General features: G+C 55.6%; 20 protein-coding genes, 10 long non-coding RNA genes, 1 other non-coding gene and 1 pseudogene across 58 annotated transcripts; 15 read left to right on the top strand and 17 right to left on the bottom strand.

Moving 5' to 3' along the window:
- The first annotated feature begins 16,031 nt into the window (after positions 1 to 16,031).
- LOC116657194 lies at positions 16,032 to 24,602 on the top strand. 3 transcript variants are annotated; one of them, XR_004312217.1, is made up of 4 exons: positions 16,045 to 16,255; positions 19,367 to 19,604; positions 21,231 to 22,135; positions 22,378 to 24,602. It is a non-coding gene; the product is annotated as an uncharacterized LOC116657194 (long non-coding RNA). The 3 variants fall into 3 exon arrangements; XR_004312218.1 differs by having other exon boundaries at positions 16,032 to 16,082; positions 21,231 to 24,602; XR_004312216.1 differs by having other exon boundaries at positions 21,231 to 24,602.
- Positions 24,603 to 34,347: 9,745 nt separating this feature from the next.
- On the bottom strand, positions 34,348 to 35,049 carry DNAJB8 (DnaJ heat shock protein family (Hsp40) member B8). Its single transcript, XM_032458019.1, has one exon. It carries the CDS (start codon positions 35,047 to 35,049, stop codon positions 34,348 to 34,350), a length of 702 nt encoding a protein of 233 aa, XP_032313910.1.
- Positions 35,050 to 50,358: 15,309 nt separating this feature from the next.
- Positions 50,359 to 63,790, bottom strand: GATA2 (GATA binding protein 2). Of its 3 annotated transcripts, none has more exons than XM_032458780.1 (7): positions 58,916 to 58,936; positions 58,405 to 58,611; positions 57,485 to 57,761; positions 56,428 to 57,069; positions 54,582 to 54,727; positions 52,648 to 52,773; positions 50,359 to 52,242 (listed from the first exon to the last, which is right to left on the bottom strand). In XM_032458780.1, the coding sequence occupies exons 3-7, from the start codon at positions 57,711 to 57,713 to the stop codon at positions 51,943 to 51,945; spliced, it is 1,443 nt and encodes a 480-aa protein (XP_032314671.1). In that variant the 5' UTR covers positions 57,714 to 57,761; positions 58,405 to 58,611; positions 58,916 to 58,936; the 3' UTR covers positions 50,359 to 51,942. The 3 variants fall into 3 exon arrangements, with proteins under 3 accessions (XP_032314671.1, XP_032314673.1, XP_032314672.1); XM_032458782.1 differs by having other exon boundaries at positions 56,428 to 57,066; positions 58,916 to 58,935; XM_032458781.1 differs by lacking the exons at positions 58,405 to 58,611; positions 58,916 to 58,936 and adding an exon at positions 63,522 to 63,790.
- A 29,167-nt stretch (positions 63,791 to 92,957) lies between these two features.
- On the top strand, positions 92,958 to 99,106 carry LOC116657318. Its single transcript, XM_032459440.1, has 6 exons — positions 92,958 to 93,037; positions 93,370 to 93,850; positions 95,776 to 95,862; positions 96,096 to 96,202; positions 97,090 to 97,271; positions 97,672 to 99,106. Exons 1-6 carry the CDS (start codon positions 92,958 to 92,960, stop codon positions 98,067 to 98,069), a joined length of 1,335 nt encoding a protein of 444 aa, XP_032315331.1. The 3' UTR covers positions 98,070 to 99,106.
- Positions 99,107 to 131,015: 31,909 nt separating this feature from the next.
- Positions 131,016 to 133,182, top strand: LOC116657192. Its single transcript, XR_004312214.1, has 2 exons — positions 131,016 to 131,514; positions 131,771 to 133,182. It is a non-coding gene; the product is annotated as an uncharacterized LOC116657192 (long non-coding RNA).
- On the bottom strand, positions 133,025 to 149,609 carry RPN1 (ribophorin I). Its single transcript, XM_032458776.1, has 10 exons — positions 149,288 to 149,609; positions 146,734 to 146,798; positions 144,490 to 144,796; positions 142,362 to 142,571; positions 141,064 to 141,256; positions 139,298 to 139,397; positions 138,055 to 138,193; positions 137,721 to 137,840; positions 134,658 to 134,903; positions 133,025 to 133,553 (listed from the first exon to the last, which is right to left on the bottom strand). The coding sequence occupies exons 1-10, from the start codon at positions 149,552 to 149,554 to the stop codon at positions 133,371 to 133,373; spliced, it is 1,830 nt and encodes a 609-aa protein (XP_032314667.1). The 5' UTR covers positions 149,555 to 149,609; the 3' UTR covers positions 133,025 to 133,370.
- Positions 149,610 to 158,049: 8,440 nt separating this feature from the next.
- On the top strand, positions 158,050 to 165,152 carry LOC102509082 (annotated as a pseudogene).
- A 12,280-nt stretch (positions 165,153 to 177,432) lies between these two features.
- On the bottom strand, positions 177,433 to 181,381 carry LOC116657191. The gene is made up of 2 exons (XR_004312213.1): positions 177,828 to 181,381; positions 177,433 to 177,745 (listed from the first exon to the last, which is right to left on the bottom strand). It is a non-coding gene; the product is annotated as an uncharacterized LOC116657191 (long non-coding RNA).
- Positions 181,382 to 185,223: 3,842 nt separating this feature from the next.
- Positions 185,224 to 240,078, top strand: RAB7A (RAB7A, member RAS oncogene family). The gene is made up of 6 exons (XM_032458779.1): positions 185,224 to 185,422; positions 225,749 to 225,809; positions 227,748 to 227,874; positions 234,113 to 234,331; positions 235,332 to 235,460; positions 238,780 to 240,078. Exons 2-6 carry the CDS (start codon positions 225,757 to 225,759, stop codon positions 238,873 to 238,875), a joined length of 624 nt encoding a protein of 207 aa, XP_032314670.1. The 5' UTR covers positions 185,224 to 185,422; positions 225,749 to 225,756; the 3' UTR covers positions 238,876 to 240,078.
- Positions 214,526 to 260,673, bottom strand: LOC116657317. The gene is made up of 5 exons (XM_032459439.1): positions 260,476 to 260,673; positions 260,415 to 260,439; positions 260,095 to 260,262; positions 250,066 to 250,181; positions 214,526 to 214,716 (listed from the first exon to the last, which is right to left on the bottom strand). Exons 1-5 carry the CDS (start codon positions 260,633 to 260,635, stop codon positions 214,526 to 214,528), a joined length of 660 nt encoding a protein of 219 aa, XP_032315330.1. The 5' UTR covers positions 260,636 to 260,673.
- LOC116657193 lies at positions 239,711 to 243,815 on the bottom strand. The gene is made up of 2 exons (XR_004312215.1): positions 241,436 to 243,815; positions 239,711 to 240,927 (listed from the first exon to the last, which is right to left on the bottom strand). It is a non-coding gene; the product is annotated as an uncharacterized LOC116657193 (long non-coding RNA).
- Positions 260,674 to 261,040: 367 nt separating the features above from the next.
- Positions 261,041 to 262,609, top strand: LOC116657190 (histone H1x). The gene has a single exon (XM_032458778.1). It carries the CDS (start codon positions 261,534 to 261,536, stop codon positions 262,173 to 262,175), a length of 642 nt encoding a protein of 213 aa, XP_032314669.1. The 5' UTR covers positions 261,041 to 261,533; the 3' UTR covers positions 262,176 to 262,609.
- Positions 262,610 to 269,911: 7,302 nt separating this feature from the next.
- Positions 269,912 to 290,059, bottom strand: HMCES (5-hydroxymethylcytosine binding, ES cell specific). Of its 2 annotated transcripts, none has more exons than XM_032458774.1 (7): positions 289,952 to 290,059; positions 289,362 to 289,575; positions 283,181 to 283,324; positions 282,229 to 282,354; positions 274,481 to 274,662; positions 272,113 to 272,305; positions 269,912 to 270,673 (listed from the first exon to the last, which is right to left on the bottom strand). In XM_032458774.1, exons 2-7 carry the CDS (start codon positions 289,542 to 289,544, stop codon positions 270,437 to 270,439), a joined length of 1,065 nt encoding a protein of 354 aa, XP_032314665.1. In that variant the 5' UTR covers positions 289,545 to 289,575; positions 289,952 to 290,059; the 3' UTR covers positions 269,912 to 270,436. The 2 variants fall into 2 exon arrangements, with proteins under 2 accessions (XP_032314665.1, XP_032314666.1); XM_032458775.1 differs by having other exon boundaries at positions 289,915 to 289,963.
- An 884-nt stretch (positions 290,060 to 290,943) lies between these two features.
- Positions 290,944 to 314,313, bottom strand: COPG1 (COPI coat complex subunit gamma 1). Its single transcript, XM_032458773.1, has 24 exons — positions 314,161 to 314,313; positions 313,212 to 313,264; positions 312,660 to 312,740; positions 312,324 to 312,395; positions 312,069 to 312,148; positions 310,898 to 310,973; positions 310,532 to 310,624; positions 310,051 to 310,137; positions 308,807 to 308,964; positions 308,579 to 308,712; positions 306,711 to 306,778; positions 306,331 to 306,519; positions 304,245 to 304,340; positions 302,045 to 302,288; positions 301,290 to 301,365; positions 300,226 to 300,329; positions 299,759 to 299,884; positions 299,436 to 299,504; positions 296,774 to 296,916; positions 296,291 to 296,462; positions 295,554 to 295,651; positions 293,486 to 293,624; positions 293,138 to 293,236; positions 290,944 to 291,422 (listed from the first exon to the last, which is right to left on the bottom strand). The coding sequence occupies exons 1-24, from the start codon at positions 314,195 to 314,197 to the stop codon at positions 291,292 to 291,294; spliced, it is 2,625 nt and encodes an 874-aa protein (XP_032314664.1). The 5' UTR covers positions 314,198 to 314,313; the 3' UTR covers positions 290,944 to 291,291.
- A 41,315-nt stretch (positions 314,314 to 355,628) lies between these two features.
- On the top strand, positions 355,629 to 365,265 carry CNBP (CCHC-type zinc finger nucleic acid binding protein). Of its 4 annotated transcripts, none has more exons than XM_032458772.1 (5): positions 355,629 to 355,786; positions 362,978 to 363,094; positions 363,214 to 363,306; positions 363,473 to 363,671; positions 364,195 to 365,265. In XM_032458772.1, the coding sequence occupies exons 2-5, from the start codon at positions 362,992 to 362,994 to the stop codon at positions 364,310 to 364,312; spliced, it is 513 nt and encodes a 170-aa protein (XP_032314663.1). In that variant the 5' UTR covers positions 355,629 to 355,786; positions 362,978 to 362,991; the 3' UTR covers positions 364,313 to 365,265. The 4 variants fall into 4 exon arrangements, with proteins under 4 accessions (XP_032314663.1, XP_032314662.1, XP_032314661.1 ...); XM_032458771.1 differs by having other exon boundaries at positions 363,470 to 363,671; XM_032458770.1 differs by having other exon boundaries at positions 362,978 to 363,115.
- A 9,155-nt stretch (positions 365,266 to 374,420) lies between these two features.
- Positions 374,421 to 389,854, top strand: ISY1 (ISY1 splicing factor homolog). Of its 2 annotated transcripts, none has more exons than XM_032458763.1 (11): positions 374,421 to 374,565; positions 376,963 to 376,985; positions 377,475 to 377,526; positions 378,466 to 378,531; positions 378,716 to 378,758; positions 380,118 to 380,230; positions 381,510 to 381,627; positions 384,116 to 384,238; positions 386,251 to 386,369; positions 388,910 to 388,996; positions 389,213 to 389,854. In XM_032458763.1, exons 1-11 carry the CDS (start codon positions 374,563 to 374,565, stop codon positions 389,318 to 389,320), a joined length of 855 nt encoding a protein of 284 aa, XP_032314654.1. In that variant the 5' UTR covers positions 374,421 to 374,562; the 3' UTR covers positions 389,321 to 389,854. The 2 variants fall into 2 exon arrangements, with proteins under 2 accessions (XP_032314654.1, XP_032314655.1); XM_032458764.1 differs by lacking the exon at positions 374,421 to 374,565 and adding an exon at positions 374,590 to 375,376.
- LOC106730630 lies at positions 389,815 to 394,793 on the bottom strand. Its single transcript, XR_001367082.2, has 2 exons — positions 393,866 to 394,793; positions 389,815 to 392,347 (listed from the first exon to the last, which is right to left on the bottom strand). It is a non-coding gene; the product is annotated as an uncharacterized LOC106730630 (long non-coding RNA).
- Positions 394,794 to 395,072: 279 nt separating this feature from the next.
- On the top strand, positions 395,073 to 417,699 carry RAB43 (RAB43, member RAS oncogene family). Its single transcript, XM_032458768.1, has 3 exons — positions 395,073 to 395,410; positions 411,942 to 412,125; positions 414,260 to 417,699. The coding sequence occupies exons 1-3, from the start codon at positions 395,213 to 395,215 to the stop codon at positions 414,508 to 414,510; spliced, it is 633 nt and encodes a 210-aa protein (XP_032314659.1). The 5' UTR covers positions 395,073 to 395,212; the 3' UTR covers positions 414,511 to 417,699.
- LOC116657189 lies at positions 403,169 to 406,568 on the top strand. The gene is made up of 2 exons (XR_004312212.1): positions 403,169 to 405,585; positions 405,716 to 406,568. It is a non-coding gene; the product is annotated as an uncharacterized LOC116657189 (long non-coding RNA).
- Positions 406,766 to 407,906, bottom strand: LOC116657188. The gene is made up of 2 exons (XM_032458767.1): positions 407,070 to 407,906; positions 406,766 to 406,828 (listed from the first exon to the last, which is right to left on the bottom strand). Exons 1-2 carry the CDS (start codon positions 407,694 to 407,696, stop codon positions 406,808 to 406,810), a joined length of 648 nt encoding a protein of 215 aa, XP_032314658.1. The 5' UTR covers positions 407,697 to 407,906; the 3' UTR covers positions 406,766 to 406,807.
- A 5,500-nt stretch (positions 417,700 to 423,199) lies between the features above and the next one.
- GP9 (glycoprotein IX platelet) lies at positions 423,200 to 426,940 on the bottom strand. 2 transcript variants are annotated; one of them, XM_032458762.1, is made up of 3 exons: positions 426,845 to 426,940; positions 425,886 to 426,010; positions 423,200 to 425,785 (listed from the first exon to the last, which is right to left on the bottom strand). In XM_032458762.1, exon 3 carries the CDS (start codon positions 425,771 to 425,773, stop codon positions 425,243 to 425,245), a length of 531 nt encoding a protein of 176 aa, XP_032314653.1. In that variant the 5' UTR covers positions 425,774 to 425,785; positions 425,886 to 426,010; positions 426,845 to 426,940; the 3' UTR covers positions 423,200 to 425,242. The 2 variants fall into 2 exon arrangements, with proteins under 2 accessions (XP_032314653.1, XP_032314652.1); XM_032458761.1 differs by lacking the exons at positions 425,886 to 426,010; positions 426,845 to 426,940 and having other exon boundaries at positions 423,200 to 425,872.
- A 2,370-nt stretch (positions 426,941 to 429,310) lies between these two features.
- CFAP92 (cilia and flagella associated protein 92 (putative)) lies at positions 429,311 to 536,795 on the top strand. Of its 11 annotated transcripts, XR_004312209.1 has the most exons (24): positions 429,313 to 429,442; positions 429,994 to 430,734; positions 432,060 to 432,184; positions 469,242 to 469,435; positions 469,831 to 471,753; positions 472,735 to 472,949; positions 484,969 to 485,165; positions 486,102 to 486,724; positions 489,823 to 490,013; positions 490,476 to 490,680; positions 493,272 to 493,403; positions 494,469 to 494,544; positions 495,637 to 495,758; positions 499,078 to 499,224; positions 502,924 to 503,108; positions 506,297 to 506,404; positions 506,907 to 507,805; positions 513,855 to 514,049; positions 515,700 to 515,991; positions 529,710 to 529,874; positions 530,333 to 530,533; positions 530,608 to 530,764; positions 533,553 to 533,643; positions 536,649 to 536,784. XR_004312209.1 is itself a non-coding variant. In XM_032458753.1 (23 exons), the coding sequence occupies exons 8-23, from the start codon at positions 486,463 to 486,465 to the stop codon at positions 531,894 to 531,896; spliced, it is 3,312 nt and encodes a 1,103-aa protein (XP_032314644.1). In that variant the 5' UTR covers positions 429,312 to 429,442; positions 429,994 to 430,734; positions 432,060 to 432,184; positions 469,242 to 469,435; positions 469,831 to 471,753; positions 472,735 to 472,949; positions 484,969 to 485,165; positions 486,102 to 486,462; the 3' UTR covers positions 531,897 to 532,043. The 11 variants fall into 11 exon arrangements, 10 of the variants coding, with proteins under 10 accessions (XP_032314646.1, XP_032314644.1, XP_032314647.1 ...); XM_032458753.1 differs by lacking the exons at positions 533,553 to 533,643; positions 536,649 to 536,784 and adding an exon at positions 531,853 to 532,043 and having other exon boundaries at positions 429,312 to 429,442; positions 530,333 to 530,464; XM_032458752.1 differs by lacking the exon at positions 533,553 to 533,643 and having other exon boundaries at positions 536,649 to 536,795.
- On the bottom strand, positions 447,368 to 477,540 carry EFCC1 (EF-hand and coiled-coil domain containing 1). The gene is given in 9 exon segments (XM_032458760.1): positions 447,368 to 450,065; positions 450,822 to 450,891; positions 452,413 to 452,553; positions 453,733 to 453,898; positions 454,933 to 454,998; positions 455,000 to 455,090; positions 456,913 to 457,070; positions 474,702 to 474,985; positions 476,406 to 477,540. Coding segments are annotated over 9 exon segments (1,824 nt in total). The 5' UTR covers positions 477,117 to 477,540; the 3' UTR covers positions 447,368 to 449,928.
- On the bottom strand, positions 490,665 to 506,282 carry LOC116657187. The gene is made up of 3 exons (XR_004312211.1): positions 504,329 to 506,282; positions 494,026 to 494,033; positions 490,665 to 490,677 (listed from the first exon to the last, which is right to left on the bottom strand). It is a non-coding gene; the product is annotated as an uncharacterized LOC116657187 (long non-coding RNA).
- ACAD9 (acyl-CoA dehydrogenase family member 9) lies at positions 532,290 to 562,003 on the bottom strand. Of its 3 annotated transcripts, none has more exons than XM_032458759.1 (18): positions 561,981 to 562,003; positions 557,339 to 557,432; positions 546,643 to 546,744; positions 544,205 to 544,311; positions 543,454 to 543,554; positions 542,691 to 542,769; positions 541,624 to 541,798; positions 539,828 to 539,901; positions 538,668 to 538,743; positions 537,116 to 537,186; positions 536,737 to 536,856; positions 535,701 to 535,829; positions 535,084 to 535,163; positions 534,513 to 534,639; positions 534,255 to 534,332; positions 533,737 to 533,865; positions 533,157 to 533,229; positions 532,290 to 532,756 (listed from the first exon to the last, which is right to left on the bottom strand). In XM_032458759.1, exons 4-18 carry the CDS (start codon positions 544,286 to 544,288, stop codon positions 532,656 to 532,658), a joined length of 1,497 nt encoding a protein of 498 aa, XP_032314650.1. In that variant the 5' UTR covers positions 544,289 to 544,311; positions 546,643 to 546,744; positions 557,339 to 557,432; positions 561,981 to 562,003; the 3' UTR covers positions 532,290 to 532,655. The 3 variants fall into 3 exon arrangements, with proteins under 3 accessions (XP_032314650.1, XP_032314648.1, XP_032314649.1); XM_032458757.1 differs by lacking the exon at positions 561,981 to 562,003 and adding an exon at positions 561,450 to 561,681; XM_032458758.1 differs by lacking the exons at positions 546,643 to 546,744; positions 561,981 to 562,003 and adding an exon at positions 561,450 to 561,682.
- A 14,613-nt stretch (positions 562,004 to 576,616) lies between these two features.
- Positions 576,617 to 858,004, bottom strand: IQSEC1 (IQ motif and Sec7 domain ArfGEF 1). The gene is given in 17 exon segments (XM_032458746.1): positions 576,617 to 577,010; positions 577,012 to 577,317; positions 578,544 to 578,593; positions 583,925 to 584,101; positions 584,817 to 584,978; positions 586,926 to 587,025; positions 588,026 to 588,151; positions 589,286 to 589,315; positions 589,719 to 589,858; positions 593,484 to 593,650; positions 594,961 to 595,083; positions 596,756 to 596,917; positions 603,834 to 605,044; positions 609,136 to 609,430; positions 697,867 to 697,911; positions 774,503 to 774,532; positions 857,716 to 858,004. Coding segments are annotated over 17 exon segments (3,636 nt in total). The 5' UTR covers positions 857,976 to 858,004; the 3' UTR covers positions 576,617 to 576,758.
- TRNAG-ACC lies at positions 643,882 to 643,950 on the top strand. Its single transcript has one exon. It is a non-coding gene; the product is annotated as a tRNA-Gly (tRNA).
- Positions 651,180 to 668,586, top strand: LOC106729049. 5 transcript variants are annotated; one of them, XR_004312206.1, is made up of 4 exons: positions 651,180 to 652,058; positions 652,173 to 652,251; positions 653,804 to 653,855; positions 653,946 to 656,868. It is a non-coding gene; the product is annotated as an uncharacterized LOC106729049 (long non-coding RNA). The 5 variants fall into 5 exon arrangements; XR_001365327.2 differs by lacking the exons at positions 652,173 to 652,251; positions 653,946 to 656,868 and adding an exon at positions 665,448 to 668,586; XR_004312204.1 differs by lacking the exon at positions 652,173 to 652,251.
- LOC116657184 lies at positions 669,481 to 688,603 on the bottom strand. The gene is made up of 3 exons (XR_004312208.1): positions 688,593 to 688,603; positions 686,854 to 686,858; positions 669,481 to 669,589 (listed from the first exon to the last, which is right to left on the bottom strand). It is a non-coding gene; the product is annotated as an uncharacterized LOC116657184 (long non-coding RNA).
- An 18,907-nt stretch (positions 858,005 to 876,911) lies between the features above and the next one.
- NUP210 (nucleoporin 210) lies at positions 876,912 to 965,753 on the bottom strand. Its single transcript, XM_032458745.1, is given in 42 exon segments — positions 876,912 to 878,321; positions 878,579 to 878,659; positions 878,740 to 878,835; positions 880,068 to 880,284; positions 881,139 to 881,389; positions 882,782 to 882,928; positions 883,802 to 883,880; positions 883,882 to 883,926; positions 886,246 to 886,382; positions 887,529 to 887,749; positions 889,653 to 889,792; positions 889,794 to 889,829; positions 891,244 to 891,418; positions 892,910 to 893,001; positions 894,575 to 894,733; positions 896,044 to 896,175; positions 897,200 to 897,280; positions 899,763 to 899,942; positions 900,121 to 900,183; positions 901,580 to 901,715; positions 901,802 to 901,929; positions 903,159 to 903,287; positions 908,936 to 909,037; positions 909,113 to 909,217; positions 910,060 to 910,166; positions 910,634 to 910,826; positions 915,203 to 915,376; positions 917,252 to 917,473; positions 924,616 to 924,761; positions 927,575 to 927,773; positions 929,241 to 929,396; positions 930,355 to 930,492; positions 931,350 to 931,490; positions 932,220 to 932,326; positions 933,050 to 933,118; positions 934,282 to 934,440; positions 940,835 to 940,967; positions 944,895 to 945,045; positions 947,749 to 947,845; positions 951,393 to 951,524; positions 952,830 to 952,966; positions 965,500 to 965,753. Coding segments are annotated over 42 exon segments (5,670 nt in total). The 5' UTR covers positions 965,673 to 965,753; the 3' UTR covers positions 876,912 to 878,217.
- Positions 965,754 to 965,784: 31 nt separating this feature from the next.
- LOC116657183 lies at positions 965,785 to 969,797 on the top strand. The gene is made up of 2 exons (XR_004312203.1): positions 965,785 to 966,621; positions 969,355 to 969,797. It is a non-coding gene; the product is annotated as an uncharacterized LOC116657183 (long non-coding RNA).
- A 33,396-nt stretch (positions 969,798 to 1,003,193) lies between these two features.
- On the top strand, positions 1,003,194 to 1,020,024 carry HDAC11 (histone deacetylase 11). 2 transcript variants are annotated; one of them, XM_032458743.1, is made up of 10 exons: positions 1,003,194 to 1,003,325; positions 1,004,295 to 1,004,443; positions 1,006,573 to 1,006,673; positions 1,012,811 to 1,012,927; positions 1,013,863 to 1,013,905; positions 1,015,570 to 1,015,646; positions 1,016,668 to 1,016,730; positions 1,016,977 to 1,017,073; positions 1,017,971 to 1,018,149; positions 1,018,344 to 1,020,024. In XM_032458743.1, coding segments are annotated over exons 1-10 (1,044 nt in total). In that variant the 5' UTR covers positions 1,003,194 to 1,003,323; the 3' UTR covers positions 1,018,560 to 1,020,024. The 2 variants fall into 2 exon arrangements, with proteins under 2 accessions (XP_032314634.1, XP_032314635.1); XM_032458744.1 differs by having other exon boundaries at positions 1,003,216 to 1,003,340.
- Positions 1,020,025 to 1,037,539: the final 17,515 nt, after the last annotated feature.

Below are 1,037,539 nucleotides of genomic sequence, written 5' to 3'. Positions count from 1 at the left end.
CAGGATGAACAGATGTGCCAGGGTCCCTTTATTTGGCCTCCCTTTTACCCTGGTAATCGGTGCATTATGCTTTAATTTGAAAAAATGGCATTAAAAATATGAACAGGGGCAGGTCATGATCAGATGACTGGGGCTTGGTAAGCCCTGGAGCTGAGGGCCCAGGAGAGGGAAGGCGCCGTGGAAACGCCGGGCCTGTGCGTGGCAGCAGGCAGCCCTGCAAACCCCCCGTGCAGGGTGCTGGGGCGGAGCTGGCCGGCCACCCCATGGCCCTCCCAGGGACCCGGGCGTCCCGCCAGGCAGCAGTCAGGGGTGACCGCTGAGGGCAGGGCGGCAGGGAGGGTCCAGGACTGGCCCCCACGTCCCCCTGAGCTGGGAGCAGAGCATGCACAGTGGTAAGGGGTGTGGGGTGGCTTCAGGCAGATGCCCCGCAGCTCCCAGCCCAGTCCACTCCTGGGGGAGCAGGAAGGGCCTTCGTGAGCGCTGCTGGAGCCAGGCCCCGGGCTGGCCACCTCCTGTGGCTGCTCAGCCCTTTGGTGGGGGAGACGGCAGAGCTGGGGACTTGGGGGCTTGCCCCTCAAATGAGGAAACCTATTGTCACCTTCAGCTTATGGGGAGCTGGCTGGGCACGGCTGGGTACCCCCAGTCAGGCCAAGTCCTCCCTCCGGGCCTCTCAAAGGGGTCCCCTCAAGGTGGGGTGGAGAGTAGCCCTCTCCAGCAGCGGGTCCCGCCCTGCCCTGCACAGGCCGTGTGACCCTGGGCCGGTCACTGTCTCTCTCCAGATGAGGGGTCCTGGGACCTGGCAAGCCTGGAGGGGTCTTCGGTAAACAGGCGGCAGATCCATGGTGGAGCATGGGCTCAAGCCCCTGCTGGGGTTCTGACCCTGGCCACCCTGCGGACCGGCTGTCTGACCTTGGGCAGGTCTCTGCCTCTGCCCGGGGGTCCCGGGTACAGCCCTGAAGTAAGAGCAGCTGCTGGCCCTCGTGTGCCCTGCAGCCCAGGAGGGGGACCAGCCGACGTGTTCTCCCCCGGGGGGGTCGGGCCTGCACACCCCTCAGCAGTTGTGCGGGCAGCCCAAACCAGCACTGTGCCAGCATGGCCACTTCTCCAGGACCTCTGGGAGTCCCCACCCCTGCCCCACATCTCACTGGAAGACAGCACACTCAGAGCCCAGGGAAGGAGGAGGGCTCAGCAGAGGAAACTGAGGCATGGTAGGCGGGAGCAGCCCAGGCCATGAGGCAGGGAGGGGCCCCCGGCGCCCAGCGTGTGGCTCCAGGGTGCAGCGAGACTGCCCGTGTGGCGACAGCCCAGAAGGGGATGCTATCAGGCCTGGCATCGGTTGAAACCTGAGTGCCTGAGAGCCATGTCAGGCCGGGTGCAGCCTCTGAAAGGGGAGTGCCCTGGGCGGGCAGGGCAGGGGCCGGCGCCTGGCACTCTCACAAGCAGGGTCCCCCTTCCCTGGGCTCTGCATTTTGTAGAGGAAGGGGCTACAATATGCCAAGTCCACTGCAGCCACCATCACATGCATAAACTCTCTGAAGCTGCTTGTCTACCCATAGCGGTGGCCTGGGGTTCAGCTGGCCCCAGCCACTGCCTCAGGTAGAGCTGGGATTTGAACCAGGTCTGGATGACTCCAGAAGCCTCCTCGCCTCAAAGCCTCGGGTGCGTCCTTGAAAAGAGATGCCCCCTGGGGCCCTGCTTTGGGCTGAAGGCTGGGGCGCAGGCTCCCCGCCTGCTGCCCACATGGAGTGAAGTCATGGGCAGGCGTCCTGCATGGGCTGGGGCAGGAGGGGCAGCTGTGATTGGCAGGCCCCCGACCGGCCAGGCTAATGCACCAGCAACGAGATAAGGCTTATCTGGAAATGTCCCTGGAATCGAGACTCTGATGGAAACAGGCTTCTGGGTTAATATATTTTTGATAGATAAAGTCTCGTCCCCAGGAAGCCCTGGGGACCCAGGCCAGGAGAAGGGGCAGCTTCCGCTCTCCCAGGCCTCCTGCCCTGGCCGGCCTGTGTGCACGTAGGCGCCTGTGTGTGTATGTCCGCGTGTGCACACAGATCTTGGTGTCTGGTGTGTCTGTGGGTGTGTGGTGAAGAAGTGTGTGCACAGGGTGGAGACACGCATGTGTCCAGGGCCTCTTCCCCAGGACTTGGTGGGATGGGAGACCCACTCTGCAGACCCAGAGCCTCCCTGAGGTGGCCCAGGACCCTCTCCTTGCCGGCTCACCCCTGGGTTCACCTGGGCCTCAGGCCTCCCCAGCCTCCTCACGGGGTGTAGGGATCCCAGGTTCCCTTTAGAGGCCGTGGCCACCTGGCCTCAGCTCCTAGTTCACTCACGTCTGTCCCCCAGGGCTGTGACTGGGGTGAGGGGAAGCTTCTCCCCAAGAGGCCCTTTGGGCAAGGTCTTGAAGAGAATAGGAGTGTGCCAGTGGTGGGGGGGGGGGGGGGTGACGTTCCCACAGTGTAACAGCAGGACCGAGGGCTCAGGTGAGAGGGCTGGGGGGCTGTGTGGTGAGGTTTCGGACCCCAGGTTCCCCCAGCCCTTGCCTCCAGGATCCTCCACACTGGTAGAGCTGATTAAAAAGAGTAATTAGCACTTGGCTGATAAGAGTCGTGCCATTAGCCTAGCTCAGCCAGCACCAGAGCTTGATGGCGGGGAGGGGCCAGGGGTGCCGGGGGTTGGGGGTGGACGGCTGACCCCACCCCAGGCTTGCAGGGGTCTGCTGCAGGAGCCCCTCACCTGTGCTGAGGGCCAGGACGGGGCCGGGCAGAGGCCTTGAAGGGCAGGCGCAGGGAGAGTGTCAGATGGGGGTTCGAGAGACCCCTGCCCTGCCCTCAAGGTGCCCCAGCTCTGGACACTGTAGCCAGACCCCAGGGTCTCCCAGGGGCAGGGACCCTGTGGGTTGGAGGGCCTCCCAGGGCTGGTTGGTGATCAGCCCCAAAGGGAGCTGAGCAGAGGCCCCAGCAAGCAGGGGCCCGGGGAGGAAGAAGAGGAAATTTGGGAAGGTTTGAGGGTTCGGCACAAGGAGATGGACCTCCGGAGCAGGGACAGAGGTGCAAAGAAGCCCAAAGTTGGTCATTCCACATTTATTGAGCACGTTCTGTGTGCTGGGCCCTGGGGTCACTGCCCTGTGCTCGCTGGATGCTGTGGGGCAGGGCAGCCTGGACCCCGCGTCCGCAGGCAGGATGGCTGCCCTGCGTGCCCACCCCACTCAGGCCAGCAGGTTAGAGGCCGCGCCCCCATGAGGTGTTGTTCAGTGCTCCCCCCGACCCAGTGTTATGGCCAGGCCTGGCGGGGAGACAGTGCAGCAGACAAACGGCCACTTCCTGCGGCCACAGCTGGGCTCCAGATAAAGGCCCCTGGGGAGCCCCAGCCAGCCTGGGGAGGCTGGGGTGAGGGGCTGGGTCAGTCGCCCAGCTCGCCTCTCAGGGGGCACCCAGACTCAGCCCGAGACGCCAGGCCCCCGGGCGCAGTCACCGCCGGGCCGGGCGGGCGTCCGGCTGCTCCCTGCCGCCCCGCTCTGCCTGGGCCGGGGCCGCTCTCCCCTGGCCTGCACCCCAGGCTGGGCCCCCTGAGCCCCACCAAGTCAAGCAGGTGACCGGCGGGGTGCCTGTGGCCGGCGCCGCTGTGACAGCAACGTCACCGGGCCGCCCAGGGCCCTTGGGGGGGCCGCGTGGGTTGGTGGAGGCTGTGTCCGGTGCCCTGACCCGCGCCCTGCCTCCCCCCCGCACTCTGCCTCTGCCTCTGGGTCTCCTCCTCCGTCCCTCTTGTCCTTCACAGGGGACCTTGGCTCCAGCCCAGGCCTGGTTCACCCCTCCCACCCGCCACAACCCAGGGCACGGACTTGCTGGGGGCGCAGGGTGTGTGGGCCTCGTCGCCTGCAGAGGGCGCTGGTGGAGTCCAGTCGGCTCTCCCTCCCCCATCTCCCCCGACCCCTCCATCACGGTCACCCCCTCAGGCCCTCCTGCAGCCTCTGGGGCCCGTGCTCACCCCTCCCAGGGACATGGAAAGAGGGGGCTGGACTCAGGCTTCCCCAGAGCTCCAGGGGAGGCCTGGGAGACCCGAATTTCCCCTGGGCTCCAGAGCTGGAGCCCCAGACGCCAGGCTCCTGACCCATCCTGGGCCCACCCAGTTTGTGACCCTCCCAGCCAGTTCCTTACCCTGTGCCTAGACTGTCCCCACCGCCGCCACCACCAGGAACCTCACCAGCCCCCGAGGCCAGCACCTCCACGTCCACCGTTGTCACAGATCCCCCGGCAAGGGCTTGTCGGGAGGGCAGGGCTGGAAGGACCGTGAAGCAGGCGGCCAGCGGAGGGGGATGAGGTGCGATTGAGCAGGCAGGCCGCGGGCTGTGGCACCGACAAAGGCTCACGACGGAGCTGGAGAGAGGCCCCGGGAAGCCTGGGGAGCCTCTCAGGGTCCCCGGGCCCTTGCGGGACACAAGATGGGAGCCCACAACCTTGCTGAGCACGCTGGGCCTCTCAAGTCCACACTCGCGGCCCCTAGGAGACACGGGGCCCGGAGCTCAGGGACGGTCTGGGGGCGAGGGGGTTGCCGAGGCCAAGCCGGAGAGAGGGAGAGCCAGGGCGTGCTCTGCGGGGCCTGGCAGGAGGGGGCACGCGGGCCGGGGGCAGTGGACGTGGCTTGGGAGGCCCAGCCCACGGCGGGGGCAGCGGGGGGACCGTGGGCAGGGTCCCGCAGAAGTGAGCAGGGCACCGCTGGGGACAGGTGAGCACGGGCAGACTGTTGTGTCACGGGTGTGGTGTGAGATGAAGCCCCTGGTCAGATGGGGCGCCGGGCGACCGGGGACAAGGGCTCCAGTCAGCAGCATTCAGCTGGGTGGGGGAAACGCACCTCACTCGCTACCCAGGCCCACAGGCCTCGCGGCAGCCGGGCCCCCCACCTCCCCTGGGCGGAGTCCAAGTCCAGCAGGCCCCCACCTGGCCCTGAGGGACCCCAGCCTTGGCCGTCGGTGCTCCTGCCCCCGGCTCAGGGCCCACGCACGCTCTGCCTGCTTCCCTAGGGATGTCAGGTGAGCCCCCCTCTCTCTGAGCCTCTAGGGCTCCCCTCACGGGCAGCTCCCAATGGCCAGAGCAAGGTGGGGACCAGAGGACAGCGGGACTCGGAGGGGGGCGTCCTGGCCGTCGGGGGCAGACCTGGCCCGTAACTCCCAGCACAGCTGTCCCTGGCCAGCGGATGCACTGGAAGGGGAGGAGGGGCGATGGGGCCCCTGCTCCTGGACTGCCTTCACAGAGGGGAACTGAGGCAAGACAGAGGGGCCTGGTCCTCTGCCCCGCCACCCTGGCACGGGGAACCCTGTGGGGAGTGGCTTCAGCCAGCTCAGGCCCACTGGGCATAGTGCACATGCCCAGCATTGGGTCCCGGTGTGGCGCTGGCCCTGGGAACTGGGGGTCTGGGTGCGCGTGTGGATGCGCGGGTGGACCTGGGCCACCCCCCCCACCCCAGGGATAGTCGAGTGGGCTGCTGATAAGGAGAGACGGTTGTCAGAGTCACAGGGTGCCACTGATAAGACAGACAAGCATCTCCCGGTGGCCGGAAGGTGGTGGGAGGGGGCCCAGTCCCGGGATGCCCACATCATTGGTGGAAACACTGAGGCTGCCGGTTCCCGGCATGGCCCACCCCACCCTCCCCCGGCCGGAAAACCCCACCAAGGCCTCTGGGCAGCTGCTACACACAGTGAAGCTAGGGGACCCAGGCCTGGACAGGGATGGTCAGCCAGAGGTCACCTTCAGGGCCTTCTCCCAGGGCCCCCACTGCCTTCACAGTAAAAGCCAAAGTCCTCACCAAGACCCCCAAGGCCCTGCACAACCTGCCCATGGCCCCCCGACCTCTGTCCCGTCACCCTGCCCCTCACCCACCTGCTCCAGCCACTGGCTCCCACGTCAGGGCCTTTGCGCCAGACAACCCCCAGCCTGCCCCCTCCCCCCCAGGAATGGGGCCTCAGTAAAAGCTGCTCACATTCCACCCCCCTCGGCTTTAGGATTCTCCCCCGCGTTTATGCCCACCCAACACCGAACATTTTGCTTTTACCTCATTCTTGTGAACTCTGAGCTGGTGTCTGTCTGTCTGCTCCCTGCTGTCCCGGCACATGCTGGGTGCCCCACTCTGGGTGCCCCTGGGCACTGAGGGCTAAAGGAGTTTGCCCGGGTTTGTGCAGCTGGCCCGTCATCGCTGTGGCGAGCGTCTCCGGCCACGCTGGCCTGGCCTGCCGGCCCCAAGGCAGCCGTGACCTTCGGGGCTGGGCGCGCGCTCTCTGGTTTGCCTTGGCCCCCCATCCCGTCACTTTGGTGTGTCTGTGCGGTGCCCGTGTGTGAGGCTGTGCACACGTATGCCCTTACTTCCAGGCCTGAGTGAGGCCTGGAGGGCTTTCGAGTCGGACAGACCTGAGTCCTGCCCCACCGGCTCCTCCTCTGACAGCAGGTCCTGCCCTGGCCGCCACGGGGCCGCCGGGGGGGGCTGGGCCTGTGCGCCCCAGCTGGGGTCTCCGTCCCCTTACAAATTAAAGCAGCAAGGAAATGCCATTTTGCATTGATCGAGCCAGTAAACATTTAGAAGTCTGACAATATTGAGTGTTGTGCAGAGGTGGGGTGACGGGAATGGTCAGTGCGCCGACGGGGTGGCCTCGCACGGCCGCCCCTTTCGCACATGAAAAGCGAACGCCCTGTGGGCTCGATCACGCGTGTGCACAGGCCGGAGAAACAGAGGCTGGACTCCCAGACGGTGGGGGTGTCACAGGAGCACACTGCTGTCCTGTGGGTAGAACCCCGGAACGTGGAAGGAAGCTCCCAACAATGGTACCTTTTACACCGAGAAGAAATTCCGTAGCGTGATGTCGTGTGTGCTTTGTGAATATAGGAATGTGCGTCTAAGTGCATAGAAAGAGGCGTGCAAGGGTGCGCTCCAAACCGGTGGCCGCCCTCAGCAGGGGCTAGAAAGGGAGGGGTGGGCAGGGGCACTCTGGCCTTGCCTTCTGTGCTCTAATTTTGTTCAAATAGGCACTATCAGTGCATTGGCCCTGGAGGAGAGATGCAGCACGAAGTGTGGACAGCAGTGAGGGTCATGCACACCCTGGCGTGCACAGCCACTTGGCCCTCATTTCCTGAAGACCAGGTCCCTGGTCAGTCCTGAGTCAGCAGACAGCAGGCCACCCCTGAGGGGCGAGGCCCCAGCACTCCTGCGTGTCAGCCTTGGACCCCTCCTGGGCCCTGGACTAGAGCAGCTCCTGCCCTGAGACTGTTGGCAATGGGGTGGGGCCAGGACCAGCAGGTGACCCCTGAGGAGCCCCTAGGGGTCAGGGACAGCCAGTAACTCAGCCACCTTGGCCCACCCTCAAAGCTGTAGCCCAGAGGCCAGAGACAGACTGCAGGAAGAGGCTGGGGCCAGACAGCCCTCGGGGGACTTGTCAGAGCTGGAGGTGCATGCTGAGCCCTGTGCTGCAGGGACGGCCCGAGAGAAAGAGACAGTGAGAAAGGGGAAGAGACAGCCTCCAAGAGAGACAGAGAGGAAGGAGTGAGAGCCAGAGGGATACAGAGGACCCGGAGTGCACCCCAGGAGGCCCGACACAGGGAAGGGAGGAGGGAGGGAGGGAGTCCCGCGGGCCTGCCCGGCTCTGATTGGCCCGGGCTGACTGCAATTAAAGCCCACAATTGATTCCCTGGGATGACGAGGATCATTTCAATGCAGAGAATTAAGGTTTTCTTCCAAGATGGAAATAAAGATTAATTTGCAATTTCCTTCCTCACTGCACACAGGAGAACAGCCCCTGCCAGGAAGAGGGCTCAACCTGGCAGGTGGGCTGGGGGTGGGGCGGCCCCTGGGCCCACAGCCTCCCCGGGAGAGGGCAGCCTCCCCGAGGCTCAGGACCCCGTGTGCCCAAGGTGGGCCTAGAGGGGCCCAGCCTGCGCTCCTCAGACGCAAGGCTGCTGAGCCTGGGTCCTGGTGCCGTGGGGCTCGGAGGGCACTTCGCTGCCCAGGGCTCTCCTGCCACCCTGTCCACAGCAGGGAGGGTGAGGTTGTGGCTGGCAGTTTCCTCGGGTAGTCCGGGAGTCTGGTGTCGGGACGGCCAGAGGAGGTGGCAGTAGAGTACCGAGGGGAGAAGGGGAAGGCCCGGCTCCCTCCGCCTGCAGGTCCTTCCTCAGAGCCCCGCCTCCTGCAGCCCCAGGCACAGCTAACTGAGCCCCACCTGGAACGGACACAGGGCTTCCCTGCAGGGGATACACACGGAGCCAGCAGGTGCGCCCCTCCTCTTCGGCCGGGGCCCCACTCGCACTCTGTGCTTTTTGCTGGCGGTGCCCCAAGCACAGTCGCAGATGCAGCCTCCAGAGGGTGGCGGCCCTGCTGCCTCCTCCCGACGCCCCTGACAGAGGCCCGCCCAGTCCCGGGAGGGCCAGAGCGGGGCGGGAGGGGGCCCCGCCGCGGCCATGTCCCCCGGGGCCGGTGCGGCATCCTCAGGCTTGTCCTCGGCAGGGTGCACTGGGGGGGCCACCTTACCACCTCCACGCTCTCGGGGCCCACCCACTGCCGAGGCCCAGGCCCAGACCAGGTGACCAGGTTGAGCGCAGAGTCCCGGCTCACCTCGGAGCGAGCTCTTGTCCACCGGCAAGCGAAGGCTCACCCCACTGCTGGGCAGATCCTGACTCCAGGGCCCCGTGAGAGCGGTGGGAGCACAGGACCTGGGGGCCGGCTGTCTCGCCGGTGGCCTTCTGACATCTTGTCCTCGCCATCCCTGAGTGCCCAGGGGCTGTGTTATGTGTGACCTCTGGGCAGGGCCTCCAAGATCCCTGAGAATTTAAACTTGGGCTCAGCTGGGCATAGCCCCTGAGACCCACACCCCGTGAGCCTGCCAGACCCTGACTCCACTCCCTGCCCGGGTCAGCAATAGCCTGGCGTTAGGAAGGGCCTGGAGCTGGCCGTCCTGGCCCCTGTGCCGGCTTCTCCTGAGGGGGGTCTCTGGACGACCTCCCGCACACACAGGAGGAACAAGAGCAGCTTCACGAGCGGGGGGGTGGGGGGGGCACATTCCTCCGGCGGCGGCCCCGTGGCCTTGGCCTGTCTCACCATCGCCACAGGGCTGAGGGGCTGGGCTGCCCTACAGACCCCCGACCACTCCTCCCCGGCCCACCTGCCGACACCACGTGCCTGGGGCTCCAGCAGGGCTTCTGAGCCTGGGCCCCTGGTGCTGGGCAGGGCCTACCATGGCCGCACCCCTCCAAGGCCAGCCTCTGCTTACACCTCCAGGCCCAGGGAGGCCCCTCCACGCTCTCCCGACCGAATGACAGCCGAGACGAGCGGCAACTCTGGGGCCCAGAGCCGAGCCATCTCGGGGGACACTCTGGAGCCCCCAGTTCTGCCGTCTGTCCCCAGCTCTGCTGTCTCCAGGGCCCGGGTTCACCTGCAGGGACTTGGGGGCAGCACCAGGGCTCTCCTCCCAGGCAGCCTTGCAGACTGGCTCCCCAGGCCAGTGCCTCCAAGAAACTGGGCCCAGAACCCCGGTCCCCTGGCCTCGCCCTCACCCTGAAATGCCCTGGGTGCTATTGGCTGCTGCCTTTTGCTCATCTGTTCATTGATTCATTTGGACCAATAATTGGACCAAAGCTTCCTGCACACTTGCCAGGGCCTTGGGGTAGCTTGGAACAGCCTGTGCCCTGAGGAAGGACTCACAGGAGGGCAGGGACAGTTGCCACCCTGGCCACCATGTCTGGGAGTCATAGGCTGGCCTCCAGCGAGAGTCAGCATCCAGAGCCTTCCTGCAAATTCCACAGGCCACCAGTGTGCAGTGGTCACACGACCCCTGGCTGGTTGTTTCCCAGACCCCGCCCACCACAGCAGTCCTGCTTTTAAAGGCAGACAGATCTGGGACCCAGCGAGGCCCGGAGCAAGTGCCTCACCCTCTCTGTGCCACACAAAACGGAACGACGGTTGGGGACCTGCCTCTCTGGGTAGTGGTGAGAATGAGCCGGGCACACAGCAGGCGCTCACTGAATGCCCTAGGCAGCCACTTGGGAAAACAGCCGGGGTGTCTCCTAAAGAGGGGAACGGAGCTGTTGCCAAAAGTGGGGCAATGCTGATGTTTACCAGCTGAGGACCAGGTAAAGGAAGTGCGGCGCGGCCTCACCCGCCTGGGGTACTACCCCCTGGGATGCTTACGTGCGGAGTTACTCAGTGACAACGTGGTGACAGTAAAGAGGAGCGAGTGCTCATGCACTGTGCCGCGCGGGTGGGCCCTGGAGACATCGTGCTGAGCGGAAGAGCAGACGCAGAAGGTCCCGTCCTGTGGGCTCCACGGAGTGAGCCGTCCAGAACAGGCCGGTGTGCGGAGCCGGAAAGCGGGTGGGGGTCCCTGGGGCTCGGGACGGAGGGAGGACGAGGGTGGGGGCAGCAGGAGGCTCGGGGGTCTTTCTGGGGTGATGGAACGAGCTGCAAGAGGCCGTGCTGGTGGGCGAACAGCTCCGAGGTGCCAGAGCCGCTGGCTCTATGCCTTCAAGGGGCGAATTGTGCGGTGCGTCGCGTGGCAATAAGGCTGTGAGAAAAGCAAACCCAAGGCAGGCCATGACCGTGTGACGCGGCAGTTCCACTCCTGGGTCTGTACCCAAGAGCGCTGAAATCAGAGGCCCACCCAGAAGCTTGCACACCAGTATCAGGGCAGTGATTCAGCACAGCCGAAAAGTGGGAAGGACCTTCTTGTCCATCGGCTGACCAACGGGCAAGCAAAGTGTGGGCGCGGCACGCCCGAGGCTCAATCAGCCGCGGAAAGGGAGGCGACTCCTGCGCACACCCAGCTCGGGCGGGCCTCGGAGGCGCGGCGCCCGGTGAAGCAGCCGGGCAGCAGAGTCGCTTACTGTGTGACTCCCTTCACACAAACATCCCTGGGAGGCGGGTCCAGTGTCGCAGAAAGTACCTGTGTGGCGCCAGGGGCTGGGGAAGCTGGAGGGGGGCGTGGCCGCTAGCGGGTGTGGCACTCCCTTTTGGGGACAAAGCGTTCTAAACTTAGATTGTGGTGACGGTTGCATCACTCAGTATACATGCTGAAACCAATGAACTGCACACTTTACGTGGGGGGCTTTATGGCACGTGAGTAATATCTCAAAAAAATGGTTTAAAACATGACGGCTGCCCCACGACTGTCGTCACGGCCAGGCCTTGGTGGTGGCCCTGTGCCAGCGGGCCCTGCCCAGGGCCTTGCTGGGCAGGGGACCAGCGCCCACTCCCTGGGGGATGAAGACCAGGACGGGCGGGGAAGGAGCCACACCGGGGACCCCGCCAGCTCCTGGCGCCCTTGGGGACCCGCAGCTGCCGGGGCTGCGGGAGAGGCTGGCGGGATTCTGCAGTGGGACTCATGTTGCTCTTGTTTCAAATGTTTTATCATCTGTCGTGTTTATCAAGGAAATAGTTCAAACACGGGGAGACGCCCAGAGCATAGCACAGTGAGTCCCAGGCACCGTCACCGGCGCGGGAAGCAAGAAGCCACAGGGACCTCCAGGCTCTGCGGTGGAGCCTCCGGGCTATTGTGTCCCCCTCTGCAGACCCCCTGCCCCGCCGTCTCCACTGGGGCCAGGACGACCCCTACGGGGGAAGGCAGGGAACCAGCCCCTCCTTTGACTTCCCAGACTGGGGTCCAAGCTCGGCCATCGGGACTCCTCCCCTGCTCCTTCTTTCTCTCCAGGAAGCCGGTGGCACTGAATCGATCCGAGACCCTGAAGGTCTGCAACTCTGTCTTCAAAAATCGTTGTCTGTCACAGAGTAAAAATCACCCTTTTAAAAGTACAGTTCTACCACATTCACTTGTGCGACACCCCTCTCAACAGTCAAAATACAGAAGAGTCGCTGCCCTCCAAAGCCTTCATGCCCTGTGCTGTCTCCTCCTGGCCATCGCTGGTCAGGTTTGTGTCCCTAGAGTTGTGAGTCTGACTGTCACTTAAACGTAGTCGTGTGTGGCTTCTGGGTCCGTCGGCACCGGTGCCGGGACAGCGGTGCCTGCTGCCGCTGCGACTAGCCCACCGCACAGGTGTTCACCAGCTGGGGACAGCTGGGTGGTTTCCAGTGTGGGGTAATTATGAATAAAGCTGCTACAAACATTCACCTAAGGATCCTTGTGTGAACCTAAGTTATTTCTCTTCAGCAAGCACCGAGGTGTGGCACACTGGGCCATGTGAGACGCAGTGGCTACCTCCCCTCCTTGTCACCGCCAAGCTGCTTTCCCTCCCGACACCATGTCCTTGCCCTTCCAACCACCACCCTCTTATCAGGCACCCACGTAGGCCCAGCGCTGTGCTGGGCCAGGGGTGGCCATGGCCAGGGTGGGCAAGGGGCTGCCCTCCTGGGCCTGCCAGTCCAACAGGAGAAGCCGATAAGAACAAAGAAAACTCCCGCGCACACAGGCTCTGAGGGTGTGAAGCAGGGTGACAGGAAGGAGGGAGCGCCCAGCGAGGTCCCCCTCACCAGGAGGGTGTGGACGGAGACAAAGAGTGGGGTGGAGCTGTCCAATCCAAGACCCAAGGGCTGAGCAGGTACCAAGGCCCTGGGGCAGGCTCGCCCTGTTACGGTGCTGTGATGTGACGGATTTCCTGGGTACTAACTGTGCCGTCAAAGACATCCCCCTGCATCATCGCACACAACCCTAAGCAAAGGGATTACTGTCACCTCCACTTACAGTGGGGAACTGAGGTTCACAGCAGTGTCACCTGTCTCAGGGCCACAGCCACGGCAGGCAGAGCCGGGATATGAGCCCAGTGGGACCCACAGAAGCGTGCTCACCACCGGGGTTCCAACCTGGGGTCCTGCCCTGTGGTTCTGCTGCATGACCCAGGGCGAGTGACTGGCCCTGTCTGAGCCTCTGCCCTCCCACCTGCCCTGCAGCTGGCAGTGGGAAACGTCTTGGCACCATCGAGCCTGGCAGTGGGCAGGGGGCGTGGCGGTCTGCAGGGCGGGGACAGACCCCGCCCAGCCCCGGGGAGCCGTGGGCGCTGCGCTGCCGCTGGGCTCCGACAGAGGGCAGGAGCGGCCCGCACGTCCGAGGCTGGCCCAGCACAGGCGAGCGGGTGCAGCGGGGTCGGCCGCCCCGTGTGTGCAACAGGTCAGGTCGGGGGATGCAGGAACCAGGGCAGGGGCCCAGCCAAGGACGCGGGGGAACAGCACCGGCTGGGGGACGTTTGCGGTGCTGTCTTGCCAGGCCCGCAAGACCCCAGTCTTGGCCACCCCGCTCTGGGTGCACCTGCCTCCGGGGCTGAATTCAGGAGGCTCACCCCCTAGGCCCTGCTCCCCCTGCACCTTGGGACAGGGGTCTTCCTCCCAGAAAGTCACCTGCAGGCCTGGGAGGCCTGGCCCCCCAGGGGGCCTCCGGCTCAGCCGGTGAGGGCCTCCTGAACGTGGCCGGTGGGAACAGAGACGCCTGAGGGTGTAGCACACACCGACTTCAAAGGCTGAGTGTGAAAAACGAATCTAAACTGCCCGGCCACCAGGTTTTATGTTGATCACATGTTGAAATGGTAGTATTTTGGACATACTAGGTTAAATAAAGTATAAAAATTGTTTTCATTTTCTTTTTTTAGCATGGCTATTAAAATGTGAAACCACACGCAAGGCTGGCGTGGCTCTCGATGTGCTTGTGCAGGACGGTGCTTGTCCCTCACGCCTACTAGCCATTTACTCCTCGTCTAATCCTCCCCGCGAGACTCCTAGTATTTTCCCCATTGACAGATGGAGAAACTGAGGCGCTGAGAAGTGACGCAATGCGCTCAGGGCCGGCGGTGGGCGCAAAGCTGGCAGGGCCACCCTGCAGGTGCCGCCGGGCACTGTGTGCACTGGCACACGTGCCACAGACGGTGGACCAGTGCAGCCGCCAATGGCCCAGCCACACGTGCGGCCGGCCTTCCGACGGCCTCGCGAGCACACACGTGCACACCCCCGCACACACCTGCAGGAGAGCAGCCAGCAGCCACTGAAGGCCCAGGTACCATCTGGACGACCTTTGGGGGTCCTGCTGTCGGCTGGCAGGCCCAGGACAGGCCAGCAGCCTCCCTGCTCACACAGGGCCTGGACAGGGGGCCTGGCTGTGACTCTGTCTGTGTCCACAGGGGCCAGGCCAGCCCTGAGCGAGTGGCCTGCCCAGCTGCCCCTGATGCCTGCCCGGTGGCGCTGCGGGCCCTTCCTTCTGGCCGTGCAGCATTTGCATAACACTCCACTAGCCCATGGATCGCATTACATGGAGGCCTGATGATAATCTTTGTTGAAATAATATTTAACACATGCTGCACTTTTAATTAACTATCTGAATAATCTCAAATTAATACCAGAGCTTTAAAAATAAGTTTTCATTTTCGCGTTTGGTAACATAATAGCAGCCCGGCTGGCCCGGTTCCCCCTCCTTTGATTTAATTAAAAGCCCTTTTGTGTGTCTCTTGTCACTTCAGAAATGGACAAAGGCACCCGGGTGGCCATCCGGGGCTCCAGGCTCGGGGGCTGGGGTCGCGGCGACGCAGGTCTCTGAGGTTCGGGCTGGCCACGGTGTGGCTGAGCACCGCACACATTCGCACAGGGACATGGATGCGGTCACGGACACCCAGGGTCACCTCCAAACACCTGACACACACGGAGGTGGGTGGTGACCTGCTTCCACACTCTCCACGCCTGTCCCGGCCACCGGTCACCCCCTGTGCCACCTGTGCAGGTGTGTGCCCAGTCACAGTCACACAGGGGGCGGTCTGGAGTGTCACCTGAGGCCAGTCTGGGCTGGGGGTTAACAGGTGGCGTTCTGAGTCCAGATCCGGGAAGACTGCGGGCTGCCTGGCCCACGGCCATCCCTGGCTAATGCCGGAGTGTGTCTCTTTCCCCGCTTTTCCGTCTCTCTGTCTCTGGGCCTCTGTCCCAGGCTTGACGCTTCAAGAAACGGGGCCAGGCAGGCAGCCTCCTGGGGCTGTTGGTCCCCTGGTTTACACTGTGCCCAGGGCCCAGCCCCGTCCTCGGCCTCCTCCCGGATCCCGAGGTGCAGCAAGGAAGACAGCTTCTCCTGGGGTCTCTGCCGTGCTCCCCGCTGACCAGGCAAGTCCTTCTCCCCTGGACCAGAGACAGGCCGAGGGAGGCCTTCTGTGGGCTCGTGGCCCCAGGGAGCCCGTGGAGACGCAGGGGGCCCTGGGGAGCTTCAGTTTTCTCTGCAGCCCGGGGGTGCGGTGGGGCGTGGATCTTTCTGCTCAGTGAGCCTGAGGCCCTCAGGACCCCTCAGAGGCGGGGCGCATGGAAGACCCCCTCCTGCTGAGCCTGGATTCCCGGGAGGGGCATGCAGAGATTCATTTTGTTCTGAGGCTGAAGGTCACGAACGGCTCCGCATGGAGAGCGTGGCTGGGTGGAGGCCCTGCGTGTCCCTCAGAGCCCCTCAGAAAGTGGGAGATGGGGCTTGTGCCACACCTGGGGCTCAGGGACAGGTTCAGACGCTGCCGCCGTGGGTGGCCAGTGGCCACATCTTCCCCAGCCTCCTCATCCTATCAGCAAATACGGAGGGGCTGGGTGCGTGCTGAATGAACCCATGGTGTCCCGTGGCCACATGGCCGTGACCGTGGCAGGGTCCCTGCCCTCACCAGGCACCCACTCCAGTGGGGTGATGGTCCCGTGCGTGGGGCTGGGAAGCTGCGATGCAGCTGGGATGGTCAGAGGAGAGGCTCCCGGGGCTGCCTCCCACCCTGCACGCTGGTCCAGGGACCTAGAGCAGGACCAGCAGGGCCCGGTCCTGGGAGCTGGCCACCCTGGGGGCAGCTCCCCCTCCCCCCACACCAACCAGTCCCTTCTGGCTCAGGCTGACCAGCAGGCCCGTCAGCAGGGCCCCAACAGACTCCTGCCCCTGGGGTTGCCTGGCAGGCCGGGCCAGTCTGCTCCCACCCGCCTGCCCTGGCCAGTGAGGACCGGCCAGGACACTCCAGGCACCTTGCCCCCCACTGTCACACACACTCACACACGTGTTCATTCACACACATCCACACACGTGGTTGCAAGTCACCTGAGGCCACACACTGAGCACACAGGCTCCCAGACGCCGACTGCCCGTGAGGAGGAGTGACAGTCGTGGCCTGGGCCCTGTGAGTCTGCCCACTTGGGCTGCTGACCGAGGTGGGGGCGCCTGCGGGGTGGGGGCTGCTGCCATCCTGAGAGCTTGCCGCGCGCCGGTGGCCGGCGTAAGCCCCCAGGACCCTCCAGGTCTCAGGCCAGGGCAGAGGTCATGTTTACAGAGGAGGAAACAGGGTTTCAGAAGGTGAGTTAAGTTGCTCAAGGTCACACGGGGAGACGTGGACAGAGCCGGGCCTGGAGCTCGAGTCCCTTCACCTCCTGAAAGGCTAACGGCCCTGTGGCCTGACCAGGAGCAAGGCTGATGAGCAGGTGGCGGCCAAGCTGCATCTGGGACACCAGGAGGACGACCCTGGTGCTGACCCGGGAGCCTCACGGCTCCCTGTCTGTGGCGGGGGCCCAGGGAGCTGGGGAGCTGGCCGCTGCAGTGGGAGGGGTTCCATGCCTCTCAAGGTTGTCACAGAGCCAGAAACCAGTGATGCTTGTGTCCCCGGCAAGAGGCCTGTGACCTTGCCCCATCCAAGCCGGGAGAGCCTGCCGAGGGCTGCTGTGCACAAGTGTGAGGACTCGGTGCCTGGGGGACTCGCCTAGAACTAGGTCCTTCATTCAGTCATTCGGTCAGTCAACAGGTATGCACCCAATGCCCGTAGGGGCAGGCGCTGTCCTGCACAGATGGGCAAGACTGACCCGGGCCCTGCCCTCCTGGAGCAGCCATTCTACTGGGGAAGAGGAGCAGTACGCACCAAAGAAATGGATGAAGTGATTTCAGATAATGATCACTAGCCAGAGTAATCAGGGAGGGCTATTCTGAGGAGGTGACCTTTGGGCTGAGACCTGAATGACAAGGAGGCAGCTGGGCAAGGAATCCCCCCCACCCCGTCTGAGGGGTAGCTGGGGGCCCAGCTTCAGCCCACGGTTGCCTGTGGAACTGAGCACCCAATTTTGGCCAGAGGTTCCAATTTTGCAAGAAAGCTGGAAGTCTAAGTTTTTACACAAAACCTCCTGATTTTTCAAATGGCCACAACTGTTTCAACTTTTTCAGAAACTGTTAAGCCACAGAAACCTTTCTGGGGGCCAAAACCACCAGCTTGTGGCCTCTGGTTTGAGACCTCACTAGGGAGGGAGGGCCTGGAGTCAAGCCCTGCCTCCCAGACCTCCTCGCTGTGTGACCTCGGGCAGGTTGCCTGTGCTTTCTGCGTCTCAGTGCTTCCATCTGTGAAATGGAGACAATAACAGCGCCTGCCCTACAGGCTGCCATGGAGGGTTAAGTGCTTAATCTGTCCATTTATTCAGCAGATGTTCATGAACACTTCTGTGTACCAGTGTCAATGCTAGGTTTGGAGGTCATAACAGCAGACAAAAAAGACAGCCTCTGCCCTGGTGCCTCTTACCATCCATGCGGGACAGAAAATGAACAAATGAGTGAGCACCACATAGGAATGCTGTGTAGCCAGAAGGCCAGGAGAGAAAACAGGACCAAGAGGGAGGCAGGAAATTGGCATTGTAGATGGAGTGGTCAAGGAGGGCCTCCCTGAGGAGGTGGCATCGGAGTAAAGTCTTGAAGGATACAAGGAGGTGAGGTACACAGATATCAGGGTGAAGTGATGCAAGCAGGGGAACAGCCAGTGCAAAGGCCCTGAGACCTGGCTGCTCAGGAATAACTAGAGATTCGGGTCAGGGAGGTGGGGAGGCGGGTTTGGAAGGAAATCAGGTGGGCCTCGTGGAGGCTGTGAGGGCTTCAGCTTTCCCTCTGAGATGAGGAAAGGTGAGAGCCAAGGGAGGATGTGGAGCAGAGGAGAGGAGAGATCTGACTTCTGTTTCCACAGGAGCCTGTGGCTGCTGCTGGGGCAGAAGCTGGGAGAGCAGGAAGGAGGCTACTCCAACAGTCTGGGCAGCACTAGGGGCTGGCCCAGGGCGGCAGGGGCTGGTAGAAGCCAGTTAGATTCTAGGCAGATGCTGAAGGTCAGGCGGGCACAGAGAGATGTCAAGAAGATGTCCAGGTTTGGTCCAGGCGCCTGGAAGATGGGGAGGTGGAGAAAGCTAGCTCAGGGTGGATGTGAAACTGAGGTGGACACGCAGAGGAAGAGGCTGGAGAGAGGAGGCTGGGAGCAGAGGGCACCCCACCTGGGACTGGATGGGGTGGGGGGGCCAGTGCAGATGCAAGTGAGGACAGTGGCTCTAGCAGCCAAGAGTGGATGGATGGATGCTGATAGCATTTGTCATTTCAGGTTCCAGGGAAGGGGCTGGAAGCAGCTCCGGAACGCAGGCCGGGGAGGCGACGACGGGCGGTCCGTGCGGGCCGGGGACACAGCCTGAGGGCTCCGGTCCCGGGCCCTCCCCTCCCCCTCACCACCTGCGGGGTCGGTCAGACCCGGCCTTTGTCCCGCGCCCCAGCCCCGCCGCCCCGCGCGGCGCCCCCCGAGCAAACACAGCTGAGCGCCGCGCTCGCGTGCCGCCCCCGCCCCCAAATCTCCGGCGGGCGGCGGGCGCGGGGCAGGCAGCTTAGCGGGGCAGCTGCGGCCGCGGGCGGGCTGCGCTCGGCCGCTCCCACCGGCGCGCGCCTTTGTCATGCAGATGACCGCGGGCGGCGCGAGCTCGCTCCCCAGCTGACCCAGGGCGCCCGCTCCCAAAGCAGGCCCAGGCCGGCGCAAGAGCCGCTTTCTTCCCCCGCCGGAACCAGATCTCCCCCGCGCTGGGCGGCCTGCGCCAGCCCCTCGGCGTCTCTGGGCCTGTCTCCTTGCGTTCCAGGCAGAGGCGCATCAGGGGAGCGGCCCCCGTCCCTCCCACACGGACCCGGTCCAGCCAGACCAGCAGAGCGGGCCCTGACCTCTGCCCGCACTGTGCGTCGCGGGACCCAATCCCTGCCCCCGCTGGCCTCAGTCTTCCCATCAGGGCTTTGAGGGCTGGACCCAAAGGCAGGGAAAATGTCTGGGATGAAGCTTCTGGCCCCAGAGGCCGCCAGGAGGCTGACGGCACAGGTGTAACTGCCTGGGGCTCAGTGGGGGCTCTGGGTAAAGGCGTAGCTGCCCCCATGCCGGACCCCCTCCCTCCCAGAGCTGCCCGTGCTAGAGGAGGTGGGTGGGGCCTTGACGGGGGTCACGCCCACTTTCCCCTGAGCAAAAGATCGGCCAAACGAGAGGTGATCAAATGGAAAGTTATTTACTGCCCGGTGTCAGGCGTCAGGCCTGAGGCCAGACCTGGAGGAGAAACATTCCTGGGCTGGAACTGGGCCTGGAGGAGCTGGTGTCCTGCGGGTCACCACGTCCTCCTGGGAGCGCCTTCTCTCCCCACTTTGCAGATGAGGGGCCCAAGACTGCGAGCCCTGGAAACCTGGCCCCAGCCCTTGTCTTTGCCTGCAAAGAACGGAGGCCTGGAATTTGTGCCAGAAGGTGCAGAAATGACCCACATGCGGGGACCTGATGCTTGGCTTCCAGAAGCACAGAGTAACGAGTCCTCAGCCCACCCTGGGGGAGAGCAAGTGACCGACGGCCTGGGCGCTGGGCGCTGCAGGCAGGCCCCTCCCCCTCCACCCCCAGGTGAGTCCCGCGGTCACCGCTCGGAATTCCAGTTCCGTGGGAGCGCTGGGCCAGTGATTTCACTTCTAGGACTTCATCTTTAGAAAGAGTGGCCAGGACGACAGGGAAAGTGTACTTGTGTGCAGACCAGGATGGCTGCTGGGCAGATGGGCGTCCCTGGCCTCGCGTAACCTCAGTGTCCTCATCTGGAAGGTGGGGACATGGTGACACCTACAATGAGCCCCAGGGCCCGTGGGGAGTGCGTGAAGCCAGGCGCGTGGGGGCACATACGACAGGGGCTCAGTGGAGGAAAGCGGGGTGCTGGGTGTGATGCGGCCCTCTCTCTGGGTGGCTCCTGGGTTCTCCTCAGCGATCCCACCTCCCGACCCCACCCTCCCTCACCCCACCAGGTGGTCCCCAGCTCAGGCTGAGGAGGTTGCTGGGGAGAGGGGCGTCAGTCAGTCTGTCCAGTGGACTGTGTGTCAGTCCAGCCCACGCTCAGCCCCGCCATTACAGGGGAGGGTGGGCAAGGGGAGGAGAAACCAGCCGCCCACACCTCCCCAGGCCCTGGCTCTCTGGCTCAGGCGGGAAGGGGAGGCAGGGGACGGTGGGGGGTTTACCTCACACACCTCCAGGGAGGGGCCTCTGTGGCTGGATCCAGTTTCTGGCAGGACTGGTTAGTCCAGGTGGCCCTGGGTGGATGGCCGAGATGAGGTCTCTGCGGGTTGGCTGGGGCACGGGAGACCCGTGCGGGGCTGAGACAGGGTGGCCCAGGCCCGGCCAGGCTCAGAGGTGCTGTGTGGGCTGCGCCTATCTTGTCCCAGCTGCTGCTGCCAGCTTTTGGGGACCACACGGATGCCCTCTCTGCACCCCCTTTCCCTAGCCCCAGAGAGAGGTGACTCCGGGGAGGGGTGGTGCAGGCCCAGGGTTGCCCAGGCAGGATGTGCTGCAGGTAGGCGTTTGCACGTGCACACACAAGGTGCTGAAGCCAGGAGGCAGTGTAGACTGAGGCTGTCCGGGTGTGAGGTGGCCCAGGGCTCCACATTTCAGGTGGCCACAGGCTTGGTCATGTCTGTCAGACCTTCTGGAGGACCCCGGGCTGGCTGGGCCAGCTTGTCCTCCTAGCCTGCTCTCCTGGGCCGATGGCTTCCTGCTGTCTTCACGTCACCATGACCCAGAGCACTGACCTCTGGTTTGAGTGTCACCCTTCCCTGCCTGGACCCTGACCACTCACCCTCAGGGATCTCACAGCCCAGGGAGAGGCTGTGGTCCCCCACTTCATGGGGGAAAGCCCTTAGTCCTCTGCACAGGACTCCCTCCTTCTCAGCACAGACCTGGGGAAAGGCAGCCCTCGGGTCTGAGCGCAGAGCCTGAAATGGGGTTTGCAGGAAGTATCTGTGGGAAGTAGTCCCGGGGAACAGGGGGCGCCCTGGGGGGCGGGGCACGGCAAGGGGAAAAGCCAGCAGGAGGAGGCATTGTTGGAGTACAGTCAGTGGGTACGGACTCCACCGTGCCACCTGGGACACCTCAGGCTCGGGCTGAGAACCGGCCACCCCAGGGACAACAGAGGATGTAGCCACAGGCTGCCACCCCACCGGGCGAGGCTTGTCCATCAGCCTCCAAACTTCTGGGTTCGTTTCCCAACAGGTCCTGCAGGTGGTCCTCACGCCGTATCAGAGACAGCTGGGCTGTCAGCACCCACCAGATGGTCACCTATGGCCGCGGCCAGGACGAGCCAGGCTGGGAGGACTTGAGGTGGGCCACAGAGGTGTCCGATACAGGGCATGGTTTAAACAGAGCTTATTCGGAAAATCTGAGATTCACTAAGGCCCATGGATCAGGAGATGGCTGCCATCTAAGAGGTCGTTTCTACACACAGTCCCAGAGGAGGGGGACGCCACCCCACGCAGGGCCACGAGGGGGGGCTCGGGGAGGTCGGGAGGCAGCAGGCAGCAGGACAGGGACCTGGGGACCACCTAGGGGCCCATCGTGTGTGATGAGCTGGCGTCTAGACCAGCAGAGATGAGGTCCCACCCTGGGGTAAGTTGAGAGAGTGACCACTGGGATCGCTCCCCATGTGCTTGGTCAGGGGGAAACTGACTGAGGCGCCACCTGCCCAGCTAGTGAATTGCAGCCACCAAGCCCCTGTGAGCGAAATGGCAGTGCAGGGTCGTCAGCTCAGTAGAGGTGAGTTGCCGGCCAGTCCCCTTGCGGTGACCCCATCGGCACCCAGCTTCAGTCTCTGCCGTGAGGGCGGGGTGTTTGCCCGCAATGGTGGTGGGAGCTGTTGGGCCTCCGTACGTGTGCGCCCCGCCCAGACCGCGTGCAGACGTGGGAGTGGTCGCCGGGCAGGCAGTCCTGCCCCCGGGTTGGCGCATCTCTCCTGGGGCTGGGGGGCTACACGCTCTGTGCCTGCCCAGAACGTTAATCCCCCGACTCCCTGGCCTCAGCAGCTCTTGCTCCTTCCAGGCCCACGACCAACCCGCAAGCCACCAGCTGACGTCCCTGGGGTCCAGCCGCCCCTTCCCCAGGTGGCTCCTCCCTCCCCTCAGGTAAGCGAGGGGCCACCGCCCAGACCACCTCTCTTGACCCTTCTCCTTTAGCAATGCCCCCTCCTCAGGGCTGGTGTCCAGCAGAGCCATCGTGAGCCAGGCCTCGTCTTTTTCTCCTCCATCCGTTGACCTTGGGGAGCCATCCTGGGAGGCCCCAGGTGGGCAGAGGAGTGGGTGTGGGTACAACAGAGACGGGGAATGTGGGAGGCTGCAGCGTGCTCCCTGTCCTGTGCTCCATGCAGGGGGCCGGCCCCAGACCCGGCTGTGGGTCTGATGAGGACCAGATCCAGTCACGCAGTCATGGGACGTTCCCCCACCAGATGCCCGGCCCCTCAGGGCCCTGAAGCATTCTGGGAGCTACTCTCAGAGTCGCCTGGCCATGCTGGGGCCTCTGAGCATCTGTGCTGACCCCTCCCACCAGGGCTGGCCAGCAGCTCCATGCGGAGCTGTGTCCACCACCATCTGCTGGACCTGCAGGTCAGGTGACTGGGGGCAGCTGATGACAGTCCGAGCCTCCTGCAGAGTTGCTTCTTGCTCTGGGCTGCATTCAGAACTTGCAGCCTTTGGGTCACCTAATGACTGGGTTGGGCAGCATTTCCAAGTGCGATGTTGGCTGCACCCCTGATGCCAGGGCCCACTGAGGGCTGGGTCTCTTTCTTCTTGGCTGGAGGTGCGAGGGGCAAGAGCTTGTCCTTTTTGCCAAAAGGGACTCCCCAGCTTGTCCGGGCCTTGGGACCCCTGAGGTCTGCATTGGCACTGTGAGCCTCACGTGCCTCACGGGATGGGGAGGGCGCGTGTGTCACCCGCCCGGGTCTGCGGAGCACGGTGTCATCCGGGGACTGGACCTGCAGGATGCTGGCTGGCAGACCCAGCGCCAGCACTTCCTGCAGGGGCACATCCAGCCTTCCTCCCTCTGGTGAAGTCCTTAAAATGCAATGCAGCCTTCAGTGTTGTTAAGCCACCATAATATGCCCCATTTCCACACCAGGGACCCAGCTCCATCTTTCCTGTTCGTGCAGGCGGTGTCTGGAAGTGCAGGCGGTGTCTGGAATCGCACTCCCTCTGGGGTCGACCATGATTATTTTGGGTGGTGGGACTTGGGAGTGATTAATTTTGGGTTTTGATTTTTCTGTTCTTTAAGTATTTAAAATAGGTATGTCAATCATCGCAAGGAAAAACTTATTTCTTTTTTTGGTACCCTTATGAGATGATGGATGTTAACTGAGCTCACTGTGGTGGTGACTTCCCCGCACGTGCTCGTCAAGTCATTACGCTGAACACCTCAACTCGCACCCTGATGTATGTTACTTACAGCTCAGTAAAACTGGAAAAAACTTAAAAATAAAAATAAGTTTTCAAAAAGTGTGTTAAATGTTTAATAAATGACATTTTAAAAACTCAGTGAACACTGCTGAACGCGTCCCGTGAGCCACAATATGGCAGTCAGGTTTGGGAGGAGTTTGCTCTGAGAGTAGGGGTGGGGGGTGCCTTCCCAGAACCACAAAATTTTAAATAAAGGGAAAGAAAAACCATTTATCCTCCTTTCCTGTGTGAACTGTTTCTCAAGATTAACTGATGAGGGAAGCTCTGTTTAGGAAAATTCCAAGTGATCAGTGGAAAGGGAATGAGACTTTGCAACCCTCTCCTGGTGGTATTAGGCACCGCCATCAGCGGTCCCCGAAATCGTTAGTGAAAAGCAGACAGTTGCTTTGTCGTGAATGGGCCGGGCTGAGAACTGGAGCCCCTGGTCAATTTTAATCTCGCAGAAAGGAAGTGATCAGATGTTCGGCGTGTCCTGGAGCGACCCCGCAGGAAGCACACATCGCCAATGCAGTGGGCCTGTCAGGGACTCTGGCCTGAATCTGATCAAGCCCCTGGCCTGCAGGAAACACGGGGCTCAGAAGGAGCAGAAGGGCCGAGGCGGCACCCGAGATGGGGCCCACCTGGCCTCTCCTCCTTCACTCCCTCCTCCTCCCTTGGCCTCTGAGCATCCCTGGGGCCTCCTCCATCCCTGCCCACACCGGTGATCGCACCCATTCTCGGCCTCTAAGCACGCTGCAGGAGCTGATGGATGTCGATATCCCCCCAGTCCTCATCTTTCTCCTGAACCCGAGGTCACGTCTCCACGCAGTTACTGGGCATCGCTTACTTGGCGGCCTAGCATGCGGGTCAAGCTCAGCACGCCCCAAACTGAACTCTAGACTTCCTTCCACGAGTCTGCCTGCCCCACAGTCGTCCCCGTCCCAGTGAATAGGGGGGACAGTGTCTTATCAGGACAGAGACCTCAGAGTGACCCTCGACTCCTTCCTCTTCCCCGGTGCCCAGTCCATCGGCAGAGCTCGCCAGTTCTGTCTCCCGGATCCTCTTCAACTGTACCACCGTCCCCACTGCCCTCCTGGTGGGAGGCCCCCCCAGCCGACAGCCACGGCAGCCTCCCCCTCCCCACTCCACCCCAACAGTCCCAGTGACCCCCCAAAACACAAGTCAGCCCTTCTCTGCTCCGCAGCTTCCCACGGCCTCCCACACACCCAACAGAGAGCACCGCTCTTAGAAGGCCCACAAGCCTTGGAGGGTGATCCAGGCGCTTCCGCAACTCCCACCCACTTCGGCTCCGAGCCCTCTGCTCTTCAGGGCTTGCGGGGAGTGCTGTCCCCCAGTCATCTCCCGTCCGGCCTCCCTGTCTGCTCCAGGGGACGGTTCGTGCAGGCTCAGCGCCGGGCAGTGCGCAGGACACAGAGAGCGAATTCCCAGGGCGCAGGGTCTGAGAGGGAGGATTCCCAGGTGACGGGGTGGACATGCAGGTGGCCAGAGGGACCACTCTTGAGAAGGAGCCCAGAATGGGGTCAGATCTGGGCAGGAAGAGACTAAGCTCACGTTCAGCACAAGGACCAAGTGGCATCCGTAGGCGTCCTGGATGGCACCCACGGCACAGCCCCACAGGTGGACGGTCTGGAGCCCGAGGCAGAGGGAAGACGGGGAGGCAGTACCGGGGCCAGCATGGCAGCCGTGGAGGCACCGAGACCACGCTGCCCAGGTTAGCCCCGGGTCTGCGTGGTACCAACGCTCTCCAACCAGCTGGGCCTGCTGGGAGGAGATCCAGCAGCCAAATTCGTGTATGAAGCAACGCGCAAAGAGACAGCGCAGCTGACTCGCTTCATGGAGACACAGACACACCCAGGTGGGTGGTTCCTCGAGCCAGCCTTTCCCGGCCAGCAACCAGCGGGCAATTGATAAGCCTAATTAATAATTAACTGCTAAATTAAACATCTACTTAAAGCAAGTGTGGGAATCAGTCTGCAATGACTGCCTTTGCCCTCCTTTCCTAAAGGGGCCCTGTCAAAGGACCAAGGACGGTGTTGGGACCACGTGGTGGAGGGCCCACCATGGCGCGCGTCAGGGTGGTGCGCAGGACCCAGCAAAGTTGGGAAGGGGCCCAGGCCTGGCCCACAAGGGTCCAGGACACCAGCCTGGTCTCCATGAGCTGGCATGGAAAGCCTTCTCCACCCAGAAGGCTCTGCCGGTGATGGGCGAGCTGGGGACAGGCAGAGGCCAGCCCTGCCCTCCAGGAGCTGGCACCCCGACTTCCAGGCAGATGATATTCAGGAACCCGGAAGTGGAGAGAGCCCAACTCCTGTGGTCCCAAAGGAGGGAGAAACGGGGTGGCGGGGCCACGGGCCACGAAGACGGCTCCTCTTGGCCCTGACAGTGAGGAGCGGGAAGGGCACGCTGGGTGTGGGAGCTGTGTGGCTGGAGGCATGGCTGTGGGGAGGCGTGTGCGGGTGGCCTAGGGTTCGGGGTGGCACTGGGGCCTGAGCATCTGGAGGAGAAGATGGTTCACATGTACCCTTGCTACCACCTCAGAACCCCACGACCCCAGGGGTTTCCTGACCGGCTGCTTGGGTGACCGCAGGCGTAACCACGGCGCCTGGGGGCTCAAGTAGCTGGTGGTGCCAGGTTCCTGCTTTGGGGGTGTGACAGCGCAGTGTGGTTGGTGGGTAGGGCGGCCCTTGCCCCGCGCTGCCCAGCTCCCATGTCTCCCAGGCCCCATGGAGGGGAGACCTGTTCTGCTGGCCAAACCCCACCAAGATAGGGAGTGCCAGGGCAGGGGACGTGGGGCCAGGAAGCCCTGGCGGGGGAAGGGGGTAGGGGGCTCAGAGATGTCATCTGAGGTCACACTTAACATGGGGTGGGCCCAAGACCCCTCTAAGATGCTGGTGGAGGCTGTGATCAAATCTTTTCTTAACACAAAACCAGCCTCCTGGGATGCCTGCCCCGGACAAGCTCTTCTCTGTGAGCCTGGCCTTCCCAGACCATTCGCAGGGCTCACTAAGAGGGGTGACTAGTGCCTCCGGATGGACGAGATGTCAGGGGCTCTGGGGCAGGCAGGCAGCAGGCCTTGGGGAGTGACCAATGGGCATGCTCCCAGAGTCAGGGGGAGGGGGAGATTTGAAAGGTGGAGAAGCAATTCCAAAATAGCCTGGGGTCTCCAGCCAGCGGGGCTGAGCAAGACCTGGACCCAGCCAGCTGCTGCCCAGCTGAGGGCTCCGGCCCCGCCGTGCAGGGCCCCCCTCCTACCCCGGCTCCTGGACGCAGCCTCCTGGCCTCCTCCTTCACTCCAATCCCAGACACAAGACACCCTCCTCCTGCCGCTCAGGGAGTGGGCGCCGTGGCCAGGCCGTGCCCCAGGGGTGCCAGCAGTCAAGCACCCTCCCAGGCGGGAGGCTGTGGGGGAACAGGTGGCCCTGAGCTGGCCTCTCAGCAGCCGCTCTGCCCCCGTTCTCGCTGTAAGCCCTGGGGTAGCTCAGTGACAGCCCCCAGAGATGGCCACGTCCTGAGCCCCTGAAGCTGGGGGCCACCTCGGACGGCAGAAGGGACTTCGCAGGTGTGATGAAACTCGGGCTCTCTTGAGGAGGAGAGGGCCCTGGCTTCTCCGGTGGGCCTGAGGAATCACCAGGGTCCTTGTGAGAGGGAAGCGGGCTCCGAGTCAGAGGGAGGGGCTAGGAGACGTTACACTGCTGGCTCTCGAGGAGGAGGATGGGGCCGCACGCCAAGGAACACAGGCCGCGTGAGCCCGCGTCTCCCCGAGTCTCAAGAAGGAGCGCAGCCCTGCCCACACCTGATCTGAGCCCAGGGAGGCCCGGCTGGAGGTTGACCTTCAGGCCCGGAAGAGAGTAAGTGTGGTCGCTTTCAGCCATGAAGTTGGAGGTAGGTTGTTACCAGAGTCACAGAAGTGGATCCAGGCTCCTTCCCTGAGGAGTCCTAAGGAAAGCGAAGGCCCCGATCACAAAGCAAAAGAAGTTCTGGAGGCGAGGAGCGGGGCGGCCTAAAGCGGGGGGCCCCTGGCGGCTGAAGGGGAGGGCGGAAGGGGCACGTGCAGGGGAGGCGTAGCCCGCCGCCAGTGGGAGGGGTTCCGCGTAGTGGGCAGCAAGGCCGATAAGGAACCTGAGGCTGGACCCTACCCCTCCTGCCAGAAGCTGGTGCACATCTCACTGGAGGCTGGAGGTCAGCAACCCCCACAACTCCCCACGGGGCCACACTGTCCACCTGAGACCTGCCAGGGCCGGCGGCAGAAACAGCCCAGCAGAGATGGAGCAGGGGCCTCCACTCCCCGAGCCCCGCGGCCATGGGCATCTACCTCCAGGAGAGAACACCTGGTGGGAGGCAGCAGGAGGCTGGTGGTCCAGCGACCCGGGACGTTGCCCCCCCGCCGAGCACCCCTCTTCTCCCCGCGAGGCCTGCGCCCCCTCCCGTGGGGTGGGGTGACAGTCCCACCTGTCCAGTCTGCATGACTTGGAGGGCGGCCACCGGCCACAGTGTGTTGTTTGTGGACAAAGCTTGTGTATCACAACACACTTGGAATGATGCCCATTCTAGTTAAAAAGGAAAAATACGTCCACGCACTGTAGAGGTTTCCAAGGTACTGGCTGGGACACTGGGTGAGCCGTCCCAGTGAGCCTCCGGGGACCTGACTGGGCGTGTCTGCTGGGGTTTAATTCAGCGTTCTTCTGTACATTTTTGATGTGTTACAGTGAGTGCGAGCTGCAAGGTACATGTCAAATTTGTCACACAGGTGTGTCCAAGCAGAATCGCCCTGTATGTAACCAAATGCTGCTTCTCACTGCCCCCACAGCCTCTGGGCTTGGGGGAATCCACGTGCCCACAGCCATGCCACCCACTGGGGGTGGAACTGTCAGTCCACCAAGTCAGGAGAGGGCAGGGCAAGTCCAAACAACAAACAGACCCCAACGGGAGGCGGAGTCCTGCGACGTCCCACTCATATGAGGGGCCTGGAGCCGTCAAACTCCTAGACACAGAAAGTGGAGGGGGTGCTGGGGGGCGGGGGGGGGCGCCAGTGGTTGGTGGGACAGACTTTCGGTTTGGGGAAGATGGGAACATTCTGGAGGTGGTGGAGGTGAGGGCTGCACAATGATGTGAGTGTTCTCCGTGCCTGTGACCTGTGTACCCAGAGGTGTGTAAGATGGTCAGTTTTAAGTTGTGTGTATGTTACTGCAATGATCAGTACCTCAATCAATCAATCATCCATTGCAGGTAAAAGAGGGGGGTGGGAGGTGGGCAAGGCTGAGGTCTGGGGTCTGGCGGGGCTGGGACGTGGTGAAGACTCTACAGGCTGCCACCTGAGGACAGGGTGGGAAGTTGGAATTTGTCCTGCGTCTGGAGGGGATTCTAATGTTTTCCTGTGAGCCACTGTGGGGAGTCTAGACTTCAGGCTACTAGCAGTGACTGACTCTAGAACAAGTTAGAAATGATCGTTGCCCTCAGAGGAAAAGAAAGCACTTCGGAGCACTGGAGCAGGGGGGTACCTCCGGCAGAGAAGGCTGGGGCAAGCGTCAGGTCTCTGGGTCCACAGTGGGAGCTCCCCAGGTCCTCGTGAGATGCCTGGGGGCCGCCAGCACACAGTGGGTGTGCAGATCTGAAGTCAGACCCTGACGCAGAGGCAGGTTGGGACGATGGCGGACAGCACGGGGAGGGCCGTGGTGGGGTGCTGGGGCTCCCTCCCCATCAGGCAGGGGAGAGTTCCCCGGGGAGGGCACACAGACCACAGGTGGAACGAGCGGGGTGTCCACCGTGACAGCAGGGCCAGGGTGCCTTGGGGAGGGTCTGAGGCGCCCAGGAGGGGCTGCGTGGGGCCAGCAGCAGAGCCCGAGGTCCTGTCCCCGCACCTCCCCGGGCCTGGCACCCGGGGAAGACAGATGAAATTTGTTGAACAAATTACAGTGGGGGGTCTCTTCCCAGGTTCCTGTGCTGTAAGGTGGGCAGGGCCGTGGGGAGGCGTGGGTGACGGGCGGTGGGCAAGGCATGCAGTGGGTGCTCGGCACCCCCTCTGGCCGCAACATGAGGCTGTTGTTGACTTGGCAAGTTGTGAAGATGTGATTGCAAAGCCAGACCAAGGGCGCTGGCAGCTGCTTGGAAGAAGCAGCTGCTGTCCCAACTCTGAGCTGAGCTTGGGCCCTGCCTGACCAAGGAGGGACCCTGGGGTCTGCGACCCTGTGGGAGAGGCGGGGGCAGACTGGGGAGGACTCCCCAGGCCCCAGTGGGGGCACTGGCAGGGCTGCAGCAGGCTCAGTAGGGATCTGGGAAGGGCAGTGGGGCCAGGCACCCCTTCACCCTGCTGTTGCCCCCAGCAGCCTTGCCGGGGCTGTGCTTGGCTGTGATTCCCTGGTGTCTCTCCGTGTTTCCATCTCTCCTCCCTTGGGCACCATCAAGCTGTCTCCCTCGTGTCTCTGTGCCCCTGCCTCCCCTGGGTCTCTGGGTCCCTCCTTGGCCCCCATGCTCCTGCCCATCCACACCCCACCCACTGCCGTCCCCTCCAGCCCACTCCAGTGCCCTTATCTGGGTCCAGCCCCTGCACGATTGCTGGGAGCCCATCCCCATGACAACGGGGCAGATGGCCGCTGCGATTAGCCGCTCTCCCTCCCGCCACAGCTCAATCCGTCTTTGAAATTAAATCAGCTGCGATAACATCAACTGGCCAGGGAAGGGGCGAGGCTGCCTGGGCCCCACCCCGCCGCCCCAGGCCGGGTGCAGGGAGAGAGGAGGGGGACAGGCGGGCTCCTAGCATGGCTGCGTGACCCCGTCCGAGTCTCTAAGCCTCCGAGCCTCAGTTTCCCCATCTGTAAAATGGGGGCAAATAGCCATCCCTCTTCTGGGGGTCAGCACAAGCCTCTGGGGAGAGGGCTAGAGAAGCCTTAGTGGGTGCCAGCAGGGCTGAGAACACGGCCCCCGATCCTCAGCCCACAGAGAGGCCAGAGCCCTGGTGTAAGCCCCTGGCCAAGCCTCAGGGCTCACAGGCGGCCACTCAGGCTGTCACAGTCAGCGTGCAGACCTGGCTCCCTACCTGCTCGTGCATAAGTGAGCCAAGGTACGTCCCTCCCCGGGGCTCTGGTGCCCTCACTTATAAAATGCTCTGGTGTCATTGAGTCCTCATGCAGGAGGGACACGCAGGGACACCCTCCTGTCCACCCAGTGATGGGGAGACCCCTCCCTCCCCACAGGATTCAGGACCCTTCAGAGAGCTGGATCCCTGGATGGATGTGGGGACCTGGAGTGGGGGATGGAAGAGGGACATGAGGTCTCCCTGAGGACATGGGGGTAGGGGTGAGTGGGGCTGAGCAGAGGGGGGTTTCAGGCAACATGGTCAGTCTGTGCAGAAGTCCCACTTCAGGAAGGAGGGGAGGGGCTGCAGCTCAGAGTGAGGGAGGGTGGGGAGGTGAGCAAAGGCCCAAAGGGAGGCAGGGAGAGAGGGGGCTACAGGAAGGAAAGCTTGGACTAGTGTTCCAGGCCACAGGCATGGCCAGTGCAAAGGCCCTGAGGCAGGAGTGTGCCAGGTGTGTATGTAGGGTGGGGAGGAGCCAGCGGGGCTGGAGAAGAATGAGTGACAAGGTAGTCAGGGAGTAGGCTGCCACACAGACCAAGTGAGCAATGACAGGACGCGGTGGCCCCAGTGGGGGTGGGGAGCTACAATCTGAAGGCGGGGCCTTCACCCCCATGAGCCCACCTGGGGCAGGGTCCAGACTGGGGCTAGGCCAGCACCAGGGCCTCAACGTAGCCCCAAGCCTCAGGGCCCCCCTGCGTGGGAAGTGGGCCTGAGCTGGACCCTATTAGCCAGTCCTAAACCAGAGTGTGTGTTCTGGATTGTGGGGGCTCTGGGGGCACCCCACTTCCCCACTGCTATAGCCCCAGCACCCACACAGCCAGGCCAGAAGGGGCTCCTGGTGACGTTATCTTGGCCAGAGCGTCCTGCCCCTGGGCAGCTTGGTGAGGCCTCCCTCAAGAGCTGACACAGAGGGGGCCTCCGAGAATGAATTTAACAGGCCAAGAGGAGATGGGAAGGGTAGGCCAGGCAGGGGGAACAGCATGCCCAGGACACGACGCTAGGAGTCTGGCACAGGCAGTGCCGGGTCGGGGGGTGGTGAGACGTGCAGCCGGGAAGGCAGCAGCTGTCAGCACCTTGAGTGTGCATTCCTGGTCACACCTCAGCCTGTCTGGGCTTTGGTCTCTCCATCTGTCAAATGGGGCTAAGAGCTGAGACAGGGATTCAGAGAAGGGGGTGCAGGACATGTTGCGCGTGTAGCTGGCCCGTCAGCCGCCACGCTTGGTCAGCACAGGGGATTGGAGAAGGGACGCCGTGATCCGTCTGTGCCCCAGAAGGAAGGCGCCAGCTTCAGGCGGGAGGCTCGGAGAAAGGGAGGGGCCGATGGTGAGCCCGGGCCTGGGGCCCTTGGGGTGTCCAGGAACGCCTGTGCCTCGCAAGCACCCTGATCTCTGCTGTGCACCCAGCCCCAGGACTGTGTGACTTCCGGGCCGCCAGGCCATAAGTGGATTTGCCCCGCAGCTGCCAGGGCTAAGCGGGCCCATGTGACGCAGCCGTGGATGGACAGTAATCGGAGAAATTAGCAGGTCGGCAGGGCCAGAGGTCAGGTGGTTAATGCTGTGGTGGGGCTTTGATGAAGTTAGTCCCACCACAAGACCAGGAGCTGGGGTTCGACCTTCTGTGCACCACAGGGCTCTCCTGCTCCTTGGGTAACGTGGTTAGGGGGCTCCAGCCACCAGCCTGTCCCAGGAGCTCTGGGACACGGGACCCAAGGAGATGGCCTGGGCCTGGAGGTGTGGCCACGTTGCCTGTGGTGTCCGCCTGGCCAGGCACTTGCAGCTCCCAAGGGAGCCTGCAGCCCCTAGAGATCTTGGGGTGAGGTCCATTGGCTCCCTGGAAGAGGCCTTCAACAGGCCCGTCCTGGAGACCAGCACCCAGGCCCGCTCTAGGCTTCCAGCTCCCACCATGGGTGCTCCTTGTCCAGCTCTGCATCTGGAAATGAGGGTGAACTCCTCCCTGGTTCTGTCTGCACCCAGGCCGAACCCTCCCTATGGGGTTCAAGGCCTCCCAGTGTCTTCTCCCGTCATGAGCTCCAGGGGTTGTCCTCTGAGCATACCCTCAGGTTCTTTCTGTTCCCTGGAACAGTGTGCTTCTACCTTCTTTCACATCTCATCATTTATTAGACACCAACTACATGCCATGCACTGGGCTAGGAGCTGAGATGCACAGGGAACAAATTCTGATCAGGCCCGGCCCAACTGCCACTGCAGGCACCTTTCCTGGCCGTGCCCAGCCCGGGAACCAGGGGCCCTGTCTCTAATCAGCCTGGAACCCTGAAACCTGCAGTCACCACTTTCTCTGGCTCCACTCCAGCCGCCAAGGAACAGGGTTGCCAGAACGCTTCACACACACACACTCACACGGGCACACCTACTTTCGGCTGTTGCTGCAGCTGCTGCTGCTGTTGTTGTTGTTATCATCATCATCATCATCATCTTCATCATCATTATTTTAAAGCCAAGCCATCTGGAGTCAATACCCTGGGTGAAATTCTGGCTCAGCCACTTGCCAGCTGTTTGTCTCCTCTCTGTGCCTCAGTCCCCTCTGGTCCACAGCCCTGTCAGGAGAGCTGTGGGCATTTAGTGAAACAGTGTGCACCCACCTCATCGGCCTCTCTGTTCCTCAAACACAGCAGGACTGTTCCTGCCTCAGGGTCTTTGCACTGGCTCTTCCCTCTGCTCAGAATGCTTTTCCCCCAGACAGTCACATAGGCCACCAGTTCTGATAAAGTCACTCCTCCAAAGGCCTCCTGAGATCTCCCCTGACCCCATCCTTCCCCAAACATGTGATCCTTGAGCCAAGCCCCCCTCCCCGCCACGTGGAGTCACTTGAGGGATCACGTGGGAAATCATACAGCAGGGTCCCAGTCCTCAGACCACACGCCAGGGTTCTCATGTGTCCACAGTCATGTCTGCCTGCAGTGGGTGTGTGCACCCCACGAACCTCCTCTCCCATGTGCCTCCTGCCCACGGCCCAGAAAATTGCTTCAGGGAGGCCCACCACTAGAGCATCAGCTGAGAGGCTGCCAGCTGGGAGCTGCCCACGCTGGGGCCACAAGCACCACAGCGGCCAGCGGGGTCCCCACCCCATGCTGCATCTCTGGGGCCGGACCCTACTCCCGTCTCTTCCTGCAGCAGCCCCTCCTGCCAGGCAGATGGCTGGGGTCACCATGCACCACAGCACCCCAACCCTCACACTCACACTCAGGAACTTTAACATTCTTTCTTCCAACAAGTAAGTGCCCTGCCCTCGGTGCCAGGCACTGCTCCAGACACTGGGGACGCAGCGAGGGACAGGCGGGCACGGGCCCTGGTCCCCGGGCCTGCAGTGTGGCCTCACCAGTAGCCACACAGACAACACATCGGGGCCAGGAGACACAGGGGAGGGGCCGTGAGAAGGGTCCTGGCGAAAGGGACGTTTGGGCCGAGGCCTGAAGCTGAGGGGCCTTCACCAGGGAGCTGGGCGAACAAAGGCCCCAAAGCTGTGAGACATTAGGTGCCGGAGTGGAAGGCGCGGGAGGCCGGGCTCGGGGACGGAGGGGCGGGGAAGGTGGCAGCGGCCAGGCCTGGGCCTCAGGTCAGGACGAGGCCTTTACCCTCAGGGTCAGGGGGCCACGGAAGCTCTGAAGCCAGGACAGGGCGGCGGGCGCAGGGCCACCGGGACGACGCTCGCGACTCTCACGGCGACGCAGAGCCTGCCCCCCACCCCCCGCGCCAGCCCGCGGCCCCGCCACGCTGCTCTCCGCCCCGCGGCGAACCACCGTCTCCACGAACTCGCTGGGCGGTTTATTAGGGCGCGGCCGGGGCAGGCGTGGCGGCGCCTACTTGCTGTCCACCCGTCTGAGCTGCTCCTTGCCGTTGACGATCACCGACTTGAGCTGCCCGTCCTCCTCCACCTCCACCCGCTCCTGCCCGTTCTCCACGGTGCGCTTGGTGGTGACCTTGTGTCCATTCACCATCTCAGTGGATGACATCACCGACTTGAAGCCCGAGCCGCCAGAGCCCGAGCCCCCGAAGGACGTGGCCGAGAAGGCGGCGCGGCTGGCGCCGCCCGCGCCGCGGCCCGGGCTGTCGAAGGCCGAGAAGGCCTCCAGGAAGGCCGGGAACTCGCCGAAGCCGGCCGAGAAGGCCCCGCGCAGCCCATGGCCCCGGCCGCCGCGCTCGCTGCCGAGCGGGCCGTCCCAGAAGTCAAAGGAGAAGGGGTCCAGGCCCCCGAAGAACTCGCGGAAGATGTCCTCGGGGTTGCGGAAGGTGTAGCCGCTGCCGAAGGGGCCGCCGTGGGGGCTGCTGGCCCCGCCGGCCCGCCGGCTGTCACGGCCGGCGCGGTCATACGCCGAGCGCCTCCGGCCGTCGGACAGGACCTCGTAGGCCTCGGACACCTGCTTGAACCTCCTCTCGGCCTCCTCCTTGTTGCCCGGGTTCTTGTCGGGGTGCCAGCGCAAGGCCAGCCTGCGGTAGGCCTTCCTGATGTCCTCCGGGGAGGCGCCGGCCTGCACGCCCAGCACTTCGTAGTGGTTAGCCATGTCGAGGGCGGGGCGCGGCGGCGGCGGCGAGGGGACGCGGGCGCGGCGGCGGGGCCTGGCTGGGCTCTGCTGGCTCCGGGCGGCTCTGCGCGGCAAGTCACCCTGTCATAGCACCCCTGCTCAGGGACAGGTGGGCGCCTCCGCTGGAGGTGCGGGGGAGGGGAGGGCACTGCCGCTGGCCCTCCCCCCCCCCCCCCCCCCCCGGGGCCAGGCCCCCCTGCAGAGCAGGCCAGCCCTTTGTGACATCAGCCCCTGGGCGGGGCAGAGCCCACCCCAGCCCTGTGGCATGAGGAGGGGGCTGCCCCCTGCACAGGAGGCCTTGCCTGGGGGGCCCTGGGAGCAGAAGCAGGACCAGCCTTGGGATCTGGGGTCAGCAACAGGGGTCAGGGAGGGAGCGAGGGCCTCCTGGGCTGCGTCCACTGAGCCCACTAGCTGGATTGTCGGTGTGGAGTGTTGGCCTCAGGTGGGGGATCAGGCAGGGTTGGGGGAGCTGGCGCTCACCCTGCTGGCCCCCCATTATCCTGTCATATCCTCTGAGGTGAGCCCCACAAAGGCAGGGATGTTTGTCAGCGCCTAGGACATGATAGCAGTCCATCCACATTTATCAAATGAATGAGGCTCAGAGACATGTGGCAATGTACTCACGGTCACACAGCAAGTCTGAGACAGAGATGCAAACACAGGGCTGTCTGAGGCTGTGGTGGACGGCGAGTTACAAGAAGCACCCCAGTCAGTTCGGGTGAGAAATATGGGGAATGATGATAAGGTTGGGTTAGTGGGCGCAGTGGGTTGAAAGGAGGCCCTCCCCAAAAGACAGGTCCCTGATGAATGCCCAGAACCTGCGAACATGATCTTATTGGAGGAAGAGTCTTTGCAGGTGTAACTAAATTAGGGGTCTCAAGATGGGATCATCCTGGATGGTCTGGGTGGGCCCTAAATCCAGTGCCAACCGTCCTTAGAAGAGATGTGGAGAGACGCATAGAGAGAAAAAGAGAAGGCAGCATGGAGACGGAGGCAGAGACTGGAGCGAGGAGCGCCAGCAGCGTGCGGACGGCGCAGGACGGGCCAGGACCCTCCCTCAGCGCCTGGGACCCCGTGCAGCCCTGATCACACCTCGGTCTGGGGCTCCGGCTCCAGAACTGCAAGGGGATGAACTTATGTGTTTGAAGTCACCTGGCTTGTGACAGTTTGCCACGCAGCCCTAGAAATCTGATAAGGTGAGTGAGGTTGCCAAACGAGCCCAGGCCTCTGTGTCTTTCATTCTTGCTCTGATGTTGGATCGTATTTGGAAATAGCAGTTGACAATGCTGATCACCACCCCCTCCCACGCCCCAGGTGAGAGCGAGAACGTGCCCACTGCACGCCGACCCCCTGCAAGGCCCTGAGCTGACTGCTCCCTGGCCCTAGCTGAGACGCACCCCCTTCCTCCTGTCTCCCTCCTGTCCTCTTCCCGTTTCTAGTTTCCATCCCTTCCTGTTGCTTTCCTCTCTTCTTTCCCCTGAAAGCTCAGGGAGCCGGGTAGATTGCAGGCACCGCAGGGGACAGCCTGCTGGGACAGCCCCTAGTGCTGGGAGGACTGAAAGCGGATCCAGAGTTGCTGCCCCACCCCTGCCCAGTGATCAGCGCTACTCCACCCTTGCCTTCCTGGGAGCAGGGCCCGCCCTCGGGGCACTTCCATCCCCCAACCCCGGCTGGCGTCCTCGGTGAAGGAGGGGTGGCACGGCCACAGGTGGAAATATTTCTGTGTCATTGTAACTCAGCTTCTACCACTGTAGTTAGAACCCATTCTCCACAGGCTTGTCGCTGGTGCTGAGGAGAGGCGACCGCCTGCCCAATTCTCCGTGGTGACGCGTGCTGGGAGGGGGCTCTGTGGGGCGAGTGACACTGGGGTGGGCGAGGTGACAGATAACGTGTCGTGAAGACAGCAGAGGTGGCCGGGGAAGCAGTACTGGGGTGGAGGCCATGGTTACAGTAGTCGTGGTGATGGTGAAGGGGACGGAGACACGGGGTGAGAGGTCGTGGCCACGGTGGTAGCAGGGGTTGGAGAGAGTGGTGGGGTTCTGGTCACCCTGGAGGGCAGTGACTGTGGGGCTGGCGGTGGTGTGGCTGGGGGTCAGAACACCCCACACCCCAGAGGCTGGTGACGACCATTTAGTGCTCGCCCCCGCGGCCAGCTGCTGGGCTCCGGCCGCGCCTTCTCGTTCTGGATCCCCAACTGAGGGGTGGCTCTGATGTGGAGCGACCCCCACAGGGCACAGGGGATGTGAGAGCTGGTAGAAACTGAGGACCCCCCTTAAGCCCCTCTTGGGATGTCATGCATGTCTTTCTCACTCATGTCATGCAGCCAAGGCCATTTCCAATGGGGTGGGGAAGCTTCTGGAAGGGTCTGCACAACTCAGACAGTACCCAGAGAGGCCCAGCGCTTGCAGGGAAGAGGGAGTAGGCGGCAGCTCGGTGATGGTGCGGTGACAGAGGTGGGGACGCTGTGGCTGGTGACAGGAGCCGCAGTGGGGTGGTGGGGACGGGAGGTGGCCAGGAGGATGGCTGGCACTGACGGCAGCGGGGTGATGGAGGGTGGGGTGTGTTGTCCCACAGTGCTGGTGGTGATGGTGCTGAGACTGGAAACGTGGCGTTCTGGATCTTCCGGTGCTGACTCAGAACCCCCAGCACCCTCTTCTGTGGTCTCCCCTGCATCCTGGAGAATTCTGGACAATTTTCCAGAATCCCCTCACCCACCTGGTTCCAGGCTGGAGTCTGCCAAGGCCTGAGATTTGGAACTTGGAAGACAGGCAGCTGCAGGCGGGTGACAAGCAGAGGTTTGCAATGGCTTCTAGGCAGTACTCTGAGAAGCCGTGCTGCAGAGCTGGGGCCGAGGCCTGCTGGGGCCCCCCAGAGTATCGCAAGATACAAGGCTGGGGGGGGTCATGGCTAAGGCAAGCTCTTGAGAGCCACTCACTTTGGAGCCGCAGACAGACCGTCAGCAACAACTCGTTTCCCTGATCTTCACTCCCCAGGCCATCTGGTGGTGCAGAAACTGGTGTTAAATGCCCGCATACCTGTTATACCGTCAGTAGCTGCGTGCATGTGGCCGTGGCTCATGTGAGGGAGGTGGTAGGGAGCAGGGAGGTGGTGGTGAGGGTAACTGGTCGTCCTGGTCACTGTGACCCTGGTTGAGGTTAGGACGGTGGTGTGAGGTGGAGACAGTGCGAGAAGTGCAGCAGGTGGCAGAGCGGTGCTGGTGGTGCTGGTGGGGAAGGCAGTGGTGAGGGAAGTGCTGTCAGAGGCGGGATGGTGGCGTTGGTGATGGAAGCTGCAGTGGCGGCGATGTTGCTGGCACTGGCATCGGTGGCGACGGCATAATGGCCACAGTAACAGTGATCCTGGTTGAAGTGACGGAGGCGACATAAGGATGTGGTAGTGACAATGGGGGGGGTGACGACAGTAATGTGACAGTGATCCCAGTTGAGGTGAGCAGTCCTAGTGGTGGAGGAGGTGCCGGGACGAGGGGAGCGGTGGCGGTGGAGGCAGTGGCGGTGGGGTTAGATGTGTTTGTGGTGACGGCAGTGACGTGGTGTGATGGTGGTGGTAAGGTGGAGGGTCCCACCAGCAACGTAATCAGGGCAGCATGGGGGTGGTTACAAGTTGAGCCACAAGGGAACCAGGGTGATGAGATGCCAAGAATCCTGCGGAGGCCTTCCCCTGACCAGGGTCCCCTCTCCCCACTGGGCCTGAGCCTCGTGCTGGCCTCCTCTCTCCTCCTGAGGTGGCCTGCCTTCTGTCTGCTACTGGTTCCCGGGCCCTCTGCAGGACCCCTGCCCTACTTGGACTCCAGGTTCTGTGCTCAGCCTGAGGCCCCAGCCTGGGGTGGTCTGGAGGGGTCAGCTGGGATGGAGACAGGGCTGAAGGGCTGTCCTGGAGCACAAACCACTCAGTAGGACTTCTGGGGATGGGCCCACCAGGGGGAGGCAGACCCCAGCCCCTCACTGCTGCAGGCGCCCTGAGGATGGGGCCTTGCCGTCTACCGAAGGGGCGGGGTGAGCTCCCTGTAAAGGGAGACATGGAACTTGGGGGCAGCATGCAGAGGTGATTTCCCTTCTGCAAAGGGTTTGGACTGGTGTCCTCTGAGGACCTACCACCGAAAGCATTCGCAGAGACCGGTGGGAGCAGCAGGGCCTGCGTGGAGCAACCCCGATGAGCGGAGGTGACGAGCTCCTGCCCGCACCCGTGACGCTCACTGGCTGCTCCATCACTCTCCCGCTCTGAGCCGCTCCGTCCTCTTGTGCCTTTCGGGGCTTCCTCCTCCCTGGGGAGCCAGCCTAGCCCCGTGATGTCCCATGTCCCCTGTCTCGGGCCCACCCTGAAGCCAGCCCCCTGAGCCACAGCCCGGGAAGAGATAGAGGACCTCGGGTGACCAGGTGACGGCAGGCGGCCCTGACCCGTTGCGCAGGGGCCCAGAGAGGGCAGGGCACACCCAAGGTCGCACAGCGGTCCCAGGAGCCCTCCCCAGGGCGAGCTGATGGAGGCTGATTAGGCAGCCAATTGGTATTCCGAGCGGCCAGAGGCCCCTCTCTGTCTCTGTAATTAATGGAGTGGCTTTTTAAAAGGATTCTAATCACCCCGATCCTATCTGCTTATCACTAGCGTTCCTAATTAGATGATCCTGGCCGTCACTCGCTAATTCCCTCCAGCCCCGTGCAGCCCGGCGGCCAGGCAGCCCGCCCCAGCCCTGCAAACCCCCGCAGCCAGCCAGATGGGCAGCCCGGGCCTCCTCTCCCCTCAGGGCCCCGGTTCTCTAACCACATTACCTTCAGGATGGATGGGTGACAGCGATGGATGGGCCACTGGATGGCCAGTGACAGGTGAGTGAGGGACTGAGTGCTGGACAGCTACCAGAGAGGGTGGATGGACGATGGACTAGGAGGTTGAGAGCTCAGCCTGAAGGCTCAGACAGCTCTGCTATTTACCAGCTGTGTGTTCTTGGGGAAGTCACTTGACCTCTCTGGGCCTCCATGTGCTTGTTCCATCTGTAAAATGGGGCAGTCAGAGTATTCTCCCCACAGGGTTGCTGTGAAGACGGCGTGGAACAGAAGAAGAGCCGTGTGTGCCTGCTTGCTGGCACCCAGTGACGAGGGTGGTGTCAACGATAGGTGGATAGACAGACAGATGCAAGGGCAGACTGACAGTGAGTGCAGGGAAGACTAGTAGATGGACGGTCCGAGGGAGAATGGGCCAGAGGGTAGAGGGACATACATACTGGTGGGCTGACGGGGAGCTGGGCAGGAGGTGGGGTCACTAGGTGGGTGGAAGGGACAGGGAGGCGTGGGGAATGGGGGCAGCCTCTCTTCTCCCCAGACGCGACAGGACGTCTCAGCTCAGGTCCCAGCACAGACCTGCTCAGACCTGCCTTTTCTCCCCAGGACCTCCAGGAAACTTCCTGCTCAGCCCTCCAGCCAGTGGTGATGGGGCCCGCTGGGTCCCCTGGATCCTTTCCCCTCAGTCCGCACCCAGGTAACGCCCTTCCCAGAGGTGGTTCATGTGGTCTCTGAAGGCTCAGATTCAGTGAAGGCATCACTGTGGGGACCCCCAAGGGCCAGAGTGTGCCAGTCTGCCAGGGCGGCCTCTGTCCCATCCCCACAGTGCCAGAGTCCCCAGCCCAACCCCACCTGGAGCAACCCTGGGTAGGGCTCTGATTCCAATTCCACCAGCTGGTCCTAAATATCCAGGAGAATTCAGCTCCCTGAGGTTGCCCCCAACACCCCTGTGCCTGTGCAACTTCTGGGTCATGGAGCTACCTAGGTCCTTCTGGAAAGAGGGTAGAACAAAGAAGCCTGAAGCCCCTTTCAGAGACAAGGCCTGCACACACATGCACACATTCACGCCAACACATACAAGCCACCTACCCACCCATCCACCCACCCATCCCCCTACCCACCCACCCACCCACACATCCACCCACCCATCCACCCACCCACCCACCTACCCACCCATCCCCCTACCCACCCACCCACCCACCCATCTACCCACCCACCTACCCACCCATCCACCCACCCATCCACCTACCCACCCACCCACCCATCCACCCACCTACCCACCCATCCCCCTACCCACCCACCCATCCACCCACCCACCTACCCACCCATCCACCCACCCATCCACCCACCCATCTACCCACCCATCCCCCTACCCACCCATCCATCCACCCACGCACCCATTGTCCATGCGTCGGTTCACTCACCCCCACCCCCCCACGTGTTCTCGAGCTCCTGTCCACACACACATGTGCCGGGTGCTGTCTGGGGGCTGCAGGCACACATGCCCACTGACACACTAGGCGGAGCCTTGCCCTTGGGGAGCTGACTCCGCGGCAAAGGTACATGAAAACTGGTAACAGATGAAGTTTACTACAATGTCAGGTGGTGAGAGATGCCATGAAGGAAAACAAAGCAGGAGGGCTGAGGGTGACTGGGCTTCTCTCTCAGGCAGGGCAGTCAACAGGGCAGCCCCCGACCACACGCATGCTCGGGCCCCAGTCCCCCACACACGTGTGCACTCCTGTATACACGACACACATGGACACACAGCACGCAAGCACACACAGGCACCCCCAAGGCCTGCAGCCCTGCTGTGCCTGGGACCAGGGCACAATGTCCCCAGAGGGGCTGAATTCAGCTGTGCCACATCCCCTGCCCCCACCCCACCCAGGGCACCCCCACCCCAGGCTGTGGGAACAAGACTGAGACACGACATGTGGACGCAGCCACAGGAAGCACTGGGGGTGGGGAGGGGACACCTCTGGGGCGTCCACACTGCGAGGCTGACAACCCTGGTCTACACCCTGAGATCACTGTGTGATGCACAATTATATCGCATTTGGATTTTTGGTGTGCCAGGGGCATTCATTTCTTTCATGTGAACACTTAAAGCATGCAGGCGACCTGTTGTTAGGGAGTTATTTACCTCCTAATGAATTAATAAAGTTGGAAGCTTGAAACGCCCAGGGGTTTCTTTGCAGAGGGAGCGGTGGGCGCAGAGCCTCAGCGCATGGGAGAGCCCTGGCCCACAGTCCACTGCAGGGGCCCCGAGGGGACAGTGGGGGCAGCCGAGGACCCTGCTGCCAGGCTCAGGGCCCAGGCCCAGCGCTCCACATGTCCGCGGCTGCAGAGGCCTCGGGAAGACTTGGAGGCGCGTGATCAGCTGCGTGTTCCAGAAAGGTCTCTCCATGCTGGGACTGTGTCATGCTCAGCACGCTGGCGAGGCTGTGTGTTGGAGAGGCTGTGAGCAGCTAAAACTCCCGCGCCCACTGGTGAGCATGTTAATTGGAACAACCATTTGGAAACTTCCTTGGCCTTGTCTCGCTGACGAGAGGGCGTCGAGCCCCTTGACCCAGTAACTCCCCTCCTAGGCTCACGGCCCCTGAGAAAGCCTCACACGTGGGCCGAGGAATCAGAAGAGCCGTTGCTGCCCCGCATGTGGTACAAAACAGGAGAACAGGCGAACACACTGTGTTACACTCATATGGGGAACATTATACTGCAGTGAAAAATGAACCCACCCGAACTTCGTGTCTCAGCGAGAACGAATGTCACAGAAACATCTACCATTGTGACCATTTATACAGAAGGTAGAAACACGCAGAACAGCATCACCTGTGGCTTACGGAGTCGTACGCAGGCAGTACAAGTGTAACAGCTGTGGGAGGGAGGCGGGCCTGGCTGCCTCGGGCCGGAGGGAGGGAGGGAGGCAGGAGGCTTGGGAGGACTGTATATCTGGGAGGCTCTTTCCTAAGCTGGGGTGAGAGGTGTCGAGGGACTGCGAGCTGTCCCCGCTCTCCTGTCCCCCAGTGTTGGAGCCCTGGGGGTGTGCAGGGCCTGTGACTTGCGAGGGACAGCAGGACATTGTGCAGAACCCCGCCATGCTGGCCCCTGTCTCACAGAGCCTTGTCTGTTGCTGGCCGAGGGTCTCACAGCTGCAAGGAATCAATTCTGCCAGAACCTGAGGGAGCTGGGAGGCCAGGTGGTTCCCCAATCCAGCCTCTGACGAGAACCCAGCCGTGGTCAACACCTTGTGGGACCCTGAGCTACACCGCACCGAAGCTCCAGCCCAGAGACCACGAGAGAGGAATGTGTGCTTGCGAGCCGCCAAGCATGTGGTGATTTCTTGCACCAGAAATCACCTGGTGATGCCAGGTAGGCACTGTGGTGTGGGTTGTATTGTTGGCTGTATTTTTGGATATCTGAAGTATTTCATAATTGAAATAAAGAGGTTAAGAAATATCCCCATGCAGAAGAGACGGTTTGCAGGGCGTGAGCTGGAGGCTGGGGGGACGAGGAGGAGGCCGGCATGTGCTCTGTAGGTGAGGACAGAGCACAGCAGGGTCAGGTGGAGGAAGGACCCGGAGAGAGATGATGGGGTGGGGGTGGGTGTGTGTGATGTGCATTTGCGTATAAAAATCCCTGCAACCCTAAATTCTGGGGAGAGGGGGCCCATCCCAGCATCCCCTCCCTGCCTGGGAAACCGGGATCATGGCCCTCCCCCGCCCCACTCACAGAGCAGCGCAGGCAAACCTGGGGGGGGGGGCAGGGCGGAAGAGGGAGGGACAGATGCGGGGGGTGGAAAGAAGCAGCCGGGCAGGGCCCGCCAAGCCCCCCTGGGGGAGACCCCCCCCCCAGCCTGCGTGCCGGCGGGAGCCATCCTGCCCTGCCCTCAGTTTCCCCAGCAGAACACAAGGGAGGAGCTGGGGGCACCCTGCCAGGCTCAGGGCAGGACGGGAGGCAATGTTGAAAGCACCTGCTTCCCAGCCAGGGGCTCAGGTTGGCACTCCCAGCCCTGGCAGCCTCCCAAAGAGGTCCCCAGACACCCTGGGCTTCTAGGAGCGGAGACAGGCCTGGGCGCTCCAGACTGAGCTGGAAGGGCATCGGAAGGGGGTCTCCTGGCTGGGCAGACTCTCCAATGGCTGAGGACTCCTGGCCTTCTTTATATTATCCTTATAACAACCGTGCAAGGTGTGGTCTTGTTTTACTGGTGAGGAGTCAGGATTCAGAGAGGCTAAGCCGCTTGCTCAAAGCTGCACAGCAAGGGAGAGGCAGTTCCGTCAGCCCCACACCCTGGCCTTGTCCTTGCGTGACACTGGCTGGGGGCGAGGGAGACTCTGAGGGGCTGGGGGGAGGAAGAACTCAGATGAGGCTTCCTCTAGGATCTTTGACTGGGATTTTGAAGGGTGAAGAGGAGTTTTCCAGGCAGATCTGAAGGGGACCAATAAGGAACAAGGCAGAGAAAAGAAAAGAGGTTTTGTTAATAATTCTTTGTCTTTTGCAGTACGAAAGTGACACACGCATAACACAATAAAATAAGAGCACACGTTTGTGAAGTGGAGGCGCCCTCTCCGCACCTCTGCTCTGTCACGCTTCCCAGAACTAACGACTATTGTTCATGAGAGATAAATCATCCCAGGTTTTTTCTGTATCTACACAAATATTTTCAAAACAAAAAAGTCATCTTTATATATTGTTCCACAATTTGCTTTAAAAAAAAAAAAACAAACCCTAGAATTTAGCTTTTATTTCTAGTGTTTCTTTGAGGTGCACCTGAGGCACTTGCTGGGCCAGAGAGCACGCGGAATTTCGATCAACATTCCGGCAAACGGCACGTGCCAGGGGCTGTTTCTGCAATCTGCTGGCCTTTTCCATTTTACTAAGAGGAGCGGTGAAAAGGTACCTCCTTGTTTAATCTGCATGTATTTGATTCTCTGAGGCTGAGTTCCTGTCCAAATGCCAAATGTTCACCACCTGCTTGTTCACGTTTCTGTTCGGAAGGACCTCTCTGTGTGTCCTTTGCCTGGCTTTCTCTCTTCTTATTGGGGGGGGGGGGGGGGCGCGTCTTTTTATTATGTATTGTATTTTTGTATTTTGAGTTTTTGCATATTTTCATCATTGCAAAATTCTCTCCTATTTTGCAATGGTTATTTTTCAATACTATTTGTTTTAACCATTAAAGCCATTGAACCTCATTACAGAATACTTGGAAAACGGGGAGAAGAAGGGAAAGTCACCCATCACAGAGATGCCATCATTTGTTAACATTTGGTGAAAACTCTCTCCCGCCGGGGCTGTAGTTACTGTTGCCTCCATGTTACACACCTGTGTCCTGGGACACGGCCCTAAGAGCATGACCTTCAGGAGGCTTTTTAAAGACTTCCTAGTGGACATCCTGTAGTCCCCTTGCCTCTTTTTTTTTTTGTGGTTTTATTGTGGTAAAATACGCATAGCATAAAACTGACCATCTTAGACATTTTTCAGTGTGCAGTCAGTGGCGCTAAGCACATTCACCTTACTGTGCAGCCATCATCACCATCTCCAGAACTTTCTCTTCTTTCCAAACTGAAACTCTGTCCCCATCAACCACTAACTCCCCAGCCCCTCCCCAGCCCCTGGCCCCACCATCCTACTGTCTCTGTGACTCTGACTCCTCCAGGGACCTCAGAAAAGTGGGATCTCACAGTATTCGTCTGTCACGGGCTCCTTCCACGGAGCACCGTGTCCTCAGGGTCCGCTCGCGCGGCAGCAGGTGTCAGAGGTCCCGTCTTTTTAAGGCGGTAAGAGTCTGTCGTACGGAGAGAGCGCGTTCTCTTTACGCGCTTGTCCACTCGTAGACGCCCGTGCTGTTTCCACCTTTTGGGTCCTGGGAATAGTGCTGCTGTGAACACAGACGGGCAAGCATCTGCTTGAGCCCCTGCCTTTAACTCCTTTTGAGTATATTCTCACCATGCTGTTCTTCTCAGCGTTTACATTGTAGCCAATCTCTTGGTTTTATAAACAATGATGTCCTGAACATCTCTGTGTCAGAGCCTCTTGCAAAAGGTATTTGGAAGAGTACCCGGCACTCGAGTCCTGGAATTGTTAGCTCAGGGCTCGTTCCACAGCACCGTCCCTCCCTGACCCAGGAGATTTTCCATCTTGCATGTTCAGCAATTTTTCCTTTCTTCTTTTTGTTTTCCTAGAAAGGCCAAACCTAACCACAGGGTTTGCGGTGTTCCTCTGCCAATTTATCTGTCGGGGAACCAACCTGGGTGACCCAGCTGGGTGGGTTGCAATGGATGGTTTCAAAACTAATCCTTGCTAAACTTGGAATGTGTAATAGAATACGTGTAATGTCAGGGCTCAAACTCCGTGTCCCCAAGACCCCGCCGGGCCTGGGCGTGAGAAGCCAGGCAGAGAGGAGGCGAGGCTCCCCAAGGAGAGAGAAGGGGAAAGGGCCCTGCAGCCGCCGTCCTCTCGGGGCCAGGTCTTCTGCCTATTTTTAAGTGTATCTCCTAATTTAAAATCATCCGCAACTCATTCATATTTTTGTAAAACATCATGCAGCCCAAACAAAACTCGTCCGCTGGCCTTGGATCTGAGCGGGCACTCCCACAGGGGTGCTAACTGCTCCCACCCCACGCGACTGGACACCCTCCACCCCGCGTTGATTCCGGTGCCTCCTTCGTCATCCATTCTCTTGTAAACAGTAGGGTCTCCCTCTGGCTTACTGGAGTCTGAGCCATTGATCTGCGTGTTCCTACAGCATAGCCCTGAGGTTTGAACGGCAGTGATCGTCAGGATCTTGTTTCCTACTGGAAAGCTCTACACACACACACACACACACACACACACACACACACGCATGCACACCCCTCACTTTATTTTCCCTAATTTTCTGACTTGCTCTGCTAGTCTTGTTAGTTTTTCCAGATAAAGTTTGCAATCTTTTCATCTTTTTGCCTAAAAGCGAAACAAACCCAGTGGACTTCTGATCCTCCCGGCGCTGCTAGCTCAGGAGACCAGCCCCGCCGCTCTGGACAGTCCTGTTGTTTGTCTGCCTTCCCCTCAGGTGAGTTTGTCCTGTCAGGGGGGTGGTGGTCATTCCTCCCGAGCCCTGGTCCCCTGGGTGGGGGATCTGTTCTGTGGCCCTGGGGACTGGACGGCTGTTTTCCAGCGCTGGGTCACCAGGAGGAGGGAGGGGCTCTGGGGGGACAGAGCTGCTCTGCAAGAGTTACAAAGGGGGTTGGGGTCTTCCCACCGAAAATCAGCCCCACAGGAGGAAGGGAGGGCGCCCTGTGGCCAGCCCCACTGGGTGCAAACATGGAACAAAGGCCCACCCATCCCAGGCGCCCCGGCGCCGCCCGCAGAGTCATAAAGGCACCGTCGCCCTGCACGGCCCACCCACCCTGCCTGGAAGCTTTGAGGCCACAAAATCGAAACTGTTTCCCAGCACAATGACTGGGCAGTGGAGTCATTGTTAGGGGCAGGCTATTTAGCAGAGGTGGGAACAGAAGTTGTGGGAGCAGGGCTGCAGCCTGGTTCTGCTGGTCCGAGTGACTTGCTGGGACTTGAGCCCAGGCTCCTGGCTGCCCCTGCTCCTGGAGGTCCCCTTCCCACTCAGCCCCATCCCCACACCACGGCCTCCCAGCTCTGTCAGAGGCAGCCCCTACCCTGCAAGTGTCCAGGCAGCAGATTCACCCGAGCAAGGGTCTTGTGGGTTTCATTCCCCACCCGAACGCACAGAGCACACAGGCTGGTAAACCCGTGTGGCAGAAATGAATGGATCTGTTCAACAGACTTTGGGATGCACCTACCCCAGACCTGAGTTTTCAGAGAGAGGGGGGTCTGCTCATCTGCTTCTCTGGGGCCGGCGGGCTGGTTCTCAGCCCCTCCCCACTGCCAGGTACTGGGCGCTCCAGAAGTACTGGTTGGCAGGATGGAAGACAGCACTGGGAGTAACAGAGAAACAGAGCCTTTTCCACTAGCACTCTGGTTCTGGATTCTGGCCTGAGGTCCCGAGCCCAGCTCTAGACTCTGGGCCCACGTCCTCAGTACTAAGTTCTGGGTTCTGAGCTGCCAGCTAGGCTGTGGATTTGGGGGTCCACACCCAGTTCAGGGCTCTCTATTATGAGATCTGAATTCTGAGGTCCAGGTTCAGGGACCCAGTTCTTGGATGTAAGTTCTGGATTCTGAGTTCCCAGCCCTATGTTCTGGATTTGGGGATTAGGCTCTGTGCTCTGTTTTGGGCTCTGGTTCCTGAGTTCTGGGGTGCAGATTGTAGACTGTAAGCTGTGGATTCTGGGACCTGGCCCTGGGCTCTGGGCTGGGGCCAGGCGAATAGGCCCACTGGCAGAGTGGCCATGGTGCTCTGAACGTAAGCCCCCCAAGAGCAGAGATTCTTGCTTGTCTTATGCACCATGTGGCCTCCACACCCAGAACAGTGCCTGGCATCTAGGTGTTCAACACCTAGGAGGAGGCCACTCTGCTCTCAGAGCGACACACCTGGGTCGGAGCCTGCTTGCTCCAAGTCCCTGTTCCACGCTGAGAGGACGTGGGCAGGGTGGCTGTGGAGCACGAGGAGCAGGGCGCCCTGAGCCAGGGTCCCAGGGATGCTCCCCTCTCTGTCCCGATGCGGTGGGGCATCTGGGACCTGACGGAAGGCATGCCGGCTGGCACAGGACCCTTGCTTCCCAGCCCCGAGTGAGCGCCTTGCCTGCCCCAACAGTCTGGGATGAGAAGAGTGAAAGGAGAGCTCCCCGGACAGGGGGTGTCAGGGCCACGAGGGAACAAGGAGGCTGGCAGTCAGAAATACTCGTCATCGCGAGCACAGGGAACCCGAGAGGAGGAGGATCAGGGCCAGAAGAAGTCAGTCTGATCAGGGACAGATGACTCGAGTGACTTGTAATTAGGGACAGTAAAGCAGTGGGGAGATGATGTCATTCAGACATGACTTGATCACAGATCTTGGTGACCAGAGTGTTCGCTGACTGGATATGTCATTAATCACTGACCAGGGACACGGGGGACTGAGAATGTGGGTGCCAGGAGTGTTGGTGCCATGTCCTTGATGAGCAAGGGCAGAGGAGATATTGGTGATCAGACTCGGTGACTAGAGACACCCAGAGATCTTGGTGGTGTGTGATCTACTGGATCAAAGGCATTGATGGTTGGAGAAATTGGTGATCAGAGACACAGTGACTGGTGACCTTGATGATCAGGGAGGTTGGCGATTGGTGCTACTGGTGATTGGGGTGTAAGGGACACTGGTCATCAGGGACTCGAAAGGCAAGACGGATCAGCCATCACTGTCGCTGGGCCCTAGAGAGCTCGGTGATTGATGCTGAGCAGTCGGGGTTGTTGGAAACCAGAGTCACTGGTGACCACATTGGTAGAAAGTTTGATGGTAAGAAGATTCCGTGCTCAGGGACATGGGTCATTGCTGGTTAGAGATGTTAGTGATTGGAGACGAATGACCAAGGACGTTGTTCGGAAAACATTGGTGAGGAGAAATAGTGTGACTGGAGACACTGGAGGCCACAGATAAGTGACCAGATCTGTCACTGATTAGAAAACTGTTGATCAACGAGACTGGGGGATATGCTTCTGGATGACCTGGGACGTGAGGGACAGGGCGCGGTGGTGACCAACACACCAGTGACGGGAAGTCGGGTGGTAAGAGGAACCTGTGATCACAGACGTGGTGCAGAGAAGTGTTGGGGAGACAGACAGTGGTCACCAGAGATGCTGGGGACCAGACACACTGAACAGAAATACACACTGAATGGGAAGAGCTACCTGATGAGCAACAGGTGGGAGGAGATGTTCACAACCAGACACGTTGCTGGTGACAAGGACAGTTCCTCGGGACACCAGTGCTCACACTTTGTGGATGTCAGTGATCACATACATGCTGATCAGAGGCACTGATGAGCTACCGGTGATCACGTGTTGGCGGCCAGTTGTTAGTAATCAGAAGTCTCTGGTCACAGGCTCAGGTGATCTGACACTTCATTGATCAGGAATACCAGTCATGACAGCTATCGCCATGACCAGCACCACTGACTACAGCTGACAGCAGTCGGTGACACCAGTGGTCAAAGACACTGGTGATCAGGCTTGTCAGTGAGCAGGAATACTGGTGACTAGACAGACACAGGAGCTGATCAACACCTGGAGGAAGAGGACGGGAGCGGGAGGTGCGATCAGTCCTTGCTGGGCTCTGCATGAGCTCGGGTTGCGTCCTTAGGAAAAGGATCAGCATATGGACTAAAGGCGGCAGAAATCACAGCATTCCTGTGCCTGCCCGGGACCCACCCAGCCCCTGGGACCCCCGGTTATGTGGTAATAAGGAAATTCAGGGAGGAGCAGTTCAGGGAGGGGACGGTCAGGATCTCAGACCTGGGCCAGGCAGGGGCCCTTCCATCCCAATCAGCAGGTAAGAACTGGTCTGGGCTGGCTGACCTCCGTGCCCAGGACTCCGCAGCCTGGGCGCCCACAAGACAGGCCAGAGGCATCCACAAAAAGTATTTTATTATTCTGAACAGTATTCACTTTAAAGGAATAGGAAGATAGCATACAATTTTTACAGACAATATATAAATGTTGTACATAATTAACAATAACTTAGTTCACTAATCCAAAATAAAACAAGCCCAATAAAACATAAAACCAGAAAATACTGCCGATTCTTTTTCTTACGCGGATATTGGTACAAAATAAGTTACTTCTGGCTGCGGAGCCCGGCAGCGATCGCCCGCCCGTATTGCACTTGGCCAGCCGCGTCAGCACAGCCCGCTCCCCGGCCGGGCCCTCGCCGGCGCCGCACCCCACTGCCGCTGCACACACTCCCAGCTCAGACACAGTTATGTACAGCTGTACCTCGGGAAGGATCCAGACAGCCACTGCAGAGCAGAGCAGGACCCAGCAGGGCGTGGCCTCTCCCTCCGTCCTGGTCCTGGCTCTGACGCAGCCCCAGCTCCTGCCTTCGCCACCTGCCAGGCCACTGGAAGCCAAGGGCAGCCGAGGACCCCCTGGTCCCCCCCCAGCACCCCCCTGGCCCCCCACTCCTCAGCCCAGGGCTGTGGGGTCCAAGAACTTCTCCAAACATAATAGTGAAGCTACAGCCTTGGTTTGTCCACAGCAAGGGCTTTCATGGTGACATACAACTGACTGGACCCAAAAAGAGTTTAAAAATAAAACTAACTCATCAGCGAGTTAAGCTTATGCAGTTTTTTTTTTTAATATTTTTTCTTTTGTCTCAGATTTGGAGGGGAGGGGGTTGAGGGGTTAGCAGAAAAAGGACGTATATACACAGGGGTCTACCTGGCCGAAAAGGCAGGCTGTGGCTCAGCCCAAAAAGGGCACACAGGTCACACCAGCTTCAGCCTCCGGGCCAGGGGAACGATCTGGGAGATGTTTCCCCCCTCAAGAAAATGTTGTTTCCTTCCTGTGACCCAGCCCTGGCCTGGGAATCTGCGCGGGACCGCCTGTGATTGTCTCTGCCCTCCAGGGCCCTGCCTCCCTGGCCAGCACCGGCTCGGCCTCCCGGGCTGGACCGGCAGCCCCTCCTGGACTGGCCCCGCCCGGCCTGGGACCAGCTGTTCCAGAGAGGGAGCCAGAGGAGAGGGTGGGCTGAGGTCCCTGCAGACCTGCCCCCAGAGCCTGGCAAGCGGGCCAGCCAAGTGGCACTTGGCACCGAGGAAGACCCGAGAACGCGGGGCACCTCAGGCCTCCCAGGTCTCCCAGGCCTTGCTGGAAACAAGAGCAAAATAAATTACTTCTGCCCACTCCCCTCTTCTTCTGAAAACAGTTTCCTTCATTTGTCCCTTGCTGCCTCCCTTTATCTTCATAAAGTTGTCCTTTTTGCTCTCCAAACATCTGTCCATGGTGGAAACCGCACCTGGGTGGCAGCCAGGCCCAGGCGGCCTCCCAGCCCGCGGGAATCTTCACAGTGACGGCCGAGGGAGTGGAGCGCCCACGGGCAGGCGAGGCGGCCCGGGGCTCCGGCGGTGCTGCAAGGCCGGGCAGCTAAGGCTGGGTCCACCCGTCCTGGGAGCGCCTTCCTCGGCGTGGTCTGTCGGTTCGAGTGGGGCCGTCCCTAGCCCATGGCGGTCACCATGCTGGAGGGGTGGGGGTGGCCAAAGGAGAGGCTGGAGGAGGGGTGGATGGGCGTCGGGGTGGGCAAGATGTGTCCCGAGTGGCTGAAGGGCGGGAGGTGGCCCACAGGCGCCATGTGTCCGGCCAGGGCAGCCGCACTGAAGGGGGAGGCCTTCTCTTGCATACACTTGGACAGCTCCTCAAAGCACTCAGCCCCCTTCTTGCTCTTCTTGGACTTGTTGGACATCTTCCGGTTCCGGGTCTGGATGCCTTCCTTCTTCATGGTCAGCGGCCTGTTCACCTGGGAGCAACCGCAGAGACTTCAGGGGTGGAGTTCCCTTCCCAGAGCGAGACCCCCAGCCCCACCGCCAAATGCCCGCCATCCACCGGCGTGTCTCACAGCCTTGCTGCCCTGTGGGACAGAGCCGCACCCTGTAGGGCATTCAGGCCACCAAACGCCAGCACTGCCCCCCACTGACACAACCCACCGAAGACTCTGGCTTTAAGCAGAGGTACCACCTCCCTTGCCCTGCTGGCCCCTGCGGTGGGGCACATCCTCCTGGCCGCCTGGCCAGCTTGCCCCTCTTATGGGAAGTGTAGCAGCTTCCCAAGCCAAGCCACGCCGGAGACTGGCGGGGCCTCTCCCGGCAGCACAAAGCACAGGGGTCCCCGGGGAGGGTGGGGCGGGCCGGGCGGGCGGACTCACATTGTGCAGCTTGTAGTAGAGGCCACAGGCGTTGCAGACAGGGTCCCCGTTGGCGTTCCGGCGCCATAAGGTGGTGGTTGTAGTCTGACAATTCGCACAACAGGTGCCCGCTCTCCTGGCGGCCGACTGGGAGGGGAGGGGTGGCGTCAGCAGGCTGGGCTCCCACGACCCCCCGCGACCTCCCTCCCTGACCCTGGCTCCACCCCTGGCCCCCACCAACGTGGCCTGGGAGCGGCAAATGTCACAGGGGGATCAAGGCATCTCAGGGCCGTGGAATTTTAGAATCTGAGACCTAAGCCATCACACAGCTTTAGAATAAAGGGCTCTCAGGGGTCTGATCGCAGAATCAAGGGGGTCTGAAGAGCTGGAAGCAAACACTGGTCCACCTCCCGCAACCGCCAAACAAGCTAGCGCTTCGGATAGGCAAACTGAGACCCTGAGAAGGGCTCTTCAGTTCAGAAGGCTGGCTGGTTCCCACAGGACACTTGGGTCTGGAGCTGCGTTCCCACAAAATCCATAAGGCTGGGCTCGTCCGCCTCCCTGAGGCCAGAGGAGGGGGCACCGTGTAGCTGCCGGGGGCGGGAGCGTGAAGCGCTCTGGGAGCCTAGAGCAGCTCCGTGCAGTTCAGTAGCCACTGGCCATGTGGCTATTCCAGTTGAACTGAACTACAATTTAATAAAATTGGAAACTCAACTCCTTCAATGGCACCAACCACGTTTCAAGGGGTCAACAGTCACAATACGAGCTAGAGGCAACCCTAGTGAGCCAGGTGGAGCTAGAAAATTTCCAGCACTGCAGGTTTTCTGGACAATACTGGCCTATCTGCCCAGCACCCTGTACCCCAAACCTCAGCACTCTAACTGCCCCCCAGACCCTCAGGGCAGAGGGGACCTGGAAAGGAGTGTCTGGTTTCTGGAGAAGAGAGCCGAAGGCGCCTGAGAGGCCAGGTAAAGGGGTCTTTACCCAGGAAAGCAGACTCTGGCTCCCGGGTCCAGCAGCCCAGCCCCACAACACTTCCCAGGGAACCGCGGGCAGCCGGGGTGGGGGCCGCGCGGCCAGCAGAGGCTGCAATGGCCCCAGGCCCGAGGCTGGCTGCAGCCAGGGGGGCGGGGAGGGGTGAGGGTGAGTAAGCAGCCTGAAGCTGGAATTCTGACTCAGGGGCCAACCCCGCATCCTCCGGCCAGCCGCCACCCGCCCTCACTCCAGGAGGGAAAAAGGGGGCCCCCAAAGCGGCCAGCGATTTAAGCCTCATAAATCACTTCGCCCTGAAAAAATATATTTATTATTCTTAGCATTTTACGCATTATTTGCAGAGTAGAGGGTATTAGAAATTTCAAAACAGCCCAGCGAGAGGCAGGACTGAGCCGAGGAGAGACTCTAAAAACTCGCAGAGTCCGGAAACAGATACACAGAGTTTCCTTATCTTCAGGCTGCAGATGTCCGGATAGGAAACTCCGGCAGGAGATCCGAAAGGGCATTTTTTTAAATCACTCAAATGAAAATACACAGTATAGGTGACTCCATGGAAAAATAATAAAGAGCAGGTTTTTTTGGTGGTTGGTGTGTTTTATTTAAATAAGCGTAGGGAGATTGTGTGCTGGGAAGCCAGTGAGAGCAGCCCTCAGCCACAGGGAAAATTACTTCATGGCCCTATTTTTAAAAGGAGTTGCACAGAGGCCAGGGGACAGGAGCCGGGCCCCGGGACGCTCAGCTTTGGGGACCCCTGAGGGCACCTGGTGGGCTGCAGAAGGGACACCCGATCAGAAAAACTCTAGCCTAAGAGAAGGGCAACCTCAGCTGACATCCCAGTGATTTTAATGATAAAAGACTTTAAGTAACAAACCATCTGCGTTCGAAGGTTTTTTCCTAAATTAATGGCCCAGGCAGGGTGCGGTCCCCAGCGCCCCCACCCCCGCCGCCGCCCCAACTCCTACCAGTCTCCGCTTGGGCTTGATGAGCGGCCGGTTCTGCCCGTTCATCTTGTGATAGAGCCCGCAGGCGTTGCACAGGTAGTGGCCGGTGCCGTCTCGCCGCCAGAGAGGGGTGGCTGTGGCCCCACAGTTGACACACTCCCGACCTTCTGAAAGGGGAGAGGGGAGACACAGGGCTGGCTCAACAGACAAGGTCAGGGGAGGGAGCTGGCGGGCGGCAACAGTCTGGCCGGCCTGCCCGGCCAGGCTGCTTCAGGGGGTGACTTTCTGCTCCAGCCCGGCAGGAAGAAGGACCCGGGAGACAGAATTCGGGGAGTCTTTTAAGGCCAAACCTCCCTCTTCAAGACCTTCTCTAAAAGGAAGGGAAACGAGGCCCCAGGGATTCTCAGCACGGCCAGGAAAGGGTATTTACAGCAAACTTTGCCGTTGGCGGCAGGGCAGGGGCAGGAGTCACTGGCTCAAGCCGGCTGGGCCAGAGGATCGGCCCCCTTTCTAGTCCCTCTCCTCTCGTCCCCAGCCTTTCTCCCCAGCGGCGTCTGCATCTCCCGAGTCTGCTTCCCGTCCTGGGCCCCCACCCCTGCCCCGTCTTTCTGCTCTCCCTCCGTCTGCCCATCCGTCCGTCCGTCCGTCCCTCTGGCCATCCAGGGTCACTTCCTTCTTTCTCCCCGACCTCCCCGCCTTCCGCTGAGGCCCTGGACTGGGATCGACGTTGCTGCTCTTTGAAACGAAATAAATAGTAAGCCCTTTCGTTTTTAGACTAAGTAGACGAAGTGCCCTTGGTCTGTTGCTGGGGTGGTGGTTTTTGTTTTGTTGTTGTTAAAAGACCATCTGGAATTCAGATAGAACGTAAAACAAATCTGGGAGAAAAGACTAATCAAAGGCAAGCTAGCTGGTCTGAGCAAAACGGGCCGAGGTGGGACTGAGGGAGGCGCTGGCCGCGGCAGGGCCAAGCCCAGAGCTGTCTTCGCGTTGTGCCACCCAGGACGTTTCCCCCCATTTAGTTTAAACTAAATCGTCAGTCTATAAGGGCAAGAGAATGTGGTTTCTGGACTCAGGAGTTCAAGTTTTTAAAAATCTTCCTCTCCCCCGGCCTAAAGGGACTGGAAGGAGGTGTGGACAGCAGGAGCCCACACCAGCCACAGCATCTTCTCTGCGGCCAATTCTTGGACAAACCCAGCCCGGCCACAGCCAGTTCCCGCAGCAAAGGGGCAGAGGCACCTCCAGCGCCATCCCCTCACTCCGGCCCTCAGGGAGGGAGAGTGAAGGACACGCCAGGGGGCAGGGAGTGCGAACTGGTCCTAGGAGTTCTGCCTCAGGGGAAATCTCCCAGGAAGATAGGGAGCTATCGAAATCCCAAGATCAGAATGATTGAGCTGGAGATCCGGATTCCTCAAGGGTCTGGAGCCTCTAGAGTGCACCCCAGCACGCACACACGCTCACCAACACACGTACACACACGTATACACCGCCTCACTGCTCTCCCCTGGGTTCTGCACTCTCGAACACGCTAAGTCGTGAGACTGCTCGAATTTTCACTTAAGAGTCTGGGAGGGGAAGGGGGGAATTCCCATTCTGTGTTCTGGTCGGGCTGTGGCCAACCTTGGAGGGGATGAGGAGGAGTGGGGAGGCGAAATAAACTTTGGAGCCACCAGGAACCCTCAAGAAAAGGATGAGAGTTTTAGGGCCCCTTTCCCACCACTCTGGGGTCCCAAGCATCTGTTAGGGGCTGTTAGAGACTGACGTCACCAGATCCGGGAGACTGCCATTGCCCCGTCTCCCACATCACAGCCCCTCCCCCCAAGAGCACAGACAATCCCCACTCCCACTAGGTGCCGGCACCTGCCTTTACCTGAGCAGGAGCGTGCCTTGCTCCGCTGCTTGGGGGTGAAGCTGGAGGCAGGGCCACCCAGGAAACCTCCAGGGTGGAAGAGTCCGCTGCTGTAGTCGTGGGCGGCAGCTGGCACGTAGGAGGGGTAGGTCGGGATGGGGTGGTGTGTGGCAGGCTGGGTGCCCATGGCAGCCAGGCCCGGCCGCAGGGGACTGCCGCTTTCCATCTTCATACTCTCGGTCAGAGACACCTGGTACTTGACGCCATCCTTGTCCTCCCCCCGGGCCGCACTACCCCCTGCAGAAGAGGAGGCTGGGGAGGCAGCCCCAGTGGTGCTAGGGTCGGGAGACACTTCCTTGGGTGGCGTGGGTGGGAAGCCGAAGAGGTGGGAGCCAGAATGGGCCGCCGTGGGGGTGAGGGAGGCCACAGAGCTACCACTGCCTCCCCCGCTCCCGCTCCCTGCCCCTGGGTACACGGAGAGGGGGCCTCCAGGGCCTCCAGCAGCGGAGGGGTGCAGTGGCGTCTTGGAGAAGGGGCTCACGGTCCAGGGGTTGTGGTGGTGCGCTGCCGCTGAGAGGGCTGCTTTGCCCCCATCCAGCCAGGGCAGCCCAGGGCTGTGCAACAAGTGTGGGCGGCACATCTGGCCTCCGGTCAGGCGGGCTGCTGGGGGAGGGAGAGGGGTCAGGGTGCCAGACCAGCCAAGCCAGGTCACAGATACGAAGGGGCACAATACGCAACAATCGAGTGACCCCTCCCCAAAGAAAACCAGAAACATAACACCCCAACCGGCAACAATCAGGAATGTCAGTGCAGAGCTGAAGGACTAGTGGCACAGAAGGGACCCCCCTGGACAGGGCCTGGAGGGAACCCCCACAGGCCAGCTGGAAATGGGCAGAAAATCTATGGGGCCCAGATACTCCCCAAGAGGCCGCTGTCCCCATCTCTCCCGCCCGGATTTCTTAGCAGCTCCTATTCCTGCGGATACCACATCCGGGAAGCAAGCAGCCGGGCCCTCCTCCTCTCCCGCGCCAGGCGCACGGCGCCTGGCCTCCCAGTCACCCACCGGCCCTGGGCTCACCGTGCGCGGGGCTGTAGGAGACGCGCGCTCGAGCGTGGGCCGGGTTAGCGTAGTAGGGGTTGCCCTGCGAGTCGAGGTGGTTGAAGAAGACGTCCACCTCGTCGGGAGGCAGCAGCTGCGCAGGCTCCATGTAGTTGTGAGCCAGGCCCGGGTGGTGCGAGTCGGGGTGCTGCGCATTCAACACGGCGGGGTGCGCCATCCAGCGCGGCTGCTCGGGCGCCACCTCCATGGCCGGCGTCGGAGGCTGGGGATCTGGGTGGAGGCGGTGGCGGCGTCCCTGTACGACGGAAGGGGGCGTGAGGGGCGCCGCCAAGGCCCGACAACCCCAAAGTCCCGCCACGCGGCGTCCCGCGGGGCGTTGCGCCCCAGCCGAGCTCAGCCGCGACCAGTCCCGGGTGGGAGGAAAGCCCAAAGCTCAAAACGAAAGGAGGGCGCGGGAGAGGGTGCAGCCACGCACACTCACATGGTAACCCCGGTCCCAGAGCCACACACTCGTGCGCACGGGGTCACACGCAGGGACAAGCCCCAACGCCAGTAACCCCAACTAAAAGCGCTTTAGTCAGACACTCATCCCCCACCCCCACCATCCCGGCACACAAACACCTAAACACAGACTAAAAGTTGACGCCAGGCGCCCGGGCATCCACTGGGGCACACGAGCCTAAGGACACGCACAAACCTACACTTGGAGCCGATACACAGACAGACCTCGACTTCCCCCCGCAAAAAAACCACGCACACGCAGCCCCGTCGACCCAGAACCAGCCCCCGCGTACACTCTGGCGGCACAATCAGGACCTTTCACCGAGGCACACCAAAGCAGTCACCAGCAGCCTGGCCCGGGTCCCCAGGTCCCGCAGTGACCTCTCAGAGCCCGGAGCGCCCCAGGCCCTCGGCCAGCTCTCTCACCCCAAACTTACACACGCAGCGCCGCGGGGAGAGGGGCGCGGCCTCGGAGCGGGCAGCACCGGCTGAAGCCCCGGGGATGGCAGGCTCAGGGACAGCGCGTCGGGCGGCTGGCGGGGTTCACGGGGTGGATGTGGGGGGCAGCGCGCGCCTCGGCCTCCGGCCCGCCGGGCTCCGGCCCCTCGGCATCCTCCGGCCGCCCTGGCGCCAGCTCGCGACTCCTGCACAGACATGAAGCGGGGGCCGCGCACGCCTAAGAAGCCCGCGCCAGCCAATCAGCGCCGCGCGCCTCCCAGCCTCCGCCCCTCATTGGCTGGGCCCGCAACTCCCGGTCCGCTGGACTCCCGGACTGACCCGCGGGCCTGCCCCTCTGCGCCTGCCGGCCCCCTCCCCGCGCCCTCCCGGCGGCCCCTGCTGCCGATGCCCCCCCCCACGCCACCCGTACCCCTCAGGCCGACTGCTGCGCCCCCTCTTGCAGACACTCTCGGTCCCCCTCACCCCTGGGCCCTCCTCTCAGTAACTAACCTCCAACTGGGCCCCCTCCCCGGGAGCCTGGGCCGCGCACCCTCTGGGTGTCTGGTTGTCCTCTCCCTGGGACCCCAGCCCTTCCAGTCTCTCGGATCCCACCTCCTTTACCACTGAACGTGGTCAGTGGCTGTCCAACTACCTACCCAGACCGTTCCCTTCCCCAGCTCGGGCTCTGGTCGGGCAGGGGTTGGGTAGGCTGCTGTGGGACAGAAGGAGCGGTGAGGGGCAAGAACTACTGGGTCCCCGAGGGCATCTGGGCCTCGGACAAGAGGCCGCTTAGGACTGCTTGACCTGAAGGAGGTGGACTGGCTGGAGGCTCCGGAGAGGGGGAAGGGGCGTCCCCTTCCCGGGCGTGGCCTTAGCAGACCAACGGGCCGAATTGCCTGGGGCGAGGCCGTGGAGACCCGGACTGGCGCCGGCGCCGGCTCGAAGGAGACGCCTCCGGGCAGGAGGAGGCATTTTTTTCCTCCAGGGGGTCCCTAGGGTAGCCCCCAGGGAGAGGGAGACAGTGGTCTGAGAACTTTGTCCCCTAAGTCACCTGGAACTGCTCCCCACACACCTCCAGTCCACAGACCCAGCTCTGTGTATGAAATGGGCCCGGTGCACTCTCTCTGCTCTCTCCCATTGCACAGACGGAGGAGACCGAGGCTGGAGGGGGGCCTGTGGCCCAGCGAGGGGTCGAGAACAAAGAAATGTGGGGGAACTGAGACAGGTGCGGGGGTAGTGGGGGGCAATTAGCATCCTCCAGCCCCTGTTCCCTCGCTGGGTCTGCAGCTCTTGGGGTAGAAGCCCAGAGGGATCCTAGGTGGGTCCCAAGCAGGGGAGAGGGCAGGGGTCCTGGCCACCCCCAGGAAGGTTGGGGGAGGGGCGGCGGGATTGACAGTCGGTAATTGGGTAACTGGAGGCGGCTTCTCCGGCCGGGCAGCCCCGCCACCGCGACGCCGGGCCCCTGACGTCACCCAATTCGCCAGGAAATGAACTTTTTAATAATCCGAGGAGGGAGGAAAGCCCTCGGTCCCCTCGGCTCGGGGGGCACCCGCCAAGGCTCAGCTCCGCCGGCGCGCCCCAATCACCCTCTCCCAGGCCAGCTCTGGCAGCGCCAAGGGGGCGCGGGCCCGGGCTGGGGGCCTCCTCCTGCCTCTGCGTTCGGCGGTCTGGTCTATCAGTCTGCCCGAGGCCCTGGCGCAGGTAAAGGGGGCCGGGGGCGCGGGGCCGGCTCCTGCTGGGAATCCGCTCTTCTCGGACTCTCGGGGACCCATCTGCCCTGGCTGTCCGCTGTGCCTCCCGCTCCGCTCCACTCCGTGGCGCGCGGGGCCCGGGCTTCTCGGAACTCCGCTCCGCGGGAGAGGAGGCCGGCGCTTGCCGGGTAAGGCGCGCCGGGACCGGGAACTGGAGTGCGAGGCCGCGGGCGCCGGGCCTCTGCAGCCGGACCGGGCAGGTGAGCGGCCTCCGTACCTCCCGCTTCGCGCTCCCCGGAACGCGTGCTGTCTGGCCCGGACCCGCTGTCTCTCGGTAAGTCTGTCTCTCCTCCCCGCCTTTAGCTTTACGATTCACCAACGCGTAAAAAGCGATCGTCGCGAAGCCTCCAGCCTGTTTTGCCGCCTCGGCGCCCAGCAGGAGCTTCTCAAAGACAACGCGGCCCCGGGGACAATCCCTGGTGTCCGGCAAGGCTGCCCCGCTGGCGCGCGAACCCCGGGACCCAGCGCCGGAGGCTCCCGGCCCGCTGGCCGGCCGCGAAGCGGTGAACGCGGGAGCCGAGCTGAAGCTTCACGCGGGGCCGCGGCCGGCGCCTCGGCTCGCAGGGCGGTGGACGTTCCTAGCCCTCGGGAAAACAGGTAATTCACCTTTTTCCCCCAAAAGCGTGGTTCAGCTTATCCCCGGTCCTGGCTAGTTCTGCAGTTTCATCACTGCGAGCTCGGCTTCAAGCTCCTCCGGGACAGCCTGAAGCCCCTCCGGGGCAGCGTCAAGCCACCACAAGAGTGGAGGTGACTCGCCCGACAGGGCCCCTGCCCGCACGGCAGCCTTGGGCTGCCCGCCGGCCTGGTGTAGCACAGAGCGCAGGCGGGGATTTAACTACCCCGCTCGGCGGCTCAGAAAAGCGCTGCGAAGAGGAGCTTAGCAGGGCAGTTAAGCAGTGCTCCATCGGGGGACTCGGGAGAGCCACACCAGCCCTCCTTCCCGCAATCCAGGCCTGAGAAAAGGGAAAGCGGAACCCTGCCAGGTCTCCTGGGGCCATGGGGCTGCCTTCCTCCAAAAGGAAGGCAGGCAGCGGGCTTGGCTGAGGCCTCCACATTGACTGGAGCTCCTGCGTTGGACGCGGGACTGCTACGCTCTCCTGCAGGAAAGAACCCGCCTGGGAGAGAAAAACGGGCACCAAGGCAGCAGGGCGCCCAGCTGGCCAATAAAGGGGGAGCGCCGCTCTCAAGTGTGTCTGCCAGATGGACCGGTGGAGGCTAACCAGGTGCCCTGTCCACTGGGTAGCGGAGGCCATCCGATCACTTCTGCCAGGACAAACATCTGGGGAGGGTTAGGGCAGCTCCCAGGATCGACTAGGGTTGGGTGGGCATCCTTGGGGCTGAGGAGAGCAGATTTATTTCCGTTTTCAGCCTTGGACTTTGGGGTCTCCAGAACATCTTTGGAGGGACACATTCCCTTTTTTTTTTTTTTTTTGGTCCGTTCCCAAGGCTTGTTGCAAACGTGGGCGCTGCCCTTTGGTCACACTAAGAAGCTATCACTTTCCTTACATGGGAACAAGATTTCACGAAGGACTGGAAGGGCTGTAGTGAAACTGAATTTTCTAACAGCCTTTTTCAAATGACCGGAGATTTCCAGCTGGAGGGTTGGAGCTGCCCCGGTGCTTTCTCGGGGAGCTGGGGCTGCAGAGACCCAAAGCCCTCTTGGCCCAGGCTGGGCACTCAGCTGCCCAGGTCTTCCCTGTCCAGCGCGACTCCCCACCCCTCCCTGCCCTTTGTTTAAACTTTGCTCACCAGAGGCGGCCCCTCTGGGACCAGAAGTTTGCCCTCTCTTTGTAACCTAATTCTTCTCGCCTTTTCCTATGGGCATCTAATTGGCCAGCAGTGGAAGGGATGTTCAAAGAAATCCGATTGCTTAGGGGTTGCCTTCCATAGGGATATTTACTTTGCAACCCAGGCCCTCCTAGCCCCACACCGGCAATGTGCCTTGAGGGGTACTGAGGAGGAAGGGGGGCCGCTTTGGCCAGAGGAGTTCAGAAGTCCCCACTAAGGCAAGGCCTCGTATCTTCTCAGGCCTCAGCCACCCTCCAGAGGGGTTCAGCAGCCCCCCCCCACTCTTTTGGGTTCACTTCCAGTCCCTCAAATCTGAAGTCTCCCTCTCCCCTGGCCTCCATGCTACCCCTCCAACCCCCATCCATTTTCTGGGCCTTTTTGAATTGTAAAGACCTGGGACCAACGTTCTAGTCGTGTCAGGGCCTCGACGATCCCGGATCTCCTTACCAGGTTCCAACTGCCACCTCCAAGCCTGACAGCCTCCCCCAGGGGCCCTGCAGAGACCTGCAGAAATCGGCTGCGTTTCTCCCTCCTCCACGAACTGCCACAGTTTGTTCAGAGGCCTGACAGCCCAGCGGCCCAGCAGCATGACAACTGGTAAATCCGTTTCGTTAGATGCAATTTGTTTGCAATTTGTCAACCCGGCTGGGAAACGCTCTGCAGACTCCTGGGCAGCCGCATTGGCCCTACCTGCTCCTCGAATCCTGCCTACTCTTGAACGAACCCAAGTGCGAGGTGCCTGCGTAGACCTGGAGCTCACCACCAGATGTTCCCGACCCCGGGAGATGTGGCTTTTTCCAAAACAACGAATTTCCTTCCGTGTTTTCCGGGAAAGGAGCAGCCGCCACACCCGGGGGCCCTGAACGCCAGACCGTTCCCCTTGCGGTTGGGGCAACCTGGAGTTCAAGCCTGGCCGCCGCTGAAGGATTCTAAATGCTCTAGGTCCAGACAAACCCAGACCGCCGCTGTCTACGCCTCCCTGCGGCAGATCCCTGAGCCCGCGGAGCCCCATTCTTATTGAAATCCCTCTAAAAGGATTCCGAGTCTGGCTCGGGGAAGGGGGGAGACTTCCAGACCCCGTGCTCTCCCCCACCCGCACCCCAGCCACACAGGATAAAGGGCCGCAGGGCGCGGCCCGCGGGGGCGCACGCAGGAGCGCGCCGGGTTAAGCCGCGCAAAGCCGGCGCACGGGACCAACCGGCAGGTGCAGCCGCCTCTTGGCGCCCCGGCTCGGGCGCATCATCGCCGCGGCCCGGAGGTGGGGGACGGCCGAGACAAAGGCCCCAGCTCTCGTGCCGGGAATGGGGGAGCTTTGCGTCTCTCGAATAACCGGGGCTCGTGGCCTATGGCTCCGTCCGAGAAGTGGGAAGGCGGGAAGCCCTGTCCCCAGCTCCCCAAACCCTCCCTCAGATTTAGGACCCTGTGACTTGGGGTTTGAGCCGCTGGTAGGGCCAGGGCGAGCCCCTAAGGCCACATATCAGGAGCCACCAGGCCAGACAGACCGTGCGATTCTGGTACCGGGTGGGCCGAGCCTGGGGGCTGGAAGGGCCCTGGCCAGGGGGAGAAAGGGGACTTACCCAGCGAGATGCGGCGGGCGGCGCCCCCGGGCGGACAGGGCCGGAGCGGAGCGGGGCGCGCTGCGCGGTGTGTGGCGAGCCGGGCCCACAGGACCCCGAGCTGGCTAGCAGCGTTCACCAGCGCGGCCCGGGCGGTGCGCTGAGCGGCCGCATGGTGCGCGGCTGGCCGCTTTTGTTCGCCCGGTGGACGGCAGGGGCCGGCTGGGGTGGAGGCGACCGCAGCCAGGAGATAGGGACTTCAGAGGCGAGCCCCGGCGGCACTGGCCCCAACACCTCTCTCTCGCTCCTGCTGCCTCTCCCTCCCCGCGGCCACAGAGGCTCTGCTTTTATTTCGACAGCACTTTGCGGGGGGGGGGGGGGGGGAGCGCGCCACAGGGGGGCAGGAGGGTGCCCGGGGCTCTGCGCCCGGTCTCTCTGGTCCAGCCGCCGGGCGGCAGGCCCAGGGCAGCAAGCACTCAGGGCGCACACACCCTACTCCCCTCTACTCCAGACTGCTCCTGCCCTTGCAGGGGCACACACACAGGCGCACCCCTGCTCTCAGGGTTGCGTGCTCAGAGAGCCCGAACACGGGCTGAGACTGAGACTCTCTCCCCAGGGGCCTGAAGAGCCGTGGGCACACGCGCTCACACACGCACGCACACAGCACACAGACACGTGCTCCTCCCTCTCCAACCCGCCTTCAGGGTGCTTACACAGACACACACAGATCTGTGCACACGCATTAACGCACACAGCTGTGGCTGCGTGGCCATCCTCAGACAGGAGATCTGGGTCACACCGATGTGTATGCACACGCTCAAAGCTGGCTGGAAATGCTGGCGCGCGCACACAACTCCCTCACTTTCAGGCAGATTTGGCTCAGTGTAGACACAGCCCCTCTCCCATTCCCGCTGATACCCCACCCCAGTTCTCCAACTCCAGAGCACACCAGAGCATTCTGAAGTGGAGTCTGAGGCATCTCCCTGACTCACCCTAAAAGAAGCTCACATGGGGAAGAAAAGGGCAGGACGTAGAAGCTGCTTTCTCCTTGGAAGCCTGGGTGGAGGAGTTGGAATGTGGGAGCCTTCACCCCAAGAAACTCTCCGGTTTGGGAGGCAAGGAAGTCTAGTCCTTGAACTTTCAAAGTTCCTACCAGGAGATTCAACACGGCAGCTGGAGCCCCATTCCCGGGAGAGTGAACATGCCCTGAGGTCCTTGGGCCCAAAGAGAAAGTGCTTCACCTGGAGGGAGTGAGAAGTCCCTGGGCCGGGCGTGTCCAGAGAGGAGGTGTGGTATGAACGGCCTGCCATCTCTGTGGGCATCTGCTGTTTGTGGGTCTTCCTTTGAAGCTGATGGTGACTGCTGAATGTGCATCTGCTCTGTTCTGAGTGCCGCGCACGCGCGTGTGTGTGTGCGTACGCGTGCACGTGCACACACTTGTGAGCACATGGAAAGTCTGCAAAACTGAGTCTATTAGTATGTCTGTTGGTTCCTGTGGGCCCCTTAGAGTTTGTGTAATGTGTGTGGTTATTTCAGAGTGTGACCCCATCAGTGCACTGGATGTGTGTCCCTGGGGCTCCATATCTGTGAGATCATTGTGCCCATGAATCTTGTGATGAGAAGTGGGTACTTCCAAGTGTTTTTCTATAAATTGGTGTTTCCCTGTGTGGGTCGGTAGCAGTGTGTGTCTGGATATCCCGTGTCTATGAATTGGAGTGTGGTGGGTGCGTGTCTGTCTTTAACAGCATAGGCATGGGTGTGTGTCATTGTATCTTTGAACGGATGGAGGATGTATCCAAGTGTGCGTGTGTGTCTGGGTGTAGCTCCATGCACAGACTTATGTGTGTTGGGTTGGGAGTTTGTGTCCGGGGTGTGGGCTACTGTGTGTATGAATACACCTTTGAACTGTGTGAGTTTCTCTACCGAGCAGTACTGTGTGTCTGTGGCCTGTGGAGGAGCGTGTCCCTGGGCGACACAGTACGTGTGTCTTCCCAGATTGCCCGCCGTCCGCATCTTCCTTAACTGGCAGGGCAGGCAGCCAACGGAGCTCCGGGGTGCCATTTGCGGGGCACTTTCTGTCTGTCTGTGGGAGGGGAGATGAGCTGATAAGGCTTATCTGCCGACGCCAGCACCATGCTGAATAACTGCTCTAATGAGGTGGCTTCGCCGGGACCATCGGCTCCCAAGGCCCCCAGCCTCACTGCGGGGGAACAGGGGAGCCAGTCCTGGGGCATCGGAGCACACCCCCATGAACCCAGCAGGGGCTGAGTGTCCTCAGGGCCTTTCCTAGTTCTGCCCTATGTCCTTGGGGGGTGGGGGTCTAGGCCTTGTACTCCCCACCCCACCTGCCATCTGCCTGCTAGGCTGGGCTGGCCAGAGCCAGCTGAAGCCCCCCAGCCTCTGGTCAGCAGTCAGGAAGATGGCTTGAGAGGGCAGGAGGTGTGAAGCCTGGAGAAGCAGGGCCCTCTGGGGTGGACTGAGAGACATGGAGGCCCTGTGATAGAGAGACAGGTTGGGGGACAAGACGGGGAGACCCAAGGACAGATTTTTAAAAGCAACAATGGTAGAGGGACTGGTGGGGAGGGGAAGGGTGGGTTGGGGACACTCAGGAGTGGGCAGAAACAAACAACTAAAAAACTAAAAAGTGCCAGAAAGGGTGGAAAAGATGGGAACCAAAACAGTGAAATTGTTAGCCAGAGAGATGTGGACAGAGACAAAAGAGATACAGAAAGGAGACAAAAATAGAGATGGGGAGAGAGGAGAGACCCTTGGGGAGGGGAGGAAGGAGAGAGGGTGGGGGCCCGGAGAGAACAGGGGAGAGTGCGGACACAGAAGATGTGGGTGGGATGGACAGACAGCGATAGAGGGACGGCAGGGGCTCGGCACACGGAGTGCCAACGGGAGCACGCAGGGCGGCGGGCCGGGAGGGCGCCAGGGCAGCGCCGGCGGGCCGGGCGGGGCACCGAGGCGCGGGCGGCGGCGGCGGCGGGCAGGGGGGTCCGCGCGGGGCTGCGCCGCTGTCCGGGGTAATTTTTCATCTCGGCCGGCTAATCTTTGTTCCCGGCGAAGATAATGAATAGCCAATCGTTATCTGCCCGGCTCCCGGAGGCTGCCCGAGAATGGGGTTGTACAGGGCTGGGGATTGTTTCCAAAGTGCCGCGGAATAAATGGTGTTCCTTATCTCTGCCTTCCAGATTATCGGAGCCCTTTCAGAGCGCGCACAACAAATGCGCCCGCCATCGAATGCATCATTTACCACCGCAGATCCGCGCGTTGATGGGCAGGCAGATAGCGTCCGCGGGGGGCACTCGGGCGCCCGGTGCCCGTGCCGCCCGCCTGCCTGCCGGGGGCACCCAAGTGAGCGCCCCCGGGTGTGCCCGGCATGTTTGGATGGGCAGGCAGGTGTGCCAGTAGGTGGGCAGTGAACAAGCAGGGGGTGTTGGTGTGCCTGCGGCCACATCAAACAAGTGTGGGACAAGAAAGTGCAGGAGGGCGAGCCCGCGTGCCACGCGTGGTGGGCGTGAGCTGGGCGCCTGGGGATGGCCGGGGTGAGGCTGTTTGAGGGTGCCCAGAGAAGGGGTGTCGCACAGGACTGTGTGGGCATGCATGCCACTCAGGGTGAGTAGATGTGTGTGAAGGAGCAGGTGGCGTAAGCCCATGTGTACAGGAGGCAGTATTGTGTCTCCATGGGTCTGCCCTCCACAAGGCCATCTGCGAATGCACACAGGAAGTGATGTCGCCTGCCACCAAGGCGAGTGGGTATGTGTATATTCAGGCGTGGGTGTGTTACTCTCCTGAGTGTCCTGTGCCTGCAGGTGCTGGGGGCCACACTCGCCCGCAGGCCTGTGCATCTATGCATGCCTGTGAGTGTGCACCCTGTGTGCCTTGGGGTGGGCACGGGTCTGCGTAAGGGTGGTTGTGTGCTTGTGCATCTGGCTGCCGGCCGTGCTGGGGGCACTGCAAGAGGGGCAAGAGGGCAAGGGCCTGTCCCTGTGTCTGCACATGGCGCCCTGGACATGAGCTGGGCCCCCCTCCAGCTTGGCAAGAGACAGCCAGAGGGACAGAGTGGTGTGTGCGGGGGTGGTGGGCGCCACAGTGGCATGTGCCGTGTAACGAGTGCTTGTTACCCGAACAGGGTGTGCGGCTGTGAAAGGGAGACAGGTCTTCCGAGGAGTTTGGCAACAACCAGGGATCCCAACCCGCCTCAGGGGACACACCTTGCCAGGGGCCCCAGACCTGGGGTAAGAGAGCCCGGAGCCCCGCCGCCCGAGGTCCCGCGCGGTGAGTGACACGCGCCGCCGACAAAGGCTGTGTTTTTCCGGGCTCGCGCCCCGCCCGCGCGCGCACGCGATGGTCCCCATGGCGACGCAGATAGCGCCGCAGCCATTTTCCCTATCTCCCCGGGGTCTATTATACGGCGGGATTAGCTCATCTCCCGGCAGGTCAAACCCAAAGTCACACAACCTGCGGCGCGGGCCCCGCCCCCGCCCGACCCCCGCCAACGCGGCCCGGTCTCGGCCCCGCGACCCCCGAGCGGCGACCGGTGCGCGGGCGCAGGGCGCCACCTGGCGGCCGCGGGCCTCCGACCGGGGCCTCGGGGAGCGGCCGCCGGTGGGAACCGCCCAGGCAGAAGACGCGGGCCGGGGTCCCTTCCTCTGGGAGCTGGGCTCTCCAGAGCGGAGGCTTTGTTCTGCCACGGCTGTGTCCCCAGGGCCAGGCCGGCACTCGGTAGATGCTCTGTAAGCGTCTGTTGAAAGGGTGGATGGACCGGCAGGAAATTATAGACGCCACGCAGCTTAGCTGGCAACAGGAAATCACTTCTTAGAAGGTGCACTGAACTTAGAATAAACGCCAGACTCCCTTGGAGCCTATGTAATAGGCCTTACTGACCCCTCGGACCCGGTTTCCCCTTCTCTTGCTCCAGCCACAGTGGCCCCCTTCCTGCTCTCTGGGGCCAGCACATTCCCACCCCCGAGAGTCACCCCTCAGAGACCAAAGTTGCCCTCCTCTGCCCACTGTTCTCAAGCTATATTATAGATTTATTTTATAGTGAGTTCTCGGCACAACGTAAAATCATCTTTTTTGTCTTTCTTGCTCCCTGCGGGAGGGGATCTGTCTGTTCCCAGAAGCAGCCCAGCAGCTGGAATCCTGACAACTGGGGCGCATGGGTCACGACGGGCAAGTGGGCCAGACCAGGTCCCTCACCGCTGCTGCACCCCCACCACTCAGCTTTGCTCACCCTTACCCTGGGTGCCTGGCTCCACGCACCTGCCCCAGCTTGCAGCCTGGGGGACCTGGGGTTGAGGAGAGAGTGCCACGAAGCCCCCCCCCCCCCCAGTGTGCTCCTCTCCGGGGAGACTTCACTCAGAATACAAGATCACTACGCCAGCGTTGTCAGGAGCCGGTGATGACTAATTGCCATGCATGGGCTCTGACAGCAAGAGAAGGCCACAGCCCGGGCGGCTTCCAGGAGGGGGCCCAGCCTGCCCATCTCCGTACTGGCGGGGGCTAACCAGGCCCCAAGCCGCCCCTCGCCCACCAGAGGGCTCTGAGAATTAGCTCCCTGCTCCCCAGAAATGCCCCACTCCCTCCTGGAAGTAGCTCAGGCTCTCGGCCCCAGACCCCTCACCACACATGTACCAAGCCTGGCGGGGTGGCCTTAGGAGAGCCACTTTCCTCCTCTGAGCCTCAGGCCTGCCTCCTCAAGCTCCCTCTGGGGTTGTTTCGGGAATTACTCACGAGCGAGTATTAAAGAGAGTTTTGTGACCCCGCCTTTGAATGTTGGGAGCCAAGTCTCAGGGGCCCAGGCAACAGCTCATTGTGCCCAGTGTTTTGAGGTGAGAGACTTCATGCACAGAGGTTCGCTTTCAGCGTCTCCTGGCAAGTCGGCCTGCCCGCGCCCGCTCTCTGCACAGCGACGTCATGCTGGAGTCGCTATCCCCAGCCCCTGGGCACCGGGGCCCGTCCACCTGCTGCAGGCCCCTGGGCCGGGGATGCGCCGCTCGCAGACACACTGCTGTGGCTGCAGTGGCCCTCGTAGACACACTGGGTGCTGTGGCTGCAGTGGCCCCTCGTAGACACACTGGGTGCTGTGGCTGCAGTGGCCCCTCGTAGACACACTGGGTGCTGTGGCTGCGGTGGCCCCTCGTAGACACACTGGGTGCTTTTGGCTTTCCTTCTCTGCATTCTTTGGTGGAATTTCTAATTTCTTTCTCCCAACAGGTACTGCAAGCCACTTAGTAATTAGTTTATAGCAATAAAGTCTATCAGCACTTTAAAATAACATGTTAGGCCACAGTGTTTTGGACCCTGGGTATACAATGCTGAACAAAACAGTGCTGGTACCTGTCTGTGGATTGCCTCGGGAGCAGTCAGACTTGACACAGTTTACTACATCATCACAAATTGTGATCAGAACTGAGGGGAAAGACCACATATTTGCAAATATTGAATCCAAGCTTTTTGGCAGAGACCTACTCTGGGCCAGGTCCTGTCCTGAGAGGTGGGGAATGTAGAATGAAACCAGACATGTTCCCTCTGTGCAGGCAACTCACCGGGTGGTGGGAGTGTGGGCATATCAGGAGACTCTGTTCAATCCAGTCTTTGAGAACTGGGATCCCAGGGTGCTTGCTTGAGGAATGGCACTTACCCTAGTCTAGGAGCATAATATGTAAAGAGTGTCTGCAAATCAATAAGGAAAAAAACAGAAAAAATGGGCAAAGGTAGGAACAGAAAATTCATAGAAAAGGAAATAGAAATGGCTCTTAAACTAAGGAAACCATGCTTAACTCAGTCAGAGAAATGAAAATTTAAAATACATCAAGAGATTTGGGGTGAGAGAAATGTTCTAAAATTAGATTGTGGTAATGATCGTAACTCCATAAACTTACTCAAACTTAAGTTAACATTATTATATCACAATGAAGTTGCTTAAAAATAAATTAATTAAAAACCACTTTGAGATACCATTTTATACCTATCAGTGTTAGCAAATATCAAAACACTTGATTACATACCATGTTCCTAAGGGGGTAGGGGAGTGTCAGCAGCCGATGCACTGTCAAGATGGGACGGGAAATATGATGCTATCAAATCTACAGATGCATTCATGCTTTGAGCCAAGGATTCCATTTATAGGACTTTATCTGATAGAGAGGCTCTTACACTTGTGAAATTTATATGGAAATTCATTGCAGCCTTGTAGATTATGGCACAATTGGAAACAAAAGATGCTCACCTAGAAAAGACTGTTAAAAGAATTGTCATACAGCCAAACAGTGGAATGTTAGGCTGCTGTTGATAGAAAGAAAGGAAGGGAGGAAGGGAGGGAAGAAGGAAGAGAAAAAGAAGAGAGAGAGAGAAAAAAAAAGGCAGCTTTTTATGTACAGATATCAAAAGATTCCAAGAGGGAATCAGTGATACACAGATGATAGATAGAGACTGAGAGAGGGGTAGTATACACACACACGTATATTTCCTATACAAAAATAATGACTAGAAACAACAAAAAAAGAATTTTTTGATTATAAAATAAAGATGGAAACGAGCAGAAGTTTGCCAGGAAGAGAAGTCGGAGGAGAGCACTGCACCGCTGGCTAGAACACAGGGCAAAGAGGACGCTCTGGCCCCCTCGGCTGGGTGGACATCAGGCCGAGCATTTTGCAGACGCCTTTGGTTGTATCTAGTGAAGTTGGTGATACAAATGCACATGACCCGGCAATTCCTCTTCTGGGCATTTGAGAAACACTGACACTTGAGCAGAAGAGATGTGGCTGAGGATACACATGGGGCACTATCTGTAAAAACAGAAAGAAAAAAGAAAACAGTTAAAAAAGAAACTTTGGACCCAAGTTAATGGCCCATCTCAAGGGAAGTGGGTCAACCAAGAGTGGGACTGTCTTTGGACGGAACTCTGTGCAGCAGTGACCTGATGCGGAGAGATACCACGCGCAGAATGCATCAGAGAAAGAACTGGCTGGATTTTAAACACAAAACAAGACTGTATATTGTTCATGGAAACGAAGTACACGAAGTAAAAGTACAGAGACACAAGTGGGGTTAGATCTCCCAGAAGATTTCACAGTAAGATTGGAAGGGGTAAAGCCATGCCGTGTTCTTGGATGGGAAAACTTAATACCATAAAAATGTCAATTCTCTCCTGTTTTCTGCATAAATTTAATGTAATTCAAATTAGAATACCAACAGGGAATTTTTTTTTAAACTGGATAAAATGGCCTCAAAGGCTGTGTGGCAGAATAAATGACCAAGAATAACCAAGGAAAATTGGAAAAAGAGTAACATGGGGTTTTCGCCTTTCCGGAAATAAGAACATGCTATAAAGCCACTGTAATCAAATCAATGTGGCGTTGGCAGAGGAATAGACAGTGGAAAAGCATAGAGAGTCCAAAAATAGGTTCCAGTATATTCCAGAATGTAACACAGGACAAAGGTAGTATTTTAGTTCAGTGGGAAGAGGGCAGATTGCAAAATCAATGATGCTGGCACAAGTGCGCATCCATCTGGAAGAAAATAAAACTGGACCCCACTTAGATAGATCCAAATCAATTCCAGATGGATTAAAAATTTAAATGCAAAAAATAAATGAGCAACAAGCTTGCCAAAGAATCTCAGAGGCGACACGTGAAATCTAGACGGAGGAAGTGGCATGTGCAAAGGCCAGAGGGTGGAAGAGCTCAGGTGGGTCTGGGAAAGGCAGAAATCCCGTGTGGCCTGGGGAGTGTGGGGCCAGGTGTGCCGGGTCACATCCACTGCTGCCTTCAGAACTTTTTGCCCCATCTCTTCACCGCCACTGCTATTTTGTTAATCTTTCTCTTTACATCAATTCATGTCTTTATAAATTAAGTTGTTTCTAAAAGATAATTTTATATTACTGACAAAATGATGAGTCCAGTGGGTAGTTATATATTTTTGACTATTAAGATGGAAAAAGTGGTCTGGAATTACCTTGGAGGGTGGGTTAAATCTGCATTTTGGAAGTCGCTGTGCCACCTTGAGGGCAGGAGGGACTGCAGGGGTAAGATGGGCTGGAGTGAACAGAGAGGTGGGCAGAGCAATGATTCCCCAGCAGGTCGTAAGGTGTGAGCCAAGGTCATGGGGAAACGTCCCCCGCCGCCCCCTGCACACCCGTCCTTGGCGGTTATTCCAGTGGGAGAAGGAAAGGGTGGACTTGGGGATGTCCGGCCGCCCCTGCCGCAGGTGGCTGTGCCCACGGTTCTTGTGAGGACTGTTGTTGTTCTGGCTGACCTGTAGCAGGTGCTCAGTAAATACTGGCTTCCTTCTTTGCCCTTCTAGCCTGGACATCTGGCTTCTCTCTTCAGTGGCCTTTCTCTGCCCCCAGGTCCCGAGGATGAGCTTCACCCCCTAGGAGGAGACCCTCTTGTTTCCTTCACAGCATTGACTGTAACTGTCTGTCTCTTGTCTCTCTCCACATATAAACACCATGAAGAGAGGAAGAATCTCTCCAGGGTCCATCCAGAAAAACAGAAGCCACTTGGAAGGTTTTTAATTTAATTTAAATGTTTAAATGCAGGGAGACGATTGGGCAGGTGATGGAACTGCTGAGAACAGGGGACAGTGCGACAAGCCAGAAATTAACAGCCGGAAGCTACGCCCTCCCCCTGGGCAGGAGAGACAAAAGGAGGAGGTGGGATAAAAGTAGGCCCCGATGTTTCCCCTCCAGCCCAGCCTCTTCCCGACGTAGGGCATCCCATGGCCACGCCTCTGTCTTTCTCTCTCTGGCCCTACTTAGCATCCAACACTCAAAGACCATGTATTTGCACAGATATGCACCCTCAAGACTAAAGCATACACAAGGCATTCACTTGACTGAACATGTTTAAGAAAAACAGAAGTTTGTCAGCTCACAGAACTGAATATTCCAAGTGGGCTGCTTCAGGGGACTCAAATCAGAGTGCAGACTACGTTCGCACATCCACCCCAGCTCCTCTTGCTTCCATGCTGGGCCCCTTCTCAAACACGCTCTGTCCTCGTGACCACAAGACAGCTGCAGCAGCTCCAGCCCCTGCATCTTTTCATCTCCAAACCCAGTGGGAAGAATATGAGATCTTTTTCCAGAAACATCTGCAAATTCTGAGCTTCAGTTGGGTTATATGCTCATCCCTGAGCCAGCCTTTGTGGACAGGAGGACACAGTGGTCAGACTGGCGCAGCCTGAGCCAAAAACCCACCCTTAGCAACTGACTGGGGGCCAGGGCAGTGACAGAGGCAGAGGAAAATCAAGACATGGTCCCAGACGAATGAGAATGGGTGTTGGGTGGCAACGACCACAGACTCCTGCCCCTGCTCACACGCTGACTGTCCAATATCCATAAACATCTTCTCCCCCTTCTCCCTTCAGAGGGAGGCGTGGTGGGCAAGATGCCTGCCCTCGTCTCTGGAAACTGCTCATGCCTCTGAATCTGTTCCTTACCCAGCCAAAGGGACTTCGCGGGTGTAGTTAAAGCTACTAGGCAGTTGAACTTACAGTGCGGAGATGACCCTGGATTGCCCGGGGAGGCGTGGTGTAACCACGTGAGCCTCTGAAGGCAGAGAGCTTTTCCCTGGCACGTGGCAACAGAAGAAAGCAGAAGAGAAAGACAGAGGTGGCAGGAGGGACAGCAAACACATGCTGCTTTGAAGACGGAGGGGGCTGCCTAGGGGACAAATGGGGACCCCAGTCCTGCAGCAACACACAGCTGAATCCCGCCAACAACCCCCACAAGCAGCGGCTCCTGCCCAGCGAGCCTCCCGGGAAGAGCCCAGTGTGTCAGCACCTTGGTCTCGGCCTTGGGAGACCCTAAGCAGAAAACCCAGGTGAGGCACGCGCAGCCTGGACCTCTGACCCGGAGAAGTGGTGAGATTCCAAATGCAGGCTGTTCTAGGGCTGTGCATCTGCGGAAACTTGCGACGGCAGCGGGGGTGGGGGGGGTGGGGGGGGTGGGGGGGGTGGGGGGATCTTCCTCTTAGACCCCCAGCCCCACGACCAGGGTCCCCGTGACCCCACCGCCCCCACCATGACCTGTGCAGAGGGGAGGGAGGGATGACCCGAGCGCCCGCGTGCGGAAGGGGGCGTGGGTGACACCGGCCCACAGCACACCTCCAGGCCTCGTGGCACGAATACCGGGACTTACTCTCCGCACCGCAAGAAGGCGACTCCCAGGTATGCACGCGGGACGCACGGAACATGTCCTCACAGACTTGTGGCGCCACCGGCGTTCACGACGAGCCCAGCGTGGAACAACCCGAGCGCCAACCCGGGCGGCCGGGTAGGCAACGCCGACAGAGCCGCGGCGGGGGCGCGGGGGCGCGGGGGGCGCGGCGGGGGGCGGGGGGCGCGGGGCGCGCGGGGCGGGGCAGCCGCGGCCCCAGTCCGAGCTGAAGACTTCCGTCCCCGAAAGCCCTGCCCGCCTCGGCCGCCCCCTCCATGCTCTGGCCTCAGCCCCGGAGACCCCTCGTCCCCGCGCCGCCGCCGCCGCCGCCGCCGCCGCCGCGGACGCTTCCCGGGCAGCCTCGGGCCGGCTTCTTTCCCTCCGCGCGGCGTCACGCCGCCGCCGAGGCTGCCCCGCCAGCTTCCCGGGCGCCGGGTCCGCGGAGCCCGCGCCTGCCCGCCTTGCCCGCGCCGCGCGGCCGCCCCGACGGCGCGGGCTCCAGGCGGCGAGCACCGCCTAGGCTTCGAGACAGTGGCACGGAGTCTTGCTTCGTTTGTTTTTGTTAGTTGATTTTTACCGGGCTTGGAATTTTTCTGGCAGTGCAACCCTATCAGAAATTTCTTTGGTTTTCCCCTCTTTTTATTGCTTTATGAAACCATTTTGTGAACTATTTCAGGCACATGAAAGATTAAACAGAGTAACATAAAAAGCACCTACATGACCAACACCTAGCTTAAGCATTAAAACATCACTCACACAGCTGACACACAGGAACCGACCACACAGACACAAGCGGAACAGCGCTTTTGTACCTTTGGGGGGGGGGGGTGCTAAGCGCTGCACAGAAAGCAGAAAATACAAAGAAGAAGAACTGATTCATTGGACTCCTTAAAACATTCCAACTTCTGTGTAGTTAAAGATACTGTAAACACACTTAGAAGACAAACAGCAGACCGGGAGAGAGTATTTGCAACGCATATAATGAAGTCACAGTCAGTATCTGTAATATACAAAGTGTTCCTAAAAATCAATATGGAAAAGACAAATAACTCAACGGAAAAATAGGCAGTTCACACAAGAAGAAACAGAATGGTCAATCGACACATGAAAAGAAAACATGCCTCATTTACAATCGAATGAAAATTTAAAACAACAGCGAGGCACCATTTTTCATTCGGCAGGTTGGCCACGCACACGCACACACACGCACACGACTGCACGCGCAACGAGAGTGTCAGCCCCCACTGACCACCGAGGCGAGCCCGGGGCGGGAAGCCTCTCCTCCCCCGCGGGCGGGACTACAAGCTGATAGAGCCTTTACGGAAGAGCGATTAGCTGGAGGCTCTATAACGTGAAGCGCACGTACCCACACCACACACGGTAGCAGACCGGGAGAGACACCAGCACACGGGAAAGTAACCGCACCCGCGCCGCCTGTGCAGCAAAAGCACTGCAAGTGGCTTTGACGTCCATAAACACGGACGGGTCACACGGGCTCGGATACACCCGTTCCCTGGCCTGTGACGCCACGTTTTCAGTGGGAGCGTTAGATGTGACCGTGCTGACGGGGAGCTCTGTACACGGCTTACCTCAAGCGGGGGAGAAACCCAGTTACAGAGCGATGGATATATTAGAATCCCATTAGTACTTAAAAAAAACCCACGTGATCACGTGTGTACGCATTCCGAAGATTGCAATAATAACAAACACATTTCTTTTGTGATCCAAAAACCGGCGAGAACTTTGAAGCCTTATACAGAATGTGCCCTAAGCACGTGCCTTTAAAGCGCTCAAGATGGGGTCTGTTTCACTACGTTCCTTTTCTAGGTTGTGCCTTTTGTGTTCTGTTTAAGGTACCTTTGCCTAACTCAGTGTCACAAAGATTTTTTTTTTCCTGTAGTCTTCCTAGACTTTTAAGAGTTTTAGCTCTTAGGTTTAGATGCATGATCCTTTGGGGGTTATTTCTGAGTATGGGGGAAGGTAAGATGGTTCAAGCACTGTATGTTTAAAGAGCAGTATTTCCCCTCACCGAATTACTTGGCACCTTGGTGAAAAACCACTTGGCCGTGCGAGTGCGGGTCTGCTTTCGGACTCTCTTTTCTTTCTCATTAGTCTGTTGGTTCTCCCTCACATGAGCATCACACCGACGCGATTGCTACAGCTTACAGCAAGTCTTGAAATCAGATTGTTTAAATCTTTTGACCGTGTTCTTTATTTTCACTCCAGGATTATTTTGGCTTTTCTAGGTCCTTTGCCTTTCCATATTAATTTTAAACTTCGGTTGTCAATTTCTCTTTTTAACGCCTACAGGGTTTGAATGTATAGATTCGTTTGAGGATAATTGTCACCGTCACACTGTTGGGTCTTCTGATTCATGAATATGGTATATCTTTCCATTCAGTTACTTCTCTAACTTCCATACATAAGGTTTTGTGGTTTTATTTTGGTTTGTTTTGATTTTATTTCTGAGTTTTTTTCCTGCTGAGGTAACACTGGTTTATAAAAGTTTTGCAGTTTTGAGCGGACAGACCTTACCTGTATTTTGTTAAATTTATCCCTAAGTATTTTATTTTTGGTGATACTGCAGATTGAGTTACTTTCAAAATTCCATTTTACTTGTTTATTGCTAGTACACAGAAATGCAAGGGATTTTTGAACCTTGATTTTCATCCTGAACATTTACGATATTCACTTTTTAGTTCTAGTAGCTTTTTCTTTTTTAATTCCTTGGGGTTTTCTGGGTCCACGATCATGTTGTGTGCAAATAAAGACAATTTCCATTTCCGTTTTCCAGTCTGTCTTGGTGCCGTTTGCTCCTTCCCTTGCCTTGTCGCCCTGGTTAGGCTCCCCGGGGTCACTGCTGCCTGGGAGTCATGAGAGTGCCTCTGCACCTCGTTCCTGATCCAAGCGTCGTCGAGCCTTCCTCCACCGAGGACGACCCTAGGTTGTCACCGTGGCTGTCCTCCGTCAGTCTGAGGGAGTTCTCGTCCATTCCTAGCTCGCTGAGAATTTCAGTTGTGAATGGGGGTTGTAAGTTATCGAATGCTTTATTTGCATCTTTCAGAATGATCCTACGGTCGCCCCTTCTTATGCTATTCGTGTAGAGGATTACATTAACTGATTTTGGTCTTTAAATCCGCTTTGCATTCCCGGTATGTCGCCCTTTTCACACACCGCTGCACTCAGTTTGCTGAGGGCTGTTGAAGACTTTGCATCTTGTTCATGAGGGGTTTTGGTCCATCATCTTCCTTTCTTGTGATGTTTTTGTTTGTTTGCGGCATCAGGGTAATACCTGTCTCATAAAATTAGTTGAGAAATGTTTCTTCCTCTTTTTTTTTTCTGAAACAGTTTGTAAAGGATTTATATTCCTTTTCCTTAAATGTTTTCTTTGTGGGAAAATTTAAAAATTTTTTTTTAGTTTTGGGAGTAGGTAATTAGGTTTATTTATTTAACAGAGGTGCTGGGGATGGGTCCCAAGACCTCACCGTGCTAAGCACACGCTCTCCCGCTGAGCTCTGCCCCATATCTGGGCGAAGGGTTTTAATGACAACCTAGTTTCTTTAACTCACATAGGCCTAAATTTCTATTTCTTCTTGGATCAGTTCTGGTAGTTTGTGTCTTTCAAGGAAATTATCTATTTCAGTAGGTTGTCAAATTTATTGGCACAAACTTGTTAATGATATTTCCTTAGAATCCTTAAAACGTCTGTAGAATCTGCAGTGACGTCTTCTCTCTTTCTTGACGTTGGTCATTTGCATCCTTTCTCCTTTTTTCTCTTATTTTATTGAAGTGGAGTTGATTTATGATGTTTTGTCAATTTCTGGTGTGCAGCATAGTGATTCAGTTGAATGCGTATGAATACATCCCTTTTCACACCCTTTCTCATCACAGGCTGTTATGAGGCGTTGAAGGCACCCCCCGTGCTGTGCAGGGGGACCTGCTTTTGCGTCTCCTTACCTTGCTCGAGCTCCTCATAAGCCTATCAATTTTACTGATCATTTCAGTGAACCAGATTTTGGCTTCACTGATTTTACCTCTCTTTTAAAATTTTCCATTTCATGGATTTCTTCTCTTTTTCAGTTCCTTTTATCAACATTTGGAGTTTAATTTGTCCTTTTTCTAATCTCTTCAGTTTGGAACTTACATCAGGTCCCAGACCGGGAGAGATGTATGTCCGGCAAGGGTGCGCGTGCCAGATTTATTTTCTGGGACAACTCCTGCAACTCAGTAATAAATAACCTGATTTTTTTTAAATGAACCATTTGAACAGCCACTTCATAAAATGGCCAGTAAGAACATGACCAGACGCCAACATCACTTGCTACCAAGGAAATGCAAATTAAAGGCAGTACATACCCACTAAAATGGCTAAAGTTAGAAGACTGACAGCACCAAATGTTGAAGAGGATACTGAGCAGTTAGAATTCCCATACCTTGCTGATGGGGATGCAAAATGGTACAGTCACTTTGGGAACCAGTATGGTGGTATTTTATCAAGTTACCCACACATTACCCATGCTACTCAGCAGTGCCACTGCTAGGTACATGCATAAAAGAAATGAAAACCTGTGTCCACGCAAAGACGTCCGTGTAAGTGCTCATTACCCAAAACAGCCCCAGAGTGGAAGTCGCCCACGTGTCCCTCAGCTGGGGAACAGATGGACACGCCGTGGTGTCGCCCCCTGCGGAATGTCACTCAGCAGTTAAAAGGAGTGCGACACTAATTCACAGATGGCGTGAGTGAATGTTTCAAGCATTATGCTGAGCAAAGCCAAACACAGAAGACGCCCCGCTGCAGGACTCCAGTTGCACGGAGTTCTAGCAAATGCAGGGTCCAGGGACAGAAGGCAGATCAGTGGTTACCTGGGCTGGAGAAGGCGTCCACTCACCTCAAAGGGCACAAGGTAAGGCTCAGGGCGACGAACGGAAGCCACCCGACTCTTCAATGACCAGAATTCGTCAAACGGCACATCTAAAACGAAAGCGTTTGATTGTATGTAGATACACCTCAATAAAAGTCTTTTTAAAAATTAAAAAGAATGAAAACCTAATAAAAGAGTTTTCCTTCTTTTTTTTTTCAGTGTTTTTAGTTCACCACCGTTTTCCTTCCGTTTCTGCTAGGAGAAAAGCCAATCAGCTGGGAAATCCAAATGCCTGCTCTTGCCCTCGGACCGGCAACTGGACAGACACGGCGGTCCCAGCCTACAGCGAACGGCCACCCCGCAGCTGCGGCAGGAGAACACAGCCACACACGGATGTCCACGCCCTAACCCCCGGGACCTGTGAGTGTGTTCCCTTACGCGCCAAAATGGGCTTTCGGAGGTGATCTCGTTAAGGATCTTAGGATGCGGGACTATCCCGGATTATCTGGACGGGTCCAGTGGGACCACGAAGGTTCTTGGAAGAGAGCGGCAGGAGGGGTTGGAGCCAGAGGAGGCCACGTGATGCCGCAGGGCTTGGAGCAAAGGCGGAGAAAGGGGTTACAAGCCAAGGAACAGAGGGGACCACTGGAAGCCGGCAGTCCAAGAAACGGAGTCTCCCTCAGGCCAGCCCGCCAACGCCTTGATTTTAGCACGTCTAACTCCAGACCCATAAGATGATACACTTGTGCTGTTTTAAGCCACTGGGGTAATTTGTTTCAGAAGCAATAGGAGACAAAGACAGCAATAAAAAGGAATAAAACACTGACACACAGCAGCATGGATGAGTCTCAATTACGCAGAGAAGCCAGACTCGAAGGTCACATGCTGTGTGATTCCATTTATATGACATTCTGGCAAAACCACAGGACAGAGACTGGTGAGCTGGGCCTGGCCAGGATTGGTACAATCACCTTGTCGCCCCTACAGACTCATGGGCAATAATAAATGGTTGTCATTTTCCACCGCTAAGTTGTGGGGTGGTTTCTTACACAGCACTAGCTAACTGATACAGCCAGAAGAAAGCCCAGTGCTGAGGCCAACCTTGAGCAGGGCTCGCAGGAGCAGAGGCAGTGAGAGTGACCCCCCGTGGGGTGGGGGTGGGGGTGGGGGCCAGTCTGCTCCTCCCCTTAGCAGAAGCAGCTCGAGCCACCACCAGAGTCCCTGGCCTGGGGTCCTCTCACAGCTGCCTCTACACACTCGGGCAGCACCCCAAGCCTGAGGCACCCATGGTTCTCTGGCCAATCCCACCTCCTGAGAGCCTGCCTTCCCCACTATAGACTTCCCCTCCATCCCAGGTTCCCTTGTGCCTGGAGCACCTGCTGATCCGGAGTGGCCACAGCCTGGCCCGGGTTACTGTGCCCACTCCTTGCCAGCACACAGCTCTGGGCAGTGCCGTGCCAGAAGCCGCACGTCTCTGGGGAGCTGCCACTCCCAGAGGAGCTGCCTCCACCTGTCTGCCCTCCAGGAGTGCAGCCTCCCGTGGAACAATGTCAGCAGGTTCCTGAGGGGACAAAGGGCCACAAGAGCTGAGAGGCAGGCAGCCCCGGGGAGACCTTGGTCACCCAGGGGTGGAGGACACAGTGCTGTTGGACCAGAATTTTAAAACTGGATTCATTGCCTGCTTACTCTTCCGAGTACCTGGTGTCTTTCCTCTCTCATTTAATCCCTGCAAACACCCTATGAGTCAGGTACTGTTTATGCGTAATTTACAAATAGGGAAACTGAGCACAGGGAGGTTCAGAGACCTGCCTGATAAGATCACACAGCTCTCAGGAGCAAAGCCAGAATGTGGAACCAGAGTCTTGCTGCAGAGCCGGGGCTCCCAGCCGGGACGCCTGCCCGTGCTGAGTCCCCACACCTGAAGTCTGACGGGCCTCGGACTCCAGCACTCGTACCGTCCCCAGGCCAGGGGTCAGAGGGAGGCAGGCAGGGCGCAGGGTAGCTTCACACCCAGCAAGCGGCCGAGAGATGCAAGATGGCCCCCAGAGCAGCGTCCTCTGGTCCAAGTCCTGGGCTGCCATTCACTCCCTGTGAGACCTCAGCTGGGTCACTGCACTGCCCGGCCTCAGTTTCCCCATTTGTGACGGTGGTTCCCAGTGTCAGCTTGGCTAAGCTTAGTCTCAGTTACTTAATCAGATATAAATCTAGGGGTTGCCATGAAAAAAGATAAGATTTCGTAGATGAGACTAAAGTGGTCAAAGGGATTATCCTGGGTAATCGAGCTTGGGTCTGATTCAGTCTGTTCGAAGGCTGCATACGGGCAGAGCTGAGGCTTTTTAGAAGAAATTCCACCTGTGGCTGGTGGCCTCTGTTCCAGCCTGTTCTCACGCCCTGAGGATTTCGGAAGTGCCCGGTCAGCTCCCGCATCACAGAGACAGTTCCTGCAACAAACCTCTTCCTAGGATCTCCCCCTGGGTCTGCCGCTCTGGCTGAGCCCCAGCTGACAGACAAGCCAGGACTGGGGGACAATCTACCTACTTCACGGGTGGCTCTGAAGGTCCAATGAGGTGATGTAAATGAAGGGGCTAAAATCACGCCCGAATGAAGTGAGGTCTGGGAAACTGCAGTGCAAAGAGGCCGTGCTTATCAGTGTGAAGGTGTCACACATGCAGAAGTGGGAACAATCAGGTAAAGACCCCGCAGTGAGAAGCGTGACGCCCCACCCCGCCCCGCCCCCCAGAGATGTCCACCTCCCAATCCCAGATCCTGGGGACGTGTTACTTTATTTAAAATTTTTTTAATTGAAGAGTAGTTGATTTGCAATGTTAGTTTCAGGTGTACAGCAAAGCGATTCAGTTGGGAATATGTGATTTTAAACACAAAGGGACCTTGCAGATGTGATTAAGGTGATGGACCTTGAGATGGGAGGCCATCCTGGGCCCAGTCTAATCGCGTGAACCCTTAAAAGCAGAGAGATGTGAGTGCAGAAGGGTCAGAGGGATGCAGCTGCTGGCTCTGACAGTGGCAGAAGGGGCCACAAGCCAAGGAAACCAGGGAGCCTCTAGAAGCTGGAAAAGGCGAAGAAACGATTCTTCCCTGGAACCCTGAGAAGGAACAACCCTGCCAGCACCTCGATTTTACTCAGTGAGACCCGTGTCAGGCTCCCAGCCTGCAGCACCACAAGGAAAGAAATCGTACTACTTTAAGCCACCGAGTCGATGGTAATGTGTCACACAGTCAACTGTTCGAGTGCCCCGAGGAGGGGCAGGTAAATGCCTGCTTCTTCCCCTTTATTTGCCAGTTCTCAAAGCAGCGCGCCAGGCTCCCAGCACTCTCCGAGGGCGCCGGGCGAGGTGGGCGTAGCTGTTGCTGAGCACTGCTATGAGCTCACAGGTCGAGGCGGGCCTGATGGGAGCCCCATCCCTGGGGGCTAGAATGAAGCTGGCGCTCAGCAAAGGGTTTCCTGATAACAGGGCTCCCAGCCCGGCCCGCAAGGCGGAGGGGGCCTGGCGTGTGCAGCGCGTCGGGGGCAGCCCTGGGGAGCGGCTCCCACACACAGACCACCCACCTGCCAACACGCCTGGGAGCACCTCCTATGCTGACAAACGGTGTTCTTCTTGTGACATACTTCACACATGAGGGTGGAAGCGTGGCCTCCGGCGAAGCGATCCTTGGGCAGCCTGGCCACTTGGAAGAGCTGGCCTTGATGACGGGTTTCGGGGTAACTGACCCAGCACTGCTCTGTGCAGAGCCCTCAGGAGGGCTGGAGGCCAGTGCTGCCCCCTAAAGGATGGGCCCCGCTCCCAGCCAACGCGAGCCCGTCCGTGCAGATCGCGGAGGCCTCCCACTCCAACTCCTGGAATCCGGCTCTCGAGTTCCATAGCGCACTTCTCTGCTAGGGGCCCTTACTGGAAATGCAGCAGTAGCTGATTCAGAGGCTCGCAGGCTCTGGCAGGAAGGGACCTACGGCCTCTTAGGAACAGCCCGCCAGCAAGTCGCACAGCCCCTCACCGACACCACTACCAGGTTGTCGTCCAGATTCTGCTGGCACGCGGCCCCTGACAAGCGGCTCCCTTCTTTAAGAAGACTTGGCAGACCTGGAAGAGCTGAATCTTAGACCAACAGTGAAGGAAGCTGAGAACCACCCACCTGGCATCAGAGGAGCCATCGGGCGCCCGGAACAGCATCACCAGCTGTATCTGCAACCGGGGACGAGGGGACGAGGGGACGCAGGGACGAGAAGCAGGGCACACTGACCTCCTGCCTGCCCGCCTCTGCCCAGCCACACTCTCAGCCAGGCCTGGGGACACAGACATTGCCAGACATGCAAGCTCTCGAAAAACCTGTCTTCCACATATACCCCTTTCCAGAAACCACTGCCACCATCACGACGGAAAACCAAGAGGAAGGAAGGCCTGGCGGGGAGGAAGCGGAAGATCCCACAGCACAGGCAAGAAACGAAGGGCACCCCAGGCCCCAGATGCACTCCGAGGAGGGAGGGCCCGCCAGACCCGCGCAGTCCTGGGGGCCCCGGGAGGCGGTGGAGAGCGCGGTGCGGCGAGCAGCGGCCGGGGCGGCCAGGCAGCCCCCTGAGGGTCTGAGGCTAACCTAGTGCGGGTCATGCATAGAAAACTAGCCAAGCAGAGAGAGCAGAAACCCAAGCCTCACCAACCCCAGGGAGAAAAGAAAAAGAAAGTTGTGTACGAAAGAAAAACTAAGGATAGTTTATTTAGAACGGTGTCTATAGACTCACCGTGACGACCTAACCACAGCAGTATGGGGGGGCGGGAAGAGGCGTCTGGGGTTCGCAGACACACACCACTGTGTGTAAGACAGACGGACAACAGGGACCCCTTGGAGCAGAGGGCACTGCAGCTGCGGACTGAGGCCCTTGCCCTCAGGCCCATGGCCGCACCCCAGGGCCCCCTCCCCTCCTTATAGAAGGGAGGCCCCGGCCTGCTGGAGCCGCCATAGTCAGTCAGGGCACAGACTGGGAGGCTTCAGGGACAGGCATGCGTTTTCTCAAAGTGAGCCTGAAAGTCCAGGCTCAAGGTGCCATCGGGATTGGTTCTGGTGGGGGCTTTCTTCCCGGACTGCAGAGGGCCCACTCCTCGCTCCTCCGAGCAGTCGCAGAGAGAGATTTCTCTGGGGCTCCTCCTCTTCTTATAAGGACACCAGTCCTATCAGATTAGGGACCTCATTTAACCTTAATTACCTCCTTAAAAGTCCTATCCAAATACAGCCACATTAGGGGTTAAGGCTTCAGCATATAAATGGGGGTCGGGGTGGGGGGTGGAATACAACTCAGTCCTCAACAGGCAGCAAATGCTTTAAGCTGAGTGGATCTGTCCGTCTGCTTCCTGCCTGTAGACTCTTGGGAGTCTGACAACCTTCTTTCGTTGTATTCTCCCTCTGCCCCTTTAGGCTCAGGCTGGTGGGGTTCGGGTGCTGGTGTGACACTCACAAAGCCGCTGTGGGTCTCTTGTGTATCTCCCAGGGCTTCGCTCCCTTAGGCAAGACTCTTCCCCAGACCTTCCCTAGATTACCCCATCTCTAGTCCTTGCTTCTGCTGAGATGGTCGAGGGGACCCATGAGTCACACGTCCAACTCTCCCCTGAGCCCTCTGTGCAAATGAATACACTGATTTTTGATCTTATTAAGCTGTGGAAAAACACTTGTCCACTCTCACTCTCGGCTTCCTCTCCAAAGTACTCTTTGCTGACAGTGAGCCTCCTATTTTTAGCATATTCTTCCAGCTGTGTAGCTGGAAATGTCCCCGGTCGTCTGGTCCTGATTCTTTTTCACTCAACAGTTCTTCCCTCAACGTGTCTATTTTCTCTCACATTTTGCTCAAAGGAGCAAGAAGAAACCAGGCAGCACCTTCGACACTTTGCTTAGAGTTCTCCTGAGCTGAGTACCCAGGTGCATCGCTTACACTTTCAGCTCTCCACATGACTGCAGGACACCACTCAGTCGCCCAGTGAGGGCGGGAGGAGACCGGAGCCGGCGGGAGGAGGCTTGCCCCCACGAGCAGAGGAGCCAGGAGTCGGAACAGCAGGTGTTGGGATTAGCTCGGTCCACACCCTTGAGAGGAGCAGGGCCCCTCGCGGCTCGGCACGGTCTCCTCAGCTGGGTCCCCGAGAGGCTTCCTGGGGAGCCCTCAGAACCGCATCTTATGAGGGGTCAGGGAAGCAGGCGGGGCTGGGAGAGGCTGGCCTGCAGTGCAGACACCAGAGACTCCGCCAGCTCCTCAGGGGGCCCTGGGGCTGGGGCGGCCCTCAGGGTTGTCCACGCTGGAGCAAGGGAGCTGGGTCTCCAGACTCCTACCCTGCCCAGCCATCGGATGCAGGCTGCCCCCAAGAAGGGGGTCCGGCCTGGGGAGAGGCACTCTCTCGAGCGAGTGATGGGCTCAGCCGGGAGCCATCAGCCGCCTGCACTCCTGGCAGTCGGGGGCTGACGTGGGCGACCTGCGAGACGCATCACAGTGTCCACCACACCTCCTGACTCCGCCAAAGCCTCTTCAGGAAGTGGGGGGTCCCAGGCTCCTCTCCACACTCGGCTCCATTTCCCCAGAGATTCCAGGCTCTCACTGGGAGCGTCACAAAGGCGCTGGGATCACTGCCGACCCCGGAGTGCCGGCACCCAGAGAACGGCGGGCGGACGGCCAAGCCCCAGGGCCCCGGCCAGCCCCTCGCAGCCGCCCTGGCGAGGGGCGCACAGGCGGGTGGGACTGCTTCTCTCTCCACCGTCAGCCGGCGGACGCCACTCTCTCTTCTCAGAGCGGTCCTTCCTCGCAACTCCTCCACAGGATGCCGAGTGGGACCACGTGCCCCGTGGGTCCGCTCCCGCAGTGCCTTCAGGATGCTGCCCACAGGGTGATGTGTGCAGGCCTCCCTCCTGCGGAGCTTCGGGGACACGCCTTCCCCTGGGCACCAGGCAGAGCTCTCCGCAGACAGCGGCGGCTTCTGGAAGTCCACGTCTCCTCTGGCTGCTCTGTGGAGCTCGCGGCTCCCCTCCCTGGCCAGAGGACGGGGGACCCGGGGAGCGTCCCCGTGGAGACAGGAGCACGTCCTGCACTGACAGGTCCTGGGAGGCGCTGTCAGGGTGTTTCGCTCTCAGACGTCCTCCGGCCTCTGCGGGGGGCCTGGCTGTGCCAGCCAACACGTGTGGCACGCGGGCTGGGTTGCAAAATACATCCGGCGTGGCAGTTGGTAAAAGAGTTGTGCAATCACTGCCAACTTACGGAGACCACCGTGCGGTGCTCCTGGCAGGAGAGGAGCCTGGCTCTGCCACCCTGGCTACAGGCTCGGGCCCCACGTTGGCGGTCTGAGGAGGGGCCCAGACTCTGGGGCGTCAGGAACTGTGATGGGTCTTCCCTGAAGTCACCCTGGGAACACGTGACCCACAAGACCCAGTGACACTGGCATCTCCTCCTCTGAAGGACCCCAGGGACCGCTCTCCTTCACACTCTGCAGGCTCCAGAAAACAGTCTAATTTGGTTATCAGCTGCCCCTCAGACCCCCAGACCTCCCAGATGGACGGTCCCACCCTAGAAAGGGACAGAGCCAACCTGGAGAGGGGGCCTGGAGGGGGCGACTGCAACAGGGAGGAGGGCCGGGAACCCCTCCTGCAAGGAGCTGAAGTGGCTCGGCCTGGAGAAGGGTCCAGTCGCTGACCCTCTGGGGCTCTGCAGGCCTGTCCCAAGGTAGGGGAAGCAGGCGGCACAAATGACAAACCAGGTCCCAGCTCCGTGTCAGTGACTGTCCTCCTGCTCAGAGCTCTCGGTGGCTGGGGTGCTTTTTACTGTGAAACGTGCTGCATTTTGTCCGATGCTTTCTGTCTCTATTGAGATGATCATGTGTGCTTTGTCCTTCTTCAGCTGATGTATAGCTTTGATTGATTTTCAGATAGTACACCAAACTTGCATTCTTGGGGTGAACCCTACTTGGTCGTGGTGTATAAGCTTTTACATATGTTGCTGTATTCAGTTTGCTAGCATTTTGTTTAGGATTTTTTGCTTCCATAATCATAAGGGACATTGGTCTGGGGCTTTCTTTTCCTGTGATGTTTTTGTCTGGTTTTGGTATCAGGGTAATGCTGGCCTCACAGAAGGAGCTGAGAAGTGTTCCCTTCTCTCCCATTTTTTGGAAGAATTTATGAATAATTAGTATTATTTATTCTTTCAATGTTTGGTTTAATTCACCAAAGAAGCCTAGGCTGTCTTTCTTTGTGGATGGATTTTTTAAATTATTATTACTACCACTTAATCTGTCCACTCCTTTTAGGCCTACTCAAGTTGTCTATTCATTCTTGCGTCACTTTTGGTTTTTTGTCTTTCTAGGAATTTGTTCGTTTCGTCTGAGTTGTCTAATTTATCCGCGCGTGGTCGCCTATAGGATGCCTTCATGATCCCTTCTATTTCTGCAAGGTCAGCAGAAATGCCTCTTTCATTTCTGATTCCAGTCGTTCGACTCTTCTCTCATTTTGTCTTGGTCAGTCAGGCTGAATTTTCTTGATTTTCCAAAGACCCAGCTTTCGGTTTTTCCGATTGTCCCTGTTATTTCTCTAAGTCTGTATTTCCTTAGCTTCCACTCTAATCCTTATCACTTCTTACCTTATTCTTGCTTTGGGTTTTATTCGCTCTCATTTTCCCAGTGTCTCAAGATGGAAGGTTAGGTGACGGATTTGAGACTTTCCCCCTCTTTAGCTGTACGTGTTTACCAGCTGTAAATTTCCCTCTGGGAGCTTCTTCAGCCATTCACCGTGAGCTTTGGTGTGTCTCATTCGTCTCAGAGTGGTGTCCAGTTTCTCTCTGATCTCTTCTTTGTCCCGCTGGCTGTTCAGGAAAGTGTTGTTTGAACTCCACGTATCTGTGAGTTTCCTGAGCCACTTTCTGTTACTGATTTCTAACTTCGTTCCATTTTGTCCAGAGAGCTTACGCTGTATTACCTTTATCCTTTAAAATTTATTGCCGTTTGCTTTACGGACTAGCACACGGCCTCTCCTGGAGGACGTTCCACGTGCCCTCGGGGGGAGTGTACACCCTGTTGTTGGGGGGGGGGGGCGGTCTGTAGATGTCTGTCACGTCTGTTTGGTTTGTGGTGTTGTTCAAGTCTTCTGGGCTTTGTTTGTTTGTTTGTTTATCTTCCTTATCCGCCTCATTGTTTTATTCACTGTGATTGTGGGATATTGAAATCCCCAGCCTTTATTGTTGAACTGTTTGTATCTCCCTCCATTTCTGTCAGTGTTTGCTTCATGTATTTTGATGCTCTGTTGTTGAGTGCAAGTGTGTTTGTAACTGCTCTATCTTCCTGATGGATTGATCCTTCCACTGTTATAAAATGTCCCTCTTTATCTCTAGGAAGTTTGTTGTTGTTGTTGTTTTCGTCTTAAAGTCCATTTTGTCTGATCTTGGCAGTCAGTCCAGAGTCCTTGTGGTTGCTGTCTGCATGAGAAACCTTTTCTATGCTTTCAGTTTCAATCTATCTATATCTTTGAATCTGAGGGGTGCCTCCTCTAGACGGCATAGAGTTGGAGCCTGACAGTCTCTGCCTTTTACTGGATTGTTTATCCATTCACATTTAATGTTGTGTTGACAGAGCTGGGTTCACGTCTCCCGTTTTACGTCTTATTTTTCATGTGCATCCTGTCTTTTTGTTCCTCTTGTCTGCATTAAGTGAAGGTAGCATTTAACTTCTGTAATATTTCCACTCTATCTTCTTGAGGTATTTCCTTAGTGGCTGCTTTAGGGCTTACCAACAGCTTCAGATTTATACTAACTTAATTCCAATGAGACACAGAAACATTACTCCTATATAATGCTATTCCTTTTTCCTCCTTTTTGTAATATTATGCTATAAATGCTACATCCACAAATGTTCTAAACCCAACATTATATTATTATAATTATTACTTTATATAATTTCATGCCTCTTAGAGAAACTGAGAAGAAAGACCAAATATATTATTTGTAGGGTTTGCTGTGTAAGTCTTCTTCTTGATCACTTCTGGCTCTCTGCACTTGTTGCTGTGGATTCAGCTTATCAGCTGGAGTCATTTTCTTAGCCTAAATACCGCTTTGCTCTACCAGTTGCCTTAAATTTTAATACAGTATATACATTATATACATATTGTTTTATACAATTGTTTTTAAAATAAGAAAGGAGAATAAATATGCATTTACACTGTCTTTCATAATTACATAATTACTTTTAACAGTGATTTTGAGGGTTTTTGTGTGGATCTGAAATAGTCTAGGGTAACTTGCTTTCAGCCTGAAGAACATTCTTTAGAATTTCTTATAAGGCAAGTCTACTGGCAACAAATTCTCTGTTTTTGTTTATCTGATAATGTCTTCACTTTTATTTTCAGAAGATAGATTTGTTGGATATAGAATTCTTGATTGACAGGTTTTTCTTAGTTTGATCAGTTTGAATATATTGTCCCACTGCCTTCTGACCTCCATTGTCTCATGAGAAGTCACCTTGAGCCACCATGTAAGAAGTTCAGCTAGCCTCGGCCACGCTGGAGGGGCACACACAGGCGCTCCGTAGACAGTCACACCAAGCCTGTCCCCTGGTCTGCTCAGCCCGGATTCAAGATACGTGAATGAAAAGAAAATCCTGGAAACGGATCCTCCAGCCCCCCGGTCCCAGCCCTGCAGCTGTCAGAGTTTTCCAAGCCACTCGGTCCTCCCAGCTAAAGGCCCAGACATCCAGAAGGAGAAAGACCACTGTGTCCTTTCCAAGTGCAAAGGTGGAGCGCACAGAATCTGCGAGCTTAACAGAATGGTTATTGTACATCATTACGTCTTGGGGTGGCTTGCTCCACGGCAATAGGTGACTGGAACACCATTTTCTTCTCCTTTCCATTCTTCCATTCAGTCTATTCTTTTCTCCTATTCCTACACAGCTATAGAGTTTGTGTTCCCCAAAGGGGAAAGTTCTCCTAACTAAGTAATGGGACCAAATCAGATCTAGACTAAAGGATGTTCTGGACCTAACAAAGCTTAAAAGTAAGCCACAAAGAAGCAAATTCTGTCCCAGAACAAAGCTCAAAAATATTTTTTAAAAATATGAAACAAACAGAATCTAGTACCCAAGAATATAACATTTACAATATCTGGATCTAATTTAAAAAATTACCCAGGTATGCAAACAGGCAGGAAAATGTAAGGAGAAAAGTTAATCAATAGAAACAGAGAAATCACACAGACAACAGAATAATACGATAATGGCATTATGACCACTATGATAAATATGATCAATATATTCAAGAAGGGAGAGGAAAACATGCGCATGGTGAAGATAGAAATTAAAGATATAAAAAAGACCAAAATCAATCTCCTACAAATGAAAAATACCCTGGATAGGGTTAATTTCATACTATACACTACAGAAGAAAAAGAAGACAGGTAAAGAAGGAAAATGAGCAAAGAACAAATGGGGTAGACAGAAATCAACTAAAATGTGTTAGATTTAAACTCAGCCATATTAGTAATCATATTACATGTAAATGGTCTAATATTCCACTTAAAAGACACAGATTGTCAGATTCAATTAAAGAGAAGACCTATGTTGTCTACAAGAAACCCAGAAACTCACTTTAACTATAAAGGCTACAGATAGGTGAAAAGTAAAAGAATGGAAATATATAAATATATATATATATATATATATATATATATATATTTTTTTTTTAAGCTGGTGACTATACTACTATCACACAAAGTAGATTTCAGAATGAAGACTATTACCAGGAATAAAGAAAAGCATTTCATAATACAAAGGACCTAACTGACCAAGAAAATATAAAAATCCTAAATGTTAATGCACCTAATAACACAGCTTCAAAATGCATGAAGCAAAAATTGATGGGCTGAAAGGAGAATCAGACAAATCCACAGTTACAGTTGGAGATTTCAACCTGCCTCTCTAATTGATAGAAAAGGTAGACAAAAAAAATCAGGATACAGAATAGGGTCATTGGACAGATCAGCCTCATTTATGTAAATAAAGTGTTCTTGGAAGCGCTCAGTCACATTTACTTACATATTGCTGGTGGCTGCTTATTGAGTTGAGTAGTTGAAACAGATATGGTACGGCCTGCAAGGCTGAAAACACTCACTGTTGTTTTACAGAAAAAGTTTGCCACTTGCTGATATAAAAGACAAACGACATGACCAACTTGACCTACTTAACATTTATAAAACATTCCGCCCGACACCCTCAGAACATGCACCTTTGCCAAGTAAACACAGGATGTCCACCAGCACAGGTTGTATTCTGGACAACAATACAACTCTTAATACATTTTAAAGGATTCAAATGCTTTCTCTAACCACAACAGAATTAAATTATAAGTCAATAACTAATGGAATGACATATTTCTGAGTAACCCAGGAATCAAACAAGAAATTATAAGGAAAATTAGGAAATATTTTGAACACATGAGAAATCAAAATGTGAGGCATGCAGATCAAGTAATACTTTACTAGGCTGCCTGTGTATTTTGATTCAGGGACCCCATGCTCAGTCAGCCACCACCCAAGACTTCTGCGGGCCAAGCTGCCCTGGCGATCGCTCTGGCCCAGCTCCCCCACGTTGTCTCTGGGGGCTAGGTGCCACCACCTGTCCCTCCTGCTCCCTGAATCAGTTAATTTCCCCAAATTCAGTGGCTTAAACACCACCGTTTCATTTTGCTCACAATTCGTGCATCAGCCGAGTAGTTCCTGCAGCCTGGGTGGGTGCGTCGAGCTCTGCCACGTGCTGGTGGTCAGCTGGGGGCTGGACGGCCCATGGTCACCCTGGTCACCAGCTCCGCTGTGTGCCTGGGACTGCGCTCTGCACTCCAGACAGACCATCTCATCTAATCCTCAAAACCACCGTGGGTGGGGGGAGCGCTGCCTTTCACAGGGGATAAAAGCAGGGCTCAGACCCTTGGGTCGCCCACAATAGCATGACTGAGCTGGAACTGAACCCAGATCTGAGGGATAGGAGAGCCTTCCCACCGTGCTGCACGGCTGGCCTGCCCCCCACTTTCCAACTCCACAGTCCCCAGACCCCAGAACCAGGATGCCAAGGGAGGGTCAGGCTGCCCCACCGCCACGGTGCCAGAGCTGGGAATGCCGGCCCCGGGCCCCGTACGGGCCCTCGGCGAAGGCCCGGCCAACCCCCCCTCCTGCCGCAAACGTGTCACTGGGTAAAAGAGGCACCCCTCGCTCCAGCTTCCTAGAGGAAACAAACGTGTGAGTATTAGAAACTCGCTGCAACGAGCAGACTGCCCTGGAGTCAGCTGTGCAAACGGGGGGACGCTGGCTGCCCCAGGCCCGTTTCTCCTTCCTCGGAGTCAGACTTCCTTAGAGGAGAACCCCTTAGAGTACACTGGGGGGCCGACGTCACCCCTCACACAGACCCCGAGAGTACACCCATGACCCACGCCTGGCCGGACTCTGCGGCTGGTTCCGGGACGGGCGTGCGACCCGGCCTGGCCAGCGAGCAGTCGGCTTGGTGACTTTGATTTTGCTGGGAGCGGTGGGAAGGAGGCGCTCTTGCCGCGCAGGCACTGCTGAGCTGGCTTGTTGTGAGGCTGCGGCCGCGGGAGCTGTCTGGCTAGCACGAGGAGGAAGTCTCCAGAGAGAGAAGCCACAGAGGCCCTGCCAGCCACTCCCCGAGCTCGCTGAGTCTTCAGTTACGTAAATCAACGTGTTCCCTTGTTTCCTTAAGGCACTGAGTTGAGTTTCTGTCACATACAATCAGACGATCCCGCTGGGCACATGAACGGGAAAACCAAGTCAGGGCCCCACCTGATCTGCAAGCGTAACCTCTGCCCCCTCATCAAGGAGGAAGGGCACCCCGTCGTGCCGGGGCCTTCCTGGAGCCGTGCCCAACCTCTGCTCTGAAAGCCACCACCGCCTGCCCCCCACGTGCACGCGACGTGGCCGTTCCCAGCGGCCAGTGCCAGCCCTCGTCCTGCCAAAGGCCCCTCCCGCCCCCCCGGGGACCGCAGCCTGGCCCGCGGGTCCGTCCTCTGCCCGGAGGCCAGGTCCCCCGACAGCGGGCCGCAGGTCAGGGCGCGGGGCGGAGCGAAGGAGCCCTGCTGGCGGGCACCGCACTCGGGCTCCACACCTGTGGGCGACGCTTCTGGGCGAATGCCGCAAGGTCCACCCGCCCATTCACAACCCGCACCCGGGACCGCAGCACCTGCGGCCCAGGCACCGACAGCTTCACTGGCTCCCTCGTGCAGATGCAGGTTTAGGCAGCGGCTCTCTGACTCTCTTCCCTGTCTTCCATGCTTGCTTTGGAGGCCTGGGGGGGACGGAGGTACGGGAAGGTGCCCTGGCCTGGACTCCCCTTCCCGCTGCCCTCAGGTTACTTTCCAAGCTTTCGATTCCGCGAGTGAAAGGAGGAGCCCTGCCCCTGGAGGCTGGCGGATTCAGCCTATGGAAACATTGGTGCCCTAGGCTTGGGGGCAGGGTGGGCCCAGCTTCCAGGAAGGGCTCGGGCAGGAAGCCAGGCAGGAAGGGGCTGGGAGTTTCTGGAAGGGCAGCCTGGAGAGGCCAGGCCGGTCGGCCCGCGGATCTGTGCAGCTGGTCGTCTCTTTCAGAGACGGGGAATCCTTGGCACTTCCTGGCACATGCCAGGGGTGGGGGGAGGGACGGCCGGAGGTTCCCGGGCTGAGAGCAGGACGGAGGAGGTGGGCCGCTCCTCAGCAGGCCTCCAGGAGGTGTGGCCACGGGCAGATTGGAGAAGGGGGGCAGTCTCACAACCGGACCCTCTGATGAACCAGGCTCACCCCACTCGCCATGTTTACTGACGAGGCTTTTGCCACTAATTTGACAAAGGAGTGAATAATGTGTTAAAACTCAGACCTTCTAAGTTCTGGGTCCCCATGAGGGCAAGACCCCTACACACCAGCCACCAGGGGCCAGACAAATAGCACGGAAGTTGGGTCACAGGGAGGAGACCAGGCTCAAAGCAGGAACCACTGGTTGCCACACACCAGACAGGGGCCAAACAGGGCCTGGACGGTGAGGGAAAGGGGAGATCAGGAGACGGCTGAGGGAGAAAGCTTCCAGAGGGCTCCAGGTCGGATTCTAGATGAAGCAAGGGACAGTTAACTCACCTGGACCAGCTTAACTAAAACGGGCACTGTTGACGTAAGTAGCTGGTGGGGTGGGGCTCCGGCCGCGAGGGCCCTAGACACCACCACGGCCGCCCAGCGCCCCTTCTCCCCACCTCTCAGCTTGGCTCCCTCTTCTGATGGCTCCACTCGCCTCCTGGTGGAAAGATGGCTGCAGCCACTCCAGCCCTTACATCAGGAAGCAGGAATGTCTGTGGTTGACTCTGGATCATGGCTCTCTCTGAGCCTGCTGCTGTGGGTGGGGGTTGCGGGGCACTGACTAGCCATGGCTGGGGTGGCACCTGTGGAGCCAGACGGGGTGGTCCCAGGCAAAGCACAGGGTTGAGAGCAGGAGAGGGTCCCAGAGGGAATCGGGGTGGTGCTGGTCCACCAGAACTTCCACCAAAACCACTACTACTAATAATAACAGTGAGAATTGTCATCCACTGTGCACACGCTCCATATCTGGACCCTCTGCGTACACACCTCAGCCAGTCTTCACAACAACCCCAAAGGCTGGGGCCCTCTGGTCTCTCGTGCTCCCACAAGGACGCCACCAAAAGCAGGGCAGCAAGTGGTTCCACCTTCTGGGAGACGGAGCCACACAAGGAAAGTACACAAAGTTGGGAAATGCCTGGGAGACGGTGCAGCAGGGAGGGGAGGGGCAGGGAGGAGGTGACACTCAGGCGGGAGCTGTTGGTACCTGAGGTAAGTGCTTCCAGGAGGATGGCGCAGCTGTGCAAGGGCCCTGGGGCAGGTGCAGAGCTGTAAGTGTGAGGACCGGGGGGGCCACAGTGGCTGGAATCAGAGCCGAGGTCAGAAGGGATGGAGGGGGAGGGGGTGCTTTCCCCCGAACCACGCAGGAGCCTCAGAGGGTTTGGAGCAAAGGGGAGACACTGGTTTGAACTGGATCCTGCCACCTGCGCCAGCTGCCTGTGTGGAGAAGAGGTTGTGGTTGGAAAAGGGGGCCCAGGAGGGAGGAGGGGGCCCAGGAATGGTCGAGACTTGGGGTGTGACCATAGCACTGGCAGGATTCGTAGGTGGACAAGAGATCCTCACATGCAGAGGAGGAACCCGGGCACGAGGGCTTGAGAAACTTGCTCGGGACCCTGTGTCCACCACACAGGCCACGTGCAGCCGCGGCTCCTGCCTGGCTGTGGGGCCCCCGGAGAAGAGGCTGCCTGTTTCTCCTCTGCGGGTGGTGGACCTGCCTGTGTGAGACGCAGGGTCCTGCTGCCTGGCCCCACCGAGGGGGGCACGTCCACTCGCGAACTACCGCCAGCGACCCCCATGGCCGTTGGCCGGGCGGTCCAGGCGGCGGGGCCCCGGTGCGGGGGGTGCTAGGGAGGGAGGCGGCCCCGCTCTCCCTGGAGAGACACACGAGGGATGGGTCAGAAAGCAGCGGTAGCGTGTTTTTCAGGAAGGAAATCTTCGCTGCTGTAACAGTCTGGGAGTCTCGGCGGCCCAGCAGTCCAGCCCAGCCAGGAAGCACCCCTCCCGCTGCCCTCGGGTCGGAGGCAAACACTTCTGAAGACAGGAAGGGAAGAGGTGAGGTGAGCATCAAAGCAGCTGTGGAATTTGGGGGCCTGTTGAGTGAGGGGGTCCTTGCCATTTGCCTGCTGACGGTGACTTCCGAGCCCCCAAATTGTGAACAGACCCGCTGTGGGGTGGGGGTAGGTGGAGGTGGGGCTGGGCTGGCAGGGCGCCCGACTCCACAATGCATCGCATTACCCGGTGGCCGGAATTCCTGCAGGACGCTTTGTTCTCGGACGGCAGCCCTGCTAGGGCCATCAGACCCGGGCCAGGGTCTGGGTGGCAGGCCAGAACAAGGCCCCAGGAAGCCCTCAGCCGGCCAGAGGCTGGGCACTGACCCACGGAGCCTGCCCGCCCACCTCCAGGCACCCTCCACCCACCAGCGCCACCACCCCTCCTGCGCCCCCCACCCTGGTGCTGCCTGGAAACTGGGCCCCGTCCAGCTGCACAGGCCGTGTAGCTCCAGCTGGTGGGCTCCACTGCGGCCACCCCAGCTTCCTGCAGCCGCGCCCACTGCCTTCAGCGGAGACCACCCGTCCTGTGTCCCTGTCCCAGCCAAGTCCCCGCCACCGCTACAGCAACCTGCTGGCAGCACGCTGGGCACAGTCCCTGGATGATTCACAGTGGGAATTCTGCAGACCTGCCCTGGTCTCCAGCATGCTGTGTGACACCAGGAAAGCAACTTAACCTCTCTGTGCCTCTGTTTCCTCTGCTTTACTGAGGCCTCAGGCCCCACGAGCAGACAAACATTCAACATCAGGGGACTGACTCAGAACCACGCTACCAAAACAGTCTGGAGGAAAGTCCAGCTTTCAGTACCGAGTTTCGATGTTACTTTGATTTGCTGGAATTTTTTGTAAACACACACACACACACAGCACTCAGCCTGTGCTGGGCCCTGCTCTAGGCACCACACGTATCACCACCAAACAGAGGAGGAGGCGGAAGCCCAGTGGGTGGACAAGCTGCCCAGAGCCGGAAGGTTGCAGACCTGGGCTTCAACGCTGGCTCCTGATCACCGCTCCACACGCCTGGGGTCGTCGGGACGCCAGGACCCTAAGCTGACCCCGCCCCTGCCCACCTCAAAGGGTAAGGGCCCCCTGCTTGAGAAGAGAGCTGGTCATTCTCCAGAACTGTGAAAGGGAGGGTGTGCGTGTGCATGTACACGAGTGTGTACCATGTGTGGGTGTGCAGATGGACATGTGTTGGCTGTCAGCTGTAGCCATGTGAATGAGTGCATGGAGTGTGAGTGTGTGTGATGTGCAGGTGAGTGTGTCTTGAGTGTCACCTGTAACCATGTGTGTAAATGTGTGTGAGTGTGTGAGTGCCCTGCCCATGCGTGTGGCAGCCCGGGGACCCCGAGAAGAGCTGGCAAGGAGAGAGGGGGCGGGGCCGGGTGAGAGTTCGAGATGAGCCTGAAAAAATTACAGTGATTAGTCAAAGCTGAATTGTTTTTCTAAACTCCTAATGAAAACAACATGTGGGGCAGCGCCCAGATGGTGCCCAGGAGCCCCCGACGGGGTCCTCAGGAAACAGGTGCTCTTGGAATGCTTCCTGCCACCGGGCTGCGGCGGCGAGCGAGGCCACCACGTTCTGGATCAGCGTCAGGCCAGGCCCAGCTGCAGCCCGCACAGCCGGGTGGAGCCTTGCGTGCCCAGCCTCGCCAGCCAGCGAGAGGAGCGTCCCTGGGCCGGGCCGGGCCGGGCTGGGGACAGGGTCACTGCTGGCAAGAAGTCTTCAAGCATCTTTACTTGGAAAGCCATCGCTGACCATAGTCCCCAAGTGTCGTGCGGATGTGTGGTCCCACCAGCTATGAATGGGCAGAACTGTCTCCGACCCTCCTCCAGCCGTGGAGCCTTCTCCATCTTTTCATCCTTGCCCGTCTGACAGAGGAAAATGGCCTCTCCTAGGGGGTGGGTTTCAAGCAGAAGGGAGGCAAAGTCCTGCCAGTATCAGGAAGACCATCGTGGGGGCTAAGCTGATGATACACTGGGGCACAGCCTGGATTATGTTCAGGCACAAACAAAAATCTTGATGACTTAAACATATAGGGATTTCTTTTTCCTCACATGATGAGGAATCCAGAATGTTCAGTGGCTGAAGCCTGAGCTGAAGCTGCTGTGATTCTCTTTCCTCATGGTCACAAGATGATTGCTGTAGCTCCAGCCAATAGACGCATGTTCAAGGCAAGCAGAAGGAAAGACCAAGAGTTGGACCAGCTGAGCCCATCTCTTTTTATGAAAAAAAGAAAAGCTTTTCTCAAAGCCACCCCCAGCAGGTGTCCACTAATACATCATGGGCCAAAACTGCCACCTCTGGCTACAGTGGAGTTTGTGAAGCATTTGGCTGTCCAGCCACCACAACAGAAGGGCCAAAGGAGCAGAGGGCCAGGGATGGATGGCAGGGGGCTGACCAACCATGTCTGCCACATCTGGTGTGACACCCAGCTGCCTGCCAATGACACAGTGGGTTGACCTGGGCCCTGCCCCACCCAATGCCAGTGCGAGGAGCCTCCAGCCATCCCCAGACTGCCGTGCTCGGTCCTGGAACCAGTGAGTGCTCAGCCTGAAATGACACCAGGAGACTCTCCCTGCTCAGACGCCTCGCAAATTGTCTCCATGCTTCTGGTGAGGGTCACGGGGCAATTCCTCGTCTGTCCCAGCATGGGAGCCAGTCAGCCGGGCATCAGGCCCCTAGACGGTCCATCTGCCTTGGTCTCTGACACCCAAAGGAAGTCCAGCCCTGTGTCCAAGAGACCCACGGGCTCCCACCAGCCTTTCCCCAGCTCTCACTTTCCTTGTTAACAACAGGGAAAATGGGGGCTGGTGTGGGGGGAGCTCAATTTTTCTGTCAATCTAAAACTGTCTTAAAATATGAAAATGAATATATATATGCATATGCATGACTGGGACCTTGTGCTGTACACCAGAAACTCACAGATTGTAATTGACTGTACTTCAATTAAAAATTAAAAATAAAATAAATTAAATTAAAAATAAAACTGTCTTAAAATACAAAGTCTATGAATTTTTTAAAAGGCAAGTAGCACAGGGCTTAAGATGAAAAGCAGCGGCCCCCGACCCCACTTTCCAGAGCAGTGGCCCCCGACCCCACTCCCCAGAGCAGCGGCCCCCGACCCCACTCCCCAGAGCAGCGGCCCCCGACCCCACTCCCCAGAGCAGTGGCCCCCGACCCCACTCCCCAGAGCAGTGGCCCCCGACCCCACTCCCCAGGGCAGTGGCCCCCAACCCCGCTCCCCAGGGCAGGCCCCCGACCCCACTCCCCAGGGCAGACACTGGTAACTCATGCTGATTTCAGCTTCTTGTTGTGGTCATCCCTGTTAGTCTGGATCCAAGTCAGAACTGACATTACTCCCTTTATCGCCTTAGTTCGTGGCCTCCTGACTCCCCAGGACAGGGAAGATGTAGCTGGTTGGCCCCCGCCGCCTCCTCGCAGCTCCGCATGGCGGCTCCCAAGCCGCGGCCCTTCTCATCCCACCTTCACAACCGGCGCTGTGTCTGGCCAGCACCTGCACTGTCATTGCTATTTTTCTTTTCCATTGGCCTGCTTTTTTTAAATAAAAGTATTTTAAAAGAAAGCTTTTACGTGACTATCATTTTTTTAAATTTGACACTAAGACGCATTTAAACAAACATCCACGTCCTCTGGCATACCGCCTGAAGCACTCCCCCACACGCCCCGAGGTACCCAGCCCACGCTTTCGACCCCAACCTGAATTCTCAGTGTGTCGTCACAGCGCCGCGTGGCAGCTGCTCCTGCCTCCTACCTTCCCGACCTGCTCCTCCCTCAGTTCCCCTCCTGGCTGACAGCAACTCCATCCTCCACGTTGCTCAGGGGAGTCACCCATACCCACCAGGATGTCTAATGGGCCCTGCAAATCTAGCCTGTCCCAAAGCGTGGCGTCTGCAGAGGGCTGTGCGAGCCTGCAGTCAGGGGAGAGCGCAGGGTCGGAGAGAATTTGTTTGGAAGTCACTGGTGTGCACGCAGTGTTTAAAGACAAGGCACCGAGTGGGCGCACCAAGGGAGTGCGGACATGGAGGAGAGGTCTGAGGACTGAGGCCTGGGACACGCGGAAGCCCTGGGACATTCCAGGCATGAGGAGGAGTCAGCCTCGGAGACGCGTTCACCGCGGCCAGCAAAGACACGGAGAGGCAGGAGAGAGTGGTGTTCCAGAGCTGGTGAACCTGCTCACTGAGGATAGATGGGTAGATTGACAGACAGAAGGAGGGAGAGAGGGACAGATGGATGGATGGACATAATGGATGCACTGATCTGTAGTGTTTTGCAGTTTCTACGGGGAAACAGTGCCACCGTTTCAAGCTCCCACTGTGGTGTCACTGGACAGGCTGTTGGCACACAGTCAACTCTTGCAAGCTGATACGAGCTGGCTCCTGCTTGCGCCGCCAGGAAACCAAGTGAAGAAAGAGTCACAAGAAAGAATCAGAAGAATGAAAGGGTGACCTGCCATATTAAACGCTGCTGACATGCCGAATTAGATGAGGTCTTCTGCGGTGATGTACACATAACGTTTTGTCACACAAAAATGTTAAACTGCATTCAGGCAAGAAGCAAAAATAGTATATAACCCCATATCCTGTCTGTAAAGTCAGGCTCTCCCAACGTGACTTAAAAACCAGAGGAAGAAAGAGAAATTACTGCTTAGCTCATTTATTTCAGCCTTTCCCCTCTTTTCTAGCTTATGTAGTGAGGCTATAATTTTCCCTCTAAGCATGGCTTTAGCTGCATTCCACACATTTTTATATTTGGTATTTTAAATATCATTCACTCAAAATGTGTTTTAGTTGCCATAGTATTTCCCCTTGGGCCCTTAGGGTCTTTGTTGTTGTTTTGCTTCATTTTTAAGCAAATTAACATAATTTTTTAAAAATGAGAGACAAGGGGAGAGGAAGTATGCAAAGAAATGATGATTTGACTCCAGGCTGGTTCATTTTTACTTGGGTCCAGTTTTTTCTTCAGTTTCTTGAGCAACCATGTCACACATTCTTTCTTTTTGATGGAATTTCTCCTAGGATCTTGTGCCCAGTTAACACTGGGAACTTTTAGTCAGATGTAAAGTTACATGTTCAAATACATCTCCATAATCTTTAGATCATGTTAGGACGTACTGTTTTAAAGACTTGAACTCCTCTACTGTCCACATAAATAACATTGCAATTATGTAAGTATCTACATAATAAATGCATAACATTTCTCTTTTTAAAGGAGGATTTTTCAGGGGGGAGGGTAAAGCTCAGTGGCAGAGCACATCCTTAGCGTGCATGAGGTCCCGAGTTCAATCCCCAGTGCCACCATTAAAAAAAAACAAATAATAAATAAGTAAACCTAATTACCACTCCCCTCCCAAAAAATATGATTTTTTAAACTTTTCTTTTAAATCATTATTTCTAACTGAATTATATTGTGGTCAGAGAACACATTCGGTATTATTTCAATTCTTTGAAACTTTCTGAGTTTTGTTTCTCAATATGAGTCCATTTTTGGTAAATTTCCCATTTGAAATTGAAAAGGACATGTTTTCTAAAACAACTGTGTGTTCAACGTACTACACATGTCCATTAGGTCACGTTTGCAGATCGTGTCATTTACACACTTGCTGATTTGCCCTGCTTGTCCCATGCGTTCCTGAGGCAGGCAGGAGGCGTGTTCCTGCCCCTCCCTGTAACTGTGGGTGTGGCCGTTCCCTGTTGCCTGCTGTTCCTCCTGGTTCCTGTGCACGTGGGCTTGTCTCTGTCTGGCCTAGTCACTTCTGTTATGTGCTTGATATTACGATTTTAAACATTGTTGGTAGGAATAATTTGAGGCCTAAAATGCTGTTACCTTCCTCTGGAAAGGTATTTAAAGACATCCAGTACCTCCAGAAAGGTTTTTCTAGTGCCGTAGGCAGACCTCTAGATCTGGTCTCAGGGTCTGCGATTGTTCCGGACTGAGCGGCGTTCCTGTGGGCCTGGTCGAGTTCTGCCTGCAGCTCACCCTCGGTCCCCGGGAACTGCTCCAGGGCCCTTAACCACAAGCTGGTCCTAAACCAGCTCCACCAGCCTTTCCCTCCTTGCCCAGCAGCTGCCAAAGCCCCAATCGGCTCTTAACCATCTCTGCAGAAATCAACCCACAACCTCAAGGAAAAAGTGGTCCCAAACGCTCAGCTCACTCCTTCGGAGTTTTTACTTCATTCGGGACTTCTGGCCCAGTGCTTCCTCGCGATGCTGTCAGCTTCCCGACGCTTTCAAGCCAGCGTTTGTTTTGTCTTGTTTTGTCCAGCTTTTCTGATTATCCTCAGTGCGAAGGTTGGTGCAAATCACTCAGTCACCTTCACAAAAAAATCAAAACTCTTTCCTCATTTTTCAAAGGAAAAAGTCGTAATTTCCTATTTCCCAGAGGAAGGAATACCTTATTTCAGTTCCCAAGGAGCTCTCTTCCATGATGAATATCTCCACTGATGAGATTTTGAGGGAAGGGTTTTGCTATTAAGGACTCTCAGAGGCCGACAGTATTAAGACCAGAGCTGGCACAATGCAGAATTCTGTTTCCACACACACAAAAACTGGTAAGCTGGCACCTTCAGTTCTGCAAACCGCAGCTGCCATTAAACCCCGAGCATGCCAGCAAGACAGAAAGAGCGCTGCCACTTGGTGACAGCTGGTTCTGATTGTAGGAAAGATACTGAAATGGGAACTGGAGGTCCAAAATCAAGCCGCAGGTTAGGACGCATCACTGCAGGAGGCCTGACAGCCAAACCCCCGACTCAAAATGAGACCGGGAGGGGACGACACAGAAGACGGGTCTAGAGCGGGGAAGCCTCCACACAGCCCCGGGCGGCACCTCGTCTTCCCTCCACCAGCCCCGCCCACGGTTGAAGCCCTAGGGTCCCAGGAGAGGTCTTGGTCAAGAGTTTAGCCGTTCCTTATATTCAGCCTCATCCAAGGTCTCTCTCCTTGACTGCACTGTCGAACCCGCTTCCCCTCTGATAAAGAGACCGCTGCCAGTGCTGCCCCAGCAATCTGAGAGGCTCGGTGGTGGAATTGCTACTGGGACCTCTCCAGGGACCTTCCTGTTAAAAGAGGAGGAAGGGGAACCTCAGACAGCCTGGCTTGCCCAGAGTCACGGCCCCTGGCCGCAGGGCCGGGTTGGGGCGCTGCTCCGTCCCACCACTTTGCACCAGCGCAGGGCTCGGGGACCCTGGCTGGTGGGTGCCAGGCAGGGGAACTGGCTTCCCGCGGGCTATTTAAGTGGGGTCTGCAGGGGCAGAGGATGGGTGGCAAGCACAGAGGAGAGCGTCACGCTTCCCCACCACCGCTCCCGAGCCGGTGAGGGCTTTATGCTCCGCCAGCCCGGCAGCCAGGCCACGTGCGCATCTCCGCACCGACTCCCTCGTGATCAGGACCCTTCCAGTCAAACAGCAGCCTGGGACTCCGGGCGGGCGGCCTCACCCCGCCAACCCCCCCTCCTGCTCTGTGCTGGGGAGGTGACGGTGACACCCGCCCAGGGGGCCGTGGGAGCCTCACGTGAGCTGTTAAGCATGAACCACGTGGAGCCTGCGTGGCCCGGCACAGGTGCTCCGTGCACGTCGGCCGCCGTCGGCAGAAAAGGAGCACAGGCAGGCGGAGCGGCACGTGGGAGGGATCCGGCACACCCGGACTAGGCGCTGGCCCCGGGCCGCCCTCAGGGGCTGCTGCGCGCCCCCTTCCGCGCTCTGCTCGCACACCGCCGGCGTCGGGGGCTCACTGCCGGGCGTGCTCGGCCTTGGGGGCTCAGGGGGCCTCTGCTTCCGGAGACGCTCGCCACCGACAGCTCACGTCACGGGCCGCACAGCTTTTGCCTCCACGTGAAGCAACAACAGCAACAACAATAGTAACGTCACGGCGACTACCGCTTCGAGGGGTGTGACGCGCCGCGCAGGCCCCTCACCGTGCCCGCTCGTTCGGGCTGGAAGCCCGCCACCGTGCCCGCCCCCCCCAACAAAGACAGGAAGTGCCCGGTTCATGAACTAACCGTGTTCCTGAAACTCTCTCGTGAGGCTGTTGTTTGGCCGGTGGCAGCGCTTTTCCAAGTAAACAAGCTCTCAGAGGCTGGGGTGCCCCAAGGACGTCGCGGGCCACGGGGCGCTTACGGTGACGGGGGGGGGGGGGGGCAGGCTCACCGGCTACGGTCACAGCCGTGAAACAACGCAGGGAAACCGAAGCCGGGAGGGTGTTTGCTCCCCTTCCAGGCGGCTGTGGGGGAAGCACGGCCGCCTGTGCACGGCCTGGGAGCTGGCCCCAGAGCCCGCTCTCCCCACGGAGGGACCCAGAGCGCCGTGGCCAAGAATTTTACCCAAAGACAGGCCCCGGGGCGGGGATGGCGGGGCTCCCAGGGGAGTCGGCCGGCCTGGCTCTGCCTCGTCCCGCCCGCGTGGCCCGAGCAAACCTCCTTCCGTCTCGCGGGGCCCGCGTGGGAGGCGGGGCCCCCACCGTCCCCGCTGGGGGCAGCGACGAGTCAAAGACGCAGCGTGTGTCTCAAGAACCTGGTGAAGCTCGGCACACAGTAGGTGCTGAATAAACGGTGACTTGCATTGTGAGAAATAAAGGTTCTAAATGGTTTGTGAGGAGAGAAAAGAAGAGATGGGAGAGGAGGGGTCCCGGGTGCCTGGGGCGCCGGGCAGAGCCCAAATCTGAAGAGGGGCTCTCTGAGCTGGCTCTCGGCCAGCAGTGCCCTGAGAACCAAAGGGCGAGAAGCAAGGGCTGAAGGGAAGTCGCGGAGGGGCTCAGGACTCTGAAATGGGACGAGCGGCCAGGTCCGGGCAGCCAGCACCGCCCGGAGCCAGCTGGCGGCCTGGCGACAAGGGAGCAGCTCCAGGCGGCAGCAGCGTCCCGGCAGGAAGGAGAAGCCTGAACACGGGTTGCACCAGCGTTGCTCAAACCGGGGCCGTGGTTTCCATAATCAGTTGTGCGGCTACCTTCTAACCCAGGGCAGCCCCAGAGCCAGCACCTGCTCCGCTCTGTCAGGGCCTCCCAGCCACTGGGCACCGCTGCCACGGCCACGGGCTCCAGAGGAAGGAACAGAGGTGGGCATGAGACGCCAAGGGGGCGCTCGGGACGAGAGGGCACACAGCACTGGTGTGTGAGGTGCACGACCAGGCTTGGTAAGGGTTCAAACCAGGAAAGTGTAGGGAAACGGACCCATCACGAGTGGTCAGAGAACGCGCCAGACTCCAGGGAGCTGCGCAGAGGCAGCCGCGCCCTCCTCCCGTTTTAACCAGGGCTCAGCAAGACGACGTCGCCCGGCTGTGAGGTAACGCTGCCCGCGGGGCCGCGTCAGTCCCGTCACTGTGACTGCACTTAATGTATATGTTTGTTGTGGTTTTGTTGCTGTAAAGCAGATAGTGCAGACGTTTCATTTCGGGCCTGCACAAATCTGTACAACGTTAAAATAAAGCTGAAGCCCCAACAGCCAAGAAATGAAAGCAACCCAAGTGTCCATCAACTAACAAACAAATAAAGTGTGGAACCTTCCTACAGTGGAATATTATTCAGCCTTGAAAAGGAAGGACATTCTGAGACACAGTACAACACGGATGAACCTTGAGGACATTATCCCGAGATAAGAAAAGACAAACGCTGTGTGATTCCACTCACACGAAATCCCCGACGTAGTTAAAACCACAGAGCTAGAAAGTTGGGTGGTGGGGCCAGGGACTGGGGTAGCGATGAGGAACTAGTGGTTGACGGGGACTGAGGTTCAGTTTGGGAAGATGAAAACGTTCTGGAGGCGGATGGTGCACACAGTGTGACTGCTTAAAGCCACTGACCTGGACACTTGAAGGTGGTTAGGGTGGTAAATCCCATGGTAATGTGTATTTCACTGTATGAAAAATGAATAAATAACGTGTGTAGCTAAAGACAACGCTGGGAATGGATGAGGCGTTCACTTCACTAAAAGACGGCCACACATAAGAGTTCCCGCTTTTCTCAGGGCAGGATAACCTGGGCGCTAGAACTCATCCCTCTGGGTGGGGTTTGGGGACCAGTGAGGGGATTACCCTCCCCCCAGCGTCATGACTGGAGCCAGACCATGGAGCAAATGCAAATCTCCATGCCGAGGCCAGGAGAGCCGGCGAGACACAAACCATCCAGCAGCCACCTGCAGACCTGCCTGCGCACAGCAGTCGCTGGACAAAGTCGGAATGAAGGTTCCCGAGCCCTGCCTGGACCTGCCGGATCAGAATCTCCAAAGCTCAGGCCGGAAGCCTGTGGTTTTCACATGCTCCCTGTGCCCCTCTGATGCCCATCTGCTGGGGGGTCCGGCTGGGTGGCTGGAGGACCCAGGTGTGCAGTCACCAGGTCTGTGGGACTCCAGCAGGTCACCAGCCTCTCTGAGCCTCAGTTTCCGTCTCCGAGCCGGCACAGACAAGCTCGTGTTGTGCGGAGCTCATTTTGAGGATTAGCGATGTCTGTAAGGTGCCTGCACAGGGCCTGGCACTCACACCTCAGTATCTGGTGGTTGCCGCCGGGACTCGCGAGCCGGGAGGGGCCGACCCAGTTGGCACCAGCAGAGGGACAGCGGAGAGCAGCCGGGTGCGGCCCTGTCCTCCGGGCAGCTCCCCCCAGACGGCTCTGTCCCAAGCGCACATGTGTTTCCTGGAGGGGGAGCACCTTTCACCAGGGACCATGGCTTGTCATTTGAGCTCTGAAAAACGTGACAGAGGTCGTCAAGGGGAAATCCCCGCTGACCAGAAATCAGAATAGTGGCAGGGGAGCCCTCTCCTCTTTTTCCCCCAGCCACCTCCATCCCCATCTTCAGAACTGGCTCTGACTCTCACCCCGATGCAGCCTCTCCCGGGAAGAGACGCGCGCTCACCTGGTGTTCAAATCCTGCTGTGTGTTTTGAGAAAATCACTTTACCTCTCTGAGCTTGAGATCCTCATCTCTAACCAGGGGGAGGAGAGTGACAGCCATTCATTCATTCAGGAGATTTTTATCGAGCATCTATTAGGTTGGACCCTCAACTGTGGTGCGTCTGGGCTGGGGGGTGGGGCAGGTGGGACCCCAGTAAACACAGCAGAGACAGACTCATCCTCACGGCAGACAGCCCAGTGGGAGAGTCAGGCCTCAGTCAAACTATCTGCAAGTATCTAATTGCAAATCAAAATATCTAGCTTAGAAAGCTGTGGTCCGGCAAACGTTTGTCCAACAGCTTTTAAATAGCAGAACCCTTTGTTCAAATGAAGTCTCACACAGAAAGCAGGCGTGGAAGGGAGACCGAAGGGAAGCTCTCAGGGGGCTCCAGGGGTGTGTCCAGGACCCCTGGCCTTCGAGGAGCACGGTGGGAGCTGTGCTGGGGAGGGACAGGGAGGGAACGTCCGCAGGTGGCCAAGCCGCCCCGGCCCCTGTGCGCGCGCTGGGGCACTGGCAGTTCCCGGCACTGGTGTGGTCAGCGCTCTCTGGGATGGAAGAGGGCACCACTGCAAATGCGGTGGGGGTGGGGCCCTGGGTGCCGGGGCCAGACTCAGCCCTGGCCCCCCGTGTCTCTCAGCCGGCTGAGGGCACCGGGGCCGGGAGGCGGGGACACGTTGATGCGGGGGCACTGGTGCTGGAAACCAGCTCACTGCAGTGGCCGATTATCTGATGGAACGCTTCCTTCATCAGTGCTAATATCCATGTCGCGAAACAATGAAAGGGTTTCCTATCAGTTCCAAATAGGACGTGAAAAACTCTCGGTGCTAAGAGTAGAGGATGCTGGAATAGGGCAATGGGAAACGCCTGACTCACCGGAGGCCTCTTTGATTCCAACGGCCCAGGCGCTGAAGAGGGGAGAGAGAGAGAGTGGTTCATTAGTGGTCAGAGGGGGCACAGGAAGGACGGGCCCTCCACGTGGCTCCCCGGCCCCAGGGGCAGAGAGCGGAAGGAGCTGGCTGGGGGGACGCCCGGAGAGAGGGACGGAGCCACAGCCCCACCTGCCCCGCCCGGCCTGGGCGCACGGTCACGAGCCATGCTCCCCGCTCCGCCACTTTCCACAAACAAAAGCCTCTCTACGGAGGAATTTCCAGGATATATTTGTCTCAGAGCACCTGCTCCCCCAGGACCTGGACGGCAGCAGGGCTGAACCAGGGCGAGGAGGTCTGTCCACCCTCGCCTCGTCCTGGGGCTCCGGGCACCTGCTTGGCCTCACCTGCAGCTCAGATTTTCTGCAGGAGTAATGGGACAGCTCCTCAGGCCCGATCCCTGACAGCCCAAACCTTTCGGAGTGGACACCCCAGCTCCGCTCTGGCTGGACACAGGCCCTCTTTGCCCCTCTAAGGAGGCACTGGGCCGTTCCTCTTGAAAGGGCTAAGTATGCACAGGTCCTGGGCAGGGCAGGGTGCTCTCAGCTTCGGGCGGGTGAGGCGCCCAGACCAGCGTTCCTGAAGTTAACTGTCTATTAAAGTCAAACGTCAGGCCTCAGGGGCTGGCGGGACCCTCGAACCCGTGTGAGTCCCACAGCCGCCACCGCAGCTGGCCTGGCCCGAGGAAGTGACTCAGGCCAGAGCCTCGCTTGCATCAGGATTATCTCTGGGGTCAGAAGCTCTTGTAACTGATGGCTGTCCCCACGTGCTGGTGACCCGTGTCTTTACGCTTCCCAGTGAGTCCGCGGGCACATCGCTGGGGAGGGCGGGGCACGTGGGGAGGGGACACAGTAGGGGCTGCGCGGTGCGCTCAAAGGAGTCGAAGGAAGCCGATGCGATGTGTGTCGTCCAGGGGTCTCCTTCCCCGGGAAGTGCGTGTGTGGAGGCAGAGGGAAGGCTCCTTGGGCCCCGTTCCAGCATGAGCTGGAGGCTCCAGAGAGAAAGGGGCCCCACTCAGCTCCCAGCTTAGAACAATGGCGAGCTCGCAGCCCACTGCAGGTGTGTGTGTGCTGGAAACTTCTTCCTGAAGCCGCTGGGGTCAGGGGCCAGGGCCCAGAGGGCTGGCTGCGTTTATTGTCCATTGTCCCCAGGCTGGGACAGGAAGCACTTTCTGTTCCCAATTGCCCGGGTGGGTTAATTTACAGTGGGGAGCTCAGGGCCGGCGCGCCAGCACCTGCCTCCCCTCTGAGAGGCCCGCTTCCGGGCTCAGGGGTTTTCAGGAGGGGTCCCCCTCTGCACGGGCACAGCCTCCCCTGGAGCCCCCCCGGGCTGTCCCCTCTGCTGTGTTGGCCGGTGGGGCACCGGGCTCCGCTAGGCTGCTGCTGACACTCTGGGAGCCCACGGGCCTGACACAGGGCACTGCACCGCCCTCCGAGCCCCAACCCACGGGGAAAGCTCAGCCCGTGGGGCTCGCCCCACACGGTCCAACAACAAACAAGGACCACCAAGCACCAGTGGCGGCGTCCTCCCTTTTGTTGAGGGCCCACTCTCCACGCTAGGTGCAGAGTTAGGCGGCGTGTACACACTCAGTGGGGACTGTGAGTCCCATTTTACAGATGAAGAAACTGAGGCTGAGAGAGGCCAGACACCCAGGTTGTAGAGAGGAGCAGTGGGGTCCAAATGCAGTCCATCCTGGGGCCCAGGGCTCTGTCTGTCTCACACTCAAATGCCTCCAGGGTCCAGGCCAAGCGGGACGAGGGGCGGCCCGGCCACGGGCGAGCACAGGGGCGTGGGGTGAGGAGAGCTGGAGCAAGAAGCCACCTCCGGGGGCAGCACTGTCACCTCCACCTGCTGCTGACACGAAGAAAGGTGGGCCCCGTGTGGCCAGATTTCTATGTGGAACCTCCACGTTGTTCCAGGTTCGTGACTTTAAACACGGGGTGGGTCAGAGAAAGCCTGTGTGCAGACCACCTCCACCTGCGCCCCGCCCCAGCAACCTCAGTGAGCACTCACTGTGTGCACAGTGGTGCCTCAGTCCCTCCGTGTCATCTCTCAGCAGCAGGCACTGCGTTCCCTATCTGACAGATAAGGAGACGGAGGCCCAAAGGGCGAACCAGCTGAGTGCGGGCACCTGGCCAGTCCTGCTTTGCCCACTGCATTCCTGCCCCATCAAGCTGTCATCGTGTCCTTCCAGGAACTGGGGAGGAGTTCAGGGTCGGGGGATGCTGGGGGCGCCGAGATGTTTCCATAGGTGCTTCAGTGATGGCCCTGGACCACCACCACTGGTGCCGCCGGGACTGGCCCGCCTGCTCCATTTCACTTTGTGCTCAGCCATCACGTCTTCCCAGCATAAGCTAGGCTCCCCAGCTCTGGTGGCCCAAGACATCTCCATGTGCCCTCTCTCTGCCCGGCCCCCGCCCACGGCCCTGCCTCCTCCCACCTGAGGCGGGGTGGACACAGCCCCGAGTATGCGGGATCCAGGTTCCCCATTCCCCGAGTGACAGGGCTGCCCTTTGTGGACGGGAGATTAGAGGCGGGCTGGGGGCTGCGGGGCCCTGGCGGGATGACAGGAGACGTCAGCCCCACACGCCGCGGCGGCCGGAGCGAGGAAAGCCTTGACAGGCCTGGAGGAGATCCAGGAGGCAGCGCGAGGGGCCGCTCCGCACACACAAAGGCCAGGCCTGTCTTCACACCTGCGGGAGGACCGCGCGGGCTGGGGGCGGCGGGGGCATGAATAATTCGCTCTGAAAGAAGCATGTCACAGGGAGATAGCTCAGCCCGACACTTCAAATAAAGGCAGGCAGCCGCGGTGACAGGGACATTCTTTGCCACCGAAGTGCTGCTGGGGCCTACGTGCTGAGATGTCGTGAAGGAAAGGCGTCTCGAACCCTTCAGAGCTATTTTTATTAAAAAAAAGAAAAAGTGAGAGCGAAAGAGAAGGAATGAAAAATGCCACCACGATGCAGGGGTGAGCCCGCAGCCGTGAGGAAGGCCCGAGGAGGAGTGCAGCGCCTTGACCTCACCTCCACGGGGACGCTGCGGGAGGGCCTGCGGAGCCAGGTCTGCCCACCCCTCCGGGCCCACGCACGGCGCCACCCGCCTCCTGCCCAAACTCCCAGACCAGCCCCCTGACTCCCTCCCTGCTCCTACGTGAAGACCTCCCCCTGCCCTGATCTCGCTCCCTCCCCCCCAAACTCTCTTCCTTAGACCCAGGTGGGACCTTGTCTTTCACACGTTAACCCGACCACCAGCCAAGCCCTCAAAGCAAGGATCCTGCTCGATTCTGCCCCGGGTCCCCCAGCAGAGCACGTGTCCTGTGCACAGTGGCCACCACTAACTAGCAACCGCTGAGGACAATGCCAATGGCTTCTTTTTTCTTAGGAGAACGAGGCAGTGAGGCTACAAACAATATCCTAGGGAAACACCGGCCCCTCGGTGTCCACGCATAGAGGAATGACTTAGTAAATAACCCAAGGCCCAATGTGGGGTTACTCTGGGACCCCGCAAGACTGAGGCCAGCCTCAGTGTGTGTCCAGGCGGGTGGAGGGAGGCCCCGGAATTCAGCGGGAAAAGGCTCAGCACTGCCCCATGCGGTGCGTAGGAAATGCAGGGGCTTCTCCCCAAACCATTGGCAGGCGCCACCTCTGCCAAGTTGGGATTTGGCGGGAGAAGGAGGGCTGAGGGACTTCCACTTTTTATTATACATTTTTAGGAATATTTTTGAAAAATAAATGTTTAAATTTTTTTTAAATGGAGGTACTGGGGGTTGAACCCAGGCTCAGCACGCCAAGCACGCGCTCCACCACTGAGCTCTACGGCCCCACGCTTGGGTACATGTTGACTTCTTACACTGAGTACGTATGACTTTTCCAGCTAAGCATGTATATCCCTAATCCATGTGGTTTAACAGGAGCTAAACCCTCTCTCAAGCTGGGCTCCGAGGCATGTCTTTGCTCAAGGAAGAAAGAGGGGTGTCTGAAGTGGCTCCACAGCCCGGGAGCTGGGGAGGAAGGCAGGGGAAGGCTCCCACGGATCTCGGCCGCCACTGCCCCTTCCTGAAACCCTCCAAGCAGACATCTCGTTGGCGGGGACAGGTCACATGGTCGCCCTGGCAGCGAAGGAGGCGGAAGATGGAGACGAGATTGCCAAGCGAGGCTGAGAGCAAGAGCGAGGGTCGTCTCACGGACGCCCTCCCCCTCCCGCCACTGACTTTTCTTCCGGCTTCAACTCGCCGCAATTTGAAACTAAGGGGTCCGTCTCCAAAGGCAAAGGCTCACAGCTGAGCCTGTCCTGCTCAGGGAGCTTCCTCCGCCGACACCCTGCGAACAGGCTTCTGCCTCCATTATTTTTTAGCAATAGTTCTTCTTTGTTTTTATTTTCCCACCACTTCAAAATTCTGCATTTTGTCTTGCTGCCACCAGGGGGCACCTGCCTGAGAACACAGCCAAAAGCAAAGACCTGGAGTCCAGCCCACCCAGGGTGCCCCTGAGCCAGCCAGACCTGAAACTACCCTGGCTTTTGAAGTCAATGACAATAAATTACTTTCTCCCCTCCTTACGTCACTTTGGCTTGAGTTTCTGTCTTTTAATCCCAAAAAAGCCCTGACCACTACGGAAACGATCTTGCACTGACCCGGACAGCCTCGCCCTGGTGGGTGTGTGTACGCGGAGGGTCCTAGTCATGTCCACGTGAGACCCGGGTGTCCAGTGTGGTGGCCCCGGCCTCAGCCGGAGCACCCACGCCTGCCCGATGCTCTCCCCAAGAGTGCTGCAGGTCCGGGGTTCCCACTCCGCCGCCCACGTGGCTCCACGCCAATCGTGTTCTCGCTCACCCCTCACGGCCCGCGTCCTCCCTGTCTCCGCCCCGATCTAGGGGGAGCTGCGCCCTCTCCCTTCACCCCCATCCTGCCCTGTGCTCCTCCACTGCTTTTCACTTACTCTGAGACGCTTCTGAGGGTCTGAGCACCCAGATGCTCCTGACCCCTAACCAACCACACACGGCGTCGCCCAGGGGCTTTCAGAGCAGCTCTGGGTGAGTTTGTCAGGGAGGGTTCTCCGGTCAGTGATCACAGGGCTCTTAGGGGACACTCTCCACTTGTACTTGGGGGACCATGGGGCCTTAACGTCATGTCCCTGAGGCTAGGCCCGGAGCCCCCCAGGCAGCCCCCAGGGACCCGGGAGAGACCCGAGCCCAAGTAGAGTCAGGCCGAATTCTCCTTCTCGAGGGAAGCTCTTCCCCAAGCCACTGTCCCTTCAAAGGCCACCAGGCCTGGCCTGGAAGTAGAAGATGGGGCCCAGGGCAGTGCCTTCCTGGACTGGGCTCCCGGCCCGCGGCTGCACCAGGGCGGGCCATCTCTTCCCTGAGCGGTGGCTGCCCCCAAGAGGCAAAGACAGCGGCCAGGCGTTTTCCTGGGCAGGGAAAGCCAGCCAAGGGGAGGGTACCACGTGCGAGGGGAGCAGAGGAAGTTCCTGGGGGCTGCAGGCAGCCCACCAGGATGTGTGGGGACTTAGGAGGGAAGGCCGGGGAGGCCCCAGTGGGAGCAGGTGGGCCGGGGGGACCGTGGACGGGGGGGAGAGGGAGAGGCCACGCCAGCCATGTGGGAGGTGTTTAATTTTTACAGTTTGCTTTTCTGGTCTTGTCTTACCTCTGTTATCAAAAACTTCAAAGGCTTCTAACGGAGAAGGGAACACTCTAACGGCCCCCTGTGTGCCCATCAGCCAGGCTCAACATTAACCCAGGCCAGGGCCCCACTCCTGCCCCACAGCTGCCCCCCTGTGACCTGTGACAACTGGGACACAGCCCAGCATTTCTTCTGTAAACATACTAGTATGTTTCTCTGAAGGAAAAAGAAACTTTGAAACCACAGCCATAATCTCATTATCACACCTTAAAAAACAAGCAGCATTAGTTCCTTGCTGTTCCCCAGTATCCAGAGGTGCGGGTGAGCGTATTTCCTCAGAAAAGCCTGGCCGAAGCCCTAGCCCCTCGGACCTCAGGATGTGACTCACCTCCGACTTGCTTGGGCTTTTATAGAGATGATCGAGTTAAAACGAGGTTGTTAGGGCCCTAATCCAACCTGGCTGGTGTGCGTCCTTCTAAGAAGAGGCAGGTTTGGAAAGAGACAGACATGCTCAGGGGAGTATTAAGGGGCAAGACGCCACGCGGGAGGGAGCGCGCCCAGGGCTGCCAGAAGCCAGGAGAGGCGAGCGTGTGTCTGCCCCCGCGCCTTCCCGCCTTCCCGCCTTCCCGCCTTCCCGCCTTCCCGCCTTCCCGGGAGCAGGGCCCTGCCGGCCCCGCCCTGGGTCTGGACTTCCAGCCACCGGAGCTGTGAGAAGACAAGCCTCTGCGATGCTCGGCCGCCAGCTCGCGGCAGCCCTGGGGAGCCAGTCTTGCCAATGTCAAATGGCCCCTCTTCTTTTTTTTTCTGCAGTCTGTCTGTTGAACAAGCTCCAAGCAAGCGCCGCCCCGCCGTGACCGGCTGAGATGCCTCTTAGGACCCTTTTAACCTCCTTTCTTCCTTTCGATGTGCCTGTTGAAGAAAACTGTGTCTGCCCCGCAGCCTTCCCCACGGCGTAGCTTTTGCTCTTTGCGTCTCCGGGGGGTCACCTGGCCCCTCACGACCGAGAGCCAGCGTGGTCCGCGGGCTGCAGCGCCAGTGTCGCCGCACGGGAGCCTGCTGGAAGCGCGGCGCCGCAGGCCCAGCCCAGCCTGCAGCGGGACCGCCCCTTCCCAAGCTCCCCAGCGACCCGTGTGCAGGCTGAGAAGCAGGCCTCACACGCTCTCTGCACGGCCCACCAGTGGGGTCGGAACTGCAGGCCCGACTAGGGCGGGTCTGATTCTGGCGGCAAGACCACGTCGAAGGTGGTGGTGGTGGCTCTCTCACCGGGAGTTTCACGCCTGGCTCTCGGCTAGAACGTTAGCAGAAGTTGATCATCAGTCCCTGAATCCGTTAATCCATTAGGGCTGCAGAATGGCGGTCTTCCATCTCCATTCTTCCTCCCCACTCACGAGCAGGGATACGTCCGTAGAGAAGGAGCTTCTCTCACCGACTCTGACTGCCCCGCAGCACGGCTGACGCGCGAGGGGAAGAAGTGCCCAGCGCGCTCCCTCTTACGACTGTTTCTCAAGCCAAGGCCCGTTCCCAGCGGTGGCAATGAGCTCTGTCATCCTGTGCTTGTTTTTAGCACATGAACTCGTGGACTTAAACTGACTCGATGTGATCTTCTTCATGCTGATGCTCAGGTGACTGTCCCATCTCTGGCCAGTGGGAACCACTCGAGTTGGCTCGAGCCTTTTTGACGTGACGCTCGTAGTGAGGGACAGCTACCTGCTGCCTCGAGCAACCAGACGTTCCAGACTTACCTGGAGCGTCTCCTGCCCCAGACCTGGCAGCGGCCACCCGTCCACGGACCTCCAGTTCCGCCCAGCGGAAGGGTGTTTAGAGACAGCAGTCCGAGCGTGAGGGCTGGCCTTGTTTTGGTACCTGTTATTGAATAAACTACAATTAACGTTTTAACATAAAATACATGAGCCCACACTTCCAATCAAATTTAATACCGTGGGATTTTTAACTTAACCTTCTCAGTTTCACATGTATATCTCCTTCCTCCCAAGTGTGCTGAGTTGGGGCAAAGTGACACGAGGCCTTGAAGGTCACAAAGGGAAGGAGAGGAGGGCAGGCCCGTCTCGGGGTTGCTCCAGGAATGGGAGGCTCGGGCAGGAGACCACAGCAGCCTGTGAAAGGAACTGACTGTGGACCCTTCGTGCCTGAGCACCACCAGGACATAAAAAGTTAAAGAAAGGCCAAAACTTGGTCATGTAAATTACAAGATATGTCACATGTTTTCTGACTTCCTTCACTTAAGAAATGCAGGTTCATTGACTGTAACAAACGCACCGCTCCAGCTTAGTGGAAGGGACCACAGCTCACGCATCCATCCACCTGCTGAAGGACACCTTGGTGGCTTCTACAATTACGAATAGAGCTGCTACAAACATCCACGTGCAGGATTTGTGTGGACATGTTTTCCACTCCTGCAGGTAAACCCCAGGGAGCGTGACTGCTGGCTCATGTGGTGAGTCCCTCAGGCTGTCCTCCACGGTGGCTGTGCCGTCCTGCGTCCCCACCGGCGATGGTGAGAGCCGCTCCGCACCCTGGCCAGCACTTGGCGCTGCCCGAGTTCTGGACTTTGGCTGTTCTGCCAGGCGCGTAGTGCTGTCTCACTGCTGGTTTAATTTGCGTTTCCGTGAGGACATCTGAGGAGCAGAGTCTTCCATGCGCTCACTTGCCACCTGCAGACCTTTGGTGACGGGGTCTGTTCGGGTCTCTTGCCCACTTTTGAATTAGATTGTTTTTTTTATTGTTTTCAAGAGTGTCTTGTATGTTTGTGACAGTCCTTAATCAGACACGTCTCGCAGACCTCTCTCAATCTGTGTCTCGTCTTCTCATTGTCTTGGTGTTTGATCCCTTTTAGGGAAAATGCTGGAGGTCTGAGTTTGAGCCCCACCCACCGTCCTCGTGCCCCGTGGTCTGAGGGGAGGGGAGGGGAGGGGAGGGGAAGAACCGGTCCTGGAGGGGAGCTGCGAGGGGAGAGTCGGGCCCTGGGGAAAAAGCCAAGTGTGAGGAGGGGCGGTTCGAGGGAGGGGAAGACGAGGAGGCCGTGGGGCAGCCTGGGCACCGGCAGGGAGGCCTGCTGGGAAGCAGAGTCTGTGTGAGGCCTTTGTCCCCGAGGCTGAGGTGACACTGCTGGGACGTCCTGGGGACTGAGCCACATGGACTTTCCTCTGCCAGGACAGGCGGACCAGGTGGGGAGGTGACACAGCCCCCTGCTGTCACAGGGGGTCCTTGACCTGCTCCGACCCCTCACCAAGGTGACCTGTCGGCTAAGCCCCACTGGACAAGCTGCCCCCGGCACATGCCACGGTCAGATCCTAAAGGGGCCAGGAACCAAACACAAGAGTCAGGCTTTCCTCTGTCCCCTGCGCCACGGCCCCTGGACATAAACCCACAATCCAAATTCAAACCATTCCGAGGACCCGAGTTGGGGGAGGGTCCAGGGAGAACCTCCCCTTAAATATTCCCTGACTTGACAAAACAGGCCTGTTTAAGGGCGTCCATGAAATTGTTAGCATTTGACTTCCCTTCTCAAAACCCACAGCACCAAAAACAATCAAAGAGGTGAACGTAATGCCAGGCTGGAGCCCAGCTGACCTGGCCAGGCCTGAGCTGTGCCAGCCTCACACAAGCTCATCAGCTGTCAAAGCGGAACCGCGGCTCCACCTCCGCTGCCCCAGGGAGGGCAGACGTCGCCCCCGGGCCCCGATCATAAGACCTCAAATCAGTTTCTCGGCCAATTTTTCTCAGCTCCCAAATATCTAGAACTAAACCCAATAAGGAACCTGAATTCTGACGGTCCTGGTTCGGGACAGACTTTTCGACTGATTAGCACCCAGGGATCCTCACGGGACCTCAGGCTGGTACTGATCAGCAGGTGGGAGGAGGTAAGAAGGGAAGGGCAGGAGGAAGGAGGCTGAATTCCGAGGAGCATCTGACTCACCAACCTGCAGGTGTCATGGACAGGAAGCGCACTGGGACCCCCAGTGCGTGGGGACAACCGGGCAGAGACCCTGTGCCTCCGGGCCCCAACCTCTGCGGGCACGTGTGCCCCCAACAGCACCCGGAGCGCCGCCCCCGCATCCTACCTCAGGGCCTGTCCTGTGCCTGGCCCTCCACCACTAAAGGGCCTGATCTCTGGGGCGTGCGCAGAAACACTGCAGTCAGCCTAGACGGACACAAAGAGCTGCGGTGCAGCCTCTGCAACAGAGTGTGACGCGGCTGTGAAAGAGCCAAGACGCGCGCTACCAGGGGGTCTCCGAGAGACGCCGCTCGGGGGGCCAAGGTGCAGCACCCCCCACAAAGAGCAGGGGGAGAGAAACACCGTCCAGCCACAAAAAAGAAGGAAGCCCTGCTCTCCGCAGCAATAACACGGAGGGGCCTCGCAGGCATCATGCTAAGTGAGGTGAGTCAGGCAGAGAAAGACAAATACTGTGACGTCTCCCTTATAAGCAAACTCTGGAAAACCCTCAAACTCACAGAAACAGAGATTGGTAGTTGCCAGAGCTGGGGGGCGGGCAAAAGGGCAAAGGGGGTTAGAAGGCACAAACTTCCAGTTATAAAGTCAGTCAAGCCTGGGGACGCCAAGCAGGTCACGGTGACGATAGTTAATAACACTGTACTGCACGTATGAACGTGGCTAAGGGAGCAGATTCTAAAGAAGGTCACAAGAAAGCAGTTTTCTAACTGAGGTGACGGATGTTAACTGCACTCACTGTGGTGATCATTCCACAACATACACAAATACCGAACCACTATGTTGTACACCTGAAATGCACACCAGGTTGAGTGTCAGCTACATCTCCACTTAAAAACAGGACTCACACACCACGTGCTTGTGCCGGGAGCCCGGCTCCAGAAGAAGCCGCAAGGGGCCAGTGATGCTGGCTTGCCTCCGTGAGAGTGAGTGGGGCAGCGGGGGGGTTCACTGTGGGCCACCTCATACCTTTGGGTCTTAAATCACGTGAACACATTATCTTTTAAAATACATTTAGATTTTTAAGAGGAAAGGAATGAAAAAGATCGCAAGGAGAGACGCTGAGAATGATCCAGATTCATGATTGAATGCAAGTTGCTAATAGGGTGTCCAGGGTGCATCCATCTGTGTTTGGAAAAAAGAAAGAATATTCACGTACAGATTTGGGAACACACAGAAAATGACCTGATGCACCAGAAAACAGGGTCCCTCTGAGGAGGCTGGAAAAACAGAAGTCTCTGTACACCCTTCTGTCCTGTTTGATTCTTTCCAAACAAACACATATTACTGTTTTAATAATAATAGTAACAACAGTGGGAGGTTAGGGTAAAAGAAAAGGTCTGTGGATGTAACACAGTCCCAGCTGTCCCTGGTGGGCAAAGGAGCCCCACGAAGGGACGCCCGTGCCAACCATCAGGTCTGCCGCAAAGTCCAAGCAAAGGGCCCAGCGCTGAGGTCTCCAGCTTCCAGAGCCACTAAGAGTCATTAAAATCTGTGCGGAAGAGCGGCAGGACAGAGCCCGCGGTGCGGGAGCTGCTCAGGGCCTCCGCGGTGGGCGTGGGTTCACGACCTGCTCAGGAGCTGGACCGGCACGGAGCCACGTGCCCCCGTGTGCACGCGCGCGCACACACACGTGTTCTGACGGCACTTGTACACGATGGATGTCGCCACGGGGGGACACGCTCCAGGGCTCACGGGCTCCTTTCTGAGCCCTTTCTCACCACGACAGGTGAGTCCACAATCATCTCAAAACAGGTGCCCATTTCCGAAACGTGCGTGTGCACCTTGCAGCCTCGGGAACTTAGCCTTGACTGGAAGAGTTGTTTTTTGAGCATCAAGGATGCAGCAGAGACAGGAGAAGGGAGACAAGCCCCAAGTGGGGGCGAGAGGAGAATCGGGCTTCGTGGGACCCGAGGCTTGCCCAGAGGCCTCCGGAGGGACCACGCGCCGGGGGAGCCCGGGGCAGAGCAGGTGGACTCGGGAAGGGGGGCCGGGTCCAGGAGGGCGAGGGCGGGGGCGGAGGAAAAGGACAGCTCCCGGGCTCTTCCCAGGACGTGGGCCTGGTGGGGTCCGGGAGGTGCCTTCGGGCCAGTGTCTCCGGCTCTCTGAGCCTCTGCCTCCCCACCTGTCGAAGGGGGTCTGCACTTGGATCCGGGCGTGTGCCGGGAGCAGGAATGAAAATACACATCCTAGCTCAGAGGTCAGGAGTGTGGTTTCCTCCCTTCAGAAAATCAAATAGACGGAGCAGGACTCTACCATCTTTTGAGGGCGTCCCTCCCACATCTTCCAGAGCCCCTTCCCTTCAAGGAGGAGACACGTCCAGAAAGACAAAACCGTGCACATAAAAACATCATAGCACCCCCCTCTGCCAGAGGGCTTCCCTGGAACAGCAACCTGCTCCTAGAGAGCACTTCCCGGGAGCAGCGCTGAGCGCGGGGCCGGGAACAGCTGTGCGCCTGGCCTCCGCCGCCGCCAGGTACTTCAGGCCAGGATCCCACAGGACGATCACAAGGACTGAAGTAAATGAGACGACACAGAGGAAAGGGGCTTGCAAACTGCAGGGTATTCGCTGTTCTGGTCAGCTGCCTTGATTAATGAGCACATCTCCCGTCCACGGTCGCCTGTGGATACGGACCAACATCCTCACAGACTGGAGATGACGTGGTCACAGGAACATTTATACAGCCAGACACAGCTTTGAGCACCGGACTCACACTAATTAATCCTCCCCACAACCATTTGCAGAAGTTACGAGGGTTAGCCTCGTTTTCAGATGAGGAAAGTGAAGCAGAGATTAAGCCGCTAAATGGCTTGAACTTCCCACACGGCGCCGTCAGCTAGAGATGAGTAACAGTCACCGCTGCGCAGGTCCACGTGCTCAGCAGTTCGCCACAGTCCCCACCACTCCCTACTGCCACTCTGACACTGAAGCTGAAGAGGCCTTTAAACTGTTGCCCTTTTTGTGATGGAGACATGGTTCTTGGTACATTTTGTATATCAAAAGCTGGAAAACAGAGAGTACATCAATGGACCATGAGTGTTACTTTGTGGAAATGGAGAAACAGTCCTACAGAGTCAACCCACAGACACCGTCCTGTTCCTGTTCCCCCATGTGCTTTACTAGCTTGGCCAGAGCTGCCCTGTAAGGTTGTCAAGGTTGTGCACTGCTCATTTCCAGGGCCCTGTTCAGCACAGTCTGCCTGATGGCAGCTCCTGGAGCCCACAGCCGCACAGCCGACACGGCAGGGTTCCAAGTCTCAGCCCGTCCCCAGCTGTGTATGCAGGGTCATCCCACAGTGTGGTCTACACTCGTCCTCTGTGTTGTTCTCTGTCTCTCACGAGAAAGCCCTGGGTAATGCTGAGTCTGGCCGTGTCAGTCTCCACCAGGCCCTCGCGCTTCCTGAAGGGGCCTCAGATAACGCCATGCAGATGACCGCCAGCGATAATGAGGCCTGGGACCCAGCACTTCCCATCAGCCCCTGGAAAGTGATCTAAGATACAGCTTCTGATCTGTGATGGCCCCAATGCAGCCTCCACAGTTGGGAATTCCCTTCTTGAGGGCTGGGCCTCACACAAAGCCTCGCAGACTCTGCTGCCCCTGCAGGCTGTCCCCCTCCAACCCTGTGCAGGACAGCAGGGCTGGCACCAGGCCTGGCTCTGGGCCTTCACAGCAGCACCCAGCGCTCCAGCCCAGCCCGGGCAGGGGGGCCCGGGAGCATCCCGCGGAGCAAATGGCCCGGGGTCCTGGACACTGGTGGGAGCACATCCCGTACCAGCCGAGCCCAGGCCGCTCTGTCACAGCCCGTCCAGACCAGGCTGCTCACTCGTGGTTGGTAGGAGCCTGCAGAGGACGAGGTGTGACTGGCCCTCTGACCCCAGCCCTGCCCAGGGCCTCCCTGCTGGCTGGCACTGGCCGAGGGGCCAAGACCCATCAGAGGATTTCAGGGAGCAGGAAGCAGAATGGGGGCCCCAGGCCCTCCACTTCTCCCCACACCCATCAGTTGGGGCGAGAAGACCAAATTTGCTTCCCCCCTGAGGGCCTAACTGTGGGTGGACAGCGCTGCCTGAGCACTGAGATAAGAAGGATTCTGAGGCTCTGTCCGGGCTTGAAGGAGACAGGGCGCTGATGTTCTGCTGGCCACGTGTGCACAGCGTGCAGTGGGGACCTGGACGGACAGGCCTTGTATTTCCATCCCTGAGGCAGGGTCTCTCTTCCCCCAAGCTGCAAGCATGGCCTCAAGTCGCGGGGGGACGTCAGCAGCGTTCCTGTCCCTGTCACTACTGCTGCTCTCGTGGGGCATCTGCTGAGGCAGGCACTTCATAGACACTGAGGATTAACGAGGGCTGGCGTCACGCTGATCTTTGACGAGTCGTTGAGCTGAGGGGCGGGCGTCAGACCCCCTCTTACAGCTGAGGGACGGAGACTCGCAGACCTCTTGCCCGGGTCCCAGTGCCGGCAGGTGGAGGGTCCAGGAGGAGACCCCAGGTGTGGGCACTGTTGCCCGCTCTGCCTCTCCCCTCCCCGGGCCTGGCCCCGGTGGCCTCTCCTGAGCCCCGCAGACCTGGGGGCACCGGCCGGCCGGACCCGGGTGCCGCTGGGGGGCGGAAGCTGGGTGGGGCCTCCCTGCATCCGTTACTGCCCCCCGCCCGGGCCCTGCCCACCACACAGCAGTGATAGAGAGTTTGTGAAATACCCTGAGCTTGCGGTTGACCAGAATTCTGAAATAATTCCATTGAGACCGGAATTCATGCAATGTTCTGTATCCTGATGTGGTAAAGAAGGCAGCCCGCGGAGGGGGCGAGGGGATGTGGAGGCTGAGGAGGGTGAGGCAGCCCCCAGGCCCTGCAGCAGGGGCTCCCGCTGCCCCCCCTCGCCCACGGCTCCGGAAGGCCCGTCTGACAGGAGCGGAACCCTGATAAGCACCACCTGACCAGGGGCCCCGGGCAGAGAGATTAGTGCACAAATTGTCAACAGCCCCCCCCGCCCCCCACCGGGGAGCAGGGCCAGGTGGGGGGGCCGCTGGGAGAGGAAAGACAGAGGGGCCTCAGGCAGAGACAGGCAGGAGGGGGCTCAGCCCGCCTCCGCCCCCAGCCCGGCCGCGCTCCCCGGCCCGCACCCGGGCCCCCGCAGCCCGCGGGCGGGGGCCGAGGCCCGGCGAGCGCCCCGGAGGCTGACCGCCCCGCTGGCCGGCCCGGGCGGGCCCCGGCCGCACAGGGGACGGTGGGGACCTGGGGAGACCCCTCGGCCTGGAAGCTTCCCACAGCTGGACTGGGCCTCGGGCTGCCCAGGGCTCCGCCAGGCCCTGCCGGCTCCTCGGCCACTGCCAGCAGGGGACAGGGGCTTCTCCTCAGCCAGCGGCCCCCTCCCAGGGCTGCAGGACACCCCGCAACCCCTGCAGCTGGGCAGGGGCTCCAGGCCCAGTGGCTCCAGCAGCACCACGCTCGGGGCCTTCCTCAGCCCAGGTGACCAGCTCAGGTCGATGAAGCCAGAAATCCGAGAGCAACCCGGTGGGTTTCCTGCAAAGCAAACAGGCTTCCCTGTCCTGAGATTACAAGCAAAGCATTCTTTAGGGAACAAGAGAAAATAAAGCCTTTTCTCTGAAGAAAGGATGGCACCAGGCAATCAGACAGGGCCACCGAAGGCCCACCAGGACCCTGAGTTTGCTTCGAGGGGAACTGGGTTTCCATCTTTAAATCTCAGAGCCCACTCTTCACTGGCATTTCCAGCTCTGCTTTGGAAGCTGTGAGCCCACATGCCCCTGCCCTGCTCCTCCTGGCTCCTTACTTACTGTCCCCACCTAGAGCTACGTGGAGGCGACCACATCACACACGTGTCCCACAGCAGGTCAGCTTGCCCCTGCCCCATGTGTTCCAAGCCAGGGACCTCCGCCCAAGCCCCATGCCTCGGCCTGGACAACTGCCCGTGTGTCTGAATCCCTCCACAGGCAGGGATCTGGGGCCACTTGTCCAGGGCCGCCAGCATCCACGACAGGGCAGGCTGCAGGTGCTGCCCCGGCCACACCCCGTGTGCAGAGGAGGGCCCTGTGCACAGAACATGAGGATTCAGAGTGTTCCCCAGTGCTGTCCTGCCTGGGTGACCCCGACCCAGAGGAGCTGGCCTGGGGGCCGTGGGCCCAGGTCCTGGCCCCAACTGGGCCCGGGCTCCTTCTCAGTCACCCTCCCCTCTACCTGGGCACCGGGCTGCTGCCCTCCTCAGGAGGCTGCCGGCTACGGGGATGCAGCTAGGGGCCTCGGGCCAGGGAGGGGGCAGGGGCAGGGCACAGAGTCTGACGGTGCCCCAGCCCAGGGACGCCAGGCAGGAGTGCAGGCCCCTGTGCCCTGCTCACCTGAATTTTTTCAAGAGATGTCAAAATTCAGCTTTTTAGGGAATACCTCCTCACTTTTAAATGCTGAAAACAAATTCAACTTTTCATAATGATAATAACATTCTGCAAGAAAACCCGTCTGCGGCCAGCAGCAAGGCGGTTAGCAGATTCCAGACTGCAAGCAGCACACAGCCAGGCTGGGCTGCGATGACGCAAAATCAGCCCGGGGAACATCCGAGCACCTTCTGAGCAGTCCTGGGCCACCTGAGGCAGGCCCTCCCCCAGGCCGAGGGAGGCCGGCGTGGAATGACGGATGGGGACAGGTCATTCAGGCACAGTGACACAGCGAACACTCTTGTGCAGGCCTGGAGCGTTTCCCAAGGAACTGCTAACAAGGTTTTCCTCCAGAAGGGAGGTTGGCAACTGTGGGCTGGTAGGAGGCTGGAAGCCTCCGTGTTTTCTCTGGACCCTTCTGATGGGCATGAATGTTCCCCATGAGCAGGTATCACTTTTACAATGTTTAAAACACAGGATATATTGTCTAACGAACCTGAACATAAAGCAGTGCAAGGACAGTTACAACACTGGAACTCAGATGTACAGAGAGCCGAGAAAGGCAGAACTGTCCCCATCTAGGAGAGGGGAGTGGTGTGGCATTAAGCCTTCCCGGGGTAATGCTGGGGGCTGAGTTTCAGAGAACAGACTGGAGTTTTTCCAGGCAGACAAGGAGGGACGCTTCCTTGCAGACCAAGGAAATCACTGGCTGTTGTGCTCCGCAGGTAAGGAGTCTGTGGAGGGAGCACTCAGCTGGACCTTGGAGGATACAGAGGATAGAATGAGAGGGCGGTCAAGGCGGTGGGCACAGTCCAGGCACAGACACAGAGGGAGGGAGGGGCCCACACACGCCAGGGGCTGTGGGGCCCAGCTGGGACCCAAGAAGGACATCTCCCGATGACCTGTTCCATCCCTGAGCCGTGGCCACCAGGCAGAATCTTACAGCAGGCTGGGCCGAAGATGGGGGTTCAAGTCCTGGTGTGCGGCTTAACTTTGACCTCAGTGTGCCCTGTTTCTTCATCTGTTATGCGGAGATCAGCAGACTGGCCTCGCCCCAAGACCGCACAAGAGACGCACCTGGGACCCTGGGCCGGGAGCCATGTGGCGTGACCAGCCCTGGACTGGAGCCAGTCACGAGGCTTGAACACGCTGGGCCCCTCTCCCCCAGGGAGACCCTTAGCTCTGCTTCCTAAGCCCACGCTCCTCAGTAGGAGACTCCACCCAGCATGGGATCCAGGTTCCCACGGCACGGCCTGGCTTAGAACAAGCGCCCAGCAGTAACCACCGACGGTACCCGCACCCACTCTCCCAGGGGCTTGTGCACCATCAGCATGCTTGCCCTGCCCGAGAGACACGAGCGGGGCTCCAGGGGTAACCCGCGTGGCTATTAGCCAGGGATGGAGGCGGGACTACACACAGCCAGTGGGTCTGGGCGTACACCAGGCTGTCACCACCACATGCTTCGGGAGGGAACCTGCTGCTTCATCCTCCAAAGCAGAGGAGCACCCTCACCCGGCTCCCCCAGGCCAGAACACAGGCCCCTGACCAGCGCACACCACCCACAGCCTGCACAAAACGCCACGGCCTCTGTGCCTCTGTGCGCTGAGCTGCAGCCGGCCTGCGGGAACAGAAGGTGTGGATTTCCTGGGCGGGGGCGCCCTCTGGTGGTTATGGGTCACAGTCCCCACCGGCCCCGGAGGCTCTTTGGAGCCTAGTGGGCTCTCACCTGAAGCTCACTCACCACCCAGGGGTCGGGGCCCAGCCGGCCCGCTTTGCAAAGGGGAAACCAAGCCCCCCAAACAGAGCAGTAACTCTGTCCAGTCACAGGACACCTCCGCGGAGGAACTGCAGGAAGAAGCCCAGACATGCCGTCCAGCAGCCGGGGCGGGGGGATCTCCAGCACTGACTGAGCGCCTGCTGTGTGCTCTACAAGCAGCCCCTTGTGGAGAAGCAAGGCGCTTGTGAAAAAGACAGAAGAGAGACTTTATTCGGGGCGGCGCGCACAGCAAAGCCGTCTTGGAGAGAGATGGGTCTCTGCCCTGAACACAAGGAAAAGGGACTTCACAGCCCAGGAACAGGGGCGCTGAGGATGGAAAACAGCCAAGGAAATGTCAAGGGGGTTCCGGCTAACCCAGCCTCACAGATTCCGGGTGAAGGAGGGCCAGGGGACCAGAAGGCACCTGGGGGGCGGGGAGGGGGACCTGATCAGCTGCCCAGAGAGAGAGGTTCTAGCTAACCTGACTCAGCAGGATTCTTGTGCAAACTGGGCAGTGCAGAGGGGAACACAGAAGCCCAGGGGTCAGCGCCAGGTGGAGAAGAGGGTCCGGAGGAGCTCGTCTAGAGCCTGGTCAAGGAGGGAGCCTGGGTCGCCATATTGCAACCCTGGGACTGAATTAGTCTGCGTTTGAGGTCTGAGGCCGGGAGTCTGGCTCCAAAGACCCCCCGAGGGCCGGCCTCCCAGAGAGCCGCCTCCAGGCTGCCATGTCCCACCGGGTCCAGGGGAGTGTGGCAGAAGACAAAAGGGACACAGCTTCCCCTCTGCACTGGCAGCTGAATTAGATGGGTGTTTGGCCAGCAGTCGGGTTCCCACTTCGGAGCTGGTGCCAAGAGCCCCATCCCCCACCTAAATGTTCCCACAACAGGAGCCCTGCCAAGAGCTTCCTGTAGGCCAGCGCCCGCCCAGTCAACACATCTGAGCCTCCCACCAACAGTGACCCTCAGAGTCAGGAATTTACATCACCCTCACTTTGGGAGGGACAGTGGGGCACAGGGCAGCCAAGCCCCTTGGCCTTGGTCACACAGCTAAGAAGCTGAAAGCCGGCTAACCCCGCGCGCCCGCACCCCCCCCCCCCCGCCTCCCTGAGCAGCCTGCCTGAAGGCTCGCTGCCACCTCCCTCCTCCCTACTCGAGGTGGTCTCATTGGCTAATTTAGTTTCAAATGAAACTTCGTATCCCTACCAGAAGTGGAAGGCCAGCTTCAACTGTCTAAACAAAAAGTACCGGTAAAAAACAAACAGAGCGTAAATCAAGTTGAGGGACTCCCTTTGGCTGGTCTGGAAAACTCCTATTCATCCTCTAAAACCCAGCCCCCAGAATTACCCCTGGAAAGGCTTCACGCCACTCCCCTCCTCTCCCTAGAGCCTAGAGCTGGGAGGTGGCATGGCGTTTGTGAAGAGACCCAGTGTTACTGGGGGGTTAGGCCCACGCTGCCCCAGTGGGGACTCTCTCCAGAGACCTGGCCTCTGAGTCAGGGTGTCCCTCGAGTCATCTGGGCGCTGCACCCCACCCCCCTCCCAACAGCGGGCACGGCTCCTTTCTGGGGACACCGATCCTTCACAGCAGACCAGAGCTTTGGAGCGGGGCTCCCGTCCGAGACCAGGCCGGGCTCCCAGCACCGTGGGGACTGCACCACGCAGCTGCCACCCTGCGGTCCCTGCCGCCTGCCTGGGCCCTGACGTGCCTGATGGTCACGCGGCCCTGAAAGAGGCACTTCTCCCTGGCCTCCCATCCTCACTGCAAATGGAAATGAATCACACCCCCTCCCCCCTGCCAGGTGTGCTGGAGGGACTAAACCAGCACAAAGGGCCCAGAACAGCGCACACACCGCAGAGGGGGGAGCACCCTGGTGACCCCCAGCAGGGCCTGTGACCGCCTCTGGGACAGAGGGAAGACAGCCTGTGTGGGTGTCCATCACACGGGTGGTGGTGAGAGGCAGAGGGCACACAGCGAGTGCGCTGGGGTAGGGCATCCTGGATGTACACATGGCAACGCACGCCGACCCAAACGCTGAGCCGAGCGAGGCCAGCGAGAAACAGTGAGCTCTAGAGCGAAGTGGACGCACACGTGTGGCCACACACCACCTGCTTCTCCAGGGTGCAGACACACCTGTGGACACGCACCCCACCCCACACAGCGGGGCTGGCAGTGGGGACGGGGGTGGGGGATGGGAGTGGGGTCCGGGTGTGTGAAGACACAGCAAGGACAGAAGCAGCGTGTCCCGATCTGAAGAAGATGAAGGCAGAAAAAACTAGTCACAGAAGGCCTAGCACAGAGTCTAACGCATTCAGGACAAACCGGACGGCCCCCGGCCTCCACCAACAGCTATGGACCCTGGGTGAGGCGTGGCTGTGTCAGATGGGAGCCCTGCGGGCAGAACCACTGTCTGGGACCTGAGTGACAGGTGGGCAGCAAGCCTGGATCCACAGGACGGCCGTACTGGCCTGGGCCTTCGAGACCAGCTCTCCCAGGACCTGCCGTTCACAAGCCTGGAGAGGGCTCTGACGTCCTCCCCGACACACGCGCACACACGTCAGTCACAACTGCCATGTCAGGACGCCTGCTTACACACTTCTCACCCTCCTAACACGGGCACAGTGTGGTCCGCTGTCTGGGTCAGGAACGGGTGGGGACACCTAAGTGACTTGCAGAACCAAGACTCAATCCCGGCCAAGTCTGATGCACACTCTTCCTACTGCCCCAGGCTGCGGCCCACTGCCACACGCACACACACACGGTCACAGCCCAACAGAATTGCCTCCTGCAGCTGCCTCTTTCCATCCCGGACCCCAGCTGTGCAGAGAGAGCCAGCCCGGGCATCACCCCAAGTCAGCCCTCTCCGGCCCTGTCAAGAGCACAGGGGTCTCCTGCTCAGGGCTCAGTCTCCATTCCTGACCACCTGTGTTTTTCCCACAAAAGGGCTGTGCCGGTCACTCCCATGTCATGTCATGGAGTCTTTCCAGGCCTCACATGGACAGCCCCCATCTCCAGAGGAGAGACTTGAGTCTCAGTGGGTCACACACCCCGTCTGCAGCCACCCCAATACAAAGGTGGGGGCCAAGGGCCAGGGAAGACACGGAGTGCTGGGGCCACAGGGGTGCCAGGACCCACCCCTTCAGGGAGCGGGAGAGGGGCCGCCCTGGAGGAGAGGTGTACCACAAAACCTGACCTGGAGGCAGCCACCAAGACCTGGACGGGGGCACAGGTGGAGGCGGCAGAACTTGGGGTGCTCCCTCGGCCTGACAGCCAGCACTGCTATGCTAAGCTGCCCTTCTCTGCGCCCTGCTTCCTGGGTCCCAGGGAGGCCATCCCAGCCCTGCAGGCTAAATCCATTTACCCCTTCACACTATTTTATTTCCTTCGCAGCCCTCAACACTACCTGCAACGATTTTCTAGTTTTTTGTCTTTCTAAAAGTCACACACAACTTTATCCACTAGTATCCCCAGCACCAAGAACAGCGTCGGGCACGTGTTAAGTGAATCACAGGCCTCGAAATGCTGCCTCTTTAACTCTGCTGAGAGTGAACTCCCAGTCCAGGGAGGCAAGCAGTCTCTGCACGTCACAAGGGAGTGCCAGGTGGTGTAAGGGAGGGCTTCCCGGCCACCTGGGGAATCGGGAAGGCCACCCAGGAGGCGCAGCTTGACCAGGTCTCCAGTGTCTCTGCCGGTCCCCTCCCTGTGCTGGGGGGAGGCACGGCCCTCAACCTGCCCCGTCCTGCTCTCCAGGACTCCCTCTCCTGATTGGCCCCTTCGCTCCTGGATCTGCAGCCTTTCCCTGCCTATGACTCCTTCCTTCCCCCCAGCATTTGAAGGAGCTCCTGTCTTTCTCATCTAAAAATGAATCTTTCTGGATTTCATTTTCTAAATGGAAGGAGTCTGGGCTCCTGCGTCCCATCACCCTCCACCTGCAAACCCTCCAGATCCTGCGGCTGCTCCTCTTAACTGCGCCCTACTCTGCCTGCTCTTCCCCACACTCAGCGCCGGGCCTTCTGTTCACTTGTGTTTCCGGGCACTTTGTTCTGGGCCTGTCACGGTGACGATGGAACCAGCGACACTAGGGAAGCTGGGGACATGACGGAGGGCTTGGCCATGGTAGGGAGATGGCCCTTGGCTCCGTCTTCCCTCCCTACCGCCTCCCCAGCTGTCCCGGTAGGTGACAGGCGGTCGCAGGTCCAGCTCCAGTTCCAGGTCCCCGGCCGCCGGGCTCCGGCCTGGCCCCGCCACGCGGGCAGCAGCCGGCGCAGGGAGGCCGCGGGCGGGCGCGGGGGGCCTTTCCTGTCTGGGCTGCGGCCCCAACCGCTGGCAGCGCTTCCGGCGGGGCTGCGGCCGGGCTGCACTATCAGCCCGGCGCCAGACGCCCGGCCAGGATACTTGTGGTGAAACTGTGAGGGCGCACTCGGCCCTCTGGGGTTTCTCCGTGTCAGCCTCCAAGACAAATGGAGGGCGAGACTGACACTGGGACACCGGCCCTCTTCTTCAGCCACCTTTCCCTTCCTCTGACCACCCATGGCCGTGGGGTGGCTCGAGGCCTGGCCGTGGAGGAGCTAGGCTGGACGCCGGAGCTGGACGACGGGCTGGACGGCGGGGCCAGGTGACGGGCCGGACGGCGAGCCGGCCTGATCGCCTGGACCACGTGTGGCCCGGGAGCGCCCGCTCCACACCGGGAGCCCAGGGAGGAGGCTAGCCCCAGACCAGTGGACGTGTCTGTGCCTGGGGCACCTTGCCAGACACCGTGGGCCAGGCCACTCCACCGTCGCCCTGGGCTTAGAGGGGAAACCAGGCCCCGCTGGCCACCGGGGACCCAGAACCGGAGAGGCACAGGGCGGCTCGCGGCCCAGGCTGAGGATGCGCAGAGCTGGGGCAGGAGGCTCGCAGGCCTCACCTGGGCCCGCTGTGCTGCTGGACCAGGCCCGGAACCCGGCCCACCCCGTCCAGCTCCAGTCCAGCCGGGCGGTGGCTCCCACTCCGCGCCCCTAGGTGGCGCCACCGCTGGAGCCCTGGCCTTGGCAGTGAGTGCGGCCTCGCGCACGCGCGGCTCCTCTAGCGGCGGCCCTCTGCGCCTGCGCACTGAGGCTGATTTCCCGGCGCCGCCAGTGACGCGTCCACGGGTTTCGGGGAGTCGCGGGGCGCCCGCGCGTGCCCGCCGGCCCAGCAGAGGGCGCCCGCCCGCACGAACCCTTGGTCTCTGCCACGTGTCCTTTCTTCTCCTGCTCCAAAGAGTGAGATTCGCCCGACGTAAGAGGGCGGGGGAAGGAACTGGCCGAGGGGGCCCTGCCGGGGGAGAGGCCCGCCCGGAAGCCAGGCCGCGCCGGGGGCGGGACAGGCCCCGCGAGCGCTGGACCCCAGGCCCCGGCTCAGGCCAGAGGCTCTCCGGAGCGACAGTCGCTGGCGCGGAACGAGGTGCCTTCGCTGCTCCCCGTGCGCCCTCACCGCGGCTGATGCTGATGAGGGACCTCGCGCCCCGCTCCCGCAGCCAGCGGCGAGGCGGGATTCGGACGTCCACGCAGCCGCGCTGCGGAGCGAGCGTCCTCCGTGCCCGGGCCCCTCCGGGCACCCTCGTCCGGATCCCTGTCTCCTCCAGCCTCAAAACCCCACTGTCCACAATCCTTTCTTCTGCATCCTCCCCGCCCCAGCCTGCCAGCTGCGCATCCTGCCGCGGCCGCCCCTCCTCACTTGTCTGTCTCTGAGATGCGCCCTCAGTGTTCCCGGGAAGCCTCGCCTGGGCCGCACGGCGCACCCACACAGCTGAGGTCAGACCTCCGCCACCCGCTCCTAAATCCCACAGCCTTCCTCTTGCTTGACCTGAGACACACACTTCCCGACACCCCAGGGCCCTTCTCTGCCTCACTGGCCGCTTCTCCGCCTGGGTGCAGTGGGGGGCTGCACGTGGCCACTGTGCTTCAGGGTCCCAGGTCTTCCCAGGCAGCCTCACCACAGCCCCCACCGCGCCGTTTCCAGAGCCGTCTCTACTCTGAGCAACCCCCGTATCTGTCATTTCCACGCCAGGTCTCTCCTTTGAGCTCCAGGCCTGAACATCCAACCCCTACAGACACTCTCGCTCGGATGCTGCAGGCACGCACACCTGACCACATCTGAGACAGAGCTCACCTTCCCCCAAACCGGCCTGGCACAGACTTCCCACCATAAATGAACCGTACAACCATCCCTCACCCACCCCACCCCCAGTATTTAAGCCACCAGCTCCATCATACGCTGTTGCCACAAGGGTGAGCAGGTCGGACAAAACCGCCGCCCCGTCAGAGCCACTCCAATGATTGCACACGTTCCAGCTGTGCAGTGTGACGGTGTGACATGGAGCAGAGATCCAGGGCAGAACGAGGGACAGACAGGGTGGGCCAGGAGGTCGTGGAAGGCTTCCCTGAGACGGTAACCTTCAGCTGATCCCTGAAGGATGAGCAGGCCTTAACTAGATGAAGATGGAGCAGACACCCCAGCAGAGAGTGGACGGGGAAGCAAGGCCCACGCTCACTGAGCAGTCAGCTCCCCCACCGACACCCCTGCTGCATCCCCTTCGGGACTTCCCCACCCCAGCCCGAGCCTGCATCACAAGAGGCCCTCAGGTTTACCCCACACCCACTTAACGGCCTCACTTGCTTCTCAGCCAAAATACTGGTCTCACACTGGGCAGTCTTCCCTTGCTTCCAGGGTAAAGTCCAGAGCCTGGAGAGACCCACAAAGCCTCACCTTGTCTGGACTCCTCCACCTCTGCAGCCCCACGCACACTATGCCCCACTCTGGGCTCCCTTCAGGTACTCAAGCCTCAGCCTGCCCCAGGGCCTCTGCACATGCTGTGCGCTCCAGCTGGACATGGCACCAGCCCCGCCACCTGTGTGACTCTGCCAGCACTCAACTGGAAAGCCGCTTCCTCAGGGAGGTGCCCAGTGCCCTGCAGTGTGCACCAGCAGAGCCCTGTCAATCTGTGACCACGAATCTGGATCAAACGTCTGTCTGTCCTCCACGAGAGCCGCCTCTGTGTCGCTCATCATCCACACGGGGCCCGGCAGAGCCTGTGACACAAATACTCGGGACCCCGCCACTCCGCCCTGGGACCTCACCCAGGCCAGCCACCTCTGTGGCCTCGTGGTTCTGATAGCCAAAATGTAACCAGTACTCACCACCCAAACTTGAGAGTGCTCTCAGGGGCAAACCCATTATTTAATGGTAAAAAGCACTTGATAAAAGTACTATCCCCGGAGTTTAGAAATAAATTATGAGAGATTTTCAACAGAACAAAACAAATTTTCACAGTCCTAACTTTATTTTCATTTGATCACACGCACTTGAAAAAAACACACGCGTGTAGAACAGCAAACACCGGGAATTAGGAGGGCGTTAAAACAAGGGGTTCCCAGTGGAAGGAGTTTCACAGACTTCAGAACAAACAAAACCAACACAAACATTTCTTTGTTCAAAACAGAAAGATATTTTGTTTTTAATGCAGTTTAAGGTTTTTTTTGTTTTGGGGGGGTTTGTTTTAAGGAACACTTCAGGGACAAAAACTAAGCTTCTTTTGTTGCCTGAGGCAGGGCCAGGCTTCTCTCTTCCTTGAAGACCTTTTGCACTTGCTGGCCTGGAGGCTAGCAGCCTACAGGGCATCCAGGATGTGGTCAATCTTGGCGACCAGCTCCTGCCGCTTTCCAGAGATAAGCTTCTCATTCTCGACATACGTGTCCTTCTTGAGCTTGCCGGCCACCAGCCGCTCGGCCTCCACCGCCGACTTCAGGACCAGCTCCTTGACCTGCGCATCCAGTTTCTGCATTTCGCTCACCTGGCCGAGGCAAGAGCAGGGCAGGCTCGAGAGTGGCCCCCTGCCCTCTGCCCAAAGCAGGCCACCACCTCACAGGCAGAGGGGCTGGCGGTGGAGGGAGACAGGCCGCCTCGCCCCAACCAACCCCGTCCTACAAGCCCTGGCCCTGGGAGCAGGTCCCCTCCCCATCCCCTGGCCCCCAGCCGGGAAGGAGGACATGAAGGCTGAGTGTGAAAACACGCATGACCCCGGCTCGGGGCAGACACCAGTGAGCACCCGTTCCCTTCCCTTTAGCAGCCAAACTAAAACGAGGTCCGGGGACTCGGCCAGGCAGAGGGCCAGTGGTGGGGGTGGATGGCTCCCCGGTCATCACTGGCTGGGTGTGAGGCCAAGGACTTCTATGGCCACATTCATTCAACACTCAACAAACATCTGGTGACCAGGGTGCCAGGCACGACTGCACTCTGGAGAACAGCGGTCAGGACAGGCTTGGCTCCACGCCTCAGGACTGACAGACAGTAAAAGCTTAGGCACGTGAGTGAACGGTTTCAGGAAGTGGCAGGTGCTCTGAAGAAAACAGCACGGAGGCGGGAGGGAGCGCCGGGGGGCACAGGGGAGGCCAGGGCGCAGAGACACCGGCTCTAGGTGACACCACGACACTGACTCACTTCACACGCACACCCACTGTGAGCTCAGGAAGCACTACCTGCTCCACTTAGAGACAGGGAAACCCCCCCACGCTAGAGACAAAAAAAAAACCCATGTTAGAGACAACAAGAGCTAGGAAACTTGCGAGGTTTACACGGTCTGAACCAGAGCCTGGACTCGGACCCATGATTCTGAGTCGTGGGCGAAGGCCGGAGCCGCCGGGAGCCTGCCAGTCCGGGCCCCTCAGTACCGGCCACGCAGACAGCGCGAGGAGGCGAGCAGCGCCCTCCCCCAGCCCAGCTCGCGGCAAGACCCACCTCTTCTCGTCCACCACGAGGGTTGGCACTCACCCCTCGGCCGGCCGCGAGCAGGAGCTGCCCAGAGTGGGCGGGCAGGGCACCGCAGGCCACTCCGACAGTCAGCACACTCCCCACCAGGGGCCTGGCAGCCGGCCGGCGAGCCAGCAGTGGCACTTACTTTGTCGCACAGGTCCGAGCCCTCCGTCTTCAGCCGGGCCTGCAGCAGTGCGACCTCGCTGCTCAGGGCCTTGTGCTCGGCCTCCAGGCTCTTCCTGCCGCCGTTGAGGGTGGACGCGTCCCGGGACTGTTTGTACCTGTTGACCGTCTCGTCGAAGTGACGGTAGAGCCCGATTCTCTTGTTGACCAGGGTCAACACCTGCTCGGTGATGCAGGCCACCTTCATCCTGGCCTCTGCCGCCGGGTCCTGGGGGAGAGACATGGTGTGTGACCTTCACCCCCCAGAGCACCCCCAGCGGCTGGGCAAACCAGAAGAGCCATCGTCTTGGAGAGTCAGAGGATCAGCCCCTTGCAGACACTGACCCTGGGCCATGTCAGCAGTGGGCAGGACTGGGGGCAGGGGGGCGGAGCAGACGCGCGCATGTGCCAGGGTGCTGACACCAGCGAGGGGCAGCGGGGCGCTGAGGGGAGAAGCCCCAGCACGGGCCGGGGAGGTTTCCAGGACGTTTACTACGTCTCCTCCCTCCTTAAACCCTTCCCATTTCCAGGGCCTGAAGGATGCCTCCCAAGCGCCTCATCCTGCCAGCCTCGGCCCTCAGACGGGGCCCCGCGTGGTCTCCAGAGCGCCTCACAGAGACCACCGCAGGGGCCCCAGCCCGGCAGCTCCGAGGCTTAGTCTGGTCTGCAGACAGTGTTTGGCCCACAATTTGTTTTCATCTCAATAAATTACCAAACCTTTAAAACAGAGAGATGTATACGCAGGAACTAACTGAATGAACTATGACCCATCCATACAACGGAGTCCTCTGCAGCTATTAAAACAATAAAAATAGTAAGGAAGAAAGCACTCTATGAACTGACATGGGTGAGTTTCAGGATGTATCTGTTAAGTGAAAAAAAACAAAGTAAAAACTATACATACTGCTGCTACCTTTTGTGTACACAAGAACAGGAAACAAGAGTTAAAGTATCTACGTATGTTTGCAAAATAAACGAGTCAGGAAGGCCGTGTAGGGACTGAGGGGGCTGCTCGGCTGCAAGGCCGGTGAGGAGGGCAGAGACCGCATCATTAAAGTTCTCAGTTTAGAGCTCTGTTGACGTTGACAGTTTCACAACCACCACAAACCTAACAATGGCGGCCGAGGGGAGCAGAGTGACACCTGAGCATAAGTAAAGCACATTTCAGGTAAGTGGCGCCCTGGGCACCCTGGGACACGGCCTCAGTCTAAAGACAAAACCACTGCAGACAAGCCTGGGGCTCTACCGGGGAGGCCTGGTGTCCCAGTGGGTCCGGTGCAGCCACTGTGAGACCGTTTTGTTTGCAGACTTCAGCAAACAAACACCACCCTGAGGATGGGATCCAGGCGAAGCAGCCGGTGGCATCAGCCTGCAGTGAAAGGCGCCAGTGCTGAGTCATCTTCTAAAGCCCATGTGTGGTGATGGCTATGTCCCAGCTCCGGCTGCTGAAGACCTAGCAGCGGAGACCCTCTGCAAGCAGGGCTGGCCCCGGCTCACACACCGCGGTCTCTGGGCGCCGTTCTGCACTGAAAGGAACAGGGCTCCAGGACAAGCTGTGCCTGCAACGGGTTGTGCCCAACAGTAAAGAACGGCTCGAAAACATGATGTAGACATGAAAGACAGCCAAACCAGGACAGTCTGAGCATCAGGATAAACCGACAATGGACAGTAACCCATGGAATAAAGTAAGACATGAACCCAAACACATAACCAACCAACCAACAAGAAAAGCTTTTCCTCACAGTAGAGAGACGGCTAACAAGGTAAAAAGAATGTTTTTCCACCACCCCAACAAGTAACAGATCAGATAAGAATTAATAATAAATACTGTAACTAATGGGTGAACATGTATGATGCTTGTATGGCCTCAGACAGATTATGTAGTAACTAGTGAGAAAACCAGTAGCTTCACAGTGGAGAAACCAGGGGGCGCCCGCTGAGCCCAGCAAGGAGAGTTAAGACCCCAGCCCTGGGGCCAGCGGGCGTCAGGCCCCCCCTGGGTGGCGCACTGCAGACACAGCATCACTTCATAATGTTCGTCCCAGAAATGCATAATCTGAACTTCATGGAGAAATACAAGAAACCTAAATTAAGGGACATTCTACAAACCACACTTCAAACATGTCAAGGTGATTGCAGACAAAGGCTGAGGAATGTTCCAGACTAAAGGAAATGTGACAACTAAATGCAATTTCTGACCCTCAACTGGATTCTGAAGTGTGCAAAACCACGGCTGTGAAAGCTGCCACTGGGCAGCATGCACGACTGGAACCTGGTCGGCACACTGGTGACTGATCGCTGCAACATCGCGTTTCCCGAATCGGATCAACGCACTGAGGTTACGTGAGACAAAACCCTTGTTCTCAGGCTGCACGCATGCACGAGTGTTCAGGTACGGTCGGCAGCTTCCTCTCAAGCGGCTGCACAGACAGAGGGGCTGAATGCTAACTGCTTCATCTTGGTGAAGAGCACACAGGAGTTACTTTTTACTATTCTTGCAAAATTTCTATAAATGTGGAATTATTTTAAAACATACCTTTTTTTTAAAAAAATCAAATAAATGCAATTTTCATAGCTCAGAAAATGGGGCTATTTCATAATAAACCTAGACTCTGCCTTCCCATGACACAGCTGGCCGGCAGCTGCCCCACTGCACCCCAGCCCTGGGGCGGCCTCACTGGTCTAGGAAACCAGCCGAGTCAGCGTCTTTGCTCACAGCCCACCCCCCCACCCCCGCCACTGCTACCCACAGGTCCCACAAAGCCTCCAGCCAAATGCCTTCCCGACCTTTCTGCCTGCCACTTGCTCGGGCAGCCCTTGTGGCCTCCTGGCCTCACCATCAGGAGTGCAGTCTGCCCGCTGCTGCCCCCGCCAGCACTGCCTCACTTAACATCGCGCGCCCTGTGACTACAGCAACACAAACAGGCCCTCTCTCTGCAGTAAGGCTTAGGCCACGGGCAGGGCGCCTCCCAGCCAATAGCGCATGCTATGCGGACCGGTGTCGGGAAAGCGAGTCAGGCATGCATCAAAGAGGCCAAGCAGGTACCTTGGTGATGGAGAAGTCCAGCCGGACGTAGACGATGACAGTGAAGAACAGGATGTAGAAGGCGGCCACCACCAGCAGGGGCTCCTGCAGCATGAGCACCTTGTTGAAGGTGTAGTGCACCTGCAGACAGCCAGAGAGAAGGCATGCTGAGACGGTCAGCCTGGACTCGGAAGCCTGGGGTCAAGGGGCCTCCCCGGGCCTGCAATTGTCCAGGCTGCCCCCTGGCCCGCCCCAGGCAGCTGTGCTCAAACCGCTCAGCCCAAGCAGGGAAAGATGGGCAGTCCAGGCCCCACAGCAGCCCCCTGGGGAGGACACACGGCTGCGGAGCGCGCACCACAATGTCCTGGATGTGCTGCTCCACCAGGTTTTTCTTGTGGGCGACGATCACGGGGCGGCCAAACGTGTCCAGGTAGGTGTAGTGCAGCTCGTCAGGGGCACGGCTGATCGCATACGGACTGTCCACCTGGATGTTCCTGCGGGAGGGGGGAGGGGGAGACAGAACCTCAGACAAACTGTGCCGACCACCTAGGTTCAAGGTGAGGGTCCCAAGGCCCAGGGTCTTCCAGGCTCACTGGTTCCACTCCATTCTGCTCCCTCTGTGGCTCGGGGAACACCCGACCCCGAGATAGCTGGCCCACCACCAGAGACCCTGACCAGGAGGCCACTCTCCCGCTGAGCCAACGACGTCTCCCAGCACCGGCCCTGCAGGGTCTCAGGCCACACGCCCCGTCCCCCGAGTGCATCCAACTCAAGAAGGGGCAGTCGGGGGCCGGGTGAGGCCCCTCAGCAGTTACTTCAAAAGCTCTGTCTCCTTACAAGACTGACAACTTCTTTTAGGGTGTCTGGGGGACACATGTCCTGCTTCATCTGCCCTGACCCATTCCCCCTCCTCCTGGCAAACAACGTGCTCCAGTTTTCTTGAAGGAAGTAACACCCCTGTGGAATGTTCCCGAGGAGGAACAGTCAAGTCCCTCCTGGTGCTCAGAGCACACACGTGACCCAAGGGGGGCCAGGCGCTTGCCTCCAAAGTGACAGTCTCCACCAGCCGGGCTCCCGGAGACGCCCTGGCTGCATCCTTTACCCCGCCCGCCTGCTTCTTCAGCTTATGCCATCATTTCATGAGATCCCCTACCTTCCAAATTCCCTCCTTTCTGCTAAATGTGGCCAGAGACAGCTGCCTGTGTTTGCAAGTACAGAACCCTGGCACACCATGTGAGACCCCATTCTGAACCAGGGCTGAGGGGCCCAGGACGAGACGCTACCCTCCCCTTTCTACAAGCCCAGCACGAAGGCCGCCAGCAATCTCGACCCTGCATTCTTTCCTGCTGCAGGTCACCCCATCAGACTCAGGCCATCACCCTGGCCTGCCATGCACGGGTCACACAGAGCCACTGTGCTGGGGACAGTCCATAAACAAACTGTGCCCTCACTTGAGTTGAACTTTTCAGCTTGAACCCGGTCAGGAGCCTCGGGGTTCTCAGTCAGCACCGTGTGCTAAGCAGCCCGCTGTGCCCCCTGGAGGTACCCACAGGGCACTCTGGGTGGGCGAGGCGGACAGAAAGGGAAGCCGCACTCACTTGGCCCCTTCGGGCAAGATGATCTTCACAGTCAGAGAGTCTATGACTTGCTCGTCAAACACGTGGTCCACAAGCCTCATCTTCAGTGCGTACTGGTCTCCTGGAGGGTCAAGCAGACACACGGTGTCATGAAAACAGAAAGAAGGGGCAGGAGCAGGGCGTGTCCCCTGACACAGAGGACAGAAGAGATGCCACCTGAAGTCAGCAGGCAGGGAGACTCTGGCAGGCAGAGGTGGTGGGCAGCACGGTCAGAGGCCTTCCCCAACTTCCACAAAGAGCTCGAGCAACTACCCAGCAAAACTAAAACCCACGGACCACACTTAAAACAAGACTCAGTAAGAAGACCGCAGCAGGGACCACAGTGCTCCGGGCAGCCGTCCGTTCACACGACGCCACAGCAGCAGAGCGGGCAGTCAAGGCACCTCCTCCTGCAAGTTCATGCTGACAGGAAGCAGCAGAAAAGCCTCCGCCGCCTCTCGCTCAGAGGGAGTCACATAAAAAAGTCACAATCAGAGAACATCCTGGAGAGGGGAAGCCTGCGGGAAAGACGCCACAAAGCCGGTCACGGCCGCCCGGTGATGTCCAGACAGCTGACGGCTGCGCAAAAGGGACATGAAAGGCACGGAAGAGCAGCAGAACCCGAGTTAGAGGTGAGAAAAGTGACAGAACTCAGGAAAAAGGAGAAAGGAGAGAAATAATCACTTTAGAAATGAAGGCCCGCCGGCAGGAATCCGGCTGAACAAGCACAAGGGCGAGCCCTCACGATGAGCAGGAGGCGGAGAGGGGAGGGGCTGTGTCCGGCCCTGCGTGGCACAGGGGACACCAGACACCGCTGCACGCCTGTAGGAAAAGCCACGGCAGCTGAGTCTCACTGAAGGGGTCCAACCCAAGTCTGATCAGGCTCCAGAGCAGCTGTCAACTTGCTAGAAAAACAGGAGACAGGACTACCCAGAACCACACAGAGTGAGCACCCCAGGCCGCGGGCTGCACTACACCCAGGGCCAAGTCCTGCAACAAACTGCCAGGAAATCGGATGGAGGAGGAAACCACGGATTAATAGGGACTGACAAAAAACACAGAGCTAGAGTATCTAGAGGCACACACTTGGGCGATAAAGTGATGCAGAAATTCAAGAGTGGCTCCCAGAAGTCAGGGAGATGCGGATGGGAGATGATTGCTCTGGGGAAGAGGGGGACGTGGAGGGCCTTCTGGCAAACTCTCTTTTCTTGACCTGAGTTATGAGGTGTTCTTCTTACAGTAATTTACTGAGCTATGTGTTTGTTCCGCATGATTGTCTGTATTTTATTTTGGATTCAACAGGTTTTAAAAAGACTTGAAAATAAGACAAAATGTTTACAATCATCAGTTCTGGGTGCTTGTGTAGAAGTGTTGATTATTCTCTGAATCTTACTTTTTAAATACTTCACATCTAAAGACTCCAAGTAGCTCCGTCTTACGGCAGAACTGGGGGCAAGAAGAGCCCTCCTGTCCCACCTGAAGGGACCGGCGTGCGTACGTGTCGCTTCCCAACAGCCACCTGTGCCACGGGGGGCTGGGCTGCTCCTGGCGTCCCAGCCTTCCTCTGAGTGACAAGGGAACGCTCCCCCCATCTAAAGAGACCGGCAGTTATCACACTCTCACACACACACACACACACACACACACACACACGCACACACGCAAGAAACAACAACAAAACAAACCCACAGGAAACTAAAGAAAAAGACAGACGTTCCCCTGCTCCCCTCTAACTGCTGAGCACTGACCCAAGTTATAGAGGTACTCGTAGCTCGGGAGGTTGTAGCCAACGATGTAGTGGGTCTTCCACCCCCCAAAGAGAGGGAAGCGAGGCCGGATCTCCATCTCCACGGAGTCGTCCAAGATAAGGAGGTGGCTGGTGGAGACGTTGCCAATCTCATCCCGGTAATACACGTCCTGGGCAGCAGCAGGGAGGATGGTCTGCAAGAACGAACGGACCTTCTCAAGACTCCGGGAACCCACTCAGAGGAAATGATTCCAAATACAGGAGAGACTCTGTGCCCCAAGATCCTCATCACAGCACCGCTGAACTCAAACAGTCCCCAAACCTGATGCAACCCGGGGGACCTCACCTGCCTCCCAGAGGCTTCAGAGTGTCTAGGTATCGCACCCCCTCTCCAGTCAAGGGCGGTAAGTCGTCAAATCCCTCTAAACAGTACACAGCAGACTTAACTACCTTTGCAAATGCTGAAGACTCAGTGCAAAGGCAGAAATAATCTAAGTTATTTTGGAGGAAGGGGAACTGAAGACGGAAGAAATCACATCAAATCACTAGGTGGTAGAATTATGAGAGGGTTTCTCCATCTAACATGTTTTACTGTGTCTTCTAAATCGGTAAGCATATTTTGATAATCATGGGAAAAAATGTAACGTTTGCACAGTGAGCCCTTCTGTAATATACATGAAGATGCTTGTAAGTTTTCATTTAAAAGACAAAAAAGGAAACTGTATATGCAATACGATCAAATGTGTTTTCACAACAGCATTATAAAAGAAAAAGGAGCTACAACATCAATCATAGCGCAATATAGCAACATACCAAAGTAGCACATTGTACACCTTAAATTTACACAATACTGTATGTAAAATGTATTCAATAATAATTTTTTAAAAACTCATCACAAGAAAAAATGTATGATGATGGGGGTTTAGTGGACTTGATGCAGCAATCATTTAGAAACATACAAACACTGAATCATATTGTTTTACACCTGAAACTAATATGTCAATTATACATCAATACAATTTTAAAAAGAAAAAGGAAAAGGAAATACAAGAATGTCAGCAATACTGGTATCTGGGTTTGCTTTTCCTTTCTTCATTATTCAAAATTTCTCTGAAAACCACAGCCTACTTACATAAATGGGGGCACCTTCTTCAGGATTCTTCCTGTTGGTTCTAACACCGTCACTCAGCTACCTGAACACCAATCAACCCCAAACTGTCCGTATTTAGCTACTTCCAAAAAGCTAAAGCAAGCACAGACATGGCAGCCTCTCCCACGTCCAGGGCGAAGGCATCATACCTTGAAAGAGCGGATGGAGGAGATCCCGCTGTCCGGCTGCCTCTGGTAATCATAGCGCGAAAAGGGCCCCTTCAGCACAGCCCCTGTGTGCTTCAAGTCCACATTTTCCTCCACGGCAATATTGCCCCAGTGCGAGACCTCGATGACTCGGGTCATGCTGGTGATGGTCAGGAAAGGACTGTTGTTCTCAGAATGTACTTTAAAAGTATCCTGGAGAGGAAGGAACAGGCACTTCAAAGTGACGAATCAACACTATGTCAGGCACTCCTCTGTGAGCTCTAACTAAGTAATTTCAGCACATTTTCTCATTTAGTCCTCAAAACATCACAATGAAGTAAGTGCCACTTACCCCCATTTTACAAATAAAAACCCAGAGGGCCCAGCAGTTTTCATTACTATGTTCAAGGCCATGAACTTAACACTAGGAATTCAGGTCTTCGACTGGGTAGACGGTCTGGCTTCACACTTGGACGTCGTAAGTACTGCCTTGCGAGGAGGCCCAAGACAGGGAGAGGAGACATCTTTGAAAATTCCTTCATTTCTCTGCCAATTTCACCACTGAGGTTAGTATTAAATCTTCCTCATCACTAAGTAATTCAAGTGCCTTTCTATGAATATGCACCCAGAACCCTATAGAAATGAAATCTAAAAGGACGAAATACAAAATACTGCTTGATCTCTCATACATGTGGAATCAAAAACAAAGCAAAACAGAAACAGCCATTAAAAACAGCTCACAAAGTGGGGGAGGGTAGAGCTCAGGGTAGAGTGCCTGCCTAGCGCACACGAGGTCCTGGGTTCAATCCCCAGCACCTCCATTTAAATAAATAAATAGACTAATTACCTCTCCCCTAAAAAAAGAAGTTTACAAAGGAAAAGTAAAATGCTTAAAGACTACCCTAAGCACTGCAAGTATCATACGATCTCCACAGTGAAAAGCCCCTTAAAAAGAAACGACTCAGGTATCGAAGCATCAAGAGCGGATGTGAACTCATGCCAGGCTTTCCCCAGTGTCTGCCAAGTGTCTCTCGGAAGCCTTATATTAATTTAAAATGAAGGAGGGAAGTCCAAAATCTAAACTGTTAAAGTCTTAAAAGCCCATGTAGAGATAATCAGATCTCTGTCCCAACATGAGCTCAGTCTAAAGCAAAGGAACACACACAGCGCGCCGCACGTTCAGAGACAGAGGAGCGTGAGCACACTTACTACAGACCCGCGCGCGTCTCCAGGAGGAAACGTTTCAGCATAAACGAAAATCTAATGTAAATGGTCGCCGAGGAGGGCAGTTGGGAGGGAGAAGTGAAAGGAGTCTCTGAATCTCCTGGTTACATAATTTTGACTATAGAATCGTGTTTTCATATTAAATCAACTTTTAAAATTCTTGAAAGTTGAAAATAACCAAGATGAACAGACCTACCTATACGTCAAACTGACATTCAAGGGACAGAGGAAACGGAGAAACAATTATGTTAGAATAAATTATGAAATTATTTTGACTGTATACATCCTTAGTGACACATGTTCCAAGTACACAGAGATGCAGAGAAGCTTTAAATATCCATTTTTCAGAGATGATACTGAAGCATGTAAGATGAAATGACATGGTTCCCGAGTTTGCTTTAAAATTTCACAGCAAAGGAGAGAGAAGGGACAGCTGAAGCACGGGGGGGGGCGGCAACCCCGTCACCACGTGCTCAGCAATGGGCACATGAGATCACAATTCTCTGCTTCAGCACGTTCGACAATTTCCATCATAACAACACCTCTTTTAAGCCTCACCGCCTCCCCGTACCTGGAAAGCCCAGCCCTGGCTCAGCAGCGCAGCCACCTCGGCCCCAGCCGACAGCACAGCCCACCTCCCACCTCCGGGCCTCTGTCCCTTTTCAGCACTCTGCCCAGGGGCCTTGTTCCTTCTCCCCCAGCGCCCACGCCAACTCCCCAAATGCCACCTCCTTGAAAGAGTTCCCCGGCTCTGTCTGTGCTCCCAGAATGAGGACCGTGAGCCCCATGGAGTCACTCCACAGCCGGTTACAAAGGACTCTGGGCTTCCACCCAAGCCTCCCAGCGAGCGGTCCCTCTGGGGCGCAGTCTGAGGCAGGTGGGGGGGCTGGACCCTACACCAGCCTACCTGGCTATAGGCGGGGACGTCACGGAAGGGCCCGTAATCCAGGAGGTCTTCGGAGCGCGTGGGGCTCCCCAGCCTGGTGTAGCTTTCCACGTTTCGGGAGGCGAGCTTCACGCGCATCGTCTGCGTCTTCGTGGGGTACGGAGAATAGAAGTAATGGTTCCCCTCAAACACCACAAACTGCTTCTCTGACTGGGTGATCTGGGTGGGGTACGGCTGAAGCACGTGGGTATAAACCGCTTCCACGACGACGGAAATCTTGGCCCCGGGATCAAGAGCAGCGGGGAGCTTGACCGTGAAGAATCTCCCGCTGGAGGGAGGAGCCGGAGAGAGAATTAGACAGACTGGGAGACTGAAGAGAGAGCAGCAGCCCCAAGCCACAGCAGAGCCTGGGCCAAGACAAAAGCAGACACCATCTTCAATCTCTCCACTTACGCCTTTCAACACAAGCGAATGGACGCCCACCTCAAGGCTGTCTGATAGGACAAGAGTGTAAACGGCCCGAACGCCCAACAGCAGGGTAACGGCTGAAAGCCTCCCAGGACAGCCACACACTGGAGTGTCGGCCGCCACCAAAAACGGTGCCTGGAGACGCGTATGTAGGTACACGCACACACGCAATTGTATGTATATAAACGACAGATTTCCCCACACAATGTGAGTAACAGAAATCGGCTTACAACTGGCACAGTATGATTCCATTTCAAAATAAGTACACATACAACTGTATGTGAAGAAATGTATTTCCGTGAACGTTCCGCAACAGAAAAATCAAGGTAATCACAACACACCGCAGTCTGGCGCCTCAGAGGATAACGTTTTTGTGCATCAAATCAGTGCAACTCAAGGAGGACGAAGCATAACAAAGACAACCGTGAAGACCACACAGGAAATGGAAAACGTTATGCTGTACGTGGGAAAAAAGGTTAAAAAGCAGGATCGCACAGCAATTGAAACTACAGAAAACACATCTGCAAGTAGACAAGATCCAGAACGCAAACGTGGAAGCTATCATGATATGGTTTGTGGGATAAATAACATTTTTGTTTAAAGTTGCTGTTAAGCTTTATATAGCCAGACGGCTTAATAAACTTAAATGCGATCCCATTTATAACCTCATGTGAAATTCTGTACAGACAGGCACAATGCAAATAACAGAGCTGTGGTTATAGCACATTCTGATTTTTTAAATTCGAAACTAATGAGAAAAGTTTTAAAAATTCTGCCAAACCCAATTTAACATTTTTTGAGTTATACGGGGAATGGGAGTAAAGCACAATGGTCTGCTGGTCAGCAACCAAATTTTTTATTTCTTCCTGTGATAAACTACAACATTTCGGGGTGGAAAACACTTGGTTGGAAAGGAAACCTGTCCTGGGTACTGTACGGTGCTTGACAGCATCCCTGAACGCCACACACCACACACCAGCTGCACCTGCCCGGCTGTAGCAACTGGAAAGGTCTCAAGACAGTGCCAGATGTCCCGGGGCGGGGGGACTGCTCTCCCCTCCAGTAAGAATCACTGAGCCAAAAGCACCTCTTCTCCCCGCACCATTCACTCCACACGTATTTCAGTGCCTAACGCACACCCCGCACAACACAGACGACGGCTGAAGCTGGGTGATGGGATACACAGGAGTTCTCCTCACAATTCTTCCTGCTTTTTACGTGTGTTTGAAAATATCCTTAATAAAGTGTTTTAAAATAAGTAACAAGTGCTCAGTGCGAGGTACCAAGGTTACAGCAGAGAACAAGGCAAGTTCAAACCCAGCCTCCACATGCACAGAGCTCAGCCTACCTCCTGAGAAGAACTGCCACTCTCTCACAGCCCTGAAGGCTGGAGGGAGGTGCGGTCAGGCCTCGGCGCCCTGGAAGCCGGGCAGCAGCCAACCACAGCTGGGAGGAGGTCTGTTGAGGCAAGTGGCTCACAGCTCCCACGTGCCGGGTCCCCACCTACCAGCTGGGGCGTCCCCACCCCCTCACAGACCAGAGCCCTGATCTGGGAGGAAGAAACTACTTCCATGTGGTCAAACACACTGCCACTCTCAGGGAATCCGATTCCAGCAGGAGTAATGTGGGAGGACATCGTAAATGGGTCCAGGCCATGGGGCCACACACAGGATTGACCGAAACAGCTTCTAACACACCAGGCACCTTCGAAGCACCGCTCCTCGTGACCTTTCCAGCCCTGATGTGCTGACCTGCAACCAGAGCAGGCAAGACAGAGATGTTCTGACGTTAGCTTACCTTTTACCCTTAATTTTGGTTTCTTGTACTTCCAGATTGTTCTCTTCCTCATCCTCTCCCTTCACCTGTAACAGAACAAAGGAGGTTACTCTTTTTTGCTTTTAGCCTCTAAATTTTGAGTCAACAATTGACTAACTGCCTCAAAATATCCACATAAAAGAATTCAAACTACCAGAACTTTGCAAAGATTAAATTCTGGTTTCAGTAACAATTTTTTTTTCAACTGAAATACAAAAACCTTGTCAAAAGATCTACTTTCGCACTGAATAAGCTGTATAACACGCTCTGTAAAAATAGTAACATTTTCCTGAATGAGCAAATACACACATACAAATAACAATGACACTTCCAAATACACTTTGTGCTTCCAAATAGGTCAGAAAGGTTTCTCTCTGGACATTTTCCTTTTCTTTTACGTTCAAATATGCATATGCACAGAAAACAAATGTATTTATTGTTGTAGGATAAAAGTCTCAGGCATCATCAAAACCGATTTTACCGACACAACAGAAGGTAAAGTGGCAAAAGCAGTGGCCGCCGCCGGGCCCCTCCCTTACTCTCATCCTTGACTGCAACCGGAGGTGCGACCAGGAAAAGTGTGTGCGCTCCAGTAAGCTGCACGGTCTTTGAGAAAGAAGAGGCGTCTTCAAGGAGATTGTCCATCAGATTACAAGGAAAAAACTTGCACACACACACTGATCTCTTTGCCAACCCAACCTCCACCAAAAGAAAAAGAATTTTAAGACTCCTTTTTAGGACTGAAGCAGTGATTCCCAATAGGATATACAAAGCTTTAATGAGGAAGCTATTTGTAATAGTTCAAAAATCCAAAAAGTAATCACATAACCATCGCCAAGGAAGCTGTACAGGCTAACGCAAACACAGTGGGAACGTTCTGGTACAGCAGTGCTGATGAGGATCTCCCACTGTTCAGTTCACTTCTAAATACTTACTAGACTCACACTATCTAATCTAGTAAAAGATTAGACGAAATACTGCAAATATAGGATCCAAGTGAGAGGGAGAGTAAGCTGAGTCTTCAATAGGAGGAAGGCGAGGAACCACTGGCTCTTAGTCAACAGTCACCATGGACCCCACTCTCAGCCTCTAAAATTCTACATGTATGGTTGGAAATAATTCACTGAAAAAAATTCTAGCAACCTCACCAAAGCCTCCAAGTCAAGTGTTCGAAAATACACACTCCCTTAGTTAAGTTTATCATCCAGTTTCCTCTGGGATAAGGGTGCAAAGGAGCAAACACTTCCCTTGAAGTCATCTCTCTCGGACTACAAATTAAAGATGACTTGAGTAAATCCGGTTGCTGGACTACACAGCCCTACCTCAGAGCCATCCAGGCGGGAACAGGCCGCACGGTTCAGGGAAGAACACGCACACCAGCTCTGAAGCACACTAACCTAAGCCCTGACTGTCTAGGACTTCGTGTCCTGGGTTTAAGCAACCTAACCTCCCAGACTACAGACTCCTCACCTGCACGAACTGTGCACCTCAAAGGGCTGTTCTGCACTTAAAGTACCTACCACAATACCTGAAAGTCAATTCGCAGTAAGACACGGTAAGAGAGCCCAGCCTGCAAGCCTGCAAGCCTGCAAGCAGTCTCCCGCAGGCCTGGAGACATTGCCTGCCGCCGCCTTGTCACTCGGAGGCAACCTCACTGTACGGGAACTAGCTCTTACAAAAGAATGCGGTTCAACATTCAGAACGTTCAGGTGAAGTTTTAATCCACCTTCCCACCAAACCTTTAAGTAACACTGCGTGTCTCATCACGGACAAGGCCTGAAAGGGAACAGGAGGCATTTCCGAGCATAATCCCTGTAAACGCAACTTTATAGCTCGGGACTCCCTCAGACAGCAAGGCGTGCTCAGAAGGAACAGGACACTGCCATGACTGTTCCCCAACAAGCAACCGGGTGGCCGTCACCTAGTGGGGGCTGCGCAAGGAAAACAGCAGTAAAAGGCCTCCCTCCGCGCACGCACACTCCCGCTGGCCCCCAAGCCAACACTGCTCCCGCGGGAGGCCGCGCTGCCCTGGCCAGGCGACGCCGGCGGCACCACGGGCGAACCCGGGCCCCGCTCGCTGCTCTAGCGCAAGGGGAACCGGCGGGGCAGGGAGAGAGTCGGCCTTGACCTGTCTGCAGTTTACAAGGTCAGGACTACCCGGACGATTTTTAAACTAACTTGAAGGATAAAACGTTGTAAAGCGTTCACCGGCAACCTTAGGAGGCGCGGTTTGCGGGGAGGGTGTAGCTCAGCGGCCGGGCGCGTGCTGAGGTCCCGGGTTCAAACCCCAGGGACTCCGTTAATTTTTTTTAAAAAGCAGCAGCGAGTTTCAGACGCGCTCAGCCGTGGGCGCAGGGACCGGCCACCGTTCCGACCCCCTGGGCGGCGTCCGGAAGGAAGCCCCACGGGGCCGGCCGCCGCACGGAGGGCACGGGGCCCGCTCTCCCGCCGCGCCCGCGCCCCGCAGGCCTGTGCTGACGTGTCCGCGGCGGCGGGACGGCCGCCTTCCCCGCCCGGCCCCGGCCCCGGCGCTCACCTGCACGCCCAGGTGCGCCAGCCGGGCCTCCAGCTCGGGCTCCAGCGCCAGCAGGAAGGAGGCGGCGCGGGGCGCGGAGCCGCCGCCCGCGTGCGCCAGCACCACCTCGGCCGTCACCTTGGCCAGGTGGCTGCTCAGGTCCACCGTGCGCTTCACGTCCTCGTTGACCAGCGGCGGCGCCTCCGGGGAGGCGCGGCCCGGCGCGGGGGCCCAGGCCCCGAACAGCAGCAGCAGCAGCAGCGGAAGGCGGGCGGCGGGCGCCTCCATGGCCGGGACCGAGCTGAGCCTCGGGCCGCCCGCCCGCGCGCGCCGCCCGCCCCGCCCCGGCCACGGCGCAGCCGCTCATTGGGCCCCGGCCTGCGCCCCAAGATGGCGGCGCCCAGGGGCAAGGACCCCGTCTCCCGGGCAACGGGCTGCCCGCCGGGCGCCTGCCTGCGCGCGCCGCGCGGACCTCACCTCGCAGGAACCAGCCAGGCCATCTGCTCTTTCCCACCGCGTCTCCCCCGCAGGACCACTGGCCTTTCTACTCCTTGACACGGTCAAATTTAGCTTAAACGGAGAAGGTAAAGGCCAGGGCAGAAGTTTCAGCAGAAACAGGTTGTCTGCACAGTCTCAAAGTATCCCCCTGAAATACTCAGTAATTACCAAGTGGGAAGTAGTAAGTTGATGTTGGAGAATCCCGGCAGACACCACCTTGACCAAGGGATCAAGGTTAACGTCACCGCCTATAAGACATAGTGACGTCACGTACCCCACCCAGAAGGACACGTCACTCCTGTGGTATTGCCCCAGAACTGCTGAAAATGCAATCACCTCAGTGCAACCACAAGAAACACCAGACAAACCGAAAGCACCTTGACTTTACCCCAGTGAGGCCCATTTCCGACTTCTATTCTAGGAAACTGTAGAGATAATAAATTCGTGTTGCTTTAAGCCACTGAGTTTGTGGTCATTTGTTAGCGCAGCAGTAAGGAACTAATACAGACGGTATGCTCTCTGCGGGCAGGGATGCTGTTGTGAACAAAAGACACTGCAAACCATATCAGTAAACAAAGAATGCTGAAGCCATCGAGTCAGCCACTGCCGCCACCCCTCAGTGGAGACAAACCTGCAGCCTGGCCTCTGCAGCCACTCACAATGGTGCACTGCGAGGGGACTCAGAACAAGAAAGAACAGGGCACTGGCCCTAGATAGCTAGGTGCTTGTCAAAGGAATGAATTCGGTGAGCCCAAATGTTTGCTCCCTCCCATACGTAGAAAAGCATTAAATTATTTAACTTGAGATGTCTGGTTTTCTTCAGTTAACAATCATTTAATGTTTCAACTACCTGGTCTTTGTTGTAAAACTCCTATATATCCTAGCTCCTCCCCTATCCCTCAGGGTGGTCTCAGAGGCTGTCATCCCCCCAAATAAAACAGAACTCTCAACTTTAAGGCTGTGCATTTATTCCAGTCAACACTGCCTACATTGTTCATGCCAGGAGCGCAGCATGCGGTACGGGATGGCCAGTAGGCACAGGCTGGGTGAATAAACGAGCTTTCCACTGTAGATGTTATTTATCCCTATCGTATAGGTGAGTAAACTCACATAATCAAGCCAGCAAATGTCAGGTTGTTTGGAAACCTTGAAAGACTCCAGACTAGGGCTCATTCCACTAACCCAGGCTGTTGAACAAAATCCCAGATTTTTATAGATAAAAGCATGCATTAGGGATCCCAGTCCAATCCTTATTTTCTGAATATGAAACCCAGGTCCAGGGAGGGCAACTGATCCCAAGGTTTGCAGCCATTTAAGAGCAAAACTGGGAGGGGCAGGGGTAAACAGGTCAGTTGGAGAGCGGGTGCTTAGCATCCATGTGGTCTTGGGTTCAATCCTCAGTACTGCCACTTTAAAAAAAAAGCAGAACTGCAACTAGAAGTCTGATCTCCAACACCCCATAAACAATGCCAGGACGGACAGTGCCAAACACTCTAACAGAGTCATTATTAAAACACAGTGCAGGGAATCTGTTTTGGCAGCAGTCAGTTGCAAATCTAGGGAGACCCAGCAGATCCCAAATGAATGAATCAATCTGATTTTTTTCTCACCAAATGTCAACTGTACAGCAAAGATATGCCTGAACCACCCCAGCATTTCAGACCGTGACCTTGGAGCAGATCTTCTAAAGCCATCAAGTGTTCAGAGACCGTGGCCCCAGCTGACCACTCACTCATGGCTGCTGGCAGGAGGCAACAGACGGAGGGAGCCAGCAACCAGAGTGTCATCTGTAATCTCAGAAACGACATACCATCATCGCTGCCATGGTCTACTGACAAGACCAACCCCAGCACAGGGCAGGAGCAGACAATGCAAGGCTGTGAGGGCCAGGAGGTGGTGATTACTGGGGACTGTTTTGGAGATTGGACACCACACTGACAAGTCAGTCTTGATCTTCTGCACTCTGACCACCCAGTGACACTCCTGGGAGGCAACTGCTGCTACCCGTGTCCTCTGTCTCCATGCAAGACGAAGTCAGGAAGGGGGACCACAGACTGCATCTGGCCCGGAGAAGGATCAATGACGAGTGAACAGTTTGTTACTTTTTATTTTAGAAAATACTGCCAAAAAGTCCTCCGTAAACACTGAAGCCATTTACGTTCTCTTCATTAATTCATTAATTCACTCCCTCCTGAAGCATTTTCTTGAGTTTTGAGTTGCATGGCCACCACACCAATCTGAAAGAAAGGCAGTCAAACACCTCTTTTTATTTATTTGTTTAATTATCTATTTTTATTGACATAGTTAGTTTACAGTGTTGTGTCAATTTCTGGTGTACAGTATATTTCAGACACACACACGTATATATATGTATGAACTGCTGCTAAAATGTTCCAAAACAACAATGGGTTAAACAAGAAAAATGTTTATTTCTCACCTAAGACTCCTATGGGAACTGGTAACTCCAGTTCCTTCCATGTGATTACTCTCCCATCTTTGACACATGGCTTCCAGCTCATGTTCAGGATGGCTGCATCTGCTCCCCCCATCACGCCTACATCCCAGCTAATAGGAAGAGAGGAAAGGGAAGAGGAGAGCACATTCCTTTCCTATAGAGTAAGGGTGTGAAAACTATGGCCTGCAGGCAAACCACCTGTTTCCGTAAATGAAGTTTTACTGGAACACAGGTGCACACATTCATTTGTACACGGTTTATGGCTGCTTTCCCACTATGAAAGAAGAAACTGTATGGCCCACAAAGCCTAAGCTATTTACTATTGAGACCGTTTGAAGAATTATGCCCACACCCATGTTCTTATTATATAAGATATTCACAGGAGGGAAACGGGTGAAAGATGACAGGGGCCAAATTAGCAGCTGTGCAGACTGATAGCCTGAGAGCAAGCAGGAATGAACTCTACCAGTTTCTCAACTCCTCTGGAAATCCCAAACCCAAATCAAAATTAAAACATTTTTTTTAAAAGCGGGGGGAGAAGGGTAGAGCTCAGTGGTAGAGCGCGTGCTTAATTAAATGCATGAGGTCCTGGGTTCACTCCTCAGTACCTCCATTAAAATTAAAAATAAATAAATAAATAAAAACCTAACCACCCCAAATTTTTAAATAAAAAAATAAAATAAAAAACATACTGTTAAGTGAAAAGCAAGCCACAGACTGAGAGAAGACCACTGAAACACATTTAACAGAGGAACTCCTACCCCAAATATATAGAAAAATACAAATTAACAAGAAAAAGACAGACAACACAGTAGAAAAATAAATACAAGCACTTGATCTGGCACTTCCAAAAGAATTATTCCAACACTGGCCGGACTCAACAGTGGGTCTAAACTGGCAGAAGAAAGAATAAACAAACTTGTGACAGATCAGTGGAGATTATGCAGGAGGCCAAACAACAGAGAGATTAAAAATAAAAATAAGTGAAAAGAGCCCCAGAGAAATATGGGGCACCATCGAGCACACCAGCACACGTAAGCTGAGCGGAGAGCGAGGAGTGAGAGGAGGAGGAGCAGGAAAAATAGTCCAGGGAATAACGGCTGAATACGTCTCAGATGTATTGATGAACAGTAACTGTCACATCCAGGAAGCTCAAGAAAACCCCACTGGGATAAACAGAAAGAGGTCCACAAACAGACACATTATATTAAAAATGCTGGAAGTCAAAGACAAAGGGAAAACCTCGAAAGCGTCAAAGGACAAAGGACCCGTAACACACAAAGGAGCTCCCGTGAGAGCAACGGCTAACTTGGCAGCAGGGCAATGGAGGCCAGGGAGTGGTGGGACGACACAGCCAAAGGGCTGAAGACATGCCAACCATCTCAGAGAAACCAGAAAATACTTTCAGATGAACGAAAACGAAGGCACAACGTATGGGTACTTAAGGGATGAAGCTATCACAGTGCTAAGATGAAAGTTTGTAACAGTTAATTATCTATGATAAGAAAAAAGAATGATCTCAATCCATAACCATAAGGCACTAGTAAAAGAAGAGTAAACTAAACCGAAAGCAGGCAGAGGGGAGGAAGCAATAAACATCAGAGCAGAAATTAGTGGAATGGAGAACAGAAAACAACAGGGAAAAGCCAACTAAACCAAAGCTGGTTCTTTGAAAAGATCAACAAAACTGACAAATCTACAGCTGGATTGAATGAGAAAAAAAGAGAGAAGACTCAAATTAGCAGAACCAGGAATGAAAGAGGGGACATTGTCGTTGAGCTTACAGAAATTGAACAGGATCAAAAAGAAATACTATGACCACTTGTATGTTAACAAATTATATAACCCAGATGGAATAGTTAAATTTTAGAAAAGCACAAACTACCTACGTACTAAAGAAACGCACGATCTGAACAGTCCTAGAACAAGGGAAGATGTGGAAGCCACCCACAAATGAAAAGCCCGGGGCGGATGGCGTCAAGGGGGAATTCTACCGAACATCGAAGAATCAATACCAACCTATCTCAGGCTTTTCCAAAAACAGAAGAGGAAGGAGCACTTCCCAACTCATTCTGTGAGACCAGCATTACCCAGACACCAAAACCAGGAAAAGCCATCAGAAGAGAACTACAGGCCAATCATCTTTCATGAATATGTATGCAAATATTCTCATTAACATATTAGCAAACCACATCCAGCAAGGTGTAAAAAGAATTACACACCATGACCAAGTCGGCAAATATAAAGGAAAACATAAACGTACTTTCTGTTTGTGGCTCTTTTTTCTCTTCTGATTTAAAAGACAACTACAGAAAGCAATACATGCACATTGTGTAGATGAAGGTACAAAACCTCAATGTTTCTTTTTGTCTGGAATTTTTGTGTTGTCCAGCGTGAATGTCACACATAAATTTAGGTGCGATATTAGACAATTCCAGTATTGGACAGTCATAGAAAAATAGGATGAGTTTTCTTCATTTCATTTCTTCCACAACAAGACATTTGTGCACCTGCACACCTGGCTTGACAAACCTTGCCAAGGACAGAAATGCATCTTCTCTAGGTCCTGGACTCCCACCCAGGGGTGTGATGAGGGAGAACTTACAACTCCTTACTTAGGATACAGGTACCACGGATCTTGGAAATGTGAATTCCAAAGACATCTAGTCTGCCCCCTTCTTATAAGGAAGACAAGACTGCCAGACTCCTGACACAGCCAGGGCTGCCTTCGGGCACTGCCCAACCTCAGGCAGGTTCCCGATGAGCAGGCTGATAGCGAGGTGGTACCAGAGCATCGCCCCTGGGGCAGACCCATCGCCAGCCACTGTGAAGGGGTCAGGAGGCACCATCTGGCTTCCTCTAGGTGGACCTGGGCTCCGTGCTTCCCAGCGCCATCTCCGCAACCACTGCCATCTGCTTCGCACATAACCTGGACACGGCCCCAGCGATGAGCTCAGCAGGTGTGCTCATGCAGCATCTGCCAGGCAGCTAGCCCTCTGGAGTGGCCTCCCCACTCTCGGTGCCAAGGTCCCGACCTGTGCACCACACTGCCCCTGCTCTGCTTCCCCACTTCATCGTCTCCCCGCTCAGGGGAGTTCTGTGCAGCCCCTGGGAGCTAGGTGGCCACCCAGCCGGTGGCAGTGCCCACTGCCGTCCTGGTGAAGGGGCACACGGAGACCGCGTCATTCTTCACCATCACCCTGATCAAGGTCACGCCCTCCTACCCTGTCAGTGTCACCTTGCAGAGCAGCCCATCTCCCAGGCGAGCATCCTCACTGCCAACCACATGGTTCTCAACATAAGCGGCCAGTGCCTGGTAACATCGTCTCCTCCCTGCCCGCCTCCAGCAGCATAGTGGGGACAGGCGGTGTCTTCGATGACTTCATCAGGCCTGGGTGGCCATCTGCTGACCACCATCTGTTACCTGGCCCGGTCCCAGCTAGAATTCTGCAGCTATGGCAAGAGGCAGACCGGAGCAGCAAGGAGGACCACACAGAGGCTGGTATGTCAGCCCCAGCCCCCAGCTTTCCTCCAGCCGTCCTCAGAAACATCACAGCCCAGCTGGGTCCCTTTGCTTTGTCGTCTCCGACATGGGTGTGTGGTACAGCTGGGGCCACAACGTCTGGCCTGACATGGAGGCCAGCAGCCCTGGGAAAATTACTTCATTCTTGTGTCTTGTCTTGACTTTTAACAGCTCTGACGGCTAAGCTACCACCTTGTGGTTGTTTGCAACTGGCCAGGGAGGACCAGCCACTGGCTGTCAGCTTGCTGCTGGCCTGAGTGGCGTCCCTGCCATGAGTCCCGCTGTGTACACCACGATGGGATGAACGCCCACTTGGGACCTTCAAGCACAAGGGGTCAAGTAGCTCAAGGGGGAGCTTCTGGGATGCTGGCAACATCCTCTCCCCTAACTTAGGTACTGGTTACCTAAATATTCATGTTACTATAATTTACTAAATTGAACACGTATGTTTTATGCATGTATATGATCATTCACAATGAGAAAGAGTTTAAAAATTTTAAGAGTCTGACCCTGATAGCACACCACACAAGCCTCAGCTGTGCCTAACCTTGGACTACTTACTGCAGGGAGACAGAGTAACACTTGTCTATTTAAGCCACAACAGAAGAGTATTCTATTTTTTGCAGCCAAACACAATCATAATTATATGTGATCAATATAATCTTGGCGCTTATTCCATAATAGCACTGACTTATTCTTTTTACAGGCTGCATTGTACTCCATCACATGATTGTGTCTCATTTTTTAAGTAGACCAGTTCCCTATCGATTGTTTCCAGGCTTTGGCTATTCAAACAATGCTCGATTCTATCTTTTTGTACATGCGTCTGTGCACAGGGGGCATTACACCTGTAAGACAATTTCCTAGGCCTTGAAGTGCTTGACCAAAGGATTCATGCAAAGGATTAATTCTGTTAACAGATGTTGCCAGCTTGGTTTCTAATGAGGTTGTAAAAATGTACACGCTCACAGTGCCTGTTTTCCCCAGCCTTGCCAACACAGTATCCCATCAAAAGCCATACCAAATGATAGTGCAGGACACCAAATCGCTCTCCTCAGGGATCCCCACTACCCTGGTTTTATAGGTAAGTAAACAGATTGCCAAGGATAAGGGACCTACGTTTTCCAAGTTCAGCCCCCACTTCTCAGACTGAATTAATACCCTCTAAGAGCAGATACGGTAGCTGCTGCCTGTGTTGTAACAATTATTATTACTCTCAGCCCCATTCTGCAGGCTGGAAGCCATTCCTTCTCGTCTGGTGCAGACGGCGGGACAAAGATGCTGTTCCATCCTCTCTAGCCCATACCCTGTGGTACTTCCTGCGGCCAGTCCTCCTTCCCCCTCCCTCCCTCCCACCCCCTCCTCTCCCCTCCCCACGGGCCTGTCCCACGAGGCTGCGAGAACTGTGATGGCTGGGCCCGTTCCTTCACCACCTTTTTTGCACACGCCAAACAGGAAGAATGTGTAGCAGGAGAGATCAGAGTCTCCCGCCCCAACTGTATGGGCGCTTCTGCTAGCTGTTCCGGGACCCGGGGACCTGGACCGTCCACTTCCTCTGCCTCGTCTGCAACTCGGAAACGCGGGTACCAGCGCCTCGAAGGGCTGCACCGCGAGGAGACGACGTGCGCGCGGCACGTGGCGGCTGTTACCAGTACTACCAAAGGACACGACGCGGACGGCAATTACGCGCCAGGTACTGTCGTCTCCAAACTCGGCCCTCGCAACACTGCCCGGCTTAGGCAACGTCACCCCATTTTACCTCCAGCCCCCTCCATCAGGGTGCAGCAGGGTGGGCGTGGGGGGCGCGTTCTCTCACCGGTAAACGGTGACAACGGCGCGGGAGGAACAGACCACGGGGACCCTCAGCCCACGCGGACCCTCAGCCCACGCAGGCGCCGCCCCCAGCCGCGAGCCCGCGCCATCCCAATGCGTATGCTCCGATGCCGCCCCAGCCGCGCCCAGCTCTGCGTTCACGTCAAGGCCCCGCCCCCAAGGAGACCCGGAAGCAGAATCCCCCGCGGGTCAAAGCGGCCATCGCTGCTCTGGCCCCACCGCCAGAGGGCGCGACTGCCGCCTATGTTGGCTCCCGCCTAGCGAGGCACGTCAGCGGGCCGGTCCCGAAAATGGAAGGGTTTGCCGTACAAGATGGCGGCTTCCGCTGTGGCGGTGCGGAACGCTGAGGGGCTTTCCTGTTTCGGGGACACGCGGCGCTCTGGGCGCAGGAATGGCAGCAGGTTCCTCGCGAAGGCCGGCTCCCGCAGAGCTCCCAGGCGGCTCTGTCGGGGGGTAAGTGGCCGAGGGCACAAGATGGCGGCGCCCACTGCGCGGCCGGAAGTGGAGGCGAGCGCGCGGCGTGGCCCGCCCGGGGCCGCAGGCGCGGGGCCGTCCCGCGCGGCCTTCCCCGCCCGGCCTTTGTGCTCCGCGTGCCCGGGGCTGCGCGTCAGCGGCTTTCCCTCCCAGCGCTTGGGAGGGGCGCTGGTCCCTGAGGCCGACTTCCGCCGCCTGGAGCCCCGAAAGCAGGAGGAACCGGGCGACAGGTTACAGCCCGTCCCTTCGGAGGAGTGTCCCGCCGTCGCTCGAGAGGAGGCGCCGAGCGGTTTCTGCCCTCGTGCGGCACCGGCCCGGGCTCCGCTGAGTGAAAGCGAGCGAAGCGTGGGGAACGCGGGTGGAAGCGCCGCGGTCTGCGGCCGGGGGGGGGGGAGGCCCTGCGAGGGCAGGGCGCGTGCGGGGCGTGTGGACGCAGAGGGGCCCCGAGGACTGGGACCCGTCGCCCGGGTTCACGACAGGTTTTGAAAGTACTTAAATGGGTGATTTAAAGACACGAAGTTCTTTTATAAGGTAACCATGAAAAAAGCAACGTGAAAAAAAATAGTGGGCTTTTTCAGCTGCAAAGACGGTGTTTAATAAAGATTCCTGCCACGCCACTTGTGAGGATCAAGTTTTCAAGGTCAGCACTGTAGTACTTGGGCAGAAGTCGGTGTGACAGTCCAAGCCCTGCTGGACGCTGGGCACAGCGGTTGTGGTTTGCTGCGGCGCGGCCTTCCGCCCCCCACCCCCCCACCCGGTTTCTGCGTTCGCGGGCAGGAGGGGCGCGCGGGGTTGGGCCTGGCGCACGGAACTCACTGAAGACCCGTTTGTTGGTTCATAAGTGAATGCTGGTCAGCTACAAGCACACGTGTTCTCCGTGGCTTCTGCTGCTGGGGCCTCTTCCTGGGTTCTTAGGGTTGCCATCGTGGAAAACAGTGGTAGCGCTGAATTAGAGTTTGAAGCAAGTTCTGCCTTCAGATCATCCAGAAATGCTTGAAAAAGTCAAGTACTCATTTCAGAATTGGTACTGATCTCGGGGATATTTGAACGTGAAAGAAGTGTCCTTCCTGACAGCTGTCGGCTCCTGAGCATTTGCTAGCTTGCCGGGGACGGAGCGAGTGGGCGCTCTTACACGTGGGGAGTGTGAAATACGGTAACAGAGTTGAGCCGAGTGCCTAACCTGTCCTAAGTGCTCGGTTAGTAGCCATTACTATTTTAGGGCAACGCTGAGTCGCTTGATACAATACACTTTTGCCACTGGGACCTTACACAGGTTTAAAAAATACACTAGTTGCATTAAAGATCTTACTATTGTTTGTATTGTTTTTAATTTTTTATTTTACATTTTAATTTTACTATTATTTTAGAGGCCACGTGGTATAATGGAAAGAATTTAGCGCCTTATTGTGTGTCATTAAATTACTTAACCGTTCGAGACTTCAGTCTCCTCACAAGCAAGACGAGAATCACAAAACCTGTTTCATAGGGCGACCGTGAAAGTAGTAGTTTGACATTATGAACGTAAAGCACTTGGGGTAGCACATACAGTAGGCACTCAGCAGGTGGTCTCCCGTGCTGTAACACTTCAGCCTCAAGGTTAAGGAACAAATACTGCATGCAACTTCCCGGGAGGGGCAGGAGCAGGCGCCGCAGGGTGACAGTTAACTCAGGAAGCCTACCAGGAGAAGTTGGAGGGACGGCAGGTCTGCTGGCCCCGGGGCCTCGGCTTCCTGTCTCCACCAGGAGACTGCAGACACTATCTGCAGGCCAGACTGTTCGCAGGGGTGCCCCCTGCCAGCAGCCACCTGTGCTGTGCAGTTCGCAGCCTCCTCTTTGGAGCGTCACACAGTGCCTGCTGCTCAGAGCCCTCAGCCACTATTTCTGAGGCTCATTGCTCATGCTTCCATATTTCACATGAAACATGTACTGCATATGTTCAAAATAAAAATTTTTTAATTGTAAAATACACATAAACATAAAATTTACCATCTTAATCATTTCTAAGTGTACAGTTCAGTGGCATTAAGTACACTGCTCTGTATACAACTCCAGAAGTCTTTGTTTTACAAAAAATGAAACTCTGTACCCATTAAACAATACCTCTCTATTTTTCCTGCCCCCAGGTCCCTGGCAGTCAGCATTCTGCTTTCTCTCTGTGAGGATGACTACCCCAGGGACCTCATGAATCATATCATACAGTATTTATCTTTCTGCAACCAACTTATTTCACTGAGCCTGATTTCCTCAGGGTTCGTCCGTGTTGTAGCATGACGATTTCTTCCTTCTAAAGGCAGATGAACAATCTCTCGCACACACAGGTCACTGAAGAGGAGCAGAAGATGCTACCCACACGTGCCCCGTGGTCACGCGGATTCTTTTGAACCAAAGGCAATCAAGACCCAGCAGTTTCAGGAAAAACTTGCACCTCTCCCTTAACTGCCTTAAAGAATTGGAGTCGGGGACCAGCCCGCAAAGAAAGCAGTTAGCAGGGATAAGTCTCATCTGAGAGACTTCCCTGCAGGGCAGGGTCAACATCCAGTCAGCGAACATGCACTCTGCTCTTCCGCTCTTCCCGTGAGGGGCCTCGTCCCCCGGCTCCAGCCCCTTAGCCTTCAGCGAGGAAGCAGGTCGGCCTCAGCGGCCTGACTGCCTCTGGCTCTCAGATTTTTATGGGGCTTCCATGCATATGAAGTTAAATTTGTTTTTCTCCTGTTAGTCTATCCTATGTCAGTTTAAATATTAGACCAGCCAATGAGCCTAGAGGACTAGAAGGAGGAATTTTCTGCCGACACCATGTTTTGTTTATTCCTCTGTCAGTGGACACGTGGGTTGCGTCTGCCTTTTGGCTGTTGTGAATAACACAGCTTTGCATGTGGGGTGCACACATATTTTACAGTGAAGAAATGTCCAATAGGATCAGAGAGAGCAGAGTAATTCTGAATGATTAAAAAATGCAACAGTAAGTTACTTACAGAGTCATTAAAAGATTTTAAAGCTATAGTTAGTCACTGTGCCATGAGGCACCCAGTGATGGGCCACGGGTTTAAGGTTCTGTGACAGTCGTGGTCTTCCTCTCTGCCCTAACAATGGGTTTGGGGGATATTGTGGCTAATCTTGCTTAGAGATGGTGTCAAAAACCTACAGAGTGGGTGCATGAGATAGGAATGGGAGAGCTTGGACAGAGGGCTGTGAAGGGAAGCGTCGGGAGCACCTGCCTAGGGCCCGACGCACTCTGTCGCCTGTGCGCGGTGGGCAGCAGCAGTGCCCGTCCCTGGGGCGGCTGTGGGGACAGGTGTGGGCGTCCGGGGGATAAGGGCTCACCTGGCCAGCGGTGGGCGTTGCCCGTCCTGGTAGTGACGTCCCCGGATGTGGGGAAGTGTTCACGGTGTGCAGTTAATCCTTAGAAAGAACGCAGCGAATCCGGGTGAGGGGCACACGGGGCTTCTCTGTACTCTCCTTGCAACACAAGAGGGAGGCCTGTGGTCGCGGCCGGAGGCTCCGCTGGCGCTGCGCCGCGCTGCCGGCTGCCCTGCGTTCTCCTGGCTGAGGGGTGGGCGCTGCGGCGCAGGGGCCGCCGCCTCGCTGTTGGGTGGGGCCTTCTTACAAGGTTGACGACGTCACGCTTCAGAGCAAAGTCAGAAGCTTAGAATATTAGCAGCTCAAGGTTTGAAAGCCTTTCAGCAGTCATCCAGTCCCACTTCGCAGTGCCCTGGACGCCTTCCCCACCACCCAGTGTCCAGGCTCCGCTCGCGTTGCTCGGGGAGCACGGTGCGCCCCGGCTCGCAGGGCCTGTTCCTCTTTATGGCCAGCTCTGGCTGTGGGGAGGGCTTTCCTCATTTGGAGACCAGATCTGATCCCTTTCTCTGTTCTCAGAGATGTACAGAATGTGCCCCACCCAAGACGGGCAGTGAGGGACTTCAGAAGTGCCACCCTGAACTCGGATGACCTGTTCTTTCCCAGCACAGGTCTTTCCCCCAAGCTCCAGCCCGCCGCACAGCCTGCTCCCTCCTGGCCCCTGCGTTTGTCTGTCCCCGTGTGTGTGTGTGTGTGTGTGTGTGTGTGTCCCCGGGCACCTCGGACTCAGCACTCCCACAGCACGACTGCTCTCTCCTTGCTCCTCCAGAACGCAGGGTGCACATTGCTGTTTGTCTCTACTACCGGTGACAAACAAATCAGGGCTTTTTCTCTTTCGTAAAAGCAGTGTTGCGTTATGCACGGGTGGCCGCTCCGTGGGGTCAGCGAGGACCCAGACTGCTGTCTTGTGATAGCAAACCCAATCTGTAGAGCCGTAACCCAGCAGGGTTTCACTTTTCTTGCGGTCTGGGGCCGGAGCTGCCTTTCTGCTTTGCTCCATCATCCTTGCCCTGCGGCTTTCACCCCTGTGCTGGTCACCTCAGGGTCGCAGGACGACTCCAGGCAGGGGGAAGGGGAAACAGTAGGCATCCTCGCCTGGCTCACTCAGCCTTCTTGTTCTGAGCTCTTCAGGAAGCCCCACCCAGCAGCTCCCACCTCATTGCCCGGAATCCGGCCACCGGCCACCTCTAGCTGCAAGGACTGCTGAGAAGTGGAGTTCTTTGCTGGGCACGTTGTTGCCCTGAACAATCAGGATTGCAGTCTGAGAACCAAGGCCAGGTGGGGATGTGAGCAGTGGCGTCTGTCACAGTAAAGCTTTCTTAGCAGCACTGGCCATGTTTCCTAACTGCAGGGCTTCTCAGAGCCCTTGACATTCCAGGGAGGATACTGTGGGCGTCCAGAGAACCCTTCCACAGGGGTCCCATCCCGGGAGTCATCTCGTGGCACGTTTCAGGAAACACAGAACGAGCCCCAGTCTCTCTTTAATTGTCTCGGAAGAGTTGTGTCTGAATTCCAGGTGGAGTTGTTTGTGTGTTTATGCTGCTGTTACATCATCAGAATGGCAGCTTTGATGGTGGCGATGACTGCATCCCTTTCTTCCAGTGTCCTGGTCTGCAAAGCCGCTGGCCATTTTCAGCGTTTCTTCCTCTTTCCTGGTGCTTAGGTTTCTCCCCGGGGCTCTTGCCGCAGAATCTTCACCCTTAACATGTTGAAGTGTTTCCTCCTAGTCTTCTTCTAGACTCTCTCTAGACTACAAGGGTACGTATGTTTACATGTGCTTTATGTTTGTAAAATACGTTGCACATATAGCGTGTATTATACAGACCAAATGCACGCAGGGCTGTGTGTATTTTTACAGAGAGTTGAACTTGCGTCCGTCTATGCAGCAGCAAGAATGATGTTTTTGGTTGGTTTTTGAGTCCCCTTCCAGGACCAGGAAGGCACGAGAGGAACACAAAAGGGAGGCCTGTGGTCGCGGCCGGAGGCTCCGCTGGCGCTGCGCCGCGCTGCCGGCTGCCCTGCGTTCTACTGGCTGAGGCGCGGCACGGGGCGGGCACGGCCCAGCGGTGGGGCGTGCGCTGCGCAGGCACGAGGCCCGGCTTCAACCTCCAGTACTTCCGTTAAAAAAAAAAAAAACAAAGACCCAACACAGCTGCCGAGACAAAGATGCAGAATAGCAGTGCCTGCCGAGGTGGGCATGTCTGCACGCGCACGTCCAGTCTTGGCAGCTCCAGCGGCCGAAGCACGGTGGGTCAGAATCAGAGTGGTGGCCATGGTCTTGAAGGTGGCAAAAAGGATGACAAGGACAAGAAAAGGAAATACGAACCTCCGGTACCAACACAAACGGGAAAAGGAGGAGGAAACAGAGGGACCGGATGCTGCCGCTGACTGTCACCAGTGGCCCCTCACCCTGAGCACCGGTTAAGAGCGTCAAGCTTAGAACTGAGGACTGTGTTCTCATGGTGGACGAATTTGCTAGAATTCAGAAACAGTTCAGAACCAAGGGATTTAAACAAGGCGGTTTCCTTCATTTGGAGCACAGATATAGCTCAGTGGTAGAGTCCGTGCTTAGCATGCACGAGGTCCTGGGTTCAATCCCCAGTAACTCTGTTTAAAAGTCAGAAACAAATGAAGCCTTTAGAAGAAAAGTAAGAAGAGGAAAGACCAAAGGTGGATGATCTGTGGGGGACTACAGTGTCAGGAGGAACCTTGGAAGAGGTGATTGACAATCAGACACCTTGGTGTCTGTGTCTGTGGGCTCAGAACGCCGCATCGGCATTCTTCTACTTGTGGGCAAGGTCCTGCTCACTCACTGGGTGCATGCTGTGACGGGGTGCTTGTGGGTGATGCAGGGCCCCAGGTCACAGTGACGAAGGTGGGGAAGATGCCCCAGGAGACCAGTGCTGATACTGGGGGCTTGGACAACCAAACCGAGGAAGCTGAGGAATCTGGAGCTTCCTCTCACTCATCCGGAATGTTAAGAAGAGATGGGTGCACAGGCATTCTCCATGGCTGACCTGGCATAGGTTAAACCTCACCGGCCAAAGCAGCAACAGCACATTGGACCTCGGCCACTTTCCAGAGAGTGGCTGGCTCTGAACTTACTTAGGAACCCCTAGGGATGGGCCCAAACTCATACAGGACTTGTTGCCAGTTGCTGAAGAACATGCACCATCCATCCTGTCTGTTGACGAAGTTGATGCAGTTGGGACGAGGAGACAGGATTCAAGTCCCGGTAGTGGGAGAGACGTTCAGAGAACAGTGTTGGGCTGGTTGACCAGTGGCATGGACTTGGTTCAGTGGGAGACGCAAAGGTGAACACGGCCGCAAGCTGAACAGAAAATTTGGGTCCAGCACTTACCAGACCAGACCAGGCTGACGGGATTGAGCTCCCCTGCCCGAGAAAAGGACTGAGAAGCACAACCCACACCGCAGGACGGAGCTGGCCGATGGTGTCATCCTAGAGGCCTTGGCCGTGGCCCAAGATGACCTCTCTGGTACACAGACCAAGGCAGTCTGTGCCAAAGCTGGCCTGACGACCTTGAGGGAACACAGAATGAAAGTAACAAGTGAAGGCTTTTTAAAAACCTACAGGAAATGTTCCGTATGAAAAACAAGAAGGTGCCCCTGAGGACTTCAGGGAGGTGGTTGGGGGTGTCCCAGGCCCCCAGAGGGACGAGGTCGGGGCCGTTGTCCGGAGGAATCCATGCTCCCCTGCTCTTTCTTGGCAGAGGACCCTGTGTCTTTGAGCGCGGTGGGCTGGATGCCTGCTGAGCTGCCTTCGTCTGTCGGTCACACGCAGCGCCCTCTTTCCAGTACAGTGCGCGCGCTCTCAGAAGAAAAAAATCCAAGCTTTCTCAATAGCTCCGTTTCAAGAAACGGTCAGGCGCCCAAGTTCCATCTGTCTTGTTGTTTCGCCGTCTCTGAGGAGTTCCATCATCTAAGCAGTCTGAAACTGCCACCACATGCAGCTCCAGCCAGTGGAGGCAGTGGGGGAGGGGGGCCTGCTCGCTGGCTGCTAAGGACACGACCTAGAAAGTTCTCATCCACTGGCCGCCACGTGAGGCTTCATTCTGAGCAGCCTTGTGTCCTTGACCTTTGCCTCCCTAGACTTCGTATTCTCCTGGGGACCCCAGGGAGCAGACAGTCTGTAACGTGTCAGGCAGGGGTAAGTGCTCGTCAGAAAGCACAGGTGGCGTGGGGTGGAGGTGGCGTGGTCAGGAGCAGCGTCACTGCTCGGGGTGACGGGAAGCGCGCTCCTGGAGGAAGGAGCAGCAAGCAGGAGCGCCCCGCGCTGGGCACGTGCTTGGCGTGTTTGAGGGACAGCCTGGTGTGGCCCGTGTGCCCCGAACTGGGAGAAAACAGAGGCGTGTAAATCAGATTACGCAGAGCGCCGCAGGCTAGGACGAGAGGATGATTCTCAATTCACGATGAAAACCTGGGCAAATTTCTGAGCGGAGGGTGACGTGATAGGGTTTACATTTTCTGAAAATGCCTCTAATTTAAGGAGTCGCAGAGTCCGCACTCTGTGGACCAAAGGCCTAAGAGTATGAGCTAAAACTGTAAAACTCTTAGAACGAGATGTGGGGCAAAAGCTTCATGACGTGGGATTCGGCAGTGACGTTGTGAATGTGACACCAAGACACAGGCAATAACAGAGAAAATAGACAAACTGGAGTTCGTCACACTTTTAAGTGTCCACGCATAGCGAATATAGTCAACAGAGTAGGAAGGCAGCCTGTAGCTGGGGAAATGTTCGCAAATCACATATCACGTGTCTGACAAGGGACGAACACCCAGACGATATAAAGGACTGCTGAAATTCAGCAGCACAAAGCAGCCCGGCGCAGAAACGGGGGAGAATCGCACAGTGACAGGAGTGTGCTTAACGCCACTGAGCGGTGCACTTAAAACTGACTAAAATAGTTAATGTCATTATGTGCATCTTACCACAATTTAAAAATAAATTTTAAAAAGAATGGGTAAGGGACTTAAAGATACTTCTCCGAAGAAGGTATTCAGACTGCCAGTAGACGCGTGAAAAGATGCTCAACATCACTGATTAGTAGGGAACGCAGATCAGAACCGCCGTGAGATAACACTTCACACACATCGGGAATTACCAGAACAGACACGGGAACCCTTGGATACTGCCGGCGGGGGTGTGAAGCCGTGTGGCCGCTGAGGACAGCAGCACGGTGGTCCCTCAGAAAGGTAAACACACAGTCACCATGTGACCCGGCAGCTCCACTTCTGGGCGGGTCCCCAAAGGAGCTGGAAGCAGGACTCAGACAGGTGTCTGCACACCAGTGTTCATAGCAGTGTTATTTACAGTAGCCAAAAGGCGGAAACACCCCAAATGTCCACCAGTGGGTGACGAATGGAAACCAAAACGCTGTCTATCCATACAATTGAATATTATTCATCCTTAAAAAGCAGAGAAATTCTGACATACTCTACAACATAGATGAACCTTGAGGAAATTAAGCAAAACAAGCCAAAAGGACAAAAGAACAAATATTGTATGGTTCCATTTTTCTAGAGGAGTCAGACTCGTAGAGACAGAGGTAGGACCGGGGTCACCGGGCCCTGGGGCTGGGGCTGGGGGCCAGTGCTTGGTGGAGCAGAGCTTCAGTGGGAATAGGGAAGAGGCACAGGGTCAGCAGGGACAGGGGTTGTTGCACAACAGTGAGAATGTACTTAATGGCACCAAACTCTGCACTTAAAGACGCTGTGTTATGGATATTTTACCACAGTAAAAATTTACCTTAATTTTTAAAATTGGAAGACCTTTGACATACTGTTAAGTAAAAGAAATTGCACACAAGGAACATCAAAGGCTGCCCAGAAGGGAGATGCGACCACAGCTCACTGCTCAGCTGCGCAGGCAGTAGTCCTATCGTCCTGACCCTCTCAGCGATACCTGCTGGTTTTTCAACTTCGAGAGTCCACCTGTAGACCCAGCAAGGAGGACAGGTGTGGTTACAGAACAGCAGAAGCACCGTCAACTTGACAGTGTGAAATTAGTCTCAGAGAACAAAAAAAGCGAGGTGGTGGGGAGAGGAGGAGCAGGTGCCTGGACGGCCGTATCTTACAAAACTGGAGCCCAGATACCGTCTAGAGTTGATACAGCAAGAAATAAACCATAAAACCTGAGGTTACAAGGACCACAAATAGTGGGGGAAGCCCTTGCAAACAGTGGAGGAGGCAGGGTGTGAGTGCATTAAATCCTCATGCAGAGCAGGACGTCAGCGTCCCATTCATGTGCTCAGAAACAGCAGGGGGAGCGTGTTGTGCAGAGCTACAGAGGTGAGAAGCAGAGGAACCCGGGTGAGGACTGCCTGCTCTGCGGGGCGGCCCTGGGGGCGGGAGGGGTGCGGCAGTCGGCTTTATGAAAGCCCTTCAGGACTAATACTTTTTAACCGTATGCGTGTATTGCTTTGATTAAAAAAAAAAAAAACCTTTAAAAACTATTTAAACAATCAAATGGCAGAGTAACATGAAATCTATGACCGTGTTTTCAAAAAGAGACCAGGCCCCCGCATGCCGAGCCCGAGGGAGCTGTGAGAGGCGCTGCTCGTGTCTGGGCGGCGGCCGCCGAGTGGGCGGGAGCCTCACCAGCCCTCTGCACTCTGTCGTCTGACTCCACCGTGTATTATTTTGGTGAATTTTTTGTCTTTATCATTCCCTCTCTCTCAAAATCATTAGGGAGTGAATTGGAAGTATCTTTGTGTCTCACCTCTGACTTCAGGATTTATTTCCTAAGAACAGAGGCGTTCTGTTACAAAACCAGGGTACATTTATCAAAATCTGGAAACCCGACCTGGGCACAATCCTGTTCTCCGATCTGCGGCCCCTGTTCAGGTTCTTGTGCTGCCCCAGTCCTGTCCTTCATGGGCTGTCCCCCTGGTCCAGCGTCCGTTCCAGGACCACGTGTTCATTGCATTTTGTTTCATGTACTTTAAGTCTCTTAACCTGGAACGATTTCTTTGCCTTTCTGCGTCTTCGACCTTGATCTTTTTTGAGTGTGGACCAGCCGTTCTGTAGACTGTCCCTCCGTTTGGGTCTGCCTGATGTTTCCTTTGCAGGCTTTACGTTTTCGGCAGAAATGCTGTATGTGATGTTGTCCGTCTCATTTCATCTTCTTAGGAGGTCCGTGGTGTTACATATCCCAGTATTGCTAATGTTGAGTGTGATCATTTGGTTAAAGTGAAAGTTCACTGGGTTTTTCCACTGTAAAGTAACTATTTAGTAATCAATCAATTAGTGATTGTGGGGAGATACTTTGAGAGCAGCATATAATTTTTTAAGCTAGACAGGAATGACAGGGAAGCACTTTGGAGAAGGCTTGGTGAAGGCCAGTGTCTGAGACCCACTGTCCTGCTCGCCTGGTTCCCCAGGCCCCTTGGTCATCACTTGCTGTCAGTTTGCCCTGCCCTCCCGTCCATTTCTGCCCTGGGTATCTTCTGAGCCAGCAGCCGAATGAGGCCCCACACACATTTCTTCAAACCCACAGCCTAGGACATGCTAGGGCAATGGGTCTCAAACTGTTTTCAGAATCTAAAACAGAAGAAGTGGGAGTTGTTTGGGTGGGAGAAGAGCAGTGAGCTGCAGCCATGCCCAGAGGACCTTCTCCTTCCCTGCTGGCTGGCGCCCAGGGACAACGCTGACGCCTCCAGCCCCAGGTACACCGATGGCCACCGGCTCCTCAGGGTTCGCTTGGATCTTACCCCTCTTCCACTTGCTGCCTGGAACAGCTCTGCCCTGGAGTCCTGGCCCACGGCTTTTGAGGACCATTAGGTTTTGAGAAGGAGCTCTCAGCCTGTGATCAGGCTGCATCCATCCCAGCCCCCACACCATCGCAGCTCCACATCCTCTCATTTCCCTGGGACTTTGACTGCAGCCCAGAGAGGAGGCCAAGGAGGAGCAGCAGAGACCAAGACAGGCCCCTGAACCTGCAGGCAGCTGCTTCCTTCCAGCCTGCACCCTGGAGGAGGCAGCCAGCGTGGCCGTGCAGGCCAGAGACCTGGCACGGCTCCTGAGCTCTCTGCAACACACCAGCCCCATGCGAGGGGAACCGGGACCCGGTGGATGACCACAGCCACCAGGAGGAAGTGGGCTGGAAGAGCGTTTCACTTCTGCAAAGGCATTCCTAAGAGTGGCTTTCACAGTCTGTATATGACCAGTAAGACGGGGGTGGGAGTGGGGCGAGGACCACACCCACCAGGGGTAAGTCACAGCTTCTCCCTCACCACCGGCAGCCAGGCGACCCTGACAGGTCACTGCAATTCTCTGATCCTCTCCCTCCATTCCAAAGATGTGACACACGTCAGACGACTCCTGCAGCCGTCACGAGGACTAAATGTCACCTTGCAGTGGGATCTCCGCAGCTGAGGCATGACGCACCACCTGCACGGTCGTGGCCGTGTCTTCATGCCAGTTTTACTGATGTCTGATAATTCCCCCAATTGGTTTGCATTTTCACCGTGTCCTGAAGAAACACTGCTCACGAAATTGGGTTTATCTCACATATTTTCCTACTCTCCCTTAAGTAAGTAGACAGTGATTAAGATGAAAGGTGTTCGTGGGTGTGCCGCGCTGCAGTGACGGCTTCGGAGCGCTGGCCCCCCTCTCTGCTTCCACACCCGCCCCCCCCCCGGGTCTCCGACGTAACCTCCGTGGCTTGGTTGGTAGGAAGCTGAAAGAGGCCCCAGCCTCTGTGAGGAAAGGCGTTTTACCTCACTCAGCTTGTTGCTGCCGACACCCAGTCTCGGCCGGGGTTGTACAGCCCTTACCTCCGGGCGTGGAAGGGAGGGCGGATGTGTCCGAAGCAGGATCTCTGCAGCAAGGGCTGTGTTCATGGTTGCCCTGACTGCTCCCCACTGAGGCGGGCCAGGCCAGGAGCTTTCTGGCCGGGGGTGGTCGTGTTGCTTCTGCGGCAGTAACGGCGCAGGCTCTCCAGGATGTGAGCCAGAGCCTGGGCTTGAGCCGCGCTGTAGGTGGAGTGAGGCTGAATAGCCAGTCCCAACTGCAGGGTGCAGTTAGGGGAAACAGAGGCAATTTTAATCAGAAAGGGATTAATTCAGGGAATTAGATGCTACAGAGTCATCAGAGGGCCTCGAGGAGTAGCTCTCAACGGACCTCCAAGAATGCCCCCAGAACAGAGACGAGCTGGCCTCCCAAGGGAGCTGCAGCCTCTCCCACAATTAGGAGACGGGTTTCAGGAGGCTGTCCCAGTGGCTGTGATCCAAGTGCAAGGGAGCCTTTGCCTCGGCGGCACCGCTCTCCTAATCTCCTTTAGCTCCCGCAAAGCTGAGTCGCTGCTGAACCCCAGCGTCTCCCTGGCTGTGCCAGCCCAGCCAGCAGCAGCAGCAGCCAGAGCCCAGAAGGACGGCCCTGCCTCACTCCTGGCTGCATCAGTGCACTTGCCGGCGGAGCCAACGCTCACCCAGAACTCCAGCTGCAAGGAGGGCAGGGAAAGGTGGTGGCGCCTCTGCAGCACGTGAAGGCACACAGGAGCTGGAAACGGGGGATGACCGCCAGCTGGCCATCCCCTCCCTGGTCGCACAGAGAAGGCGTCTTCCTCCGCAGGGCCCCGGCCCAGCCTCTTCTCCAGCTGCTCATCCACCTCCTGTTCAGTTGCGTTGCTGGGGTCCCTCCAGCGTTCAGTGCCTTTGCTCGAGGCGTTCCCTTTGTCTGGATGCTCTTTCTTGCTGAATTTGGATTTCCTCCTCTTAGAAGCTTTCTCTTAGCTCCTGGGGCAAGTCTTGCTCTAGGCTTCCGTAGCTTTTTGTGTATTCCTTCTGTGAGGATTTATTTACAGTTTGTCTCCCATACTAGACCAAGAAGGCAGATACAGGGTCTCATCTGTCTTTCTTTACACATCTGAGCAAGGTCTGAGCCAATTCCTTTTAGTTCCTGGCATAAAAGCAGGCGACTGAAATGGGAGCAAATTTTCTGGTACAGTTTAAAGGTTTAAATTTGCCAGCCTTGTGCTTTAAACATAAAAATGATGATGCAAGGTAACTGGGATATTTTCAAAACAAATATAGAAAAAAATTTAAATACACAAACCTGTAGAACATAAAAAAGTATTAATTCAAGGGGAGGGTAGAGCTCAGTGGTAGAGCACGTGCTTAGCACACATGAGGTCCTGGGTTCAATCCCCAGTGCTGCCATTAAAAATAGATAAAAACCCAGCTATCTCCCCCCTCAAAAAAAGTATTAATTCATTTTAAAAATTGTATTGGAAACTGTAGGAGAGAATGCTAATTTTGCCCCATATCAATTCTCTACTTTTCATGGTATCGTGACCTTCAATTTTAGCTGCATTTATGGTCAACCAGGTCAAATGCACATTTCTCAGACTCCCTTGCAGCTGTGTGTGGCCATATCATTAAGTCTGGCCTGTAGGATGTGGGACCCAGTTGCTGTGTGTAACTAACTTCAGGTGTCCTAGAAGGGAAGAGGCATTCCTGTTACTTCCAGAAGGCAGTCAGCCACGCTGGGCCATGCAGACTGGGCCGTACCCGGGACAGTGGGGCCTGGCTCCCTGATATTGCAAAGCTGAGCTGTTAATAGATGAGTGAGAAACTTCTCTCAGATGCCCGAGTGTTTTGTTTCTCTGTTAGAGCAGCTGGAAGTACACGCTGATCATTCCCGGTTTGCAGCCGTGGGAATACCTGATGAACACCACTGTCGCGCAGTACAACTTAGTTTGGAGACCGCGTTGAAATTCTGGTGTAGGACCTGCTTGTGAATGTGTGATGCAGGCCCGTGTTCTTCCTGAGTCCCTGTAACAGGACGTGGGCCCAGAAAAGACACTCGCTATGGACACGAATTCGTGATCTGGGAGGTCATACGTGTTTTTCACTCTGTCTCAGGTGTCCTTTTGGCAAGGTAGCATGTTCCCAGCTTTAGAGGAGTTCCAGCGAGACACAGAAAACTCGTTACACAGAGATGTCCGTCGCCGTGGAATACCGGAAATAACCTGCTAGTAAGTCAGCATGGGAAGGAGTAAAGAAATAATGACTCATTCAGTCAGAGGAAAATTGCAGCCATTAAAATCATGACAATTATGTGTCAGTGTGTAATATGCTTTGAACGTATGCTAAATCAAGAAAGATGATGAAACAAGGCTCAGATTGGGACTACAACCACGTCAGGGAGCGTGTGCCGAAAAGAACAAAAAACCCTGATCCCCTGCTGCGTGCGAGGCCTCCTGCTGAGTCTCGAGGACACACGCAAATTAATAAAGCGGGGAGGTCCTGTTTTGGCCCCCGCCCCCAGTGATGTGCACTTAAACGCTTAGCAGAACCCTGCCGGCAGGGGGGTGGGAAGAACATTCTGTAATTCTACCAGTTTCTGGGGTGTGAGCATTTCCGCCGTGGCTGGTTTTAAGCTACCGATGGAATGTTCCTGCACAGGGAACTGGGAGGAGATCTGTGCAGGCGGCTCCTGCACCTGCCTGGAGCCTTCCACCGCCCAGCGTCTGCCGGCTGGGAGGTGGCGGCCAGAGAAACAGCAACGTGTTCACGGAGTGGAATGCTGACCGTGCTTTGGAATAATGAGTCCTATTTGAAAAGTTCAAGGTTTATTTTCTAATTTAAGGCACAAGTAGGTATGAGTGAAACCAGTGAAAATGGCAGTGTAAGGATTCCAAAAACCGTCTCCTTCACAAGGTCAACCGGAAACGGGCAGAAGTTTTCAGAGTGAACGTTTTGAGAAGTGTGGGAATTAGCCAAAGGCTTGCAGCAACCTGGAGAAGATTTATTCAAGAATGAGGGTGGGCAGTGAGCTTTCTGACACTTTAACTTGCTGTAGACTCCTCGTCTGTCCTCAGGTGCACGGTCGCCTCAGGAGCAACCACGTGCGTTCTGTCGCCGCAGGCCCGCCAGCGGGGAGGCGCCGTGAGCGAGAGCCCCTGAGGCCCCGAGTGGCTGCGCTCCGCTGCCCTGGCTGGTGGTTCCACGGAAACCCTCCACTGCGAGGCTGCTTGTGTTTGGCCTGACGTGGAGTTCACCTAGTGTGAAAAATCTCTCTAGGGGACATTAAAAAAAAAAAAACAATTCAAGGCAAGTGTTTTAACTATGTGATTGCTAGAGGCAGCAGATAAGAGTTGGGACAAACAATAGGCATAAAACAAAAACAAAAGCAAAAACAAAGCTGAAGGAAAAGTTGAGGAGTAGATGTCCACCAGGCTCTGCAGGCTGTGACACGACCCAGGAAAGCTAGGAGGCTGTGCGCGCATGTAAGTCTGCATGCACTTGCGCAGAGAAGCACTGAGACGGCCCTAGGTTCTCCCCTCTGGCGGCCCCTGGAGCACTGCACGGGCGGCAGGCGGAGGCTGAGGTGGGGTTGCGAATGCCTCCCTGTGCACAGGAGACCTGTCCTGGCACACACTCAGGGCCCTTTGGCAAAGACGGGGAGATGCATTTGTTCCAGGCATTTAAAGAAATCTTTGTCCTGTCATAGCTGACCAGTAAGCTAACTGAACAGGGACTTCAGTGCCCTTACATGATAAAGAACACAGATGCTGCAGAGTTAGTTCAGGACGGTTACTTAGCAAAGAGCTACTGCAACAAGCAGCCGTGACTGACAGACCTTGGGAAGGGAGGGCGTCTTGTTTCGAGAGCTGCACATTCAGTTATTTAAAATATCCAGGTTTCAACAACAAAAAAATACGGGAACACTTCTCCACTCATTCTCTGAGGTCAGTATTATCCTGACACCAAAACGAGACAAAGACATCACAAGAAAAGAAACCCATAGACCAGTATCTTTTGTGATTGTAGACGCAGAAATCCTCAGCAAAATACTAGCAAACTGAATCCAGCAGCCTATAAAAAAGATGATACGCCGTGACCAACCGGGATTTATCCCAGGATGCAAAGCTTGCCCAACATATGAAAGTCAAGTAATGTGCTAGACCATATTAACAGAACAAAATAGGGGGAAAAAAAGCTCACGAGCATCTCAATAGATGCAGAAAAAGCCTTTGACAAAATCCAACACTCTGTGATTAAAAAAATAAAAAACAAAGCTTAACAAAGTAAGAATAGAAGAGTGCTTCCTCAACTTGACAAGGCATCTAAGAAAAGCCTGCGGCTAACAGTGTACTTAATGCTGAAAGAATGAGAGGTTTTCCCCCAAGATCAGTAATAAGACAAAGCTGTCTGGTTTCATTACTTCCGTTCAACATTGTTCTGGAAGTTCTTGCCAGGGCAGTTAGGCCGGAAAAGGAAATAAAAGCCATTCAGAGTGGAAAGAAAGATGACATGGTCTCGCATATTGAAAGTCCTAAGGAATAAATACACACAGAATTAGCGCTAATAAACAAGCTCGGCATGGTTGCGAGTTAGAAGATAAACATACAAAAAGAAAAAATAGTTCCATGGCTCTACACTAGCAATAAAGAATCTGAAAATGATAATAAGAAAACAATTCCATTTTTAATAGATTGAAAAAGGTGAAATATTTTGGAATAAATTTAACAGAAGAAGCACAAGATTTGTACACTGAAAAGTTCAAAACGTTGAAAGAAATTAAAGAAGGTGTAAATAAATGAAAAGACAGCCTATGTTCATAGATTGGAAGACTTAATATTGTTAAGGTGACAACCCTCCAGATTGATCTACAGATGCAGTGCAACCCCTGTCAACATCCAACTGCCTTTTTTTTCAGATATTGACAAGCTGGTCCTAATATTCATATGGAAATGCAAGAATAGTCAAAGCAATCTTGGAAAAGAAGGACAGAGTTGGAGGACCTCACACTCCCCAATTTCAAAGGTTATTACAAAGTAACAGTAGTAACCCAGACAACGTAGTTCTGGTATCAGGATAGACATGTGGATCGATGGAGTAGATTAGAGAGTCCAGAAATAAACCCACACGTCTACCGGCAATTGATTTCAACAGGGGTGCCAAGCCCGTTTCATGGGGGCAGAGCAGTCTTTTCAACAAACAGTTCTAGGACCACTGCCAAAGAATGATGTTGGATCCCTAATCATACCATGTACAAAAACTAGTTCAAACGGATTAAAGACCTAAATGTAACCACTAAAACTATAAAACGTTTAGAAGAAAACAGAAGTGTTCAGTTTTTATGACCTTGGAGTACACAGTGTTTTCTTAGCTATGACGTCTAAACCACAAGCAACCAAGGAAAAAATAAATTGGACGTCATCAAAATTTGAAACTTTTGTATGTCAGAGAACACTGTCAAGAAAGTAAAATAAAAAAAACAACCCACAGAATGGGAGAAAATATTTGCAAATCATTTATCTGCTAAGGATCTATTACCCAGAATATATAAAGAACACTTACAACTCAATAATAAAAAGACAACCTAATTGAAAAGTGGACAAACGATTTGAATGTTTTTTGTCCCAAGAAGGTATTCAAAAGTGAATAAGCACATGAAAATATACATGGCTTCATCAGCTGTTAGGAAAATGGAAATCAAAACCACAACGAGAAACCATTTCACATCCACTAGGACAACTACAGACACACGCACACACACACAAAAAGACCAGTGAAGAATGTTGACCAGGATATCAGGAAATCAGAACTCTCGTATGTTGCTGGTGGGAGCGTAAAATGATGCAGCATCTTTGGCAAATAGTTTACCAGCTCCTCAAAAAGTTAAATATAGCGTTACCATGTGAGCAGCCAACTTCATACCCAAGAGGACTGAAAACACCTGTTGACAAAAGCCCGTCCATGAACACTGACAGCAGCACGTTCCTAGCAGCCAAAGGAGGGGCAGCCCACGTCCATCAGTTGATGACTGAGTGGACAGAAAGCGGTCCGTCCACACTGTGGAGTCTCTTTGCGGCTGTAAAAAGGAGTGAGTACTGACACACACTACAATGTGGCTGAACCTTGAAAGCATTATTGCTAAGAAGCCAAAGAGGAAAGGCCACCCAGTGTATGCAATTCACATGCGCACGTATTTGCAACATCCAGGTGCTGCATGTACCCATTTCTGTGCAGCCCCCAGAACAGGCAAACCCACAGAGACATAAGTAGGCCCGCGATCTCTGGGCACTGGGAGGAGGGCGTGGGGAGCGACTGCTGTTGGCAGAGTTTCTTCACGGGGAGATGAAGATATTCTGGGATAAGTGATGGTATTTCCACAACCCTGTGACTGTGCTGAAAAACCACTCTGAAGTCGGTGAATGGTAAATTTTGTGGAGTATGAACTATGTCTCAAGTAATAAACGAGTAGGTTACATAATGTTTCATATAAGCAGTAGGGAGGCAGCCTCTGAAATGACCCCAGTGGTTTTCATCCCCTCGTGTCCCTTCCCCCACGGTGCCGCCAGGCTCAGTGGTTCACTCGCAGCAAACAGGGCTGCAGACGGGCTGGGGTGCCACTTCTGAGATTACGTTGTGAAAAGATGGTAGCTTCCTCCCTGGAGCCTCTCCACCGCCCCTCCCTGGCACGCACCCCTCGCTCTGGGGAAGCGGCTGCCTCGCCCTGGCCGCTCTGTGGAGATCCCGTGAGGGAGGAGCTGCTGTCCCCAGGTGCCAGTGCAGACCGACGGCCAGCCAGCAGCCACAAGAGTCAGAGTCAAGGTGGAGCCTTCCCCAGTCAAGCCTGGAGGTGACCCGAGCTTCAGCCAGCAGGTTAACTGCAGGCAGACACACACAGCTAAGTTACTCCTAGACTCCTGACCCACAGAAACCACAAGATAGTAAATGCTTGTTGTTTTGGCTACTAAGTTTTAAGGTAATTTTGCTGTTTTCTAAAGTTAACTAATACGGTGTGTTATATCAAACGTAGACCAAAAACATGAATGATGGATATTATACATTTTGCCAGTTGTCTCTGAGTGGGAGGCTGTTGGTACCGTATTTTCCCATTTGGGAGTCCTGATTTTTCTAAAATGTTCAGGCGTGAGCATATGTTGTTTACACAACCAGGGAGAAAGCGAAAGTGGTGGCTAATTCTAGATGCTTCGGGACTGTGGTAGCATGAATGCCTCAGGTGTAACGTTAGGTAAAATAAGCAATATAAAAATTGTGTGTATACTATGATTGTTATTATTATTATTATTGCATGAAAGTTCCATCTGCGTTTGGACAAGGCCTGGAAAGGAAAACTCAAAGCAGTTCTTTGGAGTTCTTTGGGGTGCAGAGGTCGGGGGCTGGGATGGAGAAGGAGGAACCTAGGAGAGGATGAGGAGCCCGAAGGGTGGAGCCTGGAGCCTGGTTCACTGGAAGCGCAGAGGGCGGTGACACACCTGTCCCACACCAGAGGTGTCTCCAGAGTCACCTTCTCCCAGGGCCAGCTTCATCATACAGCTTTCCCCCGCTATCCGAACGAAAGCGCTCTGAGAGTAAAGGGAAGAAGCAGTTACCTTAGGACACATGTTGCTCACAGATGCACAAAATAAATCAGGACGAGATGCTCACAGGTCAGAGCGCGGGCCGCTTGATGTTGAGATGCCATTTGGTTCCCAGGGCAGGAGCTTGGCGAGGCCCCCGGCTGCCCAGGGGGAGCTGCCTCCGTGACAGCTTGCTGCAAAGCAAACGCTGGACGCGGTTTTCGCTTTGTGTGTTTTTTCGTAAAAGTGAAAATCCTCTTTGGATTTCTTTCGGTTAGTGAAAACAGGTACTAACGTAGGTCTTTCGTAAAAGGAAAGTGGCGTAAACTGAACTTTTGAAAAGTGGGGAATACCAATATCAGGTTATTTTGAAAGTTTTACGTAACTGTTCCAAGAATGGATTAGAGACCTGGCCTTTTAGGGTGCTCGCCAGTGCACACAGCGGGAGAGAGAGGGGTGAACAGTGTGATGATGCTCACTAACGTCCAAATGCTGTCTCCGTGTTCAGGGCTGTTCACTAGCACTCAGATTCCCCTCCTTCCCGGGACCTAGTAAGATCATGCGTCCCTGCCTCAGTGAGGCTATTGTGACCGTGTGACAGGCGGCGTGTTTCACATCCGGGTGGAGGCTGTGGGAGGCAGAGCGTGGGTCTCCACACCCACACCGTGTGACACGGTGGCAGGTGACATGCCCGTCGGTGGCGGCCGGTGCCACCAGCCCATGTTCCTGAGAGAGGAAGGCTTGGAACAAGATGTACCATTAAAAACACGCAGCCTGTGCTGGTGGACACCCTGACCTGCAGGGGGTCAAGTCACGTAGCACTTAGCGCACACACGCACACATGCACGGAAAGGAGGACGATAAACCCAGGGGCTCTGGGCAAGACCAGCGTCAGCCTCGCGCAGCTGCAGCTCTGCAGAACGTCACCGCGCGGGGAGGCCGAGCAAAGTGGACAAGGGCTCTCGCTGGCTTGTCTCCTGCAGCTGCGTGTGGCTCTGCAGCGAGCTCCCAGAAAGGGAAGCCACAGCACGATTCCTGTTGCAGTCATTTCCGCTCCTCCTGCCTGCTCCAAGGAGAGGCTCCAGGGGCGACAGCGGTGTGTCTCTTCATCTCTCCCACACTTGCAGCAAAGAGCAGGCTTCCCTCGAGCCTTCAGCAGCCGTAATTCAGTAATCATGGTTCTCCTTACTCTGCTCACTTTCCCGTTAGCTTCTGTGTGTGCAGGAGAGACCGTCATTCCTTTATGATGTTGATACAAAGTTTTCTTTAAAAAAAAGTTTAAAAAAATTTTAAATCAACTCCCTCTCCATAAATAGCAGTGCTGGTGGCATGGGATATGTCACAGAATAATGAAGGTGGAATGCACGCAGTGGACGTTGAGGGAACACAGACCCCTAAGAAAAAGTGTAAAAAATCTTTCTGAAAATTTAGTGTTAATTGGAGGAAGAATCTCAATGTCTTGTGATACAAATATGAAGTATGCTGTGGGCAGCAGATTTCTTAATGACACTCAGTATTTTTGAGGTGTACCATACATAGGGAAAAGTATTCAAATGATTAGGTTACAACTCAATAAAATTCTCCCCAAGTGGATTATAAATGCCATGCAATTCCAGTCTATAGTCTAGCAGAATTTTTTTGGTGGAAATTGACAAGTTGATTCTAAAATTTATATGGACACGCAAAGGGCCAGTGACAGCCACGGCCATCCAGGAGAGGAGTGAGAAAGTTGGCGGGGTCACACTGCCAGATGCCCGGGCCTGCAGTGTGAGTGCAGGCCGCCCAGTGTGGCGTTGGCATAAAGCAGGCAGACAGATCAATGGAGCAGGGCAGAGTCTAGAAACAGACCCACAAGCTGGAGAGAGTGGGGAGAGGGTCATCTCTTTCCAGTGGACACAGGGTCCTGGCTGCTTCTCTGGCTGTGTGCTGACCACTGACACCCTCTGTGGGGCCTGCATCCCATGGCCCAGAACCTTGAAAAGAGACATCTGACTCAGGCTTGAACTCTCTGCCCCTTCAGTCCCTACTGGGGCTATACCCCTTCTCCCCTTCAGGTGCCCCCGTTCCCAGCCAGCCCTCCTGGTGAGGAGCCAACGAGAGCGCCATGGCGTCTGGCCTCCGTGTTGGCCCCGGTAGTCCTTTCCGCCCGGCATTCATGTCCTCCCGTGGTCTCCTCGTGCACCGGCTCGGAGCTGAGCGTTGGGACCAGCCCAGTCCTGCAGAGGTGATGGTGTTTCCTGACACTCCGTCGTATCAGAATCACAGCGTCTGCCTTGGCCCCTTTGGGCTGTTTCCTCAGGGGAGCCACTGCCATGTCACGCAACGCTCAGCCCACCTGGAGAGAAGCTAGTTGGTCAGCAGGCTGGCCAGCAGCGTGGTGAGCCGCCTTGGGACAGATTCTCGGGCCCCAGGCCGCCTTCAGGTGATTCTAGCTCCCAGCCTTTGTGTCTCTCCACTGAGCCCCCAGACACCGGGGCAGAGCTAAGTCCTGCACGGTCTCTTCTGTGTGACCACCGGCCCGCAGGAATCGTGAGGTCTTCGGTAGTGATCGGTTGACGGCACTAAACGTGGGGCGTCTGGCTTGCAGCAGTAGGTCACTGCCCCTCGGAGCGAGCCCTTGACTCTGGGAAAGGCCTGCCCGGTGGCCTCACCCCAGTGGGTGTGCAGGCAGTCGCTGCGGCCTCTTGTCTTTCAGTCCCTCCCCATCCCTGCCCAGCGAGGCAGAGGGTGCAGATCCCGCCTGCTGCGGACTGGGAGGTTCCCCTGGGAAATGAGACGCTCATGGGTCCTGCTGCCCCCACCCCAGCTGGAAGAGTCAGTCTCAGAACCCCTCACCTTGGCGGCGGCGGGGGAGGTGCAGGGGAAGCAGCCCAGTGCTCCCCTGCGGGCCTGTGACTGCATGTGTTCCCTCCCGCCTGTCCCCACGCTTCTGCTCGAGTGGGGTGGGGAGGAGGGCAAGTGGTGGTGGTGGGGCCGGTCCTGCCACTTCCCTGAGCGCTCCAGGCTGGGCCTGTTCTTGCCTGGGTCTTAGCAGACGTCCTGATCACCCTTAAATGTGAGGCTCTCCACACTCTTTGCCCTCAGTTTGGGATCTTGATTGTCAGTACCCAAAGAATGGGAAAAGGCCCCACCAACACCTGGATCAGAGGCCCTCGCGGCACACCACGACCTGGTCCTTCCGCGTGGCCCCCCACCGCGCCTGCTTCCTCTAGCTCAGCGCTCCAGGGACGCTAAACCGCCAGCAATTTCAGGAATGAGTTACGACATGCTCTCTCCTTCCTCTAAAACTTTGCACGCAGTCGTCCCCCGCTGGCATCAACCCTCCTCTCCCTTGGCCCAGCAGGTTCCTAATCATCCTTCATGAGTCACCGCAGCACCGCCTCCTCTGGGAAGCCCTCCTTGACTACTCTGGTACCTCAGGTGTTTCTCCTGGGTCACCCTTCATCTAGCACTTACGTGGTATCTGTGGCCGAGGCAGAGGGCTCCCCACCAGAGTCCACCCTACCCCCCTTCCACAGCACACAGCTGTTGCCTAGCCTGGTGCCTGTTTGGTGGGTCCTCTGGCATCCAGGTGTGCAGTGTGACTAACCCTTGCCAAAGTCATGTGAGCGGAAGTGCCGTGTGTCGGTTCCACACCAAAGCATTAGAGAAGCAGGTGTGCCGCCTTCACAGAGCTCTTCCCCTGCTGCCAGGTCTGTCCAGACGATGACAGGCCCCTTGGGAGTGGTGCGGCCACAAGGCAGAAGGAGCCCAGCGCCCGGGTCAGCGTGTGGAGGGCAGCCGCCTGCTTCCGTGTTTGAGCTCTGATGCGCTCGGGGCGCTCTGTCTCAGCAGGTGGCACGGCCTTCCTGAGCGCGGGGCTGCGACTGTGTTTCTAGTCTACTCTTGCGAGGAGACCAGCCTCGGAGGACAGGGGGGCTCCCACGTGAGTGAGGGGAGAGGCGGTAAGTGTCCACGGAGTGTCTGTCCTGTCTCAGGGACCCTTCCCAGCATTGGAATCACAGCAGCAAACCAGGTGGACACGGTCTCTGTTCTCATGCAGTGAAATTCTAGGAGGAGGGAGAATTTCCCCCAGAACACATAAACAAATAATTGTTCAAATGATTAAGCAAAGTGAACAAATAATTACAGAGGATCCTTTTTCAGGTGATATGGAGAAAACCTTACAATGTAACAAGGTTACAGGACAGAGAATCACTGGGTGACCAGGAGGGGCTCCCTGCAGCGTCACTGGGTTAAGCTCAGTGGTGAGAGGGGTCCGACCACAGGAGGGTCTTCAGAACTGGGGCGGGAGCCCTGTCCGGGACAGAGGAGCTCGCCGGGCAGGGGCAGGAAGGAGCAGGACGTGCTTGGGAGCAGGAGGCAGGCCCCCAGGCAGGACCGGCTTCCTCGGGGGAGCCAGGCCACCCCCTCCCCTGCTTTGTTTCTCTCCTCACACTTACCGCCATCTAATATACTGGACTTCCACTCATTTCTGTGGACTGTTTTCTGTGTCTGCCACTGGAATGTCGGTTACATGAGAGCAGGAGTCTTTGTTTTGTTCAGCATTCCGTCTCCAGTGTGCGGAACAGTGCCTGCCACTCAGTAAGTGCTCAGGCTACGTTTGTTGAATGAGTAAATAAATGAAAGATACAAAGGCCAGTGATGTAGGGCCTTGAAGGCTGTTCCAAGGGGATGTGAAGTGCATGCAGGGACGGACGTGTGCTGGCCAGGTAAGGGCAGGACGTCAGGATGGAGCCATAGGAGGGCTTCAGTCCACGGCACAGGAAGGATGACGGTGGAAGAGGGCCCCCGTCCCCACGGCCCTCTTGTGTAACTGCAATCCGCTTTCCGTTTTTAGTTGGAGCTGCAGTCATTGAAGTTTAATGTGCCTGGACATCTGCAATGACTCGGTTCCGTGGCCGGCAGTTGATGCCGGCTGCCCACTGGGGGCCCAGCTGGAGGCGTGGGGAAGAATACCTGCGTGGGATTTGGGAGCCTCACAGCACGGAGGCTGGCTTCGGAGGCTCTTGCGGCCTAAGCGTTTCAGGAGGTCCAGGTGAAAGCTGCAAGGCTTCTTAAGATCCAGCCGAGGACTGCTGCTGTATTCCACATGCTACACTCAAACAAGTCAGTAAGGTCAACCCAAACTCAAAAGGAAGGGAAGTAGGTGCCACATCTCAAAGGAAGGAGGAACAAAGAATTTACTGCTTTCTTTAACTTACCACAGTCTACCTTCTGGACACAAATTATTTCTATTTCTCCTTTGTGCAAAATATACCCCCACCTTCTCCCAAAGACCCTAAAAGTCTTATCTCAGTACATCACTGGCTCCTAACGGATCTTATCATGTAAATCAGGTTCAGGTGCAAACGGAGCTCCTCAGAAGACGAAGCCCCTACGATTCCGCATGAACAGCTTCTCGAGACCTGTTCCTCTTGATCTGAAGAACTGTGAGCTGCAGAAATGTTTTCTGCTCTCCACAGCCCCCAAAATAAAGTGGACAAGCATAAGATAACCGAAGCAAACACTTCTCTCGCAAGGGGGAGAACAGGAGTGACGTGGCTACCCTGGGTCGCAGCAATTCTGCAGTCCAGTTAAGCTCGTGCTGCTGGGCCTCTGACGAGGGCCCAGGCCGCCTCCTCGGGAAGGACCCTCTGCAGCTCCGGACTCCAGCTTCTTGGATGGTGGGTTTCTTCTGAGCTGTCCTTTCTTTTCCATAGGAAGTAGCTCATGTTTGCATCTGAGTAGTCTTCTCAGTCTGCTGCTTAGAAAGCCAGGGGTTCACAGGTCTCTTTTTATTTGTGTGCTCTGCCTTTTTCTGTGTTCTCTAGTTGTTTATCCTTAAGCTTGGCATTTTGAATGGCTGCAGAGTGGGGCAGAATTACCATAATTCATGGCCTCAGACCATTTCCAATTTCCATTGCCCTGAACGCTTTGTGAATGTTACTCACTGAGCACCTACTGTGCCTCAGCACTGTTGCAGGAGCTGAGAATCTGACACGGATGAGGCAGATAAAATCCTTGCCTTTATGGGATCGCCGTTCTAGTTGGGGAGCTGGATGATGCACAAATAAGTACGCAGTATAAAAACCCCCAAAAACAGGAAGGGAGATGGCAAGTGAGTGTTTTGTGTCTAGAGTGATAGGAAGGGGAACTTCAGTTGTAAAGAGGGAAGGCCATTTTTACTTATAAGATGACAGTGAAGTCAAGACCCGAGGAAAGTGAGGGAGTGGCCGTACAGATATCTGCGAGCAGAGTTGTCCAGACAGAACTACAACTGCAGAAGCTTTAGTTAGATGTGTCCCTTCTCTTGCTGTCAACTAGTGTAGTTTGAGCAGACTGACCACAGGGGACATTAGAAGGAGATGAGGTTGGAGAAGTATTTAGGGGTCAGACGGGATAGGACCTATTGGTTGTAAAGCCTTTAGTTTTTATTCTTACCTATGGGAATAGCTTGAGTGGGAGAATGACATGGTCTGACATTTTTATAGGATTGCTCTGGCTGCTGCGTTGAGTCTAGACAGGGAATGAGGTGGGAGCAGGAATCCAAGGTCGTTGCCATGGTCCAGGGGAGAAGCCATGGAGGTTCAGACCAGGTGGGAGCAGCAGAGAGGGTAGGAAGTCCCATTCGGGGTCTCTTGAGGCCAAGGATGAGGGGTAGGAGAGAGAGAAGGGGAGTTGAGTTAGTTTCCTAGAACTGCTGTAGCAGATCACCACAAGGTTGGTGGCTTCAAGCAACGGAAACGTACTGTCAATCACAAAAGCCGGAAATCAAAGCCTGCCACCCCGCCCACCAGCCCGGCCTGTTCGTTTGTTTGTTTGTTTGGCCTTCTGTGGGTGTGGCTGCTCGCCCGCCCTCCCGGGCGCTGCTCTGCTCTGTGTCTGCGCTCGGTCGGCCTCTGGTGAGCCCACCTGTCACTGGATCTGGGCTCCCCTGGGTAACCCAGGTTGCTCTCATCTCTAGAATCTCAACTACCCCTTCAAATGCCCTTTTTCCAAATCAGGTCACATCCCCAGGTTCTAGGGTGTGGACATATCTTTTTCGGGGGTCACTATTCAACCCACTGCAAGAAATGAATGATTCTAAAGGTTTTGGATCCAGCAGCCGAAAGAACGAAGCTTGCGTGAACCAAGATAGGAAAGGGCTATGAGAAGAGCATGTTGAAGACGGAGGTAAAGTTCTGAGTAGACCTCAATGTGTTGGGGTGAACTTGGTAGGGCGCCTCACCCTCCTTAGGGCTCTACAGGTTCAATGATCGCTTCTCCTGTGATTCTAAACTCAGCGGCTGGGACGTCGGTCGGAGTGTCCAACATGGCGCCACCCTGCTCCTGGCAGGGCCGCAAAGATGGCGGCAACCACTGGGAGCAGACATGTTTGTACCACGTGACCCGGGCGCGGTCCCAGGCGGCGGAACGTGACGCACGGCCGAGGCGGGGCTCCTCCCCCGCACCCCTGGCGTCGGGCGTCTCGTGACAGGTACTTCCGTTCGGGGCGGCGGCGGTGGCGGAAGTGGGAGCGGAGCCGGAGTCTTGGCCATAAAGCCCGAGGCGGCGGTAGCGGCGGCGTTGGAGGCTTGGACAGGCCGGGAAGCCCGCTGGAGACAGAACTCGGACTTCGCTCCGCCCCCGTCCTCCCTGCGCCTCGTCCTCGACGGAGCCCTCGCGACGCGCCCGGTCCGGAGCCCCAGCGGAGCGGCCGCGGTAAGCGGCGGCCTGGCCCCATCCCCCTCCGCGGCCCCTCGGCTGCCGGCGCGCGCGCCGTCCGCGTCTCGGGCAGCTCGGGCCCAGCCTGGCCTGGCGGGGAGGCTCCGCGGCGCGCAGGGCCCGGCGCAGGCCGGCCGCGCCCGCGCGGGGGTCAGAGGTCGCGGGTGTGACCTCGGCCGCGCTCGGCTGCTTCCCGGTGGCGCCCGGCCCGAGACCCGCGAGGGCGGCCCGGCCTGGGGGCGCGGGCGCTGGGGCGGCGACCCGAGGGCGGGGGCCGGCCGGCCTGCGTCGGGGGCGCCGCCCACCCCACCCCGGCCCGGCGCGGGCCCAGGGCCGAGCGGCCTGACCCGGGCCGGGTGAGAGGCTCCCGACGGCCCGGCCCCGAGTCCGGGCGGTGAGTCAGGTCACGTGCCGCGCTCGCATCTGGCGCCTGTGTACTTGAGACGCCTCTGGCTCCGGCGACGGGGAGCTTTTTGTCATAAACACGTTACGGTGAAGCCTGAAGGAAGTTTCCAAACTTACTGCGGGAGAGAGATGTGTTTGGATTCCGATAGCGTCAGGGCCGTCTCACTCACTGCATTCAGGTCGGCTTGACTCGAACGTAAAGAATGGTTCGTAAAATTGGGAAAATTGAGAAGAACAGTAGCGAACATTGGAGCGCTTATTGTATGTTGGGCAGCGTGGCAAGACTTTTGCACAGGTTATTGCGTTTAATTCTCAGAACAGCCTTCTGAAGTACCACCACTGTGCTCTTTTATGGATGGGGAAATCAGAGATCAGAGAGGTTAAGTCATTTGTCCAAGGTCGCCCAGCCAAGAAGTTCCCGAGCAGAGATTCCTGTCCAGGCGGCCGACTCCAGAGCACTGTACTCAGCCGTGTGGAACTGCTTTCAGACATCCCCGAAGCTTGTGATCTGCCTTTTGCTGCTTGTATCTGCCTCTCTCCGCCTTCTTTCTTTCTAGTGATGTCGTTTTGAAAGCCGCCTCCAGAACATTAGTTCTGCCTTAAAACCGTCACATACTCCGTTTGCAGTTTTGATTTTTGACACACTTTTTTGTAGCGTAGCGCCAGTAAATTAGGATCTCTAGAATTCTAACAAAGTACTTGATTGAAGTTTGAAAATTTTTTCTCCTACATCTTTTGTCAAATGAGTTAGTCTGGTTATTCTACTACGTGAACCTCTCTTACAACTTAAGCGCAAGGGTGTCCCGCCAGTGGGTTCTTTGCTGTGGAAAATACTGTATCTTCTCTTTGGAGTCCAAAAGAACAGGCTCTTGTCTCTTCCTTGTGACTTAAGCAGCTGATTAGCCGCATGACTTCCCATCCGTGGATTAATAAAGTCTCCTATTGGTATGTTTCTCTCTTCAGACTTAGGAGAGTTTGTTCAGATTTGAGTCTAAGAACTGGAAAGTGAATTGTGAGTGCTTCTCCTGAAGATACTGTCCAAGCTGAAGCTTAGTGCTTAACACCCTGTTGTCTGATTTTTCTTCTCCTTAATCTTTGTTACCCAGCCTGCTGTATGTGAGTGAGTAATAAGTCTGGTAGTCTTAAATAATGCTTGCACGTAGAGGAGAGAATGATGAGTAGCTTTTCATTCATCCGTCAGGTGTTCTGAGTGCGAGCCATGTATCAGGCGTTGCTGGGTGTTGACTCAGGGTGGCGTGGTTCCTATCCTTAAGGAATTTAAAACTGGTGATTGATCACGGCCAGGAATTCCCTTGTGGAGTGGCTTGGAGGTAGAACTGGAGGGTTTTGTAAAGAGGAGTTACTTCTCATCTCAGCAAGTGCACCTGTAGTAATACAGACAGCAGAGTGTTCTGGCTAAGTTTGAAAGTTTTGTTCATTTTAACAACAGCGTAGGTATGGTTTGATTTGCCTTTAAAGAGTACGTAGACGTTAACATCGCAGTTTGTAATTGGTCATGGTTTTTGAAGAGTAACCTTCTGCGTTCAGCCTGTTTGTCCGTCTGCTGCAGTGGCACCTGTGTCGTCGCTCACTCAGGAGGGAGCTGGTGTCACCGCCGTCTCGCACTGTGAACGTTAGCACTGCTCTCCGAGTTTGGCGTGCTGGTCTGTCCTACAGCTGACAGAGTTTAACGTCGTCCAGGACGAAACCCCCACCCCCACCCCATCTCCCGCAAGTCCTTCTTCAAGAGGGGATGTGATGTTTGTGTTGTGGTAGAATTGCCTGAGTGTAGGAGACGCGAACGTGGGTCTATTGGTGTGTCCCTTCAGGTAATGGTTAGCAGTCCCCTGGGGCAGAAATGGTTTTTGATGCCAACCAGGCCTAAGCCCCCAAACCCCATGATCAAAGAGCGTTGCTTTATAGTAAAGGGTGGCTTTGAATTCAGTTCCTGACCCCACCACCAAGTGAAACGAAAAGGTGTTGGTTGTCTGATTAGCTTTTAATCAGTGTCCAGAGGGATCTGCGCTAATAGCATTTTTGCCCTTACATTTGGCGTTTGCCTTTTTCTGCAAAGGGGTAGCAAACCCAGACTACACACATGGGACGGTCGTTTTATGTGCTATTCCCTTGTGAGATTTGACATCCATATTTATCATTATCCCTATCATAAATTGTATAACTCTCCATTTGTGTGATTGAAACATGACTGAGAAGACTGTGACCAGATAGTGGACTGGGGGCTACAGGCAGGGCTTTCCGGGGAGGTCAGGAGGAGCCCCTGAGTCAGGCTACAGCAGTGGTTCCCCTTGGCACTGATGTCATCCCCTGAGGAGGCCGATGCTCTAGAAATCAACCCCCGTCCTCCCATTTTGCAGCTCCTGGTTTCCTCCTGACTCCTGTGGCCCAGGCAGGTTGCCGTTGTGTTCCCAGCCATCCAGCCCTCTCTCACCGCACACGTGTCTGTCAGTGCTGCTTAGTGGGTCTCTGTGCTCCCCTGTCTGCAGTTTGCTGCAGTGTGTTGACCTCTTCAGGGTCTTGCTCTAGCGTCTTCCCTCTATTTGCTGCTTTTTTCCTCCCACGTATGGCATTAAACAGAAAAATAGTTTTCATTTATGTTTTAAAACTTCCTAATGGTGGTTGTGGTCAGTGTGATTTGTGAATCAAAGATAAAAGTGATGCTGTGGGTGAAATCAGAACAGGCTTCTTAAACACTGTCTCCGGCTAGTTTCAATTTTAGTGCTCCAGGCTGTGATTTCAAAAACAAATTTAAGAATAGCTACTTGCAAAATGTCTCTGTAGGGGAGGAAGAGAGCTTGGGAGTTGGTTCCAGCGGTGACATACAGTGTTGGCCTTGTTCATCTGCCGGGAGATGCAGCGCTTAATGCAGGGGCTCGCAGGCCGCCTGGGGCTCTCTGCTTGGGTGATGTCACCACTGCCGTGGAGCTCCGTCTGACTGGCTCTGTTGTCCATTTCCGGGTTGCCTAGGACTGCTCGCTGTCAGGACGGAGCAGATCTGAGGAAGCGTGCTCAGGGAGCCTGGGGACCGGGCGGTGTTGGGGAGCCCGTGGGCTTGCTTGGCCCTTCGGTGGCCTTGCTGGTGCGCCTGCTTCCAGACTCCGGGAGGGAGCCTGTGTCTGCGCCACCCTCTCGGGACACGTGGCTTTCCTGGAGTTTCCCAGCTCAGTTAGGGAACCCTTTAAAAATTACCTCGTGGGGTAAGTAGTTACATCACTGGTTTCCGATCTTTGTGTGTGATCTTAATTTTAAAAATTGTTTCCATTTGATAAACTTTTTAGTTTGGATTGTTTGAGAGTATACCACAAAGCTACTGTGAATTAACTTTTAAATTAACTTTTAAAACACCCAGCTGTAGCAGCACAGACTATGAAAAATTGTGCCTCTTACACATGGCATTTAGTCAGTCTGCCAGCGATCCTCTGAGCACTTACTGACCCGACGGTCCCAGAAGTCACTCTGGGTCACTGGGCAGCCTGCAGGTTCGCAGCCACTCTAAACTCCTGACCTGTGCCACTCACGTGATGGTTGTTATAGAGCGTTCATGTTTTGTGGAGACCTTCCTACATGCTATTTGTCTTTAAGTGTTTTTTAATGTTTGTGTAGTACTTAGAGTTCACGTAGGATTTCAGCTGGCGCTCACAGCAGCCCTGCAGGCTTAGAGGGTGGCCATTTCTGTGCTGCCCGAGGGAGCTGAGGCAGGGTGCTCAGGGGACTGGGGTGCTGATCTGGGTCTGCTAGACGGCGCGGTGCTCTTCCTGATGCACCGTCCTGCCCTTTTGATTATTCATGATTGCTGGAAAGCCCTCAGCATTTGACTCCTTGTAAAAATGTATCTTTCTTCCACTACCTTTTATTTAAAATGACATTTCTCTTTTGCTGGTTGTTAAATGAGTCAGTTCTTTAGGGAAAAAAAAAAAACTAGGAAAATACAGAAGTAAGAAGAAGAAAAATTCAGTTCAGTACCCAGAGGAAAACCGAAGTGCTAACTGGTTACTTTATTTTTATGGATGTACACTTTAGTACCTTACTGTAATGATGTGGCGTGAGAAGCCAACTTCAGAGGGCCCTGGATAGTCTTTGGGTCTTCTGACCTGTGGGACCTCTCCCAGTAAACCTGCAGTGGCCGGACGCCAGACATCCAAGGCGAGCTGTGGCTTCAGAGGTTTCATGGCAGCCAGTGAAGACCCTGGTGCGCCCAGTTCCAGAATAAGGTTTACTGGCCATGGTGACAGTGGGTAACACGGTGTTGCCCTTATTTTTAAGTAATTTGTCACTTATGTACTTTAGTAAACTTTGAAGTAGAACATCCGGAAAAGTACAAATAGGTGAAGAGCTTGGAGAGTTTTCATAAACTCAGAAGCCCCCTCCTGCTTCCTTCAAGTCGTTACCATCCCCTCCTGCTGATTTTTTAACACTGTAGTTTACTTTTGTTTGGTTTAGACTTTGTGTAAACGGCTTCATACACTGTGTACCCTTTTGTATCTGTTTCTTTGATTCAGTGTTGCCTGTGAGATTCTCTGTTGGGTGCAGCGGCAACTCCATCTTCATTGCTTGGTAGTGTTTCGTCGTGTGGTGAAGCGTAACGTGTCTGTTAACTCACTGATGGACGTCTGGGAAGCTCGTGGTCCGTGGCTGTTAGAAATAAAGCTCTGTGAATGTTCTTGGGTCTGTCCTCTGGGGAGCACAGGCACACATTCCCATGGTTACTACCGTGGACCGGAAAGGCTGTTCCAGAGGGTGTATCTGTCCACGGCTAGCGCTGCTGTATCGCGTAGCATGGACTGCATGGCTCAAACAACAGAAATTTATTTTCTCAGAATTCTGGAGCCTGGAAGTCCAGATGGAGGTGTCAGCAGGGTTGGTTACAGTCCTCTCTCCTTGGCCTGAAGATGACATCTTCTCACTGTGTCCTCTCGTGGTCTGTCCTCTGTAGGGGTCTGTGTCCTGATCACCTCTTACAAGGACACCAGTCCGACTGATTAGGGCCCACCCCATGACCCTGTTTAGCCTGAGTCGCCCCTTTGAAGTCCCCATCTCCAGATACTCACATTTTGAGGTACCAGGGGTTAGGATTTCAGCGGGGGTGGGCAGGGCACACAGCTCAGACCGTAACGGCGTTGGCACTCCGGTGGACACTGCCAGTTTTCCAGAGCGTGCCGCTTCACGCTCCCAGCAGCAGTGGACGAGTTCCACTTAGTCCACATCTTCACTAACACTTGTTTTTGTTTGTTTGTTTGTTTGTCTTTAAACTGAAGTATAGTCAGTTTACAGTGTGTCAGTTTCTGATGTACAGCATGTTTCAGTCGTATGTATACATACATGTTCATTTTCATAGTCTTTTTCATTGTAGGTTACTACAAAGTATTGAATGTAGTTCCCTGTGCTGCACAGTAGAAACTTGTTGTTTATTTTGTATGTAGTAGTTAGTATCTGCAAATCTCGAGCTCCCAGTTTGTCCCTTCCCACCCCCTTTCACCCCGGTAACCATAAGTTTTTTTCACTGTCTGTGAGTCTGTTTCTGTTCCGTGAGTTCATTAGTGTTTGCTAACACTTGTTAGCTTTCATCTTGTCCCTGTGGTAGGAGCCTGTCTCTCTCTGGCCACATTCAGTCCTAGCAGAGGCATCTGGGGGTAGGGGGCAGTTTTTGGAGCAGAACGTGTTGTAGTTTGACTCTTCCTCTTGTAAATGCCTCCGAAACTCGTTGGGGTTAGAAAACCGGAATGACTGTAGTCTGGTGAGCAGTGAGCCCTCCATAGTTGCCCTTACGGGTGAGTTTTTGCATTTGTAATCTGGACTCAGCCTGGTGGTGAAATTGGCTTGAAGTGTCCTCTGTGGGGTATAAACATAGCTGTGGTAGACAGTGCTTTCACTGAAGGTCTTCTTTGGTCTGACACTTGCATCCCTAAAATACTGGGTTTCCTAACATGCGTGCTAGAAATAGGTCTGTTTGGCGTGTTCTCACTGACCGTTCAGGTATCAGCTGGTGTCTGACCAACAGCTTTCTGGCTGAGCGACCTTGAGCTTTCTGCATCCACTGTGGACCATGTTTGATGGGGGTAATACTATTTGGCTTTGCCCCTCCCCCACTCCAATCTGCTTGAGGGCAGGAATGAATCATTATTCTAGGGTGAGTCTTGAAATATTACTCAGTAGACTTAAAAATATTTTTCCAGTTCTAACTTGGCACAGGAAGTTACTATTTGTAGCATGTAAGTTATGCTTCTGGACCAGTGATTAATATGGACGCTTTCCTGAATGATAAATTATGCGCTCTGTGTTCATTTGACACGATGTTACTGTCTACTATAAGAAAACACTGCTGACAGCTGTGGGGAGGGTAAAATAAAGAGCTCTGGAGGGTTAGGAATAAGGGTAACACTGAGGCAGAGGAGAGTCATGAAAATAGCTTAAAGAAAATACTGGAAGTGTTCAGTGATGGGGGTAGGTGGGTCCTGAGTAGGTTTTTGGGTAAATTGATAAGGAGGGGCGACTTGGGAAAGCCTTTTTGGTTGGAGGGGATGGTGTAAGCAAAAGCGTGGAGGCAGGGAACCAGCAAGGCAGGTGGAGGGAGTGTGGCGTCTCGGTGTGGGAACAACGGTGTGTGGGGGGCCGGGGCGGGGGGCGGAGGGCGCTCCAGCGCCGTGTTGCAGGGTGTGTGTTGAGCAGGCGGTGCTTCACTGCTGGCACTCGGACGGGGCAGAATCCTGGCACTTGGCCCTCACAAGCCTGTTGAGTAAGACTGATGGGGTCCCACTTACAGGTGAGGGGTGACCTTGGTGTTACAGTTCACTGAGGGAAACACACACTGAGAGGTTAGTGGGGCGAGGACTGAGATACAGATGGTAGGCCTAAACCTTCAGAGAGGGACTTCCTCAGAAATGTCTTTCAGCACAGGTTAAAAGTAGGAGCTGGCTTTGAGGGATGAGACCAAGAAAGAGAGCTGTTAGCTTGATTTTCCTCTTCAGCCCGCCCGCCCATATGGGCTCTTAGCAGTTTACGGGTGATCTGTTCTATTGGGTAGATGCTTGAGATAATCTAGGGTCGATATCAAAATGTTTTTAACTACCGAAAACAGTTCTGTGTAACTGTGTTTTACTAGCTGCTTGCTTTCCAACCTGTCTTACCAAAAAAAGAAAAAAAGGCATGGTTGTCCCGGTTTCTGGATGAGGGGGCTCCCAGCTCTTGGTTTGGCGCCAGCGCTTACAGCGCTGGAGAGCAGTTGGGCACCCTGTTTGAGAACCTCGGTGGGGCTGCAGCGTCCTCCGAACAAGCATTGCTTCCAGGGAACTTGATTCTCTGTGAAAGCTGCCTTCGTTTTTTCCCTCCGCACACATGAGTGTGACGCCTTGAACAAGTGTGTGTAAAGAGATACGGATGTGAACAGTCTTTTCACGTTTTATAAGCGTAACTGTTACATTGTTTGTGCTTCACTTCAGACGTCAGACTAAGCAGCCTTTGGGTTGTCGCATCGTTTTTCAGATGAGAGAACCAGCCTGCAACAACACGCCCAGTGTCGTGGAGGCCCCGGGACTGGCACCTGTGTCTGCCACCCCGGGGGCGGTGCAGAGAACAGCACCTTCTCTGGGAGAGCGGCCTTTTTCACAGATGGGCGCGTGGGGTCCGTTAGGTGTGTTTATTTACGGAGGTGCTGGGGGTCGAACCCAGGATTGTTCTGTAGTAGCAGGTGTCCTCAAAACGGCTGAAAACACCGCGGGTCCTTTTTCTGCTCGGGCAGCGGGTTTGGCGTGGGTTTTCCAGGGCCTCTGCATCATTCTTACTCCAGCCGAAGAAGCAGCCACAGGATGGGGTGCTGTTGGTCCTCTTGGCAGAGCAGAGGAGAACTGTTGGCCAGCCTCGCTTCCGTGGTTAGGCGTTCCAGCCCAGAGGCGACACGTCACTTCTGCTCACGGCTCACTGGCTAGAGTGAGTCACACTGCACAGGGGCTCTAGAGGTGCGCTCCTGCCACTGACTTGGAAAGCACTGAGTTGGAGATAGGTGGGAAGCGGCACTGGTTTTGCACGGGCTGGCTTCAGTAGGTAGCAGCTGTTGAGGGAAAGGCCTCATTTGTAGATTCTTGTTCCGGTCGGCTGGTAATTTAAATGCTAAACAGGTACCAAGTTGCCTGTGATCCTCACTCACAAATCTCCTTCCTGTCCTAAGAAATCTACTTCTTTTAAATGTTAAGCGTGGTAACCTCAACTCGTGTGCCTTGAAATATCCTTCGCGGGACGTAGGTGTGAGAGGAAGGTTTGAGTCCGAGTCCTCCCTTGCCCTCTGCACTTTCCTACTTCCAGAGTGCTGCGGGCGGTCTCAGAGTGGTCCGGGGGTAAGTGGTCCTCGGGCCCTGTTCCTTCCTTGGTCCCGCGGCCCTGTGTTCCCTTTGCCCCTCGCTGTGGCCCTGCACACACTGTCTCCAGCCGGTCTTCCTGGCTTTGTCCTCCTTTCCGTGCAGATCCTGTGCCGCCCTGAGTTGCTCTCCTTCCCTTTTCCTTACAGCCTCGTTCCCTGCTCCCTTCAGTCTGGTCCCTGCCACTTCCTTCGTCCCTGTCCTCTGTGTGTTGGCGTCCTGCCTGACTCAGGCACCCGCTAGTTCCACTTCTAAAGTTTTTCCTGGCCACCTCACCCGAAATGTTGTCCCCTTCCACCGAATCCCTGTGACCCGTATTTTATATGTGTGTGAGTACAGCACAGTGGGGTATGTTGGGAGAGCCACATTCAGATAACTTTGATTACAGTATATGGTGACAGTTGTTCTATTTTATTGTTAGTTGTCGTTAATCTCCTTCTGTGCCTGATCTGTGAGTTAAGCATGGTCATGGGTGTGTACATGTAGGGAGAACAGAGCGTAGACCTGTGGTTTCGGGCACCCCCTGGGTCTTTGGACGTGTCTCCTATTGGGGGGGAACTGCTGCAGTGGAATAACTGTCCACAGGGCCCTTCGTGTTGTAACTGTCTTTGGCTGTTGGTCGTACTGCAGTGGCTTTTGCAATATTCTGACTGGCAAGATGACACCATTGAAACTTAAAGGACCCTCTTAGTCATTTGAAAAGCTGTCACCTGCGTGGAACTCCCCCTGCCCATTCACTTCTTTGTGAGGGGCAAAGGTGACCTCATCGCTAGGTGGTTAGATTTTTTTCCCTAAAATGAACTTGTTTCTAGATTGCAGAATCAGTATAGAAGTCATGAAGTGAATGGTTCTCTGTCATCTTCCTGGATAATTTGGTGATTCTACTTGCTAACTTACATGTTTATCTTTAGAGGGGATCGCACAGTACCCACTCCTATAGCCTGCTTGATAAAGGTTCTCTCTGCACGCCGGACACCATTTGTCGTCCGTGCATTCTGCTCACGATCCCCGTGTGACGCTGCTTGCCCCGTAGTTCAGCCGTGCTCTAAATGAACGTTCTGGTTACTTTCAGCTTTTCTCTTTAACAGAATTATTTAATGTTAGTCTTTGTCTACTCATGCTTTTCTGAAGATTTAGTGGTTATTTATACTAAAAGTGTGATATTCATGACTGTACGGCCTCCAGGAAGGTTGTGTACTTAACAGTTGTAGCTTGAGAATTCTCTTTACATAGCTGCCGATTGTCAGTTTTCATAATGGTTGCCGGTTTAACTAGTGGGGAACATTTAAATGGTGCCTCTTTATTTAACACTTCCATTTCTTTGATAAATAAATTGAACTTTTTAAAAAAGGAAAAGCCATTTATTTTTCTTTTGTGAATTGGCTTTTGTTCTCTAAAGCCCAGGTGAGGGTTTTTTTTTTTTTAACATATACCAAGAATGTTTTTAATGCAGTGATATTTTTTGCAAAGCAGGAATGTCAACCCTTTTTCATGTTGCAAGTGTTCCTGGCTTGTTCCACGTGGCTTGGTGTGGTTGATGCTCTGTTTTTGTTTAGAGAAACTCTCCTGTAGTCACCTGTGTCAACTTGTTTTGTTTTCTGGGTTTGTATTGTGCTCAGACCCTCCCCATCCCTAGGACAGTAAAAACAATGTTTTCCCCTAGTACTAGCACGCTTCTGTAGTACGTGGTGTCAGAATCTTTTTCCAGCTGCATCGTTGCCCCGGTACTTCATTGTATCGTCATCCCTTCCTCACTGACTTCTGTCGCACTTGCTGATTTCCCACCTCTGTGTGTCTTTGTTAAACTCCCTGCTCCACTCTTTGTCTCTGGGACAGAGCCACTGGCTCCCTTGCTTCTCTCCTTCAGATACATTCTGATGAGCTGGGTGGTTTTCCATCTTTCATAGAACCCTGTTGAAGTTATGCTCAAAGACATGTTTGCTTCTGATTCCATTTGTGCTCCTACCTCTTGTCCTGTTTTTTTGATTGGTTTGTCCAGCAGATTCATTTATCAAGAAATGTAGAGGAAGCCTTTTCGTAAGATGCCCTGGCAGAGTGAGGAGCTACGCCGCCCCTCGGCCCTCGAGTGTCTGGGGCAGATACGACGCACCTGCTCATTCGGTCAGTAGCTTTAATCATGCGCCTGCCGCCCCCCAGCCTCGCACACGTGCTGGCCCCGGGGAACCGTGGGTGTGGTGGGGCAGTGGTACGGATCTCCTAATCCTTGTATCCTTACTGTCTTGTGTAATGGGTTGAAAAAACTTTGGAAAGCAAGTATTAGGTTTTAAATTATGTTCATGAAGCTTTTAAGCATTTCCTGTCTTTTGGTCTTTTCTTGCAATGTTTGAACAGGCACAGTTCTCATGGATTCTTCGTGTTAAGTGTTCCTGTCTGACCTTGACAAATGAGATTTCTTTGTCATTCCTAGTGAGGGTTGTTCACAGCAGATTCTGTAGCAATGAGCCAGGCTTGGCAGGTGTGAAGAAAATGTTTCTTTTCTGTTTGTTAATTGTGACAGATAAAGGGGGTTATTTAATTTTTACAGATAAACAGTAGACCACTGGGCCAGTCTTATTTTTAGGGCTTTTGAAGAAATATTAGCAGTCTGAGTTGGGCAAAACAATCGCCTTTTAGATAGAAAAGAAGTGCACCGGGTCAGCCAGGTCCTTGCTGGCTTCTCTTGCTTGTTGTCTTCTGAAGGGTCGTTCCTGCGTGTTGTTACACGAAGTGCTGTGCACGTGTGACTGCCCAGCGGCCCCGCCTGGCGATGGCCCTCCGTGCTGTAGATAGAGGCGTGGCCTGTGTCTGTGGAGGGCAGCCTGGCCGGCTGAGTCTCGGGCAGGCCCAGGGCCCAGGAGCTCGTGGGGGCCCCTCGCTGGGTGGCTGGTGTACACAGTCAGCTTCCCCTGTGGCTGTTCCCAGGCCAGAAGCAAAGCGTGCGTGGCGAGATCTGAGGTTTGAGTTGGTAGTTTTGCCCCCGCCCCTGTGGTAGAACACACTGCTGCTCCCGGTGACACTGGGACGGGGAGGTGCCATCCGCCAGGTGTGCGCTCCGGAGCCTGCCTTGTGCCAGGTGCTGTGCTAGGGAGGTGCCGGGGCAGCGAGATGGTGCCTGCCCAGGAGGGATTGTCCTGGCTGTGTGACACGGAGCGGCTGGCTACGGAAGGGGATGACGTCACATGAAAAAGGATTTCATGGTAGGCCTCTGGACGGGTGTTCATCTTTTGTGAAAAGGTAACAATATACTTGATTGATCCATAAGGAAATCTTGAGAGCGAGTCTGCGTCCCCCCTCAGGCCCTCCCGCCCAGAGACAGCGGGGAACCCTCTGATTGCTTGGCTTGACCTACAAACATGAGTCAACCTAACAAACAACGGGAGCATAATTTGTTCTGTGCTCTTCTTTAAAAAACCTAACTGCGTTTTATAACGTTCGTTAATGATACGTATCAGCCTGCCATGTGTTTTGAACACGTATTTGAACGTGTATTTTGAAGTAGGGGCAGAGTTTTCTTCCTGCTTGGATTTTTGGGGGGGGGGGTGCTGAAAGAGATGCATCAAGGAGGGGACAGAAGTGGACCTGGCCTTCCAAGTGTGTTAACGTGCCAGAAACCTGGAAGCAGGCGTCTGGATTCTTGGCGTGATTGGTTTGAAGTTGTTGTAGGCCTTGGAAATAGGGAGGAAGAGTTGGGACCGAGCCCAGCGAGAGCGGGCGTGGTGTGCGGTATTGCCCTCGTGGCTTCAGGTGCGGTGGGCTTTGCGTCTTTCGGGTGTGCTGTTACTCGAGAGCTCAGGTAGGAAGGACTGTGATGGCTAGAGGCCGTTTGTGGTACTCTCATTTTCACATTAACTGCATTTTGTCTTGACATCCATCCGTATTTACAGATTTAAAAGGAAATGACAAGAAAAATACAAGGTTGAAAGGATTTAGCACAGATGTGATGTGACGTGTCCAGGCCTGTGGGGGATGATGGCTGGGGGTGCTCTATGTAGATGGGCAGTGGGAGGGGCGAGCCCAGCAGAGCTGGTTGAAAGAGGAAGCAGGGCAAGCTGTTCCCAGGGGAGAGAGGAAGCGAAGATACCTGGGCTGGGTTGCTGGTGTGGTTTCCTGGTTTGTGTTAGCTTCTGGTGACACAGAGATGTCCCCGACGTCCCCGGCGTCCCCTGTTGCTGTCATCTGCGATGACGTCACATTCATGGCGTGGCCCCTGACTGGTCAGTGCTGGTGTGATTGATGGCAGTGTTGATGGCTGTTAATTGGAGGAAGAATGTGTTTGCTGGGAATTGCTGACTGTTAGAACATCCATTTTTCATATTGTAACACCTGGCTTACCCGACTGATAAAAATGAATTGCCTCAAAAAAAGCATGTTTTGGAGAGAAGGTTTGTGGAGTGAGAGCTAAGGACTCCCCTGCATAGAGCATGTTTTTGTATTTTTAGTATGTATGCTTCCAGAAAGACACTTCCGTTAAGACAAAGGAAGCTAAACACTGATGTGTGCTGGCCCCGGGTTGGAAGTGTTAACTCAGCTGCAGCCTTGGACTGCTGGGAGGCTGTCCTGGAGTGGAGGCTGGGAGGAGGGTGCGGTGTCGTCCTCCCGTCAGGCACCTCCTCAGACCACGTACCCTCCTGGTGTCTGGATGGCGCTCAGCCCGGAGCCACTAGTGTGGTGTTCGGGGTCTCTGCAGGTAGGTGAGATCGTCTTTGCCTCCTGCCACATACCGAAGCCTTTTCTGTGTCTTATGTGCTCACAAGAGGTTTAAAGAAGGCGTTACATTTAAGAGTGACTCCCCAGATCTTTTACCAAGATGAGAAAACAAATCATACCTCAAGTTTAAAGATTCGTGTCCCTGGCATTTTCTGCGGAGAGAATTAGCAGTGATTCAAGAGCTTAGAGTTTGGGCAATGTCTAAAAGTTGGACTGGGTCATGGATACTTAACTTAAAAGACTGCAGACCGCAGTGATGCTGTGCAAGGTGCCAGAGGGGAGCGTCAGCGGCTGGCCCTCTACCCGGTCAGCCACTGAGCTGGGAAGAGTGGTTGGGATGAACTGGTGTGGAACTCCGGAACCTGCTCAGGTGAAGTGCTTCATGGAGAGGCTGCTGGTCTCACTGGCAAGTGGTGTGTGCACAAGCAGGCCGTTAGCTGTCAGCACGCGGCAGCCCATGAGGGAGGGAGTCCGGTCTCCAGACACCACGTGGTAATACTCAGGGTGTCCATTTCACAACAACAGCGGCAGTTACAGAGCGTGCAAAGAAATGGGCACGTGTGGCCCATTCACTGGGGAAAAAGGGTTTGACAGAGAACCCAGCCAGAGAAGCACAGATGTTGGAGCTACTAGTTGAGAGACGTTAAATCAGCCGTCTTAAAAATGCTCAAGGAGCCAAAGGAAACCACGGGCAAAGAAGTAAAGGAAACTGGGAACACAGTGTCTGGACAGAACGAGGGTATCGAGAGAGTGATTATAACAGGACCCAGGCACGTTCTGGAGCAGGAAAGCTCAGTTGCAGAAGCGAACGCTGTATCCGAAGGGGTCAGCAGCTGGCGTGAGCAGGCGGAAGAGCGAACCAGCTTGCTGAAGGTCAGGACAGTTGAAGTTGTTCAGTGTGAGGAACAGTAAGAAAAAAGGAGGAGGAGAAACAAACCCAGCCTGAGTGTAAACGGGTTAAACTGTCCTATCACAGCTCGGACTGAGGAGGGAAGTGGGCAGCTGCCGGGCCAGCCAGCGGGCCCGGGGCTCACGGAGGACGAGGTGCCGCCTCGTGAGTGAGCGCAGGTTCTGGCATCGGGGCTAACTGCCTCCCAGGCTCTGAGCTGGGGGTGTTCAGGTTTGGAGACGCAGACAAAATGCACGATTGGCGGTGGTTCTGGGAGCAAGGGGGGCCAGTCCAACCCGCACTCCCCAGCCTCGCTCCCCATTTCTGTCCCGTGTGTGCCTGACACTCTAGCTTCCTTCTCCCAGAGGCCTCCTCTCCACGTCCTGGGGTCAAACCCAGGCGCCAGGGCCCCACTAGACACCACCTCCCTCAAGGGGCTGCCCTGCAGGTGAGCGTGCACGGTGCTGTGAGTGTCCTCCTCTGTCCCTGTGAATAGGTGTCTGGGCTGCAGTTGGGTCTCATCTCGTCTTCCCAGCTGGACTGTGAGCTCTTCAGGTAGGATTTAGGTCTGATTCATCTCGGGGAGCCCAGCGGTGCTGGACCAAGTGCCTGGCATGCAGGCTCCCCAGGGAGGAAGCTGCATGTGCAGAAGTATCTGTGGGAAACTGTTGGTTCCCTGAGAGTAAAGTGCAAGGTGACAGGTCTGCAGGGGGACATCGCGGAGGGTCCCCAAAACCCATTGAGGAGCTGAGACTCGCCCTGGAGTGGATGAGAGTCGTGGACGGATTTCCAGGAGAGCGACACTTGGCTGAGCGCACATGGGGCTGCTTAGCGTAAAGAAAACCAGACTAGGAGATAAGGGGGTGCAACTTGACCCCCACCGGGTCCAGCCCTCTTCCTGCTTCCCTGGCCCTGCTCTCGGCATGGAGGGGCGTCTCCTCTGGTCAGATGCGAGCTTGCGGGCAGGGTGGCTGCGGGATGAAAGACTGTGCAGCGCGGTCGGGTCTCAGGAAGCAGCTGCAGGCCTCCTGGACGTCCCCCGCTTCCCAGGCACCCAAGAGGAACTCCCGGGCGACGTGTGAAACACAAATTCAGCACCTAGAAAGGGAGTTACTGGGTTCCTGGGAATACGGAACTTGCGTTTTCAAAGACACCTTTCCTCGGTCCCCTCCGTCCCTCTGGGCTGCTGTCTGTTATCGTGACTCCTCCCTCTGGACCCCGGAGTGTCTGGCTCACTATGGAGCTCCCCTAAAAACGCAGGTTGTGAAACAGCCCATGCCTGGGTCAGGCCTCAGGAGAGACGGCTCCGTGCCACCGTTATAAAAGGGAGAAGTCACGGTGGGAAGGCCCGAGTCCGGTACAACAGGGAATTCAGCTCCACAGGAAAGTGGCCAAGCCGCTCTGGGGGACCGCACCCCCACGATTTCCCTGACTCCCCACGCAGGCTGGTTCATGGGTCTTGGTCCTCATTATCACAGGCCTCAGGACAGGAGTTCCCCTCTGTCCTGAAAACAGTCTGTGATACTAGTATAAGAAGGCAACACAGTTTTCTGCGTTTCTGCCCTGCGGTGTGGCCCCCAGCCCTTTCCCTTCAGAACCACAGTTGTCACTGTTGCGAGTTAGCTAGTTACCATGGTCATTCTTTTAGGTCCTGCCTCCATTTAGTTGTTCTGATTAACTCTGGGTACTACATTACTACCTGCTTCTCAAACTGGGCCACACACAGCCCCAGTTCTGTGCACGGAGGATGCAGACAGGGCTTCTGTGATGCAGCTTTCTGGAGCATCAAGTCCATTGCAAGAGCTGGAAGAACCAAGGGCTTGACAAGAACCCCCTCCTGCAGCAACATGGAAGAAAAGGCAAGAGCTGGGGAGGGGAGATGTGCCCCCAGAAAGACAGCCCAGTCTCACGAGTTTCACCCAGGTAGGGGCAGGGGGCGGGCCTGCAGCCAGGATGGCCTCTCCTCTTGTCCGCAGGTGGCTCCTGGCCATGGAGGTGCTGAATACCCTTCTGACTGAATCCCCTGCAGAGAACACCCCTCTGTCCGCTGGACCAGGACTTCTTGCCCAGGCGTCCAGGTGCACATGGCCTGTACTTCTGGCCCCACCCCAGCCTGCAGCCGTGTGTGCCCAGCCCTGGCCGACCCCTGACAGGCTCCTGGGGCTCCATGTCCTCCTGCTCTCCTTTTAACGCAGGGAGCGTGGCTTGACTGTCCTTGGCCATCAGAGGGGAGCCTTGGGCTCACCGTGCTGTGGTGTTTCCTGAAACAGTTCGGGACTCTCCCAGCCACCCTGCAGGTTCTGGCTGCCAGAGGGCGAGGCTGGTCACACCCTCTGGCTGCCCAGGGCCCCACCCTGGGGCAGGTGGTTTTCCTGAGGCTCCGGTATTGCTGGTATTGCTGCTGGTGCCGTGGGTGGAGGGGGGCCCCAGGCTGGGCGGGGGACTGGCAGGCTCTGTGGCCTTCTGCCCCGACTCCTGGTCCACCTCAGGCCGCTGACCTTCTTCCTGGTGGAGCCGGTGGGGATGAGAGGCTCTGCCGATGACTCACTGCTGAGGCCAAAGTCTGCAGTTCTCACGTGTACCTCGTCCTCAGAAGCAGGCGTTCTGGCCCCAGCTCCCTGCGCCCCGTCCCCTCTGGTGGCCATGCTGCAGGGCAGAGACCAGCTGCCATGTGCCCGGGCCTGTCTTTCCTGTGGCTGCGGTCCTGTAAAGGTCAGTGAGAAAGCAGAGGGCTTGAATGACACAGTAAACCGACTGGATCCAACAGGAGCGCCCAGGACCTGCCCAGAACAGCAGAACACACTTTCTTCTCAGGTGGACGTGGGTCATTCTCCAGGAGAGACTATAGGCCAGGCCGTAATGTAAGTCTCAGTAGGTTTTAAAAAGTAGATTGTCGTACGGAGTATCTTCCCCGACCACAGTGAAGTGAAGTTAGAAATCAGTTAACAGGAGGAAAGCTGGAAAACCCACAGATTTGTAAACATCAAACAACACATTCAAAGGCCTAACGGGCCAAAGAAGAAATCACAAGAGAAGTTTTAAAATATTTAGGGACAAATAAAATGAAAACACGATATACTCAAACTTATAGGACACAGCAAAGGAGTGCTCAGGGGAAAAGTTATAGCTGTAAATGCTAACATTGAAAAAGATCTCAAATCAACAACCTGACTTTACTTCCTAAGGAATTAGAAACAGAAGAACAAATCAAACCCAAAGCTAGTAGCAGGAAAGGAAATAGTGCAGATCAGCGCAGACAGCCCTTCAGATTGACTAAGAATTTTTAAAAGGCTCATGTTACTAAAATCAAAAATGAAAGTGGAGATATTACTACCCATTCTGCAGATAAAGAGGATTAGGAAAGTCCTGTGAACACTTGTATGCCTACAAATCGGATCGCCTGGATGAAACTGACACAAACTGCTCGGACCAAACAGAAAATAGAACGTCATGCTTGTCAAGCTAGGAGACTGAACCAGTTATCAGAACGCCTCCCGACAAAGAAAAGCCCTGGCCCTAATGGCGTCACTGAAGTCTCACAGGCATTCGAAGAACCGACACCAGTCCTTCTCTAATTCTTCCCCCAAATTGAAGAGGGGAACATTTGTTAACCCGTTCTGTAAGGCCAGCATTGCTCTGACGCTGGAGCCAAACCCCGCAGAGAAAGAAAACTACAGATCAGTATCCCTTAGGAAGAGTGGCGCAGAAATCCTTAACAAAACACCAGCAAATCAAATTCATCAGTGTATTAAAAAGATTGTGCGCCACAACCAAGTGGGATTTATTCCTGGAATGGAATGGCTCCATAACCAAATAGCGATCATTAATTCACCACATTAACAGAATGAAAGGAAAAAACCACATCGTCTCAACTGATGCAGAGAAAACCGTTGACAAAATTCAACACCCTTCCATGGTGAAAACCCTCAGAACAGTAGGAATGGAAGGAAATTACCTTAACGTAATAAAAGCCACACATAAACAGCTCAGAATGAACATCGTCCTCAGTGGTGAGCGACGAATACTTCTCCTCTAACATCGGGAACCAGGCGCAGGGGTGCCCACTGTCACCACTTGTATTCAACACAGTATTGGAGGTTCTAACCAGAGCAGCTCGGCACAGGAAGGAAAGACAAGACATCACATTGGAAAGGAAAGAGTATTTTTTGCAGATACATTATCTCATATGTGTTCATACAAAATTTTTTAAAAATTAAAACCTGCTTGAGCTAATAAACTAATTCAGCAAAGTTTCAGGATAGAAAATGAACACACAAAAACCTTTATATTATACTAAAAATGAGCAATCTAAGAAGGAAATTAAGGAAACAATGCCATGTACAGTGGTATCAAAAAGAATTAAAATACCTAGGAGTAAGTTTAACTCAGTAGGGGAGAAAGACTGAAACTGTAAACTGAAAACTGTGGAGCATTGCTGGAAGAAATTAAGATGTAAATAAATGGGCATCTCACACTCATGGGTCAGAATATTTAGTATTAACAGGACGACAGTAATGCTCAAAGCTGTCCGCAGATTCAGTACGGTCCTTATCAAAATCCCGGTGACATTTGTTGCTGAAATAGAAAAACCCACCCTGAATTCCCTGTGCAAAATCACGGGGCCCCGAGTGGTCCGAGCTCGCAGTCGGCGGTCTCCCACCTCCTGGTTAAAGCTGCAGTGATCAGAGGGCTGTGGTCCCCACACAGAGGTGGCACCTGTAGGCCAGTGGAACAGAACAGAGAGCCCAGAACTGAATTTCAGCAGAGGTGCCAAGTCCATTCAGTGGCGAAAGGATGGTGAAAGGACACGTGTCTTCATCGAACAGTAGCAATGCTGGGGAAGCATCTACCTGCAGAAGAATTTGGACCCTGACCTACCACCATGTACAGAAACTAAATCAAAACTAGTCAGAGGCCTGTATGTTAAAAGTTTAAAAGTATAAAATCCTTAGAAGAAAATGGGAAAATTTCACGACACTGGATTTGGCAGTGGTTTTGTGAATGTGACACCAAAGGCACAGGCAACAACAGGAAAGGTGGATAAATTGGACTAACTCAAAGTTTAAGACCTCTGTGTTTCCAAGGACACTCATCAAGAGTAAAAAGACGGCCCGTGGGGGGGGGCGGCGCTTGTAAATCGTCTCTGACGAGGCTTATGTTCAGAATACATACTTAAAGCTCCTACAGTCAACAGCAGACAAGCAGTTTGATGAAAAATGAGCTCAAGACCCAAATAGACGTTTCTCCAAAGAAGATAGGCAAATGGCTGACCCACTCACAGAAGTACACGTCCCCACTAGCCGTTAGGGAAATTCAGATCAACCATGACATAGTACTTCACACAGACTGTGATAGCTCTTATTTTTAAAATGCAGAAAGTACATGGTGGTGAGGATGCGGAGAAGTTGGAACCTGGGGTGTCGTTGGTGGGAACGTAAAGTGGTGCTGGAGCGGTGGGGAGCAGTGGCTTTGCCTTACACAGAATGACCATTCGTCAGGGCACTTGTATGCACCCAGGATCTCAGATTCTCGTGCACCGTTGTTCATGCTGCATTATTCACAGCAGTCTGTAGGGGAGGAATAGCTCGCATGTTCATCAGCTGATAAACGGATAAGCAAAACGCGGCGTATAGACAGTGGCGTATGCTCACCATACAAAGGAGTGACGGAGTAGGACAGAGTCCCATGCGCTGGGGGAGAGGAAACGGGGAGTTACTGCTCAACCTGCAGGGTTTCTGTTAGCCCTGATGACATAATGCTGGAAATAGTGGTGATGGTTGCATCAGTGTGACGTTCTTACAAATGATGAAACTAAGATCAGTATCTTCTCTTCAGACAAATTCTCCCAAATATATGAAAGCCAAACAGCATCTTAACGGACAGTGCCCTGACTTGAAACGTGATTTCATAGTTGCATCAAGATTGGTCAACAGCAGCAGGGAGACTGACTACAGAGAGCAAAGTTAGGTGGAGCTGGCACCACCGCCTGGCAACGCGGAGCGGGCAGCGGAATAGCACGCAGGCCTGGCCCAGCAGTTACGAGTGCTCGGCCCTTTCCCTTTTCCCTGTGGTGCTTGTGCGCTTCCTCCTTGACTTGCTATTTAGCGGTGATACTCCCAGACGTTCTCTGAAGCAAGCTGTGCATTGGTGATCTCGTGAGGCGCGTGGCTCTGTTTTGCCAAAATCCTGTGAGCACAGAGTCCCTGTAAACCTGTACATGTAGTAACCTGTGAATAGTAACCTTTGAAGTAGAAGCAGAATATTATGAAACTTCTAACCTTCTGTTCTTCAGCACTTCCTCCTCTGCCTACAGAGCTGGGGCTGGGCCTGAGCACTGCAGCCAGCTGGGTTTTCATATCTGCTACCCCGGCGTGATGGTTAATTTCATGTCATCCTGACCGCCAGGGAGGCCCAGGCATTTGCCTTGATCTTGGTGTGCCTGCGAGGCTGTTGCTGGATGAGATTTATGTTGTGGACTGAGCAAAGCAGAGTGCCCTTATCCAGTCCTTGGAGTCCTCACTAGGACCAAAGACTGAGCAAGAGAATTCACTGTCTGCAGGTTGTCTCCTTCAGTCTCAGACAGGCTTTGACACCATCAGCCTGCCTGATTCTCAGGCCTCCAGACGCAGATCATGGGAGGTCTCAGCCCTCATGATCACGTGAGACACTTCCTACTAAGTCTTGATACGAACGCTCATGTATATATTACATAATCTCAGACATAGGTACGTAGAGGTAAATTTCATAAATAGGAAGTTTATTTAACAGCAGATATAAGATCTCACTCGAAGGTAATGGTAAAACACAGGCTTCTGTGTGGTGCCAGCAGAACCACTGGGTTCTGTCCCTCCATCCTAATGGTTCTGTTCCTCTGGAGAAACCTAACCAGTACCTCTGACGTTAGTAGGACAGGCCCCCGGGCATCCTTATCCTGGTCTTTTCCGTACCTTTGCTTCACAAACACTTCTTACAATTCAGGGAACTCGATTCTGATTTGTGAGTGGGTACAATCACCTAACCAGCAGGCTTTCGATTGTTAAGTCTTTGAGTAAAAAGTCAGTCGTCACAGAAGTGAGATGTAGAAATCAAAGTCTAGTCGGATCTGTAGGAAAACCCTGGGCCATAAACACATAGGACTTGTGGTGACTTTGACATTTCTTCCAGTCCAGTCCTTGGTAGGGCAGCAAGGCAAAGGTCATGTCTTTCCTGCTGCCCGTCCCGTAGCGGCCTCAGGCGAGGCGCGGGCCGGTGTGAAGTCTTCTGCTGTGTTTGAGGTTCCTTTATGTGTTTGCTTGTGGGATCTTCCCTGCAACCGTAATAGATGGGCAGGAAGTCTCTCCTACAGATGAGGAAGCAAACTGAGGTGCAGTTGTGAAAAGTCGCCAGCACCCCTACACCCTTATTTTGTGTTAATTTTTTTCGATTACAGAAGTAATATATGCTTACTTTAAAACTTAAGAGATGGTGACTTTTATATGTGTGTATATAACATCAGGGTCCTGTGTACCCCCACCCCCACTCAGGGAAAAGTCTGGACTGTATCCTCACGACACAGTGTGGGTCTCACTGTACGCTTGCCAGGTGTCTCCTGAAACTGGCCTTGAAGCCGGGAGGGTCTCCCCGTCCTCACTGCGTCTCTAGCATTTGGCCAGTGCAGGTGCTTGAGGAATGAACCTATTCCAGGGTCACCAGCCGAATAGGCCTTATGCACCGAGCCCTGTCTGCCCATACAGACACAACCTCTGAGCTAGTGGTCCTTTGTTTAGATCTTCAGGACCTATTCTATACAATAGATTCTTCTGGAAAAATGAGGCACATCCACTGTAGCGTAGCTGCTGTCAGCCAGTAAGCCTGTTTTAAAAAATAGTGTGAGTTTTAAATCACAGGGGCAGGGTCTGATCATGCAGAGCTCAGCACACTGAAGTAGTAATCTGGGTGCAACTACTTTAAGCATCGCTGTAAAGCAGTTGGGCATTTGATACTTTCATTTCTGCCCGCCTGTCAACCTGTGGCATTGCCCTCACGAGCGGACAGTGTGCCTTGCGGTGCGGGACCAGTGGGGCCTCGGCCTCACCGCTTCCTCCCTTGCCCGCCCCGCATAGGTGCCTGTGTTGTGCCGGTGACCCTCAGTGAGGTTTTAAATCTGCTGTTGAAAATAAACTTCATGGTACTTAATGCCACTTAAAAAGGGTTAAAATGGTAAGTTTTATGTTACATATACTTCACCACATACATTATAATACATAAATCATAATAAAGTAAGAATGCTTTCTATAACTTTATACTAACACATTTGAAAACCTGGGGAGGGGAGGTACTCCTGAGAGTGTCGAGCTGAAGTGATCGGTCAGTGTGCTCTAGGCTCTGGGCAGGTTTTGCTGTGAAGATTGAAGATGAAGAGGGGGCTACTTGGTGTTGCAGGGAGGGGTGGTGGGAATGGGACACTGGCAAGGTTTCTGCTCACTGTTCCCGAGAATCAGAAGGCGTGTGGACCAGTACTCAGTTCCTTTCAGGCTCTTCTCCCACAGTACAGAAAACTAAGCAGTCTGTCCTTCACTCTTTATTCCAAACCTCTCCCACACTTTTTTTTTAATTTTCTGAAGTCTTATCACACACAGACTCCTCCAAAAACAAAAAGCAAAAATGGGAGGGAATTATATGAAGGATTTTAAATTTCTTGTTCTTGTTTTGTGAAAAAATGCTCTTGGTTTTTTTGATAAGGATGCACTGAGTCTGTAGATTGTCGCGGGAAGTACTGTCATTTTAGCAGTATTGATGCCACCAGTCCAAGAACACGGTGTGTCGTTCCATCTGTTTGCGGCCATTTGAGGCATGTCTATATGTTGAATCTCCCTGATGGTCTGACAGCCCACGGTGCTGGTGGAAGGCCGGCCTTGGGGGCGAGTGTCAGAAGCTGTTTAAGCAGGTTGTGATTTTTATTTTAATTGAAGTCTAGTCCGTTTACAATGTGTGCATCTTTGGTGTACAGCATAATGTCCCAGTCATGCATATACGTGCGTGTATTCGTTTTCACATTCTTTTTCAGTGTAGGTTACTGCAAGATTATCCAATATAGTTCCCTGTGCTGTGCAGTAGGACATTGCTGTTTATCTGTTTTGTATATAGTAGTTAGTATCTGCAAATCTCAAACTCCCAGTTTATCCCTTCCCATCCCCTTTCCCCCTGGTAACCAGAAGTTTCTTTTCTGTGTCTGTAAGTCTCTTTCTGTTTTGTAAATAAGTTCGTGTTATTTGTGATATCACATATGAGTGATACCACATGGTATTTTTCTCTGTCTGGCTTACTTCACTTAGAGTGACGATCTCCAGGTCCATCCATGCTGGTGCAGGTGGCATTATTTCATTCTTTTTTTTATGGCTGAGCGGTGTTCTGTTGTGCAGATGCACCACAGCTGCTTTGTCCGGTCCTCTGTCAGCGGGCGATCAGGCTGCTTCTGTGTCTCGCAGGTTATGATCTGCACAGAGATTGTGCCCCAACAGCCCTGCTTCAGGAAGCCAATCCTCTGATGTGGCGTCACCATCTCTTTTTGAAATGTTCTGTTATTTAAAAAAAAGCAAATGGAATCATATAGCACGTAAACACACACTCCTACCTAATTTCAGCAGTTAACATTTTATCTGTTTGCCTTACCTGCATATTTGATTGAACGAATGCAAAGTATATTAAACACCATGATCTCACCCATAAATGCTGGCGTCTTTTCGTCTAGAATGTGGTCGCTTCCCCTTCCCCCTTTTACGTCATTACCTTTAACTTTGGAAAGATAGAGCCAGTGTCTTAACAGAATGTTCCTCCTTCTGGGCTTGGCAGCTTTCATCCTTTGATGTTGAATATGTTCCTCTACCCTGGTATTTCTTGTGAACTGGAAATTTGATCTTAAAGTCTGAATAACTCTGGTGATGCGTTTTTGACCGGAATACTTCCCCGTGTCAGACCGTCCCCGTTAGTGAAGCTGAGTTTAGTCACAGTGTTAAGACGGCCACCCAGCTGTGGTGCTGCTCTTCCTCCTGAATGCTTGTGACTAGGAGGTGATCCGTGCGGTGACACTACGGTGCCTTGTGGATCTTGAGGTCCCCACCCACCTTTCACCTGTGATATTAGCATCACTGGTCATCTTTATCTGACGCTCTTGCTTTCATTAAGGGTTGCAGAATGATTTTTAAAGATTATTTTTCAACCATTCCTTCTGCTGGCATTTCATCTGTCAAAAATTTTTTCCCACTTGTCAACTGGTACAGTTCCTATTAAAAAGGCAAGACACACTAATTGTGCTCCTCTAATCACAGTTTCACAGTGAGGAATTAGTGTATGGACTGTTGATCTTCAGTGAAATAATCTTGTTCATCAGAATTTGCGCTCTGTAACATTTTTGGTAGCTGATTATACAGTCATGACTCCAGAAAGGAATCGTATGGTACATTTAGTTCCGTCTCCCACTTGCTGCCCTGACGAATCATCTATCTTCTGCTTCCCATGGCAGTGTTCACCCAGTGCTTCTTGGTACAGCCTACTTTATTGAGCAGCTGGTGGTTATTCTGTCTCATTGGTTGGAAACTCTTGTTAAAACACCTGGTCCAGACCTTGTCCTCTGGACGACGCGATTGGGCAAACATGTATTACGTCCCGAGGCTGCCAGGGTGGGCGTCTCTGTTCAGTGGAGCACATCAGAGTTATGTGACATGTTTGAATTTGTGTGTGTGTAAGTGGGGCCAACTGAAAACCTAGAAAGTTCTTCATTCGAGAAGATGCCACTGTGTTCTGTGAGGCAGGTCAGGTGGGACAGGCGAGGAAGAGTGAGAAGCAGGAAGGAGAGGGGCGGGAGGCTCAGTCCAGTTGTGAACAGTGTCCTGCGGGGTCAGAGGGGAAGCGTCTAGGGCCTGGAAAGGGGAAAGCTGTGGCCAGAAGAGCTGCTGCTTCCAGGGGCAGGAGCGCGGTGTGCGGCCCCCACTGATGGGCAGGAGGAGTCCCTGGAGGGCACTTGGGACGGTCTTGGGGAGTGTGTTTCTGGCCCGTGGAATTGGGGTAGGAAGGTTGTCACCTGCGGGCCATCTGATGGTTTCTCTTCTCTCCTCCCTTTTCGACTTCTTTACTCCCGTAGGGCCCAGGGGGCTTGCTTACTCGTAGCGTGTTTGCTGTTCATCGGTTGGCAGACGTTTGGGTGTGAGTTTCAGCTCCAGTGTTTCAGAGTTGCCCTCCGGCGCAGGTGTCCCGCTGGCGTCCCCGGGGCTGTGTGCTTGTTGTAGGTGCTCACTCTGGGCTGGACTCTTGCTGCTGTTTCTTGTATCTTTCAGTGTTAGGAGAGGGTATGTCTCAGTTTTAAGCTCTGTATTTGGTAGAGGATTCCCGCAGTCGTGGGGCTCATCTTAGCGAGAAGAGTGGAGATTAAACTAGGTTCTGTAATTGCACTGTTCAGAGGACAAGGAACCCCACAGCACACTGAGTTGGATTAATAAGGGGCTCACTCCAGTTCACCAGAAACCAGTGTTGGTAGCTCCAGAAATCAGAGAAGTAGAGAGACATTGAGCCCCAAAGTAATCGGCAGCTGCTTGGTGCTAACGAAGCAGACGTGGTCTCGGCTCTCCATCCTCGCCCCTACGCCCACCTCCCACCTCCCACCGCAACAAGAACATGTCCACCTTGTGCAGAACCGTTAGGTCCCAAGCCCTCGGTAGGTGTGTTACCCCAGAGTTCCTCTTGCATCTGAGTAAGGAGCAGATCTCGAGCCCTTTTGTGGGGAAGGTACTGAGAACACCCCTGAGGCCACAGCACTGACGAGCCTCAGAGTGACCAGCTGTAGACTGTTAGGAATGTCGGCACTTCAGAGTCTCAGTGTTGCATTTTGCCTCTTAAGATGAACCAGATGTGCTTAAAAATTCTTGGAAGTGTTGGCTGTTAAATCAAGGTGATGGGCATTGTTAAAAGATAATTTTTAAGGAAAGGTAAGATCATGACTATCATTTAAATATGAAATGAACACATGTCAGATTCTGTTTAAATCATTAATTGAGGAAAAGCAGGGGGAAATGGTGCAATCAGTTCAAAAAAAAAGAACACAAACACGTGTTTGTTGGTGATGTTGAAAGAAACGTGCAGGTGGACACAGAGCTGGTGTTTCCCCGGGAAGGTTGTCGGGTCTGAGTCCATTTGTGCACCGGCAGTTCTTACGGTTGGCCAAGGGCAGCGAAACCCTAGAGTGAAACCACCCAGAAGGACGGTTCTAGAATTTAGGGCCTAAATAGCGTATTCTTTCCCCTTGGAGACATCCCATCCTGTTCTCGGTTGCAAGTTTCCTTACTATGAGAGTTTACAATACTGTCCTCTCTACTTTTTTTTTTCTTTCATATTAAACTTTTTAAGCACTTGTTTAGAAATGTTTTTGGTGGGGAGGCTTTGTGAATTTAAGTCCCAGTGTTTTACATACTAGGCTTAATAACGTACTTTGTGACATTATGTGAAATATGATCTTTATTTTAAAGCTGATGTACCTGGGACTGTTTCCTGCCTTAAGGATCTGAGAGCGATAGCCCTTGTGACAGGGTGTCAGCCGGACTCCTGCCACCCCTGTGTGCCTAGCGTCTGGCTTGGAAGCAGCACTTGAGGTGTGGAAGCCTGTAGACCCTTAAACTTCGGGCAGGAGTTTGCTGCTCTGGCACTTCCCTGGGGGAGCGCCCCTCCCCGCTTCACTGGCAGAGAGGTAGATGCTGCAGGTGTGGTCAGCTTCTTATCCCTGTGGTCTTATTGTTTGGAGAGGTGGAGGGATTGGGGTGGTGTGACCGGGAAGAAGTTGAAATTGATGTTCACTTTTTGGAAGAAACAAACCAGCCGGCCCCCTGGAACGTCTTTGGAACCAAAGGGCTCGTGGACACCCTGGAGACCCAGCGGCCATTGCAAGTCCCTCCTTACGCCCAGCAGCTAAATGTGCGAGGAGGGAGAGGCGGCTGGCCACTGGTCGGGAGCAGCCGCAGTGCTGGGAGCACAGGTGCTGAGTGTGCGAGGAGGGGTGCGCAGCTCCAGCCGGAGAACAGCAGCAGTGCTGGGAGCAGAGGCGCTCGTGCGCCGTGGCGTCTGTCGCCTGGCCTTTGGCCGCAGCCCCTGGTGGCGTGGGGGGTGGAGGCTGCCTGGCTTTGCCCTCTTTGCACCTCATTTGTCTTGGTCAGCTCTGGTGGAGCGTCTCCCACCAGGAGTGAGAAGGACACGCTCGCTTCTCATCTGAGGTAACTCGCCCTTCCTCTGACCGCTTCCCCGTCTTGGAGGCAGTGTTGCGTCGTGTTACCTGGACTTCCCTGTGTGGGGACCCTGGATCACGTATGTGCCCTATGAGTGGCAGCACTTAACTTTTTGGCATCTGCCCTGAGCAGGCATGACACTGTTTTGTATTATTTGCTGTACTTGTTTTGGAGCTTTAAAAAATTTCCAGGTGTGGAGACAGACTGTCGCTTACCTGACTGGGTTTATTTTCTTTTGGCATCTTGATTCAGGAAGTGGTCAGGAAGAAATTGTTTTGGAATGTAAATCTAGCCATGTGAAACACCTCAGTTCACCATAGCTCTTGTAAGAGTACTTGAGAACAGATACATGAGACTGCGTTACAGAATTGCATCCAGTTCTACAGAAGGTCTCATGAAGCTGCCTAAACTGGCCTTGGCCGCCTTTCACGCCGAGCCACAGCAGGGTGTTACGGTCTGACTGGCGCTGCTGAGGCTTCGTCTTACTCAGGCAAGGAGTCTAACACGGCTGCTCCTGTTGGTTGGTGTGGTCTGTTTCTGGTCCTTAATGTTCCTTTAAATGAGTGTTCACCGCATTTCCTGTGAGCCAGTGATTTTGAAGCGGTTAATGGGCCTCAGTCTCGGGGGGTTACAGAGGGCCTGGCTGGGCTTTGGACGCACCCGGGCTGCGGGGACAAGTGTCGGCATGTGTTCTGAAGTGCTCACGATGCAGCTGCTGTCTGGCTGCGGTGTTCTGATGCACAGTTCAGATGTGAACTGACAGCTAGGCTGCCCTTGGAGGGCCAGTATCTTCACTGTGTTTTCAGGGGTGAAGGAAGATGGGCTAGGCAGTCAGCTCTGAGTGAGTGGTGGCCGTACATTGAGATTCGAGGTGTCTGAGGACTGGCTTTTAACTCTGGTAAAGTGCTGCGGAAGGGCTCAGACCAGCGCCGTGCAGTAACTGTGATGATGGAAGTGTTCTGTACGCTGTCCCGTGTGGTGGGTGCTAGCCACGTGGCCGTCGGGCACTAAAAATGCGGCTGGTGTGGCTGAGGGACTGATTTCATTAAGTTTCTTGTAGATAGCCACCTGTGGCTGGTAGCTGCTGTGTAGACTGCACGGGTCTGGAACAGCCTTTCTCACCCATTTTTCATCTTTGCATCTCCCTTCTGCCCTCCAGGCCTTTTTCGATTTGCTGCCCAGTTGTCTCCCCTGCTCCAGTGAGATTTTATTACCAAGGATACACTGTGTCTCTGTGTTTTTACACCATGGCTCCTGGAGGGCCAGCCACAAGCCCCTGCGAGAGTGCGTGGTCTGGACGGACCGAGGCTTGGGGTGATGGTGCAGCTTAACCCGTCAGTGCGCTTCCTGGACAGGTGCCGTGACTGCTGAGGCTAGTGGTACCTGTGAGTGGGGCTCCGAACTTCAAAGCTGAGTGAGTTTTTAGAGGTTTGTAAACTTCTCAGGCAGTTACCCTTTTTTGTCCTGGGGTGACAGTCTCACGGCATCAGCATGCGTCAGTTATGGATGGTACTTCTACCAAGAGGCTGGTGTTTGAAGAGGTACCGTGAATCTGATCCAGCCAGGGGTAGGCAGTCGGCAAGTTAAGGGGTCTCGAGGCCACGCTGCCTGAGAGGAGTTGAGAAGATGTTGGGGCTGGTGCTCGAGGCCTGGGGGTCTCCCAGTCGCTCTGCAACCCTGAAAACAGAAGCCGACAAGGGGTGAGCTCATCACTGTATGTGCCGGCAGAAGTGGGGCGTGTCAGTGTTGTGGAAGAATCTCTCCTGGTAAGTCCACAAGATACAACGACTTATAAGGACCTGTGGCAGAATTCGGGTGCTTTGGGCCTGTTTTGCAAGTGGCCTTGTCTATAGGATGGCAGAGCCCCTGTGAGGAGGGGGTGGGAAGGAGCAGCTGGGTCTGACCATTGAAGTTTCCAGTTTAACACTTCAAAACCTTTTTTAAATTTTAACACCTTTATTGTGGTATGATTCCTGTACAGTAAACCACAGACATTTCAGGCGTGCGATTCGATGAATTTTGATAGATGTCTACACCCGTGAAACCACCACCACTATCAAAATACCAAACATTTATTTCTATTACTCCCCAGAAGTGCAAATTTCGAATTCCTGATTTATCCCTTCCCGCCCCCTCTACCCCCTGGTAACCATAAATTAGTTCTCTGTGAGTCTTTCTGTTCCCCAGTTTAACACTTGAGAGCCGCAGAACAGACTGCTTTGTGTGACTTAACAGAGAATGATCATGGCCTCCTTTTGAAATAAGAGGTGTTTGTTGTTTTCTGTGGGTCATCCCGGGTGTCCAGCCCAGTGATTGACACTTCGCGGACACTCAGCAGGCGTTTGAATGGAACTAGGAGGGCTTGCCCCTCAGGTCATGTGAGTGAGCACCGTTCCTGAGAAAAACGGGAACACGTGATTGGACAGTGGAGCAAAGCCTGGAGGAGGGGCGTCAGGATGTTGTGGTCTGAGGCGGGCTCGTCTCCGAGCGGCCCCGCCAGCTCGCAGGGTGCACATGTCACTGTGACTGCAGGAAGGTCGGGGCAGAGGCGGCGCTCGGCGGCGGGGTGGGAGGGAGCCACTCGGTGACCCTGCCCGCAGCTCCGTTCTGCTTGCTCTTCGGTCGGCACTGGCCATCGGTCTTCCTGGAGACGGGTCTGCACTGCAGTGCGTGCTGTGTGACCCAGTGCCCAGTGCCGACACCTGCTGGGGTTCTAGGCACATAGGTGGGTGGGGGGTGGGGGTGTGTCTCAGATGTGTGACTAGGACCTGAGGCACGTGTCTCTCCGTTAACATGTGAATACAGCAAACATCATGACGTGCAGTGAGACTTGGAAGGTGCAGTGATGCCGACTGACTCAGTGCAGGTTTTTCATCACCCTTGAGAAAGCTGTCCTGCCATGACAGCCACTTACGGAGTGTATTTGATGAGCTGGGTGGGACACCAGGGCCTTTCTCTGCATTATCTCATTCTTCACATGAGAGCAGAGGTGTGTTTACGTTCACACGGCGAGTGTGTGTGAGTTGGGATCTGAACCCTGGTCTGTGCCCCCAAAGCCCATAACCTTCCCATGGTTGTAGCACCTCCTCTGCGGGGGCTGGCCTTTAAATGGCCTTGTTTGGTCCATGTCTAGCTGTCTCTCTCTCCCTGGTGTTCAGGATAACCACTTGGCCAGCTCCCCGAGAGCTTGGGAGCATCTGCTCTGGCCCCCCCTCAGTGGGGGCTGCTGTCCCAAGTTCCTTAAGCAGCTTTGAGTGGGACAGTCAGAGCAGAATTGTAAACTAGGATGTGGCCTGTACTGAGATACCCAGGGGCAGTTTGAACGTTGGAGAAGCCGGTGATTCTTGCTAGAAGACGTAACTTGAGAGCAGGAACTCGGGAGCCGGACAGCCTTGGTTCAGATCCTGGCTCCACGGATAACTAGCTGTGTGGCCTTGGACAAGCGCGCTGACTTTTCTGTGTGTGAGTCTTGATGAGGAAAAGGGTGCTGAGTCAGTTAAAGCAGTGGCCCTCGAACTTTCCATAGTACAGGCTGCTTCAGCAAGGCCTGCTCCTTGTCCCTGGCCATCTCTGTCCCTGGTGTGGGCGCCGCCTCTGGGCAGATTCCATGCTGGGTTGATCACAGCTTAGCCCTGCCCAGTATCTTTGCTTTTCATGGTTTTTCCAACAGTAAAAGGTGTAAAAGATTACTCAGATCCTTTATCACTTCTGCATTTTGGTCCATGTCTAGCCTTTGCTCAATTATGTATTTACCGTTTAAAGACACTGTGAGCATTAATCAAACAAAACACATGCTTACTGAGTTAAGACTGTATCTTCTTTGTATCCAGGTCAGCTCAAACTTAGCATGTCTGAGTCAAGCATAATTCCCTTCCAGAAGACACTGGCTCTCTTTCAGATCCCTGACCTGGGATCCTTTTGGCTCCTTTACACGTGAACCTGGGGTCTTCCTTGGCCTCCCCTATTTCCACTCTCCCTGATCCAGGCCACTGTGTCACGCTGCCCCTTCACCTGGGGCCCTGGGGTTTCAGCGGCCTCTTCTCTGTCCACCGTTGGGTCTCCTCCTCCACCTGGCAGGCAGGTTGATGGCTTCACGGTGCGAGCACTGCTGTGGGAGACGCCCCCAAGGGCGGGCTCCTTACCGCTCTGGTCCGTGCGGGGCTTCGGCAGCCCCGTGTGATCGGGCGGACCCGCCAGGTGCTTTCATGGGCTGGCCTTTCTGCCTGGAGGGGGGGCATCCTGCCCTAACTCTCCTGACTAAGGTAATTACCCTTAAAATTAATGTACTATGTTTGGTCACAGCAGTGTCTTACTGCGGCATTTTGTGTGACTTCTGCGTAACAGTCTTGTGTCTGTTCTTGCTCTTGGTGTCTGTCTAATGAAGGAAAGTAGTGAGATGAGTACGGCCTTGGTTGCGGTCCCGGAAGCAGAATTAAGATGTTTCTATGAAGTGTTTGGGCAGCTCCTTCATGTGTTCTCTCGCTGGATACTTGTGTTGTGCAGTGAAAGGGTGTCTGCCCTTATCCCCTGGACCCCCACAGTGTCCTTCTGAAGGCTTCTGGTGACTTTTCTCCGAGTTTCCCCCCACGAGGTGGTGGCTCTAAGTGGAGCAGCTGACCAGCAGCCTGTTGGGTGGTGTTGCAGTGAGTCTCACCCGGAGCATGCAGGTTCGGCCTCACCCGTGGACCGCGGGTTTCAGGCTTTGTGGATTCCAGTGTCCCGGGAGGAACAGTGGCCCGTTGTGGCCTTCCTTTCCCGCCGCCGCCCCCCGCGCAGCGACTCCGCCCAGCTCTGCGCTGCCCGCCGACAGCCCCTGAAGGTTGCGCTCTTCCACCGAGAGGGCCTCGTAGAACCTCAGCTGTCCCGGGCAGTGCAGGAGAATGCACTGGAAACTGGTGGCAGGAAGGCTGGAGTCTGTCCTGGGCTCTGGGGAGGTTGGGAAGCTCCTTGGGGAAGGCAGCGTTTGACCTGGAGGGAGTGAAGAGAACTAGCCACTGACAGGCCCTGGCACACCCGGGCTTCGGCACCCAGATGGAAGGCTTCAGGGTTGCTCTGAGACAGTCGTGTGGACTCGGCCAGCTGAAGGGCCAGGCCGGTGACTCCGGGGAGCAGGGTGATGAACACGAGCCCGTCAGAACTGGGGAGCGGCTTCGATGCCTCAGCGCTTGTCATCCGTCCAGAGGTGGTGTGCATCCTGACCGGCTGCTCGTCTGCTTTCCCGTCCAGCCTGGTGTCTGTCTGCAGGGCACCAGCACTCTCCTGAGCGCGCACTGACCAGCACTGCCCTGGCGATGCCACTGAAGTCCGCTCAGCCCTTCCCTTCCTGCCCACCAGGCTGGGGGTCTTCCCATTCTCGCCCCAGCCCACAGTGAGCCTCCTGCCTCCCTTGAGGCTCGGGTCCCTCCCCCGGACCCCCTGGGTGTGGGGCCCTGGCCGCCTCCATTTTTCTCTCTTTCACCATCTTGTACCTGCATTTGGTCCCCATACCACCTAATCTTGGGGTTTCAGAACAATTTCAGTTTCCATCTTTCTTTATTGGTGAAACATTTATGCTGCTGTTTGAAGTTATGACTTCAGTTTTAATTCTGTAGTCTTCAAAACATTAGTCAGTGATATTATTTATTTTGCCTCTCCCCCGGGTCTTAGAACTTTGAAGCCATTTTTATTTTTAACTCAGGCCAGTCTGTCACACTTTCCGACCTTTTTTCTCTTTCTTGCAGTGGAGTATTTCCTGGATTTGCTAACCCTTGGGTTGTTACAGCGGCCAGGCTTCAGTTCCCAGCCCCACGGGCACGCTGGCCACCCGAATACTGTCTCACGTTAGCACTCAGTTATCTTAGCCTTTGTGCCTCCCAGTGAGGTGGGCAGATAAGGTGCTTAGCTTGGAGACAAGCACCCGGTGAGCTCTGCTGAGGAGCGGTCGGCGACGGTCGTGCGCGCGTCTGAACCAGGGCCGGGGTGGCCGGCCTTCCTTCACTGCCCTGCTTTCTGTCCCCCGCGCCCCGCAGGCACGCACACCTCCCACAGCCACCACAGCTGCCGCCCACCCGCTGGCCGACGCGCTGCTCAGAGTGGGTTTTCACTCACCCATGACACTTCGTGGCCGTTTCCGCTGCTCTAGAACCCTTGTGTAGCGCGTTGTAGCCGCTGGAATTGGACCTGGAATTGGCTGGGTGATGTTACTTGTTGAAGATTCTGATCCTACTCTGACTTTTCCCTTTCCAGCTTAAGCTCCTCTGGGACGAGAATCCAAATTGAATATTTGTGTTATATCTTTCTCTCTCAAACTGGTCTTAAAAAAACCTACCTGTTCTTATCAAAGCCATAAGACAGTTTTTTATTTAGGCCCCCTTTTTAGAAGGTATGTCTGGGTGTTCCTGTGGCCGCAGAATGAACATGCCTGCCTGCCCTCTCCCCAGGGCTGCTCATCACAGCCGCCGGGGACCGCTGCCAGGCCTTACCCTGGGACACGTTTGCCATGAAAGTTTGTCAGGGTATTTTTATTGATGAACACGAATGTATACATTCGTGATGTCCTCGATAGTCCTAGCTTGGTAAAAGTATGAATTGCATTCCCAGTCTTTATTGTTGGAAATCTCAGATGTGTACAGAGTAACGAGAACAGTCTATGAACCCGCACGCCCCAGTCGCTCTGCCTTGGTCATCCACCCACGCGTCTCCTGTCTGTGCACCTAATCTCACCCTCTGGGTTATTTTGAAGCATGAAATGCTGTTTTGATCTTAGTGATCAACCCAGCGTCGTGGCTGAGATGAAGGTCTCTGTAATCAGTCCTGGGCTCCAGTCTCACGTCTGAATATTTTTAGAAACCCAGTGATCACATACGAGCTTCTCTTTCCTCACTGACCTTCTGGGTCAGTCCTGAGGAGTAAACAGGTGGCCTCAGTGTGGCTCGCTAAGTGGTGCTCCCTTCTTGCTGTCCCCTGGGCTGTGCTCTGCCACTCGTGGGGCCTGGTCCGATCAGGGGTCTGCCGACAGCAGGCACGCCTGCTCAGTGTGGCAGTGTGAAGTCAGGTGCCCTCCCAGTCTCTTCATGTTTCCTTCTCCAAGCCCCTACCAGCAGACGGTGCTCGCCTCCGTCCCTCTGAGCCTTGATGCCCCTCAGTCTGGAGAGCAAGATGCCTGCTGGGTCTCTCATGGTCAGGAACGGAGCACGGAGTCTTGGAAGAGAGTGGGATGGAGATGATTGTTTAGAGTTCAGATGATGCTTTAATCTGCGTGGAAGGAAGGCTTTTGCTTCTGAAATCTGTATCCCAGTGATGCTCCCTTCCCAATGTTGTATTTAAACCATGTGTGCAGTAAATCACATTCTAGTACGTAAAACAGGCAGAGACTGTGATGCAGCTGGAAGATACGTGGTGGACGTGTTTGGTGCTTAATCTAAGAAATAGAGGCAGAGCCGGTTGACCCGCATTTCTGGCTACACGATTAACAATGATTTGTGCTCACAGTAGCTCGGTATGTATGGTGAAATTGAAAAACTATTCATTGCTGGTGAGAGGGGAAGTAAAGCTGTTGTGGAAAATAATTTGTGTATTTCAGTGGCCTCTAAAATACTCACGTTGTTTAGCTAGCAGCACATTTGTGAGTCTGACTGGATTATGCTGACGTTATGTATGTAAGTTCACCTGATACTTAAAAACAGCCACTTACTAACAGATGAGCGGGGTTACCCACGTGCTGGAACGTCACTGACCTTAGTGACACGGGAAGGTGTTCGTGTAGAAAAAGCAGGACACAGAGACGGGAGGAGCACGACCCGGACGCTGGAAGGAGGGCCGGGAGGCCCGCAGCCTCACGTTGCAGGAACTGCGCCAGAGAGTCGTGTTCAGCCTTTCGTCCTTGCTTCATTCTTCTGTACTCTTCTGAGTTTTCTGCAGCTGGGTCCCTTCGTGGTGGCAGGAAAGTCAGCTGTGTGGCTGGGGCCTCACTGCCGCAGGTGGGCGGCCTGGAAGCACAGCCCCAGGGTGGACGTGAGTGGGCGCGAGGAAGCTGGTCGGTTCTACCTGCCCGTCTTGTCGAGCCCCCAGCACTTGTTCACAGACGTCGTGCCACCGTTGCGCTTTTGTGTGGGACACACACGGGCATCAGAACAGCTGACCTCCTGCCACCAGTTTCCAAGCCTCGTGTATGTGCCTCAGTCTCCGGGGCGAGCTTTTTTAAATGCCGGCATGAGGGCCGAGCCCAGCCCTGGTGAAGCAGAGTCCTCCTTGAGATGACAGTGGGTGTCGCAGCGCGGCGTGGCCACCAAGTGTGGGGGCCTGGGCTTGCACGCCGCTCACCCCACTCTGTGCTGCACTGCCACGTGACCTCAGCATGATGACACCTAGGTCGCTGTTGTTCCCTGAGTTTCACCTTGTTGTCTCGGCGGCTTCACAAACACTTTGCTTTCACTCCTTGACACTGCAGCTCCCTGTGGAGCGGCCCGAGTTGCTTATCACCAGGCAACACTGTTCTGCCTCCAAGCCCTCAGGCTTCGAAAGGGCCCGCTGACGCCCGCTTCCTCCCTCTCCCCTGCTCTCCCCTGTCCCCACGCCGGTCCTCTGTTCTCTCTGCCCTCCCTGACGCTGCCCAGCCCAGAACCCTGGACAGTATTTTCCTGATGTCTTTATCTGCTTGGGGCTTCCGTATTGTGTTGGGCTCAGCTTCAGAGCTGAGGAAAGTGATACCTCCAGGCTGCTGGGGCGAAATGCTAGCGTTTGATGTTGCATGACAAACACTATTCTTGAGGGAAAGAATTGATTCAGCATGAAGAATATTTAGTGTTCACTCTCAAAAAAATGCTTGTTCTTCCAAGGACTCACTCCAGAGCATACTGATCAAGGTTAGTCTGATAGCAGAAGGAAGGAAATGTGCTCTGAATATACCTTGTGCAAGAGAGGTTTTAGGAGATGTTCGTGAATCAGCGGGTGTTACCTAAAATGCTCATTTCCAGGAAACGGGTTGGGGCCCTTGTACGACTCTTTTCTTCCGTTGCCTCTGCCTGCTTCAGTTTTCCCCGTGCAAGGAAGTGGTCTGTGCATCAGAGGACCATTTTCCAGTTAGAAATTTCTAACATAGGATTCTAAAAAGCAGTTTCAGTCTTCAAAAATCCACGCAGATGGTGATGGAAGCGGGTGGCAGAGAGCAGAAACTGCCAGTAAAGATTCTGAAACCACCGCTTCTTTTGGCAAAAGTTGTGTTCAAGTTGTTTTGGTTTTGTTTTTCTTAGCTCTTTTCTGGAAACAAGTGTCCCATTCTTGATCCCGGAGAACATTAAGTACAGAAACAGCTCTCAGCTCTCGCCAGTTTGAAGCCATTGGCGTCCTGGTGAAACCAGATGCAGGTTCCTTCGGGTCCGCTGTTGAGCACCGCTCACAGCAGCCGGTGAATGTTCAGTGAGCCCTGAAATCAGAGTCTGCGTTTAGGTACAGTTGGTCTTTCATGATGAACAGGGAATATTTTTATCATCAGAAAAGTTATTTGAAAGATCACCAGATGATTATTTTTTTCCAAAATGTAAATAGCCTTTTGGGTTTAAAGGTAATGTGCTCCTGGAGAGGTCACGGAAAGTGGGTGTAAGAGGAGGCAGTCATTTGGCAGCCCCTCTCGGAGCCAGGCAGGGCCTGCTAGAGTGTGTGTCCTGTCGGCTTGGTTTGTGGCCGTCCTTGCGTGTAAATCTTTACTTCTTCGGGAAGCTGTTTTGGAAGGTGAGGTTTGGGGGTCTTAATTCTGACCATGTAGTGAACTGTTCACCTGCTTGCTGCTGAATTTTATAACGCTCTGTCTGTCTGAAGCGTTCACGTCTGGAGTCTCTTTCTGTTCAGCCCTGCGCCAGCCCGTGCTATTAACGCTGTCTGTTTATAACGCGCTTCCTAAGACTGTCGGCGAGTCCCCTGTCATCAGTTCTTTTGAGGAGGGATGGGAGGGACTCTTCTGCATTTATGTTTGTGAATAAAGCTGTAATTACTTCATCAGATTCCCCCAGAAATCCTTGCAGTTGTTTAAAAGGGGAAGATTTCGTATCTTTACATTAAGCTTCCTACTAGAAATATCTCTTCATTTATTCAGATTTTGTTTGTCTCAGCAAAATTGTCCTTTTTCTCATTTAGATCCTGTATGCTGTGAAAACTGCAGCAGTGGTTGCAGTATAAGTTTGGAAAATCCTTCAGGAAACTGAATTAGCCAAAATTATGAAAACATTCATACTTTTGACTCCGTAACTCCACTCCTGGACAGTATCTGCGAGTTAAGAGGGATAGACTCCTTCCCCCGGGCTGTGAATTTGACCTTGGCTCGCTTTCCCGCTGTGTCCCGAGAAAGTAATCCCCCAAGTGGAAGGTCAGAGGTGCTGTTTGTGGCATTGTTTCCCCCAGGTTTTGACGTATTAAGTTAAAGGTGGGCATGGTCGTTTAAGTGCTTAGCTCACTGGAAGAGCCATTAGACGCTGAGACTACACTGGAAACGAGGATGAGCAGTCATGTGGAGGGGACCAGTGCCTGGCCGGGGGCGGGGGGGACCCGGGTGTTTTCTGGGGGTGCCGGGACCTGGGGTTTGCAGGTGAGGGGCACGGCTCGGGGTCCTGCTCTGCTGCCTGAGAGGGTCAGCCCAACCGGGCAGCCACACGGGCACACCCACAGCCTGTGTGAGCGGGATCCCCGAGGACACAAATGTGAGACCTGCCCACAGGAGCAGGGACGTTGATGTGTGTTTCTTGTTTTCTTTCTAATATTATTAAATAATACTCGGTGCCCCATGAGACTTACTGAGCCAAGTCATAGAAACGCCTTTCTCTGGTCTCGGAGTCCGTGGCTTTCTTAGTTTTCAGGGAGCTCTCTGCGGAGCTCCTCTCTCCATCTCTTTCCTTAATTTGCCCTTTGGATTTGAAACTCACCCCAGCTGTCGTAATCTGGTCTCTCACTCAAAATGTGGCACCCGACCTTGGCATGAGACTCTTCACCCCGGTCCGGGCCGGCCCTGGGGACGGAGGTAGGGCTGGGGGTGATGTCGGGGTGTACCTCTCCCCGCTGACAGAAAACCAGAACCACCCCTGGATCTGCTGGCTCGGGCTCGGCACAGCCCCGGGGCCTCTCATGCTGCCCCTGACCGGCGCTGGACCAGCTCGGGGCACTGACCAGCATGGCCTGGGTGCTGAAGGAGCGTGACCCTCAGGTTGGGTCACAGGGCCTGGGGCCGGGTGAGCTGCCTCTGGTTTGCCTCCTGTTCCTGCATGGTTGGAATACACCACTTTCAGGAGCAGAGGGCTCGCTGTCTAATTCTGCCCCGGGGGAACTGGTCGGTTCTGATCTTTCCTTTTGTACCACCAGCTGAAAGCCACCAGCTGACACCAGGCTCTGACTCACTGGTTCTCCCCTGCCTTCGGGGCCCTGGTGTTCTCTCTTCATCTCTGTACTTGGCGCACACTGCAGTGAGAGCACTGACTCTTACTGCCCACGTAGTCTGTTCTGGTCACTGTCCTGAGCATTTTACCCATTCAGGCCTCACATCATCCTTGGGACAGATCCCAACAGAGAGGTTAAACAACTTGCCCAAGGTCACACAGCGATCAGCGGCACAGCCGGAGTAGTGGGGTTCAGTATCCGCGTGCTAAGTCACACCCGGCAGTAGGCGGATCTGTCAGGACCAGTCTAGACTGTTCTGGTTCCCAGACTGGAGGAATGACAGGAAGCTTTGTTTAACTCACTTCCTTCCTGCTTCATGTGCGATCACTTACTCCCCAGTCCCACAGAAGGTGGCAGTGAGGTACTGCCCCTGGCCTCCTGTCGGCTGTTTCAGTGTCTCTTGGGGACAGTGGGCCAACGCTGGGGGTTCTCAGAAGGCATGGTGTCACTTTTGAGGGCATTCACGTCCAGTCTTGATCCCTGATGCTAGAGGCGATCACAGCCTTCTAGCAGGGATTCTGAGGGGCGTGCCTGCTTTCAGAGAAGTTGCTAATGTTGGGGTCCAAAATTTAGGACTCGCTCATCTTTTAAAAGTTCCTGGGCCAGGCCCTGGGGACTGCGAGGCTGGTCTTGAGAAGTAAGGTCAGAGCTGAGCACAGATCAGGCGTCTTACATGCTGTCTGGTCAAGGCTAGAGAAGGCTGCCGGAAAGGCCCCAAGAGCCATAGCCAGGTGTTCTTCGTGCACTAACCCAGTCGTTGACCGCTCTCTACCTGGCACTGGAGATCCAGAGGAGTAGGGCTGTCTTGACGGAAATTATGAGAGAGAAGACAAATGAATATAACACATTAAAATGTTCAGTACAGCTGACCCTTGAACAACATGGGTTTGTTGTTCACTTACACGGAGATTTTTTCCGACATACACAGTGACGACACCCCTCTCCACCGGGTGGAATCTGCGGCTGCAGGGCCACGGGTCCTGAGGGCGGACTGTGAAGTGATGAGCTGGTTCTCAGGGCGTAGGGGGCCGGTGCTCAGGGCTCAGCTGCGGGGAGGGAGTGGCGGCCTCTCAGAGGAGGGTGTTTGAGCTGGGGCTGGACGGCACCCGACCGGCTGCTGAGGAGATGGAGCAGAATCCTCACTGTTCCAGCACCGGGGCGGGAGTTGGTCCCCCTTTCAGACCCTCCCAAGGGCGGGAGGCTCAGGGCGTGGGGCCGTCGGGCTGGCAGCGTGGGCCTTCGTGCTGGGGGGAGGGGGCGGTCTCCATGGTGCTTCTGCCCTGCTGACACGCTGTCTGCTCTCTTCCAGCTTGAAGGATGACCTCTAGGAAGAAAGTGTTGCTGAAGGTTATCATCCTGGGAGATTCCGGGTAAGTGTTCCTCACGGATGTGAGCTAACAGATGAGCGAGGATTTAAACTCATTTCCTGGAGCCTGAGCCCGAGCCTGCCACGCTGACACCCGCTGCCTTGTTTCCCCGCTGCTGAGGGCACAGTGGGGACCTGAGCGGGCCTGGCTGTGTAACCCCTCGGCCCCCAGCCTGGGCATGGTTTGGGTAAATCATGGGGTTCCTTTTTCTCAAGCTGGGCAGACCAGGGAGTCGTTTTTATGCAGACTTGTTGCATTGGCTTCATGCCTCTGAGATGTAGGTTTGGGGACACTGTGCGGTACACGTGTAACTTGGAGATGTGTGGGTTGGCTTCCAGACCACCGCCGCAGAGCGGGCACACGACTTTCCTGGCTCCCAGGGTGTGTAAAAGTAGCAGTGTACTAAGTGTGCAGCAGCATTCCCACTAAAAAAAGTACACATCTTAATTTAAAGATGCGTTTACTGCTTTAAAGAGAAGAATGCTAACCATTATCTCAGCCTTCAGTGAGTCATGCTATTTCTGCAATAGTAACATCTAAGATCACTGATCACAGATCATTACGACAAACGTATTACCAAAGTGGGACACAGACATGAAGTGAGCAAATCCTGCTGGAAAGACAGTGCTGATAGACTTGCTTGACACAGGGTCGCCACAAACCTTCAATCTGCAAAAAAGGTGACTCCTGCAAGGTGCATTGAGGCAGGGTCTGCCCCTGTCCTGGCGCTGTGCCCGAGTAACTAGTTCTCTAGTAGCTGTGGGGTTCTGCGGGAGGCTTCTCAGACTTGGCATCTGAAGTGACCTGCGGAAGCTCAGACCTGCTGGAGGCTACATATTTTTAAAATTAATAATACATTCAGGTGTGCCTCCTTATTCCAAAGTTCCTTTTAAGAGGCGGGGACTTTTCTACCCTGGCTGGCTTTTTTAATCACCTAAGGAGCCCTTTAAAAATTAACATTTGCTGGGGTGTGGGGTGGAGCTCCGTGGTAGAGCACATGCTTAGCACGCAGGAGGTCACGGGTTCAATCCCCAGTGCCTCCATTTAAGGAAAAGAAAGAAGAAAGATTTAGCATCTGCCCAGACCAGTGTGCAGGAGCTCTTTGGCAGTGTTTCTGGGCTGCCCCAAACGTGCCTGAGAAGAGCCACCAGGTCCTTGTTGGATTGCGAATTTCCTGACTTCTCCCCCTGGAAACTCTGATTCCGGGGGCCTGGGTTGGAGAACATGCCCTAGGCTCTGTCTGTGCTTCCGGGCCCTGTGTATGAAATGGCTGTTCCTTTGTGGAGAAGGGAGGTATTGGCTGTGAGGATGTCTTGCACTTCCTTCAGCCCAGCCTACCCTCGTTACCGAAAAACAGGCACACAGCCTCTCGCTCCGTTTTCTTGCTGCAGCCGCGCGCTCACCCGAGGAGTGCGCCCCGGAGAGGGTGCGCTGAGGCGTGTGCCCTGAGGCCGTGCTGCTTTGGTGGAGTGGCCGTGAGGCAGCAGAGGGCTGGCGGGCGCACATGTCTGCGTGACGCCAGCACCTTCCTCTCGCTGCTGTTTTCTTGGCCTGGCTGGCGGCCTCTGCGTGGAGAGACGCCCAGGGCGGCAGAGGCCTTGCTGGACCAGCGGAGCGGCTTACTGCCGAGGCTTCCTTCAGGGCGAGCGTATGGTTGGTGTCCCGCAGGGGAAGAAAGAGTAATGCTGGGTTCTGCCAGCTGTGCCAGACTTACAAGCAGCTTTCCCACGTCTGGCCCACGTCTGTGCCCTGCGTTTTTGTCCCAGGAGACAGCGTGTCATCAAGAGTGAAGCTGGGACGTTTCTGGCTCCGGCCTCTGTTGGGAGGGGCAGCGCCTTGCTCTCCTGCCAGACGGGCCGGTTCCTTCCGAGCTGCAAGTGTCAGAAGCAGTTTTCAGTGCTTCCTAGTCGACTCATACTTGTGGTTTTCCTCCCATTTCAGAGTCGGAAAGACGTCCCTCATGAACCAGTATGTGAACAAGAAATTCAGTAATCAGTACAAAGCCACAATAGGAGCGGACTTTCTGACAAAGGAGGTGATGGTAGACGACAGACTGGTCACGATGCAGGTGAGCGCGCGCCTCAACCTGGCCGGCCAGCCTGGCCGCTCCGGCCTCGGCCCCTGCACGCGGGGACCCGGCCTGCAGGCGGGATGGCCGGGTGGAGTACAGGGCGTCAGGTGTGTCCACAAGCTGCGTGGACTTACTGACAGGTTCTCATTGTTTTTCCAAAGTTCAAGTTTAATTGGACCTTCTGTTTTTGTTGTTTTGGTTTGGTTTTTTGCTTTTTGCTGAATTTGGCAATCTACAGATTCCCATCTGTGTCTCCAGAACGTTGAACTCATCTCTTTCATAATGTCCCTGCTTAGTGCTTCAGGCGAAAAAGATGTTTGTCTCTCGTAGGTTCTTACCACAGCCATTAAAGTGGTTTCCCAGTTTTTCTGGCTTCTTATAATCCATGGTGTCTGTAGCCCCCAAGAGGTGTTTCTACAGAAGCCAGTCTGATTTTTCCATGTATTAGAGCTTAATCTTTCGAGGGCTTCCCTTTCAACAGTTAGGATGAAATACAGATTCCTTTACGTGGCTCTTTGGAAGCCCTTGTATTCTGGCTGCAGACTCTTCTTCCCTGTGTGTCTCCGGCCGTCCTCCCACATCTGGTGCTGCTCTGACAGGCGGGGCCCTTGTCCCGTCCGCGCGTGTCCTGACGCCTCCGCTTCCCGCCCACACGTGGTTGGTGGCGCTCCTGCCGGCCTGCGCCCGAGCCTCTGGATCCAGTATGGACCCTGTCCCGGGTGGGGCGGTCCTGCGACGACACCGGGCACAGGTTACAGGGCGTCACTGCACGTGTTGACCTCGATCTGTGACCCTTGTGCTGCTGGAGGGGAGACTCACACCTCAGGCTGGAGCACCCTGGGCCCCACACGGAGGGCTGCACGGTGTATCACGGGGGTGGGCAGAACAGGCGAAGGGGGTTAAGAAGTGATGAAGAAGGCACGGGGAGGACAGGCAGCAGGACTGTGGTCACTGCGCTGATGCGGGGCAGCCGGGCCTCCCGTGTGGTCCTCTGGTACTTCATGGAACACAAAGCCACTGCGCTTTGCTCCCAAGACAGTACAGTGCTGAGAGTCACCTACACTTCAGAGGCACCTGTGTGTGTGAGTGTGCGACTAAGGTTTAAAGAAGCCAAGCTTGAGAGAAAAGGAAATTTCCAGATGACAGGAAAGAGGAGAGAGCTAGTACAGAGCTCAGGGCTCCTGCCACGGTGACACGTGAACGCGGAGCAGGGACGAGGCACGGACGGCGTGGGGGGGCCAGAACCCAGAACCGCTTACACACAGGCACATGTACACACGCACACACCCAGGACCCTGACGAGATGTGGACGCAGGACCAGAAACCTCAGCCCACGGACGTGGCAAAGCTGGGCATGTGAAGCAGGCTTGAGGCTTTACTCCTTTGCCTCTTGGTCAGACACTCTCAGTTTGTACTCTGCAGGGCACAGAGATCTTACTCTGGAAGAAGTTAACATCACCCTCCGTTGCTCAAGACCAAGCTGTAAGAAGAGGTACAGCTTCCGGACAGAAGATGAGCTCGTTGCCTCAGGAGGAAGTAATGTGCCACAGAAAATGCTCACAGTGCCTGGAGAGTTCTTTAAAAGGAGTGGAAACTATCATGAGAAGGGACACTGTACAAAGTGAAGATGTGGAAAACGGAAAACTTCACGAAGTGGAAAAACAGGCATTGAAGTCAACTAGGTTAAACTGCAGCTGGAGCACACCTGAGGCAGACAGTAAATGCAAGGTTAAGCCCAGCAGATTACCTCAGAGGAAACTCAGGACTGGGGAGCGCCAAAGCCCCATCCTAAAAGTACCAGGAGAGGCAAGACTGCAGGCAGCTGAGCTCCCAGCGGCAGCCGAGGGCAGAAGGGCGTGGGGTGCACTCAGCCACCTGCAGACACGTGTCCCAGCCACCCAGGAGCTGCTCCTGCGCCGGGGAGCACGGGGATCTTGTGGCCGAGGGACACCCAGCCCCCCACTGAATAGAGCCCCACGCGCATCGTAAGCTGGGACCTCGGAGTGTCCTGGAGGAAAGCCCTCCAGGGTCTGGAGAACCACAGGGCGCCGAGCGGGGTCTGGAAAGAGTGGGAAAGAGAGTGTTCCTCGCCCTCGTGCAGCTGGTTTAAAAGACTGGAATTGAATGAAAACCATTGTCTCTGCACAGCAGCTTCGTCACCCTAGGTCTCAAGGAGCCCTCACGTGTGTTTCAAGGGCTTTTAGCAGCTTTCAGTGAAAGATAATTCAAATACAAAAACAAGGCAAGAGCCAGTGGAGCCCCCGGCAATGCAGAGCGCTTTTTGTATTTACAGAAATGAGACAGTCTTATGTATGTGCAGAGAAAAAAGCAGGTCAAGGAACTTCTAAAGATGAAATACAGTAACCAAAGTTTGGAAATTGGAGAATGTGGGACGTGGGAGAGAGGTGCACAGCATTCAGGGAGAGGCCAGGCTGCTTCAGTCAGAGCTGGAGAGGGATACAGATCAAAGGTAGTGTTCGCTGGGAATTTTTCAGAACAAATGTGGTACCAATCCATAGATTCAGGAAGCCTAAATTCCAAGACTGGTAAGTAAAGAAATCTAGAAAATCATAATGAAATTTCTTTTTGAAAAGGCAAGCTTGAAGCAGAGGAAAAAGGGTGCGCTGGAAAGGAGCAGCAGTGAGGTGGACTCGGCAGGCCAGGGAGGCCGGGTGTTCTGGCTGAACCTTCAGCACAGCGCTCTGTCCCCACTGACACCATCCTCTTGGGGAAGGTGCGCACATCCTAAGCTCTTGTGGCAAAAATTCTGAAGGATGTACTTGAGGCAGAAGGAAAGTGATTTCATTTGGAGAAGTCTGAGATAAACTTGATTGTGTGCACGCATCTGTTTTTAGACTTATGACCTTAATATTAAGGCAGTAACTTCCGCCCTAAGGGAAGTGGGATTGGAGCCATGTCATTATAATGTGTAGGGGAAGATAGTGACTATTGTGGGGTTTTTAAAAATTTCTTCCAGTATCAGAAAGAAGCTAGAGATCAATCAGTATTAAGCATTAGATGGAGGCAAGTGTGTGTGTGGAAAATTTAAAGGTAACTTATGAAGCCATGGTGACTTCAACAGTATGATATTGTCACAGAGGCCCCCAGATGGAGGAGCAGAGGGCTCAGGAAAGGCACACCTAGCCAGACCCTGGGTGGATGGAGGTGGCTTCGCAGAAGAGTGGGAAGAGGAGGAGTCGTACTGTAAACAGGCCGGGGCCGGGGCAGCCAGGGAGTTCAAGGTCTGAATGGAAAAAAAAAAAAAAAAAAAGAAAACATCTAACATGAAAATTGAGGTATTTTTTTCTAGGCATTTAAAATAGAGAAAGCACAAATCATGGAAGATTGAAGATTGATAGTGGAGCACAGTAAATTACACATCTGAACACAAAATTCCAAATAACCAAATCACAGAGTCATGGTATCCGGTCGGCAGACAACACGTGGGTAGCTGGGCAGGAGACAGCAACAGGCAACTCTCAGAAGAACCCTTCGTGTCCAGTGGCCTGATGTCAGAATCGCAGGTTTAAAAGGCTGGCAAGATTCAGTTTTGTCTAGAAGTTGCTGTTCTCAGGCTGACGGTGGGAATCCCTCAGCGTGGCCTCTGCAGGACAGACTTCTGTTTGCGTCCCGGTGTCACACGTGCGCGTGCCCCACAGTCCAGCAGTTCTGTCTTGGGGCAGAGCCTGGGCAGCCATGGGCACAGGGCGCGGTGTGGGGGCTGCTGATCACGGCCTGCAAGCCCCAACCAGGAGCTTCAGAGGGTCCAGTGACCAGGGGGTCCGTTGTGGTGTCTAAGGCTGGGGACACTGAGCAGCTGGTAACATTCGGGGAAGGAGAGGCTGCAGGAAGCTGTGCGGGGTCATGCGCATCTCAGGAGCCATTGTTCCTGGTGGGGGTGGGCAGGGCTGCTGTGAGGAAGGCTTGACTCTTTCTTAAAAACGGACATGAAGTGGCACTGTTAACATCTGTCACATTGGAGTGATGGGTGTATTTTGAATGTAGAAAATAAAATACTAAAATATTACAGATTCTGAAAGATCGCAGTCAGCCACAGGACTGTTCTTTTCTAAGTCTGAAGTTAAATTAATTTTGGAAACTTGCCAAGAATAATCCCTACTTGTTCAACTTTTAGTTCCTTACTTCGCCTTCTCTGTATCTGAGTTCCAAATACTCATTTGGTTCCACCCAAGAGTAATACAGTTATGAAATTCTGCTCTTGGGAGCCGATCCTAAAGAAACATCTCAAGTTCAGAAAGGGCTCTGCATTGATGATTATTATTGAATTACTTACAGAAGATTGGCGGCAGTGTCATTTCTAAACAAGGCTGACGTGTTTCTGAGTTCTTCAGCCCATAGTAAAAGATGGGAGCGGTTGCTGGCTTGGCGGGGCAGCGGCGGGGCACCCTGCAGCGCCGAGGGAGGAGGCTGGGTAGTTTGGGGGGTTTCTTGGCTTTTGCATTCCTTATCCAAATGTTTACATGATAGCAATGCTACTTCTCTAATGGAAAAAAAATTTTTTTGATTTGTCCAAGCCTGTATTTTAAGTTGTTTTTAAATTTTTTTTCCCACCTTGTCTTCAGAGGAGACATTGTCTACTTTTACTTACCGTGTGATGGGGTCTTCATCCCCTTCGCCGAGGACCCCTTTTATGAGAAAAGCCTCCTTTGTGCACGCAGACGTGAGTTCCGTGTCAGACGCGGGAAAACCGGAGGGGCACGGCGGTGACCGTGGCCAGCAGCGCCGCGCTGGTGCGCCGTCCCCGGGACTCTGCGGTCTGCACGTGGGCACCGTGTGTGTCGCATGCTGGTCGCGCGGCGCGGGGCAGCGCCGTTCCCCAGGCTGAGGCCGGCGGCGCTGGGCTACGTGCCCCTCAGGGCCCTTCACCCTGAGAATCGCGTCTTCGGTTCTGAGTGGCGGCGCCCTCCCCACACGGCGGGGCACGCCGAGGCCGCGCGCGGACCTCCGTGAGGCCGCCTCCCTCCAGGCCTGCAGCCGGGGCCGCGCTCGGCTCCCAGCGTGTGACCCCTGCGCCTCGCGCTGACTGCGGCGGGGCCCGGGGCCGCGGGGTGTGCGAGCCTGCGGGAGCCTGCGCGGCGGGCCGGAGCTGAGCCGGGGCGGCGCCTTCCAGACCGGCTTCCAGGCCGACTCTGCCCCCGCGCGCCACTGCGCTGTGAGCCAGCGCCCGAGGGCAGAGCCGCCTCCTGGGTTTGCGTGCTGTTTTGGGACCCCTTCTGGGGAACGTGTGGGGGCTACTGTGGGGCGTAGAGCGTCCTGAGCTTCGTTTCCCGGGGAGGGGACCGGAGGGACGAGAGCCCGTTGCCGCGCAGGCGCCGTGCTCCCGCTGCCCTGAGGCCCCGCCCACCTGCGCTGTGCTCCCGGGAGGGGCTTCTTCACAGAGATCAGCCGTCCTTCTGCAGAATCTGGTTCCGGAAAGAAAACTGTAGCGGCCCAGCCCCTAAACCCCGGGCCTTTGGGGCAGGGGACTGGTGATTTGGGCGTAAAGTTAAATTTATGTGGGTTATGAGGGTGGTCCGTATGCTCATGGTGTTCTGAAGCTGAGTGGTCTCCTGTGAACAGTGGACCCGACGTTGAGGCCTTACAGAAGCTGGAAGTGCCTGCGGGCAGCTTCTGACCGCACCATTCGTCTCCGGGCTGACGGGGGCGGCCCCGTTGGCATCTGTGCACTAAGGAAATCCATCCTGGCTCTGGAACCTCGAGTGGCAGGGGTGACGGGAAGCTCCCTGGGCCGGTCCGCAGGGCCTGGTGCCCCTTTGGTGAGGAGCAACCCTCAGCTGCCCTCCGTGGTGTTCTCTCTCTCTCTCTGCTTTTGTGTGCTTTGTCTTAAGGAGATATAATGTAAATAAAACATGCTGATTTTCCTTTGCTGGTAAACTTTCTATTAAGTAAAATGCAGAAATGTAAATGTGCAATTCAATGAATAATCACCTCCCTGTGTTTCCATTGTCCCCAGAAATTTCCCAGAATACATAGATCTTATGTTTACCATGCAGATCTCACATAAATACCTGCCCATGTGCCCACCACCTGGATCAAGATGAAAAATTTTTCTGGCACCTCCCAGACTCATTGGACACATGCTGTTTGTCAGGTGTTTCAGATACTCTGATGCTGAAGCCGACTTCCTGAATTCTGAAGTGCCCCTGGTCCTCTGGTTCCTCCCTGCCACCCACCCTGTGCTCCACCTCAAGGAGTGACCGTTTTGTTTCTGCAGATCTGGGACACAGCGGGACAGGAGCGGTTCCAGTCTCTCGGCGTGGCCTTCTACAGGGGTGCAGACTGCTGCGTGCTGGTATTTGACGTGACTGCCCCCAACACGTTCAAAACCCTTGACAGCTGGAGAGATGAGTTCCTCATCCAGGCCAGTCCCCGGGACCCTGAAAACTTCCCCTTCGTCGTGCTGGGAAACAAGATCGACCTCGAAAACAGACAAGTAAGTGCCTGAGGTGGTGGGGCCATGACCTGGAGGCCCCCTCCCCCCAGTCAGGTTATGGCTGCCAAATTGCGGAGGGGGATTCTTTTACAAGTGGCAGCCGAGTTTGGGGTGACAGGCGCTATTTCCAGCTAGAAAGCCCGTTGTTTTTCTTCCTGTGAGAGCCGCCTGCTTCTCAGGTGCCTTGTGAACTCGGAGGGATCTGTGCTGGGCCATCCTGGCTCTGGGGCTGCGAGCAGGAGTGCGCATTCCCTTCAGGCCCACAGCCTTTGAGGACCAGGGCCCAGGAGACGGTGTAAATGCCCTGCCGCCTCCAAGCCTGGCTCCCCCTCTGCACTTGAAAGGCGGGAACTGGGTTTTCTCCAGTGGTCTCCCCACCCCTGGGGGCCTGCCGAGATCTCTGCACATACAGAAGGCAGCTGTGGGCTCTGAGTACAGTTGCTCTGGTTTACTTTCAAGTAGCATTTCTCTTGGGAATGGAGAGTTTTTCTTAATTATAGGCAGGTTTATTTCTGATTATTGACCTCCCGTTCTCTCCCTCCTGAGTGACTTAGTCCTTTTCTCGGGCCTGAAAATGGGCTGGGTTGGGGGAGGAATTAGGATACGAGGGGTGAGGGTGGGAGCCGCAGAGCTCTGTGCACTTGGGTGTGTGGCCCGCGTGATGTAACATGAGCAGTAATGGGGAAGGGTCTGCAAACCTTAAGACCAAACTGCCAGGCATTTCGTGTACTGGGGACCTTTTTGAGGTTCCAGGAGAGACGATTTATTTCTTCCTGGGCTGGTCTCTTAGTCTTTCCTCAAGCTGCTTTCATGTGCAGCTTCAATAAGGGTCGGGAGCTGTGAGTGGTCGACGAGGAGCCGGCTCTGGGTTTGAATCCCAGCTCTTTGGTGAGGAGCCAGCAGGGTGGCCGGGGGCAGGCCCACAGGTCTCCACCTCCTCTCCAGGCATGGCTGCACTTGTGTGGCTGTGTGACACCTGTGCACCCCACTGCTCTTCTAGGTGGCCACAAAGCGGGCACAGGCCTGGTGCTACAGCAAAAACAACATTCCTTACTTTGAGACCAGTGCCAAGGAGGCCATCAACGTGGAGCAGGCGTTCCAGACCATCGCGCGGAACGCGCTGAAACAGGTAGGTCTCAGGCGGCCTTCCGGCTCCCCCTGGTGTTGCCCCCCGCCCCCCCCCCCGCCCAGGCCTGGCTTCCTCGTCCTTCCTGTTCTTCCCTAGCTGACTCCTCTGTGTAGCGGGAAAACCCGTGTGTTCATCTGGGAAGGAAATGACACGTTCTGCTGAAGCTTCTAGCAGTTCCACGTGTATGTGAGGGCCACTGGGAGGCCCTGGTCAGACTGCTCCTCCTGTGAGGAGGGACAGACCTGAATTCAGAGCCCAGGTCGGCCGCGCATTATTGGACCAAGTTTGTTGTCCCACGTGATCCCCTGCCCCCTCGTCGGTGCGGTGGGGCTGCCTCCTGTGCAGGTCGGCCGTGGAGATCAGGTGACACTGACCTCCGTCACGCTCCTGAGTGACCCCTGGGAAGGCTGACCCGAGCTCTAGGAGTTGTGTTCCTGGGACAGGGTTCCTGCACTTTCTCTCTTGCGTCGCCCACTCCGCTGCCCCCCAGATAACTGTGCCCTCTTGCTGGGGCGTGCGAGTCCAAGACTTTTTCGATTCAGCAGCTGTGCTGGGCCGGCGAGCTAAGGCGAATCCCAGGCATCACCGGTTGTCTGTGGCGGTCAGAGGGGCTGCTGAGAGGCGGGTGCAGAGCACATGGAGGCCGGGAAGGGCTGGGTGCGCCTGGTGGCTCCTGGAGCTGGGTTTGCAGCGGCTCTGGTTCTGGGCAGACAGGGCCCCAGGACAGGTGGGCGGGGAGGCATTTGGACTGGACTGTTCCAAGGACTGGGGGCTGCACTGTGTTCATTCTGTAATGAAAGGGGACGGTCCTTCCTACAAGGAACTGGTCCACCCAAAATGCCAGGTGAGCCCACTGGAGACATGGATCCAGTGGGAGGCACTAACCAGGAGGCAGACTTCAGGTCCTGCCGCCTCCTTTCCCTTTCCTTGAAGCCCCCTCACACCTCGATTGATAGCCTACTGGTTTTCTTAATGTTCACATAATTGCACGCAAGTCTCAGTGTGTCCAGGAGTCAGGTCCCCCAGCGCCCTGGTCACGGGCATCCCTGTGGGGCTGTTCTGGCGTTGCTGTCCCTGTGGCCTTGTTGCAGTGCCGTTTCTCCTGGCCAGCTGCTCAGAAGTCGGATCTAGGTTTGGGGGGTGGGGGGCGGTCGTGTTCCCAGTGAGTTTCCTTTCTTCCCTACCTTCCAGCAACCAGCAGGTGGCCCACGGCCAGCCTGGCGCCCGGCCCTCCCGTAAGCTCTTTCTGAACTGAGATTCACTTCACCCAAAGTGCAGTGATTTTTTCCAACTATCTTTTTAAAGTCTATCCTTTGGCCATAAGAAAAGTAAACTTTCAGGCAGGCGTGCCATCTTGGGCCTCAGGACCTCCTGTGTCTCGGTCATGCGCTGACTCGGCCGGAGTCGGCTCTGGTTTACGGCAGGAGACTGGACTCACCTCTCCTGTCACAGGGCTGCCCATCGTCTCAGATGTTAGCGGGGCTGGTTGTCAAATGGGCCATCTTCCCCACCGCGCAGAGACGTTCCCGCTGTCACATCTGGTGTCCACGTGCAGGAGCAAGCTTCCTGGTGACCTGTGGCCCTTGCCTGGAGCACCTTGACCTGAACGCTTTTACCCAAGTGTGACCTGAGCTCCCGTGGGGCAGGACTTCCCTCACTAGTTCGGCATGTTTTTTCCTTGGCTATTTCAGTGTATTTTCCATTTAGACTAAGAATTTTATTCCAGTTCCACCTTCCTTTCTCACCTTCCCCCAAATTTCAACCTTACCCAAATTCTGATTGGAGTGACATTTCAGTTCTGCGTCTGCTCAGGTCGGGCTGCCCCCACGAAAGACCACAGATGGGGGCGCCAAGGCAGCAGCCTTTCATCTTCTCTCAGCTCTGCAGCCAGGAGTCTGTGATCGGGGTGCCGCTGACCTCCGTCTCTGGTGAGGTCCTGCCCCCGCGTCCCCAGGCAGCCTTCCCTCTGCACACAAGACCCCTGTCAGATCAGGGGCCCTTACGACCTCATTTTACTTTTAATTACCTTTTTAATCCAAATACAGCCACACTAGGGGTTAGGACTTCAACATGAGACATTGAGAGACACAAACATTCAGTCCACAACAGCTGTTGCTGTAGGTCTTGTGTGACGGTCTCCAACAGAGTTTTGTAACTTCCCAGACCCTTTGCCTTTCATAAATGTATTCCTGGGCGCTAGTACGAATGTGAAATGGTACAGTCACTGTAGAAAACAGGTGGCTCCTCAGAAAGGTAACCAGAGAGCTCTCACACGACCGACCCCGGAATTCCCCTCCTAAGCACTGTACCCAGAAGAAACGGAAGCGTGTTCCCACGGACACTCGTGTAGGATGTTCACTCCAGGGTTACTCGCAGTAGCCAGTAAGCGGAACCCACACAGCCAGCCGGCCGGCCGGCAGATGGTATGTCCAAAGTGTGCGAATCCGTTAAAGCCGAAAGTAGGTAAGTGTGCAGGGCTCGGTGTCGGAGGGGACGGGGACGCCGGCTGTCCTGCAGTGAGCTGGTGGCGGCGGTTGCCCAGCTGTGTGAGTAGACAGAAAACACTGAACTGCACACACTGTGCTGTGCCCCAGTCGAGGCTTTTTAATATGTGTTCCTGAAGGCTTTTACTTTATAGCGGTTGTGAATGGAGTCATTTTTCCTGGAGAACTTCTGCATGAATAGAAACATTTCCTGCTTTCAAATCCTTGAATAGTTCCTGACACAGGTCCTCAGTGTCTAAGTGGCAAATTATTTTTTACACCAGGAAGTAAAAAGCTGCTTCTCGCTGGAAACGTGTCAGTTACTTCAGCAACCCCCACCCCCTGAGCTGACCAGTCACGTCCTGTGATCACGTGTGGTCGTGTCCAGCCGTGGCCGAGCCCCCTAAATGCGCAGCATTGGGATGGGCACCCCTAAACCTGTGGGAGAAAGAGAAGATAGCCCCTGAGTCCAGGAAAATGAGGCAAATCCAGACCTGGACCTGTATTTTGGGACCGAGAGGGGAGCTGGCACTCACTCCAGCCCACGGTCGCTGGTCATGCTGAGAGTTGCCAGAAGTCCAGGCCATGTAAAAGTCCGACTTTTCTCTGCGTGGGCCACTCTGCGGACCCTGCAGACAGCCTGCGTCCGTGAGCCGGCGGGTCCCCGGAGCGCTGTCTGGCGGAGGGCACGCCCGCCTGCTGTGGGTCCCCCTGTTCTCCTTGGCCCGTCTCCCTCCTACCAGGGCCTCCTTGCGCTGCCGGGCGGCCTGGGCACCAGACGCCACGGGGGCCTCGGCTGCAGCCCTGACTAACGGCCTTCTCCCCTCCCCGCCCAGGAGACGGAGGTGGAGCTGTACAACGAGTTCCCCGAGCCCATCAAACTGGACAAGAGCGACCGGGCCAAGGCCTCGGCTGAGACCTGCAGCTGCTGAGCGGGAGCGTGCCGGCACGGGGCCCCTCGCCGCCCGGAACACGCGTAGGCCTTCCGCCCCCTCCTCTCCAGACAGACAGCCGGTGGCCTCTCACACCCCCAGCCCTCCTCACACACACCTGACACGCGCGCGCACATGCAGCCGACACGGGCAGACGACCCCACGCCTAGGCCTGCGGCGGCCCCACCGGGGTCCCCGCGCCAGCCCCCAGGGGCAGCGGACGGGCCAGCTGTGAACATCGCCCTGCTGTGCGGTCGGCATTGGAAGCTTCTTGGTGTCCACTGGAGAGAGAACTGTTTACAGTTAATCTGTGTCTGATTAGTTCCGATTTTTTTAACCGTCTTGTGGTCTTTGTACCCCCTCCCCCCGTGAAGGCTACCACTCGGGAAGGCCGGTGCCCCTGCTGCGTCCCAGGCTCACACCCAGTCTGACCGGGCTGAGTTTTGTATGTATCTGTTAATGCTTGTTACTTTTAACTAATCAGATCTTTTTACAGTATCCATTTATTATGTAATGCTTCTTAGAAAAGAATCTTATAGTACATGTTAATATATGCAACCAATTAAAATGTGTAAATTAGTGTAAGACACTCTTGGATGTGCTGAAGTCCTGTCGCGCAGGCGTAGAGGTGGCGGTTGAACCCTGTCTGGATCGCAGTCTCGAGAGATTCAGAAGTCAGCTGGAGGCAGTATTCTGTACAGTAGACGCGAGAATTACGTACGCCTTTTATCAAAGACTTAAGAGCCAAAAAGCTTTTCATCTCTCCAGGGGGAAACTGTCGCATTCCTTCTGCATCTAAATTTTCCAAAAGGTTGATTTGCATAATACAGTGGTGTGTGCGATGGAGAAATGGCCGTTGTTTCAAAAACTTAAACTCATTTTTCCTTTTTTTCCTGCTCCACACTTTGAAACCCTCCCCCCTTAGATCAGCATCCCACCTACCAGAGGGAAAGGAACACCCCCACAGATCTGTCCTGGTGACTTTACCTTTGTTCTAGAAGGCGCTCCCTGCAGGGTCGAGGCACCCTTAGGTTAGCACACCTTGTTGTCCCCAGCCCCATGTCTCCGGTGCGGAGCCCAGCTGTCCCCGACGGCCCTGCAGAGCAGCCTGCTTGCGGAGCACTCCCCTCCCCGAGGCTTGCGTCCCAGGGTGTGGGCCTAGTTCTTCTGTAAAGAGATGAACGTGATGCCAATAAAATGTAACAAGAACAAAGATCGTCTGCCTTTGCCCTTTTTTCCTTCTTCCAGACTTCTGGCTCAGGAAGCCCCGCTGGCTAATCACAGCCACTGCTTTCTTCTCCAGCAAGAGCCCCGGCCCGTGGCCCTCCCTTGCTCCCGGGCAGAGGGGCCACCTGGCAGCCAGCCCTGCTGTACCTGCCCTGCTGTTTTTGTCCTTTGTGTGTTTAATCGCGGTGTTGGGGGTGGGAACCTTGAATGGAAGAAGTATTGTCCTTCTATTAGACTGGTCCCAAACTGCTGGTGCCAGGGACCACACCCAGCCCGTGGGGTGAGTGGAACTTGGGCTGTGTGTGTTCTCCTGTTGTATTTTGGTTGGCGTGGTGGCTAATCCTCAGACATCACGCAGGCCTGGGTTTCTGACTTTTCACGGGAGGGAAGATTTGGCAGTGGGGGCCCAGGACATAGAGATACCGCCCAGGACCAATTTTATGAAGTCGCGGTGTCTCGGCCGGTGGGACAGTGTAGGGTTGCAGGTGGGCTCGCTGACTGCGCCTGTGGCTTCTCCTTGGCCCCAGGTCTCTGCGTTCCGCTGCTCGGGCCCCGCGGGCAGGTTCTTGCCCCAAGCCCGCTCTTGGCTTGTTCTTGGCGTGTTCACAGCAGCACCCCTGGAAGCTCACGGCCTCGGCCCCGCCGTGGTCAGTGGTGCAGGGCCCTCTCCCCTGGCGTGGCTCGGCTGCTGGTGTTTGGCTTCTGGAGAAGCAGCGTCCTTCCAGCCCTGGGCCTGGCCGGTGGGCCGCGGTGCGCCGATCCTGCGTGACGCTCACTTCCACAGACCAGGCTGCTGGCATCAGATCCTGTCCCTCTGGTCCTGACCTTGAACGTGACATGGAAATGAATCTCGACCTATGACCTCAACCACACCCTAAAACATGCTCACCTTTACATGGACTTGCCTTGAGATGAGCTTGAATGTGACCTTGTATGTGACCCTGATCCCAACCATAGCCCTAATTTTAGACTTGACTCTGAACTGACCGTCCTCTGATCTCAGCCTCATCTTGTCATTGACAATCATCCTAAACACGGTGCCCCTTAGAGAAGACCTTGACTCTGACCCTAATCACAGTCAGCTTTGAGGTTAACACTGACTCTCACTTCGACCTCCTCATTCTGACCTGGGACCAGCCGCCACGTTCCCGTCCACCCAGGGCCTGGCCAGCCTTGGTCTCACCTCGTGGGGACCACACTGATACAGGCACCGTAAGTACATGCTTTCGAGAGAAGCAGTGAGGAGAAGGGGTTTGCACTGCAACAAGCCTTCCCCTAGTGAGACTGAACGGGGTGACCGTGGGGCTGTTTCCAGCCACCTCAGCTTACTCACCAGACGAGAGGAAGTACTGCTGAGGCCGGGGATGCACTGCTGCGCCCGGGCGGGCGCGTGTCGGTGGGCTTCCTCGGTCTGATCCATGCTGGCCTCGCGGTGCGGGGAGCCTGGGGCTGACTGCTGCTCCAGCGGGAATTCTTATCCAAACCCCTGTTCGGATTGAGCCTCACTTCTCCCGCCTCCAGTAAGAACGTGCCTTTAAGGTGAGCTGCATCCCTCAAGGTTCTGCTGGTTACCGCTGACCAGCACGAGGCTTTACCCGAGCAGCACCAGCGGAGGCTGCTGACTCGCTACACCCCTTAGCGAGAACGCGCCGCCGCGGAGCCCGCCACCTTGTTTACGCTCGCGCAGGACGAGCCACAGCCTGCTCGCACTGCCTCCTTTCGTCACCAGTAGTTAGACTCATCCTGACTGGCTCAGACTCCGAGGTCAAAGTATATTGCTGAGTTTATGTTCCTCTTGCTCCATGAATCCTGACCCAGACCCTGACGCTCAGATAGATGCACTCTCCAGGGCCAGGATTTTGTCCCCCCTCCCCCACCATCTGACCTTGAACATGAACCCGAGGTTGAACCTCCCACCTTCATCATGACTCTGAAGACGGTCCTGGACCTCACACTGACCTGATGGTTCTTTGCCTTGGTCTTGAAACCCTCATTCTGACCATGTCCCACCCTAATTTAAAGTTGACCTTGTACTGTACCTTAAACTGGACCTTTTCCATGAACCTTGACCCACCCTGGCTTTGAAATGACCTTGAATTTGATCTTATCCTTGAACCTGACCTTGATCCAGTCTCACCACGTGTGTGTTCCTTATGATGTAACCTGATTTTGAGATGACCTCAACTTGACCCTACATGTCACACTAACACTCATCACAACCTTGGGGTGAACTTGAACTTCACCTTAAAAAATGACCATCCTGGCAGGTCTGGGGAAGGGGCGGCAGGCGCCATGTCCAGCTACAAAGGTGGCAAGAAAAAGCCACTGGCGCAGCCCAAAGAGATGGACGAGGAGGACGAGGCATTCATGCAGAAACAGGAGGAGGGGCAGAACCCCAAGAAGGCCATGGGGAAAGGTCTCCTGGCCACAGGCGGAATCCCTGTGCCTAAGGCAGTAACGACCCTTGATTCCATTCCTGTTTACACGTCTGGATGCCCTGTCATAGAATCTGTTGCCACCTACAGCTAGAATGAAGTGTTGCCTTGGGACCTACTGCACATTTAAGAATAAATTTGTGTAAAAGAAAAAATCATACAATGGCTCATCTTCTCTTTAGTTCATCTCAACCATTTCTGCCTTAGCTGTGAAATCAGTGTAAACTCAGCCCAGAATCCTGCCAAAATGTGTTCTTAAGTCTTTGTTCCATCCTGAGCCTGAATTCTGTACCACCTGGAATTAAACCAACTCATTTCAAATGGAAACAAAAAAACAAAAACAAAAACCTGATACTGGCGTGTTGACCAAAGTTAATGCTGAACTTACCCTTAAATTTAATCATCTTGAAATTGACCCTTATTCCTGACCCAGATCATGCTGCCAGCATCTCTCCCTGAGTCACTGATTTTAACCTTGAACTTCTCCTTAACTCGTCTTGTCCTTCAGACACCGTGATCCTGGCCGTAACCCCTGTGAAGTGACCTTGGGTCACTGAAGTCAATCCAGAACCCGACCTTGATCTGGTGTCCTGACCACGTCACACCCATTTTCACTCGATCTTGAACGTGTGCACAGTCATTATGATCATAACCCTCCCTAAACATGAAATAACCACGAACATGACCTTGAATTTGAAAGGGGCCCTAATTCTGACCCTTGTCCTCACCTTAACCAACCTTAACCATATTTTGAGTTTTTTTTTGAGGCGGTATATTTTGCTTGTTTTTAATTTGCCGTTAATACTGAACCAAATACTGATGCTTCTGCTTGTCATGACTTTGACCCTGAACCACCCTGGTGACCTCATGCCCTCAGTTTGTACTTCACCTTGATTCTGTCATCCTGTCGCTGTCGGGTGGCAGTCCTGATTTTGAGCAGCCCTGACTGCAAGGTGACTTTGACCCTGGCCCTGCTCCTCAGCCTGTCCCGATCTTTGACCCGGCCCACCTGACACTATCCGTCTTCCGTATTTGAAGCATCGTGGATTTTCCCTTGACTCTAATTCTGATTCTGACCTGTGCAGTGCCATACCCTTGACCCCTGCTCTAGACCCTCACCTCGACACTGACAGTCAGCTGACCTTCCTCAGCCTGACCTCAGCAACTTTCCTTCATACTGAGCCTGCTGCTGAAGTGACAACGACCCACTCTGACCTTCAACTTCACCTTAACCCTCATCTTAACCATCCTTGGACACAGACCTTCATCCGTACTTTGAACCACCCCAACCTTGAAGTGATCTCATGCTTAACGCTGACTGACCCGTGTCCTCACCGTCACCATGGGCGTGACTGGTGACCGTGGGGCCACCACGCCCTGAACTTGGCTGTGAAGCCAGCCGACCCCGACCAGGATGTGCCTGCCCTTCCAGAGGCCTCTTCCTGGGTCCCAAGCTGCTGTCACCTTCCAGATCCCGTTTTGTTCCTTGTCCCGGGCTCCTGGATTGCTGCGGCTGGAGACCGCTAGGGCTGCTGTTAGAATAAACAATGGTGTTACTGTCTCATAGTTCTGGGAGGAAGGAGCCTGAGATCCAGGTGTCGTCGGCAGCGTGGGTCCCTCCGAGGTTGGCTTGCAGACGACCGTCTTCCCGTGTCCTCACGTGGTTGTCCCTCTACGCCTGTCTTGTCTGAAGGCATCACTTCTGTTGGGTTGGGGCACCTTGTGACCTTATTTTAACTTAGTTGCCCTTTTTAAGAGCCTCTTTCCAAATGCAGTCACATTCTGAGATGTGGGGGGCTGGGACTTCCCTGTAGGAATGTGAGGGGAACACACCTCAGCCCTTAACAGGCCCCACCTGCAGCCCAGCTCCAGGGCCTGTCGCTTACTTTGGGAACGTCCCTTCTCCACGCACCTTCCTGCCGGCTTCCCTGTCCTGACTTGGTCTAATCCAAAAGCCTCGCAAGGCGTGAGCTGCCTTCTGCAAAGAGGAGGAAGCGAGCTGAGCGCGTGCCTGAAGGCAGCCACGGGGCTCCTTCCCTGGCGAGCCCAGCTGTGTCTTAGAAGCAGCCGAGGGCCGGGCCCCACCCGGCTTTACGGTCCTAGGCTGGGGGCCTCGAGGTCCTTTCAGTTCTGACGAGCAGCCGGGGTGGGCTGGCATAAAGTTCTCCCTGAGCGTTTCATGGGCTGCGATCGTGTGTGAGGCCCACTGCTTGTTCCTGAACCGGATTTTTGCCTTAAAAAAATTAAAGATCTGAAATACACACTCGCCCCCTCCTCGTGCTCGCAGTCCTGCATAGTTTGGGCCCACGTCCCCTACACACACCCCCACCGGAAATTTCACACTGGGTCCCGTTTCCTGGCTGCTCGATCGCTAGTCCGTGCGCCCCTGAGGGCGCCCCGCCCTGGGGCTCAGCCCATTTCCCTCCCAGCACCAGGCTCCCGTCCTGCTGTCCTGCTTCAGCACCGCACACACAGGAGTCCTGCCTCCGTTCCGCGGACAGACAGGGCTGGAGCCGCCCCTCCTGCTGGGTGCCCCTCCCTTTGCGGGGGCTCCACTGAGGAACCCTGCCGCGGGGTCTGGTCACCCCTCGGGGGAGGGGAGGAAAGGCCCCCTGGGAGGGCCCAGCATTGAAGGGGGGGCCTCAGAAGTGGGCTTGGCACCCGCACCGCTGCCCCTTCAGAAAAGTACCCAGATTCGCTCTCCGTCACCCCTCCACCCTGGGAAGAGCTGCTCAGGGGGTTTTGTCCACGGCTTGGGGGCAGACAGGGTAACTGCTGGCCACCTCTCCTTGCCCTGGGGTAGGAGCCTCCACCTCTGACAGCAGCACCGAAATCCTATCAGGTCACTGATTCTCTGGCGGTTTTCCCCCAGAACAGCTGAAGCATATTGAAAGGATTCTACATTATGGCCAAGTGGAATTTACTCCTAAAATACAAAGATGATTCAACATATGAAAGTGTCAATACACCACATTTATAGGATGAAGACAAAACCCAACACAATCACCTCAACTGATGCCGAAAAGACATCTGAAAAATTCCACTCGAAAGCTGCACCGCAAAGGAGACCATGAACAGAAGGAAACGGCAGCACACTGAACGGGGGGGGGGGGGGGGTACTTGCAAGTCATCCTGGTAAGAGGTTAATGTCCAAAATATATAAAGAACTCATACAACTCAGTGACAAAGAAATGATCCAATTTCTTGTAAATGGGCAAAGGATCTGAACAGACATTTTTCCGAAGAAGAGATGCAAATGCCCGGCAGGCACACGAGAAGGCGCTCAGCGTCACCGGTCGTCGGGGACACGCGGTCGAACCCCAGTGAGCGGCCACCTCGCACCTGTGAGAACGGCTGCTCTTCAGGCAAGGAGTGCCAAGTGCCGGCGAGGCTGTGGAGCAAAGGGGAACCCTTGTGCGCCGCCGCCGCTGAGAATGTAAACTGGCGCAACCGCTTTGGAAAACAGTCCAGGGTTCCTCCAAAAATTAAAAAAAAAACAAGTACATGATCCAGCAGTTCCACTTCTGGGTGTGAATCCAAAGAAAACGCATCTCAGAAACGTCGCCTGCACTCCCAGCACCAATCTCAGCAGCCGAGACGTGGAAGCAACCGAGTGTCCATCAGCAGGCGACTGGGTGAGGAGCTGGGCCCACGCACGCGCACACACCGCGGAATATTATTCAGCCACTTTTTCCTTCGTAAAAGAAGGAAATCCTGGCATTTGTGACAACACGGATGGACTTTAGGGCATTATGTTAAGTAAAATAAACCAGAGAAAGACAAATACCGCGTGATCTCACTTATATGTCGAATTAATTAAACAAAGGAACAAAACTCATAGTTACCGAGAACGGAGTGGTGGTTGCAGAGCAGGGGGTGGGGTCGGGGAAATGAGGGACGAGGGTCAGAAGCTACAAACTTCCAGTCACAAAACTGGTCCTGGGGCTGCAACGCGCAGAATGGTGACTGTGTTGCATACTTGCAAGTTGCTGACGTGACTGACCAGGCTTGTCTTACCTGACGCGTAGCAGGCCGGACGCTGAGATGCCGAGGTTTGCAGCCAAGTGAGGCTGTGTTCGCAGGGGAGCCAAGTGAGGACAGCTGGTCCAGAAAAGCCCTCCCAGAAGGCCAGGGGGCCCCACGTGTTCACGGGATCACGAATCAAGGAGCAGGGTGGTCTGGGGAGGGGCGTGGGGCCCAGGGGTGGGAGGCGGTGTGGTAACCCTGGTCCCTCCCGCAGGTGTAACTGAGCTACAGGCCTCTGCTCAGAAGGCCGCCCCGGGGACACTCACGGGGACACTCACACAGTCCTGCTGGAGGGTCCGCGGTCCCACCCACCCCACCCAGCCCCGCCCCAGCCAGACGCAGCTGACTCCGCGCTTCTGCAGAGGAGCTCGGGCAAACGTGCTGTTTGCGGCACGCGCTGCTCCGAGGACGCGCGGGTCCGTAGCAACAACTAAAATAACCTTGATTTGTGAAGGCAGGTTTCAGGTGAAGCGGACTCCACTGATGATCACCCAGTTTGCCTAAGAGACTAGATCTCAAACGTGCTCATCAGAAGAGGAAAAATTTGCCACTGTGTGTGTTGATGGACGTTAACTACACTTCCTGTAATCACTTCACGACACACACAAATACCGAATCGCGTGGCACACCTGGAATTAACATGCTGTTCGTCAGTCACATCTCAATTTTTAAAAATTCAGCACCTTTTCATGATAAAAACACTGAGTAAACGAGCAACAGAAGGTCACTTTCTCAATATAATAAAACCCATTTACGAAAACCCCACGGAGAACACACACTCGGTGGTGACAGACGGAAAGCCTTCTCCCTGAGACTGGGAACAAGGCAAGGGTTTCCCCTTGGTCACTTCTGCTCACAGCGCTGGGAGTTCTGTCCAGAACAGCTGGGGAAGAAAAGAGAGAAAAGGCCTCCAGGCTGGAAGGGGAGAAGTAAAAGTGCCTTTGTTCAGGTAACACAATCTCATATGTGAAAAACCCTGAAGAATCCACATTGCTAGAGACAATAAACTGATTTAGCAACTTCACAGAATACAAAGAGCAACACAAAATTCAGTTGCATTTATGTACACTCGCAATAAACAATGCAAAAAAAGTTAAAGTAATTCCACTGACAATAGTGTCAAAAAGAAAACGCTAGGAATAAATGTAACCAGGAAGGTGACACTTGCACGCTGAAAACCACAAAGCACCGCGGACTGAAACTGAAGACCTAAATAAACGAAAGACACCCTGTGCTCATGGACTGGGGGACTTAACATTGCTGAGGTGACAGTACTGCCCCAAACTGTCTACAGAGGCAGTGCGGTCCTTACCAAACCCCCAGTGATGCTTCTGCAGAAACAGAAAAACCTGTCCTGGGGGAGGGCACAGCTCAGAGGGAGAGCGCCCGCCTAGCACGCACAAGGTCCCAGGTTCCATCCCCCGTCCGCCTCTAAAAATAAATAAACCTAATTACCTCCCCCAGCCCAAAGAAAAGAATTAATTAGAAAAACCTGTCCTAAAATTCATGTAGAAAATCACAGAACTTTAAATAGTCAAATCGTCAAATCAATCTTGAAAAAGAACAAAGTGGGAGGTGTCACACTTAACTTCCTGACTCAGAATTTAATACAAAACTCCTGTAATCGCAACAGTGTGGTATTAGCGTAAGAACAGCCACATAGACCGACAGAATAGAACAGAGCCCGGAAATGAATCCTCACTTCTATGGTCAATTAATTCTCAATAAGGGAGCCAAGGCCATTCAATGGAGAGAGGACAATCTTTTCAACAAACTACTGGGAAAAGAATGAAGCTGGACTTTTACCTTAACACCATCCACAAAAATCAGCTTGAAGTGGATCAGCGATCTACACGTCACAGCTAACAAATAAATGTAAATGAATGGATGCACTGCGCAGAAAGCGGCCCAGCGGGAGCCCGCGGCGAAAGGCGGTACTTCCAGAGCTGAGAGCAGTGTCTTTTAACTGATTAAAGGGAAACGGGAAGAGAAATACATCAGAGAAAGACGGGATGGTGCTGCACTTCCGCGAGGTTGGTGTTCTGTGGGATAAGGAATTCCCAGGACAGGCATTAACAGAAAGTAAAGTTAAAAGTCACAGCTAAAACTATGAAATCCTTAGGAGAGAGCATGGGGGAAAGTTTCACGGCACTGGGTTCAGCAATGATTTCCCGCTATGACACCGAAAGCACAGGCAACAAAAGGAAAAATAGGTATGTCGAACTTCAAAGTCAAATACTTTTTGGGGGGAGGGTACAGCTCGGGGGTAGAGCACATGCTTAGCATGCACGAGGTCCTGGGCTCCATCCCCAGCACTTTTGTTGCATTAAAAAAAAATAATAATAAGTGAACCTAATTACCTCCCCCCAAAAAACAAACAAAAAATTAACACTTCAGTGCATCGAAGGACACGGCAAGAGCCTGAGAACACAGCCGGCAGACTAGGAGGAGGTGGTCATAAACGCGATGTTACCTGAGAAGGGAGTAGTATCAGATTACATAAAGAACTCACACAATTCAGTAACAGAACAGACGCACTTTAAAAATGGTCGAAGGACTCAGACATTTGTCCAGAGAAGACACACAGATGGCTGATCAGCACAGGAAAAGACGCTCAGTGGCAGCAGTCGTTTGGGAAAAATGCGAATTAGAGCCACTTCACAGCCAGTAGTGCGGCTTTATTCAAAACAAAACAATGAAAGAAAAAGAAGTGTTCCCAAAGATGTGGAGAGACCGGAACCTTTGTGCGAGTTGAGGTAGTGTAAAATGCTGCAGCCCCGTGGAACATCTTTTGGTCATTCCCCAAAAAGTTAAACAGAGTTACCATATGACCCAGCAACTCCATCCAATCCGAGGCATCCACTCAAAAGAATCGAAAGCCGTGACTCAGAGAGACACTCGAATACCACGTTCTTAGCAGCATTATTCACAATAGCTCTAAGGTGGAAACAATCCAAGTGTCCATCAACAGATGATGGATAAATAAACGTGGTTTACATACCCATGTATATCCATACCTATAATGGAATATTATTCAGCCACAAAAAGGAATAAAATTCTGAACCATGCTATAATGTGTACGTACCTGAAGCCTTTACACTAAATAAAATAAGCCCAACAGAGAAGGATAAATAGTTTGATTTCACTTATCTGAAGTACCTAGAATAGGAAAAATCTTAGCAAGTGAAAACAGAATAGAGGCGGGGGGGGGGGCAGGGAGGAAATGAATGGAGACTGTTTAGTTGGGACACAATTTCTGTCCGGAATCATGGAATACTTCTGGAAACAGTGCCCATGGTGGCCCAGCACTGTGAATATACGTTGTGAGACTGAATTGTACACTTAAAAATGGTTTAAGTGGTACATTTTATGTTATGTGCATTTTATTTTCCTTAAAAAAAAAAAAAGGAAACTGCTGAGCTAAAAAGGTCAAAGGCAATTAGTGCCTAAAGCCCATGAACTTGAAAACAGGGCCTGGCCTCCCCGAGCCCGGCTTGCAAACCTCCTCCGTCCTCTGTCTTCGTCCCGCGATGGCCGCGCTCAGCACCAGCGTCCCCAGCCGTCGCCGGCTTCACCAGACGCGGCTCTCGGCCCAGCTCTGACTTCTGCTGCACCGCCCTGGTGTGAACAGAGGACAGGTTTCTCCGTGGGAAGGAGGCCTGGGGTGGGATTCATTTCTTTGGCCATCATCCCTGGGGAAGGTGGATGTAGGGGGGCCCAAAGCCCACCACCCAGGCACCCCTCCCGCCCTCGTGAGAGGCCCCAGGGGAGGGACCGCCCCAGCTTCGCTTTTCTCCAGAACCAGGCTGCCCTCAGGTGGTGGAGAGCCTGCCCTGGACCCCGGGGAGCCCTGGGCCCACTGCCTCCCACTTCCTCCAGCTGAGCAGCAGGGCGACATTTCCACGGCCCCAGGGTGTCCTTCTCCACCGGCCAGTGCCTTAGCCTCCCCAGGGAGCCAGCGCATCCACTGCGAAGTCCTCACGCCTGTCAAAGGCATCTCCGTAAAGCTGGAAGGGGAAACAAATCCTCACGCCCGGGCCCACCTTCCAGGCTTTAGATTTCACTGGTCGCTTGGAGAAGGCTCTGGCGTTTTTCATCGCTCACCTGGTGATCTGAGTGTGTCACCAGGGCTGAGAACCACCCTTCTGGGTTGCGACAAATCTTGCAGCCCCAAGCCTACCTTCTGCCTGCAAAGCAGCAGGGCCTGGTCTTGGTCCCGGCCTGGGCCCGCCGCGCCCTCCAGGTCACCAGTCCCTCACAGACCACCTCATTCATTTCTATTTTCTACCTCGCTAGGCAGGCCTGCAACTTTGTGGACCCTGGGACACAAAAAATTAATGCTTTTATCTTTTGTTTGGGTTTTTTTTGTTTGTTTGTTTCCTGGGACAAAATCTGAATAGAAATGCATCCCAGACAAGAGGGCAGCCAGGACGAGAAAGGTGCCGGCGTGTGGAGCCCAGTGGTTCTACATGTGGACATGTCTCTGGTGGTTTTAAGATCAGGCAAGTCTGGGAAGCTAAGATCCCAGCATCCAGTGTCCCCCCCCCCCCCCCGGGGGCTGGCGGCATGGATTCCTGAGATGGGAAGCCAGGCATAGGCCTCGAGGGCAGCATCAGGGATGGTCAGTGAGGACCTGTTAAAAGATCACTCTGGAGGCCGGCTCTGCTGGTGGCTGCTGTGGCATGTCAGGTGCACAGCAGCCGTCACTTCGCCAGGTCCCCAGAGAAGTCAGCCCTCAGCCAGCCGGCCCGACATGACATGGCTATGTGTATGTCTCTGTATGTTTTAACCCATCGGTTCCTCTGCTGGGACTGTGGACAACTGAAAACTCTGTGCAGGAAAGCAGCAATCGTCTTAAGTGGCCTAGCCTGAGGAGGTACTGATCAGAGGCAAGTGCTGGCATGGTCCTCGAGCCTCCCAGGCAGAGACCAAAGACAGCGGTCAGCTTTTCAGACCTGCTGAGATAGCCTGGCCAGGTCTGTTCAGAGGGAGCAGTCCCCAAAGCAGGAACCTCCCCCCCACACACACACCCTGCCAGGACTTCTGTCCTCAGGGTGTAGGGCCTCCTAGCACCCTTTACAGACTTCACCCTGGAGCCTCCTCCAGTGCAGCCCTGTTGGGGGGCAAATCATCAAAGGGGCTCTGGCTTTGGCCCCGCCCCAGGGAAACATTAGCACTGCCTCGGGAGAACCTTGCCGCAGGAAGGCTGTGACGCAGGTCCTGGACCACTAGTGACCACTACCAAAAGTCCAAACTCTCGGCTTTGGGTCAGTTCCGTTCCCAAACCTGTCCCATCGTACACTAGAGACCCCCACGCCCCTGCCTGGCCCGTCGAGAAGGGAGGCTGGGAGTCTGCGTGTTAACCACAATCTGGAGACGCTGCCCGGGCGAGTGGCGCGCGTCCCCGGAGCGCGCAGCCGGTGGGCCGTTGGGAGGCGGGCGCGAGGCGCGAGCGGGTCTCCATGGAGACGGGGCAACGCGTGCCCAACGCCCTGCGGGCGGAGCGCAGTGCCTCGCCCGGCGGGACGGGGAGGGCGGCGGGCGCGGGAGGGCCGGGCTGGCCCCCAGAGCCCGGGCCCCTCCCGCTCTGGCAGGCGGGGACGTGGGCAGCCATAAGCGGAGGCCGGGCAGCTGCTCTCCTGCTTCCCCGGAAGCAGAGACCCGCGCCATCCTTCCACGTTATCCCAGGGCTCTCTTCCGTTCTGTCCCCGACGGCCTCCACAGCGAATGACTCTGGCCTCTGTCGTTATTTACCCGAACTAGACAGCAACCTCATGGGTCGTTCCTAACACGAGGGGTGAAAGCTGCCCCCCAGGCCGCATCCTCTCCAAGCCTGTCCCTGCGCAGGACTCCCGGGGGCACGGGGGCTCGCACAAGTCTACCCTTGGGAATGCTAGTTCCTCCACTAGGGCCAACTGCTCACAGCAGCCCTAGGCCGTAGGGGCGCAGGGGAAGATGACATCTCGGTCCTCCCCCGCTGGCCCTTCAGCACCCGGGTTAGTACTTTGGGCACAAAAGACGAAGCAGAATCTTTGAACTCCCCGGGACCCTCTCTATTTCATTTATTGAAACAAGTGCTTACTTGTGTGCCAAGTACAGGGATCTGGTGACACTCGCCAGACACACCGACCGGGTGGGCAGGAGAGACTGGGATATAAATGTAAAAGCTCCAGGAGCGATAAGTGCTTTGAAGAAAAGCAGGGAAAAGTGACAGTGAAAGATGGGGGGGGGGACCCTGCTTCAGATGGGGCGTTTCGGGAGGGATTCCCCGAGGAGGGGATACTAATTTGACTGGCAGGCAGGGCTGGGCCGTGGACGTCTGAGCAGAGGGGGAAGCAGCACAAAGGGACGCCATGGGGTGACAGGGGGGCCACCACCCAGGGCACGGGCAGGAGCAGGTGGCTGTGGGGAGACTAGATTTAATCTGAGTGCGATGGGAAGCCATCCAGCGTGTTTGCGCAGAGGCGAGTGGGACCGACCGGGGCTTTGAGAAAACCGTGGCCTCTGTGAAGATCTGGCAACAGAAGACCTGCCCGGGGCCTTCTCAGTCTTCTGGTGCCGAGAGGGCAGGTCCAGTGTGCGGTTCAGATGTCAGAAGGGTGCGTGGCCCTGCCTCTCCCTCTTCTTGAGATCAAACAGCTCCTTCAACTGTTCCCCTGAAGCGCGGGGCGGGCCCCGGCCTGGATGGACAGCCTTCTGATGGCTGTTTTCTCTACCCAGACAAGGGTGGCGCTCGGCGAACATCCATCCTCATTCTGGGCCTTGGCCTTGGCCTTGCGGGCCCCTCCCCACCCGGCTGACTGGACAGACGAGGGGTCGGGAGGGGCAAGAGCAGTGGACTGGGAATCAGACTCGGAGCCCATCCAGACGCACCGGGTGGGCCCTGCCTCTTCTCTGGACCTCAGCTTCTTTATGTAAAATGGGGGTGGGGCAGATGGGACAAGACAGGGTCTGAAGATCTTTCCCACCTGACCCCTCAGGGGCTGCCCCTCTCAATAATGCATCTCTGATTAGAGGGAAACGAAGGAAGGGAGCTCATCTTTGAGAGCCCCTCTCGTCAGGCCCTGGACCAGGTGCCGATCTGGGGCTTTCTTCCCTTTCACAAACACGAGTCTGCCGAGGGCCTGGGATTTAGGTTCCTCTCCATTCTGATCATTCAATGTTACAAGACAGACGGGGTCTCGGGGGTAGGGGACAGATATCACAAGATAACCAGAGAAAACCTATGAGAAAAGGAAGCAGGATGACAGGGCTGAGGAGCTGATGGAAAGGCAGAGCCGGGGTGGGAAGGGGACTCAGGCAGGCAGAAGGGGGCCAGGGGACAAGGTCCAAGAGGTCGGCAGGGCCCAGACGCTGCGGCCAGTGGGGAGGCCTTGTGGGGTCTTGAGTGGGAGAAGGTTCACCTCTTCAAAGGCTGCTCTGCTGCCTGTGATGGGGAGGCCAGGGAGGCAGCGGGGGTGGATGGGGGGGCCAGCCCACCCCGAGCAGCTCCATCAGCCCTCAGAGAAGGGTTAGGGAGCAGTGTCGGCCTCCTTCGGTGGGTGGGGGGACCTTAGGGCAGCTGTTAATTCATTCTTGACTCTAGAGAACTGACCATCCCCAAGGCCAGGTGAGCAAAGCCCTTAGGAGATGAACTCCTGTGAGCCTGGCGGGGCCACAGCAGCCTCCCCGCCGACGACCCACGGGGCTGCCTGCCAGGCCGGGAGGCCGGCAGGGCTGCAGGGCTCTCACTGGCACAGGCAGCCCCAGCTCGCCAGGCCCAGCCAGTTTGACTCCGATCTCATTCACTCCACATATTTATTGAGGGCCTGCCATACGCCGGCCCCGCAGCACTGGGCGGGGCGGGGCCCCTGCCCTAGTGGGGGCAATGGGCACGATGCAGGGTCAGCTCAGGAAGTGATAAAAGGAAGCACTGGGAAGTGCTGGGGGGCGGGTCCTTGAAATGAGGTAAACAGTGAATGCTTTGCCATCTTTTCCCTGCCAGCTGTTGCCAGGGAACCTTACCCAGGCGGGGGAGGTAGAAATACGGCCCAGCCCCCAACTCTTCTCAAGAGGGCCACAGGCCCCCCAGGAGGCTGCTGCTAAGCAAGGGAGGTAAAGTCAGGATCCCCTGGCCTGCACTCTGCTGCCCAGCCGCCCCGCATGGGAACACCAAGGTGACTTCTCAGTTTGTCAGGTTTTGTCCTGGTCACCAAAGGTCCCTTCCCTAATGGTCTCAGACCTGCCCGGTTCCTGGGGCTGCTGGAGAAGAGATGCCGAGCTCTGCCACAGCCCGAGGCTGGGTGACGATTCTGGCCTGGCCTCCTGGGACAGCTCCCTCAGCTCGACGGCACTGGGGTGGGCAGGTCAGCCCTGGCTGGGCCCAGGACACCCCTGTCCCCAATGTGACAGGCCCTGAAGAGGCAGGCAGTGTGGCTGGAAGCCAGCCTCTCCTGGGCTGCAAGAGTCCTGGGCCCTCTATCCTCCAGACACCTGCCCCCCAACGCCACTAAACTCCCACTCGAGGTGAAAGGAGTCGCAGGCTGTTACTTGAGAGCAACCCAGAGGAGGTACCTCTAGCCCCCGTGCCTGGCCCGAGTGGCCCCAGTGCCAGATCAGAGGGCTAGGAAGAGACCCCCGGGCAGGGGAGGCCCCTCGGGGAGGCCGCGTTGCTGGGCAGGGAATGAAGACAGGGAGGTGTAGTTGGAGAAGTGAGCGGAGCCAGAGTCGGGGTGCGGGCGGTGGCGGGGAGCCACGTCCCCTCAAGCCCCGGAAAGGTTGGTGCAGAAGAGACGGGGCGGGGGCCAGAGGAGGCAGACAAGAGGCTGAGGTGGGGTGATGGCAGCTCCTGAAATGGGGGCTTGGGGAGGATACACGCAGACCGAGCTGGCTGGAGTCGCAAGACATGGAGGGATGAGTGCTCCCCCAGGGCCTGGGGACAGGGGACAGGGTGGGGACGCAGGTGTCAGGGGGAGGGAGGAGGGCTGCTGGGAAGGCAGCCTGGTTGTAGGTCATCAGCGATTCTGACAGAGAAACTTGATTTATAAGAATGAATCCTGCCATGACTTCTGGGCTGGGGAACAAAGGACAGGCCCGCTGGCCCCTCACGAGGAGGCGGCCAGACACAAGGTGGTCTGAGCTGCGGGGAAGGACGGGCTCGGGGCCGGGGTCAGCGACACCAGCTCCGCTCCGAGCATGGCCTCATGGCAGAGGAGGGGGGTGTCCACGGGCCGGGACTTTGTTTTCCCTTCACGTCCCCCTCCCTTGTGTTTAATACCGTGGATAACTTTATTAGGAAAAAATGATAGCTCTTAAAGAAATAAAAAAAAAAAAACTGAAGGCCAAGAGTAGGGCAGAGTGACTCCCTGTCCCCCGCTGGGCCCCCCGCCCCCTAATCTCTGGCAGAACCGACGGGGGGGGGCCCTTTCTGGAGATGAGCGATGGTTTGCGTCTCGGCACCCCTGGTCCCCAAGCCCTGGGGTGACGCCCTCCCCAAGGCTGAAGGCGGGCAAGCGCAGTTGCGCCAGCACCTCCCATCCCCGACTGTGACCCCAAACAGAGAGCGCTGAGGCTGCGGGTGTCCCACAGCCCCTACCACGCTGACATCGACCTTGAAACCTGCACAGCAAGAACAGCAGGAGCCCTGGGGACCCCTCAGGGAAGCAGAGCTGGGGGCGCCAGGCAGGTGGGCCTCCAGGCTCCCTCTGTGCCCCGTCTCACCTCCTCTCAGCCTCCCACATCAACTCATCTGCTCCTGTGATCCCTGGCAGGCTGCCCGGCCAGATGAGGCGAGGGGCCAGAGCCCCTCACGATGTCCCCATTCGGGGCTTCACAATACACATTTGCATCTTAAAGGCAACCTTCCCCACAGTCTCCCCTTAAATACTGAAAAGCACTTAATGCCTCTTATTTACATTTTAAACCCCAAACTGGGCCCTGTGCCCCCTCCCTCCCAGCCCAGGCCAAGGCTGGAGCCAACCTCTCAGTTAAAACACACTCTGGGGAGACAGACCATTCACTGTAGCCCCCCTTCACTGTTGTCGCCAGCAGCCAGCCCGAGCCAGCTACAAGGGGCTGGTGACCCCAGGGCACCTCTCAGCCACCAGCCAAGGCTCCTGCCGGGTGGTCAGAAACCCTCCCACGTGGAGGCGCCTCAGTTTACCCTGCTGTGCATATACCCCTTTTACAGATGGTAACGCTAAGGCCTGCAGAGGCACTGGGGCCTGCCAAGAGCCCAGGCAGGTGGGTCACATGCGGACCTCGTGGGAGAGCCAGGGTCCAAGCCAACCCAGGAGCTCCTGCTGACCAGTCAACCTTCCAGCTACTGCACCGATGGGCAGGGCGTGCCCAGGGCTGGGGCCTGCAGGGAGCAAGGCAGACCCAGCTCTGCTCTTTAGGTAAAACAGCATTAGATAATGATAAATGCTATGAAGAAAGTAAAGCAGGCTGATGTGACAGGAACCCCGGGGGAGTCTCTGGGCCCCACCGGCCTGGAGGCTGCACTGATGACATATTTGTGGATTCTGAACAAAAGGAGCCAGCCACACCACAAGTGCAAAGGCCATGAGGTGGGAGTCCTTGGGGTGTGAGGAACAAAAAGGCCAGTGTGGCTGAGCTCAGGCAGGGGCTCCCTCTGACGCAGGAAAACAGATGTGGTGCGTGAGAAGGGCTGTGTCTCAGGCTTTGGCTGAGCCCCTGGGACGTGCCCCGCCAAGTGTGGGTCCTTGGCTTCACGCAGGAAAGAGTTCAGGAGCGAGCCACAGTTGAGTGAAGGTAGATTTATCCAGAGAGGTACACTGAAAGGCAAGAGAAGGGCCACAAGGTGTGGAGGTTGGGTGCTCAGATTAAAAGTAGGTACACATTCCATAGAGAGAATGCCGGCCATCTCTGAAAAGGGAGGGGCGGGGCGGCCGCGAGGGGCTGTGTTGCTGGGTTTTATGGGCTTGGTGGCTTCATATGCTAATAAGTGGGAAGACCAGTCTAAGGGGAAGGGGCTGGGATTCCCAGGAAGTTGGCCGTTTCCCGCCCTTTGACCTTTTGTGGCTAGCCTTGGGACGGCCATGGTGCCTGTGGGTGTGTTAATATATTACAATGGGTGTATAATGAAGCCCAAAATCTGCTGGAAATTAAATCTCTCATCATCCTGAGCCTCAAGGCCTCCTGGGGGTTGAATCTTCCACCATTTTGATGTTAACTGCTGTGGCATTCCTTGAGTGGCTGTGCCCTGCCCCCTTCCTGTCTCACCTCTGCCGGGTGAGAGGCCTGGAGAGGCCAGGGTGGGAGGGCGGCCAGCATGGAGGCCTGGACGGAGGAATCGAGGGGCTGTATGAGGGGGTAGATGGAAGAAGAGATTGGGGAGGAGCCTGTGCTTTCTGGCTAGAATCGTTTGTGGAAGTGTTTGCAAGAGAACACAAAAGAGAACTGTTTAGACATTCCAGAGAAGAGGTAGCAGGCGGCTGGATGCCCGCCTGGGGGTCAGGAGAGAGACAGACACAGGGTCACCAGCGTATGGATGGTATTTGGAGCCCAAGGACTGTCCAGGCTCACCCTAGGAGACAGGACCCACCCAAGCCTGCACTCCCGGGCGCCATTTGCCCCTGGCCCGACCCTGGGGAAGGGCTGTCTCTCTCTGCCAGGCCCTGGCCGACTCCAGAGGCTCCCTTTTCTGTATTTTGTCATTTTTCCATTGGCCACGTGAGGCCTTCCCCAAGCATGGTTTCCTTAGAGGATGGCAGGGAGTGTAGGGTTTGAGAGGCACCCTGAAGGCCAGCAGGACCCCAGTCCTAGAGTCCTAGTGAACTGGACAAAGCCACTAACTGCCCCCAGGCCTGTTTCACCATCTGTATAACGAGGCCAGTGGGATGAATCACTGGATCCCTGACAGCTCCCAAAGTGGAGAATGAGTCTTCCTGAGCCCTCATCCACAGGCTCACAGGCAGCCCGTCTGTTGGCATGCCACAGAGCCGCGCCTGCTGTGTCCTCCCCTACGGGCTGGGCCGCGGTGCCCAGCCTCCATGCGACTGCTCCCTCCTCTCATTACGGCCAGGCCGCCCCCAGGGCTAGAGAGCCATGCCCAGCCCCTGCTCTACCGGCTGCCCTCCCTCCCTCCCTCCCTTCCTCACTGATCGGGTGCTGGGCTGTTGGGCTGCTGGCCCCTCCAGGCCACTGTCACTCAGGCCCTGCCCCTTCTGCCCCCTACCCAGAGCGAATCTGCAGACTTTTTAGGGGAAATCTGAAATCTGGACTGCATTTTTATCTGAAATGGCCTGATATTTTTAATCTTGAAACTAATTTAGGTTTTTGTAAAACACTGGGCAAAATGGGCAGCGTCCAGGCAGAGGGTCTCAGAGGCTGGAAGCTTTCCAGTTGGCTCTGAGGACCAACCTGCTTCCTGGGGGCTGCACGGGACAGACCTGCCTTTCTTTCTTGAAATTGCTCCTCCTCGGCTTCCGCGCCTGGCCTCCCTTTCTCTCTGACCATCCTTCCTCTGTCTCCAGTGGGATGGCCGCCCTTTTCCGCTGTTCCCACGCCCTCCCTTTCCCTCCGCGGTGACCTGGGGGCTGGAGGAGCCCTCCCCAGTCTACTGCTGCTACCAGTTCCAGGGACCTGCTGCCCCCATCCCCAGCCCCCATGGCTAGGCAGGATTCAGTCTGGCATCACCCTGTGCTCTCCCTTTGACCTTCCAGAGACCCCAGCGCCAGCCCCTCCCGGCCAGTCACCTGGTTGCCCTGGGCCAGCTATCTCCAGGGTGTCACTGCTCACTCCACCTCCATGCACCCTGGCCCACCCCCGTGGGGCTGCCCTGTCTAACCCCAGCATGCCCTCTGCTCACTCCAGGCTGGTTCTCCTCCAGGGCAGACCCCTCAGGGCACAGCATGGACATCTTGCTGCTTCTCTCTCTCTCTTGCTGCACCTCGGCCTGCACACACCTTGTATTTTCAGAACCTGAGGTCTTTGCTCAAATCATGTGGTCTCTGAAAGCCCCATGTTGCTGCTCCCCAGACCCCCCAGGGCTCAGCCCTCAGAGACCTGTTCCGTTAGGAAATTCAGATGGTCTTTGGTCACCTCGGCTGAGTCCCAGGCCCTCCAGGGTCTCCAGGCCCTGCAAAGACAGTCCGTGGAGGGCCTTGGCCTTCTCTCCAGGAACAGGGGCCACCATCCATCTCCCCTTGCCTTTGAGGTGTACTCATTGCCCAGGGAGCCAAAGCTCTTCTGTGGCTCCAGGCCCCTGACCCACTCTCCCCAGAAAACTACCAGCCTCACCTTTCCCGCCTCAATTTCCTCCTCTCCTGGGGCCTCTTCCTGAGCTGGTCTGAGAGCAAAGGGGCAGGGCAAGCACTGCAGGGGCTGAGCCCACACCTGCTGAGAGGCACTGCTGGACACAGAGCCCCAGAAGCACTTCCCTTTTGTAGACCTCATAGCCTCCAGCTCTCCTCACCCCTGGAGCCCCAATTCCCCAGCCTCCTGTCCACCCACCCCTCCACGCTTGGGCCTCAGGGAACTGTTAACTGTCCGGACCCCGCCCCGCGGGACGCGGACCTAAATCACTTACTCCAAAGGGAGCCGCCCTCCTCCCGAGCATCTCCCCGTGGTCTCAGCGTCTGGCGCCTCCTCCGCACCCTCAGTACTGGACCCAGCGGCAGGGCCACCAGGTTTGCACAAGCCTCCGCGGAGGACTTCGCTGGTACCCAAGGAGGGGAGCCCATGCTCAGCCGTGCTCCTAAAGAGAGAGGGGGAGGGGTGTGGCCCGGAACTGTGAGCAACTCCCCTCCCCCACCCCTCCGGGAACTCCTTCGGGGGCCCCAACCTTCCCCTCGCCCACCCTGGGGCCGCCATTTGGTTTTGGGGGCAATGGTGAGGCTCTTTACGCACCACAAAATGCGGCACTTGTAGCATCAGCGGCGGCGGCGGCGGCGGCGGCGGCGGCGGCGGCGGCGGCGGCGGCGGCGGCGGCGGCGGCGGCGGCGGGGGAAGGGGAGACGGCTAGGAAATATCCCTGGAGCAGTACCTGCGGTCCTTCCCGCTTCCTCCCGCATTGTGCCCAGGCCCCCGAGGCCTAACAGCCCGGGCGCGCAGCTGGAGGGCGCCGGCATCCGCTCCCCCCTTTGACTCGGGCGGAGACCCCCCTCGAAGACGTCCCAGCTCCCTCCACATTGCCCCGGCCGACCACGTGAGGGCGTGCCCTGTGTTAGTTCGGACAAATTAAAGCGCGTCCAGCGGGCAGGCCCGGGGCCCCCTGGACGCGGTCAGGGCTTGGGAGCCTGTGGCGCTGTCTTGGCTGCCGGCCGCCAAGCTCTAGGTCGTGGGGCCTTTCTCGTGGCCGGCGCTATTCGCTCCCAAACAGGGTGCCCCCCTCCTCTAGCGCTTCCGCAGCCTAGGGTGCACCCCTCCGTTCCCCTCTGCCGAGCCGCCCTTGGGCGCCAGCCGTCTCTCCGCCGCGCCGCGGGCTCGGGCCCTGTCCGGGGCGCACGGCGGCAGGAGTGGTGGCACCGGAGAGGAGCGGTCTGGGAAACCAGCGGCCGGGGAAGGGGCTCCAAGAAGCACAAGTTGGCGCTGGCCCCGGACCAGGCTGTTGTTGTTCTCAACGTGGTCCGCCTTGGGGCCATAAAAGCGGAGCGGGGCGCCCTCCTCGGCAGAACGCAGCGCGCACACTCAAAGAGCTCCGGCGGAGAAGGTGGTGGCGGCAGCAGCAGCGCTTGTTCGGCCGACTTTCTCCGCTCCAATACCATCCTCGTTCCGGCCGCCCCGCGCCGGACTCCTGCGCTCCGGCAGTCCCCGCGCCGGCTCCGGTCCCGGCCCGGGTGCCCCGCTCCGGCCGGCCCGGCCCCCACCCCAGCCCTGCCGCCCGGCCCCAGGCCCGGCCGCGGCCGCTCCCGCCTGGAGCCGCCGCGCGCCCCCAGCCCCCCGGCGCCCCCGCGGCCCCTCGCCTTCCTCTTCCCGGCGCGGCCCCCGGGCTTCCGCGCCCCACCCGCCACCAACCCGCTCGCCACCATGTCCGTGGAGCTCGAGGAGGCCCTGCCACTGACGACCGCCGAGGGGGCGGCCAAAAAGGCGGCCAAGACCGGAGGCTCGGCGGCGCTGTCCCCGTCCAAAAAGAAGAAAAACAGCAAGAAGAAAAACCAGCCAGGCAAGTACAGCCAACTGGTGGTGGAGACCATCCGCAGGCTGAGCGAGCGCAACGGTTCGTCGCTGGCCAAGATCTACGCGGAGGCCAAGAAGGTGGCGTGGTTCGACCAGCAGAACGGGCGCACCTACCTCAAGTACTCCATCAAGGCGCTGGTGCAGAACGACACGCTGCTGCAGGTGAAGGGCACCGGCGCCAACGGCTCTTTCAAGCTCAACCGCAAGAAGCTGGAGGGCGGCGGCGATCGGCGCGGAGCCCCGGCGGCCGCCACTGCCCCGGCTCCTGTCGCGCAAAAAGCCAAGAAGGCGGCCCCGGGCGCGACTGGCTCGCGGCGCGCGGACAAGAAGCCCGCCAAGGGCCAGCAGCCCGAGAAGCGCTCGCACAAGAAGGGCGCCGCTTCCAAGAAGGACAAAGCCAGCAAGGCCAAGAAGGCGGCGGCCGCGGGGGGCAAGAAGGTGAAGAAGGCGGCCAAGCCCAGCGTCCCCAAAGTGCCCAAGGGCCGCAAGTGAGCGCGGGGGCCCGGCACCCGCTTTTTCACCCCGAGTGCACGTAGGTTTTTCTGCGGGGTCCCGGCCCGGGCCGCCGCGCTCGCTCCTACCGTAGGGGGCGCCGGCCCGCCCTTCCCCCGCGTGGGAGCATTTTTTTTGTTGTTGTTTGCTTTAGATTTTTGAAACGGCCCTGGCGACGCCCCTATTGGCTCTCGCCCTTGGCAACGGTTGTCGCCATGGTTACCGTCCCCCAGTCGCCAATGGCCGGGCCGCGCCTGCCCGCCCGGGCCCTGTGCGCGCGGACGCGGCGGACGCGCAGCCCTTCTCGCTCCCGCTCCGCCCTCCCCGCCTCCGAGCGCGCGACTAGCAATCTCGCGAGGCGCGGGGCTGCGCGGCGCTTCCTTTCCCCCTCGCGGCCTATTTTGGGGCACAATAAATTGTTTAAACCTTTGAAATACTCTTGTTTTCTTCCGAGTGGAGTAGGGTTGGGAGCGTCCGGCGCGTTGCTTGGGCTAGAGGGTGAGTCCCCGGCACCCGGCGTCCGTTAGCGAGGCAGGCCCCGACCGTGGACGCCGGCGGCCGCGGGGGCGGGTTGGTCCCGGAACGAGCCCCCGGGGCGTGCGGTCACAGTGCGGGGGCGGCCTGGCGCGCGCCTGCGGGGCAGCGGGCGCGGGCTTCGCGGGCCTGCGGCTTGGGGCCCCTCGGCTCTCACGAGGTCTCTGCAGGCGGGGCCTGCGTGGAGCTTGGTAATTCTTGAGTTCAGTGAGCCGTCGTGTTGATGGGACAGGGGCAGTGGAGCCAGGCTCTGGCTCACCCACTCCAACCCAGGTGCGGTGCTGTGCGGGCTGAGCAAGGCACCGACCCTCCCTGGGCTTGTCGGCCAGTCGGGAGTGCACGCGGGACCCCAAGGGTTACAGGCCCGCTGGCAGGAATGACCCTCAGTCCTGGCCCGCCCCGCCCCATGCCCCCACCCCTGCCCACCATATGGAATAGTTGTTCGTCCGGTAGGGCACTAGGCTGAGGTCTTTTGAGACAGATGTTACCGTGAAAGGACAACCTTCGAAAACAACGAAAGCCTGGGAATAGTGGGAAACCAGGGAATGTTCTAGAGTAGTTCCTGTGTACAGACCAGGCTCAGCTCGGTGGGAGCGCCGCTGAGGATCCTTCCACTGGCAGAGTGCCCCTGGACAGCAAGTGCCCCTGACGGAGGCCTGGCAGCCACCAGCCTTCTCTGGCACACAGGGAACAGGGCAGACTCTTACCCACATTTGAGCAAGTGGCCACCACTCCTGCTTCAAGGCTGTCCCTACCCTGCTGGGGGCTCCTGCCCACTGTTTCTGGCGCAGGGACCTGCAGGGCCAGGTGCCAGTGTGTTACTGCCCTGTCCTGGGCCCTGGGAACACAGCAGGGGGAAGAACCTGCACAGGTGCCTGTTCTGCTCAAGCTTCCAGCCAGTGTGGGAGTAGGGAGTAGGCAGGTGTCCCAGAGGTACCCCTAGCACATCACTCTAGGCGCAAATTTGGAGAGACACTTGAGAGCCAGACGGGGCCCTGACCTGGTGGCATTAGGGCAAAGGAGGAATACTAGACCTGACAGTGGCTGCTGTGATTGGGACACACCACTGACCCTGCCAGCTGTGTCCTGGCCTCTTGCTGATCAGTAACACCTTCATTAGCAGTTTTGATTGGGGGCAGTGTGCCCAGTGCCCCACTGCAGGGCCGGTGCGCCAAGCAGCTAACAGCCGTGAGCGGCCTCGGCCTCCCCAGGATTCTGGGGGTGATGCTCCTAACCAACTAAGTGTGATCCCTCAGAGTCCACCCTCCCCAGACCAGAGACCCAAGCTCAGGTCCACCTGGACTCACCCCAGCTGTCCAAGTTGGCATTCCTGGCTGGGGCCTGGGGCTTGGCTTTCTGACCCTCTCCTTGGTGGCCCTGAGGTTCCGAGCAGGTTTGGAAGGACTGCTTCAGGGGCCTGGGCATGTGGACCCTGCTCCTTCCTGCCCAGCTCTTCACGCTGAGCTGCTTCCCTTTCTCAGAGCCCTCCCTGACCAAAGCCCCAGCCTCGGATGACCCTTACCTTTGAAGACATCCCTAGAGTGCCGAGGCCCCCCGCGTGCCTCTCAGGTCGTCCTTATTCCACAGTCTTTCCAGATCTCCCCCTAGAACCCTCCCTTTGCTGCTCGCACCACCTAGCGCTCCCAGCGGCCTCCGGCTTCGATGCTGCTGTTCCCACCTCTCTCCCACCACCCCTTCTCTGTGCTTTGAAGACTTGGCCCCTGGCTTGCTGCCTTCTCCAGAAGTACTGGGGCATTGCTTATACTTCTGATAATAAAAAGCACTTTGATTTTCTTCTGCGGACACAACCCACCCTACTCTCAGGCCACATGGCTCTGAGGGACGGACCCTTCCAGTCCCAGGGATGGTCAAGCGACCAAAGACCTGGTTGATGAGTGTTCAGTCTGTGCACTTGGCCACAAGGATTGGGTCAGAAATGGGTTCTTAACCCCCGTCAATGAGTCAATCCTCAGACTTCCTGGAACTAGTGAGGAAGGAGTGTGCGCTCCTCTGGGCTCACTGGGAGTAGGGGCATGAGGCCAGAGCTGCCAGTGGCCATCTTTGTCAACACATAGGGAGAGCCCACATGAAAAAGGGGCCAAGACAGAGAAGGTTGGAGCCAAGAAATGGAGAAACAGATACTTAAGGACATTAATGGGACATCTGGATCCAGCCATGCCTGAAGCTAGTTAGACCTGGCTGTCCTGTGAGCTGATACTTGCTTTTTACATAAGCTAGTTTGAATTAGGTTTCTGTCACTTGCAGTCTGGTCTCTCACTCCTTGGACTCCCTTTATCCTCCCATGCCCACATCCTGGACCTTGTCATCCCTTCAAATTACTCTTCCTTAAAACCACAGTCACGGGGTCCCACTCTCCACCCACAGGCCCTTCCCTTCCTCTTCCCAATCTGCTCACTCAGACCCTTCAGCCAAGCTGCACCTCCATGGGTGGGTCCCACGTTCTGAAGTTGAAGAATGGATGGTCGTGACCAACCACATGTGAACCCTCCGCTTGTGCCAGACACTCTGAGAATGGCTGCATAGGCCTCACCTGGGCCCGGAGGCAGCCCAGCGAGGTCAGTGGTCCAATAGTCATCTCACTGGTGCGCGAGGTGTATTTTCTGCCGTAACATCACACTCGGCTCCTGCCCAGAGCTGGGGAGCCCAAGACCCATCGTTTACTTTCTCTGTCTCTTGGAGCCTCAATTCCAGGTGAACACTGAAGGCACATGACACTGCGAAGCCCAGGAGGAGGGCTTCCTGGAGGAGGTGACCCCAGTATAGCAAAGAGGCAAAGGATTAGGTGCATTTGCTTGTCTGTAAAACTGAGGCACAGCAATGGCCCAGGCTGCACCTACTAATCATGAGGGGGTTGCGTGGGACCAGGGACCAGGAGGCTGAGGTCAGGGTTCTGGGCGCAGCTCCACCACGTTCTTTTGTCCAGGACAAGACTGTTCTCTGCAAGCCTCAATTTTCTCATCTATAAGCAGAGCCAAGAACGAGTCTCTGTACTCATTAATCTGCTGACCAGGGAAGTCTGAACACACTACCTCTGGCCAGGGGCTCCAGGTTTTCCTGCCTCCATCTGTCACACCCTCCGGGTGCAGAGCTCTCTCCTGCGAAGCTGCCCTCCTGCCTCTCGCAGGGCTGGGGCCTTGCCCCCCTCGTGAACCTAACTCCTGGGTTCCCAGATCCTACTTCCTCCTGGTCCCTGGACAGCTCTGCAGACACTGCAAAGGCCCCTTTCCAGGTCGAGCAGTTTAGTTACCCATGGGATGGGGTCTCCACCCAGTCAACCCCTGGGGACCAACCCAGCTAAAACCATCCCTCTGCCAGGGCGGGGCCAAGTGTGGAGCTGAGGAAGGAAAGCGCTGTCCGTGTTGCCCTGGACCTTGGCGATGAGGGCAACCTGTAGGAGCTGAGACCCTTCATCCAGAGCTCACCGTGTCCACGCCTGGCCCAGGAGTCAGAAAACCTGAGGGAGAATCCAGGGAAAGTAGAGAATTGCAGTCCCAGGGGCTGCTTCACACCGGGCAGGTGAGGCAGCAGATCAGCAAGCAAAGTGGCTGCCTCCTCCCAAACCTGGCAAGACCCGCCCTGTGGCCCCCGAGCGCTGGTGATGGCCGCCAGGCAGCAGTGCGGCCGAACACGGCCAGAGCTTCCCACTTTCTCAGACCGTATTAGAAGCACCTTCTGAAAGTGTTTCTAAGTTCCCCTCCCAAAGCAGGAAGGGATCTGGGCCATCCGGGGAAGCCTGGGAGGAGGGCACCTCGGCTGGCAGCGGTCCCGCCTGGGGTCCCATCATCAGAGGCACCTCCTGAGAATTTTTGATGTCGAAACTATAAACCTCTTTTTGTGAAACTGCCTGCTTTTAAATTGTGGGTTTAAGAAAAAAAGCCCTCCATCTCACACCCATTAGGATGGCTACTATTAAAAAAAAAAAAAACAAAAACAGAACAGAATGAGTGTTGGTGAGGATGTGGAGAAGTTGGAACCTTCTGCACTGCTGGTAGGAATGTAAGATGGTGCAGCTGCTGGAAAACAGTACAGAGGGTCCTCAAAAAATCAAACATAGAACTGATCCAGCAATTTTACTTCTGGGCACACACCCAACAGAATTGAAAGCAGTCACTAGAAGAGAGACTTGCACACCCATGTTCACAGCAGCTCTGTTTGCAACAGCCAAAGTTGGAGGCAACCCAGGTGTCCATGGACGGATGATGGATAAACACAGGGTGGTCTCTCACACAACAGAATATTATTTAGTCTTAAAAAGGAAGAAGTTCTGACACACATGACAACATGGAGGAACCTTGAGGACATGATGCTTAGTGAAACAAGCCAGTCACAGAAGGACAAGTACTGTCTGATCCCACTTACATGAAGTGTCTAGACAGGTCAAATCCACAGTGAGAAAGAGCAGACTGGTGGGCGCCAGGGTTGGGGGTGGCAGCTAGGGGTTAATGAAGGCAGTTTGAGTTTTGCAAGATGAAAAGTTCTGGATACGGATAGTGGTGATGGCTGCACGACCGTGTGAACGTATTTAACGCCACTGAACTGCACGCTTACAAACGGTTAAGATGGTAAATTTTATGTCACGCGTATTTTACCACAATTAAAAATAAAGAAATACTGTCTGGGCCAAACAGAATCATGTGTGAGCTCAGTGTGGCCTGCAGTCCCCACCTTTGAGATCATGCACCCCGATCTTCTGTGTGGGCTGTGTCGGCTGCTTCATGAGACAGGAAGCTCTGCGTGGAGGTGTCTCGCTGCAGCCCGAGCCAAAGGAAGTCACAGCGCCATGAAAGCCACAGACCGGCCCGCCGGTGCTGAGGGGCTGCGCCAGGGGTAACCGCATCTCCACCCAGGTTGTCACGAGGGTCCCAGAGCCTTCCCTAGTCTCGCCCACCTCCTCTTGCCTCCTCCAGCTCCTGTCTTCCTCCTGGCTGCCTCCATTAAGGGCTACAAGTGTGGCACTCAGGCCAGCCTGGCTGCCTTCAGAACTTTTTATGTTGTTCAGTGTGATTGTCCAGCCCCTTTCACTGAAGCCCTAGCTCCTCCAAACATCCCTTGAGCTTCTGCTGCTGCCTCCTGGGAGTGTCACCTACCCATAGAGCCTGCAGCACACCTCTCTTCCCTGGAGTCCCTGGGACGTGCGAGGGACTCCATCACAGAGGTAGGTTCTGTTGCTGTGGGCTCCTGGGAGCACACAGAGTGGGGCAAAGCAAGTCTCAGCTGTGTGTGCGCTGGGGACCCTCCCACACAGCCAGCACCTTTCTCCAAGGAATGAGCTTGCACCCTTCCCAACACTGTGTGCTCCTGTTTCAGGCTGAGCAGGGGGAGAGAGGGTATGCAGGTCCAGACAGGGATCTGAGAGGCTGAGGCCACCACTACTCTCTCTGGTCCCCACCAGCAGCCTACCCTCTGGGCCTTCCCGGTAGCAAGCAGGATCTTGTCCAAATTCTCCAAGCTGAGACACCCTTTCTGGGCCAGGGAGCTCACAGAATTGTCCTCAACTTACCCATGCCAAGCTGCACGCTGTGGGCCAAGCCCCTCGCTCACTTGGGTGGTTCCACCTGGGTCTGCACAAAGCTGGGCTGGGCTTCTGGTACACAGCGCTGCAGGAGATGCATCCAGATGCACTGTAGACAGGAGTGCAGGTGTCTGCCAGGACCTGGAGTCCAGGGGGCCCTCTGCCTCCTCTAAGGCTGCAGAGCAAGAAACGGTCCCCTAATGCCTGGAGCCAAGCCCAGTCACTGTGCAGGTAGGGCATCTCTCCTGCCCCAAGGACTGTGGGGCCCTGGTCTGACTTGCCCAAACTGAGGCCTGCAGGAGGCTTCCCCGCCTGTCCCTGAGGTCTGACTCTAAAAACAAAGGGCAGGAGCGATGCTGTGCTGCTCTGACACGCCGAATCAAGTCCTGGCAAAAAGTGGGAGAACAGGGAATCACATGCCCCTGCAATCAGTGAAAAGCTGGAAAGCAATTTGGCAATACCCAGTAAAGCCGATGACCCAGATGGGGGAAGGGACTGCAGAATGGAATGCCCAAGATGACTACATTTATGTAAACCTGAAAAATCACAAAATACGTCTTGATAGTAGAATGTGCTTTTAACATCACATTTATGTCATAGTATGCAAACCTGAGTGAAAAGGACACATGCCCAAGGACTTTTGTTCTTTCTTGTGAAAGACCCCACCAAACTGAAAAAAACAGCCCTGAAAAACAGTGGGGGAAACTATGAGAAACAATGGAAATTTCACTTTTGTCGCTTATTAAACGTGAAGTAAATATGACAAAAGTCAGAACAGTCAACATGCTGGTTATCTGTATTTTTTTAAACCTCTTAATGTTACACCAAAGCCCACATAAATGAGCCCAAATAAAACCAGATAATACCACTGAGAGCGCCCCAGCTTCCCCCGCCCACCGCCTCAACCGGAAAAGGAATTCAGAGACCGAAGGAAGGGGAGGGGACCGCACCGCACCCCCGCCCGCCGGCGCCGCTCGCTCCCATTGGCGGGTACGGCGCCGGGCCCCGCTCCGATTGGTGGAGATGCGACCCCTGCTTTGCATAGGCCCAGCGGCGGGTGTGAACGGACCCGAGCGCGCCCGCCGCCGCCGCCGCCGCCGCCGCCGCCGCCGCCGCCACCACGCTCGCGAGCGCGCGGCTCCCGGACGCCCGGGAGGAGGGTGCGGGCCGGCTGGGCCCCCTGGACCTCCGGGAAGGCCCCTCGGCCTCGCCCCCAGGCGTGGCGCGGGTGACGCCTGCCGCCCCTCCCCGCACGGGCCGCGCGCGCAGTCAGCGCCCAAGCCCCTTTAACAAGCTGCTACCACCGGCCGCTCACATCGGAGGTGGTAACGGGGAGAAGCGGCGCCCTTGCTCTCCTTCCCGGCCCCACTCGTCCGGATGGGGGGAGGATAGCCCACGACCACCCAGACAAACATCTAATTATACAGCGATGCGCGTCAGGGAGGACAGGGGCGCTGACCAGGCTGCGGCGGACGGCCAGCCCCCAGAGTCTGGCCGGCTCCTCGCGTGGCCGGGGCCTGTCCTCACCCACATCCTCCCTCCCCGTGTAAAGACGGGTCTTGGCCTCTGCAACCTCTGTGTTCGGCAGGCACTCTCTCAGGCTGGTTTTAAGTTAACGGATTCAGACAACTTCCAAGTATTAAGAGTGAAAAGAGACTCAACAAAGAGCCCCTCATCAAGCCTTTTTATTGTTTCCAAAGAAGTTTTGTCCACAGAAATCCCCAGTGCCCCGTATCTGTGACAAAATCCATTCCCTAGGGCTGATGCCAGGAAACAGATCCAGAATGCCTTCCACCAGCAGCATTTTCTGAAATGTACGCAGTTTATCAAATATAATTTACACAGGAAAAAAACACAATGTTTTAAGAACTTAATTCCAAAAGACTGGAAGAGCCCAAAGGCTGAGCAGAAAACAGCCTCCGCTGGCAGCACCAGGTCGGATCCACCAGTCCCACCAGGAGAGGGCTGTGGGCACACACCACGAGTGGACGGTGGTGGCCCTCCCTCCTCCCAGGCTGCCCCACAGCCCCACTGCATTTGGGTCACAGCCAGGACAGCTACTCCCCAAAGAAGCCACCACTGTTCACCCACACTGTGCTAGCTCCTCCCAAAGCAAACCCACAGACCGCGCCGGCGCCCGCCTCCACAACATACTGAGCGCAGCACACCTGGCCTGGTCTCTGAATGCCCCGCCCTACTCAGTGCGCGGCCGCTTGGCCTCGGGCTCCTCCTCCCTCTCCCGCTTCAGCCACCGCTCCAGGAGTCCTGCACTACTTCTCTTGGGGGACACTGGGCTCTTCTGGAGGAACTGGCTGGACCACTGGGGCACATCTGATTCTGCCTTTTGGGGTGTTTTGGGGTCTTCCTTTTTGGGTGACTTTGTGGCCAGCCACTGCAACATCTTCTGGCTGCTGCTACTTGACTTGAGCTCCTAGGAGAAAGAAGAAAAACCTCAAACCACCCAAGCTCAAGCTTTTGGGAAAAGGCCAACTCCAAGCAAAGAAACGGAAAGAGGCATTAGATACTGACCCAGGTATGGAAAATGTTTCTAAGGGCCAGACGGGGCCACTAATCCGGAATGGGAGGAGGGGAGCAACTGAGCATGTTCCAGGGGGCAAGGAGCAGGGAGTAGCTCTAGAAAGGCTTAGACCTGTTAGAGAAGAGAGCTGCCAGGAATTCCCAGCACCTGCAGAGAATGGGCGTTCACAGGGAAAAGAATGTCCATCAGTGTGACCAGCCAGTGTGGGGAAGTGAGCAGGAGACAGCCCGATGAGGATGGATTCAGCCCACAGCTGCAGAGAGTAGCTGTTTCCCAGCGTGCAGCCCCCACAGCTCCCCCCCGCCACTGGCACTGCCCCTTCCGTGCCCTTGCACCCACACCCCAACCCTCAACTGCAGATTCTGAATCCACACAATGCCCCCTTTCCAGAATGTGAATTCTTTTGAAGTAAAGACATGGCAGAAATGGGGCAGTGTCGAGTGCAAAGTAAATATATATAATTACATTTTTAGAGACAGCTAATGAAAAAATGTTAGGAGCACAGGAGTTTGAGAGAACTGAGACAAAAGAGGAAAGATGAGACTGAGCGTGAAACCTTAACAAACCTTAGAGAAAATGGAGACGGGGCGGCTGCGTCCGCCATCACCATCCTTCACGCTTCTCAGACTGTCTAAGGTGTCTGTTTTGGAACACAGACCCATGTCTTACTTAGGTCCCCCTAGGCCACCTAGGAACACAGCTACTCCTAAGCCTTTGTCCCCGGATGTCAGCAGGGGCCAGCTCTTGCTCTGGAACCTCCCACTGCAGGCCTTTTGCCTGTTCACCTTCCCTTCAGGATACATCTTCCGGATCCTTGCCAATTGTAAGTTAAAGTTCACAGCAGGAATGTTCTCAGATCCTCCTGAAGGAAAATGAGGACTGGAATTCCTCCATCTCATACTTGGGAAAGCAGAGGTACACAAGAGACATGTAAAAGGCATACACTTGGCTGGGGACCAAGATGCAGTCATGGTCAAGGGCTCCTTTGCCTTTCGCACAGTCACCCTGGAGGAGTCCTCAAATTTGGCTTTTTATGAAAGATTCACCAAAGCAGCGTCTTAATGACACAGAAGCCTGAGCCCCGCCCTGAGTTCTGACACAGCAGGTCTCGACAGGGCCAGCATTTCCGTTTTGAAAGAGGTCTCCTGAGCACCAAGTCACAGCCAGCTCCAAGAACCACTGCTCTGGGCCGCCTGGCTGTGCACAAGGGAGAGGAGTTTTGGGTGGTTTATACTAAAGCTCCAATTGTAAAAGGCCATATCATAAATGAATAGGCCACACTAACACAAGACAGAAAGCTCAAAAAGGACTGTTGGAGTCACAGGCCCTACCTTTCTGACCAGCAAGTTGACGGGAACCAGACACTCAAGGGCATCGTTTCGTGAATTGTTCACCATGGAAGACACCGGATGGAAGGTGATGTTCTCTGTGGGGTGGATCAGCTTCAGCGCTTCTTGAGTTGAGACCTCACCGAAGTCCAGCCATTTAGAGACTGCCTCCTCTCCATCTAATATGGCCGGCATCCTAGCCAGCAAGGTCAAGATGGTGGTTGGGAGAAGCAGAGCAAGGGGAGGGAGAGGGAGAGGGAGAGAGGGAGAGAGGCCTCGTCAGCTGCCGGTGCAAACCGCCACCACAAGCAGCAGCTCACCCAGCTCACCCAGCTCACCCGCTCACCCCCGCTGTGCCTCTCATGCTAACTGCTGCCCTGCTGCCTGGGCCCCGGCACCACTTCCCAGTGCACGAATTCAGCACCCGGAGAGCCAGCCTACCAAGGGTGATAGCGAAGGCAGTGACAGTGCTGTGACTGGATCCAGGGCACCCTAGTGCACATGCTACCAGACTGGGGACCTTTCAACATTCAAAGGGAAGAAAAATCCCAGGAACCTTGTCTATCAACAGTACTCTCCAGCCTCACCACCCAGGGCAGGTTTGTGTAACAAAGAGCTATCCACATAACTGGGAACAAAAGGACACTGAGGCTCAGGAGAGCAAAGAGGCTGCCCCAGATGACTCCCAGTGCTAGGAAGATGTTAGCAAAAGATCTCTTGTTTAGCTTCTAATTTCATGTTGTTGGCCAATCTAAAGACTGCACACATTTCACTGGTGGGTGGTACAGTCGAAGTGAGATGAATGCATAAACATCTATTTTAATAATTATTGTCGCCTCAAAAAAATCACATGTGTACTTTAAAAAGGTATTTAAAAATATCTCTAAAATCCAGATCATTTTATGATGAATGGCATCTCTGCACTGTGTTATGGTTTAATTGGCAGCACTTTTCTTAACAGCACATAAAATAGTGGCACATTTAAAAACCAGTGGTTTTTAGGTTAGCTGAATAGGAATTTATTTTAAGGTGAATTAGCAAAAAATAGAATTCCTATACCCCATGAAAGCATCACTTCAGACAGAACGCATAGGACAAAACCAAAATGGGTAACAGTATGTGCAGCACAGAATTCTTTGCAGCAAAATATCATGAAGTTACTTCTGAGGGCACTCAGATCTGGCGAACCTGTGCGGTGTCACACAAGCATAGTCAGTTCTGCTGATGCTTGTTTTTAAAATGCAAGCCTGTCCCCAGCATGATTAGTATATTAGAAAGCAACTGAAGCATAATGCGAATTTTGCTTAAATTATATAGACACGGTTTTGTCTATGAGAAACACTGAGAGTGAACACAGAAATCCGCACCCGCTGAAGTGAGCCCCATACAAGTCCACAGAACGCACATCCCTGCGCATCACAAACACAGACAGCTACTCGGCTCACTGCACGTTATCCTCTTATTCTGCATTTGTAAACTTTTCTCTGTGTCAAAAAATCTTCTTATTCAACATCTCAAACATGTCTCAGCTTCCTGGCTAAAACACGCTGAGCAGTACATGCAAACAGAAAACTTTTAGGTCTTGAGGAGAAACTTGAAATAATGGAAAAGCATCTTGAAAGCAAGAACACGTAATATCTCCCGAGCAACACACATAAAAGACCCCACATCAGTAACAACGCTGTGGGAAAAGGAACGTCCATGGCTGGAACAGCTTCAGGAGAAGACGTGCGCACAGATAGAGGCACTGCTACAGAGCTCCTAGTGGTGATGCTGAAGTTCACTGGCGGAGGCCATACACTGGATCAGAGTGTTCAGTCTATTATGAACGCGTGCCTTGAAGGAACATTTCAAAGGCAGAAAAACATGCCTCAGGATTTAAGATCTCAAAAGATAAAAAATTTTGCGTAATCTTCCTTCCACCACTTCACAGTATCTCACGAATCGCACCTCTTCCGACATTCATTCCACAAGCCAATTTAGGGTTTTTTTCAGGTCAAGTGCCACTGTAATAACTACGTATTCCTTAACCACTTAATGTATGAAACTGCAGTACTGTTTTTATTAGATTCCTATTATTTTTTAATGTGTTACTGACAAAATTTCAGTGTTACCCCTTATTCCCACTTTTCTCGTAAGTCCTGTGGCTTTCACTGCACAACTCTGCACAGTATGGTGATTTTTAGGGAAGCATGTCATGTTAGAGCCAACCTGACAATTAATTGTATTTTGTGAAGCAACCATCTTAACTTCCTACCCTCTAAATCTGTGTATACAGAAACTTTGAATTCCAAAAGCCTGCTATCTCAAAGCAAACAGGACCATGCCTCCCTAAATCCTGGTGGGCGCAGGGGTCAGGAGTGTGACTTGCCTCTGGTGGATGTTCTTCAAGCCTGTGCAGGCGTCCACTGTGATGATGGTGTAGGAGTACAGGGAGTCTCCCCCATCCGGGGGCTTCCAGCAGTCAAAGACCCCAGCCATTGTCAGCAGCCGCCAGTTGTCCCAGACTTTCTCCCAGTCCTCAGGACTGTCTGCAGCACCGGCATTGTCTGACTGGAAGCAAAATCCAGGGCCAATTAGATACTCAGCAGCCGCCTTCTCCTGCAGGCTGGGTCCTGTTACAGACTTGAGAGCATCACAGTCATTTCAGAAGTAATTCAGCCCATGCCTTACTAGCTCCCCCTGATCCATGTTGCCAGAGAAAAGAGGCGCGGTGGCAAGTGCTCACTGAAGCTATAGATGTAGGACTCCTGAATGCTTCACAGCACAATTTAACTCCTTCAGTGGGTACTTAGGCCTCCCATGATCCAGAGCATCATTCGGGTTTTCACTTACAGTGTGAATCTGGATTAAACCCCGCTGCTTGTAAATGAGCTCTAGTGCAATTTCACGCCCCTGTGTCTTGCCGAAGCAAGTTTCCTCTGCCCAAAACGTCTGCCCTGCCCTTTCTCATCATGCCAACCCCAACTTGCCATTTAAGATTCAGTTCAAGGCCTAGAATACAGAAGGCTGGAAAGAGTGTCACCTCCATCCTAACAATAAGAAAAAAACGAGATAATCTAAATAGCCATAACTTTTCTTAAACTCATCAGAGGACTAAAGTCATAAGGCAACCAATTAGCCTGACCTCTGTAGAAAGACAGAGTTGTCCAAGGGGAGATGAGACAAGAATACTGGCTTCCCCGTAGCAACAGGAGGAAAACAAGGCCTTCCTGCAGCAGGTAAGAATTCAGATGCAATTATCATCAAATTGCTAAATGCAGAGAGTGGGGTAGCCTGAGAGAACAGAACCCTCAGGGGCTGCAGACATCCGGGAAGCTGGAGACTGGGGGCAGCAGCCTAGAGAAAGCCGTCCTTGCCGGCGCATGCCCAGAGGCTGGGAGCTCTTCCGCCTCACCTGATCAGTTCTCCTCTAAGGAACCAAAACCTTAAGAGGCCAGGGGACAAGTAATAATAATCCTTATTGCCCCTAAAATACAGGTAGAGACTCACCGAGGCTGGAGAAGGGTAGAAGAAAAACTCCTCTGCTTGCTGGGAAAGGAGCAGGATCATCAAGAGGGCTGAGGCTGAGCCAGGGGCACAGCTCCGCCCGAGACTGAGACCGAACCAAGACAACAGGGCTGAGGCTGAGCGCCAGGGGCACAGCTCCGCCCGAGACTGAGACCGAACCAAGACAACAGGGAACTCTTTCCGGCGCCTGCAGGTGAGCACGCACGGATGACAAGCAACAGCGATCTCACTCTGGGAAAGGGGCAGAGCCTGGGGAGGCTCCCACAGGCCTCTTCTCTAAGGCACAGGCACAGAGGGACGTAACAAAAGCTGCAGGAAGCAGGGCTTTTGAGAAAAACCCTCTGGAGGTCAACCCTTACCCTAAAGACAAGGTGACACCAGAGGAATTTAAAGCCTGTGGTGAACAACAAAACCCAAACCCAGTTCAGCTCCTGATAAGATCGACAATCTCGGACATTAATGGCCTAACAGAATACACATATCCATTTCCAGACATATATATTATCTCAGTATCTGTCCTACCTACTATGTCTGGCAATTGCTCAAAAATTACAGGACACAACCTTTCCAGCACCAGCCCAAAGCCAGCTGTCCTCCACGCACCAGCATCCAGTGAGACGCGCCGCGCACCGACAGAGCAGACACAGGCGGAGCCGGCGGAGCGGACGCAGGCGGAGCGGTGGTGGCCAGGCTTGGACTGGGGCGGCTGCTCTTGGCACTCCTCTGACCTATGCAGGTTTATTCAAATCAAACAACTGTTCCACCAGTTTCAAGGAACTCCTCCCAGGCTACCGCGGCCGCCCCAAATCCAGCTAATGCCACCAGCGAGGCAAATAACGATGCCCTGCAGTCAACAGCCAGTCTCTTCATGATCTCGGTCTCCCTTCTACATCTCTACTGCTAAGAGACGCAGGTCAAGAAACATCTGTACTTCCCCATCTTCAAAACTCAATTCATGTGGCATCTAGACACCCAGTGTGACAAGGAAAAGTCTTCACTGAATGAATCTGCTGCTTCCACACCTTATTTTATTGACAGAAAATGTTGAGGATCCCAAATTTGATTGGTTTGAAGAGCATGTGAAGGGTTTGACTAGATGATGAATGCCAGTACTAAATCTGCTGGAGTCTCCTGTACAAGATGCAGAGACAACATCCAAAATTAGTTAAGAGCTGATCTCCTTAAATGTGGCTTAAGAAGTATGGACACATAAAACTTTACTTTGCAGATGAGAACAGATTATTATCTTACTTAGAGATAAAGGATGGGATGTGGAAAAGAGATTCAGTTTTCACTTCGTTCATTAAATTTATAAGGCCATGAAACAATTAGGTAATACAGAAAGCTTCCGTGATTCTACTTACATGTACATTAGAAGGTGTTACTGTAGATCCTCACTTCCAGCAGCTCTAATTTAATGCCGATGTACTCTGGATAAAGTTTTATGTTAAACTATCACCGTTCTCTTCGGAACCAAACTCTTTCCTCTGGGACTTTGGATTTGACATTGCATTTGACATGTGCCAGGGCAACGATGGACTGGAATCTACCCCAGATCCAAGCATAACAGCACATGTTGCTTACATCCTTATCAACTATTCTTATCCAATAAGAGCGCTAGATTCTGTTAGCTAAACTGATAACAGGGTAGAAGTACACGGACCTCAACTAATTTCAAAATGCTTTTTATTTCTCCATCTGTTGAATGTTTTTTATGGTTTTAAAAATGGTCCCTTTTGAAGGTTAAATTGACAAATCTTGAAATTAAAAAGGCAAATACATGAAGGAGCCAAGCGGTAATCAAGTATTTGGGAGGGGAAAACTGGAAGCCTGCTTACATCAAATTCAGAAAAACTTTTATACTTTTTCCTGTAGTATGTTTTAAAAAACGGAATCAGAGTAGCCACATTTGGAACACTTTCTGTTAACAGTCAGTATGTTTAGATAGTTAGAACCTGGTCCTCAGCCTAAAGTGGGCTTGATTTTGGAAACTAAGTCTTTTCACAACTGCCTCAATGCACAGAGACCTTTTTAGAAATAGACACTCCCTTGAGTCTTTTGTTCACATGGTCACGCACTGATGCTTAGATGCTCTGATATCTACAATGGCACAGTAGTCTGGATAACCAAAGTCATTTATTTCCCATCTTTAGAAACCTACACTGGAACAACCATATCCAACAGATCTCAAGCTGCCGTGTGTGTGAATGAACATTCCCTTTCATTTCACACCTGAATGCTGTACACGTATTTTGGATTGTATATTGTGTTTGTGTATTTATGCTTTGATTCATAGTAACTTCTCATGTTATGGAACTGATTTGCATTAAACACAAACTGTAAATTAAAAAATGGCTGAATGAGCAAAAAAAAAAAATAATTACAGGACACATGAAAAAGCCAGGAATCAGCAGTGAAATGCCCTGATACACAGCAATCAACAGAACCAGATTCAAGAGACTTTATTTCCCAAATGCTGAAACTAATTAGACAGGAATCTAAGTAGAATTACTATATCAAGGCTCTTACAGAAAAGGTAGACAACATGCATGAACAGATAAGGAATTTTGGTGAAATAAGAAAGAATTGTGGGGGAGGGTATAGCTCAACTGGTAGAGTGCATGCTTTGCATGCACAAGGTCCTGGGTTCAATCCTCAGGACCTCCTCTTAAGGAGAAAAACCTAATTAGCTCTCCTCCCTGCCAAAATAAAAGTAAATAATTCAATAATAAATAAATAAAATATAAAAAAAGAAATAGTGAACTTTAAAAGAGGTCAATAAAAATTACCCAAACTGAACCACAGAGAAAAAAGAATGAAATATACAGAAGAGAATATCCAAAAACTATGGGACAATATCAAACCACCACAGGTATAATCAGAATACCAGAAAGAAAAGAGAAGATGGGGCAGAGGGAATAGCTGAATACATAATGGCTGAGAACTTTCCAAAAACCTTAGAGACATCAAACCAAAGATCTAAGAAGCTCAGAAAACATGTCAGGCACACACACACCCCCTACACACATCATACTCAAACTACTGAAAACCCAACAGAAAATCATAAAGGCTCTGGTGAGTGAGAAGTGGAGGGGCACACGTTACAAACAGAAGACAAAGACAAGAATTACAACAGGCTTCTCAGACTGTGAGAGCCAGGGACAACGGAACACTTTTTAAAAAGTGCTGGAAAAAAACTGCTAACCCAGAATTCCACACACAGTGAAAATACCTTTCAAAAATGAAGACAGTAGTTGCCAGATGCTGGGGCAGAAAGAGACTAACAGTGAGCGTGGGTTTCTTTTTGGGGTGACAACGTTCTGCAATTAGATAGCGATGATGGTTGCCTAACATTTTGAACATACTAAAAATTACCATTCACTTTAAAAGGAAGAATTCTATGGTGTATGAATTTTACCTCATGATTTAAAAAATCAAAGGACTAGATACTCTTCCAATTCTTCCAGACAAACAAAAATAGAATTCATTACCAGCTGACCTGAATGACAAGAAATATTACAGGAAGTTCTTCAGGGGGAAGTAATACGGTATCAGAGAGAAACCTGGATCTACACAAAGACGTGAAGATTCATGGAAACGTCTAAAATGAGAGTCAATGTAAAATTTCTTCTCTTATTTTCCTCACTCTAAAATTTAACTGACTAAAGCAGAATAGTACCAAGCGTGTTGTGAGTTTACAGCATATGAAAAAGCAAGATGCATGACAAGATACCACAAGATGGGAGGACTGGGAACATACTGGTGTGGGGTCCTTACACTGCACAAGAAGCGGTGTATTATTTGAAGGTAGACTGTTATTACTTTAAAAGGTCTATTATGGATCAGCTACTAAAAACAATTTTAAAGAATTTTAAAAGAAGTAAAAATAAGCTAATAGTGGAGATGAAATGCAATCATAAAAAATACTCAATCCAAAAGCAGGTAGAAAAAAATAGAAAAGGAAAATGGAGCTGATGAAACAAACAGAACACCAGCAACAGAGTACACTTTTACCCTATTACATAAATAACTACACTGAATGTGTCTGCAACAAACTTAAAGTCACTGTCAGATCGGGTAAAACGGAAAGACGTAGCTCTCTGCAGTCCGCAGAATTCTCTCTTCTGGGAGGCCTTCCATGACGCCCCGGTCTGCGTGCCCTCCATAGGCATTCCCCACTAGTCTGACTCCATTTGTCTGTGCCTCAGAGGTAAAGATGTGAGGATAGAAAGCACGTCTCCCTAAACTTCCAGGAGCCCCGCAGGGCGCGTGGCATGTGCTTAATAAATGTCCAACAAATAATGTGGTAATTCTTTACAGGCAAGAGGCTAACTGTACAGAACTGAGGAGAATGCCGTCCTAGTCCGCACAAGTGCCTAACGGTCTCTCAAGAGGGAAATTCTCTTTTTGGCTGTACAATTCCTGGTTCAAAGATGGAGAAGCAAAGGGACAGAAATCTTACGGAATGGTTCCCTCAGGAAACAGCCGTAGAAATCTGGATTTATAGTTAATTTTAAATGAAAAAAATCACAGTGGAAAAGCTAGGAAGAGGTCAGCCTGAGTACAGGGCCTCGACTCCATCTCTAGAAAAACAAAACAGCCAGGACAAGCACGCTGGCTCCTCTGGGGCAAGGGTAAGGATCACTGATGTGACGAGGCCCAGAGCAAAGACCACACGTTTGGTGGCTCCCTGCAGAGGGTAGGAAGAAAGCTGAGGAATCCCTCAGAGGAACCGTGCCTGCCTACTGCTATGTAGGGTCCTCTCTGGCTGGGAGAGACCTGACCATAGAGAGACCTCCCTCCCTTTCCCTGGAAGGTGGGTAACTCATGGCTAATGCCCTGACTGACTGGACACAAACAGAACCAGAAATGGCTCTACCTTTTAGTCTGGTAATTCTCCACTGTTGAAAAACCCTAAATATAGCAGTCATATTGTGGAATGCACTATGAAAGCTGGCAAAGAAAAATTCTAGCCTTTCAGAGGGACTAGGTAAATGGAAGAGAAGAGACTGCGTTGAAAAAGGAGGACTAATGGGAGGAAGAACATAACTAACAAAGGTCATGAAAGTGTTCAGTGAATGGATGCACAGTAACGGGGTTGGTGGGTACCGGGAGAAAGGAAGTTACATCCCTACTTTATTCCCTCAGCAGAACAAAATCCAGACGGGTCAGTGATGTGGGAATCCTAGCACCCTTCTCTGCTGACACGCATTCAGTTCTCAGATACCCGACACTCTCTCCCCATCCTCACTCCCAGCCGGTGACCCTGCTTCCTACTTCCCTGGCAAAATGGAAGCATTCAGAAGACTGGCCACGTGCTTCCAAACACCCCTCCCCACCTTCTATACGTGCTGCCTTCTCTCCGCTTCTAAGGGTCTGTGCGCTTTGCCAGGTCACGTTCCCCACTGGGGCCCAGAGCTCACTCCCTCTCGCCTGCGCAAGGACGGCCTTCTACTGACTGACGCGTTCCCCCTGCTCCCCGCTCGGCTGTTCCCAGCAGCTTACGAGCTGCTGTTAGTTCCAACTGTCTGTTGCTAGGATATGGAATTTTGCTGATTTGTGTATACTGACCTTGAGGAGACACTTTTCTAAGGTACTTGCATTGTCTAGAAAGAGGTAAAACTATTATTTGGTATTAGACCTAGGAAGGAAAGGAATATATTCAACCAAGGAGGCACAAGACTTGCACGCTGAAAACTATAAAATATTGCTGAAAGAAATTTAAAGCCTAATAAATGGAAAGACGCTCTATGTTCACAGACTGGAAGACTTAATACTATAAAGATAGCAAATTGAGCAATTCCCCAAACTGATCTACAGGCTGAATGCAATTTCTATCAAAACTCCAACTGTCCTTTTTGCAGAAACAAGCAAGCTGATCCTAAAATTCATTTAACACTTTGAGGAAACCCGAATAACCAAAACAATCTTGACAAAGAACAAAGCTGGACTCAAACTTCCCCATTTCAAAACTTACTACAAAGTTATAGGGTGGTACTGCATAAGAACAGACATATACCAGTGGACAGAACTGAGACTCCAGAGGTAAACATACACCTCTAACCAACTTTTGACAAGGGTATGAAGACCAATGAAAGGGGACAGAACAGTCTTCTCAGCAAATGGTACTGGGACAACTTGACAACCACAAGCGCATATTGTATGGGTCCATATATATGAACTATCCAAAGCAGGCACATCTATAGATACCAAATAGGTGAGTGGTTGCCCAGGCTGGGAGGAGCAGGAGATGGACAGTGACTGCTAATGGATATGGGGTTTCTTTTTAGGGGTGATGAAGGTGTTCTAAAGTTACACAGTAGAAATGGTTGCACAACTCTGAATATACTAAAATTAAGCTGGTGACTTGCATACTTTTAAAAGGTGAATTATAAAGCTGTTATTAGAATAAAGAAAGCTGTTATTAGAAAAGATAATAAAAAAAGAAAAAAATTAGAAAAGATAATAAAAAAAGAAAAAAAGGCCACAAAAAAAAGCTGTTATTAGAAACAAAAAAAAAACCCATGAAGAAAGAAAGAAAAAGCGCCCTCCTTTGGATGAGCTTCCCCGCCCCTTCCAGATAGCTAGTGAAAGCACTGCTGAAGGTACCTTCTCTGTTTTGACCTGGGGGAAGTAGATGAAGTACGGCTGCGTCTCGCTCACTCCCGGAAATCGCTGCCACTCGTAGAATCCATCTGCCAAGACCACACAGCGTCTTCCCTTTCCCAGAGGCACCTGCGGGAAAATGTGAGAAAGACGAGGTCTTAGTGACGGAAGCACGTTTCATGGACTTGAGTTAAAATCTCAGGTCCACCAACGTGTGGCGACCTCAGAGCAGTCGATTTCTCTGTACCTCACTTTTCTCAGGTACAAAGTCACACACAGATGCTGAAAAGATTAGATAATGTACGTCACAGGAACAGCTCTCTGACAAACAGGCACTTGTGGTGGCTAGTCTCCAGCGCTGGCCCCCAGGACCCACGCGTGCCCGCGTCCCCATCCTATGCGGCCCCTCCCCCGCAGACCCCGGGCTGGCTCTGCATAGCCAACAGCAGGCAGCAGAAGCGATGCAGCGTCTGCCTGCTCTCCTGGACGATGAGCTCCGGGGAAGCCGGCTGCCAGGTAAAGAAGCCTGACTACCCTGACAGCCCCCAGCCAGGCGTGCGAATGGGTTCCAGCTGTTCTGCTCATCCCAGCTGAGGTGGCAGATACGCAGGTTAAAAAGTCATCTTGGCCATCTAGCTGCCTTCTGATTATAATGACATGAGAACCTGCAGTTACATAAAAACGCCGGTGAGCCTAGTCAATCCACAGAACACGAGAAATCATAAGCTGCTGTTTTGTTTTAAACCACTAAGTTTTGGCATGCTTTGTCACATGGTAACAAACAGAACAGCACTCTATGTTAACAACTGGGAACACACTTTGGAATTTTCACCTCTGGAACCTTAAGGAAGGTTCCAAAGAGAACCTTATTTTATTTCTCAGGTATATAAGGCATCAACAGTTCTGGTAGATAAAATGTCAGAACATGTGCCGTTTCCCTAGACCAGCGACATACCTTGAAGGACCGTTTCTCCATTATGGTATCACTGCGACAGTTGGAAGTGTTGAACTGCAGCTTGGAAGGGTCGCTTTCCCTAAACCAGTATGGGACCAAGCCCCACCGCATGGGAGCAATGACACGCTCAGATGAGTCTGCACCCTGCCATGGAAAAGGTTCATATTCAGTGAGATGGCAATGAAATTTAGAACACCAAACTCAGCACAGGCATTACAATACTGTTAGCATCAAAATACAAAGGATAGAAGATTATTAAAAGAGAAGGATTCTACTTGAAAATAATGTTAATCATGATGTGAGTAACGTGAGCTCTGCTTGCGCAGGGCGGGGGATATGAAGTTTAGTTTCTGTAAACTTTTCCTTAGTGCCTGCTGCGGGAGAGACAATGTTCCAGGCCCTGCGCTTCACTCGGCCCCGGCTCTCAAGAAGCACACGTTACGGACAACCACAGCACAGTAAGACACACGCCATGACTGAGGCGACACAGCGTGCTGGGGGACACATGCAGGATGCTTGACCTCGGAGGGCTTGCACTGTGCCCTGGGAGGACACACAGACAAAAAAAGTATTAAGTAATAAGACACTACCGGCTAAGGGCCATATAAGTGGTACAAACACGGAGGGGGATCTGTGAGAGGTGGAATGGAGACGTGTACCAGCTCCTTGGAAGGGGCAGTGGGGAGGGAACCGGGTGAGTTGCTTCTTGGACTGGATTCCACAAGAGGTACAGGATTCAGACAGAGGAGAGAAGGGAGGAAAAACCAGATAGGAAATTAGAGGCCACGCCAAGTATGCTCAGGGGTTGGGGAGGGTACAGCTCAGTGGCAGCGTGCGTGCCTAGCATGCATGAGGTCCTGGATTCAATCCCCAGTACCTCCATTAAAAACAAAAGCAAACAAAGAAACCTGATTGCCTCCACCCCCTTAACCAAAATAAACCCTTACAATTTAAAAAAAAATATGCAGGAGGTGGTTTTGTGCAGAAAAGTTATAACAAGCCAGAGGATGCTCTTTTTAGGAGAGTCTGTTTACAGGGCTGGCCCTTGGTTAGCATCTGAGAACCCGGATTTTGAGTGTTTCCACCTGTCCCTGATAATGATGCATAGTATACATGCCTAGTCTAAGCAAAAAATGAAGTTTATGCTGAGCACTGCTTTCCTTCTAGGAGTCTGGAATTCTGATACTTGCTGGGCAGAGTGCCTGTGTGACCAGACCCCAGTAAAAGCCCTGGGCCTGAGTTTCTAATAGGCTTCCCTGGGCAGACACACTGCACACGTTACCACAGTTTTCACTGCTGGAGAAGTAACATGCTTGGTGTGCCCTCACAGGAAGGAGAGAGCATGAGCATGTCTGTGCATGAAGTTCTCCAGATTTCTACTCGTTTCTTTTCCCCCTCTGATGCTACTGTGTATCCTTTCACTGTAATAAAACTCAGCCACATTATATGCTGAATCCTTCTAACAAATCTCCAAATGTGGGGATAGCTTTGGACCCCCTGCCCCCGACACATGGTTGTTAAACTTTTGGGGGGGAGGGTGTAACTAGCCCCTTGAGAATTTGATGAACTCCATAGATTAAAATGCACACACACACTACTCCTTATGGTATGTACACCATGAGCTGGAAGAGACCCGTGAGTAGAGAGTGCACATTGCATTCTGCTACAGGGGTACAGAGGTCTGTGACAGTAAAAGAATACAAGACACCCAAGAGGAAGGAAGGAAGGGAGGAAGGAAGGAAGGAAGGAAGGAAGGGAGGGGAAGGAAGGAATTGCCGTGGCAAATAGAAAAAGAAAACAGGGATGAGTAAGTTTTCAGGCCCAGAAAACCGACAGAACGACAGCACTGTCGAATGAGAGAGAAAAATCTGAAGGGTGTGATCTGGGGAAAGAGCACGTGCTGAATTTCCGAGAACAGTCCCCAAATCTTTGCCACTCCTCCCACTGAGAGCTGGTGGAGGGCAGGGGTCTACATTCTCTTCTCTTGAGTGTGGATGGGCTTGTGACCTGCTTGTATCCAACAGAATGTGGCACAAATGACAATGCAGGATTCCTGAGACTGGTCAGAAAAGGTTTTCCAGCTCCTCCTTGTTTGCTGAGACACTGCTTTCAGTGCTCTGAGCTGCCACGTAAGGAATCTAGCTACCCTAAGGCTACCATGCTGGGAAAGCGCCCAGGCTTTGCAGGAAGGCCGCACGTAGGTGCTTTGGTCAAAAGCCCCAGTTAAGAGCCGGTGTCCACTGCCAGATGAGACAGAACACGCCTCTCGATCAGATGCTGGTTACCTTTTCTCTGCACGGCTACGCAGGAAGCACTACAGACTCTGCAGGCCACAAGGCCTTGTCAGAAGTGCTGTTACAGGGACAAACAGCCACAGACAGCAGATGAACAGATGCCGTGTGCTCCACAACGTTTCATTCACAGCAATGGCCAGACTGCTGCTCTAGACGCTTCTATCCCCAATGCCACGTCTTCTCAGCTGAGGCCCCAGGCTTCAGGGAAGAGCCAACCATGCCCGCAATGCCCTGTCCTGATTCCTCAGTGGTGGACGTAACATAAAGTGGCTTTAAGTTACCAGAATAAAATCCGAGGAGAGGTGTTTACTACACCCAACAGGTGCCTGGAATTAAAGCTCAGGGGAGAGGCAGTGCGGTATGGGGACGGGCCGGTGGGGCTAAGTCTGGCTTTGCGAGCCCGCGCGGTCTGCACTGCAGTGACTTAAGCAACGCAGTCCCGCCGCCGCGGGCAGTGGGAGCGCAGCCCGCGGCCGGGCAAGCCTGGCTGTACCCTAATAACTTCCGCTTACAGAAACAGGCAGCGGGCCAGACTTGCCAACCTCTGGTATAAGGGAAAGAATAAGGCCTTTTAAGAAGACTCTGGTTCAAAAGTCCCTTCTCTGCTACTTACGAGGTTGGACATGTGGCATGGAACAGGCACACAAGTTGTAGTTTAGTATTTTTTACAGTTATGATTAAAAAGAAACAACAAAATCCTTTTCATAAAGGCAACTGATAAAGCCATTAGGATAAAGTTTCTTAGAGAGTAAATCAATCACAGGATTAAGCCTGGGAGTACAAAAAATAAAAAAGTGAAGTCCAAGAAAAAGTACCTAGAGACAGAACAGTAGGCTGACAAGAGTCGAGAGGATGGAACTGCAAGGAAGGCAGTAGTGTCTCAGGACTCCCTTTTGTTTAAAGCTAATCCCTCCGCTGAGCTCCTCACAAGATCCTGCTCCATTTCTTTCAAAATCTTGCCTGTATTTTTAATCCCCTTTCCATACAAAGACACACACACACACACACTCCATTCTTGTTATTCAAGGCAGTCAGGTTCTACAAAGTCGCTGGGAACACTGAATTAGGGAATACTGAACCGCAGATCTTACGGGAAATACAGTTAGGTGGCCAGGAGTCTATGGTGACAACATTTTCATCAACTCATCAATATAAAACTTGTGTTATGTGTATTTCTGTTTAAAGTGACTTTATTTAACATATACTGTTGATGCATTAATGTTGAATCCAGGACCAGCAGCCACATTACCTCATGCCTGAGTGCAGCATCTCTAGCACGTGCATTCTCCCTGTAAGGCGTGCGACAGCCTTCCTGCATTTAGGAATTCTGGCCTGCACTTTAGCACTATGCTTGGGGACCATTTTAAACAGTGAAATCACCAACAAAAAGCAGAGAAATGTAAAAATACATAGCAATAAACAGACCACAAAAAGGACACTTGTTTATAATACGAAAACTGAAACTAGGTAGGGCTTCACCTTATTTGATCTCAGCTGGGAATGGCGATATTGGAAGACTTGAATATTTCACCGTATTTCACCACTTTGTATATCCAGGAACCAAACATAAAAGCTATATGAGTATTGTATTGGTGGTTACAAACAAACTCTAGCAAGTAGGCAAATACACAAACATGGAATCTATGAATGAATATATATGTGTGTGTGTGTGTTTTTCCCCTTAAAGACAGAAGCAGCCTAGGTATACTGTATGCCAAGAGGCAGGAAAATAAAACCAATTAATGAGCGTGTAGGATAACTAAGGAAAAGATGACCCTGGAAGAAATGGTAGGGTAGAGAAGGGAGAGGAAGAATGTGTGAAAACTTAGAGCTTTTGTTAAGTCCTCGTTCTCTTTCAAAATCAAATGTTTCAAATGTGCCTTCCAAGCAGAAGGGCCCCCTGCCCAAAGCTTAAGCGAGAATAAGAGAGATAACACTGTATAACAGCCAATAAAATGATCTCTCATCAGAAATTTGCAAGACAATACTCTAAATCTGAGGTTCTGAACATGGGGCAATTTTGACACACACACCCCCAACCGTGGGGCTCCTGGCATCTAGGGGGTATATATTTGGCAATATCAGGAGACACTTTTGGCCACGATGACCTGGGGAATACTGCTGGCAGTCAGTGGGTAGAGGCCAGTGATGCTGCTAAACATTCTGCAACCCCCACAACACAGTTATCCCGCCCAGTATGTCACTAGTGGTAAGGTTGAGAAATCCTACTCTTAGAAATTCCACCTTTAACTTGAGTGCGTTCACCGGATAAATGTAAACCAAACCCAAATGCGGGGCTGCCCTGTACAGGGAACAATAGATACAAACCGGCTTCTAAGCCAAAATTACTGAAAATATTGCTCAATATTAGTCATCTTTTCCTCTACACTCTTGGACTTGTGACCAGAACAGCTGGTAGCACTGGGGTAGATAAATGAAAGTGGAAGTAAGTTGCAAATCAGTGGTTTCAAATGCAAATATTACAATCTATACACATGAGCAGGCTGCAGGCAGTTGGTGATTTGAATTAACGATCTGCTCAAATGGTTCTATTTTTGCTTTATAATTTACAGGTTTGAAAAAAAAAAAAAGAAACCTCAAATATTTATCAAAATTACGAAACCCTAGCAATCTTAATGAAATGTATTAGAGATGTGGAGTCAAAATATTGCATCAGCAAATTTCTACCAGTGACGGGAGAGGAGGGCTCCACCTTCCTTGTTCCCTGTTCCAGGAAGCATCCCCTGAAGTGGGGACAATGGACTGGACCTCTGTTCCAGTTCTGCCCCTCACTGACTGGGTAACCCAGGACAAGTCGCAATCTTTCCACACTTCTGTCTTTGAATCTGTTAAACAAATTTTTCTTCCAATTAACATTCATTCTATAATTTTCAAGAGGTGGTACAAAGACAACCAAGGCTAAAAAATAATAAAGCTCATATGTAATCCTTCTCTCTCTTCAAATTATGCTTTCCTGTGAAACATGAACCTTTCCCAGTCAAGGTTCCCCATGATATTTAATTTTGATTTCCCTCTCATTAAAAAAAGTTTTTTTAGTTTCAATGGGGAAGTATGCATCTACTAAAAATGGCTAAACAATAAACTAGTTCATGTAAATAGCTTCATTCAACCAAAAAGATGTTTATTTCAAAATAATGTGATCCCTGTAATGTAGGAATGAATCTTTTTTGACTATATATTATCACAACAGTTCTGAAGAGCATGCAGTCGGGGTATGACCAACTTCACAGAGTGAGTTAAGCATTGTGGACCAAATAAAATAAAAATCCAGGAGGGAAACAGTTGGGATTTTAAAAAACACATCAAGGACATTTCAAATACTTATGATGTGGAGAAATATTTAAAATATTTAATTTCTGGAATGAAGCATTTTTATTACACTGCATGTGTGCCTGTACACACACACGCGCGCTCAGAATAAAGCAAAAAACCACAACATGACTATAAATTCACTCCAACCCTACAGGGGCAGATAGTATAAACACAATGAACGCAATTAAACTTCAGATTACCAAACCAGATACCTCTGTTCCGAAAGGCAAACACAAAAAGATTGAAAATACAAGCAGAAAGAACAGAAACCCGGAGAACCATCTGAGTTGTTTCAGATCAGCCAGTCTCAGTCCTGCCCTGAGCCTAGATTCTGGTTTAGCCGGACTGGTCAGGGGCATGGAAATCCATTTTCTCCCTCCCAAAGATACTGAAAGGACCCAGGCGACCCGTGAGGTTAGGAGGATGCTGACTTGAGAGGTGTCTTCAAACGCAAGGCCCGGGTGGCCCTGGCGGGCCCTGGGGCGGTGCGCCCCGCACAGGGAGGCTGCGGGGCTGAGGGGGGTACGCGCGGGGGTGCGGGAGGCGGGCGTTACCTGCTCCACGTGCAGGCGGGACAGCAGCACCGGGCTGCAGGACTGCGGGCTCTTGTTGTACGACGGGCAGTACCGCTCGGGGTCCCTCCACTCCGGGAGCCGCCGCCGGCCCTGCCGGTCCCGGTAGGCACAGGCCCTGGTGAGGACCTCCAGGGGCAGGTGACAGGACGTCCGCCCGCACATCCTTCGGCTTCGCCGCTCGCACCGCCGGTCCCTAAACGTGAGGACGAGGCTGGAGCGTCTGGGACGCCGGTCCCGGGCCTTCGCCCCCGCGCACGACCTCCGGCGACGCCCCGCCGGGGGGACCCGCCGCGCACGGGGTCACGGTCACTCCCCGGCCGCGCGAGGAAGGCGGTCAGCGGCCTCCGGGGCGGCCAGCGTCTCCGCCTGGGCGCCTCCTGCCCCGCCGTCCGCCGCTCCGCCCCTCCGGGACCCGCCGACTGGGCCTCCCGCCGGCGAGGGCCGGCTGACCCGGGGACCGCGCCCTCGCGGCCGCACGCGCTCCCCGCCGCCTCGCCCCCACCTCAGGCCCGCCCGCCCGCCTCACCCCCACCTCAGGCCCAGCCGCCCCGCTCCCCGCGCCGCCTCACCGCCACCTCCCGCCAGCCGCCCGCGCCGCTCTCGGCCTGCAGTGCCGCCCGCGCCAGGCCCCGCCCCGGCAGCGAGCAGGGCCCGCCCCCTGAAGGCCGTCCCCGCCCCACGCGGCGCGCTAGCCCCGCCCCCAGTGACGAGGGAGTGGGCCCCGGAACCAGACTCCCAGGAAAGCACCCCGAGACTCCGACTACCTCAGGGTCCGTGTTGGCCGTTTCCCTGCGGAGTTAACTCCCTCCCAGGGCGAGGCTCGGGGACGGGCGGGGAAGGAAGGGTCCCCAGGCACCAGGCCGGCCCCCAGATGCGCCCTGGGGCCCGCAGTGCCCTTTTCAGCACAGCGGGAGCCACGGCTCCAGGGGTGAAATCAGGAAACATCTCTACTTCGCAGTCCTAACTGCCTCATAGTTTGGGGCAAAAGTGGAAAAGCCATGAATCACACACGCCACTCTCAAAGTTCAGTGGGCACCAGCACACTTTCCAGGGCCCTCACCACTCCCCTCCCCGGCCCCCGACCCCCAAATCTAAATCTGTAAGGGTGAGGCCGAGATTTTTTTAAAACAGATTTTGTACCTCAGCCACAAAACCGTCAAAACCACCTGGCTTGAGTTTAAAAGCCCAGCTGCGGTGGCCTCTGAGACAGCTCCCCTGGGACTTAAGCCAGGGGTTTCTGCTCTCGGGGGCTGGTCCTCCAGCAGGGAAATCCCCCTGCACACTCCACCCAAGATCTGACGCTAGGGAACAGCCAGGCAATCCACCCAAACCCTCTGATCGCCTAGAAGAGGAGGGTGATTTAGGTGCACAAATCCAACACCTGCTGTCATTCCCTCGGCAAACCTGCACCACTTCAGCTCCCGGGCCTGCGGCTCAGACAGGACCCTGCCTCATGGCAGGTAGTGGCCAAAGGGCTGTGGGCGCAGAGGGGATGGAGAGGGTGTTCTTGTGGCAGAGGAGCCCGAGCCCCTAGGCACGCACAAGTCTGCGGAAGCAGCACTCACTCAATAAACACATGCTGATTTATTTATAGGGATCAGATGGTTTCTTAGGGGATAAATTCGACAGGTGCTGCGAGAACTTTATTCATTTGCGATGTCCCTCCCCTGGCAGGCAAGGCAGCAAGTTTGAGGACAAGCGAAAATCATCCCCTATTTAAAAAGTGACCCCTAGCAGTCTTGGGGTGGGGGTTAAATTAAAAAAACAAAAACAAAAAGCCCTCAAGGATTCCTAATTGCTTTTGAATACAGAGGCTTGGAAAGGAGTTTCCACCGGGTTCAGGAGGAAGGCGCGACTCCTGCATAGTGTTGGGGGAAGGGCAGGAGCAGAGCCTGTGCAGGCCGTCCTCCTAGCCCACAGACGCCAAGACAATGTCTACTGGCAGCTCCTCTGAACTTCTGGCTGTCACCTGCATTGTCACCGTGTCCAAAAGCAGCAGCCGGGAGCGCACCAGGATGTCATGACCACCCCGGAACACGCCTAGAAGGGGAGAGAGGACAGGTGGGTAAGGCAGACACGGGCTGTGAGCTAGGCTGGGGGTGGAGGTGGGGGTGTGCTTGCAACAGCTGATGGAGGCAGCTCTGGGGGAGTGGAATGGGAGGGGCCTGGAAGCAGGAGAGCTGGCTGAAATCCCCAAGGCCCTGGGCATGTCACTCTGCCTCTCTGAGCTGCAGCATCCTCCATGATCTCAGTAGATACCATTCTACTAACCATATTTCGAGCTTCTGCCAAGCTCAAATGAGTTAATGGACATACGTGGCTTGTGCCTGATGTCACAGAGGCTCTCACATGTGTTGGCCTAATCTAAGAGCACAGAGGAAGGGACAGCCCCACCATGACAAAACCGCAGAGCAGATGTCTGCAACACCCAGGGGACCGGGTCACCTCACTGTGGCCAGAAAGGCTGGGCTTAGGGGGCTATCAGCTGTGAGCAGGGCACTGAAGCAGAGCAACTTCCCCACCCTGTTTATAAACACTCAGAAAAAATTTTTTTCCGTTTGTTCACTGTTTTAGGTGTGATGAACTTTTAGAGAAGCATAGAGATCAGAAATGTTTACATATAAAATGTCTAAACATAGAACCTGGGGGTGGACAGTGAGCAGGGCTATCGGTGCTGTCTGCTGTCGACACTGGGGCATGAGCGCGGGGGGCTGATTCTGTGTATGTTTGAAAACTTCCATGAGAAGTGCTTAAAATCCCATTCCTGTTAGAAAAGTCCAGTGAGCCCAGAAGAAAATTAGACACAGGATATGAGAACAATTCACAGAAAAGCAAACACAAGTGGCACTGTGCATCTGAGCAGATGCTTAACTTCATTCAATATACGAGAAATGCAAAATAAACCTGCACAGAGCCTCCACTCTTCACACCTGGCAAACATCGTACCACCAAGTTTGATAACACGCTGTGCTGTCCAGAGTGTGGGAGGAAAGGCGCACAATTCCTATGGAAGGCAACTGGAAATATTTACCAAAATGGAAAATGCACTTTGTCTTGGTAACGCCTAGGGAAACCTACCCTACAAATACCCTCGGTGCCCATATGCAAAGTGAAGTGTGTGCGTCTGCATGTCTGTATGTAATCATTCACTGAGGCATAGTTTGTAAGAGCAGAAGACTGGAACAATCTACATGTCCACCAGAATCCGATCCACCCACATAATGGAACAGCAGTCAGCTGCACACAAGAATGAGCGCTGTTTGGGATGATAAAAATGCTCTTGGAGGGAGAGCAGAGCTCAGTGGTAGAGGGTGTACTTAGCATGTACATGGTCCTCTAAAAATAAACAAATAAATAAATAACCCTCTCCCCCCACCAAAAAAGAATGAGGAAGCTCTGAGTAGTGATACGGAAGATCTCCAAGATGCAGTCAAGTGAATAACAAAGTGCAGTGTATACACCACTTGTATATAAACATCTGCGTTAAAAAACGGAAATGTGTACGCATTTGCTTTTACATCCATATGATCAGAGGAAGCATATACTGGTGTCCTTTGTGCCATGAGTCTGGTTGCCTGCTGGAAGGGGAATGGAGTCATTAGCAGCCAGGGCTGGGAGGGAGACAGCCCAATGCAGGTCTCGTTAGGCCTCGTGGAGTTGGACACTGTGAATTCTGAATCCCCGAGTTCCCAGCGGGAGCTCTCAGCCCAGGATGCAGTGGCTCCAGGCCCTGCCCACCCAGAAACACTGCTTACCAGCCAGGAGCAGCGTGTGGGTGTTCTTGTTATCCGGCACTTTGTCTGACCTCTCACAAGGGTGCATTCCTAAGAACTTCACAATATTGCCCACAGCCTCTGTAGGGAGAAACCCCAGTGTCATTAAGCCACTTATCTTGCCCCGCTTTGTGCCACCACCACTCCCCCATCCCCTAGCCCCACTCTGAGCAGCTTTTAATGACGTGGCATCTGAAGTACCTACTCTGGACACAGCCCTGGATCTTTGGGGGCATTGGGGGCAGGGATGGGGAACAGAGAGGAGCACTTTGACAGCGGCCAAGGGCCTTGAAAGGCAAGCAAGCTGGAAACAGCAACTCCTGGATTTACCTTCAAGTGTCTTGATGGTGGACAAGGTGAATGTTTCCTCCTTCTCGAACTCGTCCCCTACCTCATCCCAGGCAGCTTCAAAGTTCACCTTCATGACCTTTTGGATGTGATCAGCTATCGTGACTTCCAGATCTTCCAGCTGGGGAGACAGAGGTGCCCATCAGGCACACTCCTCCAGGGCAGACTCCCTGCTCCACACACCTCTGAACCTCTGCTCTGACCCCGCCACCCACCCCTTCCTGCAGCGTGTTAGGCTGGAGCTTGCCAGGCACTGAGCAGCGTGCTGGGCTCAGGGGACAGGCAGCAACTTGACTGGCTGTCTGTCCCCAAGGTGCTCACAGCCAAGCGGTGACCTTTCAGCAGATGCACCCTGGCCCAAGTACAGTCGTCCCTGAGTATCTATGGGGACTGGTCCCAGGACCCCCCAGACCAAAATCTCTGACACTCAAGTCCTTTATGTAAAATGGTGCAGCATTTGCACTTAACCCACGCATACTTTCTCTTTTCTTTCTTTCTTCCTTCCTTTCTTTCCTTCCTTTCTTTCTTTCTTTCTCTTTCTTTCTTTCCTTTTCTTTTCTTCCTTCCTTCCTTGAGTAAAGGCAGATTTACTCAGAGATATACTGAAAGGCAGGAGAAAGGCCACGAGGTGTGGGGGTTGGGTGCTCAGATTAAAAGTAGATACACACTCCATAGACAGAGTGTGGGCCGTCTCTGAATGAATGGAAAGAGACGCATACTTTAAATCCTCTCTAGATTACTTGTAATACCTAATACAACGTAACTGTTATGTAAATTATTGTAAAAATTAAGCAAATGATATATAAACAGTTGCCTTGTGTAGCAAATTCAAGTTTCCCTTTTTGGAATTTCCTGGAAATCCACCCCCAACCCAACTCCAAATATTTTCAATCTGTGATTGGCTGAATCCATGGATGCAGAACCATGGATACAGAGGACCCTCGGCCCTCACCTTGGGGTGTCAGCTATGAGATGACATCCCTCTAAAGCCTGCCTAGAGTCAGGGCCTGATCGGATGGGAGGGAGTGCTCATGGGCCTGCCTCCTGTGACTCAGTAGACGTCGCCCCCCCCCCCAGCTGTGACCTCCCTGGGCCTGTCACGTAAGACTGCCCCGCCCTGGACTGACGTCCATAGAGGACCCCCATCCGTTTACCCTTCACTGAGCCCCTACTCGGGTGCGTGTAAGGTGTCGGCATGCAGGACACGGCTCCCACAGCAGAAGACATGCCTCAGACCCCGCACCCCAGGCAGCTCAGTCGGCCGCAGGGCAGTGCCCAGGAAGGCCCCTCCTCAGCAATGGGTCTAGGAGGACACAAGTGGCCACCGCTGTTTTCCAGCCACTGCCCCTCTAGTCATGAGGGCTCTAACAGTCTCCGCCCCAGGCTGGGCACCCAGGTCTGCGCTCAGATGGCCCTGAGCCACTGCCCGGGGCACTCGGTCCCACTGAAGCTCAGACAGCTGGAACCGGAAGGGCCTGAATACATGCAAGCATAGAAGGACTGCCCAGCAGATACAGACTGACCCCATTTCTCTAGAAAGCAATTTGACAATATGAATCAATAAGTCTTAAATCATGCTTAGCCTTTGACCAAATTATTTGACTTCTTGGAATCTATCCTAAGAAGATAGCCTGAAATGCAGATAAAAATTTGCACTCAAAGGGATGTTCAACGTAGTATTTAAAAACAGTGAAAATTTGGAATCACAAAGGCCCAATGTTAAAGGAATGTATGGTCAAGTGAAGTTATGCTATGTCAATAGAAGGGAGTATGTTAAAGTCATTAAAAATTGTGTTTATGAAAAAAAAAACATGTTTATGAAGTGCTTGTAATGACACAGGAAACGACGCTGCAGTTTTCAGTGGGCACGGCAAGGTCTGTACTGCACGGAATAACCTCCGACACAGCTCCGCTCCCCGCGGCACTCCCCAAGGGCCACGGGCAGCGCTTTCCTGTGTGTTTATACTGCGTTTTTCTATTCCCCACTCCAGCATGAAAACGCTTCCAGGCCGGCTGTCCACGCCGGCAGCCTCCTCGCCCAGCCTCTTACCACGTACTCGTCCTCATAGCCTTCCTCGTCGGTCTCCCCAGTGGTGGGGTCGCAGTCCTTGACAGTGAACTTCATCATGCAGCTGAACGTGCAGGCCACTGTGGGGTGGGGAGGCCGGGCGGTCGGGCGCGTCCTCCACGGGCGGGCGGCCAAGGCCCACACCCCTGGCCCCCGCTGCATTCTCACCAGCGGCACCTAACCCCCAGCCCCACACGTCTGGACCGGGGGCTCCAGCTGGGAGAGGGCCGGAGAGCCAGGTCCCGGCCTGAGACGCGCCCCCACGGGGAAGGAAGGGGAGGGCACAGGTGCTGCAGGCTGGCTACATCCACAGAGCCCTCCTGGGCCTGGGAAAAGCGCCCAGTTCTCTGGGAGGAGGGGACCTGGGACCTCCCGCGCCTGCGCTTCCTCTGTGCTCACTCACGGGACAGTGACAGGGTCTGGTCTGAAGACCAGATGGACCCGGCTCCGCCTCATGCCAGCCACGTGGCCTCAAGAAGCCCTTTAACCCACATCTGAGTCTCCTCCTCTAAGACTAGGGACAGTGGTGCTGCGCCCTCGGGTCTACAAGGAGGAAGTGAGACCATGTGGGGAAAGCCCCGGGGGTTCAGCCATTCTCTCTCTTCTCCTCCTCAGGACTCATGTCAAGGAGCTGAAACTCCGGCAGGAGACAAACAGCTGGCACCGAGCTGCCCACCCCACCCCGATCGACCCCAGGGTGGTCCCCGCAGAGGGCTCACCGGCGGTGGGGTCCTCCTTGGGCAGGGCCACCAGCGTGTAGCAGGTCCCGGGCTGGTTGTAGGGTAGGCTCCGGGCGGGCACGTAGCACAGCACCTCGCAGGCCTCAGTGGGTTCCATCTGCACCGTGACGTTCTCCAGGGTCTGGTCGTTGAGTGTGTTCGTGCAGTCAAACTGGACCAGGGAGGAGAGGGGCTGCTCAGATGCTGCTCTGGCCCCAACCTGCTGCAGAGGAGGAGCTGGGGGTCCTCCCTCTCACCCAGGGGCCACACTGACTGCTGGCCCAGTCCCCCTCCCAGGCTCCCAGTCTCTGCGCTAAAACTCAGGAGCCAGAGGGATCCTGGGTCAAGGATGCGAGACATGTGGCTGCCGGTGACAGATCTGTCTTCAGGCTGAGCTCCAATTTCTCAATGTGGGGGAGCCAGGACCCCATGGGACCGTTCCTAGGGCCCAGGCCCCCGCAGAGCCTCAGCCTCCCGGCTCACCTGGAACACCATGTGCTCAGTGAAGGTGTGTTTGGTGCAGCGGACGACATACTCGGTCTCTGACTCAGTGAGGGCCACGGGCTCAGGCGAGGACTTGAAGAGGGGCCCCAGCCCCTGGAACTCAGGCACTGCCGCCAATTGCTCTGAAACCCACAGGCCACATGGTCACTCAGTCCCAGACCAACCTGTGCTCCTGATCAATCCTCACGCCCAGTCCTCAAGGTCCACTGGTGATTTCCTGAATACACACAAGCACTCGCTCATCTCCCTGACTCCGCTCGTGCCATACAAGCACAATGGGCGCCCTCCTCCCCACTGCCCTCAGAAGGCGTCAGAAGCAGCCAACGGACTGGGAGGCCCCAGAATCCTAGGTCTAATCCATCTGGAGACTCCCTCAACTTTAGGAGCTCAGCAAAGATTCTTAAGAGAAGATGGAGATTAGGAAAAGACTAAGAGGAGATGAATGCTGTTACAACCAGAGGACCGGGCAGGAGAACAGATCAATCTCAGACGTGTTAAGACAAGCGGCTAAAAAGGAGATGCTTCAGATTCAGAGTGTTGCAGAAAACCCAACCTAGTGTGGATGGTGTGCGTCCGGTAAGGCCCCAGGCAGCGTTCCTCAAACTGTGGTCATGAATCACCTGCAGCAGAACCACCCGGTTGGGAGGGCTGGTGGAAAACTCAGATTCTTGGACCCTCCCCAGATCTGCTCTACTGAAATCTCTGGTTCGGGACCCAGGAATCTGCATTTCTAACACTTCTTCTCAGATGACTTTGATGTCTACTGATGTTTTGAAGATCACCACTCTTAAGATTTTCAACTTGTCTTCCCAGGTAAATTGAACTCTTTAAGGACGAGAACTGCGCCCTGAGGCCGGGGATGCCCCGGACTCAGTAGGGACTCAATTCACATTTCAGGGATAGAGCAAGAAAGTAGGCATTTTTATTATTTTGCTTTCTCCCACAACGAAGAGGCAGCCTGTGTGACTGTGCCAGCCCTCTACAGCCTGAAGAACCTTATCTGATGAAGGTGCAGGCAAGAAAACGCCCAGAAAGAGGCAGCTTGGGTATCAGGAGGAACACTCGGGCCACCATGACCATCAGCCACCAGTGCTTTTCCACGGGTTCCGTTTCATTGGGCGTTAAATTTCCAGACCCTTATTACCCGGGGGAAGTCCACTAGTATTAATGCCTCTGAGCTGCAGACTCTTCCTCAATAAAATAGACACAATAATCTTGTTCCCAGGGTTGTAGTGAAGATAAATGAGGCAATAAATGTCAAGGTCTAGCAGGGTCTCTGGAACTTAACATGTGATCAATACAAGTTAGGCTTTGAGAAACTGTCTACAAAAGGAATTGAGACCCTTGAAGAGGCTCAGAAGGCGTCTACCTCGGAGGGTGCAGCACAATGGTCCATGTGCACGAGCGAATGCCCGGAACCTGAGAATATGTTCTCTCACTCTGCAGATGTGATTTTATTTACTTCTTTATTTTTTAGAGGAGGTGCTGGGGATTGAACCCAGGACCTCCTGCATACTACATACAAGCTCTACCACTTGAGAGGGAGGCAGGAGGGTCAGAGCCAGAGAGACGTGGAAAGCCTTTGCAGCTGGCTTTGAAGGTGGAGGAAGGGGCCTCTAGGTGAGGCACGCAGGCGCCCTCGGAAACCAGGGAAGAAGGCGAGTGGACAAACCCCCTCCGAGCCTCCAGAGGGAGTGCAGCACTGTCAACACAGCAAAACCCACTTCGGATTTCTGACCTCAGAACAAGATCATAAATCCGTGTGACGCTGAGCCACTAAGTCCGTGGTCATCTGTGGCAGCAGCAAGGGAGAACTGACACAGAAGGAAAGTTCCAGGTTAGAAGGAGCCCAGCCGGCTCAGGATCCTAGTTCTGGGAAATGTGAGAGAGAGTATGCTGAGAGAAGACAAGATTCTGGAACGGAAAGGAAAAGGTGGGACTTAATGTCCGTCGGCAACAGTCGGGAGCCTACCTGAGTCAGGAAGGCACTGTGGAGGCGCTGCGACAGGCAACAGAAAGACAGACCATGTGGAGAACCGCACAGAGCTACGGAGAGAGGAGATGAGCCCCAGGGCCCGGGGGTGCTTCACAGGGGCCAGCAGACACGTGCCAGTGCTTGAAGGTAGGAATTCAGTGGATAACATGGTCTGACAACTCGACGCACAGCCTCTCCCCGTGAAAAATGCCAGAGCAGAGGGGCAGACGAAAACCCAGACAGAACCCTGCACGGCAAGGTGGATGGAGCACGTCTGGAACCCAGGAGGAAGTACCGGTATGTCTGGACCCAGCAGTGCGGACCCAGACACGCTGAACTGGCCTGGCTCCGGGGCCCAAGCCCTCAGAGCCGGGGCCGGAAGGCAGCTCGGAGCCAGTCGGATCTGGATCTCAATTCCAGTCGCCCTACTTCCTCACTTCCTTGCTGTGCAAATTCGGGCAAATCACTTTCTCTCTCTGGACATCCAAATCCTCAAATACCAAACGGACCCAATACCCTCCATCTGCGGGTCAAGCACGCTGGCCGAATACTCCGAGGGCCCAGCGCTCAGGAGAGACCCGAACGGCGGCAGGTCTTCCTCTGAACCCTGGGAGAGAGCCCGAACCCGGCCGCGGCCCCGGGAGCCCCCCCAGCAGCTCTGCTCACCCTGGAAGATCTCCTGCCGGGTGGCTGCCACCTTCTCAGGCTGCTTGGCTGCGGTGATGGGGGTGCTTTCTGCAGGAACAAATAACGCGTGGTGACCAGCAACTCCAGTAACAGGCCAGGGTGGCGTCAGCCATGGTGCTGTTACCTAGGGATTATAATTTCCACCCCCGGGGAGCGTGAAGTACAGAGCACGTGAAAGCGTGTGCGAACGTGCCTTCACTTCCTGGAGCCAGCGGCACAGGGGCAATCCCCTCCTCCCGGCACAGCCCCGTCCATCCCCGGCAGGCACAGTGGCTTTGCAGGGCCACGGCGGTGTCACTCACCTGCTCTTGGCTCTGCCGTGGGCGCGGTGGCCAGGGGCACAGACTTGAGGTCGAAAGGCTTTTCTGATGGTTCCAGAGTGTACTGCTGCAGCGCCCTCTCCAGACCAGGGATGGACACGGTCAGACCTGGAGGCCAGCGGGAGGCTGAGGGCCTGTGGTCTTACCCCTGAGCCTCTGCCTTCCCCCGACACCCTCCGTCACAGGACTGGCATGGGGAGTTGGGGGGCATGGGACAGAGACTGATCAAGGGCAAAGTACTGAGAAAATGGGGGTTTATGTAGACGACTAGCATTTCACTCCACTGGGCCATTTCCACCCGCATGGCTGTGAACCGCAGGGCCCAGGGTCTCCTGAGATCACAGTGATGCCTGAAAGCCAGCCCAGAGCGTCCCGCCTCAGACTTGCCCTGCCCAAGGAGGGGGCGCGGCACTCGGCAGGCCAGGGTCAGGACGGCAGGGGAGACGCACCGTTCAGGATGTAGCCTGCATTAAGGGCCTTCTGCTTCTGCTCCAGGACGTTGAGATAGAAGGTGGCTCGGTCCCTCACCTCATTGTCATCGTCCATCACGCACCTGCGGCCAGAACACAAGGTCCTACTGACGGGGGCCCCACAGGGCTAGGGGTGCTGCAGGGCTTCACCAGAGGGTGGTGAGAGGAAGCAGGTCTCTTAAAGCTCAGCCCCCAGATATGGTGCCTGGGCTTCTAACCAACAGGTGGTGGCCACATTCATATTCCCTGCACCCTCTCCCTAGGGCTCACCCAGCGAAGGGGGCGACCTCCCGTGTCCCAGAGCACACGTCAAAGAAGAACTTAACCTGGCCCAGTAACGGCACTCCTAGGTACACACCCAGGACAACCGAGAACCCGTCACACACAGACTCGTGCACACGTGTTCACAGCCGCACTGTTCACAACGGCCAGAGTAGAAAGCTGATGAATGGACAAACAGACCGTGGTCTGGCCCTACAATGAAATGCTATTTGGCCATAAAAAGGAACAAGGTGCTGGCACCAGTTACAACGTGGATGGACCCCGGAAACATTGTGAAGGACACATGAAATGTGACACAGAGCACGACTGTGCTGTCACGAACAGTCCAAAACAGACAACTCAGAGGCTGAGGTGGGTCAGGGTTAGGGTCAGTGACCAGGGCAGGGGGCGGGGGTGTCGGTGGTGACTACTGATGGGCACACCGTTTCTTTTTGGGGTGACAATAATGTTTTAAACTAAGCTTGTGGTGATGGTTGTACAACTCTGTGAATACACTAAAAATCATCATGTTATACACTTTTAACGATGCATGGTATGTTTGTGAGCTGTATCTCAATAAAGCTATTTTTAGAAAAAGAACAACTCAAGTTAACAATGGTCACGTCTGGGCGGTGGGATTTTTGCATGATGTTGTTTTTCAGACTTTCATTTTCTACAATCGATAGTGGTGTATCACCCCCCCCCCCTTTTAGTTAGAGACATAGCAACGCTGCCGGGCCCGAGGGAGCACTGCTGTCCGTCGGGCCCAGGCTCGCACTCACCGCTTCAGCAGCACCAGGATACTGGGTAACATCTCCTCATTCTGCGCCCCAAACTTGGCCAGAGCACTCACAGCGCCTGCATTTAGCAAGTAAGTGTGATTCACCTCCAGTGCTCCGAATGGGTCATCCAGAGCCCAGCAGTCCAGAACCGGGAGGCCCTGCCCACCACCCCGGCAGCGACTCCCCGCCTCCCATGGGGAAGGCAGCCCTGCTCTCGGGTCCCAGGGGCCCTTTCCAGCATTAACTCTGATGAGGCACGGAGCTGCCCTCCTCAGTTCACAGTTACGCATCACACAACTATGAGTGAGAAGATGAGCTATTACTTAATGAGTAACGACCGCTGAAGGAGGAAAATCTGTCTCGAGGAGGCACCAGTTAATTAAAAATAAAATTAAGAATGTGACAGTTGCCCATCGAATTGTACACTCATTTAAGAGTGAGCTTTATAGTATGTGAATTGCATAACTTAATAAAGGTATTATTAAAAAAACAAAAACTAAACACGCAGAAAGATAAAGTTAAACAGCAATACATAGTGAAACTTAAAAACAAACAAATCAATAAAACAAATGAGGTTAAGGACCACTCCACCAGGTGACACCCACACATCTAAGACCCTTCCCACAACTTCACAAAATGCTGAGCTTGCGCAGCCAGAGCACCGGGTGCCCCTGTCTCCAGGGAGCTCAGCCCCTCTGCTGGGGGCTCTGCTCCAGAGCCGGCCAGGAGCCCAGGGCAGCCTTCCTCAGACCCACCTGCCCGGACCTCCTCGTGCTCCAAGACCACCCGGTTGTAGATGAAGCGGATGTACTTGGACGGGTTGTTGGTCTTGGGCCCCTCCTGGCCCAGGAGGTGCAGGATGCGTGTGGCCAGCACCGTGAACTCGCAGTCCTCGATGAACTCGCACAGGTGTGACAGCCCAGTCTCCTTGCTCTCCGAGTTCTCCTCAATGATGCTGATGATGCAGTCCACAATGGCCCGCTTGTACTCGAAGCCGCCCTGCAGCGGGGGCGGGGAGGGGTGCTGAGCAAGGAGGCCACATGCTCCACACACGAATGAGCGCGGAGGCCCAGGCCCAGTGGCCCAGGTGCAGACCTAGGGGCCCAGGCCTGGCTCTCTGGGCCTCTACCTCTGTTTTGTGTAAAACAAAAAGCTAAGGCTGAGTCCTCGCTGGGGCGTTTCCAGTCCTAACAGTAGATGGTTTAATAGGAAACTTCTGGGTCTTAATTTTCTTCCCATCTTTGAGATAAAGGCAGAGTGGGTGGTGCAGGTACTGGGAGGGGGAGCAGGCAGCTCGTGTTTACAGGATCAGGTCTAGTTTTGCAGGATGAAAAAGTTCTGGAGATTAACTGCACACCAATGTGAATATACTTAACACTGTTGACCTCTACACTGAAAAACAGTTAATACGATGAATTTTCTGTCATGTATTTTATGAAGATTAAAAAAAAAAGACTGAATGGGCCAGTGGAGGAGCAAAAGACCTCGGGCCAAATCTACACACTGCTACTTAGAGACTTAAGAACAGAAGTGGCAGCTGAGACGCCCTCAGGTGCCAGGCAGGTAACCTGGCCACACACAACAGACTGGATGGGGGTGAGCAGGGACAGTGCCTGTCCTGTCTGAAGAGTGACGTCACGCCGCCGCCTCGTGTGGCCCGGTCTTAGAAGTTCTTCAAGAGAAACTGGAAATCTACTGTGGTGGCAAACAATGGCTACTAATTCAAAACGTTAAAAACCCGTACAATCCAAGTAAAACTTGTCTGTGGGCCCAACCTGGCCCCTGTTCTCAGGTCAGCTTGTTTTCCGGCTGCAGTAAGTTACCTCCCTTGTCTGAGCCTCAGGCACCTTGACGGAAGGATGGTTAGCGTGCTCAGCCAACAGGTGATCCTGAACAACGGACACGCCCTGTGAGTGGCACCGCGTGTGTGTGCACGCGCACACCTCCCAGGGCTGTGGTGTGGGCGCACACACCGGGGTCGGCCTCAGCCCTGCAGCCTGCCCGCTGGGTGCCGTGAGCTCGGAGCAATGGCGGCAAGGTGCTGCCAGCGGCTGCTGGACCGGCGGCTGCCGAGGGGCCTGAGTGCTGGGCTCTGATGGGGGAAGCCCTCATGCTTCACTCACACGGACCCACGTCTTGTCCTGGGAGGCAGGGAGGCCCGGGAGGACGCCAGGGGCTGTGCGCCTCACAGACCCAGACTCAGACCTTGGCTCAGAGCCCTGATTTTTAAAGGGAGAAAAAAATGTTTACAAAGCCTGTGATGATGGTCACAAGATCGAGGACACTACGATGTCCCCACAGAGCCGGCTGTCAGCCCTAACCCCCATTCCTCCTCCTGCTCCCTTCTGACGTTCCTGCAAACCCTAAAGACGCCCACTGCAACGGTTCCTCTAGTCTTGGCCCAGGGGCCGGGCTGGGACTGGGGCTGGGGCAAAGGTCCACCAGGTATCTGGGGACCAAATCCACTCCAAGAAACTGCTTTTCCGCCTCTGAGTTAACCAGTTTTGTTGAGACCACCAAGAAAGGGGAAACAAGTGAATCACTAACTCATGTCAGGAACAAAAATAGAACCAATGTCACACCATTTTCCTCAGTTTCCCAAGAAACCACCCTGGAGCTCCTGGTTGGCCCAAATATTTCTATGTGAGATGACACCAGACGGAATTCAGTTTCCCACCTTCGGCACAAGCATCGCCTCGGGGCACCTGCTGGCTCTTTAAAGGTAGGGCAGTGTGTCGTTATCGTTATTACTGTCATCACCAGGCACTGGTGCGTGTTTATACTGTCGGTCCATGAGCAGTTTAAAGGGCCGTGGGCACCAGGAAACTCGGCCGGCTGACAGGTTGAGCTGGGTACACCCAACAACAGGATCTGGGCTCCAAACAGGGCTTGGAGCCAGCACCCAGGCCACTGCCTGCTCAGGAGACCTGGCGTGTCCCGAGGGCCCCTGCTCACCTCTTCACGCAGCATGGAGAACAGGAAGTTCATCAGGACGGCGTGTTTGCGAGGGTACTTCTGACACAGAGCACTGATGGCCTGGACGACCACCACCTGGGCCAAACAGACACGCGTGAGCAGAAGCCCCTGCCCCCAGGCTCAGGTTACTGCGCTCACGGAGTGGCCACGGAGTCCCTCCTTGGGCAGGGCCAGGGCGAGGAGACGCGAGGACCTAAGTCCCCGGCCTGCCCCGGGCAGGGCGCCAGGCACAGCACCTCAAAGCCCCTGATCCAGGCTTTGGTGCCCCCGACTCTGCTTTTCGACTCAGATCTCAAGGCAAGTCAACAAGGCCCGCACCATCCCACGGGCCCCACTCCCCCACCAGCGGTGACTCCCACCCTCAGCTGTCCTCACTCAGGCTGCCGCCTGGTCCTCCAGCCCTGGCCCTCTTCTCTTCTCTCACAGTCTCTTCGGCAATCCTACCTCCTCCCATGGTTTTAACCACCTCTTCTAGGCCACTGACTCCCAAATCTCCGTCTCTGCTCTGAGTTCAAGACCAGTGTTTCCAAATGTCCTTCACGGAACTCCATGTGGCACCCACGGTCACCTCAGACATGGCCCGGCTGCCATCACCATCACCACCTTCCCTCTTCCCTCATCCAAGACCTGACCCTCGCCCCCCTCCCCAGACTCACCCACTGCGCTGCCATCAACCCCAACTAGAAACGGAGTCAGCGCTGACCGCGTTTCCTCCCCCAGCCTTCGCACCACGCCCCGACACCCAGCTCTGCTCCTTGCAGAGCCCTCAAAGCGCCCTCCTCTCCTACCTCCCCTGCCTGGAGGTGCCACTGCCTCTTCCGAGCAAAGCCGCACTCCAGCTGCCCCTCCAGCTGCCCCAGAAGGATCTAACATGCAAGCCTCCCAGTGTCACTTTACAAAGTACTCATTCCCACAGCCCGCAGCAGTTTCTCTCTGCCCGCTTTGTGTAATCCACGCCACAAAACTTACCACACTATTTATCATCAGTCATGTTACTATCTGCCCGGAATAACTCTCTAAAAACATGCTACATGGTCCGTTTATGTAACAACTGTGAAATAACATAATCACAGAGACTGAACAGGGGCTAAGGGCTGGGGAGGAGGGAATAGGCGTGGCTCTGCAGGGCAGGTGACACAAGGGAGCTGTGGTGATGGTGTAGCTGAGTACCTGGTACCTTGACTGTGCTGGCAGTTTTGCAAGGCTACACGGTGCGACAAAGACGAGGTTTCGGGAGGAGGGTACAGCTCAGTGGGAGAGTGCATGTCTAATATGCATGAGGTCCTCCATTAAATAAACAAACAAACAAACAAACCTAATAACCTCCTCCCCCGCCAAACAAAAACGAAAACAGTGTAGTTTCTCACACACACAGGCACACATCCACGTGTAACTGGTGAATTAACTACGGACGTGCCCATGCTGGTTGACACTGTCCTGTGGTGGTGCAGGAACTGGAGGAGGGAGCTGGGGGAAGAGTGCACGGGAATTTAGTCCATTTCTTTGCAACCTTCTGCAAACCATTTAAAAATAAAAGTTTAAAAGGTACTACTGAAAAACCTAGTATCTTCCTTAAAAGCACAACTCTGCCACGCCCCTCCAGGCCCCACGTGCTCTAGGCCCCGCCTGCTCTGACTTCATCGCTGGTCCCAGTGCTGCTGCGTCCCCACCTCCAGCATCTTCCCCGAGGCTGGCTCATGGCCCAGGACAGGCTCTTCCTAGGAACCTCTCCTGCACCTGCTTTCTTTGCTGCACCGGCAGCGTCTGAGACTCCGCCATCCTCTCACTTGTGTGCGCGCTTCTGCCCTCTCCTCACCAGCACGCGAGCTCCATGAGGGCAGGTAGGACCTGTCCTGTGCGCCGCTACGTCCCCTCTTCTGAGAGCCCTACACAGTACACCGCCAGCACACGGGCAACACTTCAGGACCCGATAAAGGGGTCTGGGAGCTCCCGGCCTTGCTGCAAAGAACACCACGGACAAAGGCCAGACCAGGCACCGCACGCATCAATCTCCACAAGTCCTCCACCCAACCAGCCCTCAGGTCCCCTGGCCCGGGGCGGGCACCTTGAACTCATCCGAGATCTCGGACATGAAGGAGGAGATCTGCTTCATGAGGCGGTCGATGCTGCCCTCGCTGCCCGTCTTGAGGAGCGTGGTGATGGCCAGCGTGGCGATGCTGCGGTTCGAGTCCGTAACCAGGTTCTCCAGGTCCAGGTTACAGGCTGTCACCGCTGACGGATGCTTCATGGCAACCTATCTTGGAAGGAAAGAGATGGAGAGGATAGGCACAGGAATGCAGGCCTCCCGCCAGAACTTCAGACAAGCTCATGTCACCCCCCTGGAGAAAAGAGTCCGACCAGGGCTGCACCTTCCATGGGGTAGGGGCTCAAAGCCACTTCCAGGGGTCCCAGGACAGCCCCTCATCCCGCCAACCCCACACTCACCTTGTTGAGGGTGCGGACGGCGGCGTAACGGAGCGCGGCCTTGGGGGAGCTGCAGAACAGCTGGAGCACTGCGGGGACACAGACGCCACGTGCCAGACCGCCCTCTACTGAGTGGCTGGGGAAACCCAGGGCCTCCCAGGGGGCCTGCGAGGGCTCTCAGTCGGCTCAGACCCAAACCCTGTGCTTGACTTGTTTCGCTGCTGGCACCTCCACTTCAGCTGAGGAAGAGCCATCCTCCCCCCGGGCACCTGAGCCAAGAGCAGAGGGCTTATGAGGGCCCACGTTCCCACGGGTGAGCACCTGCGGCCTCGTCTGAGTGGCCCTCACTGGTACGAGGCAGCTACTGTCACCACCCCGTCTTTAACAGGCACAGGCTGAGGCACAAAGGGGCAAAGCAACCGAAGGGACTCTGGCCCAGCAGCCGGGAGGCGGCAGAACCAGGACGATGTCCAGGATTGCCTGTACCTGAAGCCCGAGCGCTGAACCTACACCCCCCACCACCCCGTGAAGCCATCTCCCACCTCTCCCCAGGGGGCGTACAGACACCAGCAGAGCCCTGGGTCCCCGCAGGACCACCGCCTCGGGCCCCGTTCCCGTCCCTGGGAGGCCCCCAAGCTGGGGGTGGGCTCTGCACGCGCTCGCTGAGCTGCTCTCCGCAGCACCCCCGTCCCTTTCCTTGTAACCTGGCTTGTATTCTCTGACATGTTTTCAGCACTTACTCATGTTTTCCTTAAAATCACCCTTATTTAGAAAGCTGCCTGTTAACTTGACGTTCAGCGTCCTGGAGACACAGGAAATGTAATGAGAATGAACGCTTAGCTCACTGAATGGATTCATTTACCGTTCAGCTCTTTTGCTTTTGTCTCTGAGAAGGAAGGCAGACTTCGCTCTCCAAACGAGAGCCCCGCCTCTCTGCCTGACCAGGTTCACAGCCCTCCCGCGCAGGATACTGGAAGAACAGGAGGCCCGGTCACGCCTAACACCTGCAGCCTGACCTCCCCCGCGGAGAGTCCTGGCTTCCGTTGTGCGTGTCCTTCTGGGGCGGCCGCCCCTTCTCTCCCACTCCATGCCTCTGGACAGCCTCTCCTCACCTCACCTCTCAACACCCCCGCTTCCTAGCACCAACCACTGAGCCCAGCGCCCCATGCTCGCTACTCTGACATCCAGGGAGGGCTCAACATGCAGCACACGGTCCTGCGCGACAAGGCACTGAGGACTCAGCAAGGGGACCCGCAACAGCTCAGACAACTGGCCAGAGCACCGCCACTGCGCTCTGAGCTGCCAGGCGTTGTTCGAAGCCGTCTGTGCCGATGACTCAAGTCTATTGCCGGCCATAACCCCAGGGAATGGGTGCGGTGACCACCCCTCCCTGCAGCGTGGAGAGGACAGCTGACTGGCCCAGGCTCATCCGGCAGCTGAGACAGGGCCAGGACTCCCACCCTGGCTACCAAGCTCACAGGCTGACTGGCCCTCTGTACCGATCTTTCTCCTTCCCTGGAGATGGCTCAGGCCCAAGGGACCACACCCTGGCTTTAAATGCGGAGTTCCTCCACTGGGCCCTCGTTATGGCCAGCCAGCCGGCAGACTGCAGGGCACATTTGAACCTCGCCTCTGCCACTCGCCAGTGCTCCAGCCTCTGTCGTGTAAGACGGAGCTAAGGGCGCCCCATCCCCCAAATGAGACCCATGTGGGAGGCCCAGGCACGAGCCTGGCACAGAGCAGGTGCTTCCTGGGAACGCATTCCCTCTCTTAACCCTTGACTGTGGCTGATTCGGAGGAATTTCTGTTCTTTCCCACAACCCCTGGCCCAGGACCTACATCCCCGGAGGCAGGGCCGTGTGGGGCTGGGGTGCAGGACGTCCGGTCACCTGACACGGCTGGGGCCAGCTCCTTGGCGCTGCAGCCTGGCAGGTTGACGATGGCCGAGGCGGCTTCATACACCACCATCTCGTGCTTGTTGCGCAGGCAGCTCTCAATGAAGTCAAAGAGCGGGCTGTCACGGCTACGGAACAACAGGCAGCAGGAGGAGGCTGGGCAGGCCCAGCCCAGGGCGGGAAGGGCAGGGAAGCCTCAGTGGGCCGCCAACAGAGACTTACCTGCCATCCTCCTCCTCCAGCTGCCGGCTGGCCACGCGGATCATCATGCAGTAGGCGAAGGGGGACTTGAGGCCATGCCGCGTGAACTTGCTGATCATCTTGCTGACGGCCAGGCGGTCATTCTTCCGCACGTGGTACAGGAGCCCCAGCGCGTGGTACTGGAGGACAGGAGAGGGCAGAAGGACAAGGCACGTGAGGCCGGGGCCCCTGCCACGCGGCCCTGGAGGCCACACGTCCCTCTGGGCTTCCGCCTCGTCATCTCTAAGATGGACGTCCTGGTGGCTTCCTCGCGGAGACTGAAGGCAGCACCCAGCAAGCCACCTGAGTGTCTGCAGTTCCCGGCCGCCCCCCGAGTTCAGCGAGGGCCTGACGGGCAGCAGCCTGAGTACGGGGGCGGGGAGCCTGCAGACGCCCAGAGACGGAAGAACTGGGGGAGAGCGCACGTCTTCCGGCCAGAAAGAGAAAGTGGGAGCTGGGCCTTGGGCGGGGACCCGTGTGGTAAGGCGCCGGGCAGGCCTGAGACCTCACGGCTACCTCCACTGATGGGCCAGAGGGCTCAAGGCTGACACTGGCAAAATGAGACGCACAGAGCTACCTTTTGTCCCTCTGCTCTTTGCTGATTCCTCACCAGAGGGGCATCTGACGGCTTTCTACATGGGGAGCTTCCCTGACGCTGGAACGTGTTCGAGGAGCCACAGCTGGCCCCAGAGATGAGACCCAGCACACAGGGAGCCGGAAGGTAGGTGCCAGACGGGCAGAGGCTACAGGTGCTCTCAGTTCATCCTCACAGCTTTGTGACCAGGGCCTTTCATTCCCATTTTACCGACAAGGAAACTGAGACTCATGGAGATAAAGGGACTCCTGGCCGAGGTCAGTGAAGAGCTAAGCAGGTCAAAGTCCTACCAGGATGCTCCCAGGCATCGCCAACAAAGCTAGCTGGGAAACAGCCCTCTGCCTGCCTGGGCCGGGTCCGCCACATCACACTCCGCAAACAGTACTCGGCTGGTTGCCAAAACCGTCGAATATTCTGGTATCAGCTGGTAAAGTCTCCAGCCCAACTTCCCCTGCAACTGGTGTCCTGCATGCCCTCCCCAAACCCCTGAGCCTCCCCACAATGACAAAAGGAGCAAACTCCGCTCCAGCCAAGGCCACCAGGATCTCCCTGGTGAGCATCCATCCTGCCCAGCCACTGCCGAGCCACCTGCCTCAGAGTCTCAAACGCCACTGCTCCATTCACAGCTCACCTGGACCATGATGTTGTCGCTGGATGCCGCCTCCTGGGCCTCATTCACCCAGCGCTTGACCACGTCGAAGCTGCACTTCAGCAGGTGCTGTGGGCGCAGGGCTCGTTAAGGGGGGCAGGCAGGATGCTTCCCCACTGCACCTCCTGGCCCCACCCACAGTCCCAAGTGCTCCAGAGCTTCCCTCAGACGCCGTCCCCCATCCTCCGAGAAGGCTCCCACCCTCACTCTATCCACCACGGCAGATCTCCACCAGGCCTAAACTCCAAAAAGCTGTCACCCCACAGGAAGGGCCAAGGTTGTCCAACTGGCCCCTCAGTCAACCCCAAGTTCCCCGCGCGCTCTTCACTGGGAAGGGGTGGGACTCTCAGATCAAGGGATACAAAACTTCTGTTTCCCTTTTGGACAGTGACTCTGCTATTTCTTCAATTTCCCAATCTGCTCCCTGCCCCAGCCCCGGAGGGCCCCGGCCTCAGCTACACACCAGGGAAGACACCAGGGCAGAGCTGGAGACGCTGGGCACCTTGTCCACGATGGCCTGCTTCATGTAGCGCTCAATGGCCTGCAGCATGGTGCTCTGCGGGGACAAGGATGGGGTGGGAAGGGACCCCGTCAATCCCCGCCACCCTCAGGAGCGTGGGTGACTGGGTGTGGAGGAGTGAGGGCCAGGAGGGAGGAAGCAGACGTGTTTACTGGGTTCTGGCTCCCCTCCTGCCCCCATCACCTGGCTTGGGGCTTTGCCCAGGACCCCGGCAGGAAGACTAGGAGTAGAAACAACCTAAAGCAAAGGATGAGACCCAGAGGCAACTGAGCCGGGAGAGTGGGGGCAGCCTGGGGGCAGCAGACTCACGTCAGTGATCTGGCAGAGGGCGCGCACGGCCGGGCCCCGGTAGTTGTCTTCCTTCCCGGTCATGTCCTTCGTCAGGCTGCGGGGGAGGAGGCGCTGTCCTCACGCAGGGGCAGGAGCCAGAGGCAGGCCTGCCGCCCCCAGCCCACGCCCGCCCGCCCCCTCCAGCTCCGGTCACCACACGAGGATCCTGACTAGCATCCTCTCTGTGTTCTTAAACCTTCCGAGCCAAACACCACACAGCAGCCAGAGGGGTCCATGTAAAACTCAATGTTGACTTTATAAAACTCCCTTCCTTCCACGAAAACATCCCCGAGGCCTCCTCCCGCCAGCACCACCAAGCACAAACTCCTTAACAGAGACGTCCCCAGGCAGGCCGGGCGCTCTCCCCGCTCCAGGGCTGCTGATTCCTGTGCCTGGAACCCTGCCCTCGCCTCCATCCCTGTCCTGCGATTTCCACTCATCCTCCAGGACCCACTCAGATCGTTCCAGGAGGCCTTTCCTGATCCGAATGCAAGTAGGATATCGCTCTGGTCTGCTCTTACAGACGTCGCTTTCCTAATGCCTGTCCGCCAGGTTGTTTGTAAATTCTGAGCTGCAGAGGCCACGTCTGCTGTGCTCGCTGCTCTGTTCCCAGAGTTACACTCAGGGGCTCGTAGACAATAAATACTATCTAAAGGAACCTACACATAAATGTGTAACATTCCCCAAACTGTGGCAGGAAGAAATAAGAGAACTGAGCCCAGATCTGACGGTCAGGGATTATATTTCAGTTACGTCTGCACCCTGAATCACTCAGCCTAATACTCAGCGAGCAGACCAGCATTCAGGGAGAGAGTCTGCACGCCCTGCACACCCTCCGCATCCATTGTCCCTGTGTTCTCGCTGGTCCTTGTGACAGTTCCCGGCTGGCTTGGCTGACTAAGAGGAATCAAAGGGAGGAAGGCTTTGTGCCTAGGTTAAGGCCAGAGAACTAAAGGGCAAACCGCCCCCTTTGGAGGCTGCCATGGGGGGAGGGCGGAGGTGGGGGCGGGCAGAGTAACTGAAGGACGAGGGAGACAGGAGAGGGAAGGACGAAAGAGCGCTGCTGGCAACAAGTCCAAGTCTCCTGACCTGGTGCTTGAGAAGACATGGCTTCTGTGGCGGTGGGCTCCACCACAGACCCAGGACTCACCTGCTGGTGACGATGATGACATCTTCTGCGATACAGGACATCTCCTTGATGGTCAAGTAGCACATCCGACGGAGGGTGGGCTGGGCGAAAGATGCGAAAAGCCCTCTGACCCTGGCTCAGCATGAGCTCCAAGGTTAGGGAAAGAACGCTCCAGTCGACACGGAGGCAGCCTCACGGGCTGGGCGGCTCCCCTTGGGCCTCCCTCTGCCCTGTCAGAACTGCCCCCCAGGGGAGAGCCGGACTGGGGACACTTACGTCATTCGACTGGAAGAGTTTGGTCATGGCAAAGAAGGCCTCGGTTGCTTCAGTGGTCCCCAGGTGCTCCCCCTGATTCAATCAAGAAAGAAGGCCCAGCGTGGGACAGACCAGCCAGAAGACTCCTCCCGCCACACCCGCCCAAGCCCCGACCCTCATTCCCTGCAGAGGCCCCAGCAAGGGCAACACATCAGAGTTGGATGCTGGGGGGCCCAGAGCTGAGCCACTGGCTACTACCACATTGGGGCTGTCAAGTAGCTTAAGGGCTATTTGACTTGTGCGCCCTCCCCCACATCCCAGCACCACTTTCCCCACCCGCAAGGTTCACCCCATTACCTGGTTTATGAGGTAAAGGATCTTGGTGAGGATGTGAGCACATTTCCGAGGGTTGATGGGAGTTTCATTAAACACACGTGCCTAAGAAGGGAACAAGGTCAATTCCTTCTGGCTCCGTTTATTTCCCTTTCATGACAACCCCCAAGCACATTCAAGATCTGAGAAGCCCCAGGGTAAATAAACGCATTTGCCCAATCTTAAATATTTTTTAATGTAGGTACTGGGAGATTGAACCCAGGACCTCGTGCAGGTTAAGCACACGTTCTACTACTGGGCTATATCCCCTCGCCTTGTTCTTTTCTTAATCGGTTAACAACTTCCGAAGTCTTCCCCAAGTATTAGCTGGGGACATGCTGACTTAGTGACTAACAGGTACTTAGAAAACTCTTGTTAATTAACTGGAAGGAGAAACAAAGAACAACAAAAAGGTAAAAGCACAATGAACTCTCTCCAGGAATGGGTTTACGCCCTCCTGTTCTTAAAACCAGCACTTTGATGACACTGACTGAAAACATTTAATGTGGAAGAGATGGGGGAGCAAATGACACTTGCCTCCTGGAGGACTGCACTCTTCTCAAGGTGCTGGAACGGGTTGGAGCCTCCACCTACCATCAGAGAATAGAGACACCTGAGTACTGGCTGTGACCCTGAATTTCAAAACTCCCCAGACGGAGACAAGGGACAAATGTCCCTACTGTCGACCTATTCAAGTTCCAATTCCTCCGAATGGGCAATCAAAGCTCTACAACCTGCAAACAGATCCTGCCAGTCTCCTGCAAGGGGTCCCTGTACCCCAAACCGCTCAGTCACCCAGCAGCCCTGGTACAGTCCGTCTGTGCCCCTCATAGCATCATGTCTTGCATTCACTTATGCAACTGCTACTTAACTGAGTCCCTACAATGTGTGGGACCAGCATCTCCCAGGGATCAGGGTTTCTTCACATTAGAGATCACACTTGTAACTAATTACACGTGTGATTTTCTGACTGCCGTCTGTCTCCTGCGCTGTCAACATTCTGACATTCCCAGCTCAGGCACGGAGTGTCTCCCTTGTTCTCCTGCAACATCAGGGCACAGTTCGGTGCCTGACAGCAGTCATCACTCAATATGCGTTTGCTGGTTAAAGGAATAACAGTCAGGGTTCTCAGCCACAGAACGCTGGCTGCGCAGATTACGTCTAGCTTGGCCAGCGCCAACGCAGCCCCAGGGAACCCCCAGAGGAGCATCTGGCCAGGCCCTCTCCCCAGACAGAGGGGGAAGCTGAGGCCCCGGGAGGCTCGTGACCCGCCCAAGGTCACCCTGCGGATCGCGGTCTGAGCTCCCGAGGGAGCGGCAGTGGAGCATGCTCGTGCCCTCCGAGGCCTGCCGCTGACCAGCGGAGCCCTCCGCACGAGCCCCGGTACCCCCAGGGCCTCCGCCTCCGGTCACGACAGAGGCCCCGAAGGAGGCCTCCCGGCGAGGAAGCTGAGGGTCTGCGCGGGGGTCCGGCCTGGCCCCCTCACCCGACTCCTCGTCCTTCTTGTCGAATTTCTTCAGCATGGTGGTGCCGGCGGGAGCGCGAAGCAGCACCGGGAGCAGGACGGCGCGGCAGGCAGCGGCGGTCCGGCGGCGGTTCCGCACAGGCCACTTCCGGCCGGCCACGTCGCCCGGGGCTCTGCGCAAGCGCACTCCGCGCTCCGCGCACATCCGGGCCGCGCCGCCGCGCCGGGCGTTAACCCCGTCCCTGCCGGGAGGGGCCTGCGGCCGTGCCCGGGTTAGAGTCCGGGCTTCACGCCCTCCTCTGGGCCCAGTGGGAGTAGCAGTCGTCCTCGCCTCACCGCGTCGTGCCTCGCTTTGGAGGCGAGGCCCTAGCTCGCTGGCCGGGAGCAGGCCCCCCTCAGAGATGCTACCCGTTCTGGTCACCTCCTCCGGGGAGCCCGCCGGCCTCGCCTCACTTTCAGCCCCTTCCGCCGCCGGACTTCTCTGCCGGGCTCGGAAGGCTGCCTAACACACTGCATTCTTACTTTATTGCTTTGAGTGCCTTGTACTCGCTGCCGTGGGCGATGCTGGCACACCGCGCGTGAACTGCTGCACGAACGCGGCCGCCCACCCCTCGCGTCAGCTCCGCTGCGAACTGTTCTACCGCCCGCGGTCTAAGTAAAAGGCCGGCGCGGCGCCCTCGAAGGGTCTTCACATCTTTGGGAGATTATCGAGCGCCCACTAGACGCGCCGCCCGGCGCTGGGGGCGGGAGGAGACGCCAGGGGGAAACCGAGCCGGGGACCCGTGGACATCCCGAAGCCCAGGTCAGGACTGGGCGCACCGGCGAGCCCAGTGCATCCGCCGCGGGGGCGGGGCGGGGCGGGGCGCGGCTGACCCGAGCACGGCCGGACGCCGGTGAGCCCGGCGGGGGCGGGGCCCAGGGTGGAGCGGGTGAGCGCAGAGCGCGGGGACCGGTGGCGGGGAGGGAGGGGCAGCCTCGGGGTCTGGCTCTGCAGGGGCTGAGGCTGAGGGTCGGGGGCAGCGGGGCAGCGGGAGAGGGGGTGTTGCGCCACGGTGAAATCATCAAGAGCCAGAAAGGTGTGCAAAATCTTGAACCAGTAACCTCACCCCTTAAGCGCAGGAAATCATCCGAAAGAGAAAAACTAAGTTGTTCACTGCAGCAGTTTGCAGCAAGATAATGGAAACACCCCAAATGTCCAGCAATAAGAGGAATGTTAAAGGAATTAGGGTGCATCCGTCGGATGAAATAGTCCGCACCTTTATAAAAAGATATTTCTGATTTCTTGGGAGGCAATATACACACTTCTTATACAAATGAGACAGTAAAAGGGAAAAGCACGGTGTAAAAGGGTTTATAATTCAGGTGAAATAAATATGCCTCTTGGTTAAAACAGGGAAAGGACCCCAGAGACTTGAACTGTTGTGTGAAGACGGTGAAAAGCAGATGAATTGTGTTGAGTTAAGTTATCCTCTTATATTATGATATTAATTCTAGGAAACTATATACTAAGGGTAATTTTTATAATACCTCGTTTTTACAATGAGAATTGTGGGTCGTGACTTTGGCCCTGTGTATGAATATGTAATTGTAGTGTTTTTTATTATTATAATCTTTTAACTGTAGTATACATTCTTCATGATAATTGCTAATTCCTTTGTAGAAACAGGATACCAAAGGTACAGGAGAAACTAGGAGAATCCGAACAAGATTAATAGGTTGTACAAATTATCAATATCTTTGTTGTGAAATTATTTTTTAATTAATTTTACCAGTTTTTAAAAATTGAGACATAATCCACATACCTTAAAATTCACCCTTTTATAAGTATACAATTAAGTACTTCAAAAAATTGTGCACCCAGTACCACTAATTCCAGAACATTCTCATCACTGTCTCCATTAACAGTCATTCTCCATTCCTCACTGCCCCACAACCATTCATCTACTTTCTGTTTCTATGGATTTGCCTATTTTGAACATTTCATGTAAATAGAATCATGCAATATGTGGCCTTTTTTGTATCTGGTTTCTTTCACTTAGCAGAGTGTTTTCAAGGTCCAGCTATATCATAGCATGAATCTGTATTTCGTTATTTCTTATCGCTGAATAACACTCCATTTTATGGATATATACATATATTTTTGTTTTGTTTTGTTTTGTTTATCCATCCATCAGTTAATGGACACTTGGGTTGTTTCCACTTTCTGGTTCTTGTGAATAAGCTTCTCTGAACATCTGTGCACAAGGTTTTGTGCGACGTATGTTTTCCTTTCTCTTGGGTGTATACCTAAGAGTAGAAATGCTGGTCATAGGATAACTCTGTTTGACTTTTTGAGAAACTGCCTGGTTTCCAAAGCATTTGCCCCAATTTATTTTCCCACCAGCATGGTCTTAAATACTACAATTTCTCCATATCCTCAGCAACACATACTGTCTTTTTAGTGGGTGTGAAGTGGACTCTCGTTGTGGTTTTGATTTGCATTTCCCTGATGTTGAGCATCTTTTCAGGTGCTTTTGGTCATTTGTACATGTTCTTTGAAGAAATGTCTATTCAGATCCATCCCCATTTTTAAACTGGGTTATTTGTCTTCTTACCAGAGTTATAAGACTTCTTTATATAATCTGGATACTAGACCCTTATCAGATATATGATTTACAAATACTTTCTCCCATTCTGTAGGCTGCCTTTTCACTTTCTTTATAGTGTTCTTTGAAACACAAAAGTTCTATACGTTGGTGAGGTCCAGTTTATCTAATTTTTTCTTTTGTTGTATCTTTTTGGTGTCATATGTAAGAAATCATTGCCTAAATAGATAAACAACAAGGACCTACTGTATAGCACAGGGAACTATATTCAGTATCATATAATCACCTATAATGAAAAAAACTATGAAAAAAAAATATAGAAGTAACTGAAACGCTTTGCTATACACCTGAAACTAACACAACTATAAATAAATCAACTATACCTCAAAAAAATAAAAATAAGAGATAAATAAAACTTTTTAAGTAAAAAAAGATATGCAGATAGCAACATATAGAAAGATTCTTAACATCATAAAAAAAGAATCATTGTTGAAGCCAAGCTCATGAAGATTTATCCCTATGTTTTCTTCTAAGAGTTTTATAGTTTCACCTCTTACATTTAGATCTTCGGCCCATTCTGAGTTAGTTTTTGTATACAGTGTGTGGTAGGGGGTCCAACTTCCTTCTTTTGCATGTGGACATCTAGCTGTCCCAGCACTCTTTGTTGAAAAGACTGTTCTTTGTCCCTTTGCATTGTTTTGGCACTTTATCAAAAAACAATTGACCATAAATGTATGGATTAACTTCTGGACTCTCAGTTCTAATCCATTGATCTATATACTGTAGATACAAGATGTTACCATTGGGGGAAATTGGGCAAAGGGTACAAAAGAATTTCTCTGTAGTATTTCTTACAACAGCAGGTGAATCTCCAATTATCTTAATAAAAACTTAATTTAAAAACAAAGCAGAGATGATTTTTGCGGTGCCTTCTCCCCACCCCAGCCCCTACCCAAGGCCACATCCCGGAACTAAAAAAACTTTAGTTCTAGGAATCTCCCCAGCCTTCCACTGTTGCCCTCCAGGTGGCGCCACTCTCTCGTTTTCACCTGGAGCTTTTCAGAAGCCCCAGCAAGTGGACGCTCTGCCAGGGTGCCTGGGAGACCCTGGCTACCCACAGCATGATTCAGGGCGGGGTCCCGGGCCAGCCCTGACTGTCCCCAAGATAACAGGGAGACTCGGGGCTGCCTTTGCTTTAGGGGCAGCTTCTAGCCTCATAAGAAGAGTTCTTCCATCCAAGTTGTCCCCTATTTCTTCCCTGCTCGCATCTACCTTTGAGAGGGTTCATTCATTCATTCACCCATTCAGCACCACTATTATACAATGCTTATAAACACAGCCAGGAAGCTATAGAGGTCAGCCATTATTATTAATATAAATCAGACTTTTTTAGGGTGAGATAAAGAATGTAATCGCTCCCCCACCTTTGCAAAGAATAAACGGCTACTCTGTGACAAGCTACGATCATGACTGGGCAGGGGTCACAATACATTTACCAAGGACTCACCAGGGGACAGACACTTCAAGTGTTTTATCCTTAACCCCCCAAAGAAGGTTCCAGGGAAACATCGTTGGGCTTTTATAGTCACAAAAATGAATCTCAGGGAGGTTGTGTACGTTGCCAAGGGATACACAGCAGCTGAGTGACACCCTTTCTTTTGAGCCACTGACACAATTCTACTTGTAAACAACTGCTAAATTGAACAAGACATTTCCCGGTAATTTAATATATTTATTTTCTCCTGATTAGGAAAAAAAGCATATATATTTGAGGATTTGAGGGGAGGGAACATTAAGACAACACAGCAAAGTAAAAGAAAAAGACAGTTGGCCACTTTTTCCCCCTTTATTTCATTTTTACTTATATTTGATGCATACAAAAGAATGTGTGTAACATATGTATACGTTTTAAAGCGTAACAATGCAGTAACAGCCAAGAACTCTCCTTCCACGTGTAGATCTAGACCATCACCATCTCTGTCTTGCCCTGCCCACCCCCAGAGGTAAGTACCATCCTGAAGTTTTAGTTTACTGTCTCCTTGCATTTTGGAGATAAAAAGTATGTATGTATGCTTCAGCAATGAGCTCTCTAGTTTTTGCTCACTTTGGGGCTGTATGTAAACGGTATCACACCATGGGGCATGTTCTGGGACTCGTGGTACTGAGCACAGCGGAAGGGTCATCTTGAGGTTATGTAGCTGCACTTCATCCTCTTCTTTTTTAACAGTTTTTTACTCTGTTTTTTGAGGGGGATAATTCGGTTTAATTAATTAATTTGTTTGTTTGTTCATTTTCACAGAGGTCCTGGGGATTGACCCCAGGACCATGCTAAGCGTGCCCTCTACCACTGCACTACCCACACCCCCAGTTCATCCTTTCCACTGCTGTATGGCACCCCATTGTGAATACCACAACGTGCTCAACCTGTTTTCTTATTGCTGAGTATTTAATTTTTTTATGGGTTTTTTTTTTCAATTACAAAAGAAAATGCTGCTGTGAACATTCTTGTGCCTGACTTCTGACGCATACCTGCACAGGAATGCCACTTGCGTGCGTACACACCACAGAGAGGAGCTGCCTTGCAAGGATACGCAGCCTTACAAGATGATGCCAGTTGCTTCCCAAAGGTTTTGTACCGATTTATACTCTCACCACAGAGCCACATCCTCCCCAACTTGGTATCTTTAAATTTGCTTTCTGCTGATCTAGTAGGTAAAAGCGGAATCTCCTTGGGGTCTGATTTGCTTTTCCTTGAAGCTGTGAGTCTTCTCTGAGATGCCCACTCGTGTCTTTTGCTGTCGTTTCTTGGAAGGCAGTACATAGGCGCTCTCTGTACAGCGTGGGTGCTGATCTTTCTCAGGTATATTTGTGAGTTATCTTCCAGTCTGCAACTTGTTTTTTCGTTTTCTTTGTGGTTTATTTTGACAAGTGGAAGCTTAAACATTTAATACTATTGTATTATCAGTATTTTCTTCTGTGGAAAGTATATTTTGTGTCTTTTAGAAGAAGTATTTCCCTGTCCCAAAGTTGAAAAGGTATTATTCGATATCAGTACTGTACAACAGAACTTTCTGCAATGATAGAAAGTTCTTGATGTGTGCTGCCTGGTACAGTAGCCACGTGCGGCTGCTGAGCACTTGAAATGTGGCTAGTGTGACTTAGGGATTGAATTTCCTATTTTATTTAGTTTTAATTGCGACATGTGGCTAGCGCCTACTGTATCAAACAGCATGGTTTTACGTTTTCTTCCAAAGATTAAAACTTTTGCTGGAGGCGAGACATAGCTCAGTGGTAGAGTGTGTGCTTCACGTGCACGAGGCCCCAGGTTCAATCCCCAGCACCTCCATTAAAAATTAATAAAATAAAACTAAAGAAACCTAATTACCTCCATCCCAAAAAATTAAAAAAAGTAGAATTTTGCCTTTGAGATTTGATTTCATCTGTAACTTTTTTTGGTGTGAGATAAGGAGTCAACTTTATTTTTTCTTTACGTTTGGATAATCAGTTGCCCTGACGCAATTTACTGAATCATCCTTTCCTCCCACACTGATCTGCAGTGCCGTGTTTATTCGGTATCAAACTTTCATTTCTGTCCTGTTGGTATGTCATGTATCAGTGGCCGTTTCTGTGAGTCTGTTTCTGGGCTGCCTGTGCTGTACCGCCGTCCATCTGTCGATCCTTCTGTCAGTTACACGGTGTCCTGGTTGCCATGGTCTTAGATTCAGCGTGGGCATCAGCATATAGGAGGGTGAGTCCTTCAATCTTTGTGTGTGTTATGGGGCGGGCAGTCATTAGTTCTGTTTACTCATTTATAGAGGCAGTACTGGGGATTGAGCCCAAGACCTCATGCATGCCAAGCATGTGCTCCACCACTTGGGCTGTATTCTCCCCCTGAGTCTTTCAAGCTTATTCTTGGAGCATTTCTTGCCTCTTCCTGGCCTTTATTCCTCCATAGAAATCCTCCAGATAAAGTTTTCTCTATAGGCAAAGCTGTGGGATTTTAATTAGAGTTGAATTAAGTCTACAGACCAACTTAAACAATCTTTAGCTTGACCATCACTCTACACATATGTATATAACTTTCCACTCTTTTAAAGCCAACCTTGGTAATTGCGTTTTCCCCGACAGCTCTCAGGAACTGAGGCGGACGGGAGCCCAACCCCGTGCTGTGGGTTGCACAGGCTCTCATGTAATTCTCACAGCCCCCACCTTCACAGCTCACTGAGGCTCACAGCATTTGCTGACCTGCCAGAAGTCGCCCAGGGGTGCAGCTGAAAGGCCGAAGTCTGAGCCCAAGTCCGTCTGACTCCACGGCTCCAGCTTTAGTGCACCCAAGTTTCTCTATCGCAGGCATTTCGCTGTTGCAGTTCCCCACGTGTAAATGACATTGTGTACATTTTGCCCTCATTTCCAGAAAGTTCACGTCAGTCTTACTTCCCCAGCTTGTTTCAGGTCAGCATTTACCACTCAGTGCCGCTGGGGAACAACCGGAAGAGAAACTGACATTTCTACAGCTGCTTCGTAGCGCCAGACATGGTACTGACTCATTCTCTTACATGATCTCAGTTGATCCTCACAACAACGCCAGGAAACTAAAGCTCAGAGAGGTACATTCATTTGCCCAAGATCACACAGTAAGCTTGGGACACAAAGCAGCCAGAGGGTTTCCCCTTGCCCTTCGGCTAAAATCCAGACTCCTCCCCAAGGCCTGCCAAGCCCTAATGCCCTGCCTCCTCCCTTCTTCTCCCGCCATGCCCCCCTCGAGCTGCACAGGGAGTCCTCCTGTTCCTCCAACTCCCCATGACCCTGCGGGCAGGGCCTTTGGCCAGCCAGGCTCCCACAGCTTTTCTGTGGCTGTTGCCTTCCTGCTCTGGTCAGCTGAAAGGCCACCTTTTCAGAGAGGCAGTAGCTAAAGTACCCCTCGTCTCTTTTCCATGGTCTTATTTTACTTTCTTCATGGCAGCTTATCCCTGTCCAGATTGATCGTTTGTTTGCCTGCTGTGTTAGTCAGGGTCCTCCAAAGAAACAGAAGAAATAGGATGTGTGTGTACAGAGACAGACAGACAGACAAAGATTGAGATTTATTATAAGGAATTGGCCCATGCAGTTGTGCAAATGGGCAGGTCCTAAGATCTGCAGGGTGAGTCAGCCATCTGGAGACCCAGGGGAGCCAATGACTTAGCTCCATCCAAGTCCAAAGGTCTTAGAACCAGGAGAGCTGATGGTGTGGTTTCTGCTGAAGCCTGGCAGGCTCTAGACTCAAGAAGAGCTGAGGTTTTCATTTGAGTTCAAAGGCAGGAGAAAAAAACAAAACTGATATCCTAGTCTGAAGGCCATCAGGCAAGTGTAGTTCCCTCTTTGTGAGTTATTTTGTTTTATTCAGTCCTTCTACTGATTGGGCAAGGCCCACCCACCTCGGGGAGGACCAGCTACTTTACTCAGTCTACTGATTTAAATGTAGCCTCATCTGCAGACACCCTCATAGGAACACCCAGGACAATGTCTGACCAGATATCTGGGTGCCACAGCCCAGTAGAGTTGAAAAGTAAAATGAACCACCATATTTGCTTATTGTCCCCACTCCACCTTCAGCTGCTAAGGCAGCTGCTGGTCCTGGCACATAGTAGGTGCTCAGTACATGGCAGTAGATTAAGGAATGACAGCCTGGATCCCAGCCCTGCTCTGAGCAACTCTAGTTTATTATTATTTTGGGGGGGGGGGAATTTGGCAATGTCTATTTTTTTTAATTCTCTTTTTGTTTGTTTTGGGGGTTTTTTGGGGGGGGGTAATTAGGCTTATGTATTTATTATTTAATGGAGGTACTGGGGATTGAACCCAGGACCTCATGCGTGCTAGACATGTGCTCTACCACTGAGCTATATCCTCCCTATTTTTTTGATTGAAGTATGGTTGATTTACAACATTGTGTTAGTTTCTGGTATACAGCATGGTGATTCAGTTATGCATATATATTCTTTTTCATTATAGGTTATTACAGGGCATTGAATATAGTTTCCTGAGCTATACAGCAGGACCTTGTTGTTTATCTACTTTATATATGGTAGTGTGTAGCTGCAAATCCCAAAGTCCTAATTTACCCCTTTTCCCTTTCTCCCCTGAGAAAGGGGTTTGTTCCCCCATAAGTTTGTTTTCCACTTCTGTGAGTCTGTTTCTGGTTTGTAAATGAGTTCCTTTGTGTTCCAAGTTTATTCTTTTTCTGCCATAAGAAATTTCTTCACACTGATCACTGATGGTTTACTGAAAAGAAAAACATAACATCTAAAGTCAAATCAATGTCCATAAGCAAAGGCATCGTTTTCTTTTCAAGTGATGAGCCCCTGACTGGGAGTGTGAGGCAACCCAGCTCCTTGGGGCTCCTCGGTTCTCCATTCCCAAGCAGCAAGATTCACACCCATCCTGCGCTTCTCTGAGTGCCTGACTGTAAGCCTGCTGGGCCTGCCGCAGAGCTTCGAGGTGCTCAGAGACAGTCTTCCTGTCACTGCAAAGCGGGAGGAGAAGCAGCCCTCTGCGGGCTCTCCACCCTCTGGGAGGGGTGGCGTGGCTGAATGGTTATTAGTGACTCACCGGGAGCCGGTGACAGTGAGCAGAGATGGGTGAGAACATCTCGACCGGCCAGCAGACTGGGGAACAGCGACAGAATAGTGACAGGTCAGTAGATCGAAAGGGAGCGTCTGTGATGCGCCCAGCCCATGGTGCATGTCTTCACACACCGGGCCGCCGGGCCCGCCAACCTAGGGTTTTGTAGTCAGAAGGCCCTCTGAGCAAACCTGCCTTTACGTGAACAGCTGAAATACCCACACGTGGTACCGTGGAGGGTGAACCAGTCACACTGCGTGAGTAAGGCAGGAACACATCTCATGTGCTGGGACCTGCTGCCAGTGTCCCCCGGGGGGGCGGACGTGGTGCAGTTTGTGAGCGCCTTTGACATGGAAGCCCCCGGAAGTTCAGCCACAGGGGCAATTTTGCTTTCTCTTTCAAAAACAATCATTAGGGACCTACTGTACGTTGTGCTTTGCTCAGGGTTGGCGGTGAGGGGAGGGCGGGCATGAAACTGGATTGCCTAAGAGTCAGATGAACCCCAGCCAAGTAGGGACACCAAGGAGAGAGGGGGAGGGCTGGAGGGAAGGAGGGAGGAGGAGGGAAGAAAAGGGGGGGAATACTTGGAATTATTAAATATCTAATATTTAGCCCCCTGAAAGACTCAAAGTAGTCATCAAGGAAAAAACAGTCAGAACATTACTGGTTTGTATTTTGTTTCATATCTTGCTTCATACTGGGCCGGCCAGCCAAGCATCCTGGTGTTCGAGCAAGCCCAGGGGCCACTCGGCCCGGGTTCCAGCCCTGCCCGCCATGGGTGCTGCAGGGATTTAAACATGGGGCCAGGGGCCAGGCCTCTAGAGTCAAGTGAAACCTGCATCCAGTTCAGATAAGTTACTTGAGTTCTGGGGACCCTAGACAGCTTATCTTTGGGGAAAAAAAAATTTTCCTGTTCCGTTAGTGTGCAGCGGTCCCCAGGACCACCCTTAGGTTCAGTGACTTGCTAGAAGGACTCAGAAAACTCAGAAAAGCTGTTAGGCTTATGGTTACAGTTTATGACAGCAGAAGAATAAAGATTAAAATCAGCAAAGGAGTGGGGAAGGTAGAGCTCAGTGGTGGAGCATGGACTTAGCACGCACGAGGTTCTGGGTTCCATCCCTAGTGCCTCAATTGAAAAAAAAAGAAAGTAACGGGGGGAGCGTATAGCTCAAGTGATAAAGCACATGCCTAGCATGCATGAGGTTCTGGGCTCAATCCCCACTACTTCCTCTAGGAGTAAATAAGTAAGCCTAATTACCTCCCCCCAACCAAAAAAGAAAAAAAGATGGGGGAAAAAATAACAAATAAGTTAACCTAGTCACCCCCCCAAAAACATAAATCCAGAAAAAAGTCAGTAAAGGAAAAAGTTGAGGAGTGAGCATGTGTGAGCATCCAGCCGTCCGCGTCCAGGGGAGACCTGCAGATGGCGTTTGGTTCTCCCAGCAACCACGTGTGCCAACAGGCACAGAATGTTGCCAGCCAGGGAGGCTAAGCCGGGCCTCAGTGTTTGGGGTTTTTGTGGCGGGTCAGTCACGTAGGCAGGGAACACCCCCCCATGACTGACCAAGGTGGCCACCCCTAACCACGTCCCACTAAAACAGCGTGGCCCAGGGCCCCAGGCAAGCGAAAACAGGGCTTGCCATAAATCACATGGTTAGCATAAGCCGCCGGGCTGGCCCAGGGCCCCAGGTGTACCAAGGCACTCTTACCAGACAGGATATTCCAGGGGTTTATAGGTTCCCTCCCAGGAGCCAGTCAAGGCCAGTCCTTCCTATGAAATGCGCAGGGTTTGGGCCCCCCAAGCCTGCTGAGTTATCCCTTTACTGCACTTGATGTGAACATTTACCCTGTTTGTCGGCCAGGGTCCAGCCAGGGAAGCTGAAACCACTGTAGGCATTTGGAACAGGCAGAATTTAATTCGAGGTTGGTTACAGAGGGGATTGAAAGTCTGGGAAGCTAAGCAGGAGACAGGGGTCCAGGAACAGCCGCAGCTGCAGAAGGCTGCTGCCACCCCTGGGGCCAGAGGTGACGTTGCCAGAGCCCAGAGGCCGCAGTCCGGAGTGGGGCTGCCGGGGGCGCTGGGGCACAGACCTGCAGAGGAGCGTCAGTCCCAACCCCAGCAGCGAGAGAGAGGGAGGAGGACCCCGGTCTCTCGCTCCTCCGACCAGCCGCCCTCCCGCGAGGCCTCCCGTTCGCTGAACCAGCCGCGAGCCCGGCGAGGGGGCCTGGGAAACGCAGCCTCCACGCGGGCGGCGCTCCCCGGGCCGCGGCGCGGACTCCCTGCCCGGGCGCTCACCCGCCGCCCCCCGTGGCCCGGCCTGCGTCCTGTGGGTGACAGTGCCGGGGACTCAGACAAAGAAAAGCAGCCTGCGGGGTGGTGGGAGCCGGCGGGGACGGTGACAGGCGGCAGGGCTGCAGGCCCCACCCCGGCCGCGGGGGCGCGCAAGCGGGCTGTGCGGCCAGCCCGGCCACCTCCTTGCTCGGCAGCCTGTCCCCACCCAGCTCGCCCCGGGACGACCTGGGCTCGCTCACAGCAGAACTGCGCGCACGGAGTCCTGTCTTTCCGTAGGACTTCCGGCTGCAGCTGGTGCCGTCTCTCGGAGACCCGCCGGCTCCGCGCTGCCGAGCGGCCAGGCCCGGCCCAGGCCTGCGGGGGCCCGGCGGCTCCCATCGATGGTGTTCACCACGCCGTGAAGGGTGCCGGCCCCACGCCTTTGTCCTGGCCTCGGGGGTCACAGAGGCCCGTGGCTCCCGCCTCCCGCACGTGGTCTAGCACCCTGGCCGGCTTTTCCTGTGCTCTCAGATGAGCCGTGCAAAGGTGTTCTCTTTTCCCCAAGTCCTGTTCAAAGATTCTTTCTAATTATTTTTTTAGATGGTTATGTAGGAGTAAAAGTACCGCCAAATCTTTGAGGAGAACATGCACACGCACGCATTCACGTGTAAAGGGGATGTGGCAACGTAACAGGTGTTGGAACTTTCAACTTTGTATATTTGACTTTTTTATAATAAAAAATTGGGGGGTAAAAGAATTCCCTACTCCCCCCCCTCAAAACTTTTTAATGTATTTATTTTCAACTGTGAAATTAATTTTTTACCTTCAAGTCGCCAATCACAGTTTCCAATCTACTTGAAATAAACTGTCATCACTTGAGATTAACCTAATTCCATCCAAGAGGGGATAAGAAAGGAAGAAATGAAGCTTTCTACTCAGTCTTAGGTTTGGGGCCGTATAGAGGAGGGTTCGTCTGTCTTGTTTTTTACGACGTGAATGAATGTCGTTATGCAGACGCACCTGTTCTCTCTCTCTCCCCCGGAGAGTGACAGGTGCCTTGGGAGAGGGTCCAGGAGGTAAGGCCCACGGAGAGGGCAGTGGCCTGGTTGCAGACTCTGCAGGAAGCTCACTCATGCTTCCCCAGCGGCTCCCCCAGCTGTGTGACCATGGACAAACTGGGAAACGGCCCAGCTAACATCTCTGGGATGACCTTAAAGGCTGCAGAGAACATGACTGGCATGATGTGGCCGACTTTACAGGACTTTCAAAGAGCAGTTGGAACACACTGATGCTCAGCTCGGAAGCCACCGCCGTGTCCCCCGTGTCCCCATGACAGTCAGCGCGCCTACCCTGGGCTCTCGCAGACCATTGTTTTGACCTCTCTGGACGCTGATGTTCATGTCCGTCACTTGGGCTGCTGTGCTGGGAGTCGGGTGTGATCTGCGACCTCAAGGAGCAGCTTTGTGACGTGTTAGGGGAGGGAATGGTCACTACTGATTTTTGCACCCGCTTCCTGTCACACACACAACTAGCCCCACACAAGTAGTACAGACACCAGCAAGGAGAGGAGTTCAGTAAATCTCTGAAGGAACCATTGACTTTAATTTGTGCCAGATGCCAGGCAAAGTGGGGAAGACAGAGACAAGCTCACGGCCCCGTGGAGGGCGGGGGGAGACTCGCAGCCGTTCGCACAGGAAGGCGAGCTGGTGTGTCAGCTGCACATTGCTGGGCGGTGAGCGTGCCAAACTTATGTACAGAATGATTTCTTACTTCTCGTGGCTCTGCACTCTGGGCTGGGCTAGGCCAGGTGGTCCTTCCATCCTGCTGCCCTGCGTGGTCCCTCCCGGGGCTGGACTGTCCAGGAGAAGGCCTTCGCTCACATTCCCAGCACCTTCCTTGGAACGGCTGTAACAGGGGGGCTGGCTGGGCTCACCGGTCCCTCCATGTGGTCTCTTTTAGAATTTTTTTAGTTTTTTTAGTTCTTTTCTTTTTTCTTTCTTAATTTTAATTTCTTACTGAAGTATAGTTGATTTACAACGTTTCAGGTATACAGCAAAGTGATTCAGTTATATATATATGTATTCTTTTTCAGTTCTTTGCAATTACAGGTCATTACAAGATACTGAGCACAGTTCCCTGTGCTGTGCGGTAGGTTCTTGTTCATCTGTTTTGTATAGTAGTTTGTCTCTGTTAATCCCAAATTCCAAATTCATCCCTTCTCTCCCTTTCCCCTCTGGTAACCATAAGTTTTTTTTCTACGTCTGTGAGTCTTTTTGTTTTGTTAATAAGTTCATTTTGAATCATTTTTTTAGATTCCACATATAAGTGATATCATACAGTATTTGTCTTTCTCTACTGACTCACTTCACTTAGAATGACAACCTCCAGGTCCATCCATGTTGCTGCACATGGCATTATTTTATTCTTTTTTATGGCTGAGTAGTATTCCATCGTATAAATGTACCACACCTTCTTTATCCAGTCATCTGTCAGTGCACATTTAGGTTGTTTCCATGTCTTGGCTATTGTAAATAGTGCTGCTATGAACATTGGGGTGCATGTGTCTTTTTGAATTAGCATGACTTAAGTGATGGGAGGGAGCCTGCCGCGTGGAGATCGAGGAAGAATGTCCTAGGAGGAGTGACCCCAGGGCCAAGGAACGAGGCAGGGAAATACCTTGACTCAGACTCAGCTTGACATATTCTAGGGGTAGGCCAGGGCGCTGATGTGTAGGAAACCAGGGAGGTGAGGCCGGAGGGAGCGGCCAGGGCCTTGCTGGGCCTCTGGACACAGCCTTGAACTGCTCCTTGAGTGTCAGGAGCTGTGACCTGCCATTCCTTGCTCAGAGACCTGCCCCTTTCATGCTCTCCTCTGCATTTTCAGGATATTCTGAAAAAGGGGGCAGAGCTCAGATGGAAGTTTAAGAAGATCCTAGCATGTGGGGACTAACATCCCTGACCTGGAAATTGGGAGGCAGTGCAGAGACCTCCAAACACCACCGTCCTACACACAGACCTGCGGTCTTGACACAGATTCAGGGGCCCTGTTACCCAGTTCTAATTATAACCAGCAGACGTCATCCAGCGTAATCCTCACGTCCAGCCAGCGAGAGCTGGTGCAAGGAAGCAAACATTTGAGCAACCTTTGTACTAAATCTGGTGCTGGGCGCCATTCTTTGCATTATCTTGATTAATCTTCCCCAGCCCTGCAAAGAAGGTTTTATTACTACCTCTGCCTCGCTGAGGAGGACGTAAGCTCAGAGTCACACCAGAAAGAGCAGAACTGCAATTCCAGCCTGAGCCCTTCCAGGCCAAGTTGCCAGCTCCACTCCCTGCAGCTCTTGCTGTCTGGTAGCAGGACTGCCCTGGGCAGTTGGCCAGGTTGCACATGCTCCAAGAGCTTCATCTCCATACAAGGATGTGCATGAGTCAGAGACTGAAAGAAGGATTAAAAGAAAACACCTATCACATTACCTCGAATTTCTCTTCCTTTATCAAAGCAGACCACCTGGAGCACACCGAGAGAGACAGGGTATTGTATGTATACATGGAAAAATTTCCCTGTGTCTTTGCTGTATTTTTTCAAATGAACAATTGGATCTCTTACTTTAAATTTAGATGTTCTTTACCTGAAAAGGTTGCTAGAGGTTAAAGAAAAGTTTATTAAACATATCACTTGAAAATGTAATTAATATACTATTTTAAAATAAATTCATCTTGTTTCCTGATTTTAAAAAATATCTATACATTCCAAAAAGGAAATAAATGCGTCTCCATCCATATATATGTATATATAATTCTATAGTTGACTATTTAGAATAGCACTATTATAAATGCAATGTTTGTGTGTAAAAAGTGTTAATTATTTAAACATTTAAAATACACCATAATTTTGAAACCTGATTTGATATTTCTTCATATTCTAAAACCAAATTAGCAGTGGCCAGAGCCTCTCTCAACCCCTGAGAGGTCCCCTGCTCCTGCTGATCTGAACCATGTGAATTCTAGGATTGAGTGTACCTTTAAAATGCAGGGAAAGTGACCTGCTTGGGTTATGTTCAATCTGCAGTCCATGTTTAGACCTGGCAAAAGCATCCTTGCGGGCGGTAGCAGCCTGCGGTAGCAGCCTGCTAGCTTGGCAGAGACTGCCAGGGAAGCCCTGTACCCCCTTCCAGGCACAGCCTGCCTCAGATCCACTTCAGTGTCCCCTCCACGCGGCTGTCCCAGTGACCCTTTGCCCTGGGATGGGGCTGTCACCGGGTGTGAGCCTGTATCCTCAATAACCCTCACCCAGGCCAAGTGCCTTCACAGTTCCACGTGGTCTCTAATTTGCTTTGCAAAGGTCAGAGTTAAGTGTCTCAGGGACGACCCCATCAGCCGGTATTTAAAAGAGAGACTCCTTGTAATTGGAAAAAGATAGAGCGTCTGGGAACTGGAGAAACACAAAAGTATTCCCCCCTACTCTTGATTTGTGTTTTCTGCAGGGTAACAATAGAGAAAATAAAAATCAGGAACCCCAAGGGGGGAGGATGTAGCTTAAGTGGCAGAGCACATGCTTAGCATGCACGAGGTCCTGGGTTCAATCCCCAGCACCTCCTCCAAAAAGTAAATAAATAAGTAAACCTAAGTACCTCCCCCCAAAAAAAATTAATTAAAAAAAAAAAAAGAAAGAAACCCCAACAATCTCAGCCTTCTTCCGGGGTTTATGTTGACAGAGCCGATGATGTTTGTGTTGTCTTTTCTCCTAACATCATTAGTTCCAGAAAAGAGAACCTAGCTTCTCAGAGGGTGGGAGTTACTTTTATTCCAAGACGTGGTGATATTACATAAAGTTTGGGGAAACTGAAATAAACATATTCATAAGCCTGCCGCCCTTACTAATCCACTTTAATTTTTGCATCTTCCATCTACACTTTGTTCACTGCACCCGTATTTGCATATTTTACATAATAGAACTATTCTGGTTATTGCCCACAAGCACTCACAAGTTTGATAAAAAGAATACATACTCCTACACTGTACAAAACTCCAAAACCCTGTGTTGAGTCCTCCTTACAGTCCTTACCCACATTCATATTTCTTTTTTACAGTTGTAATAAAAGCATGAACTTAATATTTTCATCCTATTTTATATTCTAAAACAATGTTTCCTTATACTCTTTATCATTTTTTTCTTAAATTTTCTTTAAGATCTGAAAGAATTATGAAGGTAATTCATGTTTATTTGTTACAAGTGAAACAATGCAAAATTTTGTGAAAGAAAAATTATATCTGCTCCCACATCCTACAGTAACTCCATCCCCTGAAGTAATAAATATTAACAGCCTGGAGTGCCCAGTCCGTGTGGTTTCCTCTATCAGATATAAACAATATATTTTAAAAATACATTATTTTTATAAAAATTGAATACTATGTGCATTTCTTGACTTCTCATTTTTTTATAACATAGCATGCACGTTCCTCAAAGTCAATAGATACTAATTTAACTTATTCCTTGTTTTGTTTTGTTTTGTCATAAATGATTTTTTTTTGGCATTCTTTTGTATTGAAATATAGTCGGTTTATAATAAATGTGTCAATTTCTGGTGCACAGCACAATGTTTCAGTCATACAAACAGATACATATATGCATCTTCATATTCTTTTTCATCATAGGTTACTTCAAGATATTGAATATAGTTCCCTGTGCTATACAGTATAAATTTATTGTTTACCTACTTTATAAATAGTAGTTAGAGTCTACAGATCTCGAACTCCCGATTTATCACTCACTTACTCTTTTTTTTTTTTTTTTTTTTTTTTAATTTCCTTGCCCTCAGTTTTCCCCTTTAGGCGTCAGGCACTAGTACTGATCAGGGCTCCTGTTTGGCTCGTTCATGTTTATCTGTGATGGTGGTCCCAGGGATTGCTGGGCATGCACTCTGCCCCCGAGCTGTACCCTCTCCCCCTCAGCTTATTCTCTTAAATAGGTTTACAATATTTTACAGTAAGGGTTTGTCATAATTTATTCAGGTGTTTTCCTAAGGATAAGCATTCCTGTCGTTTCCATCTTGTTGCCTCTGAATACAAGGCTGCAGCCAAACAGCCATCTCTGTGTATTCTTCTTTGCTGGTACTTTCGTTTCTGTGAGCCTCATTCTCCAAAATGGGACTGGCAAGATCGACAAACGCTATTTATTTTATTTTTTAAATTTTTAAATCAACTTTATGGAGATATCACATACATGCAATACAATGCTTCTGTTTTAAGTGATTCAATGAGCTTTAACAAATGCATACACCCGTGTAACTACCAATACAATCCAGATGTAAGACTTCCCTTCCCCCAAAGGTCCCTCTCGCACCTTCACAGAAGCACCTTCCCTCCACCGCCCGTGCGTGCCCCCCCTTCCCTGGTTTCCTCGGGCTCGATGTCCCTGGGGTCACCCAGGTGTGGCCGTCCAGGTTTGACTCTTCCACCCAGCTCCATGCCCTGCAGAGTCGTCTCGTCTCCACGGTTTCTTCCTTTTCATTCTGATTTTGGGTAATTTTGAGAGAACCAAATGGCCTTCCAGAAGGGCCACAGCCTGTCACACCCCCACCAGCAATGAGCAGGCTGCCTTTCCCCCTCAGCCTTTGCGAGCACTGGGTATTTGCCCTCTTCTCAGTTTTGCCAGTTTCACAGACGAATGTGAGTATCTCCTCACTGCCTGGCTTTGCATTTCCCTGACTGCGGGGGCTGCGATTCTTGGACTTCCTCTTCTGTGAATTGTCTGGACATACTATTTACCCACATGTCTAATGGATTTTGATTTAGAGAAATTCTTTGTTAACTAAAGATATTAACCTTTGTTGTAGGCATTATAATTTATTTCTGCCTTATCCTTTTGCTGTCTAACTTTTTAAGTGTTTTTTGTCATAAAACTTAAAACTTTAAATAGTCAAACTTGAATATCTTTGCTTTTATTGCTTCTGGATTGTCTGATAAGCATAATGTATGTGTACTTCCGAGGTCTGTTTCTTCACTTAAGATGTGAGTATTTCCCATGCATCACAGTCCTCAAAACTGTAATTGTCGATGGTTGCACAATATCCCAACCAGAGATAACTGATAACTTATTCTTCTCTTGAAAAAAATTCTTCCCTTAGATATTGGCGTTGTTCTGGGTTCTCGTTTTTCATTGAAACATCTATGTGCTGGTGCCTTTTTCTAGTTATTAATTTAATTTCCCAGGAGTAGTGCCCTAGGTTTTGAATGTATCATGTAATTTTAAAAATACATCAGACAAATTTACTACCCAAGCCCAAGTTTTGTTTAAATTCCCTACTAATGAATCACCCAGACCTGAGTTTCTTTATCTTGTCAGTTTCTCTCAAATTTACTGTTTCTCTCTCTAGGAGAAGTAAGTTTTGTCCAGAAGCTGCCTGTTTTGGCTACTTCTCGGGTTCTGTTTTAGGAGACCTCCACGGGCATGAATTAAAATATGTCTCTTTTCCCCCTGTTTATATATATTTATATCAATAATCTAAATAAATACCAGCACAGCATCATTGACAGTTTCATAGTTGAGTGTAAAATGGAGCCAATAACACACATGGGGACAACACGTGAACCCCGGATGCGCTCAGAACCCCTGCTGTCTGGTTTGTGGTAGGAAAAAACCCAACACAGCGCTTCCTGTCTAGGCGTTCCCGTGTCTCATTTAGAGGGTCCCGTGTCTCCCCTCTCCCCACTCCCAGCTCCCTTGCACAGCTGAACGGGCAGAGCCAGGACTGGATCCCAGATCGGACCCTGACCCCGGAGGCTGGTCCCTGAGCTGAGTCTGTGAGTGAAGTAACTTTGTAGAGCACAGGTCCCAGTTACAGTTTACAAAAGCCCTTTAACAGCCTTTACACTGGGATTCTCTCTCTGCTTTTCTCAGCCCAGTGAGCGCCTTCTCGTCCTTCAAGGTGCAGGTGAACTGTCTCCTCCTCTGAGCAGCTTTCCCTCACGCTCTCAGGGCGGCCTCGCCATTTCCGCCGTGTATTTTAGTCTGTCATTTTCATCAGTCTCCCTGACTAAACCCGGCTCTTCTGCCTGCTGTGGGTCTATCGGGAGGAGGGCAGGGGGAGCCTTTGCAGAGGGAGCCTGGTGAGGGGTCCAGTGTGGTCAGATCAAGGAGGTGGCGGGATGGAGGTGGGCGACGAGGCTGGTCAGGTTGGCTGGGGCTGGGTCACTAACAACCTTGCTTGCCAAATATTTTCTCCAGTTACATATTTTATTTTAAAAACCAAAGTTAAGATACTAACTACTATATATAAAAGAGATAAACAAAAAGTTTCTGCTGTATAGCCCAGGGAATTATATTCAATATCTTGCAGTAACTTATAATGAAAAAGAATGTGACAAGGAGTGTGTGTACCTATATGCATGGCTGAAACATTATGCTGTACACCAGAAATTGACACATTGTAAACTAACTCCTAAAAAAATAGATAAACAACAAAGTCCTACTGTTTAAAAAGAGTAAAGAGAGTCGCTATTACTTCCTCTGGATAATTTCTTCTGTGAAAATCCTAATACCAAAATGAACACTACACTTACTGCACATGTCAGCCTCAAAGCTCTTCACTTCTGTGCGTTCAGTGTTTGCCATTTCTTTCTCAAGAAACCGTTAAGGACGGCCCCTGGCGCCCCGATGAAAATAAAATCATCCACTGAAATGTAGGAACACTTTCTCCTTTGAGGAAGGTTGCTTCTGTCTTGCTGTTCTCTGGGCCTAAGTTCAGTCCCCAAAGCCTGGAATTGAAAGCCCTCGTGGAGATCCCAGTCCAGCCCTCTCGTTTTACAGAAGAGGAAGCAGATCCAGAGAAGGGCCTTGGCTGCTCCACGGTCACCCTGTTAGCTGGTGGCAGAGATGGACCTAGAACCTCTGTCTCCGGACGCCAAGTCCAGTGGCCTTTCTGCTGAAGCATACACTGTGTCCCTAGCCGTGACCTTGGCCCACCCTTGCCCCCGCTCGCTGTCCTTCCTTGGTCCCTTTGATTACTGAGCAGGCAGCCCTGGGTGCCCAGATGACTCAGACCTGAGGCCTAGGCCAGTTACTCACAGCAGGGAGCAAGCAAAGACCAGGGACTGGAGGAGGCCCAGTGGAGCTGGCCCAGAAGGCCTGGGCACCGGCCAGGAGCAGCCAGGAGACCAGAGTGAGGAGGGCCCTGCCTGCTTGCCGCGCAGAGAGGTGTGGACTTTTAGTTCTGAAAAGTTGGGGAGCCATTAAAGCGTGTTTTGTTTGTTTGTTTTCACTTATTTGTTTTGGTGGGCAAATCTGTATAACATTGGCTATCGTCACCCTTTCTGAGTGCACAGTTCGGCGGCATTAACTGCAGTGTTGTGCAGCCATCACCACCGTCTATTTCCAAACTCTCCCATAGCCCCAAACAGAAACTCTGGCCCTGTTAAGCAGTAGCACCTCACTTCCCTTGTTCCCAGCTCTCAGTAACCTCTAGTCCACTTTGTGCCTCTAGGAATCGGCCTATTGTAGGTATTTTGTGTAAGTGGGGCCATATACTGTTTGTCCTTTCTGTGTCCAGCTCATTTCAACATTTGTCCGTGTTATGGAATGGATCAGAACTTCATTCCTTTTTTTTTTGGTGCTGAATATATCCTGTTCTTGCTTTGGTTTTGGTAAAATATATGGAACATAAAATTTAGGGGGGAGGGTGTAGCTCAGTGATAGAGTGTGTGCTTACATGCATGAGGTCCTGAGTTCAGTCCCAGTATCTCCATTAAAAAAAATAATAATAAATAAATAAATAAATAAACCTAATTACCTCCCCCCCAAAAAAACCCCCAAAATGAAAAATTTACACTGAACGATTTTTAAGTGTACAGTTCTGTGGTATGAAGTACACTCATGTTGTTGTGTATCCATCACCACCTTCCATCACTGGAATTTTTTCATCTTTCTGTGAAATGAAATTCCTATTTTCTGGCAAGACAAGAAAAATTTAAACATAAGTTCTTCCCTGCCCTCTGACCTTCTCTCCCCTCGCTGTGCCCTGAGTATCTGCACTAGGCGTCGACCAAGCCTCCCCACCGGCAGGAACACCTGCTCCGCCATGAAGAGCGGCGTTCTCCCCCCATCAACAGGACAGCTCCTTACAGGTAATGTTCCGCCTTGGGCTCATAAAGGGTCACAGGACCCACCAGGACGAGGCTCAGATCTGGACTCTGTAAACTGTCAATAACACATCATTTGGTGCACAGCCCTCTGTCTCAAAAAACTTGTAAACCTGTGCCTTGATTTCTAACCAGTGGGACAGTCCTCAGAGCTTTCTGAGATGCTCTTCCCGGATTATAATCCTCAAATTTGGCTCAAAAAAATTTTCCATTTCTTTCTTAGATCGACAGATAAAATTTTCGTCAGCACTCCCAAGCTGCAGCGCTGTCCCCATCAAACACTAACTTCCTCCTGCCTCTCCCCCAGACCCTGGAAACCCCCATTATGCTGCCTGTCTCTGTAAAGCTGACTCCTCCAGGGACCTCGGTGAGTAGATTCCTACAGTGCTTGTCCTGTGACAGCTTATGTCACTGAGAGAATGTCTTTCGAGCTTCATCCATGTTGCAGCAAGTATCAGAATTTCATTCATTTTTAAAGCAGAGTATTTGTTTACCCATTGTTTTTCCATTCGTTCGATTTATCCCTTCATCCGTGGCTGGACATTCGGGTTGTGTCCAGCTTTTGTCTATTGTGAGTAATGAATGCTGCTGTGAACACTGGCGTGCAAACTGCTGTTCAACTCCCTGCTTTCCCGTCTTTGGGGGAGCTGCCTAGAGGTGGGATTGCTGGGTCACGCGGTGATTCGACGTGTCGTTTATTGAGGAGCCACCAGCCTGTCTTCCGCAGTGACCCCGGCATTCCGCACTCCCGCCAGCCGCGCAGGAGGTGTCGACTCCTCTACATCTCGGCAACACGTGATTTTCTTTCTTTGCTTTTCTTTTCTTTTTTTTTTTATTTAAGTACAGGCAGTTTACAATGTTTTGTCAACCTCTGGTGTACAGCGTAATGCTTCAGTCGTACATATACATACATACATATTTCACATTCTTTTCATTACAGGTTACTAACAAGACACTGAACATAGTTCCCTGTGCTCTACACACAGCGACAGGGAACACACACTTTATGTGTAGTAAGCACTTGTTGTTTTCTGTTTTCACTTCTTTTTATGGCTGAGTAATATCCAGTGAATGTATAGGTCACATTTTGTTTATCCATCATCTGTCTCACTTGGGTTGTTTCCACCTTTTGGCTACTGTGAGTAAAGCGTCCATGAACACTGGCATGCAGGTACCTGTTCGAGTCTCTGTTTGCAGTTCTTTGGGGTCTACCTAGGAGTGGAATTCCTGGGTCAGACAGCAGTTCTACGTTTAACTTTTCGAGGAGCCACTCTTCCACTGACCGCACCATTTACGTTCCCATCAGTACTGTACCAGTGCCACTGCAGGGTCTTGAGCAAGAGGGGACTAAAGTAACCTCCCTCCTGGCTAGCCAGGAGGTGGTGTTCTCCAGAGATGAGGAAACCACCTGTGTGTAAACTGCCTGTCTCTGGGCTATTTCAGCACCACACCTGAGGGCTTCTTTTGTTTCTGGCATCAGTATTTAATTTTGTAGTGATTACCTTTTTCCTTCATCCTAATACATCCCACTGTATGAAAATGCTCAACAGAACAGTTAGATTTCCCTTATTCCAGCATATTTCTGTTTTGTGATCTATTTTCTCCTGTCCTTGAAAACCTTCTTATTAGAGCCTGTTGGATTGGGGGAAAAGGTCGGCATCCTGGCTCTGTGACCATCAGCAAGTCTCTGAAATTTTCTGGGCTTCTTGCTTTGTGGAGGATGTTGGGAGATGTGGTGTCTGAGCTATTTTTTCAGAAGACTGTCTTGCTACCTGGCAAAAAAAAAAAAGAACATGGTTATATAATGTATTGTTACAGTACTTCTGATACTGTCAAGTTTAACGTTGAGCTTTTAAAATTGAGATCCTAATTGTATTTAAACGTCTATGTCCAAATCCCAGGGGTGGTTTATGTCTTAAAACATTTTTTTTTTTAAAGTGCAGCCCATGTGGAATTATTCCAGCTGACATTTCACATGGACTTGAAGTGCTGTTATAATTATTTTTCATTCATTTTTAAATAACAATGTTTATCTTCTCTTGCATTTTTCTCCTGTGGTAAATGCTGATAATATCATCGAGGCAGCTTTTATTGGTCACAACTTACACACTTGGGGATAATCTTTTAAGTTTGGTCAAAAGCAGTTAATTCCAAGCAATTTTACATGTATATGCATATATAAGTATACATCTACATCCTTTATAGTGATGTAAATACATTACACATATGCACACTTACACAGACTGTAGCTACATCTTTTATGTTGACACGATGTAAGAAAGCGGCGTTTTCCCAGTTGGCCTTCTTTCTAGGGGCACCGAAGGTTACCACTTTGACTTTTTGGTTTGATAAATTTACAACAGGAAGAGGAGATAAAATTACTGTACTTAGAAAATATTAGATGAAGACAGCATATATAGCAGCACCTTAAAGAAAGTACAAGAGTGAATCGTTGACTATAGCACCGTTTTCGTACAGACTGAAAATTTCCCTGCACCAACGAACACACACTTTTTATAAAGATTTGTATAATGCCGTGCAAACCGCAGTTTATGTTAATTGGTTTGTCCTGGATTAGGAAGACCTAAAATATTTTGTTTATGGACCCTGCCAGCTCATTTGTATCTATTTCTGAGAAGCACAGCTCCAGAACCCAGGCTGATTATCTCAGAGCCTGCGGGGTAAAGTGAAGTATCTAAAAGCGAGCAATGTTCATAGTTGCTCTGATTCAGCACAATTTGGTTTCTCTTTTGGCAAAGCAAACTAAATAACGCTCTGCTGCTTCTCAGCCATGGTCAGGAGAGAGGCTGAGCTCCTTGTCCAAATGCCCATCCTTGCAAAGGCAGCAGCCGACGGAGACCCTGTCTGCAGGTTACCTCCGCATGGCACGTCCATTTGCAAAATCAGGACTGATTGGTACTGCTGTAGTTTTAATTTGAAATGAAATGAAGAAATGAAAATTCAGACAGAGGCTTAAAAAGAACAGAAACTCTGCCAGTCAGGGAAAGACAGATCCTGTATGATTCTGCTTATCTGAGGTCCCTAGAGGAGTCAGATTCACAGAGGCAGAAAGCAGGATTGTGGGAGCCAGGGGCTGGGGGAGGGGAAAAGAAGTTAGTGTTTAATGGGGACAGAGTTTCAGTTTGGGAAGAAGAAAAAGTTGTGGAGATGGAGGGTGGTGACAGCTGCATGAAAATGTGAAAGTTCTTAATACCACTGAACTGTATACTTAAAAATGGTTCATCATACAATAATAGAAGACATCATATTTTAAAACAAATACATAGTAAGTGTTATGGTTAAAAAAAAATGGTTCAGAAGGTAAATTTGATGTTAGGTGTATATTACCACAATTTTTAAAAAACTCAAAAAGAGAATGCACCCCAACTGTGCATAGCTCAGTACACTCAGGACCCAGTTTGTTAAATGGCAGTCTGCGTAGATTGCTTTCTTTTTTTTTTTTTACTTAAAAAATTTTCTAAATTTGTTTAGGGGTAATTAGGTTTATTTATTTATTTATATGGAGGTGCTGGGGATTGAACCCAGGACCTAGTGCAGGCTCAGCACATGCTCTTCCACCGAGCTCCACACCCTACCCCCCTGCTTAGGTTCCCTTTGCTGAACACCGAGACTTTTCCTTTTTCTCTTTTCTTTTTTTATTTCACCAGCTCTCACCCCCACCCCCAGCCACCCTTAGCACCACATTATAAGCCACAGCCTTTTATTTTAAATTGTATAAATCAGTTTAAAACATAGAGAGGTGGAGATTTGGATTTATTTTTTAGATGATTAATCCTTTCAGATTAAAGTTACAGTCAGAGGCTGCAGATTCAGTGATGTCGGTGCTCAGGGCGATAACTCTGCCATATGACACAAAGTGACCAGATGATTGCAGCCCACTCCCAGACCATACGAAATTCAACTAGAAATGAGTCACAGGAGGAGATCTGGGAACCCCCCCAAACACCTGGAGATTAGACACACTTCTAATTGATATACGGGTTAAAGAAGAAGGCTCAAAGAAATTTTTAAATATTTTGAACATACAAAGAACTCTTAGAACTCAGGAATAAGAAAAGGGACAACTCGATTGAAGAATGAGCCAAACCCCTGAACAGGCACCTCAGCAAAGAAGATAGAGAGATGTGAATACACACGTGAGGAGATGGCCAGCATCGCATGGCACCAGGGAACTGCAGATTAAAGCAACAGTGATGGCCCTGCCCAGGGATGGTGTGCAAACTTGAGCAGCGTGCCGTATTTTTAACCTTGTAGTAACCTATAATGGCATATCATCTGCAAAGAACCTGAATCGCTTTTCTGTACACCTGAAATGAACACAATATTGTAAATCATCTATACTTCAATTTTAAAAAAGGAAGAGGGAAAAAACCCAGCAACAATGAGACACCAGTACACACCTGTCAGAATGGCCGAAGTTCAGACACGGACGACACCAAATGCTGGCGAGGACGTGGAGCAACAGGAACCCTCCTCCTTGCTGGTGGGACTGCAAGATGGTGCAGCCACTGTGGACGATTCTTACAAAACTAAACACACTCTCTCCACATGATCCAGCAGTCATGCTCCTTGTCATTTACTCAAAGGAGCTGAAAACTATGTCGACCCAGAAAGCTGCACACAGGCGTTTACAGCAGATTCATTCATAATCGCCGAAACTGGGAAGCAACCAGGACATCCCTCAGTGAAAGGATGGGTCCATAAACTGGGTCCATCCAAGGAATGGGATATTACGCAGCACTCGAGAAATGAGCTCTCACGCCGTGAAAAGACATGGACGAAACTTAAATGCATGTTAGTAAATGAAAGAAGCCAATCTGAAAAGGCTGCATACTGTATGATTCCAGCTCTGTGATGTTCTGGAAAAGGCAAACCATGGAGATAGTAAAATGAGCGGTGCTTGCCAGGACTTCCGGGGAAGAGATGTGGGAACTCTCTATAGTCTCTACTCAATTTTGCTCTGAGCCTAGAACTGCCTTGGGGGAAAAAAAAGTCTGGAATGAGATCCTGGTGGTGGTTGTGTGGCTGTGGATGCACTGAAGCCCACTGCCCTGCACCCTGTGAAAGGCGACTTCTGTGGCTTATCAGTTCTATCTCAACAAGGCCGTTAAAGCAGAAGACACCTATTTTATAAGGCTGTGGTGCAGATTAAAGGAGGCCCACGTGGCGTTTTGCACAAGTCCGCTATGGCGCTTTGTAAACACTGTTTTGTGAATACTCAGCCTTTCCCCCGTGGGAACCGCCCCCGGCAGCGCCGGTGCTGCAGCTCTCCGTCTTGTGTCCCCAGCGCTCAGCACAGCGCCTGGCACTTAGAAGGTGCTCAGTAAAGGTTTAATCAAGGGTTTGGAGGAGAGAGATAAGGAAGAGGGAGCGGCCACAGACGCCTCCAGGGCTCCTAATCTGGACAGACAGATGGTGACCCACGGGGAGTTAAGTGGGTTTCATTTTGTTTGCTTGAATGTCAAGCAAAGTATGTTCTAGTTTAAACAAATTCTACTTGAGTAGCCTTTAGAATGCCCAGGTTAATTTATCCACCTTTAAATTAAAAATACGGGTCTCGGGGTGGGGGCCGAGCTCAGTGACAGCGCATGTGCTTAGGATGCACACGGTCCTGGGTTCAATCCCCAGCCCTTGACCCCCTAATATAAATAAAATAAAACAGGTAAAAAAATTTTAGGCCATTTTTCCTCTCTTGGATTGGCCCGCGCCCAGCTCTCGGGAGGGTGGTGTCTTTACTTTTTTTACTTCACTAATAAAAATCTTGCTTATATCATACTTAAAAAAATTTCCTTTTAAATATGGGTCTCAGACTCAAGAAGGAAGTGTGGGGTAAAGCCATGAGATGTGTAGCAGGTCACAGGTTGCTAGTCAGGGGTCTGTGGGCCGAATCCATACTAATGGGTTTCACTGGGCCAGAGCAATGTTTAAAATAGACGTTACTGTTTAGAGTAGTTTCTGGTTTCTGCCAAAACTGAGTAGAAGGTACAGAGAGTTCCTCTAAAACCCCTGCCTCCCCCACCAGGCACAGCCCCCCTGCTCTCCACACCCCCGCCAGAGTGTGCCTTTGTTAGTCAGTTAACCCCCGCTGACGCACCGTGATCGCCCGGAAGTCCAAGCTCACGTCGCGCACTCTTGGCGTTGCGCGCTCTGTGGGTCTGGAGAAGTTTTACAGTGTGTGACCCCCGCTGAAGCTTCACACGGAGTAGCTTCACTCCCCTAAAAGTCCTCTGTGCAATTTTTAAAATAAGTTGCCAACGGTTCAAACTTGAGAGACTTGTTATGAAACCAAGAATTTCAATGTCTGCTGAAAAACCAGACATCCGGGAACTCTAATCCCAAGGCCTCTACGGGCAGCAGCTACGCTGGAGCAGCTGGGGCTGCCTCCCTGGGCAGTGGCCCGCCCCTCAGGGCTGTTGCAGCCCTTCCATTCTGCCCGCCCCCGGCTGTCACAGCTGACTCCTTGCATCTTAGGTAGGGGGTAGTTGAAACGGGGAGATGGAGGGCAGGGGGAGACGGAGCAGCCAAGGGCAGACCCTTCAGGAACAGCGAGGCCTCCAGCGTCGCTGGCTGTCCCACCCCAGGCCCTTTCCCGGGTTCCCTGGTGCTTAGCTTGGCTTCTGGGCTTGTTGCTCCACAAGGAATCTCACTGTCGCTGGTCCTGTGCTTGGATCTCCTTTCTGCACCTCTCTTACTGCGGTTTCTCTTTCTCAGCAGAAGATTATCAGAAACTGGAAATAGCTCTTTTCTTCCTGTTTATTCTCGTAAAACCCTTGGATTGAGTGGTAAGAGTGAATGAGATGCACGTCTCGAGGTCCTTCACTGAAAGGACTGGCTGACCTCAGATGCTGGAGAGCCACTGCTTTGTCACACAGAGTAAAAGTGACCAGGGATAATGACTCTTGTGAGGCCCTGTGGGTTGTTTTCTGATATTCTCATCATCATAACTAACATATGGTAGCACTTTACAATGTGACGTGACATTATTCTAAACTCGCAACCCTCTGTGAGGTAAGTATCAACCTTCCCTTTGTATGGAAGTTCTACTTGAAAACTGTTTGCATCGGTGTAGCTGTTATGGAAAACAGTATGGAGATACCTTTAAAAACTAAAAACAGAGTTACCCTACGATCCAGCAATCCCACTCCTGGGCATATATCCAAAGGGAACCTTAATTCAAAAAGAAACCTGCACCCCAACGTTCACAGCAGCCCTATACACAACAGCCAGGACATGGAAGCAACCTAAATGGCCATCAGCACATGACTGGATAGAGAAGCTGTGGTGTATTTACACAATGGAATACTACTTAGCCATAAAAAGAATAAAGTAATGCCATTTGCAGCAACATGGATGGATCTGGAGATTATCATACTAAGTGAAGTAAGTCAGACAGAGAAAGACCAATGTCATACGATACTACTTACGGGTGGAATCTTAAAAAATGACACAAATGAACTTATTTACAAAACAGAAAGACTCACAGATAAAGAAAGCAAACTTACCGTTACCAAAGGGGAAAGGGAGGGGGCGGGTTCAATTAGGAGTCTGGGGTTGCAGATACACACTATTGCATATAAGATAGATAAACAAGGACCTACTACACAGCACAGGGAGCTGTATTCAGTATCTTGTAATAACCCATAATGAAAAAGAATATGAAAAGGAATTTATTGTGTATAACTGAATCACTATGCTGTCCACCAGAAACTAACACAACATTGTAAATCAACTACACTTCAATAAAAAAACTATTTGTATTAACATCGGTTCTGGAGACTCCCCATTCTCTTTGCTGTCTCATTGCAAAGGCCAGCATAAAACACATCCCAACGATGTTGTCACCAGAATGACGTTGGAAGGTACTTAGGAAACAGGAAAAGCCTGCGGAAAATGCCTTGACTTAGCAACTTTATAGTGGGATGTGATGAATGCTGGCTCTGGGGCCCCCGGCAGTTCGGGCATTCCTCTCAGGTGTGACCCTGAGAGGAACAGTGAAATCCTCGCTCACTCTGTAATAATTCATCACAGGCCTGTGTTCCCGGTGCTCTGCTAGGTGCTGGCACTGCAAACCTTAGCCACGTCCTGTCCGCTTTTGACTTTGAGGATCTACAGTTTTGAATCATGTAATGAATCGAAGATGTGTTCTCAAAGACGTCCCATGATTTTCCTTCTCGCAAATCTTTTTTTTCCCCGTTGAGGATCTTAAACGACAGTTCCATTGTTTATGTCCCTATATAATAACCTAATATACTGTCCGTTATAGAGGACTGTATAAGGGTCTTAAACAGCGGTAGGAGGAGGAAGCAGGGAAGGGCCCGTGGTTATGATGGGAGGAGCTCCCTAGGAAACCTGCACAAAGGACTGAATGGGGTCTTACGGAGGGACCATAGAGGAAGCCCCGGAGACGCTACGCCATTGGCTGATGCCCACAGCCTCCCCAGGGGAGGTTATTTATTGGCTCTATTCATCTGGGCCTCCCTGAGAGCACTGCAAAGACAGTCGTCAGGAAGGGGAAAGGGGGCTGTGAAGAGGGGGTCAGAGCGAGAAACCGGGGGGGAGGGCAGAGAGCGTGCTTAGCGTGCATGAGGTCCTGGCTTCCATCCCCAGTATCTCCGTTAAATAAATAAATACAGGTATTGTAAATAAACCCAATTACCTCTCCCCCTAAAAAAAAAAATTTAAAAAAAGCAATCAAAGACAATTTTCACCTCCAGTGGCATCTTAGATCCCCCTGAGGCCCGGTCAGCACTCTTGGGCTTGTTTATCTAGAGAGAGAATCTTACTGTCTGTGTTATTCTTTCAGTTTTCCCACAGTGAGGGGCACGTGCAGGTGTGTCTCACACACACACACACACACACACACACACACACACACTCTGTCCACACAGTCAGACTGTTGCTCTGAACTTGCGATGCTGCGTGTGGCTGAAAAGATCTGCCACCCACCACCTGTGCTGTCAGACGTACACAGCACTCAGGGGCTGAGCCTCTCCAAAGCCCCCACCCCGCAGGCCCACAGACAGTGTTGGATCTCGCAAGTGGGCAGGAAAAGCTGGTGAACGGAGGTCTGCACACACTCAGATGTCGCAGCGCTAGCCCAGTGGGCTCTCCTGCTCTGAAGGCTCCGCGCCCAGAAGGGAGAAAGACGGCAACTGTCCTCTTTTCTGCCCCCTCAATTTACAAACATTGTTCATCCTCAAGAGAGTTGGCCCAAGTGTTAGGATTCCTCCCTAGCTATTGGGGGGGTATGTAATTAGGTTTTCATTTATTTATTTTTAATAGAGGTGCTGAGGATTGAACCCAGGACCTCATGCATGCTAAGCACAATCTCCACCACTGGGCTCCACCCTCCCCAGCCACCAGCTTTCTTGCCATATTCCAGACAACGATCTGTGTTTCACTTTTACTGGCAATAGTGTATTTCCTGAGGATCTTTTCTCCCACCGTGATTATCACAGAAATTCCTCTAGCAGCTGAGCCTGGAGGTCTGTCAGAGTCCCAAGGCAGACACCGCAGTGAGAGGCCCTGAAGATGCTGCCCCGGGTACTTCCTTCCCCTTCCCCACCATTAGGTGTTCCTTTGATTTCACGGTGTTTCCCACACTGGTTCCGCCTGGACGCCAGCAACTCCGCTTTTGCCAGATCTGCCCACTGTTGTGACTGTTTACATCTGTTGTACTTCCTCTGCTCTTAATGACTTCATATTTATTTTTAGATTAACTCGCATTTTATTCTTATTTGAAGAGGAAGTTTTTGGAAGCAACCTAAGTGGTCTTTGACAGGTGAAGGGTTAAAGAAATTGTGGCATATATAAACGATGGCATATTATTCAGCCATAAAAAAGGAGGAAATTCTACCATTTGCGACAGCATGGATGGACCTGGAGGGCATTATGCTACGTGAAATAAGTCAGAGAAAGACAGTTACCATATGATCTCACTCATATGTGAATAAAACCCCAGCTGAGCCTGTGGGAACAGAGAACGGATTGGTGGTTGTCAGGGTAGGGGGCTTGGGTAGCTGGAAATGGGTGAAGGGGTCCAAAGGTACAGACTTCCAGTCTTAAAATAAATAAGTCCCAGGAATATAAAGCACACCATGATGAATATACTTAATGATACTGTATTGCATACTTGAAAGTTGCTGAGAGCATAGGTCTGAAAAGCTCTCATCACGAGAGGAAAACGTGTGGCTGCGTGGAGATGGATGCTGACTAGACTCGTGGTGCTCATTTTGCAGTATATGCAAATGCTGAACCATTATGGTGTACACCTGAAACTAACACAATGTGTGTGACAATTATATCGCCATAAAAATAACGTACAAAGTCTGCAACTTACTGTCAGGTATTTCAGCAAGAGTATCAAATACGTATGCGTACATGTGCAAAAAAAGGAGAGGAAACTCGTCTACACAAGAGGGGAAGCAGTGTAACCTGCATGTTATAATAGGGCGACAGCGCCCTGGATGGCTGCTTGACCAGGTGTCCTCATTAAGAAGGTTAAAGACGGCGTCACAGAGCAGTTAAAGCCTCGCGAGCACCAAACTAAGACTTTCTGCTCGCGATGGAAGGAAGGATGAAAGCGCCTTGAGATGGGGCTTTTCTGCCATGTGATGCAGTTTCAGCGGGTGCGCCTCCACGTGCCGCCGGACAGCAGGCCCGGCGCCCCGCCCCCGAAGGGCGTTGCGCTGGGATGCCGACGCCTCCGACTGAAACGTGTGGGTCCTCCGCGCGAGGTGGCGCTCTGACCTCGTCGGCTGACACAAGGCGACGAACGACTAAATAACGTAGCAAAGGTGGAAACGCTCGGCAGAGTGTTCACATGATAATCTCCCAATAAATTCTTTTTTTTTTTTTTTTAGCTGAACAGTTTCCACAGTAGAGACTTTACTTTTTTTTGTTTTCATATTCTTTTCCATTAGAGGTTATTACGAGATGTTGAGTATAGTTCCCTGTGGTCTACAGAAATTTGTTATTGAATTTTTATGTGCAAATTGTAAAGTGCTATGTGTCGACAAAAAATTAGTCAGTTGATCTAAGAAAGAAATGTGAAATTTTATTTGAGCCAAATTTGAGGATTGTAACCCTGGAAGAGAATCTCAAAAAGCTCTGAGGACTGTCCCACTGGTTAGAAATCAAGGCACAGGTTTACGAGTTTTTTGAGATAGAGGGCTGTGCACCAAATGATGTGTTATTGACAGTTTACAAAGTCCAGATCTGAGCCTCGTCCTGGTGGGTCCTGTGACCCTTTATGAGCCCAAGGCGGAACGTTACCTGTAAGGAGCTGTCCTGTTGATGGGGGGAGAACGCCGCTCTTCATGGCGGAGCAGGTGTTCCTGCCGGTGGGGCAGGCTTGGTTGATCCCTAGTGCAGATACTCAGGGCCCAGCGAGGGGAGAGGAGGTCAGAGGGCAGGGAAGAACTTATGTTTAAATTTTTCTTGTCCTGCCGGGAAATGTGAATTTTATCTCACAATGTAAATGAAGTTAGATTTTAAAATTTTAACCATTTTTAAAATTCATGTATTTATTTTACAATGTATGTTTTAAATTGAAGTATAGTTGATGTACAATAGTATGTTACAGGTGTACAATGTAGTGTACACCTGTAAAAAAATTTTAAAGGTTATACTCCATACACAGGTACTATAAAATACTGGCTGTATTCCCCATGTTGAATAGCACATCCTTGTAGCTTATTTAATACCTGACGGTTTGTACCTCTTCATCCTGCACCTCCATCTGCCCCTCTCCCTTCCCCCTCCTCACTGTAAACGCGAGTTCCTTCTCTATATGTGTGCGTCTGTTTCTTTTCTGTTATAGTCATTGATTTGTTAAATGAGGTTAGTATTTTCCTTGCGTACGTTGGTTGATAAAATGACAGTCTCTGAGGGAACAGGGCTGGTCACCCTTGAAGAGAGAAGGAAGTGGCCCTGATCGACTCAGGAAACCCCTAGGAAACAAGGTGTGTACTTGAAGTGTCCAAAAGGAAGAAAAGAGGAAGCACAGAAAAGATCCAAAGGAGGTGGGGGTGGAGACATGTGCTCAGCACGCACGGTCCTGGGTCCCGCCCCCAGTCCCTCCGTTAAACAAGAAAACAAGATCGCGTTAAGCACCCCCTGCAGTCTGCTCCAGAGCTGTTTCTGAATTCTGTCTGTGGCCCCCAAAGCAAACTTCATTTTGGATAAGTCTTCAGCATCGGTAACTTTTAGAGTCACTTTTAGTCCCCTGAGAGCTTTTATTGCATCAGATGAAGAAACCAACACCTAAATAAAGGGGAAAAATCATTTCCAGTCATTCTTCAAATGTAATGGCAATACCATGACTGGTTATTCATGTGTTCAAAATATTTCCTTTATTTGTAATAAGTCCGTGTAGTTAGAGAACTTCATGACCCCTGTGTCAGGCCAGCAGAAGCTTGTCTTAATCACAGTTTGCCTTGGTTAAGACATTGGAATTTGCAAAGCGTTTTCCTGTATTACACCTATTTAATCCTCGCTCCTTTGAATCCCAAAGCCTCTTTTCTGTAACATTTATTTGTATACATAGGTACACATTTTATGCTCTTCAGAACTCTGTTATCTGCCTTTGTTTTTGCTATAGTTCGAGGGGAAATGTAAGAAACTGTGTATCGGTTTTTCTGTTGGCAATCTGGGGAACTGCAGTGTTCGTAAAGGAAACCGGTCAAGATAATTTTGGTCAGTGAATGTTTCGTAAGGTACTTTATGGAAATACGAGCCAGATTTGGAATTGCGCATTTAACTCAGCTGCACGGACCGTTTCACCGTAGGTGTTGCGCCCCAGCTGGGACTCTAGTGGGAGGACAGCCCTCCGAGCTCAGAGGGACAGTGCTGGCTGTGCCAGCTTGTACAAGACCCACAGCTTTGCAGCCGGGATTGCAGGAGTGTGGCTTCTGCTTCCCCAGAGGGAGGAAGAGTAAGATGAGAGAATCAGAAGAGAAAAAGTCTCCCTGCTACCTGGAGTTGCACTGGCTTTGGCTTGTCCAGAAGCTGTTTCGCTTGCCAAGTCACTTTGTGAGCACTGACCATACCAGAATCATCAGCATTCTCGGTGGCTGGCTGGAGGGTGAGTCAGGATTCTAAATTCTGGCTGCAGTGCTGGGGGAGATGGGAGCTCGGAGAAGGAGTACATCATGATGTCAGCAATTTCCGAGACCTGGTCCAAATGCTGAGAAGCATGGGCTGTGTGATGCAGCAGAGGCATCCAAACGCCTCCTCTGAATGAGGCAAAGAGTTTGCTCAAAGCAAACGTAAGGATGCATGGCACCTGCCCTGGGGCAGGCAGAAGCTACAATGCTCTCTGCCTGGCATCCAGCACGCGGCCATCCAAGCGTATGGTCAGCATTTAATAGAGGCAAAGGAAATGTACAACAGAAATTGACACACTGTAACTGACTATACATCAATTAAAAAAAAAAGAAATGCTACAGATTCTGGGGGATGTCACTGGCTCCCCAAACTCCACAGCCTGAATGAAACCCCTCTGCCCCTTCATCAATGATCCAAGTCCAGGTCTCAGAAACTCTTTAGCAAGTCCTAATCTTTACATCACTTTGAGAAACGATAACCACCAAAATGTCAACAAACACAATCTCGAATAACTGGCAAGGCTTCGTATCCAACACATGTAAAGAACCCCCTTTCAAATCAGTAGAGGAAAAAGGCAAACAGCACAACAGGAAAAAATGAGCAAAACCAGCCCTTCTCCCAGGAGGAAACTTGAATCGCCCACGAACAGATGAAGAGATGTCCAGCCTCACTGTCATGTGGGAAATGCTAATCAAAAACCCGAAACAAAGCAAGATACGGGGCAAAAACGTTTATGTACACAAAAACCTTCAGAGGAGTGTTCACAGCAGCTTGATTTGTAATAGCCAAAACCTGTGTAAGCGGATAGGGCAGGGGGTCCCAGGAGAAGGAGAACCAGGCATGGCCTTCTTTACATAAGATCAGCCATTTTTGGCCCAAGCCATTTCGTGATCTAAGCCGGACCACAATGCTTGACCTTGAATAGGTTACAGTAATTAAAGAGCTTAAGTGAGGGAGTGCAGGAACCAAGGGGAAAGCAGTCAAGACACAGTAGTGCAAAGATAAAACAGAGTCCTAGCTGCTTCTCAAGGGCTATTCGTAACAGTCTAATGCAGTCCTTGAATTGTGCGGAACTAAGACCTTGGACCCTGTCGACCTTTGCCCCGATTCTATGCTGAATTTGCCTCTGCCCAAGCCCGTTCGTGAATATTCATGTTCACTCAGCTTAGAACTTCCTCAGCTCTGCTGTTGGGGAGACACTGCATTGGGAAAGGTCCCGGGGGTTCTCCTCACTTCTGCGGGTAGTAATAAATCCTTCTTTCTCCTGATCTTTGGCTTGGTTGTGCCTTTTGGCTCGACACCCACCGAGAGGTGAACCTAGTTTTTGGGTAACAGTTGAAAACATCAGAGGAGTCTGTCCATGGGTGTTGGTTAAGCTGCGGTCCATCCACACCAGGGGCTGCTACTCAGCAATAAAGGAATAAACTATTAACACAGGAAACAACTCAGAGGAACTTCTAGGGACTTGTGCTTAGTGAGGAAAGAAAGGTTACATACTGCATAATTCCATTTACATAACATTTTTGGAGGGACCACATTTTGGAAATGGAGAACAGGGATTAGGAAGGAAGGGGAGGGTGGGAGGGAAGTAGGTGTGTAACAGGGCAACAGGAAGTGAACCTTGCCATGTTGCTGCTGTCTAGTATCTGCAGTGCAGAAATAGATGCTCAGACCTACCCATGAGATCCGCTTGCATAGAACTAATAACACACACACACACACACACACACACACACACACACACACACACACACACAACAAGTGAAACTGAGGAAAGCTGAACAAAATCAGTGGGCTGTATGTCTTCAATATCCTGGTTGTGACATTGTATTATACTTTTGCAAGAAGTTACCACTGAGGGAAACTGGGGTTAAGCGTACATCGGATCTCTCTGTATTATATTATTTCTTTCAACTACAGATGAATCTACTATTATCTCAATAAAAATAAACAAACAAAAGAGACACCATGTTTCGCCTGTCAGACTGGCAAAAGTTAAATCATCTCCCAGTATAAAGTGTCGGCAGGGATTTGAGAAACCTGGCACCCTTACCCACTGCTGCTGGGAGTATTGTTTGGCGTGGCCGTTTTGAGTGCAATATGATGGGCAACCAGTAAAAGTACAGCCTCTTCACTGCCCACATCTCTCCTCTGGGTTTACCCGGGGCACACTCTCCCACATGTGCCTGAGGAGACCGGGACACCAGAGTGCTTGTTAGAGCTATGTATACCAGCAAAGAGGGTGGAAATAACATACATGTCCTCCAACAGAGAAGTGGATAAATAAGATCCAGTACATCTATAATACGTGGCAGTAAACAAATAATGAACTAGATAAGTATATATATGTTTATATGGATAGAGCGCAGAAATGCAATATCTGATATTTGATATTTAAATATCAAATTTAAAAAGCAAGGTAAAGATTGATATTTATTTATTCAGCAAATATCTGAGTGCCTATCATATTGAGGGAACCATTCTAGGAGCTGGAAGTACAGCTGAGAACAGACAAAGCAAGACAAAATCCCTTCTGTTCTTTAAGGGAATGCAAGCAAATCAGCAGACAGACAGGATACTATTTACATAAAATTTTAATTGTGCGTGTATCATTTGATACATATGTAAGTCATATAAAATTATATATAACTTACATGTGTATAGTTAAATTATTCATATTACAGATACCGAACTTATGTAACTTATACATATGATTAATACTATATTATATATGCTATAAAGTATATATAATACATTATAAATTTTATGTATTTATATAAATTATATATTTACGTAATATGCCCAAATTTAGATATTTATATATAAATGTATACTTTTTACATCTAGTTCATTTTTTTCTTATTGAGGTACAGTCAGTTTACAATGTTGTGTCAATTTCTGGTGTACAGCACAATGCTTCAGTCATACATGAATATACATATATTCATCTTCATATTCTTTTCATCATAAGCTACTACAAGATATTAAAATATAAAAAATGGATCAGAAGGATATAAACCAGTCTTATGCTATTGGGAGGAAGAGAAGGAAGTGGCACTTGGGGTAAAGATGGTTAAAGGGAACATTAGCTATATCTGTAATATGTTGATTACCTAAAAGCCATCCATTAACCAGGTATCAATTCAAATATTCTCTTTTGTAGTTACAATTCATAATTTAAGGACATTGTCATAGTCCTTATGAAAATTTAGAGTCTAAAGTTAATGTTTCTTAAACTGAAGTCTGAGTACATTCCTCACAATTGAGAAATTGATTACTGATTCATCCTTGCCAAAATCGTAAGTGACTAATTCATTAACTAGAATGGCATTAATTTCAAAGAAAGAGGCCAGAGACACAAGGAACAATTGTATAGTATTAGACTTGGGCCCTCCTTTTCTTACCTTCACTGCAATTACCTGGGTTAACCAGGGCACAGGTGCAGCCAGGAGCCCTTGTGAGTTGTGGGCGGCACCTGGTTTAGCTCATTTTAAAAGCGTCAGCTCTTCTGGGAACTTGTAGGAACTCTGTGCAAGTCTGTAGTTCTCCTTTAAATTTAAATTTAAGATAAGAGGATTAGACTAACTACTCTAGATTTTAGATTCTAATCCCCCAATTATACAGTAGTTCTTTTTCAATGTCATATGTAAAAATCAATTACGTTACTTTTATAGATTATGAGAGCTACATGATCAAACTTTACACTTTATAATGCCCTCTCATAATTCAACTTGAGACATTTGTAAAATATTATTCGGAAACAATTTAAGCACGCCATTATCTTCCTATTCACTACCTATTTCAAAGTTTACCTAAATAGTGTAGATGCTTGACATGAAATTACTTTTTTTTTTTAATGAATGCATCTACTTTTAGGGAAAAAATAGGTGGTTTTACTTTGAAAATTTAAAACTACTTGCAACTAAAGTTTTTCTTTTACCAATTAGTTTGCAGAAGTAGAGAGTTTCAATTTAAGATCCCAGAGGAGGTAACCAGCCAATGGAAGGCTCACTAAATGATCAGTCAGTTTTCGTATTTCCTGTATCGCCAGCTATCATTCCCCACTCTGTCACTGTAAGGACTCAATGGGAAATTGTCGGATAGTTTCAGTAAGTACTGGGAGGCCGGAAGCTTTGTGTTGAGCACCTGGGCCGCCTCTGAAGCTGCCCAGTCATTTGTTTACTCTTTGACCTTGGCAGATTGCTTCAATTCTCTGGACCTGTTTCCCCATGAGGATGGTAAAAGTACTTACCTCGTAGGGGTTTTGTGAAAACTTATAAAGAGGTTATAGACAATGCCTGGCAGATAGTGAGTACTCAATAAATAATGACAGTAATAGTGGATAATACTTTAATCGTAATCACTTTCTGCCAGGCAGTCTTGTAAGAACTTTATATATATTAGCTATTAGCTGTTACTAGCACCGTGTAACTGATTCCTTTTTCAGGAGTTAGCAAACTGTCTCTGCTTCAGAAGCAGACACGACAGGTGGAAACAACTTACTGTCCTTCACCTTACTTGCATACTTTCCAAGTAAAGTCAGAGACCCTTTCCCTGTTGGTAGACAGTAAGACATGGAAGGGTTCAGAGGGAGATACACAGTGTCATCTCCACTTAGCGTCTAAGGCTTGTGCTAGGCAGCTGGGCATTTTAAGCGGAAATGAGGAGTTGGCAGGTATCGCTGCTCAACTGGTACTCATTTTCAGGAATCCTGAATCATGCTGAATCATAGCATTTTAGCTGGTCCTCTCTCAGGACACTTAATACTTTCTTATGGCCCTTGTCATCCTGCAAGATCTTCAAGGGCAAGGTCTGTGTCTTAACGCGTCACCTTTGTAACCTCCGCAATGCTGAGCACACTACCTTGGGTAAGGCTGAACACTGGAGGGGTGGAAGAGGGTAAAACACGTTTCCAGGGGAGGGAAATATAATAGGAGCCTCTCTCTTCAAATATAGTTGGCAGTTTATCTTTTGAGTGGGGTGACTTTTTCCTTTATTTTCAAACATCTCTAGTGAAATAGGTGTACCCAGAGGCATATCCGTGCAACACGAGTCACTACTTAAACTCCATCGCAGACCTTCTCTGGAGACACCTATCCTGCCTCGTTATCAGCCTGCTCTATTAATAACAGTCACCACAGGACGCTGGACGCCAGGTAGAGGAGACACCGGCTGTTGCTCCCAGAGCCAGACATCAAAGACCACATGCTTTGTTTCCATTCCTTCCACTCAAGTCTTTTGCAATCTATACAACATCACGTCCAGCACCTCTATTTCACACGCACGCTCTTTTTTCTCCCTTAATATTGGGAACATTCAGTCCTTGGGTCTCTTATGAATATCAAATATTTTATGTAACACTGTGGTTGGAATGGTAAACAAAAGTCATGTCAGGAAACATTAGTTTATAGTTCCTAAGACAATTCTACCTTGTCCTCCTGGCCTGGTGTGGAGGGACAGAGGCTGGACTTCCTGCATAGCCTCTCCCATTGTACTGAGTCACTGCTAGGGCTTGGGAAATGCCTACTTAAGTGTCTGTGATTAGCGCACTGCTCTTCATCCTCAAATATTATAAAGATGAATCAGTTAGGGAGGGGAAAATCTATAAAGCTGTGTAAGCTTCTTGGTACTTTTCATACTGAATGTAAAAATATCTTTTAAGTGTCTTGATTAACAAAAGTTGAAGAAAAAAATCATTTGTCCTTAAAATAGTCCATGACCTCTCTGATAATTGCTACCCTTTCTTGTTGGGCACAACCTGCTAAGTGCTTCACAATGATTAAGTGATTTGAACGAGGTTTAACCCTGACTCAACACCTGTGCGCTTAACCACTCTGCCATACTGTCTCCTCGCCAGCAGGGATTCAAAAAGCCATGCAGTATGAGACTAGTAGTTTTAGGAACTTTCATGGCCCAGAGGACTGGGGGCTCTTCCATTTCTTTTGCATGTTTCTAATAAAAGCCACTCCAAAATGAGACACAAGATTCTGTCCTTTTCTTAGTTTCCATTGAGCAGTTTAAATTTATTTCGTTGTAACAGACTGTCAGGCAGCACATACAATCTCCTTTGGAGAAAACCCAAACTCAAGGCCACTCGGGACCGTGGCGGCCCAGGCCGGTGGCTCTCCGGCACTGCCTGCGGCCCTCGGGTCGCAGGGGACGTCACCCACAACGCGCCCCGCGGGGGACGGGGTGCTGGGCGGCGGGCCGGGGCCTGGGCCCTGCACCGCCCCCACCCGCTGCCCAGGGAGGGCCCGTCTCCTCGCCGGGACTTCTGCTTGGGAGGGGGTATGTCAGTGCTGGAGGCGGGAGCTGCGAGGCCTTCTGGGCTCGGCCAGGCCCCCCGAAAAACCCAAACAAATCTCAGGCCCGAGCCCGGAGCCCGGCCCCTGCGTGACTTGGCAGCCGGACTCTCCCAGACCCGGCGGAGCGGCCTCCGGAGGTGGGGCCGGGCCCGGCCGCGTTTGAGCCGAGCGCCGGGGGGCACAAGCTCTCCCCCACCCCGCGCGGGCCAGGCCACCCACTGCGACCCGCTCCCGGCGCCCGTCATCGCCGCTACCCGAGGGTAGCCGAGCCGGGACCCCCGCCGAGCCCCCGTCTCGCGCGGCCCGGGCTCCGGGCGGGAAAACCCGCGCGCGCGGCACGGCGGGAAAAGCGGTGAGCGCGGAGGGAGCGCCCCGCCCCCCGCGCCGCGTCGGGCGGGGCGGCCCTCCCGCGGGCGGCTCTGATTGGCCAGCCGAGCCCCACGCCCTGATTGGCCGCGTGGGCGAGGCGGAGGAGAGCCGTGCGCAGCGGCGTGTGTGGGGCCGTGTGCAGACCCGCGTGTGGCGCAGGCAAGGACCCTGAAAATAAACAGCCGCTGCCGTGCGAGCCGCCGTCTCCGGCCTGCGTCCGAGTCTTCGCCGCCGCAGGCCTGCTCCGACGCTAAGGTGAGGCCGGGGGCCGGGCTGGGGCTGCTGTGCGGGCTGGGCCCGCGGCGGCGGAGGGTCGGGAGCCGGGAGGCGGCGATGGCGGCCGCGCTCCGGCCTGCGCCGCTGCTGCGTCAGGCGGGAAACGCGGCCGCCGGCGCCGCCCCGGGTCCGGGGGCCTCCCGCCCTGCCCTTCCGCCCGGGCCGCGGAGCCGCCGCGCGTCGGGCCGCTCGGGCCGCCCGGGCCGCGCCCAGGCCGCAGCCTCGCCGAAGACGGGGCCCGCGCGTCCTTGGGCGAGGCCGGGGCTCCGGGGGCCGCGGAATGCGGGGCGGGGGTGGATTTGGCGGGAAGTTGCCGGGAGGGGCCGTGCGGCGGAGCCGGGCCCCTGTGCGGTGGAGGGGGATGGGTGGCCCCGGTGCCGGGCGGGGGGCTGCGGGCCATGTGCCAAGGGCCTGGGCTCCGAGGAGGGCCTCGAGGCAGCTCTGCGGTTAGGGCGGTAGGACACCCCACCGGGGGCCTGGGAGCCTTAGGGGTTCGCCCTGCGTACCCCGTAGCTTCCCGGCTCTTGAATTTTTGTCGTCTTTGAAATTCTAAGTTACTTGTCTTACGTTGCAGTTCGAAAAGGGGCAAATAGGGCCCTCTTTCCATGAACAGCATTAAGTTAGAGGGACCTTAAAAAAAAAACCTTGTTATTAGGAAACAAACCATGAATTTGTCGAACTTCCCAAATCACAGCAGCAGTGGTAACCTTCGCGTCGTTTCTTAAACGGGTGAGACGACTACAGTTTCGTCTAAGAACGAGGGAAGATTAGCTAAACTCCATTTGGATTTTCCAAGCGTAAAAAGCCATTAGCATGGCATAAGCGCCCACATTTGGGTTTGGGTGTTGATTTTATTATAGGTAAGGTTTGTGCTTGTTGCCACATGTTAACCACATGGCCTCAGCGACAGGGCATTTCCAAAGGAAGTGACTACAGTATCTGGTCTTGGGGGTCTTTAGGAAAAGAAAACATTGCTTAGTAATCATCTGGGGCTTCAGATAGTGTATTTCAGGCATTATTCAGAAGGACCCACAGAGAGAGTAAGATAAAGAAGCCATGACTCAGGATTAATTTTCGGATTTTTTTTAAGGTAATGAAAGGTTAATTTACGTCCTCACTTTGTACCCCAAAAGGACAAGTTTTTATAACTAGATTTCCCCCCTTTTTCTCGTTTCTAATTTTGCAAACACTACTGGTTAATTTCTGCATCACTAAGTTAACCTTCCTTACTCTTTTGCTTAAGCCCTGTAGATTGAGTGTAGGTTTTGAAGGTTTAAGGAGATGTATGAGAAGTTTCTACCTCTTAGGCTGTCCCCCAACCTGCAAAGCAGTTATTGTCAGACGCTTAAAAATTGCTGTGATAATAGCTTAATCAAAACACCTATTAAGTGCCACGTACATAGTTTCCTGCTGTTTTTTAGTTTGTTGAGCCTGATTCTTGTCTACAAGGAACTCTCTGTGTACTGAAATATAAAAGGAATAACATTAGGTTCCCAAGGGCTGAATTAAGGACTTAAATTTTTTTCCAATTTGGAACTCCTGGCAGTAGAGTTAAAAAAAGTTAACAGTGTGTATTTGTGTACTTACCTGTCACATCAGATAACTTGGGTAAGTTTTTTTTAGCAACCAGAGGTCCACATTCCTTTTCATATTGGTAACAAGATAGGTAGTTCAAACAAATAGAGTCTCTCTAAAATATTTGAGCCAAATCAGTGGAAGATTAAGGGGCATTTATCACAGTTGCATTTGAACATCTGGAACAGGCAGAATTACATTTTTTTAAGGTATTATAAAAAGGCTTTGTAATACAGTTTTAGATTGTTTGGATTTTTACTTTAAAACCTAAAGTCTGTGGTAAGTCCATGGGAAGGTACCACATGCATGCTTATTAACAGTGGAAGCACAATTTGACTAATTGGAATGATCTGCCTCTTGTCTAAACGCTTGACCACAAGAGAGATTTTGCTGCCTCCCCCCTACCCCGCCCTGTAGGCCTGAGAGTTTCTTTTCAAAAATACTTGGCTTCTTTCCTCTTCTCCTGACAGTAAGTGGGGAGCAGAAGACTGATGCCAAGGCCTGGTGGCCCGCCATGTGGAGAACACTTTCGGTACCGTCTCCTTTAATAGCACTGCTGTTTCGGTGGCGGCCGGCTGCTGCAGTGAGGGCAGGCTCTGGAGAGGTTCCCGTACACCACGCACCATTTTCATGTTGTGAAAAACTGCAGGGATAATAAAGTGGGAGCTCGTGGCCACCAGCATTCAAGTTGTAAGTGGGTGGCTTCTGTTAGCCAGGACTCTTGAGAGTCGCACGCTGTTCGCCAGGGAAGCTCCCTAATCACCAGTGAGGATGTTCACCTGTGAGTCAGGCTGCCAGCCTTTGGCTCTGTGGTTACAGCCCCAGGTTCTGCCTCGAAGAAGGTTAAAAGCTAATGTGGCTTTAAATTCACGAAAGCTGTGTGATGGTATACTGTGAGTAAATTCGTTCTTGAGTGGATTTTTAAACATTTATCGATTCTAGTTTTATTTTGACACGTCTAACTTAGTGACCTCCTTTGACAGCATTTCCATCCACTTTATCACTTCAGTCTGACAAAAGTCTCTGCAGGGCCTTAGAGCCACTGCTGCAGTACTGACTCCAGAACCTTCTAGTTGTATGACTGGGCAAGTGACTTGGTCTCAGACCTTCAGCTTTCTTATCGGCAAAATGGGAACAAGAATACACAACTTGCAAGGTTGTAGGGATTATAGGTAATGTGTCTTATTAACCCTTTAGATACTTAGCTACTAATTGAAACCCTTCAGGGCAGGCAGAAATGGATGTAAATCACCAAGGCCATGCTGTGAATGCAGGAACCAGGATGTAAGAACCCAGGACTGCCCCAGTATTGTACTCTGTTCTACATTATTCTGGCCAGAATGCAGGCATACACACTATAACTTGCTTCCTTCCATTCTGTTTGTAGTTTATTTTTATTACTACAGTCTGAAGTGTTTCAGTACCGTGTTGGAGCACTAAACCAACTTAACTAGAGTGTAATAATGGCTGAGTGCATTCAGGGGGCGAAAGCTCCACCGTGGTCTGAATGGAGTCAGGTCAACAACGCAAGTGAGTCAGGGCTCCCCCTGAGCTGGGGGACATGAGTTACAGCAAATGTGAATGAGTGCAACTGTGTTTGGAAAACCATACGAAACCGGCTACCCCGATCCCTGTCTACTGCTTTGTGTACGCTCCCCCACACTTGCCTGTTGATATTTATTTTCAGTGTATTTATAGTTACAGTCTTTTAATTCATTGGAACTCAGTCTTGACCATGTGCTGTTAAGATTTAAGTAGTTTACTGGTTTTATCCTTAGTATCAAAAGTCTGGTAGGATTTACATTAATGAAGACAAATTCATACAGCCGTTTGTGTTTTGGGGCCAATTCCAGGATTTAAGCCTTAAAGCCTAGATGAGGGTAAAATGTGTAAAATTCTCAGACCTCAGAGTTCAGTATACACGGCCCCTTTCGGTGACTCTTCAGGCTGCATCCTGACCGCCTTCCTCCAGCTCCTGACACGTGCCCCGTGCTCCCCTAGCACATCTGTAGGTGTGGTTTGTGTCCTGAAAATTCCATACACAGAAATCAAAATGGAGACATACCTATTCCTGTTGAAAATGTGAAGCCATTTGGAATTTACCCTTTTTCTTCTCTTACTGACCTCTTCTCCGTTCCATTCAGGAAGTAGACGTTATCAGATGGGAAACCCTTAAGCCTGCTGTGTAGACACTGGACTCAGTTCTGATCTACTGTCAGCAGTCTGACTGAGTGGGGGGAAGGGTGGAAAGGAATAACTACAGAGGCAGAGGACATACACCCTTTAGGGGTTTAACCTGAGCACCCGTCTGTCAAACACAAGGCACCTGCTGACGATTCTCATCACAGATCAGCTTCCTCTTTTCCAAGTAAGGACAGGAGAAGGGATCAGGTGTCACAGTAACTGGGTACGCTGGATTGAGCGGTTACTCCAGGCTCACTCCTGTGGTCCCCAAATCTTGTATTATGTAAGCCTACATGGGTATAGATATAACAGTGATTTTTAGCAGCAAAAGGGAAAAGAATGTGCTCTCCTGCCTGACAATAGTGAAAATACGATACTTGTTTTTAAAGTCAGTATATGTTTTGTAGCATTCCATAAAATATACTGAGGTCTAGTTGATTGTGAGTTCTTGGATTAATTGGAAGTTGATGGCAGGTGAGAGAGGTCCTGGCTTGGCTGCTGACTTTTTAGTGAGCTGGGGTGAAAATTTCTGTTAAATGTGGGGATTTTATTAGACAATCTGAAATACATAGTGAGTTCAGAGTGACCGTAGTCAGTCCTTAATGTGTGTAATTGAAAGTACGCTGTTACTTTAAATTAATGGTGCAGCAGGAGCTCAGGGCTTTATTGTCAGTGCTTGATCGGATTGGATCGGGCCTGGGCAGAAAACAGTTCATGATGATTGGTGCCCCCCCCCCCCCAACCAAGCCCTGCAGTTAAATACTGAGTTATGTAACTGCTACTAAAAGGGCAGTTACATGGGGTGTTAGGATGATTCAAAGGTGAATTATTAGTCTCTGCCCTCAAGGAGTATGGTAACAGGCAAAGTGGTAGTGCAGTCAGACAGGTACTGACAGAGTGCCCTGGGTCCTAACAGGAAGGAGGAGAGCTCCAGGCTGGGCCATGCGGTCAGATTCTTTTATAGAGTTGGCATTTGAGTTGGTCCCTGAAGGTTGCAAAAGGTTGTGACAGGTGGAGGCCGCAGGGGCAGGACAGTGCAGCAAAATCCCAGCCAAGAGCAGTCACAGCCAGAGAGAGTCACAGAGCCATAATTAATTCGCAGCTCTCTTATCTTACTGCCTCTAGTTTTCCTAAGGAATAGCATGAAATCCTCTAAAGATCTTGTAACTAAGTACCCTTGTATGTAAGATGAGCACTGGAGTAGGGACTTGCCTCCTAAGATAAGCAGGGTGCCTTTAAAGCACAGTGGGAATCAGCTGGGTCAGTGTTATGTAGAGACTGACAGGGGAGTCAGTGACAATGTTGTGGTCTACATCACTTGATTGAGACTGGCCTGGCCGAAGAGAGAGGGAGAAACAGTTCATGGAAAATCCACACAGATTAATTGGTTCTTGACTAGCTAAACTTTTAAAGCAAGTATTTCTATGCTGGAAATAGAGTTCAGATTTTAACTACTCACTTTATTCCCCTGGTAAACATCTGATGATTTGTAGTAACATAGTTCCTTTGTAGATTACCATTAGAAATAAACAAGAGGTCCTTTAAAGCAGGGGGTGCCTGGAACTGTCATTTCTTTAGCTTTAAAAATGCATATTGAATATTGGATTGTCATATTTTTCTGAAAGACCAAGTATCTTGTTGAAATATGAAACTATAAAAACTCAGAACTTGTCAAATTGCCTGGATTACCTTATAAAAGGAAGTGATCATTAGTGTAAACTCTTTGAGAGCAATAGTTAAATGTGTTCAAATTGTTCCGATTAAACTGGAGAAGACGCAAAATGAAAATAGGATTGAGGGGAGGACAGGGTGCCCTAAGCTGCTTTTTCCTGTGATCATTTTAGGTGCCATTCACTTTTTAATCCTGACTATTCCCTGTGGCGGAAACCAGCACTCTGCGTGACTCAGAGTGCTAGCACCAGTCTAAGGAAGCAAATGTAGTCTCGCATTTTGGAAAAATACATTTTTAATCTTCATTGACTGGTGTCTTTTGACTGGAAATGTGCATTATGCATCTGAAACAGTTGACTGCCAGTATCGCATACAGGCACCCTCCCCTCCTCCTTTTTGGTAATAAGTTTATATGGCAAGTGGCAGGAGTTGGTAGAAAGATTCCTCTGAAGATTTATCCTGGCTCTGAGTGCAGAGAGTTGGGAAAAGTATTTCGTTCTTTTGAATATTCGACAATGGAAACTTTTGAAACAACTTCAGCATGATTTTTGGTCATTCGATTTCTCTACAACATAATAATGAACCAGTGGCTCAAACTGGGGGACAAGGGGGGCTGATTTGACCGTTTTTCTAAGTGCTCTGGTTTTGGGCAGTTCGCCTGTCCAGTCAGTCTTCCTCAGTCGAAGCGGTATGCTTTGCTTGATCATGGTGCTTACGCTTGGCTTTGAGAGGTGTTTTGGAAACTTCATGTACCGTTGTTTGACACTGGAATTAAGGGTAAAAATGTTTAGCTATGGGAGTGTGGAAATGTAAGTTTACCTTGTCTTTAGCGAGTTTGTTTTTCAAAGACCGCTTTCCTAGGAGTGTGTCCTGCAACGTTCCATTCTGTTCTCTTCCACACTATTCTGTTCTAGGAATAGCCTCTGTTTATTTTTAGATTGTTACATAAGAAGTATAAAATGAATTTGCTTTGGTTGGAGTTTTGGTTTTGTTTTGAAACAATACCCAATAAAGAAGTCTATTGCAAAATTCTGAGCGGTCTTGTTTTAAATGTGAAATTACAGAAAAACTTGAAAATGGGAGAACAGAAGAGGCAAACAACCAGTCCCTGTGCTTTAAATGCTGTTGGTACTTACTTTGGTGTTTCTCTTTGTCGTTTTTCTAGTATTTTAAACATACCATACCCTCTAGAGACAATTTAAATCCTTCGTTTCTTTTAACATGTCCAGGAAATAACCAGCAAGCAGCACTACAGTGTAACTCGGTGCTGTGCTGGGGCGGGGTCCCTCCTGCAGCTCCCCTGGGTTGTTCCAGCTTTATAGCCAGTAAATGGCTTCCAGTTGCCCACAGTAAAGTTGACTGGCTTGTAACCGTGAAAATGTGTCCATTAAGTTGGACCTGGAATGAGGTATTAACTAAGTATTTCTAATAATGGATGTTCGTTGATACTAAGCCTCTAAATCCTATCACCCCATCAATAACTGAATTAATGTGTGTATTGATATCTGTATGCATAATCTTAATGACTTTAGAGATCATAAATTGTATGGGAGTATGTAATGTTTTGTCATTTGTTTTTCACTTCCAGTATATTTCATCATAGGTGTATAATGCCTAAGTATATAGTAGTGTGCTTGCTTTTTTCCCTCCAGAATAATGATCCAAAAATACCCCAAGAGGGAAATAAAAGCTAAAAGTAATTTCAAGTGGTTTAATGCTGTCATTTTTAATATTTTGAAGATCTAACTGCAGCCATGAGCAGCAATGAATGCTTCAAGTGTGGACGATCTGGCCACTGGGCCCGGGAATGCCCCACTGGTGGGGGCCGTGGTCGTGGAATGAGAAGCCGTGGCAGAGGTGGTTTTACCTCGGATAGAGGTATTTTTGTCGAATAAAAAATTTTGAAGTACTTCAGTATTCATTAGTATCAAGACTGGTCTAATTAGCCAAATTCTCTTCATTTCTGCCCAAAATAGGTTTCCAGTTTGTGTCCTCATCTCTTCCAGACATCTGTTATCGCTGTGGTGAGTCTGGTCATCTTGCCAAGGATTGTGATCTCCAGGAGGATGGTAAGTATTTAACACATCCTTCCATATCCTTATAGAACTTGGAGAGGTGAGCGTGTACTGCACTGGAAAAGAGTTTCCAGCTGAGGTTTTGAGTTGTATGGTTGGAAACACAGGAGCACGTTTAAGGTTTTATAGTCTTGGTCTGCTTCCTTCCTTACTGCTGAAGCCTGCTATAACTGCGGCAGAGGCGGCCACATCGCCAAGGACTGCAAGGAGCCCCGGAGGGAGCGGGAGCAGTGCTGCTACAACTGCGGCAAGCCGGGCCACCTGGCCCGCGAGTGCGACCACGCGGACGAGCAGAAGTGCTACTCCTGCGGGGAGTTCGGGCACATCCAGAAAGACTGCACCAAAGTGAAGTGCTACCGGTGAGCCGCTGGGGGAGGGGGGGCTGGCTGGGCCTCCACCCTAGCAGCAGTGATTACGGCGGCTGGACAGCGTTATACAACTTCCGAATTTTTAATGTTTTTAAAAAATGTAATTTGGAATTTTCATAAACTTTGTAGAAAAGCTTATAGTCATACACAGACTTGTCATGTAACCAGGTCTCTGCCCATCTGTGAACATAGCACATCATGTTATGTGCAAGTTAACCCGTGACATCTTAGGGAATAATGTGCCTAAAGACATAACATTTTGGCCAGAGTTTGGGTTTTGATGTCAGTTGGTCTCTTGTGACATTTTGATCTCAGGCTGCTCCACTGAGTACTTTGGTGTCCAGTTCCTCCTTCCTGCTCGTAGGTTAGCTGTTAGTAAGACGTACTGTCTTGAAAACAAATGTATTGCTTCAGTTGTCAGTGCTTTTTGTTCTGCAACAACTACTGCTTTGGTAAAGTTTTACATTTTCTGAGCACCATTGTGAACAATGTTGATTTAATTTCCTTTTTCTAGGTGTGGTGAAACTGGTCACGTAGCCATCAACTGCAGCAAGACGAGCGAAGTCAACTGTTACCGCTGCGGCGAGTCAGGGCACCTTGCGCGGGAGTGCACGATCGAGGCCACAGCTTAATGGTTTTCCTTTGTCGCCCCTCCTTTTCTGATTGATGGTTGTATTATTTTCTCTGAATCCTCTTCACTGGCCAAAGGTTGGCAGATAGAGGCTACTCCCAGGCCAGTGAGCTTTACTTGCCGTGTAAAAGGAGGAAAGGGGTGGAAAAAAATCGACTTTCTGCATTTAACTACAAAAAAAAGTTTATGTTTAGTTTGGTAGAGGTGTTATGTATAATGCTTTGTTAAAGAACCCCCTTTCGGCGCCACTGGTGAATAGGGATTGATGAGTGGGAAGAGTCGGGTCAGACCAGTAAGCCCGTCTGGGTTTCCTGACTACGTTCCCATGTAGGAGGTAAAACCAATTCTGGAAGCGTCTATGAGCTTCCGTAAGTAACTTTCATTTTAGCATAATGATGGCCTTGGATTGTCTGACCTCAGTAGCTATTAAATAACATCAAGTAACATCTGTTACCAGGCCCTGCATAGAACATACAGTTGAGTGGGAGTAAACAAAACAGAAAGACAACGTGCGTGTTCCTGGCTGTGCGAGAAAGCTCGGAGAACAGCCTCGTCGCAGCGTCGATGCTGGAGCCACAGACGGTGATGGCAGAGGTTTAGAACACGCTTTTTCAAAGACTAAATCTAAAACCCAGAGTAAACATCTGTGCTCAGAGGTAGCATAATTGGGAATTATTCAGGAGTTGCAGAGAAGTGCATTTTCACAGAAATCAAGATGCTATTTTTGTACACTGTGTCGCTTAGACAGCTGTTTCATTTGCTGTGATCAGTTTTTAAAAGTCCGATGGTAAAAGCAACTGAAGTCCCAGAAAATAGAAATGTAATTTTAAACTATCCAATAAAGCTGGAGGAGGAAGGGGAGTTTGACTAAAGTTCTTTCTGTTTGTTTGAAATTTTCATTAATGTATATAGTGCAAAATGCCATATTAAAGAGGGGAACGTGGAGGACTGAAAGCTGGCAGCGTGGACTTTTCTTTCTGTGCTTCTTCAGTCGGGGCTCCGGTGATGAAAAGTAGCGATGCTTCATTGTTTCGCAAAGGTACAGAAGATGCAGTGCTTTCTAGCCCATCACAGTGATGCCCTTCAGCTCTGTGTTCATTCTGAGCGGCTCTCACACCATGGCTGCTTCGGCATCTCCTGTTTTCCCCTGGGCTTCACAGGGATTTGGTATGTTGGGTTCCTTGTTTTTTTTCCTAGGACCTTATGTCAAGTGGAGGTGGACCTTAGGTGGCGCCTGGTTTAACGAGCTCACTTTATAGATGAGTTACTAGAAGCTTAACTTCTAGTTAAGGCAGTGCTGCCTGGGCCCTCATGTCCTTCCTGCCCTGGGCCCTCTGTACTTTTGGTCCCCACTCAACTGCCACAGTTGGCGGCCTGTGTTTTCCCAGTGTAGTTCACTTCCCCTTCACGGGGCCTTGCGGCTCCTTCGCCTTGGGTGTATGGTGCATTTTTCACCCTGGTTGGTATTTGATGATCCACCACTGAAGTGTTAACATCTGGGGTTTCGGCTGTGCTGGGTCCATTCCAGCTCGGTCAGGTTAATAGTCCAGCACAGGCAAGCAAGTGAAACCACGACACGGGTCCATCTCCCAGTAACACAAGCTTACGTGTTTCTTTTTCGTTTGATCTTTTTGCTGAGCCAATAGTATGTCTCAGGTGCTAACCGAGCACATTAAGTATCTTGATCGTTTTAGTTTATACCACAAATACAAAATAGCATAAGAGAAGCCCTGTTTCCAAAGGCATTACTGTTACCTATGATGGATTCAGGGCTGAGGGGGTGCACGTGAGGCTGTTTTCCTGAGGTTTCCATCCTCAAATAGGGTGGAAACAGAAAACAGCAACTGAGATACTGAGAACTTTAGAAGTGCTTTGCTGTGCACACCTTTTGGGCTGCATCTGTGGTACCCAGCGCTGCCTCTCGTTTGAGACCCTTTGGTTGCTACACAGAGTTGAGGACCTGTTCAATAGCAGATCACAAAGTGCTTGATGAGATAGCATTTCTCTACACTGACCTTGACCAAGCAAGTGCGGGGACTGTCACAGGGAAGCGGAGCTGACCGCGAGGACAGTCATGTTGCCTTGATACATGGGTGGTTTTGTCCCAGTGAGGAGGTTGGGGTTGGTGCCTGACCTGCTAGGGTTTGCTGCTGTTTCTGCTTCTGGCAAAGCTGTTTCTGCTCAGCTCGAAGCTTAGTCCTCGGGGACTTGACCGAGGGGCTCAGGAGGGGCTCTTGCCTCCAGGCCTTAGTTGTGTGCAGGGCATTTAGAGGAACAGTGAGCACTTGGTGTACCAGTGCATATACCCCTCACCCCCGATTTGACAGCAAACATTTGTCGCAGAGGCCTTTGGAAGGAAGGAGCTGGTGTGACGTTTTACCCCTGAGTGTTTCGGTGTGCATCTCGGGAATTAAGACGTCCTCGCTCAGGATCGCGATACCACCGTCACACTTAGCACTTCAACGTCACTTGCCCAGCACCACCTGATACCTGGTACAAAGGCCACACTGCTCAGTTGCATCTACTGTCCTCTGGTGTCATTCAGCTTGTGTCCCCTGTACTTCCTGGTCCAATGGCTTGGTTACTAGGCTCAGCGTTAGCTTGTTTGGCCTTTAAGATGTGTGATGTTGTATCTCATCAGTTTTACTGCTGATACAGAACTTGGTCATTTAAGGTGAACTCTTTCTTCATTGTAGTGATGATGGATTTCCTTTGAGAACTTAGTAATCTCTTGGTCTCCATTCTTTCACTTGATGCCTTTAATATTTTTTGTCCCCTGTGCAGGTGTTGCTCTGAGCTCATAAACCCACACAGTTTGTAGAAGTGAACGGTGTAAACCCCTCAGTTCAGCTAAGCCAAGCTGTATGAGAACGATACCACGTGTGTCATGGTTTTGAGGGTCGTGGTAAATACTGAATATCACTTGATGCCACATAGGGAAAAGTTGATTTTTTCTTTCTTTTTTTTTTTAAGAAATAGTCATTCCTGTTGAAACTGTAGGGAAGAAACTACCAAGGTGGACATTTTCGTGTAGTGCCTCGGAAGCTTTTGCCTGGGAAGATTGTGACTGCTGCACTTGGGTCGTCTTGATGATGATTCATGGAACGTGCTGTCCTTACCTGTAGCACTTCTGGGGGCAGGAGGCCAGGTGCCCGCTCTCCCGGTCGTGGCGGTGGGACTGGGGAGGGAACTGGCAGAGGCGGGCGGCCTGCTGAACTCTGCACTCTTGCTGAGCTTCCTGTCTAGGTGCGCACAGCAAAGAGCCACGCTGTCGGCCGGGCCACACCACAGCTGCGTTTCACTGCTTATCTAGCGAGAACGTTCCTAAAACGCCGCCTCGACTGGGCCGTGCAGTCTTGCTTTGACACTTTAAAAGCAACTGAGACGATTCCCCCTTTCCCCACAGCAGGTCAGTCAAGAACTCCCCTCCTCCCGGCAGAACCGGTGTGCCGAACCGCAGAAGAAGGCCACGGGGGCGGAGCTAACTCAGTGGCACTTGGTGACATCCGGGGCACCTGTGCACACTGCGCTTTCAGGAGTCCAGTGCAGCGTGGCACCGCGGGGTGCGAAGTGTGCCCATTTACCTCTGATAGTAGTGCCGGGCTTTGGCTTGATTGAGTCTTCCAGGACACAATCAGATTATCGCCGTCTGGTACAAATGCAGTTGTAAGTGCCAGAGGCAACATCTTGAGAGCTTGGGGCTGTCAAGTGAGTTTTCAGTGCACACTTGTCTTTTACCATTTATCTCACTCCCTGTTTTGGATGTGTTTGCCTTAATATACATTAGCACTTGTGACCTTAACTCCACAATTTAAAAGCTGGTAGAAGTTGTAAATTCTCCGAAAGATTTTGAGCACATTGTTTTTGCACTGGATCTGGTATGTGACACTAAGCATTAGGCATTCCATTGCTGTGTGACCTGAAGTATTAGGGGCTGCTGCTTGGACCCTGAGCTGCGAGCTCTGCAAAGCACTGAACTGCTAAAGCAGTTTAAACGGGTAAATCCTAACAGCAGTCTTAGGAGTAGGTGTGAGGACCTTCTTTGCTAGAAGTAGAGATACAGACATTTGGCTTGAGTTTGTCAGGTGGGTCCTGAGCATCAGCATTTTGTAAGCTTCCAGGTGATTCGGGGCCACTGGGTTGAAGACCACTGGGATGAGTGACCGTGGCCATGGCCACAGTGGTGCAGCTGGGACTTGACAACCAGGGCGGTGTTTATGCTCTAAGTTACAGTGGTTTACGCACGCGCAGTTATCTTTTCTCGCTTGCCTTAGAACGGAAGGAGCACTCACTGAACATAGCTGCTTCACGTCCTTTGTCCTTGGCAAGGCATGAAACTGCTGTCTGTAATCTTTCTGTGAAGGTTTCGGTAGCAAGCTGTGGTGGTAAGCCTGTCTCTGAGGTGGCTGACACGTGATGGCAGGGATGGTCGTGCTGGTGTCCCTAGAATCAGACCTGCTGTCTTTGGCTCTTCAGATCCTACACTTTGACTTGTTAAAAACATACTTTCCTGAAGGCCTGAGGGGACCAAGGCAGCAGCACCCAGTCGCGTGGGTCCCTTTTTGTCCACTGTGGTCTCCGTTTTCATCACGGCCTTTTCCTCTGAAGGTGCTTTGCAGTGTGAACCGGGAACCATGGCCGAGACCCTGACTGTTCGTCTGCTCCAGAGAACACAGCCAAGTGACCAAGCTTAGGCCAGAGTAATTTGGTGGCAGGGAGGTGGTTAATTCAGGGATTTCCGTCGTCGCTGAGATGGGCTTCCGTCACAAGCGTGGCTGCCTACACTCCTGGTCATCCTGCCTGGAGTGACCATCCAGTCTGTTAGGCGCTGGAGCCACCCCAGCTGCTCTTTGCTTGTCCTCTGCACCCGGTAATGATGGTCACACAGCAAGCAAGGTTATCACAGAGGGGCCTCCACTTAAAGTGGATGCATGTGGGGTGGGAGGGAGGTTGGGGGAGCCCCCAAAAAGAGAGTGGGGGGCTCCTGTCATTTGACCTGCTGCGTTTAGACTTCCTGGGTCAGGTCAGAGATGCACACACCAGGGACATTTTCTCAGCACTTGATGCTCGCGTGGCACCCCTACCGTCTGACGCAGCCTCACTTGATCTTGGAGCTTTTGAGAGCCTTCTAATCAGGAACTGAGACCTGGGTGAAGGTTTCAGGGTCGAGAGAAGATTTCTGGCTGGCTGAAGCATAAGCCTGCTCAGGGGGCGGGCGTTCCTCAGTGCCTCCAGGTGACGTTTCTAATTTGGGAACATGAAACTACTTCTGCAAGTGATACGGCCTCTTTAATACAGATGAGGTGACATCGCCTCCAGGCTGTGGCAGCTTGCATGCCCAGTAGTATTTTGTGTGATGATTCCCACAGCACGAACAGAGACCAGAGCTTGCAGTCACAGACCCCAGGAGTCAGCGGGTGTGACTTCTAAAACCTGGTGAAGTCACGTCCAACTTCTTCCCCAAGGGCTGCTGGTGCCTCTGTACCCGGGTCCCCGAAGCCCTCCTGGTTTCAGCAGCAGAGCTGTGCTCACGTTGGAAGCCGTGTAGCATCATGTAGGCGGTGTGGGCTGTGGTGTCCCCGACCACATTGGAATCTTGGCTCCAAGTCAGTTGTTGGCTTCTGTTTATTTGAAATTGAGCAAGTAGCTCTAAGCTCATCTGTAAAACGAAAATCAAAACCAAAACAAAAACCTGTGATGCAGAATCACTGAAGAATTTCGTGAGCCACAGTTGGTAAAGGGCCTAGCCCGGAGTAGGATTCTAAGTGATCCCTATTACTTGTTCTCAACTTCCTACAGCGCCAGCAGACTGCCTGCCACTCGAGAGGAATACCTCCCTGTGCTTGGCAAGTCTGAAACAGGAGTGGGTGAGCCGGTGCTGGGACACCTTCAGTGTCCGGCCGCCAACCCCAGGGCCTCTGGAAGGCAGCAGAGGACACGTGAGGGAAGCTGGCCGGCTGGGCAGGAGACGAGGTGGCGCTGCAGGAGCCTGGAGAGGAGCCGCGCCCCTCCAGGGACCGCTACTCGGCCCCGCCTCATGGAGGGGGTCTCTAACGTGTGATGCGCGGAGGGAGCAGCTGCCATTTTAAACCGCGTTTAACGCAAACCTGAGCAACACTAACGATCAGTTTTTCTTGGGCATTTAGATCTTGATTCCAAATTAGTTTACATTTTAAACTTTGATTAGAAGTGTGATTTGGCTTTGAAAATTTGAAACACTACAAATACAATGCTATAAAGTTTTATTAGTAAGTAAATTTTTCTTACAAGTTTGTGATGTTCCAGCCATACACCTTCCTGGAGATTCTACCATATTTCATTTTTATTCTTTTCATTCTTTATTCAATATTTAGACCTAAAAGAATGCCATCTCAGGTCATCACTGTGGGGTTTCTGGTATATTGGGCTGGTTAACTCTAGGTTGGGACACAGGAGCCCAAAGTTGATTAAATGAAGCCTGAGATGCCAGAAGCGAGGTTGAATCCTCTTTCAGAAGAGTTCCCCTTACTACATTAGTATCCGACAGGTCTCTTAATTCCTACCTTCCAAACACTTTAAATGTTTGAGCCCTTTTTTCCAGAGATAAAGTGTTCTTAGGGTAGTTTTCAGTAGGCCACAGGTGCTGAGCAGGCCTTTTTGTTCTTGGTAGAGTTTATACATTTTCTGGACTGTCTGGCTGGTTGGACATTTCTATTTACTTCTTCACAGGTGAACAGGTACACACCTATACAATTAAGAATCCTTAACTATTTTTTGGTACACGTTTGACTTTTCTTACAAAATGATGAACTCATGGCCTTTTACGAATTACTTATTATTTTATTCTCATATTGTCACATCCATATTTTCTGGTAAGAACAGAATATTCCAAGATCCACTCTGATTTTTTTCTTACCCCTAGACAAAGAATCAGCCACTGCATTCATTTCCTATTAATGCGGTAACTTAATTGGATCTACAGAGTCCTTCCGTCATGTAAGGGGGTATTTACAGGTTTGGGGGATTAGGACATGCACCTAAAGGGAGGGTTTTCTACCTACCCCAGTCTGGACTCTGTCCCCTAAAGATTACGTGGAAAAGGCATTCACCTCATCCCAACATCACCAAGTGTCAACTCATCACAACCCATCAAAGTAAAAATCTCACCTAAATCTCATTGGCTCCAGAGTCCTGGATCCCACGGTCCTACATCAGGGACGGACCAGTGAGAGTGGGTGTGAACCGTTCTAGGGCAGAACTCCTTATCTGTGGTTCTGTAACAGGTCATCTGCTGCCCAAAATAAGAGGGCGGGCATAGGACACCAGTGAGACACTGCCCTTCAAAACAGGAGACAACGGAAGGGAAAAGGGTGGGGCACTGGTCTCAACCAAGTAAGAAATCCAGCTGGGCAAACAGTCTTAGAGCCTGAAAATACCCTTTGGGCTTGCGCTGCCTCCCTAGGAGCTACCCATTCTTTCCCACAAAGGGCAGCCTTGGTTTATGGCTGAGTACTTGGTGGAAGCCTGTTTCCTACCTGCAGAATTTGGGGAGTTCAGCAGCCTGCTTTCAAAATCTGTCCTCTCTGCCCTCACAGTCCAAGTTGGTAGGGATTCTGCTGGTGTAAAATTTTCAGCCTTGTGGTCTCCAGTGTATGTCATGAGAACTGACTCCATTAGACAGGGGCTATCTGCACAGATCCCTGGGTAACCCCATCTTTATTCCCGGCTTGTGCTGGGCTGGTTCAGGGGACCCATGAGCCACACCTAATCTCTTCAAAGAGCCATCTGTCCTTTTGGTCCTTCTGAGGCACTAGAAGTTTGCCACACCCTTGGCTTCTCCAGAGCATGCTTCCCTTGGTGGGGAATCTCCTAATTTTAACATCTTTCACAGTATGGATAGACTGAGAATTTCTCAAACGACTAAGTCCAGATTCTCCCCTCTTCCCAGATTTCTCCCTTTGCTGTTGCATTTTACCATAAGTGTCGTAAGCCTGAAAATCCCCTCGTTAAACATCCAAGTTGACTGTATTCAAGTTCTGGTTCCCCGGTGACCGTCGGGCACAACTGACTTCAGTTTCTACCACCGGATGAGGATTCTGCTTTCTTCCAGCTTCCAGTGACAGTCCTCACTTCCGTCTGCGCCCTCACCGGCAGTGCTCATGGCCCTATTTCTCCTACTGGTCCGTTCATGAGGCGTTCCCCCAGGCGGTGGATTTCTCAGTGTCCTCCTCCTGAGTCCTCACCAGCAGAGCCAGTAACATCCACATTTCTGCTAACAGTCTGCACAAAGCATGCCAGATATTTTGTCCTCGTAATTCTTCCAGCCTCGCCCATGGCCCAGTTCCAAAACCACTTCTCCATTTTCAGGTATTCGTTGCAGCGCACTCCACTCCCAGGTACCAAAATCGGTACTAGTTTCAGATTGCTGCTGTAACAAATTGCCACAAGTTTAGTGGCTTAACACAATGATTTATTGTAATTCTGGAGCTCAGAAGTTTGAAACGCATCTTATGGGACTAGGGAAAAGTAGGGCTGCTTTTCCTCCTGGAGGCTCTAGGGGAGAATCCTTTCCTTTTCCTGCTCCTAGCGGCTGCCTTCTTTCCTTAGTTCATGGCCACGTCACTCCAGCCTCTGCTTCTGTAGTCATCATCTCTGACTCTGAGCCTCCTCCTTATAAGGATCCTTGTGATGACATTGGGCCCACTGCATCATCCAGTGAGTTTCAAGCTCCAGGAAGTCAGGCTCTTACTGGTTTCGACTCTGAAGGAAACTTATTGGTTCATCCAAGTGAAGATTGAGCATGGGACCCAGGCAGAGCCTCTTTCCGCAACTCAATAACGTCACCAGATACTAAGGATTGCCTGCCCTTGGAGTCTGAAAGTGGCTGTCAGCCTGGGCGGGAATCCCCGCATCCTCACGATACTTCATTTCTGAGTTCATTTCTGAGTTCAAGGCGGCGGCTGTTCCAGTCAGCAGAGAAGGGGAAAGGGCAAGGCACGTCCATGCTTTCCACGGCACACACCCCTCTCATCCCATTCCCGTGGGCCGCATTTACCTGCAGACCCGTGCCTACTGTCAGGGAGGCGGCACGATGGAGGCAGGGTGACCATGTGCCACCCAAACGTTTAAGGAGAAAACTTGCCATGGTTCATGCTTGAGATCCTGGTGTCTAACCAAGGACCCGTCTGTCCTGCCATTCTGAACCACATGTCAGCTGCTCCCCGCGCTGGCCTGGGCCTCCTGGCTGCAGCCTCAGTGCCCACCGCTGCCTAGGCCCCGGGCGGAGGAAGTCGCCAAGGCGCGGCACCATGCGCGCGAAGGGAGGGCCGCCCTAGCCTGCGTTCCACGCTACAGCGCACCCACCGCTCACACCGTGCGGGAGGAGCCACCAGAACCTCTCCCCTGCCCGCCCGGCCCTTGTCCGAGGCCCTTCCGTGCCCAGCAGTGCGCCCAGCACACACCGACGGGCCGCCCCCTCTGGGCAGTGGCACACACCACCTCCCTCACCGGCCTCCTCCAACGAAGTGGCCGCCTCTTTCCGGACCTTAAGTTTCTTATTTTAAGAGGGAGACCTCAAGCACTGGTCCAGCTCTGACGGACCCGCCATTCCAGGGGGAGAAAATCTCAGAAAAAGCACAGGCCCCGCGTACACGCCCGGGAACCAGGCGGGAGTCGGCGAGGCGCGGCCAGCTCCTGCCCCTCGTCCAGGCAGACGGCGAGAGGGCCCCGTCCAGCGGCCCGCCCACTCAGAGGGATGGGGACCAGGAGCTGCCACGGGGCGCGTCTGCCCTCCCAGGCCGGACGCGGCGGGCGGGACGCGCACCCAGTACCGCAGCCGCAGCCACAGCCAACGCAGCTTCCACACAACTGCAGGGCCGCGTCCGCGGGGGCGGCAGTTATCGCGAGAAATCTCGCCGTTCTTATCACGAGAGCAAAACAACCTGCCCGGGCGGAATCGGAGACACTTCGTTCCCACTGCGCAAGCGCAGTTCAGCCAGGTCCCTTACTCGTACGCGCGCGTTTGTGCGACATCCAGACGCCAAGAGAAGGCCGCCTACTGGAGCGCGTCTGCATTTCTCCCCCTCCCCCGCCAGCTCTCAGTTCCGCTTCCGGTTCCTCACTTCCGGTCCTGCCCGTTTATCCTTCCGACGGAGAAGTCGGTGGAGCAGTTAGCTGGACTCTTGCGTTCCCGTCCGGGTGGGCCGCGCCTGAGGCGGTGAAGTTCCGTGGGCTGGGACCGCGCGGCCCGAGGGCGGAGTCCCCGGTCGCACCATGGTGAGTAGGGTCTGGGGGGAGGGGTGCCGGGGCGGGCGGTGGGCTGTGAGGGCTCTGGCGGCTGGGACGCGGGGCGTCTCTTGCCGCCTGGCGTTAGCGCGGACGTCGGAGACGAGCCGCGGCCGCGTTTCGCCCCGAGGGAGCGCTTGGTTACCTGGGGAGGGAGACCCAGGGCGGCCGCGGCCGCGTTTCTGCGTTCTTCGTCCTGTGCGCTCTCGGTGTCCCCCACCAGGCAGGCTCAGCATTGCTTCCTCAGCGTCCCAGGAGGGGCCGCGCCTGCCGGTGTCCCCGGCCCACGAGCGCCCGGCGTGGCGCCGCCGCGGGAGCGTGTGAGCTCCGTGGCCTGGCGCGTCTGTTAGCTCCTCCACTCGCTCGGGAGGCGCTCACCCCGCGCAGATAGGAGCCGCGCTGGTACCCAGAGACACTCGTTCGTTCTGGTTGCCGTGATACTGTCATTAAGTGAAGGCCCATACTAGGCGCGCGACGCCAGACTGAGTTGCAGAAGATGGAGCGGAAGCCTTTGTAGATTGATGAGCGCAAGATCCCCAGAACGAGAGAAACCAGTGGAGAAAAAGCAGGCTTTCTGTTCTCCAGCCCTTGGAGGAGATGCCTGAATTACTGCTTCATACTGGCCGGCTCAGGCTGGGGGCTCTTTCTTGTTTCCGAACCCTGACAAGCACGGGGACGCTCCTCTCTCCATTCCTAGCTGGGAGAAGCATCCCTGGGTTTGGATGTCTCCGGCTACAGGAGTTGTTGGGTATTTCCTGTAACTGTCGCCATTACACCTACGTATTTGTGGGCCTCCATCACCGTGAGTACATGCCCTTATAACATGATCCATGGTTTTGGGGGCAAGTTCCTACGAGTTTCTCAGAAAGAAGAACGCTGGCCAAATTCCTAGTACCCAGCATGGTGTTTTAAGCATGGAACACACATTGAGAAACACTGAATTAAATGCTTAGAATCTGTAGGCTTTAATGAAATAGGTAGGAGATAGCCTCAGCCTTCAGCATGATGGCTTCTCCTGGGAGAGCCTCTCCGTTTTATTCCTCAGTAGATACTGTGTTCGTTTTTCCACCAAGCACTTGCCAGGTGTGTTTCTGTGTCCATCAAAAGGGAAGGTCAGAAAGATTTAACTCGAGCTCACGTCTGCTGAGCATCTGTAACTGCATTCCTGATGTCTTCACATATTCATCTTGTTAAATTGTTACAGCGTCTCTGTGAGACTGGGAAATATGATCCCTGCTGTAAAGGTGGGGAAACTGAGGCTTGGACTGTTCAGGGATGGTAAGCCGGGGAGCCAGGAGTGAAATTCAGGTCTTTGACCCAGCAAATACTTTTTCTACTTATTTAACCAGAAAACATGTTCCCTGCTCGACACTGTGTTTTAGAGATAATTGGCTTGACACTAGTGTGATGGTATTTACATAAAACTTGGTATGTAAAAGCCAGTCTTTTCTTCATCATTGCACTGGCAGGGAACAGACAATTGTGACACTGGATGAAAAGCATGTGGTAGGTATAAACCCAGACAAAGGGTAGTAGCCTAGCTGGGAAGAAGGGGTCACGGAAGAATTTTCTGGGGTAGTGATAACACAGATAAATTCTGAAGGATCTGGAAGTTAGCCAGATCCAAGGTAGGGGACAGTAGAGGAGTAAAGATTTTAGGTAGAGTCCATCTACAGATGACTGTATAAAGAAGCTATAGTATATTTATACAATGGAATACTACTCAGCCATAAAAAAGAATAAAATAATGCCATTTGCAACAACATGGATGGACCTGGAGATCGTCATTCTAAGTGAAGTAAGCCAGAAGGAGAAAGAAAAATACCATGTGATATCACGCATATGTGGACTCTTAAAAAAAGAAAAAACTGTTTACAAAACAGAAACAGACACACACACATGGAAAACAAACTTATGGTTACCAGTGGGGAAAGGGGGTGGGAAAGGATAAATTGGGAGTTTGAGATTTGCAGATACTAACTGCTATGTATATAAAATAGATAAACAAGCTTCTGCTGTAGAGCACAGGGAACTATATTCAATATCTTGTAGTAACCTATAATGAAAAAGAATATGAAAACGAACATATATATGTGTATGTGTGACTGACACATTATGCTATGCACCAGAAATTGACACAAACTGACTATATCTCAATTTTAAAAAGTAGATTTTAGGTAGAGAGGGCAACATAAGTAAAGTCACAGGATTTGGATATCTTTTGATTTTTGTTGTTCTTATTACTATGTTCAAATACTAGTTCAAGTACTCTGCTTGTGACTCTGTGTCCTTGTGAAACTTTTCTCTAAAAAATAAATGGGAAAAAACAAACAAAAAAACCAAAAAACCTCTTTCAAACCTGGGCATTTTTCTTCTCTCTCCTTTTAGGCCCGAAACGCGGAAAAGGCCATGTAAGTGTCGACTCAGTTTTGTCCATAAATTTCACGTGACTTAGTTACCACCACAGAGCTCTTTATCTGCCCAGGTGTTCTCCCTGTAGCATTTTCTGACAGCTCCCAGAACTTCAGCTGGATGGACATGCGCTTACCAGGGGTGGTGCAGGTGCTGAGAGTGACAGCTGTGGCAGCCACAGGGTCAGTCTGTTAACATCTGGAGGAGTTGCTCACCACAGTGGTCTGATGAGTGGTTTCCCACAGTCCTTACACACAGTGTACGTTAAGCAGACACTCAGGTGTTCAGGAGCACCCTTTTAAATCTTTATAGGCCCTGCTCCTTGGAACAGGGAAACTTGTAACATCTCTGTGGTTTCTTGATTGCAGTATATATGTGTAAGAGTGATGAGTGATATTAAATATGATCATGAAATTTACCCACCCAGGAACTTGGGTGGTAAGAAATCTGTGAGCAGGATTTAACGGAGTCTTCTCTGTTCCTGATAGGACGGCCTTAGCAAGATTTCGCCAGGCTCAGCTGGAAGAGGGAAAAGTCAAGGTTGGTTGAAATCCTGCTCATGAATTTTAAAGCATCAAGAACGCATGCGTTAAACTCCCTCCTGAGTTTACTCAGACTCCACATCTTCCTGTTTCCTGTCCGTGCTTCCTGATTCTCTCATGAGTCCCGGGTGAGGCTGTCTGCAGTGGGGGCATGTGACGGCCTGGCTGCTCATACTTCTGTCTCTGCTGTAATACAGTTGGGTTTCCACATTATCTGGCTCCATCTAATATTGACCAGTCGGAAGTGGAGTGTGCTGTGGGGGCAGCTCTGAGCTGAAGCCAGTAATGACCTCAGCCGTGGAGACTCAGCCAGGTTAGGGGTAACATGTACCGTTCTTTGCATTTTTTTAAAATTACATGCACATGTGCACACACACCTATATGTACACACGCATACATGTATGTGTACGTTCTAAACGCCCATGCCCTTCATTTCCTAAGGTAGTATAAATATGCCATGAAATGGAGATAACCTGGTGTGCTTAGCCATCTCTCCGTATCAACTGACCCCGGGTCACGCAGGTTTGAACTGCGTGGGTCCACCTATATATGGATATTTTTCAGTAGTAAATACTGTGGAACTACACCGTGGTTGGTTGAATCTGCGGATGTGGAGGAACCATAGACCCGGAGGGCTGACTTAAGTTAAACTGGGTTCAACCCCCACGTTGCTCAGGGCTCCACTGCATTGGACTTTAAGTTGTTTCCAGTGTCTCCCTGTAGTAGATACAGTGCAACAAATGTTTTTGCCTGTATGGTTGTTTCCTAAGGAGAGATTGCAGAGTGAGGTTTGAGGCTTGATGACAGTCATCTGGAAATGAAACTTCAGATGTCTTTAAACATTTTAGGCTTCAGGCCTGAATCAGTTGTGAAAGTTGCAAGAAGCTTGTAATTTCATACAGTACAGTGGCCACACGTGTATTTTGCTTTTCCTTAGGAGCGAAGACCCTTCCTTGCCTCAGAGTGTACTGAGCTCCCCAAAGCTGAGAAATGGAGGCGACAGGTACGTTCGGGGAGAATCTGATTGTGGCAGAAGTCACAAGTGTCTGATTGATTTTTATTATCTAGGTGACTCTTAAACCAGATCCTAAGAATTTTTAATTACTAATTTTGAATTAATAGTTTTCTTGTGCTTTCAGAGATATTCAAAAGTCATGACAATTTATTTCCTTCTATTTTTTTCACAGATCATTGGAGAGATCTCTAAAAAAGTGGCTCAAATTCAGAATGGTAAGCTAGCCTGTCTCTTTAAAGTGCTTGATTCTCAAATCCACAATTAGACTTGGGGACTTCAACTTCCTTCTCAATAATCAATAGAGCAAGCAGACAGAAAATCAGTAAGGACACGGTGGAACCGAACATACTACCAGTCAACTTAACCTCGTTGACATTTATAGAACCCTCTGCTTAAAAAAGAATACACTTTCTTTTCTTAAGAGCAAATGGAATAGTCACTAAAATAGAGCATATTCTGGGTTATAAAATAAATGTTAGCAATCTTAAAATAAGTAAAATTTTGTAAAGTATGTTCTCTGCTTATAACAGAATTAATGTGCAAATTGAAAACAGAAAGATACCTGGAAAATTCCTGAATATTTAGAAATTAAACAGCATACTTCTAAGCAACCCATATATCTAAGAGGAAGCCTCCAAGATCTTAGAAAATATTTTGAGTTGAATGAGAGTGAAAACATAATGTCATGATTTAGGGGTAAAAAAATTTATGTCATGCAGCTAACACAGTGCATAGGTGAAAATTTACAGCATTAAAGTAATGGAAAATAAGAAAGGTCTCAAAGCAGTGGCCTAAGCTTCCATCCTAAGAAACTAAAAAGGAAGAGTAAGCTTAACTCAATGTGAGTAGAAGGAAGGAAATGGTGAAGAGCAGAAACCAGTGGAATTGAAAACAGAAAATGAGTAGAGGAAGTAAATCAAAAGCTGCTTCTTTAAAAAGATTGGAAAAGTCAGTAAACACTCAGTCAGGCTGAGCAGGGATAAAAGAAGACGCAAAATTTACGAACATCAAGGATGGAACTGAGTCTGTCACTGCGGACTCTCCAGTCATTAAAAGGGTGAGGGAATATTCACACGGCTCTGGGCCTGTAACTCAGCAGCTCAGGGGGAAAGACACACCCTGCAAAGCTCGCTGAAAACAAGTGGTTCTCAATCTGGGCAGCTTTGCCCCCGGGGACGTGGGGCGCTGTCTGGAGGGTACTGCTGGCATCTGTTGGGTAGACACCAGGGGTGCTGCTAAGCGCCCTGCAGCGCACCATACAGAGAATTATCTGACCCAGAACTCCAGTGGTGCTGCTGTTCAAGAAGAGATCGGTCACCTGAGTGTAAGTGGGACTGCAGGAGTGCAGTCTTTGTTTGCTAATGAGGATGAAGGGTTTTTTCAAAGATTTTTCTCTCCTTGTGCTGCTGAGCTCCGTTCATGATCGTTGCCCTTTCCTGATTTGGGTGTGGATGGTGTTTCTCCGAAGCTGAAACGGTATTTTTGTGTTGTGCACTTTTGTAGGCGTTGACATCCACTTCCAAGGGCATGACGTTGGTATTTGGAAGAAATGATAGGAAGTTTTTGTTTTCTAGCTGGTTTAGGCGAATTCCGGATTCGTGACCTGAATGATGAAATTAACAAGCTGCTGAGAGAGAAGGGACACTGGGAGGTCCGGATCAAGGAGCTGGGCGGTCCCGATTATGGGGTGAGTGAGTGGCAGCCCGTGGCCCTGGGGTGAGCTCGGGAGCCCTGGGCAGGCAGGGCGGGTCCTGACTCTCTCTGCAGCCCCTCAGCTCCCAGCAGGCCTGCTGCTGAGCGGGCACTGGAGACGTGGGAGGGGCCTGAAAGAACCTGTGGGACAAGTGGGGCGGGGCTCACAGCTGCAGCCGGGCCTCGGAACAGGCCAGGCACCTGACTTAGTGAGGCCGCAGTCTCTGGGGGTCCCCTTCTGAAGTGACCTCAGCCCCCCACATTCTTCTCTGAACTCCTTGGGATTTGGGACAGTCCTCGTCAGCCTTTTTACTTGAGGGGCCCAGGGGACACTCCATTCTTCCCTTTCTTGTTTTTTTGTCTCTTTTTTTAAATTAATGTTTTGGTGGGGATAATTAGGTCTGTTTATTTATTATTTAATGGGGTGGTGCTGGGGGTGGAACCCAGGGCCTCGTGCCTGCGAGGCACACGCTCTGCCGCTGAGCTGTGCCCTCTCCCCTGAAAGTACTCTGTGTGTGTTGGTGCACTTAGATATTTTCCATTCTGTTCTATTTTGATTTTTAAAAAGTGGATGATTGTGACCTAATTAATGGATTCAACGACCCACTCCTGGGTCTCACCTTTGAAACACGCCGCCCCAGGGCCTGCCCCACTTACCCCTTTGTGAAAAGACCTACCTCAGGTCACCTGAAGCGTAGTGTCTGGTCAGCGGGCAGCAACATATTGCATAAGAAATACATGCCGTTTCCTACGTGTCGTCCTGGCCGCCTCTGCGGCCCCCTTAGCAGAGAACTGGAATGCGCACTTGAGCGCCTGGCCTGCAGGTGAGGGGTGCGTTCTCCCCGCCGCAGAGGGAGAGGCGCCCCTGTTCCTCAGGCACCTGCTCTGTTCTGCTCCGGCCACTGTGCCAGGAGCCTTCCCATCTCAGCTCCCTGGCGTTTCTGTGGTGACCCTGCCTCCTGTCAGAGTGTCCTGGAGTGGTGCCCGGGTCTGTTCCCCTCCTGGAAGCGTCACACAACTAACGCATGAGATACTGTCAAGTTCCGCCATCCACAGTCAGCATTCATGCTTTTGTCTGTTTTCTTCTAGAGTCTTTTTAACGCTTAGAAGACTTAAAGATGACACTCAGGTTGCTTTTTAAGGGATAAAAACAGTACCTAAGTGTTTTACTGTGTGTCTTCCACGTTTAGCATATTATCTTAAAATACATTTGCAGACATGGAAACGGTGGGCTTAAGGATCAGATCCATTTTCTTTTTTTCCTTCCCATTAAGAAAGTTGGCCCTAAAATGCTGGATCATGAAGGGAAGGAAGTCCCAGGAAACCGAGGTTACAAGTACTTTGGAGCCGCGAAAGACTTGCCTGGTGTTAGAGAGCTGTTTGAAAAAGAGCGTGAGTACCTAACGCCAGTGAGGCTTTGCCTCGTTCCCTGGTAGTAATGGTCAGGGCAGCAGGCGCGCGGGGTGCTGGCTGCTCTCCCCTTGGGGCCTCTCAGCTGCACGCCCGCCCTGCAGTATCAGGGAGTTACTGCTCCTCGATTGTAAGTGAGGAGCTCTGAGCACCGGGAGTGGGAGTCACAGGCCTGGGCAGGCAGTTGGGGCGGAACTGACTGCTGCCACGTGGCACTCTCTGCACACAGCATCTTGTCTGAGTGAGGGGCCCCTGCGTGCAGTGTCCCCTGTTTCCCGGGGCTGCCCTGAAGTTTATGTTTCAGTCACTTGTTGGGTTGCAGATACTCCCAGCTGAGAAACAGATGAAACCTGGGTGGCACCCTACTGTGTGTAAGTGAGGGGAGTGGGTCGAGCCGCGCCCCTCGCAGCTGCTACCTTTCCCATCACCACCCTGGGAGCTGCGGGCAGACCTCGGCCTCCAAAGTGCAGTGGGAAGCCGCTGGTGGGGAATTGCCATGTGTTTTAATTTTGACACTTAGGAAAGCAGCCTGAGCATTTTACAGAAAGAAGTGTGAAAAGTGGAGAAGGGTGGTGCCAGCACTCTTGCCGCCATCGGCATTCTGCTCTTTCCTGCCAGTCGGTTTTCCTGTTTGTTTAAAAATATAGCCCTGCCTTCCTTCAGCCCTGCTTATTTTTAAATTGCTTATGCTGAAACTGGCTTTGCACACGTCACTCACATCGCTGACAAATAATTCAGTTTGTCATGCCGTTCATTATGAAAGCAATATAATCTTATTACAGAGAAGTTGGAAAACACAGCAAATTGGGCTACAAGCCACATTTTCCCAAGTGAGAGATGGCGTCATGACTGCCGACGTGCTGGGGCGCGCTCCCCCCCAGCTTCTGAGGGTGGAGGGGGCGGGGCGATCGTGAGGTGGTGCTGTGTGTGTTTCTTTTCTTCTTTTTTTTTGCCTTTACGTTGTTTCTAAATTTATTTTTATTTATTCCAGTCATAATTTTTCTTTTAAACAAAAAAGTGCCCAAGTTAATCTTAATATGTGTGGTTTAAATAGCAGTGCAGCCTCCTCCGCCCCCACCCCAGTGTCCTGCTGACAGGTCCCCATTATTGTCTGTTTGGCATGCTCCCTTCCAGGCCTTTTCCCATGCGATTCCATGCTTATTTTATCAACTAAACTTCATCAGTGTAAGTGGCGGGTGACTCAGCCCCAATTCACGCTCAGCAGAAAGGCCTCCATGTATTGCCTCACGTGACTGACAATGTTGCCTTCAGGAGTGGCTGGTTCCAGGGCAGTTCTCCACGTCACGGTTTTGTGAGAGCTTGTTTTCTCTCTCTCGCTCTGGTCTATCACCCACTTGTGTTTTGCCCTCTCTTAGCAAGACTTTTCCCCCGCAAGCAGTTTAAGCAAAATCCTCAGAGGTAAGTGTGGTTGGCTTTGACTGGATCGCAGCTCCGTCTTGTGGCCTGAAGGAATGCAGGGTTCCCAGCCAGCCAGGTTGCAGCCCTGTCCTGGGCACAGCCGGTGTGACCCCCATTCACACGCCGTGGACCGAGAGTGATGGGGGGTGGACCCACGTGGGGGCGCTGGCCAGAGGCCCCCCAGAACACAGTGGCTCTCCCGCCCCGTGTCTACCTTGGTTCTCACGCAGTTCTCCTTAGAGCGAGGAGTGGGTGAGGATTAGGGTGTCATGGGTGAAGCTGTTCCTCCTTTGGTAGGCTTCTGTTATTTCCAGATTTTCGTGATTATAAAAGTTTTGCTGATCTGATGCAGTGTTCTTTTTACTTTTTATTTCCCTGGTTACTAATGAAATTGACAGTTGAATTCAATTACTAATTGAAACTTTCATACATAGGAATTTTTTCTTCTTAAGTTACCAGCGTTTTCTCTTTGACCAGTCTCTTGGGTTGCCATTTCCCTTTTGACTTTGAAGAATTACTTAAATATTCTGAATAGTAATCCTTAGTCTGAAAGTATTTGTCAGGACTTCCTCACTTATCTTTTTTATTTGTTTGTAGTTCTCCTGTCTTATCTGTATACATACGTTTTTTCATTAAACACTATGGCATTTCCTGTGTTGTCAAAGCACCTTGTGAAACAGCATGTCCGGGGCTACAGGATGCCCCACTCCACACAAGGCTTGCAGTTTACAATCCTAGGGTGTCCAGGTTTTCATGTTGTATAAATAATGCTCCGACACACATCTCAGTCCATCAGGTATGGCCAGCTTTTGTTTTTTGTTTTAAATTAGTGTAGGTTCCTTCTAAATGGATGAATTGGGTGAAAGATTTCAGCACTGGCTTTAAAAAGGAAGAACCACTTAATGTAATCCCATTACTAGTATGGAGAAGTGCCTGTTTCGTGATGTTTTTGTGAACACACATCCTGTGTGCCTGCATGGCATCGTGTGGGGAGGAGGCTTGAGTATGATGGTGACGGGGAAGTCAGCTGCATCGGTGCTCTTTTTTTCAGCTCTTCCTCCTCCAAGAAAGACACGTGCTGAGCTCATGAAGGCGATCGATTTTGAATACTACGGTTACCTGGATGAAGATGATGGTGTCATCGTGCCCTTGGAACAGGAATATGAAAAGAAACGTAGGTCTGCGGGCATTGCATTTCATTGCAGGTGGCATCTGGTTTCTGTCCTCTCCTTTGAAAATGGGTTTTTATTTGTTTTATTTTTTAATTTTTTTAAGGAATATTTTTATTAGGGTGGTTTAGAAAATTGAAGTATAGTTGATGTACAATATTATGTAAGTTACAGGTGTACAGTATAGTGAATCACAATTTTTAAAGGTTATACCCCATTTATAGTTATTATAAAGTATTTGCTACATTCCCCATGTTATACAATATACCCTTTTTTTTTTTTCATTTTTTAATGGAGGTCCTGGGGATTGAACCCAGGAAAGGACCTCACGCATGCTAAACATGCACTCTACCACTGAGCTGTACCCTTCCCCTGCAATACATCCTTATAGTTTACTTTATATGTAACAGTTTGTACCTCTTAATACCCTCCCCCTTCCCTCTCCCCCTGGTAATCACTAGTTTGCTCTCTATATCTGTGAGTCTATTTCTTTTTAAAAATATTCACTAGTTTATTGTATTTTTTTAGATTCCACATACAAGTGGTATCATACATAGTTTGTCTTTCTCTGGCTTAGTTCCCTGAGCATAATGCTTTCCAAGTCCATCCATGTTGCTGCAAATGGCAAAATGTCATTTTTTATGGCTGAGTAGTATTCTGCTGTATAAACACAACTTCTTTATCCAGTCATCTGTTGATGGACACTTAGCTTGCTTCCACGTCTTGGCAACTGTAAATAATTCTCCTGTGAACATTAGGATGTGTGTATCTTTTCGAATAAGTTTTTTTGTTTTTTTCAGATATACACCCAGTTGTGGGATTGCTGGGTCACATGGCAGTTTTATTTTTAGTTTTTGAGGAAACTCCATACTGTTTTCCATAGTGGCTGCACCAATTTACATTCCCACCCACAGTGCACAAGGGTTCCCTTTTCTCACATCCTCACCAACACTTGCTCTTTGTGGTCTTTTTGACAATGACCGTTCTGACAGGTGTGAGGCGACCTCTCACTGTGGTTTGGATTGCATTTCTCTGGCAATTAGGGATGTTGAGTATCTTTTCATGTGCCTGTGGACGCCTGCATTTCCTGTTTGGAAATATGTCTGTTCAGTTCTTCTGCCCATTTTTTAATTGAGTTGTTGTGTTTTTGATGTTGAGTTGTGTGACCTGTTTATGTATGTTGGATATTAGCCCCTTACCAGTCATATTGTTTGCAAATATTTTCTCCCATTAAGTAGGTTGTCTTTTCATTTCGTCAAAGCTTTTAAATTTAATTAGGTCCTGTTTGTTAATTTTTTGCTCTTCTTTCCTTTGAAAACAGGGTTTTCAATAGTGTTTGATGCCAGAAGGGAGTTTTCGTGTTGTTTCTGTCTTTAGGGGGAAATGGTGACCGTGAGGCAGGCAGGGTGGGTGGGGCCCACGGGCGCAGCGGCTGCCCTGCTCCCCGTCCTCCGGGAGGCCGCCGTCTACACCCCTCCCACACTGGCCTGTCTTGAAATCATGAAGTGGTGGCTGCTTGGGTCGCTGTTAGGTCTGCTCTAAACACAGCCGACAGCTTGTCAGCGTAGGGCAGGGTGGGGCAGGGTAGGCGTCCCTCCCCGGATGCTTCCTCCACTCCAGGCACCACCCGAGCCTTCATACAGGTTTAGTTGATAAAATAAGCATGGAATCGCATGGGAAAAGGCCTGGAAGGGAACATGCCTCGTGACGGGGCTGTGAGCAGCTCGTCGGTGCTGGTCCCTGGGCGCGGCGCTGTGCTGTGGTTCTGGTGACAGGCGGTCAAAGCACGGCGCGTCGGGAAGCCACTCAGGCCGTTGACTGGGGAGGACCAGGCTCGGCCCTGGAAGGCTGCTTGGTGGCCAGTGTGACACCAGACCACCCTCATGCCGGACTCCCACCCACAGGGCAGGACGAAGCATGAGCCCTCCCAGAGGGGATGCCTGGGCCTGGGCCCGCGTGGTGCTGAGAGCTTTCTTAGAGGCCAGAGTGAGTGACACCTGCTCTCCCCTGTCCGCAGTCAGAGCCCAGCTAGTGGAGAAGTGGAGAGCAGGGAGAGAGGCCCGGCTGGCGAGAGGGGAGGAGGAGGAGGAGGAGGAGGAGGAGGAGGTCAACATCTACGCCGTCACCGAGGAGGAGGTACCGGCCGGGGTCGCCCTGGGCAGTGGGATGGGGCCGGCGGGAAGGAGGCTCGCTCACAGACGAGGGGTCGGGGGCCAGGCCCAGCTCTGCCCCGGCCCCCTCTCCTGGGGGACGGGGACGAGGGCCGCCGCGCAGGATCACTGGGGGGCTCCGGGGAGCGCCTCGCAAGCTGTGCTTTACGCCCAGGGTGACCTCCTTGTGTCTTAGAGCCCCAGCGCGAACATGCTGCAGTTGGGTTTAAAACGCGCCGGGGGCCACGTGAGTTTCCGCCTGTGGCTGCGCTGTTTCTGTTCGTGTGACGGCACCGGTAGCTCTCCTGTTGCCTTAACCACCCCTGTTACGGACAGAAACCAGCCCAGAGCGGAGAGGGACTCACTCAGAGAGTCGTGGTCTGGGGTGGAGCTGACCCCTCACAGGCCGAGGCCCCTGCTGCCCAGCTCTTCTGCGGGACCTGGCGTGTGCAGGCCTTGCTCCCTGGATGGATCCGGGACAGGACTAAGAAAAGGGAGGGACAGCACCCAGGCATGGATGATGGGTCAGGTCCTGTGTGACATCGGTGGTGAGGAAGCAGTCTCAGAGAGGCGTAGTGACTTAGCGTCACACAGGATTTGGAAGACCTGAGGCTGGGCTCACAGGCAGGCACCTGGAGCAGGACAGCAGTGTGCCCGAGGAAGAGTCTCTGGTGCACATAATCCATTTGCTCTTTCGAAGGATGTTTGCTTCATGAGTGGCGCTGTGAGCTCGGCCAGTGCGAGGGGCCCGGCTGCAAACATGCCCCGCTCTTAGCTCCAAGCCCAGTGGGGGGACATCTGTAAGCAGACACACTGGGAATGACAGTTGTGACAGGAGGTCCAGATGGGGCAGGAAGAGCCCTTTGAGGGAAGAGACCCCCAAGGAAGTGGCCCCTCAGCTGAGATCAGGAAGACAGGGAGGAGTAAGTGTTCCAGACAGGGGAGCGGTGTGAGCTGGAAGACCCCGGGGGAGCGTGGGGCACAGGACAGGCCGGTGTGGTTGGAGCCCGGCATGGGGCTGCTCGCTGTGAGCAGCGGCTGGAGGGAGGGGCGGGCTGGACAGGCAAGGGCCCCGGTTCCACAGGGACAAGTGTTTTCCTTTGTTGTAAGAGCAATGGAAAGACACTAAAGGATTTTAAAATTATTTATTTTGAAATAATTAGAGACTTACAGGAAGTTGCAGAGGTGTTAAACAGAGAGGTCCTGTGTCCTCCCCCAGCATCCTCCAGCGGCTACGTCTCAGTTCCAGGACAGCATCAGAACTGGGAAATGCACTTTGTGTCAGAGCGTGTGGGGCTCTGTATCTTTACCCTACATGCAGATTCTTGCAGCCACCTTCGCTGTCAGGATACCGTCCTTCCCTGCAGCTGCCCCCCACCCCGGCTAACTCTCATCTCTGCCCCATCTCTGTAATTTTGTCGTTTTGACAACGTTTAATAAATGGAATCGCACTGTGCGTCACCTTTGGAGGCGGCCTTCGCTCAGCACAGTGCCCTCGAGAGCCACCCCAAGCAGTGAGTTCAAGAGTTTGTTCCTTCTGTAGCTGAGTGATATTCCACAGAGAGTTCCTGAGTCCTGAGTGTGCAGGTCAGTGACCTGTCACAAGACGACACTTATGTAGCAAATGCCCGGTGGAGAAACAGCACGACCAGCACGGGGGGCTTGCTCCTGCCCCCACTCCCGCTGGGTCACTCTCCTGACCTCTCAAGAGTCCTTACATTTTCTCTTGTCTCTGAACCTGCTGTGTCGTGGGGCCACTGTGCTTTTGTGTGTCTGCTTCATGTCCATTTGGGGCCGAACTTCCTCCGACAAACTTCCTTGTGGGAAGATGCCCTGAGGAATGGGATTTGCACACGAGAGGCGGGCACGTAGTCAGCATCAGTGGATGCAGCCAGATCGTTCCCCCGAGTGCCTGGGCCAGTTGGTGCTCTGACCAGCGGCATCTGAGAGGTTGCACTGAAGGGCATCCGGCCAGCTCCACGTGGCAGCTGGTGTGGGAGGGGAGGACGGGGCGTCTGGCACCAGGGCCGGCCAACATTGGCCCCTTCCCCGCACTGGAGTCCTCTCCCCTCGTGTATCCAAGGCCGCGTCATCTCCTTCGGTTGTTAGTAACCTCTGTTGACTCTCATGCAGCCTCTGAGTTGATTTTTTTACTAAATGTGGTCCGTTTAAAAAATTTAATTAAAATAGATAATGTATTCACAAGATTCAACAATCAAGAAGCCCAGAGGCATGTTGGACAAAGATTCTCTTTCGCAGCCCCGTCCCCCTCCCGCTGCTGCTCCCTTGGTCGCTGGTTTCAGTTCTTGTTTCTTCCCTCCTGCCGACGGCTGCGCGAGAGTCACGGTGTCCTGGTGCTTTTCGTACTTAACCGTGTGTCTTGGGTATCTTTCTCTGAGTGCAAAACTTCCTCATTGCTGCTTTTTCCTTTAAACACCTGCAGAGCAGTGCATTTTATAGCAGCAGCAGCATTTACATTTATTTACGTGCCCCTCCCCACGGCTTTTGGTTGTGCTCTGTTCGCAGTCTGACGAGGAGGGCGGCCAGGAGAAAGGCGGGGAGGACGGGCAGCAGAAGTTCATCGCTCACGTCCCCGTGCCGTCGCAGCAGGAGGTAGGACCAAGGCTGCCGGTGCTCGTCCCTGTGCTCAGAGCAGGGCGGGGATCCGCAGGCGGGGCCATCTGCTGGAGGGAAATCGTGCACTGTCTTGTCCACGTGGGGCTCCTGGCCCTGGGTGCTGGGCTCCTGGGTGGCCGTCCCCTCCCGACCGCGGACGCCCCGGCTGGCCCTGGGGCTACAGCCTCAGCCCTCGACTCTTGCTGCCTGCAGATTGAGGAGGCGCTCGTGCGGAGGAAGAAGATGGAGCTCTTGCAGAAGTACGCGAGCGAGACCCTGCAGGCCCAGAGCGAGGAGGCCAAACGCCTGCTGGGGTATTAGGGCTGAGCCAGGGCTGCACTGGGGGTCCCTCGTCCCTTGCTGCCCCGCATGAACCCTCAGGGCTCTGCTGTTAGTGACTGCAGGTGGACAGCGGCCCTGCAAGGCCTTTTGCCCTGGGGAGGGTCTGCCCGCCTCCCAGGCCAGCCCTGCGTGCTGAGCATGTCGGCGCCACCTTGTACCAGTCTTTTGCTGACATGTGACCCCTCACTCCTGTCCTGAGTGTGTAGGACACGCCGCCCACTGGCCGCCTGCAAGCGTCCTGTGTGGCTTCCTCCTGTCACTGGGTGGGGAGGGCGATCGGTTTATGCCCACTGCTGGAAAATGAAGTTTCTCCTAGAGGCACATCTGTAACTCCTCTCGAGAAATGAAAAGATGTGTGAGCCCTGAGCCCGCAGCCCACTCGTCCCTGCTGGCGGAGCCCTGCCCCGCTGCCGCCTGGTGCCTTCCTGCCCGGGTGGCAGGAATTTGCGTTTGCTACTTCTGTTGATGACTGATTTGCAGAGAGCTATTTTTATTAAAGAGTTTTGTATGAAAGGGAAACCTCCTTGTCTGAGGCCTGTGCCCCAGGTGGCCTGTCCTGAGGCCGCGGCTGCCCCGGGGCAGGAGGGTCACACTCGCCGCAGGGGACGGGGTCCTGAAGCATGCAGCCCCGGTGTGGGAGGGCTGGGCCCAGCTGCCGTACATCTGGGAGCTGAGGGGTGGCAGAGTCATCCTCCCCGAGCCCCCTCGCCCACCCACAGCTGCAGATCAGGGCTGAAGCCGTGGGGCCTGCAGCACCGGCCTGTGAAGGACACTTCAGGCGCCCAGGAGTCGAGTCCAGACTCCCTGTCCCAGCCAAGTCTCATCTTCCCTGGTAGTGGAACCCACAGCAGAGGCCACAGCCCTGGGTGGTGCAGGGAGGGGCTTCTCAGGCTCAGAGGGGTCCTGGGCATGTGGCTGGAGGTGACGAGTGACCAGGGGGAGTGGCCAGTCTCCATGGGCCTCCTGAAGGACCTGAGGGCAGCAGGAGCGGTGCTGGTGTGAGCGAGGGGGTGGGACCTGCCTTAGGAAGCTCCCTGCAGCCTGGGGTGGAGGTTGGGCAGGGGCCGGGTGTGGGGATTGGCTGTGATGAAGGTGCCAGGGGCTTCAGAGCAGTGAAACAGGGCACTCAGCATCCTGGCTTCCCTGGAGAATGGGTCAGAGGGGCCCCTGGGCCAGTGTGTGCAGGGAAGAGGGAGAGGTCGAGGCTGGAGCTCTGGGGGCTGGGCAGGGTCAGACTCAGCCCAGGCCTGGCCCCAGGGCAAACTCAGGTGTGAACTGAGTGGGGACTTTGAGCAGGTCCCGCTGGGCCCTGTCTTCAGTTTTTCTGTTTCAAAGTCCAGGAGTGGACCTGGTGCCCCCTGAGTTTGACTGGGGTCTGGGCAGTCCCATGGAGTGGGCAGAGGCCAGGGAGGGCCCTTGGGACAGCCTGGCCCTGGTTTGAGCCCCTGGGGGCCAGGGGACCCCAGCTCAGACTGGCCCAGGTGTGGATTCCAAAGGACACGCCTGGCATTCAATGAGAGCAGGCTGTTCAAACAACGGTTGTTTCTTGTCCCTGGAAAGATGGTTGGCAGGTGCCTGGAGTGGGGCCCCCTAGACTGTCCGGGCTCCAGTCCTTCCAGACAGAAACAGGAGCCCCTGCTCCAGCCCCTCCCCACGCGGGCCTCGCGGGGCTTCCCGGGATGAAGGCAGGTAGTGTGGAATCAGTGTCCAGGGCTCAGATGGAGGAGCAGTTTGAGCCTACAGGTGTCCCTGGCAGAGATGGGCCCAACCCCGGGCCTCTTCCTGCCCTGCAGGCAGCCCCAGAGGGACGGTCTCAGCAGGGCTTCCACCCCAGGCCTGGAGCAGCAGGGAAGTCTGCTTGGTGGGTGTGGCCACTGGTGGGGATGTGGTCACCTTGGCTCAGCTGCTGCTGAGGAATCTTTGGTTGACGAAATCTGTCTCATGGTTTGTTAGCTTTGGCTCTGCAGTTTCCAGAATGGCAGCTTTGCACACAGACGTGTCCATGGTCTTCCCTCCTCTTCCCTCGCTCCACCGCCCTCCTGAGTCTGACACATCAGCCTTCTGTGGCGCCTTAGGACTCACCACGCCAGCCCCACCCAGGCCTCACAGTGCCCTCCTCCCCTGCAGCCGCTGACACCCCCCCCCCCGTGCTCCGGCTCTTGGGCAATTTATAAACAAGGAAGAGATTGACACCGTTCTCCTGCCCTGGCGTCTGAGACAGGCCCACTGTGGGGAGGCAGCATCGCGTGTCCCCTCCTGCACCACCCTCAGGGGAAGAATGAAGAGGGAAGGCCGCCGGTGGGGCTGCACTGGGTCCTTCTCTGCATGACTGAGCCCGGGTTCCCACTCCAGTAAGGTGGGATGTGCTCCCAGGTCCCTCTGGTGGTGCCAGGTGGGACTCAGAGCTAGGGGGTTAAGGGCTGGTCCTCAGGACAGGGGAGCAGTTGGGCAGGTGAGTGGGTGTTCCCAAGGGTCTGGGGCTGGTCCCTGGCGTCTGCCCAGTGAGCCCACTTAGTGGGGGCAGGGGCGCTGGGGACCAACCAGAAGCTGAGAGGGAGGAAGCCAAGGAGGGTACTGTGCGGGGGTGGGGGTAGCGGTGGGGTGGGAGGGCACCACGGGGCTGGTGGAGGTTGGAGAGGGAATGCTGAGAGCCTGGTGACCCCCTATTTCCAGTCAGAGCCTCAAGCGTGAGACTGGCACCACGAAGCAGGGCTCCTTTGGCCTGTGTGACGCTCTAGGTGGACGGGAGGGGGGGTGGCGGTGCGCAGAATGTCTGATGGCCTCTGGTCTCTGGCCGCCAGCAGGCAGCCAGCGCCAGGCCGGCACCTAAATCTACCGCCGCTGCAGCAGATTTTTGCATTCTTGCGGCTTTTCATTTTCTAATACTTTGCAGCCAGCGCTCTTCTATATTAAGAACACGACGTGTCACGACTGGTGCCTGGTCTTCATGGTGTTTTTTCACCTTTGTTTCTGACTGGGGGCACATTTTCAGTAAGAGCCTGGGCCCTGCCAAATAAAGAAAATTGGATGATATTTTGACAATGGTGACTGTAGAGAGTAAAAGGTGTAAAAAGAAAGGAGGAAGGAAATGGAGGGAGGGAGGGAGGAAGGAAAAAAAATGAGGGGGAAAGAGGAAGAGGGAAAAGGAAGAAAGGGAGAGAGGGAGGAAGGCACTTGTCCCTCTTACCACTGGGGGGCGCTCTGCTCCCGGATGCTGAGGTCACAGCAGGTGCATGTGTCAGCTAGGATGGTGCCACCGTGTGGCAAGAGCACAAACTGAAAACTCAGCCCATCCACCGTGAGCTTTAAGAATGTTAAATTCTTGGCACACTTTTAAAAATTGGGGATGTGCGTTATTTTAAATTTGGGGCATTAAGGGAGGCATCGTAGACATTTTTGAATTGCTCCGTTTCAAACAAGCATAATTCAATTTCAGATAAAATGCCGCAGTGCTTTTTGGGAGTCTACCACCAAAGAGGAAGCGCAGGTATTTTTTAACATGACTGAGGTATACTTTACAGACCATAAAAACCTACTGTAAGCGTGCAGCTTCATGATTTTAATAAACTTCCTGAGTCATGCAACCTTCTCAACACTCCAGTTTTAGAACGATTCCATCACCCCACAAATGCAAGTGGTGGCTGGGTTTTCTGACAAAATCCACACCCAGACCAAAGTTCCCCTCCCCACCCCAAACCAGCTCCAGGCCAGGCCAGTGGAAAGGCCAGTTCAGCTATCCAGCCAGTCGTCCACCCTACCCACAGCTGCCCAACCTTCTCCCTTCCTCTCCCTGTGCCTCCGTTGGTGGGACCTTGGCCCATCCTGGCTCCTGGACGCCCCTTTCCCTCCCTGTCTCCCCCTGGTGCTGTGGGAGCCGCTCGGAGCTGGAGGCAGAAGTTGCTTCCTGGGGTCCTGGGCTTTGACGTGTCCCCTTCCTCAGAGCCAACCCAGCATGCAGAAGCCTTCCACCCCGTGTCCTTAAGTCTGCTGCTGCCCTGGATGCAGGCTTTGTCCGGCCACTCCAACCTGATGTTATGAAGCTGGGCTCACAGGTCTGCTTGGGGGCTCCTGTCTGGTGCGGTTGGGTGTTTCCCACGGGAGTGGTGCTCAGTAGCTCTCAGGGGCCTGCCTCTGCCTCCCGATCCAGTTTCTTCCCCCACTTGGCCAGTAGAATTGGTCACGGTCCTCAGGGGTCCTGGTCCTAGGGGACTTGCTCTCTTTTTTAAAAGTGTATTTATTATTTTGGTGGGGAGGAGGAGAGAGGTAACTAGGCTTACTTAATGTTTAGAGGAGGTACTGGGGATTGAACCCAGGACCTCATGCAGGCTAAGCATACGCTCTACCACTCGAGCTACGCCCTCCCGCTGGACTTGCTCTCTGTGGTCTCCTTAAGTAACAGGAAGGCCGTCTTCCCTTTTCTGCTGGGGAGGGTGTGTGTTTTTCTCTGCTTTGTGCGCTGATGTTTTGCAAGGCCTGCAAACAGTACCTGGCCCACGGCAGGCATTAATCAAGTCTTTTACTTACATGAAGCTGGAGTGCTGCAGCCCCTTTAGGAGAGGTTGTCCGAACAGGCGGGAGTCTTCTCAGTCCCCTTCCATCTTGGTGACTGGGGAGCCTTTAGGGAGTAGGTCCTGTTTGATCTGTCTTAAGCCACTCGCAGACGTCTGGGCCTCCTTCCTCGGAGGATCCCTGGTTCACTGGCCATCTGGGGAGTGGGTCACCACCCTCCCACAGAAGTCCCCACGGACCTTCCTGGTTCCCCCCCTCACGCCAGTCTTTGGTGTTTACCGGGTGGGTCAGTTCCCCCCACAGGGCCCACTACCCCAACTGGGCCCGCCCATCCTGGGTCGTCTGGGCAGCTGCCTCCACCCCAGCTAGGCAGTTTTGGGGGCGTGGGATCCCCCAGCTCCTCCTCCTGGCCTAGCCTCCCTTCAGACGGAGCCCTCTCATTCCACTCCCCCAGAATCCTGGGGTGTCACCCTGAGCTCACCGCCCACAAGGACGCTGGCCTCCTCCCCAGCTTAGTCTGTGGCCTCACGGAGGCCTCCTCCTCTCCTCCTCGGAGTGTTCCACCAGGCCTTCCCTTCTTCAGTCTGGGGGTGCGACCCCTATCCCGCCTCTGTCGGAGGGATTCTGCGCCGTCGGCCCTGCTGTTGTGAGCGCCGAGGTGACACTGCCGTGGGCGTGCCTTCCTCAGAGACCCACCCTAGAGGAGGCCATTAACAGGCCCAGAGAGCCCCCCTTCTCTCCAGCCTGCTCCTGACTGTGGCCAGGCAGAGCCCAGGTTGGGGAGCCCGGGCAGGTGGCCAGGCCTGGGGGAGATGGGGGCGTGGCCGTGCTGGGACCCGTGCTGCGGGTGGAGCTGGGCTGTGGGCGGGCTTAGGGGCGGAGCCGAGGAGTGAACGCGCTGAGGGCGGCACAGAGGGCGCCGTCCGGTTGGGGGTGGGTCTGAGAGCCGGCCGGGGGGCGGAGTCTGGCGGGGCGGGTCCGAAGGTGAATTCTGATTGGGTCGGGCATGAGGGCGGAGTCCCGGCGGGGACGGGACCGAGAGCGGCCCTGGGGGCGGAGTCTGATCGGAGGGCAGGTCTGAGGCCGGAGTCCGGCTGGGGGCGGCCCCGGGGCGGCGCCCAGCCCGGGCCTGCGGGCCGCACTGGCCTGGCGCGGAGCGGAGGGCCGGGCCGGGCGAGTCCGGGGCGGAGCCGCGGCCGCGGGGCCCGGGCCGGCGGGCGGGCCGGGGCGGGGCGGCCGGCGGGCGGTGGCGCCCTTTCTCCAGGTGTTGCGGCGCTTCCACGTCGCCAGGCGGCCCGCGGCTTGCGCGAGCCGAGGCCGCCCCAGCGTCCGGAGCGCCGGCGCTCGGGCTCCCGCGCGGCCATGGCAGGGCCGGGCCCGGGGGACCCGGACGAGCAGTACGATTTCCTGTTCAAGCTGGTGCTGGTGGGCGACGCTAGCGTGGGCAAGACGTGCGTGGTGCAGCGCTTCAAGACCGGCACCTTCTCGGAGCGCCAGGGCAGCACCATCGGCGTGGACTTCACCATGAAGACGCTGGAGATCCAGGGCCAGCGGGTCAAGGTGGGAGGCCGGGCCTGGGGCCGCCGTGCAGCCGGGCCCCAGGCACGACGGTTCGGCCAGGGCCCTGGAGGGTCTTCCCGGCGGGGGCAGGGTCCGCGGCGAGCGCCCCGACTGCTCGGGGGCGGCTGGCGGCCCCTCTGGCTCCCTCCCCTTCCTCCTGTCCGAGCAGGCCTGGCCTCGGCGTCGGGGCCGGCTTCGGTGTGCAGAGCCCCCGCCTCAGGGCGCGTGGCTGCGTGACGGAGGGAGTGCAGAGGTGGAGGCCCTGCCCTCCTGAGCTACGTACACCCCTGGGGGACTTTTCTCCAAAATAGCTTCTCCAGTGCCAGGCGGCTGGGCGCCTCGGGTGCGGGCACAGCGGGGCGCCTGGCCGGCCTGCCCCTGCCCCACCGCGGTGGGAGCTCCCAGCTCGGCCCTCGGGTGGGGACCCCAGGCAGAAGACGACACCCCCCACGACTAGGAGGGACCAGGAAGTAGTTGCTTCTAGGACCGGAGGGCCAAAACTTTTTGTCAGAATTTCCGGCCTGGCCACGCCTCCCTGCAGTCTCTTTGTGGACCTGGTGGTGGAACTTTACTCGTCTAGGGCCGGCCTGGGTCCCCTCCCCCAGCTGCAGCTCGGGAGGAACTGAAAACTTCACAGATACCGGAAGGTGGGGGAGAGGACCGAGCTTTGGCAATGGCTCTGAACAGACACAGCAGGATGTCTTTGCCACAGTGTCCTGGCAATGGTTCGAGAACTAATATTTGTGATTAATGAATCGGTTTCTTAACCTGGCGTTGGCCCTCCCTAATAGAGTCAGAGACCATTGTTCTTGCTCAGTAGCTTTACTTAACCTCGCTGCACGGAAATCCTTTCCGTTCTTTCATGGATTTGCGTGTACACGCGCTCCGGGACAGCTCTAAGAGCCCCGGGCAGGCGCCAGGCAGGGTGCGGGTTGCCTCCTGTCATCTCCGTGTTTTCTAGTTGAGCCAGAGTGGTTGGAGTCCCTTGAGCCCGCATGCTGGGATGCTCAGCCTTCCTGGGCTGCGGTGGGCCTGTTCACGGTGGCCTTTCTCCAGAATACTCAGCTCTTTGTTTCTGCAAAATTGGGATAATTTCTGGGTGTTGCCTCCCTCCTGCCCCACCATGGAGAAGAAGTAAGCCAACAGTCGGTATGCGACCACAGTGCGTCTAGAGTTGATGTGACGGGGCAGCAGAAACTCCCTGCCCAAAGGGAGTTCTTTCTTTTTAAATATTCTTTTGGGTTTCTGTGTGTTTTTGGTCTCCTTAGGATAGGAAAAAAGAATAAGGTGTGGCCAGCAGCGTTGAGTCATTATTCGGGACCACCCTTTAGAGCAGGTGGTGAGGGAAGGGCTGTGGGATGGGTGGAGTGTGTCCACAGATGCGTTTGTGCCCCTGAGAGAATGCCAGCCGCCACGGGGAAGTGGCCTGTGGACGGACAGGCATAAACAAGCTGGCGCCCTCTCCTCCTCCCCTTCCCCCGGTGCTGGCGGTGGTCAAGGAGGGGGTAGGGTGTTCCTGTTTACCTGGCGAGATAACGACCTGTGCTGAGCCTGGGGTGTACCGTGTGCCCGGCGCAGGTTATGCAATGCTGGGCAGGCAGTGATTGCTTTTCTTCTGGTCACCTCCAGATCGCTCTTCTTGTGAGGCAGTGGGGGGACTGGGGCCAGGAGAGTAGTGGAGGCAGGGTAGACTCCTAAGGGTTACTCCGGCCGCCCCCTGGGGAGTTTGTTGAGTGCCAGCTGTTTGACAGATGTGTTCTTGTGATGAATCCCATTTCACACAGGACAGGTGTCCCCGGGCACAGAGCTGGGAACTGAGACGCAGGGGATTTTTCTTCCAGTTTTTCCAACTCAGCGGCATTGGGGGGTCTTTCCCCCACACCAGGTGGCTTCTTGCAATCTGATGATTAGGAGTGGGAAAGCCTGTGGCGGTTACTTACCTCATCATTTTGCAGCGGGAGAAACCTGAAGCCAGCGAATTAAAGCTGGGTGGGTGTGGGGGGACAGTCTCTCCAGCCCTGGGTTCTGGGCCATCCTGACTCAGCAGAAGCCGATCGTTCTTCCCCACCCATAAAATACCTCCGGGGTGTCTTCCAGCAACTTTTTTTTTTTTTAAATCAAGTTTATTGAAGTTTGACTTACACACAGTAAACGTTACTCATCTCAAGTGTACAGTTCTGGGAATTTTGACGATCGTGTACAGCCCTGTAACCACCACCACATTCAGGGTATAGATGACTCCCATCGACCCAGAAAGCTCCTTGTGTCCCTTTGTGCCAGTGCCCTCCCTTGGCAACTGCTGCTCTGTTTTCTGTCCCTACAGTTTTAGCAGCGAGATTTGAACTGGACCCTTTGATGAGCCAGACTTCATGGCTGCCATTTCTGCAGAAAGCAGTCCACATCAGGGATTTAGTTTAAAGCCTTTCCAGGCCTGTCTGGGGTCCAGCAAGTACCCGGCATGGGCTTCTAAGTCTCCTCCCTGTGCTGCTGGTGCCTGTTAGTTCTTGCTCGCCAAGTGGCCTTCCAGCCCCTCTGAGCCCGGGCTGGGGTGCTGCGGGCTGTGGGGGGCAGGCCTGGAGGCCACGGGGCCTTAACTAGCTTCTCACCTGGTTGAGCAATACTAGTGCTTTTACCTAGTTTTACACTGAAGTTCCACTTGTTTTTATTTGACTGAGGAGTTCTGCTGCCAAAAAATAAAAAGTTTAAAAATCCCTGACCTAATTAAATCAACTTTATTTTTATAGTCACTTCCTTTTTTGCAGTCAGACATCCAGACCCCTTACCTGAAGAGAAGGGCCCCTGCCTGCCTCACCCACTCCATCTCCCTGCCTCTGCCCCATACTCACGACTCTCCAGCCTCACCAGCCCTTTCTGTCCTTCAAACATGCCTGCCCCAGGCCTTTTGCATCTGCTGCCCTGCCTGTCACACACGCTTCGCCCCCAGATACCTGTGTAACAGCTGCTTTGTCAATCAGCTCCTCCTGCCCAGGCCACCTCTTCAGAGAGAGGCCTCCCCTGACCTCCCAGCCTTCCATCCCATTACAGGGTAAGTTCAGGGGTAAGTTCATGGCAGTTCCCAGGACTTGGCGTTCCCTTGTTTGTGGGTCTTCCCCATATAGTGTTGGCTCCTCGAAAGTGCGGGGTTGCAGTCTGCCTCAAGTTCCTGTGAATCCCCCATCTACAACAGTGGTGAACACATGGTGCTCACTCCATGTCTGTTAATGGATTTTTATTTACAGGGAGGAAGTGGAGGCCAAAATAAGGGAAGGGACCAGCACGCCCAAAGCCACACACAAGTCAGTGGCAAAACCAGAATTTTTTTTTTAATTTGAGTGAATGTTTTTATTGAAGTAGACATCAGTTACAATGTGTCAATTTCTGGTGTACAGCACAGTGTCCCAGTCATGCAGATACATACATACATTCGTTTTCATATAAAACCAGGCTTTGAACCCAGGGTCTGCCTGGCTCTTAGGTCCAGTGCTCATTTATACACTTGACTACCCTCCTGAGTCCCTCTCAGCTGGCAATGATGACCCTGAGATTCTGCAGGTTAATGAATCTAGGGAAAATGCAATTTGACCACTGCGGTTTGAGAGCAGCGTGTGGACTTGGGCATTTTGATAGGTTTTCAGTAACGAGGGTTGAAACCCCAAGGACTTTAAGGGTGCTTGTCAGCTGACAGGACGCCCGGCCAGCCCCAGCTGGCTCCTGCAGCTGCCCTGCCTGCTAGGAGGACTCTGTCCGGGGCGGGGGGCCCCCAGGCCCTGCTCCACGTGCACCCACCGTGCCTGCCACCGTGCAGACCAAGCTTCGAGAGCAGATCTAGAAGCTGCTGGTCGCTCTGGACATGCTCAAAATAGTTGAAAATTCCCTTTGCATGTTTTTGGATCGTTCATCCTCAGGACTCAGAGTTTCAAACTTTCAAAGACATAAAAAGACGTACAGTAAAAAGAACAAAGAACAACTTCCCTTTTGGTCCCCCTGTAAGAAAAGGCAGTCAGTGCGCCTCCTCCTCATCTGTCCTGGAAGAGCTGCTGTGGCTGGAACCGAGGAGTCACAGGTACAAGCGGATATTTTATTATTGCTGTTGTGAGCATTCTCCCCCCAGGTCAGACAGATTATTTCCCAATCCGCCCCTCCCCACCCCTCACTCCTCCCTGCCTCCCGGTCCCCCAGGAAATCTCAGCCGGTTCTAAATCCTGAAAGCGTCCCGAGCAAGCACCTCTCCTGCTCTTATCTGGGGCGACAAAAGGCCTGTTATGTAAATTGGTCTGTGCACCGCGCAGAGCCACGTCCCAGGCCGGCCTTGGACAGTTGCGCCCCTTTATTCAGCCTCTGTCAGGTTCACGGTCCCCGTGCTGGGGAGGCTGCCAGGGCGCTCCCTCACAGAGGCCCAGTCCTGCCCTCGGGCCTGGGCCTCCGCAGTTCCGGACCTTCGCCTCGGGCTTCCCTGGGCTCCACGGGTCTCCGTGTCCTGTAGCGGCTCCTGGCGCCTCTGACAGAGGGGCAGGGCCAGGGTGGAAGGAGACTTTGGCTTCTTTAAGTTTGCAGCCTCAGTGCTTTCAACCAGGGGTCTGGCTTTGCTCAGGGGCTTTTCCTATTTGGAGAAAATTGGTTGGACTTTTCCAGATTTGATCAGAAACAGCAGAAGGAAGGTTAGATAAGTTCTGGGTCATGCTGGTTGTCTCAAGAAATCTGTCCTTGGTGCCCGTGACAGCCATCCGTACTGCAAAATGAGCCTCACCTCCCGAGGTCTCTGACGGTCTTGGGGCAGCACTCGTGGTGGAAAGGCAGTGGGAAGAGGGCCCGTGTGAGAGCCCTGGGCACCAGGGCCAGGTCTGGGCTCTGCCTGCTGGGGCCGTGGGTGCGTGACCTCACGGCTTCTTACCTGCTTCACCTGTAATCCCTGGGCTTTGAGGCCCCAGCCCACAGCGGACCCTCAGCAGGCGGGAACTGATGTTGACTTGGGTCCCTGGAGAGAGTGGGGGGCCTGGGGTCTCAGGAAACGTCTCTTCTCAGCCCGGCTGACCCCGTGCAAGTTACTGCCCCGGTCTGCTGCCCGTGTGGTGCATCGGGGTCACAGCGGGGGGGCAGCGTCGCTCAGGGTCTCTCCCTGCCTCCTTTCCGTGTTTTTGTCCCATGTTTGCTTTACCTCCTACTGGCCCCCGTGTAGTTCCGGGCCTGTCGCAGGGCCTTGCTGAGACCTGATGCCACATGGGTTTCTTTGGAGGCTTTGCACGTGGCAATCACAGAGTTTGGCAGTACCGGGCGGCCCTCCCGCCCTGTGTCCTCATCTTCTCAGTTTTTGCCCCATTCTCCCCATGCACTCTCTGCCTGGTCCTCCCAGCCGCCCTGTGAGGGACCCCGTTTCACAGAGGGGAAAATGAAGCCCCAGGTGTGGCAGGTCTGAGCCGGAACCCTGCCTTCCCGCCCCTGGTCTGGTGCATTTTCCTCATCGCCGCGTCTCCCCCTCTGTCATCACCAACACACACGCATGTGCTCACACACACATGCGCGGAGCGGTTTGGGACCAGTTTAAAATCTAGGCTGTCAACTCGCACTTGACATTCTTTTACATTTTGATTAACAGTATTATAGTAACACCGTAACGCCATGTGCTTTTGAAACAAATCCTTATTAATTCAGATTAATTGGGAGAAGTGCATATGGCCAGTGTGAACAGAAGAAAAGCCTGCCTTCTAGAATGGCCTACAAGCGCCGTTTTACTGGGCAGCGACACAGCCAAGCCAGTGCCGTCAGAGAGGGTCCTCCCTCGCCCATTCTGGGGAGCTGGTGAGTCAGGACCGGGGGTCGTTCACAGCGCCTGACTGAGCTCCAGACTGTCCGCCCTTCATGCTTGGCCTGCTTGGCCTTGCAGGCCTGCCTCTCCTGGGCCAGGAAGAGGCCAGCTAGCCCTCGCCCAGGCGCGTGAGTTTCCACGTAGGCTCGGGAACAATTGACAGGACACCTTCCTGAGTCTGGACTCTGACCGGAAAGTGATGTGACTGATTCCTAAAAAGTAACGCCTTAGAACTTAAATGTGGTAATCGGAGCTGTCCCTCTCGGAGTGGTCTCCTTGAGAAATTGTATACGTGTGTCCCAGAGGTTTTATCGGCAGTGACAGCCCCTGCTCAGAATCCACAGAACCTGCAGCTCTGCCTTTGGCAGGTCCTTCAGGGTGGATTGGACAAATCTGAAGGTCAGAGTGGACCTGGAACTTGACACGATGTTAGGAGGCCTTTGGTCCCAGATGAGGTCAGACCATAAAACTGAAGTCTTGGCTCACGTTGGGCCAGGGACCTTGCCCGAGGACCCGAGGACAATCACCGTGTGTGGGGGACAAGGGTCACCCTGATTTGAGAGGCCTGCAGAGGTGGCCTCCAGCTCACAGCAGACGGTCGGTGGGTCCTTCTCGGTCCTTGCATCAGTTTCCTTGGCTGCCACGTGGGGTCCCATCATTCCCTGAAGAAAGTTCCTATAGTGTCAAGCCAGGTTCTCTCCACCCCTGCCTTTTTTATGCCTGAGAAGTATAAAAAAGTATAAAAATCAGATCTTTTTAAAATTAAAAACATTCTGTTTACACTTTGCAGTGGAACAGTTTGGTTTAACACGTTTTTTATTCTTGGGTTTTAGGTCTGTAGTGGGAACACAAATAGGGGCGACTTCAGGATGAAAAGGTGGATCACAGTAAATTTCAGTTCATTAGCTGTGAATCGCAACGTCTGCCGTGTTTGCATTATAGACGAGCTACACAGGGAGAAGTCAACTTTATTATTGGAATCAGAAGGCAGATACCTCAGTGTAAACTCTTTGGGTTTTCTTCTCTAGAATAAGCTCTTGACCACTATTGGCTGAATGGACAAGCAATTGAAGGCGGGGACCTGTGTGCGCAGGAAGGGGGTCAGTGGGTCTGGAAGCTCTGCTTGAAGAGGGGGGTCCGTGCCGTGGGGGACTCGGGGGAGATGGGTGTGGGGCGCAGGGGTCCCTGCCACTGGGAAGGAGGGGTGGTGGGTGGAGGGCCGCAGCGTGCTAGGATGCTGGGGCAGTGTGCTCTGTGTGTGCGTGTGGGCATCAGCATTTTGTTTCCATAAATTGGCATTTCCTGACCATCCTGTCTAAACTAGTGCTCTGTGAGGTTTCTTTTTAAAAAAAATCTTGATCAAGATATAATTCATACCCCATAAACTCCCCCATTTAAAGTGTATAATTCATTGTGGTCTTTTTCGTTTTTGTTTCGTATACTCACCAATTTGAGGACATTTTCATCACCAGAGGGGAGCCTGGCCCCCGTGAGCAGTCACCCCCATCCCACCCTCCCCAGAGCATCTCTGCGGAGCTGCCTGTTCCGGACACGCGTGTACGTGGAACCGCATGATCACGGGAGTCCCTGTGCGAGGCTTCTGAGGTCTGAGTTACTTTTCCTCGGGGGTGGGGGTGGGGGAAGGTAACTAGGCTTCTTGATTTGTTCATTTACTTTCAGAGGCAGTGCTGGGGATCGAACCCGGGACCCCGGGCTCGCCTCTACCACTTGAGCTGCTCCCCCGGCCCCGGGTCTGCGTCACTTCTCACCCTTCCTGGGGCTGCGCAGTTTCTCCTTCCTAGCACTCCCCCCACCCCTCACGGTCACACTCTGCCTGGTTCCCAGGCCCCGAGGGCGCGTGGGCTCTGCTGGTGACTGCCCCCAGCCCTGCGCTCCCGGCGTCCTGGCAGGGCCGGGGGCCCTCTGCCCCAGGGAGGCCGTATTTCCCTTCTCCCTCTCCGAGCTCCCTGTGAAGAGCCTGTACCTGAAGCCCTAGGGAGCTGGCTCTCGTTGCTTCGATTCACCCCTTCTTGTCATTCTCCCTGTTCCCTGGGGGTGGCGCGGGGCGGGAGCTGGCGCGCGTGGGCCTGCCCTCCAGGCCCTCAGCCCGCCCCTCCCTCCGTGTGGCGGCCGGGCTCCGTCCCCAGCTCGCTGACGGGCTTGTCAGCCGCACCTGTCCTGATGCTCGTTTCGTCCTTTGCTTTTTGACAGTTACAGGTTTCGTTCTGGTTCTTTCGCATCGGTGATACTTTCATTCTCAGGATGCTCTTAATACTTTCATTTTCCCCAACTTGTTCCCGTGACAAAGTTCAAACATACAGAAAAGTTGAAAGGATAACACGGGGAGCCCCTGCATACTCTGCCTGGACCCAACAGCTGTTCGTGTTTTGCCTCATCTTTCTGTGTGTGTGAGAGAAATTTTTAATTTGGGAGTAAGTTGCAGGTACTTCATCCCTGGAGACCCCAACATACAACTTAAATTTTTTTTTAATTTATTTTATCTTTTTGGGGGGAAGGGAGGTAATTAGATTTATTAGATTTTTCATCTATTTAATGCTAGGCACGTGCTCTGCCACTGAGCTGTATCCTCCCCCACACGACATGCAGCTTTTAAGATAAGCGCGGTACCCGATTGTACCCGAGCCAACTGGTGTCTCTGTGAGACCGTCTCCTGTGTAGTCCATTCTTCAGTTTTCCCAGCTTCCTCCAAAATGCCTTTTATAGTGCTTCCCCCTTGGGCCAGAGTCCCCAGCGATGCCTCACTTTCTTTTGGATGACTGAGTTTTTGCGCTGCTTTCTGGGTTTACCCCCTGCTTCCCTCCTGGTGTCTTTCCCCTTGTCCCCCCGCCCCCCCCCCCCCCAGTATTTCCTGTAAGCTGGAGGTGGAGTTCAGAGCCTTTGGGCGAGACAACTCACGGGCCCTGTTTGCGGCCCCGCTGCCCGTGGCAGGTGCGCGTGGTGCAGGCGCCCTGCCGGCGGTGAGGCCAAGTTTGAGCTCCACTCGTATTTACTGTTAAAGATTCATTTTTGCTGTTAACTTTATTTCTTAGACAGTCATTTAAGAGCCACGGCCTTTAGCTGGCCTTTTCTGTCTGTTGCAAGTTAAGTGACACAAAGAGGGAAAAACACATAAAACTTAGCAGGTGCCCTCTTGAGCTGAATCATGGTTGTTGGCAGAGTTTACCGTCTGACACCTGGGACAGAAGCTGCAGGTGCGAGTTCAGGGTGTGTTCCGTGAGGTCCTCCTCTCTCCCATGCGCTCTTCTGAGCACCGACAGGAAATGCACACACAGACGGACATCCCTGTGCTTCGGGAGCACACGTCTGGTGGAGGGACAGGTGTGCAAACAGCTAAGTAGCCCCAGTGCCGTCTGTGCCACCGCTGCAGGGACTGAGCTGCCGAACCAGGAACTGGGTCACGTGGCCTGACCAGCATACATGTGTACACCGTGGCAACAGCAGGCCGGATATTTGGACCTGGGACTGTCCCCACCCTGCAGGGCCCTGCCGGTGCCGGATGCTATGCTGTCTCTGGCTGTGCGCTGGGCGCCCAGGGCACAGACGAGGTGCCGTCCTCTCCCCGAGTCACAGAGGCCGTGGGCTTCGAGCTGGGCCCGAAGGGTGACAGCTTCTCAGGGAGGAAAGACAGGGGTGCTGCTGCAAGGCTGTGCTTCTGTGCAGCCTTGGGAGTGGGCGAGGAGCCTGGCTGGAGGTGGGGGAGATGGGGCTGGACAGGGCGTGGGGCTCACCTTCCAGACGTGCTAGGCGGTGTGTCTACCAGTGGAGGAGGGTCAGCTTTGCCTGATGTTGGCCAGGGGCCCAGCCACAGTGCCTAGTCCAGGGCACAAGGATCAGGCCCAGGGGACCCAGTGTGGCCGCCTCCATCAGTCCAAGGAGCCTGGCCTGTGTGTCCCCAGAAGCCACCTCCCTGGGGGTCACAGGCTACTGCCCCCCGGGAGCAGACCCTTGGCCTGGCAGGGCAGGTGCCTGCCATCCTCTCTGCGTGTTGCTGCCCCCATGTTCCGCACGTGCGCGGTGGGGCTGTGAGCGGGGAAGAGGCCATGGGGGGCGAGGGTGGCCTGGGGTCCTTGTGCAGCAAGAAGGGCCTGGCAAGCTGGCGGCCCTGGGCTGGCGACCGAGGCAGGACTCACCAGTGGAGCCTGGGCCTTTCTCCTTGTATTGCCTCCTGCCAGGACTTGAGGAAAGGCTGGCTGGTTTCTGCAGGGGGTGTAAGTCATCAAGGAAGTTTCATGAGAAAAACAAGGCCCGCGGTCTGTGGAGAGCTGTGTGCCCAGCAAAGGGCACTGGGCTTTGGCGTCGGACCAAGCCCTCCTGCACGGCTTCCCGTGGCCCGAGAGCCCTCCTGCAAAAGGTAGGAAGACTCTCGGGCCAGGCTGCCTGGGGTGGCGTGCACCGAGACGGGCGCCCCGGCAGAGCCCGCCCAGAGTGTCTCCAAGCACGCCTACCACCTTCACTGCCCTGTGCCCCGACTGGCCCTGCAGGATGGCCTGGTCACCGCTGTCCCCTAGATGCTGGAGAGGAAACACAGACGCCAGGAAGCCACCTGAGCTGCCGGGTAACAAGGGACAGAGAAGCAGCCTCTGAGCCCGGGATCCTGAGCAGCCGTGTTTTCTCTCGGTCTGTGGCCTGCTTCTGAGTCCAGGCCGAGCTCTTCCCCGAAAACCAAGGCAGGAGAAGTGACAGTGCCTGGCCAGGGAGTGGCTGCAGACCCCCTCCTGGCCCAGACGCCCCACATCCCGAGACGCGGTGAGCAGCAGCCCAGGGGATCGTATTCATGTCCATCTGACCGGTTTCTGGAGTTTTGTCCTGAGAACTGATGTTTCCGCGGTCTCTTTCTGCTCTGAAGAAGCAAGGAAAGTCCCACCACCTTCGTCGGCACCTGGGAGAAAGTCTGTTCAAATAAAGCCTCTGCTGTTTCTGTCGGGAGTGACGGAGCTGAACACAGGTTCCAGGAACTGCGCCGCCAATGGTGCAGTTTGTTTTATTTCTTTATTAGGTTTATTCAGCCTTCCCACTGGGGCACGTGGGAACACTGCACCGGAATCCCTGGAAAGCAGCTCTCCCCCACCGGCCTCGTCGCCCCACAACCGGCCCGACCGCCAGGACCTGCCTGCAGAAGGCTTCCTTCCTTGTCGGGCACCTGCTCTGCGCCAGGTTGCTTGTGGCACAGAGGACTGCCGTTCGGCCTGTCCCCACCAAAGCCCGCTCTCCGTGGCGACAGGCCAGCTTGCGGGCCAGAGCCCCACCTCCTGCACAGCCCTGGGCCGGTTCCCCCGAGGCCTGCTCGGTGGTGATTTGCGGGGTGGTTTTTTGAATTTGCTTCAGGCAGGATGTCCTGTCTGCCGTCTTGCTTCACTTTATGTTCCCTGCCTGGCCTCTAGGGCACCGAGTTTGGGACAGCTGACATATCTGGTGTGTGCTGCTGCAGAGGCTGAAGTAAAGGGCTGTGGACCATGACAGAAAGCAGACTGAGTCCGCATGGCACTGAGGCCCAGGCTCCTGTGTTGGTGGAGGCCACTGACCAGGTGACCTTGAACTGGGGTCCTGAAGTTTAGGTAGGAGTTCGCCAGAGGTCAAGATGAACGCAGTCCTTCCTAGAAAAGGAGATAATGACAAAATGATAATTCCCCCCCATGGGTGCAGAGACCAGAGGGACAGTGTGAACTGGGAGTTGCTAGGTGTGGCGCTCAGAAGAGAGAGCAGCCTCATCCTCGTCTTGAGACGGCGCTTCCCGGCTGTGGCAGCCATCTGTGGGCCCGAGCCCGCCCGCCCGCCACTAAGGGAAAGATGGACCGGAAACCCAGAGCTCTTGCTGCCTTGAAATCCCCACCTCACCTGTTTGAAAGCCACCTGACTGACCCCTGCTGAGCTGGAGAGAGGCCGCCCCAGGAGCCCTTCTCCATCCTGACTGGGCCTCCCTTCCACTCTCTGTGCCCTGAGATGCTTCTGGACCTCACTCTGGGTATCAGCAGCCCGGACAATTTCCCCCAAGTCATCTGGCTGGAAGGTCGGACGGAGAAGCTGGCGGTGTGCCCGCCAGTGGGAGGGGGCATCAGGTGGGGAGGGCTCAGGTGTGATTCGCAGTACAAAGTCCCTGTTGTGCAGGCAGAGGGCCTCTGGTGGGTGGGGAAGGCGGCAGGGTCGGGTGGTGGTTTCAACTTGGCAGGTGTTCTCCGTAGTTGAAGGCGGTAGTTCAGGGCCAAGTGTGTACACTGGGGAGTGAAGCACTGCCCGAGGCTTGTCACGATGCCAAGTACCCCCCCCCCGGTTGGCTTTCCTGAGCCAGGGCCTGGGGTCTGAGCTGCTAGAGAGAGGGCAGGCGGGGCAGGCGGGGCAGGCGGGTGCTCGTCCACCAGTGGACTGTGTCTTTATCCAGCACCTTCTGCATGCCAGGTGCCGTGTGAGGGGGTGGGCGTGGGCAGAAAGCTCGCCAGACACAGCCTCTGCCCTCCGGAAACCCATGTAGGGGAGGGAGAGTAAACATTTAAGATGTTTGGCAGGGGTGGGGGGAAGGTGCAGCTCAGTGGTGGAGTGTGCTTAGCATGCACGAGGCGCTGGGTTCAATCCCCAGCACCTCCATCAAAAAAACTAAATAAATAAATAAACCTAATTACCCACCCCACTCACACCAAAAAAAAATTTTTAACTTGCAAAATCAGTAAGACAGCTCAAAACAAAAGTTTAAAAACAGACGGAATAAAGACGTGCACATGTCAGGTCGGCGCGGAGCGCGCTGTAGGAGCGTGCTGGGGTGAGGGGTCGGGACGGCCGCCTTTTAGCGGGGCTGAGATTTGAATTTGGTTGGAATGTAGGGAGGTGACCATCTGGGAGGAGGATGCTTCAGGCAGGGGTCCTGATGAGGCCTCGGGTACTCAGAGCGGCCAGGAGGCAGCCACGCTGGGTGGGTGACAGCAGAGAGCCGGTCCCCTGGTAGGATCTGAGGGGCTCAGGGGACGCGCTTGGAGATGGAGAGCAGAGGGGCCGCAGGATCTCAGCCATGTTCTGGTGGCTCCACTTTGGGTGCTGTGGGGAGAGTGGACCAGGCACCGGGCCGAAACCCGGGCAGGTTGAGGGCAGGGAGCCCGGGGTGTGGCTTGGTGGAGTGGTGATGACGGTGGAGCTGGTGACGCGTGTGACGGGGAGGCAGACGGACAGACAGACAGATGGTCCTGGGCTCTGCACGATGCTGGATGCCTTCCTTGGCCCGTCGCTGCGCCTTCCGAGCACACCTCTCTCCTCTGTGATGCTGTGCTCTGGGCCCTGCAGGGCTCCGCGCCGGCTCCTAGACAGCCCGGCCCGCGTTCCCCGGCAGCCAGTTCAGGACGGCCTGTCTGCTCCTCAGGCCCTCGTGTAGCTAAGGTGGCAGGTCAGCCTCATTGCCCTTCTCCCCCAGCCCCCCGGGGCCCTGCCGAGGGACCAGCCTGGGGCTTCAGTCGGGAAAGCAGCCCCCGCCCCCCGGCCTGGCTCCTCCCGTCTCTCGCAACACGGAGGCCGTTAGCGACCAGGGCAGGACGCCATCCCCGCCCCCCAGCCCCGCCGGCAGCGTGTGCTTCACAGACGGCGGCAGTCAGAGCACGGCCAGGCTGGCCTGGGCTCCCAGGGGCAGCCTGAGTGAAACAGAGATGGAGGAAGGGCCAAGGAGGCTGTGTCCCCGCAGGGCAGGCTGACCCGTGGGCTGGTGAGCCCCTGTGCTCGTGGTTCCCGACAGGCCTCCCGGGCGGAATCGGAGAGGCCCCCAGGCAGGCGGGGGGGCTGTTCCTGCGTGAGGCTGGGCCCTGTGGGGAAGGCTGCGGTGCAAGGTGTGGCTAAGATGTGCGAAGTGGGACGCAAGGGCGTCTGGCACACGTCTCCCTGCGTCAGACGACCTCCTGGAGCCTCCCGCTGCAGTGGAAACCAACTCCACGCTCCCTCCGGGAGAGCCCACCTGCCCCAGCGCCCGCCGCCTCCGGCAGCGCCTCCTCGGGCTGGTGCTCCGCCCTTTCTGCCTCCACTGCGGGGGCTGCGTCCCGCCTCTGGGCTGCCACCCTCGGAGGCCCCCATCCCGGGGAGCCTCTCCCATGGCCTTTGTTGTTCCCAGAATGCTCTCACCCTCCTCTGCAAGGGTCCTCTTGGCTTCTTCATGTCTGCCTCCGTTTCATGGGAAAGTGAGCTCTGTTTCTGTTTCACTCCCTGCAGCATCTCCAGATCCCCACCCGGGGCTTAACATGGCGGGAGCTCAGTGCGGACTGAGTGAGCAGGTGCGCGGCCCTGCACACGGCCCAGTGCGTTTCTCTTCGGGCACCTTGTATATTGTACTTCGCAGTAAAACTCCTCTGCGTGCACTAACCCCAACGCGATGACCGCTCAGGAGCACTGTTAAGTGTGCACGTCTACCCAGCCCTCCCTGTGCCGGGAGCTGGGTGCCGGGTGTGTCATCTGACCCTCACAGCATCTTTTTTTAACAGACGAAAACCTGAATTAAGTTTTAGAGCAGGGCCAGCACGCTGGTGAGTGACAGGACTGGCCTGGACCGCAGGCCTGACGGCCCCGAGCGCTGACTCTGCCCTGGCGTTGGGGGAGCCAGGCGAGAGTGTCACCAGGCATGGAAGGACCTGCTTTCCAGAAGTACCTCCTGCGTCGCTGCCCAGATTTCACCGTCGGTTGGCCTAGATGCCGTTGCCTGTAGCTGTTTTGTTGGGTTTTAACTTGTTGTAAATTTTTATCGGTTATGCCTGAAGATGATTATAGAGTCGTTAGGGTCAACGAGGCACAGAAGGCCTCCTGGACCCCACCCCCGCCATCCCCTCCCTCACATGTCCCCAGTTACAGGCATGACCTGTTGACTTCTTACTTTGGAAGATGAGGATTTGACTAATTCTCAGCTCTCCCCAGCCCTCACCTCTCTCTCTCCCTCTCCCTCTCCCTCTCTCTCTCTCTCTCTCTCTCTCTCTCTCTCTCTCTCACACACACACACTCTCTCTCTCTCTGCGTCCTCCCAGGAGAGCTGCAGAGCAGATCCCCTTCAGCTCTGTTCTCAAAACACATCCCGGGTTTGCTCACTTCTCCCTGCCTTCACCGGTCCAGCCGCCATCTTCTCCCTGGTTACTGGCCATAACCTCCTAACCGGTCTCCCCATGGCTCAAAACCCCCCTGGCTCCCCACCTGCACTGAGTGGAAGCCAGGTTCTTGCCTGGTCTGCAGGGCCCTGTGTGATGTGCCCCCTGGACACCTCCCTGTCCCTTACTTCCGTCTCCCCCTTCCCTCTGCTCCAAGCACACTGGTCTTCCTCTTGCTTCCTGCACATGTCTCTGCTGCCTCAGGGCCTTTGCACTTGCTCTTCTCGCTCCGTGGAATGCTCATCTCCTGGGCATCTGCACAGTTCGCTGACCTTTTTCAGATCTTTACCCAACAGTTAGAGGTCTCCCTGTCTAAAATTTCATTCCTCACTGCATACGTCATAGCTTCTGCCCTTGTTTTTTTCCATCTTATCACTAACATACTTATTATTTTATTACTTATTTTATAATAAATATTTATATTCAATATTTCTATGTAAATAAGTATGTATCCTTATTACCTACTATTATCTTACAAAGCTCCAGTCTCCTACACTAGACTGGAAGCTTGAGCACAGGAATTTGCATCTGTTTTCCTGGCCCTGGTGTCTCTGGGCCCTAGAATGTACAGCAGGTGTCCAGTGAGTACTTGTTGAAATGGCTGAGTAAACACATCCGCACCAGTAGGAGCTGAGCTGCTCGCGGCCGCGCCGCGGGGCCTGCTGCCGTCGTCCCTCGCTGCCCTGCTCACCAGGTGTTCCTGGCAGTAGTGAGCATCTGGGTTTTTGCTTGGGCGTATTTACCACTAATGCACCTCCAGTCTCGCCACTCGTTGGTGTAGCTCTGCTTTGCATCTGACACTTTGTGTAACTTTCCTCTCAGTATGTTGCTTCTTCTCAGTCCCATCTTCCTGAAGAAGTCTCTCCCAGAGCGTTCTTGATTTCTGTCTTAGTGTTTTGTGTGGTTAGAGGGATATTCTGTAAGAATTGAGTCTTTTGAAGTTTATCGAAGGACCATGGCCAGAGGCAGGCCACACACGGGCTCCTCCCTCGTCCAGGCGGACCTGGCAGCGGTACTAATGGTGCTTGTTAAAGTGAAGACAAGGGCGGGGTGAGGCCAGGCTGGACCAGCTGAGTAACACTGCCCGTTGCTCTGCCCGTTGCCCCTGGGCCCTCACCACCAGGTGAGCACCGTCCCGGGTGTCACTGAGGAGAGCCCGAGAGCTGGGGGGGCCTCCCTGCAGCCCAGAGAGCGGAGGCACGGACGTGCACGCAGCCAGCATCACCGGGCCCCGGGGGCCAGTTCACCGCCAGCCATGTCCCCAGCAGGGAGTGTGTTCAGGGGAGAGAGGACGCGGGGCCGCGCGCACTTCCTGCCGCAGTGCAGAATCCACCCCCCACCCAGGGTCTCAGGAGGCAGAGGCAGCGGCAGGGCTTCTCGCCTCCCCTTTGCTCCACCTGTCCTGCTCAGATTGGCCACTGAGTTGCTTCCTAAGGGCTCAGAGGCCTCCCTGGCTCTGTCCACCTCCTGGCCCTCCTGCGTGGCTCCTGCCAGGGTGCGGGGCTGTGGCCCGCCCAGCGGGAGGAGCGCTTGGGGGGTGGGTCTCGGGGCTGGGCCCCCGTTCCCCAAGCTCGGCGGCACCTCCAGGCTCACGGGGCCCCTGTCCCTTTAGCTGCAGATCTGGGACACGGCCGGCCAGGAGCGCTTCCGCACCATCACCCAGAGCTACTACCGCAGCGCCAATGGGGCCATCCTGGCCTACGACATCACCAAGAAGAGCTCCTTCCTGTCGGTGCCGCACTGGATCGAGGACGTGAGGAAGTACGCGGGCTCCAACATCGTGCAGCTGCTGATCGGTGAGCTGGGCCGCTTGGCCATCTGTCTGAGTCCCTCCTTTTGAAGCAAAGTGCAGGCCAGAGCACAAAAGGGGCTGGGGTTGCCTAGACAGCAGCGGAGCCAGGACCTGAACCGTGATCTTGCAAATTCGGACCCTGCTCATCACTTATAAAGTGACAGTCAGAGCTGGGATGTGGGGACGGGGGACAGGAAGCAGTGCTGGCTTTGCAGTTACCACGGTTACCACAGGCCGCACAGCGGTCCAGGCGGGTTAAGTCTTCACGTGTGTTCTCATAACCCCGCCTATTCCTCGTTTGTTGGGGGCCGAGGCTGAGAGGCTCAAAAAAGTGAAGCCGTTTACACCAGTCCACACAGCCTGTGAGCAAGGAAGTGTGGACTCTGAGTTCAGTTCTGCTGATCGTAATTCAGTCACTTGCTCCGTGCACCACACCGCAGAGCAGGGCTTCCCCAGGGCCGCGAGCCCCGAATCACCCTGCAGGCTTGGCACAGCCGGGGTCCGGGCACCCCCCCCCCCACAGTGTCTGGCCTGGGGGGTCTGGGCGGGGCCCGCAAATGTGCACTTCTAACAAGTTCACCGGTGACAGGGTCACCCCGCTGTGAGCTCCGCGGCTGCAGGGGATGCTGTGACCATCATTTACCTTTACCTCCTGCATGCACTTCCCGGACATGGACTCAAGACACTTTGCACCATGTGTGTGGCCCCTGGGTCCTTGTCCCCACAGTCAGGCTCACTCTTCTAAGACGAGCTTGTGCAGTGGGGCCTGGGCTGGGATGTGGGTGCACTCGGCAGGGCTGGGCACCCCGGACAGGAAGGGAGCTCTCCCTACCTGGCTTCACATTTCCCTTTTCACCCAGGACTTTGAAAACAAAACATTTGATTATAGAGCGTTTTATACAAATACAAAATAAGGAATGGTACTATGAGCCCCAGATCCAGCAGACGCAGCAGCGCCTGTCCCCTTCCATCTCAGCCCCGTTTTGAGGCAAGTCCCTACCCCAGACGATTTCCCCTGCAGAGGTTCCAGCGTGAATCTATAAAAGATGTACACACTTAAAGGACAGATGACAACGGTACCATTTTCACAGCTAAAAGGCACCGCCGTCCCCGAGTGTGACCAGATGGCTGAAGGCTGCTCAGCGTCTGCACAGCTCACAGACCTCACACGTGCTTTCTTCTTTCTTCAGTTTGTTGAAATTAGGATCCAAATAAGTTCCACACATTGAAATCGGAAGACATTTTAGGTCTTTATAGACGCTTATCTATTTTCTTTCCTTTTTTTGCTGTTCTCCCTATAGTCACATTAGAAAAGTCACACAGTTAGAGACTTAAAAAATTCTTGTAGAAATTAGGCCAGGGAGCAGGTGACCAGATTATTTAGAACGTAACGAACCACCCCTGTCTCATAGGACAGGCAGAGGTGTGCCGTCAGGGGCAGCTGGAGTCTGTGCTCTTAGCGTCAGGAAAACAAAGTAATCAAGCACAGTCTTGCCGAGAATTTAAAGATTTCAAAGGAAAGCAGGAGAGACTAAACTTCAGGTGTGACAGCAAAAACAGGAGCGAGGCCAGACGGCTTTACTGTCACCACTTACGGAGTGCCTGCTGGGTGCCGGCTCACGTTCACTGCCTCACTCAACCCCCTGCTCTGCTGAAGGTGGCGTCATAGACAGGACACTGAGGCTCAGAGATGGAGTGAATTACCCAAGGGTCACACAGCAGGTGACAGGAAGCTGGCGCCTCTACCCAGGCCTTCTTGCTGCTCTAAGGGTGTTCTTTTCAACAAACCCTACTGCTTCTGTGTCTTAGAAGAGGTGGTTTTAATTTTCCCTCTTAATGGGGGCACTGGGGATTGAGCCCAGGACCTCGTGCATGCCAAGCACATGCTCTGCCACTGAGCTGTGCCCGCCACCCTTCTCTGCTGCTTCGACTTCTTAGGAAGAAGCAATAAAATAGACAAGCCTTTGGCAAAGGTTGAAAAAAAAGAGAGAGAAAGATAAGAAGCAGGACTGAAGGACGGGGTAAGAGCACTAAGATGAAGGTGGGTGGATTCCCGCCCGGCTGCTTGTACTGGGAGCTGCCGGGAGGGCGGGCCGTCGGGCTCCACGGGCCTCACCCTGCCCCTGGCTTCCCTGCAGGGAACAAGTCGGACCTGAGCGAGCTCCGGGAGGTCCCGCTGGCCGAGGCGCAGAGCCTGGCTGAGCACTATGACATCCTGTGCGCCATCGAGACGTCGGCCAAGGACTCGAGCAACGTGGAGGAGGCCTTCGTGAGGGTGGCCACAGAGCTAGTCATGAGACACGGGGGCCCTCTGCTCAGTGAGAAGGGCACCGACCACATCCAGCTGGACAGCAAGGACGTCGGGGAGAGCTGGGGCTGCGGGTGCTGACCGGGGTGCAGGGCGGGCAGGCAGGGGCCGCCCCACCTCCTCCTCCCTCTGGCCTGCCAGCCCAGCCCCCCAGCGCCGGCCCCACCTGGCACCAGCCGGCCGGAGTCTGGAACCCTCCACCCCGTGGCCTGATGCTTGATGGGGACACTGTCCTCCAGGAAGGAGCGGGGTTCCTCCCCCAGGAGGCCTCTCACACTGGGTAGGGTGTGGGGCCTGTCCTGCCGGCCAGCAGCTGCCCCGCTGTTGGCTTTGCATCCTGGGACTGGCCCGAGCCTGCCGGTGTGGACCGGAGCGTGTCTCCCCTGCTCCCCGTGTCCTAGTTCTGACCCTCTCACACCTGAGCTGCTGCAGGGGGTTGCTTTCCAGCAACGTGGCTGCGCCTGGGTTCTCCCAGGCCATCCCGGGGCCTCTGGGTGTACCACGGGGCGGAGCAACTGCACGGCAGACTCAGGTCCTGAGCTCGGCCCCTGGGAGCCCTAACTCCTTCCAGACGTGGGGCCTCCTTCCTTTCTTCACTGCCAGCTCTAAGCTCACAGGTGCCCTGGGGCCCGGCTCCTGCCTTAATTTAGCAAGACCTCCATCTTCACAGTTTTCCCGGGTACGCGTGTGGGGTCATGCCACTCAGGCTGCAAAACCGGCTGACTCTTAAGCGCTGCCTCTCAGAAGCTTGAGGGTGGTGGGAATGAGATGGGAATGTGGACATTTAAGGGAGAGTCAAATCTGTCACCCCCGAGGCCCAGGTCTGAGAAGGACCCCCAGGGCCCCTGTCCCACCCCATGTGAAGAAATCCCTCCTGCCGCGTTCAGAGCGCCAGCTCCCCCAGCGCTCCTAGTCTCGCTTAGAGAACCTCCCAGACAGAAGAGGTGAGGCCCTGGCATCTCACCCCTGTGGGCCCACCGCCCTCAGTGGCCTCTCTGTGCACTGGGTGCTGAGGTTGGAGGGCAAGGGACTTGAATTACTGGGGTTCAGATCGCAGGGATCAGGCTGAGGGAGCAGGTGATCTTCCCAAGCCAACCCCAGCCTCTCCTGTCAGCCCAGTCCAGCCCCTCAGCGCCCCCCCCCCCAGGGTGGGGCCCAGGAAGTACCTGCCCTCAGAGCCGGGAGGCGGCAGCACAGCTGCAGCTCAGGCTTCCCGCGCCTTCCACCCCAGCCCCTGGTCCCAGGTAGGCCTGGCCCCCAAGCCGGAAGCCAGACCTTGTATAGCAGCCCCGGGGGGTGGGGCTGGGTGGGGCTGTGCAGGGCTACGACAGCTGAGCCTCGTTCTGGAGGGGAAGGAGCTCCGGAGGAGCTGGGGTCTGTGCAGAGGGGTGGGAATGGGAGCAGAAAGGCCGCCTGGCTTCCCTCCTCCGAGGCCTTGCTGATGGGAGGGGCCCAGCTGCTGGCAGGTGGGGCTGGTGTCTTCCAGCCCCTCCCCTGTGGGACCCGGGCTCCAGCTGCACAGTAGGAAGTGCCTGCACTGGGGTTCCCCAGAGGGGCGCCTCTCCAGGCCAAGGGCAGAGGTCCTCCAGCCCCTCCACCTCCCTGCTAGGGGCTGATGTTGAGCTGGGCATCCAGTCCAGGCCCCAGCTGGAGGACAAGTCTCAAAGATGTCACCTGCTGTTCTGGGGGGTGTGTACCCCCAGTTCCAGCCACTGCTGCTGGGCATGGCCCTCAGCTGCCTCTCGGGGCTCAGGGAAGGAGGGAGCCCCGGCTGCCGGAAGGGTCCCCGGTGCCCACGGGCACAGGAACAGGCAGCTAGCCGCTGCCAGGGGCTCATCTGCCAGCTTGGGCTGTGAGCCGTCCTCCTCCTGCGCCCCAGACTGGAGGCCTGAACCCTGCACAGGCTTGGCTTACAAGGGGAGGTGGCCTCACGGTGGCTGCTTGGCTCACCCAGAACCAGGAAACAGCACTTAACTCCCCCGCGTTCACAGTCCCAGGATGTCAGAGAGCTGCGCCCGGTGGGTCTCCTGCCCCCCGCCATCCTCACACGGAGCAGCCTCACTCCAGGGGGCTAACCGAGAACTCAGGGGTCACTCCAGGGTCCCCGCTTTGCCTCCCCACCCTCCCACCGTGCCCCGTCCCCTCACCTGGACACCTCACTGACCCCCGTGGCCTGGGCTTCCAGACCCCAGTGCCCCACTGCTGCTGTCAGAGTGGCAGCTGTGGAAGGTCCCTCCCCGCCCTGACACCCCCAGGGGGCCCCAGTGTCCTCGGATACTGCCCATCAACCAGGTGTCCAGGGCCCCCACAGCTCCTCCGGCTTCTCCCCAGCTCCCGCTTGCCCCCAGGAGGACTCCCTCTCCAGGGGGACGCCTCCCTGCCCTCCTCCTACAGGTGACCAGCTGGACACCTCTGAGAACTGGCCCCAGCTAGCCCCTCACTCGCTGTCCTCTCCGGCAAGAATGAGTTCCTTCCTCGCCCCTCAACCTGCGAGGTCCTGAGGTCCCCGTCCTGGGCTGAAGCCGTTTCCTGCAGAGAGGCACCCGGGGCCTCCAGGTCAGACGCAAGTGCCAGCGCTCAGAGCCCGCCCTGGGCGGGCCAGTGGGTGCCCGGCCAGGCGGGGCTTCACGACCTCTCTGGGCCTCAGCCCTCCATCAAATGGGGACCCGGGCATGGGAAAGAGAAAACAGGGAACTTCTGAAGACAGAACGCAGCCCCGCCCAGGGCCTCTGGGCGAGAGAGCAGCTTAATCTCTCCCTTTGTTTATAAGTCACCCAAGAGCTGGAGCCGGTGGGGTCAGGGTCCAGGGTGCAGGGCGCAGCGGGAAGGAAGGAGGGCCGCGGAGTGTCCCAGCCACCACGGAGGAGGGCGGGCTGTGGCCTGGGATGAAGGGAATCAGACAGAGGAGGAGGGACAGGGAGCCCGACTCAGAGCCAGAAAGGGGGGGTCCCTGTCCCAGAAGGGGGCTGACCCCGGGACACAGGCCCCGCAGGCGTGGAGCTGGAGGAGCTCCCAATTCATATTGAATTCAGTTACTTCTCCCCGGGAGGCCTCCGGGCTTGGGCCTCGGGGACCCAGCGCTGCACTGTGTTGGGGGGGGGGGAGGGCCGCAGCCCAAGGATGCGTTTGGGAATCTTTCACATTGCCTATTTATGAAAATATAAATCTTTATATCAAATCTATTTTTTAAAACATGGAAAAGTTGCTTTTATGCAGACTTAGCAGAGCCAGAGTACACATTCCTAAACCATTAAACATGTCCACAGCGAGCCAACGGTGCTCAGACTGGTTCTCTCACCTTGGAGCCCAGAGCTGGCCCAGGTGGCCACATCCCCACCGCCGGCCCACCTGCCTGGCTGGCCTCCCACAGGTCTCCAGGCCAGCGCTCTGTCCATCTGCTTCCCGGAGCCCTGTGAAGACCGCTCTCTGCCCCAGACCAGCGTGGGACCCCTGGGTGGAGAGGCAGTGAGTGCCTCGGGCAGGAAGGGCGGGAGTTGGGTCCCATCTCTGCCGGGGTGACTGTGGGACTTCGGGTGAGTTGCTGCACCTCTCTGGGCCCAGTTCTTTCAGCTGGGTTTGTGTTAGGGAGGCGGGTGGGGGAGGGCTACTGGGGCATCAGGCCCCTCGTCCCTCGCACTCCTACAACCCTGCGAGGGACGTCCCACCACCCTGGACGTGCTCAGGGTGGGAGCCTTGTGGTCATGGGAAGTGGAGCTGTCTCTCCAGGTCAGGGTCTGGGAGGGTTGGACTGGTCCTGCCCACCCTGCACTCCCAGCACGGAGCGAGGATCCGAGCACACAGTGGGTGCTCAAAGAGGCAGGAAGCCCTCAAACCCGCACCCTCTTCTGGGTCTGTTGCTGGTCCCTCGCAGCGGGCCCCGCACGGTAGCTCAGGGCCCCATGTGTGCTGCACCCGCCTGCCCCGCCTGCTGTAGGACAGATGGACACTGGGGGTGAGACAACCACCACTCAGACCCCAGGCCTGCCCAGATCCTGCGCGTCCCTGGAAGAGGCATTTCTCCATCAGAGCCCAGGTCTCCTCAGCCCTGGGCCTGATCCCTGGGCTGCCTGCATCCCATCCTGGGAAGCCCCGCAAGGCCCGCGTGGGGAGGGGCTGGAGCAGGGGCTCCTGTTTCTGTCTGGAAGGCCTGGAGCCGGACAGTCCAGGGGGCCCCACTCCAGGCACCTGCCGACCATCCTTCCAGGGACAAGAAATACCTGTTGTTTGAACAGCCTGCTCTCTCTGAACACCAGGTGTGTCCTTTGGAAGAAAAACCCACAACTGGGCCAGTCTGAGCTGGGATCCCCCAGCCCCCTGGGGCTCAAACCAGGGCCAGGCTGTCCCAAGGGCCCTCCCCAGCCTCTGCCCACTCCATGGGACTGCCCAGACCCCGGGCAAACTCAGGGGGCACCAGGTCCACTCCTGGACTTTGAAACAGAAAAACTGAAGACAGGGCCCAGCGGGACCTGCTCAAAGTCCCCACTCAGTTCACACCTGAGTTTGCCCTGGGGCCAGGCCTGGGCTGAGTCTGACCCTGCCCGGCCCCCAGAGCTCCAGCCTCGACCTCTCCCTCTTCCCTGCACACACTGGCCCAGGGGCCCCTCTGACCCATTCTCCAGGGAAGCCAGGATGCTGAGTGCCCCGTTCCATTGCTCTGAAGCCCCTGGCACCTTCATCACGGCCAATCCCCACACCCGGCCCCTGCCCAACCTCCACCCCAGGCTGCCGGGAACTTCCTAAGGCAGGTCCCACACTGAGCAGGTCACCCCTTCGCTCACACCGGGCACCGCTCCTGCTGCCCTCAGGTCCTCCAGGAGGCCTGCAGGGACTGGCCACTCTCCCTGGTCACTCGTCACCTCCAGCCACATGCCCAGGACGCCCCTGAGCCTGGGGAGCCCCTCCCTGCACTGCCCGGGGCTGCGGCCTCTGCTATGGGCTCTCTCCTCTGGGAAGACGAGACTCGGCTGGGACAGGGAGTCTGGACTCGACTCCTGGGCGCCTGAAGTGTCCTTCACAGGCCGGTGCTGCAGGCCCCGCGGCTTCAGCCCTGATCTGCAGCTGTGGGTGGGCGAGGGGGCTCGGGGAGGGCGGCCCTGCCACCCCTCAGCTCCCAGATGTGCGGCAATTGGGCCCAGCCCTCCCACACTGCGGCTGCGTTCAGGACCCCGTCCCCTGCGGCGAGTGTGACCCTCCTGTCCCGGGGCAGCCGCGGCCTCAGGACAGGCCAGCCGGGGCACAGGCCTCAGACAAGGAGGTTTCCCTTCATATCAAGTTCAGAGCTGCTGGTTCACCAGCACAGTGACAAGGGTGTCTGCCAGGGAGCTGGGGAGTCTGTGTGCTGGGGAGGGGACCCAGGGGAGGGGTGGCCATCACAAAAAGGGACCCGGAGAGGAGGCCAGGGGAGAGGGTGGTCACGGGGCCGGTGAGTCAGCTCCTGGGAGTGGGTGAGCAGGGCCAGATGCTCTGGGCTTCTGCTCACCGAGTGGTCCATGGGCCAGCAGCCGGGCACCGTCCAGGAGCCTGTTAGCAATGCAGAATCTCAGTGTCCACCCCGGAGCTCCAGAGTCAGAGCCTGGATTTAATAATATCCCCAGGGGATTCGTGTACACGATACAGTTTGAGGAACACTGGTCTCCACAGCCTGCCCGCCCCAGCAGGCGGCCCACGGGCAGGCCCTGACGTCGCAGAAGCTGCAGGTTCCTGCTGAAAAAGAAGTCCTGAGGATCTAGCCTGTTTACCTTCCTTCCTTCACGCAGGCAGCGACCTGACCTGTGGACTTGAGGGCGCAGGGGTGCTGGCTCGCCCCTTGCCAGGCTCCGAGTGACCCAGCCAGAGACGCGGCCGCGGAGGGGTCAACCTGACACAAGGGCTCTTTCCTTCAAGCTCAGGCCCTTTCTGGATCCCCGACCACTTCAGGCTATAGACCCTCTGTCAGAAAAGATGAGATTCACACTTGGACCCAAATGTGGCCCGTGGTCGCGGGCCAGCGGGGAGCTGGGCCAAGGCTGCCGGCCTTCCCGTCTGGGATCTTCAGGCTTCCATCCAAAGGGCGCTTCCAGCCCCCGAGACGGGGGGCGGGTTGACGCCGATCGAGGGGTTTCCGCGTGAACTCCTAGGAGAGTGTAAGCGCCTGCCTCAGCACACGCGCCAGGGGCAGCGGAGCGCGAGCCCTGGACGTCGGGCTCCGGGCTTGCGCCTTAGTCCCTGTCGCCCGAGAGGGAACCTTAGGGGTGGACGGTGCTGCAGAGACACCTACCACGTGGTCAGGTTTACATTCGACCCCAGGACACGACTCCAAGGAAACCCTTCTGAAAACAGCGCTGTCGCGGGGAGCCAGCAGGAGGAGCGAGTCGTCAAAGCCGTCACAGCTCCGTGCCCAGGAGCACCGCGGCGCGGGGGGGCCGGGGGCAGCCGGTACCTCAGGTGGTGAGTCGACGTGCGGGTCGCAGGAGGGTCGCAGCCCAGCCTCAGAGAAGGGGCCGAGGGATGTGGGTCTTCCCTCTGCGTACCCAGCGCTTTCCGGTTTCCCAAAACGAACACAGACCACATTTGTACTAGAAAGACCCCATAAACGTTGACAGAGTCACGAAGACAATGTAAGTAACACTCAGAAGTGTCCATGATGCAATGTTCCTTGAAGGATTCCAAACGCAAAGTAGAGAAACGTGATGACTGATGGAAGAAGGGAAGCCTGGCCGTGAAGATGCTGACGGTGGTCGTGTTAAAATAGAGCCATGAAGTGCTTCCTCTTTCTTTCCTTTACTAACTTAAAAAGGGAACTTTGGATTTTCTGACACCTGTAATATGTTACACGTTATGTATAGACAGATATATATCTTCCTCTTTACATATATTACATAAGTGTGTAACCACATGTCTAGATACATACACACATCAATTTCTACCAAAAATCTCGTTAAGATTCTGACTGGGATGAAACTGAATTTCGAGGTTAATCGGTGAGAACGGAACCTTGCTGTTTGCTCACAAATGGGTGCATTTTTCTATCTACTCAGACCTTCCTTATTAAAGTCCTCAGTCACATTTTGTGGCTCTCGCTCTTTCTTTATTCTTATTCTTGCTTTTCGTTTCTCACATTTGTTTTTTCATATCCCCCTGAAGCTCTAGATCTGTGTTTGACAAATGGGCTTCTTAAGAGTCTTCAACAGCTTGTGGGAAGCCCCACAAGGGGCAGGCTCCAAGACGGACCAGGCCGAGGCACCTCACCTACTTCGTATCCTAGGTGTGTCCTAGGAGTTTGCTGGAAAAAGGTCTTATTGCTAAAAAGGCTTGAAAACTATCACTCTAGACTTTTTTTTTAACCTGTGATAAAATATTCACAGTAGAAAATTTACCATCATAAGCATTTTTTAGTGCACAGCTCAGTCGTGTTAACTGTATTCACATTGTAGTGCAACTCTCACCACCATGCATCTCTAGAACGTTTTCAATTCAGTTCTTGCAAGACTCAACTCTACACTCATTAGTCAAGAACTCCCCCTTCCCAGCCCACCCCAGCCTCCACTCTAGATTTTTTATTTATTTTATTTTATTTTATTTTTTCACTCTAGATTTTTTAAAGGCAGATGAATGGGTGGCTTCAGTTGCAAAATAAAATGATCTGCATGTTGGCTGAAGGAAACCTACAAATATATGAAAAACTTGGCTCAAGAAGAAACTTTCTTAAAAAAAAAAGAAGAAACTTTCTGTAAGATCATTCAAACTTTCTGAACTCGAAGGAATCTGGGTGATGACTCAGGTCTTTGGAGTTCTTTTAGAATCTAGAAGCTCAAAAGAAGGGTGCAGAAACCCCACGGACGAACAGGTGGGTGCTCGGAAGCGCTGGGTAAAGTGTCCAGGGGGTCGGCTGAACTTGAGAGCCTGCCTGCTCTTTTCACGATGCCATCTGTAAACCTCACATTTTGTCTCATTAGTCGGGATACACAGACTGAAGTGAACAGAATAGGGCTTTATCCGTGTCCCTGCAACAGCCTGAACAAAACGGAGAAGGGCCAGGAGGGGCCCATCGGGGCTGCTGCCCTGACAGCGCTGAGGTGCCTCCGGCACCGCACTGCCCAGGTGGCCAGCATCTGCGTCCGGCCCCGCGGGAAGGGGGAAGGGGAAAGGGGGAGGGCAGAGCTTTTCCTTCAGGTCACGACCAGGAAGTTGCCGCGTCTGCTTCCCCCCCCCCCCCCTTGGCTAGAACGGGCTCGCGCAGCCATGGCTGACTCCGGGCACTGGGAAATGCCGTCTTTATTCTGGAGAGCCCTGCGCCCGGCTAAGGCTCTGCTCCCACGGATGAAGGACAGAACAACAGCCAGGGAAAGGACTCACTCTGACATGTCTCGTTTTCCCCAACCAGCTTGCAGGTGGCTGGAAAAGACCGAGGGGCTTTTGGGTTAATGAAAGATGGGTTTGAATTCCGGCTTTCCCAAACTCCAACCCTGCAGCCTTTGAGGCATGACTTCTTTCCTCTAAGCTTAAATTTTTTCATCTGAAAACGTGGGGACAGTTCTCACCTTGCAGCGTGTCTGAGGCTTAGAGATGATGTACATGATGTGTGTATAATAATAACGGATGTAACACAAATAGCTGGCGTTCACCAAAGGAGTGTTTTCGTCATGATTGGTGCTGCCAAGTGTCTGAGCAAGCAATTACTGATGGATGGTTCATTTTTGTGTCAATGTGTATGGGCCGTGCTGCCCACATATGTGGTCAAATATTATTCTAGAAGTTTCTGGGTGAGTGTTTTTGGATAAGACAAGCAGTCAAATCAGTGGACTTTGAGTAAAGCAGATGGCCTTCCATAATGTGGGTGGGCCTCGTCCAACCAGCTGAAGGCCTGAATCAAACAAAAGACTAACCTCCCCAACATAAGAGGGAATTCTGCAGCAGACGGACTTCAGACTTAATTTGAACGGTAACATCGACTCTTACCTGGGTCTCTAGACTGCATGCAGGCCCACCCTGCAGATTTTGGGCAGGCCAGCCATGGGCCAATTCCTTAAAAATAAATCTCTCCCTAGATATATACACATCCTATTGTTTCTGTTTCTCTGCAGAACCCTGACTAATGCCCTGGCACGTATGTTTATTTTCCAGAGTACATTCAGACACTGGGTGAATTCCTTTGCACTCCAGATTCTTTACATTGATTTCTGTTCTAGAGGCCTTTTCTTTTCTTCACCCAGCGTTTTAGGGCCAGCTTTATTTTTTAGGGGGTTGGGGAGGAGAATGTGGGAGAAGAGGAAACATTCTTGCTTTTAAAAATAGGTCTGACCTTTGAGCCTCTAAATGAACTTTTGGGATTCTGCCCTAAGAAAACATGTCTAGATATGGAGGAAGTTTTATGTACAAAGATTAAAAAAAAAGGTTTCAACCACAATGCATTTATTTGGGGTAAGGGAGCTTGGAAAGAACCTAAATGTCCCAGACAAGGGGTAGCATAGAAATGACCTTCAACAGGAAGTTTTGATTAGAATGTTGATTGGAATGCTAATATTGGTTCAAAAACGCTAGTAAAGGGGAAAACTGGACAGCGGTTTATAACTGCTGTACACAATTGTAATTGCAGTTTCCACTTAAACCTAAATGTTTAGCAATAAGAGATGAACGAATAAAATTTTAGTACAGACACAATGGGTTGGAGTCTAGTCTACCCTTAAAAATGACTCAGTTAATACATACGAATAATGGAAATACGGTTCTGCCTGTGAGGACCTCCCTGCATGCTGCCTCTGGATGGAACACGGCTCTCTGGTTTGCCACAGTCCCCATCCCTCCCTGTTGTCAATCTGCCCGGAGTCTGGGACTTTTGTTCCAGCCTCACCTCTGTGGATCAGTGTCCTCCAGTGGCACTCTGTACCCGTGTGGCCTTCTCTGTGACACCTTGTGCCTGCCACGTGGACTTCCTTGAGGGAATAGACCTTGGTATAATCATATTTGGTTTGGGTTGGCCAGTAATGGGCTTGTGACTGTTACATCATATGGTGGGGAAAAGTTTATTATTTTAACCACTGGCCCCAGAGTTCCGTTGAGGGAGAGAAGTTTCTTGTCTGAAGACTTCTGTGACTGTTGCTTGGGGAAGAAGCAAGAAGTGACACTTGCTTGCAGGTGTCTAATGCAGCCCCAGGAGGGGCCTTGCTTCCCTGAGAAAGGGAGGGCTCTGCTGTTGTTTCTGGAGAAGAGAGGTGGCGAGGAGGACACGGAGGGAGAGAGAGTGCGGAGATGACAAAGGATGGGGCCGGGTGAGCCCGCGTGGCCTCATGGCCAGGACGGAGGGGCCAAAGGCCATTTTGGGAGCAGAAATGTGCTTCCAAGGTGTGTCTGTCACAGAGACAAGGTAAGTCTCCTCTCCTCCCACCTGAGGTCCTCCTGCCTCCTGCTCTGCTCACTGCTGTGTTGTGAGAACAAGGTTTTCATGGAACTTGGGGGCTGAGTATTGATGCAAAGTTGACCTGGGCTGTCGGGGCAGTCATGTGGGAAGCAGGTGCCCGCAGCCGGCAGAGGGTGTGAGACGCGGAGTCCTGGGACCTGGTGGGCACTGGGAAAGGGCTGGGGCTTCCAGAGACTGTGGAACTGGGGGTGGCGTGGAGGTGGGACAAGCCGTTTTCCTGGGAGCTGGGAGACAGAGAAGCCCCAATTGGTATCTGTCATGGCAAAAATGGACACAGGTTTCCAGAAGGAGCCAGACAGGTGCTGAGAGTAAAAATACCCATCTCTGAGCCTGGCTGAAATGGCTGAGCGGCTGGTTTATTTGGAGCTACTGGTGGGCGGGCTGCCCGGGCGGCGTGCGGGGGGGGGGGGGGCGGCCTCAGGGCCTGGCCCGCCCGCCCCGGGGTGAGAGGGTGCACAGCAGGCCCGCCAGGAGAGCCAGGCTCAGCGTGGCCACGGCGGCCAGCGCCGCGTCCCACCACAGCCCCGGGGAGACCCCCGCCTCCGCGAGGCGCCAGCCGCAGCCGCCCAGCTGGCCGAGCGCGCGGCCGGCGGCCACGCCGGGGCCGGCGCAGCGCACGCGCTGCAGCTCCTTGGGCGCGCGGTCCCGCAGCCACAGGCGCAGGTACGTGAGCGCGCAGTCGCAGTGCCAGGGGTTCTGCGCCGCGTCGAGGGCCTGCAGCTGTGGCAGGTGGTCGAAGGCGCCGGGGGCCACGGAGTGCAGGCTGTTGTTGGCCAGCAGGAGGCGGCGGGTGTGGACCGGCAGGGCGGGCAGCGCCGTGAGCCCCCGGCCCCGGCAGTCCACCTGCAGCCCCATGGTGTCCAGGGCCCGGCAGGCGCACGGGGCGGGGCAGTCCTCCGCGGCCTCGGCGGCCGCCCAGACCAGCAGCAAGGCCGCCCAGGCGGGCATGGGGCCGGCGGGCTGCAGGGAGAGGGGCTGCGAGGTGAGGGGGTCCTCCAGAGGCCTGCGCCCCATCCCGAGGGCCGGCGGGACCCCACCACCCGGTTAAGGGACCACTCACCTCCCCCTCAGGTCAGGCCTCGGTTTTCTCCTCTGTGAGATGAGTGGTGGAGACAAGGAAGTGAGGCAAGCCCACCTCTGGCTGGCGACCCTCCTGGACACTCAGAAGGCAGGGCGTCGGGGTGGCTGTGGTGGGGGCGGGGAGTGGGGCTCAGCCCGTGCTTGCGAAGGGGGAGGGCCCTCCTGTCCCCTGGCAGGAACCCCAGCCCCTGCTCAGGGCGGGGGGCGGGGGTGGTGTGCAGATGCCTGCTAAATGATCCCAGCTCTGGCCCCTGCCCCCAGAGGCTGGAAGGGTCCTGGAGAGAGCCTCCCAGGCTGCTCCCACCAGCCCATCTTCCAGCCTGGGGTCCAACCCATCGATGGTGTGCCCAGCACAGACCCTATCTCAGCCCACGCATTCCAAACAGCTGGGCCACTGCAGAGTAAACTCTCTCGTGGTCCCTGATGTAGAAAGCAGCTGGGCGAGGTTGCTGAGGGGGGACAGGGAAGGGAACCCAGAAGGGACGCCATCTGGAAACCCACTGAGGGAGGATCAAGTTTGGAGTTGGGGCATTGAGGCCCAGAGAGGGAGACTGACTTGTGCGGGGCAGCCCAGCGCTTTGTGCCAGAGACCAGACTCACTCAAGTCTCGTGAGCCCAGTCTTCTGCCTGGTCCATGCCCTCCCTCCATGACTCAGTGGGGGCTGAGTCTCCTGCTGAAGACAAGCTCCTCAACCAGGGCCTGGCCCGTGGCAGGCTTCCACTGAACATTTGTCGAATAAACCAGTGAATCTTGACTCAGCCAAGGACCCGATGTCTCAGAGGGAATGCCCCCAGCCCGTTGTCTATGGGGGAGCGAAGGAGGGGCAGAGGCTGGACTTGCCTGCTGGCGCCCTCCCTCCCTGCAGGGTCTGGACCCACTGTCCCCCCCAGGAGGGCCCACACTGTGGGGAGCAGTGCTGGGTGATGAGGGCCACTTACCTGACAGGCCTGCAGTCAGGGCACCCCTTTCTCTGGCCTGAACTGCCCTGGCTGAGGCTGCAGTGGCCGCTCTGTGTGAGGCGGCTGATGGTGGCCCCAGCTTGAGTTGGGAGGAAGGAAATGGCAAAAATAGCCTGGCTTATCCCCGCGTGCAGCCCCGAGGGCCTATCTCCCTGGGGTCCTGGGACCTCGCACACAGAACCGCAGGTCAACCCCCACTTACAGAGAGGTCCCGCACTGCACCTGCTGTACCACCAGTGCTTCCAGGAGCCCCAGTACAGGGTGTGCGGGAGAACCCGGGGGGCCCTGGTCCCAGGAGGTGGGGAAGGCTTCCAGGAGGAGGAGGCCCCTGAGGAAAACAGCTCTGCTGGTTGTTCCTCCAAATGTCAGTTTTCCTCATCTGTAAAATGGGACCAGTAACCCCTCACAGAGGAGGATGGGGCAGCTGCCACGGGCTGAGAACCCCAAGTGGGGAGAGGGACTTGGTTTGTAATTTTCCTTGGTCCTTCTGAAGATGGAGAAAGTCTCCTCTGGGTGCCGTTGCATCTGTAGCGCCTTTGAACACTTGCTGGTCCTTCTTTTTAACTGAGAGCTGCATTAGCCTCAAGCTAGAAGTCAAGACCACTGTCTTATGGGTATCATATTTATTTCTAAAGTGACATTCTGCTCAGGGTGGTGACACCAGCTTGCCATCTCTGTTGGTGATCTGAAGTTCTCCTTAAAAGAGAAGTGTATCTTTGATTATATTTTTAACATTGTAAAATAGGAATTAAAATCAAGCCCAATAGTAAAATGTTGTGAACAATTATAAAAATTAAAACATGAGCTATGCAGTTTATCACAAGTTATAAAAGTGTCACTGTTACGAAATGTCAACTTAGTCAATAAGGGATTTGCAGAGATGACAAAATTTGCAGCGGTGGAGGGCTGGGGGGCACTGAGGTGTGGGGACCCCTGAGGTATGGCAGTGCTTTGGGAACAAGTAGCAAGGTTCTAGCAACCTCTGCAAACAGAGGCTCGGCCAGAGGGGCCCAGGGGCGGGGCCCAGAGTGGGGGCTGTTGAGGAGGGGCCGAGCCCCCATCCATTTCCTGTGGTCGAGGCCAGTGTCAGCCAAAGATGTCAAACCTGAGAAGAGGGTCTGGGGCCCCCATCTGGAATGTTCTGAATCCTCTAAAACTCAGAGGGTTAGAGCTGGAGAGGGAAACTCAGGCCTGGAGTAGCCGTGATGCCAGCTGACGGGACACTGGGCCTTGGAGCGGGGCCAGGTCACCTCACCCCGCAGGAGGGAGGGAGCCTGCAACCCTCCAGCTGACTCTTGTTCTTAAACCAGGATCGCAGCACCAGGGGTCACAGCAGCCAAGTCAAGGGCGGGGCTGAGGGTGCTTCCCCCCACCCCACTGGACCCTCATGGTCAGGACAGGGAGTGGGTGCCTGCTGTGTTTTGTCGCAGTGTCCTGTGGCTCCCAGCCCTCTGCTGTGGGGGAGCTGACCTCCAGCATTTGTGTGCTTATCGCCTGCTTCTCCCCACAGACATCAGCCCCTGAGAGCTGGCGGCCAAGTCACCGTGCTGGGTCGGTGTGGGCACCTCCAGCCGTCGGGGGGGGGAGCTGTGCGTGCTCTGTGAAGGAGGAGGTGGGGGTTCCATCAGCAGGAGGGACTCGTCCTCGTCCCATCCCGCCAGCCCTTACTGCACGGAGCAGCGCTGTCAGCGACCCTCTGCTCCCAGGACACCTGGGGTTCCTTTTTAAAAAAAATACTCAGAGATGTGTATTGCAGTGTTGCTAATGGTCGCCAGAAACGGGAAACCAAGGCAGACTCACTGGCGCAGCACACGGCACAGTATCACACGGATGTCGCGGAAAATGAAGGCAAGCTGTAAGAGCTGTGTTGAAGGAATTTCCACTGAGTATTGCTGAATGGCACGCATCAAATGCACCAGAATGTAGGATTATACTCTACTTTGGTCAAACAAATTGTGACCGACTACCCTTGCCCAGGGTTACTGAAGAGTGTGGGTTTTTTATCTCCTATCTCAGGGCGTCCCTCCCAGACTGGCCTGGCCCTCCCCTGAGGTGGCCTTCCTAGGGGGGCCACATCTCCCCTACAGTCTGCACTGAAGGGGCCCAGTCTGCACTCAGGGTAGGAGCAGGGTGGTCACCCTCCTTCTTCGCCCACGGAGGCTGCCAGCCTCCCGCTGCTCAGCCCAAACCAGGCGGGTAGGTGTGCTGTCACATGCTGTCACCCCTGCCCTGGAGGCTGCCTGCCTGTGGGGTCACCAGGTAGGTTTCTCCTGAGCCTGGGCCCCAGACAGGAAGTCAGCCTCCTGGGCCCTCCCTCCCTGCCTTGTGGACCCCGCCTTGCCCACCTCCCCCTGCATGCAGGCCTTTTCAGCAGGTGGGGAAGGGGCCCCAGTGAGTGGGGGACCCACTGCCCCCGGGCTGTTTCCTGACCTGACCTCACCGGGTCAGCCCCACATGCTCTCTAGGGCCTCTGAGGTTTCCCATTTATTTTCAGCAGGTACAACATAAACCAACAGAAGACGCAAATAAGAAATCTCATTGTGGAAAAGCTGGGCTACATGGATGAGCAGGAAGAAGGTGATAAAAGCTCCCCTCAACCCCAGTATCCGACAAGACTACCTTTTGTTCTTTCCTGCCTATGTTGTTTTCTGACCCAAATAGGGCCACGCGGGGCCCATGCCCTTCTGGAACCTCCTTTCCCACCTGTTGGTACACCGGCAGGTCACCAGCATCCACGTGGCTCCACAGTGGATGCTTATCATTTATTCAAGAGCTCTCCCTCGCTCCTTACCTCCCTGACAGGCCTTTGTGGGATGTGCTGGGGGTGGGGGGCAGCCGTCTGGGCTTCCTGGGGGGCTCCTCCTTCCACAGCCTGAGTTGGCTGACCACACGGTTTTCCCTGTGGGGAGATGCAGGCGTTCCCGCTCTGGCCCCATCAGGTTTCTTATCATGTCACCCTACTATCTGCCTACGGAAGCCCTCTCTCTGGCTCACTGCTGTGTCTGTAGACACACTCATGCCTCCTTTACTGTGGAAAGATCCTGTGTGCGTGCATCTGTGTGCATGTGCGTGTATGCAGGTGTGTGCTTGTGCACAGGCCCACAGTTCTGCCTTCCCACCTGCTACAGCCCAAGAGGGTCCTGCCCCCGTAAGAACCCCTCAGAACAGCTCCCACCGCCCCGCAGCCAGATCCCGGACCATCTGATCTGACATCGCAGCTCTGCCTGGTCTGTACTTCACCACACAGCTGACCCTGAAAGAGGGAGGTTTCCCAGGAGGCCTGCCTGTGAACGTGGGAGCCCTTAAATGCGGAGAGCTCTGTGCAGCTGGTGGCAGAAGCAGCAGCATGGGACGCAGCAGACGGGAAGTCAGGGCGATTCTGGGCTGAGAAGGGCCCAGCCATGGCTGAGTTGAGGAGGAAGTGGGTTCCTCCCAGGGCCTCGGGGTGGGGCACAGCCCTACCCACACCGCGCCTTCCACCGGGGAGCTTGAAGCAGGGAGCCCAGAGCCACGTGCACTTTCTGCCCACAAAGAGTGAGCCACAAGACATGGGTGTTGCTGTCAGCCCTGACGTTTGTGGTGATCTGTTACAGCAGCAAGAGAACGCCAACTTAAGGGGCCCACTCTGCTCTCGACTCCTTTCACAGGTTCAAGGACATGGCCCCTACCCATCACCCCTCCTCCCTGGACTGTTCCCAGCAGGTTGCAAACTCGGATGGAGAGTGTGACCCTTCTGAGAAGGCTGCCCCTGATTCCTGTTCTCCCAGGACTCCTCTTCTGTTGCAGACAAGTGCCTTACAGCTCAGCTGTGACAGCAACCTGGATCTGGGCGAGAAACCAAGCAGCATTCAGAGAGTTGAACAACTCAGGTTTGTTATGCCAGCGGGCCCAGAGGAGTTAACACTCCAAGCTCTGGACGCCGTCTGTAGGTTTACACAGGCTTTACTAGGCTGCCAGTTTACACTCTGCAACATCATATGCAACTAAAGTATAACAAAAGTTGACTAATTAGGAACAAGCTTTGTAGAAATGGGCCAATCAAGAGTGAGAGGAATAACCAATCAGGAGTGAGCTCCATGCAAATGAAGTACTACAAATGGACCAATCAGGAGTTAGCTTAGGGAACCAATAGAATTTTAGGGGTAAGTTCCACTTTCCTAGAAGCCATTTCAGAGACAAAAAGTGAGATAGAGCCTCTGGGCCAGGGAACCGGATGGTGCTGGCAGGAGAGCAGCGGCCCTGCCTGGGGGCCCTGCAGGTCTTTTTATGGGGCTCCCCGCCTCACTTCCACAGCACCTAGCAGGACCTAAGATTATCTCATTTTGACATGTTGCCCCGTTGATGAAATGTCTCCATCACATCTCCACTGGGTGTGATCTTCAGAAGGGCAGGGACTTGGTGCTCTTAACCGTTGTTGAGGACCACACCTGGGCCCAGGGCCTAAACAAGAACTTTGCCCGAATTGCTTTTCTGGAAACTTGGATTCAGCTGCGTCCGGTTTGAGCTCAAGCCGGTTGAGACTGGTTAGGCCGTGTTAGGACCACGACCCTCCAACTGGGCCTGCACGAGTGTCCGCTTGGTGACCTTTTGACTCCCAGGGCCTCAAATGCCACCCTCAAAAGGTGCTAAGGCTGCCTCTTGTACGGTTTGTTTTTTATGAGGGGGGTAATTAGGTTTACTCATTTATTTCTGCTTGGAGGAGGGGCTGGGGCTCTAACTCCGGGCGCTTGCGCGCTGAGCACGCGCGCTCTACCCACCCCCAGGGCTGCCTCTCTCTGCCCATGCGCCCGCGCAGGCCCGTCCTGTCCAATCGCCGCCCGCGTCCTCCGCAGCCTCCGCCCTATCCCATAAACGCCCGAGTTGGGGAGGGGTTTCAGGTTAGTTCTGTCTGGCCGTCGCTGGGCGCCCCAGAAGGAGCCCCTCCTCTGCTGCACGCCTGGCGTGGGCCTCGCTGCCAGCGGGCAGACAGGCCTGGGGTGCTGCTCCCTGGGGCTCTGCGGACACGCGCTCGACCAACCGGCTGCTTGGGGCCGGGCGGGGGGCTGCGCGCCCGCTCAGTGGTCCGCGGAAGGCCTCGCCCCTCTCAGCCTGTTTGCCCAGCTTGGAGCCGGGCTGCTGCGAGCCAGGCTCCTCAGCTGCAGGGCGGCCTGGTGCCCCTGCTTGGCCCCCGCAACCTAAGGACTTATGTTTCCAGACGAGAAGGATGGACAGTCTGCAGCGCCAAAACCCACTTCCCAGTGCTGGTCTCCTTGGGCTCAGCCGACCAGGCGCACCTGGTTGCTGTTTCCTGTGGATTCATTGTCAGGCTCTGCGGGACAGGTGAGGCTGCTTTCTCAGCTGAGAACAGACACTTTCCTTTTTTTTTTTTTCTTTTTTTAATTGAAGTATAGTTGGTTTGTTGCAGCGAAGTGTGTTACAGCTCTGTGTTATAGCTCAGTTGTGACAGCAACCTGGATCCTGGCGAGAAATCAAGCAGCACTTGGAGAGTTTAAGAACTCTGGTTTATAATGCCTGTGAGCCCAGAAGAGTTAACACTCCAAGCTCTGCACCTTGTCTGTAAGTTTACACAGGCTTTTGTAGGCTGCGAGTCTAGACTTTGCAACATCTTGCAACATCATATGCAGAGTAGGTGTTAGAATTGGGCCAATTAGGAGTGATAGAAATGGACCAATCAGGAGTGAACTTTGGTAGCCAATAGAGTCTTAGGGGTAAATTCCGTTCGTCTAAAAGCAAGCCACAGAAGCAAAACGCGAGATAATGCCCCCGGTGCAGGGAACGGGATGGCGCTGGTGGAAAGTAGTGGCCTTGCCTGTGGGTCCTGCTGGTCTTTTCATGGGGCTTCCCACCTCAGGTTTACAATGTTGCGTCATTTCTGGTGTACAGCATGCTGGTTCAGTCATACGTATACGTATATTTGTTTTCATTATAGGTTACCACAAGACAGTGAATATAGTTCCCTGTGGTCTACAGTATGAGCTTATTTATCTATTTTTAAAAATTTTATTTGTTATTGCTTTATAGTTGATTTACAATGTTAGTTTCAGGTATACAGCAAAGCGATTCAGCTTACGTATATATATATGTATATTTCAGATTATTTTCTTTTATATGCTATTATAAGATATTGAACTTTGTTCCCTGTGCTATACAGTAGGTCCTTGTTTTATATATAGTAATCCAAAACTCCTAATTTATCCCTCCCCAACCGTTTCCCCTTTGATTTATTTTCCAAGCACACGTCTTTATCTCGTCGAAATATCCCTTTGGTAAATGTAAGCCTTAAACTAGCTTGTAGCACATTATTTTCTTGTCTCTGGAAGTTCCTGGTACATCATCATTAAAGTCCATACTTTATTCAGATTTCCTTGGTTTTTGTCTAATGTCCTTTCTCTTTCTCCAGGATTTAGTTGTCATGTCTCCTTAGTCTCCTCTTGGTTGTGACAGTTTCTCAAACTTTCCTTACTTACAGTGACCTTGACAGGTTACAATGTTTCAGTTTCTGGTGTACAGCACAATACTTCAGTCATATAGGAACATATGTGTATTCATTTTCATATTCTTTTTCACCATAGGTTACTTAAGACATTGAATATAGTTTCCTGTGCTATACAGTAGAAACTTGTTATTTATTTATTTTATATATATATTAGTATCTGCATATTTTGAACTCCCAGTTTATACCTTCCCACCCTCTTCCCCACCGGTAACCATAAGTTTGTCTTGATGTCTGTTAGTCTGTTTCTGTTTTGTAAATAAGTTTTTGTCATTTTTTTAATGATTCCACATATAAATGATATCACATGGTGTTTTTCTTTCTCTTTCTGGCTTCACTTAGAATGATGATCTCCAAGTTCATCCATGTTGCTGCAAATGGCATTATTTTTTATGGCTGAGTAGTATTCCATTGTATAAATACACCACAGCTTCTTTTTTTTTTTAATTGAAGCAAGTCAATTACAGTGTGTCAATCTCTGGTGTACAGCAGTGTCCCAGTCATGCATATACCTACATGTATTCATTTTTGTATTTTTTCCATTAAAGGGTATTACAAGATATTAAACATAGTTCCCTGTGCTATACAGAAGAAACTTTTTAAAGTCTGTTTTTATATGTAGTGGCTAACATTTGTAAATCTCCAACTCCCAAGTTTATCCCCTCCCACCCCCTTTCCCTGGTAACCATTGGATTGTTTATTAAGTCTGAGAGTCTGCTTCTGTTTTGTAGATGAGTTCATAGTATCCTTTCAAAAAAAATTCCACATACGAGTTATATCATATGGTATTGTTCTTTCTCTTTCTGGCTTCACTTAGAATGACGATCTCCAAGTTCATCCATGTTGCTGCAAATGGCATTATTTAATTTTTTATGGCAGAGTAGTATTCCATTGTATAAATATACGACAACTTTTTTATCCAGTCATCTGTTGATGGACATTTAGGTTGGTTACACATCCTGGCTATTGTATATAGGGCTACTATGAACATTGGGGTGCGTGTATCTTTTCGAATTGGAGTTCCCTCCAGATACATACCCAGGAGTGGGATTGCTGGATCATATGGCAAGTCTATTTTTAGTCTTTTGAGGAATCTCCATACTGTTTTCCATAACGGCTGCACCAAACTACATTCCCATCAGCAGTGCAGGAGGGTTCCCTTCTCTCCACAGCCTCCCCAGCATTTATTGTTCATGGACTTTTGAATGATGGTCGTTCTGACTGATGTAGGTTGATACCTCATTGTAGTTTTGATTTGCATTTCTCTGCTAATTAGTGATATTGAGCACTTTTTCATGTGCCTGTTGGCCATTTGTATGTCTTCATTAGAGAATTGCTTGTTTAGGTCTTCTGCCCATTTTTGGATTGGGTTGTTTGTTTGATACTAAGGTGTATGAGCTGTTTATATATTCTGGAGACTAAGTACTTGTCAGTCTCATTTTTTGCAAGTATTTTCTCCTATTCTGTAGGTTGTCTTTTTGTTTTGTTTATGGTTTCCTTTGCTGTGTGAAAGCTTATAAGTTTAGTTAGGTCCCGTTTATTTATTTTTGCTTTTATTTGTATTGTTTGGGTGGGCTGCCCTAGGAGAACATTGTTGAGACCAAGGAAGTGAAAGACCTATATGCAGAGAACTATAAAACACTGACTAAGGAAATTAAAGATCGCTTAAAGAAATAGAAGTCTATCCCATGTCCTTGCATTGAAAGAATCAATGTTGTTAAAATGGTCACACTGCCCAAGGCAATCTGCAGATTCAATGTGATCCCTATCTAATTACCCAAGACATTTTTCACAGAATTAGAACAACTAATCCTAAAATTTGTGTGAATCACAAAAGACCCAGAATTGCCAAAGAATTACTGAAGAAAAAGAATGAAGCTGGAGGAATAACCTTCCCAGACTTCAGACAGCACTACAGAGCTGCAGTCATCAAAACAGCATGGTATTGGCACAAAAACAGACACATGGATCAATGGGACAGAATAGAGGGCCCAGAAATAAACTTACAAACTTTTGGTAAATTAATCTTTGACAAAGAAGACAAGAACATACAATGGGGTAAAGACAGCAAATGGTGCTGGGAAAACTGGACAGCTGCATGTAAATCAATGAAGTTAGAACACACCCTCACTCTATACACAAAAGTAAACTCAGAATGGCTTAAAGACTTAAATACAAGACAAGACACTATAAACTTCTTAGAAGAAACCATAGACAAAACATCTTCCAACATAAATCTCAGCAACGTTCTCCTAGGGCAGTCTACCCAGGCAATAGAATTTTTTTAATATATATTTTTATTGAAGTATAGTCAGTTTACAGTGTTGTGTCAGTCTCTGGTGTGCAGCACAGCACCTCAGTTATGCATGAATACACATATGTTCATTTTCATATTCTTTTTCACTGTAAGTTACTACAAGATATACAGTTCCCTGTGCTCTACAGTATAAGCTTGTTGTTTATCTATTTTATATATATTAGTACATGCAAATCTCAGACTCCTGATTCATCCCTTCCCGATCCCTTTCCCCCTGGTAACCGTAAGTTTGTTTTCTGTGTCTGTGAGTCTGTTTCTGTTTTGTAAATAAGTTCGTCTGTCTTTATTTTTTTTTACATTCCACATATGAGCGATATCATATGGTATTTTTCGTTCTCCTTCTGGCTTACTGCACTTAGAATGACAAACCTATTTTATATATAGTAGTTAGTATCTGCACGTCTCGAACTCCCAGTTTATCCCTCCCCGCTTCCCCTTCAACAGTAAGAGCGCTTTGACTGTCTCTGAGACTGTTTTACACCTGCCTTCTTAGAGTCATCTACGTAGATTTAAAAAAGTGAGCGGATTCTAAGGAAAAGGTAGAGTCGGCAACAGCACAGGTGGTGGGGAGAGTTGGCAGATACCCATGGAGGGGACCGCTGCCCTCTCCTGCTCTGAGCGGGCTGGGACCCTCTCACCGCGCTCCTCTATGCCACGGGTGCCGTCGCCACCTGGTGGCGCCAGTGTGAAACTACAGGATGTTTCCATGGTGGGGTGGGGTGGGAGCAATTTCAGGTCAGCCTGAATTTCAGGTCTGGCCATGATTTTGTGGCCAGAAAGTGAGAGAGGTCATTAGTTCAGATTTCCTAAAAAGCATTTTTAAGAAGTTGCAGACCATTTGAACAATCCCACAGGAGCCTTTCTAGAAAAAGGCAAAAGGAGAGTGGTGGACCTGAGGGCTGCCCACCAGTATTCTGTTCTCCTATTTTTCCCAAAACGTGGTAGAATTCCTGCCCCACCCCCGCCCCTCCTGCCTCTTCCCCCTCCCCCCGGGCCACCTTCAGGGCCTGCAGCCAGTGTAGCTGCCCAGGGCCCACTCAGAAAGGCCCTGGGCTTGGGGTTTGGTGCCCTGCCGCCGTGGTCCTGAAATTTGTGGTCTTCGTACCTTTGCGTTGTTTGTGAGTGAGGTCCAGTGGGCCCAGGGGCGTGCACCAGGGCCTGGGAGCCTGGGCTACACACTCCACTTCCCGACACCTCCCGACTCCTGGCTGCCTGCTCCCCTGGTCCTCTAGCCCCCAGCCTGCCCTTGACCAGCAGGCATCAGTCTGCAGCTGGTGGCAGAGGGTCCCTCAGGCCTGCCCTCTTCCCCCAGGTTCTTTTGAGTGTTCCTTCAGTGGGCTGCAAGCTGTGGAGGTCCTGTCCTCCTTCCAACCTGCTGGTGATGACTGTCTGGCCTCCGATGGTTACTGGTTAATATACCTAAACACCCGCTAAAATACTCCACAGTTACCCTTTGTTCTCATTAGGAAATGTATCTGTTATCTGTGGCTGCTGCGTAACAAATCATTCCCCAAACTAGCAGCTTAAAACAATAACATGCATTCATTGATTATCTCACAGTTTCTGTGGATCAAGTTCTTGTGTGTGGCTTAGCAGGGCAGCTTGGGTTCTGGGCACTGCAGGCAGGATCCCAACCAGGGCTACACTCAGGCTTGACCAGGGCTAGAAGACATGTGAGATGTGAGCTAGAAGGCTTCTGAGATGTGAGCCAGGCTGTTGGCTGGAGGCCTTGGTTCCTCACTGGCTATTGCCGGGGGACACTGGTCGCCTGTCGCAGGACCTTTCCCACAGGGTGCCTGAGTGTCCTCCAGTGTGGAGAGTGAGGGGGCAGCCCGGGCCGTCCATGACCTGGTGTCCCAGTCAGCGGCAGTTCCATCCTCTGTTAGAGGTGAGTGTCCAGGTGTGACGCACAGGCAGAGGGAAGGGCATTTGGATTTGTATCTCAGAGGGAGAGCGTCGGAGACTTGTAGATGTTTTAACAGGAGATTTTCAAATTCATGTAGTTGCAAGGCCTGTATCTGGAAGGCGCTACAGCTTGGCGAGGCATCTCCCAAGGGAGTGATTGGTTAATGGAGCTCGCAGGAGCCTCCAGGGACAGGAAACTTCGGGGTCCGGGCCGTGACGGATTCTCAGGCCTAGTGTCAGGGAGGGCCTGCTTTTGGTGAGGGTTGCTCAGGAATTGTGCACTTACCCTGCTTCCGACTGAAGGAAATCCTGTTTCCTGTGATGTAAGCTGCTCCTTTTCCCCCTGGAGGCGTCACCCCAGCCTTCAGCTCAGCAAAGGTGGCCCATCTTCCTGTGCAGTCGTGCCCGCTGACCCCTTCCTGTCAGTGACCTCTGGCCTTGATGCTCATGGGAGGCCCTGGCTGCTTACTGTGGTGACAGGCTGGTCGAGTGGTCATGAGTGTGGCTTGGGTCCTGGCTCAGCCATTGGGTTGCGTGGCCGTGGGCCGGGGTGGGGGGAGCATCCTCATCAGTCGAGGGGGAGGTGGGAGGAAACCTCATGCCTGGTTTCTGTTGGTCACAGACCCAGCCCTTCTCTAGGGAAGTCCACGGTCCTCTCAGGACCTCTGCTCCTGAGGCCTCGGGCCAGGGCGGAGCATCAGGCTGGTGCTTAGGTGACATCCAAGTTCAAGGTCTTGAACTGAGGTCCCAGCCTCTCCCCCCTGGGTAGAAGGGAAGGCCACCAGGCTGCAGGTCAGCAAGGCTTAGGGTCCAGGGAGTGCCCGACACCGAGGCCGACTCTCTGCAAAGACGGCTGAGAGGCCTCCTGTACCCACTCTCCCCCTTTTTAAAAAAATAGACTTGACTTTTTAGAGAAGTTTTAGGTTTACAGCAAAATCGGGTGGAAAGCACAGAATTCCCCTGTGCCCCCTGCCCCGGCCTCCCCGGCTGTGAACACCCTCACCCGACGGCGCACTTGTTATAACTGATGAACCTGCGTGGACACGACACTGTCACCCAGAGTCCACAGCTCCCCCGAGGGGTCAGTCTTCGGGTTGTACGTCCCCGGGTTTGTAGCTTTTGACCCCCACCTCTGGCACCCACCAGTCTTCTCTGTAGCTGCGAGTCTGGGGGGCTAGGGTTTGTGTGTGATTCTGCATGTAAGTGAGGCCATGCGGTTTCTGTCTTTTCCTCATCTGGCTTATTTCACTTCGCATAGTTGTCGCAATGACAGGATTTCATTCTCTTTCTTTATGGCTGAAAAAATGTACAACACATAATAGAATCACATCTTCTTTATCCGTACGTTCATCACTGGACGCCAAGCTGTGCCCACATCCTGGCTGTTGTAAGTAACTCTGCGTGAACATGGGGGTGCGAGTGTCTTTATGATTCTCTGTATTTACCTGTCTGTCTCTCCAGTTTGGGGGAGACCTGTTTGCCCTGTGATCTCATTTCTCTGAATTAAAAGAGCTGGTTTTTCAGTTTATGCAGCTTTTCACTTGTTGTTAGGATAGAGTGATTATACACTAGACTGGAAACTGCAGCCCTTCCTTCCTTCCTTTCTTCCTTCCTTAATATAGATGATGACAGATTTATTTTCCTACAAAGAATCCATTAGAATCATATAGCAGTGGTTCCCATTCACCTAATTATATGTATTATTTGTTATATTCATTCATTTCTTTTACATCCCATGTATAAGGGAAATCATGCAGTATTTGTCTTTCTCTGATTCATTTCACTAGGCATAGTAACCTCCAGGTCCATCCATATTGTTGCAAATCGTAAAATTTCATTCTTTATGTATGAGTAATATTCCTGTGTGTGTATGTGTCACATCTTTTTTATCCATTCATCCGCTGATAGGCACTTAGGCTGCTTCCATGTCTTGACTTGTAAATAATGAACATTGAGGTGATTGTATCTTTTTGAATTAGTGCTTTCATTTGCTCTGGATATATACCCGGGAGTGGAATTGCTGGATCATGTGGTGGCTCTGTTTTTAGTCTGAGGAAACTCCGTACTGTTCTCCTCAATGGCTGCACCAATTTGAATTCCTGCCAACGGTGCAGGAGGGTTCCCCATTCCCCGCATCGTCGCCAGCATTTGTTGTTTGTGGTCATTCTGATGATGGCCATTCTGAGGTGATGCCTCACTGTGGTTTTGACTTACATTTCTCTGATTAATGACGCTGAACATCTTTTCACACTCCTGTTGGCCATCTGTGTGTTGTCTTTGGGAAAATGTCTGTTCAGGTCTTTTGTGCATTTTTAGTTAGATTGTTTTTTGTATTGAGTTGTGTGAGCTGTTAATATATTTTTGATACTAACCCTTATTGGTCGTGTCATTTGCAAATATTTCCTCCTGTTCAGTAGGTTGATGGTTTCCTTTGCTGTGCAAAAGCTTTTAAAGTTTAATTAGGTCTCATTTGTTTGTTTTTGCTTTTGTTTCATTTGCCTTAGGAGACAGAGCTAGAAAAATATTGATACGATTTATGTCAAAGACTATTCTGCCTATGTTTTCTTCTAGGAGTTTTACGGTTTTTGGTCTTAACGCTTAGGTCTTCAACCCGTTTGAGTTTATTTTTGTAGGCGGTGTGAGAAGATGGTCTAATTCTTTAACATGTAGCTGTCCAGTTTTCCTAGTACCACTTATTTAAAAAAATTTTTTATTGAAGTACAGTCAGCTTACAATGTTGTGTCAAATTCTGGTGCACAGCGTAACGATTCAGTCATACATATACATACATACATTCGTTTTCATAGTCTTTTTCATTATAGGCGACTACAAGATATTGAGTATAGTTCCCTGTGCTGTGCAGTAGAAACTTGTTCTTCTTGTTCTTGTTTTTTGAGGATTCTCCTTGTATTTTCAGTGTAAGAGAGATTCTGCCAAAGTTCAGTGAGTGTTCTGTGGGAGCTGTTCCACCTGTAGATGTAGTTTTTGTTGTATTCGTGGGAGAGGGTGAGCACTGCGTCCTTCTGCTCTGCCGTCTTGGCAGTGCCCCGGCACCTCTCTTATTTATTTATTTATTTATTTTTCAATTTTTCAGTTTTATTAGGTAGAATTGTTATAGTTTGCACATGCACAATATAGTGCATGTAAATACATATACACAATATACTGCACATTGTTTTTGCACATACGCGCACTGATCATTGTTTCCAAGAACAGTTTAGAGCTTTAGCTTTTTAAACTTACATAGTTACCAAAGGGATAAAGCCAACCACAAAATAAGAATCAACAGAATGCTGTAATCTAATCATATAGGACAGTCAAATGTGCTTACACATATTCAAGAGGTCAGTCATCTAAGTCATAAATAGTAAGTAGTTCATTTGTGTCCTTTTTTTTTTAGATTGTGCATATAAATGAGATCATATGGTATTTTTCTCTTTTTGGCTGACTTCAGTTAGAATGACAATGTCCAGGTCCATCCATGTTGTGGCAGATGGCATTATTTTATTCCTTTTTATGGCTGAGCAGTATTCCATTGTATTAATAACCACAGCTTCTCTATCCAGTCATCTGTCGATGGGCATTTAGGCTGTTTCCGTGTCTTGACTATTGTAAATAGTGCTGCTGTGAACATTGGGGTGCAGGTGTCATTTTGAATTTTATTTTTCTATGGGTACTTGCCCAGGAGTGGGATTGCTGGATCACAAGGGAAGTCTATTTTTAATTTTTTAAGGAACCTCCATACTGTCCTCCGTAGTGGCTGCACCAATTTACATTCCCACCAGCAGTGTAGGAGGGTTCCCTTTTCTCCACACCCTCTCCAACATCTATCATTTGTAGACTTCAGTGATGGCCATTCTGACTGGTGTGAGGTGATACCTCATTGTAGTTTTGATCTGCATTTCTCTGACAATTAGCAATATTGAGCATTTTTTCATGTGCCTGTTAGCCATTTGTATGTCTTCATTGGAGAATTGCTTGTTTAGGTCTTCTGCCTCATTTTGGATTGGGTTGCTTGTTTTTTGATACTAAGGTGTATGAGCTGTTTGTATATTTTGGAAATCAATCCCTTGTCGGTTGCATCATTTGCAAATATTTTCTCCCATTCTGTAGGCTGTCTTTTCTTTTGTTGATGGTATCCTTAGTTGTGCAAAAGCTTTTAAGTTTAATTAGATCCCATTTGTTTGCTTTTGCTTTTATTTTTATTACTCCAGGAGCTGGCTCAAAAAATACGTTGCTGTGATTTATGTTAAAGAGTGTTCTGCCTGTGTTTTCCTTTAAGAGTTTTGTAGTATCTGGTCTTACACTAAGTCTTTAATCCATTTTGGGTTTATTTTTGTACGTGGTGTTAGAGAGTGTTCTAATTTCAGTCTTTTACAGGTAGCTGTCCAGTTTTCCCAGCACCACTTATTGGAGAGACCATCTTTTCTCCAATGTGTATACTTGCCTCCTTTGTCGTAGATTAATTGACCATACCTGTGTGGGTTTATTTCTGGACTTTCTATCCTGTTCCGTTGATCTGTGTGTCTGTTTTTGTGCCAGCACCATGCTGTTTTGCTTTGTAGCTTTGTAGTAGAGTCTGCAGTCAGGGAGCATGATTCCCCCAGCTCCATCCTTCTTTTTCAAGATTGTTTTGACTATTCGGGGTCTTCCGTGTTTCCACAAATTTTAACACGTTTTGTTCCAGTTCTGTGAAGAATGTCATTGGTCATTTGACAGGGAATTGCATTGAATCTGTAGATTGCCTTGGGCAGAATGGCCATTTTAACAATATTAATTCTTCCACTTCAAGAACATGGTGTATCTTTCCATTTGCTCACGCCGTCTTCAGTTCTTCTCCATCAGCGACGTACGGTTTCGGAGTGCAGGCCTTCGCCTCCTTGGGCAGGTCTGTTCCTAGGTATTTTATTCTTTCGGCTGTGGTGGTGAATAGTATCATTTCCTTGATTTCCCTTTCAGCTGTTTTGTTGTAAGTGGATAGAAACGCAGCTGATTTGTGTGTCTTAATTTTGTGTCCTGCGGCTTTATTGATGAGCTTCTGCAGGGTCTTCAGGCTTTCTGTGCATAGCGTCATGTCATCTGCAAACGGGGACAGTTCACGTCTTCTTTTCCAGTTTGGATTCCTTTAATTTCTTTGTCTTCTTTGACTGCTGTGGTCAGAACTTCCAAAACTGTGTTGGAAAAAAGTGGCGAGAGTGGGCATCCTCGTCGGGTTCCTGATCTTAGAGGAAATGCTTTCAGCTTTTCCCATTAAGTGTGATGTTAGCTGTGAGTTTGTCACATGTGGCCTTTGTTATGCTGAGGTATGTTCCCTCTGTGCCCACTTTCTGGAGAGTTTTTATTGTAAATGGATGTTGAATTTTTTCAAGAGTTTTTTCTGCATCTGTTGAGATGATCATATGGTTTTCATTCTTCAGTTTGTTAGTGTGGTGCGTCACATTGACTGATTTGCAGATACTGAAAAATCCCTGTGTCCCTGGGGTGAATCCCCCTTGATCATGCTGCATGGTCCTTGTAGTGCATTGTTGTGGCTGATTGGCTAGAATTTTGTTGAGGATTTTTGCATCTGCATTCGTAAGTGAAACTGGCATGTAATTTTCTTTTTCTGTGATATCTTTGTTTGGTTTTGGGATCAGGGTGATGGTGGCCTCATAGAATGAGTTTGAAAGTGTTCCTTCCTCTGCAATTTTTTGGGATAGTTTCAGAAAGATAGACCTTAACTCGTCTCTAAATGTTTGCTAGAATTCACCTGTGAAGCCGCCTGGTCCTGGACTTTCGTTTGTCGGGAGGTTTTTAATTAGTGATTCAGTTTCATCACTGATAATTGGTCTGTTCGTATTTTCTGTTTCTTCCTGGTTCTGTTTTGGGAGATGGTAAATTTCTAGGATTTTGTCATTTCTTCTGGGTTGTCCATCTTATTGGCCATTTGCTTCTATAGCTGTTCATAGTAATCTCTCACGGTCCTTTGTGTTTCTGTGATGTTGGCTGTCACTTCTCTTTTCATTCCTAATTTTATTGATTTGGACCCCCCTCTTTTTTTTTTTTATTAGGCTGAAAGTTTATCGATTTTGCTTATATTTTCAAAGAACCAGCTCTTAACTTTCACTGATCTTTTCTATTTAGCCTCTATTTCATGGATTTCTGCTCTGATCTTTGACTTCCTTCTATTTTTAGGTTTTGCGTGTTCCGTCTTTTCTAGTGCCTTTAGGTGTAAGGTTAGGTTGTTTGCGATTTCTCTGACGTCCTGAGGGAGGTTTGTAGCGCTGTCGGCATCCCCTTTAGACTGCTTCTGCTGTGTCCCATCGGTTTTGGGTCTCTGTGTTTCGTTTTTGTCTCCAGATATTTTTTAATTTCTTCTTTGATTTTTTTTTTTGATGATCCATTGGTTTAACAGCATGTTGTTTAGCCTCCACATGTTTGTGTTTTTTATTTTTTTTTTCTTTCCTTTGTTTGACTTTTGAAGTACAGTCAGGTTACAGTGTTGCGTCAACTTCTGGCGCAGGGCAGCAGTGCTTCAGTCGCGCGTGGGCGTGCGTGCGCTCGTTTCCACTTCCTTTTTCGTTACAGTTTACTACAAGATCCTGAGTGTAGTTCCCTGCGCTCTACAGTAGGACCGTGTTTATCTATTTTACATACAGTGGTGTGTATCTGCGAATCTCGAACTCCCAGTTTATCCCTTCCCACCCCCTTTCCCCTCGGGAACCGTAAGTTTGTTTTCTGTGAGTCTGTCTCTGTTTTGTAGATAAGCTTATGTGTGTCATTTTTTAAAGTTTCCACATATGAGTAACATACAGTATTTCTCTTTCTGGCTGACTTCACTTAGAATGACAGTCTCCAGGTCCATCCATGTTGCTGCAAATGGCATTATTTTATTCTTTAGTTTATCACAGAGTAGTATTCCACTGTATAAATATACCACAGCTTCTTTATCCAGTCATCTGTCAGTGGACATTTAGGCTGTTTCCATGTCCTGGCTGTTCTATACAGTGCTGCTGTGAACATTGGGCTACATGTATCTTTTTGAATTAAGGTTCCCTCTGGATATGTGCCCAGGAGTGGGATTGCTGGATCCTACTGGCAAGTCTATTTTTAGTTTTTTGAGGAATCTACACACTGTTTTCCGTAATGGCTGCACCAAACTGCATTCCCACCAGCAGTGTGGGAGGGTTCCCGTTTTGCCACGCCCGCTCCAGCTTTAATCGTTCATGGACTTTTGAATGGTGGTCATTCTGATTGATGTGAGGTGATACCTTATTACAGTTTTGATTTATGTTTCTCTGATAATTAGTGATATTGAGCATTTTTTCATGTGCCTCTTGGCCACTTGTATGTCTACTTGAAGAATTGCTTGTTTAGGTCTTCTGACCATTTTTGGATTGGGTTGTTTGGTTTTTTCGTTACTAAGTTGTATGAGCGTTTATATATTCTGGATATTAAGCCCTTGTCAGGTGCGTCATTTACAAATGTTTTCTCGCATTTTGTAGGTTGTCTTTTTGTTCTGTTTATGGTTTCCTTTGCTGTGCAAGAGCTTGTAAGTTTAATTAGGTCCCATTTGTTTATTTTTCCTTTTACTTCTATTGCCTGGGTACACTGTCCTAGGAGATCATTGCTGAGATTTATGTCACAGAATGTTTTGCCTGTGTTTTCTTTAAGAGGTTTATAGTTTTTTGTCTTATATTTAAGTCTTTAAGCCATTTTGAGTTTATTTTTGTGTATGGAGTGAGGGAGTGTTCTAGCTTCATTGATTTACATGCAGCTGTCCAGTTTTCCCAACGCCACTTGCTAAAGAGACTGTATTTTCTCCATCATATATTCTTGCCTCTTTTGTTGAAGATTAATTGACTATATAGGTCGGTGGGTTTATTTCTTGGCTCTCTTTTCTGTTCCATTGATCTGTATGTCTCTTTTTATGCCAGTACCGTGCTGTTTTGATTCCTGTAGCTCTGTAGTGCTGTCTGAAGTCTGGGAGGGCAGTGCCTCCAGCTTCATTCTTTTTCTTCAGTATTGCTTTGGCAATTCTTGGTCTTTTGTGATTCCATATAAATTTTAGGATTATTTGTTCTAGTTCTGTGAAAAAATGTCCTGGATAATTTGATAGGGATTGGATTAAGTCTATAGATTGCTTTGGGTAGTAATTTTAACAATATTAATTCTCCCAATCCAAGAGCATGGGATATCTTTCCATTTCTTTAAATAATCTTTAATTTCCTTAATCAGTGTTTTGTAGTTCTCCTTATATAAATCTTTCACTTCCTTGGCCAGATTTATCCCTAAGTTGTTTTTTTTTTGGATGCAATTTTAAAAGGGATTTTTTTGAACTTTTCTGGTGTTTCATTGTTAGTATAAAGATTAACACAACTGATTTCTGAACGTTAATCTTGTATCCTGCTACGTTGCCAGATTCTTTTATCTGCTCTAGTAGTTTTTGTGTGGAGCCTTTAGGGTTTTTTATATGTAATATCATGCCATCCACATACAGTGACAGTTTTACCTAATTTCTTTTTCTTGTCCCCTTGGCTAGGACTTCCAATCCTACGTTGAATAGAAGTGGTGAGAGTGGGCATCCTTGTCTTGTTCCAGATTTTATCAGGATGGCTTTCAACTTTTCATCATTGAGTACGATGCTGGCTGTGGGTCTGTCATAAATGGCTTTTATCATGTTGAGATCTGTTCCCTCTGTACTCTCTTTGGCGAGAGTTTTTATCATGAATGGCTGTTTGATTTTGTCCAGTGCTTTTTCTCCATCTGTTGAGCTGACCATGTGGTTTTTGTCCTCTAGTTGATGTGGTGTATCACATTGATTGATTTATGTATGTTGAACCATCCTTGTGTTCCTGGGATGAATCCAGTTTGATCATAGTGTATGATCTTTTTAAGTGTGTTGTTGGATTCTGTTCGCTAATGTTTTGTTGAGATTTTTTGTGTCTATATTCAATTTTTTTTTCTTGTTGTTAATTCTAGTCTCATAGTGTTGTGGTTGGAAAAGATGCTTGATATGATGTAAGTTTTCTTAAATTTACTGAGGCTTGTTTTGTGGACTAGCATGTCATATATCCTGGAAAATGTTCCATGTGCACTTGAAAAGAATGTGTATTTTGCTTTTGGATGGAATGTTCTACATGTATATCCACTTAGTCTAATATGTCATTTAAGGCTAGTGTTTCACTGTTGATTTTTCTGTCTGGGTGATCTGTCCATTGATGTAAGAGGGTGTTAAAGCCCCCAGTATTACTGTGTCAATTTCTCTTTTTATGTCAGTATTTGCTTTATGTATTTAGGTGCTTATATATTTATTATAATTGTTAAATCTTCTTGGATTGATTCCCTGGATGTGTAACGTCCCTCTTTGTCTCTTGTAATCTTTGCTTCAAAGTCTGTTTGTCTGGTATAAACATTGCTGCCCCAGCTTTCTTCTGATTTCCATTTGCATGGAGTACTTTTTCCATCCTGTCACTTTCAGTCTGTTTGTGTCTTGAGATCTGAAGTGGGTCTCTTGTAGACAGTGTTTATCTGTGGGCCTTGCTTTTGTATCCGTTCAGCCACTCTGTCTTCTGATTGGACCGTTTCGTCCATTTACATTTGAAGTAACTTTGACAAGTATGCATTTATTGCCATTTTAAAATTGTTTTGGGGTTTTTGTGGTTTTGTCCCTCCTCCTCTTGTTCTCTTCTCTTGTGATATGATGACTATCTTTAGTGTTATGTTTGGATTCCCTTCCCTTTGTTCCAGGTTCTCAAAAGTATTATTTTAATTGATATAAATACTGAATTTCTTTTGTGTGTGTGTGTGTGTGTGTGTGTGTGTGTGTGTGTGTATAAAATAGAGTTTTGGTTTGTGGTCACCGTGAGGTTTATGTATAGCAATCTATCTATCTGTCTGAGTATTTTAAATTGCTGATCTCTTAATTTCAAACGCATTTTTAAGCCCCTGCAGTTTTACTCCCCTCCCCTCACGATTACTCTGTTTGACGTCGTGCTTTACATCTTTTTGTGTGTCCTGAGCCACCTGTTGTGGACATGGGTGATTTTCACTCCTTTGTCTTTAGCCGTCCTGCTGGCTTTGGACGTGGCTGGCTTACCGGCTTCCCTGTGTGTTTGCCTTTACCGCTGAGCTCTTCCTTCCATAATTTTCATGTTTCTAGTTGCCTTTTCTTTTTTGCTTGAAGAAGTCCCTTTAACGTTTCTCGTAAAGCCGTTTTGGTGGCGCTGACCTCTTGGCTTCTGCTTGTCTATAAAGCTTTCAGTCTCTCCATCAGGTCTGAGCAAGAAGAGCCTTACTGGGTAGGGTGTTCTTGGTTCCAGGTTCTTCCCTCCCATCACTTTAAATATATCATGCCACTCCTCTGGCCTGCAGAGTCTCTGCTGAAAAGCCAGCTGACAGCCTTATGGGCGTTCCCTCGTGTGTTACTTGTTGCTTTTCTGCTTCTGTTTTTAGTATTCTTGCTTTATCTATAATTTTTGCCATTTTAATGACTGTGTCTTGGTGTGGTCCTCTTTGGGCGATCCTGTCTAGGGCTCTGGGATGAGAGTGGAGGAGATGTGGGCCAGAGTGCTTCCCTCCCTCTCTGCTCCTCCCTGCGGGCTGAAGGCAGGCGCGGCGCGGGTGCGGTGACTTCCGCCACGTGAAGGACGACAGCACCCTAGGCATGGCAGAGCGGCAAGGTGGAGGGACCCTGGGTCCGGGGGGACCACACGGAGCAGAGCTGCTCTGCTTACTGGGGCCACTCACCTCGGGTCCGTTAGAGGAGAGAAGTAACGTTCTGTTCTGTTTGACCCAGAGAATCTGGGGACCTCTTCTGTCAGGGCGGCTTAGCCTGTACCATAACTAACCCAGCCCCCAAGCCCCCGGTAAGCCCTGGGCCTCCTAGGCAGAGACAGCTGGCGGTGGTAGGAAGTGTGTGAGGTGTGGGCTCGGAAGACAGGCCTCCCTCCAGGCGTGGATGCTAATTTGTTGTGTGACGCTGGGGAGCTCACCCGGCCTCTTCAGGCCCCTCCAAGCCCTAGTCCTCCTCGTAACTTGCCTCCAGGGATATGAGGGGCGACCGTGAACCTTCGGTTGTCAGGCAGCGGTCAGAGCTTTTTATTAGGAAGCTCCTGAGGATGGAACCCTCTGCCTGTCTGCAGACGCCAGGGGGCCAGAGCAGGGGCCGCTGCAGGAACGTCTCTTCTGGCCTCTTCTACTTTTTAAATTAACGTGCAGTGAGGTTGACTTTTTGGAAAGGAACCTCAGTTCCAAGAATCCTAACACAGTGTAGACTCACGTGGCCAGACACGAGGCGAGGCGGTGTCTGTGGGCCGTCCCCGCGGCCTCTGCCCAGGAGCGCCCGCTGGTCCCGGGCTCCCCCGGTCCTCCCTCCCTGGCGGCCGCCTTCTGTGTCCCCACGGCTCCGGCTTGAGCCCCCGGGAGACCCCTTGTCCCCACCCCCTGCAGCTGCCTCATCCACCCTCCCCGAGGCAGGTCAGAGCCCCCCATGGCCCCCACTGCGCGGGGTCCAGTCCAGGTCTCGCCCGTCACCAAGGCCCCGGGGCCTGCCCCCGCTCCCCGCCGGCGCCGGCCCTCACCCTGCCGCGGCCGTGCGTTGTGCCCCTGGGCCCACAGAGCCCTCTGGGCGGGACTCCTGCAGGCTCCGCTGCCCTGGTTAGCGCTGCTTGCACCCCTCCGCTCCGCCCTGCCAGCGTGTCCTCCTCTCCTGGGAGGGCGTGAGGAGGTGAGTCCCGGTGCCTCCTGTTGCTCAGGACAGAGGGGCTCTGGGTCCTGCATTGCTGGGGGTCCTTTATGGGACCACACCCCTGTTCTTGGGGTTACCTCACTTTAAATGCCCTTCCCTCTTCTTGGCCCGTCTGCATCCTACCGCTCTTCTAGAGCTGGTTCAAGGCCAGCCTCCACCAGGAAGCCTGCAGTGGTCACTCACTCCTCCCTTGGAGTTCCCCTGCTCTGCCTGGTCTCCAGCATTCTAGGGCTTGGATAGGTTCCCCAGTGGGCTGGTGGGGTGCAGAGTCCCTGCAACAGGCACACCGCGGGGAGGAAGGGCACAGTGCTGGGAAGGGAGCCCAGGGAAGGGATTCTGGGCAGAACCAGGCAGAAAAGTGGGCACCTCTGATCCAGGGGCAGAGGAGGCAGCAGCAGGTACAGGCTGATCCAGCAGCTGCAGGGCAACGTGGACCCTGGCAGCAGGAATGCAGGGGCTCTCAGGGAATCCAGGAGGAGCCCGAGGAGAAGGGATGGCTGCCCGTCTCTGAGCTTGGGCCTGTCTTAGAAGGCGCAGTGCCTCCAGGGTTCTGAGGATGTGATGATGATCAGGCTGATCTTGGAGGCTGGTCTGATGATGGCCAGGCCGGGCCAGTGACCTCAGCAGGAGATGAGGAGGGAGTTGGTGAGTGCAGGAGCTACAGAGGCTGGTGCCGAGGGCTCTCTGCGCAGGAGCTCACAGCCAGCCAGAGCCTGGTGCAGGGCATCCAGGATGGCCGAGGGCGCAGACATCTCCTCTGGAGAGAGAGTGGGCGGGAGGGTGGGTCAGTCTGCTCACTCTGGCCCTCAGAGCCACTCCCCTCCTCCCCGGTCCCTCCCCAGCCCTGTCCAGCCATCTCCCCCTCCCCCTCCCCCTCCTCTCCCATTGAGGACCCCAGGGAAGGGGGCTTCTAGGACCATCAGAGCACTGGACATACGGAGCCCTGCCCAGTGGTGCCTGGTGAGGCCGGCGAGCAAAGGCTCATCACGTCGGCCCCCCCTTAGCCTGTGAGACCCTTTTGGGCAAGAGCGGCCTTACTCCCTTGCTTTCATGGGCGTGAGCTGGCACTGATGAAATTCTGCTGCCCTGAACTTTGTCTGAACAACGGGGCCACGTGGCTTCGTGTTCCCTGAGGTCCGAGGCCTCGAGGGCGGCCGGCTGTTGGTCTGTCTGTGCCTCAGTTTCCCCATCTGTGGAATGCGTGTGATAACAGCACCACTTCTGTGGTAAGCCCAGGGACTGTGGGCAAGTCTGAACTGCCAGCAGGGAAACACCTGGCTCCCTTGGGGTCCGGCCACACTGGCTTCCGTTGGGCCCCTTCCCTGGGGTGTCTGCCCCCTGCTCTCGTCACATAGCACCTTCAACTTTCCGAAGCCTGTGCCTGACGGTACCCTTTGCAGGTGGGCAGGGCAGGGGACAGGCGGTGTTTTGCAGACTTAAGACAGAGTTGCTTGGTCAGGATGCCCTCCAGCTGCTGCCCAGGCTCTGGGAGATGGAGGGGCAGATCTCCTACCGTGTGCAGGGTCCCCGCAGGTGTCCAGCGTGCTCAGCAGGATCTTCCCCAGGGCTCTTTTCGATATGTTCTTAAAGAGAAATGGAGACAGGGCTGGACCAGGCCGTGGCTGCTGTGTCCTTGGTCGGCAGGGAGGCTGGGTAGCCCCTACAGGCTTCTCTGTGGCTCCTTGGGAGCAGATGGCTTCCCCGCTGTCCACGGTCCCTTCCTGGCCCCCACCCCTAGGCTGGCTCCACTGCTCTAGGTGGGTGATGGAGCTGTGGGCAGGACCCATTTCATCAAGGATTACGTACTTGTGGGTTAACTGTCTGTGTGCCCAAGTAGGCACTTGGGAAGTGACCGTGAATACAGAGCTTTTTTACAGGTTGGCTCCTTTAACCCCTGCAACAGCTTATTTATTCTCATCTTCACCAGTGAAAAAAGCAATGCTGAGAAAGAATGGGAAATCTGCCCAGAGCCCCCCAGCTGGGGGTGGGGGAAGCCCCAGTATTTGCCCCCAGGCTGCCCGGTGGGGCTGTGTTTCCTGCCCGCCCTGCCCGCAGGGCGCGGCTGCCACTTGGCGCTCCCCCAGGCTGCGTCACACTGCTGGGCCTCCGTAGCCCTGTGTCCTGGGCAGCCTCATGTGTAGGCAAGAGCCCACTTCAATCCCTGAAGACCTGGGTTCAAATCGGGCCTCCACCCCCAGTGCTGGGCAGTCCTGGCTGAGTTTATGTCTAAGATGTGTTTTAATGTTTTGCTGGTGCTGTTTAGGACTACAGTTGACTTCTATGTTATGAACTTTTTAAAATAAGGCTCCTTGCCAAGGAATCACAACACTGTGCCTCTAGAGTCTCTTGGGGATTCTGTGTGGATAAATTTGATACACAATTACTGGTTGATTTGTCTGTTCCTTTCTAGTCCATACACTTTTCTTCTTCTTGCCTTACTGCTTAGGCTAGAATGTCCAGGTGGCACGAGCAGTGATGACAGGCATGCTGGTCTTGGTTCTGGTTTTTAAAAGGAGTCCTTCGAACATTTCGTCAGTAAGTGTGAGGTCTGTGAGAGGTGGCTGGCTGGGACTTCTGATCTGATTAAGGAAGATCCCCATTGTTCTTAATTTGCTGAGAGGTTTTATAATTTAAAAGGTGACTGTTACTGACTTTTCACTTATTGAGATGAATACATGTTTTTTCTCCTTTAATCTGCAATGTGGTGTATTATGTTAATGGATATTTGATCTTGAATGATCTTTAAGTTCCTGGGATAAATCCAGCTTGGCCACATTGGATTGCTTTAAATGCTGCCCGATTTGGTTTGCTAATATCTTATTTAATATTTTTGCATCTATATTTAAATGTGACATTAGCTTATTGTTTTCCTTTCTTGTATTTATCGTGCTCTGGTTTTGAGGTCATAGTTAGATTAGCTTCATAAAATGAATTAGATTAGCTTCTTCTTGATTGGCTCCCCTGCGCCTCCATTTCTGTATCTGAAAAGTGGAGCTGTAACACCTGCCCACATAGGGGAAGCTCAGAGCCAGTGCCCAACACAGGCCAGGCTCCTTCCTGAGTGCCCCCACCCCTCCCGGTGGTGCCAGCTCCTGCGAGCCTACCAGGTGGCGGAGCCTCTGCAGGAGCTGCAGCACGTCCGCCAGCTTCTCCTCCAGCAGGGACAGCCGCACCCTCTCCGTCTCCACCATCTGCAGCTCCAGCCTCAGCTGCTCGTTCTCCTCCACCTGCCGCTGCAGCTCTGCCTGGGGGACCGATGGGGCTTAGTGCCTGCCCTCTGCCCCGTGCTCAGAGCACCACCCCCAGGCAGGACCCACGGCCTGCCTTTACCCTCTCACAGGGGTCATCTCATCAGTCCCCCAAGCCTGCCAGGGGGCTGGGCAGATAGAACCCCGTCCTCCCAGGGATGGCACCAAGGCCCGGAGAAGCTGAATGCCTGGCCTGAGGCTGCACAGAGTGAGGCTGCTGTAAGGATACACATGTTCCCTCTTCTAGTGGGAGGCCTCCCATCTCTTCTCTAACCATCTGCTTTCTTTGCTATTTTTTTTTTTTTTTTTTTTTTTTGGTTGCAAGCAACAGAAACCGATCTGGCTAGTTAAAACAGAAAAGGGCATTTGCTGGTGGTCTACTCCAGGGTTCACAGAAGGGACTGGCAGCTGGAGAACCTCAGGGATGGGGCAGCAGTTGGGGGTGAGGCAGGAGAAACATCTTGAGCCCCTTGTCCAGGGGCCACAGCTGAGAACACTCCAGCCATTCCCCCTTCCCTCAAGATGGAGAGCCCCAGGAGAGGGGGCCAGCTGGCCCAGCCTGAGTCACGGACCCACCCCTGGCCAGGGGACACTGACTCTGAGATCCCACCAAAATACCAGGGGGTAGATGCTGGGAGGTTCACAAAATCTTGCATGGCCACCTGCCTTCTAGAGCAGGCTTGAGAGGGGTGAGGCAGCCCTCATTCTTGGCCCCAATGGAGGGAGAGGCAGCTGAAGGGGTGGTGTCCTTAGGCACTTGGGTCCACTCTGGGCCTCGGGCAGGAGAGAGAAGGTGCCGTGCCTAGAGCTGTCTCTGGCCCTGCATTCCCTTCCCCAGCCACATGGAGCAAGCACCTCGAGAAATACAAGCAGGTGGAGATAATCTAATCTGAGTCCCTGGATCCAGCCGTGCCTGAAGCTCATCTTAGCTGTTCTTCTGAAACTGTCCTCCCAGCTCCGTGTTCTAATAAGTTCCCATCTTGCACTCGAGCTAATCTGAGGTGGATCTTTTAACTTGCAACCAAAATATTCTTCATCAAATCTAAATCCTCTCCTCTCTGAGTCTTGGTTTACCCATCTGTGAAAAGGGCACAGGGCTTGGCTGAGATCCTTTTCTTTCCACCTGTGAGAGATGCTAGCATTGGTCCAGCTCTTGGCCTCTGGGGCTCAGCTGACCTCCTTCCCAGGTGTCCCCAGGGTCTTCCGACTGCAGCCCTGGGTGTCCAGCTGCTCCACCAGCATGGCAACGCGGGCCTCCAGCTCCCCCAGGGTGCGGGCGTGGTCGGCACTGCCAAAGTGGTGGAAGTAAGTCATGAGCTTCTTGGCCATCTGGTCATCACACCTACAGCGGAGGAGAGCACCAACACTGGGGAGCTGCTTCCCCGAGTCTGTCTCACCCGAGAGCCAAGTGAGGCCGCGACGCCACCTGCTCACGCCTTCCGCGGCTCTCCGCCCCATCAGAGCAAAAGCCAGAGGCTTCCCTGACCTCACTGCCACCCGTCTCTCCTCATTCTACTCTGGCCACAGCAGCTTCCTTGCTGCCCCTCCAGCGTGCCTCAGGGCCTTTGCACTTGCTGTTCCCTCTGCCTGGAATGCTCTTCCTCATTCGCTTCAGGTCTCTGCTTAAACAGCACCTTCTCAGAGGCCTTCCCAACATGTCCCGCACCTGCCCCTCTCTCTTCCTCACATTTGTCACCACTCACTAGAACAGAGGCCCCAGGGCAGAGGGCCTCTGTCTTGTTCATCACTGTTTTCCAGGTGGCTAGGCACATAGTAGGTGTTTGATACATGCTTGTTGGTGTCAAGGGTTGGTGGTAACAGTGGTCCCGGGAAATTAACAGAACTTTAAAATGAGAAGTCAGTGTCACCCCCAGTGGTGCACCTGCTGTGACTGGGCACCCACGGGGCGTTTTACATCCTCGGTGGCAAATCCTCACAAATCCTCTGCCAGACATGTGTTACTGTTCCATGTTAGAGGTAGGAAGACTGAGGCTCAGAAGTCGGGAGACGTGACTGAGGTGCGCCAGGTGTCGGATCAGGAAAGGGGCTGACGTGTCTGGGGGTCACGCTAGAGCTCGGGGGCAAGTCTGGGACAGCGGCGAAGGGAGTGAGTGAGAATTGATGGGACGAGACCACCACGGCCTGTGCCTTTGAAAACGCTCTCATTTCACCCGCACACGTGCTGGGGGCAGTCTTACCGCCTCCACCAATGGGTGAGGGGTCAGAGCATTGCAAGGCGGACTGAATCAGGAGGCCAGCCTCCCAAGTTCAAGTTCTGTTGTGTACGGAGGGGCCACCCTGGGCTTCCAGGACGACTGTGCGAGCCCCCAGCCCAGGGCGTCTGGTCCTGGGCGCTCCCCAACCCCGCACACGTACCCCTTCCCGCAGCCGGAGAGGCCGGCCAGCAGGGTCGTGACCTCGGCCGGTGGCCTCTGCTCTTCCCTGCCACTTGTGGTCGTTGTCCTCCTCGTCAGAGGCGGCCTGGCCCTCCACCGAGCGGAACAGCTGCTCGTCCACCACCGGAGAAGCACGTGCTGCGGGGACGTGGGGCAACGGGAGGGGAAGCAGGTAGAGGGGAGAGGCCTGGGGGCTCTCCACCCCCTGACCAGGGAGGTGAGGCCCCCAGGGCTGGTGCAGCCCCGCCCATGCGCCTGGCCGGGAGCCCCTCCCTGGGTCTTACAGGGGACAGTGGGAGTGAGGAGCCCTCCTTTTTTCTGCTAAGATGACGCAAGAAGCCAGGGCCCGTCTGTGCCCCCAGAGGGCGCGCTGTTTCCCGTTGGGGACATGGTGATCCCAGCCAGGGAGGCCAAGGCCCTCTCGCGAGGGCTGGGGTCGGGGCTCTGCAGGGCACAGGCGAGACCACCTTCAACTCTCAGGGACTGCCTGCCTCTGACACCTGGGGACCTGGGGCAGCGGGTGTCGCGTGTGTGACTCTGTGTGGCCCCTGATGGGCTGTGCCTCATTACAGCCCTCTGGCTGGACTGTGTCAGCAACCCCGGGATCCATCACGCACACTGGATGTGGGGTCCCGGGCAGCCCTGACTCTTCTTGGGGAGCCCTCCCCCTCCCCCGACTGCACCCCAGCTTGGGGACGCAAGTCCGGCCAGGCCGGTCAGAGCGCAGACCACCAGCCACGTGGCTGTTCAGGCAGGATGTGAGCCAGGGAGTCAGGCCAGAATCTGACCCCACTTCCAGGGAGGGCAGTGCCTCTGCCCCCAGCCCGGGACCTGGAGGGCGTGGGTCTGAGCTCCTGGGCTGTCTTGTCAGTTGTTGGGGGCACCTTCTATGAAACGGGGCTGGGGAGGTGGGGCTCTGCTGACCCCTGCTGTGCTGGACCCCTGCTTGGCTTCGTGTGCATCATGTGAACCAGCAAGTTCCCTTTAATTAGAGCCAGTTCGGGCCGAATGGCCTGCCCCTCGTGGACAGTGTCCTGACTGGCGCAGCTATGTCAGCCTCGCCCCTCCCCGCACCCGCCCCACACACAGCAGCTGCCGGGGGGGGGGGGCCTGGGTGTCTGGAGCGTAGGAGACTCCTGGGTGATCCTGGCCAGCTGGCGGGTTTGGGAACACCTGGCTCAGGTATCCTGATGTTGGACATGCAGCTGGGTAGGCGCAAGGCCCTTCTGTTTTTCTCTCAGTAAAAGGTGTCCCAGACCCAGCGGAACCAGGGGTGGGTGACTGGTCCGTGACTCTGTGACTGAGGAAGTGTTTCCTGTATTGAGTTTGTTCCCATTTGGGGATTCTTTTTCAGACATTTGGGATGTTTTCCTTTTCTGACGCTGTGTGTAGTGTCACGGATGCCAGTCGTCCGGGTACCTGAGGCAGGGGCAGGCTAGGGGCTCTGAGGGTGGGAGGGATGGCGCCCCACTGCACGCCTGCCTGGGGCTGAGCCGGGAGAGCCCTGGGCACCAGCTCAGACAGCTTCTCTCTCCTTTTGTCCTCATTCTTCAGCCCCACCCGGCCCAGGTTCTTAAGATGACAGGCCTCTCTGTGGTCATCTTGAGAGGTGACCATCTAGTCCCTGCTTATACCCCTCTGATGACGGGGAGCTTAGCCCACCCCAGCTCCCTGGCTGCCCATCCCATCCCGGCATGGGACTAGACAGCAGATAGATTTTCCCCACACTGAGCCGGAAGCTGCTTCCTGGAACCTGCCCTCCTTGCTGGGTGTCTGCTCTCAGGCCTGAGGAAAGGGCCCGTGGGGGCTCGAGAGGCCCACCCTCAGCAGGTAGAGGATAGGCTTCTGTATGAGGCCGGACGGCAGCATCAGTGCAGACAGGACCCCGGGAGCAGGGCTGGGTGCATCCTGGTCAGTTGTGAGCCAGGCAGCCAGCCTGGGTGTGTGTGCAGAGACAAACCTTCATCCAGGGGTCTGCTCCCGGAGTTGCTGTCTGAGCCCCAGGCTCCCTCTGGAGGAGGGTCTGGGTCTCTGGTCTCACCATCCTCAGGTCCACTGGTCTTGGCTTCTGGCTCTGGGCTGGCTCGTGGTGAGGCAGGGAGCTGGGTGCCCTCTGACCTGTAGGTGGGGGAAGACACAGGTGTTGAGGGGGTGGGGCTCAGCCAGTTTCTGGCAGGAGAGTGTGGATGTGGCCCTGCTGTCCTGCACCCCTTACTCTGCATAGGTAAGCTGTCTTTGTCATGCCTGAGGAGACCCTGGGTCGTGTTTGTGGCTGACCCTATGGGCTCCCTGCCCAAAGGCCAGCATGGTGCAGTCAGCCTTCCATGATGCACAGCCACCCAGCCTCCCTTCCAGCTAAGATGTGGGCTTGTAACCAGTTGTAGCCAATGGGACTAAAGGCAAGCTCTTCTGAGGAGCCTCTGCACCCAGGAGGGCTGGGCAGGAGTGCTTGGTTCTAACCTTTGCGCTGCCAACAGGAACTGGCAGTGGGACTTGGGCCCCATTTTGCAGGTGGGTCCCTGGAGTGGACAGCTTCTGAGATCCTCCCAGCTCAGCTTGGGTTCTCATGATCCGGCCTGTGCAAGGTTGGCTAGGCACTCTGCTGGCTGTGTGAGGTCAGGGAGACCACAGCAGAGTGACTGGGACCCGGGAAGGAGGTGCCTTGGGGAGGCCAGGCAGGTGTGGGCACCCAGGGTTTGTCAGGTGGACTCAACACCCAGAGGACTGTCTGCTGGGCCAAACAGGAGGTCTGCAAGGTTGCACTTGAGGCCCGGGGTGGGCCATCGGCCACCTGGGGCCATCCAGTACCCCCTCCCCAATGGTGACAGCTCCCCGGTTGTCACTCAGTTATCTCACCTGCTCGCCCACCCCGCCCCTGCTGCTGCTGCTGATCAGCTCAGAGGAGGGCAGGGCATGTGGCTCCTCCCCCATATCAGCATAATCCCACCCCTGGCTACTGTGATTGGCTAGGGGCTGCACAGGTAGCCACTGAAGTGCAAGGATCAGCCAGTTATGGGAAACCCAGGCAGCCTCTCCTGTGGCCCGCTTGCCCCACCCTGGTGTTGAACGTGGGTGCTGTGGGGAGATGTGACAGCCATTGGGGACTTTTGGGGGGTAGCTGCCTGGAGATACTGGGGGCCACGGATAGAGCCTAAAGATGATGGCAGTAGAAACAGGTCCTTAGTAACATTATTTGAGTCGCTGGATCAGGCTCTGCCTGAAGCCAGAGCTAAGCCTAAACTTTTGTGTTTTATGAGCCAGTAACTCTGACTGATAAAGTCCTGCATTCAGGCTCCCCCAGTGCAAGCTGAGAATGTGAAACCCGGGTAGGGATTCTCGGTTCAATGAGAAACCATGTGACTAAGCTTAGGTCATATCATTTGAGGTCTATGAGCCCAGAGGCTCAGACCACAGCCAGGAGAAGAGAAGACACAGGGGTACAGGGTCACGGTCTCCAGCACTCAAAGGTGCAGGCCAGTAGGCTTTATGTGGCCCCAGAGGGCAGTGCCTTACCAGGATGAGGTCGGGGGGAGCAGAGATGAGAGCTGGAGCATCAAGGGAGGCAGGTTTAGCTTACATTGGGGAAACCCCCTTGTAAGGACCGCTGGCTGGGAGTGGGATGGGTGCCTCGAAAGGTGCTGAGCTTCCTGGTGGAGGGGGTACTGAGCTAATAAGCAGGGAAGGGACTTTAACGGGTGAGATTTTGCAGAGTCAAACTCGACAATATCCAGGTCTTCCCGATAGAGGAGAAGCTTCCTGTTTCTTTCCCTTAAATTATGTAAGGGCTTCAACAAGCAAACTGAGATGGAGAGACAGCCCTTACTTGAGTTTCCTCACCCAGGCTGACTCAGGGAGACCGGACCCCCGCACCCGCCGCACCCCTAGCCGCTGGAGTCTGAGAAGCCTCACAGCTTCCTGCGTCAGCACAACAATAAGCCTTTCAGACCGCTTGCTCAGCGCCAGGCACCGTTCTAGGCTTTAAACCTTTGCTCGCAGCGCCCTACGAGGCAGGTAGCATCATCACTCCCTTTCTGTTAGAGTAACGGGCCCAAGGCGCACAGCTCGGAAATGCAAGGGCTGGGCCTGCACTCGGGCCGCGGGCTCCAGGCCCGCACCACAGGCCCCGCCAGGCGGGGGGCAAGCCTGGAGTAGCCTGGCCCAGCCGCTGTCCTCATTCGGTCACCACAGGTCACAGGCTGTGAGGTCGGGAAGAGGAAGCCAGTGGGACTAGAGTTCAGAGAGCAGGACAGATGAGGACACACTTTGGAATTTTCCAAGGAAAGAAACGTGGCCACAGAGAGACAGAGTGGGATGTGCCACTGTCGTCCACAACTGGGCTTTAGCTGAGGGATGGACGCCCCTCTCTGTCTGCTGGGTCCGTCTGCAGAAGCATTCGTGGGACCACACAAACAAGCTGTAACATCTCCCTTCACTTTAAAACAAACCAAAAAACCCTGTCACTGTTCGGCTCCCTGCCCCACCACCCCCTTCTCTGCCCACTTGGCTCCACGCCGCCCCACTGCGCAGCCGGACCCGCGGAGAAGGGCTGAGTGCCACGTCACTCCCGCGCTGGGACGCCTCCCCACGGCTTCTGGGAGGCGGTTCATCCCTCCCTGGCACCATCTCCTCTGCTTTCTAGATCCCCCACTTCATCGTGACCCTAAACCCCGGCGTGCCCTTGGGCTCTGTCAGAGGCCCTCTTTTCACTGCACGCACTGACCCTGAGGGTCTCTGCCAGCGCTGTGGCTTCTAGTGCGGATAGCTTGCACCTGAGCCTGCCCTCTGGCCTCTGAGGTCCAGTTTCCTAACAAGGTCCCCGGCACAGCTCCTGCCTCAGCACCTCCACTGGGATGTCCCCCAGGCAGCCTCGTCTGCCACCACCTGCTGCTCCCACTTCCCCTGGTGAAGAGCGCCGTGACCTGCTTGGCCGTCCATGGAGTGCAGATGGCCGTTGGGTTTGACCACCTGGAGGTCAGATGGGGGCTCAGGGTCTGACCCGCCGCTCAGTTCCGCCCCAGCGCCCAGCCCAGGCGTGCCGCGGCGAGGCTGCCTGGCCGAGGGCTGTGGCACAGGTGCTGCTCTGTGGCACCTTCCACGCCTGAGTCTGTGCAGGCAGGGAGAGGACGAGGGGGAAGGGCTGCAGCCCCTGCCCACGGGGGTTCTCTGGTAGAGGCATGGGACCGTCAGGCACGGAGAGCAGAGGGAGCCCTCACTCTTCAGGGCCATGCCCTCTGGACGCAGCGTGGGACCTCACGCAGACAAGGAGGGCCCTGAGTCTGCAGAGCTGGGAAGGCGTCCTGGAGGAGGCAGGACTTAGGGTTGAGCAGAATGAAAGGCTTGGGTGGGGAAAAAGATGGCAGGTGTTTGGGGACAGATGGCGGGGGAGGGAGGCAGCAGGGCCAGAGCAGAGGACTCACAGAGTGGCCGGATGGCTGAACAAGGCGGGAGAAAGGGTGAGACAGCCCCCAGGCACCCTGCTCTGGGTGGGGCCTCAGAGCTGGTGGGGGCAGCACAGGGGTCTGGCCCCCGGGCCGCCCTCAGCACAGCCTGACCTCGCCCCATGTCCGTGTCCCGCCTCCCCGGCGTGGAAGGCCCCATGCCACTCCATCTCAGAGGTGATTGGAGCGGGGCAGGCGTGCGCGTGTCAGATTGCCTCGTGCGGAGCTGCTGGTTTTTACCGCCTTTGACCTGCAGGAGGCACTCGAGAGCAGTTCAGTCTAATAGAGCCCATCTGTGTAATATTTCTTGACTGACTGCAGACCCTCCCTTCAGGAGTCTGTGAGAGGCTTTGCTAGAATATTCTGGGCCTAGAGATCGGACAGCTGCGGCCCTGGGACTGGACCACCCAGCCCAGTGGTTGAACGAGGGTTTCCCAGAAGAACAGGTCCCCTGGGGTTGGCTCTGGGGGGAGATGGAGCTGCCTGTGGCCTCGCTGCGAAGGCCCCCCCGCCTGACTCACAGCTCCAGCCCCCTTGAAGGCTCCAGCCCCGAAGGCACAGAGCTGACCCTGCAAACCCGTTAAGTGTGTCTTTGTCTCCCCGCCCACCCCAAGGCCGTGGCGACTTGCTGTCATGGCCATTTTCTGGAAGACAGCTCTGACCTGCTCCAGAGCCTTCTGTGTCTTCCCATGAATGCCCAGAAAAATCCAAGTCCCCAGTATCACAGCCCCTTCACAAGGGAGTTTCTGACCTGGACCCCCCCTCCAGCCTCTCCGCTGGAGACGACCCTGGGGCGGCCCAGCCAGACCCACTGAGCTTCTGGTATGTGGCCCTCCGGGGCTCTGCACGTGGTAACCACAGCCGTCCCCTTACTGTGCGCTGGACGCTGCTGTGTTAACGCCAGACTCTCCTACTCTGCCCACAACCCTAAGAAAGGCTTATCCTTATTCCTCCCAGTTCACAGATGAGGAGACTGAGGTGCAGAGCTGGAGTGACTTCCACACAGACCCCTCGGCCTGCAGAGTGCACCCCCACCCCCACCTGCTAGTTCTGCCTGGAAACCCTGCTGGTGCTTCTCTCCCCGGCCTTGACGCAAGTGTCACTTCCTCTTAGAACTCGCCTCCCCTACCTGTGCTGGGTCCCTCCTGTCCGACGGTGTTTCCTGGAGGGCATCTAGCCCAGTTTGGAGTGTCCCCGTGAAGGTTTGTTGAATGAATAGATGACGGAATGGTTAAATGACACCACTGGCAGCAGGTGCCGGCAGGTGAGGAAGAGGGAGGGCAGGTGAGGCTGGGACGAGCCCAGAGCCCCGGTGGGTGTACCAGTCCCCCCCGTGCCCTCTGCTCTTGGGCTGTTTCAGAAGGACAGGGCAGCACTAGCTCTGGAGCCACAAGTCCCAGCCTCATCCCTTCCCCGACCCCCTGCCCACCCCGCCGAGCGGTGGCCCCCCCAGACTGCAGACACCTTGGGTCACGGGCTCTTCTGTTTGCTGACATAGATTCCCCTTGATAGGAAGCATTATCGCCAGGAGTAAAAAGCCAGTGTCTCTGGTTGTAAAGAGAAAGTCACCAGAAAAACACGAGAAGCACACGAACAGCCAGTCCTAGTGAGATCTTGATTTCTGTCTGCCTCTAAGCCAGGCTGTTCTTGCTTCGTTAAAAAGAGACCTTGGCATTGTTGAGGGGAGTTGGAAACTGACCAGTTCCAGTCCAGGGCCTGAGATAAGCAGGACTGAAAGGGCCGGCGGGGGCCTCCCTGGGCTGCAACCCCACCTTCACTCCCTGCTGCACCTCAGGGCCTCTCTCCTTGGGAGCCTTGGAGGGGCTGGGGTGGCGGGGGGCTGCTGGGACCTCCAGAGATGCCTGTCACTCCACAGGCTTTGCTGGAGCACCTCCCTCTCAGCTCCAGGCTGTTCTGGGGAAGGGGGGCCTTCGGCTGCCCACTGTCCCCTCGTGCCCTCTCGTTTAGACAGACCCGCGTCCTTCTGTCGGCTGGGTGTCCCCTCCAGCTGGCCACATCTGTGCACCGCCCAGAGCCCAGGGTGAGCCTCTGATGTCTTCCTCCTGCTGGAGGCCAGTGGCCACATCCGGCCCCCAGCCCAGCGGCTGACGCAGTCTGACCAGGGCCAGATGTTCCCCTCCCTCCAGCCCTGGCAGCTCCCGGCACCTGGTCTCCGACAGACAGACCCCTCCCTCGGTTTTGCGGTGCAGAGATGGGATCTTGGGAGCCGCCGAATCTGGGTTCCACCCCACAGGGCCGTGGCTTTGCAGCGGGACCCTCCTCAACGTCCCCTTGCTGCCCCACCTCCAGCCTCCGTTTTAATCCCCCTTCATTCATCAGAAAACACGGACGGGCCCTGGGGTCCCATGAAGATGAGATGAAATAACGGTATGTCTAAACGCGTGGCGCTCCTGCTGCCTCTGCTAGTTTGAGAGGATCTGAGGCGATGCTCGGACGGACAGGCAGGTGTGTGCGTTTTAAATAGTTCAACATTTATTGTGACTGAAGACAGTGGGCACGTCAGACCGTCTGAGTTCACACGGTAGTGATAGAACTTCCTTCTAAATTATGTAAAAAGAGCGAGATGATTTCAGGAAAAGCAGCAACTACAGAATCATAACACGGGGGCTCAGCAGACATAGTGAAAAATGACACGGAACCCAGGAGATCCCAGCGTGCATGCTGTACAGAAGTAGGCGCAGTGTGGCCCACGGGCCATAGTTTGCTAGGCCCTGATTTAACCGATGGCTGCTTTCCCTGGTGGTTAGAATTTAGTCCAGGGAAAGTGTGTTGAATCTGCGTGCTGAACTCAGGTCTCACGTGTATGCCCAAGGCCACGTGGCACCTTCTGGATTTGCTGAGAGCACTGAATGAGGTTACGGAAGGTAACAGCCCCCTGGCTGGGGCTAGAAAGGCCACCCTGAGGGGGACGGAGGCCTCCCGGGTAGCCAGGACAGTGTGTCCGTCCAGGCGAGCGGGAGTTGGGGCTGTCGTTGCTGGGTGAGGGGGTAGGCGGCCGACAGTCTGTAGGGCACACATTGACACACAGGTACAGGTTCACGTCAGCTTGTCTGTGGAATCTGATGACAGGGGCTCGAGACAGCGGCCACAGAGCTAGGTTGGCGGGAGGGCACCCGGCACTCTGCTCCTGGACCAGCGGGGTCTGCCCTCCCTTGCTTCCTGCCCATGTCCGGGCCTCTAGCCTGCCCAGCTGTTCTGTTAGCTCCCAGACGCCCTGTCAAGCAGTTCCCTTCCTGCTTCAGCGATGGTTTCTGATTGCTGCCACCACGAACCCCTACGGCCTTGAACAACTCACTTCACCTTTCTTCCCGATGAGATGTCCATCTCGCTGTGGCGGCACCACGGCTGCTGCAGGGTGGGCAGAATTTCTAGGAATGACCCCCAAGGTCCCCCACCCTAATTCCTGCAGTCTGGGGACGCAGGGAGGTGTCATTCCTGCGATGGTGGTGTTACGTGGGACAGCTGACCTTCAGCTGGGATATCATCTCCGTCTCGTCACATGAGTCCCTTTCAAAGCAGAGAACTTTTTCGGCTGGTACAGAACAGGATGTTAGGGAGATGTGAAATGTGAGAAGGACTGGGGTCACTGCTGGCTGGAGGACGGACAGGGCCACGGGAGGTAGGATGTAAAGAGAGACCCCCCCAACCCGCCAGCAGCCAGCACGGGATGGGCTCTTGGTTCTACAACCACAAGGACCTGAATTCTGCCAACCCCTGGCTGAGCTTGGAAACAGATTCTTCCCCTGAGCCCAAGGCCAGCGCCTTAACTCCAGCCTTGTGGGAGCTGAAGCAGAGAACCCGGGGAAGCCTGCCCAGACTCCGGCCTGTGGAACATGAGATCATAAATGGCCATCATTTCCAGCCAGTAAGTTTGTGGTCGTTTGTTACAGTTGCATAGAAACCAAATACAACAACCCAAACAGTCACACCCCATCTATCTTGCCTGCACCATCTCAGTTATTTCTTCAGGCGCTGACTGACCAAGTGCTTCCAGACAGATCTGGTTGGTCTTAGCTGATCATGAGGACTCCTTCCTTTTGTCAAGAACTGGTTGAGGAACAGGCGTGGGATGTGATCCTGGCTAATGAGAAGCAAGGGGAGGTCTGCCAGGAGGATCTCTGGGAACAGAGAAGTGGAAGGAGGAGGTTATTTTTCTGTCTCTGGATGTGGTGGTGATGCCTGAGGCCATGGCAACTATTTTGTGACCGTGAGGGACCTTTACCGACAGGCCAAGATGAGAGGCTGAGGAAGACAGAGTTGGGCGGTGGAGAGTCGGGTCCTCCCAAATCTCACTGAGCTGCTTTCCCCTGACTTCTCAGGCAGGGTCATCCCTGTCCCTGTGGTGTAAGCCATTCTGAGTTGAGTTTTCTGTCACTTGCGGCCTAAAGCATGATTGTTGATGAACGGTTCACAGCACTGCGTTGGGGTTAAATGAGGTTGTGGATGTGAGGTCCTGAGCACAATGCTTCACTCCGGGCAGGTGCACAGAAACGGTGGCATCTGTTCCTTTGTCAGTGTCGCTCCCCTTCTGCCTCGGGCCTGGATTAGGCAGGGTTCAACCAGGGAAGTGGGGCTAGTGGGCGTGTCCACCTTTGTCCATGTCCATAGCCACAGTGCCGTCTCAAGGGCTGTATGAGCAGGAAGAGCTCTCTGTGCTGGGGGAGGGTCAGCTCAGCGAGGCTGGAACCCAGAGGAGGGGAGATCACAGGTGGCTGGGCACAGTGGGAGCTCTGTCTGTAGGCGGAACTTCGCCGTTTCAGGGAAGCCCTCAGCCTCGCTTTAAGGCCATCAAATGATTAAGCCAGGCTCACCCAGACCCTCCGGGGTGACCTCCTTACTTAAAGTCAAATGGCTATGGGCTCTAATGACATCAGCGGAATGCCTGATGGCAGCTGTAGGCTCCTGTCTGAACTGGGGCTGTAATCAGCTGACTGCAAGGTGGCACATGAGAGACCATCTTACCCCCGGGGCTCAGCTTTTTCTGGAACAGGTGGGAAGCGTCATTGCCTTTGCTTCTCCCTCCTGAGTGGCCCCCGAGCTTTGGGAAGTGGCAGGGCAGGCAGGACATGCAGGGCCTGGCCAGGGCCCCCGAGGAGCAGGGACCAGAAGGCAGCCGGAGGCCCCGGCGGCTCGCACGCCCGGCTGCCTGGGCTGTGCCGCGTTTCCTGAGCCGAGGCTCGCAGGAAGCAGGGACTCGTGTGTGCAAACAAGAGAACAACAGTAGGAAGAAGAGCCTGGGGCCCTCGGAGGAAGAGCTGAAAATAAGTCATCAGGAGAGGGGGTGCAGACAGGCTTCGGGGCCTAAGTCATCAGGAGGGGGGGTGCAGACGGGCCTCGGGGACTCGGGGGCCTTCTCGACTGTTCCTAGTCTCTGGCCCCCACCTGAACCCGGGGTGCCGCCTGTACTGGGGGAGCGGGCGCAGTGGGGGTGTCTGAGCAGGCCCCCCAGTCCGAGCTACAATTTTGCTGTGTAACTCATCCGCCAGGTGAACTGAGCCAGCCGCCCTGCTGGGCGCTGGAGGGGCTGGGCGTGGTCCCTGGGGGAGACGGACTCCATGAAGTTGTCACAAAATAAGTGAAGGATGAGTCACCTCCCCACTACGTTACATTACATAAAATATGAATATAATTATAAATAGAATTTAATATATAATTTATAAAAGGTATATATAATTTTATAAAATACTTAAATATACTCATTAAAATTAATTTAATAAAGACTATTATATAATAAATAATATATAGTTATATATTATATACTTATATAATTTAATAAATATAATTATATAAGTTAATTTTTAAAGTATGAAAAGGAATTTTTTTAAATAAATGAAGGATGGGAAGGCCAGGAGCCATGAGAGAGGACGGAGGAGCAGGCTGTCTGTGGCGGGGACCTCCAAGGATGTGGCTGTGAATCAGTCAGGAGCCGGTGGGGGTGGCCAGATCAAGAACCCTGTTCCCAACTGGAGTGAGATTTGGGGGTTTGAGGAACAGAGAAGTTGGTGCAGCTGGAGGTGTGCACAGCAAACAGAGTGGGGGAAGCTGGGGCCGGAGTGGGGCCCCATTACTCAGGGCCACGGTCACCCTCAAATTCACACACTGAAGCCCTAACCCCGGGCACCTCAGGTTTTCAAGCTTAAGGCAGTTTGAGTTTGCTTTCAGTCATTAGCAACCAGAATATCCAAGACAAGGTAGCTCTCCCCCCACCCGGAGGAGGCAGACCTGTGTTCTTCACTGCTCCCCGCACAGGACCACCACCACTGCTTCTGCCCCAGGTTGACCCTGGAGACTGCGGTGCCCCTCCCTCGGGTCCTCTCGAGTCTCCTTGGCTTGGGTCTGCAGAAGTCATCTGTGCCACCCAGGCCACGTTAGGGTCTTGGTTCCTCTGGAGCCGCAGGCCATGCCAGGCCTCTGCCCTGGAACTGGCCGCCCCTCATGGGTGAGCGGCACATTCTTGCGTGGACCGGGACCACCCTAGACGCGGGAGCCGGCCACGCTGCTGGGCCCGGAGGCTTTCTGGAAAATCGTCCACTACACGAAAACTTCCACCACCTGGCTCAGAGGCCCGGACATCTGCTCTTTATCTTCCTTTTGCTCGGTGCCGCGCTGCGGCTTCTTGCTTCTTGGGGTCTCACCTCCAAGAGGGAGGTATGAGGTGGACGCTTGTTGCTTTTGTCTGACCGGCGTCCTTCTGTCTCCTGGTAACAGCGCCCACCCTGCTTGCCCAAGCTGTCCTGCCCCCTGCCCATCCCAGCACCCACCCTTCCAGACTACAGGGGTGAGTGTGTGTGCCAGTCCTGGCCGGCTGGAGCACCCTAGCGTCCTGGTCACGGTGGTGGCCATCACCCAGGCTGCGCCGGGCAGGCAGCGTTCTTCCCTGAACTTCACCTCCAGGTGCTGGGAGGCAGTATGTTGCGTCACTGAATTTGACAAGTTATGGATCTGGGGTCCTTGCCGCATGGAGCAGGGGTGTAGGAAATCAAGCAGGGACAAGCAGAGGCCCAGGACTGAAACGGCCTCACTCGTCCCCGGGCTCCTCTGCCCCTCGGTGACCCTGCCCTGGCTCTTGTGCCGGGTGGACGTCCAATCGAGGTTTCTGGGCAGGCCTTGTTTTTCTGGATAGAAAAGAACAGATTTCCACTTTCCTTCTGCTTTTAAAAGCGTCGTGGAGGCCACATGTCTGAGGGACATCGCAAAGACCCGTCACAGAGCCCACCCCAGACTTATGGCTAGGCGTGGACAACGAACCCCGGCGTGTTCCAAGCACGGGTAGGTGAGTTCTCCATGATGGCAGCTGAAGGTACCCCTAACTGATAAGCCTGCCACTGGAGACGTCTTCCCAGCTGCCCACGGATGTCATCCCTGTGCAGGGGTGGTGTCCCCACCCACGTGTGAGACTGGCCGGAGCGTGTAACCTGTGGACAGTGTAGCAAGAGATGTCGGGGATGCAGCAAGAAACGGCAGCTGGAATTTGAACTGAGACCCGGGTGCTGTGTCTCTACTAACTCCGGCGGCAATTTCAGGGTGGTGTCTGGGGGATAAAAGGTCTGGCCACCCCCCAGCGAAGGCTTCCTGGGCCCTGTCACGACCCTGAGGAGCCGGGAGGAACCACATTCACCCAGCACCCCTCCTCAGCTTGTGCCCAGTGCGGTCCTTTGCTGAGCTGGGCTCCTGTGGGTCTGTGACTGTGACCGTGGCCCGTGTGAGCTTCTCTTCCCCACGACCCCTGAGGTCCTAGCTCGGCCCCCGGCCCACGCGTCTCTGAAGTACCCACTGCCCATCAGCGGGTTCTCTGAATGCCAGGGTGAAAGCCACACGAGTTCGCTCTGCCTGGCCCAGCACGAGGTGAGGACGCCAAGACTCCTTCTGGGTGACCCCTTGCTGGCTCCTCCACCCCGAGGAAGGTCCCCACAGTCAACCAGCTGCTGCCTCCTGCTCCAAAGTCTGTTTCAACCTGCAAATCCTAAGGTTCTGTCCTTGAAGAATGCTCTGTCTTAGGGCAGAGGATGGCATGACTGAGGCCCCCCCCCCCAGCTCCAGGTGAGGCCCCCCGCTGTGTGGCTGGTAGTCCATCCCTTCTCAGGCACTGGAGGTCAGGCCTCGTCCTCTCTCTCTTGACCCAGAAACAGCCTCCTTGCCTCTGGCCTCTCCTGTCTGAGCTGTCCTCCACAGACAGCTGGGAGGGTCTCTCCCCGTGCTCACTCGGCTCCCTGCTTCCAGCCCTCCTCTGTCTCCCTTGTTCTCCGGGGTGAAGGCCTGTGCACAGTGCTCAGGACCCTTCACCATCCCCGCCTGCCCTTCCAGCTTCCTCTCCTGACACTTGCCACTTAAAACCCGCCATCCACATGTCTCTCTGTTCCCAAGAGGCACCAAGGCCTTCACACCTCTAAGCCTCTGCACTCACTGCAGCCTGAATCTGCGATGCCTGAGAAAACTCCTACTCATCCTTCAGCACCCAGCTCAGATGACACTGTTCTCCCCAGAGGTGCTACTCGCGCCTCCTCCCTGCGGGCCCACACTCTGTGGCTCCGGTAGGGCCCCCACACTCGGCTGACACTGTCCACTCCTTGCTGGAGGTCCCACAGACAGAAGGCTCTCTGGGGCCAGACTCTGTTAATGTTAACACCACCAGCCGCACTACCATTACTCTTTATGGGGCGCACTGTGATAAGGGATAAACACAATAATTATCTCAGTAGTCATTAGAAATTTTCTCAATGTAAGCACTATTCTAGGTGTTTTATACTTGTTAGCATTTTATCTTCAAATACCCTATGAACTGGGTAAAATAATTATGATGATGATTAATCTCATCACCCCCATTTTACAGATGAGGAAACGGAGGCTCCCAGGAGCAAGAACGACTTACGCAGGTCACCACCCCAGAGCTACACCCTCAGCCCATGCACCGTCTGCTCCCATCTTACTGAACCTCTACCAAGTTCCAGAGGAACAGGGCCACCCCCACTTCACAGATCAAGCCACTGAGGCTCACAGAGGGAGACGGAACAGCTTGGTCCCACGGTAAATATCTGGAAACGCTGGGCTTCAAGAACCAGGTCAGGCTGGGCCTCCCTCCTCACCATCTCCAAGGCCCCAGGCAGGGCCTGCGGCGGATGCCAGCCACCACTGTCCCTTTGTGGGCCCTGGGTATTGTCCCCAGGAGGAAGGCCTGGGTTCCCACTAGCGGCCACCCACACACTCGGTTCCAAGGATAATGGAATCCACAAGCAGCCGCCTCCAGCTCCAGACGGCGCCCCTGCCCACTGCCCCCCCCCCCCGCCCCGTCTGCTCCCCTCCCTCCCCACCCGCTGACTGCCCCTCCACCGCCCATCCCGGGTCAGGCAGGCGGCTGCACTCTGGCAGAAGAAAGGAGGTGGCCTCTGATGGCCTCCTTCTCCCTGCCCCCTCCCTCCCAGCCTTTTCATCCTTCCAGACAACAAAGCCACAGAGGCCAGGCCAGCGGCCCCTCCTCTGCTCTACCTGGGCTGGTTTGCTGTCTTCTGTTCTGAGACTCTGAGCCCAGCCCCTGCCCAGTGGTGCTGGCCCTAGGCCACCTGCCCAGGTGTCCCAAAGACCCAGCTGCTCCTCCCTGGCGCAGAGCAGGAGGTGGCGGGGCAGGCAGATGGCTGAGACCTGGGGCTTCTGGAGACTCCACAGTCATTGAGTCCAGGGCAGTTCCCCTCTAAGCAGCACCAGTCTGTCGGACCACTCGGGGCTTGCCTGGTGCTGGAGTCCTGCACGCGCAGGCCTTTTCTGCCAAGATGGTTTTGTGTTCGGCATCCATGCATGGGCTCACTGGTCTGTTCATTCATCATCTTACTGGAGCCTTGGGCTGTGCTCTGAGCCCAAAGAAACGCCAAGGGGCAGGAGACTGGTAATAAGGAACCTTTCAAGCCACCTTCCCAGCAAGTTCTGAAACACTGGGACAGGCCCAGGTCAGTGCGGGTGCAGAGGACTGTCAACCACCCCGCAGCGTTCAGCAGCCTGGAAGAGCTGACTCTGAGACGAGCCTGCCCTGCGTTTAAGCATGCTTCCTCCTGGACCCCCACTGCTCAGAGATTCTCCAGTGGCTGCAGATGGGCTGTTCCCAGGACAAGAAAGGGGATGTGGGCTGTGGATTCCAGAGAGGACCCGGGGCGTCTGGGATGCGCTCCCCTGTGGTTCTCCGGGGAGGAGCCAAGTTCGACAGAGTTGACTGTGGGTATGTGTATGTTTGGTGGTTATGTGACTAAAGTTTGGCCAATCAGAGCATCACATCCTCCTGGCCCCCTGATAGGTTCAGGGATGAACATATTTCCAAGTGGGTCCACTGAGACCCAGTCTGCACTCCAGTGGGACGGTTCAGACGAGAGAGGATCTGTGTACGAGATGTGGAGCTATGGATACGTAATTGCCCCAAGGTTGCCAGGGGAGAGAGCTTGTCTGAGAGTGAAGTACAGCTTCCATGTCTGAAGGTCACTGTTAGAGGACCTGGATCCAGCCATGCCCGAAGCTGGAAATAACCTAGACTTGACTAAGAGCCAACTTCTTCTATACCCAAGTCAGTCTGAGTCAGGCTTTCTGGCACTCATCTAAGAGACCTGGCTGAATAGGAAGAAAGACAACAGGAGATAAAGGCAGAGAGTGGCTGGGTGTAGTTTGGGAGAAGTGACAGGGAAACAGTCTAGTTGGATGGCGGTGTTAAATGGCGTTTTATGAATCACGTTGTAAATTTTCCACTTGAAACTCTTTGCATCATGGCAGCATAAGCCACGTCTTCCCCTCTGGCTCCTCAGTCAGGTCTACTGCAGATACACAGAAGTGATGAATCAGATATAGCCATTTGAAAGAACTCAGAGCCAAGGGCAAACACTGGAAGGGGAGATGCCCGGCCTGTGTGAGGGGCAGGCGGTGGAGCTGAAATGCCCACGAGGGGTCAGGACCGAGGTTCTGACGTCACAAGTAGGGACAGGGTCACAAGACCCCGTGTGGTGAGTTAGAAGGAGGCCCCCTGCACGAAGCCGGGTCCGGCCAGGGAGGGGCTGTCTCGTCCATGAACAGAGGTGAGAAAACCCCACTTACTGGCCTTGGGATGTTGTCCTTAGGGAAGGACCTCAACCTGTGCAGGTAGGAAACTCTGAGCTAAGAAATGAACCTAAAAATCAGCCCAGAATCAGGCCCCGGTGGTGGCAGAGGACGAACTCCATGCCCAGGATCATGGCTTCTGCCAAAGATGGGCTCACAGTCGGTAGCCACAAAGCATGCTGGGAACTTGACACCCCGGAGGAAAGAGCTTGGCAAGCTGGGGACCGCAGCGATCCCAGAGAGACTGCACGAGGAGAGGCTTACCTGGGAAAAAGGTAAGGGGCAGGGTGGAGCCCACAACAAAGGACTGAGTGGGAGGAAAAAGAACTAAACAGGAGTTGGAGAAATGAGGAAGAGAGTGGCTGGGATTCCATTTGAGCAGGTGGCGGAGAAGGGGAGGGATGCCTGGTTCGGAGGAGCTGGGAAACTCCACTCAGGCCTGGATCCTCTGAGCTTGCCTGCGTGACTCGGAGAATCACCCCCATCCCGGGGCTCTGTTTCCTCACTTGAAAACTGGTGGTCCAGCACCAACCTGAGTGTTCTCAGACCGCAGTGATCGGTTTCTGTGACAGCTTTGAAGGCTGGGAGATGCAGGAAAAGTGGGAGTCACTCCTTCTAACCAAACGGCTTCGAGCTGTCATCCCCAGGGGAGATTGCAGTCACTGCACTTTTTTTCTCCCCCAGACACATCTGCAGAGCACCTGGAGGCATTCCAGAGTAATGTCACTTAAGAGGACTTGCTGGGCCTCCAGGCTCTGGGGTGTGGGGCCTCTCCTACCCACGGGTTCCTCCAGACTGCAGGCCCAAGGGTCCAGCTGTGGAGGGAGGGGGTTCAGCTCAGCCCTCAGGGGACTGAGTTGCCAGCACTTGTCATGCAAAAGCAGAGGTGACAAGGTAGCCCACGGCCCACTCCAGCCAGTAAGGTGTTCTGCAGATACTTCTGGGGTGGGGAGTCCAGGAGGGCCTGTTACTTACCGGTGGGCCATACTGGCAAGTTGCTTCCTCCCTGGGGCTGGGCAAGGTTGAAGGGCACGTTTTTATAGGGGCAGGGAAACAGGTGACCGACCATCATCTGATCACTTTGTGACCTTCACAGGGTGTCACTCTCTGGCCCTTGGTTTCCTCATTCACTGGCCCTTGGTTTCCTCATTCACTGGGCATCTCCTTTGGAACCTCTTCACTATCAGCTCCCTCTGTCCTTCCTAAGAGAGCCCCAGTGCTTCTGGGGTAATCCACATGACCAGACCCTCTTGCAGGCAGGAGCAGCCACGTGACACAAGCTAGTCAAGCTGACGGAGGTGCAAGTTCCAGTGGAGAAGAGGGATCTCTCCCTGGAGACAAAGGCAAAGCGCACTAGAAGAAGATTCTTCCCACCACCAACGTCACCGGTTCTTCTTTTATGCCTGGACAGCAGATGTGAGGCCTGGAGGCACAGCAGCCATCTTATAACCGTGAGTCAACAACAAAAAAGGTAATGTGGAAAGACAGAACACAGGCTGAGGGGGCAGGCAGACCTTCTCCACTTCCTGGCTGTGTGGCCTCAGAGCCTCACTTCCCACAGCCTGTCAGATGGCGATGAAAACCCCTCCCTTGCACAGTCCTTGGGGGAATGAACAGGCGTTGGGTGTGAACCCAGCCCGCAGTGCAAAGAGCCAGCCCAGAGTTTGTAGTCACTTCTATAGCCATGCTGTAAAGGACAGTTACTTTAGGGCGAAAGAAAGAAGAGACCCTTTATTTCTCTTGGGGAAAGTTCCTCAGCTGGACACCGGCCTCAAGCCAGTGCGCCCCACTCTTCATCCGATCAGCTATGCAAACAGGAAGTGACTGTGCAAACATTTGGAGCTGCAGGAGGCTGGCCCAGGGTGGGCCTCCTCCCTCCGCTGCTGTGCCGTCTCATGTCCCAGCTGGGAGCGCCTCAGAAGTCAAGGGCACGGTCCCTCCTGGGAGGAACGAGGTTCAAAGCCACCCCTTCTGACTGCCCTGCCCACCAGGCTGGGCCAGACCACCTTCCTCCAAGGCTGGAGGCGGACAACAGCCTCTCCGCAGGCTCCCACTGTCTCCTGCCCTTCCCCTCTCTGTCACGACTGGAGCCAGAGTGATTTTTTTTTTTCAATGCAAGTCTGTTCCTGTCACCCTTTTGCTTAGAACTTTTTTCTAGGGCTTCATTCTCTCTTGAAGGAAAGGCTAAAGTCCTTGCCACGACCTTTGGGGTTGGCCTGGCCTCCCCAGCTCTCCCCCTCCAGCTGCTCTTTTAGTTTCTGGACGGTGCCAAGGTTCCTCTGCCTCTGCGCTCATTCCACATCATTCCCGTCTTCTAGCACGTACTCCCCCTCCCTGGCCCATCTTGCCAGGTGACAGCCCTCCCTCCGTGCTCTGCCCGAGTGTCAGGTCTTCAGGTGCTGGGGAGGGTCCTGCCCATCCCCCATAGCGCTCATCCAGCCTGCTGCTCACGTGGCAACTTCATGTGCTCACGAGTGGCTGCCCGGGGAAAGGATTTCAGGATTTCCCCCTGCCCCGGGATGTTTTGTTCACAGTTACGTCCTTAGTGCCTGACACAGCACCGAGCTGGTGCTCAGTAAATGTGGAAGGCAGGCAGCCCAAGGGCCTTGCAATTTGAAAGCGAGAGGGAGCTTTGCTTACTGAGGACTTAAGTGTGTGGGGCAGGACCTCACTGCCTCTTTACAGCCACCCTGGCAGGCAGGGACTCCAAGCTACGTTCTAGCAAAGAGGAAACGGGGGCACTGAGAGGGACAGTGATTTGCCCAAAGTCACACGTCTGTCAGAGACCCTGCCTTGGTCCCGAGCCCAGCTTCCTCTGTCGGTGGAGCTAACACAAGGGATCACTGCGCATGTTTCCTCACCTGTAGAATGGGGCCATAACAGTACCTACCTCCCAGGGCTGGTGGTTGCGAGGGTTCAGTGAGTTAAGTCGGGAAGGTGCTTAGCTCAGAGCCTAGCACACATTAGGTGCTCAGTAATTGTTAGCAGTTATTATTATTACATTGATCACATCCAAAACCAAGAATAACTATGTCCTATTGCAGTCTGAATAGGCAAGTGGAGGGACTTCATGGGTGAACAGGCACATGGATGGATAGATGGTGGATAGATACGTGAGCACATGAACAACCAGGGGACCACGAGAACAAGCTGGGGGACAGAAAGCACGCCTGACGTTTGGGAGAACGGGAGGTGATCTTGGGCACCCGGGTCGCCTGCTCACCTGTAGCGCCGCAGCTCGTCCTCCAGCCGCCGCACCCAGCGCTGCAGGCCGGGCACCTGCCGCGCCAGCGCCTCGAGCTCGCGCACGCGCCCCAGGCTGCGCAGCACCGACTGCCGCGCCGCCTCCGCGCGCCGCCGCACCTCGGCCTGGCCCCGGCACAGCCGCCCCGCGCGGGCCTCGGCCGCCGCCAGCGCGCCCCGCGCCTCCCGCAGCTCCCGCGCCGCCGCCTCGGGCCCGCTGCGCGCCGCCTCCTGGTCGCCCGCCTGGCTCTTCCAGAGGCCAACCTGCTGGGACAGGGCAGCAGGGGCAGGCGGTGAATGCCTGGCGCCGCACCCCACCACTTGGGCCGAACACGTTAGCAGAGCAGCCATTTCTCACGCGGGTGCGTACCGCCCGCCAGGGCCCATCTGAACTCGTCTAACCCTCGCCGTAGCTCTAACGACGCAGGCGCTCTTGGCGCCCCCCTCCCCCTTTAATGGACAAGGGCAACCGAGGCACAAAGCCCGTTCTGTTCTTTGCACGGTTGTAGTGAGTCCCAACCGTCCCTTCCTTCTCCGCCTCCTGCAGTCGGAGCGCCAGCTCCCTGTGCTCTTCCACCCCCTAGACTCGGGGAGCGCTCTGTGCATCGTACGGCGACCCCGGCCCTCCCGGGTGCCTGCTGCTAGACTGCCGGCTCCTTGAGGGTGCGGTTTTTTTCTGTCTTTACTGGCACCCAGAACTGGCCTGGCACACAGTAGGTGCTCAGTAAAGACTTGGAGAACGAATGATCCTGGACGATCTGACTCCACGTAAAGGGAGTACTTCCCTGCTCCAGACTTTGCTTCTCCGGTGCACGCTGGCCGCCGCCCTTGCCCAGCCACTGCTGTGGCCACCGATACCCACACCTTGTGCCCCGCGCCTCTCTTTACCCCTCAGGGCTGTGACCAGGCCGTGTGGAGAGCCTGCAGGGCTGATACGTCAGCTCCTTCCTGGCCTGTGGTCCCCTGGGGCAGAGGCTGTTTCTGTCCTCCTCTGACTCCTCACTCTCCTGTATTGCCTTTGGTACATGGCAGGACACGGCGCCCCAGTGTTTGCTGACTGCATCCCAGGTGCCTGGGCTGGGGCCACGCCTCTCTTAGTGCTTCCTTCTCCGTATCTCAGGATGGGCTGCATGGTGCTAGGTGGCCAGTGCCTGCTTGAGCGACAGTGACATTGACTATTTAGCACTGGGATGCTAGGCCTGGCCCTGAGGGAGGCCCACTAATATTTGTTGAATGCATGGAGATGCCCACAAACCCCATTAGACAGGGAGCTCCTGAAGGGTGGGGACAGGGCCTTCCTCACACCTTATCTCCTAGACTTGGCCAGACAGAGAGCTCAGGAGCCTGTGCGAGGCAGCCCGGGTTTCCTGGGAGGGTTCCACTGCTGGGTCAGCGGGGCAAAATGAGATGGGGGCGCCATGTATGTGGGATGATTATCTGGGTGGGGCTGGGATGGGGGTTGAAATGGTGATATGAGTAGGGGTGGGGACTGGAGTGGGTTGGAGTGGAAGGGGGTGGGATAGGGACAGGATGCAAGTAGGCTAAAGTGGGGCGGGCTGCCCTCTGTGCCCTTGCTCTGCCCAGTAGGGGCTCTGCAGCCAGTCCGGTGCTCAAACGCCCCCACACCCCCGCCAGTTCCATCATTACCCGCTCCCCTATTCTGGGCTGCGGGACCCTAGCGCACCTGCAGCGCTAGGCAGCGGGCGTCACTGCTCTGCAGCGCGGCGCGCAGGTCCTCCACCAGCTCGCGCAGGCTGCTGTTCTCCTCCTCCAACCGCGCCAGGCGCTCGCTGTCCGGGCCGCCGTCGGGGCCGGGCGCGCGGGGCGCGCGGCGGCGGCGGCGCGGACGCCGCAGGCGGATCTGTGTCTCGATGTGCTCGCTGAGAGCACCGCGGGGCAGACGGGGCCCGGCGCGGGTACCGAAGTAGCCGCAGAGGCGCGCGTGGAACTGGCGGAAGGTGAGCTCGGGCGGCTCGGCGCGCAGCGCCAGACGTGCTTCCTCCTCCTCATCCGCGTCCCCGTCGGTGGCCACCCCAACGGCCTCGTCCCCAGCCATCACATCCCCAGGGTTTGTGTCTCCGGCAGCCATATCCCCGGCGGCCTCCCTGGTGGCGCCGGTCCCTTCTGCGCGCAGTCCCAGCACCGCACAGAGGGCTCGGAAGTCGGCGCGGGGCAGGCGGCCGGCGCCGCGGCAGTCAAGGTGGTGGAAGACCTCCTGCAGATACTGGTCCAGGCCGGTAGCCAGCACCACGATCTCGTTCTCCACGCCGCGGTCCAGCCCGTAGTGGTGCGCCAGGGCGCTCAGCAGCCACTGCGTGCGTCGCGCGGGTCGCTGGTATGGGTCGCCCGCCGCGCCTTCCATGCTGGCCTCCGCGCCCGGGCCGCTGGGCTCCATCACTGCCGAGTGTGCTCCTCCAGGCCGTCCTCCCCGCCACTTCCAGGGGCGGCCCTAGAGTTTCTCGAAAGGAGGGGCTTAGCTGTGACTGGTTGGAGCGGCGCCGAGGGCTGTGTCCAGCAGCTGCGCTGGCCTGGCAGGGCGTCTGTGTTTACCCGGGTTGGCTTGAAGAGGGCTGAGGAGGGGGCCCGGGGGCCCCGAGACCCCCGCGGGGCCGCCACTGCCTGCTCTCTTTCCCATTCTCGCGTCTCTCGGTGTCCCCCGCGCTCTCCTCCCCTCATCACTCCCGGGCCGTTCCTGGTGTCTCCTCTCTTCCTCCCATTGTCGGGTCTGTCCGCTTTCAGCTCCCCGCCCGCTCTGTGCAGAAAGTTTGCCCCGAGACGAGGGCGAGGGGTGGGCGCAGGATAGGAAGCTGAGGAGAGGCTGGAGGGTGGCAGCCTGGTGCAGCTGCTGGAGGCGTGTCCCCACGCCCACGCGTCACCCCGCCCCTTCTCTCCAGAAAGCCTTTGGAGGGTAGCCCCACGAGCGAGTTCGGACAACCCTCCTCCCCCGCATCATTCAGATACTGGGTTCGCGAAACCACGTCTCGCTCCACCAGGGCTGGTGCAGAGGGCCTCACGTGGTAACCAGGGCGGGCGGAGGAAAGCCGAGCTCGAAGTCAGGAGATACATTAGGGCCATTCCCCCAGAAAGAAGTTGATCTGAGCTGGGCCCTGGCTCTCTCAACTCTGTGTGTGTTGGAGGGCGGGCCGCCTCGGGGATAGGAAAGTGGTGGTCTTTCGTCCTCCCGCCCCTTTGTGCCCCAGGATGTGATTTGGTTATGTGACCGGAATTCAGTCTCTGAGCTGGGAGCAGGCTAACAGGTAGCTGTTTAGCCAGCATGCATGCATGCGTTCATTCCTTCCCTCCCCTCCCCTCCCCTCCCCCTCCCCTCCCCCTCCTCCCTCCCCTTCCCCTCCCTTCCCTTCCCTTCCCTTCCCCTCCCTCCCTTCCTTCCTTTTACAGTCAATTACCAGTTTCTGGTGTACAGCACACTGTCCCAGTCATTCATATACATACATATATTCGTTTTCATATTTTGTCATTAAAAGCTATTACAAGATATTGAACGTAATTTCCTGTGCTGTACAGAAGAAACTTTTAAAAAATCTATTCGTATATCTAGTGGCTAATATTTGCAAATCTCAAACTCCCAGATTTATCCCTTCCCACCCCCTTTCCCTGGTAATCATAAGATTGTTTACGATGTCTGTGAGTCTCTGTTTTGTAGATGAATTCATAGTGTCCATTTTCCTTTTTTTAGATTCCACATGAGTGATAATCATATGGTATTTTTCTTTCTCTTTCTGGCTTAGTTCCCTTAGAATGACAATCTCTAGGTCCATCCCTGTTGCTGGAAATGGTATTATTTTATTTTTTTGTGTGGCTGAATAGTACTCCATTGTATAAATATACCACAGCTTCTTTATCCAGTCATCTGTCTATGGACATTTAGGCTGCTTCCATGTCTTGGCTATTGTATATAGTGCTGCTATGAACATTGGGGTGCATGTAATTTTTCAAATTTTTCAAATTCGAGTACTCCCTGGATGTATACTCAGAAGTGGGACTGCTGGATCCTATGGTGAGTCTATTTTTAGTTTTTTGAGGCATCTCCATACTGTTTTCCATAGTGGCTGCACCAAACTGCATTCCCACCAGCAGTGTGGGAGGGTTCCCTTTTTATCCACAGCCTCTCCAGCATTTATCGTTTGTGGACCTTTGAGTGATGCCCATTCTGACTGGTGTGAGGTGATACCTCATTCTAGTTTTGATTTGCCTTTCTCTGATAATTAGTGATATTGAGCATTTTTTCATGTGCCTATTGGTGTTTGGCCAACATTTTCTCCGGTGCCTTAGAACACCTTTCTGGGAGATGAAAGAAAAGCCAGCCTTTCAGATGAGTGTTAGGCTATTTCTCCTCCGCACCCCCACTTTTTTTTTTTTTTTGACAAGAGAAGTGTTGAGATGTCCTAACCTGATACCGGAACCGGGTACCCTCATCCAGCCTCCCGGGATCAAGAGGCAGATTTCGTCAACTGTCTTCAGCTACAAGGTGGGCAGGATCTGGCCTTGTGTACAGCGCTAGGAATTTACAGGTTAAGTTCTGGGATTTGCGAAAGTGGTAAAATTCTGTCTCCTCTGCTGCAGTACCCCAGAACGAGCTCTTGATTCATTTGGCAAATTTCTACTTATGCTTAAAGACTGCCCAAGATATGCCTCTGCCAGGGAGGAGTCAGATACTCCTCCGCAACCATTTTGGACATGCATTTTTAGAAATTATGAAAGTAGTAGCAATTTGCCTGAAAAGTTTTACATCAACTCCACTTCTTGGCCTCTGCCTTAGAAGAACACACGTGTAATGGATGTTCACTGCATCATTGTTTGTAATAGTGAGAAACGGGAGACTGTGTGGTACCCATCAGTACAGCAGCCAGGATGAATCACTGAAAAAGGATGTGTGGGAAACAGGTCACAGCATATTGTGTACACTTCAATACGGATGTACCGTGTACCACAAACCTGCACGAAACAGGGCTAAACACTTTCTATGAGGACACGTGGGTGTAAGTGCGCAGAAAAGGGAGGACTGACAAACAGATTTGGTGGTTCTTTCCTGGGGCTGGAGGTTTCTGGCTTTCACTGTAACATCTGTTTTTGACAAGGCAATGTTTTTGTTTCTTTTTTGGGGGGCAGAGGGAAGACATATTTTATTTACCAGTTATAGACCACAAAGTTCACCCGCCTAAGGTGTATACCTAAATGGCTTTTAGTGTATTTATAGAGTGTGTAACCATCATCACAGTTTCATTTTAGACCATTCTCATCCCCCATCCCCCAAAACCCTTGTGCTGGTTAACACCCCCTCCTCCAGCTTCCCACCCTCCACTCCCACTACCCCAGGCAACCACTGTTTTCTGCTTCTGTGAATTTGACTATTGTGGACCTTTGCATAAACGGAATCACATAATACATGGCCTTTTGTGACTGGCTTCTCTTTGAGAAGACTAACGACAAGTGTTTTCAGGGCTCATGTGTGTGATGGGTAGCATGCATGCGTTTCATTCCTGTCGATGGCTAAGTAACATCCCCTTGTATGGATGGGCCACGTTTTGTTTACCCATTCATCTCTTGGTGGACATGTGGATTGTTTCCGCTTTGGGGCTGCTGTGAATAATGCCGCTGTGAACGTGCATGTACAAGTTTTTGTGTTCGCATTTCCCTTGGGTATGTACCTAGGGTAGAGATCTGGGTTGGACAGTTGTTTTATGTTTAACTTTTGGAGGGGCTTCGACTGTTTTCCAGAGTGGCCGCACCATTTTCATTCCTGCGGGCAGTGTCATGCAAGTGTGTCTTGATGGGTCAGGGGATACAGGTGTTCCCAGTCCTGGACTCCTGACCCCACCCCCACCGCCATCTTGGCTCCTCCCGCCTTCCTCGGCACGTCCCTGCCGTCTCGGCGTCTTCTCTCACTTTCACGTCCATGTCCCGTCTGTCGGTCCGTCCGGTGCTCTGCCTTCAGAACTCACCCCGATCTGACCCCTTCTCTCTGCTCCCCTGCCACCACCCTGGACCAAGCCCCCAGCAGCTCTCACCTGTATCCTTGCAACAGCCTCCTCTCAGGAACTGCCCCTGAACTCCTACATCTGTCTGTTCTCCACAGCCAAGGGGTGCCCTCCTTGGCTCAGGACCCCTAATTATTTCCCTCTCATGGGGACTAAAGGCTGAGTCCTCACAACGGCCCCAAGGCCCCGCGCAGAGGGCACCTGCATCCCCTGAAACCCCTCTGCCCTCACTACCGCACTGCTGCACTCACTGAACTCCTCAGTGTTGTTCTAACTCACCACAGGGCCTTTGCATCTGCTTCCCTCAGATACTTACAGCCCACTCCCTCACCTCCAAGTCTCTTGCTCCAACGTCGTCACCTCAGTGAGGCCTTCAGCGACAGTGCAAGCCCTCTGCCCTTTTTAACAAACTCTGTCCTTGTGTGTGTCTGTCTCCCTGTGTCAGAATATCAGCCACAAGGGCAGGGATGCTTGCCTGTCTGTTCACCAGGACCGGTGTCTGGTGCGCTGAGAGAAGACCTCCAGCTCCCATCTCGGTTGCCTCCCTGCCGCTGCCACTGGGAACGCTGTGGTGTGTGGCCTGTGGCCTTCCATGTGCTTTCTCTGCCTACAAATGACATGTATTTTTTAAAGCGGCTGTTGCACCACACTGCCATTTATTTGCAGTCTTCCCATGAGGTCCGAGCGTCACAAGGCCGGAGACCTGGTGCACACCCCGTGCCCTGCACGGGTCCTGGCTTAAAGTAGGCACGAATCACGTTGTTTTGTTTGAACACACTTCTGTAGATGTGAACTCACTCCCTCAAAAGGAAGACGCCGTCTAGCTGGCTGCGCGGGACTGGAGCGCCCTCTGGCCCGGAGCCCCGCCGCCTGGGGAGCTGCTGTGTGCATCTAGGCAGGACCCTAGGGCTTGGCTCTGGGCTTCTGAGCTGCCTCAGAGGACTGTGACTTGATTTGGTGTAAATGCTGAGAGCTGGTAACCCGGGCAAGGCCACCCCTGCTGCTGCAGCTGGCAGCTGCTTTTGGTGAAGGAGTCCTTTGAACAGGAACTTTTCTGGGCCAGTCCGTATTGAAAAGAAAGCCTTTCAATATCTGGGCCATGGAGCCGTTGCCTGGCCTCCGCACCCCCCCCCCCCCAGCCCAGCAGGGGCAGGGAAGTCGGGGTTGATAATGGGGCGCTGTCAGGCCTGTCTGTCTGCTGGGCAGTGTTACCAGGCGCCTCTGAAATCATTCCGGTTGGACCCACAGGGTTTTTGTTTGAGGTTGGAGTGAGCAGACTCGGAGGTCTCCTGCGCTTTTGTCTGAGCGGGGGGATGGCTGAGCGTCTGCGTGGGGGAGAGCGGAGGCCCTGGCGGGGAAAGGGTTTTCTGAAGTCAGCGCAGCATTGTTTGAGCCACTCCAAACAACGTATTGTTCGAAGCGCCTTTAAACAGCCCAGAAAAATGCTAAAAAGCAAAAATCATCCCCCATCGTGCCAACAGGGGGGAGCACAGGGTTCTGATGTGTTTGTTTTCAGATGTTTTCCACGCATTTGGGCATGAAAGAACTTTCGGGGGTGATGGAAACAGTCTGTATCTTCGCTGGGGGTGGTGATTAAAAGGCTGTTCACATCTGTCAGAACACTTAGGAAGGGTGAAACGTACAGAACGTGAATTGCACCTACTTAGGTGACAAAAAGAAACAAGCTGAAAAGCAGCCTTTGGGACCTTTCTGTGCGCATCCACCCCTTCCTAACGGCTTCCCCATCGTTACTGTCCTGGTGCAAATATTCTTGAGGGCTGGTCCGCGCTCCCTCTCAGGACTGACCTTTGAGGTGCTTCATTGTCCGGCACATGTGCCCAGAGGAAGTCTGTGGTTTTTCTCCCTTAAAACAACACTGTGAACCATCGGCTGTATATTCCTGAGTGATTTATTGCAGGGCCGAGGAGTCGGGACATCTAAGCCCTTGATATTGTCAAACCGTTTTTCAGAAACTTTAGGTCATTCTGTTCAGACCCCCGGCATGTGTGGGAATGCCCGGGAGACATCACTTTTAGTGTCAAAGCTTTTAAGTTTTTAGGAGTCTCGGTTAGTGGATTGGCTTAGTGTTCAGATGCCAAGTGTTACTTCTCTCTAGTTAAAATGGGCCTGAGTCAGGCAGAGATTTCTTAGCTACAACACCGCACGCATGGTCCTCTAAAAGGAAAAAAATCGATATATTAGATCTCATCAAAATTCAAAACTTGCACTTCAGGGTGCAGTAGTAAAGACACCAATAAGAAATGACAGGACAGGCAGGGGACTGGGAGACAATACTTGCAAAACACATGCCCAATCCAGGACTTGTACTCAGAACTGACAGAGAACTCCCACGACAGCTCAATAATTAGATGACAAACAGACCCATCAAAAAGTGGGTGGTGAGGGGCGGGTGGAGCTCAGTGGCAGAGCACGTGCTTAGCATGCATGAGGTCCTGGGTTCAATCCCCAGGGCTGCCATTAGTAAGTAAACCTAATTACCTCCCCTGCAAAACAGCAGCACAAGTGGGCGAAAGATGGGGACGGACATTTCCCCAGAGAAGATCTATGGACGGCCAGTAAGCGCATGGGAAGACCCCAGGATCGGTCGTCATTAGGGAAACACAAACGCCAACCAGTGAGAGGTTCTTTCACCCTCGCCAGAATGGCAGGAACAAGCAGGACGGAGAGCAAGTGCTCTGAGGATGTGGAGGGACAGGAACCCGCAGGCGTTGCTGGCGGGGAAGTGAAGTGCTGCAGCCACTTTGGAAGACGGTTTGGCAGTAAAAGGTTAGCAGAGAACTGCCGCATGACCCAGCTCTCCTACTCCTGGGTGCCCCCCCAAGAGAAATGAAGACATCTGCCTACAGAGAGACTTGCACGGCAATGTTCACTGCAGCATTTTTCGTAAATGCCCTAAAGTCCAACCTCGGTGTCCATCAGTTGATGAATGGGTAGACCACATGTGGTATATCCCACAGTGGAATATTATTCAGCCATAAAAAGGAATGCTACAACATCTTGGTGCAGCCATTTTGGAAAACAGTACGGAGATTCCGTAAAAAACTAAAAACAGACCTACCCTATGATCCAGCAATCCCACTCCTGGGCATATATCCAGCAGAAACTCTAATTTGAAAAGCTGCGTGCACCCCAGTGTTCATAGCACTATTTACAACAGCCAAGCCGTGGAAGCAACTTCAGTGTCCACCAACAGATGATTGGATAAAGATACGGTGCACCCCTCACGCCTGAGTACCAGCTGGCACACATGTGCCCTCATTCCATCCCCCGGTGCCCAGGGTCTTGACTTGGTCACTACCTCCCTCAAGGCAGTGGTTCCAAATCTTGGCTGTCCAGTTTCTGTCTTGGTGGAGGTAACTTTAAAAAAATAAGGGTTCTGTCCTGGTTACTTATTATAGCGCAACAAATGATCCTGCAACTTAGATGCTTAGGACAGTAACTTACTCTGCTGATAAGCCTGCAGTTCAGAGAGGGCTTGATGGAGACGGCTGGTTTCCGCTGCACGCGGTGCCAGCCAGGGGGCTCGAGGACTGGGGGCTGGAGTCATCTGAAGGCTGGTATTTTCACACGTCCGGAGGGAGGCAGGCTGGCGGCCTTTCCGCGTGCTTGCTCGGGCTTCCTCACGCCGTGGTGGCTGGGTTCCTAGAGGGAGTGGCCCAGTGCGCAAGGCAGGAGTCCGTGGAGTTCGCATGGCCTGGCCTCAGATGTCACGTGGTGTCACTTCCACCATCATCTGCTGGCTGAGGTGGTCCCAGAGTTCCATCTGGGTTCAACTGGAAGGGAACGAGTCCCGCCCCTGATGGGAAGAGTGTTGACATCACACGGTAAGAAGAGCGTGTGGGAGGGAGTCTATTGTGGGGGTTGTTTGGGAAACAGTCTATCCCCAGTTCCTGAGCAGGGCCCCAGGTGAGTCTGATGCACATCCAGGGCCAGACAGGGGCTTTTTGTCCAAGACCTGTGGCCTCTCGACCCTGAGCTCAGGGACGTCCCCACAATCAATGCTGGGGAGACTGGCCTCGGTAATAGGGTGACCAGGGACCCTTGGGAGCCAGACCAGCCTTGGGGGCAGAAGGCACTGGAGGCACAGGAGGCCTGCTGTCCGTTCAGGGAGGGTGTTGTCACTGACCTGCTAGTTTTTTTTAATTCAATTTTTAAAGTGGAAGTTTCTTTTTATTCATTTATTTTGGGGGGAGGGAGGTAATTAGTCTTATTTATTTATTAATGCAGGTGCTGAAGATTGAACCCAGGACCTCGTGCATGCTAAGCACATGCTCTACCAGGGACCTAAACCCTCCCCCCTCGACCTGCTCTTAATGGAGCCTTTTCTCCTTCTGACCCTGTGTGTGTCTGTTTAGCATTTCCTCGTTTATGGCCCATGTCTCCAGGCTGCTGGACAGGTGGTCACGGCATCCGGGGGTGAGAAGGTGAGTACTCTTCCCCAGGGAGCTCGCTGCCATCTGGTGACTTCCCCTCGCAGCTCTTCTTGAGGCTCAGTTACTCTAGGCTGATCAAACCTGAGGAATCCTGGAGGGCCCCAGTCAGTGGGCAGTATTCTGGAATCCCTAGGGGTGGTCTAGGGAGGCGGGTAGTGGGAGGCAGGGGCCTGGGTTCTGGTTCCAGCTCCAGCCACAGTTTGGCTCTCTGGCTACGGCTGGGTCATGTCTCAGCTTAGAGCCTCAGTTTCCACAACAGTCAGGCGTGTGTGGCGCCTCGGCTGCCATTCTCTTGAACAAACTACTGCCCTGTGGCTCTGTGCCAGGGGCGCCGCTCACCTCCCCAGCCCCATCATCCTTTCCTGAACTTGCCATACGTTTTCACTCCCCTGGACTTTTGCATATGCCTGGAAAGCCTTCTCTTGCTTTCTCTGCCTGGCAAGCACCACAGTTTGGCTTTTGTCACCTCCTCCATGAAGCCTGCCCAGATCCCCTCCGGTCAGTTGCCTCTTCAGTGTGTCCCTCCACCCCAGCCCCTTTGGTGTTCTGGGGTCTTCCGCATCCGGAGCAGCAACCAGAACTCTCTCAGCAGCGGGGCAGGGGTAAGGGTGTTCCCAGAGCCCAAGCTTTGGAGTCAGATGGCCTGGATTTCAATCCAGTGCCACCACATACTGGCTTGTGTCACCTCTGGCAAATTGTGTCACCTCAGTTTCCTCATCTCTTGAGTTTGGGACTCATGATCACTGAACAGACTTCTCATGATATTTTCAGGACATCAGCGGCAGAGACAGAGAGCCTGTATGGGAGAGGGGTGGGGTGACCTGAGTTTGCAGAGCCCAACGCTTCCTTTGCCTTCATCAGAGGACGGGAGGTGGGGGCAGATGGAGCTACAGTGGGAGCTAGCAGCCCCTCTCCCCTGTTCTGTAGGGAAGGGTCAGGTGGAGGGTAGATGCTTACCGTCAGAGCAGGAGTTCCTTCAGGACTGAATGGATGAGTGGATGACGGAAGACAGCTGGCCCTGCCTGTGGATACACCTGTCTTCCAGAGCTGTCTGCGCACCTGGCCTGGGACCAGCTGAGGCCGGAAGTCTGGCCCGGAGCCCCGCCCCCAGGAGGGGCCCCGCCCCCGGGCCGTGGCCTTGCCCGTCTCCTAGCAACCGCCAAACACAGTTGTGCTGCGGGTGCTGCGGGGCCTCTCGGAGCTGCCGGACGGACCAAGTCCTCGGAGCCGCCTCGCCGAGGCGGCTGAGCCCCTCTCGCAGGAGCCTCTCGCGTGGGGCGCCGGCAGCATGTCTCTGAACGCCTGGGAATGGGAGGATGAGGACAGGGCCAGCGTGGGGCCCGTGTCCTCCGTGGGCAGCTTTCATCCGTCCGGGAGTGAGTGTGAAGTGGACGAGGACCTGCAGGTCGGAGCCTGGGCCCAGGAATCAGAATCTGACCACCAGTGCAGCAGCAGGTCCTCGGCTGGGTCAGTCAGTGCCGTCAACTCCGACGTGCCCCACGTGGTCCCCTGCACGTTCGTCATCTCTCTGGCCTTCCCAGTGACTGCTGGTAAGTGTCACAGCGGAATTCCCACACCCTCTGCAGAGAGGGGTGCACAAGTGACCTCCGCCCAGGAGCTTGGGTGCGTCTGCTCCCTCTGCCGGCTCCCTTAAGCCGGGTGGCTGATGGCAGGAGCGGGGATCTGGAAAGAAGCTGCCACTTGAGGGGGTCCAGTGTGGGCCAGGCAAGGAAGTGACTGTGTGGGCTTCACAGACTTAGACCTCTCAAAACCCCAAGAAGTAGGTGATGTTACTTCTGCATTTTGCAGCTAAAGAAACAACCAAGAGGTTTAGGCATTGGTTTCCGTAAACTGGCTTATCACCTGACTTTGTTTAAATACAGATTCTCAGATGTAGTGAATCAAAATCTCTTGAGTGTGAAGATAATTAGCTTTTGCAAAAACATGCTTCGTAACGAACCCGAACAAGCTCTCCAGTTTAGTGGCTTCCAGCTGGAGTCCCTGTTTCTGGATGAGCAAGTCAGCTGATCCAGGCTGGGTTCCTTGCAGGGGCTCATCCTCCTCCAGGACACGTGGGCCATCCAGCCACAGCTCTGTCCCGGAAAGGCAGAGGCACACAAGAGGGCAAGCCCAGTGGCCCAGCACTCTCGAAGTCTTTGGGCTCCTCCCACTTGTGAACCTTTTATTGGCAAAGCAAGTCACATAGTTGAGCCCCAAGATTAAGGGCAGAGACTAGTCCTCCACTTTTTGATATATACAAAAGGATGTTTTTGGTCTAGATGAACTGTCCTTCCATAAGGATTAATTTCAGCTTCTCTTGGTAGTTCTGAGAGTGGTTGCTTCACATACTTCAGAGGTGGTTTGGTTAGGTGAATACCATGTTTCACGTTGACCTGTCTTCTTGGTGGATTGACCTTTTTGTCATTACGTGTGACCTCCTCTATCCATAATGATGCTTTTCATCTTTGATCTTTTGATATCAGGCAAAAGAACCCAGAAAAAGACATTTGCAAAGACCACCTCACAAGCAAACTGGTGCTTACTCCACCGCCTTTCACCCTCACATCTCTTGCTGCATCTCCTAGGCCTGTTTTTCTTACTGTGGCGGTTCCTCCGGAGGCATTTACAGACTAGGTCTCTGTGCAGCTCAATTTATGAGCTCTTGCCTGAGAGTATTTTTATGGTACTAATGCCTTTGAAGGACCTATCTTTGGCTGGGTATAAAATTCAACTTCCGTGTTTTTTCCTTCAATACCTGAGTGTTTATGAACCTATTTATAAATGTTTCTGTCCGTTCTTTAAGAGAACTGAGATCCTACATTTTCTTTATTTCCATTTTTCAGTTTTATTAGGTAGAATTGTTACAATTTGCTAATACACAATGTATCGTATGTAAATACATATACACAATACACTGCATGTTATTTTTAGTTTACATATGTGTACTGATCATTGTTTCTAAGAACAGTTTAGAGCTTTAGCTTTTTAAACTTACATAGTTATCAAAGGAATAAAGCCAACCATAAAATGAGAATCAACAGAATGCTGTAATCCAGTCATAAAGGACAGTCAGATGTGCATATTTGAGAAATCAGTCATCCAAGTTATAAATAATAAGTAGTTCGTTTGTGTCCTTTTTTTTTTTAGATTCCACATATAAGTGATCTCATACGGCATTTTTCTTTCTCTTTCTGACTTCACTTAGAATGACGATCTCCAGGTCCATCCATGTTGCCACAGATGGCATTATTTTACTCTTTTTGTGGCTGAGTAATATTCCATCGTACAGATACACCACAGCTTCTTTATCCAGTCATCTGTCGATGGACATTTGGACTGTTCCCGTGTCTTGGGTATCGTAAAGAGATCCTGCATATTCTATTCTATAGCTTAAAAAATTTGACGGCACGTCTTGGGTACCATGTAGGACGTGAACAGATGTGTTTGCCTTTGCTATTGTTTGTTTAAAACGCCGACACAGCCTTCCAGTGTATGTGTCGAGTTTGTCCTTCCCTGTGTTGGTGGACGTGAAAGCTGTTTCCAGTTTGGGGCTTACAATTCCGCAACAGACGTCCTGGCAGTGCGTTTCTGGGCATCCGTGTGGGTACTTCTGGAGCCTGCATTTTGAGATGCCGAACTGCTGGCTCTAAGGCACGCATTTACGCTTTGGGGACAGAAGTTGCCGAACTGCCCCCTGAAGTGCTGTAGCAGTTTTGCAGTCCCATCTACAGGAAATGAGAGGGTCTGTGTCCGCTTGCTGGCCACCGTGGATTAAGCCCGAAGGCAGACCTGTGAAACTGCCAGCTTCCTGGTCAGGTGCGCCTTCACAAGACATTCTAACACCCACCGAGGACAGGCAGGAGAGGTTCCATTCCAGACTCTGCACCAGAGCGAAGTTTCCTGGTGGTGCTCCGTTCATATAGCAGCCTCCTTGGTGATAACGACTTGAAATTTTTACATGACAGCTCTAAATACAGTCACAGTTTTGTAGAATGAAGCTTTGAGGCAGTGTTTGGAGTTCCTGAAGCATCCTCTCATGGTGTCCAAAGCCCCATCCCGCTGGGGTCAGTTTAAGGTCATGGGCAGGTCGCAGAGGCCGTGGCCACTGGTGGAAGCCCAGCCTCGCTTTCAGCATCCTGACCGCCCCCCCAGCCCCGCCAACATCGTACAGCCGCCCTCGTGAGGTTCAGCTGGGGTCTTTCCTCTGCCTGGTATGTCTGCCAGCTCTGCCCCTACAAGAGGCTGCGGAGGGCCCTGGGGGCTCCTCCCCGCCCCCACCCCCGGGCAGGGTGTGCTTCAGAACCTTGTTCACGCTGCTGGGATCACACAGATCACATCGAGCTGCCGTGACTAGGGGGAGGCAGGTGAACTGCCTAAGGTGAAAAATCTAAGAAGAGGCTCGCCTCAGAGGCAGGCTCGCCTCAGAGGCGGGCCCTGATGCTTTGCCTGCTGGCGCCCAGCCCTGGTCCTGCTCCTCTCCCGGCTGGAAGGGCTGGCCCCACATCTTAGCCCCCAGGTGGCAGCAGCATGGGGGGCCTGCGGGCAGTCTCCAGCCTAGGGCTCCTCTTGGAACTCCAGGGAATTGTGGAGATGGGTCTGCTTTCCGACGTGAGGTTAAAACAAGCCTCACTCCATCTGTATCTTCTAGGTCGCAAAGGAAAATATTCGAAGCTGGTTGAGAAACACAGGAAACAGCCTAAAATGGACAGACCTGTGGCCAGGGTTCGCTCTTACTGCCACCTGGAGTACTTCCTGCTGCCGGACGACCGAGAGCCCAAGCGAGTGGACATCGTGGTGTTTTCAGGCTTGGCCAAGGTGTTCCTGGATTCGAGGATAAAGGTGGGCGTGTGTGTAGGTGGGCGGCTTTGCATGTAGCCTAATGCTCACGAAGGATGCTTGCTTCCCCTGGAACTTGCTAGAAATGTGTGATCTTGGGCCCCACCCCAGACCTACCGAACGGGAATATGCACTAACCTAATAATACCAACTATGTGACTTTATATATATATATATATATATATTTTTTTTTTTTTTTTTCCCCCAGTCTCAGTACCAGGGACCGAACCCCGGCCCTCGTGTGTGCCAAGCACACCTGCTACCGCTGAGCTCTGCCCTCCCCCCTCTATTAGACATATCTATCTAATAATTTCTTAGGTGTTTCCGAAGTCTCTGCAGCTCCTGCCACTTCTTGGTGCACGCACGCCCGCCTGTGGCACAGCGCTGGGTCCAGGTTGGGAGTCGCTGGGAGGGCGTCTTTGCACGTGATTTTGCTTTTCAAGGTCTCTTGCTGTTCTTACGCAGACCGTGAGGCCGTGGCCAGAAGGGGACAAGGTCTGGGTGTCCTGGACCCAGACTTTTAACATCAAGGTGACAAAGGAATTGCTAAAGAAAATAAATTTTCACAAAATAACCTTGAGGCTCTGGGACACGAAAGAAAAGATTCCGAAGAGAGTCAAGTATTACCGACTGAAGGCGGCCGCAGCCTTGGAAGACGTGGGCTCTTCTGGTGAGTCCGGTACTTGTGTTGTCTTTGAAATGTTCTGGAGGCTATGGCTTCTCCTCAGGAATAGGATGAAAGCCAGCACCCCCTTGTCAGTCACCTGACCTTCCCGGGGTCCGTGCTGGTCTCTGCGTCAGAGACGCCATCTACCCAGGCTGTGCTCGGCGTGCGCGCCCCTGAGCCACCGCCCCCGGCAGCGCCGGGGGGCAGCCCCCACCAGCCTGTCTCCCAGGATGTCTTGTGTGTTCACTGAAAAAAAAATAAGTAGAGGCTATCAAGAAATGAAAGAGAGGACTAAAGAGCCGCCCGGCCCCGGGACAACCACATTTCCATCAGGTCCACTGGGCTCTTCGTGTGTGAAGGTTGTACCAGTGCCAGAAGGTCTCCTTTTGAACTTCTCTCAAAGAGGAAGACCCAGGCTGAAGTCCCACAGCGGAACTCAAGCCCGTCTCCACCCTGAGCTAATGGTGACCTTGGGCACCTGCTTCCTCTGGTCAGATGCCTCAGGGGCTGTGGCTGTGCCGGGCAGGGGGTCCCCGGCAATAAGGAGGGTTGCGTTGTCTATAGAGAGTTTTAAAACTATAGCAAAGTGCTGCCAGTGAAACCAGGCTGCAGCGCTCATTGCAAGATGCAGCCCAGGTTTTGGAGATGCTGGAAGTCGTCTGACATCAGTGGACGGGAGTCTGAGAACGCGCAGAAGGGGGCGCTGTTGGGGGGCGAGCAGAGTGGCAGCGCCAGAACCACAACCCAAGTTTCCATGACTGGAAGTCTGCTTTCTCCTGTGTCCCGCCTTCTTCCTCCTCAAGCAGCCTGCCTGCCCTTGGGGGCTTGGGGCTTCTGATTTTTAACCCTGGCCTCCACCCTCCAGGGGCCAGACCGGCCTCCCAGCTGTGCCCGAATCCTCCCCTCCCCTCATCGCTGGCGAAGAGCCCCGATTTGCCTCTAACCCACTTGTCCTGGGAGAGAAAATGGGGTTCAAGGTCACTTTTCTGACTTGGACCAAAGGACAGACCCACATCCTCAAAGTGTGGGCTTTGCACCACCGGCGTTTGATGCCCTTGGAGTGCAGCCTCAGTGCAGGTTCCAGCTGCCCCGCAGTGGCCTCACCTTGGAGCAGGGTGCTGGGGTGGGGGTATCGGGAAGGCTTCCTGGAGAAGGGGCCATGGGAGCCAGGCTTGGAAGGGTGAGTAGAATCAGCCGGCTGGAAAAGTAAGGAACAAGGGGGTCCCAGGCCCTGCAGGGAGGGCCTGCGGGCCTTTTGCTGTGAGCATCCTCGAGCCGGCAGCACCCGCCCCTCCTCCAGCCCCTCCCCCGCCTGGCATCACTGCGTCTCATGTTTAGTAGATTTTTCCATTAAAAAAAAAAATCAGTGTATGTTCGCTTTGCAAAACAATTTTAGTAGACCAGCCAAAGGGAGGAAAAATGAAAACCCCATGCTGTCTGAGCAGAGAGGGTCATGGCTAACATTTTCCCGTGCGTTTTCCAGCTGGGCACAAAATTTTAACAAAGACGGCTCTAGTGTACCTGTTGTCTGAAGCCCCACCTTTTCCACTTAAGGAGAGATCTTCCGGAAACTCTTGTTTGCTGGGTGTGCAGGGACACCACACGAGAGGCTTGTTTCATGTTACATGGGGGACAGGAAACTTTCTTGGATGCACCGCAGGTCACGTGCTAGGCTTGCTAGCTCTCCGCCTGCTGGTCTGGACCGGAACATCCCACACACATCAGCAGTTCCTTCTCTTACATCTGCTCAGCCTCTCGGTTGCTCGGTGTTGGACAAAGCCTGCCTTGAAGCCCCCCAAGTCACAGCTGCCCCCAGCTGTGCCCTCCCCTCTGGGCCGCGCCCCCACCCCAGGCCTGCCTGCGTGCTGCTCCCGGGAGCTCTGTGCCCCTCAGCTGCCTCCTCTCCTGCTGCTGTCCCCTGGCCTTCCTAAATCACCGCGTCGTCCCTGGCGCTTCACCGCTCTGCGGGTTTCCCCGCTGCCTGTCCCACTGCCGCTCCCACCTTCACACTGGGTCCAGCCCCGTTCCCCAGACACTCGAGGCTTTTCCCCACTGCAGGGCCTGCCTCCAGGCACCAGGGGCTCTTGGCCTGAACTCTTCTCCGAAACTGTGATCTGTCCCTCAGCATGCATCGTCTCGTTGTCACTCCCTCCCTCTGGTCGCTCATGGCTCCACGCATGTTGGCCGCGGCCGTGTGCGCGCAAAGCCCCCGACTGACAGATGTGATGGGCGTGGAGGGGTGGGGGGCTCTGCGTGTTGTCCTCACTGGGCTGAAGGGTCAGCTCTCTTCAGTGACCGAGTGTAGAGGGGGATGTGGTGCCGTCCTTACAGCCACGTGTGAATGTCGGACGGAGCAGCAGGTACCCAGGGTTTCTCGGCTCGTTTGGGAGAAGCCGAGGCCGGTGGAGGGTTGAGCTGCCTGGTGTTCCGAGGCCGCCCCCCGCCCCGGGAACCACTCTGGGGGGCAGGAGCCTTGCCCACCGACCCGCGGCTCCGCCCCCAGCTCCAGGAGCCGGACTGTCGCCTGGGGTGGGGGTGGGTTCAGGACGGACGTCTGGTTGACTGAGTCAGCGGGCCTCTCTCCTGCATTCCAGAGGAGGTGAAGCACCTGGTTTTAAGTCAGAGAAGACTGTCCGAACAGGGCATTCATGTCAAAGAGGAGTCGCACCAGGAGCACTTGCCGGGGAAACCAGAAAAAGCAGGAAAAGGCTTAAAGTCTGTGCCCGGTGAGTGGAGCCCCCTTTGTGGATAAGCTGCGTACAAGGCCACAGCCGGGGAGGGGGTAACTGATCGAGGTTGCTGGCAGGGCACGTGTGCCCGGGAGTCTGTCCCACGTACCAGCCGAGCAGACCAGCTCTCACTGCACAGCTCACTTCTGCTGCGGATTCTTTTTCTTTTTCTTAATAGCCATCCTTTTTTTTTTTTTTTTAAGAAATTATTTTTATTTATTTATTTATCTGGTGGGGGAAGTAATTAGGGTTATTTATTTTCACTGGAGGTCCTGGGGATCAAGCCCCGGGCCTTGTGCCTGCTCAGCACACCCTTTACCCCTGAGCTACACCCTCCCCGCTGTGGATTCTTTTTCATTGTTGTGACTTGCCAGAAAACTTCTCTAACTGCCGAAGTTGCATATGGTTCTGGGTTGTATTTCAGAATATTCAGTGAGTATGGAAAGGTATAAAGCAAGCAGGGAGAAGGCGCTGTGGTTCCCTCCCGAGGAGAGAACGTTGTAATGTTTTGATAATCGTATCGCGGCCAATTCTTTGTTTCTGTGCTGAGATTTTTTTTCGCAGACGAGGTCACATACATCACTTTTGTATTCTGAGATTAGTGTCGTCACGTGCACACCCCATCTCCTTTGTGACTTTCCGTAAACTTTGCTCGTGGTGACTGCAGAAGACTTCACCTGCTGGCAGCTGTAGAACGCGCTTCCCCCGTCCCTGCGGGCGGGCACTTAGGAAGCTGGGCAGTGTTCTCAGTATTCTCGAACGTGCACGTTAGAAGTGGACAGCTGAATAGATAATAGACCTTTCTTCTTTTCCCCCGGCGGGAGGCATTATATAAGGACATGGAGGCCTTCTCTTGCCTCCGTTTGCCCAGATAGTCACAGTCGCGGTTATTCGTGAATACTCGTCGCCACGCAGTCACGAACCTTTCTGCCGACTGCTCGGCTCTCCAGGCCTGCGGCCCGGGGGCTGGCCCTGCAGGTGTGTCAGGGCCCTCGCTTCTCGGTGGGCGAGGGCGGAGCAAGACGTCTGGAGACAGGGCTAATGTCCCCGCTTCTCACCCAGCAGAATCGGAGACCTTTTCCCAGAGCACTGAGGACTGTGAGAAGCTCCTCAGAACGGAGGATCTTGCCACAGCACGGTAAGGACGGCCCCTGCTATTTTGGGGGGTGGGGGTGGAGCCCCCCTTGGGCTAGCCCCAGCGACTCCGGCCAGGGGTCACGTGGACTTTGGGAACGTCAGTCCAGCTGGAGCCGCTGCAGTCCCGGCGAGATGGAGGGATGGAGAAAGGGTGCCTGTGCTCGAGCTCGTGCGGTGCGTCGGGCCCAGAGCTCCTGTGAGGTTGGTCTTCTGACTCCTTGGGGCCTCAGAACGCTCACTCGGGGGGCGGTGTCACTGTCTCCGTTTTCTATGTGAGGTGACTGAGTGGGCAGCTGACTGGCACAAAGGCACACAACTAGAACTCCTGGGAACCTGGGGAGTGTGGGTGAAGCCAGGGTCCCAGCCCGCCCCTTCAGATGACCGGGTCCACAGCCCTTCCTGCTGGGAGCGCAGCTGCCCCTGCGCTTCCCGGAGCCTAACAAGTTCCAGAGAAGGAGGCTTCTCGGGTGCTGTGGGGACTAGGAGGAGAATGGAGGCCCAGCTGGTGACCTGGGGGGATGGAATGGGAAGAACCAGGAGAACATGTCATTTCAAAATGTTGATTAAAAATTTTTTTGCTTGAATTTATAGATTACTTTGGGGAGAACTGACATGTTGACATTGTGAACTTGTCCCATCCATGGTCATGGTGTATCTTCTCACCCAATTCCTCCCCTCCGTTATGGTTTTCAGCAGGGCTCATTTTCTTCCTGTGGATGTTGAGGGTAATTCCTGTAAATGAATCCCTGGATATTTTAGAGTTTCAGTTGCTTTTATTAAAAAAGCTAGTTTTTCCACCATGTGTCCTGGTTGGTCAGGAACCGATAGTGCAGGGGGACGGACAAACCAGCGGCCTCAGCGTTCCTGGGAGCTTCTTAGACACGGGGGTTTCGGGGGTCTCGGGGCTGCCCCGGCTTTCTGAACCACGATCTGCATTTTATTCAGGAGCGTTCCCGGGTGATTCGTGTGCACCCTGAAACCTGAGAAGCTTTGGGTTGCAGTCGTGCACAGGTTGTCCAGTAAATAGGTTCTTAGATCCGGTCCTAGACTTTTTTTTCACCTCCATTTGTTTTTCTCTTTATGAATTTTCTAGATGTAATATTTCAAGACCAGCCATTTTTTTGGGAGGGGCCAGCTCGGTCGAGATGAAGGAGTTAACTGAAAGATTGTCGTTTAACAGCTTGTCGAACTTGTTGGAAAAACAAAAATTTCAAAGTAAGTTAGGATGGGGTTTGGGAATTTTGTAGGATAACTGGACCTGGAAGAGAATCAGGAAATGTTTCAAATTCTGAAGGCTTCCACAGATTCTTTGATACCTGACCAAACAGTACTCGTAAGTGAAAAATACTGCATGCAATTTTAGCCAACCTGCCCTAACTCACCTCATCCGTCCGTCCATCCATCCGTCCATCCATCCACCGCTTCCCACCCCGCCCGTGCGCCCGTGCTCCTGGCCCGTGGTGCTGTGTGCACGGGGAGCACTAAGATCTCTGACACCGACCAGAGACTTTCAAGCAAGTCATTCTGACTCTGCGTGGCAGGCGCTGTGTGGGTAGGAGTGTGGGTGCTGGGGAAGCACAGAGGGTGGGGTGTGGAGACGCTCTCTTTGGAAGCTGTTTGCTCCTTGAGGTGCAGGGAATAGCGTCCCAGGTGACAGGAGCTGCTCTCGGGGAAGTGGGTGATCTCAGCGGCGGGCTGCCAACGGGCACGGGTCCTCAGGTCACCGAACCCAGTCCTCGTTCTCGGCCGAGACCTCCTCACCAGGTTTCCAGCCAGTGGCTGGGTTTCCAGCATGAGATGGAAAATTCTAGAACCGGGGCCTTGCTGCCGTCTCCCATTCGTTCAGCGTCACTGCTGCAAATCGTTTCCTCAACCCTCAGCCAGTCAGTCAGTGTGCTGCCCGGTCCCACGCGGAGGCCGCAGCGCCGGGCGCCCCCAGGGCGGGGGGGACATGGGGCTGCAGCCGTCCCTCTTCCTCAGGAAAGACGCGCCCGCACTTCCCATCTGCACAGCCCGCAGGTCCTGCCGAGGCTTCTCTCCCCAGGTTAAGTAGCCTCACTCCTTCTTGTTGTCCTTTAAGCATGTTAACGAGGTTCTCGAACCTTCCTTTTTCTTTTGAAATGGAGACAGTACACGGAAAAAGGCAAGCACCCTGCGTCCCGCGATTCAGCTGCTACTGTTGGGCCACGCTTCCTTTCTTTCTTGTTCCTATTTTCTTTCTTCTCTTTACAAGAAATGAAAGGTTACAGGTCCCATGTAAGCCCCTGTGCATCCCGTGCTTTTGAGAAGCGCCTGCACGGAAGTCGGTGTGGCCCCCGCCCCCGTCACACTCACACGGCCTCGGGCCGACGCCGGTTTCTGTAGATGACAGAAATGGCTTCCCGCCACACGTCTCTTCCAGCACCTCTTCATTTCTGAGATTATTGTGTTGGCTGTGGGAGCCCCAGCCCCTCTGTCCCAAATTCGGGGGGCGCCCGGCAGGTGGGTGCATGCCCTTCGCACGTGCCGTCCCGCTGAGGGACACCGGCGCCGCCGCCAGTTCCCCGTCACCGCCGGCCCTGCAGTGACGGCCACCCTCGCGCGCCTGCAGGAGGGTCCAGGGCGCCCGGCGGGACCACGGGCGGAGGAGATGCGCCGCCCACCCTTCCCGGGGAGACGCTGCAGGTGTGGCGTCCCAGCCGTCCCTCCTTCCTCTCCCGACGGCGGTCCCGGGAGCTCCCGTTGGTCAACGTCGTCGCCCGGCCCGGCACCGTCGGGCTCCGTCCCAGATTCCCAGTGGGGCCCAGAGCAGCTCGGGCGCTTACTTGGTCAGCGTTCCTCGGTCACTCGCCTCGTCCTGTTTCTTCACTGACTGTTCTCTTCTGAGTTTCCATTTTTGCTTACTGACCCCTGAGCTTGTTTTTCAGGTCTTCTGAGTGATCCCGCGTGGCGGGTTTGAGCGCTGTGAGCGTCACGGGCCGGGGTCTGTGACTCCCCCTTTCAGCGCACGTAGGGGTCTTGTTTGTGCACCTGCTGACTGTTCCTTTCCAGTCTGTACTCTGGGTAACGTTTACAAGCCCTTCTCACCCAGGTGGCAGTCTGGTCTCCAGTGAGTTCTTCTGACGCTTTTGATGCTTTTCTCCCTGGGCTGGCTTCGTAGTCCTCCCGCGAGCTGCTTTCACGTGCAGCTGATGAGGGTCAGGAGCTGTGGGTGGTGGATGGGGAGCCGGCTCTGGGTTTGAATCCCGGAGCTTCGGCGTGGAGCCAGCAGGGTGGCCCAGGGCAGGCCCGCAGGTCTCCACCTCCGCCCCGGGCAGGGCTGCACCTGTGTGACTCTGCATGGCACCTGTGCACCCCACTGCAAATTGGGACCTGGACCTGTATTTTGGGACCGAGAGGGCAGCTGGCACTCACCCCAGCCCACGGTCGCTGGACATGGTAACAGTTGCCAAAAATCCAGGCCGTATAAAAGTCCAACTTCTCTTTGTGTGGGCCACTCTGCAGACCCTGCAGACAGCCTCTGTCCATGAGCCGGTGAGTCCCTGGCCACCAGAGCGCCGTCTGGCGGAGAGCTAGTCCGCTTCCGCCCTGCCCGCCTGCTGTTGGTCCCCCCTTCGTGTTCCACCTGTCGCCTGCAGCTCATTTTGCCTGTAGTGTGAGGTGCCCAACAATTTCATTTGCCTCCAGATGGAGAGTTATTATAATTCATTGACAAGTCCGTCCTCACTGATTTGAAATGCCACCTCTGACATCTGAGTCTCCCTGTGGGTGTGGGTCAATTTCTGGCTTTTCCCAGAATGGTCAGTTCCATTGGCCTTTTTAAAAAAAAAATTATTAATTTTATTTTTACATGTTTTGGGGGGGCTAGTTAGATTTATTTATTTTGTTAATGGGGGTGCTGGGGATTGAACCCAGGACCTCGTGCATGCTAAGCACATGCTCTATCACTGAGGTACACCCTCCCCCCCTTTCCATTGGTCTTTCTGTCAGGGAACCATAGCTCATGGTTTTAATTACTCCGATTTATGTGTCTCTTCCTCTCCTTTTCCCTCTTGATCTGAGTGGGACGCTGAGCTGGGCGCCTTCAGTAACTTTGCTCACCGACTCCTCCCAATGCCCGGGAGGTAGGGGCTGTGTCCCCCATGTGGCCCGAGAGGGAATCGGGGCTCAGAATGGTTAAGGCGCTTTCCCTTCAGGAGAGAGAGACCCGGTTCTGGAACTTTGGTGGCTCAGCTCCCACGCCCAGCACCGAGGGGAAGAGCTGCCGTGGAGGAGACTCTGATACCCCGTCGTGCTGGTGTCATCACAGCACGTTCTCGGGTGGTAGAGCCGGGGATCGGGACACCCCTTCATTTCTTCCTGCATGTCCCGACAATGGGTCTGCTCTCCACGTTTGGACGCCTCTTTGGTTGCAGGGATGGGGTGGGAGCGCAGAGAACAAACTCTGCCTCCAGGGGGCGCCAGGAACCTTCCCGCATCCCTGCAGCACGTAGGGCAGGTATGCGGCTGGGACGGCAGCTCCTCCTGGTGCTCATTCCTTCCTTTGACTTCACAGTGAGACAGAAGGAACTGGACTGGAGAAAGAAGAGCCAGAAGAGGAGGAAGAAATCTCGAGCAGAGGAGGAAAGTGACTCCAGGATGGCAGGCCAGGGGAAGCAGGGCGCCTTCTCCGTCCAGCTGGCGATAATGCCGCTCCTCGCAGGTAGCCACACCTGTTCCCTGCAGTTTCTGGTTGCTTCTCACGTGTGACAAGAAGGTCCCGAGATGGAATGCTCACGGTTGCTGAGTCCCCGCTCCATGCCACCTCAGCAGAGTGTGGGGGTGACTGTCACCATCATACAGAGGAGGAGACGGAGGCACAGAGAGGTCAGTTGCACTGTCTAAGATCACACAGCGAGTAAGTGAAGCCAGGATTTGAACCCAGGTCTGATTCCAAAGTCTAGGCAAACCTGTGAGAATAATAAATATCAAGTTTGTTTTTAGGGTAGGAGGCTACTTGGTATAAACACGTTCCTGCAGATTTTTGCAGGAACATCTAGTAAAGGGAATGAGGACGGGGAGCCAGTATTTACGTCCCATTGTTTACTTCTGTGACAAACTCTGATCCTCCCAGTGAACTGGTGGTGGTGGCATTGGGGTTGATTATCGTCACTACTTTTCCAGTGAGGACTCAAAACTCAGAGAAGTCAAGCAACTTACCTGAGGGCACACAGCTCAGTGCAGAACAGGGGTTTGCTTCTGCTTTGTAAGATTGATCACCATTTATAAAGTTGGTTTGAGAAATAATAAATAGGTATTTATTAGGTCCATATGTTTGGATAATGGAAGGCTCAGAATATATTTTGGGTAAAATTATGTGACTTTGTTTTAAAAAGGTAATGTGTGGGACCCTCTTTCTTTGAGAGAAAGTAATTGCAAGCTTACCTCGCTGTGGGGTTTGGGCCGTGGGGCGAACGCGCGCCCTCTCCTGGCCGGTCTGCGGAAACGTGGGCGGACGCGGAGGGTGAAGCCCCGCGGGTGGGTGTCCAGCTCCGCGGCGGCGGGGAGGTCGCAGTCCTCTCAAGCTCTCGGGTTGCCTTCCATGCGTTTTGATAAAATACTAACTCCTGCGCCTTTAAGTGGATTTTGGAAAACCAGTCCCACCCGAGGAGTGTTTTCAGAGACTCGCGTGCGCTCTCCAGCCAGTCCGGCACGTGGCCCTGCCGGGAGCCGGCAGCTTTGGCGGAGGCTCCCTTGGTCTGGTGCCCAGAAGGAGCCGGCGCTCCTCCAGGCGGCTGGGCCCCGGGTGACCTGCTCCTCACCTCTGCCGGGAGGGGTTGGAGACGCCTGCGTGGTCTTGGCCCACCGGGTGTGGCCATTTTCAGCAGGGAGAAGCTGAGAGGTGCCCGGGCCCCCCCTCCCTTGAGCCTGCGCCGTCACGGCCCGTAAGGTGACCGTTGCTGCAGCAGCTCCCCCCGCACAGGCTTTGGGTCCCGGCTCAGCCGCTTGTCAGCAGACCGCCTGCCTTCTCCGAGTCTGTTTCCGAGTCTGTAAGCCGGGGGCCGTTCCCACCCCGGTCGGCTGCAGCAAGGCCCCCGGGGAGAGGCTGTGTGTGAACTGCGCTGCGGGGTCCCTGCATGCAGCAGGACTGGGGAGGGGGCGCTGCTGGCGGGGAGGTGGCAGCTGCTTCGCCAGACGTCTGGGTGGGTGGGAGGCAGGGCCCGGGCTCGGCGGTGGCAGCGCAGTCACCTCCCCGTGGCCCCGATGCTGCAGGGCGCGGTGATGGACCGCGAGTGGCTGTAACTCAGCGGTCTGTTGTGCATTTTTTTTGCCGTGAAATAAAATAGCGTAAGCTAATTCCCAGACTAGCATGCTCATTTCCGGTAGGGCCTTCGATGTCGGACTGGGCCGTAGACTTCTTCTTACCTCAGTGGTGCATGCTGTTGGCCAGGAAGCTAGTGAGCGTCCAGAAAGGTTCCGTGTTTGGAGTGAACTCTTTATGTTTTTTTTTTTCTATTAATGTCATTTTTATCTTATTTTTTTACTGAAGTGGAGTTGATTTACATTGTTAGTTTCAGAGGTACAGCAGAGTGCTTCAGTTACACACGTACATACATGTATATATATATATGTATTTTCACTCTTTTCTGTTATACTTATTACAAGAAGTTGAGCATGTGAATGCTTCTGTTGACTGCGCAGCGGAGGGGCCACACGCAGCCGAGCAGGCCTGGTTTGGACACTGGTTCTGCTGCTTATTGGCCAAGAGACCTTGGGCGACCACTTAACATCCCCTAGCCTGGCCGCTGCAGGTGCACAAGCCTCACGGGGTCTGCCCCCCTCACCTCGTTCCTTACATGGAACCGTGGTTCTCACTGTGGGCATGTGTGCCCCCCCCGGGGGCCACTCGGCACCGTATGGGGACGTTTCTGGTGGTCACAACTGGGAGCAAGATGCTGCTAAATGTCCCGTGATGCACAGGATGGTCCCCACGACAAAGAATTGTGTCCCCAAATGTCAGTAGCACTGAGGTTGAGACGCCAGCCCTGGATGGCGGCTGGCACCACCCCAAATTTCTGAATGATGATTTGAATAGACGTTTGCACCAGAGGTGTCTTCTGAACTGGGCAGGCTGAGACAAAAAGGCTTACAAAAGCCTCTAACGCAAGTCAGAATTGGCTGTGGCCTTAGTGAGCCAGTTTACAAGGAGAGGCGCGAGGGGGCAGCCGGGGCCCCCAGGAGATGCTCCCAGCCTGCGCGGACGGTGCACACACCGGCGGGACTCGTTTGGGAGGCGACCGCTCTTTCTGAGCGTGAGTGGGGGCCGTCGTGTGCCCTGAGACCACATTTACCAGCCTCAAAATTGTCCTCTTGGAGCATGTGCCCCGTGCTGGCAGGGCCCCTGGCCCCACACAAGCCCTCTGGGGTCCTCTTCACCCTGAGAAACGCGGGGTCTCTGCCCTCTTTGTTCCGAGGAAATCGAGCCTCAGAGAGCGGCTAACTTGCAGGTCACATGACGACGAACAGTCAGATCTGGGATTTGAAACTAATTGCTTTTTTTTGCCCTCACCAGTATGTCTCCACCTGGGGACACCTGGTGAAGGGTGTGGCCCCTTCGATGAGAAGTGTCCCCTCACCTGCCAGTGTGTCCTGCAGTGGCTCGATTCACCCCTCTTCCTGTAGTCACCCTGTTGCAAAACCGTCATAGCACGGGGTGCGCCACGCTGGCCTTGGCTCAGACCTACCATGCAGGTTCTGCGGCAACATCCACCCTTTCCTCCCCAAACCACGACAGTCCAGGTGCCCACAGTGGGCACCAAACATAGACACTGGCGTCCCCTGTCCTGGAACATGGTCACCGCTGGGAGCAGCCCTCCGGGAGAGCTTTCTGCAGAGAAGGGCTGGCTCCCGCACGCCCACGGTGGCACGTGGCTACGGAGCCCCTGAAACGTGGCTCAGGGGACGAAGGAAGTGCATTTTAAATGGTTCTTAGCTCTAATTAACTTAAACACAAGTAGCCACATACGGCTGCCAGCTACCACACGACACAGGTCTAGGGTGGAGGTTCTAGAGGCTAGAATCACGCGGGGAGATTTTAAAAATCCCTGAGGGGAGGCTGCAGCCCAGACCAAGCGAATCAGACTGCTTAGGGGTGGGACCTGGGCGTCAGCCGTCCTGTAGGTGGCTCAGGAAGTGCTCACATCACAAGGGTAAACCGCAGAAGTGAAGTTCCCTTAGGGCCCAGGGGACCCCCGTTTGAGAAGCTGGTGTAGACATGCTGCCTGTCGGCATTTGCCAGTTATTATTTAAGCCTTCCTCCTGGAGGTGTAATTTTATCTTTGGCTCCCAGGTGCCCGAACCCTCTGTGCTCATCTTGAGCCGGCATGAGTGACCATCTGACGCTGTGTGTGTTGCCCTCTAGGACGGCAAGTCGTCGTGACTCGTGGCCGTGGGAGGTCTGCCAACATCTTGGATTGTTTTTTGACTTTGGAAACGGAAGTTCCTATCATGACTGAAGAGCAGAAGCGGGACTTAAACCCCCTGACCATCAGGATCAAGTGTGTCTCCTGCCTCCCGACACAGCCCGTGTGCACCTCCGAGCTGGAGGTGAGTGCGGCCCGGCCGCCGCCCTGGGAGCTGCCCTCCCAGCCACACGCCCAGCACGTTTCAGACTTTCTCATTATTGTGTCTGTTACCATGGTCTGTGCGCAGCGGTCTTTGCTGCTACTGCTGTAAATGTTCTGGGGCGCCATGAACTGTGCCCCATGACGGCGAACTTGATCCATACGTGTGTGTGTGTCTGACCGCTGCGCCGACTGGCCGTGCCGCCCACTCCCCGGGCCTCCCTCCCCCAGGACACGGCAGGGGAATTGGGTCAGTTAATAACCCTGTAGTGGCCTCTCAGCGCTCAAGTGAAAGGGTGGGTTACACGTCTCTCACTTTAAATCAAAAGCTAGATGATTTTTTTTAAAGCTAGAAATGGTTAATTTTAGTGAGGAAGGCATGTTAAAAGCCGAGGTCGGCCGACAGCTAGGAAGCCGTCTCCAGAAACTCCGAGTGCCAGGGCGGCAGCAGGTGCTGGGCAGCACAAGTGGCCAGTCACCCAGAAGGTCTTGTTAAGACGCTTACTGAAGGTGCCACGTTACACCACAGGCTTTCCATGTGGATGAAGCAGCCTCCTGCTGCAAGGAGGTGCCGTCGAGGACGTTCACGGCTAAGAGGAGAAGCCAGTGCGCGGCCTCCGAGCCTCCAAGCACAGGCTGCTCGGGGCTGAGGCAGCTGGCGACTCCCAGGTGGAGCCGCTGCTCTCCTGCCACTCCCAAAGTCCTAGGACTCTTAAGAATTGTGTTAAATCTACCCCCCTGTGCTCTGTAAGCGGAACGACAAAGCCCGGATGACAGCGCCTGTTTACAGCATGGTTTACTGAGGATTTTCAGCCCACCGTGAAGAGCTACTGCCCAGAAAAAGCATGCCTTTTGGAGTTTCACTGCTCGCTGACCAAACGCCGGTCACCCGGGCGCTGAGGGAGACGGACGACGAGGTTCACGTTGTTTTTGAGGCCGTGACACCGCGTCCTTTCTGCAGCCCACGGACCTTGGAGGGTTTTCGACTTTCAACTCTTACTACTTAAGAAAGACATCTGGTCAGCCTCTAGCTTCCACAGATGGGATTCCTCTGACGGATCTGGGCAAAGCCAGCTGAAAACCCTCCGGGAAGGAGCCCCCATTCTCGATGCCAGTAAGAGCAGCTGTGATTCTGGGGGAGAGGTCAAAATATCGCCCGTGACAGGAGCTTGGAAGAAGTTGCTTCCGACCCCCCTGGATGACTCGAGGGGCTCACGGCTCCAGTGGAGGGAGTCACCGCAGATGTGGCAGAAAAGCAAGAAAACCAGAGTGAGGCATGGGGGCTGCAGGTGTGGCTGGACTGCCGCGGCCGCAGGGGGAAGCCTGGAGGCGGCGGGGCTGCTGCCTGTGGGCGAGCAGAGCGCGGTTCCCCGCCAGGGAGCCTCCTCCCGGCCAAGACGCCGCGGAGACGGCTGACGCGACACCCCAGGCTTGGGACGCCGCGCGGCCTTGGCTGGGAAAGCAGGGGCAGGGTCTGAGACGACGGACTCCAATTGCGAAAGACGTCCTCTGGGTAAAATGCAGCCAAACAGCATTGTGGGCTACGTGGACGCTGCTCCTGAAAGGAAGAGCCCACCGATGCAGCAGGCTTCACCGCTGTCTTGTTTCAAGAAGCTGTCCCAGCCGCCCCTCCCTTCGGCCACCTCCACCGCGATCAGCCAGCCGCCACCAGCATCGGAGCACGACCCTCTGCCAGCAAGAGGATTGTGACTCGCCAAAGGCGCAGATGATGGTTGGCACTTTTAGCAGTGAAGTGTATTTTAATTAAAATGTGTACGCTGCATTTTAAGACATGATGATGTTGCACGCACAGTAGGCTAGAGTGTAAACGTGATTTTAAATGCACTGGGAAACCAAAAACTTCGTGCGACTTGCTTCACTGGGATATTTGCTTATTGTGGTGGTCTGGAGCCCAGCCCCGAGGTCTCCGAGGTTGGCCTGTGTCTTCTCAAGTCCTTTGAAATGTCTTTTTAAGTATTTGCTCATTTTTGAATTAGGTTGTTTGCTGCGTTGTAGGTGTTCTTTATATATTCTGGATAGTAATCCTTACCATTTTGGGGCAATGCTTTCACCTGTTTTGTTGGTCATCTTTTCGTCTTCTGACGGCGCCCCGTGTGCACAGAAGTGTGACGCTCACGGGGCCCGGCTCATCCGGTCGCCCTCACCTGGGCTGCTGGTGTCACAGCCAGGACGACATCGCCACATCCGACGCCGTGAACTTCCTCCTCTGTTTTCTTCTAAGAGTTTTATAGTTTTAGCTGCTGGCTTTAGGTCCTTGATCCATTTGAGCTAACTTCCCCATCGGTGTAAGGTCAGAGCCCGACCTCGCCCTCGCACGCGGACAGCCGGTTTCCCCGGCACCACTTTCCCCCGAGCACCAGCTTTTGTTGGAAAGTTGGTCCTTTGTCCATTGAGTGGTCTTGGCCCCTTTGCCAAAAGTCAGCTGGCCCGTGTGTGGAAGGGCTCGTCCCAGAGGCTTACATTCTGCCTACTAGCCTGTGTGTCTGAGCCGGCACCAGCCCCACGGTGTTTGAGGCGCTGCGGTTGTGGAGGGACGTGCAAGGACTCCCAGTTTGGTTCTTTTTCAGGACTGTTTGGCTATTGGAGGCTCCTTAAGATCCCATGTGAATTTTAGGACAGCTTTTTCTAGTTCTGCAAAACAGCACCCCTGGCTGGAGTTTGGACAGGGAGCGCGTTGAACCTGTGGGTCACTTTGTGACGTGTTAACAAGTCTCCTGATTCGTGGACGCAGGATGTCGTCCCTGTGCTGCTTTTTAAGGTCCTCTTTAACTTTCTCAGCGGTGTTTTGCAGCGGGTGTGTTTTCGTTCAGAAGTGTTTCGTAGGCTTGTTTCTTCAATCTCGTGCAGCAGTGTTGTGCGGTCTCGTCGGCGGGTTTTTGGCCCCCGGGTCCGACGTGCTCCTGAGGCTTTGCTCGTCCTCCTGCAGCCACAGGAGGCGCTGCCCTCTCAGCGCCCCTCCTGGAGCGCTCCCTGCTGGTGTGCAGGAGCGCTGCTGCTGTCTGTGTGCTGATTTTGTGTGCTGCGTTCTTACCGGGTTTATTTAGCAGATCTGACAGTTGCGGTCTCTGCCTGACGTACTTCACTTGCTATGCTAATCTCTAGCTGGATCCACGTGGCTGCGAGGGAAGGTTTGCTTCGTTGCTCTCGCAGGTGCCTGGGAGCCTACCGACCTGTGACTGTTTTGAAGTAAATGTCCTGCATCGGTGTAAAATAAATAGTCCACGTGGAGTGTGCACGCGGCCACAAGCTTGTGCAGCGGTTAGTTTCCGATGATAAAATCTCAGCACGTGCGAGGCTCCCCATTTGTGCCCCAACACAGCCCCGCCCCCCTTCCCACCTCGTCCCGACGCCCCCGTAGACCCCGAGCGTCGTGTCGCTGGGGCACTTCATACGCTAAAGGGGACGTGTGCCAGCCCTTCAGGTGTGCGTCTGGAAAATATGAATTGCCTATTGTAAAGCCCCCTCCTCTGCACCTTCTCTGTGCCTGGCCCTGGGATGTGAAGAAGGCCCGTGGCCTATCCTTGTGGCACTGACCGTCTGGGGAAGACACAGTGACTCATACCTACTGAGTCCCCGTCTCGTGCCAGCCCCCAGCTCGGTGCCTTCCACGTGTCCCCCAGTGACCTTGCAGGGCAGGATCTGTGGAGGAGGAACGTGGGCTGCAGGGGGCCCACCCCCTGCCAGGGAGCCCACCTCGGGGTTGGGGGGAGCGGAGCGCCTGGCGCTGCGCCCCTGACTGCCGTCCCCTGCTCTCTCGTAGCGGCTGTGCATGCCCGTGTACTGCCAGTACCAGTTCCACAAGACCCCGGTGCACAGGACTGAGGGTCAGCCCCACGGGACCCATGTCTACTTCCAGGACATCAACGTCATCTTCCTCGGGGCGATGCACCCCAGCGACCTGCGGGAGTACCTGGAGGGGCCCCCCATGCTGGTGGAAGTTCACGACCGGGACCGCAAGTCAGAGGAGCACTCCCGGAAGCCCACGCTGCTTGGGGAGGACCCCCTGGATTCCTGCCTCAATCTCCAGGTCCACATCTCTCCCGAGGAGACGGAGAGCAACCCCTTCGAGTCCCAGGATAAGATGTGGGACCCGTACGGGGTCGCCCGGGTCAGCTTCGCCGACCTCCTCCTGGGCCACAAGTGCTTGAACCTGGTCGCCCCCGTCCACGGCTGTGAGCCCCGGGCCCCGCACCGTGGTCGCGGCGGCCAGGGCAGGAAGGCGGTGGGGCTCCCAGGGCCCCGAGACGGCCTCCCGCACGGCCCGATGCCCTCGGGCCACTACCTGGAGGCCAGCTCCCTGCTGAGGCTGCGGGCGGACGTGGCGGTGCCACTGCAGGCGGGGCCCCCGGCTCCCGACCCCACGGCCTGCGAGTTTGGCCGCGTCGTCTTCGTGTTTGACTCCAGGAAGCTGTCCCTCCTGCACGGCCTCCTGCAGGACATCACCACGATCAATGCCAGGGCCCTGGGGCTGGACTCCCACCCCTTCGAGGACGTCGAGCAGATCCTGTCGGCCTTTAAGATGCGAGTGAAGATCCAGGAAAAGCAGGACCTGGACGTGCTGACCGGCTTCCACCTGCTGGACGGGCGGGTCCACCTCCTCATCCTGGAGGGCTTGGCCGACCACGGCCTGAGGCGGCTGTGGGAGGGCCACCAGAGCCGGTAGGCGCGGGCCGCCTCGCTGGGGATGTGGTGGCGTCCAGGTGGGGAGGGGTGGAGGGGTCTCTAGGAGCCAAGCTCAGGTTCCGTGCCTCTGTCGGGGACGGGATGTTTGTTGTTTTTGTTTTTCCTCCTCTTTTTTCCCTCCCGGGGAGGGGTAGTAACTAGGTTTATCTCTTCTGGAGATACTGGGGATCGAACCCCAGACCTCGAGCATTCTCGGTGTGCGCTCTGCCACTGAGCTGTGCCTCCCCTCGGAAGGAGCTGTCGATGCGGAGCCTCTTGGGCTCAGTAGTTGGATGACAGGGACAGTCGCCTGCCTCTGGCTAAGGGAAGACTTCAGGGATGTGTAGAAGAGAGGGCAGCTGCGGCAAAGGGTCCTGCATCCACTCTTCTGCGGGGCTTCCCGGCCAGCAGGGAGCAGGTGCTCTGCGTGGCCCTGAGATGCCCCCACAAGGACGGAGTGTTGGGCTCGGCCCGAGGAAGATGTGTGGAGGGAGGGGCTGCTTACGCTGCAGAAAGTCCCCTCCCCTGGAGGCCTCAGGGGCACCCGATGGCCACTCACCTGAGGGTGGCGCTGTGGAGGCGATTACAGTGTCCCCTTGCGGGCTGGGCAAGCGGCCCCTCGTGGTCTTCCGTTCTTCAGCTTTGGTGGCCCGCTAACTCTCTTTTTCTTTCATGATTTGCACGTACCCTGGTTGGGGTGCAGAGGGCCTCCCTGTAGTTTAGAGGCCCCTGCCTGTCCTCAGAGCTCAGACACCGCAGGGCCGGGTGCCGACAGCGGCAGGGAGTCCGGAAGTGCGGTCTGCCCCCCAGGAGGGGCGTGCGGCCCTGGGGGATCGGTCTCGAGTGCTGGGGGCAGGAGCACGGGGGGAGTGGGAGCTGACTCGTGGCTGTCATCCACCCGAGAGAACTGAAATGCCCCTCCCTGCAAGACGCGCATGTGACTGTTCAGAGCAGCGTCAGGTGCAGCGGGCAGAAAGCGAAACGACCCGAATGTCCGTCGACCGGTGAACAAAATGCGACAGATCCGAACCAGGGCATCTCATTCAGGCATGAAAAAGGAGCGATGTCCTGCTGCACATGAATGCCCTTAAAAACACTGTGCTGAGTGGCCTGGAGGGCGCTGTGCTTAGCGAAACAAGTTAGGCAGAGAGGCAGTTACCATACATTACCACCTTTATGTGGAATCTAAAAAATAAACGAGTGAATATAACAGAAAAGGAACAGACAGATACAGAGAACAGACTAGTGGCTGCCAGTGGGACGGGGAGGGGACTAAAAGGCACAAACTACTGCATATAAAATAAATAAGCCACAAGGATATATTGTACAGCACAGGGAATGCAGCCACTGCTTTACAATAACTATAAATGGACTATAAAAGTTTCAAATCACTGTGTTACACACCTAAAGCTACTACAACAGTGTAAGTCAGCTATACCTCAATGAAAAAGAAAATGTTATGCTAACAGCCAGACATAAAAGGCCACATACTATATGATTCCATTTTATATGAAACGTCTACAACAGTCAGATCCACAGGGATGGATGTAGATCAGTGTTTTCCAAGGTCTGAGAGGAGGGGGCGTGGGGAGGGACTGCTCACGCGTGTGGTTTTTTGGGGGGGGGTGATGAAGGTGTTCTAGAGTTTTACAGTGTTTGTGATTGCACGTCGGGAACACGATGAAAACAACCGAACTGTGCACTTTACAAGGGTGAAAGTCGTGGTCTGCAGTAGAGCACTGGGCCTTGTCCAAGACAGTTCTCGCTTTTGCCCTTGGCTCCTGGGAGGTGACCTACGACATACCTGATAGGAGTGCCCTTGTTTAGGTTGGAGGCTAACCACACCGGGGTCTTAGGGTGGGGACCAGCCTCACCCAATTGTCATAAGATGGAGGACAGTGTGATTTTAGGGCGGGGAGTTTGGGTCATGCAGTGTCAGCTGATGTGGAGATTGAGATTGCTCCATGGGCCGGCCAGCCGCCCATCCATTCATCTATCCATCCCTCCATCATGCCTCTAATGGAGCCCCAGTAAAAACTCTGGACACCGAGGCTCAGAGGAGCTACTCTGTGTAGCTTGTCCTTTCATCATCTCAAAAATCATCTTTTCCAAAGAAAAAGTTTTGAATTTTGATGGAGTCCAGGTTGTTGATTGTTTTTCTTTTATAGACTATGCCTTTAAAGCCATGTTTAAGAATTCTTCACAAAACCTTAGGTCTTGAGTATTTTTCTATGTTTTCTTCTAAAAGATACTGTTTTATGGTTTACATTTAAGTTTATGATTCATTTTGAGTTAATTTTTGTATCAAGTGCAAGGTTTAGATTGAGGGTTTTTTCATTTTTAAGGTATAATTTGCATATAACTTTGTATGAGTTTCACTTGTACATCATGGTTCAATATTTTTATATATTGTGAAATGACCACTACAATAAGTCTAGTTAACATCTGTCAGAATTTTTGTGATGAGAAATTTTGTCTGCTCTCTTAGCTACTTTCAAATGTGCAATACGGTGATATTAACTGTAGTCGCCATGCTGTACATTACAGCCCCAGGACTTACTTTATAAATGTAAGTCTTTATAACCTTTTAACCCCCTTCACCCATTTTGCTCACTCCACACACCCTGCCTCTGGCAACCACCAATCTGTTCTCTGTACCTATGAGTTTGGGTTTTGATTATTTTGTTTTTGCTCTTTTAGATTCCACATCGAAGTGAGCTCATTTGGTAACTGTCTTTCTCTGTCTCACTTATTTCACTCAGTTCGATTCCCTGGAGGTCCATCCATGTCACAAATGGCAAGATTCCCTTTTCTATGGCCGCAGATGTTTCGTTGTGCGTGTGAACACGTTTTCCTTTTGCGTTCATCCGTCACTGGATACTTACGTTGCTTCCACATCTTGGCTATTGTAAATCATGCTGCAGTGAACATGGGGTCTGAATATCCTTTCAAGTTAGTGTTTCTGTTCCCTCACAATAAACACCCAGAGGTGGAACTGCTCCATCGTGCGGCAGTTCTGTTTTTGATTTGTTGAGGAGCCTCCATACCGCTTTCTGGAGTGGCTGCACCAGTTTGCCTTCCGACCAGCAGCGCACAGGGCTCCCTTCCCTCCACGTCCTCGCCAGCACTTGTTGTTTCTTGTCTTTTTGATGACAGCCGCTCTCAACAGGTGTGAGGTAATATTTCATTTTTGTTTCAATTTGCATTTCCCTGGTGATTTGTGATGTTGAGCATCTTTTCATGTGCCCGTTGTCCATTTGTGTGTCTTCTTTGGCAAAATGTCTGTTCAGATCTTCTGCCCGTTTTTAAATCAAGTTGTTCTGTTGTTTGATGTTGAGCTGTACGAGTTCTTCATACATTCTGGACATTAACCCCTTCTCATACGTAGGGTTTGCAGGCATTTTCTCCCACCCAGTAGGCTGCTGCTTCGTCTTGTCGACGGTTCCCTTTGCTGAGCAGAAGCTTTTTAGATTGATGTCCCACTTGTTTATTTTTGCTTTTGTGACCTTTGCTTTTGCTGTCAGATCCAAAAACTGATTGCCTAGACCAGTGTCAAGGAGCTTACCACCCTGTGTTTTCTTCTAAGAGCATTATGGTTTCAGGTCTTACGTTCAAGTCTTTAATCCATTTTGAGTTGATTTTTGCGTATGTGTAAGATGTGGTCCAGGATTTCCAATGCTGTGTTCATTCAGAGTGGTGAGTGGGCATCCTTGTCCGCATCTAACCTTAGAGGAACTCTCTCAGCGTCTCACCGTTGGTTATGATGTCAGCTGTGAGCTTGTCTTATTATGTGGAGGTGCGTTTCTTTTATACCCACTAGTTAAGAGTCTTTAAAAATCATAAATGGATTTGAATTTTGTCCAGTGCTTTATCTGCATCAACTGAGATGATGATACGGTTTTTATCCTTCACCTTGTTAACACACGGTGCATCACACTGGTTTATTTGTGGAGGTTGAAACTGGCCTTGCACACCTGGAAAACTCCCACTCAGTCATGGTATATGACCCTTTCAATGTATGTTGAATTTGGTTTGCTGGTGTTTTATTAGAGATTTTTAAAAATCTGTGTTCATCAGGGACATTGCGCTGTAACTTAATTTTCTTCTTGTGTCCTTGTCTGGTAATGTTTGCCTCGTAAAATGAGTTTGGAAATGTCTCCTCCTTTTCTGTCTTTGGGAAGAGTTTGAGGAGAATTAGTGTTAATTCTTTGAATGTTTGGTAGAATTCAGCAGTGAAGCTGTCTGGTTTTCGACGTTTGTTTGTTGGAAGGTTTTTGATTATTGATTGAATCTCCTTACTAGTGATCAGTCTGTTCGGATTTTCTATTCATGATGCAGCCGTGGTAGGTTGCTTGTTTCTAGGAATTTATCCTTTTCTTCTAGGTTGTCCAATTTGGTGGTGCATAATTGTTCATAGTAGTCTCTTATGATCTTTGTATTTCTGTGGTATCAATTGTAATATCTTTTTCATTTCTGAATTTGTTTATTTGAGGCCTTCTCTTTCTTGGTGGGTCTGGCTTAAGGTTTGCCAATTTTGTGTCTCTTTTCAAGGAAGCAGCTCTTGGTTTCATTGATCTTTTCTATTGTCCTTTTAGTCTCTATTTCTGTTCTGATCTTTGTTGTTTCCTTTCTTTTACTGATTTTGGGCATCGTTTATTCTTTTTCTAGTTCCTTGTGGTGTGAAGTTAAGTTGCTTGAGATGTTTGTTTCCTGAGGTAGGCATTTATTGCTGCGACCTTCCTTCTTAAAACTGCTTTCACTGCATCCCATAAGTTTTGGTATGTTGTGTTTTCATTTGTCCCAAGTTTTTTTTTTTTAATTTGTCTTCTGATTTCTCCTTTGACCCATTGGTTGGTGAATAGCATGTTGTTTAATCTCCACATATTAGTGAATTTTCCAGTTTTCTTCTTGTAATTTATTTCTACTTTCATACCACTGTGGTTAGAAAAGATACTTGATATGGTATCAGTCTTCTTAAATTTACTGACTTATTTTGTGGCCTGGATATATCCTGGAGAATGTTCCGTGTTCACTTGAGAAGAGTATGTATTCTGTCTGTTTTGGATGGAATGTCTGTATGTACCTGTTAAGTTCGTCTGGTCTAATGTGTCATTTAAGGCCACTGTTTTCCTGATTTTCTGTTTGGATGATTAACCCATTGATACAAGTGGGGTGTTAAAGTCTCCCACTGTTATTGCATTGTTGTCTGCTTCTCCCTTTAGGTCTCTTATTATTTGCTTTGTATATTTAGGTCCTCTTATGTTGGATGCATAAGTATTTACAAATGTTCTTGTGGGATTGATCTTTTTATAATTACGTAATGCCCTTCTTTGTCTCTTTATTATAGTCTTTGCTATGAAGTCTGTTTTGTCTGATACAAAGTATAGCTACCCCACCCAGCTTTCTTTTGGTTTCCATCTGCATGGAATATCTTTTTCCCTCCCTTCACGTTCAGTCTTTGTGCGTCTTTATGTCTGAAGTAAGTCTTGTAGGCAGCATATAGATGGGTCTTGTTTTTTTAATTACTTCAGCCAGTCTATGTCTCTTAATTGCAGTATTTAGTCCATTTACATTTAAAGTAGTTGTTGGTAAGTATGTAATTATTGCCGTTTTATTAATTATTTTCTGCAGTTTCGTAGTTCCTCTGTTCCTTCTTTTCTTGCTCTCTTTTTGGTTTGATCACTTCCTTTAGTGGTAAACTTTGATTCCTTTCTTTTTATCTTTTTTGTCTACTACTATGGATTTTTGCTTCATGGTTACCAGGAGGCTAACGTGTAACAACTTACAATAGTTTATTTTAAATTGATAACAATTTAAGTTTGAATGCATTCTTTTTTTTAATTTTATTTTTTTTAATAGAAGTGCTGGGGCTTGAACTCAGGACCTTGTGCATGCTAAAAATGCGCTCTACCACTGAGCTCCACCCCGCCCCGCCCCCCCCCCCCATGTTGTCAAATCAGCAAAACCCCAAAAATAAAGCAAAACCGAAAGCTCGCTGGCGGGCAGCGCCGCAGCGCAGCGTGGCCGCCCCGGCCCTGTCTTGCAGGGCCCCCACGGCGGAGCTGGGCAGGCACAAGGCGCTCCACGACTCGCGGCTGCGCTTCCGCCGCCGCCTCTACGCCGACCTGGAGGCGGTCCTGCAGCACGTGCGCCTGTTCCGGCCGCTGGCGCAGCTGGTGAAGCAGGCGGGGCTCTACGTGCGCGGCGCGGTGCCGCCGCTGGTCTTCCAGGCCCTGAGCAGGTGGGCCGCCGTGGGGGGTGGGGGTGGGGGGGACCCCCCCAGCCCGGCCTGCCCGCTGCCCCACACGCTCCCCCAAGGGAGTTCCGCAGCGCCCTGGGGAAAGGAGAGGGTCACCAGGCCCCCGCTGCGCGGTCTCCGCAGGCCTTGGGGAATGTTCTGGAACAGCCTGAGCGGCGAGCCGCCAGGGAGTGATGGGGACGCGGTGAGGCTGCGGCCACCTGCTCTGCCAGCCGACACCAGCTTGCCCTCCCAGCCCTGCTTGCCTCTCTGTCTGCGTCTGTTCTCCCCCTGCCGGCTGGACCACCCTCCCCCCGGTCCTCAGAAAGCCCTTCTCCAGAGCTCTGGGCCCTTCAGGACTTGAAGCCTTGGCGCTGGTCCTTCTGCTCCTCCCTGGTGACGGCCCTGGCCGTCGGGGGGCCGCGCCCCGTCCTGGGCGGCGGGGCTCGGGGGCGGGGAGGCGGGTTGGGCATGGCTGGTGCTCGTCCTGGGGCCCCAGGTGGGTGTGTGGGACCCGCCGCCCCGCCTGCTCCGGGGGGGAGCGCTGAGCGGCAGAGACCGACCCAGAGCAGCGCAGTGGGCGCAGTGGCACCACGGATGGTGGCTGGTTCGCCCAGGTGGTCAGGGAAGGCTGACCTTGAGAAGAGCAAGCGGACACTGCTCAGGTGGGCAGTCCCCTGGCTGCTGGCCTGGAGCAGGAGGCCCAAGCCGTCTTTTTGTATTTTTGGAGCCAGCAACAGGTGTGGCCAGAGCTGGCGCCGAGCTGTCCTGCTGTTATTTATAAGGGGGGGGGGACGTGGGACTTGGAGAAAAAGAGGCTTCCTCCCCGTCCCAGCTCTGCCCGAGGGCTGGGCAGGTGTAGATCAAGTCACCCCAAGACAGTGGCGACAGGAGGCTGGTGCTGGGCGGCCCAGGGGCACTTGGGTGTCCAGAGCCTCCAGGGTTGGTCTGGGGAGGCTGGCCCCTGCCCCACTGGGTGGGTGACAGGAAGTAGCTAAGCGTGCTGTTGGGGAAAGGGGAGAAAAGTGCTCACCGCCTCCTTGGGACCTGTACCCGTCACGGCTTTGCTCCTGTCCAACCAGTCAGGCAACCGCGCAGAAAGGCCACGACGTGGGCCAGGGAGCTCCGCTAGGGGCAGGCAGAGCCCCTGTCCTCAGGCATCAGCCTCACAGCAGGCCCTGCCCTGCATTCTGGAGAGCAGCAGTGTGGGTCAGTGGCCAGGGCAGTGAGGGGCGTCCCCAGGTGGGGCTGGGTGGGGGACTGCTCAGTCCTTGGGCTTTGCTAAGCTATGAGGCTCTGTGTATAGTGCCGTCCACTGCAGAGTCCCTCCTGTCCAGGAGGGGCAGCTGAGGCTGCCGCCCCCCACCTGGTGGGGCGTGGGCTGGTGAGGGGTAGGGAGTAAGGCCACCGATACCAAAAAGTAATCAGAGCAGAATGTGGGAGGCCTGTAACCTCGGGGGCTGGGAGGACACAGGGAAGGAGGCATTCCCCTCTGTGGGCTCAGCAGACCAGAATCTAATCTCCTGTATGAGCTGTGTGATCTGGGCCAGTGGGGCAACCTCTCTGTGTTTCCATTTCCTCTTGAAACGTGGGGACAGTCTGACCTGTCCTGCAGGGTAGGTGAGGCCGAGCAGGGGCCCTTCTGTGTTCCAGGATCCACTGCATCTGCTGTTACAGCACCAGGCTCCGGGAGGTCATCACCAGGGACCTGCTGCCCTCCTCCGCCATGATCAAGGAGCTGAGCCAGGAGTTTGGGTTGCCCGTTTCCCAGGAAGAGCTCACAGAGGGAAAGCTGGTGGCCCCTCCTCCTGCCCCCAACCTAGAGGACTTCCAGCACCGCAGTCCGACCCTCACAGATGAGATCCAGGCCCACCAGGAGAAGTACCTGCGATGGCGGAGCACCATGCTGCTGAAGCATGAAGACAGGCAGCACAGCCTGGTCCAGGTGGGTGCCCTGTCCCCCCCGCGTCCTGAGCTGGCCGGCCATCTGCGGGGACGTACAGGGCAGATGGCAGATCCTGAGCACGGCACGTCTCTGGCCTGTGTCTGTCTTCCCGCCCGGGAACCCCAGGCGGAATGGGCGGGACGTGCCAGATGCAGGGCACAGCCATGCCCGAGGCGTCGCGCCCACCCTGGCGTACCTCGTCCCCCTGAAAGGTGCGAGGGAGCACGCTCAGGTGTAGTTCCTCTCCCTTAGCCCCGAGTTAGAACTGTGTGTGTGTGTGTCACAGCTTGTGTAAGTTGCCGAGGGCACGGATGTTACGTGATGTCCCAGCAGCACAGGCGATGACCTAACCTGCGTGAGGCAACGACGGGAACAGGAGACTGAGGGGCGACATGGTGACAGCAGGCAGGGGCATGCGGCCCGGTGGCCAGGGCCCTCCCCCGGTTCATACCAGCCCAGAGGACTGCAAATGCCAGCCCCAGGCGTGACTGGAAGCTGCGGGCCCAGGTCTGTGTGGGCGGAGCCACTGCCCCCCATCTCTAGTACGAACGGCTCATAGAAGTTCGTGAGTTTAATACGCGTTCTTCGTGAAAACCAGTAAGGAGGCTGGTTTTGTTTTTTTTCCCCTTGGTGTTCAGGTTTTTAGCTTTTTCAAAAGAAACAGTGCTTGGATTTATTATTATTTATTTTTTTCTGTTTTCTGGATTCACTAACTTTAATTTTTTAAAGGGTATTTTAAAACACTGTTCTCTATTTTTCTGAGCTTGTCGAGTTGACTGTTTCATTCATTTGAATTCTTCCCTTGTTTAGTAGGAATTGCTACTTTAAAATGGCTTTAGCCGTCTTATCCATATGAAAATCAGTAACTGAAACCCAACTGCAAGCTCACTGTTTCTGTTTACAGTTAACTTACATTAAAATCGATGAAATACAGTCCTCGTAAGTGTACGTGAATCAGATCAGTGCTTTTTTAGTAAGTTTATGGCGTCGCACAAGCATTACAGAGCAGTTCCAGATCATCTCCATCCTCACGTAAAGCTTCCTCGTGCTTGTTTGCGGTCGGCCCCTGCTCCCACGCCTGCCCGACAGCCAGGGATGCGCCCTGTGCTTCTGACGGGCTGGCTTTGTGCACGTTTCACACAAATGGGATCCTACAGGACGTGACCTTTTGTGTCTGGCTCCCTTCACTAAGGATGTTTCTGAGGTTCACCCACGTTGCAGAGTGTATCAGAAGTGTGTTCTTTAAATTGCTGAATAGTATCCTGCTGGCTGAGTGTGCCGGATTTTTCCATTCAACACTTGGTGGCATTTGTACTGTTTCTGGTGTGGGGCTGTTGTGAATATTGCTGTTGTGAACGTTTACGTACAGATCATCGTGTGGAAACGTGTTTTCACTTCTCTTGGGTAGAAACCCAGAAGCAGAACTGCCGGGCCATTTGGTTAAAGTGTATGTGTAACGTTTTAAGAGACCGTCAAGCAGCTTTATGACGTAGCTGCACCATTTTACACCAGCAGGAGCAACGCGTGAGGGCTCCAGTTCCTCACATGCTCACAGCCTCTTGTTGTTGTCAGGGTTTTATCTGCAGCCATTCCAGTGTGTGTGGTGGTGCCGTACTGTGGTTCTGCTTGCACTTCATAATCGCTGATGGTGCTGGAGATCTTCTGATGTGCTTGTCAGCAGCTTTAAGTATCTTCTTTGATGGACTGTCTGTATCTTTGACCTGCTCTAAAATCAGATTGTCATCTTATTGATTGGTAAGAGTTCTTTATATATTTTGGATACATTTGCGTAATGAGAAATATGATTTGTTAAGTATTTTCTCTGTATCTGTGGCTTATTTTTACTTTCTTAATCATGCAAAGAAAAACTCGAAGTGTAAACATTTTCAATTTTGATGAATTCTAATTTATGAATTTTTTCTTTTTCAGGCATGCTTTTGGTGTCATAGCTAAGAACTTTGCCTAGCCCAGGTTTGCACGTAGATTTCTTCCCTATGCCTTGTTATAGGAGTTTTATGTTTTCAGCATACATTCGAACCACTTTGCCCAAGTGTGTGTGTGTGCAGTGTGAGGCGGGGTCTCAGCTCGCCATCCCTCACAAGGGCGTCAGTTGTCCTAGCGCGAGTTCTCAAAAGGGCTAGCTCTTGCTCCCCTGGGTGGCCTTGGCAATTCAAGAATCAATTGACCATAAATTTATTTCTGGGCTCTGTTCCGTTCCATTGACTTACATCCCTAGCCTTACACCAGCCCCACTTTGTTCCGATTCCTGTAGCTTTATAGCCAGTTTTGAAACTGGATTGTGTAAGTCATTTCTGTTTTCAAAATTGCTAGACTCTTTTGGGTCCTTTGCATTTCCATGTGAATTTTAGGATCCGCCGGCCAGCTGCCATGGAAAAGCCTGTGTCGGTTTTCACGAGGATTGTACTGAATCTGTAGATCACCTCGGGGAGAACTGTCGTGCTAATGGTTTTGAAGCTGCTGATTCATAAGCATGAAATGTGTCTGCTTTTATTTGTCTTCTTAAAGTTCCCTCAGCAATGTCTGTAGTCGTCAGTGTACACGTCTTCCCCTTTGTGAAATGGATGCTGGTGTGGACTGAATTACTTGATTTTCATATTGTTGAGTGCCAGAATAGAGAACTACAGCTGATTTCTATGTAAATGTGGGCCTTGCGTCCTGCAGCCTTCTGAACCTGGATCCTGGCTCCCTCGGGGGGAGATCATTTTCCTCCTTTCCAGTCTGGATCCCTTCCTTCCTGTGTCTGTCTGCTCGGGCTGGTGGCGTCAACATCAGAAATGAATTTTCTCACAGTTCTAGACACGGGGAGCCCAGGATGAAGGTGGCGGGCAAGAAGGTTCCATCCCGAGGCCTGTCCCCTTGGCTGGCAGGTGGCCGCCGCCCCACCGGTGAGCAGGTGCGGGGGAGCCAGCGCTCTTTTCTAAGGACGTGAATCCTGCTGGATCAGGACCCCACCCTTACAACCCTGTGCAGCCTCAGTCACTTCCTTACTCCAAGTACAGCCACGCTGGGGTTGGGGCTTGAGCATACGAACTCGGGGGGAACCCAGACATTCAGTCCATAAGCCTCTCCTCCCCCCTCCCCTTCGCACTGCCTGCAACCCCTAGTAAACAGGAGCGGCGAGACGGCACGCTTGCCCGTTTCCGGTCTTGCAGGGGGAGCAGCCGGTGTTTGAGCGGGAAGCTGGGTGTTAGCTGCGGGTCCTGGGGAGGCGGACTGGCAGGGGGAGGGCGGTCCCTTGTAGTCTTGGTTTGCTGAGAGTTTTTATCATGACCGAGTGTTAGATTCTGTCACTTGCTGTTTCTGCATATATTGGGGCGTTTCTTGTGCTTTATTAATGTGGTTTCTCGCATCACTTGACGTTTAGAGTTTAAAACAGCCTTGAATTCCTGGGTGAACCCACTTGGCCACGGTGCACGACCTGTGCGCTGCTGGCTCTGGTTTGCGGACATTCTGTACTTTTCTCCCGACTGTCTGACTTCGGCGTCGAGGTAGGGCTGGCCCCGCAGAGTGAGCTGCGGAGTGTTTCCTCTGCTTCTGCTTTCCGTGAACTTGTGGAAGGCTGGCCTTCATTCTTTCCGTACTTGGTAGAACGAACCGGCGAAGCCACTGAAACCTGAGCTTTTCTTGGTGAGAAGTTTCTAAATTACGACGTGACCTCTCTCCTGGTTACAAGTGTGTCCAGATGTCGAATTCTTCAGACAGGCTTGGTAGCCTGTATCTTTCCAGGAGTTTCCCACTTCATCTGCACCATCCAGCCTGCGGCACTCGGTGATTCACGGTGTCCTCACAGTCCTTCATAGGCTTCGCATTTCTGTAAAACCAATACAGTGTCTCCTCTTTCATTCCTGATTTTTCACTAGTTTGCTTCTTTTTTCTTTCTTGGTCAGTAGAGCTAGAAGTCTGTAAAAATTTTTTTTTCTCAGAGAACCAGTTTTGGAGTTCATTCATTTTCTCTTTATCTTCTGTTTCACTCATTTCCACCCTAAACTGTATTATAACTTCCTTCCTTCTGCTCACTCTGGGTTTAATTTGCACCTCTACTTCTTGAGAAAAGTAAGGTTTTTACTTTGAGATCTTCTTTCACATGCATATTTCAGCTACAGATTCCCCCCTGAACACGTCTTTAGCTGCACCCTGTAAACCTGGTATGTTGTGCCTTCATGTTACCACAAAATATTTTATACTTTCCAGTGTGGCTTTTAGAATTGTGTTGCTTAAAAGCCAGATATTTGAGGCTCATCAGATGTCTTTCTGTTGATAACTTGTCGTTTTGTCGGGACTGGAGAAGGTGCTTTGTGTGGCTTCTGTCCTGCGAAAGGCGCTGCAGTGTGCTGCACGGGCGAGCGTGCACGCCGTCCTCAGGCGGGAGGGGAGGGTGTTACTCTTGGGGAAGTGCTACGTAAGCGGCAGGTCAGGTTGGCTGACAGTGCTCAGACCGTCCCCGTCGCCGCTGGCTCCCCTGCAGTCTCATCACCGAGCTAGAGGTGCTGAAGTCTCTCTGCGTGGTTGACTCACCTCTCTCTCTCTTCAGTTCTGTCCCCTTGGGCTTATTGTATTTTGGTGCGTTCGTGTTTATAGTTGTTGTGTCTTCCTGATGAGCTGACCCTTTAATCGTTGTGAAATTTCCCTCTTGGTCTCTAGAAACAGTTCTTGCCTCTTTTTAAAGTGAAGTACAGCCAGTTATGCTGTGTCAGTCTCTGGTGTGAAGCACACTATCCGGTCATGCAGATACACGCATACATTCGTTTTCATATTCTTTTTCATTAAAGGTTGTTACAAGATAGTGAACATAGTTCCCTGTGCTCTACAGAAGAAACTTTTTAAAATCTATTTTTATATAGTGGCTAATATTTGTAAATCTCAAACTCCCAAATTTATCCCTTCCTACCACCTTTCCCTGGTAACCATAAGACTGTTTGCTATGTCTGTGAGTTTTGTGAGTTCATAGTGTCCTTTCTTTAGATTCCACATGAGTGAAATCATATAATATTTTTCTTCCTGGCTTCACTTAGAATGACAATCTCCAGGTCGATCCATGTTGCTGCAAATGGTATTATTTTATTTTTTGTCGCTGAGTAGTATTCCATTGTATATATATACCACAGCTTCTTTATCCAGTCATGTGTTGATGGGCGCTTAGGCTGCTTCCATGTCTTGGCTGTTGTAAATCGTGCTGCTGTGAACATTGGGGTGCAGGTGTCTTTTCAAATTAGCGTTCCCTCTGGATACATGCCCAGGAGTGGGATTGCTGGATCACATGGTAAGTCTGTTTAGTTTTTGAGGAATCTCCACACTGAAACAATTCTTGCCTTAAAGACCAATCTGTCTCTAATTAGTGTACCCACTCCAGCGCTCTTCCGTATTTTCCCCCATCCTTTTACTTTGAAGTGGTTCATGCGTTTGACTCTGAAGTGTGTCTTCTGTGGACAGGATGGTTGGACCCTTTTATTTTTAAATCCAGTCCGACAGGTTCCACATTTTGATTGTTTATGTACACCATGATCAGTGACGTGGCAGGAATTATGTCTTTTTTCCCTTTAAATTCCACGTTGATTCTGTTCCTCTGTTGCTGCTCTCCTGCCTCCTTGTGTGCTGAACAGCTGCTTTTAGTGCACAATCGTAATACCGTTATGGACCCCTACCTTTAAAAAGCTAGTTTTAGTGGTTCCCCTAGGGTTGTTTTTTGTTTATCTTAATGCACCACAGCCTACATTAGATTATTACTTATTTGGGGTAAAACGTAGGAACTATCCTACAGTACAGTCCCATCTCCTCGCCCTCTCTTGTGCTGTTACTGTCGTATGAAATCTCTGCAGGAAGCCCCGGATGTCCTGCTGTAACTGCCTTATGCAATCATGTCTTTCAAATTAAAAGGTGAGAAAGGAAAAATATATTTCTGTAATGTTTTGTATTTACCCACATATTTATCTTTTCCAGTGATTCTTCAGATTCCAGTTAATATTTTTTTTTTAGCCTTAAGGACCTCCTTTAGTGTCATTCCCAACAAATCCCGTCTTCATCAGAGAAAATCCTTCCTCCACGCTCATTGGTGAAGGATGGTTTTGCGGAGCGTGGAACCATCGGTTCACACTTTTTTTGCTTTCCGCACTTTGAAAACATCATTGCGCTGTGTTCTGGTCTCTGTTCCTGGTGAGTATTCAGCCACTAGTCACGTTGCTGGTGCCCTGTACACGACGAGGGCTTTTCCTTGCTGTTTCCAAGGTTTTCTCCTCGTCTTCCAGCTGTTAGACACGTGCAGCTGGTGTGGGGCTCCACAAGCATCCTGCTTGAGACTCACTGAGCGTCCTGGGTTGGCAGGTTGTTTTGGGGTCGTTATTTCTTCAAATTCTGCCTTCTGCTCCCGCACCTCCCCCCTCCGACTCCCTTACATGTGCGTGGCTCACGGGGTGGCGCCCTGCAGGTCTTGGGGATCTTCACTTTTTCTAAACGTGGTTTTCCTCCCTGTTGTTCAGACTGGATAATCTCTGTTGACCTGTTTTCAATTCAGATTCCCTGTCAGCTCAGACCTGCTGCCGAGTCCTAGTGGATTTTCCATTTCAGTTACCGTACTTTCTAACCCCAGGATTTTCATTTAGCTCTTTCAAAACATAATTCTCTTTATTCACATTGTCTATTTCTTTACTCATTGTTGTATACTTTCCTTGAATTTTTAAAATAATTTTTTAGTTTTTTTAAAAAATAATAGCTGCTTTGAAGTCCGTGTGCACAGTCACCCGCTGGAGCCACGCGGGCGGTGTGGGCAGGCTGCTCTGCCTGCCTTCACGTGGCCGTCTCTTTGCGTGCCTCCTAATTTTTGATCAAAACCAGGACACGTGAAGTATGCCGCAGCAGCGCTGGGCCCCGCTCCCGCCCGGGGCGCCTGCCCACGGCGACCCCCGGCCAGCTACAACGTTCACTTATTTTTATGTTGGCTACTGTTTCTTGGGTGTCCGTCTGCTTTCTCCTTTATTTCGCTATTTTTTCTTTTATAAAGTGTCTGTGGATAATACCCTTTCAGTCCTTGCAGACCCAAGGCCTTCATTCTGCCTGTGCACCTGAAGAGCAGCTGAGCTCTTTTCAGGATCATAGAGTCCGATCCTCACCCCGCCCCCCAAACCCTCGCTTTCCTGAGTCGAGAGGTGCAGGCGAGCCTGACGCTTACCTGAGTCTCCTTTTCAGCTCGACTCTGATTCCCTCCGGTCCCGCAAAACGTTTTCTTCATTCTTGGTTTGTATCTCGGTGTCCAGGTGAGGGGTGTTTGTTTTGTTTTACTGGAACTTACAGGGCATTTTACCATGATTTTCATCCTTTTAATTTGGACTTGTCGGTCTTTTGCACAGAGCTCTGCTGTGTCTTCCACCCCCGAGAGGGTCTTCCACTGTGACCACTGTGGTCACAATTGTTAGTTAAGTTTAATTTTAAACTGCACATCATTTTTCTTTTCTAGAAATTCTTACGATTTCCTGTTCTATTTTCATGAATGATAGCTTTGTTAATATTATTAAAATACACGCATAAAAGCACTCATGTGCTGTAAAAAAGAACAAGACCGGTCTCTTACACTCACTGGCGGACGTGAGAAATCAGACATTATCGATACTTTATTTTCCACGTGCCCTTTCCCAGCTCTTCCCCTCACCCACAGATAAGCACCACCCCGGATTTTATCTTCCACGTGTTTTTCTCTGTGATTTTACTACACGTGTATATAATCTGTAGCTTTAGTTTTTGCTCAGTGTTGATGAGAGTCAACCATGTCTGCGTCTCTGGCTGTAGGGCTGCACCATCATTTATTAATGGACATTTGTGCTGTTTATGCTTTGCTGTTTTAACCACGTCATTGTACACACAACATGTTCATATGTCTTCTTAGAAACATGCAAGACTTCTTCCATAAGATGCACACCAAGGGTTAGGACTGACTGGTAGCGCCTCCACACCTGGATGCTGCTTCATAGTCAGACTTACCTTTCACACCAGGTTAGTAATAATCTGTCTCATAGAGGTTTTAACTTGCATTTCACTGTTTACTAGTGAAGTTGGATTTTTTTTTATAAACTTGGTAGTTTCTTCTGTTATGAAAAAACTTCCCCTTGAATTTTAGTTTTGTTTTGCTCTCCCGTTCTTACCGCTGCCCCAGTGGCGTGCATGTGTGGTATCTTCTGGCCTGACTTGTCTTCTCACCCTCTTAATGGTGTCTTAAAAAAATAGTATCTTTTAATGGACAAGTTATTTTGAATTTTATAAATTATCCACCTTTTCCCACATGACTTACATTTTTTGCCTTATTTAAGAAATCTCTTCCTACTCCAAGGTCATAAAATGATTCCATAGTTTCCTCTAAAAGATATACCTTTTTGTTTATCTCATTTAAAATTTTAACCCATACAGAACTTCTTTTCTGCAGGAGGGGAGGAATCTGATTCCATTTCCTTCCCAGGATCCGTGGTGCCAGGGCCCGTCTTCCCAAGCCTGTCGGCCCGGGCCCGGCTGCTGTCTGCACCCGAGTCTGTTTTGGGGTGACTGGGATGTTTACTGAAGTTGCACTTAGGGGTGAAGTAATGCTTTCAAAGAACCAACGTTCTTTGTTGCTTTTTTGGATTTCTATATTGTACGTTTATTTTGTTTCACTGATTTGTGCTCTAATTTCCTTTTTAAAAAAAAAACTAGATTTAATTTGCTTTTCTTTTTCTAACTTCTTCAGCTATTTAGATAACTTGATTTCCAGGCATTCACTATTTTATAATAATGTTTATTTTGGCTACAAATGTCCTATCGTCACTAAAGTATATCCCCCAAGTTTTAGACATTATATTTTCATGATGCCTCAGCTAGAAATGTTTCTATTTCCTTTTTAACCCATGGGTTATTCCAAATACTTTAGGATCTTTTGTTATTGGGTTCTGCCTCAGTGCCGTCGCTATCAGAGAGTATCTGCTGTGTAATTTCTGTCCTTTGTTGAGATTTGCTTCAGGGTCCAGCACATGTGAATTCTGGTAAATGTTTCAGTGTACTTGAAAAAACAAAGTGAATACAAGTATTGTCAATTATGTCAACTTCATTCCTGCCCCCCCCTATCCTCTGTTTCTATCAGTTCCTAGAGGAAGTCTGCTAACACCCCCAGGTGTGATTCTGGATCTGTTTCTCCTCCTCTGTCTCTGCGTCTGCATCTGCGTGTCAGGGCTACGTGTCAGATGTGCAAGGTCAGCACTGGTTTATCTTGCGGAGTCTGTCCTTTTGTAAGTAGGTCTCCTTTGTCTCTGGGAGGAGGCTTCAGAGGAGAACATTACAGTGAGCCAAATGCACAAGTCTCGGGTGCGCGGCCGCACCCGTGTTTCTCTCTGCTCCGATCGCGAAGGAGACCCGTTTCTGCCGCCCCGGGAAGCAGCTCGCCCCCTGCAGGCCAAGCACCAGCCTGAATCCGCCACCTTACAGGGGTTTTCCCGTGGTGGCCTGCACGTCCCGCAGCCACAGCGTGCCCCCCTGCCTTGGCCTCTCCTGCTGCATGGAGGGACTTCAGGAGGTCTGTTGGCACGCATCTGTCCAGCGCCGGGCAGCTTTACACTGTGGGTGCGCCGCAGTCCGTCTGCCTGCTCTCCCACTGATCTGTCTTCGTGCTGTTTCCCAGGGTCCTTGTGGGGGGAGGTCATTACGGGTGAATTTCTGTGAACTTTTCTGTACAGGGCCGCTTTCGTGGGCCCGCGCCCTCATTGCTCTTGGCAGGTACCTGGGAGTGAACTCCTGGGCAGCAGGGTAGCACAAACTTTAACTGCCACGTTTCCAAAGAGGTTGCCCATTTCTAAACTCCTCCCAGCAGATACAGTAGCCTTTGGTTTGTACCCGCGGACGCTTGGGTCTGTCCAGCGGTCACCTCAGCCGCTCTGTTGGGATGTGCGGGCGTCACACGCTGCTCCCAGTGCCTCCCCTGATGGGCAGCCATGCTGAACGCCTTTCACACTTTGGCCAATTTGGGGGTCTCCTTTGTGAAGTGCCTGTTCAGATGTGTATTTTCTCTCCATTTACAAGAAACTGTGTTTTTCTCACTGGTTTGCAGGTTTCTTTCTTTTTTTTTTTCTTCCCGTCCAGACGAGTTGCCGGATGCACGTATTGCAAGTATCTCTTCCCGGTCTGTGGCTTGCGTTTTCTCTGCTTCAGTATTGTATTTTGGTAAGAAGTGTTTTAACATTAATGCGCTCCAGTTCATCATCTTCCTCTGGCAGGGTTCGGGCTGTTTCTCCGGGAGAGTGCCACGTGGCGCTGTTTGCACTCTGCGAGGATGTCACTCTGCGTCCTCTGCCGCCCACGGCCGCCTCTCTTGTTGAAGGTGGGGTCCGCCTGACTCTTGCTCTTAGGAAGATAACGTGCTTCCTCCAGTTGCCCTTAATAGTATTTCTCCTTTCTTCGTCCTCCAGCGTCCTGTGCTGCGACGCCCCCAGACGCGTGCAGGTCTCGTGCTGTGGGTTTGTAAGGCTTGCTGGGTCTGTGACCCGGTGTCTGCAAGCTTTAAAAGTTCTAGGTCAGTGTTTCTCTCCAGATACTCTGTCTGCTCACAGTCCAGCCCTCTCTCCCACCCCCTGGGGTCCTCATGACAAGTCAGATACTGTCACTATAACCTCCATCTTGTATCTCGCACTTTCTCTTTTCTTTTTCTTTTTTGTGCTTCAATCTGGACATTTCCAACAATCCATCTTCTGACTCATGCGTCTTTTCTTCTGCGGTGTGTTCAGTGTCCTGTTAACTGACCCAGTGAATCATAATGTCAACAAAGTTTTTCAATTCTAAGATTTCCACTTGATTTTTCTGTAGATTCCAAATACCTGGTTTAAATCCTAAGCCTTTCCATTTATTTTCTTCACAATATTAATCATAGTTATTTCACTGTCCTGGTCTGAGAATTTCAGTGTCTGAATTCCTCGGTTCTCCTTCTACCGTCTGCCTCTTCGCTTGGTTCTAACCGTTGGGTCCCGTTTCCTGGTACGTGCTAACCTTTTTGTTTAGCTGAGACAGAACTGACACATGACCCTGGCTTCAGGCGCACAGCCTGGCTGCTGTCTGTACATACTGCGCAACGATCGCCCCGTAAGTCACCGCCCACGGCCGTGGCGCCACTGTTCTTCCCTTGCGTTAAGAGCTACTCTCCTAGCAACTCAGACGCGCGCACAGTGTTAACGCCGGTCACCACGCGGCACGCCGCGTCCCCAGGCCTCGTCTCATAACTGGAAGTTGGCACCTTTTAACCACCTTCACCTGTTCGCCCAATCCCCGCAACCACCCATCTGCTTTTTCTATGACTGTGCTGGGTTTGTTTTTTTTTGGCTTGTTTTTTTAGATTCCACAACTAAATAAGATCATACAGTACTTGTCTTTTTCTGTCTTATTTCACTTGGTGTAATCCTCCCTTTAATGTCAAACCTCTACCTTTTTGTCTAAAGCAGTTAAAAAAAATATACAGCATGTTGTTAGCTCTACCAGGAACCCGTGAGCTGAGAGCCCTCCGGGGGCCAGCTTAGCCCACTTCCCGGGGCCGCGGTCGGGCTGGGCTTTGCTGGCCCCTCTTTTCTTTTAAACCTGCCCTCCTGCTTCCTTTGTATGGAGCAAGTTTTCTTCTGCCGATTACTTAAAAGCTGTACATTCTGTCTGTTTTTAAGGTGGTTACCTGAAGGACCATGTTCATTTTAATGTGTTCCTACTGAGTTCTGAAGCTTCTGTTTTATATTAGTTTCCTCTGTAAGACAAGTAGCCCTTATAAGCCTTGTACTGTGCCCCCCCCCCCCATTTTGTATAAAGTCGCTAGGACTTCAGCGCTAGACACATTTTACTCTCTGGTCCTTTTTGGGCAAAACTTTACAAGGATGCTGGACACCCTTGCTTGCTAGTTTTGCCCAAATGCTCCCAGACTTTCTCCTCCACGTTGCGTTTTCTTCCAAGCGTATTTCCAAAGGCCTTCGGGTAACACCTCCCAGGGCCTCGGGCACCTGGGGCTGGGCGCTCACAGGCGAAGGACAGCTGGGCTGGGCGTGGACTCCCAGGTTCAAGGCCTTTATCCCGCGCCCTGTGCTGCTGCTGTGGAAGCTGAGGCCGGCCCGACGCCGCCTTCCACAGGTGGCCTGCGCCCCTTCTCTGGAAGTCCGCAGGCTCCCTCTGCTGCCTCGCATTTCGTCAGCAGCATGTCCAGGCATGGGGATCTCCTCATCTGCTCTGATGCGCATTCTCTCTTCAAGCTTTCCTGATCTCACTTTCCCCTCCTTTTGTGACGTTGCCACCTCTGTTTTCAACCTCTAAACCCAGGTTTGTAATTTGCCTTTTCATTCCAGGCTGCTTCCTGGGAGCAGAGTCAGGCTGACTCTCCAGGCCCCTGGCTCGCTCCGCGGCACGTCTCCCTCCCTGTGCTGTGTCGGCTCCGGTATTTCTTCTTCTCGGTCTCCCTCTGCCTCGTATTGCTAATATCTTCACCTGCCTTTTAAGAATGATTTTATTTATCTTAAATTTCAGTCCCATTCCTTCCAGTAATTGGGCTTCATCTGTCCAGTCCGTGGTCTCTTAGGTGAAGCACACTAGTTACTATGGCTCTGAGTCCGGGCTCCCCCGCAGGCTTCAGCCCCGGGTCGGCGCCAGGGCAGAGAACCCCAGGCATTCAGGTCACACTGCTGCCCACTGTTTGTTTTCACTTTACCAAGTATCTGTTTTGGTCGGAACTGCAACCTTCAACCTGGAGGCAGCAGCGTGGAGGCGGGCCGTCTCCCGAGGCTGTAACCCCCCAGCTCTGGGGTTGGGAAGGCGCGGGCTTCCACTTTTATTAACAGCGGACTGGCTAATTCAGACCAGCCCTCCCACTGAGGACAACTAGAAACACTGGACAAAACGTTAAATATTCTGACTGAAGCCACGTGTGGGCCTCGACAGGGTCCGAGCTTAGACGGCCCAGCAGCCTCCTGGAAGGCACTCGAAGGCCTGAGCCCCTCATCCAGGACCCTGGGCTGCCTCTGCCTCAGTCCCCGTTGCCTGACAGTCTTTTCTCTCACGTGCGTGAGTCAGTTACTTTGTACTCTCTTGCAGAAATTCCTCAAAGATCCAAAGTCAAGACGTTGGTTTCAGCCTGAAGACAGAGTTTACATATGAGCCAAAGTCACCGTCTTGAGCTAGGTGTTTTTGTTTTACAGCAAAAAAAATGGTTATGCTGCCAACATTAACAGGTGAATGGAGCGCGGGCTGCGCTGCTTGTGAACAAGCGAGGACGCGTGGCAGCTCGCCCTCCTCCCGCCCACCTTTCTCTCTCCTCTCTCTTCCCTCCGTGCTGTTTTCACTCCCAAAGGAAACCGGCAGACCATCTCTGGGCTCCGGGGAGAAGAGGGTGGCCCGCCCCGCACGCTCAGCACTCCGGCGACCCCGGCTGCGGTGGCTGTCCTCATGGCGTCAGGTCACGCGTGTGCTGCGTTTGTACCCGTGTGAACCACGACAGCCGCAGCGCCTCCCACTTCTACCCCTGAGGATTCCACTCGCCAGGTGCCGCGTGTTCCAGTCGCAGCTCCGGCGTCTGGTCCTGAGTCCACCGTGGACGGTGCGGGCTGCCAGGGTCCTGTGACGCACAGGCAGCTCCCGGCCCGCAGTTCCGTCCCCGAGGCCTTCTTGCTGGATACACACTGGCAGGTGGTGGTGAGGGGCCTCATGTGGGGAATGACTGGTGTCTCTTTCTCCAGAAAAACATCACGGGAGCCTACCAGGTCAGCAAGAAGCCTCCCAAGCCTGCGGTGAAGGTGATCAAGATCTCAGCCCCGGCCAAGGACGCGGTCCACAACTACAGCATCCAGACCCTGAATTCCACAGAGCTGGCCAGGAAGGAGCTGTACCGGCAGATGGCCAAGGTGAGTGACGGGCGTGGCGCAGGGGGCGGGGAGCAGCCCAGCGCCTCCCCTCCAGCCAGGACGGAGGCGCGGGGCTGATCCAGCGTGCTCCTGTGTCCTCTCTGACCAGACCGCCTGGGGGGCTGCAGGGCATCTCCAGGGTCGGGGGACGCTGGGCAGGGTGTGAGTGGCTGCAGGCGTTCCCAGGTTCCCGGCCCCAGGCAGACTCTCACTGCTGCTGGTGAAAGGCAGCTGTCCACCGAGGGAGAAGCCTGGGCTCCGGCTTCCAGTCCGCAAGAGCATCAGAAAAGCTTCAGTCCGAGGGGACAAAGGCGTGACCCTCGTGGGGCTGCTGCAGGGTGAAGCAGCCTGCCCCCTACGCCGTCGGGAACCATCGGTGGCCCCCGCTGTTCCTGCCCCTCCCTGGAGACTTGAGCTCTGCTGCCGGCCTTTCCATCCGCACTTGCACTCATTTTCAGGAGCCAAGGAAGAGATTCACGTACTCACAGAACTACCTCTCAGCCATGGTGGAGCCTCAGGATTCGGAGGAAGAGGAGAGAAAAGCCAAGAGGAAGTCCCGCCAGGCCTGGCTCACGCCCACTGGCTTCCAGGTGACGGGCCTTCACCGGGTTGAAAGCACCGAGCACCTCGGGCTGCCAGCCATCGGCGCCCCGGCAGAGGTGGGTCTGGGGGAGCGGCGGTGCCCGGGAGGGGCGCGTGCAGGCCCCCTCCTGACGCCCTGCTCGCCGCTCAGGAGTGGAGGGAAAAGGCGCTGTTTACTAACGTGCTGGCGCCAGTGCTGCCCCGGGAGAGGTGGAGCTGGGACCGGCGCCACCAGGACTTCGAGCTGTACAAGAAGCCACCGCAGTTCCTGGAGCCGCCCCCTCCTCCAGCCCCGAAGCCCAGAGCAGGTACCAGTTGACACCCTTGCCAAGCTGAGTCCCCGCTGCCGTCGGCAGGAACTCAGCGCCCCCCTCCCTCTGCACAGCACCGTGTCTCAGCGCCACGCATCCCGTGCTGGGGCAGCAGGAGTCAGGGTGGGACTCTGACACCTGGACCCTGGTTCCAGCAGTACTGCTAACTTGGGTGCTATGGCCAGGGCCCTTCATTGCTCTGGGCCTGGTTTCTTAGCTATAAAAGGGAGAAGTTGGAAGATGGGTCTAAGGGCTTTGAGACCCATGGCTGGTCCCTGGAGGCCAGGCCAACAGCTGGGGGCAGAGGCTCCGGGCCTCAATGGGGCCATCGGGCTGCCTCCCAGCTCCAAGACACTGCCAGCTGTCCCCCCATGGGGGGAGAGGCCTGGCTACACCAGCCCCTCCAAGTCCTTGTCACCTCTCTGCTTAGGAAGAGGGACCACAAAATCATTTATAGGTTGACAGAGAACCAAATTTATCTAGTAACAGAGCCAGAACCTTTGCTCAGGAAGAGAGTTGAGTTGATCTGGCAACAGGTCTCCCTGGGGAGCCATACACCATGGGTTTCCTTCCTTCTCCAATTCCCAAGGCCACTTGTAATAGCCCTGTGAGACAGCAGGAAGGGCTGACAGGCCCCGGGCTCTGGGGCTGCCCAAGGTCTTCCACCACTTGTAGGGGGCCCGGGCGTGCCCCTTCCCAGCACTGGCTCCCAGGCACCCTGCCGAGGACATCCCACCCCACGACACAGGGAAGAAAAGCTCCGTCTCAACGAGGGAGGGAGAGTGAACTGGCTGCCTGGCCTTTTAAACTCAGCTGGACAAAGAGAACCTGCTGCTGACGGGGCTCCTGTGTGCAGCCAAGCCCCCACCCAGGGCTCCCGCGGCCCCGGCCCCCGGCAAGAAGACACTGCCTTTCCACCAACAAAACACTTCGAGAACTTGGGGTTTCATTGCAAAGTTACTCCCCAAGTCTCTCTGTTTGTAAACGCTCACCTTTTGAAGATGAGCTGTCAAAATGCTGGTGGCAGGCTCAGCCCCGCCCACCGAGCCGCGCAGCTACCGATGCCTGTCCCTGTCACCTGGCAGATGACACACTTGGAGGAAGGCGAGAGCCAGGGCGACATCTGTGAGGGGCTCTGGAGCACAGAGACCCAGGAGCCAGACCGCAGGCCAGAGCCTGCCAGCACGAACACCCGGGACCAGCGGGAGCCGGGCTGCAGGCCGAGGCCTGTCCGAGCCACCGGAAGACACCTTTTGTCCTCCCTTCGAGAGCGGAGGCCAGCCCCGCTGGGAGCAGCACGTGCCGTCACGTTCCAGCAGCAACACGGTTTCCCACCCATCACCTGAGAAGGATGTCGGGGCTGATGACCCTCGGGCCTGGGCCCACCCTCAGCTGTGCGAGCACGCAGGGCGTGTGTCTTCACGCAGGGCGAGGACAAACAGACCGGGAAGCTGTCACCAGAGGGCGGCTCTCGCGGCCAGGCAGGCTGAGCAAACACGTGACGAGTACAGCAAATGCCGGCTGCTGTTTTATACTCTTTCTTGTTAAGCGTTTCTGGTACATGTTTGAAGTGCATTTTGCTCCCAATTTAAAAGACTGACGCGCACGCGGTTCTCAGGCTGCTGCTTGGGGAAGGTGTGGTCCGGTGGAAGGGCTTTTCCCCCCCGAGACACGTCCCCGCCGGGAAGTCTCCGGGCCTGGAGTCCGAGCAGTTCTGCGCGCTCTGGATCCGGTCAGAGCCTGAGACCCTGTCAGTCAGTCGGGCAGCAGTGCCCATGGGTCAGGGGGAGGCTGGGAGAAACGGCCAACTCACAGTAACGCAAGTTCTCCACCTTCTGGAAGGAGTGAGTCCAGGTGCGGGCAGCAGCGGGGACGCTGTCCCTTCGCGTCAGGACGTCCGGTCCAGAGGGTGGGTGCAGAGGTAGGCTCGCTTCTCCAGGATCTGCTGGGACACCTTCTTGATGTGTTCATCTAGGTTTTCTGGAGCATCTGGGAGGGAGAGAGGGGGGCGCGTGACCTTTCTGCCCTGTGACAACAGAAATCTTGCTGGGGCACCTTTTCCCAACATGGTCAGCCCACCCGCTGTGAAGGAGCCTTGAAGGCCAGGAAGTGACTGAGCTGCAGGGAGAAAAGGATCCCTGGCGACTCCAGCCCACTGGCCGCGGAGCCATCTCTCCACCCCCACAGTGCCCGCCGCACGGGATTCGCTGCTCCTCCTGCCGCCATGGCCTCGCCACGTGTCTCAGTGAGACCCCAGGCCACAGCCGGAAGCCGGGGGTCGGGGCGTGAGGAGGTGGCGTCTGCTCACGCAGTGCAGCAGGCGGTGCGCAGCCAGCAGGACAGAACTGTCACCTGGCATCGGCCCCACGCCCTGCCAGCCCCCACTTACTCTTGTCCAGCTGAGACAGGGTGAAGAGATTCTGGTGATAAGCCTCCGCGCAGAAGACGCTGGCCAACAGAACCTGCCAGTACCCAAGTCAGAGAGGAGGCGCGCTGAGAGCCCGGGTCTTTGGGCCTGAGGACAGCCCTCCCTGCACCTGACCTGAGCTTCAGAGGACTCAGTCCGTCTGCCGAAGCGGGCAGCGTACCCGGGCTCAGGCCGCCTGGCTCGGAAGCCTCGGCCTCGGGTTCTGAGTACAGCCCTGGGCCTCAGCTCCCTCCTCTGTGGGACGAGCCTCACCCCAGGCCACACGGGCACGCAGCACCCACCCCACCAGCAGGGTACGGGGGCAGATGGGTGAGGCGCTGGGCTGGACCCCTGTCCCTCACCCTCCCTCTCTCTCAGGCAGGAGAACGGAAGGCAGTGGCCCTGTGTCCTGAGCAGCATGGACTTGCCCGTCGGAGCTGAGAGCGTCACCGGGCCACAGCCCGGCCAGGTCGGAGGCCGTGGGCCCGTGTTCACCCCTCCCTCCCCCTCCCCCCGGCCTCATTAAAGCGTAGCAGGAGGAAGCTGGCACTGAGGGGCTCACCTCGTGGTCGTGGTTCCGGAGACCCAGGCGGATGGAGCGGCTGGCCCGCGACAGCACGGCCGTCATGCCGAACAGGTTGATGAGGACGTTGGCCACTCGCTTCAAGACCAGCTGCTCCTCCACGATGGTCTGGGAACAGAGGGCAGGGTGGTGACTTGCCGCCTGGGGGCAGGGGGCCCGCTGCCTTCCCTGCAGGTTGTGGGAGGCTGGCTCCCTCAGCTCTGTCTAGATGTGGGCAGGAGCCCAGGCCAAACCAGGTCCAGAAACCTGGCTGAGACCACACGCCAGTGCTTAATGTCGCCTTCAGCACCAAGGGCCTCAGAGATCAGGTCCTTAGATCTGAGCCCAGGCTGGGGCTGCCCCTCCTGCCTGCAGGGGGCCTCTTCACCTGGAAGGTGGCCCCCAGGACTGACAGCCCACCATGGCGACCAAGATTCCATTCTAGGCCTGGTCCCAAAAGGAAACACTAAGCAAAAACGTCACCTTGTGGACCGTGGCCCGCCCCCGACCCCAGGCACCTTGCCAAAGCGAAGCAGCAGTGTCTCCACGGTGCGGCCAAAGTGGTACACGTTCTCCTCGAGCCTGTGGGCGCCGTCCTGGGGGGGCCAGGGCACAGGACCTCATTCAGCACCCCTGCCCACAGTGCCCAGCCTGCCCCACCCGGGCCGGCCAGGGCAGATACGGGGGCCTCAGGCCTCCTCAGCCTGGCCAGTCTGCCCCAACACCCCTGCTCACAGCCCTCCTGGGAAGGGGCTACCCCATGGGGGCACACGCACCGCAACACTGGGGTGCACGGCTCCGAGCTTTCCGGTCAGCCCCAGGTCCACACCTCGGCCCAGGGAGTCCTGAAGCCTCCGGCCAATGGTCTCCATGACAGTGGTCACGTTGCCCTGTTTAAGCTCACTGCAGAGAGCCCACGCCCCGTGACCTGAGGCCCCACTGCAGGCTCCCACCTCCAGCAACATGACCCCCCCCCCCGGTGCCCAGGGCAGCGGGACACCCTTTCCTGCTCCCCGATGACACAAAGCCCGAGGGGCCAACTCAGGTCCTATGTGCCCATGCCCCTGCCCCCGTGCCCACTGGCCACGTGGCTGCAGGCCTCTCCTCTGACAGAGCCACATTCGTGCTCCCTCCCCTAGGAGCTGGGTCACGCCAGCTTACAGGTCATTCTCCCACTGAGCGGCCTCGGTCTGGATGCCAGCAGTGGTTACTAATTGCCCTGGCCCCTGTGCTCCCACCAGCTCACGTCGCCTGAGCCCAGGAAGAGGCCACCCCTCCCCGTGCTGCCCAGGATGGGCTCTGCTGGGCAGGGAGACCCAAGGGGCAGACGGGGAAAGTGACACCTACTTGATCCTTGCAGTCAGGACTTGGCCAGCGTGCTGCAGGCCCGTCAGGGCAATGTACATCCGGAGGATCTCATTGGTTCCCTGTGGCCAGCAACACAGGTCAGGGGCAGCCCCATGTGCAGGAACCACTAGGCCATGCTGCCACCCGCTGACCCTGAGCAAGCAGCTGGGAGCCGGGGGTGTGACTGGGGGGCCAAGGGAGCCTGCTTCCTGAAAACCCAGCCCCTCTTTGAGGAGGAGCACCTGGGTCTTCACCCTCATGGTGTCCAGAAGTTGTCCAGGCAGGCCGTACCATCAGACCACTGGCCCCCTGAAAGAGTGTCTGGGGTCCCCACACCCCCTTCCTCCCCGCCCCATCCCTTGCACACACTCACTGAATGGACTTTGCGGCCTGTGACCCGCCAGGGGCAGCACTTGGAGCGCAGAGTCGCCTGGGAAAGCCCTGAGCGACGAGCCTGCCCAGCTGTGGCAGTGCCCGAGGGAGGCCCAGGCTGGGGGGGGGGGGGTGGAGGTTCGAGGCAGGACCCCGCCTCCCACAGGAGGCTCCCACTGCGGCCAGCAGGCCCTCAGCCTCCTCCCCTGCAGAGCGGGGTCCACGCCAGGCAGCTTGGCTCTCACCTCGAAGACGAGCAGGATGCGGCTGTCACGCAGAAGGCGCTCGTAGGGATAGTCCTTCATGTAGCCCGTGCCCCCGAGGATCTGCAGCGCCTCACTCACGCTCTGCCACGCGCCCTCGGAGCTGAACACCTGCCGCGGGCCGGGGGCGGGTCAGCCGGGCTTTGGGGTGAGATGACCCCCGCAGGAGCCCTGACTGCCGGTCTCTCGGGGTGTCCGCAGGCAAGCCCTCCTCCCTGCTCGAGCGTGGCGCCCCGCCCTCCCGAGTCTGGGTCTGCCTGGGCCAGAGGGGCTCCCCTCAGCCCCCTCCACACCCGGGGAAGCCAACATCCTTTTAAAGCTCCTTCTCCAGGGAGCCTGACCCACACCTGCCCAACCCCATCCCCTGAGACCCCCTCCTGTGCACATGACTACTTGGCTGGACACCTGGACCCGAGTGGCGGGTGTGTGTGCGTCCATGCGTGAGCATGCTGAGAGCAGAGACCGGCACACCTGGCCTTTGTCTCGGCCCTAGAAGAGGCTGCACTCAGGGCACCGTGACTCCCACGGTGGTGGTTAGGGTGACAAGAGGGGAGGTGGTAAAGCCAACGTAAGTGCACTGGGCATGAAGGCTCAGTGCACGGAGACCGGTGAAGCTGTTACGTACAATTCCAAACCTTTCAGGTGGGTTCTGAATGTGCACTTCCTGTTTCTCAAGCGTGACCCCCACAGACCAGCCTAACAATAACTGTGGGGCCACAGCAGGGCTGCCATCCACCCTGCAGCAAAAACGCGGCCCCTCCCCGGACAAGCCCAGAAGCCTCCGCAGTATTTACCTTGGCCACATCCCTCACAAAGGGAAGCTTCCAAACCGAAACGTGGGTCTTAGAACAAGACAGCCCTTCCCCAGGAACCCAGCTGCTCTTTTATGTGGATGTGAAGTCACAACATGGGGCCTGTTTTTTCCTTTAGCTACAGACCGCTAATCAACTGGTGACAACCTGGCCACAAGCCAGGCCGTCCTCTGCTCCCGCCGCGTGTCCCTGGGCACCGGGATTACCTTCACCATGGCGGCCTCGATGGAGCAGTCGGGAAAGCCTGGCTGGTCCAGCATCCCCGCGGTCAGGTAGGTCATACTTTCCATCACATAAGTCTTCTGAGCCATCAGGGCAAACTTCTCCTGGCGTGTTGAGAAAGAAACACCATCAGGACACAAATCTGTGTGCGCTGAGACCAAACCTGCCAGCCTGCAGAGAAGGGAGGCTGGACCGAGCCCCCTGCCCAAGAGCACCAGCCAGGGCCCAGCACTCGCACAAGGAGCCCGGAGACACACAGCCCCGTCCCGTCTTCCCCGCACAGGAGGCGGCAGTCCAGGCCCCCGAGGGCACTCTGATGCCCACGGAGTGGAGCCCACGAATGCGGCCCTGGACCTTCGGTACCTGAATTAATCCGAACTCGCTGAGGTTCCTGTTGAACTGTTTCCTGGTGCAGGCGTGCTCCGCAGTCATTTCTGGAGAAGAATGGGCGTTAGAAAGAATGGCTCTCCACCTGTCCTGAGGTGACTTCCTAGTGAGGCGCTCTCGTCATCACTCCAAACCCTCAGGTAGGACTACAGGAAGACAGTCCACCGCGACTGAAGAGCCCTGCACGGGGCGGGAGGAGCACAGCCCCCTGGAGCAGTGCCCACGGCGGTGGACAGGGGTGGGCACGGGCTGGCGTCGGACCAGCTGTGAACCTGGCATGTGTTCTCTCTCACTAGCTGAGCCGGGCCAAGCGGCTTCACCTCAAGAACAACCCCGAGAGTGGCAAAGCCCACGGGACGCGGGTGTAAGGCCCCTGGCAGAGCTGCAGAAGCATCCTGCGTGGCGGGGACAGGCGCGTGTCTGTCACCGACAGCAGGGGGGTGGCCGGTCTGGACCACAGGGCCGTGGCTTCTAAGTGTATAGCTGAACACGGTCTGCGTCACGGGCCCGGCCCTGAAGACTCCAAGGGACCCAGCAGCCTCCCGTCTGGTCAGCAACAAGTCTGCCCTCGACCCCCCTTGCAGCCAGCCCTCTCTGAATGCTCCCACAGGCAGGATCCAGCCAGAAACTGGCCCCATAGTGGGCTCAGGAGGTAGACTGGCTCCCACATCCCCACGTCTGGGCCTCGGGATCTCAGAGACTCCGTATCCTTGGGGACAGGCTGACTGTGAGAGTGAAACCCACGCAATAAGGAGTTTTCCAGATGGGAAAGCAGAGGCCCAGGCGGCCTCTGGGCCTTGGGGGCAGCTCAGAAAAGTGGGGTCGGCTTTTAGACCCGGGTGTATGGTCTTGGACAAATCATTTACCTTCTCTGAGCCTCAGTCTCCTCATCTGTAAAATGAGAGTAAGAGCCCAAAACAAACCTTCCCGCCGCCGCCTCGCCCTGAACCCCGAGCACCCAGGGGTGCGCCAGCCCCAGGTACACCCCGCACCCAGCCAAGGCCCTCGTTTCCCTGCAGTCCTGCCCGCAAAGTGAGGACGGCTGTGGTGTTCTGCGCCCACCAAACCCCACGGGGCTGCTCTCACTTCTCAGGCAAAGGAAAGCCGAGGGACGGGGAGTCCCGCCCTGACCCCGCTGCTCACTGCCGTGCAGTCACCTGCAGGACAGGCTCCCGTGAGAGTCAGCGCCCAGGTTTATCAGCGTCTGGCTCACACTCGGATGTTCGATAAGCGGCTCTGTCCTTAGCGGTCAGGGCAGCACCCTCTCTACCTCCGAGAGAGCGTTCCCCCCACCACCTGTGGGAGGAAGTCAGGGGAGGGTGCAAACATGAACCCGCCTCTTCCGGGGCGGCCCAAGTGTGTCCTCTGGCCTCAACTGAAGCCCGGATCCCAGACTTGGACGGGACAGGCTGTTGGCGGCCTGGCTCAGGCTGACCTGCCCGGGGATGCAGCAGGGCCTCTGGGCCGCAGCGGGTGGGTGTGGTGGGAGCAAGGCCACCGCCTCGGGCTCCTGTCCCAACTCACCTACCGATCAGTCTCTTGAGCATCCCGGCCACGGCACTGCCCATGCTGAACCGCCCACTGTTGAGGACGTTCATGGCCACCTGCAGAGAAGGGGGAACTCGCTGTGGGTCCGCTGTCCTGGCGTCCTGCTGGGAGAAGCCCAAGGGCCCCGGGGGCAGGAGGTGACAGACCTTGACGGTGCCTGTTCGTGCTGCCAGAGCTCCCCTGACAACAAAAGGCAGTGTCGGGCTGCAGTTACTCATCCTGACAACCCTCGCTGGGCTGGGCTGGGCGAGAGCACGGTCCCGACACCCCATCATCAGGTGACTGCATCACTGCAACGGCTCTCAGACGGCCTTGGAGTCACCCCCAGAAAAGGAACGGGACGCCTCTCTCCACCTCAGTGGAAGGGAGCAGAAACTAACTTGTTGGGTAGCTGCTGCCAGCGCCCCACTTTCCCAGCAACCCTTCAGTGTCAGGGCCCCATCCGACAGAAGAAGAACCTGAGGTTCAGAGTGGAGAACCAGCTCCACAGCAAGCGCCTGCCTGATGCGCAGGCCCAGGCCCTCTGCGCTGAGCCAGCCCCTTCCACCAACTTGACCTGCTCCTCCCCACAGTCGTGGAGGTAGTTAAGGGGCTCGGCCAGCTTCTTTCCTCTCCTCTAACCTCAGCTTCCTACCTGAAGCACGTGGTGAGCACACACCTGCTTCCCCAGCACCAGACTGCCCAGGCTTGGGGAGGCGCCCCCGCAGAGGCCCACAGGGGCACAGAGACATGGCCACTCAGGCAGCAGGTGGTCAGTGGTGTAAGGTGACTGAAGGGGGACACGAGTCCAGTGGGAACGGCTGAGGAGTAGGATGGTGGGAGCCCCTGAGCTGGGGCTGCCAGGCCGCGTAGGGGAGAAGGGCATCTCGGGCTCAGGGGTCAGGTGGTCACCAGCACAAGGCTCCTAGAGGACACCATGACCTGCCCACCTCTGCCTAAGCCCCTGACGCCCGGGGCTGCTACGGCCCAGCCCGTCTTCTGGACGCCAACTTCTCACCACTATGCTGACGCCCCAGCAGAGGGCCACGTGCCCACCAGGCCAGCACAGCCTACTCCGCTCTGAGCCAGGAGGGGACAGGAAGCTGGGGCCAGCAACACACGGGACGGCCTGGGACTCACGGGGCCGCTAGGGCAACTCACCTTAAAGCCACCTCCAACTTCTCCGAGGACGTTTCCGACGGGCACCCTGGTGTTCTCAAAGTGGACCTCGCAAGCTGAAACACAAACCCAGGGCTCAGCTGACAGGCAGGGCGCTGCGCCCGCCTGCAGGCAGGCCGCGCGGTTCACCCCTCCTCCCTCCGTCCCGTCTGCACTGCGCCTGCCGACACACGGACAGAAGGACACGGCTCGCGGCCACTGGGCCTGCACCGGCTAGGGGAGATGAAACGGTGTGCAAGGTGTCCAGCACTGGGGGGGGCGCTGCGGGTGACAACACGGCCCCGGGACGGTGCGGGGGCTGGCGGGAGTGGCTAATGACGGGTTACTGAGGGCTCCTATCACACTTCTCTGAGGTGCAGCCTGAAGGCTGGGAAGGAGCCGGAGCGGGGTACTAGTCCGGGAGGTGGGCCCCGTCTAAGGCCGCACATCCATGGCATCGGTCCCGCCTGCTCCTGCTCTAAGGCCGCCCCCTCCCCTGCCCACAACACCGCAGGCCGTGTGGCCACAGTCGGGGCCGGCATGAGCAGGCGCTTCCCTGTGCCAACAGCCTGGCTGGGCCCCCGGGGGCTCGGACCTGCGTGAGGAGCCCCCACCTGGTCAGGAACCCACGGCACGGAGTCCCAGGGCAGCTTCTCAGACAGGCTGTGGCCACAACAGGCGGCACAGACCTCTGAGGGCCAGGCAGACCAGGCCAGGCCACGTGTGGGCAGCCAGCACCGCTGACCTTTATTCTCCGGCACCTGCGTTCAGACGGCCGGTTGTGGATGCAGCGAGGGTCCCGGCGTCCTGGCCGCTGGCCCTATTTGTGGCTTAAGTACCAGCTGCTGAGAGGACCCGGCCTCCTGACTTCACGCTGCCCCACTCAACCCTCTCTCGGGGCCTCTGCACCACCCACCTGACCTCAGTGGGGGCAGCAGTGCCTGGCATGGCCCTGTTCCCTGCGGCCCACCTCGGTCACCAGCCAGCTCTACCACCAGCATGCCATGCCCGGTCCCTCCTCGGCAGGCAGCCGCGGTCACGGTGGTGACCCTGGAGCACAGCAGCTGCCCGGGCCGCTCTCATGTGCACTGACGTCCACACCCGTCCTAACACAGCCTTCCCACGGCACCTCCGTGGTGGGTTCTGTTCTCTCCCCTCTCCTTTAGGTGACAAAACCAAAGTACAGAAAAGTAAACTAGTTTGTTCAAGGTCATGCATTCTATGTGGCAGAGCCAGGTCAGAGCTCGGGGCCCCCGGACCCATGCTGAACAGATGTCAGGGGCAAATGCCACCATCCAGAATGCCAGGTCCCCAAAGACGAAGCTGCAAAAGGGAAATGGGCCTGGTGGTGCCCCTGCAGCACTGACACTCCATGGTCTAAACTGAGGGACCCAAGAGGCAGAGTCTCATGAGGGCAATTTGTGGGAGAGTTGTCTCAAGTGAACCGAGCACTGACCAGGGGCCACAGGCAGGCCGGGACGGGGAGGAGTTCCAGGCGGGAAAGACGGGCTGCTGCGATGGAACCCTGCCGCCTGCCCCCGAGGCCGCAGCGACCTCCCCTCGCAGTCCCCAGAGCCCGACACGTGGAGAGGTGCGGTGGGCATCTGCTGGGCTGGTGAGTCAGCTCCAGGGACTGCCCTGCACGGTGGGGGCGCTCCTGACCAGATTTCAATAAAATGCTTTGGGGGAACCAAACCTCTTCCCATCTCTTTTTACCTTGATGTTTGACATCTTTTTATCAAAACGAAATCTCTCTCCCCCCCACCCCACACACACACGCACACTTGAGTACTACTCACTGTTGGAGCCTCGGATCCCTAACTTGTCTTCAGGTTTCCCGTTGGTGACTCCACCGAAGTCTCTCTCTACTATGAACGCCGTGATCTTGTCCTTCACTGAACCATCGGAATCAACCACCTCGGTCTTGGCAAACACAGTAAAAACATTGGCCAGCCCTCCATTGGTGATCCAGACCTGAGGAGAGAGCAGAAGGGCCCTGGAGAAAATCAAGCCACCACACCCCACTGCTCGGCGCCCGCGGCCGGCAAGCCTCAGGCAGGAGGGGAGCCCCTCTGGGGCCGCCCGGCCCTCGCGAGCGGGGACGGGGGCTCTACCCAGTGTCCCCAGGAGACACCGGTGGCCGCGCGCACGCGCGCGTGTGTGTATGTATGTGTGCATACATGTGCGCGTGGAGGGCAGCTGGCGGTCCTAAGACGGCTCAGTTTCTAGCTCGAAACAGTCTGGGGTGGGAGGGAGGCAGAGGGGAGCCAGGAGAAGGGGCAGGAAGACGAGCAGGAGGCGGGGGAGAGGCCTGTCAGCAAACCGCCACGTACGCGGCGCACAGAGCTTATTGGGCCCTTGACTCAGGCCGGCGGCTGAAAGCCGCCCAGGGCTGAGACGGTCGGGGAAGCGTGCGCGCTGACTAGAGAGCAAGAGCCCAACGGCAGCTGTGAGTGTAACCGTGGTGCTGTGCCGCCAGCCGTCCTGTCCTGAGGCCCACGGCCCAGGGGGTGGCGACCTAACAAACGCTGAAGCCGGGAGCAGGGGGTGGAGGTTCACAACACAAAACTTCTGTGTGTGTTTCATTTTGTAGTAAAAAATTAACCACCAGACACACAAGAGCAGCTTGGGGAGATAGGTGGCACCACGGAGGCCCAAAGACTGGAACCAGGACGCCTTGGTTCCCATCCTGCCACGAAGCAGGTGCGATGATGGCCAAGTGGCCTCTCTGAGCCAGTTTCTTCTTCCAAAAGAGTAGGAGGATCACCCACAGATGGTGGTCAAGGGATGACACGGTGCGTGGAAAGTGGTCAGTGCGTGGTGGTGAAGTAAGGACAGACACCCCGACACGGCCCCGGGGCTGTACCTTGGAGCCGTTGAGGACATAGTGTTTCTTGTCTTCACTTAACGTCGCCCTGGTCTGGATGGAGGCAGCGTCACTCCCGCTGGGGACAGAAAAACGCAGTTGAGGAGTAACGCTGGCAACAGAGAACGGTTTTCAGGGCCCCAGATGGAAGGTTTCAGTACTTAACACAGGCCTTGGCCAACTTTTACAACAAAGGGCCAGATGATAAATATGTTCAGCTTTGCAACCACAATCTGTAAGCAAATGGGCATGTTCTAGTAGAACTCCCTTTACAAGAGCCGGTGGCCGGGTGGGTTTGGCCAACCCCTGCTGCACCACACTGGGTGAAAGGACGGCAGTGGCAGCCTCTGGGAGGTAAACACGGAGCTGTGGCTCAGACGGGCTCAGGGCTCCTGCGAGGTGGGGTGCAGGGGCACCCGGCTCCTGAGGTCATGGAGGGGCTGGTAACGGACTCGCCGTCAGCAGCCGAGTCCCGCCAGCCTTGCCCCATCCGGACATGGACTCGGGGCTGATCACTCGTCTCCCCGAATCCCAGTGCACGGCCTGCAAAGCGGGGGGACCCCCCACCACCTGCTCAGCTGATGTGAAGCCGGGACGTGCTATCGTGCGTGAGGAGGGCTGTCAGGCCGTCTGTAAAGGTCACTGGGCGGGAAGCGAGGTGAAGGGAGGAAAGCAGGAGAGCTGGCAAGGAAGGTCTGCAGGGCCTCAGGGCGCCACCCCGTCAACACGCCCGGAAGCTGTCGCGTGACCCCCAAGGGCAGACCTGGCGGGCTCCGTCAGGCAGAAGGCAGCCACGTGCTCCCCGGACGCCAGCCTGGGCAGGTACCTGGCCTTCTGCTCCTCACTGCCGGCCAGGAGGATCCCCTGACAAGACACACATAGGCTGGTCTCAGCTGGGAGGGAGGAGCGAGTGAAATGCTCGCAGAACACGGCCCCTTCTGGAACATGCTTCCTTTATGTGTGAGGACACATTCTGAGCTCAGAGCCATCAGCCCCAGGGGAAATATGGGGGGCTGCTGGGGAGGCTGGGGGGTCCCCCTCAAGGGCACAGTCTAGGGCGGCTCAGGCCGGCAGGACCCGCGTGGCTCTGGGGCTGGACTTGGGTTTTCACTGCAGCTCCTCCCTGTCCTGGCTGCGGGCGGGGGACCGGGGGCACCAGAGCCACACCTGGTGTCTGGCCAACATCAGGATGGCCCACCCTTCGGTCAGCACCAAAGCGAACCACTCTTGGGTGGGGCCTGGCCCAGGGCTCCCTTGCCTCTCAGTTTTTCCGTGGAGCAAAAACAACCCAAATAACGGGACTGTCACCGAGAGCTGGCGTGGGGTAGGGGGTGTGGGGACTGAGCGCAGTATGAAATGGGCGCTGATCCCATGGGGCGAGGCCGCAGGACAGCTGGGCCCACCCCCAAAGACTCCCCTCTTGGTAAGGAAGTGAGCAAGCCCGCTGCCTCGCTGTCCCCGCGTGACCCTGGAAGACCTTGAGAGAGCATCGCCCAGAACCGCAGACCCCTGACCTTGAGGCCGATGGCCTGATGTGCGGCCAGGGTCACGGTGATGGAGCCGTCCATGCTGATGACCTCCCCCAGCCGTGCGTACATGGTGTTGGAGAGGCCCAGGCCACCTAGAAGAGAAACAGGCCAGATTCACTGGTGCTCCGACCCCAGCCCTCCCAGGAAAGGCAGAGGCTTCGCTGGGCTTTCTGGATTATAAAGTTTTGCCAATGCACCACTGAAAGGCTCACAGTACGGAGAGGTACAAAGGAAGCAAAAATTTTCTGTACACTTATCATTCAGAAAGAATGTTTTTGTGCACATCCTTTCAGACTTTTTTTTGGCCATATAAACATATACAGATATATATTCTAATATAAAACATAACGTTTGCTACAAAAATACGTAAGCACCTATACACACACTGAGTCATTTAAAACGCTGTGAACACCCCCCATCACAGATCCAGAGCTTTATAAACACAAACCCTATCCGGTGTCCACTCCCAGCACCGCACGGCCTCTAGGACAGGTTCCTCCACCTCAGCGCCCTGACCACTGGGGCTGGGCCTTCTCTGCTGGGGGGCAAGGGTGTCCCACGGACTGTACGGAGCTTGGCCGCATCCTCGGCCTCTGCCCACTAGACGCCAGTAGCTCCCCCTCCCACACAGCTCTGACTACAAACATGTCTCTAGACGTAACGTGCCCTGGGGGCAAGATCACCCTGGTTAGGAGTCACTGTTCTAGGAGCAAAGGGACAAAAACATTAGAAAACCAAAACCTCCACTGAACTGGGGATTCTGCATCTCATTCTGAACTTCCACAGGTGGTGGGGTGGCCTTAGGGGCATCGTATAAGTGACCACCTGAGGCCTAAGCTCAGGCGCCCAACAAGGAGCAGAAACGGCCCTGAACTCCGGGGTGTGGGCCCGAGCCATCACACGGCCTGGCTGCAGGGGGCCCTTCACACACACAGGGGAGGGCTGAGTCCCTGCAGGGGTGCGCAGTGGTCCCTGGGTTCAGTTAGGACCCAGCCTCTGTTTCTATCAAAGCCCTTTTGTTTCTAATTGTTTCGTATACTGGTCAGTTTTGTTAAAAAAGGAAGGGAGGGAGGGAGAAAAACCGTGATGCTTTTTCCCCAAGAAAGTATCAGTGAAATCATGGGGGCAGGGGGACAGTGAACGGGGACAGGTGGCAGGTGGGTGGGGACTGCCGACGAGGGAGGAGCGGAGGGCTCGCAGGGACCTAGGGGCAGAGATCCAGCCTGCCAGGGCCTTCAGAAGGAACGCTGCCCTCAAATGCTCTGGGCAGGAGCAAGGCTGCTGCTGCCTTCACTTCCCAAGGAAGGGGTTTTATAAAGGAAAGAAAACGAGATAGCCCCAAACGTGACCACTATCACCCCTGAAAAGGCACTTTCACACCGGAGAGCAGGGCAGAGAATGAGAATAAGGCGAGGGGTGGTGCAGTCTCTCTCTCTCTCTCACACACCACGTGCTGGCATAAGACACACGGACGCAAAGACTCATTCCACTCTGACACAGAAGTCGTCTGGAGGAAAAGTAACTACTTCTCATCAAGAAGAAGTACTTCTAAATGCTGCTGGAGGGACAGACGTCACTACCACCCGGCCGTGCGCAGCAGCGCTCCTCTGCTGCCTGTTTCCTCCGAGCACTAAGCCCCCGTCTTCCCAGCTGATGACGGACCACCTCCGCTCTCCGGCTCCAGCCCCGCCGGCTCTCTGTGGGATATTCCACGTGCTCTGCACGTCAGTGCAGACAATTCCCAGTGGCTTGTGAGTTACAGCACCGACAAGCCTCAGATGTCTGGGAGGAGCCTCGTCGCCCACGTCACGTCCCTCCTTTCACCGGGGGCTGCACATTTGTTAGGAGACAAGGGCCGCGTGGCCCCCGGCAGAGGTCGGTGCTGCATTCTGCCGCCAGGGGGCGCAGCAGCAACGATGCCGTCTTCTGCAGAGAAGGCCATTTCTTATGTAACTTGGAATTGTGGTGAGAGGTATTTCACAGGATGACAAGAGACACCCTTTAACAGCTTAAACACTACAATAAACTCAGATATAAATTAAAATCTGATGTGATTACAATATGCCTCGGAATCAAGACAGTCAGGCGTCACACTGTTTTGCCCTAACTTCTCACCTCTTGTCTCAGGCTGGGCCCTGAGCTGAGGAGGCTGGGAGGGGCCGGCTGCCAGGGCCAGCCCTGCTCCAGGTGACAGCGGCGCAGGGCTCCGCGGCCCCTCCTGCCCCACCGCCCACAGCCCACACACCAGCACCCCATACTCAGCCCTTAACGGACATGTTAATCAACTCTAGCATTTTTACAGCCCACCCTCGGACTTACTGCATCTTCAAAGGCCACCTTTCCCAAACAGAATCCTTTTTTGGACAAATACAGAGCACTTTGTTGAGGGCCAAACCAGTGGGGTGGCGGTTTCCTTTACTCACCATATTCCTCTGGGACCAGCAACCCAAAAAGCCCCAGGCTCTTCAGTTTCTCTAAAGTTTCATTTGGGATTTTCCCCTCCTGGTCGATTTTTCGAGAGTCCACTGTCAAGAGGAAATATTCTGATTAAACAAAACATAACCTCCTCTTACGCACATAGAAGTGCACAGGACAACTGTCATGCAGGACACGGTCCCAGCATCAGAAACTCCAAAACCGGAGACGGCCTAGCCGTGCTCAGTCACCGTGTGCTCCACTTCACCTCATTAGCCCAGCAAGAACTGTACTTTTTTTAAATTACCAGCACCAGGTACTGTTGGTTCTTGATCTGGGTGTATTCATTGCGTAAAACTGCAAATTATACACTTAGGAGAACTAAACTTTTCTGTAGGCATTTACTAAGCTTGAGTTTTTGCTTTATCACCTGTGCCTTCTAGAAAATTAGAGCATAAGGACCCAGCTCCAGCGCTGCCCTAAAACGTCAGGCTAGATGGCCAGGCTCTGGGCAGCATCCGGGCTGGGACCCACTCGTGCTCAGAAATCATAGCTTCTCCCCGAGGGCCCACAGGTTCCGAGAACAGGTTATTCTGCACCAACGTTCACATTCATCAGAGCAGAACTAAACCGTGTTAGGTTTACAACTGCACAATTCTGTACGAATCAAGTATTTTTTAACTGCCAACAAGTTAAACTTCATCAGTATCATAAATTTAAAAAATACCCATCATCTACACTTATAAATTTCTATACGTGTGGGTCACTAGTGAGGAATGCGGACGCCCCAAATCCCTCACTTTTTACCTTTACAACTTCACTTAACGTGTGTAATTGGCACACAGTAAACTGCACGTTATTTAGAATAATTTAAATTCTGACATATTTGCCCTTGAAACCATCCCTACAATCAACAAAAACGTTCCCTTTTCCACCAAGCATCCTCGTGCCGCTGTGACCACCCTTTCCCCGCACCTCCGCCCCCCGACAACCCCTAGGCTTTTTGTCTACAGACCGGTGTGCGTTGCTGTGTTTTTATACAAGCAGAACCACACAGCCTGAGCCCCTGCGGCCTGGCCCCTCTGACTCGGCGTCATGACTCTGCCATCCGCCCATGCGGCTGCAGGCCGAGTGCTCCACACCTGCGCACTGCTCGGTGTTCTGCTGTATGGGAGGGCAAACTGCTTATCTAGTCACCTCTTGAAGGACACCTGGGTGGTTCCCACCTTTCAGCTTTTAGAAATAAAGACCCCATGACCATTCACATCCGAGTCTTCGTGCAGCTGCATGTGTTCACCTCGCCCTGGAGCGCGGCGGCTGGGCGGTGGCGGGGGGGGGGGGGGGGCGGAGGCACGGTTAACGTCTAAGGAACTGGCAGGACCCGGGGAGACCTCCTCGCAGACAACATGGAGTAACAGGGCCTGCATTTATTTATCTTGCTGCCTTAGATTACAGGGCACTGGGCACAACGAGGAAGAGGAATGAAAAAAAGAGTAATACATAAATATGAACATATTTATAATTGTACCATAGAGTAATGTAATATATGGCTATATTTGGGGATTTCCAAAGGAGAGCAGGGGAGGAGGGAGTGGGGGAATGTGGTATGACTGGTGATAGAAAATGTTTAAAAAAATAATGGCTAAAAATTTACCAAAGTTGATTAAACACTATAAAAACACAGATCCAAGAAGTTCAAAGAACCCCAAGAAAAATGAAGAAAACTACAGTAACATCAATTTCTCTAAAACCACTTAAAAGCAGCTAGAGACACAAGAAGCAACGTGTGGAAAGAACAAAGAGAAAACGGCAGGGAGGTCTCACTGGAAACAGTGCTGGTCGGAGAGACGACGAACGGGCTGAGCTAGAGACCGTCATCATAAGTGAAGCCAGCCAGAAAGAGACAGAAAAGTACCGTATCTCACTCAGATGTGGGATCTAAAAGAAGAAAAACAGAGGACACTACGAACTCACCTACAGAACAGAAGCAGACTCGCAGACACAGGAAACAATCTTACGGTTACCAGGAGAAAGGAGGTAGGAAGGGATAGATTTGGGAGTTTGAGACCTGCAAATGTTAGCCACTACATGTAAAAATAACTTTAAAAAAAAAGTTTCATCAAATTACCCAGGACATTTTTCACAGAATTAGAACAAATATTCCTAAAATTTATGTGGAATCACAAAAGACCCAGAATTGCCAAAGCAATATTGAAGAAAAAGAATGAAGCTGCAGGAACAACCCTCCCAGACTTCAGACAGCACTACAGAGCTACAGTCATCAAAACAGCATGGTATTGATACAAAAACAGACATATGGATCAATGGAACAGAATAGAGAGCCCAGAAATAAACCCATAAACTTTTGGTCAATTAATCTTTGACAAAGGAGGCAAGGATATACAATGGAGAAAAGACAGTCTCTTTTAAAAGTGGTGTTGGGAAAACTGTACACCTGCATGTGTATCAGTGAAGTTACAATACACCCTCAGACTATACACAAAAATAAACTCAAAATGACTTTATGATTTAAACCTAAGACAAGACACTATAAACCTCTTAGAAGAAAACACAGGCAAAACATTCTGACGTAAATCTTAGCAATGTTCTCCTAGGGCAGTCTACCCAAGCAATAGAAATAAAAGCAAAAATTAACAAATGGGACCTAATTAAACTTACAAGCTTCTGCACAGCAAAAAAAGGAAATCATAAGCAAAACAAAAAGACAACCTACAGAATGGGAGAAAATATTTGCGAAAGATGAGACTGACAAGGGCTTAATCTCCAGAATATATAAACAGCTCATACAACTTAATAAAAAAAAAACAAACAACCCAATCCAAAAAAGGGCAGAAGACCTAAACAAGCAATTCTCCAATGAAGACATACAAATGGTCAATAGGCACATGACAAAATGCTCAGGATCGCTAATTATCAGAGAAATGCACATCAAAACTACACACCAGTCAGAATGGCCACCATTCAAAAGTCCACTAACAATAAATGCTGGAGAGGGCATGGGGAAAAGGGACCCTCCTACACTGCTGGTGGGAATGCAGTTTGGTGCAGTCACTATGGAAAACAGTATGGAGGTTCCTCAAAAAACTAAAAATAGACTTGCCATATGCTCCAGCGATCCCACTCCTGGGCATATATCCAGAGGAAACCTTAATTCAAAAAGACACATGCACCCCAATGTTCACAGCAGCATAACATCCAAGACATGGAAACAACCTGAATATCCACTGACAGATGATTAGATAAAAAAAATTGTGGTATATTTATACAGTGGAATATTACTCAGCCATAAAAAAGAATAAAATGCCATTTGCAGCAACAGGGATGAATCTGAAGATTGTCATTTTAAGTAAAGTAAGCCAGAAAGGGTAAGAAAAATACCGTATGACATCACTTATATGTGGAATCTTGGGGGGAAAAAAAAAGACAAAGAACTTATTTACTAGACAGAAACAGACTCACAGACATAGAAAACAAATTTATGGTTACTAGAGGGGAAAGGGGGTGGGAAGGGATAAACTGGGAGTTCGAGATTTGCAGATACTAACATATATAAAATAGATAAATAACAAGTTTATACTGTATAGCACAGGGAACCATATTCAATATCTTGTAGTAACCTATAGTGAAGAATCTGAGAATGAATGTATGTACGTATGGTCCTATGTGACTGAAGTACTGTGCTGTACACCAGAAACTGACGCAACATTGTAAACTCACTGTACTTCAATAGCAATATGTTTAAGAAAAGGAAGAAAAAGTTTCTTCAATATAGCACAGGGAACTATATTCAATATCCTGTAATAACCTTTAACGAATAAGAATATGAAAATGAATATATGAATGTATATGCACGACTGGGCTGGGACAGTGTGCTGTTCACTGGAAACTGACACACTGTAACTGACTGTACTTCACTTAAAAAAATTAATTAAAAGGCACAGACTGGGGAAGGGTGAAATGGGTAGAGGGGACCAACCCTATGGGGATGGATGGAAATAAAGTTTTGGTGGTGAGCACGACACAGTACTCACAGAGGAAGGAGTATAATGCTATAAACCAATGTTACCTCAATAAAAAATAAATTTAAAAAGGCAAAGACTGTCCAATTGGACTTTAAAGAGATAATATTCAACTACGCTGCCCATAAGAAATCCAGTTTACCATTTCTATTTAAAATTTTTATTTTCAAATTAATATTAGGTTTAAAGAGAAGTCACAGAGACAGTACAGAGTTCCCATATACCCTTTATCCAGCTTCTCCTACGAGAACCTTAGAGGACCACGGTACAGCTATCAAAATTAGGAAACTGACATTGATACACTAAATTACAGAATTAATTTGAAAGTCACCAGTCTGTCCATTAATGTCCTTTTTCTGTCCTGGGATCCAATCTACGACCCCACACTGTACTTCGCTGTAACGTCTAAGTATCCTCCAGAGTGGATTCAACAATACGGAAAAGGCTAACGGGGGAGGGGGGGTGGCCAGAGCTCAGTGGTAGAGCACGTGCTTAGCACGCACGAGGTCCTGGGTTCAATCCCCCGTATCTGCGGTAAAAAAAGGGGTCGGGAGACAGTAAGATACAATAAAATACTTTATTTAAAAAAAAAAGGTTACTTCGCTTAAAAAAACAAAAAGGATAATACATCACGACCAAGTGGGAAGCACGCTGGGACTGCAAGAGCCCTTCAGTGCTCAAAGCCGTTCCATGTAATTTACCACATCAATAGATGAAACAAGAAAAAAAACACAGTCATCTTCATAGATGCAGAAAAAACAAGGGACAAAATTCAATGCAATTTAGATGAGAGCCGGCAACAAACTAGAAATAAAAGGAAACTTCCTTAAGCCGATGCAGAGCACCTACAAAAAATGTACAGCTAACATCCTACGTAGTGGTGAAACAGTGACTGTTTTCTCCATAAGATCAGCAGCAGCGCAGGGAAGTCTGCTCTAACCACTCCTCTCCAAACGCATGCTGGAGAGATCAGCCAGTGAATCAAAGAAAAGTCAGGGAGGCCAGGCTGGAAAGGAAGACGTGAAACCTCCCTCTCATCGGCAACGTGACTGTCTACGCACTAAGCCCCCCCAAACCTACCAACAAGAGCTCCTGGAGCTGAGTGAGCTCAGCGAGGCCACAGGGCACAAGGCCACTACACAAGGCCACTGTACCCCCTGAAGGGATATGCCAAGGGAACAGCACGTGGAAAAGTGCTCAGCATCATCAGGCAGCAGGGAAGTGAGGACCAAGACCACAATGAGACAACACTCGGCATCTATCAGAATGGCTAAAATTAAAAAAAAAAATTTTAAACCAAAAACAGCGACACCACCAAATTCTGGCAAAAAGGCATGGAAACTAGATCACATACGTGGCTGATGGGAATGGAAAATGGTACCACCGCTTTGAAAACAGCTAAACGTGCAACTGTCTTGGGACCCAACAACTGCACTCCGGGCATTTACCCCAGAGGTGAGAGCACGTCGCACAAAGCGTGCACACAAACGCACACAGCAGCTTTACTCTCAAGAGCTCCCAAACCGGAAACGACCGAGAGACGCTTCAGCATCAGAACGGCCAGCAAGCTGTGGTAACCCGAACACAAGGAGCACTACCGAGCAGCGAGAAAGAACAAAGCACGGAGGCACACGGCAACTTACAGAAGACTTCTGCTGAGCGAAAAAGAGCCAGTCCCAGAAGTGCACACACCGTACGGTTCCATTAATACAACACGTCCGAAATAACAAACTCATAAAAATGGAGGCCAGATTAGTGGTTGCCGGAGGCTGGGGGAGGAGAGGGCACGAGGTGGCAGTGGCAGTGAAAGGACTCGCGTGATGGAACTGCTCTGTATCATGACCGCGTGGCCGTCACACGGATCTATGCACGCGGCAGAATCACATAAGCGCGCGCGCACACACGTCAAAGTCAAACTGGTAAAATCTGAGCACGGCTGTATTGACGTTAACTTCCTGGTTGGGGTCACGTACTCTAGTTACATGCAAGGTGTGCACTGTAAGGTTACGCACGGGGGCAACTGGCTGAAAGATACAACTGGTCTCTGAACTATTTCTTACAACTGCGTGGAAATCGACAATTATCTCAACTTGAAGGTTTTTTTTAAAGCAAATAATGTCATTATGAAATGTTATCATACAACATATATATTAAATTTAATGGGAATAACCCTAAGGTTGGATTAAGACCCCCAGGGAAACACCACCTGCTGAAGTTCAACTAAAGCTGCTTTTCAACAACAAAGACGACGACACGATGACGGTGTGTTTCTTTCACCTGGTTCACGCTTCCTAAACCTCCTTTAACAAGCGTGAGCTTCCTCTGCTGCTGAAGGAAACAAAATTCCAGAAGCAGGAGGAGGCACATATGGAAAAAGGGAGCTTTCGTAACACTGTAAAAATAATGTGTTATAAAAGAAATCAATTGTATTTCTACACACTAATGACAATCAGAAAGTGAAATTCTGAAAAAAAAACATTTATAGTAACACCAAAGAATTTTAAGTGTTTACAGACACATTTTACTAACCATCAAAAACATCGAGGGTAAGTCGAGAAACCATCAAAACACCTTTGTCAAAACCTGTCCAAAGTCTCTATGCTGACAACCACACACACAGCTCTGCTCAGAGAATTAAGTAAGAGTCAAATAAATGGGGAGATACCTCACAACCAAGGATCTGAAAATTCAGTATTGCTATAATCTCAACTCCGCCTCAGAGAGATTTACAGATTTACTGTAACCCCAATCATAACACCAGCAGGCCTTTCTGCTGAAGCTGAAAAGCTGATTCTAAAATTTATAAGAAAGTGCAGACAAGGAGCCAAAACAGCCTTAGAAAAGAACCAAGTTGCAGGGCCAACACTACCTGGTTGCAAGCCTCTTACAAAGCTCAGTGAAGGAGCCAACGTAATATTTGCATAAAGACAAACAAACAGATCAACAGGAGAGAACAGAGGATTCAGAAATAGACCCACACATAAATGGTTGATTTTTTCCCAATTTTTAATATTGCGGCAAAACACATAAAAGTTACTGTCTTAACTCGTGGTTAACAAGTGCAAATGCAGTGGTATTAAGCACGCTCGCATTACTGTGTAAGCATCCCCACCACCATCTCCAGACCTCTCGCACAGCTGAAACTCTGTCCCATTAAACTCACCTCCCCGACCCACCCACCCCCCGGCAGCCACCGTCCCACTTTCTGCCTCCGAGGACCTGACTCCTCCCGGTGCCTCATGTGGTGGGCTCCTACAGTGTCTGTCCTTTTCTGACGGGCTCCTTTCACTTGGCACGTTTCCTCACGGATCACCCACGTTGTACCGTGGGCCAGGATTTCCCTCCTCTTAACGGCTGCGCAACGCTCCCGTCTGCACAGACTGCATTTCGGCTATTCGTTTATCTGTTAGCCCATTCTGTCTTTGGATCGAAAGTGAGTCTCTTGTAGACAGGATATAGCTGGATCATTTTCTTATTCTGGCAACCTCTGTCTTTTGATTAAAGAGTTAATCTATTTACTCTTAAACTAGTCAGTAATAAGGAGAGACTTCTGTTATTTCGTACTTATTTTCTATATGTCTTGTAGCTTTTCTGTCCCTCATTTCTTGCATTACTGTCTTCTTTTGTGATTTTTTTTTACAGTGAGACGTTTAAGTTCCTCTCTCACCTTTGTGCACATCCTTTAGCTGTTTGCTCTGCATGGGGATTACATGGGGAATACACTTAACACTGCAAAGTTGGAACACTCTGATGTCAATTTATACCAGCTTAACTTCAGTAACACACTAAAATTATGTTCCTTTAAAGCCTCCACATCCACCATTTTCTTTTATTCATGTCACAGATTGCACCTTCATACACAGTGCCAAAAAAAATAATAATTGTCTTAAAGGAATAGTCTCTTAAATTATATAGAATACAAAATGTAGTTACAAAGTTACAATACTAGCTTTTAGAACACAAATTTTTTTAAAAAATCAGACTCTTAAATCAAGTAGAAAACAAAAAATACAGTTACAACCCACTGTTACAGTAACACAAGCTTTTACAACTGCCCCTGTATTTACCTTCATTGAGATCTTGATTTCCTCACATGGATTCAAGTTACTAGCTAGTATCTTTGTATTTCTTTTTTTTTTTTTTTTAATTGAAGTACAGTCAGTTACACTGTCCCTTTCTCTGGTGTACAGCACACTGTCCCGGTCATGCAGATACATACATATATTCAGTTTATTATTCTTTTTCATTAAAGGTAATAATAAGATATTGAATACAGTTCCCTGTGCTATACAGAAGAAATTTGTTTTTTATCTATTTTTGTATATAGTAGTTAATATTTACAAATTTCTAACTCTCAAATTTATCCCTTCCCACCCCCTTTCCCCCCATAACCATAAGACTGTTTACTATGTCGGCAAGTCTGTTTCTGTTTTGTAGGTGAGTTCATTAGTGTCTTCTTTTTCCTTTTTTAGATTCCATGCATGAGTGACATCATATGGTATTTTTCTTTCTTTCTGGCTGACTTCACTTAGAATGACAATCTCTAGATCCATCCATGTTGCTGCAAATGGCAGGATTTCCTTTTCTCATGGCTGAATACTATTCCAGTATATATGTGCATATACACATATATATATATATATATATATATACACATATCACATTATCTATATAAATGTGTGTGTATGTATATGTGTGTGTGTGTGTATATACATATATGTGTGTGTGTGTATGTATGTATGATGTGAGATATATAGCTCACATTTTCTGTATCCCTTCAGCCACTGGCGAAGCCTCGAGCTGTTCCCGCCCCTTGGCTACTGTGAATGCTGCTGCAGGGCACACGGGAGTGCGTGCTATCTCTTTGGGTTCGTGTTTTCATTTCTTTCGGGTACATACCCGGAAGTGAATTCCTGGGTATGGAAACTTGAGTTTTAACTTCTTGAGGAGCCTCCATACTACCTTGCACAGTAGCTGAACCAATGTACTATGCCACCCACAGTGCACCAGGGCTCCCTCTTCCCACCTCCTCAGCATTTGCTGGGAGTGGCCATTCTGAGAGGTGTGAGGTGGTATCTCGCCGTGGTTTTGATTTGTATCTTCCCGGTGATTAGTGATGCTGAGCGTTTTTTCACAGGCCTGCTGGACATCTGCATGTCTTCTCGGGAAAGAATTCTGTTTAGTCCCTCTGCCCATTTTTAGGTTTTTTTTTTTTGTATTGAGTTGCACGAGTTCTTTATATACCTTGGATATTAGTCCCTTATCCAATATATGGTTTGCAGATCTTTTCTCCCATTCCTTAGACTGCCTTTTCATTTCACTGGCTCTGTCCTTTGCTGCGCAGAAGCTTTTAAGTTTGATGTCCCACAAGTTGATTTTTGCTTTTGTTTGTGCTTTGAGACACCGTTATGAGGCGCAAAGGGTATGTTTATTACCTTAATTGTGTGGATGGTTCTGTGGGGGTAAACATATGCCAAAACTATCAAACTATACACTTTAAATATATGCAATTTATGGTAAATCAATTATATTTCAATAAAAATTAGAAAGGAAAAAAAGTCTGAAAAACCAGATAGTAAAAGTTTAAACAGAAGAACAAGGAACTAAAAATAGATACAAGGAATAAGATAATCTCCAGAATTAAAAATAGAATTATTTCTAAATAACAAAACATATTTATACACAACTAAGCAAATTTTAAAACTAGCAACGTAGCAGTTAACTATGTACATCAGCAGTTCTCAAAGGGTGCCCGGGGGACCTGAGACACTTCCAAGGAGTCCACAGGGTTAAAACTATTTTAGTAACAGAAAGACATTCTCTGACTTTTTAATTCTAACTCTGTCATGAGTGTACAGTGGAACTTTCCAGGGGCTACACGACTTACAGCACAGATTCACTGTAGAAATAGGTATGCGAATCCAGTTGCCTCCAGCTGCCAGAAAAATCTGCAAAACTGTAAATCAGTGCCACTCCTCATTAAAAATTTTGTTTATGGTAACATGTAATGGGTTTACCATTCTTTTTAAATGAAGTAGTAAGTGAATGCAGCATCTTTAAAACTCAGTTTTCATGTCTGAAAGGACACATGTTGATAGATAAAACCAACAGAAACAGTAGCTCCTTGGGGTCCTGGGTGCTGGTGAAGCATCGGGGTCAATCTTTCACTGCTCAGCCCCCAGGGAGCCCCCTCGGAAAGGACTGTGACCCCGAGGGACCTGCAGTCCACACTGATGCCCTCAACCCATGGTCTGCAGGTGGCTGCTGGCCCACAGACCACCTCTGGTTCCCAAGAACTGAAGTACAGAGACAGAGAGGAAACCTTCAAACACATTCACAGCACCCGACACACGATCAGTGGCTTCTATTTTACATGATCTGGGTTTTTTTCAACTTCATTTTTTGAATTGCTCATTTTTACTGTATTTTACAAAAGTGTCAGCCTGCAACAGTTCAGAGGTGTTTGAAGTGGTCCTTTACCACAGACACATTAAGAAGCACTGAACTAGACGTCTTACAATTAGATAGCAATTGGAATGACCCTCAAAGCAAAATGAGCCAACAGGGCTATTTCTCCACGATTAATGTAGACGGCTTCAAACACAAACATCAAAGCAGCACCCTTTAAACGGAAATCGGCCAAGAAAAAGAAAATCATACACACCCTCTTCAGTGAAGAATTTCTCTACAGGTCCCAGTAACTGATTGATTTCATCAAGCTCATCCTGGCTTACTTCTGGAAACGGGAAAACTTCTTTCTAAAAAAAAGAACATTTAATAAAAATTTAAATACTATCAGTCAAAAGGGAAGGAAAAAGATTTGCTAGTCCCTACAGCCGCTGGCAGGATGCTGCTCGCTGAAGGAACTGGAAAGGAAACTTCAGACGGTGCTCGGGACACAGGAATTGTGTTCGACGGCACCACCGAGGCTCCTCCTCCTCCCTGACTCATGCAGGTTTACTCCTGATTTTGATCAGCTCTCCTGATCAACAGCAAGTTCTGACAATTATTCCATGAAACAAAGGGCCTGGACTAACATGTCCAAGCCCAGTCTGGGCCCTGACTTGCAGCTCACTAACTGTGCAGCCTGAGCCACCGCCCTTCGCCCCGCACCCTGCACCTTGATTTTCTCACTCATGCACTCATTCGCGGGTAACATTTACTCCAGGTTGTTGTGAGGAAGACAATGGATGTGAAAGCTCTTTACCAAAACATGTAAACATTTACACTGGTCACTTCATGAGTGCCAAGATGCTGCCGCTGACAAGAACGTAGGGAGGTCACAAGGTCTGCCATCTCCCCGGTGTCCCACCCGGCTACATCCACGCTCCCACACCTGTTCCCCTGCTGGCAGACTGAGCATGCAGGCCAGGACCGCCAGAGGAGGCCCAGATCAACCTGCACGTGGCCCGGCTCGGCCCGTTCTCACATGTGTGGTGGGCAAGTCCCAACCCCTCCTCAGAGCCAGCCTCTCCCGTGACATGTGATACCTCAGACGGCAGCTGCGAGGCTCAACAGAGAGCGTGTGTTCTGAACATGAAGTGACTGCAGTTACTCACATGGAACACGGCTCCACCCGTCACCACCCACACCTGGGAAACACGGAGCCTCACGTCCACCTCAAACCAAAGGCTGATGTTTCCAGCTGACCCTGGATTCCCTGCTGGGCCACCACAATCCGCTGCCCAAAATCATCCCGCTGTGTCCTCAGCCCCTGTGCCTTTTGGACTCTCCTCTCCCCTTTAGCTGCCAGCACGACCTGAGTATTTGGGTTTGACCCCCACCTGCGGAGAAGGAACGTCCCAGACCCTGAGCCGCCCGCCCCCAGGGGCCCTGCCTCTCCTCAGGGCACCTGTCACCAAGTGTCTCAAGAAAAGCCTTCAAAGAAGAGGAGCCCACAGTCTCCCCTCCAGCCCTGGATCTGATCAGCTGCTGCAGGAACATGCCCCTCTCGGGGCCCTGTACAGGCTGATGGGTGGGTCCCCTTCCAAAAGCGACAGTTGCCTTAAAGGAATTCCTGCCTCCCTGCCCCTAAGGTGGTCTAGAAGGAAGTTACTGGGAGTCTGTCGTCACTCTGCAGCCTCTCACAACAAAGCTGAAGGCAGAGGTTCAGCCCACTGCACTTCTCAGCCTCAAGCCCGCCTGGGCCTGGGGCGATGGCTGTGCTAGCAGAAGGTTATTCTGAAGAGCAGCCAGGTGAGAGAGAAGGCCAGCCTGAGAACCGGCTGGCCCTCAGCTACAACCACAGGATAACCACCACCACAAGAGGGACCCCGGGCCCACGAAGGTGAGCGTCTGAGACCCACGCTCAGGGTCTAAACCAGGTGCCTCGTGGGTGCTGTGTTCAATTTTATCAGCAGTTTTCAAATACCGGAAAGTAGTGGAACCGCTTTTCCAAATTAATCCTGCGCAGAAACCAGATACGTAACTCAGATGAAAGGCAAGCTGCTCTGGTCAAGGCTGCAGGCGGGGAAGCCCCCCGCCCCCAGCCTCCCGCAGGGCCCTGCGGCAGCCCCGGAGGCGCGCTCTCAGAACGGTGAGGTACCAGCTGAGGGCAGGGGGACAGCTGTCAGCCGGTGCGTTCGTGATGGTCTTTTTCTTTTCTGAGATTCTCAGCATTTCAGACGCCACTTCGCTGTTCAACACCCAACAATGCTGAGAGCCGACAGCGGCCTGGACCAGGACAGTGTCAGTGCAAGTGCTTAAAAGCCGTCAGATCCTAAATATAACCTGGAGGTAGAGAAAACAGGACGAGCTGCCGGATTAGGTGTGGATTATAAGATTAAGAGGCATCAAAGGTGACTCTGGGTGTTTGGTCTGAGCAAGTGGACAACAGAGTCACCACCATCTCCGATATGAAGGCGGGGAGGGGGCAGGACTGGGCGGAGAGACCAGGCACTCGGTCCTGGATACGCTAGACTGGACTTGCCTTTTAACATCCATGTGCAGCTTCTGAGCAGAAAGGTAGATAGAAAGAGTCTGAGCTGGGGAAATACACATGCAACTTTAGGACACTGATGCTATGATACTAAATTAGGTCACTGGAGGAAAGGTTACAGATGAAAAGTGAGGTCCACAGACTGAGCCTTAGAAAACTCCAACCTCCAACAGGGCTGGGTGGAAATGCTGGCCGATGTTTAGACATCCAGGAGCCAAGAAGGAACCAGCAGAGGAGACTGGGAAGGATCAGCCAGTTAAGTAGAAAGAAACACCAGAGGGAACGGTTGTTCAGAAGCCAGGAGTGATGAACTGGGTCAAATGCAGTGATGGGCCAAGTAAGAGGAGGCCTGAGAACGAACCACTGGACGTGACAACAGGGAGGTCACCACCAACTTTCATGAGAGCAGGATCAGCAGACTGTTAAGGCAAAAGCCTGAACTGTATGGGTTCAAGATGCAGTCAAGAATGAACAACTGATGATGAGGAAAAAGAGAGAACTCCTGGATCCATGCTGCTGAGGAGCTGAGAAGGCATGGGGTCGAGTTGGCCTTTTTAGGAGTAGATGGTTCACCCACAGGGACAGAGAGAACGTGGACCACATGGGCACACACGTGGGAGGAGATGGTGAGTGTGGTAGTGGAATTCTTGTCTGTATTTTCTCAGCGAAACAGAAAGCAAAGCTGACAGGTGAGAGTGAGGATGGGGGAGGTGGTGTCAGAGGTTTGGAGAAAGAGAAAAGATTTGCGTTCTTCCTTCACCGTGCTGCTGGGAAACACAATGTCTCCCAGAACAGAGCACCACACAGCCTTGGGTTCTGGGGAAGACAGTTTCCCTACCTCTGAAGACCTAGCCCTGCACTTCCTCGCAGGGCAAACCTCGCCTGTCTGAGCATCTGTAATGAGTGACAATTTTACACAAGTTGGATCCAAGACCTTTCACAATGTTAAGATCGGCTTGTTTCTTATACAAAAAATGAAAGTGTTCCGAACACTGTAGATGAAAGAAGTTTTATACGCACACTTCTCTCCAAGTGTGCAACATGTTACCAAGATTTCCAAAAGCTAGTGGTAAGAATGTTCTAGAGAAACCAAGGAATAAATCCTTAAGTAAAACAGAATCAGCTGACACTCCAGCCAAAGCAGTTTGCCTAATTCTTTGGTTGCTTGCGGCACCTGTCGGAGGAGGTATTTTGACTATGGGCGCACTGCCGCTCTTCCCAGGGGGCTCGCAGGTGCTGACGCTGGCGTGAACTACTCATCCCGCTGCCTCTGGCACCTGAAGAGCGTCTTACAGTTCGAAAGGCATCCCCACGCATGCAATCTCACTGGGGCTGTACAACACGTCTCTGAGGCAGAACAACACATCGCTAGCTCCATCTGAGGCTGCAAGAATTGCGGCGCAAAGTCACAGTCACGGTCAAACCCGTGTCTTCGGCTGGAAGAGGACAGTGAGAGCTCAGTGACCGAGCGGCTACCCCTGGGTCGGGAGACGCGTGGAAGGGACCGGTGGGAGGAAGCCGGTTGGCGCGGTGAGGCGCTGAGACTGGGCTGTGGAAGCCGACCGGGGAGCCGCACGGTCGGGGCTGTGCTTCGGACTCAGAGAGGAAGCCCCCCATTTGGTGACCCCGTCGCCCGGGGTCTCCCACAGTGACCTGACCGGCGTTAGCGGGCACGCAGCCAAAACCGCAGCTGCCCAGGGCGCCGCCTGCAGCGGGGCCGGCGGGCGAGCGCGCCACCCCCTCCCCCGGTGTGCGGGGTCTGACAAGGCTCGAGCCGGGCCTCCCCGCGAAGCGCAGGAAGCGGAGGCCCGCGGGGGCGGCCGGGGCGCGGCCTCACCTTCTCGATTTTGCCCAGGAAGAGCTCCTTGGCGAAAGCCCGGCTCGGCGGACCGGTGCGCAGCGGGCGCCGGCTGGCTGCGAAGGCCACCAGGGCGCGGCAGGAGCGCGCCGCCGCCGCCGCAGAGCGCAGGAGGAGCCCGAGGCCGCTCATGCCGTCCCGCGCCGATCTCGCCGCCGCCGCAGCCTGCCCAGCGTCTCGGCCAAGAGCGCCGGACTCGCGCCGCCCGATGACGCCACCGGCCTGCGCCGCCCCGCCCGCCTCTGCGCCTGCGCGGCCTCGGGCCCGGCCAGGGGGCGGGGCCGCCGGCGTCCCGGGGGCTGCGCGCCTCGGCAGGTGGTGGCGGCGGCGGCCGCAGGCTTCACTGCAGACCCCCGCGGGGGCCGGCCGAGCGCCGGCGACTTCCGGCCGGGAAGCGTCCCGGGGCGCGGGAACCTCGCGGCGGCCCCGCCGCCTCCACCTGCCTCTCTCGCACGAGGACGCTGTAGGGCTGGAGAGCAGCGCAGTGGGGGAGCTGACGGCCTGGGTTACCTGCGGAGGGAGCGCCCCGTGCGGTGGCGCGCCTCCTCCCAGTGGGCCGCCCACTCCCGAGGCCTCGTCCGCCTGCTGCGCAGCTGGCACGTGCGTCGCGTCCCTTGTCCTGGAGGAGGGTGTTCTGCCAGAGAGGTCGGATGAAACCCTGTGTCACTGCGGCCCCTGAAGGGCCTGGAGGGGCAGAAGTGGGGGCGGGGGTGGACGCGGCGTCGCTTCCGCGCTCTTGGAAACGCTTCCTGCGCCACCTCGTGAACTCCTGGGGAACGCCCTGAGCTCTCAGCGCGGTGCCTGGCCCTATAAATGGGGCACTTGCCTGGGCGAAGACCTGAGGACACAGCCCCAGGGAAAAGCGCTCGTAACTTTCTTGGTTGCAAAATACCTGTCCTTGGCGTCTTCTGCAACTGCCTTTATCTGTTTTGTCTTAAGGCGTCACCTAGTTTCTTCACCAGTGCTGTTTGCTGATTTAAGCATCCAGCTTCAGGCGTAGGCGTTTGTGAAATGAGACAGAAAGGGGGCAGGGCACAGCCACTCAAGGAATGCCACAGCAGTTAACGTCAAAATGGTGAAAGATTCAACCCCCAGGAGGCCTGTGAGGCTCAGGATGATGAGAGATTTAATTTCCAGCAGATTTTGGGCTTCATTATACGCCCATTGTAATATATTAACACGCCCACAGGCACCATGGCCGTCCCAAGGCTAGCCACAAAAGGTCAAAGGGTGGCAAATGGCTAACTTCCTGGGAATCCCAGCCCCTTCCCCTTAGATTGGTCCTTCCGCTTGTTAGCATATGAAGCCACCAAGCCCAAAAAACCCAGCAATACGGCGCCTCGCGGCCACCCCCACCCCCTCTTTGGAGAGGGCCTGCATTCTACGGAATGTGTACCTACTTTTAATCTGAGCACCAAAGCCCCACACCTCGTGGCCTTTCTCTTGCCTTTCAGTGTATCTCTCTGAATAAATCTACCTTCACTCAACTGTGGCTCACTCTTGAATTCCTTCCTGTGGGAAGCCAAGGACCCACACTTGGCAGGACACGTCCCAGGGGCTCAGCCGAAGCCTGGGACACAGCCCTCCTCACGCCCCACATCTGTTTTCCTGCGTCATAACCACTAGGGCCAAAGAAAAAGTGGTTATGTTTGAGCTGGTATACGTTTTGGCCAAAACAAATGTAGTCAAATCAATCAAGTAATCTGATAGTGTGTCAGAACGTGTTTGGCTACAGAGGTCTCCCTGAATCAACGAAATGAGAAATTCAGTGCCACACAATTTCCAAAACAAAAATTAGACAAAACTTGAGGCATAATTTCTGAGTACTCTGGTAGCATGTGCAGTGGGGAAGTTTGGGAGTTCTGCTTGGCCAGTTTCTAAGTTCAGTTTCCTCATCTGTAAAAAACTAGTATAATCTTGCTAATCTCACAGGACTTTTTAAAGAGTCAGTAAAATAATACATTTGAAAGCATCTATCACAATAAATGATCAATGTTTTTCGCGTAAGACTATAGAAGTGAAAAGTGGTTACACACTGAGATTTCTGTCTTACACTTGAGTATTAGCCTCTGGGAAATAGGTTGTCATTTTTAAACAAATTGCTTTAGGACAGAATTTCCACATTTAGTGTTTAAAACACTCACCAAGTACCTCTGAATGTCCTTCCTGTACAACCATGTCAATACCACTGATTCCCATCCACGACTTACCAGACAGTAATCCGACACTCTTGCGTGGCCATCGTGTTGGTGGTGGCATGCCACAGTCTGAGAGGGAACCTATGCCTGGGTCCCTTGGCGTGAAAGCCACACAGTGGGAAGGTAATGGAGAAATTTACTCACACAGAATTGGAGAGAAGAAAGGGGTGGTGCTGTCTCCTGTCCCACGGCTACAAGGTCCATAGCTGGTCATGAGATAGCGAGTCAAGGTTCCTGCCTTGCAGCCACCAGCGTCCTCACTGAAGGGCTCACAAGTCAGTTGTGCAGTTACCCCAGGGCAATTCCTGCTCAGAGAGAAGTTGGCTGACACCTTACTGTCCAGAGACCGAACATGCATGTAGAGAGGTGTCCCTCAAAGGGCAATTTTGTCTCATTCACTAAATTCTGTTGTCCACTATTCCTTCCTTCCCTTGTGATGTATATTTGTTCCCTTTTGGGCACATTGCTTATGGAAACACGGAAGTCATGGGCTGGTTGAAAGCCACACAGATAACAAGGCATCAGGGGTTGAACTGTGCTCCCCTCCAAGTTCATTTGCTTAAGTCCTCACCCCCAGTACCTCAGAACGTGACCTTATTAGGAAAGAGTATGACCTACTGGATTCTGTTGCAGATGTAATGAGCTAAGTTAGGATGAGGTCACACTGGGGTGGTGTGGATCCTAATCCAATGTGAGTGGTGCCCGTAGGAGAAAAGTGGGCATAGCTATGCACGCAGGGAGACGCCGTGTGAGGATGGAGATCCATATACTGCTTCTGCAAGCCAAGGGAAGCCAAAGATGGCCAGCAGACCACAGAAGCCAGGGCAAAGGGCTGAAACAGATTCCCAGCCCCCAGAAGGAACCACCCTGCCAACGCCTTGATCTTGGACTTCTAGCCCCCAGAACTGTGAGACAGTGAATTTTTCCTTGTTAGGGGAGCTGTGAGAAGAGAGATCTCGTTTCAGTTCTGCCACTTGCCAGCTGTGTGATTGTGGGCAAGTGTCCTCACCTCCAAGTTGTCTGTGACTTGAAAGCAGTGTCGGAGCAGAGACAACGAGGAACCACAGAAGTGAGCCCCTTCCTCAGTGTGTGGTTGTCACCGCAAGGCAGCTGCCAGCGGGGGATTCCGTTTCCCAGCCTGCTGATGTCCGGAGCGACATCCTCACCAACACAATGTGAATGGAAGTGATTGTGACTTCCTTCCAATTTTTAAGAAATAAGTGTTATATACAATAACCAAACCAAGACAGAGAAACAACCTAAATGTCTATTGACAGATGACTGGATAAAGAAGTTGTGGTCTATTTACACAATGGAATACTACTCAGCCATAAAAAAAAATAATGCCATTTGCGGCAACATGGATGAGATTATCATTAAGTGAAGTAAATCAGACAGACAAAGACATATCATTTTTATGTGGAATCTAAAAAAAGATACAGATGAACTTATTTACAGAACAGAAGCAGACTCAGACATAGAAAACAAAGCTTTGGTTACTAGGGGGGTAAGGGGGTGGAGAGAGAGAAATTAGGAGTCTGACATTGGCAGATACACACTACTATATGTAAAATAGATAAAACAACGAAGTCCTACTGTAGAGCACAGGGAACTATATTCACCACCTGTAATGACCTATAATGGAAAAGAGTATGAAAAGGAACTTATATACATAATATATATGAATTACTATGCTGTACACCCGAAATTAACACATTGTAAATCAACTATACTTCAATTAGAAAAAATAAAAATAGAGCAGAAATACCCTTGCTGCCCGGCAACTGTACTTCAATTAATTAATTAAAGAGAGGAAAAAACCCTCGGACTGAAAAAGACAAACGGGGTAGGGGTGCCTGTGCGTCCTTCCCGAGACCCGGGCACTCCCGGGGGAAGGTCTGGCTGCAGCCCCGCGGGCCTGCCGTGGCCCAGTCGAAGCCGGTAGGCGGGGGCCACGGGTGGCGGCGACCAGCGGGCACCTCCCCCGCGTGCGGAGTCTGCGGTTTGTGGGGGGTGGGGGTGGGGGGCCTGCGCCTGGGACGGGGGTCGGGAAGGCCGGCCAGGCTCACGCCACGCAGACGAGACCGCAGCCCCCTCGGCCGCGGCGCGCGGCGCCCTCTACCGACAGCGCGGAGCATCGCACCGGGCGGCCGGCCAGCGGACCCCGCCCGGCAGGACGGCGCCGGCCGGCGGGGCAGGGGCGCAGCCCGCGGCTGGGGGCCGTGGGGCGACCGCAGGTGCGACAGCGGCTGCGGGGGCGCGCGCGCAGTGTGCCGTCCTTGTGGCGCGTGCTGCAGCGTGTCCTCGCTTAGCTGTGTGGACACGCGAAGCATAAACCTGGACACGGGCACGTGCTTCCCGGGGCCGCCAGCAGCGAGGGGAGGACGCAGAGTGGCAGTGGAACTGACATCTTCTGAAAGCAGCTTTCCGTGCGGTTTTGACGTTTGAGCCGTGTATTTCACATGTCCACAGACAGAATGAAACTGAAAGCGGAAACAGCAAAGCCTAGCTGGTCTCACCGTGTATCCAACCAACCCAGAGCCAAAGGGTAAACATGAAATGTATTTGTTCAACTCCAGTTTTTTGCTTTCTGGTGTTTGAATCATTCCCTCACATATATTTTGATTATTTTTAAAGTTACTCCCAGATATTTTTATTACAAGTGTGCCCTTTTCTCCCACTTTTGGGGGCTCTAATTTCAAATATATATATGCCTATATATATATATATATATATATATATATATATACACACACACACACCTAAATATATATATATATATATATATATGTGCCTATTGATCCTATATATTAATTTTATATCCAATCATCTTGCTAAATTTCCTGATAGTTTATCATTTCTCATGGATTCCTTTGGATTTTCCAGATATGCCATTATCTCCATGTAGAAATAATTTACCTCTTCTTTTCCAATTTTTATGCCCCTAACTGTATCTGTGTTGGCAAAAACCTTCACTACAACATTAAACAAGTGAAAACAGTGGCCATCCACGTCTTTTTCCTGATTTTCATGGAATGATTCACTGTTTCTCCATTAAATAAAACACTGGCTTTTGGATGGAGGTACAAACACTCTATCATGCTCACAAAGTATCCATTCATTAAGTGCCTATGTATCAGGAATGGTCTGAATTTTGTTGAAGGCTTTTTGGCAACCATGGAGATGATCGTATGGTTTTTCTTCTCAACTCAATTAAAATGATGGATTATATTAATGGACTTCCGATTATCGAACCATTCTTGCGTTCCTGAAATAGGCCCGTAGTTGCTCACGAAGTAAAGTTGACCCTTTAACATCACGGGTTTGAGCTGCGAGGGTCCAGTTACACGCAGTTTTTCAGTAGTAAATACGACAGCGCAACACAGTCCAAGGCTGGTTGAATCCGCGGATGTGGAGGAACTGCAGGTACAGAGGACTGACTATAAATTACAGGTGGATTAACCTCCATGTTGTTTAACGGCTATTGTTTACATTAGTTGATATTTAATGTGTCACTAGATGTTTGCTATGATTTCATTCACAGTTTTGCTCTGGTGATCTGCAGCTCTGTATTTATGCAACCTTTATCAGATTTAGAAAACATTGCTACAGCCACTTCATAAAAAGACTGTGTAAGCTTTCCTTCCATCACTGTGATCTGAAACAGTTTAAGCGGCATTGAGATTCTTTCGAATTCTCTCGAATTCCTCTCTGAATGCACATGGGCCTGACAGATTGCTGACTTTTTCTATTTCTCTTAATGGAATTTGTCTGTTTAAAGTCTCTAACTCTTCCGGGGTCAATTTTGGCTACTTACCAATTTCATCTGGGTTTTTCAAATGTATTTGCATAAAGTTGCTCAAAGTTGCATTGCTTGAAAACCTTTCCTTCATGGCAAGAGTTCACGTCCCTCTCATCGTTTCCTACTTTCCGTGTTTGGGCTCTCTTTTTGTCTTGATTTGCTTAGCTATAGGTTTGTCAACTTTACTTTCAAAGAACCCGCTTTTTGATGTCTAAGTTTTACTATTTCTGTTTTCTAACCAGCTAATTTTTGGTTTTTATTATTTACTTGTTTCTGCTTTGTTTACTTTGTGGTTCTTTTCCTAATTTTGAATTTGATGTTCATTTCCATGTTCCCGTTTTTAGCAATGTCATTTTCTACTGCTTTAACTATAACACAGATTCTAATATAAGGTGTTATATTTAAAGAAATTTTACAAGTTTTTGTACTTGTGACCCAAGAGTAATTTAATAATTAATGACATTGCCAGTTGAAAGGGACTTCTTTATTTTATTAATTTCTAGCTTTATTTCACTATGATTACAGAATACATCTGTATCACTTCCACCTTAAGGAATTTATTGAAGTTTTCTTTGTGCCTTGATACATGGTCCGCTTTCATAAATGTTCCATGTGTGCTTGAAAAGAAGGTGTTTTCTCCAGTTACCAGGGTATGAAATTTGGTATCTGTAAGAAACTTGACATTTTTGCTCTCTTAGCCCGTTTTGGACTCGGAGTGCTGTGCTAGCATGTTCCTGTTTTTACTTCTTCTTGCACCTCCTGTAGTAGTTGCTTTCTGAAGAGGGCTGCTGTGTTATTTGATGCATAGATGGTCCATGTAACTGTTATGTCTGCATCGAGAACTGTAGCTTTTAGCATCAAATCACTTTATCTCATTTGTTGTTTTGAAGGCTGACTTCTACCTCGTCAGATATCAAGACTGTGACTTCTCCCCTCCCCCTTTCTGGGGTTTGCACTTGTCTGTCCACGTCTGCCCACCTCTCCCTGCTCAGCCTTTCAGAATTTTTGTGGAGGGTGTGCCTGGAGCCACCCTCTGCTGGGTCATAAGGTAAGTCTATTTTTACTATTTTGAGGAATCTCCATACTGTTTTCCACAGTGGCTGCACCAAACTGCATTCCCACCAACAGTGTAGGAGGGTTCCCTTTTCTCCACAGCCTCTCCAGCATTTGTCATTTGTAGACTTTTGAATGATGGCCATTCTGACTGATGTGAGGTGATACCTCATCGTGATTTTGATTTGCATTTGTCTAATAATTAGTGATACTGAGCATTTTTTCACGTGCCTGTTGGCCACTTGTATTTCTTCATTGGAGAATTGCTTGTTTAGGTCTTCTGCCCATTTTTGGGTTGGGTTGTTTGTTTCTTTATTATGAGCTGTTTATACATTTTGGAAATTAAGCCCCTGTCAGTCACATCATTTGCAGATATTTTCTCCCATTCTGTAGGTTGTCGTTTTGTTTTCCTTTGCTGTGTGTGTTTTTATCTGCTAAGAAGTTTTTCATTTTCCCCCTTAGAGCACTTTTTGTGTGAATGCGCTGCACGTTTCCTTGTGCTGGATTTTCCAGGACCAACAGTTGTGATGCTGCAGGAAAGGGCTGGGGCTTGGACGGTTCACTTGATTTTTCTAAGTCCAGGAACGCCCTCTTTTACAGCTACAGTGAATTGCAGTTTCTTTCATGAAAAACACAGGGTTTTCTTATTCTCAAGAGCAACTTGTTTGAACAGGGCCCTTATCTTAGCTGCTTTTTTGTTTCCCGTTTCCTCTAACCCGTGCAGCCCTCACTGGCCGCGTGTTCTGGTACAAGCTTCCACGTCAGCTCTGCTCGTCTAAGACGTTCATTTTCCCACTGGCCTTCCACTGACATTTGCGGCTTTCACTCTCTGCCAGTCACACTGCAGGTCTGGGCTCTCGGTGGTGTTACTTGTTCTTTTCCTGAACAGTCCTCGGGACACGGGAAGAGATTCCAATCCCAGTGGCCTCAGTTAACCCCCCACCGGCGTTTTCACCCTGGGGGCTTTCTTCCCTGTTAACCCCGTGCACGGTGACGCCTGGAGAGCTTTCCGTCTTCTCTTTAAATGGGACTTCTTCCATGTGGACACTGGTCAGGTGGTGGAGGTGTGGGTGGTGTGTGGTCAGGAATAACAGAACAGGAAGGAGACATCTCCCTAAAAGAGCCTTAAAAGTCACGAAGGGACACATTAGAAGTGGGGCTGAGTGGCCTTCCCAACATACCTGCCGTTCATCAGCCAGGACATCCATCTTCCGAGCCCACTCTGTGCTGGAAGGTGGATGGTTCCCATGGGACGCAAGCCCCGGACGGAGTACACTGAAGGAGGGGCATCTCAGTGCACGCATGGATACCCAAGGCCACCAAAATTGTGTCACCGTTCATCCCAGGAACTCAGCACTCAGGTCAGCTCAGTGGTACCCAAATTCTCCAGCCCCCCCTTACCAGACGCCCCAAATCTGCTCAGAAACACTATCATCTTTCCGTCTGTTTCTGAATCACCAAAATAACACTATCTGCGTGGTAAGCACATCACGGGTCACCCGTAATAGGGGCCAGCATGCAAACGCCGTCAATTGTTGAGTCTTTTATAACATCACATTATATTAAGGAAAAAAGGAACTAAAACCGATGCATGACAAAGTGTTACTGAACGCATGCTGCAGGATGCAGAGCGGGTGCACCGCTACGTGTGCCTGGGGGACAGGCCACAGGCTGCCTTTCAGGGAGTCACAACACAGTCATCTTTTTAAGAGGCTCTGATGACAGATGACCGGATAAAGAAGATGTGGTACATATATATATACACACAACAGATGTTACTCAGTCATTAAGAAAAAGAATGAAACAATGCCACCTGCAGCAGCGCAGGTGGACCCAGGGATGATCATATTCAGTAAAGTCAGTCAGACAAAGGCAAATGCCATACGGTATCACTTACACGTGGAATCTAAAAAAAATGATACAAAGGAACTTTTTACAAAACAGAAAGCAACTCAGACATAGAAAACAAACTTATGGTTACCAGGGGGGAAAGGGGGCGGGAAGGGATAAATTGGAAGTTTGAGATTTGCAGATATGAACTACTATGTAGAAAATAGATGAACAAGGTTTTCTGTATAGCACAGGGAACTATACTCAATATATTGCAGTAATGAAAAAGCTATGAAAATGAATATATGTATATGTGTGACTGAAACATTATGCTGCACACCAGAAACTGACACATTATAAACGGACTATACTTCAATTAAAATAAAAAAAGCCTCCAGCCACCACCCAGGTTACTCCTTGAACTACCAGGGAACCAGCCGGACCCAACCTCTCCCGGCCTCTGGCCCACGCCACTCGCCTAGGTCCCTGATCTCAGCGTGAGCCACCAAAGCGTGTAGTGCACTTCAGCACTAAGCTCCTTCTCCGAGCTGTGGTTCTCATCTCTTCATTCAACAAACACTTACGGAAGTCCTACTCTGTGCCACGTGTTGAGATCACGGGTCTGTGCAAGGACCGCCACTGCCCTGACCTTGTGACACAGATGGCCACGGAACGATGGCACCACGGTAACCACGCGGCCGTGTCTCAGAGGGGGAAGTGCGGGGGCTGACATGTGATGAAGGAAATGGAAGCTAAGTCAACAAAGGTGCAAAGGTGGGCATCCCCCGTGGGGGTGGGGGTCACACCCGCACAGGCCCCGGGGCAGGGGGAGCACGGCTTGTCCCAGCACCTGCAGGGCCAGTGCGGCTGGAATGAAAGGGGACAGTGGGGGTCAAGGAGGGGCCGGGGTCAGGCCACGCAGGCCTCCCGCAGGCCATGTCAGGGTTTTGTGTTATTTTATGTTTAATCACAAGGACAACAGGAAGCCATCAGCGTAGCAGGTAGCACCTTAAAAAGATTCCTCTGGGGCCAGTGGAGAATGCAGTTGAGGGACGCATCGCGGAGGCCAGGAGCCCATGTACTGAGCTCTAGTCCAGGGAGAGACAGATGACGGCCTGAAGGAGGGTGAGATGTGAAGGTAAATGGGCAGACTCAAGGTAAAAACCAAAAGAGCCTGGTGACAGAACAGGTTTGGAGACTTAGGGAGAGGACAGGTGTCCTGAACAACCAAGTTCTCACTCACACCCCTGGTGGGGATGCTGTTCACCAACCAGGGGGCACCGTGGGGACCCCAGGTCCACGTGTGATTAAGAATTTGGTCCTGGAGAGAGTTTGAGATGCTGCTGAAAAGTCCAAGGGATACGGGCGTTCGGGGCAAAGGTCTAGCTGGAGACTCACCTGTGGGGATTTGTACGGGAACGTGGAGAGGCGGCGGCGGCTGTGGCCTTGAGCGACGCTGCCCAGAAGCAGCAAGAAAGGGCTTTCTGCGGTCCCGAGGCCAGCACTTCACGGCTCCACCGGGAGACACGAGCCTGCAACGGAGACAGCGGAGGCTTCCCGGGAGAGGAAGGGGAGCTGCGATCCAAGGAGCCACAGGTGTCCGGAGGGGACGTGTGAGCAGTGCGGAGGCTGCTGAGTCACGTGGGAGGAGGGTGACCTGTGCCTGGAGGGCCAGGGAGCAGGACCGCTCCTGCAGAAGTCTCACTGGTCCCGTGGGTCCCCAGCTAGACTTCTCAGTGTCGGGAGTAGCAGAGGGCTCAGCAAACAGCTGTCCCTCAAGTCCTGATGCTGATGACGACTTACACACCCTGAGACCGGCCAGCGGTTCTGCCGTGACCCCCTCCCAGTTCCAACCACCAATTCATTTTCAGATGCGTTTTGACCAGACCAGCCCCGTGCCGGTCACTGGACACAGAGGAGGGGGTTGGATACGCCCTGTGCCCCCCAGGAGCTCGCAGTCTGGTTGGGGAGCCAAAGACAAAACCCAGAGAAGGGGGGCACTGAGGCGCTGGCTCAGCAGCCCAGCCACACGGAGCAGCAGGCGGGGGGCGGCCCTGTGCGTGGTGGCATCAGGGCAGAAGCGGACCTGAGTACTTTGGGGCATTCCAGCCACCGGCTCCGCCCTCCCAGAGGCCCTGATGGCTGCGGAGAGGGACGGCCACCCAGCTGCAGAAACCTGAGGGCATCTTCCAACTGGAATTCACTTCTCTACAAACGGTGGGCCACAGGGGACTTTTGCCACTGACATTAACCTTTTTTATTTCCTGCAAGTGAGACTTACTAGTTTTACTTCATTGTATGATTATGTACTGAAACTTTTAGGGGTGGTCTGTGCAACTTAATTTGATTTGACTCAAGGGCAGGAGAAAAGAGTGCTCTCACAGAACTCCCACCTCCGTGGAGTTCACCCTCCTGCTCACCTGACACATGGGAAAACGGGCAGCTCTGACCTCGTAAACCCATCTCCCTGCGAGCACCCGGGGACTCGGCCACCGGGTGTTTCTTGCCCTGTAAGTCAGTCCCATCCACCTCAGCCCTTCACAGGCTCCATCTCCTCTCCCTAAACTCAGTGGAAGCACAGGCAGTGTGCTTTTGTGCACATTGCACTGAGAGCTGCAAGAAACGATAAACACCCTTGACGTCGTCTGCCGGTGCCCGCGCCACGGGGTGTGCCTCTGCCGTAAGCCTTCCATCAGCACCCTCAAATTAACGTCCGTCCAGTGTCTTCCGGGAAGGCCGGAGCCCACAGCCGTCACGGTGAGGACCGGGCAAGCCTGTCATCTGTGTCTGAGCAGCAGGGAGACAGCTGGACCTCCCAGAAAAAGGAAGGACTCGAGAGTTTTAAAGGATTTATTTGATTTCTCCACATGATCACAGCTATGGTTTTACATCGATAGAGTCTGTTACTACCCACAAACAAAATGCATATTAAAAACAAAAGCACTCTTTTCCTGCGCGGGTGCCGGGCTTCCTGGGAGCGGCGTGCCCCTGGGAGCCCTTGAACAGCCTGCATTCGAGACCTGGTTCCAACCCTGTAAAGCGACTGGAAGGCGGAGGGCAGCGCCCTGCCCGGGAGGGGCCGGTCCTGCCCGGGACCCCAGCGTGACCATGACCGCAGGCAGGTCCCGCTCACGTGCGAGGGGCCCGAGTGACGCAGCCCCTCCCACGGCCCCCCGTTCCCCACCCCCACATCTCGCCGACTCCTGCAACCTGCTTCCTGGATTTGTGTTGTTGTGTTTAAAATACTTACAAAGTCACTCACATTTCAGGCAGGAAGGGTGATGGTATCTTACAAGGAACCGTGAGGTGCATGCTCCCCGGTACAGACAGCTTCGCACGGTGCCGAGTCAGCGCCGAGGGTCGTGTTGACGTGTCTGCTGTCTGTTCAGCTCAGCTTAAAGGAAACCGAGAGGCCTCCACGGCATGCAGTGCGAGGTGGGAAAGTCGCTCTACACTGGACAACTGAAGACATTTTTTAAGCAAGATGTACACATCATATTAGGATGAACTTTATTTTTACATTGTTGTACAATCCATTCGTAAACTTAAAAAAAATACAAAGACATGATTTAATTGTTGTTCCAGAAAAGATTTTTGTGATGCTACCGGCTGCTTCCTCTAAGGGTCTCCTGCTGAAATCGTCTGTGAGTGAGAAGAAAGCCCCAGGTGTGTCCTGCCAGTAAGAAAGGACGGCACACAGCCCGGGGGGGGGGGGGCTCAGCCTCCTCCTCCAACCCCGGGGGGCGAACCGCGGGAGGCCACAGTGGCGACCCTGGGACGGGCAAGGATCGAGGGAGAAGAACCCTGTGAAAGCTACACGGGGGCACCGGCTTCCCAGACAAGACTGGGGCAGCGTGGCCCCAGCCTCCTCGGCAGAATGGTGGGCCTTCTGGAAACACGTGTCCCACATTAAGTTTGTAAACAAAACAGGTAGAATGGTGACACCTCACTGACCTGAAGCCAACACAGTACTGAAGGTGGGAACACGGGGAGAAATACTCCGCTTCCCGGCCCTGTGGGCCTGGCTGAGCCCCGGGACATGCTGACGACAGTTCAGAGGGGGAGGCTCTGAATGGCCCACGGAGAGGGGGCACCCCTGCCCCCTGCCGGCTCTGTCCCCCCTGGGATGTGTTTCCGTCAATGACTGCCCTACGGAGAGAGCGACCCAGTGCCAAGCAGCCTGCATCTTTTCTGGAACAACGTAGGGTTTACAGTTAAAGCCTACGATTGGTACACAGGTGAAGAAAAGCCGACATATTTAATATGTTAGCACTTTACTTCAACTATTTGTCAACAGTAACACTGATATAGTTTGCAAACACACGACACAGAGAGCGTGGCCTCACGCACTGACGCCGGAGGACATGCAGTGCAATTCGCCTTTTCCTCGTTAGGGCAACACCCTTGAAACCGCAGGGCAGAGAACGCCTCGGGGAGCCGGACTCCAGAGGGACACCCTGGAGTCTAGGGGTCGGTGGAACGGGCGCGGCGGGGGGCGAATCAGACACGCCCACACCTGGCCTCCCTCCTGTCCCTGAGCAGATGCCCGGAGAGAAGCAGGGCCGGGCGGGAGAGACGGGCGGGCAGGCGAGAGTCACTCTTCTTGCAAGAGAACAACAGGAGAACAGGCTAAGCTCTGGCCCGCTGTGCTCACTGCGGAGGTTAACAAAGTGCTCGGTTTGCAGACTTGCTGGTACGGTGACCTCGATGATGCAGCAAAGGGGAGGGTGGGGGTGGGCAGAGCCCCGCCGCCAACAGGGTGGGCTCCCCGCAGTCGTCCCGCCGCCGTCCACGGGGCCCCGCGGGCGCTGCTCGGGTCCCATGGCTTAGGAGCACAGCACGGGCGGCTGCAGTGGCTCGAAAGGCTGAAACTACAAAGCACGGCCCTGGGTGACTCGGGCGCAGACCCGGGGGAGCTGAGGGCGTCACCACAACACGGAAGCGACAAGAGCACAGCTGAGTCACGTGATGCCCCGGCAGGGCCCGGACCGAGAGGGCGGGCGGCGGCGGGGCTGCGCCGGGCCGGGCCGGGCGCTCGGAGGCCGGGGTCGGAGGGGCGGCGGTGATGACACGGGGGTGTGCTAGCACATGGCCACATGGAGTCACGATGATCACGGCCACCACTCAGAAAACACAGCGGGAAACACACACACCGCCCTGGGTCGCTAAACGCTACATCGGCCTTCAGGTCCGGGAGCGGCTCCTGGCGGGGACACGGCCGGGCGTCTGCCCGGGAGGTTGGAAGGGGATGAGGAAGCTATGGCGCTGGGGAGACGAGGATGAGTTGGTCGTTGCCATGTTGGAGATGAACACTTCTGCCGTGTATGGGTGCCCCTCTCAGAGGCCTCTGAGTGAGTGTGCACTGACTCAAATGCATATAAAAGAAATATGGGTCATGGAAATTCACAGTTATTGCAGCCATTAAAGTGTCTAAGTCTGGGTAGCCAGCAGTCTGAGACAACCAGTCCTGAGCTAGCTGTCCCAAGTTGCTGCTGTAGAGTCTACTGCAGTTTGTCTATTTGCTTACCTGAAATAACAGAGCGGTTATAATACTGATTACTTGTGATAGTATTCTGTTAATAAAATAAGGATTTATACAAAGCAATATCGGACTTTTAAAACAGTTCGGTGCTATGTTACTTGGCACAGTTAGTAATGAGCGCATCAAGACCTCAGCCAGTCCTGGGGGACTTCTTTTTATGAAAATATGGAAGCATCTGAATCTGCCCTAGCGTTTAAGGTTTCGGTCTGCTCTCACACGCGTCTAAGGTGCCGCCTTCCTATCAGGTGAGTGGAGCTCCTCAGGAGTCTATATTGCTAATTCGTGGACTGAGACGCTTGCCTTTCACACACAAATGCTACCTATACAGTATATATATATATGTATATTTATATATTTATATATTTATATTATATAAAGTTTACTTACGGATTTTCATCAACCATATCAGGTCTACTTAACTTTTGCCCATTGTCAATAAAAGAGCAATAATGCAGCAAGTTTTGGGGGTTTTGTTTGGTTCTGTCTCTGGTTTTTTGTGTCTTGCTTCTTCTCTTCCTAGGCTGGGTTCTCATGTGCATGTACAGTGAGGAAGCAGACAGCTGTGGGCCTCGGGGGGGCGGGGGGGGAGCTCAACGTCTGCTTGGCCGACAGCACCGATTCAAGGCTGATGGTGGCCGAGGTCCCCCCGGGTCGAGGCGGAGGGAGCCCGGGGCGCCACCGCTCAGTCACACCAGGGGCTGTCCCTACAACAGCAGCCCCGGGCTCAGGGGCCTCCGTCCAGGCCGGGGAAGCAGAGGGGAGAGGTGGGAACAGAAAGTGCCCTGGGTCTGGTCTGGGGCGGCCGCCCTCGGGCGCGCCTCTGTGTGGTGTGCACAGGGGTCTGGGACCCCTGCCCGGGCTGTCTACACAATTGTGCTGATGCCACTGGGTTTGACCTTGCTGCTGGTGGGGGGCGGCGGGGCGGGGGGCTGCCCGTGGTGGTGTGCCACGTGGCCCACGTGGCCTGGGTGGCTGGCGTGGGCCGAGGGCAGCGGCGGGTGGACGTGTGCGTGGGCCCCGTAGGAGGGGTGCCCCCCGTGGGGGCCGTGGTGGTACTGGTGTGCGTGCTGAATGTGCTGGGGGGGGTGGTAGTGGTGGTGGTGGTGGTAGGGGGGGCGGGTTCTGCTGCAGGTAGCAGCACTGGCTGTGGTGCCCGTGCACCTGGGCCTGCAGAGGGCCCTCCGCGGGCCCCGGGGGGTGGCCGGCCGCGGGGTGCTGCGGGTGGGGAAGGCCCGGCGGGTGGGGGGGTGGCTGGGGAGGGGCCGAGGACAGGTGGGCCTGGGGAGGGGGCTTTCCTCTCTTACTCCCAAATAAGGAGCCCAGGAGGGAGGATGAGTTGGGCATGGTCTGCTGTGGGCGAGGTGGACACTCTCGGGTTGATGTGGCTCTCCGGCGCATGTGAGGACTGCTAATGATGGACCCCTAAAAAGGAAATTCATAGAAACCAAAATTAAAAGAGCTTAAAGCACTTACGTCAGAATGATTTTTTTTAAATGTAAAAAAAAAGTTCACCCACTGACTAAGCTTTAGTTCAACTTACTGGCCGCAGAGGCCGGGGCTGGGTGAGGCTGGACTCAGGTGCCACCTCCTCACGCTACCCTGCAGGTCAGCTGGGGGGGCCCTGAGGGGAACCTTTGGGGGGGAGCGGGGGGTACCCCCTTTGCAGTCGGCAGCAGCGGCAGTTCAAGGTCGACTCCTGCTCTCGGCCTGACAAGCACCCTGTGGTGGAAGGCAGCCTGAGCTTTCAGACCAGAACCGTCTGTTTGGGGGTGTCTGTGAGTGGCGGCGTGTGCTGAGTGGGGTGGAGTGGGCCATGTGCAGGGGAGGGAGCCTGTTCCTGCTGAAATTGTCCCTATGCTCTCCATGGTCCTCTCAGCGGGTCTGCAGGCGTGTGCTCTGCCTGTGCGGGTCCCGAGGTTTCTGGGGAGCAATGAGAGGGACAGGAGGGCCTGGGGAAGCCCTGTCCTGGGGCGGGGCGTGGGGTGGGGGCCTGCCTAGGCATTTCGCTGCAGCCACCTACTGCAGACCAAACACGGAGAAAGGAGGAAACAAAAAGACCTGCAAGCTGAGGTTAAGATGTGAACAGGAATAGAGAGATGGCGGGAGAATGAATGAAATCTCATGAAATCCACACTGAATGTCTCTTTCACGGCTCTCCTCCCCCAGCTAGCTGAGCAATTCCCTGGCGCCCTGGCTGCAGACACACAGCAATCGAAACTCCAGGAAGGAAGCGATGGGGATGGCGGAGCATGGAAGTCCAGAGATGGGCAGGACCCCGACAGCGAGGGTTGGGGTGGAGGGTGCCCAGCGGGCCGCCTCCTACCAGGAGCAGGGCCTCGGGCGGGGGGCGGGGAAAGTGCCGGGAAGCCGGGGAGGTTAACCATGCTCGGGACCACGGGGACGGGGTTAAGCGGAGACTAAAACACGACATCCAGAACCACCCCCGCCGTTCCAGCCCAGACAAGCGGTGAGGGGCGCGGGGCACTGCAGGCGGCTCTAGGCGGGCGGCATGCACGCGCGCGCGGACGAGGCGGGCGGGGGCGGGGCTGCGCCTCGGTGCGGGAGGGGGAGGGGGCAAAAAAGGACAACAGGGCTCAACCGAGGACGGGGAGGCACACGACAGCCGGCCGACGGGGCTTCCTACTTACTTCCACATTGCTCTCTAGCGATCCCGCACTGCTGCGACGCCCTCGCTTCCCTGCCCAGAACATGCAATACCAGAGGTTAGACGCGCCGCCTGCCTGCCCGGCCCCGCGTCGCCGCCGCCGCCGCCTGGCGCCCGGGAAGCCGGTGGCAGGGCAGTAACGATTAAAAAGACAACGGTGTTTATAAAGAACAAAAAAAAAGAAAATTAAAAAAAAAAGATCTTTTCTACCAGCCCGACTTTATACCCCTCTCCTGGACCCGGAGCCGGCGGGGAGGGGCCTCCGCGCGAGCGGCAGGGGCAGGCGCTGGAGGGCCGCCGGCCGACCGCGCGGAGGAGAGGGGCGGGGGCGGCTCCTCCAGCAGCTAAAACGTGCGGGCGCGGTCCTGCCCGGCCCTGACCTTCGGTGGATTTCACAGACGTATGCGTGAACATACGGGCGCGCACACACACACACCTGCCTCCTCCCTGCAGGTGGGACGGGCGGTTAGAAGACTAACCTCCGTGCCCTCCCACTCCTGGTGGAGCGGAGGTGCCGGCGCCTCTGGGCTGAGTGTCTGGTTTGTGCAGTGTCTGGCCAGGGGTGGGGGCTGCTGGGAGGACTTCCTCCCAGCCCAGGGCCTGGAGTCCTGCGTCCCCTCTGTGGGCACCACCCCCATCTGTGAACCCTCACTGCCAGTGCCTCTGTCCCAGCACCTGGCATGCAGCAGGCCCTTGGGACGTGATGGCTGAGTCTTCCTCTTGGTTCTGGATACCCAGGGTCTGCCCTGGCCTCCACAGCTGCTCCGGAAGACTCCTCCAAGGATTTCTGCAGGACACCGATGCCACTGGTAACAACAGTGCCCAGGCTTGGTGGTCTGGTCTCCAGCCAGGTCTCCAGGAACGCGGACAGGAGGAGGAGCAAAGGGGGGTCTCCAGGGTGTTATGCAGTGTGCAGCCCTGGCCAAGGCCCACTGCAACGCAGGACAGGAGTCCTCTGTCCATGCCTGGGAGGAGAGGGAGGCTCTGGCCGATGGATGGACTGGCTCAATTCCCACAGTGGGCAGGGTTCACAGTGGGTCTGCCCGTTCGCCTCTGCATCTGGAAATCTTGGCCACGCTGCCTTCTGAGCTGGACCCAGGCCAGGCCCAGGAGCCTGGAAGATGATAGGGCAGTCCTGGGCAGGCTGGTGGAGAGGGTGTGTCTATGGATCCTTCGGGCCTCACAGTGGCACCTGAGTGTGCCTGGGATGGGGCCTCGGGCCTGGGCACACACCAGCAGGCTCTGGGGAGGTCTGCTGCCTTTGCTTTGCCTGCTGACCCTGGACCTGAGTTTCTGCTGGGAGCCTGGGGTCCAGGGACGGCCATGCTGGACGCTGGCGTGTGGGGGGTGGCCTCAGGGCCCATTCAGGACGGGCCCATGCAGACAAGGCTGCTGAGGACCACAGAGTGTCGAGCAGGACCCAGCCCTCAGTCCCAGCTGAAGGTGACCTTTTCTTCCTGCCTCTGTCCCAAACACAGGCGCCCAGGGACGGGAGCGGGATTAGAGCCCCGCCTCTGCAGCCGGGGTCGACCCGGCCGGCACTCCGTTGACTACTTGCCTCAGTTTCCACACCGGTGAAACAGGCATACCCCCGACTCCCCTGGGGGCTGAGCTCAGAGCTCTGCTGTCCTTGGGGTTTCTAACTCAGCTCTCTGGCTCCTCTAAGGCTGGAGGGGCTCCTCTGACCGACTAAGGACCAGGGACGCAGGGAGACAGCCTGCCCCACTGGTGCCAGCAGCACCCTCCAGCCAGCCTGCTTCTTCCAACAGGACTGGGCCAGGCCTGGAGCAGGGTGTGGGGGCTTCATGCCTGTCGACCTGGAGGTGAATAGGCCCTCCTCCTCCCCTACGTGGGCCGAGGCTCAAGAGAACTTTAACTTAGATGCCCTTGAGTGAGGCTGAGTTTCTTAGAATTCATCTTTTCAACTTCTCAGGTCAGCAGGAGACATGGGGGGGGGGTCCCTGCAGGAGCCTCTGTACTCCACTCCCAGGCACATGTGCGGACCCCTGCCCAAGACAGACCCACAAGCAGGCATGTGCACACCATCTACCGATGGAGGCAGAGGCACTGGAGCAGTGGCTCACGCTCACGCACCAGCCCTCGTCTGCACTGTTTCCTGGTACCCCCCAACCTGGGTCCTGCACTAGCCTCGGGTGAGCCCTGCCCCGCCCCAGCCAGGAACTCCCCTGGAGCCACGGCTGGCACTTCCCCTAGCGTGTGTGGACACGGCTCCCAGCAGGGCTCTTCACAGCCCTCCTGGCTTCTCAGCATTGGGTCAGGACGCAGGCAGGGCTCTGCCCAGTGGTCACGCTCTGTGGCCCTCAGCGGTGCTCAGTGATGACAGCCACCCACACTGGGCCAGGCCGCGCTCCAAATGCTTCACGTGCATGGACCCTCACAGAGCTCCATGGAGGGAAGTGCTGGTTCCACCCGCACCTGGAGAACCCGAGGCCCAGGGGTGTAACCTGGCCAGGGCCCTGTCGCCACAGAACAGCAGGCAGAGGGAGTTCTCACTGTGTGACCCCAGAATTGGTGTCCTGCACGGCTCTCTGCTGGGCTCGGCTTGGGTGGTCGTCCCCCAGGAGAGGCAGCCCCTGGCCGTTACACGAGCAGAGTGCCAGTCCTGAGGCAGCAGGCGCAGCTTTGGAAACTGACTGCCAGGAGTCTCCAGGTTCCCCCCGACAGGCGCAGGACACGGCAGGTCTCCAGCCCTGCCCCGGGCAATGACGGTGTAGACACATCTTGCTGGCGTGGGGAGACAGGCCCTTTCCGTGGGGACTGGTGTTGAGCAGCTCGGCTGGGGAGGGCAGGGGGACTTCAGGGGCCCATGTGCAGCGTCCAGCACGACTTGCCCAATCTGGGGCAGGGGTTAAGGCCCAGCCACACCTGTGTCCACAGTCTCTGCAGGTCCTTGATCTCAAGCAGGAAGGGCTCTGGTGCCACTGGAACGAGCCAGGGCCCCAGCTGGAGGAAGACCACATGGAGAGACACCGGGCGAGGCCACGCAGCTCAGAGGGAGCTGCGGCTGGAGGCCAGGCCCCTCCCTCCACCTCTCGGAATGCCTGCTACCCGAGTCCTCCTGGCCATCAAGCCACGACTGCCTCCTGGGTCCCCGAGGTTCACATCCGGGCAGCTGCTCTGGGAGGCGCTGGGAGCCACTTCCCGAGGGGAGAGGCTGTCCCTGAGCCTTGTCTCTTCTCAGCAAGCTCATCCCAGCCAGGGCATGGTGGGCGCAGTGGTGGGGGTGACGCTACCTCCAGCGCACTTCGGCCTGACCTGGCCAGGGCACGCAGCACATGTCTCCGTCCGGCATCTCCCAGAAGGCAGCCGACGTTGGCCGGCCTTCCTCTGCAGATCACGGGGGCCTGTCCCAGGCTGGGGCCTTGGCGGTTGTGGGGACTCAGTCGCCCACCTCACCCCGCCTCCCACCTTCAGGTACGGGGGGCTGTCTCCTGGGGATTCTTCTCGCTGTGGCTCAGGACCGTGGGAAGACTCACTCTCGGTTCAGAATCCCGAAAGGAAAATGACAATTATGGCAATAGATGGAAATCAGCCTCACCTCAGAGCTGCACTCCTCCCATGGCCATGTACCTGGGCACACGGCTCTGTCTGGCCCCCAAACAGGGAGTGAACTGGTGAGGCCCTGACCAGCAGGAGCCAGAGTGGCCATGGCTGGCTACGCGACAGCCACCACCACCTGAGGGGGCTGGACAGAGCCAGAGGGGTCAGAGCCTGCCCACTGCACAAACCCTAACAAGGGCCCCAGGCCCCCAGCCTGCAGAGGCCCCGAGCAGTCCAGGTTCATTTAGCTGGGTTTAAGGAGGAACAGGAAAACCAGTCATTCTCAACCACGGGCAATTTGGCCAACCAGGGGTGGTTTTGCCCCCCTAGAGGGCACCCAAGAATTTGGGGGGGACATAAAAGATTGTCACGACCGGCGGGTGTTACTGGCATCCAGCGGGTAGAGACCAGGGCTGCTGCTAACCACCCCGCACCGGGCGGCCCCATAGCAAGGAGTCATCTGGCACAAAGTGCCATCGGTACCGGGGTTGAGAAGCCCTGGGTTAACTCTCATGCTGGCAATGGAATTCTGACTTTTACTATGGAAAAAAAAAATGACAAGGCAAAAACAGAAGAGAAAAATACAAATCAAAAAGAAAAAAACAAAAAACAAAAAAACAAAACACAAAGAAACAAATATCTGGGAAATGAATAAGCTGTAAGGGGGCAGAACTGCTGGGGCAGGGACGGGCCAGAGACACGAGCAGGCTCTCCGAGGGGCCCAGAGCTGGCCACACGCGATGCCTGAGGCAGGGTGGGGTGAGCGAGCCCCTGGAGAGGAGGGGGCCGACCTCGGCCTGTGAGGGCTTTCCCCAGCAAACCGGGGGGTCTTGCCAGGCTCTGGGGCTGGGACACCTGGGGCCTCGGGGCAGGAGCCTAGGGAGTAGACCGGGAGTCTACGGTGCCAGTGCCCACGTGCCCAGCTCTCTCCACTCCACCGCAGCCCCTGAGCCTCCTCCCTGGAGAAGCTGCCTGCCTAGACAACCTAGTGGGAAGCTAAGGGGCTGCCGGGGTGCACCCCTCACCCCACGGCTCTGTGATGGCACCAGCAGGCAAAGCAGGCTGGCACAGCGCTCACCTCCCTCCCTTCCCCTGCCCCAGCAGAAGCTCCCTTGACGCTCCAGGCACTCCAGGCTCACCCCTGCCCCACCCCCACCCTGGAAATTTGGGCAGCTCCAGGGGTGCTGCTTGCTTGAGGGTTAAGAGGCTGGCAGCAAATGAAACACACAGAAACAAAGAAACAACAACAAAAATCACAGTTTCAGCCAGGGCTTTCCCGACACCCCTAGCCAGGGTGGCTGCGGTCTCTGCATTGGACTGAGGCCCTGCATTTCCCAGAACAGAGACCTCCGCGGGGGAAAAAAAGGCCAGAGACAGCAGGAGAGGGAGTCTCCACACACAGTTTCAAGGGTTCACTCCATTTCATTCATCAGCATAAACACAGGGACGGGGCGGCACAGAATACACGGGACACGTCCGTCAGCGGGGCTGGCGTGCTCTGGGCGGGAGCGATTGTCAGAAAGCAAATAAAAGAATGAGTAATAAACAAGCAAGGAGAAGAGCGCTAACTGCCGGCTGGCCGCCTTTGACAAGCAGTCCTGTTTCCTTTCGCCTTTGAGGGGCGCCCTCTCTGCGTGGTTAGATGCTGCTGTGATTTGGGGAGGGTGAGTCACCCAAGGGAGCTCCGTTTGAGCTCCACCACTGCCCCTACACCCGTCACACAATGCCAGCCCCGACAGCCACGCGCCCAGGCTGGGCCCCGCGTGCACGGGGCAGGGAGGTGGGCATGGGCCCAGCTCTTACCTGCTTCTGAGAGGTCCCGCAGGGAGCTGCTGAGCGCGCTGCGCTTGAGGCCCTCGCCGCTGGCGTAGCTGTCGTCCAGGCAGGCCCGGCTCAGAGTCCCACTGCCCGGCTCCTTCTTGAGGCTGGAGCACTGGGACATGCTGGGCCGCACCACGCCCTTCTGTTTCTCCAGCTCCGCTGAAACACAGGTGGGCAAGGGCCCGGTGAGTGGAGTGGCACCCAGGGCAGTCCGGGGAGGGCGCAGGACTGGGAGCCCCACCAGGAGGGGAATGCAGAGGACTAGGGGACAAGCCGCTGTCCCCAAAGGGCAGGAGTGATGGCCCTCTTCAACCAAAGTGGCTGAAAAGAGACCCCAGAGAGGAGGCTGGAGGGGCCAGAGTGCCCGGGGTCTATGGAAAGTCAGCTACTTTCCAGGCCTGGGGGTTGATGGGGAGGAGATAGATTTGCCCAGGTCTGGAGAGGAGCAAGGGTTAACCCAGCCTGGCCGTGGATAGAGGCCAGAGGTGGGGACGCCCCTGTGCCTCTAGGGTGGAAGGCTTGGAGCCAGGAGGAGGGCTACACTCGGTTTTAACAGAAGTCACGGGACAGCCTCAGCTTCGACCCCAACAGTTGGTTGGGTGCAGAAGACAAATACCAATCGCGCTCGAGGGCAAAGGGCTCAGCTCCAGGACTCTGGGGCCTTGCCCCAGGGGGTGACCAGGGGACCGGGGCTCTCCCCAGGGCATGCGATGTGGCCTGGGCGGGTGGGCTGCCTGGTCATGTGGCCGTGGGAAGGCCAGAAGAGGCCAGGGGCATCTCAGGTCTGCGGGCTTACGGAGGCACCACAGCGATGCCAAGTCCAGCGGGTCCCGCGGGATGTGGGCCCCGGCTCCCCTCCAGGCCTTGCACTCACTCTCTATCCTGTGCTTCTCCATCTCCTGCACCTCCGCGATGGACTCCCGCAGGTCATCCGTGAATTTCTTCCGGTCTTGGGGGTTGGGAGCATTAAAGTTTATTAGCACTTTGATGTCTGCTCCTGGGACCGCAGACGTGAGCCGGATGCCGTTGGGGTAATCTGCAAAAGAGGAGGAGACCGTGGGCCTCAGTGTGGCTCTGCTACTGCCCTCTGGCCAGCAAAGAACCAGCATGTCTGAATTTGGTACAGGTGGGATGGGCACTCCGATGCCGGGCTCCCAGGGCCATGTCTGTCCAGGGAGGAGAGGCTGCCCAGCGCAGGCCGGAGAGGCCACCAGACAATCTCCGGCTCCCGATCGGGGTCCGCGTGGCCCATGTTGTGGGGGCAGATCTGTCCGATATGAGGCGAAGCCAGGCCCTCATTCTTCCCCATGTGAAGGGCCTGGAGCCCAGACCGTTAACTTCAAGGTCACTGGTCACTCTGCCCGGGGCTTGAGACTGGCCAGGTGCTGAGCCTGGGAGTGGACGGAGGTGTGTCCTGCACGGATGGGCAGCCTTATGCAGTCACCTCGGACTGTCCTGTCCTCTCAAACACCTAGAGTGTTCCCTAAACTCGGGAAGGGGGCCAGGTGAGACTGAGCAGCTGGAGAACCGGGGGCGGGTATGTGGCCTGCTACCGTCTGCCAGCGGGAACGCAGGCCTAGCTATGCCAAACCTGATTTTAATGAGAAACCGAGAATACATAAATTTCATGTGACGATTTACGTATCAGCTCAACAAATTAACAAGAAAAAGCTCAAACCAAATATAACGTAACTGAGCTGGGACCAACCCACGGGCTGCCACTTACGCCAGTGTGACCCCAGGTGTGAAGGCATGTCCTATGGGAAGGTCAGGGTTGGCTCTGAGGGCATCTGCATCCAGGGCCGGGGGCTGAGCCCTGGGAATCATAAGGTGATCCAGGCGCAGCCTCTGCCCAAGAGTTCGGTCTGGTCGGCCCACCAAGAGGGGCCTGCTGGTCAGGACGGGGCGCGGGGCACCAGCTTCCCTGGTGCTGCCTGGTAGAACCCAAGGCAACGTAGGCCTTCCGGCCTGGGGCGGGACAATGGTGGGGTCAGCATCCTGGGCTCCTCCCAGGCGCGTGGGAAAGGAGGGGCTCGCAGGAGCTGGTCCATTTAGCGGAGAAGGGGTAGAGCCCCAGATCCAAGTCCCCGGGTCCCGTGTTTCTGGCAGGCCCAACCGTGGGTCCCTGGCACTTTTCACCCTCAGAGGGCAGGCGGATGGGGCAGGACTGTGGGACCTGTGGCTGGACACGCCCTGACACTCCATCGTGGCGGCCTCCTCCTTGGGCCCCCGGGACACCCCCCCCAGGACTGGCTCAGCCTGCAGCTCGGGGACCTCCAACAGGGAGGGGGCAAAGAGGGAGAGAGAAAAAGGCAGGGGCGTGCGGGGTGAGAAGGAGCAAGACCAAAGGGACTGTCAGCGGCGTGTCCTGGGGGCAGCCAGCGCCCCTCTGGGCCCCCCAGGCTCCCCGACCCACTCACACCCCAAGGCCTGACCCAGCACCTCCGCCGTGCAGGGCTGTTCCAGCACTTGATGTGTGCGGACGCATCTAATTGCGAGGCGGGCGCACCCATCGCCCCAGGTGGACCAAGGGCACAGGGCCCGGGAAGGTCAAACAGCCAGGCCTCACGCTCTAAGGCCAGAGCGGACGGCCCCAGGGCTCCCCTCCCACCACTCCCTTGAGCTCTGCAGTCGCTCTTGGCATTATTCTCATCGGATTCTTTGACCACATTTGCATATCACCTATGCCATTTATTTGATGTTTTCCTATCAACATTTTATTTAAATAAACTCACTCTGCCCTAAATGAAAAAAGCCTTAACGCCTGCAAGAACACCAGCGAAAGTGAGCTCGGCATGACGGTCCTCCTGGTCACTGCTGGCCTGCAGCCTGCCCTCAAGTGGCAAAGCGGGAGTGCGCGCATCCGAGGCACCACCTGGGACCCATTCCTGATGCCACCAGGAGGATGGGGGGGCGTCCTCCCCACGCGGCTCCAGGCCACCCCACCCCGCCCCGCCCCGTGGCGGCCCCAGGACACACTCACACTGGTTCTCGAAGAGCAGGACCTGCATGCCACACAGGGAGAAGGACTGTCGGAAGCTGTACGTCACCGAGTTTTTCTTCTTCTGGAAGATTTTGGTGACCTGGGGGCGGCCAGACACATACACTGAGCCACAGGGTCCGCGCTGCCCGCTAGCAGCCCCGGCGCTCAGGACTGTCAGTGGACCCGTCGGGGTCCGCGTTCTCCTGGGAGAGCCCTCCTGCAGCCCAGAGGCCAGGAGCCTGTCTGCAGGGGACGTGGACACTGGCTTCTGCTCCTGTGAGTCCTGAGGCCGTCCTGGCTGGCAGCAAAGCCCTCCACTCAGCAGTGGTGGCAGGCACGGCCCCACGCACGGCCCGAAGGCACCGTGAAACTTCTGAGGGGTGACTTCACACAGGAGGAAACTAAGGCGACTTGCTCAAGGTCAGGGACTCTTACATAAGGACTTGAGCCCACGTGTCTGGATTCCAACCTCAGGAATCCAAGAAGAGCAGCTGGTCCTCGAGCAGATGGAGACAGAGGACAGGGGTCTTGGGTAAGAAAGCCCACCATATGCGGAGGCGAGGGGCAGGCCCCCTGCTCTCTGCAGGAACATCTCTACTCCCGTGGGCTCACTCCCACGCCACCTGGTTTTGGGCACGAGCTCCTCAACTTCCCTTTGGGGAACCCTTCTCTGCCACGTTCAGTCCATGAGTCCTGGGGCTGAGACCCAGGCCAGCCAACAAGGCAGCACCCCCACCCCTGCCTCCCCGGCCCCCGAGACGGGCTCAGGAGGGGGCAGCAACGAGACTGCTGCTCAGACTCAGGAAGCGCCCCACGCCGCCACCCCACCAGCAGCCGGGGGCGGGACTAGGCTGGAGCGGCTGAGGTCGGCTTTCCTTCCTTGGAAGGGACCTGCCCAAGACACACAAGGAGCTCGGCCGACACTGCCTGAGTTCTGGGGGCGGCGGGGGCCGAGCTCCCACACCCCTCTGGGCTCCTGCACGAGCCAGCAGAGCTGATTCTGTGGGCAGCAGTGTGAGGCAGGTTCTGCTCCTGGGTAACTCCCACCCCCGTGCGTGTCCCGGGTCACACAGCCGGGCCTGCCCACGGGAACCACGTACCACCAGGAGGTCGTTGAACAGGAAGATTTCTCGCTGGTGCAGCCCGAGCTTCTGGGGCTTATTTGGGTCTGGAACCTCGAAGAGCCGGCAGTAGCAGACCAGGCGCCGGTGCGGCAGAGAGAGCACCTGTGCAGGGGGCACGGCCATGTCAGCCACGCGTGTTCTGCCCATGGTGATGTCCCCCCTCTGTCCTCCCTCGGGGGCCTCCCAGAGGTCCAGGGCAGGCACCCCTGCTTCCAGGGACACTGCCTTCTGACTCCTGTCAGAACACCGTGCTCACAGAGGACACCCCCACACCCCCAGCAACACGTGTCAACACGCGGCTTCAGGGTCCACAGAGCACCAGTCAGTGCCGATGCCCGTGGGCCCCACAAACACTGGGGGTCTGCTCCAGATGGGACCCAGGGCCGGAGGTGATGTCACGTGCAGTAGCACAGGCAGGGAGCTGCAGGGCCCAGGATCCTGGCCCCCCAGGCCCCCCGGTCCTCCCTCCTAAAGGGCGGCCGCGGCCCGACGTCCCGGGGAGCTGGTGCCATTCCCAAGCCCTCTGCACACGTGCCCACCTGGCAGAAGCCCGGCTGCTCTTGAGGCCCGAGTGGGTCAACTCTGAGGGGCACCTGGGGGGAGGTGCCCGAGCTCAGGGAACTGCAGATGAGGGAGGGGACACAGGCCCAGCATTGTCTGCAGCAAGTGTGACGGGGAGAGGACAGGGCAGGGGGCGTGGGGCTGAGGAGGTGGCCGAGGGCAGCACCGGGGGTCTCGGTCCCTCTGCAGGGGGAGATGGGAAGGGCTGTCAGAGGGTTTGTGAAGCTGAACTGGCTGCCCAGCGACAGGTAAAGGCCACACTAGGGCCGGCGGGGCTGCGTGTGCGTGTGTTGGGACATGTGGGCGCACAGCCCCCAGGCACTGGGCATGTTACGGAATTGGGAGGCCAGCAGAGGCAGAGCGTAGCCTGGGCGGGGAAGGTCATCTGCATGGTTTAGGGGCCTGGGGACAACCTGGGGGTCTCTGCGCTCCGCTGGGCCCAGATGAGAGGGGAGGAGACCGCTGCTTTCGCAGCCCTCCCCACGTGGCTGCTGTCTCAGGCCTGCAGAGGTCTGAGGCGGGGGTAACTGTGAAAACCAGCTTTCTTCTCCCTCCAGAAATTAACTCCTGCAGCCAGAGCAGGAGGTCTGGGAGCCCAAGGTTGCGACGAGCAAAGGAAGGACGGGCTGGCCCCGGGGCGGGGGTCAGCTGAGTGTGGCGGCGGCGGGTACTCACACAGCCCAGCCCGTGATGCAGGGATCCGATCTGGGGGGAAACCACAAGACAAGAAAAGACTTTAACGCCCCGAAGGTGCATCGGGCCCAGCGGAGCCCGTGGGGCACACCCCTCCCGCAGCCCCTCCTGAGCCCCCACGGTGCTGCAGGGAACTGGCGAGTGGGGAGCCCCAGCAGGCTCCAGGGAACCACCGCACAGTCCCGGCCACCGCTGGCTTATTAAGAGCCTTGGGTTCTCAGATGGGCCCCAGAGGGAATGGCTGTCACTCCCAAATACTAGGAGCCATTTAAGAAGCCCCAAACCTGGCACAATTCACCAACACTGCCTGGAAGGGACCAGGGTCCAGAGGCGTCAGGGCCACTGGCCGAAGCAGAACCAGCAGGGCAGCCCAGGGGCACGGGGTCACAGGTGAGGGGCCCGGGGCCCCACCTACCGGCTTCTTCCCCACGATGAGCTTCTCCACCTTCTGCACCTGCGACACGTGGTCCTCGTTGGTCCTCAGCTCCCGCTTCCGGATGCGCTCATAGATCCCCACCAGCGTCTCCCGCGGGATGTCCTCACCGTCGTCCACGCCTGGCAGGGACAGCGGCGGGGCTCAGCCAACACTCCAGGTTCCAGGCCAAACCCGACAGCCGTCCCCCCACCAGTCCGCAGCAGAGCCAAAGGCCTTCCAGACCCACAGGTGCAGAACCCATGCCCCAGGGACTAGGCCCGCACAGCCCTGGGACCAGCGTTGGGGGCGGGGGGCCAGCCACGCTCAGAGGGCTTTACAAACACTGCCTCGCTTGGTCCTGACTGTCGCCCCGTGGGGCGGGCACACGATCCCTGTCCCACGGAGGGGCAAGCCGAGGCCTGGGGAAGGGCTAGGGTGCAGGGAGGCCGTGGAGACGGGGTTTGTGAGTTCAGGCTGCAATGGGCCGGGGCCACGTCCTCACTTCACCCCTTATCAGTCTCTCTGAGCTGGGAGTCCTCCCCTCCATCATACAGGCCACCAAGAGCATGGCAGCTTCACAGGGAATGGGGGTGGCTTGTGGGGCACCCCCCAAAAGCAAGCACTCAGTGCATCTGAGTAGCCGCTGCCCCAGGTCCCTGGGCTCGAACCTGGGCTGCTGTGACGGGAAGCTCGTGCTCTTTCCGCTACACGGCCTGAAACTGCTGTCAGAGACACACAGCCCTGCTCACGAGAGCGATGTGAACCTCCACCCTCAGACTGCAGACCACCGGTGTGGGGCAGCAGGACACGTCGGGCCCCCTGGTGGGCCACTTGGCACTCATGTCACGGTCGTAAATTCTAACACCTTCCGTCCACTGAGTGTACCTGGGGGATCTGTCCCATGGGATTTGATAGTCGCTGCAGCCTTGTTTCCAAAGAGCAGAACACTGGGATGAGCCCATTTACCACTCACAGGGGACTGCTGACCCGTCCTCACACGGGGACTCCCAGCCCAGGGGTTACCGTGCCCCCGCAGGAGCGAGTACGGCAGGCCACAGCGAGCACTGTGGATTAGGGATTACTGTGCCCCTGCAGGAACGGGCATGGAAGGCCACAGCGAGCTGACGCGGATTAAATGGAAAAGTGAGACACCAAGCAGAAGAGGGAGAAACCGATCGTGCACACCCACACGGCTCCAGCGGGGGGCGCTCGGGGGCAAGGCAGGGACTCGGAGCCGAGGATCTCCGGGGGAGACGGCAGGGGTGGAGGGGTCCTGCTACGGACCTTTCATACTGAAGTTTTTTTTAAGTTATTTTTTAGAGCGGTTTTAAGTTCATAGCAAAATTAAGGGGAAAGCACGGAGTTCCCATGGACCCCTCCCCCACTCTCAGCATCCCCCATCAGTGGTCCGCTCGCTACAGAATCGACGCTGACCATCAGAAGCCCAGAGTCCACAGTTCACACGAGGGTTCGCTCTGGTGTTATCTACCCTACGGATTTGGACAAATGTCCGCTGACATGTGTCTACCACTGTAATACCACAAAGAGTACTCTCACCGCCCTAAAAACCCTCTGGGTGTCTCCTTTCCGCCCAGCCCCCAGCCCCCAGCCCCCGGTCTCCCCGCCGTCCCAGCACCGCTGCCTCCCGCAGGGCTTGGTACAGTTGGGGTCCTGCAGTGTTGCAGGCTTTCCCTGCGGCTCCTGTCGCTTAGCAATGTTCGCTTAAGTTCCCTCCGTGTCTTTTCACGGCTTGGGAGCTCACTTCTTTCAACACTGAATAACATTCCATAGTCTGGATGGACCACAGTTTATTCGTTCATCTACTGAAGGACGTCTTGGTGGCTTCCAAGTTTTGGCAATTATGAATGAAGCTGCTTATAAACACATTAGGTTCTGTCTGGATCTAAGTTTTCAACTCATTTGGGTAAATACCAAGGAGGGTGATTACTGGGAGGATGGAACTTTCTGGTTTCTGAACTACGGGAAGATAACACCCATTCAAAATGTATATTTAAAAAGGTTAAAGGCAAGTATCAATAGAAGCAAGATACTGCGTGTCTGGCCTCCACGCTGGGGAGGGCCCCTCCCCCAGCTACCCCTGAACTCCCAGAGGGCCGCCTGCTGCCAGACCCACTGGGCAACTGAGCGATTCCACAGAAAGTGTGTGTCCAGTGTAGGGGGAAGCTTTCCTTGAAACAAAACAAGCTGGATGTGTGCTCAGCATAGAGTGCCAACCCTGCTTTGGGAGACCGGAGTCCTGCCTCCTCTGACACTCACTTGCTGTGTGGCCTCAGGCAAGTCCCTTCCCGCTCCGAACCCTGGTTACCCCTTCTGAAGCTCAAGAAAGATGCGGCAGAAAACCCTGGAGTCCTGGGCTTGGAAAGAGGTGACTAGTGGGAACAGTCCTGGCTCACTCTCCTGGTTTTTGGGTGCTCAGACCCTGACCTGGGAACTGGGATGACTGGGATGACTGGGATGGTGGGCGCAAGAATGCACACAACCACAAAGCCACTGACACGGGCGGCTGACTGGCAGGCTTCTGTCCCAGCAGCCCTGTCTTCCCTGAGCCCGTCCTCTGGGCTCACTTCTGTTACTTCTCACACAGGGGGTCCCAGATTACACGGGTGAGGTGCTAAAGCCAGAGGGAAAAACAGTCCCCGACACTCCCCAGGGTCTCCAGCAGCACGCAGTGCAGGGCCAGCTCCCGGCAGGCTCAGCCCAGCCAGGAGACCTCCCAGACTGTCAGCACCTGCTCACCGCTCTACTCGCCTGCCTGGATCTACCCAGGCCCCGGACTCCCTGGCTTCCCAGGACCACAGCTAAGACCCGGCCTTCCCGGGGCCCCCTCTGAGCATCCGCGCCCGCCGGGGTGGCGCCCACCAGCAGAGGGCGCGCCAGCACCGACCCTCTGCCCAGGAGAGGGGCAGGCAGGGCAGCAGGGCAGCAGGGCAGGGAGAGGACGAGGTAAGAGATCTAAACGGCTCAAAAGGCCCAGGAAGCTGGGTTTGATTCAGACCAGCTTCTTTCCCTTTTATAAAGTCACAGTACCCCTTCTAAAGGGGCCCGGGCCCCTGACAGCTGGCGTTCCCCAAGGGGAGGGGCAGTGCCCCCCACGCCTGCTTCCAGGAGTCCAGGGACTCTAGGGACCTGCAGACCTGCCATTCCCTCTTCAATTCCTCTCCCTGCCTGGTGACACCAGGGGGAGCCAGGCTCTCGGTGCCCGCCCCCTTGCACCTGCCCGACAAGGGCCCACCTGCCGAGGGGGAGGGGCAGCCCGCCCCGGGGCAACGGCTCTGCTGCATCCACAGTGGAGCTGTCTTCTCTCCGGACTTGTCGCAAATGCCGCCCACACGTGGCAAATGCTACTAGCTTCCCCTTTTTGGTTGCGACGTGAGGCCAAGTTGGTTTCAAAAGGAACATTGAGTGTAGGGGTGTGGGGGGACGCAGTGAGGGCGGTGGGGACGGGGACGGGGCTGTGCTGGCCCCCTGCTCGGAGGCCTTGGGTGCCCAGGACCCGGCCCGCAGCCTGTGCTCCCTCGGCCCCCACGACCGGCCTGGGTCGATGAGTCTAGCCCGGCCCTGGCTGTGCTGAGCCGTGTTCTCAGGCCTCTGCCCTTCGACACCTGGGCCAGTCAAACCCTCTGGCCCTTCGAGACGAGACGACACATCACCTCCTCCCGAGGCGCAGGTGCACCTGACGGCACCCGGCGTCCCTCCCGGCGCCAGCCGCCCCGTGCGCGGCGCGAGGCGCGGGCCCGGGCTCACCTCGGAGGTTCTTGACGAAGTCGTCCAGCTTCATCTTGCGCTCGGGCTTGACGCTGGGGCTGTACATGTCGGTGTTGAGCAGGATGACGGCGAAGGCCAAGATGAAGATGGTGTCCGGGTTCCGGAACTGCCGCACCACGCCGGGGTTGCAGATGCAGTAGCGCTGGCTGGGGGCGCAGGGACGGGCCGCTTCAGCCGGGGCGGGAGGCCAGCCCGCCCCCCACCCCGGGGCGCGGCCGCTGCACCTGCGGCTGGTCACTGCCCGCAGCCGAGCTTTTGCATCTGGGAACCCCGATGACACTCGTCCGGCAGAGCTGGCCTGACCGTCCACTCACCCCTTCCTGCGTGAGTTAAGACGCACCCACCCATCCCTCGGATGTGACAAGTTCTGGCCAGTGGGATGTGGGCACCCTCAAGGTTGTGCCCCCAGGCTCTCCGCCCGCCTGGAATGGGGATGTGACGGTGGGTGTTGGACCTGCCCCCAACCCCTGGGACCGAGAGATGACAGGAGTCCAGGTCTCCTCCACGTCAGCTCAGAGGGAGCCCATCTCGTGTGTTTCAGTCTCGGCTCCTGCAGGGTCTTTGCTGGAGCAGCTTAACTAACAGCCTGACTGAAATGCTCCTCACGGCATCATCCATTCACTGTCCTCGCTACCACGACTGTGCCCCCGACCCACCCTGAGGCCCCTCTGGCGACCCTTTGGGGTGCGGCAGGGATGGAGAAGAGGAACCTTCTTCTGGTGGGGCACCAGGACCGAGGCCTGTATCCCACAGGCAGCAGCCGTTGGAGCTCAGACCATGTGGGCTTCAATTCCTTCTTCCTTGTGAAGTGCCACCCCCTCCAGGAAGCCTTCCTCCCAGGGCCTGGGGCTTCTCCTTCCACAACCTTGTCCCTCCATGGCCCCAGCACTCTGGCTGAGCCCAGAGGGCTGGGCCTCCCACAGCCGGCATGGACCACGGAGCCCTCTATGGCCAGTGTGCACACAGCCCGGGCACGGAAGACTGCAGGGCAGCCCACCTCAACCACGGGCTCTCTGGGGTGCCAGGCACTGGGCTAAACGTGCCCACACATCCTAAGTGCTTTAATCCTTTGACCCTCCACCAGGGTAGATGCTTTCGTCATCCCCTCTCTACAGATGAGGACATGAGGCACAGAGAGGTTAAGTAACCAGCGCAAGGTCACACAGCTGGTAAGTGGCGTGGGTGTCAGACCAGGCCCTCATTGAGGGAGCCTCTGCCCCTGTGAGTAAGCAGATGAATGACGACACAGATGGACTCGTGAACCAACCAGGACACGGAGGACGTGGAGGAAGACGAGGACTTCTAGTCTCGGCGCTAGAGCTAAGCAGCACAATGCCTGGCACCCCAGCTGAATTCACTGCCACCTGACCCTGAAGGGGGATCAGCCCTGGAGACACTGCTTTTGTGTGGGGACCCTTCTTCTGCCCAACACCTGCCCCACCTGTGCAGCCCTTACCTGAAGGCCTCGATTAGCCGCTCCACCTTCTGGGCCTCCCCCTGGACCCGGATGTGCGCCTGGAACTTCCGGAGGGCTTCATCCAGCTCCATGGCAGAGAAATCCATCTCGTCCACTACGCAGCTGAAACGAGAGACAAAGGCCCTCAGTGTTCCCTGTCGGCCTCCTGCCGGAGAGGTGAGGACAGCCCGCAGAGGGTGGACGGAGCACTTGGGGTCACCGCAGGGAGGATGGAGAGTGAGGGCGGCAGGAGTCAGCTCCGGAAGTGTGCCCTGGGCCCGCCCCCCCATCAGGGCTCTCCTGGGCCTCCCTGCGGGGCACCCAGAAGGGCTGTGCCGTCCTCACCTGCCAGAAGGAGGGTCACTCGTCACAGCCCCACCCCGGCACAGTCTGCTTCTGCCTCTGGCCATGACCCCCGAGCAGAGAGGGTGGGCCTGCACCAGGGACCCTCACAGCCCACTCTGGTGCCCACGGCATCTGTTGGTAATGAAGCCATGACTACCCTCCGTGGGGCTGCAGAGACCTCGGTCGTGGGCCCCCCCCCCCCTACTGGGGCGACAGGCACTGGCAATCCCACCCGCTCTGAGCACGCATGCTGCCATCGAGGGAAAGGTGGGGGCAGGGACCCCGAGGGACGATTTGCTGACCTGCATCCGAGCAGGACGCCTGGGTGGGGGGGTCTCGCTACTTCCTGAGGCCGCTGCTATTTTCTGACCCAAGGAAAACAATGCTCGGATTTCCTACCGGCCAGGAGCAGGCTGGAGGGGGCATGGGGGAGCGCAGGGGCAGCTGCAGGGGACGGGGCTGGACCGTTTGGTCCTGGGCCCCACTCACTAAAGAGCAAGTCCTTGAACCACTCCTCCCAGGTTTCAAAGGGGAGGGGGCACTAACCACACGCACAGCGAGGGGCTGGAACAGAAATGCTGGGCAGGGAGAAGGCGGCCCAGGCGGCCCAGATGCCATCTGCTGGGAGCCAGCCACACCAGCCACATGCCAGGCCCAGAGGCTCGCTGCCTCTCCTGTGTCTGTGCGTGACCGAATGGACACGTGTGTGTGTGTGTGTGTGTGTGTGTGTCTGGGGGCACCCAGGCCAGCCCCCCGGAGCTGGGTCTGCTCACTTGTGAAGCAGAGGCCACAACACCCACCTGCTTCCTCCCAGGGGGCCCAGAGGTGGCGCATGCCCGCCCCCGGCTGCCTCCTTCACCCAGGGCCACTGTTGCTGGTTAGACTTTACCCTGCTCTGCTCCTGTTCCTGGCCTGCCGGCTTGGGTCACCCATCCCGCATGCGATCGCCTGGGGCAGAAACGACCTTGCGGTGGGCCTGGAGCTGCTCCCCTAGGTCCCAGGAAGGAGGACAGGACACCTGCTTGAGCCAGCCTACTGCCGGCCTTGGCTCGCCACCTGAGGGTGTGCTGTGGATCCCTGACGCCCCCCTCGTGGGCGAGGTGAAGACATGACCCGTATGTGCCTGCCCTGTGGGCACGGGGTCCAAACGTCTCGTGGAGGATTGGGGGACGTAGGGTGTACGTGGGAAGCACTTCCCAACACTGTCAGCAGTGCCCAGGGCACTGGAAAAGCGCTTTTCCGCAGGGTTCCAAGTAGCGGAGAGCCTGGCTGCCAGCCTGGCTGGATCCTCATCCCCTCCTCCTGTCGAGCTCTGGTGGCTCCCCTCCTGTTGCCCCTGCCACTGTCAGGACAGTCACAGCCAGGCCAGGGGAGGGGCTCGGGTGAGAGGGCGAGTGTGGGGGACAGAGCCCACGTGTGCGCGTCCACGCTGCCCCCTGCCCGGACTCACTCCAGCACGTCCCGGTTGAACTGCTTCTGCCGGTTGCCCAGGAACTCCCCGATCATCTGCCGACTCAGGCCCTTGCGCTGCAGCAGGAAGTGGGCCACCCCCACCGGCGTGTCGGGCACGAAGCCACGCTCCACGAGGTACTGGATGCCCTTCTCGGGCTTCCTGGGGGGATGAGAGACAGGCTCAGCCGGGCACCATTGCCACCCCCTCCTCCGCGGCACCCTGCCCGCCCCACCCTGAGCTCGCAACGTGGGGGAACTGGACCCACCCGGTGCATGGCGGTGGGTGCGGAGTGGGGCCCTCCCGAAGCCCTGCACCACCCCAGTGCCTGCGTGCACACAACAGCCTTACCCGGCCTAGCTCCTCGGCCCCTGTGTGCTGGAGCCCCGCCGGGCACACACAGGCCCACCTGCCCAAGACGAACCCCACCTGCCACCTGTCGAGCACGTGCTCCGTGCTGCCACCATCTGAGGACCCCACAAGCCAACCCACTCGCTTCCCACACCGCTCCTTGGGGTTGGCATGCTTGTCACCTGTGCTGTTCAGGAGCCTGACAGCTGTGTGACCTCGCTGGGTCCTGAGCGCCCTTGTTGGTTGGACTTACTGGGCAAACGCGGTCCGGCGCCTAACACGGTGTTCAATGCTCACAGTAAGCGTCAGAAAGGGTTAGGGTTAACCTCAACTGACAGCAGAGGAAACGGGGGCTGAGCCCGCCCAGCGGGGCGAGTGTGTCACCTGCACCGGGAGCCGTGGGCCAGGAGGGCCCGGGGGCTGTGGGGGCGGGAGCCCCCTCGGGGCAGGGCAGTGAGCCAGCAGGCCCCTTCCTCCCTCCGAGCCTTGGGCCTTGTTGCTTGGTGCCAGCTCGGCTGTCCCTCCAAGGAGGCACCAGTGGTCAAGATGCAGCGTAGTGGGAGGTGCCGCCAGTCCCCATGCACGTCTGACACTTGGAGGGCGGTGCCCTCTGACAAACCCGGAGCCTCTGACGCACGAGGGGCTGCGGAGCCCTGGGGCTGCGCCTGGCACTTGTGCAGGGGCCAGATAGCAGGGTCGCCTCCAACTGGGGGCTGAGTCCTACTCCTTACCCCAGAGGCTAGAGGCCAGTGTGCTGCCATCCCCCGGGGGCACGGAGGTGAGGGCCAGGGACTGCCTCGCGCCATCAACCGTGCAGCTCCTGGCTGAAGGCGGGTCTGACAGATGGCACATTCTACGTGCAGGCAAACCTCCGGCTGCAAGGCGACCCAGGTGGCCGCACACGCCAACCTGGCCCTCAGGAGCTTGGCTGGGAGTGGCCGCTGGCCAGCTGGGTCCAGGCACAAAGTGGTGATTGAGTGGCCCTGCTCCCCGACGTCCCCATTCCTCCCCAACTCTGGGGTCTCCAAGGAGGGGCCAGCCCACCACCAGGGCTCCACCCTCTTGGCTGCTGCTGCTGATGCAGCGACCAGGGGTTGGGCTTCCTCGTCCCCAGTTCCACGCCAGCCCCCAATGGTCCCCTCCACGCCTGCCTTTGCCCACCTCTACCCCAACGCCAGCCTGCAGATGTGATTTCTTCGGCCACACAACGTTAACAGGAAAGAATTCCAGTTAGCTGCCAACATTTAGCAACTGTGAGCGCACACAGGACCTGGAAGACGACTTCCAGCTTCTCTCGAGAGACGGTCTGGCACCCCGGGCCTGCGTTCCCACGTGGGAATGACTGGGATGGCCGGGCTGGGCCTCCCCAACTTGGGCGCCCTTGGCACCCACCCGCCTGGGCCCGCCTGGCCCCTCAAGGCCCTAACATGATGTCCTGGTCCAGCCCTGCCTCCTCCTGCTGCCCCGGGGGTGCCGGCTCTCCCCTCTCTGCCCCAGCTGCTCCCTCCTGAGCTCACATGCCGACGTCACGCGGCATCACAGGTTCCAGGTACACCCCGAGGGGCTCCGAGCCCAGCGGGCAGGCCGAGCTGTCAAGGGGCCGTGGGGACTCAGACTCCTCACGGATCACGTGCCGACTGCGTTCCGGGCGGCACCCCGGAATGCCCAGCGCAGCTCCTGCAGCTCCCCAGTCTGAAGGGCAGAGGGGCCAAGTGAGGGCGGGAGGGGCTCCTGCCAGGGACGCAGAGGCTTCTCTGAGCAGGTGACACAGGACAGTGACCAGAGTGGTCAAGGAGCTTCTGGTGGAGGCCACAGTGGATGCAAAGGCCCTGACGGGGGAGTGCGTTTTGCAGGATGGAGGCTGTGAAGCCACTCCAAGGTGGAGAGAAGGGGCCCTGGGGATGGTGGGGTTGGCGCGGGGTGAGCAGGCTGGACCACACAGCACTGCGCGGGCCCTGGGGGTCTGGCTTTCCTCGGAGGAGTGCAGTGAGGAGCCTGGCATGCTCTGGACAGGGCAGTGCTGGGGCTTGGTGTCCCAACACAATATTGTAAATCAACTGTGCTTCAGTTAAAAAAAAAGAAAGCCCCCCGACGTGGTTGGAGTGCCCGGGGGGCCACCTGGGCACTGTCTTCCTCCCCGAGGCCCAGCCCCAGGGCTCTGAGTGGGCTCACGTCGAGGGGAATAGGACCCCGATCTCCAGGCCCAACTCAAAGTGCTCCTAGCAGACCCAGTCACGTAAGCCAGCAGGACCACCTGCGACGGCACAGCCGGCTCGGCTCGGGGAACGGCTCTGCTCGTTCTGGGGCCCTGACTGGTGCCCGGGTCCCCACGCCTGGCTCCCGGCGCCACACCTCACGGGGTCACAGTGAAGATTTAGGGAGACGCCGCACGTGAAGTGCTCAGCACAGGCCGGCTTCACCACTGTCACAGTCACAGGTTACAGCAAACACGACCCGGGCAAGCAGCACGGGGCCAGCAGGTCAAGAGCCCAAGCCCAGCTCTGCTGTCTGCTGGGCGGCTGGCCGAGCCCCGAGCCTGCTCCCCTCAGGCGTGCAGGACCGACCCCCACGGGTGCCGAAGGTGGAACCTCAGAGCAGCCCAGGCTCGTGGGAAGCTCTCTGCCTCCTCCCGCAGCAACTCCGGGCCCCGGGGGTGGGCATGGGGAGAGGGAGACTGGCTCCCAGACACAGCCCGGGCCAGAACGACCTCAGGGCCCCGCCCTGACAGCCCCAGCGCAGCACGAGGTCAGTCCCAGAGGCCCTGCTTCCCTGCTCCTCAGAGACGAGGTGCCCACTCCCTCTGAGGGCACCGCTGCATCTGGTGACCCTGGGGACAGCCCTCGTCCAGAGGTTGGAGAGGGCCCGAGTGGCTATGGTGTCCTGGGCAAGGATGTGGGTGTGGGGCACCCAAGCGGGGCCCCTTGGCAAGCAGGCGACAGTCCTGGTGAGGTCCTGCTGGGTGCCCTCAGGGCTGCGGGGCGCACACCCCAGCTCTTGCTGCTGCGCGGGCCAGGACCACTGCTCCAGGGCTGCGAGGCCTCCATGAGCGTGGCCCGCCCCCTGGACTCAGTGGACACACGTGGCCCCGCAAGCAGGTAGGGGTGTGGAGGGTTACATGCGAGGTCCCAGTCCCTGCACTGGGTTTTAAGCCGGGCCACCTGCCAGTTGTGTGACCTCAGGGAGGCTATCTCCAGGTGCCTTGGCTCACCCATCTGTGAAGTGGGTTAGTAATGGCCCCTTCCCCGGGGGAGGAAGTGACAGGAAGCATGGAGGCTCCCCTGACAGCCTGATGGCAGGCTCCTGGTGTCACCACCCTAACCCTCAGCAGGCCCTGGGGCGGGAACCCATTTTCCCGGCACAGCCAGCGAGGCTCAGGGTGCAGGACCTGCACAATCCCCGCAGCAGAGCTGGGGCTGAGACCCGCCTGCCTCTGGCTCCCTGCCCCTGCCCTGCCTCTGGTGCTGCGAGCCCGACGTGCAGCCCCAGAGCCTGGGGGGAGCATCTGGGCTCCGGGCAGATGGCAGCGGCCCCGGGATGCTCCTCCCCGCCACCCTGCTCCCCTTCCTCGGGTTTCGTCTGTCTTGCTTTCCTCTCTCTTCCCGATGCATCACCGGGCCCCTCCACAGACCCCTTGGGAGGGGGTCTGCACTGGAAAGCTCGCTCCTGGGGCGGGATGGGAACAGAGCTCTCTGGGGGCAGCCTGGGGAGGTAGGGAGAGGGTGGGGAGAAGAGACCCCTGGGAGAGCCCCCAGGGTGAAGGGGCTCCAGGGCAAAGTCCAATACTTTTCATGGCCTTAAAGAACCGATTCCATAGCCCACGGGGAAGAGTGACCCCACGAGAGCGAAGCCCACTATTGAAGAGAACAAAAGAGCGGCTCTGCCCTAACAAGAAAACCTGCAAAACTGAAAGTCTGGTGTTGGCAGAGGGTCAGGGAGATGCTCTGACCACCAGGGCGGCACTTCCCAGAGATCTTAATTCTGCTCACTGACAAGCCCCAGGCCGCGGACACAGGCCTAGCACGCACCAGGTGTGCGACAGATGTCTGCCAGGCGGGTGCAAGGGTCCGCAGACCCTGTTCATGTCGGGGCGAGATGAGATTTCAAGTCAGCAAAGAAAGGGCAGACAATTCAATAAACTGTCTGGACGTGACTGGCTAATCTGTACAGAGTAATACAAGCTAGACCCCTCGCCAAATTCCAGGTTAAAGTCTCACAGAATATAAAATAAAACTATGAAAGTCCTGAAAAAAATAACTTTTGGTCATAATAAGTCATAATATATTTTAAAATACATATATTTTTTGTATTTTAAAATATACCTGGGGCGAGCCTTTTAAAAATAAAACATGAAAAACCAGAATAATAAACAAAAAACACTGATAAAAGATAAGTTAAAATCAGGCACTTCTTGTTCAGCACGGTGACAACAGGAACACTGTGTTGCGTTTTGCAAGTTGCTAAGAGTAGATTTTTAACACTTTTCATCACAAGGAAAAAACTTTGTAACTATGTATGATGGTGGAGGTTTTCGATTTATCTTGGTGAAGATTTTTGTAACAGATACAAATATTGAATCATATGTTGCATACCTGAAACGAGTATTACATGTCAATCACACCTCAAAACAAAGCAAAGAAATTAGTAACTTCTTGTTAGACTGCGAAAGCAAAAACAAAGTTAAAGGACATATAATAAAACACCACTGGTATGTGAGTGCTGTCTCAGAAGCAAAAAAAAAAAGGACAAGGACAGAAAGAAAAATAACTGTAATCACGAAGGATTAGTGTCTGCAATATATAAAGAACGACTAGTCAATCAAAATGACAAATAACAGAAACGTGGGCAAAATAAGCATACAGGCATTTTACAGGAGAAAAGGCAAATGGCCGAAGACCCACGTGGAGAGGCTCCGTCTTAGGGGCAGCCAGGGAAATACAAATTAATACAAAAGGGACACTATTCCTGTGCTTCGACTGGGGCAGAAGGAAACACGGAGTGCTGTCCGGCGTGTCTCAGATCCAGCTGCAGTTTCTACTTCAGTGACCAACGTGTCCACGTGAGCCCCGACCCCCCCACCGTCTCCTGCACCGGGGGCTCTCTGGGGAGTGAGTCCACGCTCACTGTGATAGCGCTGGTAACCAGGAGAAAGTGGAATTAACTGGCCAGATCAGCATGGACGGCCGAACGCGGGCCCGAGACAGCGGCACAGGGATGAGGCGGCCCACGCCACGGACAGGAAAGCTCTGCAACAGCAAATGGCGAGGCGGCACCGCAGCGGGAGAGCGTGCACAGCCGGGGGCCGAGGTGACATCACGGGGCTCACTGCCTGACCGGCGCTGTTCTGAGCACCTCACACCCCGCGATGGCGACACCATCGGCCTCGGCGCCATCATGCAGAGGCTGCGCGGCCCAAGGACACACAGGGAGCACAGGCAAAGGTGCGCAGAAGCAGGCCTGGGAGGGGAGACTCCAGAGGGACAGGGGCGGGGGGCGGCAGCCTAGCTGGAAGACTTTCATTTTCTCCGGAGAGCGTGTTCATGCATTAGAGGCGTAATTAAAACTAACAGAGCTGGAAAGGGCCAGCGACCGGCCTGGTCCAGGAGACCGTTCTTTCTGGCCGCTACCTATCTACTCAGCTGGGGCTCCCACATCAGGATGAGGGAAGCTGGGGCACCGGGGGAGCCCCCAGGCTCCACCAGCCTCCCTAGAAAGGGTCCAAGACAATCCAGGAGCTGGCTGTGTCCAGAAGCAGGTGGGGTGGGCTTCCAGGACGGAGCTCAGGAGGGGCCCAGCAGTGCGGGACCCTCCCTGTCCAGGGTGCTGTTCCAGCCATGGCTCACATGGCGGTGGGACTGGACCTCCCGCACAGACGGGAGTCTGAGGAGAGATCACCGCGGCGGGTGTGACGGGTCCATCTTTGTTCTCAGTTGACCGAGGGCCAATGACCCCAGCCCCTGGAGGCCCCTGTATGAACGCATGGCTCCCTCCCCTCACCCTCCGGGTTGGGACTCTCTGAGTTCTCAGACGGCACTGCCACTTGCACTAGAGATGGCTCAGAAGTGCCCCCAAGTCCCCCAGTCGAGAAGAGGAAGCAGGGCACAGGGAAGCACAGCGTGCGTGTCAGTAACCAGCAGGCCGGCTAGCCGCGCCCCAGCCCGGGAGGAGCCAGCACCAGGCCGGCGCCTGCTGACCCCAAGTCAGGAGGCCGGGTGGATGGAAACGATGAGAAATCCAAGGTTCAATGACCAGAGCTGCCAATGTCCCCTCCGAGGGAGCGCTCAGCCCTCCTCCCCGTCCATGTGCTATTTTCGGCCGTGCTAAGAATAGTCTGCTTTAAATACCAGTCTCCTGCCTTAGAGCTGCTCTCGGGACTACACCCACAGCACCTTACCAGAACCATCCCAGTGGCATAGTGACACTCAGCAGACCGCTTCACACGCCTCCCAGAGAGCTGAGCTGAGAGTCCACCTGAGCCCAGCCCGCACAGACGCGGACGCGTCACACCCCTGCTCAGAGACCTCCATGCTCCCGTCACCCAGGAAATAAACTCAGGGCCGGTGCAGCCCAGCCCACACACCCGCTGGCCCTCGCACGACGGCTCCCTGGGCACCAACGGGAGCCGGGCTAGGGGCTGACAGCCCCTCACGGCGCTCTGTCACAGAGCAGCCCTGGCCTGGCCCGGCCCACGGCCAGGACGGCGGGGAGGCGGGGAGGCCGGCAGACTCACTTGTTGAAGAGGTTGAGGCCGATGCGGTAGTGCCGCTTACGGATGACGTCGTTGCTGAAGGCGGGCGAGTCCCAGCTGTTCCGCGTCTCCTTGTGGTAGGTCTGCTTGCTGAGCGTCTGCTCCCGCAGGCTGTCCCGGGAGGACGACTCGGAGCTGCAGTTGATGGTGTCATTGGAGTTGGACGTGCTGTTGACGCTGTCATTGTCCCCGTCCGAGTAGTCCGACTCGGACTTGCTCTGCCTGTTGGCCGAGCCGTTGATGGCCAGGTGGCCGTCCAGGGGCCTGGGGGGCCGGGGCCGCAGCTCCGGCTCCTCCCGGGGGAGGCCCTTGGGGGGGCCGTGCTTGGGACTGCCCTGCTGCCCGCCCAGGCCGCGCTCGTAGGCGCCCTGCCTCTTGAGCGAGCTGCGGTCTGAGCGGTCGCTCAGGTCCACAGAGCTGTCGCTGGGCGGCTCGATGGTGAGCAGTGGGAGGTGCTCCCCGCGCAGCCGCGGCTCCTGCGGCTCGAGTGACGGCGTGCTCCGGCAGCTCGTGTCCGTGTCCCCCTTGTCGTCCTTGTGGGCCAGGGCCCAGTAGTCCTGGGCGGCGCCCCCGGCCCGCAGCCGCAGGTCCGACTCGGCGCTGGACGGCCGGCGCCCCGGCTGCGACAGGGGCAGGGGTGGCGACAGCTCCTCCTCATCTATGTACAAGGTGACGTCGCTGTAGGAGGCTGTCATCTCGTCCCGCGGGCGGGGCTCGGCGCCCCGGGGCCGCCCCACGTCGGGCGCAGGCGCCTCCTCGGCGTGCAAGCTGCGGCAGTTGAGTGCGTCGTCAATGGACTCGGCCAGCGACTTCACCTGCCGTGAGAAGGCGTCCTCCAGCTCCGTGATGGCGTCCGTGAAGTCGCCGGTTGGGGCAGGGGCCTTGAGGGCGGGCGGCTCGCTGAGTTCACTGCACTCGGCCGGCACCAGGGCCCCGAGCTGGGCACCCTCGTCGGTCAGCGAGACCTGCTTGCCCTCGAAGTAGGAGCTGTGCACCTTCTCGGGCCCCTCAAAGGAGAACTGCATCCTCATGTTGGACAGCACGATGCGGCGGGACATGCGGTTCTCAGACATGGAGCTGCGCAGCCGCTCGAAGTTCTTGTTCATCTGGTACTGGCGGAAGGCTGTCTGGATGGTGCGGGCCGCATGGCGGGTCACGAGGCGGCCCCCATACTTCCGTTCTAGCATCTCCACCTGCGGGGGGAGGAGAGGAGGTGAGGATGGCCCAGGGTCGCACCCTCCCCCAGGCCTGGGGGCGGGCTGTGCCCAACAAGGTTCAAGGCCCAGGAAGACGGAGAAACGTTGCATTAAGCTTAAAACAAGCACGTTCCCTGCAGGACTTCTCAGAACACTTAAAGGGTGGTGGCTGCCCAGGACTTTGGCCCTGGTACATCCAGGGCATGTGGTTGAATGAAACTGGAGATGGTGGAAGAGTACAGGCCACCCCTCCAGAGACAAGGGGCCCACAACAGGTGTTAAGAGACCGTCCAGCGGCCTGGGCGGGCCCTGGGCATGGAGCCCTGGCTGCCAGCCTGCAGCCTGACCTCCTTCTGTGGCACCCATGGTGGCCTGGGTTGTAGTCTGGGCCCTGCCCTTGTTTGTGGAGTGACTCTGAGAAGCCTAGGACCCTCAGCTCCTCTGTCTCATCACACCTACCTTGCAGGACTGTGGTGGGCACAGGGAAGACCCCCAGCACATGCCAACAGGGGCTACAAGACCCTCAACTGCATTCCTGGGGGGTGTTGACGGTTCATGGGGTCCCCAAGTTCCCTCACAGTACAGATGGGGAAACTGAGGCCCAAAGAAGAGACCCAACACATCCTCAGAGGCCTCCAGACCCTGGAGGGAGCTCCATGAGCTCAGCTATGCGGCCGGGCTGCAGGCAGGCAGGGGGGGACTTGGACTCCCCAGGGTGCCACGTGGGCCTGTGAAGTCCCGAGGCCAAGGACAACCCTGAGGGCTGCTCCCCATCCCTTGCCCCTGACTGAGGTTAGAGCCCGCTCTTCGGAATCAAAGAAAATCCAGGAGAAGGAATGGCTGGTCTGCCAAGTAGAGCCCTCAGGTGCTGGGCTGAGCGGCACCTGACGTGGGGCCAGAAGGTGCAGGTCCCCGGGAGTGAGGTGTGCCCGCACCGGGGGCAAAGCACCGCACCCCACGCGGCGAGGCCCCGCTGCCTGCTCTGTGCGGCACCACACCCTCGCTGGTGGCAGAGAGACAAGGTCTCCGCCCTGGAGAGGCCAAGTCTGTCTAGAACAGACAGAGGCACACACTCACTGAACAAAGCCAAACAGACTCAGCCAATCCAGACTGTGGCCGGCTGGGGGAGAGGGCTGTTCAGAGCTGCCTGGGGGTGGGCAGGAAGGGAGGAGGGCGGGCTCGGACCTCACTCACGGCTCAGTGTGGATCTTGGTCCCCCACGTCCCTCAGTGGCCTGTTCACCTCTCCGGAAACCAGAGGTGCCCGGCTCTGTGAGGTCACCTATCTCGGGGACACCAGCTCCCCCCGGACATGGACGTGCCAGCTCCCCGGGGCCCAGGGAGGGGGAGTGGCAGGCTGGGCAGAGAGGCCCCTCGCCGGAGAGGAGTGGGGGCTGGGGGTGGGTGTGTGAGGATCAAAACGACTTTTCAAAGTCTGGCCGGGCCCAGAGTCAGCCGGGGTGGGTCTGCTTCTTCTCTCGCCCTGAAGTTACTGAACAGCATCCAAAGAGATGACCTCACTTCCACATCTGTAAGCAGAGTTTCTGTTTCTGGGTTTGGAGTGGAGCTTGGAAAGCCCACGGGGCCAATAAAGCGTCCAAGGCTGAGCTCCGGGAAGCCATCTCTCCTCTGCCCTCCAAGGCCCTCAGCTCGCGCCCCTCGTGCCTGCCTTGGCTGGAGGGGCGGGCTGGGCGCCCGGCACAGACCTGGCGCTCACTTAGGGTCTTCCTCTCTTGCTCACGTGGGGTCTCAGCAACCAGGCAGAGACGCTCTCTGCCTGAGACCGTCTCCCCAGACCCAGGTGGACAGAGAATGCAGGACTTCGGGGAGGCAGAAGTGGGCTGTGTTTGGTCCTCAAAGTGCCCAAGTCCCTCCTGCTTGGCCTCCCCCAGGGGACACACGGACCCAGGCCCGCTCTTCCTCATCCCCCAGCCTCACTGTGGTCAATCTTCCCTCTGGGCCAGAGCTGACCCGAGGCCCCGTCTGAGGCTAAGTGTGGGCACAGGGGAGGGAATCGGTCAGTGTGTGCTCACCGCTGTGTCACCCTCCCCCGACACAGAGACCCTGGGCTGCAGAGGGGCCCCAGGATTCCGCACCTAGAGGACAAAAGGGGCTCAGGGAAGTGACAGGAGGAGGAGTCAGTCCCAAGGAGAGCTCTCCCACCAAGCCCCCACTCCCTCAAGGGCAAGAACGGGGAACCAAGAGGGCAGCCCTCCCACCGCCATCTCTGACAGCAAACCTCCAGAAGCCACCAGGCTGGGGGGTGGGCAGGGACCACACGATCTCCCACTAGGCCTCCCGTTGGGCTCCTTTTACTAAAACGAGGCTTTGTGTCACCTGGACTTTAAGCCCTCATGGAACTGGACACCTACTTCACCTGGAAATTCCCATGCACTCTGTTCTGTTCCCACTTTTGCTTTGACTGCCAGGAAGCTCAGCAGAGAGTCGAACGCTCAGTGGCCCCCCATGTAACCTCTCCCTCACCTCCTGACCACCTCTTACTGCCATGCTTTCCGCCAAGCTGTTCTGCCTCTGGCCTTTGCTCCCGCTGTCCCCTCTTCCTGGAAGGCCCTCTGCGCGAACACCCAGTTCTAACACTACACTAGAGGTGCCCCCACCAACGCTATCAACCCCCACAGGCACTCGCCTTCTCCCCGCTCTTTCGTCATCTCCGGAGGTTGTATCACTGTCTGGAATTAAACTGTGTCTTTACTGCTAACTTGTCTCTGGTCCATCTCCTGGACAACAGTGTCCAGCACATGGTGGGTCCTCGGCTAATATGCGGGGGATGAAAATGAACAGCTGTGGCCGCAGTAAGTCCGTAAAAAGCATATGGCTACCTCCACAGGCCTCTATTAAGTTTTAACCTTTCTCGCTTCTATTTCAGTGGTCCTGCTGCAGACGTCTGTTGCCATAAACTGTTTCAGATCCACTTTGGATCTGGGTGTAACTGATAAGTGGAACAGAGGCCCCTGCTGTGGGCCTGGCCACAGGGCCAAGGGCCATGGGGACGGGGGCTATTTGCTTCCACAGCCTGACAAGGGGCCGTTCGCTTCTGGCTCTGGCCACGTGTTGCCCCCCTCCCCCCAGGTCAGTCCCAACTCACAGGTAGAAGGATCAAGACTATCAGGGCCAAGGTAGGCAGGGCTGTGCAAGGTCACAGGGCAGGACTGAGAGGAGAGGAGAGGCCGGTAGGGGACTGTCGGGGGGAAGACCTGCACTGTTCCCGGAAGAAGTCCCAGGCCACACCAGGCCCAGACCTCTGCTCCATAAAAGACAAACAGGAAGGCAGGGGAGCAAACAGAGGGTCCAGGCTGGGGGGGAGGGAGACTTCTGCAGCCTGGTTTGTCTGAGGGGCTGCAGGGAAGGGTCCTGGGACCAGGCGGGGGCAGAGGTGGCTGCCCGGCTTCCGGCAGGCTGGGGGTTCTCCTGAGACCTGGAAATTTCCATCAGCTTCACACAAGAATTCTCATTAAAGTGCCTACTATGTGCCTGTACTCTGACTCCCTCCCTCACCCACCAGACAGGACCCCTCCCCTCTCTTCCCTCAGCCCTGAGAGGCCAAGCAGGTGGGCCGTGAGTCCCCCTTGCTGACCCTACAGTGGGTCTGGGCCGAGGGCCTGGGGGCCCCCACAAGGAGGCGTTTCCTCACAAGAACATGGAGCTGTAAACCGGCAGCCTGGCCTTGCTGGCTGGGGCCGGCTTGTTTCAGAGCACGTGCCGTTTCTGCGGCACACAGACCTGCCCCTCCCTTAGGGCTCCTCCTGCAGACCCTTGAAGGTTCAGGCCTCTCTCCTGGACCCCAGAACCTCTATGGCCACCACGGAGCCCACGTGCACTGGCCACGTCAGGCCCGACGCCTAGCGTGGCCCCCCGGGCCCGGCCACGAGGGCTGTGAACCGGGCAGAGGCCAAGAGCAGGAGCGCCCCACGTCCAGCCCCTCCCCCCGAGCCTCCGCATGTCGGGAGGAGCGAGCTGGGGCAGCGGTCAGGTCTGCGGGCGACGGCGCCTGCCCGGCCCCCTCCCGCCGGGGCGCTGGGACCCTGCCGCCCCTCCCCGCGAGCCCCCCCCCCCCACCCTCCCGCCTACCTGCTTGTCCTGCAGGTCGGAGGACAGCTCATAGCTCTCGGAGAGGGAACGCGGGCGCTTGACGGCCCCCGCCTCAGCCTGCTTGCGCAGGATGGAGGTCGAGTGCTGCAGCTTGGGCCTCCGCGCGCGCTGCTGCTGGCCGGGCGGCCCTGAGTGCAGCCCATAGGCTCCCGCCGGCGTGTGCTCGTAGTGGTCCGGGCTCAGGCTGGCGCCGGGCGCCAGGGGGCCCTGGTGGTAGGCCGAGGGGCTGTCCAGTGACGTGCCAGTCTCGCTGCTGGGGGCCTCGCCCTCAACGCTGCAGAGGGAGAGAGGGGGCCTCCTGTGAGAGGGAATCCGGGACCCAGGGCCCCACAGCCGAGAGGCCGCCCGCCGCTTTCCCAGGGACCCCACGCACCCAGCCCCTCCAGCTGGCTCCCCGTGCAGCCAGGGGCTGCGGCCACCCTCTGCTCTGCCCCTTCCTAAGGCTCCCCTCCCCTCGGGGCTCAGCTCCTGCTACATGTTGCCACCTCCTGACAGCCGACCCCCGCCCTGACCCCCATGCTCCGGTCCTACACCAGCACGTCCTCCCCACTGGTCCCTAGAGGGCCCGCCCCCCTGCTCCCTCACTCCCACAACCCAGACTAAGTAAACCACTTTGCATTTCTTCGAAACAACAATTAACACAGTGACTCTCCCCTGCATACCCTCCAGGGCCGGGCACTGTGCGGGTGTGTGTTCTGGGCTGAACCGTCCCCTCCCCGCCAAGATACACGTATTTCCAGCCCTAACCCAGCACCTCAGAGTGCGCCTGTGTTAGGAGATACTCTTTAAAGAGGTAATTAAGTAGCGGTGAGGCCATAGGGGCCCTAATCCATCTCACTGGGGCCCTTACAAGGTGAGAGCAGGACCCAGACCCACACACAGGGACAACTGACCGCGTCTACACGCCCAGGAGAGGGGCCTCGGAAGGAGCCCACCCTGCCCACCTTATCTCGGCCCCCCAGGCTCCGGAGGAACAAACGTTTCAACCTGTGGTCCTGGCTACTGGTCCTGGTTACAGCAGGCTTGGAAACCTGCATATGTTTTCCCTAAACCTTAACCAGTCTGTGGAGAACGGATCATTAACTCCCTTGTTCAGGTAAAGAAACCCAGGCCCACACAGCACAGGCCCTGCCCAAGGTCGCACAGGTAAGCAGGGATTAAAGCCTGAGACTGGGGGCTCCCCTCCCCCCCCATCGCCCTCGTCCTCGTCCCCGGAGCACGTGCTGCACCTCTCAGCATTCCCAGAGCCATGCAGGGGTGGCCAGAGGGGGACAGAGAGGGCGGATTCACGGATTCACTCATCCTAAGTGAACTCAGAAGACGCGGAGCGAAGGAGAAACATGCAACCGAGTTTCTGGCTGCTTCTGGCAGCCTCTCAGGGACGCCCCGCCATCTCCTGTCCCTGCAGGAGACCACTCAACCTTTAAGGACCCTCGGATCCCCGGGGCCAGGGCGGGGGTCCCTCTGGCAGTGGCTCAGCAGAGGGACAGGCACATAGACCCCCACAGGCTGGAGTCCTCCCAGCAGGGTCCTCGGAGCCGTGGGAACACCCTGCATTTAACGGCTTCCCAGAAGGGCCACCACACCCAGCTCTGTGCCTTCTGTCCCCACGGGTCACAGGGCCTGGCAGGGCCTGCTGCCCAGCGTGGGATGCGAGACTGCTGGCCGCCTCCTGGGGGAGGGGACAAGGCAAGGAGGCCCAGAGTCGACACACCCAGGCCACGGGCAGCAGCCTGTCCCCGATGTCACCCCTGGCTGCAGGGCCCTGCACGTGCTGTCCAGCGGGCAGTCTAAGAATAGCGCCGGCCTTCCGTTCCTGGGCCCGCGGGACACGCAGCAGGCCCCTGTGGCAAAGGCCATCCCATCCCGCTGCCTGGAGGCTACAGTGTGACGAGGGGGCCTGCGTGTGGCTGTGAGTCAGGGCTCCCCTCACCTGACGCCTGTCCGCCGTCCGTCCGTCACACAGGTGGGCTGTGCCAGGTGCCTCAGGATCCCCCTCCCCAGACCCTCCTGCCTTCAGTCACTCAGCAGCGACTATCTCTGGGCCTCATGGGTGTGCTGGGTGGGGGCGGGTCAGGCTGAGCTCCAACCCCTCCACCTCCTGATGGAGCTTCGCGTGGCCCAGCCCTCAAATCCACCCTCCAAGGACAGCTGAGTAGGGGAGGGAGGGACCCATGTGGGACCCGCAGGCCATGGATACCCTGGCTGTGCACGTGCTGACCCTGCCCCTGGCCTGCCCCCCGCACCCCCAAGGACCCCCCCCCTACACACACACAAGCATGTGCCCCCACTGGAAATGCTTCCATCTGGGCCTGGTCTGTCTTTCCAAGCAAGAGGCTGACAGGAAGCAAAATTGTGTCCTTGAAGATACAAAGCCAGGGCCCTGCTCATGAGGGTTTTTAATAGTCCTGCGACCCTGAGTCTGCAGAGGACATGGAAGCCAGGGTAGCGCCCGCTGCTGCCAGGGAGGGGGCCAGGACCCTCCTCCAATGCCCAGCGGGCCCCAGGACAAAGGGGCGTGTCCACCTGCCATAGGGTAACTGAGAGCAGGCAAGAGACAGCGGGGCAGGGCCTGGACCTGACGTCACTCCCAGGTGGCCGGGTCGGGGCAGAGGGGGCCGAGGAAGGAGAGGGAGGAGAGTGGACAGCCACTGGACCCACGGCTGCGCCCTGCCTGGCACAGGAGAAGGGCCTGGCTGCCGGGCTGAGCTCACGGGCGGAACACCGAAACGGCGCCACCACCACGTAGAGACTGGAGCCCCGGGCCGGGGGCGGGGGGTGCTGTTTGGACCTGACAGAGATGGAGGTGGTTGGGGGGAGGCAAGGGCTTCCTAGGGCTGGGCCGGCCCAGGAGTCCTGCTCTGGGCATCGCCTGGCTTCTGACCGTCTTGGGACAGCAGGTTCCAGCATGTGCGTGGGGGACAGGGCCGGGCCTCCTTCAAGGCCAAGAGAAGGGGTCGAGGTCACCTCCAGCCTCCTTTCCCCTGTGAGCCCAACCTTCCAAACACATCACGGCTCTGCCCGCTTCTCAGCAGGTGGTCCAGGCCACCATCAGGGCTCCCTGGGCATCACAGCTGCCTCCTCACTGTCCCCTGCCCCTCTCCCCTCCATGGCAGTCAGAGCAATTCTGACAAAACAGGGGCCAGACGAAGGGCCTCCCTGCTCCCCAGCACACGTAGAGGACCCCGTCCATTTTGCAGTGTCCTTCAGGCCTGAGCTCGGCTGACCTCATCTTGGTCCCTCTTCCCCTTGGTCATTCTGTTCCAGCCTCACTGGCTCACTTCCTCTCTTCTCAAAGGGGTCAGGCACGCTCCTGCCCCAGGGCCTTTGCACTGGCTGTTCCCTCTACCTGGACCGCATTCCCCAGATCTGGACATGGACCACACCCTCACCTCCCTTGGATCTTGACTCACTGCCGCCTTCTAAACCTCCCCCCCCAGCATTCCTAGTCCCTTACTCGGTGGGTTTTGACCATCAACACTGTAACATGCATTCATGGTGTTTCTGGCTTGTCTGCCTCCCACGTCGGTACCTACGTTCTACGAGGGCAGGGTGATTTCTCGGCTTTCCTGACTAATGCTCCCCAAGTGCCCACACCTGCTCCAGAACAGCTCAGGAACACTTGCTGAGGGAGTGAAGGCACCTCGCAGGCCCACCATGTGCTGGGTCCTCAAACACGGTTTCTGACATCATCCCCGCCGCACACCCTACGTGCCCCAAACTGAATGTGACCACCCCCCATCACTATGCAGTGACCGAGCCAGAGCCCTCCCCTACGGCCAACCCCTCAACCCCACTGCATTCCATTGTCCCCAAGTCCTGCCACATCTACATGAACGGTGTCCCCTTGAGTTGTGGGATGTGACAGCCCTTCCACATCCCCAAATCAAAACCAGCCTCAAACCATCCTGATAAGAAAGGGCCAGGCCATCCTGCTGCAACCAGCTGCCCTCCAACAAATGAATGGACGACAGTGAGCACAGCACGGAGCTCAAGAAGCTGTCTTGAGCTGGAGAACATCACTTCTTCGTGGTCCCAGACAGAAGCTACAGGGTGTTAGACGTGACAGAGACCCCTTAATCCGAGCCAAGCCACTGGTGACAGACAGGTTTTAAAGTGAAGATGCCCAGTGCTGACAAGCACGTGCAGCGACGGGGATGTACCGGCCTACCTCTTCCAAGTACTGGCTAGACCCAGCCATCGAGCTGGAACCCTGGAGACGCCTGACCTCTCCCCGGCTGACCCACAGCCTGGAGCTACAGGCTCCAAGCCACCCTGTCCTGATTAGCATTCGGCTCTGCCCCCAGCTCCTTCCTGGGGCAGGAGGGACCGTCTAGTGAGCAGAACAGCCAACTGCCTGCCTTCCCACCGCAGGACACCCGCCGCAGGCTGCCCCAGGGACACAGACCTTTGGTGAACTTCAGCGTCAGGGAAGGGCCAGGCCCTGGCCCAGCAGCCCCCACCAACTGCCTCTGCCCTCCTGAGCCCCTGGCCCCCAGGCTGCCCTACACACCACTTCTTCAGCACAGCGCCCTCCCGACGGGAGCTCAAGGTCTCCACCCAGGTCCTCTTTTCTGGGGATGATTCTCCCAAAGCCTGTGTCCATCAGCCAGGATCGGACACTCCAGAGTCGGTCCTCAACTGCACACTGGAATCCATAGTCACTCAGACTCCCAGGCCACATGCAAACCAAGGACTGGACAGGTACCTGTTCCAAGTCCCTGCCCTTCTCTGACAGCTTGGAGTTTCCGGGACATCCTGTGACAGTTGGGGCTGCCACCAGCACTCTCAGCAGGTGCTCCTGACCTAACAGTCCCCTTTCTAGAGACTCACGCTAAGGAAATAAGACTGATTTGCAAAGAGGTAAGTGCAAGCAAGTCCACTGCGGTGTTTTTCTAGTTACAGAAATGCCGAGAAAATCTAAATGCCTGTCGACAAGGGACTGATCTAAATTGAACATACATCAAGATAATGGTTTCAATGTCAAGATGGGGGAAGATCTGGCTTGAGAGCTGCTCTTACAAAAAAGGCCAGGGGATCTTTTCGGCTGATGGAGCTGAGAAGCCGGTCACTAACGTGAACGAGTGAAAAGCCAGAAGCAGCCCGGCTGTCCGCTGTCCACTGCAAGTATCACATCACAGCGGGAGACCCTCCGGAGCCTGGGGGCACCTGCCCCCACTTTCTCCCTGCCGGCCCGGGGCAGATATCACCAGTGGATCAGACTCCCCTCTGCAGGTCCTCCAGCACAGGCGCCACGCAATGGACACCAGCCGCACCCCTCCCCAGGCCACCAACCCCAATCACAGCACGTCCACCAGGAGAAGAGTGCGGGGTCTGGAAGCCGCCTCCCACCAAGGCTGGGATGTGAGACCCGGGTCGCCCGGCTGGAGAAACGATGCTCCCACGTGGGCTGCTCGGAGGTGATGAGCTCCCTGACTCTGGAGGGGCGGGAGCTGCAACAGGCCCGACACCTGCCAGAGGTGTGGTGGGAGGCTCCTGCACCGGCTGGAAGCCGCTTTCCATCTGCGCCACCCGCCCCCACCACGTTGCCCCACCGCCCTTGTATTTCTTGACCTCAAGGCCACATGCAGATCTCCACAAGGCCACCCCCTCCTGCTGCAGCCCCCAATCCCGCACCCTTGGTCACCGTGGAGATGACCTGGACAAGCGTGTGTGTGGTCTGCCCACCCCACTGGGAGTCCTGCTCTGTGACGGCTGGGTCCCCGAAAGCACCAGCCCCCAGCAAAGACAGGCTCCCTCCCAAGAGACTAAGCCCCACACGGGCACCATGGGGGCCCAGAGGTGGGGCCGGCCCACTGGGGGCCGGAGGGCAGCGGAGGGCTGGAGGGGCACACGGAGGTGTCTGCGCTCAGCCCCAGCGGCCCCGGCCCCACCCGCGCAGACCTGGGGGCTCCGAGCTCTGAGTCACCGAGCTGCCCCCGGGGCCCTCCTCCCCTTCTCCAGTTTCCCAAACATGCCTTCTTGCACAAAAGGCTAGTCTGTGTTATTTTTACGTGGGGAAATGGCTGGATCACTACGGAACAGCATCAAGAGTTTCCGACAGCCCGAGGATGACGGAAACCACGTAAGAACAGAGAACACGTTTTGCAGTCTCCCAACCTCCTTTCTGCCAAGCGAAGAGGCTGGATGGGATGCTGGCTGCGGCCTCTGAGCCAGACGTCTGGCCTGGAAGCTGTGCGACCATAGGCAGGAATGCTTCTGTGCCTCAGTTTCCTTTCCGGTAAAATGGGGGTGACTGGAGCACCAACTTCACATGATTGTTGTGAGGCTTGCAGGACAGGTAAAGTCCGTCAAAGCTGCTTGGCTCATAAAAAGCGCTTTCTAACTGCTGTCTTCAGCTATCCTTTGACTGAGAGGAGGGCTGAGCCTGCGTGTCCCAGCACTGAGAGGCGGGAGGGGCAGGCGGGCCGGCACCCAGGCAGGGTCGCTGCCCTGCCTGCTGATGGGTCTCTGCTTCTGTGGACCCACACCTCCAGCTGTGGGCCAGGATGCTGGTGACGGTCTCCAAGGGGAGGGAGAGTCCTAGAAAGGGACTGGGCCCCCCGGCTGAGATGCCACGTCCTGACTCCAGCCAGGGAGTGAGTCAGGGCAGGGCCCCTGGCCTCTCGGGCCACGGATGTCTCTAATTATGGCCTGCGAAGTCACGAATGACTTTTCTTAAGAAAAACATTAGAGGAGGCTCTGGGCAGAAGCAGGGGCCCGCTGTTCACCCCAAAATCGACGACGCTGATGGGAGCGATGATACCCAGTGTCTAGGCAGTCCACAGTGTTCCAAGCTTTACACGTAGCTCATGCAGTCCTCTCGCCCAGCCTGCAGGCACAGAGAGGCTGAGCCCACCCGGAGGGCACTCGGCAAGTGAAATCAGAGCCCACACGCCCCCTCCCTCCTGCCTGGTCTGGGGGGAGGCAGCACCTCCAGGGAGGCCTAATGCCTTACAGCCCGGACCACAGTTGATAAGCAGTCCTTAGAGAGGACAGACGCCTGGCTGGCAAGCAAAGGGACTTACGGACATGGGGGACACCCCCAAGCCCTGTGCCTCTCGGAGGAGGAGGGGGACCTCCTAGACTGTGGCCTGGCAGTGTTAAGCATCTCCCCTGGTGGGCAGGCTGGATGAACATGACCTAGAGGGGCCTCAGGAGGGGTGGTAAGCAGGAGGCAGTGTGTCCCAGCAGGCAGGGCCGGGGAACTCTAGGGAGGGTGGACCGAGGGGCAGCGCGGGTGAGTCCACGGCGAGTGCCCAGGCCTCCAGACACCCCTAGGCCTCGGCAGAGGGGGTGCAGGGGTGGGGCCAGAGCCACACCCACCGAAACATCCAAAGTGACTTTTCGCTGGATAACTGGGAGCACTGCATCCAAAGGAGGGAGGCGATGAGCTTTCTGGATGATCCAGAGGCACCCCTGCAGGGCTTGGTGGGGGTCGGGAGAGTCAAGACGGTTTCCACTTTTACCCAGTTACTTGCTTTAACGAGGCTGCACAGTAACGAGAAAGGAACCGAATAACCCAACCTCCACCCCAGGCACGCCCTCTGCTGCCCAGCAGAGCCCTGGACCCAGGCTCAGCTGAGCCCCTGCGGTCCCCACCCGCACCCCACAGTGGCCCATCTCGGCTGACAGCAGCTCCGTCTGTCTGGCTGTCAGGCCAGTAACCTGACAGCTCTCTTGACAGCCCTCTTTTTCTCATACCCGACTCTGCAACTGTCAGCAAGTCAGGCTGCTCCACCTGCAGAACAGAGCCAGCCTCTGACGGCCTGGCCTGCCCCCACCAGGCTGGTCTTTGTGGCCCTACGTCTTCCCTGCACCACTGCCACAGCTCCTCCAGTGGGCTCCTCCAGGCCCTCTCACCGCACCCCTCTGCCCTCCTCCACTCAGATCCTGTTAAAACACAGCTTGACCAGGCCCCTCCTCTGCTGCGGGGATGCAGCCAGTGGGGAGCCCCTACCCTGGGGGGGAGGGGTCTTTCTTCTCCCTGATGGGCAAGGAGTGGTCAGTGGGCTGCCCAGGGGGCCTGACCCCCCCTCCCAGCAAGCTACACTCAGGCAGGGCCAATTTTGGGAGCCTGAGGTCTGAATTCGGCAAACCAAGAGAAGCGGGGTTTACTCCACCATTCTCTGTCCAGTTGTAGGGAGGGCCCACAGCCCCTCCTCCGGCCCCTGGTTTCCACCCCGACTCCTCTTGCCCTCTGTAACCCACAGACCCCTCCATGGCCCTCAGGCCTGGAACAGCCCCTCCCTCGCAGTCCAGCCACCACCTTTCTGGTCACGTGGGGACAGGTCGCTGACCCGACTGCCCCATCCCCTCTGGGGAGAGGCCCGTGGCCCTGACTCCCCATCCTGAGGCCGGCACGCCGGGAGGTGAGGTCTGGCCCAGCCCCACCTCCCAGCTGCAGCAGCATCACCCCAGGAGTAGCTTTTATACACGTTTGAGAATCAGGACTCGGAACAACGACTATCTCAAAGCAGGGGGCTATTTTTAGCACTCAGCTTACTGCATGGGCATTCAGCACTTCCCCGTTTGCCAGCTGCTGGAGATGGGCCGTGGCTGGAGCGGGGTCTTCTCAGGCTGCCAGTGCATCAGCGGGAAAGGTGCGGGGTTTGGGGCGCCTCAGCTGTCGGGGAAGCTGCCTCACACTCCCCACCCTGGGTCCCGCCTGCTTGCGCGGCCCTGCGACACACTCAGCACCCGAAGGCGTCTTGATGTGAACCAGCGTGAGCCCAGGCAGGAGGCCACCACAGGGCTCTGGGCCCCCTTCCCTGAGTCTGTTCCCACCTGCACGGCGGGGCAGGGGGTCAGGGACATGGCACCCTGCCAAGGAGCCCTGCAGAGAGCTGGTGCCCAGTCTCACTGGACAGGAACCACCCCAGAGGGGCCAGGCAGCGCCCTTCCTCAGACAGGCTTGTTCTCATCAGTGTACAGCCGGAGGGAAGAAAAAAGCCCACTGCGCCAAGCCAGGTCCTCGCCCTGTCCTGTCAACATGTTTTCTAAGTCGCCTTTCCGGCCCCGGGGAGGTGGCGGTGCGGGCCTTGCTCCCAAACAAAAAGAACGCCTGTCTGCCTCCTGGAGACTGGCTGGACCCCCTACGGCTCTGCGAGTGAGTCACTCCTGTTAAAATGGCCCGGAAGACCTGAGGATAGGACGTCAGACTCAAGAACCTGCAGCAATCAGGTCTCCCTGTCTGTTTGTGACTTTGGGGTCCCCCAGCTGAGAGCACTGAGGGACTCGGCTGTGCGCACACACGGTGCCTAACGCAGGGCCAGGGGAGGCCCCTCATGGCACGTGGGTGCCAGTGCTGGGCGTCCTTTGGGGCGCAGGGGCTCCCTGGCAGGAGGGAAGGGAGAGGGGCTTCTGCAGCTATGGGCACCGCCTCCCCGCACCTCACTGTCTCCACTGCGCGGAGCTCTTCCCAGCAGGCTCCCCATCTGACCACCTCTCCTCCTGCGTTCTGAGTCTCCACACTGGAAAGCCGGCTCTGGGGGGAGCGGGTGGCTAGGTGCTGCTCCCTGCAGCTCAGGGTCCCCAGGGCTGACAACAAGGCATGAGCGACGCCCCAAGAGCGACGCCCCACGAGTGAGACCCCAGTGACGCTGGGGCCCAGAAGGACCTGGGAAGTAGCGTCCCTCATTCGTTCGTTCACTCAACAAACACGGAGGCGAGACGCGCAAGGACCACTGGACGACTGGGATCAGACCCGCAGAGCTGGGTGCCGGCACACCGCCACCCTGCCCTCCCACACCCCCGCCCTGTCCCAGCTCCTCCCGGACCAGGGCCATGGGCCCCTTTCCCTCTCAGACCTCACCCGCCAGTTGGGGCATTTCACCTGGGCCACCTCGGTCACTCCCAGCAACCCCGCCGCGGGGCTGACTCCACCCCCATTTACAGGCAGGGGCACCGAGGCCTGGAAGGGGACAGACTCCTCCGGGTCCTACCTGACACATGCACAGCCTCTACGGGGCCTGTGACCCCAGACCCGTGTCCACACTCACTCCCTGGCCCTGCAGGTGGGCCTCGGTGACACCAAACGGCTGCAGACCCCAGCGAGCTTCTCCAGGGCACAGATTTATGTTCTGCACCCAGAGCGCTGCTCCCCAGGCCTCGGGTCAGAAAATAGCAGAGGCTGCATGCAGTCCGCCTGGGGGACACCATGGCCCAGCTCCCAAGGCCCTGGGAGGCCTGCTGGCCGGCACCCATGGGGCCTTGGACGGGAGGCAGAGGAAGAGGTTCATGTGCGCTTTTCCTTGGGCTGAAAGCCAGCTGGCAGGGGAGCCAGGAGGCTGTGGGTGGGGGCAGGGGCTGTGGGGAAGAGGTGGGGGCCGCTGCTCCAAAGGTGCAGCTCACGCGGCATCCTATGAGCCCTGAGGGGGCCCCAGTTGCCAGAGGAGCTCACCCTATGCCCGGGGACCCGAGTACCGAACCACAGCCAGGCCCCAACCAAGAGGAAGGACTGGCCTCTCAGGCCAGCCCCGCAGCTGAACCCAGGACAGGCTGCACTTCCAGAGACAGGCTGTGGAAGATCCCTTTATTCTCCCCAGAGCCACTGGGGCTAGGACCAAGCACGGGCGCAGCCCCGCCATCTGGGAGGCCTGGCGCCCACGCTGCCACTCCTCACGGGGGCACCTTAGAAGGCACAAAGCTCTCTGAGCAGGGGGCTCACAAGGTCTCAACACAGCTCCAAACCGGCAGCTGAGATCAGGCCACGTGGGTCCACATTCCTGCATGACCACAATCAGCAGGAGCTGCGTGGCAGCCGCCCCCGCAGGAGGCCAGGGCCCTCCCATCGCCACTGTCCTCACCGCTCCCTGGAGCACACCCCGCCTGGCCGAGCCTTTCCCTGGCACTACCTGCCCACCTGCTGGGGCATCTGCACGTGCCGTCCTTGCCAAGGACCAAAATTCAAGACCCGTCGCAAAGAGCAGAAGTCAGACCTGCAGCTCTGGGATCTGCTGTTCCCAAGGAACCCGATTCAGAACAGAAAAGTCCTGAGGGGCAGAGCTTCCGAATTCCAACAGCTCCGCACCACTATGGGAACGCCCAGACCTTCCCTCAGCTGTGTCCTCTAAGCATCTGACTTTTGCAAGACCCACCAAAGTGGTGCCGCCACACGGGTGATGATCAACAGCCTCAGGTCAGCGTGGCCACCAAGCTTCAGCCCCCCAGCCGTCCTCCTTCATCAATTTCATACAGAGTGTAATTCAAACAGTGCTGATCCAAACTGTGTGCCCAGGTGCCATCCTGGGGTCTGCCCACCTCTCAGCAGCCCCTTCGCCCGTCCAGACAGCTCCGGCAGCATCCACAGGGAGTGGGGGCTGCTGTGGGTAGAGGCTGGACCCACCGGAGCACCAGCTGGCCCACTTGTTGGGCTGAGGGACTCAAGGCAGGTGACCTCACCTCTCTGGGTTCCGCTGTCTCATCTCTGCAATCGCATCGCTCCCGCCCGCTTCCCCAGCCAGCACGTGGGAATTCAGTGGACACGCTCCACACACTGCGAAGCCCTGCGTGAACGCGCGAGGTGCTTCTGCTCCGCGTAGATGGGCAGGAGAAGGCCCGGCCCAGAATCTTCGCTGGGTCCCCTGAGGCCAGAAAGACGGACGTCGGCAAAGGGGCTGCAGTCCAACAGCACACTAAGTACCTCTGCTCGGAGGCCAGGGACGCTGCTGTGTGTCTGTGCACAGCTCCATCCTTCCAGAAGCTGCTCTCCTGTCACCACCCGCAGCTCACCTGAAGGTTACAGCGCTGCTTCCCTCACCTGTGTGCTCTCATCCGCGGACGCATCACCTCTCCCCTCTCTGCGTCTTCCCTGTGGGCCGTGTCCTCCGGCCCGCCCTCCGCCAGGCCCTCATCCCGGCTAAGCCAGGCGGTTCTTGCTGGTTTCGGTGGTTTGCTGGCATAAGGGTGACTGGGGCTTCCAACCCCCGGGCTCGCTTGGAAAGATTCTTCAGACTACACGCACATACGCACACAGAGCCAAAAACCTCGCCGGCTGAGCCAAATTAAATACAGAGCCTCCAGTTATTTCCATACGCGCTAAATGGGCTTAAATAAAGCAGCTCTCTGTGGAGGCTCCAGCAGACAGGGCTGGGCCAGGCCCCAGGGACGCCCCGAGAGAGCCGGGCGGGAGGCACGGGGGAGGGGGGGGGAGGCCGGCTCCAGGAGAGAGTGTGGGCAGAAGGGAGAAGGCTTCCTGCCCGCGGCCCACCCGGTCGGCCAGGGCCAGGCATGGGGCCCTCTCGGGCCTGGGACACTTACAGCCGCAGCTCTCCATCCCATCCCATATGGCCACCAGGCCACCACCACACCCCCTGCTCCCATCCCAGCTGCCAGAAAGCACTTTCTGAACTGCAAATCAGCCAAGTCCTAGTCCCCACTCCTCCAGGTGGCACCTACGCCTGCTCCCACGGGGCTCTGCCCACCCTGTCTCCCTCCAGCCCCAGCACCGTCTCCGTGGGGCGCCGTCTGCACATTTGCTCACACTGTCCCCTTTCCCGAGACGCCTGGTGCCCACAGCAGAGGGAGCACAGCCCACAAGAGGCCTCGGGCTCCCGGCCTGCCTGGGAGCTGACCTGGGGTGGGGCCAGACGCTGCATCTGCCCGAAGCAGGATGAGTGAATGAAGGACCTGACGGTGAGAAGTGGTGACGGCCACTGCGCCAGGCCCGTGGGTACTTCCTGTGGGAATACTCCTCAGCGTCCTGTTAACAACCTTTTTCTTAATAGGTTTTACTTCCTCGAGCAGTTTTAGGCTCTCAGCAACACTGAATGCAAAGAACAGAGCCCCCACACCCCTGCCTCCACACATGCAAACGGTCGACCCCCTACCAGCGCGGGGCCTGTCACAACCAGGAGCCATGCTGGCACGTCCTCACCCAGAGGCCACAGTCTGCGGAGGGCTCACGTGCTGGGGTGTGGAGAACCACCATTTGGGGGAGGGGCCACATCACCTTCCCACTTTGCCGATACTCGAGAAACTGAGGCACAGAGGGGACGCAAAGCCACACGACGCTCATGGGGCGGGGAGGGCAGGGAGGGGTGAGGTTGACCAAGGCCAGGCCACTGCAACCCTCACCTTCGTCATCTCTGACTCTGCAGGGGGAGCCACCTGCCCTGTCGGCCCACTGACCGCCTCCTGCCTCCTGGGACCCAGAGCTGCCGCCTCACCGACCGGCCCCCATCCCCACACGGCCCCCAGAGCCCATGTGGCAAGGAGGCAACAGCAACCCCCTCAACCTCCCCCAGCTGCAGCAGAGCCCTTCCCTGTCTGGCACCCAGCAGGCAGGAGCTGTGTGACCTTGGGCAAGTGGCTAGGCCTCTCTGTCCCACTAGCCCTAAGTGGGGGTGTTGTCCAGCTTGCAGGGCGGCTGTGAGGGCCACAAGGCAATGCAGGCATGAGTCCTCAGCTGGAGCCTGCCACACAGGAAGCGCTCAGGCAGCTGCTGGTAGCGCAGCGCAGGGCGGGCCGCCCCTGGTGGCACAGGCACCACGGGGACCAGGACGGATGAGTGGGCAGCGGTGGGAAGATGCCTTAAGGAGTGGCCTTCGCTAAAAAATAGGCATCAGACCCTGTGACCCAAGACCGGCACCCACAGCCAAGGAGACAGAGGAGGGCACTGACAAGGGCCCGGGCTCAGAGCAGGACTGCAGTGGAACTCGGACCCCCTGTTGGCTTTCTGATTACGTTTGGTTGAGGGTCCTCTGTGTCCACTTAGAATGATGGCAACTAACATCTCCTGATGGCCCACGTGTGCCAGGCTGCAGGCACGGCGCTGTGGGGCGGGCAGAGGTGGCACGACTCTGGCACTCCGCGTGGAGCCTGGGGGTGGGGGGAGCAGCCTCGGGGTGGGGAGGCAGCTAAGGAGCCAGAGGAGAAGCTGCAGGATGGAGAGAAGGGGAGAGGGCCTGGCAGGGGCCCCGGCCACCCCAGGCCTGACCGATGCGGGGAAGAGGAGCTGCAGTGGGCAGGGGGACGCAGGGCGGCAGGGGTGGCCAGGGGCTGTCTCGCAGCCCAGTTTGGAGGCAGTGTGTCAGGCCATTCAGAGGCCAAGCAAGATGAGGGCTCATCATGTCTGCAGGGACAGGGGCGCAGATGCCACTGCCCACCCCTACCACCTGGCAGGGCCCTGTGTGGACACTCAGCAGAGAGCCCCAGCCCTGCCTGGGGACCTGAGGCATGGAGGCAGGCGCCTGGGGCACCCAGAGCTGAGGGGAGAGCTGAGAGCCCCTCCCCCAGGAAAGCATTGTCTGATTGGGGGAATCTACAGGCCTGGCCTCCCGGGTAGATTTCCCCCCATACGGCGAGCATCACTTGGCCTTCAAAGCCGGGAAACTGGCCCAGGTTCTGGGTTCCCAGGATGGGCCAGGGGCTGTTCAGGGAACGTGCGATCTGCTCTGGGGACCCCCGCCGGCAACAAGACACCTCCACTACCGGATAGAGCTAACACATGACAAGCCACTGGTTTAAAATCAACAAAACATGTGGGATCTGCTTCAAAATAATCTGGGGGCCATTATGCCATTCTCTCTAGTCTGTATATATTTAAAGTTTTGCCTGAGAAAGAGTTTAAAATACTGCTGAGAACCTGCTATCCAGTCAAGGCCGATGTCTTCCTGGGCCATTTTGCCATTTTTACTGAGTAGGGGAAAAAAAACAAAACCTTGCACATTTAATTTATGGCTTTAAGAAAGTCAACAAGGACCAGAGGGAACAGCGACTCGGAATTGCAGGGCTGCACCTCCCCCATGCCCTCCCCAAACGCTTCCTCTCCAGCCCCCGCACGGGTCCCGTCCAGGATCTACACAGGGAAATACAGGCCACCGGCCACCAGCCACCAGAACAGTAACTGTAGTTGAGACCAATGAGCAAGAAACTGGGAGCAGCCAGCACTTCCTGAACCCCTACCACCATGCTAGCACCGTCCTGGTTCCTGCTCTCCCACCGCCCGGGGGACAGTCCTCGAACACGTCAGGGAATCTGGGGGACACTTTTTAGACCCTTGGGCCATAAACATGTTTCTGAGATACAAGGCCACCAGCCAGAGCCTCAACAGGGCTGTGTCCACTCCGCAAAGTGGACTCTGTCCATCTACGTGTGCCTCCTGGGAGGACCCCAGGCTGCAGTCTGGGTGTGTGGAAGCCGGGGCTCGGCAGGGGGCCTGCAGGCTCCTGTCTGCCCCGCTCCTCCGCCCCCCGGCCCCTTCCTCATCCTCCATTCTAGCAAGCCCAAGCCCCCCAACAAGGTCAGGGAGGGGAGGCCAAATCTATAGTCTGCAAAGCTTAAATACACTGCTTTTATTCTCTAGCCTCAGCTTCCTTGTCTGTAATGCGGGAGTGACACCAGCTACTTCACCAGGCTCCTGGGAGGCCCCGACAGGACGGGAGCGTGTGAATTCTACCCACCCCCCTGAACGTCAGATAGCATCCTGCAGCCCGTGCTAGCCTCGCTCAAACCTGTCCGGACCCCCCAAAGACAGGCGGTGATATGCCCAACCCAGCTGAACCCTTCCCCTTCCTGCCAGCAAGGATGGGGCCCCGGGTGTGCGTGCACCCGCAGTGCTTCCCCGCCACGGCCCCCACCCGACAGGTAAGGCCATCACGGCTCGCGGGGGTGACCACCTTGCCTGGCCACGCGTTCATGGAGGGCAGAGCCGGGACTCCTGACAAGTCCCGCCAGCCCCAGGGGCCACTGCCCTCCCACCTGGCGAGGGCGAGGCCGCGCCCCGGGGCTCTCGGCTACGTTAGCAGCAGAAGCAGCCCACAGAGGACAAGATGGCCCAGCACAGGCCCCCAGCTAAGAGCCCCAGAGGCACGGCCACCCTGTTCCACTGGCCACGGGGAGGGCGTCAGCCCGCGTGCCCCAGCCCTGAGGCGTGCCCAGGCCCCGAGAGACCGCTCCCCACCCACGTGCAGGCCACCTGCCCGCCCCGTCTGAAACCTTCACTCTAGCTGTGAACGTTTTTCCAGTCCACGGGCAAAGCACCCCTCACTGCCCTGCTCCAGTGGGAGGTTAAGTCCTCAGCTGGGAGCAGTGGGCTGTGAGGACACAGGAGCCCACGGGCTGCACCACGTCTCGCCAAGTCTGCGCTCTGGCCCCCCCAGGCTCCGTCACCTCACTCAGTGACCAGCCCTGGCCCAGGAACCGCTCCCCCGACCCCCGGCCCTGCCTGCGGCCAAGAAGGGAGGCCACCCACCCCATTCAGAACAGTGCAAACCTCTCGGCTCTGGACAGCTAAAGGTGTGCACACTGCGTGTTTAAGCACTTTACGGGGACTAACTCATTTAATCCCCACGGCAACTCTGGGCAATGTGTGTCACTCACATTTTACAAATGGAGAAACCGAGGCCCAGAAAGGCTAAGGAATGTGCCGAAGACCACAGAGAGTGAGGCACAGAGCTGGGGCTGAGGTCCAGGCTACGGCATCTGCCCCCAACCTTGGAACAATCATCTTCCCTCAGCAAACGACCCCAGGGGCTACGGCTCCCCTGTCTTCAGAGGTGGAAACGGGGGCCCGGAAAGGGGATGGGATGTGATGACCGACGCCAGGGCCTCCTCTCTGGAGGGAGGGACCCTTCCAAGCTCCACAAGGGCCAGGACAGACGACATCACTGACAAGGACCGCAGTGCACTTGCCGAGCTCCCTCTGCACCACGGCAGGCATCGTCTTAGAGGCTGCACGCGAACGGATGTGTCTGTTTCTTATACCACGTGGCCTCCCAGCCAGAAGCAGAAAAGCAAAGACGTCTGCTTTCCTCTCCTGGAACAGGCACCGGGGAGTAGTCCTCGCACCGGCAGACAGACACCGACCCCACCTGGGTGACAGGCCACTTCGCAGAACCCAAACAAGGAGGCTGCCTCCCAGCCGGGACTCTTCCAAATTCTCCAGTTCTCTTCACGGTCCTTCTCTCCTCCCAGGGGATCGAACTCAGCAGCCCACACACGTGTCCCCCCTAGTGACGGCAAAGGCCCTGGCCCTGGGTGTCCTCACCACGCAGAAGCCAGTTGCGTTTGCATGGATCCCACAGCGAGTCAGGGGACAGGCGGCTTCTGTCCCCGAGACCCGTGCCACACCCCGACATCGAAGCTGACCTGGGGCAAGCGGGTGACCCTCAAGATGCGGCAAGTCCTCGGGACCAAGGGGCACTGTCCAGCAGCCTGCTGGAGTGCCTGGGAAGCCGCCTCTAGGGTCTGCAGGGCCTGACGAGGCACTGTCATCCACCTGCCTGCAGGCTAGGGCATTTGGAACATTTGAGGAATCCTGAAGGCAGGAGACACTAGATGCCTGTTCTGTGGTTTGGGAAACAGGCAACAGGTTCCCTCTGCGATGGGACATGTTCTGTTGAAGACGATTTAACCCCGAGGAAGCAGACAGTGGCTCTGAAGAGCGTAGACCGCAGAGCCGGGCAGACTGAGTTCAAATTTCGGCTCTAGGACTCGGCTGGTGACACTGGGGAGTCATCTGTCGCCTCCCTCCAGGGGAAAAACGGGCACAGCAGAAGCCCTCACTCACAAAGTGCTCTGAGAACCCAGGCCTGCTCACACGGCTCACCAGCCGCCAGCCCCCGCTATTACTGTTAGCGCACTGAGCTTAGAGCAGGGAGGGAGAAACAACGCCGTCAGTCTCCCCATCCGGCAAAGAGGGAGGGGACTCTGGCTAGGGCATGACACTAGGGCCTTCGGTTCACGGTAAATTGTCACTACGGTAGGAAGCTGTAAACCAGACATAAAAGGCCCTTTCCCTCAAGGAGCAGAGAGGCTACAGCCACGGAGGACTAAAGCGCTGAGAGAGGTCAGAGTCAGAGAACCCCAGGCCCCACCCAGTCGCTCAAGGACAGAACACACAGAAACCCCTGCAGGCTCCGGAAACCAGCGGAGAGGAGCACGCGACGATGGGGACACACCATGTGATGTCAGGCAGCCGGCAGAGCTGCACGCGTCCCACCAGGTATTTTCTGGCCCCATTTTACAGATGAGAAAATCAAGGCTCAGATGGGGAGGCAACATATTTGAAGCCACACAGCTGGGGAGAGGCGGAGTCTAACCTGACACCTGGGCCCTGGGGCGCACGGCTTCACAAGAGTCCTCTGGTTCCTCCACACCCAGCCCAGGGCCTGACAGAGTGGGCCCTGAATGAAGGAACGCAGTAAGTGTGATGTGGGTGGCACACATCTCTCTAAACAACAAAGCTCCTCTGGGCCAGGAGCACCACTTGCTGCCGATGGTCGTGCCTACCATGTGGCCAGTGCCATGCACGAGGCACAGCCCGGGGCTCGAAGGGGCACTCATCCAACCTGGGCAGAGCCATGGTGGCCAGAAGAGTGGCGGGTCCAGGTGGCACCACGCCACATCTTCCACCACCATCGCTATCACCTTCCTCTCGGTAGCAGCTCATGCAGTGGCAACAGACAGGCTCTTGAAGGGCAGAACAATTAACTCTTCAAGAGCCATGTGGCCTTCAAACTCATTACGACTTGCTTTTGAGGACAAGTGATAAATCACTCTCCACAGCCTTGGCACGCCCTCCCGCACCATGCAGACATGCACACTTCCAGGGGTCCTGGGCCACCGCCCCTGCAGAACTCTCCTTGGCGGGTCCCAGCCTGTCCGCGCCATGCGGCCGCCGGGCCTCTGTGCTAACCAGGCGGATATTCCACACGTCATCATAATTCAGAGGAAATTTACAAAAGAGGAAGGAAGAAAATCCAGCGGGTCACAGGCGGGGGAAGAGCAGAGATCTGACCTGGGCTACTGAGCATCTGACTGAGGCCGGGGGCCCATCGAGTGAAGGCCTTGGACCCCCTGCAAGGTCTCAGCACCACCATGAAGCAGTGGCATTACTCCCTTTCCAGGATGGGGAGGCTGAGGCTCACGGGGCTGAGCTGGGATCTAGAATAAAGCCTGCTTACCTCCCTGAGCCCTTCCTTCCTGACAGCCCAAGCTGACCTGGACCCATGGATTCTCCTGGCAAACCATGGTCTCCCGTCCCACAGAGTCCGGCCAGATAACACCCGCATACGCACAGAGGCACGGGTGTACGCTGAGCTCCTGCAGCCCGGGAGCCCTGTCCAATCTCTTCCAGAAAGGCCTATTTGTCCAGTCATCACACTGTTTGACTGTGCAGCCCGCAGTGCCATCCGTTTCTGAACCAGAGCTGTGTAAATATTAGCACAACTAGTTCAGAGTCCGACTTACTTGAGCAAAAGCCTGAGGGCCCAGCAGGGTGCCCCTACAAGCCCTCTGTCAGAACACTGGGGTTCTCCTCTGGGCTCGCCTGGTAACACTCCGGTCAAGTCCCCCGACGCCCGGCCTCGATGTGCCCATTTAGAAAGGGAGGTGGGGAGAGGCTCCGGCCGCTGGGGGGTGGCAGGGCTGTACCGCAACAGGGTGTCTTGAGCCTTTACAGACTGGGGGTGTCCCGAGGTCTCTGGAGTGTGCTGGATCCTCTCTGGGTTTAGGGGGTGAGTGGCCACCTGGAAGGACTCTGGGTCGGGGGAGCAAGCTGGCCAGCCCCAGGAGCACCTGGCTAAGCCACCACAGGCCAGGGCTGGGCTGATCTCTCCCGCCCTCCCCAGGCTTCCTTCGGGGCAAATGGGACCCACCTGCTCTGAAGCCCAAGGGCAAACTGTGGGCTGGGTCTGCGCAGGGCTTGTCTATCACCAGGGCAACTGGCCACGCTGTGACTGGGGGAGCAGCTGTTCTTCACCAGCCCTGACCACAAAGGATTAAGCAGGCTTCCTTGCAGCTGGAGGATTTAGATCAGATACCAGGAGGAACTTCCAATAAGAAGGGATGAGTACTAAGAAATACACCGGAGAGGTGCGTGGACATCCCAACTGGAAGGGTGATACCAGAGAAGTCCTAACGGACCCACAGACTCCTCAGACCCTCTCAGTTGGGGGTGGGGAGGAGGCACAGCCAGCAGAACGAGCCTGTTACTGTGTCCCCACCAGCCTGCAGCCCCAGGAGGACAAAGACTCTGAGTTCTGCTCAGTGCTATGTCCCCAGTGCCTTGAGCAGGGACTGTACACAGCAGGCACTCAATAAACCACAGAGCCTTGGTGCTGACGAGACCTCAGTTTGCACCCTTGCAATATGGGAATGCGGCATCACAAGGCCAAGAGTGCAAACGGGTGGACAGCTACGTAAGAGGCTGCGGCACGTGTGCGATGTGAATATCGCGACCCCCATTCTCGGACTGATGCCACCAATTCCAGACAGCTGGCTCTGCAGCTGCAGCCTGCCTGGCCTCCGCCCCTGCTGCAAGAAGCAGTGGGTCCTAGGGAACCGCATCCCCACAACCCCACCTGGAGCCTCAGGCCCAGAGCCCCGGCCCCCGGGGTGGAGGGGGGGAACACATGTGCGTTCTCAGTGCAACTGCCAGACACACACTGCAGAATTTCTCAATTCAAAGATCAAACGGCTGCAGGTGGGCTCCCTCCCAGGGGGCCCAACACAAGCTAAGTCAGTTTGTCAACAAATCCTCTCTGCCCTGCAGCTCTGCTCCGAGGAGCCTGCAGACAGCTCAGGGGCAGCTGTGCTGGCGAGCAGAGCGAGGAAATCGGTATTCCCAGCACATACGCATTCTCCTGCTCCCTCCATAAACACGGGCCCTTGGATGCTCAGACAGCCACCCCACAGGCCCTGAAGCAGAACAGGGCTGGTCTCCCGGACACAAGCTCACCCCCACCAGACCCCGTCCCTGACCACACCAGACACACATAAGACACCCCCAACGCCGCCAGCAGACCCCTCGCCGCTGCACTCAGTCACAGCAGCGGCCACGCAGAACTCAGCCTTCCTGGGCTCCAGGTGCCCCAGGGACTCCCAGGTGGCCCCGCCAGGGCACACCCGGGCCACCTGCGTGTAGCCCCCCAGCGGGTTCCTGGACCCACACACTGACTCGGGGTCTCCTGGGCAGAGGCTACCCAGGCCTAAGGTCTGGCATAAACAGGCCTGCAGGAGGACTCCCTGGCACCCCCGCCGGCCAGAGACCTGACCCAGCACAGACGCCCGCTGGCCACCTCCCTCTCACAAACTCCCGACCACTTGCTGGCCCGCCTGCACCGGATACCAACTCCCGTCAGTCTCTCCGCTGAAGTCCGCCGCGCACGAGCTCCGTCCCGACAGGCACCGGCGGGCGCGAACGCACACATGCCGCGCTCCGCGGGGTCCGCGCGCGGCCCCCACGCGCGCTCACAGGGACACGAGCACCTTCCGCCCCGGGCGCTCACTCACACCGACACGCGTCGCACGGCCGCCCCGCGCGGGGCCCTTACCCGCTGTCAAGCTCCAGCTCCAGCAGGGACTGCGTCCGCTCCGAGTTGCAGTGCAGGCACCACATGGCGGCCGCGGCGGGAGCTGGCGGGGCAGGGCGCCCAGGACCCAGGCCCGGCCGAGCGCCGCCGACTCCCGCCGGCGGCGGCGGGACCCGGGGCCGACACCCGACCGCCCGAGACCTGCCCACCCGCCGCGCGACCACCTCGGGTCGCCCGGCCCAGCGTCCGCAGGACCCCGCCGCTCCCGGCCCCAAGTCCGAGCCCCAGGCCGGCCGCGCCCGCCCCGCCGCCGCCGCCGCCGCCGCCGCCGCCGCCGCCGCCGCCGCCCGCCTGGCGCAGCGCGAGGCCGGGCCGGAGGAATGTGGCCCGGGCGGGGGCGGGGCCGGGGCCCGGCGGCGGGAGGCGAGCGGCGGGGGCGGGGCCGCGGGAAGGGGGCGGGGCCGATCCCAGGAGGCGGGGCCGGAGGCGGGCGCTCGGGGGTGGGGCTGCGAGCAGAAGTGGCGGATTCTCCGTGGCGGCATCCGCTGTCCCGGCCCTCTGGACCCTCCCGTGGGAGGACTGCACGCCCCCTCGAACACACAGCCCCCCAGTAGCCGTATGTAAGCACAACAAATACAAACCCCCAAACCAGCCGACTGTAGCCTACTCTGCTGACGGCGCCAACCTCTGCCAATCCTGACTTTGGCCTCAGTTTATAAAATGGGACCTTTGCTTTAATGGGTGCTGTGGTTCTGGGCTCGGAGGCCCCTGCCCCAGAGATCCGGGAGTGGGTCCCATCCTGAGGCTAGGGACACCCTTTAGGGGGCATTTTTGGTGAGGATCTGGTGGAGGCAGCTTCTTTCTCCCTAAGCCCACCCAACCCCCTGCCCTTCCTTCCCTCACCCAGAGACACCCTTCAGGCCCCAAGGCAAACTTAAAGCAATACTAATTAGCATTTTAGAGCTCTCTACTGATGTTTGGTCCTCAAGACGACATTGTGATGCAGGTGGCATTATTACATGCCCCACTTTCCAGAAGAGGAAACCCAGGCTCAGTTTAACTGAGTTAACTTGGAGAGGCTTCCCTCACCTCCACCTCTCCCAGGCTGCACAGCTCTCCCTGCCATAAGCAATCACGCTTGCTGGTCTCACTTTGCACTCTTATTTATCATCTGTCCTTGGGCTCCTTGAAGGTGGGCACAGTACCCAGTACCCACACTTGTCCTCCACCCACATGTGGTTGGGAGACACCAAGCAGACACAGACACAATCCCAGCCCCACCTGTCCCAGGCCACCCCATCTGCAAGGCCATCTCTGGAGGGCCAGGATATGGCAGGTCTGCAGGAGTCAGGAAGCTGCAGGAAGCCACTCATGCAGGGGCATCATCTTGTGCCCGGCTGCATCTTTCATTCGGAGGGGGTGGTGCAAAGGGCCTGATGAGGAGTGTTATTCCCAGATGGGGAAACGGGCAGGTGGGGAACAGTTGAGGAAGAGGGCTGGGCGGGCCAGTTTGCAGCATGGGAAAGGGCAATGCCTCCAGCCAGGCCTGTGCCCCAGGGGTCCTAGGCATCCAATGCCCTCACAGCCCACCTCACATTCCTCCCATTCACTTCTCATGTTTCATGTTAAAAATAAATAAAGACACAGAAGGGGAGAAATTACTTGCAAATCGTGTATCTGATAAGGGTCTAGTATCCATACTATATAAAAGGCTCTTACAACTCAACGATAAAACGGCAAACAATACAAAATTGGCGAAGGATCCGAAGAGACATTCCTCCAGAGAAGATGTATGAATGGCCAGTAAGCACGTGAAAAGATGCTCAACATCGCTAGTCACTAGGGAAACGCAAATCAGAACCACAGTGCGGCATCATCTCGCAGCCACCAGGACAGCTGGAATCAAGACAGGCGGAAGCCCTGCACACAGGGTTCTGGAAGGAGAAGACCTTCATTCACATCCTGCATCCTGGTGGTGGTGGTGGGAGGTGAGTGGGGGATAGAGCTGTTAGAGCTGAAATAGTCCAGTTGGGGGCGGGGGATGGAGAACTACCCCAGCTTGAACTGCCCTCTAAAAATAGGCTGTAATACATGGAGCCAAGAGAACTCGCCGGCCCAGCTGCCGGAGCACTCCAGACACGGGCTTCAACAGCCGCACGACCCGGATTCTCCAGGAATTCCAGGCACTTCTCCAGACCCAGGGCCTCGCCACCCGCCAGGATAGTCTTGGCGACATAGTTCCGGCTGGGATTTAGAAGAAGGGGGTTGAATTTCCCTGTTAGCATTCGAACTGCCAGAGGATGGAGTCCTTGGAAACCAAATGCCTCTTCATTCTCTTGGTTTGGTTTGGTTTCAATCTTTCTGCAAAGTGTGCCTTCTGCTTCTGCTCCCAGGTGACTGCTTTGCAGATGAATAATGTGGGCAGCCGTGAGGCAGGTGGGGAAAGGTCTGGCCCAGAGAGGCAGAGGAGGTCCCTCTTCCTGCTGGGAGGACTGGGCGGGGCAGAAGTCCTGCACGCACCACTCGGGCCAATTGCCAGCCTTCTGAGTCTGTTTCCTCAACCGTAAGGCGAGGCTCACGGGCCACTCTCCCCTGGCTAACTCACCTTGCCGTTGAATTTAATTTGTCAAGTGTTTATCAGTGCTGACTCCACGCCTGTCTCCTGAGGCACGGTAGGGGGGACACTGCTGTGACTCGAGCCCCTGGGTCTGATGAGATGACGACCTGAAGGGAAGGAGCCTGTAACTCTGCCCCACTAGAGGCTCCGGAAATGAAGGGGTAGTTGGGCTGGGCCTCGAGGGGTGAGTAGGAGCCTGTCTGCAAGGCTGCAGGATGCAGGAAAGGCTTGAAGAAGTTTGGCTGCACTGCGTCGTGCTGGGTTTCAGTCCTGAGCTACCTGCCTTGGGCCTGCTTCACACAGTCTGACTTCACCCCCAGCCCCAGGCTTCTGACAGCCTCCCTGTTCTCCTCTGACCAGACACGCGGCACCCACGCCGCCAGAGGCCAACCTTTGCAGAGCCTCTCCCAGAGGCCTGCCCCTGGGAAGCCTGACCTGGTTCATCTCTCCAGACCTTGCCACCTCCCCACTCTGCTGGCTCACGGCTAGGACTTGGGTTTCGGCTTTTGATGTGACTTCACCCAGAAGGCCACCTTTGACTGGCTCCCAATCCAGTCGAGCCTCCTTCCACACGCTCGGGGGTTCCTCTGCCCCTGCTCACCCGTCACACCAATGAGCCGTGCTGTCCTGGCCAGGCCTGCTCTGTGGCTTCCCCCGTGCCTACTATGGGCCTGGGCACTGAGGTCCCAGCAGCTGAATAAATCAAAGGCCAACTAATGCCTAGGAGGCAAGTCCGGCCCACTGCCTGCTTTCTTAAATAAAGTTTTATTGGAACAGAGTTACATTCATTCATTTATGCACTGTCTATGTAGCACTTTTGTGCTACAACAGAGCTGAACAGAGACTTAGGGCTTGCAAGCTAAGATACACTGAGCTCTCCACAGAAAAGGTTTGTCAGCCTGAAATACTGAAGCTCCCCGATGGGATTTTGCGTTGGCTCCACCTGAATGTCTGACCATTCAGCCAAACCCCCAGTGTCCTGCCTCGGGCCCTGTGGACAAGACCCAGCAGAGCAGAGTCCACATCTCCTAGGGGGAAGATGGCGATGAAAACGCTAGGGCCGGTGGGGTGGGGATACAGCTCAGTGGCAGAGTGTGTGCTCAGCAGGCACGAGGTCCTGAGTTCAGTCCCCCGTACCTCCATTCACAAACAACAAAAACAAAACCAAATCCAACAGGGCCAGGCCAGGTGAGCTTCAGACAAGAAGGACATTCTCCATTAGGAACAGACCCTACAGAGCTACCCACCCATGTGCCAAGAACATTAGCTGTAACAGCAGACCATGGAGGAGGACACAGACCACGTTCCTCAGTGGGGATTAGTTACGTAAACTGTGGTGCATGAACCAACGGAGCCCTGTGTTAAAAGGACACACCTTCAGGAAAAGACCTGAGACACACTGCGATAAAAAGTCCAGACAAACGTGAAGCGCACACACAGCACGACACACGGAACAAGATTATGTTTGTGCAGGATAATAGGGTCATAGACTGTTTCTTAAACGAGCCCCAAGAAACAGGTACTGGTGGTTGCCTCTGGGAAGGGAACCTGGGGGTTCCAGAAGCTCCTGGAGATGGGCCTCTGCCATCTAAGCTTGAGGTACGGGGTGGGAAGGACGGAGAGGAGCTTTTTTGAACCATAAAGTTCTCAAAAATTTAAACAAGTGATTATTATTGCAGAGAAAAAAAAGCAGTCAAATGAAGAAATCAATAAAAGACACGGTGGTCCAAGGGACTACAGGTCTTCGAGCACCTTCTGGGGGATTCCGAGGCCCAGCAGAGCCAGTGCGCAGAGACCCCAGGCTCCAGGCTGCACTTACGCTGCCTCTCAGGCCTTTCTCTGAGCAGGTCAGCCTCTCTCCCTGTCTGTTGATCACGAGAGTCCCTCTTCACATCACTGAGAGGAACACCCTGCAGCACCGCTGGGACTCCGGGTCTAGGAGGGGGCTCTGTGACAGGCCCTCCAGCCCAGCTCTTCATTCCACAGGGAACCGAGGTTCCCCGAAGGGTGAGGGGTGAGCACTGAGCATGTGGCCAGGTCCTGGAAACAGTGCCGCTGACCCCAGCTTCCTGCCTCCCAGGCCACAGTCCCCCGCTGCCGGGTGGCACAGCAGGGACATGGACAGCCCGACACACAGCCTGGGCACGGGTGACCTGTGGGTCCCTATGGAACAGAACTTATTTGTATGAGCACTGGATGCGGTGAAAAGCCAGAGACGCTGCACAGAACACAGAATTCCACAGAGAAGCCAGCCAGCCAGGAATGATCACCTCCTCCAAGAAGCCCCCCCCCAGCCTGGATCCCCAGCGCACCCGCCACCCCTGCCACACAGCCGATGCTGGAGTGTTGTCAAAGTGAACAGAGATGGTGGCAGTGGCCACGGTCAGAACGTGCGCACCACAACCCTCCCCAGCCTGGCGGCTCCTGTGTGAACACCCCCCACCCCCCGTCCCTCTGCTGGGTGCGGCCAGGTGAGCTGGACTGCTCGTCTAAAGCCCCAGGGACAGGGCCTGCGGAAAACAGACCCGTGGCTTCTAAGTGCGGCCACTTGAGTTGAGTCTATCAAATGGGTGGGAAATGGCCAAGCGTCAGGGTGCCTGCAGGATTCAAGCGGCCTGACGGCATCAGGAAGGTGTTCAGAAGGAAAGAAGCTGAACCACCTGCACCAGCGATGGGCTCTCCCCAACCTCCCCCAAGCCCCGAAACCACACTGCTCATCATACTCCCCATCCGGGCGCCCTACCAGCCCCAGGACACATTCAGAAGTGCCCCCACTTCAGTCCCTCATCCTCAACCCTCTTTTCCTGGCTGGTGGCACGAGGAAGCCACCGCCAGGTCCTTGGGGGGGAGGGGTATGACCCGTGACGCTTACGCGGGTGGGCGCAGCCCTCCCTCAGGGACGGCTCCAGGAAGCAGGCTCCAGACTGTTTGGGCCTGCCCCCGTGCTCACTCTCTGTGCCGGCAACAGAGCCCAAGCCGGTCTCCCCCCACCCCTTTCTCTGACCCAGAGGGAAGGGGCAGGCCGGGCGGCAGGCTAGAACATACACCCCAGCTCCTCCACCCCAACCCGAGACCTCGGGCAAGTTCCCCAGCTTCCCAGGGCCTCGGTGTCTTCACCCACACAGCGGGGTGGCCGCACCTTCCCTGCAGGAGTGGTGTGAGGCTTGGCAACACCGCCTGTAGCTGTCCAGCCAGAGCCGGGCACCCAGGGCGCCCGCAGAGGCTGGCAGTGCCTCCCCGTCCCCTCAGGGCCCTCGTACCTGCCCTGCCGCCCAGGGGGCTGCATCCCAGAGTGGCAGCGCTCACACCTGCAATCAAATCCCAGTTCCCAGATCTGGTGTGCAGTCCTGGACCGCAGGCAAGAGGACTGGGTTTTCTGAGCCCCCTTCCCCCTCTCTGTCTCTTCTCACCTCTTCCTTAAGCCCTGGGGACGGTTTCCTCTCTTGACAGCTGGGGCCACCTCTCACAGGGTGCACACCTGCATCAGGCCTTTGACAGAAGTGATCACATTCAATTCTCAACAACCCTCCATTTTATAGATAAGCTGACGCTCAGAGAGGCTGAGTAACTTACCTAAGGCCACACAGCTAGTGCCTGGATGATGGGGATTTGAGCCCAGGTGCACTTCGCCCCCAAACATGACCATAACCATGAAGCTAGACCTGTGCCTTCTCCTCCGCACAGAGAATAACAAAAAGCAAAACGTCCCCAGAGGGCCAGGTGGGGCCAAATCAGGAGGCAGGCCCTGCCTTCCCCTCCCCTGCCCAGCCGCCCACACCTCCCCATCAGCACGCCCGGCCCAGGGCCAAACCCACTCTCAGGGCTCCTGGGTGCGAGGCCCCTGGGAGCTGGGGACCATGGAGTTTGGGGCTCCGAGCCGCATCCCCAGGCCTGAGGTCGGGGAGGGAGACAGACCCGCACGAGCTGAAACATGCTGCCCGTTCAGCCGCGGCAGGGCCGGGTCCAGGTTCTAGGGAGTCTCGGGGGAGCGGTCTGCCCACTCAGCTTCACTTCACTTTGCACCTGAAGCACAGTGGATCGCTAATGCCATGTTAGCTTCCCCGCTCCTGACTGCGCGCTTACAATGCCGAGGAGGGCACGCCCGCCGGGGCCCCAGGGAGCCTCTGCTTCAATGAATAGATCCATCATTTCTAAGTGCTGGGGACCCCTTTCCTGCAAACCAATGCCCCAAGCACTCTGAAAACAACAGCTCCTCTTAAGGGGGTTAAACACCCCCCTCTGCAATCTCCTTTACGTTGTTGGCTTAAACCAAACCGTCTCTCGTCCCAGTGGGAGGGAGCCTGCAACCAGCCTGACCGGGCTCCCCGACCCTAGATTAATGGACAATGTGAATGAGTCTGTAACTGGGCGCGGACACCTGCGTTCCTAAGTGTGGTCAGCAGCTGTCCCTCAGGCACGGGCTGGGTGTCTCAGAGGATCCAGAACACACGAGACGTGGGTCCTGCCCTCGGGAAGTTCGGTGGGGAAGGGGCTGCAGGGTTAGCCCTGTTCCCACACGCGTTTGCACGATCCTGACAGCAGCTCTACGTGGGGCCTTCACATCTCAGTTTATCACAGAGGCCCCAAAGCCCAGAGAGGGTGAGTAATTTGCCCAAAGACACACAGCCCACAAGTGATGGAGCTAGGATGAGAGCCCAGGGACGCTGATGCTCAGTCTGTGTCCTTTGTTCTCAGAGTGTGGTCTTAGGAAGAGCAGCAACAGCAGTCCCAGCTAGTAGTCACTAGAAATGCAAATTCTCACCCTCCAGGTGATTCTGACACCTGCAGAAATGTGGGGATCTCTGTCCTATGCGAGAGCGCCAGAGTGGGTGACCAATGCAGTCACGGGATCTCCCTGGCATAGAGGCAGGAACGGCTGAGAGCTGGTGGGGTGGCCATCAGGGAAGGCTTCCTGGGGGAGGTGACTCCTGTGTTGGGATTTGTGGCATGAATGGGAATTCACTGAAGGGCACTCCAGGTAAAAGGAACAGCATACATGTGCAGTGTGACAAGACTGGAGGGTGGGGCAGGGGCTCCACCCCTCGGGTGTGTCTGCAGCGGGAAGAAGTCAGCAGAAACAGCCTGGATTTACCCCCAGGCTAGTTTTCCCAACGACCCCGTAGCATCTGCACACCAACTGCTTAGTACTATTCTTCTTATCAGGACATGTTCTATCTGCTCCTTCAATGAAAAGCCAGTCTCACTGAGCATAAATTGAATTTTCCCCATACAAATAAATCACCCCAACCAAAACACTATTATAAAACCCTGCTCAGATCTTGTTATCGGCACAGAAGGCCTGTGCTTGAGGATTGCTCTTTGTTTAAGACAGAGATTAGAGAGTACAGAGAATCCGTGCTACAGAAGGTAGTCACAAAACAGAAGGATGCGCTTTATATTCTGACAGGGAGTGAACTGCGAGATAGAAGTGAAAAAGCAAAGCTGGAGAACGCTGATCTGAAGTACATACATACGCGTGTATATGTATGTGTACGTGTAACTGAATCGCTCTGCTATACACCTGAAACTAACATTGTAAATCGACTACACTTCAATAAAAAATAATTAAAAAAAAAAAGAATGTTACACTTGGGTAAAAGAGGCATGGGGGAAGAACGCACACGTGCACACACAATTCCAGATGCATAAAGTCTCTCTGGACAGAGGCCACCTCTGGGGGGCTGGGGCTGGGGGGCTCACTGTCATACAGTCTTTTCTATCTCTCACTCTTGAATCATGAGACATAGCACTTCTCATAAAATCCTGAAATTTAATTAAGCCTTTTCTGAGTGGTAAAGAGGTGTTGAGAGATACCAGCGCTGACTGGAACGTGGGGCTCGATGGACTCTCAGGGGCTGGAGGTGCACTGGGCGGGGGAACAGCTTTCTTCCCGGTCCGTGTCACTGAGTGCAGCACCTAGGGGTCACCCGGAAGCCTTCCACGCTCACCGGCGGCCTGAGTCTCACACTTCCAGAAACCCTGCTTGGAGGGTTACAGGGATCTGAGAACGCACTTTCTGCAGCAAGAAGCAACACCTGAAGCACGTGATGACTTCCCAGCCCTCTGAGGCTGCGGAGGGCTGCCTGGGACCCCGGGGGCCAGAGCCGGGGCTCCAAGGCCCTGGTCCCCTCCTCTTGGGAACAAAGGCTGCTTGCATCATGACGACAGGAGGACAGGCCCCCAGGGAGCACCTTGTGCCTGGAGGCAGGTGCCTGCAGCCAGACGTACCCTGATGCACGGAATCAGTCATCAAGCCCGGTTACTTAGTCCGTCGGGAAACCGAGACCCAGGTGAGTGGCGTCAAGGCTGGGATTCCATCCTGCAGGCCCACGTGTGCGGTCTAGGGTGGGTGAGGGAATCTGACCCCGTGAAATACGAGCAAAGCTCGAGGCCCACACTGGGCCACCCCTGGTTCCTGGAGTGCCTCCACATTGCACATCTCTCACACAGCATCAGAGTTCTGGTCTCTCTGGCAACTTCCATAAATGACTGTAATTTATGTGTTAATAGCACAGATACCAAGCTTTGCAAACCCCTGGAGTGTCAGAAACGAAATTTGTAATTACGAGCACACAACAATTTGTTCCATGTCGGCGACTCGGCAGTAATCATTACCCTGGGTGAGGGTAACCCACACCCAGGCCAGCGCGGACAGGCAGCAGCGGGGGGGCTGGGCTGGCGCCTGGGGGGGTCTCCTCGAGGCCACGTCCTCTTTCAGGATCCCTCCTTCCGGGGGAAAGCTGCACCCGGTGGGCCTCTCACAGGCACCTGTCTGCGGGCACCCATGTAGGGAGAAGTGGACACCCCTTCCGGGGTCAGTCCTGGAGGAACCTGCCTCCCGCCCTCAGGAGGGGCCCTGTTACTGGCCTGCTTCCCACCCTCCCTGGACAGGCTGGAGAAGATGCTGCCTTCCAGGAAATTCTCTCTCGTGTCCGTTGGCCAGCCTGCTGCAGGCTGCTTGCCCTCGAGGCTCTAGCTCCTGCCCTGGCCTCCCCCGGTGACCACCTGCAGTTCGTGGCAGGAACAGCCTGGTGTATCCCGAGTGGCAGTGTCCCGAGCACAGATTCTGTGCTGGGTGCTGCAAGGGGCTCACGCCGGGTGTCTGCAACCCTCCCAACCACAGGGAGGGCACCATCCACATCTCACAAGAGAAACAGAGATCAGAAGGACCAAACCACCTGCCCAAGAGGCAAGATCGCCCACCAGACGCAGAGATGAGACTTCATACCTACGACACCACAAGCGTGAGCTTTCCCGCTCTAGGACACAGCCTCTGGTCGGAAGGGCACTTCCCATTTCAACTCATGTTGGCTCCTCTGTGCTTCCGGCCCCCGTGCCAGGTGCAGGGGCGGTTCAGGAAAGGCACTTCCAGGCCCTGCAGGCCTCCTGGGTGCCTGGCCCTGGCTGAGACAGCAATCGTTGGGCACTCACTGTGTGCTGACGTCCGCCCACCCTGGGAGCGGACATTTCATTAACTGCATTCCACTGGCTGAGCCTGCAGAGCAGAGATCTGGACCCCAGCACTCCCCTGCAGTGGATGCTTTCACCCAGCTGTCCCCAGGTCGGGCTCGGTGGCAAATTTAGATCAGCTTAAAACGGCAGCTCAGGGCACAGCTGATGTATGGTCCTCGGAGCAGATGAAAGACAGGGTTTTGGCAACTGCAGGCTGAAGCCACGAACCAGCAGTCTGGGCACCGCTCGGGCTGCAGGTGAGAGCAAGGGGAAGCGCGGCCCTGCCCTGGCCGGGACCAGAGACGTCCCCAGCCCCACCTGTCACTGTGCTGGTCCCTGCTGGGCCAGCCTACCTGCCACCTTTGGGGGGCTGGCTCCACCTGCTGCCCAGCTGGAGAACTGCAGTCTAGCCTTCCCAGCCCCAAGTTGACCACATGGGGTGGTGCCCCAGTCTCCTGGCAGGTGCCCAGAGGGGCAGCTCAAACAGACTCTGGGCCCCACCCTAAGCTTCCTCATTCAAATCTCCGCCGTCCTTCCTGCACAACCTAAGACACCCTCCACCTCGACCCTCCTTGTCAGACATCGGGAGTGCAGCTCAGTCAGGGAGCACAGCCTGGACTCAAAACCAATTTCACTGATATTTCAATCTAACAAGTCACTGGCCTGCTTCAAACCCTGGCTTCTCACTCCTTAAGAAATAAGCACCAAACTCCTTGCCACGCCCAAAAGCCCCTGTGGATTTGGACTCTGCCTACCTCTGCTCTTTCCACTTGGCTTGAGCCTCATACCCAGCAAGTTGGCTCCTGCCCCTGGGCCTTTGCACATGCTGTTCCCCCCTGCCTGGTGCTTACGTCTCTCTCTTTTCACCTGCTTATCCCAACTCCACCTTCATGCTGGGCTCCTTCGGGGCAGCCTTCCCTAACCTCCTCACAGGCCCCACTGAGCAACTCCTCCCTGCCCCTGGTCGATGCTGCTCACCGGAGTGTTCTCTCCTTCACTGGGCAGCTCTGGGAGGGTAAACATCATGTCTGTGTTTATTTCTGCTTATTTCCAGCCCCAGCACAGTGCCGGGCATAGACTACGTGCTCGAAAAATATTTGTGGATGAAATGAATGTCTAGTTTACATAAGTCCCTGTCCCAAAATCGACATACCTTCAGAAATAAAGAGGCCCTGCTCAAGCGGCCGGGCACAGGGGTAAGGGTCCTTCACCCTTGAGGTTTAGCAGGGATATTAACAGATGCTAAAGTGGAGGGTGTGCTGAGATGTCCTGACCAGCAGTAGCTAGAGCCGAGATGTGGACCGACCCAGGTCTGCTTTGCGACACAGCCCGGTTTCCTCTGAGGATTCACCGGGCTGGGCCTGTTCAAGCTGCTCACGCAGACAGAGGGTGTCTGGAGTTGGGCACTCACTTTCCCCTGGGGTTACCAGCAGAGTCCTGGAGGGAGATTCTAGAAAACTCAGCAGAGGAAGGCCACGTAAGTAGAGAGGAGACCCCACGCCCAGGCACCGCTCCTTTGCCAGTGAGCACGCAGGGCCCAGTGTGCGAATTTGTAAAAGGTGCCCTCTTCTGGTGGATGCTGCCTCTCAGGCCTGCGGCTTGGCGAGAGTGCATTCTTCCTTTGCCAACTGCTCTTGTGCAGTGCACAACCTGAACATCTGCACCCTGGCAGTGCCTGGAGCTCTGCCCCACTGGGTAACTGTGATCCACGGTCCCAGCCACCCTCCTGACACCAAGAGTAGGTGGACCCTACTCTTCCTTCAAGGGGGCAGGAGCCCTTCTGATGAGGCCTCGTAGTCAGGCATGCAGGGTATGTTGCTGCATGTAGCCACCTGCTGCCTTCTTTTCTCAGACGCCAGGAAGGACAGAGCCCTGCCCAGCCCGCTGGGAGATTTACACGGCAGAGATAAGACACCGGCGGGTCCAGGAGTCACAAAGCCCACAGAGAACATGTCAGCAGACTTAGCACTGACTTTGGCTGCCTCGTGGAGCAACAGCAAAGCTTAACAGGGAGGCAGTGAAAACTCCAGCCCAGAGACCTGGCCTTTCACCCAGGTGCGATGGCTGAGGGCTGCCTTGTCGGGTCTTAGAAGACAGACCCTCAGTCCCCTCTCTGAGGCCACCACGTGCCCCGGGCTTCTGCACTGAGGCAGGGGCGCAGAGCCAGCTCAAGGTCACTCAGTGGACAGCTGGCAGCCAGGCTGGGCCTCGGCCAGGTCCCCAGGCTCCACCCTTGCTCCAGCCCCAGATCTGCTGGAGTGGGGAGGAGGGGAAGCTGCTCTCCAACTGGGGCCTTCCCTGGGCACAGAGGGACCGTTCTTTGCTACTCAACAGTCCCCTGTTTGCCCCGTGCCAGGCTGCAGCCTCCCTCGAGTCCTGCTGACGAGGACAATCTGGTGCCAGCATCCATGACCATGCCCGCCTGCTGGAGGGAGGCGGCCAGCAGGCTCTCCAACCGAGTGGGTGCATTTAAAGGCCCAGAGGCAAGTCACAGGATGGGGGCAGAGCCAGCTGCCGGCTGTTCTCTTTAAAATACGGCGCGGGGAACAAATAGACTCGGAGAAACATTTCTGACCAGATACCCACCCCGTGCTTTTCATGTCTGCTCTGGGGAGGGGGCAGGGACAGATACTGTTTGCATCGTCTGCTCTTATCCTGCTGAACCCGTTTCCCACCTGCCCGTACTTCCAAGCAAATATTAAACCCATAGGAATAAACACACACACAAAAGGCCCAGGGAAAACAGACAGGAGTTCAGAATTTCAGAGGACATGGTGAGCTCAGGTCTGACCTTCCCTGTAAAAACAGAAGCTAAGTCCCCCAGTGCCTGCTGGGGGTGGCGGTGTTTGGAAGCCCTTAAATGCACAGGGGTCTTTCTTTTCTTTTTTTTTTTTTTTTAAGTTTTTTTTGGGGGGAGGGAGGGGAATTATGTTTATTTGTTTGTTTATTTAATGGCGGTACTGGGGGATTGAACACAGGACCTCATGCATGCTAGGCATGCACCCTACCACTGAGCTACACCCTCCTCCCAACGGTGGCCTTTCAGAGTCACCAGGAGAGGTGGGGTCTATTACTGTCACCCCCACGGCACAAACAAGGAGACAGAGCCTGAGTCCTAGCCACCAGCCGTGGGTGAGCTGGGTCTCACGGTACTGGGTGGTGCTCCTGGCCCTGACTTCCCCCAGGGACCTAGAGTTCTCAGAGAGGCCCCGGGCGCAGCTCTGCGCCGGAGGGTCTGTACCTTCAGGCAGGGGTTGAGCAGGGCCTGCAACTTCTGGGATCCAGGAGGCAGGCTGCTGAGATGCTGGGGGCCATCCTCCCTGTCCGGGCCCTGGCTGGACCACAGCCCCTCCCTGAGCCTCAGTTTCCTTACCTATCAAATGGGTGAACTTGGGGAGTGGCTGTAGCTCAGTGGTAGAGTGCATGCTTACCATGCATGAGGTCCTGGGTTCGATCCCCAGTATGTCTGTTAAAATAAATAATAAAAAATAAATAAATAAACCTACTTACCTCCCCCCCCAAAACAAATACAATAATAATAAAAAATAAATTAAAAAAAATAAATGGGTGAATCTTCCCCACCTTGCAGGGTAGGAGTAAAGAGGACAAAGGAGGTTCCTGGCATGTAAATGGCGCTCAGTTCGTACCCACTTCCTCCCCCTTCCCTGCACTGGTGGTTCCAGGAGCAGGAAGGCCGTGTCCCTGGCTGGCTGTGTCCTACCAGGCCAGGTACTGGCTGCTGCCTGGGGAAGGGCACCTGGATCTGGGGAGCAGACTGGAGGTTGTCAGTGACCCCCCTGCCTAGTGGGCAGGCTCTGGACACTGAAGGGGATGCAGAGTCCCTTGGGAGACACTGGGCAGGTGCCTGGGAGTGTGTGCGTGAGCTCGGGGGCGCATGCATGGGGACCTGAGACCTGCCAGGTCCTTGCTGCAGGCTGTAACCCTCCACCTCCTGGCTTTCGGCTTCCCCAAACAGACCCAGCTGGCAAGAGCTTGGGGGGGACGTTTGATTTTCCAGACAGAAGTACCCAGAGCTGCGCAGGGAAGACATGGCCAGGACTCAGCCTGGCCCTCTCTCACCTTGTCTCAGTGCCCTGGCTGGGGCCTCGCTGGCCTCGGGGGTCCTCCTCTGTGGCCCTCGGCGACGAGCTCCCTCAGCCCTCCCCTGGGCCAGTGCGGGTCCTGAGCCCTGAGCCCCTGCTTAATCCGCCAGAGCCCGAGTCAGCGCCAGCCGGACACGTGACAGCCCCACAGACCTGTTTGGCAGGAGCAGCAGCTGGGCCAGTGGGGGAGGGCTGTCCGCCCTGCCCTCTGGGCTGTCCCTGCTGGGTCCTCCAGCCCTGAGCCTGCAGTCTGGGGCCCCTGCCTGCCCCGGAGAAGGATGAACACAGGAGGAGGGGGACAGGCAGAGTGGATAGGGGAAAGGGACACACATGTCACCAAATGATGCTGGGCAGGCTGGGACATGGGGGGGGGGTGTCTGTGAGAAAGGGACCCTTATCCCACCACATCCTAACATCAATTTCAGGCAGATTAAACATCTAATGTAAAAGGCGAATGCATGACCGCAGGATTGGAAAGGATTTTTTAAAACACATGCAATGCTAATAATAAAGAGAAAGACAGATTTGACCCCTGGAATTAAGACGTTCATCCCAAGACCCCAGGAAAAGCGAAAAAGGCAAGATATTTACAACATATTGAACTGATGAAGGATTAGAATCCGGAATACCTGAAGAATCCTCCAAATCAACAACAAAATAGAAAGACAGTGCAAACAGGCCCTTCATGGAAGAGGAGCTCCAAACAGCCAAGATACACACAAAAGACGCCCGAGCCCATCGCCAAGCAGGGAAACGCAGGCTGAACCCGTCACACACTCAGCAGGTGAATGAAAATGACGAAGACTAGCAATGGGGTGCTGGTGGGGGGGCAGCGGGAGGGAAGGGCACTGTGTGACTCTGCTCTGTGAAACTGAAGGTACTTCGCTGCCCAGTTTGAGACAGATGCTGGAGAGAAGGTTACAGGAGCACTAGGATGTGGGCAGGTTCAAGAATATGGCCCCGAACCCCCAAACTGAAGACACACTCATGTCCAGCACAGAGACTACATACATACACCGTGGCCCGCCGATGCCGCGGAATACTATACAGCCATTAAAAAGGAAAGCTACGGCTACTCATGACTTTGAACCAAAGAAGCCAGACCCAAAGCAATAGCTACAGCCTCAGTCTATTTATAGACAGCTCAAAGACAAGAAACACAAAACTGTGTTGTAAAGACTTGCTCTGATAGATGGTGAAACGGTGAGAGCAAGGACAGTATTACCACAACTGTCAGGGCGGCGAGCATCTCAGAGGGGCCATAGTTGGGGAAGAGCCCACAGGCGGGCAGAGGGCTTCTGGCCCTGGGTGGCGGTCGCCTGTGTGTTCCTCTTATGTTCCTTTAAGCTGCTGCACGTATGTCTTCCCCCTTCTGTGTGACAGGTTGCATATCACATTTCAAACAGAAAGGTAGCTGTGTACGGCACACATAGGGGACAGGAGGGGACCCCAGCGATGACAACAGCACCACAGGGCAGTGACCTCCACACAACAGCCACCCCCGCCATGTGGGACATCTGAACTGGAGGGGCTGATCTGCTGTCTCAACTCACAAACAAGAATCCAGGATCAGAGACAGGAAGGAACTTCCCCAAAGTGGCACAGCACGTGGGAAGCCAGTAGGGCCAGGACTGGAGTCTCGGTCTCCTGGAGCACAAATGAGGGTGAGGGGGCTCCTTTCCTCTCCCTTCTGGAAAGTCCTTCTCTTGCAAAGCAGCTTTAACACCAACCAGGACAGACTCATTCTTCCTGGCCCTTAGCACTCTCTGAAATTCTTCTTTGTTTGTTTACTTAATAGCTGTGGGTCTCCTGCCACTGGAATAAAAGCTCCCGGAGGGAAGGGCGTCTGCTTTGCTCCCGTGGTGGTAGAGTAGGTAGGTGCTCCGTAAATATTTGTTGGATGAGAAAATCAAGGGAGCTGGCATTTCTCTTTGGATCTTGAGGCCTTAGAAATACCTCGTAGCTTCTGGATATCCCCAAAGGAGAAAACGGAAAATGGCCGCATGACACTGGCACACTTTCCAGAATTACCTTCACACCTACCTTAGGAGGGCGGCCCTATCATCACCCCCCTTTTCAAGAGGAGAAGACTGAGGTTCAGGGAGGTCTCGGGACTGGTCCAGGGTCACGGAGCCAGGAAGCTGAGAGCTGGAATGGAATCCAGTGCAGAGGCAGGCTGGCCCTCAGCTGGTCCACACCCCTGAGCCCATGGGATCTGCTGCCTCGGCCCCTCCTGTCCCCTCCTCCCACCCCCAACCAAGCCTCACAACTTCGGAAGCGTTTTCTGGACTCTTCCAAACTCCTTCCTCTGTGGGGAAGGGACTTGTCCAAAGCAACAGGGAGCTCAGTTCTCTGACCTCAGCGTGGCTGACAGTGGACAGTGACCCCCATGCTCCTGAATTTAGCATGACTCTCAATTTCCTTCCTGCTTCACACCAAAGCCTCAGGCCCCTCGGCTACGTGCAAAAGCTGGTCCTGGTTCTGAATCTGGATGAGCTGAATAATGAGGTGTTCCCATAATGCCCCTAGGCAACTGACTTTATTAAAACACCCTGGCACTCGCTTAGCATTTTTCAAACCTGTATTACCACCCTGATGGGTTTCACCAAGTCCTCAGACAATAATTGAAAAAAAAAAGTCATTGGCTCTGGGAGCCCTGGAACTAAAATGGCCCGCCAGGGCATCCAACCCAGCTGAGATACAGGACTGCTCTGGACCCCAAGCCTGCATACCTCCAGTGAGGGGAACTCACTACCCTGCTCCTGGTTTGGCTCCCCCTCAGCCGAGCACAACAAAGATTGACATTAGCCCCAGGCGCAGGGGCCAGCAGGTGCCTCGCCACTGTTCCGCCCTCAGGGAATTTGCAGAGAAGATAGTAAATTCCAGCAGGACTGCCTTCCAGAGAGGCAGCGTGCGAGGCCCGAACTCACGGACGGGGTCGGGGTCCCCCGGCAAGCCTTCCCATCGCAGTCCACGCAGGCCGTGTGGATTCACACATGGTGCCCTCTGAGAACCCCTCTGGAGAAGCGCCACCCCAAGCTGCTGGGGGCCGCGGTCCCAGTCACGGAAGGACTCAGGCTGCAGCGGGCAGGCGGGCACAGTGTCCTCCGTGGGCCCACAGGCCGGCGGACTGACGGCACTGCTCTCACTTCCTGCCCCGAGAGCCTTCACACACGGGAGTGGATGGGCCTGTGGTTTTGCAGATGAAATGGGACGATATTTGGGAGGCTCCGCGGTGGGGTCTGGCACGGAGCAGATGCTTAAAAACACCTGCAGGGTTTGAGATGCAGTCGTGCTGGGTCAGAAGGCCACATACACTCAGTTCTTCCAAGAGTCCCTGAGAACTTGGCCACCCGAGTCCTGCCTTTCCACGTTGGCACTTGCGGTAGCTGCCCTGATGAGCCCAGGGCGGGGGGGGGGGTGTGTCTTGAAGTCAGGCCTACCCATGTCCCTGCACACTGCTCCCCTCCTCTGCTCAGGGACAATGGGGCCCCTAGGGAAGGCAGAAACTCAGGACAGACTTTGCTGAAGAGTCTGTGTCATCGATGAGTGAAGAAAGATGAACAAAGCTTTCCGGGTTGCATGGCTGGGGTGTGCATCCCTGCAGGAGCCAAGACGGGGCAAGGGTGAAGGCTGGGTCCAGCAGGGAGGGCAGGGGGCACTGGGAGACGCTGCTCCTATGAGCAGGTTGGAGTCACTTCATAGTGGCAGTGAACACCAGGTCTGAGCAACGGCGGTAGGTGGGACCCGGCCTCATAGAGGGGCCTCCCCCAGTGCCTTCCCCCAGCCTCTTTCACGCAAGAAGCATTTCCTGATAGGAGCAAGCAACCCTACTCCCCATCCCTGGTTATGAAGGACTGAGGCCAGGGTGTGGGGGAGTGATGAGACATTTGGTCAGCTCACCCACCAGAGCCCAAATTCCTAGCCTCCGATGACGAGTCAGTGCTCAGCTCTAGCTTGCACACCCCAGTGACAGGGAGCTTACTACCAGAACAAAGGATGGCTGTGTTTCTAGAGATGCTTAGGTGCTTAGCACCCTAGCAGTTAGGACACTGGTTGGAGGAAAGCTGAGGTCCCAGAGGGTCCCAGTTTCGGCTTGGCCTTGGCATCCCCTCTGCACAACGGCAAGGCACGACAGATCATGGGTGGTGTAGTGGCGCCAGCGGAGAACAGGCTGCAAGGGCAGGCAGCCACGGGAGAGGGTGGCAACTCTGGTCATGAGACTTAAGGCTACTTAATGTTTGCAAACTGTGCGGGAGCCAGTGTCCCCTTCCTTGTCCATCCACTGTGAGGACCTCTGAGGGGAACACCGATTCCCCTGAGCCTTCTCCAGGCTCTTGCAACTCCAGGACAGCTGGATTGCTGGAGAGCTGGGGACAGCGGGGTGCTGTGTGACCTTGGACATGTCCCTGCCTCTCTCTGGCCTCAGTTTCTCCATCTTTATAGATTGGCCCTAAGATGCCCCCCTTCCAGCGCGGTTGCTCAATGGCTGGGCTGTGGGCACCCCAAACACCTCTTTGGGTGTCCTTTCCTGCCTCTGGGGGGTCTGGGGCTGCTTCTCTCCTCTCCTTGCAAACCCAACTGCTGAACATGGGTCTCTGGACACACATGGCTTCAGAGGCTTGGCCGCCATGCCAGCCCACGTCAGGAGCCAGCATAAAGCTAGGGGCAGGGGAGGGAGACCAGAGGACACCCCTGTGCCATCTTCGTTCAGGGCTGCTCCCAGGGGGCTGCCCAGGCCGGCACCCACGCTGTCCTGGGGGGACTGACCACAGAGCGGAGCACAGGCTCCTCAAAGTGCACAGCTAGGCTCCTGCTTCCAGCACAGAGCGAGTGCCCCGCTGCCCCCCACCAACTACAGAGCATGCGCAGAGTGAAATGTACAAAGCTGACCAGGCAGAGCGGACTGCTGTGCCCCAGAGCCTCATCTCCTGGACAGGCCCGGGGGAGGGGACACCCACTGTCATCTTTCTGCGCCGTTTGCTCCAGGAACAGATCAGCTGTGACAGTTTTGAGCCTGGCAATTTAAAGCGGCAACTGCCTGGCAGAAATTTGGGAGGGGTTTTGCCCATGACTCGGGGTACAGACTTGGAACACTTCTGCCAATCCACCCGGCCTACTCCCGCCCCAAGGGCAGCTGGTTGGGGCAGGGCAGGGGTTTCCTGCCCAGAGGTCCACGAGGGTCCCACATCAGGCTGGCAGGTGGGACATGGCGTCCTGATACCCGCAATAGCGCCGTCATCACTTCTCCAACCCCTGCCGCCCCCTGCCCCATTTGGGACTGGGTCGGGAGATCCTTGGGCCCCGGCCCCTAAGCAGCCTCCTACACCGACTCCGGGTCTGTTGGGGGTCTGGCCCAGAGGACCCCCAACTACAGACCGGCCCCCTGCCCACGTGGTACTGGGGAAGAAGCCGCCCAAGGTCACACGGGGGGTCAGGGGCAGGACTGAACTCCGGGCCAGCCCTCCAGCCCAGCCCAGGAGCGTCTATCTGCCTCCCAGCGAATTCCTGAGATGCCTCAACCCCCGGCCCGCAGGCTCCGGCCCCTGGACCCGCAGCAGGATCTCTCCGCGGAGGAGAGGGAGGAGGGGGCAGAAAAGGAAGGGAGCGTGTGGGGATGGGGAGCGGACAGCTTCCCCCTGCGACGCTCGGGGTCTGGGTTCGCGTTTCCCTGCCGGGGCGAGGCAGCCAGCTATACAGGCGCGGAGACGAACACCATGAGCCCCCCTCCCCCTAGGTCGCGCCTTTCGCGTCCGCAAAGCCGCGGAGGCTCCAGCTCCTGCGTCCGGGGAGCGACACCGCAGAGCCCCGGTTCCAGAAGCTGGACATCGGCGCCCTCCCCACCCCCCCAATCCCAGAGATTCGGGCGCCGCTGGTGCCCAACCCTGCAACCCCGCGGCCCGCGGCGTCCCCGCGACTGCGGCCTCGGCCCTCCTCCCGGGCCCGGCTCTGCAAACCCGCCGGGGACCCCCGCCCGGTTCCCGAGAGCTCCTCGCGCGTCGGTGCAACCGCAAGCCCCCGCCGACCCCCGCGGGCCCCCAGCCCCCGGCCGCACCGCCCGCCGCCGCGCGCGTCCCCCGCTGGCCCGCCTCCTACCTCGCGGGGCCGCCCGCAGCCTCCGAGCGCGCGCCGTCCCCGCCGCCCCGCCGTCCCCGCGGCGGGCAGGAGCGCGGCGCGGGGGGGGCCGGGCGCGCGGGAGCCTCAGCCCGAGCGCCGCCGGCCGGCGGTCTCCGCGCGCGCCGTGACCTTGGCGTGCGCGGCCAGTCGGCGCCCGGCCTCAGTTTCCCCGGACAGGGGTGTGGGGGCGGGGGAACCGGTGCCGCCCCGGCCGCCGACGTCACCCGAGCCCGGGCCCGTTGAGGGCGCCCAGGTCGGTGGGGCCGCTGCGGGGACGGGCCGGGGCGCCGGGTTCGCACAGCCTGGGCGCGGTGGAGAGGCGCTGTGGCCCCGACCTTTTGCTCAGACTCCCCAAGACCCCAGAGATAAACACCTAGTAGACGCAGCTGCAGGTCGGTCCCTGGCCCCTCCCAAGGAGAACTGCAGTCCCCGCCCGCCATGCCCAGCCCCCTCCCCGAAGCCTCCCCAGTTCTCGGATGAGACGACTAAGGCCCAGAGAGGGGCAGACATTGGCCCAGAGTCGCACAGCGTGGCGGGGTGGGGGGCGCCTGGGGCGGGAGCTCTATGTCCCCTCCAGGACGCGCGCTCCCGGCAGTTTGGGGAGGAGGGTGCGGGCCTGCCGGCGGCGCCCCTTACCCCACAACAAACTGACTGAGCACCAACTGAATGCTGGGGACAAGCCTCAGTGAGCTGGCACTTGTCGCGGAGAGTGGGGTGGCACGGCACTGGAGGGGGACTCAATCCGTGGGGAAGAAGTGGCGCAGGCAGGAGAGGCCGGGCCTGGAAGGGGCAGGAAAGAGAGGGTGCTTCAGGACTGTACCCAAGGGAAAAGCAAGCATGGAAAGGCGCGTTGCCCGGTGTGTAGGGCCCTTGAACACCAGATTGAGGAAGGCTCCTTTCGTAGGCAGCTGGGAGCCCCCGACCAGGTTGGAGCAAGGGCGCCAGCAGTCGGAGCTGGACTTAGGCCGCGCCCCCTGGTGGCCAGAAGGGGTGAGACAGGAGGCCGGAGGCGCGGGCTGCAGTGGTCCAGCAGAGAGGAGGCCGGGCGAATGATGTAATGAGTCAGGAGACTGGAGTCCCTGCCCGCCCTGCCACCCGTGGGCTGTGTGACCTTGGGCAAGGCACTTCCCCTCTCCAGGCTTCTGGAGAGGAAAGGAGCCTGATTTTCAGCTCTGATATCCCATGACCCTGGATACCGGGGCCAGGTGGGAGTAGGCAGTGGACCCCGGAAGGAACCGGCAGATCAGAGGGGAGAGGTGGACATTTAGTTTGGCGCTCTGTGCTGGACACCTCAAACAAATGAGTTGGAAACTATTATCCCAGTTCCACAGACAAGGACCCTTCAACACGGAGAAGGTAAGTCAACCGCACCCCCACCCCAGCTGCTAAGTGGCTGAGCTGGGATTTGAACACGGGCTTGTGAGGCTGCAGAGGCTAAGTGGAGTGTCTGGTCACCTCCATCTCTTGCAGCATTTATGCGCATCTAAGGTGTTCCTGCAATAGACAAGGCCCTGGCGCCAGAGACGCACACGGATTGCTCCGGCTCCTGGTGGGTCTTCCACACCCTCGTGGCCCCTTGTTGGCGCTCACGGCCAACAGGACAGTGGTCACCCTTGGAGATGGGTTTCCAGGGCAAGGCATGCGCCCCACCTCCAACCTCGTGCTCCACTCTCCTGTATTGTCGGAGGTTTTGTTGTTAAAAATTATGAATTGTATCATTTCAAAAGCTTTTTTTAAAAAAGAGCACTCAAAGAAAAGATTCTTCTAGTTTTAATAATTCAAGATGCCCAGTCAGCGAAGCTACGTCGTCTGTTCTCAATATCAGGAGTGAGTTACCTGGCTGGTGGGAAGGGAGCTGAGGGAGGTGAGAAGGGCCAGGGTTTTAGAATCTGCTCAGCCTGGGTAAGTCCCACCCCCTTTCTGAGCCTCACTTGAATTCATCTGTAAAACAGAAAGACGCTAGAGCTCCCCGCACCGCCTCCCTTCCAAGGCTGCTCCGAGGACCAACGGAGATAATGTGTGAAAAGGCTGTGCAAAATGCACGGTATAAATATTTGCATTCCCAGAAGCCATGAAGGAAAGACTGATGAATTTAACACTATAGAAATTAAAACTTCTAAATGGAGTAAAACATGCCACAAAGTAAAAAAAAAAAAAAAAAAGGCCAATGGTAAACTTCAAAACAGTATCTGCAGTGCATAGGACAAGTTAACTGAGGGCAGTAAAGTGAGAGCCGATTTCCCTGACGCACAGCTCTCTCAGATCGATAGGAAACAGATGGCGAGCCAACGAGAACGAAGAGCAGAGGCTATGAACAAGCCGTTCGTGGAAAGATGCTCAATCTCACTTGTAACTAAATGCATATTAAAGAAACCCAAACCCAAACCCAACATGCATGTCATTTTGTTATGTCTACCGAGCTGGTAAGAATGAACCAGTGTGATGACGCTTCTGCTGCTGAGGGAGGAACCGACTACGTCCAATGCACCGGCCGGGCAGGTGCAAGGTGAAGCGAACTTTTGTGAAGGGTGACCTGCAAAGCTGGACAGCACACGGGTGTGAAAACACCACGGCAGTGCACACGGCCTTCTGTCTAAGAGTGAGCAAAGAGAGAAGAGAAACACCTTTGGTGGCCAGCAGTGGTCGGGGGAGAGCTGGTGCGAAGACACCCCCACGGGCTGGGGCTTCGCGGTAAGATCTCCAGGAAGCGTTTCTCCTGAAAAACGCAGGGGACGGAGGACTGTGTGAGTTACCATCCCTTCTGCATACATTTCAAAAGGTTATACATAGATGTGGACTGGAATTTCCTTATTTTTTTCCCCAAAGGATACACACACCCATGACCTGTTATGGATGGCTACCTTTTGGGAGGATGGTGGGGTGTGTGGAATGGGTGTGGGAGGAGCTGTAACTCTTCTGAGGATTAGCTGATTTGGAAAAAGTCACCAGGGGTTTTCTGGACACAGGCACAGCCTCAGGGGCCAATTCAATCTTTTCCTTTTCATGCCTTTAAAAAATGAAAGCACTGTCTTGATTTTTTTCTCTTTTTGCTTCCTGTTTTATTGAGATATAACTGACATATAACTTTGTACTCATTTCAGGTGTACAACATCATGCTCTGGTACCTGTACGTACTGCAGAATGATCGCCACAGTAAGTTTAGTGAACATCCGTAAACTCATAAAGTTACAAATGAGATGTGATGAAAGTAACTGTCTTTATTTTGTTTTGGGGGGTAATTAGGTTTGTTTGTTTAACGGAGGTGCTGGGGATTGAACCAGGACCTCGTGCATGCTAGGCACGTGCTCTGCCCCTGAACTCCACCCTCCCCGCTGAAGGTGACTGTCTTTAAAGCGAATACAAATTTTTGGAATCTCCTCACTACCCAAAGCACACCAGTGAGGAATTGTTCATCAGATGAACACGAAGAGCCATCAGTACAGGGAAAACCTATGCAGCTGTCAAAAGGCTGGAGCTTCTGTGCACGACTGATGAGGGACAATTTCCAAGATATTTTGGTTAGTGGAAAAAGCAAGGTGCAGTACAGGATATGGGTGGTACTTTTTAGGTTAAAAAGAGGGGGTACAAGGTGCAAGCTGGTTTGTGCCTGTATTACCTCTGACAAGGCTTAAGAAACTGGTATAGCGGTGCCATGGGGAAGGGTGTGGGGAACTGGGGGCCACGGTGCAAAGGAGACTGACTGGCTTTTCACAGAAATGTTCCATTTAAATATATTTGTGCTCTGTGCATGTATCGCCATTTTGTTTTTAAAGAATCATTTCTGAGACTGGACAGGGAGTAGGGGCTGGCGTCTAGGACCTGCTCTGACACCGGCTGGGGTGACTCCTGGACGCCCTCATGGAGGCTAATTTCCCTCCAAGCCTCAAGGTGCCCCCGACCTGGCAGACAGGAAGGCTGAGATAAGGCAGGTGCCAAGTCTCCTTGCAGCACTGACACCCTCCCAGCCCCAGACCCTCCTCGCTAGAAGAGCTGACCTGACGTGAATTGGCAGCTGGGAGGCGGGGGTACTCAGCTGGTGGTGAGCGGAGGCTGGGGGCTTGCACAACTTCTGCGCTCTTCCCAGTGCCTTCTCCCACTCACAGTGCCCTGCCTGGGAACTCTTGCTTCACACTTCCTCTCCAGATCACCCCTGCGACGCTCCCCTGTCTGGGTGGGAGACACAGCACCGGGCACCCGTGTGGGCTGAGATGTCAGCGTGGGCCAAGCCTCATGTAGGGAACCGGACCACTCACCCCACCCAGGGATCAGCCCTGCCCGCAAGCCCGCTCCCTCCCCACCGCCTCTCTGGCCCACCCCCAGTCACTACCCAGAATGTTCTGTGGCTCCCCAATGCCCACCAAACCAAGGAGACACTCTCTGGCTGGACATTCAAGGTGCTGTATTTTCTGGCCTCCATCCTTCCAGCCCTTCCATCCACCCACTACTGTCCCTTATTTAAAGCAACTTTCAAAAATACATTTTTTGGTGGCAGGGAGGGTAGAGCTCAGGGGCAGTGCACGCACTTAGCACACACGAGGTCCTGGGTTCAATCCCCCGTGCCTCCATTGAGAAAATAAATAAATGAACCTAACAATCTCCCCACAAAAAGAGCAAAAAAAAAAAAGCATTTTCCATCACACCCCTTCCCTGCTCAGAACCCTTCTATGCCGCCCCATAACCTGCAGGACAGTCTAAGCTCCTCAGTTCAGTATCAGAACTAGCTTCTGCCTCCCTGTCTCGCTCCGTCTTCAGCTGTTGCCCCAGAGTCAAGCTATACTTAATGTCTTTCGAGCACACCATGCTGTCTCACAACACTGTGTATTTGCGCATACTATTGTCTCCATTTCTCAATATATAAAGAGTTCTAACAAATCAGTAAGAAAAAAACATGAACGCAAAATAAAAGTATCCAGTTGCTCTAACTAGGTAGTTCAGAGAAAAAGAAAACAAATGGCCTAGAAACCTACAAAGAAAGTAACTTCACTTATAAAGAGACACACATCGTAAGGGTGAGATATCATTTCACCCACCAAAGTGGCAAAAACTCCTAATGAATGCCTTTTGCTGGTTAGCTGAAGTCCAAACCCACCCTTTAGACCGAGCTGCAAAAATGTCACCTCCTCGAGACATCCTGGCTCCCACAATGCCCTGTACACCCTGAGACAGTGCTTAGACCAGAACTAGGCACAGTGCAGAAACTCAGTAAATGTTAGCTGTTAATAATAAAAATAACCACTGCCATGCTGTTCTTTAATCGTCAGCTAGTGAGTCTGTTCCCTGTCCACGGGTCCCAAGGGCAGGGGTGGAGCTGGAATCATCTCTGTTTTGCCAGCATCAGCTCAGGGCCCAGGAAATGGCTAAGCAGGGGGAACAGGTGAGGTGCGTGAGGCAGAGGGAAGGCTGGAGCCTGGAGCTGGCCACAGGGCTGCTGTGTTGGGGAGAGGAGGTGCTGCAGGAGAGGGGCAGCGGGAGGCAGGGCCGGGGATGGGGCAGCCCCAGGCTCGTGAGAAACACGGCCCGCACACGTCATGCCCTGCTGTGTCTGCTGGTGCCGAGCTGGGCTCTCCGCCTACAGTTTTCAGAGATGGGTGATGCTCCCTCCATGTTACAGGTGAGAAAACCTGGGCGGGGGGTGGGGGTGTTAGCAACTACCTAGTCACTCTGATTTACTCCACGCAGCCTCCAGGCTTGCGTGTGGGCACTCACAGAGGCCTGGCTTTGGACATGTGACTTTCCCTACGTAGGCCTCTACCTTCCCATCTGAGAAACGGCTCTACAGCAAGAGTTTCTCAAACTCAGGAACAGGTGGACCCCTAAGAAAGCAGTTTGTAACGTTCATCAGACCCCGCTTTCAGGCTCACTGCAGCCTAAATTAAATGCTGCCACACTGGGGACCCCCGATGACCCCATGTGCATAAACACACAGAAAAGGCAGCTGCAGAAACCGGGTGGCAGAACTCAGCTTTCAGAGAGTCGTCCAGGTGACCTGGAGCACATGTCTGCTAAAATGGGATGGGGGTATCATCTTCAGGAAAATAACATCTAAAAAACTATTGAGGGGATCCTCCTACACTGTGGTGGGAATGCAGTTTGGTACAGCCATTATGGAGGACAGTATGGAGGTTCCTTAAAAAACTAAAAATAGAGCTACCATATGATCCAGCAATCCCACTCCCAGGCATATATGCAGAAAATATGAAAACTCTAATTCGAAAAGATACATGCACCCCAATGTTCATAGTAGCATTATTTACAATAGCCAAGACATAGAAACAACCTAAATCGACAGATGACTGGATAAAGAAGCTGTGGTATATGTATACAATGGAATACTACTCAGCCATTAAAAAAGAATGAAATAATGCCACTTGCAGCAACGTGGATGACCTGGAGATTGTCATACTTCAGATTATCACACTAAGTGAAGTAAGCCGGAAAGAGAAAGAAAAATACCATATGATATCATTTATATGTAGAATCTAAAAAAAAATGGACACAAATGAACTTATTTACAAAACAGAAAAAGACTCAAAGACATAGAAAAGAAACTCACTGTTACCAGGGGGGAAGAAGGGTAAAGGGATAAATTGGGAGTTCAGGATTTGCAGATACACACTACTATACAGAAAACAGATAAACAACAAGGTCCTGCTGTAGAGCACAGGGAACTATATTCAATACTTTGTAACAGCCTAAAATGAAAAGGAGTATGAAAAGGAGTATATATACATATATATGTATAACTGAATCGCTATGCTGTCCACCAGAAACTAACACAGCATTGTAAACTGACTATACTTCAATTAAAAAAAATTGTATCATAGTCAAATGATTTCTGGCAAGACAATTCATTGGAAAGAATAGTTTCCTCAATAAGCAGTGCTGGGACAACTGGTTATCCACACAGAAAGGCCCGCGTTTGGACCCTTCCTTCCTATCATACACAAAAATTAACTTGAAATGATAAAAGATCTGAATATGAGAATTAAAACTAGAACTCTTAGAAGAAAACATAGAAGTAAATCTTTCTGACCTTGAATTAGGCAATGGTTCTTAGATATGACACCAAAGACACGAGAAAAAAAGAAAAAAATGATGAACTTGACTTTAGCAAAATTCAAAACTTTTGCACTTCACTTCAAAAGACACAATCAAGAAAATGAAAAGCCACGGACTGGAAGGAAATATTTGCAAATCACGAAATCAAAAAGAGACTTGTATTTAGAATATAGAAAGAACTCTTATGACTTTATAGTAAGAAAACAATACAATTTGAAAATGGGCAAAAGTTTTGAATAGGTACACAAACGGCCAGTGAGCACCTGGGAAGACGCTGAGCGTCATTAGCCGTCAGGGGGCCACAGCTCAGCCACAGTGAGGTGCCGCCCCGCACCTGCTGGGACGGCTGGAGTGGAAAACAAAGGGACGCAAGCGAACTTATTTACAAAACGGAGACGGACTCACTGACACAGAAAACAGACTACAGTTACCAGAGGGCAGAGGGGGTGGGGAGGGACAAACTGGGAGCAGAGTATCAGCTGTTACCACTGCCATACATAAAACAGATAAACAACAAGGTCCTACTGCACAGCAGGGGAACTATATTCAGTATCTTGTAATAACCTACAATGAAAAAGAATGTAAAAAGGAACGTACAACTGAATCACTATGCTGTGCACCAGAGATTAACACAACATTGTAAATCAACTATACTTCAGTTTAAAAAAAATCAATGTATTGGGCACAAATTAAAATTTCTGTTTTAAGGATTATTTTTAAACACACATCTTTATTACCATAAAAGAATCTCAAAGCTTAGGAAAAAAATGATGGACAATAACAGGTGTTGAAAGGATGTGGAGAAACTGGAACCCTCACACAGTGCTGCTGGGAATGGAAAACGCTGCGGTCACTTTGGGAAACAGTTGGGTGTTTCTCTCAAAGTTAAACACAGAGTTACTATATGACCTGGCAGTTCCACTCCTGGGTGTCTATTCAAGAGAAACGGAAATATACGTCCACATAAAAACGTATGTGTAGGGGAGGGATAAATTAGGCATTTGGGATTAACAGATCCACATTACTATGTATAAAATAGATAAACAATAAGGACCTACTGAAGAACACAGTGAAGTACATTTAATTTCTTGTAATAACATATAGTGGAAAAGAATCTGAAAAAAATATGTATATATCTGTATAACTGAACTGCTTTGCTGTACACCTGAAACTAACATTGCAAATCAACCATACTTCAAGAAAAAATAAAATAAAATAAATACATATGTGAATATTCCTAGCAGTATTATTTGTAATAGTCAAAAAGTGGAAACAACCTGAATATCCATCAACTGGGAAACAACGTAAATGTCCATCAACCTAGGACAATAGATAAACTAAATACAGTCTTTCTGTACAACAGAATATTATTCAGCAATGAAAAGGGATGAAATTCAGACACCTGCTATGGCATGGCTGAACCCTGAAAACAGGATGCTAAATAAAAGAAGCCAGACACGAAAGGTCACGTACTGGATGATTCCATGTATATGAAATGCTCAGAAAGGCAAATTTACAGACAGAAAGTAGCTTAGTGGCTGTTGGGAGCCAGGGGTGGGACAAGAGAGTGACGGTTTCTTTCAAAGGTGATTTGAAATGATTTCAAGTAAAACCGTGGTGACGGTTACACAGCTCTGTAAATACGCTAATAACCATTCAATCATACACTTAAGTTGAGTGAATTTTATGGTACATAAATTATACCTTGATTAAGCTTCAAGTAAACATGTGGTGATGAAATGCAATGTGAGATCCCAGATTGGGGGAAAAACTTGCCTAAAGGACATTATTGGGATAATTGCTGAAATATGACTTAAACTGCTTATTAGATCCCAGAATTGTGTCCATATTAGGTTTCCTGAATTTGGCTCCTGGATCGTGGTTACGTAAGAGACTGTCCTTGCTCTTAGGAAATCTATGCTGAAGAATTAGGAGTAAAAGTCATCAGGTTGCGTGTTTGCAATGACCTCTCAAATAGTTCTGGGAGAAAAAAATGTCGTTGTGAGAGAGTGAAATTTGGTGAAATGTTACTTATGATGAATTTGGGTGAAGGGTACGTGGGAGAATTTTTTTTATTCTTGCAGGTCTTCTTCAAGATTGAAATTATTACAGAATAACTCTCACAACTCTTAAAGGCTCCACACATACAAATATTCTCAAGTGGAACTTGAATACCCCTGGGAGTAAATCCACAGATCCCAGAAGGAGAAAAGGCACTGATCTAGTTGTGAACACACCTCCCATAGGGGGTGTCCCTGCTCATCACACGTCTGCGGGGCCCCCAAAGAGAAGACACAGCCAGAGCCTGGGGGATGGGGTCGGGACACGTGCCTGTGTGCGCCACAGCCAGCATCCATCCACCCAACAGTATTTACTGAGTGCCTACTATGTGCAAGGGGTCAGCCGTGAGCCAGACACGCACAGATCCCTGCCCTGGTGACGCCGGAAGTTGGGTGGGGGAGGGGGTCCTGCAGGAGAGGGAGGGGATGTGGAAACCCCTGGAGGGCAGGGATTTGTATCTGAACCTTCCCTGTTCCCCAGATGATCTCAGTTCCCATGCAGCAGAGGGGGTCACGGCTCTTGAACCCTGGGGCTTGTGGCTTGGAGGGCAGGGCTGCGCAAATACCTCAGACTGGAACAAGCAAGAGCGAGGGTGGGGTGGGGTGGGGGGGGAGTGTACCTGCCGGCTATGGTAGTGCAGGGAGTCAAGGATGGGGGATAGGATGCTAAGGGGGCACCTGGCTCCCCTCCCACCACCAGAACGAAAAGAGCTGCCACCTGGAGACCCTTCAAGGTGGCCTCCACCCCACCACCCAGGAGCTGCCCAGGGCCTCCCGCTCCTGGAGATTTCAGAGATTCCCAAGCTGGAAGCCCCTGAATTATTTTCGGGGCTCTTGCATCCCATATGCCCACCCAACACGGCTGGTAGACCAAGTAAATACTGCGTTTCACACATTGACATCTTTCAAACCAAAACAGATGCTGAGCGAGGAATAAAATTTATAAAATTCATGTAAAATGGGTTCTTAGTGGCTCACTGTAACTCTCAGTCACGGACACCAACCCTGGTGTGCGGGGGTGGGGTGCACGAGGGAGGTTTCTTAAAATTTTGGGTGATGCAAAGGCACCCTTCCTCTACTGGAAAAGCCTGGGAGGTGCACATGGAGCCCCCTGGCTTCGTGGGGCGAGGACAGGGCCCAAGGGGGTGAGGGTGAGGCTCTAGGACTCCCACTGAAGCAAGCCTCCGGGGTCCTGGCCACCCGGTTCACACTGTCACCATGTGTTTCCCGCCTGCCTGCCCCAGCAGATCCAGAGCCTCTCAAGGGCAGTGACAAGGACGGGGCTGAGTCACTTCTGAGTCCCAAAAAGCCAGCACTGGGCTTGGGTGACCATGACCTAGGGGCTGGGTGACAGGGGCTGGGCTGGGGCCAGCTGACTCCTGGTTCCCCATGTCTTAGCCGTGTGGCCACTGAGCACTGGGAATGGAGCTAGTCAGGGAGCTGAATTTTCTAAAAATTTGATTTCCATCAGTTGAAATTTAAACAGCCGTCTGTGGCCAGTGGCCTCTGCCCTGGGCAGCCCAGCCGCAGAGGCTGAAGGGAAACTCAGAACGGAGTCGGTGAGCCAGTCAGCTTAGACCCCTCAACTCCCAGCTGGGACTGCGGGTCCCCCCCTCGCTGCAAAGCTGCGATGCCTGGACAAGCCCTGTCCCCCATTTGGTCTGGCTCAGAGACTCACGGCTTCAGTGGCTCGGAGCTCCTGCACATCACAGGCAACTTCAGGGGTTTCCGAGGGTAGGTTTACGAGGGTAATTTTGGGCTGTTTTTGGCCCTGATTCCAACCTTTGTAAGTGAGTCCAGCAAAATCCCAATGATACAGTCTGTGATTGCAAAATATGGCCACAAATTCCCCCCATGCCGGGACCCAGGCCCTCGGCACTGGGACGCCCCCCTCCCACAGCGGGGGTCTATCTTCATGCCCTTTGGCCACATGACTTTCTTTGCACACTAGAACGTGGCAAGTGTCATGGTCGTGTCTGTTCCAAGGCTGGACCTCAAGGGTCTTGTGGGTCCACCTTCGCCCTCTTGCAAGGCTGCCCTCAGACCGCCACGGACGCCGGCTGCCCACCGGGGACCACGGGAAGAGGGACCGGGGTGCCCCCAGCACCAACCACAGCCATGTGAGTGGGGCCACCTCGGACCTTCCTGGGAGCCCAGGGGGACCCTCGGGGATGGCCTGGCTTTCTAGTCAGCAGAGTCAGGCCCAGTAAGAAACCAGTGCCTTCAGGGTGGTTTGTTACACAGCAAATGCTAGATGAACCCCAAAAAACCACATTCATCACGGGTGCGGCTGTCTGGGGGTGTCACAGCTCACGGCCCAGGCCACAGCCAGGGAGGCAGAACCAGGGCACCAAAGCGCTCCCTGGAGGGGTGGGGGCCGTGAGCAAGGTCCTTGGCCCCCGGGGAGCTTCCCTGCCCTTCAAACACAACAGCGACCTGGATGGGGTGGAGGGATGTAGACCTGGGGACAGCCTGAGGCCCGCTCTGAGCTGGGCTCTGATTGCGTGGGACTGGCGGCCTCTCCTGGTGCCTCTACGGTACAGGGTTATGAAGCCCTTGCCAGGGTGGGAGTCCTTCTCCCCTTTACATGGGAGGACACAGACTCAGGGGCAAAGACCCTCGTCCAAGTCGCCCCACTCGGACTTGCCCTCCTCCTGATCCTTTCTTGGTCCTCTCCGCTGACCAGGAGCCCCCTCCCCGAGGGCAGTGGACGCCCTGCAGACACGCCTCCAGCTCCCAACTGTAGCCACGAGGGGAAGCCAACAGGAGCCTGCCACACTGCGGGTAGGACACAGACCCAGCGCCCCACGCAGGGAGGATGGGGGCTCACGGACCCCCAGAAGAAGGCTGGGGCTCTGTCAGCAAAGGACTCTGCCTTCAGCAGACATGCAGCACCCAGACACACCGGGGGGCCCCCCTCCCATAACTGGCCAACATCCCGATGATGGGGCAGTGGGGGTACTGGGAGGGGGCCCACTGCCACCTGGGAGCGGGGCAGCCAGGGAGCTTGGTCTGACTTCCTCACTGCCCAGAACATTGCCAGGCACACAGTAGGTGCTTGGTAGATATTAGCTAAACAGCTTTTTAACAGAGTAACTCACTTGATCCCCTCCCAGGGCAGGAAGGGACGCGGAGGAGCCGGGGGCTTCCCGGTGGGAAAGACACCCCAGAAAATCCCGTCCTGTGGGCTGGGCATTCTGTTAATCTGCTCAGTGATCCCTGGTGATCTGAAAACCATTTCCCAGATAAGGCAACTGCGTCCCAGAGGAGTGAGGGGACTTGCTCAAGGCCACACAGCTTGTACGGCTGAGAGCTGGGTCTTGGGCCCAGCTTTTCTGGGATCTACAGCCATTTGTCCCTTCTGAGTTCACCATGTAAAGGAAGGAATCGTCACAGCCGGCATTCAGGGACACCTGTGAGGTCCCAGGCACTGGGCCTGGACTTTCCAGGGATTTTTCATTTGCCCACCCTGTTCGGTAGTTACAGGTCCATTTTGCAGATGTTAACCCCAAGGCCCAGAGCAGCCCAGTGGCTTGCCCCAGGCCATCTAATACTGGTACTCAGACAGCCAGAGGTCCCCACATGGTGACAGCAAGGTGAGAGCGTGCTGTGCCCCCACTGCCTCGGTTTCCCCTCTGTGCAAGGAGGGTGTGGGCAGGATGACTCTGACAGGGTGTGACGTCAGCAGGGAGGCAGCACTCTGGCCTGGGAAGTCTTAGGGCTGAAAGGGGAAGTGAGGAGTGCCGGTTTCCCCATCCCGTGCACTCCCCACCCTGGCCCTGTGCCGGGGGTGAGGGGGTCACTTCCCCTTGACCACTTCCTCCGGAAATGCCCCCAGAAGTACCCCTGTGCCCACAGCCGGAGCATAAATCCAGCCTCCAGGCCAGGTGCCTCACATCTGGCACGCTCCTGCTAAGATCGCCCCAAGCAGGAACCAGGAGGCACGGTAATGAATACACACACTTCACTGGATATTTTCTCTGCTTAAGGAAACATCACAGGAGAGCCAGGCTGGCAGTGCCTCGGGGACAAGGGGCTGCAGAAGCCTGTGCCACCTCTCTCAGGGCTCCCTCCTCTCTGCCTCCCTGGCCTCCGGTCTCCCCCGCCGGTCTGTCCCCCATCCGAGGTCCTAAGGCATCCTCTTCAAACCCAGACCTGATCACTGTGAGGCAGGTGCCCAGATGGTTCAGAGCCTGGGCTTCGGGCTCAAGCTGATTTAGGGTCTGAGGCCATTTGCCAATGGTGTGTGTGACCTTGGGCAAGTGACTGTACCTCCCTAAGCCTTGGTTTTCTCATCTGAGAAATAGGGATCAGGAGAAACCCTACCTCCTGGGCTGACAGGAAGGGATGACGCAGGTCCAGTCAGCTAGCACAGTGCCTTATCAGGTCACAGGGGTGATGCGGGACGTCTGTACCCGCCCTGCCTCCATTCTCACTCCCAGTAAATCACCCCAGTTTTCTCAGGGGGACCCCCTCCTCCACTCTTAGTCTATTGAGTTTATGTCTGGTGGCTCCATCCCTAACTTGAGAGCCTTCCACCCTCCTCACTAGACTGACTGGTTCAGGGATGCGCAGGCGGCCCAAACCTGTTCTGGGCGTTCTGTTGGAAGTTTCTGCTGGGATGACTGGCTATCAGACTACTGCAAACCTGGAGCTGCTGAGGCCACCACGAGCAGAGAGGCTGCCTGGGCACGAAGTCGTGAAAGAAGAGAAAGAAACACCAGTCCCTCTGACACACTGTGAGCCCCTGAATCACACTGTACCTGAAGTCCCATCTGTTTCAGAAATAGAAGGCAGTAAATTCAGCCTTAGGCATAAGCCAGTCTGGGCTCTTTGTTACTGTCACTTTGTTACTGTCACAAAGAGTACTGGTCAGTCCAACCTCCCTGCCCAAAAGCCCTGCCGGCCCTGCCCACAGAGGGAGTGCAGCAGTCCGGCCTCCGGGCCCCACCTGCCTTTGCTTTTGGCCTCAATCTGAGCCTCATCCCTTCCAGACCCCGGGCCACCCTACACCGACGGCTGTTCCCCAAACACCACGGGGACTTGACCTGCAGGGTCTGCCCAAAGTCTCCTCCCTCTCCACCCACTCAGTCCTCCTCACACTCCAGACCTGGCTCCGAGGTCGCCTCCCGGGAACCCTCTCCTAAATCTCTCCCACACCCGGAGAGCCAGAGGCAGCTAGCTGCGGCCTCCCTCCACGCTTGATTACATCCCCAGGGAAACGTCCAGTCGTCTTCTCTTTTGTCTCACTGCGTTATTTAGGAAAAGAACACCTTGGATTGACTTGGAATTTGACAAATTCAAAATGTGGCTTTATCTCCCCAAGTGCATTTCTTGAACCTCAGGTCTGACAGGTGGACACAGGGCTGGACGGCCTGATGTCTGCCCTCCAGGGGCTTATACCCTGAACCAAACATTTTCATGGTTGCAAAAATGCCAATTTAAAAAAGGGTATAGCTCAATGGTAGAGCACATGCTTAGCATGCACAAGGTCCTGGGCTCAATCCCCAGTGCCTCCATTAAAAAAACTAGTAAGTAAATCTAATTATCTCTCCTCCACAAAAACAGAAACAAACGAACAAACAAAAAACATTATCGTCAAACTGACAACATTATTTTTCCTCAGGGGTAGTAATCACTGACATAGGTGGAACTGCGGCCACGTCATCACGTACGATGGGCCCGCCCACATATGATGGACCCGCCCACGTATGATGGACCCGCCCACACATGATGGACCCGCCCACGTATGATGGACCCGCCCACGTATGATGCTGCTTAATCCTCACCTTGTGAAACTGAGGCTCAGAGAGGTAAAGGGGGCTGCCCGAGGGGTCACAGCAACAGGAACGGACGCTGGGAACTGAGCCCCCAACTTCCTGCCCTACCCGGCTCCTCCCCCGGCGGATCTCAGCTACGAGTGAACACTCTTTGGGCGCAGCTTAGAAGTGGTTTAAAAATTCTCTGCTCAAAGCTCAGAACCAAGCTGGTCTCCAGGCTGCTGAGGAACAGGGCGTCTGTCCGCGCCCACGGTGAGGGTGGGGGGTAGGATCTTGGGCGCCACAACTCTCACTGGCCTCTGGCCCCGACACGCCCCTGTTTTGCAGGCATCGGGTTTCAGATTTACTGTGTTTGCTCCGGGTGTGATGGGAGGCCTGGTGGTTAGTCTGCTGGGAAGGTGTTTCAACACACAACTGTTTTGAATGTGTTGACTTCCCCATACTACTCTGTCCCCGGGGCATCCCAGAGCAGAGCCCACGGAGTCTGGCCGATGCGTGAGCTGCACATTCTAAATTTGTGGGGAAATACACTTGACTGACTTATTTAGAAAAGGCTTGTGCTGATCCCGCACCCATTCTCTGCAAAGTGGGGATGAGGGACATCCAGGGGCCACTGTGCAGCAGGATGAGGCGACGTGGAAAGTTACAGGCACACAGTAGGTGCTCACTAAATGCGATTTCTTTCCTGTCCTTGCAGCCTGGAAGCCAGGCCATCTTTTGCCCACATGCAGGCCCAGTCTCCCCTTTGGCCCACCCAGGCACCGATCCTGACTTCTGAGCCTGGGCTGGAACCCCAAGAATCCACTACAGCCACGTCAGCCCCACTGTGCACGGGTCCTGAGCCCACTTGAGCCCCAGATGGGACCCAAGGGCTTCTGCTCCCTCATTTCTCATTCCCTAGGCCAACTCCTATGCCCTCAAAGTCTAGCTCAGCTGCCACCTCCTCCAGGAAGCCCTTGGGGAACCTATCCGGATGTAAACTCTGATGTTCTTCCTCTGGGCTCACGTGGGCCTTGGAGCTCCCCCTGCTCAGCTCTGATTGCCTTTGTGGTAACTCCTTTTCCTGTCCTACCTCCCCCAGGGCACTGTCGACATCCCAAGACAGAAACAGCGTGTGGCTCACCACATCCTGGCAGCTGTAGCTGGCCCGTTGCAGGGTCAGGGAGTATGCCCTACCTGCCAGGCAAAGAGCCAGGGACCCACATGGAGGTCTCCTTCAAAGTGAAGCCAGCAGGGAGGAAAGGAAAGCAAGGTGAGTGTTGCAAAGTCCAAACCCAATACCTAAACTGAACTCCTGGCTCCAGCCATTCCTGAAGCTAGTGTCTCCTAGACTTTGCAGTTCCATAAGCCAGTAAAGCCCCTTTTACACATAGGCCTGTTTGATTTGGATGTTTCTGTCCCTTGCAGCTAGACGGCCCTCTACCGTGAGGCTCAGCGAAGTGATCTGATGAGCCAAAGTCATATAACCAAGAAAGCAGCAGAGTGAGACTCTGGTACGAGAGCCTGGCTCTCAGCCTGGTTCAGTAGCTGACCACAGCCCAGCACCCAGGCCCAGCAGCCTGGGTGTAGCTGATGCCCCACTCTGCCTGGCAGTAGCCCTCCCACCTCTTTCCTAGAAGCAGGTGGTGTCACACTGATAGGGATTCTGGGCACTGGTTTGCTCATCTGTTGAATGGGGCTAAGGACCCCTCCTGCACAGGCTTGCAGTGAAGATCAGAGGATGCCGCACGCTGGCCTGGTTCACGTGTGGGGGGATTCGGGGAGGGGGGAGGCTGCAGTGCGGACCCTCAGTCCCACCCTCTCCTGGCTGATGGCCCACCTCCAGTTGAAGGGCTCCGTGGAGCTCCACGCCCAGCCAGTCCTCCCAGCCCTCCCAGCTCGGCAGCACCCCCACTTCTGAGAAGGGGTCTGGCTCTCTGATGGAGGGGGTCAAGGTCCTGCAAAACCCTTGCTCACTCCAAACCTAGGGGAGGGGTCTACACAGGACAAGGCTGGCAGTCCTCTGGGAGATGCGGGGGTCCAGAGGTGGCTCCGTGGACTCCATGTCCCACCACAGGCCACACCCCCGGAGAAAGGGTCACCTGGAAAACATCCAGGCCTGAGGACAACTCTCTGAGGATGCGGGCTCTTCAAGGTGTGGCAGGGAAGGGACAGGAAGGGAAGGCATCCAAACCTGATGTATCTGGTGACCAGGAAGCAGGCTCCTTTATGCTCCAGCAAGTGGAGGTGGGGGTGCGGAGCCCGGCCCCCGCTGGGGCCGTCGGCCCCTAATGCAGCCGCAACCCACCCGCTAACCAGGAGGACCAGCAGCAGTGATGCTTGAGCGCGAGAACCTACTTGAGCGGAGCCGGGCTGAGGAGGGGCATGGTATAACTGGCCCTTGGTCTGGGGACTTCCAGGGGTTTCGGGGAGGGAGTGCTGGGCTGCCCCCGGGCTCCCTCCACAGCATGGCTTTGTCTCCCTGCTGCAGGCGGCAAAGCTCAGTCCCTCAGCCCCCACTTCCCTTGCTCAACGCTTCGAGCCCAGGCTCCCACGACCCTGAAAGACTCTGGCCCTCTCTGACTGCCACCTGCTCTCCAAATGAACTTCAAATCTCCCTACTTCTTTTTTACTTTCTAGCTTTGCTTCATCTTAAACACTGACACCAGTGAAATCACGAATCTGGTACGCTAGCTGGTTTTGTTTTCCAGGCAGCAATGTGTACCTTTGAAAATAAACCACATCCGGCCAGGTGCCCTTCCCTTGCTGGCCACCCCACCACCACCTTTTTATCTGGTTTGTTTGTCGCTTTTGTATCCTGAGACAACACAGTGCTCGGTACACGGCAGGTGTTCAATAAATACTGGCTGAATGACTGAATGAGTGAGGTGCTGAAGCTCTGCAGGGAGTCACGGGGCGCTCTGGCTCCCGGCTCCACCAGGCCGGTCCGCAGGTGAGGACGTGAGGCCTCAGGACAGGGGGCAGCCTGTCTGGGGGCCCCTGTAAGCTAGCAGAGGCCCCTACCCCAGAGCCCCCTGTCCTGACCCCTGATGCTCTCCCCCCGCCTGCCCGCGGGGTGCACTCTGCCCGGCTGGACAGGAGGGGTCTTCCCGCAGGAAGGCAGGTCACTGCTGGAGACGCCACGCTGGGGGCCGAGGCCCTGGGCTCTGAACGGCCCGACCACTGGGGTCCTCCCATGGCCCCGGCTCACTGGGGTGCTCAGGGGTTCCATGGACGGGTCAGGCTAAGCCTTTGCTGAGCCACGCTCAGCAATCAGCAAGCCTCCCCGACCCTAGTCCCAGCTACTGGGGGCCCGGGGACAGGCAGCCCCCTCCTGAGGACTGGAGCCCAACCCACTGCAAAGGGATAAACTGAGACCCAGGGATGCAGTCACCATGGGATCATTCACCCCGTCCCCTGCACCCTGGACAGAGGCTGGGAGTCATTCCGGGTTCGGACCCTACCTTCCCAGTGTACTTGGCTGGGAGCCGCTGCACAGACCCCTAATGTCTCTGGGCCTGGGTTTCCACAGGACCTGCGGTGACAGGAACTCCCCTTCCCAGGCGCCGTCAGGGCCACAGGGGTGCTGCCACTCTCAGAGGGCCAGCCTGAGCAGGCGGGACAAGGGCGCATGACAGGTGGCCCTGGAAGGAGGCCGCCCTACTTACTCTGAAGCAGAACGTGCCGGGGAACCTCCCTGTGGGACAGGTGGCCCGGTCCACCGCCTCGCCAAAGGGGATTTCCTGCAGGACAGCACAGAGCCTCACCGAATCTCTCATTCCGTGTGTCCAGAGCTGCCCCCACCCTGGGACTGTCCCTGCAGTCCCTCCTGCCCCGGGGATCTGCAGATCCTCAGGGTTCCATTCTGGACCATTTTAGGAAGAAGCTGAAGTTGCCGCGGGTGTGGGAGCTCCCCAGGGGACATGCTCAGACCACTGCTCAGCTGGGGAAATGGCCCTGGGGGAGTGACGGGGAAGACCTGCCAGGGCAGTGTCCTCCCGGCATAAAGCTGACCCCGTGGACTGACGGACGAACGGGAAGCCTCTGCCCCCTCGCCCGAGCCTCCGCGCTCGCAGTGTGTGCTCCCCGGGGAGGGGCGCAGCCGCACCAGCCGCGCTCCGGGCCCTTTGCCGCTGTGTGACCTCTGCGGGCCTCAGCTCACTCAGCTGTGAAGTGGGTGTGGGCCACAGCCCCTCTTTCTCAGGGTGTTTGTGGGGCCCCGGACGTCCCCCCTCCAGGGCATGGGGCTGGTCCAACCCCCAGGGGAGCGAACGAACTTCCCGCCTGCAGCTGAGACTGCCTTCCTGGCAGCTGCGGGGAAACACCTGGGGGACCGGGCCGGCTGCACCCTCCAGGCAGTGAGAAGAGGGCGCAGAAAACAGTTCCCGGAAGCGGCCACAACTCCGACAGGAGCCCCAGAGACCCTCCCCGGGGCTGCTGCCCCCCACAATCAGCAGCTCCCCCCAGGTCTGCCGGGCGGCCGAGCCCCCTCCCCACCCCTGGACGGGCAGTCGGTACTCACAGTGTCACCCGGAGAGGCCAGGGGTCTCCCTGGAGCCCTAGCGCCCTGCTGCCTCCGTGGCCCCTGGGGACAAGCTGCCGGGCCCTTCCCACTGCAGGGCCTGACCGCCGACTTCCTCCCTGCTCAGCCCGCATCCAGGAAACCACGCCCTGGGCACCCTGGGGACCCTGGGGCTCCTGCCAGCCCTCTGCCCAGGGGGCGCCCTTCTTCGAGGACTGGCCAGTCCGAGTGCCCCAGACCAGGCAGGCCCCAGAGGCTCCACTAGATAAATAATACAGATCCTCCCTGCTGGTCTCTCGTGACCGATCCCGTTTCGGGGACACTCGAGTTTCGTCCAGGCTGCTTTGTTCAGAGTGCCAGGCCTGGCTGGGTCTCTGGCCCGATGGGCGCTACCACTCTCACTGAGGGCCAGCCCGAAGGACAAAGGCACAGGACAGGTGGCCTGGAGGGAGGCTGCCCTACTTAGTCTGAACGCAGGCCCACACGGGACCTGGGGTGGAGGGGCGGGGTGCTCAGCCTGGTCCCTTGTGGCTGGGTGGGTCTCTGAGGCCTCCACTGCACTCAGCTCCTGTCCCCACACTAGTGGTGCCACCTGGACAGCCCTTGGGCCCCTCCCGACACTGCCTGGCCCATCCCCCACTCCTGGAGGCCCTGCCCAGGCCCCTCCTCCAGGAAGCCTCCCTCCAAGAGCGAGTGAATTGCTTCCCCTCTGAATTCCCACTGCCCACAGCTGCTAGTACCATCTCTCTTTGAGACGGGGCCACTGCCTCCTGACCAGTCTCCCTTTTCCCCCACCCCCTCAGCACCCACACCCTGCCCTCTGCACTGTCTCATTTCCTCATGGCAGCCCAAATGATTGTTTTATAACAGAAAGCACATCGCATCATTGTCCTGCTTAAAACCCTGCCCTGTCTCTCCTTCAACCTCAGTAAACTCTCAAGTCCTCAAAAGAGTCTGGTTCTGGACCCTGGGGATGGCACATTCCTGCCTCCCTGACCTTTATCCCAAATGCCCGGCCTCAGGGCCTTTGCACCTGCTGTCTTCCCTCCTGGAACCGTTCTCCCCCAGGTCTCCCCAAGCTCACTCCTTCCTGCCACTCTTGACTCAAGGCCACCCCCTCTCACACAGGCCTTTCTGTTCTTTCTCTTGTTTGTTTTTAAATGGTTTTATTGAGGTATCATTCACATTCCATAAAATTCACCCATTTAAAGTGTGCAATTCAGTAATCCCAGCATATCCAAAGTTGTGCAGACATCAACCACAATCTAAGTTTGGAACATTTTCATTGTCCCAGAAAGAAACCCTGTCCCCGTGAAGCAGTCACCGTGGGCACCACGCCCCAGCCTGGACAAGCACAGCCTGCTTCCTGTGTCTGTGGACTTGCCTCTTGCGGACAGTCACGTAAATGGGACCATACACTCTGTGGCCTTTCATGACTGGCTCATTCACGTAGCCTGGTGTTGTCAAGGTTCATACCTGTCACGGCATGGATCAGTGCGTCATTCCTTTTTACGGCTGCCTCGCATCTCACTGTACGGACAGACCCGCTCGGCAGTGGCAGGACACCGGGGAGAGGCTTTTCCGGAAGGACCACCCAGGCCACGTGGCCCTCCTGCCCGGTCCCTCTGTCACTCCGCCCAGCTTCATCCTCTTCCTCGGATCCCTGTCAGAAGACACCTTCGTCCGCCTGTTGCGCTTACTGTCCCTCTCTCGCCTGAACGCCAGCCCCATGAGGCCCGGCTGTGTGCGCACTCGCGGCCGGACCCCTGGGCCTGGTGCACAGCGGGTGCTCAGCCTTTCTCGCCACCTGCTGGGTTGCTTGTACCCACGAGATGCCCCTGCCTGGTTCTCCCACGGCAAGTGCCACCCCCACGGAGAAGGGCCTCACCGATGACCCTCACAGGGACCCTATGACTAATAACAGGCCCGTGGGCCCAGGCTCCTCCTCTCCCGGCGGAACGGGGCCCCTTCCACGGCGGGTGTGGGCGTGCACGCGCGGTGCCGGCCACTGAAGAGTCTTCAGCTCCTGCACCAAGACTCCGCGGGGCGCAGGCCACGGGGCCACGCGTGGGGGCGGGGGCAGGCAGGCCTGCAGGGCTGAGGGGAACCAGCCCTGCCTGTGAGGGGGAGCAGCCAAGAGAATCCGCGCAGCGCCCAGAGCAGGGAGGTGAGGGCGCACTCCGCCCTGCCCGGCCCAGGACCTCCCGCCAGAGCTGGACTTGGCTCTCGTGCCCAGAGAGTGGCCGGGTCCAGAGGAGGTGAGGACCGGACTGGAGACCCCATCCCCAGCCTCAGGGAGTCCTGGCCACTGCAGACAGAACAGGGGAGCAGATGGGTTAGGGGCCAGAGCACAGGGCCAGCACCCTGCGAAGTGTGTGTGTAGGGCTAGGGTGGGGGGCATCACAGGAGGAGAGGTGCCAGGCTGGGAAAGACCCTCCCTGCCCAGAGAGCCCAGGCCCGGCCAGGCTGGGAGGCGGGGGCGCTCCCAGCCCCAGGAGCTGTGCGCACAGGCCTCCCACCGAGGGACATCAGATGGCTAATTGTCCGGGAAGCTCCCTGGAAGCTCCCAGAGCCTGGCTGCCAGCTGCTCCCCAGCCCGCCTCCCCAGATGTACCACCGCAGGGAAGGGGCCTGGGGCAAGGTCTGCTCGGCCCTTCCCCCACCGCCCCACCCCCACCCAGCAGCCAAATGCCCCACTGGCCCCACTGGGCCCTCAGGGCAAAAAACGACCTTTCCTTCCCAAAATAATGCCAGATTCCGGAGAGACTTTACCACCTGACCCCAGAGGCTGAGGGTTACCAGCACCACAGAGTGACAGACAGGGCTCCTGAGGTGTGTGTTCAGAGACAGGGCTCCAGGCAGCACCCACCCCGCCCGGGCAGCCTGCGGGCAGCACCTCATTTAATCTCAGAACAGTCACTTCTCCTGCAGGAAGGGCTGAGCCGGTTCCAAACTCAGGTCGGCCTGACTGCTAAGCTGGCTCCACTGGCTTTGTCATCTGCTTCCGGACTCTGACTCCCTCTGGGGAGGGGAGGGGACGAGGATCACTGGCTGCCAAGCCAACAGAACCCATTGAGGGTCTCCCCAAGAAGCCCGCCCAGCTCGAGATGTTTAGGAACTGGCCCCCGAACGCTCATCTTACCACCTCCCATGGGCAGTTCTGACGTCCCTGTGCCCGGCTCCTTGGAGTTCTGTCCAGGAGACGGTTCCAAGCCCAAGGATCCCCTCTCATAGACCTGAGGCCCAGGTTCCAGAGACTGTGCCCCTGGCCTCCAGGCTGCAGCCGCGGAAGCCCCAGGCAGAGGGCCAGGGCCGGCCGGCAGCCTCTCCCCACACACCTCGCGCTTTTCCAGATGTGAGCGGCCTCAGCCAGGGCGACAGGCGCACACGAAGGGGAATCTGAAGACGCAAGTGGAAAACTATGCGCTGTCCGATCACAACCCTCCAATTTGTCCCTGCGGCCGCCGCCAGCCCCGCCTCGGGCCGCAGACCTGCTGACTCAGGTCTCCCCTGGCAGCGGAGGGGCCTGGGATCCCGCCGAGGGCCTGCTCTGTCTGTCAGTAGGTCTGTCGGTCTCAGGGAGTGGCCTTCGCCCTCTCGGGAGCCCCCAGCAAAATGGGGTGGGGGTCTGGAGAGCAGAGCCCGTCGCCTCGAGCCTGGAGCTCCCAGGGCCCATCCTCCCTGGATAACCACACGGCGCCCTGTACTTACGGGTGCTAAGTGAGGGTTTGGGGCAAGCCCAGCGCCAATTATGGTGTCCACGCCCACCCTGAGTGGGTCCTCTGTCACTGACGGCCAGGTAGCCACCGTGCCAGTGTGCACACCAACCCCGCACCACAGGCCTGCTCATCGCCACCACATGGCCAGCAGTGCCCACAAACACTCGGTGGGCACTGACCACGAGCTGCGCCGGCCCTCATCCCCGCCCTGTAGATGAGGAGACCGAGACGTGGAGAGGCCCGTCTGCAGGGCTCCATGAGGCTGGGATGCTCCTGCTCAGAGGGGTGAGCCCCGGCAGGAGCACGGTGGGGCCTCCCAGGCCTGGGCCCACTGCATCCTGTCAACAACCCCTGAGATTTCCAGAGCGCCCATCCCCGGAAACCACGGGTCAGAACAAGACACAGGAAAATCCTTCTGCAGTTAGTGGGAAAGGCGCCCAGGGGCTCACCCTGCCTGACCTGGCCTCCGAGGTGCCCGCCCAGGGAGGTCTGTCCCAGGGTCTACAGAGGGACAGGCGGCTGCTGACTCACTCCGGGGGTGAGCTTTCCTCTCTCTGTTCCCACAGCCAGCCTGCATCACCACCCAAGAGAAAGCCTCAGTCCTCACTGTCTGCCCTGTTTCCCTAAAGCCAGGCCCAAGGCCTGTCCCTGAAAGGCCTCTCATCCTCACCCACCCATCCATCCAGGGTCCCAAACACTCTGACCCAGCAGCAGAGACAACTGTGGCCATTATAAGATAAGATGGCCTCTTATCACAGTGAGCATGACCTCGGTAGCTGGGTTTCCCTTTTTCCCTTGGCTGCTAGGAAGCTCAGCACTTTTCATCTCGGCTGAAGGACCCCAGGACCCTGACTATCTCTGTTCCATTCTATCCCCCTCCCAGGCCATGACATCCTATACTACATTGTGCTTTTCCTGATCCTGATGTTTTATTGTTTATTTTACTGTAGGTATTTTCCTATAAGTGGTCACAAATATTTTGGGAAGGAGAGAAGGCAGGCATGCAGGCAGGAAGGAAGGAAGCAAGGGGAAGTTTGTATAGTTTACATACAGGTAATGAGGGTGGGAAGAAAGAGGGAGACTCTTCCAACCGTTTACCTTGAAGTGAAAAATATGCCCTAAGGTGTTGTCCAAATAGATGTCTTCCAAATAGATGTGGCCCCTAAGCCCCTCCCAGCTCCTCTGCAGGCTGAGGCTGAGATCCGGCCTCCCCTGACATCACTCAGGATCGGGCACGCTGTTCCTGGTCTGAACCCTTTCAACAGCTGTGGGGGCTGGGGCCAGCTCGGTGGGCGGGGGCGGGGGTGCCCCCCCAGGGGCACGTTCTGCTCTGCCTCCCGCTCCACCCACTGTGCAGGGCTCCATCCGGGCACACCTCCCCCGCTGGTGGGGGGAAGTCCAGTAGCAGCGGCAGCTAAGCTTACCCCACGCTGGCCTAGTGCCAGGCCCTGCCCTTTGTTACCTCATTTAATCCTCATGCTAATCCTGTAAGTATCTGCAGGTGGGAACCTCTGGCCAGAAACGCGAGGCCGCTTCACCCCACCAAAGCCAGGAAAATGCGGGAGGCCTGGTGCCTGAGTCCGGGCTCGGCACTCAGCAACCGTGTGGACGATGGTGTGAAACAGTCCCGCACGCACTGTGTTCTGAAGGAGCCCCACCGGTGGGTGACAGCTCAGAGAGGCTGGGGGACGGGGCCAAGGTCACTCAGCTGTGGCCAGGGCCAGTGTGCTGTGTGACAAGCGCCAGCTCCTGTGCCCACTGGCGTGTGCTAGCCACGCTGGAAGTGCCAGGCACCCTCTGGTGCACCCGGGCGGGCGTGCTCCTGGACCCTCCCCCCTCTGCCTTAGACTCTGACTTTCTCCAAGAGTGTCAGGCGGGGCCTGTCCTGCCTCCATCCCTGCTCCCCGCCAGGCCAGGCTGCCTGGACCTCACGGAGCCAGTGCAACCGGACCAGCCTGGTGCCCGCCCGCCTCCACCCGCCAGGCAACAGCCACAGAGCTGCGTCCACACACGTGTCCCCTGGTACCTGAGGGTCCTCACAGAGATGCAGTACTTCCACATAAGGCTCCACACGGCGCTGCCACCACCCTTCATGCCTGGCTAGGTGGGCAGCGGGCAGCCTAGGGTCTCCTCCGGCCAGTGGGCTGGCACTCAGGTCACTTCCTTCTCCATGGTGGGAAGAAGAAAGACAGGCCCGAGCCAAGGGAGGGGGAGGCGATGGCTCCCACAGGCCACTGCAGGTCCCCGCCACCGGCCTGGCTGTCCCCAGGCCAGCCTCTGGGCTGTGCTGGCCCTGTCCGGCAGCTCCAGACCCTCCTGGCCGAGCGGCCCTCGCGCACCAGACCCTGTGGCTTCTGCACAACCTTGCGCCTGCCTCCTGCCAGGAGACAGCAGTGGCTGTGGGCCAGGGGAGCAGTGAGTCACTCGGGGCGGGACGGTGGGGGGCGTCCACCCGGTGAGGGAAGGCGCAGCTGCCCGGAGCCCAGGGGCTGGTCCTGCGTCCAGAGGCTGGCCTGGGGCGGGAGAGGCTGAGCCGGCGAGGAGGGCGGTGGGCGGTGGGCGGGGAGGCGAGGGCGGGCCCACATCCTCCCTCATGTCCCCAGAGGCCTAAACCCAACACCCGCCGCCCGCAGCCCTGCCCACTAAAGCTCTGGCCAGGACACTGAGAGGGGCTGTCTGCCCTCGCTCCTGGAGGAAGCCTGGGGTGGACGGAAAACAGCAGACACACAATCGGGCTGCTTCCTGGGAGAACACGGCCCACGAGGCTCTCCAAAGGGTGGGAGAGATGGGGTTTCCAGCCCTGGCTGGAACCCCTCCTCGCCTGGGTGTGCCTGGCCCCTCTTCGGCCTCAATTCCCCAGACCACTTTGGCCTCGCGGAGCCCTGAGCTCTCATCCAATTCTCCCACCCACCTTATGGAGTGGATTTTATCATCAGCCCCATTTCACACATGAGGAAACCGAGGCCCCGAGGAGGTCGCTCACCCCAGCTCACGGCCCTGGGAAGTGGTGGAGGGCGACATGACCACACAGCCTGGCTCTAGGAGCCTGTGCTGGCGCAGCCTGTGCCTGCCGGCCCCGCCGTGTGGAGGCGGGTCGCAAGGGGGACTGAGGGTTGCACCCTCAAGTTGCGGGGTCTGGGCCTTTCCAGAAAGTCTCCCACTGGAGCCCCTGCCCTCGTCCCCTGCCAGCTGCTCCCAGGCCCAGCCCAGGGCAGACAGCGGGGCTTCCCAGGCGAAGCCCCAGGGACAGTGACTCACAGCTCAAGGTCAGTGTTCACAGAACCCACTTCTCCCCACCCACAGCCCCCAGGAAGTCCCCCAGAGGGCAGGGAGACCCAGATCCTGGTGCCTTGCAGCCCCGGGCATCACGCTCAGCTGTCCAGGGGTCCCCAGGGCCCCCATTTCACCCACGAGGAAACCAAGGCTCAGGGAGGGGCATCACCTGCCCGCAGAGAGTCAGGGAGGGTGGAGCTGGGCTTGACCGGGTCTCTGTCCCTGGGCCCCCTGCCCTGGCCTGTGCGGAATGGGAATTTCGTCACGGATTCCAGCCCGATTCACAGTGAGGATAGCAGCTGCACGCCTGTCTGTCCCTCAAGTCAGGAGAGAACTTTTTATCTGACAGCAAGATGGACTTCTCCAAGGGCCATGGCCTGGGGAACCCAAATTCTCTCTCCTTGTTATCAGACACCACCGCTGTGGACCCGTCTACCCCAGGAGCTCCTCCGCAGCACTCTGGGGAAGTGGCTGCCTATCCTCAGCTTGAATACCCTTGAATACCCCCAGCGATGGGAAACTCACTACTTCTCAAAGCTGCCCATTCCACTGTGGGCCTCCTTTGACCTGAGGAAACTCTCCCTTCGACAGAGGCTGCCTGTCATCTTCCATATTGCCTTCGATTCCCCGTGCCACCCGGAGCAAGGTCTCCTTTCAAGGGTTTATCTGGCCTGTCCTCCCACGAGTGGACGTTCTCTCAATGCCTTTTGTGGGTGTAGGCAGCCTCCACTTACACATCTCTACCCACTCCTGCACAACACATCTACCCACCCCCGCCCCGTCCCCCGACCATCGGCACACTCAATCATCCATTCATATCCATTCTCACCTTCCTCCCTCCGTCCCTCCCTCCGTTCCAACCACCCCTCCATTTATCCCCTCCCCGACTGTCCATCCATCCGTCTATTTCCCTTCTTCCACCCACCTGCTCGCTCACTCCCCTTTGTCCCCACAGGGTCAAGAGCTCTAACAGGGGTTGAAGGAACCTCTTTCTCTTCTGGTGCCCCTTCCTGAGACCCTCCCAGTCTCCCTGTCAACCCCTTGCTTCTCACTTAGTCCCCAGGTTTCTACCCATGACCTGCCACCTCCCTGGCAAACTGGAACCTTCCTTACCTCTGCCCCATGCCCTCACGTTGCCCTCTAGGCTCTGCTGTCCCATGTCTCCTGGCTCCTGCAGCCCCAGGCTCTGGGGCAGACTCCGCACCAGGGACACTCACCACCCCGCTGGGAGGAGTCATCGTCCCACACACCTTCCATGCTGGCTCTGTGCCAGACACCAGGCACGGCAGGCACTCGGCAGAGAGGGACAAGTGGCACTCCTGGCACTGGAGGTTATCTCAGAGAGTGTTATTTTCAGGACCAGAGGCTCAAGACCCTTGTGGGGGCCCCTTCCAAGTCCCTCTCATCCTGGAGGATACTCCTGGCCCGTCACCAAAACCCTGGAGGGCCTGGACCCCCCTTCTTCACTCCTCCTCTTGGCTGCATCCACCTGGTCCATTGCCTTTCCAACAGCATCGAGTTAGGGTTTCCCTCCCCCTACTTTACAGACGGGGAAACTGAGGCACGAGGATGGGTGCCGCTTTCTCAGCTCCCAGGGTGTCGCCGGCTTCCTTGGCCGGATGGGCTGGGGAGACTGTCCGAGGGTTTAGGAAACCCCTGGAGTGAGTCCGCGGGCAAAGAGGCGCTCACTCAGCGGCCCCACCACTCAGCAGGGCCAACCCACGAGCCACCTCCCACACTCTCCATCACGACCACCTTCTGCATCCCTGGCAGCCCCCACCCCACGGCCATCACTCTGGTCCAGCCTCGCACCTGAGCTGCACACGGCCCCGCCCTCACTCCCCACCAGCCCAGGGGCTGATGGGACGGCAGCGGAAGCTGTCACATAGCAGTGCCTGGCGGGGTGGCCCAGGGGTGTGCTGGGGCTGCCCCGCCGTCTCAACCCTGCTCCCATTAGGTCCTCTCTCAGCCTCCCAACAGCCCTGAGGGGTGGGTATCATTATCCCCATTTTACAGATGAGGAAACTGAGGCTCTGAGAGCTCTCAGGCTTCCTGAATGCTGACGATCTTCATCAGTGACAGTGGCTTGTCCTTGAGAACGGGGACAGACTCCTGATTCATCTGACTCCTTTGTCCCTACGTGTGTCATCTCTCTGAGCCTCAGTGTTCTCCCCTCCAAAATGAAAACAAATGTCCCTCCCCTCCTGGCTGGGGCGAGGAGTGGGATACGGGCCGTCTTCTGAAGGACAGTGTGAGCTCACGTCAGCATCATTTCAAAAGCCCCCGGCACCACTGGGCATGTGTGAGGGGCCCAGTGACCACTGTCCCTCCTCCCTCCGTAGTAGGACACAGGGCCACAGCAGGAAGTGGTGGCGGTGGGAAGCGGGTCGGCGTGGAAATGTTGACACCCTCCTCTGTTCCCTCTCCCGGGCCTCTGCGGAGAGCTGGCCGGCCCTCCACCCTCAGCCCAGTGACTCACACGGCCCCCTGGGGGTGAGGTCACTGCCGCCCAGGCGGAGGAATGGACACATTTGTTCCTGGGAGATGCTGACCGCAGTGAACTTGGCCCGCGGGGGCTCGCACTCACTGGAGGGAGGCAGCAGCCTCACTAGGGAGGGTGATGGGTGAGGACCCCAGTCGGGGGGTGTGGCCCTCCCCTGGGGGCCAAGTGAGGTCGACGAGCTTCAGTCCAGCCTCCAGGCCCAGCCAGGTTTGTCAACTTGTCTGGTGAGGAGTGCCCACGATCTCAGGGCTCCAAACACGCCCGACTCCCTCCTCGGACTTCAGGGGCTGTCCCCGTCTGCCCGTCTCATCCAGGAACTAGGAGTCCCCCACCCGTCCCTGGCGGTGAGCTGGCGGCGAGGGCGTCTTTGAGACCAGACATTGGCCCTCTCCCTGCTGGCTGGGTCTCTGTGTGGCCCCTCCAGTGGGCACCCTTTGGCCGGTCTCCCCTGGTCTCCCATAGGGCTGCGCCAACATCCAGCACCCTCCCTCCTCCTGACCTCGGTCAGGTGGGCAAGGCCCTTTCCGCCTGCCACCTGCACTGAGCTTCCTGAAAGTGGCCCCCCCTCCAGCCACCTGCCTCCGCAGGGCTTCCTGGGCCTCCAGGGGGCCCACGCCTGGGCTGGCTGTCCCTCCCACGCCTGCAGAACGATTCTTCACTCTCTGGGCCATGGACCGCATCACCAGGTCCCTGTCACCCGGTGGGTGTGGCCAGCGGGAGGCCCTGGCAGGTGGAGGAGGAGGGGGTCGGGTGCTTGCTGCCCCTCCTGTGCCCGCTGCAGACACGGTGCCTGGTGGGCTGCCTCTGCACACAGCTCTTTCTGGGTTCTTGTAACTGGGTCCTGTCCCCACCCTGCCGGGGCTGGTCAGGCCCTCCCCCACTGCCAGCCCAGGTGCTGCACCCTCTCCTGTAAGCTCCCTGAACCCCATGCCCCGCGCCCTGCCCCCGCACACAGCCCCATCGCGGCCGGCGCGACACTCTGACTCCTTTGACCCCGCCGTTCCTGCCAGGACCTGATACACTACCCTTCAAGGGGCAACTCAAAGGCCACCGCCTCCAGGAAGCCAACTACTTATTTGTTTGTTCCTTCATCCATTCAGGAACAAACACCCTCTGAGCACAGTATGAAAAAGATGGTGGGGCCCAGTGGGGCGAACACTCCAGCTGGAAGGAATGACCAGCACCAAGTAAGCAAATAAACCAAGACGCCCCCGGCAGTGATCTGTGCCCCGAGGAAGAGGAACAAAGCACAGCTTCCTTTGCTGAGAGCCTTCCCTGGTCCCCCTTCCCTGCCCCCGAACTCCCGTTCCCTGAGCCTGGGCTGTGGCCCTCATCCTGTGGCACCCGAGTCCGTGCCCCCCGCCTCTCTGCTCTGCGGGCCCGTGGGAGGTGCAGGAGGACGTCCGTGTGGCTCTGCTCTCCGCGCACGTTATCCGAGCCAGCCCTGCGGCGACCTGCGCCACAGCCGTCCTTACGGTCTCCCTTCTCCACACACTCACGTACGCCGCGGGTCAGACCCCTCGCCCGGGGTGCCACCCAGTCCCCGCGCTGCCAGCCTGACTCCAAAGTCGAACTCTCCCTGCTTCAGGCTGAAAGCAAAGTGTGTCACTGGCATTTGTGTCTGCGGACGCTGGCCTCTTCCAGGAGGGCCCAGAGCAGGGCCCAGCACCAGGCAGGCGCTCCACCAGTCAAAACCCATGGCCGTCCTGCTTCTTAAGCAGCATGTACCTTGTAAGGAGGGGGCACTGGGTGTCCCTATCTTCCAGATGGGAAATCAGGAGCTGAAGGCTAAGAGCGCTGGGTCACAAGGGACCCCCGTGGGCTCTCAGCCCCCAAGCGCAGCTTAACCTGAGTTCTGCCATCTTATCTCAAGCCTAGGAGGCCGCTGAGGGCTCAGGGGGCAGGTGGGGTGCAGAAGCCAGAAAAGAGCTTCGCCAAGTCCGCGGCTGGGGCACGAGGGCCAGTGTCCAAGCCCCCGGCAGGGCGTGCAGGGAGGAGGCTGTGGAGGCAGGGGCAGGGCCAGGACCAGGCAGCAGCGGCTAAGTGGTGGCCTGGGAGGGGGCACAAGTGATTAGACTCTGTGAGCATCTGCCAAGCAGGGCCAGCAGGGGCGGCTGACAGTGGGGAGCCAGCAGGGGGTGGGGAGGGGGATACAGTGATGCCTGCATTTCTCACCCAAACAACTGGGCGGACGGAGGTCCCACTGACGGCGACGGGGACCTGGGGATGGCAGGGGGGAGCAGGGATGGGGGTGATCAGGGGCGGCAGAGCGGGGAGGCCCATGACTGGTCTAAAGGGAAAATTGTCTCTCTGTAGCAATGAGGGCTCTAGTTTTTCAGAAGTCAGAAAGCCAGCCTTTTTCCTAAAGGCTCTTGGGTTATAGATGTTTGCAGTAATTCAAATTTAAAATCCCATGTGGGCTAATCCCATGCACACCAAATAAAGTACATCTGTGGGTGTCTGGCCCACAGGCCACCTCTTATACCCTTTGTTCCTTCTCACCCAAGATTCACTGAGCTGCCACTGCCTCCGGGAAGCCGCCCATGATTGGTCCAGCTCCAGAGATGCCTGTGCCTCCTCACAGCACTGGGAATGCCAGACTGGCAGTGACTTGATGGTGGACGTGGGTTTGTCTATGAGTTTCTCAGCCCCCAGCGAATAGTCTGGCTAAGAGGAGGCCTTGGTGACTGAACATCTGCCGAACAAATGAACAGCGCTCTCACCTGATCCTCCCGCCATTCACTTTGCAAATGAGGAACTGAGGCCCAGGGAAGGGAGGTGACCTGCCCAGGGTGGGGTCTGGGTCCAGGGCCTGCTTACTGGCCAGCCTGCTAGTCAGCTTCCTCCGAGGCCAGGAGAGCAGGAAGTATGGTGACAGCTGCATAATGTTACCTAGCTTTGCCGCCTGAGGGAAACACGGGATCCTGGGTGGCTCCCGAGGGTCTGGGGGGGGCCACCCCAGGGCTCTGGTGGCCGCCAACTGGCGTCAGGGCAGAGGCAGCCCCTAAGACTGGACACTGCTGCAGGTGGCCTGGCTGTGGCCAGAGGGAGCCCCAGAGGGCAGGGTCTGACATCTGCTGTCAGTTAAAACGACTGCCAGCCCTCCCAGGCTCTCTCTTCTGAGAGTTCGGACCCAGTTCCCTCTGCGCCCCAGGACGGCAGTCAGTGCCAGGGACCTTCAGGGTTTGTGCCCAGACCTGCCACGGAGAGAAATCAGACGGCAGAGGTGAGAGAGGTTCAGCCCGGTTCCCAGGGCTGGACAGAGAAGGAGTCTCAGAGGCGTGCGGTGACTTACCTAAGGTCACACAGCCAGGGAACAGATCTGGGACCTGCACGGGGCCCCACGCCAAGACCTGTACCTTTCCAGGGTGCTGCCCTGCCTGGCTGGGGTCTTTGCAATCCACCCCCACACCCTCCCCTCCTTCAGCGTCCTCTTCTGCAAAACGAAATGTTCTGTGAGCAGCAGAATGTTCAAATGTTCTGCGTGCAGCAACCCCTACAACCTCCAGGGAGACACATCTCATCATCGTCCGATACTAACAACACCCAGTGGTCACTGGTGCTTCCTGGCGCCAGTGCCCCCGGTGTGATGAACTCATGGCTCCTTAGGCCCATCCTAGAGGCTGGTTCTAGTGTTTCGTCTGCAGGGCGAGGAAACCGAGGCACAGACAGGTTCACGGACACGCCGAGGGTTACACAAATGGGAAATGGGAGAGCCAGGAGTTGAAGCAATTTCTGCTCCCAAACACACACCTTAACCACTCTGCACCACGACTGCCCCAGCCTGGCATGGAAGTCCTTCTCCAGGTCTAACCTCAATCCCCTTTGCTGCAGGCTGTGCCCTTCCCCAGCTCCTTCTTGGGCAAAGGAGAAAAGCTCTCCCTTTGATCCCCATCTTGTGCTGAAAGGGCTAAACTCTTTGACCCCTGGCTCTCAGCTCCCCAGGTCCTGGCACGCAGGCCAAGTTACCCAGACGGGAAGCCTCCCCGATGGGTGTGGGTGCGCGGGCGCACAGAGGACAGGACGACTGCCCCGTCCTGGGCTGGTACCTGCTTCCACCTGCCCCCTCTCTTTTTCATCCACTGCCTCCAGGCTGTTTCCCAACACCCAGACCTGTCCCAGGGCAGTGCCCCACCTGAACCTTCCCCATGGCTTGCCTCCACGGACAGACAATTCCCAAGACCCTCCCTGTGGACATTCTAGCATTTAATTTGATACTATTTAGTGTTTCCTTTAAAAGCAACTGGTTTAAAAATTGGACTAGTATAATCAAGCTTCCTGACCTAACTCCCTGTTAGGAGCTGCAGGAGACAGAGGAAAAGGAAAAAGGACACCTTGGGGAGAAACTCAGCCAAATTCTGAACGTGGGATGTGCTGAAGGCACACAGCCCAGCTTCTTCAACAAAGAACTGCGCAGACGACACAGGCGGGGCGCTTCCAGAGAAAAGGAGACATAAGAGGTGCACGCAGTGCGTGGATCTCGTTAGGCTCCCGATTTGAGCAAATCGATTGTAAAAAGACATTTCTTGGAGACCATCTGGGACAAAGCTGAATGTGACAAACAGCGCGTTGCGGGCGGCAGGGACCTGACACTCTGGCAAAGCCACGATGTCCGGTTCTGGCTTGTGGTTCATGGCGGGGCTCCGAGCAGCATTCTCCCTGCGTCCGACTGAGTTTCAATTTGTAACCATAACGAGTTAAAAAACAATGCACAAAATACCAGGTTAACTGGTTTCTCCCCCGAATATGTTTATTTCAAAAGGAAATTTGATATTGCTCCCTGAAATGGAAAACTAGTGTCACTCACTGTGAGGAGAAGGTTACCAAGAAAACAAGACAGCGCTATCCGATGTCGGGAGGGTACCGCTTCCTGCCAAGGATGCCGGCGTGAACCCGCCCGCTCGCCTCTGTTCCGGGAAGCCCAGGGAGGGGGTGAGCACACGCTCGTCAGGGGCCACCTGCCCAGGAGCACGGGGCTGCGGGTAAGGCCCACGAGGTACATCTTCTCCGTCAGGGAGTGGAGCTGGTGGGGGGGCAGGCCCACCCCGGCAGCGGTCTCTGCAGCAGAGAGGGGTGCGGTGGGGACTCAGCCTTGGCGGCAGCCTGCGCCTCCCTGCATCACGTGATCCACCTGCTTCAGAGCTGGGGTACAGACGAAGAGACCAAGGTCCAGGTGGCGCAGGCACTGCCCAGGGTCCCATGGCAAGTCTGGGCGAGGGGAACCTGGGAACAACAAGACTCCAGGTTTTCTGGCCTTCAGCCCAACGATCACGGAACCTCTCCCTTGTTCACAGATGATTATTGAGCACCTACTGTGTGCCAGGCACAGGGGACGAGGAGCAGGGGCGAACAAGACAAAGTCCCACAGAGCTGACACTGGAGGCAGGGGACGGAGGACAAACGCTAAGCAAACGAATGAGGTAACTTCTGATGTTGGTAAGGATGATAAGAAAACAAAGCTGGGTTCAAAAAGAATATGAAAAAGAATATATATATATATATATATATATATACACATATATAACTGAATCATGCTGTACACCAGGAACTAACACAACATTGTAAATCAACTATACTACAATAAAAGAAAAAATAGAACAAACAAACAAGGAAACAAAGCTGGAGGACGTGAAAGAAGGGGTGGGGAGATCGGGGGGTGCAGGATGAGGTGATCAGGGAGGGCTTCTCTGAGGAGGTGCATACCTGGGCTGAGACTCGAAGCACTGAGGCGGGAGCCAGGGGGAGAGACCTAGGGGCAGGCGGCGCCAGGAGAAATGAGGGCCTAAGCACAGGCCTCAGCAAGTTCTGGCTCTTTTTTTTTTTTCTTCAAACTTTAGATTTTGAGTTAACTTCAGACTTACAAAAAAGTTGCAAGAAAAGTAGGAAGAATTCTGTGCACTGTTCATCAGGGTCCTGTGTTGTGCCCCATTCGCTTTATCATACGCCTTCTCTCTATCCATGGGCGTGCGCACACACACGCACACACACACACGCACACCTGTCATCGGTGCCCACCTCAAGTCCTTGCTACTTCAGTGTCTTCCCGGAAAACAGAAGACCTTCTCTGACATAATCGCAGCACAGGTTTCAGAGTTGGGACGTGCACACCGGTTCAACACTACTATCTAATCCTCAGATCTCATCCAGCGGTGCCATCCGACCGACGACGTCCTCTACGGAGAAACAGTCCCTGACCGTAAGCCTCCTTTGCAAACAAGCAGAGGGAAATGTGTTCTCAGGACGGCCTTCAAGGACAGCACTGCCCGGCCCTCTGGGAGTGGACGATGCAGCCGCGGATCGGCCAGCTCCGGGCCAGGGTGCTGAAGGCTAAAGCAGATGGGAAATGCGCCCGTCCACACACCTTCCACAACAGCCTCTGTTTTTTTTTTTTTTAACGGAGGCACCGGGGACTGATCCCGGGACCTCATGCATGCTAAGCACGTGCTCTGCCACTGAGCTGTACCCTCCTTCTGGCCTCTGTATTTTTGACCCAAGGGAAAAAGTTAACAAAGTTTGAAAATTTAAAAAATGCCTATAAAAACAGCTCCACACCACCTGCCTGTTCACACATTACCCTCGGCCCTGCAGGGGGTTGTGGCTCCTTGGAAGTGACCTTTCCGGTCACACAGTAACACAGGGTTGGGAGACCCACAGCAGCAGCCTGCCTGCACGTCCTGTTTTGACATTTGTCTGCTTCATCGCTGAGAGTTTTTGGCGTCCGTTTAAATTCCGCCCCCAAGGCGGATGCCTCCCTTGCCTCCCATCCAGCCCTGACCACCACACACCGGACATGTGGGCTCTGCTGGGTGAGCAGAGCGTGTGCACGTACACTGTGCTCTACACAGATCCCTGATAAGCCTGAGGGTGGGTCCTTGTACCCATTTCACAGATGAAGCAAGCGAGGTCCCGGAGCACTTTTCTCTGGCTGCTGTAACAGACCACGGGCCGGGCGGGCAGCTTAAACAACGGAAATTCACTGTCTCGCAGCCGGAGGCCAAAGCCTGAGATCAGTGTGTCCACCGGGCTGGCTTCTTCGGAGGCCTCCCTCCTTGGCTTGCAGACGGCCTCCTTCTCCCCGTTTCCTGACGTGGCATGTGACTCAGGGTTCTCGAGGGAAGGAGGACCATTAGGGCGTGCGTGTGTGTGTGTGGATACACACACTCTATTTGATTATACACACACCTATTTAAAAACAAATACATACATTTACTTATTATAAAGTCTGGCTCACGTCACCACAGAGGCTGGCAAGTCACAAGATCTGCAGCTGGCGAGCTGGCGGCCTTGAATTCTAGCCCTTCCAGGAAAGCTTCTAATCCCCACGCCTGGAGCCTTGAGACCCAGAACGGCCGGCATTTCAATCTGAGTCCAGACACGGGGAAAAGACCTGGTATCCCAACCGGAGGGCAGTCAGGCAGGTGTAGTTCCGGCTTAATGTTTTTGCTATTCAGGCTCTCAGCTGATTGGACGAGGCCCACGCACACCGGGGAGGGTCGGCCTGCTTTACTCAAAGTCCACCAATTTAAATGCGAGTCTCATCCAAAAACGCTCTCACAGAAACCTGCAGAATACCGTTTAGCCAAATAGCTGGGTGCCCCAAGGCCCGTCGATGAGATGCATGACATCAACCACTAGACGTGGTCGTACCTCTGTGGATGTGTCCTGATCTCCACTTCTTACACCTACTGGATTAGGGACACCCTCGTGACCTCCGTGCACCTTAACCACCTCTTTGAAGGCCCCCTCTCCAACTGCAGTCGCATTCTGAGGCACTGGGGGTTAGGGCTTCGACATACGAATTCTGGGAGACACAACTCGCCCCCAGCAGGCCCTGAAGGACAAGAGAATCAGCTCAGAAGCCCCGGGCCTGGCTCTTCCCTCCTCTCAGTTGCCTGGGCACCTGAGACCCCAGGCAGGCTGCCCACCCACCCGAGGGCCGCCGGCACACGGCTGCGGTGCAGACGGCCGCTCAGCATGGGTTACTCTCACGCGCTAAGTCTCCCGCTGCCGAAGGCAGGACGCGTTTGTCAGGGAGAGCCCATGGGGCCTTGTCCTGGCAGCAGCATTCCCCTGAGTAAAATCTCCATGGCCGTCCCACCCATCCCCTCCCCCCAGCCATCAGCGGGCTCTGGCTGTGACACAGGAAGCCGCCGTCAGCAGAGGGGACGAAGCCCTTCCACGCCTGTGCTGCCTGCTTTAAGCGCCCGCTGGGTGCCCCTGGCAAGGACATGCTGGTGCCCTACTCGGGGACACTTCTCTCCAACCCGGGGTGGAGTCTGGCTCGGGCTGCTGGATTCCTAAACCTTCACTGGCTTCCCCGCGGAAGACATGCTTCTCAAGTCCCCCGACCACGTGGTCGAACGGAGCCCTCAGTGTGTCTCACCCGCGCCTCACCTGGTCCAGCAGAAGCGCCCGAGCAGGGAAAGCTTGCAGGAAACGAGGGGCGTCTGGCACGGCCCAGCACACAGACGCCTTCCTAACCGCCCTCCCCGGTGGCCTGCGGCCTGGCCTCCCCCACCCAGGGTGCGGAGCTGCTGACCGCCGGAACGCGCAGGAGCGGGCCAGGAGACTTCCTTGTCTCTGCTGGCCTCACGGGACTTCTGAGGCTCACCACCAGACTACACCGGACCCAAGGCTCACACACCACCGTCCTCGCATCTTCTCCGTGCCTCTTCCGCCAGGAGCACTGCCTCCCCTGTGTTGGTGGGAAATCCCTCTTCATCCCCCAAGACCGTCTCTGCTCTACAAGAACGCTTTCTGACTTTCCCAGTTGAAATGATCGCTCCGTCTCCTGAATAACACCTACACTTTCTTCCAACTCACTTCATTGACAAAAAGAAGACCCAACTATTTATCAAGTTCCAAGTGTGTCCCGGGCACCCTGGTGCCAGGTAGCTTCTCTTCCCAAGCCTGCTGCAGTTTGCAAAGCCCAGTAGAGTCAAAGGCACTCAGCTGCCACCGTGGTACCAACCCTACGAACTCCACACACAGGTACCGGAAGAGGACGCAGCAACACGCCCTGCAGCCCGCCTGGAGTGTCAAAAATGGGCAACCACCTAAATACATATTAACAGAGAAACAGGTGTTTGTACTGTGGAATACTATACACAAGTGAAAACAGACCCAGCAACACAGACAACCCTCACCAGTAAAATGTGAACTGCAAAAAACCAAGTTGCATCTTTTTTCTGGGGTGGCAGGGCACCAAATTACTTTATTCTGAAGGAATAGTACTAAGGAAATCTCAAAGAGATCTCTGCACACCCAAGGTTGCAGCAGCCTCACTTACAATAGCCAGAAGGTGGAAGCAACCCATGTGTCCATCAGTGGATGAACAGATAAAAACGTGGTCTAGACCCACCACGGAGTATTAGGCAGCCTTAAAAAAGAAAGGAAATTCTGACACCTGCTACGACATGGCTGAACCTTGAGGACATGATGCTGAGTGAAATGAGCCGGTCACAAAGGACAAACCCCGAAGACTCCCCTTATGAGAGGTCCAATTCATAGGGACAGAAAGCAGGGTGGTGGGGGAGCAGAACCGGGGAGTCAGTGGCTAACGGGGGCAGAGTTTCAGTTTGGGAAGATGACGAAGTCCTGGAATGGACAGGGGTGGCGGGTGGCACAGCGCCTGAACGTGCTGAATGTCCCTGAACCGCACACTCAAAAATGGTTAAGACGGTCAGTTTCAAGTTACGTGTATTTTACCACAGTTAAAACTTTTGAAAAAGCAAGCAGCAAATTACGACATCACTTATGTAAAGTTCCCAAACGCACAGAATGGTCTTTTGTGTCAGCAAAGTGATAAAAACGTGTGTGGGACATAAACACCCCAAACAGGGGCCCTGCTGAGGTTTGGCGCTGGGACTGGTGTGGAATGGGACTTGACAGCCGTCTCCTACGTTCTAACAGTTCCTTTCTGAAGCCAGGCTACAGATGGGTAGACCACTGTCCCCAGTTTCTTTGCACCCTGGGGCCGGAGGACAGGGTTTTGTGCCTCCCACGGTGGCCTCTGGGCCCAAGCTTGAGGCTCTGCAGGGTGGCCATCGCCCCAGGCAGCAGGCAGAGATGCCCAGAACGTTCCTGTGCATTTTCCAGTTGAAATCAGCAGCTCTGCTCCTCCCGCAGCCCCAGCCTCTGGCAGGATGCCAGGATTATTTTGCATGAATTTAAGATTACTAATGAAGAATAATTAACAGCTTCGAGGGAGCCTCTCACACCCTGTGTTTAGAAGTGGTTAATTATGCATTGTCTGCAAAACACCCTTTTCATACTCGCAAGTTTTGGGTCGCTGTTTTAAACAAGGCGGACTTAGGGCATCAGGAAAAAAGCCCACTGGTCCGTCTGGGAAGCTCCTGGTGTGGGCGGTGCTGGGGCCGCGGCGACCGCCTTTTCCTAAGCCCCGGACGTGAGCCACCCTGAGTGCTTCCCCGGCACTGACCCCGCAACGCCCCCAGGAGCCGCTCCCCTAGCACGTTCCGAAGCCCCGCCGGACGAGGTCTAGCCGTACAGATGGAATTTCTCGCTCACTGACTGACATGCCACCGTTATTTCTGGACACTAATCAATGGAAAGAGGAGCGACCCCAGCCCCAAGCATCTTATCTGCCAGGGCGCAGTCGGACCTCCTCAGCCGGCAGCGTGCGGCCTGGCGAGGTCCCAGGGCCCCACTGCCAGGCCGGGCCACCCTGGGCCAGCTACTGCTCCTCCCCGAGTCTCCATCTTCTCATCTGGGAAATGGGACAGTTGCATCCTCCACGTCCTGTAGCCGATGCTCGGTGAGCCTCTGCACCACCAGTCCCACCCCCACCTTCCTTCCTAGCCTCACTGCCTGACAGGTACCCCACACTTCCGCCTCAGCTTTGACCATTTCTGAACTGCGTCAGGCTCGGTCCTACCTCTACATGTTTGTACATGCTGTGCTCTCTGCCAACAGTGCCCTTCCCTATGTGGAAAAATTCTGCTCCTACATTCAGGCCTAGCTCAGACTTGACACCTCCTGCAGGAAGCCTTCCTTGATTTCTCCGAGGCCAGATGGCCTCCTTCGGGCTGATGGTATCTTTGTGCCGCCTCTACTTATCCCCCACCCTTAACGCTCAAGGCTTGTGAGTGGGTCTCTTTCCCTTAGAAGGCTGGGAGCTCCTTGAGGACAGTGTCCCATTTGTCCTTGGGCTACACTCGGGGCTTGAGAAAAGGGCACCTACTCTGAATAAGAACTTCTCATGCTGGGCGGGGCCAAGGGCACTCTCACTGGTTGCCCCTGGAGTTCGAGGCAGGTCCTCCCTAAGGACCATGTGACTCCCAGAGGTGACTCTCAACTTGCTACTCCCTCCCTCAGACCCTTCCCGGCCCACCATCCTCTGCTGTGCGCAGCAGGAAGTCCAGCCCCTGGTCCTGGTCTCCGATACCCTGACCCCCTCCCAGCTCCAGGGCCTCTCACCACCACCTGAAGACACCTGGCCTTTGAAAGCCTCTGGGTTTTCCCACGTGCATCTCCCTCTGCCTGGAACACTCACCCTCCCCTTCTCGGTCCAGCCAACTCCTCCAGACACCTCACTGCCCACTCAGCTGTCACTTCCTCCATGAAGCCCCACGTCCAGACCCACTAGTGCCTCCATCAGCACTCTGACCACAACTCCTGCCTTGTCTGCCTGACCCCTGCTGCGTGGGGCCACCCAGCTTTTGTCCCTTCTGCCCTCGCATACTGCCTCACCCGAGCTGTGGAACAGGAGAGAGAGTGTCCGGCTTGGAACAAGAGAGACCTGGGTCCAAATCCTGTGGCCACACTTACTTGGCCGCCTGCCCTTGGGTCTTAACTGCTCAAAGTGGGGCCTCAGTGCCCCTTTTGCAGTAGGGGTGAGGGACTGACCAGAGAGTAAAGGGCACCCTCGGTGGACGCCTAATAACTAGCAGCCAGACTATTCCAGGCGCCCCGGGCCCATAAGAACAAACTCCCCGGGTGGCGGGAAAGGCTGGTCCCCCGCACGCGCGTAGGGTGTGCCGGGCAGGGCTGGTGCTCATCGGATGCTGGGCGGGCCCTCTCCCTGGCACCCACCCAGGAGCAGGGACTTCCTTTTGGAGGCTGCTTGTGAGACCTCCAGACCCCGCCCCCATGAGAAAGCCCTCTGGAAGAGAAAGAAAAGCTCTCACACTCCCCCAGAACCGCTCGCATGCTAATAGCCGCAGACACAGACTTCGCCGAGTGCGGAATCAAACTAGTGTCCCTCGAGTAGCTGGGGTGCTGCCACCCTCCCCCAAGGTCTTTAATTACACGCCACTGAAGGTGACCACAGCGGTGGATCCAGGGTGCCCCTCCCGCTGGCCTGGCACTGGTGGTTCTCAGCCAGGGCGTGTGTGTGGACAGAACACACCCGCGGAAGAGACTGTCAGGTTTCCTGACATGGGGGTCATGTCCACAGCCCGCATCATTTCAGGGAGCAGTCCCCAAATGCCCCTACATCATCATCAGGTCCAAATCCCTAAGGATCCAGCTCAGAGAGGGAAAGTGACCTGCCTGAAGTCACACAGCAGGGGGAGGGACTTGAAGCTCTGGTCTCTTGACTTCCAGGCCAGGGATTCTCCCCATTCTGCACCCCACCCCGAAATAAGTTTCAGATCCCTGCTTGGGATGGAGGCAGTCAAGCCCATTAGTCACATGAGCTGCCGGTGAGGTTAGAGGGAGTGGACGATGGCAGGGCCAGGCCGGGGTGGGGGCTGCCCTCCTGTGGGGTCCGACTGCTCAGAGCAAGTCCACTCCAGGGCCGATCCCAGCAGCAAGGAACAATGAAACTCAGCGCCTGGCCACAGGGCTGTCTCGGGTGACCACTTCTCCATAGAAATCCTACCAGTTTCTGGGCTGGAAGGAGGGGGATACAATTAAGCCGAGTTGCACAGTGTGGCCCACAGCAAAGGCCAGCGGGGGCCCTGCGCAGGGACGAGGAGGCCCTACATTCGGCAGGCGGGGACGGTCCCTCCAGCCCCGCTGCCCCATGGCACGGTCCCTCCCGGGTCCACATACCTTTTATAGACTCCGTGCAGCGGCTGCAGGCACAGGAACTGCCAGTAATCCAGGCAAAAGGCCTTGAACTTGAGCATTTTCGCCTCTCAGTCTGTGGCTCGACCCCCGTGGCACCTCCACCAAGACTGGGAAAGGGGCTGGGGAGCTGAGGGACGGGCCACTCTGGCCGCCCCGGCCCCTGCTGCCACGGCAGCCCCACTCACATGGCCCAGCCCCGCCGGCCGGCTCCTGCAGCACACGCCTCCAATACAAAGAGCAGCGCACAAAAGCCCAGCGACTCCTCGCGGGGCTCGCCAGGCAACCTCAGGCTCAGGCTGCCTCTGGTGGCGGGTGCTTCTCGGGGCTCCCCAGTGGGACCCTGGGGCGAACGGGGGAAGCTCTGGTTGTGCCGAGTTGCGGGGGCCCCGGGCCCAGCATCCTGGGGGCCTGGATGTCTGGGCTCCCGACTTTGGCTCTGTGAGCCCCCTCTTCCAACCGGGCCCCTGGTGGCCGCAGCAGCACCTGGCAAGGCCGTCACCCAGCCACCTGCCTGGCCCAAAGTGGCCAAGGCCAGGAAGACCTGGGGGTGGGGGTTGCAGGCAGGGAGAGGGCAAGATGACAAACACCACCTCGTCTGCCAGATCGAGTACGTTTAGCGGAATCCCCATCCAGCCCGTGAGCAAAAACTCACCATGTAGCCACTGTGGTGTGGGTGGGAGCAGGCAGCGGAGACAGACTGACAGGGCCCCTGGCGCGGTTGCCCGGGTGACAGGGACACACCGATAAAATCTAACATGGAACCTCGATGACAGCAGCTCATTGGCTGCCGGGAGGGGACTCCTGTGGGCTGTGGGGGGGCAGCCAGCCAGCCGGGGACATTGTTGGCCAGGGTCCGGGAACCACAGGCAGAACGGGTCACAGGTGGCCGAGCGGAACCACCAGGCCCAGCCTCGCCCCCGCCCATCCTGGAAGGTCCAGCTCCCGCTCTGGACGCCCCGTGGCCCCTTCCCTACACACCCGCCACAGGGACCTCAAAATGCCTCTCTTCTGCACCACACCCTCACGCGGCACCCCCTGCTCTCAGAGTAAAGGCCAAACTCCCGATCATCCACTGGCCTGCAGTGCCCAGGCTCCTACTGACCGTCTGCCTGCTCTGCGGCTCCCGGTGCCCAGACCCCTGGCTCCTGTCAGGTCCCCAGATCCACCTCCGCCTTCTGGGCCCTCCCTCTGCTAGATAATGCCGTCCCCGCTCCTCTCCACCCTCCAGACCGCACCTCCAGCCCCCTCAGAGCCTCCCTGACCATCTGAGCCCCCCGCATCCTCCCACCCCGGCTTTCTCCCCGGGACACGCCATCCTCTGCAAGGACCATTTATTTACTTGTCTGCTTGTGTCCTGCCTCCTTCTCCTGGACCTGCAGCACCAGCACCACAGCCCAGCCCGGCTCGCCGCAGTGCCGGGCCAGTGCAGGGGCCCGATCGCCGTCTGGTGCAGGGGTCTAGGGTCTTGGACGGCGGGACGGCAGGGCGCTCCTGAATGCACCACACTCGCCCCGCCTGCTCCCTGGGGCCCCTTGTTTGCTCAACACTGTTTAAAAAGCAGTGGTCTTATCACATCTTCGTAAGCAGAGCTCGCTGCTCCTCTCCATCCATAGATGAAGAAACAGAGGCTCGGAGAAGACCCCATCCCTGTGTATGAGGGATGACATCCAGGCACGTTGGCCTCAGACAAGAGCTGGTGCCACAGGAGGGCTGGGCCCGCGGATCCCACGCAGGCTGTCTGGCACCCAAGGTTGGGTGTGGAACCAGGCCTGATCCCATCCCCCACCCCCTCCCCTGTGCTGGCAAAACCAAAAACAATGCCATCAGCCTCAGGAGGGTGTTTCTCCATCCGGGCAATTGTGCCACCACCTCCTGCCCCCACAGGACACTGGCCATGCCTGGGGACACTTTGAGTTGCCACAGTGGGGAGGGACGTGCATTGAGATGCTGTCAAACGTCCCACAGTGCACAGGACAGCCCCCCCCACCAGGAACGACCCAGCCTAGCAGCTCTGGAGAGCAGCCCTCCCTCGGGAGTGGATGGAAAGGCGTTCCCAGGGGCTCCGTGGAGGCTCCCAATTACCAATGGGGAGTGTGAGGCCCAGGGAGGGGAGGGGGCGCAGCCAGCATCATTAGGACGGCCGGGCTGGACGCAGGTGGGGCGCAGTCCACCGCCCAGGCTGGGGAGAGGTGAGCCGCTGGGTAACTGGGCTGACGGCCAGGGCAGGCGAGGAAGGAGGGCAGGGGGCCTGTTTCCAGCCGGCAGAGCCAGCCTCCCACCCTCCCCCGACAGGACATCAGCTTCCCTCTCACGCCCGCCCAGCAGAGGAAGCCGGCTGTGTCTTTGAAAGGAGGCAATTACTGGCTGGGACCTTTGTTTCTGAATTCCCAGGCTGTGAGCAGGCCTCAGACCCTCCTCCGGTGGGACCGGCCAGCTCAGAGGCTCCCACGAAGCCGCCAGGCCAGTGGCCCTGCTGCACAGAAAGGGCAGAGGCCCGGCAGCAGCGGGAGCAGGAGGCGGGGGCCTGGGTCTGGCACCAACATTCCTTGGGGCTCTGGGTCTCAGTTTTCCTTATCTGTGAAATGGGAGGTCTGAGCTGGGCTCTGCCTCCGTCCCAAGGCTACTGGGAAGGTGAGACGTGAGGCGAGACCGCTGGGGTGCGGGTAGAGCTCATTAAGCACCTGCTGTTCCTCAAACGTGCTGGGCCAGCTCCACCTCAGGACCTTTGCACTGGCTGTCACACTGCCTGGATGCTCTTCTTGCAGACAGTCGCATGGCTCATCCCCTGCCCGCCCCCCTTTCCTTACGGTCTGGCTGAACGATGCCTCCTCCAAGAGGCCTTCCCTGACTACCTCCCGTCACTGTCCCCTTCACCCTGGCTTACCTTTCTTTATAGCGCTTGGGGACAACAACAACAACGTTGCCCGCCATTTCAGAAGCAAAGAATGCTGCTAGTCACCAATCCACCAACCACCACGGCAGCCCCTGAAGGTGCCCCTGCAGGGATTCAGGGGCAGTTAAGATGCACATCTAAGGAGCCGTTTCAGTGAGCCCTGACGCTTGCATCTTCCTGCACAGAGAAGCACCGCAGTCACTAGCTTGAGACGGCTTTTTCTGTGACCAGCAGCCTTCTTTGATGTAGGTCTGCCTAGCCACCCCCACCCCCCACCCCCACCCCGCCCTGAGCAAAACCTCCTCCTTGTCCTGGCCCCTCCCCGACCTCTTCAGAGCCTCCCTCAGAGGCCGACAGGCTGTCTCCCGGCCTAGCACTCTCAGTAAGGCCCCGGATAAAGCGTGACTCAGCTTTGAGGTTACACCCTTGTCGCCACCTGACATGTTACATTAAAACTCGGCTTCTCTGTCCGTTGGCCGCCCCGCTGCAGTGTCTCTGCGCGGGCAGTGGGCAGCTCGCTGTGGTCTCTGAGCCTCCAACACCTGTGGGTGCTCAGGAAATCAGGTCTAAGCATGGAGGGGGTGAGGTGAGGAGAGCCCAGGGGCCCAGCTCGTCCCCCCGGCTGTGAAGGCACGGGGCCACTGGCTGTGAGGCCAAGCGCGGCCAGCCTTGGGGAGCGCCGGTCACTGTGGCCACTCCCTGACCATGACCGCCCTGCCTTATGTGGCCAAGAGCGGGGCCTAGCTTTGGTGGTGAACGATACGGTCAAACGTGAGGGGGCAGGGGACTCGCTGGAGCCCGAACACAGCCCCCAGACACCCTGGGGCCAGAGCCCACCCAGCCCCTTCCCCAGCCTGACCCCAGGCAGGGCCGCGGGTGGTCAGGGGCAGAGCGGGCGGCCTTCCCCAGGGGGGAAGGGCAGTCAGGGCCCAGCTGCTTACAGAACTTTCCTGAACCTTCTCTCCCCCGGGGCCGAGCCGGCCCTGCCACGACTCCCACACACACACACAGGGCACCTGGGACCAGCCAGGCAGGGGCCCCTGAGTGTGTGGGTATGTCTGAGTGTGAGCGTGCAATCACTTTTGGGCTGAAACCGGGGTGTGGCCGCAGTGTGCGAGAACCATACACAGAGTGACGGTGCGAGGGTCTGGCTGCCGAGGGAATGGAGTGTGAGAACGTTCTGGATTCTGGTTGTGCAGGAAATGTGCACACACGGGCATGGAGTGTGCTGCAGCACCAGGCAGTGTCCACACCAGGATCTGGGTTCAAATCCCAGCTCCGCCCACCAGCTGAGAACCCTGAACAAGGGACTTCAGTAAAACGGGCGAGGAGCTCTGTGTGGGCGTGAGGAAGTGGGAGCCCGCCAGCCCTCCCCTACCGCCAGCGCCCGCTGTTACCGCCCGCCGTGGCTGTGGAGCGTCCGAGCACAGGACTACACGGCGTGTGGACGTGTGTGGACGGCCCTGCTCTCCGTCCTCCACGAGGGCTGCCGGGATGCCCAGCCCCGAGCTGGCTCAGGGAGGCAGCACCCAGATGGCCACCCCCAACCCTTCTCACAGCCCTGGCCACCTCCAGGTTTCAGAGCTGGTCACTAGGACCATCTCATCCTGTTACAGCACCTATGGCCACCTGACGGGGCAGGATGGGGAACTGCAGAAATCCCTTCTCACTGAGGCCGAGATCCTCGGGGGGCTGGGCTCTGCTCATGCCCCGCCACTGCCCTCTCCTCCCTCCCAGCGCCCCGGCCACGTCCACTCCTCTCAGGGCCTCACAAAGCATGCCCTCTCCTGGGAGAGGCTCACCTCCCACCCTCGCCAACTTCTGTCACCCCTACGCGTGGCACAGACGTCCCCTCCCAGCCCACCCCCCGCCGACCTCACTCCAGGACCAACTGCTGGTGCCTGGTCTTTCATGCCCCCAGACGTGCGCAGAGACCTGCTGACCCCTGTCCAGGGGCCTTCTCCTAGGCCAGTCTCCAGCCCTTTCTTCTCAAGACATCTTACAGAAACACCAAGATTCAAGACCCTCAAACACCCGCCAAGTCCACCAAGCACGGTCTGAAAACTAATGGAAACTGTCGCTTCTCCCTCGGGCTGTAACCTTGGTTGTCATGGGAACTGCGGCTGCCACCCAGCCCCTGGGGGACCAACAGCCTTGGATCTCAGAGGAACTGTCAGCTGAGCATGGTCCTGGGGGGACCTTGGGCTGATCCTGATCATTGAGGAGACCTCGGGCTGAGCCCTGGTCACCGGGGGGACCTCGGGCTGAGCCCGGACACTGGGGGGACCTCGGGCTGGTCCTGGTCACTGGTGCAGGCCAGGAGTAGACGGTGCAACAGTACCTGTATCTGTCACTGGAGAGGCTGCTTCCGGTCTCCAGGGAGCTCCTGAGGTGCCAAAAGTGAGACAGGATTACTGACGACCCCACACAACAACCTCCCAGGGCCATGCGAGCTCAGGCCATGCTGCGTCCCAGCTCAGGTCCTGGGGTAGGTGAGCAGCCCTGGGGAAAGCCTTTGGCCCCACGTGCGAGAAACCATGTGCTTTCTTTCCCTCTGATGGGTCAGCCAAACAGCTGCCCTGTCCCCACCCCAACACCAGGTTGGGGGTTCGCTCAGTCCCAAGGGGCCCTTGACAATGTCAAGTCCAACTGTTCCCCGTTGAATGGGGAAGCCAAGGCCCAAGGTTCCACAGGACTCCTCCCAGCAGAGGTTCTTTGCAGTCAGAGCTATGCCCTGGGGTGTGGCCTGAGCCCGCCAGCTGGCAGCTCTGCCCATGGGCTCCGTCCCCGCACAGACAACCCCTTCCCAGCATGAGCTGGCCCTGCCCCCTCACCCTCATCTCATCCTACCCCCGCCCCCAACCACCTGGGGCTCCCTGCTCCTGCAACACCAGCCTCATTCCTGCCCCAGGGCCTTTGCACTTGCTGTTGCCTCTGCATGGAGTGCTCTGTCCCTGATCACATTCAACAACTTTCCTACTTCCGGGTGAGGTGAAGTGGGGAGTCTCCTTTGACCTTGTTACCTGCTACAAACCATGGGTTAGAGGTGGGGAGTATAGTTGGGGGGGGAGCCCTGCCCGAGGCCCCACAGACGCCCCAGGAGGGAAACAGGCTCAGAGAAGGGAAATGCTGTGTGGCCAACACTCTGAGAGGCTTTCTAGGAGGGAGAGGGCAGGGATGGCCAGGCGGGCCTCCCCTCCCTCCCCTGCGGGGACTGTGCTGGGACCCGTGTGGGGTGTGGTGAGGAATCCTGGCCGCCAGGAAGCCCCAGATTAGGATGACCCACTCCTGGCCGCACCGATGTGGATGTGCTGCATGAGGCAGCTCCACTGCGATGTGACAGGGATGCCGGCAGGCGGGGCGGGGCTCCCCAGGGCATGTCCTGCCCAGGCCCCAGGCTGCCCTGCCACCAGCAAAGGGATTCCACTCCCAGCTCCAGTCCAGCTATGACCGCATCATGGTCATGTGGCACCATGCTGGCCTGCCACAGAGAGCCTGCCCAGCTCACAGTCCCTTCTCCAAACGCTTCCTTATCTAACCTGCCGTGTGAATCTCAGGAGGCACATGGCATCATGATCCCCGTTTACAAATGCTGATGATGCGGCTCGGGGCTCCCTGTACCTGGAACACCATTCCACTCCCTACCTCTTTATCTTGCAGCAAACTCCTATTCACCCTCCAAAACCCTACTCAAATGTCAACTCCTCTGTGCAGACTTCTTTGCCTACTTTGTCCCCCTAATCAGACTCCTTTCTACCTTTTTTCCTCTCCCTCCTTCCCTGCCCCCCCTTCTTCTCTCTCCCACTTCCCTAAGAACAGTGAATATTCTTTGAGCACTTCCTATGTACTCAGCATTGGTTTTGACCGTTGACAAGTCTCCATCACAGCCTGTGAGGGAGGTAAGGTGACACTCCACCATATTGTGGCACCTGGGTCCAAGATATTGCAGGGGGCACAATATTTTCCATCAGACAGTACCATCACCAAAGCACACACAAAGGTGGGGATGTTCTGCTGGGCATGACCTGCCCTCACAGTCCAGCAGGGCTGACCTGGCCTGCCGTGGCCTAGTCCTCAACCCTGTGACGCTGACCTCCTGATCGCCCTGTTGGGACTGACTGTGAATGAGCACTCTCCCTCTTCCAGGCACCCTGCCGGGTCCACGCAGCTGCAGATTGAGGCCTACTCTGCCCACCACCCTCCTTCACTGCTCAGCCAGACTGCAAACAGGAGAGGTACAGCCTGGGCAGGACAGGTCCCAGAGCGCAGGTGCGTGGAAAGCGTGGAGCAGCTGGACTGGGAACCAAAGGCCTGGGCTCAAACCTCAGGGCCAGGATGGGACAGGACACGGCCCCCTACACCTCGGCCTCCTCACCAGGAACGAGCCGCAGCGACAACAGCCCCACCTCGCCCAGATGCTGCGAGAAAGGGAGATGCTGCCTGCGGGGGAGAAGTGCTTTGTAAACTGGGAGGCACAGGCCGGCAGGTCCTTGATACCCACACGCTGTTACTAACAGCACACCCAAGAGTGTTTATTGAGATGTTTATTGAGCCTAAAGCTTACAACGCTAATTCTGGAGCCAAGAGGGCGAGGGTTCAGATCCCAGCTTTGCCATGTACTGGCTGTGTGGCCTTGGGCAAGTTAATGAACCTCTCTGTGCCTCAGTTTTCACTCCTCTTTTATAATGCTCTGGAAGATTAAATAGGTTAGTACACTGAGAACAGCGCAGAGTCAGCATTCTATGAGTCCAGCTATGGCCAGGATAAGGCCCCAAACAGGAGCATGTTACGTTACGCATCATACGAAGGCATGCTTCCGACAGCATGCAAATGAAATGTTAACGTGTTGCGTTTTAACACACTGATTCTGTATTAGTAGATGTTTGTTTTATTCACATATGTAATATCCTCATTTACAGGGGAAACCGCGGCTCTGAGAGGCAACCTGCTCAGTGCCACTGGCTCTTACTGAGGTGTGGCGGCCCCAAGCCCAGAGCTCTGTCTCTCTGCTGGAGCTCCTGCCCGCCCCCCGGCACGGGGCCCCAAGATATTTGGGGGACCCTGGACCAAGCTCATGGACTGCGGAGCTCTGGGTCAGCCGGGCAGGGCTCCAGCTCCTCCTCCTGCCTCCACCGTGGGCTTGGGGTGAACAGCCCGTCCCAGCCTCCCTGGACGAGGGGACTGTCCTTTCCCTGGATCCCTGCCCCCAGCCCTACTTTATCAGGCTCCTGGGGAGGCCACTTCCATCTCCCTCAGAGTAAACTGGCCCTCAGCCTCCCTGGCACGGTTTCCAACCAGCACCTGACCACCTACAAAGTCCAAGAACAGGAAAAGCAAGCCTGTGCTGTGAGAAGTCAGGAAGAGGGGTCTCTCGGGGGTGGACTGTGCCCCTGCAGGGGCCCCAGGGGGATCCCGGGAGGCTAGGTGGCTTCTGCCTGGGGGCCCAGGTGCTGGTTCCATGACTGTGGTTCGGTTTGCGACAATTCAACAAGCCGTACGCTGGATTTCAATACATATTTACATTCAAAAACCCCCAAACCCAAACCAGCCTGGTCCAGCCCCAGCCTGGAGCAGCAGGAAAAACCCAAGCCTTAATTCAGCACTGAGGGTCCTCCTGGAGCAGCTGTGTGGCCTTGGGAAGTCCCATTCCCCTTTCTGGCCTCAGTTTCCCTCTGCTAATAAGCAAGGCAGTGGCCAGTGCTTCCACCGCGGGCTGCGCGGTCCTCACTTGGGACGCCTCTAAGAAACACAGCTGTACTGACACCTGGGCTCCAGCCCAGGACAGAACCTCCGGGGGCATGCTTCTGCACCTCCGGTATTTTTTTTTAAACTCTTTACTTTAAAATAACCACAGGTGGGAGAGGGTATAGCTCAAGTGGTAGAGCGCATGCTTAGCATGCATGAGGTCCTGGGTTCAATCCCCAGTGCCTCCTCTAAAAATAAAATAAACTAACCTAATTACCTCCTCCTCCAAAAAATAATATAAATTTAAAATAAAATACAATAACAACAGATTCACATTAAGTTGCAAAATAAAATATGCAGGGAAGACCCCTCCCCCCGCCTCCTCCAGTAATAACACTGTGGACAAAAAATGCCGCCAACCAGCCAGCCATCAGCCACTGCAGCCACCCCAGCAGTGCACCCCAGGGGGACTCAGGATGGAGAAAACAGGAGACTGGCCCGAGACAGTGAAGAGGCCTGTCTAAGGCGATGCAGTTTTGCCACACATCGCTGTGTATGAGCGCCCGCCACCACGGGCGTTCCGGGACCGGTCCCTCTCCAGGCGCCACCCCTCCCTCTGCAGACACACCCACTTCTCTCCCCATCCTTCACCCCTGATGGCTTCTGTCCGTCATTTTGGCATTTCAGGATGTGCACAAAGAGGATCGTACAGTATATAACTTTTCAAGACTGGCTTTTTTTTTTCCACTCGGCATCATTCCCTGGACGTTTATTCAAATTGTTCACGTATCAATAGTTCCTTCCTTCTTACAGCTGAACAACGTCCCAGGGCATGGATGTACCACAATTTGTTTATCTATTCACCCGCTGAGGGACGTTGGGCAGTTTCCGGTTTTGGGGGGCCTGTGAGGGGCAGAGCAGCTATGAGTGTTCTCCGACAGGTTTCTGTGTGAACGTAAGCCTTCCTTTCTCTGGAACACGTGCCCAGGAGTGCGGCAGCCAGGTCGCTTGGCAGGAGCGCACTAACTCTGAGAAGAGCCCACCACACCGCCTCCCAGCGGCCGGACCGTTCACGCTCCCGGCAGCGCGTCCGAGGGGCCGCTTCTCTCGGCGGCCTTGCCGGCGCTCGGCGTGGCGCGTTTTACTTGCAGCTGTGCTGACGGACGTGGCGTGAAATCTCACTGTGGTTTCAGTTTGTGTTGCCCTAATGGCTTTCAACGCTGACCACCGTCCCATGTGTTTACCTGCCACCTGCACATTTTGTTCAGTGAAACAAAGGTGCCCCTCCGTGTTTAAAAGCTCCCCAGATGGGTCTAACCAGCTAATCCTCGAGGGCCCTCCCAGCCTAGAAAGTTCTGTTAATTTTAAAAAGAACATGTTGACCGGTGCAAGAATTCCTCCTGGCACCCTGTGCTTTTTGGAATAAACCCCTGGAGGGCCCTAGGGTGGGGTCTGGGCTGTCACGGGTGGCTCTGGGCCATTGTGTCTCTGGCCGGAGGGTGACTGTGTTTCTGAGAAGCAGGGAGAGGACAGAGGACAGGGGCAGGACGGGCAGAGGGCAGGTTCTGGAGGCTGTGGCGTGAGTGACGGGACCCTCCCCGGGGCCCCCGCCCCAGGGCGTCTGCTTAAAGCCCCCAGGAGCCTGAGCAGGGGGTGGGGGCCTGGCCTGGGGGACAGGGTGGCTCCAGACAGTCACGGGCCCTGGACTGGGGTTATTTGTGAAATTTACCTCCATTACCAAAGGGGCAGGGAAACCGCACACCTCCCTCTCACTAAATAAGTCACACGTACCCACAGTACCCACCGCAAGTAACAGCAGAGCCCCACAAGGGAAACAAAACGGCCCCCGGCCCAGCTCCCGAGGGACCAGCCAGCGGTGGTGTCTGAGGACACCTCTCGGCCGGCCTCTCTGTGCGCCTGGGACCCAAACCCGGTCTTAGTGCTTTTTGGTTACACAAAAGTACGCTCTGTCCTGTACCACATGCTCCCCCTCACTTCACACTTCTCTGCAATGTGCTTTTTCGGTTGTCAAACATTCCTCTGTGTCACCCTTTGGAAGCTGCCCGGAACCCCGGGCACACACCCTGCTGCCCGTGTGGTCCCCCGACACCATCCAGAGGCTGAGCGGCTGCCCCTCAATGAGGTCTCTGTGCAGGTGGCGGATGTGTCTCTAGGACCCGTTCCTGGAATTTCTGGCTTACAGGGCGGGATGTTTGCACGGCTCTGGGGACACATGGATGCCAACCCAAGGGGCTGGACTGATGCTCTCACAACAGTGGCAGGGGTGTCTGCCACTCCCAGGGCTCCCGAAGTTTCCATCTGGGGCAGACACTGGGCACCATTCTCCCTGTGCCCATGTTCTTGAGTCCCCGGCCAGCCCCGGACAGAGAGCACCCAGTGGCCAGCCAGGCCGGGCTCGCTCACTCCCAACCACCGCCCCGGGTGTCAGCTGTCACCTCTGTCACCCTTCCTCTCTGGGGCTCCAGAATCGGGGATGCAGAGAAGGTGGGAGGTGACCAGGCTGCCCTCTGACCCTGTCCAGTTATCCCTGAGGGGTGAAGCTGCTGTTGGATGTCACCCGCCAGGGTGCCCAGTTCCAGTCTGCCTCAGCCTCAGTTTCTTTGTCTGTAGAATGGGTGTGATCTTCCTGCCCCAGGGGCTTTGGAGGCTGGCGGACTGAGGGCTTCTTGTATACTAGACAGACGTGAGGCGTTGCCAGGCTGGCACCCCCTCCCCCCAATCCCCCCAGGGCCTCCCGCTGAGAAAGCCACAGAGCCCTGCCCGCCTATCCCAGCCTTCCTGTCCTGGCTCTGGGCCCCAGAGAGCCCTGACTGCAGGCACAGTGAGTGATTGTCCTGGGCTGGCCTCCGTGCCCCTCCGTCCTTCCAGGCTGCCCTGCCCAGAGCTCAACCCGAGTCTGGAAAACCCTCCGTGGCAGGGGGAGGTGGTGTCTCTGCCCGGCTCCCCTGGACACAGGTGTGGAGAGAGAGCTGGAACGGTGGCAGGGGCCCTGGGGTGAGACCAGGTGGTGGGGGGAACCCCTCGTCCCTCTCTGCACCTCAGTTTCCCCACCTGCACCATGAGGACGTTTGTCTAGAGAAACGGCTCTTAACTTTGGGGGTGGGGGTGTCTCCGGCCACTTCGGGACAAGGACTTGTCCATCCCACCTACTAACCGCGCAACCCTGCCTTGCCCCGCTCTCTGAGAGCCTGGTCCTGACCGGTACCCCTCACGACCAGCCCGCTTTACAGATGAGGAAACAGAGGCATCATTCAGAGCACAGGCTGAAACGACAGGGAGTAAGAGACACCGCTGCCCGTGGAGGGAGGGGCAGACAGGAAGAGCAGGTGCGCATCCCAGCTGGACCACGTGACCAGGTGCACAGACGAAGCAGGGGTGGGGGCTCCCCTCAGACCCTGGCCGGGAAGAGCCCCAGGGAGTCATGACCCCTGAGCCCGGACCTCCGCTCAGGATGGGTGGGGGCACTGCCCGCAGGTGGGCAGCAAGGGCGGGGTCTGAGCATGTTCAGGGTGAGGGCACGTCCAGCCTCCCCTGGCTCAAGGGAGTGGGGCTGAGGACTTGCCTCGCAGCCGGGAGCCTGGACAGGCCTGTGCCCAGTGCCCTTGGGTGTCGCGTCTGGGAACCAGGTCCTGTTAATCCTGTGCCTGGTTCGCTGGCAGGCAGGGAGCAGAGAGATGCAGTCTGTCCAGCCCCGCCAGGAGGGAGGGCCATGCTGCAACCCTCTTCAGATGCTGCCATGATCTCACTGCATCGTCCAGGGGCTGGAGTGTCGTATCCCCACTTTACAGACAAGAAAATCGAGGCTCAGAGAGGGTGAGACCTGCCCGAGGCCTCTCAGCTGGCAAGAGGCCTCACCCGGATTCTGGCCTGGGTCCCTTGCCCTCTGCTCCCAGGTCCCCACCCCTGGAAGTCATCCAGGCGGCTGCCCCCAACCAGGATATGCCAACCCCACTGGCCCTGAGGGTGGAGGACACGCGGAGGTCTCTCCATGGTGGGGGCCCCTCGAATCTCCGGAAAAGAAGCCAATTCACTTCAAACCCAGTAACTGACACACTTTTCAAAATTACTTTCAAATCTCTAATGCGCTCTCCCGGCTCAAAAGAACAACAAAAAGATGTCAAGTTGAAAAGCCCCCTCCCACAGTCCCACGTCCACCCAAGCCCCTGCCCCCCGGGGGTCCTGTCACGAGCTTCCTGGGAACCCCTACAGAATTCCTTTATGCAAAGAGGGGCAGGCACGGACATGCCCAGGTGTGTGTGCTGTGCACGCGCGTGTGACCTGGCTCTCACCCCATCTGGACACTCGGCCCTTGCTTTCCCCTAACACCCCTGTTCTGGAGCTGGTGGACGCCTCCCAGACGCCCCGTGGGCCGAGCCAAGCTGGCCATGGACCATGGCGGGGTTGCCTCCCCTTCCCTGTCCGATGCGGGGCCCACTGGCCGGCACCCCAACCAACACACTCTCAGCTCCACGCTGACCTCACATGACCAGATATACACACAACACCCTCTACAGCATCACACACGCACATGCGTGCACAGAAGCACGCAGACCCTCCTGTGAGGGTGGGGCCCACCCTGGTTGGCCCCAGGGCTAGTCTCTGGGTCGCACACCCACAAGAGTCAGGCTGGGATGGGCCCCCGGGCCCTGCACTCAACAACTCAACGCCCCAGGGGCACTGCCACTGTTATACCCCCAACTTGCAGAGGAGAGAGCTGGCTGCAGAGAGGGGAGGTGGCTGGTCCCCAGTCTCTCAGTAAGTGAGGGGCCCCTCGCCCCGGGAAACCCTTTGACTGCAGGGCGTATGGGACTGGGGAGTGGGTGGGGCAGGAGGGAGGGGAGGAGGCCGAGCTGGCACAGCTGATGCGGACCCCAGCCCACAGCAGCAGGGGGTGGACCCCAGCTCTCCTGGAGGGCTGCAGAGGGGCCTGGAGCCACAGTGGGGACCCCCAGCCACTGGACCCACCATTGTGGTGGTCCCTGGAGACACGGGAGCCACCTCTGTTCACCAGGAGGAGGAGCGCTCAGCCTGAAGGCTGTGGCATGGGGGTGTCCGTTCCAGGGGCGGCAAGATGCCATCACAGCACGAGGCTCCCCACGCGTCTGGTCTCTGCCTGCGACGCGCAGCTCTCTCCTGGCAGATGGCTGAGCCCTGGCAGGAGATCTCACGTGCCCTCGGCCCATGGGGCGGCCGGCGGCGGCGGCAGCCCAGGGAAGAAGTGCCCCTGGGCAGCTGGGCAGGGCTGAGCCCCGGGCGCAGGGCCGAGTGGGTGGGTGGAGGGGCAGCATCCTCACTGGGGCGTGGGAGTGGGGGCCTGTCCCAGCCCCAGTCTACAGACACACTGAGCTGGCTGCTCCCTGGCCCCTCCCTGGCACTGCCACCCACCCAGACCCCCAAGCCACACCCTTGGGCATGGCTCCCAACAGACCCCTCCAGGGTTTCCCAGCCTCCCCACCCCACCCAGCCTGGGCCTGGCATGGGGGTGCCCTCTGGACGTGCTTCTGGATGAAAGGAGAGAAAACTAACTTTAGGCTGAGGGACAGCAGGGGACACCTTTTCCTCACCAACACACCTGGACTGCCCCGAGCCAGGCTCTGGCCCCTCACCGAGGCCCAGCTCAGGGGCACCTCCTCCAGCCGCAGCCCCAGGGGCTCTGGGCCCACCAGGACAGGGATATCTGCAGAGCAGCAACCGCACCCAGTGCTGCTCCGGACCCGGGCACCCAGGCTGGCGACAGTCTGGTGGGAAAGCTGGGCCTAAAAGGACAAAGGCAGGACCCAGGCGGGTTGGCACCAAAAAGAGTAAGGGGTTTAGGGAGGCAGAGGGGTGGGGAAGGGACACCTTGTGACCTGATACGCGTGAGCCTTCAGAGGGACAGACGGGGCCCTAGGGGAGGGTGAGCAGCCCTGCTGTCCCCACGCGCTGGCCTGCCACTGATGGGCTGCCCCCCAGGGAGAGCCCTGCCCTCTCTGGCATCCTTCTGGACTTGGGGCTCCTGGCAGGCACACCAGCCAAGGGCATGGCTGTGAACAAGGACAGGATGGAGGAAAGCACAGGCCGGCGCGGGCGGGTGGCTGGAGGGCCCGGGGTCGGCCTGCCCGCGGGCTAGGAGACTCCTCACCCGGGGCTGCAGGGGGAAGCGCAGCCCTGAGGACAGGAGGGAGGGCGCAGAGGGCTGAGACCAGGCCCGGAGCACGGGGGCTGAGTGCACGGCCCAGCCCCCGCCCGGGGGTCCGGATTTGAGCCACTGGCTCCTGGAGCCTGTCTTCTCCTGCCTCCAGGGCGCTCTGTAAACCGGGAAGCGCGAGGACGAACGAGCGGGTGCTGGCTCCTCCAGCTGCAGGGTCCCAGCCCTCCGCGGCCCCCACTCTGGCTGAGAAACTGCCCTCACCTGAGTACCAGGTGTTGCCCGCGGCCACCTCTGTGTGTCCTCGCCCGACCTCAGAGCCAAACGGCCCACTTGACAGATGGGGACAGGGCACGCCTGTCCTCCAGTCCTCGCTCTGACTCCCCCACACTCCTTCTCCCCAGCGAGGCTTGGCACAGCCGGGAGGGGCCCCTCCCTGAGGGTGTGAGGTCGACCTGAAGTAGATGCTGCGTTTTCTTGGATAACTCAAAATGCCCCAGGCAGCTTCTGGGTTTTTAAAAAAATTTCCAATATATACCACTGAGAAAAGAGGAAAGATGAAAGACTAAGGTAAAAGATTCTCATTTGTAGGTCCCAGTTGGCTAAGAAAGAGGAAGACATGACACCGAGTGGGGGACGGGAGGGTCAGCCAGAGCCCTAGCACCGGGGGGACTGCGGACTCACCCAAACATGCAGCCACGAACCCTCTCATCCCAGCCACGGAGCCCCTGGAACTCAGTCCCATGACTCCAGGCTCCAGGCAGGGGCCAGGGGCCCCACTGAGCTGGTGGGCTGTCTCCAGCCTCGATGGAGGCCCCATTGTACAGAAAAGAAATCTGAGGTTCAGAGAGGTAAGTCTTCTGCCCCAAGTCACACAGCCAGCCATTGGGCAGCAGATAAGGGGTTCCATCCGAGCCACTCCTGCGGCAGGAGGAGGTGCTAGAAAAGTCCCTGATTACCCCAGTACCTCGGCCCCCACCTCTGCTGGGCCCACCCAGTTTCAGAGAGATCCTCGGAGGTGCTCTGATCACTCAGCAGCCCAGGAGATGGTCAGGGGCTGGAGCCCAACCAAGGATGGGGGGATCTGAGGGACTCGGGTGCCCGCACCCGGACTAGGTGAGGCCGGAAGCGTCTCTCTGATTTGATGAAGGAGCAAATGGGAGAAGATGCACGCGTTACCCTGGCCTGGTGAGCGCTGGGAGATCAGGGCTGAGGGGTCCGGCGATAACCATGGTGATTAAAAATGCATTGCTTCCCTTATTAACCATTCCAAGCAGATGCTGGGACCACCCTGATGAAGAATGAAACCACTGCAGGGAACCAGTAAAACATCTCACGATCAGCCGAGCCCGGGGGCTGCTCCAACGGGACCCTCTCACAGGGACCCCTCTGGGGTCAGGCACGTCTGGGGATGAGGAGCACGGGACATCTGGGGCCCAGGACCTGGGTCCCTGCAGCCCTCGTGCCCCCGGCTCATCCCCAGGGGGGAAGGCCAGGGCCCTTCCCTGGGTCTGAGGAATGAGCCGGCCCCAAGCCGGCACCGTGCCCGCTCTGGCTTCCACCCCGCTGCCCCCAGCCTCGCCGGCCTCGCCCCGGTTCCCCTGCAGATTGTTCCCTTCTCTTAACCTTGCAGTCTCAGGCGGCCAGGCTCATTTTTGTCTTGAAGGAATGCCCACGTTTTGTCTGTCGCAGCTCCCCGCTGCTGGGCGGGGGCAGGGACCTGGGGACGGAGGGCTGGGAGAGCCAGCTGACTGCGCTGCCATGTGCTGGTGGCCCCAGGCAGCAGGGCGGCCATGCAGGCCCAGCTGAGGGCTGCCCCCTGGAGGGGGGGGCTGGGTCCCGGCTCCTCGAGGAGCTCTGGGGAGGGCACACGAGACCCCGGGGGCAGCAAGAGGGACCTGCACTGCCTTTCTGGGTGGAGGAGGCTGGCCCCAGTGCCCCCGGTGGGGTTCAGCCTTGGGGAGATGGGGTCTAGGGGTCTCAGCTGTCAGGGAGCTTGGTGACCACACAGGCCACGGAGGGACTGAGATGGGGTGTGGGGGTGGTCACTGGCCTTTCTGTCCCACAGTCACCTAAGGGTCCAGCTCATTAGACCCCACATTTCCCCCAGGACTTTTATTTTCTGAGTAAACTTTCAATTTTGAGATAATTATAGGTTCACTATAGTTGTTAGGAAAAACAGAGTGCCTGGCACAACTTTACCTACTTTCCCCAACGGTAACATCCTGTGAAACTGCAGGGCAACGTCACTCCCAGGGCGCTGGCCCCGCACCGTCCACCACCTCTGACGGATCTCCTGCTTGAGTCCTACGCGTGCATGTGCGCGTGCGCGTGTATCTTTAGTTCCACGTGCTTTTACGTGCAGGTTCACATCAGGACGCACAATACTTCCATCACCACAGACGTCCCTTGTCCGGCACCCCCTCTTTATGGCCCAAACCTGTGCACCCCTTCTCTGGTCTGAAATGAAGTTCATGAATAATATAATCTATCTACACACATATTTTAAAGTGAAAGTCATCAGAACACCCCAGCTGTAACAACACAGAAAGAAAAGAGGAAAGCAGTTTACAGTGAAGTGACCAGCAATGAGGTACGTCAGTGGTGGGCGCACGAGGACCAGGACGCGTCCTTCGTCTGCCTCTCTGGGGGAACGGCAGCGACAGACCCAGACGGATACAGGGGGTGGCTCGCAAGTTGGGTGCCACGAGGGATGCTGCTCTCGTGACGTGATGTCCCGAGTGGTGACAGCTCTTGGCAGGGCGGTGAGCATATCGAAGACTGATCGCTCCCCTGACTGTGAGAAGAGCGGCTGAGTTCCTGGAAAAGTCCATGTATTTCACAATCACATGAACCGTGTTTTGTGGTTCAGGCGTCAAATGGCGCGAGGCCTGGGGCGTGGGTTTTCACTTCTGTGAATAGCTGGTGACACATTTGCACGTCTGGGCCACACAGGTCACCTCCCACACTGGAGGGAGTGAGGTCCCTGGCCCTCCCACCAGACACTTCTCCACGCATCCACTCTGAGAGCCACCCGCACCTCCAGGGCCCCGGCACACCCTCTGCCCCCAACACTGGCCCACCCGCGTCTGGCTCCCTACGGGCAGGGGCTGCTGTTCCCAGGCTGCAGCCCGGGCCCAGCACCAGACAGGGGCTGCTCACCGTGCCAACAGAACCGACCGGGCCAGCCAGCTGGCCCAGGTGACGCGCAGGGTGCTCCTCGGGTGCTCCAGGACCAGCATCACCAGCCTCCCCTCTCCTGCTGAGGAGTCACTTCCTTTGTGGAGGCCACGCTGCCAGCCACAGGTCAGGGCCTCCCACAGAGGGACGGTGTCAGCTCCTTCAAGGGCTAGCTGGTCACCACGTCCCCTGAATGGACCCTCAAGTCCAGAACCGCAAAGCAGCATTGGAAACTCTGCTTTGTGTAACAGGCTGGTGGTTGAGGCACTTCAGTAACAAATCACACACATCGATGCACAGGAATTCCCCAGAAGGACCTCAAGAAACTGCACACAGTGGTGGCCTCTGGGCAGAGGGACCTGGCAGGGGGTGGGGGCAGGCGACTCTGCACTGTGTACATTTTTGTACCACGTGGATAAAATCTCTCTCAAGCCTATGAATAAACAAAGTATAGCCCCCCAAAAGCTGGAAGCAGGTATTATCGGTGTGATTAAAAAGTTCTGAGCACCTATATCGTGCCAGGCACCCCCAAGAGCCCAGCTCCCTGGGTGACTGACACCCTGGAGGACCGGGTTCTGGGTGGGGGGACCAGGGCCCCACGTCCGCCATCCCTGCCCCTGCCCTGGGACAGAAACTCCAACAAAGGCAGTGGAGGCATCAGCAGGTGCCCAGCCAGACCCAGCCCTGCCCGGTCAACGCCAGGGGTCCCCCGGGCTGAGTGGTCATCCTTCAGGAGAGAAGGAGGATGAACTTCACCCTCATGCCTGCATTTATTCAAGAAAGGGTAAATCAAAACCACAGCGCAACACTACTACACACCGCGAGGACCGCTATTAGAAACACAAACAAAAACCCAAAAAACAAAGTAGCAAGTGGGCGCGAAGATGTGGAGAAACGGAAACCCTTGCGCAGTGTTGGTGGGAATGTAAAATGGGGCAGCTGCTGTGGAAGACGGGGGAGGTTCCTCAAAGAGTTAAACGTCAATTACCATACGACCCAGCAGCGCTACTTCTGGGAACACACACAGAAGGGCTGCAAGTGGGGTCTCAAGGACGTGTCTGCGCGCCACGTTCAGAGGAGCATCGGCACAGCAGCGGCAAGGTGGGAGCAACGACGGCGCCCGCAGACCAGTGACGCATGAGCAAAGTGCGGCCCGTCCGTACAAAGGATGCCGTCCAGCCTCAAGGAGAAGGAACTTCTCAAACTTGCTGCGGCGTGGATGAACCTTAAAAACATCATGCTGAGTGAAATGAACCCGTCACAAAAGGACAGACACTGTGTGATCCCACTCATCTGAGGCCCCTAGAGGAGTCAGATTCACAGAGACAGAAGTAGGGCGGTGGGGGGCAGGGGTTGCGGGAGGGGAGGGAGTTAGTGTTTACTGGGGACAGGCAGTTTGGAAAGAAGAAAAGGCTGTGGAGATGGACGGTGGACGTGGTCTCACAACAGTGCGAATGCACTAATGTCACCGAACCGGACACCTCGAATGGTTAAAATGGTAAATTGTAAGTTGCGTGCATTTTACCATGATTTTTAAAGAAAGATGATTGACGTCTTACAGAAACAAAGGCAAGACTAAGCCTGGGAGGCTCCCAGGCGGGGGGGGGGGCCAGAGAAGCGGGGGTGGGGACCACAGAGGGGCCTGGGCCGTGGCAAAGGCGGGGACCAGGGGCGGGGAGCGCAGGCCCAGGGGCGCCCAGCAAGGCGGGCCCAGCTGGGGGACAGCATCCCTGCCTGCTCTGTGAGCCCCCTCCTTCCCCGCACCCCACCCCTGGCCTCTGGGGCAAGTTCTCCAGCTGCACTGTCTGTACACCGGGGACAGCAGCAGCCCCTTCCCAGGGTCACCGCGCAGGTCAGATGAGCTAGAACCTGCAAGGAGCTGCAACCCGAGGCTCAGGTTTGCACCCCGAGTGCCCTCCCCTCTCTGACCACGAGGCAACCCTTCTTCCCCCACATGCCTGCAAGCAGGGGATGCGGGAACCCCCCGGGCTCTGGGTCATCGTCCTGGCCTGGCTCTCGGGACTTTGTCAGGACATTGTTCACATCTGTCTCCCTCGGGGGCCTGTATCCTCCCAGAAGGCAGAAACACTTTCTTATTTGGCTCTACGTCCCTTTGCTTAGGGCAGCGTCCAGCGCGGGCTCCGTAACACCTTCAATCAATAAAGGTTTACTGAGCAGTAACTATGTGCCCAGCGCTCTCTAGGTGCCAGAGACGGCAGCAGCCAACGTGCCATCCACACCGCTGTCCTGGCGCAGCTGACACGCCAGGGGCCACGATGGACCAACCCACCAACAAGTAGGGACCCAGCGTGGCCAGCACTGGGCAGGCGCGGCAGGGGGGTCGCCACCCAGATCCGGTGGCTCCAGGCAGAGTGAAGAGTGAACGAGCAAGCGAATGAATGAGTGAATGAAAGGACAGATGTGCAGGGGAGCGAGACTGCCCCATGCCAGCCCCCCGCCCCGCAGCTCTGAGTCTCACTCACTCACTGCAAACTCCCTCCCGCCCAGCTTCCTGCGCTCGAGCAGCAGGATGCCTCGCGCCCATGGTAAGTGTAGTTACAGTCGGAAGGAGGCTGACCTTAATTAAGACACCATTAATTAAGCTGTCAGCACGGTAATGCCCTCGGTTGTTAGCAGATTTGATTAAGGAACAATTCTTGGAGGCCTCATAATTTCCCCATTTCATGAATAAATCTCCTCCCTCTTTCCTCGTCATCCCTGGTCCGGTGGCGAGGCCGCCTCCATCAGTGCCTGAGCTCCTGGTGGGACCCGGCCCTCTCAGCAAGAGTCTAGACACCAAAGCTCAGCTGGGGGCCCACAAGGTGGTGGGGATGAGACCGACCAGAGGACAGGGAGGCCAGGAAGGGGTGGGCCACTGGCACGGAGCAAGTCTGTCCAGGTCTGGTGCGTGGCGTACTCGGGGAGGGACATACTGCCAAGAGCACAGCAGGAAGCAGCCAGGGGACCTCAGTCAAGCTGCTGCTTCTCTCTAAAATGGGATGGTTAACACCCCACTTTAAAGGTGAGAACCAATGAGGCCAGTGGCATAGGAAGCTTCCAAGCCAAACAGTGTAACCCTGTCGGTGGCCACGGCACTCCTGGGCTGCTGTCTGCAGCTGTCCTGAAAGCTAAGCGTCTGGAGGCTCTCAGCTCCCCAGCCCTCCGCACCGCGACAGCCCAGGGGACAACAAGGTCTGAGCCGCAGGTGCTGGGAGAGCCCTGGTTCTGGTCCCCAAATCTTCCTCCAAGCAGGGCAATCCTCCTCTTCAGCCACCCCCTCCCCAGTCACTCTGCAATCTCTGGTTCCCGGGGGTCTGGTGGCAGCACGTGGGAGGATGGCCTGGATGTTGGGGTGCCAGGCTGTGGGAGCCTGCAAGCCAGAGCAGCGGGACACGGAGGGAGACAGGGAGCCGGGAGCCCCCCTGACCGGTCGCCATCCCCACCAGCCCCGCCCCCTCCCAAGCGAGCGGAGGAGACAGGCGTTGTCCGTGGGTCAGCAAACCTGGGAAGGGGGGACACGTTAAAAGGCAGGTTCCTGGGCTCCCGGCAGACCGAATGGGTCTGCACTGGTATCGGGAAGGGGACTGAAATCAGTACCGTAGCTGTGTCCTTGGCAAAATCACGATGGACAGGATGGGGCGGCAGTGCGTGGGGAAAGGGCTGCATTCGTGAACCTCAACCACAGCTGTGCATTAAAGTCACATGGGGACCTAAAGCCACCCTGACGCCTGCACCCTCCCCACACGCATAAAGCAGAAACTCTGAGGGGTGGGACTCAGGCATGGGTGTTTAAAAAAAAATTCTCCTCGAGTAATTCTAGTACAGAGCCCGGGCTGAACCCCCCACTGCAGGCCAGTACGGCCCGTCTCCTGGGGACGTTGCGGAGCCTCGGTTTCACCATCTCTAAAATGGGAGCCGTGGTGCCCGTCTGTCTAAGGCTGTTTCGTGGCTTCATCACTGAGATCAGATGCTGGGCAGAGCGCAGACAACGTCCGCTGTCACACTTCACCCCATGACTCCCTCCCGCCTCCACCCAGGGGTTAATGGCACTGAGAGCTGAGAATTTCTCTGACCTCGGGCTCCCAGGCGCAGGCAAGGTGTGGCAGGGAAAATACAGCTGCCTTGGGAGTACCTATTCCCAGCCGCGGTGGCGGAAGTTCCAAGCCAGGAAAGGATTTACTATTTGTTTCCAAAAATACAGCCAGGGCCCTGTCACAAGGAGTGAGAACTCCGGCATGTTCCGCTCACATCAACAAACCCGTGGGCTTTTCCACTTAAAAAGCAAATGAACTTCATGGCAAATCGAGACCTGGGCCACCTCCATCACCCTCAGGGCTCTCGCCCAGGCCCACTGACGCAGCGACAGGAGCTGTCTCCTTGTCTCCACGCTCCATTAATGAGCAAGCCATCCGTCCCTCAGGGGAAGGGAAGGGTGCTGCTTACCCAGGGCTCCACGGACCCACATCAGGGTGCAGGGGGTTCGGGCCCTTGGAGTGCCCCCAGATGTCCCCCGACATGATGCTCCAGGCCTCCCCTTCTGGTCCTGGGACTGAGCCCAGCCTGAGGGTCCAGCTCTGCCCTCTAATCTCACAAGGTCTGAAGTCACTAAACAGCCCCCAGTGGCCCAGCATGGGCAGGTGCCTGGGGCAGGTGGAGATGTGGGGCTGCCTCCGGTCCCAGGGAGGAGTCCTGTGAGGCCAAAGACCAAAGGCTGCGCACCCCAGAACAGCACCCCACAAGGCCCCAGCAAGGGAAGCGGGCACCCTAATCCGATGCCCCAGGAGGCCTGGCTTAGTGAAGCACAGGCTTGGTTTCCATAAATACCCGGGCCTGTGATGTCACCACCCCGCGCACACTCACAGCCTCTGCCGCTGGCGTTGGGCCCAGCAGACAGGTGTTCTGCCACTGGCCCATGGGACACCTGGGTGGCCCGGGGGGTGCTGACGCCCCCTGCTCACAGCGGCAGGCTGGGCCTTCACCTGTCCGTGGAGGACACAGCATCCTGCCCCCACCCCAGCCTTCCTGTCAACCTCCCATCAGACATGGCTGAAGGGCCGGTCATGGGAGAGCTGAGCAGGAGACTTTTCCAAATGGACACACCAAACACCAATAGGGTAAGCAGCAGGTCTGGGGGCCCTGTGCATAGATGTGGGGGGCTACCTGCCCTCAGAGAAACGGAATTTCACAGCCCGATGGAGAGCTGCTGACTAACAGCCTTTTCCTCATCGTCACACCAACAAAAACATCCACTGCAGGGGACAAACGCTGGCATCTCTGCCGTCCAGCTCCCTCAGCAAGCCACCTGCACGGCAACCCACCCTCCCCCCCAGCCCCCGCTCCAGCTCCTCGCTCGGCAAGGGCCCCTCTGGCCTCTGGCCTCTGGCCTCGAGTGCCAGGCATGATAAGCCTGCACGTATACTCACAAGTAGCGTCTTCTGCACGCCATCCTGTCTGGGGGCAGCTTCCCCTCCTCTCCCTCTCCGGCTGGGAAGGCTTGGTGGGTAGAGGCGCAGCAGGGCGCTCCGGCGAGAAGTGGAAGGGAATAAAATTAAACCGAGGGGCCGGTCACATTCCCGGGGGTGGCGGGCTCCTCCAAGGAGCCTGGGGCAGGCTCAGCGGGAGGCAGGAGCAGGCTCCGGAGAGCCAGGAGCCTTTGAGGATGTCGAGTCACCACAGCGGCCGCGCCGGGAGCGGGCGCGGGCCTCGCTGCTACCTGGGACCACCTCGGGCTTCTCCCCCCCGGCACATCCGGGACGGCGGGGCGCGGGGGGAGGGGAGGGCGGGGGCAGTCCGCACGGGCTCGCTCTCGCAGCATCCGGAGGAGGGGCCGGCGCAGAGGCTCCCCCCGCGCCAAAGGAGCAACGTAGTGCGGCCGCGCTGGACCAATCGCGAGGCTCCCGTCTCCGTGGCAACCGCAGCATCAGGCGCGGCCGCCCCGCGGCGCCCTCGCTGCAAAGTCACCCAGCAGGCGGAGAGCGGCCGCGCGGTGGCCGGCACTCGAAACCTGGAAGTCTGTTGCTAAAATGCACGCGCTGCCCCGGAGCCCGCTATGACGTTGCTTTCCAGAGTGGCTTCTCTGTCTCTGGCACAGAGACGCAAGAGCCACGGAACGCGTGGGGCTGGCACCCTGGAGCCAGGCCGACCGATTGGCTCTGCCTCCCAAAGGCCCTGAGACTCTGGGCAAGCCGCCTCTTTTCTGGGAGCCTTGATTCATGCTACTGTAGAATGGGATCATAACAGCTACGTCACAGGGTTCCAGGAGGGCTTCCCACACAGCAGCCGCACAGCTGGGTGGCAGCAGTTGTCATCTGTGCTGGCCACGTCCTGGGGGCTAGGGAGAACTTCTGGTCTAGCTGTGGTGCCCACTCATTCATTCACCCACTCACTCACACATTCAGCCAACATTCAGAGCCCCTGCCACATGCCAGGCACTGCTTTTGGACTGAATAAGGCAAAGGACCTGCCCTCATTCATTCACTAGAATGCCCTGCTTGCATTCTAGGGGGAAATAGGAAATCAACGGATACAGCATTTTGCATGGTAGTAAGGATCAGGGTAAAAATAAAGCAGAAGGTGATGGGGGGACCCGGAGGAGAGTGGGGGGGGGGGAGGTAAGCCGCCTATATCAGCGGAGGGGCGGTCAGGGAGCGTACATGTGGGCTGAGACCTGAATGATGGCAGATGGATGGGGAGGAGCCTTCCAGGCAGAGGGAACACCTAGTGTCCAGGTCCTGAGGGGGAAATGAGCTTAGTGTCTGAGTAACACCGAGGCCGGTGTGGCTGGAGTCTGGGAGCCACAGGGAGGTGACGGTGGGACAGCCCCCATCCATCCTCTCCTCCCACATTCACTTTCAACTGATCAGAGCCTACTTCTTCATCGGTAAATCAGGAACTCCAAACCTCTTGTTGTATATTTGTGTATATACATACACACACATCTATAAAATACATAAAATTTTTATATGCATTATAAATCCTCACAGCAACCTCCGTGAGATATAAGATTTTCCAGGAGCGGAAACTAAAGCCAGGGCTTCAGCAGCTGGTCCAGGCTCACACAGCGGGGTGGCCGCCAGGGTAGTCTGGCTCCAGAGTCTTGGCTCTGAAGCACCTGCAAGACTGCCTGTGGGATGAGTCCACGGGAGAGCGGGTGTGGACACCCCTGCCCCCGGCTGGCGGCTCAGAGAGCCGGCCCCTCCTTCCCACCCTCTCTGGGCTCTTTGCTCTCTGCTTTCATTGTGTCTCTAATTTCACTTGTACATTTGGCTCTTGTATTTTCTGAGCGATCAGCCCGGGCCCGTGTAGGACAGTCACTATCCACCCCTCAAAGTGCGTGCTGTGCAGCCCTGGTGCCGGAGCTGCCATCTCTTCTCCTGAAATTCCATTTTGTCATCTTTTAGTGACTCCTCCTGCCCGGGTTTCCTGTTTCACTCAGAGCACTGGCCAGAACGTCTTGTGTGTCTAAGATAGGGCGAACACGTATCTCTATGTGCCTTTTCTCTAGATTTAGAGGGCGCCCTCATGGATTTTGTGTTGCCTTCTGTTTGTGAATTAGTCATCACTACAGAAGAATCTTCCTGGTACGATTTTTCACCTTAGAAATGAATAAAGTTTATTGACTACCCTTTGGGAAAAAAAAAACCATCCCCACCTGGTCCATGCCTGTCCAGCCCCAGCCGGTCCACCTGCCACCTCCAAGCTCTCAGCCTCACCCCGGCCCCACACGCACCCTGCCTGCTCCCACCAGCCTGCATTTTATCCAGCCCTGACCTTCCTGTTTCAATGGCCCCTTGGCCCTGGCCGGTGAGGAGCAGGGCTACCCAGCCCGCTGTGTGCAGTGGGGCATGGGGTCCCTGTGCCCACCTGAGGCTTCAGGCTGAGGCAGGAGGTGGGGGCTCCAGAGCACAGCAGTGTACATAGTGTAGAAACACTAACAGACGTGGGGAGGCTGGTCCCTCTGTGCAGCCAGGGCCTCTGTGGGCTGGGGCTCCTGCCGCGCTGGAGTGCAGACAGGGTGCGGGGGGCAGCAAGCTTCTGACTGCTGGGGGTGGGGCTCAGACAAAACCCACCGAGATTAGGGGAAGGAGGGCTGCTGCATCCTTTAGTTTTGTTCCTTCCTCTTTGGTGGAGGAAATGGAACTCAGAGAGGGTAAGTGACTTGCCTGGAGTTGCACAGCAGTGAGTGGCAGAGGTGGGGCTGGGACCAGTTCTACTGGCCGCCAGAGCTGAGGCTGTCTGGGCCCCAGGGCGGCAAAATGCTTCCCGAAGTGCATCTCTGAGCTGTCTCCCTACAGCACGGCTCCCCCACCTGAGAAGAACACCATCGGAGAAGTGGGCTGAAGAAGCTGCAGGGCCGCCCACCTCTCTCCTCCCTGGAGTCGCACAAGACTTTAATAACAATGCAAAATTAACAACTACAACCACAAGGGTTTCAACCAGGCTGCTCTTGTTTCAGCTCTGGTGTTCAGGGACCCCTCAGAGGCCCCAGCGAAGCCGGTTAATCCCCACCCCACTCAGAGAGGGCGCGCCTCCGCACACGGCGCGGCCAGACGAAGCCACGTCTCTGTGACTCTTGGGCCTGGCCCAGCATCTCCCCCACGACCTCCTCAAAGTGGGAATTATCTTATCAGGTCCATTTTCCAGAAGAGGAAACCGAGGCTCAGAGCCGGGAAGTGGGCGGACCTGGTGGCAGAGGCGGCCCCAGCATCCCTTTCCTGGGTCCCCTCTCTCGGTCCACGGGGTCTCCCTGGGGGGCCACGACACCCACCCACGTACCCGCTGCTTCTTGGCACCCCCTCCTCACAAACTTAAGTGCATGTTTCCTGTCTAGCACTCTGTTACCTCACAACAGGGCGAACGGGGAGGACCGCAGCCATTCAGACACGAACGCCGAGGGCGCGGGTGTTTGTTTACCAGGCGTCTGCGTCGGCGCTGGGTCGCTGGATGGGTACCCCGATGGGGTCGGGGCAAGGGAGTCTCCAAAGATTGTGGAGCGGGGATTCCAGCTCTAGCCTCTGACTGGAGAACCCGCAGGCCTGTCCTTTCAGGAAGTGGCGAAGGTCACCCTGGAGGGGCTTGGCACAGCCCTATGCTTCGGCTTTGCCTGCACTGTCACCGTCAGGGGGTGCGTTTGTTAGCCCACTTTCCAGACGTGAAGCCTGAGGCCCACAGGGTCCAAGGGCACACGGCCAGGAAGTGACGCTGCAGAACTTTGCACTGGGTGCTGGGTGGGCCTTTCCCAGCTGTAACCAGATGCCTGAAGTGGGGAGTGGGGATTGGGGGGCTCACCCCCCAGGCCTGGGGCTGGGGCACAGCGGCCACCATCATTGGTACAGCCCCTCACCCCAGCAGTCACTGCCTCTCTGGGTCACTCTGGGTCATTCACTCCCTGCACCCACCTCGTCGCTGTGGACCCCTGGAAGCCACCCAGACTGGAAGGAGAAAGCAGGGGCCAAAGGTGGCGGGGCAACGTTTCACACCCAAGACTCCCCGCCTCCACTGGAAAATTCCACCCAGTGGCTGACAGGCACATTCACGCAGGGCGCATCTAACTCCACTACCTGCGGTCGACTGCCCCCATCCGTCCCAGCGCGAAAGGCGAGCAGCAGGACTTGGTGATGGGAGGACGGGCAGGACTGGACACAGTCAACAGACGCCCAGGCCACGGGACCTTCCAGGCTGGGCTGGGGTCCCAGCATCCTCCCCAGGGTGGGACGGAGCCCGCTCCTGCCCCCCGGGCACAGGCGGTTCTAACCGTGGAAATGCAACACCATCAGCCTTCTGACTCCTCAAACCTCAGAACCACAAATCCTTTGAAGCCAGGAATTTTTTTTCCCCTTCTTGCTTAAGCTTGACATTTTAAAGAAACGAAATCTTAATTGTGCAAATAACATGAAAATCTCTCCTCCTTAAAATCAAGGCCCCTCGACCACCTCCCTAACTCTCATGCCCTTGCCCGCGTCTGCAGAGGCACCTGCCGTCATCTGTTCAGACATCCCTTCCAGAAGGCTTTCCACGCACTTGGCTACACGGACACGCCCACGGAATGAAAAAGGACCATGCGGGCCCTAAAAGATGGCATCATATTAAGTCATGGAATGTGTCAAAGTTTAAATGCACCGAAAGGAATATAGACGAATGCAGTGAGCCCCGCGTCTCCCCCACCCACTCCGAGCCCCGGGACGCGATGAGCCTGATGGAAGCCTTGTTCTCTCCCCTCCGCGGCACCCCTCGTGCCCCCTCCATGAGTCCTCCCTTGTGTTTCCCTGTGGAGGGAGGGACCCGCAAACAGCAGGAGCACTGGGGCTTTCAGACTTCACGTCACTCTCCACGACTCCCTTTCCCCACACCCCGGCCTCGACGTTGCACTGCAGATGCTGACACATGGAATCCCTGATCCACAGGCTGTCCTGTGCGGAGTTTCCGGATCCCAGGAGTGGTCTCGGCTTTCTGGGAGGGGCCTCGCAGGCTGTGACCAGCCCTCCCTGTCCCCGCGCCCCCTGCTCCCCACGGCAGGGAGCCGAGGGAGGGGGCAGGGAGCCACAGACATCATCTCTGGAATCGCGTGTGGGCTTCTGGGGGTGCAGCACACCCCTCTGCAGTGCACCAACCCCCGCACCCTGTCCCTGTCCTGGCAGAGGAGACCAGACCCCGATCCCAGGACGGCTGAGCAGGGGTCCCTGCAATGCAACAACTGCTGCTTCCTGGAGTCACTCTGGAATGAAGCCGCAGGGCTGGCTGAGGGCCCCGGGCTCCCGTCGTGCCAGGCTTGCAAAGCACCGCCCAGTCCACGGAGCTGGACAAGGCCTCAGAGGAGTGGGGGAGTCGGTGCCCCCAGACGCACCCGCAGTACTTGGGCTGTGCCAGCGGGAGGGAGGCGGTGGGGAGACGGATGCAGCTGCAGGTGCCGGCTTCTGCAGGACTGGGACTCTGCGTCCCACTTGCCAGAGGGCGAGACTGAGCGGTGAGAGGGGCCCCATGAGATGGAGGATGGGCAAGAACGGGCAGGTGGGGCGTCACTGGCCATCCCTAGGCTGGCGTGGGAGGGACCAGCCAGACTTGGGTCAGAGATGCCGGGTCCCAGTGTGCCTGAGGGCTGTGGCCCCTCAAGGGTCACAAGGGGTCGGGTTCATGAGGCAGGGTCACCACCTGTCTTGGTCATCACGGCTTCCTCCAGGGCACTGATGGGGCCTGGCACACAGCAGGTGCCTAATACATGTTCACCGACAGAAAGGCTTCATGAATGACCCCCAGGCACACTCCCTGCCTCACCCTCAGCTGGATCAGAGGGAACACGGGTACCACATGGAGTCTCATCACTTCCGCAGGCCTCACCCCTGGCTGGTTTGGGATAAATCCCGCCCCAGACGGAGATTCTTCCGACAGTCTAAACCCGCGCTGGGTAATCACTCACGCCTCCAGCTAATAATGGGTCTTGTGATTATAGTTTATTTGCTGTGATTTTAGTTAAGGGACCGGATGGAATACTTGCACCTGGAAAGTTCCCCAGCTGTTTCAGGGAGCTCCCAACTTTGCTGCTCTTGGGAGAAAAGGCTTTTGGTGCAGAGAGAGCCCCCAGAGTGCAGGCAGGAGGCCTTGAGGCAAGCCCTTCACCTTTCTCGGCCTCGGTCTCCTCATCTGTAAAATGGGATGATAGCACCTGCCTTGCAGGCACGGAGGCCAAGGGCCGGTCCCAAACTTCCGTCACCACAATGACCAGGCCACATGCTAGGACCTTCCCACCAGTATCCAAGTAGTGGCTTTCTTTAAGTACTTTTTTTAAAGTTGATTTTTGAAGGCATTTTAAAGGGAAACTTTCTTCCACTACCCTAAGTGGGAAACCAGGATCACCTGTCTTATTAAACATACGTGTGGGAAAGTGCCATGAAGTTTACAACACTGATGGGTTTGTGTGTTCACTGTCCATCTCTCCCACTCAGTCATCAGTTCCCTCGTCTGTCCTCTAAACCACTGAGCCCCCAGGGCTTAAGCCAGTGCCCGGCACATAGTAGGTGCTCACTCAGTGGGTGGCGAATGAACCCATGGCTGAGGTCTACCAGCCCGGGAACCAAAGGGCCCGACGGAGCTGGCCATCCACACATTTGTTCATTCTGCAGCTACTGAGTGAGTACCCACTGTGCGCTGGTGCCTGCTAGGTGCTGGGGGTTCAGTGAACGAGATGATTCACTCAGTTCGCCTCTCCCTTGGCGGCCCCTTCCCAGTCTCGGTGCCTGGCTCTCCTGGTTCCCTCACCCTCCGTCCACGCTCTCCCCCTGTGGCTCCATCCTCCAGCCAGCCCCCGGCTTTGTAAACCATCCACACACGGACGCGGCCCACGTTTGTTTCCAGCCTCCCCCCACCTGCTGGCTCCTGCCTCTAGGTTGTTTTTGCTCAGACGCCTGGTGGGGAACTCCCCACCTGCCCCGATGCCCGCTCCTCCCGTGGTCTGTTCTCTCGGCAAAGGACCACCTCACCCTCCCACTTGCCTGCCTTTCCCTCACCCCCCCCCCCGGCTCCCACTTCTTCCCACCCTGGTCCTGGCCACCCCCTCTGCTGGATGACAGTAGAAGCCTCCTTGCACCCCTGATTCTGGACTGGCTCTCGACGGACTATCTACAGACAGCAGCAGGGCCTTTGGCTAAAAGTGAGACGACGTCACTGTTCTGCTCAGCATCCTTTGGGGTGCCCGCTTCACTCAAAATAAAAGCCAAAATCTTTCAATGACCCACGAGGCTCTGCTTGACCCCTGGCCTCTCTCCTGCCCCCTCCCCCTTGCTCACTCTGCCCTGGGCACAACGGCCTTTTCTTTGCTCCAGCCTGCCAGGCCCTCTCCCGCCTCAGGGCCTTTGCATGTGCTGTGCTTTTTGCCCAGGGGGATATTCGGAATATTTGAGTATATATACTCAGAAACATCTCCAGCTACACTGAATATTAATTCCTTCCTTGCAGGTCTGGGGATGTCTGAGGGAGCCCGGGGGCGGGGTGGGGCAGCAGAGGTGTAGTGGGGCCACTCTGGGGGCTCAGGCAGTGGTCTGCAACTGCTGGTATGAACATACTTCAACATTTTAATGAGGGGACACGCAGAGGGGACCCCACACTCGGTGTCTGGGGTGGGCGCAGGGGAGATCTCCAGTTTGGACCCCCAGACCAGGAGGCCTACCTCCCCCCCAGTACTCAGCCGAGGACACGAACATGCAGAAGGGCTGAGACCGGCCCTGGCGTCCACGGTCCCCATGCTGCCTTGACCACGAGCCCTGGCCGAGACTGTCCCCTCTCACAACCTGGATTTCAATCCTGCAGTCTCTCCCCAAAGGGGTTTTTATATAAGATGCAGCCCAGCGGCCTGGCAGGGCGGGGAGCGGGGACCACAGCCCCCTCAGCCCCAGCCAGTCCCCAGATGGGTTTCCTTAAAGGAGCTTCGGACATTCACACCCAGGGGCTTCTGACAACTAACTTGGATGGCTTGATACATTTACTATTTTTCACGTTGAATTCATTTTTTAAAGGAGTCTTTTTTTTTAAAAAAAGGAGGTGCTGGGGATTGAACCCAGGACCTCATGCCTGCTAAGCATGCGCTCTGTCACTGAGCTGTACCCCTCGCCCCCACATTTACTTTAAAAAATGTACTTTTATAATACATTTGCAGAATTCAAAAGCAAAAACTGTAAAAGGTTTGTAGTGAAGTCTGGTCCCCACCTGTGTCCCCAACTCCTCAGTTCTGTGACTGTCATCCTAAAAAGGCTTCTAGAAACTTCTTTGGTAGCCTTCTCGTGTAGGAGTTGGTTTTCGTTTCCCCAGACAAGCAAATATGGGGCCAAGAATCTGAAGAGACGTTTCTCCAAAGAAGATACACAAGTGGCCAAGAAGCACATGAAAAGACGCCCAGTATCACTGGTCTGTGGGGAAACTGGGCGCCTACTGCACACCCACAGGGCCAGAAACATAGTAACAAGTCCTGGGGAGGATGCGGAGAAGCGGGGACCCTCACACACGCTGGCGGGAAGGCAGACAGTGCAGCCACTTCCCCAGAACACTGGACATGGAGTCCCCCCGTGACCCAGCAACTCCACTCTAGACGTACGCCCACGAGCCCTGGAAACACATCCACACAAAGGCCTGTCCATGAATCTCACAGCCACGTTGTCCCTAAGAGCAGCCAAGTGGAAACAGCCCATATGTCCGTCGAAGGATGACGGACAGATGAAACGTGTCAGGCACACACCCAGCAGAGGAGTGAGGTGCCGGTGAACGCTAGCTACAACACGAATGAGCCCGAAGAACACAACGCGGGGTGGAAGGGGCCCGTCACAAGAGATCACGGACTCCACTTACAGGGAGCGCCCAGGAGTGGGGAGCCACAGAGACAGAAAGTGGATGAGATTTTACCTACAATGTGTTGGGGTTTTTTTTTAGGTAAAATCTTTTTTTTTGAATTTTTAAAAAAATTGTGGCAAAATATACGTAACAAAATTTACCATTTTGACTATTTTTAAGTGTACAACTGAGTGGCATGAAGTTTATTCACATTGTTGTACAGCCATCACTACCACTCATATCCAGAAAAATCTTGTTTTTGTAATAAAGTTTTTTTAAATAAAGTTTTATTGGAACACAGTCAAAAAAATAAAAGGGATGAGAGCTTGCGGGGGGGGCTGGGGGAGGGGAGGGGAGGGTGATTGCTAGTAGGAACTTTGTCAGCTTTTCGGATGCTGAAAAGGCTCTAAAACTGGTGGTGCTGACGGTCACGGGACTCTGAGTGCGTTCAAAGCCAGTAAACTGCACACTTGAAACGCGTGACCTCTTTGCCATGTGAATTACATCTCCAGCTGTTAAAAAATAAGCAAATGCTGATGAGTAACACCTTCCCCCAGGTTTTCACCTGGCCAGCCCTGCTCAGCACTCAGGTCTCTTCTCAGAAGGGCGCCCCTGCCTGCCTCTGTCCCCTCCCCGGCTCCGTGCCGTCACACCCAAGTTATCGTCTTCGGAGCACTTGTCACTCTCTGAAACCATCTTTCTTATTCAAGACTCTGTGAGGACACAGGGTCCTGTCTGCTTTATTTACTGATGTAGCCTCAAGGCTCAGGACTGCGCCTGGCACAGGGCAGGCACTCAGACAGCATTTGATGAATGAATGAATGAACGAACCTGCTTCCTTGATGGATTAAGATGCTGGGCTCCTTCCTCGAGTGAGGGCTCCGCCTCCTTTGCGCCCAGCCTGCTGATCTTCCTCCTCCCCATCTCTTGGCCTCCCTGAGAATGCCCTCCTTTGCAGAAGCTGGGGCTGGTGCTGTGGAAGGTCCTGGAAGCCCAGTGTGGGATGGGTCCCTGATGCCCAGTGTCCCCTGGGCTGCAGCCTCACCCCTGCTGGCCTCTGACTCAGCCGCTCACCTCTCTGTTGATGCCCGGTGGTTCCCCAGGCTCCCTGCCAACCTCCCTCCAGATTCAGGCGAGCAGAGAGGTGCACATTTGGGAAGTCTGTAGGGAACTTCTTGAGAAAGCCACATCCTCTGTGTGGGCCGAGGCCATCTGGACCTCCTGCCAGGTCCTCTCTTTGGTCCAGGCTCTTGTATGGAAGGTGGACAGGCAGAAGGCAGTTTGGGTGGGGCCAGGGTGGACAGGGCCCAGAGGAACCAGAGCAGCCCAGCCGGGAGCAGGGCAGCTGGTGAGGGGCCCTGCAGCCAGTCCTGAGACCCAGAGGGCAGGGCCGAGACCAGGAGGAAGCCAAGTGCAGCTCCTTCTGATGTCAAGCTGATCTGTGCTGTGCAAGGTCCAGCGAGATTGCCTCAAAGGGGAGTGAGCTCCCTGTCCCTAGACATAAGTTAGCAAGGACCTAGCAGGGACAGAAGAAGGCCCCGGGAGCCCCTGCCATCCCTGAGGACCCCGGATCCCACGGATGTAACCATGAAGTTCTCAGCGAAGTTCTGGGGTTGGTCCAGCCCAACATCATGGGTGCAATACTCAGATATGCCAGCAGAGGGTGGCGCCTAGCTGCTACAAAGTCCTGGAAAGGGTGGCCCGCCCAGCCCAGAACCCTGGTACCCAAGGACATCCAGAGACGCCAACCCACTCGGCCCCCCGCCCCGCAAGCCTGCCCGTGGGCACCTGCCCCGCACAGCCGGGCCGGGCCCTGTTCCCTGGCTGTGTGCCCTCTCCCCCCTCTGACGGCCCCAGTTCCCTCTGTCCTAGCAGCCTCGTGCGTAGACCAAGGACCACCAGCATGGTCACTGGCCAGGCCTCCCCAGCCCCAAAGCCACTCCTTCCCTCACTGAGTCCTCCGCCCCCCCGACCTCCGCTCAAGCTCCTGCCCCATCTGCAGGCTCCCACCTCTCTTTCCGGTCCTCCTGGTGGTCAGTACCTGGGTTGCTGCAGGCCTGCCCAGACAATAAATGGACCTGGCGATGAGCCGGTACTGCATCACCCCTCGGGGGCCCCGCCCAGGCCTAAGTCCCACAGGACCCTCCGCAGCCGCTCCGGGACCCCGGCGAAGCAGCTGAGCCTCACCCCAGTCCTGCTGGCCCATCCCACCTGAGGCACTGAGCTCAGCAGTTACCAATTTCCACTTCTCATGTCTTTTCACTCAAAATGTTTTGGGGGCCTGTGTCCCATGTCCCGGTGAGGGACCTGTAGGCCAGCATGGTCCCTGCTCTTCCCAGACCCCTTGGGGTTCCCACGGTGTGGCCCCTAACCAGCACCATGGAAGGTGACTTTGTGAGAATGGCAGAGTCAGGTCCACCTGCCCTCCTGAACCAGACCTGGGGCAGGGCCAGCCTCAGGGCACACGCAGCCTTCCCGGGGGCAGTGATACGGATGCCGGCCCACCAGACACACCATCTTCCACCCCGGGGAGGCGGCAGCACGGGCTTCGGGGGAGAACAGGCTGAAGGATATTTCAGAACCGTGCTCCCTGCTTATTGCGGCCAAGCCCACTTCCTGCTCAGTGATCATTGTTGACACCCCCGCCCCCCCCAGCCATCTGGGGCTTTTTCCGCCACTCCCAGGAGTTGGGCAGGCCCGGCGGGGACGCTGAGGACGCAATCACCAGCCTTTTAGGAACTGGTGCTTGTGAACGAGGCGCAGACGTCTTCTCTCTGAGGATGCTGAGCGAGCCTTTCGGGCTGGCAATTTGCAGAGCACTCCAGATGCGGCAGGACAATGGGGTCTGATTGGCAGGGGGTGGGAGGGGCCAGCAGCAGCAGCTGCAGAGCTGGGGAAGTGGGGGGAGGGGCAGGGAAATCTGGGGGGTCCCGCAGGGGCATGGTTTCATTCGCACCCCCAAATAAAAGCGCTGAGCCAGCAGCACAGGAGAGAGGCTGGCGGGAGGCTGGGGTGAGCCCCAGGAAGGAGGCGGCAAGACTCCTGTGAGAACTCAGTTCACTCATTCACCCATCAGCTCCTTAGAAGGCACCGTGATGGAGCGGCAAGAGCTTGAACCCATGGTTTAAATTCTGGCTCCTCCACATTCGGGGGTCCCTCTGCCTCAGGACACAGGCCTGTGAGCTGGCCTCGGGACAAGGCAAAGGGAGGAGCCTCCAGGCGACGTGCCCAGCAGCACCCTGACTCTCAGGAGGTGAGGGCTGGACGCGCCCGGCTTTGCGGCCCCTCTTTTGCATCTCAGTTATTCTGACCTCAGCTGAGTCCCTACTGTCTACCAAAAGCAGACCCGGGAGGTGGGAGACAGACACAGACAAGACCCCGGGCAGGGCTCTGGCTCCCGGGGGAGCTCACAGTCCCAGAGGGTGGGAAGTGAGGGGCCGGCCTCCAAGCCATCCCAGGGCAGGGGCAAGTGTCAGGGGAGCCACTCACTCGTTTACTTACTCATTTCTCTACCTGTTCACCCAACAAAATGTATAACATCACTGCCCACTAGGCTGCGTTGGGCACAGGCCCTTCCCACAAGGAGTCATAAGAATCAAGTATTTTCACAGCACAGAAGATGAGACGCTGACGCAGCATCAGGAAGGCACCAAAAGAAGGTGCGTGAGAGGTGGGTTTTAAAGGATGCATAGGAGTTCCCTAGGGAGAGGCAATAACTAAAGAAAGCATCCTCCCAGAGAGGGAACAGCACGAGTGGAGCGGCCTCCTGGTCTTCTGAAAGACTCTCTTGGCAAAGGGAAACTCTTGGCTCAGGACCCAGAATACCGTCTTCATGTCCCCGGGAGGTCAGAAGCAAGCCCAGCTGCCCTCGGAACCACTTCTGAGGAGAGCTGTCATTTATTCAGCCCTAGCAGTTCACCTAAGGTGCCTCCCAGGCCTCGAGACAGGCAGCCTCCCTTCATCTTCTCAGACCTCTGAGAGGGGACCTCCTGGCTCCGGAGCAAACTGAGGCTCAGAGATGGAAGGAGATGTCCCCCCAGCCCTGCTGGCTGGGAGAAGAGCTGGGATTCTTGTCCAGGTCTGCCTGACCCTGGACTACGCTCTTCCTCTGTGGACGTGGCTCCAGTGCCCTCCGGTCACTAAGTCTTCCGCGTCCTCTGCATGGGGCCCGGGCTCTGCCTGGCTGTCCCCCGCGTGTCCCCCAGGACCTGCCCCGGGGGTCCTCACCCCGGCCACACCCCCGGGCTGGTGTTAACCCTTCCAGATTTCACCCCGCCGCCCAGCCCTGGACTCAGCCTTTCCCTCTGTGAAACGAGCCAGACCCTCAGCCCTGCGGTTCCCAGCACCCCCGCCCCGCTCGCCGCACCCACAACTGCAAACCCTGACAAACCGTCTCTGGGCCTCTAAGGGCCTTTGATGTCTCCAGCCTCAGCTTTCCTCTCCATTTTAATAAGCTGCTTGCAAAGCTGGTGACTGACGAGGAAGGACAGGGAGGGTGTGGGGCTGAGCATTTTTTCCCTTGGAATCGCTTCTGGCTGCACGCTAGCTTTAAGTTGATTGATAATGTGCAAGCCCCACATTAATTATCAGCCATTTGTCACCGGGGAAGGCTGGGGCCCAGGCCCGGTTTGCCACCCGTTTCTTCCCAGGCCAGGACCCAGGCATGGGGAGACACCCGACGGCCCCGCACGGGCACGGAAGGCCCTGGACACTTGGAGCGCTGGCTAGCCTCAACCCTGGTCCCCAAGCACCGTGGGGCCTTCCGGAGGCTGAGCATCCCAGGGCAATGGTGCCCGACATCTGTCCTGCCCCAGATGCTCCTGGCCTCCCCTGACCTTGGTCTGGGCCTGAACAAGGTGAGGAGATCCCAGGAGACCCCACAAAATCTTTATTCATTGAGCAGATACCACGTGCAGCCACGTTTCTGGCACTGAGGGCACAGTAGAGCGAGACCTCGATTTGAGGGAGACTGAGAACAATGTCTGCAGGGATGTCAGAAGGGGAGCAGGGCTCTGCAGAAAGGAAAGGCTGGTGCGATTGGGAGGCCAGGTGAAGGCCAGAGTCACCCCCTTAGATGGGGGGTGAGGGGAGGAGCCACAGAGCAATCTGGGGAAGAGCGTTCTTGGCAGAGGGAGCAGCAGTGCAAAGGCCCTGAGGTGGGAGCACGCCTGGTGTGTACAAGAGCAGTGAGGAGGTCGGCGTGTCAGGTGCAGGGGGAGTGATGGGGAGAGGAGGTCAGAGGTAACGGGGTGCAGGCCGTGGGAACCCCAGACGACTCTCAGGGAGGATGGTACGGACCCCTCGGCTTTGCACTGAGACACACAGTGGGGTGGCGAGGGCAGGAGGAGGCTGGTGCAAAGACCGCAGGCTGGGAGGCGGGGGCCCCTCCAGGCCCATGTCCCCGGCCCGCCCTGGCAGGTCTGCTCAGGGAAGGGGCCGCATCGATCTCCTGCCGCCCCCTCCGCCAGAGCTGTCTGCTTGCTCCGATACCATCGGCTTCCATTAAGGAGATCAATAGCTTCCACTGGTTTCCAATTTGCGTTTCCAGAAACTCATCTCCCAGACACCTTTTTAATTAACCCCCCTCCAACACACCCGAGGCATCAATAGATCAGCGGCCCCAGGCCGCGTCTGTGGACCACAGACCACAAGGCTCCACAAGCCTCGGGGAGCGGCAGGTGTGCTTAAAGCTCATGGGTCGCTGTTCCTCCATCACTGGAGGGGCCAACCCCTCGTCTGGATGCTGTCCCCGCCTGTTCCCTGCCCCTCTCCACAGCCCTGGGGAAGGGACTGGGTCCTCTGTTACAGAGAGAGAGCCAAGGATCAGAGAGGCCAAGGCATTGCCCTAAGGTCCCCCAGCTGCTAGGGCCAGTGCAGCTTTAAGGGCAGGCAATTTGCAAAAGCTCTCTAAACACTGCCGCAGGACAGTGGGGGTCTGACTGGCAGGGGACCCGCTGGGGCCAGAAGCTGCAGCTTACGGGCAGGGAAAAATAGGGGGCGTGACCCTCAGGAGGGCCTGCCTCCTGCACCTTCGGGGCCTACCACCCCACGAGGGCAGGGGCTTGTGCCTGTCTCCACCGCTGCTCCACCCTCGGTCCCTGGCACAGGCTCAGTGCTCAGTGAGCCCTTGCTACGTGTTAGTACTCGCCAACATTTGGAGCACTGCTTTGCACCGGTCACTGTTCTGAGAGCTCCTGTACATTATCTTACTTAATCTTCACAGCAGTCCCCCAGGTGGGCCCTGCTAGTATCTTCGCTGTACAGCTGAGAAAACTGAGGCCCAGAGACGTCAAATGACTTGCCCAAGGTCACACAGCCAGGGAGTGGCAGAGCTGAGCTTCGAACCCAGGCCGTCTGACTCTGCAGCTGTGGTTATTGGTCACTCCATTCTCCTTTCCCTGCCTGAAGGGCAGGGGCTGTGTCCTGTGCCCCGTGTAACTTCATGACATACAGCCTTTACAGAGATGTTTGTTGAGTGAATTAATGAGCGAAATCTGCCCTCTTGGCTTTCTTTGAAACCCAGCACAGCTGGCCAGGTCTCTTGGGGCAGACCTGGAGTGGCCCCAGCCAGGGATGGAGGGGAGGGAAGGGGCAAGTCCCCTGGGGGGCCCTGAGCTGACAGGCTCTCCGTGAGTGCAGCCTGCGGGCCATCACTAAGGACCCTCTGAGTCCACCCCGCCTCCCCTCACCAGCACCTTATATTTGGGCCTACAAGTCTATAAAGCAGAATCAGAGCCATGATTTCGTTTCTGAGTGGAGCCTTAAACCTCCCAGGAAGTCAGCGGATTGCGACCGACCCAACATCTGGGTGGGAACCACCCTCTGGGGCCAGATGGCAGCCATGGGGCCCCCCCCCCGTCCTCCCCTCCCTCATCCCCACCTCAGTCCTGACCCAGTCTCAGGGGGCCACAGTTGCGGGGGCCGCACGGCCCCTCCCGTTCCTGCCTCACTTCGGCCTCCGCCACGCGCTGCCCCAGACGCGCTTACTGCCTCTCAGGGGTCACAACCTGGAATTCCTTTGTACACCCCTGCCCCCTAATACATCACTTCAGGTCTGCTTGAGAAGAGACGCCGACTACCGGCTCCGTGGCCCATTAAAGTCACCCAGCCGTGCAGAGTGAGCGGGAATGATGACAACAGGCAAAGACTCGGGTGGTTTTATGGAAAGGCTCAAGTCCTAATGACATGCCAACCAAAAGCACCGATGAACATGTAAAATGCCACACGGCTGGCAGACCCCTGCCGTTTCTCATCGCTTGTGCCTTCTTTTTTTTTTTTAATACATTTTTATTGAAGTACAGTCAGTTTACAATGTTGTGTCAGTTTCTGGTGTGCAGCACAGTGCTCCAGTCATGTAAGAACATACATACATTCGTTTTCATATTCTTTTTCACCGTAAGTTACTATGAGATATGGAACACAGTTCCCTGTGCTTTACGGTATGAACTTGTTCATCTATTTTATACGTGTAATATATATTATACACAGTGCCTGTGCCTTTTTCAATGTGGAGAAGTCGTGGGGTGGCTCAGGTGAGACCAGGGACAGAGACCTGGGGCCACCGCATACCCTGCAGGTGTCTAAAGACAGTCATCCAGGAGCCGAAAGAAAGTCCCACCAGGTGGGTCAGAGCAGTGGGCAGAGAAAATTAAAGCCGGTTCCCACTTCTAACCCTGAGCTCCAGACCATTTAGAGACCACTCAAGTAAGTAAAAGCGCTGAACATCACCCGCAGGACCGACAGCCCCACGGCCACTACAATTCATCGCGTGCCTGCTGTGTGGCCAGCACGGTTAGATGCTTCCCACGGGTTTAACATTCCTGGCAACCAATTCAGGTAAGCGTTATCCCCACTTTACGCATAAAGAAATTAAATAGGCTCAGAGAAGTTAAGTCACTTGCCTAAGGTCACACAGCTGGTGAAAGGTGCTTTGCTCAGCGCCGTGCAGGGGCCCCAGTCCAGCAGCTGGTACAATGTCTGCTGCTGTCACAGTGGACTGACTTGCCAGGACTTCCACTCATGGTCTAGGACTGACCTGCTGCTGACTGCTGGGCCTCAGGGAACCCTGGGCCGCTGGGTCTGACGCTCCAGGTAAGCCCCAGTGGGCAGGGACATGGTGATGGAGTCCTGGCCTCGCTGCCAGCTGGGCTCAGAACCTGGCTGGTGAGACGCATTGAGACCCACCCTCCACCCCGACCACGCCCCGAGCCAGCCGGGCCGCCGTGGCCCTGAGCACAGCACCCCCGACCGTCCACCCAGTGAAGGTGACCAGCCCTTCTTGCGGCTTCTAATACCTTGGGGTCTTTTACATCTAGAAATCTAGAAAATTACAGAGAAGCACAAAAGAAACAAACGTCACCCAGAAGCCTGCGGCCTGGATCAACGTCCCTGCCTTTTTGTGACTTCCCTCCTAGTCATTTTTTCGAGCTGTTTATTTTTACCTGCCTGACATCCTGCTGAAGGTTTGCGTTTTGCCTTCACTGTTCATGTGACCAGAACTCCACGAGCACCCCTCCACCCCATTTCCTTAAAACCCTGATATTTAACGACTCTCTTGTCCCCACAAGCCTGTCCTCTGCGTGCGGCTGCCACGCCGACTACGAGGCGAAGCTGCTGTCCTCAGAGGTCAGCCTCACTGCTGCCCTTCCGCGGCCATAAAGCAAGGCGGCGAGGCATTCCCTTGTTTTTATCTTGAGGGGCTCCTTCAGGGGCACCTCGAGAGGCAAGCCTACGGGTCTGGGGTCCGGGAGTTGAACGCCGCCCCACCCTCCTGGCTCCGCTGCCCAGGCTGCGGCTGAGTGTGGTCGCGTGATGCTTCCCAGCCGCGCACCCGGCTCCCCTCTCGAGGGAATTACCTCGTTCCCTCGTGAGCCAGTCTCGGTGGGAACCCCCCTCTGCAGCTCAGGGTGGAGGATGACCCTTCTGGAATCCCGAGCTGCACGCTACGCTGCCCTGGAGCCGTCCCTGCACGTGCAGCCTTGCTCACTCCTTAGGCAGCCAGAGCTTACAGACACCACAGGGATTCAAACAGGGCAGGTCGCGGAGAGAGAACCATCTCCCTGCGATGGAATCTGTACGAATCTCACAAATCCCACAGTGGCCTGTAGACTCACAGCCCCTCTGCCGGGGACCCCAGTCACTACCCCCCAGTCGGGAGATGCTTTGAAGGTAAATACGAGCAACAGTGGACAGGAGGTGGGCGGGGAGGGTGTGGCATCCTCCAAGCTCAGGGGTCACACAGCCAACGTGTCCCTCTGGGGCTCTGACCTCAGATGCAGACCTCCAGACAGCAACCACGCATGGTCATGTCCGGAGCATGTGCTGTAGTGGGGTCACAGACAGGGTCCTCAGTGCACGGGCTCCGTGGCCAGTGCTCAGACTTCCGAGGGGACCACCACCCCGGGAGGGGCAGGGGCAGCTGGCAGCAGCAGCTTCCTCTCTCTCCCCCCTCCCTCCTTTTAAGGCAGAATAAAAATAAACACCAGCGCATCTGGACGGTGGGCGTGCGGATGTGCAGGGATCGCCCGCACCGCCCGGGTCACCAAGGCAGCAGCGCTGTGCCTCAGTCTCCTCACCCAAAAACCCCGTACCCACCCCAAGGTACAGGGTTAGCAGGGTCCGAGGAGTTTTTGTTTATTAAGTGCTTAGAACGGCTCCGGGCACAAAGGAAGCGTTACACACACACAGGCTTATTTTTATTTTCCCTGGGTTTGGAATATTTTGTAATCTACAAACCCCATACAGCTGCAGCTGAGTGGTTCCAACAGGTTGTCCGCACAAGCCTGGCCGCCAGTCCCAGCCCCCGCCCCACCAAGCGGCCCTGGCTCTGACTTCCGCGGGCCTGATTCTGCGTCCACCCCCCGCTCCGGGTGGGCATCCTCCCTACCCTGACCTCCTCTCTAATTCTCTCTGGCTTGATTTTAGCCAAAGTTGGTTTCTGTCTCTTGAACACAAAAACCTGGCCTGGTGCCGCATCACAGGCACGTTCTGGGCTGCCTGTGCCCCTGACACTAATGCAGAGGGAGCCTGTGAGATTTACGCTGGGTGGGGCGGGACACCAATCAGAGAGACGATGCAAATGAACCCGTCTTAAAGAGCTTACCGGGGAACAGCCGGCCCAGCAGTAAGCGATGATGAGGGCTGCGGGGGATCACTGTGCCCAGCTGTCACCCCACAAGAAGAACCATAGAGGGGCTGGAGGAGAATGAAGGAGAGTCCAGGAAGCAGGTGGGAAGCCACAGGGAACACGGGAGCCGCAGTGATGCCGACCCCCTGCCTGCACAGCAGGGCTGGAGACCTCACTCCCTGCAGCCAGGGCTTGCGGGGTCCTGACCAGGGCCTTCCAGCCCCTGCGGTGCCCTCCCCAGCACACACTCGGGTCGCACGCGCACTTCCTGGATGCTGAGGGCAGCCTGCCCCTTTGCCCCCCCCCCCACTTTTTCACCATGGCAGCGCCTGCGGGACCCCCAGCCCCGCCCAGCCCCGTAGCGCTGCTCTGGGCTTGTTCCCGGAGGACTGCCCACACCCTGTGCCTCCAGAATTGTCAAGGATGTGCATAAGCACCTATCTCCCCCGTAAGAAAACTCTGCTTAAGACAGCTGAGGGTTATGGACTGAAGGTTCACGTCCCCAGATTCACACGCTGAAGCCCTGGTCCCCAGGCGGTGGCGCGCGGAGGTGGGCCTTTGGAGGCGATGAGGTTAGACCAGGCTGTGAGGGTGGAGCCTCGCGCTGGGGCTAGTGTCCTCAGGAGGAAAACAGAGATCAGGTGCCGGACAGCTTCCTTTCCCTGCGTCCTCCCGCAGAAGGGGACGTGTGCAAGCCAGAAAGAGAGCCCTCACCAGACGCCGGTGGACCAGCTGGCACCTTCATCGGGACACCCGCCCTCCACGCCCGGGAGAAACAAACTTCGTCGCTGAAACCGCCCAGTCCGTGGGATTTTGTCGCAGCAGCCAGAGCTGACAGCACACCGAGTGATCTTGCATTTTGCAATGTTCCCCGGCCTGTGTGCTGGGCCGCCTCCCCGTCGCCACCGCGGCCCGGCCCCTCCATCCACCTCACTACACCCGCCCTGCCTGTGCACCCGCTGTGCCCCTTGCCCGGACGCCCTGCCTTCCGTCTGTCTGCCAGCTGGACCCTCCAGGCAGAGCTGAACCGCCACCCCTCCTCTGGTGTCTTTCCTGGCATCTCCCAGTGCCCCCAGTGCACAGTTTGTGGCTGGCTTCCTCCTGGGCCCCCAGCACTTGGAACGGCGCTCATCAGTGCAACACAGAGCACCCCCCGGGGCCCCCAGGGAGCAGCACCGACAGGCCGGGGGCGCACACGGCCCACCAGCCGGCCCCACTCTCTGCGAGCTGGTGACCTGGGCCATTCCTGAACTTCTTTGTGTCCGTCTGAAAAGTGAGTCTGTTGGGACTGCTAATGCCTGTAAAGAGGCCTAGCCCAGTACCCAGCACACAGCACTCAGCACACAGTACCCTGCACACAGTACCCAGCACACAGTACCCTGCACACGTCTTCAAGTGCTACGTAGGTGCCGGTGATCAGTCTCAGTGGAGGGACAGGAAACAGACAAGTAGACCGATGTGCAGAAAGCTCTGCCCCCTCCCTGAGAGCTATGAAGGGAACAGTCTGTGTAGGGAGATCAGGGCGGGCTTCCCCGAGGATGTGACACTTGAGTGGAGGTGGCCTGGCCACCTCTGAGCACCTACCATGGCACACACACAGCCTCATAGGCGGAATCCAGCCTGCGCAGGTCGGCCGGCGCACCAGCAGCAGAGCGTGGGCTGGCGGGCAACGGCTGCCTGTGCTGCTCGGGGTGGGGGGCTGCGGGCTGGGAGACTCCCACCACCCCTGTCCCCACATCCCTCTCCCCAGCTCGCTGCCAAGGCCTGGCCTCAGGGCCGTGGCCTGGCGCACAGTAGGCACCGGGGAGGCAGAGGAGGCCTGAGGGCCTTTGGGGGAGCAGAAGTCCCCCACCCTGCACCCCCACATCACCACGAGGCCAGGGAAAGCGGAGTGAGACCTGAGACATCGCTGTCACATGGATCAGAGTCTGAATCTGCCAAGTTCCGTCGTGCTGTGATTAAAAACCAGCCAGAGCTTCATAAACTCGTTGTGGCTTCAGGCCGCAGCAGCCGAACATCAGTCACTGGGGCCTGAATCCTGCTGAGTGCCCAGCGCTGCGGGGCACCCTCCACCGCCGTCCTCCACAGGGAGGGAACGGACGCTCAGAGAAGGCAAGGAACCAGCCGAGGTCACACAGCTTGGGGAAGTGGCGGAGTGGATCTGAGCCCTGGTCAGCTGCCCCCAGGCCGGGTTCCAGGTGCAGTGAGAAGGCAGGTGTCAGTCAGGAAAGGGCTGAGTGGGTCCTGGCATTTGGACGGGTTCAACTCTGAAGAGCCAGCAGTTAAACACACAGACCCCCGGGGCCATCGGCCTCCCCCTGCTGCCGCGGGGCCATGCCCGGATCCAGGACCGCTCTGGGGCTCAGCGTGTGTGTCTAAGAGGAAGATAACACCTGCACCCCTCAGAGGGGTGTGTGGGGGTTAGAGAGAGGACAGCGGGTGCAGCACCGAGAGCAGGGCCCACGGGGAAACAGGAGGTGGGCGGAGCGCCCGGAGTGGGACCCTCGCCCTCGGGGTCTCCCCGCGGGGTGAGGAGGCGTGGACACACTGCAGGGAGGTGAGGGGTGGGTGAGGGCCCACGTGAGAGGGAAGCAGAGCTGGGGAGGAAGCTGGATGCCTGTCAGTGGGGACCAGCTAAGATGTGCCGCGGGCATCCCAAGCTGCAGGTCACAGGTGACGGTGGGAAAGTTCCGTGAGCACAGAGCCAGCTGCAGGACCCTCCGGGCACCGCGTGACGCTGCCCCTGGAGGGGAAGTCATGCACAGAACATTGTCAGCTCAGTGCACGGAGTGCCTAAAAGCGCACAGAAAGCTCTGTCAGGACACAGTGCAGAGAGAGGACGGCCGGTGTCTGGGGGAAGGGCCGCACAGGGGACGCTGGCTGCGGCTTAATTAGTCCTGAAGACGATGCGCTAGTGTGTCATGCAGAAATGCAAAAGAGGTCGCCACGTCAGTGTCATCTCTGTCTGGGTGGGTCTCGAGGACAAGCCCCTCTTCCTAAGGACGTGTGCCCAGGGGGTTGGGGGGGGGGTCCTAGTGTCTGCAGCCTGCAGGTTGGCAAAAAGGGACACGGGTGTGTATTCCTAGAGAGGGATGGAGCCGCTGCAGAGGATGCTGGGAAACTCCATCAAGGCCACATGAAGATTTATTACGCTGTTTGCATTTTTCCATGGGTTTGACATTTTGCAAAATAAAAAAGTGAAAAACGGGTGGCCTAGAAGAAATGGAGCTGAGGGCCAAAGAGGAGGGTGAGCACGGGGAGGCCCGGTGGGGCCAGGCGGCCGGGGGGACTGGTCCAGGTGTAGGCCATATTTTTGGCTATCAGAGCCAAATGTTCTCCATCACAGCTACCCTGAGTCTGGCAGTTTTCTCTCGAAAGCAGCTGCAGACAATACGTAACAGATGGGTGTGGCCATGTCCCAGGAAAGCTTCGCTTCCAGAAACAGAATAGGACAGAGATTCCAGAAATAAACCCTCACATACATAGACAAATCACCTTCAACAAGGGTGCCCAGACCACTCCGTGGCAAAGGCCAGCCTTCAACAGATGGTGCCGGAAAACTGGAATCCACACACAAAAGCAAAAAGTTAGACCCATACCTCACACGGGATACAAAAATTCATTCAAAATGTATCAAAGACGTAAACCTAGGAGATAAAAATCACAGACTCACAGACACAGAAAACAAATGTATGGCTACCAAAGGGGAAGGGGTGAGGGAGGGGTGAATTAGGAATCTGGGATTAGCAGATACAAACTCCTGTGCCTAAAGGAGCTGAGCGGCAAGGCCTTCCTGCAGAGCGCAGGGAGCTGCACTTAACGCCCTGTAACAAACCGCAACGGAAAAGGCCTTAGAAGAAAGCACAGGTGGGGTCTTCACAGCGCTGGATTTGGTGCTTACTTCCTGCATATGGCACCAAAGGCACACACCGCGAAGGACAAATAGTTAAACTGGGATTCAGAAAAATGAGAAACTTCCGTACATCAAAGGACATGACAACAGCCACAGCGCGAGAAGAAAACCCACAAGAAGGGGGCAAGATATGTGCAAATCACATATTTGATAAGGGATTGATATCTGCACATATAAAAAACTCCTAGAACTCAACCACAAAAAAGCAAATAATCCAATTCAAAAATGGGCCAAGGGCTTGGCTGGATATACAAATAACAAACATCCACAGGGGAAGGTGCTCAACTTAGGGATGTGCAAATCAAAGCCAGTGCAAGACACCACGTCACACCCATTGGGAGGGCTACAACCAACAAAGAAAGAAAACAAAAACCCCATGCAGACAGACAAACACAAGTACAGGTGAGGGCGCGGGGAAGCTGGAACCCTGTGCGCCATGGGTGGGAATGCAGATCAGTGCAGCTGCTGCAGAACATGGTCTGGTGGTTTCTCAAAAAATGGGAACAGAATTACCCCATGACCCAGCAATCCCACTGTGGGGCAGACACCCCAAAGAACTGAAAACAAAGTCTCAAAGAGATATCTGTACACCCATGTTCACAGCAGCACTAGTCACAGTAGCTAAAACATGGAAACAACTCAAGTGTCCATCAATGGATGATGGATAAACAAAGTGTGGTTCATCCGTACAATGGAATACTATTCAGCCTTAAAAAGGAAGGACATTCTGACACGGACGAACCTTGAGGACATTAAGCCCGGTGAAATAAGCCAGTCACAACGGAACACATACTAGATGATTCCACTTATATGAGGTCCCTGGAGGAGTCACAGCGACAGAAAGCAGGATGGTGGTTGCCAGGTGGTGGGGGAGGAGGGGGAGTTCGTGGTGATGGGGACAGACTTTCAGTCTGGGAAGATGAAAAGGTTCTGGGGATGGAGGGTGGTGATGGTTGCACAACAATGTGGATGTACGTAATGCTCCTGACTGGGACACTTTAAAACAGTTAAAATGATCAATTTTATGTTACGTAGATTTTTACCACAATAAAAAAAAGTGAATAAAAAATAAAAAGCACCTGGCCCTGTGAACACATGGTTTGGTCCGTCCAACCCCATCCTTGAAAGGGATCCGGGGAACCCGGGGGCTCAGAGCTAAAGCTTCCTTCGCTGTAAATCTGTTTCTGCCAACAACTTAAGGAACAAACTTTTAAGGACAGTTCCCTGGTGATGGGAAGCAGGGGGAGAGAGTTGGCTGTGGGGTTTGAACAGCAAGCGGAGTTAATCTAATACAGCGCCACGTGGTCCCCATCCTGCCTTTCGTGGTTCACAGTTTAACACAGATTAATAACTGCAAAATGAGCTTAGGAAAGACCAGTCAAGTTCTGGGTTCCCCCCCGAAACGATGGACGCTTTTTAGAAAATAAATGGTCAAAAGCTCTCGCAAAAGAAAGAAACGAGCAGCCGGTGGGTGGGATGTGGATGCAGTTTCTGGACCCCCAGCAGGGAGCAACTCGGTGGTCTGGCTGTGAGGAATGTCGGAGCGGGACGAGGGCGGCTGCGGACAGAAAGCTCCTGCTGGGTGAGGAGGAGCTGATTTGGGGCAGTGGGATGAAGTGGGGACCTGTGACCCCAATTACAGCACGAGCTGTGGCTCCTGCAGGACGGAGGGCGGACCCAGAACCCCGATTACAGCCGAGGCTCTGGTTCCTGCGGGGAGGCCCAGCATTTCTGGGGGCCCAAGAGTCCAGGGCCATCCCCACCCGCCTCACCAGCCGAGCACAACCTCCCTGGTTCTCTGTAGCCCTGCCCGGGTGGCGGCCAAGGACCAGGGAAGGGGGTGGAGAGGGAGCCACTCCCAGAGGTTCTCAGCTCCCCTGGGAAGGCTCTGGATTCTGTTTTTGGCCACAGCGGCATGTTCCTTGGAAGGCATCCCCTTGGCACAGGGACACCGCACACAGGCCTGCCGCAGCCACTCCAGCTCAGGGACAAGGCAGCCTGCAGCAGCAGTGACCTTCAGGGCCCTGGGAGAGGGCGCAAGGGCTCTGTGCTTCTCCCCCACCTCCCTCCCAACCTCACTGAATCCTCAGGGCCACTCTGTGAGGTGGGGACTGTCACTATGTCCAGTTTACAGGTGAGCAAACTGAGGCTTTCGGGGAGGGGGCCATCTCAGCCCAGGTCTCTCTGACTCCAGACTGCGTTTGTCACACCTGCCTCTCCCACGAGGAGGAGACGCGGGGAAGGCGGGGCAGGGGATCGAGGGTAGGCCCTCACTCCAGATCCCAGCTCTGCAGCCCTTATGCTGTGTGTCCTCAGGCAGGCGTGGAACCTCTCTGGGCTCCCTGTACGCCTCCCCAAGGCCCCACGTGGTACACACTCGATTGATGTTAATGCTTACTCTTCCCTGAGGAGGAGCTGCCCACAGTCCAGAGGGAGGAGGCAGCCATTTAATTAAGAACAACTTCCAATGCAACCTGAGACGGGGCTGAGCAGAGCGATGAGCCAAGGGCTCTCAGAGCACCGGGAGCGAGCAGGACAGGGCCAGCCGCGGAACCCCACGGGCACCGAAGCAGGGTGCAGGGGACCTGCTCAGCCCCCGGGGCACAGCCCAGGCTCCCGTCAAAATGACGGGGAAGCCAGCCACCTCTGCCGCGGCTCCAGGAGACCTCAGGCCTGAGCTGAATCCCAGCTTTCCTCGCCCCGAGCACTAACCCCGCTAGGTTAGGGATTACACACGGACCCAGATTAAATGAAGCTTAAACAGACCGAAACAGAAGGCAGTTGTGTTTCAGTGTCACGTCCCACCTGTGTACCCCCAGCGCCCTGCAAGCCCTGGACTCGAGTTCCCCGCATTCCCGCATCCGGGGGGGCCGTCACTGACATAACCATCACCATCATCATCCCATGATCAGCTTCATCGGTCGTGAGAACAGCGGCCGCCCCTTCTTCTGCACCCGTCGCAGACTCTGCACAGGGGTCGGCAAACCATGGCCCATCCACGGCCCAGCCACTGGGTGTCTGTCTGCAAGTAATGCCCACTCGTTTCCATACCGCCTGCCGCTGAGCCACCCGCAGGACTGAGTAGGGGTGACAGCGACTGCATGGCCCACAAAGCCTAAAACTCGGTGTGGACTTTCCTGGTGGCCCGTGGGGAACTGGCGTTCGCTGCCCCGGGAGGCGGGGCCCTGAGCGGAGCCGTGCTTCTGTCATGTGCCCTGAGATGGTGTGTGCCAAGGGCTCAGGCAGCCAGGACGCGACAGGACCAAGGCCGGTCCCGAGAGGGCAGCCAGGCAGGCGCAAGGCCGGCTGTTGTTGTCTCTGGAAGTTGGAGGGCTTGGGGCCTGGTCTGGGGAGAGAGAAGGGGGCTGGCGGTTGCTGGCCCACAGGGAGCAGGTGCCCTGATCCAAGATCATGGAATTGCAGGAGCACGACCAGGACGGGTGCTGAGACGGGTCTGCTGACCTTGAACGTGAGCTGGGGGTGAGCAGTCCTCCAGAAACCCCCCGCCTCAGGGGACCGCTGAGGTGACAAGAGGCTGAAAGGGGACCGCCATCCAAATCAAAGGCCAGGGTGGAAACCATCCAGGTCACCGAGGGGCAGGCAAGAGCTCCCAGCACCTGCCCAGAGTCAGGCCCGCCTGCGGGGCCCTCACCTGCCAGCAGGGAGACGTCGATTAGCCAAATCCGCCCGGTGGTGACACACACCATGAACAGCAACCCCTCCCGGGGAAGGAAGCCAGGGGTGCAGATGAAGCAGGCAGCTCAGGGATGGCCTGCAGGAGACGAGACAGTCACTGGAAGAAGAGGAGAGGAGGGAGCCACACAGGTGTCTGGGGGAGGGGAGAGCTAGGCAGCAGGCAGGGCCAGTGCAAAGGCCCTGGGGCAGAAGTGTGCTCGGAGCCCAGGAGCTGCTGAGGCCAGAGGGATGACAGATAGTCGGGGCCGTGAGGGTTGCTGGGAGGACCTTGTCTCTGAAGGAGTGAGGAGGGGGCCCAGGGAGGTGCCGAGCACAGGAGGGGCTTGAACGGGTTGGGTTTTATCAGCGTCCCTCTGGCTGCTCAGTGGGGAATGGGCTGACTGTGGGAAGGAAGGAATGAGTGAGAGAGCGGGTGATGGGGACGAGGAACCAGGCAGAGTTCCACATAGGGCGGAGGGTGGTGCGCGGGCTGCCAGTCCCTCACTGTGTCCTGCAGGTGCTGCCCAATGTCCTCAGCACTGGGCTCAGTGAGGCCCCCAGGGGAGCAGGTCCCACCAGGTCCCTGTGACTGCCTTCACTTTGCGGCGTGGACCCTGTAGCGCAGGAGTGACCGACCTGGCCACGGTCACCCTTCTGCACAACCAGGCTTCTTGGTTCTTAAGGGGGCCGCAGCACTCCCTCCGCAGACACCACAGGACCGACTTCTGGGTCAGTCTAGCCTAGCAGAAGGGCTGGCAGGGAGACGCAGCTCCCGGCGGGCTGGCGGGCGGGGCGCTCCCGGCAGGGCTGCTGCTCCCCTCCACCAGTTTCGTGAAGCCCATCCACAGCCCTGGGAATTAGTTTCCCCGAGGAAGGCAATTACACGTCCAGCAAGACACCCACTGGGCACACGATTAAGGAAAACCCAGCCGGGGAGGCTTCGTGTGGGTGATTCAGAGACACGAGCTCAGCTCGGAGGCCTTGGAAGGAACCACCAGGCGGTGCTGAGCGCGGGCCAGCAGGCAAGCGGAGGGCGTTCATCCTAAAATTTGTGTCCCTCGCAGTTTATTCCAGACCTCTACAGGGCATCTGCGGGAAGGTCAGCCTTCTCTGCCTTCTAACAAAAGGCCACTAACAGCACCATGAGGGCCGGTACGCAGCTGCCAGGGGACGTGCCCATGGCCTTGGTGGCCCTCATGTAACTGTGAGGGCTCACGTTGAAATGTGGGCTGCTGATCTCTGGAAGGTGCAGGACTGCAGCACCCTGAGGTCCTCCTTTGACAAGTGGGAAACCTGACAGCTGGGTGGCGGCTCCTCTGTAAAGTGGGACGCTTACAGCACCCCTACACACACGGGGCTAGAAGTGTGCAGGATGAGGGAGCCCCGCCTGGGGTGGGCCACGTGGGCTGCATGTGTTAGAGCTCAAGAAAGGGCACCAGGGGGCTGCCCGCAGTGGTGACTGGCCGAGGTCATGGGGAATGACCCTGCCGGCTGACCCACGACCAGGGGAGCTGTCAGGCAAGTGTGTCCTGGGAGCTCCTGGCCCCCCCAGCCTTCCCAGCTCAGAGGACCCCAGCCCCTCCCAGAGGCTCCTTCAGCCCCACCCTGAATCAGCCAACAGTCCTTCAGCTCCATGGTGGGGACAGACCCCAAGTCCAAATCCACCCACTCACTAGCCCTGTACCACCACGTGGCCTGGCCGCCAGCACATCTGCCCAGAGCCCGGGAGGCCTCCTAAGGGGTCTCCATGCCCGGCTCTCAGTCCACAAGAAGCCAGAGGCCGGCCCTCCCCTGCCTACAGCACTCCATGGCTCCCGTGCTCTCTGATCAATTCCACACCCGGCCGTGGGCCGCCCTGGCCTTGTCCGTGCCCCTGCCCGCCCAGTTCTCACAATTGAATCCACCGTCCACGTCCTCTCAAACACGCCAAGCGCAGCCCACTGCAGGGCCTTGCTCCCATGACTCCTTCTCCCGGAATGTAATTCCCCAGGCTCTTTTTATGGCTGCTGACTGACCCCCGGGTGTCCTCTAAGTCATTGCCTTCTCAGAGGAACCTCCCCTGGACCCCCTCCTGCTGCACCTGTCGCCAGCCCTTGTCCACTCCTGACAGTGCTACCCACTGAGGGCACAGGCATGTAGGACATGCGTGTCCACGTGAGCGTCTCTCCCTGCCCCGACTGAGCCTGGCCGGGTCTGGTCACACAGGTCTGCATCTCCAGCACCCACAGCAGCACTCAGCGCCCGTCACCTAGTGGGACTTAGAATATGTTTGTTGAATGAATAAAAGAACAAATTCAATATCTTTTAAGCGAAAAGCTCTCAGGGATTTAAGGAGGGGGGCGAGTGCAATGGTGAATTTTGTTTTGGGCATTTAGAGCCAAGGTGCTGGCAGGGGGCCCGAGTGTTGCCCTCCAGAAGCAGGAGGGGATAACAGGGTGGAGCCCACCCAGGAGCTAAAGGCATCGGGGACAGACAGACAGAAGTGGGCAGTGCAGCGTGGTGGTGGAGAGCGAGGACTCTGGAGCTGAGCGGCCCGGATCAAATCCCACCCAAGTCTCTTAGAAGCTTGTGTCCTCGAATAGTCCTTCTGGGCCTGACTTTCCAGACGATAAAAACGGACATAGTGGCATCTCCCCTGCAGGAATTATGCTGGTGCCAGATAAAGTTCTCTGTGCGCTGGCATCTTGGCAGAGAAGGATCCCAGATTCCAGGCCCCAACTCCACCCTGTGTCCTGGCCAAGAGAAACAGCGGGGCAGGGGGTTCCCTGGGGTGGGGGGGCACACCCGTGGAGGACCAAGGCCGGTGGCCCTATCTCCACTTCTTGGCTGTTAGGAATTGTGCTGCTGTGTGCATTCGTGTCCAAGTTTTTGTGTGACCACGTTTCGAGTTCTCTTGGGCAAACGCCTAGGAGTGGAATGGCTGAAGCAAAGCACAGGGGTGCGTTTAACCTTTTAAGAAATTGCTGAACTGTTTTCCAACACGGTCACCCCAGTTCATGTTCCCGCCGACAGATCACGGAAGTTCCACCTCCTCCACGTGCTCACGGACACTGGGTCCGGGAAGTCATTTCATTGTAGCCGTCCTGACAGGTGTGCACGTCGTCCGGCTTTAACCTGCATTTCTCTAACATGCAACGAGGCCAGGCACCATCCCTAAAGGGATGGCAAATCAGAGCCCTCCCCAGAGCGAAAGTTCTTGACTTTGAAGTCGTCCAATGTTCCCTTTAATAAACCATGCTTCTGGAGTCAAGTCTAAGGGCGCTTTGTCTGGTTCTAGATCTGGAAGATCTTCTTCTGTTCTTTCCCTCAAAGTTTTATAGCTTTACGTGCACGTCCACGAACCACGTTGAGTCAAACTTTGTATCAGGTACGGGGTTTAGGCTCAGGCGCGTTTTTTCAGCCTAAAGATCCTTAAGTGCTTCAGCACCGTTGTTGACACACCCGTTTTCTATCCATTAAATCGCTTTTGCATCTTTGTTGAAAGTCAACTGGAAATGTTTCTGGGCTCTCTGTCCTGCTGCATTGGCCCATACGTCCGTCCCATCGGCCCATACGTCTGTCCCATCGGCCCATACGTCTGTCCCATCGGCCCATACGTCCGTCCCTGCCAACAGCACGCTGTCTTGATTACCACAGCTCCACAGCGAGCCTTGCCTCCTACTTCGCTCCTTCAAAATCGTTTTAAGCCATTTTAGGCCCTTTATCTCTCCATGTAACTTTTAGAGAATAAGTTAGTCCATGTCTACAAAAACGCTTGCTTAGACTTTGGCAGGAATTGCATTAAGCCTACTGATCGACTCTGGGAAACAAACATCCTTACTGTGTTGAGCTTTCCCACGTAGTCCACGCACAGTCCATGAACATGGTGCAGTTCCCTATTTACTCTGGTCTTCTTTGTTTCCTTACATCTGCATTTTTATGTGTCAAATCTTGCACATGTTTTGCTAGATTTATGCATAACTAATTTCCTTGGAGAAATTATGAATTGCATATGTTTCTAATTTTGCTTTCCACGTGTTTATTTTTGTTATGCAGAAATGGAATTTTGTATCCTGCTACCTTGCTGAATTTTGTTCATTAGTTCTAGAAGGGGTTTTTTTTTTGGTAGATTCTTTGGGATTTTCTATAGAGACAATCACTTTGTCTGAAAGTGGGGATATCTGTACAGATACCAGATATAAGACACAGATCTTTCTGATCTGTGAGTCTCTTTTTAAAAGCCTTTTTGATTTATTGCTCGGTATGAGAACACATTAAGTGAGAATGGTGGAAGTGGGCTTTCTTGCCTTGTTTCTGAGTTTAGGGAGAAAACATCCAGTCTGTCATCATTAGGTATGATGGTACCTGTAAGTTTTTTGTGGATCTTTATAAAGTTGAAGGCTTTCCCCTGAATTCTAATTTATCTGAGTTTTAAAAATCATGAATGGGTGTTGATTTTTTCCGCATCACTGGTATGATCACATGACTTATGCCTCCTTTAGTCTTGTCGAGATGACAGATTATGTTGGTTGATTTTGAATGCTGAACCAGCCTTGCGTATCTGGAATAAATCCTACCTAGTCATGGTATAAAATTTTTATACATTAATGGGTTAGATCTGCTAATATTTTGTTTAGAATTTTTACAACATGTTCATGAGAAATTCAGGTCTGTAGTTTTCTTTTCTTGTGTATCTTTGGCTGATTTTGGTAACAGATAAGGCAGGTCTTCAAGAATGCTTGGGGAAATAGTCCCTCCTTTTCAATTTTCCATAAGATTTTGTGTAGAATTGGTGTTATTTCTTCCCTAAATGTTTGCTAGAATTCACAGGGAAACATGTAGGCCTGGAATTTTCTTTGTGAGATTTTAAAATAAATCTTAATTTTCTTTGATAGATACAAAGATATTTAGGTTACCTATTTTTTAGTTTTCATCTTTCAAAGAGTTTGTACATTTCATTTAGGTTTTTAATTTATTGCATAAAGCTGTTCATAATAGTCTCTCATTATTCTTTAAATTTGTATCAAGTCTGTAGTGATGTCATTAGTTTTATTCTCGGTATTGGCCATTTGTGTCTTTTCTCTTTTTCCCCTGAATTAATCTGTCTAAGTGTTTACTACCTGTATTGATCTCAGAGAGCCAGGTTTGGGCTTCATTCATTTTCTCTGCTGTCTTTCTGTTTCCTGTTTCATTGACTTCCACTGGAACATTCTTGTTTCCTTTCTTCTACTTACTTTGAGCTTAATTTGCTCTTCTTTAAAAAAAAAAACTTGTTTCTTTAGGTGGAAGCTAAGTTCATTGATCTGAGGTGATTCTTTTCTAATATTGGCATCCAGAGCCCTGCATTTCCCCCTATGTATGGCTTTAGTAGCATTCCACAGATTTTGATACTCTGTGTTTTCATTATCATTCAGTTCAACAGACTTTGTTTTGGTTTCCTCTCCCGCAATGGGTTATTTAGAAATATGTTATTTATTCCCAAATATTTGGGTTTTTTTCTGTTCTTCATGTTTAATTTAATTTCATTGTGTCACAGAACTTACTTTGTATGATTTGAATCTGTTTAAATGAGTTTCATCACATAGAGTTTTGGGCTCTGTTGGCAAACATTCCAGGTGCACTTGAGAAGAATGTGTACCTGCGGCTGTTGGGTGAAATGGGAGACAAGCAGAGCTGGCCGATAATGCTGCTCAGATCTTCTGCATCCTGGTTGACTTCTGTCTACCTGTTCTATCCAGCATTAAAAGAGGAATGTTGAAATTTCCAATCATAACTGTGGATTTATCTGTTTCTCCCTGCTGTCTTACCACAGTGTGCTCCGTGTATGTTGAACATCTGCTATAATGACCCAAGACTGCTGCTTTTCTCTTTACGAATCATCTCTTAGGGATTATGGAGTGGCCTTCTTTATCCCAAGTAGTATTCTTTGCTCTGAAATCACTTTGATACTAATGTAGCTTCCAGTTTTCTTTTGGTTAGTGTTAGTATTACAGATTGTTCCATCGTTTTATTTTTAGTCTATTTGTATCTATTTGTATCTTTATATTTAAGATGTTTCTTGCAGGCAGTACATAGTTCTTGCTTTTTAAAACCGTCTAATCTGACAATCATTGCCTTTTTGGGGATGTTTAGACCATGTATATTTAATGTGATTATTGAAAATGTTGAGACTTAAATCTATTTGTTTTCTTTCTGTCCCATTGGTCCTTTGTTCCATTTTTCTCCTTTTTCTGACTTCTTCTGAATTATTTAAACATGATTTATGATCTCATTGTTGTTTTAATCTCTACAAGTCTGATTTGGGTTTTTTAAAAAAATATCCATATACATAAACTGTTGAACATTTGGTTATGTATAGACATGAACATACAATTATAATAACTATATTAATGGCTTCGTCTCCTAATCCTAGTAATCAGTGTCTGTTTGGGGTCAGTTTTGATTGATTAATTTTCTTCTCATATGGGACATACAGCATGGCTTCTTTTCATGCTCCCAGACTTTTTATCGGTTGCCAAATGTGATAGTGCCTTTCCCGTCCGTACCTGCGTGTGCAGCACGGTGTCATCCCTGACCCCTTCTGGGTCGTTAATGCCCCGGGCCCTAAATGCTTTCTCACACACAGGTGCTGTTCAGCCGACTGCTCGAGGGGACCCCTCTGCAGATCTCCCAAGTTCTCTCTCTGTGCAGTGAAGTCTGCTCTGGTACTTTTTTTAAATTGAAGTATAGTCGTGGTACAACATTATGTAAGTTATAGGTGCACAATATAGTTATTCACAATTTTTTAAGTTACATTCCATTTACAGTTATTATAAAATATCGGCTATATTCCCCATGTTGTGCAGTATATCTTGTAGCTTATTTTATATCTAATAGCTTATACCTCTTAATTCCTTACCCCTAGATCGCACCCCCTTCCCTCCCCGCACTGGGAACCACTAGTTTGTTCTCTATCCCTGTGAGTCTGCTTCTTTTTTGTTGTATTCACTAGTCTGTTGTAGTTTTTAGATCCCATGCATAAGTGATATTATATAATATTTGTCTGTCTCTGTCTGACTTATTTCACTCAGTGTAACACCCTCCAAGTCCATCCATGTTGCTGCAAATGGCAAATTTTCATTCTTTTTTATGGCTGAGTAGTACTCCATTGTGTGTGTATGTACAATTTTGTACAAATATATATACACACATACACACACATGCATATATCATGATGTATTATGTGTGTATATCTATCTATATCTATATCCATATCCATATAATAACTGCTTTATCCAGCCATCTGTTGATGGACACTTAGGCTGCTTCCATGTCTTGGCAATTGTAAATAATGCTGCTATGAACATTGGGGTGCATGTATCTTTTTGAATTAGTGTTTTTATTTTCTTCAGACATATACTCAGGAGCGAACTGCTGGGTCTCATGGCAGTTCTATTTTTAGTTTTTGAGAAACCTCCATATTGTTTTCCAATATGGCCGCACCAGTTTACATTCCCACTGATGGTGCACAAGGGTTCCCTTTTCTCCACATCCTCACCAACACTTGTTATTTGTGGTAGTTTTGATGATGGCCGTTCTGACAGGTGTGAGGTAACCTCAAACCGTGGTTTGATTTGCGTTTCCCGGATGATTAGAGGTGTTGAGCATCTTTTTTATGTGCCTTTTTTCCTCTTTGGAAAAAAAGTCTGTTCAGTTCTTCTGCCTACTTTTTAATCGGGTTGTTTGTTTATTTGTTTGTTTTTTTGAAGTTGAGTTGTACAAGCTATTTATACATGTTGGATAGTAATCCCTTATCAGTCAAATCGTTTGCAAATATTTTCTCCCATTTAGTAGGCTGTTCTTTTTGTTTTGCTGGTGGTTTCTTTTGCTGTGCAAAGCTTTTAAGTTTAATAAGGTCCCATTTGTTTATTTTTGCTTTCATTTACTTTGCTTTAGGAGACAGATCCAAAAAAATATTGCTACAATTTATGTCAGTGTTCTGCCTGTGTTTTCCTCTAGGAGTTTTATAGTATCTGGCCTGACATTTAGGTCTTTAATCCATTTTGAGTTTATTTTTGTAGATGGTGTTAGAGAGCGCTCTAGCTTCAGTCTTTTACAGGGAGCTGTCCAGTTTTCCCAGCACCGCTTACTGAGACTGTCTTTCCTCCATCGTGTGTTCTTGCCTCCTTTGTCATAGACTAATTGATCGTAAGCGTGTGGTTTATCTCCGGGCTCTCTGTCCTGCTCCATTCATCTGTGTGTGCTTCTGCGCCAGTGCCACACTGCTGTGATGACTGCAGCTCCATAGTGACGTGTGAAGTCAGGGAGCGTGGCTCCCCCAGCTCTGTCCTTCCTCAAGATTGTTTTGGCTGTTCGGAGTCTCCTGTGTTTCCACACAAATTTTAAAATTACTTGTTCTAGTTCTGTGCAAAATGCCCTTGGTATTGTGATAGTGATTGCACTGAATCTGTAGATTGCCATGGGCAGTGTGGTCATTTTAACAGTATTGATGCTTCCAGTCCAAGAACACGGTGTATCTTTCCATCTGTTTGAATCGTCTTCAATTTCTTTCATCAGTGCTGTATAGTGTTTCAAGTACAGGTCTTTTACCTCCTTAGATAAGTTTATTCCTGGGTATGTTATTCTTTTTGATGTGATGGTAAATGGGACTGCTTCCCTAATTTCTCCTTCTGATAGTTTGTTATTAGTGCATAGAGATGCAACAGATTTCTGTGGGTTAATTTTGTGTCCTGCAGCTTTACTAAGTTCATTGATGAGCTCTAGTGCCCTTCTGGTGGTGTCTCTGGTGGCGTGCACAGGATTTTCTACATATAGTATCATGTCATCTGCAAACAGTGACAGTTTTATTTCTTGTTTTCCAATTTGGATTCCTTCTATTTATTTTTCTTCTCGGACTGCTGTGGTCAGAACTTCCAAACTATGCTGAATAAAAACAGTGAGAGTGGGCATGCTTGTCTTGTTCCTGATCTTAGAGGAGATGCTTCCAGCTTTTCCCACTGAGCATATGATGCTAGCTGTGGGTTTGTCATGTGTGGCCTGTGTTATGCTGAGGTGTGTTCCCTCTGTGCCCACTTTCTGGAGAGTTTTTATCATAAATGGATGTTGGATTTTATCAAAAGCTTTTTCTGCATCTGTTGAGATGATCACATGGTTTTTATTCTTCAATTTACAATGTGGTGCATCACACTGATTTGCAGATACTGAAAAACCCTTGCACCCCTGGGGCAAATCCCACCTGATCGTGGTGCATGGTCCTTGTAACGCATTGTTAGTTTCAGTTTGCTCGTCTTTTGTTGAGGATTTTTGCATCTATGGTCATCAGTGATATTGGCCTATAATTTTCTTTTTTTCTGATATCTTTGGTTTTGGTATCAGGGTGAAGGTGCCTTATAGAATGAGTTCAGAAGTGTTCCTTCCTCTGCAATTTTTGAGAATAGTTTGAGAAGGACAGGCGCTGACTCTTGTCTAAATGTTTGGAAGAATTCACCTGTGAAGCCATCCAGTCCTGGACTTTTGTTGGGAGTTTTAAAATTACTGATTCAATTTCATTACTGGCAATTGATCTGTTCACATTTCTCTATTTCTTCCTAGTTTAGTCTTGGGAGAGTGCACCTCTCTCAGAATCTGTCCATTTCTTCTAGGCTGTCCATTTTAATGGCGCATCATTGTTCACAGACCTCTGGAACTTTTTGGTAAACTTTGGCAGCTTGATCTTCCTGGATGGTCAGCTCTGTCTCCTCAACTCAGGAAGGAGCTGTCCACGTATTGTGTCCACTCTTTGGATGTGTTAGGCTTCCCATTCAGTATGAAGCCAATTTTGAACATCCAATGGGTGTCATTCTCCAGCAAACTTCGGGGAACGCCGAGGGGCCCTGGAGGCTGATTCCACGTTATAAGCAGAACCTCCTTTACACCTGAACTTCCCCCCATGCCCGCAGCATGCATGAGTCGCCTCTGCTCTCTGAATACAGGGATGGGGGGAGGCTGAAACTCTGTTTAGAGACGAGGAAAGGAGACATTTTAATCTTGCAATCATTTGATATTAAAATTTGATGTCAATGTTGGATGGCTGGGGGGGGGTTGCAGTGCGAGGTGACACTCTGCATGTTAGGCTCCGTTAGAGCCTCTTCTGTCCAGAGAGGCCGTGGTGGTGAACGAAAGGCTAGAGGAGCCATCCTGGCTGCCAGGAGTCCTGTCACTCCTGTTCCTGTCACTCCTGTCACTCTGTCCAGGCTGTCTCAGGCATGGATACACACGTGCCCCTGGAAGAGAGCGCTGGAACCAGCAGGAAGCTAACTTCTTGTCGATGTGCAACGTCTCGAGTGGTAATGCGCTCCCCACCCCTGGAAGGGAGGAAGCAGGCACTGGATGTGACCCCCTGGCAGGGACACTAAGGGGAAGGCTGAACTAGATGGCCCCCTCTGCCCCTTCCATGTGGCACAGATTCCATGGCCACACTCTGGGAGTGCGAATCGGCCTCATTAATTCGTAAACCCTTCCTCCTTGCTGGGATGTGTTTCCATGGAAATGCCAGTGAACTGCATGGACCCATAGCATCTCCCCGCATTGGCCCCTGCGGTCCTGGGTGGCCGGCTCCCTTGCAGGACTGGCTCAGCCCTGACTCTCTGAGGGGACCAGGCTGTGCCTTCTTCACCCAGTTACATAACTGGCCGCTTTGAAGAGCCATGAGTCACACGGGTTAGCAAACTAGTTCAAGGTAATTTATGACTCTGGGATGCTCGGGTTTCTAAATACAACAGACAACCTCAGACTGCAAAGGCTTCCAACTGCCCCCCAGGGAGAGGCCGCCCGACCGGCCGCCAGGGCCGGGGAGGCCCCCGTGGGCTCCGTCCCCGAGGCTCAGTGGGCCCACCTCATGCCCTGGCCTTCCGGATCCCACCCCCGTGGTGCACGGGAAAGCCGTGAAGATCTTCCTCCTGCACCGTCACAGCGTAGAAACTGCTCTGTGTCCTCAGTTGTCACATCCCAGTTGGCTTGTTATTTTGATGCTAATAGTATTTATTTTGGGTAAGTCAGAATTCAGGCAGCAGAAACCGTCACCGGAAACTAAGCACCTGACCATGCTGCCCTTGAACCCCCAGAAGTGTCCTCTGCATTCCCTCCTAGGGTCACCTTCCTGCCCAGGGCCTGCCTCCAGAGTGGCAGGCCTCTTTCCAGCTGTCTGGAGGGGACTGCAGTGCCCGCCGTCTCCCCGTCCCCACGCCCTGTGCACTGCGACCAGGCAGCTGTTTGCAGCAGTGGGGCCCAGTTTCCCCCGCCTGAAGCTGCGCTGTATCTGTGACTTGCTCCGGCCTCCAGCCAACAGACATGGCAGCCAGGATGCTGCACCACTACTGGGCACAGGTTTCAAGGGGCCTTGTAGCCTCATGTGCCCACCTTCCTGGGAGCCTGTCACGTCACATGCAGAAGCCCAGCTGGCCTCCTGGAAGAGTGAGAGACACACAGCCAGTCACCACTGCCCTGGTCACTCCAGCCAGCAGCCGGCTGTCAGCAGACCCTCAACATGGGCCCTGCCGCCCTGTTGGACCACGCAGGGTTGAGGGCGCCCAGGAGACCTGTCCAATCTGTTAGCTACTCAGCTAGTAAGTGGTTGTTGTCATAAGCTGTTATATGTTGGAGTGGCTGTTACACAGCAGACGCTAACTGATAGGGGCAGCCCAGAATTCTGAGCGTTCAAGCCTCCGTGCACAGGCTCTGGGATTTACGAGCAGGCCTGGCTGCAGGCAGATGGACTGGCCTCAAGGCTCTTGCCTTCTGGGCCCCACATTAGCTGTCTTCAGGGCTCTGTCCTTTGGACTGGACCCCAGGCCTCAGTCTACACAGTTACACCCAAGATACAGTCTACCTGGCAACCCCATGCCCAACCCCTCTGGGCTCTCCTGCTTACTGTCCCTACTCAAAGCCTTCAGTGGCTTCCTGGGACACTCAGGGTAAAATCCAGTCTCCTCCCGCAACCACACAGCTCTCACTGCCCCTGACTACCCCCCAGGTCCAGTCTCCTGCTCTCTCACTCCATTCCAGCCACACCAGCCTCCAAACCACAAAACCTAGCCCGACCTCAGGGCCTTTGCACGTGCAGCTCCCTGGACAGGAATGCTCTTCCCTGGCACCCACAGATCCCTCCCCACTTCCTTCAGGCCTATGTCCTGCACTGCTTTAGCAAACAGCCCAAGCCACTGCTCCTTCCCAAATGGCACATGTCACCACCCCCCACCCTCCTCCTGCTTTATTTCTTCTCTGAGTACTTAGCACAACCTGGTAAAACACACCTAGGCCACCGGGACTCCAGGGCACAGAGCCTGGGTGTCCTGCGGTCACCCCACTGTCCTCTTTAAGGGAAATATGTTGAAATGTCGCCATGCTGGTTCAGAGGAGCCTATGGGAGGGAGAGGCCAAGGCACGCTGGGAAATGCCCCAGCCCGCCAGCCCTACTGTGTGCAGTGGGACCTCCAAAGAAGGTGACACAGACTCTGCCCTCGGGAAGTCCCACCTGCTCTCCATGTCGGGGTCACCCCGCATGGTCACGTGGTCATTGTGGACTCCCCCTCCTCTGTGCTCATGTTTCCACAAAAGCATCCAAGGGTCACAACACTGGGCTCTCCGGGGCCCTTGTACACACCAGAAACTGCAATGGTGAAAAGAGTAAGAAGGGAGAAGACCCAGGAGGCAGGACTGCAGGGGTCCCCCCAGGTCAGGGGCCCCCCAGGCTCCACCTCACAGCTGGTATGAAATCAGTAAAACCATCAGGACAACGAGTCCTCCGAAAAGGGGGGTGTTTCTGAGCACTGTCCACAGACCATATCAGCCTCACAGCGGGGAGTGAGGACACACTTCGTTCACCCTCGTAACGAAGAACATCAAGCCGTGAAGGGGAGTGACATTCCAGCGTCACTGCCCACCTTCCCACCTACTGGGGGGCCGGGAGCCTTTTCTGCTGCATCCCGTTGAGGCCCTGAAGCCCCAGTCCTGTGTGCACATGTCTCCCTCCCCAGAGCAGGGGACGCTGAGTGACCGCGGTCACTTGTCCCCGAGCAGCGGGACTGGCCCGGTTGCATCCTGAGAACTGCAGGATACTTTAATAATGACATCACATTGGAGACGTTATATCCAGCACATGGTGTTTTTGGTGATTCATCTCGCTTCCATTTTATTCATCTTATGCAAATGTCAAATGACCGCTGGGGCTGCAGGCCCAGGACATCTTGATTTACTGGAAAGAATCAGGGTGGGTTCTTAGAAAACAAGGGCAGGAACTTACAGCACCCAGACACCTCCAGTGAACAGGGCGGAGACAAAGCCGCCTGCTGCGGCCCTGCCCTGGAACAAAGCCACAGGCCCACCTGGGGCCACCTGACCCCCAGAGCACAGGGGCCACGACACCCGCATGTGGAAGGGCCTGGAACCCGCTGTCATCACCACTGCTCGCAGGCTCCAAGGAGAAAACACCACCAGCTGCTTTGCACTTGCAGAGGCGCCGAAACGAGAAAACTGTGTTCACAGGAACACAGATGCCAGACGCTCACGTCTGCTCCAGCCCCCCCGCTCCTGGGCTCAGGCGCTCTCAAGCCTTGGAAACTCTGGGCACGCTCCTTCTTGCTCTACAGTCCCCCCACTCCACCCCCCAGCAAGCCCCCCACCTGCACAACTCCAAGTCCTCCGTCTAAACAGGCTCCAATACCCCCTCCTCCAGGCAGTCTCCCTTGCCTTCCCTCCAGTCTCTTTTACACTTGTTTCCTGCTAAAATGATCACAGTGGGTGCAAACACTGCTGCTGCTGTGTGTCTCCCCCGCCGTGAGGTGGTTTTATGGGAACAGGGCTCACGGCTGATTCACTCTGGTCGCATCCAGACCCTCAGCATGAGTTCTGGAACGAAGTGGGGGTGGAGCAGGGCCTCCAAAACACATGCATTGAATACCTGAACTCTGTCTTCCTGGAACTTATAATTTAGCAAAAGGGATCTAATGACAAACAAGGTGAATTCAAGGTACATTGAACACAGATGAGACAGTCCTTTCCTGAGTACCTCACATTTAAACTGAGATCTCACTGGTTAGTAAATATTAACCAAGAAAAAGAGGGTGGAAATAACCTTCCCAGGAGAGAGAAGAACAGGCAAATGTTCCAAGGTGGGAGGGAGCAACTCGTGCAACTATGAAAGGCCAGTGGGTCTTTAGCTAAGAGACGGGGCAACAGCAAGAGCTCACGGATTACATGTATCGGTTAGGCTAGGCTGGGTTATGCTGAGTAACAAATGATTCCCAAACTCAGTGGCCTTCAGTAAGCTTTATTTATGTTTGCATGGCTCTGCCCCGTGCCACCTTCCCTCTGGGCCAGGCCGACAGAGCAGCCTCTCAGTGGATACTCCTGTTGCCAGGGAAAAGGGAAACGAAGTGGTAAATCATGCACTGGTTCTGAAGTGTCTGGTCACACTTCTTTCAGTGTCCACGAGCCCCTCTGCTGTGCCCGGGAGTAACAAGGGGCAGGGCTGTAGAATCCTGGACGAGAGGGGCACTGCGGCCAAGGGCACTAAACATGGGTGACTTCGTAATCCAACTCCACATTGGCTGAACATTTTGATGTTTATCCCAGGAGCAGTGGAAAACCACGGAGTGAATTATCTGTTTTTAATAGATCATTCCAGCCCTAGTAGGTTGGATCTGGGGAGAAACACCAGGAGGCCATTTCAGCTTCCCAGGGACAGAAAGGCTAGCACCACAGGGTCACAGCAGTGGAGATGGAGAGAAAGCAACAGGTTTGAAAGGCGGGAGGGTCTGCAGATGCGCGGGAGGAGCAGTGGTGAGAGACTGCATGGCCCCGGGATGGCGGGAGAAACGCAGCCGACCTGGTTTCTCACGTCCTGCCAGTTGCTGGCTCCAGTCTTTTGGGAAGACCAGCTAATATGTTTTCTGTGTGTTCTTGGGTTCCCTGGTGTTCTCCAAATAAATCTCCCTTCTTTCTTTAAAAAACAAAACAGAAAAGCAAGAGCTAAATAAAAGTCGGAACCAACGGATTAGTAAGGTGATGAGCAGCTGAGGGAAGTGACAGATCAGTGACGGGATGACCAGGGGAGTCAATTCATGTCCCCATATGTTCAAAGAGTAAAAAGAAACTTCAAGAGAAAGAGGCCTCCCCACTGGGCCTGCCTCAGAGGGACCCTTCCCCATCAACACACTGGGGTCTCTACTCTCCCACGACCAGTTTCATCCGTGACAGGGAGGGGGGCAGGGAGAGGAGGCAGGGAGCAGGGGGAGGGGGGAGGGGGGGAGGGGGGGAGGGGCCCGCCCCGGGGGACCTCCACATCGTCTGCCCTCCCCTCCACGTGGCTCCCTCTACTTCCCTTCCAGAGCCGCAAAGTTGCCTTTAGGGGTGGGAGGACTTGGGATTCACAAACGGCCAGAAAGAGGTGTGTGTAGCAGCAGCTTCCGCAGCCGCAAGGGAGCGCGGAGCCCGGCCATCACGGGCACGGAGGGCCGCGGACGCTCCGCTGCCCCGGGGCCGCCAGCGGCCACGAAGGGGAGGGTTTAGACACCTGGACACACCCTTTCCACGTCTCCCTTGAAACGCAGCTCCGGCACCCGCTTCTCCACACCGTGGCCTCCCGGGGCTGCCGCAGGAGAGACCACAGCTCAGCGCTGGGCACGTGGTGGGGGGGTCTGACAGCCGGGAAGCTGGGTTTACAGGGGGCCTCACTCTTCACGAGGTAGGGGCTGCGGAAGCCCGCGGGGTCCAGCAGTGGTGCTTGGGCTGAAGCGAATCCGCAGGCATTCTGATGAATGGGGGCTCTGGCCATGGTGGGGGTGGGTCAGGGTCCCTGCGGTTCTGAAGGCCCACTGTGTGCAGGCTCAGGGTGCACAGAGAAGAAAAGGCCTGATGTGTTTACAGACGAAATACAGACAAGCCAGCCAGGCAGACAGGGCACCATAGCCCAAGAGCTGCTCTCACGGGGGAAGGGTGGAGGGACAGGGGCAGAGAACCAAGTCTGCTGGGGAACTGGTTAAAGACAGAACTTTTAACTGAGAGTTGAAGTCTGTATCAGTTGGTTAAGTGCTTGGCTGAAGTGACAGAAAACCCCACTGAGAGTGGCTTAAACTGCAAAGACACCAAACGTCTAAAGTTTAAGGACGAGATGAGAGATGGGAGGTCTGGAGGTGGTCTGGTGGCCCAACAATGTCAGGGACTCAGATGCTACCACCTCTCTACTCCAGCACTCCCAGGGTGTTGGTGTCACTCCCTCATGGATGCAGTGTGGCTGCCTCCACTCCAGCCATCACCTCCTCAGTTAGCACTCATGCCAGAAGCAAGGGGGCCCTTCTTCCCTGATCACCTCTTTGTCTTCAGGAAGGACAATCTCTCATGGAAGCCCCTGGAGACTTCCTCTAGTATCGCACCAGCCGGAACTGGGTCCCGAGACCTTGTCCTGACCAATCACTAGTGGGTGGGGGGAGCAGCTGCCACGACAGCCTGGACCAACCGTGACTCCTCCTAACTGAGCATCTGCAGGAAGAAGGCGGGCTGGGCTGGGCAGAGGATGCTGAGTGAGCCACCGACACGGTCCTCCCATCAAGGGGAAGTGACAGGGGAGCTGAGGGTTCACGGACAAGGGGCAGGAGGGCTGGCGGAGCAGCCCAGGCGGAGGGCAGGGGACGACCTGGGGGCACCGGTGGCCCAGGGCTGCAGGGACCCAGGCCGGTGGGGCAGGTGGGCGGGGCTCATTGGAAGTCTTACACCCAGAGCGAGGCCGGCCCCTGGCCACGGGGAGCTGCTGAGAGTAAGTGAGTGAGGACCGGAGAAGGTGTGCGCTCACAGGGGTGCAGGAGCCCCTGGACTTCAGGGGCCGAGCAGAGCCATTCTGTGACAGGACAATCATGTCGCTAACAGACTCCAGAGGCCTCTGTTCAAACAGATGATTGTAACTGATGAGAGAGAGTAAACGCGACCTTCACTAATGGATTTGCTGGTGGCAGCTACCTGTTTCTGGATATTAGAACACATGCGCTCAGCCCGATTCCCAGACAGCTCTGCTGTCATGGCCGCAAGGCCCCCACCTCGCCTCTCCCACCTGCCCCGGCCCAGCCTTGGACCCGCACACCCCAGGGTGCCCAAAGCAGCCCAGCGCTTTGTGCTGTAATTTACACAGGACACCCCCACCTCTGAGGGCGAGGTGACCGTGTTCCAGTTTACAGAGGAGAAAACTGAGGCTGGACATGGGCAAGGGGCTTGCTGGTGAGCTGGGGGTGGGAGCCCAATCCAGCATCCGCTGTATGACTTCAGCCAGGATGCTTGCTAAACCAAGGGGCTCAGAAGTCCGGCTGACCCCAGCACCCCTCCTGGAAGTGGGGGCCTCTTCTCTGTGCGATGGTCACCCCTGCAGAGGGCACAAGTGTGACTCCCACAGACGTGTCATTCCTTCCTTATGACCTGGGCCTCTCGGGCCGGGCATGAGAAGTGCCCTGACGCACGGGGACCACAGTCCACGGGTGCACATGTGGGCAGGTGTGCCCATGACTGAGAGGACAGCACCCCCAGTTAAGACTCCCCCAGGCCCAGACAATCATATCCCAGAACTAAGGGGTGCCCAGGGGCCAGGTGGTCAGTTCTGGCCTTAAAGGGCAAATGGTCATCATCCAGGGGGCTGGTTTTTAAAATTAAATTACATATTTACGACCCAGTCGTCAAGCCCTTTTGTCAGCAATCTTGTAACCTTCAGCCTCCGGGCTTTTATCCTCTCTGGGACGACGTTCTTAGCTTCAAATTGAGTCCTGTTACGGACATAAACACTGTCCCTTTCATGTGTCGCCTTCAGTGTAAGAGGCCTCCCCGAACAGCCCCTCGCTTCCCTCGCCAACACCTCCACACAGGCGAGCGGGGCACTTCCAGTGCGGCTCTGCAGATCTGGGAGCTCAGATTTAGAATAAGGAGGTTAGGAGGGGCCGCCCCACAGGAGGGCAGGGCGGGTGGTGATGATTCACCTATAAAACCTCAGCGGCTGAAGCCCCAGGCAGCAGCAGGAGCAGATGCAGAGTACATGGATTAAATGTGTTCACCCAGCAGCCTGGGCTGTAAGTGTGGAAGGCAGAGGGTCCCCAGTGCCTGAACCCTGCCTTCCAGGCATCAGGGTTCAGATGTGGCTTTGAAACCAGGACACGGGGGTTCAAAGCCGGCTCCAGCTCTTGCTTAGTTATTAAAAGCAGAACGAGACTCAGTTTTTTCATCTGAAAAATGGGAATGTTGAAGACTTTCCCTCTTAGGGTAGGGAGGGGGTTGAAGGGGGCAAGAGGCAGAGCATGGGACGGCCGGGCTGAGGGCGCACCCGGGCACGCTCTGTCGCTGCTGCATCTTCTGTCTTCCAGAGGAACTGTTTCAGGCTCTGCGGGACCTCCGGTCTCGGCTCTGTCACAGCTACCGCCCCCTGTTGCTGCCTCAAGGCAAAAGCAGCTTTGGCGACAGGGAGTCCAGACTCTGCCTGCTCTCCCATGTTTAAACTGAGATGCACTTGTCATGGATCGTTGTGTTAGGGGGTACGGTATAATCCGATACGTCCCTGCTGTGAAATGATCACCACAGTAAGTTTAGTGAACATCCATCACCTCCCAGAGTTACAAGAACTGTTAGATCGACTCTCTCAGCAACTTCCAAACACACAATCCAGTATGATTAACTGTCATCACCACGCTGTCCCTGACCTCCCAGGGCTTGCTCACTGATACCTGCAAGTCTGCACCCTTTGACCCTCCTCTATGTCCCCCAGTGCCCCCCCACCTCTGCAGCCCCCGACCTGCTTCCTGTGTCTGTGAGTTTGGTTTTGCTTTTAGATGCCACACATAAGTGAGACTGGATGGTGTTTGCCTTTCTCTGTCTGCTTTATTTCACTCAGCATAATGGCCTCAAGGTCCATGTTGTCGCCAACGGCAGGATTTCCTTTTTCACGGCTGAATTAGATGTGCGTGTGTGTGTATGTACATCTGACATTTTCTTCATCCGTTCATCTGTCTGCGGACACTGAGGCTGTTTCTGCGTCTCGGCTCCTGTAAATAACACCGTAGTGAACACGAGGGTGCAGCTATCTCTCTGCGTGGTGAGTTCCTTTCCTTTCGACAAACACCCAGAGGTGAGAACGCTGGATCCGTTTCTTTGAGAAACCACTATACTGGTCTCTGCGGTGGCTGCACCAGTTTACATTCCCACCCGCAGCGCACAAGGGTTCCCTTTTCTCCACATCCTCACCAACACTTGTTATTTCTTGTCTTTTGAAGATGGCCATCCTGACAGGTGAGGTGACACCTCGCTGTGCTTTTTTGTAGTGGAGGCACTGGGGACTGGAACCCAGGACCTCGTGCATGCTGAGCACGCGCTCCGCCCGTGGTGGTTTGCTCGCAGTGCCCTCCTGATCAGCGGTGTGGACGAGCCTGTTGCCCATCTGCGTGTCTTCTTTGTAAACATGTCTGCTCAGATCCTCTGCCCACCTTTGAATTGAACTGCCTGGCTTTTTGCTGTTGAGTTGTATGCGTTCATCACGTATTTTGGGTGCTGACCCTTTACCAGATATGTGATTTGTAAACGCCTTCTCCCGGATGCTTGAAGCAGCTCCCGGCCCACGGGCAGCGCCGGGGGTTAGCCGCACTGGCTTCCTTCTCTCCTCCCCCCTTTACTGGAGAGGAGGCCCAGCGAGGGCCGGGCTGCTCCCAGTTCTCACCAACACTCAGTGTCCAGCAGGAGGCGGTGCCAGGCCGGACTCGGGCCTCTGCCCCTCCTGGGCATCCTCATTCCCTTCCTCGGTTGCCTGGAAACTGTCTTCCAGGGGCCTCTCTGTGCCTCTCCACATCTCCCTGCCAGACATCCCCCAGCCTGGGTTATTCCAGCGCCTTTGGCCCCCACATCCTCTACCGTGTGGGGTGACAGACCGCTGTGCCTCCTGGAGCAGTCTCGGGGAGCCCGGTATCCCCGTCCAGTCCACGGTCCGAGAGCCCAAGGAGGGGAGAGGGTTTGTCTGCATTTACGCACGAATTTGCTCAAAGATTCTCAGCACCTACTTTGCTGGGTGGTTCCCGGGGACAGAGAGCTGAGGTGAACGCAGGAGAGCTGGGCAGAACGGGGACACCAGTGCAGCAAGAGGAGGCGCGAGCCCAGGCTGGTCTCATAACCCTTCTCAGCCTTGGTTTTCTCACCTTTAAAATGGGGGCCGGAGACCCTGCCTTACAGTAGGGCCATTGTGGAGGGGCGCAGCAGCCTGATCCATGACCAGACACCATCCTAAGGGCCTTAGAAACAGAAACTCACTTAATCCTTGACGAAATTCCAGAATTACCACCCCTTGTTGCAGATGAGGAAACTGAGGCACAGAGAGGTGAGATCACGGAGCCCAGGCCATCCGGCTCCAGTGCCCGGGCTCATGGTCAGTGCCCGCTCTGGGTGTCCCCTGCCTGCCTTTACCCTCCACTGAGACCCAAGGCTGCAGCCTCAGTGCGATGATTTGTGGGGGGCGCAGTGGGGGCGCGGGGGGTCGGTTTCCTCTGAGCACTGCTTTCCCCCGAGGCCGGCAGCTCAAGGGACTGTGCCGTCTTCACTGCTGGACACCCAGGCCCAGGCCAACGACCCTGCAAGACTTGAACCAGTGTTTGTTGAGTGAATATCTGATCGTCTGCATGTACATTGCACTGTGCCCACCGTTTCCTTGTCTCTGCAGCACGCCTGCCTGCACGGCTGTCACCCCCATCAGGCCCCCTGCCAGGGACATTTGGAAGGACCCAAGCTGCTCAGCTGAGGACCGGAGGCCTCCAGGGGCGTGTGGCTGCCCCAGTCTCTCCTGGGCTGTCCTGGGCCAAATCATAGGGAGGCCCAGCCAACTTCCAGGAACGGCAGTGAGCTCCCTGTCCCTGGGGGCGTGCAAGTAGCTATGGAGGGCTGTTTCCTGACTTGGCAACTTGGCACCAGGTAGGGCACTGGGGGTCACACTGCTTTCAACGTCCATTTCAGGCCGGGATCCCTGCAGGCAGCATGGAGCCAGTCGTCAAGGACCCAAACTGTGGGGCCTGGCTTATAGCCAGGCTTCCCTGCTCTGTGACCCTGGGCAGCCATGTCCCTCTCTGTGCCTCAGTGTCTTCGTCTGTAACAGAGGAGCAGTAATGGGGCCCCCGGGGGCTCAAGGAGAGCTGTTCTCATCACCATCTCCATCATCACAGAGGAAGGGGGACAGGGTCACACCCCCACATCCACCATCTTGAGCCACAGCACACGCTCTCCCACGAAGCACACCGCACCCTGTCCCTGTCCCCACCTGGTCACGCTGTGCTGATGCTCTGAGGCCACGCCAGACCCGGCCCCGCCCCCCCGTCACACGTGTCCTCCCTGAAGCCCAGAAGCTCTCTGCCTCCCAGCCTCCTCGTCTGGCGTTACGCGGTCTCCTGTGAACAGGCACTCGGGCTCCTGCTCCTCCTCACAGTCCCCAGAGCTCCCAGCCGGGGACCAAGCACACAGCAGGTGCTCAAGGCAAATTCTCTACGAACACACTCTATTTAAGCCAGCCCTACAAGACACTCTGCAGACACTTAGAGTAAACGAGTGAACGAGTGAACAGTGTACCTTTCTACCGCGTCCTCCGTAAGTTTAATATTTTAGTATACATTAGAGTTCCTTTGCCTGTAAAACTGCGAGCTCTGTAAGTGGAGGGCCGATAAGAAATGGCATGGACAGGACCAGACACCCGGGAGTCCTAAATATCCCTCTCCCCAAACAAAGATTTCAGGGCCAGGCCCAGCCAAGCCCCAGTCTCTGCCTGCAGACTGTGCAGGGGGTTTGGTTGGTTTTTCAAATTAAGCCTTTAAACCTGTCAGCTTAGCGGGGAAGTTGTCAGTTCCGAATTCATCTTCCCAGCAATAATCAAGTTACACAGCGCAGGAGACAGCCTGTTCCCAGAGTTATTTAATTAGAATCTGCAGATATTAGCAGGGAAAGAGAGAGCGCAGAGCATTTCCAAACAAGCTGCGTGCATCGCTGGGAGCGTGTTGGGGTGGTGCCCTGGAAGGTGTCGGCTCCTGCCGCCTCAGCTGGGAGCATCCATCTTCACACTTTGGGTTTCCAGAGAAGCACCTGGGGCATGTGGAGGGGCGTGGGTGGGAGCTGGCTGTCACCCACAGAAGAGAGGGCTGGAAACCTCAGACAGCTGTGGTCCCAGGAGCTGCCTGACCAGGGGAACCACAAGAGATGTCCCCTCTGAGACCACTGTCCTGCTTAGGGTGAGGCTCGGCTGCTCTAACGAAGGCCCCACACAGAGTGGCAAATGGAAGTTCCCATCTCCCTCACCCTGATCTGGAGGCAGACAGCCCAGGGCTGGTCCAGGAAGCTCCTCCCCCTGATGCCCAGTCATCCCAGATTGTCCCCTGGCCAGGATGGGGCTCCCGCCTCAGAGCTCGGTGTCCGCTTCTCTCTCCTGGGACATCTCCTAGAGTCGGCACAAGTCTCTTCCCTTCCCGCCCTGGAGGGAGAGCGTGGCCACAGGACCAGCCTGGCTGCGGAGGCGGTGGGAGCTCTGTAGTTCGTGGGTGGCCACGTGACCAGCTAAAAGCTGGTGCCCAGCGCCCTGCGAGGCGGACGCGGCCGTCGGGAGACATGTGAGTGGGTGACTCTGCCCCACCCCTCTTACTGCTCCCTCCCACCACCCACCTCTCTCTGCCCTGAGGTCATGTTTTATGAAAGACTGTCCACCAGACAAATTGCATTATGCAATTCATAATTCAGGAAGCAGCTGGAAGTCACGGGCTGGGGGTGCTTTTCACTGCGTCTGCTGGCGGATCGCTGGCGGGGCTCCGTTCCTGACTCCGGGGCTCTCCCCTCCCAGAGCCCACTGGGCACCTGCAGCCAGAGGTGTCCTGTCCGGTGGAAGGTGACCCTTTCACTCCCTACTTATGCATCCAGAGGGGAGCCTTGGGCTCACCGTGCTGTGGTGTTTCCTGAAACAGTTCGGGACTCTCCCAGCCACCCTGCAGGTTCTGGCTGCCAGAGGGCGAGGCTGGTCACACCCTCTGGCTGCCCAGGGCCCCACCCTGGGGCAGGTGGTTTTCCTGAGGCTCCGGTATTGCTGGTATTGCTGCTGGTGCCGTGGGTGCAGGGGGGCCCCAGGCTGGGCGGGGGACTGGCAGGCTCTGTGGCCTTCTGCCCCGACTCCTGGTCCACCTCAGGCCGCTGACCTTCTTCCTGGTGGAGCCGGTGGGGATGAGAGGCTCTGCCGATGACTCACTGCTGAGGCCAAAGTCTGCAGTTCTCACTGTGTACCTCGTCCTCAGAAGCAGGCGTTCTGGCCCCAGCTCCCTGCGCCCCGTCCCCTCTGGTGGCCATGCTGCAGGGCAGAGACCAGCTGCCATGTGCCCGGGCCTGTCTTTCCTGTGGCCTGCAGGTCCTGTAAAGGGTTGACTGTGTCTCCTCCAGTCAGTCACCACAAATAACTTTGTGATTTTGGGTGATTTAAACCTTCATGCTGTGGTCTTCATGGAAAAACGCCTGGAGGCCAGAGGAGCTGATTTTTCTTAAAGATCTTGACGGGCACCTCTGTCCCAGCCAGAAGGTGCTGGGCCAGTCCCACTCCTGGGCACGTATCACGAGGAAGCCCTAACTTGAAGAGACACATACACTCCAGTGTTCACAGCAGCACTATTTACAATAGCCAAGACATGGAAACAACCTGAACATCCATTGACAGATGACTGGATAAAGAAGCTGTGGTATATTCACACAATGGAATACTACTCAGCCATAAAAGAGTAAAATAATGCCTTTTGTAGCAACATGGATGGACCTAGAGATGATCATACTAAGTGAAGTAAGTTAGACAAAGACAAGTATCATATGATGTCACTTATATGTGGAATCTAAACAATAATACAAATGAACCTATTTACAAAACAGAAAGAGACTCACAGACACAGAAGACAAACTTATGCTTCCCAGGGGGGAAGGAGAGGAGGGATAAGTTCGGAGCTGTGGATTAGCAGACACAAACTACTGTATGAACATAGATAAACAACAAGGTCCCACTGTACAGCACAGGGAATTACATTCAATATCTTGTAATAGCTTATAATGAAAAAGAATATGAAAAGAAAAATACATATGTGTGTATAACTGAATCACTACGCTGTACATCAGAAATCAACACATTGTAAATCAACTACACTTTAATTAAAAAAAAAAAAAAAAAGAATGTGAAAAGAATGTGCCGAGCCAACATCGCCTGGTGAAGTTACCTTGGCCAGTGGTCGTGAGGAGCTGGCGACAGTCAGTATGAGCCTCCTTGTCAGCAGGGGAGGCCTCGGGGAGGCCCTGCAGCGTGGTGACCTGCTGACTACGCCAACTGATCACACTAACTAACAGAGCGAACTATGCTTGCTAACAACGCCGATCACACTAACTATGCTAACTAGCACTAACACTGACGGTGCTAACTATGCTGACAAAACTACTGCCTAGACTAACAATGCTAACCACCCTTAGCAACTACACTAACTGGACAAACTGTCCAATTACATGAACAATTCTGACTGTACTAAAAATACTCACACTAAGGAAAAATCTAAGATAAAATGAGAAAATGAACAAAGAAAAAGGAAAAAAGAAAAATAATACAGGAAAAAATAAACAAACAACATGGAGGGGATAAAAGGAAAAAACAAGCTGATGGTGATGTGGTGGACGTCCAGCACCAGCAGGTCACCACACGCAGCTTCCTGGGCTGTAGGGACCGAAGGCCTGGCCGGCGTGGGCGTGGATAGGTTTCCTGTAATTCCATCCCAGGGGCGTCTTGTGAGGTCAGAACAAGAAATGGACCAGTCACGGCTGGGGACAAACCACAGTGGTTTCCTCACTATTTGCTCTCAAGACCCCGTTACTCTTAAAAATAAATAAAGGACCCAAAGAGCTTTGTGCTTATGTGGGCTGCTAGAGACTGATACTTACTTTATTAGGAATTAAGAGTGCAGGCGTCAGACTGTTGGAACTTCAGGATACTAACCTGTAATCTCACGGTAACCAGAAAGAAAAGGGCCACAGGATATACACCAAAGGAAAGGAGAAAGGCGTTAAAATGGGTCACCACAAGAACTCAGCAAAGAGCAAAATGAAACGGCCATGTAGGAAGTGAGGGACAAAAGCCATGAGGCGTATAGAAAACAAACAGCAAAATAACAGAAATAAGTCTTTCCTTGTCAGTAATTACTTTAAATGTAAATGGATTAAATTCTCCACGCAGAAGACAGACTGGCAGAATGGATGAAAACGCATGATCCAATCACGCTATCTTTAAGAGACTCATTTTAGTTCCAAAGACACAAAAAGTTGGAACATGAAAAATACAGAAAAATACAGTCCATGCAAACAGTAACCACAAGAGAGCAGGGTGGCTGTTCTAACTATAGACAAACAGGCTTTAAATCAGAAAAGGTCACAAGAGAAAAGAAGACACTGTACATTGATACGGGGCTCAGTACAGAAGTATAGAAGACAAACATTGACGCACTAATCACAGACCATCAAAATATATGAAGCAAAAATGGACAGAACTGAGGAAGAAACAGTCGGTTCTCCCTCCTAGTCGGAGCCTTCAGTGCCCCACGGTCAGCGATGGACGGAACAACCCAACAAGGCAAGTGAGGAAGGGGAGACTTGAACGAGACAATGAGCCACCAGATCCGACAGGCACACACAGCCCCACCCACCAACACACACACACACACACACTCCTCTCCAGCGCACACGGGGCCCCCTCCGGGACCGACCGTATGTCAGACCAGACGGCGGTTTACACCCCAGGAGACCACAGAAGATGGGGATCACACAGCGTGTCTTCTCCGACCACAGAGGGATGAGGTGAGAAGCCAGCAACAGAGGAGAAGTGGAAAGTTCACACGTTTGTGGGAAGTGCACAACACACTCTTCAAGAGCCCTTGTGTCAAGGAAGGACACAAGGGAAATGGGAAAGCACTTAGAGACGACGGAGAGTGGAACAGGACATACCAAACGTGGGGCGCAGCAGAGCAGGGCCAAGAGGGAAATTCTTATCTATAAATGGTTACATCAAAACAAGACCTCAGCTCAATACAGCTTAGGAAGGGAAACCCAAAGCTACCAGGAGGACGCGGACACGGAAGCCTAGAACAGAGACAACAGGGACCAGAAAAGCAACAGAGAAAATCAGCAAGAGCAGAAGGTTCTTCGGAAGGATTCACAAAGCTGACAAGACGGTCGGCTACACTGACAAAGAGGAAAAGAGACAAATCGTTACACTCAGAAATGAGCGTGGGGACATTATCACTGGCTGCAGAGAAACAAACAGGGTTGTAAGAGAGCACCATGGACAGCTGCACTCCCTACAGACTGGGTGACCTGGATAAAACGGCAAACTCCTAGACACACAGGACCCGCCAGGACCGAGCCACAGAGCAAGCAGCAATCTGAATAGACTCACAGCTGGTCAGGCGGCTGGATCGGCGATGGAACACAAACCCTCTAGACCCGACTGACGGCTCCACTGGTGAATTCCAAGTGTTTAAAGAACAACTTACTCTGATCCTGCTCAAACTCGTCCAGGAAAATTCAGGAGAAAGAACACTTCCTAGCTGAGCGCGAGGCCGGCCCTGCCTCGACGCCCCGAACAGCTCTGGCCCGCCCTCCAGACAGTCACCAGAGGCTGCTTCTGAGACAACCAGCCAGAATTCTAGATTCTTCTAAAATATCAAAGCCAATTCTTTGCCCAGCAACTCAAATCTGGTCCCTGTAAGGTCTGTCTACTTCCTGTGTCCAGGGACGAACAGCGGTGCTTCCAGAACGAGGCTGAACACACATGGACCCCACCCAAGGGCCCTGGCCCCCCACGGATGGGCCCAGAGTGGATGGGACACAGCTGAAGGGAGTGCTGGTGAACAGGAAGGCCAGCCTGCGGAAACCGCTCAGGAGATGGGAGGTCAGAGCCAGACCTGAGGGACAAGAAGGCTCAGGAAGCTCTAAGCAGAATCCCAGAGGAGGGAAGGGGGGATGGGAGAACCAGAATGGAACGTCCCCCAAGCCAGGGCATTTCCCGCCCAGGCAACCACCGGCTTCCCTCCAGCCTCCCCCCGGACTCCAAGGAGGTGAGGGGAAAGCAAGAGGACGTTAACTGAGCGCTACCACCTGTCACACACACCCCACCCACAGCCTAGCTGAGAGGCCCGTGGGCTGCGGGCTGAGGCCTCTGCTCCACGTCACGGGGGTGGCAGGTGTTCACTGAATCTCGTTGGGGCTTCATGCTCTTAGTGCTTCGCCCAAGGACATGCATACAGCAGGTGCTCACTACAGACTGCTGAAGGATTGTGAAATCTGAGGCCTGGCAAGCTCAGCGTCCGAGCCGTGGTGACAGCGGGGAAGACGAGGAGAAAGGATTTGGATTCAGAGTTGTGCCCCCCACCCCCACCCCGACGCCGTGCCTCTACTTCCATTTCTAAGAAATGTGTGCTCACCTCTGAGGCCACCTGCTCAGCCCCGAGTCCAGCACCTCCGGACAGGCTGCAGGACAGGGTGTCCCCAGCACCCCCGCCCATCTCTCTGGCTTGGAACCAGCTCCCAGTCTGTCCTGGGGCGAGAGTTCAGCTCTGTGAACCCAGCACAGCAAGTGTTCTCAGCTGCCTCCCTCTTTCTTTTTTTTTAAATCAGAGTATAGTCATTTACAACATATCAGTTCCTGGTGTACAGCACAATGCTGCAGCCACCCAGCTGCCTTCTGAGTCAGACATGGTAAGGACCAGGCCTGGAAATCTGCATTTTCAGCAAGTCCCACAGGCGATTCTTTTTTTTTAAATTTTTTATCGAAGTGCAGTTGATTTACAATGTTAGTTTCAGGTGTACAGCAAAGTGACTCAGATATACATACATACGTACTTTTTCCTTTTAGATTCTTTCCTATTATTTGTTATTACAAGAAATTAAATACAGTTCCCTGTGCTGTACGCTAGGCCTTTGTTGTTTATCTGTTTTATATACAGAGCTGTACAAAACCCTTTCTGACTCGGAGCGGTCGGGTGTTCCACACCCTGGCTCTGCGCTTGAAAACCACGTCACCGCAGGGAGGCTGCTTAGTGTTTCTCAGCCTCAATTTCCCAGAGCTGGACAAATGAGGCTAATCACCCTCACGCAGGGGCGAGGCCCCAACCCGCGGCGAACACTCGTTAAATGGTACGTATGTGACCACGAGTTCACTTCAAGGGGATGATGGAAGCCAGGGAGAAAAAAGAAAAGATAATGGCTCACCCCCAGAAAGCCTCCGCCCCCTAGCCGCAGAACCGGCACTCCTTCTGGGCCCTCCGCGCAGTTACTCATTCTTTTCAAACGCCAAACTCTGCAAACCTCTCCTCATCCCCCTCAATAAGTCATGAAAGGGCTCCAAGTCCGGGTCCTCCGGAGCCTCCCCTGAATAAGCAAAAAGCAGACACACACTCCCCGGTAACAAGGCGCAAAGTCCTACGTTTGCAAAATGGTCAAAAATGACTCATTGCGTTTGTGGAAAATGAATACATCTGATCTCGCACATGTTTTGCCTCGGGGAAGAGCAGTGCACCCGGATTCTCAAACAGCCTTCTCCTGACAAAAGCGTTCTCTGCTGCTCCAGGGGGCTGGACGGCCAAGCAGAAAGGGGCGGGGGGGGGGGGCCTCAGATCATTTGCGTCTAAAGAGAAATTACCTCACCACGCAGGGACCCCGGGGAGTGCGTGGGAAACAGGGGGCCCCTCAGGGACCGTTGCCCTCACGTTGAGCAAAGACCATCAGCTCACGCTGGCCCATGAGCACCTCACTTAGGCTAATGAAATCCCGGAGCCGTCTCTCTGAGTCACGAGAGGTGGTCCCTTCTGCCCAGTATTTGCAGGGAGGGTTGGCTGTGGGTTTGGGGGCGGCAGGGGTTCTCCATCGAGCGGGGTGAATGGTCCACTTTTCCTTTTCCCTCCAAGTTCAGTGCCTGAAAGTATTTACGGGTCCTGCATCCAATTAAACAAGCAGGAGTCTGCGCCTCTTCTCTGAAGCCGTCGTGCCGGGGCTGTAGGTGCCGCCAAGGTGAGTTCACCCCGCTGAGGCCCTGGGCGCCTGCTGTGTGCCTGGCGTGTGCTGGCCCCACCAGAAATGTCCCAGGGCCTCAACCCGGGCCCCTTACTCTGCCTGGGGGAGCAAGACCAGTGCTCATGTCACAGGACACAGAGCGGCATGAACGTAGATACCGAAGTGAGCACAGCAGCCGTGGAACACCAGGCGCGGACGGGGCGGGGGGCCGGTGGCACTTCAGCCACGGGGCCCCGCAGCTTCAGGGAGGCGGCAACTGGGGGGATTCTGGGAAAGGCGCAGGTTGCCCAGTGGAGGAGGTGGAGGAAACAGCCCAGGGTACACATCTACAAGCCAGAAGGCAGGCAGGGAACCAGTGGATGCATTTAGACGGGAGAGCAGCACCGTTTGGCGGGAGCAGAAGGTGTGGGGGGGACCTCAGCCGAAAACCAGGCTGCACAGGCGGGAGGTGCCGGCTGAGACATCCTGAGACTCGCAATGGGGACCCTGGCAGGAGAAGCAGGGGGTCCCCCTCAGCCCAACTCCCTCCAGGCGGGCCTGAGAGGGCAGAGGACCATGGAGAGGACACCTAGCAGGGCCTGGGCTCATTTCTGTAGGCAACCTCACAAATACTCTTCCCTCGAAAACCAACTCCGCAGCCGTCCTGGGGCCAGTGACCCAAAGCCGGGGAGAGGGAGCGGGCCAGATCTGAACAGTCTGGGGGCTGCCGGCCCTGAGCAAAGGGAGGGCCTTACTGGGGAGCCAAGGATGGGACGTGTGGCCCAGGCCTGACGCCCGTGTCGACAGCCCGGGGTGAAACACAGGCCCGGCACAGGACAGAGCCCAGTCGGGACCCGAACCCAGCACTTTCAAGTGCTAGCAGTCTGTCTCACCACGAGCCCTGAAGGTCTGGCCCCGGGAGAGCACCCAGCCACGTGGGCCGGCATCGTTGGGTGGGGTCTCCAGCCTTGAAGAGCTTACACACAGCCTTCCCTGCCCCACTGCCGGCAGAGCTCCCCCTGCCCGGCTCCTCAGCTCCGAGCGTCCCGCTGAGAACCGTCTGGCCCGAGCTGTGAACATATGTTCCACTCTGCGCACAGCCCCACCCGCGTCCTGTTCCCACCACGCAGCCAAGTCACCAGGCCCCGGGTCCTTGCATGAGCTGTCCCCCACTTCCCCCGCACGGAGAATCCGCCTCCCTCCTCAGGGCTCAGTTTCAACAGCACTGACTTCAAAAACCACTTTCTTGACATCCCTGCCGCCTCCCCCACCAGCCACACACAGGATGCTGAGGCGGAGGTTGGGGGGTGGGCCAGACGCTCGCCATCCTGCGGGTTCATTCATCCTGCACACACCTCCACATCTCCCTGCACCCCACGTGAGGAGCCCAGCTGAACTCTCCGGTCTCAGGAGATCTTGGTGAAGGGCCCCATCTCAGCCATCGTTGAGTGTGTCAGACAGAGAGGGGGGTTATCAGATCCCAAAGGGGCAAGGAGCGGGCCAGCGGGACCTCAGCCTCCTACCCCCGTGTGAATCCCCTTCCAACACAGTTGCATACCCCCAGTGACGGGAGGCTCACTACTCAGCAATTCCCCCCACCCCCCGCCACAAACAGTTCTTGATTTTCAGTGAATTTTCTGAGAGGTCATACATGGGTACCACTCACAGCCCAGCAACAGCACAGGGACCTTGAAAAGCCTGGAGGCCATTCCTGTCCCCACTTCCAGAGGGAACATTCTAACAGCTGCCTGTGTCACCTGCCACTGCTCATTTATGCAAACGTTATAAGTAAGAAATCACGTTCTTATATCTGGCTTTTTCTTACCCAAAATGTAACATGAGGCACACACTCTCCTGCACCTGGCTCTGTTTACAGACAGCACACCTTGGCCTCTTCCCCGACAGTGGCCAAGGGCGCCCTCCTCTCTCACGGCTGCCCATGCTCCAGGGTGGGCCTCGGGCCCCCCCTCAAGCAGCTTTTGCGGGCACTGGGCTGTCCCAGAACATCCACCGGGCCTCCTCCTGCACCTCCTGGACACCCTGAATCCCAGGGCATCTCCTCCAGCTCCTTCATGCGCAGGGTGACCACTGCCCCCAGCTGCTCCTGCTCTGTCTCCCCGGCTTGAGACCCCACCCGTGTCTCCTGGGCCGAGTGCCTGGGTACAGAACTGGGACTTTGCTGACTCCAGGAAGCCCCCAAGTATGCAGCCACCCGCACCTCTGTCTCTGGCTCTGCAGGCAGCCTGCCTGACACCCCCAGCTCCAGGCCCGGGACGAGCTCTTCTCTCCCCAGCCTGGTCACGGGAAGATGCGGATACCCCATCTGCTGCCAGTGACTCTGAAACTGCCTCCTTGCCTCTCATTCCTGCCCCTCTCCCACCACAGGCCACTGTCTGCCAGGCCCCACGGCCTTCCTGGTCCCCCAACTCAAGCCTTGAGGCTGGCCTGGCCCAGGCAGTGTCCCCAAGAAGGGTGGGGAGCACGGGGAGGTGGAGGGGTCTCGGCCGCAAGTCCGGGAACGTGCACATCAGTCTGCTCCGTGCACCGTGGAGATGCCTGCACCGTCAAGGCCACCGGCCTCCACCAAGGAGACTTGCCCCACCCGCCCAGCCTGGCTCCAGGGGCTGTGCGCTGGGAAGCTTCTGGTCCTACATGGGTCACAGCCCAGGAGAACCTCCATCAGCCCTGACGGGAAGGGCCACCAGGCCAGGTGAAGCCCCTGCGGTAAGCTGGCCCTCTTGCTCCAGGACACCAGCCAGCACAGCACAACCAAGGTGCCCGGGCGGTGGGCAGGGCCAGACCTCATCGGAGAGAAAGCAAAGCACATGGTTTCACCGGTGCCACCGCTCCCAGGACGCAGACACACGGACAGAGGCCAATGACACACATACCTGACACTGCGGGCGCTTTCTCCTTCAGACCTGCAACGAGAGAGAACACGCAATTAGAGTGCAGACGGTCCGCTGCAGGGGACCCGCGTGAGGACGCGCGGCCCGGGGCCCAGGAGTCCCCCCGCCCGGGGCCCCTCCTCCAGCCCTCAGCCAGCTGCCCCAGCCCAGCCCCGGCCACCCCTGGAAGCTTCAGGCTCCTTTCCCCTGACATTCAGGCCCCTCCCTGCGACTGTCATTGTTTTCCCAGGAGTTGTGGAGCAACCCCAGAGTTGGGGGGCTGTGGTTCCAGAACTCTGTGCACTGGGCTCTGGGAGACAGGGACTGAATGGACGAATGAGTGACTGAATAAACAACGGCAAGCCGTGCGGCCGGCCCCGCCGCCTCCCCTGCTTGGTATTTGCAGCATATTTCTCCACTCCCAGCTCTATTTTCAAGAACCCAGAAATCAATTACACGGCTTTACAAAGGAGACAAGCCTGAATGTCAAGAAACTGGACAATTAGATCGTATCACGCACACCTGAACTTTCAGAGACGAGGAAACACGCGGCATCCGTCAGCAGCACCGCCGTCCGCTCTAGAAACCAAGGGCAAGGGACTGGGGATTAAACGCACACAGCTCAGGGCTAAAGACGCGGCTGGGCTCCCCGCGCCTGCAGGAGCCAAGGGTGAGAGCGAGCGCGTTCGCGGATCTAATCCCTGGACACCCCCGATGGGTTTTATGGCCAGAGGCTGGGGAAGAAAAACACACTTAACCCAGAGTCAGGCGCCTTTTCTTTGGGCAAATTGCCTTTCTGGTCATCTTGCAGACTGGCTGCCCGTCCCCGTCAGCACGGAGGCCAGGGGACGCTTCTCCCTGCCCCAGCCGTGCTGGTCTCAGGAGACCGCCCTGCCCCTCCCCCACCCGCTGTGTCAGTGAAGACGCTGCCCCGGGTGCCTTTCAAGCTGGCGGACTGGCCGGCATGGGGCCGCTTCTGGAGGACGCTGCTGCTGGTGCCTGGATACTGCTGCCCACGCCTCTCGTGGTGGCCGCACGACACCTGCCACGGCCACAGGCCACTTCCTGTCTCAGCACAGGCACAAAACTGGAAATAATGCCAAGGACAGTGATGAGGAGAGACACTCCTTATTTGGTCCTAAGTTCCAGGCCCTGGGCTGGGCTGACACATGGCATCAGTGATCTTCACAGCCACCTGGCAGGTCCGGCAAGGTGCCCCTGCATAGACGGGGGCGGAGGGTCCCGGAGGCTGTGTAAGTGCCGGTCACACGACTGGCCAGCGCCCAGGTGCATTTTGAGCCCAGACTTGCCAACCCTACCCGCTCAGCAGCCAGCAAAGCAGACTCTCGTGTAGAAGTCTGGGCAGAGGTGACGGGGGTGACGGAAGGGGACACAGGGCTTGCAGGCGCTCCTGCTGTGTGACTCCTGACCGGGGACTGGCTACCCAGGAGCGATACTCTGATCTATAAGAAATAGGTATTTGGCCACTCAGATGGCCAGAAGCCACTTCTCAGATGTACTGAGTCCTCACCCACAGTTCCGGCGCCCGGCATTTCCTGAGCAGTAAGAGCACCGGGAGCATCACGTGTTACAACGTGTGGTCTCTGGTCTCAGCTTCGGAGCCGTGAAGGTGAAACGGTGTCCTGTTATTCACAAGCCCCTTCCACCAGGACCGGTTCATGTTGGGGAGGTGACTCAGGAAAGCACCTAAGGATGGGGCTGGTCGCCAAGGGAACCGATCCGCGACCCGAGGGTGGAGCTTTCAGCCCCGTCCCGACTCCTGGGAGGGGAGGGGGGCTGGAGGTCGAATCACCCACAATGGCCAATGATGTGATCAGTCACGTGTATGTAATGAAGCCTCCCCCAAAACCCAAGAGGACAGGCGTCAGCGCTTCTGGGTCTGGGAACACGAGGAGACGCTGGGACAGCTGTGCGCTCAGAGAGGGCACGGGAGCTCTGACCCTCCCCACAGTGCGCCACCTGGCTGTTCCTGACTCACATCCTTCTATCATAAGCCAGTCATCTGGTGCATACACCGGCTCCCTGAGTTCTGTGAGCCGCTCCAGCAAATGAATCGAACCCAAGGAGGAGGTGTTGGCAGCTTCTGATTTATAGCCTGGTGGTCAGACGCACAGGGAAATACCCAGGTCTGCGACTGGCACCTCACGTGGAGGCAGCCTTGTGGGGCTGAGCCCTTCCTCAGGGGGGTCTGACACGGCCTCCAGTGGACAGTGGCAGAACTGGGTTGAATTGTAGGACACCCGGCGTGTGCAGGACACACGTGCGCACATCGGAATTAGGAGCTGGGGCTCCACAGGTGAGCTGGCGGCGTGAAAACTCGCCCTCCCCCATACTTAGCACACAAGCACCCTCAGTACAGGTGCTGGTTTATAGGAAAAATTGAAAAGAAATGCGAAAGGCGGAAGGAGTCGGGGGACAGATGCCGTAAGGCCAGCCGCGAGCGGGTAACGGCTGAAGCTGGGTGCACGGCGGGGGTCTTCTTACCGCTTTGCCTGCTTCCGTGTATGTTTGACGGTTCCCCCAAGAGAAAGTTGAAAACACAAAACACAAGAGTAGGTGAGTTGGGGTGCCTGCATTCCCAGACTCCGGCTAAGTCAGGTGGTGAGTGGGACACACGATAAACCGTGGCTTCTCAGAGGGGGGCTCGGAGAGGCTGGAGAAACCGTCCCCCTCCCCCCACCACAGCCACGGCACAGAGAGGGATTCGAATCAGACCATCGTCATGACTGTGGCATCCCTCTGGGTGGGACCCCTCAGCGAATCTGCGCAAAGCCACGGGCCGCACTCCAGGAAAACGCACACGCTCACGAGCACCTCCAGGCACGTGCGCCGGCCACACGCGGCGGCGTTTGGCACAGCTGGCTCTGACTTCGCTTGTGCGTGCCCCAGCCCCGGGGCTTAACTACCTGGGGCTGTGCTGGCCTGGGGAAAGAGCTGGCCAACGCGCACTTCAAGGTCAGGAAGATAAACAGCCCAGGAGACGATGCCGAACAGAAGCGGTGGTGTGTTCCCTGCAGCAGGTGGCCGGGAGGAGACGAGGTCCCCGTGTCACTGGGCCGGGGCTGGGGTGGGAGGAATTCTGAGATGTTGGTCAAGGGTGAAAGGCCTAGTTCTGTAGGACGGGTGAGTCTAGAGAGGCAACGCCCAGCAGGATGACTGCAGCTCCTAACACATGACGTGCCGCGGACGCTCCCCAGGAGACAGACACAAGGTGCACACAGCGCCACAGAAAGGACAATGTGCTAATTAGCTTGATGGTAGTAAGCCTGAACTCCTGATTTATACGCCCCCATTTCCCCCCTCGTAACCGTAAGTTTGTTTTCTATGTCTGTGAGCCTGTTTCTGTTTTGTAAATAAGTTCAACGGTGTCTTTTTAAAGATTCCACATTTAAGTGATGTCATATGGCATTTTTCTTTCTCTTTCTGGCTTACTTCACTTAGCGTGATGATCTCCAGGTCCATCTGTGTTGCTGCAAATGGCATTATTCCATTCTTTTTTATGGCTGAGTAGTATTCCATTGTATAAATATACCCCAGCTTCTTTATCCAGTCATCTGTCGATGGACATTTAAGTTGCTTCCATGTCTTGGCTATTGTAAACAGTGCTGCTGTGAACACTGGGGTGCACACAGTATTTTGAATTAGAGTTCCCTCCAGATATATGCCCAGGAGTGGGATTGCTGGATCATAAGGTACGTCTATTTTTAATCTTTTGAGGAATCTCCATCTTGTTTTCCACAGTGGCTGCACCAATGTCAGGTCCTTTTCCGCAGGGAGGTGCCCTGACAGCCCAGGGCGTTCGGTGCAGGCTCCACCTCCCTGCCCCCCTTCTGAGGGGTGTGCCTTAGATTCTGTGCTTTCTTACCCCATGGAGCCATGTCCAGTGCCAAGAGTCACCTGCTTTCTTCCCACAGGACAGTGCCCCGAGACGCTGGGATAACGGGCTTGGGGCCGCTTCGTCCCTCCCCTCCGAAGGAGCAGTCTCGGGGGGTGCTTCCTTTCAGTCCTGCAGAGTCAAGCGGCCGAGGCCTCCCCTGGCTGCTGGTGCCCGTGCGCCACCCGTGGGAGCGTGTGGGGCACCGTCCGCAGGGGACTGCGGCTGTGGGGGTGTGCACACTTTGCTTTGTTCTTAGCTGCTCCTGGACAATCCAGCCACGCTGATTTCCTGGGTGTTCTGGGTGCAAGAAAACCAACAGGGTTTTCAGATATTCCCCCAAAAGGCTGGGGAGCCAGACCCTCCGCTGCGCGCTCCCTGTCCTGCGGGAGGAGTCGTGGGCTAGGTCTCTCTGGGCTCCGAGTCCGTCAGCCTCAGGGAGAAGTACGACAGCAGAGTGTGGTTCCTCTCGCGTTTTGTGGCTCGCGGGGGTGCCAGAGCCGCTCCCCTGGATCCAGAGCTCTCACCAGGGTATTTTCGTCTGTAGGTGGTTGTCAGTCAGTGTTTCCATGGGGGCCTGCGGGCTGGGACCGCCTATTCTGCCATCTTAAACCCTCGAGGCCTGAGGGGTCTGGCCCTGCTCACTTCTCCGCCCTCCTCAGCTTCCAGCTTGCTCCCGGCTTGTCCTGCGCCAGCCCCACATCTTCCATCACCTCCCTCGCACACCAAGCTCCCCAAGCCCAGCAGCTCGGTAACCCCTGCTCCCTTTGCCTCAACGCCTCTTCCTGGCTGTTCACCCACTGGCTCCCTCTCATCTCTGGATTTCATTTTCAGCACCAGCTCCTGGACGGGCTTCTCCTGTAACCGTCCCCAAACCCGGCCACGATTCTCTCCTGCACTACCCCATTCTTCCTTCTGTGTACCTGTCACAATCTGGTCCGCCTGGTTACTGTCTGCCTTCCCCAGAGAAGGTCAGCCCCAAGAGGGCGGACGCTGTCTGTCCTGTTCATCACCACATCCCTGCCCATTCCCAGCAGATTTATTTTCAAGCAAAATGTCAAGCAGTAACACAGCCCTCGCTGTGCCAGGTGTCACGCTCAGATCCTCCCTCCCATCTGCGGGTATGTGGGGGCTTCTGGCCGTAAATAACCCTGCAGTGGGCGTCTCCACGTGCACCATCCTCTGTCCCTGCCTCTGCTGGTTTTGGTCAGTTACAGCTCAGAGGTAGAAATACGGGCTCCATCAAAGAGCACGAATGTTTTAAGGCTCCTTTATGCACACGGCCACACTGCACTGCAGACAGCCCGACTGAAGACCCGACACGAGTCCCCACCCTGAGCGTGAGAGTGAAGGGACGAGAGACGCGCCTTCAGATGAACAGCGCACATGCACTGGCTGGGGACCTGGATAGAATGCAGATTCCGATGCAGGAGGCCTGGGGTGGGGACTGACCTGCTGCCTCTCTAACGGGCTCCCAGAGTGTCCCCCAGAACCCCTCGCCCTGCCTGCTCCTTCCTGCCAGTGTCCGGGCTCCCCGCCGACACAGCCCCGGGCACCGGTGCCTCTGCCCAGACCCCGGCTGCCCAGGCCTGCAGCCCCAGCAGGAAAGCCTGCTCTTGTTTCTGCGCTGCTTGCTGCGGGCCTTGTCTCCACCCGGCTTGCAGCTCCATGGCCCCTGACGTGTGTGTGGTTCCTAGCGGTTCTGAGCGGGGTTTCCCAACTAGGTGTGGGGTGACATCACCCCTTCAGTTCCCAGGACGTTCCGCCGCCCTGGCTGGGGTGGCGGGCACCTGTGGCTCTGCGTCCTGCCTGCCCTCTGTCTCCTCATCTTATGCCAGTGCTGTCTCTTTCCTTCTGAAGACCCACCCCCAACCCCTGTTGCCATCCCTAGTCCGTGTGTTTTAGGGGAAGTTAACCCTCTGTAATACCAGAACCAAAAGGTGAGCACATAGCCTAGGCCTGGCCAATCAGCAGACTTCACCTCTTTCATTTCAGAAGCCTGTCCAAGGGTGGTCATGTGACCAGGTCCCGGGAACCCTGTGCCTGGACTTGCAACAGAGCTACTGTGGACGAGAAGCTGCCTCCCCTCTGGGGGCTGCCGAGGCCACTACATGCAGCTAACTGACCAGACAGGGAGGCCAACACGGAAAGCAGGGCTAAGGTAACAGCCAGTGTCATAGTTTGAGCCCCTGGGTCAAGCTGGACCTCAAGCTGACTTGATTTGGATGGGGGTGGGCCACAGTGGAGCTAAGACTAAAGCCATCAAAGCAATGCACCAGTTGAGCACTGAGGCTTCTGTGTCAGGGTGTTCAGCACAAACTAAGGAGGGAAGAGAAACCCCACAGGTGTCCACACGCACACACGCACCCAGACATGCTGGGCGCACACAGTCTAGGCCAGAAGAGTGGGGGCCGTGGTGGGGGGTGGGGGATTGCAGCCAGCAGAGAGGAGGGCTGCTCCAGTCGGAGGAGAGGTTTTACCACTTTGCCGGCATCTTTGTGTGATACTCAATCAGCTTCAAAACAAAGAATGAAAATACGAGACGCATTAGCTGGCTATTAAGTAGCATAACGGGAGCGTGAGTCAAAACGGCATCTAAATACGGCACAGCGGCCCCTCCAGAGACTTCAGACAGCCTCACGCCTTTCACGGCTCCCCAGGGAGGAGGCCCTCCCCGTCTTCGTCATGTTAACGTCCGGGGCCTTGGGGTGAAACCACTGGTGGGGGGGGGGCGGGCCACAGGAGACGTCCAGCAAGGTCACACAGCCCTGGGCGGCGGAAGGCGGACGCGCAGGAAAGGCTGTCCTCCTAAAGCCCGGGGCCAGGCTCACCACCAGAGGTGGGTTTCCTGGGATGCTGCGGAGGCTGAAACCACCAGGCCCCACTTGTATGGCCCCTTCGGAGACCGGACACGAAGCTCTGGGTTCTTTTTCTTGAAAAACGACCCCCCAAGCTATACCCGTTGGACGCTCTGCGCCCCCCAAGGCGTGGACCCACAGCACCCCAAACAGACCTGTTTTGCACTTCCTCTCCCCAGCCTTTCAAGAACCCCAAACCCAAGGGCGTTGTCATAAACTTGAAATAGGTACTGAGAGGCCTGCTTCCAGGGTATCTCTGCTCGTCCTCATTTGCAGTTCCTTCCCGGTTTCTGATGATTTAGACACTTGTTATGCAAACGACATCTACAGAGACCCATTCTGTGAAACGCCTACACGCCTCTTTGAAGGTCTTCTGCGTCTGAAAATAAAACGAAGTCCTCCCCTTCTGCCTAGGCTGGGGCTGGGGGTCCCCGCCTGCAGGCAGGGAGCAGCCCACAGGAAGCCCCCCGGCCGCCCAGCCGCCGGCCTGCAAGGGCAGCCCCCACCTCTTGGCCTTGGGGCGAGCCTGTCTGGGCTGGGGGAGGGCTGGGGGCCACGGTGACAGGCTCCGGGGCTTGGCCTGGGTTCAGTTTCCACCCAGACATCCCCTCTTGGCCCCTCAGGTCTTTTTAAACTTTCAAGGGCATCTCCACGAACAGACTGAAGGGACACACCTGCCCTTCGCACCCCCACAAGCTGGCAGCACTGGAGAAGGCTGTGGGGGCTGCCCACAGCGGGCTGCTGCCCTGCCCAGAACCACTCGGGGCTTCTCACCTTCCCGACTACCTGGAGCAGGGCACTCAGCATCCCTGGGCCTCTGGATACACCATCCCCCCAATATTAAAGAGGACCCCATTATCTCAGAGTTACCCGACAGACGCTAATGACCACAGAGCTGCTTGAAAAGTAACGGTGATGATTGTTACTACGTTTTATTTTAAATTACCAACCATTGTAATTATTTAATTAATAATTAATTATCATTATTGTATCAGCTAACATTACTCAGCACCCGCCACACACCAGACTCTGAGCTAATCACTGTCCAGGCACTAACTCGATTCAATCTCACTGTACTCTGGGAAGACACTAGCACGTTTATTTCATCTAAGCTTGTTGTAATTGCAAAAGGAAGGTGTGTTCCTTGGAGCAAATTTAACAGCACAGAGGTGTGCAAGGAGCCAGCTCAGTCTGCCCTGCACCCGCCGCCCGCTCCCTGTCCATCCCGGCTCCGTCCCCACTCTTCCAGCACAACAGGGTGAGCAGCTTCATGCGTGAAGCCTGTCCTTATGCCAGCACATGCAAGCACATATAGGAAGGCTCAAGAGAATCAGCCTCCCCATTTTGTGATAAGGAAAATGCAGCTCAGAGAGGTTAAGTGACTTGCCCAAGGTCACACAGCAGGCAGGTGGAAGAGCAGGCAGTTACTTGACATCCAAGTTTAACGGCAAAGCCTATGACCTTACCCACTAGCCTCCACTGTCTCCGTGAATCACACCAGCTTTGAACAAAAGGAGTAATAATAGTCCTAACAGGAGGAGCCAGCAGAGCACATTCCCTGAGCACTGATCGCGGCAGCATCTCAGATGCACCGCGCACACCCCCCTAGACTGCCCCAAAGCATTGTGGGTTTGTCCTATAATTTGCATAGCCTCTCCCCCATTTCACAGACAAGAGAACTGAGGCTTCCCCAGGGGAAGCCACGGGCCCAGGTCACACGGCTAAAAGCAGTGACAGACCAGGAGTCAGACGCAAGCCTTCTCTTTGCAAAGTCAGCCAGGAAGGCGGCTGGGCGGGAAGGGGCAGAATTTGGCCCTGAGCCAATGGGCAGAATGGCCACCATGCCCCTCCTGAACTCACATGGACTTTCTGCAGTGCCTCCCACTGGGTAAGTTCCCACACTCCTTGCTGAATTCCTGAAGTCCAGCAGGGCACCCGTGCGCCCCTGACGAGGGATAAACGCGTGTTTGGGGAATAGTGTTCAGTGAGTCATGTGTTCTCTCAGCAGGAAGGCTGAGCTGGGCTAAAGGGAACCCTGGCGTGAAGGTCTCCAGGGAGGCCCTGGGGGTGAGTGGGGAGTGTGGCAGGGCAGCTGGCAGGGCACACCGGGATGAAGGTCAGTGGAAGACAACAGGGAACCAGGGAGAGTGACAAGCATTGTCCTCTGAGTTCACAGTCAGACCTCACGATTTCACACAACAGCAGACACTTCAGGAACAGACCCATCGTCTCCGTGGGCGATGCGGCTTCCTGCCGCCCAGAGTCGGCCAGTGGGGGAGGCCGAGGTAGGACCCACCACTGTGTGCTGGGGGCCGCCCGCAGGGCCCACTGTCACTGCGAGCCCTGCTGGTGCGGGTGAGGACACATGGACCCGACTCGGTGACGGGGCTCTGGGAGCCACCGCTCCTCCCCGCTGCCCAACCTAAGCCTCGAGTTCCCCGTCTGTAATACTGGGATATCCAAATCCAGAGAAGGAACGAGGAAAGGACTCTGGGAATAAGGCAGGAACAAATTAAAAATAAGCAAATCTGCACCTCTGGGCTTGATGCAAGGCAGGTGGTGAAGTAAGTGTTCGTGAACAAAGAAGATGATGAACGAGCAAATGCCCCTTCCTCCCTCACGTGGCGGGAGACGCAAGCTCAGGGAGTCCAGACGGTTTCTCACGGCCTTGTTAACTCTTCTGTGAAGAGCGTGCATTTCCCGCGAGAGGAGGGGCGGGGACGCTCTGAATCAGGGCGCCACCAGCAGGGAGCACACGTGTTTCAGAGAGCCCGTTGGCCCTGACCGCCCCGGGGCCAGCGTGCGTGATGACACCGGTCATCCTGGCTCTCCGCTCCGGGGTAAGAAGCCTAAGACACTTCCTCTGTCAGCGTTCAATCATCAAACGTACCTGCGGCAAGACAACGGCTACCCCCTGGATCCGGCTGAAGGCAGCGAGCCGGAGCCTTAGAAACGGCGCCATCCGGGCCCCACCCTCTTTCAATGCTCCTGCTGTCCCCTTGGCGGGGATTACGAACTCTTCGGGAGCGACGAGGTTCAGCAAAGGAGGACGGACTTAGAACGAGGATTACGCGTCCAGCCAGGCTCCACCCAAGCCCGAGCAAGTGTTGTATCTTCATCACACAACCAGGCCGGCTTCTCTGCTGGAACCTCCTCCCAGCAGACCGCCTGGACGGCTCCAGGGATGGCGTGGGATGGGTCCTTGTCAGCGGGATCTGGAGTTCTGGAGGACCGTTCCCTTAAGGCATTGTCTCAGCCACCAAAATGAGCCCAGCCTAGAGCACCTGCCTGAAAATGAAAATGGTCTGGTCTCAGGTGGTGGGTGGGGGTGGGGGTGGGGGTTGGGGGGAGTCCAGAGTGCGTCCGGTGAGGAGTGGCCAGCGCAGCGGCCCTCGGTCGGCGCAGTGGCCCCATGGCAGGGGAGCAGGTGGAGTCAGGGCCCCCAAGGGAAGTGACGCCCCCCAGCCCCAGGGGATGGACTGTGGTCCTCCGTCACGAAAACTACAGGCATCTCAAGATGGATGGCTGTATCTAAAGATAGAGCTCTCTGTCCCTGGAGGTGTGCGAGAGCCTGGGCTGCTGGACAGGTCGTGTGGGGGTAAACGAGGGCCTGGACTGTCTCCAAGGCCCCTTCAGCCACCAGGAGAAGCCGAGACGCTAAGATCTGACCAGTCCCCCTGTTAAAGCAAGTCCTGGCCAGTCAGTGACAGGTGAGGGCGAACTGTGCTGCGTAGGTAAAGGAGCTCCACGCCACACGTGCTTCTGTCTGTCGGTCCCTGTCATTTCACAGGAAGCATCTGCAAGGCCCAGCTGGGTGCCCGGTCCTGGGATCTCAGCAAAGCTCAGCAGGGAGCCGCCTGCCCAGGGCTGGGTGTGCCCGAGGCTCCCGGAGGGGACACAGCTGGTGGCAAGTGTCCAGGCCAAGGGGCCACCGGAGGCAATGAAAGAGGCTTCTGGGAGGAGACCGGAGGGCAGCCACCTCCTAGACAGGGACAAAAGATGAGCGTCCCCTTCTCCAGACCCAGGCCAGGGGGTGGCTGCACGGGATGCGCAGCCCCCCTGCTGCAGGCATCTCCTGTCTCACCACAACTCTCCTGTCCTAGATCCCTCCTTCCCAGCGGAGTCCTCCCAGGACAGTGGGGTCTCAGCCTCCGGGCTGCCGAAGCGGGGCGCTGAGGGCAGCTGCAGCCACGGCCGGGAGGTGCTGGAGCAGGGCCGCACACAGCAGGTCTGTCTTCTACAAGCAGCAGCTGAATCAAGGAGAGGGGCTAGAACAGCGATGCTGTGCGTGGGACTTAGTGCTGAGAAAGACTGTCCGGGCAACAGGGAGCCATGGCAGGCTCCTGAGCAGACGAGTGACAGGGTTAAACGGAGCTCCAGGAGGAGCACTTCGCCCTCCGGCAGCGGGGTGCGATGAGGACTCGGAGTGGGTGAGAACACAGAAATCACAGCGACCACACGTGCAGAGGCGGGGCGGAGGGCCACGTGTTCTGAGGTCTCTGTACCGGTGACCTCACTTTTTCCTCACCTGACAGCTCTGCAGGGTGGGGACTGCTGTTGTCCCCTTTGTACAGACAAGCAAAGTGTCCCACGAGGTCACACTGCGGGCATGTGCTGGCCCCGGGCTCCATCCCCGGGTCTGCTCTGGGCTGGTACATCAAGCCAGACGGTGTCTCCCTAGGGAAGTCCCTCAGCCTCCCAGGCCTCAGTTTCCCCATCTGTGAACCGGGAGTGATAAATGCTCACCTCTCAAGGTGCTTCCCTTGGACCCCAGAGTCTCCGTGTGATTTCTCCACCGCACGGCAGGCCGAGACTGCCCTGGAGAAACCCTCCTGTGCCTTGTTACTTTCAGGAGGAAGAGAAAAAAGTCCTCAAATGATGTCCCGGAAAGGCCAGTTTTAACTCAGCTCCCTGGCATTTTGAGTTTTTTCGCTCCCCTAAGAATAGTCTGGAAGGAATTAACTGGCGTTGACCCAACCTGGGGAGTTGCCAAGGGCTTCGGGATTCTCTGCACGTTGCAGCCCTGGATCACACTGTCACCTTGAAACAAAATCCCGTCCTCTCTTCGGTGGACACCTGGCGGGCAATCTTTAATGTACTCCGGCCACACTGAGTGAGTGAGGAGGTGGGTGGACCCCGAGGCTTTGTGCCCCTGCGGCCCCTCCCACTGGTCCTGCTGAACCACGGACCTGTGCCCACCCCCAGAGCCATGGGCCCGGCAGCCCTCCACCCCTGGCCCCGAGCCCTGCAGGCGACAGGCATGGACTTGGCACCTAAGGCAGCCCGTGTCGCCGGCCCTGGGCACCAGGCCCAGGGCAGCCTCACCCAGCTGGATGGAGGGCCCTCCTGCCCCCAGAGGAGGACAGAGCCCTGCACAGGGTGGGCTGGCGAGTCCTCCTCGGGTCTAGAGACAGCCTGGACCTCCCGGGGGCTCTGAGGCCAATCCCAGAGCCTCTAGCTGTCAGCCTGTGCTGTGCTCCCACCCCGGCGGCCTCGCCCCTGCCAGCCTCCTGGAAGGCTCTGTCTCCTGTTTCAATCTTCCACGAGAACCAACGTGGGCTGGAAACCAAACCCACGGTCAGCACCGAGCTCCCTCCCAGCCTCGAGACCCGGGTACCCACCGGCTGCCTTGGTACGTCCACTCGGAGGTCCAACAGATGCCCCAAACTCGCCTGGATGGTGAGCCCACCATGGCCTTCCCCTCTCCGCTGGGGCCCTGTCCACCTGTCCAGGTGCTCTGTGCCCCCTGCCTAGCGGGGGTCCGGGTTCTACACCCGCAGGGACAAGGCAGGAAGCATGGGAACCCACTGTGCCGTCTCCGCACCAGGGCTGAGCAGAGAGAGAGCCAGCACCTCCCTGACAGATCACAGCAGCAGAGGCGAGATGGGACAGGGAGGAGGGAGGGCACAGATGTGGGGCCTCCCTCCGCGAGCCCGAGGCTTGGGACACAGCAGCAGCATCTCCTTTGAGCGCGGTAACCCCGGGGCTCCAGCCCGCGGTGGGCTCTGCCGAGCACACTGCCTGGGCCCTCGCCCCACCCCACCCTGCCCCCGCCGTGGGGGCCCTGGGCCTCGGTCTGTCCACACGGCCCCTGGGTGAGGTGAGACAGGTACTCCGTTGACAGCCCGGAGCGGAGAACGAGGACACGGCACGTGGCGCCTGCCCGGTCTGTGCCATGCGGGTCCCCCGCAGGCCTTTCTGCTGGTGGAGCTCACCCAGATGACGGGGCATCCTCGGCCACCCTAGGGTGTCTGTCCTCCAGCACCCATCGTCCACATGGCCTGGGGACAGACACCGAGCGCCAGAGAACTCAGATTCCCAGGCGACTTGAGTCTTGGCCAGTCTCTCATTTTTTTCTATCAGTAAATATCCGAGCTCCTCTTCAACCACCCTTTCTCAGTGATTCGCACAGAAAGCACAGAGAAGATCAGTCATGAGACAGAAAAACGCCAACAAGGCTCTCAACAAACTTGGCCTGTTGATACTCACAGAACACTCCAGCGAGCACCACCAGAGCACATACCCCTCCACCCCCACCCCACAGGCATGTGCTGGACACCTGCTGCGGCCCAGGACCTCCACTAAGCAGAGGTGCAGCCGGCTCCTCTAGCCGGGCAGGCAGACTGCGAGACGGTTCACTTCTCCTGCAGCCCGGCTGGTGTCCTGAGACACACAACACAGAGGAATCAGCAGGGACCCCGAGGGGGTGAAGCCCACACTCCCAGCACCCACACAGCAGAAGCCCTCAGTGCACGTCTGATGAACGAATTTGTTTTCCTGATTTTGAATGTTTTGAATCAGATTTTAATATGAAGCATATTATGGAATACAAAGTTTGAATTATGACTATCTTTTATCAGCGAACACATTTACTGTCCGTCCCTCCAGCAGAATGAGGCTTCCATGAGAATATGACTGCTCCCGTCTTGTCTGTGGCTCTACCCCAGGACCTAGTGTGGCTGTCGCACACAGCAGGTCCTTAATAAGCATTTATATGCCAAAGGGGTGTACTTCCGTGGGGCTCCTGGGCCTGACGGCGTCTCCCATTTTCAGCCATTCTCTTTGCCTTTGAACTTATCAGCTCCTCCTGGTCTGCAGATCTGCCTTTCAGAGCTTTCGTAGGATCTGAGATTCAAAATATCTCTAGCTTTCCTCCCCCCATGCCTGGCCATGGGCGTGTGTTGGCTCTGCCTGACCAGTACCCATTCCCTGTCTCCTGGTCACCGTCTTCTGTCAAGGTTCTTTTGAGGAACCAGCCCTCCGCATCCTTGTCTGTGAGCCTCGGCTGGAGCCGAGCCTGCTTCCCACCTCAAGGCTGGACACATGACCCTTCCTGGCCAGTCAGAGCCCCCGGCCCCTGGGCCACAGTGCTCAGTACAGGGGTGACAGCAACAGAGGCAGTGAAAATATTTACGACATGCTCGGTACTGTTTTAATGGGGAGAAGGATGGATAAATTGACGACTTAGATGACACGGGCTAATTCCTTAGAAGACACACGCTGTCCAATTTCACTCAAGAAGACATAAATAACACGAATAGCCCTAGATCTAAATTCCAGTGAATTCCATCAAACACACACGGGAGAAATAACACCAACTCTACATACACTCTTCCAGAACATGAAGGGAGGACCCCTGCCCAACTCATTTTATCAGGCTAACATTTACCCTCATCCCCAAACTAGACAAAGACCCTGCAAGAAAGAAAACCACAGACCAGCATCCTTCACAAACATAGATGCAAAAACCCTCAACAAAATCCTGGTGAATAAAATTCAACAGCCAGGCTGATTTAACACTTGAAAATTAGTCCACGCAATTCATCACACTGACAAGCTAAAGAAGAGAAACTGTATGATCATATCTACAGATACAGAAAAGATCTTGATAAAATTCAGCCTTGATTCACGATGGAAACGCGCTGCCAACAAGGAACAGAAGGAAACTTCCTCAACCTGAGAAAGGGCATCTGCAACAGCCTCCAGCTAACATCGCACTTAGTGGCATGAGAACAAGTCTTCCCTCTAAGACCAAGAATAAGGCCAGCCCGTGCGGCCTCCCCACTCCTGTGCAACCTCACGCTAGCGATCGTGGCCAACGCAACAGGCGAGGAAAAGAAACCAAAGGCACGCAGGCTGGACTGGAGGAAACACAGCTGTCTCTATTCACAGATGCGTTCATTCTGTAAGTAAGAGTCCAAAGAACTTACAGGAAAGCTACTGGGACCAATGAGAGAGTTCGGCAAGGTCAGTACACAATCGCCAATAGTTTTCTATTTGTTAGCAATGACCAACTGGAAATTGAAGTTTTAAAAAAGGAAGGGAAGCATAAACACAAAATCTGGTTGGGGAGTGCCTGGGGGGGGTTGATGGGGACAGGACGGGAGAAACATGGAGAGGGAGAGGCAACTTTGCTGGCCATGCTCTAATTCTGAGCAGGGTGATGGGGTCACAGGTGTTCATAGTTCAAGACAGACGCACATGTAGACAAGCAAGTAAATTCAAAGCGGGGGAAATACCCCTGGGCCCTAACCAAGATCTGGGGGATCTGAGGGGCCACCACGTCCACTCACACTGCAGGACGGGCAGCTGTGAGGGTTCTCCATGTGTGGCTTTGTGACACTGAGCCCAGGGTGAGTCCTGGCCCTGCTCTGACCTGCAGCATGGCCTCAGCTGCCCCATCTGGTCAGGCAGGTGCGAACAGCCTCTGCCCACCTGTCACCTGGGCTGATCAATGTCCCCTTGCAAGCAGCCTTCCCAGCGCACACACTACTCCACCTGTCACCTCCCCCGTCCACGGCACAGCCTAAGCTCCTCCCCACTTCCTGCCTCCCTCCTGACAGACACGCGGGTGCTCCACTTGCTATCACTGCTGGTGGTGCAACAAGGCCCACAAGCCCACCATGGCGCAGCCTTTGTCAGGGTCCCCGGGGTCCCCCATGCTGTTATGTTCAGTGGTCACTCTGGCCCTCCAGCAGCCTCGGCTATGACTGACCTCCTGGGAGCCTCTCCTCTCTGAGCTCCCTGAGCACCACTCCCTCATTTCCTCCCCTCACCAGCTCTCAGGATGTTGGGGAGCCCGCCTCCAGCTTGGTGACCTCACCCCCACCCAGGGCCTCAAACACCCTCCATCGGATGGACCCTCTTCTCTCCAGCCCGGGGCCCTCCCTGACCTTCATGCTCTGATCCTAACCGCCACTCTGCAGCTCCATCAGGCTGTCCCATGGGCAGCTCAAACGCAGGCAGCCAGACCAGACTCCTGGTTCCTCCTCTCCTGGCCTCCACATCTCAGTAACCGGTGTCATCTCCCCTGCTGGCAAGCCCAAAGCATCTCGCGGGTCCTCTCCTTCCCTCTCCTCCCACAGCCACCCATCACAGAGCCCTCCCAACCCACCCCACCCCTAGGATGCACGGGTCCCCCACACCCCCACCTGCATCTGAGTCAGCATTTCTTGGCCCTGGACCCTGCATGAAAATCTTTCTTCTAGAAGGTCCTTCTCTTGGCTGTTTAAAGGGATGGCACCCTCTCTCCCTTCAGGGCTCAGCTCAGAGAAGTCTTCCAGACCCTCGCCTTCCCTCGTCACACCCTGCCATGGTCCCTTCTCTACCTAACACTCTGTGAAGCTCTTGTTTCTTTGCATCCTTGTTTATTTTCTGCCTTCTGCCTTGAATGTCAGCTCCAGAGGACAAAGTCCCCTGGGGTCACTCACGGCGGGGCCTAGTGCTGTGCCCGGCACATGGGAGCATCTCAACAAATACCTGATTATGAATGTACGCTGTATGATAATGGCTGAAATTACAGCTTGATTCCTTCCACAAACAGGGAGGTCACTACCAACGGAAGACTGCCCATTCCACAGTGGACACATCCAAATATAAAGGCCAGGATGTTACTGTAGCTGAAAGGACTCTCGAAGGGGGAAACCGAGGCTCGGAGAGGACAGGGCGCCACCTAAGATCACGGGACAGCAGGGTGGCATTAGAGCCACACCCTAATTGCGGGACACACCAGGAGAGCCATCCTCCGAGGAACAGGCATCTCTAGGACCCCGGTGTGACCCAACCTGGATGCTAACTGGCCCACTTTTCAAGGCACAATTGTCTTGTTCCTTTTCAGGGCAGAACTGGGCAGGGCGCCTACCCTCAGCTGGACCTGGCCCCACCAGGGGCGCCCTCCTGAGGAAATAACACGTGGTGGGCTTTGACACCATAACTCACTCCTGGCTTGTAAACTTCTTTGGCCAAGGTCGACACATTCAGCAGAAATTTAAAGAGAGGACCAGCAGGTCTCGTCAGCACTCAGGGGAGAGGGTTTAACACTCTTCTCACCCTGAACGGCACAGGGGGGAGTCATGACAGCTCCCCCGGAAGGTTCCAGAGCAGCACTAACAGGCAGGGGGCCTCAGGGGGCTGCGGGCAGTCAGGCCCCCCGCACCAGGCAGCCCCCCCATGGCCCGTCTCAGGCCTGGACAGCGAGGCCCCAGGCGAACTAGTTCAGCCCACAGAGCAATTTCCAGTCATTAGGACGCATTGAGAATATGAGTATTCTTTCCTAAGAATATCACAATTTTGAAACCAACAGAAAAATTGACAAAGAACTTAGAGGCCGTTCACAGGAGAGAAACGCAAATCGTTTATGACATATGAATAGAGAGTCAACCTCAATCATAAAGAAATGAAAAGTAAAATGTCAATGTAACACGATTTGTCATCGATTAGAAGGCAATTATTAAAATATATGTCGTTAAGAAACATTTAAGTGAAAAAAATCAAGATGTTGGATAATCTACATGGCATGCCTCTGCCTGTGTGAAAATAATGGTGTATGTATATATGCATGTCTCTCTGCTCACATACATGCGTGTAGGCTTAAATATGCACAGAACATTCTGGAACATGGTATAAGCTGGTTACAGTGTTGCTTCCATGGTGAGAGCCTGGAAGTCTTGAATGAGGAGGAAACATGAATTTCCACCCTGTGTTCTTTCATAATGTTTAAGTTTCTAGATATATGTCTGCATCACCTTTTCAATGAAAAATAACTAAATTATTTTGTTCAAAAAAAGAGAAGAACTTACAATTTTGTCCTTAAATGTGACGTTAAGAAGGGGCTGCTTTCTTATTCTGTTTTTTAATTTTTTTTAATTAATTTTTTTTTATTTTTGGGGGGGGAGGTAATTAGGTTTATTCATTTTTATTTATTTGTTTGTTTGTTAAGAAGGGGCTGCTTTTTAAACAGGATCAAGTTCATCTCCCTCTCCGGCCCCTCCTTCCCTTCCTCCTGGAAGGAAACTCACTTGCATGGGGACCGAGTTTGCACCAAAGCCCTGACCAGGACCTTTCCGACACGGGAAGTGACCTGCTCTTGCCAGTGACCCTGACAGGTACAGTGGCGAGGAACTGAGGCTCAGAGAGTCCCCAGGCCCCAGCGTGAGGTTGTGACATGGCCCAGCTGCCACACGAAGCGTTCCTGTAAATCAAACTACAGAATTTGGCCCCGCAGCCCGGCTTTAACACATCTTTGTGTTCTTAGAAATGAGCACAGCGTGAGGCACGTAGTAGGTGCTTATAAGTAGAGAGTGCATCTGAGAGAGAAGCCACCAGCGTGCCAGAAGTGAGCCAGGACACACACACACACACACACACACACACACACACACACACACACACACACACACGGTGCTGAGGAATTTGTTTGACACCTGGATTAAGCCTCACCTAGAACCAGCCCTTCCTGTGGAATTCTCAGTCCCATCAACTGATACATGAATCCCCGCCCCACCCCCCACTTCTGCTCACGTCCGTTTGAATTGGCCATCCCGTCACTTGCAACAGAGTTCCTGGAGCCAAACGCGTAGGTATGCCCGTGTGCTCCCTCCTAGACCAGTTCCCGGTGAGGAGGTAAATCCACATTCCCTTCGCTCTCCTACCTGACGTTCCCTCTCCAGGAAGCTTCTGGCCTCCCGCTGCCCCAGCCCCCACCCCCCGGGACTCCTCTCGTTTCTGATGCCATTGTCGGCTGCTCCCAGGGCAGGGCCTTGGATGCACAGAGCACAGTCCTTCCTCAAGGCCCCTGCACCTGCCGTTCCCACTGCCAGACTCTCACGTGTCCCGCCCGCCTCTTCACTCCAGCTTTGATCAAACCTCACCTCCTCAGGAAATCCACTCCTAGCAACCCTGTCTGAGGGGGCCCCTCAGAGCCATAGCTCTCACAGCTGCCCCTGCTCATTTTCCTTGAGTGCTCCCGAATCATGTCCTATTCACTTGTGGACTACCCGCACCCCCTACCCTTCCCCGCCCGGAGCGTCAGTGCCGAGAGGGCGTCCCACTGGGCCGGCACTGGGCCTGCCTCTGGGGGGGAGGAGTTTGGAAGAGATCTTTTCTTAGACTGTGAATTGTGATCAAGAAAGGACAGTGACAGAATCTGAATAAACACAGTCATCATCAGAAATGGAAAGTCTGACAAAAAGGGTGTTTACGGCTGCTTGAAATACCCGACACCTGGCACGGAGTCATTGGGGAAAGGGGTGGGAAAATCTGGGAAACGGCTCTGCGACGTTTCAAAGACTTGCCGACTTTGGGGTTTAAAAAAAGACTCAATAGCTTGGGTTGGAGGGTGCCGGCCCTCTGAGATGACCCACTTATCAGCTCGGCTGCAACGTCTGAGGCATTTTCCTGGGCAGAGTGGGCGCCTGGAGAATGGACTGCCAGCTCTGTGACCACCCAAGGACGTGGGGGAGCTGACCCAGGAAGGCACCAGGGTTGACGCCAGCAGGGAGGTGGTGGCCCGACCACTCGGCCACGGTCGTACGAAGCATCCACGTCTGGGGCACAGCAGCTGGGGCAACCAGGAAGGACCTGACCCCTCTGCAGACCCACGCTCCACGGGGGATTAATTTCAGCTGGAACTGAGTCATTCCCTGGGACCTGCCCCCAAACGCCAAAGGAGACATCCAGCAGTCAGGAGTAGAGTCAAAGTCCCCTTGAAGGCATCAGATCAGGGGTAAGCACATTTGGATGTTATAAACTCTCCGACATCAAGCTGCCTTGGACTCGGTGTCCCTTAAGTCTAAGCACCTGGGCTGGAAGAATTTGGTTGGCAAATGGAATATCTGAGCAAGTTCCTTCATCTACTCACCTATCAATTTATGCCTCTACTCATCCATCTATCCATCCATTCATCCATCCATCCACCCACCCATCTGTCCATCCATCCGTCTGTCCGTCCGTCCATCTGTCCGTCCATCCTTCTAACCATCCATCAACTCACGCACTTACCCATCTATAGCTTCCATCTATTGACCCACTTACCCATACACCCATCTGCCTGTCCGTCTGTCCATCACCCATCCATCCATACATTCCACCACCACCCCCACCCCAAAGGCACGTGCTGCGGCCCAGGCCCTCCACTAAGCAGAGGTGCAGCCAGCCCCGCAAGGAGCTGGCAGTCTAGCCGGGCAGGCAGACTGGGAGACAGTTCACTTCTCCTGCAGCCTGGCTGGTGTCCTGAGACAGACAACACAGGGAATCAGCAGGGACCCCGAGGGGGTGAAGCCCACACTCCCGGTACCCACACAGCAGAAGCCCTCAGTGCACGTCTGATGAACGAATTTGTTTTCCTGGTTTTGAATGTGTTCTGAATTGTTTTAATATGAAACATATTATGGAATACGAAGTTTTGAATCATGACTGTATTTTATTCGCTAACTCAGTCACTATCTGTCTCCTCCATCAGGCAGCAGAGGGGAGACTGCTCCTGGCCTGCCCACTGCTGAACCCAGGGCCTCGAGTGACAGCTGCACCCAGCAGGTGCTTGATGAACGTTTACGTGCAAATTCAGTTCCTCTTCTGGTTCCTGACCTTGACTCTGTCTCCGATTTTCCGCCATCCTCTCTGCCCTGGAACACGTTGATGACTCTTGGTCCGCAGATCTGCCTTTCAGAGCACAGCCTCTGTAGGATCTGAGATTGGAACCCTCTCCACGCCTTCCTTCCATGACCTCCTCCTCGTAACTGTGTCCTGACCACGTCCCTCGCTTCCACCTGGAGGGTCTCACCAGGGCTGAGCCCAGTCCTCTGGTCCAGGGGTGAGCACGTGATCCAGGCCCAGCCAATCAGAGCCCTGCTCTCCTGAGCCCTCATGACCGGTTCAGGGACAGGACAGGACAGAGTGGTAGCGAGCATCAGTTAGATGCCAGGCGCTGCTATAAGAACATTTCATTTCCTAACTCTCTTAATCTTCACAATGGAACCTTATGGGGTGGACGAGATGTTATAATTCTCACTTCACAAATGAGGAAATTTGAGGCTCAGAGAGGTAAGTGACTTGCACAAGGTCACACAGCTCTTCAGCAGCAAAGCCAAGATTTGCACACTGCTTTCTGGCTCCAGAGTTCATACTCTAAACTACCCCGACTTTTGAGCAAAGGCCAATGTCACAGCAATGAGAATCTGGCCCCAGACATGGGTCAACCTACAGAATAAGAGGTGCCCTCTTTCCACTGCAAGCCTGGAGCTATCAGATGCCACAAAGAAAGAGGCTCGAGAGGAAGAAGCTGACGGGGGTCCCCAGACTGAGGCACCGTGGGGAGAAGCCAGACCCCTTTTCTGTTCCCCTTCAAGGACCCTCCTCTTCCTGTTGTGTTTGCTTATTCTGCCATGTGTGAGCCCCAGGGCACACCCACAGCTGTGTTTCCATCTGGACTTTTTTTTTTTAATTGAAGTAGAATCGATTCACAATGTTGTGTCAACTTCTGGCGTACGGCAGGGGTTCAGTTGTGTGTGTGTGTGTACGCATATTCCTTTTCATGTCCTTTTTCATTACAGGTGTTACAAGGTATTGAATACAGCTCCTGTCTATACAGCAGGGCCTTGTTGTTCGCCTGTTTTATACTACTTTGTATCTGCTAATCCAAAACTCCTAATTTATCCCTCCCATCCGCTTCCCCCGGTAACCGTAAGTCTGCTTTCCATGTCTGTGAGCCTGTTTCTGTTTTGTAAGTAAGTTCATTCATGCCATTCTTTTAGATTGCACATGTAAGTGATGCTATGCGATATTCACCTTTCTCTGTCTGGCTTACTTTACTTGGTATGACAACCTCTAGGTTCATTCACGTTGCTGCAAATGGCATCATTTCACTCTTTTATCCACCTGGACTTCCTAGTACATGTTTATTTACTGTCCTGAAGGTCCTGGTCCCCAGGGCAGGCCACACACTCCAGAACAGCAGTCCTGGTTGTTAAAATCCAGAAACACTAGCGTATCAGTTGAGAAAGAGCAGCTGCTTCAAGCCCCACCGGCCCCTCTCCCCTGGGACCCCGGGACCTCCCCATGAGTCAGGATTAACGCCTGGTGCAGAGCGCCAGAGCCGGCCCCTTTGTGACTGGCGGTGCTGGGGAGAGAAGGGTTGTCAGCCCTCCTGAACACGCCCCATCCGGTCTCTGTGACGCCCTGGAAGGTGCATTCCCCCATACGCACTCCCTGAGCTTCCCCCCCGTCTGGCGGGCCGGGGGTGAGGGACGCGGAGGCAGGGTGGGAGCCTGCTGGGGACAACAGTGTTGAGGAAACACATGCAGAAGGGCCGGTGCTCCAGATGCACAGCCCTGGCAGCGCCCTGGTGGGGGCCTTGGGGGAGCCTGCACACCAGTCAGAGCGCAGCGCATCCCTACATGGGACCCTCCGCTGAGGCCCCTCTGTGCAGCCAAGAGGCTCCGTCCGGGTGGGACCGACCCTGCGACAGTGCGCCTGGCCTGGCCTGGCCTTGGCCTCGCGCCCCAGGGCCTGCGGGCTCGGGCAGCAGCTGCGTCCGGGGACAGAGGCCAGAGCACAGCACTGCCGCCTTCCTCGCAGACGGGCAGACACCCCTCAGCTCCTTTATTACTGTTTCTCCTTTCCTATATTAAATCTTGGCATCGTGGACACGGGGCGGGAAGGTCCTGAGCTCATCCGGCCCCGTCCTCCCCAGAGGCATCGACATCCTTTTAGACTTATTAACTTCACAAAATCAGTAAGTGTTTTGGAGAAAAAATAAAAATAAAAAACTGACAACGTTCTTCTGGGCAATAACCTTTAAGCGGCCGGTCAGTGTCATAACTCCTCTCAGGGGCGGGGACCCCACCAACGGGCCAGCGCCCTGGAGCACAGGCTGGGGTGCCCATGTGTCCCCAAGGACGCCCCTGCCAGCAGGTCCAGGATGCAGGCTCTGTGCTCCAGCCTCCCCTCCCACACGGAAGGCAGGACGGCAAGATGACAGACTCTCCACCCTCCAGCCCCAAACGCCCCTTTGGAAACGGCGGGAGGTGCAGAAATAAATTGTTTCATGCACCTTGAAGACAGCACGCATGCAGCTGGGTCACCTCGATGCAGCAGCTGCCAGGGTCCGTCTCGACTGCAAACGCACACACGCCCTCCCGCCCATGCCAGTGGGCAGTTCCCCTCTCATGTGGGCCAGTAGGCTTGCCCCTACTAACTGCGTCTGCTGTCCCGAAGCAGCGGTGTGGTACCCGGATGCCTGGGAACTGGCCTGTCTGCTCTGTAACAAGCAGCTTCCAGGACTATGGATGGTTTAACCACGTCCCCAGGTAATGGGCCAGACAGGGTCTCATTTCCATTCTAAGGATTAAAACAAAACAAAGCCAAACAAAACCACGCTCAGGCAGGGGACCCATCATCTGGAATAACTGTCCACTTGTAACTGGCATGACAGAGGCCCTCCCAGCAAACACCAGCCCAAAAAACACACCACAGCCACCCCAAAGCCCAAAACTGTAATAATGAGAATTGCCATTGCCATTCTTATTATAATAGTAACTCGCAACTTAACTGTCCTTTGTATTATAAGCAAAAACCACCAGAGACATTTGGAGAGAACTGGCTGTGTACAGGCTGCAGCCAAGACATCGGAGGAGGAAGCTCACTCTTCTTGGGGGACGAGTGAACCCACAGTTTGAAAGTGTCTCTTGGACCAAAATATGGAGCAGAAAAGTTAAAAACTGACTCAGTTCATGAGATCAGAGAGGGCTGCCTGGAGGAGGTGGCCTCTCCTCTGAGTCTGGATAGGATAAGCAGACATTTTCCAGGTAGAGGATCAGGAAGGGTTCCCAGGAGGAGGGAACAGGAGGAGGAGAGAGGTCTGAACAGCAGGTTGTGCTGAGGGAACTCGAGACATTCAGATCAGCTGGAGCTCAGAGCTCCCGGAGGTTGGGGAGGAACAGGGCCGGTGAGGTGGGCACTCAGCAGGCACCCGGGTCTTGCAGGAAGTGCGGAAGAGTTTGGATTTCACCATGAGGCAACAGGACGCACAGACAGATTTTACTCATTGTGTTCTGTACAATGTGAGTGTGTGTGACACCCAGGGAGGCTGTGTGCTTCCTCCATTCGGTCTCAGAAACATTCAGACATCATCGCCCCCCGGGCTCCGTGGCTGCACCCCCAGCCTTGGCTTCTGGAACTCCTGCATCATAGTCACTCCGCCCGGCGTCCAGGAACCGCAGCTGGCTTTGCATCCATTTATTCTTCACTCTTAGATATCGAGGAAATTCCTAAGTCATGCTGGACCGCGCGTCATGTCCTGGGGTGTGATGATTTCAAATCCACCTGCTCGTGGCTTCGGCGAGGGAGTTCTGGTCCGAGGGTGCCCGGTCAGGACGACATCGGCCAGGCTGTGCTGCTCAGCGGGCAGTGACAACATCGGATGTCTAGGTACTACGGACCTGTGAGCCGCGGTGCCGGGAGGGGACCATGCCGCCGGCCGGCACTGGCGTCCTCGCCCCGCAGCCCCAGCCTCCGGCAGCGGGGACTCGTGTCCGCACCAGCACCACTTGTCAGCTCCTGGTTGGCTGAGCCGACTCTTCCGAGGACCAGCTCATAGAAAGACACACCTCAACTAATTCTGCACAAATTTACAGCCATCCAATCTCGAAGGAGCAGAGCCCTCCTGAGACCCAAGGGTGTGACCCCAGGGTGGATGGTCTGCTCCAGAGATTGGGAGATGGGGTCTGTGCTCCCCGCCTGGAACCGGCCCACCTCCCCCGCTGCCTCTCCAGCAAAGGCAGAGGAAAGCACGCCACCAGGCGACTTCCAAGGTCAGACATCCACAGGCAGTCAAAGTGACCCCTGACCTGAACCGCAGGCCTCATCCAGGTCAACTCTGTGTGGACCTCCGGCTCCCATGAAAAACGGGAACCTGTAAAACGTTTAGGAAAAAACACAGGAGAAAATCAAGACCTGGAGCCAGCAAAGAGGTCTTAGACTTAACACTCAAAGCGCGGCCCACAGAAGGAAAAGACGGAAGGCGGGCCTCAGTGAGCTGTGAAGAGGATGAAAAGACAGGCTATCGATGGGGACAGATGTTTGCAAACCACACACCAGACAAAGGAGTGAAGGATTTATTTATCCAGAATATAGGGAGAGGGTGCACAGCTCAACAGTACAAAACCAACCAGCTCAGCGAAAGCATGGGTGAAAGGTGGACAGGACACGCTTCACCTCGTCAGACGACAGACGGCAAAGCAGCACACGGAAAGCTCCAGCATCACTAGCCATCAGGGAAGCGGAGTGTGAGACACCACGGTGAGACGTCACCACACACCAGCGGTAACGACAAAAATAAAAAATAGCCTAACACCGAATGCTGGGAAGAATTTGAGGAATACAAGCTGGCGCAACCACTCTGGAACAGTCCGGCAATTTCTTATAAAACTAAATACGCACCTTCCCAAGGGTCAGCAGCCACCCTCCTGGGCACTCATCCCAAAGAAATGAACACCTGCGTTCACACAAACACTGCACAGAAACATGCACGGCAGTTCATCGGTAATAACCCCAAACTGGAAACAAGCCAGGTGCCCTGCAGCGGGCGACAGTTAAACAGACCGTGCAGCGTCCACGCTGAGGAACGTTACCCAAAGTGGGGTGGTCCACGACCACCTGGGTGGGTCCCAAGGCCATTATCCAGGTGAAGAAAGCCCATCCCAAAGGTGACACACCGTGTGAGTCCACTTACAGAACATTCTGGAGATGACAGAGCTATAGAGAAGGAGACAGAGGGGTTGTTGCAGGGGTCTGGGGGCGGGAAGGGGTGAGGGCGATGATAAAAGGGCAATGCGAGGGGCCCTTGTGGTGGTGGGACCGTTCTGCCTCTTGACTGTGCTGCTGGACGTGGTACAAGGGCCCATCTCTCTGTCTCTCTCTGTCTCAGGACCCTCGCCCGTGGAGCCCAGCCACCATGCTCTGGACGCCCACGCCGTGTGCAGCGGGTGTTAGAGCCAACAGGCTCAGCTAGGCCCTTAGATGACACCGGCATCGTCAGCAGAGTGACAGCCGACAGATGACCCCAGCCCCAGCCCCGCGCCTTCCAGCTGGTGCCCTAGCCGTGGTGGAGCCCAGGGCCACCCTGCCCCACAGGGTCCGTGAGAGATAACACAGGAACACCGTCACTTTAACCACAAGGCTGGGAGCGCTGTTCCCAGGCCGAGTCAGCTCTTCTGCCCCCTGAATCCGGCTGCACCCCAGCACCCCGTGTCCTGCTCCCGGCACTCAGCTCCGTCTCCTCGGGAACGGTGCCGGTGTGAGGGGTGGCACTGCGGCTGTGGGCACCCTCCCGTCTCCCTGCTTCCTTCCAAACCGGAGGACCGAACGTGTCCCACCCCCTGCACACGGCTGGAGAGGCTAACCCTCCGGGCGGACACCCTGTTCTGTGGGGCACGCCAATGTCCCCAGATGGGCCAGGGAGGGCACGCCATCTAGTCCGTGTCCCTCCCCCTCCCCTCCCCACCCCCGAGTCCTGTGGTCAGCTCGGGCCCCACCCTGTGGGAGCTGGGAAGAGTAGCCGGGGGTGCGGGGCTGCCAACTGTCTCCCAGATGACGCAGGGGAGCCCGGGCAGAGGAGCAGGCAGCCTGTGGGCCCAGAGGGCAGAGCGGAAGTCACGGTAGGGGTCCAGGTGGGGTGACAGAGGCCAGCAGACCCCCATCCCAGGACCACGAAGGGCATCATATCAGGCAGAGACACGAGGGGGCACCGAGGGGCCCCTGAGGGCTGCTGCGGACAGGACCCCGCCCCAAGGCCTGCCTCCCCTGGGCCTGGAGGACCACCTGGGCCTGGGGGTCTGTGGATCACAGGCTGGGGTGGGGGTCCCTTCAAAGGCAGCGCCCCCTTGGTGCTGCAGAGATGGGCGGGCCTCTTGGGACCTGCAGTAATCTTACCAGAGATGCAAGCGAGCTCTTGTCTTCCCTGCACAGAATGGGACTGAAAAACGTCAACTCTGCAGACCCACAAGGAGCATCCACAGAGGCACCAAGAGCACCTCGGCAAAGGCAGCCCCCTGCCAGGCTGGTCGGCGGTCAGGGCACCGGCCAGATGGGCTGGCCTGCCCGGCCGGAGCTAGGAGAGGCGCTCTCTCCCCAAATTCCCCCAGGATTTCCAGTATGGAGACAGAGCACGGTCCGGCCCATCTCCTGCAGGGAGGGTGGGCTTCCACACTCACCCCGGCCCCCAGGCCAGTGTCTACGGCTAGGCACGCCCCACGCAAACCAACCTCAGCGCAAGCCGCAGGCGTGACTTGGGAGCCCACTTCCAACGAGGGACCTCCAGTGTCACTGGCTGGAGAGTGACCAGGGCCCCTGAGATGAAGCCATCCCCATCAGCGGCCCCTTGGGGAATATCCAGACCTAGGCCCTGAGGCCCTCACGACTGCGCGAGGTCGTCAGTGGTAAAGCCCACTTTACACAGGAGACCGAGGTTCAGCAAGGGGAACTGCCAGGCATGGCCCTAAGCTGCTAGGGACCTGTAAGCCCCTTTCATGTGCCCACGGGCACACTGAGATCCAGAGGTGGCATGGAAGAGGGCCAAGGCCACACAGCCTCGTGTGGCAGTGGTGGGAGCTGAGGTTCTGAGTGGCCACGTGATGAGATTTTGGCAACTTGGTGTCGTGTCAAGGCTGTGAAAGTCTTGCCTCAGCTCTCTCTTGCCCCAGCCCCACTCCAGCCCAGCCCTCTCTCCCGGCCTCTGGGCAGTGAGGGCCGCCCCACGTTCAGCCTCACCGCAGGCCAGTCCCAGAGTTTCAGCACCAGGCTACCTGTGAGGTCGCCGGGGGTGAACAGAAGGGGGACCCTGGGCTCCGAGCGACCTGCCCAAGGTCACGGGGCAGGAGCAGAGCCTGTGCCTGGCGCCGGCAGCCCGACCTCCTCTGGCCTCTCTGCTGGGAGGGGGCTTCCCTGAGCCCCCAGGAACGGCTTCCCCCCTGTGAGCAACGCAGGCTGCTGCCAGAACACAAGCGCTTCCTGGGGAAAGCGGTGCAGAGAAGCACCAAGCCCGTCCAAAGCACCGGGGGGCCAGCGGCCTGTCTGTTTCCCTAATTCCGACAATTTCCGTTTATGCCCCCGCAGAGGGCTTCTGTAATTTGGTCCTGTGGTCAGCAAGCTATCCAGACATTAAAAGTTAATTTACTCTCTCCTTCTCCTGCCAGTTATGGCCCGTTTGTGGGCTTTTTTCTCCCCAAAGCATAAGGCTTGCATTCTTGTAAAAATAAAACATTTAATTCGCAATTTCCGGGGCCCGAGCGGGCTGATCCTTTTCCCCGGGAAGAGGGCCCCCACGTGTGGGCCGTGACCACGGCTGAACCCCACGTCGGCCCCGAGGAGACCCAGACCGAGAGCTCGCCCACCCAGGCAGGCGCAGGGCGGGAAAGTGGTCACCCAGAGCCAGAAGCAAATCCAGCAGCTGGTATCTGGTGGGGCTCAGCGCCCACAGAGTGTGAGCCTACTGGAATATTCTGCGGCCACTGGGAGCCCTGTCCTGGTGCCCCGGGCAGCAGGGGAAAGGCCCATGTTCCGTTCTGACAGTGAGGGTGGCGCGGGGACACGGCCGGCCAGGGTCCCGACACAGCCTGGCTCCAGATTCCGGCTCCCACGCCAGCTGGCTGTGCCCATCTGTCCCCGGGTGACCCTGGACAAGTCCCCTCCAGTGTCCCAGTCTACACTCCTCGGCCATCAATTGGGGTCAAGACTAACCACCTGCAAAGCACTCTGATGCGGGGACCGTGAAAGTTAGATCCTGTGCCCTCGGAGGGGGGCTGTTACTCTGAAGAAAAGGACAACCCCGAATCTTCTGCTACTGGGTCAGCAAAAGCAAGCTGATGGAAAAATGCACCAGGAGGGACCACACCGAAATGATGACCGCAGTGCTCCAAAGGCTGACGGGCCAGATTTTTTAGCCTAGATTTTCCAAACTTTCCACCGTGCGTCTATCTTGCATTGATAAGAAAAACATTGACATTAACGTAGTGCGTCTGATCACTCAGCTCATGTCCGTAGCTGGGGAGGCTGCGAACACCATCCAGCCACACAAAGAAGGAAATCCTGCCATTCCTGACAACGTGGGCGTGGACGAGGCTGGAGGGCGTCACGCCGAGTGAGGGAAGCCAGGCAGAGAAAGATGGTAACACACCCATGAAGAACCTAAGTAAGTCGGGGTCCCCAGGGGCTGGGGGTGGGGAGGGGAGACACTGGCCGGAGCGCACAGACTCTTGAGTTTCCAGGTGGGTGAATCCTGAGGATCTGGTGTCCGGCGGGGTGATGACAGTGAACAATACTGTGTCACATCCTTAAATGATGCTGACAGAGTAGATCTTAAGTGTTCTCACCCCACACAAACACAAAGGTAGCCGTGAGGCAGTGGAGGCGTTAACTGACTTGGCTGTGGTAACTACTTCACAAGGCTCGTGTATCAAACCAGCATCACATCTCAGTAAAGCCGTGGCCAGAGAACCCTCGGGGGGGCCTTCGCCGTGAGTCCCAGTTACTGGGAGGGGAGGGGGGTCTCATGAGTCCGTCAACCATTTTTTCCCTAGTGATGCTGGATGAACAAATTGTGGTCTACACATGCAGTGGAGCACTATTCACCTTAGAAAACAAGGAGATTCTGACACGTGCTACAGCGTGGCTGAACCTCGAAGACACTGCGTGAAATAAGCCAGCCACAGAGGACAGAGCCTGTGTGATTCCACTTACACGAGGTCCCTAGGAGTCGACTCCACAGACACAGAGTGGGCTGGAGGGGGCCCGAGGCGGGGGGAGGGGAGCGGGGAGCGAGAGGTTCACAGGGACAGAGCTTCAGTTTGGGCAGATGGACGCTGGTGGCGGCTGCACGACTGATGCCTCTTAGCTGGACACTTGAGAATGGCTCAGGTGCTCAGTGTTATGTCATGTGTATTTTATCACACAAGAAAGTCTGTGCTGGATGCTTCCAGTGACGGGCAGAAGGGACCACGCAGTGAGGGGAATGACCGTTCACGGGAGCACGGGCTGCCGGCCACCGCTCTGAGCACCTCACAGGGCGACGACTTGTTTATTCCCCACAGAGCCCTGTAGGGCGTGTCTCTAACCACGCCCACCTCACAGGCGCCTCCCCTGCGCATCTCTGTGTCTGCGAGGCTGACTTACACAGAGGCACCAGCCAGGCTGCCCTGCGCTCTTGTCTGAGTGCTTTTAGCCAACGGGAGGCCCCGGTGGGAGTTGGGAAGGACAAAGAAGAGAGGGGCTGGGGGTCATCTCTGTCCCCCACCTGCCAGCCTGCAGCGGTGCGCCCGGCCCGGGCAGGCAGTCCTCTCTCAGCGGGACAGTGCTCACCAGCTTCCCTGAACCTCACACATGCACACCCATACGTGCACACACACCTCTCCAGCTCCCTGCTATTGCTCGTCCCTGGTGCTGCACCAGCCCCGCTGGCTCCCTCGTCCTCACTCACATCAGTCCTCCCCGCAAGTGCACCCTGGTTTCCCCAGCATCCCCAGACACCCATCTCTCTGCCCATGTGCACACTCCTGGCTGGGGCGCCAACAGGCTGCGAAGACTCCAGATCCTAACCTGGGGAGTCCCGCGCTCCAGGGCGGCCACGAGAAAGCGGTGTGATCAGCGTCCAGGACGCAGCAAGCATCCAGGAGCGTGAGGGTCGGTCACTTGGAGAACACACAGACCTTGCTCCAGCAGCAGGAACAAAAATGCACCCATCATCCATCCACTCACTCATCCATCCAACCATTCATCCATCCATCCACCCAGCCATCATCCATTCACCCATTCACCTGACCTGGCAGCTTAAATCCATGTACAGGAACACATCTGCTGAATAACAACAGACTCCAGTAAACTGACAGGCAGTGCTGCCTGTTAGCAGAAGACTGACCCTGGTCAGTGACCCCAAGTCCAAAAATTAACCCTTCCTCCTTCCCTCCTTCCTTCCTCCCATATTTACTCAGCATCCACTGGGTGCCGGGTGTCCAGAATATGCCCGCGAACAGACAGGGACTCCAGAGGGCATCTGTGGGGGCTCACTGGGGGCATCCCCTGCCCCATGCTCAGCCTTCCCGCCCTGGTCCCCCGGTGTGTGTCCAGGCCACACTGACGGTGTAACTGGGCTCTCACTTAGGGAGGTCCCAGCTCCACCTTCCCCGCTGTGTATGAAGCCCCTTCCCGGGCAGGTCTTGTCTGGTCCTCAGAAGTGAGGAGGTAGGCATTTCCACCGTAATGGGCCACGGTGATAAGTTCCTGCTGGCCAGGGAAGATTAGACTCAAACAAAGCCCAGGCAGAGCTGCAGGGCGTGGGTGCAGCCTCCTGTGTCTCCCATGGCCTCCAGGTGTGACTGTGATTAAAAAAAAAATCACTTAGCAAGCAGCTCAGGTATCAGAGACATCACAGAGCCCTGGCGTCAGAAAGGGTCTCAGGAGTCACAGCACAGTTCCTCCATCGGAGCTGCAGCCGGGACAGCCTACGGCACGGCCCCCGAGCCCCAGCGTAACGACGCAGCAGCCACGTGGGGCTGGACCCCCTGCGAAGCACGGTCGCAACCACGCTCACGTCTCGGCCCCCCCAGCGCCCCCAGTCCTACCAAGCAGGCTGCTCTTATCCTTGTTACAGCTGGGGAAACAGGCTCAGGGAGGAGAGGAAACCTGCCCAGACAGCCGGGAGCTCGTCAGGGGAGCGGGGCTGAGCCTCAGTTTTCTGATCTACAAAATGGGGACAGCGATGCTTGGCTTTCAGGAGGTTTGTGAGGACTGGGTGGGAGGCAGGGGCCTGGGAGCCCCGGCGCCGTGCAGCACCTGGCAGCGGCTCCACTCAGCAGAGCTCGTGCTCTTTGGGGCTGCACCCTCTCCTAAGTCACAAGTTATTGCAGAAAATATTTTCCTGGATGTGCCGGCCACTGTGCCCGAGGGGGACCAGGCCAGCATGCGTTTCCCATTCCCGTCCAGAAAAATAAGCACATAGCAGTTAAGGTGCCATAGCAGCTAACTCAAAATTGAAGCCACCCTGAAACACTAGGGACCATTCTGTGCCACAGATTCTCCTCCATGTAGGATACAGCAGACTCATTCAGCCACTCGGCCCATCAGAACTGCCAGGTGGGACTAAGAACACTCTCCTGCACCACGACCCAGGACTACAAGCTGCTGCCACACAGCTTAAACATGCCTCACTGTCAGAGAAGAGATGCTTCCTGGACGCCCACCCATCCAGCCACCCACCCACCCACCCATCCATCCACCCGCCCATCATCCACCACCCACCCATCCATCCACCCACCCATCCATCCACCCACTCATTCATCCACCCACTCATTCATCCACCCACTCATCCATTCACCCACCCATCCATCCATCCTTTCATCCACCCATCCGTCCTTTCATTCCTCCATCCATCCATCCTGTGATCATCCATCCACCCATCATCCATCCACCACCCACCCATCCATCCACCCACCCATCCCTCCTCCCACTCATCCCTCCATCCATCCGTCCTGTCATCATCCATCCACCCACCCATCTATCCATCCATCCTTTCATCTATCTGCCCATCCATCTACCCATCCTGTCATCATTATCCATCCAGCCATTCACCCATCCATCCATCCATCTATCCACCCACCCACTAGTCCAGCCAGCCAGCCAGTTAGCACCCTATATGCCAAGCACTGTTCTAAGGCAGTGGGGACCCAGCAGTGAACAAGACAGAGAAGACTCCCCACCTTGTCGAGCTGCTGGGCTCCTGGAGGAGAACGATGAACGAGACGTCAGCACGGCAGTGGCAGGGAGCACCCAGAGAAGGGCACGAGGGTGAGGCACTGGGCTGAGCTGGGGACACTGTCCACAGCAGGTGAAAGATGAGGACACCACACGTTCAGAATCCATCCCATTCATCCTCCCCTACCTCCTGATTTTTGTGAGCTCCATTATTATTTTTACATCATCCAGGATATCAAACTCACAACTGGATTTCCCGTTCATTCTGTAAATAAACGGATTAAATGTTCAGCACTAGTCTTTTGTCAAAGTGTCTCCTTTTCTGGGATCTTCATTCTGGTTCATTTACAAACCAAATGCATCCCTCTTGTTTGTCCATCTTTGAGGAAGTCTGCCTGTTGCATTTGTACATAAACAACAGCAAGGTTGTGTATGTACGTTATTCCCTGGGAACACGCCCTTTCCCCCAGGCTCAGAGCCTGGAAGACCGTTCTCCAGTCCTCTCTGGCACTGGGGCGGCAGAGGCGAGGTGAGCCTGGTGTTTCTGTCCTTTGTACGTGATGCGTCCTCTCTGCCTGGATGCCCGGGGATTCCTCCTTTTGTCCGAGCGTCGACACATCTCGGCACTGAGGATTTGAGCAAGAGTTTCCAGAACACCGGGGGCTTGTCCTGTCCGCTGGTGCAGTTCTCCGCTTCTCTGGACGCAGTACGCACATCACAGGGTTGGGGGGGGGTCCATCTTCTGGCTGGCCGCCAGCTCCCCGACTCAAGGAACATCAGCTACGCTACGAGCGTCGCGGGAGTGTTCTTCTGCACCGGCTGCGTGTCTTTTAATTGCTTCTATCTCTTTCTGTCTCTGTCTTTTTTTCAGCTGCGTTCATTCTGATTTTCTTAAGCTTTCCCTTTTTTGACACTTCCTCCATTCCAGTCTCGCTGTTCCTGATTCATTTATCCACTCCTTAAAAATATTGCTTTGATCTTCAATTCTTTTCCTTAGGTCTTCAATCACCCTTTTCATCTCATTTTGATTTTTTTTTAACTTCTAATTTCCAAGCTCTCCAACTGGAGGTCTTATTAAGTTGCTTTATAGCGTGAAGTCATCATGAGAATATTTCATTATGTTCTTTGAGCTTTTTTTTTTTTTGAGGTGGGATTCTTTTTTCCTATCATATGACAAATACTTTCAAACAGTGATTGAAAAACAGCTTTAGGTTGAACGCTAAGCTGTATAACCTTACATCAGCGTAAATTGCTGATATGTGACCATTTTGACCTCTAAAACCAGCAATTTCATGGCTCAAATGAATACCATGAAAACTCTTACTTATTTACCAGGACCAGGACCATGATACTTTGTGCCTAAAGATTTCAGCCCACATCTCCTAAGAACATGGCCCCATAAAACCATGACTCTGTGTCGGCTTACTGACGGCCCCTTCCTTCCCCCTTCCCACCGTTCTGGCCTTATTTTCTCCTAGGTGCGCCCGCACAGCCCACCACGTCTCACGAGCTCGGGCAGCTCAGGGCAGATGCTCCGCGGGCTCCAACGTGGTGGGCGTGGCCCCCCACACCCACAGGTCTGCTGTCCCCTCCAGGCACAGAGTAAGGGCTGAGTCTCTGCGAGTCCCACCCTCCTTCCCAAACCTGAAAGGCTGCAAGCTGGAGGCACAGAGCTCAGGGGGACGGTGTGCAGGCCGTGGTAAGACACTCAAGCTTGGGCACCAAGGTCCCCAGTCACACTGGTCAGGGGCTGCAGCACGAGCCGCTCTGGGGCTGCCTGCAGGCTGTTGGGATAGCTGGGGTGAGAGAGGAGGGCGTTCCAGAACTTTCTGCCCTCTACCTGAGGAATCCCTTCTGCCTGGATCCTCCTACCCCTCTTGTCCTCTTCTTTTGTCTGCCTTCTCTCTTTCTATCTTTCAGGGCTCAGCTGAGATGTCACCTCCTCCAGGAAGCCATCCATGTTCCCCCCCAACTGAGTCAGGGGCTTCTCCTCTGCACACCCACTGTCCTAAGGGCCTTTCCCCATCACCACCCTCAAGGGGGTCACTGATGAACTATGTGTCTATCTCCTCCCGTTGGGCTGTGGATGTCTGGTCAGCAGGGACAGGGTCTTCACCGCAGACCTGCCGCCCTAGCTCAGTGCCTGACACATACTTCAAAGCACACAAAATGCAGGTGGTGTCAAAAAAAAACCCTGTACCAGCAAGAAAAAATGCGATAAAGACAGACACTGAATGATAGTGAAACAGAAATTCTGTTCACCCGAACACCAGATACAGAGGACAAGGACGAACCACAGAGTGGGAGAGGATGTGTGTACCGCCGGACACACAACCCACAAAGAACCCGCAACCATGACGGATGTGTTTTAGAACCTTCCACAGCTCAAAAACAAAAAAAACTGACAATTCGATTTTTTTTTAAATGAGCAAAAGACCTGTCCAGACATTTCACAAGGAGGAAAGTCGAAAGGCTGGGGAATCCACGACAAACCCCGCATCCTCGGTCACTGGGAAACGCAGGGGCAGCACCAGGAGGCCCCATGCACACCCATGAGAGGGGCCACACTGAAAAGACGAACAACGCAAATGCTGAGACAGGAACTTTCATTCTTCACTGGTGGGAAAGCATAAAGCTATTTGCAAAGTCGTTTCCAGGAAAGGACCCTCCTGTGGGCTGGGCTGGGCCTGTCTCTAAACCAGGGCAGTGTGGGCATTTGCAGCCGGGCGTCAGCTCTGCCAGCCCTGGCCCGCCTGCCCCCGGGCGCGGGCTCTGTCTGCGGCTCACTCTGTGTCTGTGCCTCTCAGGGGACCCCAGGGCAGGGTCTCTGGTTTCCTGGGCTATGGGTTTCTGACTGGCCGCCTGCTGGTGGGGCTCTGAGACCATGGCTCCCTCCCGCTAACAGCCCTGGGACATGGGCCTGTTCTGGGTGCCACCGCGTTTGCTCCATGGAGAAGGCTCTCTCCCACTTTCAGAAGCACTGGCAGCAGCGCAGCACCCAGAACCGGAGCCTCGGGCCTCCCCTGCTCCCCGGGCCACGGCGCCCGCCTCCACCCCTCTCGGGGCACCACAGAGAAGCAAGGACATCGCTTGGGCTTCCCTGAACGTCCTGCACTGGAAGCTCACTGAATCCCCACCCAGCAAGGTCACATGCTTGCTGTGTGACCTGAGCAGGCTGCTTCACCTCTCTGAGCCTTGGTTTCCCAGCGGGAGGAAGCACTGCCTGGCCAGCGAGCATCAGCCTTGGCAGGGTGTCGAATCCCGGCTCCATCAAACGCAGGGATGCGCCCTCAGGGGAGCAGCTTTTCCTCCCAGCCCTCAGTGGGCCCCTGAGTAGCACCCCCAGTGGGGGGATCCCGTGTGTCCGTCCACCCCTGGACATAGCAGGCCCTCCACCGTCTCCCTAGATGATCTCAGCTCTGCCCCTGTCCAGTCACCCACGTGCTGGTAGGGGGAGGTGTTGAATGAAGCTGTCAGGGTTTGCCCGAGGGAACCCCAATCTCCAAGCACCCCCCTTCCAACTGTGCAGAGGCTCAGAGTTGCCAGACCACCTGCTCCCTCCCGTGGAGAACTGTGCCCAGCCCTGGGGAGATTAACTACTCCAGATGGTTCTAACTGACACAGACAAGGCCAGGCCCCTGGCCACCGCAAGCCTGCCGATCACAGCCTCCAGACCCACTAAGGGCCTGGGCATCTCCGCTCTGATCTGACCTTTCCTACCGAGGAGGGGGCTCAGGGCAGGTCTCCCAGGGATGAGGTGGGCTTCGGGGATTTTCAGGACTCATGAGGGCGGGTTCTCCATGGCTTCCATCCCAAGGGGACATTCCTAGGAGGAGGAGGGAAGGAGGCAGGCTTCAAGGACCTCTAATAAATGCCATCCACGTGGAGGGCATGGCCTGCCTCCGACTGAAAGGATGACTGCCTGGTTAAGGATTCTGGGAGGTCTGGGGGCAGGGGAGCAGTCTGTGAATCCATCCAACACAGTGGGACGGACACAGATATATCCCTGCTGGTGAGATTCACTCAGCGATGACCACTCCTTCCCCAGTGCCTGTGGGGTGCGTGCTGGACGCTGGGGACAGAGAGGTAACAAAAGTCCCCTAGAATGCAAGGATTTCGTGTGCTCTGCTCTCTGTTGGAGTCCCAGTGTCTTGCATGAAGCACGGATGCAGTACAAGCTTGTTGAATGACTGAGTGATCTCCACCCTCGGGAGCTCAGTCAGTGGACAAGACAGAAGAACGGGAGAGCAGTGAGCCCCAGTCTGATCACTGCAGGCTGGAGAAGTGTGTATGAAGCCCCTGCGTTCATGCCTGGGGTGCTGGGGGCCTCACCTCGGGCTGGACGGCACTGACCGAGGAAAGGCTTCCCGGCGGTGAGCACCTCATCCTTCTGTTCCTGAGCCCAGGTTTTCCAAGCGTACATGTTCCATAAAGTTTACTGAAGGGAAGGAGGGAACACCCCTGCCAGGGGTCCTTCCCCTGCTCTCGGGGCCCCTGCAGATCCCACCTGCTCCCCCCCCCCAGGTCATTTACAAAAATCCTGACTCGGATGCTGGGGTGGGTCCACCCTCCAACTCCCTTCCAGGGGCAGGGTGCTCAGCAGCGCCCAGTGTCAGAGCCCAGGGCCTGCGGCTGAGCCACTCTCCTTGGCCCTCCACGGACCCCAGGAGAAGCCCGAGCCCCCCAGGCGCATCCCTGAGGGCCACGTCGGGCCCCCGTGCTCTGCCTCACCCCTGTCCCACTCAGTCCGATCTCAACTCAAATCTCACTGCCCAGCCTCCAAGCCTTTGCCCTTGAACCTGCCTTCTCCTGGAAAGCCTGCCCTCACTGCCCTCCATCCAAGCTGATGAAAATACTGAAGCCCATCTCAAACGCCATATCCCTGCCGCCACAGTCCCTCTACTCCAGATGCGTGTTCCCCCATCCCTTCGCCCTGGCCTGAGTGTCTCCCACGCCCCCAGGGCCCCGTCGTCTGAGGGCCTGTCGGCTCCTGGTGGCTGTGATTACTCAAACGCCTGGGAGTGTCGGGGGGGCTGTTGCTGAGAGCACTGGCTTTGGAGTCAGGCAGCCCAGAACCTGAATGTCACCTCTGCCACGTCTATGCTGTGTGACCTCAGAGTCCGTAACCTCTCTGAGACCGGTCTTCTCACCTATGAAATGGGGACAGTTGTACTGGCCAAGACTGTTGTAAAGATTCAATGAGATAATGAAAGTCAAACTCCTGGAACACCGCCCTGCACAGAGGACATGCTGACAAAGAGGGCTATTAGTAAGAGTAACAACAGTGACCACGGGGACACCACCCTTCCACACGCTCCTGGTGGGTTTCAATGAGTGCAGATGAACCAGGCAGCTTGGGAGAGACTGGGGTGGGCGGGCAGGAAGCAGGGGCGGCCAGGGGCCCTGTTCCTCAGCCGGGGCTCCGAGTCTGGATGCAGGATTCACGCACAGGCCCCTCCCTAGAGGCTCCACCCAGAGCTCTGCTCCCGGCCCAAGGCTCCACACCAGCCCCTGCTCGTGGGCCGTCCTGGCCAGGGGTCCGGGACAGCGGCGGCAGTAGCTCCCAGCCGGCTCCCAGCTTCCGGGACCCTTTGCTTCCAACAGGCCCCACAAGGTGAGGAAGCCCCCCAGCCCTGGTTCTACCCAGCCACGGCCCACGCCCACAGGGAGGCCTGTGCCCGGTACCCCCGCCTAGGACAGCGGCCCCTCCTGGTCCTGCGGCCGAGAGCGCTGCGGGGGGTCTTCATCTACTCCGCACACACGTCCTCCACGAGCCCTGCAAACACTTCCTCCCACTCTGTGTGCCGCCTTTGCACTTTACTGGCAGTGCTCCTCGAGACACAGAAGAGTCTTACTTTGATGGAGTTCAATGGCACTTCTTTTTTCTTCAGTTGCCCAGGCTTTTAGTATCACAGCTAAGAATCCTTCGCCAAAGACCCACCCCTCCGTTTTCTCGTAAGAGTTTCATTATTTTAAACTCTTACATCTAGGACTCTGATCCACTTGGTAATTTTTGTTCACATGTTGAAGGAAGAGTCCAAATCCGGCCTTGCACGTGGATGTCCGGCTGTCCCAGCAGCGTTTGTTGAAAAGACCGTTCTCTCCCCTCGGAATGGTCTCGGCCCCGGTGGAAAGCAGCCGGCCACAGACACACGAGCTTATCTGCCCGCTGCTTTCCCCATCCGTCCTGTGCCGGCTCACACAGTCCCCATTACCCTGTAGTAAGTCTGAAGGTGGGACGTGTGAGTCCGACTTTGCCTCGTTCCCAGCGATTCCCTCTCTCCCGGGCCCCCTGCGATCCCAGGCAACTGTCAGGTCCTCGTGTGACTTTCATGAGCCTGCAGGGGGGGGATCTACCCAGGGCTCCTTTAAATTTCACGTCCTTCACGTTGAGTCAAGTTTCAGCATAAAAGACCCATTAAACCTGATCAAATCCAATCAATCAGCACAGTGAGCCATTACCAGGCTGTAACTAACGTGACCACTGCCCCAGGAGCCTCCCTGGTGTGACCAAGTCCCCGGGCTGAAGCTGAGGACGTGAAGACGGCAAAGGTGCTGTGAGTGGCTGGATGCCTGGGCCATCTCGGGAGTGGCCACCACCCGCCCTGTCACCCCAACCAGGGGCCGGCACAATCAGGGGCTCCCACTCTCCCAGCCGGTCACCACATTTTATCTGTGTACTCACGCCCACCCCACCCCACCCCCAGTGACTTTGACCCTTGCCCAAACCTCCCAAGTCACCTGCTCTTCCCCACTGCCGCCAAGCCACTCTGGGCCAGGCCAGCAGCATCTCTCCATGGACTGCTGCACCTGCCCCCCGACCGGCCTGGCTGCCCCCTCCGGGCCTTCGCCTCTTCATTCAGCAGCAGGAGGGGCCTTATAAGCCGTGACATGCCGCATCACCCCCAAACGCAGGCACAAACGCTCCGAGGGCTCCCCGGGCACCGAGGGCCAAAGTGCCCCTCCTGCCCGGCGGCCTGCCTCCCAGTGCCTGTCCCCAGGTTCTCCAGCAGGAGGAACCCAGGGGCAGCGGCCTGTGCCGCCGTCTTGGCGCCTGCCCTGCGCAGAGGCAGGGCCCCTCCCTGGTCACTCACTGTGATGTCGCCCCAGGGCCTTTCCCTTCTGGAAACAAGTCTCCGCGGGTCTGGAGGTCCCAGGTCGGGGTGGCCCCGTGGCCATCTGGGAGGTGCCCCCGCCCAGCCCCACCCTGGTGGGAAAGAGCATTAAGCAGACACACCAAGCAGAATGCTGCCTCATTGATATTCACTACAGGTGCACTGAATGCCACCCACAGGTCCTGGGGGAGCCGGCGGAGGACGTGAAAAATGGACTCATTAGGACGTTAAATAATTGAACAACGAGGGCTCTCTGCTCCACAGCAGCAGCAGCGCTACCCAAGGCCTGGCTACCCCCAGAGGGTCCACCCGGCCCGGGGACGGTCCTTGCCAGCCACATGGCCACCAGGCACCTATTACAAGGGGGAGATGGCACATCTTCCTCTGCAGATCATCGCTCACTTCAGCAAGGTTCCCCGAGCTGCTCGCAGATGATTTCCACAACACTGATGCTGCCCGAGGCAGGCAGGGAGAGTGACTTTGGGACATGAGTGTGTCTGTGGAGCGAGAACCCAGCCAGGAGGGGCCCATCCACAGGGACAGGGCTGGCCAGCTTCAGCGCCCCCTCTTTTGAGAGCCCCAGATTTCAAACTTGGGAAACATCGCCCAGGACAGAGATGGACTCTCATCAACATCTGGGCACCCAGGGAAGAGGACGTGCTAATAAAATTACTCATATTGAATCAAATGACTAATTAATAATCAAGCCTATTTTCTGGACCAAAGGAAGGGACAGCCTGAAGGCAGGAGCTGACTTACTCCTCTGGTTTACCTGTGATCTCGGAGCAGTTCCCCAAAAAGCAGGCCCTGAGATGTCCGACGGTGCATTTCAGCCCTGACAGAACCTTCTCTCCAGATGTGAAGGGTGCTGCCCACCTGGATGCCCATGTCCTGGGACAAGTGGCTCCGTTGGCTGTGCCAGCCAGCCCTCACACACCCCTTCATCCAGAACCACATGGACTGGGCTCATCTGCCAGGCTCCTGTTACTATTAATAGCTGCCAGCTTGGGAACGGTCCACGGGCAATCAACCTTGTTTCTCAAAATGGCATCGCGAGCTGCTTACCCCGTTGGGAAGAGAAGGTGCAGGGTTGGGGGCAGCGATGAGTCCAAGGGAGGCAGGGAGCCCGGTGAGCAGGGGGGTCAGGAGGACCCCACCGTGTCTGGCTCCAAGGCCGCTGGGGGGCCCCTATGATGCGGACACCGGAGGACGGCCTCCAGCAGAGACCAGCCAAGACAGGGGGACAGGAGGGGATGTTTCTGCCCCTGAGTGCTGTGTCGAGGGCAGAGGCCAGGCCATCCCAACCTGTTCCCCTGGTGGGATCACCTTGGGACAGTGCCCCGAGGGTCATGCCTGCCTGGCAGCGGTCACACGGGTGGGCTCGCTGGCTCCCTGGTCCACTGTCCTCTGCAGGCCCCTCAGCTCAGTCAGAAGGACGACAGTCCCCAGACCCTGTGGGAGGAGCCAGAGGAAAGGCAGAGGAGGGACAGACCGCCTCCCTCATCCCTCGCAGCATCTCTGCGAAGCAGGCGTGGGAGCCCCACCCTTCTAAGGAGCAGAGCTGGATTCCTACCCCAGCAGCACACCTGGCCACCTCATTCCCCGCTCCCCACACAACACTGGGCCCGGGAGCCCACGAGCTCAGACAGCACGGTTCCCAAGGCCTCCAGGAACACACACCTGGACAGGCCGTGGCCCTCCCCAGCCCACAGAGCTGCAGTTGGGGCCACACGCAGCTCAGGGACTGCGTCAAAGGGGCTGGGCCTCCTGCTCGCGGTGCTGCCGACACCAGCATCTGCCACAAGACGGGACGTTCCGCCTGCAATTAGTGATCAGGAAAACGAGGCCTGGTGCCCACGGTGATGAGATTCACAAAGGACCTCGGGGCCAGGCAGCTGCCCGACCTCACAATTTAGTGTGCTCCAGATGCACCCAGGCTCCCCCAGGAGATGGGACAAGCGGCCTGCCCCGCCCACACCCTGCCACCGCGAGAGGATTTTTTTTTTTCTTTAAGTGCTAAAAGATGCCTAACGTGAAATTTACCACTTTTAAGTGTGCAGGTCAGGGCACTAAGGCATCACACTGTTGTGCAACCATCCCCACCATCCATCCCCAGCACCTTTTCTTCTTCCCAAACCGAGACTCTGTCCCCATTAAACACTAGCCCCCTCCCCTCCCCCAGCCCCTGGCAGCCACATCCTCCTTCCAGTCTCTAGGAATCTGACTGCTCTGGGGACCTCAGGTGAGAGTGTGTGTATGTGTGTGTGTGTGTGTATCTACTATATACACCTTATGAGTGTATATAGTATTTGTCTTTCTGTGTCTGGCTCATTTCACTAGGCATAATGTCCTCAAAGTTCATCCATGCTGTAGCCTTTGTCAGGACGTCCTCTCTTTTTAAGGCTGAATAATATTCCTTTGTGTGGACAGACCACACTTAATCCATCACCCGTTGAGGGACACTGGGGTTGCTTCCATCTTCTGGCTGCTGTGAACCTGGGTGTTCACATATCTGTTCAAGACCCTGCTTTCCATTACTCTGGGAACACGCCCAGAAGTGGAGCTGCCGGGTCACATGGTGACTCTATTTAACTTTTGGAGGGACCACTGTGCGGTTCTGCATAATGGCTGCACCATTTTGCATTCCCACCACAGTGCGGAAATTGGAGGGCTCCGATTTCTCTGTATCCTCACCCACCAGAGAAGTTTCTCAAAGGAGACTCTGGGACAACTAAGAATATTCTATCCTGCAAAGCTCTTGTTCAGATTTGATGGAGAAATCAAAAGCTTCACGGATAAACAAAAGCTAAAAGATTTCAGCACCACCAAACCAGCTTTACAACAGATGTTAAAGGACTTCCTCTAGTCATCAAACCATAAGAAAAGAGAACAAAAAGAAGAAAGAGGAAAAAAAAAAAAGACCTACAGAAGACTGCTTTGGCAGCTCAGGGTCCCATGTAAATTTTGGAATTGTTTGCTCTAGTTCTGTGAAAAATGTCGTATTTTGACGGGTTGCATTGGATCTGCAGATTGCTTTGGGCAGTGTGGCCATTTTGATAGTGTTGACTCTTCCAATCCAAGAGCACAAGACATTTTTCCATTTCTCTGTATCATCTTCAACTTCCTTCATCAACGTTTTATTGTTTTCAGAGTATAGGTAACCTCCTCGGTTAGGTTTATTTCTAGGTATTTTGTTGTTTTTGATGCAATTGGAATGTTTATGCCAATTATAAAATTCTGGTTTTTGAAGTGAAGAGAAAAAAAAGTGAACAAAGGGCTGCAAATGGCAAAACATCTTTCCTTCTTATGGGTGAGTTGTGCACCACCACAGATGTACGCTGCATCTTCCTCGTCCATTCATCTGTCGATGTGCACTTGGGGTGCTCCCACGTCTTGGCAATTGTAAAGAATGTTGCTGTTAATAGCGGGCTGTATGTATTTTTTTGAATTAATTCTCATTTTGTGGTTGGCTTTATTCCTTTGATAACTATGTAAGTTTAAAAAGCTAAAGCCCTAAACGTTCTTAGAAACAATGAACAGTACATATATGTAAATTTAAAAAAATACATGCAGTTTATCGTGTATATGTATTTAAATGCAATATATTGTATATGGGCAGTCAAATTGTAACAATTCTAGACCAATAAAGCTGAAAAATGAAAAACAAAGGTAGACTCTGGGGTATGGACCCTGGTGGGCCGTAACCCAGTACTGCAACGGCAAATGGGCTGGGAAGCAGGGCACACGTTTCTTTCCCACAGAACTCCCAAGAACTGTTAACAACAGGCCAGCGAGCTCAGGGCCGGACAAGAGACAAGGTTAAGAGCCCACAGCGCGGTACGAGCAGAAACTGGGTCAATATTCAGAAACTTCTGAGCCATCACATTACTCTGACGTCCGAAGCAGGATGTTGTGTTTTCCCAAAGCATCAAGCTCGATGGATTGGAAATGACAAAAAGGGGTCTTTTTTCGGAGAGAGGCTGAGAACCCTTATTCTAGAAGACCCTGTTGCAGAGATCAGTAGGGGAGGCTTTTCCATAAGCATGCAGGTGGGGTGCTGGCCTGCCGGGCCCTCCACGCTTTGTAAATAATCCCCCCAGAGTGTAATCTCTTAATGGAAACATAAATGCTTTCTGCATAATTGGCCTTTTCCGAGAGCCAGAGTCGCGGGCTGCAGTAGGAAGTCACAGAAGGACAGGTGCTCAGGTTTCAAAGGGACCCTAAAGGCGCGAATCCTCCCGCCAAGATGGAAACTCCAGACTGCAGCCAGGCAGCCACCCTCCTCTGTCTCCACCTCTGCCACGAAGGGGGTCCCCACCCACTCCACCCCCGGTGAGTGACAAATCTGTCCTAGGCATTCAGCAGAACCCTCCGGTGCAGAGAGACCGTGTGGCCGAATTCCTCGGGGCTGGCAAACCTGGGGATGGATGGGAGAGGCGGGCGAGTCCGCCCCCCACCTCAGAAGGACCCGGGAGAACTTCCTCTCACCGAGCCTGCCCCCACCCTTCCCCACCAGTCACACTAGACCCCAGAATCCAAGCTTCTGCCTCCAAGAGATACGCTTGGGACACCTGGGAGCTGGCGGCCGTCTGCAGAGGAAGTCAAAACAAAGCCATTGGGGGAAGAGGAAAAGCTTATTAATTTTTGGGCCCCATTCCAGACTCCACACCTGGCCCATTTCTGCATTTTCTGGATTGACAGACTCCAGCAGAAGGAGGGAAGAGAGGGACATCTTGTGCCCTAGAAATTCACTGCCCAGAGCCACCCACCGAGGGGAGCGTTGATTTAGAGTCACAGGACATTAATTAGCTTCGGGAGGAAGAGGCGGATCAGTGCCAGGTGGGGTTCAGAGCTGGGCTCTGGGGCTGGATGATGGTGGGGCTGAGTTCTCACGTGGCTACCAAGCTGCTGGGTGACCTTGAGCAAGTGACTTAACCTCTCTGAACCTCTAGCTCTTCATCTGAGAAATGGAGATTGTCAGGAGGCATGACTAGGAGGGGAGGCAAGAGGTGGTACGGTCCATCTGGGGCAGCACAGAGCAAGGGGGGCCCTTAGAACTAGCACCCCCAACTCCCCACCCAGGCTGGGAGTGCCCCCTATGGTCCAGCCAGAGGCAGGGAGGAGACAGGCCCTGCTCCAGCACTCCAGGTCAGAAGGAAGAAGGATGCTCACCATACCCAGGTACCAGGCCTGGGAGGAACAGTGGAAGGGCCTGAGAAACCACGAGTCTGTCAGGCCTAGGGCCCCTGCTCAGTGGCGACCAGGATGCCTGCACTCCCGGCAGGGCGCTGGACACAATGTGGGGGCTTCAGCCTTGTGACTACACTCAGCCCCGCCCCTTTTCCACTGAGACCCCTAGGTGCTGGCATCACGACCACTTACTTAGTACTTGGTAAACCTTCCATCTACTCCTGCGGTGCCCGCTGGAGCGTGTCTTAGGGCTCAACTCCACGGTCAGAATTACACACCTATCCCAAGGCACCGTCCACGGAAAAGGACCCAGGACAGACACAGCTTGCCAGCAGGGTTCCTCCTCTGTGACAGCCCCTGGGGGGTGTCTCCACCATCACCCCCACCTCTAGGGAACCCTTCAGGTGGGGAGACGAGATATACATCAGACAGGTGTGGGGGCCTCTCTGCCTTAAAACCTTCATGCCCCACGGGGACCAGCATCTCCACTAACAACTCCACCGGCAAAGCACCTAGGCTCCCCACAACGGATGTAGTCACTGGGATCTACGAAGCCCAGCCTGGCAGCCTGCCAGGTACTACGATGGGGCACCCCCAACCCGCCCAGATGCAATTTACTAACCAGGAGACATTTTACCTTAAGAAACACTGCCCGGCGGCAGAGGTGACAGTCTGCCTTTATCTGGTTCCCAGGAAAACAGAGCTAGAAAATTAACCAAAGGTCAAATTCTCATGCAAAAGAAGGTTTTACTCCCCAAAGTCCACACCTATGACCTTTGGTTAGACGTTAGTGCATTTAGGACCACCAGGGTTTGCAAGACCCCCTGGGACATTAATGTCCCTTGTACCCCCTAACCATGCAGACTTTCCTTCTGACCAAGTGGTTTTCTGGTCTCCAGAATATCTTTTGATCCTGAGGATTTCACATAACTCTACATCAAATTACATGAAATGTTCGTGTTTACTACGCCAACAACAGAATGGTGTTTTACCAGAAGCATTTCCCTCTAAATGAATGACGTGGAAAGTCAGCACTAGATAGGATTCTGTTAGACTCTGTTATGATGTGGGCCCATTTTTCTCTCTTGGAACATATGGGCAGTGTTCAAATGAAAGCTCATCATAAATAGGATTCAAAATGCAGGCTGTAAGTGCCAGAAACACTTCTAGTCACACGTTCCACAAATATTTATTAGGTTTCTAACGTGTGAGATGCAGGCTGGGAGAGACAAATAAAATACACCAAGGCCCCCTGCCATCAAGAGACTCAAAGTGGGGATTCAGAAGGACACATAATTCAGTAGGTTCCAAGACTCTGATCAAGGGTATCCACAGGGCAATGAGAGCAAGAACAAGAGAAAAATGAATTCTGAATGGTGAAGGGGCCATTTGGCTTGGGTTTTGAAGAATGAATAGGAGTTCTCCAAGTGAATGGGCATTCTAATCAGAACAGCAAGTGCAAAGGAATGGAGGCAGGAAAGAGACTCAAAAGCAAGAAAAAGTTTGATGATCTAGTGCATAGGATGCAAGAAGAATCTAGAAAAACTATTTGACTCATTAATTCATCACTTTTTAACTAGAAAGGTAATACAACTTAGGACTTAAGAACGGAGTTTGTGAAACCAGTCTGCTGACGTTTGAATCCCAAATCTGTGTGACCCAGGGTTAGTGACTTAACCTATCTGTGTCTCAATTTATTCATCTGCAAAGTGATAGTATTGTCCCTACCACGGATCACTGCTCATTCATTCAGGAAATAATCTCTGAGCACCTAATACGTGCCTGGAGTCATTCTAGGCACTGGGGGATGTCAGGGAACAAAACAAAGATTCTGGCCCCATTGTGGCTCACAGTCTAGTCGGGGACGGGAGGGGGAGCCAGGGAAGATGGAGGGGTGATGGGGACAGATGGCACAGCGCCTGTGCCCAGTCACCCTGGGTGAGGAAGGAGCTGTGGGAGGGCTGAGCAGAGCGGGATGAGGGCCGACTCAAGTCTTACAGGGACCCTGTGGCTGAGAGCTGAGCTGAGAGACCACTTAGGAGGCTGGCAGTACCATGGCCCAGACGGGCGTGGCAGAGGGGTGGGCGGGGTCAGACGCTGGGCGATTCCAAAGGGAGGGCCACCAGGATGTGCTGCTGGATGAGATGGGGGTGAAGGACAGAGCGCAGCCGGGGGCGTCCAGAGGACCACAGAGATCGTCTGTGACCGGCGCGCGGGGCAGGCCAGCCCGTGGGGAGCCCGCAGGAAGGGTTAGGAGAGCCTGCCTGTGCTGGGCTCGAAACGAGACGGACAAAGGATTCTGAAGACTTCTTCCCAGAGGCCAAGGGCAGATGTCTGAGCAGCTGATGGGGGCCTGGCTCCACGCACAGGCCTGCAGGGGTGAGATGGGGGGCTGGGTGGGCTAGACATCCCATAGGAAGAGGTCCACTGGGGAACAGAACCCATCACACGTCCAGGCAGGAAGCCACAGGGACACAAGCTTCAGGCAGGGTCCCCTCCGCAGCCACGGGGGCAGCTGGGGCCAGCCACCCAGACGCGAGGCCTGAGGCCCAACTCCTCAGCCGGGCTGCCCTCCCTCTGCTCCCCATCCCCCTAGAGCCCACCCCCAGCCCCAGTGGCCCTCCAGCGGGGTGGGGTGGGGAGACGCTCTCCCCGCAGCCCCCAGCCCCCTGCGCTGGCCCGCGGCCCAAGGAGCCCTAACGTCCTCCCCCAGCTGCTGCTGACCTCACACTCTCTGCAAGTCGGTGGCAAGAGCTGTGATTTATTCACTCGTGAGCTGCAGGCAGCCTGGCTCCCGCTAATAAATGAACTGAAAAATCAGTCTTCTCTGCTCCCAGCCCTACGGAGAGTCCCACAGCCTGTCATCTGGGGACAAGCTGAGGTTCTGATGACATTTGCTAAGAAGTTCAGAGCTGCTTTGTCTCTGCACAGCTCCCAGGAACACACTGTCATAAGAACTTGCCAAAAGCTTTAAGTTCACGAAAGATCCGCATGGAGCAGCCAGGGAGCGGAGCAGAGAGGAGGAGGGCTCTGCACAGGCCTTGCTGGGCTGGGCGCTGGGCTCCCTGGGGGCCAGCCTCCCCCCTCTGCAGACACTCCCCTCCAGAGGCTCTGGGAGAACATGCCTGCTGACCCTGAGACCGGCTGCGTGACCTTGGGCAAGTCACGTCCCTGCAGAGCCTCCCTTGTCAACTAGGGCGGGCAGTGACGATCGCCTCTTGCTAGGGTCAGAATGAAGGGCAGTGTGCATGAGAAGTCTGGTGAACAGCAGATGTGAAGAATTATAGCAATGACATTCACTGGTTTTTACACTGAAATAGACCTTGGAACTCTGAAAAGCCAAAATCTTACTGTGACTTGCAAAGGCTTTAACATCTTTTAAAAAAAAAAACAACTCATCTTGTTTGAAAACATCACCAAACCCCTTTGTGTGGCCTGTGAGGCACCACGTGATCTGCTTCCACTCGCCCCTCCCTTTCCAGCTCAGCCCTCTCACCCCTGCGCTCTGTGCTCCAGACTCACTGGCCTCTTAGTTCTCCAAATAAGAAAATGTATGCTCACCTCAGGGCCTTTGTGCATGCTGTTCCCACTGCCCGGAACACTCTTCCCTCCACTCAGTCCCTGGCAGGCTCCTTTTCTGTCTTCAGACTTCATCGTAAATATGACTTTCTCGGCAAGCTCTCCCAGGCTGCTTAGGCTAAATTTAGCCCCTCACACACCCCATTTTCTCCTTGTGATTCTGAGGACAATTCCTTTTTAGTCTGAGGACTCCCTAAGAGTGTCTGCCTGTCTTTGTCTTTTAACCACGAGAGCCCAGCCTGGGGCCTGGCACAGGGTAGGCGTGGGTACAGATTATAGAATAAATAAAGTTGCACCATTAGTTGGCACCACTGGCATACACAGACTCTCTCACAAGGTCAACAGAGTATTGCACAGAGTAGTATCAAATTCTGGGCTGGCTGGGTTCAGATCCCCTCTGGCCCTAAACAGCCCTTAAGTAAGTTACTTGCCAATTTGAAGGCTCTAGTACTGTTTTGGTTTGCCAAGATCTAGCATCACAACATGCTGCCACGACTGTATGCTGTCTCATGCGCACACGACACACAGGATGACAGCAGCTAGCACAAACTGATCGCTACTTAAATGCTGACCATCACTAGTACTGCCGTTGTCCCAGACACAGGCCATGCAGCCCCCAAGTGCTCCCTCAGCACACGACGGGCCGGGCACTGCTACCTCGGGACGCAGAGCGGGAGCCCCATCCCAGCGCTAGGGTGTTTGCAGCCTCCTGTGTGATGATTTAAACAGCAGTGCAAGAGACAAATGGGCAACACAGTAGCAAGACTGACTGTCCCAGACTGCCCAGGACCGGCTGTCACATCATGGATCACAGACCAGGCCAGTGCAGGAGACACAGGGGAGATGGCTGAGAGGTCAGCAGGGCTCACCAAGAGGAAGCCACCAAGGGGGACTCACTCTTCATTCATTCATTCATTCTTCTCAAAGTTCAGTTGCTCCTGATACCATGCACGGGGCTGGCAGGCACGCGGTAGGAGTCTGTTGTGGTCAGTCAGCGCAGAGAGCAGAGGAGCAGCGCAGGGGGTAGGCCCTGCACCTAAGCGTAGCCAGCTACACATGCTCAGACCTCACCTGGGCTGTGGGGATTGAACTCTGCACTGTAGGGTCACCAGGGCAGGCAGATTTGATCGCCTGTGAGCCGGCGCTCCGAGCCTTTATGGGTGGTGAGCCGGTGGTTCTCCCATCCCCTGCCTCCTGCCTAGCCGCTCCTGCAGGTCACCGCCCCTCCCGACGCCTCCCACCTTGCCTCCCCCACCTTCCTGCCTTGCTCAGGAATGCCTGGACCTCACCCACGGGTTACCAGTGTCACTACCAGTCTTGCTGGAGGCACCACCCACCAGCGGCGGCTGAGCCACAGGGAGGAGGAGTAGACAGGGAGACCCAGGGCGGGACAGGTGGACCCTCCCCTCAACAGAGGACGGGGCAGCAGCGAGCAGTCGGAGGCGGGCAGCAGAAAGCTCCCAGGGCTGATGTCCCCAAGCCCGAGCTTTCCTACCTGGCTCACAGGTACCCTGGCCCATTGTCTCGGCCCCCCCGGGCCTCAGTTTACCCTCTCAGTGATGGGACAGTGGTGGGACTGAGGGCTCGTACAGGAGTCCCAGGCCAACGTATCTGGTAGGCAAACACTCTACAACCTCTCCTTGACTCCCTGAAACGAAGGTCACGGCTGATGAGCACGCCCAGCAGATGACGTGACACCAGCGCCGTGCCCGGCCTGTGCAGTAGCGGGCACCCGAGGAGTGGGCGCATGGCCAAGACAATCCAGGCTTCGGGGCATCAATGTGACAGGTCAGCACCTGTACAACCCCGCCGTGGGGCCACTGCGGGAGGGGCCACCCCTACACGTGGCCCCTGTAAACCCAGTCGCCCAGCAGGTGTCAGGGCTGCGGCATGTACAGGGGGGCCTGGGAGCAGGAAGGCGCTGCTGAGGGATGAAGGCGGGAGGGAGACGGGTGGGGAGGCTGGCGGGACTCAGCTGAGTGCTCCTGACCTGAACACTGAAAAATGGTTAAGATGGTAACTTATATATTATGTCTGTTTTACAACACACAACACACACCTGGGGTGCTCACTGGCAATGCAGACCCCAGGGCAGCGTCCTTTAGAGACCCAGACTGCAGGTCTGGGATGGGGCCTGGGAATCTGCAGCTCAAAACCACCCCCGGTGACCTGGCTTCAAGGGTTCCAGGGAACACACTTTGAGGAACGCTGCCTTCTCGGCCTGCCCCTCCCCCACCCTGACGGGGACTCTTCAGGCAGGGACACCTGCGCTGCTCACTGCCAGCCACACACCTGTGCTTGGCATCAGGCTCCTGCCCTGCCGCCCTGCGGCCCTGCCTGTGGCACCTGCTGATCCCTCCTGAACTCTCACCCTCCACACCCCCCCCAAGGAACCGCCGCCTCGCCTGGTGCAGACGGGGAAGCTGGGGTGAAGTCAGCAGCCCAAGACCACTCAGGTGGGGGCTGCTGGAGCCCGGCCAGCACAGCCTCAGAGCTGGCTCCGGCCCGCTGTAGCCTCCCGCCCCCCTCGCTGCCCAGAGGCCCGCCCTGTGCCAAGGGGTCCCACAGGGCTGACCAGGATGTGGGTCCTGGCGGGGCCGGCCCAGGGCTCCCCACCCACAGCTGCTCGGTAGGACAGCAGCTCTGCCAGGGGCGTCCTCGCCGCCCCCCAGCCTCCGAGTGCTGGTCCTGCAGCTGGGACGGGCTCAGTGGGCACGTCACAGGGCACAGGGTCCGTCCCAAATCAGCCTCTCCCCTATTCCAGCCCCACACCAGCCCCCAGAACTTCCTGCCTCCCTTCCCTGTTCCCTGAAGGTCCTCCCAGCCTCTCATTAATTCCTCCTGCCCGTCTCAGCTTCCAGCTCTGGTTTTAAAGAATCCTGTCCTTTCCTTGAGAAACAAAGACAAGAGGCACTCGGCTCCCCAGGGGAGGGCGTGGGCCCCATGGCTCGTGCCTGGTTCAGCTCTGAGCACCTCCGCTTGCTGTTCACAGGTGTGTGGCCGCGGGCAGGGTGCTTGGCCTCTCTGAGGCTCCCCTGTAACTGGGGGTCGTCCGAGCACCTCGCAACCCCCACGGGGTGGCCGGGAGGGTGAGATGAGGTAAAGTGTGCCGCGTGTTCCGAGCCGGCCTGGCACTGGGTGAGCGCTATTTAAGCTTCTGCTGTTACCATCACTGACAACGCGAAACAGATGCTCTCAATGTGACTTCTGGGAGCTGAATGGAATTTTTTTAAAAAAATACAAGCTTCCTCTACCTCTTGAAGACTGGGTATGACTAATTTTATGCTTTAAAACTTGCCCAGATTGTGTGTGCGTGCCTGCGTGTGCTTGTTCACGCGTGGTCTTCCCACAAACAGGCTGGCACGCCTCGCCCAAGGGGAGGCACCTCTGGGGCTCTTCCACTACCAGGGGGTCAGAATCAAGGCACCGGGCCACCCCCCACTTTGGGATGGAGCCCACCTTTCCCATCACATACACTGTTCCCCAACACGCCAGACGCCGTCAGACCCTGCCTCTGCATCTGCTGTCTCCCTGATGGACCCCACTCCCAGTTCCCTGGAAGACCCCGACCCACTCTGCCAGGATCACCTCCAGGCCCCCCCGGGGTCTCCCCAGCCCTGCTCTGCTCTGCCCACACCTCCCCGGGGCAGGCATGCCCTCCACTCTCCGCCAGGCCCGCAGTGCCCTGGGGCTCTGGGGGCAGGGTGTGGGCGTCCCCGTCCTGTGCCTGGGCTGGCAGAGCTGTCCCTGTCCTCGGCCGGGCAGTCACAACCCCAGGTCTCACGCACAGCGGGCGCAGCTGTGACCTCTCTCTGAGAGGAAGCCCACAGGCCTTCCCTTCACTTTGGGAGCCCATCCCAATCCCCTTCCTCTGAAGTTACTTCCCCTGCGCGTTCTCTCGTCCTGTTGCTGCTGATGCGAATACATTCTCGCAGCTGGGCAGACGGATGATGGGGCACCTGCAAGCCACCCCGTCTGGAGGCTGGTCTGGCTGGGGTTAAAAAAAGGAAACACATCCTCAGCAGGCTATGGCCACAGCGACAGCGGGGATGGGGGCGCCGGCGGGAGCCCTGCACCTCACAGTGCTCGCTGGGCTTGATTAAGGACAGAAAATACCAGTGTTCCTCCTCGCTCTTCCGGCATTCACAGCTAATGAGAAACATATCCTGTTATTCCGGTCCCTGTGGTTTCTCACCATGAAAGCTAATACATCTACTCGCTCTCCCCCAGACTACTGTTCCCGGGGTTTATTTTGAAATGGGATGTGAGTTTGCCAGCAGCCAGCGCTGAGATGTGGGCTGTTCCCACGGCACAGGGGAAAGATGGAAACAGTATGGGGGTCTGGGTACGGAGCCGGGGTTCCCATCCCACGCCCCGCATCCTGAGGCTCCGAGGGTTCCATGAGATGTGCCAGCTTTGTGTGTTCACGTATGTGATGTCCTTTGAGGGACGAGACCTATCAGGCGCCTCCACGAGTGCACAACGGAGAAAGACCGTCTTCAGCAGGTGGTGATGGGAAAGGCCGACAGCAGCACGGAAATCAACGCAGTGAAGACACTCCCTCGCACCACACACAGGAATAAACTCCAAACGGCTTGAAGACAAACATAAGACGAGACACTATACACCTCCTAGAAGAGAACACAGGCAAACATTCTCTGACACAATCTCAGTGATGTTCTCCTAGGGCAGTGTACCCAAGCAATAGAAATAAAAGCAAAAATGAACAAACGGGACCTAATTAAACTTATAAGCATTTGCACAGCAAAGGGAACCATAAACAAAGCAAAAAGACAGCCTACGGACTGAGAGAAAATATTTGCAAGTGATGTGATTGACAAGGGCTTAATCTCCAGAATATATAAACAGCTCACTCAAAAAACAAACAACCCAATCCAAAAATGGGTGGAAGACCTAAACAAGCAATTCTCCAAGGAAGAAATATAAATGATCGACAGGCACATGAAAAAATGCTCAGTATCACTAATTACCAGAGAAATGCAAATCAAAACTACAATGAGGTGTCACCTCACACCAGTCAGAATGGCCGTCATTCAAAAGTCCACAAATGACAAATGCTGGAGAGGGTGTGGAGAAAAGGGAACCCTCCTACACTGCTGGTGGGAATGCAGTTTGGTGCAGCCACTGTGGAAAACAGTATGGAGATTCCTCGAAAAACTAAAAATAGACTTCCTACATGATCCAGCAATCCCACTCCTGGGCACATATCCAGGGGGAACCTTAATTTAAAAAGATACTTGCACCCCAATGTTCATAGCAGCACTATTTACAATTGTCAAGACATGGAAACAGCCTAAACGTCCATCAACAGATGACTGGATAAAGAAGCCGTGGTACCTTTATACAATGGAATACTATTCAGCCATAAAAATTCAAATAATGCCATTTGCAGCAACATGGATGGACCTGGGGATTGTCATTCTAAGTAAAGCAAGCCAGAAAGAGAAAGAAAAATACCATATGAGATCGCTCATATGTGGAATCTAAAAAAAAAAAGGAAAAAAGAAAAAAAGAGGACACTAATGAACTCATCTACGAAACAGAAACAGACTTGCAGACACAGTAAACAATCTTATTTATGGTTACCAGAGGAAAAGGGTGGGAAGGGATAAATTTGGGAGTCTGAGATTTGAAGTGTTAGCCACTATATATAAAAATAGATTAAAAAAAACAAATTTCTTCTGTATAGCACAGGGAACTATATTCAATGTCTTGCAATAACCTTTAATGAAAAAAATATATGCATGTATATACATGACTGGGACCTTATGCTGCACACCAGAGACTGACACAGTGTAACTGACTTCAATTAAAATATAAATAAAATAAAATAAAATAAAAAACATCCAGTGTCTCTATAGGATCAGAACCAGGGAAGGATTCAGAGGGGCCCCATCAGATGTAGGTGGGGGTTCTCCAGCTGACGCCTCCCCTGCTCCTGGCTCTCTAGGGAGGCACTGGGGCCCAGCTGTCTCCCAATGCTGGGGTCAGAGAGGGTGACTGTACCCTACTGGCTGGTGACAGGGTGACACAGTCGGCCCCGTCTGCAGGGACTGGCCATGCAAGCAGTTGCAGGCACCTTCCTCCGAGGGCTCAGAGGAGGAGAGAGCCCAGATCTGTTCAGAAACATCCCTATTCACAGTTGGGGTCTCTAAGCCCCACACCATCCCCAACCACAAAATCCCCAGTGAGACGGCCCGGGGGGACCCTCTCTGGGTGGATGCTCCCCCCATCCCTGGGCCTCTCCCTTCCATGTCCCCCAGTGATCTGAGCTGGTTGTGGGGGCTGTGCTGGGATGATGGAGGGCTGGCTGCTGGACCAGATGGGATGTGAAAACGTGAGAGCAGGTGGAGGGGGTTCTCTTCTGAGAGGGGAGGGCGATGCTGTCGCCCGACGCTGGGGCAGCCACCTGTCCTAAGACTCTGAGCCCGCTGCCCTCTCCGCCCCTGGGCATGGCTCTGGGACCCTGGAGGCCTGGGTGGCTAAGGAAATAGCCCCTGCTGGTGACAAATGCCCAAGCAGGTTATTCTTGTGTCAGAACTGTCTCAAGTCACCGCCACTATGGCTTAACATGGAGCACTTGTCACTGGAAGGGATGAGGCAGGAAGAGACTTGAGGTGGGTGGCGAGCACAGGGCTGGGACCAGCTGGGGAGGTGGGTCGTGAAACCGTTGTCACGCTCCTCTGAGACACAGACGGGCCCCTCCGCCAGTGACACAGCTGCTGTCTGCCTCTGCTTCCTGCACAGTGGGGCCAGCGGGTCCCCCGCCAGGACCTGGGGAGGTGGCTGTGACGGTGGACCTAGAGCTCCAGCACCCTGCAGGCTCAGCTGACACCCACGAGCTGCCCCTCGTCCTGATGCAGAGACATCCAAGGGCGAGACCACCCTGCTGGCCCCCAGGCAGAGAGAGAGCCGGAAACACGGCCCTGTGATGGGCCATTCAGCAGATCAGAGCCCAGACTGGCTCTAGACAAAGGCCGACGTCTCAGGCAGCCCGGCCCCAGGGCTGCGTCCTCCACAGCCTGGCCATGCTGGGCTGGAAACCCCGACGACTCCCATCTTCCAGAATTTTCTAAGTGAGAGCCTCCAGCCTGTCTGCTTAGCCAACATTTCCAGGAGCTGGCCCCCTGCCGGGGGTGGAGCCCAGGTCTGTGTCCTGTCTTCACTCGTGGGGAAACTATGGTTCCAGGTGGTCCTAAGGGCACCTGCAATGCGCCTCCCCAGCTCACATCACCCGGAAAGTCTGGAGAGTTTTCCAAAAAGAGGAAAGCTGGTGCCTTATGTGTGTTAAATCACGGCGCCCTCACCTCAGCTCGAAGAGGAGGGTCCCACGTTCACCCCCATTTGTCAGATGAGGAAACTGAGGCCCCACAGTGGTAGGTGGTACTGGAATCAGCACCCAGGCTGTCTGACTCCAGTCCCACGCTCTGAGTGACCCCAGCCAGCGGCCTCCCGAGAGGAGCCTGCTGGAGAAAGTGGAGGAGAGAGCAATCAAGCAAGGGCCCCCGAGGCCCAGGTGAACCCCCTCCAAGCTTCCACTCCTCCCCGGCTCTGCCACGGCTCTGCCCTGCTCGCACACACTCCAGTGACGGGAGGCTCACTGCCTGACAAGTGCCCTCGCCCCATCTTTAGGCACTTCCGAATCCCAGAACCCTCTGCCATCATGCTGAGATGCACCCCCCCGAACACACACCTTCTCAAGGCAAGAACACCTGCTCCTTCTGCCCAGGACCCCCCGACACACAGAGATGCAGACCTGGGAAGGCGCCAACTCCACGCAGGGCCTGGGCTGGGGCCGGAGACACAGCGGAAGGGGCAGAGTTGTCGCCTTCAGCCTCCCATGCCGGCTCTCTGCCTCTGGGGTTTCTGGCCTCAACCCATGCCGCCCCCACCCCCGCCGGCCGGACCTCAGGTACCCCGGGGGCTTTGGGGAGGGCTGTGCTTGTGGAAGCAGCAAAGCGCCCCCACAGGCGCCGAGGCCCAGCCCCCGCCATGCCTGCCACGGAGAGGCTTCCCGGTGGCGGAGGGCTGACGCGCCAGGCTCCCCTAGATGCCGCGCTCGGGGGGTACTGCCTTGGGGGCCCTCGCTCTGTCCCCCGCACTCCCAGGCGTCTCTGCTTTCTCTGACTTATTCGGCACACTTCCACAGAAGGCTGCCTTTGGAGAGAAGGTTCTGCTGATAAGAAACTAAAAATATGAAAGGTCGGGAAATCTCTGTCATCAAAGATCCATTCCTGTGGGTGGACCGGCCTGAGTCAAGGTGGCCCAGGACAGCTGCTGGGCGGACAGTGATGGCCCCGTGCAGGATGGTGACGGCACCCCTCACCTCCCGTGCCTCTGACAACCCACCACCTGCAGAAACCCCATCACCGCTGCCCCCTCTGCAGCGTCAGAACCCACAGAACAAACGCAACCCTTCCCCTGCTTCTGACTCTGCCTCCAACACTCGTCTTTCACCCCTCGGTCCTCTGTCACCAGTCAACTCCGAGCCAGTGTGCCCAGGCCACCATGTGGATGAACCTGGCCTTACTGAGTTCAGGTAAAATGCCTCACAGGGGGCTCCTTCACGTCCCCTCCCACAGGGCAGGGCCAGGAGCACCCTGAGAGCAGGAACGGCCACTTTTTTAGGCTCAGGACCCCGTCTGGTAGCCCAGTGCCTGGCACTTGCAGTACGATCTTCATAAACGACCCAGGGAGATGCAGCCCAAACTGGAGAGAAGGAGCCGGCAGAGGCGACCAGCAAATATGTTTTCAAATCCTGTCCCACTCCGTGGGGGTGGCCTTCAGGTTCACTGACTGGAACTCCAGCCCCAAGGGGCACTCGCCACGCTGGACCGAGCTGTTTACTGAGGGCATGAGAGCCACCTCCGTCTGTGACAATCCACCTGCGCTTGGCACTCCAGGCTCCACTCAGCAGCACACAGGCTGCAGTGAGATGAGATTCCATCTTCAAACTGAGCACCAGTCAGAAGAGACCAGAACGTGCTGCAAAGCCCAGCTGTCTCTCATCCATTGCTTTATCCGCACATCCAGCAGCTCCCTAAAGGCTCTGAGAAGTCCTGCAGCAAAGAAACTTGACAGACCTGGAATTCCCCAAACTTAACTGACCATGAAACGTCATGATCTTACATCTTACACCTTGCAGATGTCTCCGTTTGGAAAATGCTGAATTCCAGGACTTTGTTAAGCAGAGACAAAAGCAGGCTTTGCTAATTGTGTAAATTGGAGGCTTTCTGCGGCTGAGCCAGCACCTGCCGGGGCTGGGCTGTCGGGACCTCAGGCTGCTCCAGAGCGATTCCCTCTCCATTCTCCATCGACGCCTCTGTGCTAGCAGGTGGGGCAGCTCTGGTGGCCTCTAGTAATGAAGATGCAGCTGCGGCTTACACGCTGAGCCCCTCCCCAGCCCTTAAGGTCACGGCCTCTCACTCCCAGGCTGGTCTGGGGGCTCCTGGGGGCTCTGGCGACCTCCTCCTCAAGCGGGAAAGGCGCTGGGATGAGACTGGACTCTCGCCCCGTTCATGACAGACGGCACCTGCTGCATCCGGGACAGAGGGGCCGGGCAGAGCTCCCGTGGCTTCACGTGTTGGGTGACAGTTCCCTTCAGCCAGCCGGGCTCACCGGAGAAGGGGGCAGCACCTCGGACGAGGACCCCGCTGGCCGAGGCAGAGCCCCCCTCTCACACACACAGACCGTGAGAGCCTCTGCGGCCTTTGGTGTGGAAGAGGCAGCTGCGGGACAACACACCTGCAAAAGCGAACCCGTACGGACTGCCGTGGGAAGGTGAGGAAGTTCTGGAGTGGTGGCGGTGACAGTGGCACAACAGTGTGAACGCACATAGTGCCACTGAACTGGACACGCAGAGGTGACTAAGGCGGTCGATTTCATGTTACGTGTATCCTACCACAATAATGTGTGTGTGTGTGTGAGAAACACCCATTGCGGGGCAGGGACAGCCCGGGGGACGCAGGCAGCAGGGACGGTGCCACAGTCACCAAGACAGCTCCAGGCCCAGCGCGGGGCTGGGCGCTTGGACACGGGAAACCCCCTGGAGGAGAGCGTGATGAGCCGGGCTTGGTCCCCACGCCCTTGGTCACCTGGCCTCTGTGGAGCCCGGAGGGGACCAGCGTGAGGCACGGTGGCCTTCCTGATGGGCGTCCTCGCCGCTGCAATGCACGTGACCACACCGTACTGACCAGCAAGTGGGCGCAGGGGAGCCCCAACCCCTGGCTCAGAGAGCGAGGGACTCGCCCTGACCTGCGGCCAGCAGGGCCAGGCTGGCACTTCAGCCGCACGGTCGGGGGTCCCCACTGCCCCTGGCTGTCCTGGCCTGTGTCTCTGTCACCCACCTGTGTGGGTGCATGTGGGGGCGTGGGGGCGTGCAGTCTCCTGGTGACAACACTTAGCTGGGCTCCTGAGGCTGAGGCTCTCGCTTCTGGGAGGACGGCCTACTTCAGTCAAGTAGCTCATCTGAAAAACACATCGTCACGCCGCTGCCAAGCTCCGTCATCGGCTTTAACTCACCAGGGCTGAACCGGAGTTCTGTCTCATGGGGATGCTGGGTTTTCAAATCCACACACAAGGTACAATCATGTACTCAGACGTTCCTTGAATTACGCACAGACCCCTTGTTCTAGTTTGGGAAGACAGCCCCGTAACTGATCCGGTGTGCTGGGAAGTCTGAGCCACTGAGTCAGAGCGGATGGGGGAGGGGGTGGAGGAGGAAGGGGGGCTGGGCCCGACAGGAAACTCAAAACCCCCGCAGTGATGGAGATGGTGAGAGGGCGGGCTCCTTTCGGGTAAGGTTGCTCTCGGAGCCATCCTGCACACACGCCGCAGACGCCCCACGGGCTCTCGGGCCATCAGCCGCCTGGCCCGACCCCGAGCTCCCCTCCCCTCCACGCTCTCCCGTCAACTCATCTCTCGTCATTCTCACTCCGTGAGCTTTTGCCCAGCAGTTAGGGGTGTCAGAATCACTTACACCCTGGATCCCACACATCAGCAGCCTTCCTGGGTCAGCGTCAAGTGCAAATTTGGTAAGTGGGCCCCACTCGGGCCTCAGCAGAAGCTTCCAGATCGGGAAGGGGGGCCGCTCCAGGGCTTCCTCCGGGCTCCCAGCCACCCCAGGGCCTCACCAGGCTCGTTCCGACCTCCCCACAGGGTCAAGACCGCCTCCAAGGCCCTGGGAGGCGGGTCTGCAGGAGCTTCTCCCCGGCCCCGGGCTCCCAGGGGGCCTGGAGGTCGGCTCCTCCTTGTTGGGCTGGGGCCCTGACCCTGGGCTGCCCGAGAGAGCAGCTCCCCCCGGGGCTGCGGCGTGCAGTGGGGCCTGCACCCGAAACCGAAACATAGAACCGGCACCTGGATGCCGACAGCGCCACCCGGGGCGGCATCCAGGCCGAGAGCGTCTCCCCACACAGGAGGAAGTCCGGAGAGGACAGACGGCTCCGGGGGCCAAGCGCAGCAACGGGGCCTTCTCGGTGGCTGGAGGAGCTCCCCGGGTCTCATGCCTGACCGGCTCCCCAGTGGGGAGCCCGCCTTCCCAACTGGGTTCCGGCTCTCAAGCCAGCGGATCTCATCAGAGGCACTTACAGCCCAGCCCCGGGGGCAGGGGCGGCACCGGGAGACTTTTCATTTACTCGTACATGTCCAGACAGAACCTGTGTGTATTCAAGGCGCACAGTGTGGATGATGCGGTGCACACAGAGTGGAGTGAGTCCTGAAGTCAAGCCAATTAACTTACCGTCTCCCGACACAGTTGCACTTTGCGTGTGACCAGAGCACCAGAAGTCTACTCCCTCGGCGTCTGCCCCGTGTTCCGCACAGCCCACCAGGCGTGGCCGTCTTCCCTGTGCGCCAGCTCTCCCCATCCTCCAGGACTGCAGCTTTGGACTGGCCTGGAGACACTTTCCAGCATCAGGACGGGGGAGCGGGTGCTCCTGGATCTAGTGAGTGGAGGCCAGGGAAGCAGCTAAACACCCCACAGATGGGTCCCAGTGAGAGACGGACTACCTGGGGCAAAGTGTCAGAGGCCCCGAGGTTGAGAAACTCTCGTAATAAACAGGTGGACCCTTGGCTGAAATCGTCTCAGGAAAAAACACAATAACCATGGGTTATTATAGCACAGTATATAACAACGTTTGTTTAACGAGTTTGGAGCTTCTCTTTGGGAAGATGTAAAAGCTCCAGGGACGGGTGTCATGGCCACATGACAATGTGAATGGACTTAATGCCACAGAACTGGACACTGAAATCTGGGGAAAGTGGTACATTTTATGTTACGTTCACTTTACCAAATTAAAAAGAAAATCTATAAGTCACGTTATTTAATTACATCACATAATTATACATGACATAATTATCGCTACTTCATACGCTGAGTGCACCGTGCACCAACCTCTATCATAACCGGGACTCTGATCCCACCCTTGTCCCCACTGGAGAGGGGCAGACTGAAGCCGAGGGGGTCAGTAACTTGTCTGTGGCTGGGTGGGAGGGCCTGGGCAGGCTTGAACCCGGCACAATCCCACTGCTCCTCAGGGAAAGGTTCTCACCAACCCCAGAGTGGCCTTCGGGGACAGTTCACTCAGCAGGTAGTCCCCGGGTGCCGGCTCTGTGCAGGCAACCTCCCTGAACGTTGGCTCTCCATCACAGTGTTCCCAGACCCGCTGCCCCTGGGTGCGTACGAGACAGACATCTGGACCACACGCCGGGTGACTTAATCCCGCTCTGGTCTACGCAGCCCCCAGCGGAGTTAAGCACGCCAGCCTCGCCTCCAAACAAGACCCAGCCCAGGCCACCTTCCCTCCCTCCCACCTTCCCTGCTCCACCCGGTGGGAGAGACTACAGGATGGTTCCCTGGGGTGTGCTCACTTGAGACCTTGGCCATCTGGTGGGGCTCCACACCGCCCTCCTGGGCTGAGATACTAGGGAGATGGGGCAGGGGGTGCTGGGGTGCAGTGGGGAGAGCCCTCGGGTCTGTGAGGCTCTGGGAACCCACAGCCCCTTGAAGGGGTCAAACACCTTGAACCCTAGGAAGGCAAAATGGCACGGCTTCTCTGGAAGACAGTTCAGCAGTTTCTTCCAAAACTGTAGCTACTCTCACCATGGGATCCGGCAATCACGCTCCTTGGTGTCTACCCAAACAAACTGAAACTTCTGCGCACACAAAACCTGCGACCGGATGTTTACAGAAGCTTTACCCATAATCACCAAAGCTTGGAAGTAACCGAGACTTCCCTCAGTAAAAGGGTGGCACGTAAACCGGGGTCCATTCAGACAACTGGGACATTACTCAGCACTAAAGAGAAATGAGTGTCATGCGTGAAAAGACACGGAGGAAACTAAGTGAAAGCAGCCAGCCTGAAAAGGCTACGTACCGTGCGATTCCGACTCTCTGATGTTCTGGAAAAGGCAAAGCTGTGCAGACAGTGAAAGGTCAGTGGCTTCCAGGGGCTGGCGGAGGGGGAGGGCTGAACGGGGGAGCACGGGAGGTGCTCGGGGCAGTGAGGCTGCTCTGGGTCTCTGGATGGAGTCCCGTTTCCCCAAACCACAGCAGGCACACCACCGAGAGCGAGCCCCCCAGAGCCAGGGCTCTTACCACAGCAACGTGGCAGCGCCGGCTCCAAGGCTGTGACCCACCGCACCCACTAACGCAAGACGTTAACTGCAGGGGGCCCGCAGGGGTCTATGGGGATTCTCTGTCATGAATGCTCAATGGTCCTGCAAACCCAAAATATTCTTTAAGAAAACTGGCTATAAAAAAAAAGTAGACCCCAGAGAAGACAACAGTCAGGGGACTCCAGCCAGGGAGAAGCGCGGCCTCCTCACACCGCCCCGCCCCCTGGATCTGCCCCTCCCCCACGCCCTGCCCACGGGATCTGGGACCACCACCCACTGCCAGAAACCCAGGGTGTCTTCCGTGATTCCACACCTCGCCCCCAGCCCAGCTGTGAGTCTTGGGCCTTGCCCACCCCGGCTCGGACCACCTCCACGTGCCTCCCTTGCCAAGTCCATCACCTCTCCCTGGGCCACCACGCAGCCCCCGCCCCTGCCTCCCTGGAAGCAATTCCTACCACAGAGAGGGCTTCTAAAATGACCACTTGGACCTTATTCCAGAGCAACCAGGGCAAAACCCTAATCCCCGCCCTCCTGGCCAGGCTCCCCACCAACCTCTCTGCTCCACCTCGGCTGCCCTCAGCCACGCAGGCACATGATGGTCCCAGAGACCAGAACCTGGCACATAGAGGCACCCAATAAACACACTAAGAAATAAACAATCCCCAGGGTGCTAGACAGATGCTGCCATCTGCGTTCTACAGATGGGGATCAGGGAAACACTGCCGGCCCCCTGGGCTAGGGGATGAAGAACACAGCGTTTAAAGCAGAACTGTTCACTGTTCAAGTGTACATTAACTCGATGATCACATGAGACCCGCCACGCTGCTGCCACTCAGGGCTCCCCGCTTTGGAACCATCTCCTCGGGTCCCGAGGGCCCCCTGCCCACTGTGGCTCTTCCTCCCCTATAGGACACCTCCATCACTCTCCTCCACCTGCTGTCACCTGTGGTTACTGATAAGTGCCGGGAGGCGGCCAGAGGAACATCACTGTCCAGCTGAGATCACCCAAGGGATGGTCAAAGGGGTCCGGCTGTCGTGTGCTTGGCGGGAGAAATTTCTGCACATACAGTTATTAATGACTTTATTTATACACCAATATTTAGTGCTGCTTGCAATTAAGCGGATCTACTTGCAAAATATGACTAATTAGAACAGTCATGCTGGCAGGGAGAAGGCACAGCGTCCCAGCCAAAGTCGCCCCTGCCAGAGAGGCGAGACCAGGTGCGGGATCTCAGTAAGTGGCCTTGGCTCCCCATCCCTGGAGGACCCAGGCAGGGGAGAGGCGAAGGGGGGGGAGCAGGGCAGGGGAGAGGGTGGAGGGCAGAGGGAAGTTGCAATCCCCTAGCCAGGAGCCTTAATTTGTACGATGCTCGTTAACGATGTTCTGTGGCCTCACATTTTCTGCTCCTTGGAAGCCAACGGAAAGGTAGGGGGCTGCCTGATCCCGGGCTGACATTCTAGGGGGAGGCCGAGGAGGGAAGCTGTGCAGCGATGCAGAAACCATACAGGCTGGTGAGTAAAACACGGCATTAACCCCCGAGGGGCATCTGTCCCCACAACACCCTTGTTCATTTCCACCCAGTAAGAGGTAAGACTTTCCATTGTTTCACCAAATGATCGTTTTAGGTCAGAACATGTGCTTGTGGGAAAGGTGGCCAAGAGCCCTGGTTCCTGGGGGCATCGCTACCACCTGGCATGAGCCCAGCGTCCCAGGTGGTTTGAGAACCAGTGTGCCTCACCGGCACCTCCATCCACCTTCGTCCGCCTGACTCACAGCTGCCTCCTCCCAGACGTCCAGCCCAAGCCTCTGTTCTGGGCCAGGCACTGAGCCCGGCTGAAGGCACAGAGACTAAGATAGCCCAGAGGCCAGCCATGACCGTGACCCTGACCCCAAGGTCCTCCAGGTGAGTGACATGGGCATGGAAACAGACAACCAAGCTGTTGTCCCGGTGACGGGGGCACAAGGCCCAGCCAGGAAGGCCTCCTGGAGGAGGTGGCTCAGTGCTGAGGGGAGGAGGGTCATCTGGGCGGAGCAAACCCATGGTGGCAGGAGGCACAGGTGGATGGAGGAGCCTCAGCAGTGGTCCATCCTGGCCCCCAGGGACTGGCTGCTGAGAGCAGTGGGCACCCCCAGACCCCACGCCTCTCACCCCTCACTTCCAAGGCTCAAGGGCACCCACCGGAGGCCTTCCCTGACCAGGCAGCCCAAGACTGCACCCTGTCACCCTCCTCCTCTGGGTCCTGCTAGACCTTCCAGTCCCTACGGCCCTGCTTCTCCCTGGAGTGCCTGTTCCCACTAGGACCTAAGTTCCCCAGGAGAGGGGGCCCAGGCAACAGTGCAGAGCCCGACACCCAGTCAGAACCCCAAACACGGGCAGAACGAGTAAGTGAGGAATAAAGAGCCTAAAATCGACCTGCAGCTCACAGGGGCGGGGCCGCCAGCCCCCGTCAGGACCCTGGGCAGGGAAAGCCAGTGGGGACAGCGTGTCCACGCGGTCCAGGGGCAATGCTGCCCCGCAGCCAGAGCGCCTCCCGTGCAGGGGAGGGGGCACTGCTCAGGATGTAGAGAAGGCAGAAATCTCCGGCTTTATGTGGAATCCCCTGATCTGTAAACACTGGCAACTGACTCAGGTTTTAAACAGACACCTCTGTTGGCTGGGTGCGATCTGGGGGGGCCAGACCTGCCAGCTCAGAGGGACAGGAGCAGACAGGAGCGGACAGGAGGGAGAGGGGTTTGCACAGCAGAAGGGATGCAGGTGATGTGCTGTGGAAGGATCAGCCCAGGCAGCTGGAGTGGGCGCTGTGGGGGCCGCCCTGGTCCCCCTTCTGGACGAGGCCCTCATGCCGCCCCTGCCAGGGTGCCAGCTGCCGATGGTTCTCAGCTGGTCCCTCTCGGGGAGCCGCCTGTGGCCAAGGCTGTGACTCCCAGACATCTAGGGTCTGGTCCACACAGAGGGACAAAGGTCATGTTGCAGCAGGTGTCCCCTCGCCCCGATTAGGAATATCCCTGCAGGGTAACCCCAGCTCCAGAGCTCCCGGAGGCATCGGCTGTGGGACGCTCCTGATGGGATTATGTCACGGCCTGACGTCCCCCACAGCCCTCCGATCCCCTCCCTCCATAACCACCTGCACGGCAGTAACTGGGAGCTGTGCGTCGGTCCCCAGGGCTCCTGTCTGTCCCACAGGTGCCAGGGATGCTGGGTCCCGAGAGAGCTCACAGAGCCAACACCTCACCCCGAAGCCCCGGATGAATTCAGAGCAGCACACTGTGCAGGTCATGGCAGGTGGCTCTGTGCCCTGCATAACTCAAGCTCCAGGCTTGTCAGGTGTGATCCTGGTTGCTGCGAGCCTGGCTGGCCAGCTGGGGCCGGTGTAGAAGAGCCCTGCTCCGGGCCTGCTGGGTTTGTAAAACACCTGAGCACGTCCTTCTTAGGCAAGTTTCATGAGCAGGTGCATTTTCTGTCTGGGGAAATCAGAAGCTCCTGAAGCCACCCTGCACTCCCTGCTGTAAACTCAGGTGACAAAGACGAGGGTCTCTTCATGTGGCTGGAAAACTGGGTCGGGGCAGGCCAGCCCCTCGTGTGCTGGGTGTCACGGGCAATGGGCACCAGATCTGAACTCACGCCCGGGCCCGTCGCACAAGCCAACAGCAGCTGGCGTCTATGGACCGTGTTCCACACGCCAGGATCTCACCCCCAACAATCTTCTGTGGTACGAACATTAAGCCCATTTCACTGACAAGGAAACTGGTTAGGGTCGACGTGCCCCTGTGAGCAGCAGCTCCACCTGGGCAGCCACCCCAAGGAAACGCCCGCGGGCCCGTGGGTGACATGCGGGAGGGCGCCCTCACCAGACACCCCTGCAGAGGAGGAAGCCCAGTGGGGCACGCACTGCCCACCCCCCGGGACTCTGAGCGGGGAGAAGCGGCGCTGGGCGCACACCAGCAGCACCGCAGGCCTGCAAAGCCCAAGTGCACAAGCAAGAGAACGGAGGTGCCCCAGGGCAGGTTCAGGCCGCAGAGGCCTGGACAAACCAAAGGGTGCCCTCCAGGGAGCCTGCGAGGGGCTCAGGGCGGGGATCTGCCCAGCCTGACCCCCGGGGTCTAGAGCGCACACACCAGAAATGTCCTGCCTTGGGGCGGGACCACCAGCTTTGTGGCCCCACCACGGGTCACCGGAGCCCAGGTGGGAGGTGAGGTCTGGGGGCTCTCTGGGTGAGGACCCCACCCGCAAGGGAGAAGGCCAGCCCCGCAGCAGCCAACTGCCCACAGGGACCGTGCGAGCAAATGACTGTGCACATGGAGTGGGGACAGAGGGACAAGGCTCCGTGAAGGCAGAGGAGGGCGGTCGTGATGCCAGGGGAGGACCAGGAGGGGCGTGGTGCGGGAAGAGCCGGAGAGAGGCCTTGGCTGGACGGCGATGACAGATGCACCAGGCCAGCCTGGGCGTGATGAATTCGCCTCCTCACCCGGCCCGGAGGCAGAAACAGATGGGGGAGGCTGTATGGTGTGCAGGGGGAGATGCCCACACACGGCCACAGGGGCCACGGCCTCCGACAAGCTCCTAACCCAAACTGCACCCCGAGACTGGAGCTGCCAGAGCCCTGGGCAGCAGAGCTAATAACTGGAGCGGTGGAGGGACGTTCATCACTGTCAGCCTGGAGTGCAGGGCGGGCGGGCAGGCAGGTGGGTGCGCATGAGGCCCTGGGCCGCTGCTCCGGGTGCAGAGAGAGAGGCTCCCTCGGTAGGGACCAGGCCAGCCCGGGGCAGGTGAGGGTGGAGCTGGGTCTCACAGGGCCCAGGCTGCCCAGAACCCGCAGGAAAGGGAGAGGCCGCCCAGCCCCAGGGATGCCCCACCCCCAGAAGAAGGGAGTCGGCCACACATCTCTCTCAAAGCTGGGACACAGAGGGGTCGTGCAGCGGCTCTGCACCCACTCCTCTCTTCACCCTCCCACCCTCTGCCTCAGTTTCCTCCTCTGTGCAACACAGACACTAACACCAACCATGGCGGGTCACACGGGGGCTTAGTTCCTGCATCTGAAAGTCTCCAGCACCTCAGCCCGTGACCCGCCCTTCCAGCTCTGGGAACACAGCCAACAGGATGGAAAGCAGGGTCCTGAAGAGACATTTGCACACCCACGTTCACCGCAGCATCATTCACAGTAGCCGAGAGGTGGGAGGGAGCAACCGCAGAGTCCCTGACAGATGAGCAGACAAAGCGTCGTCCATCCATTCAATGCAATGATATTCAGCCTTAAAGGGAAAGGAAAGGCTGACACCTGCTGCCACGTGGATGCACCTTGAGGACATGATGCTCAGTGAAGCAAGCCCGTCACAAAGGACAAGTGCTGTGTGGTTCCCTCATCTGGGGTCCCTAGAAGAGTCACACTGACAGAGACAGAGAGGAGGGCGGTGGGGGCCAGGGGCTGGGGGGCAGTGGGAGCTAGTGTTTAGTGGGGACAGAGTCTCCGTTTGGGAAGAAAAGGTGCTGGGGATGGATGGTAGGGATGGTTGCACAACAGTGTGATGTGCTTAGTGCCTGACCTGCACACTTAAAATGAGTAAAATGGTAAATTTATGTTACGTATGTTTACCACAATTTTTAAAAGTAAGACAAGCCGCCCTCCTTTGTGCTTGCACACATAGTAGGTGCTGTACTGACACGTGTTCCTGCCAGCCTCCCCCTTGCCCTGCGGCAGAGAAACAGAAGATCAGAGCAGGGGCCTGGAGCCCACGAGCCAGTGACCCTGGCCGAGCTCCCAGCCTCAGAGCCGCATAGGGACGAGGAGGCCCTTCAGCCCAGCCCTTCTCTGCATTTGGCTCCTGAGCTGCCGGCTGGGGAGGCCAGCGTGCAAGAGGTGGGCACAACAAAGGCTTTGAACAGCATCCCTGAGATCAGACGATTTGTTGGACTTGATATAAATAGATCAGAGCTCCTGTCCTCGCCTGCTGAGCCGGCGGTGGGGAGGACGACGGGGCCCCCGGCAAACTCACCTTCCGTGGAGTGACCACCCTGCAGACCCTGCAGCAGGGCTGCATCCTCCTCGTCCTCCAGGCCGCACGTGCAGGCTCTGTGCCCCACCCCCACCTTGCTGCCTGTCACAGTTTCTCTTTTCAAACTCAAGTTGGTTTTCAGACCAAAGCAGAATCACGAGCAGGCCCCTCCCCTGGTGAGCTGTGTGGGGCCTTCAGAAGCTGAGGGGCTGGGAGGCACCTCTGGGTGGGGACACACCTGGGTGGGGACACGGGGGGGCCCAGGGGAAGGGGCAGGGCTGGAAGCAACTGTAAGAACACTCCCCCCTTGTCTGGGAGCCAGCTTGGGGCTCAGACCTGCTTCCACCCGATTCCCATAATGAATCTCATTAGCCTCAAAATCAACCTACAGACACAGCTCCTTCAAAACACCTGGCAGAGGCACTTCCCAACGGGTGCCCAGCACTGGCTCCTCCCCTGCCCCCCCTCCCTCCTTCCCTCCCCCCTCCCCTCCCTCCCATCAGGGGGGCACTCAGGAGGCTCGGCAAGTGCTAGGTGGGTGAATGAATCAATGAGTGAGTCTACATTAACGCCACACAGGGGAGAAGCAAGCAAGGAAGAGACAGCGAGGGTCCAACACAGCTGCCAACCACCTCTCAGTCTATCTCTCTGTGTCTCTTCTCCCTACAGGGCCTTCCCTGGCCATGTCTGTCTCTGTCTCTCCCAGCTGAGAGCAGAAGGGCCAGTGGGCTGGGAGCTGCCCTTTCTCCCTGGGAAAGGGGTGGGGACACCAACTCCAGACCCTGAGGAGTGACCAAGGCCCAGGAGTGGCCAGGTGTCCCCCTTCCCACTGCCCAAAAGGCTAGCATCTTGTCTCTCTTCCTGGCCTGAGCAGAGGCAGCCTGGCCAGCCCATAGATTCTTCCCCTAAGAGGACCCTGCTGGCCCCCATTACAGCCCACGTGGTGCCCTGTCACAAGACATCCATCATCCCCTGAGGGTCAGGGTTCAGAGGGCTTGGCTGACCGTCCACCTCCGTATCTCACACTGTGTTAAGTCATTAAGCCCTCATCCGCTGAGTGATTAAATTCAGCAACTATGTCAACATTAGGGGCCTAGGAGGACCCACCCCCACCCGCACTGGCTCAAACACTGAGGTCTCGGGCCCCCAAACATGTGCTCAAACATCTTCAAATCACAGCCCCGTTGTAACCTTAGGATTGACTAAGAGGGTCGAAAGTAAATACAGTTGACCCCTGAGCAACACGAGTTAGAACTGCGCAGGTCCGCTTAGCAGCAGATTGTTCCCAATAGTACACACTACACTACTACATGACCCAGGTTGGCTGAACCCATGAATGCAGAGCCACAGGCACGGAGAGCTGACTGTAACGCAGATGGAGATTTTCGACTGTGCAGAGGGTCGGCGCCCCTAACTCCCATGCTGTTTATTAACAAGGACTTAAAACACTCAGTTTTATTCTCTCATGTAAGAGTCTGGAGGTGGGTAGTCCAGGCTGTATGAGGCAGTTCCCCCCGGGTTATCAGGGGCCCAGGCTCCTCCCACCTCACTGCCCTCCCATCCCTATGGTGCAGCCATTGTCCTCACAACCCAAAATGGCTGCCTGAGCCCCAGCCATCACATTCTCATTTCAGCCAACAGGAAGGAGGAGCAACAGGCAAAGGAACAACCCCTTCCTTTTAAAGACACTTCCCGGAAGCTGCAAGCCACACTTCTGCCTCTTATTGGCCAGGGCAGCCATGCGGCCATAGCCAACCACCAGGGAGGCTGAGAAAGGCAGTCTTTATCCTTGTTGGCATCATGGCCGTATTAGAACATAATAACACATGAGAGAACAAAAGTTTTAATGTTAAAGGAAAGGGGGGAAGCAGCTATTGGGGGGCAGCTACCTGGGTCACACATCCTCCCCGTTGAGGCCAGGGGCCACCCCCTCCAATACCCTTTTACTATCTTCGCCACAACTTCCCAAGTAGTACTGACTCGTGCAGGGCGAGCACTCCTTGGCGATGCTGTGCTGACCCTGTGTCCCACAGGGAGGACTCTGGCTCCACGCTCCTGCCCACTCTCCAGGTGAGGAAACCGCCCAGCCTGCGAGGACAGGGCCAGGGCCCAAACCCAGGCCCGCATGCTCCTGCCTCAGTAATTTTTATGGCCCAAATTGTGCTTGGCAAGTTGGGGCATGAGAGGCCCCATGGCCCTTGACCTCCCCATGGGATGGGGCAGCCCAAGACAGCTGCCCTGGAGGTGTCTCAACTGCGGAAAGTACTCCAGGGCGTGGCACAGGTTGAGCCCACCAAAGCCGGCCTTTCACAGGCAGAAAGCCAAACTCCGCCTGCGGGGCAGCCGGGCCAGGCTGAGCCCACGGGTCCCCGAGGCCCAGACCCCCTGGCTGGGGTCCTTCTCATTGAACCAGGGGCTCAGGGTGGCCCGGCCCATGCACAGAGGGGCAGCCACCAGCACACATGTGGGGAGGGAGCAGTCCGCTTCAATCAAATTAAAGCAAAGACAGCCATTCAGGGAGAAAAACTGTGAGCTTCCGCTGAAGCTGTCACCTTGAGAAGAAATCAAAAGCCAACCCCTCCTAGAGGGACACAGACAGAACCCAGGACGTGGAGCCCCGAGGGCAGTGGGAAAGGGGGGGTGTGCCCACCTGGGGTTCGCCGTCTCCTGACACCCGCCTTCCTCCCCAGCCCAGGGAGGCTCCTCGCCGCCCCCTGCACAGGGGAGAGGCCAGGGCACCTGCCTCCCCACCAGCCCTGGGCACCTCCTTGCACCCCCAACAGCCTACCCTGCGCACGTCCGCACAGAACGCAGCCCAGCCCGTACACACTGGCTGGATTGGGCGTGAAGAGCCAGTTTAGGGGAGAAACCAGAGACACCACTTTCTACACCAAGTACAGTCCCTGCAGAGGAGGCGGGCTGATGTGCGGACAAGACAAAGCTGCCTTTGCCATCCCTCTGGGCCCCTCCCGCAGGTGGCGGGGGGGATTTCTGGCATCTGGTGAATGAAAACTGGGGAAGATGGTGAAGAATCAGCACCTCTCCTTGCCGCCCTCACCCTCGGGGCCCAGAGGCAGCTTGTTTCCTAAACAAGAAGGTAGTCCCGCTTGGCCACTGCTTCCAGGTCCACCCTCGTCCTCTCCTCCTGGCCAGGGTTTTCAGGTTTCTGGGGGACGAAGGACGAGTCCCCTCCGTGGGGAAGGGGCCTTGCATGCCTCACCCGGACACTGCCAGCAGGACCCCTTTCCCAGAGACCAGAGAAACAGCTCCCACCACAGGTTTGGGGTCACAAGACCAGGTCACACCTGGCCCTGCCGCTCACGAGCCGTGCAACCCCAAGCAAGATGCTTCACCCCTCTGAGTGTCCCTTTCCTCCTCTGCACAGCGGGGCCGCGCAGGTTACAGGAGGGGTTGGCTGGCACCCAGCAGGTGCTCAACACACACCTATTCCGCCTATGTTACTGAAGTAGCTGCCTCCCGGGGGAAAGCAGTGACAGCCCGGCCGTGGTCCAGGACGCCGGCCGCTAGGCTCCCGATGAGTCTCCCCTGCCGGGAGAGCCCGCAGGCACATACCCGCACAGTCCCCCGAGTCTGTGGGCGCACACCCGCACAATCTTCCTGTCCCTGCAGACTCGCTAATCACGTGCAGGCACAACTGCACTAATGTCACGCATGTCACAGAAGAACCCAAAAAAAACCCACTGAAGGATGAAATTAAATAAGCAACAGGAACAGAAGTTCCCACGTTTTCCCCTGTACCTCAAGCGGGGGTATTGTTCGCCCCGGGGGCGTGCACACTCCATGCTGGACACCCTGGGCTTGTCCACGTGACAGTCGGGGACCTCCTGAAGACATCTCCTTATAAATAGAGCAGTTTGCTGGAGAGCACCCTTCCGAAGGGAAGCGGGGTCTGGTGCCCCCGCCCCGCGGAGGCGGGGGGCAGGCAGCCGGGCAGGGCGTCCGTCACCGGGAGTCAGGCGGGCGGCCCCGGGGGGCCCAGGGCCGCAGCACAGACATTAGGACTAGAGCCACTGTAACGTGTACCAAAGTCATGGAAAGGCCCAAGGGGAGGGCCGGTCCTTACAGGACATGTGGGCTTTCCAGAGGCCGGAACGGAGGAGGCGGCGGGGCGCTCGAGGCAGAGGGAAGAGCCCGCGCCAAGTCGTGGGGCGCGAAGACCGCACGCGTCGGCGTCCTTGGCGTCCTTGGTGTCAGGGCGTCGGCGGCGTCGTGGGCGTCAGGGCGTCTTCAGCGGCGGCGTTGTCCGGCGTCAGCGGCGTCGGCTGCGTCGGCGGCGTCGTTGGCGTCAGCGGCGGCGTGAACAGCCCCCCCCAACCCCGGGGCAGGTTTCTGAGCAAGACAGTGTCTCCAGGGAAATGCCCCTCTGTGCCAAGAGGACCGAGGAGAGGGGGGGAAGGGAGAGAGAGGAGGAAGAGGGCGCACCCCTTGCTCACCGGGTGGGGGGGTGCTCGGAGCACCCCCCACCTCCGCAGCCACCACCCATGTGACGGCCCTGCCCCCGCAGGCAGGAGCCAAGCGGAGGGACCCCCCCCAGCCCCGCAGGATGGCTGCCCCCCAGGTAGGAGGGACGCCGCTCAGAACGCCCCCGATGCTGGGAGGGCGGGAAGGAGGACGTGGCGCTCTGAATCCCTGCACTTACCAGAAAGGCACCAGCGGTGATTTCCTCCAGACCCCCTTTCCTCCCCGGGTGTTTTGGCGGCTTCGCATATGGCAGGAGTTAAAAATACAGCTCAGAGTGAGGAGGGTGCAGACAGGAGTGGGCAGGCGTTCCCTGAGTAACCGGGCGGGGGTCTGGCCTGCTCCCTGGTCAAGTGGGAGGCTGGGAAGCTTTTTCAGCCCCGGTGCTGGCTCCCGATGGACTGAGGAAGGAGAATGCCCTTCAGATGCATGGCCCCCATGGAGAGTGACCCCACCAGGGCAGGACAGGCTGCCAGCTCCATGCAGGGAGAGGCAGACATTGGGCCCCACTGTGGGCCGGCCAGGAGCGACCCTTTCAGCGGCCTTAGCTGGGGACGCAGGGGCCTAAGCGCATGGAAGGTGGGGGGTTGACAGTGGCTGCAAATCTTTGCTCCTCCTTCCACTGGGGAGCCCGATCCCCTCCCCTCGAACCTGGCCTCAGTGTCTGCATGACCAGCAGGACATGGCAGAAATATCCCAAGGTCGAGCCACAAGAAGCTTCAAATCTCCCACCAGGTCTTGGAACGCTGGCTCTGGGATCCCGGGGCCACCCCGTAAAAAGGCCCACCCCCTCTGAGGTCCCCCTGCTGGAGAAGCCACGTGCACACACTCCAGTCCACAGTGCCAGCCTTCCAGACATGTCCACAAGCGCCCAAATACATCAGTCAAGTTGCTTTGGACCCTCCTGACTCCGTCCACTTTGTGAACACCACGGAGTAACTTCCATCGACAACACAGGGAACAGAAGACCCAACCAGCTGAGCCCTGTCAACCCTTGCCCTGCAGAATCTGAGATACAATAATGGGAAGCTTGACTTAAGCCTCTAGGTTTTAATCGGTTACATAGTCACAGATACCTAGAACATTTAGTCATTCATCCCCTCCCTCATTCATTCAGCACACACTCACTAAAACCTCCCCCGAGGCAGGGCCCCTCATAAAAACAGCAGAGACAAATAATTCACTGTCCTTGTCCCCAAGGGAGCTTCTGGGCTGGGCCCTCGGAGCCCACCACGTCTGCTAGGGTCCACACTCGTGGGCCCATCCCCCGGTTCAGCAGCTTTCTCCTGGGGCCTGTCACTTCTGGGCTCACTGTCCAGTTCCCACCCCTGCCGTCATTCTCTCAGGGCGAGGAGAGAGACGCTCGAACAAGTTCTACTTTACTCTAAAAGGTCCTCTGTGTACTAAGAGAAACAGGAGAATGAAGGGGTGCCCTAGAAAAATACCTACTTGACATAAAAGAAGGTAGTAAGGGAGGAATGGAGGAAGAAAAAAGATCTAAGACAAATAGAAAATAGCAGAGTCACACACGTAAATCCCACTGGAACGATAATTACACTAAATGTAAGTAGATTAAACACACCAACCGAAAGGCAGAGACTGGAAAAAATGGGCTTTAAAAAATCCACATAATCCAACCACATGCTGTCTGCAAGACACTCACTTTAGATTCAAACACACAAATAGGTTGAAAATAAAAGAATGGAAAAAGGTATTTCACACCATCAGGAAGTGACAGGGAGCCAGAGGAGCTAGGCTACAATCAGACAAAGTAGACTTTATGACAGAAAGTTACCAGAAACAAGAAAGGATATTTTATGATGAAAAAAGGGTCAATCCATCAAGAAGACACGATAATTATAAATATGTATGCACCAAATAACAGAAAGCCCAAAACACACAAAGCGAACCTGACAGAAATAAATGGAGAAACAGACAATTCAACAACAGTTGGAGACATCAAATCCCACTTTCCACGATGAGAGGACAAGCAGGCAGGTCAGCAGGAGACAGAAGACGCGAGCAACACTGTGAGCCAACCAGACCGAACAGACAAGCGAGGACCCTCCACCCGACAACCACAGGAGGCACACAACACTCACCAGGACAGATCGTGGGTCAGACCTTAAAACGAGGCTCAGTATGTTAAAAAGGACATATGACACAGGGTGCAGTTCCCTGTAAACAACAGACTGCAAGGTAAAGGGTCCTCTAAAGTGTCTAGGTGACAGCTCCGGGGGGGACTGCCGAGCTCCGCCTCACTCTCACCACGGTGTTCCCGGCTCCTTACCTCTCCGTGCCTCTGTTTCCCATCTGGGCAACCAGGAGAGTGATGGTACCAACCCCACAGAGCTGCAGCAAGTGTTCGCAGTGAACGGGTCAGCCACAGGCACTGTTGCTCATCACGAACAAGGGAGGAAGTAACAACCCCTCCCACCCCATCTCTGGGTGAGGAAACATTCATTCACACGACAGCTAAGACCTTCAGAACGCCTCCCCTCCCAGTATCCAGCCTGGTCCTCGCTGCAGCCCCGCAGGGCCCTCTGTCCGACAGGGAGAGAGGGCAGTGGGGAGGCCCCGGCACAGAGGTGTCTCTCGGGCCCTTAGCCCACGGCCCAGCGCACAGCAGCCTGTGGGTGGGGACAGAGCGGGCTGGGCAGCGACCGCAGACGCCCCTTTCAGGCGGAGTGCTTTCACACCCGGGGAGCTGCGTGTGTGACTGAGGCCTGCTGTCCGTGGAGGGGCGGAGCCTCCAAGAGGTCTTGGCAGAGCTGTGAGCAGGCGGTGGGCTGCAGGGGACGAGGGGGAGGACATTGCAGAGGCCTCTGCTTCGTTGCAGGGAGCCATCCTTCTCGGGTTTTTTAAGCTTTTTGTGGGGGAGAATAACTAGGTTTATTTGTTTATTTTTTAGTGGAGGTGCCGGGGATTGAACCCAGGACCTCACACATGCTAGGCACGCGCTCTGCCCCCGAGCCACACCCCATCCCAGCCTTCTGTTTTAAAGCATTAAGTCCCCACAACAGAGGAAGAGGCTGTACCAGAGGACTAAAGGGCTGGATTCAAGGTCCGCTACAGTGGGAGTGCGTAAGGCGGGCAGACAACAGAGAGGAATGCCAAGCCCTGGTCCTCTGCCTCTGTGTCCCACGACTGCTCCCTGACACCACATCTCTTCTCAACAGAGAAGGCGGGGACGGTGACCAACGTCGGCAGGAGCGAGGGGTGCCCCGCGCTCACACACACGAAGGGTGTATCCCTGCAGCCACTCTGTGGGGTGGTGGCGCTTTACAACCCCACTTCACAGGTGTTCGGGAGGGAAATGGGCCAATTCAAAGTGGGCCGCCCGGGCCAGCTGGTACCTGACAGCTTGGGAGTCGCCTCCTGCCTACGAGGGCCACCACCACCATTTCTCCAAAAAGGGACTCAAGTTCCTGGTGGTAAAATAATTTCCCCAAGGTGGCCACAGCGAGAGACAGGACAAACCCGGCACTCGAAGGGAAAAGCCAGGGCTGTCCTGGGTGGGCATCAGTCAGTTCCTATTCCTGAAGCCAAGAGCCTGGGTGAGCTGACAAGGGCACCATCCTGAAATGGCCCCCGTGTCCCCCCAAACACGACATCACGCAGCGAGCTGTGTGGAGCGGAGCGCAGAGCGGCGGCAGGCAAACTGCACGGGTGCTGGAGGCAGGCAGACTTGGGTGCGAATCCCGCCTCTGCCACTGGGTGACCGCGAGCAACTGCTTAACCTCCCTCAGCCTCAGTGTTCATGTCTGCAAAATGAGCAGAGAGCAGCTCACAAGGGGCACAGGGCTGGCGCATCAACGGAGATTCAGGAGAAGGTGGTCGGCCCGCGGCACCAGGACTGGCTTGATTATGACTGTAGTTTGATTGTCATGAAAGATTCTAAGTCCAGGTGCCCAAAACACAGGATTCTGTCCTGATCCTTTGTGAATCTTGCCAGGAAGCCAAGCCAAGCATTTAACATCAAGGCTCAGACAAAGCACAGCTTGGCTGGAGTGAGCCCGCCTACCCGGCTCCCACAACAAGAGGCTAAAGTCTGGGTTCTGAGCAAGCGCCCCAGGCTGTCGGCTGCCTGTCTGGGCCTCACTGGCCCACCGTCCCCACTCACAGGCCTGGCACGACCCCAAGAGCACCTCCCAGTCCCACACACGCCTGCCTTCCTGCCTCAGTGCCTCCACCTGTGCTGTTTCACCTGCCTGACACCATCCTCTTCTCTCTTGCTCTTCAAGCCCTGGCTCGACGTCACCTCTACCAGGAAGCCTCTGTGAACACCCGAGGGTGGCCATCTACTTTCTGCCCTGGGACTGCACGCCACTTGGCCCCACTTCCTACCGGGCCCAGTGTCCCTGGCACCTTCCCTTTCCAGGTCGCCGTCACAAGTCACGTGCTTCCGAGTCGAGGCGGCGGGGGAGCTGCAGTTCAAGGACCAGAACCAGGCGAGGTGACTCCCCAGGAACAGTCAGTGCACAAAAGGAGACAGCGAGTACGCGGTGCCAGCCCGGCTCCTGGGTCATGCTCGGCGCTGCTGCATAATGTAAGCTCCTGCCTCAATGTGGTTCCAACACCCTCACGGATGGACAGGCGTGTAATAAACACTGCAAAACCTTCGGTGTAGAACCTGGGGGTTGTTCTGCCTGGCACAGTTCTTTCGACTTTTCCACCCGTTTGAAAATGTTCAGAATAAAATGCTGGGGAAAGCACTCCTCCAGGACACCCTGAATACCCGAGCCACTCCTCCCCCGAGCCACCGGTCACAGCCCCCTGCGGGGCCAGGATGGCACAGCCCCACGTCTGACCTCCGGGAACAGGGCAGCCTTCCCATCTCACACGGGGGACGTGCCCCAGGGACTTGTCCTCCTGGGAGGTGGCCAAGGCCGATGGGATCCTGCGTGAGGCCACCCAGAGGGTCCCCACAGACTGCCAGGGAAGCTGGGGTGTGGGGAGGCATTTGGAAAACTCAAGGCTGCAGCTCTTCACTGAATAAAAGACAAGCATTTAGCACGTGTAATAACCAGTCTGGCATATCCCACCAACGTGTCACCCCTAGGGAGCAGCAGGATTCACACTCCAAAGGCCTCGCTGCCTCGCCTGCACTGGGTGGGGGGTGGCAGATTCGAGGCCTGCTGAATTTCCAGGCCAAGAGCGTGGCCCCGGACCGCCTCGTGGCCCCATCTGTAGCTCCTGCTCCGTTTCAGTTAGGTCAGTCCACGTCCCCCCTCCCAGTTCTGCCCAACGTCCGGCTGGTTGGTTTGTTTTTTTCCACTGCTCTGTGACGCTTACACTGACAAGCTCAGAACGGTGCCCTCCCCAAGTGAGGCAAAACATGGCTCTTTCTTACGAAAACAGAAAGCAAAGAACAAAAAAAAGAGATCAGCTGTCAAAACCATGTCAGAGACGAAACCGCTGACAAATAGCACCCCCTGACAGTAAACGCAGACGCCCCCAAACTCCCGAGTCCTGGGCTGTCCGTCGAGTCCAAGCGCTCCCGGGCACTGCCCGGGGGTCCCCGCAGGCTCGGAGGCCTGAACCCGGGGAGCGGAGGCGAACCCCAGAGCTGATCGTGACTTCACCTCACCCACCACGCTGCCCCCCGTTTCTCTCCACCTGAGCAAGATAAAGGCGCATTTCGAGATTTATCCTCCAAGTTGTAAAAGAAGAATTCGTGCAGCTTGTCAGACGGCTGGGAGACAGCTTCAGAGGAACAGCCCTCATCTTTCTGCCAACTCCCCCATCTGCTGGAAAAAACGACTGCTCACCCTGCTCCCTTGGAGCTGAGCACACTGTGTCCGAGCAGGCCAACCCCCACAAGCAGGCTGTGGCCCGTCCCTGGCGGGGGGCGTCCTCCCTAGCACTGGACACTGGCTCTGTCTTGGCTGCAAGAACAGAGCATCACTGAATGAGAATGTAAACACAGGCTCTCCCTCTGCCCCCACCCCACCTCCTAGATCCAAAAAGCCCCCTCAGCCTCTCTCGGCCTCTGCTCCACGGGGAAGAGGAGAGGGGACAGAAATGGCCAGGACCTCAGACTGAGGACCAGGGTCTGGGGCATTGCGGCTGCCCCGAAGAACGGCGTGCTTCCCAAGGCTCCAGGCCAGGACCCGCCAGAGCACAGCTGCTCGCGTCACTGATTCTGGCCGCCCCCTCGTCACTGGCCACCCTTGAGCTTCCCTCCGAACTGATGCGCCCCCGTCACGGTTAATGTCACCACAGACTGGAGGAGCACTTGTTTGGAAAGTCAACAGAGACTGAATGCCACTGGAAACCTCCTCCAGAGTGAGTCACTAGCTCCGAGCTTCAGAAGAACGTCCTCCCTGAGTGATGTTTCAGCACTTGAGGGCTGGGGGCACTGAGAGCGTGCGGGAGGCGGCTCCACGGGACCCGGTCTGCAGCTCTGCCGGCCGCGCTGACTTCTGCAGGGAAACTCTGGAGAAGCAGAGGCTGCCAGGGAGCCTCTCGTTCCATCCCAGCCCCTCCACACGGCCACCCAGGGCCCAGCCTCGGTGACAAGAGCCACCAGGCAGTACGGGGACCCTGCATGCAGGGCGTCCTCCGGCACTGGAGGCTGGGAGTCACGCAGGATCCGGACGTTATCTGCTCACTGGGCAGCGGGAAGGGCAGGCGGTGGGTGGAGGAGAGGAGGGGCCCTGGGACCAGACACCGGAGCCCCAGTCCCGCCGCCACCACTAGCCAGGCAGGAGGGCCGAAGCTGGTCACAGGCCCTCTCTGAGCTCCAGTTTCCACGTCTGTCAAGTGGGAGAGGCAACTGCCCCCCCCTCCCAGGAGCGCTGGGGCCACGCGCTGAGCTGCATGAAATGCAGAGCTCGGCGCAGGGCCGGGCACGTGGGACGCCGTCTGCAGGTGGAACCGGGACGCGCTCGCCCTGCTCCCCGGGCGCCTCTGCGTGCTCCCCGATACCAGCGGTGTCCGATAAAGTGCAAGCTGACTTTCTAAGAAAACATGGGGAGCCTAATCAACACCCTTCCCCACACCCTCCCCCACTCAGCAAAGTCCATGACGTGCCTGAACCCCTGGGGGGCGGGGGCAGTTCTAGAAAGCTCACTAGGACGTAGCTGCCTGAACAGCCGATGTGAATTCTGAGGTCAGAAGAGAGCAGCTAAGTAACGCCGTGCACCCAAAGGCATCCTGCCTCTTCCCTGTTATTTCCCTGTGTGCCCCACAGCAGACTCATGAAGCCCTCTTTCAGCAGTGGTCAGAGGAGGACTTTCTGGGAAAGGATTTAAAGGTCTCTGGGCTTAAAGGCTCCCCAAGTCCAGCAACCCCTCCCAAGGACTGCTTAGGGGAGGCTGTACAGGGCACTGCCGTCCCAGCGCCAGCCTGGTCAGCAGCGTCTGCCTACATGCCCCCCGGAGGACATTGCACCCACTGGACACGCAGGGGCACCCTGCCCAGGGCCCGCGGGACCAGGCTCCTGAGTCTGGCTGGAGCAGCAGGAGGCTGCTCAGGGAAAAAAGCCTGGCCTGGCCTCGCCTGACATGCTCACCGGACCCTCGCCCACAAGGGCCCCTGTCTGCAGAGGGTGGGCACACCAGTACTGGGAAAAAGCACCCCAATGCTGGGGCCCTGCACTGCCCGTCGCCTTGGGAAGCCTGCACACAGACGTTCCAGTCTCAACTGCAGGTGGCCAACCCCCACTGCACGCCAACTTCTGGACGGTCCTTCTCCAGGGAGCCACACTCCCCACCCCAAGTCCCCTGGGGGAATGCCAAGCCCCCAGAGGTCTCACCTAGGTTGCCAGGAAGTTCACTCACCTCCTACCTGTGCTCGGTTGGTCCAAGAAATGAGACCTGACTGACAAGGGAGGGAAGTGGCATGCATTAAGCACCTACTGTGTACCGGTTTCCTCCTCGCTCATCATCTTCACTTAATCCTCAGAAAAATCATGGGAGGCAGCTATGATCATTCCCGTTTTTGTGCATTAAAACCCCCCAAGGCTAAGATGTCCCTGCCCTGGTGCAACGCCTCCCTGGGCAGCTGACAACTTCACCTGCACCCCTGGCTCTTCTTTAAGTCCTTGCCTGGGTTGCCGGGGGGGGGGGGGGATAAGGGCTCACGCCCAAGTGCAGAGCTGGCCCCACGACCTGTTCACCTGCCCACGTCCCTTTTTCTGTGCAAGGCTGTGGATTCCCTTCCCATCTTCTCCACCCCCTTTTGGGTCTCGGGCACATCACTAATGGCTCCACATACAGTAGGCACTTAATAAAAGCTGGATGCTCTCAGGGGGGCTGGTTATCCATGCCCCTTAGGCATAAATCATCTCGCTCCACCGATGAGCAGGGGCCCCTCAAATCCAGGTTGGAAAGGCAGCCCCCACTGCAGGGGCCAGAACCCCCAGGATGTGAGGAAACACACACGTGCCCCCGGCTCCTGCATCCTCTCCCCGCAAAGGCGGATGAGGGAAATCAGGCCCAGAGTGCTGTCTTAAGGGGCCCCACAGCCCCGCTCCTCATGCTGCAGCAGCCACACCTCCAGGAGCTTGTTAGAAAGAAACAGGCCCTCGAGCCCGCCCCAGGCCCACTGGTCAGAACCTGCGTGCTAGCCCGGCCCCCAGGCCCTCGCGTGCACGTTCAAGTCAGAGAAGCTACCCTCTACCGAGAACCGTTGGCGCCGTTTCTCTGGAAAGGGGTGCTATCGTGGGCTCGAAGCCAGGCTGACACAGAGCTGGACACTCACAGAACAAGTCGTGCATTAGCACCCCGGGTCCCTCCAAGGTCACCGCCCACACTCGGCACTGGGGGGGTTCCCCACGCAGGCCTCAGAATCTTCCCGCCCACACCTGGTCACCAGGGGTGGCTGAAAGGAAACAAGGAGCCAGCCCCCCAGGATGGTGCCGTGAGGCACTTGCTGACAGCGCGTGTCACCGTTCCCTGGGAAAGCAGGGCGCATGTCCCTGCCCTGGTGCATTGCCTCCCTGGGCAGCTGACAACTTCACCTGGGCCCCTGGCTCTTTAAGTCCTTGCCTGGGTTGCAGCGGGGAGGGGGGATAAGGGCTCACGCCCTGCAATGAACACCAGGTGACCCACGACTGCTGTGGAAGGGACTGAGTGAAGAAGGGGTTCTGAGAGGCGCCAAAGAGCCACGGGTGGACCTATAGGGCAGGGGTCTCCTTTTTCTCCGTGACGCCAGCCAGGAGCGACTGCACGCCTCACTCCTCCCTCCCAGGATAAACAGAAAGGAGAAGTTGCCGCTGGCCTGCCACCGCAGAGCCACCAGGCTGACCCACGCCCTGACCCCACCCTCACCCGAGCCCGGTAGCTCTGTACAGAACTACGCAGGAAGTGGGCGGCAGGCGGGATGCCTCTGCCCCATGAGTGCAGCCTGCACAGCCCTGTCGAGGCGGGAGACACGGGATCTGGGATGACCAGATGACCATACCTGGGCTCCTGGGAGTCAGGAGCCCCTCCCTCTACAGGATTTTGGAGTCAGGGTTAACTCCTCCCTATCATTTCTGCTCACCCCCAGCCGTCCAGGGAACCTTTCCGGAAGCTGCGGACCACCACCACTCCACACCCCCCTACCCCTACGGCCAAGACAGACAGACACACACACACACAGACAGACACACACACACACAAACGTTTCCCCTCCGCCCCAGTCCATGGAGTGTGAGCCAGATGGTCCCAAAGACAAGGGGACCAAGGGGTTAGATAGGGTGCAGAGCACGCAGGAACCCCACCCCAGCGTCGCCCGAGCCGGTGCTCGGTGCTCCCTGCCCCGCCCCAGATGGGCGCCGGGACTTCTGCGGAGAGGGGCCGCACACGCGACTTCGGACCCACGGGAGGCAAACGCGCGACCGGGAAGCCGAGGCCAGTATGGCTGGGCAGTCCCGCCCCATCCCGTCCCCTGCTTAATCCTTGAACCGAAATAGCCCCGGGTAATCCCGGAACGAGACGGGAAGGGTATTAACCCCGAGCCACGAAGAAGAGACGAAGGCGTCCACAGGGAAGAGGGCTAGGCGCGTCCTGGGCTGGAGGCTGCACAGAGTCCCCTCGGGAGGGATGCGACCCGCAAGTGACCCAGGCGGGCTCGAGGGCGGGATCCGTGCCTGCCGCGCCCCCTCCCTTCCGGATCTCCGGGTCGGGAGTTCTGGCCCCGCTACCCAGAGCCCCAGGGCTGCGCCCTGTAGCGAGGCCGACCCCGCAACCGAGCTCCAGGGTCGCGGGAGCCCGAGTCCCGAGCCGGCCGGCTGCTGAGAGCCAGGCAGGCGGGAGCGCAGGGCAGCGCCCCGGAGCCCCTTTCCCCGGGAGCTCAGTCCCCGCCGAGACCGAGCCCCAGGTCGGGGCCGCGACCCCGCCGGGGATACGCCAGGGCGCCCAGAGTCTCCTGGCGGGCAGGGGCGCTCCCCAGCCCGGCCCCGAGGGGAGTGGGGCCCCCAAGAAGTTCGCGCGCCCCCGACACGCCCGCCGCCTCCGGTGCCCGCTTACTTGTCTCGGTGGCCGCCGAGCTCCGGAATGGCGCCGAGCGGCTCGGGGCCAGGGTCGGGGCGGCGGGCGCACGCGGCCAGGTGCCGCCGGTGCCGCTCCAGCAGGCCGGCGTTCTCGCGGCTCAGCCGCGCCACTTGGTGCTCCAGCTCCTCGATGCGCCGCCGCCGGCGCGCCAGCAGCTCCTGCTGCGCCGCGACGATCCGGGTCAGCTCCTGCAGGTACTCGGCCGCCTGGCCGGGGGGCTCGGCGGCGCTCGCCATGGTCCCGCCTCAGGCGAGCGGGCGGCGGCGGGGCGGCGGCGGCGGCGGCGGAGGGGCGGCCATGGCTGCGCGGCGGGGACGGCGGCTCCGCGCGGCGCGGCGCGGCGCGGGGCTCGGCCCGGGGGGCGCGGCGCGCGGGGCTGGCGCGGCCCCGCCTCGGCGCCCGGCTCCCGCCTCCGCCCGCGCCCGCCCCCCGGCGCCTCCGCGCCGCCCGCGGCCCCACGGACGCGGCGGGGCGGGCAGGGCGCGGAGCTGCGGCCGCCGCGGGCGGGCGAGCGAGGAGTTTGCAAAGTGCCGGCTGCGACGCGAGGGGGAAGCGGGAGCCGGAGCCCGGGGCGGCCGGCGCGGGAGGAGGCGGGCGGGAGGCGGGAGGCGGCGGAGGGAGGGCGCCGCCTGCCGGCCCCGCGCCCGGCTCCCCGCGCCCCGCGCGCCGCCACCCGGGTGCGACTCGCGCCTCCGCACCGCCGCTCCGGCCGCGCTGATGCCCAAATTTCACAAAGCAGCAATTCGGCAGAATAAAACTTCCAACTCATATTATCAGCCGACGACTGGCGTGTGAGCAGGAAAACAACTCATGAACTCATCAGCGCCGTGACATCTTTTTTGATGTAAGTCTCCGAAAGCGCAGGGTTCCTTGTGTTGCACAAGCAAGACACCTTCCTGGCCTGTCCCGGCGGCGCTCTAAGCGGTCGGGGGCGCCGACGACCCCGCGAGGCCGATGCGGACCAGCCGCCGAGGCCGGGCCTGGGCCCTCCGCGCCCTCCCGGGGCCTGGTGCGATGGCCTGCAGGCCGCGGACCCACCGCAACGCTGGCCTGGACAAGTTCAGCAGTTTGTTTTGACTCTGGGCCTCGGCTTCCTCAGCAGCCGTGTTTTCTAAGTCTTGACTTTTAAAAATCATTGTCGTTTTCACACTTCAAATGTCTGTAGGGCTAAACGTTATTTTTCTACCTTCTGGAAGCATTCAGTTATTTCCATTGTTTCTTGTTTTCTAGTAAATGTATTTTAAGGCTATAAATTTACCTCTGGGGAAAGCTTTAGCTACATCTCATAGATTTATAAACTGTAATAAAGCACATTTTGATGGTCCCTTCGTTAAGGCTGGCATCACCCTGGCTTTGACAGAACGCGGTATCCCATGCCCGCGTCTCTTGATGTCCCTTTACCTCCAGGAGGGGGTGAGCCCTGTGTGCCGAGACCCCAGACCCTCCAGGGTCCTGAGCCCTCCTTGGGGGGCCCCTGGGCACGGCCTATGGAGAGGGACAGAATGACAGTGGGGCTATTTGGGGTCCTCAAATCCACCGAGCACTTTTCCTTCAGATGAGGTTATACACACAGCAGCCTGAGCGAAAACTCTTAGCAGTGACCTTTAAACTTGCCCCTCATTCTAGGCTCCTTGTGATGCTCCAGAAATTAATATTTTTATCAATCCTGTAATTATTTTGTGAAAGGCACAATTATATGACATCCTGCTCATGTGTGTAAAGTGTCTCTCATTCCAGTTTATACATTGAAAATACACCAACACCTCTGCAACCCTAGTCTATTTCCTCATTTTATAAAGACACCAGGAGCCCCCCCAAAAGGGCTATGGCCCTGGCTTCTCTTGGCTTTTTGGGGAGACCTGCCCCTGGCAACACATGTGGGGTCTCTGCAAGTGTTCAGGAGTGAAGGAGATTCAGGCCTACGTCCTGGGACATGTGAGTGAGGATTACGGGGGAGGGGGGAGCTCCCCCGGCTGGTGCTGAGCCCGAGGGCTTGCCCAGTAAACCTCCTGCAGCAGGCCTCCTCTCCCCTCCCCCCAACTCTGTCTCACTCTGCTCCTTGGACTGTGTTAAGATTTATGCGATTTATATGCTGTTCTGGAACTCTAGTCAAAGTCTCCGTGCTTTATATAGAGAGAGGTTCTAAACCTGAAAACCCAGTATTAGGCTTATCCAGTACTATCATTACATAAATACAAGGCTAGAGGCGTTTAAATTGAAATGCAGGGGGGAAGAAAAAGATGCAGCTACACACTCCAAAGAAAATAAAGGTGACAAAAATTTGGAGGAGGAGATGGGAAGGGAAGGCATGTTGGAAGCGTCTATTAATTTTTACTATTATTATCCACACTCAGTGTATCAGTAAGATCATTGATCTTTGGAATATTACCATTTGCTGTAGGATATTCATTTTTCTCCTTAAAAACCTTCCTCTGAGCGCTCTCTGACTCACTGTTGTAATCTGGCCCAGCAGCTACCTCGGCCAGCTACGCGGCTCTCGTCAGAGATTTCTCAGCATTACACTTCTGGACTGGGTCCATGGTTTCCTGGATCCTACGTCTTCTCTTTCTTGGATTTGTTTTCCATTTTGCTGTGCACATCCTTTAGTGAGTCTCCCAGAGACAGCCAGTGGGAAGGTCTTTGAGTCCTGCTTGTGTGTCTGAAATTATTTATTTTGCCTCCACACTTGATTGACAGTTTGGCTGGGTATAGAATTCTTGGTTCAAAATCAGTTTCCTCAGAACCTGGAAGAGTTTGTTCCATTTTCCTCTATTTCTTCTCTGTTTTTCCTCCAGTGCTGCTGATGCTCATCTGAGTCTTGTTCCTTTCAGGAGGTTTCTCCTGCAGGGTGGGGGGAGGCTGATCCTGCGCTCCATCAGGACTTTCTGGAAATAAGGGACTTTTTGATCACCACGATGACTGGGAGCACTCTGGCACTCCACGAGCAGGGGTCATGGATGCGACACGCAGAAAAGACCCATCTAACAGAAACTGCCCCACTCATACTGCCAAAAAGAGGAACAAGGTCGGAGGACCCACACCAGGTGACTTCAAGGCTTATTATAAAGCATCAGTACAAGGAGGACCGATGTCCAGCTAGACAGAAAGGTCAACAGAACAGGAAAGGGTGCAGAAACAGACCCAAACATACGTGGCCAATTTGTTTTGACAAAGGTGCCAAGGTAGCCTCATGGGGGACATGACAGTCTTTCAACCAGTGTTGCCAGCGCAGTTGGAAATCCACATGCAAAAGAAGGAACCTCAACTCAGAGCTTGCGGTGTTTGTGAACATTAACTGGGAATAGAGCAGAGACCTAAAAGAGAGAGCTCAATGTATAAAACTTCTAGGGGAGAAAAATAGGAGAAAATCTGAATGGCCTGGAGTTTGGCAGAGATTTCTTAAGCAAGACACCAAACGCATCAACTCTGAAAGAGAAGAAATCAATAAATTGGACTTCATTGCAATAAAAAATATTTTCCTCTTCAGAAGACACTCTTAAGAAAAAGATAAGCCACACGTCCCTGAAGGCACTGAATCGTAAAAGATAAACAGGGAGACTGGCTGTCGCACACACTTTCCTGCTGAAATGCACAGAGTCCATCTCATACTTGCAGTTTTATGATTCAGGCCATCATCCTGAAAGAGTATCACATTGTGTGGCTGTAATTCATACATGGTAGCTAATAAAAAGTTAAAAGTGAAGAAAAGAAAAAGACAAGCCATCGTACAGGAGAAAATACTTGCAAAATGTACATTCAACCAAGGGCTTGTGTGTGCACTATCTCAAGAACTCTTCCAACTTAACAACAAAATAAACAACCCTATTAAACATTGGCAAAAGATTTGAACAGACATTTTACCAAAGAAGACATACAGGTGGCAAATAAGCAGACAAAAATATGCTCAACACCATTAGTCATTAGGGAAATGCAAAATCAAGTCACAATGAATTGTAATAGCCTATAATGCAAAAGAATATGAAAAAGAATATGTATGTATCACTGAATCACTGTGCTGTACCCCAGAAACTAACACAACGTTGTAAGTCAACTCTTCTTCAATAAAACAAATCACAATGACTTATACATGACACCAAAACCATAAGGAACCAAAGAAAAACTAGAGAACCTGGACATTAACGAAATTAAAAATTTTGTGCTTCAAAGGACATTAGTCAAGAAACTGAAATGACAACGCTCAGAACAGGAGAAAATTTTTGTGAATCACGCATTTGATAAGACACTTGTTTCTAGCGTGTATAAAGAACCTCTACAACTCAATAATTTAAACGACGACCCAATGTGAAATGGGCAAAGGAGCTGAGCAGACATTTCTCTTAAGCAGATGAAAAGCACATGAAAAGCTACTTAACATCACCAGGGAGCAGGGAAATGCAAATCAAGAGCAAGACGAGCTACCACGCCACACCTAGTAGGTTAGCTAACGTTACAAATACAGAAATAATACTTGTTGGCAAGAATGTAGAGAAACTGGACCCTCAGTCGTTGCTGGAGGGAATCTAAAATGGTCCAGCTGCTTTGAAAACAGTCCGCGGTTCCTCAAACACTGAAGCATTTACACCGTATGACCTAGAAATTCTACTCCGAGGTACCCAGCCAAGGGCTGAAAGCCACACATCCACACAAAAACTTGGACCTGAATGTGGTGATGGCATTACTCACAAGAGCACATGTTGTGTGATTCCATTTATATGCGATGTCCCGAATAGTCAGGTCTACAGGGACAGACAGACAAACCTACAGAGCGGACGCACAGGGCTGGGGCGGGCGGGTGGTGGGTAGGTAAGCACTTCTTTCTAGGGTGATGAGAATGTTCCAGAATTGATTGTAAAACTGTGGGAAGGTACTAAAAAGCACTGACTTGTACACTTTCGAAGGGTGACTTGCATGGTATGTTAATTATATCTCACTAAAGCTGTCACACGAGTAAAACTTCATTAGCTACCAAAATGGCTTCAGTTAAGGAGCTGGACCGTTCCCCGCGCGTCTCCGTCGGGCCCCGCTGGAGGGGGCGATGCGGGGCGAGGCAGGGAAGTGGGGAACCAGCCTCTCCAGGCCCAGAGGAGCCCTGATCCCTGTGCTTCTGCTGACGGAATGGCCGTCTAAACTGTCGTGATGGATGCGGTGAGATGTGGCTCTCAGTGCCCGTGACAGACCTGGACCCCAGGACGCAGACGCAGGTGCGGCAGCGGGCCGTTCCAGCCCAAGATGGCCGTGCTTTTAAAAACTGCAGTATCAGCTGCCAGCGTTCTAAGGGCCATCCGAAGAATCTAACTTGGGGCTCCTCTGGGACAGGCCCCTCCCAGCTGCAATTGTCTCGGGTGGAAGGCGGCAGCCACCGTCACTGTCCGGGGTGTGGGTTCTCAGGCATGCCCTACGAATGAAGAAGCTAAGACCAGAGAGGGGAGTGACTTGCCCGAGGCCACTCAGCGAGTTAGAAGCGGGGGGCCATCTTGACCTTAAACTCCAGGCTCTGTGTGTTGCTTCTCCCCACCCTGCCCGTTTCCAGTGGTTTGCTGATTATTCCACAGAGCTGCTCCCTGACATGAAGGCTGCTGCGGAGGGTGCAGAGGAGAAAAGGGTGAAGGCACAGACACACCGCCCCTCATTCCCTGGCATCTGCGTCCCCTCCTCTCCACCCCCAACTCTTGGCACTTTGGTACATGCTGTTCCTTCTTCTAGATACTTTTTCCCCACATTCTTCAGACTGACAAACTCCTATGCATGCTTCAAAACCCAATCCAAGTGGCACCTCCCTCCAGGAGCCCTCCCTGACTCCCCCAGCTCACATGGAAGCTCCCTTTAGCTTCCGAGGCTCTTCCTCCTGCTGTTTTTTAAAGATGGTTTCCAGTTTGGTAGGGCTGTGGGAAAATCAGCCCTAACTCTCCGTCACGGACGGCATGACAATAGCACACACTCCTTGGAAGACAACGAGGGAATCGAACTGTCCTCCACATTTCAAATGCACACACCCTTTGACCTGACAATGCCGAGCTTAGGAATTTATTCCACAGTAAACCCACTCACTGGCTCAAAGGAATCATGGAAAGTCCATTCTGCAGAAAATCTGCAGCTGGAGCCAAGGTTGGGCTCTGTGGACTGACAAGGGTGACCTTCAGAATAAAGGAAGCGATGAAAGGGAGCACGGAGCAGGAGACGTGGGCGGCTCCTGGCGTGTGGAAGCGGGAAGGAGCATGCAGGACTGCGTGCTTGAGTAGGCATAGACCGTTCCCAGAGGGACGCGCTCCAGATAATGCTGAAGGCGGCTGCCCCTGGATTTGTTACACCTCCTCATGTGTGTTTTACCTTTTATGAAAGTAACGGTGCCCTAGGTGTGGAAAGACTGACTCGTTAGCATTTGGTAAAGTTCAGATACTGTTTTCCATGCATATGTGTTACCTCTTCAGAATACAGCCATGATAGTAAGTGCACTGAAAGAGAATCAAATGATCTCCAGGTAGTATGTTCTCTCTGCCCATCTCCTCTGACCTCCACCGGATTCTGATCCCTGAACCTCTGCTCCCACGAACTGCCACCAAGAAGCACTCAGGAAGCATCGGATGAATGAGTGACTGAGGGGGGCACCCCTCACCCCTACCCACCCTGAACCAGCACAGGTGTCCTCCCCAGAGCCTGCGGGCAGGAAGGCGCCCACCCAGGGCTCCACAGGGCACCCAGAGCCCTCTCTGGCAGGAAGCAGGGGCCTCCCGGCCATGGGGGGCTCTCCCCTCCCCCTGCACACTCTCACCCTGACCTCCAGCATCCGTCTGTCTTCACGCTCCAGCTCACTTGGCCGTTTGTTGAGGAAGTACAGACAAGTGGTGGACAGTACAGACAGACAGACAGACAGACAGACAAAAGATGGTAGAAAGAACAAGGACTTAGAAATCCTGCTTGGCCACCAACTTGTTAATAAGCCCTGGGCCACTGTCTTCAGTTCTGAAGTGTCACTGAACTCATCTGTAAACGGAGAGACTCACCCTCCCTTCCAGGCTGCTGTCAGGATAAGTTAAGGCTGTTGGTGGGAAGGTGGTGTGCAAAGTGCGTGGCTCGGGGAAGGCGCGTGTGACCTAACTCTACCTTGGCCACGCTGCCTGGCCCCGCCTGCGGTTTCCTCAACGTCTGCAGAGGCCACGCTGGAACAGAGACAGCGTTAAATGATACGATTAGAAGCCTAAGTATGTGTGTTCAAAGTATGAACGTGGCCACTAGAAAAACAGAGATAGAAGGCATAATTTTCAGAGCAGCAGAGGGGGGGAAATGGAACAAAGAGAATTCGATCAATTAAAAAAATGAAACAAAATGAAATCCTGATTAATCATAATTAACGTAAGATGGCCAAGTAAGCCCAGAGCAGCTCTGCAGTACAATAAAGCGAACGTTTCCCGTTCCGCTATCAAAAGGCAGAGACTCCTGTAAACGTGTGTTTACAAGCGTTACGGCATCTCAAGAGCTCCCTGGGGGCCGGAGCCCCTGCCGGCCGCCTCCCCACCCAGCGCACCTGTCCCGATGCTCCGCGCCGCCAGTCCTCAGCGCTGGCCGTCAGGCCACCTCGCTCGGGGGGCTGAGGAGCACTTAGCGGCCAGTCCTGACAGGGCTGGTTGGTGACTGCAGTCACCTTATGCATCATTTGTTTCTGCACATCAGGATGGATCTTCACCCCCGAAGGTCCTACCTACTAGGAGCAGGTGACTGGCTACAACGTTCTGCTTTCAGCGATGCTTAGAGCAGGTGCACACAACCCGCTGTGGGACTGAGGCCCTGCTTGGGGTCTCCTGTCCCCAGGGCAGGCTCCTGGAGCCCGTGCACACAGAACACCCTCTCAGGACTCAGGGCTGCTCTAAATGACCGTGGTCCGCTGTCGGCCAGACCTATACAGAAGACGTTGATCTGCCTTTCAAAGGAGAAGACAATCAGAAAAAGGAGTCTTCAGCATTAGATCGTCAGCACTGGAGCTTGTCTGTAACAATCCTTATTACAAATGGGGATGCCCAGAGAGAGGGAGCGATTTGTTTGAGGACACACAGCATGTGAATGGCAACTCACCCAGTGGAACCCCAAATTGGGTCCTTCAGATGCTGCGTTCATGAGTTTCACCATCACTGGGTACACACCAAGTGCAGAGTTGAATTTTTTCTTTCCTTGTTTTGGACAAAACTATTTTTCGTTTAAGAGGTTTCTTATCAAATACACTTAGCCTGAAATGAAACTTGGTATCCTTTGCTGTCGTTACAAGGGAATCCATAAAATAAAACAGAAGGAAAAAACGGTCATTTTAGATAGAGGTTGTTGTCATGCCACACTGAGTGTTGGGCTGGTTCTTTCCAATCAGAATCCTAGGGAGGTGAAAACGACCAGTCAGCGTGTGGACAAGCTCCGCGTCATGCTGTCATGCTGACCGGAAATGGCCCTGTCTGTCCTCGTCACCCCATGATGTTTAAGGTGCACATCTCCTCACAACCTTGGGGACTTTGTCTCAGGTGCCTCAGGGCCCCACAGGGCTTGTCCTCACCTCCCCCAGCCTCTGCCTTTCCATCTGTGAAATGGGGATAAGGACACCCACTCCTGGGGGACGCTGGAGGCCGTGGAATTCAATGAGGTCACATGTAAACCACCCAGCCTGGCGCCCTCCTGTGAGGAGCTGCAGTCATTGTCCCTCCACTGCCTCTGAAGGAGGGGGCTCTCACAGTCCTCCCCACGGGAGCACGGGGTGGGGTGCCACCCCTTTTACAGGTGGGGAGTCCGAGGCCCCGAGATGAGGCCCCTCCCTGAGCCGCCGGAGCACAGTGTTGGCAGCTGGGAGCGTGTCAGGGGCGCGTGACCGTGTATGAGATGGGGGGAGGACACACTGACATGTCAAGATGAATGAATGTGTAATTAAATGTCCACAGAAGGTAACATTAGTCAACTAGTCAATTGCATCTCGACTCCGTGCTGTATAGTTATATATAAATTCTATTTAATGAGGCATGTGGGTGCCTTTTAATGTGTTTGATGTGACACGGTGCGGATGTGCCCAAGCGGGGCCTAGCAGGAGGCTTAAAATAGCCCCGCCAGGAGAAGGAAGGGGAGGCCAACGATCTCTCATCCATCCACCCCTTCATTCATTCATTCTTCCATTCATTTAACAAACTCCAGGCCGGCAGAGCCCGCCTAAGGGGCCCTGATTCGGCCGAGGGGGGCGTGCTCCTCTGGGATCCTGTCCTGAACCTGGTTCTCCCCCATCTCCCAGAGGACAGGGCCCCCCTCCACACACGGGGAGACGAGGCTGAGAGAGAGCAGGGCAGGCTGAGGGCCCAGATTCACCTCGCTTGTGGCCAAGCAGGGAGGAGCCCCTGTCCTCTAGCTGAGCCTCTCCTGGAAGTGGACGGGCGCATCCTGGGGTGGGGCAGCCTCTCCCTGCTCCTCATGAACGTTTATACAGCTGACCCCGGCCTCCCCCTTGCAGAATTCTGCAAGGAAGCCCATTACAGATTCCTGTGGCCCCCGCTGCATTTCCAATTAGGAGAACACGGTTGTTCTAATTTTAACATCGCTCCGTACTCCCCCGGCCGCCTCCCCTCCCTCCGTTTCTATAAGGGATATTTTCGTCTCCCAGGAGCGGGATGCAGCCCCAGCTCTCTCGTCTGTTACTTGGGATGAGTCATCTTTCGGAGAATTCTCTGAAACGTGGGTAACTCGAGCCGCTTGCTAAAACGCCCACCCGTTAGCACCTGGACCAGGCTGGAGGCTGGAGCCCTGTGAACCTTGACCCTTAGAATGAAATCCAGCTGCCTCCCCAGGCCGGCCAAGCCTCCCCAGGTTGCTGACTCATCCTCTCAACTCTCCCCTCCCCCACTCCCTCCAGCCTAGGATTGCTGGATGAAACAGAGGTTCCCAGTCAAACTGGAATTTCAGGTCAACAACAAACAATTTTTTAGTGTAAGTGTGTCCCAAATGTTGCATGGGACATACTTACACTAAAAAATTATTTGCTATTTTTTTGAAATTCTAATTTCAGAAATTTAACTGCAGGCCTTATATTTTTGTTGGCTAAATCTAGCAATCCTACTCCAGCCCCACAGCCCCCAGGCTGTTCCATGATCAGGCCTGTAGCACTCCCACCTCAGGGCTTTTGCACGTGCTGTTCCTTCAACCTGGAAGGTTCCCACTTCTCCATCTTTGCTGATTCCGTGGCTCTGAGATCTCAGCTCAGATGTTGCTGCAGAAAAGTCTTCCCCGACCACCAAACGGAAGCATGTCCCCTCTGCCATTGTCCTCTCTCCTGCCACCTTGTTTTTTGTTTCTCTTGGCCTTAACATTATCTCTGCAACCATGCTGTCCATTTACACTTTCCTGTCTCCCCACCACGGCGCCAGCCCCACGAGAGAAGCCGCGTCTGCCGAGCGGAGGGCCAGGCACGTGCGTGTCTGCTGGGCGCTGCTGACTACCCACAAGCACCCCCGCAGGGGAGGGGTGACCAGGCCTTGGGCTCTGGCTGCACCTTCGTGTGCCTGGAACCCTTCCCAGTACTTCCCACTAATTAACTCATTCAATCGCACCTCTTCAGCCTAAACGATGGAAGCACCATCATTGCCTCCATTTCCCAGGTAAAGAAACTGAGGCACAGAGTTTCATCAACTTGCTCACGGTCACACAGCACATGAGAAGTGAACTCAGAACTTGAACCCAGGCCTTCTGACTCCAGAACCTGCTTGTAGAAAACAGTACCTGGTCACTCACTTCACTCACTCAAATGTCTATCACGGACCCACAGAAGCCCTGCTCCAGCCCCACAACCTCAACACTCTCCTGACCTCTGATACACCCTTCTCTGCCACCTCCAGTGCCCTCCAAAACACACACACAACTCTTCGTCCTCTCTCTGGTCATCTTTGCAACTGCTGTTCCCCCTTTCTGGGAACCTTTCCCTCTTTCCCTTGTCCACGAGAAAAACCTTTTACTACTCCATCAAGATGGCCGAGCAAGCATCCCCTCTTCCAGGCAGCCCTCCCTGACCACCCCCTCCCCTACACTCAGCTGGGGCCTCTTCCCAGCTCCCTCAGGACTGCTCCTGCTCCTGTCTCCACATCGGACATGAGCTCCAGAAGTGCAGGGAGAAGTCGGAATCCTCCTGGGGGCCCAGCAGCCAGTGCAGGCTGGGCTGAGAGAGTGAGAGTTCAGGGTTGCGAGGCCCATCCTGCCCTTAGCAGGACCCCCCACTGCTTTTGCCCTTTCTGTCCTCAGTGGACTCCACTGGAGCAGGGACAGCCCCAGAGTCAGGGCGGCTGGTTTAGGGAGGGACTTTCAGAAATTAAATCCAGGTTGGGATTTGGGCTCAACAACTCTTACAACCCAGCCAGAGAAAGTGCACGCCCACATGTAGGAAGCTGTCCTGGGGGGCGGCCAGACAGGTGCCCAGCACGTACACCGAGGACGTCTAGCTCAGTGCTGCTCTTAGCACAAGAGCCCCGGGACAGGCTGGGCACCCGTCCCCCGGGGACCGGCTGGGTGACTCACGCTGCATCCCTTCCAGGCAACCGGCCTCTGCCGACAGCAGCAGCTCCCTCTGCACACCCTGGGTGAGTGTGATTCTTGGTTTCTCTCTTTCCCCAACTAGATGTAAGCTCCACGGAGGCAGGAAGTGACCTGTCCTGTTTCCTGATGTCAACCTGGAGCCTAGCACAGTGCCCGGCACCTGGTAGGTGCTCAGTTGAACGATGACTAATGGCTACAGACCATACTTACTGGCGTGGCACGGTGCCCGCGACGTGCTGCATGAGCGGAGAGCACAGGCTCGCTGACATTTCAGTAAGAAAACACATATGTACAGTCAGCCCTCCTCATCCACAGAGTTTGGTATCTGAGCAGGTCCTGGAACCCACCGCCAGTGAATACTGAGGGATGACTGTATGAAAAAATCTGGGAAGACAGAATAGCAAGCTGAAAGCGGAGTGAGCAATCAGCAGAGGGTGACGAGGGGGCTTCCTTTCTTGTCTCTATTTGCGACTTCAGTTAGCTCCGATTACTCTGTAATTAGAAAAGTGCACACAAGCCACCTGGGGGTCCTGTTGAGCTGCAGGTCCTGCTCCAGCAGGTCTGGGGCGGGGCCGGAGGGGCTCAGTCCTAACAGCTCGCAGGGGAAGCCCACGCTGTTGATCTGAGGGCCGGAGTTTGAGAAGCGGGGCTGTGGGGTGTGACAGGGAGGGGGGGAGGGAGGGGACCGGGGGGGGGAGGAGAAAGAAGAGAAATTGCAGAAGAGGAGAGACCGCTGTCCTGAAGGAGGAGCCGGGCAGGGGAGGAGGGAGAAAGACTCACGGAAGGGACAGACCGGCCGGCCCAGGGGCTGACGGGAGCGTCTGCAGCCCCCAGCGGACTTGGGGTGGGAGTAGGGGGAGAGGGGTGACCAGGGCGAAGCAGCATGGCTCAGGGGTCCCACATCAGGAGCCTCCCCTCCGGCCGAGCATCACTCCATGGTCCGTGGCCTGTGGTCTCCATGGGCCTAACCTCCCACGGCCTGGCCCGCACATTCCGAATCAGGCAGGGAGCTGGGGGGCTGCTTGCATTGCCCTTCAGAGCCTCACCGCGGCGTGTCGGTTACGTTGGGCCGTGACTGGCAAAGGAGCTTACCGCCGGCCGGCGCAGCCCAGCTGAGCTGTGGCTCTGCAGCCGAGTCAGTCTCCCTCCTGCCAAGACCAGGGCAGCCCCGGGGCTGCAGCGGTGCTCCCAGAGGGTCGGCTCCAGCCGGCAGGGGGGCCCCGGGCGTTGCGTCTGCTCCTTTGCGGAACCCTCAGCCTCTGGGGGCTGGAGCACCTGCTCAGAACTGAGAAGGGTGCTGAGGCCCAGAGAGAGGAAGGACCGCTGGACAGTCAGGACCAGAAGCAGAAGCCTAGGGGAGCCCGGTTAAAGGGCCAAGGGGCAGAGGCCAGGTGAGGGCACGCGTTTTCCCCAAATACAGCCCGTCCACTCTCCCCGGGCTGAGCAGTCATCCTGTCCACTACCCCGAGGGGGTCCACTCACACACACGCCTTACCCCTGGAGGAATCCTCATCGCCAGTCTCCAACCGGGTCACACTCCTGCTCAGGCACCATCCATGGCTCCCCATTGCCTCCAGGAGAGGTGTCACAACTTTTCATCTGCTCCCTCGTAGGGTTGTGACAAAACTCTATTCTCCCATCCTTTCTACACTGAGCTCCACAATTTTCAAACTTTGTTTAAAGGAATATTTTTATTAATAGGAAGTAGAACATAGTGAACTTTTTCCAGGGCGAGGTTCAGTGAGGACTACCATAATTAGAATATTTTACAATAGGACTTGAGGTTTTTATTATCAAATTAAATACCTCAGAATCTGAAATTATGTGAAATTTTACTGAATGGGTTTTATCCATTTTGTAATTTGGAATATGAGGCGCCTAAAAAAAGAGTCCTGTTAGTTTGGGAAGAATTAAGTTTGCTGGCTTCTACTCTTGGGGCGTCCCAAATTCAGAACAGTTCAACCCAGCCATGCGCCCTCCTGAGGGATGTTAGGGGACTGGGAGAGACAGAAGTCATCCCAAATTATCCCTCATCCCCTGGTTTGGGAACCAAAAGCTTTTTCTACCCAGAACAGTGTGCTATATCTCGGTTCCAAGTGGGTGAGGATTCAAACCCAGGCCACGATCAGTTCCTCCCTGCTGCTCAGTACAGTCCCCATATGAGGCTGGAAGTTTCTGACCTTAGGCTCAAACTGTCCCCTCCACCGAGATGCCCACTGTTCCCGCCCCGGTTCTGCTTCCCCTCCTCCCAGGGCTCTCCACCGAGGCTCTCAAAGGTCCCTTCCTCAAGGCCACAGCACTTCCACCCGGAGAAGGTGCTGTGAGCCCTGGCCGACTCCCTCTCTGCCCATCCAGAGACAGCTCCTCGGGGAGCAGGGCGTTGACAAGATGCCAGCATCCCTTGGAGGTGATAACTGCAACGCGACCCTCCTGGCTCAGCGAACAAAATTATCGACTTGGCAGCTGACACGAATCTGCCTCCAAAGTGGGTGCCCAGCCAATAGCCCTCGATCGTTTTCCTTTGATTTAGACCAAGAGCTCCCACTCCCCTCCCCCCACGGATGGGGACGGTCACTTCAGTGGTGCCCGAAAAACTTAACGGAGTGATTGCATTTACACAGGTAAACCCCCCACCTCTGCCCACCAACCCCCCACCCACTCTCCCTGCAGTGGGAGCAGAGAGCTGGGCTGCAGCATTTGCCTGCTTCTTCTGCATTTTAAGGTGCTTCAGTCCCAAACCTACACTTTTGAAGAGGAAAAAAAATTGCACTTTCTAGCACACACAGCATCTTTCAGCCTCTCCTTTTATCTGTGTCCATCCCGGGCCAGTTGCCAGAGGAAAGCTGATACCTTCACATCTTTGATTACAGGTGAGCTAAAGCCAGTCGTTTCCCGTCTCTCAAATGAGGGGCTCGGAGTAGATTAGGGGGGTGATGGGCCTCCTCTCCTCTGCCGATACCAGCGGACTGGCTGCGGCTGCCAGAATGCTGCACTTGGGGGAACTCCGAGGGAGAGTCCTGCTCGAGCAGGAAGGAGCCCTGGGATGGATTAGCAATGTCTGTCAGGGCCACAGGAGTGGGGTTCGGAGTCACACGTGTCAAAATTTTACCATTTATGAAGAAATTCAGAGTTTGAAAACTGGTGGTCTGAGGGCAGGATTTTTGGCCCATGTAAGTTGTTTTTCACATATTTCTTAAACTCCAATTTTATTATCATGATTTATACAGTGGAAGGTTTCATCACCCCAAAGCTGGATTTTTGGAGCCACTACGACTTGGACCCTCTGGAGCCAAGTGCGTGAGGCCGTGCACGCAGGTTGCCCGCCTCCACCCCCAGCCCCTGGCACTGGGGGGCCACATGCCTGGCCCGTCCCCCACATTCATGAGCCTGAGCCTGATGACTGATTTGCTTCCGCTGAGCGGTGACGGGGACTCCAGGGAATGATGTGTCAAAGCCCCCAGGAGGGGGGGACAGCTGCCTCCAACCACCAGGGAGACAAAGGAAGAAATGTTCACATTGACTGAACACCAAATGTTTGCTCAGACCCCTGCTGGGGCTTTTCAATACAGGAGCTCACTAAACCCACACAGGACACAGGTGGAGCTCATGTGACACTTACCACTTTGCAGACGGGGAAACTGAGGTTCAGAGAGGTGACAGGAAGGGTCCAAGGGCAGCGTCCCCTGGTGGTACTGGCGTCTGGGCCCTGCCCACCAGAGTCTGGCCTGCTGACTGTGGAGAAGGACGGGGCGAGGGTGGGGTGCGCTGGTGGGGCTGCAGCCCCCGGCGACCCTGCCTGAGAGCAAGGATGCAATGGGGAAATGGGATTCCATTTTCCTGGTTCCTGTAAAAGGTCTTTATTTCCTTCAGTACGTGCTCCCCACGTGAAGTGGTCACCTGATGAGTCTGCTAATGACGTCCTCCCCCGAAGTTTATTTGCTAATTACACACCACACGAAGCTTAACAAAATAATAGGCGCTCGTCAAGCCCACGGCCTGGGGCCTGGCTCGGCTCTCCTGCTTTCTCTCTCCCGCGGGGAGACGCTCACCCCGTCTGGTGCTGACGCTGAGAAGCACACGGGCCCCCGAGACTGAACTGCGGGGAGAAAGGCCCACGGACCTGCTGGCGGGGGCGGGCCTGGCGTGCTGCTCGGGTGGCGGCCCTGCCAGTCCCCTCCCTCTGGGCCCTCGGCTTTCCTGTCTACACCATGAGGGAGTTGCCCTGGATTCGTGGGTTTCAAATGTTTACTCTGGAAGCAAACTTCCTCAGACCAGATATCAACGTATAAAACACCCACGTGTCTTAACCAAGCGCGGCCGCAGACCTGGAAGGAGAAAGACAACCCACGGAGCTTTGCCTTCGTGACCCGGACTCTCGGCCCCTCCGTGCACACCTGCGGCTGCGCGGTGCCGCCCGGCAGCCGGAGGGTCTGCTCCCTCCTCTCGGTTCCAGCTTCAGACTTGGGACTCGTCTTGTCCACGAGGCTGCAGAGCTGACGGCGGCACGCCAGTCCCGGCCCGGGCTCGGGGGGCCGCGTGTCCCTGCCGGCTCGCTGGCTCCTGGCTGTCGCCCTGAGCAGGACGCGTCCCGTCCTGCCCACTGGGGCGACCAGAGGATGAGAGACGGACGGGCCCACCGCTCCCTGGGCCCAGACCGAGGAGGAGCAGTCCACGCTGGCTGACTCGCATCCCTGAGACGGGGCGGCGTCTGCTACGCAGCAAGGGCCACCCATAGGCCAGCACAGCGGTGACACGCGAGCAGGTGTTTTATAGCACCCCTCCCGGAGTGACAAGGAGGAAGCAGGCAAGGAGACCTCCGCGTGGAGGACACAGCTCACCAGGAAAACACGGCTGGCCGATAAACAAACCAGTAAGAAAGTTCCTCCTCACAGGAGTCAAAGCTTCTGAAGTGAACTCACAAAGCGCTGTTTCACCCCCCAAACCAGTGACAATACTGACACACATGGATGGCAATGTGGCGTGCTGGCAGGGACCGGGGAGGCAATCTCCCAGCTCCGGCTGGTGGCTGTGACGCCTGGTGCAGAGCTTCGGAAATTAATTTAGCAGCACGTGGCCAGGTTGGTGACAGGCCCACCCTCAGCGCCAGCAGCTCTGCCGCGTGGCGTCCACCTGTGAACACTCTGGCTGCTGGGCCCATGGAGGCTCGGGCACGGCGGTTCCCTGCAGCCCTGCTCAGCATAGCAAACACCCCACAGCCGGGGAAGGGAGAGTGAAATGAAGACGCAGCCGTGTGGTGGGACAGCACCCGACACCTACGAGGGAGAAGCACGCTGCTGAGCGTGACACGGGACGACCACAATCAGGTAAAACTGTGGAAGAGCCTACAGACCAGTGATGCTTAATCGGCCGATGCTTGTTACTCACCGTCCAAGTTGCTTTGGAAGGACGTGCTGCAAATTTATAAAAGCAGTTGCCTCTGAGAAGGGAGGGGAACAGACAGAAGGCGGAGGGTAAAGAGAACCGAAGCTGCATTTGTGGTTTTTTCATTTGTTTCCTTGTTTCTTTTTAAAAACGTGCTGCCCCCCAAGCTGGAGCCCAGCAGACACCCTCACCGTGGCCCACGCTGAGCAGAAGGTGGTGGGGAGGCAGGCTTGTTAGATCAGCCTGTGTTTTCCTACATGAAACTTTTTTCTTCCCTCTGGCCCCAGACGGTGGGCCTGCACCTCCGGCCACCTCATCTCTAAACTACCTGGGCGCCCAGGTCCTGGGCCGCCTTGGAGTCGGCGTGTCAGACGACCTTGAGATGTAACATTTCCAGTATCCTCCCCTCTCCCCACCTCACAGATACACAGAAAATCAGGGGAAGACAGAAAGAGAGAGAAACAGAGTTATTTTGGGGCCAAATTTAGGAATTCTAAAGGAAAAAAAATCTATATGCAATACTATATTTTTAGCACTAAATGGTGCTAAAAGCACTTTTTGGCACCCTTTAGAGAGTGAAAGTTGCCTGGTTAGTTTGGGAACAGAAAGCCGAACGGTGTGCCCCGTGACCTCCGGCTCCCCAGGGCCCTCCACACAGCGCCGCGGCTGCCTCCCCCTCTGACAGTCAGATCGCCGCCCCCTCCAGGAGAGGGACCCTGCTCACCCACCTGCTGCCCAAGCCACAGGCCTCACGCCCCTTGCCTTGTTTATTTTCACAAAACTGTGCAGGCACCGCTGAACCCATTTCACAGAGGGGAAAACCAAAGCCTAGAGTGGGAACACGAGGTGAGAGGGAGTGGATCCTGACTGGACTCCCCTCTATCTGATCTCAAAGCTGGGGGTAGGGGGCACAGGATGGGGTGGGCCAGAGGGACAAAGGGCAGAGGTAAAGGGTGCACAGCTCTTGGGGAAACTGCAGCTGACTGCATGTGCCCTGAAGGGGCCGCACCCGCCATCCCAGGGCAGGCAGGGCTGCCGCAGCTAGCTGCACGGGGCGGGGACAGGCCTCAGAGATGGGAGAGGCTGGGGCAGGGGGGTCAGTGGGGAGGCCAGGCGGATGAGGAGACAGGAGAGGACGGATTCATGGGAGCACAGAGACTGGCCGGAGCAGGGAATGGGCGAGGAGGGCCGAGGAGGGCCCCAGGTCATGCAGGCGCAGGTGGGTCCCTGGAGGCGGACAGACGTGGGGCCCAGAGAGGGAGGGCTGGGCAGAGGGGCTCCGTCAGCCGGGGTGGGGTCTGGCTCTCCTGTCAAGGGGCCATCCCGGGCGGGGTGCAGGCGCCGTGGCCATGATGGCCCAGCGACCCTGGTGGCCGGACTATCCTTGCCGGGTCTGCTGAGCCAGGGGACAGGATCAGAGAGGGGAGGACACCCCTTCCTTCCGGGCGCTCTGTTCTGTGCTCCCGAAGTCGTCCCACGTTGTCTTCCAGCAGCAAAAGGGGCTGGGAAACGCCCAGTGTGTTCTGGCTGCTCTTTGTCCAGCTCCTTTCAGTGGCTCGGGTCCTGAGGAGGACACTGAGTGACGTCGGGGACAACTGGTCTCCACCAGCGGCACCTGTGGGCGGCCTGTGACTTGGGGCGGCTAATGTCACTAAGCCTCCGTTTCCACCCCTGCTTCGTGGATGCGAGGCCCTGCTCCCAGGGCACTCGGATGACCCCGTGTGCGTGCCAGGTGGAGGCTGCGGCCTGCTTGGGGGGGACCAGCCCCGAGGGGCTGGGGAGATGAGAGGCAGGGGCTGCAGACGAGCAGTGGCCAGCAAGGCAGGGACAGTGAACTAACAGGGACGGTGTCCCACCTTGGAGGTTGGAGAGGGTGGCTGAGCAGAGTACTGGGACCCGGGCAGATGAGCTTCAGAGGAGAGCGGAGGGAGCCAGAGCTGCAGGGAAGGAGCGGCTGGAGAGGGAGGGCTAAGGGGACACCAGGGACGTGGGGACGTGTGGGCAGGGCTGCCAGGTCCTCCGACAGGGAAGACACATCTAGGGGCCCTGGGTGGGCCATTGTGAGCAGACCCCTTGGCCACACGCCCTGATCGCGGGCCAGTCTCCTGGAGGTGGGAGGCCTGGGTGTCCAGCCAGAGGAGGGAGGCCAGCAGGACAGACCTGTTTCCCAAATCACACCAAGGGAAGGAAAGTCACCAGGCCTGGGTCACTCCAGGCAGGACGCGGGTGACTCCAGCAGTAATCACGCTCACTTAAGAAATTAGACAGAGCTTTATTAAATAAACCAAATAGAGACGTGCCTATTTACATCTGAGTTGTCAATTTGAGCTCAAGTGTTACGCAAGGCACAATTCTTCCTGTCTCCAGCATAAAAAAAATAAATTGCGTGGCCCGGCCCCCAGGACTGAGGTGGATTCACGCGCGTGGCTCAGGGCGGGCTGGAGTCCCCATGGCGCGGTCCACGGGGTCCAGGCTCTGGACTGTCCTGGGGGGCCCCGGCCTCAGGTAGAGGCCGCGTCCTGAGGTCTCGGCTGCTGCGTGGACGAGGGGCTGGGAGGAGGGAGTTTCGGAGTTGCGCCTCCTTCCGGCTGGCTCGGCTCCCCCTTCCCTGGCCCCTGGGAGCTGCCTGGAGGGAGGCCGTCCTGTGGGCGGCCCTGGCTCAGATCTGCTGAGGTGCTTCGGACAGAAGGAGGGACAGATAACACAGGTCTCTGTGCTCCGGCAGAACAAGGAGGCGTCTCAGAATGAGCAAACGCAAGAAGGGCCCCATCTCCAGCCCAAGGACATTTGCCAAGCAGGGACTCCGAAGTCCCTGTGCTGATAGCGGAGCCCGGACAGGAGGATGAGCCAGACCCACGGGCTGTCCCCCGGGTCAAGGCCAAGTCCGGGAGGGGCTTCCCAGCTCAGGGAACAAAGAACCAGAGGACTGCCATCCATTCACAGGGGCCGAGGAGGGCGCAAGGCCCATGTCAGGTGCCCCCGCAAAGCTGAGCCAGGGCAGCCCCGGTGCCACGTCCCTGGGGCTCCTTGCGCAGTGGTGGCGCCGGGACGGCCCCTCACGTCCGCCTGCTCCCCGTCCCCCAGCAGGAGCCAGACGAGGGGAAATGTAGTCTCCACAGGAAGGTGGACCCACACAAGTTAAACAGTAATTACAAGTCCTTCCCTGAGATCACTGCGGCCACACCGCCCCAGACGCTGTCTCCACCGCGCTCCCGCCTGCCCCACGCCCTGAGATGGGGGTGTAGGGACGGAGAAAATCAAAGCCCAAGCGGGCACCGCCTGGAAATCCCGACCACCAGGTGGAGGAAGGGGCCGGGTCCCCGCCTTGTAAAACTCTGAAGTGAAACAAGAAAGCAAAGCCAGAAAAACCCGAAGAGCAAACTTAACCCCCCCGCCCCCCAACAAGGAGAAGCGTGCGGGCGGAGCTGACCCCAGTTGACAAGGGCGGCGGCAGCAGCGAGGCGGGCCTGGGCCGGGGGCCGCGCGGGCGGGAGGGCGGGCCGGCCGGCGTCCCCGTGGTGGAGGCCAGCAGCGCGGCCTCCAGCCCAGCCCCGCAGGCTAGTGGGATGTGTGCGCCGGGCTCCACAGCCCCGAAGGAGGGCTGGCTCGGCGGACAGGGGGCAGCGCGCTGAAAGGCATGGGCGACGATGAGGCAGCAAAGTCTAGAGGGGAGAGAAACGCAGTGAGGGACGCAGCAGAGGGGGCGCCGGAGAGACAGCCCCCAGCCGCAGCCCTCCACGCAGCTGGTCCTGCCGGGGACCTTGCCCACCAGCTCCCATTTCCTCCAGCTCCGGACCCGCCTTCCGGGCCTCACGCCCCAGCCGCAGCTTTTGCCCAGGGCCAGCCAGGCCTTCTGAGACTCGGGGTTCCCCCCAGGACCCCTCCTCTGAGCCCCAGCTCTGCCAGGGTGGCTACTCACAGTGGGGGCTGTGCCGTGGGCTGGCTCGCGGGGAGAGGGCGGGTGGCGCGGGCTCCCGGGGCGCGCAGACCGTGTGGTAGGCTGCAGACGGTGAGGTGGTTAGAGTTGGGGCTGGAGGCGGAAGCAAACCGGCATGGGTGGGGGACAGCGCGCCGGCTCACCTATGATCATGACGGCCGTGCTGGCCAGCAGGGCGAAGACCGTGAAGAGCATGACTTGGTAGGAGTCCAGGAAGTGCTGGAAGCGGCCTGCGCCGTCTGCCGTGCCGGGAAAGACAGTCACCCAGGCCGCCACGGGGCCCCCGTGTCCCGTGACGCGCGTGGTCAGAGGGCGGGCCCTGCCACCCAGTGCTCGGCACCTCACAGGTCGGGCTACCTGAACCCATCTGGTTCCACCTGGGACCCTGCTTCCTGGGACAGCCCACCGGTCAGCGGTCAGCGGGAGGTTCAGTTTCTGCCCCGTTCAAGGGGGGAAGAGGCCTGCCTGGGGGCGTCTGGAGGGAGTGGGTTGCCCCGAAGGCTCCCAACCAGTCACCTCCCTGCCCTGAGGCGCCCAGGGCTCCCCGCGGCCCCTCGCGGCTGCCTCTCACCTGCACTCAGCCCAGGGTCTCTGACTGCGCCCTCCCACTCTGCTCCCCAGTCCAGATCCAGTGGGAGCAGCCCCTCCCCCCAGCAGAGGCCAGGCCACTCCATGTGCCCCGCCCCCCCAGCCAGATCTTCAGACTCCATCCTTCCTCCCTGCGTTTGGAATCCACCCCGTTTGGGGGAGAGGGGGTGCTTCTCGGGCATCGGCCCAGCCCAGGGCGCGGCACACGGCAGGCACTAGGACGCGAGCGCAGAAGAAAGGCACACATCCACTGCCAAGCGCCCACGCCCACGGTGTGTCAGGTGGGCCCTGTTCTAAGCGCTGTCCTCACATACTGACTTCCATGGCAGAGGGGCGGCGGAAACCCCCATAATTAATCACATCAATCCCCGTGCAGGTGGGCTGCCCGCCGCAGCGCTGTGGAAGGAGGAGGAGGGCAGGAGGGCCTGCGAGTGAGGTCTGAGTTCCCTGCTCTGCGGCACAGCGGTGTGTGTGTGTGTGGGGGGGGCGGGGGCCCCGGGGACCGGCCTCCCCAACAGAGGGAACAGCGAATGCCAAGAGGTCGACTGGGGGCTGCCCGGATTCCAGAAGCAGGAGGGAGGCCAGCGTGGCTGGGGCAGCGCGTGCGAGGGGTCAGGGGCCTGCGGGAGCGTCGGGGTGCCTGGGCTTTACCCCGAGGGGGGGGCCCCGCAGAGTGGCGAGCACAGGAGGGGCGCTCTCCAGTCCCCTGTAACAGGGCCCCCTGGCCTCCGAGGAAGCAGAGCCTGCAGGACAGCGCGTCAGTGACTCACTCTGGGGGCATCTGCCGCTGTGGCTCCTCCAGCAGCCCCCAGACGCCCCCGTTCCGCTCCCTGCTGGACCGCTCTGGCCTGTCCCTCCCCGAGGGTGTCCCACCCCGACTCACGAGGCCCAGGCCCTCGGCGATCCATCACAAAGACCACAGTGACTGGGACGGTGATGGCCTGGTTCGTCATGGGGCTGGAGAAGGTCAGGGTGGTGGACAGAGGCCCACGGCTGCCGGCCGCGGGGTCTGAGACGCCGACCGTGTAGGTGACGAAGCTGGGCAGCCCTAGAGATTTCTCCTTCACGAAGGCCAGCACAGCTGGGGACCCTGACTTCACCTGGGAGAGACGCCGAGGCTGAACTTGGGCTTGACGGCCGTGCTGCCCTCCCAACCTGCAGACTGAGGGGGGACCCCGCCAGGCACCCTCCCCAGGCAGCAACGCTGCCCGGGCCCTTCTGACTGTCAGCCTGTGGCCCCAGAGCCAGAGGAACGCGCCGCCATTCTGGGGCGTGTCTAAGGAAAGGACACACCAGTATCACGGGATTCTAACCAAGTGCCCCTTAAACAGAGACATGCGTGATCTCCCAAGGCCAGCTTCCCGAGGGGCAGCCCGGAGCCTGGTGGGCCCTCCACGCCCCACAGCGCATTCACTCCTGTCTCGCTCTGAAGACGTTCAGCCGCAGAGGAGGGAGCGGCGGAGACGCCAGCGAGCCTGTTTCACGTCGCCCTGACCCTCCTCCCAGCCTGCCGGGCCCCAGGCTGGTGGCGTCACGCACCACCACTCGGCAGCCAGGGACACCCAGGCCCAGAGACGGGCACACAATGGTCCCCGTGTGCGGGATCAGCGATCAGTTAGGGGTTAGAACTCTACTTCCCGCCCCGGCAGCCTGCGTTCCTGCCCTGAAGTCACTCATGGAACACGGGACATGTTCGCTGAGCGCTCGCAGGGTGTCGGGCAGGCCCCGCCCCTCTCCTCCAGCTGAGGAGATGGGCAGCTGTCCTGACAGTTCGTGCACTCACACTGGCTGACGGTCAGCATGGGAAAAGGAAAGAGGGGGTGTTAACTTCTTTGAATTTTTAATTTAAATTTTTGATCCTGAAGAGAGGCGGTCCAGGGTTTCCACACTCCACCTGGTCCTGCCTCATCCTGACCCTCTCCGGTGTCCCGGCTTCTGCGAGGGCAGCACTCACCTCCAGGTTCTCCAGAACCTCCACGGTGCCAAAGACCTTGACCTCGGAGCTGGTGTCGTGGTTGCTCAAAAGGATTTCGGCCTGGTCGGCGTAAAGCCCTGGGCTGAAAGGTACCTCGGCCCCGACCTGCTCTCCGGAGACACGGCTGCCCAGGATGGAGGCAGTGACCAGCAGTGCCGTCCTCCTCATGCTCAGGTGCTTCAGCTGCTTGTCCGTCAGCCTGAGCATCGTGATGGAGCAAAGGTACCGGCCTGCGGAGACCAGGGCGTCGTCCCCTCTCCACCCAGCCTGGGGCTGTGCCTCCTCCCTGCTGCTCCGACTGGAGGACTCCTATTCACCCTGCAGAGCCCAGGGGAGGCACCGCCACCCTCAGGGACCTCCTGGGAAGCCCCTCCTCGGTGCCCCGGCCCGCCCTGGACACCCGCTCTGTGACCAGCGCTCCCCTCACCGTCTCTGGCTCCTCTGTTCACCACATCCCAGTGCACTGACGTCCCCCGAGCCCCTGTCCCTCAGGGCCCGGCCAGCCTGGCTCAGAACAAGGGCGAGGGAATGGTGAGCACAGCCCAGTGCTGGCCGCGTGTTGAGCAGGGCTGACTCCTGGACAGCCGCTGGCCCAGGGGCAGCAGGATGCTCTGTGCACGCCTGGGCCGTGCCTGACCCACAGCAGGTGAATGAGCTGAATGAACACCGTGCAGCAGGGCCTTGGAAACCAGGATGCCTTGGTTGGGGGTCCCTTCTATGCCCCACAGGCCAGGTGCCCCCAGGCGAGTTGGCTTCCTTGCTGGCCCCGTTTCCCTTGTCAAGCGGGGGTAACATTGCACCCCTGTGCGGGGGGGAACACACAGGGCCCAGGACCACCAAGTGCCTACCCTACACGAAGCCCTGAGCCCAGGCCCTGCACACAGTGGGCCCTGAGGACGCAGCTCCTGACTCAGGATGCTGAGTGCTGCTGCCCGAGCGAGCACAGGACAGGAGGGCCTCGCAGGCCCCTGGGAGCTGCATCTGGGCTCACGGCCCCGCATCATGCGGCCGCTAATCTCCCCTGGGAAGGCGGGGCTGCAAGGTCTTGGAAAGATCTGAAGATGAGCCACACGCTCGTCCAGTCACTCTTATCACAGCCGGTCCCACTGAGGACGCAGCGAGAGCACGTGGCAGGCACCTGTCCTTCTGACTGCCCACGGCAGCCCGTGACAGGCGGCCCGCCTCTGGGAGTGAGCGAGCCAGGTGCCGCTCCAGCCCATGGTGTCACCCACAGCCCGGTCACCGGGCAGCTGCACTCTCTATATGCCGCCTGGCCCTCGGCTACTGAGTAAGGACCCTTCCATCCCTCTCACTTTCCCCCCACCCCGTCAGGCCGGCAACAGGAAGGGCTGGGAACCAGGTTTTCCCAGTCTGTGCCGAGTCCTTTCTGCCAGGGGTTGGTGGCTGCTGAGAGTGGCCAAGACCTGGCCCAGGGACGCCGGCCCCTCCCGGTGGCCACAGTGACCCAGAGGCCAGGGTGACGATGGCACCAGTCTCGGGCTGGGCTCCTGAAGGACACTGCCCCCATCCCGACCCCAGACAGCTGGCCATCGTGAGCCAGGTGCACTGAAGGCAAACCCTCCGTGCAGGTCAGCGTTGGCTTCCAGCACTGGCGGACTTACCCAGAGCAGCGTCAAACTCCGGTTCTGCGGTGAACACCTCTCGTGCTGGGAAGTCAAAGTCGTCCTGCTTGAACTGCAGCTGGCAGCTGAGGAGGGACTCTGGGCGCAGGGCCGCGATGGTTTCCACCTGGGCAGGGGAGCACTCGCCTGGAGAGGGGAGAAGGGCGTGGGCCTGCTGGCCGCCCCCCCGAGGCCCCCGAGGCAGACCTCCAGCAGGAGGACGCACGAGCAAGCCACACAAAGGCTGGCCGCCCGCGAACTGGCACCCACACCACGCTCCTCCCGACGTGATGGCACTGCAGTTTCTGAAAGCTGAGGACGAATTATGCAGGGAGGGGTGATTCTGGATCAGGGGCAAACACAGCATTTTTTCCTGACACCGCGTCCAGTGGCACGGCAGATGGGTCAGGCCCACTGGTGCGTGTTTTCTGTCCCTGTCAACAGGGGAGACGGGCAATTTACTCCTGGATGTTAGGAGCGTGCCAGTCCCCACTAATGCCCTGAACACCATTCTGGTAAGTGCGCAGTACTGTCCGCTAGTCCCGGACGCAGTAAAGCAGCATCAGAACAAGAACGGTGGTACTTAATTCTACCCGTCGAGGGGTTAAAAACAGCCTGTGTTGATGTATCTGTTCCTGGCAGCTGCTGTCCAGGGCAGTCACGGGCAGGGGGTGAGGTCGAATGTTCTGTGCGTGACTTGGGAGAATCGAAGTCGGCGGGGAGGCCTGCTAAGCCATTACTTCCTGGGATGGACGGTGGTGAGTTTCGGCTTTGCTAGGGTGCCCTGGGGCGGATGGCGCGTCTCCGGCCCAGAAACAGGCAGTTTCTGGACGCCGGGCTCCTTCAGGAAGGTCCCTTCGCGGCTTCTGCTGTGCAGGACTCGGATTTCGGGCCAGCTGGGTTAGGTGCTGGCTCGAGCGTGAGTAGGAGGAGCAGACCAAAGTCGTCGGAGGGCACGAGACGCCCGCCCCGCTCCCCAGCCCGCAGGGCCCACGGCCACCCGAGCTCCCCACCCCGTACCTCTCAGGTTAGAGCTCTGGTCTCCCACGGTGACCATCACTTTGGAGGCCGCAACCTCCTGGAAGCCGGTCTGGACAGGGGCGGACATACCGGGCCACGATCCTCTGAGGGACGCTGATAACGATCTGCGGAGGGAGCCAAGGCCGCGTCCATGAGCGCTGCCCGTGTATGGCCAGGCATCTGTGACGTGGGTACTGCCCTTTTCAAGGTACAGGGGACAAACTGAGACTGGCTGGGATGTGGCGGCCCCAGGCTGCTCAGACTCCCCACAGGAACGGCCGCTGCTGCCAGCCGCAGAGCAGGCCGGGGCGGAACAGCCTGCCTGGATTCACTTGGCAGTTGGAGGTGGGAGGCCGATTTGGGCTCCCCTGGCAGCGACAATCACATCTCTGCACGTCAATTTGGTTAATTCATCTCTCAGCAAAAAGAGAAGATGCCACTTCACTTCACTGTCACTTACTCAGAATGAATCGACCCGGCCAGACGTAAGTTCACACCGCCTGGCGGTGGGGGCCGCGCTGGCCTTCGAGGCTTTCTCCCCGCCCACCCCCTCCCCACCAACAGCTGCACCCAAACACCCCGCCGCACGCCTTCCTGAGGCAGGACGAGCTCCCCGCCGCCTCCGGGCGGGAGGCCATCCAGGCTCTGGGCAGCACTGAGCACTTGCCACGCGCCACGTGAGCCCCGCGAGAGCCGGGACGGGGTCTCCCTCCTCCCCAGGGCCCCTGCAGCACTGGAGGCAGACTGGAAGCTGGCCCCTCCACCTCTGGACTGACCAGCGGTCCCCGTGCCCCTGCCCTGGTACCTCCCTCCACCCGTCTTCTCTGCTCCTGACCCCAATCTGCAGTCTCCTCCCGCATCCTCCTCTACACTTGGGGGAGGCCCCAAGGCCTTGACCCCACTCCCGACTTGCTCTGGTAGGCCCTGCGTGTTCCCGCCACTCCCAGGGCTTCCGATTTTGCCTGTACTGCAGACCCTCCCTCACCACTCTGCCCCCAGCCACCTGGAGCTCCAGACGTGCCCTCTCAGCTGCTGTCACCACCAGCCCCACCTGGAAGAGCCACAACCCCCTCCAGCTCACCAGCCCCTTCCCTCAGCACCAGCCCCTTCTGTGCCCCCCTCTCTGCAAAGGGCCATCACCCACCTGGTTGCCCAAGCCAGACCTGGAGACTCATCCCCCAGGCCTCCTCTCCCCTCTAGCCCCACTGCCAAATAGTCACCAGGCTCTAACGACCCTCCTTCCCCGATCTCCCCAAACCCACCCGGGAGCACCAGCCAGGGCCCAGCCTCCACCTCCCAGCTGCCACCCTGCAGCAGCTCCCCTCCCCTCAGGCCCTTAGACTCAGCCAGGCACCGGCCGTCTCTCCAAACACACCTCTGATCTGCAATGGTCTTTGCTTAAAGAAAGCTCCGATAACCCCTCCTGCACTGCGCCCAGCATGAGTTTCACTCTCTCACCCTGAGCAGGGGCAGCCAATACCTACTAAGCGCTTGCTGTGTGCTGAGTACCATTCAGAGTGTTTCATGCAGTAACAGTATCCCCATTTTACAGGTGAGAAAACTGAGGCACAGAGAGGTTAAATAACTTGCCCAAGGTCACACAGCCTCTCAGTGGCCCAGCTGGGATGTGAACGCAGGCAGCCTGGCCCCAGAGCCCATATGCGTAACCACTCCAGGAGCTACCCGGAATCGAAGGCATGTCGTGATCTGATCACAATGCCAGCCCCTACATCCTAGGATCCAGCCCCAGGGCTCTGCTCTCGAACCCCGCACAACTTTGCCAGGCCGTGCCCTCCTCTGCCAGCACCCCCGCCCTGCCCCGGCCCTGCCTGGGCTGCTTCTGGGAGGGGGTCGCTTTATTAGCCCCAAGGTGTCTCTATACGCAGCGGGCTGCCCCAGCCACAGAGCTGCCGCACTGAACACGTGCGCTATTAGGTTAAACTGCTGGACTCCACAGAGCACACGCTGGCTCTAACGACTGAGACACGTGGAAGGCGGCCAGGCTCTGCTCACTGATTCACTCTCGACTGGAGAGAAATAGGAGGAGAGCAATTTTGTTCACTTCCAGAAAGACTCAAAAGGTGACTTGCTGGGGGAGTTTAACTTTGCTGGTGACGCCAAATGGCCACGCGGGGCCACCCATGGCCGGGACTCCCAGGGGACACCCCCAGTGGACAGTCCTGCCCTTGGGGCTCAGCCTCAAGGCCGCAGTGTGGGAGCACTGGGATCCCCCAGAAGGCCACCTCTGTGCTCACCATGGCGAACAGGGGAGATGCTACCCTGGGAGGAGGGGGGAAGCTGCCCTCACAGCAGGGTCGTGACACCCCATCCTGACCGCCTCCCAGGGTGCTGGGGCCTCTTTCTTAGAGAAAAGAGAATCGCTCAGTATTGAAAGCTTAGGGCTCCATCCTAAGAGGGTCTGCCACGAGCACCCCAAGCCTCACCTCCTTGTAGGTCCTCAGGTGCCCAGCGACCTCGTAGAAAACAGTCACAGATCCTGCCTCCTGGGCCACGGCCACGCCTGTCTTGGCGTCCACGTGGAGGACGCTGCTGGCAGACGAGCTCCAGGTCCCGGGGACACCTGGGACAGGAAGCCTACATGTGACCTGCCTTTCCCACGCCTGGCCCTCCAGCCACCCCGTCTCACCCAGTCACCTGGGCAGTGTCCTGGCCGCCCTGCCTCTGCGCTCTACGGCGCCTCCCCTCGTGCTCCTGGCTGCGGACACCTGGGGCCACCTCCCTTCTCCCAGAGCCCCTACTCTCTGCGCGGCCGTCGCCCTGCCCCACACGCCGCCTCCCTGCTTGGACTCTCTCGGTCATTCCCCATCCTGGGATGAGCCGGGTGCTGGCCCTCCAGGGCTAGCCTGCTGCCCACCTCCCCCATGTACTGTCCCTGTCCCCTGCACCCTGCTCAGCCACTCCCTCTGTGCAGCTCAGGGCTGTCACTAGACAGCGGTCCTTAGTGAAAAACCAATCTCGTTATGTAATAAATATGATGAAAGAATTTAATAGCCACATTCTATTTGCAGCTAATGATATGTTTTTCTTTAAAGGCAATGTTCATTTATTCCTTTTTAAATTTATTCCTTTAAAGATGAATTTAACTAAGTTTTAAAAAGGGAGTCAATTTGAAAAAAAACTAAGTAAATAACAGTCCCTGTGGCTCGAGGATGTATGGGCGGCGAGGGAAGTCACCCCCTGGCCCTACAGCTGTGTGGGGCCGAGGCTCCTTCCCAGGGCTGGCGGCCTGGCGCAGCAGCCCCGGCCACGGAGCCGACCCCGATGAGATCGCCAGCACCTCAGCTGCCCCGGCCACGTCTCTGGTGCCCGTGGCTCGTGGTGCCGGGGCAGATGGCGTAGCTGCAGGGCATTTCCACACGGGCAGAAAACTCCTAGAGCAGGGTGGCAACCTCCTCTGCAAAGGCCAGACGACATGTTGGGGCGTGTAGGCCCGAGGGTCTCTGACGCCACCGCTCAGCCCAGCAGAGGCAGCGTGAAAAGGGCCACTGGCAATGCACAGACACAGCAGGGTGGCCAAGTTCCAATGAAGTCCTCTTAGCAAACACGGGAAGCCCGGTAGGGGGCAGCAGTCTTCCGGCCCCTGCTCTAGGACACCCCCAGGTTCTACTTGAGCACCTGCCCCCCCACGAGGCCGAGCGCCCAGGGCATCCACCCCATCTGGTTGTGCCCATGGCTTCAAGCATCCCCTCGGCCAGAGTGCTCTTACCTTCCCGGCTGACCAGAACCGTGGCCAGACAGAGGACATCCCCCACCACCAGCGCTCCGGACAGCTCTGGGGAGATGGCCTGCAGGACGGGCAGTGGGACGAAGTCGGAGAGGCCCCCGTGCTCCGCATCCCAGGCTCTGAGCAGTGTCAGGCCCACGCTGACTGTGCGGACCACGCAGGTGTTGTTGGCGACGCCCTTCCCGATCTGCACAAACTCGTCCCTGGGCACAGGAGGAGACGCAGGCTCTCAGTCTCAGGGGGGCTCCCAGCTCCGAGGGAGGAGCTGCCCAAGGTCCCCACTGGGCGATGTGCCCACCCACCGCACCCAGACACCACCCCAACTCTTGTTCATGAAGCAGCTGCTCCGGGTGAGGGACCCACGGGCCACATAAACCTGACTCACCCACCACCCCGGGGGGACCCACAGCATCATCTCCCACGTCCTGAGGGGAGGCCGAGGCCCAGAGGAAAGTGTTGTACCCGGTGCTCCAGCCCCCCAACCCCAGCAGGGAACCAGGACACTCGGGGAGGCACCAGCCGCCCCCTGCGGTGTAACTGGGACAAGTGACATCGCCCCCGTCTGCTGCCTCATACGCTGATCAGGAACGTATGTCACAGGCTTGACGTGGGCATCAGACCCGGTGAACAGCTGGAAAGCGCTCAGACCAGCACCCAGTGCACGGCGGGTGCTCTGTGTCAGCAGCCACCACGGGGCCAGAGGGGAGGCTAGGGGGGCGGGGGAGGTCGGGGTCTCCGCTTCATCCCCTCCCTGCATCATGCCTCCTGCCTCCTGAGCCCTGACTGGTCTCCTGGAGTCACATGCTTCAGCCACGGAAGGGCCTGTGGCTTCCGCAGGGAGGCGGGGGCACTGGGACACGTAGCTGCGCTCCCTCCAGGGCAGCCTGCGCCCCGGACCTGCAGACGCCCTGCTGTGTGCATGGAGCACCATGGTTTGCCAGGGGCCCTCAGGACCACAGCCTGAGCTGATGGCCCAGGGGCTAGGCTACATTCCCATGTGGCAGGTGTGGACATGGAGCCTGGAGGGTGACCTGCCCGAGCTCACAGGCCCCGCTCCAAGCCCCACTCTTTGCCCTAGCGCCCGGCCCTGGGTGTGTTCAGTGACAGGGGACGCATCTGTGGCAGGGCCCGTGGGAAGGCGAGGCCACAGTGGTCCCCAACACCTGGACACAACCTCCTGCACCCAGGAGACTCTGGGGCCCTGCTCCTTCCTCCTGGGTCTGAGACGCCTCTCCCCTCCTCTAAGCTGGGCCTGCGTCTCCCAAGACAGTGGTTCTCAGCCTGCAGGGTCACCTGGAGGCCTTGTGAAAACACACTGTTGGCCCCGTAAACGTGCGTCTCTAAGGGTTCCCAGGTGACTGGGCTGGGGACCACACCTTGAGAACCACAGGTCCAGCCCGTGGCCACGGCTCTCCTTCCTGGAGACCCCCTTTTCACATTAAGCCTGAGGCTGCAGTTCTATTTCAGAGAGTCAGCCAAAAAAAACTGCCCCTGGAGCCCGACAGGACCCAGTATTCAAACCCCATTTCATTTCCTGGCTGTGTGGCCCTGGACAAGTGGCTTGACTTCTCTGGGCCTCAACAAATGGGCAACAGGGAGGAGTCAGTGAGACAGCACACAAAAGGGCCTACACACAGGAGACATCAGGGAACATCGCACTCCTTCCTTGCTGGCGCCTTCTCCGACCAGCTTTTGCAGAGGGTGTAACTGATGCTTTGTGTCCACTGACTACAGGGCCAGGCCAGCGGCCAGGCTTGTCTGCATCTCCCCTGCGGCCCGGCTGTCATGGCTGCCCAAATCTTATCACAAACCTTCCAGCCAGAGCCCAACATCTGCGCTTCGCTTCCTGCCTGTTAGGGGACGTCCCTGCTGAACGATTCTACACAGTGAGGTAATGAAGATTCTTGGCCACGCCTCCCCCCATCCTCTGCCTGGCCGGGCCTGGTGCCTCCCCGTGGCCCTGCGCCCTTGGAAACTGAAAGTAACAAACTTCTCCCTTCAGTGACGTTCGCCTCTCCGCGTGGTCACCTGTCCCCTGCATGAACCAAATCTGGGTCCAGTGGGGACCTGGCTTCATGTGGGGACCAGGGGGCACCCACACCCTACCTGTTAGTTGCAAAGTTGAGGATGGAATTGTGCGCATGGAAGATGTCACCAGAGCTGTCGTGGAAGTGGACGGTGAAGGTCACGGTCACTCCCAGGGGCAGGGCCGCCAGAGCCTCCTTGTTCTGGGTGTGCAGGGCAGGGGCTCATGGAGATCCTCAGGTACGAAACAGGCGACACCTGGGGACAGCGGGCAGCTGCGGTGACGACCATGCCAGGAACGCTTCCCTGGAGAGCCACCTCCCAAGGACCAGACATTTGCTCCAGCCGGTACCCCTCTCAGGAGGCCTGGGGGCTGGACCCACTGAGGGGTCATGGAAAGGGCATCCCAGCCCGTGACACTGTCCCCCTCCCCATGTGGTGGCTGGCCTCACTCTGAGGAAACCCAACCCACAGGAGTTAGATCCACAACTGTGAAAAAACCAGCTCATCATTCATGCTGCAAACACGCCCTGGGCTTTGAGAGCTCAGTGCCGTCAGAGGGCCTGGCTCTCCGGGCACTGAAGGCACTGAAGAAGAGACCAGCCCACTCCAGGCACGGAGGCAGCGTCCCCGGGGCCTCTGCGCACCCGGCCAGGAGCCAGGGGCAGGGGCCCCAGGGAGGGTAGACGGAAAGGTGGGGCGATGGGTTTCAGGGGCCCAGGAAGCTGGGCTCCTCAAGGGGAGTCCTGGTCCTCTGAGTCCAGACAAAACGTAGCCTGGCCAAAAAGGCTGTCCCCAAAAGACCCGATTTCTTTGCCAAAGGTCAGCAGTCCAGTGGCGGGCACACAGCTGGTGCTCAACACATTTGCTAACACAGGAGGAGCCGTCAGTCTCTTCCACCTACTCAAAAATGAGGGTGTAGGCTTCCCTGCCAGACACCCACCTTGCAACAAAGAGACATTAGTAAGGAAACAGGCCTACGACCCAAGCACGACCCGAGTATTAAAGCGGTCGTATGTTTTCTCTGTCACCGAGGGTCAGAAAGTGGCTGTGATGAGATATGCAAAGAAAACTCCACAGGACAAACCCCAGGACCCGACCAGGGACACCCAAGGAGGCAGTCCTGTCACTAGGGAGCTCAGAAGGGGAGAGGGACGCGGAGGAGCTGGATGGGCGCGGAGGACACACACCCGGGCAGGGCCAGTGTGGGCCGGGGCCTGGACACTGGCTGGCAATCACTGTGTGTCCTTGAGCAAGTCACTTCCACTCCGAGTCTCAGTTTCCTTGCCTAAAGGGGGGGCATCTCATTCTGCAAGGAACTCATTTGTCACGTAATGGTTTCTGGGTCAGGACCCAGCACGTGCACTGGACGCTCTCAGGTGCCTGCCGGGTTCCAGGACACCGGAGTGCCAGTCCCAGCAAACCGTGGACCTCTCTGGGCCTCAGTTTTCCCACCTATGAATGAGGTCATTGCAGTCAATCATCTCCATGGATCTCTGGCTCTGACGGCCAGAAGACGCTGCAGCTTCTTACCTAGGACCTTCGCCTGAGGGATTAAATAAATTCTTCCAAGTTTTCAGCTAGAAAGGGAGTCCATTCGCCTGTACACCCGCGAGGGGACAACAGTCCCATTGCTTTTATTACTCCAGGAAGGAAGCAAACGTGATCCCACCTTGACAGCAACAATGATGGTCTGATTGGCCCCAAACGCCTCTTGGGCGGTCACTTCGACCGTGGACATCCCGATCACAGACCCCGACGTCAGGAAGCCCTTCTCGTCGACGTGCACGACGGGAACCTTCTCGGGCCCATCCAGGACACGGTAGCTCAGAGAGGCTGCGCCGTCCCTTTGGGAAACAAAACAGGCCCGTGTTCACAGACAGCAGCGGCAGGAGGGGTGAGGATGAGGGGCCTGGGACTCGGGGGTCCCGCTGCTCCCCGAGAAGAGAAGGCCCAGTCCTGACCCCGCTGGGCATCAGGACCACGTGCAGGCAGCCTGCTGCGGCCTCCTCAGTCGCCGACGGGAAACCTGATTTGGGAAACCAGCGCTCCTGGGAGGGCAGCATCTTCTGTGGAAGGACATGAGGGCTGAGGGTCTCTCGGCAGCTGCCCGGACGCCTGCCGTAAAGGATCTCTCCGCGGCAGACTGTTGCCTTTGCTGAAAGAAGGCAGCCTGGCGCGGCGGGAAGAGGTGGGGGCTCTGAGCTGACGGAACCCCAAGGCTGTCCCCACAGCCCATGGACAAGTGGACGCCTGTAGGCACACGGGTCTCCCTGCCCACCTGGGTTTGCTCAGCCGTGAGATGGGAGCCCCGGCCCCGCCGTGCCCTATTTCCAAGGCCGATAACTAGATAACAAACAGGCCACTTGCTAAGAATGTGGTCTGGAAAACTACTGAGATACACACGCCAGGAGGCAGAACACAAATGGTGCATCTTTTATGCTAGTTTACATACTCATTCATGTTATGAAGAGAAGACAGGAAGGAAAAGCTGCCGGCTCCCGCCCTCTGTGCCGCAGCCCCCGGGCCCTCCCCAGGTGACTTTAACATTGCTCCTGCCTCCAATTTCTGCCCCCATCAACCACCCCCAACCTTAACCCGTGGAACCCCTAAGCACCCTTCAAGACCCCGCCCCAGCACCTCCACCACCGGGCCTCCCGTTTGTCCTTGCACGGAAGGCCCTTCTTTGGGCGCAGACTGAACGCCGCACCTCGTTTCACAGCCGCCCCCCTCACGCTCCGCTCCTCTCTTCCCCGCCAGACTCCTCAGGGCATGGCTGTCATCCGGAGCCCGGCAGAGCCGGAGCTCACACATTGGGCGGCTCGTCCATCACGTGTGAGTGTGTGTGTCTCCAACAGCCCTCAAGGCACCTGACTTTGCAACTGCAGTTCACACAGAGCGTCGCCACCCAAAGCGTCACCTTAGCATGCAAAGCAGGAGGCAGGTTTGCAGACATGCTCCAAACCTCGCTTCTTAGCAGTCAGGCGTGTCCCTACCGCCCGGGAGGGGCTAGAGCCGTGTTCTCCCGCGCCCCCCGGTGAGGCCCCGGCGGCTCGTTCCTCGACCTCACAGTGAGTGGCAGGTCCTGAGACACGGGCACTTGAAACGCTGACCACCCCGAGGCTGGCTCTCTCCCCTCTTTGAAAACCTGGATTTCTGAAGCAGGTGTGAAAGGTCCTGGGCCACAGAGAGAAGAGGGGCCCCCTCTGCGGGAGCTGAGGCTGCACCGCTGCCAGCGCGACACGGGAGCTGTGCCCAGAGCACCCAGGGCTCCTGACAACCTTGACAAATGGGCCGCGGCTTCCCGCCTGGACAAGGCCCGGCGCCGAGTCACGCACCTGTTGGTCTGGAGCTTTATGAACGAGTTGGGCGACATTAACACATGCTCGGCTTCTATCTCAGGGCTCAGCACCTGCAGCTTCTCGAACACCTGGAACAGAGGGCGTGTTGTGCTTCCTGCGACGTCTGCCTGCCTCCCAGCGGCAGGGCCCGGGGGCCAGACGTGAGAGACCCTGACGCCAGCACCCGTCAGGTCGCTGGTGCCGTGATGGCGAGGGCCGGCCTTTAAGAGGTCAAAGGTGTGATGAGGGTGTTGGTGAACCCCATGAGGGCTGCTGGCGGAGCCAGGAACACGGGCCTCCTCGAGCTCTCGGACGGGGTGTGGAAGGCGGCTCGCAGACTAACCGGCCAAAGGTCCTCTCGGTGGGACCCTGCCAGGACTGAGCCTGGAGAAAGCTCTAAGTTCTCAGCGAGGCACACTGCCCCGCATGTGCCCATCCCAGAGCCTCCCTCCTTCCAGCCCCTCCGCCCCCGCTGCCCTCGACTGTCGGCTCCCACAGGACCCGCACAGAGATGGTGCAGGGCACCCGGCAGACCCAGGCCAGCGGACAGTGAACCTGATGATGTGGGTGGAATCTGACCTGCCATCCCACCGCCGCCCGAGCCCACGGAGGCAGCCCCTCCCTGGGAGCTCCAGACCCCTCTCTGCACCCAGTCTCTGCATGTCACCCTTCTGAGTCCCCTTCTCCAAGGACCCTCGGGGGTGCTAGCACCCTTGGCATCTGAGACTGGACGCTGAGCACAGCTCTGGGCTCCCCGCTGGCTTCTGATTCGATTGGACCAGCTGGATTCTCCCAAGGGCCTATGTCTAAAACCATCTGAGCTACGGATGATTTTGCAAGAGGAAACTGACCTGCCCTCCCTCCCAGCGCTGCTATGTCCCGACCATACACTTAAGCTCGACTTCCTCAGCTGTAAAGAGGGTCTGGAAGCAATAATCCCCACCACGCTCGTCTCAGGGCTAGGGGAGCCACGGGGCACGCTGTGAGTGGCGGGGCTTCCTACACGGTGCGTGGTGCACAGCCTTTGGGAGCTGGACTGGGCTCCAGTGCCAGGCGAGTCCCTTCGCCAGGTGGGGGGCACCCAGTGAAGCTGCATCGCTGATTTTGACTCGGACACACGTATTGCACAGGAGACTCGCACACGGACACACTGGTTCCTCCTCCCTTTCTTAGGCGTGTACCTCTGTCGTCCCCTTGAGATGGAGGTAAAGGCACCACTGGGACCTCCCCCTCCCTTGTGAGCAGCTGGCAGGAAAGCCCAGGGCCAGCGCCATGGCAAATGGCCACGGGTCAGGGAGACATCGAGGTGTGGGGGCTCTGAGCGTCTGTGAATTACACCAGCAAACTAGTGCCCAGCTCAGATGACCTGCCAGCCTCCTCCTCCCAGAAGGCACCCTGGACTTGGAGCTGAGTCAGCTGCCCTTCCGGGAGCACGTCAAGCTATTTCAGACCTACAGGCCTTTGCGCGCACCACGCCCTCCACCCGGTCCGCTGGCCAAGCCCGCCCCTCCATGAAGCCTGGGGTCACGTCTGGGCTTCCACAGCACCTCACACACCCCAGCCCCAGCCCCGGGCGGTAGACGGATGGCCATGTGCCCGCAGGGCCCCTGAGTTGGCACCGACTCTCCCACTCACGGCCATTTCTGCCCACCTGTCCTTTACCTGGATTTGGATCTCATCAGAGAGTTCTCTGGCGAGGCCCAGCAGCTGCCCTGCTGTGGGGTCCAGAGCCTTGACCACCACCCTCAGGCCGGTGCGGCCCTTGGCCCGGCCATGCACGTTCATGGCGAAGTTGTACTGTGACGGGAGCCGGAGCGACGCCTGCAACAGACAACAAACATGCCTTCAGGGGTACCCCAGGGCCCCAGCTCCCTAAAAGGGCAGAGCCCACAGGAGCCCCAGACCCCTGAGCTGCCTGCCAGCTCTCACCCCGCTGCCTTCCCGCTCAGGTCAGGACTTGCTAGCCAGGGAGCGCAGCCCACAGTCACCCCAGCATGAGCACAGGGCACCCCACGCTGCAATTTCACACCATCCAGGGGGGCCTGCAGAAGATGCGGGGCCAAGCCACACTAGCCAGCCTCCTCACGCAAGACTTCTCAGAGCCTTGACAAATCACGAAGGTAACTCTAGGCGTGGGTGTTTCCCTGCAGAGCCCCCATGATAGGATGTCTGTGAACAAGTCACACGCCTGGATACCATGGGAACAGTTTGGGGAAGCTCCTCCAAACTGAGGACAGGACTTTGGTCCCACCGAGTGGGCGGGGGAGGAGCTGGTCATGCATCGGACGAGCTTCCGGCAGCCTCTAGGAGACATCATCCCATGCCTGGCGCCCTCCCCAGGCCCTACCCCCACTGTCCATGGATAAGACAAGAACCCCCCTGAACAAACCCCACTGGTCCTGCGTGACCAAGGCCCCCCTGGCTGGGCCCCCTGGGTACCTTCCCCCACCACTTAGGGTCCAGCTCACAGAACCTGGGGCAGCACCACCTCTGCAGCGCCTGCCAGCTGAGACCAGGAGGGGCTGAGGACCCCCTAGGGGGGCCTCGGGGACAGGGCTGGGCCCCGTGGTAAACCTGGAGAAAACCCCAGGGCTGCCAGGCGTCATCTTGGAAAGGGGGTCAGAAGCTACAGAGTGGGGACCCCGACCAAGACCCTGAGACATTCTGGAAATCTGTGGCTTCCCCACAAGGCTGTCGTTTTTGCTGCCTTCCGTTGGTAGGTTCCGTACTAAGGCCTCTGCAGTGGTTGGTTAGCAAGTGTGACTGAACTACTTTGCTGTCCACCAGAAATCGACACAACATTGTAAACTGACTGTATTTCTATTTTTTAAAAAAGAGAGAAATGTTTTAAAAGGCGGAGGCTGCGGACAGTCTTGGGAACCTCAGGAAGAGGGGCTGGGAGCTGCGCTCCTGGACACGAGCAGGACCGAGGGCTGGGGAGGGACCCTGGGGAGGGACCCCGGGGAGGGACCCCGGGGAGGGACGGTGGTGGCAGATTTGGGAGAAGGAGTCGGGAGCCTCGAGAGGGCGGCCTGGGTGTGACGTGTGGGCCTTGTGGGCAGACATGTGGTGAGAGCCCTCCCACCCGACGCCACCTGGGACGGAGGGTGCAGGGCTCTGGCAGGTGGTACCTCGTGGTGCCGTCCCCCAATGTCCAGGACGTCCCGCTTGGTGACAGACCAGTGGAAGGTCAGCCCCGGCACTGCGTTCCCGAAGGAGAAAGGGTTCTGGTTGTTGCTGATCCCCGTGACGTAGACAGGCATCTGCGGGGAGAAGCCAGGCCTGTGACCCCTGCAGGCCACGGCCAGAGCCCCCACAAGCCCTGGGGCACAGCCCGGTACCTTCCTGTCTCCGTGGGGCACTGGGAGCTGAGCCCCAGTCTTCCCAGAGAGAGAGAAACAGGCACGGCACAGGTTCAGGGGGGTGTGATGACACAGAGGAAGGGACAGATGGCAGCACCAGCCCCTCCCCCGTCCGTCCTGGACCGTGGGCTGTCACACCTTGGCTCAGAGACCCCATTCCTGGGTGACCCCCAGGGCTCTGGGACGCCTGCACCCCCCTGGCAGGGCAGCTCACCCTGCTCACCTCTCTCTCAGTCTAGTGGGAGCCCCTGCTCACGAGCAGCAGGCACGGGTGGGATTCAGTCTCCGACAACCTGAACTAACTAAGAGCCGTCCAGAGGGCACACGTGGGGACGACGCAGCCAAAGGCGAAAACAGACCCTGAGCCAGGCTGCGAGTCGGTGCCCAGTCCTGCCACTGGCTGGCTGTGTGCCCTGGGCAGACGCCCAAAGCGTTCCAGGTGCCCTTCTCCTCCTCTGACGTGGAGACGACCCAGGAGCTACCTCGCAGGGCTGTCCAGACACCGTGCGGAGTAACATCCAGAAAGCGCTTTGAAGAGGACGCGCCATGCGGATGTTTGCCCCTGGGAGGTGCCAGGCGCTGCTCTAGGTGTGGGAAGGCGGCAGGCTAGTGGGGACGCAGACCCCACTAACTGTCTGAGCCCACACAGGACTGCACGGCAAGTGCCACGTGTCAAAGGGGCGAGGGACCCGGGGAGAGATCGCCAGGCTGCCTTCTGCAGCAGGAAAGGCACAGAAGTGAAGCCGGACCCCGCAGGTGAACAGGGCTGAGCAGGTGAAGGGCGTGGGGGATTGCTCCAGCAGGAAGAACAGCATCCTGACAGCAGCCCCCAAGCTCCCCCTGAGCTAGAACCCCGAGCCTAACACCTGCCGAGGGGCTGCTCAGGGAGCACAGACCAGAGGGGCTGGAGAGGTTCCCGCCTCACCTGGGTCCCCGTCCTCATCCGAGTGATGGGGGCGCGGATCCTCACCGCCTGGAGAAGCAGCACCTCCACTTCCACGAGATCCTAGGAAAAGGGCTTGGGGCTCAGGCGGGCTGGGGGTGAGAGCTGTGTGCTACAACGGGAGTTTCGGGAAGGGACCCCTCCAACCAAGGAGGCTTTTGCCGAGGCCGGCTCAGAGTCACGTGGCTAGAAGGCGCCACAGGAGTTCCCGCATGATGCTTCTCTTTCCGGGGAGGCCTGGCTCTTTGGGTCGCTTGCCTCACCTGGACCTGGCTGCTGCCTCTGCTGCCCCTGGGGGTGCCAGCCTGGTCCTCTGAGCCTACAGACCTGTCCGACCCAGATGCTCAGGTCAGCACTGCAGAAACGTAGGGATACTGAGCAGGGACTGTTCTCCAGGCCAGGCAGCCCTCACAGGACAGGCTTCCGACTCTCCCAACCCTAAATCCAGCCTGTTGGTCTCTGAGCAGATACAGGAACTAATGCAGGAGCCACGCAGAGTGTGGTTAGAACAGACCTTATACTCTCCTTCATTCTGAACTCCATACTCCTATTAATCTGGCCAAAGGCTAACTTTACTGGCTTTGTGGCAGTGCTGCTGAACCTACACTACCAAAACCATTAGGCCCCTTTCACACATGCTCCTGTGAGCCCACCTCCTGCGCCTTGTGACCTGGGCTAACCCCAGGCACACAGGAGGTGCTCAGCAAGCATCCATTCCCTTCCTTCCCTCCATCCTTCTCACTGCTCAGTCTCCTCCTGCCAGTCCTGGACCATCTCCTCTGCCTTGGAAGCTGATTCTTAGGGTGACCTGGACTACAGATAGAGCTGTGAGCTTCGGACCAGAATCACATGCTCTCTGTGGACACACGGACCTCGGGCGGAGCGCCTGCCTGCCTGGGCTCAAGGAGGCGCCTTTCAGATGCAGCTGGGGGTGCAGCCCCTCCATCCATTAAGGTGAGCCAGGGCCCGGCCCCCCAGATGGAGGCGCACGGAGAGAGGTGGCCCAGCAAGGTCAGCCCGGAGAGGAGCGGTGGCCAGGAGGGACTGCGGGCTCTGTGCCCCTCAGGCCGACTCTCCAGCCAGCTGCCATTTCAGCCACGTAGGCCCCCAGGGGGAGAAAAATGGGCCAGTTCCTGAGGCTGCAACCCTTTCTTCAGAAGGAAACAAAGCAGGGCCTCCTTGGGCCTTCGTTCCACTCTCCAGGGCGTCTCTCTGAGCCCCGTGTGCGGCCAGGGGCAAGCCTCACGTGCAGATGCTTATTGTCTCCTTAAGACGGACAGGTAGACTCTGGGTAGCCACCCCTGCAACCCAAAAGAGCTTTGTGGCTTACCCGAGGCCCTTGCTGGGACAAGCAGTAAATCAATGAACTCAGTGTTGGCTCGGAGCCCGCCTCCCCTCTCCGGGGCAGCGGGCGCCAGCTCCCCATTCAGCTGTGTGTTCAGACGCTCTGGACGTGGCGGCATTTCGGGACCGCTTTCAGGGGCCCAATTCTGGACAACCAATGGGATGACTGGGCTCTGAAAAGGCTCCTGTCCACAGTCACATTGCACGAAACAAAACACTTCTTAGAGCCAGGTTTCCAGGGTGGCACTGACCACAAAGCAGATGCTTCAAGTCACCGCGGGCAAAGGACATGGGGCAGAATCCAAGCGCCCGGAGTCCTTCTCAGGACGAGGCCGTGCTCTGCCCTCTCCTTCCAGAGGCCCACAGAAGTGCCACCCCGGGGAAAGAAGGAAGCGGTCAGACTTAGAGATCCCAGCTTTCGCCTGCTGGGAGTCAATGCCACCGACGTGGGGTGGGGGACCCTCCAGCATCTCTGCTGACCCAGAGAAGCAGTTAGGAAACGCCCCTCACCCAGAGAGGAGGCCTGGGGGACAACCTCCAGCTGAGCAGAGTCTAGTGGAGGGTCAGGGTTTCCTTTTCTCCTGGAAATATAAACCCAGGTCTGAAAAGCTACTGGTGTCCAGCTATCCTTGTTCATGGCAGCCAGGCCAGCGCACGCCTCCGAAAACACACACGTAATCCACAAAGCCTGTCAGAGCCAACAACACCCCCTTCTCTTGTACGAGAGCATCTCCAAGCCCTGCTTGAAACGAACAAAGGGAAGGAAGGAGGCTCTGATGTCAGCAATACTTGGGCAGGTCCGAGAACAGCTGTGGAGTGGCCAAGGGCACCAGCTCAGCCCTTGGGCCCAGCATCCACCAACAGGCAGAGCGGAGGGTGCTGGGGGACTAGAGGAAGTGGGACTAGAGCAGTGTCTGCTGTCACAACTGCCACCATCACTCTGCACAGGCTTCAGGACCCTGTCCCCTAAGGAGCAGCCAGGGACCCTCAGTCCGGAGAAGGACAACCTCTGGGGTGCGAGTGCACAGCCGGCCCCAGTGTGGGCGGGCGACAGGCAGGGGCTTCTGACTCAAGCAAGATCCTCAGGGAGGGGTGGTCCTCGGGGCAGAGCCCGAACCCAGTAACGGGGCTTCCCCCCATCAGGCTGACCAGCCCTGCCAGCTGCCTGAGGCCCCGCGTCCAGTGCAGCCCCCGCCGTTACCTGCGACACAGTGACGAGCTTGCCGGTCTCGGCGTCCACGGCCTGCACGACCCCGGACACGGTGCCGTTACCCACAGCGAGCCCCCGTACCAGCCCGGCGCCGTTCACCTCCGCCACACTCTCGTTGCTGATGGAGAAGAGGATGTTGGACTGAGGCTGGGGGCCGCCCTCGGAGGTGACCTGGATGGGGAGAAGCAGTGGTGCCCGTCAGCCCGCCCCCTCGGCCGGCCCCCACCTCGTTCTCAGAGGCAAGGGTGCCAACACCCCAGAGCGCCCACCCTTAGCCCGTTCGAGGGGCTCCAAGGGGTCATGGCAAAAGGCTGGCCGCGGTGGGGGGGATGTGGCCTTGGGCACCCACCTGCATCGTGGCCCCGATAATCAGCGTCACCTTCCTGGGTATCAACCTAAATGGGGGGAAGACCTGCATGTGGAGACACAAGAGAGAGAGGGGGCTGTTGTGTTCCAAGCTCATGCAGACGGGCAGTCATACTCCACGGTTCTGGAGACAGGGAGGCACAGTGCACGACTCTGACTCTGAGGAGGGGCTGGCGGGGGCCTGGGGTCCTGGCCGACTCTGAGGAGCCAAGAGGTCCCACGAGACCTCAGCCCACCCCTGGGCCCGAGGATCTGCGGTTCACGGAGGCATGTTCTGCTGGTGTGGATGCCACCTGGGATGTGGTACAAATGCCCGCTCCCCGGCCTGCCTCGGAGCTGCGGGTCAGAGACGCGGCCCTGCGATCCGCCTTTTAATGAGCCCTCCACGAGATTCTGACGTGCGTCACAGTTTCCAATCCACTGCGAGACGTCCCCAACTCTCCTTTGGAAGCTTGCCTCTTTCACTAAACGTCTCCAAATTTCTACTGACAAATTGCCTTAGAATAGTTCTCCGCTTCAGATGGGGAAAGCCGGACGCGGGCACAGCGATGAGGAGGCCCCGGTCTCTGCAGCAGGGCAAAGCCCCAGCGTCCTCCTCCTGCACCCCACAACCCCCCGGCACCCCTACAACGCTCACTTCGCAGCAGCACGGAAACGTCACAAGAACGCGCCAGCCGGCCAAGGGGCTGCCTTGTGCGTGAGGATGTCTCTGCAGGGCTGTGCCGTTTATAGTCAGAAGTGACTTTCTCCTCACCAGGAGAAGGGCAGAAGCACAACCCACACCCACGGCTTCAGAACACAGACTGACCCAGAGCCCACCAGCCCCACGTGGCCGAGACCGCGGAGGACGCGGCAGGAGCTGCCCAGCGCTGGCACTGAGGGATGAACTTGGATGCGCCTTCTGAGCCCTGCCATCCTCGGCTCATGCCAACATCTCAGGCTGTGCGGGCACCAAGCCACGCGCTGAGAGATGCCGGCCCCCGGAGCGCCCTAGTCTGGGGCCTGCTGCCCCGGAAGCCCTGCGAGGAGCCCACCGCTTCCAAGGCCCCCGGCTGTTGACGTGCTTCCACACGCGCCCACATCCGCCTGCAGCTCCACCAGCCACTGCTTTCCAGCACATCAGGGGTTAAAGACTGCTCGGCCCCTCCCTTGTCCTGAGACAAGTCCCCCCTCTCCTCTGACACACCATGCCCCCCTGCCTCCCAGAGAGAGCAAAGTTACCCAGTGCCCTCCCTCCTGCTGCCCCTGGACCCCCAGGACTGGTGGAGGCCCTCTGTTAGCCAGATGGCTCCGCAGGGTGGAGTTTAGTATGGCCTCTCCACGTGCCTTCCTGGACTGTCCCTAAACCCCGAGCCCATGACAGAAAGCCCTGCTCCCCCTGCCCCACCCTAACATGCAGCAGGGCTGGGCGTCCCACGGGGCGTGAAGAGGGACAGCTTTACCTCGATCTGCTGTGGGGCTGAGTTGATTCTCTGTCCGGCTTTATCGGTCACACTTGCGGTGAGACTGGTCTGGCCAATGGCCACGCCATGGACACGGAACGTGGCGGTGTAGTCATCGGGGGCCTCGTTGAGGGCCCTGGAGCAGAGGGAGGGGCTGAGATGTGCCCCCCAGTGCTGCCCCGAGATGCCCTCCTCTGACCCCTGACCCCAGCAAGGACTCACACCAGCGTGATGATCTGGGAGGCTGCCCGGAGCTTCAGGTCCATGAAGGTCAAGTACTTGGCCAGGAAAGGCTTCTTGTGAAAGTCCAGAACGCGCACATAAGCTTTGACCGTCTTCCCAATCTCCACCTACATCGCGGGGGACAGAGACTCGGGGTGGCCTTCGAGGGACTGAGCCCACCACCTGGGGTTCCATGCGGCTCTGTGCAAAAGCATCACCAACCTCAAACCCACAGACCTAGGCTGACCGCCAGACTCTCAGCCCATCAACAGACGAAAATGACCAAGTGCTTTACTGTATCCAAGGCGCAGAAACGACATGGCCCGCTCCTAAGAACTAACGGTCTGGGAGAGGGTTGAGTCAGGAGCATGGGTTCACAGGTACAAACTGCTATACAGGAAATGGATGAACAGCAAGGGTTTACTGCACAGCACAGGGAACTACATTCAACATCTCGTAACAACCTACAGTGGGAAAGTATCTGACAAGGAACACGCGTGAGTATTGAACCGCCATGCTGCACACCAGGAACTCACACAACGTCGTAAGTCAACTCTACTTCAATTAAAAAAAACAGCTAACAATCCGGTTAGCGAGCTTGTCCACCGCCTAGACTAGCGACAGGCACACGGGGAGTTTAACAGGTGCTCCGTGCCTCAGCGGCTCACGCCTGGCAGAACAGGATACGCGCTGTAAGAACTTTGGGGAACGCTTAGTGGAAGAGTTCACGTCTGGACAGCAAATCACCAGGGACACAGACCAGGAAGGACATCCGAGGCCGAGGGAACGCTGGCTCTCAGGGGAAGAGCTGCGTGAGTGCCCCTGAGTCCCCAGCTGTTCTCACCCCACGAAGGCAGCACCTGACCGCGGCCTCTGTGAAGCCTGGTGCGGCTACGCCAGGCAACTGGGGAAATAAAAACGCCCTCTTTCCACTGAAGAACAGCCTAGGCCTATTATGAACTCACTTGGCAAAAGCACTTGGCATTGGTACGTTTTACTCATTTGCCACTGAAATTCCTGAGAATCCAAACCCCACACGCTGGGGAGAAAGTTCACGCTCAGCAAGGTATGTAGCCCGTCCCAGCCGGAGGACAGGGTTCCCGAGCCCGGGCCAATGTGGGGGCAACTTCCAGCCAGGCTTCCAGCCGGGTCTGCTGGTGCCAGCCGGGATGAACACCCAGAGCCTGGGAGGCGTGTCTGCACGGAGCCCCAGGCGCCGGGCGAGCCTGGGTGAGGCCCGGTGGGACGGTGGCGAGGCGTCAGAGGACGCGAGGAAAACCCCTCCCCGCAGCCCCACCGCTTTCCTGGCTTCTGCGCGTCCACGGGGATGGAGCTGCGTCAGGAAGTCGACACTGACCTTGTCCACCACGCGGACGTACAGCTCCTGAATGTCCGAGACGTAAACGTCAGCCTTCGCGGGGGCCGGGAAGGCCAGGCACAGGTCGTGGATCATGATGGTGGAGGTGCCTGGGAGCAAAGGGTGCACCTGCAGGGTCGGAGGTGGGCGCGGTCACACGGGCTCACAGCAGCAGCCCATTGCCCGTGCGTCTCCATCTCCCAGAGACCCCGGGCCCAGGCTCAGAAGACCCTCCCCCAAACGTTGCCCTGCCCACCCCTCATCGTGAGCCCCCACTGCCCATCAGGGGTGGGTTGGAGATGTAAAATGCTGGTGCCCAGATAGATTTCAGAGAGCACTGATTTCAACTTTCCGCCATTTACAAGAAGAAAACAGAAGCTGCTCCTCAGGACACAGCGTCTCAGGGGCCGACTGAGGATTCACACCCTGGATTCCGTATTTCCCGTCCAGGCCACCTGCCCCTGCAGCTTCCCACGGGGTCTCCCGCGATCCACAGGCCAGGGGTTGGCAGGCTGTGAGACGGCTGATCTCCAAATGAAGCTCTGAGAAGCCCTCATGTGAACTCCCAGAGCCTCAGCACCTGGGAACGGGCCGCAGAGGCCACCACGTCCTCCGTGTGACTCTCTGGGTCTCCCTCGTGGCCACCTTCATCTCCACCTCTGCTGGGTCTGAAGTAGAGCCCCGGCCAAACGTCTGAGTGGAACGTCCGAGCGCCTGCTTTCCAGCCTTTCACTGACAAAGGCCTCCCTTTAAGTCTTCCCTCTCTCCACCTCCTTCCGGAGACCCCACCTTTAGAGGGCTCTCTCCCCAGACACGCTGCAGCAGAATCACTGTGTCCTGCAGCAGAGGGACTTGCAGTCACTTGTCGTACTGCCTAGGTGTGCATCTCAACTGGTCTGGGGGCTGCACAGGAGGAGGCGAGCCATGGGGTCAGTGGGTGGGCCCCGCGGCTGCCTCCCGTCTCCCCCTGGCCCTGGCTTTGCTGCCTGTGGTCTTATGTTCACTGGGGGCAGGGGTGGGAGTCGGGTACAGTGAACCGTTCGGTGTTGGCAAAGCCACGATTTCAATATCAAAAACCTCTGGGGAAGAACCAGATGGAGACAACCACACAACCCCAGCACAGCCAGGCTAAAAGCCTTCAAAGGCTGCCCAGAGGGAGCCCAAATCCTCAACACACGATGAGGTCCCCGCCATGGCTCCGACGTCACAAGCCACCCTCCCCCACGGCCGGCACGCTCTAGCCGGCTGGGACCCGCCTGCCCGCCTCAGGGCCGCACAGCCCCTCTCAGAGATCGGGGGCGCCTCCTCCCATTGCCTCACACTCACCCTCTAGACACATCCAAGCGTCCCCCTCAGCTAAGTCTCCCCTGACGCGGGACGGTCAGGACCTTCGCCCCCTCTGCTCGCTTCTCCTGGTGCAGCTGGACCACCTGTCACTCCGTCCTGACGCAGACCTTCCTGCGCATCCTTTCCCTGCAGGCTGTCCTCTCCCCTCCCGCAACCTCAGGACCAAGCAAGCACCCGGCACAGACTGGCCCCCGACACGAGGCGGGGAGTGTGCTGAGCAGACCGAGATCCGGCGCACAGCTCTGAGTCGCCAGTTAACGCAGAGAGGCCGGATGCTGCAGCCTGCTCAGCTCGTCTTGGCTTGGACAGGACCCGGGAATCCTGAAAGAAGCCTGCAGACCCCAGGCACCCTCATCTCTTTGGGAAGTGCTGATTCTGGTCCAACGCCTTCAATGTGCGTACGGGAACCCAGCCTTGCAGGGTGGCGCTGGGGAGGGAACACAGTGCCTGAGCCTCCAGCTTAGGGCTCCTTCTCCCACACTTGGCCACTTCCCAGGGCCGGAGGCCACCAGCAGCCAGAGAGGAACTGTCGGGCAGGGGAGGATGCGGGGGCCTGGCAGGAAGATGCCGGGGCCGAGAGGCCCTTGCCCACAGTGGGCTGGGGACACGGAGGGCTGGCAGCTTGGCCAGGCTGAGGATTTGGCCAGGATCACTGGGCTCGAGGGCACACCAACACAGGTGAAGGGCGCCCGGCTTATTCCACACCACAACTCAAGTCGGTTATAAACTTCCCAGAGTGGAAGTCACGCTGGCGCTCTGAAAAGATGGTGGTGGGACCTGAGCCTTGGCCACGCCAGCCTGGTATCGAACACGCTGAGGATTGAGGGCTGGGGGCCACCAGGCCTCCAGCCTTATGGAGGACGAGTCACTGGGCTTACTACACGTCCCCCAGAGAGAAGCCACTGAAAAATTACAGAAAGAAGCTTCCTCTGAAAACACGGTCCGAGGCCCCGATCTGACTCTCCTGCAGAAGCTCCTACCACGGGGAGTGGCCCTGGCGGTGCAGAGAAATCACACGCCGCTGCGCCAACCGCGGACAGACCCACGCAGGGTGCTTGGGAGGCATTCTCGCTTCCTTCTCTCCTTCCAAAGAGCCATTTTGCACATTTTAAACAAAGAGATGACTGGCGGCAGGGAAATCAATTCCACTTTCACTGGATTCTCCGGCAGCTAGACGTCAGGCCGCCTTCTGGGCGGCGGAGCAGAGGGGTCACCCATGGAGGGGCTGCCGTCCCCACACATCAGCCCCCTCGGGCCAACTGGACAGTAAGCAGCACTTTAAGGGCGAGCCCACCGGCCACTCCAGAGACACACTGGTCTGCAGGAATCGAGGGGGCCAGGCCCTCTCCCCACTGGGTCACACCCCTGCTCCTCCAGTCTCCAGATGCTCTTGCTTTTTGACGGACCTGCAGGGCACACGTGTGCAGGGGGAGGTAGGCAAACCCACATCCAGAGTGAGCTCTCGTTCTGAAGTGGTGTCGGGGCCACCTGAGAGCCGAGGGAGGGTCCTGTCCTCTCATCTCCTTGGAGATGCTGCATGTGGAGCCACAGGCAGCTCTGCCCGCCTGCCGTCCGCCCACACCCGCTGGGCCCCGAGGCTGCCACGTCACCGCTGCTCCTGCCTCCCTGGCATCACACTTGGCACGTGCCCCTTGGCAGGTGGCATTTGTAGGAAAGTCAGGACCCTGCTGATACCTCTGAATGTGAGCAGTGCAGTCAGCTTCTGTTTCCCATGTGTGCCCATCAACCTCTTGTGGTGGCCAGGCTGTGCCCCCAGCGGACACCCTCGAGGCCAGTGGGGGTGACCTGGGCCACACGGAAATCACAGGCACTGAGATGAGAAGCTTCACCCAGGGCCCCGGCCAGCCCTGAGGCTTCCCACAGGGCCAGGTTGGGGGCTGGGACCTCCATCCACCACCATTCTCAGGGAAACAGCAGGGCTCACCTGAGCTCATGGCCTGGCTCCCCCTGCCACTCACCCCATCTAGAGGAAGGGTCCCCTCCCCGATGCACCTGCTCGATGTGCACAACCAGGGCTGGCTACACGCCCAGGACCCAGGAGGTGCTCTCCCGAGAGCAGGGGCCCCGTCTGACCCCTCATCCCTGAGTCCCCGGTGCCTGGACCAGCCCGGTGTGAGCCAGGCCCCCATCTCTGCAGAGTGAGCCCATTAATGAAAGGTGCGAGCGCTCGGTGCACAGGGGGCTCTCTCCCTCCGCTTCGGCTTATTTTGAAACATAAGGAACTGGCGAGAAGAAAGAAACTTTTGAGTTCAAATCAGGTAAATGCTTCCATGCGTGGGCCTGCCAAAGAGGAGACAGAGCGTGCAGAGGGCTTGGAGGCCGTGTGAACAGAATGGGCCCTCTGTGCAGTGCAGTGCAGGCGTCACCAGCCCCACAGCGGCCCGGGGCGGGAGATCCAGGCCCCCTTCCAGAGGTGCTCGGAAGCCGACTTACACCCACGAGCCACTCTTGCATCTGAATGGACAGCAGCAGGAAAGAAAGAAACATCTTCCCCGAGCTAATTGAAGCCCTGTTGTGAGTTCCTTGTCTCTGTGATTAAAGGAAATGAGAATGCTGCTAATTAGCAGCTGGAAGTGCCAAAGAAATGTGTAAACGTCCTTCAGAAACAGCCTTTGGAGAGAAGCCGCAAGGACCCGTCACCGGCTGTCATCACTCTGAAAAACTCCTCCCGCACTTCGCAGAAGACACAGAGGGAGCCAGAACTCGGTTCCACCTGGAGCTACAGAGGTCTCCGCACAGGCCCGCAGTGAGGGGAAGCAGAGGTGCGGGGGCCAAGGAGCCTCCAGGAAACCTCCTGGGGCAAAAGGATCCTGGTGGGGCCTGCCGCGTGGGTGCCGCCGCACTTCCCACACCCCATCCCAGACATGTCCTGGCTTGTGTGCGGGGGGCACTTGCCCTGCTCATTAAGAGCTACGGAAGACAAGCCATGTGAGCAAAGGCCAGTCCACAGATCGGACAAGAACTGCTGTAGCTCTTAGGGACGATCTGCAAACAGGACGTCACACTTGTCCTGGCCAGGAGAGTCCCAGAGCCTGCCGCGGACAGGGCTGCACATCGTAGGGCTCAGCAGGGCCTCACAGGTCTGGGGTAGCTTGATTCTGACGCTAGAATCCCACCTTGAGCCTTTCAGACAAGCTCCCCAGCTGCTGTTTGAATGCCTCCAGAGACAGAGGGCTCACTACCTGAGGCGGCAGCCTAGTCCATCACGGCAACTTAGGAGCCCTTGTTCTTGGAGGAAGGGGCTCTCTGGCCACAGGTGCGTCCTCAAGGTTTACTCAAACCACGTGGCGGGAGGGAAATCTGAGTAGAAGTTTTGTTGGCAACGCACACATTTTCCTGAGCTTGAAACTCCCCTCTTCTAGGTAACAGAGGAGTTTATATTTTCAATCTCCAGAAGTAAATCAAAGCAGGCAGAGTTCAAGCAGCTGGAATTATTTACAACTTGAAGTCTTCCGTTTCATGTGGAGGATCTGATGTGAACACTCGTTTACGTGGGGGAGGAACGGCTGGGACTTACTCTTTCTTCTACAGAGAGGACAGACGTGCCTGGGGCGGGCCTCCACGACCTCGGGCCCCCGGCGGCCCTCAGGCTCCCTCCAACCACACACACTTGCTCACGGTGCCGGGAGGCGGCTGTTTCTTGCTCTGCTTTATGGCAATAAACCCAGGAGGTCCTGACATCTGCTTGGAACGCTCCAAAGGCAACAGCAGGGCTGCGGTTTCAGGACACTGAGTGGGCGACGCTGCACTTGGGTTTGGCGGCCAGCGGTTGTGACTTCTGGTAGCTAGAGTCTCCTTTTAGAGAAAGCTCTGTTTTCACGGCCGCGCACTAACTCACTTGCCGACGTGCAGGCATTTAGGGCGCTGGCGTGTGGGGGTCTGCTTTACTCTTTACTCTCTGCTGCAACTAGAGGGCTATGCTTAACAAGTAAAGAGATGCCAATAACCCAAAGGCTCCCCAAGGAGAGGACGGCCGAGTACAAACGGCTGCATGCGGACAGGCAGCCAGCCTACAGAGCAGCTCAGAGGAAAATGAAGCTAGGACGAGAGCCTGAACGGCGCGACGCACAGCTCCTCCACCGCGGGCTCGGCTGGGGCGTCGGGGAGGAGGACGGGGAGGCAGAGAAAACGCTGACGCCTCTCCTAGCGCGCTTTTCTTTACGGCCTCACAGTGGCCCTCACGTCCTGTTATTTTAATCCTGATGGAAAGGCTGACTGGAAGGAATCCATCACCAGCTAAAAGTGTGGGCCGCTTGTGGACACGGGGTGACAACCACAAAGGCCGAACAGGAGTTCGGCAAACAGTGAGTCAGCGCACCTCGAGGCCCTGCTCAGCGCGTCGGAGGCGCCAGCTTCTGAAACACCATCCATCCAAATTCGACGGGAGGCGGAGGTGGGCCCACACTCACCGTGGCGACGCCCTTGGCCTCCTGGTAGGCCACCTTGACGACGTCCGCGGCGCTGGTGTTGAGGAAGAAGTAGCCGGAGCCTTCCCGGACCTGCAGCTCGGCCTGTGGGTGGGGCCAGGCGGGCGTCAGAGGCAAGGGGACCCAGGGGCGCGCCCGGGCGGTGGGGGGAGGCCGTACCTGCACGTTGGGGTGGTTGTAGATGGTCACCTCTTCCGGACGCACCCGCACATCCTCCACCAGGACGAGCTCGACGGAGGCCGACACGGGCGTGAGGGCATCGTGCTGAAGGGACAAGGTCAGAACCCTCAGGTCCAGGCGGCCCGCCCCCCAGCCTGTGCCCCTGAAGAGCAGGACTCGGGGCCCCAGGTGCTGGTGTCGCCCCAGGGACCTCACTGTCAGGGACACAAGCCCCAGTCACACCATCGTGAGCCGAGATGAGCCCAAGGAACCACATCCCTCTGAGGCCTCCTGTATTCCTGCCGAGGTGGGGGCCCCATCCCACCTGCCAGGCATAGAGCGGGGATGGTCAACACGCACCCCAGGAAGGTGGGAGCACGCGGCCGACAGGCAGCTGCGGTGCCGTGTGCGAGGGAAGGGGCCTGGGGCGAGGAGGGGGTGCAGGACAGCAAGCCCAGCCCTCGGCCCCGCGGGCTGGTGCCCCTGTGAGTCTCTGATTTCTGCCCCAGGTCAGTCCAGGGAAACCACTGGACATGGATGGCAGGAGTCAGACTGTGAGGCCAACGAAGGGGAAGGAGATGGGAGGGGGCTCTTGGGGGGCCCTCAGGTGAGCAGAGGCCACAGGAAGTGAGGAACAAGCAATGTGAACAGAGAAGAGCCCGCAGGACAGAGAGCATGTGGGAGCGGAGGCTGTGCCGAGGCCTGACCCCCCGAGGCGTGGGGTGGCGGGGCCCCTCTGCCTGTCAGCCAGGTCCCTCCAGTCCCTGCTGCAGGGCATGCGGCAGGGGAGACGGAGGCAGAGAGGCCGGCAGGAGGCACCCCTGTCAGGGAGAGGGGTGGTGACCGGGGTGCGGCCCAGCGAGGGGCCCAGGACCCTGGGACGCCGGGCAGAACAGGAGAATCAGGGCAGAACAGGGACTGCCCGCCCTGGCGGCCCCGCTTGGTACCGGCTGCTTCACTCTGGCCGCGTGGAGGTGGGACTGCTGGTACCCAGTCGCGGTGGCAGAGATGGTGGTGGTGCCCGAGGCCTCGTGAACCGAAACAGCCTGCAGACCTGAGCGAAGGGAAGAGAAACCCACGTCGGACTTTGGCCCGTTGCTGCCTGGGAAGCAGCTCCTCCTGCCCTGCCTGCCAGTAGCTTTAGTCGCCCCTGTCTAGAGGCAGGTGGCCGGTGTGCACACAGCGTGCACTGTGAGAGCCCGCAGGCGCCAGCATGTTCCTGGAGCACCTCGGAGACGCTGGAGGAGGCGGACTCGCACCCGGCCTGCCGGGGGCTTGGACAGCAGCGTGGCTCAGCGCAGGTGCTGGCGCCAGGCTGACCTGTGCACAAGGCGGGGTGTGAGCTCACCCGCCACTCGCCCTGAGCCTGTTTCTCCACCTCTGAAGGGAGATTCCCGTTCCTACCTCACCGAACGTGTGGGGATTAATGGAGGTAGCTGCTCTCTGAGCATTAGTCCTGGGCGGGGGGGGGGGGGGTCCCCCAGCCCCCAGCCCGCAGCCCCGGCTCGTCCACCCACTCACCATGCAGCTTTTTCTGGCCGCTCTGGTCGCTCCGGGCCTCCAGCCGCATGGGCAGGTCGAGCTCAATGCTAGCCAGCGAAGGCCTGGCGGACTCCCACTGGACGCTCAGGGAGCTGAAGTTGTCGAACCTGCGGCCCTGCTGGTCGTAGGCAGCCAGGTCCAGCAGGGGGTTGCGGTGGCTGGAGACTGGAACCTGCAAGAAGCCGAGGTCACGTGCTATGGCCTCCCCGGACCGACCACATGGTGTGGGGGCGGCCGGTGCCTGGTGGGCTCGCAGGGAGGAAGTGGGCTGAGTCCCTAAATGAGGGTGCTCACGGCTGCGCCGTCAAGGTGCCCCCGGCCTCCTACTCCAGCCCCTGGTGCTCACTGGGGGCCTTGGTGATGCCGGGGAGCGTTTGTGGTTGTCACGACTGCAGGGGATGCACGTGGCATCTTGTGGGCTGAGGTTGGGGTGCGGCCGAACACCCCACAGTGCACAGGACAGCCCCTCAGGGAGGGAGGACCCAGCCCAAAGTGTCAGTGGTGCTGAGGTTGGTTGGGAGAGCCTGCCCTCGGCCGCCGCACCCCAGCCAGGCCATCCTTCTTCCTCCCAGCCCTCACCTCCCCAAACCCTCACCGCCTCCTCCCTGCCCCATGCCCGCCGCAGCCCCCCAGGACATGACCCTTTGTGGTTTAACAGGAATGCAAACCACACCGCAACAATGTCCCAGAGCCGCTCAGACTGCAGCGCTCCTTTCTGAGTGGACTTCTCCGCGTCCGTACCTTCCCCGGTGACGAGGGAGCTGTCGCCCACGCACTAAGGGGAGGGTGTGGCCCCAGGGAAAGGAAGGCATGGGAGCGCCAGGCGCCCGGACTCAGCTCCAAACCCCACCTCCTGCCGCTCGCCGTGCTCTCGTTCCCGGGGCAGCCCCGTGTGGAATCGGCCTTGTTCTGCCCGGACCCTGGTCCTCCCCTCCCTCCAGGCTCCATGGACGTCCGGGTCCCACAGCCTGGACTCAAACCCCACGCCCGCCTCTTGCCACCCGCTTGCCCAGGGTCACACAGGTGTAGGAGTGGGATCCTGCTGGTCTGATTTTAAAGCCGGCAGGCCTCCCCTGAAGCTATGCAGCCTCCCCAGAGCACGAGTCGGGTGGCAGCTCTGTCCCAGTCCCCTGTCACCTTCTGGCAGTGAGCTGCACGGAGGGTGAGCTGCTCCGAGGACGGGGTCAGGCCAGGGTACGGTCCCTCTTTGTCACTCCGACAGGTCAGCCCCGTTCTGGCGTCTAGCCTCGCCAGTAATTTACTCTGCACACACGACACGGCAGCCTCCGGCTTTGGAGGGGCACAAGGGGAAACTGACACTGCCCCAGGATGCTATGGCAGGGACACATCTTCCTCGAGGTCCCCGGTGAGACCGTAAATCGCAGGGGCCCTGCCTAACTGGCTCTGGAGTCCCAGACTGATGGAGCACAAGGCAAGTCCGTGTCCAAGCAAGATCTACGATGCACACGAGCCCCTCCAGGGCCGCGCTCGTCACCCGCCCGTCATCTTTCAGCCGAGACACAACCCTGGGCTGACCCTGAGGTCACTGCCGACAGAAGGCCGGACACGGCTGGCTGGGAGAACAGCCAATGGTTAAGGACAGGAGAGAAGCACGTGGACACATGGTTCTTTCGAGAATGAGAAGGTCGGGCCAACCTGGGGCTGAACAGGCTGGAACGGAGGGGGCTTTGTAGGGGCACCGCTCTCCAGGTCTGGCTATCCCCCCGGCCTCGTCCTCAGCACCCGTTTGGCTCCCCAGGCACATGAACGTCAGAGTAAGGGCGGAGGGGCTAGGGACACAGGCCCAGGCCGGGTGGGGGTCCCCGGCTCGCTCGTTCATCCACCGCTGACCGAGCTCCCACCACGAGCCGGGCCCCTGTTCTGAGGACTCACAGGCACACCTCGGAGATGCTCTGCTTCGCAGATACTGCGTCTTTACAAACTGACGGTTTCGGGCGACGCTGCTTTGAGCCATTTTGCCCATAGCCCTTGGCTCACTTCGTGTCAGTGTGTCACACTTGGGTAAATCTCGCACTAGTTCAGACTTTTTCCTTTTCATCACGTGTCTTTGTCCTGGTGACCTGTGATCGGGGTCTTTGATGCTACCGCCATGAAGCACTGAAGGCTCAGAGAGTGCTTAACATTTTTAGCAATAAAGGGCTTTCAATTAAGGTCTGCACGTAGTCTTTTTAGCCATAATGCTACTGCATAACAGACTACAACGTAATGTAAATATAACTTCATATGCCCCGGGAAACCAAAAAGTGCGTGTGACTCGCTTCACCGTGACCCTTGCTGTGCTGCGGCGGTCTGGAACCGGACCCGCGGCGTCTCCGAGGTCTGCCTGTGCGTAAAGTCTCCAGTGCTGGATGATGCTGGCTGCCTGGGGGTGGGGACATCGGAACTGGAAGACGAAACGCTGAGTGGGTGCACCTTCAGATAAGGTTTAAGGCCGAGAAGGCAGCGTGTGAACAATTAACTGAAGGAGGCGGGCGGGGGGCTAGGGGCCCAGTGGGGAGAGAGTTCCAGCCGGAGGGACGGCTCGTCAGACCCATGGGGCCGTTCGAGCACAGATGGAGTCGGGGAGGGTGGAGTGACGGGTGGTCTCAGGCCTGCAGGCACAGGGGGCTCTGGCTCCCGCTCCGGGTGCGTGCTTCAGCAGAGAATGGCATAAAGAGAGTGACCGTCACCGCTCTGACAGCCTGTGTCCCATCCCGCTTACCCCAAAGTGACTGTGGGGGCCACTGTCACCCCAGTCATTCCGAGGAGGCAGCCTGCATGGCGGTGGCATTCGGACCCAGGCTTGCCAACCAGAGCTGCTCCCCGGCTCCCGGCCCCACACACGGGGGACCCAGAGGCCGGTCTCCCCGTGGAGTCCAGACTTAGTATGATGTCATTCTTCCCACAGGGCTATGTGCTAAGTACATAAAAGTGATTTAAAATGTAAAACTTCCAGGACAGTTCGTCTCAGCCCCCAAAGTCTTTCCTGAACAAACAGGGGTTTTGAGCTCAGGGAAGACAGCCCCTCTGTGACACACACCCCGGCCTGGGCAGGCGGTGAACGCAGGCGTCACGGCAACGAGCCCAGAGCCCCGGGTCTCCTCCCATCAAAGGGAGCAGGAGAGGATGCTCCCTGCAGGGCCTGCGGGGCAGGCGGGAGAGTGCCCTGAGGCCGCGCGCAATGTAGCCGGCAGGCCCCAGCCCCCAGGGGCCCGCGGAGGGGACCACACGCCCGTCTGTCTCCGAGCTGTGTGGTCAGTGAAGCCCACCACCCACCGCCAGAGCAGCAGGAGGACAAGCAGGACCACAGCTGCAAGGACAGGAGGCCCAGAGTCACAGGCCAGACTGGCCGCTTGCTCCCAAGTCCCAGGCACCGGAGTCTGGCACCTCCCCAGGATCTCGCTGCCCCAGCTGCAGGTTCTGTTAGACGCGTGGAGGAGGCACACAGACTGTGCCAGGCTAACCATGGAGAGGTGAGACCGCTCCACGCCCAGAGATGGCCCCAGAAGACACAGGCCCTCGAAGCCACCCCGCTGGACTGTGGCTGGATACACCCTGGGTTTGACCGCAGGCTGCAGCTGGGAGAGGAGTCACTGAGCTTGGAGCTGAACAGAAGCAGGGTCTGTCTGTGGGTCTGGCCCCCAGGGACAGGGAACGAGGCACACACAACGGTGCTGATGTGTGTGTGGGCAGCAGGGATGCAGAGAACCCAGACTGGCCTCGGGGCCTTTGCACGGTGGTTCTACCTGCCTGGGGCAGCCTCAGCTCGGCCCTTCTCGGCAGACACCCCACCCAGGGGCCTGAGCCTGCGTGAGCCCCTCACGTTGAAGGGGCTCCTGGTCCCAGCCCTCCTTCACCTCCTCCATGGTACTTCCCGCCCTCCCGTCCACCTGGTCTGCTGTGGGCCTGCTGGTTCCCTGTCCGCTCTGAGGGCAGGAGCCTCCCTGTCCCAGGGAGTCTGCATTCCAGAACCGGACATGTGCCTGGCACAGGGAGCGAGGGGTCCAGCAAACACAGGTTGACAGGTGAAGGAAAGAAGCCCGACCCCACTCTGAGAAGGGCCGGGGCCGGGGCCGGCCAGCAGGGCGTGTGCACGCCAGGACCCCCCCCCCAGAGGCCTTCCGAATCCTCCACATCCAGTCGTCTGGTCTTGAGGGTCTCAGGGTCTCAGGGTGGAGCACATCCCTGCTCTCAGGGACCCCAGTGACCTTCCCCTCTCCCCGCAGTGGTGTCAGAAACACAGCCGGTACCCCCACACCGAGGAGAAGGCTGCGGCTGGTCACCTCCTGCGCTGACCACACACCTGCCCTCGGACAAGAACCCCATCTTAGCACCTCGTCACAGAGGAGAATGACGCAGGGAGGCGGCCAGTCTGGGACCGGAGAGGCTCACTTCCGCTGGGCGCTGCCCCAGCAGCTGAGATGCACAGGAGCCCTCCGGGTTCTGGGCCCCCTGCGTGTCGAATGCAGACAGAGCGCCCAGGTGCAGGGAGAGCGTGGAGGTGGGGGCGTGGCTCCGGGCTGTGCCCCACCCCTCAAAGCCACTCACCACCTGCTTGTTCTGCTGCAGCAGCGGGCACGACAGGTCCAGCTGGGGGCTGGCATAGACGGGCGTGAGGGTCAGCCGGGACGGCGGGGCGCAGACGAACTTCACCACGGCGGGCTCCAGCGCGGGGAACGGGTTGGTGATGCTGGGCTTGTTCCCCACGGAGAGGGCGATGACCTGGCAGAGCAGAAGCCGCCGTCAGACACCCCGAGTCTGGGCCCCTGCTCCCCTGGGGCCCCCTCGGACTCAGTGTGCTCTTCTATAGAATGGGGACGATGGTGACATCCGGTCCCAAGGGGGTACAAGGATCCAGGGACACATGCAAGAGACCTTCCGACGGGGTCCCGGCACCCTCTGCAATCGCCCGCCAGGACTGCTGCCTGCTCCTGGACCCAGAGAAGAGGGGGTCTGCGGCGCCATGCGGCTTCCTAGGACCCGATGGAAACCCCAGGGCTGCATTAGCAGGCTGACAAGTCTGTGGGTTTGGAATGAGGAGTCCACACAGACTTGAATGAGGAGCAGGTCAGGGAGAGTGTGTCTGAGGGACTGAGGCCCCCGGGGAAGGACCAGCTGAGGCATACGTGGCGGGGCCGGCAAGGACGAGCTGGAGGCCCCGCCCTCACTCTGGCTCGTAGAGAAAGAGGCAGAGATGGACGCTCAAGGGGCGAGGAAAGACAGGGAGATTGTCTGCTTCCAGAGCCGGGACCTCAGCAGTCAAGCCTGGCCCTCATTTCTGGAGCAGCCCAGCTTAAGGCCTGTCTTCAGGGGGCCCCGGCCCCTTGGTGACGCCGACTTGTAGGCTGCAACAGTCCAGGCCAAAAGCCCCCTCCACTGACCACGAGGCAGGACGGCAGGCAGTTTCCTCGCTGAGCCCTGACGTCCCACAAGGCACACAGCGCATCCGGGTGGGGGGCCCTGGGCGACCCTGCTGGGCACCCAGCTCTCGTGGTCGGGGGGACACAGGTGGCTGAGCCGAGTCAGCGCTGAGGAACTTCTCTAACCTAAGTTTTGACTAAGTTTAGTCTTACTGTGGTATTATTTATTATTATGTAATTTACTTTTCTTACTCTTTAATCGCTTTTTTCCCAAACGAAGCCAGTGTGCAATGAGCCCCTCACGGGGCCCCTTCTCTGCTCACGGCAAGCCGAGCTCGGCGAGTCTGGCTTCGTAAGGGCGCCTGGGGGGGCGGGTGTGCTGTTTCACCATCAACTGCTGCGTTTCGCACCGTTAACACACAATGGCGTCCTTCACCCTCCAAGAGACAGGCTCTCTCCTGCCTTTCTTGATTCAGGCCGGCCTCCCCACTGCTTCTTGCCTCCTGGCACCCTCAGAACAGAGGGTTACCCCCCTACCACAGCCTGAAGAGCACGCAGCGCTGAGCCGGGGACAGCGGGCACAGGGGACCGGGGAGAGCTGCCGCCCGTGCAGCCCATCCAGCCCTGCGGGCTCCAGGTCACAGAGGCCCTGCGTTTGGTCCACCAAGGCTCCTAGCCTTTTTTGGTTTTCAGCATCAAAAAAAAAAAAAAAATCAAGATATTTCATACACCTGCAATTAATATACTATTGTAAATCAACTATAATTTAAGAAAATACTTCCAAAGAAAAACCGGGATTCTCAGTTTATCCTGAAACACCAAAAAGATCTGCCCAACCTGGGTCTGGAGTCTCACTCACTCACAAGACCACCTGGCCCTAGAGGCATCTGACTCTGTGACCCTGATCCCCACCCTCCCCGCCCTGACTTCACAGTGCGAAGTACAGACGCCTGGAAAGAGGGGAGGTCACCCCAGGTGTGGAAAGGGAGCCAGGACCGGTCAGCTCTACTGAGGTCCTGACATCTGCACCACACTCATCCCACCTGGTGTTCACTCAGTCATCCTGCTGCCCTGATCCTCAGTTTGCCTGTCTGTGCAATGGGTACAGCAGCTGCAGCTGCCTCTCAGGGCAAGGATTAGACAGAACGATGCTGCAGGGCACAGCAGGGACCTCAGGGAACATGATCTCCAGCCCTTCCTCTGGGCAAGGTGGGTCTGGGGGTGGCCGCCCTTGTACCTGCTCGCCCAAGACCTGGCAGGTCACCAGGATCCAGTGTTGCTGGTAATTCCGGGAGGCTGGGGGCCCAAAGAGAGCCAGACTGATGCTGTCCATGTCCTCGGAGGTGACGTTCCGGAAGAACTTGGAAGGCTCCAGGACCCACGGTCTGGGGCCTCCTTCAAAGAGCATCTCCTTTGAGGAGCCGAGAGTCACCAAGGCGACGGAGGAGGGGTCCACGGCCTGCGGGATCACAGGAAAGTTCAGCGTCTCTATGGGAAGAGCGGGAAGGGAGGCTCCCCCAGGGCCATCGTCAAGATCCAAAGGCGAAAACAGAAAGAAAAGGACACTGTGAACTCATCTACCAAACAGAAACAGACTCACAGACATAGAAAACAATCTTACGGTGGGAAGGGATACAGTTGGGAGTTTGAGATTTACAAATGTTAGCCACTACATATAAAAATAGATTAAAAAAAGTTCCTTCTGTCTAGCACAGGGAACTATGTTCAATATCTTATAATAACCTTTAATGAAAAAGAATATGGGAACGAATATATGTGTGTATCTGCATGACTGGGACACTGTGCTGCACACCACAGACTGACACATTGTGACTGACGGTACTTCAACTGAAAAAAAAAAAAAGGTATCCGAATGCTCGGGAGGAATCTGTCCTGGCTCCAGTGTACCGCTGGGGAGGGCAGGGGGTTAACTGACCTGCCCGTTCTGTAAAACAATCTGGTAAAAGCCCTGAAAATACCCACAGCTCTTGAACCCGGGAACTGCCCGCCTGGACTCCAACCCGACGACAGGGCAGGAAGGAGAGGAGGAAGTCCACGCACAGAGAGACGTTCAGCACGTGGTTCATCACAGCAGGGCACCAGCAGAACAAGAGCCACGGCACGGGGCTGGTTAAGCACACGCGTATGTCCACTCAGCGGACCTTCTGCGGGGCCCCAAGACAGTGCTTCCAAAGAGCTGGGTACAAAAATGACCGTACAATTTGACCACAAACATTTGTTGCGAAAAGCATAAAACCATCATCCTAAAAAGAAACACACCGGACAGGGGAGGCCGAGGGCTGTGCTCGCGCTGGAGGACCTGGTGGCTCGTTTCCCTTATGCTGTCCTCCCCCGTGCTTCCAGGGACAACCTTCCTGCCCGCTCTGCTTCCAGCACCCAGAACAGCGCCCGGCACACAGCGGGTGAATCAAAGAGTGGATATTAGGAGTGGGTCTGTCGGGGCCTCACCCTTGCCCCGCGTGGATGGCGGCAGAGCTTGGGGTCGGAAGGAGAGGCTGGCAGCCCCGCCCAGCAGCGGCAGGAAGGAGAGCTCTTCCGGGGAGACACGGTTTGCTCCACGCGAGGAGACACATACACAGCGGGAGCTCCAAGAACGGCATCCCTCCGCGGGGTCCTGCCCTGCTCCCCGGACCCCCTGCCCAGGCCTGGCTCATCTCTCACTCCCGAGGGTCCCAGCGAGGTCACCACCAAGTCCTTACTCGTCACCTGCCTCCCTGTAAGTCCCTCTGCTCTAGGGTCCAAGAGCCAGAGGTCCCCTCCTGAACAGCTCTGAGCACGACCCCGCTGCACGGAACTACTGCCGGGCGCCTGCTGCCCTCGGTTACCTGCCCCGGGTCGGGCTCTCCCCACCCGGCCTCGCCTCCTCTCCCCCTCATCCCTTTGTCAGACTACTCTGTCCCCAGGCCCTCGTCCCCCGGCCTACTCCTTCCAAGAAGCCCCCACGTCCTCCCTCAGCTGGTGATGCCCGGCCGGCCAGGGTGGGGGGGTCCTGCTCTGGTCCCTGCTTTCCTTGGTGTTAAGAAATGATTTGTTTGGGCGTCTGTCTCCCTGACTGGCCTGTGGGCTCATGAAAGGAAGGGTGTGTCTGTTCCTCCTGTACCCACAGTGCGATGAGAAATGAAAAATCCGTACAGAAAAAATTAAAATACTTTTAAAAGAGGGAATTACAGCTACACTGTGGCACTACTTCTCAGCCATCTGATTGGGAAAATCCAAAAGTCTGAGCGCACACACTGCTGGTGGGTCTGTAAAGAAACATGGCCTCCTTTATGAAATTAACTGGGTAACTTACTTTCTGGGACATGGAAGACATGCAGCCTAGTATCAGTTTCACCAGCACCGTGTAATGATTTGGTATTTGCATATACGGCGAGATGATCGCCACGGTCAGTCTAGTTCGCACCCGTCACCACACAATGCCACACTTTTTTTTTTCTTGGGATGAGACTGTTTAAGATCTACTCTCTTAGCAGCTTTCAAATACACCACGCAGTGTTACTGTCAAACGTGCTCTCACACCCTGCCAGGAAGACAGAAGAATGGTGCTGGCCCCCAAGGGGGAGTCTGGCAACAGCTACTAAAATGACAGGCATACCATACCTGCCCTTGTCCAAACCAGACTCCTTCTAGGAAACGATGCTGAAGGCACGCCTCCACAAATACACAAAAGAGAGGCAGAAAGCTACGAACTGCAGAGTTATCTTTAAGAACAAAAGCTTGGAAACAGCCCATATGCCCCTCAGCAGGGGGCTGGTTAGGTAAACTGCGGTCTGTCTGTAGAGTGGAATGGCCAACAAAGATCTTCCCGGGGGGGTAAGGAGAGATTCCCAGTTTATTTTCCTTACTTTCCAAGCAAAGAAGCAACGTGCACAACAGGAGACACTGCCTTTTGCGTAAGAGAGGAACGGGCAGGGCATAAGGACATACAATCATTCTTGGCAATTTTTGCAAAAAGAAACACTGAAAGGAGAATGCGGAAACTAATCAAAATAGTCATTGACAAGAGGCAGGGCAGGGATGTACCTCAAACATAGGTTTAATTTTGGAACCACATAAACAACTTAGATAAAATAAAGCTAAAAAAGAGCAAACCCTAAAACTGAGAAGGAAAGGAGACAAGTGATTCTGTGACAGGTCGGTGATCTCAATGCTGGGAGACCAACCCCACACCAGTCCCTCCTTGGGGTAATTCTTTCCTTAACCTCTCGTGATTCCCAGTGTCTTTCAGGCCAGGATTGCAAACACTTGTTAATCCAGGTACCAGCTCTGCCAGCTGGTGACGGCTGCAGGGGTGGGGACCTGGGGACCTGGGCTGAGTCACTGCTCAGCAACGAAGGGAGGCCGGTGGATGAGCGGTGTCTGCGGGGGCACAGACAGGACACGCAGCTGCTGCGCCCGCACCAGACCAGGGCAGCTTCCAATTCAGAACAGCTGGCGTCCTGGGCACGTGGAGGCTACTAGGAACACACATCCAGCAAGTCCTTGACGGCTTACCGCCCAGGACACGGACTATGTGACACTCACCTCCAGGCCTAGCTTCCCCTGGACCCCTGGAAGCTCTGAGTGCCCACGCTGCTCAGGGCGAGACGTCCCATCCCAGACCCCTCTGCAGCCAAGACCAGGACGCCTGGGGATGTCGCGAGCCTGGGCTGAGCCAAAGCATCGTGGCCCAGCTGGCGCCAGCCTCCTCTCTGCTCCTCCTGGTCTGGTCCAACGTGTGTGACTGCCAAGGCTGCTGCGCTCACCCCCGCTGAACTGCTCATCAGAGCCCCGACCGTGCCCTCACCCCCGGGGGCAGCATCCTAGTCCCCCAGCTGCCAGGAGCCTGAAGCCCTTGCAGGTGAGAACTGATACCCGCTCAGCTCGGTCCTGCACCTGGGGCAGCGCCCGGCCAGCTGCCACCTCAACACGGAGGGGGAATCGCACCGAGTGACAGCTTTAAGATGCACGTGCCCTTGAGCATGGAGGTGGGTGGGGCAGGGTGACCCGTGGGGCTCAGGTGCTCTGGGCTGGGTGCTTACACTCAACCCCAGCAAAGGAACGACACCGCCTGTCAATGAATTCCGTCCTTTTGACTTTTTTCCACAATATGAACACTTTTCTGAATTTGCTGTCAGTTATCAACTCCCCGGTCATCCCTCCCTGAACACGTGTGTACACAGATGTACACACACACACACACACACACACACAATTCCAAGGAGCCCCCTCATAGACTCTATCTGCCCACATGCCCACCAAAGAAACCATCAAAAGGGCCCTTTTCCCACACATGACAGGGCCTTCGACCCTTCCTCCCTGGACCTCCCTTCGCTCCTCAAGACAGCCGAGGCCTGCTCCTGCACTTTGCTCAGGCCTCGGTGCAAATGTCACCTCCTCAGGGAGGCCTTCTCGGAGCCTCTGCCCAAGGCAGGCCCTCCCATCACCTGTCACCTCCGTGCTGGGCTGGACCACTCTCCTCGCTACCCACCATGGCTTCCTGTGTGCGACAGTGCAGCTGCATCTCTGTCCCGCAGCTGGAATAAAGCTGGCTGTCAGCTGCGGGACGCTAAGCAGGTTCACCTTGACCAGGCTGTCTCCCCATCCTGTAAAATGGGTACAGTGAGAGCCCCTGCCCCACAACGTCACCGTACAGATGCAAGGGGCCGTGAATGACAGCCCTGCACGCACATCTAGCCTGTGCTCGGTAAGTGACCCTCACGACCATCAGCTGTCACTACTGCCACCTGTCAGCCCCATTTTACAGCTGGAAGGCACGAGTCCCGGCGGGGGGGAAGCAATCATCGCAGTTTGCCCAGCTGGTGGGCCCGGGGCTGTTCCAACCCCAATTCATGTCTTATCGTCACAATGAGAAAAACTCTGCCATGGACAAGGCGGGTGGCCGTTAACTCGACCGGAGGACTTTTTCGCGACCAGCCCAGCAGGAGAGGTGGTGGGAAAGCACGGTGTGCGCTGACTACAGCTGGAGAGCTCTCGCTGATCACCTGCCTGCATAATTCTCTCCCCATTCAGCATGAAAGTGTCACGAGCCCCGTGCCAGGGCGGGAGGTTGGTAATCAGCACTAGTGAAGGGCACCCATGAATCGTCCGGGCTGCTCAGGGCTGTCAAAGCGCAGGTCCTGGAACAGGCCCAGCGCAGAGGAGGGTTCCTGCACCGCAGATGAGACTTCTCCTCTCGTCTCCTCTCGGGGCCTCTGTTTCCTGGTTTGCAACACGGGAGGGTGGGGCTGGTCACCTGCAGGCCCTTGGCGTGGGCAGTCTGCGATCTCGGAGATGCAATCCGTGTGCCTCAGCCCAGGATCAAGAGACGGAGACAGGGGTGGCAGTCGGAGGTGACGGCCCCCCATACCTGGCTGACCCGGAGGCTCCAGGTGCACAGCCCACGCTGACATCAAGGGAATGAAGGGGCCACGTGGGGACCCCAGACCAGGCACATAGGGCTCCCAAAGAGTAGCCTGCGGGTGAGAGGATGCGTCCAGATTGCCGCAGGAGGCCAGGCTGCAGAGCGACTGGGTGTTCAGTGCTCAGGGCGTGAGCTGAGCGGCAACACAGCCCCCGCTGCCTCCAGTCCAAGTACACAGAGGGGGTTACACGTAAGTCGGGGTGGGCCAAGGGGTACCCGGAAGATCTGGGGAGGGTCTTTCTTCTGCCAGTGGGGGGGCGTCCTTACTATGCGCTTCCAAGACACCCCCATTCACCTTCCGGGCCAGCGACAGGGGTCTCATGAGAGTGGCTGTCCTTCCTGACCTCACCAGCTGCCCACGGGCACAAGACTTTCCAGCTCCTAACCCAGAATTTCAAACTTCCTCAAACTGACCCAGGGAGTTCCCGAAGCTGCACTTCTCACCCCAGGTACACACACACTTCTAGCTTCCCCACCACCTAGCTACTGCCTCCACACCCTCCTACTTCTGCGTTCACCGGTGACCTGTGCCCGCAGGAGCCTTCGTCACCTCTGCTCTGCTCAGCACATTTGTCTGAGCATCTGCCTTCCTCGTGGACCGCAGCCTCCCGGGCACAGGGGGTGGGGTTTCCCCTAGATCTGTCTCGCCAGCCCAAGCCTCGTCCCAGCAAAGGGCCAGGGACTGTCTGCAGAGTGAGCTGATGGATGGACCAGCAAGCACAGGCAGCAGCAATAACTGTTAGCTGCCTTCCTAGTCTCCACACTCCCCTCTCCCTCAGAGAAACAACTTCCATTTTATTAGGGTGGTAAACTGCCCAGCTAAAATTATTTTCCAGTCTGCCTTAGAGCTAGCTGTGGCCAATGGATTAAGTTCTGGCCATGAGGTACAGGTGGAAACTGCTCTTTTAAACTTTTGACAAGGCTATCACAGGCAACTAATTCAGCTGAGAGATGAGCGCTTTCCCCTTCTGGCTAAGTGGAATGCAGGTGTGATGGCTGGAGCCCCAGCAGCCACTCTGAGGCAACCCTGGGGATAAAATCCATATAATTCCATAGAAAGATGGAAGTCTGGGTCCCTGATGACTGTGAAGCTGCCACACTAGCCCTATGTGAAAGAGAAATAAACTCTCTATTGATTAAGCCACTGTTATTTAGGGTTTTGTTCCTTGCAAATACACCTGATCTTAATTGATACCAAGGCAGAGAAAAGATGAAAGAAGAGACATCTTCTCTCTTTAACTATAATTTTTCTAGTCAGGAAGCCACCTTTACTGGCTTGCTGTCTGCTCTGCAGCAGGCACTACGCCAGGGCTAGGGGTTCAGAGATGAAAGATTCTAAAGTCACTGAGCTTGCTTCTAATGGGTGGGAAGGAGAAAACATATCCCAAACCAAGGGGACCATGGCTGTCCTCAAGACTGGTGCTGGGCTCAGGGACTGGCCCAGCCTGAGAGGCCTGCCCCCGCAGGAGGGGCAAGCCCCCACTCTCTGGGCCTCCTGTGGGAGGCTGTGTGGCACCGCCTTGGAGGAAGGCGCTCACATTAACAACTAACCCACTGCCTCCCAGGCACATTCTAAGCCCGTGTGGCTGAGCTGAGCTAATCCTCACCACAATCCCATGAGGTATGTGCTGTGATAGCCCCATTTTACAGGCAGGGAAACTGAGGCCCAGAGAAATCAAATCAGCCAAAGTCGCAGAGTTGGAGTCAAACTCGGGAATCGGTGTCAAAGCAAAGGCAGTGTGCTCTGAGGGGACACACTAAGTGCTTTCCACACCATGCACGTGGGGCACCCGGACACTGGTGGTGACCTGACGTCAGGTGAGTGGCAGATCCAGAACCGACCCAGGGCCCTGAGGCCCCAGGATCTGCACCACATGTCAGGGCTGCCGCCCCCACCCCAGGGTTCTGTGGAGACCCTGCAGGGTGACTCCAGCGTGGACCAGGAACCTGGCTCTGTCCTGATCCCTGTGGACATCATTTCATCCACGTGGATGTCAGCGCTCACCGTCAGCCACTGGGGAGGCTCTGCTCCTCTCACTGCCCAATTTCAGCTTGAAACTCACGGGAGAAGCTGGTCCAAAGCTATTCTGAACAACTGATGTTTTAACACCAATTCACCAGAGCACGTGAATAACTCACATCAGGGGTGCAGGGGCAGGCAGGGGCCCAGGGCTCACCTTGAGGGGCAGGTAGGCGGCCACGGTGATGCGGGCGCTCAGGTGGATGTGGTCGTGTTTGTAGCTCACGAGGACGGCAGTGTAGCCCTGGGCCTCCGCCTTCACCTTGACTCCGCTGCAGTGCTCAGACCCCGGCCGCAGCCGCCCTGCAAAAGAAGAACCACGTGGTCACCGGGAACTTGCTTCAGGCAGGGAAAGATGGGACAGGCAGACAGCCCCTCTTTCTTTCTGGGCTTGGAACGAAATCTAGTGTGTTTAAACTTACAAGTTCTAAGTATAATTCCTGCACGAAAAAGCGCACATCATAAGCACACGATTCACAATGTTCCTGCCCCCTCCCCCACAAAACACACTTTGTATCCAGGAATGGGAGCGAGACACAGTACGACTCGCACCCCTGCAATCTCCCACGGCCCCTTCCAGGCACGAGCCACTCCCAGGAGAAAAGCACTGTGCACTGACTTCTGACGGCACAGCCTGACTTTGCTGGCCGTGTATCCACACAAAGGGAGTCGCTGAGCGAGAACCCTTCGTACCTGCCCCCTTCACCTCGACACTGGCGCTGAGACCCCGCCATGTGTTTGGCACGTGGCAGACCTTCCATCCACACTTGTGTGACGTCCGCCGTGAGCAGGTGTGCGCCTTTCTCTGGGGACATGTTTCAGCACTCGGGTCGGGTGCGCCCCGAGGAGGGGAGTGTGGACAGGGACGTGTGCACGCTTGGCGTCCGCCACTACCACCGATCTCTCCCAACACGCTGCTACCAGTGGCTGCGGAATATCCCTGCTGATACTGGGTATTTTCCATCCCTTATTAATTTTTTTTTAATCTGGTAAAATACACATTAACATAACATTTGACCACAGTGACAATCTTTCCAGTTCAGTGTCATTAAGTCCCTCCACACTTGTGCAAGCATCCCCACTGTCTGTCTCCAGAACATCCTTCATCTTGCAAAACTGAAACTCTGAACTCACTCAACACAACTCCCCATGCCCCGCTCTTTCCACCACCTCAATTCTCTATGAATTAATGCTGCTAGGAACATGGATGTGCAAATATTTCATCAAGATCCTGCCTCGTCATCTGTGGTATGTGCCCAGAAATAGCTGGACCACACGGTAAAGCCCGTTTAATTTTCTGACGGACCTCCATTCTGTCTTCCTCAGCGGCCGCACCGTTTACATTCCCACGGTCGGCGCACCAGGGTTCTGGCATCTCCACGTCCTCTCCAATCCTGCTCTTCTCTTTTTGAGAGGAGCCGTCCTAACGGGCGTCAGGGTGCTGGCTCCCTGGGGTCTTGACTTAAAGTTACACAGTGAGTGGAGACGCTGAGCGGCTTCTCATAGACTGGTTGGCCACTTGTACATCATCCTTGGAGCCATGTCTGTTCAAGTCTTTCGTCCATTTGTTCACTCGGTTGTTTGTTTTATTGCCGTCCACTTGCAGGAGTTCTTGATGTAGTCTGGATGTTAACCCCTTATCAGACATACAATATGCAAACATTTTCTCCATTCCATAGAATGCCTTTTATTTTTAAGACTTCATTTAAAAAAATTTTTTTTTATTGAGGTACAGTCAGTTTACAATGTTGTGCCAATTTCTGGTGCACAGCACAGTGCTTCAGTCATACATGAACATACATACATTCTTTTTCATGTTCTTTTTCACTGTGAGCTACTGTAAGATATTGAATATATTTCCCTGTGCTACACAGTATAAACTTGTTTACCTGTTTTATAAATACCAGTCAGTATCTGCAAATCTCGAACTCCCAACTCATCCCTTCCCACCCCTTCCCTTCTGCCAACCACAAGTCTATGTTCTATGTCTGTGGGTCTGTTTCTGTTTATATATAAGTTCATTTGCCTTTTTTTTTTTTTTAAGATTCCATATATGAGTGATAGATAGTATTTTTCTTTCTTTTTCTGGCTTACTTCACTTAGACTGACCATCTTCAGGTCCATCCATGTTGCTGCAAATGGCGTTATTTTATTATTTTTAATGGCTGAGTAGTATTCCATTGTATAAATATACCACATCTTCTTTATCCAGTCATCTGTCGATGGATATTTAGGTTGTTTCTATATCTTGGCTATTGTAAATAGTGCTGCTATAAACACTGGGGTGCAGGTATAAGATTTTATTTTTTTAGAGCAGTTTTAGGTTCACAGCAAAATTAAGAGGAAGGCACAGAGATTTCCTTTGTACTCCCTGCCCACATAGTTTGTAGCCTCTTCCTGTTATCAACATGCCCCCCCCCCCAGTGGTACTTGTTACAACTGATGCTCCGACATCAACACACTGTAATCACTGAAAGCCTGGGGCGACAGAAGGCTCTGGGTCAGGGTCACACAGCCAGCTCTGTACTCCAGCCCACCCCGTGCCCCCTGGGATCCTGGGCAGCAGCAGCCTCAGTCTCCTCGTCTGACACATGGCCCAGTCACAGCCCCTCCCATGGTGGGTGTGATGTCCAGTGAGATCACACACCAAGTGCATAAACCAAGTGCCACCGACACCGTCACTACTGACACCCCCCAGCCATGTGCAGGGGTGCGGAAGAGAAAAGACCAACATGCCTGGCTTCGCGTTCTGGGTGGGAGGACCTCACAGTCACAGGGGTTGCCATCCTGTCACTCATCAAAGCCCTACCAACACTACACACAGAGCACCCACTGCATTCAGGGCACTGCAGTGAGCACCGTGACACGTGACCCTATTTAGGATGACACCCATTTTAGAGACATGGAAACTGAGGCTCAGAAAGCCCCGTGACACGGCGGGGTCACAGGGCAGTAAGGTTCAGGCCAGACCACTGCTGATGGTGGACAAGGGGACAAGTGACATTTCTCATGTTATGACCCCGCTGCTGCCCCAAGCTCTCTATGGAGGAATCTGGGGGGCACACACTAAGAACCCAGCCCCGACGCCCCCTCTACCCCTCGACTGCTGGCTTTACCTGGGAGCGGCTGAAACACGCCCTGGTTTTCCACCTCAACCGTCAAGTCGAAGTGGGAGCAGTCGCTCAGGGTGACCACCTCGTCAGCCCCACCAGGCATGAGGCCGTTGATCCGCAGTGGCAGCTCCAGGGTCTGGCCCACCCGGGCCTCCACTGGGCATGGTGCGAACTCCATGCTGCTGGGCTCAATCACGTACACCTGCAGGATGGGGCGCAGATATCAGGCTCTGCGGGACAGGAGGAGACTGCTGTGTGGATTTCCTGAGAGGTGCTGTGTGCTGGGCACCAAGGAGTGTCTGAGAGAAGCCCTAGCTTGGGGGACGTGACAGTGTGTGCCTGGGGTCCCGGGTGATGTTCAGGGACAGAGCCATTGAGGAAGACCTCTCTGAGAAGGTGATATAGAAGCTCAGACCTGGGAGCCACATCAGAGGCAGCCAGACAAAAGTCTGGGGAGAAAGCATTCTGGGAAGAAGAGACGGTCCGTGCAAAGGTCCTGAGGCATGTACATACAGCTCAGCACGTTGGACACAAATGTGTATGAGGTGCACAACAGCTAACATTTAAACAAAACGAAACTTCCCACACTCCAAGTTCCACTCTAGGAACACTGCTAACTCATCCAATCCTCTTGGCCTCCTTGTTAAGAAGGTTCTGTCACCAACCTCTTTACCTAAAGGGACCCTGGCACGGGAGGTTAAGAACTTGCATGGCTGGAGCGCGGCGGAGACTGGACCAGGCAGGTCGGCTCCGGAAGCCAGGCTCTGACCATCACACACACCGCCTCTCGGGCTTTGGGCCGAGCAACTGGCGAAAGGGGCACATTTACTGAGATGAGGAAGTTTGGGGGGGGAGGGGGCAAGCGGGTCACAGTTTATCCGAATATTTGACAATTACACTGCAGCTCAGGTGTCTGTTACAGCCTTCCTTCCATGGGAATGAGACAGATTTTTAGGTGGGCGTGTGTGGACTGAAACAAAAAGACCATAGTGGCCCGTCCATCTACGCCCCAGATAGTGTAGGAGAAGGCTGGGACTGGACACACTATGTCTGGAGCTTCGATTTCTGCCCTAAATGAAGTAAAAAAAGGGGTTGAGATCAGGGTCAGGTTGTTGGGAAAGAGCCAGGTCAGGAGGCCACCAGGTGGGGCTGCCAGAGGCTGACCGCAGGTGACCACTCCACCTTCGGCCTTTGCTAAGTCCTGCAACACTCGGGGCCGAATGACAGGTGCAGCCCCTGAGCAGGAAGGAGCCAGAAGGAAGGACTCGGGCCGGTCTCCTGGAGTCTGGGTGTGAAGGTACAGCCCAACACTCAGCGGCCCAGTCCGACCTGGCGATGCCCACCTCGGGTCGGAGGAATCTTCCAGAAAGGCTCCTTGATTACCTCGTGTTTCTGCATTCTCTGTCTCCCGGAAACCCCAGCTCAGTGGGCCCTGGCCCCTCTGGTCCCACCTCCTGTCTAGTGTGGGATGTCACGGCCACCTCCCTGATCTGGCCATGAGCTAGGACAGGGCTAGGGCCTGACGCCCGATCCCTCGCCCACCACTGACCCCAAGTCCAAGGCCGAGGATGACAGGATGTTTCTGAATTAAGCCTGAGGCTGGCTAGGACAGGCGGCTGCTGACCGCTACCCCGAGCCTCCCCACGGCTGCCCGGGCCCCAGGCCTCACCTTCATCTCCCCGAAGTGTAGTGGGTTCTGCACGTCGTGTGCCTGGATCACACTGAGGCCAGTGTCACTGCCTGTGGTCATCACACCCTTGACTGTGACCGTGGCAACCATGTGGCTCGAGGAAGACCAGCTGAAGTTCCCGCTCCCGCCGTGGGCCTGGGGGGGAATCATCATGGGGTCAGCCCCCCGCCTGGTCTGTCACCCACCCTCTCTCTCCCACAGACGGTCAGCATCCTGCCACCACGTGGGGAAATGTGGCGTCAGCCAGCGTCCGGCGGGCAGCTGCCTCAACACCCCACTGTCTCCAGTGTCTCTTTCTGGTCCTCACCTTCTGGGGACCTTGTGGCTGACGTACGCATACACACGTGCCCATGACAGGGGCCCCAGAACCCAGGAGCACCTGCCAAGCTCAGGCTGGAGCTGGACGACCCCCGCCGCAGAGCCAGGCGCAGGATGGGGCTGCGCTGCCCGCTCCTGGCACAGACCCCTGCCCACTCCGAGTGTCTGCCATGAAGCAAAGGACAGCCTGGTGGCCTCCCAGATCTGGGGCCACCACCCCATGACCCTAGGGAGGCCGGGAAGGCAACATCCCTGAGTGAAGGGGCAGCGGGTCTCAGGGCACACACCGGACACCTGTCGTGCCGCCCGGACAGTCAGCAGGGACCGATGGGACCGGGCGGGTCACACGGGCTCCAGCCCAGACGGGCACCCAGCCCTGCCAACTGACGCCAGGTGGGCATGTGACCATCAAAGACCAAGAACACCTGGTAAATGACAAAGCTCGGAACATCGTCCCTCGAACTTCAAATTTCTCTCTGAAGATACTCACACTGCTTTCGGAAAACAATAATTTTTTACAAAAACAAAAGTGTGTGGAGTTCGATCCGTGTTCCAGCCTTTCTTTATCGTGCTTTTACTCCTCAGGGTTTGTCCTAATTACCAAGACACAGCGCTGAGATGGACACCTCAGAAAATACAGAGAGCATAAAAACTCTGATTCTAAATTCTCTCCCAACCACAGGAAGGTAATACGAACAGAGACAGAATGCATGAAAAGCCCCAACCCCACAGAAGCCCCCGAAGGAATGAGCCCAGGTGGGGGTCTCCCAGCTACCTTGACTGTATACTGATAGGCGCCCGTCTTTGGTTGCCACGGGAACGTCAAGATGCTGGGATAGAGGGTGATGGGAATGTGAATTTCAACCTCCTGCTGGTTCCATACAGGCACTCGTAGCATGTGGACCCCTCCATCCTGCAACACGATACCATGACAATCAGGTCGACACTTAAGCAGACCCTCGCTCCTCCCTGGGGATCAGGTCCCAAGGGTAGACTTTGAAATCGCGGGGAGGGGGTGGGTAGGAAGACTGCAGGTACTCGGTAGCCTTTTCAGTCTCCATGAGATGGCGTAACGTGGCGCTGTACCAGCCACCCCAGTAAGCACTGCTCGTCTGCACCCTCACAGACCCCCGACGTGTGCACGTGGTCACCCCTACTTCATAGATGAGGAGACTGAGGCATGGGGATGAAAGCAACTTGCCCAAAGTCCTCAGAGCGCAAGTGGCAACTTTGGCAGGACTCGCTGCTTGGCCCACAGGCCATTTCCGCCTCTGACGGGTCTGGGAGGGGTGTGTGTGCGGCAGAAGATTAGAACACCCACACCGAGCTTCCCAGCAGTAGAATCTGCTCCCACTGAAACTGACTGGCCTTGTAAACGTGGGGGAAATTTAAAACCTTTGAAGGACCGAGCAGCCAAAACAGCCCAAGGGATGCTCATGGGTCCCAGTCGGTGCACAGCTGGTCACACGGGCCCAATACTGATTCCCCAACAAGGGTTTCTAGCCCCAACCCCAGAGGCACAGGCTCACGTCTCCAGGAACCAGCAAAGGGCGGAGAAGGAGGGGCTGTGGCCCAGCACTGGGACAGGGACAGGCCAAAGCCCCTGCCCCCAAACAGCACCATGAGCCTAGAGCAGGAGGGACCCCCTCGGCACCCAGGAGAGCATCGCAAGCTTGGGTTCCCGACCCCTGGGGCTCACGTCCAGCCTGGGTTGACATTTCTGCCCACAGAGGTCCCAGGATTGGGCGGGGAGGGGACGTGCCAACTTGCCTGGTCCACCACGGAGGTGAGGGCCGCCTCAATGGCCGTCTGGCCCCTCTTGACTGCCCTGACGTGATGGTATGACCCGTTCTGGGAAGAAGTCAGCACCTCAAAGAACTCTGGAGGAAGCACAGTTTCGATGCGGATGTTCTGGAAGGAAAGGCAGGACGTGTGAGAGGAGCTTCCTGGCCGACTGGGGGACGTCACAGCACAGGAAGGAGCCTGTGCGACCCCAAAACAGCAGCCAGGCCAGGCCAAGCGGGAGGCGCCAAACTGGATGGAGCCCTGGGCCTGAGCTCCGACCCCTCCCAGGCCGCCCTCCCTGTGTGAACCCATGACCTGGCGCTCTTGTCGAGCCACCGGGCTGGGGCTCAGGGGCTCGAAGCTGCAGTCAGGTTTCTCAGACCCTGAGGTCCCAACAAGGAAACGGCCAAACACAAAATACTGGACATCAAAATCCTTAGAGCTATTTTATCTCCCAAACGGTGATAGACCAAGTATTTTTTCTCAGTAACAGAAGGAGAGCAAGGCCTTCCATGCAGAAGCCAGAGGGGAGCCTTGCCTCCCCCTCAGAACCCCGGGCCCCACGAGCAAGGTGGCCGGCATCCCAGCTGGCGGACCCCACCTCCCCCATCCCCACCTCCGTGAACCTGGCTGCCCGCCGCCCCTCTCCCTGCTCCAGCCGCGTAGGGAGTGGGGCCTTGGTGTGCAGGATCCCAATATGCTCAACGTCCATCAGTGTCTCTTGTGGAACCAGCAGCGCCTCCAGGAAGCACCCAACAGCCTGCCTGTTCGGCGCCCCTCTTGCTTTGGGGGCTGCTCCCCGGGACCCCCCCCCACTTCACAAACCCCACCGGCCCGGGTGGGATGGGCACTCACATCTGACAGGTAGACCTTGTTGCCGGTTCTGTCAAGCACCTCGACGGTAATTTCATACAGGCGGCCAGTCTCGAGCACCCACCGGTCACCGGGGTGGACTGTGAACCCTACAAAACAGGAGGGCACAGAGCCTCAGCACTGGGGCTGCAGGGGCAGCGGACGGAGAGGACGGGGCCCTCCACGCACCTGCCCTCCCCTGGGGAGGGGCCAGCAGCTCTTGACGGTGAGATGGAATGTCCGCATCGTCCCTGAGCCCTCAGCGCCCGAGCTGACCTCAGATCCCCCAGGACCAACCCTGAGCACGTGCCCATGACTGCTCCAGGGCCCATTCAAACTTGACCCTGTCCACGGTGGGTCTAGCTCTGACCCTCAGCGAGTCTACGCCCTGAACCCACAGTAGGTCTACCCTCTGAATCCATAGTTGGTCTGTGTTCTGAATCCACAGTGAGTCTACACTCCGGATTCATAGTAGATCTCCGTCCTGAATCTGCAGGGTCTGCAGTCTGAATGCACAGCAGGTGTGCGCTTGAAGCACTCCCTCCCTGTGAGCCGGGCCTGCCCTCCCGGGCCTCTGGCTCTGGCCCCTGCAATGCTGTGTGCTTCTTGCCCCCACACTGCTACCCAAGCTGTCCCCTCCGCCCTCCACCTGCCTGACCTCCGTCTACCCTCTGCTTGTTCCGTGCACTGGCGGGGGGAGGGCTGGGGAGCAGCCCCCGCAAGGGTGGAGGTGGGGGTGCCACTGGCCCGGGCCTCCCTGTGGCTTTTACTTTTTAAACTCCTGTCATCACAAATGAGCAGCATCCAGGAGGACCCAGAATGCCCACACTCACCCAAGTATCCAGGCTCAACTACGTAGACGGTGCTGTTCGGTAACCGGGAAGCGCCCTGCATGCGGATACCTGGGGTCTTTATTAAGGGCAAGTAAACCGGCTGGTTCCCACGGCCTGGTTATCATCATCATCGCTGAGACATCACAGGGACAGAAGAGGGGGTCAAACACCCCGAACACCCCTGCCCGCGGCCACACAGAGCACAGGCCTTTTCCAGAACCAGTGACCACCCAGCGCTTCCTCCACGCCAAAAGGGCGACGTCTGCAAGGATCCTGGAGACCACTCAGGGCACACGAACAAGCCTGGGACAGCACAACCCACAGCCAGTGTGGAGACAGCCTTGGCCAGGCCCTGGGACGAGATCAGAGGGGGTCCTGGAGGCGGGGAGTGGGGCACAGCCTTGGCCAGGCCCTGGGACGAGACCAGAGGGGGTCCTGGAGGCGGGGAGTGGGTCTCAGGCTCGTCCAGGCCCTGGGACGAGACCAGAGGGGGTCCTGGAGGCGGGGAGTGGGTCTCAGGCTCGTCCAGGCCCTGGGACGAGACCAGAGGGGGTCCTGGAGGCAGGGAGTGGGGCACAGGCTGGGCCGGGCCCTGAGACGAGACCACAGTGGGTCCTGGAGGTGGGGAGTGGGGCTCAGGCTCGGCCGGGCCCTGGGATGAGACCACAGTGGGTCCTGGAGGTGGGGAGTGGGGCTCAGGCTCGGCCGGGCCCTGGGATGAGACCAGAGGGGGTCCTGGAGGCGGGGAGTGGGGCTCAGGCTCGGCCGGGCCCTGGGACGAGACCAGAGGGGGTCCTGGAGGCGGGGAGTGGGTCTCATGCTCGTCCAGGCCCTGGGATGAGACCAGAGGGGGTCCTGGAGGCGGGGAGTGGGTCTCATGCTCGTCCAGGCCCTGGGATGAGACCAGAGGGGGTCCTGGAGGCAGGGAGTGGGGCACAGGCTGGGCCGGGCCCTGGGACGAGACCACAGTGGGTCCTGGAGGTGGGGAGTAGGGCTCTGCTCCGCCACCAGCTCCCACCTCAGAGCCTCTCCGGTGAGTCACCCGCAGAGGTGAGCGTCTCCGCTCAGCCGTGGGGCTATTTTTGTTCTCTCTGATTTTCAGACCTTGAGGGAAAACAGGGCTATTTTTAGCCCAGCCGAGCTCTCCGGGAGAAAAGTGACTTGATTTCCAAACAGCAGATCTCCTGTGCAGGACACGCACCTGCAAGCGTGCCGGCCTGAGTAAAGGATATTCCTGTGGCCAAGGACCAGGCTGCTCTGTCCCAGCTGGACCGCAGTGACCGTCGACGTGTCCGGGGCCAAGACCGCCACGGGCCGGCCCGGGTCTCCCTCGGGGCCCCAGATGCTGCTCTGCAGCTGCAGCTCGTACTGGTCAGAAGGCATGGAGAGCTCTGCTCCCAGACGCGGGGAAGATCAGGGCGGGGAGAGAGTGGGGTGGGAGATGTTAAACGCCAGGATGTCACCTCCCCCTCAACCAGTCCCTGACCCTGCTGTCAGGGCGGCTGCTTGGGTTTTTTTTTTTTTTTTTTTTTTGCTTATTTTTCAACACTTTAAATGTTAATATTATTCTCCATGTGTGTGGACAGAGCTGACATTCTCCATGAATTTTTGGAGGCAATCCTTTTTTTGTGGATGCTGTGAGCAGCTTTTTTTTTTTTTTTAATTAAGCACAGCCTCTGACTCAACCTGCCAGCTGCTTGCAGAATACCAACATGACATCTTTTTCTGTTCATCAAGGAAGTGAGTGAGCTCTGCTTCTGCACTGAGGGGTGCAGATGGGGCTCCCTGGACCCGTGCATCCTCCAGGGCCCCCCAAAAGGTGCTTTCCATCGTGTCCCACGGGGTTTTGGGAGCTGGGCCCATAATTTGCAGATAATTTCCTGTTGCTATCTTGACCACCCTTCGTGTTTCCCCGCCCTGTCGCACTGTGGAGAACTTGCCCAGCCCGGGCCAGGATGGGAAACCACGTTGCTGGGCAAGAACGACTTCCGCAACCCGCTGCCTCTGCATCCACCTTCTGCGTCCTGTGCGGTCGAGCCCGCCAGCACTTCTAACTTGGACGGCTACTGACAGAGCAATCAAGACAGGGCTGTGGCAGGACTGTGCAACGTGATTCATGGGCACATCACCCTTTCATCCCACACAGTCCTCGAGACAGGCGCTACCGATGCCCCCATCCTAGAGATGGGGGGACCGTGGGAATCAAGGCCAGAGCAAGACCATCGCAGAGCTGGGACTCAGACAAGAGAGCAGGGTGGCTCTGACATGCCGGCACCCCAGTCCGTGGGATATCCTATCAAATAACCCGCTTACTGTGCCTGTGGGCATAGCCACGATCCAGCCCTCTGTCACCAGAGAGGGACAGGATTCAGGCACCACGGACAGGACAGCTTCTCTGCTCACCACTGGGTCCCTGGCAGGGCCTGCCATGGGAGGCGCCCAGGACAAGGATCCTGGAGGAGTCTCAGCTGGAGCAGCCCTCAGAGCTCCCAAGATTCGGAAAGGGAGGCGACGTGCCTATTTCCTGTCCTGGGGTATCTGCTGTGTGTTCCCATAAGTCCCCTAGAATTCTCCCTGGGGCAGAGGGTGCTCAAAGGGTGGTCCCTGGGCCATCAGCATCACTTGGGAAACTGCAAGTAACCGGCCCCATCCCAGATGTGCTGAGCCAAGCTCTGGGGGCGCCCCGCACCGCGTGCCTGCATGGGCCCCCAGGGGCTCTGACCACACCAGCGCTGAGAAGCCTTCAGTGCCCCGGCCCACCTCCTTGCCTCTAGCAGGGAAGCAGGCAGGCGGGGCTGAGATTCCTTCAGACCAAGCACCCAGAGACCGGAAGACGGCAGCAGTGCATGGAGGACACGGGTCGTGACAAAAGTAACAAGACAATGCCACCGCTCGACAAAGCAGCATTCCTTGGCGGTGCTTTACAAAGCACGAGGTTACTCCCTTGTTTAATGGCCCTTTCGGGAAATAAATACACTGACTCTTGAAAGGACCTCTCACATCGCAGATGCAAGCACATTCGCAAAGCCTGGAGACGATGAGCATAAGGGGCTTGTCTCACGGACTCTGTAAACCCTCCTGAAACAGAGCAGGGTCCTGGGGGGTCTTCCCAGGACGGAGCCCTCCTCCCAGCACATCCTCCGCCTGCCTCTCGTCTGGAAAAGAACTTCGGTCAAAGAGCAGGTTTAATCAGAGACATAAGAAAATACAGAAACAGAGGGAAATAGTCAAGCAAGAGAAAATAATAACAGTGTAGTCATTAAACAAAGTCACGGAGGGAGGGGAGTGGCAGCGTGCGTGCTTGGCATGCCGAGGTCCTGGGCTCAATCCCCAGTGCCTCCATTAAAAAGAAAAATAAAGGGCAAGGACCTTGAGTTCCTCCTCAAGGGCTGCAGATAATATTTTGAGCCCTAACTTTGAGCTGGTTTGCAGATACCAAAACCCCACCAGGTGGAAGAAGTCAACCGCACGCTGACCAGACTGCAGCCAGGACAGAAGCTGCCACAGCTCCCAGAACTGGCCTCGAAGAAATGGGAACAAACCGACCCTGGAACTGAAGGTTAACTGTACTTAAAACCATCACCGTGACGCTGATCAGAGCCCCGTGTGGCTGACTGCCAGGATGACTGTGGGAGCAGACTGTGCTGCCCTGCGCAAGGCCCCTCCCTCCACCTGTGCCCCCCTGACCCCTCCTGTAAAAGTTCTTGCTCCCTGATTGTCAATGGGGGGGGGGAATTGGCCTTTGGACAGGAGTCTGCCCTCCCTCCGCCACACCGGCCCCCAGAACAAAGCAGACTTTCCTTTCCAGCACCACGAGCCTCTCTCTGCACTGGCGTTTGAGCGGCGGGCAGGAGGAGCTCACCCCTTGTAAGAGGCGCTGGGTGCAGAAGGCTTCGCAGGTGCTAAGGTCACCGTCTGCCCACAAACAGAGGAAGGCTGCTCCCGGGGCTCCAGCCTGCAGAGGGCACAGGGCGCCCCCTGGTGCTTCCGCAGGCCAGGAGGCCGCATTCTTCAACAGGCTCCATCTCCGACCCTCCGAACCCCGGCTGACCTCCAGATGTGCTTCTGACGGCCAGAACCCCCAGCCCCAGCCCATGCCGGCCCCAGCAGGCACCAGGTCCAGGCAGCCACAGCTCAAGGCTGCGCTGGGTCCTAGGTTCTTCCACACCTGAGTCTTTGACACAGGAATCCCAGCCCGACACCCACCTACACAGCTGGTTTTCCAAACCTCAGCACAATTTATCTCAGGAATTTCCACCTTTCCCAAATCTCAAGTTCTTTTCAGACACCGATTCCCTCGACCGGCATGTCTTTCCCACATCTTGTTCTGTCTAATAACTTGGTTACTGAGCCAGTCAGGTCTACAACCCCAGCATCAGCAGACTGAGGACTGAGGGAGGCCTGTGCCCGCGGAAACACGGCCCCGCCAGCATCACACACACCCCGCCTCCAGCCAACCTCCTCTCCTCTGCCACCTGCTCCGCTCGCAGGGAGTCTGCTGGAGCCTCGCTGGACCAACTGTTTTCCTCCCACACTGGGCTCTGAAGTACCGGGGACCCGAGCAGCCCTTTGACACTGAGGCCCCCAGCAGTGAGGGCACAGAGCAGGCGCCCCACAAATGGGCTTGCGAAAAAGAAGCCGCCCCTTAGAGGAAGGAAGGTAGACGTCGGGAATGACAATGTGGGAGGAGCAATGCTATCAACAGCAGCCGAGACATGGAAGTGCCCGAAGTGTCCATCCACAGGTGACTGGGTGAAGAAGCCGTGGTACATTTATACAGTGGAATACTACTCAGCCATGAAAAAGAATAAAGTAATGCTATTTGCAGCAACATTCATGGACCCGGAGATTGTCATACTAAGTGAAGTAAGACAGAGAAAGAAAAATACTGTATTATAACACTCATATGTGGAATCTAAAAAAATGACACAAATGAACTTATTTACAAAACAGACTCATAGACATAGAAAACAAAACTTGTGGTTACCAGGGGGTAAAGTTGGGGGTGGAGGGATAAATTGGGAGTTCGAGATTTGTAGGTATTAACTACTATATACAAAATAAACAACAAGGTCCTCTTGTATAGCAGTGGGAACTATATACAATCTTGTAACAGCCTGTAATGAAAAAGAATATGAAAAGGAATACACACACACACACACACACACACACAACTGAATCGCTATGCTGCACACCAGAAACTAACACAACATTGTAAACTGACTGTACTTCAATTAAAAAAAAAGAACATACACACACATGGGGGAAGAAAATAGCAAAGCAAAGAAGAAAAATTACATGTTTAAGGAAGAAAGGCTGACAGAAAACACGAAGAACTAACTTGGGGTAACTGCCCTCTGACCCGTGACTCTCGAGCCTCGGGCAGGGTGCCGTGAAAGGCAGGCTCGCTGCAATTCATTTCCCCTATACCGACACCATTCCCCCTGACTTTCCCATCTAGCAGCCTATTAAAAATGACAGTGACGTGACTTATATTTCAATTAGAAAAAACCACAGCAATCCATCTAAAAACATGGACAGTGGCTTTCCACCCGAGTGTCCTGTTCGTGGCGGGTGGACCCTTGCTGCCTCCCGTCTCTGGTTCTCACAAAGCATCCGTCTGGAATCCACTCCAGCCCGCATGGCATCCGGCACCGGCAATCACACAGGAGTGTTTATTTTTGGAATTTTCCATCTCATTACCCCACAGATGCAACGGAGGCAGCTTAACCGTCTCCTGTCTGAGGGGATCTTTCGTGAGCTCCAATTCTTTGACGTCTGCCGTAGGGCAGTGACCAAACCCGAAAGCTCTCCGGGTCCCTTGGGATGCGCTGTTCCTCTGGGCCATGAGACCGAACTAATTTGGGGTGGGCTCTTAAGCCCTCTCCATTAAATCCCCCCAAAACCCCTGGTCTGGGCACACCGCCCCGCCTCAGCCCCCCACCCGCTCCCCCGGTTCCCGCAAAGGGACCACCCGCCCTGTCCCCGGGAGAAGGGAAAGCTGCTCTTCCTTCCTGCAGTGTCAGGGACACCCGATCCTGCAGGGGTGATGAAGGCCAAGGACCTCACAGTTTTGTGACTGTCAGGTGTTCTATGCCTCGGTTTCCTCATCTGTAAAACAGGATGTTAACGAAATACACCTCACAGAGCTGCTGGGTTCCGTGAGAAGTCCGACACTCGGAAAACGCCCGTCCTGGCAGGGCGTCCCCACACCGTCCCCACCAGGTGGGAGGCGCTTCGTGACAGTGCTCAGGTGTCACACTGCGTTTCCAAAGGGCCCCACCTGGCGCCCTCTGGCCTTCCAGCTTGTCCCCGCTGCGTTCCTCCTGAGGACACTGGGTCAGTGTCCTGAGAAGTCCACCTCCGAGCCGTCTGCCCTCTAAGAGTCTCCAGAAGCCACGCCCAGGTCCACCCCTGTGCTTTTAGAACCTGCTTCCCTGAAGTCAGGGGTACACGCAGGCTCTGGCCAGGACCCCAGCCTGGCTTCGTACACATCCCACCTGTGTGCTGTCCCCACCCAGCACACGGGGACACCCGGGAAACCCCGTCTGCTGCCCTTCAGCAGGGCACTGGTGCGGGAGAGAACTGGGCCCCGAGTCAGGAGGGGCCTGTCCATGGCTCCGTGTCCTCCCCAGGGCTGTGGCCCCTGCCACATGGTAATGACCGACCAGACCCGCTGCCTCCAGACTTTCAGACCCATCTATGGAGCAAGCCCAAGACGCGAGGACGCTGAAGCGCCCACCGCGCCCTAACCGGTACCCGCGCCACAGGCGGAGCAGCCCCCACCCGGGGAGGCGCCTGCCCAACGCCGTCCAAGCCCTCGGGCCTTAGTGCAACCTTCTCTACCCAGTGTCCTGAGACCCCTGACGCCCTGAGCTCTGACCCTGAAACGTGCGTAAACTAAACAGAACGATGATGATGACAGTAATTCTTAGGAGGGCTGGGGCTGCATTAGCAACACTCACCGTCGAAAACACATCACACCCACAGCACTTTAGGAAGAACACCAGTATGGTGCACTCGAGAGTTTCCAGAGCAAGTCCACACCCCCTGACTCATTCCGCCCTCGGTGCAGGCAGGAAGGCTCCGACAGAGACACTGAGCCCCAGGGGGGAGGCGGGCAGTGTCTTGCCAAGGCTGCCCAGCGGTCACGGGCAGACCAGGGGCAAATCCCAGTCCAACATGAAGCTCACGGCTTCTGACATTCTTAAAACAAAGAGATATAAACCCAAAAGGTTTGAAATCAAGGTCTGGGAGAGACGTGCGCACATCCAAGCTCACAGCTGCACCACGTACAACAGCCAAGAGGCAGACACCCAAGCGTCCACCAACAGACGAATGGACAAAATGTGGTCTCTGCCGACAACGGAATGTTACTCAGCCTTCAAAAGGAAGGACATTCTGAACCATGCAACAACACGGGGGAACCTTGAGGACGTTCTGCTCGTGAAATGAGCCAGACATAAAAGGACAGACACGGTACGATCCCACTTACACGAGGTCCTGAGAGGAGTCAGAGTCACAGCAATGGAAAGTAGGCGTTGGGGGCCGGGCCGGGGGCGGGCTGGGGAGCTCGTGCTTACTGGGCACAGGGTTTCAGTTTGGGAAGATGAGAATGTTCTGGAGATGGATGGTGGCGATGGTTGCACAAAAATGTAAATGTAATCAACGTCACTAAAACTAACACTTAAAAACAGTTAAAATGGCAAATTTTGTTACACCTATTTCACCATAATGAAAGGGGGGGGGCCTCTGCCCTGAGCACAGAGCTGAGCCAGGACCCACCTGTGATCTTCCCTTGCCTGATCTTCTGCACCTTGTAGCAGATGGATGTCCCCACCAGGAGGTAGACGTCGTAAGCTGGGTTCAGAAGGATGTTCTCCAAAATCAGCAGCCTGACCTCTGCGGGGCGTACGTTCTTAGCACAAGGAAGAGGGTGGAAAAGGTGAGGTGAGTCGGCAGTGGGGGTCGGTGGAGGCCAGAGAAAGAATCTTGAGGGCTTTTTGGTCCATTCTCATGAGCACAGGGAAGTCAGAGACAAAAAAACAAGGCAACATCCTTGGACCCCAAGCCCCAGCGAACCCTTGGGGTATAACCAGCGAGAGCCCAGAGGTCGTTGCCAAAGCAGACCCAGCACATCACTGTGTATCATGGAGGTTGTAGCTCAGTTTACAACTGAAGGAGGCAGAAAGACAAGTAAGGAGCCAGGAGCAATCCAGACTGACACAGGGGCCGCGCGGGGCTGCAGGGCTCCATCTACAAAACCCCAAAGGCAGCAAAGTGGGGGAACCGCAGGCAAACCCAAAAAGGGGGAGGGGTGTGCGTCCCCGCCAAGCGCTCGGTCCCTGCCCCGGGCCCCTCCCAGCCCCCACCTCTCAGCCCCCCGACCACCTCAGCCGGAAGCATCACGAGAGACGCTGCACCAGAGGCAGACCCCGTATCAAGTCCAGTGCACCCCCAGGAAGCCAGGCTCCATGGGGCTGCACCTCCCACTGCCCTGGAGTGTGTGGCGACCCTGCAAGCTGCAGAGAGCTGCAGGCAGAGCAAAGCATTCTCGTCCACAGACACGCAAGCACCCGTCCTCTGGCGGAGGTGCCGCCGCTTGCTGTCCTGTGGACGCTGGCCCGTTCTGCATCTGCGCGTGAGTTCGTTGGATTTCCTTTCACACCGGCTCTAACATCTTACGTGTTTCCTCACCGTTACAGCACGCTACGGTTCCCGTCCCCGATGGGGACGTAGGAGGGCGCCGGGCCCACCTCCTCCCACGGACACACGGTAGCTAAAGCTACGTGTGGGACAATTTCCTCCAAAAAACCCTAAAAACTGGTGGGGTGACCCTTCTAACCCGACAAACAAGAGAGCAACCACCATGAGGTGAGCAGGACACCGAGACCCAGTCTCACCCCCACGTGGAGACCACAGTCACAGGGAGCCCCAACCCGGATCTGCTCCCCGGGGAGCGAAAGGCTCACACCCCAGACCAGGCACCCCGACCAGGCCCTGGGAGACCAGCCCCCAGAGCCTCTGGCTGTGAAGACCACCAGGGCGCGCACCCACCAGGGCCGTGGGGCTGTGGGGACTGAGGACGGGCTCTGCGGGGCCCAGCGCAGACGCGCAGCCCTTGAGAAGTGCCCAGACGGCCCGTGAGTCTCGTCTCCCCGCGGACTTGCTCCAGCCAGGGGGCCCCTTCCCGCCCTCCCTCTGCCGTGCTCCAGAGCTTCACACACGCCAGCTGCTCCCACCCTGACATCTCCAGCTGGTCTTTGCAGCTGTCCACCCAGGAGACACCCCTCATCACCTTGCACTGGGGACCCCTCGGGGCGGGGGGCTTGTGCGCCTGTAACTGGAGACACAGTTCCCAGCAGGAACCCCCTTCCCCTCCAGGCACTGCACGGACAGCAGACCGACACACACCCGGCCTTTCTGAGGAAGAGGCTTGCCTGCCTGCGCAGAGGGGCAGGTGTGCAGGGGGCTCTCGGGTTCCTGTGTGGGTGAGTGCAACTGTCACCCTCCCCGCCCACCCAGGCTCAGCTGCCTCTCACAGAAGGCGCGTGTGGCCCTCTTGGTGCCCTGACTTTGGCAGCTGCCGCCAGAGGACACGTCTACATGCCTCGCTCTGGTGCCCAGCAGGGCCTAGGCTCACGGGCCCCGCAGGACCAGCACCGACGAGGACAGAATTCTTAACCAGCTCCCGCCCCCGGGCACAGACCCAAGCTCCACCGCTCTGGAAAGGAGCCATTAGCGAATTATCACGGCTGCACCAGAGGGGTGGCCCCGTTAAACACACGTCCAGGGCTGACCTACACCCTCCCAGACCCGAGGGCAGCACTCCTCCCCGCGCCCCAGAGCACGGCATCTCTCGGAGTGGGGTTCTCACACGTGTCTAGGACCAGGGTGTACACCCGGTGCCTGCAGTCCTGCAGCAGCTGCCCCGGGAGTCCCCCTGGTGGCCGGGGGCTTCTGTTGCTGTAATGTGCCTGTAACAGTCAGAGGCAGGGCTTGGCAGGGCTTGGCAGGCCACCGCCCCCACGCGCTGCACGCACAGCAGACTGGCACACAGCAGACCAACGTGCAAAAGGCACCCCTGCTAGAAAGAGGCTTTGGCCTGGGGGGCACACTTCAGGGCTGTCCACAGGTGGGGCCGCAGAGGGGCTCTCAGGGGACAGAGGCCCAGGGTGCTGCCCCGGCATCCTCCCTCTGCCTCGTTCCAGCTCACTGGCATCTCCCAGAAAGGAGCCTGGACACCTGTCTGGAGGCCTAGTCTGGGGACTGCCTCCCACAGGACACCTCCAGGTCTCCTGGCTCCGGGGCCAGCAGGGCCTGTGCTCCCAGTCCTGCAGGACTGGACACACGTGCCTCCTTTAAAAGCTGCTGTCTGAGGGTCTGACCTCTAACCAGCCTGGGTCTGCGTGCTGACTGAGGTCCTCCCCTTTGAGACACCGGAAGGCAAATACCATATAATCTCACCTACGCCTGGAATCGAAAAAGCAAAACAAAACCAAAGAACCTGAGCTCACAGACACAGAGAACAGATAAGTGGTGGCCCAACGTGGGGGTGGAGGGTGGGCAAAATGGGTGGGGAGGGCCAAAAGCTGCAAATTTCCAGTTACAGGGTAGGTAAGCCCTGGGGGTGTAAGGCACAGCATGGTGACTGCAGTGAACAACACTGGTGCATATTTGAAAGCTGCTAAGGGAATAAATCTTAAACCTTCTCATCACAAGAAAAAAAAAAATCGTAACTGTGTGGAGTGATGACTGTTAACCAGACGTGTTGTGACCTTTTCACAGGATTTACACACATTGAAACGTGACGCTGTAGACCTGGAACTCGTGTAGTGCTGGACATAAGTTATACCTCAACACAAAGAATCCAGTCAGCTAAACAGTATCTTTGACGTGTTAGAAAGGAAACAACAACCACACAGGGCACCACCCTGGGCCAGGGAGCCTCCCTGCCGGACAGGCAGGACAAGGCCGCCCCTGCAGCTCAGAGGGGCTGGGCGGGCCCAGAACACACAGAGACAAACTCTCTGTGATCCCAGCCACGCGGCGGGACTCCCCCGGAGACGGCTGCCCCAGGCTGACCCTCCAGGACCCCCAGACTGCGGCCAGACCACTGAAGAGGGTGGCTCTGCAGAGAACTCCACCTGTCCATCACCCTGGAAAGTAATCAGCAGACACTGTGCCGCAAACTCCCATCTCTCCGCCCCCGCCCGCCCCCAGGGCTCCAGGAACCAGGCAAACGGGAGGAAGACCCCAGGTCTGCAGCTCCAAGGGAGGCCGGGCCAGGGTAGACCTGTGCTCACAAAAACCAGGCAGGAACCGGGCCTTGGCCACCTCACTGCCTCACTGTCCTCTCCTGCCACCCGACTCACCCTCCCTGCAAAATGGGGCGTTGATGGAGAAGCAGCTGCGGTGAAGCCTGGGCATGACCCGAGCCCTCCACATATGGGGCCACCCAGCAACCAGTGTCAGGACTCAAACTGGGGCCCGGGTGAGACAGCCAGGCCTCTGGTAGCCCAAACACTCAGATGTGTGCCCACACCAGGCCCAGGGCAAGCGCTGGAAACAAGCTAGTCGACACCGGTCCCACTGCTCCCAGCCTCCCCGGACACTGCGGGCGGAGAAGGCACCTGCGTCTGCGAGACGGCACCCTGGCACCAGGCCACCTCTCCTTGGACCGTGGCTCTCGCCAGACAGACGGACAGAGGTACACATCACCGCCTGAAGCTCCCACTGCACGAACAGGGAAACGCTCACGGTGGGGCATCTCACTGCCCTGGCAGAAGCCCAGAGTCCATGCAGATCCCACCCCAGAGCCCAGGGTGCCCCGCCCCCCACCCACCTTGTACACGGCCTCCTGGATCCGCGCCTTCAGCTTGGAGCTCCCCGTCTTCATCCCGGACACCAGGATGGTGTCCCCCTGCTTGGCCGCCTTCTCCATCTCTGAGATGTAGGAGGGGGGTATGTAGGTAGACTCCAGGAAAGTCAGGATGCTGGAAAGGGAGCATGCGGTCAGCCCGCCGTGCGGAACCCAGGAACCCGCACCCTGCACCTCCTCACGGCAGCAGACACCAAAGCAATGATGCGGCCCTAGTCAGAGCTGCTTCGAGACGTGTCCCTGCAGCTCCTGGCATCAGAGCTGCCAGCGTCCCTGCGAAACGTGCAGATTCTCAGTCCCAGGCCCAGCCCTCGGTCTGCACGAAGCCTGGGGATCTGCATTTTGTAAAAATCCAATTGTGATCATGATGAAATGCAGGCACTTGAAACGGGAGGACCACCCACTTAATCGAGAGGCTTCAGGCTCACAGGTGTGAGAGGTGGGGGTCACGGAAGCCGGGAAGCAAGCCCACAGGCCCCCCGGGCTCCCTGCTGGTCCCAGCCCCGCCCCTTGGCCAGCTCTGTCGTCTGGGAAACTATTCAACGCCTTCCCTCTCCAGTGTCAGGAAGGGGGGTCACGTCACACCCCACCTCCCTGGGGCTCGGCTGTAGGGGGGAGCCCCAGGTCGGGTGGGGTGGGCCTCCCGGAGCACAGGCTGGTAAGCAGGGCCGGCCTGAGGGGCTCTGGACACAGGCTCTCCCCGGCAGCCGGCGATTTACGCACAAGCCCCCTTCTGCCCAGCTGAGAGCAATCCGTCAGACGCGCTTTCATTCTCTCCAGGACCTGCTGGGCGCTGTGCTTCAGTGGTGATTTATTTCCTTGCCCAGCTTCCCAGAGGGTCAGACGCTGAAGTTAATGAAAATCCAGGACTCTAGTTCCAACGCATCTTGGATTCCAGTCAGCATTCAGCTCGTGTACTGAGTGCTTGGAGGCTCAGGGGGCTGTCGTGGCGGGAAACAGGCCTGGCGGCGTGGGCAGCAGGGCAGGGGGCAGGCAGCCAGCATCCCCTGAACGTCTAGTGTGTGCCGGGCCCAGAGCGGGGCTCTCACCCGGCCAACATGCCTGCCACCCCGTCACCCTCAGGTGGGTACAACGCCTCCGCCCTCTGCTCAGCGGGTGACCATCCCTGACAATGGCTACGCAGAACATGACCAGGCCAGGGCCAGAATCCAGGCCTCTTTGACCTAAAGCCAGCAGTCCCTGCTCAGTGAGACACCAGAAATCCCAGCACTCATCCAGGAGACAAGCTGACAGTCCAGCCCCCAGAAGAGCTTGGACCCAGGAGGGCAAGCCGGCTTGCACAGCCCCGGGGCATGAGGGTGGAAATGGCTGTGAGCTGAGCCCGGACATCTCCTGGAGCCCCGGGCTGGACTCTTAAAGGAGCAAATACTTATCAATTGCAAGGGGGTAAGAAAGCGACTTCACGGGGGGCACCTGGCAGCCACCCCACCCAGTGATGATGGTGAACAGCACCAGCAAGGGACCAGCAGCAGCGTGACACGATGGAACGAGAAAGCAGGCGGTCCCTCTGCGGTATTCCCGCAAGGACGCAGCGCTGGGCCTGGCGGGAGGAGCGCCAGAGAAACCGCACTGGGGGAGGTTCTGTAAGATAAGCGGACTACAGCCCTCGCGAGTGTCCAGTCCCAAAGGTCAGAGAAGGACCAGGCGCCTGTTCCAGGCTGACAGAGCCCGAGAGACAGGGCAACGCACAGCAGGGGACGCTGGGCTGGGTGTTTTGCTACAAACGACACAATTGGGATAAAATGGCAAACTGCAACGAGCCCCGAGGACGACAGGCCTCAGTGTTAATCTCCTGACCCTAAAGACCGTGTGGTGGCTACGCAGGAAGTGCCCTCAGAGGCAGTCAGCGCACACCTGAGACAGCCGGGCTCACGGGCAGTGGGCGGGCCGCCTGCTCGCCGACAGTTCGGGGATCCACTTTTCGCACTGCTCTCGCAACTGCTCTGTGGGCTGAAAAGTGCTGCAAATTTTAAACCTCACGTCTTCCCCCCCACAGAGGGAGCATGCTCTTCAAAGTGTTCACTTGGTGCGGCGCGAGGCAACGCGGCCTGGCAGGGGACGTAAGCCTACCCCTCGGGTCTGCCCCGCACTGGCCAACAGAGCTTTCTGCTGACGGAGGCACACGTCTGCGCTGCCTGGCATGTGGTAACCCTGGCCACAGGCCGTGCATCGGGATCTGAACCTCTCATTCTCCCGCGGTGACGCTGAACAGCCAGGAGGGGCTGGCGGTGGTCACCGATCACTGGCACAGGGAGGACGCCTGCAGACCCGAGAGCAAGTTCTAGCTCCGCAGCTCCGCGCCTTACCGACCCGAGGCAGGTGGGCGGGGTACGGAAGCCCACGCGGCTGCTGGGAGGATTGGTAGAGAGTCAAGACAGGTAATGAGTCCACCTCGCAAGGAGTACACCTGCGCCCCCAGGCCGGGGAAGACGGGCTCCTGCACCGGGAGGGCTGTCCCTGCTGGAAGGTCCTCTCAGCCAGAGCTGTGTTCCCTGGGTCACCGCATGCTGGGGCCACATGCCCCTTCGCCTGCACCCCACCACCTCTCAGTACCTAGACAAGTCTCCTCTTCGGCCTCCTCGACCGTTCCCCGCGGCACACAGCCCGGGCGGGCGGCAGCAGGGGCGAGGGGCCTGCACGGCTGTGTAAGCCGGACGCTTTTCCCTAATCGGTCTTGGGGATGTTGGCCGGGACCCGGGAATCGTCACGGGGACGTCGTGATGATGACGGAAGCCCGCAGCCCACACGCGCCAGGCGACAGCCCTCCCCGCTGCCAGCAAAGGCAGGCACCTCTTACCGCAGCGCGTTGTGTGAGTCCGAGTACCCGTCAGCCTCCGGGTCCTTCACGATCGTCCAGTCAAACACCAGCCCGGCCAGGGTGCTGAACGTGTTTCCTGGAGGAGCAGATGGGGGAGGCACCCGAGTTAACTCCCCGGGACCAGAGGAGGGGGCGGTAACACACGCAGCCCGCAGGGGCTCACCTCCCTCTAAGCAGGGGAGGAACGAGGCCTAGAGGGTCTGGGTCCCCTGACTGCCACGCGTCACCTGACCGTGACAGGTCACCTGACCGTGAGGGGCTGAGCGCCCAGAGCCCAGGCCTGCCCCAGGTGAACGCCATGTCCTTCCCACCACACCTCCTAACCGCGCAGTACATCACCCCCAGTCGGCATGGACTCCACAGTTTATGCGGTGGCTCCCAAGACCAAGTCATTCATCCCGCCCCCACGCCCCTGTGCTGGGAAAGAAACTGAGGGAATGAAGTGCAGAACCCCACCGTCTGGCTTCACGTGCCCAGCTCATCTCCTCCCCGAGACGCGGAGAGCCCGGTCCCAGGGTGGAGGGGTGGGACCTCGTACCACTGGCCTCAGCTCCGAGGTCCTGGGACCAGATTTCAGAACCACTGGGGCCCAGCAGGTAACCGGGCCATGATTCTTGCAGGAACAGGACTGAGGGTGGGTCTAAACACTCCGTAAACACCTTCGCAGCTGCCGATTGGGAAATGACCAGAAATTCAGTGCAGAAGCCAGGGTCCCCTCCTGACAGCCGCTGACGGACACACTGCAGCCCAGCTGGAGCGGGCTCTGCGGAACCCGAGTCAGGCCCCTCTCCTGCCTCCCCGCTGATCCGCACGCGGAGCCTCTCGGAGACCACACACAGGACGTGCTAGAAGCTAGGTGAGGGTGGGGAGAGGCTCACTCTGGCCAAAATGCAGACATTCCCTGTGTGGCCAGCCCTCCACCACACTCTGCCCCAACATACCCTGGAGCGCGTGCACCCAGCCAGACCACCAAGGGGGATGGAAGGTGGCCATGGTCACAGGGCAAGGATAGGGAGGAGAGGCCAGGCCGGGCCCGGGACACGAGGGGTCAGGCACAAGTGGCCAAGGACCCTCCAGGAGGCAGAGGGGTGGCAGGGAAGCGGGACCTCAGATCACTGCGGCTCCGAGGCCCAGCGCCTGCTCCACGGGCCCATCAGACCTGCTCACCAAACGCAAGTCCCAAGGTGAACCTATTAAACTTCAAGACGCAGCAGTGGAGCGTTAGAGCCAGCCCGGGGCCCTCTGGGGCCCGGGGCCCGGCGTGAGGCTGGCCCTGACTTCTGGTGACGAAATAAAACCACAGGAGCCGGTAGAGCTCCTTACGGTGACTTCCCAGAGTGGATGGTGTGTGAGGCACATGATTACAAACACAGCAGGCTCCAAGACCTGCCTGTCTGGCGGGGCTGCAGGCCTGGGCGAGGGGCAGGGGCGGGCCAGCCATCCTCCGCCTGAGGGTTGCCTTGTCCGTTCCCAAAGCAGCTACTGGACCTGCTGCGTGCCAAGCGTTCATGCGAACGAGGGAAGTCCAGTCCCCCGAGGGCGTGCCTCCGTCCTGTCCCAGGAGGGCAACAGAAAAACATTGAGCAATTCAACATACTGAACGCTGGGCCCAAAGTCCAGCGCCCAAAAAGGAAAGAACTGATTCCAACTCTGTCTGAGTGCTAAGCTTGCTGGCGGAGAGAGAAAGGTGCCCCGTGTGTGTGACTGTGTGCGTGTATCTGTGTGTACCTGTGTGCACATGGAGGGAGGTTTAACTTCTTCAAAGGATTAATTTTTTTCTTTAAAGGAATGAATTTTGAAGAAATACGTGGGGCAGAGAGGTATGGAACAGAAAATAAATACAAATGTCAGCTGCTTTGCTAACACGTATCAGTGTATGTGTGTATCCGTGTGTACACATGTGTGCCCGTGTGTGTATGTGTGTGTGTTCCCTCTGTGCCCCAGGCCCTCACTTGGACGTGAAACGAGTCAGGATGTGTGAGGGGCTCAGAGAGTGCCTGGCACCAGCATTGCCTCGAACTTTGGTCTTCCTTTCCCGAGAACAGCCCATGACCCCCAGGTCCTGCACATGAGCCCCCGTCACCTCACTGCACAGACCCCTCCTCGGCGCTCTCTGCTTTAAGACCAGGCGCAAAGCCCACTCTGACCCGAGGCCCTTTCACACCCTGGATCCCGGGCCTGTCCAGGATGAGAGAGCGTTCCCCACCTGGCAGACCCCAAGCCCCTCGAGGCTCAGTCAAACACCTCGGCTTCTAGGAGCCTGCCCTGACCTCCAACCTCCACACCCCGCCTCCGAGCTCCCTGGGGTCGCTCCTCCCACCTGTGGTCCCTCCACACTTCGCACCCAACATGATTACAAACAGCAGCTGCTGGGATGCATGTGGGACCTGAACTACACATGCACCCCCACCGGGCCTGAGATTCTGGGGGCACAGGCCCAGGGCTCCCCACGGCAGCACCCCAGGACCCGGCAGAACCCGGGACCCGGCAGAACCCGGGACTCGGTAGAACCCAGGCGGCAGCACGTGCTCCGTCAGCACCTGGCCTGCTGAGCACCCACGCGCACCCGAGCCCGGCGGGGCTGAGCCCTCCACACACCCTCTCCAGGCCCTTACGACTGGGTAAGCAACAGTGTCTCAGGGTCACAGATCAGAGGGCACCCCAGAGAAGCCAGGCGGCTGACCGAAAGAACAAGCACAGAGAGGGAGGAGGGCTCTGACAGACGCTCCACAGCGCTGATTCTGCCCCCAGGGACACGTGGCAGCGACTGGACGCATTTTTGGTTGTCACGACTGGGGGTGCCACCCATCTCGTGAGTAGAGGCCAGGGATGCTTCTAAACATCCTGCACCGTCCTGGACAGCCTCCCTCCATGACGAGTGATCCGGCCCCAAATGCCAATACTACCTGGGCCGAGAAAGCCCAACCTAGAAAAATCTTTTTAAGAAGCAGGGGCAGGGGAGCCAGAGCGGTCAGGGAAGGCTTTAGACAACGTGAGACTCGGCTTGGACTTGAAGTTTTGCAAGATCCTTCATCTGAAAGACATGTTTGGCCTGACCTACTTTCTTCAACAAGAGTCTTAACCTACAAACTTCCATTCATTCCTTTACCAAGAGGTCAGGCTACAGCCAGGACAGCCTTCCAAGGAGGGTCCCAGCCTGGAACGAGCTGATGCTCTATTAAGAAGTGAAGGGTGGACTAGAGTTTCTTTCTTTTAAAATGAACATTAACAACAAAAAGTGAAAGACGGTGCGTGGGGCCAGCAGCAGAGACGCGGCCCCCCCCCCAACACCCACCTCCACTCTGCGGTCTGGACCAGGAAGCCACCCAGCCTCCAGTGCCTCTGCTTTCCAGCACGGCGACCCCTGGAGCCCCTCCCAGCCCCCATCACCGGCTTCCCAAAGATGTGCTCAACCCTGCTGGTCCCTGCACAGGTCTCACAGCCAAGGCCAGCGCACGTGAGAAGCAGGTGGGACCTCGATGCCACCAGGGGCCTGGCATCCCTCTGAGGTGGTCCCGCCCTCTCTTGTGTTCCCGTCCCGGCCGGAGCAGACCCCCCACGGGAGGTGAGCAGGCCGCCCACGAGGGGTGGCAGACACAGGGCCCGCCGGCCGCCAGCCTCACCTTCAGAGTCCAGGGCCTGGATCTTCAGCTCCAGTGGTGAGTCCTCCAGGTAGAGCTCGCGGGTGGTGGAGACGATCTGGATGCCGTGGATGAGGTCCACGATGGCGTCACAGCGCAGGACCTGGCCGGTGGCTGGAGGGGCGGGCGGGAGGCTCAGCGGGTGGTGCCCTGACAGCCACCCCACCTCCAGGGCCTCACACGTCAGGTGGCCTCAGGCTTCAGCAAAGACCGGGGCAACCAACAAAGCCACCCCCACAAGACGGGGCTGGAAGAACCAGTCAACCCTCAGGAGCCACGCCTGGTGGTCAGCTCAGCGTCCAGGATAGATGGCTTCAGGGGCACCAGTCACCCGTCCTGTACTTTTCCATCGTGAGCACCAGCGTTAAAGCTGCGTGCAAAACCCTCTTCCAAGAATTTCTAGTTTTGTCAGGGGTGTAAGCACTGAGCTCTGTGAGGAGGGCTCTGGTGTAGGTGCGCTAGCGTCTGGAAGGACGCGGCCCTTCTGAACGCCAGCCCCCGCACAGAGATCAGGAAACTACACCCGGAGTCTGTGTGTTTGCACGTGCCTGTGTACACTGGTGTCTTTGCACCAGACTATCCCAGAGCGTGTGCAGGTGCACGTGGAGTTTTTTTATTTGCTTCATCAATACGATTCGTCAGTGGCACTACCTGGAGAATTCTCAGGTGTAAACATAACAGCACGTGACACAAAATCATTCCAAGCATCTCCAGGTGCCATAAAAAAATAACTGTGTGCTCTTAACTCTGTGAGACAGCGACTCAGCCCCTGACCAAAAGCTTTAAAAACACCTGGATGCTGCGACCCAGTGAAGCTGGGAATCTATTCGTGGCAGGAAATAGCCTGAAAGAGCCCCAAATTGTTCTCTGCATAAAAATATTCATCTTCCTATGTGGCACCAAAACAAACATTTGACAGCAATGTAAACGTCCCACAGAAGGGACTGCTTACAGCACAGCCTCTCGTTAAGAACACAGTTCAGCCGTTAAAAATACAATTTCATAATAAAACGGGGAGTGTTGCCTATCATGTTAAGTGGGGGAAAACATGACAGAAAATGGTTTTTTAGCTTTTGACGATAATAACATGGTCAATTATATATGGGGGCGTGAAAGGCTGCACAACTTTCTTCATTCTGAACTGATGCCTGCTAAGAGGGGCTTGGGGGACAGACGGTAACTCAGATGTGAAAACTGCCCCTCGGGAGGGAAACAGCACAAGGTGCTGGCAGGAGGCACCAGGGGTGTGCGGCTTGCTTGGTGTCCCCCTCCTGTGGGCATCCTCCCACCCAACAAGGGAAAGCCCAGCCTGGGCTCCGCGGCATCCCCCGCCCCCCACCCCGTGGCCCCAGGGCTCAGTGGGGCGTCCCCCGTCCCCTGTCCCCACCTGGGGCCACATCGGGCCCCGGAAGCGCTTACTGATGTCCTCTGCGAAGATGATGCTGGTCAGGCGCGCGGGCTGGGACAGGCGGGCCTGCACCACCGCCTTCCGGGAGCACTGCTGCTCGCCCGGGCCCAGCGGCTCGATGCTGGCCACCTCCGGCCGGGTGGACGACCTGCGGCGAGAAGACGAGGATTCACTCTCTGAGACCGGAAGCCGGGGCTACAGCCCCGACCCTCAGGACAGAGCGGGCCGTCTCCCCCGGCTTCAGACCCAGAGGAGGAGGGCAGCTGTGCCGAGGCCCCTCCAACAGGAGCACGACCTCCGGAGCGCGTGGACCTCCCTGCATGACCCGCCGGGGGCCTCAAACAGCGTCCTGGACTCTGGGGGACGCCTCCGGGTCCAGCAGTCGCCCAACAAGGCGCGTCCGCAGAGCGGGAGGGAAGTGACTCTACCAGCAGGGGCACTGCTCGCGGCCCCGGAGAGGCCGGCCGGCCAAGTACCCGCCTCCTGCGGCCCCAGTGGGCTCCACGCAACGTGGGGCTCCCCGACGGGGCGGGAACTAGAGCCCCGGCCGGCGCGCTCGGGGCCAGCGTCACGGCAAGGCGGAAGGTGAACGCGCAGATGGGCCACGAAGTCCGTGAGACAGCTCCCCACGGAGTCCTGGGCTGGAGAACGCAGCAGACAGGAGGTTCCTCGTCTAGGACGCGGTGGTAACGGTGGAGGCAGCTGGGGGCACGGAAGCGCGCGGCGGGCAGGGACCCTGGTGTCACGGCACACGCTGCTCGCGGAGCTCCTCCGAGGGCGGCCCCCAGTGAACACTACCCAAAGACCCGGTGTTTCAGGCAGGGGCCTGGGGTCGGGAGCAGCCAGCAGCCCCAAGAACAGGGAGGCCAGTGCCATCTGAGGCCTGGGACTCAAGGAGATGGGGTGCAGAGGTCAGGAGATGGGGGTGTGAAGGTCAGGAGATGGGGCTGTGGAGGTCAGGGAGCACCAGAGGCCACAGTGAGGGGCTCAGTTTTCCTGAGGCCGATGACAAGCTGCTGGACCCTCCTGAGCAGGCAAACATTCTCATCGGATTCTCACCTCACAGAGCAGAGCGTGGTGCTGTCCCCAGTGGGTTCACGGTGGGAGGGACCCAGCGAAGGCACCCACCGTCCCTAGGGCTGCACTAGGCACGTGCCCGCCCGGCACGGAGTCCTTGCTGCCGCCCCCTCCCTGTGCTTTAACTCACATCAGTGTCTCGGTTATTCAGAAGGAAACTGGCCGTAACAACCTGGTGTTAAAAAACCAACGGTGTGAAACACACCCAAACAGACACCTCCATCCAAGTCGAGGTCGAGTGTTCCCGGGCCAGGGAGGCACAGCGGCCTCTCCGAGCACACCAAGGATGCTCGGTGACACTAACGCCGTGGGCACGCACCCAGAGACAGACCAAGGTCTCTACTCTGAGACCAGACCTCCCCTACGGTGGAGGAAAGAAATGTGAGCCCCAGGGAAGTGCACTGCGGCCCCTCCCAGGGAGACGTCCTCTGAGAAAAGGGCATTTTGGCGACTCAGGGAGACAACAAAGGGACAGGAACACGCAGCCAGTGAAGAGGGGACACGCGCCTTGCAGCAGGCCATCACCTGCAGCAGCTCTGTTGCTCCAAGATCATTTCAAGGGGCGTCAGACGTCCCCCAACATGTGCACGTGTGCACACACAAATCTGATGTGGAAACAGGAACAAAACAGGAAAGGCACACAGATCGGAGCAGACCAAGGAGACAAACACGGCATCGCTCCAGGGACAGAGAGGAACCCGGTGAGTACACCGGTGTCTTGGGTTAGCGAGGTCACGCACCGACGCTGATTTCCTCCTCTGCACAGTGTTCCTGGCCTGGAAGGATGCTCACTCCAGGGGAAGCTGGCGGAAGGGGAGACACGAGCTTTTGTATTATCTCAGCACCCTTCTAGAAATCTAAATTATTCCATATTTTTAAAAAGTTTTTAAATGCCAGGGGATGGAGGGATAACCGGGCCCAGCACAAAAAGTTTTTAGGGTGGTGAAACTACTCTGACAAGTCACTTCACCTTTGTCTACACTCGCAGAATGAACGTCAGCCATGAACCATGTAACGTGAACGATGGACGCTGGGTGGTAACACTGTGTCCGTGGAGGTTCATCGACTGTAACAAATGCACCACCTGGTGGCAATGTTCGGGGGGTGCTGGAGGGGCTATATGTGGGGGCTGAAATTGCTGTAAATTCAGCTCAATTCTTTAATAAACCCAAAGCTGCTCTAAAAAATAAAGTCCATTTGAAAAAATAAGACAGTTCATCGATTGCAGCTCCTACCTTTGAGAAACAGTGTGGTGTGTCTTGTTCAACGGCCCCTGGGAGGCAGGGATCTGGGCTCCCAGTCTGGGCTGTAAATCCCGCCCCACTGCCCCGCCCCCCAGAACCTCAGGCTCCTCAGGAAGAAGACAGGGAGGACCAGCTCTCTCGGAGCTCCCTCGGGGCAGTGAGTTCATCGCAGGCAGAGTCCCAGTAAAGAAGTCAGTACAGACAAGGGCAGGATGCCCAAGCTCAAGTCCAAGAGGCCCCAAGTCCTCTGAAGCCCTCCTCCCACGCCCACGGCCGCCCCCGCGATGCCCGCACCCTCGGAGCCTGGCCGGGAGCCCTGCACCCTCACATGGTGCCTCCCAGGCTGCGGGGCTCGGACAGGTCCGGGACAGCCCCATGCCACCCCGTCCAATAGAAATACTGAAACTTGCATTTAGAATTCCCCAATAGCCTCTTTAAAAAATAACAGGTGAAATTAAGTTATAGGCTTTATTTATTAGAGCAGTTTTAGGTTCCCAGCAGAATTGAAGGGAAAGTAGGGAGCGATCCCACACCCCCCTCCCCCCCACGCACAGCCTCCACCATCCACACCCCCCACCAGCGGTGCGCCTGTCACAACTGACGGACCCACCGAGAATCATCATTATCGCCCAGAAGCCATCGTGCGCACGAGGGCTCACCCTCGGGGCTGCACATTCAGGGGTTCAGACAATTGTATGATGGCACGTGTCCACCACTGTAGTGTCCCACGGAGTAGCTTCCCTGCCCTAAAAACCTCTGTGCTCTGCCAACACAGCCTTTTCTCAAGTCCATGTTTAAAAGCCATATTAAAGGAAAATACACATATATTTAACCCAAATATCATCTTTCCGACACATGGCCCCGGCGGCACTCCCGGTGCTCACAGTCGCATGCGGTGAGCAGCTGTAGGTCGCACCAGGCGGGCGAGTGGTACCCCAGCCCCCCCGGTTCTCCACTCCAGGGCACGGCTTCTCCGCACCAGGGCCTGGCTTGGGAGGCGGCAGGTGCTGAGGGCTCTCGGTGGCTCTTAAGAAAGTCACACGTCTTCACACTCAGGGCAGATACACGGGCAGTTCATGCAGCCTGGAGATAAGACAGAGCAGCCAAAGCAGCTGCCTGCGAAGGAGGCACCCACTCCACCCTCAGGCCAGCAGCCAGCTCCAGCCAGAAGGTGGGGCTCCCCGTGGGGGACGCAGCCTCCGCTCCAACACCAGCCCGCAGGTACCTGCACCTGCTCACCTATGCTGTGATAGGGTCACGGGACCCAGACCCCCTCCTCACAGGGGAGCCAGAGGGCTGGACAGCACCTCAAGTCAGACGCCAGTGCTGAGAAGGCTGGCAGCAGACGGCAGACGGCCAGGACTGAGCCCCCCGGTGCACCCCCGACCCCTCACTGGCTCCAGGACCCGCACCTGCAGCTGCACGGCTCACCCCAACCCCCCACAGCGCGTTCAGGACAGTCCAGGGCGGTGTTTCCGTTATCAGCAGAGGCTTATTTTCCGTTATCTGACTCCTTCTGGGACATTTGGAGGCCAGGGTGCTTTGGCTGTGCCTCTAAGAGGCACAAAGCAAGCACAGAATCCTGCGACCATCTGGCCCTCCTTGGGCCTGGAATCTGGTGTCCCCGACGCGGTGCAGTTCGGGAACACCCAGCGAAGAAACACGTCTGGTAGTGTGTGCCGGGGATTGCAGAGGGAAAGCTACCCACAGCACTCGGACGCCGAATGGAGGCTGCGGGGGTGAGAGCTGGGAGGGGCTGCAGCTTCCCCTGCAACGTGTGATTTCTCACCCCCAAAAGCCAGACGGGAAACAAATACCAAAACGGTCAACAGCGGCCGGTTCTGACGGTAGGAATACAGGTGTTCATTTTATTATCCTCCGTTCCTCTGTGTATCATTCTAACTTCTAAATAAAAGAACCTCCTGTCGAACTCCGGATGTAACTTAGAGAGGGCTGCTGGGCCCTCATCCTCCAGGAAAGTAAACTGAAGTCAAAGGGAAGAGGGGGTAGGTTTAGGGCCCCTCTGAGGGCCAGGGCCTGGACCCAGGTGTTCCAAGCCCAAACCTGGACACTTTCTGCTGTTCGAGTCACCTCGTGGCCCCACAGAAGTGCTGTCTCCACACCCGCGGCTCTGGAAAAACCTGGCAGCTGCCCCAGAGATGGAGGCTGCCTCTCCCGGGCCTGGGAAGGGAAGAGCTGGCCACGCGTGCAGTTCTGGAATGCCTCTGCCTCCAGGATCTTGAGGAGCACCTTCTTTGTGCAGGGAGGACGGGCCATTCTTTACACACATGATGGTTAATTGCCTGGCACCCCGAGCCCCGCAGAGAGACAGAGCAGGAGGAGGAGGGGACAGCAGGCGGGAGCACCTCACGTCTGGCCAACACTGACACAGCCAGAGGCGGCTGGCCCGAGACCCAGCAAGGGCGGCTGCCTCAGCCCAGACTTGAAGCTGTCAGGCAGGAGGAGCTCTCTCTAACTTGCAGGCGGGTCAGCCTTTTGTTCTATCGAGGCCTCAGCTGATGCGACGGGGCCACCCGCACGTGGCAGGCCATCTGCTTTACTCAAAGTCCAACAATCTGAACGGGAATCGTATTCAGAAACACCCTCAGACGCACCCAGGATAATGTCTGAGTAACTGGGCACCTCATGGTCCAGCCAAGGCGACACATAAAATTCACCATCTCACTCCCTCAGGACACTGTTTTTAATAAAAGAACAGTCTCTGGATACCTCTCGGTTGTCCCCAGTTTGAATGAACCACCACTCCTCACAAAGGGTGCGTGCTGCCAGCGTGCACACCTGCTGTTCTGTGCATCTCGGCGGGCGGTCAGCACGTCGGCCCCCCTCCCGCTCATCCCCAGGCCCACAGGAGGAGCTCTGAGAGTTCTCCCCAGCCCCTGGCGCACTTGGTGATGGCGGCACGGCCTCACTCGCTGCCAGCAGCTGGGGGAAGGCAAAGGCCTGAGACAGCAGGGTGCTGCCACTCACCAGCTGTGTGCCCCTGAGCAAACACGCCAGCCTCTCGGGGCCTGTTTCCTCATCTGCACAACGGGAATAAAAATGGAATGCTGTGAAGGGTTGAGTGGAGTAGACAGGATACGGACGCAAAGCTCTAATCGCAGGGCTGAGCACAGGAAGCAGCTCAGGTGCAGGCCCAGGAAACAGGAAGGGTGCCCAAAAGAGGGCCCCGCGGTGCTGGGTGAGAGTCTGATCACAACAACTTTGCTTTTTAAAGGAAGGAGAGCATATAGGTCCTTCTAGATTGTCACCATTGTGCCTGACCTGTCCATCCACTTCCCTGAACGAAGCCTGACCCTGATCCCTGAGGTCACGCCCCGCCCCCGACTGCAGACATCCTCAGAGCCACCAGCAAAGATTCAGGCCCAAGCCCATGTGTCCCCCTGCTGGAGGGGTTCAGACCTGGCATGTGTCCCTGCAGACTTGCCTGGGGCTCCGGGGCTGGAACCATCAGCCTGCTCCCCCAGGGGCCCACCCGGCCGAGGCTGAGACCTAAGGACTGAGACCAGGCCCCCCATGCACTCTGGGGGCATTCAGCTTCACGAGTTGCAGAACAAGGTTCCTGTTTTATTTAAACTCCTTTGGGTGGAATTTCCTGTCACCTATGGTCGGAAGAGACGAGACAAGTGAAATTTCATCCAAACGCTTTCATTTATTGCATGCTCATCATGTGTCAGGCGCGTAACGAAAGACATCACAAATATTTCATTTGCCCCCAACAGTCCTATCAAAACTTGCATTGGATACAGGAGGGAAGCCCTGCATGGATGTTAGGTAACAAGCCCAAGGTTATGTCTCTGGAAAACCAGGTCAGCCGGGCTGGCTCTAGACCCCTGGTCCAGACACGGCCCCGCCCTCCCCCTTGTGCTAAAGGCACCCAGACCGTTCAAAACAGAGCCAAGGCCTCCCCAGACCTGGGCTGTCCACAGGGGGGGCCAGACCCCAGCAGCAGAAGTCTCCCCTCCTCCCCCATCACCCCCTGCCCCACATGCATCCTTAATGCTACTTCTTAACATGTCATCGGCTTTCCTAAAACACTCCTGAAGGGACCCAGGTAAAGCAGCCATGGATGAGAAGGGCGGGCACGTCTCCCTGTGCGTCCAGGACCGGGCTGGCTGTAGCCTGCCTCCTGGTTGTGAACGTGGCTCTGCCGCTAGCTGGCCGTGAGGCTCTGGCCGTGGCTCCCCACGGCTCCCCATTCATGCAGTGGGGAGTCATGCTTGCCAAGAAGGTATTTGTTTTGGGGACTTAGTGGGGAATCACATGCAAAACAGGCAAAGGAATTACCAGGAAAAGCTGGTTCTGCCATTTGGTTCCCTCTGCCACCCCCACCTGCAACATTCAAAGTCCCTGCCTCTGGCCGCCCACGGGGGCGGCTGCCTGGACACCGGCTCATCCGCCAGCCCATCCCCACTTCTGGGTCCCTGTCTCTCCCCATCTGTTACATCCGAGTAACCCTTGTATCTTTCTTACTTTTTACTTTCAAGTGGATTCTTCTTTATTGAAAAGGTACTTTAAAAGGAAACCTTATATCACTAGTGTAAAAACTATAAAAAAAATGAATCAAAACAATGTTACTAGATTGGGGGGAGGGGGAGACACTGCTGCTGGCAAAGGAAACAGGCAGGTACCATAGGGTGTTAAGGAAACTAGAATGTGGGTGCAGGGGCTCGGGGAGGGGGGTTGGTGGCTCATGGGGATGGACTTTCAGTTTGGGAAGATGAAAAGGTTCTGCAGATGGATGGTGGTGATGGTTACACAACAGTGTGAGTGAGCTTAATGCTACTGAACTGGATGCTTAAAAATGCTGAAGTTGGTTAATTTTATGATCTGCAGATTTTATCAAAAAAGGTTTTTAAAAGAAAAAATAGTAAACAACATATTGGCATTTGAGGGTCTCTAGCAGGCTGGCTGTGGGCTTTGAAATTCCTACTGTCACACACTGGCTGTGTCTGGTGCTCTGGGAGCCTCGCCCCACTCCTAACAAGCAGGGGGGCGGGGAACCCGGGGACGTGGAGAGTCAGGCCCGAAAGCGACAGTGGGAAATGGAGAAGTGACGGTTGAGCAAAGAAAGGGTGGGTGGGGGCAGAGGCAGGGCCTGCAGAGCGGAAGCCACCTCGAGGGGCAGAGCGGGGACCCGCAAAGGAAGCAGGAAGAACCCCCCACCCCAGGCAGGCCCACTCAGTGAACACACACTTTGTGGCCTCCCTCTGCGGGCATGCGGTGCGTGGGGGCTGAGCGAGGCCCCAGCAGCCCCGCGGGACCTGGGAGGCAGGCAGCCGGCAGGCCGGGGTGCCGAGCGGAAAGCCAGGCCCAGGCTAACCTGCCAGCTCGGAGCCCACAGCCCCTTCCCGTCTTCCGCCTGCGGCCCAGTCCCTGCCGACCTCTCCCACCTCACCTCCAGCCAACCCTCCCCCGGCACACGCGCCTCCTCGGCTCCCATGCACTGGCGGGCCCTGCTCGGCCTGCTCAGCCCCAGCGAGGCTTCTCCTGACCGCACTGTCCACCCAGCAGCCCTGTCCCCGCACGCCGCTGTCCCAGACTCACTGTCACATGAAATGCAGACACTCACTTCATCTTGGTTTATTACTCAACTCCCGCAGCAAACCCGAGCTCTAGGAACACGGGGCCTCATCGACTCGCTCAAGCCCCAGGACCCGGCTCACCAGAAGAGTCACAGGTATCCACTGCCAGCTGAGTCCCCAGCCCTCACCTGTGAGCCACCTGTGTTGATCAGGGCTTGTCTTGGGGCACCAGGCAGGACCCAGCTCTGCCTTGGGCACTGCGGGGGCTTTGGTGTCTCTGCTCAAATCTCTAATGGCCAGAAATCGTGCCCAATAGGACCCCTGGCTGAGATGCCCACTGCCTGAGGCCCAGGGCGGAAGGAGGGAGGAGAGGGGTGTGGTAGGGTACACAGGGCCCCCCACGGGGTGTCAGGGACAGCACTGCACACGGGTAGGAAGACCAAATGAAGGGGGTGCAGAATGGTGCAGCTCTGGTTAAATTGAAGCCACTCTTTAGGTTATCCCTCCACGTTGCAAGTTTTTAATCTGCATTTCAGAGCCTGAATCTCCAGTTTCCCTCAGGTCCTGCTGCCTCACCTGTCCAGATTCCAGAATGTGCCCAGCCTCTGGCCCCACAGGCTCTGAGCAGAAGGCAGTGGGGCCAGAGGGGGTCCGACCCTGCTCAGTGTGCAGAGGAGTTCCGAGGCCCCAGAGGAAACCCTTCACCTCACCCCTCCTCCCCAGCCTCACTTGGCCAAGGGCTGCAGGGTGATCAGGGACAGGTAGGGGGACCCTGTGATGCGCATGGCTTCAGACCTCCCCCAGTCATGGTCTGCAAGTACAGAGGGACTGTGGGGTGAACTGAGCTGCCTGGCACTCAGCACACACGCCGAGGCTGAGCCCCGCCGTGCCCCTGGGGGCCTGGGGAGCAGACAGGGCTCCCACTTGCCTCCCCGAGAATCTTTATACCTTTGACGGAGAGGCACCAGGGCCGCGGTGAGGGGGGCACCCTGATTCAGGACCAAGCCTGGCCAACGCATCAGGCAGCTCCACGGTGCCCCGGGGGGACTTTCAGGCCCAGGAGAGGAGGATGAGGCTTCAGGCTCCGCTCGGCACAGTGGGGCCTGCGGACGCCCTGCCAGATGCCCTTCACCAGGCAGGCCCACCCTCCCCCACCCAGCTGGGGGCCACCGCTCACAGTTCACACCCACCACCTTCCTCACCCAAAGACTTGGGCCAACAGGGAGCTTCACCCAGAGGCCTGGGAGCCCCCCACTCCGAGGCAGCCAGTGGCTGGCTGACAGTGGGCGAAAAAATTCCAAAGCTTGTTCAGCGGCTTCTCAAGGGAGGGCAACCTGCAGTGCAATTCCTTGCCCGGGGTCACGAGGGTCAGTCCAGGGCTAGACTCTCTGCCACCACATCCTGGCTCCCCCCCCCTTCCCAGCAGAGCACCCTCTCACTAACCCCCGGCAACCAAACCCAGTCTCAGGCTCTTCTTCTGGGAAGCAACCTACGACACTGAGTTTCTCCAAGACAGAGAATCCGGAACAACCTCGACTTCAACTCAGGGCGAAGCCTAAACAGACGACAGGACATCTACCCAGCAGGACGGCGCTCAGACGCCGAAGAAACCCGAAGATCACGCAGCAAGAGAGAGAAGCAGCCGGGCCTCCACGTGCACTGGCGGTTGGCAGAGAAGGAGGTTACCAACTGGCCGAAAGGCCAGGTTTGAGCTTCGAGGGGCAAAATAAGTGAGTAAAAGTAAAACAAAATGGTGACCGGCCGTGTTAGGGTCAAAGGGTCATGGTACTTCTCTTTCCTTCCTTCTGCCATCTCTACAGTGCCCTTTAGTACGCAAAGGGCACGTTAAAGAGAAACTACCGAAAGACGGAGCACGTTCAATAACAAAGTATCAGAAAGGAACCGGGAACTTGTCACACAAGCAGCAATGCCGGGTGTGAGAGGCGGGGCTGGCTCAGGCCCGGCACAGGAGCCAGAGGCCACGGCCCCTGGGGGAGGCGGGGAGCAGGGCACAGGCGGCTCCGGCCCTCCGCGGGCTCGTGCTCAACTCGAGACCATCACTCCGCACAGCGTCCCACCCTACACTTCCGCTCTGAGGCTCAGGCTGAAACGTGGGTAGCTTTGACTAGAGGGCCTCTGTCCTTAAAACTGCCCAATTATTTGGTGCCGTAAAATCGAGAAACAGGAAAAGTAAACATAAAGCCACTGGCTCAGGCATGCAGTGATGCCAGTAAACTGGGAGCTTAGCTGCCAATTCAGGGGATGAGCAAAAATTCCTCCCAGGTCCAGGAGGGGTTTAATTTTCTGTTCTTCACCTCCCAGTCTTAACAATGAACTTGGGAGAAGAGGCTGTCTTCCTCCCAGGTGTATGTGACTGCAGAGACAGAGCCGTCTGCACACCCACTCTTAAACCCTCCAGAGGAGGCTCTTCAAAAAACTAAAGCAATACATGACTGAGCCAGGAACAGCCTACCAAAAATACAGAGCACGCTTCCAATGCTTGATTGACAGAAGATTCTCCTGTGAAGTTAAAGGGGAAATCACAACTGCCAAACACCTCCTCCGAGACACTTAAGGTAAGCATCACACGTTTGCAGAAACAAAAAAAAAAACAAAGAAAAAACTGTGGATCAAATTTAAAGCAAGTTATAAGGTACTTAGCACTCCTCTGCTGCATCAGAGATTAGGCATGTTTTTCCCCTTCCTCCTAGGAAGCTGTTCAAGTAAATTAAAATCCATCAGCTCTTCTCAGAAAAGAAAATGCACTTAGAAAAAAAGGAAAAAAGTCTGTTACTTCAAGAAAAAAAAAACCACCTTTAGAATCTCAGAGGAAGTAGCATACAAACCCATCCACAGGGGGCCGTCTAAAGCCAGCTACTCAACAGCCAGCTTCCTTCCTTGCCCCCATGGTACCAAAGAACAGACCACTCCAACCAGAGAAGGAACACGATCTTCTGCAAAGTACCAACTAACAGCTGATGTCCTCGCACCAGACAGGGCCCTGGACAGGGATACAGAAAACTTAAAGCAACGATCAGCCTCTGACATCAAACCAGAAAAAATATGACCCTTCAGATGCTGAAGGCACTAAATCCAAAATACATTGGGAAGAAAGTAGAAACAAGACACTAATGGACTTATCTACAAAAAAGAAACAGGCTCACAGACATAGTAAACAAACATGGTTACTAGGGGGAAAAGGGGGCTGGGAAGGGATAAACTGGGAGTTCCAGATTTGCAAATACTAACTACTATATATAAAATAGGTAAACAACAAGTTCATACTGTATAGGACAGGAAACCATAGTCAACATCTTGTAGTAACCTACAATGAAAAAGAATGTGAAAACGAATATATGTACGTACATGCATGACTGGGACATTATGCTGTACACCAGAGATTCACACATTGTGAACTGACTATACTTCAATTAAAAAAAAAAGTGCCTTTGGCTGACACGGCCTGTCCGTGTTTCAGGAGGTGGTCTTAGGGGAAAAAAAACCCAGGTGCTTGCAGTGCAAGCAAGGAAGAATGTGGCCTGAGCTCCGGGTACCAGGCTGCCTCTGTGCACAGGTTACTATCCCGACACACTGAACGCACGCTCGGTTCTCTGTAATGTGGTCACACCTTGCTAAACACTAACCAGCCTTGAAACAGGGAATAAAAGGGAGGAGTAAGGGTGTAGCGTGCGTGGGGGGAGGACCCCTCCTTTTCACCTCTAAGGCGGGGGCGGTGAGTGGTGGCAGGGCCTCGACACACCCGGCACTGCCTCCGCCCTGCTGGGAGGAAACCTGCTGGGTGCGAGGCCCAGAGGCCGCTTCTTCTCCGTCCAAAGGATGGCGGGGCTGGACCACATCTCCCTGTCCAGCTACCTTGGGAAGTGGGGGTGGGGGGACCCCTAGTTTCACTAGTTCCTGGAGGTCCCAGATCACAGCCCCCACAATGGGTGTAGAATTCCTGAGTTCTTCCAGGACACCAGGAATCGCGGCAACCTGGGGTGAGTCACCAACCACTACCTTGCATCTCTCATCTGTAAAACGGGTTTCTCATCTGTTAAAAACCTAGACTTTCCTCTGAAAGACCTTTCATCAAAGGCTTGCGTTTCTCCCAAAGACGCTCAGCCGTATGACTGGACTCCCACACACACCTTCCCCGCTTCTCCCCACGCCCAGCTCCCACACCAGTCCGGCGCCACGGATGAGTCCCCGACACCAGGCACGTTCGAGAATGCAGCGTCTCCAGCCTGCGGCTCTGCAGGGACCTGACCGCCTCTCCCCGGAGCCTGGACTGGGAAGGCGGTGAGACCACGCGGTGCCGCACGCAGGGCCCAGCAGCTCCGGGGCGACCCTCTCCCTCCCGCAGAAGGTCCTCCCTGAAGACCGGGGCCAGGCAGGCCCTCCGCCGCGCCGCGCCGCGCCGCACGCCCTCCCCGAGTCCTGCGGGCCGATGGGCCCCCTCTGCCCGCCTGCTGCGCCCACCGGCAGGCTCCCCTCCCGCCGGAGCGCCGCGAAGGCCCCGGCGGCGCCATGCGCAGTGAGGGCGACCCGCGCGCACGCCGCCCGGTCACGCGCGACCAGCCGCCCCGGCCGCGGCCCCCTGGCCGCCAACCCGGCGCCCGGAAGCGCGCGCCGGCGCACCTGCTGCGCGCCGGCCTGTCGGGGACGCGCGGCTCCCAGCCTCCCCGCGCCGGCCCGGCCTGAAGGCCGCGCACCGCAGGCCCAGCCAGACCCGCCCTGGCCGTGCCCGGCCTCCTCCCCGCGCCCGCGCACCTGCGGCGCGCCCGAGGCCCGCCTCCCGCCCCGGCCCGGCGCCTCACCAGCGGTAGCAGCCCTCCGAGGCCTCCAGCGTGAAGTTCACACGCGTAGCCCGCGTGAAGGGTAGCAGCACTTTGGGGATGTTGAGCTTGGCCGCCGGCGCGCTGGGGCCCAGCGCCAGCAGCCCCCAGAGCGCGAGCAGCAGTGGCCGCAGCCCCCGGCCCCGCGCTGCCATCCTCGCCGCGCTTCACCTCTCGCGACCCGGCGCTCGGCCGCCCGCGCGCTCCCCCTCGCGCCCTTCGTCCCCGCCCGCGCGCGCCCGGCCGGCAGGTGATAAGCGCGGGAGGGGGAGGGGGCGGGGCGAGGGCCGCGGCCTCGGGCCACTTCCTGGCCCCCCGCGAGGCCCGAGCGCGGGAACTGAGGGGGCTGGGCTCGCGGCGACCCCACCCCCCGGCCCCGGGGCCCCGCGGGGCGGAGGGAGGGGCTGGGGCGCGCGCTCGAGCCCCCGTGGGCGGGGAAGCAGGGGTGGAGCGCGCGCCCGCAGGGCATCCCTAGGACACACGGGAAGCCCGGTACGGCTTTCTGGCCTCCACACTCGTACCCCGCGGTTTGGTTTCAGACTCTCCGGCGGCACTGCCCCCGGATATGGAGCCTCTCAGCCACCCCACAGTCGTTCATTCAGCCCTGCTCTGCGCCTCCTGCGAATGAGCCCGGCCAGGGCCCAACAAACGAGTCTACTAGGCGCCCAAGACCTTAAGCAGGGGAGTCAACGCACAGAGGGACAGGCACCCAGCAAACCTGGAAGGCGGAGCGCCGATGCCCCGGCCCAGGATTTCCAGAAGAGGGGCCCAAGCGACCTGCTGAAGCACTGAGGGCCCCGTGGGTGCTTCCTCCTCCCATCCTTGCCTGGGCGGCGTCTAGATCCCCAGTTGTCCAGGAGGAAACACGGCGAGTTGGCCTGAAGACCACTCGGCCACGAAGGGCGACACTGGGGCTCTCCGATCCCAAAGCCCTTGTTCTCTGCACGGCACCCACTGTCTTCCGGAAGCCATAGGGAGGTTACCCGAAGGGCAGACTTAGGGCTCCAACGCTGCCAGAGCGCACACTGCCCTCGCCCCCGAGAGAACGTTCGGCACCACTGAATGCTGCGCGCGCAAATCTTGGCTCTTAAATTCAGCCTACAGGTTGTGCTCTCGGGTCTGCAGTTGTCTTTGTCATGAATTACACGAGGGGGTGGGCTTGGCGGGTACCTGGTGCACCAGTGCCCTTAAAATGTTAGTCTGCTGGGTGTAGGGACCGGCCTAGCGAGAGGGAAACCGGCGGGGTCAAGGACTAGAGCCCCAGCCCGTGGGAAGGGTCCCGAAGTGCACGCCGAATTGTAACCGTGGAGGCACGTTGATGCTCGCGCGTGAGAGGAGGGAGAAGCTGAATTTCAGCCCGGCTGGGAGAGGCTTCTTGAAGGAGGTGGCCCCTGGGCTGAGCAGAGACACCTCAGTGGGCTTCAGAGAGGCCCAGGTGGTCTGAGCCTGCCTCTCAAGGGTCATGGGGCTTTTGGATGGTGATGAAGGGTGTCGGGACGTCACCCTCAAAGCCTGAAGGCCCCCAGACCAGGGGAAATCGCTAGAGGTCTCCGCGCTGGGCTCGCCCCTGTGTGGAACCAGGTGCGCCGACAGGAACATTCCAATGGGTTCTCCAGTCCAAAGAAAGGAGAGCTGTGCAGAGAAAGCAGCCCAGAGGGGGGTCTGTGAGGAGGGCTTCCTGCTCCTGGGGGCGTGTTCTACTGACTCATTTTTAGTAAAGAATAGATGGTTTAAGCTAAAAAAGACTTAAAAGGGAGCATAGTAAAAGTGACTCCCCCTTACTGTCCCCTCACTCAATACTCTTCCCATAGGCAACCAGTGTTTCCTGCTTAAGTGTACTTCCAGAGAGATTTCACACCTGTGCAGGCAAATGTGTGGTGTGGTGTGTGTGTGTGTGTGTGTGTGTACACTTAAAAGTCATGGTATAACTCACGTTCCAATTCTGCCCGCTTCACCCGGCAGAGCGGGCGCCCTACCCAGCAGGCAAGCAGATACAAGGGGCCAGGCAGGGTGTCAGGGGTCTGAAGCTCTCTGGCCCACTGGGGTTGTGAGTTCCTACAGACCCAGCTTTCCATATCTTCTGATGATTGAGGAGAAATCGGTAACGTGGGTTTGTAGGTGAAACATCTCGGTTGTAAACGAATGCAATTAATTTATTAAAACACACACCCACACTCTGGAACATTCACCCCACAGACGTGGAAACTTACATTTGCACAAAAGCTGATACATAAAATATTCAAAGCAGCTTTATTCATAGTAACCCCAAACTGGAAAGAACGCAGAGATCTTAGACGGGTGCTGGTCAAACAGCGTTGGTCCATCCACACAGGATGCTACCCAGCAAGAAAGGAACAAACTACTGACACTCAGCAACTCGAGTCTACAAGAAATTGTGCTGAGTGTGTGTGTGTGGGGGGGGGGAGCCAATCGCCTAAGGTTACACATCGCATAATTCCGTTTATATATATTCTTGCAATGGCAAAATTACAGAAACGGAGAACAGGTGAGTGACTGACAGGGGTGCGGCCAGACCGGGTGGGGGTGGGGGGTCTTGTGGCTGAAAAAGGACAACACGTGAAACCCCTGTGGGGCTGGAAGGTTAGTGTCTGTGCTAACGTCCTCGCTGCAGTGTTGCCATACGGTTCTGCAGGAAGTCGCCATGGGGGGACTGGAAAGACTGTGTATGGCGTCTCTCTGTATTATTCCTTTAAAGTGTGTGTGAAGTTCCAATCGTCTACGAGACAGTAGGTGGGGGAGAAATAGCTCAGCGGCAGAGCGCATGCTCAGCATGCACAAGGTCCTGGGTTCAATCCCCAGTGCCTCCATTAAAAATACATACATATTAAAAAAATATTTAAAGAAGTTTAATTACACAAACAAAAAAGGAAACACAGAAACAGAGCTAACAAGTAATCTGGGTAGGCCCAGCTTGCTGGCCGCCGGTGTGCTTAATTTAAGGTAGTAAGGAAATTTCCCCAGCAGAGAACCACCCATGGGAAGCAACAAAATGGTAGATAGGACATTTCCTCATTTGAGATTTTCCCCTTTATGTTGTCCTTAACCCCGCCCCCTCCCCCATTTTCAGTTGCCCGCCATCCCTGGTAAGGGGCCCTGTCTGGGACCCAGGGTCGGAGCGGAGCCCGCCTTCCCTGTGCGCTCTGTTTCCACCCTCCTGTGCCCCCTTCTCTGGGTATCAAGCACTTTGTCTGAGATTCAAGGAGACAGTGGGCCGTGACCTGAGCAGGCCGTGCCGCCCCAGACCCAGAGCCCCTCTGGGTGGCAGGGAGCCCAGATCTGTCTACCTGATAAATAAACACGGCGGGGAAACGACTTCTGTTGGCGCCCTCCACACGTCTCATTTCCTAAGGCTCTGAAAAACCTTACAGTATCTGGCTCCCACCTGTACTGCGAGTTCCTGTCTGTCTTTAAATCAAAGTATTTAAGAAGGAAACTCTGTCACCTCTGTAAATAGAAAACCAGTATCAGCTGCCGAAATAGAAGTAGCCATAAAATAAACACAATGAGACGAAGGGATGCCATTAAGTTCCAGCAGGCGCTGCTTCCCACCGAAGGCTCAGAGCTCGCGCCTGCAGTGGGTCGCTGTTCCACAGGGAGACGGCCGAGCACCAGACCCCTCGCACCTGCTCAAACAAACATGGTCACAACCTTCTTATTTCTCGTCCGCTGTTCTTCCTGTACAAGCTCTTCCCCTTGTCTCCCCTATTAAGTCTTTAGCTATTAAGAGGTTCACATTTTTCTGTGAACCCCATGTACATACATGAATAAAACTGTCCTTTTCCTTGCTAATCTGCCCTTTCTTGGTTTAATTCACAGGCTCCAAACACTAAACCTAACAGGGCGGACCGCCGACATCCTCCCCGCCATTGGTGCTGCCTGTCCGTCCATTACGTGAGCGACCCAGGAGGTGTGCAGTGGTACTGTGGTTTTCATCCACATTTCCTTGGAGGCTGACGATGCTGGACATCTTCCCATGTCTTTATTGGCCATTTGTATATCTTCTTCACAAAAACGACTCTTCAAGTCCTTTGCCCATTTTTTAATTGGGTTACTTGTCTTTTGTTGTAATCCAACCACTTAAAAAAAATGAAATATTGGAAAGAATGCTTAGAATTGTGCCCAGTACGTGTTAAAGACTCAAAGAGAGAAACAGGAAGTAGAAGACATCAGAGGACGTCCCCCAACCCCGCTCCGCGGGAAGGGCAGACGCTGTTTCATGAAGCTCCTGTTTCACTCATACAAATACATGTGAGCTGGGTTGCAGGTGAACTGTGTTTCTTACTGGGGATTGTGCTCAGAAAAGTTCAAGTCCCGCATTCTAATGAATGGACTTAGACGTGAACTGCTAGGTCACAGAAGACACCCATGTTCAGGTTTACTCAGCACAGATCCAAGATCCCTCCCCATGACTCCGAAAACCCCCCAGAACCCTCTAAAACCACTTTTTCCCATAGGTTTGCAACAACACCCTTTGACCCTGAAAACTAACCTATGGGTTGAGGCTATTTAAGGTCTATATCAGCCCTTTTCGTGTGAATATTCACATTCTACTGCAGAGAAATCAAAGCGCTGCTTCTGAGCTCACTGGAAGTGGTGAAGTAAAAATGGTTTCCACACCTTCTACCTTTCAAACCTAAAAAACACACAAACAAACGAACAGAAACAAAAAGTTCTGAAACACATCTGGTCTCAACGATTTCCAACAAGGGCCTGCAGGCATCTCATCCAAAAAGCTCCCTGGATTGGCTGAAGCAATTTACACTTCCACCAGCAGCATGAGAGCTCGTTTCCTCCACCTTCGCTCAGACTTGATACAGGAAAGTTGTGCTGATCTGATCCGTGAGAAAAGACAGCGTGTTGCTGTTTTAATATGCATTTCCCTGGTTATTGAAAAGGGTGCACAGATCCTCTCACGTGGGTTGGCCATTTGGATTTTCTCTTCTGGGAACTGTTCATTGATCTGTGACTCTTTTCGGACTTATTTCTTCAGCTCTCCACAGACGGACTCGAACACCATATTCCAGTAATTCTAATTTTCAGCTGGTGGAGAGTTTGGATTCATTCTCACCCAACTTATCTTTTTTCCCGAGATAATAATGGTAGAAGAGGAACTAAGGAGTCTCAAATAAGGGTGCATCTCTGCTGTTGGGGCCCAGGGCAGGCCGCCCTCAAATATGCCTCAGTGGCATACTGGTTATTTTGAATTAAAGTTACTTAAGGAATAGCGGACACAGAGGGACACTCTGACCCTCCTCCCTGTCTCCCCGAGAGCAAGACATAAATCTCTCAGGAGGCAGGACACCCTTACTGCCAGAAACAGGGTGTTCAGGGCCAAGAGTCTGTATAATCAAACCTGCTACTTCTGTAACTTACCACCCCAAACCCAAACTCCGTTTAGATTCTTCCCTAATTAAGCACCCAAAGCCTCAGCTCCTCTATCCTGTCAGTTCCTCACAAATTTACCATTTCTTTATCCAAAAAATATAAAAGCTGCCTCTTTTGGCCACTTCTTAGATCCCATTTCTATGAGACCTCCTGGAGTACGAATTAAAATTTGCTTCTTTTTCTCCTGTTCATGTGCCTTGTGTTGACTTTATTGTTAGCCCAGCCACAGGAACGCTGAGGGGGAGAGGGGAAACTTCCCCTCCCGGACACTGCCTTTCTCAGTACTGTAAGAAGTGTTCAGGGCCTATGGGGTAAAAATGGCAGAAAAGACACCGCCCCCCAATTAATTAAATTTTGAGCTCATTTAAGTTTCTAATGGATGCAAAACGTCAGAACCTAAATTATCCGGTCAAGCCAGGTTGTGACTTAAGGGACACTCCAGTTTACCACAGTCTAACTGTACCTTTATGATGTAAATGTTGTGATGTGGTCTGCAGTTCAGCTAAACACACCTGGCTGGTCTCTTACGTGATTAAACCTGCTCCACGGGCAGGCAGGGAGACTGGGGTGTCTCCTGGAGAGTCACCCACCTTCTGACAGGAGTCTCAGGTGGGGGACAGGCAACCTGAAGGCTACAGCAAGGTTGACAGAACAGCCATGGCTTCCCCTTCAGGGACCTTGAAGGAAAGTTTTGGAAAAACCTAAAGTTCCTCTTGATTCCTGTGTGGGCACGACTGTGTGTGAAATGAGTTTCCTAAAATGGATTTTGTTTCCTGCGTGTGAGTTTTATTTATGTGTAACATAAAGCTGGCAGGGAGTCACGATAGGGAGTGGCAGAGACTGTGGCAAACTGTAGAGGTTGCAAATCCTTCTTGTAAGAGATGGCCTCCACTCATCTCCAGCATATCACTGATTACCATGGGAACTCTGAGTCCAGTGTTGCCAGGGCTTCTGATTTTCCAAAAGAAATGACAAATCTAGATTTTATATAAAATACCCTGATTTTTAAATATTGGCAAACAATTCAAATTGAAGAAATCTGAGTAGGTGCTTTTGTCTCATGATGAGTCAGGGGCTCCTGGTGGAATTAATACTTGAATACAGGCTGTTCTAAGCACCGTTGTAAACATGCCACATGTGTTATTAACTGAATCTTTGTCCCAGATGTGTGCATTAGACGCTGTGAGGAACTCCATGTTATAAATGAACATGTAACTATGAAACAACGTAAATGTCCATTGACAGATGATTGGATAAAGAAGCTGTGGTATATGTATACAATGGAATACTATGCAGCCACAAAAAGGAATGAAATGATGCCATTTGCTGCAACATGGACAGACCTAGCGATGATCATGTTAAGTAAGTGAGACACAGAAATACAAATATCATGTGTCACTTACACTCCAGGCCTAGAGAGAGCACTTCAGGTCCCAGAATTTAAGGGGTTTGAGTTCTGTTTGTCACCTATACTTCTGAAGGACCACGTCTAAACTGAGGTTCCTCCTGCGGTTCGATAATGTGTTAGAATGGCTCACAGAACTCCAGGAAACAATTACTTACACCGCCGATTTATTAGAAAGGGTGTTATAAAGGATACAGAGGAAGAACCAGACAAAGTGATCCCGACCGTGAGGTCTGGGGGGGGTCCTGTCCCCGTGGAGGTGGGTGTGCCATCCTCCTGGGACGTGGATGTGTTTGCCAACCTGGAACTATGTGAACCCCATCCTTTGGGGATTTTTATGCAAACTTCATTACGTAGGCATGACTGACCATTAAGTCAATCCCCAGCCCCTTCCCTGCCCAGAGGTGAGAGGGAGGGGCTGAGAATTCCCAGATTCTAATCACAGCTTGGTCTTCCTGACAACCAGCCCCCATGCAGGAGTCCCCCAAGCATCAGGTCTTTAGACCAAAACACACTCCTAGCACCCAGGAAATTCCAAGGGATTTGAGAGCTCTGTGAGGAACTGGGGTCAGGAGCCAAACACTAGAACAAAAGATGCTCCTCCTTCTTCTATCACTTAGGAAACTGAAAGGGTTTGGGGAGCTCTGCGCCAGGAACTGAGGGCAGATGTCAGTATATACATTTTCTGTTATTTCAGAGCAGGTAAGTGAAACCAAGCCCATTTCACAGATCTGGAAACTGAGCAAGGCAAGTGGCTTCTCAAAAGGTCACATGACCACTTGGCGGGCAGAGTAAGAAGTAAAACCCAGTTCTCCTAACATCCAGGCCACTGCTAAAAGTATTCTCAATGACATATATATGTATTTTTAAATTAGAACTCACGTCCTGTTTTTGTTCTCACTCTGAGTGTGGTGTCCATGCAAACAGGAACTGGATCCATCTGTATTTCTTCTGCACTGATTAGTCGCACTCTGATTGTGCTCAGGTCGGCTCAGGGACACGCCCACGCAAGGGTATCAGTCATCCCCCAAAACTCAAAAGCGTGGCCAGGAGCTGTTGGGAAGTGTTCTGTTGTTCTCAAACGCCAGTTTCTGACCCCTGAGGTGGGATGAGATGCCTGCCTGCCCCAGAACTGGGTGTGTCTTTCAGCAAAAGTGGGCTGAGCTTGGAAGCCAAAGGGCCAGCATCCTGAGAAACTGGGACTTTAAAAATCAGGTTCTTTTCCTCCAGGGCAGGAGGAAGTCTGGCTCCAGGTGCACCTCAGCTTTTGACTTTTCACACGCCATTTTCACCTGGGATCTTTTCATCCTCAGAAAAAAAAAAAAAAAAAAAAAGGCACCTAGGTACAGCAAACGGGAAAGTGTTTTCAAGGGGCCCAAGCGCAGAGGGGAGGGCACAGCTCAGCGGTAAGAGCGTGTGCTTAGCATGCATTAGGTCCTGAGTTCAATCCCCAATATCTCCATTAAAAACAAACAAATAAACTTAATCCCCACCCCCAACAAAATGACCCAAGTGCACTCTCTTGTTACCGTTCCCACCTTACGGACACTGAGACCTGGAGAGGCAGAGAGGGTGACACGCCCGTGGCCCCGCGGAGCCTGACCTGGAGCCTGGCCCGGATGCACGCCGTTCCTGTGCTTGGGGGCTGGGACCCAGGTGAGGTCAGAACGCCCTCTCCACCTACCCGAGGGCAAGGGCACTTTGTTTGCTGACTTCATTATTCCTTTTCAGACACGTCACATTCCTGTGTAACGTCTCTTCACGGTCTTTAGACCAATGACCAGAAAATTACAACTCGGGAGTAGTCATCATCTTTTAACGACACAGAATAGATTAGATAGAATGTGATCGCTCCTTGAAGAGTGTCTATTAAATCCTGGCTCGAACGTGTGAGAGGTTGTGACTGAGACAGCAGACAAGGAACTGTCGGACTTGGTCCCCAAGCACCTCCAGGGGCAGAGGGCTCATCACCATCCAAGCCAGCTGCTTCTCCTCTGCCCCACGTCAGCCCAAATCTGCCTTCCTGTACCTTCCCTCCATGCCCTGGCCTGAATTCTGCCCTGGGAGTACCCCTCAGGGTCTGACCTCCACCTCTCCCCCTCTGCTGCTCCCCTGCAAGCTTGACGCAGGCTTCGGGGGGAAGGGGAGACGCACAGACATCGCTGGGCTGGAGGGTCAAGGCCCAGACTCCAGAGCCTGGCTGTCTGCACTCCAGGCCTGGCTCTTCCCCTCCTGGCTGCAGGGCCTGGACCACGTCATCCCAGCCTCCTCCCTGCCCTTGAGAGCTGATCGCACACCTTCCCTCCTTTCTGCCGGGCTCTTCAGAGCTGTATGAATCAGGGATCTCCAGAGAAACAGAGTAGGACCTGCAGGCGTGTGTACACACGTGTGTGCGTGTGTCTAAACACGGTTATTATCAGGAACAGCTTGCACAATCCCAATTTCTGCAGTCTGCAAGCTGGGGACGGAGGAGGGACGATGCTGCAGGCCAAGACCCAGGGACCCACGGGCTGAGTTCTGGTCCCAGGGCAGGAGAGGACCGAGGTGACGTCTCAGCTCGGCGGAGGATGACTTCAGGCAGACAAAGTTCCCTTTCATTCTCTGCAGGTCTTCAGCTGACTGGCCCACATCAGGGAGGGCAATTTACTTTTCCTAGTCCACCGATTCAAGTGCTAATCCCACCCACAAACAACACTGACCAAACGTCTGGGTGCCCCGAGGCCCAGTCGCTCGGACACGTAAAAATCAACCATCACAAGAGCTACTCACCTCCTCCAAGCCCTGCTCCCAGGTTTTGCTCACACTGGGAACGGCTGGCTTCACTCTCTTCAGCTCAGCAGATCCCCAAACTTCCCTCGTGACCTAGTTTTTTATTCACGGCTTCTTCAAAAGTGGACTGTTTGACTTTCAAATATTTCTGAGACTTTGTGGTTAGTTAGCTTTTTATTGTTACTTGTGGTAAAGATACGTCACAAGTATCATCTTCTTAACCACCTTTAAGTGCCCAGTTCAGGGGCACTAAGTCCACTCACACTGTTGTGCAGCCATCACCACCATCACCACCATCCGTCCCCAGAACGAACGACTGCATCTTCCAAACAGAAACTCTGTCCCCATCAAGCACTAACCCCCCCTCTCCCAGCCCCCGGCCCCCACCATCCTACTTTCTGTCTCTAGGAATTTGACTCCTCTAGGCACCACCTATAGGGAGAATTACACGTATGCATCTCTTTGGGACGGGCTTACTTTACTGAGCGTGGCGTCCTCAAGGTTCATCCGTGTTGCAGCAAGTGGCAGAGCTTCCTTCCTTTTACAGGCTGAACAGTATTCCGCTGCCTGGAGAGACTACATTTAGTTTATCCATCATCTGTTGCTGGACACCTGGGCTGCTTCCACCTTCTGGCTGCTGTGAACAGTACTACTGTGCACAGAGGTGGAAAAATACCTCTTTGAGACCTTGCTTTCAATTGTTTTGGGTACATGCCCAGAAGTGGACTTGCCAGGTCATATGGTAATTCTATGTTCTATTTTTTGAGGAACGGCCATCCTGTTTTTCACAGTGGCTACACCATTTTACATTCCCACCAGCAATGCACGAAAGTTCCAATTTCTCTACGTCCTTGCCAACACTTGTTACTTTCTGAGCTTTTAAAAATAGTATCCATCCTAATGGGTGTGGAAAGTAGCTTATCTTTATTAACACCTAATTTAACATGATTTTTGAGAGTTCTTTTATAGTCCAGTATGTGGACTATATGCAGTGAATATTTCATGACTACTTGAAAAGAATGTGTGTTCTGCAAATGTTCGCTGTCATAGTCTATAAATATCAGTTAGGACAGTTTGTTGATAGTCTCGTTTAAATATTCTCTATCCTTACTGATGTTTCATTTACTTTTTCGTCTACTGAAACGAAGTGTTAAAATAGTCAACATTATGAACAACGTCATGCTAATAAATTTGACAACCTAGATGAAACTAACAAATTCCTTGAAAATCACAAGTTACTGAAATGGACACAAAAAGAAATTTTAACATCTGAATGATCTTTAAACTGTTAAAAAAAATTAAATTTGTAATTAAAAAAACTTTCCCACAGAGAAAAGCCCCGGTCAGAAAAGCTTCTCTGGGGCTGTCCTGCCAAACGTTCATGGTCAGAAAGGCTTCTCTGGGGCTGTCCTGCCAAACGTTCATGGTCAGAAAGGCTTCTCTGGGGCTGTCCTGCCAAACGTTCATGGTCAGAAAGGCTTCTCTGGGGCTGTCCTGCCAAATGTTCATGGTCAGAAAGGCTTCTCTGGGGCTGTCCTGCCAAACGTTCATGGAGGAATCACACTCATTTACACCGTCTCTTCCAGAACACAGAGGTGAGGGTGCTTCCCTGCTCTTCCTAGTGGCCAACACAACCCTGATGCCAGACTCTGACTCCAGACAAAGCAGGGAAAATTACAGATCAATATCTATCTTAAACAAAACAATTCTTAATAAAGTATTAGAACAGAGAATCCAATGATACACAAAACTGTCATACGTCATGACCAAGGAAGGCTCATCCCAGAAATGTAAGTTTGGTTTAACTTTCAAAACTCAATCAGTATGGGAAGGAGGGTACAGCTCAGTGGGAAAGGGTGTGCTAAGCACACACGAGGTCCTGAGTTCAATCCCCAGTACCTCCCTTAAAATAAACAAGTAAATAAACCTAATTGCCTCCCCCCAAAACAAAAACAATAAAAGAAAAAATAAGTAAAATATAAAAACTCAATCTGTGTATATCATCACATTAAGGACATAAAAGGGGGAAGTCATATGGCCAGCTCATTAAGACAGAAAAGGCACTTGAGAATATTCAACACCCACTCATGAGAACAACTTTCAGTAAAGCAGGAAGAAAACTAACAAAGTGCGTCCACGAAATGAACACGGCTAGCAACCTGCTTAACAGTGAGCCACGTCAGCCACAGAGGAATCAGGAGGGGGCAAAAAGCGGCACGAGGAAACTGCCGGGGGGCAATGGGTGTGTTCAGTACCTTGGCTGTGGCTTTGGTTTTCACAGTGTATATATGTCAAATTTTATCACATTGTACGCTTTAACTGTGTCATTTACTAAAAGTCAATTATACCCCAAAGCTGTTTTTAAAAGTGAAAAAAAAAATCAGCAAGACAGAAACTGACAGGAAATATTCACAATACTTACATCTGACAAGGGAATCGTTTCCAGAATTTCCGGAATATAAAAACAACCCAAAAAAATAAATACCGAAAAGACAGAGTCCAATTTTTTTAAAAAGTAGGAAAAAATGAACACACTTCATAGAAGACACACAAATGGTCAATAAATACATGGAAAAGTGCCCAGCATCATGGGTCATCAGAGAAATACAAGCCAATACCACAATCAGACACGATGTCCCAGCCACCACGACAGCTGGAACAGTGACAACCCCAAGTGTCCCCAAGGCTGCGGATGGCGGAAGTCTGACACTGCTGGTGGGGGTCTGAAGTGGTTCATCTGCTTGGAGAGCTGTTTGGCCGTTTCTCGTAAAATTAAACAAACTCTGTGATCCAGCAAGTCCAGCTGGGTATTCATCCAAGTACAATGATATGTCCACCCAGAACCCTTGTACACAAATGTTCATGGGAGCCTCATGCATGACAGCTCCAGACTGGAGTCGCCCGAATGCAGGAGGATGCCTGAATGCTCCTGAAGCGGCGGCCAGCCCGCAGTGAGACAGAGCGAACTACTGGCGCATGTGAAGACACAAACGCACGCCACGGGCATAACGCTGAATGAAATGTAGTCAGCCGCGGAAACAGGGCGTACAGTGTGATTCCACTGACTCCAAGTCAAGGAACAGGCACAAGGGCTCCAACCTGTTAGAAAGCAGAGCAGTGGCGGCCTCTAGTGGGGAGGGACATTAACTGGAAAAGGACGGCTGGCTTGTGAAGGGGTGTCTCCACACCCCAACATGGTGCAGGAGTGCCTGCATCTGTACTTAAGGTCTGAGTATCACACCTGAATTAAAATACAGTTCTTCACATTTCAAACTTAATTTTAATAATGCATCAGTTAAACCTGTGTGGATGCCCAGCAAAGCCCTGGTCACTGTCTCCCTTCTACAACCATCCCTGGACCCTCTCCGCATCTGGTGAAACAGCTGCTGGTACCCTTCCCACTCTACAGATGAGAAAACACAAGTGCAGAACCGCTGGACCGCCTGCCCAAGGTCTGCGAGGTGGGAAGGCAGGTAAGGCCTTGGTCATCTGTCCCAGGCCCTGTGCTGGCCCCCGGGGGCCCTCCCCAAGCCGCCAGCATGGAGTGGGTGATCAGCAGAGTGTGCCAAGGGCCTGGCAGGGAGGGGGCAGTCAGGGCCAAGACCTGACGCCACCTGGGAAGACAATGAAGGGGTGGGGAGAGGTGGGGGGGCCCTGTCAACCCAGTGATCTGCTTAAAACACGTGTCTGACCATGTCCCTCACCTGCTTGAGCCTTTTCACATGCCCCCTCACCTTCAGCCTCTGTTCCCAGCAAAATAAAAAATGATCAAGTGAGACTCCATCAAACTAAAAACCATCTGCACAGCAAAAAAAAAAAAGATCCCTTATCAGACATAGGCTAACATCCAAAACGTATAAGCAACTCATATAATTCAACAGCAAAAAAACCAAAACCCAAATAATCCAATTTAAAAATGGGCAAATGACCCACAAAGACATTTTTTCAAAGAAGATATATGAGTGGTCAACAGGTACGTGAGAAGATGCTCAGCATCACTAGTTATCAGGGAAACGCAATCAAAACCAGTGAGATACCACCTCACATCTGCTAGGATGGCCATCATCAAGAAGAAGTAAGAAACACTGGTGAGGACGTGGAGAAAAGGGAGCCCTGTGCACGGTCAGCGGGGCTGCAAGTGGGCGCAGCCACTGTGGAAACCAGTATGGATGTTCCTAAAAAAATTAAAAATAAAACAGCCATAAGATCCAGTAATCCCTCTTCTGGGAATACGTCCAAAGGAAATGAAAACTGACTTGAAAATATCCGCACCCTCATGTTCACAGCAGCATTATTTCCAGCAGCCAAGTTATGGAAGCAACATAAGGGCCCATCGCCGGATGAACGGATAAAGAAGACGCAGTCTATGTACATACATACACAATGGATTACTGTTCACCTAAAAAAAGAGGAAATCCTGCCGTGTGTGACATCATGGGTGGACCGTGAGGTGCACTCGGCATTGTGCTGAGTGAAGTAAGTCAGACAGAGGAAGACAAATACCATATGGTCTCACTTACATGTGAAATCTACCACCAAACAAAACAAAAACAAACTTACAGAAAAAGAGATCAGATTTGTGGTTACCAGAGGGGAAGGGAGGAGGGGGGAACTGGAGGAAAGTACTCAAAAGGCACGAACTTCGAGTTTTAAGATAAGTAAGTCCTATGGATGTCACGCACAACACGACCACGGTTACCACGGCCGTACGGTATAAAGGTATTAAGAGAGTAACTCCTAAGAGTTCTCACTACAAGGAGAATTCTTCCCATTTCTTTCCTTTTTTTAAAAATTTTTTTTACTGAAGTGTAGTTGATTTACAATGTTGAGTCAGTTTCCGGTGTACAGCACAGCGATTCAGTTAGACACATGTACCTACATTCTTTGCCACTGTAGGTTATTCCGTTTCTTTTAGTTGCATCTAGTTGAGATGCTGGATGTGAGCTAAACCTGCCGTGGTGGTGTTGTTGCCACACAAGTGAGCCAGCCCTGGAGCATGTCAACTACATCGCAACAAAACCGGGGGGAAGAGCAGGTTAGGGTTCCAAGAGACACATTCCACCTGCGTCCTAGATGCCAGGAGAGGGTGGTCTGCTTTCTTCCAGGAATTAGGCGAGGGTTTCACCTGCTCTGTCCTCAATCAGGAGCCCAAGGAACGTGGGGAATGAAAGCTGTGGTGCCAGTGAGAGACTTTCATGTCTAGCCAACCCCAAACTCAGCGGCTGAAAACACGATCACTTATTATCCTTCACGCCTCTGTGGGTCAGCAGGGTGGTTCTGATCCGAGTCAGGCCTGGCTGGTCTGAGCTACAGTCCACAGGCATCAGCTGGGCTGGCCTCACATGTGCCCAGCAGCCGGCCAGCCACTGGCTGGGGTGACAGAAGTAACTGGGCCGCATGTCTGTCATCCTCCAGCAGAACAGCCTGGGCTTGTTCATGCAAGAGGGTGGAGGTGTGAGGGCCTCCTCTTGGCCCAGGCTGGCAGCTGGTACAGCCTCACTCCAGGGGTGCTGTAGCGACCGAAGCAGAGTGTACACCACCACAGACTCCACCTCGTGATGGGAAGATCTGCCTGGTCACCCTGCTAAAGGCAGGGATGTTCGGGAAATGCATAGCAAAACTACAAGGAGATACCACCTCACACCCATCACAACAGCTCCCACCAAAACAACAGAAAGTAACGGGCACTGGCAAGGACGTGGGGACACTAGGACCCTTGTGCAGGGTCCGTGGAAATGTGAAAGGGGGCAGCTGCTGAGCAAAACAGGATGGTGGTTCCTCAGAAAGTTAAAAATAGAAGTAATATATGATCCTGCAACTCCACTTCAGGGCACATACAGAAAACGAGTGAAAGCAGGGTCTTGAAGAGAGACCTGCACATCCGCGTTCATGGCAGCACCATTCACAAAAGCCAGAAGGTGGAAAGCAACCCAAGTGTCCACTGATGGACTGATGGATAAGCAAAGTGAGCTCTGTACATACAGTGGAATATTATTCAGCCTTAAAAAGGGAGGAATTTCTTCCTGACACATTACAACACAGATGAAACCTGAGCACAGTAAGTGAAATAAGCCAGTCACAAAAGGACAAATATTTTATAATTCTGCTTACATTGGGTCCCTAGAGGAGTCAAATCCATAGAGGCAGGAAGTAGAATGGTGGTCACCAAGGGTTGGAGGCGGGGAGATGGAAAAGTGTTTACTGGGGACAGTTTCAGTTTCACAAGGTGAAGAGTTCTGGAGGTTGACTGCACAACAAAGTGAGGGTAACTAACACTACTAAACTGTACGATGAACAATAGTTAAGATGGTATGTTATGTGCATTTTACACAAAATTTTAAAAAAACAGGTAGATATTGAGGCCAGTGGAAGATTGGGGCTAATTTTGTAAGATTCACCACGCTTGGGCTTGAAGCTGTGGGACCTTTCCAGGTTATCTTAACCTCTCTGAGGTTGAACTAGTTGGGGCCCAAAGCAGGCCACCTCAAAGTAGGCCCCAATGGCATATTGATTATCTTAAATTAAAGTTACTTAAGAAAAGGCTGATGCAAGAGGGACACACTGACCCCTGTCTCTGTCTCCCTGAAAGCAGGACATAAACCTCCAGGTGAAAGGTGTGCTCCCTGCACCAGGAGGTACAGAGGCACCCTGGTCACCAGAGACAAGGAATTCAGGGCCAGGAGGGCTGCGTACACAAACCTTACCACTTCCTTACTAATTTACTACCCAAGCCCAAACTTAGCTCAAATTCCTTACAAGTTAAGTACCCAAATCTATTTCTTTGTCCTGTCAATTCTTCTCAAATGTATTGTTTTCCCTAAAAAGTATAAAAGTTGCCTACTCTGGCCACTTCCCAGGTCCCATTTCCATGAGAGCTCCCCGTGTATGAATGGGACGTGCTTATTTTTCTCCTGTTAATGTGTCTTGTGTCCGTTTTACTATTAGTCCAGCCACAAGAACTCACGGCGGGTAGAGGGGAAATTTCCCCTCCCCAACACGCTTCTTTCCCAGATCTTAACTTCCGTTTCACAGAGGAGCACATTTCACAGCCGAAGGCCTTGCTCCAAGATCAGAGCGCCAACCTTGGCCTTCCTCTTGGTCATGCGATCCTTCAGCTGCCCCAGAACGACAGCTGCAGGCCTTGGGGGCCACCTTACACAGCCTGCAAAGGACTTCTGTGCCCGCCCCTCATTTCAATAATTCTCTTCCCCAGCCCGCATCTTGCCTATTCATTCCTGCTCATCATTCTGGTCCCAGTTCAGACATCGCCTTCTCCCTGGTCTCGCAGGACAAAGTGACCCCCCACCTCTGTCTCAGACTTCACCACATTACCCCGTCTCATCTTTTCCACAGCAGTAACGGCTTGTTTACGTATTTCCTTAGTGTCTTCTGTGTGTCTCTCCCACCTAGAACATATGTTCCTTGATGGCAGGAGTAGTCTGGGTTTGTGCTGCTGTTGCTCATTTCTGCAACCCCAGCAGCTAGCCCAGGACTTCCGCAGGGTATGTGCGGAAAGAGGGAACTTGAGCCTCCGAGTCTGGTAAGGCAGGGATAATTATCTCCATTTAATAGATGAGAAAACAGAGCCTGAGAGAGACCAAGTAACTCCTAGAATCACACGTCAGGTAGACGAAGAATCTGGGACTTAAAGGTGGACCACTCGATACCGTATCCTGTGACTACCGCAGTGGAGACATTTCAGTCTGACTCTTCATGGGGAGAGGATACGTTACCAAAAAGCCAGTCTCACAAATCCCGATGAGCTGAAAGGGTGTGATTTACTTGGAGCCCGGCAAGAGCAGGTGGGGCAGTGCACAGTAGCATGCCCGGAGCCTCAGAGACCGGTATGGCTTCCTTTCGTTCCCTGCTCCTGTGCTGTGTTGCACCCCATAAGTCACTGCCCTTCTCTGGGCCTCAGTTCTTCCACATGCACAATGAGAGGCCAAGGTCAAATGCTGCGTTAGGTCCATTTCAGATGCTCCCTTTCTTTCTTTTCTTTCTTTTTTTTTTTTTTGATCTTTCCTAGTGACCTGCTTCCTGCTTACCTATGAGTGAGGAATACCTGGGTGCAAACCACTTCCTGCCTGCAAACTCACTCCCTTGATCCCAAGGCAAGGCTGCACCCCGTGGCCCCCGGGGCCTCACAAAGTAGAAGCAGGATGCACCCTGATGGTTTGGGGCAAACTACCCCGAAGGGCACTGGTACTCCACTACTCACCTACAGGAGAGGTGAAGCTCTGATTACTCTGCCTGGGGGCAGTGCAAAGAGACTGGTCTTGTTAGGAGGGCCTGCCCTTCTCGGCTAAAGCAAAGTGGGTCCCCTTTGGACCAATATGTGGATTCCTGGGAAGGGGCCAGGCCTGGGCCGTCATTAGAAAGACCTTACCCAACACAGTTTCCTACCAAGGTAGGGCAACCTCAGCAGAAAGGGCTGGAGATGTATACGATTAGTGGACTGGGCAGAGTTTGGAATTTTTAAACAAGAAAGCAACCAAAACCCATGAAATCCACACAAAGGGTGCAGGGCACATGTCCCCAGAGCATGTTGGAAAGGCGTGGTCTGAGAAAGAATAAAACTGCTTCTTGCTTACACCCTACTCACCGAGCTCCACAGTGGGCTCAAAAGCCTATCACACTCTGACACTCTGCTTCCGAACCATCTCAAAAATGCACCGAATTAGGTGGGCTTTGGGGTTGCAAAGACCAAATACCAGCTCTGGCTCACTTAACCCAAAAGAGGGGCTTATTGGAAGGATACTAGGGGCTCCGGGATGACTGGGAGCCTGGACGAACACGCTGGCCACATACGCTGAAACCCATGGTGCTGGTGGTAGGGGTTCGGGCAGTGGGACCTTTACCAGAGGTTCTGCTGCAAGAGTGGGCCACTCCCCATGTCCGCATTTCAGGACAGTCAGTACGGCCTCCAACCACACATGACTGTAGCTCCCTGCTGAAGGAACCAACCCTGGGTGACAGAGCTGGCTTGGCCGAACCTACCTCCCAGGCCTCTCTGCGCTCCCCTGGATGGGCTGGTGGGAGGAGCAGGAGGACCTAATGGACTCTCTAGGTCCCTTCCCAGAAGGCCCCTCCCGTGCTGAGCTGCGTCTCCCTCGCCTCCAGAACGCCCGCCCGCTGACAGCTCAGCTGGGTCCCTCCCTCCCTGCGCTGTCCTGGATGGAGGCGGCGGAGGGCTGCGTTGGCCCAAGTGGGCCCTCCTTTCTGGGGGGCAGCACATCCAAAGACGGGGGCCGGAGGGGTGTCTACAAAAGCGCGCTGGTGTCCTTCCACCCCCACCCCCTTCAATCTGGCCCGTCTCCGAGGCGCCATCCCAGCTCCCGAGCGACCTCCACCACCAGCTCCCCCACCCCACGCCCCGAGGCCTCCCTGCAACCGCGCGGCCGCTACGCTGCTCCCGCGCCCAGTCGCCCCCACCTCAACCCCTGACAGCCCCTCCCCAGGCTGCTCCACGGCACCCCTCTCCCTCACACACGTTCCCTGGGGGCCCACCCTGCAACGGAGCACGTGGCTCTCGTCCTCCGGCCGCAGCATCGGCTCCACACACGCCTGCCCTGGATCCCCCCAGCCCTCCCCGACCTCCCCGACCTCCCCGACCTCCCGACCGAAGGCGGCCCAGCTGAACGCATTTCCCAGACTCCCTTGCAGCAGCAGTCATGTGACAAGCTTCTGGCCAATAGGGTGTAAGCAGAGTCACATGCACTGCTCCAGACCAATAGGGTAAAGGCAGAGGCTCCGGCGGCTTCCGGGCTGAGTCACTTTCACTTCCTTCTATCCTTTTGTGCAGAGCGGCCAGGGGGTAAGTTGGTGGGAGCTGGGCAGTCTTTCATTTGTTTAAATTTTTTCTAATTGAAGTATAGTTGACTTCTAATGTTGTGGTAGTCTCTGGTGTACAGCGAAGTGATCCAGTTATACACACATGTATAGTCCTGTTCACACTCTGTCATTGTGGGTTGTCACAGGCGTGGAATGCAGCTCTCGGTGCTGTGCAGGAGGACCTGTTGCCTACCTGTTGTGTATATAGCAGTTAGTGTGTCCCATCTGTTAACCCCAGACTCCGCATTTATCCCTCCCCACCCTCTTACCCCCTTTAGTAATTGTAAGTTTGTTTTCTAGTCTGTGAGTCTGTTTTGTAGGTAAGTTCCTTTGTGTCATTTTTATTTTTATTTTTTGGAGTCTACATACAAGTGATATCATATGGTATTTCTCTTTCTGTCTTACTTCACTTAGTATGATGATCTCCAGGTTCATCCATGTTGCTGCAAATGGCATTATTTCATTATTTTTCATGGCTGAGTAGTATTCCATCATATAAATATATACCACAGCTTCTTTATCCAGTCATGTGTCAATGGACATTTAGGTTGCTTCCACATCTCGGCTATTGTAAACAGTGCTGCTGTAACATTGGGGTGCATATGTCTTTTCAAATTAGAGATTCTTCTGTATATATGTGGGGCAGTTGCTTTAGACCCAAAGAGCCATGCATAGAGTTGGATTACCTGTCTTGGATTACACACACTGACTTTTATGAGAGAGAAATAAAATTCTAGCTGTTTTAAGCTTGCTGTTATTTCTGGTTATAGCAGCCAAGTTTTTATCCCAATCAATTGAAAGGATGCTATAACAGGAAGGATGGGTATTGAGAGGACAGTAAGTAAAGAGGAGGGTTCTGATATGGGGAACAACACAGATGAGAGTCCCTAGAGGGCATCACCTCTCTGCCAGCCCCCAGTCTTGAGTTTCCCTCCCCCTGCACAGAGTTCCAGCACAACTGAGGCTTTGTGGGAAACTGGTCCATGATTAGAGGGAATTCAGGAGTATTGACAAAGTGATCAGCTTGGCAGTCCTAGATGGATGCTGAGGCTGGGAAACAAATTGGAATTAATTATCTTAGATGCACCTGGCCTAGTTTCCCCTTTCCATTTTAAGTGAGAGGTAATTAAGCCTCATCCCAATAATTAAGCCCATGATTTTGCAGTCACAGCTGCAGATCTAGGCGCAAACCAGAAAAGGAAAAGAGAAACCTCAGGTAGGAACTGTAACTAAAGGGGAGAAATTCATTTAAAAGATGATTTAACAACAAAATGAAAGGTAGCTTGTGCTTTATTTAGCAGTTTGAGGGCACGAATGCAGTTCACCTCTAATTTTTCAAATTAAAACAGACTTGAGCCTGCACATACTAGTTATTTCTCTTCCTGAATTTTTGGAAAGTTTTGAGGGGTTACTCTGTCCAGCAATTCAAGGGCTCTCTTTTTATTTTGTTTTTTGGTGGGGGAGGAGGTTATTAGGTTTCTTTACTTATTTTTAGAGGAGGTACTGGGGATTGAATCCAAGATTTGTGCATGCTAAGCATGCGCTCTACCACTTGAGCTATACCCTCCCCACCAAAGACACTCTTGAAAAGAGAACCCGACCAAGGCTATTTCAGGGCCTGATTTGGTTGAGATTACTTCCATCCCTGCCACACGGTATTTCTGATGTGCAATGTTGCCCTGTGCACTGGCTGCCCTCGTCCTGGCTGCTCTGGCCACAGCGCCATCTCACACTGTTTAAGGCTTGGGTTCATAATCTCGTGTTCAGCCATTGTCCCCAGATCATGCCCCCCATCCCGGGATTCCTAGCACTGGTTCAATACATGCTCCTCTCCCCTCCACACAACAAGCCTGGTGTTAAGTCCATATGCCCCAGAGGTGATTTCTCGGTTGGTGGCTCTACGTGTGTACTCTTGTAAGGGGTCTTCAGTCAGGAACACCGCAGCCTGTCGGACAGGCTTACAACAGTGGAATCTCAAAAGTGAACGGGCCGAGATCTTGATCACTTCGTGCCCAAGAGGCAGTTTGGTCCCAACGCAAAATGTCTCCACTTTTCCACAGCAGCTTTGATCGCTGGTGGAGCCCCTTTGGGGTGGGAACTAGGAAAGGGTTAGGGGTTAGTAAGCGCTCTCTCTTTCTCTCATGTTTGATTTGCTGCAAGTTAAATGTGTATGTAACTCCTGCGTGTAAGTGGTAACATGGGTATAGTAGTCATGGACAAATTATGTCCTTCAGTCTCATAGTAGCTCTGTGAGGCAGGCATTATTATTTTCATCCACATTTTTTTCCTTTTAATTGAAGTAGAGTTGATTTATAATGTTGTGCTAGTTTCTGGTATACAACATAGTGGTTCAGTTACACATTTATATATTCTTTTTCATAATCTTTTCCAGTATAGGTCATTATAAGCTATTGAATATAGTTCCCTGTGCTTTATTCTTTATTCTGTATATAGTAGTTTATATCTGCTAATCGCAAACTCCTAATTTATCCCTCCCTCCTTGGGTAACCATAAGTTTGTTTTCCACATCTGTGAGTCTGTTTCTGTTTTGTAAATAAGTTCATTTGTCATTTTGTTTTAAGATTCCACATGGAAGTGATATCGTGTGGTATTTGTCTTTCTCTGACTTACTTCACTTAGTATGATAATCTCCAGGTCCATCCATATTGCTGCAAATGGCATTATTTTATTCTTTTTTATGGCTGAGTAGTATTCCATTGTATATTTATACCACAACTGATTTATCTAGTCATCTGTTGATGGACCATCTGCCCTTTATACACGTGGGAACTGGAGGTCAGAGAAGGCCCATGTGTAGCTTTAAGGCTTGAAAATGGCCATGTAGTGACCCCTCCTCAGCCCTCATCATCGGATGCACCTGGAGGACTCTGACCCCCACGGCAAGTGCAGTGTAGGCTCAGGCTGGAGCCCTGCTGCCCCAAACATCACAGGATGCTCTTTACTCCTGATTCAGACCAAGGGCCGTTGCAGGCCGTCAGAGCGAGGCAGGTGCCAGTGAGGCGGACAGGAATCGGCCGTGTCTCTGAGGAGCAGTGGTGCGCTCTTTTCCTGTAGATACTCAGTGAATGAGTGAGAGATGGGAGTGAGCCAAGCAGAAAGGCATGTCGGGAAGGAGGAGTAGGAGGAGGGAAGTGGGGGGCCTGCTTCCCGGGGATGAGAGAGTGTCACATGGTGGGGTGTTCCGGGCTAAGGAGCTGGGGGTGCCAAGTCAGAGAGAGCCTTGAGTGCCACCAGAGGAGTGAGCTTGAGGGGAGGGAGGGTGTGGGAGACCCTTGCCCCTGAAGCCCCGCTCAGGCTACCCGTAAAGCATGGCTACCGGGTCTCAAATGTAGGTGGGGAGTCCCATGGTGCGAGGCATCAGCGGGGCGCGTACATCCAGCCATCCTAATGGGTATGAAGTAGTACCTTAGTGTAGTTGCTCTGATAATCAGTGACATTGAACATCTTGTCATGTGCTTATATATCTTCTCTGGAGAACTATCTATTCAAGTCCTTTGCTCATTTTTGAGTAGAGTTTTTTTCTTGTTGCTGATTTGTAGGAGTTCTTTACATAACTTGGATAGAAATCCCTTATCAATGTGGAATTCGTCAGTATGTCCCCTCATATTCTGGGTGGCTAAGACAGGTCCTTTTAACAAGAGGGGGCTGGGCAGGCGGATCCACCGACGTCACCCTGTCAGTCTAGGCTTCTGGAAGGTGGAAATGAACACCTGCTCTTCCTAACAGCAGAGGCATCTCCGAGGCCTGAAGGGAAGATGGGAAAGATTCCACCCAAATTGATTAATTTGATCACCTCAGATTAGTCAGGTCTCCTCTGAAATTGGAATTTGAAAGCCAAGTTTGTGCAAGGAATTATTCTCTCTCTTTCTGGAATGAAGCCCAGGTGTGACTCACGGATTAATTTTCCCTAAAGCGGCTACTTCCTTATCAGTTCATTGCAGTCATAATTCAGATTCGTGTTGGAATTTCCCCCTAGGGGAGGATTCGGTGAAGACTCGGTAGTCTCAGGCTTTCCTTTTCTTACACAAATGTCTTCCTAATTGCATTGTTATCTCTGTTGCTCAAAATAGTTTGTAGGGCGTGTTACCTACAGTAGCTTCTTACTAAATGTTCAAGTTTGCAGCACATTTTACAGTCTATAAAGGGGTTTTAATTAATTATTTTTTATTTACACTCACATCAGTCTCCAGAGAGAACCAGCGAGGGATTGACATGGCCATTTTACAATTCAGGAAACTGAGGCTCAGAGAGGTGAAGTGACTTGCCCAAGGTCACACAGGAACGGATGGCAGATATGGGATTTACACCCAGGCCTTAACCCCAGTCTCTGCTCTGAGTCTGAGTACTGGTGCCTCCATAGAGCAGAATGGAGAAGAATTTTCCATCTAGGGTAGAGTCAGATAAAATACAAGATGCCTAGTTAAATTTAAATTTCAGATAAATGACCCAAAAAAATTTAGTATAAGTATGTCCCATATTACACGGACTCACTTACATTTAAAAATTCTTTGTTGTTTACTGAAATCCAAATGTAAATGAGCATCTTGAATTTTTATTGACTGAACCTGGTAACCCTAATCAGGGGAGACCTTTGGTAGCTACCAAGGACCCAAGAGGGACAGAGATTTGGGCGAGATCACACGGCGGGGGAGCTAGTGGCAAACCCAGAACTGAGCCCAGTCGGCCTGTTTCGGGTCCTGACCCTCGTGGGGAGGTGGCCAAGTCCTCTCAGCTCCCTGGAGCCGGGATGGCAGTGAGAACGCTGCCTGCCTGCCCCAGCCCCTCCCAGCGGCCCTTCTGGGCAAAACCACGAAGCGGATCCCAGCGCGCAGCTGCTGAGAAGAGTGAGGTCACGCCAATTTAGAGAAGATGGTGTTGATTTAGATTGCCAAACAGGGAGCACAGGCTGCTCAGGAAGCAGCTAATTAAGCAGGAGACTCCAATTAAGAAGCAATTTGAGTGTTTGCAGCAAACCCCAGCCTGCAGCCTGCACAGCAGAGAGAACTCAGGTCACTCACCCCCTGCATCGGCTCCCCGCGAGGCCTCAAACCAGTCACCTGCGCTCCTGGGCTCTGTCTCCTGGGCTGTGAAATGAGGGGATTGTGCTGGTCGATACTTAAGGGTCTTGCGAGCTCCAAACGGGCACTTCCAAGGCAGTGGGGAATTTTTCCCTCCAACACTGGAAAGTTTTTCACAGTATTCCAGTGTCGTGTTGCCCTCCCTCCAGTCCACCGAAGGCCATGATTCTCTTGTTTGTAGTGGGTTCAAATGCTAGTCTATAAACCCAGGTGTGCGAGACTTGTACCGTTCTTTAATTTTCATACCTCAGCTTAATGTCTCTAGATCCCATTCCTCTAGGTTGGCCATTCACAGAGTCCTCTCTTCCTAACGCCAGGCTACACCTCCACTCCTGGGGATGAAATGTGGTGCCAAGTCAGGTGTTGGGGGCAAGTCAGCAGCCTCCACTGAGAGGTCATCTTGTCCCATCTGAGCCTCAGGAGTAGTCCCTGCTGGTTGCCATGGAGATCATGCTCCCATCTGCTGAGGATGCAACTTGTAGTTGAATAATTGCAATAATGGCCCCAATATTTCTTGTTTTTTTCCTTAATTTTTTTTTGGAGGAGGAGGTAATTAGATATATTTCTTTTTTTCTTTTTTTTTTTTTAAGAGGAGGCACCGGGGATTGAACCCAGGACTTCCTGTGTGCTATGCATGTGCATTAGCACTGAGCTATATCCTTCCCCCGCCCCTTGCCAATTTTTCTTGATTCCCAATATTCATACACTTTGGTAGTGGTGCCCCATGCTGGCTACAGGCTTGACCACGTGACCCACTTTGTCCAGTGTAATGAAGGCTTAATTGAAGCAGAAGCTGGGACAAACCCTTGATCAATGTGCCTTTGTCTCTTGGAATCCTGTCACTGCCATGAGGACATACCTGGGCCAACTGGTTGGAACAATGTAAGCGATACACAGAGCAATTTACTGGCAGGCTAACTCAGAAGATCAAGTCATCCCGGCCAAGGTATCCCAGCTGACTGCAGCCAAGATCAGCCAAGCTTGGCCCAGATTAGCAGAACCACCCAACTGACTTCTAGACTCACAAGAAATAATGAATGTTGTCTTAAGTCTGGGGGTGATTTGTTATATGGCAATAGCTAGCTGATACATGGCTTTTTTCTATATTCCTAGGCCTGCATGTAGGAAATGAGCCCCGTGTCTTCCTAGACACACTTGGATTTTTGACATTTTGTGTGATGCATAAGATCAGTTCTCTTACCAGAGAAAGAGCTGTAAGTCCTAGGAACAGGAGGTGCTGTTACATAGTGTTGGGCGAGGTCCTCCCGTGAGATTCTGGGGAACATATGGGTCCCATATTTGTGGAATGTAATTTGACAGTGTGCACTAAGACCTTTAAGTTGCTCACACCCTTGGTTTACTTTAGCTAAGGAAGCAATTTTTAATTCAGGGGAAAGAAAAACAAGCCCATATACAAAAAGATTTTAACTATAGCATTATTCATATTAGTAAGAAATTATAAAACATCTGAATGTATGATAGTGTAGTCAAGTAAACTGTGTAGTCAAGTAAACATTCAGCTGATGATGTATGTTATATATACAATGTGTTATATTTTTTATATAGCCATTTAAAGCAGTGTTTACAAGGAATCCATAAACAGCAGGGGGAAATCCTGTACTATGCTGTTAGTTGAAAAAGCAGCTTATAAAATTATATAGGATCCAATCTCGTGTGTTCAGAAAAGTGAGGAATGGGGACAGTGGTTGAATTTGGGTCGTAGGATTATGACTGATCTTTATTTCATTTATACATGTTTCTGGATTTTTCCACATTTTGTACAATGAGCACAAATCATCTTTATTATCTGAAAAAAAAAAAGCCTAATTTTTACCAATCAGTGTAGATATTAGCCTGTGTCCAGCCAGAAAACCTAAACTCCTCAGATAGAATTTAACAAGGGAACTGGTTACTCAGGTGATGGAGGAGCTGGGAGGGCAAATGGGACTGTGCGGTAACTACTGACTAGCGCAGAAGGAGCCCACTGCCATTCCTAGGGAGAAAGGAGGTGTTAAGTAGCCGGTGGTACCCAGGAGCTGGGGTTGCCCGGCAGGAGAGAGAACCGCAGGAAGAGGTTTCCTGGCAGGAGCTGGGACCACAGAGGGTGGAGGAGGGGAAACACCCCGGCCTCTCCTCTCTGCTCAGCTTCAGCGCTGCACCACTGCTGACCACTGACCATCAGCTGAATGCAAAGCTGGATGGCAAGACAAGGATAAGGATGGGTGTGGGATAAGGATGGATGTGAGCGCACGTGAGCAGTCAGCCAGTGCGGTGGGAACGGTTTTCACGTGACAGGGGTCAGTGTTCATTTACGAACTTGGGCTCCCCTGAATTTTGCTTGGTTAAGAAGTACATTTCTGTATCTCCCCAGAGGCATCACAGAACTTATTTCTCTGAACTGCAAAGTACCCTGCTCCCTGGCTTAATGCTTGCCTCATTGTCTGTTCTTTGGGCACTTTCCAGTTTTACGGCTTCTAGACAGAAAGCAGCACCTTTCTATACAGTAGCTTAACATTTCTTTTAGGTTACTTCTTTCAGCTCGGTTGTTCCAGGATGGGTCACTGGATGTCAGCAATTTTTAAAATATTCATAGAGAAGAAACCAGTATAGTAAAAAGAGTTCTGCGCTTCGAGTATGCTTGCTAAGTGAGAATATCTATAAGCTTCATTTTTCTCATCTGCAAAAAGGAGCATCACTCTTGCCTTCCCACCAGCCTTTGAGAAGACCGAGGTAACGGCCGCTGCCTAAACCATGTGCACCTCTGTGCACGGGGCGCTGGTGGTGCTGATGGGAATGATGCAGATTTGGCAATTGTTGACTGAGTGTCCTAAGATGAGGACCAACGGACATCACCACTGGAGCCCGTTCCCACCAAAGCTTCACCAGCCCTGTGATCCAATAATCTGAAGACAGCTGTGTCTGGGCCTGACCATGGCCAAGCATGAGACCTCGGCACTTTCCCTGCAGTGGAATATGCACTGTATACGTACAGCGGGACATTATTCAGCCTTTAAAACAGAAAGAAATCCTGGCATGCTGCAACGTGGGTGAGTCCGGAGGACAGTATGCTCAGTGAAATAAGCCAGTCACAAAAAGACATACTCTGTGATCCCACCTCTGTGAGGTCCCTAGAGAAGTCAAAATCGTAGAGACAGAAGGTAGAACGGGGGTTGCCAGGGGCTGGGGGAGGGGAGCATGGGGAGTTAGTGTTTAATGGGGACAGAGTTTCAGGTTTGCAAGATGAAAAGTTCAGAGATCTGTTTCACAACGATGTGAATATACTTAACACGATAAACGGTAACCTTCAAAATGGTTGAGATGGTAAATTATATGTTGTTTTTAAACCATAATCAAAAGAATGGCCAAATCTTGTTAACTTTCAGACTGTTTCCTCTGCCCTCCCATATTATCAGGTTCATTCCTACCTGTTCATTGGCTTTGCTGTGTCGGGAGTGTGGATGGGCTACTTCACAAAGCGTCTGGTGTAGCTTGTGTAAGTTAGGAACCCATTTCAGGCAGAAGTAACAAAAAGAGAATTTCTTGATGACTGAAACACAGAAGTTTACTTTCTTCTTGCAACTTGAGACAGGCAGTTACTGGTGCGGCATCTTTGCACGTCACTTTCCTTGGTGTCCTGCGGACGTCTGCTGGGCCTCCTTGGCCAGCCAGTGTCCAGTGGAGGCTGGGAAGACAAGGGTGTCACCCAGGCAAGGCACGTGGCCCTGAGCAAAGCTGAGTGGTGTCAGCAAGGGACAGAAGGAAGGGACCACTGCCAGGTCTGCCCCGCAGACCAGAGATAGCAGAGAAAAGGGTGGAAAAGAAAGTCTGATCCTTTCTCAGTCGTTGTTGGTGGAGAAACACGGCCACCTGGGATTTTAGGCGTGTGTGTGGCAGGTGGGGGGATGTAAGAGTCAACTGAAATAAAATGCACAACCCAAAAGTTGAGAGTTGTGCTCTGTTTGGCAGGCGCCCTGAGGACTTGAGCCCGGACACAGCCTCGCAGACCGCTCTCAGTGACTGTTCCTAAGTGGTAAAGTAGAAGCCAGGATGTATAGGAGCTTCTGCAGCAAAGATCAGGGAGTTGGAACATCAAAACATTACTGTTCGTTAAAGAAAACCAGCCAGCTCACGGTAAGGAGTTTAGTGCTTGTCTGTGTGTAGGAAGGCGCAAAGGCCTGGGCTCACTTACATCACTCCTTTGATCTACCCCCAGCCGGCTAGGGCCAATGTCCTGTTCTTCCACACCCCGAGTCTCCTCAGGGGACCCCGTTGGGGGTGGCAGCGGAGGCCGGGCTGCCTGCTTGTCCGCATCCTGAGTTCCCTCTGCTCACTGTCGGGGGCGGCAGTAGCAGCTGATGGCTTGATGGCAGCAGCGTCCTTTGTTTACTGATAGGCTGGCAAGCTTTTTCATTGACATGAGGCTCAGGTGAGTTTGCCAGGACAACCTGTTACTCTTGTCAGACAAGTCCGGGCCAGAAACGAGTTGTTAGTTTACAGCCATGTATTGAGAAACAGCTGCCGCCCAGGTCTTGAGCGACGATTAGACACACACACGCACCCAGGTCAGACGTGGACCCTGTGCTCCAAAAGGTCACGAGCTGGTGGTGGAGGCAAATGTTACCAAGTCTGAGTTCGTACTGCTCGCCGCACAGCAGACTCATAAATCAAGGGGTGCAGGGCAGGGGAGTGAGTACAGCTCGGTGGCAGAGTGCGTGCTCAGCATGCATGAGGGCCTGGTTCAATCCCCAGTCCCTCCGTTAACAACAACAACAAATTTAAAAGTAATAAACATAACAGCATTAAAAAAAATTGAGGGGGGAGTCCTTGGGGCAAGGAGTAATGACTTTACTTGGAAAGCCAGCTGACCGAGAAGATGGTGCTTCATCACAAATGCCACAAAAGCATTTTAGCTTAAGATTCATTCCCTGAGAGGCAGGGCTCCTGGAGAAGGGCCGTTACGTTTAAGTTAAGCATATAGGCAACGTCCCTTTTGTGATTAACTTGTAGCAAAAGTGATAGAATACAAGGGCCGAAGCAAAAGAAACAGATCCAGTGTGGAGTCAGGCTGTTACACCGTTTTGAATATAGTTCCCTGTGGATACAGTAGGACCTCATCATTTATCTATTTTGTATATAGTAGTCTGTTTATGCAAATCCTGAACTCCCAATTTATCCCCCTCCCCACTTTACCCCCTGGTGACCATAAGTTTGTTTTCTATGTCTGTGAGTCTGTTTCTGTTTTGTAAATAAGCTCATTGTGTCTTTTTTTAGATTCCACATATGAGTGGTATCATACGGTGTTTTACTTTCTGACTTTTTTCTCTTGGTACAATCATCTCTAGGTCCATCCATGTTGCTGCAAATGGCATTACATTTACACATTTTAAATTTGTATTTTGTTAAATGCCTCCAGAGTTTCTATTATGTAACCAGGTTTGGGAACCCCTGGGCTGGCGAGCTGGAAGCAGGTCTGCGTGCACATGGATGTGTAATTCACGGTAAAGCGGCATTTCAGATTGTGGCAACGAGAATGCTTCTCCACTTAGCTGTGCTGAGATGCTTACTTGATCCTTGGAAAGACCATGGGATCCTCACTCCTGGCGCCAGAATAAGTCCCATATGGATCAAAGTCTTAAATGTTCCAGAAGAAGAGGGAGGGGGAGGAAAAACCATGACGGTTCTTGGAGAAGTTATGAATACATTTATAGTCATGGTGGGAAAGACCTTACAAAGCTGGTTATAAGCCTGAAGAGAAAAAGCTAGTCACTTTAAAAACATGCAAACTTTTGATTTCTGAATATCACAAAATGTGGTAATTGAAGTCAAAAGACAAGTGGTAAACTAGAAAAATACATTCGGAACATGTGTGCTGGACACCAGGGACTACATTTTCTTGGTTAGGAAAAAAGTCAAGTTAATCGTACGATGCTGACATCAGTTATTCTGCCCACCAGTCGCAGTGTGTGGGTTCTTTCCCCCACACAAGCAGTGCTGTGACACCAGCTGGTGGCCCACAGTTCATCTAGGTTCTGACAGCTGCCTGGAGATAGTGTCAGATCCCACAGGTTAGGGGCTGCCCTCCGCCCCCCACTCCAGTACTGGTCACAAGTCCAGGTGTCACCTGTGCTTCTGACCAACAGACTGAAGTCAGAAGTTCCCACACACGCCTCCTGGGATTCCATTCATTGGCCAGAGTGGCTCACAGAACTTAGGAAACGTTTCCCTGCTGGATCACTGGTTTGTTATAAAAGACTGTTGTTCGGGAATAGCCGATGGAAGGGACACACAGGCAAGGTGTGGGGGGAATGGAGCTTCTGTGCCCTCTCCAGGCGCCACTCTCCCTGAAGCTCCCCGTGTTCACCAACCCAGAAGTTCCCTGAACCCCATCCTCTTGGGTCTCTACATACATAGACACGATTGATTAAATCATTGGCCACTGGCGATTGAACACGACCTCCAGCCCCTCTCCCCTTCCTGGAGGCGGTGGTGGGGGAAGGGTACTTAAAGGTCCAACCTTCTAACCTCAAGGTTGGCTCCCATGGCAACCCGTCCCACTGCACTTACTTTCCTAGAGTCACCTCATTTACATAACGAAAGACACCTTTAAGGGTCTTGTCACTCAAGAAAGTCACTGGGTTTTTGGAGCTCTGTGCCAGGGGCAACAGGATGGAGACCAGTTGTATCTCTTACTATAACTCACAAGATCACAACTAGGAAACATACAAACACCCCAACTGTAAAATAAGCAATGGATTTGAACAGGCAATTCGTGAAGAGGCCTAGCCTCTCAAAATTCAAAGGAATACCTATTAAAACCACAGCGAGATGTCTACCCAAGAGAAATTAAATCACGTGCACACAAGAACTTGAACACAAATGTGCAAACCAGCATTTTTCACAGCAGCCAAAAGGTGGAAACCACCCAAATGCCCATCATCTGATGAATGGGTAAGCGAAATGTGGTCTAGCCATATAATGGAATATTAGTCTGCCATAAAAAGGAATGAAGTAATTGATTGATTCTGTGACATGGGTGAACCCTGAAAACATTATGCTGAGTGAAATAAGTCAGACACAGTGATGAATGAATCCGTATGTTATATGATTTCATTTTTATGAAGTATCCAGAAAAATCTATAGATGCAGAATGTGGATTCATGGTTGCCAGGGGCTGGAGGGAGGGAGGAAACGGGACAGTGACTGTTAATGATTACAGAGTTTTTTTCAGGGGGGGGGGTGATGAAAATGCTCTAAAATTGATCTTGCTGAGAGTTACACAACTCTAAATATACTAAAAATATGAAAATGTGCACTTTAAATGGGTGAATTATAGAGCATGTGGATTCTATCTCAATAAAGCTGTCACAAAGCACTGAGATACGACTTTTCACTCCTCAGACGGACAAAATTAAGAGTGTAGGGAGATAGACTCTCTTACATTGTGAATAACGCTGTAAATTGGTGCCACCTTTTTGAAGAGCACTTTGGCAATCTCTGCCAGAATTAAAAACACACAGGCCCTTTTACATTTTTAAATTTATTTTATCTTTATTTTACTTTTAATTCTTTAATTTTTAATTTTCTTTAATGGAGGGACCGGAGATTGAACCCAGGACTTCATGTATGCTAAGCATACGTTCTACCACTGAGCTCTTGCCCAACCCCCTATTTAACATTTTTTAAATTGAAGTGTAGTTGATTTACAATGTTAGTTTCGGGTGTACAGCAAAGCAATTCAGATATACATATACATACATATATACATATATTTTCAGGTTCTTTTTCATTACAGTTTATTACAAGATATCGAATATAGTTTTCTGTGCTATGCAGTAGGTCCTTTTTGTTTATCTGTTTTATATACAGTAGTTTGTATCTGTTAATCCCAAACTCCTAATTTATCCCTCTCCACCCTTTCCCCTTTGGTAACCATAAATTTTCTGTGTCTGTGAGTCTGTTTAAAAACTCACAGTACCCTTTGTCCCAGGGCTTCTACTTATAACTGGCCTCATGGAAATACTGTATGTCCAGGGGCACTAAGGAGCTGCTGTTAGGGCATTGTAAGAGCAAAGAAACTGGAAGTAAACACACGTCCCCAGAGAATGCAGTCCTCCAATGGAAATAAGGTACACCATTAAAAAGAAGGTGGAGATTCGGCCGTGTTGATCTGAAAAGATCTGCAGAGATGTATTTTAGGTACAGAGCTTGCAGGGTACAAAGCAGTGGGCAGCGTGTGATTCTCTTCTTATCAGTAAAAATGCTGGCGTACCAAAGGATCCGGAAGGAAAAGTGAAGAGCGATCATCTCCGGGCAGAGGGACTGTGGTAGAAAGGGTTCGGTTTTCATTTTATAATCTGTTTGGAACTGCTTGAGTTTTCTAACTGTGTGTACGTTTCTAAATAATGCGTACATTAACTTTATTTTTTAAATGCCAGTGGGACCATCCGTGCAGCGGCATTACAGGCCATTTTCATTTTCTTTATGCTTCCCTGGTTTGGAAAAGAAAACCCCGCAAGATCTCTTGCATTCCAGACAAATGTGTGACGGTTGTGCGTGCGTGCATGTGTGAGTGTGTGTGGGTGTGTTCCCCAGACTCTCTCCAGAGGCACCTCCCATTGCCTCCTCGTCTTGCCCATCTGGTGTGAAGCCAGCTCCTGTTGGGCAGGTGAGCTTGGAGTTGGGGGTGCAGGTGAGGAGGTAGGAGCAGGGCCACTGGTCTGAAACAGCAAGTGCACAGGCTGGGGTGGGTCTGGAGGATGCTCTGTTGGTGTGGAAGCAGCTGGTCTGAAGCCTTCTTTCTAAGTGAGGGCTGCAGGGGTCTCTGAAGGCTGGTGCCAGAGGGTCCCAGCCCCTGATAGCAGCTGACGCCTGGAGCTGTGTGTGGAGCCGGGGCCCCTGTGTCTGTGTTCCTGCATGTGTTTGTGGGTCTACACGTCTGTTTCGTGCATGTGATGGAAACAGTTTGCTGTCAAATTGCAGGACTCTCAATGACACAGGCCCCTTCCAAGCTGTCTCTAATTTGTACTCATAGTTTTAGTCCCCCCTTTTTTGGAAAAACTGCCCCTCCCCCAGTGAATAAACATCAGGCCCAGCAGAACCTGAGTCTGCCGCTGACATTTATATCCTACTGTCACTTGTCTGTCACGTCTGTATCTGTGTCTCCCTCCCTCCTGCCCGGTCTCTTTCCTTTTTTTCAGTATCTGTGTTTCAGGAACTTCCCCCCTGGGGCAGAGGCACCTTGATGAAGACCCCATTCCAGAAAGGGTCGGGGGCACACTGGGACATCTCACTGTCAGCCTGGGACAATCAGGAAAACCAGTGACGGAAGGTTGGAAGAATTGGCAGGGGTGGCTGAGGCCGGCTGGGCGTGGTGACTGCGCTGAGGGTGCTCCTGTGCCGGTCCATGTGTTTGCGTGTGTGTCTGGGTGTGATGTGGTAGGTGTGTGCCTGTGGCTGTGAGGTGCGTGTCCCTCCACTTGTGCAGCGGAGGGACACCCTGAGTGCGTGTGCGCTGTTTGTTGCTGGGCTCACGGGCCCTCAGGTGACAGAGGCCAGGCAGTGCTGTGGGTTAATGAGATCTCATGGCTGTGGTGTTCCCTCGGGCTCAGTCCTCCCTGGCGGAGCCAACTACTGCTAGGAGCCCAGAGATGGGAGTGATGCCTTCATCCCACCCAGGGTATCCAAACATCCCTGCTTAAAGGCCCTGTTAAACTCATCTGGCTGAGGCTGAGGCCAGGGGTCTACAAGTTGTACCATGGCTCCACCAGATGCACTGCCTGGTCACAGTTGGACCAGCTCTTTGAGTTGGGGTATGGACGGTAGGCAGAGGTGGTCAAGCCAGAGCATCAGGTTTCCATGGTGGCAGTCTCCGTGAGTGCTTTGGGTCAACAGTGCTGGGGACAGGGTCAGTTGTCAAGTCCAGTTCACTCCTGTTAAAGAGTTGGCTCAGAAAGGGCTGCAGAAATCTCCGTCGCCTACACCACCAGTGGTTATTTCTGCTCGACCCCACCCCCAGATCCGCTTGCTACAGTTTCCCACCCTGCTCTGTCCCCTAACGAAGCTGAACTCTGTGGACACCAGCCACCTGGGCTTCCTTTGCTTGGCTCCTAGTTGGCTTCAGCCAGTGGGAGGGGGAGACAGCCAATGAGAGGCACCCGTGGACACCAGAGGGCGGGAGGGTGTTTCCCCGCCTACCCACAGTTTTCACAGGGGCTGGCTGTCTCTAAACGCTGCTCTTCTCAGGAACCCCTGAACCATAGTTGCAGCTCTCGCCTGTTCCAGGAAACCACTCCTCCCCTCCTCCCTTCAGGTTTAGAGGGGAGCGCTCCCCACTGTTGTTGAGAACCGTCCCCTGTTCTTCCCACTAGCTCTCCCCCAGACCTCAGGTAAATCACCGCTTCATCAAACTCTTCAACAAACCCTAGCGAGGGGGTCCTCTTTCCTGCTGGGACCCTGCGCAGTACGGCCCAGTACGTACAGTTACACGTGGTGGGAATAAAATACTCCCGCTTTTCTCTTGTTGACTGCAAGCTCCTCTGGCCTCCGTGCCTCGACTTGCACTTTGCTCTGCTTGTGTAAAAATCATCTCTTCATCAATAAAACAACAAAACACCTTGTACACATTTGTCAGCGCTTTGGTCCTCATTGAGGGTTTAACAAATAACTAGCAAATATTACTGTTGTAATTGCTGCTGTGGCGTTAAACGTGCATAAGGCTGTCAGGTGCGGCAGCGCAGTGGACATAGAGGTGCTTATTTGAACGTCAAGGGTATGGTTTTAACACTGCGTCAATTTAACCAGTATCAAGTAGGATTAAAATATGGGGCCTGTGCCAATTACGACTCACCTTCGGTGCATTTCCACAGCTCATGTTGTCCTTTGTATGACCGTGTTGTTGTAAAGAAGCCTTACATTTTGGGGGCTTGTTCATTTTCAGTTGAAATATATTCCAATGGGGAGGGTACAGTTCAGTGGTAGAGTGTGCGCTTAGTGTGCACGAGGTCCTGGGTTCAATCCCCAGTACCTCCATCAAATAAATACATAAATAAACCGAATTCCCCCCTCAAATATATTAAAAATAAAATTCAATAGCTATCTTTATTCACACACACACACACACACACACAATTCCAAGATTGCATGAAAGAGGGGAAAAAGATAGGTATACAGTGTTCAGTCCATTCGGGATTTTGTTTTACACACTGACATTTAGAATAAGGTATACATGGTTAAAATGTGAAACACAGTCATCTCTTCAAAGGGGCCCTCCTGACTGCTGTCTGAATGGGGGCCCAGCATTCTCCCTCACCATCCCACCTTATGCCTTTCACAGCACTTAGGACATTTTGTAATCATGATGATTTGTCCCTCTCCCTAGCCTGGGAGCTTGATAAAGTTTTTTGGGTCTTGCCGGGTGGGTTTGTTGCTGTGTCCCATCAGGGTGTCTTGATGAGCAGACAGACTAGGATTTTGTACCAAAGAGGCCCTCAGCCACTCAGCATGAATAACATAGTTTATTTCGCCCACAGGTAATAGTGTGGGTTGGTGGTTCAAGCTGGCATGGAGGTTTGAAGGTGTTCCCGTGCCCACAGCTCCCCAGATCACCCTCCTCCTTGGGACACACAGGACACAACTTCAAAAAACCCTCTTACCCAGAATAGTCCCACTCTTTTAGGCCTCTTCTCCCTGGTCCACTCTGCCCCAGATCTCTGGTCTCTTGAAAAGAGGCTCATCTATGTGGCTTCTTAAACCACAGGGCAAGCTCCCTGTGGGGAAGTCGCCCTCTCTCAGTGACACAGGGCCACTGAGTGTACTTTCTCCTTTGTTATTATTTTTACTTTTTTCTTTCTGTGGCTGTAGTTATCTGTCCACATCCTGGATCTTTGGACAAATTACTTCATTCTGTGCCCCAGTTTCCTCATCTGTAAAATGGGGATAAATGTAGTTGCCCTCCTAGGGTAGCTGTGATGATCAAATGAGCATAAACCTGTTAGAATTGAACCTAACATATGTTACGTGCTATTTAAATAATAATCAGCATGACTGTCTCCTTTGATTCTCTCAATTTCCCCATGGGGTGGAGAGGCGGGCTTCACTTCATTTGCAGACACAGAAATGAAGGGCCAGAGAACTGAAGCCAGTGGCCCAAAGTCACAGCGCTGGCAGGTGGCCGAGTCTGGGTTTAATCCAGACCTGAACCTCAGTTACCTCATGATAACATTGGGTGATGAGAGTACCGCCTCCTGGGATTAGGTTGTGATGACCCAGTGCCATCATGCAGTCGGGTAATAGGCACATGGAGGGCACTGTTCAAACGTCTGTGCCCCACCCTGCCACACCAACGTCCTCATGGAGCCACCAGGGATCCCAGCTGCCCTGCTCCTGGCAGCCCCCGGGTCAGCTGCTTCTGTTTGGTGGGCGGGGCAGCTGGGCCGACAGAGAAGCTCATTGTCTGCGTCGTCTGGGGCTCTATTGTTGGGGCCCCCTCCCAGGGTCCAGCCCCAAGACACTCTGAGCAGTCGCTCCGGCTCGTCTTGGCTTCCCGGGGTGGAGGAGGGGGAAGTGTGCAGATAAACAACTGTACGCTGAAGACTGGATCAGCAGCCTGGTTCTTCCGATAAGGACACTGGGGCTCAGAGAGCCTACGGGACTGGGGAGCGCTTGTCTCATGTCAGAGACACCGAAGATGGGGCTAGGTGAGGGGGTTGGCCTCAAGTCAGAAAGGCCGTGCATCCCTTTAGGTCGGAGACGTCAGGGCCAGGGCACACGGCCCCACTCTCCCCTTTTACTCGTGGAAACAGACCCCAGAGCGCGGATGCGTGCTCAGTGCCACACGCCACTCCGCCTTGGAGTCCTCAGGGGAGCCCGGCCCCCAACGCCCAGGCTGGGACGGTGCAGAAACGCCGCCGGAGGCGGGGCATGTGATGGCCCCTCCCTTGGGGCGGGGCGATGACGCCCGTTCCAGCTCTGTGACGCGCGGTCAAGAAAACCCGTGCGGCCATCCCCCCAATGGGCGTGGCTTCCGAGCCAGGCGCGATCCCATTGGATATTTGTCTGCGGAAGGCGGGATTTAGCTCTTGATGGGCGTCAGGGGCGTGGCCTCCTTCCCGCAGGAGCGCCCCGTGCGGGACTCCAGCTCTCTGTGACGCAGCGCGGGCGCGGGCCGGGCGGAGCCGAGCCTTCGGAGCTCCGCCTCCAGCGGAGGCGGCCGAGGCCGGGGGCGTGTCGTGGGCGGGGCCACGCCCCGCCCCGCCCGGTCGCGGAGTGGTGGCAGCGCAGGGAGGGCCCGGCCCCGGGATGTGAGTGCGGCTGGGGTAGGGACGCGGGATGGGGCACGGGGCCAAGCACCGGGGGTTGCCAGGGGTCCCCGTGGGCGGGAGCACCAGTGCGCGGGCGGCCTGGCGAGCCCGCCAGGTGCGGGCCCAGGTACGGCGGGCGAGGGGTGCTCGGGCAGCGTGTGCCCAGGCCGGCCTCGCGTGTCCTAATCTGCCCGCGCCACTAATCTGCGGCCCACGGGACGGGAGCTGGCCGCAAGCCCCGACCTGGCGGCGGCCCGCGACATGCGCAGCTCTGACGTCTGCCCGCGGGCCCCACTAGCTGTGCGGAGGCCCCCGCAGTGGCAACTGGGTTTCTGCTCCCTGTGCGGCGGCTGGGGAGCTGGGATGGGGGGTCCGCTGCGCGGCGGGGTCCGAGGTGACCCCCATTCCTGGCTCTGGCTTGGGCCGCAGCCTGCGTGAGCCCCGACCTGCTGTTTCCGGAAACTGTCCCCCCAGCTCTCAGAGATAGGGCGCTTTCTATGCTCAGTGGTTAAATGCGTTATCTCAATCCTCCTAACAGCCACACGTTTTACAGTTGAGGAAAGTGAGGCCTAAGGTCACACAGCTACTCAGTGTAATTGCTATAATGTGGGGTTGAGACGCTGAGGTCTCGTGGCCAGACCCACCTGGGTGCACAGAAACTGCTCCACAGACCCGCTGTGTGACCTTGGGCACACCTGGTCCCCTCTTGGGGCCCCTGGTGCGATGGTGGTGCTTCCCTCCTAGGGCTGCTGCGGGGACTGGGTTGGATAGTGTGGGAAAGAGCCGTGCAGAAAGGAACCCGCAGTGTTGTTGTTGTTGCTGTTGCCAAGTGACCCTTTCTCTGCCTGCCGCCGCGGGAGCTAGTGGTACTGGGTCAGGGCTGTCTGTTCATTCAGAGCCGGCTGGCGCAGAAGGGGAGGCTGCTTCCCACACTGAGGATGTCCCTGTCTGTCCCTGTGCCCACGGAAGGCCACACCCAACCCAGCTGTACCAGCATGTGCCGGAGACACGCTGGCCCATCGTGTACTCGCCGCGCTACAACATCACCTTCATGGGCCTGGAGAAGCTGCACCCCTTTGACGCAGGAAAATGGGGCAAAGTGATCAGCTTCCTGAAAGGTATGGAAGGCCCCCCGGGACCCTACTTCTGCTTCCTCTGCCCATTGCCACCACCCCGTGCTGTCTTCCCCAAACATAAGCTTCAGACCCTCCCAGCTCCAACCCTCAGACTGCCTTCCACACATGCTGTCAAGACGATCTTTCCAGACTTCGAAGCATGACATGCCCCTGTATCCCACCTTCACTGGCTCCCCGTTGCTGTGGACCTAAGTCCCGTCTCTGTCCCTGGAGGCCCAGTACAAGGGGAGCTGATGAATGAATGATGGGCCCAGGGAAGCCGTCTCCAGGAAGTTTGGAGGAATGTAATGTCCATGGCCTACAAGCTCAGAGGGCCCCGGAGGTTGGACAGCCTTTGCTCCAGCCCCAGTGATTACAGATGGAGGAGACTGAGGCCCAGGAAGGTTAGCAAATGTGCCCAAAGTCACACAGCCATTAAGTGGGAGCGTGGGGTCTGGAACTCTCAGCTCCACATTCCTCCCCTCCGCGGCTCATCCCCTGCACAGGGTGATACTCTGGGGAGCTCACTATTTCGACTGCTGCTTGTAATCCAGGGGTCTGGTTCAAGTGGAAGATTCAGGCCTCACAGTGGGCCAGTGAAAAATATGTTCTTATTCCCTGTCTTGGGGGTTCTTAAACTGAGGGAGGTAGGAAATGTTCCCTGCAGTGCCACCTAGCACAGAATGAAGAGTTGAATATCTTTAAATCACACAGCCCTTCTGATCACACCTTGGAGGAAGTTGCACTTTGTGGCTAGCCCACCTCCCTTGTAACAAATCTAGGGCAAGCCTAGGGCTCTGCACCTTGCAGAGAATAGAATCAAATCAGAGATTCGTAACACTGTTGTTTGATTTTGTATCTTTGGTTTTTATATTCTGGTTCACTTCTATTGATGGTAAGTGATACTGATTTTCCATTGGCAAGAGTGACCAGAGTGAGTATTTAAAGAAAAATACTAAGAAGAAAAGCTTACAGTGCCCCTTGGGCTCCTGTGTCGCTCAGGAGCTGTACAGAGGGGTTCCTTGTCCCCCTCATCTCTGAGCTGACAGTCCTCCTGAGTTCCTGCCTTTCTCCTCTGAGGATGTGGGTGGAAAGGAGGCAGGGCCACAGGGTGAAAGGCCTTGGGTGCCACCAGGGCAGGAGCTGGCCCTTTGCCTGAAGGCAGTGGGGAGCCATGGAATGTTCAGGGTGGGAGGATACCTGCTGTATGCGGAGCTATTTGTGGGAAATATATGGAATTAGTTGGTCTCTACCAGGGTTGCCTTCTAAGGGTGACACATTAAAACAGGTCCCTTAGAGTCTAACCTCATCCTTCAATTTCCCTTGAGCCCAGAGCATCATGGTCCTGTTCTCACTGTGCCTCTGAGCTCTCTGCCTCAGTTTCTTCCTCTGCAAACTGGAGCGAATCCTGTGTGGTGTGTGTGAGGGGTGAGGACACAACGCAGTGTTCCCCAAACATCAGTCCTTTGCAACCCACTCTCGGGGCCTTGCAGTCGCCTCCTACCACTGGTTCCATCATTTCCTTCCTGTTTTGTAGTGACTTAGCCTTCATTTTTAAAAACTTGAATAAATTTGTTTTAAAAGGGAACATCACGTCCTCTAAATAGAAAAAGCCAGTTTTATTTGCCACACATCGAAGGTCATGTTCAAAAAAATAAATGCAATGAAAACAACAGTGTATTTCGGCTCAGGGTGCTTCCTGTTGCTGTGAAACTGATTGCTGGGTTTGGGAGTGGTTAAAAAAATGGAGATGAACAAGGGTCAAGCGTATTTAAAGAGGGGCCATAGCACACCGAGCCTCCCATGATGTCTTCCAAAGGTGGAGGGAAAATTGATCAGAAGAGCTTTTCTCCCCTTGAGAGTCAACCTTCAACCCCTGCCCCACCCACCTCTGAAAGGTGGTCAGTCACAGCTGAACTCATCTCCCGGCTGTCAGCGGCCTGGGGCCCACGAGGCTCACTGTGCACAAGGTCTCACCCCTGGCCCGAGGCCTGGGAGGTGGCCCTGCTCTCCCACTGCCCACCTTCTGCTGGGGCAGAGCTGTCTGAGACTGAGTCTGCAGCCTGTGGAGGGGCTGGGCCGGGCCTGCCTGGAGGCCAGCGGGGATGCAGGTGCCTGCTCTGTGCTTTCAGAAGAGAAGCTCCTGTCGGACAGCATGCTGGTGGAGGCGCGGGAGGCCTCGGACGAAGATCTGCTGGTGGTGCACACGCGGCGCTATCTCAGCGAGCTCAAGGTATAGGGCCTGGGGGCTGCCAGCTGGGAGGGGCAGCCAGAGTGGAGGGGGGCTCCACTCCTGTCCCTCTGCAGGGGGAGCACGTGAGTCTCTGGTCCCCAAGAGGAGACACCGGGGTCGGGCTGCTCCAGGGGTGGTGAGCTCCCCACCCTGGGAGTGTGACAGCAGGATGGCCACTTGGTGGAGATGGAGCCTCCACTGGGGCTTGGGGCGTCCATCTCAGTGACTTTCAGTCTGTGCTCTGTCGACAGGCCTCAGAGACCCCTGCTGGGATGACGCATGGGGGACCCCAGCCCCTTGGCCCCATCCAGCCAAAGCTGTTCCCGTTGGGCCTGCTTTTATATTGGGCTGAAGTTTCAGCTTTTCTTCTAAGGGCTTCTACTGCTTAAGACTTGTTCAAAACTGTTGGGCTGAAAACTCATTTTTACACCCCAAGGCCCAGCAGGGGACATAGACAAGAGGTCAGGAGGGGTGGTGGGTAGTGTCGGGAGGCGAACCAGAGCTCCTACCCTTCCTAGGCCAGCGGCCACCACCCAACTCCATGGTGGGCGCAGCACGGCCAAGGGCCTGACTTTTAAAGAGAAGCCAGAAGTTCAGATCACTAAGAGACAGTTCCTGATTCCTTAATGTAGCAACTCAAAATGAGTTTAAAAATTGTTTTAAATCCCACCTACTGACCGACCTGCGCCTGCAGGCTGCCTGCCAGTGACCTCCTTCCTGAGGATCCACACAGCTCTCGAGGGTGGCTACAGTTAGGAGGGTGGAGGTGCTCAGTCAGTCCTGTGTGGGGGCAGGGGGGAGGCTGGGCCAGGGTGGCCCCAGAACCTGGCGGGGTCAGGGATGCTACAGGGCCTCAACCCCGAGTGTGGGAGCCCTGACCTGACTGCTAGGCTCCCCAGCAGGACTCAGACTCAGAGCCAGAGAGGATTCCAGAGGTCACCAGGCCCCTCCCCTCTGCAGACGAAAAAGCCTAGGCCCAGAAAGGGGCCACTGCTGCACAAGGTCACCTGGGAAGTCTGGCAGGCCTGGGGGGGACTCGAGACAGGGTGTCCAGTCCAGTCTTCCCAGGTCCTGGTCATAGCTGTTGCCCTCCCTCCTGCCCCAGCTCTGGCCCTGAGCTGTGAGAATTCTAGATGGAGCTGCGACAGTGTGAGCTCAGGAGGATCACCAGGAAGAGGGTGAAACTTGGCTCCTGGGAGAGAGAGGTGTGCAAGGTCTTGGCAGGAAGCCCAGCACTTGGCTGCCCTGGTTTCCTGGGGCCCGGACATGCATGATCACCGTCCATAGGCCAGGGGCTGGGCCAGGAGGACATGGGTGCCAGAGTCCAGGGGGAGGGCAGGGGTGGCTACAGGAGGCACAGGCACTGAGCTGGAGCAAGGTGGGGCCGGGGGAGTGAGTATGCCGGGACAAAGCTGGAGTCAGGGGAGAGGCTCCAGGGCCCCATCCATCTGAAGGGCCTTTTGAAGAGCTGACTGCATGCCTGGCCTTGGGCCCCCAGAAGCCTGAAGACCGCTTACTATATGATAAGTAGTAAAAACAAGTATTAACAGGCAGAGTCCCAACTAGAAAACTGAGGTCCAGGACAGGAGGAGGATTCAGGTATGCCAGCACAACCAAGACACTATGATTGAGCTATATATTTGACTTGAAGCTCCCTGGCAGCCAGAGCAAAAAGAGAAACATGATGATTTCCATATGACCTACTAAGAAGGAGAAGTGTTCAGTCGTCTAACACATCTATAGGGAGTACTCACTATGTATTGAGTACAAAAGAAGAGTAAGCTAGGTTCCCTGCTCCCAAGGCTTTGCATTTTCATTGTAGAAGACTGAAAATAAAGAAGTTACCACACAGTTGTGTTTCAGAGAGCACCCAAGGGCTCTGAAGGGAAAAAAAGAAAAAGGGTAACTGGGCGGAGGTGTGCTCATTTGGCCTGAGTAGTCAGGGAGGGCTTCACAGAGGAAGTGATGTGCCAGCTGAGACCACAGAATGAGGAGCAGGTGATAATGTGGGGTTTTAAGGGAAGAATGTTGCAGAGTCTCAGGGATGGAGGGGGAGGGGACTTGGTCCCCCCTGGAAGCAGCCATATTCAAACACTGAGGGGGTGCGTGAAGTGGTCAGGGAGGCCGGCAGCACTGGGCCATGGGCTCTGCAGGCCGCGGAGGAGTTTGGACTTCGTCCCAGGTGTCACAGGAGAGTGACATAGGGCCACATGCCCTTGACACAAAGGTGAGACCCATGTCCAGTCCAGGCATTGTCTCACAGTCATAGAAAACAAATTTATGGTTACCCAAGGGGAAAGGGGGGACATATGTTAGGAGTTTGGGATTAACAGATACACACTACTACAAATAAAATAGATGAACAGCGCAGCACAGCACAGGGAACCATATTCAATATCTTGTAATAAACTACAATGGAAAATAATCTGAAAAAGAATACATGTGTAACCGAGTCACTATGCTGTCCACCGGAAACTAACGCAGCCTTGTAAATCGACTATACATCCATGAAAAAGAAAGACTCACTCCCCTCGCACCAGGCGTCTCCACTTCACTCCTCGCGATGGCTGAGTCCTGGTCTGTCGTGTGGATGGACCGCATTTTGTTTATTCCTTCCTCGGTTGGTGGACGTTGGGAGTTCTTTCCAGCTTTTGGCCTTTGTGCCTTTGTTGCTGTGAACATTCACGAACAAGGGCCTGTTTCAGTGCGTATTTCCAATTAGTTCGGGGATACACCTAGGAGCGGAATTGCTGGGCCATCAGGTAATTCTGTTGAACTTTCTGAGAAACAGCCAAAATGATTCCCACGGCAGCTGCACATTTTGTGTTCCTGACAACTGCGCACAGGGTTCCAACATCGCTGTAGCTCCACAACGCTTGTTTTCCGTTTTGTTAACTGAAGCCAGCTTGGTGTGAACCGTATCTCATTGTGGTTTAATTTGCATTTCCCTAATGGTTAATGACCGAGCACCTTTCCATGTGCTTCTTGGCCGCTTACGTATCTCCTTTGAAGAAGTGTCTGTTGGCCCATTTCAAAAATTGGGTTGTTTGTTATTTTTGTGGTTGAGTCATAGTTCTTTATATATCCCGGATTTATAAATAATACTTTCTCCCATTCTGTGGTTTATGTTTTCACTCCATTGATGTTCCAAATTTTTAAACTTTGCTGAAGTTCAATTTGTATTTTTTTTTCTTTTGTTGGTTGTGCTTTTGGTGTCGTATCTAAGGATCCATTGCCAAACCCAAGGTCATGAAGATTAACCCCTATGTTTTCTTCTAAGAGTTTTATAGTTTTAGCTTATATTTAGGTCTCTGATCCATTTTGAGTTAATTTTTGTATGTGGTGTGAGGTAGGGGTCCGAGTTCATATTTTGCGTGTGGACACCCTGTTCTCCCAGCACCGTTTGTTACAGAGACTGTTCTTTCCCCATTGACTGGCCTGGGGGCCCTGCTGGAAAGTCACTTGGCCACAGATGTGTGGGTTAATTCTGGGCTGTCTGGTCTCTTCCCTCGGTCTGTGTGCCCAGCCTGCACCACTTGGATTGCTGAAGCTTGGTGGTCAGCTTTGGAATTGGGAACTGTGAGTTCTCCAACTTTGTTCTTTTTTAAGACTGTTTTCGCTTTTCAGGGTCCTTTAAGATTCCATGTGAATTATTGGATTAACTTCTTCATTTCCAAAAAAAAAATAAAAAGGCATTGGGATTTTGATAGGGATTGTGCTGAATCCGTAGATGAATTAGGAGAGTATTGTCATCTTTACAATATTAAGCCTTCCATCCCATGAACACGGGGTGTCTTTCCACTTATTTAGATCTTATTTAAGTTCTTTCAACAATGTTTTGTAGTTTTCAGGGTCCAAGTCTGTTACCTGCTTGGTTAAATTTATTCTTTTTGATGTTGTTGTAAATGAACTTGCTTTCTTCATTTCCTTTTCAAGATATGGCTTCAATATCTCTCATCCTCCACCCCCCACTGGCTGCTGAGGGTGGGGGCAGGCAGTGACTTACCGTTTTACTCCAGTGGCTCATTTGTTTGCTCACTTATTCATGGAGAACAGTGGTTCTGTGCCTCCACATGCCAGGCCTGTGCTGAGGGGTAGGGTTGGTGTGACGGACAGGTGGAGCCAGCCGCCTTCCTCTCACTAGGTCTGCCCACCACCACACACATGCACACAGGTGCCCCCTACCCACCAGCACGTGCATGCGTGCGCACACACACACACACGCGCACACACACACACACGGGTCTTGCAGCTGTCTAGACTCCCTCCTCCCAGCTCTAGCTTCCCAACCCACACCCTCCCTGGCCCCTTGGTGCCTCTGTGTTACAGTCAGAAGAGATGGGGCGCCCGCGGGCTTCTCTCTTCTTAGACCACGAGCAGTGCTGCTCCTGGGGCCGCCCTCCGTGGCTCCTGCATTGAGTGAGGAAGCAGAGAGAGCATCCCCAGTCTTCAGCCGTCCTCAGCCTTCCCTGCCTGGGAGGGGTGCCACGTGGGCATTTGGCAGCGGTGCAGGCAACCTGGGGGCAGCACATCTGGACCCTGACCAAAGTCTCCCCTGTTGGCTGGTGGCTGAAGCTGCAGGGGCCCCTCTGGGGGCTGACGTGGGTTCTGTCCTGCCCCCCTGCCCTGGCCTCTCATGGGTGCCCCTGGCAGAGGTGCCCTGGGTCCTGTCCCACTTCTCTGCCCCATCCTCCCCTGCTCCTCTCTGCTGATTCTCCCCACCCCACAGTGGAACAGGCCCAGGCCCCTCCCGTCCTAAATCCCCCTGACGGGTGAGCGTAGAGCCATCTTCCTGTTCTCCCTCTCAGGGCCTCTCTTAGGAAAACCTTCTCTCTGCCTGCCCTCCTCTGGCCCCCCCTACACCCTGCCACCCCTCCTGCCCTCAGTCCTCCCATGGGCTCCCCTTCTGGGCCCCGGCCCTCTGCCTTGGGTCCCCACCTGCTGCCTGGACCCGCCCATCTCGCCTCCCCCAGACCCTCGTCAGCCCTCACTCCCTCCCGGGGGCGGCTGCCTCTGTTACTCCCTTAGCTGGTCCTGTCACTGCGGCAGCTTGGGAGCTGCGCACGTCTGACGGCTTCCCACTGCTCTGGGGATGCCCTCTGAACGCCCTTGGGCAGACCAGGCCCTTCCGACCAGCGGCCAGCACAGCCCTGTCCCAGCTGCGCCATCTTCTCCTTACAGGTGTCAAGCCCCTGACTGAGGTCACCATCTTACCGTGACCCCTGCGTCTGGGTAACTGCCGTCCAGCTGCAGTCTCAGCATGACGTCACCATCTCCCAAAGCCTCTCGCCCCACCCCCACCCAGACTGTTTTTCTCCCCCCACCACCCTACGCATAGCTGTCATAGGGCATGTCAGCGCCTCCCAGCTTGGCAGATGTCCATCTGTGAGCGCAGGACCAGCCCCACCTCCGGGGCCTGGCGCCCAGCAAGATCTTCGTGAATACCTCCCACGTGCCGGGGCCCCTGCAGGGCTCTGCCTGGGGTCGGTGCTGAGCAGGGGCCTGGACCTCAGGCATTCTCAGCCAGGCAGGAGATGGTCCAGGATGAGGGTGCCCGGACGCTTGCCCAGGCCCCTGGAGGTGGTAGGGAAAGCTGTGTCCTGATCGTGGTGCAGAGGCCTTTTGGGTGCCCCAGATCCTCCCGCCCCAGCAGCAGAGATGAGGGCGTCCAGCCCCTTAGGAAGGGACTTCCGATTCCCAGTGGTTGGAGATGGTGTGCTGTGCTGGGGAGCCGGAGCCCTGCGCTCCAGACTCGGCTCTGTCAGTGACTCATTGTGACCTTGGGAGGAAAGATCCTTCCCCTAGGGCCTCAGTGTCCCCTGTGTGCAGTGGGCGGGCTGGGCCAGTGCTGGGTCCTTTCCCCAGTGAGCTGGAGTCGCCGGCAGCTCTTGTTCTGGGCACTAGAGGGCAGCAGAGGGCCTGGGAGCAGGAGGTCGGCGGGCTGACTCGCAGCTCGGTAAACGCGGTGCCAATGTCTCTGCACCGAATCCAGAGCTCTCATTTCTCACCCGAGGAGCTGCACTTGTGGGGAGCTCCCCAGGCACCCTGAAGCTGGCACAGGGGGAGTCCGCTCCCCCACTGCTGCCTCTGGGCCCACCGGGCAGAGGGAGGCCAACGACCCGCGTGTCTTTCCACAGTGGTCCTTTGCGGTTGCAGCCATTACGGAGATCCCCCCTGTCATCTTCCTGCCCAACTTCCTCGTGCAAAGGAAGGTGCTGAAGCCCCTGCGGACCCAGACGGGAGGAACCATAATGGTAGGTGGGGGGCCGGCGGACGGAGCAGCAGCGGTGGGCAGGGGCCCCCGGGATCCTTCCCCACACCCCTTGTCTGCCCAGGCTCTCCATCCGGAATGCCCTGTCTCACTTAGTGGTTGAGCAAAATCTTCTAAATAGTACGTAAGGCAGCAACAAGAGCTCTTTCTTCCAAAGGCTCCGCATCTGGGACATTAGGAGTCACTGTTCCTCCCCCAAGACCGCCTATTGGAGTTACTGTGTTTGCTGGTGTTTAAGATGCTGCCTCACCACCCCCAGGGAGTGTGTCCTAAAACTGACTCCGAGGTTGCAGATTTCAGATGGAAACAAAACCCAATGAGTTCAGTGCGATGGTGGGTGTGGCAGCCGAGAACAAAGCTGGCTTTCGCACCCTGTGTGTAGGTTTCCCTAAAACTGGCCGCAGGCTGCGGCGTTGATGGAAGAGGCGCATTTCAGATTTAAGTTGGATGACCTAACTCAGACCTAGACCAACGCCTGTGATCCCTGTAGTTTCCTTTTAAGCTTTGCTAATTTGTACATTCTTTTTGGTTTATGAGAATCGTCCTGCCCACTCTCAAATTTTGATTTCCTACAGGATTTCAGTCTTAAGTCCACAGTATTTCCACAGCAGAAATGTCTGTTTTCCCTTTGAAAGACACATTAGCATCCTTGTCAGCTCATGTGCAGTCCTAGGAACGAAACTTTTAATTTTCTCCAGTTTCCTCCCAAAACTGCAAAGGGGCTTACGCACTGCATGTCTCATAAACCAGCCGATCCGGAGTGTGCTGGGGGGGGGTGCCTCCTGTACCCCCACCTCACAGCTCACCCCCACTTCGGAGGGGGCTGGAAACGGTGTGGATGGGATGAGTGAGTGGGTCAGTGAGTGAGTGAGTGAAGGACTAGCCTCCTGCAGCCTCACTCAGTGCTTGTCTCCCCAGGCGGGGAAGCTGGCCGTGGAGCGAGGCTGGGCCATCAACGTGGGTGAGTGCCCTGGGGCCGGGCCTGGGCCCTGAGGGAGCCAGAGGGTAGGACCCTGGAGCAGACGTGCAGCTACCTAGTGCTGGGGAGGGACCCTCCCCCCCCCCCGCCACCTAGTGCCTCCGACCAGGTGGGACCCTGGTCTGAAAGACTTCCCCCAGGAGGCTTCCCAGCTTCGCCTTTGCACACTTCCAGTGACAGGAAGCTCATTCCTTTCCAGAGAGCCTGGGCAGCTCTGCCTGGGGCTAAATCCTGCAGAGTGTCAGATGCTCCCCTCAAACCCTTCATCAGCCTCCTGGGGCCCGGGACAGCCTGTGGGGGCTCTGTCTGCCACGTCACACTGGGCAGACAGGGCTAGGGCCAGTGCCACACCCTGAGGGCTAGCATGGCCCCTGGACTCTGCAGGATTGTCTCACGCGAGGGCTGCTCGCCTGGTCTTCCTTGTCCCCGTCGTTGTCTGGCAGGGAGGCTCAGCAGGTCACACTTTGCAAATCCCTTTTCTGTCCAGTCTCCTGTGTGGGCTGGTACTGCTCTCAGCTGTGTTATATGGGTGAGGAAACAGATGTGGAGAGAGGCCTGGTGGCTCGCCCAGCGCCCCAGAGCAGGGGCCCCACCTTTGGCGCTGAGCTCTGGGAGGCCAGGTGCGCAGCGGGAGGGCTGGCATCACCATGAGGTTATGATACTCTGCTGATCAAGCCGGATGAGTGACGCATGGGCTGGGTGTCTGCAGCAGGGCTCCCACAGGTGTGCCGGAAGCCCTCCCCATGGGAGGTGGTGTGGCCTGAGATTGCTTAAGAGCCTGGGTCCTGATCCAGTCTGGGTCTGAATCATGGTTCTGCTGTTAGCTAGCTGTGTGATCCTGGGCCAGTTGCTGACCCTCTCTGTGCTGCAGTTTCCTTATCTGTAAAATGGGGGCAGTGATAGCAGTGCCCCCTCCTAGGGCCGTAGGGAGGCTTCAGCGAGCTCAGTGCTGAGGTGGGAGTTCACCACTGGCTGTAATCTCATGGTTATGATCCATCATGGCCTCCTGGGTGGTGGAAGAGACAAGCCCCTTGTACCCCTGGGCCCGGCTTCACTCTGCTGGGTGGGGCGGCTGTTGGGATCAATGTCAGAGGCCCCTGCAGGTCAGGGGAGTGGGGCTCTGTGGGTGTGGAGGCTGTGGTCTCAAGGTTGGGGAAAGAGGGGGCTGAACCCTGGTCTCCAGGGCCCTCCCCGTTGCCATGGGCTGCTATGACCAGCAGGGGGCGCCCTTCTGACCATCCCCTTCCACCACCCACAGAATCTGGTGGTCCCAAGGTAAACGGGTCCCCCAGAGCCCCACTGCCCCTTCCTTGTGTGGGAGTCGCAGGGGGCAGGCCCCAGCCCTGTGGGGACAAGGAACAGCTCTCTGCCTTGGGGAGGATGAGCTCCCATCCCCTGGCGGGGGGGTGGGCATTGGAGGCTGACTTGCAGGGACATCCGAGAGGCGTCTAGCTGTGGGCAGGGGTGGCCGTGATGACGCACTGTCTGTGCCCAGGCACCAAGTTCACTTTGCCCCCCCAGAGGTGTCCCTAGGGGGTGAGTGGGGGGGCGTGGGGGGTTGGGGAGAGGCTGGGAGGGAAGAGGGGCGGGAGATCCCGGGCCGAGCCCTTGAGCCGGCCCTGACCGAGCCATGTCTGTCCTGGCAGGTGGAGGCTTCCACCACTGCTCCAGCGACCGGGGCGGGGGCTTCTGCGCCTACGCGGACATCACGCTGGCCATTAAGGTGCGCCCCAGAGCACGTGGGGGCTCGCCTCCAGGAGCTTCCCTGGAACAGCCCCCCAGTTTGGAGTTCTCAGCCGACATTGCAGAGAAGGGAACTGGGGCTCAGGAGGGGAGGGAGCTCAGCCGGGTCGCTCAGCCAGGTGGGGACCCAGACCCAGGTCCCACACGTCCTCTCGCGTGGGGCCTGTGCCCTTGGGTGAGGACAGCCTTCAACCAGGGCAGGGGACTGGCGGGGAGCAGCTTTCTTGTCAGTATTAAATTATGAGAGGAAGAGGGTTGCTCCAGAAGAGCAAGGGGGCGAGAGAAGTAATAATCGCGTTGGTGAAGGTAGCAGCGGGCATTTACTGTGGGCTCCCCCTGTGCCAGCCTCCGAATCCAGGGCTCACCCATTAATCCATGTTACAGACGGGGAAGCTGGGGCCCAGACGGGTGGGGTCACAGCCCAAAGGGGCAGAGCTGGCACTGACCCCACTGCTCCCCCAGCCCGGCCTTGTGCTGGGAGCCAGAATGGGCCAACGTGGGTCCTGTCCTCCCAGGGCACAGACTCAGAGAGGAGGGGGCAGATCCGCAGGCCCCAGCCATTAGGAGAAGGGTCGCCCTGGAGGCCTTCCTGGAGGGTAGGGGAAAGGAGGAGGCTTTAGGGCTGGGCCTTGCAGGAAGGCAGAGACTGCAGAAGGAAGCTCCGGGCACAGCCTGGAGGGGAGGTTCCCGGCTCTGCACCCTCCACGTTTCCCCAGGAATCCTGGGCTCTCTCTGAGGGCCAGCCTGATGTTCCTCTTACCTCCTGATCTCCAGCCCTTCAGGGCACAGCACGCGCCCCCTCCTCCAGGGAGCCTTCCCTGAACATGCACGCATGCTCCTGTGGAGCCACACAGCTCTCTTGAGTGGTGGAGGCTTTGCCCGGTGGCCTGACCTTCCCCAGCATGTACAAGCTCCCACCCCACCCCCTCACCAATGGGGGTCCCTGAGGGCTGCATCCTCCAGTCTGTGTGGGTCCTCACCCTCCTCTCTACCCCGGGCAGTTTCTGTTTGAACGAGTGGAGGGCGTCTCTAGGGCCACCATCGTGGATCTGGATGCCCATCAGGTGAGTGTCCCGTGGGGGCTGGGGTCTCAGGGGCCCGGTCCCCAAGGGCCTCCCATACTCCCCATCAGCCTCTGTCGGACACACGACCCCTTCCTGTGGGCCGCCTCCCCAAGGAGCATCCCCAAGCCTCAAGCTGGGCCTCTGCCACTGGCCTGCAGGTGCCTGGGGCATCTCCTTGGGTGTGGAGGAGAGTCCTGGTTTGGCCAAGGACGCCTGCCTGTGAGCACGCCCGTGTGCTCCCCGCAGGGCAATGGGCACGAGCGGGACTTCATGGGTGACAAGCGCGTGTACATCATGGACGTCTACAATCGCCACATCTACCCCGGCGACCGCCTTGCCAAGCGTAAGCTGCCCCCGCCCTCAGCCTCAAGTGCACTCTGGCTTGGATGAGGCTCTCTCTCTGGGGTATTTCCTCCATGCTGGGCCCTGCAGAGGTCACTTCATTTAGTTGTCCTCAGCATCCCCTTGAGGTGGGGACGGTCCCCGTTTTACAGACAAGGAAACTGAGACCTAAACTAACCGAGGTCATTGGACACACCCAATACCACACAAACTTGCCCGTGAAACACATGTGTGAGTCCTCATACTGGGGTAGCCACCAGAAGAATAAAATGCTCTTCTCTTAGGCACGCAGCTGTCTGGTAGGAAACAGGAAAGAACGAAAAAGAAACAAGAAGGGAAAAATACATAAATAGAACATATGAAGTAAGATGGCAGAAATCTTCAGTTCATACATAAGAGGGATTACAAAAAATACAAGCGGATTAGACTAATTGATCAAAAGGCAGAGGCTCTCAGATGAGCTTTGTGGGGAGGGGACATTTATGCAGGAAGAACCAGCGGGTCTGCTGTGGGTAACTCAGCCACTGATGTGGCCCCCAGAACCCGTTTCTGAACTGAATCTCTAATGTGCCGGACTTGGACCTGAAGGCACTGGGGTGTCCACACATCCAGGCGAGGGCTCACAGAGTGAGATCAGACACCAGTTGTGGGTCCCTGCGTCCCCAGGGCAGCATTTCATCTGTGATCCTGTTTTCCTTTCCTGTGGGTCTGTGTTTCAGCACTTCTGCTCTCTTTAGCTTGGCTTTGGGTGGATAAGAGGATGAGAGGTCGGGCAGTGCTGAGGGCAGAGCAGTTCCAGCTCTGCCTCGGGTACTGGTAGGGAAACGGGCAGACCTTGCCCTCCCGAGCCTCAGTGTTCCTCCTCTGCATGTTGGGGCTCTTCCTGCCACCCTGGCAGAGGCCATCAGGAGGAAGGTGGAGCTGGAATGGGGCACGGAGGATGACGAATACCTGAGTAAAGTGGAGAGGAACCTGGAGAGAGCCCTCAAGGAGCATCAGCCTGACGTGGTTGTGTACAATGCGGGCACGGACATCCTCGAGGGTGACCGCCTTGGGGGGCTGTCCATCAGCCCGCAGGTGAGTCCTGGCCCTGGGGCCGAGGTGGGTCTGTTCCTGGGACCCAGCAGCAGCAGGGAAGGTGGGCAGCCCTGGTGCTTCTCCTGATGTCAGAGGGGATGAGCTGAAGCAGCAGCAGTCCAGACCAGGGTTAGACCTGGAGCAGGACTTCCCGATACCCCGAGGACCCAGGCCTTCCCCATCCCCCCCCACAGGGCGTCGTGAGGCGAGATGAGCTGGTGTTCCGGATGGTCCGAGGCCGCCAGGTACCCATCCTCATGGTGACCTCGGGCGGGTACCAGAAGCGCACGGCCCGCATCATCGCCGACTCCATCCTTAATTTGCATGGCGTGGGGCTCATCGGGCCTGAGGCAGCCAGCGTCTCGGCACAGAACTCAGACACCCCTCTGCTGCCCCCGGAGGTGCCCTGACTGCACTGCCCTTGAGCGGCTCCCTGCCTGCTGCCCACCCACCTGCCCCTCAGTGCTTCTCCTTTTCCAACCAAGGGGTGGGGGGGCCTCGCGCACAGCTCCACTCTCTCCACTGGGTGTCGGGGGTCTCCAGGCCCCTCTGTGGGCGGGGGCAGAGGGCAGGGCCTGAGTCCCAGCACAACCCACACGGTCACGGTCACGGTCATGGCCTGACCAGGCCCTGTGCAGACAGACAGTGGTTCTCCCAGGAGGGAGGAGGGCAGGTGAGGCCCCCGGGCACAGGGAGGGCCCCCAGGGGTGGGGTGTTCTGGTTAACAAAACAGTACGACCGTTTCAGACCGAGGACATTTCCGTCTCTCCTGAGGCTGGGCCTCCTCCCTCCTCATCTTCACCCTCATCTCCTCGTCCCAGGCCTGGGAGGGCTGAGGGGTGCTGGAGCCAGGCCTCGGGAGGAGGGGGGGGGTCCCTGCATTCCCAGCCAGCGGGCAGGAGCCTTGGGCCTGGATGTCCGGGCGGCAGGGAGGGGGACACAGGTGGGTTTTCCCGTCTGTCACCCTCCAGCAGAGCAAGGGCTGGACCAGCTTTCCCAGAGCCTCTGCCTGGCAGTGCGCGGGAGGGGAGGCCTGAGGGGCCCCAAACCCGGATCTCCACAGTGTCTTGCCCATCCAGGGAGAGCGGCAGTTTGGGGGGTAGAATGCGTGGCTCAGGGACAGGCCTCAGCTCTGGAGGCTTGAGGGGGCAGAGGCAGGCGGGGCTCAGACGGGGAAATCGGGGCAGTGCAGGTGGCCATGCTGGGTCCTGCAGGTCCAGGCGGGAATGGGATGCGGGTGAGGCCAGGCTGGAGTTCCTGGAGGAGAGTGGAGGGTCTGCAGGTGGTGAGGGCAGGGGCTGCAGCCTCTGCTGGCCTCACCCAAAGTGCTGGGCCCTGATTGTGCTCTGCATTTGGGGTCCCAGGTGGGCTCTGACCTTGTCCTCAGCTCTACTCTGAGAGGGATGCTCAGCCCCTCCCCGGGAAGCTGGCACAGTGATGGGGAGGGGTGCACACTCCTCCTTGCCGGGGTGTGTTCTTCGTGATGAGATGGGGTGGGGCGGGAAGGCCGTCCATCCATGGTCAGTGTGGGTGTGGGACGTGTGCTCCTCGCCACCTGGGGGTCTCCTGAATTCACCCACTTTCTCCCTTATCCCCCTCACTGCTGTCTCTGCCGGGGTTGGGGGTGCTTCCGGGAAGGGTCCCAAGATCACCAATTGTCGAAAATGCTGACCACCTGGACCAGCCCTGAGGCACTAATCATGGCTTGGACGCCCCACCCTCCCTACCCCTCCCGTGGTCTCTGTCTCTGACTCGAGGCACCTAACACCCCTTCAACTCCCACTCAAGCCGGCGACCTCTGGGGGCAGGCGAGGGGCTGGCTTGTCCCCAGGGAGCCCATGTTTGAGAGACTCATAAAGGCTCTTCTTGATCAGAGCTGGCTGCCATGTGTTCTTGAGGTGGGGAGTCCCTTCCTCCGCAGGATGAAAGGAAACGAAGGTGGGAAAACCGCAGAGCACGAGGCCTGGCGTGGGGTCGCTGCCCGATGGGTGGGCGTATTTAATTCTGTCCTATGAAGAAGGTCGTTATTCCCATTTGACAGAGGAGGCAACTGAGACTCAGGAATTTGCCCGGGCCATGCATCTAGTGAAAAGCAGAGCCAGATCTGACCCCAGCTCTGCCAGATTCCAGAGTATCTGTTCTCAGCTGCCTCAGATTTGGCAAGGGTGAGGGAAGTGTTCTCCAGACAGAGAGGGGTTCGGGGTTGGGGCAGGCGGGGCTGGGCGGGCCGGCGGGGCTGGGCGGGCCGGCAGGGCTGGGCGGCGATGGGGGCTCGGCACCGTGTGGGAAGCGGCTGGGGGCCCTGGCCGGGGTTCTCCCTGCCCTGGGCTGGGCGCACATGCTGGAGCATCCGTGGGGCCGGGCCAGGCCAGAGGGGTCCCAGCAGGTGGGGAGCAGGACCCTGTCCTCAGCCTCGCAGAGGGACCATGGCACCCCCAGCGTTAGTGGCATGGCCTGGGTGGGGCGTGGCAGCCCCTCGAGAGTCAGTGCCAGGGACACGGACATCAGACGAAGACATCTGGGGCGGTGGGCAGGGGTCCAGGTCGGCCCCGTGCTGGGTGCGAGGAGGATGAAGGGTGGCAAGGCTCTGTTATCTCTGTTTTAAAGATGCAGACACCAAGGCACAGGGGGGTTAGTTGCTCGAGGTCCCCAACTAGTAGGTGGAGAGTGGGATTCCAGCCCAGGCCTTGGCTCTGGAAGCCACAGCCCCTTCCTCCTCCGCGGTTGAGGCCTTCAGGGACACTGTGCTCACCTGAAGGGCCGTCCTAGGGACAAACACCCAGGGGATGTTAGCCACGCGGGCGATGCTCTGGTAGCTCAGGGGGAGTGTTGCAATCTGTTCTAAAGATGTGTGTACTTGGCTCTTGGCAAACTGTACCCCAGGTTATAAAAACTCACGGGGAACATGCCAGCTTCGTGAAGTGGCCGAGGGGCAGGCCTGGCAGGTGGAAGCTGCGGCCCCGGTGAGAGCGGGGACAGGCTGGCAGGTGTGGGGTCAGACATGTGCTTCAGGGAGAGCCTGGAAAAACACCTCCAAAAAGGAGCCCCCACACCTGGCGGATGTGGGGTTTCTGCACAAGGCAGCCCCAGGGCCTCCTGAAAACCTGACCTGGGAGGAGCACCCCGCCCCCACCGTGCACTGGGGAGTGGGTGGACCTTGGAGCCCGAGCCCACCCCCGGGGGAGCCTTGCTGGGACTGGGCCTGGATGTGGGGCCTTGGGCAAGTGACAGCCTCTCAGAACCTCCTTCCTCAGCCATCCTGGTGGGTCATGGTCCTGAGCTTGCAAGGCTGGAGCAGGTGTACGGGGGTGAGGTACCCTGGTGGCAGCTCGGAGCCTGGCACTAAGGAGATGCTCTGTGAACGTGGCCGTCCCCCCTCCCCTAGGCCATGCCTGGCTGGTGTGTCCACTGAGGCCTGAGAGGAGGGGGCTCCTCTCCCAGGGGCCGGTGGGGGGCTCTCCAGCAGGCGTTGGGGCAGCAGTGCCCCACTGTAACTCAGCCCCTGGCGGGGACCGTGCCTGAGTCTGGTGAGGGGCAGGGGCAGGCCTGAAGACACCCAGCCTGCTGCCTGGGGCATCAAGAAAGGGCACAGGCAGGGCCCCCCGCAGCCTATCAGGCTCCTGGGCAGATCTGAAGACCTGAGATGCCTCCCTGGCTTCTCAGCCAAAGGCCTGGGGTTTCGGGCCAGGAACTCCTTCAGGGCCGCCTGCCCGTGAGTTGGTTTCATTGAGCTCAGCCAATACTGGCTGGGGACGCTGCGCTCCCAGCCCAGGGCCAGCGTGGGGAGGCCCGGTGCCACCCTGGGAGCGACGTCTTCCCGTGATTGTCAGCTGGGCTGCAGGGCAGTGGTTAACCCATGAGCTCCCATCTCTCACCAGCCCGGCCTTGAGTCCACCCCCTCCCCTTGCCGGCTGGGCAACTTGACCTCCCTGTGCCTTGGCATACTCATTTGTAACATGGGGACAATACCAAATGGGGATGACTGCTGTGAGAGTTAAATGAGTTAATGTCTGTGAAGCGCTCAAAGCCTGGAGTGCAACAGTCATCATCACCGTTTCACAGATGAGACGGAGGCTCAGAGAGGGGCAGCAACATGCCCAGGATCACACAGACAATGGCAAAGCCAGGGAATGGATCCAAGGCCACCTGACTCTGAGACGAGTGCCCTGTTCCCCCAGCCAGACCCTCTGGCCAAGGACTGCAATGAGAGTACCAGGGGGAGCATCGTGTCCCGCCACGCACTGGGACCTCGGCCACTCCCTGGCTCATGCCCCTTCCTGCCATCCCAGGAGAGGCAGGCGTCAGCACCCCGATGTCTGGATGTGATGGGACCCTGAAGGGGCAGGCAGCCCCCCATTCCCTGGGTGTGGTGTCAGGGCCCAGCTGAGAAGGGCGGTTATTTAAGGCCACCTTGTAGGGACCGAGCGGCCAGGCATCATCTCCGCCACCATCCCGGGCACTTTCCTCTGCACGCCTTGTTGGGTTAATGCACGCTGACAGGGGCAAGCAGGAGCCCTGAGCCCGGCCCGGTGGGGGGGGGGTGTCTCTGGAGAAAGGATGTGGACTTCGGAGCTGGCCAGCCATGGTTTGAACCTGCTCTGCCACTGACCTGCGGGTGAGCCTAGGCTGGTGACCCACTCTGAGGCTGGCCCTCCCTCTACAGAGGCCTGTGTCATGTGATGGAGGTGGGCCTGCCTATAGTCTCTGGGTCACCTGAGGGCAGAATTAGGGTCCAGAGTGTGGGATGCATCCTCCTGGCTCGCTCCCCAGCCTCTTGTGGCACAGACAGGAAATGGAGACCAGGAGAATGGGGGCCTCGCTGCGTAGGGAGGACCCGTCGGGAGGCAGTGCGCACAGTGGTTAGACCTGGCTCCTCCGATAGCTGTGCGGCCTGCTGCGAGGCAGTCGTGCCCAGAGCCCTGGCCCTTTCCTGGGAAGACGCCCTGGTGCAGGCAGGTGCTCAGTGCACATTAGCAAATGACCCCGTTCAGGTAGGAACGAGGCAGGATGTGCTCAGGGCCAGAGCCGCCCAAAGGGCATCATCGCTGCAGCGATGCAACACAACTGGTTCACGGCATAGGTCATGCGGCCAGCGTGCGTCAAACGGCTTCTTTCTCACACAACTGCGTCTGCAGAGGGGGAACGGGGGTGCAGGGAGGGTGGGTCTCCCGGCCAGGATACGCCCCCCTGCTTGTCCCAGAGCCTGGGCCCAGCCGGCTGCAGGTGCCCCATTTGGGTACCCCATGACCATGACCACTCCTCCCAGGGGATGTGCCAGCGAGGACCTGGGGTGGGGCATCTGGCTGGGTGGTTTCTGGAACTTCCCATCCCTTTCTGACTCTGTGTGTGAGATTGTCAGCCTGTGCCCTGGCCTTGGAGATCTGGGGAAGGGTCACAGGCCAGGGGCGCTCCCGCTGGGCCAGGGGGAGCGGGCAGGGCCTGGCCAGGGCCCCTCCCTGCTGGGACCCCCAGCCAGGACGCTCAGCACGCTGGACGTCGCAGTAACCGATACCCAGGCGGCCAGACAGAGTTATGGTGTGCGGCTGGGAGGCTATTTTGTCTAATATGCGAAAAGGCCTTTGGAAATTCCTGGAGCCCATCTGGTCCTAGTTACACCACAATATTGCTGTCTCTTCAGCTCGCAGACAAGGGAACACTTTTATTTCTCCTTTCGGAGCTCAGGAATGTGCCGAAAACACAGGCCGGCAGCCGCCCATCTGGTTCCCGAGGTCCTTGATCACGTGCCGGCCCATCGTCCTTTTAAAGGCCTGCATCTCCTTTCCAAGGATCCTGAGGTGCCTTCGGGGGCCGAGGCTTTGGAGGGGGTGCCTGGCTTGGCTGGGCCCCTGACCTCGGTGCTCCTGGGAGGGGGGAGCTGGCCTGGCCTCAGGGGGGCACCTATAGCAGCTCTCAGGGATGTGGGTGATCAGTGACGCCCCGGCACCCCCGCCCACCCACAGCCACCGCAGAACCAGAGGGGAAACAAAGCACGTCTGTGGCTAAAACCTGCCTGCGGAGCCTGGGCCCAGCCACCCGAGCTCTCCTCCCTGGGCTGCAGGCTGTGCGTGCCCCTTCCCGGAGTTCCGGTCCCTGAGGGTCCCCTGGTTCCTGCGGCGGCGGCGGCGTCCACTGTGCTCACTCACACGCCACCCCCGGCTCCGCTGGCTCACTCTTGGCTGCTGCCCCAGACGGTCGTTTGCTTAGGCACTCCGCTCCCCTCCTGGAGGGCCTCTTACCCCTCAGCCCCAGGCTGGAAGCCCTGCCCGCCCCCAGCCCAGCCCCCGCTGCCCAGAGAGTAGAATGTGGTTCCAGTTCAGGCCATCCTAGTCCAGCCCCCCCGGCCGGCCCAGCAGGGCCTGCGGCTCCCTGCCCTCAGAAATCGGATGTGTCCGCGGACTTGCTTCACGAGCCGTGAGCTCAGTGGCTTATGTGTCCCCCAGGTGGAAGCTTTCTGAGCCAGTGGGCGATTCTCGAGGGCCCTCCCCTTTGCTGCCGTGATGGCAGGAGCACATTTTGAGCTGTGGCATCTGTTAGTCGGGGTCCCTGGAAACCCAAGGTGAGCAGAGCCCCCCGGGGCAGATGTGGGGGGAGGGTCCACGTGTGCAAGAAACCAACCATGCTCAGACGTCACAGGGCGCATTGTGCAGCACAAACCTGTCCATCCTGCCCGACACCCACCCCTTCCCCTGACCACAGAGATGGTTTAGTGATGCAGTGTGACTCAAGCTGGACCAGAATCCTTACCTAGACTTTTGAATTTGGGGGTGGGAGGGGAAGGGACCTTGTCTCATGAGTTACAGAGCAGTCCTACTTCTGCCACAAAGTCAAAGCCTTCTAAGGTGCGGAGGAGTGAAATGAGGGGAGAAGAGGATAAAACACGATGGAGAAAGAGGGAATCCAGGTGATGCTGAGACAGGGCTGCCATGGATAGCTGTGTGAGTTGTGCACTAGACAACTCTGAAGTGTGCTGTTCACATAATAACTGCGGTAAATTTGTATTTATCAGGATAGTTTTCCAGCAGATGGCAGTAAAGTGTCTTGAGGAAGTGGAGCCTTGCTCTACTTGGCACAAAACTACCGTCCAGACTGGCAGCCATGGTGTGTCAGGTCCCTGAGTTCAGTTCTGGGGATGCTCTTGGGTCCCCAGAGTGTCTTGATCTCGAGCGGTACTTGGTGAAATTTGTTCTTCTGATGAATTCCCTTTGTTGTAAGCTCTGCTCACGGCAGAATCCTCGACCATCCAGTCACTGACAAGATGAATCAAGCTTGTTTGCCACTTCCCAGAGCAAACCCTACGTGCTTTTAGAAATAACAGTCCAACTGTAAGAGAGGAGACCGAATAGCCATTAAAAGCAGACACAACAAAATATCAGCTCGGGGCCCTTCACAGGTGTGGCAGCTGCCCCCGCCGCAGTGAGCACCTAGATTCTGACTCCGCTGTGCTGTGGCCTGAAAATGTTTGGCAGCGGGGGTCAGGGACACAGAGAAGGCATCGTGTGGCCCTCACTTCCTCTCACATTGTTAAGGATAACTGTGCTGTTGTTAAAAGGACAGACCAGAATTATTCAGAGAGTGCACCCGTGTGTTGCTTAAGCTAGATAACTTATCATTGAAAAAGGATGATGTCGGCCGAGGTCCAGCCCCCAGGCATCCCCAGTGCGGGGGGAGGTGCCCAGGGCCCTGACCCCACTCTGCCTGGCTCAGGAGAGTTCCCTCCCACAACTCTAAATGCCAGGAGTTTCCAGGGAAGGTTTGGGGGAGACTCTGGGCTCTGGTGTCAGATGAACTGGGGTGGGGTCTTGGCTCCGCCTTTTCCAGCTAGAGGCGTGCAGATAAGCCTCCTCCCCGATTCAGAGCCACTTCTCAGAAATGGGGAGGCTGGGGGTGTGGCTCAGTGGTAGAGCGTGTGCGTAGCATGCACGAGGCCCTGGGTTCCAGCCCCAGTGCTTCCATTTAAAACAAAAGAAGGGAAAGCCGACACCTCCCTGAGGGGTCTTCAGGAGGTCTGGTGGGCGTGGGAGGGACCCAGCAGGTGGTGGGTGCTCAGTGCAGGGAGACCAGCCCGGGGCGGTGGCTGGTGGGTTCAGGGCATGGCCAGAGGGCCTGGGTCCCCTGGATGTGAATCACTGAGCATCTGTGGCCTCGGGTGAATTCCTCGAGATTGCTGGGGTTTGGGGAAAAATCGGGCACTTAGGGGTCAGGGACCGGGTATCCCCAGCCCCCAGCACCGACCCCAGACCAGGGCCTGCTGGCATATAGTAGGTGTGCTGTAACCACTCCATCTGTGTTTCAGCAGTCTGCGCCCTGCAGGCTGAGGGGGAACAGGCCAGGAGCCGTCTCCGCCCAGGCAGCCTGGAGACCACCTCCCCTGTCCCACACCTGGGAGGGGGGCCCCAACGTTGCCTCTGAATCCTGAGTGTCCCCGTCCCCCCCGCCCCCTTCCAGGCCCTTCCTAGGTCTCTCAGTATGGCTGCTTGGCCTCTGCGGGACACAGAGAAGGGAACCTGGGCCCCTCCAGCAGCCCCGGGCCAACACCACAATTGTTTTCCACCTGGAGCTTCCAAGGAGCTGCTGGCAGCCAAGCCGGGGGGCTCGGGGTGAGACGCCAGCGGGTGTGGGAGGAACCCTCCGTGAGCAGGGACAAGCCCTGGGGTATCGTGGACAGCGCTGGTTGGAGTTCACTTTCCTTTGACCTGGGATGAGTGACAACCTCCTTGGTCTCAATTTCATCCATAAAATGCAGATCATATCAGGACCCACCTCTTAGCCTTGCTGTGAGGAGTGAGTAGGTTGGCCCTTGTGCAAAGCACTTCGAACAATGCCTAGCACGTAATGAATGCCCCAGAAGTGCATCGCCACAGTTGCTACAGTTATAAATCGTTCCTGCCAGGCTTCTAGTCTTAACTCTGATGCTTCGCAGCTGCAGCAAAGCAGGTCTGTCCCATCTCTGAGCCTCTGTGTGCCGTGCATGCGTGCAGGACGCTGTGAGCCTAGACTCACGGGGTAGAGCAGGTCCCCTCCCTCCCACCCTTCCTCCCACTGCTTTTCCTCCCCTTCCTTCTCCTCCAGCCTGGGGGCTGCCCCCAGAGGCAGGGGACAGATCACCTGCCAGCTTCATCGGCCACAGAAACGGTGGGCCTAGGCCCCCAGATACTACCATGTCCCAGCTCTCTTAGCAAAGCATTAAAAATTGAGGCTGGAGTGGGGACCAGGCCGTCGCTGAGCGGATGTCTGGTGCAGCAGAGCAGAGGTTTGGTCAGCCCGGGGCCTTGGGCCCCGCTGTGAGAACAAGCTGTCCGCACCCGTCTGGCAGCCGTCCCTTGCTGTTGTTCGGAAGAGAAAGCGGTCATTGGCCCCTGGTGGCCCCACCCGCTCCTTGGCTCCCCTGTTCCCTGGCCTGGGACAGCCCCTGGCTGACAGGGTCATGCGCTGGGTGGTCAGGGGCAGGCCTGATGCTCTGTGGCCCTCCAGCCTCTGCCTCCACCCAAAAACCAGGAGGCGGAGCTGGCCGGCTCTGCCCTTCCCACTCAAGGCCTGTGAGACAGAGGACGGCGGGGGCGGGCACCGCGGTGGGGGGCGGGGCAGGGCATCCGTACCAGCTGAGCAGCACCGGGCACCAGGAGCCACTCAGGACTTCAGACTCCTGGTGGCAATTTGAGAGGCAGAAACAGACATGGCCATTCTGAGGAAGAGGATGCCCGGGTGGGTTCCTGGCTTCCCGCCTCCCCTCCCCTCCCGGGCAGGTCTGGGCTGAGGGTGGACCATATTCCCCAGAACGGGCCAGGGGCCCTGGGGGAGGGAGAGGGCCTTTCCTGGGCCAGGTGGCCCCTGGAGCGGGGCAGGGCCCAGGTGGGGCCTCACACTGCCTGCTGGAGCCAGTGGGAGCAGCCCGGCCGGCCTGCGAGGCAGCATGGGAAGTGGAGGCAGGAGCCCAGGCACAGGCCTGGCAGACGCGCCCCCGCAGGGAGACAGCCACGCCGTGGGCGCTCGGGCCCGGGGGCATCGTCAGCCCGGGGCCCACAGCCTTGACCTCGAGCCGCACCTGCTGACGGGGGAGCTGCTGCCCTGACCCCGCCCGGTCGGGCAGCCCAGGCCCAGGCCCAGGCAGGCTGAGGCCAGCGTGAGGAGTCCTGAGGAGACTGGATCCTGGCTGTGTTCCTGCCTGTGCTGCTCCTGGCTGTGTGCCCTTGCGGCAGGGCCCTCTCCTGTCTGAGTTCCCACTCCTCTTCTCCAAAGCGGGGAAGCGATGCCCCTGACGCGTGCAACTTGGCCATCAGGCGCACCAGAGGCCTGCAGGCAATCAGTGCTGGGTGCCTCTGGCCCCCCGCCCTCCCATCTGTGTCTAGGGGGCCTGCGGATGCAGGTGGGGGCTGTCTTGGTGCTGGCTCTGGTCCCAAATCCCCGGAAACCTCAAGGCCAGCCCTCGGCTGTCCCCCACCCAAAACGATGCCAGCCCAGGGACAGATTCTCTGCCCATGGGAACTTGAGTCCATCCCAGGAACTGGAGGGCAGGGCTCCGCCGGCTCTCTTGGGCCTGAGACGGAGAGTGGGCGCTGCCTGCTGAGCCCAGTGCCAGGGGCGACGGCCAGGTGCTGCAGCAAACACGGTGCGCTCCACTGAGGGCTTGGGAAGCCCGCGGGCAGCGAGCAAATACCCCCCCACAGGGCACTTGGCACAAAGCGAGCTCAGGGAGCTCCCCGTGGTGGCTGGACACGTAGAGAGCCGGGAGCGGGGCACCTGCTGAGAGTGAGGAGAGGCATCCAGCCGGGGTGGCAGTCACCCGGCAGAGCCAGGGAGCCGGGACCAGGACCGAGCCTCACAGAGCATCCCAGACCTCAGCATGCCCCCAGTGCACTGGAAGAAGGTGGCCCCGGGCAGACACAGCTGCACGACGGGGCAGGGGGAAGGGCACAGGCTCCCTGCAGTGTCCTTGCTTCCCTAGACACGGCAGCCCTGGTCATCCTCACGGCTGGCTGGTCCTGGAGGGCGGCCTCCTGAGCGGGTGGGGCTGGATCTCAGTGCCTCCAAGTCCCTTCCTCCCTCATGGGCAGCTTCAGGCCTTGGGGTGGGGGGGGTGACCTTCCTCTCTCCAACACCCTGGCCCCCGTGTGATGGGGGGCCTGCCCAGGTCCTACAGCACCAGGGCTGGACTGTTTAGAAAATCTGGTGAAGACGTGGGGGCCACCAGAGGGAAGTGAGTGTGGAGTCACCGGAGTGAGACTGTGGGGCTCACTGTGGGAGGACTAAAGTGACACCTGGCTGCCCCCCAGGTACCGGCTGGCTCGGGCTGGGGCTGCCCGCCTCCTGCAGCCGCACCTTGGTGAGCAGGCACTCTCCCGCCTCCCTCTACTCCCTGGGGGCTTTGGAAGCCCCTACCTCCCACCTCCCCTCCGCAACCCCGGCAGCGCCAGGCTGGGATGGGGTGCACCTCCCTCCTTGGTGCCCCCAGGGTGGAGGTCTCTGAGGAGCGCCCTGCCCCTCCCTGTACCTTGCACACCACAGAGATGTAGGAAAGAGTCCCCAGCTCTTCCGGGCCTGTTTGCCCAGCTCTAGCCCAGCAGGCTGTTCCTAGAACTCCTTACTGGATGGGAGGGATTCCAGGCCTGGGGGCAGGGAAGGCTGAGCCTGAGCGAGATCCCCAGGTAGGGACAGTACAGTGGCCCCCTTAGGGAGGCCCCAGCCTCCCTCCCCACCCAGACGGCTCCATAGGGAAGGTATCAACCCTGAGATAACGCATCCTGGGCCCAGGCCAAAATCTGTCATGGGGGAAGCTGGCAGTGTGGCCAGGGACACCCGGGCGTCTGCCATTGGATGGATCCCCCGGCAGGCCCGGTGCCAGCACCCCTTCCTGATGGCCCCACGGGACCCTGGGCCGTGGGGTCTCGGGGCCAGGGCAGACTCTTCCCGGGGGCGGGGACTGAGGGAGCCTCTTGAGGGCACACGGGGGCGGGCCCTACAGAGTGTTCTCTACTGCTGGAAATCCGGGGCAGCAGAAAGGTCATAAAACAGATCTAAAGAATGACAAAACGTTTGTCCATCGTGGTGTGAAATCTCTCACTCAGGCCTCAGTTCTGGACTATTTTATTTACAATAGTAGGGAGGCACTCTGCCTCTGTGTGGCCGTGGACGGGCGACGTGGTTTGCAGTTCTGTGCAAATCAACGTGTGCCAAAAAGTGGACACAGTGCAGCTGCCCATCCACAGGCAATCAAATGAACTGCACGCGGCCCCTCCGCACCCACGACGTGGACGCACCGTGAGAGGGCCCCGCTCCAGGGAAGGAGCCAGACACACAGGCTGATGGGATGTGGCTCTGTTCGTGGTGTACGTTCAGAACAGGCACCTCTGTAGACGCAGAAAGCAGATGAGTGGGGGCTGGGGGCCAGGAGGAAACGTGGGGAGACTACTGCTGGGCACGGGGTTTCGTCTGGGGGATGATGAGCGATGGCGGCTGCACACTCGGTAAATGCACTAAACACCACCATGTCGCACACTTCAGCCAGGTGCACTGTGTGCCATGTGAGTTGTATCTCAAGGAAGGTGTTGGAAAAAAAGCCGTGTCCCTCGTCTGCTGATGTGAACATGCCAGCACTCAATGGAGAAGTCTCTTGAAAACTGTGAGGAAAAAAAATCATGGTTTTGGAGTCCGCGCCCCTGTCGCCCCGAGTGTGAGATGCCCTCCCTGAGACTCGGCTTCCTCGCCTGTGAAATGGGGTCATTAAAGCGCTTTCTCCCCGGGTGCCTGTGGGGAGTCAGCGTCTGTGTGCTCAGGGGCAGAGGGGGCCTGTGACTGAGAGCTGCCGGCCCCCCTGCGGCCCCTCCCCGATCTCCGGGCCCTCCTAGCCTGAGGCAGCCAGAGGGCGCTCGGCACCGAGACCCTGGGGCCCCTCCTGCCTCCGCCCTGCGCAGCCGCGTGCCCTCGGGTAAGTCTGTTTTCAGTCTTTTGAGGAATCTCCATACTGTTTTCCTTAACGGCTGCCCCAGACTGCATCCCCACCAGCAGTGTGGAGGGTCCCCTTGCTCCACAGCCTCCCCAGCGTTTATTGCTTGTGGACTTCCTAATGCTGGCCATTCTGACTGGCATGAGGTGATCCCTCATGGTGGTTTGGATTTGCATTTCTCTGATAATTAGCGATATTGAGCATCTTTTCAAGTGTCTGCTGGCCATCTGTATGTCTTCACTGGAGAAAGGTCTTCTGCCCATTTTTTCATTGGAACCCCGTGTATTGTTGACTAATACAGAATGCCGGCGTGTCCCCACCTCTGGGCCTTTGCACTTGCTGTTCTGTCCCTAAACATCCACATGACTTACTCCTGCATTTTATTTAGTTCCTTGCTTAAATGCTACCTCCTCAGAGGGGCCTGACTCTCGACTAAATACTCCCCCTCCCCCGGTGCTGTCTCTTCCCACTTGTCCCCTCACTCCGTGTGTCACCACTGGACTGCACTGTCTGTGTACTTGTCCACAGTGGTTGCTCCCACTAAGCCGTCTGCCCGAGGACAGCAGAGAATCTGTCTTGTCATCTGCTGGGTCCCCAGTGCCTGGAGCAGTGATGGGCACAGAGTCAGTGCTCAGTAAGAATGTGTTGAATGAATATTCCATATTTCATAGGGGTGTGTACATGCCTGGAAACCCACAGGAAAATGTCTGGAAATAGACACACAGAGTCATGGCTGTGGGTCCCTCTGGGCAGTAAGGAGAAGCCTGTGGTGGTCAATCCTGCGTCTCAAGGACACATCGGCCTCCCCCCGGGTATGTTAGTGAGCACTGACCGCGTGCCAGATGCTGGTGGAGGGGCTGGGGCTGCAGAGGAAATGGACAGAGACCCAGCCTTCCTGGAGCCAACTGTCCAGTGGTGGAGACACAAACAAGTGTATATAACACAGAGGTTCTCAAAAGTGTGGTCCGCACACCCTCTTAGAAGGCCCACGAGGTCAAACTGTCTTCCTAAGAATCCTAAGATTTGCTGTTTTCTCTCGCTGACATTTATTTGCACAGATGATGGAAAAGGTGGAGGGCCCAGGATGGAGCAGGGCTGCAGCACAGCTGCCGTCGCGGTCATTGGATTCTTCACCAGGGCTGCCTTGCGCTATGTCCTGCTAAAGTGAGGATGTAATGAGACGGGAGAACCCCATAAAAAGACCGGCAGGACCCCCAGGCAGGGCCACTGCTCTCCTGCCAGCACCATCCGGTTCCCCGGCCCACAGCCTCTGTCTCACTTTTTGCCTCTGAAATGGCTAACTTACACCTAGAATTCTATTGGTTCCCTGAGCTCACGCCTCATTGGTTATTTCCTTCACTCCTGATTGGCCCATTTCCCTAACTTCAGATTGGTCCATTTGTAGTACTTCATTTGCATGGAGCTCACTCCTGATTGGTTATTTCTCTCCCTCCTGATTGGGCCAGTTCTACAAAGCTTGTTCCTAATTAGTCAACTTTTGTTATACCTTATTTGCATATGATGTTGCAAAGTGTAAACTGGCAGCCTAGTAAAGCCGGTGTAAACCTGCAGACGGGGTCCAGAGCTTGGGGTGTTAACTCGTTTGGGCCTGCTGGTGTAACAAACCTGAGTTCTCTCACTCTCCGAGTGCTGCTTGGTCTCTTGCCCGGATCCAGGTTGCTGTCACAACCGAGCTGTAACACATTTTTTTTCCTGCAACGCTTCTTAGTTGTGTGGCTCGTGAGTACACATCTTTCCCCCAGTATGTGGGATGGCCTGGGAGGTGCACGGAAGGCGCCCCCGACTGCCAGGGCTGTCCTAGGGAAAAGCACCCACGTGGCTGCTTGACTTACTGGCTCAAATAGCCGCCTCTTTACGGAAAGAACAGCCAGGTCTCGGGTTCCTCAGACCTGGGCATTTGGCCAACATTTTCTGGAAAATGAATGAAGTGAGCTGTCACTTCGAGGGAAATGAGTGGTGGTGATTGTTGGCAATGGTACAATTTGAGCTAGAAAATTACAATATTGGAAAACTCCCACGGGCACCAGGAGACCAAACTTTTAAGACTTTGCTCATGAGATAAGCAGTGCTGTTAACAAATGTGAAGTTTAGTAGCTATTTAGTGAAACACGTAGACATTAGGAAGACCGGGAAACCGATGTTTCTCAAACGACCAGTGCAGGTTGCTATAAAATCTCGTGTGGATAGAAGAGCCATTCACAGTGCGAGGTGGGCCACTGAAAGTTTCCTTCATGTGTTTTCAGACTCCACATAGCAACTGAAGCTTAAGAAATTACCATTCACACTCCCGGGCACATATCTGGAAAAAACTAATTTGAAAAGATGCCTGCACCCCAGTGTTCATAGCAGCACTATTTACAACAGCCCAGACATGGGAACAACCTAAATGTCCCTTGACAGATGACTGGATAAAGAAGCTGTGGTGTGTGTATACACAATGGAATACTACTCAGCCACACAAAAGAATGAAATAACACCATTTGCAGCAACATGAATGGACTAGAGATGATCATACTAAGTGAAGCAAGTCAGACAGAGAAAGACAAACATCGTATGATGTCACTTATATGTGGGGAAAAATGGCACAAATGAGCTTATCTACAAAACAGAAATAGTCTCACAGACGTGGGAAACAAACTTACAGTTACCGGGGGGAAGAGGTTGGGGGAGGGATAAATTAGGAGTTTGGGATTTGGAGATACAAACTACTATGTATAAAATAGAGAAATAACAAGGTCCTATAGTACAGCACAGGGAAGTATTCTCAAAATCTTGTAATAACCTATAATGAGAAAGAACAGGAGAAAATATGTACATTCATAACTGAATCACTTTTCTGTGCATCTGAAATTAACACACCATTGTAAACCAACTATACTTCGATTTAAAAAAAAAGGAAATCATCATTTGTTGAGTTTTGGTGTGAGAGCAAAGAAAATTATTCACAATGATCTGAAAAGGCTGTTGGAATAAACCTCCCCTTGCTGACTACAGTGTCTGTGTGAGGCCAGATTGACTTCACGTAATTCAAGCAAAATCACATGTCCTAGTAAATTGAACGCAGAAGCAGATAAGAGAACCCAGCTATCTTCAGTTAAGCCAGACATTAAAGAGAACTGCAAAAACGCAAAACAATGCCATTTTTCTTACTAATGTTTTTGTTCTGAAAAATGTAGCTCTTCTTCACAAAAGCAATTATTATGTTGAAAACAAACAACTATTTTAGCAATTTTCCCATTTTAGTTTCTAATACAGTAAATTTCAGTATTTATAACCCCACAAACGAAAGCCCTTTGAGGTTCTCAGTAATTTTTAAGAGGATAAGGATAGGGTTGCCAGATAAAATGCAAGTCTGCCCTAGGCAATATTTGGTACATACTTCTGTGAAAAAAAATTGTTTGTCATGTATCTAAAATTCAAATTAAACTTGATATTCTGTACTTTTACTTTTGTACTAAACCTGGCAGCCCTAGTAAAGGATCCTGAGGGGAAAATATTCGAGGACCCCTGGGTAACACCCCTGTAAGTGTTCTACCGGGTAAGAATTCAGTGTGATCAGGGACACAGTGATGGTGGGGCTCAGACAGAGGGTTTGGAGACGCAGACAGGAGCAGGGGACCCGTGGCCTCCCCTGTTGCCCTCAGATCTGCTCTGGGAGTTAGAGTATCTCTCTGTTCAAGAAGTGGGGTTCAAGGACAAACCCAGATTCATGCAGCTGGCGTGTGGCCATCAGGAGCAGCCCCCTTGGGCGTGACACCAGAACCCATGTCTGACCTTCCCAGCCTTTTCCCTGGCACGAGGGCTGGCCGGCACAGGGCCTGGCAGTGGTAGAGGCTGGGCAGGAAGCCTCCTTCCTCCCTGGCCGAGATGGGGGCCGGGGCGAGGGCAGCAGAACAAAGGCCTTTTGTGAGCAGGAGGGTTTGCGGCTGGCCCCGTCTGCACTCAGGATTAGGGTCATCAGCCCAGCAGAGCAGGCCCGAGTGGATCCAGGCTGCCCGCTGGGCACAGCCTCCCTGCTGGCATCGGGGCTCAGCTGCTGGGTCATGTCTCCGCAGCGGTGGGCTCTTGGCCATCTGCTCTGTGAAAATGAGAAACAGAGAGTGGGTCCCTGACTAGTGTCTTTCTGGGGTAACAGGGCAGAGCCGGAAATGTTCTCATCCTCAGAGACGTCCCCCCAGGCCACCCCAGCTACCACTCAGGTCGGAGGCTTGCTGGTCACCCAGGTGGGAACCCCCCCGCCCAGTGAGCCGGGCAAACAAGACCAAGGCTCCAGCCACAGGGCCTGCGTGGTAGTCCCAGGGCCAAGCCTGGCTAGCAGGACCCTTCCCCACAGCCAGAGACCTGACAGGACTGTGCGGACCCAGGGCGGGAGTTAGAAACAGCTCCCACCCCACCCGGGACCGCCAACATGGGGTGCCTCGCCCATACGTGATTTGAATCAATAATAAAGCAGTCTGCTTTTTATGATCGCCGTGCTCCAGAAATCCTGACAGCAGGGCAAGGATAAAACATATCCCTGTGCTAAACGACTGCTGTGGATACTGTTACATTTTAGTAACGCAGGTGCTAGGTGCTTCACGTGAGCGTATTTTGACAGTGTGTCTTTTAATAAGCATTCTGTCCTGCACGGAATTTAACAGAGATGCCCGTGATACAGTTGCACATGTGGATGCAGCCGTGAGCAGGTGTTTGGAGGGTAAGCTGGTGACTGTCGGAGTGTTCAGGTAGTTAAAGGTGAATTTGGAGACCCTTCTGCCTGTATGACCACGTACTCTTGTTTTAGACAGTGGATTTGCAATCGTCAGGGGCTGCACAGGGATTATAAAGATGGGAGAGATGGAAATTGAGTTACTTATGTTCTCTCTGACCACGTGGAGTTTCTGTTTGGTTTAAAATCTGAAAAAGTGGGGAAAATGCAGACTTTGAGAGGAGTGCTTTCCTCGGTGGGGACACGTTTTTGTTCGTACGTGAAGTGTTTCCATTTTGCGATTAGAAGTGGGGCCTTGAAGTGACATCCGAGCACACACGTTCACAACGGTGTTCTTCACAACAGGCTGAAGTAAGCTGGCTTGGACAACCCGGATGTCCATCGACAGATGAATGGAAAAGCAAAATCTGGTCTGAACATACAATGGAATATGAGCCTTTTCTGGGCTTAGAAAGGAAGACGTTCTGACACCTACTGCCGCATGGAGGAACCTTGAGGACATTACGCTCAGTGAGGTGAGCCCATCACAGAAGGACAAGCAGTGTGTGAGCCCACTTATGTGAGGTCCTTAGAGCGGCCACATCCGCAGAGACGGAAGGCAGGATGGTGGACCGGGGCCTGGCGGGGGGTCAGTGTTTAATGAGGACGGAGTGCCAGTCTGGGAAGATGGAAAGTTCCGGGGGTGGATGGTGGTGATGGCTGCACAACAGTGTGAGTGAACTTGATGCCCCTGAGCTGTGCACTTAACAGTGGTTAAGACAGCAAATTCTATGTTATGTGTATTTTACTGCAATTATGGGTTATGAATAAATGACAGCAGTTTGAAGACAGTGGTCGCGGTGTTCACGTGGGGAAGGGAGAGGCAGGCTGGGGGGCTGGCTTGGGGCCGGCCTGCTCTCCGATCCCCAGGGCAGGGCTCTGCACAGCCCACAGAGGCTCAGCTCCACCGGGCGGGGACCCAGGGCTGTTGTCCGACGTCGGCACAGCGACGGGCCTGGCCCGGGAGGTGCTGAGGGACGCTGCTGTCTGGAAGAGCGATCGCGGTCCAGGTGAGACGGGATGCTGGGCGTGGGCGCGTCCAGCCCTGCCTTCAACCTTCCGCAGAGGTGGGATTTCCATACTGACCCACTTCATCAGGTTACAGGAGCTCCTCTCCGCCCCAGTCCGCGAGATGACGCTGCTTTAGTCAGCCCCACAGAGAGGGCGGAATGACTTGTCACCTCCCCTTTGCTGCCGCGCTGACCAGACCGCCTGCGCGTCTGGGCCGAGCCAAGCTCGTGGTCCCGGGAGAGCTGTGCTTCCGTGAGCCTTCTCTCTGAGAGACGCCTGGGTCCGGCTTGTGCACCTTCAGGACTTCTGCGTCTGTGTCTCTGGATGAGGCCTTTCTGTCCTTGTACTTGGGGGAGGTCCTCTGTGTCTGTAATGCTCCCCGCCGCCATGCTCTCTCCAGCTCAGCCGTCTAAGCTGGACGGGGCCCCACGACCCGGGGCCAGCTGTCACTGCGGGTGCAGCTTCCTGGGTCTGAGTGGGCCTGAGCCCACGTGTGCAGCCCGGGGGGTTCTGGAGGGGGTCCTGATGTGTGAGGTTGGTGGCCACTGGCAAAGTCACCAAGGGGGCAGAGATCCCCTTAGCCTGTGGGGTGGGTGGGTGGGGGGCTCCTGCAGCTGGGTCACAGCCTGGTGCCTCTTCCACATATACCCCTGTGCCCCCATGAAGCCCCT

The sequence above is a fragment of the Camelus ferus genome, chromosome 17 (assembly GCF_009834535.1).
Source record: "Camelus ferus isolate YT-003-E chromosome 17, BCGSAC_Cfer_1.0, whole genome shotgun sequence".
NCBI classification, from domain to species: domain Eukaryota; kingdom Metazoa; phylum Chordata; class Mammalia; order Artiodactyla; family Camelidae; genus Camelus; species Camelus ferus.
The sequence above is the reverse complement of the archived record's forward strand: the minus strand, read 5'-3'. Positions and strand labels throughout refer to the sequence as shown.

Excerpts from the sequence above, each read along its gene's own strand:
- CNBP (XM_032458769.1), top strand. The coding sequence starts at position 362,992 with ATGAGCAGCAATGAATGCTTCAAGTGTGGACGATCTGGCCACTGGGCC. Across the intron at positions 363,116-363,213 it reads TGGTTTTACCTCGGATAGAG|GTTTCCAGTTTGTGTCCTCA; the intron begins GTATTTTTGTCG and ends TGCCCAAAATAG. Across the intron at positions 363,307-363,469 it reads TTGTGATCTCCAGGAGGATG|AAGCCTGCTATAACTGCGGC; the intron begins GTAAGTATTTAA and ends TCCTTACTGCTG.
- CFAP92 (XM_032458747.1), top strand. The coding sequence starts at position 486,463 with ATGTCTCTGAACGCCTGGGAATGGGAGGATGAGGACAGGGCCAGCGTG. Across the intron at positions 503,109-506,296 it reads TGTGCACCTCCGAGCTGGAG|GTGCCTGGGAGCCTACCGAC; the intron begins GTGAGTGCGGCC and ends TTGCTCTCGCAG. Across the intron at positions 530,765-531,852 it reads AGCCCCGAAGCCCAGAGCAG|ATGACACACTTGGAGGAAGG; the intron begins GTACCAGTTGAC and ends GTCACCTGGCAG.
- COPG1 (XM_032458773.1), bottom strand. The coding sequence starts at position 314,197 with ATGCTGAAGAAATTCGACAAGAAGGACGAGGAGTCGG. Across the intron at positions 306,779-308,578 it reads GCTGGCCCCAGCCGTGTCAG|TGCTCCAGCTGTTCTGCAGC; the intron begins GTGACCGGACGT and ends GTGTCCCCGCAG. Across the intron at positions 300,330-301,289 it reads ATCCTGGTGCTGCTGAAGCG|GTGCGTGATGGACGATGACA; the intron begins GTGAGTGCGAGC and ends TTCTGGCCGCAG.
- DNAJB8 (XM_032458019.1), bottom strand. The coding sequence starts at position 35,049 with ATGGCTAACCACTACGAAGTGCTGGGCGTGCAGGCCGGCGCCTCCCCG.
- HMCES (XM_032458774.1), bottom strand. The coding sequence starts at position 289,544 with ATGTGCGGGCGGACGTCCTGTCACCTGCCCCTGGAGGTCCTCACCAGG. Across the intron at positions 282,355-283,180 it reads TGGAGAAACGGTCCTTCAAG|GTGCCTCTGGGAAAGGGAAG; the intron begins GTATGTCGCTGG and ends ATTTTCCCGCAG. Across the intron at positions 270,674-272,112 it reads TCAACTTGCTGGTCAGAAAG|GAGCTCAAGTCAAGTAGCAG; the intron begins GTAGGGCCTGTG and ends TCTTTCTCCTAG.
- RAB7A (XM_032458779.1), top strand. The coding sequence starts at position 225,757 with ATGACCTCTAGGAAGAAAGTGTTGCTGAAGGTTATCATCCTGGGAGAT. Across the intron at positions 227,875-234,112 it reads ACAGACTGGTCACGATGCAG|ATCTGGGACACAGCGGGACA; the intron begins GTGAGCGCGCGC and ends TTGTTTCTGCAG. Across the intron at positions 234,332-235,331 it reads TCGACCTCGAAAACAGACAA|GTGGCCACAAAGCGGGCACA; the intron begins GTAAGTGCCTGA and ends CTGCTCTTCTAG.
- GP9 (XM_032458761.1), bottom strand. The coding sequence starts at position 425,839 with ATGGGGCGCAGGCCTCTGGAGGACCCCCTCACCTCGCAGCCCCTCTCC.
- ACAD9 (XM_032458757.1), bottom strand. The coding sequence starts at position 561,602 with ATGAGCGGCCTCGGGCTCCTCCTGCGCTCTGCGGCGGCGGCGGCGCGC. Across the intron at positions 546,745-557,338 it reads GAAATTCTTCACTGAAGAGG|TGGACTCTCGAAAAATCGAC; the intron begins GTGTGTATGATT and ends TCCTCTTGACAG. Across the intron at positions 536,857-537,115 it reads GCGAGTTCGGATTAATTCAG|GAGAAGTTTGCCCTGATGGC; the intron begins GTACCGAAGGTC and ends TCAACACGCCAG.
- LOC116657188 (XM_032458767.1), bottom strand. The coding sequence starts at position 407,696 with ATGGGTTTCCGGAGGGCAGAGGCTGTGTCTGGCGAGCTTTCTGCCCAC. Across the intron at positions 406,829-407,069 it reads GTCAGGTGGCTTTCAAACAG|GAAGGACTGCGTTCATCTTG; the intron begins GTGAGGTGGGGA and ends CTCCTTTTCTAG.
- GATA2 (XM_032458781.1), bottom strand. The coding sequence starts at position 57,713 with ATGGAGGTGGCGCCCGAGCAGCCGCGCTGGATGGCGCACCCCGCCGTG. Across the intron at positions 54,728-56,427 it reads CAAGGCACGCTCCTGCTCAG|AAGGTCGGGAGTGTGTCAAC; the intron begins GTAAAGGCAGGT and ends CTCCCCTTTCAG. Across the intron at positions 52,243-52,647 it reads TCTACTACAAGCTGCACAAT|GTGAACAGGCCGCTGACCAT; the intron begins GTGAGTCCGCCC and ends GGTTGCTCCCAG.
- RAB43 (XM_032458768.1), top strand. The coding sequence starts at position 395,213 with ATGGCAGGGCCGGGCCCGGGGGACCCGGACGAGCAGTACGATTTCCTG. Across the intron at positions 395,411-411,941 it reads TCCAGGGCCAGCGGGTCAAG|CTGCAGATCTGGGACACGGC; the intron begins GTGGGAGGCCGG and ends CTGTCCCTTTAG. Across the intron at positions 412,126-414,259 it reads CATCGTGCAGCTGCTGATCG|GGAACAAGTCGGACCTGAGC; the intron begins GTGAGCTGGGCC and ends GCTTCCCTGCAG.
- LOC116657317 (XM_032459439.1), bottom strand. The coding sequence starts at position 260,635 with ATGCCGGCGCCCTCCAGCTGCGCGCCCGGGCTGTTAGGCCTCGGGGGC. Across the intron at positions 250,182-260,094 it reads GGAGGGCGGCTCCCTTTGGA|GGCGGTGCAGCAGAAGTCAG; the intron begins GTAAGTGATTTA and ends TGTTCACACCAG. Across the intron at positions 214,717-250,065 it reads GAAGACAGAGGACGGAGGAG|GGTTGCAGAGCGACTGGGAG; the intron begins GTTTGCAAGCCG and ends TTCTGTTTTCAG.
- ISY1 (XM_032458763.1), top strand. Across the intron at positions 377,527-378,465 it reads TGGAAGAGGGAAAAGTCAAG|GAGCGAAGACCCTTCCTTGC; the intron begins GTTGGTTGAAAT and ends GCTTTTCCTTAG. Across the intron at positions 384,239-386,250 it reads ACAGGAATATGAAAAGAAAC|TCAGAGCCCAGCTAGTGGAG; the intron begins GTAGGTCTGCGG and ends CCCTGTCCGCAG.
- LOC116657318 (XM_032459440.1), top strand. The coding sequence starts at position 92,958 with ATGACCCACGCCTGGCCGGACTCTGCGGCTGGTTCCGGGACGGGCGTG. Across the intron at positions 93,038-93,369 it reads GCCAGCGAGCAGTCGGCTTG|GAGGAAGGGCACCCCGTCGT; the intron begins GTGACTTTGATT and ends CCCCTCATCAAG. Across the intron at positions 97,272-97,671 it reads GCCCCTGCCCACCTCAAAGG|CGCCCAGATGGTGCCCAGGA; the intron begins GTAAGGGCCCCC and ends CATGTGGGGCAG.
- RPN1 (XM_032458776.1), bottom strand. The coding sequence starts at position 149,554 with ATGGAGGCGCCCGCCGCCCGCCTTCCGCTGCTGCTGCTGCTGCTGTTC. Across the intron at positions 146,799-149,287 it reads TGGCGCACCTGGGCGTGCAG|GTGAAGGGAGAGGATGAGGA; the intron begins GTGAGCGCCGGG and ends GTTCTGTTACAG. Across the intron at positions 142,572-144,489 it reads ACGTCCCCGCCTATAGCCAG|GATACTTTTAAAGTACATTC; the intron begins GTAGGCTGGTGT and ends CTTCCTCTCCAG.
- LOC116657190 (XM_032458778.1), top strand. The coding sequence starts at position 261,534 with ATGTCCGTGGAGCTCGAGGAGGCCCTGCCACTGACGACCGCCGAGGGG.
- HDAC11 (XM_032458743.1), top strand. Across the intron at positions 1,004,444-1,006,572 it reads AGTGATCAGCTTCCTGAAAG|AAGAGAAGCTCCTGTCGGAC; the intron begins GTATGGAAGGCC and ends CTGTGCTTTCAG. Across the intron at positions 1,018,150-1,018,343 it reads GGCTGTCCATCAGCCCGCAG|GGCGTCGTGAGGCGAGATGA; the intron begins GTGAGTCCTGGC and ends CCCCCCCCACAG.